At 39.4% G+C, this 1,086,396-nt stretch overlaps 5 protein-coding genes across 9 annotated transcripts; 2 read left to right on the forward strand and 3 right to left on the reverse strand.

The window, feature by feature from the left end:
• Positions 1 to 249,191: 249,191 nt before the first annotated feature.
• Positions 249,192 to 819,967, reverse strand: ABCA13 (ATP binding cassette subfamily A member 13). The gene is given in 69 exon segments (XM_049894281.1): positions 249,192 to 249,287; positions 249,891 to 250,028; positions 251,405 to 251,510; positions 281,075 to 281,167; positions 285,072 to 285,175; positions 287,788 to 287,922; positions 299,520 to 299,670; positions 336,291 to 336,400; positions 339,217 to 339,409; positions 344,090 to 344,343; positions 350,645 to 350,801; positions 356,340 to 356,455; positions 367,328 to 367,505; positions 369,066 to 369,120; positions 393,509 to 393,617; positions 397,669 to 397,756; positions 399,542 to 399,660; positions 405,376 to 405,445; positions 410,176 to 410,265; positions 432,614 to 432,847; positions 481,587 to 481,708; positions 508,594 to 508,824; positions 511,746 to 511,903; positions 517,518 to 517,714; positions 528,778 to 528,996; positions 533,899 to 534,079; positions 535,183 to 535,317; positions 555,767 to 555,898; positions 557,449 to 557,518; positions 559,412 to 559,741; positions 572,179 to 572,293; positions 586,716 to 587,022; positions 588,842 to 589,018; positions 604,460 to 604,550; positions 606,942 to 607,055; positions 645,157 to 645,296; positions 648,852 to 649,029; positions 649,995 to 650,159; positions 654,011 to 654,205; positions 660,549 to 660,670; positions 661,411 to 661,490; positions 663,639 to 663,802; positions 669,768 to 669,886; positions 674,401 to 674,510; positions 680,036 to 680,535; positions 680,537 to 680,875; positions 681,893 to 682,206; positions 682,209 to 682,325; positions 682,328 to 682,405; positions 682,408 to 682,510; positions 682,512 to 682,899; positions 687,191 to 691,957; positions 697,452 to 697,566; positions 716,644 to 716,783; positions 717,408 to 717,613; positions 719,983 to 720,159; positions 720,403 to 720,503; positions 721,322 to 721,449; positions 728,937 to 729,136; positions 730,823 to 730,987; positions 732,587 to 732,720; positions 740,794 to 740,924; positions 755,649 to 755,812; positions 759,427 to 759,455; positions 764,976 to 765,121; positions 772,584 to 772,592; positions 781,408 to 781,531; positions 782,357 to 782,450; positions 819,899 to 819,967. Coding segments are annotated over 69 exon segments (15,186 nt in total).
• A 40,227-nt stretch (positions 819,968 to 860,194) lies between these two features.
• Positions 860,195 to 898,223, reverse strand: UPP1 (uridine phosphorylase 1). The gene is made up of 9 exons (XM_049893949.1): positions 898,133 to 898,223; positions 886,409 to 886,515; positions 885,428 to 885,494; positions 875,650 to 875,767; positions 874,138 to 874,296; positions 872,090 to 872,204; positions 862,589 to 862,798; positions 862,167 to 862,313; positions 860,195 to 860,416 (listed from the first exon to the last, which is right to left on the reverse strand). Exons 3-9 carry the CDS (start codon positions 885,472 to 885,474, stop codon positions 860,277 to 860,279), a joined length of 936 nt encoding a protein of 311 aa, XP_049749906.1. The 5' UTR covers positions 885,475 to 885,494; positions 886,409 to 886,515; positions 898,133 to 898,223; the 3' UTR covers positions 860,195 to 860,276.
• A 24,978-nt stretch (positions 898,224 to 923,201) lies between these two features.
• On the reverse strand, positions 923,202 to 949,977 carry C8H7orf57 (chromosome 8 C7orf57 homolog). Of its 3 annotated transcripts, XM_049894109.1 has the most exons (9): positions 949,841 to 949,977; positions 949,402 to 949,474; positions 944,226 to 944,411; positions 939,140 to 939,248; positions 935,516 to 935,672; positions 929,621 to 929,718; positions 926,715 to 926,932; positions 926,043 to 926,057; positions 923,206 to 923,887 (listed from the first exon to the last, which is right to left on the reverse strand). In XM_049894109.1, the coding sequence occupies exons 2-9, from the start codon at positions 949,454 to 949,456 to the stop codon at positions 923,841 to 923,843; spliced, it is 885 nt and encodes a 294-aa protein (XP_049750066.1). In that variant the 5' UTR covers positions 949,457 to 949,474; positions 949,841 to 949,977; the 3' UTR covers positions 923,206 to 923,840. The 3 variants fall into 3 exon arrangements, with proteins under 3 accessions (XP_049750068.1, XP_049750066.1, XP_049750067.1); XM_049894111.1 differs by lacking the exon at positions 949,402 to 949,474 and having other exon boundaries at positions 923,202 to 923,887; XM_049894110.1 differs by lacking the exon at positions 926,043 to 926,057.
• Positions 949,978 to 979,147: 29,170 nt separating this feature from the next.
• Positions 979,148 to 1,035,416, forward strand: SUN3 (Sad1 and UNC84 domain containing 3). Its single transcript, XM_049893560.1, has 10 exons — positions 979,148 to 979,269; positions 988,415 to 988,476; positions 989,771 to 989,874; positions 1,004,542 to 1,004,582; positions 1,006,388 to 1,006,550; positions 1,007,747 to 1,007,831; positions 1,017,327 to 1,017,442; positions 1,021,851 to 1,022,018; positions 1,033,730 to 1,033,822; positions 1,035,297 to 1,035,416. Exons 1-10 carry the CDS (start codon positions 979,148 to 979,150, stop codon positions 1,035,414 to 1,035,416), a joined length of 1,074 nt encoding a protein of 357 aa, XP_049749517.1.
• An 11,307-nt stretch (positions 1,035,417 to 1,046,723) lies between these two features.
• HUS1 (HUS1 checkpoint clamp component) lies at positions 1,046,724 to 1,084,176 on the forward strand. Of its 3 annotated transcripts, none has more exons than XM_049893071.1 (9): positions 1,046,724 to 1,047,104; positions 1,047,901 to 1,048,028; positions 1,048,113 to 1,048,289; positions 1,050,062 to 1,050,169; positions 1,051,196 to 1,051,270; positions 1,066,862 to 1,066,961; positions 1,068,409 to 1,068,528; positions 1,071,968 to 1,072,021; positions 1,084,160 to 1,084,176. In XM_049893071.1, the coding sequence occupies exons 1-8, from the start codon at positions 1,047,053 to 1,047,055 to the stop codon at positions 1,071,979 to 1,071,981; spliced, it is 774 nt and encodes a 257-aa protein (XP_049749028.1). In that variant the 5' UTR covers positions 1,046,724 to 1,047,052; the 3' UTR covers positions 1,071,982 to 1,072,021; positions 1,084,160 to 1,084,176. The 3 variants fall into 3 exon arrangements, with proteins under 3 accessions (XP_049749028.1, XP_049749027.1, XP_049749026.1); XM_049893070.1 differs by lacking the exon at positions 1,084,160 to 1,084,176 and adding an exon at positions 1,072,214 to 1,072,302; XM_049893069.1 differs by lacking the exons at positions 1,071,968 to 1,072,021; positions 1,084,160 to 1,084,176 and adding an exon at positions 1,072,214 to 1,073,504.
• Positions 1,084,177 to 1,086,396: the final 2,220 nt, after the last annotated feature.

The raw sequence follows: 1,086,396 nt of genomic DNA on the forward strand, positions 1-1,086,396 counted from the left end.
GAAGAACACATACTTTTGTGGTTACGAGGGGGGGAGGGAGGGAGGGAGGGAGAGGGTTTTTTATTGATTAATCAGTAGATAAGAACTGCTTTAGGTGAAGGGAAAGACAACACTCAATACATGGAAGGTCAGCTTAATTGGACTGGACCAAAAGCAAAGAAGTTTCCAGGATAAAATGAATGCTTCAAAGGTCAGCGGAGCAAGTGTGGGGGTCTGGGGAACATGGTTTGCGGGGACTTCTAAGTCAATTGGCAAAATAGTTGTATTATGAAATCATTCTGCATCCCACTTTGAAATGTGGCGTCTGGGGTCTTAAATGCTAACAAGCGGCCATCTAAGATGCAGCAATTGGTCTCAACCCACCTGGAGCAAAGGAAAATGAAGAACACCAAGGCCACATGACACCTAAGAGCCCAAGAGACAGAAAGGGCCACATGAACCAGAGACCTACATCATCCTGAGACCAGAAGAACTAGTTGGTGCCCGGCCACAATCGATGACTGCCCTGACAGGGAGCACAGCAGAAGACCCCTGAGGGAGCAGGAGATCAGTGGGATACAGACCCCAAATTCTCATAAAAAGACCAAACTTAATGGTCTGACTGAGACTAGAGGAATCCCGGCGGCCATGCTCCCCAGACCTTCTGTCGGCACAGGACAGGAACCATCCCCAAAGACAACTCATCAGAAATGAAAGGGACTGGTCCGCGGGTGGGAGAGAGACGCTGATGAAGAGTGAGCTAATTATATCAGGTGGACACTTGAGATTGTGTTGGCAACTCTTGTCTGGAGGGGTCATGGGAGGATAGAGAGAGAGGCAAGCAGGCAAAATTGTCAAGAAAGGAGAGACTGAAAGGGCTGACTCAAGAGGGGGAGAGCAAGTGGGAGTAGGAGTGAGATGTATGTAAACTTATATGTGACGGACTGATTGGATTTGTACACGTTCACTTGAAGGTTAATAAAAGTTAAAAAAAAAAATTAGAGCTGAACTAAATGAATTAGAGAACAGAAAAACCATTGAAAGAATTAACAAAGCCAAAAGCTGGTTCTTTGAAAAAATTAACAAAATTGATAAACCATTGGCTAGACTGACTAAAGAAATACAGGAAAGGAAACAAATAACCTGAGTAAGAAATGAGAAGGACCACATCACAACAGAACCAAATGAAATTAAAAGAATCATTTCAGATTACTAAGAAAAATTGCACTCTAACAAATTTGAAAACCTAGAAGAAATGGATGAATTCCTGGAAAAACACTACCTACCTAAACTAACACATTCAGAAGTAGAACAACTAAATAGACCCATAACGAAAAAAGAGATTGAAACGGTAATCAAAAAACTCCCAACAAAAAAAAGCCCTGGCCCCGACGGCTTCACTGCAGAGTTCTACCAAACTTTCAGAGAAGAGTTAACACCACTACTACTGAAGGTATTTCAAAGCATAGAAAATGACGGAATACTACCCAACTCATACTATGAAGCCACCATCTCCCTGATACCAAAACCAGGTAAAGACATTACAAAAAAAGAAAATTATAGACCTATATCCCTCATGAACATAGATGCAAAAATCCTCAACAAAATTCTAGCCAATAGAATCGAAAATAAACATCAAAAAAATAATTCACCATGATCAAGTGGGATTTATACCAGGTATGCAAGGCTGGTTTAATATCAGAAAAACCATTAATGTAATCCATCACATAAAGAAAACAAAAGATAAAAACCACATGATCTTATCAATTGATGCACAAAAGGCATTTGACAATGTCCAACACCCATTTATGATAAAAACTCTTACCAAAATAGGAATTGAAGGAAAATTCCTCAACATAATAAAGGGCATCTATGCAAAGCCAACAGCCAACATCACTCTAAATGGAGAGAACCTGAAAGCATTTCCCTTGAGAACGGGAACCAGACAAGGATGCCCTTTATCACTGCTCTTATTCAACATCATACTTGAAATCCTAGCCAGGGCAATTAGGCTAGACAAAGAAATAAAAGGTATCCGGATTGGCAAGGAGGAAGTAAAGTTATCACTATTTGCAGATGACATGAGCTTATACACAGAAAACCCTAAGGAATCCTCCAGAAAACTACTGAAACTAATAGAAGAGTTTGGCAGAGTCTCAGGTTATAAAATAAACATACAAAAATCACTTGGATTCCTCTACATCAACAAAAAGAACACCGAAGAGGAAATCACCAAATCAATACCATTCACAGTAGCCCCCAAGAAGATAAAATACTTAGGAATAAATCTTACCAAGGATGTAAAAGACCTATACAAAGAAAACTACAAAGCACTACTACAAGAAACTCAAAAGGACATACTTAAGTGGAAAAACATACCTTGCTCATGGATAGGAAGACTTAACGTAGTAAAAATTTCTATTCTACCAAAAGCCATCTATACATATAACGCACTTCCGATCCAAATTCCAATGTCATATTTTAAGGGGATAGAGAAACAAATCACCAATTTCATATGCAAGGAAAAGAAGCCCCGGATAAGCAAAGCATTACTGAAAAAGAAGAAGAAAGTGGGAGGCCTCACTCTACCTGATTTCAGAAGCTATTATACAGCCACAGTAGTCAAAACAGCCTGGTACTGGTACAACAACAGGCACACAGACCAATGGAACAGAATTGAGAACCCAGATATAAATCCATCCACGTATGAGCAGCTGATATTTGACAAAGGCCCAGTGTCAGTTAATTGGGGAAAAGATAGTCTTTTTAACAAATGGTGCTGGCATAACTGGATATCCATTTGCAAAAAAATGAAACAGGACCCATACCTCACACCATGCGCAAAAACTAACTCCAAGTGGATTAAAGACCTAAACATAAAGACTAAAACGATAAAGATCATGGAAGAAAAATTAGGGACAACTCTAGGAGCCCTAATACAAGGCATAAACAGAATACAAAACATTACCAAAAATGATGAAGAGAAACCCGATAACTGGGAGCTCCTAAAAATCAAACACCTATGCTCATCTAAAGACTTCACCAAAAGAGTAAAAAGACCACCTAGAGACTGGGAAAGAATTTTCAGCTATGACATCTCAGACCAGCGCCTGATCTCTAAAATCTACATGATTCTGTCAAAACTCAACCACAAAAATACAAACAACCCAATCAAAAAGTGGGCAAAGGATATGAACACACATTTCACTAAAGAAGATATTCAGGCAGCCAACAGATACATGAGAAAATGCTCTCGATCATTAGCCATTAGAGAAATGCAAATTAAAACTACAATGAGATTCCATCTCACACCAACAAGGCTGGCATTAATCCAAAAAACACAAAATAATAAATGTTGGAGAGGCTGCGGAGAGATTGGAACTCTTATACACTGCTGGTGGGAATGTAAAATGGTACAACCACTTTGGAAATCTATCTGGCGTTATCTTAAACAGTTAGAAATAGAACTACCATACAACCCAGAAATCCCACTCCTAGGAATATACCCTAGAGATACAAGAGCCTTCATACAAACAGATATATGCACACCCATGTTTATTGCAGCTCTGTTTACAATAGCAAAAAGCTGGAAGCAACCAAGGTGTCCATCAACGGATGAATGGGTAAATAAATTGTGGTATATTCACACAATGGAATACTACGCATCGATAAAGAACAGTGACGAATCTCTGAAACATTTCATAACATGGAGGAACCTGGAAGGCATTATTCTGAGCGAAATTAGAGGCAAAAAGACAAATATTGTATAAGACCACTATTATAAGATCCTGAGAAATAGTAAAAAATGAGAAGAACACATACTTTTGCGGTTACGAAGCAGGGAGGGAGGGAGGGAGGGAGAGGGTTTTTTATTGATTAATCAGTAGATAAGAACTGCTTTGGGTGAAGGGAAAGACAACACTCAATACATGGAAGGTCAGCTCAGTTGGACTGGACCAAAAGCAAAGAAGTTTCCAGGATAAAATGAATGCTTCAAAGGTCAGCGGAGCAGGGGCTGGGGTCTGGGAAACATGGTTTAAGGGGACTTCTAAGTCAATGGGCAAAATAATTCTATTATGAAAACATTCTGCATCCCACTTTGAAATGTGGCGTCTGGGGTCTTAAATGCTAACGAGCGGCCATCTAAGATGCAACAATTGGTCTCAACCCACCTGGAGCAAAGGAGAATGAAGAACACCAAGGTCACACGACAACTAAGAGCCCAAGAGACAGAAAGGGCCACATGAACCAGAGACCTACATCATCCTGAGACCAGAAGAACTAGTTGGTGCCCGGCCACAATCCATGACTGCCCTGACAGGGAGCACAACAGAGAACTCCTGAGGGAGCAGGAGATCGTGGGATGCAGACCCCAAATTCTCATAAAAAGACCATACTTAATGGTCTGACTGAGACTAGAGGAATCCCGGCGGCCATGGTCCCCAGACCTTCTGTTGGCACAGGACAGGAACCATCCCCGAAGACAACTCATCAGACATGAAAGGGACTGGTCAGCGGGTGGGAGAGAGATGCTGATGAAGAGTGAGCTAATTAAATCAGGTGGACACTTGAGAGTGTGTTGACAACTCTTATCTGGAGGGGGGATGGGAGGATAGAGAGAGAGGGAAGCTGGCAAAATTGTCATGAAAGGAGAGACTGAAAGGACTGACTCAATAGGGGGAGAGAAAGTGGGAGTAGGGAGTAAGATGTATGTAAACTTATATGTGACGGACTGATTGGATTTGTAAACGTTCACTTGAAGCTTAATAAAAGTTAATTAAAAAAAAAAAAAAACTAAGATGAGATTCCATCTCACTCCAACAAGGCTGGCATTAATTCCAAAAACACAAAATAATAAATGTTGGAGAGGCTGTGAAGAGATTGGAATACTTATACACTGCTGGTGGGAATGTCAAATGGTACAACCACTTTAGAAATCGATTTGATGCTTCCTTAAAAAGCTAGAAATAGAACTACCATACGACCCAGAAATCCCATTCCTTGGAATATATCTAGAGAAATAAGAGCCTTTGCACAAACAGATATATGCATACCCATGTTTATTGCAGCACTGTTTACAATAGCAAAAAGCTGGAAGCAACCAAAGTGTCCATCAACAGATGAATGGATAAATGAACTATGGTATATTCACACAATGGAATACTACGCATCGATAAAGGACAATGATGAATCTGTGAAACATTTCATTACATGGAGGAACCTGGAAGGCATTATGCTGACTGAAATTAGTCAGATGCAAAAGGACAAATACTGTATAAGACCAATATTATAAGAACTTGAGAAATAGTTTAAACTGAGAGAACACATTCTTTTTTGGTTACAAAAGGGTGGAGGGAGGGAGGGTGGGACAGGGTTATTTACTGATTAAATAGTAGATAAGAACTACTTTAGGTGAAGGGAAGGACAACACTTAATACAGGGGAGGTCAGCACAACTGGGCTGGACCAAAAGCAAACAAGTTTCCTGAACAAAATGAATACTTCGAAGGTCAGCAGAGCAAGGCAGGGATTTGGGGACTCTGGCTTCAGGGGACATCTAAGACAATTGGCAAAATAAACTGTATTAAGAAAACATTCTGTATCCCACTATGAAGTACGGCATCTGGGGTCTTAAATGCTAACAAGCGGCCATCTAAGATGCATCAATTGGTCTCAACCCACCTGGAGCAAAGGGGAATGAAGAACACCAAGGTCACAAGATAATTATGAGCCCAAGAGACAGACAGGGCCACATGAACCAGAGACTACATTATCCTGAGATCAGAAGAACTAGATGGTGCCCGGCCACCACCAATGACTGCCCTGAAAGGGAACACAACAGAGAACCCCCGAGGGAGCAGGAGAACAGTGGGATGCGGACCCCAAATTCTCATAAAAAGACCAGACTTAATGATCTGACTAAGACTAGAAGAATCCTGGTGGTCATGGTCCCCAAGCCTTCTGTTGGCCCAGGACAGGAACCATTTCCGAAGCCAGCTCAGCAGACATGAATTGGACTGGACAGTTGGTTGGAGAGAGATGCTGATGAGGAGTGAGCTACTTGCATCAGGTGGACACATTGAGACTATGTTGGAATCTCCTGTCTGGAGGGGAGATGGGAGGGTAGAGGGGGTTAGAAACTGGCAAAACAGTCATGAAAGGAGAGACTGGAAAGAGGGAGATGGCTGACTCATTAGGAGGAGAGTAAGTGGGAGTATGTAGTAAGGTGTATATAAGTTTATATGTGAGAGACTGACTTGATTTGCAAACTTTCACTTAAAGCACAATAAAAATTGTTTAAAAAAAAGTTCTAGCCAATAGACATCATATAAAAAAAATAATATACATGACTAAGTAGGATTCATACCAGATATGCAAGGATGGTTCAACACTAGAAAATCAATCAATGTAATCCACCACATAAATTAAAGGAATGAAAAGAATCACATGATCATCTCAACCAATGCAGGAAAGGCATTCCACAAAGTCCAACACCCTTACTGATAAAAACCCTTAATAAAATAGGTATAGAAGGTAAATTTCTCAACCTAATAAAGGGCATCTATGCAAAGGCAGTGGCCAACATCGTTCTCAATAAAGAGAAGCTGAAAACATTCCCCTTGAGAACAGGAACAAGGCAAGGATGCCCTTTATTACCACTTCTATTTAACATTGTGTTGGAAGTCTTAGATAGAGCAATAAGGCAAGAAACAGAAATAAAGGCATCCGAATTGGTAATGAAGTGGTTAAACTGTCCCTCTTTGTGGATGATATGATACTATACTTAGAAAATCCAGAAGACTCAATGAGAAAACTACTAGAACTAATAGAAAGATTCAGCAGACTAGCAGGATACAAGATAAACATACAAAAATCGGTTGGATTCCTATATACCAATAAAGAGAATGATGAAAAGGAAATCAGGAAAACAATACCATTTATAATAGCCTCTAAAAAAATAAAATACTTGGGAATAAATCTAACCAGGGGCGTAAAAGAGCTATACAAAGAAAACTACAAAACGGTACCGCAAGAAACCAAAAGAAATCTACATAAATAGAAAAACATAACCATGCTTATAGAGAGGTAGACATGACATTGTGAGAATGACAATTGTACTCAAAGTGATTTACAAATACAATGCAATACCGATCCAAATACCCTCAACATTCTTTAAAAAAATGGAAAAACTTGTCATTAACTTTATGTGGAAAGGGAAGAGGCCCCAGATAAGTAAAGCACTACTGAAGAAGGATAAAGAAGGAAGACCTGCACTACCTGATCTCAGAACCTACTACAAGGCTACGGTAGTCAAACCAGCCTGGTACTAGTACAATGACAGATACATTGACCAATGGAACAGAACTGAGAACTCAGATGTAAATCCATCCTTCAATGGTCACCTGATCTTTGACAAGGGCCCACAGTCCATCAAATTGAGAAAAGGTAGTCTTTTTAACAAATGGTGCTGGCAAAACTGATTGTCCATCAGCAAAAAAGTGAAATAGGACCCATACCTCACACCATATATAAAAACTAACTCAAAATGGATCAAAGATCTAAATATAAAGGCAAAAACTATAAAGTTCATAGAAGAAAAAATAGAATCAATGCTAGAGGCCCTAATACACAGCATTAACAGGATACAAACCACAGCCAACAACACACAAACCTCAGGAGATAAGCTAGATAACTGGGATCTTCTAAAAATTAAACACTTATGCTCATCAAAAGACTTCACCAAAAGAATAAAGAGAACCTACAGACTGGGGAAAAAATTTGGCTATTACGGATCAGGCAAAGGTCTAATCTCTAAAAGATACTAGAAAATCCAACACCTCTACAACAAAAAGGCAAATAATCCAGTTAAAAAATGGGCAAAGGAAATGAACAGACACTTCACCAAAGAAGACATTTAAGCGGCCAACAGACACATGAGGAAATGCTCACGCTCTCTAGCTGTCAGAGAAATGCCAATCAAAACCACAATGAGATACCATCTCACCCCGGCATTGCTGGCACAAATCAAAATACCAGAAAGTAACAAATGTTGGAGAGGCTGCGGGGAGATAGGAACTCTTATGCACTGCTGGTGGGAATGCAAAATGATACAACCATTTTGGAACACAATATGGCACTTCCTTAGAAAGCTAGAAATAGAAATACCGTATGATCCAGCAAATCCCACTCCTGGGAATATATCCTAGAGAGATAAGAGTGGTCATGAACACCCATGTTCACTGCAGCATTGTCACAATAGCAAAAAGATGGAAACAACCTAGACGCCCATCAACAGATGAATGGATAAACAAACTATGGTACATAAACACAATGGTGTATTATGCAACACTAAAGAACAATGATGAATCTATGAATGGATGCATCTGGAGGGCATTAATGCTGAGTGAAATAAGTTAATCACAAAAGGACAAGTATTGTATGAGATCACTACTCTAAAAACTCATGAAAAGGTTTACATACAAAAAGAACCAATCTTTGATGGTTATGAGGGAGGAGAAGGGTAGATATGGAAAAACACTTAATAGACAAGAGATAAGCTTTAACTTTGGTGAAGGGTAAGACAGTGCACAATACTGGTGAAGCCAGAACAGCCTGTACAAGGCAGCACCATGGTAGCCCTGTAGACACATCCAAACTCCTTGAGGGACCAAATTGCTGGGCTGAGGGCTATGGGGACCATGGTCTCAGGGAACACCTAGCTCAATTGGCATAACAGAGTTTATGAACAAAATTTCCTACATTCTACTTTGGTGAGTAGTGTCTGGGGTCTTAAAAGCCTGTGAGTGGGCATCTAGGATACTCCACTGATCTCACCCCTTTGGGAGCAAGGAAGAACAAAGAAAACTAAAGATACAAGGGAAAGATTTGTCCAAAGGACTAATGGACCACATCTAACACAGCATCCACCATACTGAGTCCAGTACAACTAGATGGTGCCCAGCTACCACCACTGACTGCTCTGACAGGGATCACAGTAGAGGGCCCTGAACAGAGCTGAAGAAAAATGTAGAACAAAATTCTACCTCGAAAAGAAAGACCATGCTTGCTGGCCTGAAAGAGACTGGGAAAACCCAGAGAGTATGGCCCCCACACACCCTTTCAGCTCAGTAATGAGGCCACTCTTGTGGTTTACCCCTTAGCCAAAGACCGAACAGACCCATGAAACAAAACAAGACTAAAGGGGCACATCAGCCCTGGGGCGGGGACTGGAAGGTAGGAGGGAACAGGAAAGCCTGTAATAGTGAACCCAGGATTGAGAAAGGAGAGTGTAAACATGTTGTGGAGTTGTTAACCAATGTCATAGAACAATGTGTGTACTAACTCTTTGATGAGAAACTAGTTTGTTCTGTAAACCTTCATCTAAAAAAAAGTTCAATAAAAATAAGTAAAAAAAAGAAAAGAAAAAAACTATACTCTGCAGGATCAACAGAAAAAAAAAATGTACACACATTGTTAGGTGACCCTAGTTGCTCTCCCTATAATGTGACAGCACAGTCCTCCTTTTCACCCTGTGCTTCCCACATCCATTCAACCAGCTCCTGTCTCTTTCTGCCATCTTTATCTTGCCTCCGGGCTGGAGCTAAGAAGCACGCTCTTCACAAGTATCATTTTGTCTTATAGTCCAGTCCAATCTTTGTCTGAAGAGTTGGCTTCGGGAATGGTTTTAGTTTAGGGTTAACAGATAGTCTGGTGGCCATGTCTTCCGGGGTCCCTCCGGTCTCAATCAGACCATTAAGTCTGGTCTTTTTACTAGAATTTGAGTTCTGTACCCCACTTTTCTTCTGCTCCATTAGGGACTCTCTGTTGTGTTCCCTGTCAGGGTGGTCATTGGTTGTACCTGGGGACCATCTATTTCTGGTCTCAGGCTGATGGAGCCTCTGGTTTATGTGGCCTTTTCTGTCTCTTGGGCTAACATTTTCCTTGTGTCTTTGGTGTTCATTCTCCTTTTCTCCAGTGGGTTGGAACCAATTGATGCAACTTAGACAGCCACTTGCAAGCTTTTAAGACCCCAGATGCCACTCCCCAAAGCGGGGTGCAGAACATTTTCTTAATAAAGTTTGTTATGCCAATTGACCTAGAAGTCACATGAAATCATGGTCTCCAGACACCCGCCCCTGCTACTCTGTCCCACGAACTATTTGCTTGTATTCAGGAAACTTCTTAGCTTTTGGTTTAGTCCAGTGTGCCGATTTCCCCTGTATTGTGTGTTGTCCTTCCCTTCACCAAAGATAATTCTTGTCTACTTTTTTTATGTAGTTAGTGAATAGCCTTCTCCCTTCCTTCCCACATTTGTAACCATCAAAGAATGTTTTCTTCTGTGTTTAAACCTTTGTTTGAGTTCCTATCATAGTGGCCTCATCCAATATTTGTCCTTTTGGGACTTACTAATTTTACTCAGCATAATACCTTCCAGATTCATCCATGCTATGAGATGTTTTGTGGATTCATTGCTGTTCTTTATCATTGTGTATATTGCATTGTGTGACCATACCATAATTTATCAATTCGTCCATTGATGGGCATCTAAATTGTTTCCATCTTTTTGCTGTTGTGAACAGTATAAGCCTGTTCTGAACTGTACAAATCTGGAGTAGAGTTTCCATCTCTAACGTGAGATGGGAGAGTAAGAGATGGTTTTTGGCACAATTACCATAGACTTGCAGTTGTTACCAAATTTTAATAGATTTTCTTGGATAAATGTGTCTTCATTTGCTGTATGCCCTTAAAGCCATTCCTAGGAATTTAAAAAAAAAATTGTTTTTATTAATAATTTTCACAAGTTTCACTTGTGAGTGGCTCCACAGAGCTCCTCACGTCGTCATGCCAGAAGTGGAACTCTGTTGTAATTTTCAATAGCTGTGAACATCTTCTCTGTATGGATGTATCATATATTAAGTAACCACTACACTGCTTTTAAACACTTTTCACTAGTGCAAATATTCTTTAATGATTATCACTTTTTTTTTTGGTGTAATTTATTTCCCCACAAGAAACTCATAGCAGTTAAATCAATGGCAAAAATGTATGTTTAATGCATATTGAAATTTACACCTAGTAAAGACATTGAACCACATCTTGGCCAATAGTGGGTATGTATTTTTAGAAACTCCAAATACTTGAAAAAGGGTATTATGCATGTAACTTTTGACATTTGAGTATTAATGGTATTGGATTTTTATATGCCTATTGATCACTTTTCTTTTATATGTTGCTTTTGGTATATAGTGTTTCCTTGAGCTATAAGGGCATGCATGTTATTTTTACAAATTCATATTAATGTTGATATAATTACTAATTTATCATGCACCATATATAAAAACACATTTCCTACTTTTTCATTTATCTTTCAAGCAATGGCTTTTACATTTGGAAGTATTTTTTATTACTCAAATCTATACATTTTATTTATTGTGTGTGTTTTTTAGGCTGTGATACATTTTCTTATCCAACTTTAGAGCAATTGTTTTCCTATGCTTTCTTCTAGTTGTTTTATTATTTATTTTTTAACATTTAATCAATTTCAAACATATTATCTTAACATTCACCACTTATTACGAACATGTTGTTGCTGCTGTTAGGTGACGTCAAATCAATTTCAACTCACAGCAAACCCATGTGACAGAGTAGAACTGCCCCAAAGGGTTTTCTAGGCTGTTATCTGTATGGGAAAAGATCACATAGAATTAACTAACAACAGTAATATTAACTTATCAAAAATTAAATAAAATAAAATACTTTCAGATGCATCTGATTTTCTCTCAAATTGACAGTGTTATCTTTTATTTTCTTTAATTTTTGCTTTCTTCTTTATCTTTACCTCCATAGAGAGGGATGTTAACATAATAATGCAAAGTGGCTTTGCTATCATGATGAATGTTTTTTATAGAAAGCACTGCACTCTGAGCAGGGTAGTATTTGGCATCTCAGGCTTCAACCACAAAAGGCAAGTACAGTTATATCTTCTCAGTCTTAGTTCCAAGGGCTAACATATCTCATGAGCCTTGGCTGTAAGAGAGCTTGCCAAGACAGGTTAGACCCTAGGGTGAGTGTGTGGTTGCTAATTGCCATCAAATTGATACCAATTCATGAAGACCCCATGTGTGCAAAATAGAACTTACTCCATAGGGTTTTCAAGGCTGTGATATTTTAGAAGTAGATTGCCAGGTCTGTCTTCCAAGGTGCTACTGGATGTGTTCAAACTGCCAAACTTATGGCTAGTAGTCAAGCACTTAACCATATATGCCACTCAGAGACTTCTAGGTGAGTGTAGGAGTGTCTAAAAGAATGGAAAGCATTAGGGAAGAGTTTCAGGCATCCATTTACAGCAAATGCTTTCTGGACAAATAAGGAAACAGATCTGGACTCCAAGGGTTTCCTGGTTGACCATAAATAAGATTGCGTTGTTAGGTAGAGAACTATGGTGGCACATTCTTACTGATGTTCAAGAGTAAAGGGGTAGGGATTAGACACACTGTGATGGACATTCCTGTTTTTGACCAAAATCTAGTTCCTCTCGAATTTTTGCTCACTGACACTTCCTCTTTTGCTCATTTACTTGATGTTAATGTAGACATGCGACTTGTTTTAACCAGTGAAACACGAACACGAGCGATATGTCTCCCTTCTGAGTGGAGGCATTTCAATTCTGGCACTCATGTCTTTGGCCTGATTTACTCCTACAGGAAAAATGTGTTAGTGAGGAGGTACCATAGACAGAGGCTGGCTTGCTGAGTTAGCGATCAGAGCACAGCTGCACAGCACCCTTGCCCATATCCACTCGTCTTTTCTAGAGCACTAAATCAATGTCTGTGCACTACACTACTGAGATTTGAGGTTGTTACTACAACATGTACAAATATTCCTAGATACCACTTTTTTCCAAAGATATGGGAAGTAGCTAAAATAATTTTCTACTATTCATGTGCTAGAAAGCAAAATTGCTACCAACGTGTATTACCAATCACAAGACTCTGAAAACAGATTTTGAGCTGGTTTCCATGCTTATTCACACAGTCCCTTTCATCTGCTTGTGGAGTAGGTGCTCCAGTGAAACATTTTGAGAGGCATTGATATACAGATCCCTGTGAGGGCTACAGGACAAGAATTACTGCTCCTAATTTACAGACAAGGAAACTAAGACTCCAAAAGTTTAAGCTACTGACCCAAAATTATAAAATCAATACATGGTGGAGCACAGATTTTACTGAGGCTTGAGGCACGAGTACACCAGGATGAAAAAATGATGTATCTTGATTTCTATTACCTGGTCATCAGTTTCATTATGATTAAAAATAGATAAAAAATATCCTTGTTTCAGAGGTTTATGATCCTGTGGTAACTCAAAAATATTTAAAGAAAAATTAGGTTACCTTTGAACATAAGAATACTTGTCTTGCTGCACTTTTCTTCTGAATCATGTAGTGAGCAGTCCTCAGTGGATACCAAGCAAATCTGACACTTTGTAGCTGAAATCCTGCTTGACCAACAGGTTTCACAGCATCTCAGGACCAGGAATAGGCCATTTATCTCTAAAGTCATGACCCTGAATTTCAAAACCCAAAACCAACCCAATATTAGGAAGCTATTTTATATGCATGGTACAGAGAGCATCTTTTCCCAAAAGATTCAAACGCTGGGAGAGATCCAGTTTATTATTCGGGAAGTGGATTCAAGCAGAGAGGAATGAGGCCAAGCCAGGATTTATTGTCCCAGGAAATGTCTGCAGGTGTTCTCTTTACAAGGCTATTCTCTTCATGTCTCATGCAGTACAAGGCTTGAGCTGCCTGGCTATTGCCCATTTCTTAAGAACTTGGAAGCTTCCATTCAATTTCAAATGACTGTCTCCTATATTATGCAGAAAAAAAATTATCTTTGACCTTTAAATTGACATGCCATCACCCATTATGGCCCTTATAAATAAAATAAAATAATAAAATAAAATAAAATAAAAAAACCTGTTGCTGTAGAGTCAATTCTGACTCATAACGACCCTACAGGACAGAGTAGAACTGCCCCACACGGTTTCCAAGGAGCACCTGGTGGATTCGAACTGCCGACCCTTTGGTCAGCATCCATAGCCATTAACCACTATGCCACCAGGGTTTCCAATAACAATAAAAGGAAAGTAAAAATAGGAAAGCATGCAGTAGAAAGACCTAAGACACTTGTGTGGTTGGAGGAATGTTTTTAATAATATATTTTTCTCTTACCCTTGCATTTTAATTACTTCTATAATTAATGCCATCGCCCCTCTGTCAGTTTGTTGTACTGTGGTAGCTTGTGTGTTGCTGTGATGCTGAAGCTATGCTATCTGCAGGGTCACTAATAGTAGGCAGGTTTCAATAGAGCTTTGAGACTAAGACTAGGAAAGAAGGCCTAGTGATCTACTCCCAAAAATCATCCAGTGAAGACCCTATGCATCACAACAGAACATTCTGTGATACAGTACTGGAACAGAACCCCTTATGTTGGAAAACACTCAAAATATACACTGTCTGTAGTAATGAACTTGAGCATGCCAACAATCGCAAAGATAACACAGAACTGGGCAATGTTTTGTTCTGTTGTACATAAGGTCACCATGCATTGGAGCCAACTTGACAGCCCCTACCAAAAACAACAACAACAAAAAAATAATAGAGTTAATCCTCTATTATTGGTTAATTTAATCAAATGGCAGATCTAGATTTCTGATTTTATAAATTTTATTCCTTAATTGCTATAATCATTATTAAAATTAATAGACTTAAAATTTTCATAATGGACACAATTTTTTAAACAAAGTATTGTTTCCTCAAATTCCTCTTTTCCTTTGGCCTTCATGACAACCACTCTTTTAGTTCTTATAACTTTTGGTCATTACTTGTCAGCATCTTTTGCAGATTCCTTTTTCTTGACATAGTACATAAATATCAGTATTTCCAGTACCAAATTTCTTTTCACTTTATGCACTATCCTTTGTTTTTCTTATTTAAGAATATGGATTGAATTACTATCTTTACGATGATAATTCCCAAATATTTAACTCATTCAGATTTCTCTTCTGAGTTTCATAGCGTATGACCAACTTCCTCCTGGGAAGCTGTAATTTGTGTTTTAGAGGCACCTCAAACCCTACATATGTCTAAAGCTAAACTCATTTCATTTTCTTTAGGAATTCTTGTCCACCAACAGCCATCAAGAACCCTAAGACATAAATGTGGAACTCATCCTTTTTGTCTCCTTTTACTTACCAACCAAAAAACCAAATCCATTGCCATAGAGTCAATTCCAATGTGTAGCAACCCTGTAAGACAGAGTAGAACTGCCCTATATAGTTTCTAAGGAGTGGCTGGTGGATTCGAACTGTCAAGCTTTTGATTAACAGCTTAATGCTTAACCACTGTGCTACCAGGGCTCCTTTGACCTACTACCACCCCCAAACTAAGGAGCCTTGGAGGTACAATGGTTAAGAGCTTGGCTGCTAATGCACCAGCAGCTCTACAAGAAGGAAGACCTGGCAATCTGCTTCCATAAAAAATACAGTCTAGGAAAACTTACAAGGGAGTTCTACTCTGTCTTACAGGATCACTATGAGTTGGAATTGACTCAACAACAACAACCCCCAACTGGACACTAAACCTTGAAAATTTTGCCTCCTAAGTTTCCCTTGATTCTATCCTCATTGCAAATGTCCACAGTCTAGGACATCATCATGTCTCAGTGGACTACAAGCTAACAGCTTGCTATCTTATCTCCATAATTATCCTATTTCCAGGAATTGTACACAGTGAATCAGAGTATTTTTTTAAAACCAAATCTGAATATGCCAACATCCTATTTTAAATCCCTTGTAAATTCCCATTAGAGGACAAAATTCAAACTCCTTACTATATCCTTCAAAGAGCTTCATGATCTATTGCCAACTCAGATTTCCAGCCTTATCTGTCATTACTGTCTCCCTAACATTTTATGGCCCAGACATACCAAACTCTTCAGTGTCCTCAAATGTGTCATGTACTCTCTCATCTTTGGGCATTTGCATAAGATACTCAGTTTCCTTTCCTGGCTAATTCTAGCTCAACCTTCATATATCAGCTTAAACATCACCTTTTCAGGTAGATCTTTCTTAACCAATAAAGATAGGAAAGAAAAAAAAAGACCGAAGTGGATGTCAGAAGAGACTCTGAAACTTGCTCTTGAACGTAGGGTAGCAAAGGAAAAGGAAGAAATGATGAAGTAAAGCAGCTGAATAGAAGGTTTCAGTGGGTGGCCTGAGAAGACAAGGTAAAGTATAATGACAAATGCAAAGACCTGGAGCTATAAAACCAAAAGAGAAGGACACACACTGCATTTCTGAAGTTGAAAGAACTGAAGAAAAAATTCAAGCCTAAAGTTGCAATACTGAAGGATTCTACTGGGAAAATATTAAATGACACAGAAAGTATCAAAAGAAGATGGAAGCGAACCACTAAATCGTGGTGCCAGAAAGAAATGGTCAACATTCAACCATCTCAGGAGTTGGCATATAATCAAAAACCAATGGTACTGAAGGAAGAAATCCAAGCTTTACTGAGAAAAAAAAAAAAAAGCATTGGCAAAAAAACAAGGCTCCAGGAATTGAAAAAATACCTATTAAGATGTTTCGACAAACAAATGCAGCTATGGAAGTACTCACTCATCTATGCCAAGAAATTTAGAAGACAGTGACCTAGCCAAATGATTGGCAGAGATCCATATTCCAAAGTCAGGTGATTCAGCAGAATGTGGGAATTATTGAACAATATCAATAATATCACTCACAAGTAAAATTTTGCTGGAGATCATTTAAAAGCAGGTAGTAGCATCAGTACATTGACAGGGAAGTGCCAGAAATTCAAGTCAGATTCAGAAGATGACATGGAACCAGAGATATCATTGCTGATGTCAGATGGGTCATGGCTGAAAGCGGAGAATAGCAGAAGGATGTTTACCTGTGTTTTATTGACTATGCAAAGGCATTTGACAAATTATGGATAACATTGTGAAAAACGAGAATTTCATAGCACTTAACTGTGCTTATGCAGAATATGTACTTGGACCATCGGCAGTTGTTCAAACACAATGAGGGGATACTGCGTGGTTTAAAGTGAGGAAAGGTGTATGTCAGGGTTGTATCCTTTCACCATACTTATTTAACCTGTCCCCTACATGTCTGTCAGTTTGTCGTACTGTGGGGCTTGCATGTTGCTGTGATGCTGGAAGCTATGCCACCAGTATTCAGATACCAGCAGGGACACCCATGGAGGACAGGTTTCAGCTGAGCTCCCAGACTAAGACAGATTAGGAAGAAGGACTCAGTAGTCTTCTCCTGAAAAGAATTAGCCAGCGAAAACCTTATGAATAGCAGCAGAACATTGTCTGATATAGTACCAGAAGATGAACCCTCCATGTTGAAAGGCACTGAAAAGACGACTGGGGAAGAGGGACCTCCTCAATGTAGAGTCAACCTTAATGATATGGATGGAGTAAAGCTTTTGGGACCCTCATTTGCTGGTGTGGCATGACTCAAAATGAAAAGAAACAGCTGCAAACATCTGTTAGTAACCAGAACAAGGAATGTATGAAGTATGAATCTATGAATATTGGAAATCCTCAAAAATGAAATGGAATATACAAACATCGATATCCTAGGCATTACTGAACTGAAATGCACTGGTATTGACCATTTTGAATTGGACAATCATATAATCTACTATGCTGGGAATGACAACTTGAAGAGGAACGGTGTTGCATGCATCATCAAAAAGAACATTTCAAGATTCTGAAGTACAATGATGTCAGAAAAAAAATTGGATAATATCCATATGCTTACAAGTACGACCAGTTAATACAACTATTATTCAAATTTATGCACCAACCACTAAGGCCAAAGATGAAGCAACTGAAAATATTTACCAGCTTTTGCAGTCTGAAATTGATTGAACATGCAATCAGGATGCATTGATAATTACTGGTGATTGTAATGAGAAAGATGGAAACAAAGAAGAATCTGTAGTTGGAAAATACGGCCTTGGTGATAGAAATGATGCCAAAAATCATATGATTGACTTTTGCAAGACCAATGACTTCTTCATTGCAAATACCCTTTTTTTAACCAGCATAAATGGCAACTATACACATGCACCACACCAGGTGGAATACACAGGAATTAAACTGACTACATCTGTGGAAAGAGATGATGGAAAAGCTCAATATCATTAGTCAGAACAAGGCAAGGGGTCGACTGTGGAACAGACCATCAATTGCTCATATGCAAGTTCAAGCTGAAACTGAAGAAAATCAGAGCAAGTCCACGAGAGCCAAATTATGACCTTGACTACATCCCACCTGAATTTGGAAAGCATCTGAAGAATAGATTTGACACATTGAACACTAGTGACCGAAGACCAGACAAGTAGTGGAATGACATCAAGGACATCATACATGAAGAAAGCAAGAGGTCATTGAAAAGACAGGAAAGAAAGAAAAGACCTAGGTGGATGTCTGAAACTTGCTCTTGAGCATCAAGCAGCTAAAGCAAAAGGAAGACAAGAACTGAAAAGAAGATTTCAAAAGGTGGCTGGAAAAGACAAAGTGAAGTATTATAATGACATGTGCGAAGAGCTGGAGATAGAAAACCAAAGGGGAGAACACACTTGGTGTTTCTCAATCTGAAAGAACTGAAGAAAAATTCAAGCCTTGACTTGCAGTAGTGAAGGATTCTGTGGGAAAAATATTAAACGACCTAGGAAGCATCAAAAGAAGATGGAAGGAATACACAAACTCATTATACCAAAAAGAATTAGTTAATTTTCAAACATTTCAAGAGGTAGCATACAATCAGGAACTGATGATATTGAAGGAAGAAATCCAAGCTGCTCTGAAGACATTGGCAAAAAACAAGGCTCCAGGAATCAACAGAATATCATTTGAGATGTTTCAACAAAGGAAGGCAGTGCCGGAAGTGCTCACTCATCTGCGCCAAGAAATTTGGAAGACAGCTACCTGATCAACCTATTGGAAAAGATCCATCTTTATGCCTATTCCCAAGAAAGGTGATCCAACCAAATGCTGAAATTATCGAACAATATCATTAATATCACATGCAAACAAAATTTTGCTGAAGATCATTCAAAAGTGGCTGCAGCAGCATATCAACAGGGAACTGCCAGAAATTCAGTCCAAATTCAGAAGAGAACATGGAACCAGGGTTATCATTGCTGATGTTAGATGGATCCTGGCTAAAGCAGGAATACCAGAAGGATGTTTATCTGTGTTTTATTGACTATACAAAGGTATTCGACTGTGTGAACCATGACAAATTATGAATAACATTGCAAAGAATAGGAATTCTAGAACACTTAATTGTGCTCATGAGGAACCTGTACACAGACCAAGATGCAGTTGATCGGACAAAACAAGTGGATACTGAGTGGTTTAAAGTCACAAAAAGTGTGCATCAAGGTTGTGTCCTTTCACCATACCTATTCGATCTGTATGCTGAGCAAATAATACAAGAAGCTGGATTATATGAAGAAGAACGGGGCATCAGGATTGGAGGAAGACTCATTAACAACCTGTGTTATGCAGATGACACAACCTTGATTGCTGCAAGTGAAGAGGACTTGAAGCACTTCCTAATGAAGATCAAAGACCACAGCCTTCAGTATGGATTGCACCTCAACATAAAGAAAACAAAAATCCTCACAACTGGACCAATGAGCAACATCATGATAAATGGAGAAAAGATTGAAGTGGTCAAGGATTTCATTTTACTTGTATACATAATCAACACCCATGCAAGCAGCAGTCAAGAAATCAAAAGACGCGTTGCACTGAGCAAATCTGCTGCAAAATATCTCTATCTTTGAAGACTAAGGTGTACCTGACCCAAGTCATGGTGTTTTCAATTGCCTCATATGCATATGAAAGCTGGACAATGAATAAGCAAGACCGAAGAAGAATTAACACCTTTGAATTGTGATGTTGGCAAAGAATATTGAATACACATGGACTGCCAAAAGAACGAACAAATCTGTCTTGGAAGAAGTACACCCAGAATACTCCTTAGAAGCAAGGGTGGTGAGACTGGGTCTTACATACTTTAGACATGTTGTCAGGAGGAATCAGTCACTGGAGAAGGATGTCATGCTTGGTAAAGTAGAGGGTCAGTGAAAAAGAGGAAGCCCCTCAACCAGATGGATTGACACAGTGGCTGCAACAGTGGGCTCAAGCATAACAAGGATTGTAAGGATAGTGCAGGACCAGGCAGTATTTTGTTCTGTGGTATAAAGGGTTGCTATGAGTTGGAACCGACTAGGCAGCACCTAACAACAACAACAACACATTCAATCTGTATGCTGAGCAAATAATTTGAGAAGCTAGACTATAGAAAGAACGTGGCATCAGGATTGGAGAAAAACTCATTAACAACCTGCCATATGCAGATGACACAGCCTTGTTTACAGAAAGTGAAGAGTACCTGAAGCTTAGCCTTCAGTATGGGCTATACTTCAACATAAAGAAAACAAAAGTCCTCACTACTGGACCAATAATCAACATCATTATAAACTGATAAAAGATTGAGGTTGTCAAGGATTTCATTTTACTTGTTTCCACGATCAACACCCACGGAAGCAGCAGTCAAGAAATGAAAGAGGCATTGCATTGGAAAAATCTACTGCAGAAGATCTCTTTAGTGTTAAAAAGGAAAAATGTCATCTTAAGAACTAAGATGCAGCAGACCTAAGCCATGACATTTTCAATTACCTCATATGCATGCAAAAGCTGGACGATGAATGAGGAAGGCCAGAGAAGAATTAATGCCTTTAAATTATAGTGTTGTGGAAGAATATTGAATATACCATGGACTGTGAGAAGAAGGAACAGATCTGTCTTGGAAGAAGTATGACCAGAGTGTTTCTTGGAAGCAATGACAGCAAGACTTTGTCTCATATATTTTAGACAGGTTATCAAGAGGGACCAGTCCCTGGAGAAGGACATCATGCTTGTTAAAGTGGAGGATCAGAGAAAAAGAGGAAGACCCTCAATGAGACGAACTGACACAATGGCTGCAATAATGAGCTCTAGCATAACAAGGATTGTGAGGATGGCATAGGACTGGGTAGTGTTTCGTTCTATTGTAAGTAGTGTCATTTAGGGTCTGAAGCAACTAGATGGCACCTAACTAAAACACATCTTGATTATTGTCATTTGCTTATACTTATCACATGCTATTGTAATTACCAGCTTACCTGTTGAATTTTCTGTTAATATATAAAATATATGAGAGGAGGAGTCACTTCTCACACTTTCATGTACCACATGGTACATAAAGCCAAAACCCATTGCCGTGGAGTCGATTCTGACACATAGCAACCCAATAGGACAGAGTAGAACTGCCTATTAGGGTTTCCAAGGAGTGGCTGGTGGATTCAAACTACCAACCTTTTGGTTAGCAGCTGAGCTCTTAATCAGTATGCCGCCAGGGCTCCATAGTCAACTCATTTTTTGTTGAAAGAATAAATGGGTAAAATTACTAATCCTTGAATTTATGAGATACATTTAGCCGTCATGAGGAATTAAAGTTAATTTATGGTAGTGCTATTCACCTATCTCTATGTAACAAACATCCCAAAACTTTGTTCCTTAAAACAAACCAAAAAACCAAACCAAATCCATTGTTTTTGAGTTGATTTCTACTAATAGCCACTGTTCAGGGCAGAGTATAATCGTCCCATAGTGTTTCCAAGGAGCGGCTGGTAGATTCAAACTGCTGACTTTTTGGTTAGCAGGGGAGTTCTTAAGCGCTGTGCCACCAAGGCTCCATCTTTAAACAACAAACATTTATTGTCTCACTGTTTCTGTGGCTCAGGATTCTAGGAGTACATTAGCTGGATAGTTTGGTCTCAGAGTCTCTTACAAGGCTGCAATGAAAATGTCAGCAGGTACTGCGGTCTCATCTGAAGGTCCTAATGGGGAAGATCTGCTTCTAAGCTCACACAAGTGATTGTAGGCAGAATTTGGTTACTCAGTGGTTGTCGGTTAGAGGTCACCCCTATTCCTTGCCTTGTTAGCATCTCTGGGGCAAATCACAATATGGCAGCTGGTTTCCCTCAAATTGAGTGAGCAAGAGAGTAAGAGGTATTCCAAGACAAAAGCCAGAGTCTTTTTGTAACCTGATCATGAAAGTGGCATCCCATAATTTCTACTGTATTCTATCCCTTAGAAGTGAGTCCCTAAATTCAGCCCACACTGAAGAGGAGGACATTACATACAAGTGTTAACAGTAGAAAGTGGAGCCATCTTTGAGGCTGTTTATCTCAGCTACCATTGCATTCTGTTCATCATTTTCTTATGTAGGGTCTTCACTTGTAAATTTTAAGTATGCTTGATTTCTCTTTTTTTTCTCTTCTCTCTTTTCCAGTTTTTGCTATTATTATAAAGTCATCAAGTTTTCTTTTTTCCTTCCTTCCTTCCTTCCTTCCTTCCTTCCTTCCTTCCTTCCTTCCTTCCTTCCTTCCTTCCTTCCTTCCTTCCTTCCTTCCTTCCTTCCTTCCTTCCTTCCTTCCTTCCTTCCTTCCTTCCTTCCTTCCTTCCTTCCTTCCTTCCTTCCTTCCTTCCTTCTTCTTTCCTTCCTTCTTTTCTTCCTTTCTTCCTTTTTGTATTGCTTTATTTTTTAGCTTCCCTAATGCTTTTTTTAATGCTAGTATAAATGGAAGAATTGGTAGTTAAAAAAAATTGAAACACATAATTGTGTTTTCCTTGTTGGTATCATACTTCTGGACTTCATTACATGAGCCCAGGCTTTTCTGAACTTCTAAAGTTTTTAGATGTGGTGGATGAGAGTTTCCAGCATAACACAGCCCAAAATTTACTTAATACTATTACCCTAGCGTGTCTGGTAGGGTCACTTAGATCTAAAAGCACCCTTGAATTTTTCTAATCATGAAGAGGCAAGAGGAGAATGTTTTAGTGCACATCAGATTGATGATGAGTTGATTAGTTTGGATCAGTACCCAGGCTACCCCAGATCAGGTAGCGGTATAACGGTATTACACACAGCAGGTGCTCTAGCATTGAAGTTTCAGACCCCTGGGGAATCCCTTCTCAAGCCACACTCCAATCAGAAATAAAGCATTTTTCATTTCACCACACTTGCACAGGAAGCTACACTTTAAACTAGAGCTCAGAATTCTCAGACTAGAGAAAATACAAGTTTAAACAAACAGAAAGCATAGGAATAGCGGGTATTTTCGGAGGCTATTTGGTGGAAGCAGGAATCTTCTAATAAGAATTGATAAAGAAGATAATTAAGAGGAGGATTGGCTAAGTCCTTATGCAACAACTTAAGGTCCCTAACACGCACAAGCGCACGCGCGCGCGCACACACACACACACGCACACACACCCTGAGCAGACATTATGGGCATAAGAACAATGTAGATCACTGGGATAAGAAACTACAGAATTTCAAACATGTGGAAGGAAAGGGAGTCTTCAATTAGAATCTGGGACTTTGCCTACAGCCAGCCCTGAAGAGTGCATTTTCACCGGCTCCTATATGAAGAACTGTAACTGATAAAAGGAGTGACTCCACTTCATGTTCTTTGTAGTTGCATGTAAATATTTATGCTTAAAATAACGGTTTAATAAAATGAATGTCACTAACAGCCTGGTGCGAGATTATTCACTTCTGAGACTTCCACCAGTCGCTTACTTATATGTTAACGGCACACTTCCAGTTTTGTTTTATATACACAAATGAGAAAATGAGGCAAGTAGACTCACTCCGGCACTTGTGGCCAAAGTTTTTGATTTCAGAAGGTAAAATGAATAAGCATCCCTTTTTGTAGAATGCCTTCTGTCCTAGGTGTAATTTTGTCCACATGAGCTGGTTATTACAGATGCATACTCACAAATTCCATTACTTGCTGACTGAATCTCCAGTACATTTTAAAATTTAATTTTATGCATACCCATTGGTTAAAATGACCATAGTATATTCTTAGAATTAATAAAATACCAGAGAAAAACACTTGCGTTTTAAATAAATACTGTTAAGGTGATGTGGTTACAGATAATTTAATTTCAATTGTATCTCTGATGTGTGGTATGACACAGCATGGGATGAAATGAAGCAAAATTGCTTGAAAGCTGGCCAGGTCCCCTGGTTAGATAAATAAACTGACTCAAGTCTGATGGTTTCATTTCAGATTCTTAACAAAATTTTGATTAAAACACCATGCAAAGAAAATTTTATTTTGATGGAAAAATAGTGCTCTTAAAGTGTTTTTGTAGTATTTCTACTTCTTATTTTGTTAAAGGTTATCCCAACTCTTATTCCCACACCTTAGTTTCTAGCTATGTCAGCCTTCTGAAAATCCAAGCAGAGGTTTAAAACAGCAGTGTTGCATTTTTATCACTTGTGTTTGCACACTTTTCTTGATTCAAGAAGTTTTGATGCTGGAGAGGATGTGTCTTAGTTATAAATTCTGCCCTCTCATATTGTAAATGAGGCAATTAAGGCCAAGGGGTTAAAAACTAAATTAAAAAAAAAAAAACTTACCCAAAGTCTTATACCATTGTTATGGATTGAATTGTATCAATTTGGCTAGGCCATGATTCCCAGTATTGTGTTATTGTCTACCATTTTGTCATTTGAGGTGACTTTTCTACGAATTGTAAAATCATACCTTTATGATGTTAATGAGACAGGATTAGAGGGAGTTATGTTAATGAGGCAGGACTCAATCTACAAGATTAGGTTTTGTTTTAAATCAATATGTTTGAAATATAAAAGAGAGAAGTAAGCAGAAAGACTATCAGAAAGACAGGAGGACCTCACACCACCAAGAAAGAAGCACCAGAAGCATAGTGCATCCTTTGAACCGGGGGTCCCTGTGCTGAGAAGCTCCTTGACCAGTGAAAGATTGATGACAAGGACCTTCCTCCAGAGCTGACAGAGAGAAAAAGCCTTCCTCTGGAGGTAGTTCCCAATTTGGACTTCTAGTCTACTAGACTATGAGAGAATACATTTCTCTTTGCTAAAGCCAACTATTTGTAATATTTCTCTTACAGCAGCACTAGATAACTAAGACAAACATCTTGCTTCTGAGGCAGTATGCTAGGGTCTTCCCAGTACAAAAGGGGAGGCCTAAGGCAGCATCTTCCAATTTATATTTATTCATATGACAGCAGCACAAGAACCTATTTTCCCCAAAATTCTTTGTCTTGTGCCTCCTAGTGTACTTGACCCTCCAAAGACCTCTGTGGATTTGGCCAAGAGTTTAGCCATCATTCAGCAGTGCTTTTTTGAGAAAACGAATCCCCAGCAGGGGCTCACCCTCAGTCACAAGGAGTGCTGATATAAAACAGAACACAGAATATGAACAGAATGAACAAGTAGGACTTCATAGAAGGAGTAAATTGTGTTGGCTCACCAAACTGCTCACTCTCTAGGCTATTGTCCAAAACATTGGATTTTTAAATAATTATGCAATTAGGTCATCACTTGGGTTAATTGTGTTTTGGGGGAGGGTAATTAGAGAACAATCTCATCTTTATGATTAGTGTTCACAAGTAAATTCAACCCTTTCATTTCTTAATAGAGCGATAAAGAATCGTTGGTTATATTATGCAAGATTGGTGTCAGTACAAGGGCCCATCAGATGGGGAAAACATTAGGGAAAGCATTGGAAATTATTCTGACCTGAGAGGTTTTGACCTCAATACCTTGCCCTGTATGATTCTGACAGGAATAGAGTGAGCAAAGCATTCTAGCAGCAAGTCACACGCTGCCAGTCTGACAAAGAATGTCCTCTCCCTGGAGTATAAGAGGGAGACAGGAATGGTGTTTTATCTCAGCCTTTTTCTTTTTCTTCATCCCATATTTCAAGGCTTCACCCCTCTGGGTGAAAATCTTCTTTATTCATCTTATGTTCAGAAAACTGTTCAAAGTAATTTGAAGTATCTGCCTCTGTGAAGCCCAGTAGCATAAACAGTCGTAGTATGAAACACACTGTGTTTCATAGAATTGGAATCAGATAGTCAAATTCTCTCGCTTAGTCTTGAATTCATTCTACAGCACTTTCTAAGGGAATATCTGGGGAATCCTGGAATTTCTTCAATAATGGAGCAAAAATGGACTCATTCTATCATTTCAGTGCAATCTATCTCTCTGTAGCTTCTCCCAGGTGGGACTAGTTCTGGTTCTTAGGTATGCATCAGATATGAATCAATTCATCAGAGATTTGAGAAAATTATTTGGTCTCCCACCAGTCTTCTCCAACCTAAGTACTCCCTAGCTTTAAGGACTGAGATTGTTAACTAACCTCCTTAACTACATTCTGTTTTGTGTCATAAACTATTTTTATGGTATTGACTTTTGGAAAGAGGACCTAGAGTGGGGTGGGGATGAGGATTTGATTTTTAATTTTGTATCTTTGTGTATTGTTTGTATTTTCTAATTTTAATCATTTATTTAGTTTGTCTTAAATGTGTGTATTATTCAGAAAGTGGGATTAAGGACTATATATTGTTTTGTGACCCTGTGTGTGTGTTTTTTGTGTATCAAAAACACCTACTGAAAGGCATATTAAATAAATGATTTTCCTCTGGAATAAACTGGCAATTGACTTGATTTTAGTGATCCCTGTGATTATAATTTAATGTCACCATATTAAGGAAACATTGCAAAAGGGTATTTGGAAGGCACCATACCGGCATCCAGTAACTGATTCATACTTGACAGCCATAGTTAAAGGATATGTAGCTGTATTCTTGGCCTTAACTTGAAAGAATAACTTAAGCCCTGGTGGTGCAGTGGTTAAGAGCTTGGCTGCCAACCAAAAGGTCAGCAGTTCAAATCCACAAGTCGCTCCTTGGAAACCCTATAGGGAAGTTATACTCTGTCCTATAGGGTTGCTATGAGTCAGAATCAATTCAACAGCAATGTTTTTTGTTGTTGTTTTTTATACTGTTTTGGGATCTGGATTTCAAATATGAATTCCTCTTTGTGACTCTATAACTTCATTTATAAAATGAGATAATCCATATGCTTGTTTTGAGCCCAGAAATTTAAAGATTTTATAAATTATAAGGAACCCATCAGCTCAATTTGTCATAGTCTTTATTAAAGATGATTAATAAATTAATCAGATTTCCAGACAATGCTAGAGTAGATGAGGTAATTAACATTTGAGGTGATAACAACATAGTTAAAATGAGTTTTCTAATCAGAAAAATAAAATGGTCTCCTAAGAATTGAAGAAAATTTAACAAGGGAAACAAGAATGCGAGAAAAAGGGCACTACACCAGAAGCCTGGTGATACTGCTGTTTGCAATCTGAATTCTTCCACTGAGTTCTCAATGTGAACTTGACCCAGTCACGCACCATCTTTGGGTCTCATTTTTCTTATTTTACAATGAGAATTATAAGAATTACACAAGATTAAAATATGGCAAAATGATTGGCTAGATAAAAGCAAAGAAAAAGTTGTATAGATAGTAGAATAGTTATAGGTGATGGAAAATTTCATACGAGTCAATATTTTTGTTAATTTAAGAAAGAAAACAAGTTATTTCAGGAATTATTCAAAAGGAGGTTACTGGGAGGGTGGAGAAAGGTGGTTAAGTGAGTGGACATTCCCATTTACTCCTCCAGCAACTAACCCACTGAACAATGAACAAAAACAAGCACAGAGTGAGATCTCAGAACTCTGGATGGAAGCAGAGGCATTGGAGAGTTAGAATGAGTCCAGAAGAGGAGGAGAGGAAGAGAGGATAGTGTACAAGCTGTGAGAACCTACCCACTAACATCAGGAGAACTTGCTCATCACAGCCATTTTGACATGGGACTGGGCAACACCCCAAACAGGGAACAGAAAAAGGGAGTTAACCTGAGGAAGCTGTAGACTGACTTTTTTGAGATGGTGCAAATTGGCCTTGGGAGTTCGTAGACCACACAATAGGGAAGAGGAGAAGGAAGATGGTGGTGCTGCCAGAGATTCCTGTTGAATTTCATTGAGGCTTGAGATGGACAGGCACTAGAACCAGGAGGAACAACTGTAAGGGCAACAGAGTGAGGAGAATGCTTCAGATTGAAAATTGACACAGAGGGAAATTTCTGGCTCCCTTCACACAGCAGGGCACCATGGGAAAGCCTATGCAGGGGCACCCTTGAGGAAAGGACATAGAGATCCCCCCACCTTTATCACAGGAAAACCAAACCCTGCCACTTACATCAGCATCTGCAACCAGGTAAAAGCCCCTCCCATGCATGCATATTGAATTTCAGAGATAAAGTACCCAGAACTCCTGAATCAGCAATAAAAATAAAAAAAAAGGAAAGAATGAAAACCTAAGGATAAGAGTGTCCTATAGTGATTCTCAGGAGAAGTCCATTGCTGCTGGGTCGATTCTGACTCATAGTGGCCCTGTGGGGAGGAGTTGCACTACCCGTATAGTGATTCTCAGGAGAAGTCCATTGCTGCTGGGTTGATTCTGACTCATAGTGGCCCTGTGGGGAGGAGTTGCACTGCCCTCGGTGTTCCCAGGACTGTGAGTCTTTACAGAGGCAGACTGCCACATCTTTCTTTCACAGAGTCGCTGGTGGGTACTATCCCCAGCCTTTCATTTGGCAGTCAGGTGCTTGAACACTGAGCCACCAGGGCACCCAGTCAAATAATTTTCCTACAAAAACTAGAATACAAAATTTAAAGTAAAAAAAAAAGAAGAAGAAGAAAATGGCCCAAGTTCTACAAAAATTAATGAAAAACACAAAAAATAATAAGACAAGAAGGAAAACTCAAATGCAAAACATAAAGAAGAGAAAGTTTCTCCTATGGAGGTCAGGCTAAAGCGAATAATTGATAATTTTCCTATCATGCTAAATATGTTTAAAGAAAGCAAAAAGTACACAGAAATCAAGCTAACAGAGATTAGGAAACAAATGGAGAAACACAATGAAAGACTCAACAAGGAAATTGAAAACATAAAAAAAAAAAGAGAGAAAACACTATTGGAACTGAGGAATAAAACAACTGAATCAGAAAAGGCAAAAGAAACATTCAACAATAGAGTTGAACAGACAGAGATAGAGTAAATGAACCAGAAGACAAAATAACTGAACTTACCAAGTTTCAAAAGAAACAAGAGAAAAGAACAAAGAACAATGAACAAACCAAAAGGAAATATGGGATTTAATTAAGAAATCTAACATTAGAATTATTGGAATCCCCAGGAACCATGACAAAAATAAAGGCACAGAAACAAGTTTCCAAGAGATAATTTCCCAGACCAGAGCAGAGAACCAAGCCAGTAAATACAGGAAGCTACATGAACTCCAATTAAAAGAGAAACAAAATGATCAACTCAGCAAAACATCCTAAAGAAATTCTTGAAAACCAAAGACGAGAGAAGTCTGAAAGCAGCAAGAAAAAAATGCAATATGATATACCAAAGGCCTTTCATAAGAATCAGGTGGATTTCTCCCCAGAAACTCTAGAGGCCAGAAGACAATGGAGAGACATATATGAAATACTGAACAAAAACAACTGCCAACCAAGAATTTTTTTACCCAGAAAAATTGTCATTCAAAAACATGGGGGAAATATTTTCCCCATTGCTGTCTTATTTCAGACTTTTCAAAATTATTTGGATTATAATTAGCATCTAGTTGTTTTTCCCATTTTGATGTTTTTCCAATTTACTAATTGTGATGGACAAGACTGTGTGTCAACTTGGCTGAGCCATGATTCTCAGTGTTTTGGCAGTTGTAATCCCTTCCCTGTTGAGACTCGATACATTATCACCCCCACAATAGGATCTTCTGTGAGTGGTACCAGTGGGCGGCAAGGCCTGTAGCTGCTAAACCACCCCCTCAGCCTCCTTCTCTTCACCCTCTGTCACCTAGCTCCTTCATGCTCACCTTGCCAGGGCTTTTGCATGTTCTAGATCCTGCAGCTGGCTCCTGTTCTTCTGACCTCCAGTTCTTGGCACTTGAGGTGGCAGCTTGCCGAACAATCTTGAGATCCATCCATCTTCACTGCCTGCTACAGTGCTGCTCTCCAGCCTACCAATCTTGGGTTCGCCAGCCCTTGCGGCTACATGAATAAGGAGAATCCTCTTTCCCGTTCCACAGACTTGGGACTTGGTACATTACAGCCTCTAAAAACTGCATGAGCCATTTCCTTTACATAAATCTCTCTCTCTCTATGTGTGTGTGTGTATATATATATATATATGTATATATATATATACACCCTTTACTGGTTTTGCTTCTCTAGAGAACAGAATCTAAGACACTAATAAAAATGTATCAAACATGAAAAAAAAGTGGGGAAAATCAAGACATTCCTAAACAAATAGAAGCTCTGGAGTTTGACCAGACCAGCTTTGCAAGTATTACTCAAGGGAGTACTACAAATGGAAAGGCAAGAACACTAAATAAGTATTTATATCTACACCAAACCAAAACCAAACCCAGTGCCGTCGAGTCAATTCCAATTCATAGCAGCCCTGTATCTATAAAAAAATTTTTTTTTTTCCCATGGGGGAAAAAAGAAAAAGAAAAAATCAGAGAGAGACATCTCAAAAAAAAAACCTCAATAACACAGGTAATCATAAGGACCAAATACATGATATTTTCAGGGAATAACCTCAATAATTAAATCCCACAAACAATAAAACATCAAGTTGGTAAGAAATAAGCAAAAAGTAAACTTTCCAAATGTAGGTTGTATATTGATATTAAAGGGGACACACCAACAAATATGAGAGAGGGAGAAGCATTTCAGAAATACATTTATTATGTTATTATGTTAAGGTTGTGTACTAACTACTGTTCATATGTTAAACATCATTGCAATTGTAAGTTGTGTAATGTAATATATGTAGTAATCACTAAGAAACCACAAAGAGACCTAAAAATAATGACACCAAAAGACATATGCACAGCTATGTTCATTGCTGCTTTATTCACAATAGCAAATAAATGGAAACAACCGAAATGTCCATCAAAGGATGGATAAGCAAATTGTAGTACACACATACAATGGAATACTATGAAATCATAAGAACAATGATGAGTCTGTGAAACATATAGTAACATGGATGGCCCTTGAGAACATAATGCTAAGTGAAATAAGTCAAGCATATAAGGACAAATATTGTATGAGCCTTCATTTATAAGCAAACAAGAATAGATATATACACATAGAGAGAGAGAGACCAGCGTTCATTGATGGTTATCAGGGAGAGGAAGGGGGAAGTGGAAAGTATGCTTTAGATCATAGAGACTTCTTATTATTTTGTTTTATTTTGATGATGGGAAAAATGGCACTGAACGTGGATGTAGGGAGCACAGCACAACCAAAGTAAAAATGGATATAGACAAACTGGTATATGGGTAGGTACATTTGTGTACATAGGTGAGAGCGGACAGAAGTATCTATATTCATTGTCGTAGAGTTGATAATGGCCCATAGGGACCCTATAGGACAGAGTAGAACTCCACATAGGGCTTCCAAGGAGCAGCTGGTGGATTTGAACTGCGGATGTTTTGATTAGCAGCCGAGCTCTTAACCACTGCCACCAGGGCTACTAGGTATGAAAATACAAATATATAGGTGCAGGAGTATATATTCATTGAAGACACAAATACAAGTACACAGATATAACCAAACACCTTCTAAGATTGGTTTTCTAAGTTTGAAAGCTTAGGGCCATAATTTCATGGGACAACTCAGTCAATTGCCATAAGTAAAGTGAGTAGCATCTGGAGTCTTAAAAGAAGCTTGCAAACAGCCATCTAAGACATAACTACGGGTCTCTATTCACCATGAGCAAAACAGTAAGTAGGCAACCAAAAGCTCAGAGAAGAAACAAGTCTACAGGAGCCACAACCTCATCTACCCTGAGACCAAGAAAACTAGATGGTGCCTGGCTACCTTTCTCACTGGGATCACAATAGATGGTCCCAAATAGACTGGGAGAAAAATGTGGAACAGAACTCAAATCCTTACTAAAAATTAAACAAACAAACAAAAAAATACAGACAAATGGGAACAGTAGAAAACAGAGGACTCCCTGAGACTATTGCCCTGAGATGCTCTTTAAACCTAGAACCAAGTCTATTCCTTGAGATCACCCTTTCGTGAAATAGCAGAGTGTCACACAAAATAAAGGATATTACACATAAGATCAGTGCCCTACTTAAAAACCATCAGTATGAGATAAAAGGTCAACAATTACTCAAAAGCAAAGATGAGATGATTAGGGGTCAGGGAAACTAGAGTAGTGAAATTGAAAAAAACAGAACACAATTGTCTTAGTCATCTCGGCTGCTGTAACAGAAATAACACAAATGAATGGCTTCAACCAACAGAAGTTAATTCTCTCACAGTCTAGCAGGCTAGAAGTCCAAATTCAGGGTGTCAGCTCCAGGGGGAGGTTTCTCTCTCTGTCAACTCTGGAGGAAGGTCCTTGTTATCAATCTTCCCAGGTAGAGGAGCTTCTCAGTGAAGGGACACCAGGTCCAATGAAGTGCTATTTTCCTGGCTTTTGTTTCTTTGTGGTATGAGGGCCCTATGTCTCTCCGCTGGCTTCTTTCTTTTATATCTCAAAAGAGATTGACTTAAAACACGACCTAATCTTGCAGATTGAGTGCCGCCTTAACATAACTGCTGCTAAGTCAACCTCATTGACATCATAGAAGTAGCATTTACAACACATACGGAAATCACATCAGCTGACAGAATGGTGAACGTTCACACAATATCGGGAATCCATGTCAACAATTACAGAGAATATTGACACATTTTGATAAATGTAACTAATTTTACTGACCAATTTATATAAAAATTATCATACGGGAACCTAACTTGCTGTGTAAACTGTCACCGAGTTTCAATAAGATAAAAAAAATAGATGATTGATTCATTTTCTCTCAGCTAAATTTTAGAATTTCTAGATATATCAAATTCTTTTTTCTTCAAGTATCTCAAATTCCACTTACCTAAAATCAAATCCAACATGTCCCTAACCTAAATTTTCTTCTCTACCGTAATTCTCTTTTTAGCATTTGGCATTAAAAGTCACTCTGGAGAGAAACCTGGTAGTAATTCACTCATTCTTAAAGTTCTTTGCACTTCCTAAATCATCTGAGTTTTTCTGCCTAAGCATGTCTATAACCTATCCACGTCTCAACAGCCATATTGCTATCCTCTCATTTCTGATCTTCATCTTCTACTTACCTTACAGATACTAATTTATTCTCTTTTCTCTTCTCCATTCTACCAATTAATGTATCCTTCACCTTGTCATCCATAGATATAGATAGCTACACAATGACTTTGCTAAAATGTCCATTGTTTTAGAGTAATTCCAAACAATACGCCATTCCAAGATCCTTCTCAAAGAAAATTGTTTCATTTATCTCTTCCATTTCAGTGTCTAATAAATGTTAGGTGCTCAACAAATACTTTTTTAACTATCGGACTCAATAACATGATCCTACTATACCTCTTGAAGTTTTCCTGGTGGCACAGTGGTTAAAGCATTCGGCTGCTAGCCGAAAGGTTGGTGGTTTGAACCCACCAGCTGCTACGAAGGAGAAAAATGTGGCAGTCGGCTTCCTAGAGATTTATAGCCTTGGAAAGCCTGTGGTGCATTTTATTCTGTCTTATAGAGTTGCTTTGAGTTAGAATTGACTCGACTGCGATGGGTTTACTATGCCTCTTTGGTCTCATATCTGACGTGCTAAAACCAGCACTAAAACCAATTGCCGTCATGTGGACTCTGACTTATGGCGACCCCATGTTTGTCGGAATAGAACTGTGCTCCATAGAGTTTTCAATGGATGATTTTTTGGAAGTAAATTGCCAGGAAATTTTTTTTTTTTTTCCAGTGCACCTCTCTCTGGACTAGAAACTTCAACCTTTCACAGTTAGCAACTGAGCAAGTTAGTAGTTTGCATCACACAGAAAATTTCCTCATATGGTAAAAAGGCAAAGTAAATTCCTCACTTCCCTTTATCTCATTACATTGTACCAGGTCTGGGGACATTCAAACTTGGAAGAAATGTTTGTGGCCTAAGAAGAAATCTACTTTAGATTGTAACAAGTTGAAGGAAGGAGAATTGCTTGTTTGTTTCATTAATGAAACAATAATGAGAATTATGAAAAAGAAAAAAAAAAACTACCATAAAGAGATTGAGGAAAGAAAAGTAAATTTCAAATTTACTAGTATAAATTTGGCCAAAATATTCTCTTATCTTTTTCATATCTATCCATAGTGATGCCCCTATTATTTTTCATGATATTATCTCTTGTCTTTCTCTTTTCTTTTTCTTTCCTCAACCTCTTTGCTGTGGGTTTTTTTTTTTTCATTGTTTCTTTCTATTGCGTTATTTCCTTTCTTTTGCTTCTTTCGTGTTCATTTAAATGTTTTCCTTCCTTCTTTAGATGGAAGACCTTCAACCTTTGATCTTTTCTAATATATGTGTTTATGGCTCTAATTGTTCTACTACTTATGGTTTTAGCTGGGATAAAGGGAAAAATCTAAAAGATGGGCTCTTGGACTAGGCCACACTCATATCAAGGGAGCAAGAGTGACTCCATCTTGACCCATATATGCCTAAAATTCTAATTCTGCTTTACTGTATGACGAAGTAGAAATTTTTGAGAGACACCACTACTCTCTTTTTTCTGAAATTGTGGTTTTGTTTGCCTTGCCTGTACCGCTGTCTCAGGAAGAGAACAAATTGTGATTAAACTCAAGTATGTAGAGAGATTTGCTCATGGTTAGAGTAAGATGATGTTAAATAGAGACATAAACCCAAAAACAAAACCAAAACCAAAAAATAAAAGCGCACCCAGTGCTGTCGAGTCGATTCCAACTCATAGCAACCCTGGAGGACAGAGTAGAACTGCCTCATAGCGTTTCCAAAAAGCGCCTGGTGGATTCGAATTGCTGACCTTTTGGTTAGCAGCCATAGCACTTAACCACTAGGCCACCAGGGTTTCCAAAATAGAGACATACTTAGGGCTTTTCTGTATCAAAGCCCTTTTCCTCCCCTTGGGCATTCTAGTATGTGGTATTTTCACTTGTAATTGTTCTATTCCTTTAACAAATTCTTTGCTTTTATATTTCAACAGAGTCTGCCAGTATAATGCAGACCATCTCTCTAAATTAACCTAGTTTAACACAGGAAGCAAGTGTTTAGATTATCTAATGTTTTAGGAAACACGTGACTTTAGTGGTTCACCGATTCTCAGAAGATATCCCTTACCATGCTTGTAACTTTTCACACCTTTGTTCTAGCCAACCCAAATGTCAACCAATCAGAAGTATTTTAGCTGTACCTCTAGCTATCTACAGCAATGCCTGCCAATGAAGATAGCGTTAGCTGTACTTCAGCTGTCTCTGGTTTTTGTCTTCATAAACCCTTGTTGTTCTGTGCCTCAGCAGAGCAGTCTATCTTACCCAGTAGGTTTCACTGCCTCCCCAACTTAAGCTGTTTGTACTCTCAATAAATCTCACTTTAATTTGAAGATTTTTCAGTGTGCGTTTTACTCTTGGACAGCTGTACCTCACGTTTGGTTTTTAATATTTACATTGTTATTCAAATATTTTCTAATTTCTACTACTTTTATCATTTGATGCATGAGTTATCACAAGTGAATATTTTAATTTCTTAATTTATGCCATAAAACATTTTGTGCATTTATTAAAAGAAGTATATGTGCTCCTTTAAAAAATCACCTATATGAGAAGAAACAGTTAACATTTATTTAAAACAAAAATGAGAATATGGGGGCGCAGGCAAACAAGATAAATGGAAATGGAGCTACCAGAACAGAAATAATGAGAATGTTCATGCATTGTGAAGAATGTAACCAATGTCACCGAATAACTTGTGTAGAAATTGTTGAATGGGCACCTAAACTGCTGTGTAACCCTTCACAATAAAATATTAAAAAAAAGAAGTACCCTGAAGCTGGTTAGTGCAGTATTCAGTGCACATTAATGACATGAAATACGTTAAAGTTTGTTAATGATGTTGTTGTTAACTGTTGCTAAAGAAATCTGTCCTTGATTATATCAGTTACTGAAAAATATGTGTTGAAAATCTCTCACAGTAATTCAAACGTTTTTGTTCCTTTTTTATTTCAGCCAAATTTGTCTTCACGTATTATGTGTTATACAGTGAATAAAAATCTAGAAATGTCATGATGAGATTAAACTTTTTTATTATAAAATATTCCTTTTATAGCTAGCTTTTTTTTAAATTTGATGTTTCTTCTGTGTGATATTAAAATACTTATAATTGTTTTGTTAGAGTTTGCATTTTATGGTTGTTCCCATCTTTTTCCTTTCAGCCCTTTTATATCCTCATATTCACGTGTATCTCCTATAAGAAACATATAAGTGGACTTTGTTTTAACTTTATCCTATTTGAGGAATTATGTCTTTGAGTATTAAATCTATTCATGTTTAATGTAATTCCTGATATATTTGGGTTTAATCTATTGTTTTAATATTTATTTCAATTTGTCCTTCCTATTCTATGTTCTTTTTAACGTATGCTCTTGTGTGTGCTTTTTTATTCTAATAATTGTAATTTTGAATTATTTTCTTTCCCCTCTATTAGCTTGATAGATAGCCATTCCCTTATTTATTTTTTTGTGATTTCCCTGAAAAATACTACACATCCTTGCTTTTTTTAATGTTAATATATATTACTATTTGTCTTAGCATCTTAGGGCTGCTGAAGTGTAATGCCACAAAGAACAGAAATTTATTATCTCAAAGTTCTGGAGGCAAGGAGTCCAAATCAGGTCATTGGCCATGTTGATTCTTCCTGTAGGCTCCACCCCTCCATCCCAGCTTCTGGTAGCTCCTGGCAATCCTTGGTTTGTAGATGCGTCTTTGCATGGTGTCTTAACCCTGTATTTTCTCTGTGTCTGTTCTCTGCTTTTATAAAACACTTCTCAGAAAAGATTAGGGCCCACTCTACTCTGATATGACCTCATGTGAACCTAACTGATAACATCTTCAAAGAAAGATCCTATATCCAAACAAAGTCACATTCACAGGTAGAGCGGTTAGAGATTCAACTCATCTTTTTGGGAGACACAATTCAATTCTTAGCGCTATTTTATCAGTTTCTCAAACACTGTAAGGATCTTAGAATATTAACTCTATTTACCCTCTCTCTCTCAATGCTATACTCGATATTTTGTTTTATGCATTATCTGTGTATTTTAACCATGTAAGCCTTTATTTTTAATTGTAGTATATATGAATGCATGTTACATAAATATTAGCGTACACAAATGATATATTCAATCCATAAGATGAATGCTGATTTACTCACACATGTAATACTTCATAATTTAATGAAATCTGAGATCATTTCCATATGAATGAAGGAAATCTTTAGTTTCTCTACTGAGGGTCTATTTGTGATGAAATTTCTCAATTTTTGTCTCTCTGAAAATGTATTTATTTTGATTTCATTGTCAGCATATATCTTTGCCTGAATATTCATTTTTCAGTTTGATGTTCCTTCCTCTACCTCCTACATGAATTTTGAGATTCCATTGTCTCCTGTTTATCATTGATCTTGGGGATGAATCAACTACGTCTTATTTTTGCTCTTTGGAAAGTTATCTCATTTTCTCTAGCTGTGTTAAGGATAGTCTTTTAGTTTCTTGTTTTCAACTTTTTTTTTTTTTATTTCTGCCTATGTGTTTTCTTTGTATGTATCTTTCCAAAACTTCTTAGTGATTCTCAAATATGTAACTTGACAACTTTAAGCAGTTTTAGAAAATTCTCTACCAGTATCTCTTCAACTGCTGTTTTGGTCTCATTACCATTATTCTGGGTTGCTTCAGGGATCCTAATTGTACGTAATAACATTCACTATCTATGACATACTTCTTATGATTATTTCTGAATCTTTTATCATTTTTATTCTTTATGTATTGGTCTGAATATTTTCTTCTGACTCATCTTGTAGCTCACTGATTTTTTGGTTATTTATTTATAATCTGTGTCTTATATCTCCATTATCAGGCTCCCCATGTATATATGTTTTATTGTAGTTTCTCTTGTTTTCTGTCATATGGTTTTGTCTTCTCATATAACTATTTTTATTAAGTGCTAGATATTATATATGGCATCTTGTACAGGTGATGCAAGACTTTGGATGATGTCTTCTTCTTCTAGGGACATTTAGGATCCAGATAACCTTAATTCAATAATGGATAAAAGCTATCCCAAGCTGAGTTTCAGCTCTTCTGAGGCCTAGCTTTCAATGTTCACCCTAACTCTAAGGTTGTCATTTTGTGGAGCCAAACACAAAACTAAGGGCTAACCAAGATTCATCCTCCTTTGTGGTCCTTGAACTCCAGCTTTTGTCCACCTATGTCTGTGACTCTGTTGAAATCTCTGTCTGCTTGACTTCTCAACATCTCAGTCAAACTTTGCAAATCAGAAAACATTCTAGTTTTAAAGAGGCCCCAAATGCCATGGAAAACAAAACTTGGTGTTTTAAAATCGATTCCAACTCACAAAGACCCTGTAGTAGAATTGCCTCATATGGTTTCCAAGGCTGTAACCTTTACACGTAATTTTTTCATGAATTGTCTTGATGCAGGGTATCTTAGTTTTGTAGTGCTTCTGTATCAACAGCAACAACAACAACAAAATGCCACAAGTAGGCGGCTTTATAGAACAGACCTTTATTTTCTCACAGTTTTGGAAGCTAGAAGTCCAAATCAAGATATTTGCTGTAGGGAATGGTCCTTCCTTGTTGGTAGACCTTGGCAATCATTGACATTCTCTGGCTTCTGAACAGTACCTCATATGGTTTCTACCCCTTACGTGTGTGTGTGTGTGTGTCTATATTCTGCTCTGTTTATAAGACACAACTCTGAAAGGATTAGGCTTAGGACTCATCCTACTTCAATATGGCCTTATTAACATAGCATAAGGAGATCCCTGTTTCCAAACAGGGACATATTTATAGATATAAGGTTTAGGACTCCAATGTATATTTTCAGGGGACACAATTGAATCCGTAACACAAGGGCAATACCATAGAACTGTTATAGCTTACACTTTTGGAATAATGGGCTGACAATTCCAAGGTTAGTGTGGGAGGGAAAGAGAAATCACATAGGTTAGAGAGGTGCTAGGAGCCAAATTCTTTCAGTAATCCTCTAAGGAAATTACTATTTTACATTTTTAAAGACAAGGACCCAAGGTTCAGAGAGACTGTGCAAATTGTGTTAAGTTTACCCAGGTAAATATGGTAGAATTGAAACTAACATCTGTGCTTCCATGAGACCAAGCACATATTCTTTCACTATGCCAGTTTTCTTCCACCACATTCCCTCGGACTGTAGTTTTAGCACCAATGTATAACACTAAAGTTGTTCAAGTGCTCCTGTGCCCATTGTTGTTGTTAGGTGCCAGAGAGTTGGTTCCAGCTCATAGTGACCCTATGCACAACAGAACAAAACACGGCCCAGTCCTGTGCCATCCTTACAATTGTTGTTATGCTTGAGCTCATTGTTGCAGCCACTGTGTCAATTCACCTTGTTGAGGGTCTTCCTCTTTTCCACTGACCCTGTACTCTGCCAAGCATGATGTCTTTCTCCAGGGACTGATCCCACCTGACAACACATCCAAAGTATATAAGACACAGTCTCACCATCCTTGCCTCTAAGGAGCATTCTGGCCACACTTCTTCCAAGACAGATTTGTTCGTTCTTTTGGCAGTACATAATATATTCAATATTCTTCGCCAACACCACAATTCAAATGTGTCAATTCTTCTTCAGTCTTCCTTATTCATTGTCCAGCTTTCACATGCAGATCACAAGATTGAAAATACCATGGCTTGGGTCAGGCACACCTTAGTCTTCAGGGTGATATCTTTGCTCTTCAACACTTTGAAGAGGTCCTTTGCGGCAGATTTGCCCAACGCAATGCATGTTTTGATTTCTTGACTGCTGCTTCCATGGCTGTTGATTGTCCATCCAAGTAAAATGAAATCCTTGACAACTTCTATCTTTTTTCTGTTTATCATGATGTTGTTCATTGGTCCAGTTGTGGGGATTTTTGTTTTATGTTGAAAAAAAAAATTTTTTTTTTTTTTTTTATGTTGAGATGTAATCCATACTGAAGGCTGTGGTCTTTGATCTTTATTAGTAGGTGCTTCAAGTCCTGTTCCCTTTCAGCAAGCAAGGTTATGTCATCTGAATAACACAGGTTGTTAATGAGTCTTCCTCCAATGCTGATGCACCATTCTTCTTCATATAGTCCAGTTTCTTGGATTATTTGTTCAGCATACAGATTAAATAGTTATGGTGAAAGAATACAACCCTGACACACACCTTTCCTGACTTTAAACCAATCAGTATCCCTTTGTTCTGTCCAAACAACTGCCTCTTGATCTACGTAAAGGTACTTCATGAGCACAATTAAGTGTTCTGGAGTTCCCATTCTTTGCAGTGTTGTCCATAGTTTGTTATGATCCACACAGTCCAATGCCTTTGCACACTCAATAAAACACAAGTAAACATCCTTCTGGTATCCTCTGCTTTCAGCCAGGATCCATCTGATATCAGCAATGATATCCCTGGTTCCACATTCTCTTCTAAAACTGGCCTGAATTCCTGGCAGTTCCCTGTCAATATACTGCTGCAGCCATTTTTGTATGATCTTCAGCAAAATTTTGCTTGCGTGTGATATTAATGATATTGTTCTATAATTTCCACAATTGATTGGATCACCTTTCTTGGGAATAGGCATAAATATGGATCTCTTCCACTCAGGTGGACAGGAAGCCGTCTTCCATATTTCTTGGCATAGACGAGTGAGCACCTCCAGTGCTGCATCTCTTTGTTGAAACATCTCAAATGATATTCCATTAATTCCTGGAGCCTTGTTTTTTGTCAATGCCTTCAGAGCAGCTTGGACTTCTTCCTTCAGTACCATCAGTTCCTGATCATATGTCACCTCTTGAAATGGTTAAATATCAATTAATTCTTTTTAGTATAATGACTCCGTGTATTCCTTTCATCTTCTTTTGATGCTTCCTACATCATCTAATATTTTCCCCATGGAATCCTTCACTATTGCAACTCGAGGCTTGAATTTTTTCTCCAGTTCTTTCAGCTTGAGAAATGCCAAGTGTGTTCTTCCCTTTTGGTTTTCCATCTCCAGCTCTTTGCACATGTCATTATAATACTTTACTTTGTCTTCTGGAGAGGCCCTTTGAAATCTTCTGTTCAGTTCTTTTACTTCATCAATTCTTCCTTTTGCTTTAGCTGCTCAATGCTCAAGCGCAAGCTTCAGAGTCTCCTCTGACATCCATCTTGGTCTTTTCTTTCTTTCCTGTCTTTTCAGTGATCTCTTGCATTCTTCATGGATGATGTCCTTAATGTCATTCCACAACTCGTCTGGTCTGCAGTCACTAGTATTCAATGCATCAAATCTATTCTTGAGATGGTCTCAAATTCAGGTGGGATATACTCAAGGTCATATTTTGGCTCTCGTGGACTTGCTCTGATTTTCTTCAGTTTCAGCTTGAACTTGCATATGAGCAATTGATGGTCTGTTCCACAGTTGGCCCAGGCCTCATTCTGACTGATGAGATCGAGCTTTTCCATCGTCTCTTTCCACAGATGTAGTCAATTTGATTTCTGTGTGTTCCATCTGGCGAGGTCCATGCGTATAGTCGCCGTTTATGTTGGTGAAAGAAGGTATTTGCAATGAAGTCATCGGTCTTGCAAAATTCTATCATTCGATCTCCAGCATTGTTTCTATCACCAAGGCCATATTTTCCGACTACTGATCCTTCTTCTTTGTTTCCAACTTTCGCATTCCAATCGCCAGTAATTATCAACGCATGTTGATTGCACGTTCAATCAATTTCAGAGCGTAGCAGCTGATAAAAATCTTCTATTTCTTCATCTTTGGCCCTAGTGGTTGGTGTGTAAATTTGAATAATAGTTATATTAACTGGTCTTGTCTGTAAAGGCATATGGATATTTTCTTATCAGTGACAGCGTTGTACTTCAGGATAGATCTTGAAACATCCTTTTTGACAATGAATGCAACACCATTCCTCTTCGAGTTGTCATTCCCAGCATAGTAGGTAATATGATTGTCGGATCCAAAACAGCCAATACCAGTCTATTTCAGCTCACTAATGCCTGGGATATTGATGTTTATGTGTTCCATTTCATTTTTGATGATTTCCAATTTTCCTAGATTCATACTTTGTACATTCCAGGTTCCGATTATTAATGGATGTTTGCAGCTGTTTCTTCTCATTTTGAGTCATCCCACATCAGCAAATGAAAGTCCCAAAAGCTTTACTCCATCCACATCATTAAGGTCGGCTCTACTTTGAGGAGACAGCTCTTCCCCAGTCATCTTTTGAGTGCCTTCCAACCTGGGGGCTCATCTTCCAGCCCTATATCAGATAATGTTCCTCTGCTATTCATAAGGTTTTCACTGGCTAATGCTTTTCAGAAGTAGGCTGCCAGGACCTTCTTCCTAGTCTGTCTTGGTCTGGAAGCTCAGCTGAAACCCATCCTCCATGGGTGACCCTGCTGGTATCTGAATACTGGTGGCATAGCTTCCAGCATCACAGCAACACAGAAGCCCCCACAGTACGACAAACTGACAGACATGTGGGGGCCTGTGCCCATACCCAGTAGCAATGACCCTCTGCAGTTCTCTATGATTTCATCATTTCTATAATCCTTCTGTAAATGTCTATGATTTTAAAACTTACCACAAATGATTGATGGCATTATACAGCAGCACTGTACTTGCATCTCCCTCTCAAAATAAGAGTGTGTTTGTTTATGGAATAATGTAAGCTATTGACGAGGATCATTAATCAATCAGAATTGAGATACAGTCCCTGCAAGAAAGGATCTTTTCCTCTATTGTTCTCCTAGGTAATGTGTTTAGGAAGGCAATTCTTTCCCTTATATCTGCATACTGTTTTATATTAGAAGAAGCTTAACAAGTCATTTCCTTGAAAAGGAGTTTCTTGATGACTTCATATTTAGGTGAACATTTAAAAATATTCCTTTCTTCTATATAGTGTTTCTGTAACTTAAACTATGATATGAGGGTATTGGATAATTGAAAAGGCATTTTACAATGGAAAGTATTGTATTTCAGTTTCAAATGCTAAGAACCCAGATATATGTAGGATTTTTGCTACCTCACTAGTAATACTATATAGATCATCAGTTCAAAAAAAATCGCCAGTAAGCAAAATGGCCAAAATGAGATAATTGAAGTCAAACTTTCAAAACTGAGGGCTAAGAACATATTTTCAGACTTACTACTTTTAGTTCTTCTGATTATTACCCCAGTCCATGTTCTGCTATATGGATTGTCAAAATAATGGAAGGGCCTGAAAATATCTTGTGAGCTAGGAATGAAATTCATAATTCTACAAGGCAAACCGGTTTTACCTTATCCGTTAACAATTCATTAGTTTAGAAGATATTTATTGAGCACCAACACTACACTGGGCTCCCTGGGCGGTGCAAATGGTTAAGCAGTTGATTACTAGCTGAAGGCTTGGCATTTGAACTTACCCACAGGTGCCTCAAAGGACAGGCCTGGCAATCTGCTTCTGAAAGGTCACAGCCTTGAGAATTCTATGGAGCAGTTCACCATGAGTTAAAAATGACTCAACAATAACTAACAATTATAACAACAAAAGCAAACTTTATGCTGGTAATTTGTCTAGGCATTGGTAGTAGTAGTGAAAGGAGCCCTGGTGGTGCACTGATTAAGTGCTTGGCTACTAACTGAAAGGTCAGCAGTTGAAACTCACCAGTGCTATGTGGAAGAAGGATGTGGCAATCTGCTTCTATAAAGATTACAGCTTAGGAAACCCTATGAGGCAGTTCTACTCTGTCCTATAGGGTCACTATGAGTCAGAATCAATTCAACAGCACACAACAACAGCAAGTAGTAATGAAGTAATGAAAAAAACAAGCAGACAAAATTTCTGACATTATGAAGATTGTAATGTAGTGTGAGGAAACAGACAATAACATGTGAGCAAACAAATGAAGTAATTTTAGATAGTGACACAGAGTTTGAAGAGAATAAAATTGTTCCCTATAGGATAAAGAGTGTTTAGTTGGGAAGTTCATGAAAACACCCTCTGAGAAGATGACATTGACAGTATTACTTTGGGATAGCAATTGGTCATGGTTGCAAAAACAGTGAGTTCCTTATAGTAATAATGGTGCCAAGTATTTTCAGAGAGTGCTTTTTTGTGTGGGAAATGAACAATAGAAAGGATTATAAATCATTTCTCTTAGCACATCTAGGACATTTATATTGTGTAGGCATGACATTCCATTCCATTTAATATTTGTGGGTTAACCCAAAAGTTGGGTAAACGATTTTAAATCACAATTTTTTTTTTTTTTTTTTTGGTAGAGTATTTAAGACTGAGCTTGGATTTATTTTGTTAAGAGAGCTGCAGGTTCCATTCCGTAGCGGTCATTATTATCTCAATGCACCTGCTGTTACAATATGCTATGATAGCACCATTGCCACCAAAGTTCTAGTCTATCCTCTCCCCTCATATAAATCAGTGTCAGACTAATGAGTACTATTCATTTGATAAATAAACTCATAATCACTACTCCCTCCAGAATCACTCTGACGTTAAATTGGTATTTGTACTGACAAAAGAAAAGGTTCATTTTTCACAAAAGCATAACATTATTACAGAATGTATTCAACAAACCAGGAGAATCACTCAGCTGAGGCTGGGAGAAAAGGTCAAGGCAATAAAATAAATTTGAGGAGAATCTGGAGGTACTCATCAAGCTGCACTTGGGATGTCTTCTTGACCTTTATATGCAAGACCTTGTTGTTTCTAAGACTGTGGCCTATTGTGCGTAATGTTTTGAATGTGAGGTCAAGAAATTAGGAATGTAACATGAGTATGCACTGCCAATTTCTATATTTCCCTCTGCCTCTTTAAAATATTAGTAAAAATAGCTAACATGCATTGACTTCTGTGCTAGACACTATTTAAGAGCTCACTCTCTCTTTCTCAATAGATACAGATGACGATGTGGGCACACACCCACACATTCACTTCTTAACCCATTTTAAAGAAAAGGAAATACAGGAAAGGAAATTAAATCATAGATAACCTTTATGGATCATCAGTAATAATAATTATGTTGTCATACATTAAATGATAAATAGCATCTAATAAATTATGCTAGAACTATCATGTTAGGGGGCTGACCATGTGAAGTTAGCTTAAGAGTGCTAAATAATTTTCCTCCATATTGGAAGCACATTGACAATAACTTAAATGTGCATAACAAGAAATAGTGATACAGGATGTTGTTTAATAATAATCAAAATGAATGTAAGAAGAGATAGCTACCAAAGTTGGTTTTGGGAGGAAGACTCCAGAGTGGGACAGTTTGGAATGTGAATTTTAGTTAATATTTTAGCACAGCTGTGATAGTAATAGTTGACGATGTATACCATTTGAATGCATTACTTTCATAAAAATAAAACTGAATTAACAAAATACCTTCCTACCTGAGTCCCTACTCTTATGTGTCTGCACCCACACTCATATTCTTTCCTGCTGCTTCAGTGGCACAGCTGTGTCTTATAACCATCTACTTACCTCCTCAGGAGCTGCATCTTCTTCCTCTTTGGGGCTCTCAAAATGCTCCCACTCAGTGGTTCACATATTTTAGCACACGAATCCATACAAGTTTTTTCTATGAACAAAATTCTTCCCCTATCTCTACATTCTCATTTAACCAATACCCTGTCTATTCTATTCCCTTCACAGCCACAGTAGAGTACACCATCTTTCTCTGCGTTTCTTCATCTTCCATCTTCTTACTCTACTCTTGGTCAGTGTCCTTCTTTCTTTTCCCTCCCATGCTTGCTGAGTCATCCAGGTTAGTGTACTGGATGAGCAACTGAGCTGTAGTACTAGAGGCCTGAGGTTCAGCCCTTTTTTTTTTTTTTTTCAGTCACGTAGGCAAAGTACTTAAACTTCCCAGGAATCAGGGTATGTATGAGTTTGTATTTGGCTTCCTTACTCAATGGATGTTTGCGAGGTTTATCTCCTCACTGTTTCTGGCAGCATTCCTTTCCCCTATTAGGTGACATTTCATTGAATATTGCACAATTTATTTATTTATTTATACTCCTGCCCATGTATCTTTGGTTTGGGATAGCTTTATTGATATATTTTTCTTGATACCAATGTTGCTGCTCTAACCCTCTTGTACATTTTCCAAGGGTAAATACGCTAATATTTCTATAGGGTAATATGCTATGCCTGGAAACATTACACCTTAGATCATGTACATTTTAGACTCAGATAAAGCCAAAAAGACTCTAGAGTGATTGTAACAAATTTCTCTCCCAAGAATTCCTCTTGCCAACATCTAATATGTCAGAATTATTAATTTCCCCCAAACATGTGTGTGTCAAACAGTGTTAACTAATTTATATATGTAAATCCCTAATTAAAAATGAAGAAAACGTTATTTCATATGGTTTTTATCATCATAACATTTGTTACATCAACTTTGTTTCTTGGAATCCCTGTGCTCATCTGGTCCAGGTAGGGATGACCATAAAAGAAAGTTGGAAAGTGGAAATGAAGCAGTAGAATCAGACCATTCAATTATACTGTTTACTAGTCATCCGTTAGTCAGAAAAGCAGTGAGATACTGTCAAAACCGTCACATACTGTAAAAAATGTGAAAATGAAAAGTGAAGTGTCATTTTTCTCTCCTGGATGAAAATTCTTCAGGAACATACATCACAGCTGGAGTCCAAAGGAGAGTGATAACAGTGTTTACCAAGAATAAAGGAGGGAAAATATGATGTGTTTGTGGATTTCACTTAACATATAGGTGGATTATTTTGTAACTTTAGTTATGTCAGTCTTCTTAATGACTGCTGAGTTAGGTGATAAATGGCACATAGGCAATAAATGTGAAAATTAAATGGATATGAACATGTTCACTGTTATTATTACATGAAAGAAAACAGGTTATAAACAGCATGGACAGCATGATCCCAATTTTGTAAAAATATACTTAAGTATAATAATAAGTTTTATAACTGTAATAACATATCATAATTATAACATTTATAAATATATACAACATATTAATAAATTTCTAGAAATAAATGTCAAGAATTTTTGATAGATAAATGTACTTTCTGAATTTTGTTATGTTATGAGTTTTATTTGCTTCTTTATGCAAAATTCTCCAGAATGAACATTTATGGCTCCTTAATAAGATAAATAGCCAACAAAGTGAAATTCTAAGGCCGATAAAGGAGCCATTGCCCTCTTGCCAGCTGCAGGGGTAACTTCTTCAGGTCCGGTTCTAGATTTAGGATGTCGGGAAGAATTCTGAAGCAGGGGAGGGAGAGTATTTAGGAATAATGTGATCAAAACAGAGCACTTGCAATTATGTTGTGTTGTGTGTGTGTGCATGCATATACATGGGTGTTTTTTTTTATATACATAAAAATGGCAATAGTAGTTACCTAAGGAGGTGCGTTTGTGGTGGTTTTTTTTGCATTATTTTCATGTTCCTTTTTTTTTTTTAAGAATTATCTTCCATAAATTTGATCAGCTGTTAATGTATATGTGCTGGGATATTTGTGTTGTTGGTGTCCGTGTAATCACGGACACTATCTCTGCAGCACCGACTTAGGAGCGTTTCATGTCTTCGGTAGCATCCTTAGCAAATGCATCCATCACAGGGCAGCATAAGCCAATCATTAAAATCACTAGGATGATTTAATCGGTTATGGAAAAATCTGGTTAATTTACAGATTTAAAGCAGTAAAGAGCTTTCCAATATTCAAGGAAGTAAGTGTAATAGTTGAAGTTTGTGATAATTTTTTAAAAAATGTAGGTGTATAGGAGACAATAAAAGATTATTGTGTAAGGATTCATTCATTCATTCATTCATTAAGCAAATAATGAGTACTTACTGTGTGCCAGGCACTAGTCTTGACTTGAGGATGCAGCAAAGAATACAATAAACAAAATGACAGCCTTCTGAATGTTTTATCTTTTGAGAAGGAAACAATAAACAAAAACAGTATGCTAACCAGTTGCCACTGAGTCAACTTTGAGTCATGGCAACCTCACTGTGGCAGAGCAGAACTGTGCTCCACAGGATTTTGAAAGGCTGATTTTTTTTCAGAAGTAGATCTCAAGGCCTTTCTTCGAAGACACCTCTGGGTGGATTCAAACCTCCAACGTTTTGGATAGCAACTAAGTACGTTAATCATTTATACCACCCAGGAACTCCTAGAAGGTGATGAATGCTAGGAAAAAAATGCTATACAAAAATAAAGACTGGACAGAGTAACAGTATTTGGGGACAGATGTTTGCAATTTTAGACATGTTAATCAGGCAAGGCATTACATAGAAAGTTATATTTTATCAAAGAAGTGAAGGAGGAGAAGAAATGAGCCATGCAGATATTTGAGAGAAGAACATTAAAGGCAGAGGGAAGAGCGAGTATAAAGACCTTGAGGCAGAAACATGTCTAGCCTGTTAACAAGAGAGCAACGGGGGTTGGGACAGCAGGCTGTTAAAGAACACTTTAGGACCTTATAGTATGCTGTTAAGACTTTGAATCTTAAATTAAATGGAGAAGAAAAACACAAAATGTGGTGTATTTTTATGTGCTTCATGTTATGCTAAAATATATACAAGGAGGAAGTAGGGAGTTTGGGACCTCATATTTATGTTTTATGTAGTATTGGTCAACTTCAGTGTCCATGCGAAACACATCAATTAAAATTTCAGTCTTCTTTACCAACTTCATATGGAAGGGAAAGAAGACTCGGATAAGTAAAACAACACTGAAAAAGAAGAAGAAAGTGGGAGGCCTCACTCTACCTGATTTTAGAACATATTGTACATCCACAGTAGTCAAAACAGCCTGGTACTGGTACAACAACAGGCACATAGACCAATGGAACAGAATTGAGAACCCAGATATAAATCCATCCACATATGAGCAGCTGATATTTGACAAAGGCCCGGTGTCAGTTAATTGTGGAAAAGATAGCCTTTTTAACAAATGGTGCTGGCATAACTGGATATCCATTTGCAAAAAAAAAAATGAAACAGGACCCATACCTCACACCATGCACCAAAACTAACTCCAAGTGGATCAAAGACCTAAACATAAAGACTAAAATGATAAAGATCATAGGGGAAAAAATAGGGACAACGTTAGAAGCCCTAATACAAGGCATAAACAGAATACAAAACATTACCAAAAATGATGAAGAGAAACCAGATAACTGGGAGCTCCTAAAAATCAAACACCTATGCTCATCTAAAGACTTCACCAAAAGAGTAAAAAAAACACCTACAGATTGGGAAAAAATTTTCAGCTATGACATCTCCAACCAGCGCCTGATCTCTAAATCTATATGATTCTGTCAAAACTCAACCACAAAAAGACAAACAACCCAATCAAAAAGTGGGCAAAGGATATGAACACGCACTTCACTAAAGAAGATATTCAGGCAGCTAACAGATACATGAGAAAATGCTCTCGATCATTAGCCATTAGAGAAATGCAAATTAAAACTACAGTGAGATTCCATCTCACTCCAACACGGCTGGCATTAATCCAAAAACACAAAATAATAAAAGTTGGAGAGGCTGTGGAGAGATTGGAACTCTTATACACTGCTGGTGGGAATGTAAAATGGTACAACCACTTTGGAAATCTATCTGGCATTTTCTTAAAAAGTTAGAAATAGAACTACCATACAACCCAGAAATCCCACTCCTCGCAATATATCCTAGAGAAAAAAGAGGCTCTACACGAACAGAGATATGCACACCCATGTTTATTGCAGCTCTGTTTACAATAGCAAAAAGCTGGAAGCAACCAAGGTGTCCATCAACAGATGAACGGTTAAATAAATTATGGTGTATTCACATAATGAAATACTACACATCGATAAAGAACAGTGATGAATCTCTGAAACATTTCATAACATGGAGGAACCTGGAAGGCATTATGCTGAGTGAAATTAGTCAGAGGCAAAAGGACAAATATTGTATAAGACCACTATTATAAGATCTTGAGAAATAATATAAACTGAGAAGAACACATACTTTTGTGGTTACGAGCGGGTGGGGGGGTGGGAGAGGGTTATTTACTGATTAGTTAGTAGATAAGAACTACTTTAGGTGAAGGGAAGGACAATACTCAATACACGGAAGGTCAGCTCAAATGGACTGGACCAAAAGCAAAGAAGTTTCTGGGATAAACTGAATGCTTCGAAGGTCAGCGGAGCAAGGGCGGGGGTTTAGGGACTATGGCTTAAGGGGACTTCTAAGTCAATTGGCAAAATAAATTCTATTATGAAAACATTCTGCATCCCACTTTGAAGTGTGGCGTCTGAAGTCTTAAATGCTAACAAGCAGCCATCTAAGATGCATCAACTGGTCTCAACCCACCTGGATCAAAGGAGAATGAAGAACACCAAGGACACAAGGTGATTACGAGCCCAAGAGATACAAAGGGCCACATGAACTAGAGACTTACATCATCCTGAGACCAGAAGAACTAGACGATGCCCAGCCACAACCAATGACTGCCCTGACAGGGAGCACAACAGAGAACCCATGAGGAAGCAGGAGAACAATGGGATGCAGACCCCAAATTCTCATAAAAAGACCAGACTTAATGGTCTGACTGAGACTAGAAGAATCCCAGCGGTCATGGTCCCCAAGCCTTCTGTTGGCCCAGGACAGGAACCATTCCCGAAGACAACTCATCAGACATGGAAGGGACTGGACAATGGGTTGGAGAGAGATGCTGATGAAGAGTGAGCTATTTGTATCAGGTGGACACTTGAGACTGTGTTGGCATCTTCTGTCTGGAGGGGAGATGGGAGAGTAGAGAGGGATAGAAACTGGCAAAAAGGTCATGAAAGGAGAGACTGGAGGGAGGGAGCAGGCTGACTCATTCGGGGGAGAGTAAATGGGAGTGTGTAGTAAGGTGTGTATAGGCTTAAGTGTGACAGACTGACTTGATTTGTAAACTTTCACCTAAAGCACAATAAAAATTATTTTTAAAAAATTTCAGTCTTCTAATATTCTTGTCATTCCCAAATACAATAACTTTCACCTATGAATTATTTCAACGTCTTACTCTTGGGTCACAGCCTTTGAATTCAGGAAGGTTTGGGTTTTAGTATTGATTCCTCCACATACTAGATTGTGACCTTTTCTAGATGCTGTCTTCCCATCTGTAAAATTAAGATAATAATAGCATCTTGTTGTTGTTACATGCTGTCAAGTTGGTTCTGACTCATAGTCACCCTATGCACAACAAAATGAAACACTGCCTGGCCCTGCATTATTCTCACAATTGTCGCTGTGCTCAAGCCCATTGTTGCAGCCACTGTGTCAACCCATCTCTTTGAAGGTCTTCTTTTTCACTGACTCTCTACTTTACCAAACATGATGTCCTTCTCCAGGGACTGATCCCTCCTGACAACATGTCCAATGTTCCTTGCTTCCAAGGAGCATTCTTCCAAGACAGATTTGTTCTTTCTTTTGGCATTCCATGGTATATTTAATATTCTTTGCCAACACCACAATTCAAAGATGTCAATTCTTCTTTGATCTTCCTTATTCATTATCCAGCTTTCGCATGCACATGAGGTGATTGAAAACATCATGGCTTGAGTCAGGCACACCTTAGCCCTCAAGGTGACATCTTTGCTTTTTAATGCTTTAAAGAGATCCCTTGCAGTCGATTTGCCCAATGCAATGCATCTTTTTGATTTCTTGACTGCTGCTTCCATGGGTGTTGGGTGTTGATTGTGGACCCAAGTAAAATGAAATCCTCCATAACCTCAATCTTTTCTCCATTTGTCATGATGCTGCTTATTGGTCCAGTTGTGAGGATTTTTGTTTTCTTTATTTTGCGGTGTAATCCACACTGAAGGCTGTGGTCTTTGATCTTCATCAGTAAGTGTTTCGAATCCTCATCACTTTCAGCAAACAAGGCTGTATCATCCGCATAACGCCAGTGGTTAGTAAGGCTTCCTCCAATCCTGATGCCCCACTCTTCTTGATGTAGTGTAGCTTCTTGGGTTATTTGCTCAACATACAGATTGAATAGGTGTGGTGAAAGGATACAACCCTGACACACACCTTTCCTAACTTTAAACCACACAGTATCCCTTTGTTCTGTTTGAACAACTGCCTCTTGAGCTATGTACAGATTCTTCATGAGATTCCCTTTATCTGCAATGTTATCCATAATTTGTTATGATCCACACAGTTGAATGCCTTAGCATAGTCAATAAAACACAGGCAAACATCCCTGGTTCTGTGTCCTCTTCTAAATCTGGCTTGAATTACTGGGAGTTCCCTGTCGATATACTGCTACAGCCACTTTTGAATGATCTTCAGCAAAATTTTGCTTGAGTGTGGTATTGATACTGTTCTATAATTTCCACATTCGGTTGGATCATCTTTCTTTGGAATAGGCATAAATATAGATCTCCTTCAGCTGGTTGGTCAGGTAACTCTCTTCCAAATTTCTTGGCATAGGCAAGTGAGCACTTTCAGTGCTGCATCCATTTGTTGAAACATCTCAATTGGTATTCCATCAGTTCCTGGAGCTTTGTTTTTTGCCAATGACTTCAGTGCAGCTTAGACTTCGTCCTTCAGTATCATTGGTTCCTGATCATATGTTACCTCCTGAAATGGTTGAACTCTGACCAATTCTTTCCGGTATAGTGACTCTGTGTATTCTTTCCATCCTCTTTTGATGCTTCCTGTATTATTTAATATTTTCCCCGTAGAGCCCTTCAGTATTGCAACTCGAGGCTTGAAATTTTTCTTCAGTTCTTTCAGCTTGAGAAATACCAAGCGTGTTCTTCCCTTTTGGTTTTCTAGTTCCAGGTCTTTGCACATGTCATTATAACACATTACTTTTTCTTCTTGAGCCACTGTTTGAAATCTTCTGTTCAGCTCTTTTATTTCATCATTTTTCCTTTTGCTTTAGCTACTTGACATTCAAAAGCAAGCTTCAGAGTCTCTTCTGGCATCCATTGAGGTCTTTTCTTTCTCCCTTGTCTTTTTAATGACATCTTGCTTTCTTCATGTGTGATGCCCTTGATTTCATTCCACAACTCATCTGGTCTTCAGTCCTTAGTGTTCAACACATCAAATCTATGGGTGAGGTGAATACAATGTGGTTTAAAGTCAGGAAAGGTGTGCATCAGGATTATATCCTTTCACCATGCTTATTCAATCTGTATGCTGAGCAAGTAATCTGAGAAGCTGAACTATATGAAAAAGAACATTGCATCAGGATTGGAGGAAGACTCATTAACAACCTGCATTATGTAGATGACACAACCTTGCTTGCTGAAAGTGAAGAGGACTTGAGGCACTTACTGATGAAAATCAAAGACTACATCCTTCAGTATGGATTATACCTCAACATAAAGCAAAGAAAAATCCTCACAGCTGAACCAATAGGCAACATCATGATAAATGGAAAACATACTGAAGTTGTCAAGGATTTCATTTTATTTGAATCCACAGTCAACACCATGGAAGCAGCAGTCAAGAAATCAAAAGACACATTGCACTGGGCAAATCTGCTTCAAAAGACCTCCTTAAAGTGTTGAAAAGCAAAGATGTCACCTTGAAGACTAAGGTGTGCCTGACCCAAGCCATGGTGTTTTCAACCACCTCCTATGCATGTGAAAGCTGGGCGATGAATAAAGAGGACTGAAGAAGAATTGACATCTATTAATCGTGGTTTTGATGAAAAATATTGAACATACCATAGACTGCAAAAGAAAAAACAAATCTGTCTTGGAAGAAATACAGCCAGAATTCTCCTTAGAAACAAAGATGGTTAGACTTCATCACACATACTTTGGACGTGACATTACATCAGTTCATGGAGAAGGACATCATGCTTGGTAAAGTACAGGGTCAGCAAAAGAGAGGAAAACCCTCAATGAGATGGATTGACACAGTGGTGCAAGAATGGGCTCAAGCATAACAATAGTTTTGAGGAAGGTGCAGGACTGGGCAGTGTTTCATTCTGTTGTACATAAAAAAAAAGTACACAGTGTTGCTATTCGTTGGAACAGACTGGAAGGCACCTAACAACAACAACATCATAAAGCATCCATATTTTATCTCACTCTGTCCTTTAAATTCACTTTACAGTACTAGTCCTGCCCCTGGTTTGGGTGAAACTTTGGGCAGGCAGCATAGATTTCTGCTCCTTCTTTGGTAACACTTACAGTTCTCTGATAACTTTACGTGAATGTTCAGCGTCTTGTAATGCTCAAAACTTCATTCTTGTTTTAATGTAAATACGTCTCAACATCCCACAATAGAAGCTTGCTTTTGCTGGGATAGGGGAATTGTAGTCAATGAGGAGGGTGCAGTCAGCTTCTCTTTTTCTCAACTAGTGCCTTATTCTTCTTCCACAAGTGTGTTAACCTTGTTAAAAAAAAAAAAAGAAAGAAAACCTCAGGTCTTTTTGTTTAGGTGTTATTCTGGGGTCAGAATTCGTCATATCTCCGTTCATTTCTCTTGATCTGTTTTTTGTTTTAGCTAATTTACAGAAAGGGATAATTGCTCTGGAGAAAGAATTACGCATTTCTACATCCCCCAAATAATACTCCATCAAAATAACCAGTAAAACCAGCTAGTTGCTGTTCTTGATTAGTACAGGCAGTCTCTGGATTACAAAGCAGATCAGTTCCTAAGTCTGTCTTTAAGTCTAATTTGTAGGTAAACTGGAACAGGTACATATGGTTCTTAATCAGTGTCAGTTAGTTAAATGTTGGAGCCATAGTGGCACGCTGGCCAAGAGCTCAGCTGCTAACCAAAAGGTCTACAATTCAAATCCACCAGTCACTCCTTAGAAACCCTATGGAGCAGTTAGTTCTACTCTGTCCTATAGAGTAGCTATGAGTCAGAATCAACTCAACGGTGAGTTTGTGGTTTTTCTTTTTTTTTTGGTTTATGTGTATAAAACACTTAAGAAACATGTCCAAAACGCACATTGTTTTCATAAGCATCACAAAGTAGTGTATGTGTGTCCATTATTATGAACCACTATATGTATTTAACTCAAATTTTTAATGTAACAGGCTTTATGCCAGTCTGTTCTTAAGTACAAATTGTCCATAAGTCAGATGTTAAGAACCCAGGGACTGTGTGTATCACTGCATTGATCAAACATCAGGAATCCCTGGACTTGGCAGGTATTTGAACCAAGCTCTTTACCTTGCAAGTTCTAAAGATATCTCCTTTGTAGTTCCCTTGACATGAGTGAACTTCACCCATATTTCAGCTTGTCGTTTACATATTGTTCCAGTGCATTCAGTGGCCCACCCCGATCTTATTTATGCTGAGAGAGTAAACAGCCTTGTATTTCTCCTCATATTAGGGGAAGCAGTTTTTCAGCATTATGTATGATATTAGCCATAGAATTTTTGTAAATGCCTTTTATCTGGTTGAAGGTGTTCCTTCGTATTAATATTTTGCTGAGTTTTTCAAGAATAGATGTTGAATTTTATCAATATATAATCATACGTTTTTTCTCTTTTTTAGTTTGTTTATATTGTGAATTATATGTATATATATTTTAATATCAAACCCAAAATTCATTTCTGTAATAAACCCCACCTTGATCATGATAAATTATCCTCTTACAATATTGTTGCGTTCGATTTGCTAAAGTTTGGTTTCAAATTTTGCATCTACTTTCAGGCGATATGTTGATCTGTGGTAGTCATTTCTTGAGATGTCTTTTTTTCTGATTTTGGTATCAACATAATGCTAGCCTCATAGAATGAGTTGGAGAATGTTTTATATTCTTTAATTTTCTGACAGATTTTACATGGAATTGGAAGTATTTCTTCTTTAACTGTTTGATGGAATTCACCATTAAAGTCACTTGGCCTGCAATTTTATTAGTAAGAAAGTTTTTAACTACAAACTCAATTTGTTCAATGCATAGGACTACTCAGGTTATCTATCCTTGAATGAGCTTTTGTAGGTGCTTTCAAAGAATTTGTATATTTCATCTAAATTTTGAAAATTATTGGTACAAAGTTTTTCACAATATTCTGTTATCATCCTCTTAATATCTATACAATCTCTAATAATGCCACACTTTAATGCCCGATATTAGTAATTTGTATTTATTTTTTTCCTGATAAGTCTGATTTGAGGTTTGTCAGTTTTACTGTTCTTATCAAATAACTAATATTTGATTTTATTGATTCTTTCTGTTGTTTTCCATTTTTTTTTAATTTTTCTAGTGACTATTTTGTTTTTAAATCACTCTTCTCTTTTGAGTTTCTGTGGTCATTGGCTCAGACATTTAGTATTTTCCAGCATAGGTGTTTACTGCTATAAAATTCCCTTTATGTACCGATTTTAGTGATATCACACGAATTATTATAAGTTGTGTATTAATTTTCATTCATTCCAAAATACTTTCTAATTTCTGCTTTGATTTATTATTTGATCCCTGGGTTATTTGGAGAAGTGTTACTTAGTTTTCAAATATTTGGGAATTTTCCAGGGATTTTTCTATTATTGATACTAATTTAATTCCGCTGTGGTCAGAAGACAAGCTTTCTATGACTTGAATCCTTTTGTATTTATTGAGATTTGTTTAGAAAGCAAATTATTGTCTATCATGGTAAGTGTTCCTATGCATTGAGATGAATGCGTATTCTGCTGTTCTGGGGTAGAATATTATATAGGTGACAGTCAGGTCAGGTCAGGTCAAGTTTGCTAATGTTACTCAAGTCTACCACATATTTGTTGCATTTTTGTCTAATTTTTCTACAAATTATTGACAGAGGGTATTGAAAACTCCGACTATACTGTGGATTTGTCTATTTCTCCTTGAAGCTGTATTAGATTTTGGTTATATATTTTGAAGATTTGTTATCAGGGACATAAATGTTTAATATTCCTATGTCTTCTTGATTAATTAATCCCTTTATTATGAAATGGACTTCTTTATCCAAGATAATCTTCTAAACTCTGAAATATACTACTAAAAAAGCCATTTTACCTTTCCTTTTACTAATGTTAGTATATCTTTTTCATTTTTTTATTTTTACTTTTTAGTCTATTTAACATCACATTTTTTAATTATACCTTCTCTGTTTCATTTTGGATAGTTTCTTTTGCTATGCTTTCAAGTTTCTAATCCACTTTTAAACTCACGCAGTTTTTTTGTTTTTTGTTTTTCCATTTACAATCTGGAAATATAATTAATTTCTGTCTCTACTTAACTTCTTAAGAATATGTAATACAGTTATAACAACTATTTTTATATTTTTTTCTGCAAATTATAATATTTGTGTCAGTTTTGGGTCTGTTCCATTTGATTGATTATTCTCCTTTTTATGGGTTATGATTTTTTCCATGCCTGATCATCTTTGATTGGATACTAGTCATTGTAAATTTTATCTTGTTGGAAGCATGGTATTTTTTATGATAGAATTTCGCATTGGATGCAGTTAAATGACTTGGAAAAAATTGATTCTTTTGAGTGTTTCTTATCTTGCTTGTTAGCTGGTCTAGAGAAATGTTGAATCTAGGGCTAGTTATTCCTCACTTCTGAGGCAAGACTTTCCTGAATTTTCTACCCAACACACTGAGAATTATGGATTTTTTCAGTCAGGCTGATACGAACAGACATTTTTCCCAGTCCTCCTTGTGTGCTGTTATCCCTAAACCGTTAGCTTTGTTGTTGTTTTTCTTTCCTTGATCTTGGGTAGTTTCCTTATAAAAAATTTTTTTATAGGCAGGCACTAATCAGTGCTCTACTGAATACTTAGGGAATCTTCTGAAGATTTCTGGGGGTTTCTCTCTGTGAAACTCTTTCTTCTCAGAGGTTATTTTCTGTGAACTCTAGCCATTTTGCTCTCCCAAGACTATCAGACTCATGTCTTGAGTTCAGCTTTGAATTGACATCTAGCTGCTATCAATATCCATTATTTATGAAGCCCTTGGTGGATGTGTGACTGTGTGTGAGGGAGAAAATGTGTCCATCTGAACGGTTACATTTCTCAGCTTACTCTATAGCTAGATGTGGTTAATAAGATGAAGGTCTAAGCTATTGGTCACACTCTTTAGAAAGCTCCAGATAACTACTCAGAGAAAGCCTCCTGCTCTCAGTGCTGGTCTCCACCTAGTGACCCCTTATACACTGAAGACAAAAAACTTTATCCTTGCGGGAAGCTAGAGATTTCCAAAGAGTGAAACCAATGATCTTCATCTTATTAACCATGTCTAGCTATAAGGTAAGCTAAGAAATGTAATCTTCAGATGGGCACGTTCTCGCTCTCTGTCACACACACACACACACAAACAAGCACACATACACACATACATCCACCATGGGTTCCATAAATAATGGATATTGTGTAGTAACTAGCTGTCATTTCAAAACTTATATATAATTTTTGAAAACTTTTATATAAGACACTGGCATATAAATAACATCATTGAGGTTATTTTTAATTAAACTTTTATGCTAAAATGGTATATCTCAGAACATTAAAACTGTGAGACTTTGAAAGAGAGAGCCTGTTTAGTTCTGAATTGATGTGCCTAGCTCAGGGTTAGCTATTCAACAGATCCTTAGTAAATGGTGAGTGAAGACCTAACAATCACCCTGTGCTTTACACCAAACCTCTTACAGTAGTCGTAATTCAAATGTTGTAAGAATTAGATAAGGTCAGGATGAATACCTGGTAACTGCCATCAAATTCCACCCCAAACCTAACTTTGGTTTGGAGCAAGATCCATATAAACTATGAAAGATTTAATTAAGATAATAAAAAAAAGAAAAGATATTTAACTTCTCATATTCTCATAAATTTGTTGCAATACCTGAAGGCAAGCTGGTCTCTTTTTCCACCAGGTATGATCTTTGAATGGAATTTAAAAAAATAAAGAGATTGTTTTCCTAGAAAAAGAACAAAACATACAGGTGTAAGAGAGAGTTGGGGCTTAAGTTTCTGGATAAAGTTTTAGAAATTCATACAAGATTTAATCAATATGAGTGAGGAGGAAAAAATTTTCTCTATCTTTATCTGGTAGGTGATCTGAGTGTTTTACAGGTTGCCTTTCAACAATCTCACAAACCTGAATCTTAGCGCACAAATGCTTTACATTGTAGTCCTTTATGTGAACTAAGAGTGAAGAAATGAATGACACATATATTATTTCCTTATTTGAAATCTGTGTGTATGTGCACAATATCACACATGCACACACATACTCCAACAAACCAGTTAGTTAGAGATACTGCACTTTACGTAAATAAATGAGTATCTCAATGACTGCAATTTCAAAATGACCCTTTTTATATGCTGTTAATCTTTTGCTCGTTAACATGCACAAAGATACTCTTCATCTTTTCTCCAATGGTGATATCATATATCTATATAATTATGTCTTATCCATGTAATTATGTCATATCTATATGATTTGAGACTAGAAAGGACATGGCCCATCAACATCTCAATTAAAGAACATACTTCCCAAAGCATAGACAGATGTGTGTATAATAAGTAGAAGTGTATGTACACACAGAATCAGTTAATACGTGCTACAACTATTATATTCCCACCTTAACGAAACACATTTTAGGCCCTCCTGATATTGAAATATCCCTTATAAATGTTGTTCAGACATTTGCATACATGGATGTCTCTGCCTGCAGGTTTGTTTACCCGGAGATGAGCTAATGTCTGTAGCAATCCATCACTCAGAGTCCCAACAGGAAATAGGTACACAAATGTGGAGAACTGGAGAGCTGGTGAGTAGCTGAAGGGGATATAAGGGTCAAGAAGTATTTCATTGTTCTTGTTTATAGGGAGATAAGTAAGCCCATGTGTGATTGCTCAGTTGTACGTCAAAAAGATAAGACAAGATCATTAGCTGAGAGTGAAGTGGTAAGAAGAAATTTAAGAACTTTGAGGAAAGAAGATAAAATATGACATAAAGATCTCGGAGAGCAGATGAGCAAGTAACTAAGTTTATAGCAGTTCTTATAACAATAAACTCAAATTAAAAAATCTCAAAATAACTTCCCCGTTGTGTAAGAAAATTTAACTAAAATGTATTATTCTCTATGAAAGCAAGACAACATTTAAGAGTTTTCTCAAAATACATTTCCAAGGTGACTTTGATGAAATCTAGCCATTAATATCATTGTGAAATTTTTGTTTTTTATTTGAAGTTAATTTATTCACTCAGGAAGTTTACATTGGGCCGTGTTCTGCTGCTAGAAGTGCACTGGTTATAGACAACAAGACCGACTCTTCCCTTTCATGGAGCTTTGTTGATTGCCATGAAGGGTTTGAAACCTGAGTGGGAGTTGGGGTTTGGGTCAGGTAGGAGCTATGCAAGGTTTTGTGAGTCATCATTATGGGTAAACAGAGACGAAAGATCAGTAAGGTTGGTCTGTTTATTCACTGAAAAAGTATTATTTTCAGCATGTGTCCTTTCATGTGTTGGCTAGAAACTAGGGAGAAGTCAGGCTAGACCCTGGGAACACAAGACCAGAATAAGACAAGTCCAAGGTCCAATAAATACAGTCACCATAAAGTTAAGCACAGGGTTTGATGACAGCACAGATAACTGGGGTAGAGGTGATCCAGGAAGGCTTCTGAATAGAGTGATATTGAGCTGAGTTGTAACAATTAGCTATAACCATGCAGAAGGAGAGTGATGGTATTGAGGGTTGAGGGTCTAGCATATGCAGTCACTCAGAGGCATCACAGAAGCTGCAGAGAAGGATGCCTCTATGTGCGTGTGTGGGTGTGTGTGTGTAGAAGATGATGCAGAAACTTCTCACCCTGTTCATAAACAGTTCTAATCCTTATATTGTGTTTCTTCCTACCATGTGCCCTTCTTTAGATTCCAGAGCCACACACACACACAAATTCTAAGCCCTCTCTGAATATTGTTGTTAGGTGCCATCGAGTCAGTTTCAACTCTTAGTGACCCTATGTACAACAAGATGAAACACTGCCCAGTCCTGCGACATCCTCAAAATTGTTTTTTTGTGTGAGCCCATTGTTTCAGCCACTGTATCAGTCCACCTCATTGAGGGTTTTCCTTTTTCCCTGACCCTCTGCTTTACCAAGCATGATGTCTTTTTCCAGGGACTGGTCCCTTCTGATAATGTGTCCAAAGTTTGTGAGATGAAGTTTCACCATTTTTGCTTCTAAGGCATATTCCGGATGTACTTCCTACAAGACAGATTTGTTCATTCTTTTGGCCGTCCATGGTATATGCAAAATTCTTCACCAACACCATAACTCAAAGATGTCAATTCTTCTTCCATCCTTGTCCAGCTTTCACAGGCGTATGAATAGCTCTTTCGTAATGCAAAAAAAAAAAAAAAGTGTCAAAGAACTGTAGCCAAGAGACAGTTGCACTTAAGCATGTGGTCTCTGGATCCAGCCTGTTGGGATTTGAAACTCATTTTTTCACTAACTGTGTGGAATCAGGCAAGTCATTTCACCTTTCTGAGTCTCAGGTTTCCCCTTCTGTAAACATGGATAAGAAAGATAACTATTTTATAGGTTCTGAGGATTAAATATGAAAATCACTATTCCTGGCACATAGTAAGATTTAACAAGCATTAGGTCTTGTGTTATTAAGACCCAAAGTTTTGACTTCATACCATACAAATTGAATAAATACATGTTCATAAATTTGAACTGACTTCCTCAAGGTCACAAGTTTCCCCCAGTCCAAGTTTACAACAGTTCTATAGTGTCATTGTATGCCCCAAGAGTTTAAGCCAAATATCTTCTGCTCCTTCAAATATTCTCTCTGTGAGTAAACGAAAGTCCCCTTAATCCTCTGGTTCTCCCCAGGATGTGGTACTGCTTGTCAAAGTTGTCCTTAACAAGTTTCCAGGGTGGAGACCTATATCACAGAAGCCACCAGCCAAGGCAGTATAAAGTGTCCCAGTATCTGATATCCCTGCCTGTAATGACACTGCACCCCAGTACATCTTCCAAATGGAACTCCCCTGCATGATCAAGCAGGTTGGAAATAAAAGATGAGGAGAAGATGGATCCAAATAACTTAACTATTAAGAGGTGATGGAAGAAAAAATGTATTATTTTTAGGAATAAAATATTTCTTTAATGGACTAGTGGGAAAGAATAATATATTGGAATTTGCCACTCTGTAAAATAGATTTCAGAGCAGTTATTAAAAAATAGATTGTTTGGAATATAGGCACAAACTAGCTTGTAACTAAGAGAAAAGTTTGAATAATAACAAATATCCAATTAAAAATATGGCCTTGCAAATATTACAAAAACATGTAACCTTGTAAACTGATTGCTAGAGCCCCTCCCATGACCTCGGAAGGGCCTGTAGAATTGTAGTTCAAGCTTCATTAACTTCAGAGTAAATCCTAGTTTGGTTATACGTATTTGCTAATGAATTCATTGACTCTACTCTTAACTGTGTAGTGTAGCTCCTTGAACACTATAATTTCTCATTTCTGTCCTAGTTCCTTAATGCTGCTGTAACAAAAATATCTCAAGTGGGTGTTTTAAAGAACAGAAAGTCATTTTCTTACAGTTTAAGAGGCTAGAAGTCCAAATTCAGTGAACCAGCTCTAGAAGGCTCCCTGTCGTCTCTGGAGGGAGATCTCTTTCGGTTTCTGTAGACCCATGTTCCTGGATTCCTTAGTGATCTTCACGTGGCATGCATCTTGCTTGCTTTCCAGTGCCTAATCTACACTGATATGGCCTATTAACATAACAAAGAAAATCCTGTTCCCAAATGGGATTACATCCTTCCGTATAGTGGTTAGGACCTCAACACACACACACACAGACACACACACACACACACACATACACGCACACACACGTATACTTTTTTTTTTTTTTGAGGGGTACAATTCAACCCATAACAATTTCTAATCAAAAAAAATTTTTTTTAATTTTTACTGTGCTTTAAGTGAAAGTTTACAAATCAAGTCAGTCTCTCACACAAAAACTTATATATACCATGCTACATACTCCCAATTGTTCTCCCTTTAGTGAGACAGTCTGCTCCCTCCCTCCACTCTCTCTTTTCATGTCCATTTGGCCAGCTTCTAACCCCTTCTACCCTCTCATCTTCCCTCCAGACGGGAGATGCCAACATAGTCTCAAGTGTCCACCTGATCCAAGGAGCTCACTCCTCACCAGTATCCCTCTCCATCCCATTGCCCAGTCCAATCCCTGTCTGAAGAGTTGTCCTTGGAATTGTTCCTGTCCTGGGAATCAAATGGTTTTGAATGGAATGTCTTACATCTTCATCATGGTACAGCCACAATCTATCAACATTGGATCTTGGCATATTCCCTTTTCATACGCCTGTTGTCCTTAGTTACTATGGAGTTGGCTCTGACTCATAGAGACCTTATTTATAACAGGATAAAATGTTTCCTGGTCCTGCACCATCTTCATGATTTTTGGTATGTTTGAGTCCATTGTTTGCTTCCAATCTAGGAGGCTCAACTTTTAGCACTATATTGGATAATATTCTATTGTGACCCATAAGGTTTTAGTTGGATAATTTTTGGAAGTAGATATCCAGGCCTTTTTTCCTAGCCTGTGTTAGTCCAGAAGCACCACTGAAATCTTCCCACCATGGATGCCCCAGCTGGTATTTGAAATACCAGTGGCACAGCTTCTAGCATCATAGCAACACACAAGTCCCCACAGTATGGCAGACTGACAGACTGGTAGTGGTTCATATGCCTGGGCCTGCATTTTGCTTTGATCCAAGCAAGGGTGCTGACTCTGGTCAGGTTTCTTATCTCGTTGTCTAGAAGCTCTTCTAGTCTCAAGCAGTCAAGGTTATCAACCCCACTCCCATCCCCTCTAGTGCCTTGTTATCTATGTTTGGGTCTTGGGTTTATTTTTTTCTACTTGAGTTTTCTATACACTGCCTGGCACCAGCAGAGGACACTAGCAATAATGCAGTCAGTTAATTGATAAATAAATAAAAAGAAATGTCTACACTGCTTAAAATTTTGGTGAGCAAGCTTCTTAACAACCAGATTTTAAGGCATATAAGAAAGCTGAGAAGAGAGCCAACTCATTAACTTAGGAAGTATTTATTGAGAATATATGAAGTACGTTAATTTGTGATAAGTTCCTGGAACACATAGCTGCATAAGATGATATGGTTCTGCTATCTTGAAATATAAAGTCCAGTAGACAAAGCAGATAATAATGAAAGCAGTAATTAATTACAATTATTAATACCTGCCATGAACAAAATAAAGGCAGAGCATTCTGTAAATAGGGTAGTCAGAGAGAGAGAACTAATACTTGTTGAATCACTGCTACAATTTTGGCAAGCTAAATACATTTAAGTATCATTCTACCCAAAGAGTTAGGTATTGCTATCTCCATTTTATATGGAAAATAAAAAGGTGCATGTAATTCATCCATAGTAAAAAAAACTACTTAGTTTTAGAGCCCCAAATGGAAAAGGACTTGTCCTAAAATAAAGCATTAGATCTCAAAAGAGCAAGCACAGAGTAGAAGAGTTTTGATCTATCATAGGGTACTTTATTTGCTCTTCTGGCAGCCACAATTAGAACTTTTGACAGTCATCCAATATGGCAGTCATGGTCACACTGAAATAGTCCCGTGAGGCTTAAAAATGTCCCTTAATGAGAGCTGAAAGACGTGACTAATTAGACCATAGGATTCTGCTGGGGTATTTCTTGCCAAGGGGGGGACTTGACCTTCTGAAACACTGTAGAGTATGACCTGTTTTTAATCTCTCACAGGGGGGAGAGAGCAATGGTTCTCAGGTACTTTGGGAACATAAAGTGTAAAGCGCAGGGGTCAGGATTTTTCTGGGAAACCCAGATATTTGTTCTATCTAATGAAATTTTCAATTGGATACAACAACACATTTGTTTTTTGCACCTGAAGAAATTAAGTTGTTACCTTCTGAAAGCTGATATTAAATATCAGCTTACTGATGCATATGGTCCCAGTGTATCAGCCCAAACCTTTTGTCAAGTATTGCACCCTAGGTTTTAACCCCTAGCTTTAGAGCTCTAATAAACCAGCATTAAAATTCTTAGTTCTAGAACACACGTGATCCCAAGATTTGGATAAGTGATTGTGGACCTGAATTAATGACACCAGAAGATTGAGGTTCTTTCCTGAAGCACATGCTGACTTCGTTTTGAAACTCTACATTTACACAGTTTAAAATATCACAGATTTTGGTTATAGTGGGAAAGGTAGGATTTCAAAACGTAAACTTAACATTGTCTGAATTTCCTCCTGTAGATCCACCTTATAAAATATTTCTTCTGCTACTTTAGTTAATGCACCCTGCTGCTAACAGAGAAGTTGGAAATTTAAGTCCACTCAGAGGTGCCTTGGACAAAAGGACTGGCAACTTCCTTCTGAAAGATCAGCCATTGAAGACCCTATGGCGCACAGTTCTACTCTGTTCCTACATGAGGTTGCCATGAGTCGGTGTCAACTTGATGGCAACTGTTTTCTTAGGGGTCAGTGACAGTGCAGTGAAAGAGTTTTCACCTTTAATTTGGGAGACCTGGGTTCAATTCCCAGCCAATGTACCTCATGTACGGTCACCACCAGTCTGTGAGTGTTTATTTGTGGGTTGTTATGATGTTGATCAGGTTTTAGCAGAGCTTCCAGACTAAGACAGGCTAGAAAGAAAGGTCTGGTACTCCCAAAAATCAACCAATGAAAGCTCTATGGATAGTAGTGGCCTGATTCCCAAAAGATCCTGGTGGTGGTGCAGGACTATGCACCATTTTGTTCTGTTGTGCATGGGGTCACCATGAGTCAAGGCTGACTCCATGGCTGCTAAGAACATAACAACCAATACATTTAAGTTTTAAAACTATATGTATGTCCTCTTCCTAATTCCTGGGACCTGTTAATGTGCTACCTTACATGGCAAACGAGAGTTTGCAGATGTGATTACGATAAAACCTGGGAGTGAGAAGATTATCCTGGATTATACAGTGGGTCCAGTGTAATCTCATTGGTCCTTAAAATCACAAAACCTATGTCAGCAAAGTTATAAGATATGACTACAAAAGAAGCATCAGAGAGACACAATGTTGCTGCTTTGAAGATAGAGGAAAGGGGCCACGGGCCAAGGAAAGTGAGCAGCTTCTGGGTACTAGAAAAGGCAAAAAAAAAAAAAAGAAAGAAAAAACAGATTCTCCTATAAAGCCATGTTATGGACTAAACTTTGTCCCCCCAAAATGTGTGTCAACTTGGCTAGGCCATGATTTCCAGTATTGTATGCTTATCCACCATTTTGTATCTGATGTGATTATCCTATTGTTATAAATCCTAACTTCTATGATGTTAAAGAGACAGGATTAGAGGCAGTTATGTTAATGCGGCAGGAGTCAATCCACAGGATTAGGTTTCATCTTCAGTCAATCTCTTCTGAGATATGAAAGAGGGAAGTTAGCAGAGAGACGGAGAGACCTCCTACCACCAAAGGAGTAGTGCCAGGAGCAGAAGGTATACTTTTGATGGAGGTTCCCTATGCTGAGAAGCTTATAGACCAGGGGAAGATTTTTTACAAGGACCCTCCCCCCAGAACCAACACAGAGAAAGAATACTCCTGGAGCTGGCACCCCGAATTCAGAATTCTAGCCTCCTAGACTGTGAGAGAATAAATGTCCTTTTATTAAAGCCATCCACTTGTGGCGTTTCTGTTACGACAGCACTAGATATCTAAGACAAGCTACCAGAAAAAACCCAGCTGGGCCGATACCTTGATTTTACCCCAGTCAGACCTATTTTGAAAATCTGAACTACAGAACTGTGTTGTGAGGTGCCATCCAGTTGGTTCCAACTCATAGCAACCCTATGTACAACAGAACAAAACACTGCCCTTTCTGGTGCCATCCTCACAATAGTTATGCTTCAGCCCATGATTGCAGCCACCGTGTCAATCCATCTCACTGAAGGTCTTCCACCTTTTTCACTGACTGTGTACCAAGCATGATGTCCTTCTCCAGGGACTGGTCCCTCCTGATAACATGTCCAAATTATGTGAGACTAAGTCTCTCCATCCTTGCTTCCAAGAAGCACTCTGGCTGTACTTCTTCTAAGACAGACTTGTTCATTCTTCTGCCAGTTCATGGTATATTCAATCTTCTTGCCCAACGCCATAATTCAAAGGGGTCAATTCTTCCGTGCCCTTCCATATTCATTGTCCAGCTTTTGCATGCATATGAGGCAATTGAAAATACCATGGCTTGGGTCAGGTGCACCTTAGTCTTCAAAATGACATCCTTGCTTTTCAACATGTTAAAGAGGTCTTTTGCAGCAGATTTGCCCAATACAATGCATAATTTGATTTCTTGACTGCTGCTTCCATGGTCATTGTGGATCCAAGTAAAATGAATTCCTTCATAATTTCAATATTTTTTTCATTTATCCTGATGTTGCTATTGGTCCAGCTGTGAGGATTTCTGTTTTCTTTACGTTTTTGGGTATAATCCATACTGACAGCTGTAGTCTTTGATCTTCATCGGTAAGTGCTTCAAGTCTTCTTCGCTTTCAGTAAGCAATGTTTTATCATCTGCGTGTGGAATTTAATGAGCCTTCCTCCAATCCTGATGCTGAGTTCTTCTTCATATACTCCAGCTTCTCTGATTATTTGCTCAGCATACAGACTGAATAAATATGGTAAAAGGATACAACCTGGATGTACAACTTTCCTGGCTTTAAACCACACAGTATCTATGTGTCTCTTGATCTACGTACAGGTTCCTCATGAGCACAATTAAGTGCTCTGGAATTCTTATTCTTCACAATGTTATCCATAATTTGTTATGATCCACTCAGTCAAATGCCTTTGCATAGTCAATAAAACACAGGTAAACATCTTTCTGGTATTCTCTCCTTTCAACCAGGATCCATCTGACACCAACAATGACAGCTCCCATTCCACTTCCTCTTCTGAATCCGGCTTGAATTTCCGGCAGTTCCCAGTTGATGTGCTGCTGCAACCCCTTTTAAATAACCGTCCACAGAATTTTACTTGTGATGATATTAATGGTATTGTTTGATAATTTCCACATTCTTTTGGATCACCTTTCTTTGGAATGGCTACAAATAAGGATCTCTTCCAGTTTGTTGGCCAGGTAGATAATAAATTTGTATTATGTCACTAAATTTGTAGTACTTGGTTAAATCAATAATAGAAAACTAGTGCAATGGAGTTTTTTATTTTGTGGCCAACAGTAAGCTCATTTCTATTCATCTTCCTTTTTCAAAATAAGTAAGTCCAATAATGAGAAATTTCAGTTAACAGCATTTCATACCATACTTCAAAATCCATATCTCACCGTAATCTATGAAAAATTATACTTATTCTAAGAAGATTAACTAATGATTTTTAGTAGCCAGTTAATTGCAAGAGTGAAGAGAAAGTAACAGGCAATAAATACAGTTTCCAACGTTTTGTTTTGTTTCTGAAAAGATGAGGAAATTAGCAATCCACTACCATAGGGCAACTGGCAGACTGGAAAGTGGAGTGAATCCTGTACATATTTTGAGTTAATGTGTTAATTTTTTCTTTTTTCAGTTAGCTTGATCCAGGAATTCTTAGGGGAAATATAAAATGTATACTTAATGATCAATATAGGTTACTGTATAGATCAAATGGAAAGAGTGCTCACTCATTTTTTCAGATGTTCTCAACAATCCCGGGGGAAGTCACTACATGAGAATTTAACATAGCTTTGCCTTGTTTTCTATTCTACATGAAACATCATTTAAGAGCCTAGTAAAATATGATAGATGATACTTGAAAGAAGAAGTAGGGTGCAAAATTGTCTGTATGTGTGCTGCCATTTATAAAAAAAATACAAATAAAAATACTGGTAGAAAAAAGTACCCAAATATTAACAATGACAATTCATGGTAATGTTATTATATTCTACTTTTTTCTTTTAAGATTTTGCCTCTCTTTGATCTCATATATTTCCCAGTTGTCTGCAATTAAATATAAAACTACAAAGTAGAAACTGGAGGAGGGAAGACCAGGAGTATTTTTTCCAGAAATCTAACGTCAGCTCCACAGTAGAAAAACTAATGATGTAGATCAAAATATTGAAGGAGAATGACAATATGATTACACTCAGATAGCTCATTATCTAGCATATATTAAACGACTTAATATTCACGGAAGTTCTATGATGTAAGCACTCTTAATATCATTATTTTACACATAGTGGGACTGAAACACAGGTTGTTTAAGTAACTTACCTGAGTTCCCCCATCTAGTTGTTGTATCAAGTTTGAAATTCAAACTCAGGGAAAGTAGCTCCAGATGTCTGTGTATGACAAAATACTGCATATGTTCAAAAAAATGAAAATAACTGTATTGAAATATAAGAGTGAACATCTTTAATCTAATGTAATATGTAAATGTATATATATATACACATCTGTATCTATATTTAGATCTAAGGAGTAAAATAGCAGACATCATAATCAATGAAGAACTCTGAAAACTGATATAAAAATGCTGATATCACCATACTTCTGTTCAACAATGGATGTGTACAGAGGGGTCTCAGAGAGTGCAATGAGAAAAAAATTAAAATATTCTAAAGAAAGGTAAGATTATAAGTAGAGGGATAATTCTGTCATGTTGGAGTTAAAAACCAATAAGCAAACATTAATTGCCTTTCTGAACTCTAGCGATGAACAAAAGTCATTTTTGAAAATAACTATAATTACAACAGTAAAAAAATTAAAGACATCTAGAGGTCAATCTAACAAGATCTTTAAATGGTTTTTTAAAGGTGATTTAAGTATATAGTAGAAAGACGTATTCATGGAAAGGAAATCTGAGGATGATAAAAGTGTCAATTGTGTGTGTATGTGTGTGTATGTGCAGAGCTTGAACACAGGATTCCACCATTCATGTGGTAGAAAAGCAGAGATAATCCTAATGAAAAAAAGGCCATAAGACAGTGGTGTTTTGGCACACAAATAGACATATAGATCAAAAGAAAGAATATAATTCCCTAGAACAGATTTACGTATTGAAATCAGTTGTAATGTGTAAGTAAGTTAGGATTGCAGATTTGTGGGAAAAGGATTGGCAAGTCAGTAACTGGCACTGGAATAACTGCTTTTCCATATGCAACAAATAAAATTAACAATCTACAGGTGAATGCATCAACATAACTGAATAAAAAATACTTAGTTTAAAATCAATTTACAGAAGAATCCAGAGTACAATGCTATTTATACAAAGTTTAAAACAAGATGAAAGTTGAAGGAAGTTTATTATTGTCAGAAAAGATGCTATTAGTAAACAAGAAGAAAAAGCTAGAATGGACACAGTGTTTCTGGATTAGAGTCTAAGATATCAGTATGGATTTCTGTTTGTTTTAAAATACATACAGATACAGAGGTAAATCGTATATGCATACACAAAATTTCTGTGCCCTGTTCACTGAAAGGAATCAGAAATGTGACATTCTGGTAGCCATGTACACAGCCAGCACCCAGGTCTTGGTTCCTGTATACCATTCTTCAATAAAAGGAACCAGGGATCCTTGGAAAAATGATTGATTTTAGGATTCAGTCAGAGAAGGAAATACAAGATGAACCTGGAGCACGTTTTGGTGCCAAAAAGTTAAGAATACAAAAAAAAAAAAAAGAGTGTCAAAAAGACACAGGAGCCAACATGGAAGAGAGCTTCCAGTGGCCAAAGCTGGAGCAATTTCAGTAAAAAAAATAAGTAAAAATAGTATTGAATTGTAACCCCAAAACTGAAAAAAAATTCACGATTCATATCGATACTGATAAATAATTAACTATATAATAAATGGGGAAGAAGAGCATATCTTCATTAGAGATTTCCAAATAATACATATAGATGGAATGAGAGAACAAAAACATCACTTTTATAACAACAGAGCAATAATTGCTTTGGGAAATATCCACCAGTGAATGGTAAAAATCAGTGGGCAAAACTCTAAGCAGAAACAGATTATTCACACAGCCTCAAAGTATCTCCCCCCAAAATATTTATTAATGAGATGATTGCTGTAGGGTCATTATGAGTAGGAATTGACTAGATGGCAACTTTTTTTTTTTTGGTGTAGATAACTTTTGTCCACAAATTGTGATATTCTTCCCTCCAGTAGGTGTAGCTGAATTCCCCTGCCTTTGAGTATGAGCTAGACTTAACGGCTTGGGTCTAACAACAAGAATTTAGCATGGGAAAAGCAGAAACTTTTACTGGGGAAAAAAACTCTTAAGTGAACAAGGTTAATATTACAGAGTATAAAGTTATGCTGATATCATGTATTCATGTAACGAGAAAATGTTCTGGATTGAATTGTTTCCCCCAAAATATATGCTATAAAACCTAACCATGTGCTCTGGTGACGAAGTGGTTAAGTGCTCAGCTGCTAACCAAAAGGCCAATGGGTTGAACCCCACCAGCCGCACCATGGGAGAAAGATGCGGCAGTCTGCTTCTTTAAAGATTCTCATTTCTGTCGAGTTTGTAAAGATCGCAGCCTTGGAAACCCTATGGGGCAGTCAACTTAATGGCAATTTGTGTTTGATTTTGTACGTGTGGTTATAATCCCACTTGGGAATGGGTTTTCTTCATTGTTTTAATGAGGCAGCATTAGTATAAGGTGTGTCTTAAATTAATCTCTTTTAAGATGTAAATGCAAAGATGGGGGAAGATAGAAGCCAAGCCACATGAAGATTGCTGAGGAACAAAGACCTTCCTCTAGAACCAACAGAGAGAGAAAGACTTCCCCTAGAGTTGGCACTCTAAATTTGTACTTCTAGCCTCCTAAACAATGAGAAAATAAATTTCCATGTGTTAAAGCCACCCACTTGTGGTATTTCTGTTATAGCAGCACTAGACAACAAAGACGGAAAGATACCTCATCTCTGTAATATTTTCCCCCAAATCCATAACCGCAGTTGAACTGAGGAACCATCAGCCAAACCCAAATTGAGGAACATTTTACAAATTTGCTGACTAGCACTCTTAAAACACTTCAAGGTCATTAAAAACAAGGAAAAACCGAGAAATTTTCACAGATTGGTAAAGAATAGAAAACATGACCATGAAATACAACATGGACTTTGAGATTGGACAATAGTGTAAAAACTGGTGAAATTCAAATTAAGTCTGTATTTTAGTTAGTAGTATTGCACCAACATTAATTTTCTTAGTTTTGATAAACGAATGCACTATGTTTATAGAATCTAAAATTTGAAGAAGGTTGGGTCAGATAGCTCAGTTTCTCCTGAAGGAACTAGAGTCTTCAGCTGAGAGGCATGATGCAAGAGCAAAGTGTATAAAGAGTAGGGAAGTTTGTGACACTTGAACAGGTTAGTGAACACGAGCTATGTTCTGCATGCGTTAGTAAGGACAGTCATGTTACAAGTGCTGATAGGAAGATATGAGGATAACTGCAGAGCTAATAAGAATAAATTTGTAAATATTAAAAGTTTAGAGGTTGGGTGTGGAGATTAGAATGTTAATGTTTAAAGTTTTAGAGATTTTGGCAAATAAATACTTTAATAATTGTTTTAGTCATCTAGTGCTGGTATAACAGAAATACCACACATGGATGGTTTTCAACAAAGTGAAATCTATTCTCTCACAGCCTAAGAGGCTAAAAGTCTGAATTCAGGGTGTCAGCTCCAGGGGAAGGAAACTCTGGAGGAAGGTCCTTGTCATCAATCTTTCTCTGGTTGAGGACCTTCTCAGCATAGTGTTCTTGGGTCCAAAGGGCTCACTATGCTCCCAGTGCTTCTTTCTTGGTGGTATGAGGTCCCCACCTCTCTCTGCTTGCTTCTCTCTTTTATATCTCAAAAGAGATTGACTTAAAATACAACCCAATCTTGTAGATTGAGTTCTGCCTCATTAATATAACTGCCTTTAATTCTGCCTCATTAACATCATAGAGAAAATCATATCGGATGACAAAATGGTAGACAATCACACAATACTGGGAATCATGCCTTGCCAAGTTGACATACATTTTGGGGGGACACGATTCAACCCATAACAATAATCAAAGAAAATTTTAAGTAAATCTTTAAGGAAATATTTTCATTTGATGAACATTTAAAAAAAAATGTATGATACTCAAGATTTGAAATACTATGGGAATTAGGTGATCTTATGCCAGAAACAAGAGGATTTTTTTCTTATTGCCTCTACACCATGAGAACCTGTAGGGTTCCTGGAGGTAAAACTCACAGAATCTGGAGGTCTCCAACAATGCAGTCCCCAGATGTTTCTCACTCTCACATTAGTCTACACTCAGTCTCAAGCAATCCATCAAAATTACTGTTTAAGTGTCTCTACCAGTTTATGTCTCCAGTGGCTTCTGCTCCGATTGAACTCATCTAGTATTTGATTCCCTGGACTTGCCTGTGAGTCCAGACTGTGGAATGATGGTTTCTTCTTTGACCTCAATTTTCAGATGGGTCCAAGAAAAGTTATTGATTTTCTTGTTTTAATAATGAGTGTGACTTCCAAATTCCTTACCTGTCAGAGACAAAACTGAAAGTTCTTGTAACCACCTTTTAACAGCAAGAAAAATAGAACTCACTGAAACACTGTTCAGCCTTTAAGTGATGAACAGAATTATCATTGCTGACTTGGAAAGATGTCTACAACATACGGTTAAATGCACTGTATCACATGATTTCATAATATAAATGCATAAGCGAAGGAATATGGGGCGAAACGGAAAACTGTGGTAGTTAGTGGTCAGATAATAAAGAGGGAAGTACTTATTTATTTATTCTTTCAGCTAATATTTATGCTTGGGGCAAAAAAAAAATGGGAATTTGCTAATTCCAAGAATTCTCAAATTTTGCTGTCATTAAGCATAACCCATTGTGTTTTGGAGGCCTAAATATTCACCCAAAACCCTGGAAAATGTGTATGGTAAAAAGAAATAAACCAGCTCGGTGTCCATTACTCAGTTCAATATATGTTACCATTCTTATGTCTAAAAATCTTCAGACCAATTTACAAAGAAAGGTAAAAAAAAAAAAAAGGAACAAAAAACAGAAGACCTAATACACGTTGCCATTGAATCAATTCCGACTCACAGCGACCCTATGAGGCAAGAAAGAAATGCCTCATGAAGTTTCCAAGGAATGCCTGGTTAGCAGCTGTAGCTCTTAACCGCTACGCCACAAGGGTTTCCAAAGACCTAATAGGAAATTAAAATGTATTCAGCTACCATGTGCCCCGTTGAGTATTTCTTCTGAAATTTAATCAAGGATATATCATTTATCCAAGATAAAGAAGCTCAAGCATTTCAAACAGATCCAGATACACATTGATTTTCCATTAATATTGGTGGTGGTGGTCGTTAACTGCCATCAATTTGGGTCAGACTTGTGGTGACCCCAAGTACAACACAATGAAAAGTTATCTGGTCCTGTGCCATCTTCACAATTCTTGCTATGCTTAAGTCCGTTGTGACCACTTTGTGTTTTGAGTGCCTTCTAAGCTACTGGGCTCATCTCCCAGCACTATAAGACAAGAAATAGCAAATCCTTGGTGGTACAAAGGAGCTACAATATCATCAATAAACACCCTAAGTTTCCATATATCTCTTTGTCTGTCTGTTTGTGTATACTTTTGGGATGATGAGGTACATATGGTACTTATTTGTTCAGAAACTCAAATAATTACCCCAACCTATTCCCATATGTAAGTTATTACAGTTATTAAGCTATTGCCTCTAAGCTCCAAACATACCCCACTAAACTATGTTTTGTGATGTTGGGGTTGGGCTCTGCAAACCACATTTCTGCTTTCCAGCTCTGTCCCCATTGAGTTCTGCAAAGAAAACACTAGAAGGGGCTGTAAGGCTAGGTGAGGGAGAAGTGAAAGGCCCCTTCCTATTTTATTCCATTTGTAATCCCCATTGCATCTGTAACCCATCTTCACCCAGGAGCTTCAGTTCCTTTTGGTTCTTACTGTTGTTAGGTGCCGCTGAGTCAGTTCTAACTCATAGCAACGCTATGTACAACATCTCATTGAGGGTCTTCCTCTTTTTTACTGACCTTCTACTTTACCAAGCATGAAGTTCTTCTCCAGGGACTAGTCCCTCCCGATAACGTGTCCAAAGTATGTGAGATGAAGTCTCACCGTCCTCACTTTTGGTAGCAGCAGACAAATAGTATTGAAGATTTTTTCAACATTTGTAGAACCAGCTTTCTCACACCCTCCTCAGAGATACCAGTAATGGCCAGGTTAATGCCCTTTCCTCAGAAGTCAGGTTCCTAGGCTCATGGGGCACCTCTTATGGGTTCAGAGGTAGTTTCTCCTCAGAAGGGCATTTTTGCTTGTCTGTGGTACCCTACCTCTACACATCTAAGGTTTCTTTTTGTCCTTATTTTGCTTAGCCCTAGGTGTAATAATGGTTTCCTGAAGTTTCAACCTCCCTGATACCTTATAGTTCATTCTTTTTATTTTTTCCTGAAATGGATGCAAATTTTATAAGTATTGTGTATTTCTAGTAAAAGGAGCTGAATATTTCATCCAATTTTTTAAAAATAATATTTTATTGCATTTTTAGTGAAAGTGTACACGACAAGTTAGGTTTCCATTTAACAATTACTAAACATATTGTTCAGAGACATTGGTTACATTTTTCACAACGTGTTAACATTCTCATTAATTCCTTTCTGGGTGTTTCACTTCCAGTAATCTGGCTTCCCTGTCCCCTTATACTTTCATCTTTGCTCTACAGTAATTGTTGACCATTTGATCTCATATAGATGATTTTTTTTAAGGTGAGTAGTACTCACTGGTGATATTCTTTATTTTATGAGCCAATCTGTTACTTAGCTAAAAGTGCCTTTGGAGGATATTTTCCAGTCAAGGTTTAAAGTGTATCTCAGGACAATAGTTTGGGGAAGTTCTCTAGTCTCAACCAGTCCAGTAAATCTGGACTTTTTAAGAATTTGAGTTCTGTCCCACATTTTTCTCCCTTTCTGTCAGGATCCCTCCGTAGTGTCCTTGATCAGAATGATCATTAGTGGTAGCCAGGCACCTTCTAGTTCTTCTGGTTTCAGGGTAAATGAGGCTGTGGTTCCCACAGACTGTTAGTTAGTCCGGTAGACCAGTTTCTTATCTAAGTCATTGGTTTCCTTCTTTCTCTTTTGCTCCATCTGAGATGAGGCTGTTAGCTGTATCTTAGATGGCTACTTGAAAATTTTTAAGACCCCAGATGCTGCTTACCAAACTGAAATGTAGAATGCAAACTTTGTGAACTATGTCAGTTTACCAAGTTGTCTCATGAGACTGTGATCCTAAGGCTTCAAACCCAGAAATCCAGTCCCATGGATGTTTGGTTATATCTTAGAAGTAACTGTGACTGTGCCCCCTATATGCTTTATTATATATATGAACATACATGCATGCAATCACACATATAAATGCATATATATATATAAAAATATATATATATATACACCCTTATATACACACTATACACACATATGCATACATATGTAACTGCACATATATTTTTGGTTGTTGTTGCTGTAAAATTATACATTTTCTAGCATTTACCAAAAACGTCCGTGTGTGTGTGTATGTGTGTACTTTTTTAGGGTTCATCCTTTATTCATTCAGTAGTCAGCATCTTTATACCTAATTAAAAATTCTAAATATTAAATTCTGTTCAAATTACTGAGAGGTTATCCTTCTTCTCACTGATAGACCAAAAATCAATAAATATATTCAATGATATTAAATGATTAATTTTCTATATAATTAAAAGAAGAATATCTCTAATAGAATTTGAATCCAGATGGCTGAACCAACTTATATGTAACAGAACGTCAAGAGTCCAAGAGATAGTGGGCATAAAGAAACATATTACCTACTGTTAATAACTGCAATAACAGATACCTTTAAGAAACAGGAAATAAAGGTTTAAACCCAGTAGTATTCAAATTAAGTTGCATTTCCCATCTATTCTATAAGCAAAATCTTGATAATTAAGATTACCGTATTTTTATGCAAATGACCCACGCCTTCTACATTTCTTTGCCATCTGCTCCCTCTCTGAAAGGTATTATTGTAAGCACCACTACGCCAATTTTTTTTTACATGCTGCTGTTAAAAAAAAAAAAAATTAGCATACATCGCTTCAAAAAATACGTCATCGGGGGAGCGAGTGTTTGGCAAACAAATGCATAATAGAAAGGTAATGACAGACATGTTCTAATACATAGCTGGGGGTTATAAATTGGCACACGTTTCTTAGAAGAGATATGTGACATAGATTTCAAGAGCCACAAAAGTTTTCAAAGCCAGCATTCTCACTTCTGGAAATTGACCTTAAGAGTATTTTGCCAAAAAAAAGAATAAAATTTATTGTTATAGCATTTTGTGTAAACGAAAAGTTGGAAATAAGGCAAAACATCAACAATAACATGCAATGAACTTATAAAAAGTAAAGTGTTTTTCATTGGCCTAGTAAAATATTATGTTTGTTGAAATAAATGATTTTAAAAACTATGTATAAACATGAGAAAATATTTATGTTATTATAGAGTAATTGAAAAAGAATACAAAATGATAACCCTGCTATGGTTATAAATATGTAAAACTTACATATGCATTTATAAAAAGATACAGAATAAAAAAGAAAAACAAAAAGAAAGAAGAGGATTATGAAGTAAATCTTTTATTTTTTTTTAATTGGAATTATATTATTTTTAATGTTGATGTAATAAAGTATAAAATTTTATTATAATTTTATAGTTTTATTTTTCTTCAAGTGACTTTGTAAGGGCTAATTTTGGTGCATAATGCAGTTTGAATTTTGGAAAAATTACACAAGAAATACTCAGAGTTAGTCCGTGTTAGCATGAAAAAAATAATTGACAAATACAGGATTTCTGGGGTTTTTTGGAAAGAGTCAAGGAAAACCTTTAGTAAGGGTCAGGAAATAAGTAGCTACTTTCAGCATATGTACCCATTGTGAAATTTACCCTGACTAGTCCTTAAATAAGGAGTCCTCGTGGTGCAATGGCTTGGCTAGCTTAAAGTTCAGCATTTTGAACCTATCAGCTGGTTTAAACCCACCAGGAGAAAAGACCTGGTGATCTGCTCCCATAAAAATTAAACCAGAACAAACAAAACTATGGCCATTGAGGCAGTTCTAACTCATAGAGACCCTGTAGACAGGGTAGAACTGCCATAGGATTTCCAAGGAGCAGCTGATAGATTGAAATGGCTGACCTTTTGGTTTGCAGCTATAGCTCTTAGAGCCACTAAGCCACCAGGGCTGCCCCATGAAGATTACAGCCTAGGAAATCCTGTGGGACAGTTCCACCCTGTCCTTTAGGGTTGCTGTGAGTTGAAATTGACTGGAGGGCACAGAACAACAACAATTCATCAAATAAGGAGCCCTGCTGGTATAAACAGTTAAGCGCTTGTTTGCCGACAAAAAGGTTGTCAGTTTGAATCCATTCAGTGGCTCCACTAAAGAAAGACCTGGCAATCTGCCAAGAAAACTCTATGGGGCACTTTGACTTGCTAGCATCTAGCAACAATATTCTTCAAATATAGCCAAGTTTTGAGTGATGCACATACAGCCCTGAAAATATTATTTCCCTGTCAATTTTTGTATAATTTCTGTGCACCATTTGTTCTACTTTATAAATGGTTAATTTAGAAACAGTGATATTTTTGCAAGATTGCCTAAAGCAAGGAAGGGTTAAGTCATCAAATAATGAGTTACGTTTTTGGTGGTAAGTAGAGAAGCAAGAACTGAATACTAAAGCGAAAGGTGATATAGACGCGTAAAAGCACCACAGAAATTCCACTTTCTGTGACTCTGTTTACACCCTGACTCCTCCATGCTCTGGACGTGGTTTTAGCTGTATCTACTTTAGCTGTTGGATTGACACAGTGACTGCAGCAATGAACTCAAACATAACAACGATTGTAAGGATGGCTCAAGACCGGGCAGTGTTTCATTCTGTTGTGCATAGGGTCACTGTGAGTCGGAACCGATTCGACGGCACCTAACAACAACAACAAACTGCAGCTGTAAAAATAGTAAAAACCAAACCCGTTGCCATCAAGTCTATTGCAACTTATAGCAACGCTATAGGAGAGGGTAGAACTGCTCCATAGGGTTTCCAAGGACTGGCTGGTGGATTTGAACTGCCAATCTTGTGGCTAGCAGTCGAGCTCTTGACCACTATACCACCAGAGTTCCATAAAATTAATAGATCCTTAAAAAAGCTCCTCTTGTGGTACTAGGTTTTTCTGAATTATGTCTAGGCCTAGAACAGTATACTTGTTATTATCTAAGTAGCTGGCATAATTCACTAGAAACATTGAACATTAAAGATGAAATGATGACATCATTTATATAGAGGTTTTAGCTAAGGAATTGTGAAGTGAGAAAGGAAAGAAGACAAATCATACAAAAAATGTAATTTGGCATTCAGTACCACTTGCCATCAAGTTATTTCTGATTCATGGCGACCCAATGTATGTCAGAGTAGAACTGTGCTCCATCAGGTTTCAGTGGCTGGTTTTTTGGAAGCCCCAGGCCTTTTTTCTATGGTGCCTGCAGGTGGATTCCAACCTCCAAGCTTTTGGTTTGCAGCCAAGAATGTTAACTGTTTGCACCTCCCCCCCCCCCGCCCGGGACTCTGGACATTGAATACTCCCTTAAAATGTAGTAGATTATATCTCAAAAGAGCAGTAGAACATAGTGGTTGTAGTGGATTGTATTATCGTTCAAGTAATTTCCTTCTGCCCTTGAGGGTGGATTTTACTTCCTGACTCAGTGACTTCTGGCTCGTATCTGAATTGCTCTGCTCAATGAAATGTGAGGGGTATTTATGTGAGCCACTACCGAGCAGAACCTCTCAGAGACATGGAGCCTTTGTTTCCTCTGCTATGAGACAAACTGTGTCCCAGATCAGGGCTGCTCATTCAGTCAGAGTCCCCCAGTGAAAGACACGCGGAGAGCTATAGATGGCCCACAGTGGACATGCAGCAGGAGTGAGGAACGGAATTTGTTCTGTGAGCCAGAGATTTGCGGGTGTTTTATTATGGCAGCATTACTTACCCTAAACTGACGCATGAGGTCCTGAAGAACATACACTCTGACAGAGACTGCCTGTCACCAACTAGCTTGAAGAAGAAACTATATTTTGAGGCCTTAGTTTCCTCATTAAGAAGACATGATAAGAGGCGGGGCCAAGATGGTGGACTAGGTAGACGCTACCTCGGAGCCCTCTTGCAACAAAGACTCGGAAAAACAAGTGAATCGATCACATACATAACAATCTACAAACCCTGAACAACAAACACAGATTTAGAGATGGAGAACGAACAAATACGGGGAAGCAGCAATTGTTTTCAGAGCCTGGAGCCAGCGTACCAGTCAGGTACCCTTTGGCACCCGATTTGGGGCAGAGCCCAGGGGAGCAGACGGCACAAACAAGGGGCCATCCCTAGCCCCCAAACTCACTCCGGAAGGGGGCCCAGCCAGTTCGTATGGGTGGCGTGGCGACGCAGCCAGTGGGAGAAGTCCCCGAGAGGCAGTGACGGGTCTTGGAGTGGGGAGAGCAGTGTCCCAGCCGGGGAACCGTCCCGCCGGAATTTTGACAGGGCAAAGGCACGGCATAGGCATGGAGAGCTGCTCCACCTCCCTGAACTAACCCTGGGAGGGGGCCCAGCCGGTTCGCGTGGGCTGCGTGGCAATGCAGCAGGTGGGAGAAGTCCCCGGGAGGCAGCAACTGGTCTTGGAGCGGGGAGAGCAGCGTCCCAGCCTGGACACGCGGTCATGGCACAAGCACGGGGAGCTGCTCCACTCACCTGAACTAACCCCGGGAGGGGGCCCAGCTGGTTCACAGGGGCAGCATGGCGATGCGACTGGCAGGAGGAGAAGTCCCCGGGAGGCAGCAACTGATTTTGGAGTCGAGAGTGCACCGTCCCAACAGGGGAACCTTAATGTTGGGAGTGGGGCTGGCATCGGAGGATCTGACCGTGACTCCAGCGGGCCAGACCCCCCAGGGGCAATCTCCACACAGCCAGCACACATAGGCGACACGCCCCGCGGGAATCTCAGATATAATAATCATTCCAAGCAAGACAAGCAACTCTGGCTATATTCTGAGGTGCTACTCTCCTATCTCTCTGATCCCTCCCCCACCCTCACCAGGCGGCTCCATTAACATCCGAATAGCCTGAGCCAGAGGGAGAACTCTGATAGGGATCTGAATGCATTTTTTTTTTAGCGGATTTTCTGGAAAAACTAGTTTCCCAGTGATGGCTCGGAGACAGCAGTCCATATCAAACCACATAAAGAAGCACACCATGACAGCTTCTTCAACCCCCCAGACAAAAGAATCAAAATCTTTCCCAAATGAAGGTACAATCCTGGAATTATCAGATACAGAATATAAAAAACTAATTTACAGAATGCTTCTAGACATCACAAACGAAATAAGGCAAACTGCAGAAAAAGCCAAGGAACACACTGATAAAACTGTTGAAGAACTCAAAAAGATTATTCAAGAACATAGTGGAAAAATTAATAAGTTGCAAGAATCCATAGAGAGACAGCATGTAGGAATCCATAGAGAGACAGCATATAGAAATCCAAAAGATTAACAATAAAATTACAGAATTAGACAACGCAATAGGAAGTCAGAGGAGCAGACTCGAGCAATTAGAATGCAGACTGGGACATCTGGAGGACCAGGGAATCAACACCAACATAGCTGAAAAAAAATCAGATAAAAGAATTAAAAAAATGAAGAAACCCTAAGAATCATGTGGGACTCTATCAAGAAGGATAACCTGCGGGTGATTGGAGTCCCAGAACAGGGAGGGGGGACAGAAAACACAGAGAAAATAGTTGAAGAACTCCTGACACAAAACTTCCCTGACATCATGAAAGACGAAAGGATATCTATCCAAGATGCTCATCGAACCCCATTTAAGATTGATCCAAAAAGAAAAACACCAAGACATATTATCATCAAACTCGCCAAAACCAAAGATAAACAGAAAATTTTAAAAGCAGCCAGGGAGAAAAGAAAGGTTTCCTTCAAGGGAGAATCAATAAGAATAAGTTCAGACTACTCAGCAGAAACCATGCAGGCAAGAAGGGAATGGGACGACATATACAGAACACGGAAGGAGAAAAACTGCCAGCCAAGGATCATATATCCAGCAAAACTCTCTCTGAAATATGAAGGCGAAATTAAGATATTTACAGACAAACACAAGTTTAGAGAATTTGCAAAAACCAAACCAAAGCTACAAGAAATACTAAAGAATATTGTTTGGTCAGAAAACCAATAATATCAGATACCAGCACAACACAAGGTCCTGATATCAACTCAAATAGGGAAATCACAAAAACAAACAAATTAAGATTAATTAAAAAAAAATAATAATACACATAACAGGGAATCATGGAAGTCAATAGGTAAAAGATTACAATAATCAAAAAGAGGGACTAAATACAGGAGGCATTGAACTGCCAGATGGAGAGTGATACAAGGCGATATAGAACGATACAAGTTAGGTTTTTACTTAGAAAAATAGGGGTAAATAATAAGGTAACCACAAATAGGTATAACAACTCCATAACTCAAGATAAAAGCCAAGAAAAACGTAACGACTCAACTAACATAAAGTCAAACACTATGAAAATGAGGATCTCACAATTTACTAAGAAAAACGTCTCAGCACAAAAAAGTATGTAGAAAAATGAAATGGCCAACAACACACATGAAAAGGCATCAAAATGACAGCACTAAAAACTTATTTATCTATAATTACCCTGAATGTAAATGGACTAAATGCACCAATAAAGAGACAGAGAGTCACAGACTGGATAAAGAAACACGATCCATCTATATGCTGCCTACAAGAGACACACCTTAGACTTAGAAACACAAACAAACTAAAACTCAAAGGATGGAAAAAAGTATATCAAGCAAACAATAAGCAAAAAAGAAGAGGAGTAGCAATATTAATTTCTGACAAAATAGACTTTAGACTTAAATCCACCACAAAGGATAAAGAAGGACACTATATAATGATAAAAGGGACAATTGATCAGGAAGACATAACCATATTAAATATTTATGCACCCAATGACAGGGCTGCAAGATACATAAATCAAATTTTAACAGAATTGAAAAGTGAGATAGACACCTCCACAATTAAAGTAGGAGACTTCAACACACCACTTTCGGAGAAGGACAGGACATCCAGTAAGAAGCTCAGCAGAGACACGGAAGACCTACTTACAACAATCAACCAACTTGACCTCATTGACTTATACAGAACTCTCCACCCAACTGCTGCAAAGTATACTTTTTTTTCTAGCACACATGGAACATTCTCTAGAATAGACCACATATTAGGTCATAAAACAAACCTTTGCAGAGTCCAAAACATCAAAATATTACAAAGCATCTTCTCAGACCACAAGGCAATAAAACTAGAAATCAATAACAGAAAACTAGGGAAAAGACATCAAATACTTGGAAACTGAACAATACCCTCCTGAAAAAGGACTGGGTTATAGAAGACATCAAGGAGGGAATAAGGAAATTCATAGAATGCAACGAGAATGAAGATACTTCCTATCAAAACCTCTGGGACACAGCAAAAGCAGTGCTCAGAGGCCAATTTATATCGATAAATGCACACATACAAAAAGAAGAAAGAGCCAAAATCAGAGAACTGTCCCGACAACTTGAACAAATAGAAACTGAGCCACAAAAGAATCCATCAGGTACCAGAAGAAAACAAATAAGAAAAATTAGAGCTGAACTAAATGAATTAGAGAACAGAAAAACAATTGAAAGAATTAACAAAGCCAAAAGCTGGTTCTTTGAAAAAATTAACAAAATTGATAAACCATTGGCTAGACTGACTAAAGAAATACAGGAAAGGAAACAAATAACCCGAATAAGAAACGAGAAGGACCACATCACAACAGAACCAAATGAAATTAAAAGAATCATTTCAGATTACTACGAAAAATTGTACTCTAACAAATTTGAAAACCTAGAAGAAATGGATGAATTCCTGGAAAAACACTACCTACCTAAACTAACACATTCAGAAGTAGAACAACTAAATAGACCCATTAAAAAAAAGAGATTGAAACGGTAATCAAAAAACTTCCAACAAAAAAAAGCCCTGGCCCGGACGGCTTCACTGCAGAGTTCTACCAAACTTTCAGAGAAGAGTTAACACCACTACTACTGAAGGTATTTCAAAGCATAGAAAATGACGGAATACTACCCAACTCATTCTATGAAGCCACCATCTCCCTGATACAAAAACCAGGTAAAGACATTACAAAAAAAGAAAATTATAGACCTATATCCCTCATGAACATAGATGCAAAAATCCTCAACAAAATTCTAGCCAATAGAATCCAACAACACATCAAAAAAATAATTCACCATGATCAAGTGGGATTTATACCAGGTATGGCTGGTTTTTTTATGGCTGGTTTAATATCAGAAAAACCATTAATGTAATCCATCACATAAATAAAACAAAAGACAAAAACCACATGATCTTATCAATTGATGCAGAAAAGGCATCTGACAAAGTCCAACACCCATTTATGATAAAAACTCTTACCAAAATAGGAATTGAAGGAAAATTCCTCAACATAATAAAGGGCATCTATGCAAAGCCAACAACCAATATCACTCTAAATGGAGAGAACCTGAAAGCATTTCCCTTGAGAACGGGAACCAGACAAGGATGCCCTTTATCACCGCTCTTATTCAACATCGTACTTGAAGTCCTAGCCAGGGCAATTAGGCTAGACAAAGAAATAAAGGGTATCCGGATTGGCAAGGAGGAAGTAAAGTTATCACTATTTGCAGATGACATGATCTTATACACAGAAAACCCTAAGGAATCCTCCAGAAAACTACTGAAACTAATAGAAGAGTTTGGCAGAGTCTCAGGTTATAAGATAAACATAAAAAAATCACTTGGATTCCTCTACATCAACAAAAAGAACACCGAAGAGGAAATAACCAAATCAATACCATTCACAGTAGCCCCCAAGAAGATAAGATACTTAGGAATAAATCTTACCAAGGATGTAAAAGACCTATACAAAGAAAACTACAAAGCTCTACTACAAGAAATTCAAAAGGACATACTTAAGTGGAAAAACATACCCTGATCATGGATAGGAAGACTTAACATAGTAAAAATGTCTATTCTACCAAAAGCCATCTATACATATAACGCACTTCCAATCCAAATTCCAATGTCATATTTTAAGGGGATAGAGAAACAAATCACCAGTTTCATATGGAAGGGAAAGAAGCCTCGGATAAGCAAAGCATTACTGAAAAAGAAGAAGAAAGTGGGAGGCCTCACTCTACCTGATTTCAGAAGCTATTATACAGCCACAGTAGTGAAAACAGCCTGGTACTGGTACAACAACAGGCACATAGACCAATGGAACAGAATTGAGAACCCAGATATAAATCCATCCACGTATGAGCAGGTGATATTTGACAAAGGCCCAGTGTCAGTTAATTGGGGAAAAGATAGTCTTTTTAACAAATGGTGCTGGCATAACTGGATATCCATTTGCAAAAAAATGAAACAGGACCCATACCTCACACCATGCACAAAAACTAACTCCAAGTGGATCAAAGACCTAAACATAAAGACTAAAACGATAAAGATTATGGAAGAAAAAATAGGGACAACCCTAGGAGCCCTAATACAAGGTATAAACAGAATATAAAACATTACCAAAAATGATGAAGAGAAACCCGATAACTGGGAGCTCCTAAAAATCAAACACCTATGCTCATCTAAAGACTTCACCAAAAGAGTAAAAAGACCACCTACAGACTGGGAAAGAATATTCAGCTATGACATCTCAGACCAGCGCCTGATCTCTAAAATCTACATGATTCTGTCAAAACTCAACCACAAAAAGACCAACAACCCAATCAAGAAGTGGGCAAAGGATATGAACACACACTTCACTAAAGAAGATATTCAGGCAGCCAACAGATACATGAGAAAATGCTCTCGATCATTAGCCATTAGAGAAATGCAAATTAAAACTATGATGAGATTCCATCTCACACCAACAAGGCTGGCATTAATCCAAAAAACACAAAATAATAAATGTTGGAGAGGCTGCAGAGAGATTGGAACTCTTATACACTGCTGGTGGGAATGTAAAATGGTACAACCACTTTGGAAATCTATCTGGCGTTATCTTAAACAGTTAGAAATAGAACTACCATACAACCCAGAAATCCCACTCCTCGGAATATACCCTAGAGATACAAGAGCCTTCACACGAATAGATATATGCACACCCATGTTTATTGCAGCACTGTTTACAATAGCAAAAAGCTGGAAGCAACCAAGGTGTCCATCAACGGGGAATGGGTAAATAAATTGTGGTATATTCACACAATGGAATACTACGCATCGATAAAGAACAGTGACGAATCTGTGAAACATTTCATAACATGGAGGAACCTGGAAGGCATTATGCTGAGCGAAAATAGTCAGAGGCAAAAGGACAAATATTGTATAAGACCTCTATTATAAGATCTTGAGAAACAGTAAAACCTGAGAAGAACACATACTTTTGTGGTTACGAAGGGGGGAGGGAGGGAGGGAGGGAGAGGGTTTTTTATTGATTAATCAGTAGATAAGAACTGCTTTGGGTGAAGGGAAAGACAACACTCAATACATGGAAGGTCAGCTCAATTGGACTGGATCAAAAGCAAAGAAGTTTCCGGGATAAAATGAATGCTTCAAAGGTCAGCGGAGCAAGGGCGGCGGTCTGGGGAACATGGTTTGAGGGGACTTCTAAGTCAATTGGCAAAATAATTCTATTATGAAAACATTCTGCATCCCACTTTGAAATGTGGCGTCTGGGGTCTTAAATGCTAACAAGCAGCCATCTAAGATGCATCAATTGGTCTCAACCCACCTGGAGCAAAGGAAAATGAAGAACACCAAGGTCACACGACAACTAAGAGCCCAAGAGACAGAAAGGGCCACATGAACCAGAGACCTACATCATCCTGAGACCAGAAGAACTAGTTGGTGCCCGGCCACAATCGATGACTGCCCTGACAGGGAGCACAACAGAGAACTCCTGAGGGAACAGGAGATCAGTGGGATGCAGACCCCAAATTCTCATAAAAAGACCAGACTTAATGGTCTGAGTGAGACTAGAGGAATCCCGGCGGCCATGGTCCCCAGACCTTCTGTTGGCACAGGACAGGAACCATCCCCAAAGACAACTCATCAGACATGAAAGGGACTGGTCAGCGGGTGGGAGAGAGATGCTGATGAAGAGTGAGCTAATTATATCAGGTGGTCACTTGAGAGTGTGTTGGCAATAGAGAGAGAGGGAAGCTGACAAAATTGTCAAGAAAGGAGAGACTGAAAGGGCTGACTCAATAGTGGGAGAGCAAGTGGGAGAAGGGAGTAAGATGTATGTACACTTATATGTGACAGACTGATTGGATTTGTAAACGTTCACTTGAAGCTTAATAAAAGTTAATAAAAAAAAAGAAGACATGATAAAAATAATAGTATCTACTTCATAGTGTTCTCGAAAGGAATAGTACCCAGAACATCATAAGCACTATCCTTTGCATCATTTTTAATTTCATTTTTTACATCCATGCCCTGCCTAATTATTTTATTGATTGAATGAAGAAATAAATGTTTTTCTTTTAGTATACGTCTTTGACACCACCAGACATCATCGGTTGGTAGTACCATGGGGACTTTGAGGGTATTTTGATCTAGGAAGCTATACCAACAGTATTTCCAATACCAGCAGGGTTACCCACGGTGGACATGTTTCAGCAGAGCTTTTAGACTAAGACAGACTAGGAAGAAAGGCCTGGCAATCTACTTCCAAAAATTAGCCAATAAAAACTCCATAGGTCACAAAAGAATATTATCCAGTATAGCGCTGGAAGATGAGCGCCTTAGGTTGGAAGGCATTGAAAGTACACAATGGCCACAACAATGGACTTCAAAGGACTTCAGTCTTCAACAATTGGAAGATGGTGAAGAACTAGACAATGTTTTGTTCTGTTGCACAACTCAATGGCAACTAACGACAACAATAATGTCTTTGATATACACATATTTCATCACTTTTTATTGCAGTTATTTCTGTGATATAAAACTAATGTGTTTTCTGATAAGGTGACAAGGTACAAGGAATTTTTGCTGTGAGAAATTCTTATGTTTATATAAATTCACAGGTATTTTTTAAAAATGTGAATTAACATAATATGCTTTAATATTTTTCTAGAAGATATCCTTTAAATGGCAGATAGAAATTTTTTAAACCTTGCAAATAAATTGTACGTATAGAAATCAGCTAATGATCAAAATATTAGAGGATAAAAAGTACACGAAAAACTGTGCTTCCAAAACAAATCTATGCAATAAAATTCCATATGATCCATCAAAACTGTGTATTTGTTCTGAGGGACAATTGTTATGGTAGCTTTAAAGGGCATGTAGGACACTTTCTGATGCCTCAGTATTTTGGAACATGGCCCAAGTTTAGTGATCAGCCATGTTACTGAAAACCCGTGGAAGTAAGTTGTTAACTGTCCATAGGCACATAAAACCTGATGAAACACTGGTTCATTAACAATCCTACAATGGCATCTCTTATCGTCTGAAATCTGTAACTGTGCCTGTCATTTGGTCTTCATTATTTCCAGATGTGATAGGCAAAATAATGACTCCCCCCCAAAGATGCCCATGTCATTCCTGTACCTGTGAATATACTACCTTGCATACAAAAGGGGGTTTGCTGACATAATGAAGGTCAAGGATTTGAGATGGAGAGATTATATTATCCTGGATTATCCAGGTGGGCCTAACCTAATCAAACATGTCTACAAAAGAACTTTCCCAGCTGAGGTCATGATCGGAGAGGGAGGTGTGCCTATAGAATAGTGCCTAAAGAGATGTAGTACTGTTGAATGTGAAGATAGAGGAAAGGGCCATCAGCCAAGGAATGTGGGCAGCCTCTAAGGTCTAGAAAAGGCAAAGTCATGGAACTTCTCTTACAGCCCTCCGAAAGGAACATAGCCTTGCTGGCACCTTGGCTTTAGCCCAATGACACCAATATCAGACTTCTAGCATACAGATTGAAAAATAATGAATTTGTATTGTTTTAACTCGTAAGTTTCGATAATTTGTTACAGCAACAATAGAAAACTAACACACCCAGTACCAATCTTTAACACTACTCAAGTGGTTGTTTCCATTTTGGATTTGATACACACACACACAAACACATTATTTGAGGATAATTGGGCCTCACCTAAGCACCAATTCTAAGCATTATCTTTGTGATTAATTTTTTGAAATGTGCAACCACATGCTATCAGTGTGGTTCTGATGCCACGTTCCAATTCTCCTTCACTAGAGATTGGTGAAAAGCCTAAAAGTAGGAAGTTCAGCTTAAGAGGAGGCCTGATAGACATTTGTCTCAAAATTCATTTGCAGGTAGAACTTGCTCTGCTGAGCAACTAGTTAACTCATATGTTATAAACAGTCATATTTTGATAACAGTACCCTGAGGTAATCCAAATACCTCCCCGAAAAGATCTCTCTTTTATAAAGATATTTTCTTCATTTTGTCATCATATTATCCTCTGAAGTCAGTGAAGTCTTAGATGCAAACCTGGATAAATCAACGTGATTAAGGTAGAGTGGCGAGTGCTATGTATGAAGTTTAGGTGGGACTTTTAGTTTTAAAAAAAGGGTTGGTCATTGACTTGTACTTGGGCAACTGGGATCTTGAATACCTGGTGGCCCTCAGTGACCCTAGCCCCTCAATAAGAGACAAGGCTGTCTCCAACTGGTCCCATGAGAAGGAAGGACTCCGAGGCTGCCTAAAGCAATGGAACGTGCCTAGGTTGCTACCCTGGGGGATTACTGGTAAAAGTGAGCTTGCTCTTTCCAGCCTGTGAGGGGTTTGGGGATGTCAGAGCCAATCCATTCGCTGTTCTCCAGTTTCCACTATCAACTGTCAATGTGCATGGCATCCTGCCTACTGTACTGAGAAACTTCCTGATCCCACTTCTCGAACTGGAAAATCCTATATTCTGTGAGGGATTGCATTGCCCATTTCCTCAGGCGTGTTCAGAAGTAAATCTGTGCTCTCACTCCAGCAGCTGCACTGTATTTGATGGTAAAATTTTGTAGGTTGACTTTATTTATGTTTCATAATTTTTTTAAAACATCTATTGAATTATAATATGTATGCAGAAAAAGTCCAGCTTTCATGATGGCACAGCTCAATGAATTTTCATGAATTCATCCTTTTTTATCTGTCCTTTATTTTTTCCCCTTATTAAAATAGTTTTGTATTGTATGCATCTCTCTTGCGTGCTCCAAATTTTTTTTTTTTGGAGAAATAGAGGTGAATGTGTGCATGCCAGCCTATACCCTTGCCAGGGAAGGACCAAAGGACAAGCCTCAGATTGATGATCCAAGGTTCTATTCCTTTCCTATCCTATTTCTATTTTTTATCTTTCTTCCTCTGAATCTGTTAAATGAATGAATTACTTTCCAATTTCTTCCACAATGGGCACTTTTTTTCTATTAAAAAGAATGTGAATATTCATGGGTCATGGAAACCTTTCTCCCTCCCTCCTTTCCTCTCTCCCTTATCCTTACCTCTTATGTTTTCTCATAATTTGTGTTCCCACATAACTGTGTCTTGCACTGGATCTAATTTTATGGTTCCCCACAGAATCATCTTGTAGCCTTTGCTATTGAATTTCTTGAGAGAAAGCGAATCTGGCTAAGAACATTCTCCCCTGTGCATAGGAACGTAGTCCTTTGGTCACCGGCTAACCTTCAGATTGTTCAGCCTTAAGACAAGAAACAAACCCTGCTATAATCATCTGGGGTTGGGGGAAATATAGTATGCACGGACGAAGTACGGTCACTGTCCATCAGTAATTTCTCTTGGAACAGGATGAGGGCAGTGTAGACACATTGGCATCTCCGTCTTACCTCTTTGGCGATGTAGACAATAGGTGGGTTCCTCTAGTCTGTGAGTTCATAAATGGAATCATACATGCTACATCTGATATTCCACTCTGTCTTGTCCCTTGGCGTCAGGTCTCTGAAATATGTAGCCTCCTGACTTCAGTGTACTATATTTGATGAGTCAAACAATATGTGTTCAAGTTGTGCTCCATATTTGCCAGGATCTGTAAAGGGTCAAAAGGTAAGTTCCAGGTGTTTTGCCTGAGATTGCACTGATTGATGGTCACTGGTACAACCAGAATTAAAAATTCTTGATGCTTTGCCTTTTTTATGATTTTTCCACTCTTCCATATTCTCTACCACGCTCCATAATCTTATTGTTATATTTTCATCTGAAAATTACCTAAAACTTCAGAGCAATGTGGATAACTACTTTTATTCTCTCGTATTTACAGTGACCTCGATAGAAAAGTAAGGCATTTATAGTAATTCAACATATAACTTTAGTTGGAATGTACTGTTTCATGCCATATAATTCAGTTCTAATTAATATCTATGCTAGTTTACTATGGAGACTTGGTGGCACAGTGGTTAAGAGCTCGGCTGCTAACCAAAAGGTCAACGGTTCAAACCCACCACCTGCTCCTTGGAAACTCTATGGGGCAGCTCTACTTTGTCCAGTACAGTTTTTTATGAGTTGGAATTGACTAAACAGTAACAGTTTTGGTTTGGTTTTTAGTTTAGTCTCACATGTTTTAACCTTTTCTCCCCTAAGCTAGTAAGTTCATGGGAAGCCTGATGTAATCATATAACAAGTTCCCATTCAATATTTTGATTTAATGATTGATAAAAGAAATATGAATATCAACAATAATGTAATAATATAATAATAACAGTGATATAATTATTATTTTTATGAGAAATACGGAATAAAAATATTAATCACCAAGATAAAGGAGACAGAGAGAGAGCAATTAAATGGTGAATAGAGGTAAACAATCAAACGTAACATTTCGCTAACAAGGGCTATTCCCATAGGCATCTTCTTTAATTAAAAATATACTTACAAATTAACCCATTTACAATATTTAATATGTGTTATAGGCATTCCTCTATGGGGCAGTTCTACTCTGTCCTATAGGGTCGCTATGAGTCAGAATCGACTCGACGGCACTGGGTTTTGGTTATAATTAATAAATTAATATTTCTCCAAAAATGACTTTAGTCAAGATACTTACATTATCTTTTTGCATACAGTGTGTGAATATGTGTCTATTTAACGTATATATAAGTGTGTTTCAACAAACAGATGCAGCTCTGTAGGTACTCACTCATCTATGCAAATAAATTTGAAAGACAGCTATTGAGCCAACTGACTAGAAGAGATCTATGTTTGTGCCCGTTCCAAAGAAAGGTGATTCAACAGAATGCACAAATTATCAAACAATATCATTAATATCACACGCAAGTAAAATTTTATCAAAGATAATTCAAAAATAGCTGTAGAAGTACATCAACAGGGAACTGCCTGAAATTCAAGCCAGATTCAGAGGACGATGTGGAATGAGGGATATCATTGCTGATGTCAGATGGATTTTGTCTGAGAGCAGAGAATACCAGAAAGATGTTTACCTGTGTTTTATCCATCATGCAAAGGTATTCAACTGTTTGGGTCATAACAAATTATGAACAACATTGTGAAGAACAGGAATTCCAGAACACTTAACTGTGCTCATGAGAAACCTGTACATAGACCAAGAGGCAGTCTTTAGAACAGAACAAGGGGATACTGCATGGTTTAAAATCAGGAAAGGTACGCCTCAAGGTTGTGTACTTTCACCATATTCAATTGTATGCTGAGCAAATAATTGGGGAAACTGGACTATATGAAGAAGAACTTTGGCATCAGGATTGGTGGAAGACTCATTAGCAATCTGTGATATGCAAATGACACAATCTTGCCTGCTGAAAATGAAGAGTACTTGAAGCGCTGGTGAAGATCAAAGACCACAGCCTGCAGTATGGATTGTACTTCAATATAAAGAAAATGAAGTTCCTCATAACTGGATCAATAAACCATGTCATAATAATGGAGAAAAGATTGATTGTCAAGGGTTTCATTTTACTTGGATCCACAGTCAACACTCATGGAAGCAGCAGTCAAGAAATCAAATGACATATTGCACTGGGCAAATGTGCTGCAAAAGACCTCTTTAAAGTGTTGAAAAGCAAAGACGTCACTTTGAGGACTAAGGTGCACCTGACTCAAGCCATGGGGTTTTCAATCGTCTCATAGGCATATGAAAGCTGGACAATGAATAAAGATGACCAAAGAAGAGTTGGTGCCTTTGAATATGGTGTTGGTGATGAATGTTGAATATACCATGGACTGCGAGAAGAATGAACAAGTCTGTCTTGAAAGAAGTATAGCCAGAGTGCTTCTTAGAAGCGAGGATGGCAAGACTTCCTCTCAGGTACTTTGAATGTGTTATGAGGAGGGACCAGCCCCTGGAGAAGGATATCATAATTGGTAACTTAGAAGGTCAGTGAAAAAGAGGAAGAACCTCAACAAGATCGGTTGGCACAGTGGCTACAACAAGGGCCTCAAACATAGCAACGATTATAAAGATGGTCCAGGACCCAGCAGTGTTTCATTCTGTTGTATATGAGGTCAGTAGAAGTTGGAACAGACTCAATGGAACCTAACCACAACAACATAAATGTGTTTATGAATAAGAATATAATATCAGTATTTATACATTTATATTTGTCTGTTATCTATTATAATAGGCTTAATCTGCACAATATTGAAGTATTCAAGACAGATAGTCATCAGCTTCAAACGAATGCCAAAAATAATAATAGGATAAATGCTTATCAGAAACATTTGATCTTTATCGATTGAAGTTTAAGCAAGTATTGGCAATCAATCTCTTATTGGGAGAGAATTTCTCCCAGCGATAAGTAAGGGAAATGGCCTAGTCTGGGTTCTCTAGAAGATTGAAACCAGTGAAGCACATATAAATATACATAGAGAGAAATTTACTTCAAGGGAATGGCTCACTCAATTGTGGAGGCTAGCAAGTCCCAATTCCATGCATCAGGTGACAGACTGAACACCTCTGCTTACTGATGTGTTTGCAGGTGCTGACTCCAACGTTTACAGGTCAGACAGCAGACTTTGGCTTCAGACACACTTGTGTTGGAGTTTTACCTCTAACAACTCGCTCAAGTTACTTATCCTCCCTGATCTTTAGCTGTAAACCCAGACTGCTGTGTCAGTTTAATGAATTAATGCACTCAGCAGGACCTAGCATTAAATGTGCCATGTTATAGGTGGTTAAGAGCATTGAGTCCGCGCTCTATCCCGGAAGGGATAAAGAGAATAAAGGGAAGTAAATGGGTGGATATAATGAAGCAACCATTTGTCGTCTCTCCCAAACAATGCCTTTTCCACCCCAAAACGAAAAAATCCACTGCCGTCGAGTCGATTCTGACTCATAGTGACCCTATAGGACAGAGTAGAACTGCCCCATAAAGTCTCTAAGGAGCGCCTGGCAGATTGGAACTGCCAACCTCTTGGTTAGCAGCTGTAACGCTTAATGACTACAACACCAGCGTTTCCCCTTGAAACAATCATGTAGGTAGGCCCTTTAAGACTCTTCCTCTCACAAACACCTCCCATGGCTCCCCTCTAGGCACCTCAGAGCTTGAGTAAGCTCCTTCCCGGCTCACCTGATTTCAAGTTTCAGCTTCTATTTTGGCTGGGTGTCTTGATTTGTAGCACTGAGTTTACTTCCTTTCTTGAAAAAGAAAAACTTCTCATCAGTTCTTCTAGTACATAGCTTCCAGGATTGTCTTCCATTTTAAGATAGGTACTCGCCTATTATCTCTTGTCAGAAGAGGAAAATGTACAAACCTGAAGCACAAATTTTAAATCAAACTGAGTCCAGGCATTTGCAAAAGGTAGACTTGTACTTCATTGGATTATCTGCCACTTTATCTCATGCATGCTGTGGAAATAATTAATATGCATTTTTGTTGGGAAAGCAGTTGAGAGAATATAACTATATATTCATTTTTGCATCTTTTGTAATTTTAATAATTTCTATATTCATCATATCTGTGAAAATGTCCAGCTGCCTATCACCTACTAAATGTATTTCACCATCCCATCTCTTACATAATTTACTGTTTGATTTGGTATAAGGCATTACATTTATGAAGCAAAACATTGAAGACAATGTTGAATGCATCATGTAATGAAATAACTGGAAAATTATTAGTTATCATTTTATACCCTAACAAGGAGCAAACATGTTTAAAAATGACCAAATTTAACACTGACAAAGTTACAGAAAAACAAAATATTTCTTTATTTCACCATCATTATAAAGCCTCCTACTAGCAAGGGGAGGCAATTTAGAAGCTGTAAGAATATTAATGACCTTGGAATCCATAATCCCATTCAAGGACATTTGTAGAAAGAATTTCATGACAAAGGAAACCAAATAGACCAAGAGGAGCATAGCAACATCATATTGAACATGAAACGGAAGCTGGAAGTAATCTTAGCACTCATAGAACAGTCAAGGAAATTATCATATATTGAGCCATTAAAATTATTTTAAGGAAGAAAGATACATGAAAACATATTTAATAAAGAATATTGTGTAATAAAAATGAAACCCAAAATTGAAAAAGCAAAAACTACCATTATGTGAAATGATTAAATTTGTTTATGGCTTGGAATGAAAGCTAAAAATAGAGGAGCTGTGGCACATTTTACTTTTTTCTTAAAATTCTACTTAAATAAAGGAAATATATCTTTAAGATTACAACATATGCAATGTCATTCCCCAATAATTATTAACACACCATACCACACACACACACACACACCCCTAATATATTTACAGAGACTTTTGATACTGCTGGAGGTTCTCCTAAGTTAAGAATACATTTCCATTGTCTTCCATACCTACTTTGTTTAAAAGACCTCTTGGACAGAGACTATTAACATTGAACCAGAAACGTTAGAAAAGCTGCACTGAACAACATGTACCAATAGAACTGTAAATTAAACAATGTGCTACCCTTGCTTCCCACCCAGACACATTAGAAGTGTGAACCCAGCCTATGGATTAGAGAAAGAAGGAAAAGGTATCCACACAGTCCTGCTCACACTGCAGCAGCTGAAGAATAGCAGCCCACATGCTGCTCTTTCTCAAATGTTTGTTCAAATAGAGCCCACATTTCTGTTCTAACCGTTCCCCATGTCAGACCTCTCGAATGTTTTCAGAAGATCTTTGTCTTGGAGTCATAATATTTAATTGATGGAAAAGGGACTCTATTATAACCATTTGTAGTAAAGCCAGAGTTAGTCAAAGAGTTTGTCTAAGTGATTTGCATTGCTAAGCGCCATGTATGCATTTTAATGCATTGAAATAAGAAAATAATCTCCATACTGCTTTCTTGGCTTGACATAATGCATGGCAATTACTGCACTTAAAGGAGACCACTGTAAAACAGGCAGCTAAAGGACAACTTATTTATGCACTCAGAGATCAAGTCACTTAAAAACAGCCTATTGTTTAATATTTAAAAGAACAGAAAGCCAAACAGTCCCTACACCACACCATATCCCCTTTATCAGGCCCCATGGAATAAACGTTTCAGTTCTCTGCTTCAGGGAAGTGATGCTTTTACACAACAGTTTGTTCCTAGAGGTAGGAAGCTCCACTAACTGGCCATGTTTTCCCCTTTATGTCGACTGTTAAGGAGCTTAGAAATAGAGTGATAACTGAATTCTAGAAATGCTACGAGACTTTTATGCTATGCATTTTGTGTGTCACTGTGACCCTGCCATTTCTTTTTGTTTTCGTCTTCATCTGGATTTCCTCCAGTTTTGCCTTGATTCCATTATTCTCTATGCATTTCTTTTTTTTTTTTTTCCTCCTTTTAAAAATTTTGTTGTTGTTGAGGATATACACAGCAGAACATACACCAATTCAACAGTTCCTACATGTACAATTCAGTGACATTGATTACGTTCATCGAATTGTGCAACCATTCTCGCCCTCCTTTTCTGAGTTGTTCCTCTCTTATTAACATAAGCTCACTGCCCCCTTAGGTTTCTATGAATCTTTTAAGTTGCTGTTGTTACTTTGATCCCATATAGATAGCTCTTCAAAGAGTATAATGCTCAAGGCAGCCTTTTTTTTTTACTGGTTAAGCTAGACAATTGTTTGGTTTTAAGGAGACTTCAGGGGATATTTTTGATTTAAGATTTAAAAATTATCTCATGACAACAGTTTTAGGTGTTTATCCAGCCTTCATGGCTCCAAAGGGTCTGGATTACATGAGAATTTGAAATTATGTTCTGCATTTTACCCCTTTTGATCAGTATTATTCTGCAGAATCTTTGATCAAAATGTTCAGTAATGGTAGCCAGACAACATTCAGTTGTTCTGGTCTCATGGCAAAGGAAGCAGTTGTTCAAGGAGGCAATTCGCCACACATTCCATCTCCTCATTTCTTTTAACCATCTCAATCATGTCCGTCTTCCCGCACTTGACCCTGATCAGATTCAAACCTCTTCCAAGTATAAATTGAGCCTCTAAAGACCACAGCTTGGAAGATGTTGGGAGCTACCTCATGACTCATGGAGGCAACAAGAGATTGTGTTTTCTCATTTGCTTTCTGCCGAGCATGCCAGGGACATAACTTTCCTGATCCAGCTCCAATCATAATCATTTCGGTTACATGCTTTTATTCTCAAAGCTATTACTGTTCTGAAGGCTCCACAGTTATTTTTTCCTTTCTTAGTCAGTAAAATTCTCTCTCAGGGAAAAAAAAAAAATTTGTCAGCATTTTATGGAGATGATTCTTATCATTACAATTTAATTATTCAACGGTGGCACTCTCAAGAACTAGCGAAGTGTCAACCATGGAAATATGGGCTGTAAGGTGTCTGCTGTCTCAACCTGCCTCCCTCACCTTTAGCTTCTCACCTGTGACCTTGCTCTGGTTGCCTCCCTTGTGGCTGGGGCTATGGATTGGCTACAGGCCTGTTGCCTTCCTCTGGCCAGATGGTTATGCTTGTCATGAGGCCTCAAACTTGGTGCTTTATAGCATAAAACTGGGTCTCCAATACGTAGATTTAATTGCCTTTTATCATGCCCTTAAAGAAGACTAAAACTGGAATGCCCTGCCAAGTTCTACTGTCTCAGGAATCTAAACTGGTTTGGATCCTGGGCAGTATATCTTTGCTTCCTTCCCATCCTTGGCAATACTCCCAGACAGAAATGACATGCAAACATAATAGCAGGAGTGAAGTGTGACCACACAATGCCTGTCCCTTCCTACTCTGTCCCTTGCTTCTCAACGACCGTGACTATATAGCAAAAGCAATAAGACCAGACTTCTCCCCAAAATATGGTCACATGCCTACAAATACCCAAAGTACAATAATTCTAAGCCCTCATCTATCAAAAAACTACAAATTCTGTTTCTGGGGGTCTCAACCTCAACTATTTCTGAGAATTATTTCCTAGATGATGCTACAGAAAGGTGGTCTAGGACTTATACTCAACAAATTACTGGTTATAGGTCCATACCTGGACAAATGCAAAAAGGGGGACGAAGTTTTTTAGTAACTTTTATATTCATTGTACAGGGTAATTGTATGTATGTTGAATCTAATTATAAATAGTCAGGGTTAGTATTATGTATTTTTGTCTTCTTAATTATTTTCTAGTACTTTACTGTATTTTTTTTTTTAATATTAATCCACCATATGTTAAGGGGAAAAATAAAGGTAAAAGGTTTCTCACCACAGATCATTTGCGGAACACTATGGTGCCCTTGTGGCACAGTGGTTAAGAACTCGACTGCTAACCAAAATGTCAGCAGTTCAAATCCACAAGCCACTCCTTGGAAACCCTGTGGAACAGTTCTACTCTGTCCTATAGGGTCACTATGAGTTGTAATAGACTTGTCAGCAATGGGTTTACCTTAGGGTGATTGCCTTTTTATCAGGAAATCAGTCTTCTTTCTCACCTGTTCTCTGCTGGGATACTGGGAATTCAGGCGATGCCTTGAGGCCAGACATCAGTGTACTCCAGAGAGCTCCACCTACCCTAACCATAGTGGCCACAGGTTTGATGAGAGCTATGTGAAAACCTTGCAGTCTCTATTTCTGGGAGGGCAGCAGGTGATATGTTAGTGCTACTCCTCCCACCTCAGGGAAAGCATCTAGTTCTGATCTCTTTTATCACTAAAGGCTTCTCTTCACCTGTGTAAGTATTTACATTTATAAATGTGAAGAAATCCAAGTTTCATCTGTAATATCCACTAGAGGATGAAGAGCATAACCAGTAACACTGTCCTAGACCCTTACCTTCATTAGGCCAAACAATCTCATATACAGATAATTAGCATATCTATGTTTTTTTTTTGTTTTTAGTTTTTTGCTAAAACATGCACAATTGCAATGTGTTGTCTCAAAATTATGTGACATAGATGTTATTTTTTTCTCAAATATTTATGAAGGAAGTAGAATAAAAAAGTCTAAGTAGTCAGTTAACGTTCAATAAATTGGCAAAGCCAAGACGTAAATATATGGTACCGAATGTAAAATGCCATGCTCTTTCCAAAACCTCTGGGTGCCGTTATTTATGTTCAATCTGTGTGCAACTGCTCATTTGATAACTCCACTCAGATGTGGAATGATTGACATTTCAAACTCAACATGTTTTTAATATTTCCCTCACCTCCAATGCCACCATCTGCTTTCTCTGCCTTTCGCCTCATCACAGGAAATGACACCCACACCATTGACTTTTCATTTGTTCAAGCCCAAATTTAGAAACCAAGCTTGCTTTCGGCTTTTTCCCATTCTCCTGTGGCCCTCTTCCCTGCATGTCCTCTTTTTTTTTTAATGTAAGTGAGATCCTGGATTTTAAAATTTCATCAGCTTCCTATTGCTCTTATAATAAGATTTGGGTTTCTTTCCCATGGCCTACAAGGTCCTTCTAGTCCATCAAGCTCATCTCCCATTCCTTCTCACTGTGTTCTAGCCACACCATTTTCTCTCTGTGCCTATGACTTGTCCAACTTGCTGCTGAGTCTGTGTCTTTGTGTTTCTCTCTCTAGTCCTTTATGTCACTTACTCTACTGTGTCTTTTAGGTCTCAGCTCAACTGTCACCACCTCCAAGAGACTTTTTATAGCTCTTTTGTCTATTATTTCAAGCTTCTTTGTTTCCTGGGTCACTCACTGTATTAGATGATAATTTCCATGAGAGCAGGAATTACAACTAATTTTTCCATGAGCTCAGGGTAAAATCTGCTGCTATTGAGTCAATTCTGACTCCTAATGACCCATAGGGTTTCCAAGGCTGTAATATTATGGACACATACTGCCGCATTCTTCTCCCACAGAGCAGTCTGTAGGTTAGAACCACCAACCTTTCTGTTAGGATCTGAGTGAGTAACTACTGCTCCACGAGGACTCTTGGACCTCAGAGTAGATAGTCAATAAACACTTGTTGTAATGGGTTCTGATATTTGTCAGTGTATTATTTGTATGGGTCTGGATCCTAACAGGGTAATGAGAGTGGGAGGAAACAGTTAAACTCCTCTCTCCTCTGCCTGCAACATTCTGAAGCAGTCGTTTTTCATGCATACCTGGCAGAGTTAAGGGAGGGAAATCTGATGGCCAGGAGTGAGTTAGGTACCAAATGGGTACTTGAAATGTAGAAACCTATCAGTCAAAGTATGCTGGAGGCTCCTCTTGATTCCAGAAAATGAAAAGTTTATGAGTTCCATGTCTTAAAACCTTTAAAAACCTTAGGGTATTTTTTGAATTATGGTTTTAAAATAGCAGGGTAATTTTAATTCACTGATTAAGTCAGAAATGTTGCACAAGTAACCATGTTAGCTGTGGCCTCTGTATTGAATGAAACATGAATTTAAACCCTATTTCAGCAACTCAACCTGTAGACATTTAACTGCTGCTGCTATCAAGTAAACTTTGCTTTGCCACAGGGCATTATGAACACTCCTAAGTTTTGAAGGGGAAATGACACCATAAACCAGAAAAGGTAAATCACAGAATACTTATGAGATAGGAGTTTAACAGCTCCTAAACAGAGAACAGGAAAATTATGACATTTTAATGAAAAAAGCAGTCAGATTTTTTTCCTCTCACCTATAAAGTAAAATATAATAAAGGATACCTATTTAATTTTCACACTTGTACCACAAAGACAGATCATATGTCAATAATGTTTATTCACTTCATTCCATTTTTAAAGGCTTATAAAAATATTATTAACATCTTCTAAGCACAGAATCATGTGAAAATGAATGATATTTTCAGGTTTTAGATTTTTTGTTTGTTATACAGGACTTACTGTAAATCTAGAATAAATCTGACACCCCAGACCCTCGATTTGATTGACAACTAAGTAAACTGTGAGGATCAGAGAGGTTTCCAAATATGGACACAGAGGTAGTGACTTCTGCACCTGGGTGGCAAGGAAGGATGTGCTTCAGGGGCAGAGTTAGGCAGGCCTAGGCCTGGAATTACAGGAAAAAGAACTACTTTTATTTTAGATTAGTCAGGGAACAGCAATTTCCTACAAAAAGTTTGATGGCCTTCCTTTCCTCTTTTCATGAACATTTGTGGAACGCCCACAAAGCCCCAGGATTTGTGCTAGACACTGAAAATAAACATGATAGGACATGCTGTCTGCTTGAAAGAGCACACATTCAGATCGGCAACTAAACACACAGATTTCAATTACACATGTTCTGGTAAGCAGACCAGGTTATTTGGAGCAACGCTTCTGATGAGAACTTCCAAAATGGTTGTCAAAATATGTTTCAAAATGCTTACTGAAGGCATTGGAGTGCTAGTAAAATATTAAAGAGTTAACCAGACAACATCCAGAAGAAGCCAAAGGCTCAGGAAACTACCACCAGCATTTGGAGTTACTTTTCCCTGTGGCACTGGATGTCTGAGAGACAAGCAGCTGAATGGTGATTTCATACCTCGGAAGTTCAGGGGGACAGAATTTGAGGTAATTCAGAATCTCAACGGAAAGGTGCCTGGTGACCCTCCCACACTTACAGTTTAAACTCTCAAAAGAACTACATTCTAGATGTAAGGGTAAACCAGAAAAAAGAGCCCCTCAGAGGGAGAGAAACTTAGCTTCAAATTATCTTACCTCCTGGAAGCTGACTGCAGTGATTGTTGTTAGGAGCCATTGAGTTGGCTCTGACTCATGGTGACCTTATGTATAACAAAATAAAACACTGTCTGGTCCTGCACCATCCTCACAATCATTGGTGTGTTTGAGCCTATCATTGCAGCCATGGTGTCAATCCATCTCATGGAGGGTTTCCCTCATTTCCATTTACCCTACACTTTACCAAACATGATGTCCTTTTCTAGCTGTTGTTCTTTCCTGACAAAGTCTTGCAATCCTCACTTCTAAGGAACATTGTGGCTATACTTCTGAGATTGATTTGCTTATTGTTCTGCCAGTCCATAAAATATTCAATATTCTTCTCCAATACCACAATTCAAATGTGTCAATATTCCTTTGACATTCTTTTTTCATTCAGATTGCAATTTCTCCCAGGTGACTGACAAAATAAAAGTAAATCCTCTCTGGCAAAAGCTAGCATCAATCTAGGCTTGAAAGTATTCTTTACAAACAATATTGCAAATATGCAGATTATGGAATTTGATTAGAAATAACAAGACAACTTGAATTAAACCTAAGGAAAAAAAACTATAAGAAGACATATATTGGAGGTCATAAATAAGAGCTATTAGATAACAACCTTAAGATAACCATATTACCATTTTTAATAAGATCAAAGAAAAGAGTGTTAATTTTAGCAGAGAACTGGAAATTATATAAAGGAAAAAAGATACAAATTATAGAACTAATAAAAATTATAAGTTCATTAAATGAAGTTAGTTCATTTAATGAATTTAGCAACAGATTAAATGCAAGTAAAGAGAAAAGCAGTGAACTAGATGATTGGCCAAAAGAAATTATTTGTAATGAATCATGGAGAGACAAAAGTAGGAAAAATACAGAAGAGAAAGTAAGAGATACAAAGGATTCAGTGAGAAGGGCTAACCTGCATGTATTCTAAGTTCCAGAAGTAAAAGAAAGAGAGAATTGGATGAAAATAATATTAGAAAAACTAATGACTTTCTAGAAATATACCAAGCCACTGTTTCAAATAGACTTAAGGAAGCAGGATAAAATGAGAAAAAACAAACAGACAAAAAAAAAAAAAAAAAACTTACCTAGGTTTATTACATTAAAAACACTGAAAAGCAAAGACAAAAATATATTATAAAAGTAAGCAAAACAACAAAAAGACAAACAACCCAATCAAAAAATGGGCAAAAAACTTGAACAGATAGTTCACAAAGTAAGATATTCAAATGGTCAAGGAGCACTTTAAAGGATGTATAATGGCATTAGTCATTAAAAAGGTACAAATCATAACTACCATGAGAAACCACCTCAGCCCTATTAGAATGGTAATGATAAAGAAAGGTTGGGGGTGGTGGTGGGAACAATAGATGTTGTTGAGGTTGTAGAGAAACTGGAAACTTCATTGACTGCTAGTGGGGATATAAGATGATACAGCCACTGAGAAAAACTTTGGTAGTTTCTCAAAAAGTTGAACATAGAACTACCATATGACCGAGCAATCCTGATTGATCCTAGGTATTTATACCCAGAAGAAAAGAAAGCAGGAATGCACACACAAGCCTGTAGATTAATGTTCACTGCAGCATTGTAGCTATTGTTCATTCACAATAGCCAAAAAGAGGAAACAACCAAAATGTCCATCAACAGATGAATGGATAAACAAAATGTGGCATATACACACAATGTAATGCTATTTAGCCATAACAGAAATAAAGTCCTGTGCCATGGGTGAACCTTGAAAACATGCTGAGCAAAATAAATCAGTCATAAAAGGACAAATCCTGTATGATCTCAATTATCTGAAATATATATTTGTGGCTACCAGGGGTGGGAAAGAGGGGGGAAAGTGGGTTGCTTAGGGGACATTGAGTTTGTGTTAATGGTGGTGTAATTATTTGAAAAGGATGGCAGGAATGGTTGTATAACTTGAAGAATGTAATCAATATCACTGAACTGTACACACAGAAATTGCTGAGGTGGCATTTGTTTTATTGTCTATATTTTACCACAATTTAAAAAATGTACACAAAAAAAAGGTAACCAGAAAAAAACAGCAAAATTTGGACTGGCAGTTGCAGAAACAATGGAATGTAGGAAAAAATAAAATGACATTTTCAAGTGCTGAAATAAAGTAACTTCAACTTAGAATTCTATACGTAGTGAAAATGACTTTATAAATTAAATGAAATAAAATACTTCCAGAGACAAATGGAATTTGTCACCAGAGACCTACGCTAAAATAATTAATAAAGGGTAGAATATTTTAAAGGCAGAAGAGAATGATCATGGATGAAAATTAAGATGCAGGAAAGAATGAGGCCAACAAAAGTGTCAATATATAGAACAATACAAATGAACATTTGTAAAGCAAGAATACTAGTGTCATGTTGTATTTGCTTTATTTATTATTATTGTGATTTAATATATATTATACTACATTATAGAGTCCTGGTTGTACAGTAGTTAAGAGCTCAGTTGCTAACCAAAATGTTGGCAGTTCCAACCCACCAGCCACTCTTTGGAAATCCTATGGGGCAGTTCTACTTTGTCCTATCAGGTCACTGTGAGGTGGAATTGACTTGATGGCAATGAGTTTCCTTTTTTTTTTTTTTTAGCAATACTATGGATTCTTGGTGGTGCAGTGGTTAAGAGCTCGACTGACAACCAAAAGGTCAGCAGATCGAACCTACCAGCTGCTCCTTGGAACGCTATGAGGCAGTTCTACTCTGTCCCATAGGGTCGTTATGAGTCAGACTCGACAGCAACAGTTTTTTTGTTTTATGCTATATTATATAAAATTATACTATACTCAGAAAAGGAAGAGTAAAAAGAATTACTCCAGGAAAAAGATTAAAGAACCAATTAATACAGAGCCTGATGAATGTAAGGTACATATTCTATCTCACAGTAACTACTAAAGAATAGTGAAAGAGTATAAGGAGCTTAGCTAATAGAGTGAAAAACAGAATAATTAAAACCATAAACCAAAAGAAAGCAAGAAAGGAGGTGGAAAGGAAGATAGAAGAGGCAGGACATTAATATAAATATACCATTTAGAAGATTAAAGATATATTTAAACTCCAAACTTTCAATGATTCTAATTTAATAAATGTACTAAATGCTGTAGTTAAAAGACAATGACTTCCAAACTGAGATTAAAAAAGTTCTAATTTTTTAAGAAAGACTTATAAAACATAAGAATATAAAAAAAAAGAATATGGAGATACTAAAAAACAAACAAACAAACAAACAAAAAGTATAGAAAAAAAATACCACTCAAACTTTGGCCAAAAAAACTACTGAAAGAGAATTCAACTAAGTTATCAGAAATTTAAAATAATGCTAAACTTGTATACACTTAAAAACACATCCTAAAAATACATAAGACAAAAAATGACAGAACTAAAATGAGAAATAGACAAATCCACAATCTATTGTCATTTTAGTATACATACCTGCAGGCTTACATCATTCCTTTCTAACTTAGAACATGAGATCTCAACATACAGAAGTAATGCAAAGTTTCAAGGAGGCACTATTACAATTCTAGCACAAGTAGATGACTTTTACTAAGAAATAATACTAAGTTATAAAATGCTGGTGTTTTCTTGCTGACAGTGTTAAGAGAAGCCCTTTTATGAAGGGTGAAATGGTTTCTCCCCTTTTCCTGGGATTCTTTAGGAGGCAATTTCCTCTCAACAATGGTATCTTCTTTTAACTCCTTACTCTCTTCTCCTAGAAAGAGCAGGTTCTTGCCTTATTGGTGAGCTCAGGAGAGAAGCTGAGCATGCACGGATTTGCCGCTTCCTCTTTTTTTTCCTTTGGAGTCTGCTCCTCCTAAGTATCCTGCACTCTGGCTACTTGTGCAGGTCAGACATTTTTCAAGGGCAAGGCTCCATCTACTTGTTGAGGTCATTGTTAAGAAACCACACACCTACACTGCATGTTCCAAAGTCAGCTTTATACGTAATAGATTTTCTTGGTTCATCAATGGCTTACTCTTTTATGAGCTAGCCTAGATCAAATACACCTGCAATGTTCACCTATCTTTCTTAGGTCTGGAATGACCAAGCTTTTCTCTCACAGATATTCAAATAAAGTTTTCTGAATAACACCAATAAAAAATAAACAATCAAATTTAACTGATTCAAAGTCGCAGGGTAGGTGGAGCATGGAAGAAAAAGAGCAGAATCAGTACAATGAATGGGGGCAGTAACAGCTTTTAATTACAGTCTAATCAAAATTCCCTTAAAGTTTTTCCAATTTTATGAAACCCGGAGACCACGTCAGGATGAAGGAATAGCCAGACACTTCTGGAGATCCTTCTTACAAGAAAGAACAGAAAAAAAAGTGAAACGATTATATTTATGAAATTCTAGGAGCCCTGAACATCAAAGGCAAAATTAGAAAATGGACTGAGTGACAGGGGGAGGGAGAGACAGTTCAGAAATGGAGAGAAGTTACCAAAGCTGAATTGCTGGGATCCCTCAGGCACCATTCCCAGGAGCAATTACAGAGGGCTGGTAGTAGCATTCAGCCACAGTTTCCTGAGGAGAAGCAGCCAGCCTCACAGCCGACTCATACCTCCAGAACCAGAGAAGAACAGCGCTCGCAGCAAAAGCTAAGTATTTGTGTATATTTTACCACACCCCCTGCACCCAAGCCAGCTTCAGTGGCTGTCAATTTCCCTGGCCGTGTTGAGCTCCTGGAGCCATTCTCCTGGCCTTGGAGAAGGAATAATAATAAATTCACAATTAGGGGAAAAGACAATTTGCAAGCTCCACTAATCTGGGGAGCTCAGGACAGAAACAGGTCTTGTCCAGGCATAAATGGTCCATGGACTTTGAATACCTTTCCCCTCTGCATAGACCTGTGTGGGCCTATTTCAGGAGAATAGGCCCTTGTCAGCAGATGGCAACCATTTCAGCTGTGTGGTGGAGAGGTGCTTGTTTGATATTTGACACTGCTTTGCCTATTAAACAGGGTCCTCTCCTACCCACATCAGGGACTGAAGGACTGGTGGCTCCACTCAAATCACTGAGCCACCCACAAGAGGGGTCCAAGGATAACTGGTACCTCCCAGCCCTTACAAACAAAAGCATTAAGAGTTCATGGTCTGTCTTCAGAACCCACCTGCCTGTATGCTGTAGGGAACAGGGATGCACTTTCCTCAAAGACACTCAGGGGAAGGTTGTCAGCCCCCTGCCTACTTCAGAGTGTGACCCCCTGCTGCAACCAGATACCAGTACCTACACCAATCACCCCTGCCCCTCTAAGACTGTAGGACAGAGCCTGTAGCACACACAGGATGACCAACCACTTGGACACCTGAGCTGAATTCATACAAAAAAATTGAATGGACTGCTAGACTAATATACCTGATAACAGCTCTAACCATTTGGTGACAGGATGTCAGCTTCAAAGGTGAAAATAATCAAAATAGCTCACTCAAGCAACACATTTAGGCATATCAAAACAAAACAAAGCAAGAAGGTAGGGTAAAGTAAGCAAAGAAAAAATAAACTAATACAATAACCTATAGACTGCTCAGAGACTACAGTTAATATCAAGTCACATAAACAAAGAGACCATGATCACCTCAACAAGCTCTCAAAAAAAGAATCAAGGGATCTTCTGGATGAAGGTGCCTCCCTGGAATTATCAGATGCAGAATTCAAAAGATTAATATACAGAACTGTTCAGGACATCAGGAATGGAGATTAGGAAGGAGATCAGGCAATACACAGAACAAGCCAAGGAACACACAGATAAAGTAGATGAAGAAATTAAAAAGGTTATTTAAGAACATAATGAAAAATTTAATAAGCTGCAAGAATCCATAGAGAGACAGCAATCAGAAATTCAGATTAATGATAAAATTACAAAATTACACAACTCAATAGAAAGAGGACCAGAATTAAGCAAGTGGAAGGCTGAATTGAGACTGAAGATAAAGCACTTGGCACCAATATATTTGAAGAAAAATCAGATTAAAAAAATTAAAAAAAAAGAAAAGAAAACTTAAGAATCATGTGGGACTCTATCAAGAGAAATAACCTACCAGTGATTGGAGTACCAGAACACAGAGGGATAACAGAAAATACAGAGAGAATTGTTGAAGATTTGTTGGTAGAAAACTTCCCCAATATTGTGAAAGATGAGAAGATATCTATCTAAGATGATCATCGAACTCCACATAAGGTAGATTTTAAAAGAAAGTCACCAAGGCATATTATAATCAAACTTGCCAAAACCAAAGATATAGAGAGAATGTTAAAAACAGCTAGAGAGAAATGAAAAGACACTTAACAAAAAAGAGTCAAAAGGAATAAGCTTGGACTACCCAGCAGAAACCATGCAGGCAAGAAGGATATGAAAAGATTTATGTAAAGCCTTGGAGGAAAAAAATTGCCAGCCAAGAATCATATATCCAGCAAAACTGTCTCTCAAATACGAAGGTGAAATTAGAACATTTCCAGATAAACAGAAGTTTAGGGAATTCTTAAAAACCAAACCAAAACTACAAGAAATACTACAGGGAGTTCTTTGTTTGGAAAATCAATAATATCAGGTATAAGCCCAAGACTAGAACATGGGACAGAGCAATCAGATGTTAACCCAGACAGAGAAATCACAAAAATAAATCAAGATAAAAAAGATGCTCAAAAAAGGGAAACAGCGATGTTTTTATGTAAGAGAAAACAACATTAAAACAATAAAGAGGGACTAAAAAATGTAGTCATAGATCTTTCATATGGAGAGGAAGACAAGCCAATATAAAGAAATAAAAGTTATATTTAAATTTAGAAAAATAGAGGTAAATATTAAGGTAACCACAAAGCAGACTAACTATCCTACACAACAAAATAAAATACAAGAAAGAAATAGAGACTCAGCAGAAACAAAATCAACAATGAAGAAGAGGAAGAGACAATATATAAAGGTAAACTACTCAGTACAAAAAATTAAGTGGGAAAAAGAAACTATCAACAACACACAAAAAAGACATCAAAATGATAGCACTACACTCATAAAAAGCTGAAAGTAAATGGACTAAATGCACCAATAGAGAGACAGAGAGTGGCAGAATGCATAAAAAAAAAACAAGATCCGTCTACATACTGCGAACAAGAGACACACCTAAGACTTAGAGACACAAACAAACAAACTCAAAGGATGGGAAAAAATACATCAAGCAAACAACAATCAGAAAGGGCAGGAGTGGCAATATTAATTTCTGACAAAATAGACTTTAAAGTTAAATCCACCACATAGAATAAGGAAGGACACTATGTAATGATTAAAGGGACAGTACACCAGGAATATATAGCCATATTAAATGTTTATGCAACAAATGACAAGACTGCAAGATACATAAAACAAACTCTAACAGCATTGAAATATGACATAGACAGCAGCACAGTTGTAGTAGGAGAATTCAATACACCACTTTTGGAGAAGGACAGGACACGTAGTAAGAAGCTCAATAAAGACACGGAACATCTAAATGCCACAATCAACCAACTTCACCTCATAGACATATAGAGAGCACTCCACCCAACAGCAGCCAAGTATTTCTAGTGCACATGGTACACTGTCTAGAATAGACCACATATTAGGTCATAAAGCAAACCTTAGCAGAATCCAAAATATCAAAATATTACAAAGCATTTTCTCTGACCATAAGGCCATAAAAGTGGAAATCAATAACAAAAAAAGCAGAGAAAAGAAATCAAACACTTGGAAACTGAACAATTCCCTGCTCAAAAATGACTGGTTTATAGAAGACATTAAGGATGGGATAAAGAAATTCATAGAATCCAATGAGAATGAAAACACTTCCTATCAGAACACAGAGGTCAATTTATATCAATAAAGGTACATGTACAAAAAGAAGAAAGGGTCCAAATCACATTATCCCTACAACTTGAACAAATAGAAAGAGACCAACAAAAGAAACCCTCAGGCATCAGAAGAAAGCAAATAATAAAAATTAGAGCAGAATTAAATGAAATAGAAAACAGAAAAACAATTGAAAGAGTTAACAAGATCAAAAGCTGGTTCTTTGAAAAAATTAACAAAATTGATAAACCGTTTGCCAAACTGACAAAAGAAAAACAGGAGAGGAAGAAAATAATCCGAACAAGAAATAAGATGAGCAATATTACAATAGGCCCAACTGTAATTAAAAGAATCCTATCAGATTATTATGAAAAATTGTACAGTAACAAATTTGAAAACCTAGAAGAAATGGATGAATTCCTAGAAACACACTACCTATCTAACTTAACACAGAGTTAGAACAACTAAATAGACACATAACAAAAGAAGAGATTGAAAAGGTAATCAAAAAACTCCCAACAACGAAAAGACCTGGCCCAGATGGATTCACTGCAGAGTTCTACCAAACTTTCAGAGAAGAGTAAACACCACTACTACTAAAGGTATATCTGAGCATAGAATAGTATGGAATACTTCCAAACTCATTCTATGAAGCCAGCATATCCCTGATACGAAAACCAGGTAAAGACACCACAAAAAAAGAAAATTACAGGCCTATATCCTTCATGACCTTAGATGAAAAAATCCTCAACAAAATTCTAGCCAATAGAATTCAACAACATATCAAAAAAAAAAAAAAAAAATTCACCATGACCAAGTGGGATTCATACCAGCTATGCAGGGATGGTTCAGCATTAAAAAAAAAAAAAAAAAAAAAAAAAAAAAAATTCAGCATTAGGAAAACAATATTGGGATGGGATCATATAAATAAAACAAAAGTCAAAAATCACATGATTTTATCAATTGATGCAGAAAATGCATTTGACAAAGTTCAAGGCCCATTCATGATAAAAGCTGTTCAGCAAAATAGGAATGGAAGAAAAATTCCTCAGTATAAAAAAAGGAATTTATACAAAGCCAATAGACCAACATCATCCTAAATGGAGACAGTCTGAAAGCATTCCCCTTGAGTTTGGGAACCAGACAAGAATGCCCTTTATCACTACTCTTCTTCAATATTGTTTTGGAGGTCCCAGCCAGAGCAATTAGGCTAGATAAAGAAATAAAGAGCATCCAGATTGATAAGGAAGAAGTAATAGTATCTCTATTTGCAGATGACATGATCTTATACACAGAAGACCCTAAAGAATCCTCAAGAAAACTACTGGAACTGATAGAGGAGTTCAGAAGACTATCAGGGTGCAAGATAAACATATGAAGATCAGTTGGATTCATCTACACCAACAAAAAGAACATCGAGGAGGAAATCACCAAATCAATGCCATTTACAGTAGCCCCCAAGAAGATAAAATACTTAGGAATAAACCTTACCAGAGATGTACAAAGAGAACTATAAGACACTACTGCGAGAAACCAAAAGAGACCTACATAAGTGGAAGAACATACCTTGCTCATGGATAGGAAGACTCAAAATTATAAAAATGTCTATTCTACTAAAAGTGATCTAAAGATACAACACAATTCCGATCTAAATTCCAAGGACACTTTTTAATGAGATGGAGAAACAAATCACCAACTTCATATGGAAGGGAAAGAGGCCCTGGATAAGTAAAGCATTACTGAAAAAGAAGAAGAAAGTGGGAGGCCTCACTCTACCTGATTTTAGAACTGATTCTACTGCCACAGTAGTCGAAACAGCCTGGAACTGGTACAACAGATACATGGACCAATGGAACAGAATTCAGAACCCAGACATAAATCCATCCACATACAAACAGCTGATATTTGGCAAAGGCCCAAAGCCAGTTAACAGGGGAAAAGATGCCTGTTTAACAAATGGTGCTGGCATAACTGGAAATCCATCTGCATAAAAATGAAACAAGACCCATACCTCACACCATGCACAAAAATGAACTCAAAATGGATCAAAGACCTAAACATAAAATCTAAAATGATAAAGATCATGGAAGAAAAACAGGGACAACATTAGGAGTTCTAATACGTGGCATAAAGGGTATACAAAACAGTACTAACAATGCAGAAGAAAAACTAGATAACTGGGAGCTCCTAAAAACCAAATATGCTCATCCAAAAGATTACCTACAGACTGGGAAAAAGTTTTTTAGCTATGACATTTCCAATCAGCATCTGATCTCTAAAATCTACATGAGACTGCAAAAACTCAGGTACAAAAAGACAACTCAATTAAAAAATGGGCAAAGGATATGAACAGGCAGTTCACTAAAGAAGACATTTAGGTAGCTAACAGATACATGAGGAAATGCTCATGATCATTTGCCATTAGAGAAATGCAAATCAAAACTACAATGAGATTCCATCTCACTCCAGCAAGGCTGGCATTAATCCAAAAAACACAAAATAATAAATGTTGGGGAGGTTGTAGAGAGACTGGAACACTTATACACTGCCGGTGGGAATGTAAAATGGTACAAGCACTTTGGAAATTGATTTGGCACTCCCTTAAAAAACTAGAAACACAACTACCATACGTTCCTGCAATCCCACTCCTTGGAATATATCCTAGAGAAATAAGAGCCTTTACATGAACAGATACATGCACACCTATGTTCACTGCAGCACTGTTTACAAAGCAAAAAGATGGAAGCAACCAAGGTGCCCATCGATGGATGACTGGATTAATAAATTATGGTATAGTCATACAATGGAATACTATGCATCAGTAAAGAAGAATGATGAATCCATGAAACACTACATAACATGAAGGAATCTGGAAGTCATTACGCTGAGTGAAATTAGTCAGTTGTAAAAGCATATTTTGTATGAGATCACTATTATAAGAACTCAAGAAATAGTTTAAACAGAAGAAAATATTCTTTTGTGGTTACAATAGAGGGGAGGGAGAGAAGGAGAAGGGTTTTCACTAATTAGATAGCAGATAAGAACTATTTTAGGTGAAGGGAAAGACAACACACAATATAGGATAGGTCAGCACAACTGGATTAAACCAAAAGCAGTTTCCTGAGTAAACTAAACGCTTTGAAGGCCAGAGTAGCAGGGGTGGGGGTTTGAGGACCACGGTTTCAGGGGACATCTAAGTCAATTGGCATAAAAAAATCTGTTAAGAAAACATTCTGCATCCCACTTTGGAGAGTTGATTCTGGGATCAAAAATGCTAACAAGCAGCCATCTAAGATGCATCAATGGGTCTCAACCCACCTACAGCAAAGGAGAATGAAGAACACCAAAGGCAGAAGGTAATTATGAGCCTAAGAGACAGAAAGGACCACATAAACCAGAGACTACATCAGCCTGAGAGCAGAAGAACTAGATGGTGTCTGGCTATAACTGATGACTGCCATGACAGGGGACACAACAGAGAGCCCCTGAGGGAGCAGTAGAGCAATGGGATGCAGACCCCAAAATCTCGTAGAAAGACCAGACTTAATGGTCTGACTGAGACTGGAAGGACCCCAGAGGTCACTGTCCCAAGACCTTCTTTTAGCCCAAGACTCGAACCATTCCTAAAGACAACTCTTCAGACAGGGATTGGACTGGACTATGGGATAAAAAAAATGATTCTGGTGAAGAATGAGCTTCTTGGATCAAATAGACACATGAGACTATGTTGGCATCTCCTGTCTGGAGCAGAGATGAGAGGGTAGAGGGGGTCTGAAGCTGGTCGAATGGACACGAAAATAGAGAGTGGTGGGAAGGAGTGTGCTGTCTCATTAGGGGGAGAGCAATTTGTATATAACCAGGTGTATATAAGTTTTTGTGAGAGACACTGACTTGACTTGTAAACTTTCACTTAAAGCACAATAAAAATTAAAAAAAAATAAAGAAAGAAAGAAATCCTTGTACGGTTAGATGTCATCCCCCATACCAAACTGTTTTTAAGACAACATTAAAGGAGAAAATGTAGCTAGTTGTCAAAATTAACTAAAGCTTGACCTTCTGGAACATATGCCTCCTTTGGTCACTTTTCAGCCTCTGATAAAAATATCACCCACATTTCCTAGGACACAGCTGGTATCAGGAATTTGAAGCCAAGTTTAAAGCCCATTTTCCCTTAAATGTTCCCTTTAAGAAGTCCTCCCCTTTGATCCTTGAGTTTGTTTCTCTTGCTCTGGATTGTGCATCTGGCTCATCATCCGCTGACCCCCCGTTCTTGTGACTTGAGTCAGCACCCTGCCATATTTCCTGCTGATCTTGGGATTTGTTGGTGCCTGCAGCTATGTGAGTCAGCAGCTTGCCATCTGACCTTCCAATCTTGGACTTCTCAGCCCCTGCAACTGCATGAGTCAGCAGAAGCCTGCAGCCTGACACCTGACCCACAGACTTAGGACTTGCCAGCTTCTACAACTGTATGAGCCATTTCCTTGAGATAAATATCTCTCTTTATATATTCATATACATACCCTTCACTGGTTTTGCTTCTCTAGAGAACCCAGCCTAAAACATACAGCCAGATTAGTTTCCCTGTCACCATGTTCAGCCTGGTCTTAGGTCCAGTTTTTGTTCCCTTGTTGACTATTTGTCTCAATTTGTTGAAACCATCTACAGTATCTAATTCCTGAAAATCAGGGTGGGGCTCAGGTCAAACTCTCAAACATGGATATAGCACAAAGCTATTTCTTGGGAAAGTCAAACTCACATATCTAACTCACGTGTTTAAATTCTCCTTGCCTTTTTTTAGAAGTATGAAATTTTTTTAATGCAAAATCATCTCCTGAACTTCCCAGAGTAGATACATCTGCAGAGAGTGATTGGTTTTTAATCTGTCAACGGCATGGAATGTTAAATTGTTGGTTCCATGCAGGCCAGGATTCTGTCTACAATCTTTCTGCACAGTAAATAGTATTGCTCTAGTATATTAAGGTTTGCTTGTGGTAAATTTGAACAGTATGTCAGATAATTGGAAACCCTGGTGGCATAGTGGTTAAGTTCTATGGCTGCTAACCCTGAGGTCGGCAGTTCAAATCCGCCAGGCGCTCCTTGGAAACTCTATGGGGCAGTTCTACTCTGTCCTATAGGGTCTCTATGAGTCAGAATCAACTCGGCGGCAGTGAGTTTGGTTTTGGTGGGTCAGATAACTCAGGGAGATGTTAAGTGAAGAGTGGGACTGAGACTGAATCTTAAAATAGAACTGTGAATTTAGGAATTGTTTGCATAATGCATGTATACTAACAATGGAAGTTAATACATCATCATAGAAACAAATGTAGACCAAGGCAAAAAGTGAGTGAGGAAAGACCCCTTGTAATAGATCCATTTAGAAGCCCCAAGGAAGAAGACGACTAGAAAATGGTGTTAAAGAGATAAAAGGAGAAACTGAGTGGTGTAAAAAAAAAGGAAACACAGGGAAGCTTGCAAGAAGAGTCACAATTTATGAAATATTTTCTCTTTGTCAGGATTGTACTAAAGGCTCTACATACACGATCCCCTGGGATCCTCACAGGAATATATCTATATATTTGTTTACCCTCTCTCTTTTTAAAAAAAAATTTAATTTACTTTGCTGTTGTTATTGAGAATATACATAGCAAAACCATACACCAACTCAACAGTTTCTACGTGTACAATTCAGTAACATTGGTTACATCCTTCAAGTTGTGCAACCATTCTCACCCTCCTTTCCTGAATTGTTTCTCCCCATTAACATAAACTCACTGTCCCCTAAAGTTTCTATCTAATCTTTAGAGTTGCTGTTGTCAGTTTGATCCCATATAGATAGTTCTTAACAGAGCATAATGCTGAAGGTAGACAAGGTGGGGATTGGTAACACCATTGTACGATGAGGAAAGCTGAGGCTTATGAAGCCTAAATAACTTGTCTAATTTCATGAAGCTAAAAGTGGTGAAGCCAAAGCTTCAATCCAGATTCAAAACATAATGCTTAAATGACTACCCAAAACAATGTTTCAGGAGAAGCTTTTCCTTCCCTGCCCAATGGTATAGAAAGAGAACATTAAGGAGCAGTCCATTAACTGTGAAATGTTGGTGACCTTGATGACCCATAGGTGTATAGTTTCGGCAGGCAGAAAGCTAATCTCTATGAAATGAGGAGTAAATGTAAGGTGATTATAAGAAATGAGAAAAATGGATTGCTTAACTTATTCCGGTGAGCAAGAGTTTAAGAAAGACAGTAGGGTAACTAGAGGATTTACAACCTTTTGTGCGTAGAGAAGCTTTGAGTGTGTTTTCAGGCTGTTATGTATTGAATTTTGTCCCTGAAAAATATGAATTTAAGTCTTGGTTTTCTGTACCTGCATATGTGACCCTGTTTGTAAACTGAGTTTTCTTGTTATATTAATGAGGTCAAAAAAGTATAGGGTGGGAAATAAACCTAATCATTCTGACTTATTAAAATAGCAGAATAGACATGTACAGGGGGAAGGCAGGTGTTAAGGAGCAAAAAGGAATATATAAGAAAGCTAAAGAACATCATAAAAATGCCAACTACCAGAGTTAACAGCAAGGCAGAACCTCCCCCTATAGCCACACCTTAAATTTGGACTTCTAACCTCCTGTTTTTTAATCTCCTGAACTGTGAGAAAATAAATTTATGTTCTTTAAAGCCACTCATTTGTGGGGTTTTTGTTGTTCTTAAAGCAGCACTAAGTAACTAAGACAGAATTTGTTGCCAAGAGTGGGGTGCTGCTTTAACAAATATCTAAAATGTGAAAGGAGCTTTGCAATTGAGTAATAGGTAGAGACAGGAGGAATCTTGCTTGACGTAAGAGCCTAGGTTGCCTTTAAGAGACTGTCAGTACAGTTATGAACAATAAGAGCAATTCTGGGGAGGGCGTTGAAAGAATTGAGAGCTGTGGGGAAAGCTTGTATTGTCATGAACGGAATGTTGCTAGAAATTTGGATGTTAAATATGTTTCTGGGAGGCTTTAAAAGGAAATTAATATGCTGTTGGACATTGATGATCCTTGATATAAAGTGGCAAAAAAACTTGCCTGAATTAAGTTTGAATGTTTTGTGGAAGATAGAGCTTGTAAATGATGAACTCTGATATTTAGCTGAGAATATTTCTAAGCAAAATTTTGAAGATGCGGCATGGTTTCTCACTGTTGCTTATAGTAAAATGTGGGAAGAAAGAAATTGAGAAATAAATTGTACCAAAAAAAAAGCAGAACTAAATATTTGGAAAATTTTATTGTAAAAGCTAAGTGGGCATGCCCTGGAAAGGACACCAAGACTGTGAGTACACAACCATTTGTTAAAAGCAATAGGCCTTTGATTGACGGATCTAATCAACTATCTCAGCAAACACCCTGTCAGCTTAGACTGAAAGGGACAGGGAAGTGAAGAAATAAAGAAAGCTGTATGCCTACTAGAAATCTACTGGCAGGAAACAGTCCAAAGGATCTACTTGGTTGCAAACATCTGTTTTCCTCAAAAAAAAAAAAAAAAGGGACCATCCTGGGAGCAGGTCAGAGACCAGCAGAACTACTGGAAGGGGAGCAGGGGGCAGGAACGCCTCTTCCTTGATTTCAAAGTGTGGAACTACCACCTAGGTTTCAAAGAATGGTGTGGATGCCACATTGATTTGAGAGGGTGGGGATGCCATTATGGTATTCCAGAAGAATGGGACCTCGACACAAAGGTGAGGGGGTGGGGCTGCCTTGTTTGTGGGCTGGAAGCATGGGACCTCCAGGGTTGAGGGGATGGAATCAACGTTCCAGCTGACTAGGAGAATATGATGGCTTAAATTCTGAGGGCATAGGGCTAAGATTCCAGTCAACTTGGCTAGGCCATTATTCCCAGTATTGTGTGATTGTCCACCATTCTGTCACCTGATATGATTTTCTTATGTCTTGTGGATCCCACCTCTATGAAGCAGGATTAGGGTCAGTTATGTTAATGAGGTAGGGCTCAATCTACAAGATTAGCTTGTGTTTTAAGCTAATCTCTTTTGAAATATAAAAGAGAGACATGAGCAGAGAGACATGGGAACCTCATACCACCAAGAAAGCAACACCGGGAGCACAGCACACTCTTTGGACCCAAGATTCCTGTGCCGAGAAGCTACTATACCAGGGTAAGACTGATGACAAGGACCTTCTCCAAGAACTGACAGAGACAGAAAGCCTTCCCCTAAAACTGGCACCTTGAATTTGGACTTCTAGCTTCCTAAACTATGACAGAATAAATTTCTGTTTGTTAAAGCCATCCACTTGTGATATAGCGGCACTAGACGACTAAGAAAATGACCAATGCTCAGAGTCTGAAGGGTGGGGCCATTGCCCAGATGTGCTTGGAAAACAGGGTTTTTTAAAGCCTTGAGGGCTAATGAGATTTTTCTTACTGGGTTTTGTACTTGCTTGGTGTTCATGACTCCTTTTGTCCTTCTTATTTCTCCCTTCTGGAATGGGAAGGTCTACCCCATTCCTGTTTCATCATTGTATTTTGGAAGCAGTTAACTTGTATTTTATGTTTCACAGGTCCATAGATGGAAGCTAATTTTGTCCTAGGATGGAATACATACTGAGTCTCAAACATTACTGATTTAAATGAATCAGATGATGCAATTTTGAACTTAGAGTTGATATTAGAATGGGTTAATACTTTTGGGATGATGTGATAGAATAAATGTTTTGCACGTGGGAAGGACAAGAATTCTGGGGAGCCAATAGATGAAATGTTATGGATTGAATTGTGTCCCTGAAAACATGTATTAAAGTCCTGACCATCTGTATCTGTGAGTAGGGTTTTTATTTTGTTATGTTAATGAGGCCATACCAGTGTAGGGTGGCTCCTAAACCTAATCACTTCTGACCTATAAAAAGAGCAGAACAGACACAGGGACACACACACAAAAAAGAGAGATGCTAAGGAATGTCAAGGAAAGCCAAGGTATTCCTGGCACTACCAACAAGGAAGGAATGCCTGGTTTCCTGAATGGTGAGAAAAAAAGTTTCTGTTCTTTAAAGCCAGCCACCCACTTGCATTTTTTGTTACACCGGCAGTAGGTAACTAAGACACAGACTGAGGGAAAGAACCTATGAAGAAAGAGTATAAGTGAAAGAAACTCTGATAGCAGGTACAATTTAGGAGGAGGTCAGGTCTTTTAAAGGAAGACGAGCATCATAAATTTGGCAACAGGAGAAAAAGTGGATGGATGCTTTTTTTTTTCTCACAAACCCCCTTTCATCATCAAAGAAAACCAATGATGGATTCGATCAGAAGAGCAAGTATTTTTCAGTGTAGGCAGGGTACTGAAATAGAATGACTTGGTCAAAGCACTTATTTACCTCTAAGGTAACCCTATTGCATCCAACAGCAGTTAGCAAGAAAGCCCAGGTCCACGCTCTTCAGTCTGCAGAAGCAAGCAAGGGACAAGCCACAGGTTTCAGGGTCATGATAGAAGGCGATCCTTCGTACAAGAGCATTCAAGTTACGGTGCCTGATTGATTTCATGTAGAACTGAAATTATCAAGCCATTCTGAGTTGGAGAGAAGTAAATCTGAAAAAGACTAAGTCATAAGATTTTAGTCTTCTCTCTACAGCTGGAGGTGAGGAGGGTGAGAATCAATCTTCATGTTAAGAAAACGTGCTTTGATCAGGCACTGCAAAGCTCTCTCTTCTCCCTCCTTCTGAATAGCTATTATGCTGGCAAGTTACCAATTTTCAGGAACTTTAGTAAAATTTGACAAGCCCTTTGTGACATTTGTTGTAACCACCTAGTTGTGTTTCCAGTACAATCTTTGAGAAAATTCAATATGATACTCGAGATTAGAAGGCTTTCATTTTGTCAAGTTGTTCAATATTTCCAGTGCACAGTTGGGAAATCATCCAGGAGATGGCATACATAAAAGGACTTCGCATGTCCTTTGAAGTGAGTGCATTCCGGGCAACTTTATTTCATCCCCCACTCCCCCACTGCTTTGTAATCTTCGCTCTCGACATTTCCTTCACTTCATTCTTCATTTCAATTTTCTTTCTTCACCGCAATATCCTCTGGTGATGTGAGCAAAATAGCATGCACTTATGCCTATAGGTTCCACTTAAAAACTTCCTTTACTGCTTAGAATATTCTTCTTCTTTCATCCAGAATTTTTCCTGTCACTTTCAATCTTTGGTTTTTCCTCTAAACTACCACCACTCTGCTTAGGAAAGGCTGTTCTGTTACTGCAGAAAATGAAGCTTAGCCTTTTATATTATATGCATTATAAAATAGATATTAATTGTTATGGATTGAATTGTGCCCCCAAAAAATATCTGTCAACTTGGCTAGGTCATGATTCCCAGTATTGTATGATTGTCTACCATTTTGTCATTGGATGTAATTTCCCTGTGTGTTGTAAATCCTATCACTATGATGTAATGAATGGATTAGTGGTAGTTATATTGGTGAGATCTACAAGATTAGATAGTGTCTTAGGCCAATCTCTTTTGAGATATAAAAGAGAGAATTGAGCAGGGAAACAGTGGAGCCTCATATCATCAAGAAAGCAGTGTCGGGAGCAGATCATGTCCTTTGGACCCATGGCTCCTGCACTGAGAAGCTCCTATTCCAGGGGAAGATTAATGACAAGTACCTTCATCTGGAGCTGACAGAGAGAGAAAGGCTTCCCCTGGAGCTGATGCCCTGAATTTGGATTTCTGGCCTACTGGACTGTGAGAAAATAAAATTTCTCTTTGTTAAAGCCATCTCTTTGTGGTATTTCTGTTATAGTAGCACTAGATGACTAAGATAATTATAAATTTACTTTTAATGGATGTGACCTTGAACAAGGTACTTAAATTCTCTGAGACCAAATTGTCTTATCAATCAAATAGATGGAATATTATCTACTCACACAGATGTTTTAAGAATTATGTGATAACATGTAAATCACTGTCTGGAATACAGTAAGCAGGAAACAGTTGTTGAATATTGTCTTCCTTCATTTTCTTTCTTACAATATGCTCTCAATTCAGTAGAAAATAGCCTTATTCTGTCATATCAAATATAAGTAATATCTTAGTCATCTAGTGCTGCTTTAACAGAAATACCACAAGTAGATGGCTTTAACAAACAGAAATTTATTCTCTCATAGTTTAGGAGGCTAGAAGTCTGAATTCAGGGCTCCAGCTCTAGGGGAAGAATTTTTCTGTCTGTCAGCTCTGAGGGAAAATTCTTAATATTCTTTCAACATCTGCCAGCTTGGCATTCCTTGGACACCTCCATGTGTCTTGGTGTCAATCTTCTCCTGGGTCTAGGAGGTTCTCAGCACAAGGACCCCAGGTCCAAAGGACGTGCTCCACTCCCAGTTCTTCTTTCTTGGTGGTACTGAGGTCTATCTCCCTATGCTTGCTTCTCTCTTCTTTTATCTCTTGTAGGATAAAAGGTGATGCAGACCACATCACAAGGGAATTCCCTTTCCATCAGGACTGTGACTTGAGTAAGGGTGATGCATCTCACCCTAATCTCCTTACAACTGATTGGCTGATCACATCATAGGGAATGATTACATCATTACACAACTGCCAAGTTACATCATTACATAAATGCCAAACCACTGAGAATCATGGCCCAGCCAAGTTGGCACATATTTTTTGGGGACACAATACAATCCATGGCAAGTAGTGAATTCCGTGGAGTATTAAACATCTAGAGAAAAATAAATGACTAGTAAGAACTGAATCCAAATCCTTGGTATCCTTTACTTGGGCTTCTTGGTACTAATACATAATTTTGTGCTTACGTGTGTCTTCCATTCTGAATAGTACCTTTGTATCTGTAGCACACTTGATGCAGTGGCTAAAACATTTGTGCTCATTCAATGCCTGTTGAATGAGTTAGTGAATAAATGTGTGACTAATTGAATAAACAGGTAAATATATTACCGATGTGCTGTGAAGTTTTTTCACTGTATAAAACAAACCAAAAAACCCCCACTGTTGTCCAACCCTGTGGTACAGAGTAGAGCTGTCCCATAGGATTTCCAAGACAGAAGCAGGAGGCCACATCTTTCTCTTCAAAGCAGTTGGTAGGTTCAAACCACCGACCTTTCGGTTAACAACTAAGTGCTTTAATCGCTGCACCACCTGGGTTCCTTTCATTGTACAACCCACTAAAAAACAGTATACCCCACCCCAATCCTGCCTATACTCCGAAGTATTTTTCTACCCACTTGGAGTCTTTGTAGATTTAAAATTCTAAAATCCGAGCCCTGGGCTTTGGACTCTGAATACATGGAGATAGTTCTAAGAGGCCTTGGTTCCTCATCAGTTGCATTATGATGGGCAAGGCACCCACTCTCTCTTAGCACTGGTTTCTTTACAGATAAAATCTGTGTCTCTCAGTGGGACTGGAAAGAACAAATTAGGTAACAGTTATGGAAGCATTTTTAGAACCTCAAAGCACTTTAGCACTTTAAGTGCTTTTTCCATTTCTTCATCAGGATACCTCAAACTCAGCATGTGTAAACCTGAACTCATGGTGTTTCTCATGAATATTCTTCACTTCCATGTCCCCTACAGTTACCAGCAGTACCACTTACGGAGTCTCCCATGCCAGAGTGTCAGAGTGGCCATAGACTCTCCCTCTTTCTGGAGCTCTGCATCAAGCCAATAAGCAAAGTCTGTTGATTTTATTTAAGACTCAATCTTATCCTTTCCTTGTTTTTGTTTTTATTTTATGTTCGTAGCTTCATGACCAAGTATAGAGCTTGTCACGTGAATGTATGAATATATTTCATATCTATTATTTGTTTGTTTTGTGGTACTTCTACTTTGTTTTGGAAAAAAAAAGGATTTTGGAATTTACATACAATAGAGTAGAATGAATAGGTAAGGACTTTACATCAAAGATAAAAATAAGGGTAAAATTACATAAAAATATATATTATACATATAATATATAAGCATATATACATATACACACACACACACATATACACACAGGCTAGGAATAACAGAAATTTAAAATGTACTTATCAACCATTCCCCCTACTTTGCTAATAGAACACTCTGTTTTTTTCATTTACCTCCTCCACTAAGCCACGTATGTAGGAGACAGACCTAGACCTCCAGTTTCAGGAGTGATGAATTCTAATAAGTCTAGGTCAGTCTTGGTAATCCCATTCCTCTTTGCTGGCTATTGGGTTGGGAAAAGACATATGACACAATTTGGCCACAGGCATGAGAAGCCTGATGTCAGTCTACTCTTTTTCTCTTCTTCCACTCAACATTATCATGTCTTCTTGTGACAGATATACCTTTAGAAACCATCTCACATCCTTGAGGAGAAAGCCAATGATAAAGTCAACATTCTGAAGAGGAAAATAAACAGATGGAAACAACTTGGTTCTTTGCAAGCCACTGAATTAACCAGCACTAGAATTAATCGTGGAGCCCTTGTGGCGCAGTGGCTAAGAGCTCAACTGCTGACCAAAATGTCAGTGGCAGTTCTACCAGCCACTCCTTGGAAACCCTGTGGGCCAGTTCTACTCTGTCCTATAGAGTTGCTATGAGTCAAAATCAACTTGATGGCAATGGTGTGGCGTTTTTTTTTGTTTGTTTGTTTAGAATTAAAGGTGAGGCATTGGTTGTTAAGTGGTAGAATTATCTCCTTCCCTAAAATAGGTTTGGGTTTGATTCCTGGCCAGTGCCCTTCATGTTCACTCACCACCCATCTGTTACTGAAAGCTTGTGTGTTGCTATGATGCTGAACAGGTTTCAATGTAGGTTCTAGGCTAAGATGGTCTAGGAAGAAAGGCTTGGTGATCTATTTCCAAAAAATCAATTAATGAAGACCCTATGGATTACAATGGCTCATAACCAGGCAGCATTTCATTCCCTTGTACGTGGGATCACCATGAGTCAGTCTGACTCAACAACAGCTAACAACAGCAACAGAATTAATGAACACATAGCTCTGCACTGCTTTTGTAAGATAACACTTTTCCCTTATTTTTTTATTATTTTTTCATATCAGTTGAGTAGGAGTTTTCCAGGGGCTAATTCTGTTATCTAAAGTTAATAACCAAAAATACATATGATAATACCCTGAACTATTAAGGATATTAATCACAAGCCTGGCTAAAACAAAGATGGGAATTCAATGTCCATAAGACGAAAACAGGCCATTTGTTAAGAAAAATAACAGCTTTTTGGTGCTAAGACAAAGAAACCAACAAACTGAAAAAGAAGTTCTTCCTGTGGGCCCTTATGAAGGGAACTGTTGTTATAAATTGAATTGTGTCCCCAAAAATATAGGTTGTAAATCCTGGCCTCTGCCTGTGGCTACGATCCCACTTGTGAATGGGTTGTTATGTTAATGACACAGGATTAGAATATACCTTGAGTCAGTTTCTTCTGAGACGTAAAAGAGATTAAACAAGTAAGCCAGAGAAGCAGAGATGAGGGAAGAGAGATACCAAGCCACATGAAGACTGCCCAGGAGCAGAAGCTCAAAGAGACAAGGACTTTACTCGAGAGCTGACAGAGAAAATCTTCCTCTAGAGCCAGCACCCTGAATTCAGGCTTCTAGGGAGCTCTTGTGGCACAGTGGTTAAGAGCTCCGGCTGCTAACCAAAAGGTTGGCAGTTTGAGTCCACCAGCCACTCCTTGGAAACCCTATGGGGCATTTCTACTCTGTGCCATAGGGTCACTATGAGTCGAAACCATCTGTTTGGAGCCGGAATTGACTCTACGGGACCTAACACCAACAACGACAGCCACCTAAACTCCGAGAAAATAAATTTCTGTTTGTTAAAGCCACCCACTTGTGGTATTTCTGTTATAGCAGCACTAGATAACTAAGACAGGAACAAAAAGTTTTATATACCTGTGTTTATTAAAGTCCCTAAATTGGAGCCAGTGACACCATTTAGCAATATCACTTCAACAAAGGCCTATAACCCTGTTATGAGGATTGTCTTAGCTGTCTGGTGAAGTGGATAGCTCCAGGGATAATTAATATTCAGGACACTTGGATTCTAGCGGAATGAACAGGATGTATATCTCGCAGTACCTGAATAAGGTTTTTACTGTAGGCAAGTATTTACTAGCAAATGGCTAGCTACGAGTTTGAGGCTACATTTCCTGGCCAGAATTCATGTATCATTTACTTATTCTGTATTGTCCCCAGAGTCTGGCACATAACAGGTAGTTAACATATTTCTTGAAATTTTAATTGTGAAGATTAGACACTAGTTTGAATAATTAACTTTTTCTCATCCTTCTTATCTCAACACAAATGTCACTTCCTTTACCCTACTCCTCTAAATGAGGTCAATTCCATAGTTGAAAGACTCTAGAGCACTTTTCTAGAACCTGTCTTCATAGATCTTTCTCTGTTTGCAATGCTTAGTTAATTGATCTCTGTCCTCCCCACATCCCACCACCCCAGCAGCCCCAGCACTGACCAGTGTCCTTACATTGCCTCCAGATCCAGCCCATTGCCCTGGCTCTGTGGTTTTCAATAAATATTTTTTTGAGATAATCTGAGAAAATTTTTAAGGAGTAATAATGAAAACAGTTGCTGTCCAGTCACTTCTAACTCATGATGACCCCATGTGTGTCAGAGTAGAACTGCAATCCATAGGGTTTTCAAGACAGATTGCTAGGCTTTTCTTCATAGATACATCTGGGTGGTTCAAACTGCCAATTTTTCAGTTAGTAGTCGAGCACTTAACAGTAGTCACCATCCAGGGACTCCTTTGTTAAGGAACAGATGTGTATAATGCAGGTGCAAAATGGCTAAGAGTGGAGGTAAGAGTGGGGGCTGGAAGGCTGAGTAGGCCAGAAGACAGAACTTAGCAGTTTCCTTTTCCTAGCACTAACTGTGGCTGGGCTCAACATCTACAGAGATTTTCGTTAGGCAAGACTTGGGCTCTCGTAGGTTTATTCTTTTCCCTAAAACAGCGTGATAGTCCATTTTCCCTAAGTGAATACTTGTGATATTTCTTTTCCAGTTTCCACACCTAACTGGAGTCAAAGACTCATTGTACTTTCAGCTTTATCACTCGTTTTTCACGTTGACATCAATGACAGTAGAAATAGCTACCACCATTTGCATATGTTCCTGGTGCGCAGACACTCCATACTCCTGCATCTCATTCCTACACCAGCATTGTAAGGCAGCTGTTACTTTCTTCACTTCTCAGTGAAGAAGCCGAGACACCAGTGGAACTGGTCAAGATCACACAGGTACTAAAGGTGGAGCCATGATTTCAATCCAAATGTCTTTGATCCAAAGTTTGTGTTCGTCTACTATTGGTTTCATTCATGATAGCATCTCTATCTTATTTTTGAGTCAACAGTTTTAAATGCATTTCTTTTATAATAATTATTTCCATTTTATTCCTTCTATTCCTTTCCTTCCTCCTATAACTATTCCAAGGACGTTATGTTAGCCCAATTATCAGGGTTTCCTAATTTTAGCTGCTTCTCCAATATTTGTGTCATGGGTTTTGGTGCACTGTTAATGCCAGCCTAAACTCACATGAGGCAGCCCTGACCCTGAGCAATTTGCTCAGCTCTGTCCACACCAACGTCCCGACTGTAACATTTGCTCAAAAGAGGTGAACACTACAAAGGGCAAACGTTTCAGTTCCTCCTAGAAGACTGTCAGTTGCTTATGAACGTTAGTCACCAGACCAAAATGTTCATGGTTTCTTTCTATAATGAAAATGGGGGGGAAAAACCCATAGAAAATGAATCTTTCTGAAATCGACCTCCTGAAACACTGCAGCTTATAAGGTTATCGTGCCATGTGGCATTGCATGATCTGAAGTAGAGAAAGGAATGATGACTGCAATTAGGCCTGGACTTTCTCATACCAATTTTAACAAAAACATCTCAGAGGTAACTATAAATTTTCTGTTTAATATCTGTAACTATTGCAGTGAAATCTCCTGTGTTGGCTGGGGAACAATTGAATACCCAGATAATGCTCGTTACATGAATTTAGCACTCACCTTAATTGGGCAATCCAGTATTGCAGTAATTCCAAAGTGGCACTAATTATCCAATATGGGTAATTAGGATACACAAATATTGCTGTCTTTATTGTTGTTTTGTAACATTTGTGAAACTTGGGCTCTTAAAAATCCCTGTGAAAACACAGGATTGAACTAATATTAATAATACCTTGAATTATCATAATAATGAAATAAACATATCAAGTATTTTATAAAATAAAACATTTCTATATACTGTTTCTGAATCAAATGTCACAGCATTCCTGTGTGAAATGTGTAGGGCCGTTATACAATTGTCTCATTTTATAAGGAGGAAACAAAAGGAGAATCTACTGTTTTAAGAAGTATGGTCAGGTGAGTGACACAAACTCTGTTGTTTTGGTTTACCTGTTAGTTTTGTATCACTCCGTGGTTTTTCCCAATTTAGAAACCTCCTTTTTTATAGTATGGTAAAAGGTACAAAGTCTTCCTTTGCAGAATAGCAATGCATTCTGAGACCCTGTCTTCAAGAAAGGCAATCTCCGAAAGGCCATTTCTAGTATTTCTGAGCAGGTCGTAAGGGAAGGAGACTAACGTAAATATAGTGTATTAGTTTCATTACTGTTTGACAAATTACCACAAACTTAGTGGCTTAAATAACACAAATTTATTATCTCACAGTTTTGGAGGTTAGAAGTCTAAAATATATTTCCCTGGGTTCCATTTTTTAAAGTTAGCAGCACAGAATCTTCAAATCTCTCTCTGATTCTTTCGTCTCCCTCTTTCACTTATAAAGGTCCAATGGAATATTCTACGATAGTCACTTCATCTCGGGATCCTTGACCACATCTGCAGAGTCCCTTTTGCAAAGTTTTCGGAATTAAGATACAGACATTATTCAGGGACCATTATGGAGCCCTGGTGGCTCTGTGGCTAAGAGCTCTGCTGCTGATCAAAAACTTGGCAGTTCAAATCTACCAGCTGCTCCTTGGAAACTCTATGGGGCAGTTCTACTCTGTCTATAGGGTTGCTGTGAGTTGGAATCAACTCGATGACAACAGGATTTTATTATTATTATTACTGATATTCTGTATAGTAACTCAAAACTATATTAAATTTACTGGTGTATAAACATCATTTATCACTAGAAAGTGATATCTCTATGTGATTACATACTTCTTAGATTTGGATGGTTATATGTGTAAATCAGAATCCAAAATAATGAGAGCAAGCTTTGAGCTGGGGCGGGGGTGGAAAGGGCAGCCAGCATTATCTCTGACCTTATTCAATTTACATCATCATTTTGAACAAGGCAACAGAAAACCATCTTCAAATTTGTAGTTACAGCGAAGCTTGGAAAGATCACAAACCCTGCTAATATGTGGATTTTGAAAGTTCTCCAAAGGCTTAACTAACGGGTTTAATCTAGTAGGATAACATTCAATATGCATTAATGTAAAATCCCACACCTGGGTCCAAAAAGGAAATGATGTATAAGTACAGGCTGAGGGAGATGTATTTCTGTATCAATGTCTAAATACAACAAGCAAACAAACAAACAGAACGCCTTAGGGTTTTCTCTTTTTTTTTTTAACAATCAGCTCAGTGTGATTCAAGATAGAAAACAAGCAATCAGGTTTTGATAGTTGGATATATGACTCTTCCGGTTGTTTTTACACATTTATTCAATTCTCACAATAACTTGCTGTGTTAAGCTTTGTTCTCTCCACTTGACAGATAAATCTGGGGCTCAGAAATGTAAAGACATGAGCCATGTATCTAATCAATCACTCAGTGCCCTCGATCTTCCCACAGAGGCAGCAGAATCAGTTTCGTCTCCTGCCATATACTTGACCTTTACACCAAAACTGTACTGAAGGAATGTACCCTAGGGGAGTAGACTCCTTCTTCTAGTGCCTTAGACTTGAGGTCTCTTAGTGCCTTAGTGGTAAGGCATATGATTAACTATATAACTGCATGTTGGCAAGATCTAATCTTAGATTCCAGAAGGGGGTAAGGGAAGGGGGTAAGGGAGAATGTTTTTCCTTTGACACCATTAAAGCTGAGGATAATGACCCCTATATAGTGAAGCACCATGAACCCAGGCTGCATCAAGAACCATTTTCTTGTTTCTTCTCTTCCCCTTTCCCTGTGCACCCAAGCATGTAAAACCGTTCAGTCCAAAGTATATATAAACCCTGGGTCCCTTTGCTTTGATACCTCACACACAATGCACCCAGGGTGTGTGTTTAGGTGACTAAACGTCTCTTGCTTGCACAGGAGGGAGCCTTTTGGGGGAATCTGGCTCATGATAAACCCTACTGTGTTTATTGTCATTCTGATTTCTAACTAAGTAATACAGACCCGTGACCACACCAGTAAGCAGTGTAATTACATGTTGTGATCTAAAGAACCTTACACTGTCTGATTTATTTTCCCAGTACATTACACTTCCCAATGCATTTGCTCTGAGAAGTGATTGCTAAAATACCTATTTCAAATTTTTATTAAAGCAATAGACATATGGAAGCATTCAATTATAGGGAAGAAAACCACCTTCTGGTAATTCAATAAAGAATAGTTTACAGCATCACTGTCCAGTAAAATGTTCCATTGTAATGAAAATATTCTATATCATTGCTGTCCAATATAACACCCACTGTAGGAGCCCACTGGGTTTTCTTTGTAGGATCCCTGGAGCCTAGTGTTGTAGTGGTTAAGAGCTATGGCTGCTAATCAAAAGGCAGCAGTTCGAATCTACCAACTGCTTCTTGGAAGCCCTATGGGACTGCTCTACTCTGTCCAGTAGGGTCTCTGTGAGTCAGAATCAACTCCATGGCAATGGGTTTGGTTTGGTTAGGTAGGGGCCCTGGTGGCACAATGGTTAAGTGCTCAGCTTCTAACAGAAAGGTTGGCGGTTCAAACCCCATAGCCGCTCCATAGGAGAAAGATGTGTCAGTCTGCTCCAGTAAAGATTACAGTCTTGGAAACCTAATGGGGCAGTTGTACTCAGTCAAATATGGTTGTTACGTGTAGGAATTCATCTTGATGGAGATGGATTTTTTCGGTTTAGCCACATGTAGCTACTGAGTCCTTGAAATGTGCTATAATTTATTACATTGGACAGTACAGTTCTAGAGTAAGATATTCTAGTGTAAGTTTGGACTAAAAGTCTATTTTTCGATCTCCAATATTCTAAGTTCTACAAGTTCAAGAAACTTAAGGGTGATGGTTCTGGGCAGAACAATTTTTACTAGGGTCCCCTTAACCACAAGGCAATCAAACAAAAATTAGAAGAAGTTAGAAGGATGATTATTCTACTAAATTACAATAACAAAAAATCTCTTCATCTCTGAGTTAAAATGAGGTAGTAGAGAGACATGACAGGTCTAGAAAATGCAGCATTTGAACTATGGGAGAACTCCTCACTTCTTTCTGGGGTAATCTCTTACATTCATCATTTAAGTGGAGGGATTCACCTGCAGGTTAACTGTGGAAATAAATTGGCTCCAAACCACTCCAAATCCCAAGTAATTGGAACTATCCATCCAATTTTAGCTTGGGCAAATATAAGTAGATTTAATTCATTTCTGGTTTTTACTACTATAAAATTATAACTAGGCAGTTTCAGATTTGGCCAAGATACAGTAAGCACACTCCACTATACTTCTTCCACTAACTGCAACTAAGGACCCTGGATAAAACACATAAAGCCACTATGAGAAGAGTCTGAAAGATGTGGGTGGGTGTGGGAGAGGAGGACTGGCTAGGGACCTCAGGATTTGAGGAAGAGCCTGGCAGTAAGGTCTGGGGAGTTTTTGTTTGCATTTTTTTTCTTTCCTTTTTTGCTTTCTATATATCCCAGTCTATGTGCCAGAGCACTCCACAGCCCAGAGGAAAAAATGAAAGCAAATACAGAGAATAAAAATGCCCAAAGAAAAGCCTATTCTTGCCAGAATATCCACTATATTCAAGATAAAAGCCATGAAAGAAGTGCTGTCCCCTTGTCTCTGATTCAGCAACAAAGGATACAGTTGAAGGGAATAAGGCTGTCAGCTATCCCCACCAGCACTTAGCAAAGATAAGCAGAGGTGCTGCCCCCACTCCTCCTCATCTACACAGTAGCCAGAGAGACTCTGTGGCAGGATGATTCTTACTATTTCTGCCCTGCCTTAGGCAAATGCCAGCAAGTAAGCAGTGTCTCTTTTTCACCCAAGTGAAGAGTAGGGGAGGACAGAAAAGGAATCCAGATAGAGGAATTTCTTAACTTTGTATATGAAGTTCATCCTAAATGCTCAGAATCAAGAAACACATTGAAAGTTTAAAGAACTGAACTGCAGTGTGGCACGCAGCCTAAGTTTCAGCTTTATCTTTGGGTAGTACTAAGTGAACACAACAAAATAATACTGCAAATGTTTTGAAAACTAAATTGACATTCAAATCTCAGTCCACAAAAGTGGACAACAGTGTTCTATCTAAACTACATGTATCAGTGGCCTGATAAAATAAAAGATTAAAATAGGGTTTTCTTTTCTTATGTTAATGAGGTCATGCTAGAGTAGGGTGGGTCCTAAACCTAATTATTTCTAAGTGGTGTCTCATAAAAAGAGCAGCATAGATTCAGAAGCACACACACAGAGGGAAGACACATGCCAAGAATGCCAAGGACCTTTCAGGGCTACTGGCAAGGAATTACCTCCCCACCCCTTCACCCTCCCAAACCTAGAGCCATGAATCAGAATCAACTCGACACCAATGGGTTTGGTTTGGAAACAGGCTATGATTTCAGGCTTTTAATTTCCTTAAATGTGAGAAAATAAATTTATGTTTTTTAATGCCAGCCAGTTGTGATATTTTTTGTTACTGTAACACTAGGTAACTAAAAGTGCAACTCTGAAACAAAAAATACATATATATGCATATATATATATATATATATATATAGATGAAGAAATTACAGCTGAAAATTTCCCAAATTTAGCAAAAGAGCAATACCTAAAGATTCAAGAAGCTGAGCAAACCCGAAACAGGATAAATCCAAAGAAATCAATGCCCAAGACAGCATAATAAATTTCCAGAAATTAAAAACAAACAAAAAATCTGGAGGGAACCTTGACTTGAATTTCTCATTGTATACAAAAATTAACTCAAAAAGAATCATATATCTACACACAAAATACAAAACCTTTGGGAGAAAACATAAGACCTAGGATTAGATAAAGAGTTTTTAGACATAGCACTAAAGCATCATATATAAAAGAATAAAAAGTTGATAAATTGGACTTTATCAAAATTAAAAATGTTAGCTCTATGAAAGGAATTGTTAAGTAAATTAAAAAATCACAAAATGGAAGAAAATATTTGTAATATACATATCAGACAGAGGACTTTTTTCCAGAAAATATGAAGAATTCTCTGAACTCAATCATAAAGGAACGTATTTTCAATTAGATAGTGGGCAAAAGGTTTAAATAGACACCTCACCAGAAAGAACATAAGGATGGCAAATGAACTCATGAAAAGATGTTTAGCATCATTAACCATTAGAGAAATGCAAACTAAAACCACCATAATATACTTCTACACATCTACTAGAATGACTAAAATAAAATTACTGACAATAACAAGTGCTGACAAAGATGTGGAACAACTAGATTTCTCATACGATATTTTTTGGGAATGTAAAACTTTACAACCATATGAAATACAGTTTAGCAGTTTTTAATAAAGTTAAACATCCACTTACCGTATGACTCCTGAGTCATATGCCACTCAGGGCTATTTATACTAGAGAAATGAAAACATGTTCACACAAAAACCTGTACATGAATGTAGCTTTATTTGCAATAACCAAAGCTGAAGACAAACTAAATGTTCTTCAATGGACGAAGGATAAAAAAAACCTATGGTACATTCATACAATTAAATGCTACTCTGCAATAAATAAAAGAATGAACTATTGATCTATGCAGCAAATTGAATGGCTCTTAAGGATATTATTCTGAGTAAAACAGATTCAATCTCAAAAGTTCACATACTGTATGATTTTATGTATATAACCGTCTTAGTTATCTATTTCTGTTATAACAGAAACACCACAAGTGGAAGGCTTTTAACAAAGAGAAATTTATTTTCTCACAGTCTAATAGGACAGAAGTCCAAATTCAGGGTGTCAGCTCCAGAGGAATCTTTCTTTCTGGGTTGGCTTTGGAGGGAGAACCTTGTCATCAATATTTCCCCAGACTAGGAGCTTCTCTACACAGGGAACCTGGGTCCAAAGGACATGCTCCTAGTGCTTCTTTCTCGGTGTATGAGGTCCCCCTGTCTAATCGCTTCTCTCTTTTACATCTCGAAAGAGATTGGCTTAAAATACAATCTAATCTTGTGGTTGTCATCAGCATAACTGCCAATAATCCATCTGACGAAGATCATAGTGACAGGATTTACAACACATAGGAAAATCACATCAGATGACAAAATAGTGGGCAATCACACAGTACTGGGAATCATAGCCTAGACAAAGTGATACACATATTTTTGGGCAACACAATTCAGCCCATGACAACGACATTATTGAATGACAAAATTATAGCAGTGGCAAACATTAGCGGCTGCCAGGGGTTAGAATTGGGCAGAGGATAATTATAACATTTTTATAGTCCCATCAACATTTATGAGGAAAAGTACAGGAGTTTTTTGGGGGGAGGGGGCTTGGAAATGTTCTATAAAATGATCATGTTGACAGTTACATAAATCTATACATCTGATAAAATTCATAGAACTATACACCAAATTTAAAAAAAAAATGAGTATATATAAAAAATTGGTAGAATTTGAATAAGGTCTGTAGTTTACCTAATAGCGCTATTCCAATTTCACTACCTTGTCTTTAGTAGTTGTGTTGCAATTATACACAACATTATTTGGGGAAGGTTGAGTGAAAGGTGCATAGAACTCAATGTTATTTTGTGAGTCTTTGTAAGTCTAAAAGTATTTCAAAAGAAAAAACCTAAATGTTATACTAGGCAATTGATGTTTAGAAAAAAATGATGAAGTACATAACAACTGAGTAAATGAGAAATGCCTCACACCAATAAAAACACTTAAATAATTTGGGAAACATTTTTGTTTTGTTATCTTCACCAAGTAGGTAGGGAAATAACTCATCAAAATAAACCAACACCTTTGCATGTAGGTGGACATAATTTTCAGTAGACTCTGGAATATTTTTTCAAATATTTTTCTATGAAAATTTTCAAACACACAGAAAAATTGAAACAATTGGATAGCAAACCACACCTTTATCTGACTAATATTCCATCTCGTTTTTTTTTTTTAATAGGTGGTGACATCAAATCTTTCACTCAGCACAATGTTTTTGAGATCTATCTTTTTTTTTTCTATATCATTGTATGGATTTATCACCGTTGGTTTAGCCATTGTCCTGGGCTGCTTCTAGTTCTTTAGTGTTAAGAATAAGGTTACTAAGAACATCTTCGGGAAAGTCTTTGTTTGGATTTATACTTTCATTTCTTTTGGATAAACATCTTGAATTGGAATTGCTAGGCTGTACATTAGGCATATATTTAGTTTTATAAGAATCAGCCAGTCATTTTTTGAAGTCGTTGTTCATTTTTGTACTACTATGAACATGAATGAAATTTCTAGCGTCTCTACGTCCTAGCCAGCATTTAGTGCTGTCATCTTTTTTAATTTTAGCTATTCTGGTGGTTTGTAATGGTAACTCACTGTGGTTTTAATTTGGATATGACTGATAACTAATTAAGTTGAGCCTTTTTTTCTTTTAATAATTTTTATTGTGCTTTAAGTGAAAGTTTACAAATCAAGTCAGTCTCTCACACAAAAACCCATATACATCTTGATACACACTCCCAATTACTTTCCCCCTAAAAAAAAAAAAAAAAATTTTATGAGACAGCCGGCTCTCTCCCTCCACTCTTTCTTTTCGTGTCCATTTCGCCAGCTTCTACCCCGCTCCACCCTCTCATCTCCCCTCCAGGCAGGAGATGCCAACATAGTCTCAAGTGTCCACCTGATCCAAGACGCTCACTCCTCACCAGCATCCCTCTCCAACCCATTGTAAGTTGAGCCTTTTTTATGTGCTTATTTGCCATTTGTATAACTTCGTGAAATGTCTGTTCAGCTATTTTGCCCATTTTTACTGAGGTTGTTTACGTTCTATCATTGACTTTTAGGGCATTTTTTTTTGTATTATGTATGACAAAAGCCAATTTCTCTTCTTTTTTTTTAAAAAAAGAGCCATATGACAATATGAGATGTTTTTGAGATGCTATAAGGCACTGGGTTGGGATAAGGCTTTTTACCAACTAGGGAGTCTATCTTGTAAAGTCTCCTTAAGGATCTTCTAAGGCTTCGAGGAATGTTAACAGTGTTAAAAATAGATTACGTTAAATTTATAATTAGATTTTTTTTCAATTGCAGAAACTAAAGGATACAAAAAATGACAACACTCACACAAAACAAAGATACAACTCAGGAGAAAATAAGAGAGGCATCTCAGAGCTTTAGATTCAAACAAAACTAAGGAGCGAAAAACAACTTATATGATGTGAGATGAAAGCAACAATGAGGCAAAGGACTGGACTGTGTATTCCTGAGTTAACAATCAGGTATGCAATGTGATGTTCTATTCACTGTGTTGGGTGCTTTTATGCATTACCTCATGTAACCTTCACACAATATTGTGAGGTAAGAGAGTTTTTTAGTGGAAGAAAAAACTGAGGCATAGAGAAGTTAATGGTTCAAATTTAAATAATTAGAAAGTTGCAAAGTCAGGAATTGGTCCCTGATGGATTTCAGTTTCCACGGTCTGACTGTGAAATTTATAGCGTATATAAAAACAAAAAAACCAAACCTGTTGCCATCGAGTCGATTCCGACTCATAGTGACCCTATACAACGGAGTAGAACTGCCTCACAGAGTTTCCAAGGAGCGCCTGGTGGATTTGAATGGCCAACCTTTTGGTTAACAGCCATAGCTGCCGTAGTGTGTATGTGTGTGTGTGTGTGTGTGTATAATTTTTTTTTCCATAGCTATTCCTTTTTCTGGTAACAATACCCAGATTTTTCTCTATGGATTGACCCTTCCCTCTACTTTCAAAGAAGGTTGTGCTGCTGGGATGTCCCAGGGGTAGACATGTGATCCAAGCTTGACCAATCAGTACATTTAATCTTCCTGACCACTGTGATTTGTTCGACAATGAATGAATGACCCAAGCTAGCAATTAAGGGCCAGTAAGACTCTGCAGACTTCGTTGAATCTACAGAGGAGGAAGCTCACTCCTTTCCCTAGGATTTTAACAGTGATGATGCAAGGGTGGAGTTGCTGGGAACAATCAAGAAGGAATAACCTAACTGAAAACAAAACCAACACAGAGGAAAGCAGAAATATAGAATGAAAGTGTTTATGTGATGGTTAATTTTATGTGTCAACTTGACTAGACTCTTGCGCCAAGTTGTTTCATCAAATGCTAATCTAGGTGTTGCTGTGAGGTATTTAAATATAATTAGTATTTAAGTTAGTTGACTTGAAGTAAAGGAGATTACTCTCCATAATGTGGGTGGGCCTGATCCACTGAGTTGAAGGTCTTAAAGAGCAGGAACTGAGGCTTCTCAGAAACAAGTAATTCTACCTTAAGACAAACATAGCCTTTCTACCAGTGTTTCTAGTCTTCCTTCTGACCTATGGATTTTGGACATGCCAGCACCCACAATCATGGGAACCAGTTCCGTAAAATGAATCTTTCTCTCAATCTGTATCTCTATCTCTCCCCCCATCTCCCTCCATCTCTCTTTCCCTCCCCTGTCTCTGTTTCTCTCTCTCTTCCCCCAGCCTCTCTGTCTCTCTCTCACATATATACATGTTTATATATACCTACCCGTTGCCATGGAGTTGATCCAAACTTATGCAGCCCTATAGGAGGAAATAGAACTGCCTCATAGGGTTTCCAGGGAGAGGCTGATAGATGCAAATTGCCAACCTTTTGGTTAGCAGCAGCTCTCTTAAGTACTGCATCACTCGGGCTTCATGTATATACGTATATATGTAGCCTTATTGGCACAGTGATTAAGGGTTATAGTGACCAGGGCTACTAACCACAAGGTTGGCAGTTCTTTGGACCTTCAACACACCCTCTGCAATAATGGACAGAATTCCTTTAAACTTTTCTCACTTACATCAAGCACAACATTAAGCTTTCTCAGTAGGGGTCTCTGATGGGCTTTTGCAGGAGGAACGGCTCTCTGCTCTTTTTAAGCCCCCATGGTTTGTCAGTGGTGTAGTGCGAGGACCCTATTTCAGCCATATGTGCAGAATACGTAGTTCTCGGTGATCTTGTAGCTCCAGCCTGGACAGGCAATCACCTTCTTGTGGCTTTTTCAACATAGATGCTGTGCTTTCCAGACCTCTTTGCTACATGGGTGTCCCGCACTATCTGTATACCCACACATCTACCCTGTGCCCCGGAGGGCTCCTTCCTGCTTGCTCAGTGACTGTGAACCAACTCTGGGCCGAGGAAACCAGTGAACTTCTTTGCCATTCAGTGGGCTGCAATTATACTTTTGCAAGTTAGGTCAGACCCCCGCTCCTTGGGGAAAGCTGTCTTTCAAGTTTGTTCTCCCTCGGGTACTCTCCTTCAGTCCCAGGGTGCCATAGGAGAGTTTTCTTTTATCTTATAGTTACTCTTCTATCAAAATTTTATAATTAACTTCAACTGTTTTCATCACTCTGTGTTTTCTGTCTCTTGATTGGAACAAGAGAAACATATAGAGGAGAGATTTGAGGTCAGCGCATTGGTGGAGGGCTGCTCCCAGGAGATGTGTGCTCTCCAGCGCTTCTGGCCCACCCTGCATTCAGGCTGAGTGTATAGGTGCTTCCAGTTAGGAGTCATTGGATGGAATGGCGATTGCCAGGGGCATAAAGGAGGGAGAGTGACAGAGGTCTGCTCTATCCAGCCCTTAACTGGACCCTTAGCTATTGTTAGGAGTACTTCAGTGTGTGATTGGTGAGGGATGATGGTGGAGGCCAGAAGGGCTAGGGAGGCCAAGTGTGAAGAAAGCCATGCTAAGACCTGTCCAGTAACACAGAGTCCAGATGAGGACCAGACACACCAAGGCAAAGTCCCAAAGGAAGGTGACAAAATCATGTCTTTTGAAACCCTAGTGCACCTCTGCAGTGGAGTGGAAGAGGAGAAAACACAGCCTCTGGCAGCTGATCTGGGTTAAGACTGTGGCTCGGCCATTTACAAGCTTTATGATTTAAGCTGTTCTTAACTTCTCTGTGTCTCCTTCTCTGTACAATGAGGATAAAATGCCCTGCCTCACAAGGCTAAATTAGATTACACAACAGATAGTTGTGCTATATACACACACCTGGGTAATGGCTCTCTACACTCAAGGTGTCTTCACATGCCTGTATGGTGTTTATGGCTAACGGGAAAAATGTATTTAAGACAGTGACTGCTGCAAAGACAGAGTGCTAAAGTTAGCTAGAGAAGTGGTGAGGCCAAGTTCATTCTCACAGGAAGCTAGTAGAGGCGTAGGCAAGCTCAGTATGAATTTCCAGGGTGTCATTCGGGTACAGGAAGCTGCAGCTAAAGGGGCAATTTAGCCTTTGGAAATAATAATTACCAAACGCATGTTTCTTAAGTGTGCAAGTACAGTCTGGAAACCTTCTACAATTAACTATAAGGATCCTCAAGAAGGAAGTGAGTATCCCAGAGCCTTGAATTGGGGCATAATTGGCAGAGGATCAGCGGGACCCAGGAGAAAAGGAACTGGATAAATATAAAGACCATCTCCTTTGCCACAAGGGTCACTCCTAGTTCTACAGCAAGGAGAGGCTGGAAGTGGACAAAGACAGCCACTGTCGAATGTTTGTTGTGGTCTGGGGCTCTGTTTAAACTCAATGACTTTTCAACTGCATAGGATTTTATTGGAGATTGTGACTTCAGTCAAGTATGAATATCCTTTTGCCCTCTTTATAAAAGTGCACATTACAGGACTCCTCCAGTATGGCCCTGGTAATCAGAGACAGTTTCTGAATTGAGTGGATCACGCCAGAGTCTTAGAGTCTATATATTAATGCCAAAAAGAGGAAGCTAAGAAAACGTCTCTGTCCTTCAGAATGCTCAGTTAAACAGGCTTATTTCTATTCGGTAGTCCTATACATTAATTTTCAAGTGAGTTTGATATATCAAGGCTGTGCTGGTTTGCATTCAACAAGCATTTACGGTGTGCCTGCTCTGTGCCATGCATGGTGCTCAGCCCCAAGGATGCACAAATGAGTAAGACTCAGTGTCTGAACTTAGCCTAGCTGAGGAAACAGACACTTAACTAATTACAGTAGCAATGTGGTGCACATTTGCATTGAAACAGTTCATAAAATATCAAAAACGAGAACACAGAGGACTAAAGGGAAATTTCAGAGAAGTGCCACATTAGTCAACTACATTGGCAGAAAATTAACATTAGGCATTTCAAAAATTCGAATTTCTGCTATTGTACAAATACACAATGAGACAGTAGCATGGACGCCCATCCCATTTGGATGGTGTGAATGTGGGTGACAGTCATGCACAGCACAGATAGGAGACATGGAACCTCAACAGGCTGAGACATGAGACAGAGAGTTTGAGCCCACAATATGAAAGTTTCCAGAAACCAAGTTTGCTTGTGTCCTCACTACTCTGTCAAAGGCTGTTATTCAACTATGTATAATTGGAGTTTTTATCACTGAGGTAATTTTCCTAGCAATATGGATTAATCACCCATTTAGTTGGAAATGGGTGATTCCACTACTAATCAATTTTTTAATTGTTCATTTTCAGAGCGGATTGTGTAAATGACGCCTGTAGGAAAGAATTTCAAAACCAAGTTGAATAAAAAACCAAGTTACAGAATAATGAACACAGCATGCCTCCTTTGGATAAAGCCCAAAACCTGCTAAAACCTGACAATATATTTCTGAGAGATGCATACATTGGTAGAGTGGAAGGAGAAAAGAGAGAAACCGGGGAATCATTAAGGCAAAATGTATGATGGTGGCTCTGTCTGCGGGAGGAAGAGGGAGAGGTGAACAGGGAGAGCAGCCTGGAGGTTTCAGCAGCAAGGTGATGTTCCATTTGTTTCTGATGTTCATTTTAGTATAATTTCTTACAACGTGTGTGAGATGCGTGTGCACGCACATACTCAAGGCTCTTTCTCATACATCTCTCTCTCTGTATATATACATAGACACATACATACATATATACATGTGCCTATGTATGTGTTCACTTTCTGTACACGCAAACAAGAAGAATAAGAATACATTATAATAAATGTATTTCTTTGTGATTTTCTGATCTGGAAAAAAAATTAAGGTCTGCTACAGCAATGCAGAAAGAAAAAATATATATATATGTATATATTCTCAATGCATTCAAACAGTAGCTGCCCAAATGCATTGGTGTAATGTTTACTTTGTTAAAGACAACATCCAGCCTTTGTCTGCAAACACAAATTATTACAATTCGATCTCTGGCAATGTATCGTGAATAAATGGTGAGCTACAAGCAGAAAGCGAGTGACATAAAAAAAAAAAGGCATATCTTACAGGGTAGTTCATTCTAATGAACTACATCTTAAAAGGTTGTTTTTCTAGGAAATTTAAAATTATTAGACTTGGGATGGTCTTTTCAAAACAGAAACACAGTAAGCATTTGAAAGGCTACAGATCCAGGGAGCACAGCCTTGTAACAATTTTGCCTAGCACCTTTTCATTTTCCATTGGCTGCCAAACACAGAGAGCCCAGTTGAGAATCTGGAAATGCGGGCTTCTGCCCCTGCTCTGCCAACTGCCATCTCTAGATGTGACCTGGGGTAACTTACTTCACCTCTATTCACCACAAGGGATGCTAAATGCTTGGTTATGAGTTTTAAGAGAATTAAATCTGAAACTACTTCAAAATTATGATGTAAAGTAAAAAGAGTCATGTGAAAGTTACTTTTCAGTATTTAGAGATATGTTCTAAGGTCCAAAAACTTGTGAATAGAAGATGAGTAAAGATTATAGTAGAAAGGAATGCAGTAGGCAGGAATCCCTGAGTGGTGCAAATGGATAACTCACTTAGCTGCTAACCAAAAAGTTGGTGGTTTGGGTTCATCGAAAGGTGCCCCAGAAGAAAGTCCTGGCAATTTACTGCCGAAAGACCGCTGCCATTGAAAACCCTATGGAGCCGAGTTCTGCTCTGACACAAACAGGGTCGTCATAAGTTGGAATTACGGCAGCTCATAGCCTAGTAGGCTAATGCTTGAGACATAAGAACTGTCTAGGGTGTTTTGAAAGCTACTTACCCTCAGCACCAGCAAAGCTTCATTCCGTTTTCTGGTGATCTTTTTTGTTCACTTCTCTCACTCTCCTCTCCCTTTGTTCATTTAGATGACACTCAACACTTCTGAGTGTTCCCATCTAGGTTCTCTCACATCCTGGCCAGAGAACCTAAGACAAGTCCCTGAGTCTCGATTGTCTCATCTGGGAGAAATTTCTGTGCAAAAGGGTTGTTTTGAGAGCCAAAGGAAAAGTGTAACATGAAGGGTGTTTTGAAAACCATAGAATACAACACAGATGTAATGATACTGTGATAGAAGTTAAAGACAAGTAAAATCTTAGCGTATTAAATAAATGAAAGCACCATTTAAATAACACACAAGTAAAACTTAACCTGTATTTGAATCAAGCTTTTGAATTGTCTGTCATCCTGTGATGAGTGACGCTAATATGTAAACAGAATGAATTTACTACAATGAGTAAACTATAGTTATATTAACAACACGACAAACTTTGTCACTGAGCAAACCAATCATTCAACGAAGTAAATTACCACTATGGTATTATTTTTTTTTTGTACCTCTGAATTAATCCATAATGTAGATAGTAAAGAGTGAATTTTGCTTTTAGAAGAATCTGTTTCAGTCTACTGATGAAGAAGCCCCATTTTAGACAGATTGATTAAATATTTATAGCAAGTGTAACAAGGACGGCATCAAATCGGCACACTGCATGGTCATTGCTCCGCCCCAACACACACCAGCTGAATACAGCTCCAGTGTGCAGGGTGGGGTGGGGTGGGGCGACAACTTAGTACTCTGGGGTTTCAAACTATTTTTTCTTCTTTCAAATTAGAAGCAGATCTCCTATTAAAGATGAGCCCTGGTGGCACAGTGGTTAAGAGCTACAGCTGCTAACCAAAAGGTTGGCAGTTTGAATCTACCAGCTGCTACTTGGAAACCCTATGGGGCAGTTCTACTCTGTCCTATAGGGTCTCTATGAGTCAGAATTGACTCACATAGGTTTGGCTTTTTTTTTTTTTTTTTTTGGTCAAGATTGGTACTCACCCTCTTACTCTCCCCCGACTCCCAGTCCTCCCAGTGTTCCTCAAGTCACCTTCAACACATCTGTGGCTCCAGAGCCCTGGTGTGAAGCCCCTGCTGGAGGCCTGTCAAGATGCCTGGGGAGGCACAGATGAAAGGGCAGCCTGGAGTGGAGGTTGCGGTTTACTCAGTGTAGTTATGGAGGCCTTGGTAGCTGCAGCAGGCATGGAGGTGACTAAGAGTTAGTAAACACTAACTCCACAACTCCATACTGGGCAGTGCAGAGCACCTACAGGTGCCATCTTGAATAGTCTCCACAGAAATTGCATGAAACAGTTACTATTATTTTCCTTAAACCTGAGGAAGCACAGACGCTCATTTATTAAGTGGGGGATCTGGGATTCGTACCCACATCTGTCTAGTTCCAGAGCCTGTGCTTTGACCCCACTCCTCCTCAGGATGGAGCCCATTGGTCACATGGCAGTAATTGTTTCTACCTCATGGCAGAAGATTTGGCTAAAATCTCTGGAAGTGCTTGGGTCTATTATTTCGGCTTTACAAGGGAAGATTTATTTTTCTTCCCACATTAGCCTGGAGAATCTTTTTTGAAATGAAGTCTGCACTACAGCTCTTGTTGGGGCTACTTCCCAAGGCTCTGCTCTAGAGGTCATGTGGTTTAGATATACCACATACTGACTATGAGCCAGACACTGTGCTTCATGTGAATAATTCTCATTTGATTCTCACACCTATTCATAGGCACTGTTTGCAACTCCGTTTTTAAGACAAGGGAATTGAGGCTTCTATGAGGCTTATGCCCAAAGTACTTAGTACAAGTAAGTGTCTGACCAGGACTGAAACCCAAGTGCTGTCTTTCTCTAGAGCTCATGCCCTTACCCCTGTGCCTGGAGAGAGAGAGACACTAGGAGAGGAGTCACCTTTGTGAGCTCTAGATAAAAGGGGAGCTCCCACCAAGATCTTTTCAGTTTTTCTCCAGAACTGCCATGAGGAGAGAGCTCATTCTGCTGGGAAGTCTGTGGCAGGCTGCCAACATTACTAACTTGGGCCATTGGGATCATCCAATGCACACTCTGTGCTTCCAGCCTAGGCCCATGTGGTCATCTCCGATTTCAGTTGTAAGACCATTTAGATACACTCACAGGAGAAGAGCCTGTAGCCCAGAGACAGTGATATAATTTGAAGTTCTATTTCTCACTACCTACTAATACATTCACACTGTTCAGCATCAACCCCTGTGATTTGCTCAGTGGGAGTCAGTTCCAAGGGCCTGATAAACTCTAGTTGCCCTGGCCAAGCCTGATTCTCAACCATGGAGACCTCTCAGAAAGCTTCCCCCCATCCTCTTTCTGCTGTATCCTGCTCTCCCTAATCTAATTTTAAGCAGAAATTGGGCCACACCACTGAAACACTTGCTCTTTTTTCAGATTCTGCATCAAGTGAGAGAATATGGAGGTCAAATGGGAATAAAAATATCAGTGTTTTCAATGATGCAAATGGACTGCAAAATGAGACTTAAGATTGAGGCCAAAATAGAGTCCTCCCTCCAGCTAACTGCATGAGGACCATGAACTGTCTTAGTTCTGCTCAAACAGACCAAAGAGAACCAGAGGAATGTTCCCTAGACCCATGTTGCTGGAGAGGGACTAAGTCAGAGAGGAGGCCACACATTCAAACTGACCTTTACCTCAGCCTCTTCACCCCTTTGCCTTTGTGGGGAAAAAAGTGAGGGGATAGAGGGAATGGAAGATCCTTCCCTTTGATCCCTTTCCCATGAGGCAAATGTGTTGGCAGAAGCCCATCAGAATTTCCAAGAAGACAGAAATGCTTGAGAAAGTTCCTAAATTAAGAATTGACATAGAAACATTAGTAGAGGAAAGGACTGATTCTGGGCTTTGGAATTCCACTGGACACCCCCTTATAAATATTCTCTCAGACAGGGCCAGGTACAACTTTTCCTACCTCCAAATTGCCAGTGGAATTCTTTGAGCTATAGACTGGCTATGAGCCACAGGACCTCTCGAATGTTTCAACCCCATTTTATCCTACTGGTTTGTGAAGATACCACTCCAAACATATGTATGACCTCTCCTCATCTCCGTATGGTTGCATATTAAATAAAGCTTATAAGAATCTTCAAATCTTACATTTTCTCTTCTCTTGTTACCAGTCCTGTGGTGTTCCTGTCAGAGGGTTGTAATGACATTGGGTGATGAAACACCCAAACTGAAGGTAAAGCAAATATGCTTTTAATTTGCATTTTTGGAAGATCATATGCAATGTACCCAGAGTCTGTGCATCACCCAAGTCATCACTGATAGTCTGAATGTCCCAAAAATTTATTACCTGAACTGCCTCACTGCAAAATCTATATGGGAAATAGAAAATGTATTTTTCTGCTCTAGCAGCAAGAAAATCAATCTGTGGCTGCTTGAGAGATTCTGATCTTGTGATTTAGGTGTCCTTAATCAGAGGCATCTCATAGAAGCTGTTATGGATTGAACTGTGACCCCTCCAAAATTTGTGTCGTAAATCCTATTCCCTATATCTGTGGTTATAATCTTATTTGGGAATGGATTGTCTTGTTATGTTAATGAGACAGGATTAGTGTAAGCTGTATCTTGAGTCAATCTCTTTGAGATGTAAAAGAGACTAAATGCAAACTAGCAAGTAGAGATGAGGTAAGAAACATGCCTAGGCACCTGAAGACCATCCAAGAGCAAAAGTTCAGAAGAGACAAGGACCTTCTTCCAGAGCCCACAGAGTGAAAATAATTCCCTTAGAGCTCACACTCTGAATTCGGACTTCTAGCCTCTGTTTGTTAAAGGCACCAACTTGTGGTATTTCTGTTACAGAAGCCCTTGATAACTAAGAGAGAGGCAGAGCAGAAGTGCATTGGAATAATAAAGAAGAAACTTGCAGAAGTAGGAAAATTGATGCAAGCAAAACACAGCCCGGTGGCATCTGTGACAACTGGGAAAGAGGGAGGAGAAAGACCATGTGATTTTTAACCTTAAGAGTCTGAGATCCAGTCTCCCTTGGCCATTTATTCGGCGTCTAACTGTGGGTACATTAACCACGCAGAGTTTCAGTTTTGTTTTGTTTTTAATGTATAAACACTTGCTATTAATTTCTACCTCCTAAGGTGTTCTGATGCTGACATGAAACTTCATAAATGATTCAAAGAGATAACATATTCAAGGTGGCCAGCACAGTGGTCTCAAGCATACCAATGATCATGAAGATGGAACAGCACTGGGCAATGTTTTGTTCTATGTGCCAACTTTTAGTAACTGACATCAACAACAACAATTTGATCTGTGATGAAAATATACGAGCAATGTATGGAAATGAAATTGAGCAACCAGAATTTTCTCCACCCTCAAAAGCCAGACAGGAAGCTTAAATCAGTGAAGGGGTCAGATATAAATGCATAGGCTACATCGTTTGAGAAACGTGAACTTTGGCCGATACCAGGGACACATGCTCATCTAAAGTGGCCACTGCCGGTACGGGATCCAAGGGTGGCCAGAGCTGACTTTCTCTTTCTAAGAAAAGCTGGAGGCCTTGGAAACTAATATTTAAATGCTGGCTTAAACTTAAATAGACAAACAAAATATTTGAATATTAGTATAATCTTTGCAAAGAAAATCTGAGAACGAAACATATTCACGTATGTGAGAGCTATTTATGTGTCTATACATATATTTTTGCTTAAGGTAATTAATTAGTTGGCGTTACATTTAGTTAGTAGCTATTTCACACTGTGTATGGCTCTTTCTGAAGGAATCCATCTGGCACAGTGGTTTCAGTGTTCAGCTGCTAACCAAAAGGTTGGCAGTAATGTGATTCTGTAAAGATTTACAGCCTTGGAAACCCTATGGGACAGTTCTATTCTGTCCTATAAGGCCTCTATGAGTCAGAATCAACTCCACAGCAGTGGGTTTGGTTTTGGTTATGGTTATTCCCAATTTTTAATTTGTTGGCTATTTTTTAAAAGTAAGAGTTATTCAGCCTCTTCAGGCTGTTAGAAAAGGGAACCTTACGACCACCTCTTAGAATTAAGAATTGTGTGACCTATTTGAGCAGCCCAATTAAGCTGCATACCTTAGTGCCTGAATCAGGCAAATTGGTACTACTTAACCACAGAATATTAAAAGTATAGAATGGAATGACATCTGCCCTCTCATGCTTCTGGATCTCCTGGTGCTAAGAGCCATATCCATGTCCACAGTAAAAAGAACCATGGACTCACCCTTTATGCACAGAGACACTGCAGTGGTGTTTTCCACGTCATACGGGTATTGCAGGTGCAATAATTTAGGACTGTGCTCTCCCATATGGTGGCCACTAGCTACAGCTGGCTATTGAGTGTTTTAAATGTGATTCATCCAAATTATGATTTGCTATAGTATAAAGTACATACAGCCTTTCAAAATCTTATTATTAAAAAATATAAAATAGCTCAATAATACATTTATATTAATTACATTAAAATTATAGTATTTTGGGTATATTGGGTTAAATAAAATATGGTTTCACTGGTTTTTTTTTTTTGTTTGTTTTTTTCTTTTTAGATGAGGCTGCTAGAAATTTAAAATTACCTTAATGACTCATCTTACATTTATATTGAACTGTGCTGGCTTAGATCAAAGACTAGGAACGTAATGAAATTGTAATATTACAATTACAGTAGCAAGTCACAGAGTAGAACTGCCCCACAGAGTTTCCAACGAGTGCCTGGTGAATTCAAACTGCTGACTTTTTGGTTAGCAGCTGTAGCACTTAACCACTGTACCACCAGAGTTTCCTGTGAACTAATGTACCTTAATAAATAAAGACTCAGTGAAAACAACCCAATCAAACTACCCAATTTTACTGATTTTTTTAAGATACATTTGGCTGCAGGTAACAAAAGAATCCCAATTCAATTTTGTTTCAATAATAAAGATATGACTTCTCTCCAGTAGAAGAAGTCTAGATGACTACTTATATCAACAACCTAACAACAGTTCTTTGTGAATCTCTGGGCTCTGTTTTATTCAGTCTAGTAGCAAGTTGGCATCTGATCCTCCCACAATCAATTCAGTCTTGAAAGATCCCTGCTCATAGCTCACTGTCCAGGTTGGGTTCAGGCCCAGTCCTAAACCAAATATTTAGACTGAGAATGGGGTTATTTGACTGGCTTACACCAGTTGTATTACAGGCAATAGATTGGGGAGTCAAACACCATTGCCACTTTAGCCACCAAACTGAGAAAATAAGCTGTGTGAAAAATACTTACTACATTCTACTAAGACCACGAGTGCTCTGCAGAGACCAGATGTAGAACAGATAAGGAAACACAGTCGCTGAGTGAGTGAGAAGACACAAAATGTAAACTTCTTGGATGTAGTATGGGACCCATAAAAGTGCAGCTTGCCATTGAAACTAAATCTAGAAGTTCTATAAGCAGCACCTCAGGACTGATGGTTCTGAGTGAGCTATACAGCAGGCATGAGTAAAGGAAGAGAGAGAGAAAAAGTTGCACAGATACATATTTGCATAAGAAACTTTTTAATAATTTGTATTCTAAAAAAAATCCCCACACATCTGTCACTTTGTCTTACTGTGGGGGCTTGTGTCTTGTTGTGATGCTGGAAGCTATGCCACTGCTATTCAAATACCAGTAGGGTCACCCATGGTGGACAGGTTTCAGCTTAGCTTTCTAGACTAAGACAGACTAGGAAGAAGGACCTGGCGGTCTACTTCTGAAAAGAATTCACCAATGAAAACCTTATGAATAACAGAAGAACACTGACTGATATAGTATCAGAAGATGAGCCCCTCAGGTTGGAAGACACTCAAAATACGACTGGGCAAGAGCTGCCTCCTAAAAGTAGAGTCGACCTCAATGACATGGATGGAGTCAAGCTTTCCAGACCTTCATTTGCTGATGTGGCATAACTCAAAATGAGATGAAACAGCTGCAAACAACCATTCATAATTGGAACCAGGAATGTACAAAGTATGAATCTAGGAAAATTGGAAATAATCAAAAGTGAAATAGAATACATAAAGATCAATATCCTAGGCATTAGTGAGCTGAAATGGACTGGAATTGTTCATTTTGAATCGGTCTGCCATGCTGGGAATGACAACTTAAAGAGGAACGGCGTTGCATTCTTCATCAAAAAGAACATTTCAAGATCTATCCTGAAGTACAACGCTGTCAGTGATAGGATAATATCCACACACCTACAAGGAAGACCAGTTAATACAACTATTATTCAAATTTACGCACCAACCACTGAGCCCAAAGGTGAAGGAAATGAAGATTGTTATCAACTTCTGCAGTCTGAAATTGATCAAACATGCAATCAGGTTGCACTGATAATTATCGGTGATTGGAATGCAAAAGTTGGAAACAAAGAAGGGTCGGTAGTTGGAAAATATGGACTTGGTAATAGAAAGGATGCCAGAGATAGCATGAGAGAATTTTGCAACACCAACTACTTCTTCATTGTAAATACATTTTTTCAGCAACATAAAGAGCAACTATACACATGGACCTCACCAAGTGGAATACACATAAATCAAATTGATTACATTTGTAGAAAGAAATAATGGAAAAGCTCAATATCATCAGTCAGAACAAGGCCAGGGTCTGACTGAGGATCAGACCATCAGTTACTCATGCGCAAGTTCAAGTTGAAACTGAAGAAAATTAGAACAAATCTACGAGCACCAAAGTATGACCTTGAATATATCCCACATGAATTTAGAGACCATCTGAAGAATAGATTTGATGCATTGAACACTAATGACCAAAGACTAGCAAGTGTGGGATGAAGAAAGCTAGCAGTCATTAAAAAGACAGAAGAGGAAGAAAAACACCTAAACAGTTGTCAGAAGAGACTCTGAAACTTGCTTTTGAATGTCGAGTAGCTAAAAACGAAAAGGAAGAAATGATGAAGTAAAAGAGCTGAACTGAAAATATTAAAGGGTCGCTGGAGAAGACAAAGTAAAGTATCACGATAACATGTGTGATGACCTGGAGATAGCATTTCTTAAGTTAAAAGAACTGAAGGAAAAATTCAAGCCTCCAGTTACAATACTGAATAATTCTATGAGGAAAATATTAAATGACACAGGGAGCATCAAAAGAAAATGGAAGGAATACACAGGGTCACTATACCAAAAAGAATTGATCGATGTTCAAATATTTCAGGAGGTAACCTACGATGAGGAACTGATGGTACTAAAGGAAGAAGTCCAAGCTGCACTGAGGGCATTGGTGAAAAACAAGGCTCTGGGAATTGACGAAGTACCAATTGAGATGTTTCAACAAACGGATGCACCACTGGAAGTACTCACTGGCCTATGCCAAGAAATTTGGAAGAGAGCTACCTGGCCAACCGACTGGAAAATATCCATATTTATGCTTATTCCTAAGAAAGGTGATCCAACCTAATGCAGAAATTATTGAACAATATCAATCATGTCACATGCAAACAAAATTTTGCTGAAGATCATCCAAGAGCAGCTGCAGTAGTATATTGACAGGGAACTGTGAGAAAGTCAAGCCAGATTTAGAAGAGGACATGGAACCAGAGACATCATTGCTGATGTCAGATGGATCTCGGCTAAAACAGAGAAGACCAGAAGGATGTTTACTTGTGTTTTATTGACTATGTAAAGGCATTGGACTGTGTGGAGCATAACAAATTATGGATAACATTACAAAGAATGAGAATTCTGAAACACTAAATTGTGCTCATGAGGAATCTGTACATGGATCAAGAGGCAGTCTTTCGAACAGAACAAGGGGATACTTCACAGTTTAAAGTCAGGAAAGGTATGTGTCAGGATTGTATCCCTTCATCATACTTATTCATTCTGTATGCTGAGCAAATACTCCAAGAACCTGGACTATATAAAGAAGAAAGGGGCATCAGGATTGGAGGACGACTCATTAACAACCTTCACTATGCAGATGATATGACCTTCTTGCTGAAAGTGAAGAGAACTTGAAGCACTTACTGATGAAGAGCAAAGACCACAGCTTTCAGTATGGATTACACCTCAACATACAAAAAAAAACAAAAATCCTCACAACTGGGCCAATGTTTACCTGTGTTTTATTGGCTATGTGAAGGCATTGGGCTGTGTGGATCATAAACGTGATAAACAGAGAAAAGATTGAAGTTGTCAAGGATTTCATTTTACTTGGATCAATAATCAACGCCCATGGAAGCAGCAGTCAAGAAATCAAAGGACGCATTGCACTGGGCAAATTGCTGCAAAAGACCTCTTTAAAGTGTTGAAAAGCAAAGATGTCACCTTGAGGGCTAAGGTGCACCTGACCCAAACTATGGTGTTTTCAATTGTCTTATTTGCACGCAAAAGCCAGACAATGAGTAAGGAAGACCAAAGAAGAGTTGACACCTTTCAATTGTGGTATTGGAGAAGAATATTGGATATACCACAGACTGACAAAAGAATGAACAAATCTGTCTTGGAAGAAATACAATCAGAATGCTCCTTAGAAGCAAAGACGGCAAGACTACGTCTCACGTATTTTGGACTTGTTATCAGGAGGGATCAGTCCCTGGAGAAGGACATCATGCTTGATAAAATAGACGGTCAGCAAAAAAGAGGAAGACCTTAAATGAGATGGGTTGACACAGTGGCTGCAACAATAGGCTCAAGCATAGCAACGATAGTGAGGACGGCCCAGGACGGTGTTTTGTTCTGTTGTCATATGGTTGCTATGAGTCAGAACCAACCTGATGGCGCCTAACAACATTCTAAAATTTGGAATTATATAGCTTTTGGTGGTTTGCATTAATCTACCTTCCCCAGGAGTATTATTTCAAAATATACCACTTACATTTATTTTATGAAACATAAATTTTCTGTTGACATTTTGTCATGTAAATCTTTACCTGGACACAACTCTTGGAATCACAATCATAGATAGAAACACATATTTGAAACTAGGGGCCCTCATGGCACACTTGGCTGCTAACTAGAAGGTTGGCGGTTCGAACCCACTCAGCAGCTCCATGGGATAAAGACCCGGAGATCTGCTCCTATGAAGATTACAGCCTAGAAAACCCTGTGGGGCAGTTCTACTCTGTCACATGGGGTTGCTGTAAATGGAAGTTGACTCGATGGCACTTAACAAAAACATGTTTGAAACTATTTTTACTCTTTCTTATTTCTGTATATATAGTAATTCTGCTGAATCTGAAAACGTAAAGATTTGAGATTCAAGATGGACTTTTTTTTTTAGGTAACTTATATGGCAAAAATATAAACCTTTGTACACAGGAAATGCTTAAATTTTAAATGAAAAAGTGATAAATGAAATCAAAACTAGAATTTTAAAGAATAAATGTAAACAAAGTAGAAAAAAAACTAAAATGATGTTAATGAAAAAAATTAATAAACAGAGAAATGTAAAATATAGGATTCAGATAAACTCTACTACAAAAAGCATCACAGTACATGCATGGTCATGCTTAATTTACCTCTGCTACTCAGACCTCTCAGAGCCCTGGTGGTGCAGTAGTTAAGAGCTTGACCGCTAACAAAAAGGTCTGTAGTTCAAATCCACCAACTACTTCTTGGAAACCCCATGGGGCAGTTCTTTGTCCTACAGGGTTGCTATGATTCAGAATTGACTCAAAAACAACATATTTGGTTTGATTTTGGTACTCAGACCTCTCAGGAACAAAGCCTCCTATTATTTATTGAAAACTAGTTTCCCACTTTTTTGTCCTTTCAAAGGAGATTCATTCAAGGTATCCCCAGACAGTGTAAACCAGTGGCAGACACTCAGGGTTTTCTAATCTGGGACTTGATCCCATCTCCATTCATGTATGCACATGTTTTTTAACTGAGTGGTAATAAAGGCTCCAATCAACATCAAATATAATTGGAAAAATTCCAGTAAAATAGCATATGTATGATAAACATATAAAAATCAATGTCATCACAACAAACCCAAAACAACCAGCCAGGAAATAGGATTGAGATCTCATAAACTATAAGAAATGCACATGAACTATAAAAAAGAACATTACAAAAGTTCATGGGCAGACATAAAAGATGATTTGAATAACTGGAAAGACAGTATTTTCCTGCATTAGGAAAACAAACATCAATATTTCCAAGTCAATTTTTATATTTTAATGAAATACAAGTCAAAATTACAAAGGAAAAACTTTTGCAATCTAACAAATTGATTCCAAAATTCAGGTGGTGGAGTAGTGGTATTATCAAAGATTATTGCTAATATTTAGAATATTTAGGGTAACTAATCCAATTATATTATTGGCTATATATTCAGTGTTGTTACCCATGTGAGAGGATCTTAACATTATTAATAAAATGTTAAGTACATCTTATATTCCTACATTTAGTTAACAATCACATGCAACTGAGACAGATCAGTAAATGAATCCAGTGGTGATATCTTGAGAAAACAACAAATATCTGCCTCACAAGAATTGATTTAGACTCAGAATTCACAAATAGAAACAATATTGGCTCCTGCATATAATCTGAGTAGATTTTGCTTCAACTGGCTTCCCTGTAATTAGGTTTAGTAATAATCTTAAACACTAAATTGAGTTAAATCTTTCCAATGTGACAGCACTTAGGTTGTTTGTTCAATATGTTTAATTCCAGTCTCGAATATTATATGCTGAAGTGCTCACAATTTTAACCAATCGTGTCTTGTTTTCTGCTTGTTGCCATGATTACAAGTGACTTAAGACCAGTCATTTTGCATGCAACCATTGAGTGTTGCCTTCTTTCACACATATTAAGTCTTACAAAGGATGTACTAAAGGCATAGTGTTGAGTATTAAGGATTCTGTGGAATTCCACTCTTCTCATCTCTAACTTTCTTCTTTTTTGTGTGTGGTGTATTCCTGCCTCACCTTCTACTGAGTGTCATGGCCTCTCGAACCCCCTCTAAATTGTCCAATAGCAAGTCTACATCCTTACAGTTCAGCCATTCTTAACAACTTATATTTTTAACCATATATGAAGGAAAAACATACTATTTAAACACATGCAATTTCATGTGAGTGTATAACACCTGATTATTTGAAACAATGGGATGAAATTAAAAGAATGACAATTGACATACATCAAACCCTAAATATGCTTCAAAATATTAATGAATAAAATTTGCACAATTTAAAGTGAACTAAAAAGTCTATGATACAAAAAACTATACATACAGTATGATATCACAAACGTTTAAAAATTACAAAAACACACTCAGAGATTTAATTATTTCAACATTAAAGAGTTCTGTTTAATAAAGACTTTAGGGAAACTGCTGAAAAGTATGTGTTGTAGAAATTCCAAGTTCATTTAAAAAACATTGCATAAATTACTGCCAAAAAGCACATCTTATAATTAATCAATAAGGACTTCTCCCGTCTCAATAAAACATCTATTAATCAGTACAGTGTGGTATTTATGCAGCCACAATATACTGCACAATTACTGACTGAATTATGGTCATCTGAAGATCACAACCAGATGACATTAGGAAGACATACCTAGGCCTGATCATCAGAAAGCAGTAATAATTAAAAGTATGGTGGTTGCATTATACCTATATATTTAAACCAATGGAAAGGAATTCAATGAATGAAAGTTGATATTTTATACATGAAATACTAAATATACTTCCAAAGATTAAGGCAGAAAATTTACACAAGTATGCATGTTTAATTTCTAGGGTAATCATCAGAAGAACAATCATGTTCTAGATGTTATTTTAGATATTGATGCACAGGTTTTTTTTTTTTTTTTGATATTGTAGATATGATAGGAGACTATAGAATATCTTTCTCAGCCCAACTATTATCAATATCAAATTATATATGATGAGAGAAAATTTTAAAGTAAATTGACAGAAGAAAATATGGCTTGCTATCCATATGTTGGATAGCAAGCCATATTTTCTTCTGTCAATTTACTTTAAAATTTTCTCTCATCCCACCAGGCGCTCCTTAGAAACTCTATGGGGGCAGTTCTACTCTGTCCTATAGGGTTGCTATGAGTCGGAATCGACTCGACGGCAGTGGGTTTATGCAACATATATTTTAAAACTAGTATCATGATGTGTAAAAATGGACACCTTCTACTGATAAAAGCTTAATTTGTTAGAAATATATAGCATAGTAGTTGTTTTTAAAACACCCTTCTGAAGAAGCAGTAGAACAAGAGATATTAAGGATTATGAAGATATGAACAAACTGAAATTTGGAATAAGAAGAGGAAGCTCACTATCATCAATTCTAAAGGATATTGTGCTAGACTTCCTGGACAATGCAGTAAGGTCATGAAAAATAGACAAATGACATAAGCGCTGAAAAGAAAAGAAAAAAACATTAGTTACAGATGCATGATTGCAGAATTGGAAAATAAAATAATCTATAGAAAATTTGTCATAATTATTAAGAGTGTTTAGCAAGTTCATCAAATAAAAATTCAGTATAGAAAATCAAAAGTATTTCTATATACTATAGGGTCACATGGGGCAGTTCCACCCTGTTCTATAGGGTCGCTATGAGTTGGAATCGACTCAATGGCAGTGGGTTAGTGGGTATGGAAATACTTAGAAAGATTATAATTAGTATAAAAAAAAAGGAGTATAAATACCATAATAAAAATATTGAGAAATTTTTAAAGACATATAAATGGAGAGATAAACCACATTAACAGATTGGAGAACCAATATTATAAAATTGTGACGTTTCTCTGTCTTAGCCTATAGATTCAAACATGGCTTCAGACCAGTTCTTCTTAGTTCAGTCATGGCCAAGGAAGGAAAACTGAAACAGACCTAAATTTTTAAAATTTGGATGAATTGACACGATAACCAGAACCGGGAAAATTATAAATCACAGCTATGCTAGAAATCTAGTCTCCTTTTGGAAAACAAGGACATAGTATGTGTTGTTGCATAGCAGGCAAATGTCTTGCCTGAAGGATTTTGAGTAGAGTTAGAAACAGCAGTGTCCCACTCAAAGATGGCAGATGACCTTGCAGCTTTGAATCTTGCTCTCCACAATTCTGGCAATAATCCGGTCTCATAAATCAGGGTCCTGAAAGGGCTCACAAAGCCTCTTCCAAATCTCCTGTTCCAGGGCTTTGACCTGTCATTTTTTTCCCATCCCGGTTATTGTTCTAAAAAAAAAAAGTTTTTTTTTTTTTATTGTTCTAATTATAAAAATTCAGGTCTGTTCCAGTTTTGCTTCCTCAGCCATGACAGAGGCTATAACTTTGGACAGGTCAGAAAGCAGGAGCCTTGCTCACAGTCTGTGAAAATCAAAGAAACCCCAGACTGGCAAGCAAGATGGCAAGTAAGCTGCTAGCTCAAGTCCCAAGAACCAGAGGTCACGCAAACAGGATCAAGCTGCAGGATCCAGTGCAAGCAAAACCCATGAGCCTTGCAAGAATGTCCACTTATATTCCATGCAGGTCACACCTCCAAGGAAACTCCATTTCAACTGATTGGCTACTCACAGTGGTTCCCATCATGGAGGTGATCACACAATTACATAATTGCCAAACTACATTATAACTGACAAACCACTGAGAATCATGGCCCAGCCAAGTTAATACACAACCTTAACAATCACAGCAACTAACAACAGTTGTACATTAACATAACAAAATCAAATTAAAAATTTGATTAAAACTATAAGGAGAGTTTAAAATTTCTGAGTGTAACAGTAATTGGAGTCTACAGGTGTTACGGACTGAATTGTGTCCCCCAAAAATGTGTGTCAACTCGGCTAGACCATGATTCCCAGTATTGTGTTATTGTCCACCATTTTGTGATTTGATGGGATTTTCCTTTGTGTTGTAAATCCTACCCCCATGATGTTAATGAGGTGGGATTATCAGCAATTACGTTAAGGAGGCAGAACTCAATCTACAAGATTAGATTGTGTTTCAAGTCAATCTGTTTTGAGGTATAAAAGAGAGAATCAAGCAGAGAGGCATGGAGACCTCATACCATCAAGAAACAAGAGCCAAGAGAATAGCTTGTCCATTGGACTTGAGGTCTCTGTGCCGAGAAGCCCCTAGACCAGGGGGAAATTGTGACAAAGACCTTCTCCAGAGCCAACAGAGAGAGAAAGCCTTCCCCTGGAGCTGGTGCCCTGACTTCAGATTTCGAGCCTACAAGACTGTGAGAGAATAAATTTCTGTTTGTTAAAACCATCCACTTGTCGTATTTCTGTTACAGCAGCACTAGATAACTAAGACAACAGGATACCATGGAAAGTGAACAACTTGTTTTTTTGCAAAATATGGGTCTTAGAAGCATGCTATTATCAGACATACTTGGACACAAACTAACTGGTGTTGGTGTTTTCACAAAGGAAAAGTTGCCACAAACCCCTGTTAGAGACATCTGATTATTTTAGGCAAGAAGTAGGTAAGACCATAGTACCTTCTATAGGGTGGCACCAGTAGGAAACCTTAAGAGAGTAAAAAGAGGAAACCAAAATTTATGATTAATTTGTTTGTTTATGTACTTAATATGTGAATCTAAGCCTGTGTTTCTTGTGTTCCTAAGACCGTCTGGGCTTACTGAAGGTCTCTCATTTCCTGTAGTTTCTCAGAATGAATTAGTGTCAGCTTTTTGCTCTTTCTTTACTTCCTCTACCAAGTGGTTTAAACTTAAGGATTGGCTCTTAAACTGGGCAACAGAGTCATTCTCCTCTTCCCTTGTCTGTGTGTTTCACTTCGACTAGGATTGTGGCAGAGAAGGGGAATGCCTGCTCAGAAAGGGACTGTTGTTGCCGTGGACTGCTGAGTCAATTCCAACTCATAGCGACTAAAAAACTAAAAAAAAAAAAAACTAGGGGGGCACAATTAGGCACTGAAGATATGTTGTCTATTGTTATTTTTGCTATAAAAAAAAAAAAAAAGCCATTGAGTTGATTCCAGCTCATAGCAATCCTATAGGACAAAGTAGAACTGCCCTGTAGGGTTTCCAAGAGTGGCTGCTAGATTTGAACTGCTGGTCTTTTTGGTTGGCAGCCAGACATTTAATTGTGGTTAAGACAGGGGGCCTTATATAGGTAAACCCAACTATATGTTAATAGTTATGTCCATAGCAACTGGAGGAGGTAAGGGCACTATTTACAAAATAGAGTATGGTCAAATGTTGCATGTCATTAAGACAAATCTACTCTTACAGGCATTATTTCATTTGAACTTTAAAATGGCCTTATGCCGCAAAGGTTATTATTTCCAATACAAAGAAAAGGAAGCTGAAGCCTGGATCTTCTAGGTCATTTTTCATAGTTCACACAATTATTAAATGGCAGAAGAAGTTACTCATGTTTTCTGATTCTAGCTCCATATAATAAGCGCCTGCAGGCAGAGAAACTGTCACAGTTATCCATAGACATACACACACTTATAAACACAGTCCTCAACACGTCCTCAGAGCTATAGAAAAAATATCAAACATTATTTCTGGTATATTTATTGACATAGAGATACAGCTGTGTTTTTGAAAACAGACCTTCTCTTTATAGTACTGTCTAAAGCTCTTGGAAACAGGACATCAGTGTTTATATTATACTTCATTTTATTAGTCCTTCCTCACAGCAGCCTTGTCAGTAGGATTACCATTTTCCTCTGTGCTGTGTCAATACCCTCAACTACAAGTGTTGAATTGTAAAAAAAAAAAAAAAAGCAACTGAAGTTAATCCATTCCCCACTTTTGCTTCCATTATTAGTCCGCTTTCATAGAAATAGTGATTTGGATGCAAATGTGTGTAATAGTGCCTGGAATTCTCCATTTTGTACTTAGTCCATGGCCTCCTTTAAGGATCACTTCTTATCTTGTATTATAGTGATCTAGGCCTTAGACTTTGAATCTCTTAAGAGCAAGAAGCTATTTTCTGTACTCACAGGATCTGCACAGGCTCTGGCACATAGTAGATGCTCAATGAGTAGTCATACGAAAGAATAAGTAATGAGGATGACTTGAAGTAAAATTTCGGAGAGGGGGAAATTGTTCTGAAAGGAGCTGACATTACTAGCTTGTGTGCCCTTGGGGCATTTGCTGACTCTGTCACAGCGAGGTTCACATTTGGCCCCAGCAGAGAGCCCATACTGGGGAAATAGAAACCAACAAAGCTTTTAATAGTCACCTAGGTTTTTTTTAGGGTTGGGGTAGACCATTAGGAATTTGAAGGGTCTTAAACACTAAAACCAAAAAAAACCTGTTGCCCACCGGGTCGATTCCAACTTAGAGTAGAACCACCACATAGGGTTTCCAAGAGGCAGCCAGTAGATTCGAACTGCTCATCTTCTGGTTAGCAGAAGAATGTTCCCTTAAACACTGTACCACCAGGGCTCCAAACAGTAGTTTTTTTTTTTTTTTTTTTAAAGGATATTTGCTGATTCTCAGATTGCTTTTAAGGTGGGGAGGTAATCAAAAATGGAAAATGAAATCTTTGGAAAACTTTTTGTGCTTAGGAAACAAAAACCCATCAGTGTAAGAGAACGGTTGCCAACACTTGGACAGTTGCACCCTCGAAACACTTGACAAATTTCTCAAAGGAAATTTCAACAACAACATTAGAGAAATATATATATGTTTGTTTATCATGGTATTTTTATGATATAGAAAACTTGGATAATATTCCAAACAGCCAACAATAAAGTACTGGCTACATTATGATGTGTTTATATAGCTTTAGATAATACAAAAAGTATTGAGCATATAGTATATTGTGAAACAATAAATAATATTAAAGAGTAGTAGAAATATAAGGTCTGATTTTCAGAAAATAAAAAAAAAAACCTTTAAACATAAAGTAGAAACTAAACATTCAATTCTAGAAAACAAAAAATGAACAGCCCAAATATATGCATTCAAGGTTTTAAAAAGAGAAAAAAATGTATAAGTTGGAAAACTGAAAAATAAATCTAAGAGCTGGTACTTTTAAAGGTACAATAACTGTGATGGCTAAGATTGTGTGTCAGCTTGGCTGGGCCATGATTCTCAGTGTTTATATGTGATCACCTGCATGATGGGATCTGCTGTGAGTTGCCAATCAGTTGAAAGGGAGTTTCCCTGGGCGTGTGACCTGCATCTAAATATAAGTGGACATTCTGGCTTTTGCCTGCTCTGGATCCTGCAGCTGCCTCCTGTTCGTCTGACCTCTGGTTCTTGGGACTTCAGCTAGCAGCTTATTTGCTGATCTTGGGATTCACGGATCTTCACAGCCCGTGAACATGAGCCCTGCTCTCTGGGCTGCTCTCTGATCTTGGGTTCGCCAGCCCCTGCAGCTACGAGAATATAAAGAAGCCTCTATCCTGATCCACAGACTTGGGACATTCTAGCCTCTACAATCGCGTGAGTGGTTTCCGTGATAATAAATCTCTCTATATACATATTTATATGCTTTATTGGTTTTGATTCTCTAGAGAACCCAGCCTAAGATAATAACAAATAAGCTTTTCTACACACAGTGTAGAAAAGAGAAGAGAGAGGACACAGTATTAGGAAACATAGGCACAGAGGAGATTTTAAAAGAAAAACTGATAACATTCTGTGCAATGCTATGCATTTTAATATGAAAATCCTTATGTAAATGATCTAGTAAAATATGCTTCCAGAACATTCACAAGAAGAAAGATAAATTTTAACAGGTAATAACTATTGGAAATACATTTTTTTAACTTAAAAAAATAATTTTTTTAATTTTAAGAAGTTTCAAAGAATTGTCCATCTCTTTTGGTTTCATGGGCAATTTTTCCCACATTTTTAAGAAATGATCATTCTTTAGCTATATAAAAAGTTTTAGATCAAAGGAGGGGGGAGAAATCTTCTCAATTAATTTGACTATCCTGATACCAATATTAAAAAAACACACAAAACATCTTCCTGCGAAAGTTGGACATTGAATAAGGAAGACCAAAGGAGAATTGCTGCTTTTGAATTACGGTGTTGACGAAGAATGCTAAATATGCCATGGACTGCCAGGGAAATGAATAAACCCGTCTTGGAAGAAGCACAGCCAGAATGTTCCCTAGAAATGGGGGCGGGGAGACTTTGTCTCACTAACTTTGGACATGTTACTAGGAAAGTTCAGTCCGGACAAGGACATCATGCTTGGTAGAGGGTCAGTGAAAAAGAGGAGGACCCTCAACGAGATGTGTTGATGCAGTGGCTGCAACAATGGGCTCAAACATTGCAACAGTTGTGAGGATGGTGCAGAAGCAGACAATGTTTTGTTCTGTTGTACACAGGGTCACTATGAGTCATAAGTAACTCTATGACACCCAACAACCTAACAACAACACAAATATTAAATCAAACACAAACATACATACATACACACACAACCATTATAGATCAATATCACTTATGGCTGTACACAATGTTGTTAGGTGCCAGCCAGTTGCTTCCCACTGTACAACAGAACAAAACACTGCCCAGTCCTGTGCCATCCTCACAATCATTGCTGCACTTGAGCTCATCATTGTAGCCACTGTATCAATCCATCTTGTTGAGGGTCTTCCTCTCATTAGCTGCCTGTCTACCTTGCCAAACATGATGTCCTTCTCCAGGGACTGGTCCCTCCTGATAACATGTACAAAGTACGTGAAACAAAGTCTTGCTAACCTGCTGTCTAAGGAGCATCCTGGCTGTTATTCTTCCTCTACAGATTTGTTTGTTCTTCTGGCAGTCCATGGTATATTCAATATTCTTCACCAATACATAATTCAAAGTCATCAATTCTTCTTTGGTCTTCCTTATTCATTTTCCAGCTTTCATAGGCATATGTAGTGATAGAAAATACTGTGGCTTGGGTGAGGCACACCTTAGTCCTCAAAGTGACATATTTCCTTTTTAACACTTGAAAGAGGTCTTTTACAGCAGGTTTGCTCAATGCAATATGGTATTTGATTTCTTGACTGGTGCTTCTGTGGGCGTTGATTGTGAATCCAAGTAAAATGAAATCCTCGACAACTTCAATCTTTTCTCCGTTTATCATGATGTTGCTGATTGGTCCAGTTGCGAGGATTTTTGTTTTCTTTATGTTGGGCTGTAATCCATACAGAAGGCTGCAGTTTTTGATCTTCATCAGTAAGTATTTCAAGTCCTTTTCACTCTAGCAAGCAAAGTTCTGTCATCTGCATATCACAGATTGTTAATGAGTCTTCCTCCAACCCTGATGCCTTGTTCTTCTTCTTATAGTCCAGATTTTCAGATTATCTGCTCAGCATACACGTTGAATAAGTATGGCAAAAAGGACACAACCATGACACACAACTGTCCTGACTTTAAACCACGGGGTATCCCCCCTGTTCAGTTTGAATGACTGCCTCTTGATCTATGTACAGTTTTCTCAAGAGGACAATTAAGTGTTTTGGAATTCCCATTCTTTGCAATGTTATCCATAATTTGTTATATCCACGCAGTCAAATAAATTCACATAGTCAATAAAACACAGGCAAACTTCTTTCTGGTATCCTCTGTTTTCAGCCAAGATTCATCTGACATCAGCAATGATATCTCTCATTCCACGTCCTCTTCTGAGTCCAGCTTGAACTTTTGGCAGTTCCCTATCGATGTACCGCTGCAAGCACTTTTGAATGATCTTCAGCAAAAGTACATGATATAGTACAAAGAATAAGGGCCTTCTCAAAAAGTTCCACATTCTAATCCCCAGGATCTCTGAGTACTACCTTCCATGGCAAAACAGATTTTTTGGATATAATTGAGTTAAGGATCTCCAGACGAAAAGATTACCCTGGATTATCTCAGTGGGCCCAATGTAATCACAAAAGTCCTTTTATGGAAAAGAGAGAAGCAGAAAAGATGTGAGAATGAAAACACAGGTTGGACTGATGCCCTTTGAAGATGGAGGGAGGGGCCAGCAGTCAAGGAATGAAGTGGGCTCTAGAAGCTAAAAAAAGCAAAGAAGCTAATCCTCCCCCAGAGCTTCCAGAGGGAACACAGCCTTACTTTTTAGAATTCTGACTTCAGGAAGTGCAAGAGAATACATTTATGTTTGCTTTAACCCACTAATTTTTGGTTATTTATTATAGCACCAAAAGGAAATTAATATAGAGGCCACAATCAAATTTTAATATCAGCAAATAAAATCTAGTAGCATACTTTTTGAAGTCAATTCCCCAGAAGTGATGATAAGACAAGAGTACCTAGGCAAGTGATTTCTTCAGAAAGTGCACCTAGGAGAAATGTACAAAAGGGGGCAGAAAAGAGAAGGGGGTGCCAGCCCAGTGTGCAATTTCAGGCAGAGTCCCAAAGTGCAAGTGACATCTCAGAGTTTGTCCCAACTCCAAGCAAGGCGTTGGCTTTTCATGCACTGGCATTATACTGTGATCATTTAGGGCATAAGACTGGAGTTTGCCAATAGTTTTAAATTAAGAAATCTATTAATATAATCCAGTAAGTGAATAGGCAAAAGGAAACAACATGATCACTTTATGGGTATAGGCAGTACCCAGGTTACAAATGTTGTCCAACTTACGGACAACTCAGACTTGCCCTTTCAAAATTTGCCCTCACTTTGAAAAAGATTGAACCAACCCCTCCTGACAAATTACTTCACCACAGTCACCTTCTCTTTCTGCATGTGCAGTTTTTAAATCACGGAAAAGGCTTTGAGCCTTTTCTTGCATTAGTAGTTTTTTTTTTTAGTAAGTCTAAATAAGAACCATACGCACCTGTTACCAACTTACAAATGGATCTTGTTCGTAACCCGGGGGCTGCCTGTACTGTAAAAGCATACATCCATTCCTGCTGAAATTGGTTAATAAGTAAAGTACATTCAGCTCGAAACTCTCTTGCGACCCCGTGTGTGCAGATTAGCACAGCTCCATAGGGTTTTTTTTATGGCTGTGACCTTCCGGAAGCAGAGCACCAGGCCTGTCTTCCAAGGTGCAGTCTGGGTGGGTTCAAACTATCAACCTTTCAGCTAGTAATTGAGCGCTTAAACATTTGTGCCACCCAGGGACTGAAGCAAATACCAACAACATTTCAAAACTCATCTTCAAGTTTAATCTTTATGTTTTCATCCCACAGACCTTTCTACCCATTACTCCAGACCGCATGCACATGCTTCTTTACAGTGATAGTATATTTTTAGGCGTGGGGTCAGAATTTTAAAATAATAACAACAGAAATTTCTTTGTTATTTTTGCACTGAAATAAATGCCAGAAAATCTTTTAGGCAAACCTAAAAGAAACAAACTAATTTATACTACATTCTTAATGGTAGCATTATACATACTTTTAAAACCAAAGCAAAAGTCCACTGTATAAAATGAATATCCATAGTGCATGGGAAAGAATGTTGTATACAAAGTCAGAACACCTGGATTCAATGCTTGTCTTAACTAGCTCCCAGCTGTATGACATTAAAGGAGTTGCTTAGTTCTTATGGGTCTTAGTTTCTTCCCTGGCATAGTTATTTTGTAAATTAATTAGTTAAACAAATGTATTATTGCATGCCTACCTGACACAGGGGTGAGGATCCACAAAGATGTACAAGGCAGATAATCTCAAAGATCTGTAGTAGGCCTAACACCAATCATTTTCATGAGACACGCTGTCATAGAACAGCAATTTATTATTTTTGTAGCATGGCTGCTTCCTTGACATCAACACCCCAGTGTTGAATCGTTTCTAGTTCTACACCATAAAAGAAGTGCCCTTATTTCTTGATAATGTCCAGCACCTGTGAACAGAGCAGCACCGTTGCAATGACCACTTATGCAAATAGTTTCAAAGCAGAAGTGTGTATGTGTGTGTGTGTGTGTGTGTGTGTGTCCGTGTGTGTCTGATCGAAGGGTTTGTGAGAAAAATCTTGGGAAACCTCTCTGGAATTTTGCCCTCCCATTAAATGCAAATAGAAGAAAATTTGGAAAGTGTACTTTCTGTTTTCTATAACAGTTTGTGATTTAGATTACCAATATTTCTTTCAAAGCAGCATTGAGGAAAGATTTCCCATTTTACTGAAGAAAAAGGAGCACTGGTGGCACAGTGGTTAATGTGCTTAGCTGCTAACAGAAAGGTCAGCCATCCGACCCACCAACCACTCCACAAAAGAAAGATGTGGCAGTCAGCTTCAAGGTTTACAGCCTTGGAAACCCTGTGGGGCAGTTCTCTTCTGTCCTTTAGGGTCACTATAAGTTGGAATCAACTTGGCGGCAGTGGGTATTGGAGAAAAAGTCCTTCAAAAGTAATTGCCCATCATCAAGTTATGTTATCTCAAAACAGCCTCTTCATTTTGTTATAAAAGCCATTTGTTTTGAATTTAAGAGTTCTTTCTGTGTGCAAACTAAAGAGAGCCCAAATGATGGGCTGGTCCCAGGGGTTTCCTCTAGAGCTCTCTTGTCTGCGGTATTGCTAAAGATTGAAACGAGAATCCCTGCATTGATGTGAAAGCAATTACTTTCAGTTGAACATCCAATACCTTTTTTTTTTTTTTTTTTTTTTGCTGTCTTTAAAGATGTTTTGCTACACAGGGCCCTTAAAAAGGCAAAAAAAAAAAAAATACACTACATTGGTCCTAAGATATGCAAGACTGCCTGAACCCATAATCCACACAAGAGAATTACTAAAAACCTTTGTGCCTCAATTTCCTCTCTTGTAAAATGGAGTTAATAATAGCAATTACCTCATAGCAATAACAGCAATTACCTGTTGTGAGGATTAAATTAGTGTTTATGCGGTGCTTAGAATAATGCAGGCACATATTAAGTGCTATATATGTGTTTGTTAAATTAAAATGTAATAAATAATTATCATGGATCCTGTTTTTTAAAGTTTTGTGTATTATTGGAAGCCGGTGGTTTACTGGGAAGGGAAGGAATGCATTTATATGACCTCTGGCATACTTAAATGGAGGGTAGACTATAATATATCCAGTCAGTTAGCTATGTAAGCCAAAATCAATACAATAAGTTCACTGGCATCAAGGGACTGCGGTCCATCCAGTAAACACCACCACAGAACTGGCAACGATGCCGTGGTTACAATAGACACAGAGCAGAGTGCTCTATAGCTGAGAGAAGTAGAGAATAGTTCACGGATGAGGAGACTCTGTGCTTGGGCCTTAAAAGAGAAGCAGTTTGTCAGACTAATATTTTTCAGTCAGAATCAAGAGTCAGGGCAGGTACACAGAGGCCTGGGAGAACAGGACAGATCTGAAAATTATGAAGTGAGCTGGGGGTTCTTATTCTTCCACAGGAAGCAGCAAGACTATGAAAGTTCTCAAAGCCATACTGAGGAGTTTTGACTTTATCACATGAAAATAAGTGGGGTTATTTCTGTTACAACTGAGTTAATGGAGATTTTACCTTTGTGTTCTTATTCTTTCTTTCTTTTCTCTATTTCCAGCCGACAGTTCCCTACCCACTTGAAATTCCTCCCTTTTTAAATAAAAATCAAGGATTCTGAGCTCTGGGCAGCCAAAATAGCATCTCTACAACCCATTTTTTAGAGAGGTAGGATGTTACAGTTTCAGATTTTTTAATTGATCAATATCAATCCCTCACCTACTACATAATCTCTCATAACAATGGTTACTTCTCAGGGTGGGTTTGAAATTGAATGAGGTCACTGAAGACCTTATCATAGTGTTCTATGACAAGTCCCTTTCTCTAGATCTTGGTTATGATATTTTTGCCCCTAGACCTGGACCCCACACATAAACCAACTATTCTGGGTATCTGGTCACCATCCTACCTTCATGGAGGGGGAACATGCTGTCTGCATCTACAAGTGCTGGCTGAAGTCCTTCTTTACAGCTAACAGACCATCACGTATGGAGGTTCAAAGCAATAGCATTTCTGAGACTAGGAGAACCTCAGTGTCAGAAACCCAACTGCTGGGAGACCCTGGAATAGACAGGATCCCTTGGTCCACTGAGTCCATGACCAGGACACCCATTCAGACTTCCTGATCTAGACAGAGCAAAAAAGGAAGCTTCCTCAGACCTTGGACTCCAGCCCTGTGGCTGGGTTGGCTCCCCTAACCAAAACTGGCTTATTCCTAGCCTCATTTCCAGCCCTCGATAATCTCCCTGAAGTGTCCCCTTTTGCAGTAGAAGCCATTTGGATTAAATTTAAGATCCAAGCAGTGTTTATGTGGTAATATCAGCCTCCAGGGATCCTCTGTGGAGGCCCTCCCTTGTAGAACAAATCTGTGGGACACTTTGGATAACTGAACGCCACTGCAGCCCAGAGTCTCTGTTTGCTTATATATATCAGGATTCACACAGGCAAACATGTAAAAACCAGCCTTCTTGTAAGCAGTGGACATTTACTCCCCAGCCAGGAAGAGGTGCAAAGGTGGACCATATCTGAATGTCCAAGGCTTAGAGAGACACCTGCAACTATGCTTGCATAGAATAATCTTTAAAGGAAGTACATGAATAACAGATCTGGAAAAATTCAATAAATAGCTCTTTCCCCTTCTAATTTTAAGAGTTGGGTTATTCATTTTCCCCAAAACTTTCATTAGCCTTAGCAAACACGCTCTGCTCAAACCTCAATTCTTCTCATAAGTGCTATTCAGAGAACATCTGTGTGTAGTGGTTATTTCTCCGTTTCAAGGGGAGCTGTGAGGCTTGCTGAAAGGAGCTGCACAGTATGCCATTCTCGAGGCCCAATCAGGCTGCCTCTCTCAGATGTTAGAATCGCATGTTTTCTGTACAGCGCAGATGTTTCCATCCAATAAATCATATAAGACTAAATTATCCTAAGAGGTTGAGAGAAGGGTCTTAGAATGAGCCAAAACAGGAAGCTTCACTGTAGTTTTCAAATGCCTCTAAAATCCAGCATTTGTTCATGTCGAAAAGAATACAAGGAGAGAATGAGACAGATGAGAAAAAGCATTAAATTCCATCCAAAGCTGAGAAAAAAATTCACTCATAGCTAGGTTTTCCATTGAATGACACTGTGTGAGTGAGCCAGCATGGGTGCTGGGAATTGGCAACTCACAAGGAATAACTAAAGGGAAGAACCCAGGGAGCAGAGCCTGTGGGATAGAATGTAATAGAGGTCCACCTGACCTGGCAATCTACTTTTGAAAAATCAGCCATTGAAAACCCTGTGGAGTACAGTTCTCTGACTCTAACACACATGGGGTTGCTGTGAATTAGAATCAGCTCCAGGGGAAATGGTTTACTGGTTGACCTGACTAGAGCACTCTGGGCTGGGATGACCTTTTTGAAGACTGACCATACACCCAGGGAAGGATGTAATATGGTTCTCCACACAAGTAACCCAGGTTGACGTGGTGAACAGATTCAGTTTATTATTATTTTAATTTGATTTGATTTTTTACAGTTTTCTAGACACTAGTAGGTACTGAACATAGCTTGATGAACAAAACAGACCTGGTCTCTGCCCTCAAAGAAATTGCAATACAGCTTTCAATAAAATTAGACAATAGCATTGTGGGTGAAAGGCTAGTGTAACACAGCTGATTTAAGTTAGGCGTTCAAAAGTAGTACCTATTGTGATTATTGCTGTTTTCATTTCTATTTATAAACTTGGGAGTGGCCACATTTATTCATGACCCGTGCCCAGCAATGTTGTTATTATTACGTGGTATTGAGAGTCCCCTTACTCATGGTGACCTCAGTGTTTGCAGAAAGGAATGATAAACTCCCTGGTCTTGTGCCATTCCGAGATTGTGGGTCAGATCATTGTGATCCACAGGATTTTCAATGGCTGATTTTTGAAAAGTAGATCTTCCTGGTCCATTTTCATCTGGAAGCCCTGTTGAAATCTGTACAGCATCAGAGCAACACGTAAGCCTCCACTGGCAGATACGTGGCTGCTATCCGTGATGTGCACTGGCTGGGATTGGAACCTGGACTTCCTGCGTGGAAAGCAAGAATTCTACCACTGAACCACCAATGCCCAGTATTGTTTCCCTCCTTTTTGATCCCCTTAAATTGTTCCTCTCTCTGGCTGTTTCCTCCACTAGACAGTAAGCACAGTTTAATGGCAGGGATAGTCTGCCAAAATTGCTCATCAGCCCTTAGGCCAGAGAACTGTGCATTACACCCAAAACCCAGCCCAGTGCCTTTACACCAGCATTCATTAAATACACCCTTCAAAGCAGGTTATGCCCCGTATATTTTAGAAGACTCTGAAGTGTATAACTTGTTTTCATGATTAACAGCAGCAGATTTAGCTCTAGACTAATTTGGAGAGCCCTGGTGGTGCAATGATTAAGCACTCAACTTCTAACTGAAAGCTTGGCAGTTTGAACCCAACAGCAGCTCCATGGGAGAAAAGGTCTGGCAATCTGCTCCCATAAAGGGAACAGCCTAGAAAATCCTATGAGGCAGTTTTTTGTTTTGTTTTTATAATTTCGTTTATTTTGTTGTTGTTGAGAATATACACAGGAAAAGATACATCAATTCAACAGTTCCTACATATATCACGTAGTGACACTGAGAGCATTCTTTGAGTTGTGGAACTATCCTCACCCTACTTTTCTGAGTTGTTCCTCTCGCATTAACCCACTGCCCCCTAAGGTTCCTATCTAATCTTTTGAGCTGCTGTTGTCAATTTGATCTCTTACAGATAGTTCTTAAAAGAGCATAATTCTCAAGGCACACATTTTTATTAGTTAAGCTAAATTATTTTTTGGTTTTAAGAAGACTTCAGGAGACATTTTTGGCTTAAGGTTTACAGATTGTCTCAGGGCAATAGTTTCAGACGTTCACACAGCCTCCATGGTTCCAGGAAATCTGGAGATATTCTGTCACATAGGTTTGTTATGAGTCAGAATCAACTCAATGGCACAACGATGCTCAATGGAACAACATCAACAACAACAATGCTTAAATTGGTTTGCTTTTCCTGGGCCCTGGTGGCATAGAGGTTAAGTGCTATGCTGCTAACCAAAGCATTGGCAGTTCGAATCTGCCAGGCACTCCTTGGAAGCTCTATGGGGCAGTTCTACTCTGTCCTATAGTGTCGCTATGAGTTGGAATTGACTCGACGGCACTGGGTTTGGTTTCTGGGTTGTTTTTCTTGGGAACAAGCTGACTTGGAAGAAGAACGTGATAGCTCAAGCATTCGCTTTGTGGGAGAGGAAGTCTTGGGGAAGAGAGGTTCAGAGAACAGTTACTGAGAACAGTGTACATGTTAAGCACTCAGGAAAACCCTAAGCTCCAAGTCAACTCCAAACCCAAATACCTCATTCCTCTCTTCTCTGGCTCCAGAGATTCAACCTGCCTCCTTTCCATTTTTATACTTATAACCACCCTATCTCCCCCTTGAGGAGGTTCTTCCCATGCAAAGCCAAGCAACATCCTGCCACTGGATGTAAGCACCAAAGGTTTTCTATATATGATATCTGATTTCTTTAAGAACACAGAACGTCCAAAAAAAGGCTTTCATTCAAAGGTTCCAGAAATACTACAAAGTTTCCCTATTTGTAGTTTCTTGGCTTTGGTTCTTAACTCCCTTACCTCTCAGTGTCCAGAGAACCCCATCTCTCTGTTTTCTTTGTATCTGCAGAGTAGAGCTCAGCAAACTGATCTTTGCCCTCCTCAGGCCTCAGTGTCCTCTTCTTGACAAAAACCCAGCATGAGAGCCACTCAAGATGATGATATAAGTAGGAATTATGGCTGCTTCTTCAAAAGGAGCCCTGGTGGTACAGCAGTTAAACACTAGGCTGCTAATTAAAAGGAAATGTTGGAGATTAGAATCCACCAGCCGCTCCACTCAGGAGTCTGCTTCCATAAATATTACAGCCTTAGAAACCCTATGGGGCAGTTTGGCTCCGTCCTATAGAGTTACTAAGAGTCAGAATTGACTTGATGACAACGGGATTGGTTTCTTGGTTTTATGGCTGCTTCAAGAATCCTCTTCTAGAAATTAAACATTTGCATTTTAATATCCCTTACTTGATGAATTCTTTTCTTTGTAGACAGAAATATGCACCTTGGGTTGGGGTGGGTCACTATAACACTCAGTATCACTTCATGCCCATGGGAGGTAAAGTCCTTCCACCAACTACCCTGACCAACATAAGGCTTGTTCCTACCAATCAGACTTCCCATCGTTGTTGTGTGCCATCAAGTCAGAAGCCCTATATGGCAGAGTAGAACTGTCGCATAGGTTTCCTAGGCTGTAATGTTACAGGAGCAGGTTGCCAAGTCTTTTCTCCTAGTGAGTCGCTGGTGGGTTCCAACCACCCATCTTTGGGTAAGCAGCGTAGAGCTTTACCATTGCTCAACCAGGGCTTCTTCTGACTTTCCATAGCCTGGTTAAAAATATATATATGATTTAATTTTACCTACCTTTGAGCCTTATAAAATTATTTCATTCTGTGTACACACAACACACATGTACACACAAGTGCATGTAGAAATGGTGAAAAACTGATCAAAGTTTGTGGTCTAGTTTGTAGACTTGTCTAGTATCAATTTTCTGGTTTGGTATCATACTAGATTCATATAATATACCAATAGAGTCTTAAGAATTGCCTCTAATCTCAATGGCAGTGCTTTCTTTAATTATGTAATAACGGATATCCTAGGACTACTTCATGGCTATAGATTAGAAAATTTCTCCCAATTCAATGTAAGTCAAGAAATACGTTGAACCACTAGGTGGGATCTGCTTCGAACTCACCGATATAACTTAGATCTTGTCTATTTAGACAAGTAAAAGTCTAGAAAAGTATTTGTAAAATCATGGCAGCCTTCTTTATTTTTTAGCAAATTATAAGAAGAGTCATAAAATTCACACGGTTCATAAGTGGAATGATACCTCAATTGAAAGGAAATTCTTAATTATTTACAAGAAGAAATTTTAAAAGTATTTAAGGACTTCCCCATTTATAATTATGTTCCTTTATGTCCTTAATATTGTTTATGTGATATTTTTATACTTCAGCAATCTTTCTAGATATTTATCTATTCATTAGCATTTGGAATAATCATCATTTAGCTTTCTTAATCCTTTCTATGATGTTGTTTTCTATTTCACTAATTTTTACTATCTTCATTATGATTTCCTTGTTTCTATTTACATTGAAATGATTTTGCTGTATTTTTACTACTTTTTAATATGGATACTTAACCCATTAATTTTCAGCCTTTTTTTTTTTTTTCGTAAATACGCCTCAATCTTCCCTTCACTGTATCTTCTAAGTTTCTATATATAATATTTTCATTACCTTTCAGCTGCAAGTCTTTAACTTTTCATGGTAGCTTTATCTTTGATGCATGAGTTACTTAGAGCTGTGTCTTTTTTTTTTATGTACAAGGCTTAAAACAAAAAATAAGAACTTTGTTAATACAATTTAGTTGGATGGTATTACAACATGAGATTATAAGCAGTATGGCACAGATTCCTTCAGTGTGCTGCAGCTGCCCAATTTCTAATTGCCAGCAGTTGCATTTCTTTGCCTGAATTTCCCAAATTACCAAACCCAAACCTGTTGGCTTTGAGTCAATTCCAACTCATAGCGACCCTAGAGGACAGAGTAGAACTGCCCCATACAGCTTCCAAGGAGTGCCTGGTGGATTCCAGTGGCCAACATTTTGGTTAGCACCATAAACTTAACCACTAGGCCACCAGGGTTTCCAGGTGGTACATTAGGTGTGTCAAATAATTAACACCTCCCAAGGAACAACACTCAACCAGTGTGTGATAGGAGTTGGTAATACCCCAGCACCCTTGTCCCTTCCTTGTGTGGGATAACTGCAAGGTTTATGTTGGATACTGGTTCACACCATTTCCCAGCAGGAGTAATCTCCATTTACCCCTACTGGTAATGAAGTTGAAAATGTTCCCCTTGATTTTCCTCCTTTTGGTCTCAGTCCTCGATTCCCTGTCATTGTTTCCTTCCCCTCATAAGTAAACTACCAGTACCAGTTACTGTCCAGTTGATGCCAACTCATGATGACTCCATGTGTGTCAGGGTAGAACTGTACTCCATAGGGTTTCCAATGGCTGGTTTTTCTAAAACGGATCAGTAGGCCTTTCTTCCTAGGCACCCCATAGTATCCTCAAACCTCCAACTTTTCTGTTAATTGCTGAGCATGTTAACCATTTGCACCACCCAGGGACTCCTCATAAGTAAACAACTCACACTAAAATATTAGTCTCATGTTCTGTTTCAGAAGAAATGCAATGTAAAGCAACAGTGAATTGGATGTTCTATATGTTCTTGAGACAAATCCTCTGTAGTCTCTCTTTTGGGTATCTGCACATTTCAAAAGTGCAATACATGTCATGTAAATTCCTTATTTAAATGTCTTTACCAACTTATCATCTGTTTGACCTCTGGAAGAGTTGAAATTGCAATCTCCATATTTAATAATGTATATCTGTTTTTCTTTGTAATTTTATCAATTTTTCCTTTATATATTATGATTTAATTTTATTACATTCAATCCAGATAATTATTGTTTTGATTTTCTCCTTATTTGAACCTTTTAACATATGTTATATTCTCTGTATGCCTAAAAACACTTTTGTTATTAAAGCCTATTTTGTCTGATAACATTATATCTCATGGCTTTCTTTTGGCTACTATTTTCTAGGTATATCTCTTTACTTTCAACTTTAAGTGTATTACTTTTTCACAGATTATAACTGGAAATTTCTAAGGGAAAAGGGAAGAGCTGTGTCAATTTTCTTTCTTAAATGGCGAATTAGGTCATTAATACTTATTTATCTTTGTTATAGCCCACCTTTTTTCCACCAGAATTCATTTACTTCTTTGTTTGTTTGCTTGTTTTCCTTCCTTGCCTTTTTTGGAGGAGGAGGGGCTGTCTGAATGTGAGTGTTTGTTTCCTCTCTTTTCCCCTATTTTGGAATGTGTACATTCTACTTCTATCCTGTTAATGATTACTTTTGCACTTTCACTACACTTATTTAAAGGTTAAAATTAAATTAACCCCTTCTTGAACACCGTAAGAGTCTATCTCCTTTGTCTACGGCATTCTCCTTGTTCTGCTATTACAGCTTCCTTGCTTCTATGCCTATCAATTTATCCTCTTTTTTGTAAGAATCTGTGGAAGGTATACCACAGAGAACACATCTGAAGGAAATTTTTGGAAACAAAACCAATTTGCTGAAAAACATAACTTGTTGAGTTTGTTTGAGTACATCCTGGCAAATTTTTCTGGTAGTACATTGTAAAGATAGGACAGAATCCCAGTAGAGATGTTGAAACAAAAGATGTAGCGTTAGGTGGTACTGGCATATTGGTGACATCTGAAATTAAGTAATGAGTGGTGTGGCCCAGGGAGAAAAGAAAAGCAATCTGGAGATAGAATCCCTGGAAAACTCTAATATACATTTGAATCATTGTGATAGTTAATGTTATGTGTCAATTTGGCTAGGCCCTGATTCTCAAGATAGTATACTCACCTCCATGATGTAATCTGATATGATCAATTAATCAGTTGTAAGAGGAGTGTGAGGCTTATGTTGTGACCTGCATCCAATATATACCATGGGCTATTGGCAAAGCTTACTTGCTTGTCCTATAGCCTGTTTCTAGCTCATCATCATTAGACTTCTAGTTTTTGGGAGTTGACCCAGCAGCCTGTTGTCTAATTTGCCAGCTTTGGGTTCACCAGCTCTGAAGCCCTGTGAGCCAGCAGCCGGTCATCTGATTTGTCAACTTTGGGATTCACCAGCTTCTGCAGCCCTGTGAGCCAGCAGCCTGCCATCGGACCTGATGATTCTGGATTGGTCAGCCCCTGCTACCACCTGAGTCAGAAGAAACCTCCAGCTGATGCCTGACCCATGGACTTTGGGACTTGCCAGCCTGAGCTGTATCCTTGAAATAAATCCCTGTCTATTTATGTATGGTTTTGCATCTCTAGAGAACCCAGTCTGAGATATTTGGTATTGAAAACAGTTCTAGAGACACAGAATCATAAGGATGAGTTTTCCAAATTGGTTCTCAGGTATGAATAGTATTAAAGGCACTGATTAGTCTTCCTTTAGTAGTAAAGAGGATGCCTTTAATCCATGGAATGAGGTGGTAATATTAATACACAAAATAATGATACAAATAGATCATATATTAGTGAGAGGCGAGGACCTGGTTGATCACATGTTTGATTCTTTTCTACAATTTTGTCAGAATGAGAGGTGTAGGAAAGTTGGTTGGTTGGCTCTATTTTCCTAGGCAAAGTGGTGAAAGATAGAGATGAGTTCAGGGTTTTAAAGTCATAGCTCAAGTGCCATATAAAAGACATCAAATTTGCCATTTGAGCCCTGAAAAAAAAGTCTTATGTCTTGTAGTGACAGAGCTGATATTGCCAAAAACCAAACCCAGAACTTTATCATAAGAGTGGCTGAATTACAATTCCAATTAAATTCTCAAACTTTAATGGTGTCTCAAGTTAAAGGAATGACATTTATTGGGAACAAACGGGATCCTGAAACTTGGAATGGGGACATATAGGCAGATAATCAGGCAACTGGGGATATCGAGCCCCTAAATTCTGTTGAATCACATCTGCCAACAGAACTAGACCTCCCGTCTGAAAATATTACTGCATCTTTGTCTGTTTCAGCCACCCTCTCCAACAAAACCATTATGCCTTCTATCCCCATCTGATGAAATTAACCCTGCTGTGTCTGAAGAGCCTTTGTCTGAGATACCACCTGGGGTGGCATTTGAGTAGTTGTCTGGGGTATTGTCTGGGGCAGATGCTTTACAACAAAGACAAGGTGGGTGTGGTTACTGTCATGGACAGAGAAGTCAAAGCAGTGATCAGAATAGTCTGACTTGTATGGACTTACTGTGTTGGCTACTTAGTCATGGTGTCCCTAGGAGTGAAATAGACAGGAAACCTACTAAATATTCACTTAATCTGTACAAGCAGAAGAATTCCAGGTCAACTGAATAGCAGTGTAACTTGAATTACCAGAATAGAGAGTCACAGCCCCTCAATCAATTCCCAGACTTGAGTCAGTTTATAGACCCAAAGCCCTTGAATGAATGGGAAGCCAATTCCCCTTGAGGAAGGACCCCAAAAATTTACACTGTGGACCCCAAAAATTTACACTGTGAATCTTCTACCAGCCTTTCCCAAAGGTATCTTCAGCTTTTTAAGAGAGTGGCTCTTCATTAATAAAAGCAAATAATCAGATTTTTTGGAGATTAGTGAACGTTGGCTTTAAAATGAAACTAAATCCAAGAGATGCAAAGCATCACAGACCCACCAGTCAGAGTGGAGCATATGGAAGTCGGGTTACTAATGGAGTCTTAGCTCAAGTTCATCTCACAGTGGGTCCAGTGGAACCCCAAACCCATCCTGTAGTAATTTTCCCAGTTCTAGAACACGTAATTGCAACAGACATACTAGGCAATTGGCAGAGCTCACACATTGGATCCATGACATGTGGATTAAGGGCTATGATGGTAGGGAAAGCCAAGTGGAAGCCATTGGAACTGTCTCTACCTACAAAAATAGTAAACCAAAATCAATATCACATTCCTGGAGGAACTGTAGAGATTAGTGCCACCATTAGGGACTTGAAGGATGCAGAGGCGGTGATTCCCAACACATCCCCATTTAACTCACCTATTTGGCCTGTTCAGAAAACAGATATACCTTGAAGAATGACAGTGGATAACCATAAACTTAGCATGGTGGTGACTACAATTGCTGCTGCTGTTCCAAATGTGGTTTCATCGAATGAGAACATTAATATATCTCCTGGTACCTCGTACGCAGCTATTGAACTAACCAATGCTTTTTTCTCAATTCTGGCTTCTAAAGATCACCATGAGTGGTTTGCCTTGAGTTGACAAGGCCAGCATTACCCCTTCACTCTCCTACCCCCGAAGCATACCAACTTTCCAGCCCTATGTCATAATTTAGTCTGCAGGAAACTTGACTGCCTTTCCTTGCCACAAGCTGTCACACTAGTCTATTACATTGATGACATTATGCTGAGTGGACCCAGTAAAGAATAAATATCAATGACTCAGGACTTATTGGTAAGATATATGCATGCTAGAGAATAGCAAATTAATCCAACAAAAATTCAGTTACCTTTCACCTCAGTGAAATTGCTAGGAATCTGCTGAGGTGGGCCTATTGAGATATTCCTTCTAAAGTGAAGGATAAATTGTTATATCTGGCCCCTTCTACAACAAAAAAGGAAGCACAATGCCTAGTGGGCTTCTTTAGATTTTGGAAGCAATATATTCCTCATTGAATAGATTTGATGCATTGAACACTAGTGACCGAAGACCAGACAAGTTGTGGAATGACATCAAGGACATCATCCACGAAGAAAGCAAGAGGTCACTGAAAAGACAGGAAAGAAAGGAAAGACCAAGATGGATGTCAGAGGAGACCCTGAAACTTGCTCTTGAGCGTCGAGCAGCTAAAGCAAAAAGAAGAATTGATGAAGTAAAAGAACTGAACAGAAGATTTCAAAGGGCCAGCCTATTTATCAAGTGACTTAAAAAGCTGCTAGTATTGATGAGTCACACCAGAGACCCTTAGGACTTTGGAGCAAAGACCTGCCATCCACTGCGGATAACTACTCTCTTTTTGAGAAATACCTTTTGGCTTATCACTGGACCTTTGTAGAGGCTGAATTCCTAACCATGAACAGGACCAGAAGGCATAAGTAAGTTCCATGAGAAAGTGATCAGATGCCCATTGTCTCCAGTCCTGTGACATTACCTTCCTTTTCCCAGTCTGCACATATGCATGTGGAGTTCCCTGTGATCAGCTAAGGAAGAGAAAAATTGTGCCTGTTTTACAGATGTTTCAGTGTGAAATGCTGGCACCACTCAATAGTGGACAGTGGTAGTACTGCAGCCTTTTTCTGGGACTTCCTTAAGGACTCATCACTAGGACAGTGGTGAAAGGAAATCCTCTAAATGGGCAGAACTTCCAGCAATGCACCTGGTTGTTCACTTTGCTTGGAAGGAGAAATGGCCGAATGTGAAACTGTACACTGAATCATTTGCTGTGGCTAATGGTTTGGCTGGATAGTCAGGGACTTGGAAGGAACATGATTGACTAATTGGTGACAAGGAGGTACAGGGAAGTGCTATGTGCATGAATCTCTTTGAATGAGCCAAATAAATGAAAGTATTTGTGTCTCAGGTAAACGTTCATTGTCTTAGTCATCTAGTGCTGCTATAACAGAAATACCACAAGTGGATGGCTTTAATAAACGGAAATTTATTCTCTCACAGTCTAGGAGGCTAGGAGCCTGAATTCAGAGTGCCAGCTCTGGGAGAAAGAAGGCTTTCTCTCTCAGTTGGCTCTGGGGGAAGTTCCTTGTCATCAATCTTCCCTTGATCTAGGAGCTTCTTAGTGAACCCACCCTGGGTCCAAAGGATGTGCTCCCTCTTTGGTTCTTCATTCTTGGTAGCATGAGGTCCCTCTGTCTCTCTGGTCACTTCTCTCTTTTATATCTCAAAAAAGATTGACTCAAGATACAACCTAATTTTGTAGATTGAGTTCTGCCTCATTAACATCACTTCCCCTAATCCTGCCTCACTAATATCATAGAGGTAGTATTTACAACACAAAGAAAAATCATATCAGATGACAGAATGGTGAACAATCACAGAATACTGGGAATCATGGCCTAGCCAAGCTGACACACATTTTTGGAGAGTACAATTCAATCCATAACACTCACCAAAGGTGACCTTGGCAGAGGTGGACTTTAACAATCGAGTGGATAGGATGGTACGTTCTGTGGAAACCAGTCAACTTCTTTCCCCAGCCACTCCTGTCATTGCCCAATGGGATCATAAACAAAATGGCCATGGTGGCAGGAGTAGAGGGATGAGCTCAGTAACATGGACTTCCACTCTCCAAGGCCGATTTGGCTACAGCCGCTGCTAAGTGCCCAATCTGCCAACAGCAGAAACCAAAACTGAGTCCCCATTATGGCATCATTCCTCAAAGTCATCAGCCAGCAACCTCGTGGCAGGTTGATGACATTGGACTTTTTTCATCACGGAATGCAATGTTTCTGCCAAAACTACCATCCATGAACTCACAGAATGCCTTATCCACCATCATGGTATCCCATACAACATTGCCTTGGATCAAGGGACCCCCTTCGCAGCAAATGAAGTGTCATAGGCCCAGTCTAGAAGCAAATATGCACAACATCTTCAGGACAGGCATTCTCTCACATGTGCCTTAAATGGGTCCTTAGTACATCTGTATCTGAGAGCTTTATCTGTGACGAAACTCAGAGCTATAGCTTCACAATTTCAAAATCAATGGTTATGAAGTATAATATTTATTCAAGCCCTTTTTGAGAGTTTACTGGTGGAAAAAACATTAATTGTTCACTTGGAACTAGATATTTTCTGAACTACATGCTTCTCTTTATGTATAAATATAACAAAGGACTTACTAATATAACCTCATAAATAAAGCTAGATATTTTAAAAAACCTGTTTTGATATTTTATGCTTGTTTTTTTAAAAGAGTTGTAAAAAGAAACATTTTTCTTTTAAATTTCATTTATTTTATTTTTATTGAGAATACACACAGCAAAACATGTAGCAATTCAACAGTTTCTACATGTACAATTCAGTGGCATTGACTACATTCTCCAAGTTATACAAGCATTCACACTCTTTTTTTTTTTAATTTTTCCTCCCTCATTAACATAAACACACTGCACCCTAAGTTTCCTGTTTGATCTTTTGAGTTGCTGTTGTCAATTTGACCCCATATAAGAATAAAAACCAAACCTATTGCTGTCAAGTTGATTTTGATCCCATATAGATAGTTCGTAAAAGAGCATAATGATCAAGGCAGACAATTTTTACTGATTAAGTTAAACTATTTTTTTTTTTTAATATTGTTTAATTTTAAGAAGACTTCAGGGATATTTTTGGTTTAAGGTTTAAAGATTATCTCAGAGCAGTAGTTTCAGGGGTTCATCCATTCTTCATGGCTCCAGGAAGTCTAGAGTTTATGAGAATTTGAAATTCTGTTCTCCATTTTCCCCCTTTTGATCAGAATTCTTCTATGGAATCTTTGATCAAAATGTTCAGTAGTGGTAGCTGGCACCATCCAACTCTTCAGGTCTCATGGAAAGGAGGAAGTTGTTCATTAGGCAATTAGCCACATATTGCATACCCTCCTCCTATTCCTGACTCTCCTTCTTTCTCTGTTGTTCCAGGTAAATAGAGGCCTATTGTCATGCCTTGGATGGCTACTTGAAAGCTTTTAAGACTCCAGGCACTACGCAACAAACTAAATAGCAATATTTTTAATGATATATTTCATGGTCTAGTTTATTTATCAACTAGCTGTTTTTCTTAAAATGTAATTGAGAGATTGATTTATATCCTGCATCTTTCCTTGAAGGATTTGAGACAAGAAATACACCCAATGACAAATAAAACCAAAAGACATGGGAACAAAAGTAGGAAATTAAGCTTTATTCAAAAGAAAGATATGTCATAAAGTGCATACCATAAAACATTATACGTTTGCTAAATATGGAACACTGATATGGACCTGGGATTATTAGCAGCCAGAGAAAGAAGGGAAGATCTTCTCAAACAATATTCATAAAGACCCTGTGCTAAGACAAACTAAGTGCATAGTTTTGTTGTTAACAATGTCCAGTACAGTTTTCCCAACAAATACAGTCCTAGTGTCTTCATTTTCCACCCTTGCCCCTGGAGTATATGGGGCTGCTTTTTCACTCTTTAAAGGAGACAAGGGCTGTTTTTATCTGTCATTAATAACAGGATACCCTAGCCTTTCTGGTCGTGATTAGCATCTGGGATAAGAACTTCCTTTCCCCAAGTTTTCACCTTTCTGTCACCATTTCCCCAATCAACATCGCAAATACTGTGGCTTTAAATTACAAGCAATAAAAAGATCTGGTGGGAAGAGGAATTGCCCCTCTAAGGTGCATTTTACGACATCTGCTAGGAGAAGGCAAAGTAGCTGTTTATCAAGTCAAAGCCTTTCACTCCATCACACCTGCGTGACAGGCTGCTTCTGGGTAGTGCATCAGTATTACCCACTAGCTACTCCTCAGCCACTTTTAACATCTCCAAGTTGATTTTGCAGGAAGTACAATCATTTAATTTGGAAAAAATAAATAAATTGCTTCAGGAAGGCAACTCTCTGGATGAATCATCACAGCGACAAAGAGATGTAATAGGGATTCGCAAGGAAGATAAAGATCTTTTATTGCTGCCATTACATTTCGAATAATTCTTAGAAACAATCAGAGTATGACTCTTTTAAGGAACACTGAATTTCTTGAAAATGAACAAATAATGACAAAAAATCTGTGCATATGATGGGTAAATGTATATTTTTTAAAAATCCTTTTTGTTTTGGGGTACAAATTCAAATTCCCCTTTTTAATGTTGTCTCATTTGTTTTCCTTTCTAAATGGTCTATTAATATCCAAATCAAGTTCTTCCTCTCAAAAATATTATGAGTGAAATTATAAATTGTTGGCATCAATAAGAACCTTCTGCGTTTCAGGCTTAGTGTTAAGCATTGTAGATGCAGTTGTGCTACTAAAAGGAACATAACATTCCCTCTCTTTAATCCCTATATATCTATCAAATATACAGCCAGGGGATGGCAAAAAGCCCTGGATTTATGTGTATATGACTTTGAATCTTTGCTCTATAACTCATTATAATGATGAACCCGGACAAGTTACTGAATCTCTCTCAGCTTTTCTCAGTTATAACAATGGAGTCCCTGGGTGGTGCAAACAATTAAGCACTGGGCTCCTAACTGAAAAGTTGATTGTCTCAATCCACTCAGAGGCACCTCAGAAGAAAGGCCTGGTAGCCTAGTGCTGAAAGATCACAGCTATTGAAAACCCTATGGAGTGCAGTTCTACTCTGAAACACAGGGCTCACTATGGGTTCTTCTGTTGTTGCTGTTTGTTTTTTTATTACCTATCTTACTAGATCATTATCAGAATTAATTGAGATAAGGTTGATGATGTTGGCAGCTGTCCATGTCGTCTCCGCATAGGTTACATCTGACAGTTCTCAGTCTTGCCAATGGCTTTCAGCATCTTTCTACCTGAGAGTACTCCCTGGCTGTGCGGAGTGCTCAGTCCACAAAGGACTGACTGGAAATGCGGGGGTAACACCCAGGACCTACCTCAACCAGTAAGGATGAGAGTTAGTGCAAAAGAACCCAGCTTCCTCTGATTTCAGTGACAGGGTTCTGATTGTGTTCCACATAGCCTCTGAGAGGACCCCCAGTGGGATCAAGTCCCAGTTCCCCACAGAGGCAACCTACTCCTTACTGTGCTCCTTGTTGGTTTCCTTCCCTCCCTGGACCCTTCCTAAGATTGTCTGCCAAAAATACTAATAGTACCAGTTACTGTCAAGTCAATTCCAGTTCACAGCAACCCACGTGGGTCAGAGTAGAACTGTGCTCCACAGGGTTTTCAATGGCTGATTGTTCAGTAGATCACCAGGCTTTTCTTCCAAGGTACCTCTGGGTGGACTCCAACAACCAGCTTTCTGTTAGCAAACAAGGATGTTTACCATACGAGCACTACACACAGACTCCTACTGTCATCCAAATCCTTGTCTCAGGGTCTGCCCATGGGAGAACTTTAACCTAAAATTGTCTGTGAAATACTTGTTGTTGTACCTCTTCCTCTCTAACCAGCATGTGGTTGAAAGAAATTCCTAAGTTTCTTTAAATAAGTTTATACATCAAAACCCAAGCGAACTTTGTTACTGTTCTACTAAACATTTACTAAAAAATGAACAAAGAATCCCGCAGTGACCTTACAAATGATTTTTGTCATTTCTGCTTGTCCAAATATGGTAATGTCTCAGTTGTCCCCATGGTTGGAGGCAGGCTCCCATAACTAATTTCTTGAGTTCTATTTATCTCAGAAGGGAATTTCTAATCTGTGGCCCTTGACACTTGAATTAGTCTTAGGTCATAGCTTTCTCTATAGAAAGAAAACATTGCTGTTGAGATTTAAGTCATTCTGGAGAAAGGTAAAAGAGCCTAGCTAGCTCATGGAATACCTGATTTTCAGATCCATTGTATACTCTATTGTTGTTAATTCCCTTTCTAATTCCACTAGACACTAGACAAATGAAACACATATATTTCTTGTCACTCACAACAGAGGTATAAACAGATAAGTAGAATGCAAGGCTATTTGTGCTGTGGTTAGGTCGATGCAGAGCACTATGGGAATGGTTGTATCAGCAGACAGGTTAGGTCCTGGATGTACCTTCTCAGTCAACTTGGGCTTCCCTTTCATGAAATTAATCCCTTAATGTCTGTGTTCCCTACTAGAATTAAAGTGTTCTTAATGCAGGAAGCCAAACTGCCTTCATCTCCATCCTTAATGGAATTTAGTAGTAAATTATTTATTATTTATTAAATGAACAGGTGACATTTTGTGGGAGTATTTTTGACCTAGGAAATATTTTGACTTACACAGGTGCTCAATAGATCTTAATAGATATAGGCCTGTTCAAAAATGGACTAGAAATGTGTTAAGTGGCAACCATTTATATCACACCAGCCTTAAATATATATACTTTTTTTTTAAGCTCTAATTTAGGAGCTTTGTATAGCTTTTGCTCCTGTGTAATTGATAAAGATATTGTACAAATCCATATTCTTTTTTATGAGCTGAATATATTCCAGGTAGGTAACTAAACATGTGATTAAAATGCCATTGTTGTAACATGTGTATAGTGATATTTTGAGGACCTCAACAAAATCTGCTCATCATATAGCATCTGCCCATTAAATTTAATTGGTAACCTTTAGAAAATAGAAGTCAGAACAAGTCTCTTTTGTGGTGCTGTATGACACCTACAATGCACAAGGACTCTTAGAGATAGTAATTGATGGTGATGTTTGCTTCCAAATATATGTCTGCAATTGTGACTTCCAAGACAGCACAAAGTGCAAAAGGAGTCAGCCAAGCAAAGCATAATCAGTTCTGATGACACATTTATCCAATGTTATTATATTATCAGAATATGAAATAATGCATTATGCATTTTCAATAAAATAATGTGATCTGTTCTCCTTAATGTTTTTGTGTTTGCTCTGGGTTTTTTTTCCAGATTTGTGTGTGCCTCTTCAAACTCTTTTTATCAGTTACTAGAATAGAAATGTAAGCAAGCAAAAGGCAAAACAACAAAATAAAACGATAACTATGAATTACACATGTGTGAAAGATTTCCCTTATCATGAAAATGTATTTTAATCTGGATTTTTTTTTTTTGCTATTTTCCTCAATTTTTTATAAGATTTGAGAATCATCCACAATGATAATTTCTTTGATTTATGTTACATGTAAGTTAAATTTCCTCAGGAAAAATTATTTTCATTAAATGTTAAGCTTCCTTAAAGGTCATTTAGCTGATGAAATCTCATTCATTTTTCTTCTTCTAAAACAAGAGGCGTGGGTAAGGGGTAGAAGGAGAATCCACGATCAGAGAGCTTAGCCAATTTATTTAAGAACAAAATTTACTTAGGATCCCAAGTAAGAGGAAGCTTCTGTTCCAAAATGTCTTCGTAGCATACAGCTCCTTCCGTTCCTCTCATCTTCCATACACCACTGTTATTCAAAATGAATCCAAACAAAGCCCAGACAGTGCCACTGATAATTTTCCTAGAGGATATAATATTCTTAAAATACGGGCAAAAGAATTTATTTCTTGTCCAGGCTGCCTTGGAAAAAAACCTTGGAGACACCATGAAATACTGGACAAGGGTTTGTGGTCAGGGAGAATTCAGGTTAAATTCTGTGTTGACTAAGTAAGTACCTGAGTGACCTTCAGGGATTTACTGAGGTCTCTGAAGCTAGGTTTTTTTGCTATGGTTTACTGGATTCTGTCTATTATTATATTGAATCATTAAAGAAAAAAAGCAAAATTTAAGAATGAGTATGAAGCTTATCACGATAAATGGAGAAAAGATTGAAGTTGTCAAGGATTCCATTTCACTTGGACCCACAATCAGCATCCATGGAAGAAGCAGTCAAGAAATCAAAAGACGCACTACACTGGGCAAATCTGCCTCAAAGAACCTCTTTAAAGTGTTGAAAAGCAAAGATGTCAGGTGCACCTGACCCAAGCCATGATATTTTCAGTCGCATCATATGCATCTGAAAGCTGGACAATGAAAAAGGAAGACTGAAGAATTGACACCTTTGAATTGTGGCGTCGACAAAGAATATTGAATATACCATGGACTGCTAAAGGAACGAACAAATCTGTCTTGGAAGAAGTACAACCAGAATGCTTCTTGGAAGCAAGGATGGCGAGACTGCATCTTACATACTTTGGACATGTTGTCAGGAGGGATCAGTCTCTGGAGAAGGACATTATACTTGGTAAAGTACAGGGTCAGTGGAAAAGAGGAAGTCCCTCAATTAGATGGACTGACACCAAGGCTGCAACAATGGACTCAAGCATAACAACATTTGCAAGAATGGTGCAGGACTGGGCAGTGTTTCATTCTATGGTTCATAGGGTTGCTATGAGTCGAAACTGACTTGACGGCACATAACAACAACAACATGAAGCTTAATAGGACATAAGAATGTATATCTAATATGTAAAGCCAAACAGCATAGTGGTCAAGAAAATGAAATTGGGAGACACATAAACATTTTCCATCGAGTCAACTCTGGCTCATGCTGACCCTATGTGTGTCAGAATAGAACTATGCTCCATACGGCTTTCAATGGCTGATTTTCAGAAGTAGGTTGCCAGGTCTTTCTTCTGAGGCATATCTAGGTGGACTCAAAACTCCAGTATATTGGTTGGTAGCTGATAGCTTCAACCGTTTACACCACCCAGGAAGACACATAGACATGGGCAAATTTAGACTGTGCAACAACCAGCTGTGGCAGCTCTCCTTTCTGAGCCTCAGTTTTCTCAACAATAAAATGGGGGAATTTGTGTCTTTCTAGCAGGGTTGTTGTAAACAGGAAATTTAGTAATATACATGAAAAACCCCCCATGTGTCTGTCGCTTTGTCGTACTGTGGGGGCTTGTGTGTTGCTGTGATGCTGGAAGCTATGCCACCAGTATTCAGACACCAGCAGGGTCCCCCACGGAGAACAGGTTTCAGCTGAGCTTTCAGACTAAGACAGACAGCTGCTGCAGTCTGAAATTGATCGAATATGCAATCAAGATGCATTGATAATTATTGGCGATTGGAATGCGAAAGTTGGAAGCAAAGAAGGATCAGTAGTTGGAAAATATGGCCTTGGTGATAGAAACAATGCCAGATATCAAATGATAGAATTTTGCAAGACCAACAACTTCTTCATTGCAAATACTTTCTTTCACCAACATAAATGGTGACTATATACATGGACCTCGCCAGATGGAACACACAGAAATCAAATTGACTACATCTGTGGAAAGACACGATGGAAAAGCTCAATATCATCAGTCAGAACAAGGCCAGGGGCCAACTGTGGGACAGACCATCAATTGCTCATATGCAAGTTCAAGCTGAAACTGAAGAAAATCAGAGCAAGTCCCCGGGAGCCAAAATATGACCTTGAGTATATCCCACCTGAATTTAGAGACCAACTGAAGAATAGATTTGACACACTGAACACTAGTGACCAAAGACCAGATGAGTTGTGGAATGACATCAAGGACATCATCCATGAAGAAAGCAAGAGGTCATTGAAAAAGCAGGAAAGAAAGAAAAGACCAAGATGGATATCAGAGGAGACTCTGAAACTTGCTCTTGAGCGTCAAGCAGCTAAAGCAAAAGGAAGAATTGATGAAGTAAAAGAACTGAACAGGAGATTTCAAAGGGCGGCTTGGGAAGACAAAGTAAAGTATAATGACATGTGCAAAGAGTTGGAGATGGAAAACCAAAAGAGAAGAACATGCTCGATATTTCTCAAGCTGAAAGAACTGAAGAAAAAATTCAAGCCTAAAGTTGCAATAGTGAAGGATTCCATGGAGAAAATATTAAATGATGTGGAAGCATCAAAAGAAGTTGGAAGGAATACACAAAGTCATTATACCAAAATAAATTAGTCAATATTCAACCGTTTCAAGAGGTGGCATACGATCAGGAACCGATGGTACTGAAGGAAGAAGTCCAAGCTGCTCTGAAGGCATTGGCAAAAAACAAGGCTCCAGGAATTCATGGAATATCATTTGAGATGTTTCAACAAACAGATGCATTGCTGGAGGTGCTCACTCGTCTATGCCAAGAAATATGGAAGGCAGCTTCCTGGCCAACTGACTGGAAGAGATCCATATTTATGCCTATTCCCAAGAAAGGTGATCCAACTGAATGTGGAAATTATAGAACAATATCATTAATATCTCACACAGGCAAAATTTTGCTGAAGATCATTGAAAAACGGCTACGGCAGTATATAGACAGGGAAGAGCCAGAAATTCAGGCCGGTTTCAGAAGAGGACATGAAACCAGGGATATCATTGCTGATGTCAGATGGATCCTGGCTGAAAGCAGAGAATACCAACCAGAAGGATGTTTACCTGTGTTTTATTGGCTATGAAAAGGCATTCGACTATGTGGATCATAACAAACTATGGATAACATTGCAAACAATGGGAGTTCCAGAACACTTAATTGTGCTCACAAGGAATCTTTACATAGATCAAGAGGCAGTTATTCAGACAGAACAAGGGGATCCTGACTGGTTTAAAGTCAGGAAAGGGTTGTATTCTTTCACCATACCTATTCAATCTGTATGCAGAGCAAATAATCCGAGAAGCTGGACTATATGAAGAAGAATGGGGCATCAGGATTGGAGGAAGGCTCATTAACAACCTGCGTTATGCAGATGACACAACCTTGCTTGCTGAAAGTGAAGAGGACTTGAAGCACTTACTAATGAAGATCAAAGACCACAGCCTTCAGTATGGATTGCACCTCAACATAAAGAAAACAAAAATCCTCACAATTGGACCAATGAGTAACATCATGATAAACGCAAAAAAATATTGAAGCTGTCAAGGATTTCATTTTACTTGGATCCACAATCAACAGCCATGGAAGCAGCAGTCAAGGAATCAAAAGATGCATTGCACTGGGTAAATTTGCTGCAAAGAACCTCCTTAAAGTGTTGAAGAACAAAGATGTCACCTTGAAGACTAAGGTGCACCTGACCCAAGCCATGGTATTTTCGATCGCATCATATGCATGTGAAAGCTGGACAATGAATAAGAAGGGCCGAAGAAAAATTGGCACCTTCGAATTGTGGTGTTGGCGAAGAATATTGAATATACCGTGGACTGCCAAAAGAACGAACAAATCTGTCTTAGAAGTACAACCAGAATGCTCCTTAGAAGTGAGGATGGTGAGACTGTGTCTTACATACTTTGGACATGTTGTCAGGAGGGATCAGTCCCTGGAAACTGATTGGCAGAGTACAGGGTCAGCAGAAAAGAGGAAGACCCTCATCGAGGTGGACTGACACAGTGGTTGCAACAACGATCTCAAGCACAACAACAATTGTAAGGATGGCGCAGGACCGGGCAGTGTTTCATTTTGTTGTGCATAGGGTCACTATGAGTCGGAACCGACTCAAAGGCACCTAACAACAACAACAACACAAGATGTGAACAGCAAGCATTCACTAAATGATTCTAATTATGTGGTTTTTATAATATTTTGTAATAATTTCAGTTCCCCAAAAATGGAATCTCTTTCTAATGTATATGCCTACATTTCAACTTTTGCACACTGTTAAAACAAAAATTGTATTAAGCCAATAATAGAAATTTATTGATGTTTATTAAAAATAAAATTTGAAATTGGGTATTATTTTGACTAGGGAGTCAAAGATGTTCTGAAGATGAGAGAACCTCTGAAGATTTTTCTTCCCAATCTTACTGGTATTGCCGTGGAAGAGAGCCAGGACAAAACTGATAAACAATTTGTGGTCAGGAAGGATTGCATACAGCATTGTCTTGAAGGACAATTAATTACGGATTAACCCTAAAATATAGATCGTCTGACCCTCGGACTCTTATTTCCTTGAAGCTGAACAAATTCTTAAATTCTTTTTAAAATTCTTTAAAAAAGTGAAATGCCAGAAGCTTTCTATCTGGACCACTGTTTGACTCAAAAGTGACTTTTGGAAATCAGTTTTTTTAAGGCTCAAATTTCAAAAGGACATCTAAGGGCAAATGGCTTGGGGGGTGCTGGGGCCAGGAGAATTAAAATGGTTTCTCAACACTGACTTTTATGTAGGTAGGTAAACCACACCAAACTCATTGCTGTGGAGTCGATTCAGACTCATAGCCACCCTAGAGTGTAGCTGCCATCAAGTCAGCTTTGTCTCATGACACCTTTATTGCACAACGTTGCCCAGTCCTGAGTCATCCTCACAATTGCTGGAATGTTCAAGCCCATCATTCTGGCTACTGTGCCAACCCATCTCGCCTAGGGTCTCCCAAGACCCTGATGGCCCCAGTGCTTCACCAAACATGAGGTCCTCCTCCAGAGACTGATCCCTCCTGATGACGTCCAAAGCAAGTGAGTCAAACAATGTCCTGTTGTGATCCATAAGGTTTTCATTGGCTAATTTTTAGTAGATCACCAGGTCTCTCTTCCTAGCCTGTCTTAGTCTATAAGCTCCTCTGAAACCTGGCCACCAGTGGTGACCCTGTTAGTATTTGAAATACCATGGCATAGCTTCCAGTATGACAGCAACAAGCCACCAACAAGCTGATAGACAACTGGTGGGACTTTTACGTATATCTTCATTAGTACATTCTATATAAGGATCAGGGGCTCAGTAGTAAGGGCAGCCCCCTTGTCCCAAACTAATGTCATTCCTCGGTGATTGATACACCACTTTTGGTGATACACATGTGAAGCATTGTTTGAATACTTGCTCGCACCTTACTGGTCATGTCAGACCAGTCACAGCCTCCATTTCCTCCTTTCACACACAGAGCTCTACCTGCTCCCAGAACACCAAGGCCATGGAGTCAGAAACAAGCTGTGCAGAGTCTCACACCAGAGAGAGTCCATTCAGAGTTCAGGAGGAAGGTCAAAAATGATCATTTTCTGAGGTTTGGACTCAACCTCTCCCCAATCAAAAACATTCAGAAAAAATATATATTTACCATTATAAACAGATGGGGTTCTTTAAACCACTAAGTGTTCACATAACAACCTGACAATAGTACCAGCTGTAGGAGAGCACAGAACTTCAATCATCAAACATTCAGGAAGAACTAAGCTGATCAAACACAGTATATACGTATACATATTCTTTCTTGCCACCTTCACATAAAAGGCTGAACAAGATCGATGGAAAGAAAAATAACTTTAAGTGGATTTTATTATGGAGACATCATTATTTTTGTGGTAAAACTATAAAAAATCTTTCTTAGACAAACTCCAACATATGTAAACATGGCCAATCTGTTCATTTCAATAAGAGGCAAAATGTATTAAAGGCCTGCTCCAAAGATTAGCATCTAAATAAGTTATATATCTATATATAATATATAGATATCGATATGCTCATACATTCACATATATTTGTGTATATATACTTGTACACACATACATATCTATCCATAACAGAATAGAATGCATTTTCTTTTTATCAAATAACAACACCGCTAAACTCAGTGGATTAAACATCAACCGTATATTTAGTTCATGACTCTGCAGCTTAGCGATTTGCTCAGGACTCAGATGAGCCCTCTGCTCTGGACCAGGTTTGTCTGCTCTCAGTTTGGCATGCTTACGCATCTCTGGTCAGCTGGTAGGTCGCCTAGAGCCGGCTGGTTTTTGATGGCCTCCGCTGAGCCAGCTGAAATGATGGGAGCCTTACTGAATGGCCCCTTATTCTCCAGAAGACATGTTCATAAAACTGAGGGTTCTTAGGACAGCAAACAAGCCTAATACACAAGCCATTTCAAGTCTCTGTGTCATGTTTGCAACTGTTCCATCAGCCAAAGTAAGTTAAATGGCCTAGCAGAGATCAAAGAGTGTGGACAAAGTGAGGCATGAAAAAATCGGGCCAGTTTCCTTAATCAGATGACCATAGTCAAAAAATTCCATGAAAAATCCAGGTTATGAAGATTACATAGCATTTGTTCAGCCCATCAATTAGTAAGTTTTCATCACATGCCTACTGTAGTAAGATAAATAATTGTCCCTCAAAAATCCAAGTCCCCCTGGAATGTCAAAATATGACTGTGTTAGTCATCTAGTGCTGTCATAACAGAAATACCACAAGTGGATGGCTTTAACAAATAGAAATTTATTTGCTCACAGTCTAGTTGGTTACAAGTCCAAATCCAGGGTGTTGGCTCCAGGGGAAGGCTTTCTCTCTCTCTGTTGACTCTGGAGGAAAGTCCTTGACCTCAATCTTCCCATGGTAGAGAAGCTTCTCAGGCACCAGGACCCCGTGTCCAAAGGATGCACTCTGCTTCTGTGCTGCTTTCTTGGTGGTATGAGGTCCCCAACTCTTGGATTGCTTCTCTTTCGTTTTATCTCTTGAGAGATAAAAGGTGGTGCAGGCCACACCCCAAGGAAACTCCCTTTACCTTGGATCAGGGAGGTGACCTGAGTAAGGCTGGTGTTACAATCCCACCCTAATCCTATTAACATAAAATTACAATCACAAAATGGAGGACAAAGACACAATACTGGGAACCATGGCCTAACCAAGTTGACACATATTTTTGGGGGGACACAATTCAATCCGTGACAGTGATCTTCTTTGAAAATAGGTGTAATTCATTAAGATGAGGGCACACTCAATTAGACTGAGCTCTAAATCCAATGGCTAGTGTCAAGGGCTGATTATTCCAACAAGCAAGTTAAGCACGGTGTTTACCTTGCTTACCAGATCATGAGCAATTTCACATTTTTTCACCAAATCAAAGATTCTGCATCTAGGTATGGCTGACATCTGTCTCTCCCCCAACCCCACAGCATCTTCCTGCAGAATTAAAGCCTCTTTTCAAATTTACAATCCCTCACAGGGACCGATGACTCGGTAAGCAAGGTAAGCATGGGCTTACTTGTGCTTACTTACTAATCTGTAGTGAACCATTTCACATGGGTTTTACAACTTCTTTAATTGTTCACTACAGGATAGTAAGTAATCACAAATAAGCCCATGCTTACCTTGCTTATTGAATAATCCACCCCTCAATAATGTACTTATAAAGAAAAGAAGAGGCATAGAGAAACAGAAGATAAAAGGTCACCTGAAGATGGAACCAGATTGGAGTAACACCATTACAAGCCAAGGAACACCAAGGATTTCTGACAGCTGGAAAAGCCAAGGAAGAATCCTCCTTTAGAGACTTCGGAGAGAGCATGACACTGCCAACACCTTGATTTCAAACTTCCAGTCTCCGGAACTGTGAGGGAATACATTTCTGCTGTTTTCAGCCACCCAGATTGTGGTAATTTGTTATGGGAGCCCTAAGAAACTAATACACCTACTAAGCACCATGTGCTATTTTAAGAGCTGAGATTATATCATTGAACAAAATACTTGCTCTCATAGAATTTATTTTCTAGTTGGATAAGATAAAATAAAAATAAGAACGTCACTTATAGACAGTGTATTAAAAGGTGATAAGTGCAATGGAATAATAAAGCTGGGAGGGATGATGAGGAAGGCTGAAGTGAGAAGTGGGCTACAGTTTGTATAGTGTACTTAAGGAAGGATACCTTGAAGAGGTGGCTTAAATAAAGACTTGTAGCAGGTAGGGGTGAAAGCCATATGGCTATCTAGGGAAATAGACTCCCAGGCAGAAAGGACAACAAATGCAAAAGTCTAACATGAGACTGTGCTTGGAGTAATCCAGGAAGTCAGTGTGACTTGAGCCTGTGAACAAGTGAGCAAAGGTATTCTTGATTTGTGGGGAGTTGAAAGTGGCAGCAACAGCAACACTATGTCCTAGAACAGGCACACTTCAATGGGGCCTTGCAGGATGCACTCCATACAGACAGAGCATGAGGACAGCAGATAGGATAAATGTTACGCCTTTCCATATTTGTCCCTTGGTTTCTTTTTGAACATATCTAAGATATTAATTTAGGAGAGCAATATTCAAAAAGAGGCAATAACTTCACTGTGGATGTGATCATTAAGGTTGTGTGTCAAAATGGCTGGGTCATCATTCTCAGTGGTTTGGCTGTTATAATGTAGTTTGGCAATCAGATATTGATGTGATCACCTCCATGATGGAACCTGCTATGAGTAGCCAATCAGTTGAAAGGAAGTTTCCTTGGGCGTATGGCCTCATCCAATATAGGTGGGCTTTCTGGCAAAGCTCATGGGTATGTGCTGTCACTGGATCCTGCAGCTGGTTCCTGTTTGTCTGACCTCCAGCTCTTGCAACTTGAGCTAGCAGCTTACCTGCTGTCTTGCTTGCTGATCTTGGGATTCATCAGTCTTCACAGTCGGTGAGCCAGAGCCCTGCTGTCTGACTTGCTGATCTTGAGTTTGCCAGCCTCTATAGCTACGTAAATCAGGAGAAGCCTCCGGCCTGACCCACAGACCTGGGACATTCCAGCCTCTACAACTGCATGAGCCAATTCCTTAATGTAAATTTCTCTTTCTATAGATAGATAGGTAGATATAGATAGTTATATTATACGCTTTACTGGTTTTGCTTCTCTAGAGAATCCAGCCTAAGACAATGGAAATAAAGTCATTTTAGAGATAGCTATACCTTGATTTGAATTGCAACTCTAAAATGGGCATGATTACCTCCTCTGTAAATTGGACATAATAACACTTTCTGGACAATGTTGTCAGGAAGAGTAAATGAGTTAAGGCATACAACAATGCCAGTTACAGAGCAAACACTTAACAAAAGAGACCTTTATTATAATTGGTTATTTGTGATCAGTTTTAACTCCCTCAGTAGACTCCTTATGAGTCAGATTCATGTCTGATTTATATTTATACTCTCACACTCTACATTACCCAGCTCTTACCTGGTACACATCAGCACAGTACTTTCTTTTTTTTTTAATTATGGAATGAATGAATGAATATCTAGTTGTCTCTCCTGGTCCCCAGTCTGATTATGAGTCCTGTCTCACTTACAACAGCTTCACTTACAAATTTATTATGTTGTCTTTCTTATCTGCTAGATTGTCCTTATACTCCCCTGAAAATAGTGTCTTTAATCGAATTTAATCCAGTAGACAAGACAAATAACACCAGCTATAACAGTTGAGTTCTGCTATAATTCTCTTAGGACCCCTGGTGACACAATTGTTAAGTGCTCAGTTCGAAAAGTCAGTTGTTCAAATCCACCAACCACTCCACAGGAGGAAAGACCAAGGGACCTGTTCCAATAAAGATCACAGCCTAAAAAACCCTGTGGCAGTTCTACTCTGTCATATAATGTCATTACGAGTCAGAATCGACTCAAGGGAAAACAACAACATACTTCCTGTATTTTGTGGAAATAGGGAACTCTTCCTTCCTCAGTTCATGAGATGTCATAATACTGATGGATGATTTCTTAAAATTGCTTAAAGTTAAAAAAGAAGAAGGAACTGGTGTTAGCACAGTACAAATTGGGAGTCTCTAAAAGCAGTCGGGCACATAATTGAAAACTAATTGAATGTTCTAATCCATATGCATGAAAAACAATTTGCATTGCTTCATTATTTAAAAGCAGCATAAAGATGAAGATGGTGTGGGAATTTACTTCAGCAATGTTCTGAGAATATTCATACAAAATTGTTAACTCTTTTATTTTTGGAAACATATTTTGGAAGTAACTAAACATTGTAAATAAATGGTGTTTTGGTAAATATTCTGAATCAATAAAAATTATATTGAGACTACAGTATTTTTACACAAATAATGTTTTTTTTTTTTTTTTGCCAATCACACCTTTCACACCTTCCCCATGAGGTATTTTCATAAATGTACTACAATAATTTTTTACAACAATATGGATAATACATCAGGAATATTCTTAGGTTTTTTCCAAGAATGTAAGGGTGGTTCAGCAATCAAAAGCCAAACAATGGAATTCACTATGTTAGCAGAATAAAGAAAATAAAAACATATGATCATTTCAATAAATGTGGAAAACAAAATTTAACATTCGTTAATCAAAAAAAAAAAATATTATTAACAAACAGGAAGTAGAAGCAAACTTTCTCAATCTGATATCTACAAAAAACCTAAAGCTAGCATCATACTTAAAGGTGAAAGACTAAATGCTATTCTCAAGATTAAGAACAAGGCAATAACGTCCATTCTTATTACTCCTATTCAACAAACTGGAGGTCCCAGCCAGTGTAATTGGCTAGAATAACAATAAAAAAGCACACATTTTTGGAATAGAAGAAAGGAAACTATCTCTATTTGCAGACTTCATTATTGTTTATATAAAATCTAAAAGATTCTATGAAAAAGCTAGTAAGTGAGTTTAGTAATTTTGTAAGATACAAGGTTAATATACAAAAATTAATCACATTTTTATAAACTAGAAATGAATAACTGGAAACTAAATTTTTTTACAAGTACAATTTAAATAATCCCCCAAAATATTTATACTTAGTTATAAAATATGTACAAGATCTAGATGCTGAAAACTATACAACACAGATGTAGGAAATTAAAGGGCTAAATACATGGAGAAATATACCATGGTAATAGATCAGATAGATCTTTATTTTGAAGATGTTAATTGTCCCCAAACTGATCAAAAGATTCGACAACATTCCAATCCAAGTCACAGAAGAATTTTTTTTGTAGAAATTGACAAAGTGATTCTACAACTTATATGGAAATACAAATGAATTAGAATAGTCAAAATGGTTTTGTAAAGAACAAAGCTGGAGAATCAACACCACCTGATATTAAGACTTAATATAAAGCTACAGTAATCAAAAGAGTTTAGTATTGGTGAAAGGATAAAAACCAAGAAAACAAACCCTTTGCTGTCAAGCCAGTTCAACTTATAATGACGCTACATAGTAGAACTGCCTTTTTTTTAAATCTTTATGGAAGCAGAAAGCCACATCTTTGTCCTGAGGGGAAACTGGTGGATTCAAACCACCGACCTTTCACTTAGCAGTCGAGCACATAACCACTGTGCCATCGGTGCTCCTTCGAGAAAGGATGGACATAGATAGGTAGAATAGAGTCCAGATATAAACCCATACATATATGGTCATGTGATTTTCAATTTAAAGAAAAAAAGATAGCCTACTTAGTAAATGACGCTAGAACACTCAGATATCTATATGCAAAATAATAATAATCATTTTGAAATAAGTTCAATTCACATGTTGTTTCATATGTAAAATTTACCCAGAACTCTAAAACTTCTAGAATTGGAGAAAATCTCAAGGAAAACCTTGGGCTAGGTTAAAATTTCTTAGATATGCTACCAAAAATATGATTCATAAAGCGGAAAAATAAGTGAATTGAATTCCCTTCAAAATTAAGAACTGCTCTTCAAAAGATTCTATTAAGGGAACATGTAAGAGGGTAACAGAGGCATTAAGATGAAGAATATGAGAAAGCTCTCTGTTCTAATTTTGCAATTTTTCTGAAGTTTAAAATTACTTCAAAAAATAATAATCGTAATAAAAACAACAAAAGAAAAAAGCAACTACAGATAGGGAGGATTTTTTTTTTTTTAAATGAGGAAATATGATTTAATTCCCATTTTTTTTAATAATATTTTATTGTTTTCAGTGAAAGTTCACACAGAAAATTAGGTTCCCATTTAACAATTTCTATACAAATTGTTCAGTGATGTTTGTTACATTGTTCACAATGTGTCAACATTCTCATTATTTCCATTCTGGTTGTTCCATTTAGGAAGAAAATATTTGCAAATCACATATCTAATAAAGGGTATGTATATATATATTTTTTTTATATATATGTACATATGTAGAGATCCTGGGTGGTGAAAACAGTTTGCACTTCACTACTAACCTAAAGGCTGCCAGTTCAAACTCACCCCGTTGCACTGTGGAAGAAAGCTTTGGTGATCTACTTTCATAAAGACTTTGGTCATGAAAACTGTGGAGAAGTTCTATTCTGTAACTAATGGGTCATCATGACTTGGAATTGACTCAACGGCAATGGATTTATATATATACATAAAAGTGTACAGATGGCAATTAAATGCAAGAAACAGTGCTCAATATCATTGGTAATTGGAGAAATGCAAATTGAAACCACAAAAAGATACCACTATACTCCCATTAGAATTACTAAAATAATAATTGACAATACCAAGGGAAGGATGTAAAGCAGCTGAGATTCTCATACTTTGCTTGCAGGAGTATAAAATGCTAGAGAAACTTTGCAGAACAGTTTGATGGTTTCTTGTAAAGTTAAACAAGAATGTACCATAATTACCCAGGAATCACATTCTTAGTATTTTTGCAAATGAAATGAAAACTTATATTCACACAAAAACCTGTGCACAATGTTAATAGCTGACAAAAACTATCAGAAAACCCAAATGCTCTTAACCAGGTAAATATATAAACAACAGAGAAACCATGGCAGCAGAAACAGAAGATCCGCACAAGGCAGTGCTGGAGCTGACCCACAGAGCAGGAGGCTTCCTGGCAGAGTGGGGTGCTTCTGGGCACTGATCAGTAGAGCTAGGTTTGCTGGTCCATGGAGCAAGAAAGCTGAGTACCTTCCAGCTGAGGTTTACTGGTGGAGTGTCATGCTTCCAGACACTTATTGGTAGAGCTAAAGAGCTCTGGAACACTTGCCCAAGCAGGGTAGAGTCAGGGTTGGCCTAAGAGGCCCAAGGGGCTAAGAGGCCAAGGAACGAAGAAACAGAAACCAAAGAGACAAGGAACACAGGAAACAGAGCTGCCTCCGTCTCATAGGGTAGGGCCACAATCTCTGGGGTCTCAAAATGTGGAACCACAGCCTGTTGAGTCTCAAAGGGTGGGACTACAGCCTCCAAGTTTGCAGAGTCAGATCTTTACCAACTTGATTCTGGAGTGTGGGGCTGCCATTCATGAGTGCCAGGAGGATGGGGCTAGATCTCCTGCCCAAAGTTAAGGGGTTGGGGCTGCCATGCCCAAGGGGCAGAAGAACGGGGTCTGCCAGGCCAATGGGGTAGGGCCGCCACTCAGACGGACTAGGAGAATGGGGCAGCCCAAATCTGAAGGAGCAGAGTTTCTGTCCCAGTGGGCCTGGAAGGCAGAGCTAAAGTCCAGGGCCAAGGGGCCTCCACCCAGAACTGTCGAGTGGGACCAAAATTTTCACAGTCTGGAGGGCATGACCTTTGCCTGAATGGACTCAGAGAACAGAGGATTATTCTCAAGCCTTAAGAGCTAATGTAATGTGTTCTGCTGACTTGCTTGGTGCTTGTCATTATGGATTGTATTGTGTGCCCCCAAAATATTTGTCAACTTGGCTAGGCCATGATTCCCAGCATGTGTGGTTGTCCACCATTTTGTGATCTGATACAATTACTGTATGTGTTGTAAATCCTAATCTCTATGATGTTAATGAGGCAGGATTAGAGGTAGTTATGTTAATGAGACAGGACTCTATCTACAAGAATAGATTGTATCTTGAATTAATCGCTTCTGAGATATAAAAGAGAGAATTGAGCAGAGAGAAGAGGGATCTCTTACCATGAAGAAAGCAAAGCTGGGAGCAGACAGCATCCTTTGGACTGGAGTCCGTCCCCTGGAGCTGGCACTCAAATTTGGACTTCTAGCTTCCTAAACTGTGAGAGAATAAATTTGTTTGTTAAAGCCATCCACTTGTGGTATTTCTGTTATAGCGGCACTAGATAAGTAAGGCACCCGTGAATCATGTCTCAGGGAGAAACAGCACCGTATACTGGACGCTAGTTTAGAGCATGTGCAGCCTCCTAGAAGATATCGCCCCAACTAAGCAGAGTGTTGCCACTTAGCTGGCAATATTAATGTGTCTTTGGGAGGCAGTTTCATCATTCTATGAAGCCACCTATTTCAGGATGTTGGGGAACATGGTAGGAATAGTGAATTCCATGAGCATGCGCTCATTGCCACCCTTCGTTTGCTGTGAAGGGAATCCATTGATCCAAGGCAATGCTGTGTGTGGGATACCCCTGATGGTGGATAAGGCATTCTGTAATGTCCATGGATGGTAGTTGTGGAAGAAGCACTGCACACAAGGAAGGCAAATCAGTATGCAGTTTAAGTGTCTGTCTAACCCAAGAAAGATGAAACTCTGCCCCTTCCATGATGAAAGTGGTCTAATCAGCCTGCCACCTGGGTGGTTGCCTCAAGGATTGGTGTCATAACGGGGACTCAGTGTTGGTCTCTGTTACCGGCAGATTGGGCACTCAGCAGAGGCTGTAGCTAAATCAGCCTTAGTGAGTGGAAGTCCATGTTGCTGAGCCCACACATAACCTCCATCCCTGCCTACGTGATCATTTTGTTTATGAGTCCTTTGGGCAATGACGGAAGTGACTAAGGAAAGAGGATAACTGTTTTCCACAAAACATGTCATCCTATCTGCTTGATTGTTAAAGCCCCCTTCTGCCAAGGTCACCCTATAGTTAGCACTCACACGAGACTCAAATATTTTCACTTCTTTGGCCTATTCATAGAGGTCTATCCACATACCTCCTCCCAATACCTCTTCCCCATACCTCCTTTTCACCTATTTTCCAATCTTGTTCCTTCCAAGTGCCTGACAATCCAGTGAAATCATTGTTCAGACCATAAATCAGTATACAATCACATACCTGGCCATTTCTCCTTCAATCAGTGAACCATCAGATGCTCTGCTCAGGGTTCTGTGCATTGGAAGGATTTCCCTTCACTATTGTCCTTCAGGAAGGTCCCAGAATGGAGCTGGAGTGCTGCCACAGTCCACTTAAGAATGGTTCCTGCATATCGCACAGAGCCACCTATAAACCAGACATGAGTTTTCTCTTTCTCAGTCAGCTGATAATAAGGAACTGCCCGTGAGTCCATAGGTACAGACTGGGAATGGGAAGGTAATATGAGAGGAGTGGAGACCATGGGCATTTGAACCACTTCCTCATGCAACTTAATTGTGACTTCAGGTCCTGCTTGAGCCCAATTTGGTATACACCACTTTCATTTAACAATGGAGTGCTGTTGTACATGCCAGACTTTATGTCTTTGTGGGTCAGACAACAACTGAGACCACATGGTGACTTGGTGTCCCATGGTTAGGTGTTCAGTCTCTACTAAGGCCCAGTAACAAGCCAAAAGCTGTTTCTTAAAAGGAGAGCAATTATCAGCAGAGGATGGCAGGAGTTTGCTCCAAAATACTAAGGGTCTGCACTGTGATCCATCAATAGAGGCCTGCCAAAGACTACAAAATGCATTTCTATCTGCCACAGACACATCATACACCATTGGATCAGCCAGGTCATATGTCCCAAGTGGCAGAGTGGCTTGCATGCAGCCTGAGCTTGTTATTAAGCCTTCTCTTGTTCTAGTCCCCACTTAAAATTAGCAACTTTTTGAGTCACTTGACAAATAGGCCAGTGCAGCACACTCAGATGAGGGATGCATTGCCTCCAAGATCCAAAAAGACCCACCAGGCATTGTGCCTTCTTTTTAGTTGTAGAAGGGGCCAGATGTAACAACTTATTCTTCACTTTAGAAGGACTATCTTGACATGTACACCACCACTGGACTCGTAGAAATATCACTGAGGTGGAAGTTACCTGAATCTTTGTTGGATTAATTTTCCACCCTTTAGCACTCATATTTCTTACCATTATGAAGTCAATGATATGTCTTCTTCTCTAGGTCCAAACTGCTTAAAGTCATCAATGTAATGGACCAATGTGATGTCTTGGGAAGGGAAAGGCAACCAAGTTCCCTGTGGGCTAAATTATGACATAGGGCTAGAGAGTTGATATACACTGAGGAAGGACACTAAAAGTGTACTGTTGACCTTGCCAGCTGAAGGCAAACTCTTTATGGTGACTCTTCTAAACTAGAATTGAGAAAAAAATCATTGGCCTGATCAATAGCTGCATACCGCTTACCTGGAGATGTATTAATTTGCTCAAGCAATGAAACCACTTATGGAACAGCAGCTGCAATTGGAGTCACTGCCTGGTTAAGTTTCTGATAATTCACTGTCATTCTCTAAGATCCATCTGCTTTTTGCATAGGCCAGCTAGGTGAGCTGAATGAGATCCATCCCTGCAACCTTCAAGTCCTTGATGGTGGTGCTAATCTCTGCAATTCCTCCAGGAATACAATGTTGCTTTTGGTTTACTATTTTCCTAAGTAGAGGCAGTTCTAATGGCTTCAACATGTCAGGGGTGCACATGGGGGTTCTAACAGTTGCTGAGTATGTCTATTCCAGTTATGTATTCTGGAACTGGAGAAATCACTACAGGATGAGTTCAGAGACCCAGTGAACCCAGTGTAAGATGGACCTCAGCTAAGGCTCCATTAATAACTTGACCTTCATATGCCCCACTCTGACTAGTGGGCCACAGTAATGCTTTGGGTCTCCTGGAATTTGTGTCTGTTTAGAGTCAGTGTCCAGTAATCTCCAAAAAGTCTAATGATTTCCTTTTCCACAATGAACACTAACTCTCATAAAAGGCCATAGATCCCTTTGGAGAAGGCTGGAAGAAAGATCAAAAGTAAAAATTTTTGTAGTGCAACGGGGTCCTTTCTCAAGGGGTCCTGGCCTCCCCTTCATTCAAGGGGTCGTGAATCTGTAAACTGGCTCAAGTCTGGGAACTGATTGAAGGGCCATGACTCTCTATTCTGGTGATTCAAGTTTGACTGCTGTTCACTTGACCTAGAAGTCTTCTGCATGTACAGATCAAGGAAATATTTAGTAGGTTTCCCATTTATTTCACTCCTAGGGATACCATGACTGAGTAGCAAACCCAATAAGTTCATACAAGTCAGACTATTCTGATTATTACTTTGACTGATGTAACCATGCCCATCTTGTCTTCATCAATTAAGTGCTGCCACTTGGCCCCTACCAGCACAGAGTGCAATCAGCCCCATTGTAGTTGTTGTGGTGGTGGTGGTGGTGGTTGTTAGGGTTGTCAAGTCAGTTCTGACTCATGGCGACCCTATGTGTTGCTGTCATTAAGTGCCATCCAGTCAGTTTCAACTCATAGCGACCCTATGTACCACAGAATGAAACACTACCCAGTCCTGCACCATCTTTACCATCATTGTTATGCTTGAGCCCATTGTTGCAGTCACTGTGTCAATCCATCTTGCTAAGGGTCTTCCTCTTTTCTGCTGATCTTGTATTTTACCAAGCATGATGTCCTTCCCCAGGGACTGATCCCTCCTGACAACATGTCCAAAGTATGTAAGAGGCAGTCTCAGAATCCTTGCTTCCAAAGAGCGTTCTGGTTGTACTTCTTCCAAGACAGATTTGTTCGTTCTTTTGGCAGTCCTTGGTACATTCAATATTCTTCGCCAATACCATAATTCAAAAGTACCAGTTCTTCTTTGGTCTTCTTCATTCATTGTCCAGCTTTCACATGCATACGAGGTGATTGAAAATATCATGGCTTGGATCAGTCTTGTCTTAGTCCTCAAAGTGACATCTTTGCTTTTCAGTGCTTTAAAGAGGTCTTTGCAGCAGTTTTGCGCAATGGAACGTGCCTTTTGATTCCTTGACTGCTGCTTCCATGGGCTTTGATTTTGGATCCAAGCAAAATGAAATCCTTGAAAACTTCAGTCTTTTCTCCTTTTATCATGATGTTGCTTATTGGTCCAGTTATCAGGATTTTCGTTTTCTTTATGTTGAGGTATAATCCATACTGAAGGCTGTGGTCTTTGATCTTCATCAGAAAGTGCTTCAAGTTTTTTTTTTGGTTTCAGCAAGCAAGGTTGTGTCATCCGCATAATACAGGTTATTAATGAGTCTTCCTCCAATCCTGATGCCCAGTTCTTCTTCATATAGTCCAGCTTTTCAGATTATTTGCTCAGCATACAGATGGAATAGGTGTGGTGAAAGGATACAAACCTGATGCACACCTTTCCTGACTTTAAACTACTCAGTATCCCCTTGTTCTGTCTGAACAACTGCCTCTTGATCTATGTACAGATTCCTGATGAGCACAATTAAGTGTTCTGAAATTCCCATTCTTCACAATCTTATCCGTAATTTTGTATGATCTACATAGTCAAGTACCTTTCCATAGTCCATAAAACACAGATAAATATCTTTCTGGTATTCTGTGCTTTCAACCAAGATTCAGCTAACATCAGCAATGATATCCCTTGTTCCTCATACTCTTCTGAATCCAGCCTGAATTTCTGGCAGTTCCCTGTCTGTATACTGCTGCAACCATTTTTTAATTATCTTCAGCAAAATTTATACTAGCGAGTGATATTAATGATATTGTCTGATAATTTCAGCATTTGGTTGTATTACCTTTCTTTGAAATGGGCACAAATATGGATCTTTTCCAGTCAGTTGGCCAGGTAGCCATCTTCCAAATTTCTTGGCATAGACAAGTGAGCACTTCCAGCACTGCATCCATTTGTTGAAACATTGCATTTGGTATTCTGACAATTCCTGAAACCTTGTTTTTCACCAATGCCTTCATGTAGCTTGGACTTCTTCCTTGAATACCATTGGTTCTTGATCATATGCTACCTCCTGAAATTGTTGAACATCGACCAGTTCTTTTTGGTATAGTGACTCTGTGTATTCCTTCTTCTTGTCTTGATGCTTCTTGCATCATTCAATATATTACCCGTAGAATCCTTCAATATTGAAACTTGAGGCTTGAATTTTTTCATCAGTTCTTTCAGTTTGAGAAATACTAAGCATGTTCTTCCCTCTTGGTTTTTTAACTCCAGGTCTTTGCACATTTCATTACAATACTTTTTTTTTTTTTTTTCTCAAGGAGTCCTTTGAAATCTTCTGTTCAGCTCTTTTACTTCATCATTTCTTCCTTTTGCTTTAGCTACTCTACGTTCAAAAGCAAGTGTCAGAGTCTCTTCTGACATCCATTTTTGTCTTCCTTCTTTTTCTTTCTTTCTTTCTTTCTTTCTTTCTTTCTTTCTTTCTTTCTTTCTTTCTTTCTTTCTTTCTTTCTTTCTTTCTTTCTTTCTTTCTTTCTTTCTTTCTTTCTTTCTTTCTTTCTTTCTTTCTTTCTTTCTTTCTTTCTTTCTTTCTTTCTTTCTTTCTTTCTTTCTTTCTTTCTTTCTTTCTTTCTTTCTTTCTTTCTTTCTTTCTTTCTTTCTTTCTTTCTTTCTTTCTTTCTTTCTTTCTTTCTTTCTTGTCTTTTTTATGACCTTTTGCTTTCTTCACATATGATGTCCTTGATGCCATTCCACAACTTATCTGGTCTTCAGTCATTAGTTTAATGCATCAGATCTATTCTTGAGATGATCTCCAAATCCATAGGGGATATACTTAAAATTGTATTTTGGTTCTTATAGACTTGTTTTAATTTTCTTCAGTTTCAGCTTGAAATTGTATATGACCAATTAAGGGTCCATTCCAAAGTCAGCCCTTGGCCTTGTTCTGACTGATGATATTGAGTTTTTCCATTGTCTCTTTCCACAGATATAGTCGATTTGATTAATGCGTTTTCAGTCTGGTAAAGTCCACAAGTATAATTGCCGCTAATCTTGTTGAAAAAAGATATTTGCAATGAATAAGTCTTTGGCCTTGCAAAGCTCTATCATGTGATCTCTGGCATTGTTTCTATCACCAAGGCCATATTTTCCAACTACTAATTCTTCTTTGTTTCCAACTTTCGCATTCCAATCACCAGTAATTATCGATGCATCTTGATTGCGTGTTTGATCAATTTCAGACTGCAGAAGTTGGTAAAAATCTTCTATTTCCACATCTTTGGCATTAGTGGTTGGTGTGTAAATTTGAATAATAGTTGTATTAACTGGTCATCCTTGTAGGAATGTGGATATTATCCAAACCCTGACAGTGCTGCAGTTTGGAATGGATCTTGAAATGTTGTTTTAGACAATGACTGCAATGCCATTTCTCTTCAATCTGTCATTCTCAGTATAGTAGACAATATGATAGTCTGATTCAAAATGGCCGGTACTAGTCCCTTTCAGCTCACTAATGCCTAAACCCACTGCCTTCGAGTTGATACTGACTCATAGCGACCCTAGAGGACAGAGTAGAACTGCCCCATAGAGTTTCCAAGAAGTGTCTGGCGGATTTGAACTGCCACCTAGGATATCAATATTTACGCCTTCTATCACATTTTTGACGACTTCCAGTTTTCCAAGATTCATACTTTGCACATTCCACATTCCAGTTATTAATGGAGGTTTCCAGCTGATTCTTCTCGTTTTGAGTTGTACCACATCAGCAAGTGAAGGTCCTGAAAGTTTGACTCCATCTATGTCATTAAGGTCGCCTCTGCAATGAAGACTCTACATTGTAGTTAGGCGTCTTAATTCAATTAGGGCAGTTCCAACTGTCCAATGTGACTTACCTGAAATAGCAATCACAGTAGTCTTCAAGGATATTGGAGGGCTTTTTTCATAAATTTGTCCTTCACTGTTGTGGTAAAAGTTGTGTGCTCTGGCTCCATGAGTGGGTCTGTGGGACTAACCTGATAAATCCACTCTGACATGCTAATTTCTCTAAGCCTTTGGATACCTTCTTCTATCATATACCAATGCAGGTCTGGCACTTCAGCTTGATTTAATGTAGGCCACCGCTTAATCCATACTTCAGTGAATCGTCTAAATAAAGTATTAGATCCTTTTTGAACTTCTTGAGCTGAAACATTGAATGAAGGATTTGTACTTAGTGGGCTCGTATCAATAAACTCAGACTGATCCATCTTTATGTTCATTGTACCATTTTACCACAACCTTAGTAGCCATTCCCACACATTACATCAGGTCACAAAATGGAGGATAATTACATAATACTGAGAATCTTGGCCTGGCTATGTTGACACGTACCATTAACTACCACACTACTCATCAACTTAAAAATAAATAAACAAATAAAAACTAGTGATATACTAAACAACAAAGATGAATCTCAAATGCATTAGACTAAGTGAAAGAAGCCAAATTAAAAAGTGACGTGCTGTATCATTCAGTTTATATTACATTATGTAAGAGACAAATCTATGTAGATCAGTGCTTACCAGAGGCTGAAGTAGGAGAAAACATTGATTACAAAGGGGCACGGGTGAATTTGGGGGGCTCTGGGTGTACATTTTGATTTTGGTAGTAGTTACACAACTGTATACTTTTGCTAAAAGTTGCAGAACTTTTAATCAAAAAGGATGAATTCCGTATGAATTTTACCTTAATAAAAAAAAAGAAAAAAAGTCATCAGAGCACACAAATAAATAAATATGGTCTCATATCCGTTACAGATAAATAAATTGGTTGAACTTTACTTTTGTGACCAGAATCATAGACAACGAGCATGCTCATATCCTCACTTTACCATCAGCAGAGCTGTGTCTGGCCAGGAACTCTGACAGGGACCCCCTGTGTTGCAGATGCTGCCCATACCACTTTACAGAGAATGTCCCTATGTGCAGCCTCTTACCTCTCGCTTAATTCTTCCCTCAGACCTCTCTCACTCCTGATCTTGAGTCTTTGCTCAGATTCTGTGTGTTCTGTTCTCCCAGCAGTTTTTCAAGACTTGATGGCTTTCTGAGGTCTGCTTTCTGACTACATCAAAAATGTGGTGAAACTCACGTGAAATTGTGCACTACAAATTAGTTTTAAGTAAACACAATTCAGCCCTTGCTTACTGTAAGCTGATGTGTACTGTGCTTCCTGGTTAATCCACCCCTGTTCCTGAGCCACATTTGTCCAAAGTCTGATTCTCCACTTAAACACCCAACTGCACCTTCCTGGCTCCTGTACTTGCCCTCAGGTAGAGCCTTGCTGGCAGTTTCCCAACTACCCTGTCAGCCCTGCTGGGGCTCATCTTTTTGCACTCTGAAGATCTACCCCATCATGCTGTTGTTGTTTTTGTTAGGTACCATCAGGTCGGTTCCAACTCATAGTGAAACTAGGTACAACAGAACGAAACAGTGCCCAGCCCTGCACCATCCTTACATCACGCTAGCATCTTAGAAATTCTGCTCTTTGTACTGGACCATTATGCATTACCTGAAACTTGAGTTCTTTGAAATTTAACTCTATTATCCTATGTTACCTTTTGCATATTTTTAGAACTTCTCTGTGACTACTCATCAACTTATTTGTCTTACAGATATTCCTTATAACCACAACTACTTGGTGGAGGAGCAGACCCACACATCTGAGGCTTATTATAGGAAGATCAAGTTCCCCATCTCAAACCGCTGAGCTAAGAAGTCTCCTTGGCTACAGCCTAGGATTTTGTTTATTCATTTTGGTCTCTTTAATGAAATGACCATTTAAAGCCAGAATAACAAAGTACTTGATTATGAGCACACTAACAGAGAAGCAGAGGTCAGCTATCAAACAGAGAAAGACAATTAAACATATAGGGGGACAGAAAAGGAGATGCAATATGGAGCTGCCCATCAGGAGAGATGGATCACATAGCTTTGGCATCTGATTTTTCAGGTCCAAGTCTCTTCTTCCTTATCAATGAATACTGATGAGATTGCCTGTTATGTCCTTACAATAAACCTCCCTTTGCCTAAGCGAGCTAGAGTGATTTTTTTCTCCCTTTATCTAAATATGTCCTAAATAAAAACAAGCTCCAAGCAGATAATATTGGAATTAAGTTAACACCACTCACTCACCTGCAATTTTTGGTTTCTTAGAAAGAGTTCCAGAACATGACCACCAAGTAAAAATTGCCTCCATGGCAATAAAGAAGGTATGAAAAAATTCCTGCGGACACCTATGCCAACTCCTCATTTTACGCTTGAGGGCAATGAGGCCCACTGCAAGGAAATGCACTGCCCCAGGTAACCCAGGTAGTTTCCAGCCACTAGCTTGTCACTTGGGCAAGTCTATTTAGAATTAAATAACCGAATAAACTAGTGACATGGAACTTGCTACCACAGGAGGGAAACTATTCCAATTTCAGGCAACATTAATTGTTGAAAAACTTCTTTCCAACGTTAACCCAGAATCCACATAAGTTCTAGCCACTGAAAGGGCCATTGCTTTCTACAGTCACATAAAATGAGTATCATATCACTTCCCTATGAATGTATTTATTCTATCATTCTTTTAGCAAAGTTGCATTGGTGTTTATTGTGTGTCACGTACTTTGATTATCATCAGGAATGTCCAAACGCCGATAACTTAAATCTTTCTAGTAAAGAATGTATGTTGTAATTGCATATACATAATTAACACAACCTTCTAGGCAAGGAGAGCATTTCTGGGGAGTGAGGGAAGGCTTAAAAAATAAGGTGACATTTATGTTGAACCTTGAAAAATAACAATAATACTAATAATATTATAATAATGGTTTATTGTAATAAACCTCATTTCCATCAAGTCAATTCTGACTCATTACAGAGCTACAGAGTACGGTATTCTTTGGTGTAATTCTTACAGAAGCTGATTGCCAGGCCTTTCTTCCATGGCACTGATGGGTGGGTTCGAACAGCCAGCCTTTACATTTGGGTCACCCAGCGACCTCCAATAATGATAATGATAATAATAAAAGCCAAACCCTTTACCATTGAGTAAATTCCAACTCACAGCAATCCTATAGGACAGAGTAGAACTGCCCCATAGGGTTTCCAAGGAGTGGCTAGTGGATTTGAACAGCCGACCTTTATGGTTAGCAGCTAAATTCCTAACCATTCTGCCCCTAGAGCTCACCCTTAATGTCTGGCTATCCTAGGTAGAAGAACCAAATCACAGAGAATTTAAATGTACTCTCTCAGGCCACAGAGCTAGTTCATGGCAGCCAGAGACCAGACTCTTAATGACAAAACAATCCTGCCTCAGGATAGATAATAGCAATAACAATATCGAAACTGATACTCATTAAACATTTACTACACGCTGGACACTTGGGATAAGAACATTACATTAATTAAATAACTTGACTGAAAACAACCCTTTAAGTTAGAGACAGTCTCCATATCTGTTATAAAGCAGAGGAACCCAAGGTTTAGACAGCTTAAGTAACACCTGCAGTGGTCATAGTAGTCTCAGCTAGAAGAGGCAAGATTTGAAAACAGGTCTTTCTGACTACAGAGTCCACCCTCCTCACAACTCCCTAAATTTTATAGCATCTCTTTCAGCAGCAAGCGGGGAGAAAAACTTTTCAAACAGAGGAAAGGGAAGGGAATGGAAGGGAGGGGAGGGGAAGGGAGGAGAAGGGAAGGGAAGGGAAGGAGAAGAAGGAATGAAAAAAAGAAGCACTCTCTGATTTTAAACCTGCAATTGCACCAATTTAGCTACAAATGTGGTTATTTCAAGTATGTCTCCAGCTATTTGTAGAGTGTGCATTTGATTCTACTACTTCATTTTCTCAAAGGAATCTGTCAGAGTGCAAGACCAAAGATGAAACTGTGGCAATATCACAGACTAGAGGAAGTACAAGGTTTCATGGCTAGCTCAACTCAAAGTGTATTTCTTAACAGGGCTCCTGTGATATCCTAGCTAGAGGGTGGCACATGCCCAGAGAGCTCATGGTCATTTATCATCCAGGTCATATCAGCTGTCCATCTGTGATGCCCACACATAGAGGAATTATTTGTTCGATTTTTAGTGGGAACTTTGATTTATCTCTTAACAGGTTTTATGATGGTAGAGTTTGCTTCTGAGCTTCTTAACAATTAACCAAGGATCTAGAATTCAAAGCCCTCCTAAATATTAACAACACTTGTACATACAGAAGGGAAAGGGAAGAATCTTAGTGGCTTAAGACTTCTCCAGCACAATCTATGACAGACCCAACTTTTCTTTCTGGGAAAATATCAGATTCTACTCAACTACAAAAAAAAAAAAACCTTAGTCAACTTAGCTCTGAGTACAAGGTCTGGCACATGGCAAGCATTCATTAAATCCCTGTTGAAAAATGAAGGCAACCTGGATGGTAGTACCAGTCTAGAGGCAGAAGCAGTGGCAAATGTCTAACTTCCCTGGGTAGTCTTAGCTTGACTTGTACCTCTTTTTCTAGTTCCATGAACAATTTCAAATACAAGAAGAGCAATTTCAAATGCATTACCTTTGAATGCATAACATTTTCAAGTTGGCAGCCAGGATAGCAACATGAAATATAGCAGCCTCGATGGAGTCAATACAATGCCCTCATTCATTCAATTTCTAGCTGTTGTATTTCTCTCCTAGCACTGGGGGTAAAATAGGAGTATGAATTTGTGACTCAACCAATTTCATATTGCAAGGATCTTCTCAGGTTTCAGTGTGTCCCAGACTACAGTCTCAATCAGAAGCTACAGAGTTCAACCCTAGCCTTACCTCTTGCAGTCATTGTTTTAAAAGTAATAACCTTATTTAAGTTTCTCAAATGAGCACACTCACTGTTCTCCTGTTGGAAATAGTCCCCTTACCACTGACCCTCCCACCTCCACCACTCTCTTCTATTGCTAGCCTCTCAACCTTCAAGTTGATTTATTGCCCTTCCCCCAGGGCACCTTGCCTGATCACCCACACTAGGTTAATTCTTGCTTCCCTCATAGCACCTACAACTTGTTCTTCAGAACTATCATATGGTCATAATCACTTTTTAACTTATGAGTGGTTCTTTCTGGAATGTAAACTCCATTAAGATAGGGACCTTTTCTGCACTTGTGTACATTTCATGCCAACTGTCAAAAGATGAAATCAGATTTTTTTATCACATATCATAGTGCCTAACATACAGTAAAAAAAAAAAATAATTATAATAACCCACTGCCATACAGTAGGATCCAGGAAATACTTACTGAATTATTCGAATAGTTATCAAAACAGACCATGGAGATAGTATTATCAAAGTCATTCTCAAAGTTTAAGATTCAATTTCCATTTCCTGAGACAGAGAATCTGAAGTAGCTTGGCTTGGTCCCATTTTCTTAGCTTTGACAATGAGTCTCACATCCAGCTTGGAAGATGGGTGGTTGTAGGGATGTGGCTACAGAGAGTGAAGTGTTTGTACTTCATTAACTATGGATCCACTGAGATTCCTAATACCATTGTTGTTGTTGTTGTCTACTATTGAGTCAGACCCCTACTCATGGGAGCCCCATGCACAACAGAAACAAACGTTGCTCAGTCCTGGGCTCTCTCCATGACTGGTTGCAGATCGAATCATTGTAATCCATAAAAAAATAAAACAAACCAAGCTTTTTGCCACTGAGTCCATTCAGACTCATAGGGACCCTATATGACAGAGTAGGACTGCCCCATAGCGTTTTCCATGTCGTAAGTATTTATGGAAGCATATTGCCACATCTTTCTCCTGCGGAGCAGCTGGTGGGTTAGAATCACCAACCTTTTGCTTAGCAGCCAAGAACTTAACCACTGTACCACCAGGACTCCTTTTATTGCAATCCTTTTTTTTTTAATTATGGAGAAAATATGTATAACAAAACATACCATCTTAACAATTTCTGCATGCACAATTCAATGACATTGTTTATATTCTTCAAGTTATACAATCATTCTTACTATTCTTTTCAAAATCATTCCACCACCATTAACATACATGCAATGCCCACCCATCAAAACCTCCCCTTTTTGCCCTCCCTCTCACACCTTGCTTATGACCACTAATGATCCTTGATTTCTATATATTAGTTTATTTCATGTCAGTGAGATCATACAGCATTTGTCCTTTCGCAACTGACTTATTTCACTCAGCATAATGTTTTCAAGGTTCATTAGTGTCACAGGACTTTATCTTTATGGTTGAGTAGTATTCCATTGTGTGTATATACCACATTTTGTTTATCCATTCATCTGTTGATGGGCATTTAGGTTCTTTTCTCCTTTTTGCTAATGTGAAAAGCTGCAAAGAACATTGATGTACAGGTTTGTTTGCATTCCTGCCTTCATTTCTTTTGGATACATATGCAGGACTGGGATTACTGAGTCATATGGTAGTTCTATGCTTAGCTTTTTGAGGAACCAGCAAACTATTTTCCACAGTGATTGTACCATTTTACACTCCCACTAGCATTGGATGAGGATTTCAGTTTCTCCACAACTTTGTGAACATCTCTTGTTTTCTTTTTCTTTTTTTATAAATCACCTCCATTCTAATGGGGTGAGGTGGTATCTTATCATAGTAGTTTTGATTTGCATCTCTTTAATGGCTAATGACATTGAGCATCTTTTCATCTGTGTGTTAGCCATTTGAATATCCCCTTTGATGAAATGTATGTTCAAGTCCTTTGCCCTTTTTTTTTTTTTTTTTAAATTATTGGATTGTTTGTCTTCTTGCTGTTAAGTTGAATTCATACGGTTTTCATGGCAGATTTTTGGAAGTAGACAGCAAGGCCTTTCTTCCTACTTCATCTTAGCCTGGAAGCTCCTCCAAAACCTGTTCAGCATCATAGCAAAACACAAGCCTCCATTCACAGGTAAGCAGTGGCTATGCATAAGGTACATTGGCTGGGAATTGAAGCCAGTTCTACTGCTGGACCACCCATGCTTTCTATACAATTATTATAACTGTGTAATTAAAATTTTAGTATAAATATTAATGATGATAATTAGCTTCAATTGAGCACTTTTTTATAACCTAGGCACTGATTCTAAGTGTTTCATTTAGAAACACCAAGACCCCTAAAAACATATCTCTTTATATGAAGGGACTTCTGCTCTAAAGAATTAAGTAACTTACCTAAGGAAGGTCACAAAGCTGATTAATACTTGACCAATGATCCAAGGTAAATGTGTCTGATGTCAAAGCCAGTTTTATTAATATCAGTGCTTCACTGTTTCACTTTGCTTTTAGGAAAGCAGTTGACATAGCTAACAATGCATTTTCTGAGTAAGTGTGGAAACATTCTGGCTTTTTCTGTTTTTTAGACATTTTGCTTTTGACAGATAACCTTGGAAAAATACAGCACGCATCAAAACACAAATTATAGTTGACTGATACCATACTGCCAAATAAAGTCTTTCAGTGGCTCCCATTCTGGTAGAATGCTATCAGGTCACCTTACCCTCCTGGTGCGTAAGGTCTTCGGAGTCTTCCAACATCTTCCCCTGCAGAATTAGCTTCTTCCTTCTTCCCTCCATGCATCACCTTCTATCACTCAGGCTGCACTGCACTGAGCCAGTTTCCGGGCACTCAAAGCTCTCCCTGTTTCCTTGCCTCTGTACAGATGTCTTCTCTGGATGGAATCTAGAATGGCTTTTTGTACTACTGTAGGGTTGTATTTAGGTTAACAAATTATAGATAGCCTATTGCAAATGTATTTTTCCCAGATGTATATTTGGGTATTTCTACAACATTTCTACAATATTTGTCTCTTTCTTGGTTCAGGCACTAAAAATGATCTATATGTTGGGTGAGTAAAGAAAATGGAAATGACACCAGTGGCACTAGCTCTGCTCCCTTTTATCTTCAAGCATTTTGGACCCAGGAAACAAAGTTTTCTTGGTCACTAATATTAATGACCACTGTTCTCCAAATTTTTTGTTATTTCATTTCAACTCCGGAAATTAAAAGAGGACAAGTTAAGCAGCATGGATAGGACTTAGTTTTCTATCGTTGTTGTCGTTAGGTGCCATCAAGTTACCCTTAAGCTACAACAGAATGAAATGCTGCCTGGTCCCACACTATCCTCGCAAAAATTGCTGTGTTCGAGCCTGTTGTTATAGACACTGCGTCAGTGCATCTTGATGAGGGTCTTCCTCTTTTTCACTGACCCTCTACTTTACCAAACATGATATCTTTGTCTATCTTCTTTTCCAGCAAGACTTATGTGTTAAGGCTGAATTCGTCTTTCTCCAAAAGAAGGGAGGGGTTATCTATCATTCATTGTATTCTTTATTAATTCTAAGTCCCTATCAGAGAAATGGCAGTCCAATTATTTTTAATGTCGCAACTATTTTGTCTCGGTTATCTAGAAAGATCCTGTTTGGCCAAAGCAGTGTTATTCTGAATTTGTCCTTTTTAATCTATTCTTTGTTCTCCTTTGTCTTGCTCTTTTTTGTTGAAGGATGATCCTTGCCAACTATATCATCCAAGTTCCTTTGGGGTCAACTAATGGAAGGTCAAAACGGAGACTAGAGGTTGGGAAGTGAGAAAAGTCAGAGAATTTCTTTATTCCCTTTATGGTTTGTCATCACATCTCCATAGTTAGTTTTCTCCAACTCTCTGACTACTGCTTTCAACAGGCAGTGCCATTCTCCCCACCTCATCTCTTAGAAGTGTTTGACAAAATGGAAAAATAATAGCTATGTACTGGTAGTGTAAATAAAGAAGATTTAAAACAGTCTCTGAGGTAGCTTCTGGAAAGTTTAAGACTAACAGATAAATAAACTTTCCCAGTAGGTTCTATATTTTTAAATGATGGATCTTTGAATGGTGCAGTGTTCCAACATGATGATGGACAAAGAATATCCAGAGAATTAACAAGTGCCCCTCAGAACAAGTGTGTGGCAGGGTGTGTTTTTTAAGAAGCTCTAAGCTGCAGTGAGACTCAAGAGTATGCTCTAGATTCACAATTTATTTACTAACTTTGCAAGGGGTGAGTGTCTATGGTCCAGTGATCACAAAATTATTAATTTTCTGATGCTTTCAATGATATGGGCAAATAATAAGATAAGAAACTACTGAACTTTAAAGAAATCATTTGAGAGAATTTAAAAATAATCCAGGAGAAATACAAAATAATCTGCTGCTGCCCAGATAAACTTGCTGGAGAAACAAAAAGACGAGTTTGCTGGGAAAGAGTGAAGGGGCCGGGGATTGCAAAAAGCACATGTTCTCCCATCTAATGCTGAGCTTTCACAGTGATGACCAACAGTGCATTTGGAAAAAAGAAAAAGAAAGAAAAAAGAAACACTTCCAAAGTGAAAAGTGGGGAGAGGAGATTATATACATACTTTTTAGAAAGGTGAAATTTGAGAATTCAGCGTTTGGCAATACGTATGTGCGTTTTTTCCCTATTAGACTGAGCTGCTTACCCTTCCTCATGATGCCCCTCAGTGGACTGCTTTGGCACCTTTTCCTTGGGTTCCATGGTTCATGCCTGTCACAGCAGCTTCCTGTTCTAAACTGTTAATTATCTCCAAGACCCCAGGAAATGGTTCTTCCTGTAGAAGTATTTCCCTGAGTTTCATCTGGAAGCAATTTTTCCTACTTCTTGACTCCCAGACGATGTTGTCTCTGCTTTTTTTATTAACAAAATCCCTTTCCCAACACACACACACAAGGACCAGGCGGCCAGCAGTTGACAATCAGATGAGGAATTCAGAGTGTGACCAAGTGAAAGGAGGGTAAAGTTAAATGCCAAAGTCTGGGAAAGGAGACAGTATCTGGAAACAAAAAGTATGAAAGCCAGCAAGTGAGGAGCATTGGAAGTGGAAGGGGTAGAGGAGTAGAGATCTGAAAGGGTCACCTTCACATCACCTATCTTCCCATTCACTGTTTCCTTCACTGCATGGTTGGCCAAGTGCTGCATAAACTGCTAATTGTAAGGAATAAGATCAAAAATACTTCCTTGGTACACCTGCTGGCAAGCCTTGATGCATTTTTGAACATTGCTATGGTGGGAGTCAGACTCTCATGTCTATTTTAACTGGTTCATCATTATTATTGGATCGAGTACTAGAGTTGCCCCTAGCCTTTACCGGAACCAACCTTGCTCAGCATATTGACATGGGCAAAGGTATATTACAGGTTCTCTTAGAAGTCTGTTACTCCTACTAATACTGCCAGAAGCTGAGGTAGTGGAACTGGTCAGGGGCACAGAAAGTCAGAAACAGGGGAAGCCACAGTTGCAATGAAACAGTGTGTTTTGTGTGGATAAGGCAAATTTACATTGATGAAATGGATGCACCAGCTAGTTCATTTTTAGAATGGGTAGCAACAGAGCTATTCTGCTAAGATTCAATGAACATGTTCTATAAAGTGGTACCCTGTAAAAGTTGTATAGTAGCAGATATATCTAGTTATGAACAGCTTTGCATATCTAGAAAATGTCTACTTTATTGATTATGGCCCACAGCCATGGAAGTATATCATATTTGAGAAAACATCTTTTGTTGTCCAGGTGTTTGTCCCCAAGAGCAGGGAACTGGTCTATAATAAAGATGCCCTTGACGACATTCCATGGGGAGCTGAAGAGTAGAAGCAGGGACATTAGTCTATCTAAGGACTAAGAGTGGACATTACAAATACAGGTGTATTAGAAAATGGCATGTCAGACATAAGGGCACCAGGAGATTCTTAGAAGCCACATTCAGGGATTGCAAAGGTATTAGAACATTTGGAGGGGAAATTAGCTCCACTGTAATCAAGAAAACTTCATGTCACATACACAAATATGTTATAAATCTCAACTAAATAATAGATCTTTAGTGATTTACTACTCAAGATAAATGCTGTGGCACCTTTACAGATCCTAAATATTTAATTAAATAAATAACGTGATCTCTTTCAAAAGTATACTACTTGAATCATTTTCAAACAGCCATTGCTGAAAGAGGAAATCCATTGTAGTCTCAAAGCTTCCCTGCAAGTTCTTGCTGAGAGTGCCAAAAATAGAAGGCCCTGACATTGCCCCTTTCTCAGGATTTTTTGAACCACAGTCACTAAGAGCCACTTCTTGACACCACCATGCACTGTGGCAGGACTAGTAAAACAAGTTTCATATGATAGCCAGGTGGCCCACATTGTAACTTTGAGGGATGAGGAGACAGCTCCCTACCAAAGAACAATCTTGCTTACCTTCACTACAAGAGCAATCAATTCCCCGGGTGTCCCACTCTTGCCATACCACCCATCATCTAGGCCCACCTGTGTTGGCTTATGAAACTTGAGAAGAATAGGGAACTGGAACAAACCAAAATAAAGCTCATGCTGCTTACTAAGTCCAGAGCAATAAAGTCCTTTGTCTCTGATTCAGGTGTCTTGTGCCTTCTGTCAGCAATCATGAAACTATAATCAGCTATTACTAGCTTGCAATTAGAATAAAGTCCCTGGCACGTCACAGACCCCGACACCCATTTTGAAGTTTGAAACCTAGATCACAAGTTCTACTTTTCCTCCTCCAACTGAGTGTCCAGAAATTATTAACAACAAAACTTCACTTTAAATTCTGATACCGTGTTGGTTTTTTGTGTTTGTTTGTTTGCTTGCACACTTGTTTGCTTCCACACAACACTCTCCAGGTATTATAATCATGAGTAATAGACATTCAGTGCTAACTGAGGAATATAGCCTGCCATATATAGAGAAACACCTTCAACTTTTTTGCATCTTATACATTTGGGGACAATTTCAGATCTTAGCTATGATAGATTAAAAAAAAAAAAAAGTGCCAGATATGAGATTAGAATGCTTTTTACCCACTTGCTTATGCTTACCACAGTATAGAACTAGTTTCCCCATTTGGTGTTGATCCTGTTCTGCCTGTTACAACTGAATAAATTGTTGGCTGCAAGAAGCATGGGCTTCCTACTCCATTCTGCCTTTAAGGAGACTATCAGCAGATCAGAGAACGAAAAGCAGATTCTCAAGCAAAAGATGTGGGCCTGAGAGCCTGAAAGGCTGACTTTCCATGAATCATGCTTGCAAAGTTCATTTGCTCCACTCTAGCTGCCAAGTAGTCTCAGTGAACTTTTTCCCTGAAGGAATGTGAAAACTACCATGTATGCCACAGCCTGACAAACAGAGCTCCACACTCTAATCTGTATTAGCTTCCTAGGGCTGCCTTCTGTATTAGTCAGGGCTCTCCAGATAAACAGAGCCAATAAGACTTGGATAAAATATGAATATAGATATAGATAGATAGTGGATAGACAGATAGATAAACAGGTACAGAGAGAGAGACAGACAGGCTAGGCAACAGGCTAGAAACTCCAGCAGGATGTCTATCCTGAAGTTGTGAAACAAAATCCTTCTTTTTTAAGAAACCTCAGTTTTTGCTCTTAAGGCTTTTAACTGATAAGATGAGGCCCTCCTACATTATGGAGGGTAATTTGCTTTACTTAAGGTCAGTTGATTTAAATGTTAACCACATGTAAATACCCTGGAAGTAAAATCTAAACCAGTGGTAGACAGAAAAAAAAAAAAACTGGGCATTATAGCCTAGCCAAGTTAACACATAAAATTAGCCATCACAGTCCACCCCTTGTCAACTTGGCTTTCAGCAACAGAATTTCCATGTAGGAAGGGTGCAGAGCCTAAAATCTGTTTGGAAAGGCAGCTAGATTTTATCCAATGCTGCATTTGCACAGTAAACATAATGTTTTTTACTCATATTGTACATATGGATTTGGGGCCTGCCAATATGATTCAAGATAATCTCATACGGTGCATATGTTGTGTTATTTGGCATCTGATGGAGATAATGGGTTAGCGCTATACTCACTCAGAGCAATTTCTTGACACTGCTATGACAGGACTCATAACAACTTTCATGTGATAACCAGAAGACTCACATTACATCCAAGAGGGGTCAGTCTAGATATGTAGAGGGCTTTTCCACCTTCATTTTGTAGATAATTGGGAAGAATATAAAAAATGACTCATTTAGGGTTCCTTGAAAACTTCAGTTCCTTGACATTGACATATACTTGTAGGTGCAGCATAAAACTTAGGAGTTTTTTCACATGTGTCTTCAATTTACACAGGTCAGGGAGTGGGACCATGCCCCTAGTACCTGCCAGCCTGCCTCTGAGCAGTCCACTGGGCAGTTAGTGTGGTCATCTCTCCTCTGAGTAATAGTGACTGCATTTCTTTCTTTAGAAAGGTGTTTTTAGATACAGAGATGACTGAGACAGAGACGGTTGAGACAAGACCCATTGAGTAAATGACTGGTGTCCTCAAAATAATGCACTTTATCTGTCCTATATATTGGCTGCAAAGATGGGGGAGATAGAGTGAGGATTCTGGTGATGTATAGAAATTGGAATAGAAATGTTCACCCAAAGCAAGAGCTAAAAGGAGCAGGTCTTGTCAGTCCCATTTCTAAGGACTGAGCTACTAAAGGCCAGGAGACACCAACCAAGACTCCCAAGACAGGGACCTGGGCACCGAAGGGAGAAGAAAGTGGAGGTAGAAGTTAGGATGGTGAGGAGTTGGGCCTGGAGGAGGAGCTTGTTCCAGTGGGCTGGTCACAGTGCATGGTAGTGAGTTGAGCTTAAAGGGTCAGAAGAGGGAAGACTTTCTATTGCATTTTGCTATCACCCTTCTTTGTGAAACACTTTTCCTATCATTACTTCCGATCAGAGACAGGTTAACCAACAAATAAGGTATGCACAGGCTTACAGTAAGCAAGGTATGCATGGGTTTAATTGTGTTTACTTACTAATCTGCAATACACGATTTCACATCTTGTGGTGGAAAAAAAAAAAAAACAAACTTGTTGCCATCGAGTTGCATGTGAAGTTGTATCTACAGATTAGTAAGTACGTCCAAGTAAGCCCACGTGTAATGCTTATTGGGTAATCCTTCTCTGCTTCTGATTCTCTACTCTTCTGATTTTCCTCCACCTCTTCTCAGTCTCCATTTTTTGACAAGGGCTGTTTTTCCTTTGTCATTTTTTAAAGCTTTGCTCCCCTCGGGGTTTGTATCTGTTTTTTTCTTTCCTCCACATATACTTCCTGATCAGTGTCAAACTCTCCATGGTTCGGATTTTGCAGCTCCCCGTATCTGTCAAACCTTTTTTCTCCAGTTCAATTCTCTCTGCTGATGACCAGTCTACATATCCAGTTCTCTGCTGGACCTCTTTCAGTTTTGCTTTCTAAATATCTCCCAATATGATCACGTGCCCACTTCTAGCTAAGACCCTCTGGCATTGTCACTCAGACTGTGGTTTAGTCAACTATATGATTTTCCTCTGGCTGTGTTTGTCACCACAAACTGGGTTGCTTCAACAACAGAAATATATCCCTCATGGCTCTGGAGGCCAGAAGTCTGAAGTCAAAATATGAGCAGAACAGTGCTCCCTCCAGAAGCTCCTTTTCCAGCTTCTGATGACACTAGTGGATTTAGATCCTATGAGTTGGAATCAACTCGATGGCAAGGGGTTTGGTTCGGTTTGTTAAGTTGACCCCAGGATGATCTCATTTTGAGATTTTTAACTTACTTTTGAAAAGAATCTTTTCCCAAAAAAGGTGACCGTTGGTAGGTTCTTCGGTTTACGCATGGACATATATTTTTGGGGACTGCCATTTAGTCCACTACATCAACCAAGTAAAGTTGGAGCTTTAGACTCATTCCTAATTCCATTTGAGCCCTGCTGGATACCAGAGTTGTATTTCTAAAATAGAGCTTTTTACCCCACTGTTAAACCTCTTTAACGGTCTGTCTGCAGTGATTCTTAAACAGTGATATGCCTCAGATTATCCAGAAAGAGGTTGTATAAAAAACATTTACTCTGGAACCATGAAGAAAACCTCCCTGGTTGAGTGAAGTACAAATTCGTAAGTATGGCCTGGAAGATCGTCATGACCAAGTTCCCACCAACCTATCCAGCTCTAAACTTCACCAGGCAGTGTCTCTGTCTCTGCTCCAGAAACACTAATGCAATAAACTTCTGGCATTCTCAGATTTGGCCTGGCAGGGCACGCCTCTATCTTTCCACGCTCTTCTTGTTCCCAGGATGTACTACCTTGGTCCAACTGGAAAGTTTCTAATTGTCCCAAGAGTAGAAACAAAGATTCACTTTTCCTGTGAAACACTCTGTGACTTCCTCAAGAATAGCTAGCAGCTCCTTCACTAATGCCCCACTTCTATCTTTTTCCTGTCACAACGGTGGCCACTGTTGCAATTTAACTCCTAGGTTTGTGTCTTTTCCGCTATACTGCAACTTCTTAGAAAATCTTTATACCTATGGATCCAAGCAGATAGCACATTACTGATAGTAAACAATCATTTTTGGATGGATGAATGAATGAACAGCAGAGAAATATTTTGGTTCAAAGTATAAGATATGTGAAGTAGAAATCACGATATCAACACAATGATGCTACTACTACTAATTATAAAATTATTATTTGCATTTTTGTAACAATTTACTGTTCATACTCCACTTAACTTGTAGTTTGTTATATGCTAATGTTTATGTGCATGGGTGCCCTGGTGGTGAAGTGGTTAAGAGCTTGGCTACTAACCAAAAGATTGGCAGTTTGAATCCCCCAGCCACTCCTTAGAAACCACATGGGCAGTTCTACTCTATCCTGTCACTATGAGTTGGAATCGACTCAAACGTAATGAGATGTTTTTTTGTTTGTTTTGTTTTAATGTTTATATGCAGAACAAATTTAATAAGATTTTTCCCCTTTGAGGAACTATAGCCCTTAGCAGCTTGGGCAGCCTTGGTCAAACCTGAATCATAAGTAGTGATAGACTTCCCAAGTCCTTCTCTCCATTCCCACAGCCCCTTAAGGATACAGAATGGGGGACTTCCGTAGTCCCCTCTGTCCACTGAGCCCACACTGGTTCTCAAGGCAGCAGTCCAGGAATTTGAGGTCAGAACCCTAGGGAAGGTACTGGCTTTCCTGGTTGCTTACAAATTCAGCATTGTTCTGTATGACAACATAAGAAATGTTCCCAGATGCCTGAACAAGGATATAAATTCTACTATCTACATCATCGAATCCCTCCTTCAGTCAGCTCCCCAGAGTCAGAAAACCAGTCCTGCGAGCCTTAGTGAGAGAGTCTGTCTGCTCCAACATCTGCTGCCCAGATGCCATCAGAGCCCAGGGCTGTACAGTGAGGGGTCCTCCTGGCACTGAGGAGGAGGGTGGGTGAATGCAAACTGTTTGGATATTCATTTGACTGTGTGTAGAAAGAGCCTTAGAAGGATCATACTTTCTCACCTAAAAATCTACATAGAATTCATTCTAAAGAGATAATCCAAAATGCACACAAGCATTTTATGCATAAGGATACTGATCATAGCAATATTCATACTGCCGATGAATACAAAATAGCACGTGTACGTGTGCGCATGTGGGTACGCTTGGGATCATACTCTGGTTGTCATTTACTTATTTAAATGGAAACTGTAATAGTACCTCCCTTTCACTGGGGTGTTTGAGGATTTCATACGTATACATAAAAAATCTCTGTAAGTCAGAATTGACTGGACGGCAACAGCTTTGGTTTCCGTTTTATATAAAAAATCATCATGATATGAAAACACCCACACGCAAACACATACATAAACATGTGTGAGTATATATATATGTATATATGTGTGTATATATATATATATATATATAAACCCTGGTGGCCTAGTGGTTAAGAGCTACAGCTGTTAACCAAAATGTCACCAGTTCAAATCCACCAGGCACTCCTTGGAAACCTTATGGGGCAGTTCTACTTTGTCTTAAAGGGTGTCTATGAGTCAGAATGGACTCAAAGGCAATGGGTTTGGCTTTTTTTTTGTTTTACACATATATATGCTCAAATTTGACAGTCTTATTTCCTTGGTTTACTGTTTATTGGTTTCACCTATAATGTGAAAATTTGTTTTTTTTTTCTTCTGTGTAATCTGCCTATGAGGCAAAGGCTCTGTGTCTCTGAGTTTATGTCAACTTTTATGCCCTTGACAAAGAAACCAAGCCACCTGGCTTTGAAAAGGTTTTTTACCTTTAAAATTTTTGGTTCAATGACTATTATTTCTAGGTGACCTGTGACAACATTAAAACTTCGTGAAAAGCTACAAAGGATTTATTTCTGCTTTTTGGGGTTTGCAATGAAAAAGCTTTAGAAAAGGAATAAGGCTTGTTTAATTTGTTGAGATACATGAAACATATGGTCTAATCGTGAGAAATGTCTAATTTTCTCTGGATTAAAAATATATCCAGTGGATATTGAGGAAGGCGGAGCCAAGATGGCGGAACAGACAGATGCTTCCGGCGAACCCTCTTCACAACAAAGATCCAAAAAAACAAGTGAAACGAGTATATTTGTGAAAAGCTTGGAGCCCTGAGCTTCAAAGGCAAGCTTAGAAAATGAACTGAGGGGAAGGAGGAGGAAGAGACCGCTCAGAAGCAGAGAGGAGTTACTGGACTTGAATTGCAGGGAGCCCTCAGGCACCATTCCTGGAGCAGTGGCGGTGGGCTGGAACTAGCGTTCAGCTGCAGTTTCCTCAGGGAGAAGCAGCCAGCCACACAGCCTGCTCACGCCTCTGGAACCAGAGAAGAACAGAGGTCTCGGAAAAAGCTAAGTACTTGCATATATTTTAACTCGTTCTCCCGGCTGCAAGCTGGTTTCAGTGGCTGAATTCCCTGGGCCCAAGATAGGCTCTGTTGAGCACCTAGAGTGATCCTCCCAGCCATGAGGAAGGAAAAAATTTATAATTTGGGGAAAAGATAATTTGCTAGCTTCACTAACAGGGGGAGCTCAGGACAGTAGTGGCTCCTGTCCAGGCATAAACTGTCCATGGACTTTGAGGACGTTTCCCCTCTGCATGGACTTGTGTGGGCCTATTTCTGGAGAATAGGCCCTTGTTGGCAGACTCCAAACATTTCAACTGTGCAGTGGAGAGGTGCGTGTTCATGTCTGACATTGCTTTGCCTATTAAACAAGGTCCTCACCTACCCACATCAGGGACCTAAGGACTAGTAGCTCCACTCAGGTCACCCAGCCACCCACAACAGGGGTCTAAGGATAACTGGTACCGCCCAGTCCTTACAACCAAAAACTTTGGGTGCCCATGGTCTGTCTGCAGAACCCAACCACCTGAATACTCTAGGAAACAGGGATGTACTTTCCTCAGAGACACTTGGGGGTGGGTTCTCAGCCCCTGCCTTGTTTAGAGTGTGACCCCCTGCTACAATCAGATGCTGGTATATATGCCAATCACCTCTGCCCCTCTAAGACTATAGGACAGAACCTGTACCACACAATTGATGACCAGCTACCTGAAAACCTAAGTTGAATTCATACAAGAAAAGTGAATGGACTTCTAGCCTGATATACCTGAAAACAGGTCTAGCCATCTGGGGACAGTACGTCAGAGCTCCAAAGGCAAAAATAATCAAGCTAGCTCACTTAAGCAACCCATTTGGGTATATCAAAACAAAACAAAGCAAGAAGCTACAACAGAGTAAGCAAGCATAAACTAATACAATTACTTATAGATGGCTCAGAGACAACAGTCGATATCAAGTCACATAAAGAAACAGACTGTGATCCCCTCAACAAGCCCGCATAACAAAGAATCCAGGGATCTTCTAGATGAAAGTGCATTCCTGGAATTATCAGAGCCAGAATATAGAAGTTTAATATACAGAACCACTCAAGACATCAGGAAGAAAATGAGGCAATACGCAGAACAAGCCAAGGAACACACAGATAAAGCAACTGAAGAAATTAGAAAGATTATTCAGGAACGTGATGAAAAGTTTACTAAGCTGGAAAAATCCATAGATAGACAGCAATCAGAAATTCAGAAGATTAACAATAAAATTACAGAAGTAGACAACACAGTAGAAAGTCAGAGGAGCAGAATTGAGCAAGTAGAAGCTAGAATTTCTGAACTCAAAGATAAATCACTTGGCACTAATATATTTGAAGAAAAATTAGATAAAACAATTAAAAAAAAATGAAGAAACCTTAAGAATCATGAAGGATCCTATCAAGAGGAATAACCTACATGTGATCGGAGTACCAGAACAGGGAGGGATAACAGAAAATACAGAGAAAATTGTTGAAGATCTGTTGGCAGAAAACTTCCTTGATATCGTGAATGATGAGAAGATATCTATCCAAGATGCTCATCGAACTCCACGTAAGGTAGATGTTAAAAGAAAGTCACCAAGACGTATTATAATCAAACTTGCCAAAACCAAAGTTAAAGAGAGAATTATAAGAGCAGTGAGGGATAAACAAAAAGTCACCTACAAAGGAGAACCAACAATAAGAATATGCTCAGATTACTCGGCAGAAACCATTCAGGCAAGAAGGCAATGGGATGACATATTTAAAAAATTGAAGTAAAAAAATTGCCTGCCAAGAATCATATATCCAGCAAAACTGTCTCTTAAATATGAAGGTGAAATTAAGACATTTCCAGATAAACACAAGTTGAGGGAATTTGTAAAAACCAAACCAAAACTACAAGAAACACTAAAGGGAGTTCTTTGGTTAGAAAGACAATAATATCAGGTATCAACCCAAGACTAGAACACTGGGTAGAGCAACCAGTAGTCAAACCAGAGAGGGAAATCAAAAAAAACAATGCAAGATTATGTAAAAAAAAAAAAAAAAGCTCAAAACAGGGCAACAGCGATGTTATTATATAAAAGAAGACAACATTAAAATAATAAACATTGACTAAGAAAAGTAATCATAGACCTTCCATATAGAGAGGAAGATACGGTGATACAAAGAAATAAAAGTAAGTTTTAAATATAGAAAAATAGGGTAAATAATAACGTAACCACAGAGGAGACAAACTATCCTATTCATCAAAATAAAATACAAGAAAAAAATGGAGACTCAGCAGAAACAAAATCAACAACAAATGTGAGGAAAGGACAATATATAAAGATAATCTTTTTTTACTCAGCACATAAAATTAAGTGGGAAAAAGAAACTGTCAACAACATACAAAAAAAGACATCAAAATGATAGCACTAAATTCATGGAAAAAAAAAATTCGTACCTACCCATAATTGCGCTGAATGTCAATGGACTAAGTGCACCAATAAAGAGACAGAAAGTGGCAGAATGGATTAAAAAACAAGATCCATCTATATGCTGCCTTCAAGAGACGCACCGTAGACTTAAAGACACAAGCAAACTAAAACTCAAAGGATGGAAAAAAATATATCAAGCAAACAAAAATTAAAAAAGAGCAGAAGTGGCCATATTAATTTCTGACAAAATGGACTTTAAAGTAAAATCCATCATAAAAGGTAAGGAAGGATACTACATAACGATTAAAGGGACAATACACCAAGAAGATATAACCATATTAAATATTTATGCACCCAATGACAGGGCTGCAAGATACATAAAACAAACTCTATCAGCATTGAAAAGTGAGATAGATAACTCCACAATAATAGTAGGAGACTTCAACACACCACTTTCAGAGAAGGACAGGACATCCAGAAAGAAGCTCAATAAAGACATGGAAGATCTACATGCCAAAATCAACCAACTTGACCTTGTAGACATACACAGAACACTCCAACCAACAGCAAACAACTATACTTTCTTTTCTAGTGCACACGGAACATTCTCTAGAATAGACCACATTTTAGGTCATGAATACTAGGTCTGCAAGCCTTAGCAGAAGCCAAAACATTGAAATATTACAAAGCATCTTCTCTGACCATAAGGCCATAAAAGTGGAAATCAATAACAGGAAAAGCAGAGAAAAGAAATCAAACACTTGGAAACTGAACAACACCTTGCTCAAAAAAGACTGGATTATAGAAGACATTAAGGATGGAATAAAGAAATTCAGAGAACCCAATGAGAATGAAAACACTTCCTATCAGAACCTTTGGGAAACAGCAAAAGTGGTGCTCAGAGGCCAATTTATGTCAATAAATACACACATCCAAAAAGAAGAAAGGGCCAAAATCAAAGAATTATCCCTACAACTTGAACTAATAGAAAGACAGCAACAAAAGAAACCCCCAGGCACCAGAAGAAAACAAATAATAAAAATTAGAGCTGAACTAAATGAAATAGAAAACAGAAAAACAATTGAAAGAATTAACAAGACCAAAAGCTGGCTCTGAAAAAATCAACAAAATTGCTAAACCACTGGCCAAACTGACAAAAGAAAAACAGGAGAGGAAGCAAATAACCCAAATAAGAACTGAGATGGGCAACAGTAGAACAGACCCAACTGAAATTAAAAGAAGCATATCAGATTACTAGGAAAAAATTGTACTCTAACAAATTTGAAAACCTAGAAGAAATGGATGAACTCCTAGAAATACACTACCTTCCTAAACTAACACAAACAAGGGTAGAACAACTAAATAGACCCATAACAAAAGAGGAGATTTAAAAGGCAATCAAAAAACTCCCAACAAAAAAAAAAGCCCTGATCTGGACACCTTCACTGCACAGTTCTACCAAACTTTCAGAGAACCTTTAACAACACTACTACTAAAGGTATTTCAGAGCATACAAAAGGATGGAATACTACCAAACTCATTCTATGAAGCCACCATATCCCTGATAGAAAAACCAGGTAAAGTCACCACAAAAAAAAGGAAATTAAAAACCTATGTCCCTCATGAATGTAGATGCAAAAATCCTCAACAAAATTCTAACCAATAGAATTCAACAACATATCAAAAAAGTAATTCACCATGACCAAGTGAGATTCATACCAGGTATGCAGGGATGGTTCAACATTAGAAAAACAATTAAAGAAATCCACCATACAAATAAAACAAAAGACAAGAATAACATGATATTATCAATTGATGCAGAAAAGACATTTGACAAAGTTCCACACCAATTTATGATAAAAACTCTCAGCAAAATAGGAATAGAAGGAAAATTTCTCAACATAATAAAGGGCATTTATACAAAGTCAACAGCCAACACACCCTAAATGAAGAGAGCCTGAAAACGTTCCCACTGAGATCGGGAACCAGACAAAGATGCCCTTATCACCACTCTTATTCAACATTGTGCTGGAAGTCCTAGCCAGAATAATTAGGCTAGATGAAGAAATAAAGGGCATCCAGATTGGCAAGGAAGAAGTAAGAGTATCTCTATTTGCAGATGACATGATCTTAGACACAGAAAACCCTAAGGAATCCTCCAGAAAACTACTGAAACTAATAGAAGAGTTCAGCAGAGCATTGGGATACAAGGTAAACATACAAAACTTAGTTGGATTCCTCTACACCAACAAAAAGGACATCAAAGAGGAAATCACCAAATCAATGCCACTTATAGTAGCCCCCAAGAAGATAAAATACTTAGGAATAAATCTTACCAGAGATGTAAAAGACTTATACAATGAAGACTACAATACACTTCTGTAAGAAACCAGAAGGGACTTACATAAGTAGAAGAACATTCCTTGCTCGTGGATAAGAAGACTTAACATTATAAAAACTTTTGTTCTTTCAAAAGCGATCTATACATTTAATGCAATACCGATCCAAAACCCAAAGACACTCTTTAATGAGACAGAGAAACAAATCACCAGCTTCACAGGGAAGGGAAAGAGGCCCCGGATAAACAAGGCGTTACTGAAAGAGAACAAAGTGGGAGGCCTTATTTTACCTGATTTTAGCACCTATTATACCGCCACAGTAGTCAAAACAGCCTGGTACTGGTACAACAACAGATACAAAGACCAATGGACAGAATTGAGAATCCATTCACATATGAGCAGCTGATATTTGACAAAGGGCCCAAAACAGTTAAATGGGGAAAAGACAGTCTTTTTAACAAATGGTGCTGGCATAACTGGATATCCATCTGCAAAAAAATGAAACAAGACCCATACCTCACTCCATGCACAAAAACTAACTCAAAATGGATCAAAGACCTAAATATAAAATCTAAAACTATAAAGATCATTGAAGAAAAAATACAAAGTTAAGAGCCCTAATACATGGCATAAACAGTACACAAAACATTACTAACAAGGCAGAAGAAAAACTAGATAACTGGGAGCGCCTAAAAATCAAACACCTATGCTCATCCAAAGACTTCACCAAAAGAGTAAAAAGACTACCTACAGACTGGGAAAAAGTTTTTAGCTATGACACTTCCGATCAGCGCTTGATCTCTGAAATCTACATGATATGGCAAAAACTCTACTACAAAAAGACAAATAACCCAATTAAAAAATGGGCAAAAGATATGAAAAGACATTTCACTAAAGAAGACATTCAGGTAGCTAACAGATACCTGAAGAAATGCTCATGATCATTAGCCATTAGAGAAATGCAAATCAAAACTGCAGTGAGATTTCATCTCACTCCAACAAGGCTGGCATTAACCCAAAAAACACAAAATAATAAATGTTGGAAAGGCTGTGGAGAGATTGGAACACTTCTACACTGCTGGTGGGAACGTCAAATGGTACAACCACTTCGGAAATTGATTTGGCACTTCCTTAGAAAGCTAGAAATAGAACTGCCATACGACCCAGCAGTCCCACTCCTCGGAATATATCCTAGAGAAATAAGAGTCTTTACACAAACAGATGTATGCACACCCATGTTTATTGCAGCACTGTTTACAATAGCAAAAAGATGGAAGCAACCAAGGTGCCCATCAACGGATGAATGGATAAATAAATTATCGTATATCCACACAATGGAATACTAAGCATCGATAAAGAAAGGTGAGGAGTCTGTGAAACATTTTGTAACATAGAGGAACCTGGAAGGCATTATGCTGAGTGAAATTAGTCAGTTTCAAAAGGATAAATATTGTATAAGACCACTATTATAAGACTTGAGAAATAGTTTAAACTGAGAAGAAAACACTCTTTTGTGGTTACGAGAAGGGGGAGGGAGGGAGGGTGGGAAAAGGGATTCACTAATTAGGTGGTAGATATAAGAACCACTTTAGGTGAAGGGAAAGACAACACACAATACAGGGGAAGTGAGCACAATGGGACTAAACCAAAAGCAAAGAAGTTGCCTGAATAAATTGAATGCTTTGAAGGCCAGCGTGGCTGGGACAGGGGTTTGGGGGCCATGGTTTCAAGAGACATCTAAGTCAGTTGGCATAATAAAATCTATTAAGAAAACATTCTGCATCCCACTTTGAAGAGTGGCATCTGGGCTCTTAAACGCTAGCAAGCGGTCATCTAAGATTCATCAATGAGTCTCAACCCACGTGGATCAAAGGAGAATGAAGAACACCAAGGACAGAATGTAATTATGAGCCCAAGAGACAGAAAGGGCCACATAAACCAGAGACTACATCATCCTGAGACCAGAAGAACTAGATTGTGCCCGGCTACAACTGATGACTGCCCTGACAGGGAACACAGCAGAGAACCCCTGAGGGAGCAGAAGAGCAGTGGGATGCAGACCCCAAATTCTCATAAAAAGAGCAGACTTATTGGCCTGACTGAGACTAGAAGAACCCTGGTGGTCACGGCCCCCAGACCTTCTGATGGCCCAGGACAGGAACCATTCCCGAAGCCAACTACTCAGACATGGATTGGACAGGACAATGGGATGGAGAGGGATGCTGGTGAGGAGTGAGCTTCTTGAATCAGGTGGACACTTGAGACTCTGTTGGCATCTCCTGCCTGGAGGGGAGATGAGAGGGTGGAGGGGGTTAGAAGCTGGTGAAATGGACATGAAAAGAGAGAGAGGAGGGAGGGCGCGGGCTGTATCATTAGGGAGAGAGTAACTGGGAGTATGTAGCAAGGTGTATATAAGGTTTTGTGTGAGAGGCTGACTTAATTTGTAAACTTTCACTTAAAGCATAATAAAAATTATTTTTAAAAAAGTACATATTGAAATTAAATGAATATATATCCAGTGGCTCTTATATTTTGGCTAGTGTTAGACAACAAGAGAATAATATCATTTTACTTTTTTTTGCTAACTTGGTTGCAGCTTTATTCTAATTTCAGTCCAGAAAGCATCAAAGTCAAGGGGATTCAACTAAGGGTTTACTCTGCTTACTTCTAAGAGTTTTATTAATATTCAAAGGTTTAGAAACTTGATAATATTAGTATATTCTTGATATATCCTAAATATATGCTTTATATTTATATTTTGATAAATCTCAGGATTAGTATATATCTAAAAAGTTTTTTTTGTTGTTTGTTTTTTTCTCGCTAAAAATTATGGTCACTCATTTTCAAAAATTAGAAAATAAAATGAATCACTGTTTTGAGATTTTGCCTGAAGTTTTATTTTGGGTTGAATTTTGTTCTGCTTTGCATTACTTTTTAATGAATTTTCATCAGGCCTTTCACTTGTTTTTCGCTTGTATGAATTATTATCGGTAATAAATTAACAATCTGCAGATTGTTCTTACTTTGGTGTCCCAAAGGTGCCTACAATAAACCACAGGCCCGAGTTTTTGTTTTTCTTTTCTTCATCAAAAGGCATCCATAAAAATGATTATGCCAGATATTTGGCCACAAACTTCTCAATACTTATACTACTGGACGGAATCAAGATTTCCAGAATTCTTGTGGAGAAGTTGATGGGTTCACGACTGTTGACCCATGATAAATGTGACAAAAATTAATTACAGAACTGAGAGGACTAAAAGATCGTTATGAGTTTTACATGGGGGGATATGTTCTGTTTTCTGGATATAAGACATCATTTTCTCTTTTCTCTTAAGCTATCTGTAACTTATAATAATTTAGTGGACTATGTTTATATAAAAATGAAACGTCATTTTTCTTTCCCTAATCCAAAAAAAAAAAAATTTTTTTTTAATCCTTCTGGAATTGGAAAACCACTAATATTTTCTTATTTTTATGGTAATATAGTTATTCGCATAAGTTCAATAAGAATATGTCTCCTTTGTTAAACAAACATAATTGGAAATCTTGGTTATACAGCCTGGCTTTGACTAGAACATCGTATTTGAGAATGGTGCTCAAAAAATCAGGTATGACTAGAACTTTCATCAAGGCCATAATACGCTTCGTTACTGAAACTGGTTTAAACTATGTAAAAAAAAAAAAAAGAAAAAAACCCATATATTTAAGGCAACAAATGATATTAGACAAGGTGGCTCTCTGCGTAATTTAGAACATTCTATACACACTGTCTGTCTGAAAAAGTACAGATAAAGATAATCACAGTACAAAATAGATGGACTCTTATTTACCTGCCTCCCAAGGAGGAGTTTACACTTTGGTAAAAGCAAATTGTTTTGTATATATGTCAATGACACCTAAGTGAAAGCATATTGAGACACAGTTTTGAGACAGGTCTGGGGTCCTAAGGTAAAATTTACCCTCTTGTGAACAGAGGCCGTAAAAAACTCCAAAGCAAACAAGATATGATGTAGGCCGTATATGAGGAAACCAGTATCTCAATCTGAGGCTAGATTTTAAGATAAGCAACAAGTTTTCCCTTAACGCCTCCTCTTAGTGTCGTTTATTAGGCAAACCAACTAAAATCAGAATCTTGCACAGGCACGGAAATGATTTGGTTGACTGCTGGATGTCCCCATCCCATAATGAGTACTGCCTAGGAAACAAGAAACTCGTGTCAAGGAACTAAAAACGCACATACATCACCAGATAAAAGCCTGACCCAATTTAGAAGCGAGAGGTCCAACATCCACTTCTCTATTAAGTCTCAGCCCAGCCCTTCTTTTAATATGCTTGCTGTTTCCCAGGAGCTTAATGAATATATGTATAACTTCCCTTTTACTTCATAGTTTAAAACTTCTCCCAGCCCTTTGTTCTGGGAGGCAGTGCTTTGAGAATGATCTCCCTGTCTCCTACTCAGTGCAAGTATTAAACTATGTCTGCTTTAAAATCCACTTGATTCCAGATATTCTTAACGAGAGTACAAGTGGTGAACCCATTATGTTCAGTAACAGTTTAAGCAGAAGTTCATGTTAGAGTCACAATGCACAATGCAGGTACTCCTCATGCATCTTCTTGTGATTTGTTTCATGGTTAGGAAATTTAGGTTCATGGACCGGACAAGCCTTTCAGACTACTGGCTTATGCATTCTCATTTTGACCTTTTATATTAAGCTACTAAGCTACTTGGCATCTGGGGTCTTAAAAGCTTTTTAACCGGCCATCTAAGGTATAGCAAATGGTTTCATTCTGACTAGAGGAACAAAGAGAAGAACCTAAGGAACCAACAAAAATAACCTGTGTTTCACAAACTTGTTGCCATCGAGTTGATTCTGACTCATAGCAACCCTGTAAGACAGAGTAGAACTGTCCCATAGGGTTTCCAATAAGTGCCTGGTAGATTCGAGCTGCTGGCCTTTTGGTTAGCAGCCAAATTCTTAACCACTAAGCCACCAGGGTTTCCTGTTTCACAAAAAGGTACCCCAATAAAACAGTAGACTTAAAAAAAAAAAAAAAAAAAGTTTTTTTTTTTTTTTTTTTTATGAGACTTGAAGAACCTAGATTGGTGCCTGGCCAACACTTAGTGAACAAAGATTTCTAATCGAATCCTGATTAGAAAGGGGGAAAGTTGAATAGCAAAATTAATAACAGACATCTTACATTGATTTTAAGGTTTTTCTTATATAGGAAACCAAATATTAACCATAAAAAGCCTTACCCAAACTTCAAAAGCCTACCTGAAACTGCTCTATAGCAATGTAAATTTGTTTTATCCTGCTTTAGAAAGGATAGTCATCAAACCATTACCTCCTAATTTAAATCTCAAAAAGTCTTATGGCTAAGGAGGGATGGAGGGCCAAATTATTAGCAGCCAGGCCAGAAATAACCTGGTATCAGTTCATCTCAGTTAAGGGGGAAGACAGGATTCAATCAATCATGTTAAGATTGGCCAGTGGTTGACCTTCTGTATTTCGTCCTCCTCTTTATAAGCTTTATTATACCTATGTTCTTTGAGCCTCTTTGTTTTTCTGGAATCAAAATGGTCTCCCTCTATGCATACAGAATAACTGCTCAGACTAAACTTTATGTTCTAATTTCAGTGAGTTTTGATTATTTATAACAATATGTATAAATATATACACATACATACATACAGCCTTTACAACAGTGCTTGATATATAACAAGTGTACCTAATAAATATTTATTATTCTCATTTTAATTTGATTTCATTTTTTTGCCAAAATAAAATTACAGTGTAAAGAAAATTTTGTAACTTATTTTACTCACTTAATTTGTGAACAATTTTATATGTCAATAGATATTTTGTGCCATTAGTTTTTAACTATTGCATAATACTTCATGCTTGTTTGATACACCCATTTATTACTAAACCAGTATTATAAAAAATAAACCAGTATTAGGTTAATCAAATTAATCAATCCCCTATTACTGGAACTTGAAGTTGTTTTTAATGCTTTTCTATATAAAAAGTGGAGCCCTGGTGAGTCAGCAGTTCAAATCCACCAGCTGCTCCTTGGAAACCCTATGGAGCAGTTCTACTCTGTCCTATAAGAAGTGTGACAATAAACATCTTTGTAATGAAATTTCATTGCATATTATTAATTAGTTGAATTAAATTTATTTAAATATTGGCATACATTGGCTAAATTAGAGAGTAAATGAAATTCGAAAATTTCTGAGCCCGCATCCCAGAATTGAGCTGTAAGAATTGTGATTCCTGCCCAGAAACCTGTTAGGGGTGGAAAAAAAAACCAAACCAGCTGCCATCCAGTCAATTCCAACCCATCATGACTATATGAAACAGATAGAACTCCTCCATAGAATTTCCAAGGAGTGGCTAGTAGATTGAAACTGCCAACCTTTTGGTTAGCAGCCAGGCTCTTAATTACTGCACCACAGGGTTCCTGTTTTTCAACCACAGTGGTCCAGTTAGAGCATGACCTCTTTGAAAGTTTGGTACAAATGCTTGAGTTCTAATCTCACTTATGGTCATTTTTAGTTTCAGAAATGAAATTTTTTCCATCATAACCTAAATGTAATAAAAATTGGCATTGATGAGGTGGAGAAAAGATGCAGAACAAGAAAAAACACAAGTAATCCCAAAGGGACAGAGTTCATTTCTCAGAGCACAAAGCCAGACCAGACTACCTGGCCCTCCTGTTGTATCTCACAGGAGTGCACCAAGAAGCAAGTGACTTGCTTGATTCCTCCAAAACCCATCCATGGAGGGGAAAACACTCTCATTGCATTACACATCGGTGTTAAAGATCTTTAGCCCATTTCTTTCATCTCTGAGAGTCTAAGGGTCAGAATCACAGCTCCTCCCCTGCAGCTCCTAAATACAGTCCTTCCCAATCTTAAAGGAGTCTCACTCTGGCCCCTGCATCCAGGCCTGCACATTAAGCGCAGCTGCTGCTTAGACAGCATACTTTATTCCTTGGGTGGGGTCACTCCTTCCTGATGAACTGCTTTTTTATCCTCTCAAAATACTGAATTAAAAGAACTCCTGCAGGTACACAACTGGACCTCCGTAAAGTCAAGGCATGAGACAGCAAGCAATCAAAGCCATGCACCTCCCGCTTCCTCACACAAGGTGTGCTCTTGCCCCTCCCTCTGTCCTGCTCTCTGAACCTTGTCTACTCTCAGGTTTCCTTCATCCCCAGCATGATGGCCTTTGTCTTCTGTCCCCATTCAATGGAAGATTTGGTTCAGATTCTACTACTAAAGGGCTTTGATTCAGCCCCTCTCCAAGGCATTTCTTCTAATACCCCACTGTACTCCAACCAGCTTCTTCTCCATAGCCTGAGGCCCAGGAATGCCTTCTTGGAGGAGTCCTAGTTTCTGGAAGCATACTTTGGACAGTGTGTCAGTCTCCCAACCCTGCCTCCTTCCTTCACTAGAAAGAGAAATCTAATCTGTTGAGTTCTCAGAGTGAGGAGAGTTTCATAACGGCCTGAACCAGACTTAGTCTTGTGGGAAAAAGCTGTCTCCCAGATATCTGTGACCTGTAAAGGCATAGAATTCTTCTAAGAAATTAGAAGTGCCATGGTCATTTTAGATAATCTAGTATTTTTGAAACAGAAAATGTGTTTTGAATCAATTCTTTAGGCTTCCTGGGTTGTTGCTATTCCATCTGTCTTCTAAGTGAAAGAAAGTTAAAATTACTTCTATGCTTTAATTCACATCTGATTAGAAACTCTTTGTAATCTCTTTGATTTTTCTTGCTTTATATGCCTGCATTAATTTACTTTCCTGAAACATAAAGGTTTAGAACACAGCATTGGGAGATGTTAAACTACAGGAAAAAATAATAATAAAACTCTGACATGGTCTTAAAGTTTGGACTTATCACTGCCTATGCTAACTCACCAATAACTTCAGCCCCTCAAAACACCCTGACACTCTAGCAGTGATAACCCTGTAAGAGATACCTTTCCTTCACATATGAAATGATGGGGCAAGTGAACCCTTTATTTTATTGGGTAGAAGCCATATAAATGGAGAATAATTTCCAAATAGTCAAGTATGCCTCAAGGTTACAAATCCTAACAATATAGGCAGGAATGCAAGCATGTTCAAGATTGGGTATTGTTGGAATTCTTCAGACATTCTTTAGTTTAACTCATAAGCACCTACTAAGATACATGCACTGTGCTGGATGTTGAGGATACAATGGCATGGAGGAAGAGGAAGGAGAAAGAGGAGGAGGAAGAGAAAAGACACTCACTAGGTTTGTGAAGAAGGAAACTAAAAGACCGGGGGGAGGGGGGGAAGAGCACAAATCAAAGAATCATGAAAAGAAATGTAAAATAACAGTTCTGGCATGTGCTAAAGAAAGATACATGGTACGAAGAGAATATTATAAAGAGTGATGATGGGGACAGGTCAGATGTTCTGAGGCTAGGGTACAATGTGAGCTAATGCCTTGTGGCAGGAAGAAGCATGGAAAAGTCAAGGATCTGAATGATCAGGGCAACAAGAATCTGGAGAGTGAGGACTGAGGAAGGGCTTGGTGCTGGACAAGGCTGTGAGACAAGTGCAGGCTGGGGTATGTAATGGCTTGGTAGGGAGTGTTGTCTATGTCTTAGTTTCAAAGACGAATTAGAGATAACTAGAGTGAAGAGCTACTGCTTCTACCAAAAGGTTGACAGTTCAAAACCACCAGCCACTCCTTGGAAACACTATGGGACAGTTCTACTCCATCCTGTGAAGTCGCTATGAGTCGGAATTGACTCAAGGGCAACGGGTTTGGTTTTATAGGGTGATTTAGGAATGTTTGGAGGGGGGAGGAGACGTGACATAATCAGACTTGAGCCTGAGAAATGTTATTCTTGTGCCTGTGTCAAGAATGCATAGGAACGACTAATGGACCACAACTACCATGGCCTCCACCAGTCTGAGTCGAGTACAGCTAGATAGTGTCCAGCTACCACAACTGACTGCTCTGACAGGGATCACAATAGAGGGTCGTGGCCAGAGCTGGAGAAAAATATAGAACAAAATTCCAACTCAAAAGCAAGACCAGACTTGCTAGCCTAACAGAGACTAGAGAAACCCTGAAAATATGGCCCCCGGAAACCATTTTTAGCTCAGTAATGAAGTCACTCCTCAGGTTCACCCTTCAGCCAAAGATTAGACAGGCCCATGAAACATGATGAGGTTAAAGGGGCGCACCAGCCCAGGAGCAAGCACTAGAAGGCAGGAGGGCACAGGAAAGCTGGTAATATGGAACCCAAGGTTGAGAAGGGAGGGTATTGACATGTCATGAAGTTGTTAACTGATGTCATAAGACAATATGTATACTAACTGTTTTATGAGAAGCTAGTTTGTTTTGTAAACCTTCATCTAAAGTAAACAGATCTAGAACTCCAAAGAAGTTTGGCCGAGATGTAAATTTGAGACATGGGTCATAGAACCGTCATCTGTGCTACATGTAGTAGCAAAGATAATTGGATAAATGAGAGAGACTGGGCAGGAAATGACTGTACCCCTTGTGTGTATGTGGGGTTAGAGAGATCAAGGGAGGTGATGACATTAATACAATACTAGTCAGTCATCACTAATAATATATCAGTCAGCTGTCATTCTAGTACTTTTCATTTCACTCCCATTTGATTTCACTGAAACACTGTGAGGTCAGCATTATTATCCTCAGTTTAGTAAAATGGAAATTTAAAATGTTGCAGTGACAGACGAGTAGAAGCAAGATATATGATCCTGCCTGACTTGAATATTCTTTCTGTTGTACCATTCCACTTCTAAACAGGGTATTCTGGTGGCATTTTGCTGTAAATAATTTTGTACAGCTACTACTGCTAAAGGCATATTGGACTCATTAAAGAAAGACCTTTCCAATGACCAAGGCCTGGAGAATCCAAACTGAAGGCAGCTTTCTGGCTGCTGTTGGAAAAAGGACTATCACACATAACAAACTGAGAATTTTCTCATTATTTCAGGTCACTGTATTTCAAGGTTAAGAGGGCAGAGTAAGATAAGAACAAAAAAAATTGTTGCTGCAGTGGTTAAGCACTTGGCTGCTAACCAAAAGGTCGGCAGTTCAAATCTACCAGCTGTTCCTTGGAAACCCTATGGGGCAGTTCTACTCTGTCCTATACGGTTGCTATGAGTCAGAATCGACTCCATGGCAATTTGTTTGTTTGTTTTTTGGTTTTATATTAAAAGACCGGAGAGAAGATAAAGGGGTAAGTTGGAGAATTAAAAAGGAATTGTATAAGAATCTGGAGGCAGATGGCAGAGCAGAGGGAAAATAATTGGAGATTTAAAAAGAAAAAAAAAAAAACCACAAAATTTGTCCTAGTAGAATCTGTCAAGTCCCCAGTTTCTGCCTCACTCCTTTGCCGTCGTCATAAATCCCATGCTCTTGTAGGTTCTCTTCAGGATCCAGACCCTTGTTCCCCCATGCCAGGCCTTACCCAGTGGCCCAGCCAGGTAGTTTGAAGATGAGGGTTCCTGTGATGTGAGCTACTGTGCCTCCTCTTGCTGCCGGGTGCTGTTATTGCTCTTTGCTTCCACTATGCTGGCCACATGCCTTGACACACTGCCTGTTGCCACCAACTCCAGGTACCACACTCCAAATCTTGGGAGAAAATTTCTCCTGGAAGGTGCCTAGGTCCCAGTTCTAGCTCCATCAGTGATGTGAATATTTTTCGATACCAGCACTGCCTGCCTCCCTCCTCCTTACAATCAAATACAGAACATAAAATTGTCATCTGTAAAAATGATATTTTCTGCCTCTATTTAGCAGATAGCGTATGGCTTTCCTGAGAGGGCCCAAGTTCCTATTAAGGTCTAGCTTAGCACTTACTTGAGGGAAACAAATAAGTTGGTCTGTCATGAATGTGTCGTAATGACTCCATTAATCATCCCAGAAGTCTGTGCATTTTCTTCTCCTCGTGGGCATTACAATTACATGGGGGATAATTCCACATGTGTTGCTTTGAATACATCGGAAAAAAAAAAAGGATACATTTTTCATGCCTCTAAAAAATATGTAAGTGCTGCTCTACAAAGCAGTTAAAAAGTGGGCTTCACAGAAGGTAAAAGAATAATTCAGGCTGCCTTGCTAACTCTAGAGGATCAGAGTTATCCAAGGCCAAGGGCTCCACGATTATAGAATGTGGGTTTTGTGCTGAGATATTTATAAATGGGGTGCACAACTTTCCCATGAGAGAAGCTTTCCTAGGAGAGGCAAGTGACCTGCCCTGTAGGCAATGTGCGCTGTCGCCGTGCCAATCAACACGAACTGCAAGTGTTGTACAGGGGTCTAAGGTGAGAGCCAGCACATCCTGACAAGAAATTAAGGAATTCCTTAATATAAATAGTTCCTGGGTGGTGCAAACAGTTAATGTGCTCAGCTGCTTACTGAAAAGTTGGAGGTTCAAATCCACCCAGAGGCTCCTCGCAAGAAAAGCCTGGTGATCTACATTCAAAATACCAGCCATTGAAAGTACTGTGAGACACGGTTCTACTCTTATACACATGGGGTCACCATGAGTCAGGGTCCCCTCAATGGCAACAGGTAGTTGGTTACTTTGAAAAAACTATTCCCTTAGTAATGCTATGCAATTGCCAAGGTGAAAACAGCTGTGTTGCTCCCATCTTCCATGTTGTTCTCATTCATTCATTCAGCAAATATTCATTGCTAAGTCTAGTACCAGGCTCTGGGGATATAACGATAGTCCGATTCTGAAATTATTTTTGACAAATTCACTATATACAAGACAAAATTGTGAAAAAAAATTTTTTTCCAACAATTAAGGCATATATAGGCATCCAGACATTCAGAAGAATGCACTATTAACTCTGGGTGTGGGGTGTTCAAAGAAGAATTAAGAGAGGAAATAGCACTGTAGCTTGAAGAATAAGTGCTGACACAACCTTGCTTGCTGAAAGTGAAAAGGACTTGAAGCACTTACTGATGAAGATCAAAGACCAAAGCCTTCAGTATGGATTGTACTTCAACATAAAGAAAACAAAAATTCTCACAGTTGGACCAATGAGCAACATCAAGATAAATGGAGAAAAGATTGAAGTTGTCAAGGATTTCATTTTACTTGGATCCACAATCAACAGCCATGGAAGCAGCAGTCAAGAAATCAAAAGACATATTGCATTGGGTAAATCTGCTTCAAAGGACCTCTTCAAAGTATTGAAGAGCAAAGATGTCACCTTGAAGACTAAGGTGCGCCTGACCCAAGCCATGGTATTTTCAATTGCATCATATGCATGTGAAAGCTGGTCAATGAATAATTAAGGCCAAAGAATAATTGACGCCTTTGAATTGTGGTGTTAGTGAAGAATATTGAATATTCCATGGGCTGCCAAAAGAAGGAACAAATCCGTCTTAGAGGAAGCACAACCAGAATGCTCCTTAGAGGCAAGGATGCAGAGACTGTGTCTTACATACCTTGGAAATGTTGTTAGGAGGGATCAGTCCCTGGAGAAGGATATCATGCTTGGGAAAGTACAGTGTCAGCGGAAAAGAGGAAGACTCTCAATGTGGTGGATTGACATAGTGGCTGCAACATTGAGCTCAAGCACAACAACGATTGTAAGGATGGCATAGGACTGGGCAGTGTTTCGTTCTGTTGTGCACCGGGTTGCTATGAGTTGGAACCGACTCGATGGCACCTAACAACAACAACAGGTAGGAGAGGAGAACTAATGGCAGACAGATAACACAGCGTGTGACAAGGTGCAGAATCGTACAGAGCAAGGCATGTAGTCATAGCTATAGCGGGAATAGAGGGTCTATGGAAAAGGGTGATGTTACCAAATGCAAGGGGTCCAATGCTTGGACTCTCATTACGAATAACTGAGAGTCAAGAGGATTTAAAACAGGCATAGTTTAATACTTGCAGAGAATAGGAGACAGGGAGATCACTCTCAAAGCACTGTCTCTGAGAACAAAGGGCTCGGACAAGTTTTATACTATGCAGTAAAAGGGAAGTTATACATATTCATTAAACTTCTGGGAAATAGCATGCATATTTAAAAGAAGAGCTGGGCCAGGCTTTTAGCAGCAAGCGGCTGGTGGACCTCTCACTTCTGAAATGGGTCTGAGTAGTATACCAAAAAACAAAACCAAACCCTGTGCCATCAAGTCGATTCCAACTCATAGTGACCCTATAGGACAGAGTACAACTGCCCCACAGAGTTTCCAAAGAATGCCTGGCGGATTCGACCTGCAGACCCTTTGGTTAGCAGCCGTAGCACTTAACCACTATTCCACCAGGATTTCCCGGAGCACTGTACCAAAAAAAAAAAAAACCAAACCCAGTGCCGTCCAGTCGATTCCGAATCATAGCGACCCTATAGATGACATAAATTCAGTGATTTTAGTTCCTTGGCATGAGTCTTTTGGTTCCTAGGCAGGACTCATTATGGGATGGGGACATCCAGCAGTCAACCAAATCATTTCTGCGCCTGCGCAGGATTCTTGTTTTAGTTGGTTTGCCTGAAAAACAATCCTAAGAGGAAACGTTAAGTGAAATCTGGTTGCTTATCATTTAGGGTTGAATCTCAGGTTAGATACTGGTTTTCTCGTGTCCAGCTTATTCCATATCTTGTTTGCTTTGGATTTTTTTTTTTTTTTTTTTACAGCCTCTCTTCACAAGAGGCTTAATTTTACCTCAGGACCCCAAACCTACCTCAGGACCCCAGACCTGTCTCTGTGACTGGAGATGAACAGCAAGCTCGGTGCAGAGCCTTTATGATTTTGACTTTCAAAAGCCAGTCTTGGCAGCAGCATGGAGGATTGTGTAGAAGGTCTCAGGACTACTATCAGAGTCTAGCCAGGGGCTGCTTCAATAAAGGAAGCAAGAGAAAAATAATAAGGGCGGGTTCCCTTCATCAAGGACACATCTCTTCACAGCATGCTCTTGCTTTAAATGCTGTTTCTACTCCTGAGGGTCTAGGCATAACTCAGGTTTCAGCAGGGCAGGTAGGGCCATCTGTGAGCTCACCCCGACCTACCTTCCCTTTCTTAGCCCTGATGCTCCTATGCCCTCACTCTAAGCTTCCACCGGGAAGAATTCTCTGCAGATCATCAGACACTTTCGGCTGTTTCTCACCTCTGCCTCTTCAGGACTAAATCCTCTGTTTGACTGGGGTTATTTGCTACTCATCAGTTCTCACAACAGCTCAAATGTCATGTTTGCTGTCCAGCTCTTTTTATTTTCTCTGTGCTTGGACTGCATTGTATGTTGTTGACATTGCCTCCCTACAAGACACTGCCGTGGAGGCCCAGGACAACCCAGATTATTCTGACAGGAATATTAACACTCACTCACAGATTTTTTTGCTCAGCAAATATTTATTGAGCACTGTTCAGTGCCAGGAACCAGGACTAAACTGGAGAAAGGAAGAAAAAAAATTAAATAAAACATTGTCATTGACTGATGGAATTTAAAATTTACTGTATTTTAATGCAAATAACTTGCATTTTCTGCATTCTTTTACCAGTCTTGTCCTGCTCCCAAGAGGTATTTTCCTAACTGCTCTATGCTAATTTTTTTAATAGCAACATGTGGAAGAGGGTTGGCATCCTGGTACTTGTGAGGGTGCCTGGGGGCAGGGAGCAGGGTTATTTGCATAAAAATACAGTAGTGGGAGAGATAAAAATTAGTCATATAAATTGCACAAAAGTATTATTATAACCATGGTACTTGTTATGAAGGAGATGTACAGGGTAAAATGAAATGGATAAATAGGGAGAAGGCACCTGTATTGTGTTCAGGGGAAGCTTCCATGAAGAGTGACCTGTTTACTGGTATGAGAAACGTGAGCATAAATTAACCAGGTAAATAAGAGGCAGAGAAGAGAGAACAGCAAAGGAAATGACGTGTACAAATCCGCTATAGCAAGAGCAAATTGCAATTGATTTCAAAAACTGAAAGAAGGTTGATGTAGCTCAAAGACAAGAAAGGAATACAGAATAGCCTGGGCCTTCCAAGCATAGCTAAAAATGTTTGTTTGTATCCTGAGAGCATTGAGAAGGCACTGGGTTTTAAACTAAGGAATGACATTTCTGGCTTTAAATTTGAGAACAAAAATCACCCTGCCAGAATTACAGAAAGCAGATGGTAGGGAGGAAAAATTAGATAAAGGAAAACCAGTTAAGATACTATTACTATTGCCCAACTGAGAAATAATGGAAGCTTTCATTAGGATGACAACAGTAAAGGTACAATAATAATTGACAATTTCAAGAGATCTTTAGGAGGAAAATCACCAGGAGTTCAGAAGGACTCAGTGGGGGAGACGAAGGGCAGGAGGTGTCGACGACAAACTTCCAAATTGTAAGTAGATTGGTGGTTATGTTCCATGGTGTATTGAATAATGGAGGATAATGACTGGGGTGGCTGGTAGAGATATGCTTTCTCCTGTTGAGGCATCTGAGTGGAGATTCCAAGTAGGCATTGGTGCTGAAGCTCAGCAGAGAAGGCTAATATTAAGATACTAATATGTGAGTCATCAGCTTATCATTATGATTGGTAAGTAAGACGTTACCTAGGAGATGGTAGAGAGTGAGAACAGTGGTCCATGTGAAAGAGGATTTGCCTGAAAAAAGGGACGGAGAAAAGGAAGCGAAAACCAAGAAAGTGCAGCAGAGTCGTGGCAGTCAAGAGATAAAAAGCATTTTAACAAAGAGGTCAAATTGGGGTGGCTGGATGAATAATGATGTGAAACTGACAAAATACTGTATAAAATGGGAGAGATCAAAGCATCTTGGAGCACTGGTGGTGCAGTGGTTAAGAGCATCTTGAATGTTGATAGAAAGGACCTGGCTCTAAGGGGGGGTGAAAACGGGTATACAAGAGAGAAAAGGACTGATCAATAGAAGAAGGATTCCTGAGAAGGTGTGTTATATTCAAAGAGTGTAACACAGTTCAGCTTCCAAAGTTTCATGAGTAAGTATGATTAGATATATTGTATCACATTATGGACATGCGTTTCTAATCCTAATTTTTAAAACATATTTTATCATATATTTTATGAATTTTTTTCTTTATCTGTGACAATTCATATTCTCATCTTTGAATGCAATGGATTAAATTAACAGAATTTCTAATTTTGAACCATCCTTATATTCCCTATATAAATCATATTTGATTATGAGCCATAATATATGCATTACTAAATTCTATTTACCAACATTTACTGTTATGCTTTGTATCCATGTCCATACTCATGAAGTTGCTCTGTATTTGTCTTCTACTGTTGGTCAACTTTTTGTGCCAAGGTTGTACTGGCCTCATAAAAGGAGACGGATATAATTCCTTTTATTTTATTTCCTAAAACAATTTATATGACATAGGAATTATCTCCTTTAATTTGACTCTCATCTGTAAAACCATCTGTGTCTGCTGTCTTGGGGTGGGGTATGGATATTTGACTACCAATTCATTTCCTGTGGGATTGTTGTTCTCTTGAGACAATTTGATCACTAATATTTTCTTAAAACTATTATCCTTTTCCTCTGTTTTCAAATATTTTGCATATAGCTTTTCATATTACTCTCTTATAACTTCTCATTTCTAACTGTAGTCATTCTCCCTTTTCTTTTCTGAATCTCTTTAGAGATTTGCTGATACAACTTAAAAAAACCCAAAACTTGTTAGATATCTTGTGATGATTGCAACAGGAGAAAACTAAAGTCTAAGAAAGCAAAGTGACTTGTTCAAGGTCATATCTCTAGTGAGTGGTAGCACCCATATCTCCTCATGCTCAATCCAGTGAACCTTCCCATGGACTAGATGCCTTGTCCTAGCTTATGACCCTAACTCAGTTCAATTTATGCTGAGGTAAACAAAGTTCCAGGTGATTATGTTTGGGCAAAGCAAGTCCCATATGACACAGTACACGTGTGACTAGGTGCGAATCTGTGACTCATCAGCAATCATAGTACCTTACGAAGGGGCTTATCTGAAGCAAGGTCCACAGTGATTCATGAACAAAATCAAAAACCATGCACACTACCACAATGTGGTAACAGATGAAATTTATTAACAAAAGCCATGCCCATGGGACATAAACGCCAGTAGCTTTTATTTGAAAGAAGGGTATGCTCATGAATTTCTAGGTATGCTTTAATAACCAGCGAATTTTGCTAGGTTTGAGACATGCATTTAACTCAGTAGACCCCGTTTTCCCTTAAAAAAACCAAACCAAACCCATTGCTATAGAGTCGATTCTGTCTCATAGTGACCCTACAGGACAGAGTAGAACTGCCTCATAGAGTTTCCAAGGAGCACCTGGTGGATTCTAACTGCTGACCTTTTGGTTAGCAGCCGTAGCACTTAACCATTATACCACCAGGGTTTCTTCCTTAGAACAGTTTGAAGAAAAATGTGATGGATTCATTGATAAGCTAGGGAAATGTCTTCTTTGTGATGACAAACAATAGCAAATAATTAAGAAAAATGTTTCTGACTTCTTTCAGCAATTCGAGACCCTTTCCAGCAGGAGAAATTTATCCGTTAAGTATTTTAATAGCAATCCTCACTGTGAGAAAATGACAATGCTATTTATTTAGCCAAATGGAAAATATCCATAAAATTCTTTCCTTTCCTTATCTTTTGCATTCAACTTGATAATAATGCTTATAAATACAAATGGCATCTGCTGTACAGATCTCAATATAACACTTTAATTCTGAAAATTGTAATACTCTTAGGACTTAGATTGCCCAAAGAGAGCTGTATAATTTGACATTACCTAGTTTATTTGACATGTCCAAAATTGAATTCATCCTGTTCCCAAGAAAGATGGCCACACAATTCCTGTTATGTGTTCCTATAAAGGAGATTGCTGGCTACTTACACAGTATCTAGTCTATTCTTCATACATTGAACCAGAACCCTGAGTTCATTTTAGGATGGCCAAGGGCCCCACTAGACTGTTTTGCTCAAATATCCTCGTAGCTAGCTAAGGCCAAGTGGCAATTTCTGAGCAAAGAAATGTACACTAAGTATTCTGTTTAGACAGCCAGCAAAACCCTTTAAAGGGATGTGCTTTTGTCTCCTTCATAAAATTTCTCTTTATTGCTGCTTTGAATATTGTGATAACTAGAGCTTCAGCAGCCATCTTGGAATATAAGGGAAATTTTAAAGATGGCACATATGGTCTCTTCATGAGTATAAACACTGTATCAACTAGGCACAGAGCCATAGGCCAATAGCCATTGCTCGTTAAATATTGTTGATTTGCTCCTAATAGTCTCATAACCTCAGATGCCCTTTTCCTTTTCTCTGCCCAGATGGTTCTATCCCATGAAGCCTTTTCTCACAGCCACAGATAGAATGAACTACTCTTTGGCTCCACAGCATATAGTGCTCACTGCTTACGCGTAGCTCAGCTTGCTAAGTCCGCCTGAATGTGTGCTCCTCGAGGAGAAAGAGTGTATCTTTTTTTTTTTTTTTACCCATTACCTCAGGTTTAGAGTGTCCAACATCTACTTATGTAGATAAAATGGGCTCAATCAATATTAGTTGAATGAATGAATGAAGATGTAAACGGAAGGGCTTGGAATTTTTGAAGTGTGTGAAAATGAATTGTAACATAACATTCAAAAATATTCACAGACCAAAGTAAAAGTCAAAGATGAAAACGGTCAACCCTGTCTGAAAATTTAAAATGTCTGTATCCCCATTGGTGGCCCTGGGTAGCAGAAACGGTTAAACACTCAGCTGCTAACCAAAACGTTGGAGGTTCGAGTCTACCCAGAGCTACCTTGGAAGGAAGGCCTGGTGATCTATTTTGAAAATTAGTCACTGAAAACCCTGTACAGCACAGTTCTATTCCAATACACATGGGGTCACCATAAGTCAGACTTGACTCAACAATAACTGGTTTGGTTTTTGTTTATATCCCAAAAATATGGGTAGAAAATTGACAAATTTGTGATCAAACTAAAGTATTCATGCTGTAGTCATGAACACTAAATTGTGTGTGTGTGTGTGTGTGGTGCATATTTTGTAAAAAATTCTAGATTGGTCATGTTGAGCTATTTTTCAATTCAGTATCCATTAAACCAAGCTAACTATAACCTTTAGCCTCTCCATCCTCCTCTCTATACTTCTAAAAATATACTTCCCGTTTGATTTTTACAATCTTGATTTCACATGAAAGCTTTAACACATCATCTGTTTAAATATCTAGGTAAAGATAAACTATATAATAAAAGCTAGACTACTGGAACTGGAATAATCACCGTTGCCTTCGCTTTATAAAGTACTCTACTCAAATGCTTTCAAAGAAGGTGGTTTGTTTAAAAGCCTCAGTTGTGTGACCTTAAGCCCAAAGGTCTTAAGACAAATGTTTAACTCCAAAATACCTGCATGACTTATAAATGCAATGACATTTTCCACATTAACATAAGATTTGACCTTTTGGGTCCAGTCTCCTGGGATGTGGTTTTTTAGCATGTTGAGTTTTGTTTTTTTTTTCCTTTTCTGTTTATTTTCCAAAGGCATACCTTGAAGCATAAACTTTAAGAACACAGCAGTTCAAAGACTAGAAAAAATACCCTTAAGAGCAGAATACAGAAGAGTAAAACTCAATTAAATTTTAACCTTCCTTTTCAAACTTAAGAGATTGGGAGTAGTTTCACTTCCTTCTTTCCTAAATTAAATTGGATCCTGTATGACTCAAATAAATGTACAAGAAAATACATGGGCAAAAACACTATTACATCAAAAAAAAAAAAAAAAACCCAGGTTAAATTAAAGCACAACTCATTTATTCACTGCAGTACAAACATGTTCACGCTTCACAAATTGGTATTCATTGATTCCACAGAAAAAAAGATTTGTATCTTCCATTTTGACAATGACACTATGTTAGAGCTGGAAAAAACTCATAGGATCTTAATTTTCAAGTTCTTTGTTGTTGTCGTTGGTTGAGAAAGCATAATTCATGTGATACATGTGGATTAAAATCATTCACACCAAAACTGTCCATGATTAGCTCAGCCATTACAGATTTAAAAGCATTTCTGGTATACACCGGTATTCAGAAAACATAGATTTTAATGAAATCTTGCTTTAGCAAAGAAATGTCACAAGAGAGTGCTTTCCTTTGATCACAAACTAGTATTACTCAATAGCTATAATTGAACAAGATCAAGTTTCCAAGTGAAGTCAGTATGGTTTTAGCAAAACATTAGAAGAAAAATGTTGAGAAACATCTGAACCCAAAATGACTGCAAACTATTACCAGTACCAAACACATTGTTTGTATGTCAGTAGAAAGTAACTTAACTATTTCTTTAGCTCTGTGGTTCTCCAACTGGAATGTGCATTAGAATCCCTTGGAGGGCTTATTTTAAACCCAGATTGCGCGGCTCCGCCCAGAATTTGACTGGTAGGTCTGAGATGGGCCTGAGAATTTGCATTTCTAACAAGCTCCCAGGTGCTGCTGGTGCTGCTAATATGGGGATTACAACACTGACAACAACTGGCTGAGAATGAAAAACTACAACTTATTAATGCAAATTAAGAAAAAGAAAATACATGAACATAATATCTCCTTCTATGCCTCCTGATTTTGTCTGATTCTGGTAAAACTCTATTATTAATGATACAGAACACCTTGTCCAATTTATTTAATTTTGCTAGAGGGTTGACTACAAAGCTCCTTAACTCCTATTAGGAAAAAAAAAAAGAATCTGTGAATCTGTTGAGCAAAAAAAAAAAAAAAAAAGGTTATTTTTTAAAGTCATAGCATGTAACTTCATTCAGTATTAGGAAAAGTTTGCAATTCCATCATTGACTTTTTATTTTAAAAATATGTAAGCATATCCAGTGAAAAGATTATAAATGAGGAAATAGGAGTTATTTGTACACAAAATACTATTTCCTGTACAAATAAGTTGGGAAAAAATTTTAACCTTGGGGTGGGGAGGGCTGGGTTTCTGTAAAAAAAAATGAAAATATTTGGACTTGATGCTCTGTGACAACCTTTCCAGCCCTAAAGAATGTCTTCAGTTGGGCTGTGTTAATTCATACATGGTCTGTGTCACAAAGAAGTTGGTGCCCATTTGGCAAAGAAAATAAATTTGTTGAAGGAACTTCACAGAATCTACAGAAAAAATGACCTTTCTGTTTTTTAGTTATTAATTAACAAAGAGTTTCAAAATAGAAATTGAAGAGAGTAGATAATTAGACTGTCTGGAATGCATCCTCTAACTCATTAGATGTGTACTTGCTTGTTTCACCCTTGAGTATAAATTTTAATGAGAGACAAGGTTTTATTCCCAATAAAAGCTTCTTTAGTGTTTAGATAGGCAGATGCTGAGGGTGGTAACTGTCAGTTGATGGCTCTAGAGTAGCTTGCGGAGTTTGCTGCTGCTCAGTAGCAAAATTAATAAATACCTGAAAGAAATAATGAAATGTTAACTCGTAAGTACATTCAACATTTTGGTCTCAACTTTCATAAGGAGGGACTTTCTCTGAAAGTACTACTCAACCATTCCTAAAGCTACAAATTGTCGGTTCACACCACCCCCTCCTAAATGGCCACAAACATGAAAATCCATTGAGGACACAATGGATTTCCGGAAAAGTAATAAATCATCTGAGAATTCTCAATAGCATATACGTGGTTTTAGAAAGAAGTTGTGATTTAGTTTAACATTTCTGGTACTCTTAATAAACCAAACACTTTCTCTTCCAAAGCTCGTTATCATTGAATTAAAGTAGTCTTTGGGGAGATGGGTAAGGTAGAGAAAGGACATGATTTAACCTACTGATTGTGATCCTTAATAAACTGTAGCCCTGTTGATAATGCACCTGGACTGAAAAACATAAAAAACCTCCTAAAACTCACCATCTTTATCACAATTTTCTTTTTAAATCAAGCAGTGATTCATTAAAAGAAATGGTCAAAAAACAATTTGGTTAATTTTAAAAATGGACAAAACTAAGTTTCATGAACATACCAAAATGAAAGCTACTGAATTATTCAAGGTACCCTACCTGTTCCAAAGTGGTTTGGTTAATGGAGTAGTGTTTGATATTCAAGAAGGTCTTATTTTTCTCTAGAACTTTGAACAAATCAGCTAAGCATCCCCATCTTTTTGGTAAATGATATTCCAATAAATTAAGACGTTGTCCCTAAAAACAAAAAATAAATATATATACATATATTATGTAGAGATTATTGATTAGCAATCATCAAACAAAATTAATCAAAATATATTTATTTCTCACATAATTTTTTTCTAACCATAGATACCAACTAGGCTTGTGAGTCCATTTTGAATATCTCCAATAAATGCTTATTGATGACAATTTATCACAAGGGATATTTTGTAAGTGACAGTCACCTGGGTTGAGTTAATGTTTTGCCTCCTTATATGCCCCTACACTGCCATGAGCATGAAAAAGACATTTTTAAGGGGGTAATATGTCCTGGGGGTGCAGTGGTTAAGAGCTCAGATGCTAAACAAAAGGTCGGGAGTTCGAATCCACCAGCTGCTCCTTAGGAACCCTGTGGGGCAGTTTACTCTGTCCTATAGGGTCTCTATGAGCAGGAGCCGACTTGAAGGCACTGGGTTTGGTTTGGGAATTACATGCCTAGAGATATTCGAGTAGAAAGTTAAAGTGGTATAAGAGAGATGTTGTGGAGGACTGAAGTTCACACTGGGATTTGCATTTGGCTCTCACCATTAGCTGAGCCACTCTGGGTAAGACATTTAACTGTTATGAGCCTCATTTTCATATATGCAAAATGAGGATAGCAATGTCTGTTTTATGTTTGTTTAGAACGGTACTCAAGTATGAATGACAGAGTGTTTTGCACAGAGTACCTCTTATATGGTAGTATTTTGCTAAATGTTTGTTCAAATAGATTAAAAACTAGTTACCTTATGGACGACAACCTATTAGAAGTTATGATAATCTAGCATCAATCACACCGCTATCCAAAAGAAGTGTACACCGCGCCTCTCCAACTGTCACGTGCATAAGTTTGCCTTGCGACCTTACTAAAATGCAGATTCTGGTTCAGTAGGTTGCAGCCTGCATGTCTAACAAGCTCCCAGGTGACACAGATGCTGGCGGTTCAAGGACCACACTTTATTTGCATCAAGGTTGTAGAAGATTCTGATCCCAAGCCTAGAGCTCTTTCTGTGAAATAATGCCACAACCTGTAAACCTGGCAGCAAATACCCCTGAGAAAGTAACTTTTGCAATTTTCCATCCTGAAAAAAATGTGCTATGCTATGGAGATGTGCCACAGGCAAGGGGGTTGATGCCTAATCACATTTTATATCTGGGTAATCCAACAAGTGGCCTAGCAGGTTCGTCATCCTCAAGAACTGTCAAGCAACATCAGCTGTTCGTGATATTTGTGGTAGGGAGGCATGGCCTATACGTTGCTATGAGGCCAATAAAATAGGCACTATTTATGATAGCATAGATTTAAAACAAGATTATACAAGTGACTTCATAGATGAAAACAAAGAAGTAATGCTGAACATTAGCATTACCTTAAACTGAATTCCTGGGAAATGGAGCTTCAAGCAGTCAGAAATAGTGTGATGTTGATGTCCTCTTTTACAGAGCCAAACCTTGACTGTATAACCATCACCAAACCTGAGAGGTGAATGAAATAAAAATATGGTTACTACTACATTGATCTAAGAAGGGTAAGTTCCAAGTCTAATCATTTTCATGTGAAGAAAAAAATAATAATAATTATTATTCCAAATCATAGAGAGATTTCAAATTCTTACAATATGATACTCAGAAATCCATCATAACCCGATTATGCAGTTTGCTATGATTTAATTTATATTGACACAGACACTGATTTATTATTATTATTTTTTTAATTAGCAAATCTGGGAATTAAGATCAATTCAATAAAAGAACAAAGGCAAAAATGCAAACTGCATATAAAGCAGTGAGTTAAAGGATGTGAGAAGCTGGACTGGAAACTAGTCTTGAAAATTAAACCCTCATCTTACTACTTCAAGGTCCATAAGTATTAGAATGTGTCTGGGGAAAGTGATAAAAAAAATGTATAAAGAATTGAGGCAGGCACTTGTTTGTCATGTAAAACAACTCTTCCCACTGTGCTGCAGCTGGACAGTCCCGTGACTGGAAGAGAAGTTGGCCTGAGAGACATCATTCCTAGAGTTGTGGAGTTGTAGATTGTACTGGTGTCCAAATGACTACACATGAGGTTATATTCATAGTGTACAATAATCTCAGACATCAGTCTCCAAAGATTTATGGGACTCCCAGAAATATGTACACCTTTCCACTGCTTTATCTTAGGTGCCTAGCATGCTGTTTGTTACATAATAGTGTCCCACTAATGTGTCAATTCAATTGTGTTGAATAAAGCACAAATATGTGAACGTATCGTGACAGCATCTTTCTGTTTTGTTCACCGATGCATCTGTCCCAATGCCTAGTAGAGTGCCTGGCATATCGTAGTGAATACATTAATTAATGACACAGCAAAGTCTTACAGTCGTACTTCATTCACAAAACTTTGCCAGAGGAAAAATTGTTACACTTAAGTTAATGTTCTACAGGTAAGGTGGCTCTAATACCTTTATGGCTAAATAATTTTTTCATGTAAATCCTTCCATTGAAGACAGAAAGTACAAGATAATGTGACTTTGTTTCGATGACATGGATCACTTTTGTGAATACCCACAGAGTTCCTTCCTAGTCCCAAGTTCCATTACCCTGTCTCCTGCCTTGATGTCAAGTTGTTAGTGATCATTTCCCCTGAGGTCTGTGGTGGTCCCCACAACAGCCTGTCATCATTTTGAGTGGGCTGGCAGGTTGTTGAGAATACTGGTAAGATGTAAATGAAAGCATACAGAGGAGCACCTCCTTAAACCCTCTATTTAGCTATCTGTAAGAATTTCTGAAGACCAACAAACTAGGTTTGCACAGGAGGTGTGTATTTAGCTGTCATTCCTTTTCTGCCCATTGGTATGTTAGACGCTGTGCTGCTGATTAATATGTGTTATCTTACTCCATCTTCACCTAATGCACCAAGGTGGTTATGTATTTGCTTTACAAGTAGGTAAGAAATTGAGGCACAGATAGTTCAAGAGGTTTCTGAAATGGGAGGGGGTACAATGTTATAGGAACTTTGTAATTAGTCCCCAGAGTTCTCAGCTGTGCCTGAGCACAAAGTTGTGTCCTAGGGGTATATTTGCTAGAGATGAGTTCCTTATCTGGTGGTTATGAATGATTTGGAAGACCTGGTATAATGCAGTGTTTACACTGGAAACTGATGCCCTGAGTTTGAATTCACCGCCTCCATGTACTAGACACATGACCTGGGTGAGTCGGTTAAATTTTCTAATCGCATTTGGCACATCTAGAAAATGAGGCTAATAATAGTTTTTTCCTGATAAAGTTTTGGAGTCCCTGGGTGGTGAAAGTAGTTAATGTGTCTAGCTGCTAACCAAAAAGCTGAAGGTTCGAGTCCACTCAGAGACACCTTCTAGAAAAAGCCCAAGCTACTTCTGAAAAATCGGTACTGAAAATCCTAGAAGCAGAGTTGCCATGAGTCAGAATCAACTCTTTTTTTGTTTTTTAGTAGGTTTTTAGAGGATTAAATGAATGAATCTTTAAAAATCACTTGTTACTGCACCTGACCCTGTATGAAGGAGGGAGGGAGTGAAGAAGTGAGTAGATAGACGATAGATAGATAGATAGACAGACAGACAGACAGATAGATAGATAGATGATAGATACATAGATAGATACATAGATAGAATTTAGGTTCTGCATAGGATATTGCCAAAATGGAAGAAACACTCTCTTTAGTATGAAGAAGCTCACAATTCATTGGGGGAATTAGATAAAAGTAGAAGAAGCAGTCAGAAATTGACCTGAAGTTCCACGTGGAAAGCACCACGTCGTGCATGGACAGTGAATGGATGGCTGAGCTCACGCTTCTGTGTACGCCAGGATTCACTTTCACTACTTGCAGAAATTGGAGTCCTATGGGCATATTTTGCTTAAGGATTTTGAAAAACATCATGCCAGATTCCAATAATTGTCTAGTAAATTCTCACTCTAAGCAGGTATGCACATATTATTATATTATTTTCAAAATAAATGTTCATTGGAATTAAGACGCTAGTCCCTAGAGAAGGATATCATGCTTGGTAAGATGGAGGGGTCACAGCGAAAAAGAGGAAGAGGCTTGACGAGATGCATTGGCACAGTGGCTGCAACAATGGGCTCAAACCTAAAAACGTTGTGAGGATGGTGCAGGACTGGGCAGTGTTTCATCCTATCATACATAGGGTCGCTACCAGTCGGAACTGACTTGACAGCACCTAACAACAATAAGAGATTTTCACCTTTACTTTAGAGACCCTGAAATATACACAGAAGGGAAGAGAAAATATTTTTTCAAATAGACTGGTACATGTCTCAAGGTCTCTAGAATAATCAACAGGGAATCTGGACATAAAATTTTAAAACCATGACACTTCGATTATTAAAAGAATTATTCTAGATTGTTACATCCATTTATGATGCAAGTACCTAGTTTATACCAGCTTTCCTTTCTTGTTTTTGCCTATAACCCACCCACTTAATTCAATTATCTAAATTTCCTGAAGGATTTGTTTTATTCAAGTACTTCCTATAGTCTGAAAGCTTTCAAACTAGCCAAAGAGTCATTCAATTATATATTCACTCATTGATCTAGCATTTCTTGATAATCCATTATGTCCATATCATTTGCATAGAAGGTGATTAAATAAATATAAACAACAGTATTATTTCCCATTTAAGGTGTCTATATATCTCCACCTTATGTTCTGTGAAATAGAATGTTATGTGATATCTCCGCAGGGCTTGGGGCTTCTGAGTGCTGGGGGCTACTGTGCAGCATGTAGCCCAGGTAGCTCCTGCTGCAGATGCCTCAAGTGAGCACTGGGCCGGGTCTTGCCCAGCATGTGGCCCCAAAGCCCCTTGAGGTCATGGTAGGGAGGCTGTGTTGTTGACATTTGGCACTGGGGAACAGGATTAAGTGCCCACTCTTCCCACCAGCATGGTGGCCTGTTCTCATTGGTGGGGATTAACAGGGTGGGCTCACTGCCAAGTTGGGCTGTGGGAATCCCCCAGGGGGCACACACCTGCCCAAAGACATATACCTGGCCAGGCATTGTCCAAAGAGACACAGTGCATGACTGTACTACATTTTGTTATCACAAACATTAAATGCAATAGATGTAATAAACACTAAAATAGAAGCATGAACAAGGTACTAGTGGAACAATAAATACACATTTTTAAAGAATCAGACAGTGAGAGAGTACTCTGAGAGAGCTGGAAATGGCATCTAAAACAATATTTCTGAAAATTCAATTGTGAGTAATATCAAAAGCCTTCTAAAGGTTTACATTCTTTAACATAATTATTTCACTTCTAAAAAAAAATCCTTCCAAAAACATTCAGAGTCAAAGTTTTATGACAAATATGTTGTTGCTGCTGGGTGCCATTGAATTGATTCTGACCCACATAGATCCCACGTGACAGAGCGGAACTGCTCCATTGGGTTTCCTAGACTGTAATCTTTACAGAAGCAGATTGCCAGGTCTCTCTCCTGCAGGACCGCTGGGTGAGTTCAATCTCTCAGCCTTTCAGTTAGCAGCTGAGTGCTTAACTGTTGCACCACCCAAGGCTTCTTCTACAAAGGATTTTTAATTTGAGCACAATGTCCATGTTATAATATTAAGTATAAAATGCAAAACAGGAAATTATATACTCAGAGCATGTGATGTCAACTATACAAATACATACATCAAAAATGCCACTCTAAATCCATCAAAATAAAATTCTAGAATATAATCTGATCACAGGAATTAGTACAACTAGCATCTTTTTTCTTTTTCCTCTCCTATTCTTCAAAATTACAAGCATATACCACTTTTATTGTCAAAGAAAAAACTGCATGTTTTCTAAAAGAATACAAGCTCTAGTGCTAGTGTCCCATGCGGTAATTCAGTTTCTGATTTTAAAATCATTTTGGGAAGATTTTAGTTACCTCTAAAATTAAATGCATAACACTCTTCTTGTTATCGACGCTAATCTTGGATCTCGGAATACAAAATAATTTTTTAAAATGTGTGATACTTTTATTAAGTGTCTGCTGCAAATGGTTAATGTGCTCGGCTGCTAACTGAAAGGCTGGAGGTTTGAGTATACCCAGAGATACTGTGGAAGAAAGGCCTGGGGAACAACTTTTGGAAAATTAGCCACTGATAATCCTATGGAGCACAGTTCTCCTTTGACACGCATGGAGTCACCATGAGTCTAAGTCAACTCCATGGCAACTGATGATTGACATGTAGACCCATTTATTCCCATCCTCTGCTTCATAAGCAATGTATTTATACAGACATACACATCTACATGCCCCTCCCTAGAAATATCTGAGGATGAAATTATCTTTAAATAACCTTTGTCCTGGACCCGTTACAGAGTGAGAGCAGAAAGAAAGCTCGTGGGTAAAGCTGTCCTCAAGCATTTGTTAAAAAGCATCAGTGGCAGGATTTGGGCCGTCACTGCTTCAGGCCATATCAGTCTCTGACTTGCCTTCTGGCTTCTCCACATGCATGCCCGACTCCTCATGGGTCTGCGCCTCCACAATATACTGAATTTCAGTAAGGAAGGATGCAACCCCAGAGCTCTAAAAAGTGGGGACCAGTCCTCAGTAACTGAATTGCAAGCTTTTGTCTTTGGGATGTGTGGATGTAGTGGAGAAGGAGACAGTGGCACTGTGGGAGAGTTAGCTGACAACAGAAAGCAAACATTTACGTGAGCACTTGATGTGTGTGCTTGATGCCACTGTACTAAAAACTTTCTCACTGACACTTCAGTCCTCAAGGAGACCCAACCCTGCTAGGCAGAGGAGAAAACAAGGAGAGAGAGAGAGAACGATGGATATTAAGTCCTGTCATGGGTCCACTCTGAATGAGGCACTCAGCATGAATTATCCAATTTAATCCCCTCAACATTTTAAGATAATTTGCTCAAGATCACACAACTCAAAAGAAGTGGAGGGAGTAGCGTTGAAACACTGGTCAGTTAAATTTGAAACTCTAGTTTCAACGTATCTTGCTAAACTGTGGCTTCTCAAGGTATTCTTTATATTATAAACACTTTCACACCAATTAATTCATTTTACACTTATAATAACTTTGTGTGCTGAATAGAACAGATGACTTTTTTTTTTTCTCCATAAAATGCAAAATTTTGAGTTACAAAGAAGTTGGGAGATTTACCCATTGTCACTAGTTTATTAACTGCAAAGTTGGGACTAACAGGAGCTTCCTACTCCAAAGCCAAATTTCTTCACAGCAGGTACCTTTATCATTCCAGCTTTAGCTAAATTCAGATCAGAAAACTTTTTAATCACTGCGTATGCAAATCAGAATGGTCTTAAGGATTATAGGTCCAAAGCATTAACATAAAAAGATCCTCTGACACACAACAAATGAAAAACAATGTTTGGCAGCTGGCACCAGCATTACTCCTGGGAAGGAAATTGACTTTGAAAAAAACCTTCAAAAAGCTTCCAAGTGTTAAGGCAGAATCTCAGTGGATAGGTGGCAAGGCTTTAAAATAAAGGAAAGCATGAGACACATTAGCACACATCTGTCCAAGAAGATTCCTCTCTGTGGCTAGAGGTGTCACTTTCTTAAATGACAACACCAGCCATAGATTCAGGAATTCAGACCTTAGATCAAAGTTGGCACCAGGAAAAATCAACAGAGCCATCTCAGAACACAGAATGTCTGTCAGCTTCAAGATTTGCAAGTCTTTGACTCAAAAGTCAAACTCCACTTGGTCTACAAGGCATTCCATGATGCCTTTCTCTCTGGCTTCTCATCCAAGACTATCCTTCATCTAGCCACACTAGACCTTCCCTACATTTATTCCACATGTTCATTTAGTGCTCATTTGTGCAAGGCCCTATTCTGGGAGTGGAGGGCCTTGCCTCGTGAGGTTCCCTTGACCCCTCGTGTGATTTGGGTGCCCTTTCTTGTGCACCCAAGTGTGAGGTGCACTCTTCATCAAGACAGCTGTTATGTAAGTGCTCCTTGAGGGCCAGACCCATAGGCAGCTCTACCACTGACCCTCATATCCCTGCAAGTGCCCAGTTCATCTTCGATGAGTTAATGAATGGACTATATTCCTTGGTAAGTTTTCGTGTAATAGGAACAATACTTCCTTATTAATGGAACAGAAAAATATACTGAATATTTCTAAAGTTTTTCCATCATTTTTTGAATAATTAGAAGGAATCATTTTTAATCATGGGGCTATAGCCGAGTCAGTAGGATGGGAAAACAAGTGCCCTAAATGCCCTCAAAGGCATCCTGGTGGTGCAGTGGTTAAAGTGACCAACTGCTAACCAAAAAGTCGGTGGTTCAAAACCACCAGCAGCTCCTTAGGAGAAAGATGTGGCAGTCTGCTTCTGTAAAGATTTATAGTCTCGGAAACCCTATGGGGTCGCTATGAATTGGAATCAACTCTACAGCAATGGGTTTGGTTTCGGAAGTGCCCTCATCTCTATCATTACACCATTTTCACCTGCCAAACAAGCACAGGAGGCTATTTTGTTTTCAGGGTGGTAAGATGATAGCTATAAAACCAGGGCTTCCAACTGGTTCATTCCGACCCCGAACTCCTGCTGAAAATTGCATTTCTAACAAATTCCCTGATGAGAATCTTCATTCGTATTATCGCATTGTCGAAGAATACTGAATATACTATGGACTGCCAGAACACCAGACAAATCTGTCTTGGAAGAAGAGCAGCCAGAATGCTCCTTAGAAGATGCTACTTAGAAGATGGTGAGACTACGTACCACATACTCTGGACGTGTTATTAGGAGGAATCAATCCCTAGAGAAGGACATTATGCTTGGTAAAATAGAGGATCAGCAAAAAAGAGGAAGACCTTCAACAAGATGGATTGACACAGTGGCTGCAACAAAGGGCTCAAGCATAACAACGATTGTGAGGATGGCGCAGGATCAGGCAGTGTTTTGTTCTGTTGTACGTAGGGTCGCTAAGTGTCAGGACCGACTCAAAGTCACCAACCAACAAGTTCCCAAGAAGTTATACATAAGAATCACCTGGGGCTCTTGTTAAACTGTAGCTCTGATTCAGTATACCTGGGGTGGAAGTGCAAATTCTCAGCAGGGATCTCATTAGAAATGAAAATTCGCATCAGGGTTTCGAACCCCTCATTCTGCCTCCTGCATTTTTTCAATGTCGTTAGTACTACTGTCTCTTAACATTTTCTTTTATTTAAAAAAATAAACCTAGACTCTAAAAAGACTCTAGATACCTTTAAAAGCTGACAATATTACAAGAGTAATTTTCTATATTTTCCAATCTTGACAAGTAAGCATTTCTCTTTTCTTTCTTTCTTTTTTTCATTTTTAAGCAGAAAGTTGGGATATAAATGTATTTTCCATGATGTTGAAATCCTGACACCATTATTTCCACTCCAAGTAAGAGAAGGCAATGTTTGTGTGAAGCATGGAGGAATTCTCAAAAGTTCTTTATCGTTGGCATAAATTATTTACGTGATTTTCAGATTAACAGATGCATAACAAAAGCCCAGAAATGTGCAATATTCCTCCCGCATAAAAGTAAGGGTCCATAAGATACTACACAAGTAATTTTAATGAGCAAGGTGGTTGAATATAGTTCAAACCCCACACAAACTATCTAAAAACAAAACAGAAGCAGAAACGAGTTCACTGAGTCTTTTCATCCTTTACAATCCATGCACAGCCCCCACAGAATCCCAGCAAGAGAACACAGGCGCTAAAATGAAAATGCTATAGAATGGCACGTTTTCCTAATGCAAATGAACCAGAAGCCTGATAATCAAAGACTTGAGTGTCAGTCCATCCGGGTGACATATGTGCCCAAGGGGAAAGGCTTTCAGAAAGGAAAATATTTCTAGTTAGCTAAATTAATGCCCTATCACATCAGACGTCATATAGTGGCAAACGCTGGGGTTCTAACTGTTACGGTGAGTCACCAAGCTGACCCCACAGCACAGTCACCATGAGAGAAAACAGGGACAAAAATAGTCATCCTCTTCCTGATTTCTGTCCCTGAGCAGACCAGGGTAATTAAGTGAACACCATGTGGCAGAATGTCACACCAATCTACTTTCTGGCTTGATGAGTGCTGGGTAAGACCTGAGGAGGAGACACCATCATTACCGCAGAGAACCTTCAGAGCCAGCACACCTGCTCAGCTGCCATCTGTGCAAAGATCACAGTTTTGTAAAGCGTTTCCATGGAGGGCAGTTTTGCTATAGACGCTAAAGCAAATGCACTTTATTCTGTTTGGCCATGGTTTTAAGCTTTTTAGGGTCATGATCCTTTTGGAAGATCTGATTAAAACTCTTTTTCATTCCATTTCAGAGGGCTTACACATAAACTCTATGGACTCCAGTCATATCGCATGTATTATAGCCTTTAAAAAAAATAGTGTAATACTAAGAAAAATGAATGATTTTCTTAGCAAAGGTGAGCAATTGCTTTAAGAAGCCATCCCTCTCCCCTTGTTGAGAAAAGGCTTTGGAAAGGCAGACTCAGGGCAAAAGTCGCTGTGGCCCATTTGTGGCCAGAACTGTCCTGCTGGATACCAAGGTGAGTTATGTGTTAGCAGCTAGGGAGAGGATAGAGAAAGCAGTAGAAGAGAATGAAGGAAGGAGCCAGGAGAACAAAAAGTCTAGAGCTTTGTGATGACTTCTGCCTTTGTCCTCGCCTTTAACAAACATTAGGAAAATTACTAAATTCAAAGAACGCTTGAGACAAATCCATTTGGGAGGTATCAAAAGCAGCTGCACATCTGGACTAATCTGGCTTCCGAGACCAGAGAGCAAGTACTAGGTAGAGAAATGTAGATGAGAAGACAGGGCAGGGCTTGTGAAGGCATAATCCACCAGAAATTCACAGAATGCTTGAAACGAGGGTCTCTGAAATCTCACTAGCTTGAAATCAAACAGCTCTCCCTAAGTCTTCATGGACAGGGAAAACCCTAGTGATACCTGGGTTATGGAATTAAATTGTCAAGATGGTGAATGTTTTCTAAATATTACTCTAAATCCCTTTACCTGAATTGGTTGGAGAGACCCACCCAGTAACCAACCTTTATTTGGACTGGCCAGGGACCCCACCCAGTAACCACCTTTTACCCACATTGGCAGGAGAGCTCCAACCAGTCTAAACTTTACCTGGATTTGCTCTGGAGCCCTGCCCAATAGTTAACCTTTACATGGACTAGCTGATGGGAGGCAGCTCACTCAGTAGTTAACCTTTACATGGATTGGCTCTGGGCTGCTGGTGACTGATAAAAATACCAGAACACAGAGACTTTAGATCAGGGTTCCTGATGAGGTGCTTTGGACACAAGATCCTGTACTAGAACCTTCCCAGATCAAGTAAACTTGCAATGGTGAGAGAGGCAGAAGCTGCCACAGTACCAGAAGAAGCAGGGACACAAACAGACCCAGAGACTGGCAGCAGAATGTAAAGACTGAACCTGGACCAAAAGCTGATAGGACCACCAATGATCGAAGTGATATCATTGAGTTTCCTGTTTGAAAGTTTCCTGGTAGGAGAGAACGAACATTGGTTTTTGGGTAGGGTAAGAAGATCCCCTTTCAGACATATAAGGATCTCCTTTTACACACCGAGGCCCTGTGGTGAGAACCCTCCTGAACCTCACCATTTGCATACCTTTGTTTCTGTTTATGTCCTTTATTTATCCTTCCCTGTTAATAAAGTTGTTATTGAGTTATATTGTTTCCATGAATTCTCTGTGACCATTCCAATGCATTATCAAACCTGATAGAGAAAGACTGCCATGGGGGAATGGCTAGTGTCAGAAATGGTGGAGAAGTTGGAGAAGAAGGGTATACTTGATCTCTGCCTCATAGAACCACCTGGTTCTTCGAGGTATCATTTCAGCTGACATCGAAGAAAGATTTACATATTTTACCATCTAAACACTAAGTAAAAACTAGATGAGCTATAACTTGATTAGCTGTAAATAATAATAATAATAATTAGGTCAGCTCTTCCGAAATACAGTGTGCTGATATGTATACTTAAGGTTACTTCCTCAGTCTAAACATTTATTTGGGATGATATCAAAAAGTCCAATCAAAAGAATGTCACTTGCCCGTATGTAATGCTATTTAATAATTCAAATATAATTTTATAAGCAATAAAATTAAAAGTATAAATGCTTACAATATTGGCCAGAGAGTGGAAGCCATAGGAGATCAGCTATAATACAAAGCTTCATAAGTAACGGACCCAGAACCTCTATATATATATGGAGCCCTGGTGGTGCAGTGGTTAAGAGCTCAGTTGCTAACCAAAAGGTTGACAGTTCAAATCTATCAGCTGCTCCTCAGAAACCCTATGGGGCAGTTCTACTCTGTCCTATAGCGTTGCTATATGTCAGAATCGACTCAATGGTACCAGTTTTTAGTGTATATATACATATGTTCAGAAATGGTTGTTAGGATGTACAGTCTATGAAGAAACATTTAAAAGAGCCTACTAAAATTAAGTAAGAACAACGAGATCCTCCAGTATTTAAAATCAGATCTGTTCCTTCATCTACCTCAGCTCATTGAGATGGAAAATCCACCCCAAACTGGTACATCCAGCTTCCAATGGAGTTTTGGGGGAGATGGGGCTTTCTTCTTGGCAGATAAAAGACATCAGTATTTTCCGTCCTGTCCCAGCTACCTATTGCTGAGGCTATGTACCAGGCAAGTGTGGCCAAGAGGTGGGGGCTCCTTTCTTCTGCCCAACACCAATTTGTGAGATAGAGGCTCTGCCATGGACACAAGCCCACCGAGATTACTGGGGTTCCAATCACCCTTTCTGCAGCTTGTAAAGCAGGGTCTCATGCTGGAAAGGCTTATGGCCACCTCCACTCCACTGAGTATTCGATTCCTAAAGCAGGGGTGCCATTCAGACAGAAGTGCACCATTGTTTCCATTCTTAGCTCCAGGGTTGTAGCTCAGAGACTTTGCCTAGACAGAGAAGCAGGTCGTAAGACAAATAACACAAAAGAATTGACTTCGTTTGCAGCAGAGTGTGAAGTTCAAGCTTAAGGGAACTCTCAAAAAGAGTGGAGATTGTGGTAAAAGAAATCTGGGAGGATCTAGTGAGGATATCTAGACTGTATGCCTAATCATTTTCAGGAGAGAACAGGGGAAATAGGTAGCTGGGTGGAGACCCCTTGGGATCAGAACACATCTCAAACACTGAACTCAGGAAGTATCATTTTGAAGGAGCCAGAATTTGACTGGATTTGTCTGTGGAGCAATTTGTGCCCTAGGGCATTGCTGAAAACCAAAGAGCAATCAGCTGGCAGTTAGTGAAGTTTAACAGCTTCATTGGTCAAGGAAAAAGATAGTCAAAGAAAGTCTTGCCAAAACCACTATCATCCTAGGGTGACTACGGGCATACCCAAGGCTATGTCCCCTGAGGAGTAATATCCGAAACTTAACATTGTGAGGGGTGAGAGAAAATATATTTCACTATCATTCAACCAGTCACTAAACAAATAAAGAAGCAAATAAAAATAACAAGCCCTGGAGGAGGGAGGGAGGAGGGGTACCATTACCCAGTGTTGCTACAATATATTATCAAAATGGCAAGTTTCCAAAAAAAAAATTATGAGACATGCAAAGTATGTCATGGACATGGAAAGTATGACCATTACTGTGGGTGGAAAAAATTAAAAAAAACAGGCAACATGAATTGCTTGTGAGAGCAACCAGATATTGAATTTAACAAAGACTTCAAAGTAGCCATTATAAATATGTTCAAAGAAGGAAACCATTATTAAAAAAGTAAAGGAAAGTATGATGACAGTGTCACATCAAATAAAGAATATCAACAAAGAAATAGAAATTTTGAAAAAGAACCAAATGAAAAATCTGGAGTTGAAAAGTTCAATAACTGAGTTTAAAAGTAACAATTCCTGAATACTGAGTCAAAGAAGAAATAAACGTGGAAATTAGAAAATATTTTAAAGATAAATGAAAATGAAGACACAACATACCAAAACTTATGAAATGCAGATAAAGCAGAGTTTAGAGGAAAATATTTAGCTACAAATGCCTATATTAAAAATAAGAATTTCTCAGAACAAAACTATACACCTTAAAAAAAAAAAAAAAAAACCCAGTGCTGTCAAGTCCGACTCATAGGGACCCTGTAGGACAGAGTAGAACTGCCCTATAGGGTTTCCAAGAAGTGCCTGGCGGATTCGAACTGCCAACCCTTTGGTTAGCAGCCATAGCACTTAACCACTATGCAACCAGGGTTTCCGAGCTATGTTTTACAAGAAGTATTAGGGTTTATTAAATCAAAGTTGCCACAGTGAAGCATAATAAGAATTCCTCAAAACAAAACTATATACCTTAAGACATTGGAAAAAGAAGAGCAAACTAAACACAAAAAGAAGAAAATAATATGGATTAGAGTAGATGTTGATGGAATGGTGAATAGAAAACAATAGAGAAATTCAATGAAACCAAAATCTGGTTCTTGAAAACGATCAACAAAATTGGCAAACTTTCAACTAGATTTTGACATACATATATAGAGAGAGAAAGAGAGAGAAGATTCAAATTACTTGAATCAAAAGTGAAACAAAGGATATTACTACTGACCTTACAAAACTATAAATGATTTTAAGTGTCGCTATGAGTCGGAATCAACTCTAGGGCAACAGGTTTGGTTTTTGGTTTATAAGGGAATACTATGAACAAGTATATGCCAATAAATTATGTAACTTAGGCAAAATTCCTAGAGACACGTACGATGAAAACTGACTCAAGAAGGTGTTAAGAAAAAAAAAAAAAAACTGCCATCAAGTCAATTCTGACTAATAGCAATTCTATAGGATGAAGTAGAACTTCCCCGTAGTGTTTCCAAGGAGCAGCTGGTGGATTCGAACTGATGACCTTTTGTTTAGCAGCCACCAGGGCTTCCAAGAAGATATAGACAACCTAAATAGACCAACAACAAGTAAAGAGATGAAACTAGTAGAAATTGACAAGCTGATTCTAAAATCCATATAAAATTGCAAAGGACCCACAATAGCCAAAATAATTTTGCAAAAGAAGTAGGTTAGAAGACTCACACTTCTTAATTATAAAACTTACTACAGAGCAACAGTAATCAAGATAGTGTGGTACTGGCATAAAGATAGACATACAGATCAATGGAATAGAATTGACAGTCTGGAAATAATCCCATACACATATGGCCAAATGATTTTCAATAAGAGTGATAGACACGGAAAGAATAGTCATTTTAACAAATGGTATTGGAACAACTTAATAATCACATGCAAAAGAATGAAGTTGGACCTCCACCTCACACACAGTCAATGTAAAAGTTTACTTAAAATGGGTCAAATGCCTAAATGTAAGAGCTAAAACTATAAAATTTTTAGAATAAAACATAGTGGTAAATCTTCATGACCTCAGATTTGGCAGTAAAGTCTTGGATATGACGCTAAAAGCATGGTCAACAAAGGAAAAAACAAGCAAATTAGACTTCATTTAAATTAAAAAACTTTTCTGCTTCAAAGAACACTCAAGTGAAGGGACATACTGGAAAAAAGTCTGGCAGTTCCTCAAATGGTTAAACATAGAGGTACCACGTGACCCAGCAAGGCCGCTTATAGGTATCTATATACTGAAAAGAAATAAAAACATACGTCCACCCAAACACTTGTACGTAACTGTTTACAGAAGCATTATTCACAATAGTCAAAACATAGAAACAACCCAAATATCCACCAAGAGATGAATGAATAAACAAAATTAGGAACATTATTTGGCCATACAAAGGAATGAAGTACTGATACACGCTACAACATGGAAGAACCTTGGAACATTATACTAAGTGAAAGCAGTCATTCCAAAAGACTTTACGTATGATTTCATTTCTAAGAAATATCACCAATGTATAAATAGATTAATGGCTGCTTATGGTTGGGGAGGCGGGATGGGAAGAGGATAAATGGGAGGGTCCAAAAACCAAACCCGTTGCCATCGAGTCGAATCCGACTCATAGTGACCCTATAGGACTGAACAGAACTGCCCTATAGAGGTTCCAAGGAGCGCCTGGTGGATTTGAACAGCTGAACTTTTGGTTAGCAGCCGTGGCACTTAACCACTACACCACCAGGGTTTCCAAAAGGGTGTTTGCCTCCCTGTCAGTGAATCGAACCCTGGTCTCCTGCATGACAAGCGGGGATACTCACCACTATACTAATGAGGACTGCAAATGGGAGGGTAGAACGCTAATAATTACAGGGTACAGAGTTTCTTCTTGAGGTGATGTAAATGTTGTAAAGTTAACTGTGGAGATGGTTGCATGTATCTCTTAACTATACTAAAAATCACTGAATTTTACATTTTATTTATTTTTTTATTGGTCCTTAGGTGATAGTTTACAGCTCAAGTTAATTTCTCATTCAAAATTTTATATACGTATTGTTTTGTGACATTACTTGCAATCCCCACAATGTGACAGCACATCCCCCGCCTTCCACCTCAGGTTCCCTGTGTCCATTCGACCAGTTCCTGTCCCTTCCTGCCTTCTCATCCTGCTATTGAACACAAGCTGCCCATTTGGTCTCATATATCTGATTGAACTAAGAAGCACATTCCTCACACATAATATTTTTTGTTTAATACTCCTGTCTAATTTTTGTCTAAAGAGAGGGATTCAGGAATGGTTTCAGTCCAAGGTTAACAAACATCCAGGGACCATAGTTTTGGGGGTTCCTCCAGTCTCTTTCAGACCATTAAATCTAGCCTTCTTATGTGAATTTGAGCTCTGTTCTATGTTTTTCTCCTGCTTTGTCCAGGACTCACTGTTGCATTCTCTGTCAGGAGTCATTAGAATGGGTGAATTATATGGTATACAGATTATGTCTCAATAAAGTTATTAAGAAGCAAACCGAGATGATGGCCAAGTTTAAAGAAAAAAAAATTGTAAAATGTGCCGGGAATTGTAGTAGGTGGTAAGTGTGGCCCCAATTCTTGCTCCTGCCGGCATCCATGCAGTGTGGCCTGTAATTCTGCAGGCTCTTCCACTATGGGTGAAACTGCCGTTCTACCTTTTTTCTCTGGACTTAACCATGTGACTTGATTTGGCCAAAGGGACGTTAGCAGGTTGACCTGACCAGAGGCTTGAATCATACTTGTGCATTTGAGCCTGCTTACTGTTGTGGTCCCACCATCCAGACAGATATTTATCCCAGAAGGAGAGTGAGAGCCACACGGACCAGAGCCAGCCAACCAAGCCCCACCTAGACCACCAGATTCTACCCTGCATATTCTCAAGGATGAATGATTGTTGTTTTAAGTCAATGAGTTTTTACAAATTTGCTTTTGCAGCATTTTTGTAACCAAATTAAACTAATGCTTTTTTTATGTTTTTGATAAAATGGAACCAAAAATAAAATTTGAAACATGCTTTTTAAACATAAAACAAAGAAATGTTGAGGGTCCATACATTTTCTTTGAACACACACACACATATACACACGTATTATACACACACATACACATAATTTTAGGCTGATTGTATCCAGTGTAAAAAAGTCTTCCCCTAAACCTTAAGCTTGATTGATTTAATACCCGAAATGTCTTTCTGATCTAACAGAAATCCATTACCTTGGCTAGGCTGTGTTTTCTTGTGCTTAGGTTGTATTTACAAGCAGAATTCATAATCCCCTGGTGCACAGTTGAGTTTTAGAACGCCACACCTTTGCTGTCTGTCTTGCACATTAATTCCTGGCAGACCAGTGGGCATCACTGCTGAGTCTGGCTATCCAGCACACAAGGTGACAGGAAAATATTGCCAAGGCTGTGGCAGCAATTAGGCCTGAATCAGACACCTGATAGTTTCTGTTAATAGAGATGCCAATTATAGACAGAGTGCCGTTTCAAACAGTGGCAGAATAATGGTGAGTGATACAGACTGTTTTGAGAGAAAGCAGGCTTCTCCCTGTCTAGAGAGAAATGAGATACAGATAAAAGGCTTTATTAAAGAGGTCGATTATTGTTATTAGTGGCTGTTTATTAAACTAGACAGCCTGAATGCTCCCATGGCCTCACCTGATTCCTCTCATAGAGTTCAGTCTTAGCAACTGGGAAGATAACTACCATTAAGGAAAAGCCTACTATGTGATAGGGACTTCACATTTGCTTATTAATTCATACATTCATTTGTTTACAAATACTTTGAACACTTGTCATGTACCAGATAGTCTCCCAAATGTAGGGAGACAGAAGTAAACAAAGAACAAAGGTCTATCCTCACAGAGACTACATGGTATTAGGCAGAGATAGGTACTAATCAGGTACACAAATGCTGTATTTACTCTGTCAGAGGGAGTATTAGCTTGTTTCGGTTCAGCTGTGAGTAACAGAAAACCCTAAACAACAGGGACATTAGAAAGTTTAAAGTTGGGAATCAGGCAGCCTGGAGCTTGTAAAGGCCTTCCTTCAGCTCATCCTGTCTTATCATTCTGGTCTATATGAATGTGCTTCATGAGCCAAGAGGGCTGCTTCATCTCCCTCCAACACATCTGCATTCAAGTTTAAGGAAAGAAGAAAAGAGGAGAAAAAGTGCATAACCTTCCCTGCAACTTTACATCCCAGAAGTCGCAGACACCTCTTCTTATATCTCTTTACGATGACCACATGCAGATAGTGATAGCTGGGAAATGCAGCCTTATCTCCAGGTGGCCATGCTGCCCACTAATATCCAGGGCCTCTTCTTCTGTGAATGGGGAGAATGGATACTGGATACCTCTCTGAAGAGGTGCCAGTTTAACAGAGGACTGAGGGAATGAGCCATGATTTTATCTTGGAGAAGACCTTTCAAGCAGAGGAAGGAGAAAGTTCAAAGTCCTCAGGTGGAAACACGATTGATATACACCTCCATTTCTTTTCATAATACTTTATAGCAGTCCCCTTTAGTAAAGCAAGGCTTTAGGTTGCATCCCTCATGATCTAAATACCCAGGACCAGAGGCATCCAACCTAAGTGCCCAGCAGGAGGTCTTGTGGATTAGAAATTCCCCCAGAAAATTAAATTAGAGCATCATTAATGGTGGTCATAGAACATGATGTAGAAACAAACGCAATAAAAATTACACATTGTTGGAGTGAAAACAGGCTGAGAGTATGCAGGTGCGCACATTCTCTCTCTTAATAAAATCATCTATAGCAAAGACAATTAATTCAGCGGTTAGTAGTACCCGTTGGATTATAGGATCTTTGAAACCAAAGTAAGATGCTGAAAATATAATTCCACAGCACATCATTCCATAATTTTTCATCATGGCAGAAATCACTATATGTGCTCATGTACAAACTTCTTTCCCCATTGGTGAAGATGACACAGAATTATCTATTTAATTTTTATTATTTGGTAATGGAATCTTAATCTAAACTCTTCTGTTTATAGCTATGTTTTAAACCCAAAAAACCAAACCCAGTGCTGTCAAGTCAATTCTGACTCACAGCAACCCTACAGGACAGAGTAGACCTGCCCCATTGAGTTTCCAAGGAGTACCTGGTGGATTTGAACTGCCGACCCTTTGCTTAGCAGCAGTAACGCTTAACCACTATGCCATCAGGGTTTCCTAGCTATGTTTTACAGAAGTATTACATCAAAGTTGCCACTGTGAAGCACGAGGTGTCATAAAAGATGATACATTCATTTTCAGCTATCCACAGAGTTATAGCTGGGGAACTCAAACACTATTATAACTTCTTTCTTATTTTAGAAGACAATGTACAAAAAATCCTCCAAACTACACTTTATATTTTAAGAAAAATGGCCTTATAACATATCTATGATGACATTCTTTGAATTTGATTCCTCTTTTATTCTTGATTCCTAAAGTTTTCATGTTTTCGACTCAAGGAAAGGAAGATTCTCAGAATCTTAAGGAGTTTTCTTTACATCATTTAAAGCTTTGTTTTGTGTATAAATAAACAGCCTTTATCCTCTCTCCCCACCCAAATAACACATTAGCCTGGTGTATTTCAAATTGTAAACTTTGTACTTAAGAAGCATGCTTTATTTTCCCTCCCTGCAAGACTGTTTTTAACACTTGGACTTAAGCCTCCTGCTTACGTCCTTTCCCTAGAGAGGTGAAAAGAAAACAGGTGCAGCTCACAGCTGTTACTTCTTCCCTCCAGGTGGGTCATGAATGTGTCCATAGTATGCTGGTGAGAAAGCAGTTTCCAAGGCAATTATGATGTGCTCCAGTTGAGGCATGCAGAGGACTTGAGCATGCATTCCTAATTACTGGGATAACACACCAGTGCCCAAAGAGTTTGGTCTCGTCCATTACTGGCTATCAGGTACCTGCAAAAGTCATCTATGGTCATTTCCACTCCAACTCTCCTTTGGTCACTCAGTTTCCTTCTCTCTCTCTCACATACACAAAAAATCACACATCACACACAAGCTTATAAATATTTATTACATATAGGGTTATTCTATATCATGAGTGTCTTGAAATGGAAGATTAGAGGCTCTAGAATCCCTAGAGCACAGACTGCTCAAGCTAATGATATATTCTCGGCTGAGGAGGGAATTTGGTCAGAAGAATGAGCCAGAGTGCAAGTAGCTCCCCCAATATTCACTTCCCTCTGTTCCTTAGAAACATACACCTAACTTTATTTAAGTGGTGAGGTGCCCAGCTAAATAACACATTTCATAGAATTCCTAGTATCCAGAAGGGGCAATGAAACATAAGTAGAAGTTGCTGGATGAGACTTTCAGAAAACTCCTTTATGAGAGTGCAGACACTTGACATGTGCTCTTTTTGCTTTTCTCTTATTCCTCTTTGTCATTGCCCAAAAGATGTATATGATGGGTGGAACTATGGCACCCATTTTAGTACCAAGCAAATTGTAGAAACCCGAGCCACTGAACCAAAGCCAATAATCAGTTACCTCTGGATTTCTTATTACACACAAAAAATAAATATGCTTAAATCAATAGACAAAGAGCTCATAATTGATCCAGAGGAAGAGCTCAAAGGTATAAAGAAGAAAATCTGAAGGATAGGAGATCGTGCTATAATCATACAGGTAGAAGAAAGACCCTTGATAAGAGGGCTATTTCTTTCTCAGAGACAGGAACAAAGGAAGAGAAGGATGATGAATAAATAGAGGTTTTGTGAGACCATATCTTGGAGCTGATAGTTAATGTCTCTGTGCTTACTCATTAGAAATTATGTGTTAAATGAGTAAGGTGTTGGAGTCTCAGTAAGAATGGAGATGTGGAGAGTGAACAAGATGGCAGCGTAGCTGGTTATACAATCACTTTCCCTTGCAGCAAAGTCAGATGTAGAAAATTAAGAAGTGATGTAACCAAAGATCTTAGACCCTCAGACAGCAACTGAAGAATTGGAGAAGCAAAGGGAAAGCTGAATCAAGAGGAAGGTATAATACACACATCGTGGGGAAGCAGAGTTTGACAGAACGTATGCACACAACTTGGCAGCCTGACTCAATGCGGTCATCTCGTGATGGAGACAAAAGCCATCTCCAAGTAGACAGCACATGGAGGAAAAATAGGAAAAAAATAGATCTTCAATAATAGTAGGAAACTTTAATACACCACTTTTGATGATGGATAGAACAACTAGAAAAAAATCAGTAAAGAAACAGAAGACTTGAATAACATTATTAACTAATTGGACCTAACAGACATATAGAACACACCACACAACAGTAGCACAATATACATTCTTCTCCAATGCACATGGGTCATTCTTCCAAATAGACCGAATTTTAGGACACAAAAGAAATACTGATAAATTTTAAAAATACAGAAATCATACAAAGCATCTTCTCTGACCATAATGAAATTAAGCTAGAAATCAAAAACAATCTGAGAAAAAAAATAATAAATACATGGAAATTAAATAACCAGTGGGTCATATAAAAAAATCAAGAGAGAAATTAAAAAAAAAAAAAAAAGCAAAAACCTGAGAATCAAATGTAAATGAAAATATAGCATGCCAAAACCTGCAGGAGCATTATTTACGATAGTCAGAAGACCTGGATGGTGCCTGGCTATCAGGAGAATCCTGATCAAAAGGAGGAAGACTGGAACCGAACTTCAAGCTCATATGGAAACCAGATGCACTAGACCCATTGAGACTGGGAGAACCCTCAAATCTAATGCCCAGAAATAATCTTTAAACCTTGAACCAAAACTATCTCACGAAACCATCATTAAACTATAGTTTAGCCTACTTAATAAAGAATGTCTGCCTTGTGCATAGTGCTCTTATAATTATCTGTATGAGTCTAAACTGGCAACAGCTAATCTAAAATACAAATGAGAACTTTAAGCATCAGAGAGTCTAAATTAATGGTGATGAAACAATATGGGTAGAGATAGTGAGAATGGTGACACAATGCAAAATACATAGCCAATGTTATTCAACTGTTCATGTAGAAACTGTAAATGATGTATTTTGGGAAGTGTAAGTTGACACCAAAAATAATTAAAATATTAAAAAAAAAAAACACCTTATGGATCACACTCAGACATGCAAAAAAAAAGGATGGAGAAGATATAGAAACAATGCCAAGAGGAAGAATGAACAAGAAAGAGTTATTGGGGCAGACGTGGATGAAGATGGACAGCAAGTAGTGGTCTACATCTATATGGCTCAGGGATGTGCTCTAGCAGGAAGGAGGCAGATGTATTGAAATCAAGCCAGTAGGGTTAAACTGGAATCAAACCGGCTCACATTTGAACCCAGCTCCTCCACATGTGTAAGGATCACTTTCTTCATTTGTTAAATGGGGAAAATCATGAGACTATACATCATACATCAATGTAGAATGAGAAAGCTTTGGTTCAAACCCCAGCTCCTCCACTTCCTAGCTGGTGCCCCTGGGAAAGTTACTAACTTTTTAAGGCTCATTTTCTGTATCTGTAAAACAGGGGATAATAATAGTTCCTCCATAGGGCTGTCATGAAGAATAAATGAATTAATATGTATAATGAACTTAGAACTGACATATAGTAAATGCCATTGAAGAGTTAGCTCTTAATATGATTACTCACCATACTAGATATACAGTGCTTATAGTACAGTATGGAAGAGAAAAAATGTTTAACAAATGGTAACCATATAAGAGGTGAGTACTGAAAGGAAAACAAGCTTTGCAAGGCCCAACACGAGCACCCTCATGTAGTCCACGAGTTCACTAACATTTGCTGAGTCATTCTTATGTAAGCCCCTGGCTTGTAGCCACTGTTATCTACTATCACTATAAAACCTTTGCCCTCTCGCTGTGGAGCAAGGAGATCTGCTTTAGTTCTGCGGCTGCCCAGGCCTCCCCGTCTGTAAGTCTCCCCAATAAACCCGTTTGCTGCCACCCTGGGGTTGCCTGTCTCTTTCTTCAGTTTTTTGGCACCCTCCAATTTTGGAGGTAAACTTCAAGTTACTGGTTCATCCCCAGATAACTGGTGAGCCAGCTAGGAGACTGAGGAAACAGTGAGTGAGAGTGAGGCCTCTGTGGGGGAAATCTCAGGTTGGCCGGCAACATCCATGTGGGAAGGTCTGGCCCACATGCTCAATGCGTGTGGACCACCGAGTTAGTATGGGGACATCTCAAAAACTCCAAGCAGCATGGCCCAAGTGTGGGCAGGCATGCACCTTCATAAATGTGGAAAAGAAGCTAGGAGAATAGTATCAGCCAGGGGATGGCTGCTGCTCTGGGCTGTTCAGCTGGTCACCAAAGCCCAGCTAGCTGCTGAAGCATGCTTAAGAGCCTGCAGAAACAGTTACAGTTAGAAAAAAGATGTGTAGCAGTAGTGTGTGGCCATGATTGACATACTGAGTAGCCATGTCCATGAGCAGAATGAGCAACTAGAAATGTTTGCCTGAAGGTCTGTAAAGATAGAGGATTCAAGAGCTAGGGGAACAATCCCCTAGCCACTGCTCAAAGCCCTCCAACAATGGGACTTGGAGGGGCTAAACAGGTCTCTGGTGCTGAGAACACCCTATAACACCCAGCACAAAGCAAGAGTTAAAACAGCAGGAAAAAAAAAAAAGATTAAAAAGCCTTTCAAGATAGCTTGTGTTGAGTAGCCTTGAAGAGACCTTAGAGGCCCTCTCTGGAATTCTCTGATCACTGTTCCCACCAAGATAACTGAGCAGCAACATAGTCGAAGCTGAAATAGTAAAGGGAAAACTAAAACAGGAGGGCCCGCCTCCATGTTACCAGGCAACTGGCTGAACCCATGCTTGTGCTTGGTATGGTAGAGGCGTGGCTCCACAAATGACTGAGAACTTTGCTAACTTTGCCCGGATCTTCTGACTTTCAGAATAATTAAGACCGAGGATTCAGCCTAGGTCCCTCTGTCATCAGGGCAGACCAAAGGACTTATGTTACAATTAAAGTTCAATGAGGAAGTGAAAAGCATTCTATGTCTTGGATTTTTAGATACCATTGCACAGGTGACTGTGATCTCTATAACACCTGGCACAAAAATGGGGAAAATTTTTGGGTCTGAGAGGACCATCATTGAGATCCTTGCCAAAGCTTGAAATATGGATAAATCCTTTCACAGACCCTACAGACCCCTATTGTATGTACTGATGATGTCAGTGTATCAATGTACACTTATGTAAGCTTTTGCTTCCAAGTCCTGATGAGAATTGCTGCAGTTAAGGCCAATTCAGTGAGACACATGGAAACTGTGACATAGCCTATAGCTAATTGCCTGGCCATTCAATCTTACCACTGATAATCCTCAGACTGACATATAAAGCAAGTCCCTATGGGGATGAGACATCTGGACCAAAAAAAAAAAAAAAAAGCTCTGCCCCTGATAAACTTTTGTTACTTGTACAGATGGTCACCAGAAAGGCCCCTATCCTGAGAGGGGAAAACAACCAACGTGCAGACCACTCTTGCCAACTGACTACAAAGGCTGAAGTATCTTCTCCTCCAGAGCAAAGAGATGTGCAACCAACCACCTCCTGAGTTTAAGAGGATGGCTCATGTTGATGCACACACCACCCTAGACTGGGCCTACACACATGGTCTGCCACTGTCATCAGAAAATGCTCGACAGCATAGAAAAGCTGGCCTGCCTATGAGACCGTGGCCAAGGCTAAAACCTACCCAGGGACAGATTCCCAAGCCAACATGCCAGGGTGTTCTCAGGAGGTAAATCATATTGGGGTCTCTTATCCTACACAAAGGCTTCCACTGGATCTGGAATGAACTCTTCACAATCTATATCACCCTCAAGCCATAGGGGCAATTGAGCACTTTAATGGATAGGCTTAAACAGCTGATAGGAGAGGACAAGACAACCCCAGCCTGAACTATGCTTCTCAGACAGTCTGGAGTCTCAATGTGGCAGTTCTCTGAAAGGGCATTTCTATTTGCACAGCATGTTTGATCAAGCTCTCTAGTCCTTAAAATGTGTTTCTTCTGACAAAAAATCTGGGTTCCCACAGAGGACACTGCCTCAAGACTAGGACAGGCTGCCTGGGTGGCTATACCTAGGGAACCCTCACCTCAAGTCCCATGGGAGATAGGGGCAGGGGGGGAATTGTTAATGTCTCTTTTTCTTCCCAGATTATCTCACAATGATGAACAGGTCCCTGGTCCATGGGCTCCAATGATACAAGCTTTTGTTTGGGCTACCAATCAGACCAACTGTTGACTGTCAACATTTGAACTGAGACGATGAGTTACCTCCCCACATTGTTCCAGCTGATCTGTCAACAAGGAGGACACCTAGTAGACCAACTGCATGTATAACCTGGTGTACTGAGGAGATCATATGGTAAATGAATACTGTCAGCTCCACTATTCATGGAAAACATCTTTCGAAGTATGAAAGCTGCCTGTGGGTAGTGCTCCAACTTTAGAAGGAAATTTCTCTTTGTATATTAAAATGTAAATGGCATGGGACTGGATGGTTTGACTCTGAGAATGGTAATTTTAAGACTGACATTAGTCTGGACATGGAGAACTTGCAAAATATGACTAGGTGGTCCAATGTACATTGACTGACTACACCAAGTCTAAATTATCCTGTTCTGACAATGTTAATACCTTGTTCAATCAAGCTGAGAAAGGGAGTTTTTGTATTACTAGTGCTGAAATGTGTACTGTTCATATAATGTTCCACGTTGGGAGAAATACGCTATTTTTACATACATTAATCAGGACATATTATACATACGTAAGATTGGAAAACGCAGCTCTTTGATCTATTCAGTTAGCTTGGATTAAGCCAAAGCTTGGGTGACTGGTTGGGATCTCTCCTCCAAGCAGGTCTGGTCAATCTTCTGGGAATAGACCTACCAGTAACCCTCATTAAATGTTGCCTCAAATGATACGCAGATATAACATCCACCAGGGCTATGCACCAAACCAGGGTCATGCAGCTCACATCCAAATGGGTGATGGGCATTCCAGGACTTGGTGCTGCTTTGCTTCTTTTTCTGGTACCCTGATGAGGGTTGGATTGTTGGGGGAATTTTCTGCCTCTTATGCTTCCTATCCAGGCTGCCTAGGCCTTGGGCCCAGAGCATTCTCTGATAAGGAGTCTGGGAGTTGGGTTGCCTTGTCTCTTCTGGTTCCTTCTTATCATAGAAGCCTTTCCCCCGTTCTGGGTACACAGTAACTTTCTCCATCTCTTGCACATGCGCAGGCACCACACAGCACCTGGCCAACCCCACATCTGTATCTGTTCCTGGCAGGGAGGGACCAGGCTCTCTCTTGCCACGGCATAAGAGGGTGGGCATGCCGAATTGTAAGAGCTGGCCTTGAAGGGTGGACAGAAGGGAAAACAGACTTTGAAAGGCCAAACATGAGTGTTCTTATATAGTCCACTAGTTCATTACCATTTGCTGAGTCATTCTTATGTAAGCCCCTGGCTTGTAGCCTCTGTTGTCCACTATCACTGTAAAATCTCTGCCCTCCCACTGTGGGGCACAGAGATTTACTTTGGTCCTGCAGCCATCCAGAATTGCTTCATATGTGAGTCACCCTAATAAACTCCTTTGCTGCCACACTGGAGTTGCCCATCTCTTTCTTCAGTCTCTTGGCACCCTTCAATTTTGGAAGCAAGTTTCACATTACTGGTTCATGCCAGGATAGTACTAAGACACATTAGGGAAGGGGTACATTTCATAGGCTATAGAATCAAAAAGAAGGAAAATCTGGGGTGAATGCAAGGGAAGGGGTCTCATCATTACTGAGAAATTATTTGGGAATGCAGGTTTTAGGGGACACTCTTCAAATTTCATAAGATGTAGCTTTCCCTTAGCCAGAGAACAGCAGAAGGCCAAAAGAGAAAGAGGTAATTCTTCCATGGTTTGTAGAATCTGGAAGGAGGACATCCAGTAGCATTCTAATCAACCGTGCTCTGAGGAAAAACATGGCAAAAAGGCCAAAGGTAACAAGTCATGGGGGTTATAAAGGGTCTAGGGCAACTGGATTGACAGAGAGGAAGGTGAGTGCTGACTAGCAGCCCAACTGTGGGCCTAGGGACAGCCCTGGAAAAACTGGTGAGGAGAGACTGGGTTAGGGGAAGGGAGGTTATTCAGGAAGAATAACATAACTTGTGTGGATGTGCACGTTTTAGCAATGGAGAGGAATGAAGAAAAGTAACTAAGGAGATTTGTCTAGAGATCTTATAGGCTTGGCAAGACGCATGCAGGCTAGAATGGGGGATGGAATGCCTCAATGACTTTTCAAGTTTGAGACAGGAGCCAGAAGGGCACAGGGGTAGAAGGAAAAGAAAAGAGGCACAGCGATGAAATCAATTTGTCTGGGAGAGGTGGGGAGGAATGCCGCCTTCCCCTATGAGATCTGGCCTCTAAAATTTTTTACACCAGATTTTGCTTGTCCTATCATTTGCACTAGTTTTTTTTTTTTTTTATCATTTGCACTAGAGGCAGGATTGGGGATAGCTTCTGTTGACTAAAGCCCGGAAGAGCTTGATGAGGTCCTAAGCTAGAGTTAGGAAAACCCCTTTAGGTAAGCCTCGTTAAGAGAAATCAAGTGTTTATTTTATAGAACTTGAACATGACTGACTCTTAGCTTATGAGAACAAACAACATTTCAAACATATATTAGAATACCAACTCTAACACAGAAAGCCTCATTTAGCTACTTAAAAGTATTATATAAGATACATTAAGAAGTTAGAACTAGAGGGTCCAGAACTGAAGAAGAAAATACAACTTGGTAAATTAGTGAATTTAGAGTCTGGAAATATTAAACAAAGATTCTTAGTGGGTAAAACCTGAACATTTCAGGACCACATATATCCTCTTTGGTATGGCTCTACTAGGTTTTTCCATGCCAAGACCTCCAGGACTGTTGTCATTGCCCTGAAATTGTATCCCTGAAGTAATACGTGAAACTTGTGAGAGCTGGAACTTGACAAGACTGCTTTGTTCTTCCTGGTCTCACAAGTTTTCTGCTTTTGAGAGGGTGCAGCCTTACCACTTTTCTATTGCTCTCCATTAGTGGAAAATATTTTAATTTTCCTTCTCTGACAGGTTTCTGTCTTACACAGCTTCCATGTTTCACAGGTTTTACCGTACATGGATACATGAAGCATAAAGGGATTCAGGGACTGCTAAGAGACAATATGTGTGCTCTCCAGAAGAAAATACCAAGGACTGGGAAGGCCAGAGGAGTCTCAATGAGGGAGGAAGAACTGTCCTGTCATTGTGAGTGGAAAACACTGTACAATCAGTGTTGGGAAGATGTTCCCTACAAGGTGAGCAAGCAAGGAAAGACCTGAAGGCTGGAAGGGGACAGTGTTTAGAGGAGCATGGGAAGAACACCCAAGCAAGTCTAATCTGAAGATCTCTTAGCTTCAGTTCATCGGTTCTCAGGTATCATTTCTTAAATTCTGCTCTGGGAATGGACTGAGGGCAAAAGAAGGGAGTCCTCTTCTCACAGGGACTTTGGACCTTCAGCAGAATGAGGTCACTCCAGAGCCACACAGGAAGTAACCCATGGAAAGAAAAGATCTAGTGTGCGATGCCCACCCCATCCTTGAGCCTATTCCCTGATATGCCCTTGCTCTTGCTCACAGACCATCCTCCTCTCAGTCACTGGCCAAGCTGCATTCTAGGAGATCTGGTCCACTGCCTTATTTGGAAATCTTTCTAAGTCCCTATCCTTGTGATTAAGTGTCCCCTCCATCTGTAAGCTCCCTAAGGACAGGAACAAAACACCAGTTAAGACTAGTTCTCATCCAGAATGATCTTGGCCCCACCCCCACCCCCGGTGACATGTGGCAATGTCCATAGGTATCTTTGGTCATCACAATTCAGAAAAATCTAGTTTTGATTGCCATCTGTTTCCTAATTAACACATTATTTTTTATCTCTAAAATTACGGAAACATAGTCTGTGTGTTATAGGAAATCACAAACTATACAAATTATTCAAGAAAGTTTATCAAGTCATTTGTTGTAGAAAGTAGTCCAATGGTTCATATTTACCAACAATTCATCCTCCACAATTAGTAAAAATTATCACAACTGAAACTCAAAAGTGGCCAGAGATGGGAAATAATCAGCTACATGGCACTTCCTCCCACATGCTCGGTTCTGGGGCTCTTCCAGCCACTTTCATCAACCTTATGACAGGCAAGTAGCTAAACTCAACCATAATTCACCTCAGCAATCAGGAACAGGGCTGTAAAATTTTATTTAAGCATTCATAAAGGTTAGAGGAGTGTGAAATATTATTCTTCTTTTGATGATACTTATTAAAGATGAACAGAGTACATACCAAGAACTACTTCCAGTAAGTTCATCTGACAAGTGATTGACCCCAAGTAGCAAGTGGCAGAGAGAGAGTTTGACCCTCCCAGCACGGTCCAAATCTAAGCTTATGGAAAAATTAACCTTCGTTCTCAAAACAGGTCATCTAGATCCATACCATTAAATATTTATTTTCATCACAGAATAAAACCATGTAAACCTAATATATACGAGGAGCCCTGGTGGTGCATTGGTTTAAACACTCAATTGCTAACCAAAATGTTGATGGTTCGAACCCATCAGACACTCCGTAGGAGAAAGATGTGTCAGTCTGCTTCTGTGAAGATCTGCAGCCTTGGAAACCCTATGAGACAGCTCTACTCTGTCCTATAGGTCACTATGAGTCAGAATCAACTCTACAGCTGTGGGTTTGGTTTATTTTATTTTATTTTTAATATATATGAATACTTACTATGTCTTTTTTTTTTGCTTTGCTTTAGAATTATAATCTTAAAAACATTGAATATGTGAAAATGAAAAAAGAGATGAATCTAAAATGATGAATTACTGTATATCAAAAATTACAGATTAAACAACAAATTAAAAGGAAATTAGAAATTAAAACTGGTTTAGGCAACTCGGGGTGGGGGGGAAGATACACCAGGACATAAAAATTCTCAAATTGACAATAAAATCATTAAGTTTCCAGAAGTAAATGGTAAATTGGGAGAAATCTAAGGGACAAATGAGCACAGAAAAAAAATCTTTAGTCTTTCATTAGTTTTTATGAAATTCAAATGTAAAACAATGACCAATAAGTCACCTTCGCAGATTAATAGAGATATTTTAAAAAGTTTAGCCTTTGGTGGAGTAAAACAGGCACTCTGATTCACCGTGGATGAGGGAGGAATCGGTGCAATCTTTTGATAAAATATTTGTATGTAACAAGAACCTTTTTTTTTTTTCCTTCATCTTGACTCTGCAATGATTCCCAACCCTTACCAGTGTTGTTACAATAAGGATACAATGATGTCCTGGGAAGAAGAAAGCAAAATTTTATGGGAAAAATCCTGGACTCTGTAAGGGAGCTGCTGTGTCTTTAACTTACTAGTATTGGTATCTTAAAACACACCCTTCGATTCTCAGGGCCTTCATCTCCCATTCTCTGAAAAGAGTTAACTGGACCATATTGTGTCTAGAGCATCTCCAGCTATAGCACTGTGTTATGAGATTGATTTTAGAGTGAAAATTTAAAGGAAAGGAGAAATGCAGCATACCTATTTTTAATATGCTGAGGAGAACCAAGACACTTGAAGCTGCCGTTGACCATTATGGCGAGTCTTGTGCAGAGGGCCTCACATTCCTCCATGCTGAAGAGAAGGGAAAGAAAAATATAAAACAAGCCATGTCCAAGGCAGATACAGCTTGAATCAAGCTTTAAAAATGAAAAGTAGAAAAAAATCCCACCTTTTTCAAATTATTTAATTTTCTATATAGAAACCTCAGGAAAACCAAACAGATGCTTTTAGAATTGATAAAGTTTCAGTTACGTGGCCAATTATACAATCAACAAAAAGTTATTAACATTTCCATATAACAGAAAGAAGAGTTATAGAAGATATGAGAGAGAACGTTTTAACAATAGTACAAAAATGCAAAATAGAAAATAAGCAAAAGTGCGAAAGGCTTATGAAAAGAAACAGGAAAGCTTTATTGATGGGCATAAGTGAAGTCCTGATGTATTAAAGACCTGAAAAGAAAGAATGGATATTTGAAAAATTTGGAAAATTATTAAATTATAATATGAAAATTATATAAAATAGTATTAGTATAAATATAAAATATAAATAAATTAAATATCAAATATAAAGGCAATGTATATTCTAATACAAAATATAATATGATCTATAATTATAATTTATATTATAATATGGTTTACTATTATAATACAAAATATAATGTTATAAATATTTATAATTTATTATTACATGATTGTAATTAAAGAAAAATTATAAATTGTAGTATGGATATAGTACAATGCAAATCAAAATTTATTTCCTAGCCCCCATGGGAAAATTGACAGTGATTATAAAATATATCTTTATGTAGATAGATTACTCAAGAAGAATAATGAAAGAAGCCTTGCTCCAGTAAACATTAATATTTTATACATCTAGAATAACTAAAATGAAATGAGGCTCTGAAGAATTACAAGGCAGATCAAGGCAACAAAATACAATACGCCCAGAACCAAACATTAATACCTTACATGTGATCTGAGGATAGAAACAGGCTTTCTAAGCGCTACAATAATGGGAGAAATTATGAAGGAAATGCTCGATATACTTAACAATGTAAAGCTTTAAAACTTCCAATAAGTGTCTCAAAATAAAGCGAACTAACATTTAAAAAATCAATTGCAACAAATATTTTGGGTAGGGGTTGATACACATAGTAGAAAAAAACTTATACATGTTAGTTTAAAAAAAAATCCAATAAGGGAAAAAAATAAAAGAGCAAATAACGTGGAGACTATTCAAAGTCTGTTAATGACTAATAAAACCCAAACCAAACTCATTGTTGTCCAGTCAATTTCGACTCTTAGCGACCCTATAGGACAAAGCAGAACTGCCCCGTAGCCTCACAAGGTTTTCAAAGGTGTAAATCTTTTACAGAAGCAGATTGCCACTTCTTTCTCCCACAGAGCAGCTGGTAAGTTTGAACCGCTGACCTTTTGGTTAGCAGAAGAGAACTTAACCAATGTTCCACCAGGGCTTGTCAGCAAATCACAAACTTAATCAGAAATAAGTTGATTTTAAAAGAAAAGCATTAATGACATGTGCTTTTGTATATTGCAAAGAAAAAGGGTTTTATTCCCATCTACAGTGAAAAAAAAAAACAAAAACAACACTGAATTCTAAGATCAAGCAATACCCAAATTCTAAGGTCAAAATACCTAATGATATTTTCCCAGTGATTCTAGGTGGGTCATCTCACATATTGTTGGTAGAGCAAAAACAGCATAACTTTCCAAAAATCAATTTAGCAGTAATTCTTCTTTTAGGAATTTGCCCTAAGAGAACGCACAGAAAAGATGAATATGTAAAGTTTCATATAATGGCTTATTTATAATAATAAAAATCTGGAAATATGTAAATTTCCACAGTAGTGTAATAAATGAGATTCCATGTGTAAGTCAGCCACTAAAATGATGTTTCCTAACATCAATTAACTGCATGGGGAAAAGGTAATGATACAGCAATGGTAAAATAACAACACATGTAAGAAACCAGGTTTAAATAAGAAAACAAAATTTAAAAAAAAAAGAGCAGAGGCATCAACAGCCACCCACTGCAAGGGAGAGAGATTTCACAGATGTAGCCCAGGTGGTGGCATGTGGAGGGGGGACACATAAGCACACAAAATGAACAAACAAAAAAGAGCCCATAGATGCTGGATTTAGCAGAAAAATTCCTCAAAGCAGCTGTTATAAATATGCTCAAAGATCTAAAGGAGCTAGGTTTAAAGAGTTAAAGAAAATGATAACTATAATGAATTAACTATAGAGATTTTTCAGGAGATGGAAAGCATATAAAAAAGAAACAAATGGAGATTTTGTAGTTGAAAAGTATAATAAATGAAATGAAATTTTCACTAGAGGGGTTCAACAGAAGATCTGAAACAGATGAAGAAAGAATCCAAGTGCTTGAAGGTACATCAATAGAAATTATTCAATACGAGAAGACAGAAAAATAAGAAACATGAACCAGAAATTTATAGACCTGTGTGGGACACCAGCAAAAGTTCCAACATACATGCAATGGAAGCAACAGAAGGATAGAAGAGATAGAAAGAGACAGAAAAAAAATATGTGAGGAAATAGTGACCAAAATTTTCCACAACTACTAAAACCCATGAATCTACACATCCAAAAAGGTCAATGAAACCCAGGTAGAATAAATATACCTAGATATATGGAGCCCTGGTGATGCAGTGGTTAAGAGCTTGGCTGCCATCCAAAAGGTTGGAAATTTGAATCCACCAGCTGCTCCTTGAAAACCCTATGGGGCAATTCTACTCTGTCCTATAGGGTAACAATGAGTCAGAATCAACTTGACAGCAGCAAGTTTAGTTTGGTTTTATATTAAAGTTAAATTGTTAAAAGCAAAGACAAAGAGAAAATCTTAAGATCAGAAAGACAAAATGATTCATCATATGCAAGGTGACATCAATATGATTAATGTTTGACTTCTTATAAGAAACAATGGAGGTAAGAAGGCAGAGGGATCACATATTTAAATTACTAAATGAAGAGATAATAAATAAATGATTATGCAAAGATGTTGTATCCAACAAGAGAGCCCTTCAAAAACAAAGGTGATATAATGACATTCCCATATAAACAAAGACTGAGAGGATTAATTGTTAGCAAACTTGACTTGATGCTAAAGATAGTCCTTCAGGCTGACAGGAAATGATGGTCACTAAAATCCCCATGGACAAATGGGCACCAAAAGTGCAATTACATCGGTTAATATATAAAACTCTACCGATGGACTTTTATTTCTTTTCTCACCTTCTTTAAAAGATAAAAGACTGTACAAAGTGATCACCATAAAACTGTTTTATAGGCTTTATAACATATAAAAATGTAATATGTATGATAATAATAACACAAAGAAGGGGTAAAAAAAATGGATCCATATTTTCCTGGAATTAAGTTAGCATTCCTCTGATAACTTAAGATACATACTGTAAACTCTAGACCAACCATCAGAAAACAATTTAAGAATGTATAGCTAAAATATCAAAAATGGTACACTTAGGACTATTGATTTAGAAGAAAGCAGGCAGTCAAGGAGGAACCAGTTTATAACACAGACATAAGACACATAGAAACAAAAGGTAAAATGGCAACTGTAAATTCGATCAAACATTACTTCAGGAGGACCTGAGGAAGAGAGTCTAGCACACTGTCTTGAGAAGTTACAATGCACTAGACAAGGGTGTGGTCTCTGGATCCAGAACACTAAGTTCAAATTCCCTGCTCTTCCTCCTGCTTGCTGCAAGGTCTTGGTTATGCTACTTAAACCTCTCTCTGCTTCAGAGTCCTAATCTATAAAATGGGACTTGTACTTATGTCACCATCGTAGTGTTGCATAAAGATGAAGTACCAAGCACTTGGCACTGTGCCGGGCCCCTGGATGCATTCAATGCTGCTGACTGCTGTTTGGTCTTGCTTGGGAAATGGCCAGGAGAGAGGGCATAACACACCTGTGGGAGGTCAGCACTGCAGCACAGCCTTCCCGAACATCTTTCATTATTGCTTCCCACAAGTACTGCTTAGAGCAGGGATCCATCCCAGAGCTGGGCTCATCCTGTAGAGAAAACACACACATGGCTGTGACTTTGGGAGAACACACATAGGAATATAAACACTGCCATGAGAAGTCATACATATCCTGGCCGAGACAAAATTTCTGCTCTGGCTCTATTAGGCAGCCTTCCATTGGGTGTCATGTACTACCCTCAACAAATTACAGATACATCTTAACATCAGGTGAGTTGCCTGTTATTATCTAGTTAGACAGGCCAATTTTGATGCCTTTAAAATATATCCTTAACCTACATAAAATTTTTAAATTATATACCCTAGAAAAACATGACAGCAGAAAAATGTTTCACTTATTCAGCAACATCAAATAAACTGAAATTTCTTAGAAACTGAAACTTTCTCCTTCAATAGCCACCAAAACACTTTTTTATGTGATCCACTTTTGATAGAAATCTTTCTAAACCGTATGACGCATTTCTGTGCTTTTTGTAAGGAGGGAGTACTAAACACATTTTTCTTCAGAGCTTAGGGTCATCAACTTCCCCAAAGAAAGAAGCAGAAGGGAAGTGAAAAAAGAAATGGTACTGAACAGGAAAACAAACATTTGGCATTTTCTGCAAGCCAAGTGACATACATATTTGTGAGATTTTATATATATATATATATATATATATATATATAGATAGATACACACACACACTTAGTGGGAGAAAGATGTTCCAATTGCAGTCTGCTCCTGTAAAGATTACAGCCTTGGAAACAATATGGGGCAGCTCTACTCTGTCCTATAGAGTCACTAGGAGCCAGAATCAACAAGGCAATGGTTTAATTGGTACATATATATACATACAGATTTTGCATTGTTCAGTAAGAAACTTGGATGCACAATCTTAAATTTTCCTGATTCTTGCTTGGGTGTCATCTGTGACAGCCATTTCTTTTCTCTCCATGGAGAAAGGCTCTTCAATGCATCCCTTTAGCCAGATGCTTTGAACAGTCATCATCAGAGTCACTAATGGTTACTGAAGGGTTAACATGCACCAAGTACTGGGCTTTGTGCTCAACGTGGATTATGTCATTTACTGTTTTCATTGGCTCCATTAGACAAATACTACCCTCAGGACCACTTTCAGACAAGGAGAAAATATGCATAGGAAATTAAGGCCATCTGTCAGGGAGTTGGAAACCCTGGTGGCATAGTGGTTAAGTGCTGTGGCTGCTAACCAAGGGGTCGGCAGTTTGAATCCACCAGGCGCTCCTTGGAAACTCTGTGGGGCAGTTCTACTCTGTCCTATAGGGTCGCTGTAAGTCAGAATTGACTCAACGGCACTGGGTTTGGTTTGGTTTTTGGTCAGGGAGTTGCAGAAGCAGAATTTGTACTCTGTGAGTCTCAGTCTGACTTCAGAGTTCCACCTTAACCACTGGGGCAGAGTTTCAGGCAACCAAGAGAAGCTGAGAGCAAGCATATAGGTAAAAGGAGAGTGTGAGGGGCTGGTGGAAGCCAGAGGCAGAGGTCCATCATTCCGACCTACGATATGGAATCTAAGGCTGAGCATGGAAGATTCTGCTGAAGGTAATAAATGAGCATGGCTGTTAACTCTTCACACACACCTGCTTCATCTTGTCGGAAAAGACATGTAGTTTGTAAAAGGCATAATTGTGCAAACTTCAGCTTTTATTATCAGATTCCACAATGTAAAATTATGGAATAGTCTTGAATCTTGCAAGAAGCAAACTTAGATCAAGGAAAAGGAATACTCAAGCCAGATTTCAGAAGACGACCAGTAAATACTGGGACTTTTTTTCTTTTTTCCAACACAGTCCTTCTGGATCCCAATTAACTCTCCCACTTCCATGCTGCTTTCATATAATGAACATGAATAGGGAAAAAAAAATCTATTCTATTTCCAATACTTTTCCAATGTCCCTGAGACTTTCTTCAAGTGTGAAGCTCTGGATTGCACTCTAGGGCTCTGGTGACTAGAATCCAGTCTATGGCACATGAAGAATGATTTTATTTACTGTTGGAATGCCCTTATTTATAGTTACAGTCATTTTTGGAAAAAACAATTGGCTCTATTTTGGCAACTGCTACCTCCAGTTAATGCTTTGATCAAGCCAAACTGAATTAATTGAAGTCCCCAAAGAGGCTGCAGACTGCCTGGTCTCAGGGCCTTACACACACTCTGGAATGGCCTGCCCTCTTTGCTATAACTGTCCTGCTCTCCCAACACCAGTTGTCAGGGTTCACCCCAGATGTATACTGTCACTATGATGTACATATATACATGCAGGGGGAAAACCTCTTAAAAGCAAATACTAGAGGAGAATCATATTAATTTTCAGGTCACCAATGAATTGATATTCTTTTGAACTATTTTTAATGTTAAAATTTTATTGAATTTTCAATTTGGTATGTTAAAAGAATTTATCAAAATATAAATTCTATAAAATTCTAATGATATTTTACATTCTGCTTGGGAAATGTTGGCTAATATAAAAACAGTTTATTAGTTCAGAGAACCAAAGTTATAAGTTTTAAAGTTATGGCCTAGAAGAACTCTGATAAGTTAAAAATAAGTTTACAAAAAACACACACTCAGTGTTTATCTTATTTGAAGACATAGACATATTACTGATATTTCCTCTACTCACCAATAGAAGAATATCAGGTTTGCCCACCAAAGCCAGTGCTGTAGAGAGTTTCCTCTTGGTTCCCCCACTGTAGGTGCGAACAGGTTGGTTCACATGGGCTTCCAGGTGCAAGCGCCTCACAAGGTCTTCAGCAACCTGAAAAAGAGGAGGTCACCATGAAGGTACAGCCATTCACCAAGGTGCCCAATGATACCTACTGCCTCTCAGCCGTGAATCCTGCTCCTTCTACCTCTACCACTGTCAGCCCAACCCCAGCCCATATACAGTCAAGAGTATCTCTGAAACAGCTCCCATCATGAATGGAGTCCAGCCTTTCAAAGGCTGTGAGGCATCTAAGCGGTGGTCACAATACACAGATGTAGCACTCAGGCAGGCAGTATGGGCATGAATGCTGCATGAAGATTGGGCCCAGATGAACGTCAACATTAAAGTGAACAGAAAAAGGTGATTCACAAAGAAGACTGAGAAGGAACAGAATAGGAATAAAACCAAGAGAGAGAGGTCTCAACACTTCAAAGGAGGAAAGAGTGCAAGGAGGGAAGTTTCAGTATTAACACAAGGAAAGTAATATTTCATTTATATTAAGAAGCCACTGTTAGAAATTGTCCATTCATAGAGTGGTTTATAAAGTAACTGGAGGTTGGGGTGGGGGGAAGAGAGAGGTGAATTTTTCTTACTTGCACCTTCTGGGAGCTATCTTATGAAGTCATGGGCATGTTGATTAAAAAAAAAAAAATTTTTTTTTTTTTTTTTTACATATTACTAAATGTAATACCCTCCAAGCACAGGGAAATTCTTAGAGTTCCCCAAGTACATCAAGCATGTTCACAACTTCTATTTTCTCTAATACCTTTCAATCTGCCAATTTTTCATGCATACTTTAAGGCTTAGCTAATTTCCTTATCCCCCCTCAGTATAAATAATTGTTCCGTCTTCTGTACATTCTATATATTTTGTCTTTTTTCAGACTGTCTCCTATGCTGGGTTCATTCTTCCTGGGGCCAAGATTAAGCAAATTCTTTGTTTCCAACTACATAGCTTTAAAATTTCACAAACAGTTTTATTTAACCTTTGAGATTATACAGGTGTTAACTTGGATGCACTCTTCAGATATCATCATATAATCCAACTGGCCAAGATCATACCTTAATTTAAATTTAGAAGAGGAAAAACCATAGTACTATGAAGATGGATTAATAATTGTGTGTGCCAAATAGCTAAATAACAAAATATAACTTGGAACGATTACTCTTTGGAAACTAATGCAAAATGTTGGAATAAGTATAATAATAATGACAATAGTGATCTGATAAAATATTAAGAGTCTCTTAACATATTAAAATAAATAAGGAAAAAGATAAAACAATTAGGATATGCATGATGAGAAATAACTAAGTGAACAGGAAACTAGCAGCACCAGTTGACATCAAGTTGACGCCAACTCACAGTGACCCATGTGTGTCAGAGTAGAACTGTTCTCCATAGGGTTTCTAATGGCTGACTTTTTGGAAGTAGATCACCAGGCCTTTCTTCCGAGGTATCTCTGGGCGTACTCAGACTTTCAACTTTTTGGTTAGCATCTGAGCATGTTAACTATTTGTACCACCCAGGGACTAAATCCTGTTTACCAGGAAAGTAAATCCTATTTATTTAGTTTATGGACTGGGACAAATAACTAAACTTTGAGGTGACAATTCGGCAACTTCAACAATACAGGGCGAGAAGAGACTGAACGCATTTGCAACAGAAGCCTCTTTCTCTCAGACAGATAGCTGGTTAGCAGGAAGATCAATAAAAGTAAAGAAGTACATATTAAAAAATAATAATAATAAGGGTATTTACTTACCTTCAACACTTTAACTTAAAATATATAAACATACTTGCATCTCTTTGGATGCAGTCCTAGCGAGGACTTATCCTTGAATGTGGATCTGCTGACGGAGTTGGTCACTGTCCCCTTGCCTAAACCACACCCTTAATTCATCACCTAAGATACCCAGTTTACACGTCTTTCAGTGGAGCAAAAACTTTTTAGTGGAAGCAATTTTGTGAGAGCAAAATCTGTCAAGATCTTTATGATTTATTTCTAATTTCTCACAGTTTCTGGCCCACATGCAATTCAAAAGCAAGTTTCAAAACACCTCATCTCTATGAAATCATTTTTTAAACCAGTTTTCAAAGAAACACTCTCTTCCTTTTCACACATGGATTTCATCAATTTTGCAATATTTAATAAAAATTCTCTGTAACTAAAAGTAGCAAGTATGACTGAAATAAATGGGTTTGGTGATAAAGAATGGACTGTCCCTAAACGATAGGCTTGAGTGGTTGGAATAGGAATGCCGGGCACACCAGCTGCCAACCTGGGTTCTGAGTGCACAGTCAGCACAGGGCGGGAGGAAGGACAGATGCAGGGAGCAGGCCAGGGGTAGGAGGGAGACTAATGAGCTCCCACTGCTTCTCACTAAACTTGTATCAACTGATACAGTAATCATGCCTCCCAACAAAACTCTTAATACAAACTGCTCAGTGGCTTTATTTGTGCAGCTATAGTGGACTGTGGCCATTGTTTTCATCAGATAGAGTCTATCAAGAAGTATAAGATTAGCATACATATGACTATTCACATGAGAGGTGAAAGAAAAGGATGAGAGTAGCTTCTTGAAAGAGGAGGCAGGGGTCCACATGGATAAGGAGGAGCCTAAAAGAACAGCAGACACTGCTAGAAAGCTTTCTGAACAGATAAGTATTCATGTTGGCAAGGCCAGCAGAAATGACATATTAGAAAGATGACATTTTCGGGTTTTATAATTTTGGGGTTTTATTAGATCCATAGAAATACAAAAAACGAAAATGTACTGTGTGTGTGTGTGTCATAAAGAACTTTTCATTTTACTTTCATCCACTTTTTTCAAACACTAGCAATGTGTAAACCCTTAAAAAAAAAATCCATTGCCTTCGAGTCAAGTCTGACTCATAGTGACCCCAAAGGGCAGAATAGCATTGCCCCATAGGGTTTCCTAGGCTGTATCTCTTTACTAAAGCTGACTGCCACATCTTTCTCCCACTTCTCCTGCAGAGTGGCTGGTGGGTTTGAACAGCCAGCCTTTCAGTTAGCAACTGAGAGCTTAACCACTGTACCACCAGTGTGCCTAGTATGCAACTATGTAAACAGATGCTGCTAAACGAAAACAACAAAATGACATAAAATATCATAAAAGCCCCTGGTTCTGTTGAAATATACCTAAGAATGATAAGAGAGCTTTAGATCAATCTCACCAAAGGATTGTTGCTTATTTTTATGAATAATATGTCATGTTTTTCCAATTTCATGAAAGGTTAAATGTTGGTGTCTGCAAGTCTGAGACTGGTTAACCATAAGAAATATTCCAGAATATACAGGAATAAATGTATTGGTTTGATCTCATGCTTTCTGAATGTCATATTTTCAGAAAATCACTAAAAATTTTCTAATAAAAAGTATTTTGCTGCAGTGTTGCTTGCACTCAGCACTCCCATCAAAATAATGGCAAATGTAATACCTCAGCAATCATAGCTAGAAAAATAATATTAAACCCCAAAATGTCATAAGTTAATGGGATCTTTCTCTGCTATTTCGTATGTTTCCCACATAAAGCTCTAGAAATGATATTGTACTTAAGGCAAGGCACAGAGATTCATTCATCTTTATATCCCCAGTGCCTAATCATGTCTGGCACATGGTAGGACTTCTATAAATATCATTTGAGCCAAAATAAATTGGCCAAAGATTCACATATACATCTGTTTGATTCCAAAGCCAACATTTTCCACTTGCACACATGATAGCCACAACAAAATTTTCTATGGGATTAAAGATCAAAATGAATCAGTAAGGAGGAAAAAAGAACCAAAGACATAAAGTGGAAGTACTTTTCTTTTCACTCTCCCTCTGACTTTTATCCCCTGGCCCCTGCTCCTCCTGTCTTACAATTTCTAACTCCTTATGATATGAGGAGCAAAACTGACTGTGACTGGAAGAAGTCTTCAGGATAAAAGTCATGTCCAAAGAGAAAATAACGATTTCTGTTTAAGGTGACAGAAAATTGTCATTGATTAAGGGTAAGATTTGCACAACTGATTAATCTAATTGATGTCATTAAAATTTACACCTGTAAAAAACTGAACTGGCAAATGTTGCGTGACATATATTTTTACAAAAGAAAAAAAAAAGAGCAGCTGATGATGCTGTTTATGTATAGCCAGACACCTCATGGGATTTGTTTTCTTGGTGTAGAAGTTACGGGTCATGGTTTCATAGGACATCCCAGTTAATTGGCCTAATAGCATGTCTAGTGTTTCTATTCTACCTCCTAGTTTGTTGTGTAGTGCCTGATGTCTGAAAAGTTTGTAAGCGGTCATCAAAGGTACAATTGAATGAGGAGGAATTGGTTTCTATTTGCCTGGAGCAACAGAGGAAGAAGGAGAGTTAGGAATAGAAGGAGGAAAGGGAATATGTGGCTAATTGCCTCCCTGAAGAACTACCTCCTTTGCCATGAGACCAGAAGAACTGGATGTTTCCTGGCTACCATTACTGAAAGTTTTGATTAAAAATTCTTATTAGAATTCTGAACAAAAGTAAGAAAGATGTGGAACAGAATTTCAAATTCTCATAGGATTGACACTTTCTGAAGCAATAAGAACTGGAAGAACCCCTGAAACTATTGCCCTGACATAATCTTTAAACCTTAAACCCAAAATATCCCCTGAAGTCTTCCTTAAACCAACCAGTAGTTTAGCTAAATTAGTAAAGGCTGCCTGCCTTGAGAATCGTGCTTTTTTAAAGAACTATCTATATGGGATCAAACTGACAACAGCAACTCGAAAGGTTAGAGAAGAAACTTAGGGGGCAATGAGTTCATTTTAACAGTGAAGGAATAATTCAGAAATGATTGCACAACATTTTTGAGAATGGTTGCACAACTTGAATGTAATCAATGTTACTGAATTGAACAAGTAGAAATTGTTGAACTGGTGTTTGTTTTGCCACATACATTGTCAACAACAATGGCAAAAAATAAAAGACATTATTTTTAAAAATAAAATGAAGAGAAGATAATGGGAAGCAAGGCACAGTAGAGTTTTACTTCTAGGAATGTGCAGTTAGTAACTAAAAATATCACCCCCCCATCTGTAAGTTTGTTGTACTGTAGTGGCTTTTGTGTTGCTATGATGATGGAAGCTATTCCACCACCAGTGTTTCAAATACCAACAGGGTTACCCACGGTAGGCAGGTTTAACAGAGCTTCTAGACTAAGACAGAATTAGGAAGAAAGGCCTGTTGATCTACATCCAAAAATTATCCAATGAAAACTCTGTGGATCACAATGAAATATTTTCTGATACGGTGCTAGAAGATAAGCCCCCAGTTTAGAAGATACTCAAAATACTTAGTGGTCTCCATAATAGATTCGAGCATACTGCTGTTTGTGAAGATGGTGCAGAACCAAGCAAAATTTCATTGTCTTATACATGGAGTCACCATGAGTTGGAGCCATCTAGACCACAACTAACAACAGCAGCAACAACTAAAAATAAGATGGCTAAGGGTTTTACCTCCTCAATACAAGGGAAAACTAAAATACCAAAATCACCAGCCCTCATCCCAGTCAGTATGTTGTTTGGTTGTTTAGGCATGGCATTAACCCTTAAATATCTACTGTCATCGAATTCTCTTACACATGTTTGCTAGCATCCAGAGCATGTCCTCTGTCTCCTGAATCATTTTCTTATAACTTGATATAAAACTGTTTACCAGGTTAATTTAATCCAGGCTCAGTTATAAATTTTTCTAGACTGTACAAAGTGTATAGTGTGGACAATAATAAAAAAAAATTAAAAATCATTACATCAAACATAAATTCCAGCACAATGAAGAGGCATTCATTTTGTTTGGGTTGAATAAAACTTAGATATGTTGAGGGAGTGAGTAACATGACTAGAACAAAAATGACAAGCAAGCTGTGATCACAGGTGAGCTGTGGGTCTGGAAGGGCAAATGGGTTAAGTGTGAGGTCTGGGCTGTATGTTCATGGAGGAGGGAGGAAGGACAGGTGCTGTGATGGTGAAAAAGGAAGGAGCTTCCCAGCAGGCACAAGAATCATACATCTCCATCTAGAATGACGGTGGAGGCAACAACGGCTATACAGTGGAAGCAGATGGCAAGATGGAAAAAAAAACCTACGTGAGCAGCAGATATTCCAGAAAGAATGAAAACCATGTGTACAAGTCCTGAAGGACTGGAGGTGAAGTGCTAACTTCAGGCCCCAGCTCTAGCCCAAAAGAAAATAAATGAGAGGAGCTCCATATCAGGGGAGAGACCAAATAAACCCAAATGGCTCTCCACTTTTTTAGCCCCATCAAACCCCCAAAAAACCCATTGCTGTCAAGTCTATTTTGACTCATAGGACCCTATAGGACAGACTAGAACTGCCCCCATAGTTTCCAAGGAGTGCCTGGTGGATTTGAACTGCCGACCTTTCGGTTAACAGCTGTAGCACTTAACCACTACACCACCAGGGTGTAGTGGTTAAGTCTTTTAGCCCCACAGGGGCATAAAAAAAATAAGATTGGGCTGTTAATGGCACTAGGAATTATGTCTTATACAACTAGCAATCTCAATATATTAAGCAATCAGGATATTTTCTTAATCAAGAACATGTACCCTTGAGCTGGATTATCTAGTTTTAAAAGAAACCCCACTACATATTCGTTGTATGACTTGGGTAGGTTACCTAAACAGTCTGTGCCTTCACTTCCACACTTGTAAAATGGGAATAATAATATTATTTTATTATGGTTTTTGTAAAATATTTAGTGTGATGCCTGGCACAGAATAAATACTTACACATTAGCTAAAACTTTTGGTCACCTTCCAAGGAGTCCTTGTGGCACAGTGATAAAAGCTATCGGCTGCTAACTGAAAGATTGGCAGTTTGAAACCATCAGTGGCTCCATGGAAGAAAGATGTGGCTGTCTGCTTCCATAGAGATTTACAACCTTGAAAACCCTATGGGGTCCTATGAGTCAGAATCAACTCATCGGCAGTGAGTTTGGTTTTGGGTCACCTTTGTGATAATAATATCAGAATGGATAAGCCCGTTCCATATTTTGAATATTCTCAAGGCTTACAGGAGAGGGAAATTTGCCAGAAAGGGAGCTAATTCCTTTGGGAATGCATAGGAGAAGTATGCCGTTGTTGTCAGGTGCCATTGAGTCAATTCCAACTCATATCAACCCTAAGTACAACAGATCAAAGCACTGCCCAGTCCTGCCTCATCCCCATAATCATTGTTATGCTTAAACCCATTGTTGCAGCCACTGTGTCAATCCATCTCATTGAGGGTCTTCCTCTTTCTCAATGACCTGCTACTTTACCAAGTATGATGTCCTTTTCAAGGGCTGGTCCCTCCTGACAACATGTCCAATGTATCTGAGACGAACACTCACCATACTTGCTTCTAAGGATCATTCTGGGTGTACTTCTTCCAAGACAGATTTGTCCTTTCTTCTGGCAGTTCACGGTGTATTCGCTATTTTTCACCAGCACCATAACTCAAAGGCATCAATTCTTCTCCAGCCTTCCTTTTTCATTGTCCAGCTGTTGCATGAGTATGAGGCAATTGAAAATATCCTGGCTTGGGTCAGGCACACCTTAGTCTATAAAGTGACATCTTCGCTTTTTAACACCTTAAAGAAGTCTCTTGCAGCAGATTTGCCCAACACAATGTGTCATTTGATTTCTTGACTGCTGATTCCATGGGTGTTATTGTAGATCCAAGTAAAATGAAATCCTTGACAACTTCAATTTTTTCTCCATTTATCATGATGCTGCTTATTGGTCCAGTTGTGAGCATTTTTGTTTTCTTTATGTTGAGGTATAATCCATACTGAAGGCTGTACTCATTGATCTTCATCAGTAAGTCCTTCAGGTCCTCTTCATGTTCAGCAAGCAATGTCGTGTCATCTGCATAACGCAGATTGTTAATGAGTCTTCCTCCGATTCCAATGTCCTGTTCTTCTTCATATAGTCCAGCATCTGGGATTACTTGCTCAGCATACAGATTGAATAAGTCGAGTGAAATGATACAACCCTGACGTACACCTTTTCTGATTTTAAACCATGCAGTGTCCTCTTCTTTTGTTTGAATGACTGTCTCTTGGGCTATGAACAGGTTCCTCATGAGCACAATTAAATTTCTGGAATTCCCATTCTTTGCAATGTTGCCTATAATTTGTTATGACCCACAGAGTCAAATGCCTTTGCATAGTCAATAAAACACAAGTAAGCATCTTTCTGGTATTCTTTGCTTTCAGAAAGGAGGATCCATCTGACATCCACAGTGATATCCTTCATTTCAAGTCCTCTTCTGAATCCAGTTTGAATTTCTGGCAGTTCCCTGTCCATGTACTGTTGCTTTCGTATGTTCTTCAGCAAAATTTTACTTGTGTATGATATTAATGATATTGTTTGATAACTTCCACATTCTATTGAATAACCTTTCCTTCTAATAGGCATAAATATGGATCTCCTTCAGTCAGTTGGCCAGAAAGCTGTCTTCCACATTCCTTGGCATAGATAAGTGAGCACTTCCAATACTGCATCTGTTTGTTGGAACATCTCATTTGGTATTCCATCAGTTCCTGAAGCCTTGTTTTTCACCAGTGCCTTCAGTGCAGTTTGGACTTTTTCCTTCAGTAGCATCAGTTCTTGGTCATTTGCTACCTCCTGAAATGATTGAATGTCAACCAATTCTTTTTGGCACAGTGGCTCTGTATATTCTTTCCATCTTCTTTTGATGCTTCCTGTGTCATTCAGTGTTTTGCCCACAGAATCCTTCACTATTGCAACTCCAGCCTTGAATTTTTTCTTCAGTTCTTTTAGCTTAAGAAATGCTGAGTGTATTCTTCCCTTTTGGTTTTCTAACTCCAGGTCTTTGCACGTGTCATTATAATACTTTACCTTGTTTTCTCGAGCTGACCTTTGAAATCTTCTGTTCAGCTCTTTTACTTCATCATTCCTTGTTTGCTTTAGATACTCGATGTTCCAGAGCAAGTTTCAGAGTCTCCTCTGACATCCATTTTCATCTTTTCTTTCTTTTCTGTCTTTTTAATGACCTTTTTTTCTTGCTTTCTTCATGTATGATGTCCTTGATGTTGTTCCACAACCCGTCTGGTCTTTGATCATTAGTGTTCAATGCATCAAATCTATTCATCAGATGGTCTCTAAATTCAGGTGGGATATACTTAAGGTTGTACTTTGGCTCTCATGGACTTACTCTAATTTTCTTCAGCTTCAACTTGAACTTGCATATGAGGAATTGATGGTCTGTTCCACAGTTGGCCCCTGGCCTTATTCTGACTGATGATACTGAGCTTTTCCATTGTCTCTTTTTACAGATGCAGTCAAATTAATTCCTGTGCACTTTTATCCAGTGAGGTCCGTGTGTATAAAAAAAAAAAAAATAGTCACCGTTTATGTTGTTGAAAAAAGGTATTTGCAATGAAGAAATCAGAGGTCTTGCAAAATTCCATCATGTCATCTCTGGCATCGTTTCTATCACCAAGGCCACATTTTCCAATGACTGCTCCTACTTCTTTGTTTCCAACTTTCACATTTCAATCACCAGTAATTATCAATGAATCTGAGTTGCACAGCTGATCCATGTCAAATTGCAGAAGTTGGTACAAATCTTCAACATCTTCACCTTTGCCCTTAGTGGTTGGTGTGTAAATTTGAAATAACAGACGTATTAACTGGTCATGTTGTAGGCATATGCATATTATCCTACACTGACAGTGTTGTACTTCAGGAGAGGTCTTGAAACGTTCTTTTTGACAATAAATGCAACACTGTTCTTCTTCAATTTGTCATTTCTGGCATAGTAGACCATATGCTTGTCTGATTCAAAATGGCCAATACCAGTCCATTTCAGCTCATTAATGCCTAGGATATTGATGCTTGTGTGTTCCATTTCATTTTTGAAGATTTCCAATTTTCCTAAATTCATACTTCATACATTCCACGTTCTTATTATTAATGGATGTGTGCAGTTGTTTCTTCTTATTTTGAGGCATGCCACATCAGCAAATGAAGGCCCTGAAATCTTGACTCCATCCATATCATTAAGATTGACTCTTCTTTGAGGAGGAAGAAGAGCTGCCTTTGCTGGAAGAGTTCAGAAAAATGAGGCTGTAGGAGAGTTGAGGATCAGAAGGCAATTGTCTTGATCACAGAATGCACGAAGCCTTACTGGATTAACAAGAACCTTTTCATACAGCGCATTTCTCTCATACAATAATGGGGCCAGCTTAGAGTATCTGACAAGCATCTACCTCTTTAATCAAAATCTAACAAGGTGGACCTAACAGAGATAAATACCTATTAACAATGCAGTCAGCAATTAATCTTGGACTCCCAATAGCTGTTCAGCACTGAAATAAGTGGGTCTCCTGTGTGGTGGTTAGCTACCTTTGTTTAATAAAGCAGGAGGTGGGTATAATGACCAGGACCTTGCAACACTGTGAAAAGGCTGTTTCTGTTTCATTTAAAGTTGCAAAGCATAAATAAGATGTGAAGGGTGAAGCATTACAAAACCAGCCCACTGAATGAATTTTCATGGACCAGTTAAGGTGATGGCTATTAGTTTCATCTCCTGTGAGTACTAATATGTACCAGCTTCTTTAGAGTCTAATTGAAAATACATCACATAAGCCATGATTCATGGTCTGTAGTTCAGACTCTAGAAATCCTAGGAGCACCCCAGACTCTTTATAATGAGGTGCAGAAAAGGTAAAAAATTTCCTTAAGCATCTGCCACTCCAATGGCTCCCTGTTTGGACTATGTCTGTGCAGTCAGGCAATGCTGTCTGCTCAGCAATGGGGAAGAATGGCAGCTGTTTCTGGCCTGCTCGCTGTTCTACCCACCATCTCCCTTCTTTCATAAGTGAAGGGATGGGCAACAGGGAAATTCTGCAGCTTCTGCTACTCTGGCATTTTCCTGAGGCCATTCAGAAAGAACCCAGGCAGGAAGCCATCAACCCACTTATCAGGAAGCCATCCATTCAAATAATCCAACAAACTCCACAATACTCTATGCTCACTTCTCTGTCAGATCCTGGGGGTACAAAGTTTATGCTATTTGTTCCTGTCTTGACAAATTAATAATTGAAAAAAGAAAAAAAAAACACTGCCATTGAGTTGATTCTGACTCACAGCGACCCCATAGGGTTTCTGAGGTATAAACATCTACAGAAGCAGACTGCCACATCTTTCTCCTGTGGAGCCACTGGTGGTTTTGAACCACCAACCGTTATTGGCAATCAATCATTTTAACTGCACCGCCAGGGCTTCTTAACAAATTAAATAGTAGAGTAAAAATAGAAGGCATTTAAAGGAAAAAAAAAGGCAAAGGGGAATATAAAGTTACAAGTGAGTTTATTTCTGCTTTAACTCCTACCACATCACTTCCTCACACAGATATATTTTAAATATATACTATAAATTAATATAAATACAACTGAAATATATTTCGTTTCCTTCAGCATAATCATATTGGAAAATATCTTCCATGTAAATTGATCTGATACTAATGGTTCTCCTGCAAGTGTAAGAGAGCTGTTTTGAGAGTGGGAGGTGGTCACCATGCATGACTGAGTAGTTTCCTTTTTTTGGAAACCTCCAAAGACGTCACCTCAGGGATGTGCTGCTTTGGAATCCCACGCAGACTGCAGTAATAATGGAGATGTTCCCAACCAGTCAGGAGGTCATCAAGGGCATCTTGCTGGGGACAGTAGCCAATGAGAACACCCGCCACACCAGCTGAGGAGAGGGCCACTTCATCTCTGCTTGGAGAAGAAACACAGCTTAGAAAAACTTGATTTCCTGAACAAACCTCAGCCTATTTCTCACATTTGACTCATCTTTAAGAAGTTAATTGCATAGTTTGATTAATACAATAAATTTAATAAGCAGCAACCCATGTCTCAAGTGACCGAAAAGGCTTGGCTCTGGAATCAGAAGCCAGGGTGTTAATTAAGGTAAGTCTATGATTGCTATGGGTGTTAAAGAAAAGAATATATAAAGTACCAAGCTTTGTATTTGGCATATGACAAGTTCTCTATTAATGACTATCCTATTTGTTATCTATTTTCTCTTCCCAAACAATTTATATTAACATTTAATAAATCAAGGACCAAACTATAATTTTGATTTTTTTGAAAGTTAAATCTTTATTTTAAGAATTCTATATAATCTCTCATTGAACATATGGAAAAGTAGAGAGAAAAGGAGGAAAATTATTATTCATGGTCCCAACCTTCAGTTATTCTCACCATTAATATTTTTGTGTTAATCTTTCAACTGTAAGGGTGAGAATTATACAAAATTGTACCTACTTATTAGAAACAAAACTTTTATTTCTAATTTTATCATTAATATATACTTATCATAGAATATGTGGAACTGCCCAAATGATACCACAATTCATATTTTGATTATTTTCTTGCTGACTTGTTTCTATACATTTTTATGCAGATGAAATTTTATGGAATATAAAGATTCTTGAGAACACTTTAGTAGAGATAATCCCTAGCTTCTAAATGGAAGATAATATAAAGACTTGCTAACAAATCATGGCAGCTAAAGGGGCAATTATTAGCATTTCTCAATTATAGGAGAAAAAAACTGAATCTAGTCATTAACAGGACTGCTACTTTTTAAAATTTCTGCCAAAGCAATATATGCACCTGGTAGCAAATAATAAAATAAAGCTTGATTTTGTGTAAAACTTTAAGTTCTCAACATCATTTTGCTTCGGTCTCCTAAATTCTGTAACAGTAACTCCCTCATACTTTTTTTGTTTTCTAAATTTAGCATAGCAAAATGTTATTTCAGCTTGATTTTTCCTATTCTATAAGTTTTTTTTTTTTTTTTTCCCTGCTTGGTCACTCTTAGAAATTTCCTTTATCAATTTATTTCAAGAGTTTTTTTTATATATATAAAATTTATATAGCCGTGGGTCTTTTTTCAAAGACTTTAACTGATATAAGAATTATCTGTGAATTAATACTAATATCACACTTTTTTTCAATATCTGCCTCTTGAAAATTTTACTCAATAACAGTTTCCATTAGTGTTTTTGTTTTATTTTCTCATGTTCCTCATCCCTGTCCTGTACAAAGAGCTGTAGATTTTAAATTTGTCTCTCCATTAATTTACTCACCATCAATTCAATGGTGTTTTCATTTATATTCTGGAAGGATTTCTCAAGTGCATTCTTGATATCACTAATGTAATACCCAGCATTTTTAATTCTGTTCTTGTTAGTTTCCTTATATTAGTTCCTGCCTCATCTATATTCCCTTGTCTTTCAAATTTAGGTGGGACATTTGTCATGACACTTTCTACATCTGCATCCTAATACTTTGCCTTTTTATATCCTGAGAATGCCAAATTATTTTCTAATATTTTAATAAGTACATCAGCTTATTATTTTCACAACTCTACTATTTCTCTATTGCTTCAATCAGTTTTTGTACAATAATTTTCATTACTTGTATGTTTAGTTGCTTACTCAACCTTGTATGTGATTAAAGTTGCCAGAAAAAGTATAGGTTGTCCATTTAAATTTGAATTTCAGAGAAACTGTAAATAAATTTTAAATATAAATATATCTCATGCAATACATGTATGTCTCATGGAAAAAATATTTGTTATTTATCTGAAATTCAAATTGTGTGTCTTGTATTTTTATTTGCTAACTCTAGCAACCTTAATAGAATATTTCTGAAGGATAAGTGTGCACACTGTGTTCCAAACATTTCCTGCATGTGTTATTTTAGATCCACTCTCAAAACTGTAGCTAAACTGGGCCCTATTTTTAGTCATGATAGAATAGTTTGCAGGAGCCCCATCCTGTCCTTTAAAACAATAAAAAAAAAAAAAGCTAGATAAAATACAGGAAACAATATATTTAAAAGCTAGCAACTGAATATTCAAATCACAAAAAGAAGGGAAACTCATTGAGGTGAGACATTCATTCCAATTTTTTTTTATCCCTTGAGGTCTTGACCCCTCCTATCAAATGAAGGAGGAGCGGTGGTAAAGCCGTGTAAAAAGTGACATCTATGAGTAGAGAAACTGAACAAGGCTTTTATCAATTTTTTTTTTTTGAGGAGACAAAAATTGGGGTTCATAGCTGCCAACGCAGACAGGATTTAAGGGGCCGAGATCTCAGAAAGGAGGAAGTGAAGAGAAATCTAACACTGCAAGATGCTCTTTCACTTGAAACATTAATCAATTCATAATCAATTCAAGTATAGAATTGAAAAGGGCAAGCATTAATGCTAAAAAGCTCAAAAATGAAACATAACTATTAAGTGTATCACAGTTGTGGGAAAATAAAAACAAGTTCATTAAAGAGTCAGGTGTTGGAACTCTGGTAAATTTAACCATGGCTTTCAACTGGAACCACTAAAAGGTGACACATTGTGCAATATGGAAATGGATAAGTCCTTAAAATGACTGAATTTCAGCCTTAAATAAAATCATACCCCTTTCTAATTGTGTTAAAATGATCTTCGCTATTCTATTGCCTTTCAAAAGCTAAAGAGAATTGTCTTTGGCAGAAAAACACAATCACCCAGAGGTTTTAAACTTTTCTTATTCTTTCAAACCTTACCTGGCATACCATTAAAAAAACAAGAGGAAAAACACAGATAATAGAAATAGGCCAATAGATGATGCAGATATTGGAGTTTTCCGACACAGACTTTAAAATATTTTAGTAAATAAATACACAAAAAAAGATGAAAAGATGACGAATCACACCAGAAAACTTAATCTATATAAAAAAAGAATCAAATGGATATTCTAGAATTGAAAATGTATAATAACCAATTTAAGGCAATAGAGATACTTTGGACATATAAATAAATTTTAATATTAATGTAACAACACAAAAAACAATACAGGACAACAAATGACTTCACTACAGTGCTCACGGAAACTAAAAATAAAATATATTATGAACCAATTACTTGAATATAAATATGACAATTTAAATGAAATGGACTAATTCTTCAAAATTCAATATGCTAAAATAGAATAAATAGAAAATCTGAAAAGCCTTACATCTAGAAAATTGAATGATTAATTGAAACTCTTCCTATAAACCAGGCCTAGATTGATCTACTTGGAAACATTTAAGAAAAAAAACTATAAAAACAACCAGCCAGTTGTAAACTATTCTAGAAAATAGAAAGACTGGGAACAATTTCCTAAGTTATTTTATGAGGGCACTGTTACCTGGATACTTAAATCTGAAAAGAATATTACAAAAAAAGTAAAGTCACAGGCCAATGTCTCTTATAAAAATAGAAATATTCCATCAAAATATTACCAAACTGATCCAGTGATATAAAAAAAAAAAAAAAATTTAAATTCTGTCCAAGTCAGCTTTATTCCAGGCATGCAGTAATTCTTTAAAAACAACACAAAATCAGTAAGTATTTAACACTACATTGACAAGCTAAAGAAGAAATATCATATTCTCATCTTAAGACCTGAGAAAAGCATTCAATAAGATGTTAAAAACATTCCCTACAAAGTAAATAAATTGTAAATATTTTTTAAATTAGTAAGCTAAGAATCAAAATAAATTAAATATCTTGATCTAAAAAAAAGAATATCTAAACAAATCCTATAGCAAATATGTAATAGGTAACAGTGAGATACTCAAAGTCTTCTCTCTGATATCAGGAACAAAACAAGGTTGACCACTATCACCATTGCTATTTAACATTGTACTTATAGTCCTAGTCAGTGCAATAAGACAAGATTAAAAAAAAATAAAAGGATTGAAAGAAACGGAAAAAAACTGTGTTTGAAGATGAGATGATTGGGTACATAAAAGATACAAAATAATCTACAAAATTTGCTAGCAATTTACTTGTTCAAGGCATTTAAGGAAACCTCTATCAAGTCATTAGCTGGCCATGAAGCTAATCAAGCAGAGACTTTCAATGAAAATAAGACTTTTCAGACTGTCTTTCCACACGTAACAAAGAATATAGACATTATAAAGTCAGCTCAAGAAAGTCACTAAACAAACAAGGCAGTGATGATGACAACAACAAGCAACAACAGCAGTTCCTGGGAGAATGGAGGAATCTAAGTTACCAAACCAAAAAACCAAACCCTTTGCCATCAAGTCAATTCTGACTCATAGTGACCCTACAGGACAGAGTAGAACTGCCCCATAGGGTTACCAAGGAGCACTTGGTAGATTCAAACTGCTGACCTTTTGGTTAGCAGCCATAGCTCTTAAACACTACACCACCAGGGTTTCCATCTGATTTATGGATTTTCATTTCTTATTCCTTTTCATGTATCAATTATATATATATGTGTGTGTGTGTATTTTATTGAACACTGGACATATGAAATAACATAATTTAGAAATTCTGCAAATTGGACTTACACAGTTTCTAAATTATATTATTTCATACATCCAGTGTTCAATTTTATATATACGTATATATATCTTGGTGGCATAGTGGTTAAGTGCTACAGCTGCTAACCAAAGTGTTGACAGTTCTAACCCGCCAGGGGCTCCTTGGAAACTCTATGGGGCAGTTCTACTCTGTCCTATAGGGTCGCTATGAGTCAGAATCAAATTGATGGCACTGGGTTTGGTTTGGTTTGGTTTGGTTTTTATATAATTGATACATGAAAAGGAATAAGAAATAAGGATCCATATACAGAAAAATAAAAGCAGTCAATAAAAATTGTCCTTGAGGAATTCCAGATGTTGGACCTGCTAGACAAAGACCCTAATTCAACTATTTTAAATATTTTCAAAGAAATTAAAGAAATCATGTCTAAAGTACTAAAGGAACACTGTAAAGCCAAATACAGAATGTCGATAAAATATAGAAATTACTAAAAATTACCAATAGAAAATCTGAAGTTGAAAAGTACAATAGCTGAATTAAAAAAAAAAAAAAGCACTAGCAGGGATAACAGCTGATTGAGCTGGCAAAAGAAAGAATTAGCAGACTCAAAAAAAGGTCAATTGAGGTTTTCCAATCTGAAGATCAGAAAGAAAAAAGAATGAATAAACATGAACAAAGAATCAGAGACTTGTGCAACATCATCAAGCATACCAGTATACTCATAATAGGGAGCCAAGAAGGAGAGAAAAGAGAGAAAGTGGCATAAAGAATATTTAAAGAAATAATGGCAAAAAATTTCCAAACATGATGAAAAACATTAATCGACACATCCAAGGAGCACAAAATCCTCTGAGGATAAATTCAAAGAGATCTACACTTAGATACACCATAATCAAAATGTCAAAGCCAAAGGCAAAGAGAGAATTATAAAAGCAACAAATGAGAAGTGACTCATCATGTACAAATGATTATCAATAAAGTTAACAGCTGATTTCTCAACAAAAACCATGGCAACAAGAAGGCACTAGGATGGCACATACAATGTGTTAAAAGACAAAGAAAGAAACAAAACAAAAACAAGAAATTGTCAACCAAGAATTCTATATCCAACAAAGCTATCTTTTAAAACCAAAGGAGAAATTAAGACATTAAAAAAAAAAACTGAGAGAATTTATCACTAGTAGATCTGCCTTACAAGAAGTACTAAGTCAATTTTCAGGCTGAAGTGAAAGGACACTAGAAAGTAACTTGAATCTACATAACGAAATAAAGAGTTACCAGTGAGGTAACTACACAGGTAAATATACATGACAGGATAAATGCATTTTGTTTGCAATATCTTTTTTCCCCTAACTTATTTAAATACAACTATGTAAGACAATAATTATAAATGCATGCTGAGGGGTATTTGTTGATATATGAGGATATAATTTGCAATAATAACAGGATAAAAGAGGGAGGAAATGAAGCTATATAGAAACAAAGTTTTCGTATACTGTTGATATTAATAAAAACTAGTGTTGTAGTTGTAATCCCCAAGGTAACCATGAAGAAAACAATTGAAAAAATGTATAATAAAATACCAACTAAAAAACCAAACCTGCTGTCATTGAGCCTATTGCAACTCCTAGTGACCCTATAGGAGAGAGTAGAACTGCTCCATAGGTTTACAAGAAGCATGTAATGTATAGAACTGCAGATCTTTTGGTTAGCAACCGAACTCTTAGCCACTTTGCCACTAAATCCATTGCATTCGAATCGATTCCAACTCATTGTGACCCTATAGGGCAGAGTAGAACTGCCCCATAAGGTTTCCAAGGAGCACCTGGTGGATTTGAACTGCTGACCACTACGCCACCAGGGTTTCCTAAAATACCAACAAGAGAATTAAAATGGTACTCTAGGAAATATGTATTTAACACAGGGGTCAATGATGAAAGAGTAAAAGAACAAAAACAATAACAACAAAAAAAAAAAAACAGAATCAAAATGGTAGAAATAAATCCTATCTTATCAGTAGTTACATTAAAAATGAAATTAATTAAACACACCTAACAAAAGGCAGAGATTTTCAGGATGGATGGGAAAACAGCAAAAAACATGACCCAATAATATGCTGTCTATAAAAGACACACATTAGAGTCAAACTCACAAATAGGTTGAAATCAAAAGGATGGAAAAGCTGTACCATGCAAACAGCAACCACAAGAAAGCTAGAGTGCCTATATCTATTCAAAGCATGACAACGTTTCCCCACCCTGGCAAGCTTGCTGTGAATTGCTGCAGAAGGCCCCTGCAGGGAAGTCTGCTCCCATAGCCAGCACTCTACCTGCCTCCCTGTGCACACCATAGTACAGGCCTCTGAAACCAACAGAACCAGCTTCCCTGGGGGTCAATTTGGATTAGTCTGTCCTCACTTCTGGTGCTGAGGGCTGATGACCAAGGTTGCTGCGTGCTAGGAAGCAGACATATTGAGTGGAGGTTATACTCACAGCCAACATTCTATTAGGGGAGCTCTGAAAGCAACAAGGTAGACCTCAGTGGGGATCTGACCAGAGTTGACACCCACTCCTTCATGTGATAACTGTTGGTTGCAAGGCTGTTGCAAACTGCTACAGAAGGCCTTTGTAGTAGAGTCTGCTCCTATAGTCAACAATCTACCTCCCTCCTTGTGTACCTCATAACTCAGGCCTCTGAAACCAATAGGACTGAGCTCCTTGGGGTCAGTTTAGGTATGTCTGCTCCCCATTCTGGTCAGTGCTGAGGGCTGCTGACTAAGAATGCTATGTTCTAGGAAGCAGGCATCTCGAGTGCAGGCTATAGCCACAGTCAACATACTACGAGGTGGGCTCTGATACAAGACAGAGTTCCCTGGTGGTCTGTCTGAGGGTGAAAACCCCTCTCCTACCCAGTAACTGTAGGCTGCTTGACTGATATGAACTCCTGCAGAAGGTTCCCTACAGTGGAGCAAAGAGGAGGGACACATAAGTGGAGACTGCTCCCCCAACCACCACAGGGCCACTGGGACTCTAAAACCAACAAACAGATCTCCGGAGGGTCCTTCTAGGGAGTGCCAGCCCCTCCTTCTCCTGAAACAGAGGAAAGTCTTCCTTCACTTCTCCTGAATGCCAGCTCAGATATAAGCAATCTCCACAGAGCAGGGAAAAAGCCTTGGGCAAAACCGGAGGGCTAAACCCAGCTCCCAAGGGGGCTCACTGGGTGTGGGTTTTCCAAATGAAAGTGTGGCTGCAGAAACAGAGAAGGGAAGAGAGTGATAACCAGAGGGAGAAGACTGTGCTCCCTGGTAGACAGATTGATTAGTACACAATATCTCAGTTGAATGGTGATGTCCACTTGTGGACAGACTGATTACCGTGTGTTCTCTGATGTGTTTGGGAGACACTGAAAGTTGAAAATCGAGATCTGGAACATTCAAATCCTAATTAGACCAGAGAGGAGAAGGAACTATCACAGAGAGGTGGAGGAAAAGGTAGCAAAGACTAAATGCTCTGGCTCACGTAAGAGTTTTCTGCAAAAAGTAGTGTGGACAAAAACACCAAACACTGGGGAGAACTGAGAAAATTAACAACCTTAAAAATTCCAGTGCCCCAACAAAAAATCACAAGACACACAAAGAGCAGAGAAATGATGGGCAATCCAAACGAATCTGACAGGGAATAAAATTTCATATATGAATGAGTGAATAGTGAAAAAAATGGAAGAATATAATCCAACAATGTTAAACATAATTAAAGACCTAAGTAAAAACATAGAAAAAGACTTAAAATAAAGAAAGCAATGCAGGGACAAAAAAAGGAACTAAGAAAACAAATTTTGCAAGTAAAAGGGGAAACAACTAAAATGAGAAATACAATAGAAGGATTTACTAACAGATTTAATCACACAGAAGAAAGACTCAGCAAATTAAAGAACAAGATACTTAAAATTACAGAGGCTGAGGCGGGGCCAAGATGGCGGACAAGGTAGACGCTACCTCAGATCCCTCTTGCAACAAAGACTCAGAAAAACAAGTGAATCAATCACGTACATAACAATCTATGAACCCTGAACAACAAACACAAATTTAGAGGTGGAAAACAAACAAATACGGGGAAGCAGTGATTGTTTTCAGAGCCTGGAGCCAGTGTCACAGTCAGGTAACCTTTGGCACCCGATCTAGGGCAGAGCCCAGGGGAGCTCACGGCGCAAACAAGGGGCCCAGACCTACCCCCCGAACTCACCCCAGGAGGGGGCCCAGCCGGTTCGCGCGGGCGGTGTGGCAACGCAGCCGGTGGGAGAAGTTCCCAGGAGGCAGTGACTGGTCTTGGAGCTGGGAGAGCAGCGTCCCAGCCGGGGAATCGTGCCGCCGGGATTTTGACTGGGCGCTGTCACGGCGCAAGCACGGGGAGCTGCTCCACTACCCTGAACTAACCCCGGGAGGGGGCCCAGCCGGTTCGCGGAGGCGGCGTGGCGACGCGGCTGGCAGGATGAGAAGTCCCCGGGAGGCAGCGACTGATTTTGGAGCTGGGAGTAAAGCGTCCCACCTGGGGAACCTTGATGCTAGGATTTGGATAGGCAGCGGGTGGCTTCAGAAGGCCAGACCCCCGGGGGCAATCTCCACATAGCCAGCACACATAGGCGACACACCCTGCGGGAATCTCAGATATAATAGTCATTCCAAGCAAGACAAGCAACTCTGGCTATATTCTGAGGTGCTACTCTCCTATCTCTCTGATCCCTCTCCCACCCTCCCCAGGCGGCTTCATTAACATTGGAATTGCCTGAGCCAGAGGGAGAACGGCTCCTGCTCCGTGGCGGCTTTGCTCCCCCCCCCTTTTTTTTTTCTTTTGGTCTTTTCCTAACCCACTCTTTCGGCCTGAGAGAAGGAAAAGCAACAACAACAAAAAAAACCCAGGGACGAAAAATCCACCCCTAATTGGACTAAAAACACAGAACCAGCTACAGCCAAGCATATATGATCCAAATCTCAGACTTTCATCCTTACAGGGAACAAGGTGGCAGTTATACTCCAAAGGCAATTCTGATAGGGATCTGACTGCATTTTTTTTTAGTGGATTTTCTCGAAAAACTAGTTTCCCAGTGATGGCTCGGAGACAGCAGTCCATATCAAACCACATAAAGAAGCAGACCATGACAGCTTCTACAACCCCACAAACAAAAGAATCAAAATCTTTCCCAAATGAAAATACAATCCTGGAATTATCAGATACAGAATATAAAAAAACTAATTTACAGAATGCTTCAAGACATCAGAAACGAAACAAGGCAAACTGCAGAAAAAGCCAAGGAACACACTGATAAAACTGTTGAAGAACTCAAAAAGATTATTCAAGAACATAGTGGAAAAATTAATAAGTTGCAAGAATCCATAGAGAGATAGCATGTAAAAATCCAAAAGATTAACAATAAAATTACAGAATTAGACAACGCAATAGGAAGTCAGAGGAGCAGACTCGAGCAATTAGAATGCAGACTGGGACATCTGGAGGACCAGGGAATTAACACCAACATAAAAAAACATAGCTGAAAAAAATCAGATAAAAGAATTTAAAAAAATGAAGAAAACCTAAGAATCATGTGGGACTCTATCAAGTAGGATAACTTGCGGGTGATTGGAGTCCCAGAACAGGGAGGGAGGACAGAAAACACAGAGAAAATAGTTGAAGAACTCCTGACACAAAACTTCCCTGACATCATGAAAGACGAAAGGATATCTATCCAAGATGCTCATCGAACCCCATTTAAGATTGATCCAAAAAGAAAAACACCAAGACATATTATCATCAAACTCGCCAAAACCAAAGATAAAGAGAAAATTTTAAAAGCAGCCAGGGAGAAAAGAAAGGTTTCCTTCAAGGGAGAATCAATAAGAATAAGTTCAGACTACTCAGCAGAAACCAGGCAGGCAAGAAGGGAATGGGACGACATATACAGAGCACTGAAGGAGAAAAACTGCCAGCCAAGGACCATATATCCAGCAAAACTCTCTGAAATATGAAGGCGAAATTAAGATATTTACAGATAAACACAAGTTTAGAGAATTTGCAAAAACCAAACCAAAGCTACAAGAAATACTAAAGGATATTGTTTGGTCAGAAAACCAATAATATCAGATACCAGCACAATACAAGGTCACAAAACAGAACATCCTGATATCAACTCAAATAGGGAAATCACAAAAAAAAATTAAGATTAATTAAAAAAAAATACTCATAACAGGGAATCACGGAAGTCAATATGTAAAAGATCACAATAATCAAAAAGAGGGACTAAATACAGGAGGCATAGAACTGCCATATGGAGAGTGATACAAGGCGATATAGAACAATACAAGTTCGGTTTTTACTTAGAAAAATAGGGGTAAATAATAAGGTAACCACAAAGAGGTATAACAACTCCATAACTCAAGATAAAAGCCAAGAAAAACATAACGACTCAACAAACATAAAGTCAAACACTACGAAAATGAGGATCTCACAATTTACTAAGAAAAACGTCTCAACACAAAAAAGTATGTGGAAAAATGAAATTGTCAACAACATACAAAAAAAGGCATCAAAATGATAACACTAAACACTTATTTATCTATAATTACGCTGAATGTAAATGGACTAAATGCACCAATAAAGAGACAGAGAGTCTCTGACTGGATAAAGAAACACGATCCGTCTATATGCTGCCTACAAGAGACACACCTTAGACTTAGAGACACAAACAAACTAAAACTCAAAGGATGGAAAAAAATATATCAAGCAAACAATAAGCAAAAAAGAAGAGGAGTAGCAATATTAATTTCTGACAAAATAGACTTTAGACTTAAATCCACCACAAAGGATAAAGAAGGACACTACATAATGATAAAAGGGACAATTGATCAGGAAGACATAACCATATTAAATATTTATGCACCCAATGACAGGGCTGCAAGATACATAAATCAAATTTTAACAGAATTGAAAAGTGAGATAGACACCTCCACAATTATAGTAGGAGACTTCAACACACCACTTTCAGAGAAGGACAGGACATCCAGTAAGAAGCTCAATAGAGACACGGAAGACCTACTTACAACAATCAACCAACTTGACCTCATTGACTTATACAGAACTCTCCACCCAACTGCTGCAAAGTATACTTTTTCTTCTAGTGCACATAGAACATTCTCTAGAATAGACCACATATTAGGTCATAAAACAAACCTTTGCAGTGTCCAAAATATCAAAATATTACAAAGTATCTTCTCAGACCACAAGGCAATAAAACTAGAGATCAATAACAGAAAAACTAGGGAAAAGAAATCAAATACTTGGAAAATGAACAATACCCTCCTGGAAAAAGACTGGGTTACAGAAGACATCAAGGAGGGAATAAGGAAATTCATAGAATGCAACAAGAATCAAAATACTTCCTATCAAAACCTCTGGGACACAGCAAAAGCAGTGCTCAGAGGCCAATTTATATCAACTAATGCACACATACAAAAAGAAGAAAGAGCCAAAATCAGAGAACTGACCCTGAAACTTAAACAAATAGAAAGTGAGCAACAAAAGAATCCATCAGGCACCAGAAGAAAACAAATAATAAAAATTAGAGCTGAATTAGAGAACAGAAAAACAATTGAAAGAATTAACAAAGCCAAAAGCTGGTTCTTTGAAAAAATTAACAAAATTGATAAACCATTGGCTAGACTGACTAAAGAAATACAGGAAAGGAAACAAATAACCTGAATAAGAAACGAGAAGGACCACATCACAACAGAACCAACTGAAATTAAAAGAATCATATCCGATTATTATGAAAAATTGTACTCTAACAAATTTGCAAACCTAGAAGAAATGGATGAATTCCTGGAAAAACACTACCTACCTAAACTAACACATTCAGAAGTAGAACAACTAAATAGACCCATAACAAAAAAAGAGATTGAAATGGTAATCAAAAAACTCCCAACAAAAAAAAGCCCTGGCCCGGACGGCTTCACTCCAGAGTTCTACCAAACATACAGAGAGGAGTTAACACCACTACTACTGAAGGTATTTCAAAGCATAGAAAATGACGGAATACTACCCAACTCATTCTATGAAGCCACCATCTCCCTGACACCAAAACCAGGTAAAGACATTACAAAGAAAGAAAATTACAGACCTATATCCCTCGTGAACATAGATGCAAAAATCCTCAACAAAATTCTAGGCAATAGAATTCAACAACACATCAAAAAAATAATTCACCACAATCAACTGGGATTTATACCAGGTATGCAAGGCTGGTTTAATATCAGAAAAACCATTAATGTAATCCATCACATAAATAAAACAAAAGACAAAAACCACATGATCTTATCAATTGATGCAGAAAAGGCGTTTGGCAAAGTCCAACACCCATTTATGATAAAAACTCTCACCAAAATAGGAATTGAAGGAAAATTCCTCAACATAATAAAGGGCATCTATGCAAAGCCAACAGCCAATATCACTCTAAATGGAGAGAACCTGAAAGCATTTCCCTTGAGAACGGGAACCAGACAAGGATGCCCTTTATCACTGCTCTTATTCAACATCGTGCTAGAAGTCCTAGCCAGGGCAATTAGGCTAGACAAAGAAATAAAAGGTATCCGGATTCGCAAGGAGGAAGTAAAATTATCTCTGTTTGCAGATGACATGATCTTATACATAGAAAACCCTAAGGAATCCTCCAGAAAACTACTGAAACTAATAGAAGAGTTTGGCAGAGTCTCAGGTTATAAAACAAACATACAAAAATCACTTCGATTCTTCTACATCAACAAAAAGAACATCGAAGAGGAAATCACCAAATCAATACCATTCACAGTAGCCCCCAAGAAGATAAAAGACTTAGGAATAAATCTTACCAAGGATGTAAAAGACCTATACAAAGAAAACTACAAAGCTCTACTACAAGAAATTCAAAAGGACATACTTAAGTGGAAAAACATACCTTGCTCATGGATAGGAAGACTTAACATAGTAAAAATGTCTATTCTACCAAAAGCCATCTATACATATAACGCACTTCCGATCCAAATTCCAATGTCATATTTTAAGGGGATAGAGAAACAAATCACCAATTTCATATGGAAGGGAAAGAAGCCTCGGATAAGCAAAGCATTACTGAAAAAGAAGAAGAAAGTGGGAGGCCTCACTCTACCTGATTTCAGAAGTTATTATACAGCCACAATAGTCAAAACAGCCGGGTACTGGTACAACAATAGGCACATAGACCAGTGGAACAGAATTGAGAACCCAGATATAAATCCATCCACGTATGAGCAGCTGATATTTGACATAGGCCCAGTGTCAGTTAATTGGGGAAAAGATAGTCTTTTTAACAAATGGTGCTGGCATAACTGGATATCCATTTGCAAAAAAATGAAACAGGACCCATACCTCACACCATGCACAAAAACTAACTCCAAGTGGATCAAAGACCTAAACATAAAGACTAAAACAATAAAGATCATGGAAGAAAAAATAGGGACAACCCTAGGAGCCCTAATACAAGGTATAAACAGAATACAAAACATTACCAAAAATGACAAAGAGAAACCAGATAACTGGGAGCTCCTAAAAATCAAACACCTATGCTCATCTAAAGACTTCACCAAAAGAGTAAAAAGTCCACCTACAGATTGGGAAGGAATTTTCAGCTATGACACTTCCGACCAGTGCCTGATCTCTAAAATCTACATGATTCTGTCAAAACTCAACCACAAAAAGACCAACAACCCAATCAAGAAGTGGGCAAAGGATATGAACACACACTTCACTAAAGAAGATATTCAGGCAGCTAACAGATACATGAGAAAATGCTCTTGATAATTAGCCATCAGAGAAATGAAAATTAAAACTACGAGGAGATTCCATCTCACTCCAACAAGGCTGGCATTAATCCAAAAAACACAAAATAATAAATGTTGGAGAGGCTGTGGAGAGATTGGAACTCTTATACACTGCTGGTGGGAATGTAAAATGGTACAACCACTTTGGAAATCTATCTGGCGTTATCTTAAACAGTTACAAATAGAACTACCATACAACCCAGAAATCCCACTCCTCGGAATATACCCTAGAGAAATAAGAGCCTTCAGACAGACACATACACGCCCATGTTTATTGCAGCTCTGTTTACAATAGCAAAAAGCTAGAAGCAACCAAGGTGTCCATCAACGGATGAATGGGTAAATAAATTGTGGTATATTCACACAATGGAATACTACGCATGGATAAAAAACAGTGACGAATCTGTGAAACATTTCATAACATGGAGGAACCTGGAAGGCATTATGCTGAGCCAAATTAGTCAGAGGCAAAAGGACAAATATTGTATAAGACCACTATTATAAGATCTTGAGAAATAGTAAAAACTGAGAAGAACACATACTTTTGTGGTTACGAGGGGGGGAGGGAGGGAGGGAGGGAGAGGGTTTTTTATTGATTAATTAGTAGATAAGAACTGCTTTAGGTGAAGGGAAGGACAACACTCAATACATGGAAGGTCAGCTCAATTGGACTGGACCAAAAGCAAAGAAGTTTCCGGGATAAAATGAATGCTTCAAAGGTCAGCGGAGCAAGGGTGGGGGTTTGGGGACCATGGTTTAAGGGGACTTCTAAGTCAATTGGCAAAATAATTCTATTATGAAAACATTCTGCATCCCATTTTGAAATGTGGCATCTGGGGTCTTAAATGCTAACAAGCGGCCATCTAAGATGCATCAATTGGTCTCAACCCACCTGGAGCAAAGGAGAATGAAGAACACTAAGGTCACACGACAACTAAGAGCCCAAGAGACAGAATGGGCCACATGAACCAGAGACCTACATCATCCTGAGACCAGAAGAACTAGTTGGTGCCCGGCCACAATCGATGACTGCCCTGACAGGGAGCACAACAGAGAACCCCTGAGGGAGCAGGAGATCAGTGGGATGCAGACCCCAAATTCTCACAAAAAGACCATACTTAATGGTCTGACTGAGACTAGAGGAATCCCGGCGGCCATGCTCCCCAGACCTTCTGTTGGCACAGGACAGGAACCATCCCCGAAGACAACTCATCAGACATGAAAGGGACTGGACAGTGGGTGGGAGAGAGATGCTGATGAAGAGTGAGCTAATTATATCAGGTGGACACTAGAGATTGTGTTGGCATCTCCTGTCTGGAGGGGGGATGGGAGGATAGAGAGAGTGGTAAGCTGGCAAAATTGTCACAAAAGGAGAGACTGGAAGGGCTGACTCATTAGGGGGAGAGCAAGTGGGAGTACGGAGTAAGATGTATGTGAACGTATATGTGACAGACTGACTGGATTTGTAAACGTTCACTTGAAGCTCAATAAAAGTTAATAAAAAAAAAATTACAGAGGCTGAAGACAAATAGGAACAGAGTCTCAAGAAGGCTGAGCACAGTTCAATGAAACTAAGGGACAACAAGAGTCCTAATATAAGCATCATGGGAATTCCAGAAGGAGATGAGAACGAAAAGCGGGAATGAAAGGATAGTTGAAGAAATAATGACAGAAAATTTTCCTAATCTAATGAAGGACATGAATCTGCAAATCTAAGAAGCTCAAAAACCTCAAGCAAAAGAAACCTAACGAGATCTACACCAAGACACTTCTTTTTTATCTTTACTCAAAAAGTAAAGACAAAGAGATAATCCTCAAAGCAGTGAAAGAGAAGTAAACAGTCACATACAAAGGATTCTCAGTAAAATTAAGTAATGACTTCACCTCAGAAACATTGGGGGCTGTGTAAGGTGGAAACCTGTCAGAGAAGGAAAACTCAAATATTTGCCACTAAAATGAAGTATAGAAAAGTGATTTCATTCTGTCAAAGGTGGAAAACTTGTGTGACCTAGAAAAACAAGACAGTCCAGGAAGGGGGAGGGGAAATTACTAACAACAAAAAAAAGAAGTTAAAAAGAAAAAAGGCAGTCCTGTGGAGTTCCAGTTCTCACAGGTTTCACTGTATATATTTTGAAATCTTAACCCATGTGCCTGTAAATGTAATCCTTTTAAGAATAGTTTTTTCCTTCTATTATGTTAATAAGGTCATACTGCAGTAGAGTGCATCCTAAACCTAATTCCTTCAGAGTGATATCTTATAAAGAGGAATACAGACACAGAGAGACAGAAATACACAAAAAGATAGATGTTATATGACAAGATTCATCTACAAGATCAGGAATGCCAAGAATTTCTGGCAGCTACTAGAGGCTCAAAGAAACAAAGAAGGACCGTCCCTTAGAGCCTACACCCTCAATTTAGACTTTTAGCCTCCAGAACTGTGAAAAAATAAATTCCTGTTCCTTAAAGACATCTACCTTGTGGTATTGCATTATGGCAGCCCCAGGCAACTAAGACAACTGCCTAATTTTTATTTATACAGGTGTTGTATTTTTTAATTAAGGTCATGATTTCTCAGTTGGGTGAAATAAAGAGCCATTCCCTCTTGTTTCAGAGCAGGGCATCTTTGGTTTGCTGTGCAGTTAAAATATTTACTTTTGCTTTGCAGTTAGCATAAATCACCTCTTTGCTCAAATCTTACAGGATATCTATTAATTCTATAGTTTTTATCATAAATTGGCACCTATCATTGTAGGTAATTTAGTAGAATGTTTGCAGAAACAATACAGGGACTACTGAACCATAGTAGAACTAGATAATCAACTAGTATTAAAGACACGATTCAAACTATATTGTAATTTCCCTTGTCCTACATCGTTAGCTAAAATACCTGCTTTCCTGTGAATTGCTAAATTACTTTATCAAAATTTGGGGAGAAAAAGAATCTAGAAACACCAACCTGACAACTCAAGGTTTAGTTGATCATGACTTATTTTCCAAGGTGTTATATTATAATCAAGATGAGACTAAGTAGGCATGGCCTTGTGCAAATTTGCATACAGAAGAAATTTATTCAATAATGAAATTCTAGAGTAAGGCAAGAGCTTAATATCTAGCCAGAGTTCATTCTACTGACCTAGAAGATGAGCTTGCTGATATAAATATCCTAAGTTATCTCTGAATGGTGCTAACCAAACACCTCCTAAATCAAATCACTGTCAATCACATTTACGTGTTATGAGAAAATGCTCACATCAATTTTGAATTTTCTACACACTTACATTTCAGTTACCTCAACCTAACAGAGAAGGTCATATAACACTCTGCATGGTTTATGTTTCAGCATTACTTGGAAAGGCAAGCAATTTTTCAGCCAAGGGCCTGACATAAAAATGTATTTCCAGTGGCTTTTATCATGATGCCTGCTGACTAGAATTTTTTTTTTTTTTTAATATAACAGACCAAGAAACTCTGGAAATTCAATAAAATGTTGATAGCACTCTAAGAAGCTTCTCACTCTAGACCTTTATTTTCCTTTATATCATTAGTAGGCTGTAAACTTCTAAAGCAGATCAATAAGAGCTGAGAAAAAAATATCTGGTGGTCCTAACTTAATCTCTTTCCAGGTAGTATCATAAACCTCTTTGTCTTCAGATTGCTTGATTCATTGCTGCTAATGCCTATCACTCCACATCCTATTATCAGGTGAGCTTAAAAAAAGGGCTACCTTTATGAATGGATTCTGAATACCTGCATAGTTTACGTGTGCCCACATGAACCTTGCAGTCACCTGGCAGCTGGTCTCATTGGCTCATTGGATGTGAGCCATGTGTCAGAAGAAATCCCTTACCTCATGGGAAAAAAAAAAAAAAAAAAGAACTGGAACCCAATAACTGCATTTCAGGAGGCTGCACCTCCATAGGAGTCCCTGGGTGGCAAAAACTATTCAGTGCTTGACTACTAACCAAGAAGTTGGTGGTTCAAACCCATTCAGAGGCAACTCAGAAGAAAAACTTGTTGATCTACTTCCAAAAGGTCACAGCCTTGAAGACCCTATGAAGCAGTACTACCCTGCAACACGTGGGGTCATCGTGAGTCAGAATTTACTTGATGGCAACTGCTTTGGTTTGCACACTCCGTAATATCTTGGCATTGTTTTAGAGAGAATGAGACATGGTCATGTTATTTCTTAAGTATAGATCAAAAAGATGCTTTTAAGTTTTCTTTGAAGTGTAGAATAAGTTCATGCCCCATGTGAAAAATTACACACACCCACACACACATCACCTATTCTATCACCTAATACAACTGGAGATTCCTCTAGTACTACATATTGGTATTTAAACACGAGTACACTTGTAACATAAAATAGCGTAGTCATTCTGTAGGTGGTACTTAAGCAATGATTTTAATTCACTGAAAAATTAAGGTGAACCTCCTTTATCTAATTATGTAATGCTCTTTTAAAACAGTTAAAATTACACATAATTATACTTTCGTTTTGCTGAGATTTTTTTTTATTCTTGTCCAACAAGATGATGTTATGAATTTCTGGCACAAAATGGCTCATTAAATCACATTTATGCTCTGATATTACATAATGGAAGGAAAGGAGAGTATGTATGCGATACAAGAGATCTCTTAGGGCGTCTCTTAGTGCTACTGTGCCCTGTGATTAAAGTGAATGGAAAACTACAGCAACCCAATTCCAACATGACTACTAATGGCCCAGACCCTTCAGAAATGAAAGTTTGGATCACCCCACCAGGCAAAGAACCACGACCAGCTGAGGTGCTTGCTGAGGGCAAAGGGAATACGGAATGGGTGGTGAAAGAAGGTAGTTCTAAATACCAGCTATGGCCATGTGACCAGTTGCAGAAATGGGGACTGAAATTGTTGAGTATTTCATCCTTGTCTTGTTATACGTGTGTAACAAAATAAGGAAGAAAAATAAGTATCTTTGTTACCCTGGTGGCATAGTGGATAAGTGCTATGGTTGCTAACCAAAGGGTTGGCAGTTCTAATCCGGCAGGTGCTCCTTGGAAACTCTATGGGCAGTTCTACTCTGTCCTATAGGGTTGCTATGAGTCGGAATTGACTCAACAGCACTGGGCTTATCCTATTATTTATTATAAAATACAAGATGTAAATGGGGCTAGTGTGTTTTTCATTGTATGTATGTCAGCTGTACATGTTAGGTGCAAGTATGAGTTTATAATTGTATTTAGAGATTATATATGGCACTAATGACTCTGTCTCCAGTAGTAAAGAGGGCACTGTTTAATCCATGGCCTGATGTGGCAATAGAAATACACAAAATATCACTACCACTGGATTAAATATTTGTGAGAGACAAGGCTCTGAGTGATTGTGTATTTGATACCTTTCAACATTTCTGTCAAACTGAGAAGTATAATGAAGCTGGCTGGTTGATCCTACCTTCACTAGACAAAGTGGAGAAAGAAAAGGATGACCTCAAGGCTTCAGAGTCCCAGCTCAGCACTGCATAAAAGACTTGCAAATTGCTATTTGTGCCCTTAAAGAAAGCCTTATCCCTTGTAGCAACAGAGCTGATATTGTTGAAAACCCAACTCAGAGTCTCATCTTTAAAGTGGTTGAATTACGACACCAATTGAATCTCCAACCTCAAATGTTGTCTGAAGTTAGAGTATTGATTAGGAAGAAATGGGATCCTAAAAATTGGGAAGGGGCATATGGGAAGATAATCTTTAAGCTGAGAACCTGGAGCCCCTAAATTCTGCTGAATCACCCCTGCCTATAGAACCAGCCTTCTCACTCCCATCTGAAGACTTAACTCCAGCTTTGCCTGCTAAGCCACCCTCCACAGTAAAACCATCCTTCCCACCCCCATCTGAAGAGATGTGTCTAAAGAGTCCTTGTCTGAGGCATCACCTGGGGCATTGCTTGAGACAGATGCCTTGCAAGACATTGATAAATGTCCCCAGGACGCACTTCCACCACCTATTTTTGCTTCTATACCTGTAACTAGACTTAAGTCGTAAAAGTAGAAATCAACAACAGAAAAAGTAGAAAAATAAATCAAACACTTGGAAACTGAAAAGTACCCTGCTCAACAACAACTGGGTTATAGGAGACATTAAGTATGGAATAAAGAAATTCATAGATTCCAATGAGAATGAAAACACTTTCTATCAGAACCTTTGGGACACAGCTAAAGCAGTGCTCAGAGGTCAATTTATATCACAAATACACACGTACGAAAAGAAGAAAGGGCCAAAGTCAAGGAATTATCCCTACAACCTGAATGAATAGAAAGAGAGCAACAAAAGAAACCCATGGGCACCAGAAGAAAGCAAACAATAAAAATTAGAGCAGAATTAAATGAAACAGAGAACAGGAAAAGAAGACCAAAAGCTGGTTTTTTGAAAAATTTAACAAAATTGAAAAAACATTGGCCAAACTGACAAAAGAAGAACAGGAGAGGAAGAAAATAACCCAAATAAGAAATGAGGTGGGTGATATCACAACAGACCCAAAAGAAATTAAAAGAATCGCACCAGATTACTACAAAAAATTGTACTCTAAAAAATTTGAAAACCTAGAAGAAATGGATGAATTTCTAGAAACACACTACCTACCTAAACTAACACAAACAGAGGTAGAACAACTAAATAAACCCATAACAAACGAACAGATTGAAAAGGTAAATAAAAAAACTCCTAACCAAAAAAAGCCCTGGCCTGGATGGCTTCACTGGAGAGTTCTACCAAACTTTCAGAAAAAAGTTAACACCACTAGTACTAAAGGTATTTCAGGGTGTAGAAAAGGTTGGAATGCTCCCAAACTCATTGTATGAAGCCAGCATATCCCTGATACCAAAATCAGGTAAAGACACCACAAAAAAAGAAAATTACACACCTATATCCTTCATGGGCTTAGACACAAAAATCCTCAACAAAATTCTAGCCAATAGAATTCAACAACAAATAATAAAAAAAAAATACAAAATGATGAAGTGGGATTCATACCAGCTATCCAGGGATGGTTTAACATTAGAAAAACAACCAAAGTAATCCATCATATAAATAAAACAAAAGACAGGAACCACATGATCTTATTGGCTGATGCACAAAAGGCATTTGAAAAAGTCTAACATCCGTTCATGATAAAAACTCTCAGCAAAATAGGAATAGGAGGAAAATTCCTCAACATGATACAGGGCATTTATACAAAGCCAGCAGCCAACATCATACTAAATGGATAGTCTTAAAGCAGTCCCCTTGAGAAGGGGAACCAGACATGCATGTCCTTTATCACCGCTCTTATTCAACATTGTGCTGGAGGTCCTAGCCAGAGCAATTAGGCTAGACAAAGAAATAAAGGGCATCCAGATTGGTCAGGAAGAAGTAAAAGTATTTCTGTATGCAGATGACAGGCTCTTATACACAGAAAATGCTAAAGTATCCTCAAGGAAACTGCTGAAACTGATAGAGGACTTCAGCAGAGTATCAAGATGAAAGATAAACATACAAAAATCAGTTGGATTCCTATACACCAACAAAGAAAACGTCAAAGAGGAAATCACCAAATCAATACCATTTATAGTAGCCCCCAAGAAGATAAAATATTTAGGAATAAATCGAACTAAAGATATAAAATACCTATACAAAGAAAACTACAAGACACTACTGCAAGAAACCAAAACAGACCTACATAAGTGGAAAAATATACCTTGCTCATGGATAGGAAGGTTCAACATTGTAAAAATATCTATTCTAACAAAACCTCTATAAATATAATGCAATTCTGATACAAATTCCAACAACATATTTTAATGAGATAGAGAAAAAAATCACCAAATTTATATGGAAGGGAAAGAGGCCCCGGATAAGTAAAGCATTACTGAAAAAGAACAAAGTGGGAGGAGTCACTCTTCCTGATTTTAGAACCTATTTTTCTGCCACAGTAGTCAAAACAGCCTGGTACTGGTCAAACAACAGACACATAGACCAATGGAACAGAATTGAGAACCCAGACATAAATCCATCCACATATGAACAGCTGATATTTTACAAAGGCCCAAAGTCAGTTAAATAGTACAGGCATAACTAGATAGCCATCTACAAAAAAAAAAAGGAACAAGACCCATACCTCACTCCATGCACAAAAACTAACTCAGAATGGATCAAAGACCTGAATATAAAATCTAAAAAGATAAAGATCATGGAAGAAAATAGGGACAATGCTAGGAGAACTAATACATGGCATAAACAGTATACAAAACATTACTAACAATGCACAAAACACCAGAAAAGAACCTAGATAACTGGGAGATCCTAAATATCAGATACCTATGCTCATCCAAAGACTTCACCAAAAAAGTAAAAAGACTACCTACAGACTAGGAAAGAGTTTTTACTTATTACATTTCTGTTCAGCACGTGATCTCTAAAATCTACTATACTGCAAAACCTCAACAACAAAAGACAAATAACCCAACTAAAAAATGGGCAGAGGATATAAACAGGCACTTCACTAAAGAAGACATTCAGGTAGCTAACAGATACATGAGGAAATGCTCATGATCATTAGCCATTAGAGAAATGCAAATCAAAACTACCATGAGATTCCATCTCCCTCCAACAAGGCTGGCATTAATCCGAAAAACACAAAATAATAAAGGTTGGAGAGGTTGTGGAGACACTGGAACACTTCTACACTGCTGGTGGGAAGGTACAACCACTTTGGAAATAGATTTGGCGCTTCCTTAAAAAGCTAGAAATAAAACTACCATATAATCCAGCAATCCCACTCCTTGGAATACATCCTAGGGAAATAACAGCTTTTACAGAAACAGATATAACGCACACCCATGTTCATTGCAGTACTGTTTACAATAGCAAAAAAAGATGCAAGCAACCAAGGTGCCCATCAACGGATGAACGGATAAATAAATTATGGTATATTCACACAATAGAATACTACACATCCATAACAAACAATGATGAATCCGTGAAACATTTCATAACATGGAGGAATCTGGAAGGCATTATGCTGAGTGAAATTAGTTAGTTGCAAAAGGACAAATATTGTATGAGACCACAATTATAAGAACTCAAGAAACAGTTTAAACTGAGAAGAAAATATTCTTTGATGGTTATGAGGATGAGGAAGGATGGAGGGAGAGGGGTATTCGCTAATTAGATAGTAGAGAAGAACTATTTTAGGTGAAGGGAAAGACAACACACAATACAGGAGAGGTCAGAACAACTGGACTAAACCAAAAGCAAAGAAGTTTCCTGAATAAACTGAACACTTTGAAGGCCAGAGTAGCAGGTGCGGGGGTTTGGGAACCATGGTTTCAGGGGACGTCTAGGTCAACTGGCATAAAAAAAAAATCAATTAAGAAAACATCCTGCATCCCATTTTGGTGGTGAGTAGCATCTGGGGTCTTAAACGCTAGCAAGCAGCCATCTAAGATGCATCAATTGGTCTCAAGCCACCTGGAGCAAAGGAGAATGAAGAACAAAGACACAAGGTAATTATAAGCCCAAGAGACAGAAAAGGCCACATGAACCAGAGACTACATCAGTCTGAGACCAGAAGAACTAGATGGTGCCAGGCTACAACCGATGACTGCCCTGACAGGGAACACAGCAGATAATCCCTAAAGGGACAGACAGGAGAGCAGCGGGATGCAGACCCCAAACTCTCATAAAAAGACCAGACTTAATGGTCTGACTTAAGGACCCGCAAGGTCATGGTCCCCAAACCTTCTGTTAGCCCAAAACTGGAATCATTCCCAAAACCAATTCTTCAGATAGGAATTGGACTGGTTATGGGATAGAAAATGATACTGGTGAAGAGTGAGCTTCTCGGCTCAAAACATGATACTGGTAAAGAGTGAGCTTCTTGGCTCAAGTAGACACATGAGTCTATGTGGGCAGCTCCTGTCTGAAGGGGAAATAAGAAGCCTGAGGTAGACAGAGGCTGGCTGAGTGGACACAGGAATACAGGGTAGAGAAGGAGTAATCTTTCCCATTAGGGGAGAGCAACTAGTTGTATATAGCAAGATGTATATAAATTTTTGTATGAGAGACTGACTTGATTTGTAAACTTTCACTTAAAGCACAAAAAAAAATTTTTTTAATTAAAAAAAAAACCGCTAATGACCAAAGACCAGACAAGTTGTGGAATTACATCAAGGATACCCTACAAGAAGAAACCAAAAGGTCATTAAAAAGACAGGAAGGAAAGAAAAAAAACAAAATGGATGTCAGAAGAGACTTTGAAACTTGATACTGAATGTAATGTAGTTAAAGTGAACTACTTTAATTAGAAGAAATGATGAAGTAAAAGAGCTGAACAGAACATTTCAAAAGGCAGCTCGAAAAGACAAGGTAAATTATCATGATCAAATGTGCAAAGACTTGGAGCTAGGAAACCAAAAGTGAAGAACACGCTTGACATTTCTCAAGTTGAAAGAACTGAATTAAAAATTCAAGCCTCAAGCTGCAATATTGAAGGATTGTACAGGAAAAATACTGAACAAGGCAGGAAGTATCAAAAGAAGATGGAAAGAATACAGAGTCACTGTACCAAAAAGAATCAGTCAAAGTTCAGCCATTTCAGGAGGCAGCATATGATCAAGAATTGATAGTATTGAAGGAAGAAATCCAAGTTGCAGTGAAGGGAATGGCAAAAGACGAGGCTCCAGGAACTGACAGAATACCAATTGCATGTTTCAACAAACAGATGCAGCACTGGGTGCTCACTCATCTATGTCAAGAAATTTGGAAGACAAATTGCTGGCTAACTGATTGGGAGAGATCTATGTATGTGCCCAATCCAAATAAAGGTGATCCAACAGGACGCATAAATTATCAAACAATATCATTATTATCTCACACAAGCAAAATTTTGCTGATGATCATTCGAAAGTGGTTGCAGTAGTACATCAACAGGGAACTGCCAGAAGTTCCCTGGATATAATTGCTGGTGTCAGATGGATCTTGGCTGAAAGGAGGGAATATCAGAAAGATGTTTACCTGTGTTTTATTGACTACACAAAGACCTACGACTGCATGGATCAAGTCAAATCGTGGATAACATTATGAAAAATGGGAATTCTAGAACACTTAATTGTGTTTGTGAGGAACCTGTACATAGACCAAGATGTAGTTGTTGGAGCAATGCAGGTGATACAGTGTGATTTAAAGTCAAGAATGGTGTGCTTCAGGGTTGTATTCTTTTACCATGCTTATTCAATCTGTACGCCAAGCAGATAATCTGAGAGCCTGGACTACGTAAAGAAGAACAGGGCACCAAGACCAGAGGAAGACTCATTAACAACCTGCAATATGCAGGTGACACAACCTTGCCTGCTAAAAGTGAAGAGGACTTGAAGCATTTACTGATGAAGATCAAAGGCTATAGCCTTCAGCATGAATTATACCTCAGCACAAAGAAAAATCAAAATCCTCACAGCTGGACCAATAAGCAATGTCATGATAAACAGAGAAAAGGTTGAAGATGTCAAGAATTTCATTTTATTTGGATCCACAATCAATACCCATGGCAGCATCAGTCAAGAAATCAAAGGACATATTGTGTGGGGCAAATCTGCTGCAAAAGACCTCTTTGAAGTGTTGAAAAGTGAGAATGTCATTTTGAGGACTAAGGTACTCCTGACCTAAGCCATGATATTTTCAATCGCCCCATATACGTGCAAAAGCTAGACAATAAGTAAGGAAGACTGAAAAAGGACTCATGCCTTTGAAATATGGTGTTCGTGAAGAATATCAAATATAGCATGGACTGCCAGAAGAAGGAACAAATTTGCCTTGGAAGAAGTGCAGCCAGAATGCTCTTTAGAAGCAAAGATGGCGAGACTTCATCTCATGTACTTTGGATGTTATCAGGATGGACCAGTCCCTGGAGAAGGACATGATGCCTTGCAAAGTGGAGGGTTGTCGAAAAAGAGGAAGACCCTCAACAAAAAAGATTGACACTGGCTGCGACAATGGGCTCAAACATAACAACGATTGTGAGGATGATGCAGAACCGGGAGTAGTGTTTTGTTCTGTTGTACATAGCATCGTTATGAGTCAGAACTGACTCTACGGCACCTAACAACCTAATAATTAACCCAATGGAAACTTGAGGCAAGAAGCACAGCATATTATCAGGAAATAACATCAATGTTCAGTAAAAATCTACATTGTTCCCACGGAAGTCAATGTTTACGGCTAAACAAAAATGCCTTCTGCTGGTGTGCACCCTCTATCGTAAATTAGCCATGCCAGGGAAGAGGCACAACTTTCTTTCATAGAGTAAGGGTTTTATATCTAGAAGGTACTTTGCTCCAGAAAAGGAAAATTTAAAACAAGAATCTGAATAGCAGATAGAGCAATTACACAGGACACGTTGGCATAGACATTCAGGCCAATTTTAGGCAGGCTTTAACGTGAATACTGTGCAGTAACACTGAGAAACACTCCTGATATAATGTAAATTGAAAAACTGAGTGAAATGAATGAAAAATTATAATATTATTGCAACTACATAAGCATAATGATGCCTATGAGAATGACCCAGGACCAGGCAGCATTTTGTTCTGTTGTACATAGGGTGTCTTAGTCATCTAGTGCTGCCATAACAGAAATACCACAAGTAGATGGCTTTAACAAAGAGAAATTTATTTTCTCACGGTCTAGTAGGCTAGAAGTCAAAATTCAGGGTGTCGGCTCCAGTGGAAGGCTTTCTCTCTCTGTCAGGTCTGGAGGATGGTCCTTGTCTTCAATCTTCCCTAGTCGAGGAGCTTCTCAGGCTTGGGGACCCTGTGTCCAAAGGCCACGCTCTCCTCCTGGTGCTGCTTTCTTGGTGGTATAAGGTCCCCAACTCTCTGCTTGCTTCCCTTTCCTTTTATCTCCTGAGAGACAAAAGGTTTTATCTCTTGAGAGATTAAACCTGGTGCAGGCCACACACCAGGGAATCTCCGTTTACCTTGGATCAGGAAGGTGACCTGAGTAAGGGTGGTATTACAATCCCACCCTAATCGTCTTGACATAAAATTATAATCACAGAATGGAGGACAACCACACAATATTGGGAATCATGGCCTAACCAAGTTGGCACATATTTTTGGTAGGACACAATTCAATCCATGACATAGGGTCTCTACAAGTCTGAGCCAACTCAATGGCATCTAACAACAATATAAGTGTATGTATGCTTATATGTGTGTGTGTGGAGTGTGGATAGACAGATTAGATAGGTTGATAGACGGATGAATGGACAGATGGATGGAGGGAAGGACAGATTTTTTTTTTTCTAAATAGGGCCCACATAAATAAAAATCGCTTTGATATAAGATTAAGGAGGATATTCCTTCATTGTTTCCCTAACCCTACATTAGTGTTGTTGATTTTTCATGTAATTTAAAATAAGAAGAAAAAAACAGTTAAGTAGTTTCTAGTTGGTGAAGTTATGATTTAAATTGCTGTAATTCTGATTAATATTAGCCAAAAAGGAAAATAAGACCTTTATAAGCAATAAATGAGTCCTAAGTCTTTTTTATATTGGTATTGCACTGGCTTAATATGAAGCAGAGTAATCTGTACATAAATTTTTGAGTTCTCTACCAATTATAATTAGCATTTTGATGGTGTTATAGCACTTAATAGTTATTTTTCATATGAATTTTATGGTAGTGAGCATTCAAAAGAGGAGAAAACTAGGGCAAAAAAGAAAAAAAAAGGCCTATCCCCGTTTCATACATTAAAATGAAACATGCTACAAAAGTGCTGGTTTGAAATATGAAGAGAAAGCTTTGTGTTAAAGCAGTTTGAGCATTGCTTATTATTTAATCGTCTCACTGTTTAACATATGACCATGGTACAAGACTTGGAAAACCTAGGAAAAAATAAGAAGGAAAATTAAAATTACCTGTAATTCTCTATACACAATAACTGTTGAATTGTCAATTCTTCCAGTATTTTGTGTACCTATTATAAATTATTAGTATATATGTATTTTATATATATATACACATACATATACTATTATAAGTAATAGTTGAATGGATTTTTTTTTTTTATTTAAACATTCATCTAAGTTTGTATTATTTTCCTGGGCATAAATTCCTAGACTGAAAATTACCAGTTCAAACATTTTTTTATATATATATTGCCAAAATTGAACTCCAGGAAAATTATAATTATTTATATTTCCAAGAGAAGCATATAACAGTGCCCATTTTACTATATCTTCATAGAACTGTGTACTACTTCTTAAATCATTTCTAATGATAGATAAAAATACATTTCTCTGTCTTTTGGTTTACCTTTTTTATATTACTGACAGCAGCTCTTACTTAAATGTTTGCTAGTCATTTGTTTTTATATTCTGTTACATAAATTCTGGCCCCCTCAGTTGAAATTATTTATTTTCTTATGTATTTTAATCATATCATGTGAAAAAAAATAATAGTTGTAGTCACGATATACTCTTATATTGTTTCTAACTGTCTTTTACAGCAGGAACTTCAATCCAAGAAGAATGCTAAATAACAATGTTGACAGAGTTATTCTCTGCTTCTTGTTTTAATGGGAATTACTGAAGTATTTCACAAATAAATATGAGGCATTTTATTTAGTGCCTTGCACCAATATGCTAATCTAATTAGTTGCCTTCAAGTTGATTTTGACTCATGGCGACCCCATAGGTGTTAGAGTAGACCTGCATTTCATAGAATTTTCACTGGCTGATTTTTCAGAAGTGGATTATCAGGCCTTTCTCCTGTGGTGCCTCTGCGTGGACTTGAATTTAAAACCTTTTGGTTAGCAGCCATGGGCATTAACTGCACAACCCCAGACCCCTTGCACTGATGTAGAGCCTTGTTATATGTGATGATGATGTTATTCACATTCTGCATATACATTACGCTTCCTCAATCATCAGATGATGAGCATGAAAAGTTAAAAGTCTCTTAATTCAAACACTGTATATTCCTGTCATTCTCTTTCTGGTTTTCCAGCAGAGTTTGTTTGTTTTGCACATATTCATCGTATGTATTCCACACACAGAACTTTTCACTGTAATGATTTCCTATTGAATAACACATTTTATTAACGTAAAATATTTTGCCTCAAATATGCCTTTTTCTTGAATTCTGTTTATTGAATGTTAATATATTCACCCATTGTTGCTTCCTTTATATTTGCCTAATTGCCATTCTTTTATTTTTAATTTTCATCATGATTTTGTCTTAAGTGTGTCATAGAAAAGACATAATTTCTCAACATAGTTTTGTTTTGTTTTTTAAGAAAAGCTAAACCCAATAACACTTATTAAAATTGTGTATGCTTGTTCTGGTATCTGTCAACTTGCCAATTTTAAAATTTATCTCTTGCTACTCCCTTTTTTCATATTTATGCCCTATAGATTGTGGTTTCTTTCCTTCTCTCCCTCTCCAACCCCCAATAATTTATGTAGGTGGGGGAGAAAGAATATGAGATTGAGAATTGGGCAAGTGTAGATTCAAATCCTCCTCCACTTTCTAGAAGGTTCACTTCTGGCAAGCCACTTAGTGAATCTGATTCCTTGTCAGTAAAATTAGGATAATATCCTCTTTTCAAGGTTGTCACAGTTATCAGAAGAGATTCAGAATGTAATCAGGATTAAGAATGTTATCAGGAGAGAACAGTCCCTGGAGAAGGACATCATGCTTAGTAAAGTGGAGGTCAGTGAAAAAGGGAAAGGCTCTCAATGAGATGGATTGCAACAATGGGCTCAAGCACAACAACTGTGAGGATGGAGCAGGACTGGGCAGTGTTTCCTTCTGTTGTACATAAGGTGGCTATGAGTCGGAACCAACTCAAAGACACCTAACAACAAGAATGTAAAACCCCTAACAGGGCTTGATGAATAGTAGAGCTACAATAAATTATGACTATTTTCACTGGCCATTACTTTTGTTCAGAGACTGCAAACAAATATTTTCATAATCCAGTCAAGTCAAATATCTGATGGTACCAATAGTGAGGCAATATGGAGTAGTGGGAGTTGTGACAAATTGGCGAGTATAGGACCAAGGGCAATCAAATTCAAGGATTCAAACACCGTGCTAGCTAAATAAAAATGCACGTAATTTTTGGTGTGTAGTCTCAGTTTGTGACCACTGTCATATCAGAAGCCCAAGAAGTACTTTAAAAAGAATTAAAATGGTCAGTTTGGAAACAAGTTCTTTGTACACAGATCTTATTCTCAGGTTTGCGGTTATGCACTCATGAAAATTAATAAATTAAACAAGGGAGAAAAAAAAGAACTGTTTCTGATATTATATAACTTCATTGGAGAGGCAAAATAAACCTTAATCTACGGAATAAGTGAATCAACGTGTTTCAATTAGGTAGCGATAAGTTATGAGCTTTATGGACAGGAAGGTATATTCTAACTCTCTAAGTAGTTAAAAATTCCTTTGTGTTGCTAATTACTCAATTAATTCCTTGAATACCAATGCTCGATTAACATTACAAATAAGGTTAAAAATAAAATTAATGCAAGTGTGAATAAAATTAATGCAAGTGTGATTTATTGTAATTACACTAATTACACAGATATGTAGTAAAATAAGGAACTTTCAGACCATTATGGGGATGTAAATTTATTCTTCCTTTCAAGAGCAGCTATTTGAATTTCATTTTCCAATTATTTTACAAATGATGGAATGGAATGATAGAAAGGACACAGTCAGTCTTCTGGGAAGGAAAAAAATAAACCACACGTTTTTGTTTCCATTTGAAGTTCTGATTTCCTTTGTCCATTTGTACTTGTAAATAGAGAAGCTTCAAAAAATAAAAAACATTGCCATTGAGTCCATTCCGATTCATAGTAATTCTATAGGACAGAGTAGAACTTCCCCCATAGGATTTCCAAGACTGTAATCTTTGTGGAAGCAGACTGCCATATCTTGCTTCTAGGAAGCAGCTGGTAAGTTCAAATCACCTACCTTTACAACTAGCAGCCAAGCGTTTTAACCACTGCACCACCAGGCTCTTCAAAAAAAAGAATAGCACCTCAAACAAACACACCTTGCTTCTTACTCATATAACTGCAGGCAAAAATTAACAACATGACACGGGAGAGCTTTAATTCCATACGGCATGACTTCCTTCCAGAATGTTAAAAGTATATATGACTCTCTTTATACCTATAAAGGAACCCTGGTGGTTTTGTAGTTAAACACTTGGCTGCTAACCAAAAGGTCAGAGATTCAAGCCCACCAGCCATTCAAGGGGAAAAAGGTGCAGCAGTTTGCTTCCATAAAGATTACAAAAACAAAACAAAACCAAACCAAACCCACAGCCTTAGAAACCCTGTGGGGCAGTTCTACTCTGACCTATAGTGTCACTATGAGTCAGAATTGCCTTTTTTTTTTTTACATATAGAAACCTCAAACACTTACTCAGCTAATTAACTCACTCCATTTTCTATCCCTGAACATAATTAGTTCCTAATGTTAGGTTTTCATCTCTTAACATAGACTAACCAAAGTATAATTGCATTCTTTGCCCTCAGACAGCAATAGTTATAACAGTTAAGAGCCAATATAGACAGCACAGTGATTAAAACTTTAGCATCTGGAGTCAGATAGCTAAGCTTTCAAGTTTCCAACTTTTCTCATTTAAGTTAGGAAAGGAAATATTTCTTAAATGGCAACCATATGCCTGTTACTGGACATGGTGACTTTTATACAGTATATCACTGAAGCCTCATTCAAATATTTGAGTTATTATTATTCCCAATATATGAAGGAGAAAACTAGACTGCAGGGAACAGAGAGAGGAAGAGAAAAGGAGATCCTAAAACATAAAAAGAATGTTGTTGTTTGTTGTTGAAAACAGTACAGAGCAAATAGTGTGCACCTCTTGGTGAAAGAAAACAATACAACCTTACGCTTAGTCACGCCAAAAAATTGAACCTAAGCCTGATCAAGCCTCTGGATTAAGCTGCAACTTGTAAGAAATAGAGAGGACAGAGAAACATGTTAGATTTCTCAGTATACAATCAGCAAAGTCTGCAGGCAACTCTCCAAGTCCAGTTGATTCTTCAGCTGATAAAGTGTAAATGAAAGAAAGGAATGGAGGGGGGAATCTGTAGATTGAGAGACTTGAAAGTTATATCAAGTTTTACAAATGAGCAAGATTAAACTTCAGGGCATAGAAATACAGTCTTGAGTGATAAAATCATAAGAAGCCTTTTGGAGAGAGGGGGATGTTACTGGGATAGGGCACATAGAGGCACTTCTGGGTTAGCTGTCAATGTTCTAAATCTTGGCCTGGATCTGAGATACAAAAAATTTGCTTGTAATAATACACTAAGCTACAAGAAAATAAATCAGGGTTGTAGTTACCCTTAAGAGGGAGAAGTGATTAGAAATATTTAAGGGTTGCTGGACTGGGTCAGAATCAACTTTAGGGGAATGGGTTTGGTTGGTCTTGTTCTAGAGCCCTGACAGACAGTGGTTAAGAGCTACAGTGAGCTACAGGTGCTAACTGAAAGGTCAACAGTTTGAATCCATCAGCTGCTCCTTGGCAAACCCTATGGGGCAGTTCTCCTCTGTCCTATAGGGTCTCTATGATTTGGAATCAACTCAACACAACGGGTTACAGGTCTTGTTCTGTTTCTTGAGCTAGCTACTGATCATAAAAATGTATTCACTTTGTGAAAATTCATTGAGATGTTCTCTTCTATATGAAAATTATACTTCAATAAAACATTTTTAAAAAGAAAGTTTAAGAAAATGAAACCAAGAAACAGCATTTTGAGTATCTGAAAATACTCTTCTAAGTAGTTTTTATGAGAAAGATTAAATAAAAATACATGCCATTTAGAAAAGAATGACAGCAATAATAGCATGCTAAATTTCTGGAATCAAGGTAAAACTGTATAAAAATCATATTTGTAGTTTTAAATGACTTGATTATTAACAAAGAAATAAAAATTTAAAAATCATTCAAATCAAGAAGTTTTGGTTAATATCTCATGTCAAAAGAAAAAAGCTATAAAATACGCTCTTCTGCAAGAATGGTAATAAGATAAATTTAAGATATTTCCTAAGAGAACTCTCAATAAAATTACAAAATAATGCTTGAGATAATAAATTATATATATACATATATATTTGTTGTTATTGTTGTTATGTGACGTTGAGTCACTTCCAACTCATAGTGAACCTATAGGATAGAGTAAAACTGCCCCATAGGGTTTCCAAGGAGTGGTTGGTGGATTCAAACTGCTGACCTTTTGGTTAGCAGCCAAGTTCTTAACCACTGCTCCACCAGGGCTCCATACATGTATGTATGGAAATTATACATATGTATAAAAGTAAAAAAAAAAAAAATTTTTTTTTACTTTTATATATGTACGGAAATTATATATATGTATGTATGGAAGTTATACATATGCATATATGTACAGAAATTATACATACGTATATATGTATGGAAATTACACATATGGATAATTTCCAAGCTAATATTATATTTAATAAAACAGAAAAACTACCATTTCTGTAAGACATAGGATGCATACTATTTTCATTTAACATTGCTTTGATAATTCTAAGGAAAACAGTAAAAAGAATTGGAATCAGAGGTACTACAATAGGGGAAAAAAAAGACAAATGTTTCATTGCTTACTGATAAGAGTTTTATATTCTATATACAACATGAGGATCAATTAAATGCTTTTATAAATGAATTAGATTTTGATATACAAGGTTTGTGGAAGAGAAGACAGAGTATAGTCAAAATATAAGTGCAACATAAAGTCAATTAAAATTCCAATGGATGAACCCCTGAAACTATTGCCCTGAGATAATCTTTAAACCTTAAACCAAAAATATCCCCTGAAGTTTTCTTAAAACCAAATAGTTTAGCTTAACTAGTTAAAAATATATGTCTTGAGCATTATGTTCTTCTGTCTATATGAGATCAAAGGGACAACAGCAACTCAAAAGATTAGCTAGGAATATTAGAGGGCAGTGAATTTATGTTAATGGGGGAGGGACAACTCAGAAAAGGAGGGTGAGAAGGGTTGTACTATTTGAAAAATGTAATCAATGTCACTAAGTGATGCATATAGAAAGCATTGAATTGGTGTATGTTTTATTGTGTGTATTCCCAACAACAACAAAATAAGTAAATTATATTTTTTAAAAAATTCCAGTGAGAAATTGTAGGCACTATGCCTTACATTTCTTTCTAAACATGCAAAAAATGATTAATAATTTTTTTTGCTTTACTCATTGCCGTATAGCCAGTGTATAAAATAGTAGTAGTAACTCAAACTAATGATAGATAAATATACTATTTGGTTAATGAGATATGACCACATTCAAAAATAAACATTTCTGTGGGTCAGGAATAGAACAGAAACAAAAAGCAGGAGGCCAGCTCTAAAACCACCAGCCCACTGGCTCCTGTGTATGAATTTTATAAAGATAGTTAGGAATCTGACTTATGTACAGTAAAGGGAACCTAATGTACTTCATGTATGGGGGTGGAAGCAAAATCAAGTTCAATACCTGGGTCTAGAGCACAGCCCTGCCTCTCATGAAAAAGGGCTGAAAAGGCATCAGTGCACCTGAAGTGCAGCCACCATCCCTCTGTCTGTCAGTGGAGGCTTGCGTGTTGCTATGATGCTGAACAGGCTTCAGCAGAGCTTCCAGACTAAGATGGACCAGCAAGAAAGGTTTGAAGATCTACTTCTGAAAATCAGCCAGTGAAAGCTCTATGGATCACAATGGTCCATTCTGCAACTGATCATGGGGATAGCCCCGGACTGGTCAACACTTCGTCCCATTGTATATGAGATCATCATGAGTCAGAGCCGCTACAACAACAATCCTCCTGGCTGAGTCAGCAGTGGCAGGGCCAGTTACTCAGTATCAGAAATGGGGTATACTTTATATTGCTGCAAGATGGGACCCCAAAGCTGTCAATGTAAGACCAGGTTCCAGATTAGAGATCTAGGGAAGGAGCCACAAAACTGCTAGACAGAGGCGGCACACAGAGACAGCAAAAGCAAAAGCACATGAGCAAACTCACTTGCAAGGTGAGCCAGCAAAATGCCAAGGGCCATGAGAACATCGAACAAAAAGAACACGAACAAAATAAATAATTAAGAGATGAATCAACTCCTAATGAAGACAAATTCATCTGGATGAATAAATCTAAAAGAAGATATGCCATAACTTTATTAAAAAATGGAAAAACAGAATTAAATAATATTTCACGAACAGTCTGAATAAATGGCAATATATATCATAGTCCAGGAAAAGGCAGACAAAAATCATAGAGGTGTCAAATTATAGTACCAAGTTGATGCAATTCCAAACAACATTCAAGTACTGGAACATTTTTAAAGCATTTTATAAAATGATTATAAAATTAATATGTATTAATAAGGGACCAGAATAGTGCAAACAATTCTTAAAACGAAAAACAAGGAAAAGACACAGGCAGTGCCACCTGTTATGGTGAATCACAGAACCAGAGACGAAGGCGGAGTTCCCGGCACATATGACAACTTGTGTATGGGAAGAGGCACTTCCAATCAACGGGCGGAGGATATTTTACTGAGAAAATCATATCATAGGCAAAGTAGAATTCCAGATAGAAAAAAATCTAATTGTATTTCTGCTACACAGTGTATTCTAATATAAATGCCACATAAACTAGACATGAAAATAGGAAAAAAAGAAAAAGCTTTGAAATGAAAATCAGAGAATAGCTTTGTGACCTCAGAAAGGGAAGAATTTCTTAAACGAGATTCAAAAAGCAAGAAACACAAAGGAAAAACCTGATAAAACTGACACCACAAAAACTGAGAATTTATATATATATTTACATTTATATATATATTTTGCAGGAGAATGTATAAAAAACTTCAACACTAATGATAACTAATACATTCCAATTTGGAGGGGCTATTCCCCCTTCAGAGAATTAGTAACTGGACAGCAAATCTGGAAGAAAATGGCATTTCAGACTTTAGCACACAGGGCTAAGGGAATGCTAAGAGTGATGGGGACTTGACTGTTATCTCTTCAGGCAGCAAAAATGGTGAAATCGGATCTCACCCCATGGGAGTCCTGATGACCGCACATCCTGACGTCGGAGCAATGTCACCATTCAGCATTTTGAACGTGGTGCTCTTTCCAGCTCCATTCACTCCTAGAAGCCCAAAGCACTAAGAGGAGACAAAAGTTAAAAAATTAAATAAAAATTAGGTAAGAGCCAGCATATGTTTTCAATCAGCTGAGTTGATACTGTCGGTTTGTGTTCATTGTAGACTTTTAAAATAATACCACTGTATAAAACACTTCAAGGATTATGAAGTACTTTCAAAACCATCATTGCATTTCAATGGTATAAAATTTCCAGCATGAATTTATAGATATTGCTGTAGGAAACTCAGGCAAATGAGAAGTAAATGTCAACTACCCCAAACTATGCTGATATTTCCCATGTCACATATATTTCAAAGTACTTTCTAAAGATAGTCCATTTTCCATTTTCCCCATACCCTACTATATATATACTAACTATATATACATATGTATATAGATATATGGAAACCCTGGTGGCATACTGTTTAAGAACTATGGCTGCTAACCAAGAGCTCAGCAGTTCGAATCCTGACTCTATGGCGGCAGGGTTTCTTGTTGCTTTTGAGATATATATATATATATATATATATATATATATATATATAACCCATTGCCATTTTTTTTTTGTTATGTATGTGTGTATTTGTCTTTGTGTGTGTGTGTGTGTGTGTGTAAAACCCGTTGCCATCGAGTCAATGCCAACTCATAGCAACCCTATAGGGCAGAGTAGAATTGTCCCATAGGGTTTCCAAGGAGCTTCTGGTAGATTCGAACTGCTCACCTTTTGGTCAACAGCTGTAGCTCTTAACCACTACACCACCAGTGTTTCCCGTATTATATATACAGTTAGTATATAACTATATATAGATAGTTATTCCAATTTGATTTCCACCCTTCTTGTATACCTTGTTTTTCCATTGAACAGGATATTTAATTGTCATTTGTAAATTTAATCCTAACCTAGGATCTGGGCTAGTGCTGACCTTAATTAAGAAGGCAATATTTAATGACTTCTATTTCCATGTTCAATGCACAGCATCAAGTTAGCTTATTTCTTGATTCAATCCTGTATTACATTCTATGTTAGAGATTGCCTTTTTGCTTTCTTTTCTAGACCTAGTCTCTATCTTGTACCTCAGTATATTCTTTGCCTAAGATTCTACCTTGCAGATGGAGTCTCACTGGTTCTTGCTGACTTCCTTCCACCATATTTGTTTCCTGATGGTTGCTGTGCCCTAATGTGCTGCTACCTGCTGACAGACTGATAGACTGCCTATGTAAACTGACTTCCTGGAAAACTGAAGTTCTACTACCCCTGACACCATGATTCACCTAACTAGCTCATACCCTATGTTTTACCCCTGGATGCCAGCTGCTTTCCTGAACTGCCACCTGCTTCAATTACCATCTTTCTTCTAATTAAACTGGATATCTCCCCCATCTGAAAAATGACCCATCTTGCTCCAGGGCTGTGCCATGTCACTATTGTCAGTCAGACCATAACTGAGCTGGATGTGCCAAGGTAAAACTCCACCAGCCTATCTAAACTATACCTATCCTTCAAAGCTTAAAGCAAAACCTATATTTTTATACAGTGCTCCCTTCCCTAAGAGCCCAGGCCTGTCCTGCTGTCCTTCCCTGAACTTATAGCACTTAAGACAATATCCCCTGTTTACTTTTAATCTTGTTTTACTTCGGGACAACACTTAAGCTGTTATATAATACTGAATATGTTTTTGATCTTTTACTTCTTACTCAATTATTAATTCCTAGAGTGTGAAGGGCAGTCCTTAGTCATCTCTGTATCTTCCACAGGCCCTGGCATAGAAGTCAGATCTAGGTAATTAAATGGTGATACCCATAAAAGCTTGTTGTTGTTGCTGTTCTGTGCCGTTGAGTTGATTCCTACTCACAGCGACCCTACAGGACAGAGTAGAACTGCCCCATATGGTTTCCAAGGGGTGGCTGGTGAAGTTGAACTGCTGACCTTTTGGTTAGTAGACAAGCTCTTTACCACTGAACCACCAGGGCTCCTCAGCCAATAAGATGCCTAAGACGGCGTAGCTAGTCTTAGAAAAGTAGCAAACAACATCAACTACAAAATGTTTCCTTAACATTTTGTTCTACTACAAATCATAGCCCAGATTCTAAGGCTACTGCTGAATTGCTATAGATGGGTCACTTGACTCTTCCTGCCTCGGAATACTCATATCTGAAACACCTACTCTCAGCTCTTAGCTCACAAACAGGGCACAGATGCTAATCAGATAACGATATAACCTACTTTGAATTTCTTAGGAGTTTGGAACAATATAAATCCAAGGCGCTCTTTTATTTTTAACAGTTAATTAAAGGTAATCGTTTCCGGAACTAATTTCCCTTACACATCAAGCACAAATCAAGAGCAATTTATATGGCTTCTGTCAGTTCCGATTAAACATTTCTTCTCTTATTAGCACCATATTCATGAAAAAATTTATGAGCTACTACTATGGTGTGTGAGTTTTCTTTATCTTGGCAGAGTAGCATTTTACTAGATGGGTCTAATTGGCCACTTAAAGAATATTAAAGTCCAAGCTGGAAGTGCTTCCCTTGATTAACTGGATTCACAAAATATTTCCACTGAATAAAAAGTCATCCCACAACCCAAACAATAGTTAAAACTCCCCATTCACATGAATTTTTAAAAAATTATGAAACAAACTCTATCAATCAGCAAAGTTTTCACTATGGAAAAAACCAAAACTACAGGTCTTCTGTTTCTGTTGATTTTACAGCAGTTCCTGAAACTGGAAGGCTCCTTTTAGGTTTTATTTCAGATATTCTGAAAATAACAATTAACAATTAGAATTCTACAGGATTGCAGCAGGAAGGAGTCAAATAGAAGCTTCTTTACCTCTCCTCTTGGTATGCCCAAACTAATATCTTGCACAGCAGTGGTCTTCTTGAAAAAGCTTTGATAACTTTTACTAAGATTGTGTAACACAAGAATATCTCCACTGGTTCTTCCTTCAAACACCCTCATTTGCTCTTTTTCAACATCTATATCCTCAGAAGTTTTTACTGTGTCTCTGAGGGCAGAATGACCCCTGGGAAGATAAAGTTAGAGATAATTCACACATGAGAGATTATACTGGAATAGTCCACAAAGACAGAGAGGTCAGAAATCTATAAAAACAAAAGATATGATCTTCACACCGCTGGGGGGGGGGGGGGCGGGAACCCTGTTGCTGTAGCGTCAACTCCAATTCCTGGCAAACCCATGTATTACGGAGTAGAAATGATCCATAGGGTTTTCTTGACTAATCTTCACAGAAACAGATCACCAGGCTTTTCTTCTGTGGAGATACTGGGTAGGTTCAAACCTCCAGCCTTCAGGTAAGCAGACAACTGTAAACTGCTTACATGACCCAGGCTCCTCTAGATATCTGCAGTATCATCCTTTTCCTGCCATCTGATTACATATTACCAGCAACAGTCAGTTTTCGGTCATTCATCTAAAGGAGACACTTACATTCCTATAAGACACTAAAAAGGAACAACACTTACCTAGTGCTACTTTTCAATTTTATAAATTAAAAAGTTATGCCAGACTTGTGCAATAAAGAAGGTATAACAAATTTATAAGGAGCCAACTTGTCTAAGTACTTTTAGAAAATTAATTAAACAGGTCATTTAATAGAGTAGATTGCATATGTTGTTGTTGTCGTGTGCCATCATACCATTCGCTCAGTGACACTGTATGACAAAGTAGAACCGTCTCACAGGGTTTCCTACCGGTGGTATATAAAAGTTCTCAAATGTCATACAGTACTTATTGAATTATGTAAAAGGATAGGATGGCAAACACATTGCATAATGCCTTGAGCATTATATTCAATAGTATTTCTCCAATGAGTGAAAAATTTATACTGGATCGCTCATTTTTCAATCTTCTGCATGATTTTCAATCTGTTGCATTTTAACTTGCAAATAAATTTTCAATTTCCCCGTAAAGTGCAATATGCCAGCGTTTTAATGATTGAAAAGGTACAGACCATTGAGTTAGCATTGAATCAACATCCGTTCTCTGATTTTGACAAGGTATTATGGTTATACCATGTATATCATATTATCATTGGAGAAGTGGGCAAGAGGTACATAGGAACTCACCATACCAATTTTGCTACTTCTTGAAATCTTAAACTATTTCAAAATAAAGTAAAATATTCACTGCCAATGCCTAGCACCCCAGTGCTTTTCCCTATATTATTTTCCATACCTGAAATCACCATTTGACAAATATATAGTTTATTCCACATACAACGTAGATGATGAGAAACTACAGCTAGATACATGGGAGTATTTGTTGTATAACTCCATTTATATAAGACTTAAAAGACTGAACAATGAAATCAATGGATTTAAAAATAAGAATAGTGGTTAGCTATAGGGTGGTTATGAAATGGGAGAGGTCTATGAGGGGGCTTCTGAGGTGCTCTTATTTTTCAATTTATTAATCGGAGAGGGGGTGATATGGGTGTATGCAACTTTGAAAATGCAACTGAGTTTTAGATTTTCCTGTATGAATGCTACTTCAGAAAAGCAATTTACTTAATGTAAAAGGAGGGAAAAATATGAACTGGACCCCTCTCCTCCCTTTCTAGTTGAAGGTACTTTTCTTCTCTTTTTTTTCCCCTCCTGGAGAAAATGTTGCTTTATTTTGAATGAAATTCTAATTCTCCATGAAGCCTGGTATATAGTTTACTTTGCTTCCTCAGCCCTAGAAGGTACATTTCCTGGCACTTACCCTATCTTGGCTTTCCAAAGATCATTTTCTCACTCCGCCTGTGTTTTTTCCTATATCTTCTGTCCACCCCACTGTCACCCAGATCAGTGGTTCTCCTGTCCTCATTAGTTACCTGGGAAGTTTTACCAATACAACGTGTTTCCCACCCCCAGAGCCTGTCCTTTTATGGTTCTAATGTCGGGTCTAGGCATGTACATTTATTTAAACCTAAAGCTACTCTAATGGATGGAGGACCCTTGACCCTGGTCTTATCACAACAATCCAACATGAGAATACATTTATCAAACTGTGCTCACATATGTGTTACTCAGTAATCTTCCAATTAATAGTCACCAATGACATCTATATTAAAGAGGAAGAATCCAGATGGGCACTAGGTATAGCAGTACTTTCTAGATCTTCAGTATACCTAACCCCAGAAGAGAAATGCTGTACTGGATCCATGTGACTGTTCTGACTCAGCTAGGACTTCGGGTGCAGAGAACAAATGACAGCTCCAGATGGGAGAGAGAGGAGTCAAGAACTCTCAGAAGCCCACCCATCTGTCTGGGGTCTAGGCAGGGCTCAGGTTCTAGAGGAGATCTGGATTTCTCAGCATAAAACCAAAGGCCAGCAGCATGACCTGCAGGACCAGAGCCTGTGTAATGAGTCTGGGAAGAACAGCAACACAGTGGGCTCAGAGCATCCAGTGCTCACATCCCCAACACATGCTATTCATGGATAGACTGCATAGGTCCAAGGAAGGCAAGAGATCTGTTCCTCTGATACAGGGCAGGGATTTTATATTTTCTTCCAAGATTCAACTACAAGAAGTATAAATTTAGTTAGCATCTAGCAAAAATACAGTAAAGTCTGTAAAAGCCGGTGCCTATGTAAGATGGAACCCTGGCAGAGGAGGAAAACTCAAATATTTTCCACTAAAATGAGCAATACTAAAGTGGTAAGACTGCACCCTGTCAAAGGTAGAAAATTTGCAAGACCACGAAAAACAAGGCAGTCCCATTGAGTTCCGGCTCACACAGTTTTCACTGCATTTTGCACATGAAGGAACTTAGGCTCAAGCAGAGGAGATTAAGATATAAAGCCTATAAAACAACGTGGATGTGCCTTGATAGTGAGCAATAGGATACAGTGGAAATACTGAGGGAGGCAGGGAAGAGGCTGGGAAGAGGTGCTGGAAGTCAGAGAGGTCAATCTTGGCAGAGGACACAGACTTAGCATGGGTCCAAGACCAGTGTACATCTATGTGGAGGCTGAGGAAAGATTCCAATAGTTTGACAAAGTATGAGACGCTAGGCTTGCAGAGATGCAGCTCACCAAAGACTATGTTAAGAATCTCGGACTTTATCTTTTAGGCAATGATTAGTGGTCTGATTATATCTCAATGTTAAAAACAAATTGGCTTAGTCATTGTGACAGTCATCCATAAGAGAGTAGTAGGCCAGTAACATGAACATTAAATTAAATTTCTTTGTCCTTACCCCTTCACTTTGAGAAAGAACAATAAATATTGAATATTTACATAAAAAATTATATTACTGTAAATACAGTTTTAATTTATATTTATACCATATCAAAGGCAATACAGAAAGGCTTCTCCTTAAAGAAAAACCTTCTCTTAAAAAAAAAATGTTAAAGAACTAAGCACCTGAAATCTTCCAAAGGGGTTTCTACATTATAGGTTTTAAAAGGGATTAAATATATAAGGGTCAATCACAAAACCAATTATGTTTGAAAGGCACTCTGAATTTTATTCCAAATTTCAGTCAGATATCGGAAGTCTGCATATGCCAGAGTTATTGTGACCAACTCAAAAGAACTTTTACATTTGTATTCAAAATGGTTGCCTACTTCAGTAGCTGAAAAGGGGTGATGGAAGGAAATACGTCATGAAAAGACTGAAGGGGAAAAAAATTCTATAAGAAGTTTACCATAAAATTTTAAATAATTTGCCTTTACAATTTTTAATAGGCTCTCCAGTGACATGGTCCTAATTAGTAATTTCTCCATGACAGATCCCTCTCATAAGAACAAGTCAGAGGGAAACATGTACCACTTGGAAAGAACAGGTCAATCGAGGCCACATGGGTCATGGATAGGGGAGACATGGCATTGTGGACCCTACACGAGAGAGCACATTTCTTTCTTATCTCTTTCAAACGTGTTATCTGACAATATTTTCAACATCCTTGAAAAAAAAAAAAAGCCACCTTAAATCCTATGTAGAGTATTGGTGAGATACCTAGATACAGACATATAGATACAGAGATATAAATATACACATAAGCACAAAAATATATATACACCCTATTATATATCCACATATAGATATCTCCCTTGTGCTACTGAATTTTATCCTCACCTAACAAAGATAGGAAGCCCTTGTGGCATAGTGGTTAAAAGCTACATCTGCTAACCAAAATGCCGGCACTTCACATCTACCGGGCGCTCCTTAGAAACTCTATGGGGCAGTTCTACTGTGTCCTATAGAGTTGCTATGAATCGGAATTGACTCAACAGCGACGGGTTTAGCAAAGATAAGTACACAGCAAGAGAAGCAACAGTATCTGGAAAAGGTTATGTGGTCACCGTCGCTGAATTTCCATACATACCTGCTTCCAGGAGCTAATACTTTGAGCCATAAAAATGAAACTATGCTATAAAAAAATTCACCTTACATGGTACAATCAAAGTAATGGGGAAACTGAGCAATTTCAACATAGAAAATACATTGATATAATTAAATAATTGGAAAGATCACCTCACAGGGTGGCACCTTATCTTTCGACATTCTCTTCTTAGTGCTGGTGACCGACGCTAATCAAAAAAAGAGAAGTTTATGAAATATTAACACATTAGAACTGTGTGTAATAATGATCAGACATGTTTCTTATCTTGCAACTTCCAGAGTGAATTTTTTACTCCCTCCGTTCATCTAAGAGAATCTGTGCAACCCAAGCATGTGTACTGCAGGACACACCTCCACCGCTGCAGAAGGTCCCAGTGCAACAGAAGCCTCAGGAGAAGAAGAACTGTGCCCTGGAAGGCCAACTCCATGAAGATCCAGCCCAGGAAGTTCATCTCAAAAGGACTCACATAGGAATCAATGCTGAAGTTGTGGGTCAGGTCATATTTGATCTGATTATAACAGAGTTCTATCAGTCCTTGACCCAGGCAGAATTGAGGAAAGAGAGTAAAAACCCACTTGAGGACATCATAAATATTCTGTAAATTCTGTACAGGGAAAGAAAGAGAAAAGAAATCAAAGTTTAAAATGTCTACCTTTAACAACGCATACCACTAACTTGCATTTCTCCTTGGCCAATCTCATGTTCCAGGTCCTCCCTATCCCAGGCACTCAATGACATCCTTGGAACAAACTAGAACTTTCACCCCGTCCATAGCCTTCCTTCCCCCTGATCTTGTTGAGTGCTACCAATCAAAATCATCAACCTTGGCTGCTGCTGCTAAAAACACATGGTTTCCACCATTGAGGATTCAGATTTCTCCGTGTGGCATTAGCCTTTGTTCTCTCCTAGTCTCAACCTGAGTTATTTCAAAGCTTCTACTCTTTTATTAAATCACCTCAATCTCAGAAGAAATCTTATAATTTTCAAGTACCTTCAATCTCCTAATATTCAAAGAAAATAGAACCTACTAGAAGGGTTTTCTTCAATGTCATCCTTTTCCCTCTACTAACTCAGTTTATCTATATCAGGTATTCTTGCCAGAAGGAGTTTTTACTGGGCTCTGGGTCCTTCTCTAGGCCTTCAGATTGCCAATTCTGTCCTCTCTCCTACATCATCATCATCTCTACTTGCTTCTTTCCATTAGTGATTTTTCATACTCAAGTCTGTCCCATCCTAAAAGCTCTATCCAATGCTCCCTCATGCCCACATCCTCTCTGCCTACCATAACCTCTCTCTTGTGTGACTCCCAAGCTTACTGAAAATGTCAACTGTTTACTCATTCATCACACCATCACCTCCTTTACTTCTTAACCAACTGCCATTTCCTTTGAAACTGATTTCATCAGGTCATCAAAGCTCTTCTTGTTGGAAAATGCAACGAGCACTTCTTGAGGACTGCCAATGGAACTCTTGAAAGTACATGCCACCAACAACCCCCTTCTTCCCAAAATGCTCTTTTCCCTTGAATATATTCTTCCAGCCTTACTGGCCAGTGCCTTTCAGATTCTCAGAGACTCTGTATTCTTTACTTCTCCCAAATATTAGTCCTCAGGCTTTCTCTTTTATTTGTGGTTTTCTCACATTTCACCCTCTACCTTCTCTGGGCTGATGACTTCCAAATCTTTAGCTTGAAATCAGATATCTACACTGAGTACCAAACTGGATAACCAGCTTCTTAGTAGACATCTCCTCGTGGGTCCCATATACATCTCAAATTCAACATGTCCACAATAAAAGCCATCCAAGGACTACCATTACAGAGTGCTCAGATAGTTGGCAAGTATTTACTGAGCCTCAAACACATTCCATGCTCTGTTCCAGGTTCTGGGGTACAGCATTAAGAGCAGAAAACATCCCTTACACAGTCTCCTTCTTGAGCCTGCTCATTGAATGGAACCAGCATTCAGTCTTTCCTTCCTCTCTTTCACGTCCCACATTGAGTCAATTCTTCCTCCAAAATAACTTCAAATCTACTTCTTTCAATTCCTGTTGCTGTTACCTTAATTCAAGCTATAAAACTCTCTCTCCTAGGTTGTTGTAACAGCTTTCTTTCTAACCAGTTCCTCCCCTCCAATCATTATCCCCTCCAATTGTCTTTACACTGCATCTTTCTCAAATGAAAACTTTTTCCTTGATTAAAGCCACCTAAAGCCATTTTCTATTTCCTTTAGATGAAGCCCAAGCACTTAAGCAAGGCATGGGATGCCCTCTCTATGTTTAAGTACTTCTTCAGCCTTCTATTTTGTCCTTCACATTTTACTCTCCAGCCTTACTCAGCCAATTATAGTTACTGGAAAGCATACTGGGCCTTGCCTTATGCTCTTTCCTATGACTGTAATGCCTCCCACTTTCCGCCTTCAGATAATTAGCTTAGAGCTCACCTCTGAGCACTCCCAGACTTGGTTAGGAGCTACTCTTCTGATCTCAAAGGACACTCTGAATTCATCACTAGTGTACTTCCAATCACACGGTTCACCTCTCTATTTGATCTACTGGACTTTAAACTCTTTTAGGGCAATGCATGAGTATGTTCATCACTATATGCCAAAAACCAAATATAATGTGTAGGATACAGCAGGCGATTGATAAATAAGGTCTTAATGAGTGAATGGACAAACATTTGCAGCATCAGAATATTTTCTTCTAGAGAATAGACACAGGCATGTTTTATATAAATCATATGTCCTAGTGCATAAATAGTTAATTCATTCAGTTCAAGAAAATATCAAGAAGAGTATTCTTCCAGTCATTCATCTACTTAGCAATAAAGCAAAATATTTAAGACTTTGGAATATGCAAGTGATCAAATTTGAGTTCAAGAACTGGCTTTGCCACTTTTTAGAAACACTTGGTTTGTGGCATTGTGGGAAGTTAATTAACTTCTCTAAGCCTTAGTTGGAAGCCCTGGTGGCATAGTGGTTAAGAGCTATGGCTGCTAATCAAAAGGTTGGCAGTTCGAATCTACTAGGCACTCCTTGGAAAATCTATGCGGCAGTTCTACTCTGTCCTATAGGGTCGCTATGAGTAGGAATCGACTCAACGGCAGTGGTTTTTTTTTTTTTGAGTTAAGCCTTAGTTTAACATGCTTTAATGTTGATAACATGAGTAGTCACAAAGTGACATGCATGTATAAATAAATGGATAACATTAGTAGTTATTTTACCAAGTAACTCTGAGCATTTAAATAACATGGAAAATTCCTAGCTCATAGTTGTTGTTAGTAGCCATCCAGTCAACTCCAACTCACCATAATCTTGTGTAAAACAGAACAAAATGTTCCCCAGTCCTGTGCCTTCTTCAAGATCTTTGGTATGTTTAAAACCATTGTTGTGACTATTGTGTCAATCCATCTCACTGAGGGTTTCCTTCATTTTCACCGACCTTCTACTTTATGAAACTTTATGTTCTTGTCTGGCATTTATCTTTCCTGATGATGTGTCCAAAGTAAGTGAGCCAAGTCTCTCCATCTTTGCTTCTAAGGAGCATTCTGATATATTTCTTCTAAGGCTGATTTGTTCATTCTTTTGGCAAAGGCTCTACCACAGTGTGTTGAACTTGACCTTTCTGGTCCAAGGACTAAGATCTTCCCAGCAGAAAACACAACCTTTTGGTACAATACACTGAAATGGTGGGCTATTGAGTTGACCTTCAGATTTAAAGTAGCTACTTTAAAGTATTTAACCCAGAAAGATCATATGACTACAATTACCAAAGCTATGCAAACAGAATGGAGAATTAGACCTGCATGTTTACAGTCTTTCCTTACATTCAAATTTAATAACTGATCCAAAAAGAAGCAATAATTTTTTATAAGGGAGCAAAATTAGCATAATATGTACATATAATATACAATGGTGTATGTTTCATATAAATATTAAACAATTAACTTATAGAATTGTCACTTACACATTTCATACTAGATAAAAACTAAAAACACATTGCCGTTCAGTCAATTCTGACTCATAGTAACCCTATAGGACAGAGCAGAACTGCCCCATAGGGTTTCCAAGGAGCACCTGGTAGATTCGAACTGCTGACATTTTGGTTAGCAGCCAAATGCTTAACCACTATGCCACCAGGGTTTCCTCATACTAGATAATTCCCAGTTTTTCCTTATAACACAAATTTATAACCCACTAGTATAAATTGCAGTCTTAAATAATGTGATTTGGAGGCAGTAGAAAATTCGATAAAGACTTTTAGAGGCATATATTTTTTTTTTTATTGTTATAGTTTTTGCATGTAGACAAGTAAATATTAAAGTGTCATTTAATTTTCCCTTAGCTCTTAAATTGACTGACTGCCACTATTTATAGATTTCAACCAGTCCTGAAGGGGCTTATTAATGCTACTTTCCATAAAACCATGTCCTTGGATAAATTAATATGCCACATGAAAGGATTTTCTACTAGTGGTTATAGTGTAGAAACAACAGAGTATTCCAACTTTTAACTCAGGAGCTGATAATTAAGGAAAAATGACATACTGACAGTGATGGCTTTATATCTGACGTTAAAGAATTCACAATTGTCTCTATGAAAATATGAGCAAATGTGTCCAGCATGTATGAACACTGAATGAGAAAACAATCAGCACATGTGAGGGAGGGTGTAGTTGTACAGATTCATGGGGATAATGATCCACCAGTGTCCATTCTAGGATATGTGCAGATGGAGTATAGTGACAGTATACGGAGAAATGAATCGCTGAAGCCCATGAGGTTTTACACCAGCTCCATCCTATCAGGAAGCCTCACGAGCTCGCGAGATAGACGTTTCAGATCTTGAGTTAGGACCCAAAGTGCATTGTCTACAGAAATCAACTTATAGATTGCGATTTTATAAAAAATTAAAATGATCATTTTGACTCTATAGTTTATATACACAATGGTTAATACTGTTTTTTAAGAATGATCTGAGAGTCTTTCATTGATTTTATAAGAATATACTGCAAGCTACACAACTTATAAATAAATGCTTAGAATCATCCATTTATAATGATGTTTTATCAACAATATCAAAATAAAGAGCAAAGGAAATGAATGACCTTATAAAACGCAATAAAATGCCTTTAGAGATTTGTTACAAATGGATTTTGATCCACTTTTCCACAGACAATCTATTCTGTGGATGTTTTTTCCCTAGGTAAGTAATATTATTTATAATTTGAGGGTAGCAATGCTTTTCTCTCTTCCGTACTATTAGAACCACGAAGATGGAAAGGCTCCTGGCTAGTTTCCTCTTTGGCTCTAGAAAAACCTTTCTCTATCCTTCCTTTTTGTTTTGGAGCTAAACCCACCTTATATGATTCTGTCCCCTAGAGCAGACCTCTGCTTTCGAGTTTCTCACCATAGAGGTTATCTACCTTGATCTGTGTTCCTCCCACCTTAGTTCATTACTGACATCTCTAGTGGTCCCTGTCATATTAGAGATCTGATGAAGGAGAATAGAAAATTGTATAACTGCTTCTGCTGATTTCAATTTTGTCTTCAAGCTAAAGCCAATTAATGGCTCCATAGTTTTCTGTTTAAAGGCTAGGCATATTAATACAGATTAGTGACAACACTAGAGCTCTAAAAATCACCAAAATAGATTGTTGCCTCCATCGAATGCATAATAAATGTTTGCATACATCACTCCTTCTATACAAGTATGATACACAGCAATAAAAAGTAACAATGAAAAATAACACCACCCGTTCCCTTGAAAGTCAGCTGAGTTCTGGAAGTCCAGCCATGTAGAAGTGAGCCTGTGCCACAGAACCACATATTCATCCCCTTTCCATTTTAAATGAGAACAGAGTGCATCCTTCAGACCTGGGGCCTCTGTGTCTTTCCTAGATTATTTTCTCTGCCTTGGAGTCAGCGGAACATCTAGGCCCCTAGGAACTTCTGAGAGATGAGACTTCATGCCAACAGCAGGGAGTCAGGAGATGGAAGCTTGATCAGAGTCAAGAACAGCAGGAATGAAAAGGATTGGCATATGGGGCAGAGAGGAGTGCAAACCAAAGTCCATTCCCATAGGCAACACAGGGGGTGATGTGAAGCAGAAGGATGGACTAAGGCAGAGGCCACTGCAAGGCGTGTTACATTGGGGGGCAGATGGGGTGAAAGAGCATGGCCAGGAATGAAGAGATATGTCAGCAGAATGGGATTCAGTCTGATCTAGAGGCCTGCTAGGGATGACACCCACAAAAGCTACTTGCTAATGAGAATGGCCTGTTGGAGAGGGGTGTTCTTAGGGAGAGGTATTCCCCTCACAGGGAGAAATGCTCTGTAACCACAGAGTCAGTCTTCAGGGCAGCCTACTGCTCCAACACTTTGAAAGTAGCAAAACCAAATTGGTGCCAGAGATCACGAGCATCACCTTAGATAATACTCCAGACATGATCTAGTCTGAGAGCGCAGTCAGCCGCTGTGGCCAACCCTACCCCATAGGGTCTGAACCCAAAGGTAGGAATGTCTGCCCTTCCTATTGCAGCACTTTGACAAGACACATTTTCATTCATGCATTCATTCATCCAACCATTAATTCTATAATTCATCAACAAAGAGTCACTGACTAAGATGCTAGGGAGGCAGCCATGACCATCTTAGTCAGTGTACCCTCACTAATGGAGCAACAGAGACTGCGGCTTTCTGTCACTTATTGCTAAGGCTGGGCCTGGCTCTACCAGAGTGGCATAATTATTTTTGTTAATTAGTCAGTTTTACTTTCTGGAGTTCAAAGACAGTGGATACTAGCGTATTTCCATTTAATGCCAGTTGGGAATGCAACAAAATAGGCCTGAGTGAACATTCTGTCCTTAAGAGTGCCCTTGAAGAAGTGATGCTGATATTCACTGACCTGAGCTTTGGAGATGATGGCCAACAGACGTGGCATGATGGTAATGAGCATGGTGCAAAGGCCACAGATAAAGTTTAAAGAGATGTAGGAAATGAAAGCTACATCTGAACTTGAGAAGATCCTGGACAAGAGATACATCCATGGAAGGGTTGCATATCTGACAAGTAAAGAGAAAAAAATAATGTTTAGTTTACTGTAATGTGTATTTCTACGAAGGCTGAATTATAGATGAAATGGTATTGGCTTGGTCATTTTTCTCACAAAGTAAACAGAAACACACTTTTCTTAATAAATCTTAGTCTTTTCTAAAGATAATATTATTTCTAGGGCCAAAGACACTGTACTATAATGGAAAGAACATTGGATGGGGTCAAAACACATGGCTCACATGTGGGCCTGGACTTGCAAGCTCTGTGACCTGGGGCAAGTCAGTTGACTGTTCCTATCATTGCCTCCTTTCCAAGCCTGGACCTGGTCCTTTTGTTTGACTCTCTTCAGTAAAGCGAGGATAAAACTTACTTTGTGGCAGTGGAAATTAAATGATATCAAGACTATGGAGAGATATAGAGCTCCATTTGATTACAAGGCATTAAAATAAGAACTGAAAGCTCCTTTTCTGAGTCCTTGTGTCATATGTTTCCACACTGTTCTCTCATAAGGATGGGTGTTATAATCACGAGTTCATAGAGAGGGAAATACGAGTTAAGAAAGCTAAAATACCCCGACTGAGGTTCCACAGCTATTAAGCAGTGATGCTGAAAATGGGATTCAGATTGGTTTGCCTCCAAAACAGGGTAGTAAGTGGCATCAATGAATATTAAATCCTAGAAACCATCCTGAGAATCAGATGACATCAAGATCTAAGAAGTCACCCATTGATCTTTCTTTCTTTTCCCTTCATCTTTGAATCAGGTTTCATTCATGGCCAACTTCCTTCATCTTCTTTCTGTCAGTACCCTGTACCCCATTAAGGGAAATTGGCACTTTGAGTTATGGTACAAAATACCAGCAGAGAATGCATAATAAATGTTTATTTTTAAGTCATAGCCTTTCTCATAAGACTCACATACATACGGGGTCCTCACATGTTCTCTGTACACTCCTGATAAACTTGTCAGTATTGTCATAATGGTTTATTGGTGTTACCTGTAATCCCTCAGTGCCTTCTAAATGACTGAGGTTTCCCTGATGTGTCAATTAGTTTTTAATTTATGAGACTTTAAAATGAAGAGAGATGGTAAACCCCAGCTTTTTTTTTTTTTTAAGTGTAGTTCCTTTTTCATGTGAAATCTATGACATTGGAATGTGTCCCTGGGTGAAACAGATAAATTCTCGTGTTTCAGAAAATGGAACACAGTAAAACCTACAAAAGCCAGAAACTGTGTGAGGCAAAAACCAGTTGGAGAAGAAAAACTCACATATTTTCCACCAAAACAAGCAATGGGAAAGCGGTAAGACTACTTCCTGTCGAAGGTAGAAAATTGATAAGACCCAGAAAAAGAAGGCAGTTCAGGCTCTCACAGCTTTCACTGCATACATAAAATAATGTTATACAAAAATCACATAGTCTTTCAGAAACTTTACTCAAAGGTAATCTACCTCATAATTTAGGTGTGAAGAAAATGATTTTACAGTACACAGACTGATGTGAGAGCTTTAAACAACTGCTCTAAAAGAGGCACTGTATCAAATAATTAAATTAAAACAATTATCAACAAGGTAAATGTCTTAGTTACCTAGTTTCACTATAACAGAAACATCATACCAAAAACAACCCATTCCCACACGGGATTGTAACCCCAGGTATAGAGGTTAGGATTTACAACACATATTTTGGGGTGGACACAATTCAATCCATAACAGTAAGTCATAACTTTTTCGTGCTAGGTATAAAATAAAACACTACAGAAAGAAATCAAATCCCCCAGGCATGCCCCCTCCCACCGCACTCCCTGGCCCGTTTTGAGTATAAATCAAGTGCTACTCATATGGCTGCTTGGAGAAGAAATGAAACAATAGCATTGAAAGTGTTTTTGAAACAGAAATATAAGTATTAATAGCAGATTGGGAGTCTATTTTGGGGCTCTAATTACTGTAAAGCCAGGCGCTTCTTGGAAACACTATGGGGCAGTTCTACTCTGTCCTATAGGGTTGCTATGAGTCAGAATTGACTCGATGGCAATGGGTTTAATTACTGTAAAATTCATCCTTAACTTGAAACTAATGATTCAAACTCTATATTCTATATTCTATAACAACAGGTGACAACTTGGTTTTCTTTTCCTTGTAACAGCCCTTTAAATAGCCGAAGGTAACCATTGTGGTCCCCCGATGGCTCCACTACAAAAGACCAAACATAGCCAGTCTTTTCACTGCTCCTTGTATGTCAACATATACAACCAATTCTATTAAACGCTGCAATGTGGGGCCAGGGGAGTTTGGGTAGCAGTATTTACGCAGCATCTGATGAGATCTGCCTGGTACAAAGCACAGCACAATTACCACCTCCTGTGATCAGAACCTCTGTATCCAATAACGCAATCCAAGAATAAAGTGACCTCACTATCCTGCTACAAGTCTGGAATCCCCAATCTGTGCTAGAGGGACCAATTAACACCTCGACCCTGGGCCCTACTCAGTTTGAGATAGTTCAGAATCTGTACTTTGTGACTCATTACATATCTAGTCCATACTGGGCTATGCCATTTAAATATTTAACAAGTAGATCAAAGCGTTATTTAAGAAAAAAAAAAAAAAAGAATCAGAGATAAAGACCTAGTCTTAAATGATGCTACCAGAGAGTTCTCATTGGTACACGAAAGAAACATCTTTCAGTGTATCTTTCCATCAACTATGAATCCATCCATCATCTTCTTTTAATACATTTTATTAGTTACCTTTTCAAATACTTGTTCAAATAATTTGTTAATACCAGCATATTAGAACTGGTAGTCTTCCATTTTTATTTTTATTTTTTTTAGAAAGAAATTAAAGTGGTTTATATGGTATATTTTTGGTGAAATTTATGGTTTTTGATAATCTCCATGCTTTCATTAAAATATAATATGATGTTACTATAGAATTTGCTGGAAATTGACATACTGTTCACAAGTATTCTAGACTTTGTGGGAGGATTTCCCCCTTTTGCCAAGTGGCCTTTCCTCCACACTGCATAGATTTTCCAAGACCCCAAACATGATTCAGTGACCTCATCCTTACAATCTTTTAGCACCAAATACGTAATTTCTCTGAGTCTCAAAAATTCACTTTGTTTAAATTACCTAGACTCTCTTTTCTTTCTGATATTTTTAGACTTATTTTCCTCATTTTGGTACTAATTCTTCAACTTTTCAGCTTAAATATACAGTTTTTCCTGATAAATAAAAAAAAATTGTTAGCGGGTATTTCTTTTTTAATCTCTTCCAAGAAGAGATTAAAGGCACTGATAAGGCATTTGATTCACTTATCCTACCCCTTATTTGTCCTTATCTCAAACTGTTAAATGACTCCATTTTATGTCTGAACCTGTCTTAGGTTCCAGCTCATTCTGGGATTCTAGCCTTCTGATACCAGTGGTTCTTATGGGGACAGAGGGGTGAGCCTGCTCTGATATCGTCACTCAGAGATGGCCAACACACCCTCAGAGATTGCATACCCTCCACCAGGCCTGGAAACTCCTCCACTCTGTCAAAGACCACAACTCATAAAGGAGGATCATCATTTTCAGAGTTATGTGTGTAGCTGAGCTCCCATGAAGAACAACAACCTTTTAAAATTTGAATTCCCCCATGATGCTCCTGTAGACTCTTTTACATGGGATCAGCATACATCCACATACAGTCTGAATGAGATTTTTAGTGCCCCTTGGTTTCTCTAAGCTACCTGAAGTGTGTAACACCTGTTGGTGTACAAATACACTTCAACAGACTGATGAATCTCCTGAAACTCTTTGAAAAATGTTAGAATCATGCTTGTGGGGAAAATTCTTAGCTGAATTCAGATTTGTAAAGGGGTTCACAACCAAAGGTTAATATAAAAATTTCTGAAAACATGTTTGCTTTTTTTAAGAGTCTCCAACCATTTTATTTTATCTAAGTTTTTCCTTAATATTGGAAACCTGCTCTTCTAAAGTTCAAAAATGATTGTATAGCAAAGTCTATTTTACTCACACTATTGAGGCATGATAACATCATTCAACTGGATCAATAAACTGAAATCATACTATTTTCTCAGAACTGGGAATATGTAAATAGTTATAAACAGGTACCTAAACTTCCAACTGAGAATAATAAATGTGTTTACTATGAGCACACTTTATAGCTAAAGACATAATATCATCTAAATATTAAAATAATTCTAATAGTGACAATAATGGCTAAAGTTAATTTAGTGGAAACTCTGTATTAGTCATTGAACTTGGTTTTCCTATGGACTACCTAATTTAATCTTCACAGCAACAGAATTGGAGTTTTACAAGCAAGAAATGGAGGACTAAAGAGAGTAATTGATTTTTCCAAGGTCACAGAGTTAGCAAGTGACAATATCCATATTCCCAAGCAGGTCTGTCTACCTACCTTGCTTATCATCTATCTATCTATCTGCCTGCATGTCTGTGTGTCTATCTATCATTTATATATTTACTATCTCTGTCTATTATCTATCTGCTTATCTTTTATGTATTTTCTACCTTTCTATTATCGTCTATCATCTATCTGCCTGTCTGCCTATCATTTATGTATTTTCTATCTTTCTGTCTATTATCTATCAATCATTTATGTATTTCTATCTTTCTTTCTGTTTATTATTATCTACCTACCTACTTACCTACCTATATATCTGTCTGATCTATCCATCTATTTATCTAATAACAATATAAACTTGTTTAAGAAAAATTCTGTCCCCTAATTAGATGTTCTGAATAACTGTGAATAGTGTGAAAATCAGAACCTAGAGGTTCTCACAGGCATTTTATTTATCTTTGGCTTAAAAAAATGGCAGAACGCTTTGTTTCAAAAATTAACCTTAAATTGTAATAAATCATATGTTAGTTATTTTACCACCATGTGTATTAGCAAGTATCTTTCACATCCTTAGCCCGGATATAGACACACATACACGGCACATAATTATACATTCCTGCAACTGGGTAGTATCACTGTGGAACCACTAACAATGATTCTTATTAGTGAGCATAAATGAGGTTTGTATAAAACAACTCTTCTACTTTTGCTCTTTTTCCTCTAAGAGAAAAAAAAAAAAACAGAATTTGGACAAACCATGTCCAAACTACTAATATCATAGAAGAGGAAAAAATTATGCCACAGAGCTTCATGAGAGAAAGTGCCCAAATGCAGTTGCAGAGCTAACTGGATTACAAGCTTGAGCCCTCAGATTAACGTCAAAGTGAGAATAACAGAGAATCCATTTCAAGCTGCACACATTTGTCAAGCAGCTTAAAGGGCTTTCGGAGACAGGGCCAGTGCCATCTTCATTATGATCCTATCAGCCCTCCCTGCCTCCATGGAACATTCATCATCTTGCCCGAGCTTGTTTCCTTGCCGTCCCTTGTAGAAGCAACATAATTGCTTGAAAGGGGAGAAAATCATGAAGGCGACAGCAGGTTCAAAGCCGTCCTCAGGGTTTTCACTTCCAGAAAACAAACCATAATTCTGCAGCAGTGTCTTTCATCACATACCCGAAAAGTGCCAGCAGGAGGGCTGTGGCTGCCAAGTTCTCCCGGAAAGTAAAAGCTGATAACTGGAAGGCAAAGATAATGGCAACACACAGGCAGACTGAAACCAAGTAAAAGAGCTGAGAAAAGAAAAAGAAGAAAGGGGACCTGTTAGATCAAAGGAACGTATTTATCGTCATCTACATATCTGGAAGTTTTAGTTTCACCTTCCACTTGAATGTATTCCCTTCGCAATTATTTTGCAGATTAGAAATTTTGTAGCAGTGGTATTAGCCCTGGGAGTCCCACACTCATCATCTTAGGGAAGGATCTTGTAGGAACCACCCCGCTGCAGCCATGGAGTTTATTCTTACTCATTGCCGCCACATGTGTTACCAGTAGAACTCAGCTCCACAGGATTTTCTTAGCTGTAATCTTTATGGAAACAGATTGCCAGGCCTTTTTTCCACGGCACTGCTACATGAGTTCAAACTGCCAACCTTTTTGCACTACCTCGGGACTTTATAGGAATCCAGACACCTACAACGAAGCCAGACTTCCTCCACACTTAGAATGAGAACAGATTCCTTACCCTGGTCTACAAACCCCTGTGTGGCACTCTCTGCCTCCCTGTCCAACCCCACCTGTGGAGTTCCCAGACAAGGACGACCATGGCCTCCCTTGGATGGCTCCAGCACACCAATCTTGCTCTTCCCTTGGTGCCTCCGGCTGCACCTATTGGTACACAATATCATCCATGTGGTTGGCCCCTTCTTATTTTTCATTTTTCAGCTTAATGTCACCTCCTTGGAATCCTTCTTTGAGAACCTGATTTAAAGTTACCTTCCACCACATTATCCTCTTTTGTCACTAATCACTAGCCAGTTATATCTTGTGTGTGTAATTTGTTTTTGTTTCACGTCTGCTTCCTTTCATAAGTTCCATGAAGAAAGAGACCTTCTCTACTGTGTTCATTGCTTCATGCTCAATGTCTCAGACACACCCTGGCCCATAACAGAGCCTCAAAAATATTTGTTAAATGAGAGATTGAAAGGAATAAGCAGGAGGTGACTGAATAAAAGTGAAACAACAGTCACTCAAGAACCAAGTGGTTCATCCTGTCCTTAAGGCAAGCATCACATGGTGAACAAGAGGTGGGTTTGGAGGGAGGGATAAGGGGATAATAAACTGAGGATTGTAGAAAAGACAGGAGACTCTGGTATTTGGAGGTTTTGGATGCCCCCTGGTGTCCTGGAAATGTGGGCCCCTGATGTGTGCTCATTCTCCTGGTACCTCCTTCTCCCCTTTTCTCTGAAAAGACCTTGTTCATTAGACATTAAATGGAAGACATGGGAGAATAGAGAGGCCAGTGGTCATGTGTGGCCTTGGGAACAGAATTGAGCCCGGAGTCAGAAGTTGACACCACAAGAGATATGACCCTGGACAAACCACACCCTCTCTTCAGCCTTCAAGAGTATTCCTCTGTAAAGACGAAGGGCCTATAAAGATGAGGGGTCAGTATTTCTCAGTCTTCTTTTTTTTTCCCCCTTTGGCTTGGAAGAATATAAATTTATTTCTTAGAGTTCTGGAGGCTAGAAGTCCAAAATAGGGTATCAGCCATGTTGATTCCTTCTGAGTGTTCTGAGAGAGGAGCTGTTCCATGCCTCCCTCCTGGCTTCTAGTGGCTGCTAGCAAACCTTGGTGTTCCCTTGCTGCTTGTAGATATATCTTCATGTGGCATCTTTTCTCTGTGTATGGGACTCTGTTCTTCTGCGTATCCTCTTACTTTTAAGGAAACACCACCCAGAATGTATTATGATTAGGGCCTACTCTACTCCAGCATGGCCTCATTTAACTTAAGTGATAACATCTACAAAGAAACAACCTATTTCCCCAAACAAGGTCACATTCACAGATACAGGGGTTAAAATGTCAAACCATTTTTTGGGGAGACACAATTCAATCCATAAAAGACTAAGATTCGAGAATGTGTACATTACACTGAATTTTTTTATTCAATAGAATTCATCATACTTTTTTCTCTTTTAATTAGAAAACAACAGAAATTTATTCTCACAGTTTTGGAGGCTGGAAGTCCAAAATCAAGATGTCAGCAGAGTTATGCTCTCTCTGAAGGTTCTAGGGGAGAAATCCTTCCTTGTTTTTCTAGCTGCTGATGATCTCAGGTTTTCTTTGTCTCATACATGCATCACGCCAATCATTACCTCTGCCTGTGTGAGGTTCTTTCCTCTATTTTTTCCCTATTTTTAGAATTTTATTTTGTTGTTGCTGTTGAGAATACACACCGTGAAATATGCACCAACCACTTCTACATGTGCAATTCAGTGATACATTACATTTTTCAAGTTGCACAATGCTTCTCACCCTTCTTTTCTGAGTTATTCCTCCATCGACATAATCTCACTGCCCCCAAAGGTTCTCATCTAATCTTCTGAGTTGTTGCTCTCACTTTGATCTCATATAGATAGTTCTTAAAAGAGCATAATGCTCAATGCAGACACTTTTTACTAGCTAAGCTAAACTATTTTTTAACTTGATTTTGTGTTTATTGTGGAGAATACTCACAGCGAAACATACACTGATTCAACCATTTCTACATGTACAATTCAGTGACATTGATTACATTCTCCCAGTTAGGTAACCATTCTCACTTTTCTTTTCTGAGTTGTTCCTCTCTCATTAAGATAAACTCACTGCCCCCTAAAATTCCTGTCTAATGTTTCAAGTTGCTGTTGTCAGTTTGATCCCATATAGATAGATCTTAAGAGTATAATGCTCAAGGAAGACCTTTTTTACTTAGTTAGGCTAAACTATTGTTTGGTTTTAAGAAGACTTCAGGGGATATTTTTGGATCAAGGTTTAAAGATTATCTCAGGGCAATAGTTTCAAAGGTTCATCCCCCTTTTGTTCATGATTATTCCATGGTATCTTTAATCAAAATTCTCAGTAATGGCAGCAGGGCACCATCCAGTTCTTCTGGTCTCATGGCAAAGGAGGCAGTTGTTCATGGAGGCAACTAGCCACACATTCCATATCCTCTTCTTATTTCTGACTCTCCTTCTTCCTCTGTTGCTCCAGCGAATACAAACAAATAGTTGTGCCTTGGATGGACACTTGGAAGATTTAACACCCCAGGTACCGCGCAGTAAACTAGGAGGTAGAACAGAAGCACTAGACTCATTGATAGGCCATTTAACTAGGATGTACCATGAAACCAAGACCTTAAACCTCCAAACCAAGGAACCAAATCCCATGAGGTGTTACACATAAGCAGTCTTAGCTGCTACTCTTTTTCTCTTTTATTTTTTGTCATTGTTATAAATATATACTATAGCTGCTAACCAAAATGCCGGCAGTTTGAATCCACCAGGTGTCCCTTGGCAACTCTATGGAGGAGTTCTACTCTGTCCTGTAGAGTCATTATGAGTTGGAATCTATACTCGACAGCAATAAGTTTGGTTTTGGGTATCACACAACTTTTGCCATTCAGCTTTTTACAGATGTACAACTTATTGGCAGCAATTATGATAATTGGGTGTGTAACCCTACCCTTAATCAATGTGATTTTTCCTCCACTGTTAATCTTCCCTTTACCCCTCCCTCCTGTCCCTGGTAACTAATAAACTTTGATCTCTATATTTCTACCTTTTCTTGTCTTTTGATATAAGTGAGGTTATAAAATATATGCCCTTTTTTGACTGACATTTCACTCAACATGTCATCAAGCCCCATCCACATTTTACATTTTAGCATGTATCAGAATTTCTTTCTCTTACCAGCTGAGTAGTATTCTTTTGCATGTATGTACTACATTTTGTTTATCCATTCGTCTGTTGATGGACATTTAGGTTGTTTTCACTTTGTTGGCTATTGTAAATACTACTGCAATGAACATTGCTGTACAAGTCTCTGAGTCTCTGCTTTCAAGTCTTTGGTCTATACCTAGGAGTAGAATTGCTGGGTAATATAATAGTTCTATTTTTAGTTTTTGAGAAACTGCAATACTGTTTTCTACAACAGCTGTACCATTTTTCATTCCCACCAGCAATGGATAAGAGTTTGAAAATCCTTGCCAACATTTGTTATTTTCTGTTTTTCTTTGTTTAAATCTTAGCCACCTTAAAAAAAAGAAAAAACACTCACTGCCATGGAGTTGATTCAGGCTCATAGCCACCCCAGTGGGGATTAAATGGTACCTCCTTGTGCTTTTGATTTGCATCTCTCTGATGGCTAATAACACTGAGCATCTTTTAATGTGTTTGGTGGCATTTGAATGTCCTCTTTGGTGAAATGTCTTTTGCTCATTTTATTTTTGGGTTGTCTTTTTGTCGTTATGTTGTAGGAGTTTTATGAATAATTTGCTTATTGTATTCTTATTGAATATATGGTTTCTGAAGATATTTTTCCAGTTTGGCAGCTTGTCTTTACTTTTTTTGTGAATTTTTTGATGAACAAAAGTTTTTCATTTTTATGAGGCCCCATGGAAACCCTGTTGACATAGTGGTTAAGTGCTACAGCTTCTAACCAAGAGGACAGCAGTTCGAATCCACCAGGCACTCCTTGGAAACTCTATGGGGCAGTTCTTCTCTGTCGTATAGGGTCGCTATGAGTCAGAATCAACTCGACAGCAGTGGGTTTGGTTTGATTTGGATGAGGCCCCATTTATTTATTTTGTCATTTGCTGTTTGTGATTTTGTTATTGTATTAGATAATACATTGTTAAAAACTAGGCCTGACAACATTGCCCCTGCATTTTTGTCAAAGTATTTTGTAGTTTTAGGTTGTACATTTAGGTCCTTAATCCATTTTGTCTTTGTTTTTTGTGTATGGTGTGAGGCATGGATCCTGTTTCATTTTTCTGGATGTGAAAATCCAATTTTCCCAGCACCATTTATTGAAGAGACTCTTCTTTCCCTCATCAAATGACATGGCACCTTTGTCAAAATCAGTTGACCACAGATGTGAGGGTTTTATTTCTGGACTCTCAATTCCATCCCATTGGTCTATGTGTCTATTGTTATAACAGTACTAGGCTGCTTTGATTACTCTAGCTGTGTAATATGTTTTAAAATCAGGAAGTGTGAGTCTTCCTACTTTGTTCTTGTTTTTCAACATTGTTTTAGCTATTTGGAGATGCTTTCCACTCCACATAAAGTTGAGGACTAGTTTTTCCATTTCTGTAAAGAATGCTATTAGAATTTTTTTTGAATATATTGATCACTTTGGGTAGTTTTGACATCTTAGCAATATTAAGTTTTTTAATCCATAAACATGGAACATCTTTCCATTTATTTGTCTTCTCTAATCTCCTTCAGCAGTGTTCTATAATTTTCATTGTATAAGTCCTTCATGTCCCTGATTAGGTTTATTTCTAGGTATTTAACTTTCTTAGATGCTATTGTAAATGGAATTGTTTTCCTAATTTCCATTTCAGATTTCTCATTGCTGGTATACAGAAACTGAGCTGACTTTTGTTTGTTGACCTTGCTCCCTAACTTTGCTAAAATCTATTAGCTCCAGAAGTTTTCTTGTAGACTCTTTGGGATTTTCTACATATAGGATCATATCATTAGCAAATAGAGATAATTTTACTTCTTCTTTTTTAGCCTGGATACTTTTTATTTATTTTTCTTCGCTTATTGCTTTGGCTAGGACTTCTAATACAATATTGAATATAAATGGTAAGAGCAGGCACCCTTGTCTTGTTCCCAGTTCCAAGCGTAAAACTCGGTCTTTCTCCATTAAGTATAATGTTGGCTTTTCATATATGCCCTGAATTGTATAAAGGAATTTACCTTCTATTCCAATCTTCTTTAGGGTTTTTATCAAGAAAGGGTGTTGGATTTTATTATGCTTTTTCTGCATCTACAGAGACAATCATGTGGTTCTTTTCCTTTGTTCGTTTGTTGTGGTGTATGTATTACGTAGATTGATTTTATAATGTTGAATCATCCCTGCATTCCTGGACTAAATCCCACTTGGCCGTGGTGTATGACTCTTTTAATAAGTTGTTGGATTCTGTTTGCTAGTGTTTTGTTAGAGATTTTTGCTTCTATATTCATAAGAGATATTGGCCTATATAGTTTTCTTTTCTTCTGATGTCTTCATCTAGTTTTGGTATCAGAGTTATGTTTCTTCATAGAATGAATTAGGGAGTATTCCTTCCTTCTCTATCTTTTGGAAGAGTTTAAATAGTAATGATATCAATTCTTCTCTAAATATTTGGTAGAAATCCCTAGTGAAGCCATGTGCTCCTGGTCTTTTATTGTTGGGAAGTTTTTGATCACTGATTCTATCTCTTCACCTGTTATGGGTCTGTTGAGACTTTATATTTCTTCTTAAGTGCATTTTGGAAGTCTGTGTGGTTCTAAGAATTGGTCCACTTCATCTAAATTATACATTTTGTTGCCATAAAGTTGTTCATAATATCCTATCATAATTTTCTTTATAGTTCTGTTGTAATGTTCCCTTTCATTTCTTATTTTGGTTATTTGCAACTTTTCTCTTTGTCTGTCTAGCTAAAGGTTTGTCAATTTTAATGATCTTTTCAAAAACCCGACTTCTAGTTTTATTGATTCTCTCTAGTGTTTTTCTGTTTTCAATTTTATTTATTTTTCCTCTGATGGACTTGATGGCAACAGGTTTGGGTTTTTTTGTTGTTGTTGTTTAATTACTGAAGTGACTTGCTTCTGCCATTTTGTTATTTCTTTTTATATGTCTCAAGCCTTCTTTGTCTTTGTCCTTTACTATAGCTTGCTTTTGTGTTTTGTTTGTTTTTGTTGGGGGGGCGGTTATTGCAGTAAACCATTTTGGTTCCTTTCTCTTTTCCTTTGGATTTTTTTTTTTTAAGATATTTTCTTATTGGTTACCATGAATATTATATTTAACAGCTTGTATTATAACATCCTTGGATAAACTGGTACCAATATAACTACCAACCCATTGTCATCGAGTCGATTCTGACTCAGGGACCATATAGGACAAAATTGAACTGCCCCATAGAGTTTCCAAGAAGTGGCTGGTGGATTTGAACTGCTGACCTTTTGGTTGGCAGCCATAGCTCTTAACCATGCCTCCAGGGCTCCAATGTAACTACAGTAACATGCAAAAACTTCTTTATCTATACCATTCCTCTACCTCCGTTTTGTTTTTGTTATCCTTAATTATGTCTTTTATGTCATGTGCTCTGTAACATGATTTTATCATTGCTTTTTATATATTTGTTATTAAAAAACAGGAAGGACAAAACAATTGAAATTATCAAGCATGAATACATTATTATCAGACCTTATACTTGTCCATGCAGTTCCCTTTATTAGGGATCTTTCTTTTTATGTATAGCTTTTCCCTTCCATCTACAGAACTCCCATTGGTTTTTTGTTTTTTGTTTTAGGGCAGTCTGATGGATATGAACTATCCTGGCTTCTCTTTGCCTGGGGATGTTTCCATTTACCCTCATTCTTGAAGGACAGTTTCACTGGGCATAGTATTCTTGGTTGACATTTATTTTTCCTTTTAGCCCTTTAAATATATCATTTGGCTGCCTTCTGGCCTCCAATGTGTCTTAGGAGAGATCATCACTTAATCTTATTGGGGATCCTTTGTATGTGACTGTTTGCTTCTCTCTCACTGCTTTGAGGATTCTCTTTATGTTTACTTTTTGAGAGCCTAACTATGATGTGTCTTGGTGTAGGTCTCTTTGGGTTTGGGCTCTTTGAGCTTTTTGGATTTGCAGATTCATGTTCTTGTTATGCTGGGAAAATTTTCTGTCATTATTTCTTCAAACATTCTTTCTGAACTTTTCTCTCTCATCTCCTTCTGGAACTCCCATGATATGACTATTAGGTCTCTTGTTGTCCCATAATTCTATTAAACTTTGCTCAGTCTTCTTGAGCCTCTGTTCTTGTCGCTCTTCAGCTTCTCTAATTTTAACTATAATATCTTCTAATTCACTGATTCTTTCTTCTGCCTGATTAAATCTGTTGATAAGTTCTCTTACTGTGTTTCTCATCCCAGTTATCGTTGCTTTCAATTGCAATATCTCTTTTTTAGATCTTCATTTTGTTCTTGCATTGTTCTCCTTATTTCTTTTAGGTTTTTGTCTGTGTTTTCCTCTAGGTCTTTAATTATGTTTAACATTGTTAATATTTTTTTAATTATTAAATTATTTTAAAATATATATTTTTTAAATTATTCTGTCTTCCCTAGATCTGTTTTCACTCTCTTCATCATACTCATTTGGATGGACCATCATTTATCTGTTCATTGAGTGTTTTGTGATTTTCTGTTGGATCATTGGGCTTTTTGAGGGTGTTGTCTTTCTCAGTTCTTGCCCACACTACTTTCTGCAGAAAAAAACTCCTAGATGAGCAGAGCCTTTGGCCTTGACTTACCATTTCCTCTCCCCCTCCTTGATAGCCTTCTTCCTCCCTAGTTTAATTAGTATTCAAAAGTTCCAGATTTTGGTTTTCAGCTTTTAATATTTTCTAAACACACCACAGAACACATTATGGTTGATCTGTCCACCAGCAGGCACTGCCACTCAGGTAAGATATCATGCCGTAATCAATCTCTCCAACAGGGAGCTCAGTATACCCTCTCTGGTTATTACTCACTTCTCTTCACCGTTTCTGAAACCATGTTTTCAGTCAGAAAACCCACACCCAGGAAGCCCTTTTCAGGGCTGGGTGGTACCCTCCAGTTTTGACTGAGGCTTCCTTCCCTGCTCCGTGTGGTCTGCTTATATCTGAGCTGGCATTCAGTGGAAATACAGGCAGACTTTCCTTCATCTCAGGAGGAGGAGTAATTGGCAGTCCCCAGAACAAGAGATTGGTCTTGTTTATATCAGAGTTCCAGTGGTCTTGTGGTGGTTGGGGGAGCAATTTCTACTCAAGTGCTTCTCCTCCTGGCTCCACTATAGGGAACCTTTTGTAGGAGTTCATATTAGTCCAGCATCCTACAGTTACCAGGTGAGAAAGGAGTTAACATGCTCCAAATGGACTCCCAGGGAGGTCTGCCTTGTTGCTATCAGAGCCCATCCCACAGTATGTTAGCTGTGTGTGTAGTCTCCACTCAAGATGCCTGCTTTCTAACACAGCAGCCTCAGTCAGCAGCCCTCAGCACTGACCAAAAGGGGGAGCAGACAGACTGGGACTGACTCCCTAGGAGGTCTGTCAGAAGCCTGATTTCAGAAGCCTGAGCTATGGTTGGTTTCAGAGGGTGCACAGGGAAGAAGGTAAAGTGTTGACTATAAGGGGCCTTATAGACTCCATGACAGGGGCCTTCTGTAGCAATTCACAGTAGGCTTGCAGTGACAGTGTCTGGGTTGGGGGAGGTGCTGGCACACTCCATTGGACCCCCCAGGAAGGTCTGCCTTGTTGATTTTAGAGCAGAAGCTTGGGGTCCTGTCTCTTTGTTCAGGCAGGTGGTGTGGTGGTTAGGAAAGCAGGCCCTTTCACTGAGGCCATTCCCTCAATTCACAGCAGAAATTCACCTGCATTGCTGGGGGAATGGGAAAGGGAAGTGATTTTCCTAGTGTGGGACTCATTGTTGATTCACTGATTCTGGCTTGTCTGCATTTTCCAGCTATGTTTCTCTGCTCCCTGATTCAGAATCTTTAAAGTTGAGCACCATTTCCTTTTTGTATTTCTTGTTGTATTTGTGGGGGAGGGTCAGAATGACAGCCTGTTTATACAGTCAGCTTTCCAGAATTCCAGCATTTCTCAGTCTTACCTGAGATTCATAAATTGTCTTGTTGCCTACTAAAAGGCATATTTCTAAGTCCCATCCAGTTCTATTGAATTAGAATCTTGACGAAGAGGCCCTGGGGAGTTATTATTGTTAATAAGTGTCCAAGTAATTACTATGCCTGTGCTAGCTCATAGAGAAACCTGATTAGACTAAATGATCTACTCAAATGTTGAGGCAAGTTAGGTATGACCCTTGTAAATTGTATTATGGAAAGATACAGGTTATATGTTCAAAAAGAAATAAATCAGTTAAATTCTAAGCTATTGTAAAAGAACAAGCATTATATAAGACCAGTGTTTAGTATTCCAGGTCCTGTTGGGCAGATGCTACAGGCAGAAAGTAAAGCAGCTAACGTAGGACCTGCACAGGGCAGGTCTTCTATGAATGCCAGGCCCTTTCTCTCTTTCACTAGAGCATGGGATGAAGAATGCTTATGAGGACAAAAATATGACTTACCAATGGAAATCACATTTGTAACCTCTGAGAGTAGACACTGATCATTGATAACAGCACTCTATCATGTTAGATGCGTTTTTTGATTCAAGATTAATGGCTTGGACCATAGGAAACAGCACAACAATACATCCGTTATTGCCCTGTTAAGGACTGAAGAAAATGGCCTGAAAGGTTTCCACCAGAAAACTGAATATATAAAGGAAAATTCCTTATGCACAAATTTGTAAATAAGGCAAAGGCCTCACTAAAGTTGGCTTTATGCAAGCAGGTGATGTACCATTTCCAATTATTTTTATCATCTCATATTCCACCCCTCAACAAGAGCATGTCAAAGGTGATTACTTTCTCATGAACCCAATAAGAAACTCTGCGTTTCTGAGCAGGCCCCTTATTTTCAAGATCTCTCTCTGTGGTTAGTCAATCTTTCCTCTTATGAAGTAATCCTAAATGGTTGATGGTGATAAGAAAAGGGTGCAACCTGAAATGGTCTTACCATAAGCACTTGGTTGTTTCTGAAATGTGGGCAGGTCGAACTCACCAGCCCCTCCATGGGAGAAAGATGTAGTGATCTGCTTCCATAAAATTTACAGCCTTGGAAACTCCACGGGGCAGTTCTACTCTGTCTATACAGATACTATGATTTGGAATTGACTCAATGACAATAGATTTTGGGGGGGGTTCTCTTGTGGATTGGTCTGAGGTAGACAGAGCCACCCCCTCCCCTACCCACACAGTTAATTAGTTAACCAGGTAAAGGCACACAAGTTCTCATTCCAAAATCTTACCATGTCATACAGGAAGTTAGTGAACCAGTACATCCTGTAGCCAAGGCCACTGATGTGCTGCAACCTTTTGGCTCCGGTCACCCTGTCCTTCACCACGGAGCTTCCAATTGATGCAGTCAAGATGGAGAAGCCCAAGACAATGCAGAGGGCAACACCACACTGACGGATGCTCTCCAGGCTGTAGGCCAACAAAATAGCTCATCAGATGATAGATAAATAACTCTTTGTATTAACAATCAGTAATAGTAATAACAGTGATAAAACTCATTCATCAAGAACATATGTCTGACCAGCCATATTGGCTAAGGTCATGTATACTCTCAAAAATCCTCTCAACAACATTTTGAATATATATTATTATTTCCAGTTTACAGAAGACAGAATCAAGGATCCAAAAGTTGAAGGAACTTTCAGTCTTATCTCAACATCTATCCTTAAACAGTAAGCTAGACTCCCAATTAAAATAAAAAGAAATTCCCAGGGTGTCATCCATGGAAAATTGCAGCCTTTAGCCATATAAGACCACTTGGTTCTGTAACAATATTGCCACAGGGAAGCAGTCTACAGCTTCACCCATCATTGATCCATCTCTGAATTCAGTCATTCAAAATACCAAAAAAGATTTTATAATAAATCGAGGGGTTTTTGTAATAATGTACACTGTATGGGTTTTTTTTTACCTAGAGCATTCTATTCTCAAGTCACTTAGCAGCCTCCTCTACAATCAGGTCAAAGCTGAGGGATATGATGAAACTTCATGTCAAACACAGTCTACTATGACCTGCCTTCTTGTTTTATAACAGACATTAGTTAGTCTTTACCTAGAATTCTGGGCATGCATCAGAGATCATTAGTGGGAGAATCTGGAAATCGGTATATGAACTTGAGGACAGACTTGAGGTGAGAATGCCCATTTTAGCACACTTGTGTTTTTCAATTCAATTTGGCAGGTGATATGAAGTACACAGAGTTCCTGGGTTGTGAAATGGTTAATATGTTTGGCTGCTAAACAAAGCATTAGAAGTTTGTGTTCACCGGAAAGACCTGGTAATCTATTTCTGAAAACTCAGCCATTGGAAATCCTATGGACCACAGTTCTATTCTCACGCACATGGGGTCACCAAGTGTTGGCAACTGGTTTTATAAAGTATATAAATAATACTTTATTTTATTATCAATTTTTAAATTAAAATCTGTCAACAACATGATAGAGGAGGCAAAAAGAGAAGACAAGGTATAAGCACTGTCCCTTTACCAAGAAAATGAGGCTGATACTTGATTCTGCCCATAAAGAGCACTGACTTCATTTCTGCCTGTGACCCTCTCTGGACAGCAAGGAAAGTCTTACCTGAGGAATTGTCAAGGTGGCATTACTATGTTTACCTGTTTAATATTTCAACCCAAAATAATGTTCTGGAAAATGTTGGTTGGATCCCATAATCCTGAAGAACTCATTCCCTTAGGAAAATTTCTACTTAGAAATACACTTGAATGATATGTTCACCATTTTAAGCTCAGTCAGCTGGTGTGTTTTCTCTTTTAATAATAATTTCCCTCACGTTTTGCAAAGAAATGCCCAAGTTCTGTGTCATTAACTATATATGCCAAAACCTTTCAGGACAGACTAAAAGGTAGACAAGAGATCAGAATTACTCCTAAGCAACCTAATGATTTTACTCCATAGTCCGGTCATTTTTAGTGAGCTTTCCTGCCCTCCCCCAGAATTCTTTCAACTCACATCTTGTCCTCGTTCAGTAAAGCTCCTCCATATGGGTGGCTATAGAGTGTTATTCCTGTGAAAGACAATTGAAAAGTGAGTGTCAAACATGCCGAACAGACAGCCCACAGCCAAGCCACATAGAACCTCTGTGTCCATGAGATATTTTTGTGCTTTGTTCAGGCCCTGGTCCATAGCACCAAGGAATAGCAAATTACCTCATTGACTTTGGCTGGTTCAGGTTGGAATTTTTGTTGTTGCTGTTGTTATCAAGCATAACAAGTATGTATTGAATATGCATCATATGATAGGCACCACACTAACATGTTACCATATTTTATTGCCTAATGCTTATAAGTATTCTGTGGCCTGGGTAATATATTATCCATATCTTACAGCTGAGGGAACAGATTCAAAGGGCTAAATAACAATATACTAAGAGAGATCACTTGATGGAACAGAGGTCAATATCCAAAAATCCACCTCTATAAAGCCAGGTCTAGATGGATAGATAACCAGACCACTTCACTGGCTTAATTTTGTTTTCTTTTGGTTTGTTTTGATTTGTTTATTTTGTTTGTGCATGTGTTGTTGTTGTTGTTGATAGGTACCATACAGTCAGTTCCAACTCATAGAGATCCTATGGAAAACAGAAAGAAACACTGCCCGGTCCTGTACCATCCTCACATTCGTTGTTATACTTAAGCCCATTGTTGCAGCCACTGTGTCAACCCATCTCTCTGAGGGTCTTCCTCTTTTTCACTGACCCTCTACTCTACCAAGCATGATGTCCTTCTCCAGGGATTGGTACCTCCTGATAACATGGCCTTCCTTGAGTGTATAGGCTTTGTGTGTTAGTGTAATACCAACAGCCAATATGCAGAAATTGCCATCAACTTACAAATTAAAAGCATTTCATCACAAAGGCTGTTCATATTGCACATGTCCTCTTCCAGAGATACTCCTCCCCAGCACATTGCAATCACTGTTGTATCAAGAAGAGCTCCATAGCTTCAGGAAAATAACTTACATTTCATCTTAAAGATATTATGACTCATGTGACTGGTCAAGTTTCCCTTTTCTATTGGTTGCTTGACATATTTGAAGCAATCAAGCTAAATAAGTGACTTGCATATGGAGATCATTACAGGATACACAGGTATCTACCACTATTTCATGTTCCCACTCCAATATTTTTCTTCTTCTTCTTTCAACTCACTGTTAATTTATCTTATCATTGTATTTTTGTTTCCTTATAATGAAGCATTGAAACTTTACTTAATACATGTTAAAAGATGGATGGAGCTCAAAGACATTATGCTGAGTGAAATAAGTCAGTCACAAAAAGACAAATATTGTATGACCTCATTTATATAAAAAGACAAGAAAAGGCAAATGTATAGAGACCAAAGTTTGCTTAGTGGTTACTAGAAGTGGGAGGAAGGGGGATAAGGAAGAGTTAACAGTGATGGAAAAATAGCACTGATTAAGGGTAGGGTTGCACAGCTAATTATTATAATTGCTATCAATAAGTTGCACACCTCTAAAAAGTCGAACCGGCAAAAGTTGTGTGATAGATATATTTACAGCAATGACAAAAACAAAACAAAACAAAAAGCTGCTGAAGTTGCTTATGTACAATCAAAACCTCATGGGATTTAGTTCCTTGGTTTGGGGGTTCAGGGTCATGGCTCCATGGGACATCCAGTTAATTGGCCTAATAACATGATTAGTGTTTCTGTTTACCTCCTATTTGATTGCGTAGTACCTGGGATCTTAACAGCTTTCAAGGGGCCAGCCAAGTCACGACATTGGTCTTCATTTGCCTGGAGCAACAGAGGATAAGGAGAGACAGGAAGAGGAAGAGGAAATGGAATGTTTTGCTAATTGCCTCCATGAACAACTGCATCCTTTGTCTTGAGGTCAGAAGAATAGGATGGTGCCTGGTTACCATTACTGAACATTTTGATCAGAGATTCTATAGAAGAATCCTGATCAAATGGGGGAAAAGAAAAAGCAGAACAGGTTTAAAATTCTCATGGACTCCAGACTTTTTGGAGCCAATAGGGCTGGATGAACCTCAGAAACTATTGCCCCGAGATAATCTCTAAAGTTTAGAAGAAAAATATCCCCTAAAGTCTTGCTAAAACCAAACAGTAGTTTAGCTGAACTCATAAAAAATGTCTGCCTTGAGCATTATGCTTTTTTAAGAACTATCTATATGGGATCAAAGCAACAACAGAAACTCGAATGGCTAGCAAGGAACCTTAGAAAGCAGTGGCTTTATGTTAATTGGGGAGTAACAACTCAGAAAATGTGGGTGAGTATGGTTGCACAATTGAAATGTAATCAATGTAACTGAATTGTACATGTAGAAATGGTTCAATTGATGTACGTTTTGCTTTGTATATTCTCAACAACAACAACAAAAGAGACACTAGAAGACAAGTCTGCAAACGTGCTTCTGAAAAGTCACAGACTTGAAAACCCTGTGGAGCAGTTCCCTCTGTTCACATGGGGTTGCTGTAAGTTGAAATCAAATCAATAGCAGCAAACAAAAACAACATGCTTGAAAAATAGTTTTCTGGGGCGAAGACTTCTTTCTTCCTGTCTATATCACACTAAGGATGTTTAATATCACCCACTAGATGATTGCTAACCGGGCTTACCAGAAGAATGACTAAATTAGTCTTTGAATAAATTCAGCTGGGATGGTCCTTAAAAGTGAGATGGTGAGACTTTGGTTTGCTTACTTTGGACACAACATCAGGAAAGACCAATCATTAGGGAAGTGGTTGGTGAGGTGGAGGGTCAGCAAAAACGAGAGAAGCTTTTCATAAGATGAATTGACACATACAACAATTTTGCAACAACAGGCTCACACATATATACAATTGTGGGGATGGCACAGGACCGGAAAATGTTTTGTTCTATTACACATAAGGTCGCCATGAGTTGGAGCCAACAAGATGGCAACTAACAACAACAATAATAATAAAGCGTACATGAGAGATGTCCAGTCTACGACATGGAGGACCACCTGCACAAAAGTGTCATTCTGTGCTGTCAGAAGAGGGGGCATGGAAGTGAAGCACTGTAGATGGAAGCAGAAGGCTCAGATTCATAGAGTGATTTGTCCATCCATCAGCAATGTGACCTCAGCTAAATCACTAAGCTGCTCTGCACATCATTTGGCCTCTTTATAAATAGAACGTCAAATAAAATTATGATACTCTATGTGATTGATGAGATAAATATAAGTGGGAAAGTTTACATCTATGGGCATCCACACAACTATGACAGGCAATCACCACCATCTACTTACAGCCTGAGATGCCATTGGTTGTGATCTCAGTTGGCAGACTCACTGGCAGTTGACTGCACACCTAAAACATCCTAAAACTATTTCTGGAGAATAATTATCAAAATTACCTCTCATCTCTAGACACATGGCATTGTTGATCTCTGGCTGAAAATTTAAACTCTGAACTTCTACTCATCCTTCCTGTCTGTCTGGCTCCTGTCTACTGATCCTTAATCCAAAGGTCATCCTGCAGTTCACTGCTTATTTTGACAAAATTTCTTCCAATGTGTGGACAGTCATAACCTATCAATACAGTAATTCATCAAAGAGACCCATGAGGGCCTTTGCAGGCATATGTTGCCCAATAGATCTGATGATCATTGCATGGTACAAAGGTCAGCAAACTTTTCCTGAAAAGGTCCAGATAGTAAGTATTTTAGCCTTTGAACAGTCTCTGTTGCAACTACTCAATTCTGTCATTATTGTACAAAAATAGCCAAAGATAATATATAAGCAAATGAGCATGGCTGTGTTCCAACAAAACTTTATTTACGAAAAACAGGTTTCAGGTAGGATCTGACCCACAGATCGTAGTTTTCCAATCCCTGACATAGTATATTGAAAAGGAGACGTAAACATAACATTACAGGACTAAACCTAGAGTGCAAAGCAAGTGAGCCATCCATCCTAGACAGGCCCTCCCCACTTTAGCTTGCCCATGCACCCTCCCTAGCAGGATTGTTTCCCCCATCTAGCAGAAACACAAGCATAGCTAGAACCTAGCTCTGGGCTCTCTTCCGTCCATGTCCTCATGCTCTTCTTGGGCCATCTCCCTTGAATGTAGTGTATATATCCTTGACATCTCCCCCTGAGCACCCTACGGTGTATTAAATCCAAACAAAGTCATCATCAGCCCAATCGATGTCCTGCCCCTTTAGCTTTTCCAATACTGTTAATGTCCTCATCATCCTCCCACTCACCTAGACAGAAAGTGAATCATCCCCTTCTCCACCCTCTTCTTTATCCCACATATCCAAGAAGCTGCCAAGTTCCATCACTTCACCTCCATTGCCATTGCTCCGTACAGTCCTCATGCTTTCCCTGGACCAGCACCACACACAACACTTCTCAGCTCGCCTCTCCCCCCAGCTCATCTATCATCACTCTAGCAGCTCTAGAGAATTCTCAAAAGGAAACAGAAAAAAAAAGAAAGAGTCTGTATTCTTTAACTATATGTAGATGCCTGTTAGAATAAAGTCCAAAGCTCTCATTTTGTCGTATTCTCCCACTGTTCCCCCTTAAAAAGCTGGATGACTATCATTTTTCCAATCTCTGTACCTGCAGCTTGTTTCACCTTTTCCTCATGCCTCTTTGTCCAAACCCTCCTGCCACTCCTACTGCCATCTTATGCCTGATGAATGATTTCCTGCAGGACCACAGAGAGGCCTCAAGAGGAGGGAGAGGCAGTTCTCAGATACTGAATCCTTACATACCTGGGAACAGACAGAAGAGGCTGAAATCCAGAATAAATGAAAATAAACCTGGCAGTCACGCGCTGTCTGCTGTTTGTGACATTAGGGTTGTTGTATAAATCATTGTGGAGCAACTCCATTATTTGGGTGTTATTATAAGGAAGCCCCTGAAGAGCAGCGCTTCCCAGCTGTGGCTGGTGGCGTAGATGGGATTCAGACTTTGGTCTGTAGCCTCCCCACCTAACTTCTTCCCAGCATAGCAGGCAGCCTCCTCTCATCACATACATTCTGATTTTCCAAGAAATATATCCACATGGTGGAAAGGAGATTGGGCCTGGAACAAATGTCACTGCCCTGCTCATTCTGAAGCTAAAAGCTGCACAGACATTTTTTGTGGAATGTTTAATAGTAAAACATTAAGCTACCAAGGTTGGGTCTTTATTCGATCAGGTTGTTTTAGTATCTTCCCTTACCCATTAACGTCACTGCTGGAAAGTTAAAAGCACTGCTCTAATATTTGTTGTCTGTATCCTCTTTCCTCTGTTATAAATTTATTGCCTATCATTTGAGCACACAGCCTAAATTCATGTAGTTCTTTGAGGGTTTTAGTCTAGGAGGCAGGAGAGTACATCTGGTCTCCCATCTCACCGTGAAATGATTGACTGCTTTTGTGGTTAGGAATTCCACCGTGTGTCAAACCTTATTCTGGATGCTTTCATTATACATTTTTTCTTTCGTTAATTTGATGATGCAATTCTGCATTAAACAAGCCAGTAAAATGTGTATGCATTTCTCTGTGAGTCAGCTTACAGCATTTTAGAATTGTAGATTTTTACAGGGTAAAGGAGCCCATAGAAGATCTAGCTTGGTCACACCCTCATCTTCCAGGTGCAGAAACACAGGTCCAGGGGAATGTGTCCACTTTCCTGGAGCCATGCAACCTGTTGCTGACGTGGGCAGAACTCCTGGCTCTGGAATCCTAGAATCGCACCTCTGTCATTGACTGTCATGTACACAGCACTGAAAATCCTGCCTCTGCGTTAAAAGTCACAGTAGTGCAATGGCGTGTGTAATGCAGACATAAAAGCCTCAGATACAGCAGCAGAAGAAAGAGATGGTACGTTTCATGCAACAAGCTTTAGGAGGGAGCCTTTCCACACTGTGGCACTTGAACCATAGCCTCCTGGGCTTTGTCTCCACCCTGGGTCTGAGAAGCACAGAAGCCCTGGTGCAAATGCTTGGAGCCTACAACGTGCACAGCTTGCCTTTCCCTCCCAAGGCCCTGCACTCATCAACAATTCAGAGGGGCCACAGCTTTTCATTTGCAGCTGGCGTTAGAGTCCTATAATTTAAATATTTCACACTGCGTAAATATTTAAATAGAATATTTTGAAGGAGTGAGCATGTTCTGTATTTTCTCTCACAAAGCCCTGTGAGGAACCATAACGGCCCTGGAACACAGTCTTCTTGTTCGGTTCAGCAGAAAGATATGCCCAGGCACTTTGGTCAAAATGTACCACTTAGCTGAATCTCACTTCACAGCCATTCTCACATTTTCACCACAAAATTAAGAAATTCTCTTTAAAAAGTAAGATACAGAGAGATGAAGTGTTGAAGGAGAGAAAGTCATCACATAATTAGGGAAAGCCTTGAGTTGAGTCCCCACCTGTGCATGGCCACCAATTTTTGTGAGACAACGGAGGGCCCCTGTTGCACCAGAAGTCAGGTGACCTGCTCTGGTTTTGTGTGGCGGAAATATGGACATTGGATGTCAAATGAGATTCACCAAGTGACAGCTAGATATTTGATAGCCCCCTTACAGGACTGGGAAACCCTGGCGGCGTAGTGGTTAAGTGCTACGGCTGCTAACCAAAAGATCAGCAGTTCGAGTCTACTAGGCGCTTCTTGGAAATTCTGTGGGTCAGTTCTACTCGGTTCTACAGGGTCGCGATGAGTCGGAATCTACTCAACGGTGACAGGTTTGGTTTGGTTTGGTTTTACAGGATTGAGAATGTATTCAATAAACATCTCTGGTGCACCCACTGAGTAGCAGCGTGCAGATGGGGGTGAGACGGGCAGGCTCCGCCCTGAGTAGTTTACTGTCTGCTGGGAGATAGGAGCACTCACAGAATTATAAATAAGGTCGAAGGACAACTGTGCCCCTTAAGGTCACCAAGGAGGGGTGCAGTGCCAATGGAGCACAGTTCTCCAAGCTGCTCAGTAACTGAGAAAAGGGGTAGGAGAGCAAGTATGCATCTGTGGAAACTGTGCATGCTTTTGGCTTACAAACATTGGGTGAGGTGTAATTTTTATATTGCAATTTGGCTATTATACACTAGATATTTTCAGAATCATAGCTATTCTTTAGAAGCAGTGCTGTAGGACTAAATGGGTGGCCATCGAGTCAACTCTGACTCATGGTGACCCCAGGGGTGTCAGAGTGAATTATGTTCCATAGGATTTTCAGTGACTGCTTTTTCCAACGTAGATCTCCAGGCTTGCCTTCTGAGGCACCTCTGAGTGGACTCAAATCTTCAGCCTTTCAGTTAGCAGCTCAGCAGTTAACTGTTTGCAGGGACTCCTCTGCAGGGTTAAATATCTTTTTAAAGCAATATTTTATTTAATAGTTAATATTAATATGTTAATATTATATATTTTTTATATATTAATATAGTAAATACTAATATTTACTATTTATTTTAAATTAGTGCTTGTTATTCTTTTATGTGCCATCCAGTTGGTTCCAACTGATAGTGCCCCTTTGTACAATAGAATGAAACACTACCCAGTCCTGTGCCATCCGCACAATTGTTGTTATGCTGGAGCCCACTGTTGAAGCCACTGTAGTGCTTAGAAGGTTTTATTTGTATTTTGCAAAAAGGGGGAGGAACTTAGAATTATTTAAATAAGTGATATTGGTGCTTACTTTCTAAAAGATAAAAGAGTAATGAGAGAAGAAGAAAGAAAACACTATCTTCCCTGAGAGTCTCTGGGTTTCCCTGCATCTCAACAAGAAGCAATGTGTATGATATATTTACCTGCAGAGGCCCGCACACACTCTCACAAGTACTTTCTCAAAACAGTCTCTTGCTTCTCGAAATAGTAAAATTTTAGGAATCAGAGCCCCTTCCACAGATCCAAATGAAAAGAAGAAGGCTTAGGGTTATGTCCCATAGGTCAGGAATCCTGCCAAACACATCTACTTCTGGAACAGGGCATAGTATAAAGTAAGGGCAGACAGAAGTTCCAGTAACTTCTGTAAGGCCAAGAATAATTGATAGCAGAGTGAGATATACAACCCAGATTTTCAAGATTCTAACTCAATGTATTTTCTGTGAGATGAGGACATGCTTTAAGAATCTTAGATGTTCCCATTGTAAAATCACATTTTTGCAATGGACAATCTATATAACTGGGTTGTTGTTTCCATTGTATTATGTGTGCTCAGAACTATATTTAAGTGGCAATCATACAGTGATAGAATCATGGTGCTGAATGGTGTTGGTCAAATGTCAAGGCTCTGAAGAAAAGGGCTCTATATCGTTGAAGGGGCCAGGCTTCACCATTACCACTGAATAACGAGTGACTCGCTCCCATCTATCCCTCTCATCACTTCAAAGGTCTTCAGAAGTACCAACTCAAAATGTACATTTTGAGTACATTTGAATAATTTTTCTTTGCTTTATTATTCTTATTTATATTCTTCTTTTTCTTTCCAAGAATTGTCCCATGGCAATGTATAAATGTATAAAAATTAGTTTTGTCATTTAGTATTCTCATTATAGCTAACATCTGCTGTGCTTTCCAGACTCTGTGTATTTGTCATTTGTAAAAGGCATATCAGTGCTTTTGTCCAATATCCATTACAATAGCAAGATACTTAACATGTATCCCATTTGAGTAGTCATTTTCAGGTTCATTACTCCTATAAAATGTGTATCTTTGGAAGTATTAATGCTCAGATGTCTGCAAGCACCTACCTCAAAAAGAAATGACGTGCTTCAACGTCAATACATGTGAAAAAAGACTGTGTTCTTTGAGTTAATTCATTACGATTCATCAATGTGATATGGAAGAGTAAAAAAGTTAATTCAATCAAACACAGTATTCAGAAAAATGTAGGAACTTCTCTGACCAGAAGGCATTTTGATGGCTTTCTCTCTCTCTCTCTCTCCTCCTATTAATCTCTCCTGGAAAAAGGGTTTTTTTATTTGTTTTCTCATGTTAAGATTATTACTCTTATTGAGTAATAGATGCCATGTGTACAAAATTTTTAAATAAGAAATTGGGTAAAGAATAAAATTGAAATAAATCACAATGCAATCCAAACCCAGCCAGAGATAATCATTGTTTACATCCAGGTATCATTTTTCCAGGCTTTTCTATATACATACAGATTATTTATCATTGAATAGGCTTTACATTGTATTTAATGGGTCATTCTTGACCTTGCAATTAATATTTTACCACATGCATGCAAACATTTGCATAATACATGTTTCACTAGTACCAATATTTACCCAAATCCTTTTATTCTGTGGATTCTATATTTTTGTAATCTTACTTTTGATTATTCTTGCAAATTACTAATATATTTCTTTGAGCCTTCACTTTTAGTAAAAATATATCTACAGTATATATATTTGAGCCATATCATAGATGAGGCTGTCTTCTGTGGTCTGTTTATTTTATGAGCAATACTTCACTACATAGAGAATTTGGGGATCACAACATTTTTTTTTCAATAATCCATAGGCAACATTCCATTACCTTCCGACTTTTGTGGTTGTGGTTAAAAACTCAAGACCAAATTCTGGTTCCAGTCGAGATGGACTGGCCCCATTCCTCTCAGGTCCTGCCTCTTACACTTAAAAACTCTGGATCTAACACAACAAAAACCCACAGGGAGACTCTGAAAGGTGGAAAGAAGGCAGGCTGCCTTGGGACATGGGGACTTGAGGGACAACATGGCAGTGATCCCCTAATTTTCCTATTGCCTCCTGTATACCCTAGACAGGGCACTGCAGAAGCCTCCTACTTGGAGCCACCAAGAGGTTCAGAAGAAAAAACTTCAAGAAAAGCATGCTCCCTCTAGCCTTTGGTGTTTGACTGGAGTATGACCAGTATTGCCAAAAAGATTTTCTGTTCTGTTAGTCCACCATTTTTCAAAGAGTAATGGAAAAACCACACCCCCCCCCGACCCACTGTTTCAGTGGGCCATGTGGGCTGCTGGTCTTCCATATTCTGCCCGACAGAAGCAGATGGTGCTCTAATTCCCATCTTAGGGTGATGTCAGTGTGGTCCAGAGGCAGCTGGGCCTCCACTCCTACCCTGCAACAAGGCTAAACATGGCAGGTGAGACAGCCAGAGGGAAATGGTGCATTACTTATAAGGCAACATCAATTCAAGTGACAGTGGGTTTCTCATCTGGAATCATGGAGGCCAGGAGGAATGGTACAATGTTTTTCAAATGCTGAAAGAAAAGAACTGTCAACCACAAATTCTATATTTGATGAAACTACCTTTCAAGAAGGAAGAAGAAATAAAAACATCCTTGGATGAAAGAAAACTAAGGCAATTTTTTCATTAGCAGACCTACCCTTAAATTATAGTTAAAGGATATTCTCTAAACACAAAGGAAATAATAACAGAAGGCTTGGAACTTCAAAAAGGGAAGAAGAACATCAGGATGTGTAAAATGAGAGTAAATATAATAGACTATCCTTCATCTTATGGGAAACCCTGGTGATGCAGTGATTAAGAGCTATGGCTACTAACCAAAAGGTTGGCAGTTCGAATCCACCAGGCACTCCTTGGAAACTCTATGGGGCAGTTCTGCTTTGTCCTGTAGGGTCATTATGAGTTGGAATCAACTCAACAGCAACAGGTGCATGGGTTCATCTCATGAGTTTAAGTCATATTTGACAATAAAAACAAACATAATACCATCTTATGTGGTGCTCAATGTGTGTAGAGGAAACACTAAAGACAATTATATTTAAAAGCAAAGCTGGTAAAGGGACCTAAATTGAAGTAAGGTTTTTGCACTTTGCTCAAAGTGGTAAATATCAGCACCAGTAGACTGTGATAAGTCATGTTTGTATATTTTAATACCTAGAACAACCAATAAGAAAACAATACAAAGTGATATACTCAAAATCACTATAAATAAAGACAGAATCCTAAAAAAATGTTTAAGTAACTCATAGGAAGGCAAGAAAAGAGAAACAGAGGAACAAAAACAGAGGAAGCAGACAGAAAACAATAAAGTGGCAGATTTAAGATATCTCAATAATTATCTTAAATATAAATAGCCGCAATACAGAAATTTAAAAGCAGATTAGAGTGGATTAAAAAACATTATCCAACAATATGTTGTCTACATGAAACTCACTGCAAACACAACAATATAGATTGGAAGAAAAATGATGGAAAAAATATACCATGCAAACTATAATAAAAAATAAAGCAGGAAAGGCTATATTGATATCAGATAAAGTAGCTTCACAGAAACTAAAATTATTAAGACAAGAAGGGACATTACATAATGATAAAAGCGTCACCAGAAAGATTTAATCATTCTAAATGTGTGTGCACCAACCATCAGAGCCTCAAAGTGCAGGAAGCAGAAACTGATACAGCTGAAAGGAGAAATAGGCAAATCCACCATCGTGTTCAGGAATTCAACACACCCTTCTCAGCAAACAATATAGCTGTTGTCGTTAGGCGCTGTGGAGTCTGTTCTGACTCATAGCAACCCTATGTACAACAGAAAGAAGAGTTGTTAAGTCCTGCGCCATCCTCACAACCATCGTTATGCTTGAGCCCATTGTCGTAGCTATTATGTCAGTTCATCTCACTGAGGGGCTTTCTCTTTTTTGCAGACCCTCTACTTTTTTTTTTTTTTTTCCAAGCGTGATGTCCTTCTCCTGATATTGATCCCTCTTGATAACACATCCAAAGAAAGCAAGACATGGCACTTCTAAGGAACATTCTGGCTGTACTTCTTCCAAGACGGATTTGTTTGTTCCTCTGGCAAACCATGGCATATTCAATATTCTTTGCCAACACCATAATTTAAATATGTCAATTCTTCTGTGGTCCTCCTTTTTCATTGTCCAGCTTTTGCATGCTTATGAGACAATTGAAAAGACCATGGCTTGGGTCAGGTGCACCTTAGCCATAAAAGTAACATGTTTGCTTTTTAATATTTTAAAGAAGTCTTCTGCAGCAGATTTGCCCAATGCAGTAAGTCATTGTATTTTTTGACTGCTCCTTCTGTGGGCATTGATTCTTGATCCAAGTAGAATGAAATTCTTGACAGCTTCAATATTTTCTCCACTTATCACGCTTATTGGTCCAGTCGTGAGAATTTTTGTTTCCTTTATGCTGAGGTGTAATCCATACTGAAAATAGGACTACTAGACAGAAAATCAGCAAGGATTGAAATGGAACAACACAATCAGCCCACAGGAACTAATTGGTATATACAGAACACTCCTACCAACAATAGCAGAGAACACATTCTCTTGAAGTGTAAGTATGAAACCTTCAGCAAGATAAATTGTCTCCTGGGCCATAAAACAAACCTCAATAAGTTTAAAATAATTGAAGTCATACTGAGTATGTTCTCTGATCATAACGAATCTAACTAAAAGTCAACAAATCAAACTAGAAAGACAACAAGAAAATCTCTAAACACGTGGATATTAAACAACCCTTCTAAATAACCCCTGGGTCGAAGAGGAACTCTCAAAAGAAATTTCAAAAACAAAAAAAGTCCGAGACCAGTCTTATTTGTATTGCCTTGAAAGCAACTGTGTTTTTGCTATTTATATTTTTGTAATTTTTTTTTATTTTATCCTTGAACTTTAGAAAAGTTACCAGACTTTTTTTTTATCTATTATTTTTATTTGCACAATTCCCAGTTCAAAAATCTTTCCTGCAACATGGCAAACTCTTTGAATCCATTGGCCCAGAGTTTGTTTTATTGTTGTTGTGCTTTGTTTTACTTTATTATTATTATTATTATTGATACAAGTTTTCTTTTACATCATTCCTTGCCACTTCCATGATTATTCTTCTGGTTTCTTTTGCTACCTAATTCCTCTAGCTCTTTTCTCTGGTCAGTTTTATCTTGTCATTTTTTCCCACTGTTTCTAAGAGAATATTGCATGCTTGTTCTTTACATCATTAATTCTGGATTGGAGAGAGAAACTGCAATGTTATTCACTGCATTTAATAAAAATTTATATTACTCTCTGCACCTTAGTCAGTGCAACTCAGCCTGGCATTTTCTGCTCATGTTTATTTTCTGTTTCATAGAGCTGACACGTTTCTCTACGTTATATGGGTATGTACTCACAGCAAGGATCTTCCCATGATAACAGCTTTTCAACATGTGCAATGTTCTTCTCTGAAGCTATGGGTTCTTTCCTTTGCTCCACGCTAAGTTTGACAGCTGGTTTGTTTCACTTGTGTCTTGCTCAGCCCTGATATGGGCACGGGCAACCTTGTCCTGATGCTTCTCAATGTTCAAAGTCCTTGCATCCATGGTATCCCTCACCTTCACTAGGGCGCTGCCAGATTCTGTCTCTGAAGTATCTCCAAACCTCTTAAGGGCAGTAATAACTAGTCACTGACTAGTGATATCTAGCCATTTGTTGGCTCTGTTGAACAGATCAGAGATATTCTCCTATCTCACTCTTGGGTTCTCTCATTATGAATGGGGGATTTATTCCTGAAGAGTTTATCTTATGTCACTAAAAATGATATGTGAAAAACTACAATTCATGTTATTTATCACTTGTGTTCCCAGGTACATCCCATCTCTCTCCCAGCTATGGCCACATTCTCACCCCAGTAGGCAAAGTACACATTCCTCCGTAGGGCTTACATCATCCTAATGAATTGTGGCCTTCAAGGGTATTCAGAAAGAGAAGCACTCATGGGGAAGAGCAGAAAGTGTAAAAAAAAGACAAGGGCTCTTTCTGGCTCTAGATGTGGTAGCCATCACACCAGTAGCAAGAAGTCTGTTAGGTTCCTGGTAAATCGTGGTCCTAAAGTCTGTGAGTGTGCTGAGGAAGTCGGTGTGAACCTCTTTACCTGATTCCTAACTTTTCCTGTTGTTCTGTTTGCACTACTTCAATCACCAAAATGTGAATCAGCTGTGAAATTTCTCATTTAGTCCAAAAAAACCCAAACCAAACCCACTGTCAAGTCGATTCCAACTTACAGCAACCCGGTAGGACAGAGTAGAACTGACCCATAGGGTTTCCAAGGTTGTAAATATTTACGGAAGCAGACTGCTACATCTTTGTCCCTCGGAGTGGCTGGTGGGTTCGAACTGTTGACCCTTCGGTTAGCAGCCAAGCACTTAACCACTGTGCCAGCAGGACTCCTTTATTGCAATCCATTTTTTTAAATTGTGGTGAAAATATACATAACAAAACATACATCATCTTAATAATTTCATTCTGCCTTGGGGAAATCATTTTACAAACCACTTCCATAGAATCTAGGCCAGCACCAGCCTTTCAATATTCTAGAAACTCACTCCATTAATGTTACTGAATTGTACACTTAAAAATGGTTAAAATTGCAAATGTTTGTTATATATGTTGTTAGTTGCCACCAAGTCAATTTCAACTCATGATGACCTTGTGCGTAACATAATGAAACATTGCCTGGTCCTGCACCATAGTCATGATCATTGGTGTGCCTGAGTCCATTGCTGAGGCTACTGTGCCAATTCATCTCATTGAGGGTTCCCCTCATTTTGCTGACCCTTGGCTTTACCAAATAAATGAATATTTCTTTTATAAGCATCAGCACAAAGTTGGTCCCTATGAGGCAGAGGATAAAGATGTGCCAAATGTCTGATGTTTCCAAATTTCCGTAGCACTCCGTCATCTCTAACATCAGCTACTCCTCCTCCTCACAGCATTCTCCCTCCCATTCTTGGGTTCTGTAATTTGTTGCAACATCTCACAGAATTCACGAAGTATATCAAGGGAACAGCTCACATGGTTGTGGAAGCTGGGAAGTCCCAAATTCATAGGTCAGGTATAGGCTTCCCCTGACTCACATAGAAGCCAAAGCTGATAAACCCAAACCGGCAGGCCAGACAACATATCGCTGGCTCACAAGGCTGCAGAAGCTGAGGAACCAGCTCAGATGATAGACCGCTGACCCATGGGGCTGCGGAAGCTGGTGAGTCTCAGGATCGGCAGATCAGATGGCAGGCTGCTGGATCAAGTCCCAAGAATCAAAGGTCAGACAATGAAGCAAGATTCAGGGGCAGACAGAGAGAGAGCCCCATCAGAACACCCACATATATACATTGGATGCAGGTCAAACCCCAGGAAAAGGCATACCTTGACTAAGGGTGGAACTTGAGTCACACCCTCCTTCAAGACTGAGACTCAAGATACACACCACACACGTCCTGATTCATTAAGATATGGAGGTTAGGATTTACAACATATAAAATGGAGGATAATTAGAACAATTGCAACAGATCACGAAACGGAGGACAACCATACAATATTGGGAATCATGGCCTAGCCAAGTTGACACACAACGCCAACCATCACAGGTTCCATATACCTTATTTGCATAGTCCCACTCAATCATTGTGCATAAGTCGCAAAGCCCATGGCTAGAAGGGCCATATTAAGTAATTCATTGCACTATACCAAACATGATGTTTTCCCCGGGACTGGCTTTTCCTAAAACATCTCCAAAGTAAGCAAGACAAAGTCTCCCCATCCTTACACCTACGGAGTATTCTGGTTCTATTTCTTCTAAGACCAATTTTTCTCTTCTTCTGCCAGTCCATGGGATATTCGCTATTCTTTGCCAACACCACAGTTGGAATGCGCAGGGTTCTATCTTCCTTTTTACATTTTCCTTTTTCATCATCCAGCTATCACGTGTATATGAGGTGACTGAAACAGCCACCACCTGCCTGTCAGTGTGTCCTACTGTGGTGATTTGTGTGTTGCTTATAAAAATAAAAATAAAAATAATTTTTTTTTTTTTTTATGAAGCTAGAAGCTATGCCACCAGTATTTCAAATATCGTCAGGGTCACCCACCATGGACAAGTTTCAGAAGAGCTTTCAAACAAAGACAGACTTGGAAGAAAGGCTTGACAATCTTCTTCTGAAAATTAGCCAATGAGCACCTGATACATGACCTTTGTTGTATATATTTAACCACAATTAAAAAAAAAAAAATACCAGGGGACCTGACAAGCTACAAGCCTACCGGGGCGTAGAAAGTTGGCTAGACCTGGGTCCTCTTACCAGGTGTCCTCAACCAGGGTTCAGAAAGTCTCTTCATCTCTACAATGAGATGTCCATATCTTCGGAGCCTTCCACAGAACTTCAGTGCTGAGAGTATAATGCGTGTCTGTGTGCACCAGTGATCTATGCATTCTGCCATTACTGACTGGATACCACTCTGAGCCTGAGCTGTGCTGCTGCTAGGCTAAAACAGAGAGCAAAATACACAGTCTCTGCTGTCCAAGGGTTTACCAAATCCCATGTCAGGGTGTGTGTTTGTTTCATTATAATCAATAAGCTACTGGTTTTGACTCTGTCCATTTCCCATAAGAATAAGCGTCAAGGGAAGTGAGAAATATTTCTATTCAGAGCCCTGCTGACAGGAACGTTCCATCAATATTTTGATAATAACCTACAACACACAGTTTTGCTGTGCTGTGTTTTGTGTGTGTGTTTATTTTATTTTTTTAATAATAAAAATCATTACACATACAAGAGATGTGGCACGTAGAAGGAGCAAACACAACCTTTAAAAAGTAAGATAAAAAAGCCAGGTAGGCCTGTGTTTGAATTGCTGCTCTCTCTCCCACTAAGCTGGGTGGTCTTGGGCAACTCACTAAGCATCCCTAAGCCTGTTTCCTTATCTGCCAAGTAAGGACAAAAACAGTCCTCATCCTGACAAACTGCTGCATAAAGTAGATGAGATAAAGTATATGAAGTACCCTGCATTGGACCTGACATACACCACAGGCTTTTTAAGTTCATTGTTGCCCTGCCCTTTCAATCCCTGGTCTCTGACAAACTAGTTGCCATGGGGTCGACTCTGACTCACGGCGACCCCACGTGTGTCAGAGTAGGCTCTGATGTGCTTTGTATGTTCCCATTTATTGCACAATTCTTCTTTTTCCATGATTATGTCATAAACAAGTCAAATTAGAACTGATATCTTGATATAAACAAATAAAAATACCTCTAACAAAATTTCTAATTACTAAAATTAAACAGATCTTTCACATCAACACTACTGTTCAACAAAGCAAAGAGCACCGTCTCTTCCGTAGATGTTTCTGAAATGAGCCTGGTCAGGAACACCCAGGGACCACAGTATAGAGGACAGAATTGATTTATAATTGTAGTTTATTTGGCATTATTCCAATGCCCCCAGACCAAGAGTCACTATCCAGTGATCCAAGCTATTACAAGACTTGGTTCATATCTGGAGTCAAATTTAAGGTTTAGATTGTTTAAATCAACCTCACATGAGCTGGGATATGTTTTAAGAGGAACAACATTCTGTCTTTGCTGTTGTTGTTATTAGGTGCCATCAAGATGGTTCCGGCTCATGGCGACCCTATGTACAACCAAATGAAACACTGCCCCGTCCTGTGCCATCCTCATAATGGTTGTTAAGCTCAAGCCCATTGTTGCAGCCACTGTGTCAATCCATCTCATTGAGGCTCTCCCTCTTTTTCACTGACCCTCTGCTTTACCAAGCATGGTGTCTTTCTCCAGGGATTGATCCCTCCTGATAACATGTCCAAAGTACATGAGACGAAGTTTTACAATCCTTGCTTCTAAGGAGCATTCTGGCTGTACTTCTTCTAAGACATTAAAATTCAAACCTGTTGCCATTGAGTCAGTTCCAATCCATACCGACCCTACAGGATAGGGTACAACTGCCCCACAGGGTTTCCAAGGAGCGACTGGTGGATTTGAACTGCCAACCTTTGGTTAGCAGCTGAATGCTTAACCACTGCACCACCAGGGCTCATTAGGGAGGTGAAATTTTTTTGGATCATTGGTTTTCATCCCACAGGTTTCTTCCACCTCATAGGCTCTGCCTTACATGGTTATCATTCTCTTTCTGCTCTTCTCATTTTGCTCAAGTGCATACCCAGCCAGGACACTTACTGGCTCCTTAAAACCCTTCTTAACCCTCTTCCTTTGCAATGAAGTCTCTGTGGCATCTCAGCCCACACCCCCAGCTCTCCTGGCACTTCTCTGCTGGACCATTTGACAGAAATTGTGGTGGGTTCCTACACCTCTGGGCCCAGCCTTTTCATGGCGTTCTTTCTGCCTGAAATTCTCTTCTACATGCCCTATCTTTCCATCCATTCTTTTCCAGTCCCCACTCCATTCACCTCCAACTACCCTTGGGGTCTCACTTGACATAGCCTGTTCTGCAGAACTCACTGTATGTCTCAGGTTTGGACACGCATCCAGTTTGGGTTGATTTTAAAGCCCACCTTCTCTCAGGAGCCAGTGTCTTTAATAGGATCAGGAGCAGTTGTGGAAAACAAGCACATTAACAGAAAGTTCTGTGACAGTATGGTCTGGTTCATCTAACATCCATTGAGTAGAGGGCACTGCTGCCTCTGTAATCACAGAAAAAATCCAGCCTTTCCAGGAAACCGATGGAAGCAAAAACCAGGAAAGGTGCAAATGGAGGAAGCAGAGGATATGACAGCTACCACTCTTTCAGGACATGTCTCCACTAAAGAAAGCATGAGACCATCATCCTAATCATCTTATTGATTACAGGAGGCTGACCATCTTATGGTTTCTATTAAAATTCTTAAGACTATTTCCTGCCATTGCAAGTTCACATGAAATTGTGTTCCAAAACCTTATATCTTATACCCTATGCATTGCTACATTTTTATAAGATTTACTTTTCTTATTTTTCAATAGTACATATTTATTTGTTGTTGTTGAGTGCCATTGAGTCAGTTCTGACTCATGACGACCCTGTGTAAAACAGAACAAAACACTGCCTAGTCCCACACCATCTTCACTGTCATTGCTATTTATTTATTTAGCTTCTAATGTTACTTGTGTAGAAGAGGTATCCACCACCCTCCTAGTCTGTCAGCTTGTCATACTGTAGCAACTTGTGTGTTGCTATGGTGCTGGAAGCTATGGCACCAATATTTTAAATATCTGTGGCAGACAGTTTTCAGCAGAGCTTCCAGACTAAGACTAACTAGGAAGAAAGGCCTGAAAAATCTACTTCCAAAAATTAGCCACTGAAAACCCTACAGATCACAACAGAATATTGTCCAATATAGTGCTGGAAGATGAGATCCCTTGGTTGGAAGGTGCTCAAAATTCACAGGTGGCCACAACAATGGACTTGAGCTTACCAACAATTGGGAAGATGGTAACAAACCAGGCAATATTTCAACCTGTTGTATCTGTGGTCACCATGAGTTGGAGATGACTCATGGCAACTAACAACATGACACAGGAAGAACAGAGTCTAATTTAAAAACAAAGTTCAAATTTTTAAAATATTGGATTAGCTATATATTTATTTTTCCTTATTAAAATACTTAAATATGTAAATACATCTGAGCTGCTGTTTGATTTTACTTTCCTGCTCCAGTTAGTGGTTCATCAAATTTGGTGTGACCCACAGAAGCGGCCCCCATGTAACCACTGTCTGTCTGTCAGGTGTATGCTATGTGACAAAGCAGCTCAGAACCACCGCCTGCCAGTCTTTGCTCTTCTTACTGAATGACTGGATGGCCTCCATTCTCAGTACCTCCATTTCCCATTGTGACTGTCAGTGATGCCTGTGTCCATGCCAGTATTTCCTCAAACACTCCACTTCAGCACCCTGCTCGATCAGTGAGCTGCAGATTTTGTATTTTTCTGATCTCAAATTCTGATCTTTCTTTCCCTTACCACATTGTCACCATCTTCTCCTCTCTCCTACTCCATCAGCTCATCATCCACATCACGACATCTGGCCCCCTTTACTCCCTCATCAGCCAGAAGCTCCTAATCTTATTTGCCTTCCTCTCTGGTCTGGAGCATGTGATGAAGCATTTCAATTTTTGTCTGTCTGCTTCTTTGAGACTTCATCCATTCTTATTCATGTTAATTCCAAATCACTATGAAAAATCCATGGCTTCATGCTGACTATAAGACAAAAACCAAACCCACTCATAGCAATCCTATAGGACACAGTAGAACTGGCCCTTAGGTTTTCCAAAGAGCATCTGATGGATTCAAACTGCTGACCTTTCCTTGAAAATTTATGGTTTGTTCAACTGAGCCTCTCTATAACCTTCAGTCATAATTCCACATATCTCTACTTTTTCCCTAGCATAATCTCCATATCAGATGTACCCAAAGTGTTCTGTATTTCTTTAATTGTCCAGGTCCACCTCTGTCCCCTTAGCTTCAGCAGACAACCTTGCCTCCATTTAATTTTTTTTTAATAGAATTCAAAGCCAGCAGGCATGAAGTTCCACAGCTCCCATCCACGTTTCACAAGTTTCATCCATATGTTTATCTTCATTCCTCCTCTATCACATGAAGAGGTGCCCACCTTTTCCAGAGATAACCCCTTCCTCTGAGTTCTTTCTCTGCCTCTTTCCACATCTTGATCTATCAATTTTCCTTTCTCCCTTAAACATTAAATATACCCCTTTTCATTCCCTCAGCCTACGAAAACCTTCAATTATTCCTCATTCACACACACACACACACACACAGAGTTTCTCTCCTCTCTCCTTTTCACAGCCAAGATTCCAAAAAGCAGAGTTTATCTGTTTAGTATTTAATTCCTTTACAGCCTCTCTCTAATTTATTCTCTTCACTCTGATTTCCACCCTTATGAGTCTGCTGAAGTATCTCTCTGGAAAGTCACCAACCAAGTTCCTGCAATTCTTACTCTTCCTGATGACTAGAATATTTGAAAATTTTTCCTGCTCCTTCCTTCTTGAAATTCTTCGTTTTCTGGGTCTCTGCGTCATTATCTTCCTGCTTTGTGGCCATGATATCTCTGTCTCCTTCCCACTGTTCTGTCTTTAGTGCTCGTCTTTTCTACATCTTTGTCAGGTCCATGCAAGATCTCACTCACTGACTAGCTTTACCTATCATTTTTATCAAGGTTTGGGCTAATTCTTGGTTTTTACTCATGACCACTCTAAGGAATTCATCTCTCCAGTTTTCTGAACCTTACTGCAATTCCATTTTTTTTGTGTGACTCAAGCTCAGCATATCTGAAGTGGTACAAATCACCTTGCCCTTCCTTGAAAATGACTGTTCCTCCTAGTTTATTTCTTACAGCGTCGTCGGTACTGACCAGTAAGTCATTCATTCTAAAAATTTCAGATTGATATTTTAGATCCTTTAAAGTCTTCCTCTACCTGTTTAGTTGTCAAGTTATTTAAATTCTTTCCTATCCCTTTCTTGAATCCCACCCCCTCAACCTTTTCTCCCATCTCTCTGAAATAAAAAAAAAAAAAAAAAAAATTTTTTCTCTGAAATTTATTATTTCTTTCTCCAGATTCATCCTCGCCTGTGGCCGGATTCCCTTTAAATTGTTAGTAACAGCTTTCTGACAGGTTACATGATTGCTGCCTGACCTCCCCACTTTAATACATGGCTTCCAGATGAATCTATCTAACACATTACTTTGACAATATTATTCTCATTTCCAAATATACAAAAAGGCTGTTCGTTGTCTATTGGATAAAGTCCGTACTTCTTATCCTGCTAGTCAAGACCAAGCAGAATTTGGCACCAGAAGATCTTCTCAGAGAAATCTACAATTATCCCTCTATATTCACCTTTATGATGTGGCCAAACTGGACTCCTCAATATAACCGAGCACACACTGTGATTCTCTTGCATTGCTAATACCTAGAGTGGTAGGTATCCTGACCTCAGCCAAACTTCTGTCCATTGTTGAAGGTCCAATGTTAATGACTCCCTTCATGAAGCATGTTCCATCCATGCCTGCCATAAATGGCCTCCCAGTTTGATATAGTAGAAATGGAAAGACTTTGTTGTCAACTAGACCTAGAGCCAAACCATGGCTCCACTGCTGAACTTTCTTAGAGCCGTAGCTGGTAGGTGATTTCTCCTCAGTTTCCTGATCAGTGAAGTGGGCAAATCCTGCCACGTTATGAAATGGATATGTAACTTAAATGAGAACATGGATGTTAAATATCTAACGTGCTCTAATACATTTCAGACCCTTAATCAATGTCCCTCTGCTGTCCCTCCTCTGAATGACTTTCTACTTCATTTGCATTCTTTCTAGGCATATACATCTTTTATTTTTATGTTACCCATTACCCAGTGCCATCGAGTCGATTCTGACTCATAGCAACCCTATAGGACAGAGTAGAACCGCCCCATAGAGTTTCCAAGAAGCCCCTGGCGGATTTGAACTGCCGACGCTTTGGTTCGCAGCCGTAGCACTTAACCACTACACCACCGGGGTTTCCTACTATTATTATTTCCTAATGTTACCCATTTTTTTTTTTAATGTTACCCATTAGCATTCCAAAATAATCACAGTGCCACGAATAATTAAATTAATTTTATATAAAAGAATTGGTAGAAAAGGGAAAATAAATGTGGAAAAATGAGATAAGGTTGGGAAAAAGTGATAACATATTATTTAGCATTTATTTCCATGTGAATTAATGTTTCAACAAAGATATTTTGTAAATAAACTATGATGGATATGGCCTGTTGTTTCCTCATATGCCTGTTTTCTTTCTTCTCTTTTTAAGAAACTGAATGAATTTACTAACTTAGCACTTATCCTACCTAAGTGTCTTAGTTATCTAGTGCTGCTATAACAGAAATACCACGAGTGGCTGGCTTGAACAAAAAGACATCTATTCTCTCACAGCCTAGGAGGCTAGAAGTCTGAATTCAGGGCACCAGCTCCAGGAAAAGGCTTTTTCTCTGTTGGCTCTGGAGGAAGGTCCTTGTCATCTATCTTCCCCTGGTCTTGGAGTCTCTCAGTGCAGGAACCCCAGGTTCAGAAGACATGCTCTGCTCCTGGCAGTGCTTTCTTGGTGGTATGAGGTCCCCTATCTGTGCCCCTTTGTCTCTTCAGCTTCTGCTTCCTGGTTCCTTGGCCTCTTGATCCCTTAGGCCTCACTGCCTGTGTCTGCCCTGCTGGGGCAAGTATTCCAAAGCTGTTTAGCTTCATTGATAAGTGCCTGGAGGCACCCTACTCCACCTGTAAACTTCAGTCAGAAGACACTCAGCTCTCTTGTTCCATGGGTCAGCAAGACTAGCTCCACCCATAAGTGCCTGGAGGCACTACACTCCTCCAGGAAGCCTCCTGAGAAAAGGCACTCAGCTTTCTTGCTCTGTGAGTGGGCTCCAGTGCTGTCTTGCACTGATCTCCTGGTTCTGCTGTTGCCATTTCTCTTCAACTGTTTCTTGCTCTCTGTGCTGCCTCCAGTGTAACAGCTGTCTTCAATTCCTTCTGAGTCCTCACTAGAATTGTCTTTGATATCCATAATTCCACTAACAGTCTCTTCTAGGGAATTTTAGTTTTTACTATTAGGCACTTTAAAATTCTTCCACCCTCTACCCATTCACATTTTCAAAACTATTTACACATTTTAGGTATATATTAGAACAGCACCCCACTCCTGGTACCAAATTCTTCCTCGGTTATCTAATGCTGCTATAACAGAAATACTACAAGTGAATGCCTTAAACAAATAGAGATTTATTCTCTCACAGTCTAGGAGGCTAGAAGTCTGAATTCAGCGTGTCAGCTCCAGGGGAAATCTTTTACTTTCTATCAGCTCTGCAGAAGGTCCTTGTCATCAATCTTCCCCTGGTCTAGGAGCAGTTCAGGGACCTCATTACCACTAAGTAAGAAGAGCCAGGAGCACATGTCCTTTGGACCTGGGATCCCCATGCTGAGAAGCTCCTAGACCAAGTGAAGAGCTGACAGAAAGTGGAAGACTTCCCCTGGAGCTGGCATCCTGAATTCGGACTTCTAGCCTCCTAGATTGTGAGAGAATAAATCCCTATTTGTTTAAGCCATTCACTTGTATTTCTGTTATAGCAGCACTAGATAACTAAGACACCAAGCAAAATATATAAACATTCCTGTAACCAACAAACAACTCTAGATTTCAGAAATGGACTTGTATCATTATCAAAGTAAGAAAGCATAGTGAATCAACAATCATTACAGATAATTGATGAGTTGGGTGTCCAGCATAAATCAAATCATGGTGTTCACCTTCACAATAACAATGCAGGCAGGTAGTCTGTATTTTCCATAACATTCCATATAATAATGTCTTCTAAAAGTGAAATCACTTCTAAAATATTAAAGTCATGGAATAAAATAATTTTGAGAAAAAACACTCAGGTCACCTTTTATTCTGGTCATTTTATGAATGAGGTCAGAGTTGCAAGAAGGTGAAGACCTCTAATGGCACACAAATAGAGGAAAATTGAGCCTACAACATTATAAGTATTTATCTATGAATTGAATGCCCAAATAGAAACCTTCCCACCATTCTTCACATTCTTATTCAGAGTCTTGTCTGTTTCTTTCACTTTTAAAAGCTATGTTTTATAGAAGTAATGAATTATAATGCATGAAAAATAACATTACCATATTGTCTCCAGTCCGCAGAAGGGGGTAAGTGTCTCCACAAAATAAGGTTGTTTAGATGATTTAAGTAGGAAGGTAGAGAATGAAAACCCTTCTGATTATACCACACCTAAAAAAGAAAGATAATTTAATGCCTCTCATAAAATTAGCTCTTCAGCCCATTTGTCAGCTATTCTTGGACAAATGGAATGCATATGCCAATTACCTTCATCAGCACCTGAATGAGGGACTCAAAATAATGTGCCTTCCTGGCTGGCGGTGAGCAGTAAATTCCAGTCTACTAATTTTATATTTATCTCAAGCATATAATTTACAGTTAAAAATAGATTAATTTTCCCCAGAACCAATGTGAATGTTGCTGTATAATTATATTCTCACAGGGAAAAAGGAACCCAAGCCTATCATTTTTTTTTTCTTTCTCAGTTGGTAAGCTAATGAAATTTGACCTGCAAATTAAAAGCATGGAAGGCCATCAGAAAAAAAAAAAAAAAAATTACATTCAAATTAATAACTGAACATGGAACATTATTTCTCAAAAATAAATTGAACTGAACATTTGCTGAGCAAATAGAATAAAGTAGTATGCCTGTCATACAGGAGAAAATAGGAGAAAGACAATGTTATTAAAGTTGGGATAATGTTATTAAAGTTGGGATAATAGGTACCATAAAAAATACTAATTGAGCCATTATATCTATATTTCAAAATATCAATATTTTAATGAAAAATAGCAGAAAAGCATTCAGTTTGGAAAGCTGGTCAAGAAACATAATCAACTGACAGATTTTCATCTTAATTCAGTTGCTAGGAGAGTTCATTTCTCTAGACAGTGTTGTCTACTGTGATTGATAATTTCTTTTATGGAATTAGAGCTACTACACCGAAAGTGAATGCCTGAAGAAAGCTATTTTGAGAATGTCAATGTGCTGAGAATCAACACCCTTTGGAGTCTCTTGAAGCTCTTTTGTCCATTTGAGAGTGTCACTTAACACTACCAGTATTCTTTCAGTAATCTAACAAAGGGTCTTACAGCCAAAACACTTGACTTGATCTTCATTCTGTGGCCATGTCTTTCAACATTTTGCCTAGAGTTATCCATGTCCTAGTTAGAAAGTTTACTGGACACAATTTCTATCTCTAAAGGTACCAGCAGTAACAATTTTAGCAAAGTGTTTTGAGTCACCCATAGCTGTTTTCTTGCCATTTTTCCAGCTTCCATAAGAGTTTTCTTATATATTTCCAGCACCCCCTAATTGCCTCATTGTCAACCATTGCTGATCTCCAAACCAAGGTCACATATTTTCAGTTTTTGTTACAGTAACACCTCATTCCAGTACTGATTTCTGTATCACGTATCTATTGACACAATAATGCTGTATGACAAATAATTACAAATCTCAGTGGCATCAGCAATAAACATTCACTCAGCTCGTGAATCTGCTGGGTTCCACTACTATAGGCCAGGCTGGGCAGATCTTGGATGGATGTGCTCACATGTCTGGTTGACAGCTTGCCTCAGCTGGGATGATGGGGTTGAGGGCTTCAAACAGCTCTTTTTTTTTTTTCTCCCAAAAATGGCTCTCTAAAACACTGGATTGTGTTCTGGAAATAAGTTAGGGGATTTCTTTCCCTGCCAACCCATCAGTTAGGAAGCAATAAATACCAACAAATGAAAGACGAAGTTAATCTCCTTTTTAGAAAGTATTATGACACGTCAAAACATACCTTATATATCAGAAGGCGTAAGTAATAGCACAAAATTCTAACTGAAAACAGTACCACTGAGGGTTACAATGTGCCATCCTCTGTACTGTGGCACCAACTCTGCTCAGTAGGCAGTGGTTGAACAAACAAAACCAGGAAGGGGAATGTGGTCAGTGGCTCCATCGGAAGGGCATATGTTCTAAAAGATGTTTTGATTAAATAAACTAAACACTCAAAATGTGAATGATATAACTCATAAAAGTTCAATGAAAGACTTTTTACAATATGATGAATCATACATTAAGCATATTTGTATGCAAGTTTTCCATTTTCCCTTCAGAATCACTGTGCAAATTATACAGGATATGTCTTGAGAAAAGTACCCTAAAGGCTAAAATAAAAGGCTCATCATTAATTACTGAAAGTTTAATGCAATAACTTAACCTGACATCAGCCACAGGTAGCTTCCAGTAGGTATTTCAGATAAGAGACTGCACTTTATACCCTACTGCCATACTGTGATGACTCGGCTTTCTGGAAAGAAGTTCATTCCAACTCCCCAAAGGCCCAGATAGAATTCATTTGCCCTCATGTGCCTGGCACAGTATATGTCAAACAACATTAAAAGCTTCAATAATCACCGTTCAAAGATGTCAAGATAGAAGACATGTCTAAACAAAGACAAAATGAGACAGGTGTCAGAGAAACACAGGAATCATTGCCAACCCTCATTACTGAACCAGAGATCTGGGGAAGCCTTCACTGCCATGTCCTAGACACAAAAAAACCACTGTAAATAAGAAGGTTTGGGATTTAGATTAAGAAGGTAAATATCCTTAGAGGAAATGAATATATTCCTTCTACAAATTAACAATTTAATAATGGCCTCACAGTATGTTTAATAAACCTCATTGTCACAATGGTTAAGAGCTTGGCTGCTAACCAAAAGGTCAGCAGTTCAAATCCACCAGCTGCTCCTTGGAAACCCTATGGGGCAGTTCTACTTTGTTCTATAGGATAGCTATGAGTCTGAGATGACTCAATGGCACCTAACAATACAACGGTTATGTTTAAAAATCCAGCAAATGTATTTTAGGTTATTTCCCTATCAAACTATGAATCTTGATGTTTTTGTCTCAAGCTATAAATCTCACATTCACTACCTATAAGGGAAAACACATTTGAAGAAACGTCAACTGAAGGAGCGCTTTCTGAATAGGCCACACAATGACTGGAAAAACTTCGTGAAGGAACACACTGTGAAATACCTTTTCAAGAACCTGTATTCTGCAGAGTGAATATGCAACAGGCACAAGTCCTAACCCCCATAAACTTTGCCAGGTTTACATAAACCATAAGAAGTCCATACTACTGAGCAGAGAGGGTGCCTTCCTGAATTCACACAGATCGTCTTTATTTCATTAGTTACATGATAGGTTTACCAGTAGATGCAACACCAACACTATATAGAAAGAAATCATTTATGGCACTTTCTATATTGATGTCCTTCCTAATGAACAAGTGGCCTTGGTGGCACAATAGTTAAGCGCTCAGCTACAGACTAAAAGATCAGTGGTTTGAACCCACTAGCCACTCTGGGGGAGAAACATGTGGCAGTCTGCTTTGGTAAAGATTACAGCCTTGGAAACCCTATGGGGCAGTTCTACTCTGTCCTTTAGGGTGTCTATGAGTCAAAATTGACTAGACAGCAAGGTTTTTGTTTGTTTGCTTGCTTTTCGTTTTTAACAAACTAACAATTAATATCCAGTAATAAACTGATCTTCCTCCCACAATCTCCTCTTTTCCAGTTTCTCTCTCAATCAGACGCCATCTTGTTTTCCCATTCATCCTTCCTCATCTTAAGGTTTTATTGACTTTTATCCTTAGAAAGTCTCTGGTATTCACTACTTCTCCATTTCTACTGGTGGATTAGGCATTGTAATCCTCAGTCCTCTTTCTTCATCTCTGAATAAACCTTGCTGTGATTTCTCATTCCTATGGGATAATGCTGGCAGGGCTGGAAAAGTCAGGGGCCATAAGGGTAGACCTGCATAACACTGCTTTCATCATGTAAGTTATGGATCCATCTGCCACTGGAGGATGAGGAGTTTAACTTTGTGTATGGAAGAACTCCTTTGCTGCAAAGGAAACATGATGTTGCCAGTTATCCCGAGTATAGATGTCTTTAAAAACAGAATATCCCCTCATTTGGTTTAGATTCTTAGGTGAGTTTCTGTCTTAACACTAAGCAATGACCTATTTGCTATATTTCTTTACAGTCTAAGGGAAAATTTTTTTTTTCTTTTTCAAGGGAATATTTCTATACAACTATTCTTATTTCACAGTAATAAACCCTGGGATTTGTGTGGTTCTTCCCATGCCCCAAATAGATCTTTGAATGTTGAGTTTTCTTCAAGACTTTTGAAAACAGAAGGAAAAAAAAAAAAATCTGTTACCTTTGCCAGGGTTTTTGGTTTTGATATATTTGAATTGGCGTCTTCAACTTGATCAGAGATTCGCACTCCAAAAGACCAACCTCCAAGCCTATTAATATTAAACACTGTGTTAGTTCTTCAATTAGAGAGATTCAAAACATCTAATCAGAGTGTGTTTCATTACCAGTCACAATAGTTACAATAGTCTTAGGTGAACGTTCATCATCTGTGAGCTGATGGAGAGTGCCAGGCATGCAGGCATCCAGTAAGGTCATTGCTTATGTAAAAAGTATTGATGAGGCTCTCCCTATCAGTAAATACTCCTCCAAACTTACCATGTTAGCAAACACTTGCCATGTAAAGGATATGATCTTAATCATCAGTGCTATATTTTAATTAAGATCATTCCCCTATAAACCAGCCACTCCGAATTTCTTACACTTTAGTCATGATCTTTTAAGCCACCAAGTCATTGTGATATTTTGTCTTCCTTAGATTTGCTTCTTTAATACTCAACTCAAATATTTCCTTGTTCAGGAAGGCATCTCAGAATACTTCACTTGGGTTAGATGTTCCTTCTCTTTTGAGTTCTCATCATGCCCTACATTTCCATTGTATCATTTACCACACTGGCTATAAATTGTCTACTTGCTAGTTTATGAAGCTTCATTTCTCCTGGGTAGAAATTGTATCTTTTATTTCCATATCCCATGGGCTGTGCAGTTCCTGGCACATATTCAGCTAGCAACAGATATTTGACTTTAGAAATAAGGGCACATATTGAACTTCATTTTCTACTTTCGAGATAAATGGAGAATGAAGAGCAGTCTTCTGTCATAGGGTCCCTACCCTAGTAAAGGCCAGTAGAAGATGGTTCTCTGAAAAAGTTGAGGTAAAGGGATAATGGTGCATTCCCACTTGGCTGAATTTAATTCATTCATTCATTCAACAAACATTGATTGAGCACCTCTTGTGTGCCACGTACCATTCTAAATTCTAAGTGCCAAGTTACCCACCTTCAAAAGCTAACCATATAGGATAGAAAAGAAAACCAATGATTCTAGGGCACTGTTAAAGGCATTAAGATGTGGAGCAGCAGAAGAGGGGCCTGCAAATTACCTATGGTAGGGCAGGTGTCCCCATCACATACCAGCAATCATGAAGATGACACAGGACCAGGCAACATTTTGTTCTATTGTACATAAGGTCACCATGCATCAGAGCCAACTCTGTGGTAACTAACAACAAGGCAGGTGTTCAGGAAGGCTGTTGACTTCCTGGGATGTCAAAGCTAAAGAGTGGACATATAAAGGGCAGGGTGGGTTATCCCAGACAATGTAAACAGCCTATGGTATGCGTTCAATGTGAAGCACTGCTGTGTGTTTGGGATATATGAAATTTCATTGTGTGGAGAATGTTACTCTTGTTTAAAGTAATAAGAAACATTGCTAGCTCCTTTATCTAGATTCACTCCTTTAGACTTGAAGAAAAATTCAGCACAAAAGTTTTTCTAAAAATTACCTTAGAGGGATTGTAAGACACCAAGGTATTACTCAGGTTCCATTTTAGATGCTGCATGGTAGAGGGAATTCTAAAAGGGCATCATTATTTCATTATGCTTAACTTATCTGCTCTTATACACAAAAGCAATAAAATGCTTCTGGCTCCCCTTTCTTCCATCATTGACTGAATCTCAATTGACATGATTTCTGTCCTCCACCCCGAGAGTAAAAGTCAGCAGTCAGGAATTTTAAGGCCAGCAGTATTTCTTCAGAATTTGTATGAGCACCAAGTTAGTAGTAGAATTTTGAGTTTTTAAGAACACTAGAATTTGAAACAATAGGTTTTCCAAAGCAATTCGAATAGAAAAAAACAGCAACTGCTTTGAACACACCTGGGTTTTTCAGAAGCCACCAGCAAATACTCCTCCACACTGAAGGCAGAAAGGTTCAGCAGAGTGTGGCCCAGGCTGTTCTTCAGGTAGGGAGCTCCAGGGGTTCCATTTGGACACTTCTGTCATTTTTTTCAAAGATATAAAACAGAAACTTATTTATAAATGACAAAGAGGTTTACTGACATGACTTTAAACTAAATTTAACTTTTCCTAAGTTTCGATTTTCAAAAACAAATTGTCTATGGCCTTTTATATGTTCCAGTTTCTAAACTTTCTACAAGAGATACTTATATTTAAAGATTCTATCAGAATTACTCTGTGACCTTAGCAGTCGATTATTTGAAGACTTCGAAACCTTTTCTGTATGTACGTTTGGGCTGATTGGTAAGGACTAAAAAGAGAAAATAATTTTTTCACTGGTGTGATCTTGAATTTGATAAACCTGAGAGCCAGAGGCAACTAGTGGGAGGATGAGAAGAAGGGGAATTGAAAGTGTTTTTTTCATGAACACCTAAAGTATAAATCAAACAGCTCTTCTCCAGTTGCTCACTGGAGAAGAAATAATTTATGTCTGAATCATGAAATAATTACCAAAGTATAAGGCAGTGCTCCCCAGAACACTAAAATCCTGTGAGATTGGAGGTTACACATGGCGTGTGCCCAGCCACAGACAAGGATCAGACTCCTAATGCTGTGTTTCCATCTGTTAGAACAATTTAGGAAAGATAATGTACTGAAATCATTACAAGTCAAGGAAATGACTCTGTCTCTGGACTTTTCACTTCAGCTTTCAGAGCTTGTTTTCTCACTTGTAAATGGAAATAAAAATAGCCTTATTTAACTCAAGGGCTTGTTGTTAGGCTCAGATACGTATTAAAGAATTATGGCAAAGTAAGAAGTATATAAATTTAAGGTATTACTTTTAGGTTCTTGATGGAAAGGCTTGGGGAAGATGCTAAAAGGAATAATAATAGTTGTCAATTATAATTCAGCCAAAATTAATTATCTCACCCACAGATTAATATAACAACTGTTATATTTTGCATACCTCTAGGTTTTCTCCAATTTACCTTATTACTGCATCAAAACACATCTTTTAAAAATATTGTTTTCATTAGATGATGTCTTTGCTGAAAAATTCAAACTCTTATAAAGAATTCAAGTCCACTACAAATTGCCCTCAGTCACTTCTAACCTCATCTATTTCATTCTCTCTAAACATACCTTCTATGGTAGGCTGAATAATGACCCCTAAAGCAATCATATCCTAATCTGCTGAATCTGTAAATTTTACTTTATATAGCAAAGAATTCGCAGATAATTAAGTTAAGGATCTTGAGATGGGAAGATTATCCTAGATTGTAATGTTGGGCCCTAAAGGTACCCTTATAAAACAGAGGCAAAGGGAGATTAGACAGGAAGACAGAAGAGGAAGATGCAAGAAAGAGAGTCTTTGGAGGAAGTGTGGTCATGCTGACTCCTTGGTATTGATTTTGTATTTATGGCTCCAGAACTGCAAGAGAAAAAATTTCTATTTTTTTTAAGCCACATAGTTTGTGGTAATCTGTTACAGCAGCCCCAGGAAACAAATGCAGAGTTTGGTACCAGAAGTGGGATGCTATAACAAATACCTAAAATTGTAGATGTGGCTTTGGAATAGGATAATAGGTAGAGGCTGGAAGAATTTTGATAGCATGATAGAAAAGGCTCTTGGTAGAGATATGAATGTTAAAGGTCTATTGAGGGCTCAGAAGGAAGTGAGAAACATGGTAAAGAAAGCCTATCTCATCTTAGAGAATCCATATATCATCATGAATAGAGCACTGATAGAAATGTGAATGCTAAAAGGGACTTCTAGGGAGGGGTAGGAAGAAATGAGGAACATGCTACTGGAAATGAGAAGAAAGATGATCCCTGTTCTATAGTAGCAGCAAACCTAGCTAAATTGCATACTACAGTTGTGTGGAGACAGCTAGTAAATGATGAATTTGTATATTTAGCTGAGAAGATTTCCAAGAAAATATTGAAGGTGTGGCCTAGTTTCTTCTTGATGCTTACAGTAAAACGAGGCAGGAAAGAACTTTTGAGGGTAAAACATTTAAGCACAAAAGTACCAGGTCAATGATACAGAAAATTCTCAGCCTATGCAGATTGTAAGGAAAACACTAATACCAGGAGATTCACTTAAGAAAATGTGTTCTGGAAAGAAGGCCAAGAGTGTAGCTAAATAATTTTTGCTAGTGCCAAAGAGATTAGTTTTGTAACTCATGAATTCCCTCAACTATCTCATCTGAAGCCAGGAATAGAGATGGTATTATCCAGAAAAGATATGTTAAGGTGCCTGTTGTCTAATGGTGTGAATTCCCATGACACACACAGGAGAGCCACAAAATTTTTGAGAATGTTTTATCAGCCAAAATACTGCCAGCTGGGACTGAAAGGAACAGAGACAGGAAGAAACAAGATAAAACTGTTGTTAGACTCCCAAAATTCTGCAGGCAGGAAACAGCATGATAAAACTACTCAGCTGCAAACATGTGCTATTCTTAAAGAAAAAGGAAGGATTACCTGAAGGGCAGAGCTGCAGGTGCAGCGGCTAGAGTGTGGGAGCAGAGGCAGAGGCCTAAGCCATAGGCTTACAGGGCAGAGCTTCAGGCCACAGAGAATTACTTCCAGGTCTTGAAGCTTAATTAAATTTGCTTTGATGGGTTTTAAAATTGATTGAAACCAAGGACACTTTTCTTCCATTTTCTCTCTTTTGGAACAGGAATGTATATATCTATTATAAGGAGCCCTGGTGGTGCAGTGGTTAAGTGCTTGGCTGCTAATCAAAAGGTCAGCAGTTTGAGCACACCAGATGCTCCAGGGGAAAGTGGCAGTTTGCTTCCATAAAGATTACAGCCTTGGAAACCCTATGTGGCAGTTCTACGCTGTCCTACAAAGTCATTATGAGTCAGAATTGACTCGACAGCAATGAGTTTGGTTTTTTGGTGTTTTCATAGCTGTTATACTATGCCTATCCCATCATTGTATTTTTGAAGCAGATTTCTAGTTTCACAAGTTCCCAGATGGAGAGGAATTTCGCCTCAGGGTGGCTCATATGCAGCATCTCATCCATATGTGATTTAGCTTATTTAGATGAGGAGGTTTGGGGCTTTTGGGCTGATAGATGAGATTTTGGTTTTTGATTTGATATCCTAATATGTTGGGACTTTTAGAGATGCATGGATTGAATGCAGTTGTGTGTGGGATGGATGTGTATCTTTAGGGGTCAAATGATAGACTATAGCAGGATGAATAATGGTCCCTATAGGCATCAAATCATAATCCCTAGAACTTCTAAATGTTACTTCCTAGAGGGAACACCTTGATTTTGGTCCAGTAACACTGATTCCAGACTTCTGGACCCCAGAACTGTAAAAGAATAAAGTTATATATATATTTTAGTCCAGGCAGTTTGCTTTCATTTGGAAATAAATACACCCTTGAACAATTCTGTATAAGGTCACACTTGTGCCTCATTTTAAGTTTTTGGTCATATTGTTGCTATTATCCACAAGAGTTTAAACCCTAAAAAATCCTGTTTGTCCTTCAGAGACAGTTCAATTCCAGGTCCTCTTGAAGTCTTCTCTAATGGTATATATTAAAAATAATGTCTTCTCCCTCAGAAGTAGAACTAACTTTTTTGTAGGCTTGGTGAGAAAAACAGTGTAATTGATAAATATACAAGGAAATAGGCATATCCTGGCACATTCAGGATCTGAATAGCAAATATACATTTAAGGTGAAAGAAATATTTCACTTTTGGTAAAAAACAGAGTTAACTGGGGTTCAATGAAATTACTAAAGACCAATAAACTGGTTTTGGTATTGGCCATCCTTCCACGCACCCTTGTATGTGTCTCCTTCAAGCCAGCCCTGATTAGCAATACCCATTCCTTGGGACTTTTATCAGTTCCCCCTCAATTCTCTTTCCTGATATCCTTTGACTCCTAATGCGTGTACTAGTATTCCACAAAATGTTTCCTGGACAATACAGGTGCCACACACAAAAAGTCTTCTTTAGTCAAATGATTTGCCGAAAATGCTCATATTTTTCACCACCTATCAACTCAAGTATACATTATCATATTATAGCATCTTAGAAGCATTGTAGCAACGGGCCCCACCTAATACTACTTTATACAGCTTTGTTATAAAACATATTTGACCATGGAATTTTTTCATGTGAATATTTTTTTTTTTCTGGCATACACACTTAGAAACATAAAAATCAAAAATTCCAATATTTCTTCATCAATTTATTATTGGCACCCAATCTAATTCCAATAAACCTTAGGAAGCTTCTACTTAGTGCTATCCTATGGTCCACTAAATAGAAATGCTCTGAAGAGTTTAACAGATTGTGTTTAAGAACAGATACATGAAAGGGTGAAAACACATTCTTCATGTGGCCATTTAATTTACAAATAATCAGTGGATTAAATTAACATGTTTGCTTATTTGTTTTCCTTTTTTCTGTAAATCAGGAATGTTGTATTTTCTTGTTGATTGTGGCTACTAGGCCATGTCTTTTGTTAATTAGCTTTTGAGAGATGAATAGCAATGAGTTTTCCAAATACATTTCAGTTCATTCTCCTTCACAAAGTAGATGGCTGTGCCTTCACTTAAATAGTGGAATACTGTGGACTAAAGGGTTACCTCAAGAGCCCAGGTTGCTCAAGCCCTGTACAGGCCAAAGAAAGGCCTGTTTACCAGACGACTGGCTTTTGATTCATTTCAGGGAAATAGCTTCTGAGCATTTGGAATATCCTGCCTAATAAGAGTCTTTTTGCATGCCTGAGGCTTTGGGCTATGCTGTACCAGTTTCACAAGAGAGGTTATGCTAACAATGTGACTTACAGTGAATGCCAATTTTTGCATGTTAGATGCCCTGAGCTATGCTGTATCACTTTGGATTCTAAGTAGCTAAAATCAGTCACTCAGGCGCTGCATGCCACTGACTGACCCCCAATAAAACCGTTGGGCACCAAGGCTCAGGTGGCGACATTTTGCATGTGTTCTCACACATCATTGCTGGGAGAAGTAAGCTTATCCCCCTGTGACTCTACTGGATGGAAGCAGACAGCTGGAAGCTTGCCTCTAGTCACTCGTGGACTTCATCTATATGCCTTTTCCTTTTGCTGATTCAGTCTAAATCCATTATGGTTGTAATAAACCATAACTGTGAGTATAACAGTTTTCTCAGTCTTATGAGGACTTCTAAGGAATCGTCGAGCCAGAAAGTGGTCTTAGGGACCCCGACACAAATACCTACATCTACATGTTTTCGTATAATCGACCATAATTAAAGGGCCAAGTGGTCTTAATACCTAGCTCTAGGAACTCATATAAAAATCTGACTGTAAACTCAAGATCACCCTGCCTTGAAATTTCAGAAAATCCACCCCCCTCCCACCCCCAGGGCAATTCTAGCTCCCTCATTATTAATTGAAGAAGATTCCTTTCCCTAATAAATACCACTGGTGATGGTAATGATAACAAACAGTGTTGCTGTTGTTAGGTGCTGTGGAGTCGATTTCAACGCACAGCGACCCCTTGTGTAGGTAATGAATCAGAGAGACCCTGTGGAGTCTATATAACATCTGTATGGAATAAATGTTCATTTCATGTGATGAAAACTTTCCCCCAAAACAGCTCATCAAGTAAACCAAAAATCTTGGGGAATCATTTAATTAACAAAAAAATGAACATTTTATAGATGGAATAAACTTCTTTTTCTTGCTTGATGTTGATTGACCTTAAGAAGGGCAAAAACAGTACAAAAGACCTACTCGGCAGCCACACGCATCCTGGAGTTCTGGGGAAGAAAAGGGATCCGTGTGCCAGCATGAAGAATTCGTCCTAACAAAAAAAAAAGGAAAAAACCAGAGTGATTTCTCAGATTACAAAGCTGTCGTGTTTCCACATAAAAGAGAAGCCCATCTCACTAGAACACAATTCACAAGACAACCATCTCCGACTGCCTCAGAGGCAGCACTCTAACATTTGTTTTCACAGCTTGAGCTGTTAATCTGACAATGTTTTATTACAATGACAGTATTTCCATTATATTAAATGTTGTTCACTCAGTTCGCTGTGCTGCATATAGACTGAGGTTCCCTGTGCCGTTCACTGGGGGACTGTGGGGTTTATTGTGAACCCTGAGGCTCCAAGTCTCAAAGCCAGGTATCTTCAACCCCAAGAAGCAACAAATAATCACAATGAGCTGCTAATTCCTTTTCATGACATGACACAGTAATCCCCATTAAAAAAAAAAGCACACAATAAATTTCCATCTTAAAGAAAGGCTGAGCAACAAAACTGTTTGGAAACAATTTGTAGTAATATTTCCAAACCCACTTTTACTCCAAAGTCCCTGTATATTTTTTTTTCCCCCTCTTGGGCCCATGCTTTGATTTTTTTTGCAAATCTAAAGTTGCTTTAATAATGATAATTATTCTCAGTTACTCCAAAATTGGGAAAAAAGGAAAGAAACTGGCATTTCCTGAATTATAAGCACTCAGATATTTTTATCAAAATCCCCAAATAGTCCCATTGCAGAGGAATAAATAGAGTTTCTGAAAAGTGAAGTAGTCGCCTGAGATCACACTGTGTAAAAATGGGTCAGCCACGACCTCCAAGCCCTCTCTTTGCCCTTCACAGTGTTACTTCAATATGAGATGTAGTTGTTTGGTGCTATCGAGTTGATTCCAACTCATAGTGAGCTCATGTGACAGAGCTGAACTACCCAAGATTTTCTTGGCTATAATATTTATGGAAGCCAACTGTCAGGCATTTTTCCCACAGAGCTGCTGGGTGGGTTTGAACTGCCAACTTCTTGGTTAGCAGCCGAGCTAGATCACCAGTTACAACACCCAGTTGAAAAAAGAACAGTCCAAAGAAAAATTTGCCATTTCTATTAACCAGACTAGCAAAGTACAATTCCTAACTAATTTTTTGAAATATCAAAAAATAATCTAAAGCTTCCCCAGTAATACTTTCTAGGCTAATTAGCTTATGGGGACTCCAATTTGGGACTTAGAAGTTAACATGTAAATAAAACCTAAGAGAGTTATATATTTTAAGCAGATGACCGTACCTGATAATTATTTTTAAATAAATGACTCTGCTTATGCTTCTTAAAATCAGCAGACCCTTTTTTCTTCAGATACGTGCCTTAGACGACTTTTAGCAAGTGCTTATAACTTAATGGATAACCTTAAAAATTATTTTTCGTCTTCCGAATTCTTCATTATTCTCACCCTAGCTTCCTTTTATAAGTAAAAATGTTTGAGCATCAGAGTGATGGTATTTAACAGATTTTTTACATTTTTGAAGATCTCCCAGCCTCCAGCAGTTTTTGTGTTCAAACAAAATATTTACTATGAGTATTCATAAAAGGGACAGAAAGAAAAGATGACATGTTAGCAACTCAGATGTTTCTACTTAGAACATGCCTTCAGATTTTAGGAACCTAAACATATATGCCTTTGATTTCCCTAAAAGTCTTCAGTGGGACTCTATAGTTTCAGAAAAAATATGCCTTAAAAGAGGTCACTTGGTTCTTTGGGTTTGGAAAGACTGGATTAAACAGGTTTCTTCAGTGAAAGGTTGCCTGGGATTTTTAATAGTCTAATGTGCATTTCAAGTCTGGAGGAGAGAGAGAGAGAGATGCTACTAGGAGCTATTCTCTTGGGAGTAGTGTTCCAAGACACACAGACTTTCCTAGAGAGAACAAGAGCTCTCCACAGGGGCTACCCTGTTGTTTGCAGTAGACCAGTACTCTTTCTATAGAACTGGGGGCACATTGTTGTAAACAGAAACAGAGAAAGGATAAGTCACATAGGCTGTAGGGGGCAGAGCTGAGATTTGGAGTGCGATAGCCTGGTTCCAGAACCTGTCTTCTAAACCACTTTAATGTGATACCAGATGTAAGACATTCTCCACACTTTTGACCCTTGGCCTCAACTCTCATCTTTTCAGTCCCCTCAGAGGGAACCTGTCACCAGACATGCCAGGCTCCCACATCATGAGAGTCCATAAGGCTGGTGAGTTTTCCAATGTTTCCCAAGAACTAGAAACATGAGATCACTGAGAATATCCATCATCACATTTCTGCCACCTAATCATGATAGTGATTCTCTTGAAATTATGAAAATGAACTTTCAACTTTTCTCCACGTGCCTTTCTAACTTAAATAGAAATATATGGAGCCCTGGTGGTACAGTGGTTAAGAGCTCGGCTGCTAACCAAAAGGCCGGCAGTTCAAGTCCACCAGCCGCTCCTTGGAAACCCTTGACAGCACCTAACAACAACTATCACTTTGCTCTGTATTAAAACATTAACAAGAATGGGATGGTGGAGTGGCCATGTGCTTCAGAAATAACAAGGAAAATTGTCAGTGGAGTTGTCACCTTCTAAAATGAAGCTAAATAACATTTAAATCTACCAGTCTGCTTCTAAAACTTGGCAACTTTAGCACATTTTAAAATTTAAATTTCATACCATCTACTGTTATGAGAAAGCTTATATTTTCAGTCAGATTTATACTACAATAGATTTTTTTGGAGCTCTTTGTTGCCTTCTGTATGAAAATGAGATAAAAGTCAGAAGTTCAACATAGAATCCTTGTGTGTGATGCTTAGAGTTGACTATCTCAACCTAAAAACAACCTATAAGCAAAATCAAATCTATTATTTGAAAAATGTTTCCTGTAATTAATAATCAAGCAATTGCTAAAGTCCACCAAGCCTAAGCCAAGCTCAATGCCGTAGAGTCGGTTCCTACTCATAGTGACCCTACGGGAAAGAGTACAACTTCCCCACAGGGTTTCCAAGGAACAGCCGGTGGATTCGAACGGCTGACTTTTTGGTTAGAAGCCCTATGTAGGTCTTAAGCACTGCTGCACCATCAGGGCTCCAAAGTCCACCAGGAAGAGAAAATTTAGATATTATTGAATCAATAATGTTTTACACTTACAGAGGGAAATGTACTCGTTATAGGTAGAACTTTTGCTTTAATTTGGGACCTTAGTAAATTAAACCCTGTTTGTGTTACATGGACAGAAATTGTTCCAAATGTAAGTATTCACAACCTCCTTGTATGCAGCACCCCATTCCCGCAGGCCTTTTGCTATGCTGACCAGGAAAAAAGGGTAGAAATAGGTACAAAATGGGAAGGAGTTAAGGATAGACTCCCTGGATTTCACAAAGAAAAGAGGGAGGAAGATGAAAAAAAACACAGATCCAGGAAGGCAGAAGAAAGGGCAGAGGTGACAAACAAGGAAGGCTGCCTGCAGACTGGACTGAAGAGAAGGAACAATGGGGAACAGAGAGAAACCAGAAGCCATTGCTGCACTTGTAAAAGTAGTAGAAAGTAAAATAGTTATCTAAAGAGAATTTTTAATATGTTCTGCTGTCTTTTACACGTTTATTCTACTTCTTGCTCTTCTGGAGAAATGAGATAAAAGAAATATCTCTTTCTGCCAGCTCTTCTTTCTTTCATGCAACTCTGAGCCCAGGCTGGACCACTAGGGGCCCTGGGTTACACTTCAATTTCTGAGATGGAAGTGTATTTTAAATTTTGTATGTTTCATTAGAAGAGAGGAAAATAAAAACGTCACTAGGAGAGCCTGTACTTGGTTAAATCAATTTTTTTTTTTCAGTTGTTGTTTTGCAACAGAAGACTAAAGTGAAACGACATAATTTTCTGTTAATTCTTCCTTACTGAGACCATTAGTACTTACACTGTCTCTACATAATTACCAACATGACAACTGGGCAAAATGTACCATACAAATTAGAAAACATATTGCCAATATTGCATTACTATCTGGTTTTTATATGCATTACTTTAAAATACACACCTTTAGCACTGAAAACATCATTATGGTTTTTGGTCACTTGTATCGCTTGCTTTACCTGACATTGTAAATTCCCTGAGACCAGGGACATTTTCTTTAGGAATTCTGCTTCCCACCACAGCACTTTATTTATACTGGACCCTCAGTAAATAACAGTCAAGCAAAAACAGACAGTAAGAACTATTTATGAAGAAAGGCATGTTTTATAAAAGTTTCATGAAAAAGTTATCCCTATATTATCATACTTTCAAATCGTAGAAAAATAATATTCAGTCATTCACCCCAAATGGATGGTATTCACCTTTTCAGTTCCTTCAGTCAAAAAAAAAATTATTATTATAAAATTATAATCTTTTCATATGAACAAGTTTTCCCTAAAAGTAAACAAGTCACTACATAATTGGTACTTAATTGCTACTTTATTCTTTTTAGTTTTGTCTTCTATTAAGAAACTTAAACAATATTAATTATTAATCACTTCTTTGCAACATTACAAAGTGTGAGTTTATGAAGAAAGGGAAGGGACAATTATGTAGCTTATTTTAGGTCATCTTATATGGCAACACCTATTAGCCCCATTCAGTAATCACCTGTGTATTAGATTAAAGTCCATGTCATGTTGTGTACATTTGTGTCATAGAATAACCAGTCATGGAGGGAAATAGTCCTCCCCAGTCTACATGTTATGTGTTCAATGTCTGTGCTTTTGCATAGGGCACTGCATACTTACCGGTCTGGGTTTAACTTGGCACAGAGCAGATCCTGATCTCCGAAATTCCTCAAAAGCATGGGGGCCAGGGCCAGGTCATCATTCTTGCTGCTGAGCATGGAAAGACAAAGGAGTTAAAGAGGAGGTTGTTAGTATATGTTAGTATATATACTGTTATCTAGTGCTGCTGTAACAGAAATACCATAAGTGGATGGCTTTAACAAAGAGAAATTTATTCTCTCACAGTCTAGGAAGCTAGAAGTTCAGAGTGTCAGCTCCAGGGGAAGGCCTTCTCTGTCAGTTCTGGGAGAAGGTCCTTGTCACCAATCTTCCTGTGGTCTAGGAGCTTCTCAGTGCAAGGACCCTGGGTGCAAAAGATATGCTTCACTCCCAGCACTCCTTTCTTGGTGGCTAGAGGTCTCTCTCTTCTCTGTTCAATTCTCTTTTGTCTCTCAAATGAGATTGACTCAAGATATAGCCTAATCCTGTAGATAGAGTCCCTCCTCATTAACATAACCATCTCTAATTCTGCCTCATTAACATCATACAGGTTAGGATTTACAACACATAGAACAATCACATTCAATGACAAAATTGTGGACAACCATGCAATACTGGAAATCATAGCCTAGCCAAGTTGACACATATTTTGGGGGGACACAATTGAGTCCATAACATTCCACCCTTTGCTGTTGTTGTTAGGTGCTGTCGAGTCAGTACCAATTAATAGCAACCCTATGTACAACGGAAGGAAACACTCCTCAGCCCTGCACCATCCTCACAATCACTGTTATGCTTGAGCCCATTGTTGTAGCTACTGTGTCAATCCACCTTGAGGGTGTTCCTCTTGTTCCCTGGTGCTCTACTTTACCAAACACGATGTCCTTCTCCAAGGACTGGTCCCTCCTGTTAACATGTCCAAAGTACATGAGACAAAGTTTCACCATACTTGTTTCTAAGGAGTATTCTGGCTGTACTTCTTCCAGGACAGGTTTGTTCATTCTTCTGGTATATTTAAAATTCTTCACCAACACCATAATTCATCTTTGTTCTTCCTTACTGTCCAGCTTTCACATAATATGAGGCAATCAAAAACACCATGCCTTGGGTCAGGCGCACCGTAGTCCTTAAGTGACATCTCTGTTTTTCAACATTTTAAAGAAGTCTTCTGCAGCAAATGTGCTCAATGCATCATGTTGCTTGATTCCCTGACCGCTGCTTCCATGGGCATTGATTGTGGATCCAAGTAAAACGAAATCCTTAACAACTTCAATCTTTTCTCTGCTTATCACAATGTTGCTTATCGGTCCAGTTGTGAGGATTTTTGTTTTCTTTATGTTGAAGTGTAATCCATATTAAGGTTGTACTCTTTGACCTTCATCAGTAAGTGGTTCAAGTCCTCTTCACTTTCAGCAAGCAAGGTTGTGTTATCTGCGTATCTAGAGTTGTTAATTAGTCTTCCTTCAATCCTGATGCCACATTCAAAAGTGCTTCCACATTTTATGTGTCTGTTAGAGCAGCACCCTATTCTCCAGGTACCAAGTCTGTCTCAGTTATCTAGTGCTACTATAACAGAAATATCACAAGTGGATGGCTCTAACAAAAAGAAGTTTATTCTTTCACAGGTTAGGTGGCTAAAAGTCCAAATTCAGGGTATCAGCTCCAGGAGAAGTCTTCCTCTCTCTGTTGGCTCTGGGGGAAGGTCCTTGTCATCAATCTTCCTCTGGCCTAGAAGCTTCTTGGCCCAGGGACCCCAGGTCCAAAGGACACACTCTGTTCCTGGCTTTTCTTTCCTGTCCTTCTCCTCTCTGCTCAATTTTTTCTTTTCTCTCTCAAAAGAGATTGCCTCAAGATACAACCTAATCTGGTACGTTGAGTCTCACTTCTTTAATATAATGGTCTCTAATTCTGCCTCGATGTCATAGAGGTCAGGATTTACAACACATAGGATAGTCACATCAGATCACAAAATGGTGGATGATCACACAATACTGGCAATCATAGTGTAGCCAAGTTGACATACATTTAGCGGGGACACAATTCAATCCATAACAGTATACTTCCACTTCCAATCTCGCCGTATGCTCTTACTAAGCTGATTCACGCAAATGATTCCTATTAAGTGAGATAAAGCTAATTTTTCAATTTTTATGGTAAAGTCAAACCAGCAATAGTATTAAGAAATTTCTTAAAGACACATTTTGTCACCATGATATGTATACTTCATATATTTGCATTTTCAGTGTAAATATTATTTGCTCATTTCACTTAATACACTGTCATAACCATCTTCACTCATAGTTATATTTTTTTTAAAAAATGAGTTTTGAATGCTGCATGATACCGTGTTAATATGTTACAATCTATGAAAAAATATTTTCTTAATGTTGGGGATCTGGATTGGTTTGAATATTTTTTTTTCTATTACATCACCCTGCAATAAGACAGCTTCTTATATTTATATATTGTTGCTTCTTTATGTGACCTATATTAAACTTCATCTTCTTAGGATGAAATCCTCGGTACGGAATCCTACGTGAGCTTTAAGTACACATTGAATGATAGTATTTATTTTACTGGCAAAAGTCTAAGAAGTCAATTAATAGCTCAGCATTATTGAGAAGGAAGGTCATAGATGCTGAATTTTGTTATTTGAAGATATCATCAGAGGTTAGACACTCTATCCATCTAGGTTTGGGAGAAGTAGTGAAACAAACTCTACATAAATCTATACATGAATTGCAAGAATTGTGATTTGAGAAACTATAGGGGGAAAAGATGTTTTAAGCTTTTCTAAATTGGCTTGATTGGAAAAGGGGCTCATTCCAATTAATTCAAATTCTGAATGATAGTATTTACTAAAGAACATAGATTTACTACTTTCTACAACTTACACTGTATCATTTACAAAGTACTTTCTAGTAGACATCTTTGGGAGAACCTATACCCAAAATAAAGAAGAGTGATGTGTAATCAGCATTATTGATTACTTGTGTACAAATGACTTGGCAGCAGAGTCTGATCTCCTCTATCTTCACAAAGAGGAAGCAGAATCAAGATCAACAGCATAAGGCTGATTCCTATGAGGCAGAGGTCAGAAAAGCCTACTCTCTCTGCCATCTTTACCAATTCTGACAACAACTGTCCTTCCCACAGCACTGTCTACTTCTCTACTGGGTTTGCTAACTCATTGCAATGGCCACACAGAACTCACAGGCAATACTCACGATTATGGGGTTTATTAGAGAAGTAACAGGCTACAGTTTAGGTTCAGGAATGCTCAGGATATAGTCCTTCCTTCAGGACAGCCATTTCTCAGCAGTGCTGGCAGGCAGGCCTCTCTCTGGCCCTTGGCCTCTGCTTTGCTCGGACAAGTGTTACAAAGCTCTTTAAGCTCTGCCAATAAGTACTCCAAGGTACCCCACTCCACCAGTAAGTCTCAGCTGGAATTCACTCAGCTCTAGCTCAGTGGGTCAGCAAATCTAGCTCTACAAAGTACCCAGAGGCACCCTACTCTGCCAGCAAACCTCCTGCCTGAAGGCACTCAGCTTTCTCACTCCATGGACTAGGAAGCCCACAACACCATCTCCTGCCAGTCTCTCCTGCCACCATTTTTGTGCCATCAATTCTCACTGTCTTTGATATTACAGCTTTCTCTCTCCCTCTATCTCTTGGTTCTAGGAGCTTCTCTGTGCAGGGATCCCGGGTCCAACAGGTGTGCTCCACGCCTGGCTGTTCTTCCTTGGTATTGGTGAGATGCTGTCTTTCCTGACTCTGGGATGGCTCAGGTTAAGCCTATCAGGGTGGTAAAACTGACCAATTTCTTTATTGGGCCACAATGACCTAACTAGAAACATCTCACTCAATCACTTGGGTGGAAGTTACAAGACCATGAAAAAAACCCAAACGAAAGCAATCCATTACACTGCAACTTGGATATAAATGGTGATCTCAAATTGTCTTGGAAAGAAGTAGTACATAAATTAACAAATGTATGTAAATGGTTTCTTTTAAAGAACTCAAAACATTATCTTCTCAGAGGTGGGGCAAGATGATGGAGTAGTCAGGCTCTTCCAGTGAACCCTCTTACAGCAAAGAGCAAAAAAAAAACAAGTGAAATGATTATATTTATGACAAGCTAGGTGTCCTGAACATCAAAGGCAAAGTTAGAAAATGGGCTGAGCAGCTGGGGGAGGGAGAGACAGTTCAGAAGTGGAGAGGAGTTGCCAGGCCTGAATTGCTAGAAGCCCTCAGGCACCATTCCTGGGAGTGACAGCAGTGGGCTGGTGGTAGAGTTTGGCCACAGTTTCCTCAGGGAGAAACTGCTGGCCACACAGCCTACTCACACCTCTGGAACCAGAGAATGGCACTTTCAGCAAAATCTAAGTACTTGCATGTTCTTACCACACCTCCAGCCCCCAAGCCAGCTTCAGTGGCTGTAGATTTCCCTGGCCTGAGATATCCTGAGCATCCTGAGCCATTCTCTCAGCCTTGGAGAAGGAATAAATTCACAATCGAGGGAAAAGATAATCTGCCAGCTCCACTAACCTGGGGAACTCAGGACAGAAGCGGCTCCTGTCCAGGCATAAATGGTCCATGGACTTTGCGTACCTTTCCCTCCTGCATGGATCTGTGCTGGCCTATTTCAGGAGACTAGGCCCTTCTTGGCAGACTGCAACTGCTATAGCTGTGCAGTAGAGAGGTGCGTATTTGATGTTTGACACCATGTTGCCTATTAAAAAGGGTCTTCACCTACCCACATCAGGGGCCTAAGGACTGGTGGCTCCACTGAGGTCATCCAGCCACCTGTGACAGGGGTCCAAGGATAACTGGTACCTCCCAGTCCTTACAACCAAAAGTATTGGGCACCCATAGTGTATCCACAGAACTCACCCACCTGTGTGCTCTAGAGGACAGGGACGCACTTTCCTCACAGACATACAGGGAATGGTTGTCAGCCCCCTGCCTTGTTCAGGGCATGACCCCCTGTGGCAGCCAGATACAGGTACCTATACCAATCACTCCTGCCCCTCTAAAACTGTAGGACAGAGACTGTACCACACACTTGATGACTACCTGGACACCTCAGCTGAATCTATGCAAGAAAAGTAAATGGACTCTTAGGCTTAATACCCAATAATGGCTCTAGCCATCTGGTGACAGGACATTAGAGCTTCAAATGTGAAAATAAATAATCAAGCTAGCTCACTCAAGGAAACTATTTGGGCAGATCAAAACAAAACAAAGCAAGAAGCTAGGATATAGTAAGCAAACATCAAATCACATAAAGAAGCAGACCGTGATTGCTTCAACAAGCTCTCAAAACAAAGAATCAAGGAATCTTCTGGATTGAAGGTGCATTCCTGAAATTACCAGATGCAGAATACAAAAGATTAATATACACAATTCTTCATACAACAGGAATGAGATCAGGAAGGAGACCAGGCAATATGCAGAACAAGCCAAGAAGCACACAGGAAAGCAGCTAAACAAATTAAAAAGGTTATTCAAGAACATAATGAAAAATTTAGTAAGCTGAGAGAATTCATATTGAGAGAGCAATCAGAAATTCAGAAGATTAACAATAAAATTACATAATTAGACAACTCAATACAAAGTCAGAGGAGCAGAATTGAGCAAGTGGAAGGCAAAATTTGTGAAACTGAAGATAAAGAATTTGGCACCAATATATTTGAAGAAAAATCAGACAAAAGAATTTTAAAAAAAGAAGAAACCCTAAGAATCACGTGGGACTGTATCAAGAGAAATAACCTTCAAGTGACTGGAGTACTGGAGCAGTGAGGGATAACAGAAAATACAGAGAGATTTGTTGAAGATTTATTGGCAAAAAACTCCCCTGATAACGTGAAAGATGAGAACATATCATTACAAGATGCTCATCGAACCCCACATAAGGTACATATTAAAAGAAACTCACCAAGACGTATTATACTCAAACTTGCCAAAACCAAAGCCAAAAGAGAGAATTTTAAGAGTAGCTTCAGATAAACGAAAAGTCACCTACAAAGGAGAGTCAACAAGAATAAACTCGGACTACTTGGCAGAAAACACGAAGGCAAGAAGGCAATGGGATGACTTATATAAAGCATTGAAGGAAAAAAACTGCCAGCCAAGAACCATATATCCAGCATAACTGTCTCTCAAATCTGAAGGTGAAATTAGGACATTTCCAGATAAATAGAAGTGTAGGGAATTTGTAAAAACCAAACCCAAACTACAAAAAATACCAAAGGGAGTTCTCTGGTAAGAAAATTAATAATACCAGATATCAATCCAAGACTAAAATACTGGATAGAACAATCAGATGTCAACCCAGATAGGGAAATCACAAAAATAAATCAAGATTAAAAAAATGCTCAAAACAGGGAAAGAGTGATGCCATTATGTAAAAGAAGACAACTTTAAAACAGTAAAGAGGGACTATGAAATGTAGTAATAGATCTTTCATATTGAGAAACAGAGAAGGCGAAATAAAGAAATAAAAGTTATGTTTAAGCCTAGGAAAATCGGGGTAAATATTAAGGTAACCACAAAGGAGACCAACAAGCCTACTCATCAAACTAAAATACAAGAAAAAAAATAGAGACTCAGCAGGAAAAAAATGAACAACAACTAATAAAATGAAAAGAAAATATAAAAACTACTCAGCACAAAAAAAAAAATTAAGTGGGAAAAAGAAACTGTTAACAACACACAAAAAAAGACATAAAAATGACAGCACTAAACTCATACCTATCCATAATTACGCTGAATGCAAATGGACTAAATGCACCAATAAAAAGACAGAGAACGGCAGAATGGATTAAAAAACACAATCTGGCTATATGCTGCCTACAAGAGAAACACCTTAGACTTAGAGACACAAACTAAAACTCGAAAAATGGAAAAAATATATCAAACAAACAGCAATCAAAAAAGAGCAGGAGTGGCAAAATTAATCTCTGACAAAATAGACTTTAAAGTTAAATCCACCACAAAGGATGAAAAGGACACTATATAACGATTAAAGGGACAACATACCAGGGGGTTATAACCATATTAAATATTTATGCACCCAATGACAGTGTTGCAAGGTGCATAAAACAAACTCTAACAGCATTGAAAAGCGAGATAGCTCCACAATTGTAGTAGAAGACTTTAATACACCACTTTTAGGTACAGGACAGGACACCCAGAAAGAAGCTCAATAAAGACACAGAAGATCGAAATGTCACAATCAACCAACTTGACTTCATAGACATATACAGAACAATCCACTCAACAGCAGCCAAGTATACTTTCTTTTCTAGTGCACATGGAACATTCTCTAGAATACGCCGTAATTTAGGTCATAAAGCAAGCCTTAGCAGAATCCAAAGCACTGAAATATTACAAAGCATCTTCTCTGACTACAAGGATATAAAAGTGGAAATCAATAACAGGAAAAGCAGGGAAAAGAAATCAAACACTTGGAAACCGAACAATACCCTGCTCAAAAAAGACAGGAGTATAGAAGACATGAAAGATGGAATAAAGAAATTCATAGACTCCAATGAGAATGAAAACACTTCCTATCAGAACCTCTGGGACAGAGCTAAAGCAGTCCTCAGAGGTCAATTTATAGCAATAAATGCACACATACAAAAATAAGAAAGGGCCAAAATCAAAGAATTAGCCCTACAACTTGAACTAATAGGAACAAAAGAAATGTTCAGGCATGAGAAGAAAGCAAATAATAAATACTAGAGCAGAATTAAATGAAATAGAGAACAGAAAAACAATAGAAAGAGTTAACGAGACCAAAAGTTGCTTCTTTAAAAAAATTAACAAAATTGATAAACCATTGCCCAAACTAACAAAAGAAAAACTGGAGAGGAAGCAAATAACGTAAATAAGAAATGAGATGGGCAATATGGCAGCACACACAACTGAAATTAAAAAAATCATATCAGATTACTACGAAAAATTGTACTCTAACAAATTTGAAATACTAGAAGAAATGGATGGATTTCTAGAAAAACACTACCTACTTAAACTAACACAAACAGAGGTAGAACAACTAAATAGACCCATAACAAAAGGTTAAAAAGGTAATCAAAAAACTCCCAACAAAAATAAACCCTGGCCCGGACAGTTTCATTGCAGATTTCTACCAAACATTCAGAGAAGAGTTAACACCACCACTACTATAGGTATTTCAGAGCATAAACAAGGACAGAATACTCCCAAACTCATTCTATGAAACTGGCATAACCCTGATACCAAAAAGACACCAGGAAAAAAGAAAATTATAGACCTATATCCCTCATGAACTTAGATGCAAAAATCCTCAATAAAATTCTAGCCAATAGAATTCAACAACATATCAAAAAAATAATTCACTATGACCAAATGGGATTCATACCAGGTATGCGGGGGTGGTTCAACGTTAGAAAAACAAATAATGTAATCCATCATATAAATAAAACAAAAGACAAGAACCACATGATCTTATCAATTGATTCAGAAAAGGCATTTGATGAAGCTGAACACCCATTCATGATAAAAACTCTCAGCAAAGTAGGAAGAGACAGAAAACTCAACATAATAAAGGGCATTTATACAAAGCCAACAGCCAACATCATCCTAAATGGAGAGAGTCTGAAAGCATTCCCCTTGAGAATGGGAACCAGAAAAGGATGCCCTTTATTGCCACTCTTATTCAACATTATGCTGGAGGTCCTAGCCAGAGCAATTAAGCTGGATTAAGAAAAAAAAGGCATCCAGATTTGCAAGGAAGAAGTAAAAGCATATCTATTTGCAGATGACATGATCTTATACACAGAAAACCCTAAAGAATCCTCAAGAAAACTACTGAAACTAATAGAAGAGTTCAGCAGAGTATCAGGAAACAAGATAAACATAAAAAAATCAGTTGGATTCCTCTACACCAACAAAAAGAACATTGAGGAGGAAAACACTAAATCGATACCATTTACAGGAACCCCCAAGAAGATAAAATATTTAGGAATAAATCTTACCAGAGATGTAAAAGACTTATACAAAGAAAACTACAAGACAGTACTGCAAAACCAAAAGAGATCTACATAAATGGAAAAACATATTTTGCTCATGGATAGGAAGACTTAACATTGTAAAAATGTCTATTCTACCAAAACAGATCTATAGATAAAATGCAATTCTGATCCAATTTTAACAACATTTTTTAATGAGATGGAGAAACAAATCACCAACTTCATATGGAAAGGAAAGAGGCCCCAGATAAGTAAAACATTACTAAAAAAGAAGAACAAAGTGGGAGGCGTCACTCTACCTGATTTTTGAAACTACTATACCACCACGATAGTCAAAACAGCCTGGTACTGGTACAACAACAGACACTTAGAACAACGGGACAGAATGGAGAATCCAGACATAAATCCATCCACAAATGAGCAGCTGATATTTGACAAAGGCCCAAGTCAGTTAAATGGGGAAAAGACAGTCTAACAAAAGGTGTTGGCATAACTGGATATCCATCTGCAAAAAAATGAAACAAGACCCATAGTTCATACCATGTACAAAAACTAACTCAAAATGGATCGAAGACCTAAATATAAAACCTAAAATGATAAAGATCGTGGAGGAAAAAATAGGGACAATGCTAGGAACCCTAATACATGGCATAAACAGTATACAAAACATTACTAACAACACAGAAGAGAAACCAGATAATTGAGAGCTCCTAAAAATCAAACACCTATGCTCATCCAAATACTTCACCAAAAGAGTAAAAAGATTACCTACAGACTGGGAAAAAGTTTTTAGCTATGATATTTCCAATCAGCATCTGATTTCCAAAATCTATGTAATAGTGCAAAAACTCAACTACAAAAAGACAAATACCCAATTAAAATGGGCAAAGGATATGAAAAGGCACTTCACTAAAGAAGACATCAGGTAGCTAACAGATACATGAGAAAATACTCAGGATCATTAGCCATTAGAGAAGTGCAAATCAAAACTACAATGAGATTCCATCTCACACCAACAAGGCTGGCCTTAATCCAAAAAACAGAATAATAAATGTTGGAGAGGTTGTGGAAAGACTGGAACACTTATACACTGCTGGTGGGAATGTAAAATGGTACAATCACTTTGGAAATCGATTTGGCACTTCTTTAAAAAGTTAGTAATAGAACTACAATATAATCCAGCAATCCCACTTCTTGGAACATATTCTAGAGAAGTAAGGTCCATGACAGGAACAGATATATGCACACCCATGTCCACTGAAGCACTGTTTACAATGGCAAAAAGATAGAAGCAACCAAAGTGCCTATCAACAGATGAATGGATAAATAAATTATGGTATATTCACACAATGGAATGCTATGCATTCATAAATAACAATGATGAATCCGTGAAACATTTCATAACATGGAGGAATCTGGAAGGCATTATGCTGAGTGAAATTACTTGGTTTCAAAAGGACAAATATTGTATGAGACCACTGCTATAAGAACTTGAGAAATAGTTTAAACAGAGAAGAAAATATTCTTTGATGGTTATGAGAGGGGGGAGGGAGAAAGGAGAGGGGCTTTCACTAATTAGATAGTAGATAAGAACTATTTTAGGTGAATGGAAAGACAACACACAATACAGAAGAGGTCAGCACAACTGGACTAAACCAAAAGCAGTTTCCTCAATAAACTAAATGCTTCAAAGGTCAGAGTAGTAGGGGCAGGGTTTGGGGGACTATAGTTTCAGGGTCATCTAAGTCAATTGGCATAATAAAATCTATTAAGAAAACATTCTGCATCCCACTTTGGAGAGTGGCTTCTGGGGTCTTAAATGCTAGCAAGCGGCCGTCTAAGATGCATCAATAGGTCTCAACCCACCTGGAATAAAGGAGAATGAAGAACACAAAAAAACAAGGTAATTATAAGCCCAAGAGACAGAAAGGGCCACATAAACCAGAGACTACATCAGCCCAAGTCCAGAAGAACTAGATGGTGCCCAGCTACAACCGATGACTGCCCAGACAAGGAACATAACAAAGAACCCCTGAGGGAGCAGGAGAGCAATGGGATGCAGACCTCAAATTCTTGTAAAAAGAGCAGACTTAATGGTCTGACTAAGACTAGAGGGACCCTGGAGGTCATGGTCCCTAGGCCTTCTGTTAGCCCAGGACAGAAACCATTCATGAAGCCAACTTTTCAGACAGGGATTGAACTGAACTATGGGATAGAAAATGATACTGGCGAGGAGTGAGCTTCTTGGATCAAGTAGACACATGAGACTATGTGGGCAGCTCCTGTCTGGAGGGAGGATGAGAGGACAGAGGGGGTCAGAAGCAGGCTGAATGGACACAAAAATAGAGAGTGGAGGGAAGGAGTGTGCTGTCTCATTAAATAAGAGTATATAGCAAGGTGTATATAAATTTTTATATGAAAGACTGACTTGATTTGTAAACTTTCACTTAAAGCACAATAAAAATTAAGAAAAAAAATTGTCTTCTAAGAAATGTAAGCAATCCCAATGTAATCTTCAACTGGTAATTTTTCTAATTGATTTCTTTGCCCATAAACAGTGAAAACCTGACTCTTAAATACTTTTCTCAATTAACATCAATATTTAAATATAGGGTAATCTGAACTGGTTACATTTACTGCGCCCTCATATCCTGAATGTTCAAAAGTAAGACCAGAATGAGAAGAATGAGCTCCATATCTCTGCAGTGTGGCCCTAAATATAGAGACTTTACAAATCAATTCCTAATTTCCTACTTCTCTCAGTGAGCTTTCTAACATACCAATCTGATATTTTCTCTTCTCAAAATTTATCAAGAGCTCCTTGTTACCTAAAACTAGCTGCCTTCAAGTTAACACGGACTCACCTTGACCCCACGTGTGTCAGAGTAGAACTGTGCTCTATAGGGTTTTCAATGGCTGAGTTTTTGAAAGTAGTTAGCCAAGTCTTTCTTCCAAGGTGCCTCTAGGTGGATTTGAACTGCCAGTCTTTCGGTTAGCAACCAAGCGTGTTAACCTTTTGCACCACCAAGAGACTCCCTTGCTACCTACTTACCTTGAAAAAGTATTTAAATACATCTCTAAATAACCTCTGCTGGTATCTTCAGCCTTGTAGCCCAACATTTTCTTCCAGAACACCACACTCAGCAGAGCAGAACCACTTTCTGAGGTGCTGACCTTTCTGAAATGTCATCCCTACAGATGCTTCCCTGGTGGCACTAGCTTCTCTGCAGGAGAAAGATGGGACAGTCTGCGTCCACGGAGATTTACAGCCTTGGAAACCCAATGGGGTCACTGTGAGTTGAAACGACTCCATGGCAGTGTTTTTTCTGGAGGGGGGTGTGGAGTGGGTATAGATGCTTCCCAGGCACTTCCAGCCTTTAAGTCCCAGCTCTAATGCCCTGTGAGATCTCCCCTGCTTCACCGCCTCCTTTCTCTGCCCAGCAGCCCTGATGTCCACCTGCACTGGTTCCACCTGTGAGTTTCTTCTCAGTCTCATTACTGGAACAAAACAGTCCTTGAGCGAAAGGACACCACAGCTGGGACAGTGGTTGGAACTCATTTGGTCCTAAAAAAAAATATGTGGGACAAAATATGGTATTACTAATGCCCTGAATAATAGACCTAATCTTTCACTTCTGTCCATTTATTCCACTTCCCTAAATCTGGTGTTCCCTGAGCTCTTGCCATTCAAAGAGGAACAAAAGTTAGTGGAAAAGAAAGTAAAGTTTATTACACCAAATTTGTTTTGTATTTCTGCAGAGTCAGAGTCGACTAGAGGGCAACTGGTTAATGTGTATAAATGTGTAATGTGTGTAAATTTAGAAGAGAAACACAGCAGTAACACCCAAAGCCAGAAAGAAATAATTGTTTAAAGGAAAACATCATCTTTCCCCTACTGCATATAATATAATAAAGATTTTTTAAATATTCAGGTGGTTTACAACTGACCTAATATAATTCTCTACAGCTATGGCCAGAAATACACGGTGATGAAACATACTGAAATTCACAGCAAAGTTGATTCTCATAAGGTGGCACTGTGACCTTTGTATAAACATCCTTAAACTTTCTAACAAATGAGAAAATGCTTTTACAAGGAAAGGGACATGTTTTCCACTGAAATGTTGCCTACATAAAAGGAAAACATTATATGTGGCATCTTGGGATATACTCTGGATTGCTCTCCTATGACTCACTAGTCCAAGAACAAATATGAAACTTTAAAATATTTTTCTGAAAAATTATTGATCCATAAAATTCACAAAGAATAATCATTAAGAACAAATTTAAAAGTTATGGTTTACGTTTTACTACTTTTTTCCCCAGGTATAGAGGTCACTGATTTAAAAAAAAAACTGGTTTTAAAGTGTTACAGTTGCCATAAAATTCAAATGTTTATTCCTAAACTGTCTTTGGTTGCCTTCAAACTCTTGGCTATAGTTTAAAGTAGATTTCAACGTTAGCAGCATTTGAAGCCTGTCCTCACCAGCCTCTAACTCGGTGCGGTCGAGTTGATTCCAACTCATAGCAACTCTATAGGACAGAGTAGAGCTGCCCCATAGAGTTTCCAAGGAGGCCTGGCAGATTCGAACTGCCGACCCTTTGGTTAGCAGCTGTAGCACTTAGCCAGTATGCCACCAGGCCTCTAGAAATAGAAAATAAGCACTTAGTGGTGATTGTTGAAGCAGTTCCTAATTAGGGGCTCTGCTCCTCTCTTCAAATCAATACCCAGGGAAATTGTTTGAAGAAATGTGTATTCCTAAGCACCACCCTAAAGGGCCTTCATGTTTAACAAGTGCCTCCAGGTGATACTGATGTATTTGGCCTTAAACTAACTTTGAGAGATACTGGGGCTTCTGGGAAGAGACTAGCCTACACTCCTATTCTTCCCTTCCACACTCAACTCCAATCTCTCTCTACTTCTCTTGAGCCAAGCAGCTTCTGATGCTCATAAACATCTGGTTCCAGGTGAGGTCTTAGACTCTGTGGGAGTTACCACCAGTAGAGCTGATTGAAGACCATCTACCTTGTAGGCCAACCCACATATTAAGGTAATGTGGAGATCAGGAAAGAGAGCCCAGTGCCCAGGACCAGAAAGGATCCATCTTGGAGAGGGAGGCCCAGGTGAGGTTGGCCTCAACCTCCAAGTACTTAGGAGAAAGCTGCATTGGAGTTGCTGATGTCTTCCTACTCCTGAGTCTGGAAGGGCATAGGAGGCAGAAGTATTTCTCCTAGATTGGAGAAAGCACTGGCAGAGCGCCTGATACTACACAGAGTTAGGTTGTGCTTTTAGGCTCCTGTCACGCTGTGAACTGCCTTCAGGCTACACCCCATTCTGAGCTGCCAAAACAGTGATAATGACAAGCATGTAGCACAGGTATAAGATAAATACTTATCACATATTAGGAGCCCTGGTGGTGCAGTGATTAGGAGCTATGACTGCTAACCAAAAGGTCGGCAACTCAATTTACCAGCTGCTCCTTGAAAACCCTAGGGGGCATGAGTAGGAATTGACTCAACGGCAATGGGTTTGGTTTTTGGTTTATCACATATTAACTTAAAAAAAACTAACTCCAGATTATTTTTGAGTTTAAATATTTAAAACAAAACTTTGATAATAGAAAAATATGGCATGGAAAAAATGCTTCCTTAACACGACACAAAGGATTGAAATAAAGATAATTAATATACAATGTGTCCAAAAGTCTGGAAACAGGCAAATACACATAATGCCATCAAAGATAGTTCAACAAAAATAAAAATAAAAAAGTATTCAATAAAACAATATTAATAATATTATCCATTTGTCCAAACCTATAAGCGGCCTGTATTTGACTATCTTTCCATTTCTTTTAAGAAAGTGAAAAGACATATTAAACACTAGTAGAAGATATTCATAAAACAAAAAAAATTACATATAAAGAAACATATATGTGAACACATAAAACACACATTTTAAAAAAAAGCAAAACCCAATATTTAAAAATGGACATTTAAAAAGGCATTTCACAAAAGAGAAAAAACAAATAATCAATAAATACATGAAAAGATGTTCATCATCACTAGGGGTTGGGGAAATTCAAATTAAGACCAAAACGAGATACTCTGTTTTTACAACCATTTCAGTAGCAAAAATTAAAAATCCACACAATATCAAGCATTGAAGAAGGTGCAGATTCCCAAGATCCCTTTCACATGCCTAGCAGCAACCACTTTGAAAAACAGCCTGGCATTATCAACTAAAAGGGAATATTCACATGCCCTACAGCCTATCAATTACACTCCTCAGGACACACCAAGGAGAAACTCTTAGGAATGTTTAACAAGAGATTTTTTTTTACTAAAATGTTCCCTATCAGGACTATTCAGGGTGGCAAGAACTAGGAAACACTTCCTAATGCCCATCATTAAGAGAGGAGAAGAATACATGTGGTATGTTCACACAGCAGACTATCGTGCAATTGTCAAAATAAGCGAACTACTGTGACATCCAACAACATGGATAAACCTTGGCAACACAATGTTAAGTGATAAAGGTCAGTCTCAACATTATGATACTCTTTTGCAAACCTTGTTGTTGTTACCTGCCGCAGTGTCGATTCTAACTCATGACCCTATAGGACACAGTAGAGCTGCCCACAGGATTTCCTAGGGTGTAATGTGGTGCAGTGGTTAAGAGCTATGGCACACTACCACTGCTAACCAAAAGGCTGGCAGTTCGAATCCACCAGCTACTCCTCAGAAATCCTATGGGGGCAGTTCTACGAGTTGGAATCGACTCAACAGCAATGGGTTTGGTTTTTGGTTTTTAACGTTTATGGCGGCAGATTGCCAGGTCTTTTCTCCCACAGACTAGCTGGTGGGTTCCAACTGCCCATCCAACCTTTCGGTTAACAGCCGAGCACTTAAGCATTGTGTAACCTGGGCTCTTTTTCATAAACTTAACAACTAAATAATTGGAATGCGTTTAGACCAGAGGCAGATGTATGGGACATCAAGGTACAGCAGTGTTTTAGTAGCAGAATTCTTGCCTTCCATGTCGGGGACCTGGGTTCAATTCCTGGCCAGTGAACCTCATGCACAGCTACCTGTGAGCGGAGACTTGTGTGTTGCTGTGATGCTAAACAGGTTTCAGCAGAGTGTCCAGACTAAGATGGACTAGGAAGAAAGGCCTAGTCATCTACTTCCAAAAATCAGCTAATTAAAACTCTATGGATCACAAAAGTCCAACCCAAAAGTGATCATGGTGCAGGACAAGGCAGCATTTCCTTCTGTTGTGAATGGGGTTGCCATGAATAGGGGGCCAACTTGACAGTAGATAACAACATCAAATATAAGATATTGCTACAATTTTATATTCCATATGTTTCATGATGCTCAGAATATTATTAAAACCAAATAAAACAACAGACAAAAGCAGACTTTCTGGCCCAATGTGCATATCCTAAACCTGAGGCCAAACAAAACAAAAAAACCTCTATATTTTCTTTTTGGATATTCATAATGCTATTCAGCATACTAAAAACTCTGTAAAGTTTGCAGAAAAGAAACCCATTTAACTTTGTTTAGCAGCCTAATTAATCTCAACATGAACATGGAATCATTTTTTGTGACACACAGATTGGCGTCCTATCAACCATATGGGAAATGTCCTTCCAAAACGATACCCAATTTGTCATGCCCCATATTTAAAAAACTGGATATGGTATGTGTTCTGTCATAAATAGCATATTTATACCATCTTCTATTAATTCCACTGGCAGGGTAGAGGCTATTCTACTTAGAACGTCTTCTAGCACCTGACAGAAAACATAAAGGCTTTTCCTAGATTGCCCACATTCCTCTTCACTCACGCTTCTTAGTCTACAGGGAGAAACCTTCTCTCCTACATGCCTAAAAGACACCTATTTATTATTTGAGAATCAATTTGGGTGCCATATCCCCTATCCTTGTCACATTCAGATAGGTCTAACCATACATAGAGCTTGGGTGCACACCCTTTCACTATGTGCCTACTTCTACCATAGCATTTATAAGACTTTCTTGTCCCGATCTGTGGGTAGGTTTACTCTACCTACTGAATGTAAACTTTCTGGGGTAGGGCTTATGTCTTGTATATGTTTGTGGAATGAAGAATAACAGCCAGAAAACCTGAATTTTATTCACAGTCCCACTTCTATGAGGTTGTGTCAAGCTGAGTACATCACGTAACATTTCTGACCTCAGTGTCTCCATGAAGGGATATCACCATCAGTGATTCTCTCTTTTTTCTTTCTTTTTTTAATCTCACCCTGCAAGAAGGAAGGCAAGAATCTCAATAAATTCAACCACAGTGAGATCCATGCTCCTACAGCAGCAGATACAGAGGAAAGTGTGCGGTTGAGGATGCCCAGAGGAGCTGACACCTGAGCCAGGTCTTGAAAAGGTTATTTTGCTGAGCAAATTAGTATGTATGAGTGGGAGTGGTCTAGAGAGCCAGGGAGTAAGGAAAAGAAGGTAATTTCTGCATTCCCTCAAACAAGGAGAGATGCACCCACACAGTGGATGACCATGTGCTTTGGAAGTGTAGAGAACTGGGTAAATGGCAGCAGCTGAGGCTGCAGAGGCACCTAGAAGACCCAATAAGCCACAGCGAGATGTTCAGATATCACTCCTTGAGCAATGGGATGCTGTTCAGGGATTTTCAGCAGGGCTTTCAGAGTTTTACAACCATCAGATTTTGTGTAGGGAAAAAAGGTATATCTGTGTTTAAACTGTTTAACTCATAGTTGGGAGAGCTTCCACGTTGCCTGACTCAGCCCTGTCCACTTTCTGTTTCACAATTCTTTGTGACAAGGGAGAACTTCTGGAATCTTTTGAAAACAGCAATCAAAAATCAAGTTGATTCAGAACAAAAGTGAGAGGCAATAACAGGGTTCACAAATTGGCTGGTCAGAGTAAAAAAATAGCCAGATATGCTCCATTTGGCTTTTCCAGCTTACAGTTGTATAAAAGGCCATGGGATGAGGCTACTGTTAAGGACATTGCGTCACAAACCAAGTATCTGAGTGTGTCATGATGCCCTTGCTCCCCACCTAGCCCCCACAACATTTGAGTGGAGGTCACTGGGCTAATGACTGAGTCATCACAGCCCCAGGTTTCTCCGGGCTCCCAGAGGACACAGTCCTCTCTGTGGCTGAAGATGTTGTCTGCTCACATCATTCATGAAAAGATTCAACCCGAAGAGAATCTATCCAATTTATTGCCATTGGTTTTTGTTTTCATAAAAATTTGTATTCTTCAAGAAACTTTAAATGAATTCAATCCAGGTACATAATTTCATTTTCTCAACTCTAAAATTTTAGGAGCACGAGACTGTTTTGAGAGTTGTCAGTACACTAAAAAGGTAAAATTTGTATGTATGGGCCAGGTCAATGCAAAGCTAAGAACCTAATTATTTTTTGAAAACTACATGTAGGTATGAATTATACATCCATTAGCCAGGGTGACTCTAAGGAGAAAGTAGAGAGGAACCGCAGTGGGAATACTATACGTCAGCTTGTAAGAATTGCTCACATGTGTTATGAAATGGGATTTGCCCACACTTGAAGCAGCAAAGACAGGAGTGGGGTGAGCCATAGACAGTGTTTTTGGGGTGGGAATCATGAGAGGTAAAGGGCTTTGTTACCTTGGGAATCATTCTTGTGCTAAGATTTAGACCATAATGCTCAGACTCAGTATAGGGGGGGATGACCATGTAATTTATCACCCATACCAGCACATTTTTGAGAGTGAAAAGCGTCATGCTTAAGGTGTGAGTCAAGGCAATAGGAGTTGTCTTCTGAGAAATCTAAGACATGTGGTCATCCTAAATAGAGAGGATCCTGTATACAGAAGAAAGGCAATGAGTTCCTAACAAGAGGAGTTATATCAGTCAGAATAGGGAGATAGCCATCCTTGTCCCCCACTAATTTTTGTCTGTCACAACAAACATGAAAAATAGCTAAGAAAGCAAAATATTTTTTCTCAATATGGATGCAATGTGATAGCTTCTTGCCTGTTTCCTCATAACTAACGAAACTATCATTCTGCTAAAATAAAAGCTAAGAAAATGTAAACGTGTTTCTTTCTACTTAGTCTAGAACTAAAATCCTAGAAGAGGGACATACACTATTTATGGCAGAACACATACCATATCCTGTCACGGATGGAATTCCATCTGTATGGATGAGAAAAGGAAGGACCAGATATGTAGATTCTTCAGTTTCATAATTTGGGTAACATTATGAGAAATGAGAACAAGCAAATAAAGAATGACTTTCAAGAGTGACTGGGAAACAGAAGAAAATATTAAGAGATCTCTAGTTCTAAGATTCAAAATAACTTTGGAACTCATTACTTCTATGAAAAGCAAATACTCTGAAAGCAGGAAAAAAAATGCTTTCCAATCCACAAAATTTTATTTTTCCACTACACCCAGAGATCTCATCTATGAAAAAATTATTATTAAAACTATATGGCAATATATTAAAATATTAAAGTAACCAAAAAAAAAAAACCAGTGCCATCGAGTCAATAGTTACCAAAATATGCTTGCAGATTAAAAACATAATTACCAAAATAAATGTGTGGTAGAGAAAGTGAGTGTCTGTTTGGAATTAACAGAAGATGGTATCCGTGAGATAAACAGCATGCAGAGAAATTCTCACCAGCCTCCGAAGAAAAAGATAAACAGATGACGATGGGGTTGGGAGGAGGGAGGGCAAAGGGGAAACTGGAAGCAAGCAACAATGTGGGGCAGATATTTATAATATATACGGCACTTAATATGTTTGCTATATAAAGTAAATTTTAAACAGACAAAAATTAATTGAGTATATTCAACCTCAATAAAAATCCAAATGCTGCCTAACGAAGCAACGAATACTAGGTCTGAACTCTATAAAGTAAAAGTGAGGGTTTGGGGAAATGTGCTTTTTCTCTCCCACCAGAATGAGTAGGGGTTTTGGTTTGCCTTGTATGTGTAACGACTGCCTAGAACAGTATCTGGCATATAGTATGTGCATAATAAATATTTATTGAATAGAAGAACAAATGACTTTATGGGATTATAAATTGGTATACACTTATAAGGATAATTAGCAATCAGTCTTAGAAGAAATACAGTCAGAATCTTCTTTTTGAGGATGACGAGACTTCAATTCACTTACCTGGGAAAGACCAATCGCTAGAAAAGGACACCATATTTGGAAAAGTAGAGGGTCAGCAAAAACGAGGATAACCCTTAATGAGATGGGTTAATACAATAGCCACAACAATGGATACAAACATACCAACAATTATAATGATGGCACAGGACCAGGCAAGGTTTTGCTCTGTTATATTCAAGGTCGCCATGAGGTGGAGCTGACTCGATGGCAACTAACAAAAACAACAGGAACAACCTTGAAAATACTGCTGTCTTTTGACCGATTAACTTCTACTGTATGATAATGAAAAACTTTGGACAGTTACGTTATCATAAACAAAAGAATTCGTAAAGAATTGCATATGACAGTGAAAAACACTAAATAAATAAACTTTTGTGTACCCAAAAAGAGAGATTGTTAAATAAATTATAATACCTCAGTACAATGTACTACCGTGCAGCATTCAAAAGGGATGATGTTGTACTGATTCACAAGAACAGATATACAAATATATTACTGAGTGAAAAAGCCCGTGAAGAAAAGTATTATAGTGTAACCTCATTTTTAAAAAACCAAAAATCCATGAAATTCGATGAATTATACATACGGTGTGGAAGATTATGCATCAGTATATTTACAGTAAGATTATATGTGATTTTTTTTTTGATTACCTGAATTTTGTATTATTTTCTTTCAAGAAACATTTTATAATTAAAAAGCTCAAGATAGTTGCAGCCCTTTCATACTTGAGGACTGTAACAGAGATCTGAACATCTGGCCGGAATAAAAGCATTAGTGGATAGTCTTATGCAACTGTGTTAAACATTTCATAGAGGAAGGATGAGAGAAAATTAATAAAAATGCTGCCAGAGAAGACAGAAAAATCCAGCTAAGGACAGAATACTTGGGTGGAACTTGCACGCATTTCTGCAAACAAGGCTGTCGTAAGGGATTTTCTTAAACCTAGACTCCATGGAACATAAAGACATGCCCTCACCTATTGCCACTGAGTCAATTCTGACTCATAAGGACCTTATAAGACAGAGCAGAACTGCCTCGTAGGGTTTCCAAGGAGCGGCTGATGGATTCAAACTGCTGACCTTTCGGTTAGCAGCCGAGCTCTTAGCCATCGTGCCACCAGGGTCCCTAAAGGCATGCAGAGGATGAAAATATATTTAATGAAAAGTAAAAGAAACAAACTGAATAGTTTAATTTTTTGCCTGTATTTGTTTAATTCCAAATTATATACCATTTTGAGTTATATGAATATTAGTATTTACTTAATTAAGCTGATTAGTTTAATAAAAATATATTTCTGACAAAGCAGAACAGATACTGTCCTCCTAGTTGTGCATGCCATTGGAAAGCCCAATCCATGTGTCTGCAGTCATAAATCACTGGGTCCTATAATTGTAGGATAAGCGTGCATGGTCACAGTAGTGGCATCTGCTATCAGAGCGATGGCAGTGCCCGGCACAGAGCAACCCTAAAGGAAAGAGTATAACTACTCCATTGGGTTTCCAAGGAGTGGCTGGTGGATTCGAACTGTCAACCTTTTGGTTAGTAGCCTGAGCTCTTAACTACTTTACCATGAGGGCACCCTGAATCTGAATAGGAACAAGCCAAACTGATGGAAAGCAATGTAGGAGATGGGGTTACTGTCTGAGGTCTCCAAGCCCATATCTGTGAACCTAAAACCAATACAGCTTTGAGAACTTCTTTTGTAAATTTGGTGGCAAATCTGGACTAGTCAGAAATTAATAGCAGCAAAACCTGACCTAAGCTGATGTAAAAATGTTTTATAGTCTTGACTATGAGCTGCTGCCTCAGACACAGTTGTAGAGGATATTGTGAAATATACAACTTACATACTTTTCCCAAATCCTAAAAAGTCTGAATTCTGGAAAACATGTGGCCCTACTAGTTCATACCAAGGGACTGTGCCCCTGGGCAGGGTGGGCCCTTTGCATGTCAGCTCATGGTACAGTGTCACTTTTACAGAAAGGGACCCTGAGGTCTGAGGAGGGAGCAGTGTGCCCAGGGACCCACAGGCATGAGACCAGGCTGACAACTTCTGTCCTAAGCCTCCGAATGGAGCAAGAGCTTCTCGAAGGTTACCCTTGTTACCTTAGGCTTCTAAAATGAGGAAAACCACATTTATATTTTAGATCTTTCATTTGAAATTTTAGTGCAAAATCCTTGAAAGCATCAAGGCGACTGCTACTCATAATCTATCCCAACATCGTGTCAAAATGTAAAGGGAAAAAAGGCTCTTACCTGAAAAAATAAGTTTCTGCCCTCTCATAATGGCCGGGTGCCATTTTAAGGGGAGGGTAGTTGATGGCCAAAGGCCTCACCATGAATAAGCCCATGGCCAAGGCCACAAAGAGGACGGGTAGCAGCAGGTCTGAGAGCGTGCCTTTCCAGGCCCGGAGAGTGTGGCGAAGCCTCTTCGTCAAGACGGCAGCCATCTGTGAGAGGAGCAGCTGGCTGCTCTGGGCAGGCGGGACCCTCTTGGGAGCCTTGTCTGCAGCAAGAGGAAGATTCAGCAATGCTGAGGAAACCTACCCTTTAAGCAGTTAGCCATAGTAATGCTGCAGGTTCTAACCAAACCCAAACCAAACCCATTGCCATCAAGTCGATTCCAACTAATAGCAACCCTATAGGACAGAGTAGAACCACCCCGTAGGGTTTCCAAGGAGCACCTGGCAGATTCAAACTGCCAGCCTTTCGGTTAGCAGCCATGGTTCTTAACCACTACTTCACCAGCAGGTTCTAACACTCCCCAGAAAATAAAAGCATTCCTATTTATTAAAAGGACCAAACCTGGGCCTCTGTGTGCCTGTTCTAGAAGGGTAAAGTGTGTGATTATAAAATCAAACATCAAGAGCAAAAGTGTCCCACTATGGATTCCACTCCAGTCTTGCATCTGAAGGGAAAGGGACACAAGTGAAAAGATGAGGAGAAAGCCTTTTGTTTATCTTTGTTGGTTAAAATAAAGTCTGATGAATTAGCATCAATTCTAACACACCAAAGCCCAAAAAATATCAGCAAGATTTTCTGTTTTCCCCCAAGCAGATCTTCGGAACAGGGCAGTCCTTCCCCGGGTCCTGCCTCTGTTTCTCTCCTTTTCTCCTCCCTTCTTTCCTCTATGTTTTTAACCTGAGGACCTTCCTGAGAGAGCCCAAGGTTACATCTGGGTGAGGATTTGGGGAAGTGCCATGGCAGGTACCTTCCCTCACGTCTACCCACCCTTTAGTCCCTCCTGCACCTTGCAACCTTCTCTTCTAAGTTGAGGGTGCCATGGGTAACATGAACCCCTGGCACAGCCTTCACCTGACCTTGGGATGTCTCTGGTGTTACAGTCTGTCCCTTAGGGCACCAATCCTCAGCTCTTCACTTCTTCCCTTCCCTACTCCTGTGGGCACACAGCAATTCTGAAAACTGCCCTCAGCCATCAGAGAGAGTAAAAAGTTAAATTCAAAAGTATAAGTTGTGGAGCATCGATCTATTGATTATTATAAGTGACCATTTGGAGGCGCCATAAAAAATCTCTCTACACCTGTTCAAGTTTAAGCCAGCTGCAGCAAAGAAAGCCGTTGAAAACAACCTTTACAGACAATGCGATGAAGAGAAGCTAGGAGCAGAAAGGGAGGCAGACCCAATGAGTACAACCTTAAGCTGTATCTAAAGAGAAGGACATAAGCTTGACTGCTCGGCTATCTCAATAGCTTTTCCCAGGGTGTCTCTTTAAAGTAGTCCACAAAATCCAATATAAAATGTATTAAAAGAAAAGTGGTCTTAGAAAAGAACAGATGTACTAAATTGATTTTACAGTTCACAAACACCAAATTGAAATACAATTAGTAGAAGAGCAGTATCCAAGTTCGAGGAATCAAAGGAAAACATTTTTAAAGAAACTGTCCCATTTTGAAAGACAAATTATTTGTAATAGCATCACAAACAGAGCTTTAGAAGCAGAGTCGGGAGTAAAAATGTGTATCTGAAATAACTCCATTTATCAGATATTTAGTGAGTACTCAGTATGTGGCAGGCACTGGGCTACATGGTTTCTGTCCTTGAAAAATAATCTAAGGGGTAGCCCTAAAAATATAAACAAATAAGCTGATACAGTGTACCCAAAAGTCTACCAAAGGTGGGCATGGCTTAAAACATTGGTAAGAAGGAGTGAGTCCTTGGGATGTTTAGGAGAGAAATCAGAAAGCAGTCACAGTGGTGCGAGGATTAAAGTAAAACCCACAAGATTCAATAGGAGTTTGCAGGTAAACAAGACAATGTGGATGTTTAAAGGACAAACCACAAGATGTAAATAAGCATGGCTTATTCTGTGAATTATTCTCTGCGGAAGAGGGTAGAATACATGTGGTAAGTGGCAGGAGATGAAAGTTCAACGTGGTTCAGAAACCAAGCCATGAAGTGCCTGGACACCCATGGTAAGGATTACAGATTCTGTACCAGGTTGAAGAGTTTTAAGCCAGGAGTCATGCGACTAGACATAAGTGTTATAATGCAAAGTCATCCTTTACTGCATGACTGGATCTCTAATGAGGGTGGGTGGGATGTTATATGATTAAAACTAAAACCTGTTGCTGTCGAGTCGATTCTGACTCATAGCAACCCTATAGGACAGAATAGAACTGGCCCCATAGGGTTTTCAAGGAGTATCTGGTGGATTCAAACTGCTGACCTTTTGGTTAGCAACTGAGCTCTTAACCATTGTGCCACCAGGGCTCCAATGTGATTAAAACAGTGGTTTATAAATCAGGCTACATATCAGATTCATCTAGGGTACTTTTAAAAAATGCAGATTTCCAGGTCTCACCTCAGGCAGAATCAAAACTGCCAGGGCCACAAGGCTAAAAGTGTGCATTTTTTTTAACTTGTTATTATTTTGTTATTGTAAAAATATAGATAATACAGCAACTGGCAATTCAATTCAGTGACACGTATAATTCAGTGACATCAATTATATCAATCATGTTGTACAACCATCACCAATATCTGTAAATTTTCCATCACCATAGACAGAAACTCAATGATTCCTAAACAATAAACCAAAAAAAAAAAAAAAAACTGTTGCCATTGAGTCGATTCCAACTCATAGAGACCCTATAGGACAGAGTAGAACTGCCCCATAGAGTTCCCAAGGAGCACCTGGTGGATTTGATCTGCTGACCCTTTGGTTAGCAGCCGTAGCACTTAACCACCATACCACCAGGGTTTTCTCTAAACAATAAGTCCCCCATTCTCCCTCCCTCTTACCCTTGGTCAACCACAAAACCCATTGCTGTCAAGTTGATTCCGATTCACAGTGACCATATAGGACAGGGTAGAACTGCCACATAGGGTTTCCAAGGAGAGGCTGGTGGATTTGAATTGCCAACCTTTTGGTTAGCAGCCCAGTTCTTAACCACTGTGCCATCAGGGCTCCCCATCCCTGGTAACCACTATTAAAGTTAGATCTCTAAGCATTTGTCTATTCTAGGTATTTCATATCAGTGAGATCATACAATATTTGTCCTTTAGTGATTGATTTATTTCACTCAGTGTAATGTTTTCAAGGTTCATTCCCATTGTAGCATACATTTTTAATAACTTTGTAGGAGATTCTGATGCTCAGCTGAGTTATGAGGTCACTGAATTAATGCCATTACCAATGGTAATTTATGTAGGACTCTCACAAAGCAATTATTAAATCAGCATATACACAGATTTGAGTGCTAGAAAGGATTTATTATTGAATTACATTATAATCATATATGTATGTGTGTGTATATATATGTATATGCATATGCACTCATATATATATGTACATAGATGTGCGTGGTATATATATACATACACTTCTTGATAATTTTGTGAGTTTATAATAATGCAATTTATATGATTATGCATTGAGATCTATTAGGATAATTAGGGGAATTATCTAACTCAAGGTAAAATAATTGAGATGTTGTTGGTTTTCAGCTCCTTGATTTTCATAAGTAATTATTGAGGTAATTACTTGATTTCTTCACTAGCGTTTGGCCATGGTGCTCTTTCCCTAGTAGAGTAGATTGCCTTGTTGTCCTTAGGTTCAAGAGGAATTGAAAAGGTCATTTGTAGGTCCCATGGCTTATGATCTCACCATGCCTCTTCTTACTGCCTACCAGAAGCCACAAGATGGGTTGACACAGTGAACAATAAGCTCAAGCATAACAGCAATTGTGAGGATGACTCAGGACTGGGCAGTGTTTCATTCTGTTGCACATAGAGTTAGTATGAGTCGGAACTGACTTCACAGCACCTAACAATAACAACAACCAGAAGCCACAGACCACAAATTAGCCTTTAAGTAGCATCTTTTGGCATTCATATTTAGCTACCCACACTTAGATGTCTGTCAAACTATGCACCTTCTCATATATGTGTACAGTAAGCAAATTGTTGTAAATACCTGTTCATGTAAAAAAAATAGGTTTTTGTCTATGCAGCCAAATGATACAAAATGGAAATAGGACATGGCAACATGGTTGTTGGATTTCCACTTAGTAAATTTGCCCTGGTGATGGAGTGGGATTAGGAGCAGTGTCAGAGGGTGGCAGTTTATGTGTCCCTGGTTTTGCTCACACAGAATCATCATGAAAGTCACTGTGGGATAAGGGAAGTTCAACCAAATACACTTAGATTTGAATCAGTTTTGACCACAAACGTACTGTGTGACTTCTGGAAAATTACTTAACCTATCTGCATGTCATTTCCTTAGTTGTAAAATGGAAACATAATATTTTCCTTCTAGGTAATGAGAATTATTATTACCACACTTATTGAACTACCAGAACAGATATAACTTTGACCTCCAGTCATAGAAAATGCCAATCAAACAGCCCCACTAAGTCTATGGGGAAAGGTGTTTCTCGTATTAAGAAGAAAAAAATTTTCTCCACCTTAATTGAACGTAAATGAGAAAAATAAAGGGCTAAGATAGTATATGGTTATGACTCACCCACCAATCAAATATTCATGGTTAAACTCATAAAACTATTCACATGCATAATTTAACATACAAAATTAAATTTCTGGACCAAATTGCTATGAATTATCTTATCTGACTTGGGAATGCAATTATATTCAAGGACTTCAATTACATCCATAATTATACATTCCTATGTACCCTCACCATCACATTGCTTAGGGAAATGTCCAAAGATTCATTTTTCAGGTAGCTTAAATTCTTCAACATCAACACCTATTGAGGAACAACTTCAAAGGTCAAAGTCTCAGCACATACCTCAGAATATGATCTGTCCATTACTGAACCCATCCAAATGTTCTAGAAATAAACCATTGCAAATGTAATGCTTTCAAATCAGTAAAAAAAAAAAAAAAAAAGAGAAACATCCCCAAAGAAAAATAGGCAAACAGCATGCATGAATATGCAATTCATTAAAAAAGGACTACAGAATTGTCACTATATTAATATTGCAAAATGAAACAATGATAAGACTTGTTTTTTACGTCACGGATATGGTAAAGACTAAAAAAAAAAAAAAAACTGTGTTAATACCTAACATTATTGAAGTTTTCAAGAAAATAGACTTTCTCATACCCTGCTGATGGAAGAAAAGATGAGCACAGTCTTTCTGTGGGAAACAAATAGGGATAATCCTTGATTCACTAAATCCAATTCAAGAGTCATATGTAGAAATTCATCAAATATATCAAACAAGGTGGCTTGCTACACTTAGTTTAAAGAAAATAGCAGCAAGAATTTAGAAGCAATTTAAATGTTTAACAAGTGGTAATTGTTGTTATGTGCCGTCAGGTTAGTTCCAACTCACAGCAACACTTTGTACCACAGAATGAAATATTGCCCGGTCCTGCGCCATGCTTACAATCAACATTATGCTTGACCCCTTTGTTGCAGCCACTGTGTCAATCCATCTCTTTGAGGGTCTTCCTCTTTTCCATTGACCCTGTACTTTAACAAGCATGATGTCCTTCTCTGGGGCCTGATCCCTCCTGACAACATGTCCAAAGTATGTAAGATGCAGTCTCGCCATCCTTGTTTCTAAGGGGTATTCTGGTTGTACTTCTTCCAAGGCAGATTTGTTCATTCTTTTGGCAGTCCATGGTATATTCAGTATTCCTCGCCAACACCACAATTCAAAGGTGTCAATTCTTCTTAAAAAAAAAAAAAAAAAAAAAATTCTTCTTAGGGCTTCCTTATTCATTGTCCAGCTTTCACATGTATATGATGCGATTGAAAATACCATGGCTTGGGTCAGGCGCATCTTGGTCTTCAAGGTGGCATTTTTGCTTTTCAAAACTTTAAAGAGGTCCTTTGCAGCAGATTTGCCCAACGCAATCAATGCAGCTTCTGATATCTTGACTGCTGTTTCCATGGCTGTTGATTGTGGATCCAAGTAAAAAGAAATCCTCGACAAATTCAATCTTTTCTCCATTTATCATGATGTTGCTTATCGGTCCAGTTGTGAGGATTTTTGTTTTCTTTATGTTAAGATGTAATCCATACTGAAAGCTGTGGTCTTTGATCTTCATTAGTAAGTGCTTCAAGTCCTCTTCACTTGCAGCCAGAAAGGTTGTGTTATCTGTATAATGCAGGTCATTAATGAGTCTTCTGCCAATCCTGACGCCCCATTCTTCTTCATATAGTCCAGCTTCTTGGATTGTTTGTTCACCATATAGATTGAATAGGTATGGCGAAAGGATACAACCCCGACACAGACCTTTCCTATCTTTAAACAACTCAGTATCCCCTTGTTCTGTTCAAACAACTGCCTCTTGATCAATGTACAGGTTCCTCATTAACACAATTAAGTGTTCTGGAATTTCCATTCTCTGCAATGTTATCCATAATTTGTTATGATCCACACAGTCCAATGCCTTTGCATAGTCCATAAAACACAGGCAAACATCTTTCCCGTGTTCCCTGCTTTCAGCCAGGATCCATCTGACACCAGCAATGATATCCCTGGTTCCACATCCTCTTCTTTAACCAGCCTGAACTTCTGGCAGTTCCCTGTCGATATACTGCTGCAGTCATTTTTGAATGATCTTCAGCAAAATTTTGCTTGCATGTGATATTAATGATATTGTTCTATAATTTCCGCGTTCGGCTGAATTGCCTTTCTTGGGAATAGGCATAAATATAAATCCCTTCCAGTTGGTTGGCCAGGTGGCTGTCTTCCAAATTTCTTGGCATAGACGAGTGTGAGCACTTCCAGTACTGCATCCGTTTGTTGAAACATCTCAATTGATACTCCATTAATTCTTGGAGACTTGTCTTTTAACAATGCCTTCCGTGCAGCTTGGACTTCTTCCTTCAGTACCATCAGTTCCTGATCGTATGCTACCTCTTGAAATGGTTGAACACTGACTAATTCTTTTTGGTATAATGACTGTGTATTCTTTCCATCTTCTTTTGAAGCTTCCTGCATTGTTTAATATTTTCCCCATAGAACCTTTCACTATTGCAAATCGAGGCTTGAATTTTTATTTCAGCTCTTTCAGCTTGAGAAATCCCAAGCGTGTTCTTCTCTTTTGGTTTCCTATCTCCAGCTCTTTGCACATGTTATTATATACTTTACTCTGTCTTCTCCAGCTACCCTTTGAAATCTTTTGTTCAGTTCTTTTACGTCATCATTTCTTCCTTTTGCTTTAGGTGCTCAAAGTTCAAAAGCATTTTAGAGTCTCCTCTGACATCCATCTTGGCCTTTTCTTTCTTTCCTGTCTTTTCAATGACCTCTTGCTTTCTTCATGTATTATGTCCTTGATGTCATTCCACAATTTGTCTGGTCTTCAGTTATTAGTGTTCAACGGGTCAAATCTATTCTTGAGATGGTCTCCAAATTCAGGTGGGATCTACTCAAGGTTGTACTTTGGCTCTCAGGGACTTGTTCTAATTTTCTTCGACTTCAACTTGAACTTACATAGCAGCAGTTGATGACCTGTTCCGATGACAGTCCCTGGTCTTGTTCTGACTGATGATATTGAGCTTTTCCATCATCTCTTTCCACAGATGTAGTTGATTTGATTCCTGTGTATTTCATCTGGTGAGGTCCATGTGTATAGTCACTGTTTATGTTGGTAAAAAAAAGGTATTTGCAGTGAAGAAGTCCTTGGTCTTGTAAAATTCTACCGTTCAATCTCCAGCATTGTTTCTATCACCAAGGCCATATTTTCCAACTACCAATCCATCTTCTTTGTTGCCAACTTTCACATTCCAATCACCAGTAATTATCCATGCATCTTGATTACATATTCCATCAATTTCAGACTGCGGAAGCTGGTAAAAATCTTCAATTTTCCTCCTCTTTTGCCTTAGTGGTTGGTGCATAAGTTGAATGATCATCATGTCTGTCAGTTTGTCGTTCTTTGGTGGCTGGCACGTTGCTGTGATGCTGGAAGCTATGCCATGGGTATTCTGATAGCAGCAGGGTCACCCATGGAGGACAGGTTTCAGCTGAGCTTCAGACTAAGACATACTAGGAAGAAGGACCTGGCAGGGAAAACCTTATGAATACAGTGGAACATTGTGTGATATAGTGCTGGAAGATGAGCCCCCCAGGTTGGAAGGCACTCAAAAGATGACTCGGGAAGAGCTGCCTCCTCAAAGTAGAGTCGACCTTAATGATGTAGATGGAGTAAAGCTTTCAGGACCTTCATTTGCTGATGTGGCACAACTCAAAATGAGAAGAAACAGCTACAAACATCCATCAATAATCAGAACCTGGAACGTATGGAGTATGAATCTACGAAAATTGGAAATCGTCAAAAATGGAATGGAATACACAAACATCAATATCCTAGGCATTAATGAGCTGAAATGGACTGGTATTGGCCATTTTTAATTGGACAATCATATAGTCTACTATGCTGGGAATGACAGCTTGAAGAGGAATGGTGTTTTCATCGTCAAAAAGAACATTTCAAGATCTATCCTGAAGTACAGCACTGTCAGTGATAGGATAATATCCATAAGTGAGAGTTAGTTGAAGAAATTATAATTCAACCATACAGTGGACTGTACTGATCTATTTAAGGTAATAAAATGAATTAACACTCATTGATGTGAAGAATGTTTACTACAGCTTGGAAGTGAATAAAGCAATTTAAAATGGAAAAAAAAAAAAAAAGAACAACGGGTGGCTCAGTCAAATGGTTCAGCGAGAGAACATGTTCCAAATATTAACAACACATATTAACCAAAAATAAAAGGAAGCCTTAAAACATTAATATGTAATGGTGGGAAAATATTGATATCAGATTTTAAAAGTCTGTTACAAAATAACACATAGAGAATGAACTTCATTTACTAAATAATACATTAAACTGGAAAAATAATATTTTTGTATAAATTTAATTAGAGCTTTCCATTATGAAATGATTTCTAGACTATATGCTATTTTGCAGTGTGTTCTTTCTAATCCAAAAAGTTAAGATAGTATAAGCATTTTCAACCTATTTAAAGGTTTATACTTTATTTGGATAGTGGGATCGTGACTATTTTAATTCCTTTCATAATTTACTGGGTTTTCTGCAATGAATATTTATTCATCTTGCAAGCAATAACTATTTTGTAAAGACTGCATATTTATTTAAGAAACGAAACACCATTTCATGAAATAGAAACACTGTAATTCTGTGTTCATTAAGTTACAGAATTTTAGGGCTAACGGGGGTCTTAAAAATAATACAGTTTTTTATTATTAAAAATAATAAAGTTATTCATAACCTTTCACTTATGAATAAAGAAATCAAGTTCAGAAGAGGTTGTGCAGTAAGTTAAATTTGGGAGAATGAAATAATTTGTGCACTGACTATGTGCAAGTACTATGCTAGGCCCTTGAGATACCCATTTGGATAAAGTCCTCAAGGAGCTATTGGTCTTTATAATAGAGTCAAACATGCAAACAAACATGCTAATCAAACATGATTAACAGTGGAATGTATAAAATGGTGGGTTAGAGAACACTTCCCAAAGGAGGTCACTAATGCCCAGAGAGTCAAAAAATAAAAAGTTGCTCACAGACATGTTGTGAGGGTGACTGGTAACTTGCCCAGGTGGTGTAAGTTGTTAGTGTCAATGCTGGGGCTGCATCCCTAGTTCCTTGAATGTCACGTCACTGCCTTTTCAAGGAAGGTTAATCAAAGAAGTTTCAGCAACCTTTAAATTATTCAAAAAATGTGTCTGCATGGAAGGGATGACCCTATTCTAAAGTGAAATCCTAATTTGATGCTTTTAACATTTTGGCTATTACAATCATAGTGCTTTTCAAAGAACCAAATCAATGAAACATCGGTTATACAGCAGTTGGAAACTTAGGTGGCATGACATGTAGAAATGACCAAACAGAACTGTGATTTTGTCCTGTAGTCTTAAGAGAAATAAATACAACTGCTCACAACATTAACTGCTCTATTTAAGAGGAGGAAATGAAATTTATGGGATTGAGGAGGAGGAGGCAGTTGAGGTAGCCAGTTCAGGCTGTCATACTCAAATCTCCTTGGCTCCAGCAGAGGTGAATGTCGAGGCAAGATTGAAGAAGTCCTCAAGAGCACATGTGGAGGTTTATCTTTAGCTTTCTGAAGATATATATGCTAATAAAGGTTGCTCAGAGATACTCTGGTCTGAGTTATACAGGTTGTTCCATTACTACCTTTGAGGCAAGGACTACACTTAACATGAGTGAAGCACATCCTTGTCAAGTATTTCACATGAAAATGATATTCCAGTTCAAGAGATGAGGATTAGAACTGTTTCTCACCAGCTTCAAGAGCTTTCTCTGGCAACCCCGACTTGCATGGCTGCAAGAATTATGGCTCCACACACTTCCCAGACTTCCCACTGCCCCTGGCAGAAGTTGCTGCTTTCTGGTATCTGCCATCAGCATTTATCTTCCCCAGTCTAGTCCAGTACACTTTGCTTTGGCAGGCTGTTTTCTGAAAAGCTCCCTGCTGGTATCTCTCTGCTGGTGTTAGCTAACGTAGAAAACAAACCTTCTTTGGTATGTATAATTGGCAGCAGTCATGTTCCCTCCCCACCTTGCTTTCAGGGGAAGCAGTTTTCGAAGTTCAAGGAAATGAAAACGAAGACAGCACTCTGGGTTTAACACCCTGGTTAAACCTGGTAGACACGTACAGAACTTGGAATAGCTCTTTGAAAAGGCAGAGAGTTATGGCAGCCCAGCACAGGAGGGGCTGTGAAAACAGGATTGTCTTAAGGAGTGAGTGGCTGCAGACCCTTCAAATTAGTTAGTGCTGAAATTACTTTCCATCATCAGAATAAGTAGCAATTAGGAGTGAAATACAGAGGATAAATTGTGGCAGAAAAAAAAAAAAAGTATTTCATATAAAGTGGTACTGACAAACCATAGAGCTGAGAATTTAAATGCAATCTCTGATCTCACATGGGGCTGATAAGTCTTATTAAAAAGGGAGAAGACATGGTATGGCCAAGTGTTATACAAAGGAAACAACAAACTTTCCCAGGTTTACTCAGAATTAAGTATTTGTGTAAGGATTTGTGATCTTTCACATGAACTTTGAACTTGAAGAGACTCTAATATGGTGTTTTTCATCATGATCACAATCACTTAGATCAAAGGTACCTGGGTACTTGTTAAAAAATGCCAATACCTAAGTCTTCTGAATCAAAATTAGAAGTTGGACCTAAGAATCTGCCATTTAATAAGTACCAAATAAACAAACAAACCTGATGCTCTCGAGTCGACAGAGTAGAACCATCCCACAGGATTTCCAAGGAGTGGCTGGTGGATTTGAGTTGCCAGGCTTTTGGTGAGCAGCCAAGCTCTTACCTACTGTACCACCAGGGCTTCATAAAAGTACCCAGGCAATTTTAAGTCTTTTTTGAAAAGATCCCTCTTGAAACAGCAGCCAGGGCCTGACAGTTCAGTGTAACGGGTGCTGTGAGGCTGAGAATTCTATAAGTGGGATGGGGCATATGGCGTGCTCCTCCACAGGCCAGATCTGTGCCAATGGCCTGTGGACACTGGAAGTCATAGAGGTGAACCCAGGTGAGGTCATATGGTCACAACCTGCTACCTCATGCAGGGCCACAGGTACACTTACATCTAGTCAGTTGGGCAAGAAATATGCACTGGATGCTTACTAAGAAAAGGCACTGCTTTAGGTACTAGGAATATGGCAATAAATACATAAAATAGGCACAAGCCCTGCCATTTGGGACTTACCGTATTTTAATGGGTACAGATGTTAAACAAGTACAATGAATTCTGTAAATACAATCTGTCATAGATGCTGTGAAGGAAGAGAGGGCAGTACCATGAGCACAGATAGGGTGTCCAACTTTGTATGTGGAGTCGGTGAAGACTTCTTTGCAGAACTCCTCCATACACTAAGGAATGAATAGGGATGAGCTCAGAGAAGCAGGAAAGGGAGAGGGCACTAGAGGCAGGGTGAGAGCTGTTGCAAAGGCTCTCAGTCAAGAAGGAGCTTAGTGTGCTCAGAAACCAAAATGAGTCAGTTTGGCTGTAGCACAGAAAAAGTAGACAGGACCCAGACCATATATCATCTTACCGGTTCATTGGGGGGGTTGGGATTTGGGCCTTTATCCTAAGAAAAATCAAAGACCAAAAACCATTAAATATTTTTTAAGTGGAAGAAGATGATCAAATACACGTATCTTTAAAAGAAACTGTCTTGTCAGCAGGTGGGAGAGGGTTGACCTGGGAGACACAGATTTCTGGGCAGCACTGAGGGCACTGTTACTGAAAATCTAACACACATCCTCCAAACACTAGATGATTAAAATGCTGAACCTGTTGAAAGAAAACAACATCTGTGCAAATAAGTCATTGAAATCAGCATTGTCAAGCCTATGAAAGAAGCACCTATTAAGAGTTGGAGGAACATGGAAAAGAGGGTAAGTAACACTGCTCAGGAAAGCTAAGAGTGGCTTCCAGAAGAGGTGATGTCTGAACCAAGGTTAGAAGAATGCTCTGGATGGTACTAGTACCCACGTGGGCCAGCTTTTATCCTAGTTCCAATAGAGTCCCATAGACATACAGAGTGCTAGAACTACTAAGTGCTTAGAAATCAGCCTCTGACTCTTAGGTTCAGCGGGGAAATGACTTACCCAGCACACTGCTGGAAAGCAATGAAGAGAGAGTACAGACCAGAATTTCTGATTCTAAATAGATCCCCCTTCTACCGCCACACCAAAGCAGTGGTTCTCAAAGTATAGTCCCTGGACCAGCAGCATCAGCATCACCTGGGCGCTTGTTAGAAATACAAGTTCTCAGGTCTCATCCTAGACCTGACAAACCAACAATTTTGGGGTGCCCAGCATCTGGATTTTAACAATCTCCAGGTCATTCTCACATGAGATCTCTAAATTTTGCAAGAAGCCAACTAGTTAATCCAGTCATGTATGCATATTGCAAATATGATCGTAAACACTAGCTATGGGGTCTTGGAAAAGACTTTGTCAAAAAGAAAGAATCCAGACTGAAACAGCAAGTTTTGTGCCTGGATAGCAGCCTCTAAACCTCAGTCTCTTCATCCAAATAATAGAAATGGGAACGCCTGCTTCCAAACTGGCTGTCAGAAGTGAGCGAGAAAATGCACATAAAGTCCCCGTCACAGGGTCCGATACATCCAGGCATCTAATAAATAGATTGTTCCGTGCCCCATGAAGCAGTGGCCTCCACATACGGCATCACAAGGATGAATGTACAGTTCAGAGTTTAGTCTTCACAAACCATTTCTATGGAACTGCTACAGTCCTGATAATTAAAAAGCATACACATTATATTTTCTTTTACCTGCATCCATCCATGCAAGAAGTAACTTATTTAAGAGCTAGCCCCTTGGAAGGTAGTTTCTGAAGACGCACAGTTATACAGAAAGGAGTGCTTACAGGTAGGCACAACAGGGAGGAGGAATCACTAACAAAAGAGCCCTCATTGAGGACACCAATAGAAGGAAGCTTTTTGTAAATGATTATTTTAAGAAATTATGTTTCTCTAGTGTAGATCACTCAAAAACAAGAAAAAAAGGAATGACGGAAAACACTTTTTGTAGAAGACATGAATATGCCCCCTCTCCGAAATTCTGAACTAGCATTTTGATGAAGTTATCTACTAAGGAATATAAATTTGACTCTGGTAGAGGCTTTACATGGAGTTTTACGTGAGGATTTTGCAGAATGTAATAAAACCGGCAAATGCAGCAATCTCATACCAAATTTGTTTTAACACATCGTGGACTCAGTTCTTATTTAATAATGAAATGTTGAGAGAGATTCTTAAATGATGTATTTTCCAGTCCCATAATTTGAATGATAAATAAAATTACATTTTCATATCATATTTTACAGTGGTAATGGGAAACATAATTTTCCTTTCCTTGGTGTTTTTCTTAAATTAAAAACACCACTCTTTTTCACATAACATTAGTTTTTATTGCACATGTTTCATTTGTAACATATTTACATGAATTTCCATAATGTTCCCCAAATTCAGCCCATGAAATTATCATTTTTCAAAGCAGATGTATGGTCAATAATGAAGAGAATATATACAGACAATACAGCTTTGGTGGAAACTGCATAAACTCTCAGTGATGACAAAATGTTTATGTGAAGCTAACAGTCATATCTTCTTTAACTTCACTCGTACCTATGAAAACATTAATTAATTTATCTTAAAAGAAATGAAAGATCAGGAATTAAAACTTTCGGTACAATGCCAACAGCTAAAATAGAAAATAATACATATGTCCTTTTAAAATAAAAGTATTCTATAAAAAGGAACATAGAGTACTGCCTTTGCTGCATCCTGTAAGTTTTGATATGTTGTGATTTCATTTTCATTTGACTCTGTGAAATTTGCCATTTCGCTTTTCATTTCTTCCTTGACCCATTCGTAGTTTAATAGTGTTTTGTTTAATTTGCATATGTTTGTGTATTTTCCAGGGTTTTTTTTCCCCCCGTTACTGATTTCTAGCTTCACTCCACTGTGGCCAGAGAAAATGCTTTGTACAATTTCAATCTTTTTACATTTATTAAGACTTGCTTTGTGACATAACATGTGGTCTACCGTGGAGAATGACCCATGTGCACTGGAGTAGAATGTATATTGTGTTGTTGTTGGGTGAAGTGTCTGTTAATAGTGTCATTCAAGTGTCTGTTTCCTTGTTGATCTCTTTTCTAGATGCCGTGTCTAATATTTCTAGTGGTATATTGAAGTCTACAGCTATTATTGTTGTTGTTAGGTACAGTTGAGCTGGTTCTGATTCATAGTGACCCTATGTACAACAGAATGAAACAGTGCTCAGTCCTGTGCCATCCTTACAATCATTGATATGCTTAAACCCATCCTTGCAGCCATCGTGCCAATCCATCTTCTTGAAGGCCTTCCTCTCTATTGCTGACCCTCTACCTTACCAAGCATGATGCCCTTCTCCTGGTTCCTCTTGATAACATGTACAAAATATGTGAGGCCATGTCTCAACATCCTTGCTTCTAAGGAGCATTCTGGCTGTACATCTTCCAAGACACTTATTAATTTTTCTGGGAGTCCGTGGTATACTAAATATTCTTCGTCAACACTATAATTCAAAGGCATCAGTTCTTCTTCAATCTTCCTTATTCATTGTCCAGCTTTTGCAATGTATATGAGGCGATTGAAAATACCATGGCTTGGGACAGGCACACTTTAGTCCTCAAAGTGACATCTTTGCTTTAAAACACTTTAAAGAGGTCTTTCGCAGCAGATTTGTTCAATGCAATATGCCATTTGATTTCTGGACTGCTGCTTCTATGCGCGTTGATTATGGATTCAAGTAAAATGAAATCTTTGGCAACTTCTGTATTTTCTCCACTTATCAAGATGTTGCTTATTGGTCCAGTTGTGAGGATTTTTGTTTTATGTTGAGGTGTAATCCATACTGAAGGGTGTGATCTTTGATCTTCATCAGTAAGTACTTCAAGCCCTCTTCACTTTCAGCAAGCAAGGTTGTGTCATCTGCATATTACAGGTTATTAATAAGTATTCCTCCAATCCTGATGACCCATTCTTCTACATATTGTCCAGCTTTTCAAGTTATTTGTTCAGCATACATATTGAATAAGTATAGTGAAAGCATACAACCTTGATGCACACCTTTCCTGATCTTAAACCACAAATTATCTTTGTTCTGTTTGAACAACTGCTTCTTGGTCTATGTACAGGTTCCTCATAAGCACAATTCAGTGTTCTGGAATTCCTAATCTTCACAATGTTATCCATAATTTGTTGTGATCCACTCAGTTGAATGCCTTTGCACAGTCAATAAAACACAGGTAAACATCTTTCTGCTATTTTCTACTTTCAGCCAAAATCCATCTGACATCAGCAGTGATATCCCTCATTCCATGTTCTCTTCTGAATCTGGCTTGAATTTCTGGCAATTCTCTGTTGATGTACTTCTGCAACCATTTTTGAATTATCTTCAGCAAAATGTTACTTTGCCTGATATTAACTAGTGACTCTGTGTATTCCTTCCATCTTCCTTTCAATATTTTGCTCATAGAATCCTTCAATATTGGAAGTCGAGGCTTAAATGTTTTCTTTAGTTTTTTCAGTTTTTGAGAAATGCTGAGCATTTTCTTTCCTTTTGGTTTTCTAACTCCTGATCTTTGCACATTTCATTATCATATTTTTTCTTCTTCAGCTGCCCTTTGAAGTCTTCTGTCTAGCTCTTTTACATCATCATTTCTTCCATTCGCTTTACCCACTCTACATTCAAAAGCAAGTATCAGTGTCCTCTGACATCCATTTTGTTCTTTTCTTTCTTTCCTGTCTTCTTAATGATCTTTTGCTTTCTTCATGTATAATGTCCTTGATGTCATCGTACATCTCATCTGGTATTCAGTCATTAGTGTCCAGTGTGTCAAGTCTGTTCTTGAGATGGCCTCTAAATTAAGGTAGGATATACTCAAGGTCATATTCTGGTTCTCATGGATTTGTTTTAATTTTCTTCAACTTCAACTTTAACATATATATGAGCAATTGATTGTCTGTTCCACAATTGGTTCCTGACCTTGTTCTAAGTGATACTGAGCTTCTCTGTTGTCTCTTTCCATAGATGTAGTTGATTTGATTCCTGTGTATTCTATCCGGGGAGGTCCATTGTATAGTCACTGTTTATGTTGGTGAAAAAAAGTATTTAAAATGAAGAAGTCAAATGTAGAACAAAAGTCTAACTCAAAAAGAAAAACGAGACTTGCTGGCCTGACAGAGACTGGAGAAACTCTGAAAGTATGGGCCCCAGACATCGTTTCAGCTCAGTAATGAGGTCACTCCTGAGGTTCACCCTTCAGCCAAAGATTGACCAGGCCCATGGAACAAAACAAGACTAAAGGGGCACACCAGCCCTGGGGAAGGGACTGGAAGGCAGGAGGGAACAAGAAAGCTGGTAATAGGGAACACAGGGTTGAGAAGGGAGAGTGTTGACATGTCGTGGGGTTGATAACCAATGTCATAAAACAATGTGTGTACTAACTGTTTGATGAGAAACTAGTTTATTCTATAAACAAAAAAAAAAAAAGAGGCCTGGTGGTGCAGTGGTTAAGAGCTCAACTGTTAGCCAAAAGGTCAGCAGATCAAATCTACCAGCCTCTCCTTGGAAACCCTATGGGGCAGTTCTACTCTGTAGAATTGGGTCGCTGAGTCAGAATTGACTGTGTGTGTATTTTTTTTTTTTAACCCTGTCCCTGAGGAGCCCTGGTGGTACAGCGGTTAAAACACTTGGTTGTTAACCAAAAGGTCAGCAGTTGAAACCCACCAGCTGTTCCAAAGGAGAAAGATATGACAGTCTGCTTCCATAAAGATTACAGCCTTGGAAATCCTATGGAGCTGTTCTGCTCTATCCTATACAGACGCTATGAGTCAAAATCAACTCGATGATGGTGGGTTTGGTTTGGTTTACCCTGGCCCTAATACTAGCTTGTTACTGTCAAGGTACACAAGTAAAAGTGTTTACGGTTGAGTTCACAATTTCTCTGGATTCACAGTTTTGTTCCATTAGACATGTCGTAATTCTGTTTCATTTATCAATAAACCTAACATTGTTGACAGAGAAAAATAAAATAAAATGAACAAGTCGTTGGTCTTGCAACATTTACCATAAGATAGTCTACATCATTTCTATCACCAAGTCCATATTTTCCAACTACTGATTCTTCTTTTTTGTCTCCAGCTTTTACGTTCCAATCACCAGTAGTTATCAATGCATCTTGATTACACGTTTCATCAATTCCAGACTGCAGAAGTTGGTAAAAATCTTCAATTTCTTCATCTTTGGCATTAGTGGTTGGTTCATAAATATGAATAACACTTGTATTAACTTGTCTTCCATATCTCTAGGCATGTGGATATTATCCTATCACTGACAGTGTTGTACTTCAGGATAGATCTGGAAATATTCTTTTGATGATGAATGCAACACCATTCCTCTTCAATTTGTCATTCCCAGCATAACAGATCATATAATTGTCCAATTCCAAATGGCCAATACCAGTCCATTTCAGCTTACTAATGCCTAGGATATTGATCTTCATCTGTTCCATTTCATTTTTGACGATTTTGAATTTTTCTAGATTCATACTTCATGCATTCCACATTCTGATTAGTAATGGATATTTGCAGCTGCTTATGCCCACTTTGAGTCATGCCACAGTCAACTCTACTTTGAGAAGGCAGCTCTTCCTCAGTCCACCTGTGCACCACGGGTGACCCTGATGGTGTTTGAAATACTGGTGGCACAGCTGCCAGCAACACAGCAATATGCAAGCCACCACAGTATGATAAACTGACAGACAAGTGGTGGCTATTATTGTAGTGTTATCTATTTCTCCCTTCAATTCTATCAGTATTTCATATATTTACATGGTCTGATGTTGGGTACATACATATTTATGATTATTAAAACTTCTTGACTGATTCACTCTTTTATCACTATATAATGTCCAACTTCATCTCTTCTAACAGAGTTTGTCTTAAAGTCTACTTCGTCTAATATTAAGATTGTCACCGCCGCTCTCTTTCAGTTATCATTTGCATAAAATATTTTTTCTGTTCATTCACTTTCAACCTATTTGTGTCCTTCAGTCTAGGCTTATAGTTGAATCATTTTTGCTGTTGTTGTTGTTCCATTTTGCCACTCTTTACCTTTTGATTGCAGCATTTATTCCATTTATATTCAGTATAATTATTGATAAGAAGTGATTTACTTCTGCCATTTTGTTATTTGTCTTTTCTGTGTCTTAAACCTTCTTTATTTTTGTCTTTTACTATTGCTCACTTTTGTATTTTGTTGGTTTATTGTAGTGAGACATTTTGGTTCCCTTCTCCTTTCCTATTGTGCATGTTTGCATGTTTTTAAGACATTTTTCTTAGTGGTTACTATGAATATTACATTTAACAGCATGTATAAATAACATTCATGGGGAAGTTGGTACCAACATAAATTCAGAAACATAAAAGAAGTTCTATAAATGCCTACATGAAAAGAGAAGAAAGACCTCAGATCAACATCCTAACTCAACAATTGCAGGAACTAGAAAGAGAAAAACAAAAATCTTAAATCTAACAAAAGAAAAGAAATAACAAAGGCCAGAGCAGAAATTAATAAACTCAAAATCAGAAAAACAATAGAATCAATAAAACCAAAAGCTGGTTCTTCAGGAAGTAAATAAATAAATAGGTAAAATGAACAATGCTTTAGCTAGACAGACAAAGAAATAAAATGAAAAGGTACAAATAGCCAAATTAAGAAATGAAAGAGGGTACATTACAACTGACCTGACAAAAATAAAGAGAATTATGACAGAATATTATTAAAAATTGTGTGGCCACTAGGTGACTGACAATCAGGACGCCTGAACTTAATCTATACAAGAACAGTGAATAGACTCTTAGGCTCATATACCTGGTAACAACTCTAGCCATCTGGTAACAGGACATTAGTGCTTCAAAGGCTCCAATTAAAAAGTTAGCTCCCTTTAGTAGCCATTTGCCTATGTCAAAACAAAACAAAGCAAGAAACGAGGACACAGTGAGCACACATAAAATAAATTAACACAATAACTTATATATGGCTCAGAGACAGCAGTTGATATTAAATCACAGGAAGAAGCAGGTCATGATGGCTTCAACAAACTCCCAAAATAGAGAATCAAGGACTTTCCCAGATGAAGATGTATTCCTGGAATCACCAGGTGTAGAATACAAAAGATTAATATACAGAACGCTTCATGACATCAGGAATGACATCAGGAACAAAATCAGGCAGCAAACAGAAAAAGCCAAGGAATACACAGAAAAAGCAGTTGAAAAAATTAAAAAGATTATTCAAGAACATAATGAAAAATTTTAACACACTGCAAGAATCCATAGAGAGACAGCGTTCAGAAATTCAGAAGATATACAATAAAATCACAGAATTAGGAAACTAAACAGAAAGTCAGAGGAGCAGAATTGATGAATTGGAATGCAAAATTTGTGAGACTGAAGTTAAATCACTTGGCACCAATATATTTGAAGAAACATCAGATAAAAGAATTTTTTTTTTTAATGCAGAAACCCTAAGGATCACGTGGGACTCTATCAAGAAGAATAACTTGTGAGCAATTAGAATATCAGAACAGGGAATGGTAACAGAAAATAGAGACAACTGTTGAAGATGTGTTGGCAGAAAACTTCCCTGATATCATGAAAGATGAAAGGATATCTATCCAAGATTCTCACCAGACCCCATACAAGATAGATCCCAAAAGAAAGTCACAAAGACATATTATCATCAAACTTGCCAAAACCAAAGATAAAGAGAAAATTTTAAGAGCAGCTAGGAATAGATGAAAAGCCACCTAGAAAGGAGGATTAATAAGTTTGGACCACTCAGCAGAAACCATGCAGGCAAGAAGCCAATGGGATGACATATAGAGAGCATTGAAGGAGAAAAATTGCCAGCCAAGAATCACATATCCAGCAAAACTATCTCTCAAATATGAAGGCGAAATAAAGACATTTACAGATAAACAGAAGCATAGGGAATTTGCAAAAACTAAACCAAAACTAAAAAAAAATACTAAAGGGAATTCCCTGTATAGAAAATCAATAATATCAGATATCAACCCAATGCAAGAAAACAGAACAGAGCAACCAGATATCAACTCAGATAGGGAAATCATTAAAATAAATCAAGATTTTTTTTAAAAAATGCTCAAAACAGGGAATCAGTGACATCATTATGTAAAAGATGACAACATTAAATCAATAAAAAGGGACTAAATAAAGTAGCACAGATCTTTCATATGCAGAGGAAATCAAGGTGATATAGGGAGATACAAGTTAGGTTTAAACTTAGAAAAATAGGGGTAAACATCGAGGTAACCACAGAGAAAACTAACAATCCTACACTTCAAAATAAAAATAAACAAGATAAACATAAAGATTCAGCAAAAACAAATTCAACCACGATGAAAAAGAGGAACGTGCCATTCACAAAGAAAACCTTCTCATCACAAAAAAGTAAGTAGAAAAATGAAACTGTCAACGACACACAAAAAGAGACAGCAAAATGACAGCACCAAACTCGTACCTATCTATAACCACGCTGAATGTAAATGGACAAAATGCACCAAAAAAGAGACAGGGAGTTGCAGAATGGATTAAAAAAAAAAACACATACACACACAATCTGGCTATATGCTGCTTACATGAGACGTATCTTAGACTCAAAGACACAAACAAACTGAAATTCAAAGGATAGAAAAAAAGTATATCAAGCAAACAACAATCAAAAAACAGCAGGAGTGGTTATACTAATTTCTGAAAAAACAGACTTCAAACTTAAATCGACCACAAAGGATAAGGAAGGGCACTATACAATGATTAAAGGGACAATATGCCAGGAGGATATTACCATACTAAATATTTATGCACCCAATGACAGGGCTTCAAGATACAAAAAAACAAACTCTAGCAGCACTGAAAAGTGAGACAGACAGCTCCACAATAATAGTAGGAAACTTCAACAGACCACTTTCAGTGAAGGACAGAACATCCAGAAAGAAGCTCAATAAAGACAAGGAAGAGCTAAATGCCACAATTAACCAGCTTGATCTCATAGACATATACAGAACACTCCACCGACAGCAGCCAAGTATACTTTCTTTTCCAATGCACATGGAACATTCTCTAGAAGAGACCACATATTAGGCCATAAAGTAAGCCTCAACAGAATCCAAAACATCAAAATATTACAAAGCATCTTCTAAGGCCATAAAAGTAGAAGTCAATAACAGAAAAAGTAGGGAAAAGAAATCAAACACTTGGAAACTGAACAATACCCTGCTCAAAAATGACTGGGTTATAGAAGACATCAAGGATGGAATAGAGAATTTAATAGAATCCAAAGATAATGAAAACACTTCCTATCAGAACCTTTGAGACACAGCTAAAGCAGTGCTCAGGGGTCAATTTATATCAATAAAGGCACACATACAAAAAGAAGAAATGGTCAAAATCAAAGAATTATCCCTACAACTAGAACAGCAGAAAGAGAACAACAAAAGAAACCTTCAGGCGACAGAAGAAAGCAAATAATAAAAATTAAAGCAGAATTAAACAAAATTAAATGAAATAGAAAACAGAAAAACAATGGAAAGAGTGAACAAGACCAAAAGCTGGTTCTTTGAAAAGATTAAAAAAATTGATAAACCATTGGCCAGACTGACAAAAGAAAAACAGGAGAGGAAGTAAATAACCCAAATAAGAAATGAGATGGGCGATATCACACAGACCAACTGAAATTAAAAGAATCATAACAGAATACTATGAAAAACTGTACTCTAATGAAATTGAAAACCTAGAGGAAATGGACAAATTTCTAGAAACACACTACCTACCTAAACTAACACAGAGACAGAACAACTAAATAAACCTATAACAAAAGAAGAGATTGAAAACGTAATCAAAAAACTCCCAACATCCCGGCGGTCATGGTCCCCAAACCTTCTGTTGGCCCAGGACAGGAACCATTCCTTAGACAACTCATCAGACATGGAAGGGACTGGACAATGGGTTGGAGAGAGATGCTGATGAAGAGTGAGCTACTTGTATCAGATGGACACTTGAGACTGTGTTGGCATCTCCTGTCTGGAGGGGAGATAGGAGGGTAGAGAGGGTTAGAAGCTGGCAAAATTATCATGAAAGTAGAGACTGGAAGGACTGACTCATTAGGGGGAGATTAAGTGGGAGTATGGAGTAAGGTGTATATAAGCTTATATGTGACAGACTGACTTGATTTGTAAACATTCACTTAAAGCTCAATAAAAATTATTAAAAAAAAAAAAAACTCCCAACAAAGAAAAGCCCTGGCCCTGAGGGCTTCACTGGAGAATTCTACTAAACTTGCAGAGAAGAGTTAACACTACTACTACTAAAGGTATTTCAGAGCTTAGAAAAGGATGGAATACACTGAAACTCATTCTATGAAGCCAGCATAACCCTGACACCAAAACCAGGTAAAGACTCCACAAAAAAAGAAAATTACAGACCAATATCCCTCATGAACTTAGACGCAAAAATCCTCAACAAAATTTTAGCCAATGAAATTTAACAACGTATCAAAATAATAATAATAATAATTCAGCACGACCAAGTGGGATTCATACCAGGTATGCAGGGATAGTTCAACATTAGAAAAACAGTCAATGTAATCCATCACATAAATAAAACAAAAGACAAGAATCACATAATCTTATCAATTGATGAAGAAAATGCATTTGAAAAAGTCCAACAGCATTCATGATAAAAACTCTCAGCAAAATAGGAATAGAAGGAAAATTCCTAAACATTATAAAAGGGCACTTATTCAAAGCCAACAGCCAACATCATCCTGAATGGAGCGAGATTGAAACCATTCCCATTGAGAACAGGAACCAGACAAGGATGTCCTTTATCACCACTCTTGTTCAACATTGTGTTGGAGGTCCTATCCAGAGTATAAGGCTAGATGAAGAAGTAAAGGGCATCCTAATTGACAAAGAAGAAATAAAAGTATCTCTGTTTGAGAAGACATGATCTTATACAAAGAAAAACCTAAAGAATCCCTAAGAAAACTACTGAAACTAACAGAAGAGTTCAGCAGAGTTTCAGGATACAAGACAAGCATGTATAAATGAGTTGGATTCCTCTACATCAACAAAGAGAGCAATGAAGAGGAAATCACCAAATCAATAACATTTACAATAGCCCATAAGAAGATAAAGAACTTAGGAATAAATCTAACCAGAGACATAAAAGACCTATACAAAGAAAACTACAAGATGCTACTGCAAGAAACCAAAAGAGACCTACATAAGTGGAAAAAGCACACCCTGCTCATGGAGAGGAAGGCTCAACATTGTAAAAAATGTCTATTCTGCCCAAAGCGATCTATAGATACAATGCAATCCTGATCCAAATACCAGTGACATTTTTTAATGAGATGGAGATACAAATCACCAACTTCATATGGAAGGGCAAGAGGCCCTGGATAAGTAAAGCATTACTGAAAATGAAGCACAAAGTGAGAGGTTTCACACTACCTGACTTTAGAGCATATTATACTGCCACGATAGTCAAAACAGCCTGGTACTGGTACAAAAACAGATACATTAACCAATAGAACAGAACTGAGAATCCAGACATAAATTAATTCACATAAGAGCAACTGATATTTGACAAAGGACCAAAGTCTATTAAATGGGGAAAGGACAGTCTGTTTAACAAATGGTGCTAGCATAACTGGATATCCATATGCAAAAAAATGAAACAAGACCCACACCTTACATCATGCACAAAAACCAACTCAAAATGGATCAAAATCTAAATACAAAATCTAAAACAATCAAGTTCATGGAAGAAAAAATATGAACAATGCTAAACCCAGTGCCATCGAGTCAATTCCAACTCATAGCGACCCTATAGGACAGAGTAGAACTGCCCCATAGAGTTTCCAAGGAGCTCCTGGCGGATTCAAACTGCCAACCCTTTGGTTAGCAGCCGTAGCACTTAACCACTACGCCATCAGGATGAACAATGCTAGGAGCCCTAATGCATGTCATAAGCAACACACAAAACATTACTAGAACTGCAAAAACAGCAAAAGAGAAATTAGATAACTGGGAGCTCCTAAAAGCCAAACGCCTATGCTCATCCAAAGACTTCACCAAAAGAGTAAAAATATTACCTACAGACTGGGAAAAAGTTTTTAGCTATGACATCTCCGATCAGCGGCTGATCTATCAAATCTACATGTTACTGCAAAAACTCAACAACAAAAAGACAAATAACAAAATTAAAAAATGGACAAAGGATATGAACAAGCACTTCACTAAAGAAGACATTCAGTTAGCTAACAGATACATGAGGAAGTGCTCACATTCATTAGCCATTAGAGAAATGCAAATCAAAACCACACTAAGATTCTGTCTCACTCCAACAAAGCTGGCATTAATCCAAAAAACAGAATAATAAATGTTGGAGAGGTTGTGGAGAGACTGGAAAACTTACACACTGCTTGTGGCAATGTAAAATGGTATAACCAGTTTGGAAATTGATTTGGTGCTTCCTTAAAAATCAAGAAATAGAACTACCATATGATCCAGCAATCCCACTCCTTGGAATATATCCTAGAGAAATAAGAGCCTTTGCATGAACAGATATATGCACACCCATGTTCATTGCAGCATTGTCTACAATAGCAAAAAGATGGACGACACAACCAAGGTGCCCATCAATGGATGAATGAATAAATACTTTATGGTATATTCACACAGTGGAACACTATGCATCAATAAAGAACAAGGATCGATCTGTGAAACATCTCATAACATGGAGGAATCTGGAAGGTATTATGCTGAGTGAAATCAGTCAGTTGCAAAAGGACAAATATTGTATGAGACCATTATTATAAGAACTCCAGAAATAGTTTAAACAGAGAAGGAAATATTCTTTGATGCTTATAAGAGGGGGGAGGGAGAGAGGGAGGGAGAGGGGAATTCACTAATTAGATAGTAGACAAGAACTAATTTAGTTGAAGGGATAGACAACACACAGTACAGGAGAGGTCAGCACAACTGGACTAAACCAAAAGCAAAGAAGTTTCCTGAATAAACTGAATGCTTTGAAGGCCAGAGCAGCAGGGGCAAGGGCTTGGGGACCATGGTTTCAGGGGACAACTAGGTTAATTGGCATAATAAAAACTATTAAGAAAACATTGTGCTTCCTATTTTGGAGAGTGGCGTCTGGGGTCTTAAACACTAGCAAGAGTCCATCTAAGATGCAACAGTTGGTCTCAACTCACCTGGATCGAAGGAGAATGAAAAACACCAAAGACACATGGTAAGTACGAGCCCACAAGTCAGAATGGGCCACATAAATCAAAGACCACATCAGCCTGAGACCAGAAGAACTAAATGGTGCCCAGCTACAATCGATGACTGCCATGACAGGGAGCACAACAGAGAATCCCCGAAGGAGCAGAAGAGCAGTGGGATGCAGATCCTAAATTCTACTAAAAAGACCAGACTTAGTGGTCTGACTAAGATGAGAGGGACCCCGGAGGTCATGGTCTCCAGACCTTCTGTTAGCTCAAGACAGGAACCATTCTTGAAGCCAACTCTTCAGACAGGGATTAGACTGGACTCCAAGACAGAAAATGATACTGGTGAGGAGCGGGCCTTTTGGATCAAGTAGACACATGAGACTATCTGGGCAGCTCCTGTCTGGAGGGGAGATGTAAAGTCCGAGGGGGACAGAAGCTGGCTGACTGGGCACAGAAACACAGGGTGGAGAGAAGGAATGTGCTATCTCGTTATGGGGAGAGGAACTAGGAGTATATAGCAAGGTATATATAAGGTTTTATATGAGAGACTGACTTGATTTGTAAACTTTCACTTAAAGCACAATAAAAATTTTTTAAAAGTAAAATATTTATTAATTACAAAAGGAAAAATAGTAATTTTGCGATGGAGAAACCCAGCAGACACAAACTTAACCAAATGAACAAGGCTAACATTGCCACTAGTAAGATATATTGATGTTGTGTTCCTCCAATACGATTATACACTCTTTTGTCATTTTTGTATAAATTTAACACAACCTCGCAAATGCATAACCTCAATCTGGTTTTGAAAAAACATCAGACATACACAAATTGAAGGACATTCTACAAATTAACAGATCCGCACTGTTCAAAAGCGTCAAGGTTATGAGAGACAAGGAGACATGACCACGAAATGCCTGAGATCCTGGACTGGATCCTGGAACAGGAAATGGACATTCATGAAAAAACTGGGGAAATGCAAATATGATAGTTAATAGTGTTGTATTGGCGTTAACTTCCTGGTTTTGGGAGTATGTAGCAAGGTGTATATAAGTTTTTGTATGAGAAACTGACTTGATTTGTAAGCTTTCACTTAAAGCACAATAAAAATTAAAAAAAGAAGAAGAAAGAAAGAAAATTACAAATGTTGGCAAGGATGTGGGCACATTGGAACCCTTATCCACTGCTGATAAGAATGCAAAATGGTACAGCTGTTATAGAGAACCATGTGGCTGTTCCTCAAAAAACTAAAACTAGAACTACTATAAACCAAAAGCCTGTTGCCGTTGAGTCGATTCCAACTCATAGCAACCCTATAGGACAGAGTAGAACCACCCTGTAGAGTTTCCAGAGAGCACCTGGTGGATTTGAACTGCCAACCTTTTGGTTAGCAGCTGTAGCTCTTAACCACTACACCACCAGGGTTTCCAGAACTACCATATGACCCAGCAATTCCACTCCTATGTATACACCCAAAAGACTTGAAAGCAGAAACTTAAAAGAGGCTTGTACACCAGTGTTTATTGCAGCACTATTCACAATAGCCAGAAGTTGGAAGTAGCCTAAGTGCCCACTGACAGACAAATGGATAAACAAATTGTGGTACATACATACAATGCAATACTACTCAGCCAGTCGGAGAAATGAAGTCTTGAAAAATGCTACGCTATGGATGGAGCTTGAAGACATTATGCTGAGTGAAATAAGTCAATCACAAAAGGAGAGCGCCATAAATGGAGCTTGAAGACATTATGCTGAGTGAAATAAGTCAATCACAAAAGGAGAGCGCCATAGCATCACTTAAATGAAAAGACCAAAAAAAAAAAGGAAATGTACAAAGTTTATTAGTGGTTACCAGCAGAAAGCGCCGGCAAAAGAGGGTCAACTGTTATGGAAAAATCTCATTGATTAAGGGTAATGTTGCACAGCTGATTATTGTAATTGCCGTCAATAAGTTGCACGCCTCTGAAAAGTTGAATTGGCAAAAAATGTGTGATACATATATTTACAAAATTGACAAAAAAAAAAAAAGGAGTAGCTATTGAAGCTGCTTATGTACAACCAATACCCTCAAGGGATTTGATTCCTTGCTTTGGAGGTATAGGCTCATGGTTTCATGGGATATCCCAGTTACTTGGCCTAATAATGTGTTTAGTGCTTATGTTCTACTTTGTAGTTCATTGCATAGTGCCCAGGGTCTTAAAAACCTGCAAGTGGCCATCCAAGGCATATCAATTGGTCTCTATTAACTTGGAGTAACAGAGGAAAAAGGAGAATCGGGAATAGGAGGAGGATATGGAATGCGTGGCTAATTGCCTCCATGAACAACTGCCTCCTTTGCCATGAGACCAGAACTAGATGGTGCCCGGCTACCATCACTGAACATTTTGATTAAAGATTCCATGGTGGCCGAACCTCTGAAAAAATTGCCCTGAGATAATCTTTGAACTTTGATCCAAAAATATCCCCTGAAGTCTTCTTAAAATGAAAATAGTTTAGCTTAACTAGTAAAAAAACATCTTTCTTGAGCATCATGCTCTTTTAAGATCTGTCTATACGGGATCAAATTGACAACAGCAGCTTGAAAGATTAGATAGGAACCTCAGGGGGAAGCGAGTTTATATTAATCATGGAGGAACAACTCAGAAAAGAAGAGTGAGAACGGTTGCACAACTTGAAGAATATAATCCATGTCATTGAATTCTACATGCAGAAACAGTTGAATTGGTGTATGTTTTGCTGTGTATATTCTCAACAATAAAAACAAAATAAAGTTAAAAAAAAGTTTAGCCTAACTAGTAAAAAGGGTCTGCCTTGAGCATTATGCTCTTTTAAAAACTGTCTATATGAGACCAAAGTGACAACACAGGCTCAAAAGATTAAATGGAAATTTGGGGAGCATTGAGGTTTTTTCCTTTTGAGTTTATATTAATGGGAGAGGAATGCAGAAAAACAGAGAATGGTTGCACACCTCAAAGAATGTAATCAATATCGCTAAACTGTAAATGTAGAAACTGTTGAATTGGTGTATCTTTTGCTGTGTGTACTCTCAACAACAAAAAAAAAATTTAGAAAAAATAATATAGAGGTAAATTATGATATATATAGCAGAATATAGAACATATAAATGATACAACCATAGGTGATTTTGGAGACAAAGTGTATATAGAGAAAAAGCACAGACTCTTCTACAGATTGTATCATTCCATTTACATAAAGTTCAAACTAAAAGAAACAAACCCGTTGCCATCGAGTCGATTCCAACTCATAACAGCCCTATAGGACAAAGTAGAACTGCCCCATAGAGTTTTCAAGGAGCACCTGGTAGATTTGAACTGCTGACCTTTTGGTTAGAGCCACAGCACTTAACCACTACACCACCGCCAGAGTTTCCATATAAAGTTCAACAACAGGCAAGTGATAGAATATCTTTTGTAGGATTAGGATGGGGTCGAGTTGGAATGAACACAAAGGTTCTTGTTGAGAGGTTGGAAATAATCTACCTTAATCTGGGCGGTTGTTACACAGGTATGTACTTTATAAAAATTCATCAAGCTGTACAATTAAGATCTATGCCATTTACTGTAAAATTTATGTACTTTAAGTTAGAAAAATAAATGTAAAACACTATTCTTAAAAAGCAATATAAAATTCATGAGCAAAGTGTAACAGCACCATAGTTACAAAAGGGGAAACTCAAGTGGCTTATAATTATGAAGAGAGGCTCAAACTCATTAGTAGTCATGAAAATTTAATTTAACATTTTATACTACTGCTTGTATTAGGCAGAAATGTAAAATGACCCAAAATAACTCACACCCTTGTGTAATCTCTTCTCTTTGAGTGTGGGTGGGACCTGTTTATATGATGGTTTCCAGTCCCACAATTAGACTAAGTCATATGGCAAAAGTGAGTGGATTTCGCAGATGTAATTAAAGTCAGTTGACTTTAAATTAATCAAAACAGGGATTGTCCTGAATAGGTAATCAGCCATGTTGTGACAGGGTCATGTGGCTAGGGCCTGTAGGTGGCCTGTAGGAACCGAGAGCTACTCCTCCACCCGCTGACAAACAGTAAGAAAATGAGAACCTCAGTGCTATAACTACAAGGAACTGTATCTGCCAACAATCTGAATGAGCTCAGAAGTGGACCTGAGCTCTCGAAGAGAATGCAGTCTGGAGAATACCTTTATTTCAGCCTTGTGAGAACCTGAGCAGAGGACCCAGCTAAGCTGTGGCCAGACATCTGACCTACACAACTGTGGGATAATAAATGGCTATTGTTTTAAGTACTAAAAAGGTAGTAATTTGTTAGACGCAATAGAAAACTACTACATATTTTGGTACCAGGAAATGAGGTGTTTCCATAACAAATACCTAAAAATGTGTGAGTGGTTTGAAATCAGGCAGTGGCAAAGACTGAAAGAATTTTTTTTTTCATTGTACTTTAGATGAAGGTTTACAGAACAAACTTACTTCTCATTAAACAGTTAGTACACACATTGTTTTGCGACATTGGTTACCAACCCCACAATATGTCAACACTCTACCTTCTTGACCTTGGGTTCCCTATTACCAGCTTTCCTGCCCCCTTCTGCCTTCTCATCCTTGCCCCTGGGCTGGTGTGCCCCCTTTAGTCTTGTTTTGTTTTATGGGCCTAATCTTTGGCTGAAGGGTGAACCCCAGGAGTGACTTCATTACTGAACTAAAAGGGCACTTGAGGGCCATACTTTTGGGGTTTCTTTAGTCTCTATCAGGCCAGTAAGTCTGATCTTTTGTTGTTAGAATTTTGCTCTACATTTTTCTCCAGCTCTGTAACAGACCTTATTGTGATCTCTGTCAGAGCAGTTGGTGATGGCAGCCAGGAACCATCTAGTTGTACTGGACTCAGTCTGGTGGAGGCTGTGGTAGTTGTGGCCATTAGTCCTTTGGATTAATCTTTCCCTTGTGTCCTTAGTTTTTTTTCATTTACCCTTGCTTCTGATGGCATAAGACCTGTGGAGTATCTTAGATGGCCACTCACAAGCTTTTAAGACCCCAGACACTACTCACCAAAGTAGGATGTACAGCATTTTCTTTATAAACTATGTTACACCAATTGAACTAGATATCTCCTGAGACCATGGTCCCCACAGCCCTCAGTCCGGTAATTTGGTCCCTTGGAGAGTTTAGATGTGTCTGTGGAGCTTACATGACCTTAAAGGCTGAAAGAATTTTGAGGAACATGATGGAAAAAAATCAAAATTGTCTTGAACAGACAGTTAGTAGAAACATGATCACTAAAGATGGTGCTGCAAGGGCTCAAAAAATGTCAAAGTCATCAAAAATATGAAAAGTCTAAAAACTGTTATAGCCAAGAGAGCTATGTATTCTGTTGCATTCAGTGATGTGTTCTATTTGTCTATTATGTCTAGTTTGTGTACAATGATGTCTAAATCCTATATCTCCTTGTTGATAGCCTTCTAAATTATTTTATCTGTTTCAGCAGATGGAGTGCCAGATCTTAATATCAGAAAGAAATCTGGGAAATTCATAAACATGAGAAAATTAAAAAAACGTAATCCTAAATAACCATTAGGTTAAAGAAGAAATCAAAAGGGAAATTAGAAAATATTTTTAAGATTAACACAAATGAAGACATAACTTAACAAAACCTATGGAATATAGCTAAACCAGTGCGTAGAGGGACATCTATACTGCAAATACTCATATTTTTTAAAAAGAAGAACACAAATCTCAGATCAGTAACCTAAACTTCCACTTTAAGACATTGGGAAAAGAACTAAATCTAAAGCAAGCAGAAAGAAGGAAATAATAAAGATTAGAGCTGATTTAATGAACTAGTGAAGAAAAAAACAATAGAGAAAATAAACAAAATTGAAAGCTTATTCTTTGAATAGTTTAAACAGAGAAGAGAATATTCTTTGATGGCTACAAGAGAGGGGAGGGAGGGAGGAAGGGAGAAGGATTTTCACTAACTAGATAGTAGATAAGAACTATTTTAGGTGACAGGAAGGACAACACACAATACGGGAGAGGTCAGCACAACTGGACTAAACCAAAAGCAAAGAAGTTTCTTGAATTAACTGAATGAGTTGAAGGCCAGCAGAGCTGGGGTGGGGTTTTGGGGACCATGGTTTCAGGGGACATCAAAGTCAATTGGCATAATAAAATCTATTAAGAAAACATTCTGCATCTCACTTTGGAGAGTGGCCTCTGGGGTCTTAAATGTTACCAAGCGGCCATCTAAGATGCATCAATTGGTCTCAACCCACCTATACAAAGGAGAATGAAAACACCAAAGACACAGGGTAATTATGAGCTCAAGAGATAGAAAGGACGACATAAACTAGAGACTACATCATCCTGAGACCACAATAACTAGATGGTGCCAGCCACAACTGATGACTGCCCTGACAGGGAACACAACAAAGAACCCCTGAGGGGGCAGGAGAGCAGTGGGATGCAGACCACAAATTCTCATAAAAAGACCAGACTTAATGGTCTGACTGAGACTAGAATGACCCTGGAGATCATGGTCCCACACCTTCTGTTAGCCCAAGACAGGAACCATTCCTAAAGGTAACTCTTTAGACAGGGATTGGACTGGACTATGGGATAGACAATGATACTGGTGAAGAATGAGCTTCTTGGATGAAGTAGATACATGAGACTATGCTGGGATCTCCTGTCTGAAGGGGAGAGGAGAGGGTGGAGAGGGTCAGAAGCTGGCCGAATAGACATGAAAAGAGAAAGTGGAGGGAAGGAGTGTGCTGTCTTATTAGGGGGAGAGCAATTAGGAGTATATAGCAAGGTGCTTACAAATTTTTGTGTGAGAGACTGACTTAATTTGTAAATTTTCACTTAAAGCACAATAAAAATTAAAAACAAAACAAAACAAAAAAAGCTTACTCTTTGGAAAGGTTAACAAAATTGACATTTAGCTAGACTGACCAAGAAAACAAAAAACCCATTGAAACTCATTGCAGTCGAATTGATTCCAACTCATAGTGACCCCATAGGACATAGTAGAATTGCCCCATAGCATTTCTAAGGCTGTGATCTCTATAGGAGCCAACTGCCTCATCTTTCTCCCATGGAGCAGCTGGTTGGTTTGAACCTCTGACCTTTTGGTTAGCAGTCTAGCACTTAACCACTCCGCCATCAGGTCTCCTTACAGAAAAAAAGAAAAAGGACTCAAGTTACCAGAATCAGAAATAAAAGAGAGGATATTACTACCTATTTTAGAGAAATAAAAAGGATTCTGAAGGACTACTATGAATAAATTACACATATGACATGACATGGACAAACTCTTAGAAAGACATGAAACACTGAAACTTATTCTAGAAAAAATAGGCAATCTGAATAGACCCAAAACAAATAAAAAGATTGAAGCAGTAATCACAAACCTCCCAACAAAGAAAAGTCCAGATACAGGTGGCTTTACTGGTGAATTCTAGCTAACAATGAAGGAAGTTATTGTTGTTGTTAGGTGCCGTCAAGTCGGTTCCAACTCATAGTGACCCTATGCTCAACAGGACCAAACACAGCCCAGTCCTGCACCATCCTTAAAATAGTTATTATGCTTGAGCTCATTGTTACAGCCACTGTGTCAATCCACCTCATTGAGAGTCTTCCTCTTTTCCGCTGACTGTGTACTTTACCAAGCATGATGTCCTTCTCCAGGGACTGATCCCTCCCAACAACATGTCCAAAGCATGTAAGACGCAGTCTTGCCATACTTGCTTCTAAGGAACATTCTGGTTGCACTTCTTCCAAGACAAATTTGTTCGTTCTTTTGGCAGTCCATGGTATACTCAATATTCTTCGCCAACACCACAATTCAAAGGCGTCAGTTCTTTGGTCTTCCTTATTCATTGTCCAGCTTTCACATGCATATGATGCGATTAAAAATACCATGGCTTGAGTCACATGCCCTTAGTCTTCAAGGTGACATCTTTGCTTTTTAACACTTTAAAGAGATCCTTTGCAGCAGATTTACACAATGCAATGAGACATTTGATTTCTTGACTGCTGCTTCCATGGCTATTGATTGTAGACCCAAGTAAAATGAAATCCTTGACAACTTCAATCTTTTCTCCATTTATCATGATGTTGCTCATTGGTCCATTTGTGAAGATTTTTGTTTTCTTTATGTTGAGGTGCAATCCATACTGAAGGCTGTGGTCTCTGATCTTCATTAGTAAGTGCTTAAAGTCCTCTTCAGTTTCAGCAAGCAAGGTTGTGTCATCTGCATAACATAGGTTGTTAATGAGTCTTCTTCCAATCCTGGTATCTCATTCTTCTTCATATAGTCCAGCTTCTCAGATTATTTGCTCAGCATACAGATTGAATAGGTATGGTGAAAGGATACAACCTTGACGCACACCTTTCCTGACTTTAAGCCATTCAGTATCCTCTTGTTCTGTCTGAACAACTGCCTCTTAACCTATGTAAAGGTTCCTCATGAGCACAATTAATTGTTCTGGAATTCCCATTCTTCACAATGTTATCCATAATTTGTTACGATCCACACAATTGAATGCCATTGCATAGTCCATAAAACACAGTTAAACATCCTTCTGGTATTCTCTGCTTTCAACCAGGATCCATCTGTTAATAATTGGAACCTGGAATGTACGAAGTTTGAATCTAGGAAAACTGGAAATCGTCAAAAACGAAATGGAATGCATAAACATCGATATCCTAGGCATTAGTGAACAGAAATGGACTGGTAGAGGCCATTTTGAATCAGACAATCATACAGTCTGCTATGCTGGGAATGACAGATTGAAGAGGAATTGTGTTCCATTCATTGCCAAAAAGAACATTTCAAGATCTATTCTGAAGTACAACACTGTCAGTGATAGGATAATGAAGGAAGAATTAATACCAATTCTTCCCAAGTGCTTCCAAAAAATGGAAGAGGAGGAAATACTTTTGAACACATCCTAGGGGCCTGTATTATTATGATACAAACAAAAAAGACATCACAAGAAAAGAAAACTATAGGTCACTACCTCTCATGAATATTGTTATTGTTGTTGTTAACCCAACCACCCAGTGCTGTTGAGTCGATTCCGACTCATAGCGACACTATAGAATAGAGTAGAGCTGCCCCATGGAGTTTCCAAGGAGCGCCTGGCGGATTCAAACTGCCAACTCTTTGGTTAGCAGACGTAGCACTTAACCACTACGCCACCGGGGTTTCCAGATTGTTGTTGTTAGGTATTGCCAAATCGGTTTTGATTCATAGTGATCCCATGTACAACAGAAGGAAACACTGCCCAGTCCTGCACCATTGTTCCCATGTTTGAGCCCGTTGTTTCAGACACTGTGTCAATCCATCTCATTGAGGTTCTTCCTTTTTTTCATTGACCTTCTACTTCACCAAACATGATGCCCTTCTCCATGGACTGGTCCCTCCTGATAACATGTCCAAAGTATGTGAGATGAAGTCTCGCCATTCTCACTTTTAAGGAACATTCTGGCTCTACTTCTTCCAAAACAGATTTGTTCTCTCCTCTGCCAGTCCATGGTATATCTGATATTTTTTGCCAATACTATAATTCAAAAACATTAATTCTTCTTTGGTCCTCCTTATTCACTGTCCAGCTTTCACATTCATATGAGGCAATTGGTCAGCAGTTCAAATCCACCAGTTGCTCCTTAGAAATGCTATGGGGCAGTTCTACTCTATCCTATAGGGGCACTATAAGTTGGAATCAACTGGTCAGCAACAGGTATACAAACCCAACAGCCAACATCGCTCTTAATGGAGAAAGTCTGAAAACATTCCCCCTTAGAAGTGAACAAGGCAAGGATGCCCTTTATCACCTCTCCTATTTAACATTGTGCTAGAAGTCATAGCTGGAGCAGGGAGGCAAGAAAAAGAAATAAAGGGCATGCAAATAGGTAAGGAAGAAGTAAAACTACCCCTAATTGTGAAAGATATTGATACTATACATTGAAGGCCCTAAAGACTCCACAAGAAATCTATTGGGACTAATAGAAATACTCAGCAGAGTAGCAGGATAAAAGGTAAACACAAAAATCAGTTGGATTCCTATACACCAATAAAGAAAACAACAAAAAGCAAATCAAGTAAACAGTACCATTTATAATAGCCCCTAAAAAAAATTAATACTTAGGAATAAATCTAACCAGGGATGCAAAAGACTTACACAAAGAAAGCTATAAAATATTACTACAAGAAACCAAAAGAGACTTACATAAACATACGAAGCCCATGGATAAGGAGATTCAACACTGTGAAAATGTCAGTTCTACCAAAATAGCCTACGAATACAATGCAGTCGCAATCCAAATACCAACAGCATTCTTTAACAAGACAGAAAAACTAATCATTAAGTTTATATGGGAAGGAAAGAGGGCCAGGATAAGTAAAGCATTATTGAAGAAGAACAAAGTAGGAGGCCTACCACTACCTGACTTTAGAACCTACTATATAGCTACAATAGTCAAAAGAGGCTGGTACTGGTACAATGACAGATGCATTGACCAACGGGGCAGAATAGAGAACCCAGAGGTAAATCCATCTACCTACAGCCATCTGACCTTAAACAAAGGCCCAAAGTATATTATATAGAGAAAAGACAGTCTTTTTTAACAAATTATGCTGGCAAAGCTGGATGTCCATCTGTTAAAAAATGAAACAGCACCCATACCTTATAACATACACAAAAAACAATTCAAAATGGATGAAAGACCTAAATATAAAACCAAAAACTATAAAGATCATACAAGAAAAAATAAGGTCAACACTAAACCCATTGTCATCGAGTCGATTCTGATTCATAGTGACCCTATAGGGTCAGCACTAGGGGGCCTAATATACAGCATAAACAGGATACATACCATTAGTAACAATACACAAACACCAGGTGATAAGCTAGATAAATGGGATCTTCTAAAAATTAAACAGTTATGCTCATCAAAAGACTTCACCAAAAGAGTAAAATGAGAACCTACAGGCTGGGAAAAAGATTATCGCTATGACATATCCAACAAAAGTCTAATCTCTAAACTCTATAGGAAAATTCAACACCTCTACAACAAAAAGACAAATGATACAATTTAAAAATGGGCAAAGAATATTAACAGACACTTCATCAAAGAAGACATTCAGGCAACTAATAGACACACGAGGAATTGCTCGTGAGTCCTAACCATTATGTATATATACTCATTGCCGTTGAGTCAATTCCAACTCAAATCCCTAGTGACACACTGGTTAAGAGCTACAGTGAACTATGGCTGCTGACCAAAAGGTCAGCAGTTAGAATCCACCAACCTCTCCTTGGAAAACCTATAAAGCAGTTCTACTCTGTCCTATAGAGTCTCTACGAGTATGAGCCATTTAGTAATGCAAATCAAAACTACAATGAGATACCATCTAACCCCAACATTACTGGCACGAATCAAAAAAACAGAAAATAACAAATGTTGGAGAGGTTGCAGGAATATTGGAATCCTTATGCACTGCTAATGGGAATGCAAAATGCTACAACTATTTTGGAAAACGATATGGTGCTTCCTTAAAAAGCTAGAAATAGAAATACCATACGATCTAGCAATCCCACTCCTAGGAATATATTCTAAAGAAATAAGAGCTGTCACACTAATAGGCATGTGCACAACCTTGTTCACTGCAGCACGGTTCACAATAGCTATAAGATGGAAACAATCTAGATGCCCATCAACAGACGAATGCATAGACAAACTATGGGTACATACACAAAATGGAATGCTATGCACCAGTAAAGAACAATGATAAATCTGCGAAACACCTCATGACATGGATGAATCTTGGGAGCATTTTTCTGAGTGAAATAAGTCAAACATGAAAGGACAAACACTGTATGAGATCACTATTATAAAAACTCATGAGAAGTTTTACACTTAGAAAGAAATAATCTTTGATGGTTACAAGGGAGGGGAAGCGTGGAGAGGGAAAAACACTAACTAGACAATAGATAAGTGGTGAATTTGGTGAAGGGTAAGACAGTACACAATACTGGAGAAGGCAGCACAACCTGACCAAGACAAAGTCAGAGAAGCTTCATAGACACATCAAACTACCTGAGGGACCGAACTACTGGGCTAAGGGCTAAGGACCATGGTCTCAGGGGACATCTAACTCAATTGGCATAACATACTTCATAAAGAAAATGTTCTACATCTTACTTTAAAGCATCTGGGGTCTTAAAAGTTTGTGATCAGCCATCTAAGATACTCCACGTCCCACCCCATTTGGAGCAAGGGAGAATGAAGAAAACTAAACACAAGAGGTCCAAAGTACTAAAGAACCACAACTCCACAGCCTCCACCAGACTGAGTTCAGCACAACTAGACGGTGCCTAGCTTCCAACTGCTCTGACGGGGATCACAATAGAGAGTCCCAGACAGAGGTGGAAAAAAATGTGGAACAAAATTCAAACTCACACACACACAAAAAAGAAATCAGACTTATTGGTCTGACAGAGACAGGAGAAACCCTGAGAGTATGGCCCCCTGACACTTTTAACTCAGTCTGAAGTAATTTCTGATATTCACCCTTCAGCCCAAGATTAAACAGCCCAATAAAACAAACAACAATACACATAGCTCAACAATGTATATGAGATTAAATGGGCGCACCAGCCCAGGGGCAAGTATGAGAAGCCAGGAGGAGAAAGAAAATCTGGACAAATGGAAATGGGGAGAGTGTTGATATGTCACAGGGTTGGCAACCAATATCATAAAGCAATACATGTATTGTTTAATGAGAAACTAATTTGCTCTGTAAATTTTTCATCTAAAGCACAATAAAAAAAAATAATAACTAAATAAAAAATATTAACAAGCTGATCCTAAAACTTAATGGATACTCTAAGGACCCAGAATAGCCAAAACAATCTCGAGAAAGAACAAAGGTCTACACTTCCTTGTTCTAAAACCTACTACAAAGCAGCGGTCATCAAGACAGTGTGGCACTGGCATAAGAATAGACATATAGATCAATGGAATGGAATTGAGAGTTCAGAAATAAGCCCTTACATTTATAGTCAACTGATTTCCAACAAGATTGTCACAATAATTAAACAGTAAAAGAATAGTTTTTTCAACAAACCGTGCTAGGACAACTGGATATCCACATACAAAAAGAATGTAGTTGGACCACTACCTCACACCATATACCAAAATTAACTCAAAATGGATCAAACACCTAATTGTAGGAGATAAAAATTAAAACCCTTGGAAGAAAAGATAGGTGTACATCTTCATGATCTTGGACTAGGAAATGATTTCTAGATATGATGCCAAAAGCACAAACAACAAAAGAAATGACAAACTGGATGTTCTCAAAATTAAAAACTTTTGTGCTTCAAAGAACAACACCAAGAAAGTAATGGGAGAAAATGTTTGCAAATCATGTACCTGATAATGGACTTATATCTAGAATACATGAAAAACTCTTACAACTCAATAACAAAAGAAAAACACAAGTAACCCAATTAAAATTGGGTAAGGGATCTGAATAAGCATTTCTCAAAAAAAGATATACAAATGGCCATTAAGCATATGAAAAAAAAAAAAAGACACTCAATATTATTACCCTTCAGTAAAATGCAAATTAAAACTTAATGAGACACCACTTCATACCCAGTAGATTGTCTATAATGAAAAGGAAAGAGAGCAACCAGTGTTAGCGAGGTTGTAGAGTAATTGCAACCCTCATACACTACTGGCAGGAATCTAAAACGGTGCCACTGCTTTGGAAAACAGTCTGGTAGTTCCTCAAATGGCTAAACATAGAGTTACCATATGATCCAGCAATATCACTCCTAGGTATATACCCAAGAGAAAATATATGTCCACACCAAAACCTGTATATAAGTGTTCACAGTGGCATTATTCATAGTGGCCAAAAATTGGAAACAACCCAAATGTTCATCAACTGAAGAATGAATAAATGTGGTATATACACACAGCAGAGTACTACTGGTAATTAAAAAGAAATGAAATACTGCTACATGCTACAAAATAGATGAACCTTGAAAGTGTTATGCCAAATAAAAGAAACCAGTCACAAAGAACCCCATATTTTACTACTTCATATATATGAAATATCTAGAATAGCAAATCTATAGAGACAAAAGGTAGATTACAGGTTGCCTAAAGCTGTAAGGGAAACCCTGGTGGCATAGGTTCGGCACTGGAGAGAAGGACTGATGGCCATGGTGTTATTTTGGGGGAGGTAATAAAATAGTTTAAAATCAATTGTGGTGATGCGTGCAAAACCCTGAATAAACTAAACGCTGTTGAACTGTGCACTTTAAACGGGTAAATTGTATGGTATTGGAATTAAATCTCAATAAAGCTATTAAAAGAAAAGGATGAGAGGCAGAGCCAAGATGGTGGAATAGGCAGACACTTCCGTTGAGCCCTCTTTACAACAAAGACCCAAAAAACCAAGTGAAATGAGTATAGTTGTGACAAGCTGGGAGCCCTGAGCATCAACGGCAAGCTTAGACAACGAACTGAGGGGCAGGGGGAGGAAGAAGCCGTCCAGAAGCAGAGAGGAGTTACCAGACCTGAATTGCAGGGAGCCCTCAGGCACCATTCCCAGAGCGGCAGCTGCTGCAGCGGGCTGGTCCTAGCGTTCAGCCGCAGTTTCCTCAGGGAGAAGCAGCCAGCCACACAGCCCACTCACATCTCCGGGACCTGAGGAGAAGGCTGCTCTCGGCAAAAGCTAAGTACTTGCGTATATTTTACTGTGCCCCCCCACCCCCGCCCCCAAGCCGGCTTTAGCGGCTGAATCCCTGGGCTTGAGATAGACCCTGGTGAGCACCTAGAGCCATCCTCCTGGCCTTGGGGAAGGAAAAAATTTGCAACTGGGGGGAAAACATAATTTGCTAGCTCCATTAACAGGGGGAGCTCAGCATAGAACCGGCTCCTGTCCAGGCATAAACCATCCATGGACCTTGATGCACCTTTCCCTTCTGCATGGGCCTGTATGGCCCTATTTCAGAAGAACAGGCCCTTGTTGACAAACTCCAACCATTTCAGCTGTGCAGCAGAGAGGTGGATGTTTGACATTTGACATTGCTTTGCCTATTAAACAAGGTCCTCACCTACCCACATCAGGGATCTAGGGACTGGTAGCTTCACTCAGGTCACCCAGCCATCTGTGACAGGGGTCCAAATATAAATGGTACCTCCCAGTCCTTACAACCAAAAACGTTGGGTACCCATGGTCCCTTTGCAGAACCCACCCACCAGCACTCTTTAGGGAACAGAGACACGATTTCCTCAGAGACACTTGGGGGTCGGTTCTCAGCCCCCTGCCTTGTTCAGAGCGTGACCCCCTGCTGCAATCAGATACCGGTATATACACCAATCACCCCTGCCCCTCTAAGACTGTAGGACCGAGCCTATACCACACACTTGATGATCAGCTACCTGGACACCTGAGCTGAATTCACACAAGAAAAGTGAATGGATTCCTAGACTGATATATCTGATAACAGCTCTAGCCAGCTGGGGACAGGACACCAGAGCTCCAAACATGAAAATAATCAAGGTAGCTCACTCAAGCAACCCATAGGGATATACCAAAACAAAACAAAGCAAGCAGCTATGACACAGTGAGCAAGCATAAACTAATACAATAACATATACATGGCTCGGAGACAACAGTCAATATCAAGTCACATAAAGAAACAGACCATGATCACCTCAAAAGGCTCTCAAAACAGAGAATCCAGGGATCTTCTAGATGAAAGTACATTCCCAGAACTACCAGATGCAGAATACAAAAGTTTAATATACAGAACCCTTCAAGACATCAGGAAGGAAATGAGGCAATACACGGAACAAGCCAAAGAACACACAGATAAAGCAACTGAAGAAATTAGAAAGATTATTCAGGAACATAATGAAAAGTTTAATAAGCTTGAAAAATCCATACACAGACAGAAATCAGAAATTCAGAAGATTAACAATAAAATTACAGAATTAGATAACTCAATAGAAAGTCAGAGGAGCAGAACTGAGCAAATAGAAGCTAGAATTTCTGAACTCAAAGATAAATCACTTGGCACTAATATATTTGAAGAAAAATCAGATAAAAGAATTAAAAAGAATGAAGAAACCTTAAGAATCATGTGGGACTCTATCAAACAAAATAACCTACGAGTGACTGGAGTACCAGAACAGGGAAGGATAACTGAAAATACAGAGAAAATTGTTGAGGATTTGTTGGCAGAAAACTTCCCTGATATTGTAAAAGATGAGAAGATATCTATCCAAGATGCTCATCGAACTCCACATAAGGTAGATGTTAAAAGAAAGTCACCAAGACGTATTATAATCAAACTTGCCAAAACCAAAGATAAAGAGAGAATTATAAGAGCAGCAAGGGATAAAAGAAAAGTCACCTACAAATGAGAGCCAATAAGAATAAGCTCTGATCACTCGGCAGAAACCATGCTGGCAAGAAGGCAATGGGATGACATATTTAAAAAATTGAAGGAAAAAAATTGCTTGCCAAGAGTCATATATCCAGCAAAACTGTGTCTTAAATATGACTGTGAAATTAAGACATTTCGAGATAAACACAAGTCGAGGGAATTCGTAAAAACCAAACCAAAACTACGAGAAATACTAAAAGGAGCTCTTTGCTTAGAAAATCAATATCAGGAATCAACCCAAGACTAGAACACTGGGCAGAGCAACCAGAAGTAAACCCAGACAGGGAAATCCAAAAAAACAAAGAAAGTTTAAAAAAAAAAAAAAAATCCAACACAGGGTAATGGCGATGTTATTATATAAAAGAAGACAATATTAAAATAATAAAGAGGGACTAAGAAATATAATCATACACGTCCCATATGGAGAGGAAGATATGGAGATACAAAGAAATAAAAGTTGGTTTTAAATTTAGAAAAATAGGGGTAAATAATAAGGTAACCACAAAGGAGACAAACTATCCTACTCATCAAAATAAAATACAAGAAAAAAATAGAGACTCAGCAGAAACAAAATCAACAACAATGAATATGAGGAAAGGACAATATATAAAGATAATCTACTCAGCATATGAAATCGTGTGGGAAAAAGAAACTGTCAACACACAAAAAAAGACACCAAAATGATAGCACTAAATTCATACCTCTCCATAATTACACTGAAAGTAAATGGACTAAATGCACCAATAAAGAGACAGAGAGTGGCAGAATGGATGAAAAAACACGATCCGTCTATATGCTGCCTACAAGAGACACACCTTAGACTTAAAGACACAAACAAACAAACTCAAAGGATGGAAAAAAATATATCAAGCAAACAACAATCAAAAAAAATCAGGAGTAGAAATATTAATTTCTGACAAAATAGACTTTAAAGTTAAATCCATCAGAAAGGATAAGGAAGGACACTATAAAATGATTAAAGGGACAATATACCAAGAAGATATAACCATATTAAATATTTACGTACCCAATGACACGGCTGCAAGATACATAAAACAAACTCTAACAGCATTGAAAAGTGAGATAGACAGCTCCACAATAATAGCAGGAGACTTCAACACACCACTTTCGGTGAAGGACAGGACATCCAGAAAGAAGCTCAATAAAGACACGGCAGATCTAAATGCCACAGTCAACCAACATAACCTCGTAGGCATATACAGAACACTCCACTGAACAGCAACCAACTATGCTTTCTTTTCTAGTGCACATCGAACATTCCCTAGAATAGACCACATATTAGGTCATAAAGCAAGCCTTAGCAGAATCCAAAACACTGAAATAATACTAAGTATCTTCTCTGACCATAAGGCCATAAAAGTGGAAATCAATCACAGGAAAAGCAGGGAAAAGAAATCAAACACTTGGAAACTGAACAATACCTTGCTCAAAAAAGAGTGGATTATAGAAGACATTAAGGATGGAATAAAGAAATTCATAGGATCCAATGAGAAAGAAAACACTTCCTATCAGAACCTTTGGGACACAGCAAAAGCGGTGCTCAGAGGCCAATTTATATCAATAAATGCACACATCCAAAAAGAAGAAAGGGACAAAATCAAAGAATTATCCCGACAACTTGAACAAATAGAAAGAGAGCAACAAAAGAAACCCACAAGCACCAGAAGAAAACAAATAATAAAAATTAGAGCTGAACTAAATGAAACAGAAAAACAATTGAAAGAATTAACAAGACCAAAAGCTGTTTTTTTCAAAAACTCAACAAAATTGATAAACCACTGGCCAAACTGACAAAAGAAAAACAGGAGAGGTAACAAATAAGCCTAATAAGAAATGAGATGGGTGATATTACAACAGACCCAACTGAAATTAAAAGAGTCATATCAGATTATTATGAAAAACTATACTCAAATTGGAAAACTTAGAAGAAATGGATGAATTCCTAGAAACACACTACCTACCTAAACTAACACAAATAGATGTAAAACAACTAAATAGACCCATAACGAAAGAAGAGATTGAAAAGTAATCGAAAAACTCCCAACAAAAAAAAAGCCCTGGTCCAGAGGGCTTCACTGCAGAGTTCTACCAAACTTTCAGAGAAGAGTTAACACCACTACTGCTAAAGGTATTTCAGAGCATAGAAAAGGACAGAATACTACCAAACTCATTCTATGAAGCCACCATATCCCTGATACCAAAATCAGGTAATGACACCACAAGAAAGGAATATTATAGACCTATATCCCTCATGAATGTAGATGCAAAAATCCTCAACAAAATTCTAGCCAATAGAATTCAGCAACATATCAAAAAATAATTCGCCGTGACCAAGTGGGATTCATACCAGGTATGCAGGGATAGTTCAACATTAGAAAAACATTTAATGTAATCCACCACATAAATAAAACAAAAGACAAGAATCACATGATTTTATCAATTGATGCAGAAAAGGCATTTGACAAAGTTCAACACCAATTCATGATAAAAACTCTCAGCAAAATAGGAATAGAAGGAAAATTTCTCAACATAATAAAGGGCATTTATACAAAGCCAACAGCCAACATCACCCTAAATGGAGAGAGCCTGAAAACATTCCCACTGAGATTGGGAACCAGACAAGGATGCCCTTTACCACCACTCTTATTTGACATTGTGTTGGAAGTCCTAGGCAGAGCAATTAGGCTAGATAAAGAAATAAAGGGAATCCAGATTGCCAAGCAAGAAGTCGAAGTATCTCTATTTGCACATGACATGATCATATACACAGAAAACCCTAAGGAATACTCACAAAAACTACTAAAACTAATAGAAGAGTTCAGCAGAGTATCAGGAAATAAGATAAACATACAAAAATCAGTTGGATTCCTCTACACCAACAAAAAGAACATCAAAGAGGAAATCACCAAATCAATGCCATTTACAGTAGCCCCCCAGAAGATAAAATACTTAGGAATAAATCTTACCAGAGATGTGAAAGATTTATACAAAGAAAACTACGGTACACTTCTGCAAGAAACCAAGAGAGACTTACATAAGTGGAAGAACATACCTTGCTTGTGGATAGGAAGACATTATAAAAATGTCTATTCTACCAAAAGCAATCTATATATTTAATGCAATTCCAATGCAAATCCCAAGGACATTCTTTAATGAGATGGAGAAACAAATCACCAATTTCATATGGAAGGGAAACAGGCCCCGGATAAATAAGGCATTACTGAAAAAGAAGAACAAAGTGGGAAGCCTTACTTTATGTGATTTTAGAACCTATTACACTGCCACAGTAGTCAAAACAGCCTGCTACTGGTACAACAACAGAAACATGGACCAAGGGAAAAGAATTGAGAATCCAGACATAAATCCATCCACATCGGAGCAGTTGATATTTGACAAAGGCCCCAAAACAGTTAAATAGGGAAAAGACAGTCTTTTTAACAAATGGTGCTGACATAACTGGATATCCATCTGCGAAAAAATGAAACAAGACCCATACCTCACTCCATGCACAAAAACTAACTCAAAATGGATCAAAGACCTAAATATAACATCTAAAATGATAAAGATCATGGAAGAAAAAATAGGGACAACATTAATAGCCCTAATACATGGCATAAACAGTATACAAAATATGATAAAGAATGGAGAAGAAAAACTAGATAACTGGGAGCTCCTAAAAATCAAACACCTAAGTTCATCCAAAAACTTCACTAAAAGAGTAAAAAGACTACCTACAGACTGGGAAAAAGTTTTTAGCTATGACATTTCTGATCAGCACCTGATCTCTAAAATCTACATGATACTGCAAAAACTCAACTGCAAAGACAAATAATCCAATTAAAAAATGGGCAATAGATATGAATAGACACTTCACTAAAGAAGACATTCAGGTAGCTAACAGATATATGAGGAAATGTTCACAATCATTAGCCATTAGAGAAATGCAGATCAAAACTACAATGAGATTTCATCTCACTCCAACGAGGCTGGCATTAATCAAAAAAACACTAAAGAATAAATGTTGGAGAGGCTGTGGAGAGATTGGAACACTTCTACACTGCTAGTGGGAATGTAAAATGGTGCAACCACTTTGGAAATCGATTTGGCGCTTCCTTAAAAAGCTAGAAATAGAACTACCATACGATCCAGCAATCCCACTCCTTGGAATATATCCTAGAGAAATAAGAGCCTTTACACGAACAGATATATGCACACCCATGTTTACTGCAGCACTGTTTACAATAGCAAAAAGATGGAAGCAACCAAGGTGCCCACCAACGGATGGATGGATGAATAAATTATGGTATATTCACACAATGGAATACTACTCATCGATAAAGAATCGTGAGGAATCTGTGAAACATTTCATAACATGGAGGAACCTGGAAGGCATTATGCTGAGTGAAATTAGTCAGTTGCAAAAGGACAAATATTGTATAAGACCACTCTTATAAAAATTCAAAAAATAGTTTAAACTGAGAAGAGAACATTCTTTCGTGGTTATGAGAGGGGGAGTGAGGAAGGGTGGGAGGGGGCATTCACTAATTAGATAGTAGATAAGAACTACTTTAGGTTAAGGGAAAGACAGCACACAATACAGGGGAGGTCAGCACAATTGGACTAAACCAAAAGCAAAGAAGTTTCCTGAATAAACTGAATGCTTCGAAGGCCAGCATAGCAGGGGCAGGGGTCTGGGGACCATGGTTTCAGGGGACATCTAAGTCAATTGGCATGATAAAATCTATTAAGAAAACATTCTGCATCCCACTTTGAAGAGTGGCGTCTGGGGTCTTAAATGCTAGCAAGCAGCCATCTAAGATGCATCAATTGGTCTCAACCCACCTGGAGCAAAGGAGAATGAAGAACACCAAGGACACAAGGCAATTACGAGCCCAAGAGACAGAAAGGTCCACATGAACCAGCGACTACATCATCCTGAGACCAGAAGAACTAGATGGTGCCCGGCTACACCCAATGACTTCCCTGACAGGGAACACTACAGAGAACTCCTGAGGGAGCAGGAGACCAGAGGGATGCAGACCCCAAATTCTCATAAGACCAGACTTAATGGTCTGACTGAGACTAAAACGATCCCAGTGGTCATGGCCCTCAGGCCTTCTGTTGGCCCAGGATAGGAACCATTTCCAAAGACAACTCTTCAGACATGGATTGGACTGGACAATGGGTTGGAGAGGGATGCTGGTGAGGTGGACACTTGAGAGTATGTTGGCATCTCCTGCCTGGAGGGGAGATGAGAGGGTGGAGGGGGTTAGAAGCTGGCAAAATGGACCCGAAAAGAGAGAGTGGAGGGAGAGAGCAGGTTGTCTCATTAGGGGGAGAGTAATTTGGCGTGTGTGGCTGGGTGTATATGGGTTTTTGTGTGAGAAACTGACTTGATTTGTAAACTTTCACTTAAAGCACAATAAAAATTATTTAAAAAAAACAGAAAAGGATGCTATGCTCTACATAATTAATTATTAGGGAAATGCAAATTTAAACTACAAGGAGAAAACACTACATACTTATTATAATGGCTACATATATATAATGGCTACATATATATACTGTTTAACTGGAGAGAAACTGGAGCAATTGAGCCCTCACACATTGGTGGTGAGAATACAGTTTGGCAAACACCTGTTATAAACATTATAACATATTTATTTTAGTTTTTTATTCATGAGTCTGTGTACCTGATAGACTGACATTTCTGAAGGAAAGCAATGAGATCTATTACACTCCACACCCCCAGAGACAACTCAGTGCTCCTTGGTGAGTCTTTGCTCATAAATATGCAAGGAATTAGATGGAACTGGAGCTGCAGTCGTACAGCTAGAGCTAAATCTGGATTCTGCCCACTTGTTACTGTCTACTTGTGGCGGTCCGCAAGCGAATTCCAGGATCACATTTGGTCTTAATGGACCAAAGCTCTGTGAAGGCAAGCCCTACGTCTAGCTTTTCACCAGGTAAACCTGTCACCAGGAAAGTACCTGCACATAGTAGGCATGCAATGAATGTAGGCTGGATTAGTTTGTTTGTGGTGAAGGAAAATGAATAGGAACTGTTTTCATTACCCTAATATTATATACTAAGAAATCTCTTGTATAATCAGAAATTATGTTCTGAGGAGTACATAAAGCTGGCCTGTAAATACACATTTGTTTCATTCAAGCCACAGTAAAATTCTAAGCTTTCTGCACCTGAGCAGTAACCTTTCTGTCAACTTAAAACCCCTCCCTATCTTCAGTCTCTTTCTATTCAATTTTTAAAACACAGGGTTTTTGAATGAGCAATGTGGCATTCATTCTCCTGCCAGCAGAAATGCCAAACCTTACTCTGTACTTACAGTGGCCAGGCAGCTGTCCCGGAGACCTCTGGTGGTGTGGCTCCAACGTGGCCTCGGAGGCAAGGTGGGGTTTCTTTTTGGAATCTTGCAAAAGCATCAGAAATACCTTTTTGCAAGTAAAAAAGAGCTTAGTATTAGTTTGTTCCTTTCCACATCACATTTCTGTCCTTATGCCTCATTAACCAACTAGGTCACTACGGTAATGGACGCTGAATACCACACACTTCATTTACTCATTCATTTAACTGACATAACTCCAAGGCCACCTTATACTTGACAAGCTGCTTGTCAGGCAGCTCACAGGATACAAAGGTGAATCCCACTTGGTCATGACTCCCAGGTTACCTACACTCTGAGACATGATAACGGTTATATCCACAGCCAGGATCAGGCAAGAGGAGGTGTCAATAATAGGCATGACCAATTCAAGTTCATGATTCACAGTCCCCACACCTTAGAAATTCAAAGACAATAAACTTGCGATGCTTATAGTTTATTTAGGGTGGGTGGGACCTCATATGTGAAAACCCCATTGAGTGTACACTCTATACGTGCTATAATGCACCACCTTATCATAAGCACTCAGTTTAAATAACTTGCTTGAAGTCACCATTTAATTAGTGCTGGAAGCAGAAATCTAATCTCAATTTGTTAAATTCCAAATATAGCAAGAGTGAGGTGAAGAAGAGGAGCCAGCAGAGACAAAGGGAGAGGAGGTTGGCTAGAGATATGGAGGCCCTGAACTGCACCTGGAGCTTTGATGGGGTTTGTTGTGGACTGATAGGGACTGCATCAGTAATGTAAACATTGAGCAGAGCAAGAAGAAGGGTAATTTAGATCACATATAGAAATCAAAAGAGCCCAGACCCTGACACAGCACGGCACCATGTTTAAGGGTTCAGGCACTGGGCTTTGAGAGCTGAAGCTCCACTCTCTCCAACTCTTGGAGCCAGTTCTGTGCCACAGGTACATGACCTAACCCCTCCCAAGTTTGGGCTGCCTCATCTGTAAAACAGGGTAACACATGGTGGCCATAAGTCACAGGCTGATGCAAACACAGCTAACACAACAACAACGTTAATAGTTGTTAGTTGCTGTCAAATCGACTCTGACTCACGGTGACTTTATATTTAACAGAAAGAAATTTTGCCTGATCCTGCGCCATTTTCATGATCCTTGGTATGCTGGAGACCATTGTTGAGGCTGTTGTGTCAATCCATGTCATGGACGGTTTCTTTTGTTTTTGCTGACCCTCCACTTTACTAACCATGATGTTCTTCTCTAGCTGTTGAAGTTTCCTGATAATGTGTCCAACGTTAAGGAGATGCTGGCTACAAAGTGGTTAAGGAACCCTGGTAGTACAATGGTTAAGCCCTCAGTTGCTGACCGAAAGAGCTGCACTTCCAATTCACCAGCTGCTCTGTGGGAGAAAGATGTGGCAGACTGCTTCTGTAAAGAGTTACAGCTCTGGAAATTCTATAGGGCAGTTCTATTCTGTCCTATAGGGTCACTATGAGTTGGAATCAACACTACAGCAATGGGTTTTATAAAGTGGTTAGCACAGAGTCTGGAAGCATTCAATGACTCTCATTGAATCATTGCATGAGCTGAGATTTACTGAATGTCCACCCTCTCCTTTCACACTTTCATCCACACTTCCCCTCCCACCCACTCCTCCTCTCAGACATCTCCAAAATCTGGCCCTGGCCCTGGCCTCTCTCCAAGTACCTCCCACAGGACCTGCCCACTTGCTTATAAGGCTGATGCTTCAAATTCAACATGTCAAAACTGAGCACCCCAAGTCAGCTACCTCCTTGACTTCCGAGTTCTGTAAGCAGCATCTATCCCCATTTTGTGATTTCCTTAAATAAGCAAAAAGGTATTGTCTGTATCTAAGTGTTCTTGAGGAGCCCCCAGCAACAGGGGAAGTCAGGAAGAGTGCAGCAGGAGAATATGCAAGGAACAGGCAAGCCTGAGGGGAGAGGCACACAATCACACCCCTCCTCTCCGCGTGTACTTAATTAGTTTGGGATGGAATGCTACTGGGAAAAATTTGCATCCTCAGCACAATGAAGGGTCACAGTGTTTCACTTTTCCTCAGATGTGAAAAACCTTTATTTGAAAGATATCTGTTGCTGATTCTCAGCAAGACTCCAGGGAAGAACTTCAAACCTCACTACTACTCCAGCAAATAATGATAAAAAGAACTAGTAACAACCTCTCTGAGTATGAGCCAGCTGTATGACCTTGGACCAACTATTTTACCTATCTGTGACTTAGTTTCCTCATGTGTTAAGTGGTAATAATAACAGAACCCATAGGATTGTTGCAAGTATGAAATGAAACGATATATATCAAGTGAAGAGAACAGTGCCTGCCACTTAAAAAAAAAAAAAAATTTTTAGGAAACTAATAATGCTTAGTTCCAGGAGTAGCCAGAGGAAGAGCAGTAAGTGTAGCAATATGCATAACATGTTACATCATTTAACTCTCAAAACAATCCAATGAGATTAGTACCGGCCTATAGTAATATGTATTTCCCTAGTGCATTTATAAAGAATGAAATTAGAAACAGTAGAAATAGTGTCAGTCAAGAATTATTGAGTGAAGAATTCCATTTGTATATAATACTAAATGGATTTTCATTTAATATTCAAAAGTAATTGTGAATTATGTAAACTATACCTTGATTGAAGATTTTTACCAACTTCTGCAGCCTGAAATGGATCAAACATGCAACCCAGATACATTGATAATTACTGGTGGTTAGAATGCAAAAGTCAGAAACAAAGAAGAAGTGGTAGTTGGAAAACATGGCTTCAGTGATAGAAACAACTATATCACATGATAAACTTTTGCAAGACCAATGACTTATTCGTTGCCAATATCTTTTTTCAAAAACATAAACAGTGGCTATCCACATGGACTACGCCCGATAGAATTCACAGGAATCAAATTGAGTACATCTTGGAAAGAGACTCAATGGAGAAGCTCAATATTATCAGTCAGAACAAGACCAAGGGCTGACTGAGAAATAGATCATCAATTGCTCCTATGCAAGTTCAAGTTGAAGCTGAAGAAAATTAGAATAAGTCCATGAGTGCCAAAGTACAACCTTGAGTAGATCCCACCTGAATTTAGAGACCATCTCAAAATAGATTTGACACATTGAACACTGATGACTGAAGATCAGATGAGCTATGAGATGACATCAAGGACATCACACCTGAAGAAAGCAAAAGGTGATTAAAGAGACGAGAAAGAAAGAAAAGACCAAAATGGATGTCAGAAGACACTGCGAAACTTGCTCTTGAAAGTAGAGTAGCTAAAGCAAAAGGAAGAAATGATGACGTAAAAGAACCAAACAGATTTCAAAGGGCAGCTTGAGAAGACAAAGTATTATAATGAAATGTACAAAGGCCCAGAAATAGAAAACCAAAAGATAAGAAAATACTTCTCATTTCTCCAAGCTGATAGAACTGAAGAAAAAATTCAAGCCTGAAGTTAGAATATTGAAGGATTCTATGGACAAAATATTGAATGACAAAGAAAATATCAAAAGCAGATGGAAGATATACACAGAGTCACTGTACCAAAAAGAATTGGTAATGTTCAACCATTTCAGAAGGTTGCATATGATCAAGAACTCATGGTATTAAAGAAAGAAGGTCAAGCTGCACTGAAGGCATTGGCAAAAAACAAGGCTCCAGGGAATTGACAGAATACCAATTGAGATATTTCAACAAACGGATGCAGCACTGGAAGGGCTCACTTGTCTATGCCAAGAAATTTGGAAGACAGCTTCCTGGCCAACCGAGTGGAAGAGATCAATATTTGTGCCCATTCCAAAGAAAGGTGATCCAACAGAATGCGGAATCTATCAAACAATCTCATTAATATCACACACAAGTAAAATTTTGCTGAAGATAATTCAAAAGTGGTTGCAGCAGTGTATCGACAGAGAAATGTTGGAAATTCAAGCTGAATTCAGAAGAGGAAACGGAATGAGGGATATCATTGCTGATGTCAGATGGATCTTGGCTGAAAGCAGAGAATAACAGAAAAGTGTTTATCTGTGTTTTATTGACTAGGCAAAGGCATTTGACTGTGTGGATCCTAACAAATTATGGATAACATTGTGAAGAATAGGAATTCCAGAGCACTGAATTGTGCTCTTGAGGAACCTGTACATAGACCAAGAAGAAATCATTCGAACAGAATAAGGGATACCTCATGGTTTAAAACCAGGAAGGGTGTGCATCAGAATTGTAGCCTTTCACCATACTTATCCAACCTGTATGCTGAGTAAATAATCCAGGAGACTGGATGATATGAAGAAGAACGCTGCATCAGGATTGGAGGAAGACTCATTCACTTACTTTGATATGCATATGACACAACCTTTCTTCCTAAAAGTAAAGAGTACTTGAAGAACTTACTGATGAATATCAAAGACTACAGCTTTCAGTATGGATTACATCTCAACATAAAGAAAACAAAAATTCTGTCAACTGGACCAATAAACAACGTCATGATAAACGGAGAAAAAGTTGAAGTTCTCAAGGATTTTATTTTACTAGAATCCACAATCAACAGCCATGGAAGCAGCAGTCAAGAGATCAAATGACATATTGCATTGGGCAATGCTACTTCAAAAGACCTCTTTAAAGTGTTAAAAAGCAACGATATCATTCTGAGGACTAAGGTGTGCCTGACCCAAGCCATGGTATTTTCAATTGCCTCATATGTATGGGAAATCTGGAAAATGAATAAGGAAGACTGAAGAATTGATCCCTTGGAATTATGGTGTAGGCAAAGAATACTGAATAAACCATAGACTGGAGGAAGAACAAATAGATCTGTCTTGGAAGAACTGCAGCCATAAAGATCCTTGGAGACAAGGATAGGGAGACTTCATCTCCTGTACTTTAGACATGTTATCAAGAGGGGGACAGTCCCTGGAGAAGGACAGCATGCTTGGTAAAGTAGAGGGTCAGTGAAAAAGAGGAAGACCCTCAATTAGTTGGACTGACACAGTGGCTGAAACAATGGGCTCTAAAACAATGAGGATGCTCCAGGACCGTGCAGTGTTTTGTTCTGTTGTGCATAAGGTCTCCATGAGTCAGAAACAACTCAATGACACCTAAAAACAATGGTAACATATCTTGATAATAAAGAGTGCATTCTTGATAGTAGTCTTCATTACATCTATCCTTTTAAAATTTTTCTTCTTTTCCTCCTTTCATAACGAGGCTATGTGTGTGCGTGAATGTGTGTACGTGTGTGTGTGTATGTGTTGGCAGAGAAAACAGGGAATAAGGGCAGAGTTTTGCCCAGAAGAATCTCACAGATCAGTGGGGGGTTTGATCAATTACAGTACATACTAAATACTGGGGTACGATGTGTCAGAATTCTCCATCTTCACACGTCAAAAGTGAAAGGCAAGTCTAAGGCAGTAAAGATGTTTCTGAGTGCCATCTAGTGTCAGCTCACCCTAACTGCAGGCACACAGTCCTGGATGCTCTGAGCATATGAGATGGTTTCATTGTAGCCCAATGAACAGAAAGGACAGGTAAAGGTCATGTTTTTCAAAAACAATATGACAACGATAAGGAAAAATCAAACAAACAAACTGTACAAATTACCACCAACTTAGTGGTTTTCAACAAAACATATTTGTTCTCCGATAGTTCTGGGGATCAGAAGTCCAAAATCAGTTTCATTGGGCTCAAGTCAAGGTGTGGCAGAGCCTGTTCTTTCTGGAGGCCCTAGGGTGCATCTGCTTCCTTGCCGTCTTCAGCTCCTAGGAGCTGCCCAGATTCCTTGGCTTGTGACTCCTTCCTTCATCTTCAAAGCAAATCACTCCAACCTCTGCTTCTGTCATACATCACTGTCTGTCATTCCCCCATCCTTCTGCTAAGGGCCTTTGTGATTATGTCAGGCCCACCTGGATAATCTCCTCATCACAAGGTCCATATAAGGTAACATTTACAGGTTCTCTGGATTAGGATGTGGGCACCTTTGGGGGCTGTTACACCGTCAGTACATCTCTGAAATAAGGACAGTCAATTTGATGTGTACATGGACACTACTAAGACAGAGAAAGTCAAAAGGTAGAGTGGGGAAGCTTGCAGTCTGACCAAGTTAAATTCCAATTCCTGACTTTGGGTAATTCATTTACCTCTCTCATATTCAGCGTTTCAGACCCCGTGTCTATACAATGGAGATAATTATATCAACTTCACAGAGCTTCTGCGAATATTAAATAAAGTCGGAATCGACTCGACGGCTGGTGGGTATTAAAAGCTTAACTGTAGGTCAAGGTTGACTCTGTCCTATCCTAAATGCCTTTAAAAAAAAAAAAAAAAGACCAACAACAAAAAGATGGGCCATTGCCCTCCAGGCTGAGGGACTGATGGTACACTCAATATTGAGATGCCACCAGACTGTCATAAATGTTTAGACCCTAAAGCTGTTTTAAATTGGGAAGACATAAGCCCCAAAACAAAGAATTCATGAACTACTGAATTTCTTGTTCCTTGAAAAGAAAGAGTGGGAATGTCACAGGCATCACATTTAAATCCATCTCTGAGGGAGAACAGGCTCTCAAAAAATTTAGTACCTGCTTTCTTCCTTCCCTTCCTCCCTGTTTTCTTTCTTCATTCATTTATTCTGGTAAGCAAGCTCATGTGGAACAGGAAGCCAGCTTGTTGACACCAGAACCCATGTGAGAAAAGCATCAGATTAGGATTCGGGGCCAGTGTGAAGTAAGGGCTGGAGTACAGCAGCAATCCTGTGGAGTGAGGGTTTACACAAGGGGAACATCTGATTGGAGAGGTGGCCTGGAGGCCTTGGGAGATCAGCTACACACAGGAAGAATAGCAAGCAAGTCTACGTATTGAAGATAGTGGAAGTCGAGTTTCTCAGTATCACAGAATGAAGGTGCAAATAAGAGAAAAGGAAAAGCTAGATGAATCTTGTGTTATTGAACTGGAATTGAAGGTTCTATTTGGGGGTGAGGTCCTGGTTTCCAACATATATATACATAGGTAAATAAATATAATGGTAAATCTCAAGCTCTGTCCATGAAAGGGACTGAGAGCAGCAACAGCCAAGAATTAAAAGCATATCTAGTGAACAAGGCTTCTTGGAGAGAAGACTGACTCCAGGGCTGGGGCTGGAGAAGCACAAGATGAACTTGTCATCGGAAAGTAGAAGATGGAGGGACTTCCGGCCAACCTGGCACCATAAAGAGAAGCACCATGCCGTCTCTCCACAGCAAGGACCTGAAAAACTAAGTAAAACAGAGACAAATGTCATTCCTAGAACCTGAAGTGTCAAATGAAGAGATAAAGAACTCAGCCAAGCACCGAATGGAATACGAAACTGACAGAGGATAGAGAGCGAGGAGAGATATGTGCTGAAGGGTCCACCAGCTAACACAGCATGGATCTTCCATCTTGTACTCTTGTCGGGGATCAACAGACAGGGAGCACGGGAAAGTAGCTTTGTGGAACTCCCAGCAGGAGTTAGAGCACCTGGTAACAAGTGATACATGCTTTCCCATCCCCCATTCTCTCCCTGCTGCTCTACCTCTGAACTTCCTGGCCAGCTGCAGTGGCTCAGCCAGCCAGGAAGTGCAGCATGCATGCTGTTTGCATTCACCCCACCATGGTGGACAGGGAATACGGGAAAGCAGCTTCACGAAGTTCTCAACAGGAGACAGAGCACCTGGTAATGCTTTCCTAACCCAATTCTTCCTCCCTGTCCCCTTGGCCTCTTCTGCTTCCCACCAACCACAGTCTCTTGGCCAGGAGGCAACTGCTTTGGTCTCAGGCTGCTTGGATTTGCCATGCCCCACTGGCTGAGCCCCTGAGCTGATGTTGGTTCTTTCCATCTCTTTTGGTTTCTTCTGTACCTCCTCCCACATCCACCTCCTTTCTCTGGAACACCTGGCTCCATGTGCCATCTTTGCTTCTCCTTGAAAGGCTATGCAGCCACATTCAACTGGGAAACTACTCCCCCGGCCTGTGACACCACGCTGGTAGGAGCTCTGAGGCTTTTTTTCCCCTTGTTTTGCTTTGTTCTGTTTTGTTTTGCTTTATTTCTTTGTTATATTTTTCTTTTTGCAGCTTGGAAGCCCCTTCTCACTAGGCTGTACTGCATGGCTTAGGAGACACTCCCCCAATCTTTGCTGCCGCGTAGGTGGGATCCCCGGGGGCATTTCTTTCTCTTTTTTTTCCCCCCTTTCTTTTATTTTCTCCTTTCTCTCTCTTCTTCACTTTCTATCTTTCTCCACTTCTCAGTTCTCATCTCTCTACACTTATCTTCTTTTCCTGTCACCTGAATACTTGTCGCTATGTGACATCTATATCCCATCTAGCCAGTCTACACTGCACGGCTAGGGAGCCACTTCTCCAGTCTTAGCAGTCCCACCAGTGGAACTCTGGGACTCCAGGGGGTTTTCTTTTCTTTTCCAAATTTTTACCTAGTTTTCTTTCTTTTTCCCGCTTTTTTTTTCCTTTTTACTTTTCTCCATTTCTCATCTATCTACTCCAATGGCAAGCTCCCTTAGCACTTCTTTTTTCTTTGTTTGCTTGCTTGTTTTTGGCTCCTGTTTCTCTCTCCTCTCTCTCTTTTTCTCATGCCTCTATTAGCTCCACACATCACAACCTCCTTCCCTCTTTCCTGCCTACATGCAGCATTCACTGAGCATCATACCCCCGAGAAGCCCAGGTATGGCCTACTGGAACCTGCCCAGCACTGATTCCTGGCCCGCCCTATTGGCCCTAGTATGTGCCATAAACAACCCATCCCAGCCCCTCCCCTTCAGTTGGATCTGCCCTGCCACACCATAGCTGAAAGACTGGCCCTGCCTGTTGGACAAGGAGGTTAAAAGTACTGTGATTACACACAAGGAAACAACAAAGAATGCATACCCTGCCTACTCAGACATAACCAAATAAAATGAAAAAGTAGGATGAAACAAACAAATCTACAATCAAGAAATGAAGAAAATAACTACTGAATGTCCTGAAGACGGCAGACAATATCAAAACAGAAAAACAGGATAGGATGGTTCCAGTAGGTGTTCAAAATAAAACACCAGATGACCTTCCAGTAGAAGAAAAGCCAGTAGAACTACCTGATTGGGAATTCAAATCTCTAATATTTAGAGTAACATAAGAATTGAAGCAAAAAGCAGACAAAAATGAGAAAAAAATCAACAAATGTATGGAAAAGGCAGACAAATTCATGGAAAATACAGACAAAAAAAAATGGAACAATTCAGGAAAATAATACAGGAACAAAACACCAAAACAAATTCACAACTAGAAATCATTCAAAAACAACAATTAGAAATCCAAAAGATAAGCAACAAGATTTCAGAAACGAACAGTGTCATAGAAGGGCTAAGGAGCAGGTATGAAATGATGGAAGACAGAATCAGCAAAATTGAAGACAATTGCTTGGATACAACTCTGAGGAAAAACCAGAAAAAAGAATGAAGAAACCCTGAAAATTGTGTGGGATACAATCAAAAGCAAAAATTAGTAAGTGATCAGAGTTCCAGAACAGGGAGAGAAAATAGAAAACACAGAGAGGATCACTGAAGAATTGCTGACAGAAAATTTCCATAATACCATGAATGATGAAAAGCTGACCATCCAAGAAGCTCAACAAATTCAATATAGGATAGACCCCAAAAGAAAAACACCAAGGCATATCATCATCACACTCGCTAAAACCAAAGACAAAGAAAAAATCCTGCAAGCAGCTCAAGAAAAAAAAACGTCATGTACAGAGGAGAAACAATAAGACTAAGCTCTGATTATTCAGCAGAAACCATGCAGGCAAGAAAGCAATGGGATGACAAACATAAAACCTTGGAAGAAAAAAATTGCCAACCAAGAATAATATATCCTGCAAAACTTTTGTTCCAACATGATAGTGAAATTAGGACATTTTTGGTTTTTACATATTCCCTTAATTTCTGTTTATCTAAAAAAAAAAATTAAAAAAATAAGATAAAAAAGATAAACAGAAATTAAGGAAATATGTAAAAACCAAACCAAATTTACAAGAATTATTAAAGGGAGTCCGAATTGGTCTGAGAACAAACAACATAAGACCACAGCCTAAATCTAGGATGCAAGATTGTACCAGCCAGATACCAACCTAGGAAATGAACTCTCAAGGCCTATCCAAAACCAAAACAACTGCAACAGGGAACCAGAAAGGTTAATCTTAAATGATAACAATGTCAGAAAATAAAAAAAGGGAAAAAATAGTATAGATATGGAACTTTCTAATAGAGAGGAAGGCAAGGCGATATCAAGTAATAATAGACTGGTTCAAACCAAGGAAGATAAGGGTAAATTTCAAGGTAACCACAAAGAAAGTTAACAAACCTAGTCATCAAAATAAAGAAGAAAAACATAAAGTCTCAATAAAAATAAAATCTACAGAAACAAAAGAAATCCACAAACAAAAGGAACTCTGCACAGGAGAGTAAAAGGAACAAAGAAAATGTTAGCATCACAAAAAAAAATCACTACAAAATGACAGCAATAAACTCACACTTATCAATAATTACACTGAATGTAAATGGACTAAATACATCCAGAGTGACAGAATGGATTTAAAAAACAGGATCCATCAATATGCTGTCTACAAGAGACATACCTTAGAAACAAAGATGTAAATTTATTAAAAATCAAAGGATGGAAAAAAAAAATCAAGCAAATAACTACCAAAAAAGAGCAGGATTGGCAATGCTAATACTGTTTGATTCAGCAACCCCGCTCCTAGGAATACATCCTAGAGAAATAAGAGTCATCACATGAATAGATGTATGCACACCCATGTTCAATGCAACATCGTTTAGAACAGCAAAAAGATGGAAACAAACTAGATGCCCATTAACAGATGAATGGATAAACAAGCTATGGTACATATGCACAATGGAGTACTACACAATAATAAAGAGCAATGACGCATCTGTCAAGAATCTCATGACATTAACGAATCTGGAGGGCATTATGCTGAGTTCATAAGTCAATCACAAAAGGGCAAATATTGTATGAGCTCAGTACTATAAAACTCATGAAAAAGTTTACACACAAAAAGAAACAATCTTTGATGTTTATGAGGGGGGGTGGGGATGGAAAAACTAAATAGATAATAGATAAGTGGTAGCTTTGGTGAAGGGTAGGACAGTACACAATACTGGGGGAGCCAGCACAACTTGTCCAAGGCAAGGTCATATAAGCTCCACAGACACATTCAAACTCCCTGAGGGACTGAATTACTGGGCCAAGGGCAGTGGAGACCATGGTCTTGGGGAACATCTAACTCAATTGGCACAACATATTTCTAAAGAAAATGTTCTATTCTACTTTGGTGAGTAGTGTCTGGGGTCTTAAAAGCCTGAAAGTGCCCATCTAGGATATTCCACTGGTGTCACCCTTTCAGAAACAAGGAATAATGAAGAAAACTAAAGATACAAGGGAAAGATTAGTCCAAAGAACTAATGGGCCATATCTACCACGCCTCCACCAGACAGAGTCCAGTACAACTAGATGGTGCCTGGCTACCGCTACTGACTACTCAGACAAGGATCACAATAAAGGGTCCCAGACAGATTTGGAGAAAATTGTAGAACAAAATTCTAACTCAAAAAGAAAGACCAGACTTGCTGGCCTGACAGAGACTGTAGAAACCCCGAGAGTATGGCCCCCAGACACCCTTTCAGCTTAGTAATGAGGTCACTCCTGAGGTTCACACTTCAGCAAAGATTGAACAGTCCCATGGAACAAAACAAGACTAATGGGGCACACCAGCCCTCCCTGGGGCAGGGACTGGAAGGTAGGCGGGAACAGGAAAGTTGGTAATAGAGAACCCAGGGTTGAGAAGGGAGAGTGTTGACATGTTACAAGGTTGTTAACCAATGTCATACACCAACATGTGTACTGTTTTGATGATAAACTAGTTTATTCTCTAAACCTTCATCTAAAGTTCAATTAAAAAAAAAGTACAAGATGGAACATCTTGTTACAGAAAGTAAGAAAATGCTCAAAGAATGATGGGTGCATGTTAAAAGACACAGAAGTCAGCTTGAAGGAGTTCTCACTGGCTAAATCTGGTAAAATTCAAGGATCAAAATAAATAATGATTGTAATAGATTATAACTCCTTGAATGAAATAGGAAGCACAGGTCACTGTGATACAAAAAGTAAACGGTTGAACAGTAGGTTCTTCCTTACTGCAGAATTCCAAATAAAAAAGAATGAATGATGGAATTAGAAAATGTACCATTTTGCAATCATTTTGGTTTTTGTTAGTTGCCATTGTGTTGGCTCTGATTCATAAAGATCTTATACGTAACAGAACAAAATGTTGCCAAGTCCTGCACCATCTTCCTGACCACTGGTATGCTTGAGCCCATTGTTATGACTATTCTGTAATCCATCTCACTGAGGGTTTCCCTTATTCTCGTTGACCCTCTACTTTACCAAACATGATTAGTCTTTCCTGGTGATGTGTCCGAAGTAAGCAAACATCATAGTAATAATAAGTACAGGCAAGAAACATCAAAGGGTGCTGAAACTACTGGGCAAAAGTGGGATGAGGGCTGGGAATTTGCAGAGTATCAAAGTATGCCTTCAGAAAATCTTTAATAATAATGAGAAAAGTAAACTTTAGAGTAGGAAAACCCGGCAGATACCACTTCAACTGAGTGATCAAAGTCATCACCACCAGTAATGAGATAATCAGCATCTGTGCCACCTGGTAGGAAGCAATGAGAAGAACACAGTGACCCATCTATAATATTCCAGCCACAAATGTATAACCTGGTCTTCTCATGAGGAAACATTTATCATGAGGACAAATACACATGTGGGTTAATGGTACAAAAAGACTGTTCTGTAGTCTTCAAAAATATCCAGGTCACGAAAGTCAAGGAAAGACTGAGGAATTCTTTTGACCAGAGAATCATACAACTGAGTGCAACTCATAACTGTGGGTTGGATCATTTTACTATTAAGGACATAATTGGGGCAATGGTTGAAAACTGAATGAACAAAGACTATGCAGGAGTTCTTAGGAAAAATTTTTTTTTTTTTTTCTCTAAGAAAGCCCGGCCCTTATCTTCTTATTCTGGACTTGATTTTTTTTTTTTTTTTCATTTGATGTCCATGTTTTACCTGTTCTGCTATGTAGGATGGGGGAACCTGCATTCATGTACCCAGTGAACTGGTATCCAAGGCATTCTTCAGAGAGGGACAAAGGAAATCCACCACACAGAACTCAACAAACTGGATGGGAAGAAAATGACCACCTCACATTCCAGAACATTACCAAAAAGTTCAAAACTGTTAAAAATACTCAACTAAAATTCATTCATTTTCTTTAGGTCCAAATATTGGAGTAAATAGTGTAAACTCAAAAACTCTTTCCTGTCAAGTCAATTCTGACTCACAGCGACCCTATAGTATAGAGTAAAAGTGCCCCATAGGGTTTCCAAGGCTGTAATCTTTATGGGCGCATGTTGCCACATCTTCCTCTGAGGAATGTATTGCAGTTTAAAATGAAATCTGTTTTCTAGCCACAGAGCCAGAAAGTTAATTGGCAGGCCCGCCTCACCTACTGTAAAATCATCAGGCATAACACAGAGGAACAAAGAAAGAAGCACTCGTGGTGCTATAACAGCCATGTTAAGCTTGGATCAATAGAAGACACAAGAAAACAAAATCAATACTTGCCAAGTTTGAAGAGACAAAACTGGTTAAGACAGACATTTTATAGATTATAGCACATGAAAGTTTTTTAAAAGCACTTAATCTTTTTCCATTTTTATGTATCTTTCTCGAGCATATCCAAATATACTACAGTACAATGCTTTGTTAAATTCTATACCTGAAACAGAAAATATAGTTCAAATATTTTGCCTAGGGCAGACAACTTCCTTTTTTGTATCTGTGTATGTGAGGCAAAGAGTGAGAAAGAGAGAGATAAATGAGAACTAATTAATCAATACTTATCTAGCACCTATTGTGTCCAAAGCATGTACTAAAACTATGATGTGGGGATTATTGCAAGAAATTGGAGAACTATGTATAAAATTCATACTTTTCAGACATGTGAAAGAGCATTATATCTCAGAAAAAGTAACAAACCAGGTTGGGGGGAGACCTGGTGGCACAGTGGTTAAAAGTGTGACTGCTAAACAAAAGGTCAGCAGTTTGAATCCACCAACCGATCCTCAGAACCCCTATGGGACAGTTCTACTGTGTTCTATAGAGTTGCTATGAGTTGGAATTGACTTGACAGCAACGGGTTTGGTTTTTCTTGTTTTGAGATTGGGGGAAACCAGTTTTTATATGAAACCATAATTTTAAAAAATTAAAGGATAAAGTGAAGATGGTAAACTAATAACACATTATGTAACAAATCTAAACACCAGTTCAAGAAATTCTCCACAACACAAACGGTAAAGATCAAGAGTCAGACCTTTTGAATGGAAATATAAGACACAAGTGTGTGGCTACAGCATCCCCTTCAGTCCAAGCTCCAGGAGGGAAACAGGAAAGAAAAGAGGGACACAGGAGGGAGAAAAGAACAGCAGGCAGGAAGGAAGGAAAATTAGTAAGAAGAATACTGAAAATTCTTATTTGCATACACTATGTTGTTATAGGGTCGCTGTGAGTTGAAATCGACTTGATGGCAATGGGTTTTTTTGTTTGTTTGTTTATGCTGTTGTTCAGTGTGGTTAAGTCAGCTCATAGCAACCCCAGAACTAACTAAACACTACCCAGTCATGCGCCATCCTCACAATCATTGCTACTGGTACATTAGTTTGGCAAACACCTGGCTCAACAGGTCTGAGTGATGAACAGTAGAAAGGTAAAAGTTGGTGATTCCTAAAGGCACACCCTTTCCTTGACCAGAAAGCTCCCTGTAATGTTGCCCCCCAGATGCTATTGTTGTTGTTGCTAGGTGCCATCAAGATGGTTCCGACTCAGCAACCCTATGTACAACAGAACAAAACAATGCCCGGTCGTAGACAATCCTCATGATCATTGCTATGTTTGAGCCCATTGTTGCAGCCTCTGTGTCCATCCATCTTGTTGAGGATCTCCCACTTTTTCACTGACTGTCTAATTTACCATACATGATGTCCTTTTCGAGGGACTGACCCCTCCTAATAACACACTCAAAGTACTTGAGACAAAGTCTCACAATCTTTGCTTCTAAAGAGCAACCTGGCTGTACTTTTTCCAAAACAGATGTGTTCCTTTTTCTGGCAGTCCAGGGTATATTCAATATTCTTTGCCAACACCATAATTCGAATTCTTCTTTGGTCTTCCTTATGCATTGTCCAGATTTCACATGCATATGAGGCAATTGGAAATACCATGGGAAAAAATGGGCAAAGGATATGAACATACACTTCACCGGAGAAGACATTCAGACAGCTAACAGATGCGTGAAGATATGCTCAGGATCATTAGCCATTAAAAAAAAAAAAACCCGCTGCCATTAGAGAAATGCAAATCAAACTACAATGAGATACCATCTCACCCCAACAAGGCTGCCACTAATCCAAAAAACACAAAACAATAAATGTTGAAGAGGTTGTGGAGAGGCTGGAACACTTACACACTGCTGGTGGGAATGTAAAATGGCACAACCACTTTGGAAATCAATTTGGCACTTCCTTAAAAATCTAGAAAGAGAAGTACCATATGATACAGCAATCCCACTCCCTGGAATATATCCTAGAGAAATAAGAGCCATCACACAAATAGATATATGCACACATGTGTTCATTGCACCACTGTTAACAATAGCAAAAAGATGGAAATAACCTAGGTGCCCATCAACAGACGAATGGATAAAAAAATTATGGTATATACACACAACGGACTACTATGCAACGATAAAGAACAATGATGAATCCATGAACTATCTCACAACATGAATGAATCTGGAGGGCATTATGCTGAGTGAAATTAGTTGCAAAAGGAAAATATTGTACGAGACCACTATTATAAGACCTCAAGAAAAGTTTTAAACACAGAAGAAAACATTCTCTGATGGTTATGAGGGTGAGGAGAGGAATTCACTAACTAGATAGTAGACAAGAATCGTCTTAGGTGAACGGAATGACAACATGCAATACAGAGGAAGTGAGCACAACTGCACTAAACCAAAAGCTAAGAAGTTCCCTGAACACAACCAAACACTTTGAAGGGCAGAATAGCTGGGACTGGGATCTGGGGACCACGGTTTCAGGGGACATCGAGGCCAATTGACACAACAAAGTTTATTAAGAAAATGTTCTGCATCCCACTTTGGTGAGTGGTGTCTGGGGTCTTAAAAACTTCCGAGCAGCTATCTAAAACGCATCATCTGATCTCAACCCACTTGGAGAAAAGGAGAACTGAGAACACCAAAGACACAAGTAAAATATTAGCCCAAGAGAAAAAAGGACCACATAAACCAGAGATTCCATCAGCCTGAGACCAGAAGATCTAGATGGTGCCTGGCTACCACCAATGACCACCTTGACAGGGAACACAGCAGAGAGTCCCTAACAGAGTGGGAGAAAAGTGTGGAGCAGAGCTCAAATTCATATAAAAAGACCAGAATTAATGGTCTGAATGAGACTGGAGGAACCCCCAAAGCCATAGCCCCTGGACACTCTTGTTAACCCAGAACTAAAATCATTCCGGAAGCCCACTCTTCAGGCATAGATTAGACTGGACTATAAAACATAAAATAATACTCATGAAGAGTGTGCTTCTTAGTCCAAGCAGATACACAAGACCAAATGGCAGCTCCTGTCCAGAGGCAGGATGAGAAGGCAGAAAGGGACAGGAGCTGGTTGGATGGACACGGGAAACCCATGTATATAGGGATTGCAACCACTGTCACATAAAAATTTTTTTTAAAAGTGTATAAATTTTGTATGAGAAATTAACTTGAGCTGTAAACTTTCCCCTAAAAGACAATAAAAAAAGAAGAAAATACCATGGCTTGGGTCAGATGCACCTTAGACCTCAAAGTGACATCTTTGCTATTTAACACTTTAAAGAGGTCTTTTGCAGCAGCTTTGCCCAATGCAACACTCGTTTGATTTCTTGACTGCTGCTTCCATGTGCGTTCATTGTGAATTCAAGTAAAATGATATCCTTGACAACTTCAATGCTTTCTCAGTTTACTGAAGTTTTACCCCATGTTTATTTCTAAGAGTTTTAATATTTTAGTTTTTATATTTTGATCATTGATCTCTGTATGAGTTATTTTTTGTATATGGTGTGAGGTATGGGTCCAACTTCTTTCTTTTGCATGTGGAGGTCCAGTTATCCTGGTACCATTTGCTGAAGAGACTATTCTTTTCCCTCATTGAATAAACTTGAAGCCCTTGTTCAAAGCAATTAATTTTTAATAGAAGTTTTTTTTTTTCCCTTTTATCATTTTTATGGTTAGTCTAAAAAATACCTGGCAATTTTTCTGTGTTAGTGAAAAGCTAAGGCCAACAAATAGAAATTTCTTATACCTAGATCAAAATCTATCAAACATTGGTTGGATAACCTCTTTCCATAGATATTTTACAAGAGATTTATCAAATGGTTAGAATTTGAATTAACTGATGGATTTCTAACTGTGCTTCTCAGGGGCCTTTATTACCTGAGATTCCTTTTCCTACCACAAGACAGACTATAGAATGGGATCCAGTCTCTCCAGCTTCTCTTTCAATAGCTTACCCTGAATGTAAGAATATGATGTCTTCACTTTGGGACTTTGTTGAAAATTGCTGGTGAGAAGCAAGTCAGGGAAACCAAGAGTAAAAGTGTGTTGGAGACTAAGACTCTGAAATCCCATAAAGTAATTATAGCTATTATTGCTGGTCTGAAGTTTTTTTTTTTTTTTTTTTAATAGACCTAAAGAACATCCCAAGGAATTCCTGTTCTCTTTATTTCCTTGGAAACCCTGGTGGTGTAGAGGTTAAGTGCTACGGCTGCTAACCAAAGAGTTGGCAGTTCAAATTCCCCAGGTGCTCCTTGGAAACTCTGTGTGGCAGTTCTACTCTGTCCTAGAGGTTCACCACGAGTCGGAATCAACTCAACGACACTGGGTTTGGTTTTTTTGGTTTCTATTTCCTTAGATTGAAATTTCTTATACTTTGCCTCTTCTTCAGATCTCAGTCAGTTCTAATATAGGTTCCAAAAGCCACTTCATTCTTGCAGACTCTCCATGCAAACACCTGACTTCAAGCAAAGCTGGACAAGAAACGTAGAGGGACTGTCAGCCCCTGTACACCCCTACTCCCAGCAAGGCAGTTCACCTCCAGATATTTCCTCTTTGGCCTGATAACAGGGAGCAGTACTATGAGTTATCCAAATGAGCTATCTCAGGAGAATGATTTCTGCCTTTTGATATGAAAGCTTTAAGAAATAATTCTAATTCAATAAGAATTTACTTGTCTTGCCTGTTAACTAATAAGTAAAAATTTGCAAAAACTGTAATAGGAACTGAAGTCACATTGCTTTATGTTTCTTACTGATTCCTGTAGCTCTTATGCTGAAAATGCATATCCCAGAGTTAGTTGTTAGTTGCCGCTGAAATTGCTCTGACTCATGGTCACCTCATGTATCACAGAACAGAGTGTTGCCTGGTCCTGAATCATCTTTTTGTTGGTGTTTTTGAGTCCATTGTTGTGGCTACTGTGTCAATCCATATCACTGAGAGTTTTCCTCGACTTTGTTGGCCCTCTACTTTATCCAAAATCATATCCTTTCCAGTGATTGGTCACTCCTTATAACATGTCCAAAGTAAGTAAGTTGAAGTCTCAGACAGTATTCTCTTATCTCTAGAGTTTTTATTGGCTAATTTTTGGAATTCAATCTCCAGGCCTTTCTTGCTAATTTGCCTTAGTCTGGAAGCTCCACTGAAACTTGTCCACCATGGGTGACCCTGCTGGTATTTGAAATACTGGTGGCATAGCTTCTAGCACCATAGCAACATGCAAGCCACTGCAGTATGACAAACTGACATACAGGTAGTGGAACTTCATAACATGTTGCAAGAATAAACAGTGTTTTTGGAAAGGAGTTTTACTGTCAGTTTATCAAGGAAGCTTTGTTATTATTTCATGTTGGATTTACTTGCTGACAACTATTACTTCATTTTCAAAGAGTTCTCTAATTTGTAAAATAAAGGAATTAAGTTAAAAAAATCAAAGCATTCAATACTTTCTAATCAGAAAAAAAATTCTCCCAATTTTACCTTTTTCTTCCCCCTCTTGGATATGCTGAATTTAATTGGACACAGTCACTCTAACAAGCTTTCAGCAACTTTTAATATGATTTCTTGTTTTATATTAAGTTACAGTAGTAGTTTCTTACTGATAAAAAATAAATTTCCACTGAATTTAAATTAGTGGTACACAAGGTAAGCAGTCTGATTTCAAAGGTCATGAGAATTTTCTCTGGTGTACTAGTAAAAAAAAATTTTTTTTTCCACATACATGGTATATAATTAAATTTAAGAAAAATATAATGATTTTATCATCTTTCCCCAAATAGATTTATATAGCCTAGTCTGTTATTATCATTTTTTTTTTCCCCTCACCACTAGGTGAGTCTTTGGTTCATCTCTATGAGAATCTTAAGAGGTGTGGGTTAAAATCTAGATTCTTGGGCCAGTCACTCGACGAAGTGAATGAGAATCTACAGAAAGTAGCACCCAGGATTCTGAATTTTTAGTAAGCTTCCTGGATAGTCCTTCAGCACACCAATCACCAATGTGGAATTCAATCTACAGGACCCTAATTTTAAAGGATAAAGAATATTCTTTCAAAAACATACATTGTTATTTATTTAACAGCTCTCCTACAATTGAACATTTATATTGTTTGTAGTATTTTTCCATCTTAGCTTATTGATTTGATGGACATTATTGTTTATATACATATTACGTCTATTATCTCCAAAAGTATACTCAAAACTAAAATTAATCAAAAGCAAATGAAAACAAACAACAAATATTTCTCACAAGTGTGATGAATGGATAATATATTTAATACATAAATGGTTCGTACAAATAAAGAAAACCATAAACACCCCAATGGAAAATCAGACAAAAAGCTTGAATATCCAGTATACTGAAGACCTCCCTCCTGAATCCTGGATTCATTTGACATCTCTTCGTGTCTAATGAGCATCTCAAACTTCAGTCTTATCTACTAACTCTAACTTCCACCCTCTCATGAGGTGGAAGCTCAACCATCATCCACTGTTTACTCCTACATGTTCTCTGAAAGTCCTCCTTAATTCCCTTTTCTCTAATACTGATCATTTAATTTATTAAAACACCCTCTGAGTCCACTACCAAAGTCAATTTTGAATCTGTCAGCTTTCTTCTTTCTCCAGTGTCACCAGTAGTCTTTAACTGTTTACCACTTTTCCACCTTGTGCTCTTTGAATCCTTCCTCCGCTCCACAGCCAGAGTGCTCTTTCTAAAATTTATATCAGAGCATGTCATCCTCGGGGGAAACTGTCCCACCTCCTCCCCATAGTTCTTGGAGAAGGGAAAGAGTCCTCATCAGGACTGACAGCACTTGGTGTCACCTGGCCCCATCACCTTCACCCTTCCACTTCCCCACTCCCTCCAAGACATGAATGTCTTCTCTTTTTCTTAGGCACTTTAAGCACTGTCTACATCTGAGCCTTTGTACCTGCTCCCTCTGACCGTCACCCACTCTACCCAGTTCTCCCCATTGCTGGATGCTTCCATTTTCAGGTTTCAACTTCAGATGATCTCCTCTGAGAGACCTACTGTGAGCACTCTCCTTCTACATCCAACTTGTCTAGTCACTCCCTCCCTCTTCAGTGGTTAATTTTCCTCATAGCATTTACCTCAGCCTACAATTAGTAGGCAAACCTGTTTAATTCCACCACTCATCTCTCAGTTTGTCATACTGTGGTGGCTTGCATTTTGCTGTGATGCTGGAAGCTATGCCAATGGTATTTCAAATACCAGCAGGGTCGCCTAGGGTGGACAGATTTCAGCAGAGCTTCTAGACTAAGACAGACTGGGAAGAAGAACCTGGCAATCTACTTCTGAATAAAATGCCCAGTGAAAACCTTATGAATAGCAGCAGAACATTGCCTGATATAGTGCCAAAAGATGAGACTTATGTTGGAAGGCACTCAAAATACTGCTAGGGAAGAGCTGCCTTCTCAAAATAGAATCAGCGTTATTGACGTGGATGGAGTCAAGCTTTCAGAGCCTTCATTTGCTGATATGGCGGGACTCAATATTAGAAGAAACAGCTGCGAACATATATTAATAATTGGAATGAGGAATATATGAAGTATGAATCAAGGAAAATTGGATGTTGTCCAAAATGAAATGCAAGGCTTGAAGATTGATATCCTAGGCATTACTGAGCTGAAGTGAGCTGGTATTGGCCATTTTGAACTGGAGAATAATATGGCCCATGATGCCAGAAACAACAAATTGAAGAGGAACAGGATCATATTCATTGTCAAAAAGAACATTTCAAGATCTATCCTGAAATACAACCCTGTCAGTGATAAAATAATATCTGTACACCTACAAAGAAGACTTAATTGAGCTCAAGAGGAACCAGTATATGGGTCAAGAGACAATCGTTGGGACAGAACAACGGGATACTGCATGGTTTAAAGTCAAGAAAGGTGTGTGTCATGGTTGTATCCTTTCACCATACCTATTCAATCTGTATGTTGAGCAAATAATGTGAAAAGCTGGACTATATGAAGAACAATGGGGCATCAAGATGAGAGGAAGACTCATTAACAACCTGCGTTACGCAGATGACACAACTTTGCTTGCTGAATGTGAAGAGGACTTGAAGCACTTACTAATGAAGATCAAAGACCACAGCCTTCAGTATGGATTGCACCTCAACATAAAGAAAACAAAAATCCTCACAACTGGACCAATAAGCAACATCATGATAAGCGGAGAAAAGATTGACGTTGTCAAGGATTTCATTTTACTTGGATCCACAATCAACACCCACAGAAGCAGCAGTCAAGAAATAAAAAGACACATTGTATTGGGCAAATCTGCTGCAAAGGACCTCTTTAAAGTGTTGAAAAGCAAAGATGTCACCTTGAAGACTAAGGTGCGCCTGACCCAAGCCATGGTATTTTCAATCACATCATATGCGTGTGAAAACTGGACAAAGAAAAAAAGACTGAGGAATTGATGCCTTTGAATTGTGGCATTAGCAAAGAACACTGACTATACCAGGGACTGCCAAAAGAATGAACAAATCTGTCTTAGAAGAAGTACAACTATAATGCTCCTTAGACCAAGGATGGCGAGATTACATCTCACGTACTTTGTCAGAAGGGCTCAGTCCCTGGAGAAGGACATGATGCTTGGTAAAGTACAGAGCCAGTGGAAAAGAGGAAGACCTTCAACGAGATGGACTGACACAGTGGCTACAACAATGGGCTCAAGCATAACAACAATTGTAAGGATGGCGCAGGACCAGGGCAGTGTTTCATTCTGTGGTACATAGGGTCGCTATGAGTTGGAACCAACTCAACAGCACTTAACAACAAGAAGAAGGAAGACCAGTTAATATAATATTATTCAAATTTATGCACCAAACACTATTGCCAAAGACAAAGAAATTGAAGATGTTTACCCACTTCTGCAGTCTGAAATTAATCAAACATGCAATGACTGATAATTACTGGTGACTGGAATGCAAGAGTTGTAAGCAAAGAAAAAGGACCAGTAGTCGGAAAATATGGCCTTGGTGATAGAAACAACACGGGAGATCGCATGGCAGAATTTTGCAACACCAACAATTTATTCGTTGGAAGTGCGTTTTTCAACAATATAAACAATGACTATACATGCAGACCTTGCTGGATGGAATACACAGGGATCAAATCGACTGCATGTGTGGAAAGAGAAGACAGAGAAACTCAATATCATCAGTCTGAACAAGGCCAGGGGCCGCTGCCCAAAAAGACCATCAATTGCTCATATGTAAGTTCAAAATGAAGCTGAAGAAAATTTAAACAAGCCCATGAGAGCCAAAGTACAACCTTGAATATATCCCAATTGAATTTAGAGACCATTTGAAAAATAGATTTGATACATTGAACACTAATGACCGAAGACAAGACAAGTTGTGGGATGATGCCGAGGACATCATACATGAAGAAAGCAAAAGATCATTAAAAACAGAGAAAAGAAAAAGACCAAAATGAATGTCAGAAGAGACTCTGAAACTTGCTTTTGAATGTAGAGTAGCTAAAGCTAAAGGAAAAAATCATGAAGTAAAAGAGCTGAACAGAAGATTTCAAATGGTAGCTCAAGAAGACAAAGCAAAGTATTGTAATGAAATGTGCAAAGATCAGGCGTTAAAAAACCAAAAGAGAAGAACACAGCTGACCTCTCTCAAGCTGATACAACTGAAGAAAAAATTCAAGACTTCAAGTCATAATACTGAAGAATTTTATGGGCAAAAAATTGAACAACTCAAAAAGTATTAAAAGCAGATGGAAAGAATACATGGAGTCACTGTACCAAAAAGAATTGGCTGACATTGAACCATTTCAAGAGGTAGCATACGACCAAGAACCAATGGTGCTGAAGGAAGAAATCCAAGCTGCACTGAAGGTGCGCTTAACTGTGTACTTGTTGAACATAGAATAAGAGGCAGTTGTTTGAAATGAACAAGTGGATACAAAAAAAGTGGATACAGCATGGTTTAAAATCAGAAAAGGTGCGTATCAGGGTTGTATCCTTTCTCCATACTTATTCTATTTTTATGCTGAGCAAACAATTTGAGAAGCTGAGCTATATGAAAAGAAAGCAGCATCAGGATTGGAGGGAGATTCATTAACAACTTTTGATATGCAGATGACACAAACTTGTTTGCTGAAAGCAAAGAGGATTTGATGCACTTACTGATGAATGTCAAAGACTATAGTCTTCAGGATGGATTACGCCTTAACATAAAGAAAATAAAAATCCTCACAAATGTACCGATAAGCAACATCACAACAAATGTAGAAGTTGTCAAGGTTTTCATTTTACTTATATCTACAGTCAATGACCATGGGAACAGCAGTCAAGAAATCAAATGACATTGCTTTTGTGGAAGACTTCTTGAAAGTGTTAAAAAGCAAAGATGTCACCTTGAGGACTAAGTGGCGCCTGTCTCAAGCTATAGTATTTTCAACTCCCTGCATGTGAAAGCTGGATAAAGAATAAGGAAATGAATAAAGAAGACATACACTATAGTAAACCTCTCCCTAAGTGTGCATTTTTCCTTGAGGTAATATTTATTGGACATATAAAGCATTATGTTTGACAAAACATTTAAAAGCTAAACATCCATCCAGGAAATAAAGACCCACCTCACCTTTTTTTTTTTCTGTGATGTCTAAATTCATAACACACACAGGCCAAGCATTCTACTAAATTTCACTATACCCGATGATGAAAATTAAAAGGATTCCTGAAGTTTCTTACTTTATTAGCAACAGAAAAAATGCCACTTGCATAAAAGTAGCACTTGTTCTTTCTGCCAAAAATATATTTAATTATAAATAAATATGTGTGTGTGTGTGTGTGTGTGTAAACACTCATTTCTATTTTGACTCATAGATTCCACAGGGTCTTCCCCACCACTCTGAAAGCCCAATGAGCTGATGAACATGTTCAGTTTATCCATACATGACATCATATAACTAGTAAATGACCTGATTAGCCTGATTAACAATTAAAGAGAGACACTAAAATAACAAGCCTGTATTTTGTTGGCAATAACCTCTCCTTTCAATCCAAAGGAAATTATTTTATTTTTCCTTTCCAAGTGGCTCAGGATGGTGAAATAACTCTCAAAAGAAACACCTCTTTACACCTGCAGGGAAATTGTGATTCGTCCCAGCTGGAAGCTCCCAACTATCCAAATTACTAGATTTCAGGCTAATATTTCGACTCGTTATCCACACTTCAGAAGACAGTGACAACTGGTGTCTGACAAATCTGCATCCAACACAGCACTTTAATTTGCTGCAGGCACTGTGACCCCACATCCCTAGAGAATTACAAAGCTTTCTTCGCTCTCACAACCAAGGGAGGTAGGGCATGGGGAATTCACTGTGGCATCTACGTTGGCACAAGGAAGATGTTACTTGACAAAAGTCCCTGGAGGAAAGGTGTCTTTTGCTGGAGCACAGATGTTACCAAAGTTATTACAACAATTTTAGCACACCTGACTTAATAAGAGTCACTACCATTTTTGACTGCTTTGTTCTAGGCATTTATCTATTATTAAGTGATTTATCCAAATTCTTAGAGCTTGTGAAGGACAAAGAAAGATTTGAATCTAGAGAAGCCTGGGACAAAAGTTCATGCCCTTTCCACTATAATGTGCTATTCCCATAAGCTAGACACATCTTTGGAAATGACCTGCAGAGCATTTAGGAAACATTTATTAAACACTAGGGCCAAGAAGGTGCTTGGTGCTACCAAGTAGAGGTAAGTGGAGGTGAATGGAGAACAGATGGACTAACGGTACTCAGCTTCTGTGGAAGAGGCACAGATGACACACAGTAGCAGTTTTAAGAAGTGTCAGGAAGGAAACCTACCCAGTGCAGCGAGAGAGGATGGGGGACTGAACTGAATCGAGACAGGAGAATCAGGGACTGCCTTTCTACGGAGAGGACATTCATGCCAAGACTTGAAGAATGAAAGTAGAAAATAGGAAGCCAAAGCAGAAGATACCTGCAACCCTGCATTCTTTGGCTCTAGACAAAGCTCATATCCATTGTTTATGCATATTAGGTAGTTCTTTGTTCGTCTCTGTGCACCCCAACTTGCACTATTAAAAAGGATGGGGCAAAAAAAAAAAAAAAAGGATGGGGCAAGGGTTGTGGGAATTGGTGTATTCCCTCTGTCCATGGTGGTTGATGGAAAACAGAGCATCATCCATAAGGCACAGTCACATTTACAGAACTCAGCTCACTCTCAGAAAACTAGGTTCAAACTCTGTCGTTGATAAGCTATGCAATTTTGGGTTAAAAGGTAGTTTATTTGAGCCTCAGTTTTTGAAACCTTAAGATAGAAATAATGATAAGTTATAGAGTTGTGGGAATCAAAAAAATTACATATTAAAGTGTTGTATAATGTTATAATTTTTTTTTAATGTTTTACAACATTTTATGACCATTTACTCCAGACAAAAGTTGTAATGGCAGCTATCTACTGTGGTACTACACTGATTTACCACACAAGTTTGGCTTTCCTCTCTCCTATCATTAAATCAGTGATATGCATTCAGTCCCAAATCTATTCCAAAAAAAAGGTAAATGTTCAGATTCTTAATTCTTTAAAGTTTGTACATATCAACCTTTTAATATTATTGTTTCAGATGTTTGGTGTCAACTATTAATTTAAAAAATGATCAGGCACTATTAAGTTATTGTTAGCTGCCACTGAGACAATTCTGACTCATGATGCCCCATACATGTCAGAGTAGAACCGCTCCATAGGGTTTTCACGGCAGTGATTTTGGAAGCAGATCGCCCGACATGTCTTCTGAGACACCTCTGGGTGGGTTTAAACCACAAAACTTTCAGCTAGTAGTCAAGTTCTTCCACTTGCAACAGCCAGGGACTATACACAACACATGTGCACACACATGCACACACACACACTTGCACACACATATATGTAGACATATACATATTTTTTTCTTTGAAGAACAATAGTCACCTGTCAAGCATATTAAATTCAGTTATTGGCTTACTCTGTGCCTGACACCAAGCAGAACTTGAAAATAAATAAAACCGTACTCTTCCTTATTTCCCCTTCCACATTGTCTTTAGCCACATCTCTTAATTAATGTAAAATGGCAGAGAAACCATATATCATGAAAGAATGCTGAAGTAACCCCATTACCTCCTCTAATGTGGTGTCTGAAATCCCATAGCCTGTCAGATGAAGGTGGTGTAGATTCTGGTCCAGAGCCTGAAAGAGCCCTTTGAAGCTGGCCTTGTCTGCGTCATTTGGAAGAGCATATGCAAGCTCATTCCCACTGCTTGCTTTAAGAGCTGCCTGGGGAATATAGATCTGTATCAAAGATGTAACACGGGCTATGTCCTTCAGATCGTGGATCTCCAGAACAGAAGGCTATAAAAAAAGAGAGAGAGAAAAAAAAAAAGTAAGGAATATAAATCCAAATATGCATCAGTTGATTTCATATATATCCATAAGCAAATTATTTTTGAAATTTCATTTCAAAGCAGAAAAATCAGGAAATATCATTTAAGTGACAGGTATTTCAATGATACATTGTATTTCTTCCTTTTTTAGTATAAATTTATGGTGATAAACCTGTTGAGTCCAAATCCACATCCCCTCTGTGGTTACTGGGCATATTATGCCTGGGAGCTCTAGAATCCTGAGGTGCTGAGGACCCCTGCAAGAGTCATGAGAAGACTCTGTGCCTAATACCTGGACCACCAGGATACAGGACTGATACCTTCTGAAAGGGAGGCAGGGATTCCCAACCACGGAAGAACTATTATGGATTGAATTGTGCCCCCAAAATATGTGGTGAAATCCTAACTCCTGTACCTGTAAGCAAGACCCTGTTGAGAAATAAGGGTTTTCTTTTGTTATGTTAATGATATCATAGCAGAGTAGGGTGGGTCCTAAATCGAATCACTTCTGAGTTATAAAAAGAGGAGAATGCACACAGAGACACACACAGGAGTACCAGGAAGACAGATGATGGAGACAGATGCACTTATGAGGACCTCTGGCAGCTCCAAGAAGCTGAAATAGACAAGGAAGGACCTGCCCCTACAGCCACACTGTGAATTTGGACTTCTAGCCTCCTGAACTGTGAGAAAATAAATTCCTTTCTTTAAGTCACTTAGTTACAGTATCTTTTGTTATGGCAACACTAAGTAAGTGCGACAGAAGCCATCTCAGGAAGGCAAGATAAACTCACCCTAAATTAGAGAGGAAACAAATAGGAGCCTCTGCTCTGGACTCAAGCATAGGCTTGGCAAGGGCCAGCAGGGGTCAGATACACAGAGGTGTCCCATAAACCCGTCCCACAAATTCCTTGACAAAAGAGGGCTGCTGTTATGACCATCGAGAATGGAGTGATTTTTCCATGTCCACACCCACTGAGATCCAAATCAAGAACCACCACTGTCTTTCCCCAGTTGACACAGGCAATGCTAACTATAATTGGGGCCTAGATTTCATCCTCCAGGTCCCAGCTCCATTTGCTCTAGCCCTTCACTGCTTTGCTTCTGGATTACGGTAATTTTGTTGTTGTTGTTTGTTTTGTTTATTGTGATAAGTATGTGTGTGTACATATATATATATACGTAAATATATACACATATATGGAAATCCTGGTAGCATAGTGGTTAAGAGCTATGTCTCTCTCTCTCTATATATATATATAAATATATATATATATATAGAAACTCTGGTGGTGTAGTGGTTAAGAGCTATGGCTGTTAACCAAAAGGTCAGCAGTTTGAATCCACCAGGCCCTCCTTGGAAACCCTATGGGGCAGTTGTACTCTGTCCTCTAGAGTCACTATGAGTCAGGATCGACTAGACAGCAACAGGTTTTTATATATTTATATATATATATAAATATATATTTGCCATTTCAACAGTTTTGCAGGTACAACTTAGTATCATTAATTATATTCATCATATTGTATAACCATCACTAATATCTGTTTCCAAGTTTTCCCATCACTCTTAACAGAAGCTCAGTGTCCTAAGCAATGACTTAGGACACTAGTAAACTGTGGTCTCTATACATTTGCCTATTCTAGGTATTACATCTAAGTGTGATAATACATTTGTCCTTTTGTGACTGACTTATTTCACTCCCCATAATGTTTTCAAGGTGCATCCACATCACAGCATGTATCAAGACTTCGCTTCTCTTTATGATAGACTACTACTCCATCGTATTATGTAACACATTTCGTTTATGTTTGGTAAAGTTTTTATACAGGCTTTGCCTATCCTGAGTATCATTGCCAAAAAAAAAATATTTCTAGAATATCTAAGTCATGAAACTTCCTAGCCCAGACACTCACAGAAGTTCCTATTACCTTTCTGACATTCAAAATGCCTCCTTAGTTTCCCAAAGGCTACTTCATCCTGCCCAGCACTGTCTGGGGCTTATTTTGGCATGTAGCCTTTTGTGTGAAGGGGATGTGGTAGTTCATTGGCAGGATGCTCACCTTCCAGGGAGGAGATGGAGGTTCGATTCCCACCCAATGTACCTCATGCCCAGTTACCATGCATCTGTCAGTGGAGGTTTGTATGCTGCTATGACGTTAAACAAGGTTCAGTGTAGCTCCCGGACCGAGATGGACTAGGAAGAAAGGCCAGTGGACGTACTTCTGAAAATCAGTCAACGGAAACCCTATGGATTGTAACGGTCTGATCTGCAACCAATCACGGAAATGGCGAAGGACCAGACAGAGTTTTGTTCCATTGTGCGTGGGGTAGCTGTGAGTTGGGATGGACTCAACAGCAGCTAACAACAACAACAACAGGCCTTCACACATAGAAGGGCTCTTCGTAGATTAGGAGTCCTTTTCCATCCACCCATGACACTTCAAGCCCTGTGTTCAGGGCCCCCCACAAAACTCTAAGGACCATTACACTGCTCTTCCTTCCCTGGCCACCCAAAAACATTTGCAAAGAGTCCTCCACCTTTCTGGAACTTGACTCCATTCCACTTACACTACAGTCATCATACTTGGTTTGTTGGTATCTTGGGTACTTCTTTGCCTCCACTTGTATTGAGATTACAAGCACTTGTGTGCAGAAACCATGTGTCCCTTTCTTTTTTTTTTTTTTTTTTTACTTTTCCAGAGACTCATTGCAGTGCGAGGTACATGGAAAATTCAGAATAAATATTTGTTAAATTTATTTGAATTTGATTTAATATGTAAAACACTATTATTGCATAATGATCACAACCTAGTCCTTATGTCACAAACAGGAAGGGGACTTTCCAAATGTAACTAAGTCTTGCTCGAAATCCCTGCATTTCGTACCTGCCTGGTGAGTGTCAGGCTGAGCCCCTGGCCATAAGCCTCCTTCAGGCAGAAGGCAGGGTGGCAGCACCTGAGCTGCCCGTGCTGCAGGATGGCCACTTGGTCGCTGAGCACTTCCGCCTCATCCAGGTGGTGCGTTGTGAAGATGATGGTGCGACCTGCGTCTCAACAAAAGGGAGCATCAGAACCAACACAACAAAGGCCCCAGGAACAGCACGGTGGTTCTTTCTTAGAAAAAATTGAAATGACCCTTTGAGAAGTGACTTGGTCAAGGCCACTCAGCAAATCAAAAGCCCTGAAACTCTTCTGTTATTACCCCCTTGCCTTCACTACTGGAGCCCTGGCGGTGGTGTAAACCGTTAAGCGCTCGACTACTAACTGAAAGGTTGGTGGTTCCGACTTTACCCAGAGGTGCTTCCGAAGAAAGGCCTGGTGATCTACTTCCACAAAATTAAAAACCAACCAAACCCGTTGTCGTTGAGTCAATTCTGACCCATAGTGACCCTACAAGACAGGGTAGAACTGCCCCCATAGAAATTCCGAGGAGCACCTGGTAGATTCGAACTGCTGACCTTTTGGTTAGCAGCCATGGAACTTACCCACTACACCATCAGGGTTTCCTCCATGAGATCACAGCCAGGAAAATCTCATGAAACACAGTTCTGCTCTGCACACAAAGGGTCGCCACGAGTCAGAACCAGCTCAATGGCCAACGACTTTCATTACTGTCATTTGTTTCATTTCACTATTATTGTTTTCTACAAATCCTCCACCCTCCTCACAAACCAAAGGGGGAACTCTGACATGCACGAAGGCAGCAACTGAGGCAGAAAACACTGAATTACTGATCCTGACTGACTTTGTCTTTAAGACTCAAAGGTAGACCATTAAGTAGATGTACAGAATTTTTTTTTTTTTAATGTTGCTTTAAGTGAAAGCTTACAGCTGAAGTTAAATTTCTCACACAAAAATTTATACACATATTCTTTTGTGACATTATTTGCCATCCCCACAATGTGACAGCACACTCCCCCTCTCCAGCCCGGGTTCCCTGTTTCCATTCAACCAGTTCCTGTCCCTTCCTGCCTTCTCATCCTGCTTTTGGACAGGAGCTGCTGATTTGGCTCATACATCTAATTATACTAAGAAGCACATTCCTCACATGTTCTGTTTGTTTGTTTATTTTTTAAAGAAATAATGGACAGTACGTCTTTCTCTCTACTATGATACTCAAATCTTCTGATTCCTCTCCTTGCGTACCTCAGGAGAAGGCTATATTCTATGCATGTAGCTACTACGTAAGATAATCAAATAACCATCTTAAAGCAGAGGTTAATTATAGAAAAGATCTCTGAAAATGGTCATTGGAAGAGCAGAGGCCAGAGAAGGTTAAAGATATTTGCATAAGGTTTATTTTAGTTATGTAATAGGAAGATATTACTACTTTTAGCATCTACACTCACTGTTCGCTTAAATTGAGCCCAAGCCTAACAACAGGATAGAAATAAACACGACTGATTGATTCTTATCTCAAAAGAAAATTGCCAAAGAGAAGAAGTTGAACACATATGTAACTGTACTCCATTTTAATATTCTTTTATTGTACTTCAGATGAAGGTTTACAGAACAAACTAGTTTCTCATTAAACAGTTAGTGCACATATTGTTTTATGATATTGGTTAACAACCCCACAACATGTCAACACTCCCTTCTCAACCTTGTGTTCCCTATTACCAACTTTCCTGTCCCCTCTTGCCCTCTAGTCCTTGCCACTGGGCTGGTGTGCCCCTTTAGTCTCGTTTTGTTTTATGGGCCTGTCTAATATTTTTAATAAAGGAGAAAGATTCAAAGACTTGGACTGTTCAATCCGTAAGAAAAAAAAAAAGATGCATCCAGAAAGAAACCATAAAATATAGACCTAAAAGCAACAGTCAGGTTCACAGCTACTAGATCTTGCAAAAGATGTGCCCCAAGACCAAGGCATCCTCCTTTGAGGCTAAAACAATACACTTAGTCCCTAAACTGGGATTAGAGAAGTTTAGGTATAGTGACTACTGCATCCTGCAATTCAGTTGATACATCCCCCTACAATAAGGTAGTCTAAAAAAATAAATAAATAAAAGCCAACCGAAATTGAAATCCTTAAAGAATTTAGACTAGCTCTACAGATTCATAATGGTTTATTACTGCACATAAGGAAACTCAGGACACACCCCAAACCTCAAAGGGCAAATACTGCTTTGTTCTGCCCCAAACGTTGCTTTACTGTTTCTTCTCTCCATTCAGATAGTGTTATTCTACCCCTCTTCCTCCACAAGCTGTGCTTCCCTCCTTCACTTTTTCTTGTCTATAATAATAACAACAATGGTGATGATGATTATAACAATGAGCTGTAACTGACTGAGAACCTCAATGGGATATTGAGCTATAGACTTTCATATATTTGTTGTTTTTGTGTGCCATTGAGTTGATTCCGACTCATAGCACCTCTAAAGGACAGAGTAGAACTGCCCCAGAGTGCTTCCAAGGCTGTAATCTTTAGGGAAGCAGGTTGCCACATCTTCCTCCCACAGAGTGGCTGATGGGTTTGAATCACCTACCTTTTGGTTAGCAGTCAAGCCTTTAACCACCGCACTACCAGGGGTTGCTCTTTCTCTCTCTATATATCTATATACACGTACATACATATACACATACATATGTATGTATATACACACATTTACTCCTTGCAAAATCCGATGAGATGATAAAATTGTCTCCATTTTTCAAGTGAGAAAACTGAAGCTCAGAGAAATGTGATAATTTCTTCTGGGTTACACAGGAAGGGCTAGAGCAAGAGTATACGAAGCAGTGCGTCAATTCATTTGCTATGTGCTAATTTCCTCTGGTAGCTTCTGCTCCCTTATTTATCCTTAAAAGGGAGGCATAAAATTACCAGTATCCGTGCCCTATTAAGAGCTCAGCACTGCACACCACCAAGCTAGCAACACGCAGGTGAAGTTCCGGGTAGATGGATTCCCCAGTGCACTGGTCTTCAGAGGGAAGAATCTCTTTCTACTCAGCGGGGAACATTTGTTTTTGCACAGCCTTTAGATCTATTTTACAAAGATCTTTCACAGTTACCTGGAGGTTTGGGGATGTTTCCAAAAATGGCTATATGTTTTGATTCTTGAAGACACTTTTTTCTTTTAACAGTACCTAGCTAATCTGCTTACATCCTATTGATTTTGTTCTTCACTCAGTGCAGGGACTATTCCAAAGAAGTCTTTCAAAAAAAAAAAAATCATTTCTAAATGATGACAGGCAGTGAGAAAATATTTAATTTATGGGGACAGATTTTGAAGAAAGCTGTCTATTTCTGAGACTTTTATTGTATCTTGTTTTTCTGTCTAAAGTTGCCCTTAAAAGATTAGTCCAAAGGACTAATGGGACAGATCTACCATGGCCTCCACCAGTCTGAGTCCAGTACAACTAGATGGTGCCTGGCTACCACCACTGACTGCTCTGACAGGGATCACGATAAAGGGTCCCGGACAGAGCTGCAGAAAAATGTAGAACAAAATTCTAACTCACAAAAAAGACCAGATTTACTGGCCTGACAGACACTGGAGAAACCCTGACAGTATGGCCCCCAGACACCCTTTTAGCTCAGTAATGAAGTCACTCCTGAGGTCTACCCTTCATCCAAAGATTAGGCAGGCCCATAAAACAAAACAAGACTAAACAGGCACACCAGCCCATGGGCAAGGACTAGAATGCAGGAAGAAACAGGAAAGCTGGTAATAGGGAACCCAGGTTGAGAAGGGAGAGTGCTGACATGTTGTGGGGTTGTTAACGGATGTCATAAAACAATATGTGTACTGTTTAATGAGAAGCTAGTTTGTTCTGTAAGCCTTCATCTAAAGTACAATAAAAAAAAAGAACTCTGAAAAAAAACAAAGTTGCCTTTAAGCTGATTACTCAAATGTTCTATCAGCTAAACTTTTAAAACCCCATCTCCGAGTTTTTGAGATAAATAAGCATAGCGAGCAGGCTTGCAACATTTAATCCATGCTACAATTCACATGTTCATGTGCTAGGAAAATGTAACCTGTTTTGTCTATATCTCGTCTGTCTTCCTCATCAGCATCAGGGTAGCAGGGAAGTTTAAATTAGTTTTATCTCAAAATATGATCAGTCCTTTTAAGCAGTGTTTAGTGTCTCTTGCCAAGAAAGCTTGTTTCTTCTAATTTCTCTTCCCTTCACCTATTTTCCCAAAAGAGAAGGAAGGGCCTATGTGATCTCACAGCAATGGGAGGAGTTAGGACCTTCAGGTGCACTGTGGCCTGCCTTCTTTGGTGTCTGGGTGATGACTGAGAGCACCTGGTCCTGTCCCCAACCTCCACTGTAATTCATTGGCGTGAATAGCTAGGGCAATGACTCTCAAAGGGGTCAGGGGGGAGTGTACTCCCTGGCTGTCTCACCTGGGCTCAGGTTTTACCGACTCCAGACCCAGAATCTCTGACCTAGCTTGGAAGCAGCTTCAAGGGGCCACCTCATTCTGTCTAGCAGCCTCCCTTCTCAGAGTCAAAGTGCATGGGCCGTGAGGGAGCACAAGCATACCAGCCTTCAGGCCTCTCTGGACCTCCACCCTCTGCTCTATTTCATGGACACTGGTATGGCTGCACCACCAGACAAGCAAGTGCTGTCAACATGAGCTTAATTTCTGGTACAATTTGCCAAGGCCTAGAAAGGAAGAGAAGCCCACATATGGGTGCTCTGTTTTCTGCCCCCTCCTTCTACAACTCCTCAAAGACTGGGGGACAGAAGGAGCAGGATTGTTCTGCTATGCTCCTTTTGAATCACCCTCCTCCTTTCTGACAGACTGGAAAACCTTTTCTACTCTAAAGAAAGAATTTGATGATCTGGGTCTTCTGGGCTCAGCCCTCTGTATGCCAAAGCAAGGGAGGGCTTCTTTTTTGTTCTTTCTCCTTGCCTTTCTTACTGACAATCCTAATCTCCCTCAAGGAGATGTGTTTCAGGTCAAGTAAGAAGTTCTTATCCTCAACAGGCAAAAGAGAAAAGTAAAATAACACTTTCTAAGATTCCATATTGACACTGCCACTTAAGCTTCTATACTTGCTTAGCAGTACCAAGTTTTTTTTTTTTTTTTTTTTTACCCTTCCTGATGTTTCTTTCAAAATGAGGCTGTTTCTGTTACAAAAGACCTATAGCAACACTTCCCAGCTGTCAAGAATGCAGGAAGTTGTAAAGTACTAACTGCTCATCAAATGTCCTACACTGCACATTTGTACCAAGATGGTGTGGGGCCAGGTAGCCAATGGCTGAGTTCCAAGTGGTTCAGTGAATTTGAACCTCATCTGTGGTTGTGGGCAAATCCCACACCCATCTCTCTGTGCCTAGGTTTCCTCACATGAGAAAAAGGAGGGCTTGTTCTGGATAATCCCTGGGATGCCGCCTCTGATACTTTATGATTTCAGAATGGAACACGGTGAGGATGAATACAAGGTCAATTGAAATTCCTTTATAACCTGCAGTGATAAGGTCATTGCTAATATTATGTTAAATATCAAACATAAAGTAAGAAATTTTTAGAATGATAGAGATGTTATATAATGAATATGTCTCTGTAAAGCTTCACGCAAAAACATTTTCATTCTGAAGAGGATAATGTATCCTTACTGAGATATGACTTGGTTCTTCTCACATGATAGCATTCATTTGTGGGACAGCATTATGGGAAGAGAAAGGGGAATGATGCTTAGTATCTACCTTCTCGGTACCTGAGGAGAATATCCCAGATGTTGCGACGGGAGCAAGGGTCCACACCACTGGTGGGCTCATCCAGAACCACAGTCCGGGATACACCAATGAAAGCAATGCCGATGGAGAGCTTCCTCTTCATGCCTCCAGAGAGGGCTTGGGTTGGTTTGTGCTGGTGCTCGCTTAACCCCACAGCCTGAAGAGTTCTGAAACAAGACAAGAGCTCTCACTCCTCTCCATGAACACCTTAAAGCTGTGCTTCAAATTTCACTCCATGTGCAATGAGTTACAGTGACCAAGGTCTTTATAAATCATGGATACAAAGGAGCCCTAGACTACACACACACAGCACTGCCCTTTCTGATGCTTGGTTTGGAATGACATCCATGGGTTAAGTTTGATGCCTGGTCAGCAGTCACTGCCAAGTATTTTCTTGGAAAATACGTAGTTCTCTCCTTTCTGGAGAAAGACTTCTTTTCTTTGACTCATACCACTTGCCAAAGAACCCACATCCTGTCAAGATAGCATATAGTACAGTGGAATGGCTATGAACTAGTGCAGTCAGGGGAAACAGAAGCCTGAGGATCAGGTCCCCTCTACTGCTCACTATAGGGTGAATCTGGAGAAGTCCTTCAACTTTCCGGGCCACCATGCACTAAACTTGTATTACCCCATTGTGCCGACTGAGTAAATGGGAAGTTCCAGTGAAGTGCTGTGTGCAAAGTGTTTGTAAATTACCATATACCATTCATGAAAGAATAGCCCTCTTACTCTCTCTTGGTAACCTTTCAGTGTAAGATTTCCAGTTTTCAAATACCTAACACCATGTGGCCCACTCTTCCTTATGTGAGCCTTCACTTCCTTTCTGTGGATCTTTTCTCACACACATGCATTCCACTCTTTAGCCTCATTCCCATGTCGACTGGCATGAAACACTTACCCATGTCATCACCTACTCAAACCTTATTCATTGTTGAAGATCAATCCAAGTTTTCCAGAAAGCTTCCCCTGTCCACCCAAACCCAAGTGGATTTCATTCTTGCTAAGCAAAGGCATTTTTATAGCTCATTGATAGTCAACAATTGAAGTGATACCAACCATTTATAGTCAGGGAGAAGGAGGCAAGGCAGATGGGGAGGAATTATAAGGGTTCCACACAGTTGAGCTTCCAGAACAAATGGACCCTGGAAAGTTTGGGGATCCTAAGCAAAGAATTTAGAGAAATCCCAAGGAATTGCTTGTCTCAACCCTAAGTGACTTTTTCATGTCTGTTTCATTAATTTGCATACTTCCCATCCTGACCCAGAAAAGGTTCAAGCTACCTTCTCAGTATCACATTTTCAGTCTATCTACTTATGGTTAGTCCAAGTGTTATATTGGGTTTATATTGGCCTCAGTGACTTATGCCCCTGTTTTCCAGGTATTGTCATTGTTAATGACAGCCCTGCTGGAAGGAGGAAGACTAACGGTTCAGTTTCATAAAGATACTACCTTGGCCCCACAATCCCTGCCAGATGTGGCTACCAACACTTTCCTGCCTGGGATGTTTCCAACAGAGCAGAGAAGGTAAATCTATTCATCATAATTTAGTCACATTAACCTGATTTCAGTCAGCAGAAGAAACAAACAGACACAAAACAAATCTGTAAGACGTCAGATGTTTTCACGCATGCATGTTCTAATTACCTTTTTATCCTTATCAAAAACCCTTCCCTTCTTTGCTTCTTCTGTTGACACTACTTGGGACATCTATCAACACTTTCGTGGGAGGCCCCACATTGCTGGTGGATAATAGTGATGGTGGTGGAAGGAGTAAGGGACAAGTCTATTTCATTCATATGCCAAGTACTCTTTTAAATACTCTTTAGGTATAAATTGACATAATGCACACAACCTCCCAATGAGGGTCTAAACAGTTATGAGGACCACATTATATCTGGGAAACCCAAGGTAGATACAGTATATATTATAAAAAGCTTTTTAAGCAAATGGTAGAGATGGATCCAAACACTAGCAGTCTGATGCCACAATACACCTTTACCCTTACAATATACTAAAAACAATATATTAGCACCTATTAAGTCACTGTGACACTGATTGGATATGCCTATTAATGTGTCTCCCTCCCCAGATGGATTGGAACTTTCTTGAGGACAGTCTTTGCCTTATGTCTATTTCCCCAGAACCATGCATAGAACCCAATTATAATTAGTGCTCATAGCATTTTACTTAATGATTAGAATGCCCACTAAAGTCACATGAAGTTTAAAAAACTTGATGTTTTTCTCTCCATGGAACGATGCATTCCTAGTACTCTGAGCCACTTGGCTATAAGGCTATGGCAGCATGACTGGAGTTCTAATCTTAGGGAAGGAATAAGATTGCAAAATCTGGTCATTTTCTTCCTTTCTTTGCTTTCACACTTTGAAGATAAAAGAAGAAAACACTTTGCAGACACTGACCAGATGTTTTTATTTGTTGATTTTTTTTAAGTTCAAAGTCACCTAGGAGCTAATATTTTTCTAGTTACTTATCTTCAACATACTAAAAGGAAGAATATAATTTCTGCAAAATTAAGTTTCTTAATTCTTTCTCAAAAGTACAAGCTAACCCTTTAATTAAGAATATTTCTGGGCAGGAGGAAAGAAACATTTCCTATATTAAACCCTAATTATGTGACAAAGAATGTGTTTTAGGTGATGCTTTTCCATTATCCTTTTATTTATTCAACAAATATTTATTGAGCTCCTACAATATGCATGGCCTCTGCCACCTGCTAGGGCTAAAAAAATTAATCAAATATTTTCTCTCATTCAAGAAATGCAGAGTTTGGTGAAGAAGGCACACACAAAAAAAATTATAATAAAATAGGATGAAGCAATAATAAAGCCCTAAGAGCTATGGGCAGCTCCTCCAACTCCAGAGGAAGTGATGTAAGAAGTCAACCAGAGGGATTGTGCCAGTTCACCAACTGACACTTGAGCAGTGCGATTCAAGAAGGTGGAAAAAGCATTGCCAAGACATGGTGGGAGACAGAAGAGCATAGGCAAAGAACTAAAAGAGTCTGTTCCTAAAATAAGGAGGAAAACCAGCCAGTAACCCTGGATGAGACTGGAGAAAGGGGCAAGAGCCAGATCATGCAGGCATCATAAACCCTCTCATATGGCGGCTGGTTCTTTCTCCCACTGGGTCTAGACATGCAACAGGGGGCTCGTTGCTGTTCATTATAACTTTCAGTCCATCCTCCCCATACTCCCTCTGAGGCCTGAGGTTTAAATCCACTGTCATCAGAGTATGTTACCCACTACCCTTATTGCTGCTGTCCTCCTCCAGTCCTTGAGTCATGTCTTCTCATTTCTGGAAGATGCTGCCTCTTGGTGCTGTCCTTTTCTCCAGTTCTACTCTTATTTTTACTCTTGGATATTTTAATATTCATGTGGCTTATCCTCCTCGCACCCTAGCCCCTTAGTTCCTTTCTCTTTTCTTTCCTATTTCATTTGACCTCAATCCAATCTCATCCACTCATGACTAAGATACTCCCTAGGCCCTGTCATTTCCAAAAATCACAGCCCAGAGTCACAATTTCAGGCATTCTCTCTCTAACCACCAAATCCCATTTTTCCAGTTAATCCGTTTCCAACAATCACTCCGTCCTACAAATCTCAAATCTTCACTGTTTCTTAATATCCTTAATATCCTCCCAACTCTCCTCTTTGAATTTAAAGCCTGTGGCCATCAATATCATCATTCCTTTGCACACACTCTAGACTCCAAAGAATTGACCCTGACTTGAAGTGCCCACATACTTTTCCTTCCCTCCTCTATCTTTAATTGACCTGCTGTGCTCTTGGACGAGTCAACCCCCCACCTTGGGCACTGGATTCCAGTCCCTGTCCCTTATAGGACAAAGCTTCGGCAAGTCACTCCTCCCTCACCTTTACATCAATTGTCCCCTCTCTACTGATTCTTTTTTATCAGTATACAAATCTGCTGCTATTGTTCCTATCTTTGAAACATTCTTCTTGATCTCACTTACCCATGTCAGCACCATCCCATGTCTTTGCTCCCTTTTGTGACAAAATTCCTGGAAAGAGGGGCTATTTCCCATCCTCTCCTCCCAGTGATTCTTAATCCCACTCCAATAAGACCTTCATCCCCCATCATGCTACTAAAACTTCTCTCTTATCTCAGGCAGTCACCAATGACCTCTTCATACGAAATCCAGATGTCATTTCTGGGTCTTCATTTTACTTGAGGCTCAACTGCATTGGGTATACTGGATCACTCCCTCCTCCTTACTAGACTGATTCACTCCTTTGTCTTCTTCCTACCCCACAGGTCTCTCATTCTTGCCTCCTTGGCTGCTTCCTCTTCACCTTTCCATATTCATCGTGTTGGAGCACCCCAGGATGCAAATCCTCTGTCCTCGCCTCTTCTCTACCTCCTCTCAAGCCTGTGATGGCCTCATTGCTATGAAACAAATCTGCCTCAAATCCCCCTTGAGTTCCTTCTTGTACACCAGAATTCTAAGTGTTAATACTAACTGCATAACCTCTCATTGACTTAAAGGTTCGATAAAGTTCCTTCTGTCTACTCTTATCTTCTCTAGGTCAAATAAAGGGCAAAATAGTAAGGACCTGACTCTTGACAAATGTTCACTCTAAAGCTTCTACCAGGCACACTACCTCCATTGAACTCACATTTTAATGAAGCTACACATTAAGGAAGCCAAGTGGTACTACCCAAGACTAATAAGAACAGTGGCTCTAAATCAGTTGTTTTCAGTTTTCCCTGGCTCTAATTGAGAACTACTCTCCTAAAACATGATCTCATTCTGACTGCTTTTGTGAAAATTGGCTTTGTTGCTAGGTAACATGCTGTGAACTGATAACTATTAAGCTTGCCTTGTACCCGAAAAAGAAGATGAAACCTATGTGGTATTGTTAGGTGTTTGATTTAAGCCCCAAACACAATCACAACAGAGTTTACTGTGGCCCGAGGTAAATACAGTTTTTTTTAATTATAATAGGTGACCTATAACTTTAAAAAGAATGAATTATACATAACCAATTTGTTATTTAGTAACATACAATCCGTATAAAACCTAGACATTTCTCATTAAATACTCACTGTAATGTAAAATAGATTTAAATACTACAAAGTAAACATTTCTCCTATACACACAAGTTTCCAACCACTCTGAAGACATTATGAGATGTGAACCAGCTCACCTTGAACAGAGACTATCATCAGTGCCCACTTAATATGCCACCATTGTGAACTTTGAAAGAGGGTAAAGGAAGAACCTTTTGACACAATGGCCTTATGTCTCTTGAGTTCTTTTCCATTTATTCAGACCATTTTTATATGACCCTCATAGTGTGAGCATCTAACCAGAGAGAGATTTAATTTGCTCTGTACACCCACTTGTCATACAGCTGGTCCCTAAACACAAGCCATCCATTTCACCTTGAGATCATCCAAAGAAATGGTGATCCCTGACAATGCGGGGAAATAAAGCTGGCTGCAGTGCATTTATTGAAAAGCAGTATGTCACTGTCCAAAGTCACTCCTGACTAAGAGATTTCCAAGAGGAACTGACAGCATGCTGTTCCCCTGTTGTGCTGCTCTCAGAACCTGAACCTGAGGAATAGGAGCCTACACCATATTTGGAGTTTGCTGCCACATTTTCTTCTGTTTCTTATCTCAACGAGTTTTCTTTGAAAGGTTTACAAAGCCCCCAGGATCTGGCCCAGGTTTCCCCCTGCAGCCTTATCTCCATCCTGCCCTGCCTGGCCTTTGCCTGCTGGTTGATTTGCCCAGGCTCTGTGCCTTCACGGGCTTTGGTTCTGTGGGTTCTTGCCACCTACAATGTCTTCCACTCTAGCCCATCCCACAATCCCAGGAAGACTCTACTCATCCTGCACCTCTCTGCTCAACCACTGCCATCATATCACCCCTTCCCTCAATGACACTGAGTCACTAATTGTCCTGTGGCTGCATTGCATCTGGTTTATCCACACTCCAAAACCAAAATCCAACCCATTGACATCAAGTCAATTCTGACTCATAGTGATCCTATGGGACTGAGTAAAACTGCCCCATAGGGCTTCCAAGGAGTGGCTGGTGGATTCAAACTCCTGATCTTTTGGTTAGCAGCTGAACACTTAACCACTACACCACCAGGGCTCCTATCCACACTTAAAAACCAAAAAACCAAACCCAGTGTTGTCGAGTGGATTCCAACTCATAAATCCACACTTACACACATATAATTTACTCTATTTTCATTGATTACATATATGTCTTCTTTCTGGTCTCAAGAACAGGGACAGCTGTACCTTTGTTTCTCAGAGCCCAACTACATATTGTTGAATATTTGTTTAATAAATAAAATTTGTGGAGTGAGTGAATGAGGAGTAGCAGAAAATAAGACTAGGAAGTTAGGATGAGAAAAGATGGTGAAGTACTTTGCACACCCAAGCTAAAGTAATGAACATGACTCTATAGGAAATGAGATGATATTGAGGATTTTTTTTCCTTTTTTTTAAAATTGCACTTTAGGTAAAGGTTTACAGAACAAACTAGCTTCTCATTAAACAGTCAGTACATATACTGTTTCATGACCTAGCCTAGAAACCTAGTGCCATCGAGTCGATTCTGACTTACGTTTTATGACATTGGTTAATAACCCCATAACATGTCCGTACTCTCCCTTCTAGACCTTGGGTTCCCTATTAGCAGCTTTTCTATCCCCTCCTACTTTCTAGACCTTGCCCCGGGGCTGGTGTGCCCCTTTAGTCTCATTTTGTGGAGGCAGGGCCAAGATGGCAGAGTAGTCAACTGCTTCCAGTGAACCCTCTTACAACAAAGACCCAAAAAAAAAAAAGTGAAACGATTATATTTATGACAAGCTTGGAGCCCTGGACATCAAAGGCAAAGTTAGAAAACAGACCGAGTGGCAGGGAGAGGGACAGACAGTTCGGAAGCAGAAGGGAATTGCCAGACCTGAATCTCAGAGAACCCTCAGGCTGCAGCGGGCTGGTGGTAGCATTCGGACTCAGTTTCCTCAGGGAGAAACAGCCAGCTACTCCACCTACTCACACCTTTGGAACCAGAGAAGAACGACACTCTTGGCCAAAGCTAACTACTTGCATGTATTTTACCGCAACCCTCCAGCCCCCAAGCCAGCTTCAGTGGCTGTCGATTTCCCTGGGCCTGAGATAGGTCCTGCTGTGCACTCTGAGCCATTCTCCTGGCCTTGAAATAGGAATAAATTCACAATTGGGGAAAAGACAATCTGTCAGCTCCACTGACCTGGGGAGCTCAGGACAGAAGCAGCTCCTGTCCAGGCATAAATGGTCTGTGGACTTTGAATGACTTTCTCCCTTGCATGGACCTGTGTGGCAGACTGTAACTGTTTCAGCTGTGCGGTGGAGAGGCGGGTGTTTGATGTTTGACACCACTTTGCCTGTTAAACAGGGTCTTCACCTACCCACATCAGGGGCTGAAGGACTGGTGGCTCCACCCAGGTCACCCAGCCACCCATGACAGGGGTCCAAGGATAATTGGTACCTCCCAGTCCTTACAACCAAAAGCATTTGGTGCCCATGGTCCATCTGCAGAACCCACCCACCTGTGTGCTCTAGGGAAGAGGGACATGCTTTCCTCTGAGACACTCAGGGGATGGTTGTTAGCCCCCTGCCTTGTTCAGAACATGACCCCTGCTGCAACCAGATACCGGTACCTACACCAATCACCCCTGCCCCTCTAAGACTACAGGACAGAGCCTGTACCACACACTTGATGACCAAGTACCTGGACGCCTGAGCTGAATCCATACAAGACAAGTGAATGGACTTCTAGGCTCATATACCTGATAACAGCTCTAACCATCTGGTGACAGGACATTAGGGTTCAAAGACAAAAATAATCAAGCTAGCTCACTCAATCAACCTATTTGGGCACATCAAAACAAAACAAAGCAAGAAGCTAGCATACAGTAAGCAAACATAAAATAAACTAATACAATAACTTATAGATGGTTCAGAGACAACAGTCTATATCAAATCACATAAAGAAGCAGACCATGACCACTTCAACAAGCACTTACAACAAAGAAACAAGGGATCTTCTGGATGAAGGTGCCTTTCTGGAATTACTGGATGTAGAATACAAAATGTTAATATACAGAACTCTTCAAGACATCAGGAAGAAGATCAGGCAATACACAGAACAAGCCAAGGAACACACTGATAAAGCAGTTGAAGAAATTAAAAAGGTTATTCAAGAACATAATGAAAAATTTAATACGCTGCAAGAATCCATAGAGAGACAGCAATCAGAAATTCAGAAGATTAACGATAAAATTACAGAATTAGTCTCATTTTGTTCTATGGATTTGTCTAATATTTGGCTAGAAGGTGTGCCTTCATTACTGAGCTAAAAGGGTGTCCGGGGGCCGTACTCTCAGGGTTTCTCCAGTGACAGAGGATTTTTTTAGTAGGAAAACTGAATTATTCATTTACTCAGTTATTCAATTCAAAAGAATATTTATTATATTCGATGAACTAAACAGACTGTTTCTGCACTCAAGGGGTTTGCAATCTGGTGGCAGAACACAAAAGATAAACAAACATAGGATGTCACATGCTAATAAATAAATCAAAAACCTAAACCTGTTGCTGTTGAGTCAATACAGACTCATAGTGACTCCATAGCACAGAATAGAACTGCCCCACAGGGTTTCCAAGGAGCGCCTGGTGGATTTGAGCTGCCAACTTTTTGGTTAGCAGCCATAGCTCTTAGCCACTATGCCACCAGGGTTTCCAATAAATAAATCAAGGTAAGAAAAATAGGGAAGACTCTCAAGGAGTAGTAGAAAGTAGTAGTATTTTAGAGAGGATGGTCAAAAAGTCTTCTCTGATTAGCATTTCAGCAAAGACCTGAAAGAGTTGAGGCAGCATGCCAAGCAGATAATAGCAACAAGACCAGTCAGGTGGAGAGAGCAGCAACTGCAAAGTCCCTGAGGCAGAGACACGCTTGGTGTGTTCAGGGAGCAGCAAAAAGACCAGCATTAGTGGCACAGTGTGATGATGGACAAGAGAAGCAGGAGGTGAAGAAAGAGAAGTTGGCCAGGGTCAAGTATGGTACGGTCTAATACATGAGTGGCATTATAGTTTATTGTTCAAACCAGGACTATTTTGAGGCAAAAGGGGGTATTAATAATAAATCTGGGACAAAAGGTGTAAAGACAGGCTATCCTGGGACCACAAGGACATACAATCACTATGTCAGCTTTGGATTTTATTCTGAGTAAGATGGGAAGCCCTCAAAGGGTGCTGGGGAGAGACATCACATGACCTGGCTTGTATGGTTGAAGGATCACTGGCTGCCATGTGGAGAATGATCTGATGCAGGCATAAGAAGACTGCTGGAGGATAGGGTGAAAAGAGGGGGAATTTAGGAACCTACCTCAGTAACCCAAGGGAGAGTGGGCAGTGGATTTAGGGGAAGATTCTTCTTAAAGAAATGAGCAAAATGAACTTGGGGAAGGGGGGAAAAAAGCCAACTTGAGTCAGGAAGGCCAGCTGAAGCTCAAGGTATCTCTGTGGAATGAACCCACGAAGATGTTAGCTTGGCTGGTGGTTATGGAAATGAAGGTAAAGAGGGTGGAGAAGCAATGTGAAAGGAAGTGCTAAATGTCAAATAATCATTTCAAATGTTTAATATGGTTTCTAATAATATCACCAAAGGTAAATAAAATATATCAACTTTAAGACTCATTCTTCTTTTCCTCACCTCTGTGGAGATTGAAACATCAAGGTAGAATTTTAGAACCATGAAGGATGTACCTGAATAAGTGATAGTTAAATAAAATCACGCAGAACAAAACACCACCAAAAACCCCATACGTTTTCATCTTCATTAAATGCAGACTATAAATATTTATTTTAAAAATAAAGCTTGCAAAAATATTTTAAAATAATAAGCAATAAAATGTTCACTAAAATTCACATGTTCTTCTCAGATGTATTTATCAGGTATATAGCTAATTACCATTTGTATTGACTCGCTTGCCTCAAGGCAGCTTCTTCCACCTTCATGTTCATGCTCTGCTGATGCTCTGCTTTGCAAAGGTAGTCAGTTGTGAATACCAAGAAAGAAGCACTAGCCCCACATGCCCACAAGGCATACATCTCCCTGAGAGAGCAGAGTTCAGCATGGACCAGATGGACTTCACACTCCACTACCATTATTTTCTGAATCAATGGTGCCACCACTGGATTACTGTTTTCAACCCCAACATTTGACCTTGAGTTATTTGCACACCCTCTCCCCTCCAATCCATCCTTCAGAGCTCATCTCCTCTGCACACTACTTAGCTCCTAACCAGGAGCCTACAGTTACTTCTTCCATCTGGTCTAAACTTCTGTTAGTCTCCAGTAATAGGAGAATATTCCGTTTGCTTCGCTGACCTGTCCTGGATACTCCACTTCTTTTCCACCTCTCCCCATACACATGTCCTCTACTCTGGATCTTCTTCATGTTATTCCTTTTTGAAATTATTTCAGTCCTCCATTTGGACTGATTAATATCCTACCCATTCTTCAAGGCCCTACTTGGACTGCTCCTCTCCCCACCTTGTGCATCCAGTTGGTGAACATGACCTGTTTGTTCTAACTTCGAAAGTCTTCAAATCTGGGCCTTCCTCTCCATCCCCACTGTCTCTGCCATAAAAATATTTGCTTGCAGAAGCCTCTCTGCCTCTAGTCTCTTCCATTGCTATGGCATCACAGGATATATCTTAGAAATCTAAAGCTGATCACAATCCAATGCTCATAAATGCCTACTTGCACAACAAAGCTCAAACACCTTAGCGTGACTAGTTAGGCTCTTTACAATCATTTTTCTAGCCTACCTTTCCAATCTTTTCATTTCAGGACACCAGTGGTTTTGAGTGGGTTATATGAATCCTATGTTCCAAAAACACACCAGCTTCCTCCAACCACTTATGCCACACTTTCCTTCTTTATTCATTCTCTTCCCAAATTCAAGGACAAACTAAACCCAATCCAATCACAAGCTCCCTTTTTGTTCCCAGTGTTAGTGGAGGTGTCATAATTCCATGGTTAAGGACCATTTGCCAAATTTTTCTTCTCATAAATTTAACTACAGATGATGGTTTTAAAGTACCTCTTCCTATATTCTTCACTTATTTAAACAAGGGGTAAAGAGTAAGAGGTGGAGAGAGATGAATGTTACTAACTTATTGACTTGCTGGCGTAACTCCTTCTTGGTCCACTGTGGCGCCTTTATGGAAGCAAAGAGCAGCAGATGCTCCAGAACAGTGAGGTTGTTGAACAGGACATCATGCTGAAGGCACACCCCCAGCTCCATTCTGATCGTGGCCAGGTCTGTCTGCAGGTTCTTGCCATTGATGATGATGGATCCAGAAGTAGGAGGGTAGAGTCCTGTCAACATGGATCTGCCAGAGAAAACAACTTCAGCATAGAAACACTCATTGCTCTGCACATCAGCACCTCAGTCAACTCCAATGCCATGAGTACATCTTGAGAAGAGCATACACCATCTGATGACCTGTTTTCTGTACTCCCCATGTGAAATGCTGCAATTATAGACCTCTATAGTTTTTTTTATAGTTGTATGGGATACTAAAATTATAAAATCCAACTTTGTTTTTACAAATGAGGAAACAGGCTAAATAAATGACCTATTTATCTACAGCCTCATAGTTAGACAAAGACAGAGCAAAACCTCAAACCTAGACTCCAAACTCTGAAGCTAGGCTCCTTTCTGCTACCCCATGCTATCTGTCCATGTCAACATCATAACAGCTCAAATACACATCACCAGAAGCTCACTCACCCAACATTACCAAAGGGAGCCTCAGGATTGCCTAATTCTGTTTCCTTGTTTTCAGGAAGTTTATTACATATGATTGAATACCGTTTTCTTATTTCTAAAAAAATTATATTAAACAAGGAGCCCTGGTGGCATAGGGGTTAAGATCTTGGCTGCTAACCAAAAGGTCAGCAGTGCAAATCCACCAGCCACTCCTTGGAAACCCTATGGGGCAGTTCTACTCTCCTATAGGGACACTGTGAGTCAGAATCAACTCGACAGCAACAGAATATTAAACAAACAGAGCCCTAGTGGCAAAACAAAACAAAAAAACACTCAGATCCATTGCTAGAGAGTTGATTCTAACTTGTGGAGACTGCATGTGTTACACAGTAAAACTGTCTACAGGGTTTTCTTGGCTGTAATCTTTACAGAAACAGAATGCCAAGTCTTTCTTTTGCAGCACCACTAGGAGGGTTGGAACCACCAACCTTTAGATTAGTAATCAAGCATAATAATCAAGGGCAAACTAATTGCTCCACCCAGGACTTTATGCCTACTACAGGACCTAGCAATCTCATTCCTAAGTACTCAAGAAAAATGAAAATATATATCCATACAAAGGTATGTACACAAATGGTCATTGCATCTTTATTCATAATCATCAAAAACTGGAACCAACATCAACTGTCACCAACAGATGAATGGATAAACAAATTGTAGTACACACATGTGATTAAATACTACTCATAAATAATAAGGATCAAAGTATGTAACACCACCATAAATGAATCTCAAAATCCCTATGCTGGGTGAAGGAAGCCTGTCACAATTCCATATATATGAAATGCTAGAAAATGCAAATTAATAGTGAGAAATAGCAGACTATTGATTACCTAAGGGCCAGTGGTCAAAGAAAAGGCAAACTGAGACTTTGAGAAATGGTAGAAATTGTTCTGAATCATCGTGATGCTAGTGATTCAGCATTAACCAAACTCCTGTCAAAACTCACCAAATTGTGCACTTAAAATTGATACTGTTTATTGCATAATTATGCCTAGATAAACTTGATTAAATATTGTTTGCTACATTATTTTTAAAATGTGTTTGGGGGTACTATAGTTTAAACATATTCCGTGTGAGTCCAGAGATTTTTGTTTTGAAAAGGGAAGACCTATAAAGTTGATCCATTAATTGACCTCTCAGTCTTTCATATAAAAGCTCCTAGGAAGATACAACCATCTAAAATGTCTCAAAATGCACTTCAAAAGTGCAACAAGAGCCATGTAGTTAGTGAACCTTGAAACTTAGAGAAACACCAAATTTAATTCTCCTTGTTACGCTAAACTAAAACTTGAGACTTCGAAAGGCACAATGTAGAGGGGAGCCAAGATGGTGGAATAGACAGATGCTTCTGGCGAGCCCTCTTTGCAACAAAGTCCAAAAAAACAAGTGAAATGAGTACATCTGTGACAAGCTGGGAGCCCTGAGCACCAAAGGCAAGCTTAGAAAATGAACAGAGGGGCAGGGGGAGGAAGAGACAATTCAGAAGCGGAGAGGAGTTACTGGACCTGAATCGCAGGGAGCCCTCAGGCACCATTCCCGGAGCTGCAGGAGCGGCCAGCTTGTACTAGCATCTGGCTGCAGTTTCCCTAGGGAGAAGCAGCCAGCCACACAGCCTACTCACACCTTCGGAACCTGAGAAGAACTGTGCTCTCGGCAAAAGCTAAGTACTTGCTTATATTTTACTGCGCCCCGCCCCCACCCCAAAGCCAGCTTCAGCAGCTGAATTCCCTGGGCCTGAGATAGACCCTGGTGAGCACCTAGAGCCATCCTCCCGGCCTTGAAGAAGGAAAAATTTGCATTTGGGGAAAAAGAAAATTTGCCAGCTCCACTAAGTGGGGGAGCTCAGGACAGAAGCGGCTCCTGTCCGGCATAAACGGTCCGTGGACTTTGAGCACCTTTCCCCTCTGCATGGACATGTGTGGGCCTATTTCAGAATAGGCCCCTGCTGGCAGACTCCAACCATTTCAGCTGTGCGGTTGAGAGGTGGGTGTTTGATGTTTGACATTGCTTTGCCTATTAAACAAGGTCCTCACCTATCAGGGACCTAAGAACATGTAGCTCCACTCTGGTCACCCAGCCACCTGCGACAGGGGTCCGAGGATAACTGGTACCTCCCAGTCCTTACAACTAAAAACTTTGGGTGCCCATGGACCATCTGCAGAACCCACCCACCAGCATGCTCTAGGGAACAGAGGTGCGCATTCCTCAGAGACACTCAGGGGTCAGTCCTCAGCCCCCTGCCTTGTTCAGAGCGTGACCCCCTGCTGCAATCAAATACCAGTACATACACCAATCACCCCGCCCCCTAAGACTGTAGGACAGAGCCTGTACCACACACTTGATGATCAGCTACCTAGACACCTGAGCTGAATTCATACAAGAAAAGTGAATGGACTCCTAGACTGAGACGACTGAAAACAGCTCTAGCCATCTGGGGACAGGACATCAGAGCTTCAAAGGCAAAAATAATCAAGCTAGCTCACTCAAGCAACCTATTTGGGTATATCAAAATAAAACAAGAAGCTACAGCACAGTAAGCAAGCATAAACTAATACAATAACTTATAGATGGCCCAGAGACAACAGTCAATATCAAGTCACATAAAAAAACAGACCATCACGAGAATTAAGAGCCCAAGAGACAGAAAGGGCCACATGAACCAGAGACCTACATCATCCTGAGACCAGAAGAACTAGATGGTGCCCAGCCACAATCGATGACTGCCCTGACAGGGAGCACAACAGAGAACCCCTGAGGGAGCAGGAGATCAGTGGGATGCAGACCCCAAATTCTCATAAAAAGACCATACTTAATGGTCTGACTGAGACTAGAGGAATCCCGGCGGTCATGGTCCCCAAACCTTCTGTTGGCCCAGGACAGGAACCATTCCCGAAGACAACTCATCAGACATGAAAGGGACTGGACAGTGGGGAGGAGAGAGATGCTGATGAAGAGTGAGCTAATTACATCAGGTGGACACTTGAGACTGTGTTGGCATCTCCTGTCTGGAGGGGGGATGGCAGGATAGAGAGAGTTGGAAGCTGGCAAAATTGTCACGAAAGGAGAGACTGGAAGGGCTGACTCAGTAGGGGGAGAGCAAGTGGGAGTACGGAGTAAGGTGTATATAAACTTATATGTGACAGTCTGACTTGATTTGTAAACTTTCACTTGAAGCTCAATAAAAGTTAATAATAATAATAATAATAATAAAAAAGACCATGACCACCCCAACAAGCTCTTAAAACAAAGAATCCAGGGATCTTCTAGATGAAAGTTCATTCCTGGAACTACCAGAGCCAGAATACAAAAGATTAATATACAGAACCCTTCAAGACATTAGGAAGGAAATGAGGCAATAGGCAGAACAAGCCAAGGAACAGATAAAGCAATTGAAGAGATTAGAAAGATTATTCAGGAGCATAATGAAAAATGCAATAAGCTGGAATAATTCATAAGCAGACAGCAATCAGAAATTCAGAAGATTAACAATAAAATTACAGAAGGAGACAACTCAATAGAAAGGTACAATGTAAAATGTCAGGTTTCTGAATCATTATTTGTGCAGCTTATATGTTAACAATCTGCAAACACTGAACAACTAACTCAGAGAGTCCCTCACTTCTACTTCAGCATTCAAGAAAAGACCAAAAAACTTTCCATATTGTTTCTTTCAATTTATTTTCATATATAAGACTTAAGAAGCTTTATATGTTATTTTTCTACTTCTCTTAACAAGTCTGAGGCAAAAAGCCCTTTTCATTGCTTCACCTAATCATAGTTTAGTTCTGAATGTTTAGTGAGAAAAAGAGCAAAAAGAGAGTAATTTGTTCAAAAGAGAAATTAAAGAATTTTGGCGACTTAGCCTTAAACAAACCATCATTTCCACAGTCGGTACAGGGTTGCTCTGTGGGCAACCACAGACAAGCAGTTGATGAACGTTTGAACTCATGGGTTCTCTGGTATCACATGATTTTATTCTTTAATCAAATTTGGAGCCATGTGATTCTAAACCAAGAATTAAGCCTTAGCAATAAAAAAATAACCTCGCAAAAAGTAGAAAGTGAAGAAAAAAGAGACAGGTATTTAAAATATTGTCAAATATTAGGCTGGATTTCATCTTTCTGTAGCTATACCAGCAAAATTAAATTTAGGAGGAGGAAACACGAAATTGTCATAGAACATTTAAAAACTAACACAAAACCACGGTGAATTTTTGTAGGGAATAAAGAAGACAAAAATCCACCCACCCTACCTGAAGCAAAGGACTCTCTACTCAAGATCTAAAAATCAAATGTGTGATTGAGGACACCAAGCAGGTCTGGTAACAAGGCTTTGTTTTTCTTCTATGTCTCAAAACTCTGCATTGAGACTATAGAAATCAAACCTCCAGGCTCCCAGATAAACTAATATTTTTAAAAATCAAACGCCTAGTATTTCCTTAAGGTAAAATGGGACCTACATAACTGTGGTCTTTCCTGCGCCGTTTGTGCCCAGCAGGGCAGTGATTTGGTCCTTGTGGAAGGTGACAGTGAGGTCTTTGATGGCCACTTTGTTGGGCTCGTATTCCTTGGTCACGGATACCAGGGTGACTCCAGAGGAGCCTCCTTCAAGGTTTTCTTCCCTGTGTTGTGGAGATGACCCTGTGAGGAAGACGTTAATTTATCATATGAGCACCTCAAGGACCCCAAAAATAATTCTCGCCCTTAGTCATAAGTCCATGAGCTGCCTTAGACTTGAATTCCAGCTTTGTGAAGCATACAGAGCAATTTAAAAAAAGTCTGTTTACCAAAATCAAGACGCAAATTATATAATGATAGAAATTAACTGAAATAGCTGATTACAAAGTTTTGAACCATATGGCATACATTTTGTAAAAAAAGTAAAATAAAATAAAAACCCATGCTTGTACATGTATACACGTACAGAGAAAAAACAATGGGCACGTTAGTTTCACAGCAAAATGTTCATGAGAGAGAGCCTCCCTAAAAGATGAGAGGTAACAGATGCTTGTTGATATGTTCCAAATTTTCTGATTCATGTTTTACTTCTGTAATTAGAAAAAAAAAAAACTTCACAATGTTGACTTATAAAACAATTGTGACGAGAGTTTATTTATGTGTCACACATCTATACTTACATATGATTTATATAAACATATATACATATTCTCTCTGAAGTGGTCCTTTTGTGGAGAGTACCTGTATTTTTTTTTTTTTTTTTTTTACCTGTATATCGACAGTTCCCCCTGAGCTGGGTGGCATCTGGAGTGAACTGGGATGGTATCAGTCCTACCCCTTTTATTTCTGAGAAGCAACTTCCTCATTTGCAAGTGGCAGAAATATTAAAAAAAAAAGCTAGCATGTGTGAAAATGCTTAGAAAATTATGAAATGTATTACACATGGTAGCTGCCCAATTTTGCTTTTATTTTTGAAAATATTCACTTTGGAACTAAAGCTTCAATTGTACTAAATTATTGTACATACACAGATATACATAATACATAGACATGAGCACTATAAATAACAAGCAGCATCAACATTCTAGGTTCTGGGGCTCTCTGGGGCTACACAGGGTAAACATTATCAGGAGACACTGACTTCCCACTCAGCCCTATCGCTCTGTTTCCAAGCCCAAGACAGCCTGGCAATGAGCCTGTAGGTAATGTACTTACACAGTGACAAAGGCTTCACCAGAAACGAACAACAAAAGCAAAACTGACCAATAGTGTTGCTTTTTACACACCTTTACTGCCGAAGTTCTCATTGAAGAAGAATAGATCGGAACTTTTGTAGCACTTTTTCTCCACCAAGCCAAATACAGTCTTCCAATATGATGCAGTAAAGGGAAAATACCATGGCTGCCTTAAACCAAAAGTTCCTAAAAGATTAGATACAATTAAAATGAGTTTAATTATTTTTCTTATTTGGACAAATATTCTGTAATAGAAGTCTTAACGCGTTAATATGCAATGTTATTCCATTTTAGTATTTTCAATACACATTTCACATTCAAACCAGTGACACAGAAGACGTGGGGATAGAGTAATTCAGGCTTGCAGCAGGGACCTAACTTTCTCTCCAACTGTGAGATACAGGGCCGTCAACTAAGACCCCACCCCCATCACATCACTTCCCACAGAGGCCATTCAAGTAAGTGTTCAATAAGCATTGTTTGAACAATTGCTGAACACTTCCGAGATACAGGTTTGCCCCTGTCCTCATGCCCGTCCCCTTTTTCTTGGCTCTTTTTTAATCTATCATTGATGTTGTCATGAATTACTAGAAAAGAAGAAAAGCGTGAACATGAGGTGACTACATGGAGAAATTAATTAACTAAACCTCTTAGAAGAATAATTCATAATGCCAATATTGCCATATGAAACATATCTACAGTCTTCAAACATGTTCTTCAAATTCATTTCAGTCCATTTAGTAGTTTCTTTCCTCTCACTATATGCTAAAATGAAAGGAGATTTAATGATTAACACTTCCCAAGTTTCTTTCATAAATCCATTCTAGCTTAACTTTGATGGATGCAATTTACCTAATGGTCTAAATTCTGCAGGTAGCTGAAGCGATAAAGGCCTAAGTGAAGAATATTTTAGCAAGCTGGCCACCAAACAAAGGAGAGAGATGCAAGTTTCACATACTGTAATCGGAAGGTTCAGGGAGATGATCACATACTGAAAGTTAATTGGCGGTCCCATCACAGGCACCTAGTCTAGTACTTGCCATTCCTTTGTGGGATGATGGCAAGAAGGACACAAATAGTTATATCATGTCACAGCCAGCATTTGACACACTCTCTGTTCAAAGCACTCTTCAGGGTCTTCATTTGTATTAACTTATATAATCTTGTGACCACCTAATGTGGTTGGTACCATTATCACTGCTTCCTTACCAATCCCAAAGGGAGGTACTGAACAGCTTCTTCAAGGTTACATAGCTGGTGAACTCTAGTAGCCACACAACCACTGGCTACCCCCACACAATTAGGAAGAAACACCTGGCTATCTAATTCCAAAAAAGAGCCAACGAAAACCCTTTGGATCAGAGCTGTCTGACCTGCAACTGATCATGGAGATGATGCAGGACTGGGCAGAGCTTCAGTCTGTTGCATGGGGTTGCCTTGAGTGGGGGCAGACTCAAAGGCAACTAATGACAACAACCCTCTCACATTACCTGCCTATGTGACACACACAGACAACAGGTAAATACTTTCACTTGCCCTTTCAAACAAGTGGTAAATCCACAGATTAACACCCTACTGCTATGGGTTCCCAGCCTGGATCAGCATAGCAGAGGAGGAACCTCACCTGTCTCCTCACATCCCAGTTCCTTCAACTACCAAATAGAAAGAGTAAAATGAGCCCCTGTGTGCACACGTATGAACATTGAGTTTGTAAAAAAAAAAGGGATATAATAAACAATTACATAAGAAAAACTATTCTACAAACACTAGTCATTTCCTTTGTTCTATCTTCTGCTCCTTAGGTGACCCCAGTCAGTGACCATCCTCAGTCCATGCCATAGATGGGGTTAGTCACCTTTGGGAGAGCAAGTCAGTGATGTAATTCAGATGTCTTAGAAATGTTTATAGGTTTTGAATTAGCAATTAAATCTGTTCTAGAGAAATAACAAAATGCAGACTTAAATTTGGGCATGGTCATATTCACTCTATTGTTACTTATAATCAGAAAAAGACAGAGATGATTTAAACGTGCAAAGTAAGGGAAGGGTGCAGGAAATTATTACTTTCATTTAATGAGATGTTGAACAGCTTTAAAAGTATTTTCAAAGACATGGATTAAAACTTATGATAAAAATAATGTCTTTGATGCAGAATAAAGTTTATATATACAGTATGAATCCAACTATGTACAAAAAGGTATCCGGAAAAAGACTAGGAAAGAAATACATTGTTACTTCTGGTTAACGAGATTAGAAATAATTAATTTTTTTTGCTTCTTCATAAATGTAAGTACTTTACAAATATTTTTATAATAAACACATGTTTAGCTGACATGCTACATTTCCGGTTTTCAGAGTCATTGCAGAGAAAAGAATAGTTCATAAGTACAGATCGTAGACACTTTTGCCTCTTCCAATGGAATCAATGAAATATCTTCACATATTGAATATGCCAAAATGAAGTCCTGACACAAAATCTTAATTCTGCTCCATTTCAATAGAAGTGGAAGTGACTGCCCTGACAGGGAACACAACAGAGAACCCCTGAGGTGCAGGAGATCGGTGGGATGCAAATTCCAAATTCTCATAAAAAGGCCACGCTTAATGGTCTGACTGAGACTAGAAGGACTCTGGCGGTCATGGCCCCCCAGATCTTCTGTTGGCCCAGGACAGGAACCATTCCCAAAGCCAACTCTTCACATATGGATTGGACTGGACAAAGGGTTGGAAAGGGATGCTGGTGAGGAGTGAGCTTCTTGGATCAGGTGGATAGTTGAGGCTATGTTGGCGTCTCCTCCCTGGAGGAGAGATGAGAGGGTAGAGGGGGTTAGAAGCTGGTGAAATGGACATGAAAAGAGAGAGTGGGGAGGGGGGGAGCGGATTGCCTTATTAAGGGGAGAGCAATTGGCAGTATGTATTATTTTAGCCAGGTATATATAAGTTTCTGTGTGAGATACTGACTTGATTTGTAAACTTTCACTTAAATCACAATAAAAATTAAGAAAAAAAAAAAAGCACTATCGCAGGAAACCAGATGATCCCTACATTAATATAAAAACATACCATGCTCACAGATAGGAAGATTCAACATTGTGAAAATGTCAATTCTAGCCAAAGTAATCTATGGATACAATGCAATCTCAATACAAATACCAACAAAATTCTTTAACAAGATGGAACAACTAACCACAGACTTTATATGGAAAAGAAAGAGGCCCCAAATAAGCAAAGCATTATTGAAAAAAGAAAACGAAGTAGGAGGACTCTGTTATACAGCCACAGTAGTCAAAACAGCCTGGTGCTGGTACAACTACAAACACATAGACCAATGGAACAGACTCAAGAACCCAGACGTAAATCCATCCACCTACGGCCAATTAATCTTTGACAACGGACCAAAGTCCATTAAATGGGGAAAAGACAGTCTTTTTAACAAATGCTGCTGGCAAACTGGTTGTCCGTCTGTAAAAATGTGAAACAGCACCCATATCTCACACCATACATAAAAACTAACTCAAAATGGATCAAAGACCTAAACATAAAACCTAATACAATAAAGACCATGGAAGAAAAAATAGGGACAATCCTGGGGGCCTAACGCATGGCATAAACACAATGCAAGCCATAAATAACAATGTACAAACACCAGAAGATAAACTAGGTAACCAGCAGCTCCTAAAACCTAAACACTTAGGCTTATCAAAAGACTCACCAGATGAGTAAAAAGAGGACTTACAGCCTGGAAAAATGTTTGGGGCTACAACATTTTTGACAGGGGTCTGATCTCTAAAATCAAAAGAATACATCAACACCTCAAAAACAAAATGACAAATAATACAATTAAAAAATGGGCAAAGGATAAGAACAAACACTTCACCAAAGAAGACATTCAGGTAGCTAACAGACACATGAGGAAATGTCATGATCATTAGCCATCAGAGAAATGCAAATCAAAACTACAATGAGATACCATCTCACCCCAACATTGCTAGCATTAATTAAAATATATATATATATATATATCAAATACTGGAGAGGTTAAAAATCTTATGCACTACTAGTGGAAATGTAAATTGGTACAACCACTATGGAAAATGATATGGCGCCACCTTAAAAAGCTAGAAATAGAAATACCATACAATCTAGCAATCCCACTCCTAGAAAAATATCCTAGAGATGTAAGAGCCATCACACAAATAGACATATGCACACCCATGTTCATTGCAGCATTGTTCACAAATGCAGCATTGTTCAACTTCAGTGCCCATCTACAGATGAATGGATTAAAAAATTATGGTACATATACTCTTGGAATACTATGCAATGAAAAAGAACGATGATGAATCTGCGAAACATCTCACAACAAGGATGAATCTGGAGGACATTATGCTGAGTGAAATAAGTCAAGCAGAAAAGGATAAATATAGTACAGTCTCATTTTTATTAAAAGTTACCATTCTTTGATGGGTAACAGGGATGGCAGAGAGAGGGAGGGGGGAGCACTTTCCAGATAGTAGACACTTGTTATTTTTGGTGATGGGAAAGGCAATACCCAATAAGGGTGAAGGCTGCACAACCTGTCCAAGGTAAATGAAGACACTGAGAAGTACGCAAGAATAAGGGACAATGTCGGTAAATGCTGTAACGTACAATTTTTCAACAACAATAACAACGAAAAAATACGTGTGTGGTTACGTAGGTAGATATGTATGCATATACGTGTATAGGAAGACACGTGCGAGTGTATGTGTGTGCATTTATAGGTGTATCTGTAGGCATATGTACGTACATGTTTATGGATGCTCATATATATTCATATAGATAATCAACCACATGGAGGACACAGTTATGGACACTTTCTACACATAGCCAAACACCTTGCAGGATTGGTTTACCGAGTTTGAAGGCTTGGGACTATAGTCTCGTCGGACAACTCAGTCAAATGGCATAAAATAGTTCATAATGATAATGTTCTATATCCTAGTTTGGAGAGTAGCATCTGCGGTCTTTTAAGTTTGCAAGCGGCCATCTAAGATACAACTATTGGTTTCTACTTGTCTGGAACAAAAGAGAATGAAGGAAACCAAAGACTCAAAGAAGAAACTAGTCCACAGGACTAATAGCCCACATGAACCACAGTCTCATCTAGCCTGAGACCAGAAGAACTAGGTGGTGTTCGGCTACCACTACAAGGACACAATAGAAGGTCCCAGAAAGAAATAAAAAAAAACTGTAGAACACAACTCAAATTCCAGACTTACTGGACCAATAGAGATTAGAGCAGCTTCTGAAATTATCACCCTAAGATTCCCTTTGAACTTGGAACTGAAGCCATTCCTGGTGGTCACCTTTCAGCCAAGTAATAGATTGGCTTATAAAATAAACAATACCACCCATGAATATTATGCTCCCTTAAATAATCAACAATATGATACCAAACAGTCGACATTAACTCTAAAACATACATGAGAAGCTAAGGAGGGGCAGGGAAGCCAGATCAATGGAAACAGAACAAACAGAATGGAAATAATGAGAATATTGGCACATTGTGAAAAATGTTACCAAGGTCATAGAACAATTTATACAAAAATCATTAAATGGGAACTGAATTTGCTATGTAAACTTTCACTTAAAACACAATAAAATACTAAAAAAAGATGCTGCTCCTTGTTGATAGCATCCTCACTTGAGTCTTAGGAAATTCTGTCTCACTCAATCCCTGCCTCCCTGTGGGGGATTCTTGGCTGAGAAATAAATAAGCAGTTTATACCGAGGTGCAAGAAAAGAGGCTGGTTTATCTCAGAGAGGTCACAGTTCTTAGGTGAAACCTAAGAACACGAAGGGCATGTGAGGACTCAGCATGGCGACAAGGACACTGAAGAAGCCTCCTGTGTCCGTTATGACCTCAGCCCTTGTCTTGCTGTTCCCAAGTGTGCACCTTCCTATTGCAGAGACTTCAGTCATTGAACAAAAATGAATGAATCACACACTCTTGTAACACTAGGGGTACACAAATGAACCAGACACAGACTTCACCTCGTATGACTCTCATTCGAGTGGAGAAGACAAGCAAAGCATTTAAATATCATGCAGGTGATAAAATATTGTAATAGCAGAATTTCCACTGCCATGGAATAGGCCATTTGAGCAGAGAAAATGATGTGAGAAAGCAAAGAGAGAGAGATTAGGGGTAGGTTCCTACATAAAAATACAGGATGCCCAGTAAAGTTTGAATTTTAAATAAACAACAAATAATTTTTTAGCATATCTCAAAATAGTATTTGTTGTTTATCTGAAATCAAATTTAACTGGGCAAGCTGTTTTATGTGGCAACCCTATTAGGGACTGCCCCCAGACCAGTGTGACTCGAACAGAGAGAGACACATGAAAGAGCAGCAGGCTAGTTAGGGGTGGGTTGTCAGCCGCTGATAATATTAAATTTCATTCTGTGGACATCATGGATTCAGAGGAGATCATCACATGGTCATCTAGTCACCATGCAGGATAGATTGCAGAGGCCAAGGCAGAGGTGGAGCCCCTAGAGGCATGGAAAGAAACTACAGGGCATTGAGTGCTCCAGCTCAGGAATGATGAGACCTGAAGTAGGGCGTTGGCTGTAGGGATAGGAAGGAGGGGCAAGATATGAAAGCCTTTTCTAGGATGGAAAAAAAGAAATTACAGACAAATTGAATATTAAGGGTTGATTTGCTAATTAAACCATCTTAGCCCTAACCTGCCTAGACTTTTAAAACCCTTCTAAACAATCTATTAATCTAAATGAATGAGGGAGCTGCCACATCCACATTAGCCTGGTTGCCACTCAGCTCCTTGGCTCTCTCTTGTAGTTTGCTATTAATTCACACTGGTTGTGTGCGCAAACTCCAAAGGCACATGTGTCCCGCTCACATTACAAAATGTAATTGGACACATTAATACGTGCAGAGGCCCTCAGCTTATTTGGAGCTTTTCTCCTCAAGGGGAATTGCCTGCTGGCACGTGCAGGCCAGGGAACTAATTAACATTGCCCCCCAGAACGGACAGTGATAACAGAAGAAGTAATGAAAGTAGGCAGATCAAGCAGAATCAAAAAATTTAATTGGAAGTACGTGAAGGAGAGGTTATGAAATGAAAACTCTCTGAGGTTACTGAATGTTTGCTGGTGACCTCTGAGTCTAGCATGGGGACCTGCAGTTGAAACTGAGCCTGTAGGCCAAAGGGGATTGGCACTGGATGGATAGAGGTCGAGAACATTGGGCTCAGTGTATATACACTAGCTGGATAAAAAAGAAAGAAGGAAGGAAGTCCAGGGAAAAGTATTACCAAGATGTTTTGGGGACAATGATAGTTAGCTCTGTTTTGTGAGTGTGTGAGAGTGTATGTGTGTGTGCATGGTGTGGATGTGTTAGAAAGAGACAGAGACAAAGTTTTCACCCATCCTTCACCTGGGGACATTCTTCTAACCACAGAGGACTTTAGAACAGTGACACACGATTTGGTGAGACTCTTCTAGAGACATTTTGGACAGGTGGGAAGGCACACTTGGTTGGCACAATGAACGGGGACAGTACAAATGGCCTTTAGTGGCAGGTACCCAGGATGATAGATGTCCTTTACAAGGCAGAACAGTCCAGAACTGGGCAAAATAATTGTTCTTGACTTGCAATCTGCAGGACTTATCCGCATTCAAGCAAGCAAAAAAAAAAAAAAAAAACATGAATAGTTATTTGAGCCTGGGACATATAAACCAGAAGTGTTTGTGCAGTTTTGTTACACACTGAATTTTCCAGAAACACAACTACCGTGCAAATCAGTGGAAGATTACTATTTGATGTAGAATGCATTCACCATTTCAGAAAACCACTCACTGTTTTTGAGTTTCCAATACAGCATGGCTCTATCAGTTTTCACGTGGCCCGTTACATGCAAATACGCAACAGAAGAGACTGCAGACTTCTTTTAACAAACCAATACTTTTTAAATTAGCAGAGATGCATAAATTTTATTAATAAAGGTAGTTTTAAAATTATTTCAAATTATTATTGTTGTTGTTAGGTGCTGTCGAGTTGGTTCCGATTCATAGTGACCCTATGCACAACAACAGAATAAAACAGTGCCCAGCTCTGCGCCATCCTTACAATGTTTGTTATGCTTGAGCCCACCGTTGCAGCCACTGTGTCAATCCATCTCGTCGATGGTCATCCACTTTTTCACTGGCCCTCTACTTTACCAATTATGTTGTCCTTCTCCAGGAACTAATCCCTCCTGAAAACATGTCCAAAGTACATGAGATTTAGTTTTCTCATCTATGTATAGGTTCCTCATGAGCACAATTAAGTTTTCTGGAATTCCCATTCTTCTCAATGTTATTCATAATTTGTTGATTCACACAGTCAAATGCCTTAGCATAGTCAATAAAACACAGGTAAACATCTTTCTGGTATTTGGTTTTAGCCAGGATCCATCTGGTATCAGCAATGATATCCCTGATTCCGTGTCCTCTTCCGAATCCAGCTTGAATTTCCCACAGCTCGCTGTTGATATACTACTGCAGCTGCTTTTGAATAATCTTCAGAAAAATTGTACTTGTGTGTGATATTAATGATGATGTTCGATAATTTCCACATTCCGCTGGATCACGTTCTTGGGACTAGGCATAAATATGGATCTCTTCCAGTCAGCTGGCCAGGTAGCTGTCTTCCAAATTTCTTGGTATAGATGAGTGAGCACTTCCAGTGCTTCATCCATTTGTTGAAACATCTCAGTTGATATTCCGTCAATTTTACTGTCAATATCATTGTAATTCTATGTATTTTTTTTTTATTTTATAGAACAAGAGTAAGGAATCTATTTTATAAAAATTACACATTGAAATGATTAATATGGAGGTTCCTTGTTATTTTCCAGAGCTATTCTGATGCTGTTTCCCAGGTATTTACCCCTAGGTTCATCTACAAACCCTCTGATGTCAGTGCTTCTTTGTCCAATCCATCCTTTATTTCCTGTCACCTACTAAATATGATCTCCAAAGTCTTTAAGAAACTAGAGACTGAACGTATGCTTGGACATGGGATGGAATTACAAGACAGGAGACATATGTTCTGTTATACTTCATCACTAACTACCCATATCATAACCAAAAACCAAAACCAAACCCAGTGCCGTCAAGTCGATTCCGACTCATAGCAACCCTATAAGACAGAGTAGAACTGCCCCATAGAGTTTCCAAGGAGCACCTGGTGGATTTGAACTGCCAACCCTTTGGTTAGCAGCCGTAGCACTTAACCACTACACCACCAGGGTTTCCACATGTGATAACATAAGGAATTATTTGGCAGTTGGTCCCCGACTCATGGCCATCCCATCCACAATGGAACAACATGCTGCCCAGTCCTGTGCCGTTCCCATGATTAACTGCAGATCAGACTGTTGTGATCCCTAGGGTTTTCTTTGGCTGATTTTCAGAAGTATATTGCCAAGCCTTTCTTCCTATTCTGTAAGTTCTACCAAAACCTGTTCAACATGATAGCATCACATAACCCCCCACTAACTGAGGGGTGGTGGCTGTGCATGAGGTTCACTGGCTGGGCATTAAACCTGGGCCTCCGGCGTGGAAGGCAAGAATTCTATCATTAATCCACCAATGTTCACTATGTGGTAGTAGCCTTTTCAATAAGACCCAGTGCATTTACAAAAATACCATTCTTTTGTCCACTTCATTAGTGTCTAATTTTTACTTGCATATTTTTCCTATTTAACTAAGATAATTTCCATCTTTGCATCATATACAAATTAGTCTACCTGTTCTCACTGACCTTAACATTAGCTTTTACTCTCATGTAAAAGCGTTTTACATCTGTCTTGACTCTGACATTTCCTTTACTTCTAGTACCAGATGGCTTCTGATCATTTTCCTTTTCTTAAATCCACACTCACTCCTTACAGGTAAGCACAAGCGTCTGAGTACATCACTTTGCATTCCAATGAAACCAAACTTGGGCATTGAGCATTCATGCAGTATTTTATTTAAAACTACTTTCTTTTTATTTCTCTTTCATATCACAGAAATACATTAAATTATTTTTTTTAATCATGCCTATAGAGTTGCTATGAGTCGTAATCGACTCGACGGCACTGGGTCATAAAAAAAAAAAAATTTTTTTTTTTTTTTTTTGGTCATAGGTAGGTTTTATTACCTATGAATTTCGCTTCAAGAGAGCAAACAGAATGTTATGACATACTTGTTTCTAAAAAGAAGGCACTGGCTCTGAGAGGTCCTGGAGATGGCGATCCCAATTATAGATCTGAAAGCCCATCAATGTTTTCTAGCAATTTTATATTTTGTTACGGGAAGACTTTGTCAAGTTGGAGGTAAATATTTTGTTTTCTTTAAGGACATGTATAATGCTAACTCCAATTTTTCTTTTAACTATTGAAATGGAAGACTCATCAATTTCATTAAAATATAGGGAAAATATGCAATGTCATCTTTCACCAGTTCTATAATTTTTATTTTTAAATTATTTTAAATTTTTAAATAATTTTAAAATTATGATGAAGAGCACAGAGATTTAATACCTTATTCTGGCCTAGATTCTGGGCTTCCTTCCTAAGTAGCCAGTAGCTAGAATTGGTGGTACAAATACAAAGTGAAATATAAAACCTCACCACTTTAATGAGAAAATGTTTAGGTATTAAACATAGGTGCGTATAGCTCGAAGACTGCTTCCAGGTCCTCCTGTTTTTACTTCCATGTATCCAAAGGTTTAGAATCCAAACCAGCTGGAATCTAGACAGGGCAAAGTTTTGTAACCTCATTAGGGGTTATGGAATACTTTGTAAGACCTCATGAAAAGAGACTTTCCTTGAAGCAAAAGCACATCCATTGGCTTTAAGAGATATTCAGGAAGTAAAATCACAGATCTTTGTTCCTGGTTGGATGTAGTAGGGTAAAAGTTGATTTTAAATTAGCTAAAAACTCACATTTAGTTTACCAGATAGAAGTTAATCAGTATAAGTTAACTAGGAGAAATATAGCAAGATAAATAGCATGGGTGCATGGGAGATAATAAGCTGATTTTTTAACATTTCACCTAACAAAGGGGAAGGTACAGAAAAAGGAATGTTAAGAAGTTTAAGTACAGGAAATTAACGAAAGTAGGAACAGGAGGCGTGGTTTCCTCAACTGAATGTAGACAAGCTCCAAACATGACTACTTCAAAAGATACAATGTGGCCCAGATGGCCCAGGTCTTTCCAAAGGTTACCAAATGTGGCATGTAGGTCTTTTGGTTCCCTAAGAAAGAAGGCACTTCTTTTTTTATCTGAGCCCCAAGTTGACTTCAATTACCTTTCAGAAAGAAATAAAATGCTCTCCGAAAAGTCACCAGCTTGGCTGATACTCTTCTGACTCACACAGTAAGGAATGAGTTAAAATTTTCTCCTCAGGAAGGGCATCCCTGCCATCACTCAGCCTTTCTGAGTCAGTTGCTTTCTCCATGAGCTCACACCCAGTTCTTTCTCCTTTCCTTCAAATACCATCTAGAAAGTGGGCAGGTCTGCATACCAGACCCTGCCTCAAGGACTCAGTCTTCCAGTGCCCTTGAAAAAAGCCTCTTCTGGTGAAAGTATTTCTCTGGTTTGTCCCTGTGAATGAGCTCGTTCCAAGCTCTTCAGCAACACTCAGAGCCCACTCTAGAACATTCTCTGGAAAGTCTATGAACATTTATACCTCTCCACTCCATAGCACTGTTTGTCAAATCTTCCCTTTCCTCAGGTAATGTTTTGGAAAGCTTGGCAGGACATTTGGCCAGGTTATTAATCCCTAGTGCCCAGAGGCAGAAAGAATGAGGAAATAAGCAAAAACTTTGTCCTAAGGGGACCTGGGGACCCAAACCAAAGGAGCCACATCTATCTACAAGCCCAGGCAGCAAACTCATCATCAGAAACGAGAAACAGAGCCAAGGAAAGTGGCAGCCCAACAGATAGGCATAGATCAAGGAAGGAGGAGAGAACCCAGAGCGGTTATCAGAAGGTGCAGACACTCAAGTTCACTGTCCAGCCTAGAGCTGAAGGCTGATAGGGAAAGACTGGGATCAGGGTAGACAGGAATCAGAGGAGTCGTCTTCAGACTTTAGAACTCCAGAGGACCTCATAAACCTCTTTCGCTCACCTACAATCTATTTCACCTGCAGGGCACACCGTTATTTTTTAAAGAAACTGCCTCCTACCCACTTAAAAACATATCTGCATTTTACTTAGGCTCCTGTTCCTCAGCAACGTCACTAGGGTTGATGTCACCCAGTGTGGTAAACCATGGTGTGTCACCACACCCCCAGCCCAGGGTGGGCTGGATGGCTGGTGGAAAACCCCTCCCAGCCCCTCTCCCCCACCACCCCCCACAGAGCCGAGGGCTGTACCACACAGTCCCACCACCCACCCCCCCAGCTCCTAGTAGCTCCTCCCCTCTCCCATTGGCCAAGGTAGAGACCCTCCTCTCTGGCCAATGGAGGGTTCTGCAGTCCAGCTGCCCGCAGCGTGACTGGAGAGGGGGGTAGCGACAAGTTATTGCATTGGGTAACACCAACCCTAGTGACTGGTAGGTGAGGAGGAGGGAGGACGACAAGTTACTGCACTGGCTGATGGGTGATACCAACTCTAGTGACACCACTGCCTTAGAGGGCCCTCCCCTTGCAGTGCTGTCCCAGATGCCACCATCACTGCCACAGACCCTGGAGTCATTTGGTGTCACCCCTCTAACAGTGTCAGGGAGTGCAATCTGCACCACAACCCCCCCTCCCCCACCGCAGCCCCCTAGTGATGCCACTGCCATTCGTTGAGTTTCTTCCAGGAAGACCATGTCCCAAATCTCACACATCTTTCTTAAGGAAGAGTGGGGAGAAAGGGTTAGTCTTCACTGAAACTACTGAATTAAACTATTTCAGCCAACATCACATTAGTTTGTTCCCCAAACATTTCTCTCTGCTATGTAGTTGGAGGAAATCCTGGTGGCATAGTGGTTAAGAGCTTTGACTCCTAACCAAAAGGTCAACAGTTCAATCTACCAGGCGTCCCTTGGAAAGCCTGTGGGGGCAGTTCTACTCTGTCCAATAGGGTTGCTATGAGTCAGAATCCACTCAACAACAGTGGGTTTGGGTTTACGTAGTTGGATGGCCCGCAAATATTTTTCTTACCTTTCCTTTTATTAAAATACGTTGCATTGATTCAAGGTAAAAAAATTTTTTAAATAAAGCATATGGTCAATTTATAGAGAAATGCACAGAAAACAAGTCACATATGTTTTAAATAAACTTCAACAATTTGGCATGTGTACCAAATTGTGTATGTTTTAAAATTTTTTTTAATTAGATGTTCCTATAATTTATGCCTTGTTTCGTAGCCTGCTTTCGACCCATAGCAGCAGATGATCTATGTTATCTCACAACCATATCCACTTCTCTAAAACAAAACTCAGGAGGCCTGATAGCACAGTGATTAAGCACTCGCCTGCTAACTGGAAGGTCTGCAGTTTAAACCCACCAGCCATTCTACGGGAGAAAGATATGGCAGCCTGCTTCCTTAAAGGTTACAGCCTTGGAAACCCTATGGGGCAGTTATATTCTAGGGTTGCTATGAGTTGGAATTCACTCCATAGTGGGTTTTCTGGTTAAAATAGAACTCAATGTTGTTGTTGTTAGGTGCTGTCGAGTTGATTTTGATTCATAGCAACCCCATGTACATACAACACAACAAAACACTGCCCAGTCCTGTGCCATCCTCACAATCCTTGCTATGTTTAAGCCCATTGTTGTAGCCAGTGAGTCGATCTAACTCATTGAGGGTCTTCTTCTTTTTCACTGACCCTCTACTTTACCAAGTATTATGTCCTTCTCCAGGCACTTGTCCCTCCTGTTAACATGTCCAAAGCAAGTAAGTTGGATGGAGTCTCACAATTCTCACTTTGAAGGAGCATTATGGCTGTACTTCTAAGACAGATTTGTTTTTTTCTTCTGATGGTCCATGGTATTTTCAATATTCTTTGCCAGCACCATAATTCAAATACATCAGTTCTTCTTTGCTCTTCCTTATTCAACATCCAACTTCTGCATGCATATAAGGTGATTGAAAATACCATGGCTTGGATCAGGCATACCTTACTTAGTCCTCACAGTGACATCTTTGCTTTTTAACACTGAAGAGGTCTTTTGCAGCAGATTTGCCCAATACAATAAGTTATTTATTTCTTGACTCTACTTCCATGGGTGCTGATTATGGATCCAAGTAAAATGAAATCCTTGACAACTTCGATATTTTCTCAATTTATCATGATGTTGCTTGTTGGTTCAGTTATGAGGAATTTTGTTTTCTTCATGATGAGGTGTAATCCATACTGAAAGCTATAGTCTTTGATCTTCATCAATAAGTGCTCCAAATCCTCTTCACTTTCAGCCAGCAATATTGTCTTCGGCATACCACGGGTTGTTCATGAGTCTTCCTCCAATCCTGACACCTCATTCTTCATATACTCCAACTTCTTGGATTATTTGCTCATCACACACATTGAATAAGTATGGGGAAAGAATACAACTCTGGCTCACACCTTTTCTGATTTTAAGCCACACACTATCCCCTTGTTTTGTTCGAATGACTGCTTCTCAGTCTATATATAGTTTCTGCATGAGCACAGTTGTTTTGAAATTCTCATTCTTCCTAATGTTATCCATAAATTATTATGATCCACACAGTCGAATGTATTTGCATAGTCAATAAAACACAGGTAAACATCTTTCCGGTATTCTCTGCTTTCAGCCAAGATCCATCTGACATCAACAATAACATCCCTCGTTTCCTGTCCTCTTCTGAATCTGGCTTGGATTTCTGGCAGTTCCCTATCAATGTACCGCAGCAACCATTTTTGAATTACCTTCAGCAAAATTTTCCTTGTCTATGATATTAATGATATTGTTTGATTATTTCCACATTCCATTGGATCACCCTTCTTTGGAATGGGCATGATTATGGACCTCTTCCAGTTGGTTGTTCAAGTAGCTCTGTTGCAAACATCTTGGCATAGAAGAGTGAGTGCTTCTAGCATTGACCTAATCCATCCTCTATTTGTGAAAATGTAGGCTTGCTCCAGATTTTTGCTTTCATAAATAATGTAAAGGAAACATCTGTGTGCATATACATTTTGCATTTCCCTGGTAGTTTCTTTAAATTTTTGAGTCAAAGGGAATAACATGTAAAGATTTTTTATACATACTGCACATGTGGCAGCCTGTGATGTTTATCAATTAACATTATCATCAGTTGTTTCATTTTCCCCTACACATTCCTACTCTAGCTTTTATTATTTGTATCATATTTGCTAGAGAAGGAAAAAGTTGTCTTGCATGTATTTACAATTCTACACTTAGGTGTGACATTAAACTTTTTTTAGTATTTTACTCAACATACAGTTTTCTTTTTTCATGAATGGTTTATTCAAGCTATTTGCTAATATTTCTGTTGCAATGTGTCTTTTTTATTTTATTTGAGAATTTTAACTTTTTTCATAAAGTAAAATAGTTTTTGTAAGGTTATAAATTGTCCTATAATTTTCTTTATTTAGGTATTTTGAAATATTGATTTAGATTCTTATAAAGGAAACTATTAATTTTCATAACCAGTGTATCTGGTGTTATGTTTAAAAAGGCCTTCTCTATCTCTGTTATGGATTAAATTGTGTCTCTCAAAATTATGCATTATAAATCCTAATCCCTATAACTGTGGTTATAATTCCATTTGGGAATGGGTTTTCTTTGTTATGTTAACGATATTTTATGAAAGTATCAGCCACCTCCCTCATTATTTTCAAAAATTTTAAGCCATTATCATTAACCTGTATTTCTAACTATCTTTTTAAAAACATTTTGTCAGTAAGAACAAAATCCTTTTCATTTTTTTACTATTTTTAATTTAAATAATTCATGTAAGTTTCATTACATTACAGGGGGCAGCGGTGATTCAGTGATAGAACTCTCACTTTTCATGTGGGCGACTCAGGTTCAATTCTCAATGTACCTCAAGCACAGCCACCATTCATCTGTCAGTGGAGGTTTGCATGTTGCTATGATGGTTGTGATGGTTAAGACTGGGTGTCAACTTGGCTGGGCCATGATTCTCAGTGTTTTGGCAGTAGTATAATGTTGCAATCTCTTCCCTGTTGAGATTGGATGGCGATCATCCCCATGTTGGGATCTGCTGTGGTACCGGCGGGGGCAGGGCCTGTGGTAGCTCACCACCCCACTCAGCCTGTATCTCTCCGCCCTCCTCCTCCTGGCTTTTCCTGCTCGCCTTGCCGGGGCTTTTGCTTGTTCCAGATCCTGCACCTGTCTCCTGTTCCTCTGACCTCCAGTTCTTGGGACTTGAGCTGGCAGCTCGCCTGTGGCCTTGCCTGCCAATCTTGAGATTCCTCAATCTTCACAGCCTGTAAGCAGCAGCCCTGCTCTCCCTCCAGCCTGTTGATCTGGGGCTCGCCAGCCCCTGCAGCTACATGAGTCAGGAGAAGCCTTTTTTTCCCCCATAGACTTGGGAAGCTACAGCCTCTAAAAACCCTGCGAGCCACTTCTTTGAAATAAATCTCTCTACATATGTGTATATAATATTTATATGCTTTACTGGTTTTGCTTCTCTAGAGAACTCAGCCTAAGACAATGATGAACAGGTTTCAGAGAAGCTTCCAGGCTAAGATGGACTAGGAAGAAAGGTCTGGTGATCTACTTCTGAAAATTAGCCAGTGAAATCCTTACAGGTCATAATGGTCTGATCCCTTTGTGCAAGGGGTTGCCATGAATTGGGGCCAACTCAATGGCAGCTAACAATAACAGTAACAATTACATTTACATAACATTACTTATCAAATTATATATACTTTAAGATTATATAGCCTTTACACACAAAATGTTAGATCAACATATGTATAAATTAAGTACATATAAATTAAGAATAAATTATTAAATCGACATCCTTAAAATAATAAATATTCCCATTCAGGAATATGGCACTCCTCACCAATTTTTCAAATCTATTTTATGTTTGTCAAAATACTTTTCTTTTTATTTGAAATATATCTGATATACATGCTCTTTTAAGTATATACTAGGGTATTTTATTTTCATTACTGTTAAGACTGAAACGTTTTCCCTGTTTACTATTTATGACTAACACATAGGAATGCCATTTTTTGTGTGTTTATGTTTATGATCAATCATGTCATTATCTGTATCCTTTTTTAAGTTTATTTTCTCATATAAGCAAGGAATAATGATTTCGTCACCTGTTTTTGATATCTATACCTGTTATTCCTCCTCCTGAAGGATATCTTTCAGCAATCCCCCCTTGCTCCGACAGTATCAGTGCTTCCTTTGCTACTGGATCATTCTCAGCACCACACAAGCATGTAGTATGTCACCAAGCTTTAAATAATAAATAATTATAATAAACAGACAAAAAAAAAACACTTTCCTCATTCTCCTGCCAGCTAAGGCTACTGCCTGTTTCGTTCAGATTTCACTGTCACACTTCACAAACCTGCAGTTACAGCCAGGACTGTTTTCTCTTCTCCCTCCCTCTCTCTCTCCCTCTCTCTTTCACCTCTCTTTCTCTCTCTCGCTATCTCTCATCTGCCCCTTTTTCTTTTTCTTGAAGCTTGCTTCTACCTGGATAAGTGAGGCAGGCCAGGGGCTCACTCACTGGAAAGACCCAGAGTATCGCAGCCAGCTCCTCTGTGACCTGAAGAAGATTCCCCTTTGACTCGTCTCTCTTATCCCTCCAGCCTGGACAAAAGAACTTGGCCACACATAAATGCTGGTCTCAATGGCATTTAGGAGGAAAGCCCAGCTGACTACCCAGGGTGCCTTTAACACACTGTAATATCTGAAAGTACTGCTCCAGGAATCCTCATGAGGAAGACAAGTCCTGATGGCTGAGGAAAATTCAGGTGATTCTGGGTTCCTGGCCAAATTTGATCTTAATCTTGACTCGAATTTGCCGAGGGGAACCTGTTCTTGTTGATCTGGATAGTTGGAGGAGTCTTTTCTTTGTCCTTGCAGTCCAAGACATTCACCAGCATATATCTAGATGTTGTTGCTATGTTGTGAGGTGCTGTCAAGTCGATTTTTGACTCATAGCACCCCCGTGTGACAAAGTAGAACTGCCCTATAGGGTTTCTAGGCTGTGATCTTTACAGGTGCAGATTGCCAGGCTTTTCTTCTGTGGAGCAGAGGGTTGAGTTTGAACCATCAATCATTTGGTTAGCAGCCTTGTGCTTAATGATTACACTTTGTTATAGAGGTTCGTTTTTATTAACTTTGTAAGTGACTCCGTGAACCCTACCACTGCAAATCCAGGTCTTCCTTCTTCTTGGTACATGATTCATCCATTTTGCCTTTTGCTCCACTTGAAGCTGGTCTCCTCCTCAGGAAGAGCAATGGTCTGTGTGGCCCACCTCTGTTGATCCACCTTTCATTCCTTCACTGTTATCTTTGATGACTTACCTTGCCTATCCCGCAGAGCACTGCACTGATTTTCTGAAGAATTTCTCTCACTTATTAAAATTTCCTCATGCATTTTAAAACTGATGTCACACACTTATTTTATAATATTCCTTTCCTGTGTTTATCTAGTGTCTTTTTTAATATCCGACTTCTTCTGATCCAGTTTCCTTTTCATCTTGGCCTCATCAACTCATTTTTTTTTTAATCCTTTGTCTTTTTTTTTTTGTCTTATAAAATCTACCTTTTCTTAAATTTTATCAAAATAACAAGATAATGCAATCTAAACTTTTCCAAAATAAATCTCATGTCAACTTTATGTTCTTCCTGTACCTTTGGAGAGCTATATTTCCCTACTCGATACAAAGTTATCTTTTCAGTGAGCCATATTATTTTTTTTACACGTCCTTAAGTGAGGCCTGGTTTCTACAAGTCTGGAATGTGTTTTACAAGCAGAATAATTTTTTTGTATTTCTCTGTCTTTGATTTGTATATGATTAGAATCTCTTTTTTTGGTTAATTCTTAATTTTATAGATTAGATGCCAAGTCACTTATTCAGTAGTTTTGAAAAGTACAGAGCCAGAGTCACAGCTAATTTCAATAAGAAAAGTATAATACCATCAAAATGGTATTTCTAAAGAATAAAACAAAATTTAAAAAATTTAAAGTGCTATTTCTATTCTTTTTGGATAGCCTCCTTCCCTACTAACACTTCAGGAAAAGCCGTTACCATTGCTGGCCTTCCTTATGCTTGCTATAATCATCCCCTGAGCCTGCCACACCAAGGAAGAAACATACCGAGTGTTTAAAAATTCCATACAAGAGACACCACTGACAACTCTGTCAGAGGTGGCACCTGACCCCCAGCCACCCCACACAGTGCCCCTGCAGGTTCTGCCGCCTGCTGACCTGGCTAAGAGCTTGGTCATATCCCTTATGCTCAGTGCAGCTCTCTGCCCACGTGTTATATAAATAAGCCATAGATGGCGTCTGTGTATTGGCCCCAGGTTGTGTATTTCTTCATACCAAGCTGGGGCCCCTTAGCCCAAAAAGCCCACCAGAGCCAAACTCAAATTTTTACATATCCAGTAGTTTCCAAAAATAGCCCAAAGAAACAGATTTTTAGCCATTTAGAGCCTGCCTGCTTTATATACTTTGTGAAGCTGCGTCCAACATCTGCTAGCCATAGGTGAAATAAACCCTGTGGTTAATAAGGACCTAAAGCTGTTGCTGCTCTTCAGAGCTCTCTGACCCAGAGATCCCATCTTGCTGCTGAGGGACATTGTTAGGCACATGTAAGCCCCCTCTCCTAAAACCCTCTACCCTGGGAGTGCCCTTGATCAGTTCCCCTTCTGGTGGCCCCTGTGCCACACACCTTAGGGAAGGTCTCCTGCTCTGAGGGACTTCCTCCCACTGCCACCACCAAGCAGCTCCTTGTCCATGCATCTGCCCCAATAAATAGCTTGTTGTTCGACACTGCCATCTCGTGGTCAAACCCTAACTCTGAAACCTATGGCCCCATGGTACTATGAAACTCTGGCCCAACCTCTGCATTTTCAAGAGGCTAATAATGGCACAATAGGCACCTAAGACTCCCACCCTGACTCCTTCATCTCCCGCCCTCCTTAAATGCATGTGCTTGAGAACCAGCATCTTTTCTACGTAGTTGGCAGAAGCCTTATTTTTGGACGCTACTTGTTTTTTTTTTTTGGTCTTGGTGGTTTTTAAACTGGCTCACCCTCACATATCCTTCACCATTTCACCATCTTTTCCTCCAAACTTCATATTTCCTTTTGAAATATATTCCATGGGTTCCCTCTCCAATATTTCTTTTCATAAATAAATTAATCTTCACACAAAGCCCTGGTGGCACTGTGGTTAAGCATTTGGCTGCTAACCAAATGTCAGCAGTTTGAATCCACCAGCCGCTCCTTGGGAACCTGTGGGGCAGTTCTCTATCCTATAGAGTCACTATGAGTCAGAATTGACTCAATGGCAACGGGTTCAGTTTTGGTTTTTGTTTGTTTGTTTTTGAAATGTTCATATATAATGCTTTAACATGTTTTTTAACTTTATTTTATTATCTTATAAAGTACAAATTCTTACCAGGAATCAAGTTGCTAAAGTACCATCCACATAAAAAATAAAGGCTTGAATCAAACAGAATCATCCAGCAAATCCAGCCAAATGTCATGTTCCCTTGTTCCGGAGACTGGTACATATTATTCCACTGGATCCCTGGCAGTAAGGAAAAGGTCAGAGTTAGAACTAAGCATCCTCTCTTAGTGTAGGTCTTGGTAAGATGAGTCCATTCATTCTGGAAGCTCAAGTAAAGCAGAACACAGCAAAACCAAACAAACAAAAAAGTCAGTAACATTGGTCACAATTTTTCAAATGAAATGTTACCTGTCTTAATCCTGCATTTATTTTAATACCATGTGGAGTGACCATTAACAACATTTTAATATCTAACATTTGAAATGTTTTAAAAGGTTGTTTTACTTATAGCTAGTTTTATTTTCTCGACTAGGAAAAAAAAATCTATACTTAGGGAAATAAGCATGTGTTAATAAAAAAAGAAGAGTTCCTTGAGAATCCAAGCACCAAATCATATTACTATTATTGCTTTTAGAATAGAGAGAAAGAGAGAGAGAGAAACAGATAAACAGGAGATGAACAGAGTGTATAAGATCTGGGGTAGGAAAGAATCACTATTTTCTTACAATGTGTTTGATATTTACAACTGCATTAAAATATAATTTTTTAAAGAAAAATTTTCCCCTTCCTCAAATTTCCTATGGTATCAGACTAGAACTCAATTCAAAAAATTAAAAAGTTTTAATTATTATGTACTTTTTAGAAATGTAACCAAAAAATTTAAATGTTCTAACAGTGACCATTTTTCTTCTATAGCCTCATGATTCAGTTTTAGTTTAAGAATATCATTTCAAGAAATTCAGAAGAAATCATTTAGGATTACTCATCTATTAATGAACATTTCGACATGTTTTAATGAAAAACATGAGAACCCCAAGGCTAGGCTAGCACCAAATTAACTGGCTAATGTAACAATTGCTGGAGTTGAGTTTTCCTTAGGGCATATATTTCAAATGTAAGCACTTAGAGAACACACACACAAGGCATTTAAAAATCTAAAAAATATATGTTCTGGCTTAGGGTTTCAACTGTTAAGCTCTTTAATATAAGTGAAAAATGCTGCCATCAAATTTTAAGAAATTATTTTAGGCTGCATCCACTATAGAAAAGTGAAGGGATAACTGTGCCCTAGTCTATGTTGGTTATATCTATTTTTGGATTCTGCCCTTCAGGCAAGATCCAGAAAAATTGGGAGTAAAGAAGAAAGTTGACAAATACATGGGTGGCTGTCATGTGAAAGAGGGAACTGAACTAGGAAAACTGGGTGGGAGATCTAATTCAGTGACACTAACAGATGGGACATACAGGAGCACACCACTCTTGGAAGAATTCAGGTCACTAAATGGACCATATGTCAGGGCTGTTGTAAGAATAACCAGATATTAGGTGGGTAGTTGATATGGATAGTTGCTGAAGCACTGAGATGCCATAATTATTCTTGATTGTTCTTAAACTGGGAGAACTAGATTGTGGGAGAGTGTTTACATCAGCTAAACCAAGTACTAGGACTGCCATTCAAATGTTCCACAATTGTAATGAAGGCTTTTTCCTGTATCACTTGTACCAGAATAACCATAAATACCCAAAACCTGTATCACTGAAAGTCACTTTTTAAAAACCTGTCCTCTTACCTGCCTCTTGCGCTTCTAAGAATGTAATGAAAAATACTCCTTGCCCAAAGGCGGTTGTTGAGAGGAAGCACTGTTGGTAATTGATGGAGAAAAGACAAAAACAGCCCATTAGTGTTTGTTTGGGACCACAGAAAATCCACAATACTAAATTCAAATAGAGAAGCCATGACAAGTTCCAAATCTAACAATGCCAAGCCATGGCTTCAGGCTGTGATTTAAATATCTGAACTTGAAAGCCTTCACAGAATGTCAGCCTATTCCAAAAAGCATGATAACAAGCTCGTTCTTAATATTAAAAGGAATTATTTCTTTTTACTACAATGCTTGAAGTGTCATAAATCTAACACACTGTGTACAGAAATGTGTAACACAAAAACAGTGGAAAATGGAACAGAGCAATTTATTATTTTTTATTATTAAGTGAATGCCCTAGAGCACACTGCAGGCAAGCTGATGGAATGGGTATATACACTGCTGTACACTAGAAAGAAAGTAGATTGAAGGAAAATATTATTTTATTTTTAATCGAGAGTCCTATGTCAGGAAAAAAGCCCAATGAAAAACTGTCTTTTATTTTAAACATATAATGTACCAGAGTTATGTTTTTTATCATCTAGAAAACATTTGAATATATAAAAATGGAAATCAAACTTTGAATGCAAAGAGCACTTAAGTATAAAAATTGAACAGAAAACAAATAAAATAACAGTTGCAATTTAGGTCAGGAATGTCAACGACTCCTTTTCTACATGTATGTGTGGAGACAGGCACTAAAAGGTCCCAGGTGAGTTTGTTTTATTATTCTAAAAATATCTAATCAACATTAACACAAAATTATTGGTGAGGAAATATTACAGGTGTGACATATGCTAATCAAAACTAATGAACACATATCAATGGACAAAATGTTCATTAAACATAACCACTTTTTTCATTGTACATACAAATACATGTTGTATGCACATGGGATAGTAGAAATCAGGGAGGATTGACAAGTTTATTGAAGTTGGAGAAAAATAATTTCATCTTTACAGAAGTAATTTACTCTAAGGCCCTAAATGTACAGAGAAGGCCTCTACTCCCCATCAGTGATAGTTATACTAGGGTTATTATGAGCAGTGGACTGGACTTAATGAATTGTAAAGGCCTTTATATACCCTCTAACAGCCCTTCAGCCCTGAGTCTCCTTGATAGCTCCTCAAATTCTTTCATACTGTCTCCAGTCACACCTCCCAACACATGCCATCTAAAGAATTAGCCTGACTTGCTGGAGAAGTAAAACCCGGAGCAAATGTAGATGTTTACAGTTATGACACAAGTTCTGTGAAATAGAACATTTTAATAGTAATTCTTTCTTCCTTTCCACATTAATTGCATTCCTACTACATGTCAGGCACTGTGTTTGCCAAGCAAGAGTCATAAAAGAATGGAGAAGATAAGTTTCTGTCCTCCATGTACTTTATAGTAAAAACCTGAAAGTATTCTACTACTTTCTCGAGAAATACTTTTTAAATGGTTGGGCGACTCTGACATTGCTAACGGAGAGATCTTCCCACTTAATATGCTCTAATTCATGATGCTTCAAGAAAAATGCTTGTTTTTTACTTGTAAAATAGCTTTAAAAATGTATTTCTTTCCATCCTTGAAACAAAGAGAAACTAAAGTCATATGCCTCCTTTAGGAAGTTGCTGATTTCCCAAAGAGTCGAGAGGAAAGACCCTGTGTTACAAGAACAATGACAATTCTTAACGGGCTGCCATCCAGCAAAACCACCGCAATTTCAGTGTACTGTAACTGCAAGGTTTGCAGCTGTGGGTAGAATGAAGAATAGCAGATATCTGGAAGCCTATGTAGATCTGAAAATGATGAACCGTAAACTCAAACTCGAGGATGGAGGTTTTATTTTGTTGGGTGGGTGCCAGCTTTGTCTTCATTTTGTATCTTTAAAAAACAATTCACTTACCAGCAATGTCTGAATGACAAAACTTAGTTGGTTATGCAAGACCAGCAGGACTATATAGGGCAGAAAACTGATCATATACACCAGGCTGGTGCAAAGAGCAGCTGTGTTCGCTTGACTGAAAAATGCACTCAGGAAATAACTCAGCATGACGACTGACACTCCAAAATCCAGGAGAAAGAGAAAGATAATCAAGGCGTTGCTGTATGTGAAGATGCTGCTTGTTTTCAAAATAATGGCCAGGGCAGCACTGCTGAGGGTCAGCATAGCCATGTTCTCCAGGAACCAGGCTAGAAAGTGCGTCGTTGGATGCACTCCCATCATCCTCAAGTACTGCCGAAAGAAGGGAAATCCAAAGTCAACTCAGCAGTGAAGACTCGAGAAAGAGCAGACCAGTTCACGGGAAACAGAACACCCACCCCCGAAAAGGTAACCGGCATTTGTACTCCCACACTGTTGTTGGCTTGGAAATCCATGTTCTCTGATGGCTGGCACAGAGAAAGGCACTGTGCTAGGCACTTCTTCCTAGAGATGGCATTGAAATTTCACCAACACCTTACAAAGCAGGCCATTCACCAGAGACTAGGAGACTTAAAACAATCTCACCTGCTATGCAATGGTTGAAAAGTGGGGGAGCTGACCTTGGATATCAGGCTGGGTGGGCTACAGTCTCAGTTTGTTTCTTTATTTGGGTTTCATGATTTCTTTTTGTCTTCATTTTGTTTGTTTTTGTTTCGTTTAATAAAGAAAAGGAGGAAATGGAGAGGGAAAGTAACAGTCCCTAAGCTTTTCAGATTTGCAGTTGGAGTGGAGATCATTGCATTGGTTTTAGAAGGCATTTTGCTCAAAGAAAAAAAAATTAATCCATCCACCAAAAAACCCATTGCCGTTAAGTCAATTCCAACTCATAGTGACCCTATAAGATAGAGTAGAACTACCCCATGGAGTTTCCAAGGAGTGACTGGTGGATCCAAACTGCTGACCTTTTGGTTAGCAGCCTAACTCTTAACCACTGTGCCAAGCACCTTCTATTTGCTCATGTATAACATTGTGATATCTTTGAGTTGGGGTTGATTACTTGGAAATGAGACAATTAACTCTGAAGCATGCCCTCTACACTGAAGCTGGCCAGCTGCAGGAGGAGAGCCCAGCAATTCTCCCGTTCCCTATGCTCTGGAGCTACGTTAGATAAAGGAGGATCCCTGAAAGGCAGAAATAAATAAATTGCGATACAAAATGTAAATAATGCACAAAACAGTATGGCAACTCCTATGCAGTGCTTGTAAATGTGAATGGAAAGTCCATTTTACTTTACCGCAGGCTTTATTTCTTTTTAAAAAATTTCTTTTTAGCAAGTATTAAATAAGCAACTAATATGCACCCATTGTCTCAGGGCAGCAACCATCTGGAGGGCTAAATGGTGAGTCAGGCCTTGCCAAACACTTTACGAACTTTCATTCTTTTTTTTAATTTTTTTGTAGCAAAATACATACAACAACAACAAAAAAAATTGCCATTTTAACTATTGTTAAATGTACAATTCAGTGACATGAATTACATTCACCATGTTGTGCCACCATCACCACTATCCATTTCCAAAAGATTTTCATTATTCTAAACAGAAACTGACAAACTTTCATTCTTTAAAACAATTTCAGCATCTTCAATTTTTGACAATATTAAGACATAAAATTACAAGTCTTTACATAAAAAAATTTTTATCACGAATTAGGGCATAAAGTCTGCCCTCCTGTTTTGTATAAATTACTGAATAAGATACATTGGTTTTCATCTTGCAATCTCATGTACCTGTCATACTCAGCTTTCTTTCATCACAGTAGGAAGTATCTGTTCAACTCTGGAAGGGCTTCAGATTTCAATTTAAAATGATTTTTCACAATTTACAGTGAATAACATCTAAGAGAATAAAATACTTAAGAATAAATCTCAGAGGTGGGGCCAAGAGGTGGAGTAGTGAGACGCTTTTCGAGGTCCCGCTTATAACAAAGGACTAAAAAAACAAGTGAATGGATTATGTATGACAATCTAGGAGCCCTGAACATCAAAGGCAAAGTTGAGGAATCGGACTGAGCTGCAGGGGAGGGAGAGACGGTTCAGAAGCAGTGAAGTGTTGCCAGACCTGACCTGGCAGGAACTGGCACCCACAGGCTGGATCTGCTGGCATTAGCACAGTAAGACAGGCAGTGGCATTTGAAATGTGTTTTCCATATTGGGAGATACCAAACAAAGAGTCTACTCACACCTCCAGACTTAGTAAAAAGCAATACACAATTGGCAAAAGATCTGTATCTGCATCTAATCTACCCCATGGAGGATAAAACACCCCTTTGGGAAAATACTCTCTCCCATTTACCTGACTCCTCCCTGCTCTGCACCTGGTCCTGAGTCAGCTTCAGTGATAGCTGCTTTCCCTAGGCCGGAAGTAAGACCTGAGCCATTCTCCCAGTCTTAGAGAAGGAGCAAATTAACAAACAGGGAAAAAATAATCTGCCAGCTCCCCTAAGCTAGGAACTCAGTGCAGAAACAGTTCCTTTGCCTAGGCTCAGGCACAAGGGGTCCACAGACTTTGAATGCCTTTCACCCCTTCATAGACCTGCATGGGCTTATTTCAAACTTATGCCCTCATTAGCACAGTACAACAGGGTAACTTAAACTGTTTCAGGTATGTGGTGAAGAGGCAGGTTTGTGACATTTGACACCACTCTGCCTATTAGGCAGGGTCCTCACCTACCCACATCAAGGGCCTGAGGACTGGTGGCTCCATCCGTGCTAGCTAGCCACCCACAAAAGGAGTCCAAAGATAAGTGGTGCCTCCTAGTCCTTACAACCAACAGCACTGGGTATCCACAGTCCAGCTGCAAAACCCACCCACTTACATGCTCTAGGGAACAAGGACACACTTTCCTCACATACTCTCAGAGGCAGTTGTTAGCCCCCTGCCTTTCTCAGGGCATGACCCCTTAATTCAGCCAGATACCTGTGCCTACACCAACCACCACTGCTCATCTAAGACTATGGGTGAGAGCCTGCACCATACACTTGGTGACCAACTACCTGGATGCCTGAGCTGATTCCATATAAGGAAAGTGGACAGACTCCCAGGCTCATATACCTACGAACAGTTCTAACCACCTGGTGACAAGATGCTAAAGCTTCAAAGGCACTAATAACCAAACTAGCTTGCTTGAGGAGTTTATCTGGGCATATCAAAACAAAGAAAGAAGCTAGGACACAGTAAGCAGACATAAAATAAATAAATACAATAACATTGATGGCTCAGAGTCAAGAGTCAATATCAAATCACATAGAGGCAGACCATCATGGCCTCAGCAAGCTCCCAAAACAAAGAGTTAAGAAATCTTCCAGATGAAGATAACTTCCTGAGGTTACCAGAGGTAGAATACAAAAGATTAATATACAGAACTCTTCAAGAGATCAGGAAGAAGATCAGGCAGAACATAGAATAAGTTAAGCAGGACACAGACAAAGCATTAGAGGAACTTAAGAAGATTAGAGAAGAGCATAATGACAAATATAATAGGTTAAAAGAATCCATAGAGAGATAGCATGCAGAACTCCAGAAGATTAACAATGAAATTTCAAAATTACACAACTCAATACAAAGTCATAGGAGAAGAATTGAGGAAATTGAAGGCAGAATTACTGAGATTGAAGATAGACCACTTGAAACCAACACATTTGAGGAAAAATCAGATAAAAGAGTTTTAAAAAATGAAGAAACCCTAAGAATCATGTGGGACTGTATCAAGAGAAATAACCTACAAGCAATTGGAGTACCAGAACAGGGGGAATAACAGAAAAGGCAGAATTGTTGAAGATTTGTTGATAGAAAATGTCCCTGATATTGTGAAAGATCCAAAAGATATCTATCCAAGACGGTCACCGAACCCCACACAAGACAGATCCCAAAAGAAAGTCACCAAGACATATTATAATCAAACACCAAAACCAAAGATAAAGAGAGAATTTTAAGAGTGCCTAGGGATAAACTAGAAGTTACCTAAAAAGGGGAGTCAATAAGCATAGGTTCAGACTACTCAGAAGAAACCACGCAGGCAAGATGGCAATGGAATGACATATACAAAGCCTTGAAGGAAAAAAGTTGCAAGCCAAGAATCATATATCCAGCAAAGCTGTCTCTCAAATATGAAGGCAAAATTAGGACATTTCCATATAAACAGAAGTTTAGGGAATGTGCAAAAACAAAAACTACAAGAAATACTAACAGGAGTCCTCTGATTAGAAAATCAATAACATCAGATAACAGCCCAAGACTAGAACACAGGACAGAGCAACTAGATATCACCCCAGGCAGGGAAATCACACAAATAAATCAAGATAAAAAACACTCAAAATAGGGAAACAGTGATGACATTACACAAAAGATGACAACATTAAATCAATAAACAGAGATCAAAAAATTTGGTCATAGATCTTTCATATGGAGAGGAAGTCAAGGTGATATAAAGAGACAAAAGTTTGGTATTAACTTAGAAAAATAGGGGTAAATATTAAGGAAACCACAACAGAGACTAACAATCCTACACATCAAAATAAAATACAAGAAGAAAAATAAGAATCAGCAAAAACAAAATCAACAACAATGAAAAAGACGAAAAGACACTATATAAAGAAAAACTACTCAGCACAAACTATGAAGTGGAAAAAAGAAACTGTGAACAACACACAAAAAAAGGCATTAAAATGAAAGTACTGAACACATACTTAGCCAGTACACTGAATTTAAATGAACTAAATGCACCAATAAAGAGACAGAGAGTGGCAGAATGGATTATAAAACATGGTCCATCTATATGCTGCCTACAAGAGACACATCTGAGGTTTAAAGGCCTAAACAAACTAAAACTCAAAGGATAGAAAAAATACATATTGAGCAAACAAGAATCAAAAAAGAGCAGGAGGGGTAATATTAATTTCTGGCAAAATAGGCTTTAAAGTAAAATTCACCACAAATGATAGGGAAGGACTCTGTATAATGATTAAAGTGTCAATATACCAGGATGATATAATCATAATAAATATTTATGCACTCAACAACAGGGCCCCAAAATACATTAAAAAAAAAAAAAAAAAAAAAACCCTACAGCATTGAAAAGAGAGAGAGCTCCACAATAATACTAGGAGACTTCAACACACTACTTTTGGTGAAGGACACAAAATCCAGAAAGAAGCTCAATAAAGACATGGAAGATCTAAATGCCACAATCAACCAACTTGACCTCATAGACATATACAGAACACTCCACCCAACAGCATCCAAGTATATTTTCTTTTCCAACGCATGTGGAACTTTCTCCAGAATAGACCACATATTAGGCCATAAAGTAAGCCTCAAGAGAATCCAAAACTTTGAAATATTACATAACATCTTTTTTGACCATAATGCCATAAAAGTAGAAATCAATAACAGAAAAAGCAAGAAAAAAAAATCAAACACATGTAAAATGAAAAGCACCTTGCTAAAAAAAATACTGGGATACACAAGAAATTCACAAAGAAATTCATAGACTCCAATGAGAATGAAAACACATCCTACTAGAACCTTTGGGACACAGCAAAAGCAATGCTCAGAGGTCAATTTACAGCAACAAAACACACACCCAAAAAGAAGAAAGGGCCAAAATCAAAGAATTATCCTTACAACCCAAACAAATAGACAGAGAGCAGCAAAAGGAGCCCTTGGGCACCAGAAGAAAGCAAATAATAAAAATTAGAGCAGAATTAAATGAAGTAAAAAGCAGAAAAACAATTGAAAGAGTTAACAAGACCAAAAGCTCATTCTTTGAAAAGATCAACAAAATCGATAAACAATTGGCCAAACTGACAAAAGAAAAACTGGAGAGGAAGCAAATAATCGGAATAAGAAATGATATTGGAAATATCACAACAGAACCAACTGAAATTAAAAGAATATAACAGAAATGCTATGAAAACTTGTACAATAACAAATTTGAAAACGTAGAGGAAATGGACAGATTTCTAGAAACTCACTACTTACCTGAACTAACATGGAGGGAGAACAACTAAATAAACCTATAATAAAAGAAGAGATTGAAAAGGTAATTTAAAAACTCCCAACAACAACAACAAAAGGCTTGGCCCTGACGGCTTCACTGGAGAATTCTACCAAACTTAAAGAGAAGAGTTAACACCACTACTAATAAAAGTATTTCAGAGCATAGACAAGGATGGAATGCTCCCAAACGCATTCTATGAAGCCAGCACAACCCTGATACCAAAACCAGGTAAAGACGCCACAAAAAAAAAAAGAAAATTAAAGACCAATATCCCTCATGAACTTAGACACAAAAATCCTCAACAAAATTCTAGCCAATAGAATTCAACAACATATCAAAAAAAACTATTCACCATGACCAAGTGGGATTCTTACCAGGTATGTAGGGATGGTTCGACATTAGAAAAACAATCAATGTAATCCAACACATAAAAAAAACAAAAGATAGGAACCACATGATCTTATCAATTGATGCAGAAAAGGCCTTTGACAAAGTCTAACACCCATTCATGATAAAAACTCTCAGAAAAATAGGAATAGAAGAGAAATTCCTCAACATAATAAAGGACATTTATACAAAGCTAACAGCCAACATCATCCTAAATGGAGAGAGTCTGAAAGCATTCCCCTTGAGAATGGGAACCAGACAAGGATGCCCTTTATCATCACTCTTATTTAACATTTTGCTGGAGATCCCAGCCAGGGTAATTAGGCTAGAAAAAGAAACAAAGGACAACCAAATGGGTGAGGAAGAAGTAAATGTATCTCTATTTGCAGATGATATGATCTTATACACAGAAAACCCTAAAGAAAACTATTAGAACTAATAGAAGATTTCAGCAAAGTATCAGGATACAAGATAAACATACAAAAATGAGTTGAATTCCTCTACACCAACAAAGAGAATGTCGAAGAGGAAATCACCAAATCAATACCATTTACAATATCCCCCAAGAAGATAAAATATTTAGGAATAAATCTAACCAGAGACATAAAAGACCTATACAAAGGAAACTACAATACACTACTTCAAGAAACCAAAAGAGACCTACATAAGTGGAAAAACATACCTTGCTCATGGAAAGGAAGACTCAATGTTGTGAAGGTGTTTATTCTACCTAAAGGGATCTATAGATACAATGCAATCCTAATCCAAATTCCAATGGTATTTTTTAATGAGATGGAGAAAAAAACTGCCAATTTCATATGGAAAGGGAAGAGGCCCCAGATAAGTAAAGCATTACTGAAAAAGAAGAACAAAGCGGGAGGCCTCACACTACCTGATTTTAGAACCTATTAATACCTCCATGGTATTCAAAACAGCTTGGTACTGGTACAACAACAGATACATAGACCAATGGAACAGAATCCAGATGTAAATTCATCCACTTATGAGCACCTGATATTTGACAAAGGCCCAAAGTCATTTAAATGGGGAAAAGAGAGTCTCTTTGACAAATGGTGCTGGCATAACTGGATATCCATCTGCAAAAAAAATGAAACAAGACCCATACCTCACACCATGTACAAAAACTAAACCAAAATGAATCAAAGACCTAAATATAAACTATAAAATGATAAGGATCATGGAAGAAAAAATAGAGACATTAGGGGCCTTAATACATGGCATAAACAGTATACAAAACATTACTAACAATGCACAAACACCAGGAGAGAAACTAGATAACTGGTAGGTCCTAAAAAGGAAATACTTATGCTCATCAAAAGAGTAAAGAGGAACCTACAGACTGGGAAAGAAAAAAATTGGCTATGACAAATCCGATCAACATCTAATTTCTAAAATCTGCAAAATCTCAATAACAAAATGACAACCCAATGAAAAAACGGGCCAAAGATATGAACAGGCACTTCACAAAAGAAGACATTCAGGTGATTAACAGATACATGAGGAAATGCTCATGATCATTAGCCATTAGAGAAATGCAAATCAAAACTACAATGAGATACCATCTCACCCCAACAAGGCTAGCATTAAGCCAAAAAACACAAAATAATAAATGTTGGAGAGGTTGTGGAGAGACTGGAACACTTATACACTGCTGGTGGAAATGTAAAATGGTACAATCACTTTGGAAATTGATTTGGTGCTTCCTTAGAAAGCTAGAAATAGAACTACCATATGATCCATCAGTCCTACTCCTTGGAATATATCCTAGAGAAATAAAAGCCCTCACACAAATAGATATATTGACACACATGTTCGTTGCAGCACTGTTTACAACAGCAAAAAGATGGAAACAACCAATGTGCCCATCAACAGGTGAATGCATAATCAAATTATGGTATATTTGCACAATGGAATACTATGCAATGATAAAGAACAATGGTGAATCCATGAAACATCTCATAACATGGAGAAATCTGGAAGGCATTATGCTGAGTTAAATAAGTCAGTTGCAAAAGGACAAATATTGAATGAGACCACTATCATAAGAACTTAAGAAAAGGTTTAAACACAGAAGAAAACATTCTTTGATGGTTACAAGAGTGGGGAGGGAGGGAGAGGGGCATTAGCTAATTAGATAGTAGACAAGAATTATTTTAGGTGAAGGGAAGGTCAACGCATAATACAGGGGAAGTCAGCACAACTGAACTAAACCAAAAGCTAAGTAGTTTCCTGAATACTACCAAACGCTTTGAGGGACAGCGTAGCAGGAGCAGAGGTTTGGGGACCATGGTTTTAGGAAACATCTAGGTCAGCTGGCATAGAGAAGTCTATTAAGAAAACGTCCTGCATCTCACTTTGGTGAGTGGCAACTGGGGTCTTAAAAGCTAGCAAGTAGCCATCTAAGATGCATCAATTGGTCTCAACCCAAGGGGAGTAAAGAAGAATGAAGAACACCACAGACACAAGGAAAATAAGACCCCAAGAGACAGAAAGGACCACATAAACTAGAGATTCCATCAGCCTGAGACCAGAAGAACTAGATGGTACCTGGCTACCACCAATGACTGCCCTGACAGGGAACACAACAGAGGATCCCTGATGGAGCAGGAGAAAAGTAGGATGCAGAGCTCAAATTCTAGTTAAAAGGTTAGACTTAAAGGCCTGACCAAGACTGGAGGGACCCAGGAGACGTGGGCCCCAGACTCTCTGTTAGCCCCAAACTAAAACCATTCCTGAAGCCAACTTTTCAGACAAAGATTAGACTGTACTATAAGACATAAAATGATACTGGTGAGGAGTTTGCTCTTTAGTGCAAGTAGACACTTGAGACTATGTGGGCAGCTCCCGTCCGGAGGCAAGATGAGAAGGCAGAGAGGGACAGGAGCTGGTAGAATGGACAAGGGAAACGCAGGGTGGAGAGGAGGAGTGTGCTGTCACACTATAGGGAGAGCAATTAGGGTCACGTAGCAATGTGTGTACAAGTTTTTGTATGAGAAACTGACTTGAACTGTAAACTTTCACTTAAAGCACAATAAAAAAAAGGGAAAAAAATAAAAAGAATAAATCTAACCAGGGACGTGAAGGACTTATACAATGAAAAGTATAAAACACTGTTGAAAGAGATTAAAGAAGACTTAAATAAATGGAAAGGTGTTCCATGTTCATGGATTGGAAGACTTAATATTTTTAAGATGTCAATACTACCCAAAGTGATCTATAGATTCAACACAATCTCAGTTAAAATTCCAACAGCCTTCTTTACAGAAATGGAAAAACCAATCCTCAACTTTATATGGAATGACAAGAAGCATCGAATTGCCATATTGAAAAAGAGGAACAACATGGAAGGACTCACCAAAAAAAAAAAATGTAAAACATATTATACAGTACAATAATCAAAACAGCCTGTTACTGCTATAACAACAGACACATAGACCAGTGGAATAGAATTGAGAGTCCAGACACATCTACGGTTAACTTATTTCTGGCAAGGGTACTAAGTCCATTCAATGGGGAAAAAAGATTCTCTTCAATAAAACTGTTGGGAAAAATTGGATTTCCGCATGCAAAAAATAAAACAGCATCATGCCTCACATCACACACAAATCAAATTCAAAATGGATTAAGGGACCAATGTGAAAATTAAAACCAAAAAATTAAAAGAAAACGCAGGAACAATGCTGTAGGGCCTAGCTTTTTAAAAATTAATTAGCTAATATAAAAGCGAAAGCACGAACAGTAAAAGACAAAATAAACGGGACCTTATAAAAATTTAAAACTTTTGTTCATCCAAAGACTTTACCAAAAAAAATGAAAAGACAAGCTACTGACAAGAATATCTTCAGAAACCATTCATCCAGTAAGAATCAATAGCCAAAATATATACAAAACTTAGACAATTTAACAACAAAAAGACAACCTAATCATAAAATGGGCAAAGGACTTAAATAGACCAAAGAGGACATTCAAATGGCTACCAAACAAATGAAAAGATGCTCAACATCATTAGCCATCAATGAAATATGATTTCACTCCCACTAGGATGGCTAGAAGCCCAAGTGGAGCAGTGGTTAAGAGTTTGGCTGCAAACCAAGAGGTCAGCAGTTTGAATCCACCAGCCATTCCTGGGAAATTCTATGGGGAAATTCTACTCTGTCCTAGAGGATCTCTATGAGTTAGAATCGACTCAATGGCAACATGTTTGGTTTTCTGGTGGAATGGCTAAGATCAAAAAAAAAGCAAGAAAGAAAAAAACAGAAAATAACAAATGTTGGTGAGAATGTGGGGAAATTGGGACACTTATCCATTGCTAATGGGAATAAAAAATGGTACAGCCATTGTGGAAAACACTGTGGCTGTTCCTGAAAACACTAAAAATAGAACTACCATATGATCCAGCAATTCCACTCCTAGTTATATACCCAAAAGATTTGAAAGCATGGACTCAAACAGAGACTAGGATATCACTGTTCATTGCAGCACTATTCTCAATAGCCAAAAGGTGCAAACAACCTAAATGCCCATCAATAGATGAATGGATAAACAAAATGTGGTATATATACATGTAATGGATTACTACTCAGCCAGTAGGAGAAATGCAGTCTTGATACATGCTACAAGATGGATGGCACTTGAAGATAATATGCTGAGTGAAATAAGTCAATCACAAAAGGACAAATATTGTATGACCTTACTTACATAAAAAGACAAGAAAACGCAATGTATAGAGACGACAGTTTATTAGTAGTTACCAGGGGCAAGAAGAAGGACAGCCAGAAAGCTCCTTAGAAGCAAGAATGGCAAACTTCATCTCACATACATTGGACATGTCATCAGGAAAGACCAGTCCCTGGAGAAAGACATCATGTTTGGTAAGGAAGAGGGTCATTGAAAAAGAGGAAGGCTGTCAATGAGATGGACTGACACAGTGGCTACAACAATGGGCTCAAGCAGAATGGCAATTGTGGGGATGGCGAAGGACCAGGTGGCGTTTTGTTCTGTTGTACATTGGGTCACTGTGAGTTGGAATTGACTTGACAGCACCTAACAGGGGCAGAAGAAAGGGGGAAAGGGTTATTGCTTATAGAATATTGAGTTTTGGCTTACAGGGATGAAGAAATTGTGTTAAGGGTAGGGTTGCATAGCCAATTAATGTAATTTCTGTCAATAAGTTATACAAAAGTTGAATTGGTATAAGTTTTGTGATTGATATATTTAAACAACAACAACAAAAAAGAATAAGAAAAAAAAACTAGTAGCTGCTGAGGCTACTTATATACAACCAAACACTTCATGGGATTTTATTGGAGGCTTAGGGTAACGATTTCATGGAATATTCCAGTTAATCGGCCTAATATCAAGTTTAGTGCTTCTGTTTTACCTCCTAATTGCATAGTGCCTGGGGTTTAAAAGCTTGCAAGCAACCATCTAATGCACAACAACTGGTCCTTATTTAGCTGAAGCAAGAGTAAGAAGGAGAGTCAGGAATAGGAAAGAGATATGCAATGTGTGGCTAACTGCCTCCAAGAACAACTTGCTCCTTGAGACCAGAAGAACCGAGTCCAGAAGAACTGAATGGTGCGTAGCTGCCATTACTGAACATTTTGGAGAACCTGATCAAAAGCGGTAAAATGCAGAACAGAATTTAAAATTCTTATGGACTCCAGACTCTGGTGCCATGGAGGCTGGATGAACCCATGAAACTATTGCTCTCAGATAATCCTTAAACCTTAAACCAGAAATATCCCCTTAAGTCTTCTTAAAGCCAAACAATAATTAAAAAACAATTTTAAACCAAACAATAAGAAAAAAAAAATAGTCTAGATTAACTAGTAAAGAATGTTTGCCTTAGGCACTATGCTCTTTAAAAATCTATCTACATGGGACAAAATTGACAACAGCAACTCAAAAGATTAGATAGGAAACTTAGGAGGCAGTGCGTTTATGCTAGCAGGGAAGGAACAACTCAGAAAAGGAAGGTAAGAATAGTTGCACAAATCTAAGAATATAATCGAAGTCAATGAATTATAAATGTAGAAACTTGAATTGGTGTATTTTTTGCTGTATATATATTCTCAATAACAACAAAAAATAAATAATTAAAAAAATAATAAAATAAAATTATTTTTCCTGGGACGGGAACTCAGCTGGACCACTCACAAAACCCCAGCAGAGGAGAGGGAAAGCAAAACAGAGAGATGTCTGCCAGTTAGGCAACAGGATTCATTTCCAAGTTCCCAGGCTATCCCTCCTTGCTTTCAGGGCAAGGTTAAGGTCATTTACCTCTTCAATCTGGATCTCCCGCTCATAAACCAGCTTTCGAACCATACTGGCCACAGACACCATCCAGGTCAGCATCATTATGAGTGGAAAAAAGAAGCCAACGTTGTTCAAGAATCTGTAAGGGCATAATTTCAGTCAGCATCCTAGGGCCAAGTGATTTGACTCATAGTCGTATTCATGACAAATACTGTACTTGTATATGCTATTTAATAATTTTCTTACAAGTAACAAAGCAATTTTTTTTATGATGAGCTAGGCAGAATGGGTGTATTGGAGTCCTGATTCTACAGATGTGCAAACTCGTAAAGGAGATACAGGAGGGAACACAACTGGTCAAGGTCCCTCAAGCAGTCATAGCCCCACCCAAATTCTCTTGGACACATGCCATAGGCAGGAGCAGGGAGGAGGAAGAAAAAAGGTGATTAATTCATGACTACAATTTTCCCCCATTTAATTGGGATTATTTTGATTCTCAATCAATGATATCGATTGACCATAGATAATCATCTATATAATATGTGAATATATGGCAAGTCACAGTCTCATTTTTTCTATTTCCCTGCACATTTATGTTCAACCCACTCTAACTGGGTTTCTGTTTCTAATACACATTTGAAATAACTCTTATCTAGGACCACAATGACATTCATGCCTCTAAATTCAATGAGAATTTTTCAGTCGTTATCCTTCTTGACTTCTCAGCTGTGTCTGACAACACTGACCATTTCCTCATTGTCTTCCTTTCTTTAGCTTCCAAAGCAACTCTTGGCTTTCCACCAGCTGCTCTGGCAACTTCTCGGTCTCCTCCACTTCTCCTTAACTATCCTTTAATCCGGATATTCCACCCAGTCCTGAGCTCTCAATCTTCTCACCCCGTATTCTCTGAGCTCTAAATCCAAATATTAATCATTTTATCGTCACTGGACCAACCAAGAAAACCTTGGTGGCGTAGTGGTTAAGTGCTATGGCTGCTAACCAAAGGGTCGGCAGTTCGAATCCACCAGGCGCTCCTTGAAAACTCTATGGGGCAGTTCTACTCTATCCTATAGGGTCGTTATGAGTTGGAATCAACTCGACGGCACTGGGTTTGTTTTTTTTTGTTTTGGACCAACCAAAGGTACAAGCTATATTATAGAAACTGTGATACATGAATGGATCAAACAGAAAAGGACCCTCTTATTAAGGATCCTACTTTATACTGAGGGGGAGGCGAGGGGACATAAAATAAGTCAATTAAAAAAAAAGATATACAATACAATGTCAGATAGCGATAAGTGCTAGTAGGAAAAATGAAGCTCCTTCAGGGATAGTGAGATGGGTGGTTAGTCAAAATATCATGAAAGAAATATTGGAGCAGAAAATGGAATGAAGTGAAGAAATGGATGTACAGATATCAGAAGGAAGACAGCTCCAGGCAGAAAAACAGAAATGTAAGGACCTGAGGCAGGAACAGCACTTTCAGGAGTAGCCCCGGGCCTCATGTACTAAGTAGCAAATAGAGAGTTAGCTGGACACCAGACCATGTAAGGATATTGTATGACCAGTTAAGTACTAGATTTATGCAAAGAACAAGGAGATACAAGGAAAGGACTTGCAAAGGGGGGAGAAGAAATCAGAGAGGTGACATGATCAGGTATGCATCTGTTAAAAAAAAAACACTGAATGTGATATAGACAGTGGAGTGGAGGTGGGGAAGGCTGTGAGGAGAGTCAGAGGCTTCTGCAGAATTGCAGAGGTCTAGATAAGAGAAAATAGCGACCCCTAAAAATGGCGGGCCTGGAGACAGAGAAGTGAAATAGCCTCCCATGGCCCCTCTAAGACTTCTTCGTAGCATTAACCACAGGTTGGAATATGTTCAGGACTACTAATGGCTTCCTTTCCCACTGGAACATAAGCTGTGTGAGGGCAGTTCTCACCACTGCAGCTCCTCTGCTTGGCAAAGGCCTACCACATACTAGGACATGAATATTTGTTAATAAATATATGAATGAGTAAAAAGGAAAAGGGATTTAACCTCTTAGCTTTTATTTACTTTCCTGCTCAAGACAACAACAATGAGCCATCAGCATGGTAAATCACATTTAAAGTTGATTTGATTAACTTACATGGTAAACAGTGATTATTTGCAGAGTGTTTTAGATTTTCAGAGTTTTGTGACTTTCTGGAGTTTTTTATTTTTATCATTTACTTTCTTATGTCCAGAGCAGGTAGAAAATATGAGCAAGAAATACCCTAGATGATATCTACTTGTAAATTCAAACAAATTCCATCTGTTCTCCCAGAGTAATACAATTTACCAAAGAGATAAAGCTTAAATCACCGGCAAAGTTAAAAACAACTAATCTTGTATTCATTTGGGGGGTTAAAAAAGTTTCTCGATTCGTTCATGCAATTCCCTTTGTTACTTAATGGCAACGAAAATGATGGTTACTGAATTCTATTTGTGGAATAACTTAAATCTTACCAAAGAGCAAAAAAGTATCATGTACAAATATTATCTAAGCCTCTACTCTAAGCCATTGCCTCCGAAGTCAGATTGGGTCAGAGTTCAGTGACTGTGTGTCTGAGGTCATGGTATGTGTGTGTGTGTTCTGCATCCCTGAGTCTCTATAAGGAAGAAAGTCATGGGGCACTTGACATTGGATAAACCCAACTCTGGAGTTCTAGGGGGAACTAGCCCAGGTCTGAGAGAATGACCAGAATATATGCACATAACTGACTGAGACTGTCCGGTAGAACGAATAGAATAATAAATTGGGCATAAGAAATTACAATATATGGCTACATAACTTGGTATGCTCCTCATCTGCTCCTGGGAATCAGTCAATATCAACAAGAGAATAGAAAAAAATGTACATTTCAATTTTGATCAATGTTTGGAAGAGTGCCAAGTATTTAAAAAGGCTACTAAATATAACCAAATTCATGCAGGAGTCAGAGTCCCCAGGTGGCACAAACAGTTAAGTGCTTGGCTAGTAACTAAAATGTTGGTGGTTCAAACACACGAAGAGGTACCTCGGAAAGGCCTGGCAATCTACTTCTGAAAGATCATAGCACTGAAAACCCTATGGAGCACAGCTCTACTCTTACACATATGGGGTCACCATGATTCAGAATTGACTCCATGCCAACTGGTTTTGTTTTTGGTTTTCACTCAAGAGTTACATGAAAAAGTAGGTAAGAGAGATCACAATAGCAAAAATCTACCCTCTGCAGATCTCAGAATGAGTCATCAAAAAATATACTTCTTGAAGGCTAGGGGCATACTCTGAGTTCCACTGCAGTGTCGGAAGCCACCCATATCCCTAAACCTATTTTCAGGGAAACAGGAGGGAAGGCTATGCAAAGAACCCACATACTTACAGAAAACACTCTGTTTCTGCAGCAATGGAAAAGAGAGCCTTTGAGCTGTATAACTATTAATGTCACCTGGCCTTCACCACTGACAGACTCATTGCAAATAACTGGTAATACTCAATTCATTCAAAATAAGTAGAAAAAAACAAATAATTTTAGCACATCAGTAAAGGAGGTTAAGAGCCACACAAGTATTTAACAAAGGAAGAGTACATTCCAAAAAGATGATAACATGGAGGAGATGAAAGCTGTAAATAATTTTTTGCCACTAACTAAAAATATTTAATAAGTCAATCACTCTATAAGGAAGATCATACAACAGAAATGTTAGAATTTGGGGAAGAGACAGCAAGATAGAAAGAACATATTTTTGTACTTCATACTATTAAAGAGCTAACCTCATCTATATAAAGAAGCTATATGATGCATGCAACAGACATACCTGAAACAAAATGCTTCAGAAAAGTTTAAAATAGAAGGACAAATAAAGGCATATCAAGCAAACAGAAACTAAAAATAAAGAAGATGATGATGAATGAAAATAGTAAGAAAAAATAAGAGGTCACCATTTTAATATTATACAAGATAGAACACAAAGATGGCTAAAATCATCACATAAACATCATGATAAATACAGAAAAAATTGAAGTTGCCAACAATATCATTCTACTTGAATCAACAATCAACATCCATAGAGGCACAGCAGTCAAGAAAAACCAAATGATACATTGCATTGGGCAAATCTGTTATACAATAACTTTAAGTTTTAAAAAGCATAGATGTCATTTTGATGACTAAGATGCCTCTGACTCAAGCCATAATCTTGTCAATCACCTCATATGCATGAGAAATTGAGTAATGAAAAAGGAAGATAGAAGAATTGTATTTGAACTGTGATGCTGACAATGAATATTGAATATTTCATGGACTGCTAAAAAACAAACAGATCAGTCTTAGAAGAAATAAAACCAAAATATTTCTTAGAAGCACAGATGGCATGTCTTCAACTCATTCATTTTGCACGTCATTAGGAAAGACCAATTGCTAAAAAAGAACACCAAGTTTCATAAAGCTGAGTGCCAGTGAAAAAGAGGAAAACCATCAATGAGATGGATGGGCACAATAGCTGAAGCAATAGATTCAAAAAAAAAAAAAAAGATTCAAACATACCAGTAATTATGAAGATGATAAAGACCCAGGCAATGTTTCAGTCCATTATACCTAACAGATGGCATGTAACTAACAAAAAAACATGTGCCAAGTAACATAGCACCAACATGCAAAAGGCAAACAGGAAAAAGAGACAGAGACAACCAATGAGTAGTAAACTATAATTTACCAATGACAGAGCAAGAGGGCAAGAATTATGGATACAGAAGTCCTAATAACAAAATTAACAAAATTCTCCAATAATAAAAAAAAATAGGGAATTAGAAATTCTTTCCAAGTACCCATAAAGCATTCACACAAGTAGATTATACATTAGTTGATGGAGAAAAAATCCCATAAATTCAAAAAGCGAAAGGTAAACAGATACTGTTTTCTGTTTGCAATACAAATATTAGAATTTATCACCAAAATTTGCCAATTTAGTGTTTGATCCAATTTTTGTATTTTATCAGTCTGATAGTGCTATGGATTGAATTGTGTTTCCCAAAATATGAGTTCAAATCCTTACACCTTTACTAGTATATGTAATTCTGTTTAGGAATAGAATTTTCTTTGTTGTGATAATGAGGCCATATCAGTATAAGGTATGTCCTAAATCTACTAACTTCCGAGATAAAAAAAAAAAAGAGCAGATCAAACACAGGAGTGAGCATAAAAGGGAGAAGACAGATGCCACTTGAAGATTGCCAAGGAACCAAGGAAGAGAAGCTGAAAGACATAACGATCTTCCCCCAACGCTGATAGTGAGACAGCCTTCCCCTTTAGTTGGTACCCTGAATACAGACTTCTAGCCTCCTAAGCTATTAGAAACTATATTTCTGTTCTTTGGAGCCACCCACTGGCAGTAGTTATGTTATAACAGCACTAGCTAAAACAGGTTTTAAAAAATGCTATCTCAAAGTAGTTTTCATTTGAATTTCTCTTATTATATATAAGTTAGCTGAATAACATTACATATCCTTAAAATTCCTGAGAATTTCCCCTTGGAAATTAAAAGAAGTTTACTTAAACAACTCTTGGGTCAAAGAGAAAGTAGAAACTTATATCACGAGTATCTAGAAAGCAATGAATTTTTAACTGCATATCACACTCAGTAGGACTGGAAGTTGGGTGGTTGGTAGAAAAGCCATAGTCTTAAAAAGTCTTTAAAAAAAACAAAGCATGGTCATCAAATCAATTCCAACTCATAATGACCCTATAGGACAGAGTAGAAGTGCCCTAGAGTTTCCAAGGAGTGCCTGGTGGATTTGAACTGCTGACCTTTTGGTTAGCAGCCATAGCATTTAACTACTACACCTATGTAATTTTAAATTAAAAAAAAAACTAAAAATAAATGAATTAAACATTGACCTCAAGTTATAAAAGAAACATTGCAATATATTGAAGGTGGGTAAAAATAAGTAATAAAGATAAAAACAGAAGCAACAAATACATTAGAAAAGACAAAAAAGAGAATTGATAACTAAAGTCCATATCTGGCTCATTGGAAAAATAATAATGAAACAAGAAAATAATGAAACTATACTGAACCTTACCATACAAACAGGAAGAAGAAAGCATGTTAAAGGGGCAGTAATCACAGAGACAAGGGAATGAAGAAGGAGAAGGTGGGGGAAGGGGCAAGTGATTTCATTTTTTGACTGCAATTCTTCCTAGGATCTGAATAATTTTTGGAGGTTCATATTTGAAATTGAAGCACTAAATGTCTCTAACCACTTCTGCATTGGAGCATCAGATCCTAAAGAGGTCCTCTGATTCTCATCCCTAGGGAATCTCTAGCAGATGAGGGGTTACTAGAAGAGCAGATTTCTGCATTTTCTAGTTCTCTGATCCACAAGCTTCCTGAAGGCATATCACTATCACATATTTAGTAACCCCAGTGCATTACATGTATCAAGTGCTCAATAAGTATTTTTCCAAACAAATAAATAGCACAAAAACTGTCACTTTAACACTTACCAATATTTCATGATTTTAAGTATGTAAACTGTGCATCACAAGAACGAAGACAGAAGGGATGATCTCACAACCAAAAAATAACCATTGCTTTAGAAGAGGATGTTAAGTGTGATTTTGTTTCTCCATTTTCTAAACTCTTGGCAATCATTTGTTTATAAAAACCAAACCTAATGCCATCGAGTCGATTCTGACTCATAGCGACCCTACAGGACAGAGTAGAGCTGCCCCATAGAGTTTCCAAGGAGCACCTGGAGGATTTGAACTGCCAACCTCTTGGTTAGCAGCCGTAGCACTTAACCACTATGCCACCAGGGTTTCCATTTGTTTATAAAATGAACATTAAAATATATATGTTGTTAAAATTCCCTGTGGTCAAGTCAGCTCCAATGCATGGTGACACTAAATACAACAGAATGAAACGGTGCCTGGTCCTGTGCCATCTTCATGATCTTTGGTTTGCTAGAGTCCATTTTTGGGACCACTGTGTATTTTCAGTGCCTTCCAACCTAGGGTGCTCATCTTCCAACATCATAGCAGACAATATTCTGTTGTGATCCGCAGAGATTTCTCTGGCCAATTTTCAGAAGTAGATCACTAGGCCTTTCTTCCCAGCCTGTCTTAGTCTGGAAGCTCCACTGAAGCCTGTCCACCATGGATGGTCATGTTGATACTTGAAATACTAGTAGAGTTTCCAGCATCACAACAGCTTGAAAGCCACCACAATATGACAAACTAACAGACTAGTGGTGGTAAAACACACACACACACATATATACCCACACACTTCTGTCAGTTTGTCATACTGTGGGAGCTTGTGTGTTGCTGTGATGCTGGAAGCTATGCCATTGATATTTAAATACCAGCAGGGTCATCCATGGTGGACAGGTTTCAGGTGAGCTTCCAGACTAAGATAGACCAGGAAGAAGGACCTGGCGGTCTACTTTTGAAAGGAATTAGCCAGTGAAAACATTACAAATAGCAGCTGAACATTGTCTGATATAGTGCCAGAAGATGAGCCCCTCAGGTTGGAAGGTATTCAAAAGCTTGGTAAAGTAGAGGGTCAGTAAAAAAGGGGAAGATCCTCAATGAGATGGATGGACACAGCAGCTGCAACAATGGGCTCAAGCATAACAACAATTGTGAGAATGGTGCAGGACCAGACAGTATTTCATTCTGTTGTACATAAGGTCGCTATGAGTCGGAACTGACTCAAGGGTACCTGGCAACAACAACAAATATATACATATGTATCAGCGATGTCTAAGTGATCTCAAGAGATAACATTATCCTTTCCCCTCCCTATTGTCAGGAGAGCATAAATCAAACTAATATGTTCCAGATTCTTCTCTGCATTTATCCCTATTCTGGAACCCAAATAAAAGCATTATCACTAAACTTCCTAATTAGAAAATGAAATTCACTTATTTATTTAGGCTTTTTTAAAAGGATACTCTGATCTTCATAAGCATTTATTTTAATTGTCACCATTTCTTTTTCTGAAGGGCTGCAAATCCTTGATCTACACTTTAACAACCCTTTTATTAACAGTGTTTAATCTGTGGCTTACCTCTGTTAGCACTATCAAGTGAGTTCAAAGGAAGAAAACTGATAAGCATGGTCAGCTACACAGGTGGATCAAAACTGCACATAATAGGAAGAACCATAGAGAGAAATTGTTTTTGTTGCTGTTGCTTCGCTGCAAGTTTTTGATTCAAGTACTTGGTGGTGGCAAATTTCCAGCCCCAACTCCCCACATTAGACTCTGCTCATTCTCTTCCTACCTGCCATTCCCTAGCCTGCTGTCTTCACCACTACCACCCAGGAGCAGTCCTTGTTAATCTTAGGCAGAGCCCAGAACACTGCCTGGGGGCAGCTACTAAAGAGAAGGACCCATGGTAGTGGCTTGTTAGACCTGAGCCCCAGCCATTTGGCCTCTTGGTCTCTTGCTTTCTCACTCTCTTCCTTTTTCTTCCCCTTCAGGACACTGGGTGAGCAACTTGATTTTGTTCCTGCTCCTGGTCAGTTTTTTCTTTTTAGTAGGGCTGCTGTAGACGGAACCTACTACAGCAGTGAATTTTTGGTTTGGTTTGCTAGTTTTCAGTCTTCAGTAGCCTTTGTCAACATAATTGGCTGGAGTCCATTAAGGAGCGAATGGCATAAGATCATATAGCCCTCGGGGGAATCAGCTTGAACCTATCTGAGTGCCAATTTCTTCAACTGTACTTATAAGGTTCTTAGAGTATCAATGAGACAATGTCTTTGAAAATGATATAGAAATTTAAGAGAAGCATTATTATTGCTGCTTTTGAGGGAGAAGGATGGAGAGAAATCAAATAAATGATTACCTGGGGTTTTAACAAAACTCCATCCTTCCCCACCCTACAGGGAGCTGAGACCATAAGAGGTTTGTGTGGCAGGAAAAAGTGAAAGATTTTAAGTTCATAAAATGGAATTAATATATTTCTTTTACCCACCAGAGTGGGTTCATCAACCAATCACGTGAGTTCCAGTCCCACTCAATGGCCCAGGACAGGATGGTGGGATTGGGGTGGGAGGCGACTTCCAACAGCTTACAGCTTTGAGGATTATGAGGAGCATGAAATTCTGCTGAAAACAATGACTAATAATTATAAGATCGAGAGAGATGTTTAATAAAGTTACACTAAATAAATCCCAAGGAAAAGAAACAAAAATGCATAAAATGAGAAGTTGTCTCACTGGTTTGTTGTGGATCGAGCTGACATTTTTTGAAAGCAGGAATTCAACATTTCAGGCATGAGTCCCTGTCAACTCTTCACTCTCAACTTCTCCCAAGACAAATCAAAGTACAGATGCAATGATTCCTGGGAGCCATCAATCAGCCAGACCCAACAAGCTCGCCTTCTCCTTCTCTTGGACCCAACTCCAGGGTCCTGTGAATTGATGGAGTATGAAAGCGCTCAAAAAAATAATAGGCACCCTTCCAAAGAAACATTCTTTTTGCATAGAAAACAATTCTAGAGTACTGTTGCATTTTTCATTTTCTGAAAACTTTTTTATTAAGTTGGCTTGACATCTGAAATTCTTTATATTCATGAAGTACACTATGTTTTCAATCATAAAATTGTGCTTATGATAACTGCCAGCGAATCATAGGCCTGAAAGGGACGTTAAATTTCACATAGTCCAGCTCTTGATTCAACTCTGCAATCTTAAAATAACATTTCAAACTGCATGTCCACCAGAACATTAGCTCCTTCAGCTTCTAATGGATATCACATGATAAAATAGAGACCTGTGTTCAAAGAAGATGGAAAATGCTTAGTTAAGTAAAATTAAGCAAGTTTTGTTACTATGGATGAATTGCCATGTTTCCACCTATAGTCAGTTGCTCTACTTATAAAGAAGGTCTCTGGATCCTGAACTATTCAAGCACATTGCTTTCCTCTTTCTTTTATATGGAAACCCTGGTGGTATAGTGGTTAAGTGCTACAGCTGCTAATGAAGAGGTCAGCAGTTCGAATCCGCTAGGTGCTCACTGGAAACTCTATGGGGCAGTTCTACTCTGTCTTGTAGGGTCGCTATGAGTTGGAATAGACTCGACGGCAGTGGGTTTGGTTTGGTTTTTTTGGTTCTTTTATACACTATCAGATTTTCCCTCTTTCTAGAGTATTTGCATTCCTGGGTGGTGTAAATGGTTAACACACTCAGCTGCTAACCGAAAGGTTGAAAGTTAGAGTCCACCCAGAGGTGCCTTGAAAGAAAGCCCAGTGTATCTACTTCCAAAAAATCAGTCACTAAAAACCCTATGGAGCATAGTTCTACTATGATACAAATGGGGTTTCCATGACTCAGAATGGATTCGACTGCAAGTGTTTTTGTTATTTGAGTATTCTCATTAGCATCCTCTCCTAAAAAAAAAAAAAAAAAAAAAACCTCTGTACAAATTCCCCTCCAGCCACTACTCATGTCTGTTTCCATTTATAGCAAATCTGAGAGTTGTCTGAACTCACAGTCTTACAATCTACTCTTCCCAGTCTTTCTCTGTCCGCTTTAATCTCTCACCGCTACATGGAAACTGATCTTAATGGGATCCCTACTGACCTTTGCATTGCTAAATCCAAAGCTGAACTACTGTCTTCATCTTATTTTATGGACGGGCCACATGTGACACCCTTAAACACTTCCCCTTTATGGAGTCACCTGTTCCACTTGGCCTCCAGGACTCCATACTCTCTTGGTTTTCCTTCTACCTCTCCGATGCTGTCTCCCGGTCTTTCTTGCCTAGTCTTCCTCTTTTCTCTGACCACACACCATCTGTTCTCTTTGTTTTCTATCTATATTCCCCTCCACGGTAATAGCATCCAATCTCAGGTTTCTAAATACCATCAATACCTGGTGGTCCATGCATCCTGACTGCATGGGACAGAACAATAGAAGCTTCAAGTTTCGAACCTTCTCAAACTCTGCCGTATGTGTCTCTTTGTATGGTTGATTCTAATCTGTATCCTTTCCACATAATAACCCACAACAATGCGTATAATAGCTTTGAGTGAGTTTTGTGAGTGCTTCCAGAGAATTATTAAATCTGAGGGTGATTTGGGCACCCCTGAACTTGCAACTGGTATCAGAGTGAGTATGGTTTTGAGGTTTGTGGTGCCCTCACGCTTACCAGTTTGATTAACTCCAGGTATCCCCACAGACTGTTCTCCACACAACAGTCAGAGCAAACCTTTTACAAGTTAGATGATATCACTCCTGCTTAAAATCCACCAGTGACCTCCTACATCACTCAGCTCTCCTGTACCACACAGTCTGTGTTACCACTTTGACTTAATCTCTTACACTCTTGCCCTTGTGCACTCTGCTTCAGTGATCTTTCCACACCAGGCTGCTTCCACCATAAGGCCTTTGCGAATCTGTTCCTCTGTCCTGGAACACTTTTTATCCATGTCCCTGTATGCCCTTCACGTCTTTGCTCAAATGTTACCTCCTCTACAAGATCTATTCTAATCACATTAATAATTCCAGTTCCTCCTTGGTTCTTCCGGTCCCCCCCTCACACTACTCCTTATTACCTTGTGTCACTGACCACATTCAAACATTCAATACAATATTTTTCTTTATTGTGTATGTGATGTCTCTTCTTCACTGGACTATAAGTGCCACATGAGCAGGGATTTTTACCTGATTCCTTCACTGATATACTCTAAGCCTAAACAAAAAAAAACCCCAGTGCCGTCGAGTCGATTTCCAACTCTAAGCCTAGAGACTGACAAATATTAAGTAAATGTAGTTGAATAAATTAATGAATATGTAACTTGTTCAGAAAGCAGTAGGATCACTGAAAATGTGTGGCATGTGATGCAAACTGCACGTTAGAATTAACTCAGGGGACTGAGTGTTGAATGCTTGTAAGACCTCAGACTATATACCTCAATCACTCACTCGCAGATATACTAACCCCTCAAAAAATATTTACTTTCTAAAATTGGAAATAAAGGAGAATATAAGACAACTAGAGATTTCAAAGTTTGAAATGTAAGCATAAAATAATATTTCTGTGGTGGTTTCCCGGTGAGTAGACAAAGAGAAGGGATTTCATGACACCAGAATCATACCTCAATAACCAAACCCGTTGTCATCGAGTCGACTACGACTCATAGTGACCCTATAGGACAGAGTAGAGCTGCCTCATAGAGTTTCCAAAGAGTGGCTGGTGGATTCAAACTGCTGACCTTTTGGTTAGCGGCCAAGCTCTTAACCACTGCACAACCAGGGCTCCACCTCGATATCCAGCTAACCCCAATTTGCCAGGCACAAGTATTTCTCATGCACAAGAATTTATCTTCAAGTGGTGAAAACACACATCTTCATCCATCTTACTCAAAGGCTCCTTTCAAATCTCACATTACTGTTCAATAAGAATAATTAACCATTCATCCAGACCATCTCTAATCTTTCTGTTAAGATACTTTCAGAGCATATGTTGTTCTTTCCAACATCACTTCCTGGGAACCATTCTGTTTTAGTGCAAAAGAAGTAAAATCCCCTGCCTTCCCCTGTTAAAAAGGTGCAGTGGGAATTTACACCTTCCCACCACACAAGTACAATCCTCTCTTCCATAGGTGGAGATTGTAGCATACTTTAGAGACAGAAGGAAGCTATCAGAATGGGAATATTTTGGAGAGCCACCTAAAAGAATAGCATCATAAAAAGTCAATTTCTCCAAATATCTAAAAAAAAAAAAAAAAAAAATTTTTTTTTTTTTTAAAGCAGGTCATTATTTCCTATACCACCTGGGTATTTGAGTTGGTAGAAACAGGGGCAGGTTATCCAATAAGCAGGGTAAGCACGGGATTACTTGTGTTTGCTTACTAATTTGTAGTGGACAATTTCACATGTGTTTCAGTTTGATGTGTTGTGGTGAAACCCATGTGAAATTGTTCACTACAGATTAGTAAGTAAGCACATGTAAGACCATGCTTTCCTTGCTTATTGGATAATCTGTCCCTGGATATAAATTATTTTTGCATGACACCTGGCCAAGAACAGTTTTCCGATTTCTGCTCTTGGTGCTACCAGTTCCAAGAAAAATGCTTTGAGGGTAGAAAATCACTGGTAGAAATTTTTCAAAGCCAAAAATATTATCGTTTTGGGGAAAAAAAAAAAAAAAAAGCTTTCATTTACAAAGAAGGAGGTTAACAGCCTTACTCAAGATTTGCATGAGGCATTCCTGGATCAAAATAACACCTTGATCTCTTTATTCCTGACCTTTTGTTCTCTCTACTGCACTCCAAGATAAGCACAGTCAGGATGTCCTCAGCTTATCACAGCAAGAAGGTTCTTCCATGGCACCATCTTCTTCATCAAAAATGTATTACTCAATACATTTATTTATAAGGTACATCAATAAACAGGGAGAAAGGGGTAAAAAATCAAATTTTCTGGTCTTTCACTCATTTGCCTTGGCCCCAAATCATCAGGGAGGCAGTCCAGACTTCTGTACCGTGATCAACTGGCCTGTGTCAATCAGGGGTGTTAAACATGCAACATCTCACTGAAGGATGACTGTCACCTGTTCTCATAACTAATAGCTGATTCAAGGTTGTCTCTTTAACAGCATCGCCTCCAGGCACTTGCTTGCTAGTGTGCTTGAGAGAGAGTGAGAAAGTGGTGCCATCATAGCCAGTACTGCAGGGACTCAAAAACTTGCAGCCTATGTTATCAAGGTCCAGGATTGAGAGTAGAGTGCTTGTGAGAACAGTAGCCACCATGTGGAAACAAAACAAAGTGGAACCCACAGCCCACAGCAGTATGGCTCAACTCCTTTCACGGGCTTTGAAGGGCTTTCATCATCTGACCCAGATGTCCAAGCACATTCTTTTCTGGCCCCCAATATGGTCACAGAGCACTGGTCAGATCCACCCCTCCACACAGCAAGCACTCCTCTGCCTAGCCTGTCCCCCATGTGCCTTCTCTAATGCCAGCGTGATTTCTCCTTCAAGTCACCTTGCCCAGATGCACCAGCCCTTATCTGAACTTCTTCTTCTCTCTGATCACACAGACGTCCCCAGCCAAATCACACAATTTAATACTTAAATGTCCTCTGCTTACTTCACACCTACAAGGTCACTGTGGAATTTCTCACAGCCCCTACCTGGTACACGGCACACAGTTGAGACACAATGCACATTTCTTAAAGATTTGCACTGAAGAATAACTACTTGTTTACACAGGTAGAATCTGGAGTCAAGTATGCAAAGTCCCATAAATATTCTTTGTCAAATTTATTCTGAAGTGCGTTTGAAACTATAGGTGACTAATGTAAAATTTAAAGCTCCGTGTCTTCACATCTCTTAACAATTTTTTTTACATTAATATTTCAGGCATATAAAATAATGAACCTCAAGAAATTAGAAGAAGGGAAGAATTTTTTTTTTTTTTTATTCTTCCTTGGAATGACTACAGAAAAGCCCAAGGATTTTCTCTTTCAAGTTTTGCAAGTGCAAACCCTTTCCCACTGTAAATGGACACTTGAAAGAAGTTCACCTCTACTCCCAGGTACTCACAGGTCGCTGGTATGGCAGGGATATGGAATTGCCTGCACCTGTGCTGCTGGCTCCGGAGCATCCTGCCCTGTCTGCACCGAGATGATGGCCCTCTCAATCATGTCTTGCAAAGGGACAAAGATATAGTTATATTTGAACCCATCGGCTGGTAGACTTTGTGGATGGAACTTCCAAAAGGGGTTTTTTACCAAATCTGTTCTTGTGCTGTATAAGATACTGGTCCGAATTGTATATGTGACATGGGGTGGCAGTTTGAGAGACTCCGACTGGAAGTTTTTGTTGACAAAGGAATTGTTGAATATAATACCTGGTGGCAGAAAAGAAAAAGTAAAGATTTACAATGCAGGGAGGGGCTCACACAGTGCCAGCATCAAGTCAGAATTGGGAAACTGAAAGGACCACTAAAAGCATCATCACAGCCCTCTTCTTTGCAGAAGGAGACCCTGAGACCCAGGGCAGTAAAACTGATAGGTTTTAGGCAAGCAATTAGTGGTAAGTTAAAACCAAGAAGTCCTCATTCTCGGTCCAATGTCCTTTGTTTTTTTAAATAAACCATAATGCAGTGTCATCAATACCAAGAAGTTATTTGTTTTGCATTTTTTGCAGGACTTGTAAAATTGGGCTAAAAAACCAAACCAAACCAAAACCATTGCCGTTGAGTCAATTCCAACTCATAGCACTCCTACAGGACAGGGTAGAACTGCCCCATAGGGTTTCCAAAGAGAGGCTGGTGGATTTGAACTGCTGACCTTTTGGTTAGCAGCTAAGCTCTTAACCGTTGTGCCACCAGGGCTCCAAAACTGCACTAGGCTACTCAAGTATCAGACTTTGAGATTATTGATAATTCAAAACTTAAGCATAGATTCCGTATTCAGTTGCACGAATTCCTCAAAATTCATGTACAAAGCCTAAATAAAAAAAAAATAAACATGACTGAAAAAGAACATAAAAGAAAACATCACAGTAAAAAAAAGAACACATAACTATGTTGAATAGGTGAACCATTAATAGATGGAGATAAATTGTCCCCTTTCTTTTTCCGAAGATATCAAGATACAATGATAAAAATAATGATGAGAGGAAATTATTTTCCTTCTGAGTCATTATAATAGATTTTAGGGAGAAATATGCAGTATGAAAGCCTATTTGTGCTCATGCCTTTGTGGGCATAATTTTCAATGAACATTTGTTGTTGTTGTTGTTGTTGTTAGGCACCGTAGAGTCTGTTCTGACTCACGGCGACCCTATGCACAACAGAACGAAACACCGCCCAGCCCTGAGCCACCCTTACAATCGTTTTTATGCTTAAGCTCATTGTTCCAGCCACTGTGTTAATCCACCTCGTTGAGGGTCTTCCTCTTTTCCACTGACCCTGTACTCTGCCAAGCCTGATGTACTTCTCCAGGGACTGATCCCTCCTGACAACATGTCCAAAGTATGTAAGACACAGTCTCACCATCCTTGCCTTCTAAGGAGCATTCTGGCTGCACTTCTAAGATTTGTTCGTTCTTTTGGCAGTCCACGGTATATTCAATATTCTTCGCCAACGCCACAATTCCAAGACGTCAATTCTTCTTCAGTCTTCCTTATTCATTGTCCAGCTTTCACATGGATATGATGTGATTTGAAATACCATGGCTTGGGTCAGGCATGCCTTAGTCTTCAAGGTGACATCTTTGCTCTTCAACACTTTAAAGAGGTCCTTTGCAGCACATTTGCCCAATGCAATGCATCTTTTGATTTCTTGACTGCTGCTTCCATGGCTGTTGATTGTGGATCCAAGTAAAATGAAATCCTTGACAACTTCAATCTTTTCTCCATTTATCACGATGTTGCTCATTGGTCCGGTTGTGAGGATTTTTGTTTTCTTTATGTTGAGATGCAATCCATACTGAAGGCTGTGGTCTTTGATCTTCAGTAGTAAGTGCTTCAAGTCTTCTTTACTTTCAGCTAGCAAGGTTGTGTCATCTGCATAACACAGGTTGTTAATGCATCTTCCTCCAATCCTGATGCCCCATCCTTCTTCATATAGTCCAGCTTCTCGGAAGAAGGACCCAGCAGTCTACTTCTGAAAAGCATTAGCCCGTGAAGACCTTATGAATAGCAGTGGAACACTGAACACTTACTGGCCAAGAAATCATTCCGTTGCATGAGTTCATGTGCTTTAGTCTCCAGGAGGTCGACAGATTCGTGTGCCTGGAAGCGGTTCAGCTCCACACAGGAGGAGAGATTTACCAAGATGTGGCCCAGGAACTGCAGGTGTCCAGCCTCTGCATGGTTAAACATCTTGTCCAGCATTCCTCCTGAGGGAAGCGAAATTACAACAAGTAAACTTTGGTTTCAGCCCAGTGCTTACTGCTGGAGGTTGTACAAATGAACTTGAAAATGAATACAAATTCCTTCATTAAAAATTACTCAAAAGAGTCCAATTTTGTCCATATGCAAACTTTGCTACTTATTTGCTGAGTGTAAACTTTTTAAATAGATTCTCTGGAATGCTGGTATTATATGTAGATGAGGAGAATACAGTTAAGATATGAGGGTGAGGTCTCAGGACAGTTACCTGGACCAAAGGAACCTCTGGTAGTGGAGGTGGATAGAAAAAACACAAAGGAGAAAGTCTATGAGGGGTAGGAAGACCCTTTCAGAGATAACTCAGAAGGAAAAAAAAAAGCTAATGCTCCAACCTGGAGTCAAGTACGTCTAAAAAAATTCCTTAACTGCAGCAGCAGCAGGCATTTTATGAAACTCATTTTATAAAATTAATTTTGTAAAAACAATTATCAAGGAATATTCACAATGAGGAAATAAAATCTTCCTGTGGTATCTGTTTTGAATTTGCATATTTGCAATGGAAATACAGTGATAAACGTAAACTTGGCAACATCTTTGCTGTTGAGGCTGAACTTCAAACATTTTTCAAGCAAAAACACTTGAGGACATCTTGGTATTCTAGCTCTGGTTTCAGAAGGGAGGTAGGACACAGTAGGTACAGACATGAAAAGACAAATGATCTAGAAGTAAGGCAGTGTGGGGAAAATGCCCAGACCCAACCAGGACCAACTAACCCATCTAGAGAGGTCAAGCAACTTATGAAAGATAACAGAATTCATTAAGCAGCTCCTTCAGGTCTTTTTTTTTTTTTAATAGACTACGTTTTAGAGCAGTTTCAGGTTTAAAGAAAAATTGCACAAAAACTACAGAGTTCCTATTTACCGCCTCCACACTGCACATAATTTCTCCTATTATTAATGTCTTACAATGATGTAGTACACTTGTTACAATTGATGGACTAATGTTGATACATTATTATAACTAAAGTCCATAGTTTACATCAATGTTCTCTATGTTGTACAGTCCTATAGGATTTGACAAATGCATAAAATCATGTGTCGAGTATCACAGTATCTTACAACGTAGTTTCATTGCCCTAAAAATGCCCTGTATTCCACCTAATTGCCCCCTACTTGCATCCCAGGTTTCTCCCTCTTCACATATCCATCCCTTCAGTAGGAGATGTTGCCAAACTTCCCAAGCACCCCACCCCATTACTGTCACTAAATGAGAGGGGCAAATGTGCTTCCACTATGAGTGTGTGAAAGGCAGCAGCCCCACTAGGCTCATTCTGTGGGAAAACCTGCCCATCAGGTGGGCGATATTCACAGCAGAGTAGTTTCTATTTGACTGCAGTCACCCGCCCAGCTCAGGCTCTGCTCCTTACTGAGATCCCAAGAGAGTCTTTTACTCAGAATTTTATAAAGAAAATACAAGAATTAATCCATCAGGGGACATCTAGGTCAACTGGCCTAACGAAATGTATAAAGAAAACGTGCTGCATTCCACTTTGGTGAGAGGTGTCTGGGGTCTTAAACACTGGTAAGCAGCCATCTAAGATGCATAAATTGATCTCAACCCACCTGGAGCAAAGGAGAATGAAGAACACAAAGACACGAGGTAAATATGAGCCTGAGAGAAAGAAAGGGCCACATAAACCAGAGATTCCATCAGGCTGAGACCAGAAGAACTAGATGGTGCCCGGCTACCACAGATCACCAGGCTTAATGGTCTGACTAAGATTGGAGGGACCCTGATGGTCATCGTGCTAGACCCTTTGATAGCCCAAGATTGGAACCATCCCCAAAACCAACTCTACAGACAGGGATTGCCCTGGACTGGAAGATAGACAATGATGACAGTGAGGAGTGAACATTGTGGCTCAAGTAGACACATGAGACTATGTGGGTAACTCCTAGCTAAAGGCGAGATGAGAAGGAAGAGAGGGACAGGAGCTGGTTGAATGGACACTGGGAATACAGGGCGGAGAGGAGGGATGTGCTGTCTCATTAAGGGGAGAGCAGCTGGGAGTGTACAGCAGGGTGTGTATGGCTTTTCATATGAGACTGACATGATTTGTAAATTTTCACATAAAGTGCAATAAAAAAAAATTTAAAAAAAAGAATCCAGGGTAATTGGAACATGCATGAAACATACTGACATATTTTTATACACACACCACACAGGCAAAAAAGCATAGCAAACCACAGAAACTATTTAGTCAAAATCATAACGTAAAACAGTTGCTAATTGCCAATGCCCACTCATTCAGCTTACTCTAATCTCAGGGAGTGGGAGACATCAGCTTCTAGCCACAGCTTCCACCCAAACAATACTGGTAAAAGAGCTAGGTTACAGTTAGCTTTCTCATCAAAAAATAATTAAAAAATCTATTGGATTAAACACAACAACCAACTATGAGAAATGCCCTGGCAAAGAAATGAAAGCATGATTAGAATCTTCTGAGAAAGACCTGACGAGTATACATGATGCTTAATCTTTGCAACAACACATTCTGATATTAGCCTTGTTAGGTGCCATCGAGTCAGTTCTGACTCAAAGCAATACTATGTATTCTGATATTACTGAAGTATGTTATATACTTTTTGGCAAGTGTTCTAGATGTATATTATTTTGCTTTTAAATATATGAAGTTGTTTCTCTGTCCAATATAACCTTGTTATTGGGCATTGCCAGAAATACCATAATCAGGCAAAAGCACTGAGAAACAGCAATTCTTTTGCAACCTTCCTGGACAGGTGCCATACTACTTCTTCGCTGCCCAGGAAGTGCACGTAACGGGGGACACAGGCTTATTACTGCTGTCTCCTCACAAACCTGCTCTCACATGCACACAAGAAACTTCCAACATGCACATACTGGGGTCTGCACAGAAATATCCCAGGGAATTAAAGCTCCTTAGGGTTATGACTTCAGTGTCAACCCTTAATTTTTCATTCTCCTCCATGGTTCGGGTAATTTTTAGGGTTATGTCTTCAGTGTCAACTCTTAATTTTTCATTCTCCTCCATGGTTCGGGGCAGCTTCAGGCCCTGTTTTTTACCCTCCTTTTGTGTGTGAGCTTTCCAGGTCCCATAGTCACGGACTCAGTTCCAACTCATGGTGACCCCATTTGTCAATGAGTAGAATCATGCTCCATAGGGTTTTCAATGGCTGATTTTTTAGAAGTAGATCATGACGGCTTTTTCCCAAGGTGTCTCTGTGTGGACTTTAACCTCTGACCTGTTAGTTAGCAGTGGAGTGCATTAGCCTTTTTCACTACACAGGGGTACTCGCTGCTGACCCTTCCCATATCTCACTGATGTTCTGAATGCTCCAAGCTCTGCAAGCAAGAGTCAGAGTCTCTGTGAGTCCACCTCATGTCCCGTCCCTAGCTTGGGGCCTGCCTGCCCTTCTCCCTGGGTGCTTGATCCAGGATGCGACACCAATAACCCCCACGGAGAGCTGCCTCTGTGTCACACTGCTGCCTCTCTCACTCCATGTTTCCCTCTTTAAATAGTTTTCTCCCTGCTCCCATATCTTACTGACCTCATAGGTTTCAGGGTCAAGTCTGGCCTTGCCTTATTTGGCCCTCTGTCTCTGTTGGAAAGGCAGCTTGGAGCAGTGCACAGGGACTAGACCTGAATGAGAAATTACTTCAAGACACATCTCTGTCATACTAAGGTGTGTAGAAAAATCAGTTAATGTGGCTGGGCCTCAACTTCTTCACTGGTAAGGAAAGAATCATTTCCATCCATCAAATCCAGGTGTCCAAAAAAAGTAAGCTCTCAGACAAGATCAATCTGCTCTCAGGATCCTCCAGTGGCCCAATTCCTCTCAACCTTTATTACTCACTGTTCCTCAAGTAAGGGGGTGTCCTTCATCATTGCTACTCTTACTGTTGTTATCAGGTTTCAGTAATTTCCAGAACTCATGCCAACACAGAAGTGTTAGGCTTTGGGAAGGCTGAATTTTAGAAAATTAAGCTTTTGCTTAATAAGTACAATAATAATGGGGGTATTGCTTTTGTCGTTGTTATCACTGTCGTTGTTAGTTGCCATCAAGTCGATTCCGATCATGAGTGTAGAATAGAACTAACTGCTCCATAGGGTTTTCAAGGCTGTGATCTTTCAGAAGCAGATCACCAGGCCTGTCTTCCAAGGTGCCTCTGGGTGGATTGGAACCACCAACTTTTCAGCTAGTAGTCAAGTACTTAACCTTTTTTACCACCCAAGGGCTCCAATAATGGGGAGGGGCACATTTTCTTAGTGTTAATTGTTTGTGTTAAATCTTACTGCTATCCTGAACACTTCAAATGTATTTTCTTGTTTAATCCTTACTTCTCTATAGAGAAGTGAGATGGGTATGTCCATTTTGAAGTGCAGGAATTAGGGCACAAAGAGGATAAGTAACTAGTAAAGTTCAAAGCCAGGGGGTAGTAGTGGTTCAGTGGTAGAATTTTCCATGCGGGAGACCTAGGTTCAATTCCTGGCCAGCGTACCTCATGTGTGACCAACACCTGTCTGTCAGTTGAGGTTTGCACGTTGCTATGATGCTGAAAGTTTTCAGTGAAGCTTCCAGACTAGGAGAAACAAGGAAGAAAGGTCTGACAATTTACTTCCAAAAAATCAGCCAGTGCAAACCCTGTGGATCACAATCTGATCTACAACTGATCGTGTGGATGGCGCAGGACTGGGCAGCTTTTCATTTCATTGTGCACGGGATTGCTATGAGTTGAGGGCAGGCTCAGTGGCAGCTAACATCAACAGAGTTTCAAAACCATGATTCAAACACAGGTCTTCTAGCTTTGGAGACCACCCTCTTAAAGCTACTGCAGGCTGTGCTTATATTCAGTGGAACAGTATGAAAATGCTATTTAACGTGTATAAAAAACAAAAAGAGCCACAATTTCACACAGTTCTACCTAACACAAAGTAGAAAGACTATACAATCTGGAGTCCAAGATTTGGTTTCCTGGTTCCATCAATTATTGTAGGGTCCTGAAAGAGTCACTCTCTAAGCCTCGGCTTCATCATCTCTATTTTAGAAATAATAATAATCCCTGTGTCTATCTCCCAAGTAGGAGTTTTGTGACGCTCAAAAGAAAAAAGAGGCCATTTAGTAAATTATTAAACTGTAGACCAATAAACTATTACCATTGGAATATACACACATTCTCATAGAAACACCACCTTAATTCACCTTTTGGTCACCCCTAGTTAAGTGGTGGCTCAGTAGTTAAGAGCTCAGCTGCTAACCAAAAAGTTGGCAGTTTGAGTCCACCAGCCACTCCTTGGAAACCCTATGGGGCAGTTCTACACTGTCCTATAGGGTTGCTATGAGTCAGAATCAAGGGGTTTGGTTTTTTTTGTTTCTTTTAGTTAAGTGAAGATAGCTCCAGCTGAATTCACAGAAGAAAACAAATTCCTCTGATCAGTTCAGTGAGAAGAATATATATATATATACACACATATACATATATACATATATATGTATGTATGTGTATAAACCAAAAAAAAAAAAAAAAACCCCATTGCCATCAAATTGATTCTAACTCATAGTGGCACTACAGGACAGAATAGAACTGCCCCATTTGGTTTCCAAGGAGTGCCCGGTGGATTCGAACTGCTGACCTTTTGGTTAGCACCTGTAGCTCTTAACTAATGCACCACCAGGGCTCCATCAAAAAGCATGACACATGAGAGACCCAGGTGGATTTGCCCAATTTGGGAGGTGTAGGAGTGACACCATTCCCTGCCTTGACTGCCAAAGGAAGCATGTGAGGGTGGAAAGTTATTTAATCTCTCCAAGTTTCAATTTCCTCATCTGTAAAGTGAGAAAAGCAAAATTACCTATGGGGTTGTTCTGCGTTAATAAAGTTGTGTGTGTGTGTGTACATAACCTGATATTATCACAAGTACTTACTGAATGCTATTGTCATATTTGTAATTGCTAAAGATGAGAGTTGGATTCCAACTAATTATCTTAATTTCATTCCTCTGGATAAAACTAAACAGAACAAGTAGAATATGGGAGACCAAAATTTACAATGTGAATTATGGGGGACTTTATTTTTGTAAAGATTTGGAGAGTGTTAAATTTTATAGGACGGGGAAAACGGGGACATTTGTATATTGCTAACCATTTATTATTTGGAATATGCTGCTCTACAAACTTGTCTAATAAGTTTGGTTAGACAAACTAACAATATAATTCTAGAAGTTAAATTCAATAAGGAGTGACTTGGCCTCAGTAAAATGTGGCTTTAATTATCTTCTAGGGGCAGAAACAAAGCTGCTCTAAAAAAGGTCTTGAGGAGCTGAATTGTTCATATAATTGGGAGATTTTATACATATAAGCCCTTGTGGTGCAGTGGCTAAGAGCTTGCCTGTTACAATCTACAGGCCACTCCTTCAAAACCCTAAGGGGCAGTTTTACTGTCTTATAGGGTTGCTATGAATAGGATTGACTCAATGGCAACAGGTTTGGTTTTGGTTTTAGATAGACAGATAGATGATAGATGGATAGATAGATATCTATATATATTCTATATACAGATATATGAAAAACCAAACCCGTTGCCATCGAGTCAATTCCGACTCATAGCGACCCTATAGGACAGAGTAGAACTGCCCTATAGCGTTTCCAAGGAGTGTCTGGTGGATTCAAACTGCTGACCTTTTGGTTAGCAGCCCTAGCTCTTAACCACTACGCCACCAGGGTTTCTGATTTTTATATATATATTTTTTATATGTATATATATATGTATATATTCATATTCCAATATATACATATATATTCCAATATATACATTGTGATATATATATACACATATATATACACACACATATATATCTTAGTTATCTAGTACTACTATAACAAAACACCACAAGTGCATGACTTTAACAAACAGAAATTTATTTCTCACAGTTTAGGAGGCTAGAAGTCCAAATTCAGGGTGCTGGCTCTAGGGGAAAGCATTCTTTCTGTTGCCTCTGAGGGAAGGTCCTTATTCCTTGGCTCCCTGGTGATCTTCACGTGGCTTCTCTTCTCTCCTCCCCATCTTTCCTCTGCTGACTTGTTTAATCTCTTTTATATCTCAAACGAGATTGACTTAAAGCTTACCAACAACTAATCCTGTCTCATTAACATAACAAAGACAACCCATTTCCAAATAGGCATAGAGGTTAGCATTTACAACACATATTTGAGGGGAACACAATTCAATCCAAAACAGATGGTTTAAAAAAAAAATCTTTTTGAAGTTTTCAGAAATCTGCTAAGGCAGCAAAGACTTCAGAGGATCTAAAATCCAAGAGAAAAAGCAACCAAAGAAAGCATGATATAAAAAAAAATATGGTACCCAAAAGAATTCTTTCCTTCCATGTGGGAGACCCAGGTTCAATTTTAGGCCAGTACACCTCATGCACAGCCACCATCTGTCTGTCATTGGAGACTTGCATGTTGCTATGATGCTAAACAGGCTTCAGTGGAGTTTCCAGACTAAGACAAACTAGGAAGAAATGGTGATCTATTTCCAAAATCAGCCAGCAGTGAAAACTCTGGGTCAGAACAATTCAATCTGCAACCAGTCATAGGAATGCTGCAGGACCAGGCAGTGTTTTATTCCATTGTGCATGGGGTCAGCATGAGTCAGGGGCTGACTTGACAGTAGTTAGCAACAACAATAACAAAAACTGAGAAGCTGAGCCTCTAGCAGGCTGTCAGTTCACAGCCTACCAAGGAAAAAGTGTCCTAATAAACACCCAGTTTTTTAGTTTTTGACCCCTCCCCAATGGAACATCCCTACTCCTCAATGATAGAGAGAAGATGAAAACTTCTCTGGTAAGATGAAAGTCCTGCTCTGGTGATTGTTCAAGCCGTTACTGGATTAAGGGACTGTGGCCCCACCATAGCTACTTTCCAGAAGTATGAAAATAACATTACCTGGAGGAAGGTAATACCATCAATGGACTCAAATTTATTTCTGTAAATTTTCATACACTATAACTAATATTCGCTGAAAAATTGCTCCATATTTCCAGAAACAAGACAAAATAAACAAAAAGCAAGAGAAAAATAGATAACAGAAAAAGATCAAATATTATAGTTATCAACATGCACTTCAAAACTGTGATTAATGTGTTGGTAAATTAGATGAAAATAGAAGAACATTCAACAGAGAAATGAAAACTATAAAAAAAAAAAAGCCGAATTACTGTAGAATGAAAAATGCAATAACTGAAATGAAGAACTCAGTTGGTGGGTTTGAATGCAGATTAGACCTGGCTGAAGGGAGAATTAGTGAATTTGAAAATCAATAAGAAAAAAATCCCCCCAAATTTCCAAACTGAAAAAAAAAAAAAAGCAGAGAGAAAAAAATAGGCTAAAAAAAAAAAAAAGGAAGAAGAAGAAGACTATAAAAGGCTATTGGACACAGTGAGAATTTTTAATCATGTTTAATTGAACTTACAGAGAATAATTTTCAGAATCAATATTTCAAGATATAATTGTCAATTGTCGTTGTTAGCTGCCATCAAATTGGCGCCCAACTCATGGTGACCCCATGCACAATGGGATTAGACTGTTGTGATATATAGGATTTTCATTGGCTTATTTTTCAGGTGTAGATTTCCAGGCCTTTCTTCCCCAACTGTCTCAGTCTGGAAGCTCCACTGAAAGCTGTTCAGCATTATAGCAACACACAAGTCTTCACCCGCAGATGGCTGCACTTGAGGTACAGTGGCTGGGAATTGAACCTGAGTCTCCCACATAGAAAGCAAATATTCTACTACTACTTTCCCAAAATGTAAGATATCAAGTCCTTGATTTAATAAGTGCTACAAAACTAAAACAGAATACTCATAAAGAAAACCATACTTAGATGAGTCATATAGTAAAACTGACCAAAGAAAAAGAAATTTAAACAGATAAAGTAACATACAGCTTCAAAAAACATAAAACCTAAAACATCAGAACTACAAGGAGACTAGACAAATCTACAACCACAATGGAAAATTTTAACACACTTCTCTTAATAACTGATGAAATAAGCAGATAAAAAAAATCAGTAAGGATACAGATGACTACATCCAACAATCACAGGACCATTGTAGGTAGGAATGAAAATTGGCCCTGTGTAGGGGCATTAAGCAAGTCTAAACAAATTTCAAATAAATTGAAATCATATTGACAGAGTACATTTCTGACAACTGTGAAATAAAGCTAGAAATCAGCAACAAAACAATCAAAAGAAAATCTCAAATATTTAAAAATTAAGCTAAAACCTTCAAAATAACCCAAGGGCCAAAAAAGAAATTACAATAGATATTACCAAATATTTTAATTGAATGATAATGAAACATATCAAAACTTGTGATATGCAGTTAAGGCAATGCTCAGAAGAGAACGTATATCCATGAATATATATGTTTGTATGTGTATGTGTATATATACGTATATATATACATATACATATATACACATGTACATGCATACATACATTGGAAAATAAGAAAATGTTACAAATCAATGATCTAAGTATCTATCTCAAGAAGTTACAAAAGTAACAGTGATTTAAAACAAAGAGTAAAAGGATGGAACCATAAAGAGGAGAAATCAATTAAATAAAAACAAATAGACAAACATATAGCAGAAAGAATCAATAAAACCAAACACTGGTTCCTGGGAAAGGCTAATAAAACTGATAACTCTCTGATAAGACTAATCAAAGAGAAATAGAGAGAGAACAAAATTATCAGGAATAAAATAGGGGATATTTCTATATATTCTCCAGATTATTAAAAAGAATTTACTGAGTAAAATTACTCAGGAAATTTTTCTCTCATGCACTGTTTTTCAAGACAACTTTTATGAAACAAACCAGCAAAATATGGTCATAAAACAAAAATAGGGAGGCCATACATGGTTCCAGCTTCAAAGAGCAAAGAAGAGAATTCCTAGGAAAACAGTTGGGTCAGTCACCTAGATCGGAGCATGACTGGATGGCCCTAGAGGTGTGTCCACAGAAACAAAAAGACTCAACAGCAAAGAAGACATGTTGGTGCATTGGAGGCTGGAGGTGGATAATGAGTGTTACATGTAAAAACGAGAGAATATGAAACTCTAGGAAAAGAGAAATATTATAATGAACAGAGATTTTATTACAACACACCACCTGGCTGTGCAATGAACAGCATTTATCTAGTCATCATGTTTTATGGCTTAACCAAACTAGTTACATAACTATAGTGGGGAGTAATGGGGCAGGGAAAATGATGTTGTTCCAGAGAACTAAATCTTCGTCTTTCATGACAGGAAGCCATTTGATAATTCCTAAAATTAATGCATCAAGAAATACTAGGATGATCACATTCTTTAAAGATACAATGACCAATCCAGAAGGAGCAGCTAAATAAGTTTAAAATAATCCACACTAGGGAGTGGAAATGGAAAAAGGGTTGGGGCAGGGGGACTCTTTCCTGGTAATAGAGTCAACATTGAATGATGTGAAAAGCCTTTGTAAGGGAGTTATTTTTTTACAAACAAGACAGAAACTGATAGAGGTATGATCCATTCTTATGAAAATGCATAAACTTATGTTCATATAAGTGTATAAACCCATCTTGCAAACCCATTTTACAAGACCTATCGGTGATGATGAGATTATGGAGGGATTTTTTTTTTACTAGCTTGTTTGTATTTTCCACTGTTTCTTCACCAGCTATATCTTTGGTTTGTAATAAGCAAAAAGTTATTTTTAAAAGTAAAATAATGAATAAAAACAACAGTATTGTTGGATAAATGTTCTTAGGAATTGCAACAATAGAACTTCAAATAGTACTGTCACCTCAGTGTTTTCATCCTACTGGTTATAAGACGAAGAAAATATATGAAACGGGTTTAAATTTTAAAAAGGGTACACGTAGTAAGGTGAGCTAATTCTTTAATTAGAAAGCTTCAGAAGGAGATTTGTATCTAGCCAGTTAAACCACCATCACACCTGTGCAGTAGAGAACATCTGACTTCACGGTGAACCCATCGTCACTATTCTCACCACTGATGAGGGGAACTCCAGTCACCAACTTTGGGGTAGGAGCAAGAAGAAGGGAGGAATCGCATTTCATCAGTCTTAAAATTCCATGGGAACTCCGTGCTCTGGGTTCAGATACACTTGTAGGAAAAGTTCAGGGTCTGAAGTTCTGTTGCAATTGTTTTCCTTAATTTTATATATGGAAGTTGATATGTGGAAAAACCTATTTTAAAGTGTTTTTGGCTCTCAACAATGTTTTGAACTGAATTACTTACATTTTTAAAACCATATTTTCATTACCTGGAAAAAATATTTATAGATTTAGGGTAGTAAAAATTAATTTAAAATAGTATTAATCTTTTCAAAATAGCAAATGTTTCAAAAAAGTGAACTATTGTGGCAGGGTACAAGATCAACACACAAAAATCAGCTGGGTTCCTTTATACTAACAAAGAGAACTCCGAAAAAGGAAATCAAGAAAACAACGCCATTTACAATAACCCCCAATGATAAAATACCTAGAAGTAAACCTAACCAGGGATGTGAAAGACCTAAACAATGAAGACTACAAAGCACTACTGCAGGAAAGTAAAAGAGGCCTACATGAATGAAAGAACATTCCATGCTTATGGATTGGAAGAGATAACACTGTAAAAATATTAATACTATCTGAATAATCTATAGATACAATGCAATCCCAATCTAAATTCCAACAACATTCTTTACTGAAATCGAAAAACTAATCATCAACTTTATACAGAAGGAAAAAGGCCCCAAATCACCAAAGCACTACTGAAGAAGAACAACAAAGTAGGAGGCCTCACAATTCCTGACCTGAAAACATACTATACAGCCACAGTAATCAAAATGGCCTGGTACTGGTTCAATAAGAGGCACGTAGACCAGTGGAATAGAATTGAAAACCCAGAAATAAATCTGTCCATCTATGGAAAGCTGATCTCTTTAACAAACTGGGTTGGCAAAACTGGATGTCCATATGCAGAAAAATGAAACAGAATCCATATATACACAAAAACTAACTCAAAAAGGATCAAAGACCTAAAAGTTAAAGCTAAAATTATAAGGTTCCTGGAAGATAACAAAAGGATAAAATTATGGAAACTTTTTTTTTTTTTTCGAAAATAGATTATCAAGCATAACTACGAGTGAATTAACAACAGAAGACAAGTTAGAAATTGGGACCTCCTCAAAATTAAATTCTTATGCTCAACAGAAGACTATCAAAAGATTAATAAGACAACCTACAGACTGGGAAAAAATCTTCAGGAATGGCATATCTGACAAGGGTCCAATCTCTAAAATACATAGAAAATTTAAAGAACTCAACAACAAAAAGGCAATTCAATTTAAAAAATGGGCAAAAGACATGAGCAGACACTTCACCAAAGAGGTCATTTAGGTGGCCAACAAACACATGAAAAGAATCTCGTGATCATTAGCCATTCGAGAGATGCAAATCAAAACTACAATGAAAAACCATCTCACCCTGCAGAAATGGCACTGATCAAAAAAACAGAAAACAAATGCTGGCAAGGTTGTGAGGAGATTTATAATACCACTGCTGGTGGGATTGTAAAATGGTACAACTAGTATGGAAAGCAGTATGACACTTCCTCAAAAAGCTAGAAATAGAAATATCTTATAATGTAGCAATCCCACTTCTAAGTATTTACCCTAAATCTCCAATAGCAGTGTCACAAATAGACATACGCACATCTATGTTCATTGCAGCATTATTTACAATAGCAAAAACATGGAAACCACCTTAAGTCTCCACCAACAGATGAATGGATAATCAAAGTGTCTTACATACATACAATGGAATACTATGCAGCCATAAAGAATAATGATGAGTCCTCAAAACATCTTATAATATGGATGAATCTGAAAGACATTATGCTGAATGAAATAAGCCAATCACAAAATGACAAATATTGTATGATCACACTTTTATAAGAAGACAAGACTAAGCATACATACAGAGAACAACACTCATTGGCAGTTACCAGGGATGGGTGGAGGGAGGTAGTGGGGGAAGCAGTCTGGAAGTAGTAGACACTCATTCATTTTGATGATGGGAAAGATAGTATTGAATGTGGGTGAAGTGCACACAGCCTGACCAAGGTAAAGGATGTCACTAAGAACTGCACAAGAGAAAAGGATGTTTTGGTAAAGGATATGACAAATATAATTTAGCAGCAACAACCAAAAATATGTGTGTGGTTACACAAATATGTATATAGGCTAATATATGTATGAGTATGAATATGTGGGTACATATGTGGAAACAGATAGATGTATCTATAGGCATATTGGAAACCCTGGTGGTGTAGTGGTTAAGTGCTACGGCTGCTAACCAAAGGGTCAGCAGTTCGAATCCGCCAGGCGCTCCTTGGAAACTCTATGGGGCAGTTCTACTCTGTCCTATAGGGTCGCTATGAGTCAGAATCGACTCGACGGCACTGGGTTTTATAGGCATATGTACATACAGGTATGTGTGTGCATGCGTGTATATCCATATATATAATAAGCCGCATAAAGAACAGTTACAGATACTTCTTATACACAGCCAAATACCTCACAAGATAGGTTTTCTGGATTTGGAGGCTTAGGACCTTGGCATAATATAGTTCATAAAGTATATGTTCTTTATCCCAGTGTGGTGAGCAGTGTCTGGGGTCTTAAAAGCTTATGGATGACCATCTAAGATACAACTATTGATCTCTATTCACCTGGAACAAAGAGAAAGAGGAAACTGAGGGCTTAGAAAAGAAAGCCGTCTACAGGACTAATAGTCTACCCTGAGACCAGGAGAACTAGACGGTACCTGGCTACTTCTACCCACTGTTTAGATGAGGACCACAATAATGGATTCTGATGGAATAGGAGAATAATGTGGAACAGAATTTAAATTCTTAAAAAGTCCAGACTTACTGGATCAGCTGAGACTAGAGGACTTCTTGAGACAATTGCCCTGAAATACTTTGTAAACCTTGAACTGAAATTATTTCCTGAGGTCACCTTTTAGCTAAACAACAGATTGGCTCACAAAATAAAGGTTATCAACTGTGAGTAATGAGTTCCTTTAAAAAACCACCTATCAGAGATTAAATGGTCAAAAATTCCTGTAAAGCAAAGATGATAAGGCAAGGGGGCAGTAACTAGAGTACTGGAAATGGTACAACCAGAACAGAACGAATGAGAATGATGACACATTGGTGAGAACTGTAGACAATATCACCGAATAATTTGTGCAGAAATTATTAAATAGGAGCCTAATTTGCTGTGTAAACTTTCACCTTAAACACAATATTTTTTATTGAAAAGTGAGCTGTTGTGCTTAATAAAATGCCTTTTCTTCCACTATGTGCTGAAAATGGTTAACGCGCTCATCCGCTAACTGAAGGGTTAACGGTTCAGGTCTGTGCCCAGACATCTTGGAAGAAAGGCCTGGCAATCTAGTTCTGATAAATCAGCCATTGAAAACCCTATGGAGCACAGCTCTACTCTGACACACATGGGGTCAGCATAAGTTGGAATCAACTCCATAACAAATGTTTGTATTTTGGTCACTTCCTCTCAACCTATGCTCCAGGCAAATCCTAGCCTCTTTTCTCTGAACAGGCTGTGACAGTGACCTAAAGTAACCTGATACCTTCCCCTCAGTAGTTTCCAGGAATGAGCTCAGTGATTTCCCTCTCAGGCAAGCCTTTCTTTATTCATGGCTCCCTTCCAGCCCAGGAAGACTCCTTAGAGCATCTCTGTCTGCTCCTGACAGAACCCTCACCTCCCCAAACTGTCACTGCTTCTGAGTGTGCTCATCTTCCACGCTGGACTCTGCAGCAAGAACAGGAACCCCGGCTTGCGTGCCCCTCTCTCCACACCCTTGCCCAGAACCTGGCTTCCTGTGTCCTGTAAGTGTTTGTCAAATACCTAAATGATTCATGAATTAAGAAATTCCAGTGATTCAAGAAATGTCTGTAGATTGATAGATTTTCATCTGAGATCCACATTTTAAAATCAATGTAACTGTTTTCAATTTGCTATTAACTCAATAACAGTATTTCTTTTGTAAACTTGCTTTGTAACTCACAATTCTTGAATTTGAATCAGAAGGTTTTCTTTAGTAACTAGGTTCTTTACTGTTCAAACCCTGGATCAGCAAATCAGAAAATTTCAGGTATGAAAGTCCTTAGAGCTGATTTAGTTAAGCCCATCATTTTAGAGATAAGAAACCAGAAACTGGGAGAGGAAAGTGATTTGTCAGTGTCACCAGCAACTTAGTGGCCAACATTTTAGGGCCCTAGTGTCAGAGCCACTAGGTAGATGAACCATAGCATACCCACCAGCATGCTTACCGTAAGTCCGGAGCTTCTCAGTCAGTGTGTCTACATCAATGTGCAACTGGTTTTCTACAAAGTTTCTTATAAATTTGTTTCTCAGGGCTTCCTAAAAGCAAATAATATAGTTTTTTTTTTTTTTTTTAAGAATTACATCATTTCCTCTTACCGAATATTTTGTAGTTATCCAAAGTTTCACTACAGAAAAAAGGGCACATAAAATAAATCCACTTAAAACATCACAATAAATTGTGGGGCAAAATTTGTAGGACTTTTTCTTGGAAAAAAAAATAACAATTATAATATCTTAAGTTGTACTTAGAATTTACACCAATACTGAAAAAAAAAGAACCAAGTATTGACTTTTTGGCAGACTGTCCTAATGAAGCTATATGTTGATATTACATAACATCCTTTGCTTCACATTACATTTTCCACAGCCTAGCTATAAAGAAGGGGTCATAATTGCAAAAACTCTGAAGAAGGGTTTCATCATTTTCCCAAAACCTGCTCTGAATCTTTCATATTCAAATCATTCTCTTTGGAAGCATCTTTTATTTCCTCATCTGCATGATTTTTATCTCATTGTTAATGGTTCTAACTCTGCCTCATCCGTCAAATATTTTTCTATGGAAGCTCTCTAAAATCATTGTCATAGCCTTACTGAAATTTGGTATCTTTGGCTTGTGATTGGTGTGCATTTATTTGGATTGTACTGCCACATATTTACAACATCCAACAATCAGGAAGAGACTGAGAGTGGAAAATGTTGACACACTGAGGCTGAACCCCAGGATTAAACAAGGAGGGACTGATTTTGGAGTTTGTCAGTTCATTAGAGAATATTTATATGTTGCCATGACTTCTTTTCACCACACAACCTTCTAACTTGGTAAGCTTCAGATAAGGAACTGACAAATAACTAGCACCTTCAGTATTTAGTCATTTATTTCTTACATTTGCCTCATTACATATGACATTTGTATCTAATGCTGTCTCAGGATGACAAGACTATTAGGAAACTTGCCTTTAACTTTTGAGAACCTTATTTATCTTCTTTCACTGAGCATCAGCTACTTGCCAGACAATGTACTGGGTAATTTATTATGGATTATCTCATTTAATCTCCACAACATTGCCATCTGGAAATTACTATTGCCTTAGGAAAATGCGATAACTACTCTAGTGGCAAAACTGGGCAGCGAATTCAGGTCTCTTGACTCTTACAAATATAAAGACATAAACTAAACCTGATCCCAGTGCTAAAAAATAGAGTAACAACTTAACACACTTTATACTGTGCAAGATAAAAAGTCATTCAAGTGATGGAATATGTGACTTTAATTTCTAAAATGACTAGTAATGTACTTATTAAACAGTACTCAGATAAGCTATAAACTTCTCCAGGAAACTTTGCCTAACACTTGATACAAAGTTGTTGTTCGGTGCTGTGGAGTTGATTTCCACTCATAGCGACCCCAGGTACAGAGTAGAACCACCTCATATGGTTTTCTGGGCTGTAATCTTTATTGGAGCAGATCGCCAGGTCTTTCTCCTGCAAAACCACTGGGTGGGTTTGAACTGCCAACCTTTCAGTTAGCAGCCAAATGCTTAACCATTGTGCCACTAGAGCTCCTTGAGACAGGGTTAGGAACTTATTTATGTTCTCATAGTACTTTGTACATACTCAATTTTTCACTTATATTGCATGTAATTATGGGTAGTTGCAGCAGAGACCTCATCAGAGCCTAAAATATTTGCTGTGTGGCCAGTAACAGAAAAAGCTTGCTCATCCCTGGACTAACAAATTAGTCAATGAGCAAACAGGTTAAAGAATAATAATAGGTAATAAATAGCTAACATTTATATACCTGTGGAAGCAGTGAGGATAAACATTGAAGACCTCAACTACAATGAACATAATCCAGCAGGCCCAGGTATGATGCTTAGAAATTCACCTCCCTGAAATCCAATTCCCTTGTGTACTGAGGCCATACCTCCCACAGGCTACCCCCCAGCAAATGTCAGGGTACAGTAGGCATATCAAGTCAGGCCCATTCCTAGGAGACACAGTACTCCTTTAATAGCTAACATCAGGTCAATGACTCCATGGCAGTCTAGCCCAACATTCATTAAACTGAAAGGTGGTCTAGGATGCTTCCTACAAAGTTCTTTGTTTCTCCTTCACTCAGGGTCACATTTATATCACAGTCTGACAGCTCTCCCAGCCTTCCCCACCCCCTCCTCTTTTTCTCTAGCAGGTGTTTCCATAGTAAAATCCTTACACATGTAAAAGCACCTTGCCATTTGCTTCTTGGAGGACCCAGATTAACACAGTAGCATTTCCTATGTGAAAAACACTATGCTAAGTGCTTTGCTCATCCTAGCTCATTTATGCCAGATATGATTTTGTAGAATTTTCTAAAGGACCACTCTGATTTCTCATGTGTACACTGCAGGTAGCTCCACCAACCCACAGCGAGAACAATTCATCACTCACCTGGAACTGGTTAAGCATCTGGCCATTTCCGCTTCTCTGAAAAAGGCTGGACATGTTCAGTAGTGTTTTTGACAAAGTCTTTATCTTGTCCACAAAACAGAATGTATAATTGGCCTGCAAAATCAAGCATATTTGGATATGGCTCTACTTCAATTAAAAATTATATTCAGGGGACTTTTTTGTGCTAAAGCAACTACATTGGGGCAGTAAGCACTGTGAACAGCTGGGCCATCTGGGCAAAGATCCACAATTGCCACCTGCAGGCCAAGTGACTGACATCTATGTATACAACGTGAGAAGTTCCAAGGCCCTCATAGCTAAGGTGCAACCTCAGGGACCTCTCCTCCTTGTCTTTCTCCAACCAGGCACCACCTCCCTGTGTCTTCAAGGTTTAGCTCAGTACTGGGTGCAGCATTCATCCCCAATACATATTGGTTAAATAAAACAATGTTTGCCCACCTTTCCTTCTAAAAAATATGTTCTCAATGTCTATTTATTTGTATTATAATACTCAGTATTATTGGGTATTGTAATAAAGTAATACTTGAGTAAAACTGGTTTACTTATTAACTTATCACTACAGGCAGAGTAAATGGAAGTAAGACTTATAAAACAACTTAGCATCATAAAAATATTCCTTCACTGACTGTCTTAGTCATCTAGTGCTGCTATAACAGAAATACCACAAGTGGGTGGATTTAACAAAGAGAAATTTATTTTATCACAGTCTAATAGACTAGAAGTCCAAATTCAGGGTGTCAGCTCCAGGGGAAGGCTTTCTGTGTCAGCTATGGAGTAAGGTCCTTGTCATCAATCTTCCCCTAGACTAGGAGCTTCTCTGTGCAGGAACTCCAGGTCCAAAGGATGAGCCCTGCTCCCAGTGCTGCTTTCTTGGTGGTATGAGGTCCCCCACTCTCTGCTTGCTTTCTTTTCCTTTTCTCTTGTAAGATAAAAGGTGGTGCAGGCCATACCCCAGGGAAACTCCCTTTACAGTGGATCAGGGATGTGACCTGAGCAAGGATGTTACATCCCGCACTAATCCTCTTTAACATAATCTAATCTTGCCTTATTAACCACAGGCAGGGATTAGGATTTACAACACACAGAAAAATTATATCAGTCACAAAATGGAATACTGGAAATCATGGCTTAACAAAGTTGACACATATTTTTGGGGGACACAGTTCAATCCATGACCCTTACCCATAAAAATCTCATACTTTTTTTTTTATTCAAGGTAAAAGAACTCTATCATAATGAATTAATTTAAATAAAACATAAAGGTATTTCCATGAAGATGTCTATTGCACCATTATTACTGTTTCAATGCTAAGAATAGTCTAAATGTCAAATACAATGATTAAGAGGGTTTGGAAGTCCAACCACATCTCTCAGGTGTTATTAGGATACACTTGAAGTGGCACAGGTCACACCAAGATGGGAACTGAAGAGCAGCTGTCACAGCAAAGACAGGACCCTCCCTGGGTGATTTCTGCCACCACCCAAACTTCAGCACGAAGCAGAAGTTCATTGACACTGTTGCTCCTTCCCTCTGCATCTCTCCCCATTCTCCTTGGAGGATGGACATCGGAAACAGGAAAAGAAAGCTGGAGTTCTTGGGTGGTGCAAACAGTTAATGTGTTCAGCTTCTAACTGAACGGGTGGTGGCTCAAGTCTACTCAGAGACACCTTGGAACAAAGGACTGGTGATTTAATTCTGAAAAATCAGCCACTGAAAATGCTATGGAGATGGCTCTACTCTGACACACATGGGGTCACCATGAGATGGTTCAACTTCCCTTCAACTGGTTTTAATGGAAAGGTGCAGCAAGCATAAACTTCTCCTTTCTGATTTCAGAGGAACTAGAAAGATATGAACACAACTCATACAATTTCTGTGATATTTGCCAACACTAGGTAAAAATAATCCTGTTTCTAACAATGAGCAATCCAAAAGAAAAATATCAGTAGGCATATTGAGAAAATGCTTCTCTTCAAAAGACGAAGCCAATTTATGAATCAGAATAAACTTCTTGAAAGGAGAAAATGATTGAAATACCTACTTTGTATGTCCAACAGATTCCAAGAGACTGGAGATGGCAATCATGAAGATGGAACAGTCTGATGCGAAGAAATGCTATATGGGAATGAAGGGCATGGCTGCTGAACTTAAGAAAACAGTGGACACAGACCAGAAAGTGTTCTGAAAAGGATGGTAAAACAAATTACTGTAAAACAGGAACTAGCGATATGGTCCCAACACTCAGAGGAGAGCCACGAGATAAAAAAAGAAAAATCCGAGACACCTAGGACAGATGCAAGAGATCTAATCTAAATAGGATTCAAATCCCAAAACAAGAGAATGGTCCAGAGAGTAGAGTAAGCAATCACAGAAGAGAACTTGTAATCATTGCAAAAAAATCCACAAGTATGCAACCCTTTCCTGTAACATGAGTCAGAATCAACTCGACCGAAATGGGTCAGGTTTTTTTTTTTTTTTCTATAATAGGCACAATTATGAAAAAGAGACCAGCACCTATCTTGTAAAATTCAGAATTTTAATTTAAAGAATAAATACTATAACATCAAGGAGTGAGCAAGAAGATTCTTAAGAAGGAACAAAAATTAAGCTCATTTCAGATATCTTCTCTGCAACATTAAATGTCAGTAGACAATGAAATAGGACGTACAGAGTTTGAGGGGGAAATATCATAGATGAAGAATTTCTGTGTCCAGACAAGTTATGGTGCAAGATGAGACCCACAGAAAGCAATCATCAGACATCCAAGAAGAAAGAAATTACACTACCTATGTGCCCTCCCTGAAAAAAAGTTACTTGAAGAGATCATTTAGTTGTCACTGTTAGGTGCCTTGAAGTCAGTTCCAACTCATAGCCACCCTATGTACAACAGAATGGAACACTGCCCAGTCTTATGCTATCCTCACAATCACTGCCATGCTTGAGCTCACTGTTGCAGTCACTGTGTCAATGCATCTTCTTGGTGGTCTTCATCTTTTTTGCTGACCCTCTACTTTACCAAAAATAATGTCCTTCTCCAGGAACTGGTCTCTCCTGATAACATGTCCAAAGTATGTGAGATGTAGTCTCACCATTCTTGCTTCTAAGGAACATTCTGGTTGTACTTCTTCCAAAACAGATTTGTTTGTTCTTTTGGCAGCCCGTGGTATATTCAGTATTCTTTGCCAACACCATAATTCAAGGACATCAATTCTTCTTCAGTCTTCCTTATTCATTGCTCAGCTTTCACATGCATATGAGGTGACTGAAAACACTATGACTTGGGTTAATCAGAGTAAAAATTAAATCAATATAAATAATAATAATAATAAACCTTTGCCATTGAGTCAATTCCAACTCATAATAACCCTATAGGACAGAGTAGAATTGTTCCATAGGGTTTCCAAGGTGCAGCTGGTGGATTCAAACTGCTGACCATTTGAGTAGCAGCTGAGCTCTTAACCACTGAACAGAAAGGATGATGGGCAATGAAACCATTCAAACAAATTATTAATTTTAAATAATAGTTAACATGGTTCTAAATTAAATATAAATTCCAATAATTATTGAAAAAATATATAAGCACGACTTGTTTACTATTATGATGATGACTGTTAATATAATACCATATTTTTCATGAATAACATGCCGACACATATAATGCGCATAGCACCCAGGAAAATAATGTTTGAGGGGGCTGTGAGGGTGGCAAGAAAATATACAATGTGCACATTATTTTCATAAAAATATGGCACTAAGCTATGTGTAAAATTACAAGCTCTATCAAATAAAGTTTGGAAGGGTAAAAGGGGAGGAGAGAAGGTAAAAGCATGTAAAATTTCTCATCTATCATTAGAAGGAATTAACTTGCAGCATTGATAACTGGGGAGAGGATAAACATGATAAACAGAAGATAGAATACAAAGGAGAAAAATAGGTCCTAGAAAAGAAGTTCCTTTGGCAAAAGAAAAGAAAAGCAATAACAAGAAAAATATAAAATTTTAAAGCACAAAGTAATAAAGGAAGATGACAAAATAAGGTTAAACTTGACAGTTCTGACAATAATTATGAATATTTTAAAGTAGCCTAATTATAAGATTTCCAAATCCATTTAATTCTTTCTTTCAACAAATACTTATAAAGGGGCTATGAGCAGGCACAGGTATGTTGTTGTTGTTAGGTGCCATTGAGTTGGTTCTGACTCATAGCGACACTATGTACTGCAGAACGATACACTCCCTGTTCCTTCATCTTGCTCACAATTGTTGTTATGAGTACAGATGCTAAAAAGACAGCTCCAAATAAAATGAAAATCAATTGCAGTCATTAATTAGGGTAAATTAAGATATTTTAACCTATTCGAGTCAATGTTACATTAATAATTAAGATTATGATCTATAAAAAAAAAAGTGGGGACAAAACTGTCAAAGCCTACTGTACATTTATAACAAATCAAAAACAAAAAATTTTTACAAATCAGTGAAAAACAAAATACTGGTAAGTATTAATAGCATATAAAGTCAAATTCATGGCAGAAAAATAAATGGAACAAGGAAGACCATTTTATTCAAAAAAAATTAATAATTCATTCTCAACAAAATTCTAGCCAATAGAATTCAGCATCATATCAAAAAAATAATAGACCACAACCAAGTGGGATTCATACCGGGTATGCAGGGATGGTTCAACATTAGAAAATCAAACAATGTAATCTACCACATAATTAAAATAATAACATGATCATCTCAATCAACCCAGAAAAGGCATTTGACTAAGTCCAACACCCATTCCTGATAAAAACTCTCAACAAAATAGGTATAGGAGGGAAATTCCTCAATATAATAGAGGGCATCTATACAAAACCAACAGCCAACATCATTCTTAATGAAGAGAGGCTGGAAACATTACCCTTGAGAACAGGAACCAGACATGGATGCCCTTTATCACCACTCCTATTGAACATTGTGCTGGATGTCCTAGCTAGAGCAATAAGGCAAGAAATAGAAATAAAGGGTATTAAATTGGTAATGAAAGTAAAACTCAAGTGGCCAGAGGGTTATTGAACCATCCTATAATAGTTGTTTTTCAGAAAATCTAGTCTTGTTACTTTTTTGTTACAACTTTTTCTTCTCTTCTCCTGGCAGGAGGCTGAATGCAGGCACACCAGCTCCAAATTTACCCACTATACAACCTTCTTGGGGTGGCAGTAGCAAGCTATCGCCATTTTTTTAGGGCTGTGCACAGTATTTTTAGAACCATGCACAAAAACTCATTCACAAAATTTATGCAGAATGCACACACATTGCAGGACTGAAGATCCTCCCCTCATTATTCATGAATATGTATGTCACTCTCTATATAAGGAGCAAATCTGCCTTAGTTCAGGGAGCTGGCAGCCTTAGGTCGTGAGACCCTGCCTTCCTCCCAGTTTGCAAACTGTGAATAACCCTTTCTGTTCTTCCAACCCCTCTTCTGGCTGACTTCAATTTGTTAGTTGCAGGGCAAGAACCTATTCGTTGTCAGCTTCGAAACTGTCCGTGTTTGCAGATGATATGATGCTATACATAGAAAACTCTAAAGACATCATGAGAAACTACTGAAATTAATAAAAGATTCAGCAGAGTAGCAGGATACAAAACAAACATACAAAAATCAGTTGGATTCCTATACATCAATAAAGAGAATGATGAAAAGGAAATCAGAAAAACAATACCATTTATAATAAAAAAAAATATAATAGCCCCAATAAAAAAAAATATAATAGCCCCTAAAAAAATAAAATACTTGGGAATAAATCTAACCAGAGATGTAAAAGACCTATACAAAGAAAACTACAAAACACTACCACGAGAAACCAAAAGAGATCTACATAAATGGAAAAACATATCATGCTCATGGATAGGTAGACTCAACATTGTAAAAATGACAATTCTACCCAAAGCAATCTACAAATACAATGCAATCCCAACCCAACTACCAACAGCATTCTTTAAAGAGATAGAAAAACTAATCATTAACTTTGTAGGGAAAGGGAAGAAGCCCCCAATAAATAAAACACTATTGAAGAAGAAGAATAAAGTAGGAGGACTTGCACTACCTGACCTCAGAACCTACTATCAGTTACAGTAGTCAAAACAGCCTGGTACTGGTATAACAACAGATACATTGACCAATAGAATAGAATTGAGAACCCAGATGTAAATCCATCCACCTATGGTCACTTGATCTTCAACAAGTACCCAAAGTCCATCAAATGGGGAAAAGACAGTCTTTTTAATAACTGGTGCTGGCAAAACTGGATGTCCATCTGTAAAAAAAAAATGAAACAGGATCCATAGCTCATATCATACACAAAAACTAATTCAAAATGGATCAAAGACCTAAATATAAAGCCAAACACTACAAAGATCATAGAAGAAAAAATAGGATTAATGCTACTGGCCATAATACATGGCATTAACAGGATACAAACCATAACTAACAACACACAAACTCTAGAAAAGAAGGTAGATAACTAGGATCTTCTAAAAATTAAACACTTTTGCTCATCAAAAGACTTCACCAAAAGAATAAAAAGAGAATCTACAGACTGCGGGAAAAAAAAAATTGGCTATGACAAATCTGCCAAAAATCTAATCTTTAAAATTTACAGGAAAATTCAACACCTCTATAACAAAAAAGACAAATAATCAAATTAAAAATGGGCAAAGGAAATGAACAGATACTTCACCAAAGAAGACATTCAAGCAGCTAATAGACACATGTGGAAATGTTCACATCTCTAGCCATTAAAGAAATGCAAATCAAAACCACAATGAGATACCATTTCACCTCTGCATTACTGGCACAAATCAAAAAAACACAGAATAACAAATGTTGGAGAGGCTGCAGAGAGATTGGAACTCTTATGCACTGCTGGTGGGAATGCAAAATGGTACAACAATTTTGGAAAATGATATGGCACTTCCTTAGAAAGCTAGGAATAGAAACACCACATGGTCCAGCCATTCCACTCCTAAGAATATATCCTAAAGAAATGAGTCATCACATGAATAGACTTGTGCATATCCATGTACACTGCAGCATTGTTCACAATAGCAAAAAGATGGGAACAATCTAGATGCCCATCAACAGATGAATGGATAAACAACCTACAGTACATACACACAAAGGAATATTATGCAATGATAAACAATGATGAATCTGTGAACCATCTCATAACATGGATGAATCTGGGGGGCGTTATGCTGAGTGAAATAAGTCAATCACAAAAACACAAATATAGTATGAGACCTCTACTATAAAAACTCCAATATAAAAACTATAAAACTCTACTACAAAAACTCATGAAAAGGTTTACACACAAAAAGAAACAATCTTTCATGATTATGAGGGAGGGGAAGAGTGAGGATGGAAAAATGTAAAATAGACAATAGATAAGTGGTAACTTCGGTGAAATGTAAGATAGTACACAATACTGGGAAGCCAGCACAACTTGGCCAATAAAAAGAAATGTAAAAAAATAAAACTAAAATAAATAAATAAATAAATCACTGTTTGCAATATTTGACCTTTATGCACCTAGTAACATCATCAAAATACATGAAATATATGCTGCTAGAAATAAGGAAATCATTTGATAAGAACTGAGTCGTAGTAGAAGATCAGGTAGAGAACACCCAAAAAATCAAGTAGTACACAGAAGCCCTTCTTTGGGGTTAAAACTCTGGCTCTCCCACTTACTTGCTATATATTCTTGATTCAAGCTACTTAACCTCTCAGAGCCGGACTCATCAAAAAAAGTGTGGGTGTAATCATTAGCCATTAGAGAAATGCAGATCAAAACTACAATGAGATTTCATCTCACTCCAACAAGACTGGCATTAGTCCAAAAAACACAAAATAATAAATGTTGGAGAGGTTGTGGAGAGACTGGAACACTTCTACACTGCTGGTGGGAATGTCAAATGGTACAACCACTTTGGAAATCGATTTGGCCCTTCCTTAAAAAGCTGGAAATAGAACTACCATACAATCCAGCAATCCCACTCCTTGGAATATATCCTAGAGGAATAAGAGCCATTACACGAACAGATATATGCACACCCATGTTTACTGCAGCACTGTTTACAATAGCAAAAAGATAGAAGTAACCAAGGGGCCCATCAATGGATGAATGGATAAATAAATTATGGTATATTCACACAATGGAATACTACGCATCGATAAAGAACCGTGAGGAATCTGTGAAACATTTCATAACATGGAGGAACCTGGAAGGCATTATACTGAGTGAAATTAGTCAGTTGCAAAAGGACAAATATTGTATAAGACCAGTATTATAAGAACTTGAGAAATAGTTTAAACTGAGAAGAAAACATTCCTTTGTGGTTACGAGAGGGGGGAGGTAGGGTGGGAGAGGGGCATTCACTAATTAGATAGTGGATAAGAACTACTTTACGTGAAGGGAAAGACAGCACACAATACAGGGGAGGTCAGCACAATTGGACTAAACCAAAAGTAAAGAAGTTTCCTGAATAAACTGAATGCTTTGAAGGCCAGCGCAGCAGGGGCAGGGGTCTAGGGACCATGGTTTCAGGGGACGTCTAAGTCAATCGGCATAATAAAATCTGTTAAGAAAACATCTGCATTCCGCTTTGAAGAGTGGCGTCTGGGGTCTTAAATGCTAGCAAGCGGCCATCTAAGATGCATCAATTGGTCTCAACCCACCTGGATCAAAGGAGAATGAAGAACACCAAGGACACAAGGCAATTACGAGCCCAAGAGACAGAAAGGGCCACATGAACCAGAGATTACATCATCCTGAGACCAGAAGAACTAGATGGTGCCTGGCTACAACCGATGACTGCCCTGACAGGGAACACAACAGAGAACCCCTGAGGGAGCAGGAAAGCCGTGGGATGCAGACCCCAAATTCTCATAAGACCAGACTTAATGGTCTGGCTGAGACTAGAAGGACCCCAGTGTTCATAGCCCCCAGAACTTCTGTTGGCCCAGGACAGGAACCATTCCCAAATCCAACTCTTCAGACATGGATTGGACTGGACAATGGGTTGGAGAGGGATGCTGGTGAGGAGTGAGCTTCTTGGATCAGGTGGACACTTGAGAGTATGTTGGCATCTCCTGCCTGGAGGGGAGATGAGAGAGTGGAGGGAGTTAGAAGCTGGCCAAATGGTCACGAAAAGAGAGAGCGGAGGGAGAGAGCGGGCTGTCTCATTAGGCGGAGAGTAATTGGAAGTGTGTAGCAAGGTGTATATAGGTTTTTGTGTGAGAGACTGACTTGATTTGTAAACTTCCACTTAAAGCAGAATAAAAGTTATATAAAAAAAAAAGACTACAGAAGAATGGAAAAAAAAAGTGTGGGTGGAATTTGTAAGTATTAAGATAAATTAATAGTCAAATGCTTTGGCACCATGCCAGATGCTCAGTAAACGCAAGCTGCATTGGTAAAAAATATATAGAGATTTAGAGAGTTTCAGTAACATTATTAATGCAATCATTTTAAAAGTTCAGTAACAAATTTTATGTTTATGTTTATAATCTATTTATAAATAAAATTTTTAATACATATTAAATTTTAATATGTATAGGTATATGTGTAAACCATGATGGCAAAGTGGTTAAGTTCTATGGCTGCTAACCAAAAGGTCGGCAGTTCAGATCCACCAGGCACTCCTTGGAAACTCTATGGGGCAGTTCTACTCTCTCCTATAGGGTCGCTATAAGTAGGAATTAACTCCACGGGCAATGGATTAGCAATGGGTATGCATATGTAAACTCCAATTATTTTAACAAACTTGAATAAGTTAAAATATCTTTTTGAAGTGCTAAAACAACAAATTAAAAAAACATAATATGCTATACCTCTGCCATTGTGTCATTTGTGACTTACTATGAGGGACTTTTTAAGAAGAGTAGAACTGCCCCCCATAGGGTTTCCAAGGCTGTAAATCTTTATGGAGGCAGATTGCCATCTTTCTCCCACAGAGTGGTTGGAGGGTTCTAACCACTGACCTTTTGGTTAGCATTTTAGCACTTTAATCACTGGGCCAATAATATGGTAGGTCACAAAAAATTTCCAGTAAAACCTATAAAGACATAAAGTGTGCATTTATTTGTGTTATGAAATTAGAAATTCTTAACAAAATTTTATATAAACACTTGAAATCTAATAAGCTAATTTTTTTTTAATTATTATAATTTACTCTGGAATTTTAGGAAATATTCAGGAAATGATTATTTAGGAAATAATAATAAAATGACACTAGACACCAAAATACATTGGATAGAACCAAAATTCAGTATGTTTGTTATTAAATAAAAAAGTAAAAATTAACCAGGAATCCACCAAATATATCAATATAATGACAATAGAGCATATCAAAGGAAAGCAGAAAGAAAGTAATAAAGAGAAATTTAAAAGTAAATATTTTGGAATCCACACATCTATGGTCAACTGACTTTTTACAAAGGTGCTAAGTCCATTCAATGGGGAAAGAAGAGCGTCTTCAATAAATACCAAAAACCAAACCCATCTGCCGTCAAGTCAATTCCAACTCATAGCAACCCTGTAAGACAGAGTAGAACTGCCCCACAGGGTTTCCAACGAGCAGCTGGTAGATTCAAACTGCCGACCTTTCAGTTAGCAGCCGTAGCTCTTAATCACTACACCACCAGGGCTCCCTTCAATAAATACTGTTGGGAAAACTGGATTTCCACACGCAGAAAAATGAAATAGAATCCTTGGGTCACACAATACACAAAAACAAATTCAAAATGGATTAAGGACCTAAATGTGCAAACTAAAATCATGAAATTCTTAGAAGAAAATGCAGGGTCAATGCTATTGGGTCTTGCTTTTAACAATGGATTATCTAATACAATAACAAAAACACAAATAAACCAACAAACCCAGTGTAGCGAATGACAAATAAATAGGACCTCATAAAAATTAAAGACTTGTTCGTTAAAAGACTTTGCCAAAAAAGTGAAAAGACAAGCTACAGACTGGGAAAATACCTTCAGAAATCATATATCTGATAATAATGTAGTAACCAAAATACATATAAAACTTAGACAATTCAACAATAAAAAGACAAATAACCCAATCATAAAATAGGCAAAGGACTTTAATAGACATTTCATTAAAGAGGACACTCAAATGGCCACCAAACACATGAAAAAAACAGAGAGACACAAATCAAAACCTAAATGAGACATCATTTCACTCCAACTAAAATAGCTAAGATTAAAAAAAAAAAACACAGATGATAACAAATTTTGGCAAGATGTGTGGATGCGGAACCCTTATTCATTGCTGGTAGGAATGCAAAATGATACAACCATTGTGAAAAACATCTTGGCAGTTCCTCAAAATAAGTAAAAATAGAACTACCATAAACCTACTAAATATGACCCAACAATTCCATTCCTAGATATAGACCAAAAAGACTTGAAAGCAAAGACTCAAACTGAGACTTGTACACCAACGTTCCTTGCAGTACTATTCACAACAGATGAAAGTTGGAAACAACCTAAATGCGTATCAACAGAGAAATGGATAAACAAAACATGGAAAATAGATACAAAGGAATACTACTCAGCCAGTAGGAGAAATGAAGTCTTGATACATGCTACAATGTGGATAGGGCTTGAAGACATGCTTAGTGAAATAAGTCAATCACAAAAGGACAAATATTATGTGACATCACTTATATAAAAAGACAAGAAAAAGCAAATGTACAGAGAACAAAGTTTATTAGTGGTTACCAGAGGTGGGACAAATGGGGAAAGGTGGGTTATTGCTATGGAGTATTAAGTTTCGGCTTGCATTGATGGAAAAATTGCAACGATTAAAAGTAGGGTCACACAGCCAATTATTGAAGTGCTGTCAATAAGTTATACACTTGTAAAAAGCTAAATTAGAAAAGTTGTATAATAGATATATTTACAACAACCAAAAAAGGAAAAAAACAAGTAGCTGCTGAGTCTGCTTAAGTAAAACCAAACACCTCATGGGATTTGTTCCTTGGTTTGCAGGTTTAGAGTCATCGTTTCATGGGATAGCCAAGATAACTGACTTACTAACATGTTTAGTGCTCCTGTTCTACCTTCCAGTTCATTGCACAGTACCTGGGGTTTTAAAACCTTGCAAGCAGCCATACAAGGCACAATTGGTCTCTGTTCACCTGGAGCAACAAAGGAAGAAAGAGAGTCAGGAACAGGAGGCAGAAATGGAATGTGTGGCTAATTGCCTCCAGGAACAACAGTCTTCTTTGCCATGAGACCAGAACTGGATGGTGCCCAGCTACCACTAGAGAATATTTTGATAAAAGATTCTGTAGACGAATTCTGATCAAAAGGGGAAAAATGTAGAACATAATTTCAAATTCTTATGGAATCCAGGTTTTCTGGAGCAATGGAGGCTGGATGAACTCCTAAAACTTTTGCCCTGATATAACCTTTAAACCTTAAACCAAAAATATCCCTTGAAGTTTTTTAAAACCAAACAATAGCTTAGCTTAATTGGTAAAGAATGTCTGCCTTAAGCATTTTGTCCTTTTAAGATCTATCTACATGGGATAAAATTGACAACCGTAACTCAAAAGATTAGATAGGAACGATAGGGGCAGTGAATTTATGTCTATGGGGAAGGAACAACTCAGAAAAAGGAGGGTGAGAATGGTTGTATGACTCAGAGAATGTAATCAGTATCATTGAATTGTACATGTAGAAACTATTGAATTGGTGTATGTTTTGCTGTGTATATTCTCAACAATGACAACAAAATAAATCATATTAATAAATAAAATAATTTGGAAGAAAATTAAAAACTGATTAATAAATACATGAGCAATTTGTTCTTTAATATAAACAACAAAATATGCAAACCTGCTAAATTTAATTTTAAAAGCATTTAATATTTACTAAAATATTAGGAAACATTTAAGTATTATTCAATAATTGATATTAATTAAATACGTGAAATAATATTAGACCGTTAGACCATTAATAATAATAAATTAAGCATTCTTTAATAATATTAGGAGACCAAGCTAGGAGATGTGAAAATCCCTATAACACGTCCAGAGCAATGTTCTTCAGTAAGAAAATTTTATCTCTATCATCTTAGATTTTTAAATCTCAATGAAATGGATTTTTTAAGAGAAAATTAAAAGTAGTGGTTAAGTACTTATGGCTGCTAACCAATAGGTCGGCAGTTCAAATTTGCCAGGTGCTTCTTGGAAACTCTATGGGGCAGTTCTACTCTGTCCTATAGGGTCGCTATGAGTCGGAATTGACTCTACGGCAGTGGGTTTGGTTTTGGTTTTGGTTATCAAGATGTAAAAAACTCAAATACATTAAAAAAGTTTTTTGTCCATCTACTAAAAAGGTACAGAAACAAAAAACAATAGCAATGAGCCTCCCTAGCATCAAGATTGTGATCTTTAAATACTACTTTCCATTAAAAGAAACCTGAACTTTTTGGAAAAGTAGCTGATTCCAGGCTTGAAATAAGAAACATACAATATGAGCCAAGAGAATCTCCACTTGACAACCAGAGCTATGTCAAAAGGACATAGAAAAGAAAACTTGTCTTGACAAGATATCATAAGGTAATTTCTCCCTGCTTTTCCCCACTTGATACACCCAAAATACCTAGAAATAATATGAGAGGCCTACCAAAGATAACTCCGAAAGATAAAGGAGAGCAAACTGGTTAGGGACCCAGGACTGCAGGACCAACATAGCAGCAGGGTGCCATACAACCCCCCCTCAAAAGAAGAAGGTCACCCAGGCTCAGCATTTCTCAATCAACAAATGACAGCGACAGAAGGCAACAGAAGGTAACCCAGGTAGGCTCAACACCCCCCACCCCACCCCAATAGAACACCAGGTATAATGGTTAAGATTGTGTGTCAACTTGGCTGGGCCATGATTCTCAGTGTTTTGGCAGTTGTATAATGTGATGACTTCTCTGCTGAAATTTGTTATGTGATCACCCCCAAGAAGGAATCTGCTGAATGGTACCAGCTGGGGCGGGGCGTGTGGTAGTTCACTGCCCCCGCAGTCTTCATCTCTCCACCCTCTGCTGCCTACTTTCTTGCTGCTCACCTTGCAAAAGTTTTTTGGCTTGTTCTGGACCCTGCAGCTGCCTCTTGTTTGCCTGACCTCCAGTTCTTGGGACTTGAGCTAGCAGCTTGCCTGCAGATCTTGGGTTTGCCAGCTCCTGCAGCTACATGAATCAAGAGACGTCTTGTGGTCTTGCCAGCCAATCTTGGGATTCATCAACCTTCACAGCTTGTGAGCAAGAGCCCTGCTCTCTGACCTGTCAATCTTGGATTCGTCAGCCCCTGTGGCTACGTGAGTCAGGAGAAACCTCTATACTGATTCATGGACTTGGGATGTTCCAGCCTCTACAATCATGTGAGCTGTTTCCTTGATATAAATCTCTCTCTCTCTCATATTCTGTGTGTGTGTATGTGTGTGTGTATATATATATATATATATATACACTTTACTGGTTTTGCTTCTCTAGAGAACTCAGCCTAAGACACCAGGCAAGCCTGGCAACACCAGCAAGGGGGATTAATTGGGAAATTTGCTGATAAGATGCAGCCAGGGTTTCCCTCCCTCACCTAGAGATCCTGCCAGCCCAGACAGGACCAGCAAGGGAGATTCCACCACAAGCTAAACACCCAGCCCAGTAAGTCTCTTTATCTCAGTGGGCTTGCCACTCTTCTCCCCCACCCAGATATACTCAACAGAACTAGCAAAGGGGGTCCTACCACAACAAGGGACCCAGGCTGGGAAGTTTCTATGTCCCTGTGGGCCTGACTGGCTCCTCCCTTACCCAGAGACACCAGATGGTCAGGAGCACTGGCAAGGGGTATTCCATCATAACAAGTGACCTGGCCAAAGAAACACTCCTGGTTCCGCCTTGTCATGGATAACCCTGCTACAACAATGCAAGGCTGGGAAGCCTTTCCCTTCTCCACTGTGCCTGATGCTCATCTCCCTGACACAGAGGCAGCAGGCAGTAGGCTGCAGAAAATCCATCCATCCCCTCAGGCAACACCAAAGGGACAGGCGGGAGCCCATGCTGAACCAGATAAACCAAGCTGACCAAAATAACACTACAAAGGCTCTAAATATTAAACTGTCAGTGGAACCACACCTCACAAAAGTAGACCAAAAACATGTGCTAAACCTAGCCAGGGTGACTGCCTGCTAAAATATAGGATTTAAATTGGACGTAGAGTCTCTTAACATAATAAACAGAATTCCCAGGATATAACTGGAAATCACCCAGCATGCAAAGAACCATAAAAGTTCTTATCACAACTTGAAAAAGAGGTAATCGACTGATGCCAATACAGAGATAAATCAGATGCTGGAATTATCTGGTAAGGATTTTAAAGCAGATATCATAAAAATGCTTTAACAAGCAATTACAAATTCTCTTGAAACGAATAAAGAAAAAGATAAACTCAACAAAGAAACAGAAGTTAAAAAAAAAGAAACAAATGAAACTCTAGAACTGAAAAACATAACAGAAAATTGAAAAAGCTCTCTGAATGGGATCAATAGAGGAATGGAGATGACAGGGGATAGAATCAATGAACTTGAGGACAGATGAACAGAATTAACCCAATGTGAATAACAGAAAGTAAATTGAAAGGAAAAAAAGTGAACAGAGTCTCAGGGATCTGTAGAACAACATTAAAAGAATCAACATTTGTATCATTGAGTACCAGCGGAGAGGAGAAAAAAAGTAGAGCTGAGAGAGTATTTAAAGTATTTAAAGAAATTTTGTTGTTAGGTGCTGTCCCCCCCAAAATATCTGTCAACTTGGCTAGGTCATGATTCCCAGTATTGTATGATTGTCTACCATTTTGTCATCTGATGTGATTTCCCTCTGTGTTATAAATCCTATCACTGTGATTTAATGAGATGGATTAGTGGCAGTTATATTGATGAGATCCACCAGACGGTGTCTTAAGCCAATCTCTTTTGAGATATAAAAGAAAGAAGTGAGCAGACAGACATGGGGACCTCATACCACCAAAAACGCAGTGCCAGGAGCAGAGCATGTCCTTTAGACCTGAGACCTGAGATTCTTGTGCAGAGAAGCTCCTAGGCCAAGGGAAGATTGATGACATGGACCTTCCTCGAGGCCTGACAGAGAAAGCCTTCCCCTGGAGCTGACGCCCTGAATTTGGACTTGTGAGAGAATAAATTTCTCTTTGTTAAAGCCATCCACTCATGGTATTTCTGTTATAGCAGCGACAGATAACCAAGACATGTGCCATAGTGTCGGTTCTGACTCAAGTGACATTATGTATAACTGAATGAAATATCTCTCAGCCAGGAAGGAACAAAACTCAAAAAGGGAATATCCACCTCTCCCCATAGGAAATGACAAGGTCAAAGACTTCCTGAGTTTTTATTATAATATATATTTGTTGTTGTTGTTTTGCTCCATGTACCAAATTTCAAGTGTGCTAAGCGATTTTTTAAAAAGGGCTCTACTTTTTCTACTCTTTCCCTCAGGCAGCCAATTCTAAGCCCAGAGGAAATAGCTGGTGTTGCATGAAAGGACATGGATTTGAGTTCTGGCATAGCTGCTAACTTGCTGGGAGACCTTGAGCAAGTGAACTTGGCTCTCTGAGCTTTAGGAGTCTTATGTGTAAGGCAGGTATGACAAAACCGTCCTCTTACAGTTGTTGAGAGTGATTGTTTATTTGTTTTGTGCATCCTGTGTTGTGGCTGTTAACGTTAACCTGTAGACTTGAATCTGAAAGAGAATAATGGGAATACACAGACATCCGAAGTTTATAAAAGAATAAGATCCATGCCCACTTCAGGTGCTAGGTTTCAGGTTTCAGAGAACAAGTGTATTCATGATCCTACTGATACTGCTTTCTGAGGGAAATGCTGTTTTACAGGGGATTATATCAAACAAGTCTATTCGTAAAATGTAATTACTTCTTGTCTGGGCAAGTTACTGAGTTTTGTAAAATGTACTATGTCGGACATTTTCACATAGCTGAGACCCTTGTCCAAGCTGAACTGCTGAAGCCCTACTCTCCAATTACTGATCAGATGCCTACCCTTAGAAAGCTGATTGCTATGAATTCCATTCCTCCTACAGGGCTGGCTCCCTGGCAGGACCTCTTCCTGCTTGAAGATCTTGTACGGACTCTATTAAACACTGGTTTGTACAAATTAACCAGTCCAAAGCCTCTACCCTGCCAGGAAGCATCAGCTACATACGTAGACTTGGCTCTTGGGCAGCAACCACTTCGCAGACATTTTTGTCATCTTTGATAAGTACCATAGTGCCAAGCATTTTCATTTCTATTCAAGTTACTTAATCATCAGGCTTTACGTACTAATCTTCATTCCATTTAATGATAAAAATAACAATAGCTTTGTGTTCAGTATGACTTAATTTTCATCCTTCTCAAAGTGGCCCGTTAAAGGCAATCAGAATTCTGAGGGTGGGTGAAAATAGCAAGCCATTGCTACACAAAGCTGTAAGAAATATGGCAAACTGTGTTTAATTAGGTACACAAGTATTCTGGCCTCATAAGATGGAAAGGAACTACAGAGTACAGAATCCTTACTATTTAGTAACCTAGCACTATAAATATGTCCCATTGAAAGAACCCTGATTGTAGAGCCAAACAAACTCTGATTAGAACCATAGGCTTCCTTTTATCAGCTCATGAATTTGGGAACATAAATCTCCCCAGTCCTTGCAATTTTTTCATCTCTAAAATGAGCCTAATAATCCCTATTCAACTGGATTCTCATGAGAAGTAAATGAGAGGACATATGAGAAAGTACCCATGATGGTGCCTCGAACTCACTAAGTGGTGATTCAATCTGCGTTTGAGACAATGAAATTGCTAATTTAAGCGCAAGTTCCAAAACTATGATCACTTGAAAAACTCCCCATCTGGCCTCCTCTCTTGATCCCAGATCCAATCAAATCCACTAACCTGAGAGGTGAAATTGAAGGCCAGTATCTCTCCATCAGAATCTGATATTCCAGTTCCAAAGCTTGAGGCCAGTCCCTTTTGTAGGGAAGCAGTGTTTCCCTATCCACTCTACCACTGAGTCTCTGTGTATTCTTCACACCATGATAAGTTCCTTTTGGGGGCAGACACCGACTTTTATTCACATGTGGCTCCCCACTTCAGGAATAGGGTGAAATGTAACAAAGTAAATAAATAAATAAAACATCAGGTCCAGCAGACATGGGTCCAAATGCCATCTCTGCCACCTGCTGGGGGACCCGGGCAAGGTCACACACCACTAAGACTCAGTTTCTGCACCTGCAAATTAGTATGACAATTCTCAATTCCTATGGTGGGTGAGAGGCACAGATGAGGCTCCTAGCTTAAATGATCTCTTAGCAGTGTCAGGATCAGAGTAATTCTTTCCCCAATATCTCTCCTTTGGTCTCTACATATGTTTGATAAATTAAAACCTACATTTAAGTATTGAGAGCTTTAAATCTCAGTAGCCTCATTTCTCTAAAATGAAGAAACTAACACAGACTGTCTGTGACAGTTATCACATCTTAAGCCCAAATTCACCTTTTATAGCCTGCTCTGCAGTAGTGGAGCTGGACTCTACAATTTCTGTTGCCAGTTGGCACAATGGTAAGCTTTGCCAGTAGGGAGCACTGGAGTGAGACTGGAGAAGGAAGGTTTTATCTTTCTGATTCCAGGGTCCAGGGTACTGCTTCCTACACAGCAAGATCCTGGCTTCCACAGCACCCAGCTTCTCTGATGCTTGTCCTGCGCAGTGCACATAGCACCTTTTCAGGAAAATTTCTCCCAGCTTCTCAGAGAGCAGTATCCCAGGAAGTGCTGCTGACATGGCGCCTCTCTGCGGGTGGCTTCCTCAGACATGCCTTTGTGCAACTTTACAAAGAGTTGTGAAGTGCAGAACTTCTCCTGGCACCCTGGCACAGAACTCAGACACCTCAGCTAAGGACCTGGGCATATAGAAACTTCTGGATCCCTTCCACACCATGAAGGAGCTAAGGGGAGCTCAGACTCACTAATTCAGATGCTCTCCCTTCCCTAACCACTCTGATGGGGCTACCACATTGACTCAGGGCTGGCATGCACAGTGACTGCCTCCCAGAGACACACACACAGAAGAGGAGGCCAAGTTCCCTCGGCCCAGCCCTACTTCTTGTCAGCGAAAAATTTCTTTACACCAGGGTTTTGCAACCTTGAAATTTTGGAGCACATAATTCCTGGTTGTGGGGACTGTCCTGTGCTACAAAGTTGAGCAACATCGCTAACTTCTACCCACTAAATGCCAGGAGTGCCCACCCAGTTGTTATAACCAAAAATGTCTCCAGGTATTGCTACATGTCCCCTGATGGCCGAAATCACCCCCCTAACCCTAAGGATTGAGTATCATTGATCTCTACCACCTCTTCCTCCTCACTTTCCTGAGGCAACAATGGCAGAATGCCTTTCTAGAGATAGCCTTTATAGGGGAGAGGATTCAAAAGGACATTAGTTTACTACTTTCTAAATATTATCCTTAATATTTTTTTTTCCAAATCTCCAAACAGCACTACAAGACAGCTATGATTAGCCCAGTTTTATAAACTAGGAATCAGAACATGACAGTTTAAACAACTTGCCCAAAGGGAGAGACCAGGGTTAAAATGAGATAGGTCTGGTTTCAATAGGCTTGCACCTTCCATGTAGAACTAAAACTAAACTACTTTATGCAGTAGGTTAATAGAACATGGGCAAGGTAATTGTCTGATGATTCTTCCTATAATACCATTTCTGGGGTGCTATTTATTCTTGGGAATACACTTTAATTCTTTTGCCTGTTTTTACTTTATAATCTCTCTGAAAGCTCCTATTATTCTCATTTTTGCATCATCCTGGGCCCAAAACCAAAATCAATTTTTGCCTATAAAATAAAAAGAGCATACTCATTTATTGGACTCTCTTGAATAATAGTATGGTAATATCACCAACTACTTCACAAATATTGATTCTGACACCCTTAGAGTCTGAATTAAGTTACTTCCTAGAAATTTTAGTCATCACTTCTTTCGGGTAATGGAAGCACTCCATCAAGTGCCATCTTTGCAACTGATGGACGTGAGCACAGCTCCATGGAATGTGAATGTGAGAATTCTTTGCTTCAGTGACTGTCAACTCAGGGGTGTAAGGTCATATCCTCCTGGGGAAGGTGTACAGCAGAGCCTAGTTGGGGGAAGAACTTGATAAGGGCTCCCAAGTGCTTCTAATATATTTCTCAGGAAGAGCAGTCCCTCAAATGATGGAAAATTATGAATCTATGTTAAACACAGTCCTATTTTAACATACTCAGTGGGGTCTCCATGACTTGAAATCAGTTCATGAGTAACAACTGGGTTTTTTTGGTTTTGTTTTTGTTTTATGCCAAACCTTTCATTTAACTGATAGAGGAAAAAGAGTCCCTTAAAGGAAAAGTATTATGCCCAAGGTCACACAAATAGTTAGAAAAGAAGACCAAAATCCAGCTCTTCCAACATATACTTATGGTACCTACCACAACATCATGTTTCCTGCTACCACCCTCCATGTTATGGGTTGGACTATATAAAATTGCCAATTTTTAACCCACAAAAATGACCATTTCATATGGTGGTCCCAACTTATAGGAAGTAATGAAGGGAATAAGGATAAGTAGTAAATAGTTTATAACACTGGTCATTCTACCATTGCAGAAGATACTGTTTTAGATCACACACTGGGGAAGTTTCAAGTGTCCCGAGCTGTATGGGACATTCATTCATGCACCTAATGACTAGAACCAATTTTTGTAAAACTAAATACCCATGGCTGACTGCTGGAATAACTCATATCCACTAAAATATCATAAAGTAAGCTTTGTAAGTACAAAATCAGGACACCTACATGAAAAGTCATTAGCCATATCAAATAAGTAAAAAAAAGATACCAACACATGTTACTAGCCAAAATACCTAAAAAAAGGTCTAAGTAAGAACCAGTAAAATCTTTGGTGACTCTTCCAAATTCTCATCATTCCTGGAAGGCCCAGCTGGCTCCTTCCCTCCCCTCTGTCCAGGCTGACCTCCTGCCCACATTTTCCTGACAGAGGCCCACATACCATCTCCTTCCTAATACTTTTTCCAAGTCCTTCTTTCCAGAAAGACTAGCTCCCAACTCTCTGTGGCCCTGCCACAGCTGAGCTTATCTCTTGTCATATTATATTTAATTCTTTTTTTACAGATGTCTATCTTCTCTTCCCCCACTGGTGGATGAGCTCTCCCAAAGCAGACTGTCATGCTTCTTTTTATATCACAGAATACAGCACAACATGTAACAATGAAAAACAATGCATTGTCTATTTAAGAACCTGAATTTAAAAATAAAAATAAAATATACAGCTGTTTTGCATAAAATTTCAAAAATACTTGTTGCCTATAAAAGCTTAATACTTTAAGAGAATCTGAGTAACATTGGATTTGGGGACAAAGCTTGGTGATCCAGGGCCTGATCAAGTGCTTCTGCCAAGCACAACCCTGCAAGCATAGCAATGGGACCAAAAATTCCAACCAAACAGAACAGCTAAGTCCTCGCATATACCTAGATCAATATTACTTCACTAGGAGAGTCCAAACTTTTGGCAAATACTCCTCCAAAATAACACTTTCAAAATATTTAAAAAAAAAAAAAGGAGGTGGGGCCAAGACGGCAGAGTAGTAAGAAACTTCCGGTGAACCCTCTTACAGCAAAGGAGGACAACAACAAAAAAGACGATTACATTTGTGACACGCTAGGAGTGCTGAAGATCAAAGGCAAAGCTAGAAAATGAACTGAGTGGCAGGGGAGGGAGAGACAGTTCAGAATCAGAGAGGAGTTGCCGGACCTGGATCACTGGGATACCTGAGGCACCACTCCCAAGAGCAGCTGCAGCAGGATGGTGGTAGCATTCGGCCGCAGTTTCTTCAGGGAGAAACAGCAAGTCTCACAGCCTACTCACACCTCTGGAACCAGAGAATAACTGTGCTCTCAGCAAAAACTAAGTACTTCCATATATTTTACTGTGCCCCCAGCCCAGAAGCCGGCGTCAGTGACTGTCGATTTCCCTGGGCCTGAGATAGGGCCTGTTGCATATCCTGAGCCATTCTCCCAGCCTTGAAGAAGGAATAAATTCACAAATGGGGAAAAGATAACCTGCCAGCTCCACTAAACTGGGAAGCTCAGGACAGAAGCAGCTCCTCTCCACGCATAAATGGTCTGTGGACTTTGAATACCTTTCCCCTCTGCATGGACATGTATGGGCCTATTTCACGAGAATAGGCCCTTGATGGCAGACTGCAACTGTTTCAGCTGTGCAGTGGAGAGGTGGGTGTTTGATATTTGACATCGCTTTGCCTATTAAACAGGATCCTTACCCACCCACATCAGGGGCCTAAGGACTGGTGGCTCCACTCAGGTCACCCAGCCACCCATGACAGGGGTCCAAGCATAATTGGTACCTGCCAGCTATTACAACCAAAATCATTGCATGCCCAACGTCTGTCTGAAGAACCCACCCACCTGTGCACACAGGGAACAGGGACACACTTTCCTCATAGACACTGTGGGGGTGGTTCTCAGCCCCCTACCTTGTTCAGAGTGTGACCCCCGCTGCAACCAGATACCAGAACCTACATCAATCACCCTTGCCCCTCTAAGACTGTAGGACAGAGCCTGTACCACACAGTTGATGACTAAATACCTAGACACCTAAGCTGAATCCATACAAAACAAGTGAATGGACTACTAGGCTCGTATACATGGTAACAGCTCTAGCCATCTGGTGACAGGACATAAGAACTTGAAAGGCAAAAAATAATCAAGCTAGCTCAAAAGAAACCTGTTTGGACCTATCAAAACAAAACAAAGCAAGAAGCTAGGATACAGCAAGCAAACATAAAATAAACTAATCCAATAACTTATAGATGGCACTGAGACAACAGTAAATATAAAATCACATAAGGAAGCAGACCATGATCACTTCAACAAGATCTCTAAAGAAAGAATCAAGGGATCTGTGGCATGAAAATGCCTTCAATGAATTACTGGATGCAGAATAAAAAAGATTAATATACAGAACCCTTCAAAACATCAGGAAGGAGATCAGGCAATACAAAGAACAAGCCAAGGAACACACAGATAAAGCAATTGAAGAAATTAAAAATGTTATTCAAGAACACAATGACAAATTTAATAAGCTCCAAGAATCCATAGAGAGACAGCAATCAGAAATCCAGAAGATTAATAATAAAATCACAGAAGTAGACAACTCAATAGAAAGTCAGAGGAGCAGAATTGAGCAAGTGGAAGGCAGAATTGGTGAGACTGAGGATAAAGCACTTGGCACCAACATATTTGAAGAAAAATCAGATAAAAGAATTTTTAAAAAATGAAGAAACTTTACAAATCATGTGGGCCTCTATCAAGAGAAATAACCTACGAGTCACTGGAGTACCAGAACAGGGAGGGATAACAGAAAATACAGAGAATTGTTGAAGGTTTGTTGGCATAAAACTTCCCTGAAACCGCGAAAGATGAGAAGATATCTACCCAAGATGCTCATCGAACTCCACATAAGGTAGATCTTAAAAGAAAGTCACCAAGACATATTATAATCAATCTTGCCAAAACCAAAGATAAAGAGAGAATTTTAAGAGCAGCTAAGGATAAATGAAAAGTCACCTACGAAGGAGAGACAATAAGAAGAAGCTTGGACGACTCAGCAGACACCATGCAGGCAAGAAGGCAGTGTGATGACTTATCTAAAGCACTGAAGGAAAACAATCCCCAGCCCAGAAACATATATCCAGCAATTCTGTCTCTCGAATACGAAGGCAAAATCAGGGCATTTCCAGATAAACGAAAGTTTAGGAAATTTGTAAAAACCAAAACAAAACTATAAGAAATACCAAACAGAGTTTTCTGATTAGAAAGTCAATACTATCAGATATCAACGCAAGATTAAAACACTGACAAGAGCAATCAGATGTCAACCCAGATAGGTAAACTACAAAAATAAATCAAGATAAAAAAAGCTCAAAATAGGGAAACAGTGATGTCATTATGTAAAAGACCAAAAACCAAACCCAGTGCCATCGAGTCGATTCCGACTCATAGTGATCCTATAGGACACAGTAGAACTGCCCCATAGAGTTTCCAAGGAGCACCTGGCAGATTTGAACTGCCGTCCCTTTGGTGAGCAGCCATAGCACTTAACCACTACGCCACCAGGGTTTCCTTTTGTAAAAGAAGAAAACATTAAAACAAAAAAGAGGCACTAAAAAATGGAGTGATAGATCTTTCATATGGAGAGGAAGACAAGGGGATACAAAGAAATAAAAATTAGGTTTAAACTTAGGAAAATAGGGTTAAATATTAAGGTAACCACAAAAGAGACTAATAATCCTACTCATCAAAACAAAATACAAGAAAAAAGGAGAGACTCAGCAGAAACAAAATAAGCTACAATTAAAAAGAGGAAAAGACAATATATAAACTACTCAGCACAAAAAATGAAGTGGGAAAAAGAAACTGTCAACAACACACAAAAAAAGACATCATAATGACAGCAATAAACTCATACCTATCCATAATTAAGCTGAATGTAAATGAACTAAATGCACAAATAGAGAGACAGAGAGGGGCAGAATGGACTAAAAAACAGGATCCGTTTATATGCTGCCTACAAGAGACATGCCTTAGACTTAGAGACACAAACAAACTAAAACTCAAAGGATGGAAAAAATATATAGCAAACAACAAGCAAAAAAGAGCAGGAGTGGCAATATCAATTTCTGACAAAATAGATATTAAAGCTAAATCCTCCACAAAGGGTAAGGAAGGGCACTATATAATGATTAAAGGGACAATATACCAGGAGGATATAACCATATTAAATATTTATGCACCCAATGGCAGTGCTGCAAGATACATAAAACAAACTTTATCAGCATTGAAGAGTGAGATAGATAGCTCCACAATTATAGCAGGAGACTTCAACACACCACTTTCGGTGAAGGACAGAACATCCAGAAAGAAGCTCAGTAAAGACACGGAAGATCTAAATGTCACAATCAACCAACTTGACTTCATAGATGTATACAGAACACTCCACCCAACAGCAACCAAGTATACTTCCTTTTCTAGTGCACATGGAACATTCTCTAGAATAGATCACATATTAGGTCATAAAGCAAGCCTTAGCAGAATCCAAAACACTGAAATATTACAAAGCATCTTCTCTGACCATAAGGCCATAAAAGTAGAAGTCAATAACAGAAAAAGCAGGGAAAAGAAATCATACACTTGGAAACTGAACAATACCCTGCTCAAAAACGACCAGGTTAGAGAAGACATCAAGGATAGAATAAAGAAATTCAGAGAATCCAGTGGGAATGAAAACACTTCCTATCAGAACCTTTGGGACACAGAGAAAGCGGTGCTCAGAGGTCAATTTATATCAATAAATGCACACATACAAAAAGAAGAAAGCGCCCAGATCAAAGAAGTATCACTACAACTTGAACAAATAGAAAGAGAGCAACAAAAGAAACCCTCAGGCACCAGAAGAAAACAAATAATAAAAATTAGAGCAGAAATGAATGAAATAGAGAACAGAAAAACAATTGAAAGAATTAACAAGGCCAAAAGCTGGTTCTTTAAAAAATTAACAAAATTGAGAAACCATTGGCCAAACTGGCAAAAGAAAAACAGGAGAGGAAGCAAAGAACCTGAATGAAAAATGAGACCAGTGATATTCCAACAGACCCAACTGAAGTTAAAAGAATCATATCAGATTACTATGAAAAACTGTACTCTAAAAAGTTGAAAATCCAGAAGCAATGGATGAATTCCTAGAAACACACTACCTACCTAAACTAACACAAACAGAGGTAGAACAACTAAATAGACCCATAACAAAAGAAGAGATTGAAAAGGTAACCAAAAAACTCCCAACAACAAAAAAAAAAAGCCCTGGCCCAGGTGGCTTCACTGCAGAGTTCTACCAAACTTTCAGAGAAGAGCTAATACCACTAGTACTAAAGTATTTCAGAGAACAGAAAGTACGGACTACTCTCAAACTCATTCTATGAAGCCACCATATCCATATCCCTGATACCAAAACTAGGTAAAGACACCACAAAAAAACAAAATTAACGACCTATATCCCTCATGAACTTAGATGCAAAAATCTTCAACTAAATTCTAGCCAATATAATTCAACAACACATCAAAAAAATAATTCACCATGATCAAGTGGGATTCATACCAGGTATGCAGGGATGGTTCAACATTAGAAAAATAATTCATGTAATCTATCACATAAAATAAAACAAAAGACAAGAACCACATGATCTTATCAACTGATGCAGAAAAGGCATTTAAAAAGTCCAACATCCATTCATGATAAAAACTGTCAACAAAATAGGAATAGAAGGAAAATTCCTCAACATAATAAAGAGCATTTATACAAAGCCAACAGCCAACATCATCCTAAATGGAGATAGTATAAAAGTGTTCCCCTTGAGATCGGGAACCAGACAAGGACGCCCTTTATCACCACTCTCATTCAATATTGTGCTGAAGGTCCTAGCCAGAGCAATTAGGCTAGTTAAAGAAATAAAGTGCATTCAAATGGGTAAGGAAGAAATAAAAGTATCTCTATTTGCAGATGACATGATCTTATACACAGAAAACCCTAAGGAATCCTCAAGAAAGCTACTGAAACTAATAGGAGAGTTCAGCAGAGTATCGGGATACAAGATAAACATACAAAAATCAGTTGGATTCTTCTACACCAACAAAAAGAACATCGAAGAGGAAATCACCAAATCAATACCATTTACAGTAGCCCCCAAGAAGATACAATAAATCTTACTGGAGACCTAAAAGACCTATACAAAGAAAACTACAAGACAGTACTGGAAGACACCAAAAGGAGCCTACGTAAGTGGAAAAACATACCTAGCTCATGGATAGGAAGAGTTAACATTGTAAAAGGAAACCCTGGTGGTGTCATGGTTAAAAGCTACAGCTGCTAACTAAAAGGTCAGCAGTTCGAATTCACAAGGCGCTCCTTGGAAACCCAATGGGGCTGTTTTACTCTGTCCTTTAGGGTCACTATGAGTCAGAATCGACTCGAAAGCAATAGGTATTTAGCACTGTAAAGATGTCTATTCTACCAAAAGCCATATGTGGATATAACGCAATTCCAATCCAAATTCCAACAACATTTTTTAATGAGGTGCAGAAACAAATCAACAACTTCATATTGAAAGGAAAGAGGCCCCAGATAAGTAATGCATTACTGAAAAAGAAGAACAAAGTGGGAGGCCTCACTGTATCTGATTTTAGAACCTATTATACAGTAGTCAAAACAGTCTGGTACTGGTACAACAACAGATACACAGACCATAGGGACAGAATGGAGAACCCAGACATAAATCCATCTACAAATGAGCAGCTGATATTTGACAAAGGCCCAAAGTCAGTTAAGTGGAGAAAAGACAGCCTGTTTAACGAATGGTGCTGGCATAACTGGATATCCATGTGCAAAAAAATGAAACAAGACCCATACTTCACACCATGCAGCAAAAATGAACTCTAAGTGGATCAAAGACCTAAAAATAAAATCTAAAACAATAAAGATCATGGAAAAAAAATAGGAACAACGCTAGGAACCCTAATACATGACATAAACAGTATATAAACCATTACTAACCATCCAGAAGAGAAACTAGAAACTGTGAGCTCCTAAAAATCAAACACCTAGCTCATCCAAAGACTTCACCAAAAGAGTAAAAAGATTACCTACAGAATGGGAAAAAATTTTTAGCTATGACATTTCTGATCAGCGTCTGATCTCTAAAATCTACGTGATACTGTGAAAACTCAACTACAAAAAGATGAATAAACCAATTAAAAAATGGACAGAGGATATGAAAAGGCACTCACTAAAGATACATGAGGAAATGCTCACAATCCTTAGCCATTGGAGAAATGCGAATCAAAACTACAACGAGAGACGGAGCCAAGATGGCGGAATAGACAGACGCTTCCGTCAAGCCCTCTTTACAACAAAGACCCAAAAAAGCAAGTGAAACAAGTATATTTGTGACAAACTGGGAGCCCTGAGCAACAAAGGCAAGCTTAGGCAACGAACTGAGGAGCAGAGGAAGGAAGAGATTGTTCAGAAGTGGAGACGAGTTACCAGACCTGAATCTCAGGGAACCCTCGGGCACCATTCCCGGAGCAGCGGCGGTGGTGGCAGGCTGGTCCTAGCGCTGCGCCGCAGTTTCCTCAGGGAGAAGCAGCCAGCCACACACCCCACTCACACCTCCGGAACCTGAGGAGAACAGCGCTCTCGGCAAAAGCTAAGTACTTGCGTATATTTTAATGTGCCCCCCCCCCACCCACAAGCCGGCTTCAGTGGCTGAATCCCTGCGCCTGAGATACATCCTGGTGAGCACCTAGAGCCATCCTCCCGGCCTTGAGGAAGTAAAAAATTTGCAACTGGGGGAAAGAGATAATTTGCCAGCTCCATTAACCGGGGGAGCTCAGGACAGAAGTGGTCCCTGTCCAGGCATAAACGGTCCGTGGACTTTGAACACCTTTCCCTTCTGCATGGACCTGTGTGGGCCTATTTCAGGAGAATAGGCCCTTGTTGGTAGACTACAACTGTTTCAGCTATGTGGTGGAGAGCTGGGGGTTTGACGTTTGACATTGCTTTGCCTATTAAATGGGGTCCTCACCTACCCACATCAGGGACCTAAGGACTGAAAGCTCCACTCAGGTTACCTAGCAACCCACGATAGAGGTCCAAAGATAACTGGTACCTCCCAGTTCTTACAACCAAAAACTATGGGTGCCCATGGTCCCTTTGAAGAACCCACCCACCAGCACACTCTAGGGAACAGAGATGCATTTTCCTCAGAGACACCTGGGGGTCAGTTCTCAGCACCCTGCCATGTTCACAGCATGACCCCCTGCTGCAATCAGATACGAGTATATACGCCAATCACCCCTGCCCCTCTAAGACTGTAGGACAGAGCCTATACTACACACTTGATATCAGCTACCTGGAAACCTGAGCTGAATTCATACAATAAAACTGAATGGACTCCTAGACTGATATACCTGATAACAGCTCTAGCCTGCTGGGGACAGGACACCAGAGCTCCAAAGGCAAAAATAATCACGCTAGCTCACTCAAGCAACCCATAGGGGTATACCAAAACAAAACAGAGCAAACAGCTACGACACAGTAAACAAGCATAAACTAATACAATAACTTATAGATGGCTCAGAGACAATATCAAATTACATAAAGAAACAGACCGTGAGCACCTAAACAGGCTCTCAAAACAAAGAATCCAGGTACCTTCTAGATGAAAGTGCATTCCTGGAATTACCAGATGCAGAATACAAAAGTTTAACATACAGAACCCTTCAAGACATCAGGAAGGAAATGAGGCAATATGCAGAACGAGCCAAGGAACACACAGATAAAGCAACTGAAGAAATTAGAAACATTATTCAGGAACATAATGAAAAGTTTAATAAGCTGGAAAAATCCATAGACAGACACTAGTGAGAAATTCAGAAGATTAACAATAAAATTACAGAATTAGACAACTCGATAGAAAGTCAGAGGAGCAGAATTGAGCAAGTAGAAGCTAGAATTTCTGAACTCGAAGATAAATCACTTGACACTAATATATTTGAAGAAAAATCAGATAAAAGAATTTAAAAAAATGAAGAAATCTTAAGAATCATGTGGGACTCTATCAAGAAAATAACATATGAGTGATTTGAGTACCAGAACAGGGAGGGATAACAGAAAATACAGAGAAAATTGTTGAAGAGTTATTGGCACAAAACTTCCCTGATACTGTGAAAGATGAGAAGATATCTATCCAAGATGCTCATCGAACTCCACATAGGTAGATCTTAAAAGAAAATCACCAAGACATGTTATAATCAAACTTGCCAAAATCAAAGATAAAGAGACAATGATAAGAGCAGCAAGGGATCAAAGAAAAGTCACCTACAAAGGAGAGCCAATAAGAATATGCTCAGACTACTCGGCAGAAACCATGCAGGCACGAAGGCAAGGGGAAGACATATTTTAAAAAATTGAAGGAAAAAAATTGCTTGCCAAGAGTCATATATCCAGCAAAACTGTCTCTTAAATATGAAGGTGAAATTAAGACATTTCCAGATAGACACAAGTTTAGGGGATTCTTTAAAAACCAAACCAAAACTATAAGAAATACTAAAGGGAGTACTTTGGTTAGAAAATCAACGATACAGGTATCAACCCAAGACTAGAACACTGGGCAGAGCAACCAGAAGTCAACCCAGACAGGGAAATCCAAAAAAACAAAGCAAGATTATATATATATATAAAAGCCCAAAACAGGGTAACAGCGATATTATTATATAAAAGAAGACGACATTAAAATAATAAAGAGGGACTAAGAAATGTAATCATCCACCTTCCATATGGATAGGAAGATACAGCGATACAAAGAAATAAAAGTTAGTTTTAAATTTAGAAAAATAGGGGTAAATAAAGAGGTAACCACAAAGGAGACAAACTATCCTACTCATTAAAATAAAATACAAGAGAAAAATACAGACGCAGCAGAAACAAAATCAACAACAACAAATACGAGGAAAGGATAATACATAAAGAAAATCTACTCAGTACATAAAATCAAGTGGGAAAAAGAAACTGTCAACACACAAAAAAAGACATCAAAATGATAGCGCTAAATTCATATCTATCCATAATTACCATGAATGTAAATGGACTAAATGCACCAATACAGAGACAGAGAGTGGCAGAATAGATTAAAAAACAAGATCCATCTATATGCTGCCTACAAGAGACACGCCTTAGAGAAACAAACTAAAACTCAAAGGATGGAAAAAAATATATCAAGCAAACAACAATCAAAAAAGAGCAGGATTGGCAATATTAATTTCTGACAAAACAGACTTTAAAGTTAAATCCATCAGAAAGGATAAGGAAGGACACTATATAATGATTAAATGGACAATACACCAAGAAGATATAACTATATTAAATATTTATGCACCCAATGACAGGGCTGCAAGATACATGAAACAAACTCTATCAGCACTGAAAAGTGAGATAGACAGCTCCACAATAATAGTAGGAGATTTCAACATACCACTTTTGGTGAAGGACAGGACATCCAGAAAGGAGCTCAATAAAGACATGGAAGATCTAAATGCCACAATCAACCAACCTGACCTCGTAGACATATACAGAACACTCCATCCAACAGCAACCAAGTATACTTCCTTTTCTAGTGCACATGGAACATTCTCTAGAATAGACCATATATTCGGTCATAAAGCAAGCCTTAGCAGAATCCAAAACACTGAAATATTACAAAGCATCTTCTCTGACCATAAGGCCATAAAAGTGGAAATCAATAACAGGAAAAGCAGAGAAAAGAAATCAAACACTTGGAAACTGAACAACACCTTGCTCAAAAAAGAGTGGATTATAGAAGACATTAAAGATGGAATAAAGAAATTCAGAGAACCCAGTGAGAATTAAAACACTTCCTATCAGGACCTTTGGGACACAGCAAAAGTGGTTCTAGGAGGCCAATTTATATCAATAAATGCACACATCCAAAAAGAAGAAAGGATCAAAAACAAAGAATGATTACTACAACTTGAACAAATAGAGAGCAACAAAAGAAACCCACAGGCACCAGAAGAAAACAAATAATAAAAATTAGAACTGAACTAAATGAAATAGAAGACAGAAAATCAATTGAAGGAATTAACAAGACCAAAAGCTGGTTTTTTGAAAAAATCAACAAAATTGATAAACCATTGGCCAAGCTGACCAAAAAAAAAAAAAAGGAGAGGAAGCAAATAACCCAAATAAGAAATGAGAAGGGCGGTATTACAACAGACCCAACTGAAATTAAAAGAATCATATCAGATTACTATGAAAACCTATACTCAAAGAAATTTGCAAACCTAGAAGAAATGGATGAATTCCTAGAAACACACTACCTACCTAAACACAAACAGAGGTAGAACAACTAAATAGACCCATAACAAAAGAAGAGATTGAAAAGGCAATAAAAAAAACTCCCAACAAAAAAAAGCCCTGGTCCGGATGGGTTCACTGCAGAGTTCTACCAAACTTTCAGAGAAGAGTTAACACCACTACTACTAAAGGTATTTCAGAGCATAGAAAAGGACGGAATAGTCCAAAACTCATTCTATGAAGCCACCATATCCCTGATACCAAAACCAGGTAAAGACACCACAAGAAAAGAAAATTATAGACCTATATCGCTCCTGAACGTAAATGCAAAAATCCTCAAAAAAAATTCTAGCCAATAGAATTCAACAACATACCAAAAAAATAATTCACCATGACCAAGTGGGATTCACACCAGGTATGCAGGGATGGTTCAACATTAGAAAAACAATTAATACAATCTACCACATCAATAAAACAAAAGACAAGAATCACATGATTTTATCAATTGATGCAGAAAAGGCATTTGACAAAGTTCAACACTCATTCATGATAAAAACTCTCAGCAAGATAGGAATAGAAGGAAAATTCCTCAACATAATAAAGGGCATTTATACAAAGCCAACAGCCAATATCACCCTAAATGGAGAGAGTCTGAAAACATTCCCATTGAGATCAGGAGCCAGATGAGGATGCCCTTTATCACCACTCTAATTCAACATTGTGCTGGAAGCACAATAGCCAGGGCAATTAGGCTAGATAAAGATATAAAGGGCATCCAGTTTGGCAAGGAAGAAGTAAAAGTATCTCTATTTGCAGATGACATGATCTTATACACAGAAAACCCTAAAGAATCCTCCAGAAAACTACTGAAACTAATAGAAGAGTTCAGCAGAGTATCGGGATACAAGATAAACATACAAAAATCACTTGGATTCCTCTACACCAACAAAAAGAACATCGAAGAGGAAATCACCAAATCAATGCCATTTACAGTAGCCCCCAAGAAGATAAAATACTTAGGAATAAATCTTACCAGAGATGTAAAAGACTTATACAAGGAAAACTATGGTACACTTCTGCAAGAAACCAAAAGAGACTTACATAATTGGAAGAACATACCTTGCTCGTGGATAGGAAGACTTAACATTACAAAAATGTCTATTCTGCCAAAAGTGATCTATACATTTAATGCAATTCCGATCCAAATCCCAACGACATTCTTTAATGAGATGGAGAAACAAATCTCCAACTTCATACGGAAAGGAAAGAGGCCCCGGATAAATAAGGCATTACTGAAAAAGAACAAAGTGGGTGGCCTTACTCTATCTGATTTTAGAACCTATTGTACTGTCACAGTAGTCAAAACAGGCTGGTACTGGTACAACAACAGATACATAGACCAATGGAACAGAATTGAGAATCCAGACATAAATCCATCCACATATGAGCAGTTGATATTTGACAAAGGCCCCAAAACAGTTAAAATGGGGAAAAGACAGTCTTTTTAACAAATGGTGCTGGCATAACTGGATATCCATCTGCAAAAAAATGAAACAAGACCCATACCTCACTCCATGCACAAAAACTAACTCAAAATGAATCAAAGACCTAAATATAAAATCTAAAACGATAAAGATCATGGAAGAAAAAATACGGACAATGTTAGGAGCCCTAATACGTGGCATAAACAGTATACAAAACATTACAAACAATATAGAAGAAAAACTAGATAACTGGGAGCTCCTAAAAATCAAACACCTATGCGCATCCAAAGACTTCACCGAAAGAGTAAAAAGGCTACATACAGACTGGGAAAAAGTTTTTAACTATGACATTTCTGATCAGCACCTGATCTCTAAAATCTACATGATACTGCAAAAACTTAACTGCAAAAAGACAAATAACCCAATTAAAAAATGGGCAAAAGATATGAATAGACACTTCACTAAAGAAGACATTCAGGTAGCTAACAGATATATAAGGAAATGTTCACAATCATTAGCCATTAGAGAAATGCAGATCAAAACTACAATCAGATTTCATCTCACTCCAACAAGGCGGGCTTTAATTCAAAAAACACAAAATAATAAATGTTGGAGAGGCTGTGGAGAGATTGGAACACTTATACACTGCTGGTGGGAATGAAAAATGGTACAACCACTTTGGAAATCGATTTGGCGCTTCCTTAAAAAGCTAGAAATAGAACTACCATAGGATCCAGCAATCCTATTCCTTGGAATACATCCTAGAGAGATAAGAGCCTTTACACGAACAGATATACGCACACCCATGTTTATTGCAGCATTGCTTACAATAGCAAAAAGATGGAAGCAACCAAGGTGTCCATCAAGAGATGAATGGATAAATAAATTATGGTATATTCACACAACAGAATACTATGCATCGATAAAGAACAGTGAGGAATCTGTAAAACATTTCATAACATGGAGGAACCTGGAAGGCATTATGCTGAGTGAAATTAGTCAGTTGCAAAAGGACAAATATTTTATGAGACCACTACTATAAGGACTCAAAAAATAGTTGTAACACAGAAGAAAATATTCTTTGACAGGTACGAGAGTGGGGAAGGCGGGAGGGAGAGAGGTTTGCACTGATTAGATAGTAGACAAGAACTATTTTAGGTGAAGGGGAAGACAACACACAATACAGGAAAGGTCAGCACAACTGGACTAAACCAAAAGCAAAGAAGTTTCCTTAATAAACTGAACGCTTCAAAGGCCAGCATAGCAGGGACAGGGGTTTGGGGACCATGGTTTCAGGGGACATCTAAGTCAATTGGCATAATAAAATCTATTAAGAAAACATTCTGCATTCCACTTTGGAGAGTGGCATCTGGGTTATTAAACGCTAGCAAGCAGCCATCTAAGATGCATCAATTGGTCTCAACCCAGCTGGATCAAAGGAGAATGAAGAACACCAAAGACACAAGGTAATTACGAGCCCAAGAGACAGAAGGAGCCACATGAACCAGAGACTACCTCAGCCTGAGACCAGAAGAACTAGACGATATCCCGCCACAACCGATGACTGCTCTGACAGGGAACACAACAGAGAACCCCTGAGGCAGCAGGAGACCAGTAGGATGCAGACCCTATATTCGTGTAAAAAGACCAGACTTAATGGTCTGACTGAGACTAGAAGGACCCCAGAGGTTATTGCCCCCAGACCTTCTGTTAGCCCAAGACAGGAACCATTCCCAAAGCCAGCTCTTCAGATAGGGATTAGACTGGACTATGGGATAGAAAATGATACTGCTGAAGAGCGAGCATCTTGGTTCAAGTAGACACATGAGTCTATGTGGGCAGCTCCATCTGGAGGGGAGATGAGAGGGCAAAGAGGGTCAGAAACTGTCTAAATGGACACAAAAAGAGAGAGTAGAGGGAAGGAGTATTCTGTCTCATCAGAGGGAGAGCAACTAGGAGTATATAGCAAGGTGTATGTAAGTTTTTGTATGAGAGATTGACTTGGTTTGTAAACTTTCACCTAAAGCACAATAAATGAATAAATAAAAAAAGTTATTAAATACCATTGAAAATACACGGGTAAAGGCAGCACCCAAATTCTGTTACAAGGGGGGAAAGCAAGCCCAGGGAAGGCATAGCATGTAAGAGCTAGTTTGATCCAAAATTCTTTAGTCAGAAAGTTAAAGATAAAATTATCACTGTGTCACCATGGTTCTTAAAATTACCACATGACTCAGCAATTCCACTGTTAAGTATATAGGTGTATACTGAAAAGAACTGAAAGCAGGAATACAAACAGAGGCCTGTACAGCAATGTTCACTGCAGCAGTATTCACAACGGTCAAAAGATGGAAACGACCCAAGTGTCTATCAGCTTGTGAATGGATAAAAAATGTACAAGGGAATATTACTTGGCCATACAGAGAAATGAAGTCCTAATACATGCTACCACATGGATGGACCTGGAAAATACTATGCTGAACAAAATAAGTCAGTCACAAATGGACGAATATTCTATAATCCCACTAATATGAAATATCTTGAATAGGCAAATGTACAGAAACAGAAAGTAGATTACTGATTACCAGGTGTGGGAGGGAGGGGAAAAAAGGAGTCATTGATTAGCGGGTATTGAGTTTCTTTTGGGTGTGATAGAAAGTTCTGGAAGTAGATAGTAGTGATGGTTGCACAATATGGTGAATGTCATTAGTGTCACTAAATTGTAAATTTAAAAGTGGTAAAATGGAATTTTTTTGTTTTATCTATTTTATCACAATAACTTGTTTAATGCTTTAACCAATGGCATGCCCACATGCCACTTTAACTTTTAATCTCTTCAGTTGCAAATGCTATTTAAAGCTTAGAAGTTGATCTTCTTTTCCTCTCTCCTTTTCTGAGTTTGACAGTAAAAGTCACATCTTCCCTTTTAAGGTGGGTAAAGTGTCACCTTTACAGGTAACCTACAAGCAAGAGAAGAGTATAAGCTACTGTCAGACAAGAAAACAAAGACCTCCCCCAAATATACAACACAATTATTTGAAAAGAAAATGCAAATATTAATAATACATACTGTAGTAACTAATACTAGAAGTTGAAAAACAAGATAGAACAAGGAAGAACAAGCAGAGCCATAACCTCTGTCTTGGCCTCTTCATCTCAGCTTATTCTCAGTTGAGTCAAGTAGATAAAGCCTCTCAGACTATTCAGGAAATAGCACTTTCCAAAACACTATTAATTCAGTGTTTGGGTGTGCCATGCCTGATTTTTTTTTTTTTTACTATGTGCACCAAGCAAAAAATGGTTAGCATCGGTTTTCTAAAAGTTTTTCTGGAACTTCTCTTTGGATAGCCTGAGACAGTCTTTTTTTCTGTGTAATTGTCCTCAACTTTAAATATGTTTAAAAAAAAAAAAAGCATTGCTGTCATGGATAGATAGAATTGAGTCCCAAAAAAATATCTGTCAGCTTGTCGAGGTCATGATTCCTTTGTGTGATTATATGATGTCTACCATTTTATCATCTGATGTGATTTCCCTGTATGTTGTAAATCCTATCACTATGATGTAATAGAATGGATTAGCGGTAGTTAAACTGATGAGGTTTACAAGATTAGTGTCTTAAGCCAATCTCTTTTGAGATATAAAAGCGAGAAGTGAGCAGAGAGACATGAGGACCTCATACCACCAAGAAAGCAGTGCTGGGAGCAAAGCGTGTCCTTTGGACCTGAGGTTCCTGCACTGAGATCCTCCTAGAACAAGGGAAGACTGATGACAAGGACCTTCCTCCAGAGCCGACAGAGACAGAAAGCCTTTCCCTGGAGCTGACGCCCTAAATTTGGACTTGTAGCCTACTAGTCAGTGACAGAATAAATTTCTCTTTGTTAAAGCCATCCCCTTGAGGTATTTCTGTTATAGCAGCACTAGATGACTAAGACAATTCCCATCAAATCGATTCCAACTCATGGTGACCCCGTGTGTTACAGAGTAGAACTGCTCTGTAGGATTTTCTTGGCTGTGATCTTTACAGGAGCAGATCGCCAGATCCTTCTTCTGTGACACCATTGGGTGGGTTCAAACAGCCAACCTTCTGGTTAGCTACCAAGTTCAAACCATCTGCACCACACAGGGACCTCAACTTTCAATATCAGAGTTTCATAATTTTAATGCACTAGTTGTTCTTAGGAAATAACTAGTTGTTCTTAGGAAACCCTGGTGACATAATGGTTAAATGTTACCAAAAGGTCAGCAGTTCTAATCTATCAGGTGCTCCTTGGAAACTCTGTGGGGCAGTTCTGCTCTGTCCTATAGGGTCGCTATGAGTCGGAATCGACTCGATGGCAACATTTGTTCTTAAACAATGCCCCTACCTCGGAAGTGCCCTCTAAAAGAATGACTCAGCAAATCTAATTTTAACAACAGGAAAAAAAACCAGGCCAAGAAAAATGCTAACTCACATAAGAAAAATGTATGTAATCCAATGCCTATAATAATTAACCATAAACATTTTAAAAGATTTCCTCCCAGTGTAGTGCTTGTATGGTCTGTAAGATTTTCATTCATTTAAACTTACCTTTTGAATAACTTTATTGACCTCCGGAGTGTTTGGTGTGTACAGTATTTTTCCGTGTAATATAGGTTTTAGGAAGGCCCACACCAAAGCACCATTTGGAAACTGTAGAATTTCTTGATAAAGCTTCAAACAAAATGGTGCTGTCATAATTTAAAAAAAAATACAAATGTTTATATGGCTATATATATTACTTATGATACAGAATTCCCGAGATAATAGGAAAATTCATTTACATAACCACAATGTTATATTTCTCAAGGAATGTTTGAGACATATCTTTCATGACCCAACTCTGAACTTGGGCACTGAATTCAGAATATTTTTTCTTGTCTCAACCTTAATAGCTCTTGTCTCACATGCAATTTCCAGTTACTGTGCCTACTTCAATCATTTGAAAGAAAGGAAAGCATGACCCTCACATTTTCAAACTAAGTTAGCAAGAAGAGCAATGAGTGACAACCTAGACATCCCAACATGAAAATGGTAATGAAAAAATTAATCTGGTTTTTAATTTAGAAAATCCTCAATTCAGCAGTCACAATACAAAGACTATATGCAGGTTTTTCTCATGCAGTTAGCTGTGCGTGGTGCTACTGAATTTTCTTTGCTGCACCTATGCAGAACTATTAAACTTACTACTTTTAATAGATGAAATCCCTTGTTTTCACTCAAACAATCCATTCCTTGTGGTGGCTGTCATCATTGTTGTGGGGCTGTTTGGTTTCAAGTGAACATTTGTTTGACTAAATTGTCTAAATCAATAGGTTTCTGATGAAGGTAGAGACTTCATCATCATAATGATGAATAATAAAATATCTTAAGGTTTTAAGTTTGTATGGCTCGCTTAGTATAACTAGTTTTTTTAACCCCAAAGAGAACATTTAATATGAAAATATTACCTTAGCTTTGATAGCATGACATTTAATACACAAGGTATAAAGAGTACTGTTGTAGTGATTTTAACTGTTAATTTCTACCTCATTCTCCATTTCAAAAGAAAAAACAATTACTTTTATTCAGCAATTACAATAAAATTTACAGAAATAGTCCCTTCAGATATAAATTAAGAGCATGATTATATAACGAATTTTAAAGCATTGAGTTATAAAGGCTGGTCTTACTGATATTTTAGCAACTTACTCTTTAAATTATCAGCTTCATATAGGTAGTGGCAATTTTGATTTCAGAAAAGACATACTAATACATGTGTACAGAATAAAGAATTTGAAACCAGGAATCCTAACATCTGCCACCTGTAAGCCATGTCATTCAACCTTTTCTGAGCTTCCACCATGTCATCTGGAAAATGAGTATACTAATAATTTCCCAATGGTTAGTGTGATAATCATTTGAAATAAAATGAGTGAGAGGACCTACAATGTCAGATCCTCAATGTTAGCTGAATGATTGGATGGATGGATAGATGGATGGATGGACGGACAGGTGGATGGATGGATGGGTGGATGGGTAGATGGATGGATGGGTGGGTGGGTGGGTGGGTGGATGAATGGATGGATGGACTGATGGATGGATAATGTATAACCCTCAAGAATTGCAAATGCAAAAAATGAGAGAAAATAAAATTTTTTTTATTTTTTAAGGATTAAGGAAAGATACAACAAAAATTATTAATATGGCAATAGCCTTAATGTGTGCCTACGCTCTCAAATTGCCCAGAGTATTTGACCGCTTTCTTAATTATACATCAGTTGATGAACATGTTGACATGATATCTCTAAGGTAACCCTGAGGGCCTTTTTAATCTGGCTTTTCATCCTACACCTCCAACTCTAGATAGTCTCATGCTCCTCATCTTCCTCAGTCCCACCAACACCTCTGTCCTTAGTTCTATCACAGGCAAAAGTATATAAAGACATATCTTGGGTGTGGTAGGAGGAATTCTAAAATGGCCCCCTGGTGTTCACATTTTATTTAATCTCCTGTATGTTGACAGAATCTCTGAATAGGATGGATGCCGCTCTTATGATTAAGTTACATGTCAATGATGAAGGACTTTTGAAGATGTAATTAAGGCTCCTAATGAGTTGACTTGGAGTTAATTAAAATGGAAATTATCTTGGGTGGGTCTGACCTAAACAAATGAGCCCTTTAAAAAAGACTGAAAGTATCAGAGAGATGCTCCTGCTGCGCTTGAATATGGTGCCACCATGAGTTCTACAGCTGCAAGGAAATAAATTCTGCCAACCTCATGAACTTAGAAGAGGATGCTACCTCTGGCCAACAGCATGAATGCAGCCTTGGGAGACCCTGAGCAGAGGACCAAGCTAACCAGTACCCAGACTCTGGATCCATGAAAACTATGAGATAATAAATTTGTGTTGTTATTAGCCACTAAATTGGTATTAATTTGTTATGCAGCATAGTAAACTAATATGCTAGGATAGATTTCTACCAAGCAATTAATATGCATCATCTCCTTTATGCCTCATAACACTTTTTTTCTGGTATAACAACTCGTTTTGAGTTGTGCCACATCGGCAAATGAAGGTCTCAAAAGCTTGACTCCAACCACATCATTAAGGTCAACTCTATTTTGAGGAGGCAGCTCTTCCTCAGTTATCGTTTGAGTGCCTTCCAACCCAGAGGGCTCATCTTCCAGCACTATATCATGCAATGTTCCACTGCTATGAATAGGTTTTCACCGGCTAATTCTTTTCAGAAGTAAACTCCTGGGTCCTTCTTCCTAGTCTGTTTTAGTCTGGAAGCTCTGCTGAAAACTGTCCACCATGGGCAACCCTGCTGGTATCTGAATACTAGTGGCATAGCTTCCAGCATCACAGCAACACGCAAGCCCCCACAGTATAACGAGCTGACAGACACATGGGGGATAACAACTTTATGAAGTAGCTATTATTGTTTCCACTTTATGGAGGGGACTAACATGACTCAGAGAGATAAAATAATGTGACCAAAGACATACAACTTGTTATTAGAGGGGCTGAATGACCTAAGCTTAAAAACTCTTACTCTTAACCAACGTGTTTAATCTGCCTTTCTAATTAAAATGTATTCACTTAAAATGTACTCAACTACTAACCTGAAGGTTGGTGATTCTAACCCATTCAGCAGAGCCACAGAAAAAAGCCACTGGTGATCTGCTTTCATAAGATTATAGCCAAAAAAAAAACCCTATGGAGCAGTTCTATTCTGTAACACATGGGGTCACCATGAGTTGGAATTGACTCAACAGTATCGGGTTAAAGTGGGGCAGAGAAATCACACATCAATCACCTTTCAGCTGCAATTGAGCTGTATGGACAGCAGACTTGTAAGAGGTTGCACATGGCTTCTCTTTGTTATAGGATATAGCCACTTTGCCAGGGCCAAGACGGTTCTCTGGGTCTCCCTGCCTAGATCTCTCCCCCTTGCTGGTAGCCAGAGGTTACAAAGAGGCTAGGTTTTCAGGTGTGTTATGTGTTTCACACCCAATTCCTTGACGTCACAGATGAGAGAACTCGTGTATGCTCAGGGCACTGGGGTTTTCAAAGTCAACAGTCCCTCCAGCTTTTGGTGGCCTTTATAAAAACGAGGGATAAAGGTAAAAGTGGTGGAGGTGGAAAATTCTTTGCCAGTGTGTACAAGGCTTCTACACAGATAAATTATTCAGTGTAAAGTAGGGTTAATAATCAACATACAAATTAATCTAAATCCAATATGGATTGCTATTGTCTTACTAGAGTCTTCAGGAATGTTGAATTTTTCCTTGTCACCTTCCAAGAGATCATTAACTCTGGGCAAATCAATAAATGTGTTGGAGTTGCTAAGGAAAGATGCTTGCTCTTTGCAAACCATCTTCATCACAGACTGGAAAGAATCAAAGGGTGAACTTCTGGGTTGGCCTTTTTGTGAAACCTGAAAACGTAAGAAAAAAATGCAATTAATTAGTAACTTAATATAATTCCCTCACCACCTTCTGAAAGTGTGGTCCCTCATTTGAGTAAATATACAAGATGTTCAGTCAAATTTCTGTATTAGTCTTTTCTGTCCTTGGTATAATATTCAGATAGGTGCAAAGACCTTGCTGGCCGATATACCTGGTAGAAAAATGTCACACACACACACACAACACACACACCCCAGAATTCTTGTTGTTTGGCTTGCAACTATTAATTCATAATGTATCACTAACTCAGACTCATTAAGAACCTTAATGTGTGTCTGTACTGCCAAATTGCCCAGATAAGTGACATCTATTCAAATTATGCATCCAATGATAAACATGCTGACGCACTGCCTCGAAAGTAGCTCAAGGACACTGTGATCTGGCCCCTCATCCTAGACCTTTAACTCCAGATAAACCCATGCTCCTACTCTTCCCCTGTCAGTTCCAGCCCAGGCAAAAAAGATTTCAAGCAAAAACTAATATCAAGCCACTAACCTAATCCAAATTCATATTTGTATTTTCAGTGAATGATCTGGAATTTGTCAGCCAATTATTTACATATAAATAACTGTTGTGGTTTTTTTTTTTTTTTTTGAAAAATTTATGAAAGCAGTTAAGCACCCCCTTGAAATCTCATTTATACTAATAGTTGATTTGGTGATTTCTTACTTTATAGACAGTACATGAGCTATCACAACCTCATAGTCAGTAGGATGTAGATGAACAAAATCTACTTCACCTAGCTAGTTAGGGAGATATGAGGCCTTGCTCTTTGTCTGTTGCCCCCAGAGCCTTTAAAAGATATTTTGGTTCTTAGGTTTTGCTGTCTCATGCAAATTTTAGATGTTAGAAGAGAAATACAGGCAAAAAAGGAGCAAATACAAAGAAAGAGCAAATTTGAATATTTCCCCAAGGGCAAAGATCAAACACATACCTGTTGTAAGGCAGGCATATCTAGCAAGGCTGTAATTTTAAATGCTTGAAGAAATTCAGGAAGGTATTCAAGGACACGCTGGGCTTTGGCAAGGAGAGAGCTGATACTGGAAACCACATCCAACAGGGAGATGAGCAAGCTTTTTGCTTCAGAAGGTATCAGAGTCTCAAAGGGGACAAAAAAAAAAAACAATAATCAACATCTTTTGAGCCATGAAAACATGATTATTTGATTCTCTTGAACCTGAGAGATATTCATGTACTAATATATAAAAATCTTCTTTATTAGAGTATATGTAGCTCAGTGCTTTAGAACACACTAAAATTTACCAATACTGCTAAAATGTAAACCAAGAACCAACGTGATCTGCTGTTGAAATTCAAATCTTTTTCAAAATATTTCTTCATAACTTTGAAGTATCTGAAGTAGGCATTGGAGAAGAATGCAAAATAAAGCAGCTCTTTCATGTAAGACAATTTACATTTATCTACCGCTTCACTATATACAAAGCTTTCACACATCATTTCAAACCTCCTAATGCGTTTGGACAGCTAACCAAAAGGTCGGCAGTTCGAATCCACCGCCGTTCCTTGGAAACTGTATGGGGCAGTTCTACTCTGTCCTGTTGGAGGCACTATGAGTCGGAATCAACTCGATGGCAATGGGTTTGGTTTTTTTATTACCTCTGAGGTGTGCATTATAATGCTCATTTTATGGATGGGAAAACCGAGGTTCCAAAAGATTGAAGGGCTTCCTCAAGTCTCACAGTGAGAAAGGTCCAGAGCTGTGCATTTAATCCAGGTATTTAAAAAATATCCATGCCCTTTGAAACCTTTATGGTGCTATCATAACCTGGCACAATGTATATTTTACTATTTGTATATTCTTTGTTCTAGAATGTAAATTCTGTGAAAGCAGCGACTATCACCTATTTTGATCATTTATGCAGCCACAAAGAACAGAAGACTGTCTGGCAGTATTAGTTGCTCAATAAGTGTTTGTTGAATGAATGGGTAAATTACCAAAAGCTCTTCCCACAAAACAGAGAGAGAAAAATCCCAGCAAATCTCCTCACTTCGCATGACATTCGCATATTGAATTTTCAGTGTTTCAGACTCAGGCCAAAGACCTAGCTTATCATTGCTTCATATTCTTGCTCATTAAAGTTCTGCGACTGCCCCTTAGCTGCTGGCTCTGTGGCTGACCCACGAGGCCCCTGAGATTACAGCTCAATCTTTCTCAGATGTGTGCAACTAATAATAATGTGGTCTGTCAGTTAAGACAATGGCTACAGCTCAAGCAATAGAAATGTTATGGAGGCTTTCGTCACTGTCTACTTCCCTTTCTAATTACAGCCCCACTCTAGAAGTAGCACATACAGACCCCTGACTTACGGTGGGGAATGACTGGAATTGAGTCATATCACTGACAGAGCAGATGAAAACATCGGATTCGCACAGCAAATAATGTTCTGCAAAAGACTTCCAAATCCATGGTTGTGGCAGAGAGCCAGCCGAGTGGGACAGAAAGCACACGCACTTTGGAGTGAGATGAAGCTGCGGTTGAGTCCTGGCTGCAGTAGCTAGCGGTGTATGGATTTTGAAATGCTCTCCTTTCCCTGAGCAATATCATGGATTAATCAACCTTCACAGAGCCATGCATATAGAAGGAATCTAAGAAGTCGGATTTGTTATTATTAATGGTGGTGTCACTTTTATTGAGGCTGGGAGATTGAATCCAGCCCAATATCTCATCCTGGAGAGAAATCTTGGCGAGGATGATGGCCTTTAGCAAAGCAATCACTTGGGCCCTTAGAAGCATGGATTTCAAATGTCTGGCCGGGACTTTGTGCACATAATAGAATGAGCACTATACATGACTCATCAGTGGACGTGCATCTGATTCCTAGCGGGCCTCAAAGGGCATATTGTAAAGTTGGAAAGCAGGGGTGGGGTGATGAAAGCATGCAGAACTAACATTGTTCTGTGCATGAGCTTTAAATATTAATTCTACTGAGATAGAGGTGGCCTTGCAAATTATGGGTGGACATTTAGGGAATGTTTATCCTCTTTACAGGCTTACAATGTACTAGTTCTTAAAATTAATATTTCTTTCTGGAGTGTGTGTGTGTATGTGTGTGTGTGCACGTATGTGTTTAACCCAGCATTTATCCACTAAATTTTTGGAGTAATAGGAAGGAAGATCATGAAGGAAATTAGACTTAGAATACATATGTTCACCCTGGACTGTTTGGAAGACTTGGAGTGGCAAATCTCCTCTTCCCTAAACTCCATGGCTATTCTGGACAAAGTGAGACAGACAGCCTCAGAGCCCAATGCTTCTAAGAGACACCTGCTCTAGCTTACCCAGAATAAGCTGCACATTCTTCTAAAATTGTCTTTGACAAGATAACCACAGACCAGGTCACAGATGGCCTCAAGGTGGAGACTTAACAGACTAATGGGGGGAAAAAAAAAAACCTTCCTCCATCCCAGAGAATTGAATCATTTTCTGGAGAAAATGCACAGTCATCCCCAAACCCTGAGCACCTGCATAGAGGTCAATCCTGAATATTCATGATGAATTTGCATTTCCTTGTCTGCTCTATAAAAGCCCACCTCCCCAAGCCGCCTTCAAACAGTCTTGGAGGTAACAGCCTCAACTGCTCCTTTCCTTGCTCAACAAAATAAAGCTGCCTTTCTGATTTCCCACCTCAGCCTCTTGTTTATTGGCTGTAACAAGTCATGCTGAGCAGAACCTGGGGTTTCCACCTGCAACACTGGGGTACCTAAAGCCACTTTGTCATACTGCAATCCCCAAGGCATCTTTAATTAACCTGAATTTTGTGACACACATCCTTTGGGGGAGAACAACAGAAATTGGTAGGAGACTCCAAGGGTAAGGGTGAAATCTGTGGAAAGATAAGTAAAGATTCAATCACTGTAGGCCAGAAAAAAGAGGAACTTCAGAGAGGGGTCCAGCTGGGAGCAGGAGAGCTAGGTCGAGACTAGTTGCCTCTAGTGATGTCCTCTGGCCTTACCTTTGGGATAGCTATATTTGCCTTCCATTTTCAACTCTTTCCTGCATACACCATGATGCTTAGATTTCACGCCCCTTCAGGGCCTGCACACCACTGCATGTGGGAGTGCCATAGGGCAGGCAGAGAGCAGATAGATACACACAGGGCTTTGAGGTCTACCGTTTGCCTCCCTGCCCCACCACCGCGCCCTTCCCAAGCACAGGCCTTGGTTCGAGGCCAGTAGGAGGGAGCGCCACACCCACACCGAGGGCACAGTAGGGAGTGGAGAAGGCCACAGCCCAGGGTGCAGAGAGAGAGGGGTGGCGCAAAGTGGGGGCACTGGCCCCTAGGCACAAGTCCAAGTGTCCAGAAGAGAATGGTAAGTGGGCCACAAATGTGAAAGGTGCCTGACTGAGGCAGCGGAACAGGAGAAGAAGGGGGCGAGGTGGGGGGAGGTGTTTCTGCTGACGCATAGCAGGTATCAACGACTACTCATCTTGAAATTGGGGGGGCGGTGAAGGGGACATAGAGATGCCCCTGGGCGCTGGTTACTCTCCCTATGCCCCTGGAAGGAGCCGCTGTCCCGCTTTCCCGGATAAACTCCCAGAAAAAAAAAAAAAACTCCCAGAAGGCACCCATAAAGAGGACGGGAGGCTGACAACCCCAGCAACAACGTTGCTGGTCCTTCCAAGTTAAGCAATTAACCGTGTAGACGACCACCACCAACCCTAGGTCAAACGTCCCATGGGCCTGACCCCCAAGGACCTCCCTGAAGGTTTCCTGAGCGCCCCTTTATTCCCACAAGCCTCCTGGACCACACACCCGAAGTCAGCAGACAAGTGGCCCCAGGTGCGGCCAAGGCTGAGCGAGGCCTTCCCACGGCCCTCCTGCTGAAGCACCTGCGGACTGTCTTCAACTCAGAGCAAGTCCGCAGCTCCACACAGAACAGAAACTGCCCTCTCAGACCAAGCCCCCACCGTTGTCGCTTTCTCCTTACTTTGTAGATGAAACTCCGCAGGTTCAGGTTTCTACTCATCAACACAATCAGAGAATACGCTTCTGACCCGGGCAGGGCACACAGTTCCTTCATAGCAAAAACAGATGCTTCATCCTCATGGAATGTCAGCAGGGGCCGAAGGATGTCTTGATCGCATCTTCCAGACAAAGCTGCTGTAAGGGCACTGGACAGAACCTGTTTCAAAGCATAAGGATCAGAATTGAATATGCCTGCAGCACAAAAATATCTCAAACGCAGAGCTTCCTGGAGGATGAATTCTCTGAGAGCCCATTTTCCTAAAGCCCAGAGAATTTACTGGTAGAGACATGGAACCCAAACCTCTGTTCTGCTGTGAATGTTCTATTTTGAATAGAACTGCTCCTAAAATGTGTACATAATTCTCTCCTTTTTAAGCAACATGCCCTTTGTGATACCTCGGGTGCACTATTAGAAGACCTTTCATCCTCCTGTTCTCTCCAGTGTGCCTCTCAAAATGTCCCCCCACCCTGCACTCTCACCGCCCCAGCTGCTCTCAGAGTTTGTGATTGGGTCCTTTTTCCCTGCGTTTATGTCTGACCCTTTAAGTTTATCAGCTCTCACTTCTCACTGTTATCAGTCTGAAACTATTTTTTTTCCTCCCCCATTTCCAGTCTAAAAACCAGGTTTACAACCTTGCTGTAAGTTTTAAAAAAGGAAAAACAAATAAATTCAGAAAGAAGGGCTGTGGACCACTTTTATTAGTACCTATTTCATTTTTTTTTTTTTATTTCATTAGTAACACACATCACAATATAATGAGCTGAGGCAGGTCTTCATTTATGCATACGTTTTACTTAAAAACCTTTCTAATGTGCCAAATTATAAGATAAAACAAAAACGTTACTTCGTGTTTCATGCCTGTATTTTTGATGGATATGATTACACGATGGCACTGGGGTGGGGTTATGATTACCCTGAAAGGGTCAGACCAGGGACACCTAAAACGTAGCACTTTGTGAAACTCAACTATTGCTCATTTATCAGGAGCCTCGAGATGGGACGTTTTCGGATGCTTTAATATTATGCAATAAAATGTCAAAAAAAAATTATGAAATAGAATGGCTAGAATGCTGTAATATGCTGATGTGTATTTGGAATCTTTCCGAGAGGTACAATAAGTACTTTCACATCTAATGACTCAAGAGGACCTTTCTCCCATGAGATCTGCATTGTGCACATCTTGGGAAAGCTTTCGTTAATACTTCTGTTTTCAAATTTATTCTCTGTAGAGAGGGTAGATTCCTCCTGTGGGATTTTAAGGAGGAGGCTCAGGGGTGGGATATGGACTTCTACCATGTGCTTTGCTTAGGGGCAGCCCCTTTCTTATCTGTTCCACAAAATGAGCTTCTCATGAAATTTTTCTTGAAAGGATTCATCTCCTTAAACCCACTACTCTAGAGGCATGCTTTGGTGAGCATCAATCAGAAATACTCACTTGAGGGTTTCCTCTGCATAAGCTGTCGGTCCTAGTCTTATTTATTTATTGGTTTGTATATTACTCAACAGTCCCTGATAAATGTCTTAGAATTTATCCCCAGGGAAAAGACGTTTGTGTTAAAAATTTTGTGTGTCTTTGTTTATCAAGTAGGGAGGAGCCTACACCCCATCGTGTTTCTTCTTTTGCCCTGGCTACTAGGAAGCACTGCAGTTATATCTAATCAAGAGCAATAGCTCCATCAGCATATTTTCCGTCACTCCTTTCCTTTGGTTTTCCAATTTTTACCACTTATGTTTAAAAAATCATATTATTTCTATTTTTCCTGTTTGAAAGGCACCAAGATTCATCTGGAAGCCAGCGGAGATTAACAAACAGAGATAGTTAGTACTTTTGATTAATTTGAAATATCCTGTGTGATTCCTTTTCAGAATAAAAGCAGGCGTTTTCAACTTATTTTTCACCTAGGCTAACACAGAAAATTATCTGAAACACGAACGCCAAGTCACTGATGCTTTTCCTATCCCGCCTGCCTGGCTTAAAAAGCTCCAAAAAGACAAGGGATCCAGAGTAGAGATCTCTTCCCCACTTGGAGCCCAGCACACACATACACACAAATACACACTCAGCCAATTAGAGATTTGTTTGGGTTCACAAACTCCCTTTAAAAGTGAAAATGACCCCTAGGAGAGTAATTTGCATTTTTAGAAGGAGCTTGTTTACTGGACATCTGCCGGGGCTGTAATTGTGTTCAGAGCAGAGGCTGGGAGATAGTCTCCAAGTGGCTCGGCTGATAATTTTATACTCAGAGGTGCAGGGAAAGCACTGGAAGCGACTACTGTTCTCAGCCTAATTATGCCTAAACAGGAAACACTGGCAGTGAGGTAAAAGAACAGAAATACAGAAGAAAGTGATGAGGCCATACCAGAGTTTATTAGAACCTTAAACCACGACAGGTATATACATACATACATACATATATATACATACACACACACACACAAGCATGTACATATAAATATATATAGATGTATATGTATGTATATGGAAATCCTGGTGGCATAGTGGTTAAGAGTTACAGCTACCAACCAAAAGGTCAGCACTTCCAATCCACCAGGAGCTCCTTGGAAACCCTATGGGGCAGTTCTACTCTGTCCTATAGGGTCACTATGAGTCAGAATCAACTCGGCAGCAACGGGTTCTGTTCAGTTTCATTATATACATACATGGAGCCCTGGTGGCACAGTGGTTTTGCAAACCGAAAGGTCAGAAAAATTGGGCATAATCTGACACTACACTATGATAGTGGCTTATTGTAAAACCAAATGAGTAGTAACAAGCTGTGTCATCTCCAAGGTGGTTAGGAAGCACCGATTAAGGTAACTACAAGAAAAACTATGAAACTATTAAAGAATTTGGTGCCATGTTATCTCTCTGAAGTGTCTATACTGATTTGGTGTGAAGCTGGGCCAGATAATTTTGTCTCAGAAGAGTGTGATATTTAGGTGTTCTGGTGGCACAGTGATTAAACAGCTTGGCAACTAACCAAAAGGTCAACAGTTCAAATCTACCAGCCTCTCCTTGGAAACCCTATGGGGTAATTCTACTGTGTCCTATAGGGTCCCTATAAGTAGGAATTGGCTCGATGGCAATGGGTTTGGTTTTTGGTTTTTATATACTCATACACTTCAGAGAGGAGTAGTATGGCTCTCTGCTCTCCTGGTCCCGTTAGAGCTACACTCAGAGGATGACAGTGTCCGTATGAGAGACAACTGCCAGGGCATAGGAGAGCTATGAGAACCATGCTCAGGACTGAAGCCACATAGTAGGAAGATGGGGTTAGGAGGCTAGAGGAAGGCCCACTTTAATTAAATCCCAATTCCATCTTACTTTGTGATTTCCTAAAAATTACTTAATACCTATAAGTTTCAGTTTCTTTGTCTATAAAACGGAGGTGATAATAAGACAGGGGTATGGAGAAGGGGATGCAAGCTCAAAAGAGCAGGCCAGGAGATGGGCTCCATCAGCCCATGAGTCTGTGATTTTAGGTTTTCACTGGAGGTTGCTAATTTTAAAGAATGGAGCACTGTAAGAGAGAGAAACTTCCCATAGGGGTCCACAGCAGGTCCTCTGGAGCTGGGGTGGGGGGTGCGAAAAAAAGACCAAACCCATTGCCATTGACTTGACTCATAGTGACCCTATAGGACAGAGTAAACCAAACCCCTTGCCATTGAGTTGACTCATAGCTACCCTATAGGACAGAGTAGAACTACCCCGAATGGTTTCCGAGGAGTGCCTGGTGGATTCGAACTACCAACCTTTTGGTTAGAAGACGTAGCTCTTAACCACTACACCACCAGGGAGCCGGGGAAGGAGGGCAGGAAAGGAAATCACATGAGATCAAAGTAAAACATTGCCTGCCTTTGCCTCCTTTTACTCATCTCTGCTTCTGCCCTTTGTTGTGAGGTCTTCACTTCTGCAGCTCTCTCACGTGGCTCTTCACACAGCTCACTGTTTCTTATCATGCCCAACAAAAAAAAAAAAAAAAAAAAAAAATCATGCCCAACAGACCCTGTTAAATGTGCTTCTTGTTTGTTTATGCAGTGTATCTTCCCTCATAGAACGTTATCTCCCTTAGAGCAGGGACTTTGAGCCCCAATTCATACAACTACACTGGCTGTGCAGAAAGATCTTGGGTGAATAAATGTTTCTGCAATTTTGCCAGGGCCCCATTGCCTCTGAAAATGTATTCCTTGCAGGCCAACAACAGATGGAGTAAGAATATGATGTGATTACTTTTGCAAACTGCTAAAAGTAGGGTAGAAGAGCCCAAGAAGAAAGAGCTCGAAAAGTTACTGCACATAATATGGCGCTGCCATCAACTTGACCATCTAGAAAGTGTCATCTACTCATTTGACAGGACTTCGTTACCTAGGATCTGTGTACACGAGTGGGTTCACGGATACACTTAGCTATCGAAATGAACATGATTTAGTTGAATAGGAAGAAAGTGACTTTTTTAATGCCCTTCCTGATAACCTAACTTTTCAGCTATTTAGGCGACCATATGGATTCACACTGCCAATGAGGTAGAGAAAGACACACAAATCACCCTTATTTTAAAAAATCACTGTGAAACCATTTCAGCAACAATTTCACTTTATTACAGTGCAAGCTTTCTACCAGCAGAGCCCTCTCAACATAGAACATCAGTGACATCCAGTGGCTGCTTGCTGAATCTGGCAGTGACAGTAAAAATAGTTGAGTCCAAACCCCCTAAAAACCATAAGACCTTGATTTTGAAAGGGCCCCAGATATTACCTTATCTGACCCTTCTCTTAAAGCATTCCTTGTCAGCTACCTAGATTAATTCAGTCTCCATGTCATTCCCCTTTTACAAGTTCCAGTAAATGAAGACTTCAAACCAAAGCTCATGATTCTTTGTATATAAAGCAGGATGAGACTCTTTCCCAGCAGACGGGGCGAGTAAAGAAAATTTCAGTGCTGCTTTCTGCTGTCTCCACTCCCACCTCCATTCCCAACACCTCCGTTCACAGGTGGTTTTTAAAAACTCACTTCAGACAGTTTTCCTTGGAGACAGATACTGTGTGACTTGCTATAAGTTACTTGGTGATGCTGTATTTTGAATTTTGGATTCCTAGTTTCTACTCTATTCCTGTCTTAATTCAGATTAATTCCTAATTAATTAATCTGCCTGCCAAGGCTTGCATTTAACCACAATTAGCCAGTACTGCTGGATATAGAATCGATGTGAAATTAAATATCCATTGGGGCCCAGTTAATTGCCAATAAAAATGCCCATTTGAGAGCCATCTTAATGGTTACTACTTCCAGAAAGTACTCTGTACAGGAAAGTAAGACCCCAAATAGAAGTGCTGAAAAGTGTCTCGGAAAAGTACCTGCAAAGGATAAATGACTATCTGCTGGGCAAATATAAAATTCACTTATTCACTGCCTCAAGAGACAAACTGTAGCCCAATACCATCAGCATGTTTTACTCATACCCTTAATTTGTTGCAGTAGAATCAATAGGTAGACAGTAGAGTTCAAGTCCCCGTCAAATCAGCTCCAGCTAAGGGCAACCCCATGTGTGTCAGAGAAGAATTGTGCTTCATAGGGTTTTCAACAGCTGATGTTTTGAAAGTAGAAAGCCAGGCCTTTCTTCTGAGGCAACACTGGGTAGACTCAAACCTCCAACATTTCAGTTAGCAGTCAAGTACCGACCATTGCGCCAACCAGGGAGTAAAAACCAAACCAGACCCATTGTTGTCAAGTTGATTCTAATTCATAGTGACCATATAGGACAGAGTAGTTCTGTCCCATAGGGTTTCCAGGGAGCGGCTGGTGGATTTGAACTGTCGACCTTTTGGCTAGCTGCCAAGCTCTTTAACCACTGTGCCACCAGGGTACCTAAAAATCACTTTCTTCTGAGACAAAATTATCTGGCCCAACTTCACACCAGATCAGTATAGGCAGTCCAGAGAGAGAACATGGCACCAAATTCTTTAATAGTTTTTATTGTAGTTGCCTTAATCAGTGCTTCTCAACCACCTTGGAGATGACACAGCTTGGCACTACTCGCTTTTACAATAAGCCACTATCACAGTATAGTGTCAGATTATGCCCAGTTATTCTCTAAGTAAAAGAAATTCTAATTGATTTTTAGAACTAAAAAGATGTATGTTTGTTTTAGGATATTTTTGAGAATTTTGCAATACCCTCGGAACAAAGGAGCGATACTCCAGGTTGTGGTACTTCAGGGTTGAGAATCACATGAATAAAGGCCATCACCAACGTTATTCTTTCCAGCCCTGATTGAAGGCAACATTATGAAATTAAGGCCCTCAAGCTTTTGGCATCAGATAATGACAGCCTTTGGTTCTTTGCTTGACCTCTCATTTCCTTTCTGCCTTCAGTAATATCATTTGCACAGTGACCCATCCCTCCAGCCCTGGAAGGAGGGAAAGAAGAACACAATATCACAGCTTCAGGTTGGCTGGGTGCTTATTAAGTGATCACAGTGGAGAAGAAGCAGCACTGTACCTTTGAAAGGGAAATATTTGTTTCTAAAATAAAATTGATCGTTTCGTCTGAGAGCTGGATAGAAGATTGAAGTTCTTCTGTTAATTTGGTGACATTTTTCATTAAATCTTTAACTTTTACACCTGAAACATAAACAAGTGGAAAGAAATTGTATACTAATAACTGTTTAAATTATTACTGACTGTGAAAACACAATTTGATTTTAAAAACTGGCAAGGATAATTTCCTTCACTGTGTCCAGCCCATAATAGGTGCCTAATAAAGCCTTACTCTCCTAGAAGTAATTAAGTTAATTTAAACTAAAAGTGAAACAAAACTCCAGGTTATGTGGTATTTTCTGTTTACCAGTTTGTATACTCCCTAAGCCCTGTAAATATTTTAAGAAGATTAACTTTAGAAAGAGCTTTTTCTTAGTGAATAGTATGATCAAGTAGTGTATAAGAAACTCATTTCTCTACATATATCTAGTTATCTCACTTTTTTGACAAGAAAAATATCAGTTAAGGATTTTTCAGAGTTCTTCAGACTTGGCACATTGATGCTACAAGGAGCTCTATGAATTACATAAGTTACGCAAATGAAGAAACAAGAGATTCATGGCTATCAATCGACTTGTCCAAGGAGACGGGCTGGACAAAACCCAGACCACAGAAGCTCCTCTTCATTCCTCCTCTTGATTTCAGAACTCCAGAATTTGAGAACTTTCCTAATTAATTCCAAATACATCAAGCCAGCCAACTTCTAAATTGGTATTTTCCACATTTAGCATAACTTCTTTATATGTTTTATTTTAATAACATATTTGGATGAGAAACTAAATTTAACTTTTAATCAAGTAGACATGGAGAAACCACACACTTACCATCAGTTACTCTGAAATTACTAAGAAAAGTCATAATGGAATTCCCTGATGACAAAGTCTCCTCGAGGTTTTTGGCCAACCTAAAATGGCAGCAAATTAAAGTTAAATTAGACAAGATAAAACATCAGAAACGATGTTGGAGTGAATAATACTGTCTCAGTTCCCAGGAGATGAGCTGGATAACAAGATCGCATTTCCATAAAATTCCTCAGATGATCAAATACAAAATGTCTCCTGACATAGTGTGTGTGTGTGTGTGTGTGTGTGTGTGTGTGAATATCCATTAATATCACAACTCTAATATTTTCTTCTCAGAGTCCCTGCCAAGCAAGACGAATCAGGGGAATAAGGATGAATAATAAATGGTTTTTCAAAAGTGTGAAAAGAATAGATAGAATAAATCACGGAGTGTATGAAAAATTAGTATAGCAAGAAGTCAGGTGAACATCATTCTTTCTGTGAATGAATCATCTGTGGAATACAAAGTGCCTGATTTCCTTTGCTGGTGGTTTACACTTCTAGAACTCTGGGCAAAATTAATCAAATATGAAGGTAATTTGAAAAATACTTGACTGTTCTTGCAGACCGTACTTAATACTGTATTGTAATCTCAGATCATGATATTTTAGTCTAATATATTGATCCCAACAAAGCTAGCCTTATGCCCAAACCTGCTCTTACATTTTATAAATTAAAAGTGTAAAGTCATGGAAAATATTGATGCTGTTTAGGAAAGGTATATATATTAAGCAGAGAAGTAGTATGTAGCGCATACTGTTGTCTGAAAACAACACTTAAAAATACTAGACCTATTCTTGAGTCAGCCCTTTCAGTCTCTCCGTTCTTGACAATTTTGCCGGCTTCCCTCTCTCTCTATCCTCCCATCCCCCCTCCAGACAAGAGTTGCCAACACAATCTCAAGTGTCCACCTGATATAATTAGCTCACTCTTCATCAGCGTCTCTCTCCCACCCGCTGACCAGTCCCTTTCATGTCTGATGAGTTGTCTTCGGGGATGGTTCCTGCCCTGTGCCAACAGAAGGTCTGGGGAGCATGGCCACCGGGATTCCTCTAGTCTCAGTCAGACCATTAAGTTTGGTCTTTTTATGAGAATTTGGGGTCTGCATCCCACTGATCTCCTGCTCCCTCAGGGGTCCTCTGCTGTGCTCCCTGTCAGGGCAGTCATCGATTGTGGCCGGGCACCAACTAGTTCTTCTGGTCTCAGGATGATGTAGGTCTCTGGTTCATGTGGCCCTTTCTGTCTCTTGGGCTCTTAGTTGTCGTGTGGCCTTGGTGTTCTTCATTTTCATTTGCTCCAGGTGGGTTGAGACCAATTGATGCATCTTAGATGGCTGCTTGTTAGCATTTAAGACCCCAGACGCCACATTTCAAAGTGGGATGCAGAATGATTTCATAATAGAATTATTTTGCCAATTGACTTAGAAGTCCCCGCAAACCATGTTCCCCAGACCCCCGCGCTTGCTCCGCTGACCTTTGAAGCATTCATTTTATCCCGGAAACTTCTCTGCTTTTGGTCCAGTCCAATTGAGCTGACCTTCCATGTATTGAGTGTTGTCTTTCTCTTCACCTAAAGCAGCTCTTATCTACTGATTAATCAATAAAAAACCCTCTCCCACCCTCCCTCCCTCCCCCCCTTGTAACCACAAAAGTATGTGTTCTTCTCAGGTTTACTATTTCTCAAGATCTTATAATAGTGGTCTTATACAATATTTGTCCTTTTGCCTCTGACTAATTTTGCTCAGCATAATGCCTTCCAGGTTCCTCCATGTTATGAAATGTTTCAGAGATTCATCACTGTTCTTTATCGATGCGTAGTATTCCATTGTGTGAATATACCACAATTTATTTACCCATTCATCCGTTGATGGACACCTGACTCAAGAGGGAGAGAGCAAGTGGGAGTAGGGAGTGAGATGTATGTAAACTTATATGTGACAGACTGATTGGATTTGTAAACGTTCACTTGAAGCTTAATAAAAGTTATTAAAATATATATATATATATACCTAAGATTTTGTAAAATGCAAATGCTCTGTGTTCGTTCTTTCTGAGAGTCATCGAATGAACCCTGAAACTTACTGTATGAATATCATAATAGCAAATAAATCTTATGACTTCATACACAAAAAAAAAAAAAAAATACTAGACCTATTCTTTATAAATGAAAATACTGAAAAAGGACATGAACCCCAAATCAGACATTATTACATGTGTGTGTGCCACTGGACTGTTTCTAGTGCTGGCTGACATTGGCAGTCCACCTCAGCAGCATTCTCCAAGTTGCTCTTGAAGCTTTCCAAGGATCTAGAAAGATTCCTGTTAAGACTTTCACAATTTAGCTGCATGGGTGACGACCATATCTGTTTAATTTCCTGTAAAACATAGAAATGATATAGATTAGACACATGCATATTTATTTATATATGCTCAAATATGGTTTCCAGTTCAAGACATGCTCTCACTAAGAATTATATGCACTGTAAGTTTTTTGTTTATTTTCTTTGGTCTCCAGAAACCCAAAACTGGAGACTGAGAACATCCAGTCATTTTCAATTTTTTCTGTATGTTACAGAGTAGTAGAAACAGAACAGAGATGTCATACATGACTGCCTGACACAGGGTATGACACACAGCAGTCCAATGCATGGCAGAAAACACACACCACTCAGCTGTAAGACCTGGGCCCCTCTCCTCAGGAGCTCAGTTCCTTGTATGACAACTGAGGCTTTCAAAATTGATAGCCACAAAACCTATGATTGAAAAGAAATCCTGTGTGACTGCCCGTATGTCAGGTGAATGAAACCTGCAGTGCCTTGAAGGTCTATAGCAAACCTGGAAGGCTCCTGTCCCTCCCTCTGCAAGCAGAGGGTTTCCCAGGACTCTGCAGAACACAGGTAGAAACCACTGGTCTAGATCTTAGGCTCTAGGGCATCTCTAAGCCCACTCTAAGTTCCATGAACATCTCAACAATATCTTCAAAGCATTCAACTAGCTTTATCTAAAAAAAATTAATTAATCATTTTGCAAAATAACACCTATAAATTGATAAACTGCAAAACATTTATTTTATGTGAAATTAAGTGACAAATATAGACAACAAAATATAAAGCAACCTGGAAACACCTACACATGTGTGTATGTCTGTGTACAGACATACATACAAATCCATATATATTCCCTGGACACAGGAATTTTGCCATATATAATTTATTTACTTCATCAGAATTTATTTGTATCATTGTATTTTTATTTTGTATTTTATTTGTATCACCAGATTCTTACTGATATTGGAGGCACAGACCTTGGTTATGCAGTTTATGGGAAGGTATTTAATCCCAGTGGACACATACATAGTATTTCCATTTAAATAAAACTTCTAACATATTCTTCTCAAAACCACAATTGGTTTCATTAAAAAATAATAATCATGAATCATTCAGGTTACCAGAGAGGGCTAACAAATGCATGTTCCAAGAGAAGCTAAAGACAAAGAATGCTGGAAGGTCAACAGAGCAGGACCCTAAGCTTTAGAGTCTCTGCCGCCATAGTTCAGCGGAAGCTGTGAAAGAAGAACTGGCTGAAGAGCAAAGGAGTGATATGATCTCACAGTTGTTTTAGAAGGATCACTCTGGCTACTAAACTCACAATAGAGCTGAGGAGAGGAGAAGCAGAGAGATCAATTAAGATTGTAACAATCCAGGTGAGATGTGATGGGGGCTTAGACGCCTGGAAGGTACTGGTGGAGGGTCAATGGTGGGTCAACAGAAGTTGTGAATGAGGAGATGGCTGAAAAGCAGAGGCGTTACTCAAGAATAGATGTGTGTTGAAGAGTTTCCTGAGCATCCAGCCTCATACCACCCTCAGCACCACTACAGAGCCTTCGAATTCACACCATATGGGTAACAGACCCAACAAGTGCATTGCTTACATAGGATGGGACGTCTTGTCCATAATTATGGTTTACTTTCTAACTCCACTTTATTTCCAATAATTTAGGGTGAAGCTTGAGCAGAAATCCTACAGGACTATTCTTTCATTCATTCAAAAAATGTTTACTGAGCACCAGCAAAGGCCAGGCACATGGCATAGAGTTGTAAACAAAGGGCACCAAAACCTAGAGGAGTAGTATTATCCGATGGATGCTTTAGAAGGATCACTCTGGCTACTGACCTGACAATAGAGGTGACGGGAGGAGAAGCAGAGAGACCAGTTAAGATTGTAAAAATCCACGTGAAATGTGATAGGGGCTTAGACCCCAGGGAGGTACTGGTGGAGGTGGTAGAAGGTGGCCAGATTCTGGATTCATTCTTGAAGGTAGAACTGACAGAATGTGCTAACAGAGAAACCAAAAAGGGCCAATGATGACGTCCAAGTGTTTGACTCAAACAACTAAGGAAAAGAAAACACCTGGAGGGAAACATTGGGTGGAAAAATCAGGACTTCTTTGTTAGATATGTTGGGTTTGAGAGTTCTATTCGACATCTAAGTGGAAATGTCAAGAAGGTGACCCAATATACAAGCCTGAAGTACAGGGGAGGTCTGGCTTGGAGAAGTAAAGGTGAAAGTTGTCAGGATATAAATGAGTAAAGATAAAGATGTGGCTAAAGACAGAGAATAAGAATGGCCTAAAGACCGAGACTAGGACAGTATGACATGGCGAGGGACCAGAAAGGAAATGGAGAAAGTGAAGCCAAAAACATAAGAGGAGCTCAGGGCAGAGTGAGGTCTCAGAAGCCAAGTGAAAAAGTGATTTAAGAAGGGAGCACTTGCCTGTGTTGGATACCATAGATAGATCGAGTGAGAATTGATCACTGGACTCAGCAACATGAAGGTCACCAGGGACTTTGGCAAGAGCAGCAGTAGTGCAGTGGTGTCTCCTGCCTGGAGGGGCCCAAGAATGGCAGGCATAGGCCAGTCTCTTCATTTTCTATTTTGCGGAGGACTCAGGGTCACAGACTTCCTTTCCTCTCTTAATATCCCATTGCTTACTCAGTCCTGGGACGTCTGTAACTCCTGGGAGACACAGCCTCCCCCAGCCTCCCCATCTACTTCCCTAAAGATAAGCACACAGACCTCATCCATTGTAAGAAATGACTACAGGAATGCAGACAGGAAACAGAATAGTAATAAACACAGGCAAGGCAGATGGATAGATCCAGTCCCAAGGCTCAGTTCCATGAGTACATTTCTAATAGCATACAAAGAAGCCCCATAGGATTTTTGCACTCTGCTCTTATTCCTAACTGTAGAGCTCTCTAACCCTTCTCCAGTTCTCTACCCCAAACATTTCACAGGCACTATATTCTCCTTCCTCCAGAAAGGCCCATCTTCATAGCACATGGGCACACAGATATCATCAGGTCAGAACAATAGGTATAAATTAGTGTCCTCTTAGGAAGTAACTCATTTCTGAGAACATCTAGGTTTAATAAAATCTATTACATGGGTCCCTTCCAGTAGAGAATTTTCTCAAAGAAAAGTACTTCTAGTTCAAAATTTGTAACCATATGCAATTTAAATTTAATTCAAGGCATTTATAATAGTCTGTCACCTATAAGGTATTCGAGTTGCCATTGAGCTGATTCCAACTCATATGACCCCACGTGTGCAGTGAAGAGCAATACTTCACAGGATTTTCACGGCCATGAGCTTTTGGAAGCAAATCACAAGGCCTTTCTTCCCAGGCACCTCTGGGTGGATTTGAACTGCCAATCTTTCAGTTAGTAGTCAAGCGCTTAACCATTTGTACCACATAGGGACTTCACAGGATCCCAAAGTATAGAAGATCAATATGTCTGAACTTCATTCTTGAATTTAACAAAATATTTTTGATGTATAGGGAGCTATAGAGAAGGAAACTTCACCTTCCTCTGTAATAGCAGAAATCACTGGAAGAAAAGATCCAACTTCTTTCATCACGGCATACTGCACTCCACGTATAGAATAGTGTCTATTATGGAGGTTCAGAGACTGACATTCATTAGCCTCTGCTTTAGGATGGGGTAAGACCATCATGTGGAAAAGGCAGCACAAGTTGGCCTCTCATCCCCTAGTGAGGAGAAGAGGTCTGTAATCATCCAGGCATTAGTCAGGCATGTCCACAGGTAAGTCCAAGGGTCTAGATTTGGGGAAGTATCAGGAAGACTCAGTTTAACCTGGAGTTCCAGCCACATTTTCTGATTCCTCTTATCCCAGGAGTGTTGATACCTGTTGGGCACTTGTCATTTTTGAAGTTTAATTTCTGATCCCCATTTAGCTCCTTATTCTTCCTTTCTACTGTTTAGAACAATAAGTGAAAAAGAGTAATGATCTAACATCCCTGAACTTGCATCATATTGATTCAATACTTGAGACTTTCATTTCCAAAGAGAATTTCATGTTGCTATTGAGAAAACTATGTTACAATATTTATTTAGGTATTGAAAAAACTAAAACTGGCATGGTGCCCTTTGCTTACCTCTGTTGAGCACAGGACATTTCATATTCCACAGCCTGGAAAAGGTTTCTATTTCTAAAAGCCAGGCACATTTATAGGCCTTGAAACATAGGAAAAAAAAGACACAACCTAAAAGCTTTGCATTCTGAGATGAGCAATATTTTATTTCTGTCATCATTGATGAGAAGTTCTGTTCTTTGTCTAAAATGACCTAACCAACCAGCCCAAGAGACTGGAAGGTAGGACAGAACAGGACAACTGGTAATAGGGAACCCAGGGTTGAGAAGGGAGAGTGTTGACATGCCGTGGGGTTGTTAATCAATGTCATACAACAATGTGTGTACTGACTGCTTAATGAGAAACTAGTTTGTTCTGTAAACCTTCATCTAAAGTTCAATAAAAAATAAAATAATAAACAGAATAAAATGACCTAACCATTATCTAGACTACTGACAATCATATATAAATTTGAACTCTAAACACAGTCTTGCCTCCTTACTCTGTGAGCCAATTATTATGAAATCTGGAGTCCCTTGCATGTTTTATTATCACAAATTTCACTGAGCACTCAAAAACTGAGTTTTTTTTTCTTTGTAAATATTTGTTCACATTTAGTATCTGACAAAGATCCGCACAACCTGGAAATAAGAATTTGGTGATCTAAATAAATCGGTGTAACCATGACGAAGTACTGGGGATGCAGGAGCAATGATCTCCACAGACTCAGCCAGAGCGTCCTGCTCCTGTACACCACTCCTCCCGTGGTCCGAGAAAACGGTTAAGAACTAGCAGCTGTTCATCTCACCTCACAGCCCCATAGAAGTGAGGCCTCTTACGCCCTCACCATAGTGTGGGAGCTCAGCGTGACTATCTCTGGTCCCTCTCTGTGCCATCTTTCAGTCTACTCACTGTGATAAATCAACATACCCTGCACGTATGAATAGGTGGAGTTACTATGCCTCAAAAGCAATAAATATTCACAACTGGATCTAGAAGAAAAGCAGATCTCTACCCTGTGGGCCCAGCGGTTAAGAGAGTAGGGGCCCAGGTGAAAGCCACATTCCCCAATCCAGCTGCATGGGAGCTTTTGGGGCACTTGTCCAAATTAACAAAAAGAAAACTGCTGTGCTGGCTCCCATGGCGCTATCAGTTCTTGGTATTTACCAGGGTATTCAACTAGTCAGAATCAGTGTTGGTCTGCTAAACATTTGACAACTGGCTCCCTGAGAGAAATGAACTGATTTATAGCATTTGTCAATGTTCACAGTGTGAATGCTACCACAGTGATTTCAAGCTACCAACTTGACGTCACTGAACATAAAACTATATATACTGTATACACTGTTATTTTGTATTTCATTTCTACCATGCAGATACAGGAGTATGGCACAATGGTTAAGTGCTCGGCTGCTAACCAAAAGGCCAGAAACCCTATTGGACAGCTCTACTCTGTCCTATAGGGTCACTAGGAATCGGAATCAACTCGACGGAAACGGGTTTGGTTTTTGGTTTAAATATTCTCAAGAACATACATACTAGTAAAACATGATAAAATTAGTAGGAAGTAAAAAGTTGAGTATTTATTATCTTTAATAGAATTTACTTGATCATGTTTATATAATTTGATGCTAAATAATTAACAACCAGCTTGGAAAATTCCTAAAAATTTAAAACAATCAGCTCTTTCAAGTGAATGCTAGTTATCATCAGCCACCACTGGGAAAACCCAAGAGGGAGGAAGGTGAGCAATCTCTCTGCAGGCCTAACTTCCAGTATAACCCTGTATAACACAGTTGCTTTGGTTATAAGGACAAAGCCAACAAGCTTAGAATAGCTTGACTATAATGCATGGGCCAATAGAAATGATGATGAAGTTCTCTGAAACAGAAAAGACAACAAACCTGGTAATGGTCATGCAGCAAAGCGAGTCCTTGCATAACAGGTAAAATGAGAGGCCTTATCCCACCTTGCTTGCAACTCAGAGTAGCACACAGAACATCCTTAATCAAGGAAGGGTTTTCTGCCAGAGGAAACACAGAGAGCAGAAATTAGTAAACAACTCACTCCCAAAGTAGCCACTCTCAAAATTATTTTTTCAAAGATTCAAAATAATATAAATTCACAAAGCCTTCTTAAATCATCAAAATAAATATTCAGATGGTGAGGGAAATCCTGTGCTTTTGAGTTCTAAACGTAGTACATTAAATATTTTGTGGTTTTTCTGGGCCTAAAAGAATGTCTAGAAATTAATTTCCTTCCTCTATTTCCCCAGATTGGCCCCTTTTCCCGTACCTCCTTCAGGTAGGGTAGCAATTTTACCCAGTTTACCTAGGACAGTCCTGTTTTGCACCTATTGCCCTGGTGTAATTATGAACAGTGCCTCCTTTCATTCTCAAAGGAGTCCCAGTTTGCGTGATGACAGTCATTATATTGACGGTCTGTTTTAGGGCTTTACAATCTATCTGACTTTTCAAGACAAATCCTAAAGGTCATTTAGGACTCTCCCTCTACTTTACTCCTCACAGTCAGCCAATCTTCCCAGCTGCTCAATTTTACCCCCAATAGCTCTGGATTCTGTGCTGTCCTCTCTATTGGTGTTCTACCTTGGTTCAGCACCCCACCAGTTCACGCCCAGGAGGCTACCAGGCTCCTAGCTGTTCCTGTGCCCCATCTCATATGCCAATTCCCCTTCAACTCTACCAGAGGGTCTTCCTAAAAGGAGAGCTCATCATTGGTTCTCACCCCATTAGCTCTAGGACTTTGACCAAAGGTCGCATGTTGCCTTCACCCCGCCTCTGTGCTCATTCCCCATGTTCCTTCCCTTCTTCCCAGTGCCATCTGGCACCTCCTTCATTGCACTGCTGCTTCCTTTGCCTGAATCTATTTTTCAGTTGCCACCCCAGGTCACTGTCTGTCTCCCCCAGGGTTTACCACTAACCCTCCTGCTCCCCAGCTGTACATAGCTTTGCTGTAGAACTCATCTTACTTCTTGTATCTATTTAAATTCAGTGTCTCCTACTGGTCCACAAATACTGTAAGCAAAAAATGTGGTGGGATTTTTTTCACGTTTTTGTTCCTAACATTTCTAGCCTATACCACATGACTTTGTACATAGTAGATGCTTGAAAAACATTTTCATGTCGTTCATTATAGAAGATCTAATATATTTTTATGAGTAACTAAACCTCTTATTTTTCTTCAATTAAAGAAAAATTTTAGTCCTGACTCTTACATTATTGCATTGTGTCTCAAAAAACAAACAAACAAACAAACCCACTGCTGTCAAGTCGATTCCAACTCATAGCAACCCTATAGGACAGACTAGAACTGCCCCATAGTTTCCAAGGAACACCTGGTGGATTCAAACTGCCAATCTTTTGGTTAGCAGACGTAGCTCTTAACCACTACGCCCAGTTTTGGGCCCATGTATAGTGTAGCACCAATATGATGTACCCAAAGCCATCCTTTTCAGAAACATGCCACTTGGATGCCTCTTTTGGTTTTATTTTCTTCTTGTTATGTTACTGATTTGGGAAACAGGTCTCCTTATTTTAGAAAATGTAAAATGTGCCTCTTAGGTAATCTGTTATTAAAATGTGAAACAAAAGAAATAAAGCTCTGTTAAGCATCACAGCATTTATCATAAACAGACTCCTTTTTTAGAGGAAGGCATAAAAAAATGTGTTTAGGAATTATGTCACTCAAGACTAGAAGGGCATAGAATGCACCATATAAAAGCTACCTTGATGTGTGAACTTGGACAAGTCATCAACTCTTTTGATTTTTGTTTCCTCAACTATAAATTGAGGATGTTGACCAGATGGACACTGTCATGAATTGAATTGCACCCCCACAAAAATGCATGTCAACTTGGCTAGTCCATGATTTCAAATATTGTGTGACTGTCCACCATTTTGTCGTCTGATGTGATTTTCTTTTGTGTTGTAAATCCTACCTCTATGATGTTAATGAGGTGGGATTATCGGCAGTTATGTTGAGTCAAGACTCGATTTACAAAATTAGGTTGTGTCTTAAGTCAATCTCTTTTGAGATATAAAAAAGAGAAATGAGCAGAGAGACATGGGAACCTCACACCACCAAGAAACAAGAGCCAGGAGAATAGTGCATCCTTTGGACCCAGAGGTTCCTGTGCTGAGAAGCTCCTTGACTGGGGAAGATTGATGACAATGACCTTCCCCCAGAGCAGACAGAGAAAGAGCCTTCTTCTGAAGCTGGAGCCCTGATTTCAGACCTCTAACCTTCTAGACTATGAGAGATTAAATTTCTCTTTGTTAAAGGCATCCACTTGTGGTATTTCCATTACAGCAGCACTAGATGACTAAGACAGAGACTATGGCCTACTGGGCCATTTCTACAGTGTTATATTGGGATGACAAGGTTAAGGGAAGAAGTGCTAGGTTGTCAGGCCATCTGGTCTCCATCAGCCCCTGGATTCGACATTTTTGTACAACCAGCCCTCAGAGGTGCCACTCCTTAACCACAGAAAAATGCAAGCCTCTGGCAGAGTCCCATCTCAAGCTTTTGTTCCTTGACTTATGTGCCCCACTCCCCTTCTCCACCTTCCACTGTTTCTTCAAACCCCTGGCTCTGTGGCTTGTCTATTTCCATCTGCTACTGTCCCTCGTCTTTGTTTTGAGGACACATTTATGCACCCATCTCAGGATTTCCAAGCCTACCACTTTCTCTGGGCCCTCTTCGCCTCTCTGTGGCACCTACAGCCAGGGGGAGCCCTGCTCCCTTCATTCCTACTGATGCCCACAGGCCTTCTCAACAGGAGAGGAGGCCTGACTTCTTTACTCTGAAAACCTGGACGACTCATTCCCCATCTCTGGGCCTTAATTGCCAACTTATGAAGTTAGGAGTTTAAAATGGGGTGACTACTGAAGTTTCTTCTGGCTATATGCGGCTACCATGCTATATGCCTTGTTCAAGCGTGCAGTCGTTTTCAACCTATTTAAAATATTAGATCAAGAGGAGGGAAATGGCAGCTTTCCTAGTGACATTGAACTTAACTGTGACATGCAATAATGACTTTGTTCTCAGTAGTAACGGTAACCTAACTGACAGCTCTCCCTTCACATGACAGAAGAGGACCATTTGCCTAGGTTGTTCCAGTCCCCTCCCATCTTTATTGTTCACTGCTTATGTACCTTTTCCAGACCACATAATGGCCTGTCGCTGGCCTCCAATTCTATAGACTGGAGTGGCATTTTAATAAGGAAAGTGGAGTGACAATTTAAATGTTAGTCATGGTTGAGTAGGGCATGCTTAAGTTTTCTAGAAATGCAATATAAAAATTAATTTTCTATTACAAATGTAATTTTAAATATGCTACATTAATTTAGCAGCTGCAGCACAGAGCTGAAAAATAAATACAAATCCAGGTATTAATGAATGTTTAATTTATTTAAAAGCCCTGATATTACCTAGGAAACCCTGGTGGCATAGTGCTTAAGTGCTACGGCCGCTAACCAAAGGGTCAGCAATTTGAATCTGCCAGGTGCTCCTTGGAAACTCTGTGGGACAGTTCTACTCTGCCCTATAGGGTCACTATGAGCCAGAATCAACTCAACGTCACTGGGTTTTTGGGGGGGGTTTTTTAATATATACCTATGAAATGTCAAAATAATTATGTCTGCAGATATGGCTGGATTCAATAGGTCAGATAAGCACTCAGGATCCAGAAAGAAGTTGTATTTGAATTTTTATCGGGGAATGCTTCCACATGCTGATACCATTTAGTGTGTCTACATATATAATGCTTTTCATCTTACAGCATCTCTTACAGGAAGTAGAGATTAAATAAAAAAACATTACAAGCTTTCATTTCTGTGGAGACAGAGATTGCATGGGAGACTGATCTTGCTCTCAGTGGGGTTACAGACTATTGAGGGAAAAGGGTACTAAAAACAAAAATGCAATCGATAAGTGCAAAGGCTATAAAGAAAGTGTCCTGGGAATTCAGGAAACCTAATGCATCCACTTAGCACACACTCTTGGAGTGCATCTTCTGTGTCAGACACTGGGCATGCACAGGAGATAAGACATGGCTGCTGCTTTTTTTTTTTTTTTTTTTTTTTGCTGCTTTCAAGAAACTTTGACTCTAGCAGAAGAGGGAGAAGTAAGAAATGAGAGCATCAGGTATTGCATTTGATAGAAATCAAGGTCACTTCCAGCAAAGGAGACAGAGGCAGCCCTCCTGGGAAAAATGCCTTCTACTTGGGACAAAGAGTATAGAGGTGGAGTCCAGGTCAAGGCAATGGGGGAAAGCACACTCCATGAGCAAAGACATACAGAGTCCAGAAAGCCTCAATTGGACTGCTGCCGTATCCTGGAGTGTGGAAAGGAGGCTAGACTGGGCCCACCAGGTCCCTCAGGATCTGAGAAGCAAGGCTGAGAAGGCTGCACTTCATTCTAAAAGAAACTCCCAGTAATCTCCCAGTCTCCCTGACAGTGGAGCTCTGAGAATTAGCACAGAACAATTAGCAAGCACTTCTTACAAATGCAACCCACCTGCAAAGATGATGAAGATGTGCACAGCCAGCATCTTCACTTTCTGCAGAGTCAGGATGGCTCTGGAGGGCTGTGTGGGCTGCTGGAAAACTTGACACATTTCTAAAACACTTAGGAAAAAATGAAACAGAGCATCAAAGGGCAAAATCTGTAACAGAAGTGCCTCTCTACTGGGTTCAAAGCTAACTCATAACAGGTGTAATAATTATCCTCCCTGCTCAGTCATACAGGAACACAAGGAAAACACAATTAGCACAGTCCAGGTCTGTAAAAAAAACTTTGGTTTTCCTGTTTTAGTTCAGGGCATCAATTTTATTGCTCATAAACTGATATTCACTTTCTCTTCTCGTCTTCGCCATTCTCTTGAAACGAACAAAAAGCATCAAAAAAGAGAAACAAAGGAGAAATCTGATGTAAAAAAATTCATATGGTTTGCTATTTATGTAGGGAAAATTAACAGATGAACTGATCTATAAATAAATGTTTTCTCTTTCTTTTTTTATATAATTATTTATTTTGTTTTGTTGTTGAAAATATACACAGCAGAACATACACCGATTCAACAGTTCCTAACAACTCAGTGACATTGACTACATTCTTCAAGTTGTGTAACAATTTCACCTCCCTTTAACTTCCTTGAAAACCCTAGTGGTGTTGTGGTTAAGTACTACAGCTGCTAACCAAGAAGTCAGCAGTTCGAATCTGCCAGGCACTCCTTGAAAACTCTATGGGACAGTTCTACTCTGTTCTATAGGGTCGCTATGAGTCAGGCTCAACTTGACAGCAGTGGGTTTAACCTTTCAAGTTGCTGTTGTCAGTTTGATCCCATATAGATGGTTCTTTAAAAAAGCACAATGCTCAAGACAGACATTCTTTACTAATTAAACTATTGTTTGGTTTAAAGAAGACTCCAGGGGATACATTTTTTTTTATTTACTTCAGATGAATGTTTACAGAGCAAACTAGTTTCTCATTAAACAATTAATGCACATATTGTTTTGTGACATTTTGTGACAACCCCATGACAGGTCAACTCTTCTCTTCTCGACCTTAGGTTCCCCATTACCGGCTTTCCTGTCTCCTCCTGCCTTCTTGTCCTTGCTCCTGGGCTAGTGTACTCATTTAGTCTCCTAGTGTTTTATGAACCTGTCTAATCTTTGGCTGAAGGGTGAACCTCAGCAGTGATTTCATTACTGAGCTAAAAGGATGTCCAGGAGTCATACTTTCAGGGTTTCTCCAGTCTCTCTCAGATCAGTAAGTCTGGTCTTTTTTTACACAGATGAATAAAAATATTTTGACTCATGGACATATCAACTGATTAAGAGTACAGTTGCACAAGGAAACTCCCTGAAAGGGAGAAACTTTGTTAGGGCTTGTGGTTAATTAAAAGGAAAAAAAAGAAAAAATTCAGTCTCTTGGCTTCTCAAAAAAGTCCATCCCCTTTAAAACTTGAGCTTCTGTTAAGGACAATGAAAAAATTTGGAAACCAATAATGGTGATGGTTGAACAACATGGCGAACTTAATCATCGTCCCTGAATTGTATGTGTAAAAAATGTTAAAATGTTTTGTTACATAGACATTCACCAACACTTAAAAAAAAAAACTCAGAATGTTGAGTTATGCACTTCCCAAGGGAGCGGGGACAGGCCCAGGCATGTCATGTGTCTCTCTGAGACAGTGCCATACCATGGTCCTCAGAAAGCTCAGGGAAGCAGCACGACAATACAAAGCTCATCTGTCTGAGACCACAACGAGGGTCTACTTTTCCATGCAATTCAATATTTTTTCAACATGTTTTAAGTTTAGTTTCCCCCAAAGAAGAATGAAACTTAAAAAAAAAAGATTAACTTCTAGTTCTGCTGTGGTGGCAAAGTGACTAAAACACAGCAGTAAAGCAACCCTGCTTAGTTAAGCATCACCATTGGACTGGTGGTGCAGTGGTTAAGTGCTCAGCTGCTAAGCAAAATGTTGGCAGCTCAAATCCACCAGCTGCTCCTTGGAAATCCTATGGAACAGTTCTACCCTGTCCTATAGGGTCACTATGAGTCAGGATCTACTCTAGGGCAACATGTACAGGTTAGGGAATTGGACTTAGTACAGCCACCTCCCCAGGCATTGTTGATCTTCTCCCATTGGAATATTATTTTTCTGTTGTTGAGGTTCCGACTAGTCCTGAAAGAATGCAATTGTCATATGTTAACATGTAAATTTCAGCTTGGGGTCAATGTGTGTATGTATCAGGATAAAAGTAAGTTTAACAAAAAAAAAAAAAAAAACTTTTTTTTTTAACATTTAAATACATTTACGAGCCAGGGCACTCTAATCCCTGAGGTGACGAAAACTGTTGTTTCTTTATACTTAACACTGGTTAATTGTAGATTAAGGAGATTGAAAAAACATGCAATACTTTTGACCATAAAGCAGAACTACACAACATATTAAAAGGGACAGCTCAACAGATCCTAGAGATCAGAGCATAGAATAGCTATAAGCTAAACAATAAGCACGATAAAGCTATTTTTAAGCTATAATGAAAATATAGTTGACTCAGAAAGTAGTTTGGGGAATAATTCTTGGTGAATTGCCTTTTAGTGACATACAAAGATAAACTTATACGTCACGGTATGATAGCATATAAAAAAACAAAAACAAAAAAATATATAGAGTTATTTATTAATCACCAACTAAAAAACCACCAAACCTACTGCCGTTGAGTTGATTCCGACTCATAGTGACCCTATAAGACAGAGTAGAAATGCCCCATAGAGTTTCCAAGGAGCACCTGGCAGATTCGAACTGCCGACCTCTTGGTTAGCAGCCACAGCACTTAACCACTAGACCACCACGGTTTCCTAATCACCAACAGGTAATATAAATTTTGGTAAATTGTCGAGTTTCAATGACTACACTTTTAATTGTGCCTAAATAATCACTGACTTGGGAGCAAAAGAGAGGTTATTTCAGACTCTCCCTACACAACCACCAATGGTTTCTGGTTTCTCAAACTATAAAATGAGGAGCTTGGTCCAGTTCAGCGTTTCTCTAACTACAGTGTATTTAAGGCTCTCCTGGGGATCTTGTTAAGGTGATAATTTGATGGGAAGATCTGGGGCAGGCCTGGGATTCGTATGTCTAACAAGCTCTCAGGAGAAGTTGACATTGAGGAGCACGATGTCTTCCAGCTGGAATATTGCATGTTCCTAACCTCCCATCCCCAGCTCAGGTGGACTTCAAGGTCCACTTGTCAGTGACCTACACAATGTTGTCAAAGTTTTCAGATAAGAAAAAAGACAGATGTAGGTAACTGCGTTTTTCTCCAGCCTTTCATTTCTTTTTTAGTCTGTTCATCTTATTTTTATGATAGATTTGTTGTTGTTGTTGTTGTTGTTGTTGTTGTTGTTGTTGTTGTTGTTGTTAGCTGCCATTGAGTCTGCCTTACTCATGGCAACCCCATGCACAATGGGATCAGATCGCTGTGATCCATAAGGTTTTCACTGGCTGAATCTTGAAAGCAGATCTCCAGGCTTTTCTTCCTAGCCCATCTTAGTCTGGAAGCCCCACTGAAATCTGTGCAGCATCATAGCCACATACGAGCCTCTACTGACAGGTAGTGGCTGCACGTGAGATGCCTTGGCTGGGAATCAAATCCAGGTCTCCCACATGGGAAGCAGGAATTCCACCATGAATAACCAATGTCCTCATGAGAAAAAAAAAAAAATTACAGATTTAGGGATTGGTAAATAGCTTAACTGCAGCATTTGCTTTGAGCTGGAATGTGATTCTAATTGGAGGTAGTGTAGAATGATGCATAAGTAACACAAGGAGCTGATGAAGAAAACCTAATCTGGTGCAAAGAAAAGTCATGCAGGGCCCAGAGGGTTTGTTGGGATACAAAAAAACAAAGGACTTGGGTCTGAGGCTACCTATCTTCTCTTCCCTGTACAAGCACAGGCACTGCAGCACATAGCAGGAAAAATGGAGTCTGCTCAAGGCTGCTCCAGGTCTCTGACCTCTGCTACCAGGGGTCTCGACTCTAGGAACTTCCTTGCAGTAAGCTTTCAGAATATCTAGGGAACATTCTGCTTTTTGGGGTCTTTGTTGTTGTTTTTGTTATTTTCAATTTTAAACAGATCTTTTCACCCAGATGTCTGTGGTTGTCATTTTGTTATTGTTATTATTATTTTTTAAATGCATATTAATGTGCATATTAAATGCATACGTAAAGTTTACGTTACAGAAAGTACTACTATTATCCCCATTTTACAAATAAACATTGGCTCAGAATGTTTAAATGGCTTGCTCAAATTTGGAAAATTAGTGAATAGTAGAGCCAACCTCATACCAGTCAGCCAATCTGACCACAAACCCATGATCAAGGATATTTTGAGTTTTGGACATTGTATACTTTCCACACTAAAGAAGTTGACGAGAAAGGATACTGAAAACATGTAGAGAGAATGAGAACAAGTAATCATAGAGTTAAAATGGAAAGTAAACTTGGTGATTTTAGGGTCTGAGTGTGGTAATCATGTCCTAGCTGGGGAATAATTGAAAAGGTTCCAGTTTAGAGGCATAGTATAAATTCCCTCCACGAAAAATGAAAGAATTGGATTGAAAATTGGAATTGCTGGAGAGCAGGGGTTGCTGGGACCACTCCAGTTCAAAAGAAAATTCAGAGTGTTGAAGTCAAGTACAGTATTGCTTGAGTTTAGTGAATGTAAGTAGATAAGTCAGGGAAGCTCCGAAAGCCAGTATTCAAAATCTGAAGCAGAGGTAGTTCTGTATGCCAAAGGACATCAGTTTCAATAACCAAGGAAATTATTCCAAGGCATAAAAAATGATTGGTTTCAAGGTGTTGCCATGTAATAAGAGAACTAACAGAAAGGAGGTCAGATTCTTTGGCAAATGAGCCAGAGTTAAGAAAATGCCTCCAATCCCCATGTGAGGACTATGATAAAAGTGGGGACCATGGGCCGTTTAAATGGTACCGTCACACACTCAGAAAGGAGGGACTGAGGTGGAAGCAGTATCTCTGGTACTCTGCACACCAAGATCTGCACACAACGCTTCCAATCTAAAGCAGCTGCCTATGCCTAGAGCACAATAATTATCAGAATTGGAGCTTTCAAGAACAGGTTTCCCTTGGCCTAGCATTTAGAGAAGGCAGGGAGGGGGAAGGGCGGTGCTTACAGGTAGAATCAACCATGTATAGTTGGGCCATATCTAAAGAAGGCGGAAGCCAATAGCTACCTGGACCTTCCCAGTTGTGAGCTACAACTGAAAACACAATTTCTCATATTCTTACCTGCATATCAAATAGTAGGACACTTGGCTACCAAAGAATATGAATAGAAAAATTGTTTATATATATAGTCTTCAGATGAGTGAATGAAATAGTATGTATTTTTTTTAATAAAATCAAGATATATTTTAATTCCAAATAATGAGCTAAGTAGTGAGAGGAAAAGACTGAATCTCAAACAATCTATGTTGAAGTTGACTTGAGTGTAATAGAAGTCAAAGTCCAGAAGAATTATTTTCCCTGTTTTAGTGTAACTTCTGCATGGTTCTATTTGATAGTTTTTGCAGTAAAAAAAAAAAAAAAAAACTTAAGAGAATTAGGTGTTTCATTACCTTCGATCTGTCAGTGGGACTTCTTTTTGCCAGAATTCAGTCAATACAAATATTCTATTCATGTATTTTTTGAAACATGGTAATGGGTTGAATATGTAAGGAGAATCAATCATTGCTGTCTTGGCCCTCTCTTCTTTTTCTGACAAGGCATTCTTTCCTGTAGTTGTACCAATAAACAACTCCAAAACTCGCAGAAGCAAAGTTTTTATGGAATTCATCCACTGAGAGGTATTTAGATGAAGCTACTTTCTCAAAAGAGCTACTCTACTGAACTCAATTTCGATTGTTTTTTCAAGTTGTTGCTGAGTTATATTCTGAATCAAAGAAGTATTGAAAAATAAAACTTTAAGCACCTACATAAAAAAAAAACTTAGTCACTGTTAATTCCCCCCCAATTTCTCTACAACGGTTCCTATGATTTCCAGAAGATTATTTGGATGCCAAGCAAATGTTAACAACAGACTAAAAATGTCATCTTTCTTTAAGTTATCCCAAAGAGCTCCTTAAGGTAAGTTCAGTCACCATTTTCAAGTAAGTCCCTATTTTGGTTCTGTTTTGTTTTGTGACATTACAGCCAAAAGAAAGGATCACTTCATGAATTCTTTTCCATTTTGTATCTTGAGGGCAACTACGACTGGAAATTGGATTAGGGTGTAAAATGTCCATTTGGTTGGTGACATCTTTCACTGCAACTAAACAGTCCAGAATTTCTTCCCATAAGTTGAGAGAATCTATAGAAAATATTTGAGTCCCATTATTAAACATTACCACAAGATGATCCAGATCTCCCAAATGGATTTTCATAGAAGTTAAAAATTTAACAATTTCTTAGAAAATATTCTTTGATGGTTAAGAGAGTAGGGGAAGGAGGGAGGCAGAGGGGTATTCACTAGTTAGAAAGTAGATAAGAACTATTTTAGGTGAAGGGAAAGACAACACACAATACAGGAGTGGGCAGCACAACTGGACTAAACCAAAAGCAAAGAAGTTTCCTTAATAAACTGAATGCTTCAAAGCCCAGCATAGCAGGGCAGGGGTTTGGGGACCACGGTTTCAGGGGACATCTAAGTCAATTGGCATAATAAAATTTATTAAGAAAACATTCTGCATCCCACTTTGGAGAGTGGCGTCTGGGGTCTTAAACGCTAGCAAGCAGCCATCTAAGAGGCATCAATTGGTCTCAACCCACCTGGAGCAAAGAAGAATGAAGAACACCAAGGACACAAGGTAATTATGAGCCCAAGAGACAGAAAGGGCCACATAAACCAGAGACTATATCAGCCTGAGACCAGAAGAACTAGATGGTGCCCAGCTACAACCAATGACTGCCCTTACAGGGAACACCACAGAGAACCCCTGAGGGAACAGAAGAGCAGTGGAATGCAGACCCCAAATTCTCATAAAAAGACAAGACTTAATGGTCAGACTGAGACTAGAAGGACCCCAGTGGTCATGGCCCCCAACACTGAGACTAGAAGGATCCCAGTGGTCATGGCCCCCAGACCTTCTGTTAGCCCAAGACAGGAAACATTCCCAAAGCCAACTTTTCAAACAGGGATTGGACTGGACTATGGGATAGAAAATGATACTGGTGAGGAGTGAGCTTCTTAGACCAAGTGAACACATAAGACTATGTGGGCATCTCCTGTCTGGAGTGGAGATGAGAGGGCAGAGAGGGTCAGAGGCTGGCCAAATGGACATGAAAATAGAGACTGGAGAGAAGCAGTGTGCTGTCTTATTAGAGGGACAGCAACTAGGAGTATATAGCAAGCTATATACAAATTTTTATATGACAGACTGACTTGATTTGTAAATATTTACTTAAAGAACAATAAAATTTTTTTTTTTTTAATTAACAGTTTCTTCCAAAATATCAGAAAAGTCCTTGGACTGGTTCACAGATGAACGTATAGTTGAAGAAATATTGAAAAGATGAGAGTCTTGTGAAATATTAGGTTCAGCTGTAATTACTTCAAAGGCCAAGTCAAGAAATGGCTTCAAGTCTTTTATCTTTCTGTATATTAAATGATCTTTTTTAAAAGTAGCTATTTCAGTCACAGTACTTTGAATAGTTTGTTGCAAAGTGGAATAGAGAGTGTCAAAGAATTTCAAAGTGTCATTGGTATTGGAGATGAAATGAGTTTCAAAAATATTGGTCACCTTCTCAGAAACTTCTTGCCCAGCTTAAGAAGTTTCACAGTGGAGTCCACTGATGTAGCAAGATGTCCCAGTTCAGCACTGTCTTGCACCAGCATGCTCAGAGGTCTAGACAATTCTAAGAGGGGTTCTGGACATGACTTTCTCCACCAGCTCTTGAAACACCACCACGTAATCTCTTAGTAACTTCTTATGTTGTTCTGTTTCTAGATGAAATAAATTCTTTATAAAGGAAAATAAATCAGTTAAATTAGGAAGTATAACTTCTTGGAGTATGGGATACAAGTACCGAAATTCTTACTAGGAAAGCTTTAAAGTAAGTATCCATGATACTCGCTATTTCTACTGAAGTTTTTCTCACAAGCTGAAGAGCTGATCTAAGATTTTGATTGAGTTTGAGGAGGTATTCAGAACAATTCATACTGAAAAGCAACTGATTCACCGTGGTAAGAAGCTCCAAATTATCCTCAGTCTTACTTTTCGTTGAGGTTTCACTTAAGAGAGCATCAAGTAGATCTTGCATGAACTTCAGTCCTCAGTAGTTACCAAAATAAAATTCTCCATTGTCTAATATAAATGAGCTTTTGATTGGATGATAGATGGTCTCCTTTAGACTTGAAAAAATGCTCGTGGGTTTGTCTTCTTTGACCGCGGTAGGAAGGTGATCCAACTTCAGAATTTCTAGAGTTTAATCTTTTGAGGAAAAACTATATTTTTTATTACATGTTTAATATATTAGCTATAAAATATATAGGGATATTTATGTAATTTTTGTTTTATAGTCACATGATGGGAGGATAATAATGACTGAAAGATGACATGCTAAAATATAGTCAAGACAAAAAACATTTTGTTGCCAAATAATGAAAACAGTGAAAGAATTTCATGGATAATTCAAATATAATCCACTAATCTAACAACTCAAAAAGCCACATCCTTTTGCTTTTAGAAAAGAAGGTAAACTGAGCAAATTATCCGAGAAGCTGGGCTATATGAAGAAGAATGTGGCATCAGGATTACAGGAAGACTCATTAACTACCTGTGATATGCAGAGAACACAACTTTGCTAGCTGAAAACAAAGAAGACTTGAAGCACTTACTGATGAAGATGAAAGACTACAGCCTTCAGTATGGATTACACTTCAACATAAAGAAAACAAAAATCCTCACAACTATCTAATTAGTGAATTAGTGAATACTAAAAAAAATTTTTTTTTTTTTTTTAATTAGATAGTAGATAAGTTTTATTTTAGGTGAAGGGAAAGACAATACACAATACAGGAGAGGTCAACACAACTGGACTAAACAAAAACCAAAGAAGTTTCCTGAATAAACTGAACACTTCAAAGGCCAGCTAGCAGGCTTGGGGGTTTGAGAACCATGGTTTCAGGGGACAACTAAGTCAATTGGTATAATAAAATCTATTAAGAAAACATTCTGCATCCCACTTTGGAGAGTGGCATCTGGGGTCTTAAACGCTAGCAAACGGCCATCTAAGATGTATCAATTGGTCTCGACCCACCTGGAGCAAGGCAGAATGAAGAAAACCAAAGACCCAAGGCAATTATGAGCCTAAAAGACAGAAAGAACCACATAAACCAAAGACTACATCACCCTGAGACCAGAAGAACTAGTTGGTGCCCGGCCACAACTGATGACTGCCCTGATAGGGAACACAACAGAGAACCCCTGAGGGAGTAGGAGAGCAGTGGGATGCAGACTCCAAATTCTTGTAAAAAGACCAGACTTAATGGTAAGACTGGGACTAGAAGGACCCCAGAGGCCATGGTCCCCAGACCTTCTGTTAGCCCAAGACAGGAACCGTTCACAAAGCCAACTCTTCAGACAGGGATTGGACTGGAATATGGGATGAAAAATGATACTGGTGAAGAACGAGCTTCTTGGATCAAGTAGACACATGAGACTATATTGGCATCTCCTGTCTGGAGGGAAGATGAGAGGGCAGAGGGGGCCAGAAGCTACCCGAATGGACACGAGGAGAGACAGTGGAGGGAAGAACTGTGCTGTCTCATTAGAGGGAGAGCAATTAGGAGTGTATAGCAAGGTGTATGTAAATTTTTGTATGAGTAACTGACCTGATTTGCAAACTTTCACTTAAAGCACAATAAAAATTAATTAGAAAAAAAACTCCTCACAACTAGACCAATAAGCAACATCACAATAAACAGAGAGAATATTGAAGCTGTCAAGGATTTCATTTTACTTGGATCCACAATCAACACCCATGGAAGCAGCAGTCAAGAAATCAAACGACTGGGCAAATCTGCTGCAAAAGGCTTCTTTAAAGTGTTAAAAAGCAAATATGTCACTTTAAGGACTAAGGTGTGCCTGACCCAAGCCAAGGTGTTTTCAATCACCTCATATGAATGTGAAAGCTGGATAATGAATAAAGAAGAATTGATGCCTTTGAATTATGATATTGGTGAAGAATATTGAATATACCATGGACTGCCAGAAGAACGAACAAATCTGTCTCTGTCTTGGAAGAAGTACAGCCAGAATGCTCCTTAGAAGCAAGGATGGCCAGGCTTCATCTCACATTCTTTGAACATGTTATCAGGGGGGACAAGCACAGTAAAATAGAGGGTCAGCGAAAAAGAGAGAGACCCTCAATGAGATGGACTGACACAGTGACTGCAACAACGGGCTCAAACATAACAACAATTGTGAGGATGGCACAAGACCAGACAATGTTCCATTCTGTTGTACATTGGGTCTCTATGAGCTGGAAGTGACTTGACAGCACCTAACAACAACAACAAATCTGATATGATCGTAGCCATTGCTGAGTTTTAACAAGATTAAGTATATAAAGAACTTAGCATAGCACCTAACATAAAGAAAATGCTTATTAATAAGTGAGAGCTATTGCTTTTCTTTCTTTTAAAAATTTAGTTTATTAGATCGATGTTGTTGGAAGCTAGCACTTTTGTGGTTTTGATCAGAACCCACCATCTTAGAAGGTGATTCTGGTTTTTGGTCTAGTTCGCATTGAGAAAGTCCCTAAGAGGGTTTTGAAATTTTGCCTTGGCCTCACTCTTTAGGGCATGATGCCTTTGTCCCCTACATTACAAGAAAAAAGTAAAACGACTAAAAAGTGATTCTAAATGTAGAAGGTAAATCTCTGAAAGAGTAGTAAGCAGTTCTATTTTCCTGAAATTTAAAAGTACTAGCAACCCCTGAGGGAGCAGGAGAGCAGTGGGATGCAGACCCCAAATTCTAGTAAGAAGACCAGATTTAATGGTCTGACTGAGACTAGAAGGACCCCGGTGGCTATGGCCCCCAGACCTTCTGTTAGCTCAGGACAGGAGCCATTCCCAGACAGGGAATGGACTGGACAATGGGGTAGAAAAAGATGCTGGTGAAGAATGAGCTTCTTGGATCAAGTAGATGCTTGAGACTATGTTGGTATCTCCTATCTGGAGGGGAGATGAGAGGGAAGAGGGGGTTAGAAGCTGGAGGAATGGACACAAAAAGAGAGAGTAGAGGCAAGGAGCAAGCTGTCTCATTAGGGGGAGAGCAATTAGGAGTATTTAGCAAGGTGTATATAAATTTTTATATGAGAGACTGACTTGATTTGTAAACTTTCACTTAAAGCACAGTAAAATTTTTTTTAAAAAAAGTACTAGCAAATCACTTAGACACTGTGATGGCTTTGTGATGCGTCACCTTAAAAAAATAAAAAAATTATTTAGCTAGACTGAATTCCAGCCCCAGAACTGCCTCTCTACTATCCTTCTGGTTAGGATGAGCTACAAAGAAGATCTGTCTTTTCATGAGAATTGGGGGACAGAAGGGAGGCAGCAGCCATTTTACAGCGCGCACGCGCACACACACACACACACACACACACACTACCCCTTCTCCTAGTTATTCAATCAAATACTCATCTAGGTGCTACTGCAGATGGAATTAAAGTCACTAATCAGTTGGCTTTCAGTTAACCAGAGGGATATTGCCTTGGGTAAGCCTGACTTAATCATTTGGAAGGCCTTTAGAACTTCCCAGAGCTAGAGATTCCAAACAGCAGATGGGTCTACCGTTGCTCTCCCTTCCCTGCGGATATTCCTTCCTGACCAACACCTGTGGACAACAAGCTCATGCCCAGGGGGTTCCTGCTGTGATCTTCCCTTCCTGGCTGTCTGCCCTGCTGACTTGAAACTTGTTTAACCAGCCCCTAAAATTGTATAAGTCAATTCCTTGTATTAAATCTTTGTTCTGGTTCTGCTTCTCTGGTTGAGCCTTGGCTAATACAGATATCATGGAATAAATTGGAATTTCCTTCCAGTGTTTTCTCTGGCAACCATCAAAAGAGATGAAAAAGATAACATGTTTCTAAATGTAAAAGTCACAGTAAATGGAACCCTCTCATTTGTGATTAGACAATTAATACATCAATTCAAATTATGACCATGATATTATGCATAAAACTAAATTTTCAGTTTCACATAAAATTGAACTTCATCATTATTTTTCAAGATCCAAAAATGCAAGAATACATAATATGCAACTAATTGCCAGGGGCTGGGTTTATATGGGAGCCCTGGTGGCACAGTGGTTAAGCGCTTGGCTGCTAAGCAAAAGATCAGAAGTTCAAACCCACCAGCCGCTCTGCAGGAGAAAGACGGGGCAGTCTGCTTCCATAAAGATTTACAGCCTTGGAAACTCCATGGGGCAGTTCTACTCTGTCCTACAGGGTCACTACGAGGCAGAATCAACTCGACAGCAAGAGATTTGGTGTTAGTTTTGGTTAAGTTTGTATGTTTACTAGTTAGAAGGTAGTCATCAAAATTAACTTATGTCTATATTTTAACAAAATGTTCATTAAAACAAAATTCACTTCAAAGATCATGCAACTTAGGTATTAAGTCCAATAACAGTCCAAGTACTGTTTTTGATGTTTATATTCTCCACAAAATAAAGTGGATTGAAATGTATAAAAACTATATGAACTGTACAAAACAAAACTAGACTCACCTCATTTCTGCAATGACATCTTTGTGGAAGTCTTTTAGAAGAAGAGATATTTTGTTCTCAAAATTTTCCTTTGGCAAAAAGGAGGAGAATGCTTTCGTAAGCTGTTCCATGAAATTCACTATGCTTTGTGGAGGGAAAATTATTTGCCCACCATTTTCTGACTGTATATGGTTCAAGGTGAAGTTAATGAAGTCCACTATTTGAAGGCCAGTATCACTTAAATTCAGGGCTGCTTCTTGAGAATTCCCAAATAAGTTATTGATTGAATTAATTATGATGCTTTCCAAAAGCAACTGAATGATGGAGAAATTAGTTAGCTGTTGTTGGTTTAGCAGATGGGTAAGAAGGACAAAATCAAAATTACTTTCCTTAGAAATATTTTTGAGGTAGTCCAAAAAGGTAGTAATATCTTTAGCCAAGGAAACTACATCATCAGTTGAACTCTCATTGGCCATAACAGGAAATAATATTTGTATCATTCTGATGTAGTTTTTATTTGCATATTTATGAAGCCAGTTTCTCCTGCTCATTAGAAAATCTTCAATAATTTCTAATGTCTTCAATGATGATGAAGTCAAGCTTTCCAAAATATGGGAAAATTGCAAAGTTGTGTTTTGAAGAGCCACTGAATTTATCATTTTAATTTCTTTGTTAATTTCAGAGATCAGGTGGCTGATATTATGTTTTACGTCTTTCGCGGTTTGTTCAAACTCAAGCCACAGTTCTTCAAAGTTGTAAGGCGCTTCGTTTTTTTTAGTAAGATTTGATAATGCTTCTAAACTACTCCCTGTAAGGTTTACATTCAGAAACAGCATGAATGGAGAGACTAGAGAATTAGAACTATTTTCTGGGATCAGACCACCAGAAATTAATTTTTCTATTATTTCCAAATTTAAGGAATTATTATTTGGAAGAGACACCTCTGTACCTTCATTTATGTTAATGGTCTTGTTTAAACTACCTGCTCTATCAAAAAATTTTTCACCTGATGTAACTTTTGTGAAGTTAACATTTTTAAACACTTTTATGATTTGCAAAGCAATTTGCTTTATGGAGCCACCAGTACAAAGTTCAGAGATGCTGCCAATACTTTGATTTCCAGAAAACAAGACATATAGTAACACCTTATTCCAAAATTTTTGTATAGCTTTCACAAGAGGAGTTTTAATGTGGAAGACTTCTGACATTTCTAGAAGGATGGAATTCCAGTCCACTAATTCATGAATTACACAGACCACTTTCCTAGTCAGTTTCATCCTTGAACTTTTATTTGAACATTGTAAATTTTCATCTGGGAGAGACAGGTGGAGGTGGTCAAGTATACCAGCTACTTTTCTATAAAAGGGAGAAAAAATGAGCTTACAGGCCTCTAACTTTGGATTCTGCTGAAATTCCGATGTTGTGTGATTCCAGCACCGAATCTCAGGAAGGCAAGCTAAAGCCTCTGCAACAATAGCTGGTTTATCGGATACTAATTCAGTTATGTCTAAAAGAGTTTTTACTGCAATAGCAAAGTCTTCCTTGCTGATGCTTGAAATGGTTATGCCATGAAAGAGAGTGAAGTTAAAGACATCCTTGATGGCCTCAGTGATGTTTTTGTCGTTTATCCTCTGTAGGAGCCTGACAGCATGAGGAAGCACATAGTACATATCTACCACGACATTAACATCATCTTGAGGAAACAGGCGTGAGAGCTTCAGCAGATGGTTAATGTTCCAAGAATGGGAGCTCTCTACAAATTTTTCCATCAAGCCAACAAGCAAGTTGATCCCCAAATTGCCAGTGTCTAATCTACTGATATTCTTAAAGAAATCCATTAGGCTTTCCCTAAGCTGTTCCAGTTGATCTACTAAAAGATCTATGTCTGTCTTCTTGAGACTCTGCATGAGAGAAGACACCTTCTTTAAAACTTGAATATTGCTCGTATTTTCTTGAATGTCATGATGAATTGTGGGCATTAAGGAATTGAACACATCCCTAACCAGTTGAATACCAAGAACCACAGTTTCCATGATTTCGTGTGGAATTGTTTTTGATGAATTTTGAAGATCATGCAATAAGTTGAAGGCAAGGTAACTAGCAAAATGATAAATTGAGTTTCCTAAACTGTTCAAGTCTCTTTCCTTTGGACTGGTGGCAAACATACTTAAAAACTTTTCACTTTTGTAAGAGAAAGTATTTTCCGGGATGTTAGGAGAGATATCTTTCAGAATTTTCTGAATTTCCTTTCCCAGAAGTATTAAATGTAGCCAAATATTTTGGAATTGGTTAGGAATTTCATTTGACATTTCTGTAGGTCTTAGAAGCGATTCAGCAAAACATTTCCAGTTAGGTTGAGATGGAAGATCAAAATCTCGTGTTAACTTGTTGATAACCATCCTTACTGGATTTGTGGAATCATTTAAAAGAGTTAAAAAAATCTCAAATTTTGGTACCTTCTCTTTTTCAAAGACTTCAGTAAGTATAACATTTAGAAAGTCAGTTACATTTTTCAGGTAAATATTCACACAATTTATATTTGACTTATTCAATGAACGAAGAGGTTCCTTCATATTTAACAACCAAGAAACAAGTTTCATTGCAGTGCTTATTTTGTTTTCCATATCTTTGAAACTCCCCCAAAAGCCCCGAAGTTGGCCTTGTGAAATACTGGAGTTATACTTAGCATACAAATGGTTCATAACGTCTACCAATGCAATACATCCTTCGAGTCTGCGAGTTATGTTCTCAGAGGAAAATGTTGACTTTAACATGGCGATAATATGGAATGCCCTCTGGGAAGTATTTACATATAATAAGTCATCTTCAAAAATAAGCTTAGTAACATTGTGGAGTACCTCAGCGCAGGACAACAAATCTCGGTCATGAGATACATTTCTAAGAAATAATATTGTCTCTCTTAGCTCAGTGATGACACCTTGAAACTTTGCTTCATAATCTGTTAGATTGTTTAAAAGAAAGTGCCTTGGCAAATGTATACCTCTACCTGTATATTCTGAGCCCTTGCTTAACTCGATAAAAACTTCCAGTAAAGAATATAAAAACTCTCTGCTTATATTTGTATTCAGTGGAAATATCTTTAGCTGATATAGTGAGGTTTCCATGGTGGAAAGGGACTTCTCTACTTTGTCGGGATGAAGCGATTTTACTATAACGAATGCATCGTCTAGTGCCACCCAAAGACCACTGACATCCAGAGAATCATTCCAATCATGGAAGCCAACAGAATGAGTTACAGTTTTAAACAAATTTAACAGCAGTCTAGTAGGGCGATTAGTGAAAAATACTCCCTGGCAACTTTTAGAAAACTTCACATCACTTTCCAATTCATCCAAAAGCTGATTGAGAACAACATGAAGAGAAGTGAAAACATTTGTGTCAAACTGAAATACTTGAGATACACTTCCCCAGATTTCAGTCCACATTTGAAGCCATGAAATGGTACAGTGAGTGGCCATCAACTCATTGAATGTCCTGCCATTTGCTGAAAGGTTTGAAAGAATTTGTGCCCATGGAAGGATAAATGAAGATCTCCCATCTGTTGAATAATTTAGAGAAGAAACACTTTTATTATCCAAAGCAAAGCATTCATTACCTAACAGAGCTTCTACTGAACCATTGAAGAGTTGGCTCATATACTGAAATAAAGAAATACGAAAATCTCCATCTACTATGAACAGTTGTTCGAGGCCCGTCAAAATAGCATGGATCATTTCCAAGTCCTGACCCTCTATGGACCTCAGGGACTGGGCCTGAAGCTTCAAAAAGTGAAAAAATGAGAGCAATTGCTGACAATAAGGTAATTCAGAAATTCTACCAAGAACGCTTGTTGTCTTAGATAAAAGTGAAAATGCTTTGCTGATGCTTTGGAAATTAAATTGTTTTATAATATCCAAAATGTGTTTTGTGATTTGGGTGAGGAAAGTTAGCAACAACTCTCTGTTCTGATCGCTTAAGAAGAACTTATATATGCGCTGGTATAAAGAAAAAGAGATCTGCAGAAGGAAAGCTGAATCCTTGTCCCTGAAGACATTTCGATACATAAGAGTCAACATTTTATCAACTTCCTCTTTTTGAGATTCAGAAAGGGTTGAGAAAAGATCAGATGCATTCCTTATAGCATAGACTGTGTCCAGAGCTTCTGAAACCTGTTCCTGCCTCACAAATCCAAATTCATAGAGACTGCTTATTATTGTTTCACTTAAATCCACAAAATCCATGTTCGCAGCTAGTGTTTTAGGGCCCTTTGAATGGACCAACTGAGAAGAGTTAAATCTTTTACTACAAACCCTTCCGTCATCTGGAGCAGAAAAATTTAAAAGTGTGGACAGGTTTTCCAACTTAGCTCTTTCTCCTTCTGAAACACCATACATCCACAATTCCCATAGCTTGGGATTAAGTTGAAAAAGTATTAATTCTAAGTATCTGGATATATTTCCTGATTCCATCCTTATCCAGTGACTTTCAAGAGCTTGTATTTTTTCTATCACCTCTTTGCCAAATTTCAAAAGTTTCTGAGCATCAACAGCAGGTGGGTCTCTCTCTAAACTTTTTAAATGATTTATCCACAAAAGGCTTATATTCAGAAGCGTTTCAGTGAGAGATGAGAGGTTATGGAATTTGGGAATACTGGATGAGTTGAAAGGATTAGGCAATAATAATTTCTCCAAAAATTCCACAAATGCTAAAAGAGAGTTCATTTGTCCATCTTTGAGGGTATGTAACTTGTCTTCCATTATTAGAAGATCCTTTGTGGAATTTAAGATCCTGCAATATTAACAGAATTGCTTTAGTATTAGTAGGAAAACAATAAATTCAAGATAAACTTAAATAAATTTCCAAGATAATACACAGATTTATTTACAGTAAGACATAAATATTTACTGGACAATATATTTCTCAACAAAAAATTAAACAAATGTGAGTGTTTGAAAGTATTTTTTTTAATTGCGACTCAGGTGAAAGTTTGCAGAGCAAAGTAGTTTCTCATTAAACACTTAATACACAAATTGTTTTGTGACATTGGTTGCCAACCCCGCAATGTCTCAACGCTCTCCCTTTCTCCACCCCAGTTTTCCTGTTTCCATTTGTTTAGTTTTCTGTCCCTTCCTGCCTTCTCGTCTTTGCTTTTGGGCTGATGTACCCATTAGTCTCATATACATATTTGAACAGTGACACACATCTCTCACATGTGTTATTGTTGGCCCTATAGATTTGTCTAATCTTTTTTTTTTTTTTTTTTTAATAGATTTGTCTGATCTTTAGCTGAAGGGTGAACCTCAGGAGAGACTTCAGTACTGAGTTAAAAGGGTGTCTGGAGGCCATACTCTCAGGGTTTCTTGTTTGAAAGTATTTTAGAAATCCACAATGCAGTTGCATATATTTAGCTTAAAATGTGTTTTCTACAACTTAAAAGCAATGCATTTTAAACTATTTTACCTCATGCATTCCCATGTTTGATTATTAAAAATAACTTTGCTATTTATGGCAGAGGAATCTTAGGATTCAATTCTACATTACACCTTAAAATGTTTTGAGCTGTAGAGATGCTCCACATGGTGGGACACATCAAAAACTGTGCCTATACAATTTAAGGAAAACTGTTGGGATTGCCCATCCCAGAAGGCAATTCCAGTGGTCTTTCCACAATGCTATAAATCTCGCCACTAGGTACTCTTTATTTTAGATTGTTCTCTATAGGCACTTATGTTCAAAAGACAAAAAAGGTTCTTAGAAGAATAATTCACAAGTTACCACAATTTCACCCCATAGTAGAAATCCACACTTGTATAAGTTACTAACTCTCTTTAAAAAAAAAATCCTTTGCCATCGAGTCGACTCCAACTCATAGTGACCCTATAGAACACAGTAGAACTCCCCCATAAGGTTTCCTAGGAGTGGCTGGTGGATTCGAACTGCCAGCCTTTTGGTTAGAAGCCCTAGCTCTTAACTGCTGTACCACCAGGGCTCCCCTAACTCTAGTAGTTCAGAATTTACAAATCCATTTTTGAAGTCCTTGGTGCCCTGTTTGTTTTGGAATTCAGAGTGTTCAGACATTAGAAAGCTAGCAGCACATGTAACAGATATAAATTAATGTCCCCTGTGGAGCACTGGACCAACCAATCATCAACACGTTAATGCTTCCAATGAAATGCGTGAATGGCCTCACTAAGTGGGGTCAACAGTCTCAAATAGCTTCACCTTGGTTCTGGTCAAGTTTCTGCCAAATTAGTTTCCATGCCAACCTTAAGAAAAACTTCAATTTTCAGAGTTTTTAAAATTTCAGAATTATGGATAAGGGATTTTGACTTGTGTTGCTTATTGTATGGACAAAGAATTCATTTTGGCCTTTGTCTCTAGTTTCTGAAAAATATTCCTTGGAATTTCTTGAGCAAGGAAGTTGTCTTTGTTTTTCTAAAACAGCCAGGCAACACTTAAATATGTTCAAATGAGTAGAAGCTAATCAGGCACCACCCTGCCAACAGGCCTTAGGAAGGGAACAGGGCATGAGGCAGTCAAGTCATGCATATTCGTTGATTCATGCATATACATTAAGGTCCCAATGACTACTATAAGGGACCCTGGACCTATAGGGTCGCTATGAGTCGGGATTGACTCGACGGCACTAGGTTTGGGTTTGGACCTTAGAGCTTTCTTTTAGGAGCTTCCTGATTGGTGAGAACAACCACCCACTGGAGAGGGTGGTACATCCCTGGGGGTAGTGGAAGCCCTGTGCTAGGATTTCTCCCAGACCTTGCATCTCTTTGCATGTATCTTTTCTGGTTATAATAAATGAGTAACTGTAAGTACAGGTAATCATCTCTATGAATTTTGTGAGCCATTATAGATAATTAACAAATCCACAGAGGGCAATGAACCAGCAGGGACTGGCAGGACAGAACCCTAACTTGTGAAGACCCAGCTCTGGGAAAGGCTGTACAAGCAGTCAATGAAGAAGGGTAGAATACTTCTAAGCTTGTGACCTAGCCTCAGGGGATTGGGGGGCGGTGGAGGGGTGGGGGGAGCAGTGCGGCTGGTGTTAAGTGCAGGGAGTTGCACAGGCTCCTAAGCCTACAGCCGGTACCCAATGACCTGGCCCCAGGTGGCCCAGGATGTATTGACATGGTCCCAGGTAGTCAGGGATGAAGTCTGACCTAACTGTGGGTGGTTAGGGTCAGAAAGGAAGTGCCACGGATGTGGTTGGTGAAGAGGATCATGGCGATGTGGGAAGGTGAAACCTGGATCCACTTCCAGGTGGGAATTGAATTCAGAGTGATCCTTACTATGCAGTTAGTGACAAAGGTGGAAGTTTTCCCACCTTGCCCCCTTTTCAGTGCAGTTTGCAGCACAACTATTAATGCGTTAAGGGTGAATGACTTTCTAAATGTTTTTAACCCTTTATCCCTGCTGTGTAACTTACTCTCTGGCTTATGATAGATCAAATGCAGGAATATTGTTTTCCTGTCTAATAGCTGAGATCTGAGCACAGAAAAAATATAAGCTTAATTTAATTTAATTGTTATTTGTAGGATGGGAAGTAGCTACTTTGAAGCATGGGACATTGAAAACACTACCTAAGAAAAATTCCCATCAGGAGAGAGAAAGCTATGCCATTAGAAATCCAATATAAGCCTTGCCTCATTCCCATTCTTGCCTAAACCCAGTCCTGCTTAGAAATATACGCACAACTACAATGCAAGTGGCTATGCAATAATAGAGAACACAAAACTTTATTTTTTTTTAATATGAGGAGCTGACAGGATGATGAAGTAGTAATAGTAGTAACTAGTACCAGTAGTAGTAATATTGCTACATGTTTTTACATCGCTTTGCAGTTTATCGGTCTCTGGGTGCTATAAATGACGTATGCTCACCTACTAGCCTAGTTTGAACCCACGCAGTGGCACTGGAGAAGAAAGGCCTCAAGATCTACTTCCTTAAAGATTACCACCAAGAAAACTCTATGAAGCATGGTGCCTCTGTCATGAATTGAATTGTGTCCCCCCAAAATATGTGTCAACTTGTTTAGACCATGATTCCCAGTATTGTGTGGTTGTCCTCCATTTTGTGATTGATGTAATTTTCCTATGTGTGGTAAATTCCAGTCTCTGCCTATGGTTAATGAGACAAGATTAGGTTATGTTAAAGAGGATTAGGGTGGGATGTAATACCCTTACTCAGGTTACACCCCTGATCCAATGTAAAGGGAGTTTTCCTGGGGTGTGATATGCATCACCTTTTGTCTTATGAGAGATAAAAGAGAGAAGCAAGCAGAGAGACAGAGGGATCTCATAAGACAAGAAAGCAACGTCAGGAGCAGAGCCTATCCTTTGGACTCGAGGTTCCTGAGTTGAGAAGCTCCTAGAGCAGAGGAAGATTGATGACAAGGACCTTCCCTGAGAGCTGACAGAGAGAGAAAGCCTTCCCCTGGAGTTGGCACACTGAATTTGGATTTCTAGCCTCCTAGACCGTGAGAGAATAAATTTCTCTTTGTTAAAGCCATCCACTTGAGGTATTTCTGTTATAGAACCCCTATATGACTAAGACAGTCTCCATGAGTCAGAATCAACTTGACGGCAATGGCTTTATACACTTACACAACTACAATCTTGATTTCTCCAACAGCGTTTTAAGGTAGAAGTCATTAATTCCATTTTATGGAAAAGGAAACTTTTTGAATTTTTTAGTTAACATATTCACACTATTATGTGACAGAAATCAGACATGACTCGGGTTTTTTTTCCATTTCAAGTTCAGATTTCTTCATTTAAATTGTACTTGATGCAAATTTGTATTTACTTAATGATTTCCTTTTGCATTCATTAAATCAGTAACTAGTTATCTAGAATCTGTCATGAAGGACATTGTGCCAGTTGCTAGGACATCTGTATTATAGATAGACATCAGTACTATAGACAGAGGATTAAACAGGACAGTGGACACATGTAGTTTAGTTTTTTGGTTGTCTTGCTAGGGCTATTAGATATTTGAGAATTTCAAGAAAGTGAGGAATTATGCATCAGACATGAGCGAAAGGCTTCTTCTCCAGAGAGTCTATCCCATTGTCATTTCTCCTGTGACTATTAAAAAAAAATAAAACAGGTGGTGTCGAATCTGTTCTGACTCATGGAGATCCCAAGTGTTACAGAGTAGAACCACTCCATAGGGTTTTCTTGGCTGTAATATTTGCATAAGCATGTCACCAGGCCTTTCTTTCATGGTGGCTCCGGATAGGTTCAAACTGCCAACCTCTATAGCTGGGCTTAAAAAGTTTCCCCAGGAGTGATGATTCCCAGGTTTAGACAGAGGCAGCAGAATGGTTCTCCACTTTTGGTGTGCACCAGAACCACCTGTAGGGTTTGTTAAATATACTAAAACATAGGTGGTGCACACACAGGGGAAGATTTAGTATGCCTGGAAAAAGGCCCAGGCATTTGCACATTTAGCAAACTTCACAGGAAAGTCTGATTCATTCCCAATTTTGAAAGCTACTGTTGTAATGCACAACTTCTGCCCCATTGCCAACCCTATATACCCTGCAAAAATAAAGTGTGCCTTTAAACTATATACAATACCCATTATTATACAGAAAAATATCCATTTCAACACATATGCCGAAACAGCAGAGCAATAAATAATCTGGCATATTTTGTTCCAAAGATCACTTCTGTCCCAAAAGTCTCCAAAACTACCAGAATCTAAATCTTAGATCCTATGTATAAACCCTAAGAAATAGATACGATTATTTTTGAAATGGCCATTTTATTTTCGGAATATTTATTACAAATTGCATTAACTATTTTTGATCCAAGATTCTATAGCAGAATCCTGATCAAAAGGGAGGCACAAAGCCATGACCCTAGATCTTCCGATGGAGGTAGTCTTACTACTATAAACTGTATTTCCACTACAAATCAAGGAAAATGTGCCTATGTGTCACTAAAAAAAAACATTGCCATCGATTCTGACTGATAGTGACCCTATAGAACAGCATAGAACTGCCCCATAGAGTTTCCAAAGAGCACCTGGTGGATTTGAACTGCCAGCCTTTTGGTTAGCAGCTGTAGCACTTAACCACTACGCTACCAGGGTTTCCCTATGTGTCATATATTCTATTAAACAAATATTTATTGAGCACTTAGTATGAAGCACTGTGTTAATATCTAAGTCAATATCTTAAGGTTTATAGCATGCCTATGCTAAAATTAGGTTTTGCTTATCTTCAGAGGATACTTTAGGAGTTTGAATTCTGAAAACTTACCTAGATATTGAAGCTATTGGTGACTTGAGTAAGTTATTCAGAAATAAAAAATAATTATCACTGATGATTTTCCAATCCATGTTTTCTTCATAACAAGGAGATTCCTCAGAGAAAGCTGAATAATGAAAGCATTTCATATATTGATTGCAAGTTGGATAAACAGACAAATCTAGTAACACAAAAAATTCTATGATAGTTCAGTGAATATGGTTGAAATTTTTAAAAAGGAAGATTTGAAATCCTTCTAATTTTACTTCTGCTTCAGGCAAGGTGAAGTAACAGGAACTGGGTTTACCCTCTCACTTGAAATAATTGAAAAATGGACAAAAAACATGAAATAATGATTTTCAAGACATTGAACATCAAGCAGTGAAGGATGGTGATACCTGAGAGACAAAACAAACAAGGTAAGACTTCCAATTATCCCAGCTTACTGCCTTTTTTTTTTTTTTTTTTTTACTGCCTTAAGAGAGTGTCCAGGTCACAGCACAGGAAGGAGGAACCTACAGATGTCCTGAGTTGAGGAGACACTGCTTAGAGTCTGGAAAGACCGAGGCAGCTTGAGGTCTCAGACCTAGCACTAGAAAGGAGAGAGCTCCACAAAGGGAGAACCACGGAGATCTGCAGAGTGCCTCTTTTGTGTATTCACCTGAGAACTGATCAACCTATGCTTGCAAGGAAACTACCTAAGACTGGGAAAAGAACTTCCCAAAAGAATAAGTGTCCCACAATCACACAGGGCCAGAAGCAACATTTATTTCTATTAGCCAGGCTAGAAATTCTCATGATTCATTAGATATTGAATTGAGTATGCAGAATGGTCTTGCTGCAGTAGAGGGGAATATTTACAAGTAAACCGAGCACAGCTCTAGTCCTGCCTAACAAATATTAAAAGGAAGACATGAAGGATCAAACTATTTTCAAATCATTTAACTGCATCCCAAAATAAAGCCAAGAATATTTACAGGACTGCAAAGCTAACCAGAACAAAACAAGGTAAAATTCATAACTTCTGCCATTCAATCAAGAATTACCATGCATGCAAAGAGGTACGAAAATTTGACTCATAATTAGGAGAAAATTTATTCACTCAAAATTCACCCAAAGCTGACATAAAGGTTAGAATTAGCAAAGAACATAAAACATATTAAATGGGAATAGCATGATATCAATTTAGACTCATACTGACCCTACAGGACAGAGTAGAACTGCCCCACAGGGTTTCCAAGGAATAGCTTGTAGATTACAGCTGCCAACCCTTTGTTGAACAGCCGAGCTCTTAACCACCAAGGCTCCAAATGTCCCCAGAAGAAGGTGGAACGCTTCAAAATGAATTTGAAAAAAAAAAAAGAACATAACTTCATGATACTATAAATGCACTCAAAATGTAAAGATATAAATAGGTTAAAAGTAAAAGGATGGAAAAAGACATCTTAACACTACTGAAAATGAAGCTGAAGTGACTATATTACTAATAAACAAAGTAGATTTCAGAGCAAAGAATATTATCAGGGACAAAGAAGTTTATTTCATAACATGAAGTTATCGATTAATCAAGAAGACATAACAATTCTAAACGCTTATACACCTTATAACAGAGTTTTAAAATACATGAAACAAAAACTGATAGAACTACAAAGAGAAATAGACAAATCCACAATTGTACTTGGAGATTTTAATACCCTTTTCTTAATAATTGAAAGAATAAGATGACAAAATATTTGAACATAAACAACTTCATTTGATTAATGTTTATAGAACATTCCATCCAACAAAAACACAACATATATTTTTCCCAAGTGGACATGGAATACTTACCAAGAGAGATCATATTTTGGGCCATAAAAGAAGTCTCAAGAAATTTAAAAAGATCAAAACCACACGTGGTATGTTTAATGACAAAGATTGAATTAAGTTAGAAATCAGTAACAGGCATATATCTGGAAAGTCCCAAATTATTTGGAAACCAAATTACATACTTCTAAATAACTCATGGATCAAAGAAGTAAGGAGGGAAATTAGAGAGTACTTTGAACTGAATGAAAATGAAAGCACAACATGCCAACATATGTGGGATACCACTAAAAAATTACTTAGAGGAGAAATGTATAGTACTAAACACCCATATAAGAAAGCAATTAAGATCTCAAAGACTTCAGCTTCCATGTTAGCAAACTAGAAATGAAGAATCAATTAAACCGAAAGTAAGTAGAAGAAAGAAAATAATAAAGATCAGAGTGAAAATTAAGGAAATAGAAATCAGAAAACAACACAGAAAATTAATAAACCAAAGGCTGGTTCTTTGAAAAGATCAATAACATTTGATAAGTGTCTAGGCAGACTAATCAATAAAAAGACAGAAGACACAAAATACCAATATCAAGTCTGAGGGGGTGATATTACTACAGATTCTATAGATAGTAACCCAGCGCAGTGCCATCTATAGATAGTAAGAGGATGATAAAGAAATTCTATGAAAAAAAAATTTTGTGATGAAATAGATAAATTCCTTAAAAGACACAAACTATGAAAGCTCACTCAAAATGAAATAGATAACATGAATAGTCCTACATCTAATAAAGAAACTGAATTTTAATTAATAAATCTTCCCACGAAGAAAACTAATGGCTCAGATGGCTTCACTGGTGAATTCTACCAAAGATTCAAGGGAGAAATAATACAATTTAACACAAACTGTTTCAGAAAACTGAAAGGAAAGGCTACTTGATGGTTCATTTTATAGTCAAGATTACCCAGATACTAAAATAACACAAAGATATTACAAGGAAACTACAAACCATTATCCCTCATAGCATAGATGCAAAATGTTAGGCAAAATTTTAGCCAATTGAATTCAGCAACGTATAAAGAGGTAAAATACATTGACCAAGTAGAGTTTATTCCAGGCAGCAATGTTGTCCTAACACTGACAAATCAATTAATGTGGTCTGTGCAATCACCTCAATAGATGTAGAAATAGCATTTGACAAAGTCTGGCATTCATTCCTGATAAGAACTGCCAACAAACTAGTAATAGAAAGAAACGCTCTCTACCTAGTTAAGGGCATCTAATAAAAACCTATAATTAACATGCTCAGTGGTGAAATACTGAATCTTTCCCTGCTAGAATCAGAAATATGACTAGGATGACTTTTCTTACCAACTCTATTGAAAATTTTACTAGAAGTTATAGCCATTGTAACAAGGCAATCAAAATAGAAAAAGGCGTACGGATTTGAAAAGATGGCATGATCTTGTATTTAGAAAATCCAGTGGAATCCACCAAAAAAAAGCAAAACACTAAAACTAAAAGAGTTTACCAATTTTGCAGAATGCCAGATCAATATACAAAAATCAAATGTATGTTTATATACTAGCAACAAAGATTGAAATTTTTAAAAACAATACTATTTACAAAATAGCATAAAAACTGTTGAATTCTTACGAGATAAATCTGGCGAAATGTCTGAAGGACATTCACAATGAAAACTACAATAAATTGCTAAGAGAAATTAAAAAGACATAAGTAAATGGAGAAATATACCATGTTTGTGGGTTGGAAGACTCAATGTGGTAAAGAAGTCAATTCTCCCCAAATTGATCTATAGATTCAAGGCAATCATGGTTAAAATCTCAGTTAACTTTTGAGAAATTTACAGATTCTAAAATTTATATGGGAATGCAAATGACCTAAAATAGCTAAAACGATTTTGAAAAAGGAACAAAGTTTAAGGCTAACACTACGTGACTTCAAGACTTACTATAAAGCTATGGTAATCAAGACCGTATATTTACACAAATTTTAGTGTAAAGATAGACAAGGAGATCACTGGAACATAATAAAGCCCAGAAAAAGATCCACACATATTTGGACAACTATTTTTTTTACAGAAATACAAAAGTAGTTTAATTGATAAAAGATAGTCTTCTCGACAAATTTTTCTGAAGCAATTGGATATTTATATGAAAAAAAGTAAACTTTAATATATACTTAGACCATACATATAAATTAACTAAAAATGGGTCATAGACCTAAATTTCAAACCTAAATCTATTAAACTTCTTGAAAAAAACATAGGAGAAAACATTTGTGACTGTGAGTTAGGTGAAGATTTCTTAGTTAAGATACCAAAACCATGATCCATTAAAAAAATTAAAAATATGATTTCATCAAAATTTTAAAATCTAAAAGAATTTTGACACTGTTAAGGAGAATGAAAAGACAAGCCACAGACTGAGAGGAACTATTGGCAAAGCATAAACCTTATAAGAGACTTATACCCTGAATAAATAAGCATCTCTCAAATATAACCATAAGAAAACAAAGAATCCCATTTAATAAGTAGGAAAAACAACAGTAAATAGAGAAAAAATGATATGCAGAGGGCCCCCATATGAAAAGATATTCAACATTATTAATCACTAGGGAAATGCGAATTAAATCCATAATGAAATACCATTGCACACTCATTAAAATGGCTAAAACTGAAAAGCTGACCATGCCAGTGTCAACTGATACTGAGGATGCGGAGCAATTGGGATTCTTATGGTATTCGGTGGGAATGTGAAATGCTACAACCACTTCTGAAAACAATTTGTCAGCTCCTTAAAAATTAAATATATTTATCAGACCATCTAACCATTTTACTCACTCCTAGAGAAACAAAACCAGAGCTTTTTTTGTGTGTGATGATATACACATACGCAAGATTTATCAAATTGTACACTTTAAATATGTGCAATTCATTGTATGTCAAATATATCTCAGTAAAGCTGTTGAAGAGAAAAACCCTTCTAATTTGAGATAAATTATTCAACCTCTCTAGCACCTATTTCATAAACAAAATTTCATTTTAAAAACTTGCACCCATTATACTTCAGTGAGTTTCCACTGAAATAGACTGGCTTATATGCATATAATTTTACAATAATTTTGGAGAATAAAAAGGCGACAGTAATCTTGAAAATTAGCACAGTTATGTACAATTAACATCACACACACACAAAAAAAAGGCTAGCAAACTGCCACACCTTTCTCGCTTGAAGCAGCTAGTGGGTTTGAACTGCCTACCTTTCTGTTAGCATCCTAGTGCTTTAATCACTGCACCACCAGGGATCCTATTTAATCTACATAAGGACCTAGCATATCAATTCTATTCTACCAAGGAGAAAACTGATGAAATTCAGTTTGCCAAGTTGCTTGCCCAATGAAACCTGTGTCGGAAGCAACGTTTGTTCCCAAGTCCATCTGCCTCATGTCAAAATACCACATTGAGTCAATGTTTTGTCTATGGGATAAAACTGCATACAACAGATTTAAATAATTGTATTTTATCTTTATAATGTCCCTAGGTAGCACAAATGGCTAAGCACTCTCTGGGAACCAGAAGGTTGGAGGTTTGAGTCCACCCAGAGGTGCCTCGAAGAAAGGGCTGGTGGTCTACTTCTAAAAAATCAGCATTGGAGCACAGCTCTGCTCTGAAACACATGGGGGTCACCAAGAGTCAGAGTTAACACTGTGGCCAATTGTTTGGTTTTTTTGTTTGTGTTCCTATGATAAAATTACACTTCATAATTTTTTTTTTTAATTCTACTGTAGATGAAGGTTTACAGAACAAACTACCTTCTCATTAAACAGTACACATATTGTTTTGTGACACTGGTTACCAACCCCACGACATGTCAATAATCTCCCTTCTCAAACTCGAGTTCTCTATTACCAGCTTTTCCTGTCCCCCTGTCTTCTTGTCCTTGCCCCTGGGCTGGTGTGCTCCTTTAGTCTCATTTTGTTTTATGGGCCCGTCTAATCATTGGCTGAAGGGTGAACCTCAGGAGTGACTTCAATACTGAGCTAAAAGGGTGTCAGGAGCCCATACTCTCCAGGTTTCTCCAGCCTTTGTCAGGCCAGCAAGTCTCATCTTTCTTTTTGAGTTAGAATTTTGTTCTACATTTTTCTCCAGCTCTGTCCAGAACCCTCTATTGTGATCCCTGTCAGAGCAGTTGGTGGTAGCAGCGAGGCACCATCTGATTATACTGGACTCAGTCTGGTAGAGGCTCTGGTAGTTGTGCTCCATTAGCCCTTTGGACTGAACTTTCTCTTGTGTCTTTAGTTTTCCTCATTCTCCCTTGCTCCCAATGGGCTGAGACCAGTGGAGTATCTTAGATGGCCACTCAAAACCTTTTTTTTTTTTTTAAGATTTTATTTGTGCTTTAAGAGAAAGTTTACAAATCAAGTCAGTCTCTCACACAGAACTTGCTACATACTCCCAATTTCTCTCCCCTTAATGAGACAGCCCACTCCCTTCCTCCACTCTCTCTTTTCGTGTCCATTTTGCCAGCTTCCAACTGCCTCTGCCCTCTCCTGTCCCCCCCTCCAGGCAGGAGATGCCAACATACTCTCGTGTCCACCTGATCCAAGAAGCTCACTCCTCACCAGCATCCCTCTCCAACCCATTGTCCAGTCCAATCCCTGTCTGAAGACTTGGCTTTGGTAACGGTTCCTGTCTAGGACCAACAAGAGGTCTGGGGGCCATGACCACCGGAGTCCTTCTAGCCTCAGTCTGACCATTAAGTCTGGTCTTTCTATGAGAATTTGGGGTCTGCACCCCACTGCTCTCCTGCTCCCTCAGGGGTTCTCTACAGTGTTCCCTGTCAGGGCAGTCATCCATTGTACCCAGGCAGCATCTAGTCTTCTGGTCTCAGGCTGATGTAGTCTCTGGTTTATGTGTTCCTTTCTATCTCTTGGGCTCATAATTACCTCATGTCCTTGGTGTTCTTCATTCTTCTTTGATCCAGGTGGATTGAGACTAATTTGATGCATTTTAGATGGCCGCTTGCTACCATTTAAGACCCCAGACGCCACTCTCCAAAGTGGGATGCAGAATGTTTTCTTAATAGATTTTATTATGCCAATTGACTTAGATGTCCCCTGAAACCATGGTCCCCAAACTCCTGCCTTTGCTATGCTGGCCTTCAAAGCATTCAGCTTATTCAGGAAACTTCTTTCCTTTTGGTTTAGTCCAGTTGTGCTGACCTCGCCTGTATAGTGTGTTGTTTTTCCTGTCACCTGAAGTAGTTCTCATCTGCTATCTAATTAGTGAATATCCCTCTTCCACGCTCCCCTCCTCCCCCTTCTCCTAACCATCAAAGAATATTTTCTTCTCTGTTTAAACTATTTCTCTATTTCTTATAATAGTGGTCTTATACAATATTTGCCCTTTTGCAACTGACTAATTTCACTCAGCATAATGCCTTCCAGGTTCTTCCACGTTATGAAATGTTTCACAGATTCCTCACTTTTCTTTATCGATGCATAGTATTCCTTTGTGTGAATATACCGTAATTTATTTATCCATTCATCTGTTGATGGGCACCTTGGTTGCTTCCATGTTTTTGCTATTGTAAACAGTGCTGCAATGAACATGGGGTGCATATACCTGTTTGTGTAAAGGCTCTTATTTCTCTAGGATATTTTCCAAGGAGTGAGATTGCTGGATCATATGGTAGTTCTATTTCTAGCTTTTTAAGGAAGTAACAAATCGATTTCCAAAGTGGTCGTACCATTGCACATTCCCACCAGCAGTATATAAGTGTTCCAGTCTCTCCACAACCTCTCCAACATTTATTGTTTTGTGTTTTTTGGACTAATGCCAGCCTTGTTGGAGTGAGATGGAATCTCGTAGTTTTGATCTGCATTTCTCTAATGGCTAACGATCGTGAGCATTTCGCTCATGTATCTGTTAGCTACCTGAACGCCTTGTTTAGTGAACTCTGTTCAAATCTTTTGCCCATTTTTAATTGGGTTGTCTTTTAGTAGGTCAGTTTTTGCAGTATCATCTAGATTTTAGAGATGGGGCACTGATAGGAAATGTCATAGCTAAAAACCTTTTGCCAGTATGTAGGTAATCTTTTTACTCTTTTGGTGGAGTCTTCGGATGAGCATAGGTGTTTGATTTTTAGGAGCTCCCAGTTATCTAGTTTCTCTTCTGGCATTTGTGCATTGTTAGTAATGTTTGCAGACTGCTTATGCCATGTGTTAGGGCTCATAGCATTGTTCCTATTTTTTCTTCCATGATCTTTATTATCTTAGATTTTATATTTTGGCCTTTGATCCATTTTGAGTTTGTTTTTGTGAATGGTGTGAGGTACAGGTCTTGTTTCATTTTTTTGCAGATGAATATCCAGTTAGGCCTGCACTACTTGTTAAAAAGACTGTCTTTTTGCCATTTAACTGACTTTGGGCCTTTGTCAAATATCAGCTGTTCATACGTGGATGGATTTATGTCTGGATTCACAATTCTGTTCCATTGGTCTGTGTGCCTGTTGTTGTACCAGTACCAGGCTGTTTTGACTACTTTGGCTGTATAATATGTTCTAAAATCAGGTAGAGTGAGTCCTCCCACTTTGTTCTTCTTATTCAGTAATGCTTTACTTATCCGGGGCCTCTTTCCCTTCCATATGAAGTTAGTGATTTGTTTCTCCATCTCATTAAAGAACGTCATTGGAATTTGGATCGGAATTGCATTAAATCTATAGATCGCTTTTGGTACAATAGACCATTTTTATAGTGTTAAGTCTTCCTATCAATGAGCAGAGTATGTTTCTCCACTTATGTAGGTCTCTTTTGGTTTCTTGCAGAAGTGTTTTGTAGTTTTCTTGGTATGTCCTTTACATCTCTGGTAAGATTTATTCCTAAGTATTTTATCTTCTTGGGGGCTACTGTAAATGGTATTAATTTAGCAATTTCTTCTTCGATGTTCTTTTTGTTGGTGTAGAGGAATCCAACTGATTTTTGTATGTTTTTCTTGTACCCCGATACTCTGCTGAACTCTTCTATTAGATTCAGTAGTTTTCTGGAGGATTCTTTAGGGTTTTCTATGTATAAGACCAAGTCATCTGCAAATAGAGATACTTTTACTTCTTCCTTGCCAATCTGGATGCCCTTTATTTCTTTATCTAGCCGAATTGCTCCGGCTAGGACCTCCAGCACAATGTTGAATAAGAGCGGTGATAAAGGGCATCCTTGTCTGGTTCCCGATCTGAAGGGGAATGCTTTCAGGCTCCCTCCATTTAGGATGATGTTGGCTGTTGGCTTTGTATAAATGTCCGTTATTATGTTGAGGAATTTTCCTTCTATTCCTATTTTTCTGAGAGTTTTTATCATGAATGGGTGTTGGACTTTGTCAGATGCCTTTTCTGTATAAATTGATAAGATCTTCTGATTCTTGTCTTTTGTTTTATTTATATGATGGATTACATGAACCGTTTTTATAATGTTCAACCATCCCTGCATACCTGGTATGAATCCCGCTTGTTCATGGTGATTTTTTTATATATATATATGTTGTTGAATTCTATTGGCAAAAATTTTTTTGAGGATTTTTGCATCTAAGTTCATGAGGAATATAGGTCTGTAATTTTCTTTTTCTGTGGTGCCTTTACCTGGTTTTGGTATCAGGGATGTGGTGGCATCATAGAAAGAGTTTTGGACTATTCCGTCCTTTTCTGTGCTCTGAAATACCTTCAGTAGTAGTGGTGTTAACTCTTCTCTGAATGTTTGGTAGAACTCTGCAGTGAAGCCATCCGGGCCAGGGCTTTTTTTTTGTTGGGAGTTTTTCGATTACCTTTTCAATCTCTTCTTTTGTTGTGGGTCTATTTAGTTCTTCTACCTCTGTTCCTGTTAGTTTAGGAATGTGGTGTGTTTCTAGGAATTCATCCATTTCTTCTAGGTTTGCAAATTTGTTAGAGTACAATTTTTCATAGGAATCTGATATGATTCTTTTAATTTCAGTTGGGTCTGTTGTAATATCACCCATCTCATTTCTTATTTGGGTTATTTGCTTCCTCTCCTGTTTTTCTTTTGTCACTTTGGCCAATGGTTTCTCAATTTTGTTGATTTTTTCCAAGAACCAGCTTTTGATATTGTTAATTCTTTCAATTGTTTTTCTGTTTTCTATTTCATTTACTTCTGCTCTAATTTTTATTATTTGTTTTCTTCTAGTGCCTGAGGGTTTCTTTTGCTGCTCTCTTTCTATTTGTTCAAGTTGTAGGGGTAAGTCTTTGATTTTGGCCCTCTCTTCTTTTTGTGTGTGTGCATTTATTGATATAAATTGACCTCTGAGCACTACTTTCACTGTGTCCCAAAGGTTCTGATAGGAAGTGTTTTCATTCTTATTGCATTCAATGAATTTCTTTTTTCCATCCTTAATGTCTTCCATTTCCAAGTGTTTGATTTCTTTTCCCTGCTTTTTCTGTTATTGATTTATGGCCTTATGGTCAGAGAAGATGCTTTATAATATTTCAATGTTTTGGATTCTGCTAAGGCTTGCTTTGTGCCCTAATATGTGGTCTATTCTAGAGAATGTTCCATGTGCACTAGAAAAGAAAGTTTACTTGGTTGCTGTTGGGTGGAATCTTCTATATATGTCTATGAGGTCAAGTTGGTTTATTGTGGCATTTAGATCTTCCGTGTCTTTATTGAGCTTCTTTCTGGATGTCCTGTCCTTCACAGAAAGTGGTGTGTTGAAGTCTCCTACCATTATTGTGGAGCTGTCTATCTCACTTTTCAATGCTGATAGAGTTTGTTTTATGTATCTTGCAGCCCTCTCATTGGGTACATAAATATTTAATATGGTTATATCTTCTTGGTATATTGTCCTTTTAATCATTATATAGTGTCCTTCCTTATTCCTTATGACGGATTTAGCTTTAAAGTCTATTTTGTCAGAAATTAATATTGCCACTCCTGCTTTTTTTTGATTGTTGTTTGTTTGATATACTTCTTTCCATCCTTTGAGTTTTAGTTTGTTTGTGTCTCTAAGTCTAAGATGTGTTTCTTTTAGGCAGCATATAGACGGATCTTGTTTTTTAATTCATTCTGCCACTCTCTGTCTCTTTATTGGTGCATTTAGTCCATTTACATTCAGCGTAATTATGGATAGGTATGAATTTAGCGCTATCATTTTGATGCCTTTTTTTGTGTGTTGTTGACAGTTTCTTTTTCCCACTTAATTTTATGTGCTGAGTAGATTATCTTTATATATTGTCCTTTCCTCATATTCATTGTTGTTGATTTTGTTTCTGCTGAGTCTCTTTTTTCCTTGTATTTTATTTTGATGTGTAGGATAGTTTGTCTCCTTTGTGTTTACCTTATTACTTACCCCTATTTTTTAAGTTTAAACCTAACTTTTATTTCTTTGTATCGCCTTATCTTCCTATCCTTATGGAAGACCTATGACTACATTTCTTAGTCCTTCTTTATTGTTTTAATGTTGTTTTCTTTTACATAATAACATTGCTGGTTCCCTGTTTTGAGCCTTTTTTTTACTTATTTTTTTATTTCCCTGTCTGGGTTGACTTCTGATTGCTCTGCCCAGTGTTCTAGCCTTGGGTTGATAACCTGATATTACTGGTTTTCTAACCAAAGAACTCCCTTTAGTATTTCTTGTAGTATCTTCCTGTCCATATGGAAGGTGTATGATTACATTTCTTAGTCCCTCTTTATTATTTTAATGTTGCCATTTTTCATATAATAACATCGCTGTTACCCTGTTTGGGGTTTTTCTTTTTTAATTATCTTGCTTCGTTTTTTTGCATTTCCCTGTCTGGGTTGACTTCTGGTTGCTCTGCCCACTGTTCTAGTCTTGGGTTGATACCTAATATTATTGATTTTCTAACCAAAGAACTCCCTTTAGTATTTCCTGTAGTTTGGGTTTGGTTTTTACAAATTCCCTAAACTTGTGTTTATCTGGAAATGTCTTAATTTCATCTTCGTATTTAAGAGACAGTTTTGCTGGATATATGATTCTTGGCAGGCAATTTTTTTCCTTCAATTTTTTAAATATGTCATCCCATTGCCTTCTTGCCTGCATGGTTTCTGCCGAGTAGTCTGAGCTTATTCTTATTGGCTCTCCTTTGTAGGTGACTTTTAGTTTATCCCTCGTTGCTCTTATAATTCTCTCTTTATCTTTGGTTTTGGCAAGTTTGATTATAACACTTCTTGGTGACTTTCTTTTAACATCTACCTTATGTGGAGTTCAATGAACATCTTGGATAGATATCTTCTCATCTTTCACAATATCAGGGAAGTTTTCTGCCAACAAATCTTCAACAATTCTCTCTGTATTTTCTATTATCCCTCCCTGTTCTGGTACTCCAATCACTCGTAGGTTATTTCTCTTGATGGAGTCTCACGTGATTCTTAAGGTTTCTTCATTTTTTTTAATTCTTTTATCTGTCTTTTCTTCAAATATATTAGTGCCAAGTGATTTATCTTCAAGTTCAGAAATTCTAGCTTCTACTTGCTCAATTCTGCTCCTCTGACTTTCTATTGAGTTGTCTAATTCTGTAATTTTATTAGTCTTCTGAATTTCTCACTGGTGTCTGTCTATGGATTTTTCCAGCTTATTAAACTTTTCATTATGTTTCAGAATAATCTTTCTAATTTCTTCAGTTGCTTTATCTGTGTGTTCCTTGGCTTGTTCTGCATATTGCCTGATTTCCTTCCTGATGTCTTGAAGGGTTCTATATATTAAATTTTTGTATTCTGCATCTGGTAATTCCAGGAATGCACTTTCATCTTGAAGATCCCTGGATTCTTTGTTTTGAGAGCCTGTTGAGGTGATCACGGCCTGTTTCTTTATTTGACTTGATATTGACTGTTGTCTCCAAGCCATCTATAAGTTATTGTATTAGTTTATGCTTGATTACTGTGTCATAGCTGCTGCTTTGTTTTGTTTTGGTATACCCTATGGGTTGCTTGAGAGAGCTAGCTTGATTATTTTCACCTTTGGAGCTCTGACATCCTGTCCCCAGCTGGCTAGAGCTGTTATCAGGTATATCAGTCTAGGAGTCCATTCAGTTTTCTTGTATGAATTCAGCTCAGGTGTTCAGGTAGCTGATTATCAAGTGTTTGGTACAGGTTTTGTCCCGCAGTCTTAGATGGGAACGGGGGATTGGAGTATATACTGGTATCTGATTGCAGAAGGGGGTCAAGCTCTGAACAAGGCAGGGGGCTGAGAATCAACCCCCAAGTGTCTCTGAGGAAAATGAGTCTCTGTTCCCTAGAGCATACAGGTGGGTGCGTTCTGCAGATGGGCCATGGGCACCCAACGTTTTTGGTTGTAAGGACTGGGAGGTACCAGTTATCCCTGGAACCCTGTCATGGGTGGCTGTGTGACCTGAATGGAGCTACCAGTCTTTAGGCCCCTGATGTGCGTAGGTGAGGATCCTGTTTAATAGGCATGCAATGTCAAATATCAAACACTCACCTCTCCACTGCATAGGTGAAACAGTTGGAGTCTGCCAACAAAGGTACATGCAGAGGGGAAATGTACTCAAAGTCCATGGACCATTTATGCCTGGACAGGAGCTGCTTCTGTCCTGAGCATCCCCAGTTAGTGGAGCTGGCGAATTATCTTTTCCCCCCATTGCAAATTTATTCCTTCTCCAAGGCCAGAAGGATGGCTCTAGGCACTTAACAGGGCCTATCTCAGGCCCAGTGAACTCAGCCGCTGAAGCCGGCTTCAGATTGGGGGGACATGGTAAAATATACGCAAGTACTTAGCTTTTGCTGACAGCACTGTTCTTCTCTGGTTCCGGAGGTGTGAGTAGGCTGTGTAGCTGGCTGCTTCTCCCTGAGGGAACTGCAGCCGAATGTTAGTACCAGCCCACCTCTGCCTCTCCCAGGAATGGTGCATGAGGGCTCCCTGTGATTCAGGTCCGGTAACTCCTCTCTGCTTCTGAACCATCTCTTCCTCGCCGTGCCCCTCAGTTTGTCTTCTAAGCTTGCCTTTGATGCTCAGAGCTCCTAGTTTGTCATAAATATACTCGTTTCACTTGTTTTTTCAGGTCTTTGCTGTAAAAAGGGCTCACCAGAAGCATCTGTCTATTCCGCCAACTTGGCTCCACCTCTATGCTTATAAGCTTTTAAGAATCCAGACTCTACTCACGAAGGTAGAATAGAACATTTTCTTTATAAATACGTTATGCCAAATTGAGTTAGATGTTCCCCAAGACCATGGTCTCCACAGCCCTAGGCCCAGTAATTCAGTCCCTCAAGGAGTTTGGATGCGTCTGTGGAGCTTATATGGACAAGTTGTGCTGACTTCCCTGGTATTTTGTACTGTCTTACCCTTCACGAAAGTTACCACTTATCTTTTGTCTATTTAGTTTTTTCATCCCCAACACCCCCCCCCCCGTAAACATCAAAGATTGTTTCTTTTTGTGTGTAAACTTTTTCATGAGTTTTATAGTACTGGACTCATACAATATTTGTCCTTTTGTGATTGAAGTATTTAACTAAGCATAATGTCCTCCAGATTCATTCACATTGTGAGATGCTTGACAGATTCATCATTGCTCTTTATTACTGTGTAGTACTCCATTGTGCATATGTACCATAGTTTGTTTACCCATTTATCTGTTGATGGGCATCTAGGTTATTTCCATCTTTTTGCTGTTCTAAACAATGGTGCAATGAACACGGGTGTGCATGTGTCTATTCACATGATGACTCATTTCTCTAGGATATATTCCTAGGAGGAAGGCCTGGTGGTGTAGTGGTTACGTGCTACAGCTGCTAACCAAAAGATCAGCAGTTCAAATCCACCAGGCGCTCCTTGGAAACTCTATGAAGCAGTTCCACTCTGTCCTATAGGGTCACTCTTGAGTCGTAATCAAGTCGATGGCAATGGGTTTGGTTTTTTTTTTTTTTTTTTTTCGGTATATTCCCAGGAGTGGGATTGCTGGATCATATGGTATTTCTATTTCCAGCTTTCTAAGGAAGTGCTATATCATTTTCCAAATGGTTGTATCATTTTGCATTCCTGCCAGCTGTGCATAAGAGTTCCAATTGCCCCTTAGCCTCTCCAACGTTTTTTCTTTTTTTTTAATTCATGCAAGTAATGCTGGGGTGAGATGGCATCTCATTATGGTTTTGATTTGCATTTCTCTAATGGCTTGTACTCCGTAAATTTAAATAATTATAGGAAATCCCTCTATTATAAAATTTAATTAGTGACTGTGTTATACCATGGAAACCCTGGTGGCATAGTAGTTAAGAGCTACAGCTGCTAACCAAAACGTCAGCAGTTGATTCTACCAGGTGCTCCTTGGAAACCCTATGGGGCAGTTCTACTGTGTCCTATAGGGTCACTATGAATCAGAATCAACTTGAGGGCAATGGGTTTTTTGTTGTTGTTGTTTGTTTGTTTTTGGGTTTTCTAGTATGTTATACTACATTCTTGCCATGTTCAATTATTTTTGCTTTGTTTTTTTAATGGGCGAGGGGGAGAAGGAATGGATAACCTAAAGCTGAATATGCAACAACAGGGTTATTCCATTGATATTTGTGTAAGCCAGTGTTTCTCAAGCTTTCATGTGCCTGCAAATCATCTGAGGATCTTTTTAAAATGCAGATTCTGATTCAGTAGATCTGAGATGGGAACAAGATCCTGTATATCTAACAAGCTCCCAGATAATGCTTACTCTGCTGCTGCTGCTGCTGGCCCAAAGATCACACCTCAAATAGCAAAAACCAAAAAAAAAAAAAAAGCATCAAAAAGCTGTCAAGTCGATTCTGACTCATAGTGACCCTGTAGGAGTGGCTCGTGGATTCGAACTGCCAACCTTTTGGTTAGCAGCCATAGCTCTTAAACACTGCACCATCAGGGCTCCTTGAACAGCAAGGATGAAGCAAATTGGAGTTACAAGTGTGTACAATACAGGTCACACAAGCCCAAAAAAAGCCATAGTTTACTAAGTTACTTCAGTTGCTATTCATCTCACCCTGTGTTAACTATCCCTTAATTGAAAGAGTCCAGACACGTGTGACCACATATTATATTATTCTATTTATGTGAGATATCCAGAAAAGGTAAATCTACAGAGACAGAAAGTAGATCAGTAGTTACCTAGAGCTGAATGTGGGAATGGGGGAATGGCTACAAATGGACAAGGAATCTTTTGGAATGATGAAAATTTTTTAAAAACCAGATTGTGGTAACGGTTGCACAACTTCGGACACTTAATAAAAATCATTGAATTGTACACTTAAAATGAATGAGTTGTAAGGTATATAAATTACAGCTTGATAAAACTGTTAAAAGATATTGGTAAACTCTGAGAACTAAAAAATGAAAACAAATACCAAGAGAATTTTTGAGTAGCTGATTCAAGCTAAATGAAAGAGTAGAGAAAGTTGTTCAGTATGAAAAAAATATTCTAGATGGACATTTAGAGCTCCAGAAAGTATTGAAGAACAATAAAAGAAGGTAAATAAGTGGACAAATATTACTCTATAAAATACTGATAATAATATCTTTTGAGATTTAAGATATGGAAAAAGAATAAAAATATAAAAAACAAAATAGCACTTAAGGAATAAACAGGTACATGGAGTTAATATAATAAGGCCCTTACATTCTCTAAAAGTGGTAAAATTACTAATTATTAATTTTCTGGGCATTATTATGTCAAGTATGTATGTTGTATTGTCTAGGAATATCACTGATAGTTTAAAAATGCAAAACAAATAAATTTTTAGAAGGAATAAGTGAAATTAAAAAAAAACCCTTGTGACCCAATGTATGGGAAAAAAAAGAAGAGAAAAAGGAATACAGAACAAGTGGATCAAAAGTGGAATAGAAAACAAGTGATATATCTAAGTCAAATATAGCAGCAAGTACATTAAATATAAATGGACTAAACAATCCAATTGAAAACAAGATTGCCAGACTGAATAAATAAAAGCAACAACCGTCATTAGAAGCTTAAAAGAAAAGCATCTTAAATATAAGGATACTAAAAGGTAGATAATAAAATGATAGGGGAACATATTCCCTGTAAACACTAACCAAAATAATGCTAGTGTAATGATACTAATACCAGGCAATGTAGGTTCTTAAAGCAAAAATTATGCTACAGATAAAGACTATCATTTCAAAAATTCATAAGCTACTAATGATATAATCTCAAATTATATAGAGAAAAAAAATGAAAAATTAAGGGAAAAATAGACAAACCTACCACCATAGTGGAAAATTTTAACCCACGTATGTCAGTTAACAAACAGATAAGAAACTTGTAATCTTCGGATGATTTGAACAATACAACATACTTGACATCATTTTATGTGTATGTATATATACACACACACACATACATATGTATGGGAAACCCTGGTGGTGCAGTGGTTAAGAATTCATCTGCTAACCTAGAGGTTGGCAGTTCAAACCCACCAGATGCTCCTTGGAAACCCTATGGGGCACTTCTACTCTCTCCTGTAGGGTCGCTGTGAGTCAGAATAGACTCAACGGCAATGGGGGAATACATGTATGTGTATACATAGAACACTGCAGCCAACAATACCAGAATTCACACTATTTCAAAGACCACATACATCTGCCACAATTAACCATGTGCTGGGACATAAAGTATACCCTAACAAATTCAAAGGATTGAAATATTCAGAGTACAATCTCTCACTATAGTGGAATTAAGCTGGAAATCAATTTACAAAAAATAATAATAATTATAGACGTCTCCAAATGTTCAAAAATTAAGCAATATTCTTTTAAATAACCATGTTCAAAGAAGAAATCACAATGAAAATTAGAAAAATTGTTGAGCCAATTAATAATAAAATGATGACATATCAAAATGTGTGGACTGTAGCTACAGCTTTGCTTAAAGGAAATTTTATAGCCTTAAAACATAAAAGAAAAATATCTGAAAATCAAGCTAGAAAAAGAACAACAATCAAAACTAGTTAGTAGAAGGAAGGGAATCATGAAAATAAAAGGAAAATTAGTGAAATAGGAAGCAGATGTAAATTTGAATCAACAAAACTCAGTCCTTTGACAATACGAGTGATAAAAAATGGAGCAAGTTTTTGAGCTGAGCTAAATCTCTAGCAAGGACGGGTCCCAAGGGAAGCAAGCATGTAGCCATTAGAGAGAGACATTCTGGATTTCTATTCTTGACTTTAACGCTTAGTAGTTATATGAGGTCCAATCTCAGAAAACGAGGTAGTAATGTTACCTAACTCACTTGTTGACATGAGGATTGAATTAGATGATTCATATAAAACACAACAAACATTTGTTACCAATATTATTGAGACGCCAAACCCCAGGCCTGTCGCTAATATTCAGTGTCACTCTTTGTAGTCTATGTTTCTGGAAACAGAAGTGGGCACGGATAAGGGATAAAAAGAAGAAAAAGAGAAGAAAAGAAAGTGCAGGGCTGAACACCCCACAGCTGATTCTTTGGAGAAGCTACAGGGACCCACAGCATTGCTGTACACAAGTGTCAAGCTTCATAAGGTAACCTGTGGCAAACTCACTAAGCCTGTCTTGTGAAAGGCAGTTTTGATACTGAGAGTCACAGAAAGGGGAATTTTCTGGCAGCCTCTAAAAGCAGCAGTTTGACATTTTGTTGTTATCGTTATCTCTGTTAGGAAGAAAAAGAAAGAAAGAAGGCCAGGTGGGCATTACCACAAAAAGGAATGAGAAGCTTTCTTTCTCAATCCAAGATACAGGTGTTCTAAGGAGAAGTTGATAAGTCCACTACAAGGGAGTGATGCCAGGATATATGAGGGCTGAGCCTGATCCCCGAGGAGAGATGGAAAGACACACCAGCTCTGGGCTAGGAAGAGGACAGAGAGTCAGAAACGCAAGTACCACTCTGCCATCATCATCTCAAAAAATGGTCCTTAGGGGAACAGGGTGACTCCTGTGAATCATACAGTTGCAGATTTATAAAATTCCCATTTCGTGAAATTTTTGGTTTTTGGAGGCTGGCAAGGCCAGCGGGGAGCATACACTACATGGAACGTCTTCCCAGTGTACAGAGTGGACCTAAGTGAAGTGACAGGGCCCCACATGCAGTAAATCTGGACTCTTGTAGCTAGGGTCATGATTCGACTACCCATACAATTATTTATCACCCAAACCAGGACAAATTTGATAGTGAAAGAGGTCATTCATTGTTAGAAACTGTGCTGGGACAACCTGGTCTTATCAAAGCAGGACTTTTGGTCTTATAATTGCTGGGAGTAAATTGGGTGCAGTAGTCACAATGGCCAATTGTACTTTGAGAGCTCCCCATTTTAAACTACTCTTTATTAAATAGGCTGGTCTCTTATGAAGAGAGAGAAACACCCACATGCCTATAGTTAAGACTACTGACTTACCGAACCGGCTGCTGTGGAAACTTTCTTGCATATTCACGTTTCTAGCCACTTCACAAGTCTTCCTGATAAATCCTATGAAGGCTTTCCAGTAGTCTGTTTGTTCCAGAGACAATTGTATTTTTTCAAGTGTACGAAATAGCCTACAGTCAAAAAGAATCCACAGGAAACTGCAATTGAATAATGGTTTTCCAGATGACAGACCATTCATCAAAATACAAATATATGAAAATGCTGGGGAGTCCAGTTATGCAGGAATTTAGAATCTTTGAAAGTGTTTTCTTAATATTCATTTGTTTATGAATACCCCAACCTGATATGAAAAATGACGTAAAACTATTTATGAGAATACATAAAATATAAGTCAAGGAAAATGGAAATTGATCACACATACAATTCACAGCACCATGAAATAGAAGCAAGCCAAATTTTCTGAAAAGCCTCCCATTGGTAGTTAACACCAGTGTGTAGTGAATAAGAACTTCAGTCATGTTCTCGCCTTAGACAAAAACAGAAATCCTACATTTTTTGTGAAAATTAAGCCAATGGTTAAGCTTTTTAAAAAACTGTTTAATGTTTAAAAGTTTGTAGATGTTTTGCAATAGTACCAAAGAGGTTAATCGTTTTAAAAAGAAAAAAAAATTAAACAATCCTCTATTCATTAGAAATAGAATATACTTCTTTGATCTATCATTTCAGTAGAAGGGTAGCTGAAATCATTCTGATTTCCACCTGTTTGTAAGTTTTTTCATCAAGCACATACTCACACTGTAGAAATAAGCTGGTCCTTACAGTCAGCAGAAGAGACCTCACTCCCAGGCAAGGCATCAGCTCCCAGTGGCTGAAAGACCCGAGTACAGGAAAGGCTCACTTCTGAGAACTGCGCCTGGACTTCTGGCCAGCCCAGAAAGTCTTCAGTCATTGAAACTGGCATGTCTGTGTGTCCAATAATGACCTCTTGTAAAATACGATCCTTAACAGTAAAAGAGAGCATGGCTTGTAACAAATAAAAAAAATTAAATTGTGAGGGCTAGAGTCTTCATCTACCTCACTTAAGAGAAGTTCACTTAAACTACACAGCAAAGGCCATGCCCTGTGCGATTGTAATCATCTAAGTCACAGTTCTAGTCTCGAATTTTTATTCCCTAAGACATTATCCAATAATAAAGTAGAATGGGACCCAAATGTCATACCCATCTGAGTTAGCTAGTCTCCCCAAATGGCCCACAATGAATTACATTCACACTCTTGGTAATCCCCTCGCACAATTAGTCTAGGCTGGACTATGACTCACATTAATCCATGAAATGCATCAGCAGTGACATGTGCTAGTCACAGTCCTAGTTTTCTGAGGGCTAGCAGCTCCCACTTTCTTCCTTTTGCTTGTTTTTGGGATTTCCGAACTTCCATGGAAGAAGTCTAGCTACTCTGCTAGAGAACACTAGATGGAAAGAAAGCGGCCCAGTCATCCCAGTGCCTCAGATGAGCATCCAGAGACTCCAGCACACCTTCCATCTGATTAGAACTACACTAGAGATGCCAGGTCAGACCACCAGAAGAGCGGTCCAGTGGAGCCCAGTCAACCCACAGAGTCATGAGAGAGAATAAAATGATTTTGTTTAAGCCACTGAGGTTTGGTGGGGTCTGTTAGGCAGTGATAAATAACCTAAACAACATCAGTGAGTTTATCTCATTTATGTGAAGTCTGTAAATATTCTCATCACCAGAGACAGATACTGCTGAGTTCCTTCTCTGTCTGGGCACAACGTGTTAGGTTCATAGATACAAAGACATTTGCAACGGCCTCTCTACCAGGAAAGAGTTTATAGCTCAATAGCAGAAAAGCAAATGTGCAAACAGGTACTAGTTTTTCAAGGCTGCTTGCCCGTGGTCACATACACTTTTTCCTCTGCCTAGAGTTCTTCTCCAAGTTGCCCTTCCCTCCAAATCTTAAGCTAGTAATAGAGATAGCTAGCTGCCATTAAGTCAGCTCCAACTCATGGTGACATCAAGCACAACAGAACAAAACATTGCATGGTCCTGGGCTATCCTCATGATTGCCAGCATGTTCAAGACCACCATTGTGGCTACTGTGCCAATTCATCTCACTGAAGGTCTCCCTCACCCTCATTGGTTCTCTACTTCACCAAACATGATGTCCGTCTCCAGCATTTGATCCCTCCTGATGCTGTGTTCAAAGCAAGCCAGGAGGAAAAGTTCTGTTGTGATCCATAGGGTTTTCACTGGCAAATTTTCAGAAGCAGATCATTAGGTTTTCTTCCTAGTCTGTCTTAGTCTGAAAGCTTCACTGAAACCTGCCCACCCTGGGTGACCCTGCTGGTATTTGAAATACTGGTTGCATAGCTTCCAGCATCACAGCAACACTCAAGCTACCACCATATGAGAAACTGAGAGACAGGTGGTGGATCCAAATCTTACAGCTCTTTTAAGTCTCATCAACTCATTTCCAGATGCTAAGCCCCCATGCACTCATGGGTATCTGCCATTCTCTGGCAGAACAGTGTCCTCCTTCTGTTGATATCCCTTTTATCACACCACGTACCCAACACAAAGTAGGTGCTAAGAAATGGTTGACTGTATTAAATTATGTATGCATTACTGCCTTGATTTTTTTTTCTTTTTGCCATGACAGAGTTTTTATGTCACTGGTTTTATTACATCACTGGTTTTGGTTTTATTTCATGTATATTCTTTTTCTGGAGTAACATGATTTATAAGGAAAAAGACAAAAATGAAAGAGATAATTCTGAAAGAAATAATGAATTACAAAAAAAGTGTATGTTGCTGTTTTTAGTGCTCAGTAAGAAAAGATGGGCTCAACTTGACACAATAATGTTTACTAACAAATTGCTCAACATCCCGCAGGGCTACCTGAGTGCTCAGCAAGGGTGGCCATGTGTTCTGAGCAACGACACTCGAGGAACATGGCTTTTAAGGTCTATTACCACCAAAAGCCATAGTTTTGCTACAAGTTGATTGATCTTCAAAGATATTCCTCCACTTTTTCTAGTGCACACATTAGACATGGAGCAGGACAGGGAAGCATAGTGACCTCCCATGCTTCTTAAGTTTGAGGTGCTTTTAGGGACATCGGTTTTATGTCAACGCAGATGTGGGTAGGTTGGAAGGCACACAACCTTCCATAGCAGCTAAACAAAAGGGATGGGACTGAAGGGCAGACAGGATTCCATCCACCATTTTTAAGTGTATGACTGATGTCAATACTTCCCTTATCAAAATTCAAGGTTAAATATTGGCATATTAACCTTAAAAATGAGCCCATTGGTACTCTTGGAAGAGATTAAGTGGAGTAATACTTACAGCATCCTCTACTGAACTAATTAGCTTGTTTAAAATATTGGTCACATTGGAGGAGTTCTGTTGGCACAGCAGTCCCACTAGGCTCTCCCAAACTCTGGCATTCTGAGGACGAAGAAGGGCTTCCTGCTCAGACAAGTGTCCATTTAGGCACATATTAGTTGCATTATTCTTCAAAATCTAAAGGGTTAATGTGGGCAGGAAGGAGGTAACATTGAGAGAGATTTAGATATGCTACCCAAGGAATATAGAGATAAACAACAATAAAAATTTAAAAACAAAACACGAATTTCTTCAAAACCTTGCCTATCATTCCCTTTATTTTGTTAGCACAATTCACAACAGGAGCAAAACTGAATATTGCATGAGTTTCTTCAACATTTTATAAAAATTGTTTATTTATGATCTTTGGCTGTGGTTTACCTGCTTTAACTTCCAAAAGACCATGTCCATTTCCAGTTTCAATTGGTCAGATTTATCCAGTTTAGAAGAGTTAGCTGACATCTCCAGGTGAATGAGGACTTCTGTAAGATTGACAAATAGATGTGCTATTCGCCTAATGTAAGGTGTTCCAAGCTTGACTGCCACACCTGGCTGCGAATCGATCAACTGAATTCTAAAAATGTATTGTAGCACACTTGAACTGTTTTCATATAGCTTATTATCTTTCTTAGAGAGGAAAACTCAAAAAGACATTTTAATACCATTTTATCCTTTCCAAAGACTCCTGAGTATGGAGTCTTAGTTGCTGGAGAGGTTTAGTTCAAAACCAGCATCCCTCTCATTTATTCTCTCTTTATTTGGAGAAGATGGAAAGCCCCTGTTCACTTGGGCTAAAGTACAAACTTGCTAGTGACCACTTTGGAGGAGGACAGAAAGAAAAACACAACAGTCAATGGAAGCTTAAAGAAGAGCATTCTGCAAACCAAGGAGAAAAGCACCCTTCCCTCCAGACGCCAAGGAGCAAAGAGGGGGAAACCAGAATCAGGATGATTCCAAGCAATGCTTGCTGGTCCCTTCCCAGCCTGAGAACCATGGATGATGGTATGAATGTACAACTGAGACCCCAGTCCTTGGAAATCCCCTGCTATCCCCACACTAAAGGGTCACATAGCACAGAAGAACACATCCTTCACTGTGGCAGCATTCTTTATTGACCCTTGCTGTGGCATATCTGGAATATCCCAGAAAGTCTCAGATTAGAGCATACATATATATATATTACCAGCATAATTTATCTCCAAACTTCACAAAGCTATCAGGCGGCTTCAGGTCAGTTTCCCAATAAATTTCTTGCTTGCTCTCAGTGAGTCAGTGACAAATAACACTAGAGCCAGGTTACCTTGGACGAAACGTAAATTCTGGGTGATGGCTTTCCGGAGGGCGCTGTCCAGCTGGAGCAACCACTGCAGAGCGGGCCACCGGGGCAACATTTGCAGCAAGCTCTGCAGTCTCAGCAAATGCGGGAATCTGGGGCAAAGACAGACAAACAAACCGAGGGGGAGAGCAGTCCAACGTGCCACCCGGGGAAACGGAAAGTCTGCTCCTAAGAAGAGATCTCATTGCTTTCGGAAGTGTGCTCAGAGGCTGACAGTTCCGCTTCATCGCATGCTTATAATCAGGTACTAGACAAATTGCACTGCTTGAATTGGCTGACTTTGGGGTATTTTTAGGTCCTGAATATGGATTAAACTTTCTCCTTTACCCCAAAACAGGAAAGTATATTCTTAGTAGTGTGTAAAAGAAGTGAGTGTTAGGAGAAAGTTCAAGGTTAGATTTAAAAACATATGCCTTGCAGCCTCCAGTTATCAGGCACAGAAAAATAATTTGAGTAAAGTTTCCGAATGTGAGCCACTGTGTGGCAGAGTGCAGTGCAAACTGAGGAGGGCGAATTAGCAACTTCTATAAGATTCTCAAAGGCCGAATAGCCAGGCAATCCACACGTCTTTCACATGCAGAAGGAGCTTCCAACCTAGTGCCATTTTCCAAGACTATATTTTCAAGTTTTTCACCTTGAAAGCCAGTCAGAAAGGTCACCAGGAATCTATCTCAAGGACTGCCATTGTGGGAGCCGTATCTACCTCCCTGCCTGAATGTCTGTTGGGGAGAAAGAGGCGAAGGGCTTGAGGGACTCCTTCTCTAGGCTCCAGCCTATTCAGGAAGATGATGTGTTCCTGGACAGGGTGAGGAAACAACCAGGAGATTATCTGAGAATATAATGACTCTGGGAAAGAGAAGGTACTGAACTGAGAATTAAATGTTGGAGTCTTGAAGATAAAGACGCAGCGCACACTGTCGGCAGAATTGTTCCAGAGTAAGAAGTCTGGAATCTCTAAGTCTTTGTGGCAAGTGCATAGAATCTTCAACCCAGGAGAAAGAAGTTAAAGGTAAAGAAAAACAGAAAGTTGTTGCTACAGGAGCCCAACCAAAATGCCTGACTGAAGGAGTCATGTCAAAGAATTTGAGCTCCTGGTTCCACTGAGACCTTTCTGCCACCTTGATAGGTCTCTTTACAGCATCTCAATAGTCCTGGCTTAAAGGCAGGCTGGATCAATAGCTGCTGCTGTTCTGTAGCTGGTGTGCTTATGGGTCTGACCACTTGAAAAATAAGTCAACAATTAGCTGTTGAGATAGGGTAGGAAAAAAAGGAGCTGTGATTTCCTGGACCAGAGCTGATGTTAAAAGATTTACAGTCTCCTGCTGAGGGTGACTATGAGCCTTATAAAGATGAGAAGAAGGCTTAAGGCAGATGCCTGTTGGATTTAATGCAAGGTTTAAGATGAAGAGGAGACACAAGAATACAAGCTTGGAAAAGATGTAATAGAAATGGCAGCAGGTAACAGAAACAGCAACAATGAAAAACGCAAAGGTGGAGAAGGAAGCACTCAAGACAAAACAGGAGAGACAGCTGTGAGCCTTACCTTTGCTGACAAAGTAGATGGCATGGAGAACAAGGAAACCTCACACACACACAAATAAGGATTACGCCTGCTGGAAGGGGACTCACGGCTCCATACAAAAGGAAAATAAAAAGCCTATACACCAAAAATAATATCAACAAAACAAATGGCAGCATCTTAGAGGTATGTATGAAGGGACACCTGTGTATGAAAACCAGTGAACTTGTAAAAAAAAGGTTGGAGTGGGGGAGAGTTTCAAAAGCGAGATAAACTGATGTCAGTGAAATATTTATCAGCCAAATTTATGAGTGTCTACAAAATGTGGGACACTCTCGACACAAGGATTCTCACTGATAACCCATGTAACAACCTGACGAAGTGAGCAGAATCATCTCTTTTTTACAGATGAAGAACAGGGCCATTGAATTCTGCACCAGGGCTCCAGCAGACAAAGAGGTTTCTAACTAGAAAGCAAGCGCCTTAGAAGCCATCTAGTGATGTCATCACTAATGAGGAGGCCTAGGAAGATGAACCAAGGGCCCAAGAGTGGCACAGTTGACACAGTTGCTTGTTACCCAGATAGCCACAGGGAGGCAGTTTTGCTATTATCTAGAACGAAAGGCCCTGGAAGGAGAAATGGGGGCTCAAAAGCTCGATCATACACCCCACACATAGCAGAAGGGTCACAAAGCTATGTTTGGGCCATCTTTGTGACCCTGAAGTGTGTGTGAAAATTTTGTATGGGATCAGGGAAGAGTTAGGGTACTCAAGCCTGAGTTCTTAAAAAAAAAAAAATTTTTTTTTTTTTTTTTAGGGTGGGTTTAATATTTCACTTTCTTAATCCCTCTATGAGGAGCCCTAGTTGCACAATGGTTATGAGCTCGGCTGCTGCCTAAGAGGTTTGCGGTTGGGACCCATGCAACAGCTCCGTGGAAGAAAGGTCTGGCGATCTGTCCCTATAAAAATTTGTGGTTGTTGTATTATATGCCATCAAGTCAATTGCAACTCCTGTACTCTGTCTCATCCTATAGGACAGAGTAGAACTGCCTCATAGGATTTCTTAGGCTGTATTTTTTTTTTTTTTTTAATCTTTATGAGAGTAGAACACCAGGTCTTGTCTCCCGTGGAGCGGCTGGTGGGTTCAAACCATCAACTTTCAGTTAGCAGCCAGGCACTTTTAATGTCTAGAAAACACTATGGGGCAGCTCTACTCAGTCGTGGGATCACTACGAGTCAAAATCAACTTGATGATGCCTAACATTCCCTTTGTGAAACAAGAGCCACGCAGGATTTCCTAGTATCCTCTCACCTCTTATCTGTCAGGGAGCAGGCACAGGACCCTGGACAAAATGGGAGGGTGCATTTGAGGGTTTTGGGAAAATTAAGGTGACATAACATGACGTTTCTATTAAAATGCATTAAAGAGGCAGAGACTTAATTTTATGTTTTAAAACAGTAACCCAAGGAGACCAGCAAGGAAGTCTAGCTAACTGTTTCTTCAAAAGCCAGATACTGTTTTCTAACTTCATTCCAGAAAATTTGAAAGAGTTACAAATGTTTAGAGTTGCTCTTGTTATGTATATCATAAAAAAAAAAAAGCTGCCGCATAAAATTTTGACATCACAATGCTCTCTTCAATGTACAGGACAAAGAAGAGTTTCTGTGATCTGTGGGTTTGAGAAATCTTACTGCTCTCTTCCAGGGAGTTGCTTAACTTCACGGGGGCAATAAAGTTTACCAACTTACAACAAACTCCCACACATACTGGAGAAAAAAATTCCAGTGTTGTAACAGCATCAGCCATTTTGGTCAATAAATTTTGGTTATCTTAAAATATAAAAAATATATATATAATTTTATGTTTTCAAAAATGAACAAGATTCACTTTTTCCCACTTCCAAAATATTTCTGGACCTCATGTAAAAATAGCATCTATACCAATTTTAAAATAAATATGAAAACTGGTAGTGTCTTATATAAAAGTACATCTAAAATATGATTGTTCACTTCAGAACAAAAACCAACTCTCAGCAAAATAGGAATTGAAGGAAAATTCCTCAACATAATAAAGGGCATTTATACAAAGCCAATAGCCAACATCACTCTAAATGGAGAGAGCCTGAAAGCATTTCCCTTGAGAACGGGAACCAGACAAGGATGCCGTTTATCACCGCTCTTATTCAGCATTGTGCTAGAAGTCCTAGCCAGAGCAATTAGGCTAGACAAAGAAATAAAGGGCATCCAGATTGTCAAGGAAAAAGTAAAATTATCTCTATTTGCAGATGACATGATCTTATACACAGAAAACCCTAAGGAATCCTCCAGAAAACTACTGAAACTAATAGAAGAGTTTGGCAGAGTCTCAGGTTATAAGATAAACATACAAAAATCACTTGGATTCCTCTACATCAACACAAACAACATTGAAGAGGAAATCACCAAATCAATATCATTCACAGTAGCCCCCAAGAAGATAAAATACATAGGAATAAATCTTACCAAAGACGTAAAAGACCTATACAAAGAAAACTACAAAGTACTAGTGCAAGAAACTAAAAAGGACCTACATAAGTGGAAAAACATACCTTGCTCATGGATAAGAAGACTTAACATAGTAAAAATGTTTATTCTACCAAAAGCCATCTATACATACAATGCACTTCCGATCCAAATTCCAATGACATTTTTTAATGTGATGGAGAAACAAATCACCAACTTCATATGGAAAGGAAAGAAGCCCCGGATAAGTAAAGCATTACTGAAAGAGAAGAAGAAAGTGGGAGGCCTCGCTCTACCTGATATTAGAACATATTGTACAGCCACAGTAGTCAAAACAGCCTGGTACTGGTACAGCAACAGGCACATAGACCAATGGAACAGAATTGAGAACCCAGATATAAATCCATCCACATATGAGCAGCTGATATTTGACAAAGGCCCAGTGTCAGTTAATTGGGGAAAAGATAGTCTTTCTCTTGAGACTGTGTTGTCATCTCCTGTCTGGAGGGGGGATGGGAGGATAGAGAGTTGGAAGCTGGCAAAATTGTCACGAAAGGAGAGACTGGAAGGGCTGACTCATTAGGGGGAGAGCAAGTGGGAGTACGGAGCAAGGTGTATATAAACTTATATGTGACAGTTTGACTTGATTTGTAAACGTTCACTTGAAGCTCAATAAAAGTTAATAAAAAAAAAAGATAGTCTTTTTAACAAATGGTGCTGGCATAACTGGATGTCCATTTGCAAAAAAATGAAACAGGACCCATACCTCACACCATGCACAAAAACTAACTCTAAGTGGATCAAAGACCTAAACATAAAGACTAAAATGATAAAGATCATGGAAGAAAAAATAGGGACAATGTTAGGAGCCCTAATACAAGGCATAAACAGAATACAAAATATTACCAAAAATGACGAAGAGGAACCAGATAACTGGGAGCTTCTAAAAATCAAACACCTATGCTCATCTAAAGACTTCACCAAAATGTAAAAAGACCACCTACAGATTGGGAAAAAATTTTCACCTATGACATCTCTGACCAGTGCCTGACCTCTAAAATCTATATGATTCTGTTAAAACTCAACCACAAAAAGACAAACAACCCAATCAAAAAGTGGGCAAAGGATATGAACACACACTTCACTAAAGAAGATATTCAGGCAGCTAACAGATACATGAGAAAATGCTCTCGATCATTAGCTATTAGAGAAATGCAAATTAAAACTACGATGAGATTCCATCTCACTCCAACAAGGCTGGCATTAATCCAAAAAACACAAAATAATAAATGTTGGAGAGGCTGCGGAGAGATTGGAACTCTTATACATTGCTGGTGGGAATGTAAAATGGTACAACCACTTTGGAAATCTATCTGGCATTTTCTTAAAAAGTTAGAAATAGAACTACCATACAACCCAGAAATCCTACTCCTCGGAATATACCCTAGACAAATAAGAGCCTTTACACGAACAGATATATGCACACCCATGTTTATTGCAGCATTGTTTATAATAGCAAAAAGCTGGAAGCAACCAAGGTGTCCATCAATGGATGAATGGTTAAATAAATAATGGTATATTCACACAGTGGAATACTATGCATTGATAAAGAACAGTGAGGCATCTGTGAAACATTTCATAACATGGAGGGACCTGGAAGGCATTATGCTGAGTGAAATTAGTCAGATGTAAAAGGACAAATATTGTATAAGACCACTATTATAAGATCTGGAGAAATAGCATAAAGTGAGAAGAACACATACTTTTGTGGTTATGAGGGGGGGAGGGAGGGAGGGTGGGAGAGGGTTATTTACTGATTAGTTAGTAGATAAGAACTACTTTAGGTGAAGGGAAGGAGAATACTCAATACACGGAAGGTCAGCTAAATTGGACTGGACCAAAAGCAAAGAAGTTTCTGGGATAAACTGAATGCTTCGAAGGTCAGCGGAGCAAGGGCGAGGGTTTGGGGACTATGGCTTAAGGGGACCTCTAAGGCAATTGGCAAAATAATTCTGTTATGAAAACATTCTGCATCCCACTTTGAACTGTGGCATTTGGGGTCTTAAATGCTAACAAGCGGCCATCTAAGATGCATCAATTGGTCTCAACCCACCTGGATCAAAGGAGAATGAAGGACACCAAGGTCACACGATAACTCTGAGCCCAAGAGACAGAAAGGACCACATGAACCAGAGGCTTACATCATCCTGAGACCAGAAGAACTAGATAGTGCCCGGCCACAGCCGATGACTGCCCTGACAGGGAGCACAACAGAGAACCCCTGAGGCAGCAGGAGAACAGTGGGATGCAGACCCCAAATTCTCATAAAAAGACCAGACTTAATGGTCTGACTGAGACTAGAAGACTCCCGGCGGTCATCGTCCCCAAACCTTCTGTTGGCCCAGGACAGGAATCATTCCCGAAGACAACTCATCAGACATGGAAGGGACTGGACAATGGGTTGGAGAGAGATGGTGATGAAGAGTGAGCTACTTGTATCAGGTGGACACTTGAGACTGTGTTGGCATCTCCTGTCTGGAGGGGAGATGGGAGGGTAGAGAGGGTTAGAAACTGGCAAAATCATCATGAAAGAAGAGACTGGAAGGAGGGAGCGGGCTGACTCATTAGGGGGAGAGTAAGTGGGAGTATGGAGTAAGGTGTATATAAGCTTATATGTGACAGACTGACTTGATTTGTAAACTTTCACTTAAAGCACAATAAAAATTATTTTTTAAAAAAAAGAAAAAACAAATACCAAAGGTATGCAACCTAAAATCCAGGAAGTTGGCAACTTCTCAACTATTATTTCCCTTTTAGATTGTTTTTAGCATCTAAACAGACATCAGGATTCCTGAAAATAGTTACCATCATGGTGATGGCCCACAATAAAATTACTGGATTTTCTACTTGCTAACTAGGAATTAAATGTCTAGGTGTCATTTTACAGAATTCATTTCTAAGCAGTATCATCATGCATTCTTTAGAATTTAGCGTCATTAGTCTAATACATTGCATTGGGCAAATCTGCTGCAAAAGACCTGTTTAAATTGTTAAAAAGCAAAGACGTCACTTTAAGGACTAAGGTGCACCTGACCCAAGCTGTAGTGTTTTCAATTGCCTCATATGCATGTGAAAGCTGGACAATGAATAAGGAAGACGAAAGAAGAATTGATGCCTTTGAATTACTGTACTAGCAAAGAATATTGAATATTCCATGGACCGCCAGAAGAACAAACAAATCTGTTTTGGAAGAAGTACAGCCAGGATGCTGCTTAGAAGTGAGGATGGCGAGACACTTTCTCACATAATTTGGAATTGTTATCTGGAGAAGGACATCATGCTTGGTAAAGCAGAGGGGCAGCAGAAAAGAGGAAGACCCTCAATGAAATGGATTGACACAGTGGCTGCAACAATGGGCTCAAGCATAACAATGATTATGAGGATGGCACAGGACTGGGCAGGCAGTGTTCCGTCCTGTCGAACGCTATGAGTTGGAACCAACTCAATGGCACCTAACAACAAGTCTAATAAATAATAAAACAGGAAAATGTGATTTACATCTTTGGAGATTTATGGCTGCCTTTTGTGCCATCTGCTGCCAAGCTGTCATTCAAGAGGAGAAGCAGAGAGTGCAAAGCTTCTGCCACCTTCCATGGCTTGCTCTCCACCTCAAACTGATCCCTGAGGGTCTCCAGGCATTGCCCAGTCCCCGTGAGCATCTTCTCAAGGAGGTCACCCTTTTGCCCCTGATCAAGCACCTGCAAATTTAAAAACAAAAATATTATCACTAATAAAAATAAATTAAAAAGCATAGTAATTGGTTAGGAAATTCATGCTAGACCACATTCAATTTTTATTTTGCTGGCATATTGAAATTCTGTTATAATTGTGTTATGAGTTAGCTTCTATTCAGAAGTTAATGATTTTAAATTGCAACAATGTATGCATGTAACTTTTAAAATTTGTCCGTATTTCCCTCTTTCATTCCCTAATTACTATTCCCAAAACAGAAGGCAACAACACAAATTCCTTAAGAAATAAAATACTATCTAAAAACTAAGCAAGTAGAACATGCTGACATGCTTAAAAAAAAAAAAGGAGAACATAAATACATTAATATACTTTGAATATATAAAAATATATATACATTAATTAATACATCATTACTAAATACCACTTTTGGTCAAGGACTTGAGGATGATGACAGTAAAGGCAATTAGTATTGCAGTTTATCATCAATATTTACACCAAAATAGATCAGTAATGCCCAAACAATATATCACAGTGAAATGCTTGATGGGCATTTACACGTGCTAAATAATCCTCAATTAACCATGAATGTAAGTTATTTAGATAATATACAAAGCACACAGGCTTTTTGCTGCTGGTCACATTAATGCCATCACTTGATCATTTTACTGCCAGATAGATTTAAGTGCTACCAAGTTTATAATATTGCTGTTGTGCGCTGTTGGCCAATTCCAACTCATAGCGACCCTATATGAAAGAGTAGAACTGCCCCATAGGGTTTCCTAGGATGAAATCTTTACCGGAGTAGATCACCAGGTCTTTTTCTTTGTGGAGCAGCTGTTGGATTCAAACCATAAATGTTTTGGTTAGCAACCAAGCGCTTAACCACTGTTCTACCAGGGCTCCTAGTTTACAATGACACCTATATTTTTTTAACAATGTTTTCTCCACTGTTTGAGATTATGACCTTTACCAGCGATACATATTAGGAAAGAAAAGTTGGTGAGGTATGTTCTTTGCAATGGGAAATATAATGCTTGATAAAGCAAATGGAAAGTAATTGTCATGTGGGCCTCTGCTTCGCTCCTTCTCCAGATCCTCCCCCAAAACTGAAAGTTTTGAACTAGCCGTGGCCATCGTGGGCTTCTGAGGTCATCAGTAATAATCACTGTAGTATCTGCAGGTGCTTAGCAGGCACTGTGCAACAGAAAGCACTTCTGACAAAAGCTAACTGTAGCCACCTGGCTATTTACTTTTAAGTCATAGTCACTGGTGGTTCCCTGTGCTTCTTGTTAACACTGAAGTGAGGAAAAGTCAGATAAGTACTCAAAATGATGCACGGATGCTAAAATACCAGCAATCAAAATAGCCCTGGTGAAAATCTCACATATCAATAATACATTGTGGTTTTAGGAACCTCTGAGCAGCCAGGTTATTTTTGTAAACCAAAGTCTTCCAGCAGGCCAAGATGGACTTTTTGGTCAAGTGAATACGGAAGGCCTTATGAGTTGTGACCTGGTGTTGTGTACACAGTATAAGTTGTACATAACCAGGATGTTGGAATCCTTAGGACTTTCTGGGAAGGACATATAAGCCAACAGTTGAAAGATGTGGGAAAACATGAGTGGATTTGAGCATTCTTCGTATTTTTATAATAGCACATATTAGGAAAGAATGGCTTTCATATTGAATACCTGTTTGTAGACTTGGAGCCAGCTAACTGCATGGACAAGATAGTCTTTGGCTTCTGACCACTTGGAATCACAGTCTCCAGGGTGACCCTCTCCACCAGTTTCATCCTCTGATGTGCTGAACAAGGCTGAACACACCATCCACTCTAACAACCTGTCTGTGGGAATCTGGCAAGGGTATGGAAAATATGTACAAGTGAAGCCTTTTTCTAGAACAGTTCTCTCCTAAGAATAATACCATAATCTTACAAAAGTAAATTTTGCTTGGTCGAAGAAGTAATAGGGATCAGGATTGTTGCTTATGAGGTCTATGTAAAGTTACCTTGAAGAGAGGAGGAAAATTAATTACATTTTTCAGGATAATCTAGAATCAATAGGAGCAGCTACTTCTCAAGATCAATGACTAGGGCAGGATATCCTCACACTTGTGCCAAAAGCAAACATGGGCTGACTCGGTTTAACTGATATTTTGTGTTAACAAATTCGCTTTGCTTGGAACAAGGAACAATTTCTTTTCTAAATATCAAAAAAAGATGGAATTGAGAGCTTTCAAATGGAGTTTCTGGGTCACAATTTTAAGCCCTACAGGAGGTGGGTGGTTAATAAAATTGTGTGACGGCAGGCGGGTATGAGATAAGAAGCAAGAAACTGCTTGTATCGCATCCAAGTATAACCCCTGCCCAGTGGACCAGATTCTCCAATGCCACGCCAGCATGTAAGTCAGCAGGCTGTGTGTGGATGGCAGGCCAGCAGCCCACACCCCAGACTAAGACCACAAATTCAGTGGGAGGGGTCAGCATAGCCTCAGACAGGGAAAATGAGACTCCCAGGACACTGAAATACAGAGAGGACAGGAGAGAAGGGGACGTGCAAATCCAAGGGTCAAAAGCAGCTGTATGCACAAAAAACAGTGACAGCATTTAGATGGAAAAGTGCTACCAGAAAGTCTTGGGTGTAGGAATGCACAGAGGCCCCAAAGGGAAATAGGTATTTACCCTGCTATATGCCATTCATGTGGGGCGAGTCCCCTAAAAGGAGAAGGTTGCTCTTCTCCAAACATTCAGTAGCTCAAGCCTGACCAAAAAGCTGCAGCAGAAAAACTCTCACCTTGGAGGTGGGGTTTCGAAAAGGGGTCAGTGGACTAAAGGGAGACAGACGTGTAGCTCTTGGATTCTGTGCCATCCAAGGCAAAAGTGCTCACTCATGAGCTGATGTGAAGAAAGGAAACTGCAGATAATATCCCTCCCAGAGCTTCAGGGATATCAGGGGGCCAACTCCTGAGAAGTTGTCTTGGCCAACCTCCACACTGTGCACAGTTTGGAAAGTGTGGTTCAAACCTGGTAAGTCTAGCTGTGGTCCAGAACTTTCACCTCCTAAAGATAATCATCTGTCTACCTGGAGAAACATGTCATGGGCCACCCCACGCTCCTGCTGCTGCCCCATCTTCCTGTCCAGAAGATGTCTAGTCTTCCTATGCTTCAGACGCTAGTCTTCAGATGATCACCACCCCCCCCCCCCACCTGACCTGGCCGGTTCCCATTTGTTCCGAGAGCAGTGAAGTGCCCTATTACTTCCAAACTGCCTTTGAGTGCTGGGAAAAATACATAAGGTAGGGAAAAAGTGATAGCAGGGTTCCACTATGTCCAAAGAGCTCAGATTTTAATGGAGAACTCTCCTATCCTCCACTGTCTCCCATTGCCACCACCCGCCCTGTCCTGTACCATATCATTCTACATTCACTGTCGGTGACAAATCAGACATGGGTACCTCCTTTAGTTCAGCTGAATAATTCAGGATTCGTTCTGAGTGAAGTTCATCAAAACCAAATCGGGATTTCAGATCAGACTGGACCAGCTGTGGATCCCACACCATATCCTTCAAGGATAGGTTGTATCCTGACTCTATGAAATAAGAGGATGTTTTATAGTCAGTTGTTTTAACATTTTGACATGTTCAATGTAATTCAGAAAAACTGCCATCTTTGTTTCAAAAAGCAAAGCAATTGAAGACAAAATACCATTTGGGCTATCAAATAGGAAAAGAGAACAGAAGCTAGTACTCGATACTATTGAAAGTGTGGTGAGATGGCCCATGCTCCCTCGCTTAAATGATTGCAAAATTTCTAGATCATAATTTGATAATATATTTCAAAAGCCTTATAAAATTCAAATTAATGAAACCAGTAATTTCATATGTACAAATCTATCTCAGAAACTTATTAAGATACATGAACAAAAATTAATATTTTTTTATTGATAGGTGCCATCGAGTCATTTCCAACTCATAGCAACCTTATGTATAAAAGAATGAAACATTGCCCTATCCTGTGCCATTTTAACAATCATTGCTATGTTTGGGCTCATTGTTGCAGCCACTGTGTCAATCCATCTCTTTGAAGGTCTTCCTCTTTTTCACTAACTGCATACTTTACTAAGCATGATGTCCTTCCCCAGGCACTGGTCCCTGTTAATAACAGGTCCAAAGTACTTAACACCAAGTTACACCATCCTTCTAAGGAGCATTTTGGCTGTACTTCTTCCAAGACAGATTTGTTCGTTCTTCTGGCAGTCCGTGGTATATTCAGTGTTTCTTTGCCAACACCATAATTCAAAGGCGTCAATTCTTCTTCAGTCTTCCTTATTCATTGTCCAGCTTTTGCATGCATACAAAGGTGATTGAAAATACTATGGCTTGGGTCAGGCATACATACCTTAGTCCTCAAGGTGGTATCTTTGCTTTTTAACAATTTAAAGGTCTTTTGCAGCAGATTTGCCCAATGCAATACATCCTTTGATTTCATGACTGCTGCTTACATAGTTGTTGATTGTAGGTTCAAATAAAATAAAATCCTTAACAACTTCAATATTTCTTCCATTTATCATGATGTTTCTTGTTGGTCCAATTGTGAGGATTTTTTGCTTTCTATATGTTAAAGTGTAATCTATACTGAAGGCTGTAGCCTTTGAGCTTCATCATTAAGTGCTTCAAGTCCTCTTCACTTTCAGCAAGCAAGGTTGTGTCATCTGCATGTCACGGGTTGTTTATGAGTCTTCCTCCAATCCCAATGCCAGGTTCTTTATCATATAGTCCAGCTTCTCAGATTGTTTGCTCAGCATACAGACTGAATAAGTATGGTGAAAGGATACCACCTGGTCGCAAGATTTTCCTGACTCTAAACCAGTTGTTCCATTCAAACAACTGTCTCTTGGTCTATGTACAGGTTCCACTTGAGCACAGTTAAATGTCCTGGAATTCTTGTTCTTCACAATGCTATCCATAATTTGTTATGATCCATGCAGTTGAATCCTTTGCATAGTCAATAAAACACAGGTAAACACCTTCCTGGTAGTTCCCGCTTTCAGCCAAGGTCCATCTGACATCAGCAATGATGTCCCTCGTTCCACATCCTCTTCTGAATCCAGCTTGAATTTCTGGCAGTTTCCTTTCAAAGTAATGCTTTAACCTTTTTAAAATTATCTTCAGCAAAATCTTAATTGCAAGTGATATTAATGATATTGTTCAATAATTTCTGCATTCTGTTAGATCACCTTTCTTTGGAATGGGCACAAATATGCATGTCGTCCAGTTGGTTGGCCAGGTAGCTATCTTCAAAACTTCATGGCATAGACAAGTGGGCACTTCCAGGGTTACATCTGTTGGCTGGAACATCTTAACTCCTGGAGCCATGTTTTTTTGCCAATGTCTTCAGTGCAGCTGGATTTCTTCCATCAGTACAATGGGTTCTTAATGATATACTACCTCCTACTCTACTCTGTCCTGCAGGGTCACTATGAGTTGGAATTGACTCTACAGCACTGGGTTTTTTTTGGGTAAAATGGTTGAACATTGACCGATTATTTTTGACAGAGTGATTGTATGTATTCCTCCTACCTTTTTTTGATGCTTCCTGCATCATTCAATATTTTACCCACAGAATTGTCAGCATTGCAACTCAAGTCTTGAATTTTTCCTTCAGTTCTTTCAGCTTGAGAAATGCCAACATGTTCTTCTCTTTTGGTCTTCTATCTCCAGATCTTTGCACATTTCATTATAATACTTCACTTAGTCTTATCAAGCCTTTGAAATCTTCTGTTCAACTCTTTTACTTCATTATTTCTTCCATTCGTTTTAGCTAACCTATGTTCAAGAACAATTTTCAGAGTCTCTTCTGACATCCATTTGGGTCCTTTCTTTCTTTCTTGTCTTTTTAATGACCTCTTGTTTTCTCCATGTATGATGTCCTTGATGTCATCCGACAACTTGCCTGATCTTCAGTCATTAGTGTTCAGTGTGCCAAATCTGTTCTTAAGATGGACTCTAAGTTCAGGTGGGATATACTCAAGGTCATACTTTGGCTCTCTTGGGTTTGGTTTAATTTTCTTCAGCTTCAGCTTGAACTTGCACATAAGCAGTTGATGGTCTGTTCCGCAGTTGGCTCCTGGCCTTGTTCTGACTGATGAATTGAGTATCTCCATCATCTTTCTCCACAGATGTATTTGATTTGATTCCTATGTATTTCATCTGACAAAGTCCATGTGTATAGTCACCATTAATGTTGCTGAAAAAAGGAATTTCTAATGAATAGGTCATTGGTCTTGCAAAATTCTGTCAGGAAATCTCCAGCATTGTTTCTATCACCAAGATCCTATTTTCCAACTACTGATCCTTCTTCTTTGCTTTGAACTTTCATATTCCAATCAACATTAATTACCAATGCATCTTGATTGCATGTTTTATCAATTTCAGACTGCAGAAGTTGATAAAATCTTCAATTTCTTTTTCTTTGGCCTTAGTGTTTAGTGCATAAATTTGAATAATAGTCATATTAACTAGTCTTCCTTGTAGGAGTATGGATGTTTTCCTATCACTGACAGTGTTGTATTTTAGGATAGATCTTGAAATGTTCTTTTTGACAATGAATGTGACACCATTCCTCTTCAATTTGTCATTCCTGTCATAGTAAATCATATGATTGTCTGATTCAAGATGGCCAATACCAGTCTATTTCAGCTCATTAATGCCTAGGACATTGATCTTCAAGCATTTCATTTCATTTTTAACAATTTCCAATTTTTCTAGACCATTCTACTTACATTGCCTGTTCCATTTATTGATGACTGCTTGCAGCTGTTTGCTCTCATTTTGAGTTGTGCCACATCAACAAATGAAGGTTCCAAAAGCTTGACTCCATCATCACCATTAAGGTCGACTCAATTTTGAGGAGGCAGTTCTTACCCGGTCATATTTTGAGTGACTTCCAACCTGAGGCACTCGTCTTCCGGCACTATATCAGACAACGTTCTACTGCCATTAATAAGGTTTTTACTGGTCAATTTTTTTTTTTTTTTTTTTTGGAAGTGGATCACTAGGTCCTTCTTCCTATTCTGTGAGTGGAAGCTCCACTGAAACCTGTCCACTATAGGTGACACTGCTGGTATTTGAAATATCGGTGGCATAGCCTCTAGCAAAATAGCAACATGCAAGCCACCACAGTAAGATAATCTGACAAACAAGTGGTGGAAAAATTGATATACAATGATGTTATCCCATTAGCTTTAAAATGATTAAATATTGAAAACCCTCTAAGCATCTAGCGACAGGGAAAAGGATAAATTATGGTGTATTCAAAACAAAATACTGTGGAGTCTTTAAAACTGTGTTTCCAGAGATTATTTAAAGTCATAGGAAAATGTCCCCCTAAGAGAAGGACGGCAGGGGTGGGTTTTAAGAGAAGGAATCATGATATAAAACTCACAATCTACCCAATCAACTCAGCAACATCAGCTAAAAGTGGCACAGCCTAAATAAAAGCCCAAGACTCCCAAGGTTTGACAAAATCTCTAGGGAATATAACCTAGCAATTGAAACATAAATTCCAAGGTGAAACTTTATCTAAAACTCAGCAACTAGATAGTTTAACAGTGTGATTCACAATCATCTCCTAAGTGCCTGCACTTGCCTAGCGATGTAAAACCATTTTCACATACATGGTCTCATGTAATCCTTAAATGTCTGAAATCTATACAAAAGGTATAATTATACCATTTGCAGAGAATAACCAAGTCAAAGAGGGTTTCAGGAATTTACTAAAGATAGGACAGAAACCAGACTCTTAGTTTACAGTCTTATTTTCTTTGCATGGCATCCTGGGAAAGAAAAAGATTGATTCTAATGTTTAAACTATCATTTATTTTATGTTGAAGATGTAGCAGGACCTAGGCTACATTTCCCATGTGAGGCCTGTTCTCTAGAAACTCTATAAGTCAGGTACTGTTGTTATCCCCTTTTTAGAGAGAAGGAAGCTAACATTTAAAGTCATTAAGGTGACACTCTGAATTTAGTCACTTAAGGTCCCATTCACTTGAATGTAAAGAAAACACTAGTCTTCACAACTGGACCAATAAGCAACATCATGATAAATGGAGAAGAAATTGAAGTTGTCAATTACTTCATTCTACTTGGATCAACAATCAACATCAGTGGAAGAAGCAGTCAAGAAATCAAATGATGTATTTCATTGGGCAAATTTGCTGCCAAAAAAAAAAAAAAAAACTCTTTAAAGTTTTAAGGAGTAAAGGTGTCATTTTGATGAATAAGGTGTGCTTGACCCAAGCCATGGTCTTTTCAATCACCTCATATGCATAAGAAAGTTGGATAATGAAAAAGGAATACAGAATTGATGCATTTGAACTGTAGCATTGGCAAAGAATATTGAATATACTGTGGACTGCCAGAAGAGCAAAAAATACATATATATAGTCTTAGAAGAAATACAACCAGAATCTTCCTTAGAAGTGAATATTGAGAGACAACTTGTTTACTTTAAACGTGTCATCGGGAAAGACCACTTGCTAGAAAAGGACATCATGTTTGCTAGAGGGCCAATGAAAATGTGGGAAACCCTCAATAAGATGGATTGACACAATAGCCATGATACTAGACTTAAACATACCAATGATCATGAAGATGACACAGGACAGGTCAATGTTTCATTCTATTATACATAAGGTTGCCACGAGTCAGAGTAGACTCGATGGCAAGTAACAACAACAAGGTATTATTTCTAGCTTAAACTATGATTCAAATTCAGACAATCTAATTCCAAAACTTGACTTCTGACCACTAATCTTTCCTGCTCTCAGAATGGGCTGGAATTATCCATGGGTTTCCAAAAAGAAGAGAAAAAATTAATAACATCAAGTCTATGAATGGGTATATAACTATAAAGTAATTGTTAATATATGAAAGAAAACTTAGATTCTGAAATTCATTGTTTAATAACAGAGTCAAGAATATGCTGATCAACAATTTCAATGAATAATGTGAGTTGGCTCAAAGCCACTGACATGATCCATTCCTTTCCCTTGACACAGCAATCTGCTCTTTTGGCAAAAGATTTTTTTTCTCAGAAACAAGAGAGATGAAGGCCATTTTGAGTTGCCTCGAGAACTGTGTTTTGTAATAGTATTCATTCTCTGACTTACTGACAAGTTGGTAGAAAATAGCTTATTTTAATGACATTCTTAGCTGTAATTACATTTGCAATTGTAAAGTAAATAAATTGTTTAATTTGGATGATATACAAAAATTTACCAACCAACCAACCCGCTGCCATCGAGTCAATTCCAACTCATAGCGACTCCATAGGATTTTCAAGGCTGTAAATCTCTATGGAATAGACTGCAACATCTTTCTCCCACTGCTAGTGGTTTCAAACTGCAGACCTTTTAGTTAGCAGTCAATTGCTTTAACCACTGCACCACCAGGACTCCTTGTACAAAAACTTAGGTTTCCAAATAAGTTTATATAACCTGAGGTCATTAGGCAGATATCAATGAACTCTTTTTTGTGTTTCTCACCCCACTTCTGGATTTTAAGATTTCTAAGCAATTAACCTAAGGTGAAAAACAAGTTAAACATTAATGACCTACCTGCTGACTTCTCTCTAACAGAATGAACAGAGAAAGCTTTTCTCACTATGGGGGCTGGGTGGAAGGTGAAGTGGGGTTGGTATCATGTTAGGTTATTCCTTAGAGAAAAAAAAAATCTGAGAATCTAAAAACATTAGGGGTCAAATGGGCTAAAAAAGATATTTCTGTAACTCTCTCATTATATAGGTTAGGAAACTGAAACCGGGAAAGTAGTTAAAAGATCTCATAATAAAGTAAGTAAATAACCAAGTAAGTAAGGATTTGATCCCTGGGCTCATGACCTCCAGGCTTGCCTGCCTCCATTCCACCCTTCACACCTGCCCAGGAGTATCAATATCTTTCTATAAAAAGAAAAAATAAATCCTCTTGTCACTGAGTTGATTCTGACTCATAGTGACCCTATAGGACAGAGTAGAACCACCCCATATGGTTTCTAAGGAGCAGGTGGTGGATTTGAACTGCCAACCATTTGGTTAGCAGCCGATCTCTTAACCACTGTGCCACCAGAGCACTATAATGCAGCTCTAATTGTATCACTGTAATAGCCTTTGTGATCTGGACCAGGCTCCCTTCCCAGGCTCTCTCCTGCCATCACCCACTGTACTCCACCCACACTGAAGGTCAAACACCCAGAGCTCCCTCTACCTCCTGGTACTGACACATAGGCATTGGTGCCCTGTTCTCTTTGATGAAGTCTAACTCATCCTTCAAAACTCCTCCTTGAAGCTTTTCCTGAGAAAGATACCAGATCCCTACTCCATGGCCTCTGTTTTTTTCTTTATCGGCACGTTTCTCCCCTAACTAAACATGAGTTCCCTGAAAGCAGGAAGCACGTCTTATTCAGATTTTTATTCCCGCTGTCTGGGACAGTGTTTGGTTTATAGAAAGTGCTCAGTAAGTGTTTACTGAATGAGAGAATGAATAAATGGATGGATGGAAGGATGAATAGATGGATGAGTTCTAGTTCCAACTGTTTTCTCCCTGTATTTCCCTCAGAGAAAGAGATGGAGAAAAGGAAAAAGAGAAAGAGGGAATTAAAAGTAAAAGGTTCCAGTCAAATTGATAGTTTGGGAAATAATATACTGATTTGAGAAAAGAGCTAGATAATTCCATTCTTTCTCCCATGGAAGAGCTTCTTATTCAAGTCCACATCAACCTGCCTCCTCTCATTAGCTTTACTGTCTTTTAATATTTCCTCCTATTAAGGGTTCAGGAGAGAGAAAATATTAAAATCACAGAACCAATGATATGTCTAATCTTAGAAAATATCAAGTCAGAGAATGTTAAATCAGTTTGTTTATTAAAACTCATTTTTACTAGCAATGACTGCAGAATTTCCACCATGGTAGAAAATAAGCCAAAATCAATTTTAATTTAACCATTTCGATCTAGTCCTATCTACTCTTAACACAAATAATTGATTCTTCTTTGTATTTGATATTTTTTCCACAGTATTTTTATTGACGAAATTCAATTGAATACATTTTTTTTTTTTTTTTTTTTTTTTTTTTGTAGTACAGGTCTACTAGTGAGAAGAATGGAATTCTTTTGGAGGGGAATAACATTTCTCTTAATTGGGGTTCAAAGTTAGTGTTTCCTATCATCAAACTGATCACAAATGTTTATCTGTAAAAATCATTTTTAACTCATGAAGTCTTATAAAAATAGTTACGTAGTTAGCCAACCGCAGATCCATTTGTTTAACTCTTTGTCTCTACTACATTTTGAGATCTGAGACCTGTCGTGGAACTTATTCATCTTTGAATTCTTTAGCAGCACATTACCTGGCACACTGTAAATGTTTAGCAACTATTTTTTAACTATGGTACAAACATATATGACAAAACATTTGTCATTTCAACATTTTTATAGAGACAATTCGGTGACATTAAGGACATGTATTATGTTGTGCAGCCATCACCATAGCATTTGATATTTTAATTAGTTCCCTCTTTTGAACAGCATTTTAGCTATATGTGGATTGTGAAACAATTTAAATAAAGAATCATTTAAAAATTGGCAATAGCTATACAGTTCCCTTACCAGTGACTGCTACTCCATGTTCCTGCAGAAATGTCAGTGTGGAAATGGTCACGTTTAGTATAGACTCAAAAACCTTGGAGAGTGTGTGGTTGAATGGCAGCCAATCTAAATCTTCTAGGGATGTTAAGGAACTAGGAAAAAAAAAAAAGCAGTATGAATTAGTGGTTAGCAAAACAATTTAGCATCAATTCCACGTTTATTTACATCCTACCTATTGGGCTCCCATTCCTGTATGAGGTGTAGCTGGACCATTTATACCTCCGTGGTGATTATGGCTTTAAATGTAACCCAAAGCCCCTGGACAAGGGCCTAACTGTAAGAGTTAGAACTCTCCCTTGGAACACTTGAGAACTTTGGCCAACTCCGTTTTTTTTTTTTGATAGAAGACTCGACTGGGGTTTGCTCTCCCATAGATCTTTCTTAGGCTCCAGCTGGGTTTTTCCTGTCCCAGACAGGCAGCCTATGAGGCCAGCCAGGGTGTGAAGTGTTGTTTTCCCAGAAAACAAATGAACAATCAGACTTGCTGCTTCAAAATTCAGATAATCAGTGTAATGTTTGGAGGGCAACGTCTTGAAATGCCATGTACACCAATCACTCTGTTCTCTCTTAACCCATGGATCCAAATATGGGTCGGTTCAGTTAGTGATTTCTAAGTTGCATTTCATAGAGCAAGAGGCTTCAGGGGATCTACATGTATGTGGTTTTATCATTTTTTTTTAGCATACATGCATTTTATGAATAATTTTGCTAAAAATTATAAATTAGAAAAATACATTCAAAGTTGGTATATAACTCAATTTTAGCAATATGAGACCATCTATACATAAGTTGTACTTCCAAATAGATTGTTTCCCTATATCTTCTTGTTAAATAAACTCTGTCAAGTCATTTTTGTGTAACTGAAAAATTTCCCATGAGTACAAGATGTACCATTGAAAACTGGTGCTGCTTGCAAATACTTATCTCTATAAATGCAGATCTGATGTCTTGTCAATAAAATTGATGCTAAAGCGATATGGGACAATTATCACATTACTTTCTAATTTCACATTGTTTCTCTCTCAAAATAGCTGTATTCTCATTGTCCACCCTAGTATCTCCAAGAATTCAAATGAGGCAACTAGCTATGTTCAAAGATATGAGTTATGACTCAAGCTAACAAACTGCCAATACTGTTTCATTTGCCTACATTGACAAATACACCTTTAGAACAACTTGAAGCCTAGCTTCAAATTTAGAATTTGTGGTGGTTCAAAGAGCACCAACCCCAGCCCTCGGCCCATCCCTCCCCTCACTCCCAGCTATCTATTGGATTCTTCCTTAAGCCCTTGACACAACCCTGTACCTCAGGGGATTCATGTGCACATATGTGGGCTCTCCAGCTTGCATAGTCAAGAACCAGTCTCATCCCCCTACTTCCTCCTTCTACCAACAGCTGCAGCTGACTCTCAACCATCCCTCAGGTCTAGCTACACACATACCAGAGATAAGATCTACAAGGAAAGAGGTCTGCACAAGCTCTGGAAGTAGACTCAGGGTCACTGGGGCAGGGAATTCCAGGGTGAAGGGAAGTCAGAGGAGGCAGGAGCTCTGTGGACACATCATCTTAGTCCCATGGACAACTCCCTGATCCATGAGCAAAGGGCTCCTTTACCCTGGTCTAACGGCGGAACTGATTGGTCTCAGTGACAGCAGTTATAGTAACAGATATAATCTGAAAACCGTATCAACTTTTACTAATAAAATGAAATAGATTTACACAAAAGTATTCAATTAGGGGGAAAAATACCTTGCTGCTGAAAATGTGTGAAAGTCACCTTGGGAAGGCATCCTCACAAAGGTGATTTCCATGTGATATGTATTATTCAAGGCCACTGTTTAACTTACTGAATTGTAAAACGGAAACAACTGAACTGATCTATTCCAGCTGATATTTTGGGCAACTTCACACAGTTTACTAAGAAAACAGTTTAAATTCTTATATCCATGTCATATCCCTAATAGTGAAAAATTTAGAAACAATCAAAGGTTCAACACACGAACTATTAAGTAAATGATAGTATACGGTACTTTACCACCTGGAATATTTTGTACCCATTAAAAAAAGATCATGCGAAGACTACAGGAGCATATGAAATGTTAATGCTATCCTGTTAAATTTTGGAAATAAAGGGAAATATGCTCTGGACAATGTTACTGCACTATGTAAAATACTTATATAGATAGATGAGGGATGATGTTGTTTGTAAAATTCCAGTCATTTCAGGGAGACTGTACCATGAGTGTTTTTCTTCTTTTGTCAAACATTTCCTTAGAGCCTGTACCACACACTTGATGACCACCTACCTGGACACACGAGCTGAATCCATACAAGAAAAGTGAATGAACTCCTAGGCTTATACGCCTGATAACAGCTCTAGCCATCTGGTGACAGGATGTTAGAGCTTCAAAGGCAAAAATAATCAAGCTAGCTCACTCAAGCAACCTATATGGGCATATTAAAACAAAAGAAAGCAAGAAGCTAAGATACAGTAAGCAAACATAAAATAAACTAATACAATAACTTATAGATGGCATGGAAACAACAGTCAATATCAAATCACATAAAAAACAGACCATGATTGCTTCAACAAGCACTCAACAAAGAAACAAGGGATCTTCTGGATAAAGGTGCCTTCCTGAAATTACCAGATGCAGAATACAAAAAGATCAATACACAGAACTCTTGAAGACATCAGGAAGGAGATCAGGCAATACGCAGAACAAGCCAAGGAACACACACATAAAGCAGTTCAAGAAATTAAAAAGTTTATTCAAGAACATAATGAAAAATTTAACAAGCTGCAAGAATCCATAGAGAGACAGCAATCAGAATTCAGAAGATTAACAATAAAACTACAGAATAAGACAACTCAATAGAAAGTAAGAGGAGAAGAATTGAAGAAGTGGAAGGAAGAATTAGTGAGACAGAAGATAAAACACTTGGCACAAATGTACTTGAAGAAAAATCAGACAAAAGAATTTTAAAAAATGAAGAAACCCTAAGAATCATGTGGGACTCTATCAAGGGAAATAACCTAGGAGAGATAGGAGTACCAGCACAAAAAAAAAAAAAAAAAACACAGGGAGGGATAACTGAAAATACAGAGAAAATGGTTGAAGATTTGTTGGCAAAAATCTTCCCTGATATTGTGAAAGATGAGAAGATATTTACTCAAGATGCTCATTGAACTTCACATAAGGTAGATCTCAAAAGAAAGTCATTAATGAATATTATAGTCAAACTTGCCAAGACAAAAGATAAAGAGAGAATTTTAAGAGCAGCTAGGGATAAACTAAAACTCACCTACAAAGGAGAGTCAATAAGAATAAGCTCAGACTACTTGGTAGAAATGACACAGGCAAGAAGCCAAGACGATCATGTGTATGAAGCACAGGAGGAAAAAAAATTGCCAGCCAAGGATCATATATCCAGCAAAACTGTCTCTCAAATGTGAGGTGAAATTAGGACATTTCCAGATAAACAGAAGTTTAGGGAATTCTTAAAAACCAAACCAAAACTACAAGAAATACTAAAGGGAGTTCTCTGGTTAGAAAATCACTAATATCAGATATCAACTCAAGACTAGAACATAAGACAGAGGAACCAGATTGTTAACCCAGATAGGGAAATCACAAAAATAAATCAAGATTTAAAAAATGCTCAAAACAGAGAAGCAGGGATGTCATTACGTAAAACAAGACAACATTAAAACAATAAAGAGGGACTAAGAAATATAGTCATAGATCATTCACATGGACAGGAAGACAAGGCGATATAAAGAAATAAAAGTTAGGTTTAAACTTAGAAAAATAGGGGTAAATATTAAGGTAACCACAAAGGAGACTATCTTACTCACCAAAAAAAAATACAAGAAAAAAATAGAGACTCAGCAGAAACAAAATCAACAACAACAAATAAGAGGAAAAGCCAATACATAAACTACTCAGCACAAAAAATTAAGTGAGAAAAAGAAACTGTCAACAGCACACAAATAAAGACATCAAAATGACAGTACTAAACTCATAAAATCCATAATTATGCTGAATGTAAATGGACTATGGACTAAAGGCACCAATAGACAGAGAGTGACAGAATGGATTAAGAAACACGATCCGTCTATATGCTACCTAAAAGAGACACACATTAGACTTAGAGACACAAACAAACTAAAACTCAAAGGATAGAAAAAAAATATATCAAGAAAACAACAATCAAAAAAGAGCAGTAGTGGCAATATTAATTTCTGACAAAATAAACTTTAAAGTTAAATACTCCACAAAGGATAAGGAAGGACAGTATGTAATGATTAAAGGGACAATATACCAAGAAGATATAACCATATTAAATATTTATGCACCCAGTGACAGAGCTGCAAAATACATAAAACAAACTCTAACAGCACTGAAAAGTGAGATAGACGGCTCCACAATTATAGGAGGAGACTTCAACACATCACTTTTGGTGAAGGATAGGACATCCAGAAAGAAGCTCAATAAAGATATGGAAGATCTAAATGCCACAATCAACCAACTTGACCTCATAGACGTATGTAGAACAGTCCATCAAACAGCAGCCAAGTATACATTCTTTTCTAGTGCACATGGAACATTCTCTAGATTAGACCACATATTAGGTCATAAAGCAAGCCTTAGCAGAATCCTAAACATCGAAATATTACAAAGCATCTTCTCTGACCATAAGGCCATAAAAGTGGAAATCAATAACAGGAAAAGCAGGAAAAAGAAATCAAACACTTGGAAACTGAACGATACTCTGCTCAAAAAAGACTAGATTATAGAAGACATTAAGGATTGAATAAAGATATTCATAGAATCCAATGACAGTGAAAACACTTCCTATCAGAACTTTTGGGATGCAGCTAAAACAGTGCTCAGTGGTTAATTTCAATCAATAAGTGCACACATACAAAAAGAAGAAAGGGCCAAAATCAAAGAATTATCCCTACTACTTAAACAAGTAGGAAGAGAGCAACAAAAGGAACCCTCAGTCAACAGAAGAAAGCAAATAATAAAAATTAGACCAGAAATAAATGAAGTAGAGAACAGAAAAACAATTGAAAGAGTTAACAAGAACAAAAGCTGGTTCTTTGAAAAAATTAACAAAATTGATAAACCATTGGCTAAACTTACAAAAGAAAAACAGGACAGGAAGCAAATAACCTAAATAAGAAAAGACATAGGTGTTATTACAACAGACCCAACTGAAATTAAAAGCATCATATCAGATTACTATGAAAACCTGTACTCTAAAAAATTTGAAAACCTAGAAGAAATGGATGAATTTCTAGAAAACACACTATCTACCTAAACTAACACAGAGGCACAAGAACTAAATAGACTCATAACAGAGGAAGAGATTGAAAGAGTAATCAAAATCTCCTAACAAAAAAAAAAGCCCTGGCCCAGACAGCTTCACTGTACAGTTCTACCATACTTTCAGAGAAGAGGTAACACCATTACTACTAAAGGTATTTCAGAGCAGAGAATAGGATGGAATACTCCCATTCTGTGGAGCCAGCATATCTCTGATACCAAAACCAGGTAAAGACATCACAAAAAAAGAAAATTACAGACCTATATCCCTCATGAACTTAGATGCAAAAATCCTCAACAAAATTCTAGCCAATAGAATTCAACAACATATCAAAAAAATAATTCACCGTAACCAAGTGGGATTCATACAGGTATGCAGGGGTGGTTCAACATTAGAAAAACCATTCATGTAATCCATCATATAAATAAAAGATAAGAACCACATGATCTTATCAATTGATGCAGAAAAGGCATTTAACAAAGTCCAACGCCCATTCATGATAAAAATTCTCAGCAAAATAGGAATAGAAGGAAAATTCCTCAACATAATAAAGGGCATTTATACAAAAAAAAAAAAAAAAATTTTTTTTTTTTTTTTAATACAACAGCAAGAGCCAACATCATCCTAAATGAAGAGAATCTGAAAGCATTCCCCTTGAGAATGGGAACCAGACAAGGACGCCCTTTATCACTGCTCTTATTCAACATTGTGCTGGAGGTCCTAGCCAGCGCAATTAGGCTAGACAAAGAAATAAAGGGCATCCGGACTGGCAAGGAGGAAGTAAAATTATCTCTGTTGGCAGATGACATGATCTTATACACAGAAAACCCTAAGGAATCCCCCAGAAAACTACTGAAACTAATAGAAGAGTTCAGCAGAGTATCGGGATACAAGATAAACATACAAAAATCAGTTGGATTCCTCTACACCAACAAAAAGAACATCGAAGAGGAAATCACTGAATCAATACCATTTACAGTAGCCCCCGAGAAGATAAAATACTTGGGAATAAATCTTACCAGAGACATAAAAGACCTATACAAAGAAAACTGCAAGACACTACTGCAAGAAAACAAAAGAGACCTACATAAGAGGAAAAACATATCTTGCTTATGCATAGGAAGACTTAACATTGTAAAAATACCTGTTCTACCAAAAGTGATCTATACATACAATGCAATTCCTATCCAAATTCCAATGACATATTTTAATAAGATGGAGAAACAAATCGCCAACTTCATTAAAAAAAAAAAATGGAAGGAAAAAAAAGGCCTCAGATATTAAAGCATTACTGAAAAAGAAGAAGAAAGTGGGAGGCCTTACTCTACCTGATTTTAGAACCTGTTATACTGCCAAAATAGTCAAAAGAGCCTGGTACTGGTACAACAACAGATACATAGACCAATGGGACAGAATTGAGAATCCAGATAAATCCATCTACACATGAGCAGCTGATACTTGACAAAGGCCCAAAGTCTGTTAAAGGGCGAAAAGAGAGTCTCTTTAACAAATGGTGCTGGCATAACTGGATATCCATCTGCAAAAAAATGAAACAAGACCCATACCTCACACCATGCACAAAAATGAACTCAAAATGGATCAAATACCTAACTATAAAATGTAAATCGATAAAGATCATGGAAGAAAAAATAGAGGCAATGCTAGGATCGTTAATACATGGCATTAACAGTATACAAAACATTACTAACAATGCAGAAACAAAATCAAACACCTATGCTCATCTAAACACTTCACAAAAAGAGTGAAAAGATTACCTAAAGACTTGGAAAAAGTTTTTAGCTATGACATTTCAGATCAGCACCTGATCTCCAAAATCTACATGATACTGCCAAAACTCAACTACAAAAAAATAAAAACCCCAGTTAACATAATGGGCAAATGATACGAACAAGGACTTCACTAAAGAAGACATTCAGGTAGCTAACAGATACATGAGGAAATGTTCACGATCATTAGCCTTTAGAGAAATGCAAATCAAAACTACAATGAGATTCCATCTCACACCAACAAGGCTTGCATTAATCCAAAAAACACAAAACAATAAATGTAGGAGAGGTTGTGGAGAGACTGGAACACTTATACACTGCTCGTGGGAATGTAAAATGGTACAACCCCTTTGGAAATTGATTTGGCGCTTCCTTAAAAAGCTAGAAATAGACCTACCATGTGATCCAGCAATCCCACTCCTTGGAATATATCCTAGAGAAATAAGAGCCTTTACATGAACAAATATATGCACATCCATGTTCATTGCAGCACTGTTTACAATAGCAAAAAGATGGAAGCAACCAAGGTGCCCATCAATGGATGAATGGATAAATGAATTATGGTATATGCACACAATGGAATACTATGCATGCATAAAGAACAATGATGAATCTGTGAAACACTTCATAACATGGAGGAATCTGGAAGGCATTATGCTGAGTGAAATTAGTAGCAAAAGGACAAATACTGCATTAGACCACTATTATAAGAACTCAAGAAATAGTTTAAACAGAGAAGAAAATATTCTTTCATGATTACGAGAGTGGGGAGGGAGAGAGGGAGAGGGTTATTCACTAATTAGATAGTAGACGAGGACTATTTTAAGGGAAAGACAACACACAATGCAGGATATGTCAGCACAACTGGACTCAACCAAAAGCAAAGAAGTCTCCTGAATAAACTTAACCCTTCGAAGGCCAGCATAGCAGGGGCGGAGTTTGTGGGCCATGGTTTCAGGGGACATCTAAGTCAATTGTCATAATAAAATCTGTTAAGAAAACATTCTGCATCCCACTTTGGAGAGTGGCATCTGGGGTCTTTAATGCATGCAAGAGGCCTTCTATGATGCAATCAATTTGTCTCAACCAACCTGGAGCAAAGGAAAATGAAGAACACCAAGGACACAAGGTAATTATGAGCCCAAGAGACAGAAATGGCCACATAAACCAGAGACTACATCAGCCTGAGACCAGAAGAACTAGATGGTGCCCGGCTACAACCGATGACTGCCTTGGCAGGGAACACAACAGAGAACCCCTGAGGGAGCAGGAGAGCAGTGGGATACAGACCCTGAATTCTCATAAAAAGACCAGACTTAATGGTCTGACTGAGACTGGAAGGACCTCAGAGGTCATGGTCCCCAGACCTTCTGTTAGCCTAAGACAAGAACCATTCTCAAAGCCAACTCTTCAGACAAGGATTGGACTGGGCTATGGAATACAAAATGATACTGGTGAGGAGTAAGCTTCTTGGCTCAAGTAGACACATGAGACTACGTGGACAGTGCCTGTCTGGAGGGGAAATGAGAGGGCAGAGGGGGTCAGAAGCTGGTTGAATGGACACGAAAATAGAGAGTGGAGAGGAGTGTGCTGTCTCATTAAGGCGAGAGCAACTAGGAGTATATAGCAAGGAGTATATAAATTTTTTTTTAGGAGAGACAGACTTGATTTGTAAACTTTCACTTAAAGCACAATAAAAATTAAAAAAAAAAAAAAAAGTTGGGAGGGAAAGGCCAAGCCAATATGATGCTGTAGACAGACACATCATGTCAACCCTCTGCAGCGAAGACCTGAAAGAAAAACTAAGTGTTATGGATTGGATTGTGTCCCCAAAAAACGTGTTTCAAGTTGACTAGGCTATGATTTCCAGTATTATACAGTTGTCTGCCATTTTGCAATCTGATGTGACTGTTCTCTGTGATTAGTCTATGTGTTGTAAATCCTAATTCTCTATGATGGAGCCCTGGAGGCACAGTTGTTAAGAACTAACCAGAAGCTTGGCAGTCTGAATCCTCCAGCTGCTCTTTGGAAACTGTATGGGACAGTTCTATTTTTTCCTTTAGGGTTGCTATAAGTCAACTTCGTAGACATATGCAGAACACTCCACTCAACAGCAGCAAAGTATACATTCTTTTCCAAAGCCCATGTAACGTTCTCCAGAAAAGACCAATTTTAGGCCACAAAGAAAGCCTTAACAAGATCCAAAACATCAACATTATACAAAGGATCTTCTCTTATCACTATGCCATAAAAGTGGAAATCAGTAACAGAAACAGCAAGGAAAAAAAAATCAAATACAAGGAAATTGAACAATACCTTGCTTAAAAAAAAAAAAAAAAAAAAAAAAATTTTTTTTTTTGCTTAAAGATGGAATAAAAAAATTCAGAGTCTAATGACAATGAAAACACATCTTACCAAAACTCTTCAAACACAGCAAAAAGCAGTGCTTAGAGGTCAATTCATAGCAATAAATGCACACATCAAAAAAGAAGAAAGGGCCAAAATAAAGTCATTTACCCTACAACTTGAACAAATAGAAAGAGAATAGCAAAAGGTGCTCTTGGGCACCAGAAGAAAGGAAATAATAAAGATTAGAGGAGAAATAAATGAAATAGAGAATAGAAAAACAATTGATAGAATCAACAAAACCAAAAATTAGTTCTTTGAAAAAGATCAACAAAATTGACAACCCATTGGCCAAACTGACAAAAGAAAAACAGGAGAGGAAGCAAATAACCTGAATAACAAATGAGACGGGTGATATCACAACACACCCAACTGAAATAAAAAGGATCATAATAGATACTAGGAAAAACTGTACTCCAACAAATTTGAAAAGCTAGAGGAAATGGACAAATTTCTTGAAACATACTACCTACTTAAACTAACACAAACTGAGGCAGAAAAAATAAACAGACCCATAACAAAAGAAGATATGAAGAGGTAATTAAGAAGAACTCTCAACAAAAATATGCCCTGTCCCAATGGTTTCACTACAGAATTCCACGAAACTTTCAGAGAAAATCTAATGCCAATACTACTCAAGCTATTTTGGAGCACAGAAAATGAAGGGATACCCCAAAACTCATTCTATGAAGCCAACATAAATAACACTGATTGCAAAGCCAGGCAACAACGTCACAAAAAAGGAAAACTACAAGCCAATAACCCTCATGGACATAGACGCAAAAATTCTCAACAAAATTCAAGCCAATAGAATTCAACAGCGTATCAAAAAAATAATACAGCATAACCAAGTGGAATTCATAGTAGGTACACAGGGATGATTCAATATTAGGAAATCAATAAATCCATCACATAAATAAAACAAGAGAACAAAATGATCTTATCAATTGACACAGAAAAGTCATTGGACAATGTCCAACACCCATTGCTGATAAAAACTCTCAGCAAAATAGGAATAGAAAGGAACTCCTCAATATAGTAAAAGGGATTTATACAAAACCAATAGCCAGCATCATTCTAAATGGAGAGAGACTGAAACCATTCCCCCTGAGAAGAGGAACCAGACAAGGATGCCCTTTATCACCACTCATATTCAACATTGTGATGGGTGTCCTAGCTAGAGCAATAAGGCAGCAAAAGTAATAAAGGACCTCCAGATTGGTAAGCTAGAGATAAAACTATCCCTATCCACAGATTATGATCTTATACACAGAAAATTCCAAAGAATCTATAAGAAAGCTACTGGAACTAATACAAGATTTCAGGAAAGCAGAAGGATACAAGATTAATATACAAAAATCACTTTGATTCCTCTATATCAACCAAGAGAACTTTGAAAAGGAAAAGTCGCCAAATCGATACCATTTACAATAGCTCCTAAGAAGACAAAGTGCTTAGGAATAAATCTAACCAGGGATGTAAAAGACCCATACAAAGAAAACTACAAAACACTACTGAAAAAAACAAAAGAGACCTAAGTAAGTGGGAAAACATACCATGTTCATGGATAGGAAGACTCAACATTGTGAAAGTGTCAATTCTACTCAAAACAATCTGCAGGAACAATGCAATCCCTATTGAAATTCCAACAGCACTGTTTAATGAGATGAAGAAAAAAATCACCAACTTTAATGAAAAGAAAAGAGGTCCTGGATTAGTAAAGCATTACTGAAGAAGAAGAATAAAGTGGGAGGCCTTACACTACCTGATTTTAGAACCTGTCATACAGCCATGGTAGTCAAAACAGCCTGGTACTGGTACAACAACAGATGCATAGACCAACGGAACAGAATTAGGAACTCAGATGTAAATCCATCCATCTCTGAGCAGTTGATATTTGACAAAGGGCCAAAGTCCACTAAATAGGGAAAAGACAGTCTCTTTAACAAATGATGATGGTATAACTGGATGTCCATCTGTAAAAAAATGAAACAAGATCCATACCTCACACCATACACAAAAACTAACTCAAAATGGATGAAAGACCTAAATGTAAAACCTAAAAAGATAAACATCATAGAAGAAAAAATAGAGACAACACAAAGAGCCCTAATACATGGCATTGATACAATACAAACCATAACTAACAATGCTCAAACACCTGAAAATAAACTAGATAAATGGGAGTTCCTAAAAATTAAACACTTACGCTCATCAAAAGACTTCACCAAAAGAGTAAAAAGGAAACCTACAGACTAGGAAAAAAATTTTAAGCCACAACATATCCAACAAGTCTAATCTCTAAAATCTACAAAATACTTCACCTCAATAAAAAAAGACAAATACAACTAGCATCATAAAATCTATTAAGAAAATATTCTACATCCCACTTTGGAGAGTGGTGTCTGGGGTCTTAAATGCTAGCAAGCAGTCATCTAAGATGCATCAATTGGTCTCAACCCACCTGGAGCAAAGGAGAATGAAGTACATGAAAGCCGCAAGGTAATTATGAGCCTAAGAGACAGTAAGGGCCACATAAGCCAGAGACTACATCAGCCTGAGACCAGAAGAACTAGACGGTGCCTGGTTACTACCGATGGCTGCCCTAACAGGGAACACAACAGAGAACCCCTGAGGGAGCAGGAGAGCAGTGGGATGCAGACCCCAAATTCATATAAAAAGACCAGACTTAATGTTCTGACTGAGACTAGAAGGACCCCAGAGGTCATGGTCCCCAGACCATCTGTTAGCCCGAGACAAGAACCATTCCCACAGCCAACTTTTCAGTCAGGGATTGGACTGGACTTTATGGGATAGAAAATGATACTGGTGAAGAGTGAGCTCCTTGAATCAAGTCGACACATGAGACTATGTGGGGAGCTCCTGTGTGGAGAAGAGATGAGAGGGCAGAGGGGGTCAGAAGCTGGCCAAATGGACACTAAAATAGAGAGTGGAGGGAAGGAGTGTGCTGTCTCATTAGGGGGAGAGCAAACTGTATATAACTTTTTGTATGAGAGGCTGACTTGGGTTGTAAACTTTCACTTACAGCACAATAAAAAAAAGACAAATAATCCAATTAAAAAATGGGCAAAGGAAAAGAACAGACACTTTTCCAAAGAAGATATTCAGGCAACCAACAGACACATGGAGAAATGACGCGACCATTAGTCATTCAAAAAATCAAAAACCCACTGCCGTCGAGTCGATTCCGACTCATAGTGACCCTATAGGACGGAGTAGAACTGCCCCATAGAGTTTCCAAGGAGCGCCTGGCAGATTTGAACTGCCGACCTCTTGGTTAGCAGCCATAGCACTTAACCACTACACCACCAGGGTTATAGAGAAATGCAAATCAAAACTGCAATGAGATACCATGTCACCCCAACAATACTGGCACTAATCCAAAAGACACAAAATGTTAAAGGTTGGAGAGGTTACAGGGAGATTGGAACTGTTATGCACTGCTGGTGGGAATGCAAAATGGTACAACCACTTTGGAAAACAATACGGCGCTTCCTTAAAAAGCTCAAAATATAAATACCATATGATCCAGCAACCTCACTCCTAGAAATATACCCTAGAGAAATAAGAGCCATCACACAAATAGACATATGCACACCCATGTTCACTTTGGCACTATTTAACTAAAAAGATGGAAATAACCTAAATGCCCATCAACACATGAATGGGTAAACAAACTATGGTACATACACAGGATGGAATACTATGCAATGATAAAGAACAACGATGAATCAGCAAAACATCTCATGACATGGGTGAATCTGGAGGGCATTATGCTGAGTGAAATTAGGCAGTCACAGAAGGAAAAACATTGTATAAGACCACTATTATAAGAACTCAAGGAAAGGTTTACACACACATAAAAAAAACTATCCTTTGATAGTTAAGAGGGCGGGGAAAGAGGAGGAGGGGAAATCACTAACTAGTTGGTAGACAAGTGAAGGGAAGGACAACACACAATTTAGAGGAAGTCAGCACACCTGGACCAAAGCAAAAGCATAGGAGTTTCCTAGACACATCCAAACATTTTGAGGGACCAAGTAGCTGAGGCTGAGACCTGGGGACCATAGTCTTGGGGAACATCTAGGTCAATTGGCATAACATAGTTCATAAAGAAAATGTTCTACACCCCACTTTGTTGGATAGTGTCTAGAGTCTTAAAAGCTTGTGAGCAGCCGTCTAAGATACATCTATTGGTCCCATTCCATCCGGACCAAAGGAGACTGAAGAAACCAAAGACACAGGGGAAATATTAGCCCAAAGGACTAAATGACCACATGAACCAGAGGCTCCACCAGCCTGAGACCAGAAGAAGTAGGTGATGACCAGCTACCACTACCGACCACTCTGACAGGGATCGCAGTAGAGGTTCCCAGACAGGGTGGGAGAAAAATGTAGAACAAAATTCAAATCCACAAAAAAGATCAGACTTACTGGTCTGACAGAGAATGGAGGAGCCCTGAAACTGTGGTCCCCCAACACCCTGCTAACTCAGAAATGAAGCCACTGCCCAAGTCTACCTTTCAGCCAAACATTAGACAAGTCTAGAAAACAAACATGAGGAATGTGCTTCTTAGTTCCATCAAGTATATGAGACCAAAAGCAAAGATGAGAATGCAGGAAGGGACAGGAAAGCTGAATGAACGGACACAGAGAACCAGGGGTAGAAAGGGGGAGAGTGATGATACATTGCAGGGATTGCAACCAATGTCACAAAACTATTTGTGTATAAATTTTGCACTATAAACTTTCACCTAAAACACAATTTAAAAAAAAAAAGAAATGTTAAAGAATGCTCCTCAAGCTGAAGCAAAACCAGGTAAAAACTTGGATGTATAAGAATAAATGATACCGCACAATAACTCTAATCAATAAGACTTATATAAATGTAGCAATAAAAAAAAAACTAAATTGCTATTTTATTTTTACTGGAATTAAGTTAGTACTAGTTTGAAGTATAGAAAAGATGCACAGGTGTGAAAGAAATCACAATGGAAATCAGAAAATTTCTTGAATTGAGTGGACAGAAAAAAAGAACAAACCCACACAATATAGCAACATATGCGGAAAGCAGCTAGAGCTGTGACCTGGCCCTTCACATCAGCCTGTGGCAACTGGGACTCAAGGAACAGGTGTCAGAAAATTACGCAATTATGGATACTGCTGGTGCTGTGAACACTAAACTTTTGCTTGTGTCTGGAAAAAAAAAAAAAAAACAGAGCGAAAAACCTAACACACCTCTGATTACTTTCTTTTTAACTTACTTCAAAACTGCCTGGAGAAACTGTGCTGCAGCCCATATGCTGTCTTCAGCGTGAACATTTTTTGCATACAGTCGTGGCAGTGAAAGGAGAAAATCCCAAATAGGAGGCTGCTGGTGAAGGCTTTCCAATTTCAATATCATATCTTCAGTCTTATTGAGGTCCATCTGATGGAAAAAAAAAAAAAAAGTAGCACAAAAATTCCCCTCTTTATTTTTATTAATCAGTGAAAGGAGAGAGAAAGAGAGCTAGACACTGCTGTAAGAGATGGGCAACATAGAACTTATCTATGGTGGGAGAGGGCCATACCTTATATGTCACTATGCTGAACAGACAAGATTTAAAATAGTTAGATGTTTCTAAAAAGTATTTTGAAGGTCTGAACAGAGAAAGGGAAGCAGAGAAGATCTGTTTTTATAACAGATTGTAGCAATTTTTGAGATTTTTTTCTTTAACATATGCTCTCCTTGGGAAACCCTGGTGGCTTAGGTGGTTAAGTGCTATGGGTGCTAACCTAAAGGTTGGCAGTTCAAATCCACCAGGCACTCCTTGGAAACTCTATGGGGCAGTTCTACTCTGTCGTATAGGGTCGCTATGAGTCGGAATTGACTCGACGCCAACGGCTTACGGGTATGCTTTCCTTGAGATAGATCTTGAATGAGAACATATTAATCTACTCTTTACAAATAAATGGTAAAAATGTATAATTCAAATACTAATAAATGTGGAACGTCTACTGTGATGTTGGGTTTTTTCTTTGTTATTTCACCTGAGCCCAATCATAACTGATATGATACAGTATAAATACTACAATTCCTCCGTACAAAAAATATGTAACTCCTCCCCACTGCCGCCACTACTGCCACCTAGAAAGAGCTGATTTTGATGGTACGATTGATGCAATCTTAGTCTGGACAAAGGTAAATGAAAAATTTTGGCAAAAAACCTCTCAGGTGCTATAGGATATGGCCCAAATTTGACCCACTGCTGGGGGAAAGGTAACCAATCTTCCCAGTTTACCAAGGATTGAGGTGTTTTCTAGGACAAGGGGCATTCAGTGCTAAAACTGGGGTGATTTTAGCTAGTTGCCTGGCAGTTGCCTGGGAAGGTAACCACGGATGGTTGGTCACCCTAGTAGACCAACTAGAGGTGCTAATTCCCCTGCCCTCTTGGACTGAGTTTGCTTCAGTGAAGGAACAGACACAGAAAGCAAAAATACCCTCAGCACGTTCTTGTGTGGGATACTGTGACCCAGAGTCTAGGCTCCCAAGAAACTGTCCACCTCAGCTGCGGATGGAACTAGAGGCCAAAAGGAGGTTAAACAGGCAGACAAAGCCCCAGTAAACCTCCCTACAACTATTCCTCCCCCCATTCCTTTGCTCCCTTTTGTAGTATAAACTTTGAGTCATGTACACACATGGTCCAGATCCTCTCCATATTCTCTCTTCAACCCACTTCAGTCAGGTTTTTGGCCTCACCAAAGCTTCTCTTGTCAACAAGACCAATGACTCTAGGCTGCTACCTCCAATGGCCACAACTTCATCCTCATCTGACCTGAGCAGCATTTGAGACAGCAGATCATTCCCATCCCCTTGAAAGTAGATTCTCTCGTCTTCTACAACACCATGCTCTCTTAGTTTTCCTCCTACTTGCCTGACACCCCTCCCAACCTCCACTGCTGTTTCTCTTTATCCCTCTCAATTCTCAATTGCCTGTGCTCCAGGGCTCTGCCCACTGACCTTTTCTGTTCTTCGTTGCCACTCTGTCCCTTGATGACCTCAACCAGTTTCAAGGCTTCAAATATCATCTGTGCATAAACACAGTCCAAATGTACATATCCAGCTAAGATTATTTACCTCAACTCTAAACTGGTATCACCCACAGCCCCTTGACAGTACCACTTGGACATCTAATCATATGCCCCAAACCAACCTTCTGATTTTCCCTCCCCCAACACAAAGCCGTTCCAATCTTCACCTACTTCAGCAAATTGCCACTCCAGACTTTCAACTGCTAAGGTCAAAACACGTAGAGTTGCCTTGGACTCTTCTTTTTCTCTTATAACCTAAGTAGTATTCATCAATCCTACTGGCTCTACCTTCCAAATGTATCAAGAATTCCATAGGTTCTCACTACCTCTGTCACCGGTCCAGGTCACCATCATTTGCTGCCTAGATGAGTGCATAGATTTCATACTGGTCTCCCAGCCACACTCTTGCTCAGCACAACAGCCAAAGAGATCCTTTCAAAACAACTCAAGTCTTGTCATTTCTCTACCCAGGATATTCCAATGACCAGATCGCTCTGAATAAAAGCCAAAGAGTATGCCATCATTTTCAGAGTTCTAAACATAGAAAAATTACCTAGAAATCTTTCATCATAACAAAGAAAACAGCTTTCATGCAGCCATATTTCTTCAGCTCATGGTACATATGCCTAAATATTTTTCCGTCACAAACGTATTAATGATATGCTTTTGTGCTCTTGCTTTGTACTTGACATATCATAATCATTTTCCATGTGTCATGTTTACCATCAAGGGACTTATTAACTTAGGCTATCAAAATTTATTTAACCTATTTTTGGATGTTAAAATTTTCCACCATTATAACTTAATATCTTTATGCCTGTAGTTTTATATTTCTTTTCTGTTATGAATAAGATAAATTATCAGAACGATTACTGGGACAAAAGCTATCAAGACACCTTTTGGGAAGTTATTGTATCACTTTTTATTTCAACAATGTCTGGTTATATCAGTGGACTGCAATATCACAAGCATGGGATATCATAACTTTCTTTTTTAAAATTTAGCTGATTTAATCATTGAAATGGTGTGCTTTCCTGTTTTTTAATAGGTTCTTTGCAAAACTCTGAATATATGTGACCCATAATGTTTTCCTTTAGACCAAATATATCAGAAAGGTCAAAGTTAAGAGAGTGTACTGTCTCAGTCACCTTTGTGACTCTACTTTGCTACTATAATTATCCAACCAATACATTGACAGTCCTACTCCATTTGAATTCATAGGTTCTCCCTTATTATTTTACTTTTCTTCTAATGGTTTTACTGCATACACATTTTTTGTTTGTTTTTAACTATCTAAATGCTTCTTAGAATTAGGCAGGCATGGGGAGAATATGTTACAATGTCCCTGAGATGCCCAAGCACTCAGCGTCAGCTGCTGCAAAACAAGCAAGGAGGAATTTCCAGTGTTGCCAGGATTTGCATTTTAATAAGAGGTTTCTCAACCTTGGTATATATGGATACTTTGAGCCAGATAATTCCTTGTTGTGGGGGTTGGGGGAGGTGTTCTGTACATAGTAGGACGCTTGTAAGCCATGACACTGAAAAAATGTCTCCAGACATTGTCAAAAACAGCGCCCTGTTAATAACCAATGCCTTAAAGGAAGGCTAAATGCCTAAAGTGAGCCCAAAACCATGTGCCAAACACACAAATCTCAAATTGAACTTGAGATCAGTACAGGTAAGAATCCTGTCTTAACAGAGCAGCTGTATGGATTATACACAACCCAGAGATCTCAGCTTTCACCTTCTGCTATCCATAGTCCTAACTTCTGGCCATAAAGGCCCAGAGCCTTGTTTGAGAAATTTAAACTCATCTTTCAATCCATCTCTTCAGTGAATCTGACTCTTTCAAATTCAGATTTTACATAATTGCACCTAAAAATCAGTGTTTGAGAAAATGAATTAAATTAAAAAACAGTTAACCATTATGTTTCTGATGGCTAAATTTCAAACTTTTGCTAAGGTACTTACTGTTAAAAAACTGGAGCCATAAGAAGAATCTACAACAAAGCATATTTAAGAGATATTAGTTCAATCGGCAATCAAAAGAACATTTTGATGAGCACCTATTTTAGTTCTAAAATCAAAGGAAGTGTCACAGACTCCTGGCTGAAAACTAGATTACACCCCAACTGAAGAATCAATTTGAAGTGAATAGTCCCCGTGAATTTCGAAACACTTTGCTTTTTTTTTTTATTATGACTGTTAAGGTAGATCCAACACACACCAATTCCACACTTCGGACATGTTCAATTCAGTGTCATCGATTGCACTCTTCAAGTTGTGCAACCATTTTCACCATCCTTTTTCTAATTGTTTATTCCCCTTTGACGTAAATACATTGCCCCCTAAGCTTCCTGTCTGACCTTTCGAGTTGCTGTTGTCAGTTTGATCCCATACAGATAGTTCTTCAAAAAAGCATGATGTTCAAGGCAAACATTTTTTCCTAGATGAGCTAACGTATTGTTTGGTTTAGAGAAAACTTCAGGGGGATATCTTTGGTTAAAGGTTTAAGGTTTAAATATTTTCTCAGGGCAACAGTTTCAGGGGTTCATCCAGCCTCAATGGCTCCAGAAAGTCTGGATTCCATGAAAATTTGGGATTCTGTTCCACATTTTCCCCCTTTTGCAAAACAGATTGCTCTTAATTAAATCCCTGGAGAATGACTTCGCTGGCAAAACAAATTTCAACAATTTGCCAGAGTATTATATTATTTTACCAACCTCCAATTCCACCAGGCATCATGAGCATTCAGAACAGGAAAGAGAGCAGAAAGTGAAAATAAAGAAAAATACAAAAATAATAAGTTGACAAGGGAAAGAAAAGTGGAATTATGATTTTACATGTCATTTTTTAATCACATATACCATGGGGAATGGCTCAAATGGTAACAAATTGAAAAGAAAGTGCAGGCTTTAAATTAAAAAAAATTTTTTTTTTGTTTCCCTTTTAATAGCATTTTGAAACGCATTTGAAAAACAAGCTTTATTAAAGTAGAAAGACCTCATAATAGAACCTAAAACCAGAACTTCAGCATTCTGTGTTTGTCACTACTCTGGTCATTTGCTGATGCAGTTTGTCTATTGTGAAATCAGCCATCAGAAAGGGCAAGGCGCAGTCCGACCAGACTAGGCAAAGGTGCTGTTTTCACTCCTAGAAATAGCACATGAGATCACCTCCTGTGAGGAGCTCATTCTTCATTTTTATATACACCATGGAAAGAAAAAAATTATATAAAAAGAAAAACTTAAGTTGGGTTTCCAGATTTAGCAAATAAAAATACAGGCTGTTCAGTTAAATTTCAATTTTTGATAAAAACAAATATTTTTTGGTATAAATATGTAATATTTGGGAAATATACTAAAGCAATTAGCTGTTGTTTATCTAAAGTTTGAATTTAACTGAATATCCTGTGTTTTATCTGGCAGCCCTTGTTGGGGTAGTATTAAAATAAATAAATAAATAAAAGGCAGGCCCTTGTCTATTGAAGAAGCTGGCAGTAAGCAATGGCCTGGCTCCGTGAAGGCAGACCGTTAGCTTTCCCAGTCTGAGGTTCAAGCTGCCCCATCTACAAACTGAGCTCTCTACAAGCTATTGCCATTCTAACTTTTGCTGTGGTAAATTTAGAAATAAGAATCGGAGCCACTCAGAATGTGGACATTCCTTATGGGAACAGAAATTACTTTTGTTTAGAGAATAATCGGCCCCAATGATATAAAAGTAATCAAAGGAAGCTCCTCGTTGAAGACCAATGTGAAGTGTTATTAGCATAAAAAGACCAATTAAGGCCAACAAGGAGAGAAGGAATCACTGTGTGTGTGTGTGTGTGTGTGTATGTGTGTGTATTTAAGGGGTAAGGGAAAGACTTAAAAATCATAGGAAGAGTAAGAAAGGAAGACACCAGTAGCAGGGAGGAAAGGAGACAGGGAGAGTGGAAAGTGAGTAGCTCAGCAGATAGTGCAAGGACAGATTGCACACCCATCTTAAAGCTTGTAGTCTGTGCATTGCACAAGTTACCTTCCCAGGGACCAGGAAGGAATGGAAACCCAGCGCCACCCTCCACAGCTAGGCCTGGTACTGCCTCCTATCCACTAGAGGGTGCATCTTTTTATATTGTTGTTGTTGTTAGGTGCCCTGGAGTCATTCTGACTCATAGCGACCCTATGCACAACAGAACGAAACACTGCCCGGTCCTGTACCACCCTTGCAATCATGGTTATGCTTGAGCTCATTGTTGCAGGCACTATGTCAATCCACCTCACTGAGGGTCTTCCTCTTTTCCACTGACCCTGTACTCTGCCAAACATGATGTCCTTCTCCAGGGACTCATCCCTCCTGACAACACGTCCAAAGTATGTAAGATGCAGTCTCGCCATCCTTGCCTCTAAGGAGCATTCTGGCCGCACTTCTTCCAAGACACTTTTGTTCTTTCTTTTGGCAGTCCGTGGTATATTCAATATTCTTCAACAAAACCACAATACAAAGGCATCAACACTTCTTCAGTCTTCCTTATTCATTGTCCAGCTTTCACATGCATATGATGTGATTGAAAATACCATGGCTTGGGTCAGGTGCACCTTAGTCTTCAGGGTGACATCTTTGCTCTTCAGCACTTTGAAGAGGTCCTTTGCAGCAGATTTGCCCAATGCAATGAGTCTTTTGATTTCTTGACTGCTGCTTCCATGGCTGTTGATTGTGGATCAAGTAAAATGAAATTCTTGACAATTTTAATCTTTTCTCCATTTATCATAATGTCGCTCATTGGTCCAGTTGTGAGGGTTTTTGTTTTCTTTATGTGGAGGTGTAATCCACACTGAAGGCTGTGGTCTTTGATCTTCATTAGTAAGTGCTTCAAGTCCTCTTCACTTTCAGCAAGCAAGGTTGTGTCATCTGCATAACGCAGGTTGTTAATGAGTCTTCCTCCAATCCTGATGCCCCGTTCTTCTTCATATAGTCCAGCTTCTCGGATTATTTGTTCAGCATACAGATTAAATAGGTATGGTGAAAGAATACAACCCTGACACACACCTTTCCTGACTTTAAACCAATCAGTATCCCCTTGTTCTGTCTGAACAACTGCCTCTTGATCTATGTAAAGGTTCCTCATGAGCACAATTAAGTGTTCTGGAATTCCTATTCTTCAGCGTTATCCATAGTTTGTTATGATCCACACAGTCGAATGCCTTTGCATAATCAATAAAACACAGGTAATCATCCTTCTGGTATTCTCTGCTTTCAGCCAGGACCCATCTGACATCAGCAATGATATCCCAGGTTCCTCACCCTCTTCTGAAACTGGCCTGAATTTCTGGCAGTTGCCTGTTGATAAACTGCTGCAGCCATTTTTGAATGCTCTTCAGCAAAATTTTGCTTGCATGTGATATTAATGATATCATTCTATAATTTCCACATTCAGTTGGATCATCTTTCTTGGGAACAGGCATAAATATGGATCTCTTCCAGTCAGTTGGCCAGGAAGTTGTCTTCCATATTTCTTGGCATAGATGAGTGAGCACCTCCAGGGCTGCGTCTGTTTGTTGAAACATCTCAATTGATATTCCATCAATTCCTGGAGCCTTGTTTTTTGCCAGTGCCTTCAGAGCAGCTTGGACTTCTTCCTTCAGTACCATCGGTTCCTAATCATATGCCACCTCTTGAAATGGTTGAATATCGACTAATTCTTTTTGGTATAATGACTCTGTGTATTCCTTGCATTTTCTTTTGATGCTTCCTGCGTCGTTTAATGTTTTCCCCATGGAATCCTTCACTATTGCAACTCGAAGCTTGAATTTTTTCTCCAGTTCTTTCAGCTTGAGAAATGCCGAGTGTGTTCTTCCCTTTTGGTTTTCCATCTCCAGCTCTTTGCACATGTCATTATAATACTTTATTTTGTCTTCTTGAGAGGCCCTTTGAAATCTTCTGTTCGGTTCTTTTACTGCATCAATTCTTCCTTTTGCTTTAGCTGCTCGACACTCAAGAGCAAGTTTCAGAGTCTCCTCTGACATCCATCTTGGTCTTTTCTTTCTTTTCTGCCTTTTCAGTGACTTCTTGCTTTCTTCATGGATGATGTCCTTGATGTCATTCCACAATTCGTCTGGTCTTCGGTCACTAGTGTTCAATGCGTCAAATCTATTCTTCAGATGGTCTCTAAATTCAGGTGGGATATACTCAAGGTCATATTTTGGCTCTCTGGACTTGCTCTGATTTTCTTCAGTTTCAACTTGAACTTGCACATGAGCAATTGATGGTCTGTTCCACAGTCAGACCCTGGAATTGTTCTGACTGGTGAGATTGAGCTTTTCCATCATCTCTTTCCACAGATGCAGTCAATTTGATTTCTGCATGTTCCACCTGGCAAGGCCTATATGTATAGTCACCGTTTGTGTGGGTGAAGGAAGGTATTTGCAATGAAGAAGTCATTGGTCTTGCAAAATTCTATCATTCCATCTCCAGCATTGTTTCTATCACCAAGGCCATATTTTCCAACTACTGATCCTTCTTCTTTGTTTCCAACTTTCACATTCCAATCGCCAGTAATTATCAATGCATGTTGATAGCATGTTTGATTAATTTCAGACTGCAGCACGTGTTTGTCAGTTTGTCATACTATGGGGGTTTGTGTGTTGCTGTGATGCTGGAAGCTATGCCACCGGTATTCAGATACCAGCAGGGTCACCCATGGAGGACAGGTTTCAGCTGAGCTTCCAGACTAAGACAGACTAGGAAGAAGGACCTGGCAGTCCACTTCTGAAAAGCATTAGCCATTGAAAACCTTATGAATAGCAGCAGAACATTGTCCGATATAGTGCTGGAAGATGAGTCCCCCAGGTTGGAAGGCACTCAAAAGATGACTGGGGAAGAGCTGCCTCCTCAAAGTAGAGTTGACCTTAATGATGTGGATGGAGTAAAGCTTTCGAGACCTTCATTTGCTGATGTGACACAACTCAAAATGAGAAGAAACAGCTGTAAACATCCATTAATAATCAGAGGCTGGAATGTACGAAGGGTGAATCTAGGAAAATTGGAAATCATCAAAAATGAAATGGAATGCACAAACATTGATATCCTAGGCATTAGTGAGCTGAAATGGACTGGTATTGGCCATTTTGAATCAGACAATCATATGGTTTACTATGACAGGAATGACAACTCAAAGAGGAATGGTGTTGCATTCATCGTCAAAAAGAACATTTCAAGATCTATCCTGAAGTGCAACGCTGTCAGTGATAGGATAATATCCATGCGCCTACGAGGAAGACCAGTTAATACGACTATTATTCAAATTTATGCACCAAGCACTAGGGCCAAAGATGAAGAAATAGAAGATTTTTATCAGCTGCTGAAGTCTGAAATTGAAAGTCATCTTTTTACAAGACGCATAAAAAGAACAGCCTAGTGCGTTAATGGGAACTAAACCAAAAACAAAGATTTTAAAACATTCTTATTCTCACAGCTTCCCCGGGGTCTTTGCTTAAGTTTTTGTCCATATGACTAGCATCAATTATGAGAAATTTACTTGCCTGGCACCTTGGGTCTTTTTACCCAAAGTTTTTGTAAGTTTTTTGCCTTTTCCATTGTTTCATAAACTTCCTCCGAAAACTCCTGCATCTCTCTTAAAAAAGCCAGGTGGTTAACCTTCTTCATGTTGTCAGCTGCAGTTTGGAACCTAGATGAACATTAAAAAAAAAAGAACATTAGATAAATAAAATAAATATCACAAATGGAACCCTATTAAAGGAATAAATTGCCGCAGCATCTTTAAGGCTCTTGATTCTCAAGACCAAATCATTTTCAACTAACTTGTACCAGTTACACTTCACCAACTGTCCATGAGAGCCCATTTTACTTGACTCTCACACAAAATGGAAATTGTAATTAAAAAAAAAAAAAACTCTGTCTATTTAAAACTAGAAAATTATACTCATTCTTTTTTTGCCTGTAAAGTCTAACCATTTTAGACTTTTGTTATGGATTGAATTGTGTCCCCCCAAAATACCTGTCAAATTGGCTAGGTCATGATTCTCAGTATTGTATGATGATCTACCATTTTATCTTCTGATGTGATTTCCCTGTGTGTTGTAAATTCTAGCACTATGATGTAATAAGATGAATTAAAAAGATGATTAGTGGAAGTTATATTAATGAGATCTACAAGAATAGATAATGTCTTAAGCCAATCTCTTTTGAGAGATAAAAGAGAGAAATGAGCAGAGAGACGAGGGACCTCATACCACCAAGAAAGCAGTGCCAGGAGTAGAGCACATCCTTTGGACCTGAGGTTCCTGCTCTGAGATGCTCCCAGACCAAGGGAAGACTGGTGCATCGCAAGGACCTTCCTCCAGAGCCAACAGAGAGAGAAAGCTTTCCCTGGAGCCCATGTCCTGAATTCGAACTTCTAGCCTACTAGACTGTAAGAGAGTAAACTTCTCATTGTTAAAGCCATCCAGTTGTGGTATTTCCGCTATAGCAGCACTAGGTGACTAAGACAATGTTTATTAATCATTCGTTTTTGTTTTTGTTTTTCATTTATTCAACATATATTACACATTATGTACAGTACAAGGTGAGTCCCTGGGTGGTGCAAATGGTTAACATGTTCAGCTAACAGAAAAGTTGGTGGTACAAGTCCACCTAGAGGGTCCTCGGAACAAAGGCGATCTATTTCTGAAAGATCACAGCCATTGAAAACCCTATGGAGAAAAACAATTCTACTCAGAAACACATGAGGTCACCATAAGTCAGAATCAGCTCAATAGCAACCAATTGATTAACTGTGCAAGTTATTTGGACTAAATACATCCATGAACAGAACAGACAGAATGAGAAGGAGACAGAAAATAAACAGATGCTGTTTTTTTGTTATTGTTCTTAGGTGCTAGAGAGTCAGTTTTGACTCATAGCAGCCCTACATACAACAGAATGAAACAATGCCTGGTCCTGTGTCATCCTCACAGTCGTTGCTGCTTGAGCCCATTATAGCAGCTACTGTGTCAATCCATTTCTTTGAGGGTCTTCCTCTTTATTGCTGATGGTCTACTTTATCAAGCATGATGTTCTTGTCCAGGGACTGGTCCCTCCTGATAACATATGCAAAGTTCTTAAGACCAAGTCTCGCCATCCTCCCTTCTAAGGAGCATTCTGGCTGTACTTCTTCCAAAACAGATTTGTTTGTGCTTCTGGCAGTCCATGGTATATTCAATTCTTCACCAACACCATAATTAAAAGGCATCATTCGTCTTCCTTATTCATTGTCCAGCTTTCTTATACATATGAGGCAATTGAAAATACCATGGCATGGATCAGGTACACGTTATTCCTCAAAATGACATCTTCGTTTTTTAACACTTTAAAGAGGTCTTTTGTAGCAGATTTGCCCAATGCAACATGTTGTTTGATTTCCTGACCACTGCTCCCATGGGTGTTGACTGTGGATCCAGGTTAAATGAAATCCTTGACAACTTCAATGTTTTTCCGTTTATCACAATGTTGTTTATTGGTCCAGTTGTACAGATTTTTGTTTCTTTATGTTAAGGTGTAATCCATAACAAAGGCAGTGGTCTTTAATCTTCATTAGTAAGTGCTTCAAGTCCTCTTCATTTTCACCAAGCAAGGTCGTGTCACCCACATATTGAAAGTTGTTAATGTGTCTTCCTCCAATCCTGATGCCTTGTTTTCTTTCATATAGTCCAGCTTCTCAGATTATTTCCTCAGCATACAGATTGAATAGGTATGGCAAAAGGATAAAACCCTGACATCTTTTCTGATTTTAAACCATGCCATATCACCTTGTTCTGTTGAAAGGACTCCCTCTTGGTCTGTGTACAGGTTCCACATCAGCACAATTAAGTGTTCTGGAATTCCCATTCTTTATAACGTTACACATAATATGTTATGATCCACAGAGCTGAATGCATTTGCATGGTCAATAAAACACAGTTAAACATTTTACTGGTATTCTCTGCTTTCAACCAAGATCCATCTGACATAACAATGATATCCCTCGTTCCACATTCTTTTCTAACTTTAGCTTGAATTTTTGCAGTTCTTTGTTGATGTAATTCTGCAACCGTTTTTTAAATTATCTTCAGAATAATTTTAATTCCATTTGATATAATGATATTGTTTGATAATGCCCTCATTCCATTAGATCACCTTTCTTTGGTATGGGGATGAGTACGAACTTCTTCCAGTGGGTTGGCCAGGTAGCTATCTTCCAAATTTTTTGGCATAGTCAAGCGAGGGCTTCCAGCATTGCATTCATTTGTTGAAACATCTCAGTTGGTATTCCACAAATTCCTGGAGCCTTATTTCACCAAAGGCTTCAGTGCATATTGGATTTCTTCCTTCAGTAGCATTGGTTATTGAACATCAGCTACCTCCCAGGAGCTGATTAGCCAGTGAGCAAGGTACACACTAATTTAGAGTAAGTAAAGTATGTACAGGCTTAACTCTGCTTACTCACTTATTTATAGTGCACAATTTCACCTGGATTTCACTACATCTTTGATCTTTGATATGTTGAAATCCCGGTGAAATTGTGCATGACAGATTAGTAAGTACAATTAAGCCCATGAATACTTTACTTACTGGGTAACCCATCCTTGCTATGGCCTGAAATGGTAGAACTTAGACCAATTCTTTTTGATACAGTGAACCTGTGTGTTCCTTCTATCTTCTTTTGATGTTTTCCACATCATTCAATTTTTGGCCCATAGAATCCTTCTATTGCAAATTGAGGCCTGGATTTTTTTCTTCAGTTTTTTCAGCTTCATGAATGCCGAGTGTGTTCTTCCTTTTTGGTTTTCAAACTCCAGGTCTTTGCATATTTCATTATAATAATTTACTCTGTCTTTTCAAGATGCCCTTTGAAATATTGTGGTCAGTTTTTCTACTTCATCATTTCTTCCATCCACTTTAGCTACTCTATATCAAGATCAAGTTTCACAGTCTCTTCTGACAACCAATTTGTTATTTTTTTTTTCCTGTCCTGTCTTTTTAATGACCTTGTGTTTTCTTCATGTATGATGTTCTTGACAACATCCCACAACTCATCTGGTCTTCAGTCATTAGTTCTTGATGGGCCAAATATATTCTTGATATGGTCTCTAAATTCAGGTGAGATATACTCAAGGTAATATCTCGACTCTTGTAAACTCATGTTCATTTTCTTCATTTTCAGCTTACTTGCATACTTGATGGTCTGTTCCTCAGTCATCCTGTGAACTTGTTCTCACTGATGATATTGAGCTTTTCCATCATCTCTTTCCACACATGTAGTCTATTTGAGTCCTGTGTATTTCATCCAGCAAGGTCCATGTGTATGGTCACTGCTTATGTTATGTCGTTGAAAAAGATATTTCCAATGAATCAGTCATTGGTCTTGCAAAATTCTACCATGTCATCTCCCTCATTGTTCCTATCACCAAGGCCATATTTTCCAAATACTCATCCTTCTTCTTTGTTTCCAACTCTCACATTCCAATCACCAGTAATTATCAATGCATCTTGATTTTATGTTTGATCAATTTCAGACTGCAGAAGTTGGGGAAAATCTTCAATTTCTCTATCTTACGCATTAATGGTTGGTGTGTAGATATGAATAATAGATTAACTGGTGTTCTTTGCGGATGTATGGATATTTTTGTATCACTGACAACGTTGTGCTTCAGGATTGATCTTAAAATATTCTTATTGACAACAAATGTGATGCCATCCCTCTTCAATTGGTCATTCCCAATATAGTATATCATATGATTGTCTGATTCAAAATGTCTAATAGCAGTCCATTCCAGCTCACTAACCCCTAGGATATCAATCTTCAAGTGGTCTATTTTATTTTTGACAAGTTCCAATTTTCCTTGATTCATACTTTGGACATTCCACATTCTGATTATGGATATTTGCAGCTGTTTCTTCTCATTTTGAGTCATGACACATCAGCAAATGTAAGTCCCAAAAGCTTTACTCCATCCACGTCATTAAAGTTAACTCTATTTTGAGGAAACACCCCTTCCCTAGTCATTTTTTGAGTGCCTTCCAACCTGAGGGGCTCATCTTTTGGCACTCTATCCATGTTCCACTGCTATCCATAACGCTTTTACTGGGCAATTTTTTCAAAAGTAGATCAGCAACTCCTTCTTCCTAGTCTATCTTAGTCTGGAAATCCCACTGAAACCTGTCCGCCACGGGTGACCCTGCTGTTATCTGAAATACTGGTAGCATAGCTTCCAGCATCACACCAAAAGGCATCCCTTCATCACACTGCAGTAAAACAAACTGATACATGAGTAGCCTTAAAATTGTAGGTTGAGGTAAATGTTATGAGGAAAATTAACTGCCAAAGAGGTAGGGAGTGACTGGACAAGTTGGCTGTAGAGGGAGAGTGCTCACGGCAGGTCTCTCAGAGGAGGCCATCTGAAGCTGAAACCTTAAAATGAAAGATCCAGCAAAAGGGAGAACTGAGGGAAGTGGTTGCTGGTCTGAGGAAGCAGATGCAAAGGCCCAGAGATGTGACAGTGCTTAAAGTATTAAAGAAAAAGAGAAGAGATGAGTGTCTTGGAGGGAGGAGGAAGCGTGAAGGTGATGGACCTGGTGACACCAAGTGGTGTTAGTCCTGGTGAGAACTCTGTTCCTTCCCCAAGACCTGTGGTTAGGTTGGGCAGTTTTCACTAAGGACAACATGATCTGATTTAAATTTTAAAACAACACTCTGGCTGCTCGGTGGAGAAAGGATTCAAAGAGCACAAGGTGGAAAAGGGATGAACAATTAAAAGACTACTGGTGACACTGGAGAAAGGGGAAAGTTAACAGATTTAAAATTGACTTTGGAAGTGAAATGAGACCTTTAAATAAATTGAATGATGGGCATTAGAGAAGAAGGAATTAAGGATAACTTTCAAGGCACAAGTAGGAGAAAACAGAGGATGATCAAGCCTTCTCCACATGAGAGGAGGACATTAGACAAGGGTGGAAGTTAGAGACAATAGATAAGACTGAAGTTTGAAATGCCCATTAGACATCCAAGAATGGACCCAAAATTCGGGAGAGAAGTCTTCAGTATATCAGATATTAAAGATTTTTGTCTCATTTTCCATTGGAAATTTTATAATCTTCTTTATCTATATGAACCATTTATGTATTAGATATATTATCCCTTCATCAAACTTGTGAGAAATATTTTCCTGAATTTTTTTTATTTGCCTTTAATTTTACTTTAGTTTTGAGTAATTTTACTTCTAGGAGATAATAGATATACTATATATAAACAATATGCTCATCAAATCAACGATCTAAAATAGAAAAATACTACAAACAATATCTCCTACAATTGTAAGAGGGCAGTAAAATAAATAACAGCATATGTTTCTGAAAGATATTCTTCAGCCTTGAAAATTTGGCCTCCTGTATATTAATTTCCACATTGGTGATCAGTGTGCTGAAGGACCACCAAGGAAGCTTGCTAAAAATCCAGAATCCCGGGTGCCACTTTCCATGGATTCTCATTCACTTGGTCTGGAGGTTGGCCCAGGAATCTACATTTTAACCCATACCTCCTAGAGAGTCTCATACAGACGATCCACAGACAAGCCTAGTGGTGTGAAAAAAGATGTGGACTATATCATTTTATTTGGAAACATATGATAAAATTGTAATAATTCCCTTAACTTTAGTTTTATACCGTGTATGTGGGAAAAAGGAGATTTTGTTTTTACTAGTACACGAAAGAAAACTTTCTCACGATCTTTGAAATCAGACTGTTCACCTTGTCTACCTCTAATTTTAATTCAGTGGAAATTTACTTTTAATCAGTGAAAAACTACTAACTTAAAACAAAGCAAGAAATCACTTTAAAAGTTGCTGGAATTTTGTTAGAGTAACTAAGTGTCCACTTAAATTTAGTATTTCCAAGCAGGTAAAAAAATAAAATTGGAAGAAAGTTTTTTTCTGGTCAGAAATTATTGAATGCTTTGATTTTTCTAATACACGGTTTCTTTATTCTACAAATTAGAGAATTCTGTGAAAACAAAGTAACAGTTTTCAACACGTAAATCCAACAAAATAATAACAAAGCTTCCCAGATAAACTGTGACAGTAAAAGCTCTTTCCACAAACATTGTCATTTAGTTTTCACAACCTATTATGAAGTCCCACCACCTGTATGATGGTTTGTCATACTGTGGTGGCTTACATGGTGCTATGGTGCTAGAAGCTATGCCACCAGTATTCCAAATACCAGCAGGGTCACCCATGGTGGACAAGTTTCAGTGGAACTTCCAAACTAAGACAGACTAGCAAAAAAAGCCCAGAAATCTAATTCCAAAAATTAGCTAATAAAAACTTGATGGATAATAGAATATCGTCTGAGACTTCAATTTACTTACATTGGATGCATTATCAGGAGGGACCCATCACTGGAAAGGACATTAAAGAAAAAAACAAAAAACCATTGCCATCAAGTCAATTTCAATTCATAGTGACATTATAGGACAGAGTAGAACTGCCCCATAGAGTTTCCAAGGAGCACCTGGTAGATTCAAACTTTCAACCTTTTGGTTAGCAGCTGTAGCACTTAACCACTACACCACCAGGGTTTCCGAAAAGGACATAATGTTTGGTAAAGTAGAGGGCCCACAAAGGTGAGGAAAACCCTCGATGAGATGGATGAACTCAGTAGCCACATAAGTGAACTCAAAAACACCAACAATCATAAAGATGGCTCAGGACCAGGCATCACTGTGTTGTATTATACATAAGGTCACCATGAGTCAGAGCCATCTTAATGGCAGCTAACAACATAATGAAGTGAAAACAGGTTCAACAAACATTTATTGATGAACGAAATGAATTCAATGCTTTCAGATCCCAGTCTATTTAAAAATGAGGCTGAGGGAATTTAAGTGAATTTTCTAAAAGCTGGTGGACTGATAACAGCAGATGTCAACATAGAGCACAAATGGCTGAGCTCTGGTCCAGGTCATTTTCTACTATATACAACTCTCATACTTGACTGAAATCTCACCTTTTAAAGTACGTGCTTCAACTCAAATGAGTCGGGATCCCAAAAGTACAACAAGAAACCATTTATTATTTCTCTGTCAAGGCTTCACCTATTAAAGATTAAAAATAACCTCTGCAGCCTGTGAACATGATTCAAGCTCTCCAGCTCACCCAAACATGAGAATTTCTAGGGGATCCATAAAATTCTCAGATTATGCAGATTGATGTGATTCACGATGAGTTTCCCCTGTGTATAAACTGATTTTATGTTCTCCTTTTAGTTATTATTTCAATACAATCTCAATTTGTTTTTAACTGTATTATGAACTATTATTAACATATGATATGTTTATAGCAGAAAACTAAATAGAAAAACACCTGATTAAATATTGATTCATGTCTGTGTGAGAGGGAGAGAACAAAGAGGAAATTCCAGCACACCTGGTAAATCCCAGCATTGTTATAGAATTTGAGTGGAGAGCAATTTCCTCCTGTCTGAATCCAGTTCATTCTTTAGGCTTTTACCATGTAATGCTTGACTTTGCCCTTGTGGGAGAGGAGTTGTGAAGGAAAGGGAGACACAGAAGATTAGAATGAGGTAGGACAAGAGAAGTTCACTTGGCAGAGATAGCCCAACTTCCTTCTCAGCCCAGAGATCCACAACAAGAACAACTTCACCAAGGGGCCAGGGATCAAATGCTGCACCTAGAGACGGCCATGGCATTCCCGTGAAGGCCTTGAGGATGCCAGATGTGGTAGGGGTTTGGAAAGGACTCAGGCATATACCTTAAATTTGCAGATGAGGCAACTCAGACTCAATGAGAAGTACCTTGAATCATAACACTTTTGAAGTTGTGTCTCCCTGGGAAAATCATCTTCTAAATGAGATTATAATATTATTCACATAATAAAGTTGATGTAAAAATTAATCAAGACAGTTCATGTAAAATGCTCAGCACAGATTGCAGCATCTACCTCTCTATAAATAAAAACTGACAGTAGTAGAAATAGTAAGGCTAACTCTAGGATATGCATTTTCAGTATAAGAGCTACAGGAATCAGTAAGCAACATAAAGCAATGTAACTTCTGTTTCTATTAAAATTTTTGCTAATTTTCATTTATTGATTAACAAGTAAGACACGTTCTTATTGCATTAGAATTATTTCTTAAGGTAGCCACATCAAAAGGCAGAAATCATTCTCCAAAGATAGCTATTCTGGATAACTCATAGCACTGCTCCTGGTTACCAGGCCAAAGAGGGAATATCTGGAGGTGAACTGCCTTGAAGAGAGTAGAGGCTGACACTTCCACTACCCTTCTCATCCATCTTTGCTTGAGGTCAGGTGTTTGCAATGAGGCGCTGCAAGTGAGACAGCCCCCACAGTACTATGTTAAAAATCCCTATTTTCTTTGCTTGGCTTCTTCTCCCTCAGCTTTGCATTTGAATTCTGCTTTTATGTAAACCCCATTGCACCTGCGAAGCATGATTAAGAATGTTGCTGAAGCAACTTGTATGAACTCCCTACTTGTAAACCCCTTTTAAAGTAGGTAGCTTGCCTGCCCTTGGGGAGCAGTCTTGGCAGGAGCAGCTCTGAATGAATCCTTTTCCTTGTACAACGAAATAAAGATACCTTTCCTGTTCTCCCACCTCAGCCTCTCATTTATTGGCCAATATGAGTCATGCCGAGCAAGGACCTGGTGTTTCCACCTGGTAACACAAGGATGAAGTGGCCTTTGGAACCTCTATGAGAACTGACTGAGATCTGAAGGAGAAGCGAAATATGAGAAATTCTTATTTAAGGAAATAAGAAAGAGAATAGGAATTCTTTGAGACTTTCTTTAGGCATATTAAAAAAAAAAACTTCAGATCAGCAATAATAGCTATAATTACTTAATGAGATTTCAGGATCTTTGTCTCCAACACACTTCTACTCTTGGTTTCCCCAGCTTGCTTCTCACCAGGGATTTTCAACCAACTCCCAAAATGAAGAGCTTACGCGATTATTTTCAGGGTAAGCTATTGAAAGAGGAGCTGGAGAGAGTAGATCCCACTCCACACTCTGTCTTGTGGTAGAAGGAATCTCAAGTATTAGAGTGAGGGACCCTGACAAGCACAGTTAGATACCATCAGTTAATTCAAATTCTAACCATTTGATAAATCTAAAATATCAACTGAAGAGGTCTCCTAACATATTTGATGGCTTTTGATCTAGGTATAAAAAATTTCTGTTTGCTTGCCTTAGTTTTTCATTAACACAGAAAAACTTCCAGATTTTTTTTTTAAACTAACAATAAAAATGATAAAAGAAAAAAATTATTAAAAAATTAATTGGTTTGAACAAGGGTACCAAGCCTATTCAATGGGGACAGAATGAAAGAATAATATCTTCAACAAATGGTACTGGGATAATTGGAGCTTCACAAGCAAAAGAAGTGGGGCCCATACCTCACACCATATATAAAACTTAACCCCAAATATTCCAATGCCATAAATATAAAAACAAAAATAATGAAATTCTTAGAAATAAATATAGTGGTAAAATTTCAAGACATTGTTTTTGACAACGGATTCTTAGATATGGCATCAAAAGCACAAGCCACTGAAGAAAAAAATAGATAAACTGGACTTCATCAAATTAAAAAACAACTTTTGTGCATCAAAGGATTTTATCAAAAAAGTGAAGAGATAACCCGTAAAATGAGAGAAAATACTTGGGAAACATGTAACTGATAAGGGTTTAATATCCAGAATATACAAAGGAGCTCCAACTCAACAACAAAAAAGGACAAAAATTAAAAATTAGGTAAAGAATTCAGATAGGCATTTATTTACAGAAGGTATACAAATGGCAAACAGGCACATTAAAAGATGTCCAAAGTCCTTAGTCATCAAAGAAATGCAAATCAAAGCCACAATGAGATAACATCTTGCACTCACTAGGATGGTTATTGTTATAGATTGAATTGTGTCTCTCAAAAATACATATTGTAAGTCCTCACCCCTATAAACCCATAAAAAACCCAGTGCCCCTATAGTTGTAGTTATAATTCCATTTGGAAATGGGTTTTCTTTGTTGGTGCTCTGTGGCATGTTGGCTAAGTGCCACAGCTGCTAACCAAAAGGTTGGCAATTGGAATCCACCAGCCCCTCCTTGGAAACCCTAAGTGTCAGTTCTACTCTATGAGTTGGGATTAACTCCATGGCTACAAGTTTGGGGTTTTTTTTGTTTTGCTTTGTTATGTTAATGAGGCAGTATTTGTGTAGGGTGCGTCTTAAGTCAGTCTCTTTTAAGCTATAAAAGAGCAGATTGAACAAGCAACAAGCAAGGGGAGGGGGAAGACAGATGCCACACCACTTGAGACCATCAAGGAATCAAGAAACAGAATCTGAAAAGAGACAAGGACCTTCCCCGCGAGCCAACAGAGAGAGAAAGCCTTTCCCCAAGAGCCAGCGCCTTGAATCCAGACTGCTAGCCTCATAAACTGTGAGAAAATAAATTTCTCTTTGTTAAAGCCGCCCACTTGTGGTATTTCTGCTATAGCAGCACTAGATGACTGAGACAGTTATTATCAGAAAAAAACAGAAACTAACAGGTGTTGGCAAGGATGTGGAGAAGTTAGAACTCCATCCACTGCTGGTGAGAATGTAAAATGATGTAGCCACTGTGGAAAAGAGTTTGACAGTTCCTCCAAAAATTTAAATATACAATTATGTTTAATTCCTAGGTGTATACCCAAAAGACTTGAAAGCAGGGACTCAAATAAGCACCTTTATGCCAATGTTCATTGCAGCATGATTCACGAAAGTGAAAAGGTAGAAACAGCCTAAATGTCCATGAACATAAAAATGTATAAATAAAATGTGCTGTATCTATACAAGGGAACGTTACTCAGCCATAAAGAGAAACGAAGTTCTAATACACACTGCAAATGGATGAAACCTGAAGACATTATGCTGAGTGAAATTAGTCAGACATAAAAGGACGTATATTGTATGATTCCACTTATATGAAATATCTAAAACAGACAAATGCATATAGACAAAAGTTTATTACTATTTATCAGGGGATAGGTGGAGGGGAGAATGGGAGTTATTGCTTAAAATATGAACACATAATAAAAAGCAAAGAAAAAAAGACAAATGACAAGCTCAAGAAAGAATAATCATAACTCATATCTAGACAGTTTGACTTCTTAGTATGTAAAGACTCCCTAGAAATAGAAGAAAAATAACTACTCAAAATAAAAATAAATATTTCACAGGAAAAAAGTATAAATTGCACATAATCAATCCATTTCTGTTAACTCAATTCTGACTCACTTCGACCTCATGTGTGTCAGAGTAGAAAAAATGCAATTAAAACTGCACTGAGGGACTGGCCTAAGAGGATTGGACAATTTGTTAAATATGATCAGCACAGGGACAGGATACTCACTGGCCCAAGGACCAGTGACCCAGACATGATACAAACAAGAGTCAGAAGGAGAGGCAGAGGCCAAGAGAGAGGAATATTGAGGAAACAGTTCAGAAGTATTTCTATCAGAGACAGAAAGACGAGGCAGGAAGGACACCAAAAATGGAAGGGCTAGAATACTGAAGAACAAGGGACATGTTTCCTGGCTGTGAGTCACAAGGTCACAATTATTTCAACGCTAATTTTCAATATGTATGATTAATGTGTACATACTTAGAAACTCCATGGGGCAGTTCTACTCTGTCCTATAGGGTCTTTATGAGTCAGAATCGACTCGACGGCACTGGGTTTTTTAAGGCACCTGAACTCAATTATGGCTACACAAGTGAGTGAAAATTTTATAAACTTGAGGATGTACATTAAAAAGAAAGAAACAAAGGGTCATATATGAGAGATAACAGTCCTCTCCATAGAGGGGAACTTGGAAAAGACCATGAAAATCAAAGATGTATTTGCTCTTCACCCAGGAATCCTTCTTCCAGGAGTCTCTATTACAGATAAGTATACATCTGTACGAAACTGCAGGAACCATTGGAAAAATACAACAAAATGGTATCGTTAATAAGTCAACAGTAGATAGAAAATGGAATAATAAGAAACAATTTATCTATAAAGTCAAGAAAGAGAAAAATCAGAGTAAAGAAGAGCTAGCAAAAGCAGAAAACAAGCTGCAGTATTTAAACCCAATACAGTAAAAGTTAGACGGTAGTCGTGGTTCAGTGATAAAAGTCACGCCTTCTGTGTGGGTGACCCAGGTTCAATTCCAGCCAGTGCAGCTCACGCACAGCCACCACCTGTCAGTGGAAACTCGTGTGTTGCTATGATGTTGAACAGGTTCCAGCAGATGTTCCAAACTAAGACACACTAAGAAGAAAAAAAAAAAGAAGAAAGGCCTGGTGATATACTTCTGAATATCAGCCAGAGAAAATTCTATGGATCACAGCAATCCAATCCCCAACTAATCATGGGAAGGGTCTGGACAGAATTTTATTCAGTTGCATACAGGGTCATCATGAGTTGGAGGCTGATTCAACAGCAACAAACAACTACCATTTAAAGGCAGAGATTGTCATCCCACCTGAACTTAGAGGCCATCTCAAGAATAGATTTGATGTACTGAACAACAATGACCGAAGATCAGACAAGTTGTGGGATGACACCAAGGTGATCATATACGAAGAAAGCAAATGGTCATTTAAAAAACAGTGAAGAAATGAAAAATCAAAATGAATGTCAGAAGACACTCTGAAACTTGCTCTTGAACATACAGTAGCTAAAGCAGATGAAGATATGATGAAGTAAAAGAGCTGAATAGAAGATTTCAAAGGGTGACTTGAGAAGACAAAGTAAATTATAATGAAATGTATGAAGACCTGTTGATACTTCTAGATGCCAGAAAAGCCTTTTCAAGAAACAGGAACCAAATCCCTAGTTGCTTTTGATGGCAGCTACTTTTGAGAGACAAAGAGAATTCAGCTGCTCTGAAAGGAGCCTGGAATAGAGAGAATTATAAAATAGAGACTATAAAGCATAGAAGATACTCTAAAGAGTGTCCAAAGAGTGAAAATCAAGTACACAGCTGGAAGGTGAGGCCGCAGCAGGCTGTTACCAAACGCGACAGAGAACATGGCAGTCATGGAGAAAGAGATGGTAAAATGATACTCAAAAGATCTAGGTGTACTTGGGAATGGACAAAATAAATAAAAATATTAATGATAATGAAGTGAGAAAAGCAGGAAATCAATGGGAATAACTATAAGGAGAATATTTTCCGGGGTTGAAAGTCTAAATCTATACCCAACACACAAAGTATCAGATGTTGTAGGGAAAGAGTAAAGAATGTTCTCGAACAGGCCCTGTCAATTAGCCTCCTGACAACTGCTGACAGTGAAAAGAGAAGCGAGGGGCATATTTGGATGGCACATTAGGATGATTTGCTGTCATGTCAGCTCCAACTCACTGTAACCTTATCTGCAACAGACCAGTACATTGCTTGGTTCTGCACCACCCCCTTGATCATTGGTATGTTTGAGCCCATTGTTGTGGCTACTGTGCCAATCTCTATCACTGAGAATTTCCATTGTTTTCATTGATCTTCTACTTTACCAAACATGTTGTGCTTTTCTGGTGATCTTTCCTGTTGACATGTCCAAAAAAAGAGAGCCAAAGTCCCACCATTCTCACTTCTAAGGAGTGTTCTACTTGTGTTTCTTCTCAGACCGCTAAGTCTCACTTTAAACAAAGTAAGAGTGATTCCTTATGCTGTGTATGAATACCCACATAATCTGCAGTCAGTAATGACTCATATTTTTACCCTGAAATTCTTTTGTTAAAGGTTAAGGGGAAGCCCTCTAACAAAGCTAGGAATAAGGAAGTTGATTTTTATAAGCTAGATCAGATAAAATTTAGGATTTCTACCCAAAATGAACTTTTCTCAAGGAACTGTAAAGGTCATGGTAATTCACAAGCTAAATTAACCATGAAAATGTTTAAATAGACTTGAAACGGAAACTTTTATCTTCAGATATTTTTGAATTGGGGCAATTACCACAACATAATCAAAAGTGATTCATGTTTATGGCTTTTAGGTTCAAATGAATTCATACTTGAATTAATATGAAAGATGGAAAACGACAGGTGGAGTGTCCTGGATCAGAAACCAGGGACAAGCTTGACAGGGTTGCTTGGCTCTTGTTTCCTCATTCTCACTCTTCCTTCTTTTCTTATTTCTTCCAAATGCCTTTCTTTCTTTCATTTTGCATTTCTGGGCCCTAATCAACACAAGCGCTTTGTGATGCTGACTGTAATTGCACAGACCAGCCTTCTCAGAATGTGGTCTGAAGACCTGCAAAAGGCTCAAGTTGTGATCCCTGAATTCCAGCACGCTGCTGTGGCAGAAATGGAGAAACACAGAGAAAAAAGAACAGTTACTTTCTGACACTGAAGAATATTTTTGTTATAGCCATAGTAATTAGGATTTGTTATTAGCTTCCTTGACTGAATGCCTCTGTGCCAGGCACTGCGCTAGATTGTTTTTAAGTATTGCATCTTTGCTAGTCGCAGCTCTTGAAGTAGGTAAGTGAGGTAACCAAAATTCAGAGAAGTGATTTGCCGGAGTCCCTGGCTGATGCAAACAGTTAATGTGGTCCGCTACTAACCAAGAGTCTGGAAGATCCAGTCCACACAGAGGTGCCTTGGAAGAAACAACTGGAGACCTACTTCTGAAAAATCAGCCATTGAAAACTCTAAGGAGTGCATTTCCACACTGACAGACATTGGGGTCGCCATGAGTCAGAATCTACTTGACCACAATAGGTTAGTTAAGTATTTTGCACAAAATCACAAAACTAAAAGGTAGCAGAGCCGGAATTGTTTGGCTCCAAAGCCCAACTCTTTCTACTCCAACATCATTTAAATTTCCCATTTCAGGTAAGGGAGAGACATAAGAAAGGCCTGAAATCAAAATATCATTGAGACTCAAGTTCTCTAATGCTTCCCAGGAATACATAATATTATATACTTTCTCTTTACACACACACACACACACACACACAAAGATCATTAAACTTTTCATGATTATTATTTTACAGTATTTCCAAATGGTTATTTTAATATCAGACTTTTATACTGCACATCTCAAAACAAACCTAAGCACCATTACAAATATTGTAGCAGATGTATGCAAAATTATCTGGAACATTTAAATTTCTTCTTGTAGCTTAAAGTTGAAAGATAAGTCATATATTAAGATGTTTTACATTTAAGTTAAATATCTTAGGTTGTTCAATACTAGTAAGAGTAGGTAAAACAGTCACATGCCCTCATTCCTAACTCCACTTGAGAAAGTTTCCAGAGCATTCAAGATCCTTCAAGTTAACCCCCCTTCTCTTTGACACTCTTGCTCAAATTACCTCCTGCTCTTTCTCTGTGTCTTCAAAGTCAATTAGGGCCTTAGCAACCACAAGTATAGTTTAGTGTTGAAAGAATCAGAGCAGGAAATTTACGTGTCATCTAGTTCATTTAGGGATTATATAGAGAATTAAGAGGTGGCTGACCACTGTTTTTATTTAATCTCACCTGGGAAGAGAATCCTGACCAATTAATAGCCTACTAGGGAGGGAAAACGCAGTAGATGGCTCAATAAGTACTTGTTTAGGGGGTATCACCACCAATGAAATGTTGGTTAAGCAAGTAATTTTGAGTCAGACTTTTAACCTACAGAAAGCAAACTATAATATGCAAATGGTTTTGCTAGTCTGCACTTTCTCTGTGATTCTTAAAGCAGTAGACCTCCTACTGGAAAATATCCATTAGTTGGAGCAATTACTATGTGAGTCTGAAAAATTGTTTTCTTTTAGTTCTAAATTCTGTACTTCTCAGAATTTCTGACCTGTCACAAACTATCAAGGTTTTACTAAAAGCACCTCGCCTGGCCTATGCACCAGCTTCCCACGTATTCTGAGAGGGTGTTTCTCTTACCGAAAACGGTACTCATCGGACCGTTCATAGCTGATGTTCCTGCACTGTGACCCAGTGTTGCAAAGAAGGCCTTGGACAAAAGGGAAAACACCCCTGCTTGGCAGGTCCCGGGCTTGCAAGAAACCTGGAAGAAGAAATGAGTTCATGAAACTTGTACCAAAACGTATACAGGTGGTCCCCTACGTATTCGAGTTACGGCCAGCTGCACTTACAACCATTGGTTTTGTTTTGTTCTGTTTTGTACATCCTATGGTAAAAAAAAACAAATTTTTTTTTTTTATGGTTAGTAATATGCACTACATACAATGTTGCAGCGCATAATTTGCTGATGTTATAATTCTCAGATTTTCACTGGTAGATGTTCAATGTTATGATTTACTGTTCAAAACACTGCCATATAACAGGCTATGAAAACTAAAAAAAAAAAAAGGTATCTGACTTATGTCAGAACCGACTTATGATGACATAATGGGAATGGAACCCCATCCTAAGTAAGGGACTACTTGTGTTTATGATGGCCTATATTCTTATGCCTCAAATCAAGTCCCTTTAGTTGGAAAATTTTATCTATTTGCTAGGTCTGGCATATATATGTGAATACCATTCTTAAAAGAAAAACTCTAAAATGACGCTTGTGGGCACATACCCCAAAAATATTACTATTGTGTTTAAAAAAAAAAAAAAACTGTTATCGTGAAGTTGATTGCAACTCATAGTGACCATATAGGACAGGGTGGAACTGCGCCCAAGGGTTTCTAAGGAGCAGCCAGTGGATTCAAACTGCCGGCCTTTTGGTTAGCAGCCAAGCTCTTAATCACTGTGCCACAAGGTCTCCGTGATAATACAAGGAACTCAGAGTTCACAGTTTATAAAGAGCAAATGAGAAAAAAACTGCATTTTTTATTCTGAGGTTTGTAATTTGAAAAGTATAATTAAAAGTGAAACTTACAACTCTCTCTGTGTCTAGGAGGTTCTTGAAAACGAAGTACTGTCAGAATCGTGAACAGGATACACGGCCAGAGAAATTCAGCCAGGAAAAGGACCTGGGGAATTTTACAAAGAAGGCAGCGCTTTAATAAATTGCAAAGCATTACGGTATCTCGTCTCTTGAAGGCAAACATTCCCTTGTAAAGAAGGACATTGTCATCCCTACTGTGTACTAGGTAAGGATGAGAGGGTCCCTACTTAAGATAAATCATTCATAACAAGAGCTCACAGAGAAGGCCCCAGTTCATTTGTACAGTGTCCACATCTGTGACTCTGTCAGCTCTTTCTCCTTCTCCCACCAGACCCAGCATCTATTCCTTTCCCCTTTCCTCCACATTTTTGTTTATTGCCCTCATAATTGTAAAGAAATTAAATAACTTTCCCACTGCAATAAATCAACTTGTCTTCTCTTTTTAATTTATTTCACATTCCTCACCCTTCCATCCAAATAAACATTTTGCCAGAGTTGGTGGTGGCATACGCTTCTTCTCACTTCCATACCTTCATCTTAAGGATGTTTCCCAGTGCTGCCACATGAGGTTGCTAACTATTATTTCACTAGTTGTATAACATTCTTACCAAATGGATGTACCATAATTCATATACCCATTCTGTCAATGAATATTTTTATATATAAGTAGTTTTTCTCTTGAACTACTTCCTTGAGATTGAAATAAACTCCCAACACTAAGAAAATTGGCATAAAATCTCTTGATACACACTATGAAATAGCTACCTAAAAGGACTGCAGTAATTTACACAACCCGGAATGTTCAAAGTCAAAAGAGAAAAAAAAAAAACCATTAGTACATGAAATTTATTTATCTGGGAAACAAATACCATCTGCGAGGTATAGCCAAATTAAAAATTAGTTTATCAAAAATTCTCAATTATCCTAAGGTTATTTTTACTGTCATCATTCTGCCCTTGTTTTTATGCTTGATAATCTTCAAATGATCTCGGCTCATATACAAATACAATTCTTTTATAGCAAGACACAAATGCACAAACTCCTAAAACCCTGTAAGTTAAGAATTCAAGAGTCTTCAAACACCAGTGAGGATGCCGCACTGTTTCAGATTTCAAGTTATAATGCTTTGAAGGAAAGTAAACTTCCACTTGCTTTAGTCCCTTTGGTCTTTAAATTAGCATGAGCCTCTGTCACCTGTCCCAGCCCTTCCCTCTAAAGTCCAGCAAACAGATTTAAATGTGATCTGATGAGTCATGTGGCCTGAACTCAAGAAGACAAAACAGGCAGAATAGGATATTTGAACCCCTGGTGTAATTAAAGAAGAAAAAAAAATTACCCACTTTGAAATCTTTCATGAGGAAGTATTCCTTGTTCCGAAAGTGCATCGTTATGAAAAGTCCTCTGACAAAGTGCTGAAACCCAATATCACACATTCTGATAGCAGAGAAAAAGTCTGCAGGAGATTACCTTCTGGTTCAATGAATCATAAATAAAACCAGAAAGAAAGGTCAAAAACACTCAGGAGACCAAAATTCGTTTAAGTCATTTTGTTCATTCTCTGAAACAAATTAATTCATTAGCATATGAAAGTAGGGGCTGAAAGGAGGGATTCCAGAATTAATTCTGGCTGAATACAAATGTACAAATTAGGAAACGTATCTCATATTAACCATAACTTGACATCACTAAGAAGGATGAACACACAATTCATCTGCGGTAACAAATGAATGACAGGTTTTGTTTTTCTTTTTTTCAAAATAGAGAGGTTTAAAATAAATAGAAAATGATGTATAGGCCCAAAACCAGGTAATGATTTCTGGTATCAAAAACAAACAAACAAATAAATACGTGTATAGTTAGGAAAAAGGTCTCTGGGAGGCACAAATGGTTTGCACTTGGCTATTAACCTGAAGGAAATCCTGGTGGCTTAGTGGTGAAGAAATACGGCTGTGAGACAGATAGGGTTAACTGTGCTGGCGCAACAAAAGAGCTGTTAAAAGGTTACCATCTAGAAGTTGGGAAAAAAGGAATCATACCCTGTCAACATGAGATAAGGTTAAAACAACCCATGAATTACCACCTCCTTCTTAGTGTTTTTATAGTCTCTTCCCCCTTTAAAGGCTCCACATTCTCAGAAGAACAAAGTGTGACCACTGTTTAACCTTCTTTACCTGCTGAAAATGGAGATATAGTGCCGAAGATCAGTGCACCTGTGATATATCCCAAATTAGTGATGCCAAGTGCTGCCGAGAGAACGCCATCTTGAATATCAGCAGGGTCTGTCTTGGATTCCGGGCGCTTGTGCAACCTAATTAGTACGCACCGCCATTCTGAGAAGCACCCACCCCTTGAAAGAAACCCACTAAAGATTCATTACTCTATTGTCTCCACCAAACTCATATAAGCCCTAACCTTGCTTCCCTTTTTGAGTCGGTCTTTTGGAGCAGCATAAACCCTCACTGGCTCCTTTTACTTGTCACAAGTAAAACAAATCTGTTAGAGTTGAATCCAAAATTGTCTCCTCTATGTATTCTTACAAGAGAAAGACAAGGACCCATTGAGTCTGGAGGGCCTCCATGCCCTCGCTGGTAACAGCTGCTAACCAAAATGTTGGCAGTTTGAGTCCACCAGGCACTCCTTGGAAACCATATGGGGCAGTTCTACTCTGTCCTATAGAGTCACTATGAGTTGGAATCAACTTGAAGGCAACGGGTTTGGTTTTTTGGTTTTTATTAACCTGAAGGTTGGCTGTTCGAACTCACCCAGAGATCCACAGCATAAGATCCTGGGATCTGACTCTGTGAAGACTACAGCCAAGAAAATCCTATGGACCAGTTCTACTCTGTAACACATGGGGTGGCCAAGAGTCAGAATAGACTCAAGTCCAATGGGTTTTCTTTCTTTTTTTATTTTTTTTCTTTTATAGTTAGGAAATTTTAAAGGTATAGAAAGAATATAACCTCCTTCCAAAAGGATAAATTATCTTAACAATCATCTTAATTCATTAAAAAAAAAATTAAACATATATAAGCATAACTAGTGCTTTTAGAAATCAGCACTTATAAATCTACCTTATTCTTTTTAAAGACATTCCACTGTAAAATTTAATTTATTTAAACAATCCCCTAACAATGAAAATTTCTGTGATTTTCTGTTTGAGGCCAGTGGTATCCAAACTTTACTTACACACTTGGCTGATTTTTGTAAGTATATCTATGAGATAAAATTGCTAAACAAGATTACTGAGTCAAAGTGCATATCATTTTTAATTTGGATAGATGCAAACAAAATGTGCTCAGTAAAAGCAGAACCAATCTTTATTCACTTTAAGTATATTTTCCATTGCTGTTGTTGTGTGCCTTCTAGTGAATTCCGACTCGTAGCAAACTTATATGACAGAGTAGAGCTGCCCCACAGGGTTTCCTAGGCTGTAAACTTTATGGGAACAGATTGTCAGGTTTTTTTCTGCTGAGGAGTGGCTGGTGGGTTCGAACCTCCAACCTTTCAGTTTGCAACCCAGCATTTTAAATGTTGCTCAGCCAGGGTTCCTTTACATTCTCCATAGCACTTGGGATTAAACTTTCAAATTTTTTTCAAAATTTTGTCAAGTTTATGTGCAAAATGCTAACATTTCTTTAATTTTTTAAGGTCAAGTATTTTATGTAAGTTAAATACATAATAATTCTTGGTCAATTAACTGCCTGTTCTTCCCTGTACCCATTTTTCTATTAAACTGTTGTGTGTGTGTGTGTGTGTGTGTGTGTGTGTGTGTTTAAACTGGCTTGTAAATAATTGTTTCCTGTTCTTTTAATTAAAGAATTCAGCCCTTTGTTGGCTTTACGTATTGCAAATATTTTCTCCAATATTTTGTCTTTTTATTTTCTAAATAACTTAGGCAATCAATTTATCAAACTTTTTCATTTATAGCATTTGATTTTTTTCCCCTATATATAAAGATCTCATAATTTTCAAAGGAACCTGTCAAGGCCAAATGAAAATAATCAGTGGCATCTCTGAAATTACAAGTGTTTTTATTTAATAGTCCAGTCAAAATCTCTAGATCAATGGCAAATCTCTAGAGCAAAGAGAAATAACATTGTTAAAAAATAATAAAATGATATATCTTATATTGAGAAGTTACTCTGAGAATCTTAAAATAAAAACAGATGTTCAATTAAACCTAAAAATCAAAAACATGAAACAAATCTGATGTTTACAACCCATTCAGTCATTGCCCCTTTTGGAAAGCACAAGTAGGTTAAAACTTCCACTGTTTTGAATTTGAGACTATTCTATTCAAGAGAAAAGTATGGAAACCGAAGTTCTGCTCTGTCATTGCCCATTGTGAGTGAGTGAATCAACTCCTTTCATGAGAGGACGTCTCAGCAGGGGTGCAAAAGCTGCCCTTTCTGGTCACATTTTTGTATCATGTTTTTCTTCTCATATGTCATTGAATCTTGCTTAACATTATTAATCTTATCCCTGTTCAATGGGGATGTCTTCTGGTTAATTTCAGCAGTTGGCTTTGTCTGCCACACTCCAGGCACTTTGGTGCCCAAGGCAAGCCCACTGCCATCAAGTTGATTCCGACTCATAGCGACCCTATAGGACAGAGTAGACCTGCCGCATATGGTTTCCAAGAAGCTGCTGGTAGATTTGAACTGCTGACCTTTTGGTTAGCAGCTGTAGCTCTTAACCACTTCACCACCAGGGCTTTGGTAGTGGTTTCTTAACACTAGGAATCGGCCAGAACAAATATGGCATCAGTTCCACCCTAAAGCAGTTGGGAAGAGATACTGCTGGAGGCCCTGCTCTTAAAAAACTAATCACCTGGTAAACTGATTTCTGCTTACAAAACAGCAGCCATCCTCCCAACAACCACAAAGCCACCCATTCTTCCAGCAGAGTCCCTGGAGGATGCTAGTACAGGAGAGGGTGAGAGTGCCCAGCTTAACAGCCTGAGTTTCACATCCCCAGGAGGCCTCTCATCATGGTTCCCACAGATGTCCAGATCCCTGCCCCACTCCCCACCCCCTTACTCTCTAGCCGAAGCAGAAATTAAAACTTCTCCTGAGTTTCTTCAGCACAGCTGAAATAAGTTGGCAGTTTTTGAGATTTTAGTAATATGTACATATAAACATATAGACATAAGGGGCTCCTGGATAAAAATGGCATACTGACACTTCCACACAGACTTTTTCTTCTCCCAGATAAAATGCAGGGTAAAAAAAAAAAAGAAGTTAAAGGAGAAATGGAGAGAGAAAAAAGAAAAGGATGGAGAGAGAACTATCAAATAACTTGTCTTTATCTAACCATTAGCTAACAAGTCAACTAAATTAGTTAACAATTAACTTCAAAAATGTCAAGAAACAAGTTTATAGAGTTCAGCCCAATAGACAAGCTCAGAATTTCCAAAGTACCTGCATATTCCTGGTGATTCTCCCCAACACCCTCATCTATAGAGACAAGCACCCTCAGTGTATCTCCTCATCTCCTTCCCCTGCTGGGAACAATCAGATAAAACAAGGAAAATGAACAATGAGGCTAAATCTGGTGGAGAAGCCTCCAGGGCTACACAGAAATGTGAAAAGAATCCAAAGTTTCGGAGTAATTTCCCCAACTAGATGGAATGAATACGATATAAAACATTTAACTGCACTTCAAAGGGAGCACAGAGCCCAACTAGTCTAATAAAGATTCCACTCCATCTCAGGTGCATACCCCTACTCATCTCCGCTACCACCCATTGCCTATGCCTATAGAAAACTGAAGTACACAGGATATACTCAGAGATCATACAAGAGTTAGAAGGAAAAATCGAATTGGTCTCAGATTACGTATGGGTCAAATTAAAAGACAGAGCATGACAGCCATCTAAACATACTGAGGAAATTCTCAAAGAATCTGCAAGAAAACTACTACAGCTAATAGGGGAATTCAGCAAAGTTGTAGGGTACAATGTTAAACAAATCGGTTGAGTTTCTATACACCAGCACTGAGAATCTGAAAGAGAAATTAAGAAAGCAATTCCATTTATAATAGTGTCAAAGAGACTAAAATATCAAGCATTAAGTATAAATTCATTCCTTCTTTCATTATGAAATGTATTCCATGCGTCAGGCCCTGTTACAGGAACTGGGGAAACAGAGGTGAACAAAAGGGCAAAGTTCCTGCCTGTAAGGAGGGAATGAATGTACTTGTGAAAACAAATGATCCAGTACACCTGTACCCCTCACATGAATGTGGTCCTTCTGGGGGTGCAAATGTGAATAAGACGCAAGCTTTGTGCTCAAGTAGCTCATATGTATGTTGTTGTTGTTACTGCTAGGTGCCTTCAAGTCTGTTCCAACTCATAGCAACTTTGTGTACAACAGAATGAAACACTGCTCGGTCCTGCATCATCCTCACAATCATTGTTATGCTTGAGCCCATTGTTTTGGCCACTGTGTCAGTCTGTCTTATTGAGGGCCTTCCTCTTTTTCTCTGGCCCTCTACTTTACCAAGCATGATGTCCTTCTTCAGGGACTGATCCCTCCTGATAACATGTCCAAAATACGTGAGACATCATCTTGCCATCCTTGCTTCTAAGGAGCTTTCTGGTTACACTTCTTACGAGACAGATTTGTTCATTCTTTTGGCAGTCCATGGTCTATTCAACATTCTTCGTCAACATCACAATTCAATGGTTTCAATTCTTCAGTCTTCCTTATTCAATGTCCAGTTTTTGCACGCATATGAGCCAAGGGAAAACACCATGTCTTGGGCAAGGCACACCTTAGTTTTCAAGGTGATATCTTTGTTTTTCAACATTTTAAAGAGGTCTTTTGTAGCAGATTTGCCCAATACGATGGGCCTTTTGATTTCTTGGCTGCTGTTTCCATGAGTGTTGATTGCGAATTCAAGTAAAATGAAATCCTTGACAATTTCAGTCTTTTCTCCATTTATCATTACATGGCTTATTGGTCCAGTTATAAGGATTTTTATTTTCTTTATTTTGAGGTATAATCCATACTGAAGGCTGTGATCTTTGATCTTCATCAGTACATGCTTCAAGTCATCTTCACTTTCAGCAAGCAAGGTTGTGTCATCCGCATATTGAAAGTTGTTAATGAGTCTTCCTCCAATCCTGATCCCCTGTTCTTCTTCATATAGCCCAGCTTCTCAGATGATTTGCTCAGCACACAGATTGAGTTGGTATGGTGAAAGGATACAACCCTGACACACACCTTTCCTGACTTGAAATCATGCAGCATCCCCTTGTTCTATTCAAATGACTGCCTCTTGATCTAAGTACAGGTTTCTCATTAGCACAATTAAGTGTTCTGGAATTCACATTCTCCAGAATGTCATCCATAACTTTTTAGGATCCACACAATGGAATGCCTTTGCATAGTCAATAAAACACAGCTAAACATCTTTCTGGTATTCTCTGCTTTAGCCAAGATCCATCTGACATTAGTTATGATAACCTTCGTTCCACATCCTCTTCTGAATCTGGCTTCAATTTCTAGCAGTTCCCTGTTGATATACTACTACAGCCGCTTTTGAATAATTTTCAGCAACATTTTATTTGAGTGTGATATTAACAATATTATTCTATAATTTCTGCATTTGGTTGGATCACCTTTCCTGGAAATAGGCATAAATATGGATCTCTTCCAGCTGGTTGGTCTTCCAAATTTCTTGACATAGACGAGTGAGCACTTCCAGTGGTGAATCTGTTTATTGAAACATCTCCATTGGTATTCCGTCAATTCCTGGAGCCTTGTTTTTTGCCAATGCCTTCAGTGCAGCTTGGACTTTTTCCTTCTTTACCATAGGTTCCTAATTCTATTCTACCTCCTGAAATGGTTGAATGTCAAACAATTATTTTCCGTATAGTGACTCTGTGTATTCTTTCCATCTTCTTTTGATGCTTCCTGCACCATTCAATATTTTACCCATAGAATCCTTTAATATTGCAACTCAAGGCTTGAATTTTTTCTTCAGTTCTTTCAACTTGAGAAATGCTAAGCGTGTTCTTCCCTTTTGGTTTTCTACCTCCAGGTCTTTGCACATGTCATATTCTTCATTTTATCTTCTCAAGCCTCCCTTCGAAATCCTCTTTTCAGCTATTTTACTTCATTATTTCTTCCTTTGCTTTAGCTGCTCGACGTTCAAGAGCAAGTTTCAGAGTCTCTTCTGACATCCATTTTGGCCTTTTCTTTGTTTTCTGTCTTTTTAATGACCTCTTACTTTCTTCATGTATGATGTCCTTGACATCATTCCACAACTCCTCTGGTCTTCAGTCATTAGTGTTCAATGCATCAAATCTGTTCTTGGGCTGGTCTCTAAATTCAGGGGGGATATGCACAAGGTTGTACTCTGGTGGACTTGTTCTAATTTTCTTCAGTTTCAACTTGAACTTGCATATGAGTGTCTGTTCCACAGTCGGCCCCTGGCTTTGTTCTGACTGATGATATTGAGTTTTTCCGTCATCTCTTTCCACAAATGTAGTCGATTTGATTCCTGTGTATTTCATCCAGCAAGGACCACATGTACAGTCTCTGTTTATATTGGTGAAAAAAGGTATTTGCAATGAGGAAGTCATTGATCTTGCAACATTCTATCTTGCAATCTCTGGCATCATTTTTATCAGCAACTACAAATCCTTCTTCGTCTCCAACTTTTACACCCCAATCATGAGTAAATATCAATGCATCCTGATTGCATGTTTGATCAATTTCAGACTGCAAAAGTTGAAAAAACTTTAATTTCTTCATCTTTGGCCTTAGTAGTTGGTGCATGAATTTGAATAATAGTCACATTAACTCGTCTTCGTTGTAGGCCTATGGATATTATCCTACCACTGACAGCGTCGTACTTCAGGATAGATCTTGAAATGGTTTTTTTTGACAATGAATGCAACACCATTCCTTTTCAAGTTGTTATTCCCGGCCTAGTAGACCATATGATTGTCTGATTCGAAACAGCCAATACCAGTCCATTTCAGCTCACTGATGCCTAGGATATCAATGTTTATGAGTTCCATTTCATTTTTGATGATTTCCAATTTTCCTAGATTCATACTTTTTGCTCTTCATTTTCCAATTATTTATAGATGTTTGCAGCTGTTTCTTCTCATTTTCAGTCATGCCACGTCAACAAATGAAGGTCCCAAAAGCTTGACTATAAGGTCGCTATGAGTTGGAATGAAATCGATGGCACTGAGTTTGGTTTTTTTTTTTTTTTTGGCTACTTTGAGGAGGCAGGCTCTTCCCCAGTCATATTTTGAGTGCCTTCCAACCTAAGGGGCTAATCTTCCAGTGCTATATCAGACAATGTTTCACTGCTATTCATAATGTTTTCACTGGCTAATTCTTTTCAGAAGTAGACCACTGGGTCTTTCTTCCTAGTCTGTCAGTTTGTCTTACTGTGGATCCTTGGGTGTTTCCATGATGCTGGAAGCTATGCCAGTATTCAAATACCAGCAGGATCACCCATGGTGGACAGGTTTCAGCTGAGCTTTCACACTAAGATTAAGACTAGCTCATTTGTATAGCTGTTACATAAATGAATCAAAGATGGCCTCTGTGCATTGGCCCTTTGTTGTTTATTCTTCATAGCAAGCTGAGGCCCTTAGCCCAAAGAAGCCCACTGGCACCAATCTCTAATTTGTACACATCCAATTGTTTTAAAAACACCCCAAATAAGCAGATTTTTAGACACTTAGAACCTGCCTGTCTTACATACCCTGTGAAACTGGGCCCATCATTTGGTAGCCCTATATAAGATAAAACCCTGTATGTATAAGGACTCTACCTTGCTGCTGTCTTTCAGAGCTCTCTGACCCAGAAACTCCCCACCTTGGTGCAAGAGAACATAAACTAGGAACACATAAGCTTTTCCCTGTTCTTTTCTTCCCTTCACTAGAGTTTTTCATGCCATTGTCTTCTTGTGACTCCCTGTTCCTCTTGCCTCTGGGAGACCTCCTGATGTGAGGGACTACCCCCTTGCATGTAGCTGTTGATTCCCCAATGAATAGCTTGTTGTGAAATGCTACCTTGTGGTCAAATCTTTTCTTGATCATTCCTGAATTCCCTAGAACTCACTACCAATAAGGTAGGTATTATTGTGCCACTTTTACACACACATAAGGTAATTATTTTGTCCAGTATCATTGAACTACTTTGTAACAGAAACTGGACTGAGTCTAAAGCTTGTAGACTCCAAATCTAGAGACCTCTCTTCTAAACTGTCTTAAATAAGTAATATTTAACCTCAATTAATGGACAAACCATCTTCCAGATTTGAGTTTAAAACCATTTTTAAATCCTTTAAATTATTTGTAAGGAGCCCTGGTGGTGCAGTGGTTAAACACTCAGGTGCTAACCAAAGGGTTGTTGGTTCAAACCCTCAGCCACTCCATAGAGGAAGATGTGGCAGTCTGCTTCCATTAGGATGTACAGCCTTGGAAGCCCTGTGAGGCAGTTCTACTCTGTCCTATCGGGTCCCTATGAGTCAGAATCAACTTGATGGCAACAAGTTTGCTTTCAGTTTTTTGGTTTGGTTTGGTTTTGAAGTTGTTTATGCATCATATGGTTTTAGTTGCAACTGAAAACCGCAAAGAATAAAATACTTTGGTACAAAAAAATGCAAATGCATTAAAAAGAAAGAGAGGAGGAGCTAGTCACAGGATCTTATTGACTCAGAGAGAAGGAAAACACAATAATAGGTTTAGAATATCAAGGAAGATAAAGGAAAACATATAATTAGTCACTTTGCCCTTTTCCTTGGAAACAAAGAGCTTGAAATTCTATTGTGTTTCCTTGGGGCACTCAGGACCTCTAGGTACCAACATCTCAAATGAGGGGACTTTCCCAGAGGTATTATAAGGTCCTTGTTGTTAAATTCTTCAAGAAGAGACAGTAGCTCATACAATGGGTTCAAAGCATGAATGAAAGCTGGCAGAGTCAAATACCAAATAGCAACTCCAATCAAAATTAGAGCTGAGGCTTCCAAAGACCTCTCCCTCAGGTAATCTTTTGTTATGTTCACTGAGAAAAATAAATAGACAAAACTCTTTTTCTCCTTTCCTTTATTTTTGTTTTGTTTTTTAGCTTTGTATTGGAAAACAATTGCTTTTCTTTCAACATTCATTCATTTAAACTGTATTTAATACTTACTCCGTTGAGCATTGTACTAGAGACTTTAGAGTTATAAAGATGAATGAGGCATAACTTCATCCCTTGAGGACTGAAGGGGGACAAGCAAACAAATAATCAAAGTTGAGTATGAACACTGTAAGGTGATGCATATTGATACAACCTTGTTGGAAGGCTTGTTGTTGTTGGGTGCTGTTGAGTTAATTCTGACTCATAGCAACCCCATGTGACAGAGTAGAACTGTCCCTTACGGTTTTCTTCCTGTAATCTTTACGGAAGCAAATTGCCAGGTTTTTTTCCCACAGAGCCTCTGGGTGCATTCAAACTGCCAAATCTTTTGGTTAGTAGCCAAGGGCTTAACTATTGTACAACCAGAGCTCCTTTCCTGGAAGGCAATTGAGCAAAATGGTTTCAAATTGTAAATGCACCAGTTCTCCACCCCAAAGATTCCAATTCAGTGAATTTTTCATAAGCAAACAATTGGGAAAGTGTCTAAAATATATACATTAAAAAGTTTTTTATTTTAACGTTGTTTTAATTCCAAAAAAAAAAAAAGGAACTAAACAGGAATCAATAAGGTATTGGGATATCATATTTGGAGCCCTAGTGGCACAGTATTCAGTGAAAGACTTCACAGTTGTTAAAGAAAAAAGGAGATAAATATACATTTATTGACATTAAAAAAAAACTCAAAATATTGTGGTCAGAGTAGAAAGTTGAATTAGAAGGATAACTAAGTCCAATGAGTATATATGGAAGTCCACAGCTGAAAGGAGGATAAGGTCACAGGACATAAGAAGGGTAGGAATGTGAGAATTCCAGGTGTTGAGTGCCCAGTCCACAAAGACACTGAAGTCATTCAAGCGTAATGCAGGGAGTGAGTCAGATATGGTGAGAGAGAACACTCTTTTCACAAGTTACCTTTACATTGAATGTAGTTCGAATCAAAATACCAAATGGAATAATTCTCTAACTCAAAATGATTCAAAATATAATTGATGAGTACATATATTCCAAAGCCATCTCATCTCTCAGCTGCAAAATAATCACTATGGATTCCTTCCGGCAACAAGACTAACTTTGAGCTTCACATTGTCATGTGTGTTCAGCCTGCTGACTACGTTCTGACATTTACTCCCATAACACAGCTCGGACGTAGGCCAGGAGGATACTGAAGCACCCAACAAAAGAGACAATCTAGGAAGACTAATTTGGCTCTGGTGCACCATGGGGACCAAGAGGAGAGAGGCACAAGCAGTGGAGGAAGTAGTTATTGTGAGCAGAATTTGGTGAAAACTTGGAAGTCACAGACCTAAGGAGAGTCAAAGATAATTTGAAGGAGGACATGCGTAGGATCAGGAAATCAATGGTGCTATGAATGATGAAGGAAATTGGGAAGAATGGAGCAGGAATAACTCTGTAGGCAAAACTAGATACTAAACGTAGAGAGAATAAATTGTAGAAAAGTTATTATATGTATTATATATAAAATATATATACTGAATATATATGCTATATATATTCATCTCAAGAATAGATTTCATGGGATGAAAACTAATGACCGAAGACCAGACGAATTTTGGAATGACATCAAGGGCATCATACGTGAAGAAAGCAAGAGGTCATTAAGAAGCAGGAAAGAAAGAAAACAACAAAATGGATATCAGAAGAGCCTCTGAAATTTGCTCTTGAACATCAAGTAGCTAAAGCAAAAGGAAACAATGATGAACTAAAACAGCTGAATAGAAGATTTTAAAGGGCAGCTAAAGAAGACAAAAAAAAAATTTTTTTTTTTTTAAAGAAGACAAAGTAAAGTATTATAATGACATGTGCAAAGACCTGGAGGTAGAAAACCAAAAGGAAAGAACCCACTCTGCATTTCTCAAGCTAAAAGAACTGAAAAAAATTCAAACCTTGGGTGGCAAAATTGAAAGAGTCTATGGGTAAAATATTAAATGATGCAGGAAGATGGAAGGGTACACGAGTCACTATACCAAAAAGAACTGGCCGATGTTCAACCATTTCAGGAGGTAGCATACGATCAGGAACCTATGGTACTGAGGGAAGAAGTCCAAGCTGCTCTGAAGGCATTGGCAAAAAACAAGGCTCCAGGAATTGACAGAATACCAATCGAGATGTTTCAACAAACAGATTCACCACTGGAAGTGCTCACTTGTCTATGCCAGGAAATTTGGAAGACAGCTACCTGACCAACCAATTGGAAGAGATCTGTATTTATGCCTGTTCCCAAGAAAAGTAATCCAACTGAACGCAGACATTATCAAATAATATCATTAATATCACAAGTAAGTAAAACATCGCGGAAGATCATTCAAAAGTGGCTGCAGCAGTATATCGACAGGAAACTGCCAGAAATTCAAGCCAGATTCAGAAGAGGACTTGAAACCAGGGATATCATTGCTGATGTCAGATGGATCCCGGTTGAAAGCAGAGAATACCAGAAATATGTTTAGCTGAGTTTTTTGACTATGCAAAGACAATCAACTGTGTGGATCATAATAAATTAGGGATAACATTTGAAAAATGGGAATTCCAGAATAATTAATTGTGCTTATGAGGAACCTGTATGTAAATCAAGAGACAATCATTCAAACAGAACAAGGGGATTCTGCATGGCTTAATGTCAAGAAAGGTATGCTTAGGGTTGTATTCTTTCTCCATACCTATTCAGTCTGTATGCAGAGCAATAATCTGAGAAGCTGGACTATATGAGGAAGAACAGAGCATCGGGATTGGAGGAATACTCATTAACAACCTGAGATATTCAGATGACACAACTTTGCTTGCTGAAAATGAAGAGGACTTGAAGCACTTACTGATGAAGATCAATGACCATAGCCTTTAGTATGGATTACACCTCAACATAAAGAAAACAAAAATTCTCACAACTGGACCAAGAAGCAACATCATGATAAATAAAGACTGAAAGTTGTTAAGGATTTCAATTTCCTTGGATCCACAATCAACACCCATGGAAACAGCAGTCAAGAAATCAAAAAACAAATTGTATAGGGCAAATCTGCTACAAAAGACCTCTTTAAAATGTTGAAAAGCAAAGATTTCACCTTGAAGACTAAGGTGCACCTGACCTAAGCCGTGGTGTTTTCAAGCTCCTCATACGCATTGAAAAGCTGGAAGGCTGAAGAAGAATTGACACCTTTGAATTGTGGTGTTGGCAAAGAATATTGAATATACCATGGACTGCCAAAAGAACCAACAAGTCTGTCTTGGAAGAAGTATAACCAGAATGCTCCTTAGAGTCAAGGATGGTGAGACTATGTCTCACATATTCTGAAATATGATCAGGAGAGATCAGTCCCTGGAGAAGGCCATCATCCTTGGTAAAGTAGAGGCCCAGCAAAAAAGAGGAAGACCTTCAACAAGATGTATTGACACAGTGACTGCAACAATGGTCTCAAGCATAACAACGATTGTGAGGATGGTACAGGACCAGGCAGTGTTTCATTCTGTTGTACAAGGGGTCACTATGGGCCGGAACTGACTCGACAGCACCTAACAACAACAAAAACTATATATATATACATATATTTCAAAGCAAAGAAAATTCTGAAGGAAAAAGAAGAGCTATAAGAGACTCTAATCCTAAAAATATTAGAACATATTATAAAGTATAAACTCTTTTTAAGAAGTGAAATTGGTATAAAAACAGAAATGCAGATCAATGAAGTAGTATGTGAAGTCCAAAAACAGATTCTACTCAGTTTCCAAATATATGTTAAAATAACTCTTCAGTACAACAAGGTAAAGAAATGTCATTCAACAATGTGTTAGGCTATCTGAATGATAATTTGGATTTGTGTTTAAAAAGATAAACTATAGCCTTCTACAATACTCAAGAATACCCTGTAAGTAGATTAGAGTCTAAAATAGAGTAAACTCAATTCTAGAAAAACTAAGAGAGTAGAATATTGATCAAATCTATGGATAAATTAATTCTCGCAGTTTTAAAACTACAAAAGAAATCTCAAAGGGAAAGGTGATATTTTAATATGCACAAATTAAATCGGAACAATAAAGTAAACAAACAAACAAAAAGATAGCAACTAACTGGGAAAATACATGTAATACATTTGGTAAAGTTTTAGTAACCAAAATAAAAAGAAAATTACTAGGTCACTAATTATAAAATTGAAAAAGAATTTGATGGATAATTTATATAAGGAAAAATACATATAAAAAAAATGTTCACTCTTACACTAATCCCACAAAATTGAAAAGTAAATAAACTTTAATATGTCATCCTACGCCTACTAATTTGCAAGCACAGACCACTTCCCTACCCACCACCATTAACGCACAAGGTAAGGCAACCACGGGGCCAGTGAGAATATAATAACCTCAAGAACATTGTTGAAGTCACTTTGAATTGTATACCCCTTTGAAAAGAAGCCCACCGTTGGCTCAACCATAGAGATGGAGAACAATTTGCTTACACTTTTGACTCACCCATATTACTATTTAGAATTTATTCTAAGATATTTTTAAATAGGCCAGTATGTCCAGCACTAAGGAAATAGTTTAGTATGGCACAATATATCAAAATACTGGGATGGTAGGATAGTCTGGATGTCACTGGAAATGAGGACGGCTCTTGCAACAGCAGCAGTAAGAGCTGATGTCTTGATCCACCTGGTATTTGGGACATCTAGTCCCCACACTTTGTGTGCTACAGACACACTGTTCACTATCATGCTAGAGGAGGCCTCCGGAATCGTCTGACAATGCTCACAGGGTCCACACTTCCTGACTAGGCAGTAGCATGGGCAAAGTAGAGTTCCCTAATGTTCATTGTCTGGTAGCATTTTGTCTTAATTCACTTACTCTGATCTTCAGCAAATAAGTTCAATGCTCCCTCGAAGGAACTGGAAGAGACAACCAGGAAGTTCTGAAAAGGGTGTGGGTTTAGGAATTCAACACAATTGTTTAAGTGCAGGTGCTGCTACTGTTGCTTTTTGAATGGACTCACTCACCCTCCCTGGTCTCAGTTTCTTTCACTGTGGAATGAGAATAATAAATCCTGTCCAGGGTTGAGGAGACTCAACAAGATTAGGATTCTGGTCTAAAGGTTATGATCTACTTGGAAAGCGAGGACACAATTACATCACATTGCTTGGCTGATGCCACTAAAGAATGAATGGAGACAGGGGTAGAGACTCTGTGCTCCCAAGGTCCATAGAGATCAGAGAAAAACACCTATTTTAACCTCCATCTTTGACTTTTGCAGGAGCACCTCTTCCTGGGATTCCATAAACCTGCAACAGGGCACCAGATGGGTCCCAGGCACCATGCCTCCCACCTCTTCCAGCTCGCTTATCCATAAGGAGCCATTATTTTCCTCATAACAAGTCTTTAAAACCCTGTAGAGGTGAAACGAAGGTGTGGTCCCTAGGACACACAGGTTAGACTCTCTCTAGAGCTCCGGCCTCGTAAATGAAGGATGACAAGAGCTGCTGAGGTTTGTGGGGACCAGCCAGAGCACTAGACACCTGGGTAAGTGCCTGACTGCCTGGCCCTGGGACAGCTTCTGAGGACCAGGGAGAGGAGTGAATGAGTGATATCCCTCAGTGAGCCCTCTGACTTATCTAGTAGCAGGTAACAAGAGGACACGTCCCCCAGAAATTTGAAGCAGGGATACAGGATTGGCATACTAGAGTGAAAAGGGCAGAGCTGACCTCAGAGTCCCAGGGGGACAAAATCAATGGACACTTCCATAAACCTGGTCCCCTAACCAACAGCAGCCACTGCCAACACAATCTCATAAGTCAAGGCCCAAGGTTGTCTTTGTCCCAGTCTCTGAGTTAATGTTGCTACAATTTTTTGTTGTTGTTGTTAAATCTTTCTGGTAATTGAAAAACTCAGGCCTCTCTGGGACAAAGTAAATAACTAGACTGGGAACTCCAGGCAAACCCCAGGCATTTCCAATGAGACCTACATTCACAGGTAAGAAGGAAAGACTCTCATGAAAAAAAAAAGATCATTTTATTATTTATTTGTTTTCTCAGAAGCCACACAAATCCACTATCTTGAATAGAATCTTCCAGATCTAACCTTCTGATGATTTGGCAATTTTTCCTTCAAGTACTGATAACAATTTCAAGAAAAGAGCCATTTAAAGAGATTTTTTTTTTCTTCTCACTCTGTCAAACAATCAATTGGGAAACAAGAAACCGAATGCCTTGCTTTTGAAATGAAGTAAGTTTTCCATACCTGTAAAAGGTTTGATAGTCTTAAGCTCTTAAACCCAGGCAATTATGCAAGACAAAAAGGATGCTTAGAGCTGAACAAAACTGAAGGAGACACTTTGTACACGAGTCCCAACCTCCCTACCGTCGTCCCCCCTCCACCCTCACTGCCCTACAAAGCTGTTTTTGTGTTTGGTTGTTTATTACTCATTAGTCCTTTGAGAGAGAGCCTAGAAGGAAAAATGGATCTAACCTTAAAAGCTTTGAAGCAAATTGAAATCAATCAAAATTAAAGAAAACGCCATGGTAACACCATGATTATGAATGAAAAAAAAGCAAACAAACCAAAAACAACTTGGTGTATGCCACTCCCCTTCTTTAAAGATACAAAAGGGTGCTTTCTTTCCGTAATTAGACTTCAGAGCTGTGCGTGAATGGAGCCACACCTGTGTGGCCTTTCTGGAACTTACCTGCCCAAGCCCATTTCCTCCCAGGGCCCAGGCAGGTCAGCCCAGAGAGCTCGGCAGCCTCCCTCAGGTCTGACCCAAACCCCCAACTCAGCCAACAAGAACCCTACGGACCCAAGATTTAATAACAAGGTGGAAAATTATCAGCTGAATTATCTTACAGTTTTGTTAAAGATCAACCAGGTCAGAGCTTCTGGTTAACAAGAGCCAACCAGCAACAATGCTGAGATGTGATTCCAGCCCAGCGTAGAGAAGACAGTTATTTAGCTCTGCATGACACCTTATCACATGAACTACATCATCTCTACTTACAACTAGAAATACTGAAAACAGTCCCAGGACTCACACATCTTCCCTGAGGCCCCCTCCCACCTCTCACTTTCTGCCTCATTCAACAATATGAGGTTATATGGATTTGAGTGCGGAGGTTTCCAAGGGGCTCAACTCACAGCTCTCAGTTTACTACTACGGATGCCCCACAGCTCCACTTCTGACCCCCTGGTGAGACTGTCCTGACCCCCAGAGCTACTAGTGATCTCTACGTTCCTATACCAGAGGACATTTTCAGCTTCTGTGAAGAACAAGTTCATAGGTGGTAGAAATTATTAACATGCTTAGCCACTAAATGAAAGGCTGGAGGTTTGAGTCCATTCAGGCCCCTCAGAAGAAAGGCCTGGAGATCTGCTTCTGGAAAATAAGCCATTCAGACCCCTATGAAGCACAGTTCTACTCTGATATGCATGAGATCACCATGAGTCAGAATCAACTCAACAGCAACTGGTTTGGTTTGTTTTGGTAGTTGGTAAAGAACAAGCACATCCAAGGGGAGAGGGAGTGATGTCAGCTGCCATGACTGCACCCTGGGACTGAGTAGAGGCCAGTAGGCTCCACCCAAAGTCACAGCCAAATTCTGCAATCTGTGCTGGAAATGTGCCTCAGAGGGGCCTGAGCAGGGCTTGGCTACCAACCATGTACCTGGGTCATGTGGCCTCAAGGCCACAGGCGCTTCCATGAGAGTGCCCCTGAGGCCCTGGAACTCTGTGACATTGACAGGAAGACTTTTCACTTCAATGTGCCAATCCTGTATCCCTGTTCAGAATATGAGGACTCCATCAGCTGCACTGGGCACACTTATTTATGCCCAGAAGATTCAGCACCATTCTGCAGGTCTGTGCACTGAGAAGGACTGCACACATTCTAAAAAACTGCAAGCTTTTGGGGAATGCAAAGTGGTACATCCACTTTGGAAGACAGGGTGGCAGTTTCTTACCATAGAACCCAGCAATCACACTCTTAAGTGTTAGGTGTGTCCACACAAAAACCTGCACATGAATGTTTATAACAGCTTTACTAAAAATTGCCAGAACTTGGAAATAACCAAGATTTCCTTCACTAGGTGAATGGTGTGAAGGAGCTCAAAAATCTAGGTGCTTGGCATAAGGAAAGGCTTCTGACAAAGAGTGGACTGGACTCCATTTTTATTGTTTCCTGTTCATTCTGATCTGACTCTCAAAAGTCAGCTAGCCAGAATAAATACCTCAGGAAGCCTGTGGGCTCCCCTCCCCTTCCTTCCTCTCATAGCATGCTCCCAGGGAGGATACTTACTCAGGCTGGCCACAAAAATATCCATAGAATAACAAGACTATTAACAAAACAATTCTTAAGGAATCTTGTAATTGCCTGGTGTCTTTTAAGTCATGATTTTATAAATGTAAACCAATCAGAATTTTTTCCTTGTAAGATCCTGGATTTTCTGTATTTAAAATCCGTAAAAAATTCCTTTGCCAGAGTACTTCTGTGAACCCTCACAAAGTGCTGCCCAATCCAGATTGTTCTGTTCCTTCAAATCTCTTTGCTTTAATTTTAACGGAAACTCCAGGTTGCTGTTTGACATTTTGTGGTGTCAAAAGTGGAATTTGAAGGTTCATTGCCTCCAGCAACCCCCGAGGACTTGAGGACCAGGCTTCAATACCAAGCAGGGCTGTTTGGGCTCACCACTCCGTGAATTTCTCAGGAGTTGCCACCAGGTAAAGAACCTCTTGAATTTCAAGCTCCACCTTCTTGTGTTGTGCTCTTCAAGACTTACTGAAGAATTCTTGTTTCATTTTGTTCTTGTCTGTCTCATTTTGTCTTGTCTGTTTGATTCTGGCTTTGCAAGCATTTTTGCCAAATTCTGCCTCCAGAGGTGGCAGTAGTGTGAGGTCCAGGCAATTTACTGTCCTAGAAGTTTTTGGAATCTCAGGCTTCATAAACCACAAAGAAAACCAAGGGCACACATGATCTGTAAAAGCTGATAGGTCAGTCACCTGCAGAAGACACAGTTAAAGTCTCCTGTGATAGGATAAGCCACGTTTTGAAACAGACCAGCATTTTTTTGAGTCCGAGAATTCTAAAGTTTGAACAAACTCGAACCTTCTTTAAAAATGGGGAATGCTGTATCCAGGGACAATGTGTAATTTCCTTCTGGGACTCCTGCCCAATATATACACAAGCACTATGGTTCTGTTACCTGCTTGTACCTAGCTGCTTGGCATACTTTCACTAAGGACAGTCTGGAAAATATGTGACCACTTTTTACTTCTTTTGAATTATTTAAATTTCATTTTCTGGGCAGTAAATTAGAAAAGAAAGGCTCCCAAATTAAGCAGAAACAATGGGACACTTATTATAATTGGTATTTTGAAGTCTCAAGAAGACATGATAGAGTAAAATTGTTTCCATCAGGATAATTTTTTAAATTAACTAAACAAAATAAGGAATTGCAATGCCAGATTTCTGCCCCAGCTATCCAAGTTGTCCCAGTACCATCTGCTCCTTTACTGACTGTCTCTCTTTTGTATTTGCCTCTGTCTTCTTACTTCTCTGATATTGCAAAAGGTTCCTCTGATAACACTAACATTTTGCCTGAACTTCCCCCTTTTCCCTAAGGAAACTATTGGGAACATAAAGTCTATTCCAGAAATGCCTTTAAAAAATTTATCCCAGTGTGGATATTGAGGACCCTCCCCAAATTACTTCTACACCTTGAATGTGCTCAGAAGTACATGAAATTGCTAAATGCTTCCCAAAACTGCAGGAGAATTCTGACAAGTTTACTAAGGAATTTATAATCCTTGTTAAGACTTACCAGGCTGAACTCTCAGATTTGTATCAACTAGTACACATGATAACTGGGCCAGGGGAGCCCCAGTTGTGGTTAGAACAATAGTTTAATTCTAGACATAAATAGAACAGTCACTCAACTGATGGAAGACCCTCGGGCTATCAGTAAAAGATTACTAGAGGCCATCCCAAAGGCTTTTCTGCCAATAATAGATCGGACAAAAATTCACTCATGCATACAAAATAAAGATGAGTATGTGTACAATTACCAGACTGGACTATTTCAAAAGTTTGCTGAGAATTCCAGGATTGATTCTTCATCCCCTGGGGCTATAGGATCTTTCAATGCAGTATTCATATCTAGCCTCAAACCTGAACTTTCAGCCTTAGTAAAAAGGACTCAACTAGATTGGAAAGTAGCCCCCATTACTAAGCCAGCAAATTTAGCTAATGAACTTTCTCAGACGTTGAAGACTAAACAAACCTTCAAGGCAAATAATTTAATGGCCTTACTATTATAACAATTGAAATCTTCTAATCAGTAAGATAAGTCCAAGTCCTTTCGAGGCACTAAGCCTGGAACTTACAATTATTTCAAGAAACCTACCCACCTACTTCTCTCAAATTCTCCATGCTGATTTACAGCCCTTACATTCATAAGTGAATCTGAATTACTGCAATATGCTGATGACTTAATAATATGCTCAAACTCCCGCAAGTATATATTGATAACAGCATAATCTTATTAAAACATCTGGCCTCTGGAGGGCATAAAATTTCTAAAGAACTACAATTGGCCCACCCTTCTGTTAAGTATTTAAGTCACTTGATTTCTGCAGAAGGCATTTCTATTGATCCTAAATGAAAAGAAGCTATTTTTGCTTCTCCTATCCCCAAAACTAAGAAACAATTATGTGGGTTTCTGGGACTTTGCAGCTACTGTAGAACTTGGATTCCTAATTTCTCGTTGCTAACTTAACCCCTATATAAATATTGAAAGCCCCTGAACTGAATTCTTTCCAAATTGCACTGGAGAATCAGTAAGCTGTAATTAAATTAAAAGGAGCTCTAGCAAACACACCTGCACAGGCTTTCGTAACTATCACCTAGATTTTTGCCTGTTTATTTATGAAGCCTGTAAAACATGTTAGACATTTTACCCCAGAAGCCTGGAGAACATCAGAGGCCAGTAGTTTGCTACAGTCTGCAGCTTGGCCCTATAGCTAAAGGGTACTCTCTTTCCCTCAGAGTTGTTGCTGCCACAGCCAAATAGTTGAAAGCATGGCAGATACAGTGCTGAGAAATTTTCTGAATGTTTATGTTCCCCATGCGGAATCTACTATCCTTAACTTTGCTTTGACCCAACATATTTCTACCAGTCAACTCACTTCCTATGAAGTGTTCCTCCTGGTTGCACCTAATATTAGACTACATTTTGTGGCTTGCTTAAATCTCGTCATTCTGTTTCCAGAAATTGACCAAAAGGACTACCAAATTCACGATGACTTAAATCTAACTGAATAGCTTTTAACTACCCAAAAAGATTTAAGAAAAACTCCTTTGGCTAATCCTGATTTAATTATATTTGTTGATGGCTCCTATTTGAACCCTGATCCTACTAGTTCTCACTATCACGCTGGATATGCCATCATGACCTCTACTCGGGTTCTTGAAAGTCAAGCTCTTCTTGAAGGTACTTCAGCCCAACAAGCTGAATTAATTGCTCTTACTTAAAAAAAAAAAAAACCCTTTGCTGTTAAGTCTATTCCAACTCATAGCGACCCTATAGGGCAGAGTAGAACTGCCGCATAGGGTTTCTAAGGAGCACCTGATAGATTCAAACTCTCGACCTTTTGGTTAACAGCTAAGCTCTTAACCACTGCACCACCAGAGCTCCAATAATTGCTCTTACTAGAGCCTGCAAACTTGCTAAAGGAAGGTACATGATTATTTACACAGATTTTAAATAAGCCTTTGGAGAGACTCATGATTTTGGGAAGTTATGGAAACAGACATAGTTGCTGCAACAGTGGACTCAAAAGGCAATGATTGTGAGGATGGCACAGGACCAGGCAGTATTTCACTCTGTTGTACATAGGGTTTCTATAAGTCATAACCAACTTGACGGCACCTAACAACAGCAACAACATGGAAACAGAGACGATTTCTAACCTTTTCTGCAACTGCCATAAAAAATTAAACTTTAGTAGCAGAATTTTAAGCTCTTTACTACTCCCCTCGAAGACTGCTGTAATAAAAACCCAGGCTTATTAACCTAAAAGAGTGCCTCAGACTGCAGAGATAAGAGGGAACAATCTTGCTGAGAAAGCAGCCAAACAAGCCATCTCTCAAGTTATCTTAGCGATAAGGAAAACAGAAAAAGGATATTACCCTGATTTGTTCATAAATAATCATAACCTTAACAAAGTAATTTTAGAAAAATTAATGAAAAATCAACAGCTAAAACTGAGGAAATTGAAAAATGAAAGAAAGCAGATTGTTCTCTGGATCCCATAACCAAATTACAGTTAGGGCTTGATCAGAACCTTGTCTTACCTAAATACTTTCATGTCCCTGTGTTGAAAGCTCTTCATGAAAGATCAGTCACATTTAGGATCAGATAAAATGATTGAAATTTTAAATAAATGTTGGTGGGTACATTTTTTGAGGCTACCAAGCATGTTGCCTCTCACTGTTCTATTTGTTCTTGCTATAACTCAGGCAAACCTTTTAAAGCTTCACCTGGGAAATACACAAAACCTTCAGGACCTATGCTTGAATGTCAATTAGATTTTATCCAACTCCTACCTTTAAATGGTTACAATATGTATTAGTGATGATTTGCAGATTTTCACATTAGGTAGAAGCTTTTCCTAGTAGCCATGCCACTGTAACCTTTGTAGCTAAGAAACTTCTTGAAAACATAATCCCCACTTGGAGAGAGCCAGCAATTCTTTGCAGTGACAGGGAGATCCATTTTCCAGGACAAAGAATTAAAGAAATATGTAAAACTTTCCCTATTTATCAAAAACTTCATTGCCCTTACCATCCACAACCTTCTGGGTTAGTAGAAAGAACTAATGGTATAATAAAAACCCAATTAGCCAAGCTTTCTGAGTCTCTAAGTTTATCCTGGACTAAGGTCCTTCCTTAGTCCTTCTAAATTTGAGGTCTACTCTGTTAAAATTTTTTTCTTTTTTGGGGGGGGTCACATAAATTGACCCCCATGAAATTATTACTGGAAGGCATATGGCCCTTCCTTATTTCTCAACCTATACTGATTCTAATATAGTTCAACCTGAGTTATTGAAGTACTGTTAGTCTTTGATTCAGTACTCTAAAGAGCACCTTTCACAAGTCAAAGAAGCTTTTGACAGGAAAAATTTAGAAATACAAAAATTACCTTCTATTGAACCAAGTGACCATGCATGTTGGAAGAGGTACCAATTAAAAGATTCCCTAGAAAGGGATACATTTGGGTCCTTCTCACTAACCCTTGTGCCGCTAAATTACAGGGAGTTAAAATTTGGATCCACCTATCCCAACTTAAGAAGGCTAAAGCCCCTGTCTAGACTATTAATCCTATTGAAGGAAATAAATTGAAGTTCGAATGCCCTTGTGGCCAGAAGTAGGCGATGTTGAAGTAGACAGCTCCTCCCAAGATCATGGAACAATATTTCATGCAACCTACTGTAATTTTGGGGCTTTGTTTCCTGATTACTGATATTTTTATGATAGTCGCTTTATTACACTCTTGTGATATTATTCCATGTTTTAATATTCTCTTTTTACATGCAAATAGCTAAGGAGGAGTTAGATTTAGCATATTTTTATTTGCGGTATCCCTTTCATTGCTCCAATTTTTTTCTGCTTTGAATTCCTTGTTGATACCATGTGTTTTCATTAATGAGAGCATGCTGAATTATTGAGTGTGTCTGAATTTTTGGTAGGTAGCATGAAATTCTTTTTTTGTTCCCTCTCCCCCCCAACAAGCCAACCCTGAATGTTTAATGGTACATATGAAGTACCACTAATTATACCCCAGAGTACCTACCCGGTCTATTGGTACATATATGTAACAAATAAAACATTTCAAAATTTCTATTTTTCCTATCCAAAATTCAGTCACCTCATACAATACCCTGTAAAAATACTAGTTTGTGGCACACGGCCATTTCTTTGGTTTTGAACATAAAGACTTCTGCTTTGTGGCAGGCAGCATGGACTGTCAGTGGTGTAGCACCTTCCCAATAAACCTTCAGAGACAGAAAAAGTACTTCATCCCTAGAGGGACCTGAGAGCATAAAAGGGTTATTGTTTTATTTTAGTAAATATTCTTATACTATAAAGTCTTTCTTAAGCATTCTCTTACTGTATAACGTGAATCTCGCTAATGCCTGGCATTATAATGTTAAATTAGTTCAACTAGTAGCTAGTGCCAGTAGTTTGAATCATTGTTGGATTTGCCATCAGATCTCAAAATCTGGACTTACTAATTCAGACCCCTTAGCTATGCCTGTATTTAGCTATAGCTCTGTGCCTGACTCTATTGTTAATCCTAATATTTCTTTCAAAGAAGCTATACATGTCAGGGAAACCCTGATGGGGTAGAGGTTAAGTGCTACACCTGCTAACCTAAAGGTCGGCAGTTCAAATCCGCCAGGTGCTCCTTGGAAACTCTATGGGGCAGTTCTACTTTCTCCTATAGGGTCACTCTCAGTAGGAATCGACTCAACAGCACGGGGTTTGGTTTTTTGTTTTTTTATATGTGTCAGGTTGGGTCACCCTCCAGAATTATTAACATGTCCCCAGGTGCCATGTTTCAATTTAACTCAACACATTCAAGTAAATGATACAGAGGAACGCTTGAAAAACTATACCAATAATACAGAAAATCTTTACGCATGTACGGTCACTCATACGCCCAAGGAATCCCAGGAATGTTCAAATTCTTATATAAGGACTTTGCAGTAGCATCAAAGGAAAGCCACCCTTTCATCGTAGCATTTACCACTCTATATATTGGGGGCTCTTGTCTATTTGTAATAACTCTTTGATTGAATAATGGCTCAAAAAAGTCAACCAAATTATTCACAAAATGACACTGGAATAATATGATCTGTGCTTCTCGTGGATATATATTTTTACATGTGGGATCAAAATACTCCACTAAGAAAAGCCCAAAAGAGAATAATGAACCGTATGCTTGGGCATTACCATGCATAGATGGTTTAAAAATGATAGATCAATGTACACTTGTCTTTTTTTGGAATTCCTCTAAGTCTCAGATACTTTGGACGTATGGTCAGGAGGTATCAATCCCTGGAGAAGGGCATCATGCTTGGTAAAGTGGAGGTTCAGTGAAAAAGAAGTTCTTCAAAGCTATGGATTGACACAGTGGCTGCAAGAATGGGCTCATGAGAGTGGCTCAGGACTGTGCAGTGTTTTGTTCTGTTGTACATAGGGTCGTTATGAATCAGAATTGGCTCGACAGGACCTAACAACAACAACTAAGTCTCCACTCTTGTAATGAAAGTGTACTCTAGACCAATGATCTGAAACTCTTTCCGACACAAAAGAAAAACCTATAATGGACAGTTCAGGGAATGGAGAAGTATTTCCCCAGGGCTTTTTTCCATAAATGAACATCCCCAAACTTGAAAAATCTACGATGCAAATAACGAATTAACTAGCTGAAAACATAGAAACCCAACAAAAACCTTTAAAATCTTGCCAAATATGTGTTGGATAGCAGAATTTTCCTTTATTTTCTTCTAGCACAACAATCACAAGTTTGTGCATTGCTAGTACCATTTGTTGTACTTGGATAAATACATCTGGAGAATTAGAACAAGATCTTAAACAGGTCTACCAGAAATCTACATGCTTAAGCTACCTCCTATGTCCAACTCCCCTTTCCTTGATATTTTTAGATGGCTATTGTCATGGGATTGAATTGTGTCCCCAAAAATATGTGTCAGCTTGGTTAGGCCATGATTCCCAGTACTGTGTGGTTGTCCTCTATTTTGCGATTGTAACTTTATGGTAAAGAGGATTAGGGTGGCATTGTAACACCCTTACTACGGTCACATCCCTGGTCCAATGTAATGAAAATTTCCCTGGAGTGTGGCCTGCACCAACTTTTATCTTACAAGAGATAAAAGGAAAGGGAAGCAAACAGAGAGTGGGAGCCTCATACTACCAAGAAAGCAGTGCCAGGAGCAGAGCACATCCTTTGAACCCAGGGTTCCTGCATGGAGAAGCTCCTAGTCCAGGGGAAGATTGATGAGAAAGACTTTCCTCCAGAGCCGACAGAGAGAGAAAGCCTTCCCCTGGAGCTGGCACCCTGAATTTGGACTTCTAGCCTACTAGACTGTGAGAGAATAAATTTCTCTTTGTTAAAGCCTCCCACTTGTGTTATTTCTGTTATAGTAGCACTGAATAACTAAGACAGCTACCTACTGAAATTGTCTCTTGGCTATGTTCAATTTTATAAACTGGATTAATTCTCTTAATCATTATAATAATTATTATAGGATCAATCAAATGTTTTATGAAATGTTTTTAAAATTCTTGTACTCACAATGCAACACTACTTGCTATGCAAAACATCATGTATTTTGAAGAATCAGCAATTCCTTAGAGAACAGTTTGGTACTTCACCTTTGCTGATGCTCTCTCTGCCAAGTGTTCCTATTAATTCTGCCCTGCTCTTACACACCCCTACTTAAAAGGTCACTGAAGCAGAGATCCAAACTATGGCACGGCAAAGATGGAATAGATGATGCCTGGCATCTGGGGTCTTAAAATCCTATTTTAAATGGGCAGCCATCTAAATAATTCAGTGAAAATAAGTCCATGCAGAAGAAGACACTCTTACACTAAAAAAAAAAAAAAAAAAACCAGTGCTGTTGAGTCCATTCCAACTCAGAGCGACCCTATAGGACAGAGTAGAATTTCCCCATAGAGTTTCCAAGGAGCTCCTGGCAGATTCAAACTGCCGACCCTTTGGCTAGCAGCCATAGCACTTAACCACTAAGCCACCAGGTTTCTATATAAATCCTTGATCAAAAGGGAGGGGTGTGAAGGATCCCCCAAAATCTACATGCTTGGCAGAAGAAGAGGTTTCTGACAAAGATGTAGTCTGGAATCCATTTTTATTATTTACTACTCATTCTGAGCTAATTCTCAAAAGTCAGCTAGCCAGAATACCTCAGGAAGCCTGTGGTCTCCCCTTCCTTCCCTTCCTCTCACAGCATGGTCCCAGAAAGAATATTTATCAGGCTGACCCCCAAAATATCCATAGGTTAACAAGGCTATTAACAAAAAAATTCTTAAGTGATCTTATAATTGCCTGGTATCTGTTAAATTATGGTTTTGTAAATGCCAACCAATCAGAATTTTTTCCTTGTAAGTTCCTGGATTTTCTGTACTTAAACTCTGTAAAGAATTCCTTCACCCAAGTACTTTTGTGAATTCTCATGAAGCGCTGCCTGGTCCGGATCGCTCTGTTCCTTCAATAAATCTCTTTGCTTTAATTTTAACAGAAATTCCAGTTAAACAAACTATGGTACATTCAGACATGGAGTATTATTCAGCAATAAAATGAAATGAGCTACCAAGCCACAAAAAGACTGGAGGGAACTTAAGTAAATATTGCAAAGTGAAAACAGCTGGTCAGAAAAGGCTACATACTGTATGATTCCAACTATATGACATTTTGGAAAAGACAAAACTGTAAAAAAGATTAGTGGTTGCCAGAGTGTCAGGGGGAGGGAGGAAAGGTGAATAGGTGGAGAACAGGGATTTCTAGGGAAGTGAAACTATTCTTCATAATACTGTAGGAGTAAACACATGACATTATGCATTTGTCAAAATGGATGAAATTGCAACACAAAGAGCGAATCTTCATGTAAACTATGGACTTTAGTTAATAATAGTGTATCAATATTAGTTCATCAATAGTAATAAATATACTACATCAGTTCAAGTTATTCATAATAGAAGAAACAGTGTGTAGGGGAACCGGGGGGCAAGGTGGGAATTCTCTGTACTTTCTGCACAATTTCACTTCTACCTAACACTACTCTAAAAAATAAAGTCTAAAAAAAAAAAAGAAGAAGAAGAAGAAGTACACACTGCTTGCCTTAGAAGAATCCTTACAGTATACCTGGGGTGAGTTTCAGCGGGTGTTAGCAAGGCCTGATAGCAGAGGTTGCACCTAGGGCCACGTGGCCACCCTGTCCTCTTTGGGCAGCACATCTTCAGAGCCCTGAAGAACAGGCCAGGAGCTGCAGCGTTAGCCTCAGAACCAGGATGGGAAGGATGAATGCGTCACTCTGTAATTCACACCAGTGCTGGGGAGAGAACTTAAGCTTGTTATTAGGAGGCCTTGTTCTGGAGAATTTCTTGTAAATGGCATTAAGTGGCGGCACTTGAGGTCTGTCTTAATCATCTAGTGTTGCTGTCACAGAAATACCACAAGTGGGTGGCTTTAACAAAGAGAATTTTATTCTCCCACAGTCTAGTAGGCTACGAGTTGAAATTCAGGGCATCAGCTCCAGGGGAAGGCTTTTTCTATCTGTCAGCTCTGGAGGAAGGTCCTTCTCATCAATCTTTCCCTGGTCGAGAAGCTTCTCTACACAGGAACCCCAGGTCCAAAGGATGTGCTCTGCTCCTGTTGCTTCTTTCTTGGTGGTATGAGGTCCCTCCTCTCTGCTTACTTCTCTTTCCTTTTATCTCTTATAAGATAAAAGATGGTGCCGGCCACACATCGGGGAGACTCCCTTTACACTGGAACAGGAATGTGACCTTAGGAAGGGTATTATAATTCTACCCTAGTCCTCTTTAACATAAAATTACAGTCACAAAATGGAGAACAACCACACAATACTGGGAATCATGGGCTAACCAAGTTGACACATATTTTGGGGGGACACAATTCAATCCATGGCAGGGTCCCAGCCACCAGGTTAAAAGTCCAAGCAACCCAAGGTGCAGGTGCAGGTGTGCCTCCTGAAGCTGGAATTGGGTTAGCATAGAGGTGATGGAGCTATGCCAGCAGTTGGGGCTCCATGGGAGGGCTGCTCATGTACGTCAATGGCCCTGCAGGCATGAGAACACTCTCATCCTGATCTAATGGTGAGAAAACTCTTATCAACAATGGAGGCAGGGTGGGACTCCAAATTATAGAATATCAGTGAATGACTCTTAGATACCACTTTCAGTTAGGGTTCCACTCTACTGACTTTGTAAACTTTATTAATAAAACCACTTACAGGTCGTTGTAACTACAACCCCTTTAATAACAATTTCAACATCCATCTGTGAATGGATGATATTTGAACATTTGAACTTCCTGTTTTTTTCTAATGTAAACCTATTCTGCTGTTTTAAAATATCCACAGCAATTATGGTATCTTCGCAGAAACTATTTTTCTAGCTTTTTCCACATTGCCTTTCAGACAGGTCAGACACCCGACCTCTGACCTCCTGATTCCTGACGACACCCTTAATAGACCTTTATAACAAATTTGACCACAAACAATTGATGAGCTATAACTTGTAAGTATATAAAACCACAAAACATCAATCTCTGAGGCTGAAATATTTTCCAAGAGAAATGAAAATTATTTTATTTCTGGAGCTTAACCTGACTCAAAAACCTGGTGTCATCGAGTAGATTTCAACTCATAGCAACCCTATAGCACAGAGTAGAACTGCTCCACAGGGTTTCCAAGGAGCAGCTGATGGATTTGAACTGCAGACTTTTGCTTAGCAGCCAAGGTCTTAACCACTGAGCCACCAGGGCCCCTCTAGAGCTCAGTATCTACAGTTTTCTCAATTTCAGAAAAATGCAGAAATTCTGGCTAGAATGTTAATTGTTTCCAAAAAAGAGATGATTCTCTAAAGTTAAGTTAGACTTTCAACATCTGAACTCAGTGGCAAGCAAATGTCTCAAAGTGTGACATTTTTTGTTTTTTAAAAGGAAAAGACACAAACATATGCACAAAAACTCTGAAGTCTGAAGTAGTTAAAGCTCAACTTGAGAATTTGTTTCTCTGGATGTTAAAGAAAAAAAAAGTGCTTTCCAAGACTCGTATTTTCAAGTCAAGGCCCTCGGGTAGACTGCTAGGAGGTAGATATGCAGAGAGGGATGCATCCTATATATATCAGACAAGAATCTAATAACCAAAGTATCTATAAAACTTCGACAACAACAAAAAGACAAATAATCCAATCATGAAATGGGCAAAGGACTTGTATAGACATTTCACCAAAGATGGCATTCGAATGGCCACCAAACACATGACAGATTCTCAGCATCACTAGCCATCAGAGAGATACAAATTGAAACAATGAGATGCCAGCTCACTCCCACTGGGATGCCTAAGATTAAAAAAAAAAAATTCAGAACATTAATAATTTTGGCTATACTACCACCAACTGCTCTGACAGGGATCACAATAGAGGGTTCCAGACAGAGCAGCAGAAAAATGTAGAACAAAACTCAAATTCACAAAAAAAGAAAAGAAAGAAAGAAAAAAGACCAGACTTGCTGGTCTAACAGAAACTGGAGGAACTCCCAAAACTATGGCTTCCGGACACCATGCTAACTCAGAACTGAAGATGCTCCCCAAGTCTACCTTTCAACCAAAGATTAGACGGGCCTAGAAAACAAACAATAACACTTGAGGAAAGTGTTTCTTATTTCAGTCACGTATAGGAGATTAAATAGGCAACACCTGCCCAAAAGCAAAGACGAGTAGGCAGGAAGGGACAAGAAAACTGGACGAATGGATACAGAGAACCCAGGGTGGAAAGGGAAACATGGATAGTACTGACAAAATGTGGGGATTGCAACCAATGTCCCAAAACAATTTATGTATAAATTTTTGAATGAGAAACTGATTTGCACTGTAAACTTTCACCTAAAGTACAATAAAATTAAAAACAAAACAAACAAGTGCTGGCAAGGATGTGGGGAAATTGGAACTCTTATCCATTGTTGATGGGAATGCAAATAGTGCAACCATTGTGGAAAGCAATGTGAAGATTCCCCAAAAACCTAAAAACAGAATTAGCCTATCACCCAGCAATTCCATTCCTAGGTATATACCCACAAGACTTGAAAGCAGAGACCCAGAGACTCGTACACCAATGTTCATTGCAGCACTATCACAATAGCCAAAAGGTAGAAACAACCTAAATGCCCACCAGCAGATGAATGGATAAACAAAATGTGGTACATACATACAATGGACTACTACTCAGCCAGTAGGAGAAATGAAGTCCTGCTTGCTACAGTATGGATGGAACTGGAAGACATAATGCTAAATAAAATAAATCAATCACAAAAGGACAAATATTGTATAACCTCACTTCTATGAAAAGACAAGAAAAGGCAAATGTATAGAGGACAAAGTTTATTAGTGGTTACTTGCAGGAAAAAGGCGAAGGGGGAGTCGTTAACAGTGATGGAAAAATTACACTGATTATTATAATGCTTTCAACAAGTTTTATGCCTGAAAAAGTTGAATTGACAAAAGTTGTGTGATACACATATTTACAACAATGACAAAAAAAGAGTAGCTGCTGAGGCTGCTTATATACAACCAAAAACCTCATGCGATTTGGTTCATTGGTTTGGAGGTTTAGGGTCATGGTTTCATGGGACATCCCAGTTAATCGGCGTAATAAAGTGTTTAGTTCTACCTCCTCGTTCCTAGCATAGTACCTGGAGTCTTAAAAACTTGCAAGTGGCCATCTAACTTCCAACAATTGATCTCTATTCATCTGGAGCAACAGAGGAAGAAGGAGAGTCAGGAATAGGTGGAGGAAATGGAACATGTGGCTAATTGCCTCCATGAACAACTGCCTTCTTTGCCAAGGGACCAGAAGAACTGGATGGTGCCACACTACCATTACTGAACATTTGATTAAAGACTCTATAGAAAAATCCGATCAAAAAGGGGAAAATACAGAATTTCAAATTCTCATGGACTCCAGACTTCCTAGAACCATGAAGGTTGGATGAACCCCTGAAACTATTCCCCTGAGATAATCTTTAAACCAAAAATATCCCCTGGAGTCTTCTTAAAACCAAAGAGTAGTTTAGTTTAACCAGTAAAAAAGGCCTGCCTTGAGCATTATGCTCTTTTAAGAGCTATCTATATGGGATAAAACTGATATCCAAAAAAAACCAAACCCATTGTGACCCTATAGGACAGAGTAGAACTGCCCCATAGGGTTTCCAAGGAGCGGCTGGTGGATTCGAACTGCTGACCTTTTGGTTAGCAGCCAAGCTTTTAACCACTAAGCCAACAGCACTCCCAAACTAGTAACAGCAACTGGAAAGATTAGCTAGGAATCTTATTGGGCAGTGAATTTATGTGAATGGGGAGGAACAACTCAGAAAAGGAGGGTGAGAATAGTTGCACAATTTGAAGAATGTAATCGATGTCACTGAATTGTACATGTAGAAACTGTTGAACTGGTGGATCTTTTCCTGTGCATATTCTCAACAACAACAACAAATAAATAAAAAGAAAGAAAGAAAAAAGAGGAGGGCAGTGCCAGAAGGTGAGACAGGGAACAGATTTCCACAGATGCAGAAGAGTGGAGGCAACAGTGATGGGGCTTCCTGCTTGAATAGGGTTGGGGCATCTGTGCTGTCCACGGTACATGAGATGTGGGCTCAGCCATTCTATTTCAATATCTGAACACAGGGAAAGCCCAGAAAGACTGCAGGACTAGGAAGGCCAAGGAGCAGACATTTGATGTCCATTAGTTTTTTTTTTTTCTTTCTTTATTATTGTTACTGAATTTTTTAAATCAGAAGCCATACATCAGATTGATTTACAGTTAGACTGTAGTATAAAAATTAGCATACAAATTCATGTGGAAAAGCCTGCTCCTGATCAGTGGGTGTTTCCCAAAGCTAATGAAGTTGCTCAGAAACTGTTGGACTAGACTGGGTTCTCAAAAGCTCTTTTAGACCTGCTGAAAGGGAACATGTCCTTTAACTTTTGACCCAGAGAATTTATTCAACAGAAATAATCCAGTTAAAGACACATCTTTTATGCATAAAAATGTTATTCATAATGGTAAGAAATGGAAAAACCTAGTGCCCAATATAAGAAAATGACTGGATAAATTATGCGTACCCAACAATAAGTTATTATACAAAAAATTATTAAATATAAAGACTAAACAGCAACATTTAAAATGATTGGGATCAATGTTAAGTGAAAAATAGAGCAAAAAGCTATGATTTCAATTATGTAAAAATATTGCATTATGTGCCTCATGACAACACAACCTGTTGCCATCCAGCTGATTTCGATTCATAGAAACCCTATAGGACAGAGTAGAACTGCCCCATAGGGTTTTCAAGGAGTGGCAGGTGGATTCAAACTGCCAACCTTTTGGTTAGCAGCCAAATGCTTAACCACTGCACCACCAGGGCTCCAGTGACAACATGAGACCACAGAAATAGTATATGCATTAGAATAATGGAATGTTAGATGATTTTTAAAGTTTCCCTTAGTGCTGTTTGTGCAATAAATAAAAATCAAGAGAAAAAAGTAAGTGGCATTGAAATAGTTATAAAAAATCCTGTATTTAAATAAATTGTATCCAAGAATAATAGAATTTTGATAATTTATGAAGCTGTATGATTAACACCACTCACTACACTATTATTTTGATTTTTCTCTGAAATTTCCATCATAAAATGCTTTTTAACTGAAATAATAAATATAATAAAGCAAATGTTTTTAAAATAAACATTAAAAACAGACAAACTTCCTTCAATAGTATACCCATCTTATAAATAACATCTGGTTCTTAGTCACTAAATAAAAATTTATTTGAGGCTTCTCAATCACTGAGTCAGGTTGTTTATCCACAGATGATGCTGTAGAAAAACTAAGAATTTACAGATTACCATTTTTTTTTGTAGGAGAACAGGTGGAGGCTGTGAAAAATAGGTCAGTTTAGAGACATTCTCCCAGAGGGGTCTGGCCTCAATATTTCCAATGCAATAGCGTTAACTGATGCCAACATAGTTACATCTGAGCCCCCTGGGGTTTCTATTCTAACCCAATCATGCAAGCCAGAAACCTAGTGTATCCTTGAGATTCCCACAGGCTGCTGACTGTACCTCCTACATGTCAGGCTATCCATTTCTACCTGTCTTTAGATGGCACCACCACTTAGTGCTATCACCAGGTAAGAAAATAGCTCCCACTCACACACAGGTCGCTATGAGTTAGAATTGACTCACAGCGGCTAATGACAACATATGCAGAGCACTCTTGGAACCACAGTGCATATGCTAACTCGTTTAATCCCCAAACAATGTCAATTTATAGAGAGGAAAACCGAGTTAAGAAATTTGCCTGTTTAGTAAACCAGTAAGTGGCAGAGCAGAGATGTGAAAACAAGCAGACCGGCCCCAAGTTACACACACGGAAAAACTTGTGTTGTTTCTGCTCTTTTACTATCGTAAGACTGCAATCAATAACCTGGATTCCCACCTGTGCAGATACTTCTGTAGAATAAACCCAGAAGTGGGTTTATTAGATATTTAATTGTATATGTTACTGCCTTTCTCTGTCTCTTGAGTGCAGAGCACAGGTTTTTCCTGTATACACAGAAGAAACACAATAAATATTTTGTTCCTCCCTTCACCCATTCAGCAAATATTTGTTGACTACCTATTGTGTGCCAGATACTGTTCCGGTCCTGGGGGATACATTAGTGAACAAAACCAAAAAATTGCCTGGTCTCATGGATCTTACATACTTAGGGTTCAGAGACAATTAACAAATAAGTTCATCTATTTTTTTATGGTATGTTAAAACATGTTAGAAAGGGATAAATACTAAAGAGAAAAATGAGACAAAGAAGGAATGGGATGCAGGAGTTACAATTTAAAATGAAACAAAAAACCCGTTGCCATGGAGTCAATTCCAATTCACAGCGACCTTGTAGGACAGAGTAGAACTGCCCCATTGGATTTCCAAAGAGCAGCTGGTGGATTCGGACTGCCGACCTTTTGATTAGCAGCCTGAGCTCTTAACCACTGTACCGTCAGGGCTCCACAATTTAAAATAAGTGGTCATCAAATAAATAAATGAATAAAAGATTTTTTTATGAGGATGCTTGTCTTAGCAGCATTAAGAATCATAAAAAATTTTGGACAACTCAAAACCAAACACGAACCTGTTGCCTTCCACTGGATTCCAACTCCTGGAGACCCTGTAGAACAGAGTAGAACTGCCCCGTACTGTTTCCCACAGCAGCAATGTTTATGTCCTCAAAGGCAATGGGGATCTTTATGGAAGCAGACTGCCACATCTTTCTCCCATAGAGTAGCCAGTGGGTTCAAAACTTCGACCTTTTGATTAGCAGCTGAGCACTTAACCACTGAGCCACAAGGACTTCTAAGGCTCAAGTGTCTACTAATAATAAGTAGATAGTCACGGGACCTCCCTCAAGGAGCTGTTTTGAGGTTTAAATGGGTAGATGTACGTAAAACCGAAAGAGTAGCTCCTGGGAAACTAGCTTCCACATATTACACGCTCTTATGGGAAAACAGGCCTAGTTTCCCAAAACAAACTTATAAGTCAATGAAATACACTGTTCATAAAAGGAAAAACGCCTACACAGACAGCAATACACTAACAGTTTGTGAAGACTACATGTCTCACTTGTTAGTCCTTGATTTCTTTTTTTAAAAAAGTTAGATTTTTCTTCTGATCCTGAAGAGAGTCTTTTTTTAGAAAAAAAAAAAAGGACAAAGTATTTTTGTTAACGTCCATTTTATCTTGACGAAGAGAGAATATTCTGGATATGAGAATTCAGCAAAGTTAAGTTCAATGTCAATCACTGAACATCTTTAAACAGAAGAGTTTGTCAGTATGACCCCATAACGAGTGTGAACCTTCAAATCAGAAATAACACAAATATTACTGCAGATCTCCTTCTAATAAAAATGACATTTACCGGAGGCCATTTTCATCTAACAGCATTAGGCATAAAAGATAGTTCATCTTAATAGCAAGTGATTCTCTACTTTGTTCACATGTACGCTTACATGACAATTTATGTAGCATTAGCATAAATTCTGGTCTGCTTAGAAAAGCCTTGGTTCGTTTTCTTTGTTTTGTTTTGTTTCAACGTAGCTTGGAAACAGTTCCAAAAAAATGTGAATTACCACTAAAGATTTGACTTCAAAGAATAATACTGAACAGATACGACACTCCCAAACTTTGGATATCTGCATTGTACATTAATTGCGTTTGATGTCTTGTCCCTTAAACCAGAGAAACAGCAGTTCTGTTTTTACAAAAAAATGTCCAAAATGCCAATTATATCTCAAAATCTACTTCTTGTATTTTTTTAGAAATGTGTTTTGTTCTGTCAGCTAGCTCTTTCTGACAAAATTTCATTCCAGCGTCTACAAATTCCTTGAAGTGTGGACAGACACCTGTACCTGCCAGAAGACAGAGGCAGGCAGACCAGAACAGATCCTGGTCTCTCTCCACGCACCTCACCACAGGCCCTGGGAACACCAGGTCAAGCACTCACCGGGTGCCTTAGGCGGCAGAGCCAATTCTTCCAGAGAAGAGCTTGGAACTGGCGCCCTGCATGCGCCATGCCGACTGCGTCCTGTCCCTGACCTTATCCAGGAAGTCAGCACACAGGACGGCCTTATAACTGCTGGGCTCAAGCGATGGTATGTTGCACTCTTAGTCAATCTAACAAAAGTGAGTGATGCAAGAGAGATTACTGGTAACTGAATAATGCAGGAATCAAATGTCCTCTCTTGTTTGCAGCTGCTGAGAAATCATACGTTTTCTCTAGCTGCTCAGTGTGTGAGATGGGCATGGGCTATAGGATGCTGCCTTTGGGACTTTCCGTTCCTTGGAATCACACAGAGCTCACTCTTCAAGAATACGTACAACCAATGCCTGTTCCAAAAAATGATGCTGAAGTTGACATTGATCTCCTTCTCCCTTGATGCTAATTGGATGGACTTCCTCCTCCCCCCTGAAACATCAGCAATCACAAGGATTTACCAAGACGTTTTCCATTTCAGCGGTCACATAGAAGAGAATGGGAAGGAAAGAAGAGGAAAGCAGAACTGATCTCTGGTGTGATCAGGGCAGGAAGAGGGGAGGATGGTTCATGATCCACTCTGCTGGATGCATTTCCCTCAAAGGTCTTGGACTCCATGTTGTCTGTTTCAGAGAGCAGGGCAAATTGGTGTAAACAGAGCAGGAAGTCTGATCTTCTGTGACTTCGATCCTGCTTCTGTGAGTAAAGCTTGGAAGGACGAAAGGAAGGATCAGCGATGGCCACAGGCAATTCCCATTACTTTCTCTTTTGCAGGTGATTGCTGCTGCCCCCAGGGACTCTAAACTGAGGGAAGAAAGAGGGGGCCTCAATAGTCGTAGCATCACATCAGCCATGGTGTGGGCTTTCTAGAGTTTTCTCTTGAGTGTGGCAGGTACCAGGTGATTCCCAGGGAAGGAGAAGTCCTGGCTGAGCCCATCTGATTCTCTTATCTTTTTTTTAAACAGACATGATGGGCTCAGCTATCAGCTGGTTGTTCCCTCCTCCCAGGACCTTCCTCAGTTCCTATTGCCCCCCTTGTGGTCAGAGTTGAGGCATCTTGACCCTGTGGTCTTTCATTTCATAAAGCAATTTCCCCAAGCTAGATCTGCTCTTATAAGTGGCTCCTGCAAAAGGAAACAGGAATTGACTCAATTATTCTGGAAAGTCATTTTTTTAAAAAAGAGCACCAATTTTTTAAATTTTGTTTGTTACATATATTGCAGCAATAGAGCGAAGACCATTACTTGGTGGGGCAGGGCCCAGCACACACATGTGGTTTGCCTGATCCCCACACAGCACCTTCCCTTGGCTTTTACCTCCTCAAAAGCTTAGCGCTGCCAGCCAAGTATTGAGACCCTGGTTCCCTTTATAGATAACGTTAGTAACACCTAGCATCACAAGTGGTGTAGTGTTTAAGAGCTTGGCTGCTAACCAAAATGTCAGCAGTTCCTTGTAAACTCCACCAGCCACTCCTTGTAAACTCTACGGGGAGGTTCTACTCCCTCCTATAGGGTCACTAGGAGTCGGAATCGACTCAAAAGTAACGGGTTACGGGCTAGTGTCGTAAGAGGTTATCACTATTTCAAAATGCTCCAGTATAAGGAAAAGCTCCAACCATGGTTATTTTCCAATTGCATTTCATGTTGTTAGCTAGCAAGAAGTCAGCCCCCTAATTATGGCAGCCCCATGTACAACAAAACAAAATGTTGGCCAGGCCTGTGCCATCCCCATGATTAGTTGTGAAAGAGACCATTGTGACCCAAAAAGTTTTCATTGGGTGATTTTTGGAAATAGATTGCCAGGCCTTTCTTCCTAGTCCATCTTAGTCTGGAAGCTCTGTTGAAACCTGTTCAACATCATAGCAACACGAAAGCCTCCACTAACAGACAGGTGCTTGTTGCACATGAGGTGCATTGGCCAGGATCAAACCCGGGTCTCCCTCTTGGAAGGCGAGAATTTTTCCGCTGAACCACCACTGCCGCCAGTTTTTGAGCCCTCTTTTATGCCAGGGCTGGATATGATGCTTTCTCTTATTTCATTCATGGCTTTCACTGAACAATTCCATGAGTTTAGTGTTCATATCACAGTTGTACCAATTAGGATGGGATTAACACCCTTAGCGGTTTTCCGAGATTCAAGTAAGTGAATTTTTTTTTTTCAAGTTTGTTTCCTTTTAATTGTGGTAAATATATAAGCAACAAATTGTTTGTCATTTCAAGATTCTTCGGGTGTACAATTCACTGACATTAGTTAGATTTATCATGTTGCTCAAACATTACCTTTATCGGTTTCCCGATAATCCACTTTTGGGTCCTTCAAAGGAAAACAATACACTTCTGATGCACTTCAGATGCAGGCTTTGCATTTCCTTGCCCTGGCTTTTTAGTCTGCTCGATATGTGACAGTTCTTCAGTTTTTCCCTGATTTTCATGACTTTGATGTTTTTGAAGTTTGCCAGTTGCTTTCAAGTCGATTCAAACTCATGGTGACCCTGAGTGTGTCAGAGTAGAACTGTGCTCCATAAGGTTTTCAGTGGCTAATATTTCTGAAGTACATCACTAGGCCTTTCTTCCAAGGTGCCTCTGGGTGGACTTGAACCTCCAACCTTTTGGTTAGCAGCTGACTGTGTTAACTATTGGCACTACCCAGGCACTCCTTTTGAAGGATATAAGTGAGTTTTCCCACTCATCTCCTCTCCGCCATTTAGCCAAGCTCAGAACAACCCGAGCATACAGTGCTGCCAAATGAGCCTCCTTTCTCAAACCTGACAATCCTGCCCATGCTTGTGCTTTATGCTGTCTTATCCTCTTTGTAAATTGCCATGCTAACATGCTCGTGGAAACTCAACAGTGGCGGCTAACTTCCCATGTAGAAGAGCCAGAGCAACGGTCTCTCCCCAACGGTCACACACTTTTCTTGCATGCCTATCGCTGATCAATGGGAAAGCTTCTGTTCCCCAAGTACTGCCAGAGTACTTACCATGGTGTCCTGCTTACCGACATGCTATAATCACCCTTCCCAGCAAGCTACCTGATGAGTTCACCTCTCTCTTCTTCTCCCAGCTGCCTAGCTGGTAGATCACTTCTTACATGTCTCTCTATTCAGTGGACAACACTTACAGAGGGAAGCTTTAAAAACCCAAGTGTAGTCATGGCAATTATGGTATTGGCGAAGAAGACTGGGTATAGTGTGGGCTGCCAAAAGAATGAACAAATCTATCTTAGAAGAAGTACAGCCAGAGTACTCCTTAGAAGCAAGGATGGTGAGATTATGCCTCACGTACTTCGGGCACGTTATCAGGAGGGATCAGTTCCTGGAGAAGGACATAATGCTTGGTAAAGCAGAGGGTCAGAGAAAAGGAGGAAGACCTCAGTGAGATGGATTGACACAGTGGCTGCAGCAATAGACTCAAGCATAGCAACAATTGTGAGGATGACACAGGAATGGGCACTGTTTTTGTTCTGTTGTACACAGCGTCGCTATGAGTCAGAACCAACAGGATGGCACCTAACAACAACAACAAACCATGGCAATTAGAGAAAAAAATCCTCAGGTCCAGCCTCCTCAGTCCCTCTTCCATTAGGTATGCATAAAGCGAAGGTTTGCTGGTTCAATGGGGATCAGAAAAAAGGAAATTTATCATTAAAATCATACCACAAAGAGAACCAAGGAAGAAAAGGAAGATTTACAAAGGAGGCCTGGAGACTTAAATTTGCATTTGTCTACCCCCAAAGAAGAGTCTGGCTAAGGAATTTAGGGCTGATCCTTGCACCTCACCTACATCTGAAATTTTGAAGATAAAGGGAGTTTCTTTGGCCTTGTAAGACATTGAGTGAGAAAATAGCGGAGTTAGCAGAAGACCCTTTGAGTAAAAGGATCCTGAGAATGAAGACTCAGAGATCATCTCTAAAGCTGAAGATCCTTTAAGGAGAACTGGTGACTCTATATTTGTTATCAGTAAAGCAGTTGTCATCCAGTCAACTCTGACTCATGGTGACCCCAAGGGTGTCAGAGGAGGACTGTGCTCCATAGGGTTTTCAGTGGGTTGATTTTCGGGGAGAACATTACCAAGCTTTTCTTCTGAGGTGCCTCTGGGTGAACTAGAACCTCCAACCTTTTGGTTAACAGCTGAGCATGTTAAGCATTTGCACCATCCAGGGCCTCCCTATGTTCATTATGTTGTGATGAATTCCCTGTGTAGGAAGGATTGCATGCCTCAGGCATCAATCATCACAAGTCAGGATTCCGTGTCTGCTGGTCCTTTGTCAGAAGACATCTCATATGAGTTTATAAAAACAATATTTGGCTTTATAATTGATAACAGGATGTTCTCCCAAGGTCTGCTTTCTGTTAACTCTCCCACCCCCACCTCATCCTTTACCCTACTGGCAATCTACTTCACTGGATGGCTGACCTTTGGCAAACTATTTCCCATCTCTGCTCTCACTTCGTCTTCTAGAAAGTGGTCATGCCCACTGTGATGGTTAATGCTATGTGTCAACTTGGCAAGGCCATGGTTATAACTATCCTCCATTTTGTGATCTTATATAATTATCCTCCATTTTGTGATATTATGTAATTATCCTCCATTTTATGTGTTGTAAATCCTAACCTCTATATGTTAATGAGACAGGATTAGTGTAGGGTGTACCATGAGTCACCACCCTTACTCAAGTATCTGATATCAGGGAATTTTCCTTGGTGTGTGACCTGTATCCAATATATACATGGACGACCTGGCAAAGTTCTCTCTCATTGGGTTCTGAATCCAGCACGCCATCATCTGACCTCCAGTTCTTGGGACTTGAGCGAGCAACCTGCCTGCTAATTTTGGGATTTGCCAGCTTCTGATCTTCGACCTTGGGATCATGAACCACTGCAACCATATGAGTCAGGAGAAGCTTCCAGCCTGACGCCTGACCCACAAACTGTGGGACTTGCCCATCTCCACAACCTCGTGAACCATTTCCTTAAAACCTCTCTTTGTATATGTACATATGCATATTTTTATGCATATATACATGCACATATATGTATATATACATATATATACACACTTCAATGGTTTTGTTTCTCTAGAGAACCCAGCCTAAGACACCCACTCAAAGGATTGTGATAAGGATTCAATGAAATAATGTGGGCAAAGAACTTAGCCCAGTGGCTGGCACATAAGCCTCAAAATATTTTAGTACTATTATTTTTTCAGCCCATAAAAATACAGAAAACCCTGAATAAAAAACAAATTGATGTGATATCTGTCATTTGTACTATGGTGGGAATGTCTCTATTTATTCCTCACGGTGGTTGGATGGGAAGAGAAGTAAAGTGCATGAAGCCAGGACTCACGTAGAGAAAGAAAGGAGGAAAGGAAAGCTGCATCCAGACCAGAAAAGAATGAAAATGCCAGCACTCAGAGGGCAGAAGACCAACTTCATCTTCTTCCCAGCTACACTTGAGTCTAGTGCAGCCTGGAAGGAGTAAGTTTCAAACATAAATTGCTCTGGTCAGAGCTGAATAGTTCCCAAAGAGCCAATCAAACTGCCGGATGAACATGCAATGAACTCAAATGTAGGAGATTATCATACACACACTTGACTGGTTCTTTTGAAAGGTTATGGTAATGTAGTTTAAAAGCTATAATGTGAATTATTCAGGATTTTCAGGTAAAATGGTCTCTTTGTCTCTGTTAAAGAGCTTTATTAAAATTAGGCACAATAAGCAATTAGAAGTTTCATAGTTTAAATAACTTTCCTGACTCAAATGTTTCTTATTTCATTGTGATTTATAAATCTTAAAAAATACTTCAGGTGTAATTTAAATAATTTACTTTTCTCTGATACTGAAATTCTATCTTGCTAATTTCAATAAATTCTCATGAGCCTGAATTCGTTTCTCTTCCTGCACTAATAGAAAAATATAATTCCAACTTGTGTCTAAAAGATATTTGTTTAAAACAAAATAAATTGATAGGAACAAGTGGTTTTTGTATTCTAACGCTGTCTGGTATCTGCTGAGCTAAGGAAATTAAAAAAGAAATCCTCAAAAATCTGCTAACGATATTGAGAGAAAAGTTGCTTAAACCCATGACTTCCATTTAAGCATTGAGCAGAAGTCTCGTAATCCCCTTTGGACAAGCTGGGGCCTAAATTCTGCTGTTTGCATCTTCCGCTTGAGTTGAACTGTATTTCATCAGCCTGAAAGCATGAAATGCAATGTCTGTTTACTCCAGGGCCACAGAGTCTATGCATAATTTGGAAGCATAGGGCTGCAGGATAAAAATGCGAAATCTAACATTCAATTTAGCTAAGACTCTTAAGGATTACCATTGGTCTCTTGTCAGGGAGAGGGAAGTGAATTTTCCCTGGGGGGAGATGTTGTCAGGCTAGGGTGGTGAGGGGCTGATGACTCCCAAATCAACATTCCAGAATCTTGAGGACCTCAGGAATGAAATACTTATTTCTAAAGAGAGGGAATGACTTTTCTAGAGTCTATAAGAACAATCATATCTGTACAATGTCTGGCAATTTTTGAAACCCGTGAATGCATCCCCTGTGATGCTCACAAAAACAGTGAAGTAGATGGATGTTGTTAGTTCCATTTACAGATGTGAAAACTGAAGCTTAGTATTTCAATGGGGAAATAGAGGTAGTCAGAAGAAAGCTTTCACACACTCCCTCCACCAAATCGATCAACATGCCTCATCTTTATTCAGTTACCCTCCTTAACCTCCTGATACAATGAACTAACCCACTCTGTTCTTTCCCAAGAGCAGCCCTCTGTGTGTGTACAGACTGCATCTCATGACCTCTGGAGTACTACCAGTTTTCTACTTTCTAGTGGGTCAGATTTCAGCGGAGTTTCCAGACTAAGACAGACTAGGAAGAAAGGCCTGGTGACCTGCTTCTGAAAATCAGCCAGTGAAAACCCTATGGGTCACAATGGTCAGATACCCAGCTGATCTTGGGGATGGCACAGAACGGGGCAGCTTTTTGTTCTGTTATGCACAGGGCCCCCATGAGTCAGGAGCCAACTAGATAGCAACTAACAACAACAACAGCAACGGATCATCCCCATCACCATACAAACATGTTTGGGTAGCTGCTGTAGAATAAAAACTAGTTCCTTCAGCTATTGCCCCATATCATGGATTGAATTATCTGCCCCCAAAAATGTGTTTATCAACTTGGTTAGGCCATGAGTCCCAGTATTCCGTGGTTGTCCTCCATTTTGTGAGGACAACTGTTATCTCTTAAGATATAAAAGTAAACAGATAAAAGTAAAGGGAAGCAAGCAGAGAGTTGGGGACCTCATACCACCAAAAAAGCAGCACCAGGAGCAGAGCATGTCCTTTGGGCCTGGGATCCCAGCGTCTGAGAAACTCCTTCACCAGGGGAAGATTGAGGACAAGGGCTTTCATCCAGAGCCTAAAAAGAGAGAAAGCCTTCCCCTGGAGCTGACACCCTGAATTTGGACTTATAACCTACTAAACTGTGAGAGAATAAATTTCTCTTTATTAAAGCACCCACTCGTGGTATTTCTGTTATAACAGTTCTAGGCAGCTAAGACTCCCCATATCTTTATTTATATCAAAACTCAGTAACCAATTTTTCCTCCCATTCTGTCTTAAATCCATTGCAATCAAGTTTTTGTCCCCGTGATTAACTCTCTCAGCTGCTACCCAAAAGGCTGGCAGTTCGAATCCACTGAACGGTGCCTCAGAAGAAAGGCCTAATGATCTACTTCCAAAAAATCAGCCATTGAAAACCTCATGCAGCAGTTCTACTGTGACACACATTGGGTCACTATGAGTTGAAATCAGCTCGACAGCATCTGGTAAAGTGAAAAAAAAAAAAAAACTCCATTGAAATTCATTTGTGAAGGTCATCAGTGACCTCCATGCTCTGTCTTTCCAAATCTAATGGCCAGACCAAGGAAGTCTTTTCCTACATGACGTGACCTTAGCAGCAGTACCTCACTTCTTTCTCATCATACCCTCTTGCTTCTCCTCCCACCTCACTGTCCTTCCTTTTCAGTCTCCAGGTACCATCTGCTAAACACCAGAGTACCCCAAGGCTCAGTCTTGATCTGCTTCTCATCTCTACGTAGACCCACTTCCTAGATGATCTCAGTCAGGCTCAAGGCTGAAAATATATTTATGAGCTTATAGCTCCTAAATTTGTGCCAGAAGTCTGATCTATTTCCACATCCACATTCATGGTGATGAAGAATTCATGCCTCTCTGCTGGAATCTGTTGTTAAAATGCCTGCATTTAAATTTGGTACCCTGTCCCTAAGCCCATGCACCCTCTGCTACTATGTCCTCTCATCCCGACCATGAGACTTGTCTCTGTTTTAACTTCCAGGCCCTTCTCAGGGGACAGAGAATATTCAGCTATCCTCTCCCATCTCTCTGGGGCAGCAAGTAACTCAGTGGAGCTGTCCCCAGCCCTCTCTGCCTCAGTGCTCCCACAGCCATCTCTACACTCCCACTCTCATCCATGAGAGTTCACACTCCCTGGAAGACTTTCTCCTCCCAGGGCTGCAGATGAAAGTGGATCACTAGCCTCCTCTTCACTCAGATCTCAATTGCTCTTTTGAGATTCTGTTGTCCCAGCCCCACCTTGGCGATACCATGTCAGGGGAAAAGGATGGGGGAATCTCCCTATTCCATTTTCCCCAATATTCCCACCCACTTTCATCAGACAACTTAATCTAGTCTCCTAGAAGATGGAACAGCAAAAACAATAACAATAAAAATCAATGAAATATTCCTCCAAATTATTGTATCATATATTTGGACCATGGCTTTTCTATTTTAAAGCCAAGATGTAGGGTTCTGGTTCCAGTTAGGATGGATTAAGCACATCTCACCCACTAATTACAACTAAATCTAGAGGGAAGATATAAAGCAACTACTAGAGATCTCTGAAAAGCTAATAAGAGCAGGCAGACTCGTCACATGAATAGACATATGCACATGTTCATTGCAGCATTTTTTTACAATAGCAAAAAGACGGAAACAACCTAGACATCCATCAACAGATGCCATGGATAAACAAACTATAGTACATACACACAATGGAGTATTATGCAACGATAAAGAACAACGATGAATCTGTGAAGCATCTCATAACATGAATGAATCTGGAGGGCTTTATGCTGAGTGAAATAAGTCATTCACAAAAGGACAAATATTGTATGAGGCCACTACTGTAAAAACTCATGAAAAGGTTTACACACAAAAGGAAACAATCTTTGATGGTTAGGAGGGAGGGGAAGGGTGGGGATGGAAAAACACTAAATAGATAAGTGGTAATTTTGGTAAAGGGTAAGGCAGTACACAATACTGGGGAAGCCAGCACAACTTATACAAGTCAAGGTCATGGGAGGGAGGGGAAGGGTGGGGATGGAAAAACACTAAATAGATAAGTGGTAATTTTGGTAAAGGGTAAGGCAGTACACAATACTGGGGAAGCCAGCACAACTTATACAAGTCAAGGTCATGGATGCTCCATAGACACATCCAAACTCCCTGAGGGACCAAATTGCTGGGCTGAGGGCTGTGGGGACCATGGTCTCGGGGAATGTCTAGCTCAATCGGTACAACATAATTTATAAAGAAAATGTTCTACATTCTACTTTGGTGAGTAGTGTCTGGGGTCTTAAAAGCCTGTGAGCAGTTATCTAGGATTCTCCACTGGTCTCACCCTTTCAGGAGCAAGGAAGAATAAGAAAACTAAAGACACAAGGGAAAGATTAGTCCAAAGGACTAATGGACCACATCTACCATGGCCTCCACCAGACTGAGTCCAGTACAGCTAAGGGCTACCACCACGGAATGCTCTGACAGGGATCACAGTAGAGGGTCCTGGACAGAGCTGGAGAAAAATGTAGAACAAAATTCTAACTTAAAAGGAAGGACCAGAGTTGCTGGCCTAACAGAGACTGGAGAAACCCTGAGAATATGGCCCCTGGACACCCTTTCAGCTCAGTAAGGAAGTCATTCCTGAGGTTCACCCTTCAACCAAAGATTGTACAGACCCATAAAACAAAATGAGACTTAAGCGGCACACCAGCCCAGGGGCAAGGACTAGAAGGCAGGAGGGAACAGGAAAGCTGGTGATAGGGAACCCAAGTTTGAGAAGATAGGATGTTGACATTTTGTGGGGTTGTTAACCAATGTCATAAAACAATGTACGTACTAACTGTTTAATGAGAAACAAGCTCATTCTGTAAACCTTCACCTAAAGTACAATAAAAAAAGAAAAAAAAAAAAGGAGCAGGCAGACTGGGTTAGGAAAGCAAACTCAAAGAATGGCCTATATGGTGGTGAGTTTCCCTTGTTGTTGATGTTGTTGTTATTCCTTCCATATGGCCAGGCTTAGATTGTAGGGCAGCCCAAATCCTGAAATTGTGAACCGACACCGGCAGAAAAGCTCCAAGAAGAAAACTTCTCACTCTAACCGGAGGACACAGAAAAGAACCCCCGCAGGATGGAGCTGTTTTGACCCTCTGCACCCTAACTCACGGCGTATCTGGCCCTGCAGTGGTGACAGTGGCACTGGGGCAGTGGCAGCATCAGCACTACAGGTTCTTTTCTCTTGTCAATTTTGCCCTCAAGTGGTGGACCCAGTTGTAGGAAATGCACAACAGTGTAGGAAGGCTAAAGCCCAGCCTTACAGCTAGAGTGCCAGGAAGGGGAGGAACTGGGAACTGGTGAATGCAGGGAACATCACAAAGCAGAGGCAGCTAGAGAAAGACATCTATTAGATCAGTTATAAAGTCCAGGGAGTACTCCTGTGCATGGAATGGACAAGAGTCAACACAGCAAAGGCTTTGAGAACTGAACCACAAAGTACCACTGCCTGGAGCCCAGACTGGTCCCTGGCGGCACACATATGAAAAAGAGAAAAATAACACTGCAAAGACTTTGAAAACTAAATTAACATTGGTTGCACAACCCACAGAAAATGAGTCAGGGCTTTAAAGTGAACCTAACTGGGTTGACTGCCTATTAAAATAAAACAAAACAAAAATAACATTCTCCAGAAGATTTTAATAGGACCCAAACTCATATTAAAGACATATTCAAAATGTCCAAGATAGACTCAATTATTCATCATACATAAGAAGCTAAAAAACCTAAACAAAACAAACAAAAAAACACTCAAGGGAAAAGGCAATCAACAAATGCCAACCCTGAGATTATTCAGTTGTTGGAATTATTAGATAAAGACTTCAATGCAGTTGTTGTAACAGTGCTCCATTAAGTAAGGGCAAATATTCTTGAAACAACTAAAAGGCAAATGTTCTCATTAAAGAATTATAAGCTATGAAAAGAACCAAATGGGAACTTTAGGACTGTAATAGAAAGTAATGGAAATAAAAAATGTACTGGAGAGGCTCAAAAGCAGAATGGATACGAAAAAGAAAAGTGTCAGTGAACTTGAACATAGATCAGTAGAAGTTATCCAATCTGAATACCAGAGGGAAAAGATTGAAAAAAATAAACAAACAGAACCTCATGGACCTGTGGGAGCCCTGGTAGTGCAGTGGTTAACAGTTTAGCTGCTGACCGAAAGGCCGGCAGTTCAAATCTACCAACTGCTCCTTGGAAACCCTATGAAGCAGTTCTACTCTGTCCTATAGGAACAGTATAAAATGGTCTGACTTCACATTAGCAGTGTGCCAGAAAGAGAGAAGAAAGAGATTGGTATAGAAATACATATATATATCTGAAGAATACGAAGATACAACACGAAAAGGATAATCCATAAAAGAAAAAAATTACAATTAGACTTTATCAAAATTAAAAACTTTTTCTCTATGATAGACACTGTTATAAGAACAAAAAGCCTGGAAGAAAAATATTTACAAAACACATATCTGGCAAAGAAGTCATATTTAGAATATATGAAGAATTCTCCACACTGAAAAGAAAAGGAACAATCCAATTAGGAGGTGGGCAGAAGTCAGGAGGAGACATTTCACTGATGAGGATATAGAAATAGCAAATAAGCCCATGAAAATATGTTCAACATCACTAGCCATCAAGAAAATGAAAATTAAGGCCATGATGGGTTATAACTATACACCCATTAAAAAAAAAAAAAAAGCCCATTGCCGTCGAGTCAAACTCTGAGTCATAGTGACCCTATACGACAGAGTAGAACTGCCACATAAGGTTTCCAAGGAGTGACAGGTGGATTTGAATTGCCAGCTTTTTGATTAACAGCCAAGATCTTAACCAGGGCTCCATACACTTATTACAATAGCTAAAATTAAAAAAAAAAAAAAAATAGAGACCATACCAAGTGCTTGCAAGATTGCAGAGATAATTAGATCTCCCATACATTGCTGGTGGGAAGGCAAAATGATATGGCCACTCTAGAAAATAGTTTGATAACTTCTTACAAAGCTAAACCTATACCTACTATATAGCCCAGCAATCTCACTCCTTGGCATTTTCCCACAAGAAATGAAAACTTATTTTCAAATAAAAATGTGTATACAAATGCTCATAGCAGCTTTATTTGTAATATCCCCAAACTGTAAACAACTAAAATGTCCTCAGTAGGTGAATGTTTAAACAACGTGTTGTGCTTCTGTACTGTGGAATACTACTCAGCAATGAAAAAGAACGGACTATTGACAGATGCAACAAACTGGATTAATCTCAAGGATGTTATGTTGAGTGAAAAACGCCAGTCTCAAAAAGCTACACACTATATGATTCCGTGTATACGTTTTTATACAAGTTTATTGAAATGATAAAATTATAGAGCTGGAGACTAGTGGTTCTTAGGGGTTTAAGGATGGTGGAGAAGCAGAGTCTGGGTATAACTATAAAGGGGCAGTATGAGAGAAGTCTTTGTGGTGATAGAATAGTTCTGTATTCTGATTGCAATAATATGAATTTGCACATGGAACAAAATAAAATAGAACCACATATAAGCATTCTATCAATGTCATTTTGCTGATTTTGGTATTATACTATAATTACATAAGTTGTAACCACTGGGGAAAACTGGGCTAAAGATTACATGAGTTCTTTCTGTACTGTTAATGCAACTTCCTGTCTATAAATATTTCAGAATAAAAAGTCTTCTAAAATCATCAAAGTATACGTCAAAAAAGTAAACGTAAATTTCTCCATATGTAAAGGAGTAAATGTAGACCAATACCTCACACCATATATGAAAATTAACTCAAAATGGATCAATAGTCTAAACATAGGAGCTAAAGTCATCAAACTCTTAGAATAAATCACAGGGATAAAATTACAAGACCTTGTTTTTTTATGAAGCCCTGGTGGCTTAGTGGTTAAGATCTTGGCTGCTAACCAAAAGGTCAGCGGCTCAAATGCACCGGCCGCTCCCCGAAACCCTATGAGGCAGTTCTACTATGGCCTATAGAGTCACTATGAGTTGGAATCGACTCAATGACAATGGGTTTTTGGGCTTTGTTTTTGACGGCGGTTTTAGACATGGAACCAAAAGCACAAGCAACAAAAGAAAAAGTAGATAAGTTGTACTTCATCAAAATAATTTTTTTTAATTGTGTATCAAAGGACTCTACCAAGAAAGTGAAAAAACAACCTACAGAATGAGAGAAAATATTTGGGTAGCATATATCTGATAAAGGTTTCATATCCAGAATATATAAAGGACTCCTATAACTCAACAACAAAAAGACAGGAAACTCAATTTAAAAATGAGTAAAAGACTTGATTAAACATATATCCACAGAAGATACACACATAGCTATGAAGTACATGAAAAGATGCTCAACATCATAGTCATCAAGGAAATGCAAATTACAATGCAAATCACCTCACACCCACTAAGATTGCTTGGTATCAGAAAACTGGAAACTAGCAAGTGTTGGAGAGGAGGCAGAGAAATTGGAACTGAACCCTTACACATTGCTAGTGGGAGTGTAAAATGGTGCAGCCATTGTGAAAAACAATTTGGCCATTCCTCAAAAATTAAACATAGAATTTCCATATGATCTAGCAATTTCACTCCTAGATATATATCCAAGAGACTTGAAAGCAGGAATAGAAACATATTTGTACACCAGTACTCATTGCATCATTATTCACAATAGCCAAAAGGTGGAAAAAACACAAGTATCCATTAACAGACGAATGGATAAACAAAATGTGGTATATTCATACAATGGAATATTACTCAGACATAAAGATAAAAAGAGTTCTGATATATGCCACAACAAGGATGAGCCTTAACGATACAATGCTGAGTGAAATAAGTGGGACACAAAAAGACACATATTGTATAATTCCACTTACATGAAATAGCTAGAATAGGCAAATGCATGGGAAAAAAGTTGGTAAATGGTATCCAGGAGCCAGGAGTAGGAGGAAAAGGGAGTTAATGCTCTAATGCTGAAGGCATACAGAGTTGCTATTTGAGGTGATATAAAACTTTTGGAAATGGATGGTGGTGATAGAAGCACAACATGATAAAGGTAATTAATATCACTGAGTTTATACTTAAAATATTTAAAAGGCAAAATTTTTGTTATATGTGTGTGTGTGTGCCTCCACAATAAAACTAAAATTGAAAAAAGAAAAAAGGAGCAGCTGCTTATGCACAACCAAAAACCTCATGGGATTTGATTCCTTGGTTTGGAGGTTTACAGTCCTGGTTTCATGAGACATCCAAGTTAACTGGCCTAATAAAACATTTAATGCTTGTGTTCTACCTCCTAGTTCATTGTGTAGTGCCTGGAAATGTAAAACCTCGCAAGTGGTCACCCAAAGGGCAATTGGTCTCTATTTGCCTAGAACAACAGAGGAAAAAGGACAGTCAGGAATAGGAGGAGGCTGTGGAATGTGTGGCTAATTGCCTCCATAAGTAACTGCCTCTTTTTCCATGAGACCAGAAGAACTGGATGGTGCCAGGCTACCATTACTGAATATTTTGATCAAAGATTCTATAGAAGAATCTTGATCAAAAGGGGGAAAATGTAGAACAGAACTTAAATTCTCATGGATCCCAGGCTTTCTGAATTCAGGGAGGCTGAATGAACTCCTAAAACTTTTGCCCTGAGATAATCTTTAAGCATTAAACCAAAAATATCCCTTGAAGTATTCTTAAAACCAAACAATATTTTAGCTTAACTAGTAAAAAATGTCTGCCTTAAGTATTATGCTCTTTTAAGAATTATCAATAAGGAATCAAAATGATAATAGCAACTTGAAAGATTAGATACTAAACTTAGGGGCAGTGACTTTATGTTAATGGGGGAGGAACAACTCAGAAAAGGACGGTAAGAATAGTTGCACAAGTTGAAGAATGTAATCATGTACATGCAGAAACTGTTAAATTGATGTATGTTTTGCTGTGTATATTCTCAACAGCAACAAAATTTTTTAAAAAAAGAACTCTAAGAACATGTAGCTTCACTATGTCTAGGACATTTAGTCATTAATAATATTGTTGTTGTTGTTTGGTGGCATTGAGTTGGTTCTGACTTATAGTGACTCTAGGTACAACAGGATGAAATGCTGCCCGGTCCTGTGCCATCCTTACACCCGTTGCTATGCTTAAGCCCATTGTTGCAGCCACTGTGTCAATCCATCTCGTTGAGAGTTTTCCTCTTCTTTGCTGACCCTCTACTTTACCAAGCGTGATGTCCTTCTCCAGGGACTGGTCCCTCTTGATAACATGTCCAAAGTACATTAGATGAGAAAGTAGACTCTATTTTTGGTGACAAGAAAGGTAGCATTGAATGTGGATGAAATGCACACAGCTTGACAAACTAAATGATGTCACTATGAAGTGCACAAGAGAAAGGGTGTTTTTGGTAAAGGATATGACAAATGTAATTTTGCAACAACAAAAATACATGTGTGGTTACACAAACATGTATATAGGCTTATACATGTATGAGTATGAATATGTGGGTACTTATGTGAGAACAGATAGATGTATCTTTGGGCATATGTACATACAGGTGTATGTGTGTGCATGCTTGTATATCCATATAATAAACCACATTGAGGACACAGTTACAGATACTTCGTAGACATAGTCAAATACCTCATGAGATTGGTTTTCTGGGTTTGAAGGCTTAGGACCATAGTCTCATGGAACAACTCAGTTAATTGGCATAATATAGTTCACAAAGTGTATGTTCTACATCCCAATATGGTGAGTAGTGTCTGGGGTCTTAAAAGCTTGCAAACAGCCATCTAAGATACAATTAATGGTATCCACTCATCTGGAACAAAAGAAAAAGAAGAAAACCATAAACTCAGAGAAGAAAGTAGCCCACAGGACTAATAGGCAACATGAACCATAACCTACCTGAGACCAGAAGAACTAGATGGTGCCTGGCTACTACTACTCACTGTTCAGATCAGAGCAACAATAGATGGATCCTTACAGAACTGGAGAATAATGTGGAACAGAACTCAAATTCTTTAAAAGTCCAGGCTTACAAAATATCTTCTCTGATCACAACACCATAAAAGTAGAAATTAACAACAGGAAGAGCAAGGAAAAAAAAAAAATCAAATACATGAAAACAGAATAACATCCTGCTTAAAAACCACTGGGTAATAGAAAAAATCAGAGATGGAATTAAAAAATTCCTAAAATCAAATGAGAATGAAAACACATCATACCAAAACCTTTGGGACACAGCAAAGGCAGTGCTCAGAGGTCAATTTATAGCAATAGATGCACACATCAAAAAACGAGAAAGGGACAAAATCAAAAACATTAGCTGCACAACTCAAACAAATAGAAAGAGAACAGCAAGAGAAGCCCACAGCCACAAGAAGAAAGGAAATCAGAGATGAAATAAATGAAATAGAGAATACGAAAACAACACAAAGAATCAACAAAACTAAAAGCTGGTTCATTGAAAGGGTCAACAAAATCGACAAACCACTGGCCAAATTGCCAAAAGAAAAACAGGACAGGACACAAATAATCCAAATAAGAAATGAAATGAGGGACATTACAACAGATTCAACTGAAATAAAAAGGATCATAACAGAGTACTAAGAAAAAACTACACTCTAACAAATTTGAAAACCTAAAGGAAATGGACAAATTTCTAGAAATACACTACTTACCCAAACTAACACAAAATGATGTTGAAAATCTGAACAGACACATAACAAGAGATTGAAAGGTAATTTTAAAAACTCCCAAGAAAATAAAGGCCTGGCTCAGATGGCTTTACTGGAAAATTCTACCAAACATTCAGAGAAGAGCTTATGCCAGTGCTACTCAAACTATTTCAGAACATAAAAAAGGAAGGGATACTTTCAAATTCATTCTACAAAGCCAGGGTAACCCTGATACCAAAACCAGGCAAAGGCACCACAAAAAAAGAAAATTACACACCAATATCTCTGATGAATGTTAATGCAAAAATTCTTGCCAAAATTCTAGCCAATAGAATTCAGCATCATCATATCAAAAAAAAAAAAAAAATACACTACAACCAAGTGGGATCCATACCAGGTGTGCAGGGATGGTTCAACATTAGAAAATCAATCAACATAATCCACCACATAAATAAAATAAAAGAATCACATGATCATCTCAATCAACACAGAAAAGGCATTTGACAAAGTCCAACACCCACCCCTGATAAAACTCTCAATAAAATAGGTATAGAAGGAAATTCCCTCAACGTAATAAAGGACATCTATACAAAACCAACAGCCAACATCATTCTTAATGGAGAGAGGCTGAAAACATTCCCCTTGAGAACAGGAACAAGACAGGATGCCCTTTAACACCATTCCTATTTAACATTGTGCTGAAAGTCCTAGCTAAAGCATTAAGGCAAGAAAAAGAAATAAAGGACATCCAAGTTGGTAAGAAAGAAGTAAAACTTCCTATTTGCAGATGATGTGAAACTAAACATAGAAAACCCAAAAGATCCCATGAAAAAACTACTGGAACTAAAAGAAAGATTCAGCAGAGAAGCAGGATACAAGATAAACATACAAAAATCAGTTGGATTTCTATACACCAATAAAGAGAACAATGAAAACAATACCATTCCCCCTCAAAAATAAAATACTTAGGAATAAATCTAACCAGGGATATACAAGACCTATACAAAGAAGACTACAAAACACTACTGCAAGAAACCAAGAGAGATCTACATAAATGGAAAAATATACCATGCTCATAGATAGGTAGACTAAACATTGTGAAAATGTCAGTTCTACCCAAAGCAATCTACAAACGCAACGTAATCCCAGTGCAAATACCAACAGCATTCTTTAAAGAGATGGAAAAACCCGTCATTAACTTTATATAGAAAGGGAACAGGACCTGGCTAAGTAAAGCACTACTGAAGAAGAAAAACAAAGTAGAAGGACTCGCAGTACATGACTTCAGAACATATTATACAGCTACAGCAGTCAAAAGAGCTTGGTGCTGGTACAATGACAGATACATTAACCAATGGAACAGAACTCAGCACCCAGATGTAAATCCATCCACTTACAGTCACCTGATCTTTGACAAGGGCCAAAATCCATCAAATAGGGAAAAGACGGTCTTTTTAATAAATGGTCCTAGGAAAACTGGATGTTCATCTGCAAAGCAATCAGACAAGACCCATACCCCACACCACACACAAAAACTAATTCAAAATGGATCAAAGACCTAAATATGAAACCAAAAACTATAAAGATCATAGAAGAAAAAATAGGATCAATGCTAGAGGCCCAAATACATGGCATTAACAGGATACAAGCCATAACTAACAACACACAAACTCGAGAAGATAAGCTAGATAACCAAGATCTTCTAAAAATTAAACACTTATGCTCATCAAAAGACTTCACCAAAAGAGTAAAAAGAGAACCTACAGACGGGGAAAAATTTTTTGGCTACGATGAATCTGACAAAGGTCTAATCTCTAAAATCTACAGGAAAATCCAACACCTCTACAGCAAGAAGACAATTAATCCAATTAAAAAATGGGCAAAGAAAACGAACAGACACTTCAGCAAAGAAGACATTCAAATGGCCAACAGACCAATGAGGAAATGCTCACGATCACTAGCCATTAGAGAAATGCAAATCAAAACCACGATGACATACCATCTCACCCCGGCATTACTGGCACTAATCAAGAAAATAACAAATGTTGGAGGGGCTGCGAGGAGATTGGAACTCTTATGCACTGCTGGTAGGAATGCAAAATGGTACAACCATTTTGGAAAACCATATGCCACTTTCTTAGAAAGCTGGAAATCAAAATACCATACGATCCAGCAATCCCACTCCTAGGAAAATATCCTAGAGAAATAAGAGCCATCACACGAATAGACATACGCACACCCATGTTTGCTGCAGCATTGTTCACAATAGCAAAAAGATGGAAACAGCCTAGATGCCTATCAACAAATGAATGGATAAACGAGCTATGGTACATGCATATGATGGAATCCTACTCAACGATAAAGAACAACGATGAATCTGTGGAGCATCTTACAACATGGATGAATCTGGAGAGCATTATGCTGAGTGAAATAAGTCAATCACAAAAGGACAAATATTGTATGAGACCACTACTATAGAAACTCATGAAAAGGTTTACACACAAAAAGAAACAAGCTTTGATGATTAAGAGGGAGAGGAAGGGTGGGTATGGAAAAACACTAACTGGACAATAGATAAGTGGTAATTTTGGTGAAGAGTAAGACAGTACACATTAATGGGGAAACCAGCACAACTGGTCCAAGACAAGGTCATGAAAGCTCCATAGACACATCCAAGCTGCCTGAGGGACCAAATTACTGGGCTGAGGGCTGTGAGGATCATGGTCTCAGGGAATATATAGCTTAACTGTCATAACACAGTTTATAAAGAAAATGTTCCACATTCTACTTTGGTAAGTAGTGTCTGGGGTCTTAAAAGCTTCTGAGCAGCCATCTAAGGTATTCCACTGGTCTCACCCCATCTGGAGCAAGGGAGAATGAAGAAAACCAAAGACATAAGGGAAAGATTAGTCCAAATGACTGATGGACCACAAGTACTACAGCCTCCCCCAGACTGAGTCCAGCACAACTAGATGGTGCCTGGCTACCATCATCAAATGCGCTCAGAGGGATCACAATAGAGAGTCCTGAACAGAGCTGGAGAAAAATGTAGATCAAAATTCTAACTCACCAAAAAAGAAAATCAGACTTACTGATCTGACAGAGACTAGAGAAAACCCAAGAATATGGCCCCAGAACACCCTTTTAGCTCAGTAATGAAGTCATCCCTGAAGTTCACCCTTCAGCCAAAGATTAGACAGGCTCATAAAACAAAATGACACTAAAGGGGCACAACAGCCCAGGGGCAATGACGAGAAGGCAGGAGGGGACAGAAAAGCTGGTAACGGGGAAGCCAAGGTCTAGATGGGGAGAGTGTTGACATGTCATGGGGTTGATAACCCATGTTACAGAACAACATGTGTACTAGTTGTTTAATGAGAAGTTCGTTTGTCCTGTAAACCTTCATCTAAAGTACAATAATTTTTTTTTTTTTTTTACAAAAAGAAAAAGAAATAAAAGTCCAGACTTACTGGCCCATTTGGGACTATAAGACTCTCTAAGAAAATTACCCAGAGATACTTTAATAAACCTTGAACTGAAATTATTCCCTGATGTAACCTTTCAGCTAAACAGATTGGCTTATAGAATAAATAATATCACCCATGAGTAATGAATTTTTTAAAAAAAATCATTTATAGGAAACCAAATGGTCAAAAATTACACTAAAGCAAAGATGAGAAGGTAAGTGGGTAAGGAGACTAGAGTACTGGAAATGGTACAACCGAACAAAATGAACAAGAATGATGATGACGCATTGTGAAAAATGTAAGCAATATCAAGGAATAATTTGTGTAGAAATTGTTAAATGGGAACCTAATTTGCTATGTAAACTTTCACCATAAACACAATGAAATATTAAAAACTAATAATAATAAAAAAATAAAGTTCTACCCTGAGTCCAAAGCTGCTAGGTTCCATCCCGTTTCCCCTTTAAAACCTGCAAAAGCCTATCTCCTTCTCCTTCCATTTGCTGGCCCCTCAGTTTGCTGAAGGAAGTCACCTTGTGCCTTGGTTTTCATTTCATACACCGGAGCTTCCCAGCTCCTTCAGGCTTTCCCCTGTACCTCTGACCATTGCACTATGTTTACGTTTAAAACGTGATTTCCCCACCCACTGACACCTGGCTTCTGCGAACATAAGCTAAGGGTGCATTCACTTTTTAACAGCTTTGACATTGAATGAGCCTGACCCTAAAACATCAGACTTTTTCACTCCAAGTCCATACCAAGTTACTTAAATACAACTGTTAATTAGGTCGGGCACAGTAGATCCCAATTTCAATGCACTTAGATGCAAAATCGGTGGCATAGTGGTTAAGGGCTATGGCTGCTAACCAAAACGTTGGCAGTTCAAATCCACCAGGCTCTCCTTGGAAACACTACGGGGCAGTTCTACTCTGCCCTGCAGGGTTGCTATGAGTTGGAATCGACTCCATGGCAACGGGTTTGGGTTTTTTTTGGTATAGTAGACAAACCTGTTTACATTGTTCAAGAGTTTCCCAAACAGCCATGGTGTTTGGCATTTCTTAGAAGGCAAAGATCTAAGTCTGGGAAGAGGCTAGACAGGATCTTCTTTCTCCTCACTTCCTTGTGGAGCAGTTGAAGCTTGACCTGTGGAGATGGAAGCTTGGGGATGTGGCAGAAAGAATCAAGCGGACTAATACAGTTACACATAAGCAATTTTTAAAAAAGAAAAACACTTTCAAATCCAACCACAAGCAATCATTACGAAAGATATTTTAAGTGGCTGTGCTTTGAAACGTTTATTTCCATTAAATGAAGTCCACAGGACCTCAGCAAAGGTTCCACATTGAGATCATTGTAGAATTCAAACCCTGAAAAAGCTCTGCCTTGCCTTTATCAATTCCTTCCAGCTATAGGTTTCCTGCAGAGGGAGGCTCTGCTGGCCATCATCAAGGCCCTCATATATTAGCCCTTTTAGACCCTGTTTTCCAAATGGCCTTTGTTCCAGCAGGTTAGTCTCTAGCACATCTACTCCAGCTGTGTCTGTTTTGAGACCGTGATATTCTCCACATTCTTGTCTGCATCTCTTCCTGCTCCCTTCCATCCAATGTCCTACATGGGTTCCTGCTGTGCTCTGTGACATTTCATTGAATAAATAGTCACAGACATGAGTCAGGAGGCCCAACCATGAGTCTTCTTCAGGCTATACCACATAACTGCAAAAAAAGGGTATTCAATCCACAAGTGCTTTCTGGGTGAGAGGCTGGTGGTTTAGACCCGGAAGACTAAAGTGCAACATGCAAATACAATGCCCCTTAGCTCTTTCAGTCTTCCCTGGGTGACACACACAGTTACACCCACTTTGGCTACGAGCTGAAAGTTGGCGGTTTGAACCCACCCAGAGACGCCTCAGAAGACAGGCCTAGAGATCGACTTCCGAAAGGTCACTGCCTTGAAAACCCTATGGACCAGTTCTACCCTGCTCTGTGAATTGGAATTGATTTGACGGCAAGTAACAGCAACAACGCTGAGCCAAAATGTCAATGAAACTCCTATGACCTAGCAGCTTATTAGTCAACAAAACTAACACCCAGTAGGTAAACTCACGGCAATGACGTGGTCAACGTTATAAGTAATTACCATTTACTCTGCCATGTATGTTTGTTTCAAGATATAAAATATGTGTCCCCAAATGGCATGACTTTAAAGTGTTGCTACAGGGACAGCTTAAACTATGTAACATTTTTCACAAAATGTTATCAGTTTCTCTAGAAAAGTATTTCTAACGCCCAAGTCCACATTGTTGCAGTGTTTACCGCCATGTCTGCTCTCAGCTTTCTGCATAGTGGGGCCAGTGGCCACGTTCAGAAATTGCATTTACCAAGTCTTTTTGTTACGTGTCAAATGGAGGCAGCTTGTCAACACCAGGTTTCATCTGAGTTTCAAAACAATTCTGAAGTACAGATACAGACTAATGTGACCTTTCAATAGGTGGTAATCACACCTGCAACGACCATGTTCTCCCATGAGCTTTCACTTACCGATCAGCAAGCACTGTCCTAGCCACGGCTGCTGCTTCAGCCACCAGGGGTCTAAGTTCAGCTTGGAAACACAGCTATAGCAGGAACGCTGATGCTTTGCTTTGTCTCTGGCTTACATTGTGACGTACCACATTGAGATCTTTCAAACTCCCTTTTGTAGGGACTGTTTTAAGTGTATTTGCATGTTATTTGCATGTTAAGCAGCCTAATTCCAGAAGAGGGCCAGGTAGAAGGGGTGAGGACACACGTGCTGCAAAGAAAACCTTAATAATGTATAGAGTGTGTTGTGTTGTTAGGTGCCATTGAGTCAGCTCCGACTCATGGTGACCCCATGTACAACAAGATAAAACATTGCCTGGTCCTGGGCCATCTTCACAATCATTGGTATGCTCGAATCCATTGTTATAGCCACTGTGTGTTTTGAGCGTCTCCAACCTAGGGGGCTCATCTTCCAGCACTATATTAGACAACATTCTGTTGTGAGTCATAAGGTTTTCACCGGCTAATTTTCAGAAGTAGATCTCCAGGCCTTTCTTCCTAGTCTGGAAGCTCCACTGAAACCTGTCCATCATGGGTAACCCTTCTGGGATTTGAAATACCAGTGGCATAGCTTCTAGCATCGGAGCAACAGGAATGCCATCACGGTATAACAAACTGAGAGATGGGTGGTGGGATTAGTGTGTGGAGCCCCTTGATTACCAAAGTGTTTTCCTGCGTACAGATAAAAATAATGCAACACTATGTTGTTACTGTTGTTAGTTGCCACGAAGTCAATTCCAAATCATGGCAACCCCATGTACGCAGAGTAGAACTGCTCCGTAGGGTTTGCAAGGCTATGACCTTTCAGAAACAGATCACCAGGCCAGTCTTCCAAGGTGCCGCTGGGTGGGTAGCTCCCACTTATCAGGAGTCAACTCTGTATCACTTGCTACTCTATTGACATCCACTTTATACAGGAGGTTAGTGAGGCTCTGAGAGAGCAAGTGACCTGCCCAAGGTCTCACTGCTAGGAAGTGGCAAGTGGTAAAGTTAAGAAGGAAAACGCCTTTGTCCAATCCCAAAGCCTTAGTCTTCCTGCACTTGGCCGCATTTCTCACTCAATGGACAATTAACAAATTTTCTTCTGTAGAAAAAAATTTGTTTCGATGCATCATCTATAGCACCCCCATCTGGGTTCTCTATTTATTGTTACTGAGTTATTTCACAATCCTTTTAGGTAACTCTTAGGCATATATACTCTGCCCTGTCTGCTAGAGATTCGCTTTCTTCTCCACCTTCTCTTTGTGGAAAAATCAGCAAGGCCTTCACTTGGTATTCATTTCACCATTCCACAACTCTCCATGTAAATGTGTGCTTTCTCAATTTTCTCTTGAACCAGCAAAACACCTGCTAGTTCAAAGCTGAATTGCTCTGCTTTTATCCAGTGCTGCCCTGGGGTGCTTATAAAATAAAATCTTAAACATATATTTACTTATGTGTCTGTATGACAGTCATACTATCTTTTTCTGAAAATTATCTTTTGACACTTCCCATTTCACAGTGAGGACATTGTAGTTAGAGAGACTGCGAGAGGAGACTGCTCGCCTGTTAAAGCAGAACCAAGCTGAGACTCAGTCTTTTGGCTTCCGGTGGGCTCTGATGACACGATGCTGTCTCTAAGGACGGGTTACATGAATTCACGGCTAAAGCAGTGGTGGTTTGGTAGCAGAACTCTTACTTTCCAAGCTAGAGACCTGAGTTCAATTCCTGACAAACAGATCTCACGCACGGTCACCACCCATCTGTCAGTGGATGCTCGCGTGTTGCTGTGATGCTGAACAGTTTCAGCCAAGCTTCCAAACTGTGACAGACTAGAAAGAAAGGCCTAGCAATCTACTTCTGAAAATCAGCCCGTGAAAACCCAATGGATCAAAACAGTCCAGTCCTCAACTGATCATGGGGATGGCGCAGGGCCAGGCAGCGTCCCTTACGTATGGGGTTGCCATGAGTTGGGGCAGAGTCTACAGCAGCTAACAACAACAATTGTTCGTCACACGATGAACAATTACTGTCTCAGACATACAATCGATAGCACATTTTTCAGAAATATGGCTTTCCCGTAATTTTTGTCTTGGGTTCTGTCTGTAAAGGTCAGACTAAAACATCTTTAGATTTGAACCTTGTATGAAGCCATTTTACCTGGTTTAACATCTTTGAAATGATGGAGAGATTAAAATACCGGTCCCTAAACTAAGTGATTCTTAGCAAGAAAAGATAAGCTGTCTTTGAATCCCTTAGGAGGCAGCCTCTCAGAGGGGAATGCACAAGAGGGAATGCGGGAAAACCTGCACCCTAGTCTCATCCATGCTTTACAAGCTTGGGTAAATCCCAATGGTGGGCCTCAGTTTCATCATCTATAAAATGGGCATAACATCTACAGCACATGGTTTTGAGAGAAGGAAGTGAAATTAAAAGAGATCTTAAAATTCACAATTAGTACCTGGTGCTTAATAGATTCGAATTAATGTTTATATAATATTGTTTCTACTTTCCCTCACCCAGGTCTAGAAATTTGTTACTATTTAACCTACTATGCACCAGGCGACATATACTTTTTTTTTTTCTAAGTCTTTTGTGTCCTGGGTAAAGAAATAGAAAACGTGAACCATCACTTTTCTCTCCTTTGAGGAGGGGTCAAGAGAAAGGTTGAAGGAGGTGTCAGAGAAACAGTAGGGGGCATAAAGAGGGAGTAGGGAGCGGGAACAGAGGAAGACGGGACAAGAAGGTGACCTGGTTGGAAGAATATGGGCAGAAGTAGCTGCATGATTGGCGGGACCCGGTGCAAAATTAAAATATAAGGCCCCCAGTTAAAAAATTATTGAGAATTTCAGTCAGTGAGGGCAGAGCATTATACCAAGAGTGCGGCCCTTTCGGGGACAGGGCCATGTGCGACTGCCCAGTGGCACACCCAGGAAAGGGCCTGGCTGGGGGGTTTATACCAGAAGGACACACTGGGCCAGGGCTGCTGCACCACAAACTACTGAGGCGCTGGGAAAGTCCCGTCAACCTTCTGGACCCCGGATCCTCCTCTGCAAAGACGGTATGCCAACATCTTCCAGACAGGATCGGGGTTCGCGAAACAGTGGCCCCCCCAAGGTCAGGGGATAGTGGCAGCAGGCGTCTTTCGGAGAACCCCGGCAGCGAGGACCTCATGGTAAAGCAGCAGCGATCCCCGCCGACCGCCCGCCTGCCTGCCTGCTGCGCGACTAGAGGACCCCTCTTCGCATCGTCCCAACGAGCCCTCCGGTGACCCGGCCGATCTGGGATAGGCCCCGGGATGGGACCTGGCCAAGCGGGCCGCCCCTCCGTCCTCGCGCTGCCCTTTCCATGCGGAACTGCTCTGCTTTTTATCCGGCCCTGCCCTGGGCGCTTATTAAGAACTCTCTCCCGCTAATACACACAGAAATTGGGGTGCCCGGCGCTCCCGGAATCCCCCTACTCATCCTAGAGGCGGGTAGCTCTCGGACGTGCGCTGGCGTCCTGGGAGGGAGCCGCGCACCAGCCCAGCCGCAGCCCGCCGGCCTCGGGGCGCCACCTCGTGGCGGGGAGTGGCAGCGAGGCCAGCCGGGGTCACCTCTGTGTGGGGGCCCCACAACAACCTGGTGGACAGTCTGTTCCATCCTGGCTCCGAAGATGGAAGGTGGTGCAGGGTCCGCCTGATGAAGACGCTTCCCCGCAAAGTGGCTGTAAGAATTAAATTATATAAGCAAAGGGTTTGGAGCTGAAGATGGTAAAGACAGAGTAGGTATTAGCCATTATATTATCAATGGATTTGAAAATCGACATTTACTTAGCACTCTGTGTGCTAAGAATTTTCATTTTCCTACTTGTCTTTTTCTGTATAACTCCAGGAAGTCATCGACATTTCTTGGTAGGAGTAGCGAAGGTGCTCATTTTGGAGGTCACAGATTAACCAGTTAGTGATTGGGTTTTTATTCTTTAACTCTGTCAATTGCAAACTAGGACCTGATTACACTCATAAAAGAACCAGCTGACTCTGGTCAGGGGGTCAGAGGTCCCTGAAAATGGTGACACAGATCTTCGCAGATTGTGTGGGGTTATGGAAGAGGCACTGGCTTGGAAATTTAAAGGGCTGGATTCTGTTAAAAATAATCGGAACTCGCTGAAATTTGAACGTAAGGTGTATTCTGAGCCGTGTTGTAGGGTGAAAACATCACAAAGTTTAGTAAAGCAAAAAAAAAAAAAATTTATTCGGCATATACTCAAAAAGGCAAAAGTGGGAAATGGAGAAGTATGCTGCCAGCGCCATGTCTGCCCAAGTCCAAGGACATATTACGGAACAAACAAAAGTGAGAAAACAGGTAAGCATGCTCCTAGAGCCATGTCTGCCTGAGTTCAAGAATTATTACAGAATAAGCAAGAATGGGAAAATGAACAAGAATGCTGCCACAGCCATGTCTGCCCGAGTCCAGGGAATATTACACAATCATCCGTATACGTTGACATTACAAATGAACAAAAGTATTGAAAGCTTCACCTTTTCACAGATTGGCCAGAAAACTGTGATCCTACGTTTTGAATTATCATTCTTAACAATCATTGGTACAGGTTTCAGTCATGACAGTCAGGAGGGTCTTCATTGGTCCAACAAATTTTCTATTCACTAAATACTAATAGGAAAAGATACTAATACTAATAGAAAAAGATTGGCTTCTGTGAACGCTGCCCTAAAAGACATTTTCCAAGATTATCCTAGCTATTGTCTTTATCTCAGGGCCCAGTTGATGTGTCCTTATGAGTCCTTGTGAGCCCAGCTCCAACTGAGTCACCTTCTCTATGCTCAAGGACAGGGAATAATGACTCCAATATTATTTCCTAAATCAGCAGTTATTCTACTTGCATGTAGGAAAGCCATTTTGGTTCCAGAAAACGGAAATGGCTGGAAGAAACTACGTACAATGGGGCTTACAAAGTAAAGAGGAGGGAGAAATACAGATCAACCATTGGCCAATCTTAATTAATGTCATTGATTGAACCCCACTTTCCTCCTTTACTAAGATCAACTGAAACCAGGTTACTTCTGGCCTGACTGCTAATAACTGACCCTCCATTCCCCTGTAGCCAAAATACTTTTTGAGATTTAAATTAGGAGGTAATGGTTTGTTGACTATCCTTTTCTTGCAGGATAAGACAAATTTACAAAGCTTTTTTTTTTTTTTTATAGAGCAGTTTTGAGATGGACTGACACAGTGGCTGCAACAGGGGACTCAAGCATAACAATGACTGTGAGGTTGGTGCAGGACCGGGCAGTGTTTTGTTCTGTCATACATAGGGTCTTTGTAAGTCAGGACTAACTCAACAGCATCTAACAACAAGAAGAGCAGTTTCTAAGGAGTCTTGGCAGTGCAGTGGTTAAGGGCTTGGATGCTAACCAAAAAGGTCTGTAGTTCGAATCCACCAGCCACTCCTCAGGAGAAAGATGTGGCCGTCTGCTTCCATAAAGTTTCTGTGCTATAGGGTCACTATGAGTTGGAATGGATTTGACAGCAATAGGTCAATGGGTTAGAGCAGTTTCTGGTAGGCTTTTTATGGTTAATATTTGGTTTCATGGATAAGAAAAACCTTAAAATAAGGGTTCTGTTATTAAATTTCCTCTTCAACAGTTCCAACCTCAGCTTTGCCTCTAATTTTTTTTTTTAACATTTGCTTTTAGGCAAGTAGCATCACCTTTCTGAGCCTGTGAAGGCTGGAAAGCCCTTAGGACCTAGAAGAGCTCCTGGCACCCATCTAAGTCCTCCCACTCCTGACCATCCACACTCCCTAGATCCCAGGACCCTGGGAAGGTGCGGGTGGGTGGAGGAGAGGGCTGTTCCACTACACTGCATCCAGGAGTCCAGCAGAAAGGAGCCTGAGTGAAAGCTGTTGGCAGCCACAGCAACCCTCCTAGAAAGGCAATAGAGCCAAACTAACTTATGACCCTTATAGAATAACAAAGGCCACCACCTAAGAAGGGAAAGGCCCCACCCGCTTGTTTCCATACTTGAAACTGTTTTGTAAACCAAACCAGTTGCTGAGTCAATTCCAATGATGCCATAGGGTCGCTATGAGCAGGTGTTTTGTAAGAAGCTGTAAAAGCGCTGGAGAAGCAGAAGAGAAGCCAACATTTACGGAGCACATCCTTTGTGGAGCCACGACGAAAGGCTCTTTGACATGTTGCTCCTGGTAATCCTCACAGAAATCATGTGAGGAAGCCCTTGTAATTCTCATTTTCTAGATGAGTGATTTGAGGTTCATTAAAGCCTTTGGACCACATCTGTCCGATCACGGGGATGGCGCAGGACCGGGCGATTTTTTATTCAGTTGTCCATCAGGTCACCATGAGTTGGAGCTGACTGGACAGCAGCTAACAACAGTTTAATAATCTACCCAAGGTCACCACAGAGCCCTCCCTCCACACATGTACACATTTTAAATCAGGCCTTGAATGGGCGCATAAGAAATGCTGACACCAACTCTGAGCAAAAGCACAGGACTGTCTCCACAGAGCCAAAAAGAATTAAAGAGGCTTCTGCAAAATCCCTGTGATTTTCCCATGTTGCTTTTGTGTTAACTGGTTTGGAGGTTTGTTCCTTCATTTGAAGCTTTTTCAGTTGTTGTATTTTATAAGAGACTACTCTTGGTGAGTTGGGGCTGTAGAAATTTGGAATGGATGAAAGTTGTGCAAGTCTATTGAGCCGACATCCCTCTGCAGCTGGAATAAAACCCACAGCCAACTGTGGTGCACAAGGACCTACCTGTGTGGTCACGAAGCCTCCACCAAGTTTGCTCGACCATGCTGCAGCCCTAACCAATCTTTTGAATTTGGTGCCAGAATCCTGCACATGCGCGAACCAAGATTTTGGCTCAGGACCCGAAGAGCTGTGTCCTCCATCTGTCCTTTAACATCACCAACACCGTTCAGTAACTGGACCTCCAAATGTGGACATGGGAGGGCTAAGAGTAGAGAGTTCCAGGCACGAAACCCAACCCCCAGACGCCATTGGAAATGAAAAGCTCCCAACCCCTCAGACAGAGAGCATGTGGCCTTACAGTCTCTGGACCCTGTGTTGCTTGTCTGCGCAGACAATAAATTTCCACTTTCTGTTTCCCTTGTGACTGGGGGCGTGGTGCCCATCTTATTTTGATCAGCTAATAGGACAGGAGGAAACCCTGGTGACGTAGCGGTTAAGTGCTACCGCTGCTAACCAAGAGGTCGGCAGTTCGAATCCACCAGGCGTTCCTTGGAAACTCTACGGGGCAGTTCTACTCTGTCCTATAGGGTTACTATGAGTAGGAATCGACTCGACGGCAGTGGGTTTGGTGTTTTGGTTTAATAGGACAGGACAAGAACCCTCGTTCGGTTACAGTCGGACCCCCACACCTGGGCCCATTGGAGACTGCTTGCCCCATGAGCGCATGTCCTGGTCTTCTCAACTGTCTAGTTCCTTCCTCTAGCATTTTTTCCTACCCTTTCCTGGCCTGAAACCCAGGCACTTCCAATCCTCCCCACCCCCATCCCTGTCCTCCTCACCAGCTCAAATGTCAACCTTCAGGAATGTCTTACCTGAACACCCCAGCTGAAGTAGCCACCCCTAAAAAAAAGTCTTCTCTAGTTATATCCCTTGTTTTGTTTTCTTCATGGCATGCACCATGATTTGAAGCCACCTGTGTATTCTGTTCACTTGGTCATTGCCCCTCTCCAGCCAGGAGCACAGAGTTTCCTGACGGGAGGATGGAGGCCTCCAGTGCCCAGCATAGTGAGTGGCCCACTTGGGGGCCCAGCTAGTGATGGCAGCACTGGGACCACCCTGAGTGCTCACAGTGGAAAATGCTCATTTTATTCAAACAGAAAAGCAAAGTATGTGGAAATAATTTTTAAGAACCCTAATTGTAAGCAACCCGCTTTTACACTTGGGTTGCACCCATAGAAATGTACGCTGAAAAAAATTACCTTCTAACTGAAGATCATATGTATTTATTTTATGATCAGGACTAGGTGTGTTTCTATGATACAATAGCTTCAAAGACAGCCAGACCCACATTATTTGGGGGTCTTTATTGTAACTCGGGGCGGGGACTGGCGGCTCAGTGATTGAGAGCTCAGCTGCTATCCAAAAGATCAGCAGTTCAAATCCACCAACCGTTCCTTGGAAACCCTATGGGGCAGTTAGTTCTACTCTGTCCTATAGGGTTGCTATAAGTAGGAATCAACTTGATGGCAATGGGATTGGTTTGGGAAATGTGATGGTTAATTTTATTGGTTAACATGGCTCAGCTATGGTGCCCAGTTGTTTGGTCAAACACTAGTCTAGATGATGCTGTAAAGGTATTTTGCAGGTGTGGTTAATATCTACAATCAGTTGACTGTAAGAAAGAGATTACCCTTTATGATACGAGTGGGGCTCATCCAGTCAGTCGAAGGCTTTAAGAGCAAAAACTGAGCTTTCCCAGAAAAGAAGGAAGTCTGCCTCAAGACTATAACATAGAAACCATGGCAGTTTCCAGACTACTGGACTGCCCTGTGGATTTTGAACTTGCCAGCCCCTACAATCATGTGAGAAGTCTATAATGAGGGAAAAAGGGAAAAACCAGCCATCCTGTCCGAAGGAACACATAGTTTCACCATCTTCTTTTCCGGCACGAACACAGCCTCCATATACAGGTGTTCATACAGGTGTGTGTCATTTGCCCCATCTCTTCCAGAATGAAGCCTGAACACTGTGGCCCTTCTGTCATTCCGGACCCAGCTTGTCCCCATTATAGCAGTTAGGAATGACCACTTACCATCCTGCAGATACCTAGCCCTTCCTGGAGCTGAGAGGCCAAGGGCAGGTGCCATCAGCCCCTCCCACCCACAGGTCTTGCATCTCCTGCCATTTGGACAGTGTCCTTACTGGAGCCAATCCCACATATCTCCCCACTGAGTGGACCCCCAACGGGGATACCATACCAACTGCATCTGTGTGTCTTCTTCTTTTATTTTCCTTCTTTATTATATAATTTTATTTCTGGTTATAGAAACAAGTGCTAAGAAGAGAAACAAAACTTTCCCATCCACATACAACAATAGACAACAGAACAGTTAAATGAAAAAAAATTTAAATGTTACAGCTTTAAAATATTAACATCTGATACAATTAGAAATCACATTCAGAGCTCAAAGCTTTTTTTAAAAAAAATAATTTTTATTGTGCTTTAAGTGAATGTTTACAAATCAAGTCAGTCTGTCACATATAAGCTTATATACACCTTACTCCATACTCCCACTTACTCTCCCCCTAATGAGTCAGCCCGCTCCCTCCATCCAGTCTCTCCTTTTGTGACAATTTTGCCAGTTTCTAACCCTCTCTACCCTCCTATCTCCCCTCCAGACAGGAGATGCCAACACAGTCTCAAGTGTCCACCTGATACAAGTAGCTCACTCTTCATCACCATCTCTCTCCAACCCATTGTCCAGTCCCTTCCATGTCTGATGAGTTGTCTTCGGGAATCGTTCCTGTCCTGGGCCAACAGAAGGTTTGGGGACCATGACCACCGGGATTCTTCAGGTCTCAGTCAGACCAATAAGACTGGTCTTTTTATGAGAATTTGGGGTCTGCATCCCACTTCTCTCCTGCTCCCTCAGGAGTTCTCTGTTGTGCTCCCTGTCAGGGGCGTCATCGGTTGTGGCCGGGCACCATCTAGTTCCTCTGGTCTCAGCATGATGTAAGTCTCTGGTTCATGGGGCCCTTTCTGTCTCTTGGGCTCATAGTTATCGTGTGACCTTGGTGTTCTTCATTCTCCTTTGATCCAGGTGGGTTGAGACCAACTGATGCATCTCAGATGGTCACCTGTTAGCATTTAAGACCCCAGACACCACATTTCGAAGTGGGATGCAGAATGTTTTCATAATAGAATTATTTTGCCAATTGACTTAGAAGTCCCCTTAAGTCATAGTTCCCACACCCCTGCCTTTGCTCCGCTGACCTTTGAAGCATTCAGTTTATCCCGGAAACTTCTTTGCTTTTGGTCCAGTCCAGTTGAGCTGACCTTCTGTGTACTAAGTAGTTCTTATCTACTAGTAGTTCTTATCTAAAGTAGTTCTTATCTACTAACTAATCAGTAAATAACCCTCTCCCACCTTCCCTCCCTCCCCCCCTCGTAACCACAAGAGTATGTGTGCTTCTCAGTTTATACTATTTCTCAAGATCTTATAATAGTGGTCTTATACAATATTTGTCCTTTTGCATCTCACTAATTTCACTCAGCATAATGCCTTCCAGGTTCCTCCATGTTATGAAATGTTTCACAGATTCCTCACTGTTCTTCATTGATGCGTAGTATTCCATTGTGTGAATATACCACAATTTATTTACCCATTCATCTGTTGTTGGACACCTTGGTTGCTTCCAGCTTTTTGCTATTGTAAACAGAGCTGCCATAAACATGGGTGTGCATATATCTGTTCGTGTAAAGGCTCTTATTTCTCTAGGGTATATTCCGAGGAGTGGGATTTCTGGGTTGTATGGTAGTTCTATTTCTAACTTTTTAAGAAAATGCCAGATAGATTTCCAAATTGGTTGTACCATTTTACATTCCCACCAGCAGTGTACAAGAGTTCCAATCTCTCCGCAGCCTCTCCAACATTTATTATTTTGTGTTTTTTGGATTAATGCCAGCCTTGCTGGAGTGAGATGGAATCTCATCTAGTTTCAATTTGCATTTCTCTAATGGCTAAAGATCGAGAGCATTTTCTCATCTATCTGTTAGCTGCCTGAATATCTTCTTCAGTGAAGTGCGTGTTCATATCCTTTGCCCACTTTTTGATTGGGTAGTTTGTCTTTTTGTGGTTGAGTTTTAACAGAATCATATAGATTTTAGAGATCAGGCACTGGTCGGAGATGTCATAGCTGAAAATTCTTTCCCAGTCTGTAGGTGGTCTTTTTACTCTTTTGATGACGTTCAAAGCTTTTTTTAAAAACAATTTTTTTTTTTTTTAATGGCTCCTTATTTTAAAAACACTGCAGCCCATTTGAAAAGGAAGCACACACTGGCCAAGGCTTCCATGTGGTCTCTGCCTTCTGACTGAGCCGCGGCTCCTCCCATGTCACTGCCTTGTGGGGCTCCGCCCTGGGCTTCTCACATTTACCTCCACACTCTGAGTTTTCACTTACAGATGGTGAATTTGACATAACCTAAAATTTACATCCTGTGCTTGACATCCTGTGCTTGACAGGTCCTGTCCTGTCTCCCACCCAGCACCTCCTCCTCCCCTTCCCAGCCCTCCAGTCCCTCCTGGGTCAGGGTGTCTGTCTCCTGTTCCCAGTAGATGCTGACACTGCCAGAGGCCAGCCTCAAGACAGGAAAGCCAAGTCCACAGCTGGGGCACTGTGAATTGACCTACCACCACCAACAACAAAAAAAAACCAAACCCACTGCTGTCAAGTCGATTGGACTCACAGTGACCATATAGGAGAGAGTAGAACTGCCCCATATGGTTTCCAAGGAGTTCCTGGTGGATTTCAATTGCTGGCCAAAAAGCTGTAGCTCTTAACCACTATATCAGTAGGGTTTCTGACTGAACTACAGGAGAGGTAAAAGAGAGCACCCATCCATCCCTGCAGATTGAAGGGCGGAGACTAGGGGCCCACCCTCAGAGACAGATGATGGTGGCAACCGGTCAGGCACTGGGCTGAGGTGAGAAGGCCCATGAGGTACTCCTGCCCAAGAAGAAAAACATAAGCCAGTGACAGGTCCCAAAGAAAGCAGTTATTGAAAGCTCAGCTCTTTGTGGGAAGAATTCAAAACTATTAATGAGACCTTCCCACACACAGGCCGTATATACCTGACACCATTTTTCTTCACAAGGACCCTGTGAGGTAAATAGTATGTTACAGAAGAGGAAACTGAGGCAGTGGGAAGCAAGTGTGTTGCCAGCGCAGGACTGGCTAACCTGCAGTCTGAAGCCATGAGTCCTCACAGCTTTGCACCCCTTGGCATTGCAGGGACATCTGCACTTCAGTGGGAAACCACGCTCGGTCTACACTCTGGGACCCTCCTTGGGCATTTGACTTTACAGGAGCGATTTTTCAACCCTAGAGACTGCGGGTAACCGAGAGCACTGATAACTAATGCCTGTCTACAGACGTGTGCCTCCCCGCAGAGGTTCAGTGGGCCCCCCCACTACCACCACTGAGGAGGAAGCCGGTTCTGCCCCCATTTGCACATTTGTTTTCACAGTCCGTCACAACACGTGAAGTTGTGCTTTTCTGGCTTCTCCTTCGAACAGCTATATCTGCCTTGTTTCCTCACTGTGAGTAAAACGAACAAGTGTACAAGTGAAATGACGAACGTTTCCCCAACATGCACATTCTTGTACATCTTTATAACAGTCATTCACCTTGTTTTTTTGAAGCAACACACCCCCTGAACTAGACTCTGAAATGACAATGCACACTCTGCCTCCTGCAGCACTGCCTGCATCAGAGTGATCCTGATGCCTGGCTGATGGCCAGCTTCTTCTGTCCCTGTGAAGTCAGGTGAGCTGATGGCTATTTCTTTCCTACTAAATACGCACAAGGAGCCCTGGTGGTGCAGTAGTTAAGAGCTATGTCTGCTAACCAATGTCAGCAGTTCAAATCTACAAGGTGCTCCTTGGAAACCCTATGGGGCAGTTCTACTCTGTCCTATAGGGTCGCTATGAGTTGGAATGGACTCAATGGCAAACGGTCAAAAGTGCTTAAGGAACCCTGGCAGTGCAGTGGTTAAGCACTAAGCTGCAAACTTAAAGGTCAGCTGTCCAAACCCACCCGTGGCTCCATGGGAGAAAGATGTGGCAGTCTGCTCCGTAAAGATTACAGCCTTGGAAACTCCATAGGGCAGTTCTACGCTGTCCTACTGGGTCACTATGAAGTCGGAATCGACTCTTTGACAACAGACAGTAGTAGCAGTAAAGGTCGGTAGGGAGAGGTTAAGCAATGGGATGTGTTGGTCACATGGAGTTATCACCCGAGTTTACTGTGAAGGGTAGATGGATGTACCTGTTCCAACTGGATTCTGGAAGGACCAGGGAGACAGGGAGGTCAGAGGTCTCCCTCGAGACAGGAGGAAGCCTGCCTAGCATTTAGTCAAGCTGGGGACTATTAAGTCCATCATTCTTTTTGTTTCTGGTCAGAGGCAACATTATCATTTGTGCTGAGACTGGCCAAGGGATTGGAGGAAGGGTCCACAGAGGAGGCAGTGGGTCCAGGCGAGTCAGCAGGGCCAGGCAAGCTGCTGCCTGAAGAATTCTACATCAAAACCATCTCACTAGAAAATGAGCTATTTAAATGAGTGTTACAGGCTTCCTGTAGCAAACTCTTGAATAACTCATTACTTATTTCCCATTTACAAAATGCTCAACAATGATCAGAGTAATGTTTAATTTTAACACCAGTGGAAGCCATTCTGAGGACATGATTTAAAATTACACTAGAAGAAATTTAGGGAAGTAGCTGACAACATTTTCTGAAATTCAGAGTAATTAGTTCCATCAGAACAAACCTAATTCTTTCTGACTTGCTGAAAGTACTACAAGTGAAGCATGCTGGCGTCATTATTCCTGCTCGGAGGAATCATGGGTCTCAGTGCTGAGACGGGAGGAGGGGGCAAAGGTTGAGGCAGGAGCACCGGATAGCAGAAAGAGGGCAAAGGAAACGAGGCCAAGGGCACGTGGTATGAGTGACGGGCCAGAAAGCTATGGAGGCCAGCGTGGACGAGGGTTGGGGACCAGGTCTTTGGTGATATCTTGAGGAATTCAAGTAACATATGTTTGAGGATGTGTGTACTTTCAAGCTCCAAAGAGGTCATGGTAATCAAACTAAAACTACAAGTTCGGCTGTCATTGAAAAAAGTTGCCGTTGACTTCAACTCCCAGCCACCCCATGCACGCCAGAGTAGAACTGCGCTCCACAGGGTTCTGAATGGCTAATTTTCCAGAAATAGATCATCAAACCTTTCTTCTGAGGCACATGTAGATGGACTCTAACTGCCAACCTTTCAGTTAGTGGCCAAGTATGAGTTTGCATCACCCAGGGACTCCTCAGCTGTCATACTTACAAGTCATTACTATGATCAAATCAAAACGAGAGACTTGTTTCAGCCGGTATTTGCTGTGCACTGTGCTCTGACCAGCCCTCTCTCAGTGCTTGGCCACACAACCCTGGGAGGTAGGTACTATTACCCTCAGTGAATCCACAAGCCCTGGTTCAGATGGGTTAAGTGACTTGCCTTACCACACTTTGCCAATAGAGGGCAGTGCAGTTTCCATTGCCTGGTGGCCTGAAGGAAATGCCTGAGGAAGTTACCTCCCAAACCTGTACAATCCGTTAGTGCTAGGCAGTCCTGTCAGAAAGTATTTTACCTTCTGCCTCGGCCCTCACTCTGGGTGTTGGTCACCAGGCTGCTCTCCAGCAGTAGACTTTACGACACTGCAGAGTGAAACACCCACAGGAGGAAGAAACCCTTCTCTTGCTAATGAAGCTTCCTTGTTAAACTTAAATCCTGTCTAGTAACATGCCGGCAGTTTTCTGCCTTACCAAAAAAAAAATGGAAACCCTGGTGGCGTAATGGTTAAGTGCTACGGCTGATAACCAAAGGGTCAGCAGTTCGAACCCACCAGGTGCTCCTTGGAAACTCTATGGGGCAGCTCTACTCTGTCTATAGAGTTGCTATGAGTCGGAATCGACTCAACGGCACGGGTTCTGGGTTACCAAAAATGTCCTCCAGGATGTCAGTGGACCCCATCTCACTACACTTGCATAGGGTGGGGTGATTGCCTTTCTCTGTATCTTCAGTCCAGCCCAGGGCTGATCAAACACACAAAGGAACCGGCTGCATCTCCATGGCACACCAGCATCCCATCCCAGGACTTTTGGGTCTCACAAATACTCCAACGGCCTGGTCTGGGCCCGCTCAGTGTAATCTGAGGTGGTGGGAAACGGATCCCTTCTAGGTCTTGGCAAGGTTTGTGTGAACAGCAGACATGTGTTCTAAGCGGCATGACACCACCTAGTTGAGGTCAAACAACTGTCAGGAATGTGGGGACAGAAGGGAGCAGTGACAGTGGTCTGAGGACAGACACAGTCCTGCTCCTGCAGCTTGGCTGGGTCACAGCCCATGTGCACCCAGGCCTGGGAGCACTGCCTAAGGCACCTCAGAGTACAGAAGTCTGGGTCTCTGCTCATCTCCCAGGGGTGCCGGCTGGACCGCCACCCACGACTCATCTTTCCCCCCGGGCAGACTCAAATAACCATTCGAGGGGACCAAGAGAGACATTTGAGACTCATTTTCCACCTTGAACAAGCCTACACTAGCCTCCACAGCATAAAAATGAACTCAAAAAATGCTTTTGGGAGCACAGGGGTGGGAGTCTGTTTTGTTCCTTATATGCTTAGCACCTAGGAGGGCACCTGGTGCTCACACATGGTGAATCACCTAACTTCAAAAACCCATTGCCGTCAAGTCAATTCCGACTCATAGCGACCCTATAAGACAGAGTAGAACTGCCCCATAAGGTTTCCCAAGGAGCGGCTGGTAGATTCAAGCTACTCACCTTTTGGTTAGCAGCCCTGGCTCTTAACCACTGTGCCACCAGGGCTCCTCAGCTTGGGACAAAACTCAGAATTATAGGGAAGGAGCTTTCTGAAAAGTGCACAGACCACACATTTACGTCAATACAAAGGTTCTGGTACCCCTCCCTGCACCCCTGGAGAGGCTAAATATACAAACGGGCCAAGGCCAGACTACTTTTGAAAAACAGAATCTGACCCACAACCTGCAGCAACCAGTCCAGGAAGTTAAACCATCATCTGCAGCTGCCAGTCTAGGAAGCCAGATGACAGCCATTTGACAATGGGCCCAAAATGGCCAGGACCAAGAGCTCCTTAATTTTCACCCGTTTCTAACTTGGGACCAACAACCAATCACAGATAAAGTCCTACTTCTAGTTAGCCCACCTCCATCTTCCCCATGCAAACAGAGTCTAATCCAGGCATACCTTTTTTTTCTACCACAAATCTTTTCCACTCATCTGCCTGTCTGAATCTGCCAAACACAAGTGAAGGTAGCTAACTCCTTTGCTACTCCAAGTTCTGAATACACAGCCTGTCCATTCATATTTGGTTGCTGTTTGTCTACTTCCGCACCATCAACATCATGTCTCACACTGCCAGGGTATCTGAGCAGTGTGGGTGCAAGCGTAGCTGTGCAATCAGGAAACAAACCCCACCTGGAGCGTTTCAAACATACCAGACGTTGGTCCCATGAGGTAAAGACTTGAGAAGTGGAGTGTGGGGCAACCCAGGAGCCAGAGGCTCACCGGGAACCAACCACCCTAGCTAGGCTGGAGGGACAAAGAGAGGCAGCTAGGGCTAGAGTCCCCTAGGTCTCCCCACAAAGAGGGAGCTGTACAAGAGACATCACCAAGACCAAGAGTGGACCACCTGGATTCCCCCTGCATCCCACTCTCATTTCCTGGGCAGGACCTCCCAATGGCTAAACCCAAATGGAAGCAAAAGAATATGGAAACTGGAGTGCAGCCTGCATTGTCTGTGGAGGCCAGGGGTGGATCAGAGACCAGCGAGGCGGGGGCCTATACTGGACCCAGAATTGTATTATCTAACCCACAGCGATTTCGATCAAGCCCAGTCCAGTACTAGCAGTATGGAGAATGGATGGGATAACTACCATAGTGTAACAGTGATGCAGAAGTTTCCACAAATTTAGCTGACTGTAATTTGGAAACTATATATACATAGTTATGTATGCATTTATTTTTTAAACTCCTGATATCTGCTCCTTTGGTTTTCCATAGTGTCTCATTATAAGTGGTATTGAGATTCTTAAAAATGTATATATTGTCAGGAAATACATTTTCTGACAATATTAGTAGATTTCTTATTTTCTGACATTAAATCTGACAAGAATTTAAGGTCTAAAAAGTTTCCCTAGGACTATTTCAACTATTCAGAGGGATGTTCTTGAAGAAAACCTAGATCATGCTAACGCAGTTGAAAATACTCTAATGAAGCTTAACTGTAGTCAAACCACGATTCCTTGCCTCCGAAATGCAATCAAATTCTTATACATAAAATGTGCTCAAAGTCATACAAAAGGAAATTCTGGACACTTATTTTATTAGCACAGCAGCTGGTCTTCAGAGAATCAGGTGGGCGAGGACATCAGGCTTTCGTGAGGCATTTCTTTATGAAATAGCCCACTAGCCTCTGTGGCCGCTGCTGGTACTCCATGAGCACCTCATGTGGGCTGTTGATCTGGTCTCCATCCAGTCGGTTGAGGAGGGTGACACACACCACGGCCGCTGCACCAGGAGAGAGGACCACATCGGGTCAAAGACATGTGGACTTCTAACTTAGCTCACTGAGAGGGTAATCAAGTAACAGCTAACATTGTGGAGCAGCACCCACTTTTCCCCTCAGGAAAGCAGGCAGACAGTTCAGACACTGACAAAGTTCTAACATCAGACAATGATATACAAGGCAGTGTTGGAAGATACAGAGTAAGGAAAGGCACTGGGTCCCAGGCATTTGGAAGTCTCTTTCCTCTCTTCCACCATGCTGCCCTATTATTCTTATTCTCCCCTTGCAGTGGTTAAGCACTCAGCTGCTAACTGAAAGATCAGTGGTTCGAACCCACCACCTAGTCACTCCACAGGAGAAAGATGTGGCAGTCTGCTTCTGTAAAGATTATAGCCTTGGAAATCCCATAGGGCAGTTCTACTCTGTCCTACTGGATCACTATGAAGTCAGAATCAACCCGATGACAACAGATAGCAACAATAGTAAAGGTTCTTAAGAAAAGGTTAAGCCATGGGGTATGTTGGTCAAATGGAGTTATGTCCTGAGTTTACGGTGAAGGGTAGATCTACTTGTTCCAACTGATTCTGGAAGGCCCATGGAGAGAGGGAGATCCGGAGCCTCCCTTGAGACAGGAAGAAGCCTGTCTAGCATTTAGTCAAACTGAGGAATATTAAGTCCACCATTATTTTAGTTTCCCGTCAGAGGCAGCATTATTACTGGTGCTGAGATTGGCCAAGGGATTGGAGGAAGGGGCCACAGAGGAGGCAATGCGCCCAGGCGAGTCAGCAGGGTGAGGCAAGCTGCCGCCTGAAGAATTCTACTTCAGAACCATCTCATTAGAAAATGAGCTATTTAAATGAGAATGCTACAGGCCTCCAAATGAAATTAACCAAGCATATTCCAGGACCAACTCAAGGCTGCCCTTCCCAACTTAAGAAAGGCAAATTTGGGCCAAGGTTTATATGGAAGGCAGAGTTGAACTTTGAAGGAGGAATAGGAACTTGGGGGAACAACAAACGACAATTCAGAAATCCAAAGAAATCTGAAAGCCAAGCTCATTGGAGGGTTGGTGGCAATCTCTCTTTGTAGGAAAGCCTAATCTGAGCTGAGGTGGATTTTTCTGCAATCTTTCCTTATTCCACTCAGTGGTGTGGACAGTCATTGCAGAGATGCTGAGAATCCTGCATTTTATCGTTTCACAATAACCACAGGATGTTTGAGCACGGGGGTGTTGTAACCCTACCTCCTTCAGAAACGTGATATTATAGACTGAATTGTGTCCTCAAAAATATGTGTTGGAATCCTAATTCTATATTTGTGGAATAGGTTTCTCTGTTATTTAATGAGGTCCTATCAGTATAGGGTGTGTCTTAAACCTACTCACTTTTGCCATATAAAAAGAGCAAATTAGGCACAAAGAAGAAAGCACAAATGGAGGTAACAATACATGCCACACAGAGATAGCCAAGAAATCAAGGAATGCTGGGTGTACACAAACTGAAAGACATTGCCCCCTAGAAATGACAGAAAGAGAGCCTCTCCCTAGAGCTGATGCCCTGAATTTGGACTTCTAGTCTCCTAAGACACATGACCTGAGGGGTTGTAGGGCAGAAGTCAGAAAATGGGTGTGGGAGGCCCAGAAGGGAGGCCTTGGCAATCACACTGGTGAAGAACAACACCCAGACTGGAGTCAGCACAGTGGAGACAAAGAGAAGAGGATGGAGGTCTGAAGCCAATAAAATGCCTGCCTACCTTGGAGGCCACAAGCACCACACATGGCTGCAAAGACTGAGGATTCCATCTCAATGTTCCGGATGCCGGCAGCATAGGCTGCCCTCAAGTACTCCTGCTTGTCCTTTTCTGTGTAGGTGCAGACAGCACCGTCCAGGCGGCCTTGCCCTGCAGTGCACATAAAGACACGGAACTTGTGATCTGGGCACCTTGAGCACACACATGACAGGAGTGCCTACCTCATGCCACACTCTGGGCAGAGGCAGACGAGGTCCATCCAGTCCCTGTCAACTTGTGAGCAAACTTAAGACCAACCATCACGACTGAAGGCAGGAGCACAATATGGAAACACCAAAGCAGGAAGGCCAACCCATGATTGGGAGGATTGGTGAAGGCGCCCTGGATGAGCAGTGCCTCCTTAAACACTCCTCCAACCATCTCACCTTCATAGAAATCCAAGGTGCACATGGTGTTCCCCACAACTGTAGGGAACTCGTCCAGCTCTTTGGAACACCGCATCAACTCCTGTGCTAGCTGGTCATCGAGCTGTGTGCTCCGAACAACCCGCTTCCCCAGGACAATCTGCTCAAACTCGGGCTTGAAGCAGGCATCCACTGCTTGTTGGGTGATGACCACAGAGCCGGGCTCCAGACCTGAAGCAAGAGGCAGGCATTGTGGCCATCAGGGTGTACCTGAGGCCACAGCGGGATCAGGGGAGATCTACAAACTAAAATACCAGACACATTTAGCATGGCTCTAAAAGGAAATATTTAATGACCCATTTTCCCCATTGAAGTATTTTTTCTTATTTATAAATATAAGTAAGACATAATCATTGTCGGAAATATGGAAGGGAAAAGCACAAAGAAGAAAATAAAAACATCCAGGAACCTCACTTTGCTTTATTAAATGTTTTTGTGTCTTTCCAGTCATCATTTTTAATTGTTGCTGGTACTCCACCATACAAGTCACCATCATTTGTTTACTTGATCTCTTTTTTGTGTTATTTGTATAATTATTATTATTTAAGATTTCAAGCAAATATAAAAGTAGACAAGAATAGTATAGTGAACCCTACCCCCAAATTCAGCGTCAACCATTTCCCACTCCTGCCCAGCCTGGTTTTCCTCTGATTTATGTAATATTGGGTTCCAGTTTGCATCTGTTTTCTGGGCATACCTTTCTGAAGTATGTTTGTGAGACATTATTCTGCTCCTTATTCTTTTTCTTATAATAACTTTATACGAGATTTGACCATGATCCTTTCCTGATACTTATTTAGTATGAAATCAATTTCCTAAACATGCAGGAACAAGGAGTAGGTCAGGACAGCTTTTCTAGAGCTCCCTTGTGTCAGTTGTTTTCATGAAACACTAAAAAATGTGGCCAAGTGCTCAGTTCTTCTGGCTCTGTTCTGCTTCCCCATATATGTTTATCTGGACCTTCTCTTCCTTTTCATGCTCTGGTCCTTGTTCTGCTCAAAGGAGATTCTACTCTCAGCAGTTACTCCCAAGTTTCAGGTTTGCCTTGGAAGAGAGTGTCAGCTGATTGCTTTCAGAAATTCATAGGGTCAAGAAGGTTCAAGCTGTCCCTGGGTAGTACAAACAGTTAATGCTCTGGGCTGCTAACCAAAAGGTTGGAGGTTGGAATCCACCCAGATGCACCTCAGAAAAAAGGCCTGGTGGTCTACTTTCCAAAAATCAGCCACTGAAAACCATACTGACCACAGTTCTACTCTGACACACATGTCGTCACCATGAGTTGGAGTCAATTTGACGACAACTGGTTTTTTGAATTTTAGCAGATTCAAATCCCTTCAAAACATGGTGTAGCCCGTGTAGCCACCCTCAAACTGAGATGCACAAAAGTTCCTCCCCGCTTCAGCTGCTGTTCTCAAACTGTTGCCTCTATAGCCTGCTAGGAGGCCCTGTTGGCTACTGTGGGATTCTTCTGTTCTCAGGCCTCACAGACGCCCAGAGCTGCCCTGTGCTTCCTCCTATGTAAACCATGTAGCTATTTGGCCTCACCACTCATATGTTGGGATTTGTGGGGATACAATGTCATGTTCTGTCAGCAATGTTGTCCAGGGGTTTGGAGATTTGCTATTTAGTTGTTCTGTCCATTTATATTGGACAATTTAGGAAGATTCAAATCAACACTACCACCTCCAGAATTCATTCTGCTCGATTTTTAAAAATGATTTATTTTACTTTTGTTGTTGTTGAGACTATACACAGCAGAACACACACCAATTCAACAATTTCTACATGTACAGTTCTGTGTCACTGATTACATTCTTTAAGTTGTGCACTCATTCTCCCCCTCCTTTTGTGAGTTGTTCCTCCTCCGTTAACATAAACTCACTGCCCCCTAAGCTTCCTATCTAACCTTTAGAGTTGCTGTTGTCAATTTGATACAACATAGATAAGATCTGAAAAGAGCACAATGTTCAAGGTAGGTATTCTTAACTAGTTAAGCTAAACTATTATTTGGTTTTAAAAAGACCTCAGGGGATATTTTTGGTTTTAGGATTAAAGATTACTTTAGGGCAATAGCTTTGGGGATTCATCTAGCCTCCATGACTCTGGAAAATTTGGATTCCACAAGATTTTGAAATTTTGTTCTGTATCTTCCCTCCTTTGATCAGGACTCTTACATAGAATCTTTGATCAACATGATCAGTAATGGTAGCTAGGCGCCATCCAGTTCTGGTCTCCTGGCCAAGGGAGCCATTTTTCATGGAGGCAATTAGCCACACATTCCATTTTCTCCTCCTATTACTGACTCTCCTTCCTCCTCTCTTGCTTCAGGTGAATACAGGCAAATTGTTGTCCTTAGATGGCCTCTTGGCAAGCTTTTAAGACCCCAGGCACCACACAACAAAAATCCCTCCAAAATAAGAACTCAAGAATCATTTGCTAGAGTTGTTGGCAGAAGCTGGTATGATGTGCACAGTTGTGAGTGCCTGGTCAGAAACTACATATGAGTGACTGAGAGAGCTCCTAGTCACTGCTGTTGTGGTGCAGTGAGTTGTTATTACGTGGCCTTTCTAGCCATGGTCTTGTAACTCCCAAAACATGATTGGGTAGGACCATGCAAATAAGGTGCATGGAACCCTAGTAGGGGATTGATCAGTTTTACCATCCCAGTAGGCTTAAAAGGAGCCAGCCCCAGAGGTTGGAAGGAGACCTCACTATCATCCAGAAGAAGAGCCAGGACTGGAGTGTATCCTTTGGACCCAGGGTCCCTGCATTGAGAAGCCCCTAGACCCAAGAGACAGAAAGAGCTGTCGAACTGAAGACAGCACAAGACAGCAGTGGTGTCAGGCTAGGCTTACTGACCTATGGAACAAGAGAGCTGAGCCTTCGGGCAGGAAGCTTCCTGGAAGAGTGGGGTGCATCCAGGCACTTATCAGCACAACTAAAGAGCTTTGTAACACTTGCCTGAACAGAGCAGAGACCAGGCCAACAACAAGGTCCAAAGGCTGAGAGCTAGGTAAGCTGTCCTGATTGAAGAACTGTATCCTGAGTTGTTCCTGCTACTTCCAAGTTGATGCTGATCCTGAATTGTAAACTGTTACTTCCCTAAAAAACAACATAATCATTGAGTATGGCCTGTGAGATCTGTGTGGCCATCACAATGAATTATGGAACCCAGAAGAGAAGTAGAGTGTCACGGGAAGGATGGCTGGTGTCAGAATTAGTAAAAAGGTTGGAGAGTGGAGGTATGTCTGACTTCTACCCCATAAGAATCAGCTTTGGACTGATGATGATGGTGATTCTCTCTCCTCCTCCCTCGTGAAGTTAGATGAGGAACTCTGACACCACTGCCTATTTTACAGCTATGTTTGCATGAGGAATGATTTCTCTAAACATTGAAAAATATCATATAAACATAGATTTTATATGCCAATCTTTCTATATGATGAAAAGAAAAAAATGAGATAATGTGGGGTCTAAAGCAACAGCAAGACCTCTTTTTTCCCCTTCTGTAGTCAGAAATTCTAAATTGTAGAATTGTCATGAATCTAGAAGAGATCATGCCTAGACAGTCAAGAACAGGCCAGGCCAACAACAGCAAGGCTAAAACTGCTCTGTAGATAACACAGACTCCTTCCACTAGGCTCTGAGCTCCCTGGAGAGGCCAGAATTGCTAGAACCCACTTCCTAGCAGAAAGACTGGCATAAAGTTGATACCTAAAAGAGTAGAACAACTTATTTAAAACAAACTTGACTGACAGAATTTTGCTTACAATTAACACAATTCTTAACGTTTTAATTTCTACCTGCATCCTACTTTTTCTTTGCCATCTTTGTGGCTTTAAAAACATGAAATCAAAAACGAAACATGCGCAAGACTGGGGACATTTTGGCCAATTTATTTAAGGTCACTTATTTTAATTTTGTATTCCACATCTCCCCCACCCCACCACCTCACCCTTTTATTTTCCAGTAGGTTTCTCTTAAAATACTTCAAATCCTTGAAGGAATAGGGTGGAGGGAACATGAGCAAAGGAAAGGAGAAAAGTAGAGGAGAAAGGGGGGTTAAAAAAGAATAAAGACTCAAATAAACAAGAAATCAAAGTGTGTAACCCAGGGAGAGTTCCAGTTAGGCTGGCGGCTCAGACAGATGTACCATAATACCCCCAAGAACAAAGACTTGAAAAGCTAAGTAAAACTGACACAAATAATGATCTCAGATCCCAGAACATCAAATGCAGAGTTGAAGAAACAGACTGAGCACTGACTGGAAAGAGAGATGGAAGGAGACCAGAGGAAACACAGAGATACATGGATTGGTCTTGCCCTGCCAGCCCTCACAGTGCAGCATAGCTATCTTGGGACAGCATCAAGCAACAATTCAGAGGGAGGAACCCAGGAAAGCAACCTCAAGGAGAACACAGCAGAGATTCTGTGTAAACATCCCTGGAAAGAAATGACTAGGTGAACAGGATGCATCCTAGAACAGGGCACCACTGAGAGGGTGCAGCATGGGAGTGATGGAGTTTCTAAGCCAGAAAAGCACAGGAAAGTGCTCTTAGAGCAAAGTAAGGCAAAATGGAACGGGAGCCTAAGGATAAGAGACGGAATAGACAGAGAGTACACATTTGTGGAGGAGTAAAGGGGCAGTACAGAAAGGTGGGTGTGAGCTCCAATACCTCTTCCAAGTTCAAGAAGGTGGGGAGCTAGGAATTAGTGCAGGGACTGCTTGTCAGTGGAGGCACCTGGCCATTAGATGAGGCGACATCCAGCAAAAAGTCAACATGCAGAGTAACAACTAGAATCCCCCCTCCCAGAACGAACCCTGTGCAAACTGTCACCCCCTTCTGTTCCTGCAGACTTCCTCTCACTCCCCTCCACTCAGTGAGGCATAGGCCATCTGTGCTAAAGTGCACAGCACTCACTCTGCCCCACCTCCTCTTCCTGAGGCACAGGCCACAGGTGCAAACTGGGGCAGGCTCTACTTCACCCCTCCCCCCATCTCAGAGGGGCAGGCTTCTGCCCCCTCCCTCTCCTGCCCACAGACTCCTCCTGGCTGAGCTGGATTCGGCACCTTGCCCTACCAGCTCCTCCCTGGTCAATCAGGTCTTTGCTTTCCTCTAGTCCCTCCTGGCCAAGAGGAACTCCACTGCCTGCCCTGCAAAACCCCTACAAGTTGAGCAGGACTTCACACCCCATCTGGCCCATTCTTTCTCCCTGCAACCCATCCTGTACTTCAGGGGTCGCCTTAACTGCTCATGCTAATGCAGAAAGAATGCATTATTCCTCAAGAGCTGTGAAAGGATCCAGACCACCCAAAATCTGGTGCCTCACACTGGGGAGAGAACTTGTCCACGCATCACCACACAATCCTCTAAGAGAAGTCATACATCAGTCAGAAGAGAGCATACCTCGCCAACAGGCAGAACCAAACCCATACATAGACCAACCAACCAGCAGCATCATAGTCATATACAGAGCAATACTACAAAACCACATGAATTAAAACACTACAAAGGAAAGCAGACAATGTAAAGAGAAAGGGAAGAAGCTAAGCTCCAAATACATCAAAGATAAGCAAAACAATACAAAAGAGACAAGTAAACATACAATCAATAAAGAAATATATAAACAAATAAAATATAACCTTAATGCCTCAAAGACAGCAGTCAATTATAAATCACAGAAAAAAAATATACAATGGCTCAAGCAAATGAACAAAAGAAAGGATGGAAAACCTTTCTGAGGAAAAACTGATAATAGAACTACTTGACAAAGAATTCAAAAGATTAATATTTAGGCTCCTCAGAGAGATTAAGGAAACACAGGAAAAAGAAAAAAACTGGAAGAATTCTTGAAAACAATGCAAGAACAAAATGACAAACTCAATAGAGAAATAGAAACCGTACAAAAACAACCAGAAATTCAGAAGTTTAATAATATCAGGAATATACAGCTCAATGGAAGGGGAGAGAAGTAGAATTAAATCAATGGAAGAAAGAACCCGTGAAATAAAGGACAAATCCTTTGATACTAATTTGTTTGAGGAATAAGTAGAAAAAATATTGAAGAAAAATGAAGACAGCCTAAGGATTATGTTGGGCATCATCAAGAGGAAAATATATGCATGAGGAGCCCAAGAGAGGGGAGAGAGAAAAGAGTACAGAATTTTTGAAGACACAATGACAGAAAGCTTCCCAAATATCATGAAAGATAAGATTTTCATCCAAGAAGCTCAATAAAGCCCATGCAGGATAGACACAAAAAGAATTTCACCAAGACATATCATAATGAAACTTCCCAGAACCAAAGACAAAGAATTCTGAAAGCAAGGGGATGACATATACAAAGGCCTGAAAGAACTGCCAAAACTCGCCACTGTCAAGTAGATTCCAACTCATAGAGACCCTATAGGACAGAGTAGAACTCCCCCACAGGGTTTCCAAGGAGCTGCTGGGTGATTTGAACTGTTGATATTTTGATTAGCAGTTGAGCTCTCAACCACTGTGCCACCAGGGCTCCAAGAATCACATATCCAGCAAAATTGTCTTTCACAAATGAAGGTGAAATTTGGACATTCCCAGATAAGCAGATATTAAGGGAATTTGTAACCACCGGACTAGCCCTACAAGAAATATAAAAGAGAATTCTTCGGATAGAAAACTAACTACATTAGACAACAACCTGAGATAAAGACAGCATCACTCAGATACCAAGCCAGGTAAAAACTTCACAAAAGTAAAATAAAGATACAAAACTGATTAAAGAAAACAAGAGATATAAAGATGTAAACAATGACAGCTTCAAAACAAAAGGGGGAATGAACGATTTAGTTATAGAACTTCCTTATGGCGAAGTCAAGGTGATCTTAAGATACAACAGACTGTTTTAAGTATAGGATATTAAATGTAAAACTTGAGGCTAATCACAAATAAAAGTAATAAATCTACTCACCAAAACAAGAAGAAAATCAAAAAGACTCAGAAAACACAAAAGCAACAATAACGAATGAAATGAAAAGGAAATCCATATACAAAAAGAATTCAACACAGAAATAAAGAACGAAGAAACCATTAATGCTACAAAAAGTGTTAACAAAATGGCACAGTAAATACATAACTATCGATAATCACACTGAATATAAATGCCTTAAATGCACCAGTCAAGAGGCAGAAAGTGGCAGAATGGATAAAAATCATGATCCATCAATATGTTGTCTACAAGAGACACACCTTAGGTACAAAGACAAAAACAGTATAAAAAACAAAGGATGGAAAAAAATATACCAAGCAAAAAGTAACCAAAGGAGAGTGAGAGTGGCAATATTAATATTTCACAATATAGACTTTAAGTCAAAATTCATTATAAGACACAAAGAAAAACATTACATAATGATTAAAGGATCAATTCACCAAGAAGACATAACAATAATAAATATCTATGTACCCAAAGACAGGGCTCCAAGATTTATAAAACAAACATTCAAGCAGCCAACCATCACATCAGCCAATAGAGAGATGCAAATCAAAACTACAATGAGATACCATCTCACCCCTCCAAAAATGTCACTGATCAGAAAACAACAAATGCTGATGAGGTTGTGAGGAGATTGCAAGTTTTACCAACTGCTGCTGGAACTATAAAATGGTACAACTACTTACTATGGAAACTATTATGATGCTTTCTGAAAAAGCCAGAAATTGAAATACCTTATGATCCTACAATTCCACTCCTAGGTATATACCCTAGACATCTAACAGCAGTAATACGAATAGACAAATGCACAACTATGTTCATTGTAGCATTATTCACAATAGGAAAAAGATGGAATCAACCTAAATGTCCCTCAACAGCTGAATAGATAAACACAATGTGGTATATATACAATGGAATACGAAGCAGCTATAAAGAATAACGCTAAGTTCACAAAACATATCATGGATGAATCTCGAAGACATTACCCTGAGTGAAAAAAGTGCAAAAGGACAAATGGTGTATGATTTCACTTTTATCAAAAGACAAAAACAGTTCTTTGGTAGTTACCAAAGATGGGAAGGGAGGGAGGGGGAGTCGCTCTCTAGACAGTAGAAGCTTGTTATTTTTGATGATGGGAGAAGCAATATCGAATGTGGGTGAAGTGTGCAGAACTTGACCAAAGTCAATGATGAGACTAATAAATGCTATAACATATACAATTCTGCAACAACAGCAGTAACAACCAAAAAGTAAGTGAGTGGTTACATCAGTAGATTTGTATGCATATATGTGTATAGGAAAGCATATGTATATATATACCTGCGCATGTATAGGTGTATCTGTAGGCACATGTCTATACATATTTGTATGGCTGCACATATATTTATATATATAATAAAGCACGTAGGGGGCACAGTCACAGATACTTCACAGATATAACCAAATACCTCACAGGACTGATTCACTGAATTTGAAGGCTTAGTACCACAGTCTCGTAAGACGACTCGGTCAATTGGCACAATCGAGTCCATAAAGTTTATGTTCTACATTCTAGTCTAGTAAGTAGTCCCTGGGGTCTTCCTAAAAGCTTGTGAGCAGCCACGTAAGATACAACTGTTGGTTTCTACTTGTCAGGCGCAAAAGAGAAAGAAGAAAAGGACTAAAAGAAGAAAACTAGTCTACGGGACGAACCACAACCTCAGCTATCCTGAGGCCAGAAGATCTAGAGGGTACCACTAAGGGCTGTTCTGACCAGAGACACAACAAATGGTCCCAGATAGAATGGGGGGAAATTATAGAACAAAACCCAAATTCTTAGAAGAGGCCAGGCTTACTGGACCAGTTGAGACTAGAAGAACCCCCGAGACTATTGCCCTGAGATACTCTTTAAACTTTGAACTGAAACCACTCCCGGAAGTCACCTTTCAGCTAAATAACAAAATGGCTCATAAAAAATATCACCTGTGCTCCTTTAAAAAAAAAAAAACTATGAGACCAACAGTCAACGTTTACCCTAAAGCAAAGGTTAGAAGGGTGGGTGGGAGGGGAGCTAGCTTCATGGGAACGGAAACAATGAGAACGTTGACACAATGTGGAAAATATAACCAATGTCACTGAACAACATATATAGAAATTGTTAAATGGGAACCTAATTTACCGTTTAAACTTTCACCAAAAACACAATAACATTAAAAAAAAAAGTGTATAACCCAAAATGGGAGTTTCCAGAGGTTCAAGGCCTAGCACCTTTCTATTCCCAGTCCTGGGGCCCAGGGTGGGAAAAGGGTTGGACAACAAAAAAAAAAAACAAAAACCAGCTTCTTTTCGTGCTTCCTGTCAGTAAGCTTTCTGAAACAAAGCCAAGGCAGAAACACTGTGCTAAATTCCACAGCACATTGGAGTTGCTGAAGGGAGGGTCCCCTCCTGCTGGGAGCCGTCCTTCTCCATTCTGGGCTCTGCCAGGGGAAGAGAATGCTCTGCAGACCTTACCTATGCCGCCAGAAGTGCCGATACGGATGATGGTGACGTTGCAGCACCCGGCGTGGTACAGCAGCTTGATGAGCTCATGTAGCATGATCGCAATGGAAGGGATGCCCATGCCATGCTAAAACGAAGGAGACAGGAAGTGTTGTTACACTTAGATCTTGCCTTTGTGCGTGTCCTCATTGGCTTTTCATGTGGTGTACACCGGTTGCAGTCGAGACAATTCCAACTACGATTCCAACTCATGGCAACCCCATGTGTGTCAAGAGTAGAACTATGCTCCATTGGATTTTCAATGGCTAGTTTTGGGGAAGTAAATTGCCAGTCCTTTCTTCCAGGGTGCCTCTGGGTGGACTCCAACCTCCAACCATTCAGTTAGCAGCTGAGCCCCACCCAGGAATGCCTTAGGTGGTGTATTTCAGTCTAATTATGCCCATCACCCTAGAAATGGAAGATGGACTTTGAAATGTAAATTTAAAAACTTATTAACACTTTAGGAGACTGAAAAGTTTACACAGAGCTGTTATATATTATCCCCTAGATCCACACAGCCTGTGAGATGGTAAGCAGCCAAGAAGATTAAAGTACAGCAAGGAAGCAATTTTACAATGTAACAAACTCCTTCTGGTGTTTAAAAGTTGCGGTCAGTGGAATTCCTCTCATAGAGACCGTGCAAGACAGAGTAGAACTGCCCCATAGGGTTTCCAAGGCTGACTTTACAGAAGAAGCCCTGGTGGTATCATGGTTGGAGAGCTGGACTGCTAACTGAAGGGTTAGTGGTTTGAAACCACCAGCAGCTCTGTGAGAGAAAGATGTAGCCGTCTGCTTCCACAGAGATTTACAGCCTTGGACATCCTATGGGGTTGCTAAGGGTCTGAATCAACTCAACGGCAGTGGGTGGGTAAGTTTTACAAAACCCAACTGCCACCATCTTTCTCCCACGGAGAGGCCGATGGGTTCAAACTGCCTACCTTCCAGATAACAGCTGAGCACTTAACCACTGCACCACCAGGGCTCCTTCTGGTGTTGAAAGCCCTGCACAAATGCCCACCCCATGCCCTCATGTTCCCCCCATCTGCTACAACTTTTCTCCCCATACTCTGTTCTGCAGCCAAACTAAGTCACCTGCTGGTCCCTCAGCTCATCTAGTGCCTTCCTGGTGCTGAACTGCTGTGCCAGCCCCTCCCGAGTCTCCCCAGCCCACCCTCCTCCCACCCTTCTCTAAAGGCCTTCTCAGCCCCACACCGTCCACCAAGTCCCTCCCTGGATCCTTGTCTCCACCTTCCAGGTGCTATTTATGGCACTTCTCTTGTGTATGTAAGTAGAGTTGTGCGGGTTGGAGAATGTGTTTGCCACCATGTCTCGCACTTTGGAAATGCTTACATGGATTATCTGTCACCAAATGTCCTGGCTCACTAATGTATTCCAGATAGCTGATATTGACTGATAGAAGCTTCTGAAGAAGAGAGAGACAGGGATACACATCTCAATAGGTGGGAAATCTTTCTTCACTTTGTGTAGCACATCACTGATACGTTTATGGTGGAAATCAAAATTAGAGAGTAAGATTTCTTTGCTAAAATACTAGAGACTGCTGTCCTCACTCGTTGCTAAATCAAAACTGTATGAAATAATTCGCTGTGAGGGGCAGAAGGAATTGGAAGGCCTGACGCCTGGGGGAGGCTCTTCTGCAGGGTCCAAGTAGGGTCCCTAAGCCCTGTGCAGGCCCTTTCCCTGCATCCACAGCCCTCACACTGTGTAGACCATTGTGTGTATTTGCTATGTTTGTCTCTCCTGGAGACTGAGCCCCAAAGGCAAAGAGCCTGTGTCTCATTTATCTTTGCATTCCAGCAGCTAGCTCACCTTTCCCCCAACCTGATACAATGAACAGGTGTGATGGGATGGATGGCTCTTCCCTACTGGAGAGAGAAAAAGAGGGAGAGAGAGTGAGTGAGTGAGTGTGTGTGTGTGTGTGAGTGTGTGTGTGTGTGTGTGCACATAGGAGCTTACAGAGCCCGAATCTTGGGCCCAGCCATGAGGAGAAGGGTACTCACACTGACACACAGCACTGGTCCTACTTTATACATGGCGTAGCGGTCAGTTCCAGCACAGATGTTGGGGTGATCCACACCTGGTCGTTCAAGGCCAAGCTCCTGAGCCACATAGCTGGAGAAGGCTTTCATGCGTCTGGGGCTTCCACCAACACACACAAACTGCCAGACAGAGACTTCATCAGCACAGGTGCAGCCCACCTAGGAAATTGCTAGAAGTGCAAGCTCCCCAGCCCCACTCCAGGGGTCTAGCCAACTGTGTAAGAGACCCATCTGGTGATTCTAATGCACACTCAGGCTTGAGAATTTTGCCTGTTGGACTCACTGCTCAGTACAGGGGCTTGGGCAGTGCAAGGCATTCAACCGGAAGGCCAGGCTCTCGTTTTCTCTTTGAGAAAATAAATCGAGGTTCCATGCATGCACAGCCACCCTCCATCACTAAGAAAAAGAGCCTGGATTTTGAATGAAGTGGTGTGGGCTCCACCCCAGTCCTACCCCGCCACTAGCCATCCAACCAGGGCCTGACAGCCCATCTGCAAAATGGAGGTAATAACTGCCACTTCTCAACCTTTGTGTTTCAGAGTCAAATAATAGTAATTGCGGGCTAAAATGAATGGGCTGAAATCAGAATTAAAGAATTAAGAGCACATGCATGGAGATTTGCCCACACTTTGAAACCAGTACAATCAAAGGCGACAAAGGCTAATGGGACATGCCTCTATTGTTACGTTATGATCCCGCGTAACACCAATGGATTCTAGTGTCCCTGATTCGTTCTGATTTTTAACACTAAATGTTAGCCCATCTTTGCTCACTGGGATTAGACTTAAAAGAAAAAATGGGGGGGGGGGGGCAGTAAAATATCTGTAACATTTGCCAAACAATTTTTAAGTGTACAATTCAGTGACATTCATGTACATTCACCGTATTATACAACCATCACCAATATCCAGTTCCAAAACATCACCCCAAACAGAAGCTGAGTGGTCATGAAGTAATAACCCCCAGGGATTAGAGAGATGGAGAGTTGTGTGTTAGGATAAATCAGAGCTGGGGAATTTAAGACCTTACAGGAAATACAGACTTGAAGCTAGATTCAGAAAATTAAGGCATTAAAGACAATTAACAGAGTGTATCAGTACACATAATAAATTACAAGCAACAGGCACAATGCAATTACTCTTACATCCCTAGCTCCCCTAGAATACACTTCACCTCTCTCTCCTCTATCCTATCAAGTGAAGCACTAGGAAATTTATTTTATATTGTTTCAGTTATACGTTAAATTTGTAATAGATTTAATTCACAATCAATATGGCAGTACTTAAAATAGTTTTCTTTTGCTCACGAGTTCTTCAAAAGCAGCAATTTTCAAAAAGTTGATAAACGTATAACTTTTCATTAACTTGTAACCTGTCATCTCTCAACTGAAGGTTGAAATGAGGTCTACTTGTATCACAAAACAGGGGGTTGATCTTAAGACAAATTCCTAGCATTAAAAGCCTTGCTTTTTACCTTCACTTCTCCAAACATAGCTGGGAAATCATGGGTACCGGTGCTGAGACTGAAATGGTATAAAACATCTTCTTTCATTGTTGCTATGTTTGGATTTAAAAGTCGAATGGAGCAGTCACTGTTGCAAAACAAAAAAAAAGCAGAAGTTTATAGAAAGCTGGTGTGTCCAATGGCCGACGTTAACCATTCCAGAAATGTCCTCCATCGGCGAGACACATGAGGTACAAAAGTAGGGCCAGAGGCACTGCTAGACCCTGGGGACAAGATAATTCTACTTGGCCAGTGTGCCTCCTTCACTAGTCTTGTCTCCATTCTTACCCCTTCTCCTTTGTCTTAGCCCCTTCTTGACTCCCTGGGCACCTATTCTGCGGGCATTCGGGAAGAACTTGGAACAGTGCACAAAAGTACAAAGATCGAAATGTTAAATCGCCCAGTCACTACTCAAATCAAGTTCATTCAAGACACAAACTTGACTTTACTGTTTTAAAAGTAATGTATTTATCATCAAGAATATGAACAGAAATAGGAAGAAAACAAAAATCACCTCTAATTCTGTCACCCAGAGACAAGCACTGTCAGTGTTTGAAATACTCACCCAGGCTTGTCCTATCCCCACATACATGAACATATCCCCATGTCACTAACATGGCAGCATGATATTCTGTTACTGTAGGATGTAGTATAATTTGTTTAACAACTTCCTTATGTATGACATTTATCGTTTTATCATTATCAGCAATATATACATTAATGATTGAATAAAAACCTGTGTCTACATTCGTAATGACTGCCCTGAGGGAAACGCCTATAGTAGGAATAATTGAACCAAACAGTATTAACATTTTTAAGGCTATTAAGGCCAAATTGATTTCTGCCTGATGTTTTACTTAAAAAGAGGATGATCGTTTTAATCTTTGACAATGATAGGCAAAGGGAAAATTTTTATAAGCAAATAAAACAAAATCAGGCAATAAAATGTACAGTAAAATTTCATCAGGGGATATTGGCCGTTCAGTGGTAGAATCTATTTCCTCATCTCTCACCTTGCATGCAGGAGACCCTGGTTCGATTTCCGGCCAACGCACTTCACATGCACAGCCGCCACCTGTCTGTCAGGGGAGGCTTGCGTGTTGCTATGATGCTTGTAATGATGGCTAAGGTTTTCTCTCAACTTGGCAAGGTCATGATGGTCAATGGTTTGACAGATATTATGTAATCATCCTCCATTATGTGATCTGATGTGAGCAGTCGTTCAGTTGAAAGAGGAGTTTCCTTGGAGGTGTGGCCTGCACCCAATACATATGTGCAGTGTGGTGGGTCACTTTTATATGGCCTTTTTCTCCACGGTCTTGTAGCTCCCACCCAAATGACTGGGTGGGACTATGCAAATAGGCTAATTGTGGCCCATCAAGGGGATTGGTCAATTTTGCCATTCTGCTAGGCTTAAAAAGAGCCATCCAGAGGCAGGAAAGAGAGGATCTCACCACCACCAAGGAAGAAGAGCTAGAAGCAGAGCACATCCTTTAGACCTGGCATCCCTGGGTTGAGAAGCTTCTGGAACCAGGAGACTTGGTGGGGGGTGGGGAGAGAGAGAGCCGTAACACTGAAGATAGTGAGAAATCGTGGCAGAGAAATAGCAGCAGAAGAGACTTGCAGGAGAGGCCTGCAAGAGACGGCACAGTGGGCTTCCTGGCCCATGGAGAGAGAAAGCTGAGTGCTTTCAGGCAGGAAGCTGGCTGGGGAAGTAGGGAGACTCCAGGCACTTGGCAGAGATAGGCTTGCCTCCTCATGGAGCTACAGCTGAGTGCCTTCAGGCCGAGGCTAACTGGTGGAGTAGGGTGCCTCTCTGAGCACTTACAAGTGGAGCTAAAGGAGCTTTGTAATACTTGTCTTAGCAGCGCAGAGGCCAAGGGCCAGAGAGGCTGTCTGCCGGCACAGCTGAGAAGAGGCTGTCCTGAATTGTATCCTAGGTGTTCCTGAACCTGAGTTGTAACCTGATACTATTGTTCATCAAAAAGGCAGGCAAAGGCCCTCTTTCCTATAAAGAGGAGACATCGAGGGGAAGCACAGGACAAAGCCCCACAGTAGGGGAAGATACAAAACACTAAATCCAGCCCAGCCTCAAAATCTGCCTCTCCAACAGCATTACATCTAAAACCATGTAAACAACATTTTTTCTTCCAATGAGAACAGCAATCTGTAGCATAATTTATGCCCCTTGAAAGATTCCTGTGCCCTCTTAAAAGCTTTGGTTCCTCTGGACAAAGACATTTCCTTGAGCTGGCCAGTCATTCATTGTCAGAGTGACCCTTGCCCTCTTCTTGCCTGAGGAAGACACCTGAGTGCCAACAATACACTCTCCTCAGGACAAGTTGCAGGGATATGACCCTTCCTGGACTCTACTCTGGCTTGTCACCACTCTTCTCTACCCCATTAGACTTTTCCTCCCACACCTTGTTCCTGGATGGCTTCAGTTTTTCCTATAGGATCATAAAGAGCCCTAGGCCTTCTGCCACTCCTCTTCATCTTTAGCTTAATATCACCAGCTTATGGTATTCAGCAAGCAGGTACAGAAAACACGTATGAAGCTGGATTACCAAGTGACCTATAAAGGAGGGCGGTCTAGGTGGAATCCTGCAGAGACTGACATCATCATTATGACAATAACACTGAGATCCCATCAGGTGAGATTGCTGTTCACCTGTGGTCTGATTCAGCACTCTCCTCCAGCCCTACCTTTATCAAAACTGACATTTCTAGCTGCCTCCCAACACAAGTGCAAAACTCAGTCTAGACCTTTACTGCCAAATATGGTAGCCACTAGCCACATGCAGCTACTTAGCACTTGAAGTGTGGCTAGTCTGAATTGACGTGCGATATGAGTGTAAAATCCACCACTTGTCTGTCAGTTTGCCATACTGTGGTGGCTTGTGTGTTGCCGTAATGCTGGAAGCCATGCCATCAGTATTTCAAATACCAGCAGGGTCACCCATGGTAGACAGGTTTCAGCAGAGCATCCAGACTAAGACAGACTAGGAAGAGGGACCTGGTGATCTACTGACCAGTGAAACCCTTATGAATAGCAATGGAACATTATCTGATATAGTGCCAGAAAATGAGTTCCTCAGGTTGGAAGGCACTCAAAATACAAAGAAAGAAGAGCTGCACCCTCAAAGTAGAGTCGATCTTAATGACGTGGATGGACCAAAGCTTTCAGAACCTTCATTTGCTGATGTGGCATGACTCAAAACAGCTACAAATATTCATTAATAACCAAAATGTGGAATGTAGGAAGTGTGAATCTAGGAAAATTGGAAGTCATCAGAAATGAAATCAAGTGCATAAAGGTTGATATCCTAGGCATTAACAAGCTGAAATAGACTGGTGTTGGCCATTTTGAATCAGACAATCATACAGTCTACTACACCAGCAATGACAAATTGAAGAGGAACAGCATCACATTCATTGTCAAAAAGAACATTGCAAGACCTATCCTGAAAGAAAAATGCTGTCAGTGATAGGATAATATCCATGTGTCTACAAGGAAGACCAGTTAATATGACTATTTTTCAAATTATGTACCAATAACTAATGCCAAAGATGAAGAAATTGAAGATTTTTACCAACTTCTGCAGTCTGAAATTGATCAACCATGCAATCAAGATGCAATGATAATTACTGGTGATTGGAATGCACAAGTTAGAAATGAAGAAGGACCAGTAGTTGGAAAATATGGCCTTGGTGATAGAAATGATGCCAGAGATCTCATGATAGAATTTTCCAAGACCAAAGACTTATTCATTGGAAATGCCTTTTTTCAACAACGTACACAGTGACTATACACATGGACCTTGCTAGGTGAAATACACAGGAATCAAATTGACTACATCTGTGGAAGGAGATGATGGAGAAGCTCAATATCATCAGTCAGAAAAAGGTCAGGGACTGACTGCTGAACAGACCATCAATTGCTCATATGCTCATCAGATGCCCAGGCAGTGTCAGTCCTCCAACTTTGTTCATCTTTTCAGTACTGTGTTGTATAGTCTAGGTCTTTTGCCTTTCCAAATAAGCTTGAAAATCAGTTTGCCAATATCTTTAAAATAGCTTGCTGAGGTTTACTGGGATTGCATTCAATCTATAGATCAAGTTGAAAAGACATCTTAACAATAGTGAGTTTTCTAATCGATGAACACAGACTATGTCTCCATTTACATGGATCTTCATTGATCTCTTTCAGCAATGTTTCGCAGTTTTATGAATCTGAAGCTGAGTACAGATCTTGGTGTCACTACCACTGGGTTACAGCTAAAAGCCTGGGAGAAAATGTGAGGGCCTATGGAGGGGCCGTGCCATGAAGAAAAATACTAAAAACAAAGCTAGAAGTCACCAACTAAGAAATGGACAAGAACACTCTTTGTGACACATCACCAATGGTTTTTAAAGAGTGTGGGTTTGTCTAACAATTAGCCTAGGTCACTGGCCATGAAACTTTTAGAAAATAAAATCTACATATCTAGGTCTCTAGCCATCCTTTCCACGATTTTCAAATTCTTGATAGTGAATACTGTTATGCACCAAGTGGACATTAAGACTGTTAAAATACTCCACCTCCATTTCTTCACCATTCACACTCCTTACCCCAATCATGACCATTGGAATATGCGGTTCCCCGTCAACATTTTCTGCCTCTCATGTTTGTTGAGAAGCTGCTTTCCCAATGACAATGCCTGCTTCCACAAGGTAGGGGCCTTTATAACAATTTGAAAATGAAAAAAAACAGGCAAGTGCTTCAAGTTGTTGTCTTTATAGGGTATTGTATGAAGTATGGGCATTTTTGGTGGGAAAAACAGAAATTACGAAAAAATTTTTGAAATTTTTATTTTGGGGCACACATGTCCTAGTGGACTTGAGTGACTCTGGGGGTATAATTTGTGGGACAAGCCTATGTGCCTAGGGACTCTAAGGGTATGCTTGTGGGAGTGGGCAAGAAAAACAACAAGCCATACTACCTACCAAAAATTCTGGCACACTCAGTGATTCAACATGCTTCCATTAATGAAAACACATGGTATCGACAAAAAATTCAAAGCAGAAAATAGTTGGGTCTCAAAAGGGTTACATATCCCACCAACTATACTGAAACTCTTCTCTCCAATGTCACCAATAACTAAACGTTTCATTTCTCAGTCCTCATTCTCCTGCATCAGTCTATAACATTCAGCACTTCTAATTAGTTTTAACTTTTCTTGAAACTCTGTGTTCTCCTGGCAACGCTGTCCCAGGTCACTCCTCTGCCCACCAGCCAGCTGGTCCTCCTTACCTCCTCTTGTCTCTATTGAGGAGTCAGTTATGACCACAGCCCTCTGCTTTCTCCATCAGAAAGCTCATCCATTCTCCATGTCTCTCTAGATGATTCTCATGATACCTTGTCTATATTTTAATATAATAATTAGTCATGTAGCTAAAAAACAAAGCAAATCCACTGCCGTCGAGCCGATTCTGGCTTATAGCAACCCTATAGGACAGAATAGAACTGCCCCATAGAGTTTCCAAGGAGCACCTGGTGGACTTGAACTGCAGACCTATTAGTTAGCAGCCAAAGCACTTAACCACTACACCACCAGGGCTTCCAACTAATAGAGCTGTAATTAACTCCAGTATCAAAATCTCCCAGAGCCAATGACCGGGTCTTTCTCTCTGAATTCCCACAACGCACGGCTGACATACAGAGTTAATGTCACTTCCCTGTTTTTGTCTGGCATTTAGCATCAACAGCACAGAAGTCCAGGCTCCAGAAACCGATGGCTCTCTCTCCTCACTTTTTCTATATCCAATTGCTTTGTCCTTTCTAATGTTCCTCCAGTTTCCCCTCTATTCCCGTAAAACGGGGTCCAAATTAACTCACACTTAAATATTGTAAAAAGACTGATATAGAAAAGATATGTTAAAAAAAGATTAAAGAGGGAGGGAGAAAGGGATGGAGGTGGGAAAAGAGAGAGAAGGCAGATTGGCTATTATGTGGGCAAGTTTTGGGAGACTACCAGAGACCCCTGGGATTATGAGTCTCCACCAGCACTCCCACTGCACGCAGGCACTGCGTGGCAACTCACTGACATTGCTGCACCTGAGCAGGGATGTTATAAATCTCACTCAAGAAAGCCAGGTAACCTATCCCAAGCACAGGAAGGACCCCATCTGCCTGGCCCTGAACACCACATCCTCCCCACTGGATTACCAATCTAGACCAATCTAAAATCCTGACAATCATAACACAGATACAGCTTCTTAACCCTTTTATGGATAAAATTTTTAAGTTTTTTGGTGATGCCAAGCTTTTTCACTAATGGAATTGATGCTGAATCATTGTTGGAATTTTTATTATTACTATTATTTGAGAAAAAAAAAAATGTGGTGCCAATTGTCAGCAGGACATGTCAGTCTCATAATGCATCACACTTCCTGGTTACATTTTAGCCATAAAATATTTTATTCAACTTTCCAAAAATAATGCACAGGAAATACTAAATAAATGTTGCATTTGCTGCACATAATTGTTATATCAGTTTGATTTAGAGTGGGTCATATCGGTACCATGTTCTGTGAAGCACGCCACACACATGGGACATATCGGTCCCATGGCCCAGGAAGTGCATCACAAACTATTTTCACTCCAAAAATAACTCATTTCCTTGAATATTTCTGAATGCCAGTAACTGTAACTTCCCAATAAGACCAATGAAATAGTAAACATAATCGCAAGACTTCTTCTCGCTGTACAGAAGCCAAAAGACATAAAGGTTTCACACAATCACTCTTCTGGGAAGCATCCCCTCATACAAATGGCTCTCAACACTCATATGTGTTGTTTTTTAGGCAGTTGCACCAGCATCCGCCATGAGGTCAGAATGTACTAAAGTGGCTCAAATGCCTGACGATAAACCTCCAGGGGTCGAAAATATAACACTGGCATATATATCCCAGGGTTCATGAAAAGGTTAAGCTCCCTCAATGACAATTATTGTTACTGTAATTATGGTTCCTCCTCTTCCTCAGAATGTCGTGAGTACACACATGTACATCAGAGAAGGGCTGAGGGGCAGGCGTCAACAGGATGTGATTAAGACAACAGGATGTGATTAAGACAACAGGATGGTGACAAAACAGGATGTGATCCGGACAACTTTGCTGCCATTTCAAAATAGAAAACTTGTCTTTTCTCTTTGACTCCAGGATGAGACAGAGAAGGAAACAAGGTGTAGCTGAAAAGCAGGAATGATATGTAAATTTGACATGTACCGTAGCACACAGTGCCCTGGAACATGTTCTAACTTACTTTCTTTTTAAAGGATCTTAAAATAAAGAGTCAAAGACACATTACTTGAAAAAAATGCTTCTCTAGTCTACACACAATTTCAAGTGCTTTTCACCTTGCTTCAGTCTGTCATTTTATTCATTTACCATACATTCATTGAGTACTACTATGTAAAAGAAATGCGTGAAAGGCAAAATGAATGGGAATTGATCCCAGGGGTTCATCAGCAGGGAGAAGAAAACACTACCGACCATTATATAAACTGCCCCACATGTCTTCATTACTGTTAGCTGCTGTCAAGTTGGCTCCTGACTCACAGCGACCCCACGCACAACAGAACAAAATACTGCCTGGTCCAGCACCATCTCCATGATTGGCTGTGGATCGGACCGTCGTGACCCATAGGGTTTTCACTGGCTGATTTTTGAAAGTACACTGCCAGGCCTTTCTTCCTAGTCTGTCTCAGTCTAGGACCTCTGCTGAAAACTGTTCTGCATCGTAGCAACATGCAAACCTCCAGTGAGGCGGGTGGTGGCTGCACATGAGGTGGACGGGCCGGGACTCAAACCTGGGTCTCCCCACGGAAGGTGAGAATTTTACCACTGAACCACCACCAGCCCCTTGCCTTACCCTCAGACCCTGTAATTCCATGTCTATGTATTTACTGAAAGAAATGAAATTATGTATCTTCAGAGAGGTACTTATGAATAGAGAGTCAACCAGTGCCAGGCCCTGCCCTAGGTGTGAGAAGGCTTTGCCTTTGGGGTAGAAATGATATTAACAGCTTGTTGTTAAGTGCCATCAACTCGCTTTCAACCCGTAGCGATCCCATGTGAACAGAGTAGAACTTTCCCTATGGGGTTTTTTGGTTGTAATCTTTACGAAATCGTCAGGTCTTTCTCCCATGGATCCACTGCGTGCGTTCAAACTGCTAACCTGTTGGTTAGCAGCCAAGTGCTTAGCTGTTTGCCCCACCAGGGTCTATAGGTATTAATTCATTTAATGCTCACAACAACCATATACACTAGATACTGTACTACTACCCCCATTTTAAAGGTTCAAAGTCACATCCCTGATCAGAGGTCAGTGCAGGGCTATGTCCATAAGTTAGACTTCAGAGCTCTTAACCATTTAATTGGCCCTATGAAGGCAGAATATGACAAGTGAATTGTTGACGATATAGAAAGACAAGATAAAACAATCACTAAACAAAGGGAAGGAGTAACTCTCAGCCAAGCCCCAGCCCTCCCCCTACTACTCTAGCCTTCATCTTATACACAAGCTTCCCCCGGCTCTCGCCTCAACCTGGCCAGCACCAGTGTGGTGGGGAGGGAACTGGGTAGGTTTGGAAATTGAAGAGTGGGCACTTTTGGCTGTCAATGACTGGACAGCATCAAGGATAATGAGTTCAATAAAAAAAGTTTTCTAATCAGGTAATGTCTAAAAGGCAGCCAGAAATGCTGGAAGGGACATCAGATCCAAGAGGGAAAAAAGGAGATAGGGTGTTGTCCATGTGGATATTGTGGCCTGGATATGCGGGTACACCTGAGAGGTCAAAGAGGTGTCAGAGCGGTCAAAGAGAATTCCTGAGAATTTCTCAGGAGAGAAGTAATAAGAGACAGAAGGTACAGACAGGTCAGCGTCATAGAGCCCAAAATGCAGGTTCACAGCAGGGTCACGCACAATAGTAGAGGCAAAGGCAGAGGTGATCAGGCCTGGGGAAAGGCCACAGGAGGACCTCCCGGGTAACCCCAGCATATGGGTGGACAATTGGGTGGTGAGGAAGGCTGGATCCCCCAGCCTCAGCATTTACAGTGAAATTAGAAAATCAGTGGATTGAGAAGAAAGTATATGGAAGAATCAGGATCAAGACAAGACATTTCTGTTTTCTAGCAATGCGCAAGTATAAAAGAGGGGTTATGAGAGGGAAAAACTAGAATTATGAAAAACTGCAAAGAAATAAAGATATAAGATTCAGAACCAAGAAAGAACTGGGAAATAAACAGGAGATTATATTTATTTATAAGACTGGTCACATATAAAAATAAAACACTCCTTGACCTAGATTTGGAGCCCTGTGGCACATTGGTTAAGAGCTACACTGCTAACCTAATGGTCGGCAGTTCGAATCCACCAGCCACTCCTTGGAAGCATTACGGGGCAGTTCTACTCTGTCCTATAGGGTCGTTATGAGTCGGAATCGACTTGACGGCGACTTGATGGTAAGTAAGACCCATATTTGAATGTTGACCTGCCTGGTTTTGTGAAAGAAAACATATCAATAGAGAGAGGGGCAGAGACTCTAGCCACTGGACACTGAGGATTTTAATGATCCTGATTATAAGCCCTTAGTCTCTGACATGAGAATCAGGTGTTAACACGTGTCAGTTCTCAGAAAAATGCTCACACAAAGTAAGCACAATAAATACCATCCAGCCAGGCAGCAGTTGGAGCCTTACTTACTCGTGGTGATTTTCAGCTTCCTTTGTTTCAGTTCCCATAGCAGCCATGCTCTTCACTGCACAGGACTCTAAGGGAAAAACATAGCACAGAACAAAGTGAACCCACTCAATAGGGTCCCAGATCACAGGGGTAGTCAGCGAGGCCACCCTAACAGATGGAAAGGTCCGTGCAACGGTGACAGTCTTTACGTATTTGCATTGTTGTTGTTAGTTGCCATCGAGTCAGTCTGGACTCATAGTGACCCCAAGTGTGCAGAGTAGAACTGTGCCCCACAGGGTTTTTACAAGGCTATGACCTTTCAGCAGCAGATCACCTGGCCTGAGTAAAGGTTTAAACCACCTGCCTCTCAGCTAGTACTTGAGCACTTCAGCATTTGCAGCTTACATTTTGAACTTGGATAAAATTGGCAAGGATTCCCTGAGTGCCTTGCCCCTGCCATTATACGTTTGCATTGTGTGTGTGTGTACGTGTCTCTGTGTGTGTACAACTCTATGGAAACAGGTGTTTTTTTGGTTTGAGACCCCAGTTTGGGTGTCTAGCCTCCAAAACTTTTAAGACAATAAATTCCCATTCTTTAAAGCCACCCCCTTTTTGGTATTTTGTTACTGCAGCCTTAAGAAACTCAGATAGTTGCTCATTTCAGAAAGGAGGGAGAAAAAATACACCAAAGATGAACGGGCCTGGCACCTCACACTTTTGTAGAAAACGTACCCCACTTCCTTGTTTCCCAGCATAGCAAGAAAACTTAAAAAAATTAAAAAAACACTAACCCCGTTGCTATCAAGTCAATTCCAACTCATAGCAACCCTGTAGGACAGGGTAGAACTGCCCCACAGGGCTTCCGAGGAGTGCCTGGTGGATTTGAACTGCCAACCTTTTAGTTAGCAGCTGTAGCTCTTAATCACTACTCCACCAGAGTTTCCAGCATAACAAGAGTCACCCTTTATTTACCAGACAGATCACACACAGGGCGGTACATACCAGTCTTCTTAACTGTCCTTTTCAGCTTTCAAGGGCAGCTCAGGGTAGAGGGCACAGTCAGGCAAAGGCAGGCAAAGGAACCAGCCCCAGGGAGTGGCTCAGAGGATCTGTGAGGAAAGAAGAGAAGGACTGAGGCTGATAGAAAGGCCAAAACCTAGTGAAAGAAAAATTATATACACATACTTGCACAGTTAGTTGATTTACTGGGGCTCAGTAATAGGAATCTCCTTTAAAACTATTTCTCTGTCTGTGTGGAGCAGGCCAGAGCTTCGCAAGACCACTCTGGAGGATGCAGCTCACATTTTCAACTTGGATAAAATTGGCAAGTATTCCCTGAGTGCCTTGCCCTTGCCAGGCTCTCAACCCCCCATAGCCTGGCAGGATGAGTGTGATCCCACTTTAGAGATAAAGAAAACGAAGCAGAGTGTTTAAGGGAGTATCCAAGGGTCATAAAGAAAGTCAAGAGAAGAATGCGAATTCAAGCCATTTTTCCCAACCCCAATCCCATTACCTCCACTGCCTGATTTTCAACCTCGTATCTCACCAATCATTTACCAACACACTGGAGTTCCATCAAGCAAAAACCAAAAAGCTTCCTTTTTGGAGAAAAAGATTTATGAGCATACTATAATAGTATACTGATCATCTTCAGTATATTTTGAAGGGCAGAGATTATTAGAATGGTTGGGTGCAGTGCAAATTTTACTGCAATTGCTGCCTCATTCCTCCTCACTTGGCTTTTATTCTCCTTCAGCACTTATAAAATGCTTCTTTGAAAATGCCAGCTAAGGGAGCTAAAGAAGAGAATCAGTTTTAAAGAGGTCCACTCCCTACCCGGTATCACCAAGAAGGCCAATGGCCAAGCATAATGTAGGGAAGGACATCTGTGCGGGGTAGAGGCAAAGAAGGGGCCACCTCTCCCTATGTGTGTATGGTGGAAAGGAAGGAGAGAGAAGCTGGTGGGTTGTAATGGAAGTGGATCCTCTATAAGGCCTTATGGGAGGGTCCTAGGCATAAAAAAAAAAAAAAAAAAAAAAAAACTCCTGTTAATAATTTGAGGTCTTTTACAGCATTGAATCTTCCACCCATCTGTCAGTTTGATGTACTCTAGTGGTTTGCATGTTGCTACAATGCTGGAAGCTATACCACCAATATTTCAAATAACAGCAGGATCACTCATAATGGACAGGTTTCAACGGAGCTTCCGAAGATGGGTTAGGAAGGGCCTGGTGATCTACTTCCAGAAATTAGGCAATGAAAACCCTCTGGATCACAAGTGAATATTGTCTGACTCCCTTGGTTTAGATACACCATCAGGAAGGATTAATCCCTGGAGGAGGACATCATATTTGGTGAAGTAGAAGGCCAACAAGAGTGAGGGAGACCTTGGTGAGATGTATAAGCCCAATAGTTACAACAGTGGACTTAAACATGTCTGAAACCTGAGAACAATGTAGAACCAGTGTACTGGAATGAATTGTGTCTCAAAAATTATGTGTCAACTTGGTTAGGCCATATGTGGTTGTGATTTTCCTATGTGTGATAAACCATAGTCTCTGCCTGTGGTTAAAGAGGATTAGGGTGGGATGTAACACCCTTGCTCAGGCCACATCCCTAATCCAGTGTAAAGGGAGTTTCCCTGTAGTGTGGCCTGCATTACCTTTTATCTTACAAAAGATAAAAGGAAAGGGAAGCAAACAGAGAGTTGGGGACCTCATTATCACCAACAAAGAAGCACCAGGAGCAGAGTACATCCTTTGGACCCAGGGTTCCTGTGCAGAGAAGCTCCTAGTCCGGGGAAGACTGACAAGAAGGACCTTCCTCCAGAGCTGACAGAGACAAAACCTTCGCCTGGAGCTGACACCCTGGATTTGGACTTCTAGCATACTAGACTGTGAGAAAATAAATTTCTCTTTGTTAAAGCCATCTACTTGTGGTATTTCTGTTATAGCAGCACTAGATGACTAAAACAATCAGGCAACATTTTGTTCTATGATACATAAAGTCTCCATGAGTTGACGTCGACTCCACAGCAGCTATCTATCCACCTATCTATTGGGTCCAGTAAGCAGATTTATACACAGTTGCTTTGCAGAAGTCAGGCTTCCAGGAAGTAAACCATTACTGGCAGGCTCCCAGCCCCATCCCCCATCCCCAGCACCCTGAAGTCAGGTGACCCTGGGTTCACTCTCTGGGGTTCTCTCACTCACAGCCATGTCATCCTTCCCCGGAGTAGGCAGCATGTTCTACACACAGAAACACCTTCCTGGCCACACCACAGACCTGCTCAACTAGCTGTCATTTCTCCACTGAAGAGAAGTAGGACTCTTCGTCACACAGAGTCAGTCTCCAAGGCCAGTTTCTGTCAGGCAGGCAGTGTTCCCCTATGACAGCAACCTCTCCCGGAACTCTTCCCCCTCCTAGTTTTCCTTTAGGGGTAGGGAACGGTGGAGAGGGTACAGCTCTAGGACCTCTGGCAGGGGGAGACCTAGAGGTAACTTCCTGCAGGGCAGCAGCTGAGAGGGCATCCTGAGTCCGAGCATGCCGAGTGCTCCTGGGAAGGCCCCTCGGAGAAAACTTTTTTTTTTTTTGCAGAAAAGAACAGGAAGCCTAGAGGAAGTGCCTATCTGGCTGTATATTGTAAAGGTGTTTTCTCTTGACGCTTGGTTGGTTTTCTTTCATCTGAACCAGACAAACTTCAGATATCAGTTGAGAAAACATTTCTCTTGTCCAGTCCTTGCCTTTTGCTGCTGTAGCTGAGCTCCTTCCTCTGAGTCACTGCTCCTGCCCATTTCCGTTGCACCCTTAGTACGTGTACCTTCTCTCTTCTCCTTCCCAAAGATTACTCATCCCCATTCCCAGCCTTAGGCTCTGAATTGGTTTGCAGAGCAAATGCGAGACTCACCAAAACTCTAACTGGAGAGAAACCAAATCAAATCTGTTGTTGTTGAGTTAATTCCAGCTCATAACTGCAGAGTTCTCTGCTAAATACTTTAGGACGGGTGACCATGAATGCTGACATGTGATCATCAAACCTAATATCTATCTATTATATCAGTCTGTCCCACTTTTCTGACACCAGCTGAGTACATCAGTGCTTGTTCTCTGGCCCTCACCACCAGAGCTGGGTCAGACTGCACAACTGAAAGGGCCGTCCTCCAGACTGCCAAGTCTCCCCAGAACTTCAGATGCCAGCTGCAAATTTGGAAGTCTTCATGACACACTCACTTCTGACCTGCTGGCTATAAATCTGGGGATTCTTTCTACCTCAGGATTCCAGCCATAAGTTCAGGAGTCTCCAAGGCCCCCCTCATTCTTGACCTTCCAGCTCCCATTACTTCCTGGGGTTCAATAGTTTGCTAGATGGAACTCAGAAAACCACTATACTTATGACTAGTTTTTTTATAGCAAAAGAATATTTATTTTGTATCATAAAATAGCGTATTTTATAATAACTAAAATTATATTAGAAAATTATACTGCAGCAAAAATATATTGTATCAAAAAGAATACAAATGGTGAGATACACTGGGTGAGGTGTGGGAGGGTTCCCAATGTGAAGTTTCCATATCCCAAAAAAGAACGCACTATGAGTCGGAATCGATTCGACAGCACTGGGGGGTGGGGGGGGACGCTCTCATGTGCATGGATATCTACCACCAACCAGGAAGCTATGGAACTTCCATGTCCAGAGCCTTTATTCAATCATCATTATGTAGGCATAATTGATTGAATCATAACTCCTTCCCCTTAGGTTGGCCTTAGGTAGTTTTCCTGGTCTGTTCAGCCTCCATCTGAGTAGCCTCATTAGCATAAACCCTCAGGTGGTCAGGAAGCCCCAAAGACACATCAATCACTGGGGAAATGCCAAAGTTTTAGAGGTTGTTTCTCTGCGAGCAAGTGTAAAGACCAAATTCTTTGAGTAAAGTTAAATTCTTTACCCCACAGCTGACTTGCCTGGGACATCATGTTTGCCTGAGGAGTTATGGCTTAATTATTTCTTTTCAGTTTCAAAATAATCTGGACTAGGAGGATGAATTATAGGGCCACCCTCCTTATGTGACAGGCCAGCCTTCTCACTGAAGAGACAAAAAGAAGGAGGAGGTGAAGGAAGAAAGCCCAGTTTCATGTAATGTATTTCCCCTTAGACTAGTTGAGGTACAGGATGGGAACCAAGAGTCATCAATCTCTACTGGCAAGAGCTGTTCCTCGCCATGGACTCTTTCCTGGAGGTCAGTGGGTAAGGGGTGGGTGGAGAAAAGGTATTCACCATCTTATAAAAGGAGACCCTTTGGATGAGTAAGAATGAGAAGATAACAATTTTTATGTTTGGATCTCAAGAACTTAAGTTAAAAAAAAGAAACAATGACTAAAGGTACATTCCTTTTACCTACCTTCAAAGGAGTCAAGAAATGGGATCTACTGAATGTTCAGTTTCCTTTAATATTAAGGCCAACATATGACCCGGTAGGTTTTAGTTTAGAAAAGGGAAGGAAGAGGGGATTATGGGACCCACTGTCAGCTAAGGTAGATTCAATTCCAGATCACAGCTAACTCACCAGAAAAAAGGACCGCTTGTTATCCTTTTCATCCCAGAAAACACCTTGGGGCGTGCCCTCTCCTCCCTGCTCTCAGGGCTAGAAAGGACATGATGAAGATTTTCAAGCATTACCTTTTATTCAGCTTATCTCTGCAACTCTTTTTTAATCTAGGAGAGGTTATCATAGAAATTTAGGGAATACTCCTGATGATTGATATTTAAAATCAATTCACTGAATTAAAATGATTGTGCATTTTGGACATTTTTTATTCAACAGAAAATATATTTATAATTTCTTTCCTAATGAAATATATTTGATTTTGTAAAATAGACTTTCAGCTTCATCCTTATCTTAGAGCTAACCCCATTGCCGCCTTCTATTTCCTGTTTACTGGTTGGCTGAGGAAAGCCAACTTGCCAAACCTCCTCACTGAATTTGTCTACTGCAACCACTGTCCTTCCCCAGGAAAACCACGTTTTGGTTTCTGCCCTCTCTCTCCTCACTTTGCCAAGACGTATAGCTATTCAACATCACAATGAGTTTTGGTGCTTGCCAGGGTACTTTTGTTCACTGGGGTGAAATCCTTTGTCTTTTTAGTAACACACAATTATATAAGGCACAGTGTCTTTAAGATATCAGACAGCGCTCATCACTTCCTACATTAACCATTTAAGAAATTTAAGTAAATTAACAACCTGCGATACGCAGATGATATAACCTTGCTTGCTGAAAGTGAAGAGGACTTACTGATGAAGATCAAAGACCACAGCCTTTAGTATGAATTACACCTCCCACATAAAGAAAACAAAAACCCTTACAACTGGACCAATAAGCAACATCATGATAAATGGAGAAAATATTGACGTTGTCAAAGATTTCATTTTACTTGGATCCACAATCAACACCCAGGGAAGCAGCAGTCAAATCAAATGACATATTGCTTGTTCTTGTTCTCTCACTCCCCATGCTGCAAAAGACCTGTTTCAAGTGCTGAAAAGCTAAGATGTCACACTTTGAGGACTAAGACGCACCTGACCCAAGCCGTGGTGTTTTCAATCACCTCATATGCATGCAAAGGCTGGACAGTGAATAAGGAAGACTGAAGGAGAGTAGCTGCATTTGAATTATGGTGTTGGTGAAGAATATTGAATATATCATGGGCTACAAGAAGAACAAACAAATCTGTCTTGGAAGAAGTGCAGCCAGAATGCTCCTTAGAAGCAAGGATGGCGAGACTTCATCTCAGGTACCTTCAGCATGTTATTAGGAGGGGCCCGTCCCTGGAGAAGGACATCATGCTTGGTAAAGCAGAGGGTCAGTGAAAAAGAGGAAACCCACAACAAGATGGGTTGACATGGTGGCTGCAACAATGGGCTCAAACATTATAATGACTGTGAGGATGGGACAGGACAGGGAGGGCATTGTTTCATTCTGTTGCACATAGCCTTGCTATGAGTCAGAACCAATTCAACAGCCCCTAACAACAATATCAATGAGTAAGTTGTGAATTAACCTGTGGAATAAATGAAGCCAAAAAGTCACAGTCCTCTGGATCCTAATTGAGTACCTCTTCAATTTGGGATCTGTTAGAATAAAGCAATGGGATATGATCTGGAGGTAGAGGATGGAGACCTGGGACTCTAAGAAGCTAGAGCTCAATGTGTGTAGCAAATCAGTTACCCCAGCAAAGCATGGGGGAGTGAGAGAACAAGAACAAGGTGCAAAACAGGACCCAGGATGTTATACAGTCCAGCCATGAAGAAGGGATCAGAAAAGAATAAAAGGTAAACCCAGCATCATAAGAGGAGGTAGCCTAAAAAACACTAGGAATCAGCCAGGTAAAGATGCGTGGAGAGAGGACATCCTAGATAGAAATAATATCAGAAATAAAGGCAAGAACATGTGGGGAAGAAGCACTTCCGTAGAGAGCTAAAAAGCAAGGCTCTGGGTGCGATGAAACTAGGGAGGTGGTTGAGCACCATCCTGTAGGTGATTGGGGGCCTTGGAAGGTTTTAAACAGGAACGGCAGTTAGAGATTACATGCTAGACCCATGACTCCAGCATAACAGGGAAAGCAGATTTGAGGGGGATAAAATGTGCATGAACATCAGTGTGACCAAAAGGTGGAGAAGGGAGAAGCCCAAGTAGGGTCAGGGTTCTGAGAACAGCAAGGTGGGGTACATTCCAGGATGAGGAGGCAAAATCCAAAAGACTGGTGGAAATGTGGCATTAGGAAGAGGCAGTCAGGGATGCCTCAATTCTAGCTAAGATAGGAAAAGACATGGTGTCATTACTAGGCAAGGAGGTGTGGTTGGGAGTTTCAGTTGTGGTCCCATTGTTCCTACTTGAAGTACCTGTGGGAGCATCCCCCCTGCAGTAAGATGAGGGGGAAAATGAAGCCTGGGAGTTACCACCAAACAGCTTTGAAGTGTGGCGGATGAGGCTGGCTGTGGAAAAAACTAGGCACGTGGGAAATTAGGGGCCAAGGGCAAAACTGGGAGAATCAAAAATAAGAGAATCCCAGGGCTAAAACCAAAGAGGAACAACAAGGGAAGGAGGAAGATTGCCAGGGCAGTATCCTGTCACACATTTATTTTAAAACTCTGTCTTTCAAAAATAGTATCTGATTAAAGAGCAATATTGGAATATGTAAATAAAGGTTTTGACAATATTTGTGCCCTTTGCCCTGACAGGCAAAGCTTTCATTGAGAGTTGATTGCTTTTCCAAACCCCCAGTCAACTCCAAAGCAGATGAATTTTGCTCCTGGCACCTAGGAAGTCACCGTCTCCCCTAGGTATTAAGATTTCATGAAACATTTCTTCTGACATACTACATCTGTAAAATGTAAGTGTAAAAAAAGTTTACATTTTATATTCTGACATTTCACAATGACATTCTCTCAAACTTCATACCTGGGGAAGGACAATTCCCATTTCTTGAAGTTAAGTCTTACTCTGCCTGGCTCTGAGCCTTTCTATGAGTATCCGGGGCCCTCCAGCTTGTTGCCAGAACCAATTTCTTTTCTTTTAGTTTTAACCCGTCAAACACAAATTAGACAGGTAGGTCACTTATTGTGTAACCATTCATATATTTTTTGAATGGACATATTTCAAAAGCAAATTTGTGGGAGAGAATTTTTCAGTGTTTACCTTAGGGAGTAGGAAAACCAAAATGTTTCACTTTCTATTTTATATATTTGTCAAGTCAGCTCCAACTGGGGGGAGGGGTCAGCAGGAAATTGAGTTTATGAAAATGTAGATTAAAATGTTCTTTCCCTTCAAGAAATAAGAAAGCTTTTTTTAAAAAAAAAAAAACCATTACAGCAAATGAAAGCACCCAGAGGTGTTTTTTACAAGCCAAGGAGAGGCAGGCTAAAGCAGGCAACCCTGGAAGAAACCAAAGGACAGAGAAGTTAAGAGCAAGACAGGAGCACAACAGGAGAGGTCATTAAGATACCGTTGGAAAATTGCCTCAATTGCCTTCACAGGAAATGTTGCCCTTTTACTTTGAATTTCTGACAGTATTCCTCTGTAACTCACTATCTGGGGACAGAAGCTTGGTGTGGGACAGGAACCTTGAGGTAGAAGGCATAAGACAGGCCAGTGTTCGGTGGAGGAGAGGAAGGTCACCTCAGGTCACTCGGCCAAGCACTGAATTGAAAGGGGAGAAAATGAAATAATGCTGACAGCTGGTGAGGCAGGCGAGCCCCTTCTTCTCTTAGGGCCCTTCAGATCTAAATACAAGTAGTGTTATAGAAGAATTGGAAGAGGACCTAATCCCCCATGTAAATTAGTGCTTGCATCAACTAACACTTATGTCATGGATTGAACTGTGTCCCCCAAAAATATGTGTCAACTTGGCTAGGCCATGGTTCCCAGTATTGTGTGGTTATCCTCCATTTTGTGATTTGATGAAATTGTCCTATGCTCTGTAAATTCTAATCTCTGCCTGTGGTTAATGACGTAAGATTAGGTTATGTTAAAGAGGATTAGGGTGGGATGCAATACCATCACATCCCTGATCCAATGTAAGGAAAGTATACCTGGGGTGTGGCCTGCATCACCTTTTATCTTACAAGAGATAAAAGGAGAGAGAAGCCAGCACAGAGTCAGGGACCTCAGACCACCAAGAAAGAAAAGCCAGGAGCAGAGCGCATCCTTTGGACCTGGGGTCCCCTCACTGAGAAACTCCTAGACCTGGGGATGACTGATGACAAGAACCTTTACCCAGAGGCTAGAGAGAGCCCAGAGAGAAAGAGCCTTTCTCTGGATCCACTTGTGCTATTTCTGTTCTAGCAGCACTAGATAAGCAAGACAGAATTTGGTACTGGGAGAGTGGGGTGCTGGTCTAACAGATACCTATAATGTGGAAGCAATTTTGAAACTGAATGGGTAGAGGCTGGAAGAGTTTTAAGGCAACCTTATATTGCCTTTAAAAGGACACTATGGACATCAAAGACAATTCTGAGGAGGATTCAAAAGGAAGAGAGATCTTTAACACCAGAGAGGCTTAGACAGTGAGAAGCAGCAGCAGAGAAACGGCAGCAGCAGAACCAGAAGACTGGTACTAGATAGCACGTGAGCTGACCCACAGAGCGAAAGAGCTGAGTGCCTTTGGGCAGGAGGCTTCCTGGCATAATGGGGTGCCTCCGGACACTTGTCGGTGACGGTGACGCTAGGCTTGCCCACCTACCAATCGAGAGAGCTGAGTGCCTTCTTGCCTAGGTTTACTGGCAGAGTGTGGTGCCTCCAGGCACTTACCAGTAAAGCTAAAGAGTTTTGGAACACATATACAAGCAAGGGGGGAATCCAGGCCAGCCCAAGGAGCTGAGGGCCCAGAGGCCAAGGAACCAGGTAGCCGAAGCTGAAGAGACAAGAAACACCAGATATAGAGCTGTCTCAGTCTCAAAGGGCAGGGCTATGACCCCAGGGGTTTCAAAGAGTGGGGCCACAGCCTCCTAGGTTTCAAAGACTCAGATCTTCACCAGCTCGGTTCTGGAGTGTGGGGCTGCCTTTCACGAGTGCCAGTGGGATGAGCACAGATTCGCCACCCAAAGTTGAGGGGTGGGGCTGCCACGCCCAAGGGGCAAAAGAGGCCAAGGGAGTAGGGTCACCACTTAAGACAAACTAGGACAATGGGGCCACCCAAATCTGAGGAAGCAGAGTTGTTGTCTCAGTGGGCCTAGAACTTGGAGCTGAAGCTCAGGTCCAAGGGGCCTCCACCCAGAATCTGGAGAGTGTGGCCAATACCCAGAGCCTGGAGCACAAGGCCATTGCCTAAATGATATTAGAGAACAGAGAATTATTTTTAAGCCTTGAGAGCAAATGTAACGTGTTGGGCTGACTTGTTGTATGCCTGTTATCCCTTCTTTCCCTCCAATTTCTTCCATTTATAATGGAAATATCTACCTTGTGTCTGTTCCACCATTGTATTTTGGAAGCAGATAAACTTGTATTCTAGATTTCACAGATGAAGAGGAATTTTGCCCCAGGAGATTTTGGACTTGGAGTTGATTTAAGACTTTTGGGATGATATGATGGGGTGAATATGTTTTGCATACAGCAGGGACATGAATTTTGGGGGGCCAAAAGGTGGAATGTCATGGATTGAATTATGTCTCCCAAAAATACGTGTCAACCTAGCTAGGCCATTGTGTGGTTGGCCTCCATTTTGTGATTTGATGTAATTGCCCTATGTGTTGTACATCTTACTCTCTGCCTGTGATTCATAACACAAGATTAAAACAAAAACCTGTTGCTGTCAAGTCAATTCTGACTCATAGTGACCCTATAGGACAGAGTAGAACTGCCCATAGAGTTTCCAAGGAGCTCCTGTTGGATTAGAAATGCCGACCCTTTGGTTAGCAGCTGTAGCACTTAACCACTATACCACCAGGGTTTCGGTACACAAGATTAGGTTATGTTAAAGAGGGTTAGGGTGGCCTGCATCACCTTTTATCTAACAAGAGATAAAAGGAGAGCAAAGGGAGCAGAAAGGAAGGGACCTCATGCTACCAAGAAAGAAAGGAGCAGTCCTTTGGTCCAGGGGTCCCTGTGATGAGAAACTCCTAGAACCGGGGGATGATTGATGACAGAGCCAACAGAGAGAGAAAGCCTTCCCCTGGAGCTGTCACCCCGAATTCGGACTTCTAGACTGTGAGAGAATAAATCTGTCTGTTAAAACCACCCACTTGTGATATTTCTGTTACAGCAGCACTAGATAACTAAGACAACTTAAAAACTTACGACAGCAAAATTTCTTTTCTGAGCTGCCAGACAATTCCATGGCAATATTTTAAGCTGTAACATTTTGTTAAGTGTTGAAATTAATGTGTGGTCCAATCCATGTAACACTCTTCAAAATGTAACTTTACTCTCTCCCCCATAAAAGGAGGAAGGGGGCGTTCACTTCACCACTGACTTTACCAATTCTTCCCTGCTTTTCTGTGGGCGCCAGGTAAGTTTCACAGGGCTCTCACACGCACCTTCCAGCGGCACAGCACTGCTCTCAGCTGGAGCTGAACCTGCCCTGGCCCTGCCCTCCTTCCTCACTGCCTCCACCTAGTGCGATCCGCACCTGGGGACTGAGAGGGCTGCGCGCGGCAGGCTGCAGGAGTCGCCGGAGAGAAGCCGGCTGTGAGAGAACGGGAGGAACTACATTCTCCTGGGTCCTGTTCCCGCGCGCCTTCCGAGCCCAGCGTCCTTGGGGCTGCTTCCCTCCCGCGCTCCCTTCCCGACCCCACGGCCCGCGTACCCTCGCCCTTCCTCGCTGTTCACCCTTCCCTTCCCGGCCCCGCGCACCCTCCCCGCGCGTCCTTCCTGTTCACCCTCCCCTTCCCGGCTCCGCGCGCCCTCCTCGCGCGTCCTCCCGGTTCACCCTTCCCTTCCCGACTCCGCGCACCCCCCTTGCGCGTCCTCCGGTTCACCCTTCCCTGCGCGGCCCCGCGCGCCCTCCCTGTGCGTCCTCTCTGTTCACTCTTCCCTACCCGGTGCCGCTCCCAGCGAACTCTCCGCGCACGTTGTCCGGCCCCGAAGCAGGCGCATCCTTCCCAGCTAACGGCCCAGATAAGCGTGCTGGCTAAATGGGGGCATTGCTAAGGCACCACACCTCAAAGTGGAAATCCCAGACAGAGCCACGAACTCCCGCAAGGGCCGGGAGCCGCCGCACTCACGCCGTACTCACCAGTCAGTCCCGATCTGCAGCACCGAGCGCGGGGACCTCTTAGACCCGCTTCGCCATCTTCTCACAGCGACGCCAGCGACAATGACCCAGGGGCCGAGGAAATGGCAGCTCTGGGAAGAATCGCGGACCAAGTGGCAAGCGGTTGAGCGCGGGATGGTCTACGTCCCTCCGGGAGATTTAAATAAAGTGACGAGCGGCGTAAGTTCCAGGTTAAAAACGGTGGGCCCCGCCCAGACCGCGGTCACCAGCTGGGCCCCCGCCCCGGAGGTCAGTGTCCCGCTCCAGCCCCGCCATCCCTTGTCCCCGGCGGGGGTGTGCAGACTTGGCAGACCGCGCCCCGGGTTGTGCCTCCCGCGGCGGGATACGCCCCCCACCGACATTGGTGACACCTTTCTGGGAGATCCCGGAAGATTGCCTGAGCCTCCACCCGCTCTTGTCTTCCTCCTTTGAAAAACCTGCCAAACCCAACCCGGTCGAGTCCATAACGACTCCTAGGGACGCTATAGGACTGAGTAGAAGGGCCCCAATAGAGTTTCCTAGGAGCTGCTGCTGGATTCGAACTGCCGACCTTTAGCACCCATAGCACTTAATCACTACGCCACCAGGGTTTCCTCTTTGGAAGCTGTGGGCAATTGCGAAAGCCCCGAAGACTTCCCAGGTATTCATTAAACCAATGGCTAAAAAAAAAAAAAAAAAAAAAACCATTAAACCTTTGGCTACTACAGATTAAATCTGTGAGCTGTTTTTCTACCCGGTTCACAGCTGAGTCCAGCAGATCAATGACCAGCCTAGGGTCACAAAGCTAGTGCAGGAGCCCATGTCTGTCAGTCTGGATGTAAGTCACCCCAACCCCTTGCTGAGAGCAGCTGGGAGCAGCTGAGAGAAAGTACCAGAGAGAAATGAAAAAGTGGATGGGTGACCAGAAATGTGGGGCTGGGCTGTGGTTTGCTATGTGTTCCCTTGGTCTCTCTGGGCCTCGTTTTCCATTTTGGGAAGTTTTTTGGCACCTCCCTGATCCAGGGAACTCCCCAGTAGCTGGCGGAAAGCCTGAGGGCTCACCTCAGGTACTTAGGACAACGGAGCACAGAAAGGAAAAGTGACTCGTTTGATCACTCAGCTAAGACAACAGGACTGTGCCTCAAACCTGGGGCTACAGACTTTGGGTCCAGAGCCCCAGCCCGATCAAGCAGACCAGGCACCACCTGCCAGCTTTGCTCTGCTCCTTCTCACACACCAGGTCCTGCCACAGGTTTCCCTCTCTCTGCTTCCCTGCAGAAACTCTTGACAGGAGGACAAAAGCCCCAGAGGAAGACAGCAGTGCCAGCCCGGGAGCAGGCCAGCTCAACCAATGTTTGCTTCCCAGATGGGAGATATGCTCATGGGAATCTCGGTGGCTGTCAACAGAGATTGACACAACATGGGTTGTGACCTTCTGGAAATAAGGACTCGTGTCCCTTCTCTTTCAAGGGGCAGTACGTGAACCAGGAAATCAAACGCCAAATACTTTTAGGTAAAATGAAAGCCTTGTAAATAGGACACACTGGAAACAAAATTCTCAGGCTGTTTCTAATCCGTGCCTGAAAAACACTGTATCATCAGTGTTGGCAAACAGGAGCAAACACAGCCCACCAGGTGCCTGGCGCTCTAGCTGTAGGTACTAGAAGAGCCTCCAAGGGACCAAGGGTGTGCTGGCTTTGGCCATTGGCCAGGCCACTTCTCTGCAACCGGGTGGACTCCTTGGAGAGGGGCAATGGGTGCCCAGAGGAGGAGAAGGCTGCAGGGGAAGAGGGTACCTCTGAGAGCCCTTACACAGACCAAAGAATGGTATCCTATTGCCTGTCAGGCTCTGTCCCCAGTAATGACAAATGACTTGATATTCCCCCAGAGGGTGTGGCTGATAATATTTTGAGATATTAACTAAGGTTTCTTCTCTCCTGCCTTCGCCCTGCTCCCTATTGCTTTGTACCAGTTGCTCTTCCCTTTCCATTCTGGCAGCAGCTACATCTTTCTAGAACACAATTCAGAGAGAGAACAGAAAGCCAGAGAAACAGGGGTTTCCAGAACACTATTCAGAAGGCAAAACTGCAAAGGAGACTGTTTTTCATAGTCAGCAGGACCCACTACAAAAAAAAAAAAAATTGCCACCTAGTCGATTCCAACTCAGAGACTCTATGTGACAGGGTAGAACTGCCCCGTAGGGTTTCCAGGGAACAGCTGATGGATTTGAACTGCCAACCTTTTGGTTAGCAGCTGAGCTCTTAACCACTTCGTCACCAGGGCTCCCCAGGGCCTATTACCAAAACCAAAACCAAACCTGCTGCTGTCAAGTCGATTCTGGCACATAGCAACCCATTAGGTCCTAAAACCAATGCAAAACTCTGGTAATGTGTGATTAAGAGCTATTGTTACTAACCAAAAGGCCGGCAGTTTGAATCTACCAGGCGCTTCTTGGAAACTCTGTGGGGCAGCTCTACTCTGTCCTATAGGGTCGCTATGAGTTGGAATCGACTTGATGGGAATGGGTTTGGTTTTTTTGGCTTTTACAACCAATGCAATAGGTCAAAAGCAGCGTTTTCGTTGTTGATGAAAAACCTCCTCCTGCCTTAAGGGTGCGTGTGTGTGTGTGGGTGTGGGTGTGGGTGTGTGCACCCCCAGACTCCGCACTCTGTCAGAAAGTCTCAATTTTTCATGATCAGTGGCAAGTCCAATGAGGTCTTCACTCTCCCAGTTTGCCTTTCCCAGCATACATCCAGAACTGCAGTGAAGGGGAAGATTTCTGTGTGACTGGGCCTGTCCATTTGAACTTGAAAGTGCAGAAACTGCCACAGGCATTCTCATGTTTATGAAAAGGAACAGACATGAAATAGTCACATGAAATATGTGTATGTAACTCCTAGCAACCAGATGTATGCCACGAGCCGACTGGTTCCTGTCCTTTCAGTCTTATTCTGCAGGAGAAGACGGTAATGGCAGAAGGAAGGCATTTCTCACACAGTGAAGACCTTCTCAGAACAAAATGCAGGACCTCTGTGAATACGCAATCCAGGAAACCAAATGCCCAAGACAGTCAAGTGCTTCCACACAGCTTTGTCTGCATTCATATTTTCCAGGAACACATTTACCTGTTTAGTTTCTTTCTAAACCATTACCTCAGACTGAAGTTCTTCACATATTCCACAGTGGAGTGCCAGTGAGTCGACCCTAACTCATGGCAACGCCATGTGTGTCAGAGTATAACTGTGCTCCATAGAATTTTCAATGACGGATTTTTAGAAGTAGATCACAGGCCTTTTCTTTCAGTGTACCTCGGGTAGACTCAAACCTCCAATCTTTTGGCTAGCCACTGTTATGGATTGAATTATGTTCCCCCAAAACATGTGTTCTAAATCCTAACCTCTGTGCCTGTGGTTACAATCTGATTTAGGAGCTAATATTGGAGCCGTTATTCCCTGTCCATGAATATAACCCAGCTGGAGCTGGAATCACAAGGATGAAATGTTAACCGGTGGAAATCCCAGGTGCTTACTTGGCGTGACTCCTGTTGGCCAATAAAGAAGGACTGAGGTGGGAGAACAAGTCATCTTTATTTCATTGTATAAGGAAAACAGGGACAGTCGGAGCTGCTGCTGCCAAGACTGCTCATCAAGGGTGGGCAGGCAGGTTACTTTTAGAGAAGTTTACATGTAGGGAGCTCAAAAAAGTTTCTCAGCAACATTCACAATCATACTACCCAGGCTCAGTGGGGTTTACATCTAATCTCCAAGCAAAAGCAGGATTCAGTTGCAAAACTGAGCAGGATTCAAACGCAAAGCCGAGGTGGGGAGCCCTGCAAACACTTTTGCAATACATCACTGTAGGGGAGGAAGCCAGGTAAAGAATAGAGCCCTGTGGGGGTTCTATCTCAGCACAAGGACACATCAACTGGGCCCTGAGGTATGAAGACAACAGTTAGGACAATCTTGGAAAACACCTTTTAGGGAAAATTCACAGAAACGAATCATAAAACACAGCATAAAAGACCCACAGACTTTCGACTCTTATCTTTTTCCATTAGCATTTAGTGAATAGTAAGATTTATTTGGCCAGTGAAGACCCTCCTGACTGTCCTTACTGAAACCTGTACCAATGATTGTCAAGAAGGAGGATTCAAAATGTACGATCACATTTCTAACGAAACTGTGAAAAAGATGAAGCTTTCAATAGTTTTGCCCATTTGTAATGCTAACATATACTGATGACTCTGTAACATTCCTTGACTCGGACAGACACGGGTCTAGCAGCATGCTTGTCTGTTTTCCCATTCTCGCTTATTGTGTAATATTCCCTGGACTTGGGCAGACATGGCTGGGGCAGCACGCTTGTCCGTTTTCCACTCTTGCCTATTCAGTAATAGTCTTTGGACTCGGGCAAACATGGCTGTAGCAGCATGTTTGGCCGTTTTCCCGTTCTTGCCCGATTTGTAATTTTTCTTTGGACTTGGGTAGACATGGCCGTGGCAGCATGCTTGTCCACTTCCCACTTTTGCGCTTTTGAATATATGCCGAATAAAACTTCCTTTTTGCTTTACTAAACTTTGTGATTTTTTACCCTAGAACAAATCCCATTTGGGAATAGGTTGTCTTTGTTAGGTTAACGAGGCAGGATTTGCATAAGGTATATCTTCAGTCCATCTCGTTAGAGAAAGAGATTAAACAAGCAAGCAGAGAAAGGGATGGGGTAAAACAGGTGCCAAGACACGTGGAGATTGCCAAGAAACCAGGAAGCAGAAGCTGAAAAGGACCTTCCTCCAGAGCCAACAGACAGGAAATCCTCCCCCTTGAACTGGCCTTCTGAATTCAGACTACTAGCTTCCTAAACTGAGAATAAATTTCTATTTGTTAAAGCCATCCACTTGGCTAAACACTAGATGACTAAGACAGCAGCCAATTGCGTTAATGGTTTGCACCACCCAGAGACTCCTCAGAGGAATAAACAAAAACTAAAAACTCTTTGCTATTGAGTCGATTCCAACTCATAAAAAAAACAGCGACCCGTAAAACCACCCCACAGGGTTTCCAAGGAGAGACTGGTGGATTCAAACTGCCAACTGTTTTTTTGGTTAGCACCACAGTGGTTTTTCCCTCCCTGAGTTACAGGCAGTGTCTTGCTGGCTGCATTTTAGCTGACGACTCGGGGCAAGTTACTGAACCTGTAGTTCAGCCTCCTCTTTTAGCAAATGGGAGCCATGCCCATTCTTCAGAATGGCTAAACGGTTAGAAAAGACAAAAAATGCATCATCATTGGAAGTCCTTTCCAAATTGCAGATTCACTCCAGCTCCCAGGCATCTTATAAACCCATTCAGTACCCTGAGATACCTCTCTTATTGCTGCTTTTTTCTATTATTATTCAGAATAGTGAGATCTTATATCTATGGTGTGGTGTAGGGTAAAACAAAAAGAAACTTTTATTCAGCATATATTCAAAAAGGCAAAAGTGGGAAGCGGACAAGCATGCTGCTACAGCCATGTCTGCCAGAGTCCAGAGAATGTCATAGAGTTATCAGTATATATTAACATTACAAATGGACAAAGCCATTGAAAGCTTCACGTTTTCGCACATTGGCTAGAAACTGTGATACTGCATTTTGAATTGCCTTTCTTAACAATCATTGGGACAGTTTTTAGTAAGGACAGTCAGGAGGGCTTTCATTGGTCCAGCAAATTTCTATTCACTGAATGTTAATAGAAAAAGCTAAGAGTGGGAAGTCTTTTGTGTTCTGGCGGATTCTTAAAGGTTCCCTAAAAGATAATTTCCAAGATTGTCTCATCTACTGTCTCTTTCTCAGGGCCCAGTTGATATGTCCTTGTGAGTCCTGTGGGCCCAGCTCCAGCTGGGTCACCTTCTCTATGCTCAAGAACAGGAAATAATGATTCCAATATTATTTTCTAAATCGGTTGTCATAAATAATTCTCAAAAGTTAATTCTCATAAACTAAGAAATTTACTGATTGTTTTCTGGAAGTGGAGAAGGAAACCAGCTTAGGAAATGGCAGAAAAACTCTAGGCAACTGGGGTTAAATCCTACACAGATTACCTCAGGCACCTTCCTGCCCCACCGCCCTCCATCTTGATTCAGTTCTCAGAACATACCACGTTCATTCTCAAGGCCTTTCCACTTGATGTTGGCTTACTCTTCCAGAAGTATTCTCTCCCTTCCTCATTTAGCTCTCCACTTAAAGGTCATCTCAGAAAGGCTTTCCCTGATCCCCAGTGCCCCACCCCAATAATTCTAGCCCCTTGGCTTAGAGAGATTTTTCAACTGAAATTTTATAGGGAATTGTAAAATTTTACAATTTTATAACCATAAAGTTATAAAGGAATAATGTAGGGAAATCCCTGAGAGCTTGTTCCTGGTTTTTTCCAAGGGTAACATTTTGCAAATTATAGCTCAATATCACAACCAGGATATTGGCATTGATGCAACCCACCAATCTTATTCAGATTTCCCAAGTTTTACATGTACTTGCTTGTGTATGTGTACTTAGTCCTGTAGAGTTTTAACACGTGTGATGCCACTGCAGTCAGGATATAGAACATCAATCACCACAAGGATCCCTTGTGTTGCCCTTTTTATATCCCAAGCCCACTTCCCAACTCCCCATAATCCTGCCCTGTTCCCTCCCCAAACCCTAGCAACCATTAATCTGTCCTGCATTTCTATAATTTCATCATTTCACAATGTTATATATATGGACATATAGGTTATATAACCTTTTGCATAATTCCCTGGAGATTCATCCAAGTTATTGTGTCTATCTATAGTTCTTTTTATTCCTAGGTAGTATTCCGTGGTATAGATGTACCACAGTTTGTTTAGGCATTCACCTGTTGAACGACATCTGGACTTTCCACTTGTTTGGCAATTACTATTATGAATAAAGCTAAGAACTTTCATGTATAGGTTTTTGTGTGAACACAAGTTTTCATTTCCCTGGCATAAATGTCTGATTGCTAGGTTCTATGGTAAGTTCTACCGTAAGTGCATGTTTAGTTTTACTACTCCACGTTTTCACCAGCAATGCATGAGAGATCCAGTTTCTCTGCATCCTCGCCAGCATTTGATGTAGTCACTATTTTTTTTTTTTTTTTTTAATTTCAGCCCTTCTGCTAAATGTATAGTGATTTCTCATGTGGCTTTAATTTGCACTTCCCTGATGGCTAATGACGCTGACGATCTTTTCATGTGCTTATGGACATGTTGAAATACCTGCTCACTTATTTTACCCTTTTCCTAACAGGATGTTTGTTTGTTTGTTTGTTTGTTGTTATTCTTGTTGAGATTTGAGATTTATATATCCTGGTATAAATTCTTCGTCAGATATGTAATCTACAAATATTTTCTCCCAGCTTGGAGCTTGTCTTTTCATTCTCTCCATATGAGCTTTCACAGAGCAAAAATATTTTAATTTTGATGAGATCCATTTATCATTTTCTCTTTTTATGTGTTGTGCTTTTAGTGTCAAAACTAAGAATTCTTTGCCTAGCCTGGAATCTCCAGAATTTTCTACAGTGTTTGTTTTTCTAAAAGTTTTATAGTATTACATTTAACATTTAAGTTCATGATCCATGTTGAGTTAGTTTTTGTAAAGGTCTAAGATTTTTTTTTTTAAGATTTAGGTGAAGATTATTTTTTTTTTTCTTTGCCTATAGAAGTCCGATAGCTCCAGCTTCGTGGTCAGGTCAGGAAGGAGCACACAGGGGGCACCGTTCTATTTTGGGGCCTTGGCTGTGATTACAAGAGTTTGGAGCCCTGGTGGTACAGTGGTTAAGTGCTTGGCTGCTAACCAAAAGATCGGCATTTCAAACCTACCAACCGCTCTGCAAGATAGCGATGTGGCAGTCTGCTTCTATAAAGATTACAGCCTAGAAAACACTATGGGGCAGTTCTACTCCATGCTATAGGGTCGCTATGAGGCAGAATCCACTCGATGGCAACAGATTTGGTTTTGGTTTGTTTTAAACGATTTATTAGATTATACATTTATGGTTTGGTTCTCTTCTATATGTGTGTTATTTTTATTATTATTATTTATTTAAAAATTGAAAACAAATCCTCAAACATTTGTTGAACACTTAACATGTGTGATAATGGCTTTTATGAATCACCTTGGGAATTGCTTTGAAGATGTTTTGTACGCTTGAGCAATGTCTACAATCAGTTGACTTTAACAGAGTATCCTGGTAAGGGGAGGGAGATGGGGCTAATTCATTCAGTCGACAGGTCTTCAGGACAGAACTGAGGCTTTCTTGAGCAAGAAGAACTTCTGCGGCCTCAGCTATCTGGCCTGCCCTTCCTGCCCTTTCTCTAGCCCTGCCTGCTGGCCCACCCTACGGATTTCAGACCTGCCTAGCCAGTTCCCACAATCTCATAAACCAGTAGTGATAAGTCGCTCAACATACCTAGCCCGCTCCTATTGTTTTCCTGCTGAAATCTGAATGATACATTATGTGCTGTGCAAAGCGCCAGGTATACGAAGGAAAATAGTACAGGGGAATAAATGTAGGGGTTTTTACTTTCAGGGTCAGATATCGTAGGTCGGCAGTTCTAATTTCTCTTCTCTCACAGGCACGTGCTTGTGCGCACACACATATTCTCACGCACACATCCACGCACCCAGCTCCACTGTCCTTCATTTCAGCAATCACCGGCCATCTCTGAGTTCTGTGCAAAGCAGGAAGAGCACGCAGCCTCAAGGTGCATACTGTTTTGTTTCTGGAACCCTGACAGCCCACAAATACATTTGGCTCTTTTGAGTTTTTGGATTATGCACAGTTTCTTGCATTTGTGAATAAGAAGCTACAAAAAGTCTCTTACATATCAGGAGTTGTCCTGACTGACATCTTCTGCTGGTGGTCCCCCTTCCTCCCCCTCCTGTGCAGTCGGCTTCCCTGAGAGGGTCTAACCAATCAGTTGGCCTATGGGATCTTGCCCTGCCCTGGTGATTCCCACCCTCCTTACAGTCCCCAAATCTTCCTGGGATAGAAGCCATGGCTCCTGACAGATTCTGGGCCTCCCCTTCTGTCTTAGTCATCTAGTGCTGCTAAAACAGAAATACCACAAGTGGATGGCTTTAACAAGGAGAAATTTATTCTCTCACAGTCTAGTAGGCTACAAGTCCAAATTCAAGGCATCAGCTCCAGGGGAAGGCTTTCTCTCTCTGTTGGCTCTAGAGAAAGATCCTTGTCATCAATCTTTCCTTTATCTAGGAGCATCTCAGTGCAGGAACCGCAGGTCCAAAGGACACACTCTGCTGCCGGCACTGCTTTCTTGGTGGTATGAGGTCCCCATGTCTCTCTGCTTGATTCTTTCTTTTATATCCCAAAAGAGACTGGCTTAAGACATTTCATCAATATAACTGCCACTATTCCATCTCATTACATCATAGTGATAGGATTTACAACACATACGGAAATCACATCGGATGACAAAATGGTAGACAATCACACAATATGGGAATCATGACCTAGCCAAGTTGACAGATATTTTGGGGGGACACAATTCAATCCATGACAACTTCTTTGTGCATCTAGATCTAATTTCTGTCTGTTCTCACTTCCTCTCCTTATGTTCCAGAACCACAGGACTGTTCGGGAGATACAGAAAGAGTGTAGACCCCAACACCTTCCATTCCTCACCCCTGATTTAGAAAGTAATATTGGAATCATTATTCCCTGTCCTTGAGCATAGACAATGTGACCCAGCTGGAACTGGGCTCACAAGGACTCACAAGGACACATCAACTGGGCCCTGAGATAAAGACAATAGCTAGCATAATCTTGGAAAATATCTTTTAGGGAAACTTGCACATAAACCAATCAAATAGAACACAAGAGAGCTTCCACTCTTTTTCTATTAGCATTTAGTGAATGGAAAATTTGTTGGACCAATGAACACCCCCCTGACTGAAACCTGTCCCAAAGATTGTTAAGAAAGGCAATTCAGAATGCAGGATCACAGTTTCTAGCCAATCTGTGAAAAGGAGAAGCTTTCAGTGGTTTTGCCCATTTGTAATGTTAATGTATACTGATGATTGTGTAATATTTCCTCAGACTCAGGTAGACATGCCTGTGGCAGCATGCTTGTCCGGTTTCCCATTCTTGCTAATTCTGTAACATTTCTTGGACTCAGGCAGACATGGCTCTATAGCATGCTTGTCTGTTTTCCTGCTTTCGTCTATTCTGTAATATTTCCTTGGATTAGGGAAGATGTTAGCTCTGGCAGCATGCTTGTCCGCTTCCCACTTTTGCCTTTTTGAATATATGCCGAATAAAATTTTCATTTTGCTTTACTAAACTTCGTGATGTTTTTTCCCTACAACACCCCTGAAGAGCAGAGCTTCAGGCCAGACCCATCATAAGATTATGTTCCAGACATCAGTTTTGTGTGGGATCCCAAATGCTGGGGGGAACATGGTGCTAAACCCACAGTCACGGGACCCCTGTGAGCCAGAAAAACCCAAGGTCGGAGTGGGGTTAAGACTGACTCCAAACGGAAAAGCACAAATATTCACCCCAACTCAGCATGCCCAGTGGAATGACAAGAGATGCAGAGATTACAGATGATCAGGAGCTTTAGCGTGAGAGAAAAGGCAACTCCAGAGAGAATGAGACTTTTTTTTTTGCTATCAGCATTGTAGACAATGCTTCTAGTTTCACCTGGAGATGGGTGAAAAATCCTGTGAAGCACTTCTAATGAACTCCCTGCTTTTCCCTCACATAACAGCAATCAGGATAATGGAAAACGATTTCATATTTAATTCTGAGTTTAATGATTATTATCATATCATGTTAGGAGAAAGTGTGTGTATTTGGAAATGTTATCAGTTTACTCCACAAATACATATAATTACTTATGTTAGGCTGCTCTCTAAGATGGAGGTGGGTTTTTTTTAAATATTATTGTGTGTGTGTGTGTGTGTTTAAGCATTTTAAGATGTAAAAAAAAGAGAGAGATGCTGTCATAGTATTGTTTGGCAAAGAATATTGAATATACCGTGGACTTGACAAAAGAACAAACAAATCTGTCTTGGAAGAAGTACAACCAGAATGCTCCTTAGAAGCAAAGATGGTGAGACTACGTCTTATATATTTTGGACATGTTATCAGTAGGGTCAGTCCCTGGAGAAGGAGATCATGCGTGGTAAAGTAGAGTGTCGTCGGAGAAAAAAGAGGAAGACACTCAACAAGATGGATTGACACAGAGGCTGCAACAATGGGCTCAAGCGTAACAATGATTGTGAGGATGGCTCAGGACCGGGCAGTGTTTCCCTCTATTATACATAGGGTTGCCATGAGTAGGAACTGACTTGACAACACCTAACAATAACAACAACAGTTTATTCCTGATTTACAGTATAGTGAGACAGGCAGCTACTGAATGGCAGCTGGGAGGAGCTAAGCCACCATTTTCCCTGTGGCAGCCCCAGTGCCACTGCGCAGACCTGATGACATCGGCATCTTCACAGGAGCTGCCAACCAACCCTGATGGACCACACTCCTGAACACTTCCTGAAGAAGGACCCACCCCTGCTCTGTTTCCTCCCCATATAAACCCCTGTGCCTGCGGATGGGGGAGCCATCTTGGCAATGCAAGTCTCAAGTGTGCATCTTTGCTTGGCCAACCAAATAAAGTTTTCTTCTTTCGCTTTCACCTGTCTTGTGTCCCAGTGTCCTGCAGAGTGAAACCTGGAGGATCAGTAACAATATGTTGATTTAAGTAGCCTTTTGTGGACTGGCCTAAAAAATATAATAACAAAGTAAAATCATTTTTCTAAAGGGAAACGCATGCGGCTTCCAAACAACCAGCTGATAATCCTTTAAAACACAACCTATTCATGGATAAGGATTACTAGAATATTTAATGTACTAAACCTTATATTGTTTCGCAAAGATACTGTCTCAGTCTGGGGTGGACATACAACCTTAATGATCACAGACACAGTATCCATCTGTTCGTTATTTAGGAACTAAGTATGAGGATAAAAATAATATACCAGGACTCAACTAGGTGAAAAATTAAGGAACCAGATTATTTTACAGAATGAGAAGTTCAAACATAAGATGGCCCCAACACAAAACCAAACCAAACCCACTGCCGTCCAGTCGATTCCAACTCATAGTCAGACTCATAGTGACCCTATAGGACAGAGTAGAACTGCCCCACAGAGTTTCCAAGGAGCACCTGGTGGATATGAACTGCCAACCTCTTGGTTAGCAGCGTAGCACTTAACCACTACGCCACCAGGGTTTCCAAGGTGGCCCCAGTGCTGGTTAAATCAGCAATTCAAGGTAGTTTTCAAAGGCCTGTATCCTTTTCATCCTTGTATCTCTACTGTCTCCAGTGTGTGAAGTTTGTCCTTTCTCATTCTCCCTCATAGCTGCAAGATGACTGCAGACGTTCCAGGCATCGCATGTAGATGTCCTGGAACATCATTAGAGGAAGAGAGGACTATCTCTTCCTACAAGTTTCTCCAAGAGCAAAGAAACATGACATAAAACACCCTGACCCTCCTGCAGAATTACTCTGCCATTCCAACCCCCGAATTGCATGACCTTCCAAAAGTCAAACCAATCACCCAAGGGGGAAATTGGTTCACCATGATAGGCCAGATCAGTCAGTACTCACCTACTGGATAGTGTCTCTTCCTCTGATGGAGGAGAGATCATAATTGAACAAAATCGGGGCTCTGGTTAGACAGAAGATGGGAAGGATGGTGAGTAGGTAGCCCCTGGTCTGCTAAAACCAGTTGCCACAGATTCAATTCTGACTCATAGCGACCTCATGTGTCTCGGAGTAGAAACTTGCTCCATAGGGTTTTCAATGACTGTATTCTTAGATCACCAGGATTTCTTCTGTGGTGTCTCTGGGTAGATTCCGACCATCAACCTTTTGGATAGTAGCCAAGCACAAACCATTTCCCTCACCCAGTGACCTTTACATCATGGCCAAATAGGATTTATTCCAGGAATGCAAGGTTGATTCAATATTAGGAAATGCATATATATCATATAACAAACATATTAATAGATCTAAGGGAAAAAAAATCATATGATTATCTCTGTGGGGACAACTTTTCCCCAAGAGTTTGGTCTTCGTCCTTGGTTCAGGAGAGATAATATCTAATACCTTGGAATTTCCCCAGTAATTGAAGGTGTTTTTTTTTTTTTTAATCTATAAAAGCTCCAGATCAAACCTGACAGTTTATACTAACCAGGTGACTCAGATGGTGGCTGGCCATACCAGAAAGGCCCGCCTTATGATATCACCAACCTAAAGGGAGGTTAATTGTGCTCATGAGGAACCTTTACATAGATCAAGAGGCAGTTGTTTGGACAGAACAAGGGGATACTGATTGGTTTCAAGTCAGGAACGGTGTACGTCAGGGTTGTATTGTTTCACCATACCTATTCAATCTGTATGCTGAGCAAATAATCTGAGAAGCTGGACTATATGAAGAAGGATGAGGCATCAGGATTGGAGGAAGATGCATTAATAACCTGCGTTATGCAGATGACACAACCTTGCTTGCTGAAAGTAAAGAAGACTTGAAACACTTACTACCGAAGATCAAAGACCAGAGCGTTCAGTATGGATTGCATCTCAACATAAAGAAAACAAAAATCTTCACAACCGGACCAATGAGCAACATCGTGATAAACGGAGAAAAGATTGAAGTTGTCAAGGATTTCATTTTACTTGGATCCACAATCAACAGCCATGGAAGCAGCAGTCAAAAAAATCAAAAGACACATTGCATTGGGTAAATCTGCTGCAAAGGACCTCTTTAAAGTATTGAAGAGCAAAGATGTCACCTTGAAGACTAAGGTGCACCTGACCCAACCCATATGCATGTGAAAGCTGGACAATAAATAAGGAAGACCAAAGAAGAATTGATGCCTTTGAATTGTGGAGTTTGCAAAGAATATTGAATATACCATGGACTGCCAAAAGAACAAACAAATCTGTCTTGGAGGAAGTGCAACCAGAATGCTCCTTAGAAGTAAGAATGGCGAGACTGCGTCTTACATACTTTGGACATGCTGTCAGGAGGGATCAGTCCCTGGAGGACATCATTCTTGGCAAAGTACAGGGTCAGAGAAAAAAGAGGAAGGCACTCAATGAGATGGATTGACACAGTGGCTACAACAACGAGTTCAAGCATAACAATGATAGTAAGGATGGCACAGGACTGGGCAGTGTTTTGTTCTGTTTTGCATAGGGTAGCTATGAGGCAGAACTGACTTGACAGCACCTAACAACAACAACAACAACAACAGATGAAGATTTAGAGAACAAACTAGTTTCTCATTAAACAGTACATATATTGTTTTATGACATTGGTTAACAACCCCATGACTTGTCAACACTCTCCCTTTTCAACCTTGGGTTCCCTATTGCCAGCTTTCTTGTCCCCTCCGGCCATCTAGTCCTTGCCCTTAGGCTGGTGTACCCCTCTAGTCTGGTTTTGTTTTATGGGCCTATCTAATCTTTGGCTGATGGGTGAATCTTGGGAGTGACTTCATTACTGAACTAAAAGGGCATCCAGGGGCCATGCACTTGGGGTTTCTCCAGCCTCTGTCAGGCCAATAAGCCTGGTCTTTTTTTGTGAGTTACAATTCTGTTCTACGTTTTTCTCCATCTCTGTCCAGGATGTTCTATTGTGATCCTTGTCAGAGCAGTCAGTGGTGGTAGCTGGGCACCATCTAGTTATACTGGCCTCAGTCTGGTGGAGGTCATGGTAGTTGTGGTCCATAGTCCTTAGGACTAATCTTTCTCTTGTGTCTTTAGTTTTCTTCATTATCCCTTGCTCCCGATGGGGTGAGACCAGTAGAGTATCTTAGATGGCCCCTCACAGGCTGTTAAGACCCCAAATGCTGCTCACCAAAGTAGAATGTAGAACATTTTCTTTATAAACTATGTTATGCCAGTTGAACTAGATGTTCCCCGAGATCATGGTCGCCACAACCGAAAGCCAAGCAATTCGGTCCCTAAAGGAGTTTGAATGTGTCTATGGAGCTTCAATGATCTTGCCTTGTACAGGTTGTGCTGGCTTCCCCAGTACTGTGTACTGTCTTACTCTTCACCAAAGTTACCACTTATGTATTGTTTATTTAGTTTCTTTCCATCCCCACCACTCCCTTCCCTCATAACCATCAAGGATTGTTTCTTTTTGTGTATAAACCTTTTCATGAGTTTTTAGAGTAGTGGTCTCATACACTATTTGTCTTTTTATGATTGACTTATTTTACTCAGTCTAATGCCCTCCAGAATCATCCATGTTATAAAATGCTTCATAGATTCATCATCGTTTTTTATCATTGCATAATACTTCTTTGTGTGTATATACCATACTTTGTTTATGCATTCATCTTTGATGGGCATCTAGGTTGTTTCCATCTTTTTGCTATTGCGAACAATGCTGTAATGGACATGGGTGTGCATATGTCTATTCGTGTGATGACTTATTTCTCTAGGATATATTTCTGGAAGTGGGATTGCTGGATCATATGGTATTTCTATTTCTAGCTTTCTAAGGAAGAACCATATCATTTTCCAATGGTTGTATCATTTTGCATTTCCACCAGCAGTGCGTAAGAGTTTCGATCTCCCAGAAGCCCTTCCAACATTTATTTCCTGTTTTTTTTTTGTGTGTGTGTGCCAGTAATACGGAGTGAGATGGTATCTCATTGTGGTTTTGATTTGCATTTCTCTAGTGGCTTGTAGTGATGCGAGCATTTCCTCATGTGTCTCTTAGCTGCTTTAATATCTTCTTTGGTAAGGTGTCTATTCATTTCCTTTGCCTATTTTTTTAATTGGATTATTTGTCTTTTCGCTGTAGAGGTGTTGGATTTTCCTGTAGATTTTAGAGATTGGACCTTTGTCTGATTTGTCATAGCTAAAAAATTTTCCCAGTCTGTAGGTTCTCTTTTAACTCTTTTGGTAAATTCTTTTGATGAGCTTAAGTGTTTAATTTCTAGAAGATCCCAGTTATCTAGCTAATCTTTTGGAGTTTGTTGTTAGTCATGGTTTGTATCCTGTTAATGCTTCTAGCGTTGATCCTATTTTTTCTTCTATGAACTTTATAGTTTTTGGCTTTATATTTAAGTCTGTGATCCATTTTGAATAGGTTTTTGTGTATGGTATGAGGTATGGGTCTTGTTTCATTTTTTTTTTTTTTTTGCAGATGGACATACAGTTTTGCCAGCACCATTTGTTAAAAAGACTTTTCCCCATTTGATGGACTGTGGGCCCTTGTAAAAGATCAGGTGACCATGGGTGGATGGATTTACATCTGGGTTCTCAATTCTGTTCCATTGGTCAATGTTTCTGTCATTGTGCCATTACCAGGCTGTTTTGACTACCGTAGCTATATAGTAAATTCTGAGGTCAGTAGTGCGAGTCCTTCTACTTTATTCTTCTTTCTTCAATATGTTTTACCTCTCCTGGGCCTCTTCCCTTTCCATACATACAAAGTTAATGATTAGTTTTTCCATCTCTTTAAAGAATGTTGTTGCTATTTGGATCAGTATTGCATTGTATATGTAAATTGCTTTGGGTAGAATTGAGATTTTGACAATGTTGAGTCTACCTATTCATGAGCGTGGTATGTTTTTCCATTTATGTAGATCTCTTTTGTCTTCTTGCAGTAGTGTTTTGTAGTTTTCTTTGTATAGGTTTTTACATCTTTGATTAGATTTATTCCTAAGGTTTTTTTTTTTTTTTTTTTTTTAGGGGCTATTATTATAAACGGTATTGCTTTCCTGATTTCCTTTTCATCATTCTCTTTATTAGCATATAGGAATCCAACTGATTTTTGTATGTTTATCTTGTATCCTGCTTCTCTGCTGAATCTTTCTATTAGTTCCAGTAGTTTTCTCGTGGAGTCTTTTGGGTTTTCTACGCATAGTATCATATCATCCACAGATAGGGACAGTTTTACTTCTTCATTACCAATTTGGATCCCCTTTATTTCTTTTTCTTGCCTTATTGCTCTAGCTAGGACTTCCAGCACAATATTAAATAGGAGTGGTGATAAAGCACATCCTTGTTTTGTTCCTATTCTTAGGGGCAATGTTGTCATTCTCTCTCCATTAAGAGTGATGTTGGCTGTTGGTTTTACATAGATGCCATTTATTTTGTTGAGAGATTTCCCTTCTGTACCTATTTTATTGAGAGTTTTTATTAGGAATAGGTGTTGGACTTTGTCGAATGCCTTTTCTGCATTGATTCAGATGATCATGTGATTATTTCCTTTCCTTTTATTTACGTGGTGGATTGTGTTGATTGATTTTCTAATGTTGAGCCATCCTTGCATAAAAATTTTAAAATTTATTTATTTATTTTTATACCTGAGATGAATTCTATTTGGTCATGGTGTATTATTTTTTTGATATGATGTTCAATTCTATTGGTTAGAATTTTTTTTGAGAATTTTTGTATCTATATTCATGAGAGATATTGGTCTATAATTTTCTTTTTTGTCATGTCTTTGCCTGGTTTTGGTATCAGGGTTATGCTAGCTTCACAGAATAAATTTGGAAGTATAGCTTCCTTTTCTATGTTCTGAAATAGTTTGAGTAGTACTGGTGTAAGCTCTTTTCTGACTGTTTGGTAGAGTTCTTCAGTGAGGCCGTGCAGGCCAGGGCTTTTTTTGTTCAGAGTTTTTTTTTTTTTTTTTTTTTTAATTACCTTTTCAATCTCTTCTCTTGTTATGGGTCTCTTTAGATTTTCAACATCATTTTGTATTAGTTTGGGTAGGTAGTGAGTTTCTAGAAATTTGTCCATTTCTTCTAGGGTTTCAAATGTGTTGGAGTATAGTTTTTCATAAAACTCTATTATGGTCCTTTTTATTTCAGTAGAGTCTGTTGTGATGTCCCCCATTTCATTTCTTATATGGGTTATTTGCATCCTCTCTCATTTTTCTTTTGTCAGTTTGGCTAGTGGTTTGTTGATTTTGTTGATCCTTTCAAAGAACCAACTTTTGGTTTTGTTGATTCTTTCTATGGTTGTTCTATTTTCTATTTCATTTATTTCTGCTCTGATCTTTATTATTTCCTTTCCTCCGGTGCCTGTGGGCTTCTCTTAATGTTCTCTATTTGTTTGAGTTGTGTAGCTAACACTTTAAGTTTGTCCCCTTCTCCTTTTTTGATGTGTATATCTAATGCTATGAATTGACCTCTGAGGACTGCCTTTGCTATGTCCCAAAAGTTTTGGTATGATGTGTTTTTATTCTTGTTTGATTTTAGGAATTTTTGATTCCATCTCTGATTTCTTCTTTTACTCAGTAGCTTTTAAGCAGGGTGTTATTCAGTTTCCTTTTTTTTTTTTTACTTGCTTTTCCTGTTTATTTCTACCTTGGTGACATTGTGGTCAGAGAATATACTTTGTATTATGTCAATATTTTGGATTTTGTTGAAGGTTGCTCTGTGGCCTAAGATGTGGTCTATTCTGGAGAACATTCCATTTGTGTTGGAAAGGAATGTGCACTTCGCATCTCTTGGGTGGAGTGTTCTACATATGTCTATGAGGTCAAGTTGGCTGATAGTGCTCATTAGCTCTTCTGTATCTTTGTTGAGTTTCTTTCTAGATGGTCTGTCCTTTACCAAGAGTAGTGTTTTGAAGACTCCTACTCTAATTGTGGAACTGTCAATTTTCCTTTTCAGGAAAATTTGGAGCCCTGTCATTGGGTGTGTAAATGTTTATCATGGTTATGTCTTCATGATGGATTGTCCCTTTAATCACTATATAGTGCCCTTCTTTGTCTTCTATGGTGGATTTTGTTTTAAAGTCTATTTTATCTGAGATTAGTATTGGCACTCCTCCTTTTTTTTTTTTTTTGTAGTTGTTTGCTTGGTATTTTTCCATCCTTTGATTTTTAATAAATTTACATCTTTGTTTCTAATGTGTGTCTCTTGTAGACAGCATTTTGACGGATCCTCCTTTTTTTATCCTTTCTGTCACCTTCTGTCTCTTTATGGGTGCATTTAGGCCATTTATACTCAGTGTAATTATTGATAGGCATGAATTTATTGCTGTCTTTTTGTAATGCTTTTTTTTGTGGTGCTGAGATTTTCTTTGTTCTTCTTATTCTCCTGTGCTGAATTCCTTTTGCTTGTGGATTTTTTTTTCCATTTCTTTTGTTTTTGTAGATTTTGTTTTTACTGAGTCTTTGTTTTTCTTCTTTACTTTGATGAGTAGGTTTCTTAACTTTGTGGTTACCTTGAAATTTACCCTTATCTTCCTAGATTTGAACCTGTCTGTTTTTACTTGGTATTGCCTTGCCTTCCTCTCCATTATAAAGTTCTATACCCACACAGTTTATTCCCTCTTTTATTGTTCTGACATTGCTGTTGTTTACAGATTAACCTCTCTGGTTCCCTGTTGTAATTCTTTCGGTTTTGGATAGTCCTTGAGAGCTTATATCCTAGGTCTGGCTGGTAGGGTCTTGAGTCCTAGATTTAGGCTGTGGTCTGATGTTGTTTGTTTTCAAATTGAAGGACTCCCTTTAATAATGCTTGTGCGTTTGCTTTGGTTTTTACATATTCCCTTAATTTCTGTTTGTCTGGTGCTCTGTGCCCAGCTGGGAGCTCCGTGAAGCTGCTTTCCTATACTGCCTGTCCACTGATCTCCGACAGGAGTCCAATGTGGTGAATCTGTGCTGCATTGGCTGATAGGGGACCTCTAGCCGTATTTCTCCTTGCTCTCTCTTCTCCGACAGTTTCTTTTTCCATTCAGTGCTTGGCTGAGTTCTTTATCTCTTCATTTGACACTTAGGGTTCCAGAATTGACATTTGTCTTTGTTTTACTTAGTTTTTCGGGTCTTTGCTGTGAAGAGACAGTGTGGTGGCTCTGTCTATAGCGCCATGTCGGTTTCACCTCCTTGGTCAGTTCTTGATGAAGTTCCTTGACTCCCACCTAGTACCTACCCATCAAAGAATTTAATCTGCACCTTCTCCCTTCTATTCTCATTTTTTTAGTTGCATTATTTCTAATTTGTCAGAAAATATAACATTCACATATTATTCTTCTACCTTTTTCTGTTTTGTTTTAGTTTTATATCTTTAATAAACTATGCTAAGTGCTGTCAGAAAGACAAGTTAAACAATATAAGGAAGTATGAAGAAATTTATCAGAGCTGATCAACAATTTATGAATCAGGAAGCAACTTACCCAAATGGAAAGTGCTCCATTGAATTGAGGAATTCAGGGTGCTTATATACAAATTTATCAGGACCTTTGAACAGATATTTTCGATTGATTGACATTTACATAAAACTTACAAGAGTGAAGGATGTCCTCAAAAATAATTTAAAGTTTAAACAGAAACTTTGACAAACACAAGCCAACCACAAGATCAGAGAGCTATGGCCATAGATTTCTAGAATCTTGGAAACAAGAAATTTTCATTAGCCTTTGATATATCCTAAAAGAATAGGTTTTGAATGAGTGTACAGAGTTAGCAATCAAAGGAACTAGCCTCCTTGGTTTCAGTAAGTCTGAATTTTAAGTTCTCTCTCTTCAGTAGTCCTATTACTGAAGTTTCCTCAATTATTTTTTGGTTGGATCAGCCTTATCCTCTAGCAAATGCTTCACAAAGAGCTCATTCTTACTTGTTTAAAACTGTTTCTCTATAACCTTGATACTTGAAGGACAGTTTGGCTCTATATAAACTCCTTGGTTCACATATTCTTTCCTTGATTTTTTTTTTTTGAAAATTCTGTCCCATTGTTGTCTTTCTTATTTCTTTTGAGAAGTCTTAAGCTGGTCTATTTTTCTTGACCTCGTAAGTTGTTAGATCTTTTTGCCTACAGGTACTGAGGATTTATATCTATATATAATAAATAATAATTTTATATTTTATTATATATATAAATCTAACAGTTTTATTAGGATGTTTTTTAATTTTTTCCGTGTTTTAAAAAAATATTTTTGTGTGTGTTTAAAGTGAAAGTTTACACAGCATATTGGGTTCCCATTTAACAATTTCTACACAAATTATTCAGTGATATTGGTTACCTTTTTCACAATGTGTCATCATTCTCATTCATTCTGTTCCAGTTGTATCATTTCCAGTACTCTAACTCCTTATGTTTGCTTCAGAGGAATTTTTGACCATTTTGTTTCATATAGATGATTTTTTTAAAGGAGCTTTTTACTCAAGGGTGATATTTTTTGTTTTGAGTCTCTGCTATTTAGCTAAAAGGTGACCTCAAAGGATAATTTCAGTTTAAGGTTTAAAGAGTATCTCAAGGTGATATTCTCGGGGAGTCCTCTAGTCTCAACTGGCCCAGTAAGTCTGAATTTTTAAAAAACTTATGTTCTGTTCCATTTCTTTCTCCCGTTCTATCAGGATTCATCAATTATGGCTCTGATCAGAATAGTTGGTAGTGGTAACCAACACCATCTTGTTCTTTTCTCAGGGTAGACGAGGCTATGGTTCATGTAGATTATTAGTCCTGTAAACTGCTCTCTTCTCTGAGTCTTTGGTTTCCTTCTTTCTCTATTGTTCCAGACAAGTAGATGGCGAATCACAAGCTCTTAATTTCCCACACACTACTCACCACATTGGAATGTAGATAATATATTTTATGAACTATATTATGCCAATTAACAGACTTGTCCCACAAGACTATGGCCCTAAACCTTCAAATCCAGGAAACTGATCTCAAAATATGTTTGGTTATTCTATGAAGTATCTGTAACAGTGTCCGCTTTGTGGATTATTATACAGATGAATATACATGCATGCATACATACCTGTATGTACATATGCCTATAGATATATCTGCCTGTGCACACATATGTACCCACATATTCATACCCATACACATACAAGCCTCTTTATACATTTGTGTAATTACGTATTTTTGGTTATTGATTTTGCTGCTAAATTATATGTTATATCTTTTACCAAAAATATTCTTCTCCCTTGTGCACTTCTTAGTGACATCATTTACCTTGGTCAAGCTATGTGCACTTCACTCACATTCAATGATACCTTTCCCATCACCAAATATAATAAGCATCTGTTATCTCAACAGCACTCCTGCCTCTGCTCTCCCACCTCCCACATTCCTGGTAACCACGAATGAGCATTGGTCCTTGTATATTATATTTTTGTCTTCTTATAAAAGTGCAATCATACACTATTTATCCTTTTGTGATTGACTTGTCTCACTCAGCATAATGTCCTCCAGATTCATCCATGTTATGTTTCAAGGACTCATCATTATTCTTCATGGTTGTGTGGTATTCCATAGTATTATGTACCACATTTTGTTGATCCATTCATTCGTTGTTGGGCACTTGGGTTGTTTCCATCTTCATGCCATTGCAAAAAATACTACAATGAACATAGGTATGCATATGTCTCTCTATGTCTGTTTTATTAGATCTTCAGGGTATATATACTTAGGAGTGAGACTGCTGGATCATAAGTTATTTCTATTTCTAGCTTTTTCGGGAAGCACCATGCTGTTTTCCATAGTGGTTGTATGATTTTACAATTCCACCAACATTAGATAAGTGTTCTAATCTCCCCACAACCTCACCAGAATTTGTTTTTTTCTGTTTTATTTATTTTTTAATCAGTGTTATTTTTGCAGGAGTGAGATGGTATTTCACAGCAATTTTGATTTCCATCTTTCTAATGCCTAACGATTGTGAATACCTTTTTATGTGATGGTTGGCCACTTGGATGCCTTCTTTGGCGGAGTGTCTGTTCATGTCCTTTGCCCATTTTTAATTGGTCTTTTTGTTGTTGAATAGTTGAAGTTTCCTATATATTTTAGAGATTAAACTCTTATCAGATGTCTTTTCTGAAGATTTTTTCCCAGTCTGTGTTGTTGTTGTTGTTAGGTGCCATCAAATCGGTTGACTCATAGCAACCCTTTGTACAACAGAACAAAACACTGCTCAGTCCTGAACCACATTGTTATCCTTAAGCCCATTGTTGCAGTCACTTTGTCAATCCATCTTGTTGAGGGTCTTCCTTTTTTTTGCTGACGCTCTACTTTACCAAGCATCAGTCCTTCTCCAGGGACTGATTCTTTCTGATAACATGTCCAAAGTATGTGAGATGTAGTCTCACCGTCTTTGCTTCCAAGTAGCGCTCTGCTTGTACTTCTTCTAAGACAGATTTGTTCATTCTTTTGGTAGTCCATGGTATACTCAATATTCTTTGCCAACACCATAATTTAAAGGCATCCATTTTTTGGTCTCATTCATTGTCCAGCTATCACAAGCACATGATGCAATTGAAAATATCATGACTTGGATCAGGCACACCTTATTCTTCAAGGTGACATCTTTGCTTCTCAACACTATGAAGAGGTCTTTTGCAGCAGGTTTGCCCAATGCAATGCATCTTTTGATTTCTTGACTGCTGCTTCCATGGGTGTTGATTGTGGATCCAAATAAAATGAAGTCCTTGACAACTTCAATCTTTTCTCCATTTATCATGATGTGGCTTATTGGTCCAGTTGTGAGGATTTTTATTTTCTTTATGTTTGTTTTCAATCCATTCTAAAGGCTGTGGTCTTTGATCTTCACCAGTGGGTGTTTTTACTTTTAACCTTTAAGTCTAAGAAATGTGGAATAACCACCCGTACGTATCATGCTTTGGCATTTAAGGCAGCATGCCCAACCTTTTTCTGCTGATTTTCAGCGCACAACTTAGCCAATTTCAGAAGATGCCTCATAGGACCCTGTTAAGTCCACCATAAGGGTATGGAGTACCTTGTTCTCTTCCATCATTATAGCTGCTCTAGTTCCTGATACCTGTTTCTGCCTTCTTTTTACATCAGAATTGTGTTGTGTTACTCTACATTGTCTTTCTTCCTTAAAGCTATTTCCTTGTCTACCTTCCCCTACTTTCCACTAACTTCTACACTAATTTTCACAGGGCCTTGTCTAGTTTCAGACCCAGCTTTTCTAAATAATGCTGGCTCGCCATGACATGGGCAAGTTGAACCCTTGAATTGAGCCTTGGTTTCTGAGAGCCAAGTGAAAGGATTAATTATTGAATATTATGTATTTGCCAGGCATTGTGTCAGGAATGTTATTGAACCTTACTTTAATCCTCACAACAAACCATGGGGGATAGAAAGCATTATCTCCATTTAATATGGTAGGAAAATGAGGCTCAAAGAAGTCAAGAAACTTGCCCAAGCTCTTTAAAGGGAACTAAGGTTGCAATGAGCTGAGGTTAATAGATGCCCTCCACAGAATGTCTGACCACTGTGAGAATACTGGTGGCGGGTGTGTGTGAGTGTGTGTGTGAGCATGTGTATGAGTACGTGTGAGTGTGTGTGTATATGAATGCGTGTGTGTGTATAAGTGCATGTGTGTGTGTGTGTAGCCAAGGATTTGATTCCAGGTCTTTCTTATTCCAGATTTTGCCCTCTACTTCCCTATAGCACAAATTTCAGTTCCTATAATAACCTACAAAAAAGGGAGGAGTTCTAAGCAATCTATTCCTGGTGATTTTTCACTAATCTAGGGGGTATTGGGAATTGGGGTGGAGTAAGGAAGAAAAGGGGAAAAGAGAAAAGAGGAAGAAAATAAATGCCTTACTTTAATGGTATAATTCTTTTTATTCAATAGTAATTATTTTTATTCAATATATACAGCCTTGCAGATTTCATACATTCTCCCACAGCAATATTTGCTTACTCTAATAATATAGATATTATTATAGATTATATAATATGTGCAGAATTAAGTATCTCATTTAAAGAATTTAAAAATTTTAAATTTTAGGTGAGCGAGTCCATGATAAGTTTATTCTGGGAAAGAAGCTAAAATATCTATGATTTTATTTGGCTTTCTGAAAATCTTCCTGCAGAAAACTTATTTTACTAATGAATTAAATATACAAAATATAAACTACATTCTAATACTAATTACTTATATATAAATAGTAACAAAATTTACAAAACAAGATAATTCAGTCCGATTACTAAAAATGTTTGTTAAGTCTACTAAATGATATATTAAAATTAAACACTTGTTGCTTAAAGAATACAAAATAAATGTTTAACATCTGGGATTTCAGTTTATGCAAAAGGTATTAGCAAAATTTTAAAATGAGCAAAGCCTACAATATTCTTATAGTAAGTGTTTAAAACATCAAGGCATAATACATTAAAATCTATTTTTCTTAATATAGACTGTATCACAGTATTTTGGAATTAAACATTTCTCATAACAGAAAAATTATTCCTAAAAACATCACAGGATCAAATAATGGAAAAGACTCAAAGCTTGTTCTCTGAGTTTCTTCTAGTTAAAGAGTCTAAAGAATTGGTTTCAATAGAAATACCACCAAACAGTGGTCCAGCAGGAAGAGGTGCTATCAGATAATGATACACCAGGGAGAAAATGATTGGTTCTAAGATTCTGGGAATTCCTCATGTCAGCAAGGCAAAAGGTAGCAACGGTCTTAGTTGTGTTTGTTGACCACATGTTACCTTCCAGAAAAATTCAAGGTATAAACTCTATATGTGTACAGTCTATGCTACAAGGATGTCAAATCTACTGCAAGATGAATTATATCATAAGAATCTATATTACTAAAATACAACAAGAACCTTATAAACATAGCTGTAACACAGTCATATCAGATTTATGCATTAAAATAACTATCCTAAACACATAGAATGTTAGGGTTCATTTGAGTTCCTCGGGTGTTGATGCAGATGGAGATGTTGCCGCACCTGTAATGCGAAGTCAACACATGAGCAGACAGATAATGAGACAAAGATGGCATTTTTTAAAAACATATTTATTAACTTTAAATAAAAGAAAAACATACATTTCTCTACCCATATATAAAGATTACTCCTGAAGTCTACATAAAAATTCAATATACAGTCCCACCACCAGGCACAGTCATACATCTGTAACATCAGACTCGAACTTGCACACTGGGGGACAAGAACAAAGTGTCCAGTTGGAGACATTTAAAATGCCAGTGCGTGCTGAAATGGCTTTGCCAACATAAATGTGGTGAGCTGAATTAAATAGTATGAGCAGAGCCAGGGTGAGGTGAGTGGGCAGGAGTCTGTACGAAGCCTGTCAGTCTGTAAGCCCCACCAGCACCTTGGAGGGGGCTCTGCATGACATCTATCCTCATACAAGTCCCACCCATCCACACTAATTCCAGCCCCTTTCAAAGTATAATACCACACCAGTTACGGAAAGCCCTACTTTCTGGCAGGTCAAAAACATCTAGAATGGCTGCAAAAATTGCACTAAGAAAAAGAAAATAATCCTGTCTCTGGTGGAGGGAGAGAACCATCATAAGAAGTCTTGATAAGCAGAGGTTCAAAAAGTTACAGCAACAGGCTCTAAGTGGAGGTTTTTCCAACCAGAAGGAAAAGGGCAAGTTCTGGACGAGTTATTGTTGTTTATAAAAATTAAAAACCAAGAAGGATAGCAGAAGAAAAGGAGACAGAAGAGGCAAGGAAAGACAGGAAAGAAAAATAACACCAAAATGAAAGAGGATCGAGTGAGGTCTTCACTAGCAATAGTCTAGAGATTTGACACACTGAGGAGCGGAAGCAGCAATCACTTCCGGAGTGATACCATCGGCTATTCAGGAAACACCCAGAAGCAGAGCTGCTCAGCCATGTTTGTCATTCCAGGTTGACAAACTGTAATGGGGCTTCACTGCTGATTTAGCCTTTAATTTTCAATGGCTAAAATGTTTCTCAAATTAATGATGTCTTATTGCTAATCTAAATATACATATTATATCATATATGCAACAATTTATTCACAGATAGAAAGTTTATAAATCTATGCTAATGTCAAATGATAGCCCCTTGATTAGATCATGCATCTTGTTGTTGGTGAAATAAATTCTATCTACTTAAGACCATGTCGAAAATTAATACTAAAATCCCCTATCCAGGTAAGCTTCTGCCCTTGATGCTTTTTTATGTTTGAGTTTCTCCCACTGCTTTTTGCTTCTCTTTTCCATTATTTAAACCCATGTCTCTCTTGCATGATGAGTAATAAAATGTATGTCTATGAACTAAACTCAAGCATGTTTTTTCTTTTGGAATACACATAAAATAATAATTTTGTTGTAATAACGAAAGTGATCCTTCTTTAGCTGTCCTCGAATTGTGTTTCTAGAGCTCTGACTGATTTTTTTTAAAGGATATATAATGATTTAGGAAATAATATTGGAGCCACTACTCCTTGTCCTAGAATGTGGCCCAGCTGTAGCTGGACTCACAAGGACACATCAACTGGGTTCTGAGGCATAAAGACAACAGCTAGGACAATCTTGGAAAATATCTTTTAGGGAAACTTTCATAGAAACCAATCAAACAGAAGACAAAATAGTTTCCACTCTTATCTTTTTCTATTAGCATTCAGAGAATACAAATTTTGTCGGACCAACGAAGACCTTCCTATCAGTTACTGAAACCTGTAACGATGATTGTTAAGAAAGGCAATTCCAAACGTAGGGTCACAGTTTATAGCCAATCTTTGAAAAGGTGAAGCTTTCAATGGTTTTGCCCATTTTTAATGTTAATATATACTGATGACTCTGTAATATTTCCTTGGATTCAGGCAGACATTAGCTCTGGCAGCATGCCTATCCGCTTCCCACTTTCCCCTTTTTGAATGTATGTCGAATAAAACTTTCTTTTTGCTTTACTAAACTTTTGTGATGTTTTTTCCCTACAACAATGGTACGTGACTTTGTAGCTAGAATACATGCAGTTTGGAGGACATCACAGGGTGCTGAGACTTCAGTTTCATAATTGAGAACTATATTATATCAGTGTTTTTGTTTGTTGTTGGTAAGGCACTTTTTATTTTTCAATGCAGTTCAGTTTCTCTACAAACACTTACTTGGAGGAGAAGACTCTGTAATAAAGAACAAGTACATCAATCATTTAACTTAATGAAACAGGCCAGTATTAAAAAGAAGTCATAATTACTTAGAGAATTAGTAAAAAGGCTGTATTACTTAAACAACAACAAAATTGGTCATAGACCATAGCTGATACTGCAAAGTTCAACAGTACACTCTTTATAACAATATCTAGTCTGGTCTGCTCACCTATTCCATCCATCAAGATGATGGAGGAAATGGTATGTAACTAACAAAACTGCATGGAGCAGGCAAGGTACTCCATACAGAAAGAAAGAAGACGTCAAGAATAAAAGCAAGTTGCCCAAAGGCACATGGTCAATAATTGACAGAGCTATGGAATAGCTCTAAAAAACAAATTATAATTACGATAGAGGTTTAACAAGTACATGTCCAAAAACCAAGAGTAATTTTATCTACAACTGTGAAAAATAGACACTAATATATAGTATTTTGAACATTTGATCAGAGGGAACGTTTAAAATGATGTATTCTTTGTAACCTCAATACCTCTATTGACTTTTTAACATGGTTTCTGGATCACTCACTTTAGGTTACTCATTACCATAATGAGGTAAGAAAAAGTCAGTTGCTGTCATCACAATTAACCAAAACCCCAGGGGGTAAATGGGCTGCTGGTTGAGCTTTACCTTCATTTTCCTGAGAGTCCTCAGGGACGTCTGGGTCTGGGAGCCCCTCTGGGTCTTGATGTCCTGCAGGGTTCTCTGTGGACCCAGATGATATGGATGTTCTCGATGTCTGTGGGGTCCTCTTCTCTGAATCTGCTTGCTGCTGTAACCACTCATCCTTATAACCATTGCTAATAAGTTTGGAAAAGTTTGTTGGTGAACTGGTTTTTTGACCAGGCCTCAAAAAGAGAAAAATTAATGTCAAACTTAAGTATAAAGGTTAATAACAAATCAGAAGCAGTTTTCAGTGAATGTATGGATAATAACCTAGATAAGTTACTATCCCTTAAAACATAATGGAGGCCTCTCTCTCTCTTTCCATTTTAAAGCATAAGGAAGTACATAAAGCATCCCTTATGCAAGGGTGAGATCAAGACAGGGCTAGAGCCACAGAGCCATTTTTCTTAGCCTCAAGGCAGCCCCTCATCCAACCCACTTCCCAGAGTTCTTTTCTTCCTTACAACCTCCTTAAAGACAAACAGCCTCCAGCTAGCCAGAATCTGCTGAAACAGGTCCTGCCCTCCATCCTGGCATTCCAGACGACCCTTAGCTCATTAACTGCGTTATGCATGGTAAATTTTCCACCCCAGGGTGGAGAGCTGACATGCTAAGGAACAAAAATGACTAAGTTCCTTCTGCACGGGGAATTGAACCCGGGTCTTAGAAAATGCTTACTCATTCTAAATCAATCTGTACCTGTGCACGTGCAATTTTGTATTTTGAAACTGATTCTGCTTACATAAACCAGCCTTAACAAGCTGCCTGTGAGGCAGTCTTGGATGGCACACAATCCGACTGTCAACTTGCTCGGCCAACCGATAAAGCTGCCTTCTGGTCACCCCAACTTGGTCTCTGTCTTTTGGGCCCTGATGGAGTTACGCTGAGCAGAACCCAAAGTTCCCAGAAACAAGAGCATGCTTACTCTGGTTTCCAAAACCTTTGTTGATAATATCCAGTTAAAAAAAAAAAAATTCTAGCAGTTCACTGGGAAGCTATCTTCAGAAAACACCATGCTTTCCTTAGGTAGTGATGAGCTGCTTAGAGCATATCATTTTTTAGAAGTTGTTAAACTTTCTTCTTCCTTCTACATGTTCATATTAAAGGTTATCTGCCAGCTCTCTGCTCCCTTAAACTGCTTTGTCCTCTTTCTGTCATTGATCTTCGTTAGCTCAGCATTGCACCACTTGCTTCATCTTTATGGAAGATACATACCAGGGAGTGACAAGGAAGTTGGACTTGGTGGAAATCACATGAGCTTTGAAGTTAAACAGATGACACACATCACTTATTCTCTCTGAGCCTCAGGTTTCTTACTTATTTTTAAAATATTCTTAATGGTTCTTCTTCTATTTCCTTTTTCTCCCTCCCAGTCTGAGGTTGGTGCTATCTGCATGTATGTCACGCTGTAATATAAGTGATTATTTTTCCCTTCCCTGGACTAGAAGCTGTTTGAGGAATGAGTCAGACAATTAATAGCATTTACTCTAGCACTGAAGCAGGATTCTAGGAAAGTAAGAGACAAACAAAAGCCCAGAGGGCTTTCACTTTCCAGCTGGGGGATAAACAAAATGTAAGAGCAGCTGATGTATTATTTATTTTATTATTGTACTTTAGATGAAGGTTTACAAAACAAACTAGCTTCTCATTAACAATCAGTACACATATTGTTTTGTGACATTGGTTACCAACCCCAGGACATGTCAACACTCTCCCCTTCTCAACCTTGGATTCCCTATTACCAGCTTTCCTGTCTCTTCCTGCCTTCTCATCCTTGCCCCTGGGCTGCTGTGCCCCTTTAGTCTCATTTTGTCTTATGGGCCTGTCTAATCTTTGGCTGAAGGTTGAACCTCAGGAGTGATTTCGTTGCTGAGCTAAAACAGTGTCCAGGGACCATACTCTCAGGGGTTCTCCAGTCTCTGTCAGGCCAGTAAGTCTGGTCTTATTTTGTGAGTTAGAATTTTGTTCTACATTTTTCTCCAGCTCTGTCCAGGACCCTCTTTTGTGATCCCCGTCAGAGCAGTTGGTAGTGGTAGCTGGGCGCCATCCAGTTGTGCTGGACTCAGTCTGGTGGAGGCCGTGGTAGTTGTGGTCCATTAGTCCTCTGGACTAATCTTTTCCTTGTGTCTTTGGTTTTCTTCATTCTCCCTTGCCCCGGATGGGGTGAGACTGATGGAGTATCTTCGATGGCCGCTCTCAGGCTTTTAAGACCCCAGATGCTACTCACCAAAGTAGAATGTGTAATATTGTCTTTATAAACTATGTTATGCCAATTGAACGAGATGTCCCCTGAGACCATGGTCCTCGTATCCCTCAGCCCAGTAATTTGGTCCCTCAGGGTGATATACTTTTTAAATAACTGTAAAGAAAGAGCACTTAAAAGGAGTCAACACCAAGGTTCAGGCCTCTGTGACACAGAACATAACAAAATTAGGCAACGCATAGAGGTAAGAAGTGGCCCAGCTTTTGTAAAGGGCAGGATGATGGAGGAGGGTTTAAGGCAGAACACTGGCTGATGAAGAAGAGCTCAATGGAGAAGTGCAGCATCCATATGTGGAAACCGGCACAGAAAACCAGGTGCGGAGGAGGGATGGGCTGTGGTCAACGGGAACAGAAAGAGATGTTGAGAAGGAACGAAAGATGGTATTAGGAAGCAAGGAGATGCAATACCAGGCCAGGGTTTTGTACGCTAGGCTATGGGAAGCTGTGATAGTTAAAGTCACAAAAAGCAGTGTCCAAAAAATCGTGGTCCGAAAGCAAAGGTTATTGGGCCAATATCAGCACAGTATGTGGATGCCATCACTTGTATAAAGATAACAGACCAAACCCAAAGCTAAGTCAGACAGCCTCTGTGTTGCTCATCCACTTACATTGGAGGAAAGGAGATTCTATTCCCAGAAGTCTCTCTGGAGGTGACAGGGGTGCCCACTTTGCTTGCATGCTTTGAAGTAATAGCTGGCAGCCTGACCTGTGCCGAGAAGCATATAGAACCCCGATTTAGTGAAGAGTGTTCAAGGCTCAGACACAAAAGGAGAAGAGTCAGAAAACACAAACAGTAGCAAAAACACAAAATACATAGGACTGGACATTCAGCATGGTAGTTATTTTATTTGTAAATAGTCACAACAAAATATAAGTCAACAATAACCTCATTCAACAAAAGTTATCAATACCTACTATGTAGAAGGGACTCTCAGTGATTCAAAAGCAGTTGCTGAATTCAAGTAAAGATCCCACCTACTCAGGGAGAAAGAACACAAACCACGAACAATGTGAGATATTAAAGGGCCCTAAGGTACCAGGGTTTCCACCTAGGAAACCCTGGTGGTGTAGTGGTAAAGTGCTACAGCTGCTAACCTAAAGGTAAGCAGTTCGAATCTGCCAGGCACTCCTTGAAAACTCTATGGGGCAGCTCTACTCTGTCCTATAGGGTCACTATGAGTCTGAATCGACTCAATGGCAACAGGTTTTTTTTTTTTTTTAAGGGAGGGACCCAGTTCTCAAGGGACTTCCTAGAGGCAGGGGGTTACCACCCCCATGGCTGGCAGTTCCTCTTACCACACACCCTGGGGAAAAGCCCAGCTGGGCTGGATAAAGGAGTGGGCAGGCAGAATCATCCACAGGGGAGCAGAAAGAACATTCTCTGAAGAATCTTTTGGATTCCTCCAATCTGACCATTCCAGTAAGAATCAGAGCGGAGCAAAAGGGAAAAGGCACCCAGGACAGGACATTTAAACTTGCTTTTATCTAATTCCTAAAGAGGGAAAACATGTGCTCTCCGCTCTCACTGCCAGGTGACTCTTGGTTCTGTTCTGTGCACATGGTAGAGAAGGGAGTTGCTACTGTCATGAGGACAGGTGGACCACATTGTCTTTGTAACAGTTCAGCCAGGTGCAATTCCACTACAGGTAGTCTCTGACTTACAATGTATTCGAATTACAATGACTCGCACTCATGACTGTCTTTTTTTTTTTTTTGTCATTAGTAATATGTACTACATACAATGCTGCAGCATGTAATTTGCTGATGTTATTCTCAGATATGTGCTCACAGGTGTTCAATTTTATGATTTACTCTTCAAAACACTGACGGATCAATTTAGTTTTCTAAACTAAATCAAAGACTTCAGTTAATTGAAAACATGGACCCAAACAGTGATCATTCTGCTGAAGTCAATAAATGTATTCAGGAGGCAGTGAGATGTTACCATGAGATATATGAAGAAAAAAAAGGAAAAGGACCATACAGACTATTCCAATTTTCTGACTAGAGAGGTCATCCCCATTCCCAAGGACAATCTGGATGATCCAGAACCTTCCACAAGTGGGGTTATTAGCATAACTGATAAAATGCCAACATTGTCCAACTCTTCATCATCAGAGTAAATTTTTATGATTTGCATATTTTTCATGTATATATGCATTTATTCAAATACATTTGTAAGCTTGTATGTAATGTTTCCAACCCCCAAAGACAAAGACCAAATTTATAAATATACTGGTAACAAAAGACAATCATAAAGAAAACTAAGAAAAAAAAAGGTATTCGATTTATGTCAGAACCAACTTAGGACAGAGTCACTGGAACAGAGCCCTGTCATAAGTCAGGGACTATCTGCAGAGACAGCCAAATATATGTTATATTCATGAAGGGTTTATTTAGAGAATCTCATCCAGGCTAAAAGTCCAAAGTAGGGAGGAAATCAGAGAAGAGGGAGGTGGTATTGAGATGCGTCTTGTCTGTATGGTAGGACATTGCTGTTGGAGGGAAAATGGGTAAAGGTGTCAAGCAGAAGTTGGGTTGTTCCAGGAAAGAATGAGGAGGCCTCCCGAGGTAAAAAGAGGCAGGAGGGTCAGTAAAGACAGCTCCTGCATTAACTGGGCAACAGGTAATTAGGCCCTGAACCAGAGGGTAACAACTGAAAGAGGAGGGAGGGGCAGGTGTTGAAAAGTAGACTCAAGGGGCCTGGCAAATGATGAACATAAGGCACGAGGGAGAGGGAGAATTCAAATGTGAGCATATTGTTGGAAATAGGAGCATCAGGAGGAAAGTGCTCACGTGGAGTTATGAGGGAGAAGAGGCTGGAACAGACAAACATGCAACTGCCTATGATACTGAAATCTGATTTCAAATGTCAGGCCAATATGCATGCTGTTATTTTACATTTTTAAATTCTAGATGGTAGCACTTTCCTTTAAGGAAAGACTCTAAGAATAATAATTTTTAAATATATATAATAATGTTAATCTCTCTTATTACTCTACTAAAGAAATTGAATAAGCTAATTTTTTAAATTATAAAGCATTTATACACATGGTTCAGAATCCAAAAGCACAAAATAGTATACGGTGAAAAGAAAACTGATAAGCAATTTAAGCAGATCAAAAATAATGTTTCACTTCAGGCTGGCTGGGTGTCTCTAGACTAAGGATGAACAGTTCTTTAGGCCCAGGTGCTTTCCTGGCCGAAGGACTGCCACAGAGACTGGAGAAGGCAGGAGTGCAAAAGAGTCCAAAGGGAAGAGGTTCACCCAGGGGAGTGAAAGGAGACCGCACCAAGAGGCTAAGTCAGGATCCACATGCTAACAGGCCCCAAATCCAAGTGTTGCTTACCTTATGAAATAACGAATTTAAACAGGAAAAAGCACTCATTCAGCAGCACAATATTAGTTTATATTCTGCCTCATCCTGCACAGAATCTGAAGCAGGAAGCATCAGTTGTGTTAACTTAATATTATAGCCGGAACTCCCATTTTAAAAATAGCTTTATAATGGCTCAGAAATGAAAAGAGCAGAATACAAAATACTATTAACCCATCTATGTCAGAAACAGCATGGGGGGAGAAAAGAAACAAACAAACAAAAAAAAAAAACCTGGTATAAATTCTTCTCATACCTGACATCGAGAATATATAAAGGACTCTCAAAACTCATTAATAAGAAAACGAACAGCTCAATTAAAAATGGGCAAACATCTGAACAGATGCTTCACCAAGGAAAATATATGGCTGACAAAAATAGACACGAAAAGAGGCTCAAAGCATCACTTGTCATTGGGAAAATATAAATGAAAACCACAGCGAGATATGATTACACATCTATTAAACTGGTTTAAAAAAAACAAACAAACTGACAAAACCAAGAGCTGGTGCGGATGTGGTACAGCGGCACCACAGGTAGGAACTTAAAATGATAGAGTCACTCTGCAAAAAACCTCGGCGTTGTCTTATGAAATTAAACATACACATACCAGGTGACCCAGCAGTACAACTTCCAGGTATTTACCAAATAAAATAAACACTTATGTTCACACAAAAACCTGTACCCAAAGGTTTACAGTAGCTTTATAATAATAACAAAAAATGGAAACCCAAGTGTTCCATCAACAGATGAATGGTTAAACAAATTGTACAATGATCACTCAATCGGATACTACTTAGCAATGAAAAGGAATGAACTACTGATAAGTCACAACACTATGAATGAATCTCGAATGCCTTACGCCACATGGGTAAAGTCGAGCACTTGGAATACATAGAGTATGATCCATTTATTTGATATTCTGGCAAAGGAGAAGCCATAAAGACTGAACACAGATCGCCTTTGTAGGGGGTGGGTATGGGGAGGGGTTGACTACAAAGCAGCCAGGGGAAATTTGGGTGGATGGAATTGCTCTATGCCTTGATCATTGTGGTGGTTACACAATGTCAAAACTCACAGAACAGTACTCTATAAAGGGTGGATTTTACTGCATGTAAATTGTATCTTATTTTTAAAAAAGTGCTATGAAAAAACAGGAAAATAAAACAAAACCCATGGAGGTATTACAAGCATTTGAGGAAGAAAAGATGGCTATTCAGAAAAGGAAAACAAGATCCACCCTAATCCCCCTGTAGGTGAGCTCTTAAGATCCCATTAATGCTGATAAAGAATGGGATAAAAAAATTGCCTTCAAATATTATTTCATGTCCACACCAAATGTCCCATTAGGAGGCCAAAGCACGGCTGAGGAAACACACACCCACAGGCCCAGTGCCAGGTTCCACACAGGTCGATGGTGAACATCAATTGCAGCCACAAGAGGCAGAGGGCAGGGGGCCAGGCTGTATGAGAGGCTGAGGAATGATGCCTACCAAATTCCAACATGCCTCACTAGCTTAAAACTGTGATATATTTTTATGTTGATATTCTTAGTATATTTGTGCCCAAAGTGTTGCAAGATATAGGGAGAAAGTTTTTAACAAAGACCTCCCTTGGGTTCTGTGCAAGAGACATTCCCAGGTGAGTGATATAGCAAAGTGGGATGTTTATAAAAATATGTTATTAGGGAAATCTGGGCCTTTCCTGATGGTGACATTACCTTGGATGTTACCTTTAACTCTTCAATACCTACAGTGTTTTCTTTAGCCATAGCTCGTTTTGATCCAGGCTCCTTACACACAGGTAGAGGACAGGCATGTTCCATGTGCTTTGTTCAGCATCCCGCACAGCATTTGCAAATAGTTACTAAACAGTCCCACTTGGTTTGGGGTGATATAGCATTTCACTTTTTAGAATTTCTCTAGCTATGCATTCTAACAGTGGCTAACATCCAAAGGTTCCATTTATTATTCTGTGCTTCACACAGCATAACTGGCCACTTCTATTTGGTGAAGAAACAGTCAAGAGCCTTAAAATAGCTTGCTTTGATCATCCAAGTGGCCCAAGCCAGAGATTGGGGATGTTCTTGCAGAACAAAAAGATGGCTAATTTGAGCCAACTGATATATCACGTGGCGTCCAACTAGACCAGCCCCCATATAAATTGCTGGAGTTTCTCTTCAAACCAGGATGCTGAGCAGCAAAGCCAAGAGTCAGGAGTATATACAGTTCAAGACACTAACTACGAAGTCTGCTCACTTGTACACATCTGATCTGTTCACAACTTGAAATGATCGCTTTTCAAGTGAAGATGGTGGTTCGTCATATTCCCATTATCAAGATACTGTACTATTGTTATTTTTAATATGAATTTCATCGTTTTACTCACAAAGCAGGATGTCCCAACAACTACAACGAATTTCAGAGTTTCAGTTCTAGAGCCCCTGGAGACAATGCTGAGCAGGGCTCTCCTCCAGCCACGAACAGTGGGGAAGGGGTAAGGGTGGCTCATGGGAGCTCTTGGGTAACAGTGCTGGCATCCTGAATTTTATCCCCTCCGCACACCAAGAGGCCGTGGGACTGGTGAAGAGTACGCAAGATGATGGGAAGGTCTTCTAATCAAGACGTCACCACAGAAATCTACTGATGAGAGATGGCTCCTGAGTTTCCCATTGGTACGTACCCTCCTGGGAGTTTGCACAGAGGAAAAGAATCCGTCTTCTCTCCCTTTGTAATAAATAAACAGTACTCCAGGGAAAATTTCAACTTAAACACTTCAATATAATATAAATATTTATAAACTGGATAATGAATAAATATAAAATTTCCTTTCTATATGTGCCACTTGAGAGGTGGTATGCCAATTTTCCCCTTGATACACAGTAACAAGTTAAAAACCACTGAGTAAAAATTAATCTTACTACATAAAGTAAATATTCATAAGAAGAAAAAGAATGACAATGTTAACAGCTATTCACCTCTAGTATGTCCAAGTTTAAAATAAAGAACACGGGGCTGATGTCAGGGGCAACATAAGAAAGCCACCAGCTATTACTAAATTATCATGTGACTATGCAGGGAGTTGCAGAAGCAAGGCACATGCCATCTATTTATAGGCTCGTGTCACCTTTTTCTTGTCCTTTTCCATTTCCTCGGCCTCTCTCTGCCAAACTGTTTTCATGTCAAAGTCAAAGGGCCCTCTTCTGGACTCGTAGTTCCCATTGGCCTGATTGGGGTTAAATTCTTCATACACCATGTAATCCGGCATAGAGGTAACAGGGACTCTGTGGGAAAGATCCAACAATTACGGCTGAGGGACAGCACCACCCTCTCCCTCTGCATCGGCTTGGGACCACCATCCCTCTCTTCTTTCACCCTAGAGCTCGAAGAGACAGGTGGCCCGCCCTCCTGTCCTGCTGAATCAATGCACACCCCCTTCCCAGGAACAAGCCGTCAACTTTAGTGAAATGAGGTAAGTCAAAGTATGATAAAAGCAGATAAAATACAATGATTTATATTGTCTACTGCTTTGTCCCCCTTCAAATAGCTAAACATCCCTAAAAGTTTACCATTTAATACAATAGTTTAAAATCCTACAGGATGGTTACCCACAGGCATTGAAATCTATTTAGCTTTAGATTCCTGGAGTCCTGCACCATCTGTCTATATTAAAAAAAAACAAAAACATTGCCATCGAGTGGATTCCGATTTATAGTGACCCTATAGGACAGAGTAGAACTGCCCCATAGAGTTTCCAAGGAGTGCCTCATGGATTCAAACTGCTGACCTTTTGATTAGCAGCGGTAGCTCTTAATCACTATGCCACCAGATGTTTTAATAGGACAAAGCATCTGGGTTCAACCTTGAGTTGGCAGAACATCCTCCCCGTGGAATGTTAGGATAGCTGAAGTACGAAGCCCCCATCCTGCTCCCAGTTTGCTGGTTGCTCAGCACTGAGAGCAGTGACACCCCAGCTCTAGACCCTGAAGGGGCTCCGTGGCTTTGAGCAAAGGGTCCAGAGATGGGGCAGAGGAGCAGAGCCATGAGAATCATGACGGCTCTCCTCTGCTCGCCTCCTCAGCTTCCTATCGCACCACTGCCCTTCACATTTGATGATTAATACAGGCGTTATAAACCAGGGCAAAGGTGTGGACGTCATCCTAACAACAATGACCAGGTAAAAACCCGTTGCTGTTGAGCCGACTCTGGCTCACGGTGATCCCGTGTGTCAGAGCAGAACTATGCTCCACAGAGCTTTCCGTGGCTGATTTTTTCAGTAGATCACCAGGTCTTTCCTCTGAGGTGCTTCTGGATGGACTCTGACTGCCAACCACTGAGTTAACATCTGAGCACATTAATATGTGCACCACCCAGGGACTCCTAACAGCAATGAGGTGCCACTAAAAACCGAAAGTGTGGAGGGAGGCTTGAGGAACAGAAGCAGATTTCCAATTTAGTAGGAGAACTGAAGTTGGCTAGATGTGGAGTAAGGAGGGGGCAGGGGCCAGAAAAGGTTATAAAGCCAGAGCAGGAGAGGAGGTAGGAGGCAGGTACAGTCATCCAAGCAGGCAATGATTAGGGTGGCAGATTGGTCAGTGCAAGGGGACAGAGAGAAGCTGACCAAATCAGCAGAACATCAGACAGCGCAGTGAGAGGAAAGGAAGGGCAGGCAAGGCTCCCAGGCACCCACCCCTCACTGAGACCAAGGGGTCCGAAGGAGAGGCCTGCGGGGGCCTCTGTGATTTGCAGGTGGAGAGACCAGGAAGCAGTGGTCTATACAGAGCTGACGCTCTGGAGAGAGACCCCACCTGGGAGTAGAGATCCGGGAGCTAACAGCAAAGCCACAGCAAGAGGAGACACCAGTGTGTGCAGGCTGCTCCGGGAGGGCACAGGTGTGAAGGTGGGCAGCAGGGTCAGACCCTAAACACCACCGACTTCAACAGACAGTAGAGTGAGAGGCACCTCTCTGCAGCCCTCCTGTCTCCAAGATTCTCTACAGGCAGGAAAAGCCCACCAAGGCAGAAACAGGACCAAAATAACAAAGAAAAGGGCAGTTAAAAAAAATCAATTAAAGCATCGTTAAGGTATGGCTCCTGGGTTCCACATGTTCAACAGAGGAAAGAACACTCCTATACTTCTTACCCTCTACCTCCTCTGACTGTCCTGTGATCTAAAGCCAGAGTTGGGAAGAGGAAGGAAGAAACTAAAGATCTCAGAAAGTAGATCATTTCTATGAGTCTTGGGGGATTAATAAAGACACAAGGGATGGGAGAAGACAAAATGCTCCTTTTCTCCCAACCAGGACAGGGAACATGATCAGACTTCAGGTGTTGTGGTAATGACAGGTCTGCTGGAAAATAAAGCAGAAAGAAAGGAAGGAAAGTTCCGTGGGTGGTGGAGGCAAAAGAGGCAGGGCCTTTCATATACCCTCACCTTCCACGAGGTCCAGAAAGAGCCAACACAGACACTACTCTTGAAGAACACACCATTTAAAGTCAAATCAACCAGTTTTCCAGCGGCTCATGGCACCCAGCCTAAGCAGATTCTGCCCTCAGCTGCAGGAAGACCTGTGCATCCTCATAGCAGCCACAGGACAATAGGTGTGCTTACTATACCTGGGCCATTTTCAGCCATTTCCAGGTAATGCCAGAGAAGTCACAGAGTCAAGGAATAGTTCAGAAACCCAAACCTGCTCAATCTCCCTCTAACACTGGGATTCCACTGTGAGGCTACTTGCAAAGGTCTCTTTCTATAAGCTTCATGCTTTATAAGTACCTTCAGATTCTCTTGGTTTTCCTTTCTAAAGTTCTCTACCTCATTTCCTTTATTTATGGTATAACACTGGAGGTAGGCTATATTAACCCAAATTATTAGTTTTAAAAAACAGGGGACACAAGAACCCTGAAGACAAAACCACATTATGAACAGAGGCAGGGTGTTCAAATGCACTAGATGACAGCTTGGAAACATATCTCTGGCAGCCATATTTTCCAAATAAAAGGTTGGAAAAGCAATTCGAAATAATGGTACTTCACAGTTCAAGGGAGGTGGTTCGGAAGATAGAGTCCGGCTGTCCAAACACAGAAATTTCTTAGACATTCAAAAGTGAAGGGAGACAATTGGCCCCCATAGATTTGTAATTACAGAAATTTGGCATTTTCTATATTCCTAGCTTTACATGGTGCCTTTAATCTTTAATGAGAAGAAAGCTTTGGGATAAGCTGTTGTTTATATAAATAAATCAGGCAGGCATAATCAGGTCCCATGGCAGAGAGAACAAGAACTGGAAATGATTTGCCAACAATTAGCCTGCAGACAGACGTACAGCTCTATGGGCAGAACACTGCTACAGATTTCCAGAACTCCGAGTTTCTAACAATTTATGCTGCTTCCCCCCAAACTGTACTGTAAAATAGTACCAAAACCCAAAACCAAACCCACTGCCATCAAGTCGATTCCAACTCATAGTGACCCTGTAGGACAGAGTAGAACTGCCCCATAGAGTTTCCAAGGAGCACCTGGCAGATTTGAACTGCCAACCTCTTGGTTAACAGCTGTAGCACTTAACCACTACACCACCAGGGTTTCCAAAATAGTACCAGAAGTCATAATATCACAATATTGGTACCAGAATTAGATATTTACATTTTTAAGATTCAAAATGGTTTCTCTCTCTATACACACTCACACACTTTTTTTTTTCCCCCACCTTGAAAAGATAAACAAAAACACGGGTGCTTCAAATACTCACTCTCTCTGGTTAGTCGTTGGGGGTTTGCTATGGTGGATGTACCAGTCTGGCACTGAGTACGTCACTGGGGAGGATTTCCTGGTTCCAGGGCCAAAGTGCTTCAGCAGGTCTCAAAGGGAAAAAGATTGGACTGTGAGTGGTTTCCTGCTGCTCACACACGGCACACAGACACAGGCTACGGTTCACGAAAGGGTTACTGCTGAGCCCTCGTGGGCCTCCAAGGCCAACCACAGTCATCACCCGTCACTCCTAAGAAATAAGGAACTGGACTAATGTTTCTACCATTAGTTGGAACTGGAGGAAGAAAAGTTTCTTTCGCCTTTGGCTTCTTGAGAAAAATCATGGTCTAAGGTATAAATCACAGGATGTTAGAGGAAGAGAGTCTACAGTGGAGTCTGGGCAGGACCTGCAGCACTGAGGTAACCCACACTCTCCGTGGCCCTGGAGCTTCCCAGGACAGATCTGGTGTAGGGCCCAAGACGACTGATGTAGCCTGGTGCTCCGTCTTCTTAATTTTTAAAATCACGATATAGATAGCATACCAAGCACATCAAATCATAGTAGGCCCAAAAGAATATGACAAACTACATCTGAATAATGTTTTGCTTTCAATAAAAGTAAAGTAATTTTGGAATGTGACTTTTTTTTTTAATTGTGCTTTAAGTGAAAGTTTACAAATCAAGTCAGTCTCTCATATAAAAATTTATATGCATCTTGCTATTACTCCTAGTTTATCTCCCCCTAATGAGACATCACACTCCTTCTCTCCACCCTGTATTCCCCGTGTCCATTCAGCCAGGTTCTGACCCCCTCTGCCCTCTTATCTCCACTCCGGATAGGAGCTGCCCACGTAGTCTTATGCGTCTACTTGAGCCAAGAAGCTCACTCCTCACCAGTATCATTTTCTATCTTACAGTCCAGTCCAATCCCTGTCTAGGGATGTGACATTTAATAGTCTATCCTGTACACATTTTACTTACATTTCTTATTTTTATGTGATGGTTTTGGGCTGCAATTAAAATATGAACAGGGTTTTGAAAATTCTTAGAAATAAATATCATTTCTTAACAAAACTATATTTTTATTTCGTTCACAAAATATCTGTAGATTCTCAGCTATCAATGCCCAAAACACACCAATCCAAATACTAAACACCAACAAGAAAGAAACAAAAACTGGGATCTGTTTTTAAAAAAGGAGAAAGGGGACTGTACTAGAAATTTCAACTAAAGCATACAGATAATTTCTCAATTATCTATACAAATATCAAGTTTCCATATTTATAATTTGCTTCAGATTAAGTTACTATGACAATATATTTCTTGTTGACATTTCTGCTAAGGGTTGGAAGCATTTAAATCTTAAGTAGAAGAACAGTAATACACTCTATTTTAAATGAAAACATACCAGAGCAAAGAACATATCTATTTAGGATAATAAATATTCCCAGCTAAACAGAAAGATTACATATAATTCTTAAGGCTATTTATTGATAAAATTGTAACAGCAAAGTCTCCTATATTGTCAAAGATAATTATCCAAAATCAGAGCAGGGTTTAGGATATGGGGACTAAATAGCGTAGCATTTTATTTGCACAAAAATTCCAGTAAGGACAACATGAAGAAGCTATTATTATTCTCTGTGTTTACCTAAGGCTTAAATAATTACATCTATAATAAACTAAGGAAACCCTGGTGGCGTAGTGGTTAAGTGCTACGGCTGCTAACCAAAGGATCGGCAGTTTGAATCCGCCAGGCGCACCTTAGAAACTCTGTGGGACAGTTCTACTCTGCCCTATAGGGTCGCTATGAGTCGGAATCGACTCGATAGCGCTGGGTTTAAAAAATTCCTACCTACATTAGGTTATGAAAGGTGTCAATTGATTACAAAGGCCAAAATGTGGGAATAAAAACTGGGCAGAGGAGTTTGGTAAAGTTAACATGGGGAAACGCTCTTATATTAAATAAATTAATAAAATCAATAGCATGGCAATGTGTATTAACAGCCATAAAATGAGAGTAAGAACAAGGTCTGCCTATCTGTAAAACAATTTCAAAAACACTTTTTACCCCACTGTGACATTGGACCAAGTAAACCTGCACGGACACCAACAATTACCTGACACCAACAATTACGCAGTTTGTCCAGACAAAGACCAAGGGATGGCAGAGCGAGGGAGGGAGCCTGAGCCCGATCAGACTTCCAAGATGGTCTCTTGGATAATGTCTCCCACCACTTGGAAGAATACAGCAGATTCAAGAACTGGGCTTATCACCAGCAGTCACAGATGTGCCGAACCCATCCAGGATCCCTCGAAAGTTGACAGTGACTGTAGAATAAATCCTCAGCACCAGCCTAGCACTTGTTTTTGCCATGAAACTTGAACAGTAAAAGAACAACACAGATGCTGAGTTCTGTGGGTGAGCTGCAAGAACCCTGATATTTGGGGCCTGGGTTTGGGCAGCATCTGCAGATTTTGTGGTTTGGAGAGCCCTGGTTTGTTCCATGTTTCACAGCTGTTTCAGGACGGACAACGTGTATCTGAATTTACGTGAAACAATATATTTTGCTTAGCAAAAACCTGACACATTAAAAATATCAAAATATATTAATAACGAGGACTGATTATAGTTTTAAAAAAGACACACTGATTTGTTTTACTGATTACAAATATTTGATTTACATACAGCTTTTTAAGAACACAAAGAAACCAAACCTGTTGCCGTCAATTCCAACTCACAGTGACCCTATGGGACAGAGTAGAACTGCCCCATAGGGTTTCCAAGAAGCAGCTGGGTGGATTTGAACTGCAGCCAAGCTCTTAACTACTGTGGCACCAGGGAACACATCAAGTGCACAAAAATAAACCTGGTTTTCAGTTCATTTATCTCAAATGTGCAAGAATGTAACTTACTTATTGTTTTATAAGGCAACACAATCTCTGTCTTAATTCCCTTTCCTGCCTAGTGGCAGAAAATTCCAGAAAAGTTTAGTCATTTCCAGATTGTTCTCAGTTGAGCCAGGGTAACTCAATCAGCCCAGGTGTTTTTCCCTCAACCTTCCTCTCTGAGCTTAAGTCTGAGCTTTGAGCTAACAGAACAGCAGGGTCGGTAGAGGCAGTTTTTGTCCACACCTGCCTCCCCACTGGCACCTGCTGGGGTGTGCACAGTCTGCAGGGGCACTCCTCCCCCGCCCCACCCCACCCCATCTCTCCTCTAGGGCTCTGGAGAAAGCATCTGGCCCTGAGATGAAACCTATATATGCCATATCCACCAACTCCTAGGGTGGGGCTCATTCTTCTATGCTGACATCTGCAAAACTCAGGTCTTCAGGGGCCTATGCTTGCTGGCTCTCTCCCTTTTTCTCAGGTTTCCCCAAGTCCTTCTTGCAAGCATAGGAGAATCTTAACTTCACTCTTTTACCATTAGGGTTGTCAGAACCTCAGGGACGGCACTCAGGCCCCCTTGGCCCCTGGGCCCTGCACAAGGCTGCCCCCCCCCGCGCAGGTTTTCAAGTAGGGAGTGGGGCACAGACTCTGGAAGGCGGTAGACTTATGGCAGGGATTTATCAGTGCCACCCCACCCCTTGGAGCCAACCCTGAGAGGTACAGAATACAAGCCTCTTTCTCAGAGACTATGCCAGGTTCTAACCTACCACCTTGCCCCTCTGGCTCACATCCCTCCCTCCCCTGGCCCTAAGGATTTTTTCATAGTTGAGGGTGCAGGTGGTAGCATCAGAGGGCAGAGACCTGGCAGTACTGGGTTTTGCCTGACAGTAATGACAGCAAAATGATGACAACAATTAAGGGCAGCAGCACCTAATATTTACCGAATTCTTACTATGTGCCAGGTACCATTCTTTGTTCCTAACTTTTTATTTTTAAATATCTCAGACTTACAGAAAAGTGTCAGGAGTAGTACAAATTCCCCTATGCCCTTCACCAACGCTCCTCAAATGTTCCCATTTTATCACACCTGCTTTATCTTTCTCCCTCTCACGTCATTATCATTGCTGTCAGTGTAGTTTCCAGAAAACTCTTGGATGCACACTGCAGACATGATGCCCCTTCACCCCTATGCCTATACACCTCAGTGGGCATTTCCTGGGGACATTCTTTCACATAATCATAGCACAACTGTCAAAATCAGCTAAATAGTGACACAATACTTTCACCCCATTTTCAGACCTTACTTAGATTTTGCCAATCATTCCACTAACGTTTTTTTCAGCCAATGGTTGGAGGTGAATCTAAGAAAGACTTTCTAGCTCCTATTCTATGCACTTACAAGTAGTAAACCAAATTGTTTGATCTTGGTCTTTTAATATTAAAGCAAAGGTATTTGCCATTCTGTTTCCCATTTCCCCCATAATAATCTCCTTAAAGGTAATGGCAACCAGGGGAAAAATAGGTTAGTATCTCTTCATGTCATTTACCACAAGGCTAACTCTGAGACATTTTAGACGTGTTCACTAGCCCTCGTATCAGTGATTTCCATCAAACTCTGCCTTAGCACGATCCAGCAGGACTTTCTCAATTAAAAAGCCTATATAAAACTTTGATCTCCATCAACAGCACCACTGAAATACTGTACAGTAGCTCTTATATAATCTTTATCATTAAATATTTTAGATGTCAAGGCAGTGAGAATGAGAATAAACAACAGGAAAAGAAAACTTTTCCCAAATTAGTCAGGAAGCAGTTGCAGCAAGCAAGGACATTAAAGTCAACATATTCTCTGTTGAAGTAGGCAAATTCCTGAGTTTCTTTTTGTAATTAGGAAATAAAATGGGGTCAGTCATTGTAAAGGTATCATTCAGGGGGAAAAAAAATCCTACAAAGCTAACTCCTTGAATTCAAAGTCTATCTGACTCAACTTCTCATAAATACTAGCAAATGACTAAAGATTATAAACATTCCAAACTCTAGGATTAACCTAAATCTCTAAAGGCCTTGGGCAAAACTTAGACATTAGAGTAATATTTTTATACTGGAGACATTAAATTATTAAAGGAACTACCCTATCATTCCTCGTCACAGACTGAATTGCCAAGTGAAAATTAACTAAAGCAATGGAATATCCTTACCGGGCCTGCCGCCTTGTTTCGCGAGCTTGATGTACTCTGAGTCTGTTTCTTTTATCCAGTATCTACGAGTCCCAAACGCATTCCCATTTTCTGTGTCTCCAAGGTCACTAAGCCCTGGGATCTGTGACACTGGTGGGGTGTCCACGGCCTTCTCAGATCGCTTCACTGGAAGATGGTAATACCAATCTAGAAGAGTGCGAACCCAAAGGTAATATTGTCATTTATGCATTGCTTTCACAGTTTGGGTTGTTCCACAGCCTAGAACATGTCTGTGTTAGTGGGCATGTCTGAAACACTTTACAGTTGTCTTTTTGCAGACAGCACAATCGGGGGAAATGCAGGCCACAAAGTACATTAACAAGGGAAGAAACGTTCCTCTTTTGAACACTGTTTAGTGACTGGCAACACTGCTGGTCATTAAATTAAAAGTCTCTAAAATCTACTAGTATGTCACCTGCTAACCCCCCAAAAATAAAGAAAAGCACCTTCCACTAGCCCTTCCTGCTCTTTTCTCTCTGCTGATTCCAGCCCTCTGCTCTGAAGTGGTGAAATCAGAGCCTCTTCTGTGGTGTTTTAGCTTCCTAGTTAGGTTTCCAAACCTCTTTGCATGTATGTGCATGTGTGTGTCTATTTCTCTCTTCTTAATCCTCCATGAAAGTGGGACTTAACTGCATTTTTAGTTATTTAGGGGAATGTACATTCCTGAAGGAACCCCTGGGTGGTGCAAACAGTTAACATGCTCAGCTACTTGAGGTTTTCCAGGAAAGCCAGACTCAGTCACCTTATGAATCTATGGCCTAAGATGTTTTCCCATAGCATGTGGCTGCTCTCACAAAGCTAGCTTGCCCTCCCCTCCCCTGTTTCTTTTCAGTAACCACCTACAGCTTTGGTAGCTTTTCACTTTTGACCTCATGGTGTAACCGAAAGGTTGCAGATTCAAACTCAGACATGCCTTGGAAGAAAAGCCTGTCAATCTACTTCCAAAAGATCAGCCATTTGAAAATCCTGTGGGAAACAGTTCTGACATGGCATGGGGTTGCCATGAGTCAGCATCGACTCGACAGTAACTGGAGGCGGTGCCAGTATGTTCCTAAAAAATCCGAAATAATTTAAAAAATTTTATGGGTAAGTCTACGGAATACTTGGCTAAGGTCTAATAAACTTTGTTGTTATTGTTAATTGTTGTTATTGTTAGTTACTATCAAATCAGCTCCAACTCATAGTGACGTTATATACAACAAAACGAAACATTGTCCGGTCCTGTGCCATCCTCGCAATTGTTGATACGTATGTTTTCTTTTTTTTTTTTTTATTATGTTTGAGCCCACAGTTCAGCTATTATATCAATCCATCTTGCTGAGAGTTTCCCTCATTTTCACTGACCCTCTACTTTACCAAACATGATGTTCTTCTCTAGCGATTGGTCTTTCCCGAAGACGAATGCAAAGTAAGCAAGAGGAAGTCTTGCCATTCTCACTTCTTGGTGAACTTAGTACATTAAAAATATTGAAATAAAAATTTGTTCCAGAAATAGCCATATTGATCACTTTTACCAACTTCGCAGGAGCAAGAAAGAGATAGGACTGGAGCACTCTCAGAGAAACGTCATCTACTTAACAATTTTCTTTGAAGCCCACCTGTCTCTCCGTCACCTCACTGTTCCAGAGGTTGGCAGGAAGGCAAACCCTTAGGTGTCTTCTCTCCAAACAAGTCCTCCCCCCACCATATTTATTTGTCCTTGAGGCGAGGGGAGGACACCATGAAGTTAAAAGTGAAAAGCTACCAAAGCTGTAGGTGGTTACTGAAAAGAGACAGGGGAGGGGAGGGCAAGCTAGCTTTGTGAGAGCAGCCATATGCTATGGGAAAACATCTTAGGCCATAGATTCATAAGGTGACTGAGTCTGGCTTTCCTGGAAAACCTCAAGTAGGATCCCAGCAAATTGAAACCCTGGGAAGGTGTCCCATGAAGAGGAAGTTTGGCACGCCATTATGAGAGAAGGTTGGGGAGAGGAAAACAAGGAATGCTTGCTCCCTGTGCTCCCTGACAACACTGACATGAGACCAGTGCAGAGAGGAGCCACAGGTGGGATAAGCTGACCATGGGCCTAGCAAGATGATGCCATTCCCTAAGTGGCCTTGTCAGCTCCGGGCATCCAGGACAGATCATGCCCAACTGAAGTGGGACTTCCCATGAGGCTTCCTGGAGACTGTCAGGGGAGCTACTATCAGGAATTACAGTGTTGGCAAAACCCCAGAAGTCTGGAGTTGCTAGTGTTTACTTAGGAGCCCTGGTGGTATAGTGGTTAAGAGCTCAGCTGCTAACCAAAAGGTTGGCATTTCAAATCCACCTGCCACTCCTTGGAAACCCTATGGGGCAGAGTTCTACTCTGTTCTGCAGAGTCACTATGAGTTGGGACCAACTCGATGGCTCCTAACAACAACAATGAAAGTGTTTACTTATAGCCACGCAGAGAAAAGATATCTGGGGGCATTCAGTCTACAGATGTCTTAGGTAACTTTTTGTATCACACATTGATTAACCAGATATCCAAGTATTTAAACACACACACACACATATACACAAACACACACGCTTGCTTGAAAACTTTGGAAACAAAATCCAGGAAAAATGTAAAATACAAAAAATGCAATTAATGTGGCACAAGTGACTTGGTATATTTAGCAACACTTATTAAAATTTACTGTCACAAATTCATGAAGTTCAGATTCTAGCACCATACCCTGCTCACGGTAGGTGTACAGGAAAACAGTGTTGAATAAATTAATTCATGTAAGCACAAAGTAAGAACATTCCTTAGAAGCAAGGATGGCAAGACTTGGTCTCACATACTTTGGACATGTGATCAGGAGGGACCAATCCCTGGAGAAGGACATCGTGCTTGGTAAAGTAGAGAGTCTGTGAAAAAGAGGAAGACCCTCAAGGAGATAGATTGACTCAGTGGCTGCAACAATGGGCTCAAACACAGCAACGCTTGTGAGGATGGCACAGGGCCAGGCAGTGTTTCATTCTGTTGTACATAGGGATCACTATGACCTGGAACTGACTTGATGGCACCCAACAACACAACACAGTTGTTCCATAAACAAGCAGTAACCATCCTCTAAGCTAAAGGCTTAGACATCCAATCTCTATTTAGGACTATAACTGTGTTCACTACATAAAAAGGAATTCTGTTTAGCATGGCAAACTCTTAAATACCTAAAAAAAAAAAAACCCACTGCCGTCGAGTCAATTCTGACTCATAGCGACCCTATGGACAGAGTAGAACTGCCCCATAGAGTTCCCAAGGAGCGCCTGGCGGATTTGAACTGCTGACTTCTTGATTAGCAGCTGTGTAGCACTTAACCACTATGCCACCAGGGTTTCTCTTAAATACCTAGTGGACATTAATTAACTAAATCTACATTAAGCCATTTTGTAAAAGAAATAAAAAGCATTGCAAAAAGTTTAAAGAATTGTGCAGAAAACCACAAGGAATCAACTTAAGAATTAGAAGTAGTTGAGCAGCTTCATATTCTGATCATATTCAACTCAAACATTTTCTCTTATGGAGCAAAGGCATTAGATTCTTGCTTTACTTTTCCTCTCCATGTTTTGATTACTAATTAACCCACAGGGAACTGTGTATCTTCTACCTTCTTCTCATTACTGGAAGCTCCAGGCACACACTGAACTCTGATTTGGTTGGCCATTTTACAAATGCACATGCCAAACGAGCTCAGAGAGCAAGGGCAGGAGTCAGTGAGAATCAACCCCCACCATCTAAAACACACACACACACACACACAGAGAGAGAGAGAGCTAAAGGAACAGATAAAAATTATCTTTTAGCTTTCATCACTCAAAATTAGAAGTCCTTGTATGGCACCGGATCATTTACAATCATACAGATTTTCTTTAGTCATCCTTCTTTGCGTTCTCATATGCTGGGTATTAGTACCTTTATTTTATTAATGAGGAAACAGAGGCTGCGAGAGACTAGGAGATCAACCCTCTCCTCTGGGCCACTGTGCAGTGTTTTGTAAACTGTTGGGGCTTAGGCAGACAGGTACAGGCTCCTGCATCAGAGAAAAGGCACTAGGACACGGGCTGTGGAGCAACACTGCCACTTGTTAAGGGTGTGACCTTGGGCAAGTTACTTAAAACCCTATGTGCCTCCATTTCCTCACCCATAAAACAGTGTTGATGATACCTCATAGGGTAGTTATGAGGTTAAATGAGCTAGTACATATAAAGTGCTTGGAACGGGTTAGCTTTTGTTAGCATTCCTACAGATGAGGCCAATAAACCAGTCACAGAAGTCACCTAAAAGCTTGAGAGCATGCAGTGGGAGAAGGGGGACAGGCCAGGTCTCTGGCTAGGGCTCTTCAGTGCTGTTCTGTCCTCCCCCTTCAGTCCCCAGCATGGCCAGGGGTCATCAACAGTGGTTCTCAATCAGCTCTGAGCTCCAAAACCCTCTTCTCTACTCTCTTTCTCCTGCCCTTCACCAGACAGAGAGGAGCAAAAGCAAAATCAGATAACAGCATCCCAAGTCTTTCCCCTTCCCTTGTCCCCAGCCTCAACCCTGGTAAATTAGCCCACTGCTGCATGAATTGTAGGAAGGAGAAATGGCTACTGAATTCTTGTTTCCGGTTATCCTGCCACTTAACACGGTAAACAGATTTCAACTGGTTGGGGTCTAAATTAGAAGCAAGAGATAATCAGTGAAATAGGTTGGGATACATCTGAAAAAGAAAAAAGTCAACATGGCCCCGCGGGGCGGGGCGGGGCGTGGGGGAGCTGAATAGAATATAGAATATATTCAATTATATATTGAATTCGGTTATATTGAATAAAGAAAATTTCAAAGAAATCCTATTCCAACATCTGAGGCAACAATAGGTGGCACTGGTTTTCTCCTGCTGAAAATAAAAAAAGACTAATTTTTCCTCTTTTTTAAATTACTCCCTTTATGTTTTGCTTTAACGCAGGGCACAGGGGCAATTTTGCAGGTTGCTTTGAGAGTGTAACTTTTTTTTTTTTTTAAATTTTATCCCCCGACTCGGCCCTCTCCACACACGCACAGAACGCTGGATTCCTGACGAGTCCGGCAGCAAAGCCAGTGAACGCAGCTACTTTCGCGCTCCCGCACGCACTCCCAGGGAAGGCACTCACCGCAGGGCGCATAGCGGTTCGTGGCGCCGTGCAGCTCCTTGCTGGTGTTCCTCATGGCTGGGGTCTGCGAGCCCTGTCCAGAGGCAAAGCACACAGAGCTGGGTGATCTCTATTAAGCTTTTGGGGGGCGGGCTGTTTACGTGAGTAACTAACTGCAGGTGCGAACCCACCTCCGGGCGCCACAGCTGTAAAGGTGAACACCACACTCCGCTGTTCGCCGTTTCCTGCTCTACTTGCAAGGCGCCTTACAACTGACAACGTGCTTGAACATCGTGTTGTGTGTACAACAAGTGGGCAATAAATAATTGAGGAACGGGTGAACTTCCACCCATCTCGGAAGCCTGGTCTCCGGGGTACCCAAGCTTACGTCAAGCACCCCCACCTTCGGCTTACACTTTGGTCCAGAAACAGAAGATCCAGAACTCCCGCCCCGGCTTACCCGCTCGCCGAGGGGTCTCCGTGATTCCCGCCCGCGGCGCCCAGAGACTGAAGTTAGTAGGGGCTGGGCACCCAGTGAACCCAGTGCCGAAGAGTCGATTCCGACAGGCAGAGGCAAAACTACTAGCGCTCCGGGGGCCGAACCACAACACGCGTTGCCTCGGCAACGTTAGTAGGCAAAGGAGGCGGGCGCGGTGGGAGCGCCGGGAGCCAATCCAGGAAGACTGCTACGCAGCATTCAGCCAATCAGAGTCGGAGGCGGGGCGTGGGCACCGCCCATAAACTGCTTGGGGCTAGGACACCGAGGACGAAGGGACATGGCCGCCCCGCTGCCGGTGGGCGGGGGCGGGGGCGGAGTGGGCGCTGGGCGGGGTAGGGAGGGGCCAGGCCTTTGAATCCCCTTGGAGCCCTCCTGTCCTCGCCAACAAACCAAATCAAACACTGCTGTGGAGTGGGTTCCGGCTCTTAGCGACCTGCAAAGCGATTCAGAACAGGCTGCATCTATCATATTGTCCAACCTTAAAACCGTCCCACCTTACGATAATAAGTGCCAGGATATATATTATACATATCCCCACCCACTGCCGTCGAGGGGATGCCGAGTGATAGAGACCCTATAGGACAGAGTAGAACTACCCAGTAGAGTTTCCAAGGAGCGCCTGGTGGTTTCGAACTGCCAACCTCTTGGTCAGCAGCTGTAGCACTGAACCACTAGCCACCAGGGTTTCCCTTTACATATATATATATATAATATTATATATATTAGACTTCAAAGTGACATCTTTACTTTTCAACACTTTAAAGGGGTCTTTTGCAGCAGATTTGCCCAATTCAAGATATTGCTTCATTTCTTAACTACTGCTTCTGTGGGCATTGATTCCAACTAAAATGAAATCGTTGACAACTTCAATATTTTCTCTTTTATCATGGTGTTGCTTATTGGTCCAGCTGTAAGGATTTCTGTTTTCTTTGTGTTATGGTGAAATTCATATTGAAGGCTGTAGTCTTTCATCTTCATCAGTAAATGCTTCAAGGCCTCTCTAAGCAAGCAAGGTTGTGTCATCTGCACATTGCAGGTTGTTAGTGACTCTTCCACCAATCCTGATGCTACCTTCTTCTTCATATAATCCAGCTTCTTGAATCATTTCCTCAGCATACAGATTGAATAAGTATGTTGAAAGGATACAACCCTGACACACACCTTTCCCGATTTTAAAACATGCAGCATCTCCTTGTTCTGTTCATATAACTGCCTCTTGGGCTATGTACAGGTTCCACATGAACATGATTAAGTGTTCTGGAATTCCCATTCTTCACAATGTTATCCACAATTTGTCATGATCCACAGAGCCAAATGCCTTTGCGTAGTCAATAAAACACAGGTAAACATCTTTCTGGTATTCTCTGCTTTCAGCCAAGATCCATCTGACATCAGCAATGATATTCCTTGTTCCATGTCCTCTTCTGAATTCGGCTTGAATTTCTGGCAGTTCCCTGTGGATGTACTGCTACAACCATTTTTTAATTATCTTGAGCAAAATTTTATTTCTGTACATTATTAATGACATTGTTCCATAATTTCCCCATCTTGTTGAATCACCTTTCTTTGGAATGGGCACAAATATGGATCTCTTCCAGTCAGGTGGCCAGGTAACTGTCTTCCAAATCTCTTGGCATAGATGAGTAGTGCTCTCCAATGCTGCATCCATTTTTTGAAACATCTTGCTTAGCATTCTGTCAGTTCCTGGAGGCTTGTTTTTTGCCAATGCCTTCAGTGCAGCTCAGACTTCTTCCTTCAATACCACTGGTTATTGATCATAAGCTACCTTCTGAAATGGTATAGTCACTCTGTGTATTCCTTGCATCTTCTTTTGATGGTTCCTGTGTCATTCAATATTTTGCCCATAGAATCCTTCAAAATTGCAACTTGAGGCTTGAATTTTTCTTCAGTTGTTTCAGCTTGAGAAATTTCGAGCATGTTCGTCGTTTTTGGTTTTCTAACTCCAGGTGTTTGCGTATTTTATTATGATACTTTGTCTTCTCAAGCCGCACTTAGAAATCTTCTGTTCAGCTTTTTTAGTTCATCATTTTTTCATTTGCTTTAGCTACTCTGCTTTTAAGAGCAAGTTTCAGAGTCTCTTCTGGCACCCATTTTGGTCTTTTCTTTCTTTCTTGTCTTTTTGACGACCTTTTGCTTTCTTCACGTATGATGTCCTTGATTGCATCCTGGCACTCATTTGGTCTCCATCATTAGTGTTCAATGAGTCAAATCTATTCTTGAAAGATCTCTAAATTCAGGCAGGATATACCCAAGGTCATATTTTGGCCCTCGTGGCTTGTTTTAATTTTCTTAAACTTCAACTTGAATTTGCATATGAACGATTGATGATCTTTCCCAAAGTTGGCCCCTGGCCTTGTTCTGACCGATGATATTGAACTTTTCCATTGTCTCTTTCCACATATGTAGTCTATCTGAATCCTGTGTTTTCCATCCAGTGAGGCCCACAAGTATTGCCACACTTTATGTTGTTGAAAAAAAGGTATCTGCAATGAATAAGTCATTGGTCTTGCAACATTGTATCATGTCATCTCTGGCATCATTTCTATCACCAAGGCCATATTTTCCAACTATAGGCCTTCTTTGTTTCCAACTTTCACATTCCAATCATGAGTAATTATCAATGATTCTCGATTGCATGTTTAATCAATTTCAGACTGCAGAAGTTTGTAAAATCTACTTCCTCACCTTTGGCATTAGTAGCTGGTGCATAAAATCGAATAATAGTTGTATTAACTGGTCTCCCTTGTAGGCATATGGATGTTATCCTATCACTGACAGCATTGTATTTCAAGATAGATTTTGAAATATTCTTTTTGACGATGAATGTGACACCATTCCTCTGCAATTTGTCATTCCCTGTATAGTAGACCATATAATTGTCTGATGCAAAATGGCCAGTGCCAGTCCATGTCACCTCACTAATGCCTAGGATATTTATGCATCCATTTCATATGTGATGATTTCCAGTTTTCCTAGATTCATATTTGTACATTCCACATTCTGATTATTAATGAATGTTTACAGCTGTTTGTTCTCATTTTGAGTTATGCCACATCAGCAAATAAAGGTCCAGGAAAACTTTACTCCATTCACATCGAGGTTGACTCTACTTTGAGTCAGCAGCTGCCTTAGCTGGGTTCTCTAGAGAAGCAAAACCAAAGTAGCTTATAATTATATATATAGATTCATATAAAGGTAATGGCTCACATAGTTGTTGTGCCTGAAAAGTCCCAAGTTCATGGGTTATGCTGGAGGCTTCTGGCTCACAGGATGTGGCATGCAGCTGCTGGTGAATCAAAGATCAGGTCAGATAGAGGCTTCTGGCTCATAGGCTGTGGAGGCCAAAGGATCCCAAGATGAGCAGGTATGACCGCAGGTAAGCTGCTAGCTCAAGCCCCAAGAACCGGAGTTCAGATGAACAGGAGCCAGCTGCTGAATTCAGATCGAGCAAAAGCCATCGGGCCTTACCAGAAAGTCCTTCTATATTGGTTGCAGTCCATACCCCTAGGGAGACTCCCTTGCAACTGATTGGCTGCTCACAACAGATCTCATCATGGGGGTGATCACGTTATTTCTGATCTCATTATGGAAGTGATTACATCATTAAAAAGCTTCCGAACTACATCATAACTGCAAAACCTCTGAGAATCATGGCCCAACCAAGTTGACTCACAACTTTAACCATCACAGCAGCTCTTCTCCAGTCATATTTTGAGTGCCTTCCAACCTGAGGGACTCATCTTCCAGCACTATATCAGACAGTGCTCCACTGATATTCATAAGGTTTTCACTGGCCAATTTTTTCAGACATAGACCACCAGGTACTTCTTCCTAGTCTTTCTTAGTCTGGAAGCTCCACTGAAACCTGTCCACCACGGGTGACCCTGCTGGTATTTGAAATATTGATGGCATAGCTTTCAGCATCACAGCAACTCACAAGCCACCACAGTACAACAAACTGACAGATGCTTGATGGTATAATTTATTATGTATACATATGTATGTATGTAATATTATACATATATATTATATGTGTTATACATATGTATTTATATATAAAATATATACTACATGTATGCAGTAGCATATAAATGTATATAATAATATACATATATGATATATAACACCCAAAAACCCTAATATGTCTATATAAATACATAGTTTGGAAATCCTGGTGGTGTAGTGGTTAAAAGTTTGGATGCTAACCAAAAGGTTGGCAGTTCGAATCCACAAGGTGGTCCTTGGAAACCCCATGGGATAGTTCTAGTCTGTCCTATAGGGTCACTAGGAGTAGGAACTGACTCAATGGCAACAGGTTTTATATAAACTCATATTTTTATATTATATACATTGTGGGAGAAATACACAGAATTATTGTACCAAGAAGGATTGGTTGACCTTCAACCATTTCAGATGGTAGCATATGACCTAGAACCAATGATATTTAAAGAAGTACAAGCTGTACTGAAGCCATTGGCAGAAATACAAGGCTCCAGAAATTGATGGAATGCCAATTAAGATGTTTCAACAACGGATGCCATGCTGGAAGCACTCACTCATCTATGCCAAGGAATTTAAAAGACAGCTATCTCACCAACCGACTAGAAGAGATCCATATTTGTGCCCATTCCAAAGAAAGGTAGTCCAACAGAATGTGGAAATTATCGAACAATATCATTAATATCTTACGCAAATAAAATTTTCTAAAGATAATTAAAAAATGGTTGTAACAGTACATCCACAGGGAACTTCCAGAAATTCAAACCAAATTTGGAAGAGAACACAGAACTAGGGCTATCATTGCTGATGTCAGATGGATCTTGGCTGAAAGCAGAGAATACCGGAAAGATATTTACCTGTGTCTTATTGACTACACAAAGGCATTTAATCCTGTGGATTATAAATTATGGATAGCATTGTGAAGAATGGGAATTTCAGAACACTTAATTATGTTCATGTGGAACCTGTACATAGACCAAGAGATAGTAATATGAACAGAATAAGGGGACGCTGCATTGTTTAAAATCAGGAAAGGTGTGTGTCAGGGTTGTATCCTTTCAACATACTTATTCAATCTGTATCCTGAGGAAATAATCCAAGAAGCTGGACTATACGAAGAAGAAGGTTAGTGACTCTTCCACCGTCAGGATTGGTGGAAGAGTCACTAACAACCTGCAATATGCAAATGACACAACCTTACTTTCTGAAAGTGAAAAGGGCTCGAAATAGTTACCGATGAAGATTAAAGACTACAGCGTTCAGTATGGATTACACCTCAACATAAAGAAAACAAAAATCCTCACAACTGGACCAGTAAGGAACATCATGATAAACGGAGAAAATAATGAAGTTATCAAACATTTAATTTTACTTGGATCCACAATCAATGCCCATGGAGACAGCAGTCAAGAAATCAAAGAATGTATTGCATTGGGCAAATCTGCCACAAAAGGACTCTTTAAAGTGTTGAAAAGCAACGTCATTTTGAGGACTAAGGTGAGCCTAATCCAAGCCATGGTATTTTCAATTGCTATATATGCATACTAAAGGTGGACAATGAATAAGGAAGACCAAAGAAGAATTGATGCCTTTGAATTATGGTGCTGGTGAAGAATATTGAATATACCATGGAGTGCCAGAAGAATGAACAAGTATGTTTTGGAAGAAGTACGGCCAGAATGCTCCTTAGCAGCAAGGATAGTGAGACTTCATCTCATGTACTTTGGGCGTGTGATCAGGTTGGACCAGTCCCTGGAGAAGGACACCACGCTTCATAAAGTAGAGGGTTAGTGAAAAAGACGAAAGCCTTCAATGAGATGGACTGACACAGTGGCTGCAACAATGGGCTTAAACATAGCAATCACTGTTATGATGGAGCAGTACTGGGCAGAGTTTTGCTCTGTTGTACATAGGGTCTCTCTGAGTTGGAATTGACTTGACGGCACCTAACAACAACAGCATTACAAGTGTATTGCTGACAAACATATATTTTATTATATATACATATTTTTGTTTAAAGAGTCTTATATCAAGCAGATGAGGCTGAAGTAGAAAAAATACATTTTCTTTAGTGTTTTAATATTAAAGCAGAGGGAATATATTTTCTAGTTTGTTTTAGTATAGCTGTATAAGCTGTGATTAATCTCTAGTTTTTGGAAAATGGTGCAGGTTCCGTTCAAGATATATCTGGGCAGCCTGTTCCACTCTTAAACATAACAAACACCCTAATACCTTATGACATGTTTTCTCCTATTCAAAATGGGTAATTGAGAGCTTGACATGACTAATGCCATAATGATGCTCTAAGTAGTCTCTAAACATTTTTTTATTGCACCAGCTGCACCAGTCTCTTCCAAAGGGGTGTTGAGCTCTCTTAGCTCCTGTGGACCTGGTCTCTCCTCTCTTTTTTGTTCTCTTGAGAAATGGCCTTCAGTCTGCAAAATGGCAGAAAGGCTGCCTGACATTTTTAATCTGCAACTTTCTTGCTCCCTATCTCAGCCAGAGTGGACTTGGCAGAACAGTTCCACTAGCCAAGGGATTCTTATGTGAGTTTTTTCAGCCTGTTACAAACATACTGATTAGAGTCCAGATGTCTGATGTGCATATCTTTAGTTTAATGAAGACTTTCATACAGTTGTTTTGTGATGTATAAGTGTGGACTACTTGCTCAAAACATTGGGTAACCCTGACCTTCCCCATATAAAACCCTCCTGTCAACTCTTTAGGGTAGACAGAATTTGGGAGAAACTTAACCTCCCCCCCCCCCGTCTCTTGAATACCGAAATTCAATAAAGCCCTCTTGCTGCTTACCTCCTCCTCTCTTAGTATTGGCTTTGCAGCAGGCGGCTCAAATCCGCGATTCGCGGTAACAAGGGAGTGATTACTAACCTAGGAAAAGGATGTTTAATATTAGACAAATATTTGCTTCATTCTCCTTCAACCTATTGAGAAAAAAGACTAATAAGCACTTTGAAAAACTCAGCAAAGACTTAAGCATTTCTGCCAATTGTTTTTGAACCCAGCAGCTACTCCACGGGAGAAAAGACGTGGCAACCTGCTCCTGTAAAGATTTCAGTCTCAGAAACCCTATGAAGCAGTTCTACTCTATCATATATGGCCACTATGAGTCAGAATTGACTCAGTGGCACACAACAACAGCCAGTGTGTATCAATAATAAAATTAACCTGTTATGTCCTTTTCCATACCTTATTTTTTCTGGAATAGTTTTGTATTTTACATTGAGAGATAGTTTTAAAAAGCCCTTAACAATATTTATACAGAATAACATCCTGAGTTCCAAACACCTTAGCCTGCCTGAATTTGGGGTATACAAAAAGTGCAATGATTATGTTGTGAATTGTGCTTCACAAGAATGGAGATTATCTGGCATATTACTTGGGGAATCCAATAATGCGACAACAACTATGTGAACAGTAGGAGCTCGAAAGCTCCATGCCACTCTGGGCAAATAATAGAGATAGTTACCCAGTATTAATGATGGTGAGAATTATACAGAGTATTACAGAGAAAAAATCAAAGAAATAATGTTGTTCCAACATCTGAGACAATAATAGGTAGCTTTGGTTTTCTCTTGTTGAAAATTTTCAAAAACTAAGACAATTTTTTAATGGTGGTGTCTTAGTTATCTAGTGACACCATAATAAAATACCACAAATTAGGTAGCTTTAAAGAACAGAAATTTAATGTCTTACAGTTTGGGGTGCTTACAGTCCAAATCAGGGTATTATCACCTGTGTCAATTCCTCCTGAGGATCCTGTTGTTGATATTTATGTAAACTGTTCTATGCTCTTTCCTAGCTTTTGGTGGCTCCTGGCAATTCTTGCCATTCCTTTGCTGCTTGTGGGTGTGTCTTCATACTGTGTCTTCCCTCTGTGTAACTTTCCATGTCTCTTCTCCCCTTTTATAAGACATCACTCAGAAGGAATTAGGACCCTGGTATGACATTCTTAAGTGATAACATCTGCAAAGAAAAGCCCTATTTCCCCCAACAAGGCCACATTCACAGGTACAGGGGTTAGGGTATCAACATATCTTTTTGGAGGACAAATTCAATCTATAGAAGGTGGTCATCATCAGAAGATGAGTAATAGAAGAATTGGGTAATGAGAAGATCATTGTTGGGACAGGAATTAACCCTAACTCTGTGATTTATCCAGCTCTTAACATAAGATTTTGAGTGAGTTTTTAAGGGTCTCCAGATGGCCTCATCTGTAATCCAAGACTACATGTTATTAGTCAAATGTTTGTTCCACTATACATGCAGAAGCACTTAGATTATCACCAAGTTTAACAGCTGCTTCTTTTTTTGTAAGTTACAGCATCTTCATCTGCCTAGGGTTGTGTGTCATCAAGGGAAGGCCATAATAGCTCACAATAAATAGAGCTGTGATGACAAAAAATTATTTTTTTTTTCTCTATTTCTCAGCAGGATTAATAGAAGAGTGTAGAATTTACCCAAGCTGGCATCTCGCTTACTAATTGTCCTAGTCTGAGTTCTCTAGAGAAGCAAACCCAGTGAAATGTACATATAAATATATAGAGATTTACTTCAAGCAAATGGCTCATGCAATTGTGAGGCCTGGCAAGTCCATGGGTCCAGCAGCAGACTGGAGACCTCTACTGGCTCACAGGGTAGCAGGGACTGGCAAATCCAAAATCTGCAGGTCAGGCAGCAGGCTGGAGACTTCAGCAGGCTTACTTGTTCCAAGAACCTTAGGTCAGGTGACAAGAAAAGTGCAGGGTCAAGAGAGAACAGCTTTGCCAGAACATCCATTTGTATAACTGGAGGCAGATCACACCCTCAGGGAAACTTCCCTTCCAACTGATTGACTGCTCATATCAGATCATGAAATGGAAAGTGATTACATTATAGAAGAGCATCTGCCAAACCACTGAGACTCATAGGCCAGCCATGTTGACACGTAACATTAACTATTACACTAATTGAAATCATAATTTGGGTCATCATGAAAAGTGACAATTCCTTAGAATAATGTTCTTACTTTTGGAGTGTGGTTGAAATTAAAGTATTTGCGGATGCCAGATCAAAGAAGGCTCTATATAAAGGTGCCATACAAATGAAAATGTGACAGAAGAATGATATATTTCTTATTAGAATATCTCGAGGTCTTTATTTTCTAAAATTTAACACATAATGGTCTCTCTAGTGTAGCCCCTCAGTGTTCACAAGGATCCAGAACCTTCTTGTATATAATCTCATTTTGTGTACATTATCCAGCTTTATTTGTACATGTTTAGATAATATATATATATCTGTATCTCCTGTTTACAACTATTATGAGAACAGCGAAAAATGTTTTTTGAGCACAAATTCTGATTTTTCAAAGCATTGCTCCTTCCTGCCTTTGTTTTATCTAAAACCTCAGAACACTTCTTCACTTTACGCTTCATCTGTGCATTTTTGCCTATCCTTGCTACTATCCATTCAAGTAGAAAGTAGCTAAAAAGCCCTGATGGAATCCCTTCCCCTCACCGTCACCCAGCAGTGGGCTTCAGCTCTCCTCCTTCACCCAACTCCCTGTGATTATGCAGTATGCTCTTTAGACCAGGGTTTTGCAAATTGGAGGAATTTTTAAAGTTTGTGTTTTCTTTTTGATGATAATTTAAAATATTTTAAATACAAACCCTTCCTATTTGAGCAAATACTTATGTATTTCAATATTATGTAGCAGTTTGGGTTTTCAACCTAGTTGTGGAAACAAGATCATCATCTCTCCAGCAGAGAGGGAGCCTAGTATTTCTCTGTGTTCCTATCAACACCTTCTACAATTTCTTGCATTATGTTAAAAAAAAAACAATAATCACCCTTTTCTTTGTTAAAAATGTTGTACTTGAGAAAGTCTTAACTCCAAGTCCAAAATCCAAAAATTCGTCTTCATCTGTGACAATTTACCTGCTTCCAAATTACAATGGCAGAACAGGTACAAGCCAGACATTTCCATTACAAATAGGAGAAATTGTAGGGGAAGAAGGCATAACAGTCACCAAGCAAGTCAGCAGACCACAGTACATTAGCCCTCAAGGCTTTGAAAATAATCCTCTGTTCTCTGACACAGTTTACACAATGGCCATGCCATCCAGACTCTAGGTATCAGCCACACACTCTGGGTTCTGAGTGGAGGCCCTTCTGCTCTGGGCTTCAGCTCTGCTTTCCAGGCCCACTGGGGCAGCAACTCTCCTCCCCCGACTTTAGGCACACCTTTCTCCTAGTCCATCTGAGTGGCAACTCCAACCTTAGAAACACTAGAGGCCATGGCTTCATCCTTTGAAACCCCTGAAGTCATGGTCATACGTTCTGAGACTGAGGCAGCTCAGCTTCTTGTGTTCCTTGTCTCTTTAGCTTGTTTCCTGGTTTCTTGGCCTCTCTACTCCCCGGGCCTCTCCGGCATCTGCCTTGCTGGGGCAAGTGTTCCAAAGCTGTGTAGCTCCACTGATAAGTGCCTGGAGGCATCCCACTCCGCCAGGAAGCTTCCTGCGCACAGACACTCGGCTCTCTTGCTCCATGGGTTGACTCCAGTGGCATCTCACACTGGTCTCCTTGTTCTATTGCTGCTGGTTCTCTGCTGCTGCTAGTCCTGAGCCACTACCAGTCCTCTATCCATAATCATGACCTAGCCAAGTTGACAGATATTTTGGGGGGACACAATTCAATCCATGACACCATGTTAGAATCACCAAGAAACCAAGGACACCAGGGACTACCGGTAAGGAAAGAATCAATGTTACTGAGAACTTAATCTAGAGTTTTAGCCTCCAGAACTGTGAAAAAATTAATTTCTATTCTTAAAAGTCATTCACTTCTGGTATTTGTGTTACAACTCTCAGAGATTAAGATATATCCAGAAATAAGATGAGTTTTTTTTTTTTTTTAATTAATGTAATATTCTACTTCTTTCCCTCATCCCATGGAGTATAATGAATCCTGAACATTGTAAGAAATAAGTCACTTTTACTCCTCTGCTTACCATAGATTTGCAGGGGATCTGCTTGAGATGAGCAGCTAGTTCCTAGATGGTGTCGAAAACCTAAATGCTTAGAGAAATGCCCCCAAATTAGTGTAACAATATATTTATTATTGGTAGGTATGATTCAAATCAAGCAGTGTCACCCGAAAATGTTGAGAAGGCATTCTGAAGAGGGCATAGTGAAAGTGGGCTATATAGGTTATTATTATGTTAATTTCTCAGGAGATAACATCAAAGAACAAGTAGGATTTCAGGGTCCATGGTTACATAAATAGAATCACCAAGGACATGCAGTGTATCCTAAAATACAGGCTCTAGTCAACCCCGGAGTTCCTGCTTTTCGAAGCTGGGTGCACGTAGACAGTTATGCAAAAGAACCCAATGGCTAAGGGAAAATGCTCTTTACTAAGTTGCTTACTATATTGTTTGACCTGAAGGTGACCCCAGGGAACCAGTCCCTTCAAGATTCAAAAGGATACCCAAGGGTGGATGACTTGGGTGAGTCACCCCAATTCCATGAACCCAGACATATGGATTCCAGGGGAATCAAAATGAGTTTGTCATTTCCTCTTTCTCATCATGATTCTGCTATGGAATATTTGCTCACAAATGCTCAATAACTGTAGCTGGGCACCATTCAATTCTTCCGACCTCATGGCAAAGGAGACAGCTGTTAATGGGGGTAATTCAACACGGAGTCTAGTTCCTCCTCTGCCTGATCTCCTTTCTTCTGCTTCTCCAGATGAAGAGATCAATTGTTACACCTTGGATAGCTGCTTGCAAGCCTTCAAATCCCCAGACGCTACATAATGAACTACATAAGGAAACAGAACAATATTACGCCAATTGACTTATATGACCTACAAAACCATGACCCTAAGTCTTTGAACCAAGGATAATAAGTTCCACGAGGTGTTTGTTTATACATAAGCAGCATCAGTAACTGCTTTTCCTGTGCCTCAACAGCAGCTACATTCTGCAAAACCTCAGATTGTATATTATTAACATAAACTCAGCAACATTTCTCTATTAAGGAACAAACTCCTCCCTAGGAGGCTAACAGGAAATCTAATGTTATTTTATTTTGTAAAGTCACAGCTCAAACTTCAGATACTTCTCTAGTTATAGTCTCCACAACTTTGCTAAGTTTATCAACAGAAACTTCCAATTTGACAGTTACAATTTCTAAACCCATTTCAAGTCTCATGATTTCCTTTAAGGCAAAAATTAGCTATTTCTGTAACTAATAGCACTATGCTGGCTACTGAATATCCTATGGTAAGGGTTTTTCTCATCTCCTGATTCTTCTCTTAATCTTTTTAAAGTTTCTTTTCTGGTCTTAACTTTCTGCTCCCCTCATATTTCTTATTTTTACTTTTGGTTAATTGATGATATAAACACTAGAAACAATGTAACAAGAACCAGTCCAGATATACAGAGGGGAAAAACTCATTAGTTAGATAATTTAGGACAAGGGAGGAAAATGGTTTCTTATACCCAAGAAATAAAACATTAAAACACCAGCAACTTTCCCACATAAAACCAGTAGTAATCATTTAGCCCACTCAGTCCTATGTAGTCTACGTAGTTAACTTCTGTTTCACTTGGTGCTGGATCAGCCACAGTCTGTGAACCTATCAGCTTCTACACAAGAGTTCTAGAAATGTTGATTCATTCTAGTTGTATCCATGCTCAAAATATCACAGTCCTTTTCATAAGTATGATATAGTCCATCTCTTGCTGAAATATTTTGGTCAAGAGTTTTCAACAAGTCGGCAAAATAAAAACTTATCTGCAGATGACAAAACTTAAAATGGCCATTATTAATGTATAATAATTCTTAAAAGTGAGAGACGTGATGAGAATTAATTACAAAAGTAATGCAAAGCCAAATAAAATCAATTCAAAAAAACTTTAGACAAAGATGTCTAAACCATTAACCTTATTTTCAAAGAGCTTCAGATATAACACATGATAATGTTGAGGTGTAATAGCAAATAGTCAGGATATACTAAGAATACACCAAAATTATCAAGTCTGTAAACATCTGAATACTAATTAAGGTCTATAGGTAAGTGGAGAAATATTCCCAGTTAAACCCTTTGCCTTTTATGCTGCTAGATTCAAAAGAAACAAAGTTGCAACCAAGTTAGAAATTGAAATAACTGAAACTATGACTGATAATATTATGCTCTTGTTGTCTGACATCAGGCAAAAGCATAGAGAAAACACTAACACATAAATTTTTATTCCAAAGAAAATCAGGCACTTCTTTTGATTTGACGACCTATTTCATGTAATTCATAACACATTAAATAAACCTTTTTCTTTTATCACTTTTTCATTTATAAAGCAGGCACAAATCTTTTGTGACTTTCCATGAAGTTTCAAAGTTGTTAAGAATTTATCATAGTTCACTGAGAAACAACACTTGTGGCTTGGTTTTCAGAATGAACTCAGAAATTTATTCTAGAGAGACACTGAGCCCTTGCCTTTGAGGCAGTTTTCACAAAGGATAAAATTAACTCTTCAACCCAGTAATTAAAGCTCTTTTTTTTTTTTTTTTTTTTTTTGCTATTTTAACAGTGGGAAATCCAATTTTTTGTTTTATATACTATTTGACACTAAAAGCTCTTAAAAAAGAAATTAACCCAAAACTGACCATATTAAACAAATTCCTTTTTAAATAAACCTTTTAAACTTTGTCTTTGTTGCATACCTCTTACACTACAACTCTTTAAGTGATAAAAATTAACACATTCATTAGCAGACCCAAATATATATGTATGTGCATATATATATACATATACATATATACATGTATGGAAACCCTGGTGGCATAGGGGTTAAGTGCTACGACTGCTAACCAAGAGGTAGGCAGTTCAAATCTGCCAGGTGCTCCTTGAAAACTCTATGGGGCAGTTCTACTCTGTCATATAGGGTCGCTATGAGTCGGAATCAACTCGACGGCAGTGGGTTTATATACATGTATATATGTATATATATACATAAAAGATATATATAAATATCCTTTCTCTGTGGCATAAAAAGCAAAAGTGTATAAACTTAAATTATTATGAATATCTATTAACTCAATTTATATCAGTAAGCTATCTAAAGATCTTGGAAATTATTTTAAGCCAATATACCACAAAACATAATTGCTCTTGAAATAAACTTCATTTAAATACACAATATTTTCATTCAAACCTTTACCTATTTCCATATTTTTCTCCATCTGACCTTATATTTTATGCACTACATATTTTTTTTTAATCAAAATGTCTTCATTCCTCTTAACCTTAAATTTCTGGCTGAGGTGGAAACATTTTCCCAGACAATTTCATATGTGTTTCATTGTGATCTCTGTCTTTTGGCTTCTGGTCAAATCATTGATCCCAATTCATTTATATGTGTTTAAATTGGCCTAGGTTCTTTTGAAAGGCAAAAGATAACCAAATTCTTTCTCTTTTATTCTTTACTATTCTCTTGGTAAGAAATTTTGCCTTCTTTTTTTAATCATAACCTGTTATTACCCTTTAATAAAAGCCATCTAGTAAATATGAAAGCTCTTTGTAAATGAACCCATCAATTCTTGGCTAGCCATTTTTTTCTTCTTCTCTCTTTTTTTCTAAACAGTTTGTCCTATGGTTTTTTCCTCTCATTCTGGAACTAATAAAGCATTACTCCCTTTTCCTTAAGTAAAACACATTTTATATAATATCTAGCTTAAGTTACTTAAAAAAGTTTTCCTTTTAAGATTGACATATTACAGAACATAAAAATCTTTGTCATAATAAATTCACTTTCATTAATTCCTGAAAATATTTAGATCATTAGGTTTAAATGAGTTTATCACTAAACTGATCAGATTAATTTTTTTGAAGGGATATTATAATCTAATTTAACAATAACATTCGGAGGTATAAATTATTACAATGGCATAACACTATACTCTGTGGCTTAGAGATTTCTTTACAGAAGCAATTTAGAATAATTTGTCCTTTTTAAGGCTGTGTTATATACCAATCAAAATAAACAATCCATTCTTTTTCAGTGCATTTTTCAAATAGACCAGTTTACATCAGAGTTTTTCAAAGTAGCTATTAAAAGCCTGAATCATAATACTGGTTCAAGAGGAATGTTTTTTTGTGTGTGTGATGAGAAAAGAACTTAGATTAGAACAACACCTGTCAGTCATGGCCTCCAACCTGATACAAGACGGAAACTCAGACACAGTACTCTAGACCAGAGGTGAACTCTCAGAACAAAATGAGGCAGAAAACCCATAAAGACACATCGATTATTTATATCTCTGAGAAACTAAAAAGAACCTAAGTATACATCTACAGAAGATGGATAAATAAATCATGATGTATATATAAACCCAAAAAGCCCGTAACCATCAATTCTGACTCATAGTGACCCTATAGGACAGAGTACAACTGCCTCACAGGATTTCCAAAGAGTGGCTAGTGGATTCGAACTGCTAACCTTTTGGTTAGCAGCCTTAGCTGTTAGCCACTGTGCCACCAGTATTGCTGATGTGTATGTAACAGAATACTATTTACTGGTTAAAATGAATGAGTTGGCATTAACATGTTTCAAGATAATATTGTACAAAAAATGAGAGTGATGTATCACTTACTTCAAGTTTGAAGTATGAAAAAGACAGCTTCATGAATAAACACCACCTGCCAGTCACAGCCTCCAGCCTGATACAAGACAGAAACTCAGATACAATAGGTCAGAGGCAAGCTCTCAGAAGAAATTAAACAGAAAAGCCACATAAACTTTCTGGTCTATGAGACCAGCTGAAAAAACCAGGTTTATACTAACCAACAAAGCATAAAGTAAATTGGGAACCCAATTTCTTTCTTTCTCTTTTTAATTTTTATTGTGCTTTAAGTGAAAGTTTACAAATCAAGTCAGTCTCTCAGACAAAAATTTATACACATCTTGCTATACACTCCTGATTGCTCTTCCCCTAATGAGACAGTACACCCATTCCCTCCACTCTCTCTTTTCTAGTCTATTCGGCCAGCTTCAGACCCCCTCCGATCTCCCATCTCCCCTCCAGACAGGAGATGCCAACATAGGCTCTTGTGTCTACTTATCCAAGAAACTCACTCTTCACCAGTACCATTTTCTATCCCATTGTCTAGTCTAATTTCTGTCTGAAGAGTGGTTTTGGGAATGGTTCCTGTCTTGGGCTAACAGAAGGTCCAGAGTCCTTCTAGCCTCACTTAGACCATTAAGTCTGGTCTTTTTATAAGAATTTGAGGTCTGCATCCCACTGCTCTCCTGCTCCCTCAGGGGTTCTCTGTTGTGTTCCCTGTCAGAGCAGTAATCAGTTGTAGCTGAGCACCATCTAGTTCTTCTGGTCTCAGGCTGATGTAGTCTCTGATTTACATGGCCCTTTCTGTCTCTTAGGCTCATAATTACCTTGTGTCTTTGGTGTTCTTCATTCTCCTTTGTTCCAGGTGGGTTGAGACCAATTGATGCAACTTAGGTGGCCACTTGCTTGTGTTTAAGATTCCAGACGCCACTCATCAAAGTGGGATGCAGAATGTTTTTTAATAGATTTTATTATGCCAATTGACTTAGATGCCCCTTGAAACCCCTGCCCCTGCTACACTGGCCTTCGAAGAATTCAGTTTATTCGGGAGACTTCTTTGCTTTTGGTTTAGTCCAGGTGTGCTGACCTCGCCTATATTGTGTGTTGGCTTTCCCTTCATCTAAAATATTTCTTATCTGCTATCTAATTAGTGAAAACCCCTCTCCCTCCCTCCCCACTCTCATAACCATCAAAGAATATTTTCTTCTCCATTTAAACTATTTCTCGAGTTCTTAAAATAGTGGTCTCGTACAATATTTGTCCTTTCGCAACTGACTAATTTCACTCAACATAATACCTTCCAGATTCCTCCATGTTAGGAAATGTTTCATGGATTCATCATTGTTCTTCATCAAAGCATAGTATTCCATTGTCTGAATGTACCAGAATTTCTTTCTCCATTCATCTGTTGATGGGCACCTTGGTTGCTTCCATCATTTGGCTATTTTAAACAGTGCTGCAATGAATATGAGTGTGCATTTATCTGTTTGTATAAAGGGTATTATTTCTCTAGGATATGTTCCAAGGACTGGGATTGCTGGATCATATGGTAGTTCTATTTCTAGCCATTTAAGGAAGTGCCAAATCGATTTCCAAAGTGATTGTACCATTTTACATTCCCACCAGTACCATAGAAGTATTCCAGTCTCTCCACAACCTCTCCAACATTTATTATTTTGTGGTTTTTGGATTAATGCCAGCCTTGTTGGAGTGAGATGGAATTTCATTGTACTTTTGATTTGCCTTTCTCTAATGGCTAAAATCATCAGTCAAAACAAGGCCAGGGGCCAACTGTGGAACAGACCATCAATTGCTCATATCCAAGTTCAAGCTGAAGCTGAAGAAAATCAGATCTAGTCCATGAGAACCAAAATACGACCTTGAGTATGTCCCACCTGAATTTAGACACCATCTCAAGAATAGATTTGATTCATTGAACACTAGTGACTGAAGATCAGACAAGTTGTGGAATGACATCAAGGACATCATCCATGAAGAAAGCAAAAGGTCACTGAAAAGACAGGAAAGAAAGAAAAGACCAAGATGGATGTCAGAGGAGACTCTGAAACTTGCTCTTGAGCATCGAGCAGCTAAAGCAAAAGGAAGACTTCATGAAGTAAAAGAACTGAACAGACGATTTCAAAGGGCCTCTCAATAAGACAAAGTAAAGCATTATAATGACATGTGCAAAGAGCTGGAGATGGAAAACCAAAAGGGAAGAACACACTTGGCGTTTCTCAAGCTGAAAGAACTGAAGAAAAAATTCAAGCCTCCAGCTGCAATCGTGAAGGATTTCATGGGGAAAATGTTAAATGATACAGGAAGCATCAAAAGAAGATGGAAGGAATACACAGAGTCATTATACCAAAAAGAATTAGTTGATATTCAGCGATTTCAAGAGGTGGCATATGATCAGGAAACAATGGTAATGAAGGAAGAAGTGCAAGCTGCTCTGAAGGCATTGTGAAAAACGAGGCTCCAGGAATTGATGGAATATCAATTGAGATGTTTCAACAAACAGATGCAATGCTGGAGGTGCTCACTCGTCTATGCCAAGAAATATGGGAGACAGCTTCCTGGCCAACTGACTGGAAGAGATCCATATTTATGCCTATTCTGTGAGCCAACTGAATATGGAAATTATAGAACAATATCATTAATATCACACACAAGCAAAATTTTGCTGAAGATCATTCAAAAACGGCTACAGCAGCATATTGACAGGGAACTGCCAGAAATTCAGGCCGGTTTCAGAAGAGGACGTGGAACCTGGGGTATCATTGCTGATGTCAGATGGATCCTGGCTGAAAGCACAGAATACCAGAAGGATGTTTACCTGTATTTTACTGACTATGCAAAGGCATTCAACTGTGTGGATCATAACAAACTATGGATAACAGCTGCGAAGAATGGGAATTCCAGAACACTTAATTGTGCTCATGAGGAACGTTTACATAGATCAAGAGGCAGTTGTTCTGGCAGAACAAGCAGATACTGATTGGTTTAAAGTCAGGAAAGGTGTGGGTCAGGGTTGCATTCTTTCACCATACCTATTTAATCTGTATGCTGAACAAATAATACGAGAAGCTCGACTATATGAAGAAGAACAGGGCATCAGGATGGGAGGAACACTCATTAACAACCTGCGTTATGCAGATAACACAACCTTGCTTGCTGAAAGTGAAGAGGGCTCGAAGCACTTACTAATGAAGATCAAAGACCACAGCCTTCAGTATGGATTAAAAAAAATCAACAAAAAGAAAACAAAAATCCTCACAACTGCACCAATAAGCAACATCATGATAAATGGAGAAAAGATTGAAGTTGTCAGGATTTCATTTTACTTGGATCCACAATCAACAGCCGTGGAAGCAGCAGTCAAGAAATCAAAAGACACATTGCATTGGGTAAATCTGCTGCAAAGGACCTGTTCAAAGTGTTGAAGAGCAAAGATGTCACCCTGAAGACTAAGGTGCCCCTGACCCAAGCCATGGTATTTTCAATCACATCATATGCATGTGAAAGCTGGTCAATGAATAAGGAAGACCTAAGAAGAGTTGACGCCTTTGAATTGTGGTGTTGGTGAAGAGCATTGAATATACCATGGACTGCCAAAAGAACCAACAAATCTGTCTTGGAAGAAGTGCAGCCAGAATGCTCCTTAGAGGCAAGGATGGCGAGACTGCATCTTACATACTTTGGACATGTTATCAGGAAGGATTAGTCCCTGGAGAAGGACATCATGCTTAGGAGAGTACAGGGTCAGCGGAAAAGAGAGAGACCCTCAACAAGCTGGATTGACACACTGGCTACAACAATGAGCATAACGATTTTAAGGATGGCGCAGGACCGGGCAGTGTTTTGTTCTGTTGTGCATAGGGTCACTATGAGTTGGAACCGACTCGACGGCATGTAACAACAACAATGGCTAATGATCGTGAGAATTTCATTATGTACCTGTTCCCAGTCTGAATGTCTTCTTTAGTGAGGTGCCTGTTCACATCCTTCGCCCATTTTTTAACTGGGTTATTTGTCTTTTTGTAGTTGAGTTTTTGCATTATCAAGTAGATTTTAGAGATCAGGTGCTGATCAGAAATGTCATAGCTAAAAACATTTTCCCAGTCTGTAGGTGATCTTTTTACTCTTTAGGTGATGTCTTTGGATGAGCATAGGTGTTTGGTTTTTAGGGGCTCCCAGTTACCAATTTTTCTCTTCTGTATTGTTAGTAATGTTTTGTGCACTCTTTATGCCAGGTATTAGGGTTCCTAGCATTGTCCCTATTTTTTCTTCCATGATCTTCATTGTTTTAGATTTTATATTTAGGTCATTGATCCATTTTGAGTTCTTTTTTGTGCATGGTGTAAGTTATGGCTCTTGTTTCATTTTTTTTTGCAGGTGGATATCCAGTTATGCCAGCATCATTTGCTAAAGATACTGTCTTTTACCCATTTAACTGACTTTGGGCCTTTGTCAAATATCAGCTGCTCATATGTGGATGGATTTATGTCTTGATGCTCAGTTCTGTTCCATTGGTCTATGTATCTGTTGTTGTACAAGTACCAGGCTGTTTTGACTACCGCGGCAGTACAATAGGTTCTAAAATCAGGTACAGCGAGGTCTCCCACTTTGTTCTTTTTCAGTAAGGTTTTACCTATTCGGGGCCTCTTTCCCTTCCATATGAATTTGGTGTTTTGTTTCTCCGTCTCATTAAAATATGTCATTGGAATTTGGATTGGAATTGCACTGTATCTATTGATCGCTTTTGGTAGAATAGACACTTTAACAATGTTAAGTCTTCCTATCCACGAGCAAGGTTTCTTTTTCCACTTATATAGGTCTCTTTTGGTTTCTTGCAGTAGTGTCTTATAGTTTTATACGTATACGTCTTTTATATCTCTGGTAAGATTTATTCCTAAGTATATTATCTTCTTGGGGGCTACTGTGAATGGTATTGATTTGGTGATTTCCTCTTCTGTGTTCTTTTTGCTGGTGTAGAAGAATCCAACTGATTTTTGTATGTTTATTTTGTATCCTGATAATCTGCTGAACGCTTCGGTTAGTTTCAGTAGTTCTCTTGAGGATTCTTTAGGGTTTCCTATGTATAAGATCATGTCATCTGCAAATAGAGATAATTTTACTTCTTCCTTACCAATCTGGATGCACTTTATTTCTTTATCTAGCCTAATTGCTCTGGCTAGGACCCCCAGCACAATGTTGAATAAGAGTGGTGATAAGGGGCATCCTTGTCTGGTTCCCTATCTCTATATCTCAGCGGGAGTGATTTCAGACTTTTTCCTTTTAGGATGATGTTGGGTGTTGGCTTTGTATAAATGCCCTTTATTATGTTGAGGAATTTTCCTTCTATCCCTTTATTGCTGAGAGTTTTTTTTTTTTTTGTCATGAATGTGTGTTGAACTTTGTTGATGCCTTTGAAAGATGTCTTTTCTGCATTGATTGATAAAATCTTGTCATTCTTATCTTTTGTTTTATTTATATGATGGATTACATGAATTGTTTTTCTAATGTTGAACCATCCCTGCATACCTGATAGGAATCCCACTTGGTTATGGTGAATTTTTTTTTTTTTATATGTTGTTGAATTCTATTGGCTAGAATTTTGTTGAGGATTTTTGCATCTAAGTTCATGAGGGATATAAGTCTGTAGTTTTCTTTTTTTGTGGTGTCTTTACCTGGCTTTGGTATCAGGGATATGCTGGCTTCATAGAATGTGTTTGGGGGTATTCTGTCCTTTTCTGTGTTCTGAAATACCTTTAATAATAGTGGTGTTAATTCTTCTCTGAAAGTTTGGTAGAACTCTGTAGTGAAGCCATCTGGGCCAGGGCTTTTTTTTTTTTCGTTGGGAGTTTTTGATTACCTTTTCAATTTCTTCTTTAGTTATACGTCTATTTAGTTCTACCTCTGTTTGTGTTTGTTTAGGTAGTCAGTGCGTTTCTAGGAATTCATCCGTTTCTTCTAGGTTTTCAAATTTGTTAGAGTACTATTTTTCGTAGTAATCTGATAGGATTCTTTTAATTTCAGTTGGGTCTGTTGTAATATCGTTCATCTCATTTCTTATTTGGGTTATTTGCTTCCTCTCCTGTTTTTTTGTCAGCTTGGCCAAAGGTTTATCAATTTTGTTGATTTTTTCAAAGAACTAGCTTTTGATCTTGTTAACTCTTTAAATTGTTCTTCTGTTTTCTATTTCATTTAGTTCTGCTCTAATTTTTATTATTTCCTTTCTTCTAGTGCCTAAAAGGTTTCTTTTGTGGCTCTCTATTTGTTCAAGTTGTAAGGATAATTCTTTGATTTTGACCCCTTCTTCTTTTTGTATGTGTGCACTTATTTATATAAATTGACCTCTGAGCACTGCTTTTGCTGTGTCCCAAAGGTCCTGATAGGAAGTGTTTTCATTCTCATTGGATTAAATGAATTTCTTTATTCTATCCTTAATGTTTTCTATAACCCAGTATTTTTTGAGTAGGGTATTGTTCAGTTTCCAAGTGTTTGATTTCGTTTCCCTGCTTTTTCTGTTATTAATTTCTGTTTTTCTGGCCTTATGGTGAGAGAAGATGCTTTGTAATATTTCGATGTTTTTGGTTCTGCTAAGGCTTGCTTTATGACCTAGTATATGGTCTATTCTAGGGAATGTTCCATGTGCAGTAGAAAAGAAAGTATACTTGGCTGCGGTTGGGTGGAGTGTACTGTATATGTCTATAAGGTCGAGTTGGTTTATTGTGGAATTTAGATCTTCCATGTTTTTACTGAGCTTCTTTCTGGATGTCCTGTCCTTTACCAAAAGAAGTGTGTTGAAGTCTCCTACTATAATTGTGGAACTGTCTATCTCACTTTTCAATGCTGTTAGAGTTTGTTTTATGTATCTTGAAGCCCTGTCATTGGGTGCATAAATATTTAATATGGTTATAGCCTCCTGGTATGTTGACCCTTTAATCATCATTTAGTGTCCTTCCTTATCCTTTGTGGTGGATTTAACTTTAAAGCCTGTTTTGTCAGAAATTAGTATTGCCACTCCTGCTCTTTTTTGTTATTTGCTTGATATATTTTTTCCATCTTTGAGTTTTAGTTTGTTTGTGTCTCTAAGACTAAGATGTGTCTCTTGTAGGCAGCACATAGGTGGAGAGTGTTTTTTTTTTTAATCCATCCTACCACTCTCTGTCTCTTTATTGATGTATCTTATCCATTAGCCTTCAGCGTAATTATGGATAAGTATGGGTTTAAAAAAAAAATTTTTTTTATGGGTTTAGTGGTGTCATTCTGATGTCTTTTTGTGTGTGTTGTTGACAGATTCTATTTCCTACTTAATTTTTTGTGGTGAGTAGTTTACCTTTATTTACTGTCTTTTCCTCTTCTTCATTGTTGTTGGTTTTGTTTCTGCTGAGTCTCTATTTTTTCCTTGTATTTTATTTTGATGGATAGGATAGTTAATCTCCTTTATGTTTACCTTAATATTTATCCTTATTTTTCTAAGTTTAAACCTAACTTTTATTTCTTTATATCACCTTGTCTTCCTCTCCATATGAAAGATCTATGACTACATTTCTCAGTCCCTCTTGATTAGTTTAATGTTGTCTTCTTTTACAAAATGACACCACTTTTTCCCTGTTTTGAGCATTCTTTTATCTTGATTTATTTTTGTGATTTTCCTATCTGGGTTGACATCTGATTGCTATGTTCAGTGTTCTAGTCTTTGGTTGATACCTGATATTACTCATTTTCTAACCAAAGAAATCCCTTTGGTATTTCCTGTAGTTTTGATTTGGTTTTACAAACTCCCTAAACTTCTGTTTATCTGGAAATGTCCTAATTTCACCTTCATATTTGAGAGACAGTTTTGCTGGATATATAATTCTTATCTGGCAATTTTTTTCCTTCAACACTTTATATAAATCATCCCATTGCCTTTTTGCCTGCACAATTTTCTGCCGAGTAGTTCGAGTTTATTCTTATTGACTCCTTTGTAGGTGACTTTTTGTTTATTCCTAGATGCTCTTAAAATTCTCTCTTTATATTTGGTTTTGGCAAGCTTTATTAGAATATGTCTTAGTGATTTTTTTTTACAATCTTTCTTATGTATAGTTCGATGAACATGTTGGATTGATATCTTCTCATCTTTCACGATATGAGGGAAGTTTTCTGCCAACAAATCCTCAGCAATTCACTCTATATTTTTTGTTATCCCTCCCTGTTCTGGCACTCCAGTCGCTCGTAGGTCATTTCTCTTGATAGAGTCCGACATGATTCTTTAATTTTTAAATTTCTTTTATCTGATTTTTCTTCAAATACATTGGTGCCAAGTGCTTTATCTTCAAGGTCACCAATTCTGCCTTCCATTTGCTCAATTCTGCTCCTCTGACTTTCTATTCAGCTGTCTGATTCTGTAATTTTATTGTTAATCTTCTGAATTTCTGATGGCTGTTTCTGTATGGATTCTTGTAGCTTATTTAAATTTTCATTATGTTCTTGAATAATCTTTTTGGTTTCTTCAACTGTTTTATCTGTGTGTTCCTTGGCTAGTTCTGCATATTGCTTGATCTCCTTTCTGATCTCTTGAAGAGCTCTGTATATTAATCTTTTGATTTCTGCTTCTGGTAATTCCAAGAAGTCTCCTTCATCCAGAAGATTCTTTGATTCTTTGTTTTGAGAGCTTGTTGAGGTGATCATGGTCTGTTTCTTTATGTGGCTTGATATTGACTGTTTTCTCTGAGCCATCTATAAGATATTGTATTAGTTTATTTTACGTTTGCCTTTTTTTTTTTTTTAGTGTGTCCTGGTTTCTTGCTTTGTTTTGTTTTGATAGGCCCAAATGGGTTGCTTGAGTGCGCTAGCTTGATTATTTTCACCTTTGGAGCTCTGACTTCCTGTCACCAGATGGTTAGAGCTGTTATCAGGTATATAAGGTTATGAGTCCATTCACTTTTCTTGTGTGGATTCTGCTCAGGTGTCCAGGTAGCTGGTAATCAAGTATGTGGTACATATGTCCTACAGCCTTAGAGGGACGGGGTGTTTGGTGTTTGTACTGGTATCTGGTTGCTGCAGGGGGTCAGGCAGGGGGCTGAGAACCAACCCCTGAGTATCTCTGAGGAAGGCACATCCCTCTTCCCTAGAGAGTACAGGTGTTGGGTTCTGCAGATGGACCATGGGCACCCAATGTTTTTGGTTGTAAGGACTGGTAGGTACCAGTTATCCTTGGACCCCTGTCATGGGTGGCTGTGTGACCTAAGTGGAGCCACTAGTCCTTAGGTCCTGATGTGGGTAGGTGAGGACTCTGTTTAATAGGCAAAGCGGTATTAAATATCAAGCACCCAGCTCTCCATCACACAGCTGAAACAGTTGCAGTCTGCCAGTAAGGGCCTATTCTCCTGAAATAGGCCCACACAGGCCCATGCAGGGGGAAAGGTATTCAAACTCCATGGACCGTTTATGCCTGGACAGGAGCCGCTTCTGTCCTGAGCTCCCCAGTTTAGTGAAGCTGGCAAATTTTCTCTCTCTCCTGTTGTGAATTTATTCCTTCTCCAAGACCAGGAGCATGGCTCAGGGCACTCACATGGGCCTATTTCAGGCCCAGGGAAATGAACAGCCACTGAAGCCGGCTTGGGTGTGGGGGGCATGGTAAAACATATGCAAGTACTTGGCTTTTCCCAAGAGCGTCATTCTTCTCTGGTTCCAGAGGTGTGAGTAGGCTGTGCTGCTGGCTGCGTCTCCCTGAGGAAACTGCAGCTGAACACTACCAACAGCCCACCGTAGCTACTCCTGGGAATGGTGCCTGAGGGCTCTCAGTGATTCCGGTCCGGCTACTCCTCTCTGCTTCTGAACCATCTCTTTCTCTCCCTGCCACTCAGTCCATTTTCTAACTTTGCCTTTGATGTTCAGGGCTTCTTGTCATAAATATAATCATTTCACTTGATTTTTCAGGTCTTTTTCATAAGAGAGATCACCGGAAGCATCTGGCTATTCCGCCATCTTGGTCCTGCCTTCCTAATACCAGGAACCCAATTTCTTAAAACGTCTACAGCAATTCTTTGGTAAGATTGACTCAATTCAACAGAAAAACTGGTTATAGATAAAACTTATGAACTTGCCAGAGTCCCAGATGGAGGAATTTCAGACCCTATGACAAAACTGAGCATCAAATAAAAGTTCTCCAAAGAGGAAAGAAAAGACAATGCATATAGGAACTCATTTTCCCAAATGGGAAGGACAAACAGCAGATGTGAATTCATTTTCCCAAAGCGATCAGAGAAATTCCAAATTAATTCTAGAATATGCAGCTTATAACATTTTTGAACATGAATACAAGATCAGTGTCCAGGGGAATGGGTGAGCTCCAGGCTCACTTCTTTTAGATGTCAAGAATCCTATTCCCTTGGATTGAAACTTAGGTTTCCCAGAGTCGTATAAATTCCTAGCAGAGAGTCTGCTAGATGATAACACTTACGAGTTTACTGTCAAATCAGCATAGAGAAAAAGAGAACAAATATGAGGACTCAGTTTACATACATGAAGAATAAATTAAAAAAAGAATATACAATGTGAATAAGTTGGCCATTATAAGAAAATATAGGCAATGATAGAGAAGCAGTATTTGAAGAACTGATGGCTGAAAAATATTCCAAAATTGGAGATGTATGATGTATTCAAATTGACAGGCCCTCTGATTATAAAGTAGGGAAAAGAAAACAAAAATCACACCTAGGTGTAATGAAGTTAAACTGAGTTTTTTAGGCTGCAAAAATGTATGGGCAAGGGTTTGAACACCTTAAAAGCCTCTAGGTTCCTCACCACCAACAGAAAGACAGTGATGAAAGAAAGGATAAGCAGGACCATGAGATGGGCCAGAGCACTAGGCTGCTCACCAGCCACAAGAACACTCTTATCCAATGAAAGTACACTGTTAAAACGAAATACTGACCAAACCCCACAGCAGACTCGCTGCTAGGAATTTATTTGACTCTAAGAAACCTAAGTTTCAACCCAAGGGAATAGGATTCTTGCCATCTAAGAGAAGTGAGCCTGAAAAAGGTATTGTTTCTGGATACACATTTATGTAGTAAAAGGTAACAAAACTTTACACAGGAATGACGAGTATCAATTTCAGAGGCATAGTAAGGGTAAGGAGGAACCCAGGGACAATCTCTAAGTCATACCTCCTCCAATCTGAGGGCCCAGGGGCAATCTCTAAGTTTCACAGCCTCCCCTCCCCCTGCCCCATTTCAAAATTAATGGACATTAAAAGCAACGACTCATCAGCAGTAACGCCTTCCTCCATCTTTTCCAGCTGCCTCAGTCAGGCGCCATTTATATTTGTGGTGCCTTAGAGTGTCATCCTGCACCTCACCTGTTGCCCCTTTGGGCTTTCACCCTGGGGCCAGTGCCTCCCTTTGCCCCGCCCTCCCATGCCTCTGATCAATTTTCAGATTGTAGTTACCTGTGGAAAATAAAAGGGTGGAGTGAGACTGGGATTAGCCAAGTCAAAAAAAAAACATTGAGATCTGAGGGCCTACAATTGTCTTTGTAATATATGTGTTTTTAACTTTGTGATATTGGAAGAAAAAAAAAAAAGAACTGAGAAAACACAGCTGAACATTCAGATTTGTAATTGCAGAATTGTTCTTAGTTGCTGTCAAGTTGGGTCTGACTCCCCATGTATACCACACGTACAACGGAACAAAATATTGCCCAATTCTTTGCCCCCTCCGCCATCATTGGTATCCTCATACCCATTGCTGTGGTCACTGTGTATTTTGAGTGTCTCCCAACCTACGGGGCTCGTCCTCCAGCCCTATATAAGACAATATTCTGCCGTGATCCTATAAAATGGTAGTAGCAGTAGTAGCGTCAGAACCTGTCCAGTTTTCAGGGGGGGTGATGACATGGATCAGCCCAAAGTGATTTCCACGAAGTCAGACAACTTTTTTTTTTTAACCAGTTCTGACACCCTCCCACGGCACGCACTACTTCTCCTCGATAATTCGTCACAGTGGGCACACAGAACTGACAGACCATACATGCAGTTAAGTTGTTTATTAAGAAAGTAACAGGGTACAACTCGGGATCAGGATCAACAGGCTACAGCTAAGGATCAGGATCAGAAAGCATGTAGGACAGGCTCCTCTTGGCCCCCTGAGGACAGACTTCTCTTCGCCCTGCTGTCTGTCACTACTGACTCTGCTGCGGGGCCCCTTCTAGGCCTGAAGCCTCTGGCTCTGCCTTTGGGCCCCTTCCGAGCCTCTTGCTGTCCTTAGTGTTGCAGCTCTTCTAGGAAGTTCTTTGTCTCCTCTCTCTGTTTCTCTCTTCTTTTTTCCTTCTGTTTCTTCCTGCTGCTTCTTTTCCTGCTTCTTTCTGTATGAAAAACCTCTACAGGGCTGGCTGCATATACAACACAACTCCTTGTCAATTTCAAGGCATGGGCCCCTCCCAGCGGGGGTCACAAACTGATCAATCCACTCTCAGTAGGCCATAGATACTTCATTTGCATGGTCTATTGACCAGTTTCTGCCAGATGCATACCAACCATAGGGCAGGATGCAGCCCAGGACCAGACAAAAAGTATCAAACTACAAATCATTTACCCTTTACCCAAGAAATGTCAATCAGCCTGGATAAAAGTAACAAACCATTTAGGGTAGAAAACTAGGGTAAATGTAACTCTTCAGGGTTTAGGAGAAAAATTTCTCAAGGTTTTCACAAAGAACCCAAGCAAAAGGCCACATAAAGGAACTAATTTCACCACAGATCCAAAGAATTTTCATTGGTTGATTTTTGGAAGTGGATCACCAGGCCTTTCTCCTTAAACCAAAACCAAAACAAAAATAAAGTTGTTGCCATTGGATCAATTCCAACTTGTAGTGAAATTGCCCCATAGTGTTTCCAAAGAGAGGCTGGTGGATTCGGACTGACAATCTTTTGGCTAGCAGCCGAGCTCTTAACTACTGCGCCATCTGGAAGCTCTGCTAAAGCCTATTCGCTACAGGTGACCACACTGATATTTGAAATGCCAGTGGCTTAGTTTCCAGCATCATAGCAACACACAAGCCACCACAGCACAACAAGCTGACAGAAGGGTGGTAGTTAACAGAATACAAAAACAAAAAAACCATTGCTTTCAAATCCATTCTGACTCATAGCCACTCTACAGGACAGAGTAGAACTGCCCCATAGAGTTTCCAAGGAGCACCTGGTGGATTCAAACTGCTGACCTTTTGGTTAGCAGTCATAGCTCTTAATCACTATGCCACCAGGGTTCCCAGTTAACAGAGTAGTGGATACTTATTTAGTATGTTTTAAATATGTTACAATAAAGCATTTTAAGCAGACACTGAGGAGGTGCGCTGTCAGTTGGGCAGGTGATGTGTGTACCCCACCTCTGCAGGCATGGGGGCCGATAGAGCCATTATGATGTGTCACAGAAGATTGATGCAATAAAGGAGACAGGGGCATTTCAAGACTGGCTCACTCACAGTTTCCCCCTTGAAGGCGAAACCCTTGTGAAGTTAAAACAAAAACAAATTCATTACGTATAGCTTCATGGTTTCCGTAAAAATATAAAACAGAACATGAATGATAGTCTTCTTTCTGCCAGCTGCCTGTTACTCAGTTGAGGAAAATGAGTGGAAGACTCAAGACAAGAAGGGGTGCGAGGGCTTTTCGAGCTTATTCTGAAGAAGCCAACAGTGGCACGAGCATGATTGCTCTGCTGTCAGAGCACGAAAGCCCTGACTCAAACTGGTATGCAACTTTGCAGAATTGTTTCTATACAATCTTATTCATGTTATGAATGATATATGTTATATATGCCCATAGGTGGAAAATAGCCCAGTCAATGCTTTCTTCCTTTTTAGAGAAAATGATTTTCACGTTGTTTCCTCTGAAGTTTTCTCTCAATCACTGTGCTTTCTGTGGTACACTGTGTTCTATGTAAATTAGATTAATTCCAGTAGAATGGGGACAAAGACAGTTAAAGGAAAACCAAAAAACCAAACCTACTGCCACTGAGTCAATTCTGACTCATGATGACCCCATATGTTACAGGAAAGAACTGCTTCATAGGATTTTCTTGGCTATAATGTTTATGGCCAAGATTGACAGGCCTTTCTTCTGTGGCACCACAGGGTGTATTCAAGCCACTGATCTTTAGGTTAGCAGTTGAGCTCAAACTATTTGTGCCATCTAGGGTCCTTATGAAAGGGAAGCTCTGCTTTTTAAAAGGATGAACTTTAGCAGCAAGATTACTATTTTAACTTCAGACTTTTCAGATTATTTAATTTTTTTTTTCAATGAATCTCAGCTTAGCACAGTAGTTTAGGATTCTAGGCAAAAAGTTGTTGCTGTTACTTGCCACCAAGTCGATTTTGACTCATGGTAACCAGTAAAAAGCCAAAACCAAACCCTTTGCCACCCAGTCGATTCCAACTCATAGCTACCCTATAGGATAAAATAGAATTGCCCCATAGAGTTTCCAAGGAGCACCTGATGGATTTGAACTGCTGGTGGATTTGAACCTCTGACCTTTTGTTTAGCAGCCATAGCACTTAACCACTAGGCAACCAGTTGTTGTTGTTGTTGTTAGGTGCCATCGAGTTGGCTCCAACTCATAGCGACCCTATGCACAACAGAACGAAACACTTGCCCTGTCCTGCGCCATCCTTATAATCGTTGTTATGCTTGAGCTCATTGTTGCAACCACTGTGTCAATCCATCTCGTTGAGGGTCTTCCTCTTTTCCGCTGACCCTGTACTCTGCCAAGCATGATGTCCTTCTCCAGGGACTCATCCCTGCTGACAACATGTCCAAAGTATGTAAGAGGCACTCTCGCCATCCTTGCCTCTAAGGAGCATTCTGGCCGTACTTCTTGCAAGGCAAATTTGCTAGTTCTTTTGGCAGTCCATGGTATATTCAATATTCTTCGCCAACACCACAATTCAAAGGCATCAACTCTTCTTCGGTCTTCCTTACTCACTGTCCAGCTTTCACATGCATATGATGTGATTGAAAATACCATGGCTTGGGTCAGGGGCACCTTAGTCTTCAGGGTGACATCTTTGCTCTTCATCCCTTTGAAGAGGTCCTTTGCAGCAGATTTGCCCAATGCAATGTGTCTTTTGATTTCTTGACTGCTGCTTCCATGGCTGTAAATTGTGGATCCAAGTAAAATGAAATCCTTGACAACTTCAATCTTTTCTCCGTTTATCATGCTGTTACTCATTGGTCCACTTGCAAGGATTTTTGTTTTCTTTATGTTGAGGTGTAACCCATACTGAAGGCTGTGGTCTTTGATGTTCATTTGTAAGTGCTTCAAGTCCTTTTCACTTTCAGCAAGCAAGGTTGTGTCATCTGCATAACGCAGGTTGTTAATGAGTGTTCCTCCAATCCTGACGCCCCGTTCTTCTTCATATAGTCCAGCTTCTCAGATTATTTGTTCAGCATACAGATTAAATAGGTATGGTGAAAGAATACAACCCTGACCCACACTTTTCTTGACTTTCAACCAATCAGTATCCCTTTGTTCTGTCCGAACAACTGCCTCTTGATCTATGCAAAGGTTCTTCATGAGCACAATTAAGTGTTCTGGAATTCCCATTCTTCACAGTGTTATCCATAGTTTGTTATGATCCACACAGTCGAATGCCTTTGCACAGTCAATAAAACACAGGTAAACATCCTTCTGGTATTCTCTGCTTTCAGCCAGGATCCATCTGACATCAGCAATGATATCCCAGGTTCCACATCCTCTTCTGAAACCAGCCTGAATTTCTGGCAGTTCCCTGTAAATATGCTGCTGTAGCCGTTTTTGAATGATCTTCAGCAAAATTTTGCTTGTGTGTGATATTAATGATATTGTTCTATAATTTCCACATTAGGTTAGATCACCTTTCTTGGCAATAGGCATAAATATGGATCTCTTCCAGTCAGTTGGCCAGGAAGCTCTTTTTCCATATTTCTTGGCATAGACGAGTGAGCACCTCCAGCATTGCATCTGTTTGTTGAAACATCTCAATTGATATTCCATCAATTCCTGGAGCCTTGTTTTTCGCCAATGCCTTCAGAGCAGCTTGCACTTCTTCCTTCAGTACCATCGGTTCCTGATCATATGCCACCTCTTGAAATGGTTGAATATTGACTAATTCTTTTTAGTATAATGACTCTGTGTATTCCTTCCATCTTCTTTTGATGCTTCCTGTGTCATTTAATATTTTCCCCATGGAATCCTTCACTATTCCAACTCGAGGCTTGAATTTTTTCTTCAGTTCTTTCAGCTTGAGAAATGCCGAGCATGTTCTTCCCTTTTGGTTTTCCATCTCCAGCTCTTTGCACATGTCATTATAATACTTTACTTTGTCTTATTGAGAAGCCCTTTGAAATCTTCTGTTCGGTCCTTTTACTTCAACAAGTCTTCCTTTTGCTTTAGCTGCTCGATGCTCAAGAGCAAGTTTCAGAGTCTCCTCTGACATCCTTCTTGGTCTTTTCTTTCCTGTCTTTTCAGTGACCTCTTGCTTTCTTCATGGATGATGTCCTCGATGTCATTCCACAACTTGCCTGGTCTTCGGTCACTAGCGTTCAATACATCAAATCTATTCTTCAGATGGTGTCTAAATTCAGGTAGGATATACTCAAGGTCATATTTTGGTTCTTGTGGACTTGCTCTGATTTTCTTCAGTTTCAGCTTGAACTTCCATATGAGCAATTGATGGTCTGTTCCGCAGGCGGCCCCTGGCCTTGTTCTGACTGATGATATTGAGCTTTTCCATTGTCTCTTTCCACAGATGTAGTCAATTTGATTTCTGGGTGTTCCATCTGGCAAGGTCCATATGTATAGTCACCATTTATGTTGGTGAAAGAAGGTATTTGCAATGAAGAAGTCGTTGGCCTTGCAAAATTCTATCATTCGATCTCCGGCATTTTTTCTATCCCCAAGGCCATATTTTCCAACTACTGATCCTTCTTCTTTGTTTCCAACTTTTGCAGTCCAATCACCGGTAATTAACAATGCATCTTGATTGCATATTCAATCACTTTCAGACTGTAGCAGCTGATAAAAATCTTCTATATCTTCATCTTTGGCCCTACTGGTTGGTGTGTAAATTTGAATAATAGTCATATTAACTGGTCTTCCTTGTAGGCGTATGGATATAATCCTATGACTGACAGCGTTGTACTTCAGGATAGATCTTGAAACATTCTTTTCGTCTATTGGATATTATAATGGCAACACCATTCCTCTTTGAGTTGTCATTCCCAGCATGGTAGACTATATGATTGTCTGATTCAAAATGGCCAACACCAGTCCATTTCAGCTCACTAATGCCTGGGATATCGATGTTTATGCATTCCATTTCATTTTTGATGATTTCCAATTTTCCTAGATTCGTACTTCATACATTCCAGTTTCTGATTATTAATTGCAGCTGTTTCTTCTCATTTTGAGTCATGCCACATCAGCAAATGAAGGTCCCAAAAGCTTTACTCCATCCAGGTCATTAAGGCCAACTCTACTTTGAGGAGGCAGCTCTTTCCCAGTCATCTTTTGAGTGCCTTCCACCCTGGGTGGGGTTCATCTTCCAGCATTATATCAGGCAATGTTCCGCTGCTATTCATGAGGTTTTCACTGGCTAATGCTTTTCAGAAGTAGACTGTCGGGTCCTTCTTCCTAGTCTGTCTCAGCCTGGAAGCTCAGCTGAAACCTGTCCTCCATGGGTGACCCTGCTGGTATCTGAATACCGGTGGCATAGCTTCCAGCATCACAGCAACATACAAGCCCCCACAGTATGAGAAACTGACAGACACGTTGGGGAGGCAACCAGCAGCATTCATTAAATTCCTGGTTGAGAATTGACTAAACAGTCTATGTTAATAGATAAAATTTTTTTGAGATAATAAATACATACGTCCTTCAATTAGAACACAAGAGTCCCAGGGTGGCACAAATGGTTAAGTGCTGGACTACTTACTGAAAGGTTGACTATTCAAACCCGCCTAGGGGTGACTTAGAAGACAGGCCTGGTGATCTGCTTCTGAAAGGTCACAGCTTTGAAAACCCTATGGAGCAGTTCTACTCTACACTCATTGGGTCGCCAGGAGTCAGAATCAACTCATTGGTAACTAATAACAACAACAATTAGAACATATGTAGGTATAGCTTTTAAGAATACAGTAAGAATACAATCCTAGGTACACACTCAAAAGAATTGAAAGCGGGCACACAAACAGAGAAATGCACACCAATGTGCATTGCAGCACTTTTCACAATAGCCAAAAATGTGGGAGCAACTGAAATGTCCATCAACAGATGAATGAATAAACAAAATGTGGCACATCCATACAATGAATACTACTCAGCCAGTAAGAGAAATGAAGTCCTGATACGTGCTACGATGTGGATGAACCTTGAAAATATTATGCTGAGTGAAATAAGCCAGTCACAAAAGGATAAATATTGTATGTTCCTGCTTTTATGAAATATCTAAAACAGACAAATGTATAGAGACCAAAGTAATATCAGTGGTTACCAGGGTTGGAAGGGAGGAGGAAAGGAGGAGCCCTAGCTTAGGAGTACTGAGTTTCTGTTAATGGTAATGGAATAATTTAGAAATGGATACCAGTGATGGTTGCACAACATGATGAATTCAATCAACGTCAGTAAATTGTACATCTAAAAAATGCTAAATTTGCAATTTTTTATTGTATGTGTTTTTACCACAATCACACAATCAAGAAGAAGAAGAAGACTATGACAACTACAACTGCAGCAAGGAAGTCCCACCACTTGTGTGGGGCCAGCACTATAAAGCCTATTTACTTCTCCCATGTGCACACCCTGTTGGGAAATCCAGACTGAAATGTAACTTGATCACCATTCCAACAGCAGCAAACAAGCACTTGCACAAGAAATAGAAGTATAAATGAAAATAAAAGGAATGCCGCTAATCTCATAGTACGGAGCAGCATTTGAAAATCATGACCAGTAGTCACGAGGCATGTTCCCCCACAATGGCAAGATCCCACAGGCTGGGCAAAGGCATGGTAGGAGTTTTACAGCTTTGCAAAAGGTTGTGTATTGGGGGAAACTGAGTGGCTTGCTGTACGTCTGGTCTACCCTAGTGTTGTCCTGATTCTAGAACTGTGGTTCTACACTGCCACCTGACAATACAACTCAAGAGTAGACAGCTAAGAGTAAATTTGTGCATCACTTGGTCAATTAACTTAAACAAATTAATACAGGTAATCTGTTTACTGATATTTGTACGCGTTTTAAAAGAAGGAAGTAGCCTAGAGCAAAATTTGAGGAAATACACAAATCTAAATTGTTGTTAGCTACTGTCAAGTCATCCCTGACTCACGGTGACCCCATGCACAATGGAAGGAAAAGGTGCCTGGTCCTGCACATCCCCATGACTGATTGCAGACTGGACGATTATGATCCACAGGGTTTTCATTGGCTGAGTTTTGGAAACAGATCACTAGACCTTCCTTCTTAGTTTGTCTTAGTCTTAGGGGGCAGTGGTGGTTCAGTGGTAGAATTCTCACCTTCCACTCAGGAAACCTGGGTTCAAATCCAAGCCAATGCATAATTTAGTTCCACTGTGTATGGGGGCCAGTTTGGGGCAGCTAACAATAAATATAAATTAAGTAGCTTCCAGGTCCCTGGGTGGGGAAAGTAGTTTGAGCTTCGTTACTAAAATAAAGGTGGTTGGTTTGAACCTAGCCAATGGTGCCACAGAAGAAAGGCCTGGTGATCTGTTTCTGTAAAGATTACAACCAAGGACACTTTCTGGAGCACAATTCTACTGTGTAATACATGGGGTCACCATGAGTCAGAATCGACTTGGCAGCAATGGGTTTTGCTTTTCTGGTAAGAAGCTTTCACACAAGGCCACTTTCATGGCCATTTTTCCTAGACCTAAAGCAGTAACTTGTGTCTTAGAATGATGGAGACTAGTTCAGAACTGTCAGATAATAAACAAATGTAGACTTTGATAGGAAGAAGCTTTCAAAAAAGGGGGAAGGAGACCATTACCACAGGGAGAGGGGCCTATTGTAACAGGAGGACATTCCGACCATAAGATCTGCAAGTGATTTAAGGAAAAAGTATTTTTCTTTTATAGAGACTCAGAGTAAACAAGGCTAAAAGAAACCCAGGTGTGGAGAAGTGGGATGAAAGGGTGACATTATTGGATAGTAAATGAGAATGTTTTATGCTAAAGTTAGCCTATTCTCCATGAAGGGCTTTTCAAGAGGAGTGATAGATTGACTAGAATCGTTATCAACAATTTTATTCTACTTGAGTCACCAATCAGTGTCCAGAAATGTCAAAAAATCAAATGGCATATTACATTGGCAAATCTGCTGCAAAAGACCTCACTGAAGTATCGAAACACAGAGATGTCACTTTGATGACTAAGGTGAGTCTGATTCAAGTCACGGTATTTTCAGTCATCTCATAGGCATGCAAAAGTTGGGTAATGAATAAGGCAGAAGGAAGAAAAATTGATGCATTCAGACTGTGGCATTGGTGAAGAATAGTGAATATACCATGGACTGTCAAAGAACAAACAAACAAGTCTTAAAAATAATACAAGAATACTCTTTAGAAGGGAGGATGGCAGAGACTTCAACTCACTTACTTTGAACACATCATCAAGAAAGACCAACTACTAGAAAAGAACATCATGTTTGGAAAAAGGGAGGTTCAGCAAAGTTGAAGGAAACCATCAATGAAATGGATTGACACAATAGCCACAGCAATGAACTCAAATACACCAACAATTATGATGATGGCGCAGCGCTGCACGACTTTTTACTCTGTTGTATGTGGGGTTTCCATGAGTCAAAGCTACTTCTACGGCAGCTGGCAGAAGCAACATGTTGGCTCAGGCTTAAAAACCAAACCAAACCAAACCCAGGGCTGTCAAGTCGATTCCGACTCATAGGGACCCTATAGGACAGAGTGGAACTGGTCCATAGAGTTTCCAAGGAGCACCTGGCGGATTCGAACTGCTGACCCTTTGATTAGCAGCTGTGGCACTTAACCACTATGCCATCAGGCTTAGGGTAGGTCAAAATTCAGGGATCTGGGGGAAGGAGTCATCTCATAGCAACCCTATAGTGTCACTATGAGTCGGAATCGACTCTACGGCAGTGGGTTTGATTTTGGGTTTGGGGGAAGGAGAGAAACTTAACCAGAGTTTAGTTAACAAGTACTTTATTTCTGATTGATTAGTGGGCACAAGCAATTCAACTACTCATGCATGAGGCAAGGAAGGGAATTTGGAGGTTCTGTATTTGGCTTTGTTATAGTTAAATAAGGGGGCATCTGTGAGTATTATCTAAGTCCATATGGGAAGAGGGGTTATTTGCAGTATTCAATATGAAGTGTGAGGTTTCTTTAACCATTAACATATAGTGTGGGGTTTCTTAAACCATCAGCATAAAGTGTGGGATTTCTTGAACCATAACTATTTTCTGGGATCATAAAGTTTAGGAAAAATTCAACATTATCAGAGCCAACAGGTGAAAAACTGAAGCCTGAATTGCTGAGGTGGCGTGCTGAACTCAGGGCCAGATCGCCCCTCCTCACCTGTCATCCAATGCTTCTCCTGCCATGTCAAGTTTTCTTTTGCATTAACGAATAATCCATCTTAATCTGAAGTTGCATGTGTTTTAAGTAGATATTTTTAGTTTGCCAAGTTGAAATCCTTTGTTTGTAGAATCTCTCAGCCTTCTGCCTTAGCTTGATCAACTGTTCGAGACTTTTCTCCCTGCCCCCACTTTGAGATCATAGAAACGTTGGGTGTGAAAAGGTTATAACTGCAACCACTTTGGAGAACTGTTTGGTAGAATCTACTGAAGCTGAACATAATTATACCCTATGGTCCAGCAATTTTTCTGTTCGGAATACGTCTAAATGAAATATATACACATATCCATCAAAAGCCACAATGTATGAGATAGTTCCTAGCAGCATTGTATATAAGAATATAACAGCATTATTTATCATACCCCTGAACTGGAAAATACCCAAATGCCCATCACCACTAGGATGGATGCCCATGTGGTGTATTCCTACACGGGAATACTACAGAGCACAAGAATGAATGAACGACAACCACACACAGCAGCATGACTGACTTGCACAGATATGCTGAGTGGAAGAAGCCAGAGATGGAATGCATGCATGCATGATGCCATTATATATGGTTCAAAACAGCAAGTCTAATGGATGAGATGGAGCTCAGGAGAGCAGCCACCTTCAGGGTTTGGAAGATGTAGGGTCTGATGGGAGCATGAGTGGGGCTTCTGATGGGCTGAGGATGTTCCTTGTCTTCTCCTGGGTCAGGTTACATTGATATGTTCATTCTGTGAAGATACATGGAACTCGATAATTATTATTTGTGCTCTGTTCAGCATGTATGTTGTGCTGCAATAAAAAGTGAGGGGAAAGGTGATGACTGCTTTAAAGAATTCTATTAGACAGCTATTAATTGTTAGAGTTCTTTAGCTTAATACCTAATTTCTACAAAATCAGACTGATCTTTCTTTTTTAAGCTCATGCCCCATCCCAGATCTCTAGGACAATCTCCTTAATTTTCTTCTTATACACATTTAAAGACATAGAAATAGGCATAAACAGCATAACAGCTATGTTTGTGTAGGTGGTGGGAGAGATTACACACACACACCATCCTGAAAACTATTTTCTCTTAATTTCAAAGGACGAAGGATGCTGGGCTAGGAAGTTAATTAAATCGCAGACTCCACCTAGAGTAACCAATAAGACGTTAGTTGACTTGGTTGTAGTGGTTAGATTGAAGCCCATATTTAAGGTAATGGTGTATATCGCATTGATCATTTTTTTTTTTTTTTAAACTCTTTTTAGGGTAATTCGCTCATGGAAGATTTTCATAAGTATAATGTTTATACTGATTTTTCTTCTTGTAGGTAAGTCTTACCAAACAATTATCTTTAAAGCCATTTCACAGGGTATTTTTGGGGGTTAGAAAGATTTCAATGCAATGACTCACATTTGTAAATAAATACCACAGAAGGTGCTGGAAGTTACCGGCACAGTCTTGAAGCATACTTTTTTTTGTTTGTTTGTTTTTTGTCTTTTATTTATGTTTGTAAAAGTAATACAGGCTTCTTTATAGAAAATTTAGAAACTGCTTTTTTTCTATTAAAATGATAATTTAGGATCACAAAAGTTGTTTTAGAGTTAGGAATCCTTAATATTGTTATAGCAAACATTTCACACGTTTTCTGAGTTGGGTCAATCAGCTTTGGTAGACTGTGACAACCAAAGCCTCTTTCTCAGCATACGGTTCCTGAAGAAATTACTACTGAACATGTGGTTTGGAGTTCTCCAGTACCACAAATCACAAACCCCTAGTACACTGGAAAATTTCCCTTTAATATATTAACAATTTGAAGCACAAAAGTTTCCATTAAGATAAAAATTGCCACCCAGTTATCACTATGATAGAGTATTTTATAAAATGGCAGTAGGCTGGGTGGCTTTTTTTATGATGACAAGTATACACTGGCATTGCTGATTATCCCAGCTCTGTGCCTGCCTAAGGTCAGTGGGCCTCAGTCCACCAGCAACATCTGAATGGACCAGGAGTGCCTCTCTGGTCTAAGTGGGCCACAAGCCCCTGGATATTGTGGTTTCTAATGAGAACTGCACACTGCTCAGCTCCTCTCTGCATCCTGGCTGTATGGTCTTCATTTCTGTTACCATCGGCGCTTCCCTCTTGCCTGCTACCTGGCCTTACTCTCTCAGCTGAAACGTCCTCTCTGTGCTACACAAGACCTGTGCACAGGTATTTAAGTGACTCTTTTGAGTCTCCACTTCAGTGCCTGTGTGGAGACAAACAGTGGAATTATTGATATCTGGAATTTTACTCATTTTGAAAATTAAGCTCTAAATACCCTTGACATCTTTTAAGATTGAAATATGCATATATTTACAATGGATGCGAACTCCTTCTTTGTATTTCCCAGGTGTAAGCTCACCAACTGGCCATTCAATGTGCCAGACTGCTTGAGACACCATTGAAGTGGACATGATTTCAGTGGAATTAAACAGGGCTCTGGTGTTTTTTGTTTGTTTTTAAGATTGTATATATCCTCCATGCTTAGAAATAAATCCTGTTGAATACATACAGTATATTTTAGAAATATGTCTCCAGATGACAGATAAACTCTAACTCAGAGTTCGTCTTTTCTTTAACAGGACTTCGAAACTATGACTGGATTAAAGACACAGATTTTCCTCAAAAATCCAGACAATTATATGCTGTAATTGCAGAATATGGCTCAAGGCTTTACAGTTACCAGGTGACGTGTTTTGTTAAATCATTTTGTATGTCACTCGTTTAAAAATTAATATACTATAATGCTAGATCAACTCGCATGATGTTATCTTTGTTTTGCATGGGAATATTTACTAAAAATGATGTGCTTTCATGGCTAAATAAACCAAATCAGTTGCTGTTGAGTTGACCCAATTCATGGTGACCCCATGTGTGTCAGATTAGAACTGTGTTCTACATTGTTTTCAATCGCTGATTTTTCAGAAGTAGATCACTAGTCCTTTCTTCCCAAGAGCCTCTGGGTGGACCTGAACTGCCAACTCTTTGGTCATCATCTGAGCGCATTAACCGTTTGCACCCCTCTGGCTCCCTGCAGGCTCCTCATGTGCGGTGCTAGCACAAAGAAAGGTGGCAAACGACACTTTATTGTTAACTTCTGACTACATGCTGGACATCGTGGCTATTCCTTTGCCCTGAAGCTTGTTAGTTCTAGATGGGTTTAGGCTGAGGCAGACTGGTAGAGGTTGCCTTTCTTGTTCACCTCCACCCCCGCCTCTGTCTCCCTGCATACTAGCCTATACATGTCCATTCTACATTCTGACCTCCAAAGACTAAAGAGAGGAGGGGTGACAGGAGCTGCGTCCAGTCACCTGCTGCTCCGTGGAAGAAGGGACTAACAGACCCACACCTACAGTGCACTGATTCTCAGCACAGTGAATCCACTCCAGTCACTAACCTTGAATCTGATATGTAACAATTGCCGTTTTCCACCAAGGCTTCGGAAATCCCCTCTTCCCAGCTTATTAGGCTCATTCCAACATGTCTTGCCCCATGGAGTTCTTGGAGGGAAGATTGCACTGCTCCAGTCCCTCCCAGGATTGCAGTCCAATAAGAAAACTTCCCCTTGGATGTCCATAGACTGATACTTACAATCACTATCAATCTCTTGTAGGTGGGTCTCAAAGCCACTGCTTACTCTGTATGTACAGAAAATCTGTGAGCACCAGGTCCTGGACAGGATAGCTGTGCAGTGACAACACAGGGGTCAGCCTGAGAGAACTCCCATACCACAGGGTGCTCAATCCAAGATGAGGATCCAGACCCAGGGGAGCTGGGGCCAGATGGGTTAGGTCATCATGAGAGGAGATGAGAACTCAAGTGAATAATGGTGAACTCCAACGATTGCCATCTTATGCACTCTCATAAAAATTACTGGCAGGTTCTGCTAGAGTTTGTATCCTGGGTGCCCTTTCCTTACAATATTTTGTTCCAAACCTATTCTGGCATGGTTCCTTTTTGACATTCCATCCCAGCTCAAGTGTCACCTCCTCAGATAGGGCTTCTGTGACCACGCAGGCTACTCAGACAATATCCTCTACTTTATCTTAGCCACTTCCCCATTGACTCATTTACCAGTTGTCTTCCTGCCCTTATCCCCCACTGAAATGTAAAGAGGAGGAAGCCTGTCTGGAACCTAAAAGTGTCCAGGCACTTGGGGCTCAATTAATGTTGATATGAAAAAATAAGTGAGTGATCTGAGAGCATTGTCTCTCTGTAGTCAAAAGTCATCCCACCCCTTCATCTCCCAATTTTAGATCAATTAACATACGACAGAGTGCTTTCTCCTTAAAAATATCTAAGGCTAGTATTTTTCACAAGGATGAGGCTTAGCTGCAGTCATTTCATTATTGGCCAGCGTTAACACGGTTTTTCCTGTGGAAGAGAGCTCTGCTACAAACTACTTGAGACCGTGCCTTATGTTGTGTGAGCTCATTATAGGTCCCAAGGTTCATGCAACGGAAGCTGTTTGTGGTTTGGTCTTATTCGTTTAGCAATAGATTTTAAACATCTTCCCTTGTCCTTAAATATTATTTTATAGCAGCATTTTATGGTAGACAAATATTCCATTGACTACTGTAGTCAATAAATACTTATTTCTGAACAATTAAATTGTTTCCAATTTTTTAATATTGTACACATAGACATCCTTGCTGCTAAATCCTTTCATATATCATTGGCTATTAGAATGAACCCTTATGAGAAGGAAAAACAAATAATATTATAATTCTTAGGTCACCTTCACTTTTATATTGGATCTTTGGGCTGATACTGCTTTTCAAAAAGCTCAATACATATTCCTCCACCATCTTCTCCCAAGGGAGAACAGGACAACCAGATTATTGATGCCCCAGAAAGGACTCCAACCACATTAAATACATATTTCACTTAACCTTCACAGTGATCCTTTTATATGAGACTAAATCCATTAAAAAAAAAAAAAAAAGCTTGTTGCTATCAAGTTGATTCTGACTCATGGCAACCACATGTGTCTCAGAGTAGAACTGTGCTCCATAAGGTTTTCTTTTTCTTTTAATAATTTTTATTGAGCTTTAAGTGAACATTTACAAATCAAGTCAGTCTGTCACATATAAGCTTATATACACCTTACTCCAAACTCCCACTTTTTTTTTTTTTTTTACTCTCCCCCTAATGAGTCAGCCCTTCCAGTCTCTCCTTTCGTGACAATTTTGCCAGTTTCTAACCCTCACTACCCTCCTATCTCCTCTCCAGACAGGAGATGCCAACACAGTCTCAATTGTCCACCTGATACAAGTAGCTCACTCTTCATCAGCATCTCTCTCCTACCCATTGTCCAGTCCCTTCCATGTCTGATGAGTTGTCTTCGGGAATGGTTCCTGTTCTGGGCCAACAGAAGGTTTGGGGACCATGACCGCTGGGATTCTTCTAGTCTCAGTCAGACCATTAAGTCTGGTCTTTTTATGAGAATTTGGGGTCTGCATCCCACTGATCTCCTGCTCCCTCAGGGGTTCTCTGTTGTGCTCCCTGTCAGGGCAGTCATCGGTTGTGGCCAGGCACCATCTAGTTCTTCTGGTCTCATGATGATGTAAGTCTCTGGTTCATGTGGCCCTTTCTGTCTCTTGGGCTCATAGTCATCGTTTGACCTTGGTGTTCTTCGTTTCCTTTGATCCAGGTGGGTTGAGACCAATTGATGCATCTTAGATGGCCACTTGTTAGCATTTAAGACCCCAGACACTACATTTCAAAGTGGGATGCAGAATGTTTTCATAATAGAATTATTTTGCCAATTGACTTAGAAGTCCCCTTAAGCCATAGTCTCCAAACCCCCCGCCCTTGCTTCGCTGATCTTTGAAGCATTCAGTTTATCCCGGAAACTTCTTTGCTTTTGGTCCAGTCCAGTTGAGCTGACCTTCCGTGTATTGAGTATTGTCCTTCCCTTCACCTAAAGTAGTTCTTATCTACTAACTAATCAGTAAACAACCCTCTCCCACCCTCCCTCCCTCCCCGCCTCGTAACCACAAAAGTATATGTTCTTCTCAGTTTATACTATTTCTCAATTTTTTCTAATAGTGGTCTTATACAATATTTGTCCTTTTGCCTCTGACTAATTTCACTCAGCATAATGCCTTCCAGGTTCCTCCATGTTATGAAATGTTTCACAGATTCATCACTGTTCTTCATTGATGCGTAGTATTCCATTGTGTGAATATAACCATTCATCCGTTGATGGACACTTCAAGCTTTTTGCTATTGTAAACAGAGCTGCAATAAACATGGGTGTGCATATATCTGTTTGTGTCAAGGCTCTTGTTTCTCTAGGGTATATTCCAAGGAGTGGGATTTCTGGGTTGTATGGTAGTTCTATTTCTAACTTTTTAAGAAAACACCAGATAGATTTCCAAAGTGGTTGTACCATTTTACATTCCCACCAGCAGTGTATGAGAGTTCCAATCTCTCCGCAGCCTCTCCAACATTTATTATTTTGTGTTTTTTGGATTAATGCCAGCCTTGTTGGAGTGAGATGGAATCTCATCGTAGTTTTAATTTGCATTTCTCTAATGGCAAATGATCGAGAGCACTTTCTCATGTATCTGTTAGCTGCCTGAATATCTTCTTTAGTGAAGTGCGTGTTCATACCCTTTGCCCACTTCTTGATTGGGTTGTTTGTCTTTTTGTGGTTGAGTTTTAACAGAATCGTATAGATTTTAGAGATCAGGCGCTGGTTGGAGATGTCATAGGTGAAAATTGTTTCCCAATCTGTAGGTGGTCTTTTTACTCTTTTGGTGAAGTCTTTAGATGAGCATAGGTGTTTGATTTTTAGGAGCTCCCAGTTATCTGGTTTCTCTTCGTCATTTTTGGTAATGTTTTCTATTCTGTTTATGCCTTGTATTAGGGCTTCTAGGGTTGTCCCTGTTTTTTCTTCCATGATCTTTATCGTTTTAGTCTTTATGTTTAGGTCTTTGATCCACTTGGAGTTAGTTTTTGTGCATGGTGTGAGGTATGGGTGCTGTTTCATTTTTTTGCAAATGAATAGCCAGTTATGCCAGCACCACTTGTTAAAAAGACTATCTTTTCCCCAATTAACTGACACTGGGCCTTTGTCAGATATCAGCTGCTCATATGTGGATGGATTTATATCTGGGTTCTCAATTCTGTTCCATTGGTCTACGTGCCTGTTGTTGTACCAATACCAGGCTGTTTTGACTACTGTGGCTGTATAATAGGTTATAAAATCAGGTAGAGTGAGGCCTCCCACTTTCTTCTTCTTTTTCAGTAGTGCTTTACTTATCCGAGGCTTCTTCCCCTTTCATATGAAGTTGGTGATTTGTTTCTCCATCACATTAAAAAATGTCATTGGAATTTGGATGGGAAGTGCATTCTATGTATAGATGGCTTTTGGTAGAATAGACATTTTTACTATGTTAAGTCTTCCTATCCATGAGCAAGGTATGTTTTTCCACTTAAGTAGGTCATTTTTAGTTTCTTGCACTAGTACTTTGTAGTTTTCTTTGTATAGGTCTTTTACATCTTTGGTGAGATTTATTCCTAAGTATTTTATCTTCTTGGGGGCTACTGTGAATGGTATTGATTTGGTTATTTCCTCTTCGATGTTCTTTTTGTTGATGTAGAGGAATCCAAGTGATTTTTGTATGTTTATCTTATAACCTGAGACTCTGCCAAACTCTTCAATTAGTTTCAGTAGTTTTCTGGAGGATTCCTTAGGGTTTTCTGTGTATATAATCATGTCATCTGCAAATAGAGATAATTTTACTTTCTCCTTGCCAATCCGGATGCCCTTTATTTCTTTGTCTAGCCTAATTGCTCTGGCTAGGACCTCTAGCACAATGTTGAATAAGAGCGGTGATAAAGGGCATCCTTGTCTGGTTCCCGTTCTCAAGGGAAGTGCTTTCAGGCTCTCTCCGTTTAGAGTGATGTTGGTTGTTGGCTTTGCATAAAAAAAAAAAAAATTTTTTTTTTTTTTTTGTATAGATGCCCTTTATTATGTTGAGGAATTTTCCTTCAATTCCTATTTTGGTAAGAGTTTTTGTCATGAATGGGTGTTGGACTTTGTCAAATGCCTTTTCTGCATCAATTGATAAGATCATGTGGTTGGTGGATTACATTAATGGTTTTTCTAATACTAAACCAGCCTTGCATACCTGGTATAAACCCCACTTGGTTGTGGTGAATTATTTTTTTGATATGTTGTTGAATTCTATTGGCTAGAATTTTGTTGAGGATTTTTGCATCTATGTTCCTGAGGGATATAGGTCTGTAACTTTCTTTTTTTGTGATGTCTTTACCTGGTTTTGGTATCAGGGAGATGGTGGCTTCATAGAATGAGTTAGGCAGAATTCCGTCATTTTCTATGCTTTGAAATACCTTTAGTAGTAGTGGTGTTATCTCTTCTCTGAAAGTTTGGTAGAACTCTGCAGTAAAGCCATCCGGGCCAGGGCTTTTTTTTTGCTGGGAGTTTTTTGATTACTATTTCAATCTCTTTTTTTGTTATGTGTCTATTTATTTGTTCTACTTCTGATTGTGTTAGTTTAGGTAGGTACTGTTTTTCCAGGAATTCATCCATTTCTTCTAGGTTTGCAAATTTGTTAGAGTACAATTTTTCATAATAATCTGATATGATTCTTTTAATTTCAGTTGGGTCTGTTGTGATGTGGCCCATCTTGTTTCTTATTCGGGTTATTTGTTTCCTTTCCTGTATTTATTTAGTCAGTCTGGCCAATGGTTTATCAATTTTGTTAATTTTTTCAAAGAACCAACTTTTGGCTTTGTTAATTCTTTCAATTGTTTTTCTGTTCTCTAATTCATTTAGTTCAGCTCTAATTTTTATTATTTGTTTTCTTCTGGTGCCTGATGGATTCTTTCGTTGCTCACTTTCTATTTGTTCAAGTTGTAGGGACAGTTCTCTGATTTTGGCTCTTTCTTCTTTTTGTATGTGTGCATTTATCGATATAAATTGACCTCTGAGCATTGCTTTTGCTGTGTCCCAGAGGTTTTGATAGGAACTATTTTCATTCTCGGTACATTCTATGAATTTCTTTATTCCGTCCTAAATGTCTTCTATAACCCAGTCTTTTTTTCAGGAGGGTATTGTTCATTTTCCAAGTATTTGATTTCTTTTCCCTAGTTTTTCTGTTATTGATTTCTAGTTTTATTGCCTTGTGGTCTGAGAAGATGCTTTGTAATATTTCGATGTTTTGGATTCTACAAAGGTTTGTTTTATGACCTAATATGCGGTCTATTCTAGAGAATGTTCCATGTGTGCTAGAAAAAAAAGTATACTTTGTAGCAGTTGGGTGGAGTGTTCTGTATAAGTCAATGAGGTCAAGTTGGTTGATTGTAGCAATTACGTCTTCCGTGTCTCTATTGAGCTTCTTACTGGATGTCCTGTCCTTCTCCGAAAGTGATGTGTTGAAGTCTCCTACTATAATTGTGGAGGTGTCTATCTCACTTTTCAGTTCTGTGAAAGTTTGTTTTATGTATCTTGCAGCCCTGTCATTGGGTGCATAAATATTTAATATGGTTATATCTTCCTGGTCAATTGTCCCTGTTATCATTATGTAGTGTCCTTCTTTATCCTTTGTGGTGAATTTAACTTTAAGGTCTATTTTGTCAGAAATTAATATTGCTACTCCTGCTCTTTTTTGCTTATTGTTTGCTTGATATATTTTTTTCCATCCTTTGAGTTTTAGTTTGTTTGTGTCTCTAAGTCTAAGGTGTGTCTCTTGTAGGCAGCATATAGATGCATCGTGTTTCTTTATCCAGTCTGAGACTCTCTGTCTCTTTATTGGTGCGTTTAGTGCATTTACATTCAGGGTAATTATAGATAAGTATGTGTTTAGTGCTGTCATTTTGATGCCTTTTTATGTGTGTTGTTGACAATTTAAATTTTCCACTTACTTTTTTGTGCTGAGACGTTTTTCTTTGTAAATTGTGAGATCCTCATTTTCATAGTATTTGACTTTACGTTTGCTGAGTCATTATGTTTTTCTTGGTTTTTATTTTGAGTTATGGAGTTGTTATACCTCTTTGTGGTTACCTTAATATTTACCCCTAATTTTCTAAGTAAAAACCTAACATGTAATGTCCTATATCTCCTTGCATCCCTCTCCATATGGCAGTTCTATGCCACCTGTTTTTAGTCCCTCTTTTTGATTATTGTAATCTTTTACATATTGACTTCAATGATTCCCTGTTTTGAGCGTTTTTTTTTTTTTTAATTAATCTTAATTTGTTTTTGTGATTTCCCTATTTGAGTTGATATCAGGATGCTGTGTTCTGTGACCTTGTGTTGTGCTGGTATCTGATATTATTGGTTTTCTGATCAATTTCCTTTAGTATTTCTTGTAGCTTTGGTTTGGTTTTTGCAAATTCTCTAAGCTTGTGTTTATCTGTAAATGTCTTAATTTTGCCTTCATATTTCAGAGAGAGTTTTGCTGGATATATGATCCTTGGCTGGTAGTTTTTCTCCTTCAGTGCTCTATATATGTCATCCCATTGCCTTCTTGCCTGCATGGTTTCTGCTGAGCAGTCTGAACTTATTCTTACTGATTCTCCTTTGTGGGAGACCTTTCTTTTATCCCTGGCTGCTTTGAAAATTTTCTCTTTAATCTTTGGTTTTGGCAAGTTTGATGATAATATGTCTTGGTGATTTTCTTTTTGGATCAATCTTACATGGGGTTCGATGAACATCTTGGATAGATATCCTTTCGTCTTTCATGATGGCAGGGAAGTTTTCTGCCAACAGATCTTCAACGATTCTCTTTGTGTTTTGTGTTATCCCTCCCTTTTCTGGGACTCCAATCACACTCAAGTTATTCTTCTTAATAGAGTCCCACATGATTCTTAGGGTTTCTTCATTTTTTTAAATTCTTTTATCTGATTTTTTTTTCAGCTATATCGGTGTCAATTCCCTGGTCCTCCAGATCTCCCACTCTGCATTCTAATTGTTTGAGTCTGCTCCTCTGACTTCCTATTGCGCTGTCTAATTCTGTAATTTTATTGTTAATCTTTTGGATTTCTGCATGCTGTCTCTCTATGGATTCTTGCAACTTATTAATTTTTCCAGTATGTTCTTGAATAATCTTTTTGAGTTCTTCAACTGCTTTATTAGTGTGTTCCTTGGCTTTTTCTGTAGATTGCCTTATTTCATTTCTGAGGTCATCCCTGATGTCTTGAAGCATTCTGTAAATCAGTTTTTTGTATTCTGTATCTGGCAAGTCTAGGATTGTATCTTCATTTGGGAAAGATTTTGATTCTTTAGTTTGGGGAGTTGTAGAAGCAATCATGGTCTGCTTCTTTATGTGGTTTGATATCAACTGCTGTCTCCGAGCCATCTATAAGATGTTGTAGTGGTTTATTCTATATTTGCTCACTGAGTCTTATCTTGTTTTGTTTTCTTTCAGTATATGTAGATGGGCTACTAGATTGCGCTGTCTAGATTGTTGTAGCCCTTGACTCACTTATGTCCTATTACCAGCTGGTTTGGGCTGTTACCAGATATATAAGCCTGAGTCCATTCACTGTTCTTGAGTAGAATCTGATATTGGGTCATCAAGTGTGTGGTGCAAACTGTCACCTATCCACCTAGAGAAGTAGTGGTGATAGTTGTGTGCACCAGATTCTAGTAGCAGCAGGGGTTCACACTCCAGGGGTGGCAGTATGCTGACAGGCTTCCCCCAAGTGCCAGTGAGGTCGGTGTGTCTCTATTCCTAAAGCACCTTGGTGGGTGGGCTCTGCAGCTGTACCTTAGGTCCCCAGTGCAAGTACCTCTACAGATTGGTAGATGTCACCCTCCTTAGACCCCTAAGGCAGGAGTGTAGGTGGTCTGGGAGGAGCTTCAGCCCTCATTTCCCTGTTGTGGGTCAGTGAGGGCTCTGTTGAATGTGTAGAGATATCAGACCTGGGAAACTTGTCTTTCCAGTAATCCGCTAAAACAATTACAGGCAGATCCCTATCAGAAATGCCTTTGCATTATTATAGCCACCTTGTTCCCTGTAGGGATGAAAGCCCAAGACTGTGGATCACATATGCTTGGCTGGAGCTGGTTCTGTGTTTTTAGTCCAATTAGGGAAGGTTTTTGGTCCCTGGGTTTTTTTGTAGCTGCTTCTCTCAGGCCAGGAGAATGGGTTAGGAAAAGAACAAAAAAAAAGAAGAAGAAAAAAAAAAAAAGAAAGAAAACCCGCAGTGCAGTTCACTCTCTGGCTCAGGAAATTCCAATGTTAATGAAGGTGCCTGGGAATGGGAGGGGAGGGTTCAGATAAATAGGAGAGAGTAGCACCCGGAAATATAGATAAAGTTACTTATCTTGCTTGGGATGACTGTTTTATCTGAGATTCCTGAGGGGCGTGTCTACTGTGTGTGCTGGCTGGGTAGAGATTGCCCCTGAGGTTCAGGCCCGTGTCCCGTGCTTGCGCTGTCTCAGAAGCCACGCTTAGTTCCTCTGCTCCCAGTCCAAAGCCCAGTTCCAAGGTTCCCCAGCTGGGACGCCACACTCCTGGCTCCCAAACCAGTCGCTGCCACCTGGTGACTTCTCCTCCTGTCAGTCGTGTCGCTGCGCTGCCTGTGTGCACTGGCTGGGCTTCCCCCAAGGTCAGTTCAGGGGGCTAGAGCTGCGTCCCGTGTTTGCACCATCACGGGATGCCGTGTTCAGCTCCCCTGCGCCCAGTCCAAAGCCCAGCGCCAAGGTTTCCTGACTAGGACGCTGGCTTCAGGCTCCGAAAACAGTCGCTGTTTCCCAGTGGTTGTTCGTTCTCAGTCTCCGTCACTCAGGTCAACTCTTTAGAGCTGTGTTTGATGGTCAGGGTTCGTAGACTGTCATGTATGTGATCAATTCACTTGTTTTTCCGGGTCTTTGTTGCAAGAGGGATCCGAGGTAGCGTCTACCTAGTCAGCCATCTTGGCCCCCTTCCCTCCATAAGGTTTTCAATGGCTGATTTTTCAGAAGTAGATCACCAGGCCTTTATTCTGGGGCACCTCTGTGAGGGTTTGAACTGCCAAACTTTTAGTTGGTAGTTGAGTGCTTAACCATTTGTGGCTCCCTTTTACAGATTAGAAAGCTGAGCAACTAAAGAAAGCAGCCTATGGCAGAACAGCTGTAAATTCTGAAGCTGAAATTCAAACCCAGACTTAATTGAGCCTGGCCTGCATCTGTTCACTGGCTGTGCAGTGACAAGATTTTATTGTCGTAGATAGCCTAAGGATTGTATAATCACTGTCAGAACGAGGAGCTTAAAATCAGTTACTTTAAATTAATTGCTCCGACAATTATTTTATATCTTTAAAAACCTTATATTAAGCAGTAAGCTTAGTTATTTAACCAGGGGTACAGGCTTTTTTTTTACAGGCTACAACATTATATCTAGAATTCACCTGGGAATTTATATGGTGTAAAATCAGACGTTTTACGGGAGTTTGGTTGAGAAAAAAAATTAATGGCCACGTGCGATATTGTTAACACTTGCATTGACTTTGTCTCAGCTAAAATTATCGAAGCCATGTTCTTAAATATAAATCTTTGAGTCTCATTCACTGTTATCTAAAAAATAAAAACAAAAACCTGTGGCTCTTCCCATTGTTGTTGCTGTCGATTTGGCTGTGATTCATAGAGACCTTAGGTATGATAGAATGCACCGTTGCCCAGTCTGCTGCCATCTTCATGATTTTTGGTATGTTTGAGCTCTTCTCATAGGTATGCTTTTATGTGCTTACTTTTAGAGACTCCTTAATTCCTTGGGAGGTTGTCAATTCTAACTGCTCAACTGACTGCAAATGGAAACACTTCCTCTATTCATAGAAGTCTTAAGGACTGGGTAGTAGGCGCTTTATCAAGAGCTTTAATCCAAGAAATAATATTCCTGGAGACTGTTGCAATCTATTAAATTCCCTGGATATTCCAACATTGCATGAATCTCTACCTGTTTAGGCGTTTTCCCTGAGGCCATCAGCCTACACGGGGGTATGAGGCCATCAGCATACATGAAGGCTGTGAGGCCATCAGCCCACGTGAGGGGTGTGAGGCCATCAGCCTACATGAAGGGTGTGAGGCCATCAGCCCACATGAGGAGTGTGAGGCCACCAGCCTACCTGAGTGATGCTCTATGAAGGTGCCTAGCAAACCAAATGCTGTTCTTACATGAGGAAGACTATGGAAGGAACCAAGAGCTTACACAAAATGGCCTTTTGGACATCTTTGATTTTTTCTTATCACTGTGGTTGCTGTGAATTTTGGCCATCCTCATTCTCTCCTCCCCTACAGTTGGGTTGTTGTGATGCTCAGGAAAAACACTTATATTCCACTGTTAACAACTCACAGGAATTTAAGGCATGTATTTGTTCCAGCCTGATCCTTCATGTGTTATCTTACTTTTCCAGTCCTTATTTTCTCTTCACTTGAATTGCCTTTTTTTTTGTCCTATGCATTTTTATACTCTGTATGCTCCAATAGTGGAAACCACCTGAAATCCTTTTGGGAATGAGGCAAAATAAAAAAGCTTTTAAAACCCTAGAAAATACATCTTCTTTTTCAAGGAGCTCTCAAATTCATTTATTAGCAAATGAATTAAGAGGTATTTTCTCCATGTTCTTTTAAGGCTAAACCCGGAACAAGAAACAGAAATTGAATGCACTGCCCCTACTGACAAGGAATTTACTCCAACAGAAACTGAAAAACTAAAAATAGGAATCTCCATTTCCCAAAAATAAGCTCCCAAAGCCAAGTCCCCATCAAAAGAAAAACCTTGAGTGGAGTTTATAAGAAATGAAATTGCTTAGCAGAAAAGAAAATGCAAGGTAAATTTTTCTACGTGCCAAGCTGTGCTCCATTTTGCCGCCATTATCGCATGTCACGTGACAGCATTTATAAAAGGTCCCTCTGTGTGTTGCACTATTTTTGGCAGAGCAAACTGACAGTCAGACTCTTTGGAACAGAAAAGCAGATTAATCAGTGAAGAAAGACAGGCATTATTTCCCAGGTAACATATTAGTGATCACTGTCATGGGTTGGATGGTGGCTCCTAAAAAGTTATGCCCATGTTCTAACTCCCAGAATCTGAATGTAACCTTTTTGGGGAAAAGGGTCTTTGCAGATATAATTAATGTAAAGCTCTTGAGCTCAGAAAATCCTTGATCATCAGGGTGGACCTCACAAGTGTCTGTCCTTGTAAAAAGACAAAAGAGGACGGAAGACACAGAGGGAAGACAGCCATGTGAAAATGGGGACAGAGATTGGAGTGATGCAGCCACAAGCCAAGGAATACCTGGAACCACCCAGAAGCTGGAAGAGGCAATGAAGGACTCTTCTCTAGAGCCTTCAGAGGGAGCAAAGCCCTGCTGACACCTTGGTTCTGGACTTCTGGCCTCCAGATCTGTGAGAGAATGGATTTCTGTTGTTGTAAGCCCCCTAGTTTATGGTAATTTGTTATAGCAGCCCCAGGAAATAAATATTGGTCACTTTGATGTCTGTGTTTTGCTTTCTCTGTTGGGTGGCTAGAGTGTGAGCTTTGTAGCAAAATGAAAATGGTCTGCAATTATCTGAGCGTCTTCTTCCGATTCTGGCTGGGGAATACGAGGATAGGACAGAATTCCAGAAAGTCCTACTGGAATCCTTCTAGATGTTAAAGTAATAATTTAAGCCCAAGTGAATGTGTTGCTAGAAACCCTGGTGGGATAGTGGTGAAGAGCTATAGCTGCTAACCAAAAGGTCGGCAGTTCGAATCCACCAGGTGCTCCTTGGAAACCCTGTGGGGCAGTTCTACTCTGTCCTATAGGGTCGTTATGGGTTGGAATTGGCTCAACGGCAGTTGGTTTGGTTTTTGGTGAATGTGTTACTCTACTCTGATCAGTGCCTTGAAATGTAGTCAGAGGTAACACATGCTTAACCTATCACCACCCTCAGTAAAACGTGTTAGGAAGGTGAGCTGCAGACAGGTAAAGCAAGGACATCAAAGGCCAGTTCCTCAGTGTGTGCTGCTGACCACTGCCTTTCTACTGGAATGCACTTCCAAGGTAATCACCTCTATGCTTACTTACACTCTTCCCTGTCTGACCAGCCTGTTCACTCGATTGTTGGTTCCTGCACCCTTAAATGCTGGTGTCCCCCAGGGTTCTGTCATCTGCTCCCATTTTTTCTGGCTCTACACATTAGGTAATACTATTGACCTTCTCCAAGTGGGTGCCACAAGTGTGTATGCATGCATTTGTGCATGTGGGTATGTATATACCTGTGTGCACGCAGGGCTTGTGTATGTGTGCCTACATGCATGTGTGCATGTATGACTGCAGGCTTGTGTGTGTGTGTGTGTGCACTTGTGTCAGCATGCATGTGTCACATGTATGGCTACACACAGGTATGTGTGTGTGCTTATATGCATGTGTGTGTTGGGTCCAAAATGTGCACACGTAACCGTGTTCATTTGCGGAAGAGCATGGCACAGACACAGCAGGACAAGCTGAGGAGGCACAGGTACAGGCCAGGCCAGACCTCTGCCCGGGCTTGTCTCAGTGGTCGCTTGGAGGCAAGGCCTCTTCAGGCAGAGGACGCAGGGCACCTAGCACTGCAGTGCCAGAAACCAGAGTGCTGCCTCCAGTTTTTCATCCAGTGCCTTTACAGTATTTACGTCCTCACTGGTCACCCCCATACTGCGGCCTGCGGTCACACACTCAGGGTGTCTATCATGGAAACTTCATCTTCCCCCGGTTTTGGCTCAGGCACCGCCATTCAAACATGCTGTAGTCCATGCAAGCATCTCGTAGGCTTTGGGTAAATATCAGTGAGTCTACTGATTGTTATTGCTAGTCTAAGCCCAAATTAATCACATCACTTATTTCGGAATGGAGTGCGTCCTCATTGTTTATAAAACATGCCTAAAGGGCCCAGTTGGCCCGCCAAGTCGAAGTCCGGCTCCTCAGGCCTGCGCAGTGTCCTTCCATGTGGACAGCACAGCTGCTGCCTGGCCCCCAGGGCCGCCCTGTGTTTCTCAAGCTTCATCCTTCCTTCCTCCTGGCCAGGAAATCCCCCTCTCTCATTACGGAGTCCTAGGATGGTGTTTAGCTTAGCACTTCACAGTCTTGAGGAACAGGAAACAGAACTCCAGTATAATATTATTCGTTATTAAACATCTCCTCCAAGTACAATAATTATTTACAGTGAAGGCCAGAAAAGATGCTGGTGCCTTACTTATAAGATGACATGTGTCCCAGCCCTCATGCGGTGTACATCAAACTTTGGAGTGTAATTTCTTTCCCCTTCCGAATTTTTTTTTTCCGAATAAGAAAAATAACTCCACTTGAACAGGCAGGATCCAGAATGATTTACTTATTTTTTTAATTTAATTAATTAAAAAAAAATTTTTTTCAGGCCAGACTTCGTATGCCCAAAGAGCAACTGGAACTTTTAAAGTAAGTGAGATTTCCTGATATGTGGGGGTTTCTGGTGTGGTTTTGAATACTGAAATGTCTTTACAGTTTCATAAAACTAAAGATTATTTCTCTGTAATATTACACTTTTCCTCTTCATGCCAGCCAAGAGCATTTTTTCTGGCTTTTTCTCTTGTCCACCATAAAAAGGTAGATCTTTATTAAACGAATGTATATGCAAAAGTGAGGGAGGGGAGTTTTTCTTGACTTCTTTCCTTCTGATAAATTCAAATGACAATAAACAAGATATTTTAATATTAAATATGGCATATACAGATTAACCTGCCTCTGATCCTGTAGTTCTTTAAGGTCTGTCCTTCCTCCCTCCTTCTTCCCCTTCCGCCTTTTTTTCCCAGCTGCATATATGCATAGAGGATGCTAGGCAGGATGTCAACAAACATTAACGTGGCCATTTCTGGGAGTGAAATTTTGGGTGACTTTTCCTTCTTAGACTTTTCTGAATATCTTTTTTCTTTTTCTTTTTTTCCATATAGTAAGCATGCATGTTCAAAACAAAACAACAGCATTTCTATTACTTTAGGAAATTATTTACCCTTTAACGTAACATTTCTCCTTCCGTGGATCATTCCTTAAAAAATATATGCTCGTATGTGCTTTCAATATTATTTATAACAATGAAAATGGCAAACAACCTAGATGATAAAAATTAGCCATTGGTTAAATATATTACAGTATGTCCATGTAGTGGAGTATCATAAAGCCATTAAATTAATACTAAAATATATTTAATGATTTGTAAAGTACAGTGAGTCACAAAGTTATTAGCACAATCTTTAGTCTGTTATTAGATTTTTGCATAGAATAAAAATGAAAATTTAGCAGTATTTATTTCTTCTATACTTTTGCTTTTTCCAAGTATCGAACATGTATTTTTTCAAAAGTTTGGAAAACTTACTATATAGGTAGTATCTACTTTTTTAAGCATAAACAAATACCAATTGGCTTGACATTTTCTATTATCTCTACCATTAACTTCCAGACTTTAAAAGTTGCAGAAACCCTTCTTTGAAAGTAAAATCTTACAAAAGTATTTTTTAAAACAGGTAAAAAGTAGTTACCCACCGGTTAGGTTCCCCAGAGGCACATCCACAAACCTAGGGCACAATTTGAACACCACCACTCTGCACCACAGTTGAAATGCAAGGTGTTTCCCAGTTTTAAGAAGCTTAAGATTTCATCTTGCCTGTGTAGGCGCGTGCGCGCGCGCGCACACACACACACACACACACAGAGTCACCAAGCCTCAGGTCAGCAAGGCCTGAGTTCCCCTGAGGGAAGTACGGAGTTGATTCAGACCTGCACTCCCAGGGCAGAGTGCAGTGCCAAGCACTGGGACACCCCCAAGAAAGCTTTCTGTGAATGTCATATGCCCATGTGTCATATTTAGTGAGATAGTGATGAGTTAGAGAAATGGACCTCCCTGATCTCCACTCACTCCGGAATTTATTTCTTCAGCAATATAAAACACCTCTTCTCTTTGCTGAGTAGTTCCTGGGTGGTGCAAACAGCCAATGTGCTCAGCTGCTAGCCCAATGTTTGGAAGTTCAAGTCCACTTAGAGGGGCTTCTACTTCTGAAACATCAGCCATTGAAAACTCTATAGAGCTCATTTCTATTCTGACACACATGGGGTCACCATGAGTGGGGGGCAACTTGATGGCAAATGGTTTTTGTCTTTGCTGATGTACTGAAGCCCCATACCAGCCGATTGCTTGGGAACAAAGTTTACTCTTTTCCTCCTTCCTCATTGGGTTTCCCTATTTACAGGAGGGAAAGCCAAACTTTGGAAAACAATTTCCGTGAAATCCTATTTTTAATAGAACAAATAGATGTTCTAAAGGCATTACTTAGAGAAATGAAGGACGGAATGTACAATCATAGCTGGAATGAGGACCCTGTTGAGGAACAGGACAAGGGCATTCTTGATGAGGTAAGAAGGTATTGGGGGGTGTGGGTGGGCAGTTTTAGTATTTCCCTCTAGAGTCACTTCACAATTACTTTTTTTGAGTGGATTAATTGTTCTAGTGCTGCGATTTGCCTTGTGTCCTCTTCTGGAAAATTCTTCTCTACTATCAGCTTGCTTTCACTAAAGCTGGCCCCCGGAAGCCCACTTTTTCATACCTGCTTTATCACAGAGGAGACTTTGTATTGTGATATGACTTACTTCCCACCACAATAAATAACTGATTCTATTTTATCTTTCAAGGGAAAAAATGTCATTCAAAAATGACATTCTCTGACTGCCTAGACACAAATATTTAAATAGGAAACAATTTTTATTCCTCAAAGTATACCCATTTAGTTCAATCAGATTTAGGCAAAATTATGATAAAAACGATGAACTTACTTTTGCTTCCCTTCTATCTTAACTATCGCTATCTTCTTTCCCTTCCTTAAAGTCTACTTTTTGAAATGCATAGAAATCTGACAGGCCCCACTTTGGCAGGTCACTGTGACAAAGTGCTATGCCTTATTCGAGCTCATACTGTAGGTCCTTCAAGATAATCACCTTTTCTTTTTCAATCAGACTGTCCTTAAGAACCCAACATTAATCCAAATGGATGAATAATTTCTAATAACAGCAGTATAGGAGCCATGTAGGCACAGAAAGGCAGAGATTTGGGGGCTGAGAAGTGACAGCATGGGGTGAAAAGTAATAAACTTCTTGTTTCATAAGTTTGTTACATAAGCAATTGGCTACTTTATGTAAGCTGCCTTGATTCCTAAATAAGTATAGACCATTCAAGACTTTGTTACTAAGCGTAGGACACTAACAAAAGAGGGGGCACAGGAGATCAGATAGCACGGCCTCCTTCAATGTATAAGCACTGTGGTGCAGTGCTTAGGGCTTTGGAAAGGGCCTTAGGTCCAGTCTTGCTGTATGACCTTGGAGTAGTCACTGGACACAGCTTTAAATACTTCGTCTGTCTGAGATGGACCTCGCCTGCAGAGCTGTGAAGTTTATATTACGTATCTGTGTAAGGCACTTTGCACAGTGCCTAGCCCAGAGTGGGTGCTTGATAAATGTTTGCTGTTATTAATATTTAGATTAGGAAATTTAGGTCTAAAATAATAAAGTAAATAATTGAAACTCAGTTATCAGAGACTGTTTTTAAATTTTTACAGGAAATGTCAAACTTGGTAAGTTATGTACTTAAAAAGTTGAGAGAAGACCAAGTCCAGATGGCTGATTATGCTCTTAAGTCCGCTGGTGAGTATGGAAAAAGAAAAAAGAAAAACATAAAAAAAAAGTCTGCTGTAAAATTACCTCTATTCTCTATAGGTGTTTATTAGGAAAACATTTCTCTATCTGGTAACTTGAAAGGAGAAAAACTTAGTAAATCTAGATAGTAAAAAAGAGAATAGAAATGTAGTTGATTGCTTTCTGAGTTCAAATCACAGAGGGAGGAATTACTGTGCAAGTTCATTAGTATAAACTTAAAAGGATGACAAAGCTGAGATAGCACAGTGAAGTTGGAGAAGACAGAGCGTGTTTTAAGCATAGTAACCATTACAGCATTTTTTATTATTACATATACTAAAATGACTTATAACAACCAATCTAATGCATTGTTAGTGATTAAATGATATGCCTTAAAGGCTATAAATAAAGCCAAGTTCTCAATATCCTTCAGTTAAAATGAATTCTTAAAGGCTTTTACTATGTATTATTAACCCTAATCTCTACAACACCCTGCCTGTTATAGTCTATTAATAATACGTGTGCAATGAGCAATGTGGAAGGACAGAAGGAAGAGAAAGGGAAGGAGAATGAAAATATAAAGCACACAAAATAACACCAATTTTAATCAAATGATAAATTCAGATTCATACTGGAGAAATAAATTTGTATCTTTCCTAAATTACAGCGTTTGGATCAGAGTGCTCTGCTTAAATGTGTGTGTGTGTTTAGAGAGAGAGACACCAGAATAACAGAGCTTGCCTGAACCTGAATTCCCTGAAGCAGGTGAAGCATATGCACTGAGATAAGACAGAGGGGTGGAGGAGGGGAAGGTAATCCATAGAATTTTTTTTTTTAATCTTGACATTCTCATATACTTTTTTTTATGCCTTCTTCTTTTCCACTGAAATTATTTACAACCTCCATTTGCAAACGTCATGATGACTAATGTAGAGCGATGGGCATCCCATGTAGAACAAGAAAAAGCAAAAAATGTTATGTTTCTCAATACATTTCAGCATGGAAACGCAATTCCAGCTTCTGATTTGGTCAAGATGTAGAAAGCCCAATTCAATTTCTCTCTTCTGCTGATTACAACTAAAAAATTTGGACAAAATATAAACTGCAATTACCTGAGCATTTTGGAAAGTATACAAAAGTAGGTAGATTGTGGAGAAGAGTCAAAAATTGGGAATTTACTGAATTGACTCAATAACAAAAGGACAATGACAGAAAAAAGAATCAGTGAAACTGATGCTAGATCAATAGAAATTGTCCAATCTGAACAACAGGGGGGAAAAGAGACTGGAGGAAAAAGAAATGAGCAGAGCCTCAAGAACCTGTGGAACAGTACCAAAAGGTTCAACATTCTCATCCTTGCAGTCTCAGAAGGAGAAAGAGATCAATGCATACAAATAGTTTTAAGAAATAATGGCTAAAAATCACCCCAAATTTGTTGAGAAACATAAGTTTATAGATTCAGAAAACTCAGCAAATCCAAAACAAGATAAACTCAAAGAAAAATACAACCATACAAATCACATTTAAATTGCTTAAAATAAAAAATGAAAAAAAACTTGAAAGCAGCTAGAGAGAAAAGAAGCACACACACACATTGTATATAGGAGGACAATTATACAAATGACTTCAGGTTTCTTAACAGAATCTTTAGCAAATTCTTATCAGAAATATACATTCTTAAAATGCTCAGAGAAAAGAAATGTCGATGTAGAATTCTAGATTCAGCAAAAATATCTTTCAGGAATGAAAGTGAAGTAAAGATATTTTAGATGAAGGAAAACTAAGAATTCTTTGATAATAAATCTGCTAGAAGGAGTTGTTCAATCTTAAGGGAACTGATAGCAGAAAGAAACTTGAAATTGTAGGAATGAATAAAGAGCAACATATAAATGAGTAAATATAAGAGGATTTTCAAGTTCTTTAAAATACATATGACTGTTAAAAGGAATAATTATAACACTGCCTGGTATGATATTAATTCATGTAAATGTAATACTCATGGCAACTATATAGAAAAAGTCAGTAAAAAAGTCAGTAGGTGAGGTTAAATGGACCTTTATAGTTGTAAAGACCCTAATTTTTACATGGAATGGTAAAATATTAGCTATCGGTAGACCACAAAAAGTAAGGTACATATATTGTAGTCAGTAGGTATAAAATGCCATCAAGTCAGTTCTGACTCATAGCAACCCTATGTAAAACAGAAGGAAACACTGCCCAGTCCTGCACAATCCTCACAATCATTGCTATGTTTGAGCCCATTGTTGCAGCCACTGTGTCAATCCATCTCATTGAGGGTCTTCTTCTTTTTCATTAACCATCTGTGTTACAAAGCATAATGTCCTTCTCCAGGGACTAGTTCCTCCTGATAACATGTCCAAAGTATGTGAGATGAAGTCTTGCCATCCTCAATTCCGAGACAGACTTGTTTTTTCTTCTAGCAGTCCATGGTATCTTCAATATTCTTCGTCAACACCGTAATTAAAAGGTATCAAGGTTTCTTTGGTCTTCCTTATTCATTATCCACCTTTCGAATGCATAGAAGGCAACTGAAAATATTACGGTTAAGCACATCTTACTCCTCAAAGTGGTATCTTTGATTTTCAACACTTTAAAGAGGTCTTTTGCAGCACATTTGCCCAACGCAATACATCCTTTGATCTCTTGACTACTGCTTCCATGGGCTTTAATCTTGGATCCAAATAAAATGAAATACTTGACAACTTCAGTAGTTTCTCTGTGTATCGTGATCTTGCTTATTGGTTCAGTTGTGAGAATTTTTATTCTCTTTATGTTAAGGGGAAATCCATAATGAAGGCTGAAGTCTTAGATCTTCAGTAAGTGCTTTTAAGTCCTCTTTACTTTAAGCAAGCAAGGTTGTGTCATCTGCATATCGCAGGTTGTTAATGAGTCTTCCTCTAATCCTGATGCCAAATTATTCTTCATATAGTCCACCTTCTCAGATTATTTGCTCAGCATAGAGATTGAATAAGTATGGGGAAAGGATACACACACCTTTTTTGATTTTAAACCACGCAGTATCCCCTTCTTCTGTTCAAATTACTGCCTCTTGGTCTATGTACAGGCTCCACATGAGCACGATAAAGTGTTCCGGAATTCCTAGTCTTCACAATGTTATCCATAATTTATATGATCCACAGAGCTGAATGCCTTTATGTAGTCAATAAAGCACAGGTAAACATCTTTCTGGTATTCTCTGCTTTCAGCCAAGATCCATCTGACATCAGCTATGATACACCTTGTCTTATATTGTCTTCTGAATTCAGCTTGAATTTCTGGCAGTTATGTTTCGATTTACTGCTACAACAGTTTTTGAATTATCTTCAGCAAAATTTGACTTGTATGTGATATTAATGATAAAAAAAAATACTGTTCAATAATTCCACATTCCATTGGATTGCCCTTCTTTGGAATGGGCACAAACATGGATCTCTTCCAGTTAGTTGGCCAGGTAGCTGTCTTCCAAATTTCTTGGCATAGACAAGTGAGCCCCTCTATCACTACATCCGTTTATTGAAACATCTCAATTAGTATTCTGTCAATTCTTAGAGCTTTGTTTTTCACCAAAGCCTTCTGTGCAACTTGGACTGCTTCCTTTAATACCATCAGTTTTTGATCACATTCTCCCTCCCGAAGTGGTTGAACATTAATCAATTCCTTTTGGTACAGTGACTGTGTGTATTTCTTCCATCTTCTCTTGATGCTTCTTATGTCAGCCAATATTTTGCCCATGGAATCCTTCCAAATTGCAACTCGAGGCTTAAATTTTTTCTTCAGTTCATTCATCTTGAAAAATTCTGAGCATGTTATTCACTTTTGGTTTTCTAACTCCAGTTTTTTGCACATTTCATTATAATGCTTTACTTTGTCTTCTCGAGCTGCCCTTTGAAATCTTCTGTTCAGCTCTTTTACTTCCTCATTTCTTCTATTAGCTTTAGCTACTCTACATTCAACAGCAAATTTCAGACTCTCTTCTAACATCCATTTTGGTCTTTCCTTTCATTCCCTTATTTTTAATGACCTTGTGCTTTCTTCATGCATGATGTCCTTGGTGTCATCCACAACTCCTCAGGTCTTCCATCATTAGTGTTCAATGTATCAAATTTAGTCTTGAGGTAGTCTCCAAATTCAGGTGGGATATACTCAAGGTCATACTTGGTTTCTCATGGACTTCTTTTAATTTTCCTCAGGTTCAACTTCAACTTGCATAGGAGCAATTGATGTTCTGTTCCACAGTTGTTCCCTGGTCTTGTTCTGACTGACGATATTGAGCTTTTCCATCATCTTTTTCCACAGAAGTAGTCGATTTGATACATGTGTTTTTCATCTGGTCAGATCTGCTTATTTGCAAATAATTGCTATTTACTTGTTGAAAAATGTATTTGCAATGGATAAGTTGTTGACCTTGCAAAATTCTGTCATGCAATCTCCGGCGTCGTTTCTATCACCAAGGCCACATTTTCCAACAACAGATCCTTCTTTTTTTCCCAATGTTTGCATTCCAATCCCCAATAATTATCAATGTATCTTGACTGCATGTTTGATCAATTTCAGACTGCAGAAGTTGGTAAAAATCTTCAATTCTTTCATCTCTGGCATCAGTGATTGATATGTAAATTTGAATAATAATGGGATTAACTGGTCTTCCTTATAGGCATGATATTATCCTCTCCCGGACAGTGCTGTACTTCAGGATAGATCTTGAAATGCTCTTTTTGACAATGAATGTGATGCCATTCCTGTTCAATTTGTCTTTCCCTGCATATGATTGTCTGATTCAAAATGGCCAATACCAGTCCATTTCAGCTCACTAATGCCTAGGATATCAATCTTCATGCATTTCTTTTTTGACAACTTCCAATTTTCCTAGATTCATACATTCCACGTTCTAATCATTAATGAATGTTTGCAGCTTTTTTTCTCATTTTGAGTCGTGTCAGGTCAGCAAATGAAGGTCCCAAAAGCTTGACTCCATCCACATCATTAAGGTCAACTCTACTTTGAGGACTGCCTTCCAACCTGAGGGGCTCATCTTAGGCATTTTATCAGACAATATTCCACTGCTATTCATAAGTCTTCACTGGTCAATTTTTTCATAACTAGACCTCCAGGTCCTTCTTCCTAGTCTGTCTTAATCTGGAAGCTCCACTGAAACCTATCCACCACAGGTGACCCTGCTGGTATTTGAAATAATGGTGGCATAGCTTCCAACATCACAGCAACGTGCAAACCACCACAGTACAACAAAGTGACAGACATGACGGGTAGTCACTAGAACAAACATTGAAAAAAAAAAAAGAGAGACAGAGAGAGAGAACCAAAACTCAACACTTAAAGAGAAGTAAAAAAATATTTAACTAATGTAAAAGAAGGCAGGAAAAGAGTAACAGATGAAGAAAAACAGAAGGGACAAAGAGAAAATAAATAATAAAATGGTAGACAAATTCAACCCAGTCAATAATCATACTAAAGGTGAATGGTCTAGACACACAAAGTAAGAGTATTGTCAGATTGGATAAAAAGAAAATAAATGCTGTCTACAAGACACCCACTTTAATTGTAATTACTTAAATAGGTTAAAAGTATAAGAACGGAAAAGTTGAGTGACTAAGCATCAGGCAGAATAGACATCAAAACATGGAATATTAATTATCAAGGCTGAAGAAGAACATTGCATAATGATAAAAAGAGCAACTCACCAAGAAAACATAATAATCCTAAAGTTATTGCACTTACAAAAGCTTCAAAATAGATAGGCAAATACGAAGGAACTAAAAGGAAAAATATACAAATTCACAATTTTTGTTGGAGACTTCAACACTCCTCTGTTATTAATAGAAAATGAAGGAAAAAAAATAGCCAGAGTACAGATAATCTAAACAATGCTGTCAAACCACTAATTGACATTTACAGAACACTCCACCAAACAACATCAGAATATACCTTCTTTGCTAGTGCACATGGAACTTTCACAAAGATTACATTCTGGGATATAAAACTAATCTTTATAAATTTAAAATAATCAAGTCAAACTATTTCTCTGATCATAATTGGAATAACCACCACTCATATGTGGTAGCTGGCTTGTTGCTGTGATGCTTGAAGCTATGCCACCAGTATTTCAAATACCAGCAGAGTCATCCATAGTGGACAGGTTTCAGAGAAACTTCCAGACTAGGAAGAAGGACCTGACAATCTACTTCTAAAAAAAGAAACTGGCCAGTAAAATCCTTATGAATAGCAGTGGAACATTGTCTGATACAGTGCAAATAAATGAGTTCCTCAGATTGGAAGGCACTCAAAATATGACCGAGGAAGAGCCCAAGCCCATTGTTGTTGAGTCAGTTCCAACTTATAGCAACCCTATAGGACAGAGTAGAACTGCCCTATAGGGTTTCCAAGGATTTGGACTGCTGACCTCTTTGGTTAGCAGCCAAGCTCTTAACCACTGCAGCACCAGGGCACCCCTCAATGTAGAGTCAACCCTAATAACATGAATGGAATAAAGCTTTTGGGACCTTCATTTGCTGATGTGGCATAACTCAAAATGAGAACAAACAGCTACAAACATCCATTAACAATCAGAATGTGGAATGTATGACGTATGAATCTAGGAATACTGGAAGTCTTCAAAATGAAATGGAACTCATGAAGATCGATATCCTAGGCATTAGCGAGCTGAAATGGACTAGTATTGGCCATCTTAAATCAGACAATAATTTGGTCTACTATGCCAGGAATGACAAATTAAAGAGGAGCAGTTTCATATTCATTGTCAAAAGAGCATTTCAAGATACAACTCTCTGTCAGTGATAGGATAATATCCATAGGCCTACAAGGAAGATCAGTCAATCCCATTATTGTTCAAATTTACACACCAACTACTAATGCCAAAGATGAAGAAATTGAAGATTTTTACCAACTTCTGCAGTCTGGAATTGATCAAATATGCAATCAAGATGCGTTGATAATTACTGGGGATCGGAATCTGAAAGTTGGAAAGAAAGATCTTTAGTTGGAAAATATGGCCTTGGTGATAGAAATGACACTGAGATTACATGGCAGAATTTTGCAAGACCAACAACCTATTCATTAGAAATACCTTTTTTCAACAACATAAACAAGCCTCCAGTTGCAATATTGAAGGACTCTATGGGCAAAATATTGAACGAATGAGGAAGCATCAAAAGAAGGTGGAAAGAACATACAGTGTACCAAAAAGAATTGGTCAAGGTTCAACCATTTCAGGAGGTAGCATATGACCATGAACCAGTGGTATTGAAGGAAGAAGTCCAAGCTACACTGAAGGCATTGGTGAAAAACAATGTTCGAGTGATTGGCGGAATACCAATTGACATGTTTTAACAAATGGATGCAACACCAGAAGCACTCACTCATCTATGTCAAGACATTTGGAAGACAGTTACTTGGCCAATTGACTGGAAGAGATCCATTGTGCCCGTTCAAAAGAAAGGTGATCCCACAGGATGAGGAAATTATTGAACAATATTGTTAATATTACGTACAAATAAAATTTTGCTGAAGATAATTCAAAAATGGTTGCTGCAGTACATCAACAGGGAATTGCTAGAAGTTCAAGCCAGACTCAGAAGAGGATGTGGAACAAAGGGTATCATTGCTGATGTTAGATGGATCCTGCCTGAAAGCACAGAATACCAGAAATATGTTTACCTGTGTTTATTGACTGTGCAGAGGTATTCAGCTGTGTGGATCATAACAAATTATGGATAACATTGCAAAGAATGGGAATTCCAGAATACTTAATTGTGCTCATGAGGAACTTGTACATAGGCCAAGAGGCAGTCGCTTGAAAAGAACAGGGGTATACTGCGTGGTTTAAAATCAGGAAAAGTGTGAGTTTGGGCTGTATCCTTTCACCATATTTATTCAATCTGTATGCTGGGTAAATAATCCAAAAACCTGAAATATACGACGAAGAACCTGGCATCAATATTGGAGGAAGACTTTTTAACAACCTGCAATATGCAGATGACATGACCTTACTTGCTTAAAGTGAAGAGGACTTGAAGCACTTACTGATGAAGATCTAAGACTATACCCTTCATACCTAAACATAAAGAAAACAAAAATCCTCACAACTGGACCAATAAGCAACATCAAGATAAACGGAGAAAATATTGAAGTTGTCAGAGATTTCATTTTACTTGGATCCACAATCCTTGCCCGTAGAAATAAACCTACTATCATTGAGTCAATTCCAACTCAGAGTGACCTTATAGGACAGGGCAGAACTGTCATATAGGGTTTCCAAGGCTATAAATCTTTAAGGAAGCAGAAAAAAAAAAAAAAAAGGAAGCAGACTGCCACATTATTCTCCCACTGAGCATCTAGTAGGTTCGAGCCACTGACATTTTGGTTAACCACTTTATCCACTGAACCACCAGGGCTCCCTTCCCATGGAAGCAGCAGTCAAGAAATCAAACAACATATTGCATTGGAAAATCTGCTGCAAAAAAACCTTTTATTAAAGTGTTGAAAAGCAAAGATGTCACTCTGTGGATTAAAGCGCACCTTACCCAAGCCATATTTTCAGTGACATCATATGCATGCGAAAGCTGGACAATGAACAAGGAAGATAGAAGAAGAGTTGCTGCATTTGAATCATGATGTTGGTGAAGAATACTGAACATACCATGGACTGCCAGAAGAACAAAGTCTGCTCCTTAGAAATTAGGATGGCGAGACTTCGTCTTACATACTTTGTACATATTATCAGAAGGGACCAATCCCTGGAGGAGGACATCATGCTTGGTAAAGTAGAGGGCCATTGAATAAAGAAGAGTACCCTCAAAGAGTTGGATTGACACAGTGGCTGCAACAATGGGCTCAAACATAGCAATGATCATGAGGATGGTGCAGGATCAGGCAGTGTTTCATTCTGTTGTACATAGGAATTCACTTAATGGCAAATAATAACACTAACAACACTGTGTGACACAAATTGTTCTTGACTACTACCAAAAGGTTGGCAGTTCAAATCCACCCAGAAGCTCCAGGAAAGAAAGAATGAGATTACAACCACTGAATACCCTACGGAAAGCAGTATTACTCTGAAACAGGTGGGGTAGCCATGAGTCAGGATTTATTCGAAGGCAGTAAGTTTGGCTTGATTATGTACGTTTTTAGGTAAAAAAAAAAAAAAAAAATCCATATAATATTGCTGTCTATAAATCAGTTGTTCCAGAATCTGATTTTTTATAATACTAGTTTCAGAAATGTTGTGAAATAGGCAGAGCAGACGTTACCTCCTTAAGGTGATAACATTTCTGTGATAATGAAAACTGAAGGTCAGACTTTTCTCATCAGTTCCTTAACAGGAATCTCAACTCATTTGTAATTTACCCAACAGTAGTTTTCCAAGAACATTGTTAAAATCCAAATGGTATATTTTGAATTGAGTGTACATTTTTTTTTATTTTAAAGCTTATTTTCTAATTTTAGGAGCCTCCATCATTGAAGCTGGAACTTCGGAAAGTTACAAAAATGATAAGGCAAAACTGTACTGGCATGGGATAGGATTCTTAAATTATGAAATGCCTCCAGATATTATCCTTCAGGTAAAAGCTAAGTTAAGAATAACTCATTTGTATTTTAGGATTTTATTCTTATTATTTATCGTGAAATTATTGATGTTTAAAATGGAGGCAATTTAAGATTCTCCAAACTTGTTTTAGGATCTAAATGATCTTGTTATGTTTTTATAGTCATTAAACTGCACGAATTATTTTTCATTTTACAGTTATTTATTTATTATGAACAAGAAACTAGATTATTTTTCAAATACAACAGATAAATTTCACATTCTTTTCTTTAAACTGATTTGTGGACTCCCTTGAAATCTTTGGTGATTTAACAAACATTTACTGAATTTTCATGCCCCCTATGGAAACCCTGGTGGCGTAGTTGTTAAGATTTCAGCTGCCAACCAAAAGGTCGGCAGTTTAAATCCACCAGGTGCTCCTTGGAAACCCCGTGGGACAGTTCTACTCTGTCCTGTAGGGTCGTTATGAGTTGGAATCGACTCAATGGCAACAGGTTGTTGTTTTTATTTGACGTGTCAGTACTGTACTAAGTGTTTTTTAGGCCAAGAAACTGCTTGTTAAGTCTGATTATAATGGAAAATTTCCAGATAAGATTACCATCCAACCTCTCAGTTCAATTCTAAGGGCAGTAAACGCTAACAGATAGTAGAACACTTCTGAACTGTGATCCTAAGCTTGAGGTTAGTTTCAAATTTAAGAAGTACCTTCAAGGGCAAACCCATGAGTCTCATTCCAGTCTATAATCTAGACCTAGAAAATGGTAGACATAATTAAAAAATATATATATTGTGAAACAATATATATAACATAAAACTTTCCACTCTAACCATTTTTAAGTGTACAATTCAGTGACATTAATTACCCTCACAGTATGGTAAACCACCATCCACTTTCAAAGCTTTTCTATCACCTAAAAAAGAAAATCAGTGCCCTTCAAACAATAACTGATCATTCCTCCCTCCCCCCAGCTCCTGGTAACCACAGATACACTTTTGTCTCCATGTGTTTGCGTATTCTTGCTACTTCACATAAGTGAGATTATACTGTATTTGTTCCCCCTTGTCTGACGTATTTCATTCCGCACAATACTGTCAAGGGCCATCCATGTCACAGCACATATTAAACTTCAGTCCTACCTATGGCTGAACAACATTCCCTCACAAGTATAGCAATCACTGTACTTACGTACTGGGAAGGATTTAACAGTCTGCCATTTTGGTATTTGTTTTATATGTGTCTTATACTTTTTTTGTACCCTCTTTCCTCCCATACTGCCTTCTTTTGTGTTTAGTGAATTGTTTGTACTGGACTATTTTGATTATCATTTCTTTATGTGAAAATTTTCAAGATGCTTTCATCATGATTACCATGGGGATTACTTAATATCCTAAATGTAACAATAAAGTTTAAATTGATACCGACTTAAAACCTACAATAACATATAAAAATTTTTTTCCTATATGGCTATGTCTCTCCTTTTATGTTGTTGTTGTCATCAAAAATTACATCTTTATACGTTGTGTGCCCAATAACATAAATTTATAATATTTTTATGCTTTAGTTTTTTAGTTTGAGGTTTTTTTGGGGGGGAAGTTATGAGTTATAAACCAAAAATATAGTAAATTTGTGTCTATATTTATCCATGAAATTGCCTTTACTGCAGGTCTTTGTGTCTTTATACAGCTTCAAGTCACTATCTAGTGTACTTTCATTTCAACCTGAAGGACTCCCTTTAGTATTTCTTGTAGCAACATTTCCTATAGGGCAGGTCTTTTGGTAACAAGCTCCTTTAGCTTTTGTTTATCTGAGTATGTCTTATTTTTGCCCTCATTTTTAAGGACGGTTTTGCCAGATACAGAATTCTTGGGTTTTTGTTTTTTTTTTTTTTCTTTCAGTGCTTTAAATATGTCATCCCACTGACTTCTGGCCTCCATGAGTTCTGAGGAGAAATCAGGGCTTAATCTCATTGAATGTCCCTTATATATGCTGATTTGCTTCACTCTTGCTGCTTTCAAAATTCTCTCATTATCTTTGGTTTTTGACAGTTTGAGTATAATATGTGTTAGTGTGGCTGTCTTTGGGTTTATCCTACTTGGAGTTTGCTGAGGTTCTTGGATATGTGGTTTCGTGACTTCAAATTTGGGAAGTTTTCAGGCATTATTTCTTCAAATATTCTTTCTACCCTTTTCTCTGTCTTCTCCTTCTGGGACTCCCATAATTCATATGTTGGTCCACTTGGTGGTATCTTACAGGCCCCCTAGGCTCATTTTTCTTTATGTTTCTTAAACTGGGTCTTTTCAATTGTTCTGCGCTCAAATTTTCTGATTCTTCTGCTCACTCAAATCTATTGTTGAGCACCTCTAGTAAATTTTCATTTCAGTTTTTGTACTTTTCAGCTCCAAAATTTCTATTTAGATTCTTTTTATAATTTCTATCTCTTTATAAATATTCCCATCTTGCTTGTGCATTGCTTTCCTGATATCCTTTAGTTTTTTGTCCATATTTTCCTTTAGCTCTTTGACAGTATTTAAGACAGTTGTTTTAAAATCTTTATCTAGTAAGTCCAGTGTCTTAGCTTTTTAGGCAATGATTTCTATTGCTTTATTTTGTTTTTTTGAATGGACCATTCTTTCCTATTTCTCTGTATGCTTTATGATTTTTTGTTGAAAAATAGTACATCTGATTAATGTAGCGTGGCAATTCTGGAGATCAAATTCTCTCCCTTCCTCAGGGTTTTCGGGCTCTGTTCTCTTTTTTTTCCATCCTTCCTTTTTTTTTTTTTTTATTGTTGAACTCTGTAATAGCCCATTGGTTTAGTGACTTTTCCCAACTATTTTTGCAAAGACTGAATTACACAGTTTGTGTGTTCACTGAAGTCTCTCTTCTGTTAGCTTGTACTCAGGTATTGCTTGACAGAAATTTCCTTGAATGTCAGGAGTTGAAAACAAAGTATAAAAAATGATAAGTAAAGAAAAACAAGAAAACAAAGCCATAAGCAACAAAAAACAATCACCTCTTGGATTCTTTGCAGGTTGGCTCTGTGCTGGGTTACTCTTTCAATACCTAGATAGTCTTACACTGGGTTTAGGGGTCAGCCTGAAGTGAAAAATTAGGATTTTTTTTATGTGTTTTCTAGGCATGCATCTTGCCAGGACATCTGTGTGGCTTTCTAAATTCCCCAGTATATGCTGATACTTCTGAATACTCCAACTTCTCAAAGAACCTCTCTTCTGGCTCCTTGACCTTAGCCCTAAGCTTTGTATTGTGTGTCTCAGTTCCCCTCTTGGGCCCCAATCTGTTCATCCATCCCCTCCTTCCCCCTGCACTACCTCCAAGATGGATAAACAGAGATGCATGCTTTGCTTCAGTCTTTACATAGTCAGCCTACCGCTTCAAACAGACAAACAATAGTTTGTGCATAAGGTATGATTTGTTCCCTTCAGATTCTAGGATCAGGGTCCCAAACTGGAAACGTAGGCTGCTATTTCAAGCCAGCTGCTAGGCCAGATCAGGGGAGGGGTATGATCTAGTAACAAAAAGCTACAAAGTATTCCTACCATTAGTTGACATTGCCTTTTTCTTGACTGAGCATTTGCTTGGTTGCCATAGACCTCTGACTTTTTACCAGAGTTCTGAGAGTTTCTACTTGTTTTTAATATTACTTTGAGGATGGAAGCATGTAGTTTATTACTCCACCATCTTATGATGTTTAGTAGTAATAGACATCATTTTTCTTCTTTATCACCAGCCCCAGCATCACCATCATATCACCATTATATTTATTACCACTGCCCGCACTACTGCCATTACCACTACCACATTTACCACTGCCACTTCCACCACCACTATCACTGCAATCATCACGACCACCACCATTATAACCATCACCATTGCCTCCACCACCGCCATTACTCCAATGATAACTGCCACCACTATCACCACCACCATCATCATCACTATACCCTCTAGCTGCCCTCTAGCAGCTTACACTCTAACTAGAATAATGAAAGAAAACATGCTTATGTAATTAAGGGCTCTATTTGATATAAGGAAACCCTGGTGGCATAGTGGTTAAGTGCTATGGCTGCTAACCAAAAGGTCAGCAGTTTGAATCTGCCAAGCACTCCTTGGAAACTCTATGGGGCAGTTCTACTCTGTGCTATATGGTCGCTATGAGTCGGAATTGACTCGACAGCAGTAGGTTTGATATAAGCATAAAGTGCTCTGGAAAAACAAAAGAGAGGGCCCTTTAGCTAAGCCTAGGGGTGTCATTGAAGTTTTCCAGTTTGGTATGTATCCTGCACAATGCCTTCATATTACTAGGCACAAGATAAACTTGCAGTAAATAGTGATCCTTTGGTTAATGTTTTGGGAGTGGATTGACAAAAACAGGCAACAGATTAACTTTGTGTTTTCTTTCCAGCCAGATGTCCACCCTGGGAAGTGCTGGGCTTTTTCAGGCTCCCAGGGGCATACCCTCATTAAGCTTGCCAAGAAGATTGTACCAACTGCTGTTACCATGGAGCATATCTCAGAGAAGATCTCTCCCTCAGGAAACATCTCCAGTGCACCCAGAGAATTTTCTGTCTATGTGAGAAGTTCTCTAAATCTGTTATTAACAGTAGGTTATGACAGAAGGTGGTTGGCTAGGAGTTAGGAGCTGGGGGTCTCATCTTGACTGTCCATGTAAACTACTGTATCATTTGAGAAACTCACTTAATTTCTTGGACCTGTTTTCTCATTTGTAAAGTGAGAAGTTTGGGCCAGATGATTTCTTTTGACTTTTATCAAAGTTATATACATGTACAATTTAAAATATCAAGTATTTTTATACATCTTATAATGAAACACTGAGGTCCTCTGTAGCACTTCTCCCCACCCCCAGTTCTCATTCCATACAAATGTTTTCTTACAATTTTAGCTATTTACTTTGGGTACTTGTCTCTATATTTGGAGCACTGGGGGTGCAGTGGTTAAGAGCTTGGCTGCTAACCAAAAAGTTAGCAGTTTGAATCCACCAGCCACTTCTTGGAAACCCTATGGGGCAGTTCTACTCTGTCCTATAGGTCGCTATGAGTTGGAATTGGCTGGATGGCAACAGGTTTGGTTTGGTTTTGATCTCTATATTTGCTCTTAGTACAATTTCTTAATTTTCCAGTTTTGGTTATCATCTACTGACCTCTTTCTATGCAAAATGAGGATATTTCTCTTACTGTACTCCCCCATCACCCCAATATGTTTGTATTTTACTTTTTAACAACTTAATAGAGATATAAATCACATACTACACAATTTACCCTTTTAAAGTGTGAAATTCGGTAGCTTTTAGTACATTCACAGAGTTGTGCATCCATGCACGATCAATTTTAGAACATTTCCGTCACCCCAGAAGAAACTCTGGCTCTCTTATCCATCACCTTCTACCTCTCTCATCTCCTTCCCCCAGCCCTTACCAAAAAAAAAAAAAACCTAACCAGTTGCTATCTAGTCAACTTCAATTATGATGACCCCACGTGTTGTAGAGAAAGACTGTGCTCCATAGGGTTTCCAGGGCCTTTGGAAGCACATCAGTAGGCCTTTCTTCTGAGTCACCTTTGAGGGAGTTCAAACTACCAATCTTTTTGATTAATAATTTGTGCCACCCAAGGACTCCTGGATAACCATTAATGTAATTTCTCTATAGATTTTCCTTTTTCTAGATATTTCATATAAATGGAATCATATAACATTACTTAGCATAATGTTTTCAAGGTTCATCCATGTTGTAGCATGTATCAGTACTTCATTTATTTTGATTGCTGAATAATATTCTATTGTATGTATACACCACATTGTATTTATCCATTCATCAGTTAATGAATATTTGGTTTGTTTCCTTTTTGTTTTTATTTATCTTTGGCTATTACGAATAATGACGCTATGGTGCAATGGATTACTTAATATGGCCCTTCTACCAATAGTCTTGAATGACTGGGTGGGACTATGCAAATAAGGTATATGGAATCCTAATGAGGAGATTGGTCAGTTTTACCATTCCACTAGGCTTAAAGAGAGACACTGAGTGAAACAGAGTCGTAGATGTAACATGGAAGACAGAGAGGGAGAGCTGTAACACAGGAGATGGCAAGAAGCAGCAGCAGAGAAATGACGGCAGCAGAACCAGGAGACTGCAAGAGACCATAGAAGGCTATAGGAGACTGGCAAGAGATGGTGCAGTGGGTTTTCCAGCCCATGGAGTGAGAAAGTTGAGCACCTTTGCGCAGGAGGCTTGCTGGCAGAGTAGGGTGCATCTGGGCACTTGGTGGATCTAGATTTGCCAAACTATGGAGCTAGAGCTGAGCACCTTCAGGCCAGGCTTATTGTTGGAGTGAGGTGCCTTGGGGCACTTATCAGCAGAGCTAAAAGAGCTTTGTAACACTTACTTGAGCAGGGCAGAGTCAGGCCAAGGGGCTGAGGGGCCAACGGCCAGGGAGAGACTTGCCTGTGGGCAAAGCTGAGAAAAGGCTGCCCTGATCAAAGAACTGTATCCTGAGCATTCCTGAACCTGCATTATAACGTGTTACTTCCCTAAAAAAATCCATAATTGTGATTATTGTCTGCGAGTTCTGTGTGGCCATTGCACTGAATTAGCAAATTTAGCAGAGAAGTGGAGTGTGCCATGGAAGGGACAAATGGTGTCAGAATCGGTAAAAAGCTGGTGAGAGGAGGTATGCCTAACCTCCACCTCATAGGAATCAGCCTCAGGCTGGTGATCTTGATTCTTCTTCCCCCTTGTGAAGTTACAGGAGGTCAGATGCCTCTGTCATGCCATTTTTACAGTTCGTGTCAGAAGTGGGATCATTGCAATGGCTCCTGACTCATGGAAGCACAGGACTTTGTAAGAGAAAGAAGGAAGGGGCTTGCGAATTGAAACTTTTGATTCTTAGATGGTTACTTTGGGTGTTATCTGTAATGGCTGAAAGGAAAATAAGAGATGTTATGCTGTACTTGTAGGGACAAATGCCGCATCTGGAATTGCTCGGGGCCAGAGCCAGGCCACATAAGAAAGTTAATTGCTAGGAGGCCAGGGTCTACTGGTTCTACCCACCCAGAGGCCCAAGATCATATGCATATGAATTGGAAGATAGTCAAGGAGTGGAGAAGATGAAACTGGAATAATTTGAAGAAGGTTATATGCTTTTTTGAATGTGCTATGGATATTGAATGGTTCTCCTACCTAGTGTTGTAAAGCGGACCTAAGTGTATGCTAGAAATGAATATTGGGTACTATAAATAATGGAGAGTGTGTAAGTCTGTCTTCAGCCGCATTTGATTGGATATGCGAAAAGGGGAACTAGAATATGCCTGTAAGGAAACACAGGCTGTTTGTTTCGATGCAGTAGCTCTGTATATAGAGTATTGGGATCTTAGGCCAAAAACTTGAGCCCCATCCATGAATTTTACATTTGAAAAGACGTGCAGACCTGCCCAGAACTGCTGAGAAAATATAAGATTTGCATTTGAAGGAAGATCTGCAGGAAAAAAAAAAAGGAAATGACTGTTTTGCTTTTTGATTTCAAGCAAGCAAATAGTTGGCCTTTGGGTGCATTGAAGCAAGAAAAGTCAGTGGCCATCAGAGCCTCCTTCCAGGACCTGACTTTAAAGGGAGCCTGTGAGTAGACAGCCTGGTATGCTCACCTCAGATAACCACCTGGATCCCCTTAATGAGTGGAAGTGGGGAAAAAGTGACAATGAAAAGATGGGCTGAGTTTGGGCATGTTCCATTGGTACCCGTTGACCTAACCCATGGAGAATAGGGATGAGAGACAAAGAGAAAGGGCTGGATGCTCAGAAGTGCAGGGACTTGTGTGGCCTTCTAAACTTTTAGATAATGCCCATTGACCTAGCCCATGTGGGCTAGGGATGAGAGAGAAAGAAGGGGCTGGCTGGTCTGAGTGCTGCTGGGAGGTGTGTATGAACTCCTGAGCCTATGGCTGGTACCTATTGTGACCTAGCTTGAATAACTAGGGATGAGCTGACCAGAACCCGAAAAAAATGATGAGAAAGATGTTTGACACCATGAACTGTTGTAGAGTGCTGCAATTTGATGGCTTGCTCTGGACTAGACTTTGCTTATGCATGCAGATGCTCAAAGTTCCAACAGAAACGTAAGATTCTTAGACCAAGGAACATGCTTGTCTCAGAGTACTGGTTTGATAGGGACAGGTAATTTAAACATTGGCTATCTAAAACAGGGGGAGATAAAGGCATGAAGTGGCTGGCTTACACACTTTCATGAGTGGGCTTATGCCAAAATGAGGGAGACAAGGGAAGGTCTCCCCTGAGTGGTTTCCTCTTTTCCTGATAGATCTGGGGAAAAGAGAGTGGGGGAAGATGTTGATAGAATTATATGACTCAGCTGTGAGTGTTGATTGTTAACAGGGTTAATTGTGATTGTAAAAACTGTAATTGTAGAAGCTGCAAGTGTGAAAGGGTGAACTAAGGGGGAGGCACTGCTGGACTGGAGTACAATGGCAGAACTTAAAGTTTCCTAAAAGTTTTGCTATGCTGATACCTAGTGAGGTTCAGAGCAAGAGAATAATCTCTCGGTTAAATTTTATCAGGGACCATAGAAGGTGAAGATGAGATGAGTTTTTGGAGAACCTGACCAGATCAGATGGATACCTGCAGCAGATCTGAATGGCTAGTACCTTAGTAATCTCACCCTCAGGACTCTGCCCTACTGAAGGACTAATTGTTAATGGCTGTTTTGAACTGGTAAAATGATTGGGAGGGGAAAGCTAATCCTTCAAGTGTGAAAGAGCAAATGGCTAGAAGAGCTGGGGGTGGCCTGCAGTGCAATGAATTACTTAATATGGCCCTTCTAGCCATAGTCTTGTAACTCCTACTAAATGACTGAGTCGGACTACGCAGATGAGATGTACGGAACCCTAACAAGGGGATTGGTCAGTTTTGCCATCCCTCTAGGCTTTAAAGGAGACAGTGAGAGAGAGAGAGAGTAGAAGCTGTAAAACGGAAGACACTGAAGATGGCAAGAAGCAGCAGCAGAGAAATGGTGTCAGCAGAACTAGGAGACCTGCAGAGGCCTGAAGGAGACCACAGGTGACTGCAGAAGACCAACAGGAAACAGCGCAGTGGACCTCCCAGCCCAAAGAGCAATGAAGCAGAGTGCCTTAGGGCAGAAGGCTTGAGGGTGGAGTAGTGTGCTTCTGGGCACTTGGTGGAGCTAGGTTTGCCAACCCATGGAGCTAGAGATGAGTACCTTCAGTTTGAGGCTTATTGGCAGAATTGGGTGAGCCTAAGCACTTAACAGCAGAACTAAAAGAGCTTTGTAACACTTGCTCAAGCAGGACAGAGGCCAGACCGAGGGCCTGAGGGGCCAATGGCCCGGGAGAGACCTGCCTGCCGGCATATCTGAGAAGAGGCTGTCCTGATTGAAGAACTGTATCCTGAGTGTTCCTGAACCTGGATTTTAACCTGTTACTTCCCTAAAAAACCCCATAATTATGATTGTTTGTGAGTTCTATATGGCCATAGTAACAAATTATCAAACTCAGCAGAGAAGTAGAATGTGCCATGGAAGGGACAGATGGTGTCAGAATTGATCAAAAGTGCTGGTGAGAGGAAGTATGTCTGAGCTCCTCCTTATAGGAGTCAGCCTTGGCCTGTTGATCACGATTCTCCTTCCCCCTTGTGAAGTTAGACGCCCCTGCTACGCCGTTTTTACAGATGCTATGAACATTTGTGCACAAGTATTTGTGTGAATATATGTTTTCATTTTTCTAGGGTATATACCTAGGCACAGAATTGCTGGACCATATGGTAACCTTATGTTTAACATCTGAAGAACTGCCAGACTGTGTATCTTATTTTTGTTTTAGTCAATATTCAGTATTTCCATTGTAACAATGTGAATAATATTGTTCTCAGTTGCGTCAAATAGTGTACTCAAATCTTGTTTGTTTTTTTTGATGTTCCTAAAGTTAATTGCCTCATTTTTATTTAATTTACTTAGTTTTCTGTATTCCTTTCACTAAACCATAATCAAACCCTTCTCCAGAAATGTAAATATCCTCCCATTATACTCATTGATATTAGATAATAAATTTCATTTTTTTGAGAGTTTACTTCTGATACCCTCTACCCTTCTGCCCCAGTTTGGCTGTGTGCCAGCTAGGCCTAATTTTAAAAAAAAAAAAAAAAAAATTTTTTTTTTTTTAATACACAGCTGTTAATCATGAGATTTCATTTCAGCATCCTGAGGATCTGACTTACATTTATTATTAAAAAAAAAAAATACTTTCTTCTCTTGTTTTCCTTCTCTAATTTTGTTCCAACTGCTGGGAGACTTTCTTAGTATAGATTTTGATCCCTGTGTTGAACTTTTCATTTCTGCTATCATGATTATGATTTCTAAGATTATCTAAGATTATGGTTTCTTTTTGTTTCTGTGAACATTTCCTCTTGTAGAGTTTAAATTTTTTCTTACATGGATATCTTCTCTTATATCTCTGAAGATATTAATTTAGTTTTGTTTTATTTTCTTCTGCTCTCTTTCCTGTCTTTATTTCCAAGTACCATTTTGCTTATGTGGTATCTGTGTATCTTGTTAGATAGTTTTTTCAAATATTTGTTGATGCTTGTCTGTCTGAATTTAAGAACTGAGGAGGTGACGCCAAAAGGTGGAATAGTCAGATGCTTCCTGTCATCCCTCTTACAACAAATACCTGAAAAACGAGTGAATTGATTACATATGACAGCCTAGGAGTCCTTATCATCAGAGACAAACCTGAAGAGTTGGGCTGAGCTACAGGGAAAGGAGAGGCAATTCAAAAGCAGAGAAGAAGTACCAGTTGCAAGGTTGCCTGCACCCTGCTGCCTGAGCTGGATGGTGCATGCAGGCTGCGGTGAGCAGTAGGGTTCGGGATGCATTTCATCACATAGGGTAAGGCCAGGCAGCAACTAGTCTGTACGAGCCCCTGGAGCTGGGTGGAAGTGACACTGGACTTGTGAAAGTTAAGTGCAAGTGTCTTACTTACTGTGTGGGGGTAAAATAACCCCTCCCCCTTCGGATGTTTCACAGCAGAGAAGTGTCTCTTTCCCCTCATCCACCCCCCACCCTACTCCCCTCTGACACCAGTCTGGCAGTATTCAGCAACTACCATGCCCCCTAAGCCAGAACTCAGGGCTATCTGTACCCAAACCAGTCTTGTGGCTTTAAAAAAAACACCATGCTCCCTAAGCTGGGAACTCAGGGCAGGTCAGAAGGCCCTGCCCCCTTGCCTAGGCACTGGCATAAAGGGGTCACGGACTTGCAGCACCCCTCACCTCTGCTTGGACTTGAGTGGGCTGATTCAACACCAAATAACCTTCTCAGCATGAAAGAACAGGGTGTACACCTGAAACCTATTTTCAACTTCAGCAGCCAAGGGCGAGTTGCAGATTTGTGACATTTAATACAATCTTGCTTATTAAGCAGAGATCTCACCCACCCACATCAGGGGCCTGGGGGCTGGTGGTACCACCCACTCCATCTAGCCGCCCATGACAGCAGTCTGAGAATAAGTGGTAAATTCCAGTCCCTCCAGCCAACAGCATCACGTACCTAAGGATCAACTGCAATACCCACCTCTCTACGTGCTCTAGGGGACAGGGACATGCCCCCATCCAGGCACCTGGGGCAGCCACCAGTCTCCTGCTTTGCTCCACATATAGCCCCTTACTGCAGCAAGATACCAGTGCCTGTTCCAAACACCTCTATGTGGCCCAGCCTGTTTAGTACTGTAGGTGAGAGTCTGCACTACGCACTTGGTGACCAGAGACCTGGACACCAGTGCTGAACCCACACAAGTAAACAGACTCATCAGCTCACACACCTAGTAGCTGCTCTAACCACCTGGAGACAGGATGTGAGAGCTTCAGAGATGCCAGTAATGACAGTAGCTCACATGCCCAGCCTACCTGGGCATATCAAAACAAAACAAAACAAAACAAAAAGCTAGGACACAGTAAACAAACATGCAATAAATAAATACAATAACTTATTGGTGGCTCGGTGATAACAGTCAACATCAAATCACATGAAGAAAAGGTCAAGATGACTCCAACAAGCGGCCAGTAAAGAACCAGGAAATCTTCTGGAGGAAGATAAGACCATGGAATTACCCGAGCTAGAATTAAAAAGGTTAATATACGGAACTCTCCAAGAGATCGGGATGGAAATCAGGCAAAATTCAGACCAAGCCAAGAACACACAGACAAAGCAATCCAGGAGTTCAGGAAAACAATATGAGAACAGAATGACAAATTTAATGGGCTGCTAGTACTTAGGAACAATAGACAGTTACTAGATATACAAGAGAGTAACAATAAAATTTCAGAATATGACAGCTCAATAGAAGGTCATAGGAACAAAATTGAGGCAGTAGAAGTCAGAATCAGTGAGACTGAAGAGAAATCCCTTGACACCAATTTTTTTGAGGAAAAACTGAAAAAATGGAATTAAAAAAAAAAAGAAAAAAAGCCTATAAATTACGTGGGACACTATCAAGAGGAAAAGCCTACAAGTGATTGGAGTACCAGAACTGGGGGGGGGGGGAGGGAGGAGTGGGAGGTAGGAGAATAACAGAAAACACAGAGAATTGTTGAAGATTTGCTGGCAGAAAACTTCCCTGATATGATGAAAGACAGGAAGATATCTATCCAAGAAGCTCAACAAACCCTACACAGGGTAGATCCCAAAAGAAAGTCACTAAGACATAATATAATCAAACTTGCCAAAACCAAAGACAAAGATAGAATTTTGAGAGCAGCTAGGGGTAAACAAAATGTCACCTACAAAGGAGAGTCCTTAAGCTCTGACTACTCAGTAGAAACCATGCAGGCAAGAAGGCAATGGGATGACATGTATAAAGCCTTGAAAGAAAAAAAATTGCCAGCCAAGAGTGATATATTCAACAAAACTGTCTCTCAAATACGATGGTGAAATTAGGGCATTTTGAGATAAACAGAAGTTAAGGGAATTGGTAAAAACTGAACCAAAATTACAAAAATATATTAAAGGAAGTCTTCCAGTTAGAGAAACAACAATATCAGATAACAACCCAAGACTAGAACACAGGACAAAGCAACCAGTTACCAACCCAGATAGGGAAGTTGCAAAAACAAGTCAAAGCTAAAAGACTGAAAATAGGGAAACAGAGACATCAATATGTAAATGACAACAACATCGAAATAAAAAAGAGGGAATAGATAGTGTAGTCATAGAACTTCCATATGGAGAGGAAGCTATGGCAACATCAAGAAATAAAAGATCGGCTTAGACTTAGAAAAATAGAGGCAAATTTTAAGGTAACCACAAAAGAAGCGAACAAATCTTCCCCTTCAAAATGAATTTAAGAGCTGAGCCATAAAACACTGATGGAAAACTCCGCATGCGTGGTAGGGCAACAACGAGTTTCATAGGTAGAATGATCTGGGTGGGCCATTTCATTTGGACACCAGAGCATGGTGTCAGATGAGTTTACCCAGAAATGACTCCTGCCTAGGAGGCATTAACTTGGCAGACCACATTCTGGGATCTGCTTGGGAGAAGAGGCCCACAGGGCCCACTGCTCAGTGCATAGTGTACAACATAACCAATTATTTTTGTATGGTACTCCCAATGTCAGCTAGAGCTGGGAGGAAGAAGATTGATCTCTGCTGGGCCAGGTGAGGTTCGATTACCTACTAGAGTCTGAAGGTCTAACTGCTCCTTGCAGTGAGTGAGGGAATTTGGGGCTGATCAAGGAAGAAGATAGGGTCACCAGAGCTACACAACAAACTTTTATTGCATTGACAGCTGCATGCAGAGGTGGACCTCCACGGCAGGAGATCTTCCAGATGCAAGTGGTGCAGAGAACCACCAGGAGAGGATAAAAGCATGAACACCCCTCAGAAGAGTAGTTGGTGGGGTGGAGAGGCGGGGGCAGGGGGGAACTTATGAGCACCTTACGCAATGTCCTCCTGTGGTAAAGTGGGGAGTCTCTGGGTCATGAGCTCTGAAGAACAGACATAGCTAGAGGCCCTTATAACTAGACAGTTTTATCTTATCTAGGTCTAGCAGACGTTGGACACATTTTCCAGGGCTATGTAAAGCATGCAGGCTCTAACTGGCAAAAAAAAAAAAAAAAAAAAAAAAACTGCTTATTTGGGCTATTTTAAAAGCAACTGAATGTGTAGAAATTTGAATTTAGCATTGATGGGCTTTTTTTGAATAATGGTCCTCATCAGCTTGCTATGAAGAAGTAAACGACTTGGGGCTAATACACAGAGGCCATCTTTGGCTTATTTATATAACACTCCTTAAAATAACTGTCAACCAACCCTCTGACTTGGGCCCCTCCTACAGCCCCTCACGGTACACCCATACCCTGTGCTTCCAAATCCTGGGCCTTTCTGGGGTACTGTGTTATACGCCAGCCTGTTGCTGGGTCTATTCATAGACAGAGCAGTTGTGTTTTCTCCAGTCTGCTAAATCAGTTACCCTTTGCCCATCTCTAAATTTTTTTTGTCTTGGTGTCTACTCCCATTTTTTCCTTTGAGGATTCTATCTAAAGGTCTATCCCACTGGTGGGACTCTCTGGAGAAGGAAGCAGCATTGAATATAGGTGATCAATATACAGGGGCGGATCATCCAATGGACAAGGTACACGTGATGCTTACCTTGCTTACTGGATCATTTGTAGTGAACAATTTCACAGTTTTTCACTACATCATAGACTCTACTTCTAGGTATGGCTGGCATCTGTCTCTCTCCCAACCCTACAGCACCTTCTTACAGAATCAAAGTCTCTTCAAATTTACAGTCCCTGACAGGGGCAGATGACCCAGTAAGCACAAGGAAGCATGGGCTTACTTGTGCTTACTTACTAATCTGTAGTGAACAATTTCACATGTGTCTCACCACATCAGATGATCTGGTAAGCAAGATGGGCACTGTGCTTACCTTGCTTATCCAATCATCCCTGTCAGTATGTCTTGTGTATAATCAAAACACCTCAAGATTCCATGATTCTGCAGATGCAAAACAAAGATCTTTGATGCAACCCTGCCACTACCAGAGATAGGTATTTCTGAAAAACTTGAGGTTAAGTCGAATTTGGGTTAATCAAACCCTTTCTCAGAGAGGTGCACACCAAAAGCCAGAAAAACCAAACCAGTTGCTGTCAAGTCGATTATAACTCATGGTGACCCCGAGTATGTCCAAGTAGGATGTGATCTGCAGGGTTTTTCCTGGCTGATTTTTCAGGGTAGGTCACCGGGCCGTTCTCCCAAGGTACCCCTGGGTGAACTCGAACCTCCAGCCTTTCGGTCAGCAGCCAAGTTTGTTAACTGTAGAGGTGCACACAGTTGCGCGTTATTTAGAGGAAACATAGATGAATACTTCAGGCAAGAATTCTTTAGTAATAAAGACTATGTCTTGTCATTTATCTTTTATATTATTTATAAACCAAATTAAATTAAAATAGGATGATGAAGGAAATGGAAATAAAACTAGCACCCCTTTCTTAACAGGCTACCGGAACTATATGTGGCTTGAGTTATCTATGTAGTTGTGGGTACATTAGTTGTAATGCATTTAATTTTTAAAATAAAAGTTATGTTATAAAGAGTAATGTTTTCATTATAAAATAGTTTAGCTAATGAACTTCGATTTTTTGTTACTTTTTTTTTTTTATAATCTTAGGTACCTAACAATAAACCAGATTCACAAAATAATTTCCACTAGTGCATTTTCTCCTCAAAAATCTTTCATTTTCAAAGGCAGAGAAGGACAGTAAAAAGCACAGGGGAAATTGCATACAAATATCACTATTTCTTTTCAGAAATACTACTATTTTCTTTCCATCAACAAAAGCTCGATTTTGGGAGGGAGTTACTTGTATGATAAAAATCCGTCAATTGAATTAAATGGAGCTCATTTTGGAAAACATTAGATCAATGTGGGAATCGTTTCTTGTTTTTTTATCTTATTCAGTTGAAATATGTCCGATTGCAAATACAGTTATTAGGCTGGGGTTAGCGGTGGGATTTGCCTTATCTTTCTCTCTATGTCGGCCCTGTGATCAGCTTGTGATCCCTCCTGAGTTAAAACGTTTTTGGTACATGCGCCAGGACTAATAGTTACCATGGCACCATGCCCCTGGTGGATACCCAAAGATGTCTGGTGAATTATTGCTCCCTCAGCAGACAACATGTCCCCGTTTATTTCAATCAGGCATCCACTCATTCTAAACTTTATGTCTGATGCTTTCTGTATAGGGCATCTCAAAAGAATGTAAAGGAGAAGAAATTTTCCTAGGCCACTTTATGTACAACAAAAAAGAAACCACTGTTCAAACATTTGGACTCCAGGTAATGAGAGCCCTGGGGAAAAGGTGTGGGTGAGCTTCTCACTGGGAGGGATTTGTTGGGGTTGCTTGGTAGAAAGTGGTGTGTGAAAATAATTATGACAAAAACTTGTGTTAAGCAATGCTCTTCTGAATTCTTAGCTCCAATGGCTTAAGTGGATTTTAATGCAAAAGACAGCCAAATTTGAAAGTAGTTTCTAAGCCAAACTTTTCCTCATCTGCTATCACCTATTTCCTTCCCTTGATACAATTAAGTTTGATAGTCACTGTTCCATCTTCCTTTGGTAACGTAGGTAAGAATGATAGTGCAATATAAGATGGTTAGATAGAGGCAGAGAGAAACTCAGAAGAAGGCAGTAAATATTTATTACTAGATAATATAAGCAAAATTTCTTTTCCTAACCCAATGGGAAAGAATGCTAATAAGTTATAAACCCCTTGAAGCTCACTAAGGTGAATAAAATATAGTATATATATATTTTTATTATTTCTCATTAGCCATAGGAAGTAACTGCAGAGATGTAGAAGACAATCTGTACCATGTAAAAACAAATGTTTGATGGTGCTTCTTGGCCAATGGTCAGAAAATCAAAGCCAAAAATAAGATACGTGTTAGAAATAAATATAACGTTTCATATTTGATTGCATATTATATGCATTTGGGTTCATGTATGTGTTTTACATTTGATTTCAGAGATGTGTTTCTCTCTCACATACACACGCACACAATCGCCCCCTCCATCCCTGTAGAGTCCACAAGGAGTACTGTGAGTCATGATGGTGACAGGGAGAAGAGACTTGGGTATCCAGAGAGCTATATTACCTCCTTGCCCTGTATTTGTTTTTATGGACTCTTTACTTCTAGTATCTTATTTTCTCATCCATTAAACAAGTATTTGAAAATATCTGTGCTAGAAAGGAGAATCTTAATTTCCACTATTCCTAGCATTCATTGGGATTCCTTAAGATGGTGTCTTAGTTTCCTAAAGCTGCCATAAGAAAATATCACAAGGTGAATGTCTTTAAAAACCAGAAATTTATTTTCTCACAGTTCCGGAGGTTAGAAGTTCAAATCAGGGCATCGGCCACGTTGATTCCTTCTGGGGGCTTTGGGAGAGGAACTGTTCCATGCTGATCCCCTAGTGTCTGGTGGCTGCTGGCCATCTTTGGCGTTCCTTTGCTGCCTGTAGACGCACCTGTCTCTCTCATCACAGGGCATCTATCTTGCCCCTGTGTGTGTGACTGTCCTTCTGTTTTATAAGATGCCACTCAGAAGGAATTAGGATCAGGACACACCCTACGCCGGTATGATTTGTTAACTGGTAATATCTCCAAAGAAAACCCCTATTTCCCCAAACAAGGTCAAGTTCACTGGTTCAGAGGTTTGGATTTTAACATATATTTTTGGAGAACATATTCTATCCATAAAAGATGGACTTCTTTTTAAGGCATTCATATGATCTTTTCTTGATTTTCAGCATGAAGTTTCTGAATACTTATTATGTGTGAAACTGAAAATTCTCAGCAACTGGGGGCACCCAAATTATACTTGTTTGTATCGATTCAGGGTTCATGGCAACCCAGGAAATCACACCTAGAAAAGCTGCTGTTGGAGGTCAAGCCTGCAGTTTCAAGGATACCCGAGTTTTCTTATTCCATTGGATTATACATCCCCCTTCGGGAGGGTCAAAAATTAGGAGCAGGAGAGATACTTCAAAGTGGTTCATACTTGCCACACACACACGCACATGCACAATGAATCGATTTTACTAATAAAGAAATATGAAAGTAAATTCAATCTCTTCGTGGCCGTTTAGCTTTTGAGGCTGAGTCACGTTGTTGGAATGCTGAAAAATGAATATGTATTTAGAAGAAGATGGCATTATTCAACTGTGTTTCTTATAATATCATCTTTGCGTTAATTTATTCATTCATCCATACTAGGCATAGATGTCCCTTATCACAACTGTCATTTAACACTGATCTGGAGGTATCAGTCAATGCAATTAGATAAGAGAAGGAAATTGGAGATAAACATCAGGAAGGAGGAGATCTATTTGTGATGATTTAATAAAATCCTTGGAACACAATAAAGTCAATTGAAAAAACACTATGAACAAGAAGAGACTTCAATCACTGGATATGAAATTATCAGATAAAAACAATATTAATAAATAACGATCGGTTAGAGTGTATAATAATTTACAAAAGTCACAAACGAGATAAAAAATAAGAGAAGAAATCAAAATACGTACATGGAGAAAACTCTAAAACAGCAGTTAATGATTTAAAGAAGTCTTCATTAAATGGAAATACATACTATATTCTTGGATAGGAAAACTCAACTATAAAGGTATTAATTCTTCCTAAGTAAATTAATAAATTTCTCTTCATCCCAATTAAAAACCAGAAAACAACTATGAGACAGTTATTAGATATTTAGTGATTGTTGTTAAAAACATTTTTTAATGTGATAATGGTCATGGTGATCCCATGTGTGTCTAAATAGAACTATGCTCCATAGGGTTTTCAATGGCTGATTTTTTGGAAGTAAATCACCAGGCCTTTTTTCTGAGGCATCTCTGGGTGGACTTGAATCTCCAGCCTTTCTGTTAGCAATTAGACTGGTTGATGATAATGGCTGTGTGATTTTGTTATATATATATATATATATATATATATATATATATATATATATGGATTTATATATATATATATGGATTCTTATCTTTTATATTTGTATATATAAATGTTTACAGTTGAAATGATGTTTCTGGAATATGTTTTAAAATAATATAGAAGAGGATGATATGGGTGGGAGTATTGATGAAAAACTGGTCACGAATTTATCACTGAAGTTGGGTGCTGGTCCGTGAGGATTTATTATCCTATTCTGTCACATTTATACATGTTTGATATTTTCAATTAAAAAAAAAGTTTTTTAAAAGAATAAAACACACATAAAAAGTAAAAAACAGAATGTTTATGTTTTAAACCAAATTGATTCTAACTTCCATACGGGAATATAAACTTAGTAAGAAGCCAGGAAACCCCTGAAAAAAGACAAGCAACAAAGGAAAATAGTTCCTTGACATGGGTATAAAACAGTAAATTAAACTGCATCATACTGACACACCAACAGACCAATGGAACATATTATGAAAAGGAAATATGAAATGGACACACATAAAAAGAGGGACACTTATGCTGGGGGAATAGGGAACCTCTCTGAAGGAAAAGGGATTTGTGATAGTGGTCCTCAGGCTAAATCATGCCAGGGAATTAAGCGAGAATCAGTGGACTTTCTGAAACACCAGAGGGTCAGAAAGATCACGTGGAGAAAACAATCAGAAAAACCGGGGTGCTGCCGTTGTTTATTCTCCAAGCCTGAGGATGTATGTGGCTTTGATGGGGTGGCTTGAAAACAGCAAAGCCTAGATGAGTATTACTTAGCCCTAATCATAGAAAATCCATCCGTAAGCACAAGTTAAGGTCCTCAGTTCTATCAGACCCCTTCCTTGAGCTGAGTGCCCCTGACAGGGGTGTGTCCACTTATGAAGACTCAGGTCAAGGGAAGCTGCAATCTACTCCTGTGTGTGTTGCCACCTAGCTTCAGCTGAGTTTCTAAACCCTATGCTATATGAATCAGAAGCTTTAGCTACTACTACTCTGTGTGTGTGTGTCCTACCTTCCACCTGAAATATTATACCTGTACTGAGAAAGTAGCTTTTTTTATTAACACCTGAAAGCCATATAGTGGGGAGTACTGAGCAAATGAGAGGTGGTTTGTATCTAAAATGAGGCACACATGTGGTACTTTTGAGGCACTAAAAGAAGTTCAGGAGTTTTGCAAAAATGGCATGGCAATGTGCTGAAAAATATAGGCAGTTCTACTTGTGAAAGAGGGTCCTTCCCTTTTTAGTTTCTAACTTCAAGAGACATGGCATTTCTCAAACTGAAAGAACTGAAGAAAAATTCGAGCCTCGAGCTGCAATATTGAAGGAGTCTATGGACAAAATATTGAACAACACAAGAAGCATGAAAAGAAGATGGAAGGAATAAACAGTCACTTTGTTCAAAAAGAATTGGTCGACATTTAACCATTTCAGAAGGCAGCATATGATCAAGAACTGATGGTACTGAAGGAAGAAGTCCAAGCTGCACTAAAAGCTTTGGTGACAAACAATGCCCCAAGAATTGACAGAATACCAATTGAAGTGTTTCCACAAATGGATGCAAGGCTGGAAGCACTCACTCCTCTATGCCAAGAAATTTGAAAGACAGCTTCTTGGCCAACTGACTGGAAGAGATCCATATACATGCCTATTCCAAAGAAAGATGACCCAAAGGAATGTGGAAATTATCAAATAATATCGTTAATATTTGTCTTAGTTATCTATTGCTGCAGTTATCTAGTACAGAAACACCACAAGTGGAAAGTTTTAATAAAGAGAAATTTATTTTCTCACAGTTTAGTAGGCTAGAAGTCCAAATTCAGGATGTCAGCTCCAGGGGAAGGGTTTCTCTCTGTGTCAGCTCTGGAGGAAGGCCCTTCTCATCAATCTTCCCCTGGACTAGGAGCTTCTCTTCACAGGAACCCCAGGACCAAAGGGTGCCCTCTGCCCTTGATGCTTCTTTCTTGATGGTATGAGGTCCCCAACTCTGTTTGCTTCCCTTCCTCTTTACCTTTTGTAAGATAAAAGGTGGTGCAGGCCACATCCCAGGGAAAGTCCCTTTACATTGGATCATTGGCCTAAGCAAGGGTGTTACATCCCACCCGAACCCTCTTTAACCACAGGCAGAGATTATGATTTATAACACATAGGAAAATCACAAAATGGAGGTCATCCACACACGGCCTAACCAAGTTGACACATATTTGGGGGTGGGGGGACACAACTCAATTCATTGCAATACTACATGCAAGTAAAATTTTGCTGAAGATGATTAAAAAATGATTGCAGTAGTACATCGACAGGGAACTGCCAGAAATTCAAGCTGGACTCAGAAGAGGACGTGGAACGCAGGATATCATTATCGATGTCAGATGGATGTTGGCTGAAAGCAGAGAATACCGGAAAGATGTTTACCTGTGTTTTATCACTACTCAAAGGCATCCAACTGTGTGGATCATAACAATTTATGGATAACATTGTGAAGAATCGGAATTCCAGAATACTTGAATGTGCTCGTGCAAAGCCTATATACAGACCAAGAGGCAGTTGTTCAAACAGAACAAGGGGATACTGCATGGTTTAAAATCAGAAAAAGTGGATGTCTTTTCACCATACTTATTGAATCTGTATGCTGAGCAAATAATCTGAGAAGCTGGACTACATGAAGAAGAATGGGGTATCAGGATTGGAGGAAGAGTTATTTACAACCTGTGGTATGTGGATGACATAATCTTGTTTGCTAAAACCACAGAGGGCCTGAAGCATTTACTGATGAAGACCAAAAACTACAGCCTTCAGTACGCATTATACCTCAACATAAAGCAAAAATCCTCACAGCTGGACCAATAATCAACATTATGATAAACGGAGAAAATATTGAAGTTGTTAAGGATTTCATTTTACTTGGATCCATAATCAATACCCATGGATGCTGCAGCCAAGAAATCAAAGGACATTTTGCATTGGGCAAATCTGCTGCAAAAGACTTCTTTCAAGTATTAAAAACCAAAGATGTCACTTTGAAGACTAACGTGTGCCTGACCAAAGCCATGGTATTTTCAATAGCCTCATATGCTTGCGAAAGCTGTTAGATGAATAAAGAATCCTAAATTGATGTACTTGAATCATGGTGTGGGTGAAGAATATCAAATATACCATGGACTTCCAGAAGAACAAACAATTCTGTCTTGGAAGAAGTATAGCCAGCATGCTCCTTAGAAATGAGAATTGTGAGACTTCGTCTCATGTACTTTGGATATGTTATTAGGAGGGACCAGTCCCTGAAGAAGGACATCATGCTTGCTAAAGTGGAGGGTCAGCAAAACAGAGGAAGACACTCAACACGATAGATTGACATAGTAGCTGCAACAATGGGTTCAAACATTACAACTGTGAGGATGGTGCGGGACCAGGCAGCGTTTTGTTCTGTTGTACATAGGCTCACTATGAATCAGAACTGACTCGATGGTACTTAAGAACAACATTTGTGAAAGCAGATGAAAGATTTTAGACTTTATCTGAGGAGCAATGCCTGTGTAGCCATTGAGGATCTTAGGAAGGGTAATAAGATAAAAATTAGAGTTTAAAAATGTCACTCTCACTGCCACATGGAGAATGGACCAAAGGGATCCAGGGGTAGACACAGGATGTCAGTCAGAGAGTTGTCACAGTAGTCCCAGGGGGAATTACGGTCACATAGTGGAAGTAAGTGGGATGGAGAGAGGTGAATGAAATTGAGAGGAGAAGACGGGACCCATTCTGATTCACAAATGGTTGCTATACTTATGGAATACATAATGCATTTTTTTCCAAGCTATCAAAGCGAGACAGTTTGCAAACATTTTTGAGTATTTATGTTAAGCAGTTGAGCTAGATTCCCTTGAGCAATTAATCATGACATGCACCAAATACTTGGCACAGTCAGCTTTCTCACAGGCAGTAATGGTATTGGCATGGTTGACATCCCATTGTGTTCCCTAGGCTCTCCCTAGGTTGGGGAATAGAGTATAGAATTCTGTTTCAACTGGTGAATATTAATTCCAGTGGGGTGGTATAAATTTAGAGCACTGGCTTGAAATCAGGATATGTGAGATCAATTATCAGCTTCAAAGCTAACAAGCTCTGTGATCTTGGAAAGTGTTTTAGCAGAGGCTTTTAGTTATAGGAGAGATGCCCTACAACTAGCACTGTTCAAGTGTCATTTTGTTGTTAGGGCCCTTGGTCTGTTCTGACTCATAGTGACCCCAGATACAACAGAATGAAACACTCCCTGGTCCTGCTTCATCTTCACAATCATTGTTTCGTTTGAGCCCATTGTTGCAGCTACTCTGTCAATTCATCTCATCGAAGTTCTTCCTGTTTTTCGCTAACCCTCTACTTTATTAAGCATGCCCTTCTCCAGGGAGTGGTCCCTTCTGATAACATGTCCAAAGTAGGTGAGATGCAGTCTCGCCACCTTCACTTCCAAGTAGCACTCTGGCTACATTTCTTCCAAGGCAGAGTTGTTCTTTCTTCTGGTAGTCCATCATATATTCATTATTCGTTGCAAACACCATAATTCAAAAGTACTGATTCTTCTTTGGAATTCCTTATTCATTGTGCAGCGTTCACAAGCATATGAGGTGATAGAATATATCACATTTTGGGTCAGGTGCACCTTAGTCCTCAAAGTGACATCTCTGCGTTTTAACAATTGAAAGAGGTCTTTTGCAGCAGATTTGGCCAGCGCAATAGGTAGGTTGATCTCCTGACTGCTGCTTCCATGGGTGTTGATTGTGAATCCAAGTAAAATGGAATCCTTGCAAATTTCAATATTTTCTCCATTTATCACGATGTTGCTTATTGGTCCAGTTGTGAGGATTTTCATTAAAATAGTAAAGGGTTATTCTAAAGTTAGCAGAAGATCATGAGCTATAAGGACAGGCAATGAAATATAGCCAGACCTCATGAGGATAGAGACAAGAGAGTCAGGAGCTGAAGTTGTTCCCTCTCATCACACATGTGGCCAGTATGGCTCTCAACACCAGGGAGGCTCCTTGTGGTAGGTTGTTTAGGGGCCATTCAGTAGGCAGGCCCCTTGGTGATATGAATTTGCTGTTCTTCCCATCCAGAGGGAGAGTCTATTTCTCTAACCCCTTGTATTGAGGCTGGCCTGTGACTTGTTTTGACCAATAAAATGTGACAGAAGTGATGCTGTGGGAGTCCTGAAGCCTAAACCTTACGGGATTTGCAGCTTCCACTCTCTTCTTGAAGTACTGTCCTGAAACCATCAGGTAAAGAAGCTGGACTAGGATTAGAGGCCACATGGAGGAGAACTGAGGTGCCATAGGCAACATCCATTGCCAACTGTTCCACAAGTGAGTGAGGCATCCAGCCCATGGGACCTTCCAGATATAATGGACCAGCCAGATGAGCCCTGGAAGAGATCCATGTTTATGCCTATTCCAAAGAAAGGTGATCTAACCGAATTCGGAAATTGTTGAATGATATCATTAACATCACTCACAAGTAAAATTTTGCTGAAGATCATTCAAAAGTGGTTGCAGCAGCACATCAGCAGGGAACTGCCAGAAATTCAAGCCGGATTCAGAAGAGGATGTGGAACAAGGGATATCATCGCTGATGTCAGACAGATATTGACTGAAAGCAGAGAATACTAGAAAGATGTTTGCCTGTGTTTTATTGACTATGAAATAGCATTCAAATGTATGGATCATAACAAATTACGGATCACACTGCGAAGAATAGGAATTCCAGAGCACTTAATTGTGCTCATGAGGAAGCTGTACATAGATCAAGAGGCAGTTGTTTGAACAGAATAAGCAGATGTTACACGGTTTAAAGTCAGGAAAGTTGTGCATCAGGGTTGTATCCTTTTACCATACTTATTCAATCTGCTTGCTGAGCAAATAATCTGAAAAGGTGACCTACATGAAGAAGAATGGGGCATCAGGATTGGAGGAAGACTCATTCACAACCTGCTTTATGCAGATGATACAAACTTGGCTGCTGAAAGTGAAGAGGACTTGAAGCATGCACTGATGAAATCAAAGACTACATCCTTCAGTATGGATTACACCTCAGTATAAAGAAAACAAAAATCCTCACAACCAGACCAACAAGCAATGTCATGAGAAATGGAGGAAAGATTAAAGTTGTCAAGGATTTCACTTTACTTGGATCCATGGAAGCAGCAGTCAAGAAATTAAAGGATGCATTGCAGTGGGCAAATCTGCTGCAAAAGACCTCTTTAAAGTGTTAAAAAGCAAAGATGTCACTTTAAGGACTAAGGTGCACCTAACCCAAGCCATTGTATTTTCAATTGCCTCATATGCATGTGAAAGCTGGGCAATAAATAAGGAAGACAGAAAAAGAATTGATGCCTTTGAATTATGCTGTTGGTGAAGAATATTGAACATATCACAGACTGCCAAAAGAAAGGACAAATCTGTCTTGGAAGAAGTTCAGCCAGAATATTCCTTAGAAGCGAGGTTGGCGAGACTTTGTCTCACATACTTTGGACATGTTATCAGGAGGAATTAGTTCCTGGAGAAGGACATCATGCTTGGTGAAGTAGAGGGTCAGCAAAAAAGAGGAAGACCCTCAACGAGATGGATTGACACAGTGGCTGCAACAACTGACGCAAACATAACAGTGATCATGAGGATGGTGCGGGACTGGGCAGTGCTTTGTTCTCTTGTATTTAGGGTCTCTGTGATTTGGAAGCGACCAGACAGCACGTAACAACAACAACAACCAGGTGAACCCAGCAGAGGAAACACCCTGCCAACCCACAGAATCTTGAAACATCATAAATTATTACTGTTGAAGCCACTAAGTTTTGGGTTAATTTCTTACACATCAATAGATAACTGCTATTCCTCCCACTTGCAGATTGTTAAAATTTCTGTTTATTATTTGCAGTTCCTGAGAGAGAATTGTGAATTAGCTGAGCTACCTGTCTTCTTATCCAGGCTATAAACTTGTGACAGCTTATCAGTTGTTTCCTGTAGGCCAAGTGCAAAGCCAGCCTGACAGGGAACATATGGGGCGCTGTCCACTTAGCCACCCTCATGGTGATTCCCACAAACGGTGTGTGGCTAAAGCATGCAAAACTGATATTTCTGATTCTCTTCATTCCCTCATTCTTAAAATGTGAGTAAGAGCACATATCTTATGGCTTGTCGGTGTTATCATCCTGCTAACTGATAATATTCAAATAGTACTTAGTAAAACATAAGTAAAGCTAGTCAGGAAAAATAGTAGGCACCAACAAATGTTGGTCTCCTTCTTCATGAATGGCCTGTGGTCTCCTTCCTCAGATCCCCATTCCTAAGTACTATGCCTGACACTTATCATGTGCTCAACAAATGGTAATTAAAAAATATTTACGAAATGTAATGAAGTATTTTTCCTTTAACGTCTAAATAATTCTCAAATGGCATTCGCACATGCCGCCTCTACTACGTGCTTTATCTTATTTTACGATTTTCTAAAGTAAAAAAGAAAGACAAACATTGTCTCTCAAATGTAACAAAGAACCGCTGAGCTATGTCACCTTCTCCTCCCTTGGGTAATGTTACCGACATTAACTGTTAACTACAGGCCTGCAAATAGCTGCTCCTCTTCCCAGGGACTAGAGAAGATGAACAAACACTTGAAAGCCACTGGTCTAAGGCCGCTGTGGGGAATAGTTAGTAAATGCACAATGCTTATGTAGGTCAAGTTTATTGTCTTAAACAGCTATAAAGAGGCTAGCTCTCTTAGTTTCAACTAAACATTCTGACTGCAGTTTGATATGCTTCACTGTTAATGGTCTTCCAGTTTTTAAGACAAGGTTATGGCATTTCCTGCCGCAACAAAAAACGAACAACATCAACACTGCTATCTTCCTGTGACTGAGTTACTAAACCCTGTGGTTTGACTGTGTGTTTTTTTTTTTTTAAATCTGAAAGCTATTTACTAAAAAAAAAAAAAAAAAAAAATTTTTTATTTTTAGTGTCTATACTTTGCATTAGAAAATTCAGCAGCACACGGCTTCTAGAGATCTCTAGTGATCTCATTACTCCTTGCCTCAAAATCATTTGGAGAGAAAGTAGGGAAGTACTATCAATATATTTAATTATGATTCTGAAACTATTGAATTACTAATTTGCCAGGCTTATATAAAGCTTACGAAATTTTCTGGAATACTTAAAAGATTTCTTTTTCTTTGAGAAAAAATAAGCATAACTTAATTTAATATTCATTGGGTCAAACTTTCCTATACCATTTCATCCTTTGTCTATGTACTACAGAACACGTAACGACACAAGTTTTCTTATGAAGTTTAAAAAATTGGTTTGTCATTTTTTTATGGCAAAATACTCATAAGTGATGTAAAAGTATTGTAGGCTAATATATTATGCAACATTGTTTCCAAAGTTCATTTAAATAAAATTTTTAATTATATTCATGTTCTACAATCACCTCACATTAGTGATTTTCATTCTGTTTTAAAATTTATTTATGAATAAAAAAGCTTGCTTTGTTGACAAACTTAAAAGTGACATTATACTGAATATAACTATGTATACTGGAATTTAGCTTCATGCGATAGTCTTAAATTAGGCAAACACTAATGTCAGCAATTTTTAAAAATATTTTGCTAATATTATTAGTTTAAAAAATTCCTTGATACTGAATTTCAAGTTGAAGTCAAGGTTCCAGGCTTCCATTTGCAAAGTTCCTAAAAAAAAAAAAAAAAACCACATTCTTAAGGTAGACAATCTTTAGTCTTCAAAAAACCAAATTGGATGCAATTGTTGTTCAATTTCTTTTTTTTTTTTTCTTTAGTACTTACAACAATAGTATATGCCATAAGAATTTTAATCAGATCTGGTGAAGTTCATTTTGAGGCAAAATTGCAGAACTGCTATTTAACCTCAGTGTTCTTCAAGCATCCTGTCTTTACAAGTAGTAAGATCCTCAAAGTTTCTTCTAGGGTGAATGTATCACAATGTTTAGTAAAGCAAAAAGAAAGGTTTTATTCAGCATATATTCCAAGAGGAAAGGTGGAAAATGGACAAGCATGCTGCCAGAGGTAATGTCTGCCTGAGTCCAAGGAATATTACGAAATAGACCAAAGTGGGAAAATGGGCAAGCATGCTGCTAGAGCCATGTCTGCCCAAGTCCAACGCTACAGAATCATCAGTATATATTAACATTACAAATGGACAAAACCATTCAATGCTTAGCCTTTTTCACAGGTTGGCTCAGAACTGCTAAATCATTGTGATTCTACATTTTGAAACATCTTTCTTAACAATCATTGGTACAGGTTTCAGTAATGACAGGAGGGTCTTCCTTGGTCCAACAAATCTTATAGTCACTAAATGCTAATAGAAAAAGCGCATAAACTACATGGGTCTTTAGGGCTGTTTATGATTTATGTGAATGGTTCCCTAAAAGATGTTTTCCAAGATTGTCCTAGCTACTGTCTCTATACCTCAGGGCCCAGTTGATGTGTCCTTGTGAGTCCAGTTCCAGTTGGGTCACGTTCTAGGACAAGGAATAATGGCTGTAATATTCTCTCTTAAATCAATTTAAAACAGTATTCAAAACCATAACAACAAGGACATTATACTGCCAAGGGATCAGTACTATCATTTGAGCCTGCAGGTGGTTCTAAAGTTCTGCTTTATAGGGGCAACCATTTAAACGAATATTTTATTTAATTGTTTACAAATACAGGTCACACAAAACAGATCACAGTTCTTTCAAAATGTGAATGCTGGGAACCACTTCCCTCACACTTGGAGGGGGCAAAAGGAGGACCCCACCCCTATCTGTTGGAAACGTCGTCAGGAGGGACCGTCCCTGGAGAAGGACAACATGCTTGGTAAAGTAGAGGGTCAACGGAAAAGACGAAGACCCTCAAGGAGATGGATTGACACAGTGGCTGCAACGATGGGCTCGAGCATAACAATGACGGTGAACACGGCGCAGGCCAGGGCAGTGTTTCTTCTGTGGTACACGGTGCCTATTAGTCAGAACCAACTCCAGGGCACCTAACAACCCCCGCACGTAGGGGTGACCTCTCAGGCCACCTACGTCCAGGAGGTTCCGGTTCCTCCTTTGCAAAAGAACACGGGGCGCCCTGAATCTACGGCGGAGGGAAGCACGGCGCCAACTTATCCCGATGCTGTGAGCACAGGGAGTGACGAAGGGTCGCAGCTTGACATGAAGGGAAGACCTGCGTTCCTTCATGACTCACAACAAGGGCCCCTCAAGCATCAGCCGAGCTAGAGTGGGCCGAGGCGAAGGGCCCAGAAGGGGGGACCCCAGCGTTCTTCACTTATGGTGCAGTGAGGGCGTTTTCTCCCCGCGGAGCTCGAAGATTTGAATCCATAACAGGCCTAGGATGAACTAACGGCGCCAGGACCTGTGCAAGGGCCGCAGCGGCCCCGAGTGGCGGAACCAAGCTGCGGGTCCGCCGCGTTTCCGGCCGAGGGGAAGAAGTGGACGGGACTCCGTCGTCCGCCGACAGACGCTCCGGGCGCGGAGCCGCGAGCCCGGCCATGAAGTTTCGGGCTAAGATCGCGGACACGGGCTGTCTGAACCACTTCACGCGTGAGCAGGGGCTGCGCCCTGGTCCAGGACCGTGTTGGAGGAGGATAGACGCCAGGAGGACGGAGGGGTCGGGAGGGAGGACGCGCACGCCGAGCCGGCCGCTGCAGGAAGAGGGGGGCGGGCGCCGGGAGGGAAACGCGCGCTGGGCGGGACGGTGAGAATAAAATCGGGTCTGAGGGGTCGTTTGTAAAACTTGATTCTCATCATGTGTCTTTTAAAGACTATTCCAAAAAGCCAGTTGTCTTCGTGTCGATTCTGACTCATAGCGACGCCATAGAGTTTCCAAGGAGCGCCTGGTGGATTTGAACTGCTGACCTTTTGGTTAGCAGCCATAGCTGTTAACCACTATGCCACCAGGGTTTTCCTTAAAGCCTGTTACTGCCTGCAGTGTTCTTATTTGACAAACGTTCCTTCACAGCCTGGCCTCATCTAGCCATTGGTGCCTGCACCGTGATGTCACCTATCCTTACAGTGAACCACGTGCTCCCTTACTTAGTGGGCAGCCGGTGTGCATTGAATGAAAGAATGCAACTACCAGCTGCCACTTAATCTCTCTGAGTCTCAGTTTCTTTATTTGAATACTGAGGGTCTGTGAGACATACCTCACAGGGTTGTTGGAAGAATGGCATGACATCTGTGGCAATAAAGTGCCTTCCAGACAGATACAAATATAAACTGTTGTTTTTTTCACCGGGATGTTGCAACGTGGTGAATGATAAGTTCTTTGAGATAAACTGGCCTCTAGGAAACATGATGTAAAATTATAGTATTTCCTTATTTTAATCCCCTGCCATAGGAATCAGTAACATGATCGCCAAGCTTGCCAAAACCTGCACCCTCCGCATCAGTCCGGATAAGCTGAACTTCATCCTTTCAGATAAGGTGGCCAATGGAGGGGTGAGCATGTGGTGTGAACTGGAACAGGTGAGCGGAAGCTCCTGCGAGGCCTGCAGACTCAGCCTAATGCCACTGGAAAGGTCATGTGTGTCCCGGTTTTTCTCATCTTAGGAGAGCTTCTTCAGTGAATTTCAAATGGAAGGTATCTCAGCAGAAAACAATGAAATTTATATAGAGCTGACAGCGGAAAACTTATCTCGAGCCTTGAAAACTGCCCAGAATGCCAAAGCCTTGAAAATCAAGCTGACGAATAAGCACTTCCCCTGCCTTACAGTCTCCGTAGATCTGGTGAGTAGGAGGAAGGGCATTTCTGAAACTTCCTAGAAGGAATACAGTCATTGTAAGCCTTGGTTTCTTAACAGTAAGATCCTTGGGTGGCACAAACAGTTTGCACTCGGCTACCAACCAAAAGGTTTGAACCCCCCCAGCGGCACTATGAAAGAAAGGCCTGGCGATCTGCTTCTATAAAGATTGCAGCCAAGAAAACCCTATGGGCAATTCTACTCTATCGCATGGAGTTGCCGTGAGTCTGTATTGACTCCACGGCAACTTTTTTTTTAAATAATACTCTTGAAAGATAATTGGTTTTGTTTAAAATTCAAGGCCAAGTTTTTAAACTGAAGTCAGTTTTCCCTCATTTTAAAATAGTATTGTGATTATATAATACTCAACTAGAATGCTGCGTTTTCTGATGCAATAAAACTTCATTTTTCTTCTCAGATCTGTATATCCTAGCCTCTCTTTCTTTTAGTGGTATTTTTACCTTGAAGTTGTTTTTCCCCTGCTTCATCTGTTGTCTTAGCCTTTAAATGATCTCTCAGTCAGGAGTAACACATCTGTTTTACCTGCCGCTACCAGATGAATTTAGTGCATGGATTTCCTCCAGACAAACATACACATAACCAAACCACAGTGGCTGCCACTGCTCACAGAGTGAAGTCCAAATGTCTTGGTATGATGTATAAAGCCCTTCATATTATGACCCAGCCTATCCTGGAACCAAATCGCAAAGTACTACTCTCTGAGTACCTGCATGGATGTGTCCTCTTCTTTTTCAGCTCCCAGACTTTGGTGACATTGGGGCTTCCACTTGGAATCTCTTTTTTTCTCACTCTTTGAAGCTGTAATTTTTTTAGTGCTCAGCACCATTGCTGCCTCCTCCTCAGCCTTCCCTTGTCCTCAGAGCTCTCCTTCCTTATAGACTGTACACACTTTATCTTGTGAATGTTGTATTGTTTAAACCTCTGTGGAAGAGGACTTCTCACTTTCGTAACTTTTTCTCAGCTCTTAGCTAGCTTTGCAGTCAGGCAGTTCTTAGAGTGAATCAGAGTTTCCAATTCACTGTATAAGTTTGATATGTTTCTTTAATTGCTTAAGGAAAAGCAAGATGGTGACATAAATACTTTTCTAAGAGTGCAAGATACTCTGAGTTATTATGAGTCTCATAAAAGCCCTTGGAAACAGATAAACCTAGCTTATCCTTTTGATAGTGTAGAAACTTAAGCAGGCAGGGTGTCCTGTGAGCAAAGAACTGTCTTCTTTCTCTCCCTCGAACTTAGGAAGTTTGCATCTGTTTTAGGACTTTGTATGTGCTGTTCCTCTGCGTGGAACACTGTTCCCCCTCACCCCCATCTTTTCATGACTGCTTGTCCTTGTATTGTGTGACTTGACATGTGTGACCTTCTTAGAGAGGCCTTCCCTGACCACCTAGTCTAAGCAACCTCCCCTTACACTCACCCTTTCCCCTCTTTATTTTGTTCTATTCAAGGCTGTAATGAGTGTCCCAGAAAATTTTGTTTTGTTTGTTATCTTGCTCATTGATCCATCTTTTCCTTTGGAATGTTGAGGACCTTGTCTTATTCCCCATACTCTCCAGCTCCTAACAGTACCCACAACAGAACAGGTAACTTCATAAATACTTGCTGAATGGATTTTGAGTAAATGAGTTAAGAACATTCCATTTAGATATAGTATATTAACTTTTTTTGGTCCTTTCAAGTCTTTTTTTTTTTTTTTTTTAATGTTGACATCAAAATACATTTTCACTTTTCTCTTGGCAGTTATCCATCTCAAGCAGTAGTCGCATTGTGACACATGACATTCCCATTAAGGTTATTCCTAGAAAACTCTGGAAGGATTTACAAGAACCTGTAGTCCCAGACTTTGATGTAAGTTGCTGCCCGGAGGTTTGTCCTTCATCATGATTTGAATGCCCTAATTTTAGTTTAAGTCCTATAGCTTATTTCTTTTGAAAATAGCGTAGTACCCAAAAAGAAAGTGATATCCATTCATTTTGAAAGGATACTCAAGGAAAAAAATTGGAATATTTGTCTTTGTTGTTTACATAGAACACCTTAAAACAGTGTTGTGTGTATTAGACATATTGCACGTTTTATAAACAGGACAATGACTTTCTCAATATTTGCACTTAAAAAAATTTAAAATAATATTTTGGGGGACAGTCACCATCTATCAGGAGTGTTGGCTTAAAGCACCAATTTGGGTCTCACAGTTCCTGGGAGGAGCACAGCCCAGGATATGTGCAAGAGAGCCAAGAGGCAAGAAGTTTTCACAATTTAGAACTTGGTTTAACAATCCTATTCATAATGATCCCAAGCCACTGAAAATAATAGATGATATCATAGGGTCTTGTGCTTTTTGGTCACTTTTTATTTAAGGAGAAATCACATAAATATATTGGATAAAATATTTATTTGACTTTTAATAAAAAACATCTACCTTGATTTGGGAAAAAACAATATTTTATAAAGCATCATTAGTAACGTACAGCTCTGAGGCTGTATTTTTGCCAGTACTGAAAAGGCCCTTTAAGCCCCAAGTGTAAACATCCCTTGAGGAAGGCCTTCTGCTGAGTGCTTGAGTTTCATTCGCCTTGGATTTGGTTTATATAAGGAATCCCAGGTGCAGAGTTGTGATCCTTCTTGAACCAGAAGAACGCCTATAGGGACATGGTCACTGAGGTAACAGAAGTAGGCATTTGGCTCTTTAATTTTGCTTGAACATCCATGAGCTAGTAAAATTAGGGCTTTTTTTTTTCATATTTTAAAAGAGCTTTATTCACACAGTTTAAAAACACAGAATTCCAGAGTTTTTAATCATGCCATGCATTCTAAAAATAATTATTGATGATCTAATATCATTTCTTGTGTATATTGTTCTCATTGATTTTGTAGGTTAGTATTTACTTACCAGTGTTGAAGACTATGAAGAGTGTTGTGGAAAAAATGAAAAACATCAGCAGTTACCTTGTAAGTAGTTTACTTCTTTAGGAAAAAACTCTTCAGTATTTGTTTTAGCCTGCATGAGTTACTTGCTCTGTGGAGAAACTTAAACGTGGACCGAGGGATACCCATAGTGTTTAAGGCAGACACCTCTTCATTGAGTCTAGACCAGTGAGAACCTGGCTTGTTTTAAGAACCTGCACTATTACAGTTGCTTTTAGAAAACTGTTCTGATGCTTTTCAACTCTCATTCAGTGGGGAAAGTTTTTATATTTGCCCTTAATCCCTAATAATTTGTATTTATAATACATTAAGGATATTTTCAACAGTCCTGGCATTTTTCTTATATTTTGGACAGAACCTTACATGTTTTATCTGCTAATGTGTAAATTTTTTAAGCAATCAATGATGTTAATGAGTTTGGAGTGTCCCATCTACTCCCCAGATATCTTTTAGTGAACCAAGATAAAGATTCTCGAAACCGTACACTTTCTTGTTCTAAGCAGATCTCAAACCAAGTAGATGGGCACTTCTATTTTTACATTTATTTTTGAGACAGTTCCCTACTGGCACATGTCATAAAAGCCTGGTGATGAGGAATTGTGTGGATTATCCTCATTCACACTTAGGGCTATCCTGGATTCTCCCTTCGCTTGCCCCCTTAACCCTATTCAGATGTCTCCTCTGCCACTTTTACTGTTAGCCTCCTGTCTTAACTATCTAGTGATACTGGGTGATTTTAACAAACAGAAATTAATTTTCTCACGGTTTAGGAGGTTAGAAGTCCAAATTCAGGGTGTTGAGTGTAGAAGACTTCCTCTGTCGGTTCTGGGGGAAGGTCCTTGTCTCTTCAGCTTCTGTTTCCTGGTTCCTCGGAGATATCTATGTGTCTTGCATCAATCTTTCCCCCTTCTCTGCTGCTTTAGCTTGTTTGTTTAATCTCTTTTGTCTCTCAAAAAGTATTGACTGAAGGCGTACCCTATGCTAATCCAGTTTCATTAATATAACAAAGACAGCCCATTCCCAAATGGGATTATAACCACACACATAGAGGTTAGGGTTTACAACACATATTTTTTGGATACATAATTCAATCCATAACATTTACCCTTTAGCCCTCCAAAATTCATATCTTTGCCACATGCAAAACATATTCACCCCGTCGTATCATCCCCAAAGTCTTAAATTAACTCCAAATCAAATCCAAAGTCTCATCTTGTGAATCATATAAGTCAGATATGGGTGAGAAGTTAGGTATATTCATCCTGGGGCAAAATACCTTTTCATCTGTGAACTTGTAAAATCTAGATTACAAGTATCTGTTTCCAAATACAGTGGTAGAACAAGCACAAAGTAGGCATTTCCATAAAAAATGGGAGAAATTGGAGGAAAGAAGGGATAATGGATACCAAACAAGTCTAAAACCAAGCAGAACAATTTACATTAGCTCTCAAGTTTTGAAAATAATCCTCTGTTCTCTGAGACCATCTGGGCAGTGGCCCTGCCCTCCAGACTCTGGGTGTTGGGCAGCCCCTCTGGATTCTAGATAGAGGCCCTTTGGCCTTAGGCTTCAACCACTCCTTGCAGGCCCTCTGAGATGTCAGCTCAGCCTTCTTGGCTTTAGATAGATAGCCCCATTTTCCTCGTCCATCTGAGTGGCGACCCCACCCACTCAGCTCCAGCAGGCCCTGTTCTTCTGCCCCTTGGACATGGTAGATCTGCCCTCTCAGCTTTGAATGATGGCCCCATCCCCCTGGCACATCTTAATGGCAACCCCACACTCTGAAACCGAGTTGGCAAAGATCTGACTCTTTTGAAACCTAGGAGACTGTGGCCCTATCCTTTGAGATCCAGGAGACGGTGGCCCCACCCTATGAAACTGAGAAGGACCTGCTTCCTGCACTCGTTCCAACAGTTCTGCTGCTCTCCAGGGTGTTCAAGGGGTGGTCTTTTTTTTGGAGGACAACATATGTAACTCCTGTGGCCTGTTTCTTGCCTATAAAATCATCCTGTCTGTTCCCTTCAGTCTAAGTTGATGGATCTTCTGCTGTGGTGGATGGTTATATCCATCAGTCACAGGCTTTAATCTCTTTAACAGAAGATTGTGTAGTCACATCTTTGGTGAAAGTTCTAGGACACATGTCCCTAGTTTGTACAACAAAATTTTTCAAGTCTTTAAGTTCTGTTTTTGTTTTGCACAGTTCATTTTTAAGTTCATCTCTTTCCTTTTGTATTTTACTAAAAGTGGCAAGGAGAAGCCACATGGCCCCTTTAAGATCTTGCTTAGAAATCTCCTTAGCCAGATATCTGAATTTATCACTTACAAGTTCTACCTTCCACCAAACACTGGAACATAATCCAGGTATGTTCTTTGCCACTGCATGAAAAGCGTTGCCTTTTCATTTGTTGTCCAGTCACATGTTCATCATTGTCTTCAGAGCCGTAGCAGAAGCCCATTCAACGTCCACTTTTGGCAACATTCGGTTCCTGGTGCCGTACGTTCTCTAAGATGATGCAGACATTTTCTATAGCTCTCTCACTTCCTTCTGAGCCCTCACTGGAATTGCCTTTGACGTCCATAATTTTACAAACAGTCTCTTCAAGGCAGTCTAGGCTTTTACTATTAAGCACCTTAAAACTCTTCCAGCTTCCACCTGTTACCCAATTCCAAAACCGCTTCCACATTTTAGGTATCTATTAGACCAGCACCCCACTCCCGGTACCAAATTCTGTCTTAATTATCTAGTGCTGCTATAACAGAAGTACCACAAGTGAGTGGCTTTAACAAACAAATGTATTTTCTCACCATTTAGGAGGTTAGAAGTCCAAATTCAGGGTGCTGGCTCTAGGGGAAGACTTTCTGTTGGTTCTGGGGGAAAGTCCTTGTCTCTTCAGCTTCTGTTTCTTGGTTTCTTAGAGAGCTCCATGTGGGTTGGCATCAATCTTTCCCCCACCTTTGCTGTTTTTGCTTGCTTGTTTAATCTCTTTTATATCTCAAAGAGATTGAAGACAGCCCATTCCCAAATGGGATTATAACCACAGGCATGGAGGTTAGGATGTACAACATATATTTTTAGTGGGATACAATTTAATCCCTAACACCTCCCAACTCACTTTTCAGCCTCTGACTTCTTTCTGTTCTAGTTTTCCCCACTGGACTTAGCATCTTCCAAAAATTACATTTTGTCATGCCTTGGAATCTTTGAAAAACCATCGTCCGCAAGATTAGATGTAAACTTTTGGTCTTCACAGTCTTGCCACTACCTCTTCAGCCTTGTTTCCTGCCATACCACCAAGGCCACCCTGTAGCACCACCCTGGACTCTGTATCACTCAAATGCTACTTCTTTTTAAAGTTTGTCTCTAGGCCATTTGACGCTCAGTTTTCTTCTCTTCCATTTTCCCCTGGCAAGCACATTGCAATTCTCACTGTTCAAGTAGTTCAAGACCTTTCCCTAACTCCCCTGGCTGCAAGTTCCTTCCTCCACTGAGCTGCTCTGTTCACTGCTGCATGATAAATTACCTGGATTGCCAGCTGCTGCTGCTCCTGCTTTTTTTTTTCCCCCTATTGTGCTTTAGGTGAAAGCTTACAGTGCAAATTAGCTTCTCATTCAAAAATGTGTACAGAAATTGTTTCATGACATTGGCTGCAATCCCTGCAATGTGTCAGGACTCTCCTCCTTTCCCTTTCCACCCTGGGCTCCATGTGTCCAATTGTCCAGGTTTCCTGTCCCTTCCTGCCTTCTTGTCTTTGCTTTTGGGCAGCTGTTGTCCATTTGGTCTTGTATATTTGATTGAACTAAGATGCACATTCCTCACGTGTGGTACTGTTTGTTTTTTTGAAACCCTGGTGGCATAGTGGTTAAAAGCTACTGCTGTTAATCAAACGATCAGCAGTTCAAATCCACCAGGCGCTTCTTGGAACTCTGTGGGGCAGTTCTACTCTGTCTTACAAGGTCGCTATGAGTTGGAATTGACTGGACAGCAGTGGGTTTGGGTATTTTTGGTTTAATCTTTGCCTGAGAGGTGGACTTAAAAACTTCATCTTATTCATCTTTGTACCCAGTCACCACGTGTAGGATTATCACTCAGTAGGTAGTTAATAAATGTTGAATGAATCTGTAATGAAATTTAGCTTCAAGGAATTTTTAGAGTTGCAAAAGTCCTGAAGCCTAGAAAACATTTACAGGCTGTTTTTTCTCTAGAGTTTTCATTTAACAATAATGTTGCCATTGGACTGCCTCTCTAGGAGTTTTTCTTCATGACTTAATCTTTATAGAGTTTATTTTAATTTAGAATATGCTTTTGATGAAGCATTGTGCTCTGTGCAACCTTGGTATCTGCCTGTGGACTAACTTGGTGCTGATCCAGCTGTCAGGCTGGCTTCCTTCGGGACTACTCTGGGGACTTCGGAGAGGTACAGAGAGGTGCAGGAGAGAAGAGGCAGGGCAGTAATTGAAGGATCCATTTGTTTGTTCTTTCTCTTTAGTGGAAATGAGTCAGCAAAAATAGAGAGGTAGAAAGATAGCTAAATAACTAGAAACATCAGAAGTGGAGTTTTTTTTTTATTTCTTTTCACTGGCACGTTTGAAATATTTTTGTGGAGTAGCCACTGCAGTCTAGAATTAACTAATGGAAGTTGTCAAAATACAGGGTAAATTATGTAGACAACTGAGATCTACCTGGGTAACCAGAATTCTGTATCTGTAGATTATGGGCAGTTAGTGAGGAGTAAGGAAAATGAATGGGACCCAATTCACTAAAAATGTCCACTCCCCTCTTCAGAGATGCTCAAGCCCTCCCTCACTGAGATCCTCGATCCTTTCCTTCTAATGAGAGGTGTTACAGATGGGAGTGGGCAGTGTATGTTTAGAAGCAGAAAAACTACTCTGAATCTACATCATGTTTTAAGATAGAATTTTTAAAAATGCTAATGTGCATATGCATCCCCAGGAGATCTTGTTAAAATGCACATTCTGATTCAGTAGATGGGGGCTGGATCTGAGATTCTGAGCTTCTGACAAGCTCCCAGGGGATGCTGATGCTGCCTGACTTTGGACCACATGGAGTAGTAGTGCTTTGGGATGTGTGCTGTACTGCTTCCAGAAACAGCTTCACAGGATCAGCTTAATGATTAAACCGAGAGGATCTGGGTTTGTTGGAGAGAGGCATCACGATGTGGTGGACACGGTGAGTGGGTTGGAGCCACACAAACCTGGGTCCACCTCCTGGCTGCACCATGTAGCCAAGGCGCTGTATGCCTAATGCCCGTCAGCAGAAACTATTGAGGGCAAAGTGCAACTATCTTTTTGTAAATTCAGAGATAGTTTATATAAGGTGTCTAGTATGAATAGAAATTATTTGTCTAAGGTGCCTGTATTATTAGTAGATATTCAATAAATAATAGGTAACTGTTTAAAAAATCATTTAAAACAGTACGATCTTATCTAGATACCCAAGAACAGAGTATGCTGAGATACATAACCTTCTGGATAACTGAGTCATAAGATAGACATAAGTGACTGATGTTCACAGAACTAGTATGTTTGTAAATTTCTTCAGTAAGTTTTTTTTTATAATTTTTTGTTTTTGTTGAGAGTATACACAGAACATACCAATTCAGCTGTTTCTGTATGCACCATTCAGTGACATTGATTACATTCTTCAAGTTGTGCAACCATTCTCCCCCTCCTTTTCTGAGCTGTTTCTCTCCCATTGACATGAACTCACTGCCTCTCAGGTTCCTTTCTAATTTTTTGAGTTGCTGTTGTCAATTTGATCCCATACAGAGAGATCTTAAAAGAGTGCAGTGCTCAAGGCAGACATTCTTTGCTAGGTAAAACTAAAGTATAACTTCAGTAAGTCTTGATCGAGCACTGCTGTGTGCCAGACACGGTATGGTCAAGAGTGAAATGGAATCTAATTCATTACTCGGATTTTAGAGATTTCAGTAAGGCCTGAAGTGTGTCTAGAACCAATGTTTTCTTGAATAAATCTTTACTTATATATATAAAACCATTGTTTTTTTCAGAACAATGGGAACTTAATGATCTTGGGCTGTGACTGTTTGAAACAAACAGGAGTACATCATATACTGGCTTTATAGGAATATTCACAAGTAGTGTTTCATGTGTTTTATTACATTTAGGTATTTTCAGTTTATAGCAGACTGTGTATTTCTTTCATTTTTTTTTTTTTGCCAGTTCAGCTTTTTACAGGTGTACAACTTATTGACAACAATTAAGATAATCAGCTGTGCAACCCTACCCTTAATCAATGTGATGTTTTCATCACTGTTAACTCTCCCTTTCCTCTCCTTCCCACCCCTGGTAACCGCTAAGAAACTTTGGTCTCTATACATGTGTCTTGTTGTTTTATGTTAAGTGAGGTCATACAATATTTGTCCTTTTATGACTGACTTACTTCACTCAGCATAATGTCTTCAAACTCCATATTATAGCATCTATCAAGACTTCTTTTCTTCTTTTGGCTGAGTAGTGCTCCATTATATGTAAGTACCACGTTTTGTTTATTCATTCACCTGTTGGTGGGCATTTAGGTTGTTTCTACCTTTTGGCTATTGTCAATAGTGCTGCAGTGAACGTTGGTATACAATTCAGTTTGAGTCTCTGCTTTCAAGCCTTTTGGGTATATACCTAGGAATGGAATTGCTGGGTCATTTGGTACTTCTGTTTGTAGTTTCTTGAGGAGCTGCCACACTGTTTTCCACAATGGCTGTACCGTTTTGCCTTCCCACCAGCAATGGATAAGGGTTCCAATTTTCACATCCTCACCAACATTTTTCTTTTATTTATTTATTTATTTTTAATCTCAACCATCCTACTACTACTGCTACCGGTTGCTATCAGATCGATTCCAACTCATAATGACCATATAGGACAGGGTAGAACTACCCCATACTGTTTCAAAGGAGTGGCTGGTGGATTCGAACTGCTGATCTTTTGGTTACCAGCCGTAGCTTGCCGTAGGTCTTAACCACTGCACAACCAGGGCTCCTAACCATCCTAGTGGGAGTGCAATGTATCTCATTGTGGTTTTGATTTGCATTTCTCTGATGGCTAATGATATCGACCATCCTTTCAGGGGTTTGGTGGTCATTTGAAAGTCCTCTTGTGAAATGTCTATTCACATCTTTTGCCCACTTTATGATTGGATTACTTGTCTTTTTGTTAAGGTGTTGAAGTTTTATATATATTGTGGTTATTATATTCTTATTCCCCACGTGTCTGTCAGTTTGTCGTACTTTGGGGGCTTGTGTGTTGCTGTGATGCTGGAAACTATGCCACCGGTATTCAGATACCAGCAGGGTCACCCATGGAGAACAGGTTTCAGCTGAGCTTCCAGACTAAGACAGACTAGGAAGAAGGACCCAGCAGTCTACTTCTGAAAAGCATTAGCCAGTGAAAACCTTATGAATAGCAGGGGAACATTGTCTGATATAATTCTAGAAGATGAGCCCCCCAGGTTGGAAGGCACTCAAAAGATGACTGGGGAAGAGCTGCCTCCTCAAAGTAGAGTCAACCTTAATGACATGGATGGAGTAAAGCTTCCGGGACCTTCATCTGCTGATGGGGCACGACTCAAAATGAGAAGAAACAACTACAAACATCCATTAATAATGGGAACCTGGAATGTGCGAAGTATGAATGTAGGAAAATTGGAAATCGTCAAAAATGAAATGGAACGCATAAACATCAATATCCTAGGAATTAGTGAGCTAAAATGGACTGGTATTGGCCATTTTGAATCGGACAATCATATAGTCTATTATGCTGGGAATGACAACTCAAAGAGGAATGGTGGTGCATTCATTGTCAAAAAGAATGTTTCAAAATCTATCCTGAAGTACAACGCTGTCAGTGATAGGATTACATCCATATGCCTACAAGGAAGACCAGTTAATACAACTGTTATTCAAATTTACACATCAATCACTAGGGCCAAAGATGAAGAAATAGAAGATTTTTATCAGCTGCTGCAGTCTGAAATTGATGGAACATGCAATCAAGATGCATTGATAATTACTGGCGTTTGGAATGCGAAAGTTGGAAACAAAGAAGAAGGATCAGTAGTTGGAAAATATGGTCTTGGTGATAGAAACAATGCCGGAGATTGAATGATAGAATTTTGCAAGACCAACGACTTCATCGCCAATACCTTCTTTCACCAACATAAATGGTGACTATACACATTGACCCCACCAGATGGAACACACAGAAATCAAATTGACTACATCTGTGGAAAGAGACGATGGAAAAGCTCAATATCATCAGTCAGAACAAGGCCAGGGGCCAACTGTGGAACAGACCATCAATTGCTCATATGCAAGTTCAAGCTGAAACTGAAGAAAATCAGAGCAAGTCCACGAGAGCCAAAATATGACCTTGAGTATATCCCACCTGAATTTATAGACCATCTGAAGAATAGATTTGACGCATTGAACACTAGTGACCGCAGACCAGACGAGTTGTGGAATGACATCAAGGACATCATCCATGAAGAAAGCAAGAGGTCACTGAAAAGACAGGAAAGAAAGAAAAGACAAGATGGATGTCAGAGGAGACTCTGAAACTTGCTCTTTAGTGTCGAGCAGCTAAAGCAAAACAAAGAATTGATGAAGTAAAGGAACTGAACAGAAGATTTCAAAGGGCCTCTCAAGAAGACAAAGTGAAGTATTATAATGACATGTGCAAAGAGCTGGAGATGGAAAACCAAAAGGGAAGAACACACTTGGTGTTTCTCAAGCTGAAAGAACTGAAGAAAAAATTCAAGCCTCCAGTTGCAATAGTGAAGGATTCCGTGGGGAAAATATTAAAACGACGCAGGAAGCATCAAAAGAGAATGGAAGGAATACACAGAGTCATTATACCAAAAAGAATTAGTCGATATTCAACTATTTCAAGAGGTGGCATATGATCAGGAACCGATGGTACTGAAGGAAGAAGTCCAAGCTGCTCTGAAGGCATTGGTGAAAAACAAGGCTCCAGGACTTGATGGAATATCAATTGAGATGTTTCAACAAACAGATGCAGCGCTGGAGGTGCTCACTCATCTATGCCAAGAAATATGGAAGACAGCTTCCTGGCCAACTGACTGGAAGAGATCCATATTTATGCCTGTTCCCAAGAAAGATGGTCCAACTGAATGTGGAAATCATAGAACAATATCCTTAATATCACACGCAAGCAAAATTTTGCTGCAGATCATTCAAAAACGGCTGCAGCAGTATATTGACAGGGAACTGCCAGAAATTCAGGCTGGTTTCAGAAGAGGATGTGGAAACAGGGATATCATTGCTGATGTCAGATGGATCCTGGATGAAAGCAGGGAATACCAGAAGGAAGTTTACCTGTGTTTTATTGATTATGAAAAGGCATTCGACTGTGTGGATCATAACAAACTATGGATAACACTGCGAAGAATGGGAATTCTAGAACCCTTAATTGTGCTCATGAGGAACCTTTACATGGATCAAGAGGCAGTTGTTCGGACAGAACAAAGGGATACTGATTGGTTTAAAGTCAGAAAAGGTACGCGCCAGGGTTGTATTCTTTCACCATACCTATTTAATCTGTATGCTGAACAAATAATCTGAGAAGCTGGACTATATGAAGAAGAACGGGGCATCAGGATTGGAGGAAGACTCATTAACAACCTGTGTTATGCAGATGACACAACCTTGCTTGCTGAAAGTGAAGAGGACTTGAAGCACTTACTAATGAAGATCAAAGACCACAGCCTTCAGTATGGATTACACCTCAATATAAAGAAAACAAAAATCCTCACAACTGGACCAATGAGCAACATCATGATAAACAGAGAAAAGATTGAAGTTGTGAAGGGTTTCATTTTACTTGGATCCACGATCAACAGCCATGGAAGCAGCAGTCAAGAAATCAAAAGGTGCATTGCATTGGGTAAATCTGCTGCAAAGGACCTCTTCAAAGGGTTGAAGAACAAAGATGTCACCCTGAAGACTGACCCAAGCCATGGTATTTTCAATCACATCATATGCATGTGAAAGCTGGACAATGAATAAGGAAGACCGAAGAAGAGTTGGCGCCTTTGAATTGTGGTGTTGGCGAAGAATATTGAATATACCGTGGACTGCCAAAAAAACGAACAAATCTGTCTTGGAGGAATGCTCCTTAGAAGCAAGGATGGCGAGACTGCGTCTTACATACTTACATACTTTGGACACGTCAGGAGGGATGAGTCCCTGGAGAAAGACATCATGCTTGGCAGAGTACAGGGTGAGCAGAGAAGAGGAAGACCCTCAGCAAGGTGGATTGACACAGTGGCTGCAACAATGAGCTCAAGCATAACAACGATTGTAAGGATGGCACAGGACCAGGCAGTGTTTTCGTTCTGTTGTGCATAGTATCGCTATGAGTCGGAACCCACTCGACGGCATCTAACAACAACAACAACATATTCTTATTGGATGTATGGTTTCCAAAGATAGTCTCCCAGTTGACAGCTTGTCCTTTCACTTTTTTGGTAAAGTCTTTTGATGAATAAAAGTTTTTAATTTTTATGAGGACCCATTTATTTATTTTGTCTTTTCCTGTTTGTGCTTTTGTTATTATGTTAGGTAATCCATTGTTAAAAAAAATAGGCCCAACAACGTTACCCCTGCATTTTCTTCTAAGAATTTTATGGTTTTAGTTTGTACATTTAGGTCCTTAATGTGTTTTAAATTTGTTTTTGTGTATGGTGTGAGGCATGAATCTTGTCCTTTTTCTGCATGTGGAAATCCAGTTTTCCCAGTACCATTTGTTGATGAGACTCTTCCCTATTGAATGGACTTAGCACCGTTGTCAGATTCAGTTGACCACAGATGTGTGACAGACTGTATATTTCTAGTTAGTAGAAAAAGGTTAAAAATGAATATTCCTCATACAAAGGCAAATTTACTAAATTATGCACCAAGTAATTTGTGGGGGGAGGGCCTGTTTTTCTATCAAATGTGAAAAGGTTCAGAAGTCAGAGGTCACACAGTTGTGTCAAGAAAATCTTTTTGGTTTTGTTTCTAGGATAAGAAATATTCAGAGTTCACCGATTCTTAGGAATAATAATGAGGAACACTAAATCCTGTCCACTCAGTATAGCCAGACTTAGCTGAAGCAGAGCTGTGCAGATCTAGGCATTCTCCTCCTTTAGCCCTAGGCCTCTCATCTCTTATTGCTGTACTTTTAGAATGTTGTTTTTGTATGCCATTGAGTCAATTCTGACTCGTGGTTACCCTATATGACAGAGTAGCGCTGCCCCATAGGGTTTCCTAGGCTATAGTCTTTACAGGAGCAGATCACTAGGTCCTTGTTCTGTGGAATGGCTTGTAGGCTTGAACTGCTGACATTTGAGTTAGCAGGAGAGCACTTAACCACTGTGCCACCAGGGTACTACTTTTAGAGTGGCTTTAAGTGTTTTTTTTTTTTTTTTTTTAAGTGTTTTCTACAAAACTGCATTTATCTTTCCAGTTACTGGGTGGCAGTATTGCACTACTGGTTGGGCTAAATGCTGACTAGCAAAATGCGATGTGGACTTTTCAAAGACCTGCTAGACTTTTAACAAGGGCAGAGACCTACATCAAAAAGAAATACAGTGCCCCGTGGGTAGATGAGCACCATCTTTAGCCACATTTTGACATATGTCTGTTTCTGTGTACTTTGCTTCTAGGTTCTGTCTAGGTAAAAGAGCCGATTGGTTGGGGGAGGAAAGAAAGGATTCCTCTGTGATACATGGAGGCAGTCAGGGCTCGGGGAAGGCACGAGGAGAGTGGCCACGTGGAAGGAGATACAAGGAGCGGGGGAGACAGAGGAGGAGGCTGCGGACGTGGTGTTGGGAGGGGGCTTGCTTCACCTCCTTTGTTGCCAGGTGAAAACCCCAAGTTTTGCTTGGCATGACTTGTTATAGCCAATAAACACGAGGCCGAGGTGAGAAATCAGAAAGACGCCTTTATTTCCTTGTACAAGGAAAGGAGCAATGGGGGCTGTTGCCTCCACGACTGCCTGGAGGCAGCGTGGGAAGGTGGGCTTTCTCTGAGAACAGACAAGGAAATGTAAATTAGTCATGAATATTCACGATTGACCTTCATGCAGCGCTCAGAGCTTGGGGATGACTGTGCATTTTCTTTAGACAAGGACTCAGTCCCCAGGATGGAGAAAGGGGTTGGTTTTCTTTCATTAGGATGTTAAGCCTCTACCCAGAGGCGGGTCCAGGCCATCTATGGCCCATTCTGTGGTTATCTTGTCAAGGAGAATTTTAGAAGAATGTGCAGCTTATTCTGTTCTGTGTAGGAGGAGAAGCCAGAGCAGGTTTTTGTTTTTTATAATTGTGTTTTAAGTGAAAGTTTACAAATCAAGTCAGTCTCTCACACAAACCCATACATACCTTGCTACACACTCCCGATTACTCTCCCCCCTAATGAGTCAGCCCGCTATCTCCTTCCACTCTCTCTTTTCGTGTCCATTTTGCCAGCTTCTAACCCCCTCCACCCTCTCATCTCCCCTCCAGGCAGGAGATGCCAACATAGTCTCAAGTGTCCACCTGATCCAAGAAGCTCACTCCTTACCAGCATCCCTCTCCAACCCATTGTCCAGTCCAATCCCTGTCTGAAGAGTTGGCTTCGGGAGTGGTTCCTGTCCTGGGCCAACAGAAGGTTTGGGGGCCATGACCACTGGGGTCCTTCCAGTCTCCGTCAGACCATTGAGTCTGGTCTTTTTACAAGAATTTGGGGTCTGCATCCCACTGCTCCCTCAGGGGTTCTCTGTTATGTTCCCTGTCAGGGCAGTCATCAGTTGTAGCCGGGCACCATCTAATTCTTCTGGTCTCAGGATGATGTAGTCTCTGGTTCATGTGGCCCTTTCTGTCTTTTGGGCTCATAATTGCCTTGTGTCCTTGGTGTTCTTCATTCTCCTTTGATCCAGGTGGGTCGGGACCAATTGATACACCTTAGATGGCTGCTTGCTAGCATTTAAGACCCCAGATGCCACTCTTCAAAGTGGGATGCAGAATGTTTTGTTAATAGATTTTATTATGCCAATTGACTTAGATGTCCCCTGAAACCGTGGTCCCCAGACCCCTGCCCCCAGAGCAGGTATTTTTCATAAGCATTGGGCTCTGAGGCTGTCTGCCTCACCCTCAGTGGTGCAGAACCGGGGACACTGCAGCATGTTGACCACATCCTCAGACCTTTCTGCATTTGGAGGTCACGTTTTCCAACCAGTGCGTTAATTTTCTAAATTGAGTATGATGTTCTGTGCAATCTTAAGACTTTATGGTTATGTAACAAAACCTGTAAAAACTGGAATTCCACTGGACTGCCTTGTTTTTCTGGGTCTTGCAAGATGGGTGCAGTCTTAACACTTTTCTATTGCTCATTTTTGTGGAAAATATTTGAATTTTCCTTCTCTGACTGGTTTCCGCTGTATACAGGTCCCAGCTTTCACAGGTTTTACTGTATTGAATTTGTAGGTATAACAGAGCGAGCGGTTGGCCCATTGTTTTCTGTTGGTGGCCATCTTTCCAACTGGCGTGTGAGGAGGAACTTTGTTTCCTCTGTGCTTTTTAGGACAGTTCTGAGCATACTCACTAAATTAAATTCTCATTTGTTGACATGAATTCAAACTTTAAAAATATGATTTAGTTCTTAGATACTGCATATTGGCTGCCTATAAACAAAATAAAAATTTGACTAAAAACCGCTTCTTTCCCCTCCCACTTTCTCAGCATCTAATTTTGAGTACATGGTTATACCCAGTTGTAAAAACAGGGCAGTCAGTGAACTTTTTCTGGTTTCCATAGTCTCTTCCTTCCATTTCTTTTTAAATATATATGTAACAAAAAAAAGTCACCATTTCAACAATCCTCACATGTTCAGTGACAGTGATTTTCTTTCAGATCCTCTATTTTTTGGTTCTGTTTGGTATTTTGATTTTCTCCTTTTCTTGTCGGTTTCCCTCACTGTACTCTCTGTAGTGCCGTTTGCTCCTGTGTTCCTTGTTGTTGAGTTCCATTTCTGAAAAATTTTCTTACATTTCTAATTGTTCCCTGAGCCTTGTCTGGTCCTCTTTTTTTTTTTACTATCTGCAGGCTGTCTGGTCCTCTCTTTTCTGAGCTTCCCTAATTCTGATTTGTGGTTTTCTTTTACAGTGTTAGAAACCCTGGTGGCATAGTGGTTAAAAGGTATGGCTGCTAACCAGAAGGTTGGCAGTTCGAATCCACCAGGCGCTCCTTGGAAACTCTGTGGGGCAGTTCTATTCTGTCCTATTGGGTCGCTATGAGTTGGAATCGACTCAACAGCAATGGGTTTTTTATAGTTTCTATTATTCTCAATTTCTTTTGGCTCATTTTGAAATAAAAGGTTACACTTTGCATCTGTTTTATAGTAGTATTTTTCAGGCATGCCTTCATTGTGTTATTGTCTGCTATCTAGCTCATTACTGACTCTCTCTTTCTTCAGAATATCTTTGTATGGGGTTCAACCACCATCTTCTGTTAGTGTTGTTACAGATTGTTTGTCGTTTTTTTTTAGGAAGAAGTTTCCCTGCAGGTATGGGAATGAACCAGGATAGTTTTCTAGCTTCATAACCCTGTTATTGTTAGCTGCCGTCGAGTTGACTCCTTCTCATTGTGACCTCATATATAACAGAATGAAGCATTGCCTGGTTTGAGTCATCCTCATAATTGCCAGTATGTTCAAGTTCATTGTTGCAGCTGTTCTGCCCGTCCATCCCACCTAGGGACACCCTCGACCTTGTTGGCTGTCTACTTCCAAACATGATATCCTCCTTTAGCAGTTGATCTCTCCCGATGGCATGTCCAAAGCAAGCAAGTCAGACAATGTTCTGTTATGATCCATAGGGTTTTCACTGGCGAGTTTTCAGAAGTAGACTGCCAGGCCTTTCTTCCTAGTCTGTCTTAGTCTAGAAGTTCCACTGAAACCTGTCCACCATGGGTAAACCTGCTGGTGTTTGAAATACCAGTGGCATAGCTTCCGGCATCATAGCAACATGGGAGTCACCATAATATGACAAACTGGTAGACTCCAGTGTTCTCTATTCTGTTGTAGCTACAAACTGAGGAAATACAGCTTGTCCTGTAGTCACATCTCTAGTATGCTCTGAGACCTGTCCCCACATTCTCCTCGCCTGCTAGTACCTAAACTCTAATTCTATTTTTTATTGCCCAGGCCCCATCCTGGTCAATTTGGGTTTTTACTTCTTGTATTTTCTTCTCAGTGCAGTGCTGTCCTGGAAGGAAGCCCCACGCCTACCCAAACCTATCACCTGCCCACAGGCTTCTTGCAAAGCCCCTCCTGGCTCCACCTGTTGTTTTAAGATCTATGTACTACATTCTCCACTTGAGGGGAACCTCTCCATTTAGGGATTTTTGACAAGTTTTGAGTTCCTGGATCTCAGACTTTTCCTCTGTTTTTGGCCCATGTGGGCTTTGATGTTGTCAGAGCTTTGGTTTTCCCTGCGTGTGTTTTGGCATTTGTAAGGGAACCTTGACACCTAGTTTTGTGGAAGCTGGTGTCCATAGGTTATTTCCTTTTGTTTTCCTTTTTTAAGACTGTAAATCAATCAATTTGCAGATTATTGAAGCTAACCTAAATGGAGAATTGAATTTGAAAATAGAAACCGAATTAGTGTGCGTTACAACTCATTTTAAAGATCTGGGAAGGCCTCCGTTAGGTAAGTTTTGCTGTGGGTTAGATTTTGCTTTTGATAAATGTTTCGGATAACATACCTTACTGATGTCTCTAAATGTAAAAAAGGAGCCATGGTGGCCCAGTGGTTAAGAGCTCAACTGCAGTTTGAATCCCTCAGCTGCTCTCTGGAAACCCTATGGGGCAGTTCTACTCTGTCCTGTAGGGTCGCTGTGAGTCAGAATTGACTCGACGGCAGTGGGTCCATGTAAAAAGTTATAAATTTGGTTGACCATGTTTTTATGCTTGGGGAGAGAACAGAAGAATTGAAATTGAATTACCTATGACTGGCACACTGGAAAAGTTAGGCTACCTGGGAATGAGGAGCCACTAAACGGCTGAGTGACTCTGGCACAGGGTCTCTTTCCTCATCTATAAAACAAGGAGTCAAGCTAAATAATCTCCCAAGATTCCTCCCAGGGCTTCAGGTCCAGTTTCTGCTACTAATGATTTTAAGTTTTCACTCAGAATGGAGTCAGAAAGGTAAACTAACATTTCTTATTTTCTTGTACGTCAGACACTTTCAACACGTATAAAATTAGATTAGCAGATACAAAGTTTTTTCACTTGATCAGAAATCAGTATTCTTTTCATACGAGGTGAGGAGGGACTGCCGAGGCAGCTCAGTAAGCAGGGAAGGTAGACCGCTGGAGTGATCCAGTATGTAACCAACCCCAGCGGGCCTGGCTTGCATGCTGCAGAGGACAGGGCAACCAGAGGGGCTCAGGAGGGAAGCAAGGGGAAGGGCCAGGGGAGAATATGTCTGCCGGTTATGTGAAAATCATTTCAGGACACACACTGGCTCTGAAACAGACATAATAGGCCCCAGGCACTTTTAGAGTTAATATTTAGTGCTGCAAGTTTGCTTGAAGATAAGCACATGTTTTAATAGTGCTGCAGGTGGTTTTTACTTTCTATTAAAAACAGGTAGTGTTCCAGCAAAGTAAAATCCATGTTATTAAGACTTTTATAATACTTGTTTGAAATGACTTACTTGGACATTACTCATTTGATTTTAATAAATACTAGGAAGGTCTGAAAGAATGCATTCTTCCTTTTTATTCCATTTTCGAAGGAGAGGACTTGTAATAGCTATGTATATTTCAAAGTATTTAAATATACATTTAAATATATATTTAAATGTATAGTGAGTACTAGTAAAGACAGTTTCCTTTTGACCTAGAGGGGAGCTTGGGTAAAGTCTTAAATCCCTGTAAGTAAAGATCCCCTCAAAATTAGCATAGTATTTTACATAGGTAGGACGGACAAATGCTGGCTTTGTGAGGGACTACATGGACAAGTTGCAGTGTTTCTACAGGATGCTAAAATCAGTGTAATGTAAATCATTTATTTAAGTAAGAGCCGTGACATCATCTCTGGGTTCCCTGTTACTTCTGATGATGATGTATTCAAAAACATTTGTGTCATTTTAGCCTCTGGAAGTGCTTCGCAAGGTAGAAACCCGGAACAAATGGCCGAAGTGCGCATAGATGTTAAGAAGCTCCTGCAGTTTCTTGCTGGACAACAAGTAAATCCTACAAAGGCCTTATGCAGTGAGTCTACATCTTGGTTTTATTTTTCATATTTCAAATACTTTAATCTAATGAATTGTATGTAGTCTTGTAAATGCAAAAAAAAATCTCAGTTATATGAACTCCAGTTTTCTAGGACACTGTAAAAATGGCACGGCGGCAGCTTTAGATCCCGGGTCTAGCTTCATGAGAGGGCAGGAGAGTCATCAGCATCAACCGCCCAAGGCTGATTGCTCTGAGTTGGAAGTCAGACATAGCTCCTCTCTCCAACCTTTTTACCAACCCTGACACCAGCCGTGCCTCCCCTGGCAATCTCTACTTCTCTGCTTGGTTAGAGAATTTGTTGCAGTGGCCACACAGAACTCACAGACCATTCTCACAATTATGGGGTTTGTTAGCGAAGTAACAGGTTACAATTCAGGATCAGGAACAACTCGGGATACAGTTCTTTGGTCGGGACAGTATCTCGGCCTTGCTCACAGGAAGCCCTCTGTGCTGTTTCACGCCAGTCTCCTGGTTCTGCTGCCTCTGCTGCCACTGTTTCTCTGCTGCTGCTTTTTGCCGTCTGTAGCCATCTCTGGTGTTACAGCTCTCTTTGTCCTCTGGCACTAGGAGGTTCTTAGCACAGGCATCTTGTGTCCGAAGTTATGCTCTACTCCTAGCTCTTCTTTCTTGGTGGTAGTGACACCCCCCTTTCCTTCTCTGGAATGGCTCATTTTAATTCTGGAGGGATGGCAAAACTGACCAGTCCCCTCCTTAGGTTCCATATACTTTATTTGCATAGTCCCACCCCCACAAGGTGCCATGCACCTTATTTGTATTATTAGCAAGCTGTCTAATCCCCTTGGTGGGCCACAAGCACCTGACTTGCATAGACCCAACCAGTCTTTCGGTGGGAGTTATAAGACCACGACTAGAAAAGCCACATAAAAGTGATCCATCTCACTGCAGACAGTCAAGTTGTCCCTTATTCAGAAGAAACTAGAAGGTGAAAATGCATGGCAGAAGAGAAACACCTCTTGGCACTTTTTGCTCTTGACAACCTGTGGCCACACTGGGGTCGAGCTCTACTCTGGGGTAGATGGACTGAGCAGGTAGCTGAGACTGGCTGTCACGAATCAGGTCTGTGGCTGGAGAGAAGCTGCCAGAGAACATGGACTGATAATCCTATTTTTGCCATGTTAATGTACTTAGAAAATATGATAGCATTTTGCCTGGATTTAGGTTTCTAGCTATGATGTTTTATTTGCTTTCTGTTTCTAAAACCTGCTCTGGGCTTATTGTCCCAGATCTTGGTATTTGCTCTTCCTCCTGAGTACTGATTTCTAATGGGACTCTTATGGGTCTGGTTTGTCACGTCTTCCTCAGGTCACACAGTGCTGTAGCACCCCTCATTCACTGACCACAAATGAGAAAGGGGTTATTTGGCAAGAACTTTTGAAGGCTACTCTTGTCTTCTTGCTACTAAAATCACAGCAACTTGGAAGAAACTGTGGTTTCCATTTGAAGTTAGACCTTTTGTGCAGTAACTTCCATGCTGAGCACGTGGTCACTAGTGGTCAGAGTTGAGAAGAGTGACGACCTGGGAGTGTGCTTAATACCCTAAGCCGTCTGTACACGCGGAGAAGGGAAAGAGCACTCTAGGCGGCTGTGTCAGGGGCAGCCCTTTTGAGTGGCAGATACCAGGAGGAACAGAAGAGACCAGAAAGGGGAGAGCAGAGACGGGGCGGTAGGCGTTAGCTGACTCAGGGAAGGCACGAAACGGAGTGAGGATGCACAGGAGGAAATATTGCCAGAGGAGTAGAAGACCACTTAGAGAGAAGGAAAAGCTGGAACATCCTGGAATCTTGGTGGAGAGGCGCACATGCCCAAGCCTGCTGTGTCTTGAGGAACTTTGACATAGACTGTACCATACTTGTAGGGCAGAGAGTAACAGGAGCTGTGCTCCAGTGCAGGGGCCTTAAAAACTGCAGACAGCACTTCTCAAAGCTTCAGTGTGCATGTAAAGCACCCAGAAACCTGTTGCTGTTGAGTCGATTCCAACTCATAGCAACCCTGTAGGTCAGAGTAGAACTGCCCCATAGAGTTTCCAAGGAGTGCCTGGTAGATTCGAACTGCCGACCTTTTGGTTAGCAGTTGTAGCACTTAACCACTATGCCACCAGGGTTTCTGGAAAGCACCGGGGATCTGGTTAATGCAAATTCTTAGTCATGGGTCTTTCGCCTTCCTAGACTGCCCTCCCCCAGCTCTAGAGTCTGAATTTCCCACAAGCCCCTTTGAGAAGTTAGCGTTGAAATACTCCTCTGCATAATGTGGCAGCCAGGGCAGTGGGAGGGGCGGGGGGGGGGTGGGGAGGAGGCAGTAGAACCGTGGGCCCTCAGCTCTATGCCTTAGTCCTTGAAATGACATTTCGTGTTGCCTTTTGAATAGTAATCCAAGGTTAACTAAGAAGACAGAAGGGGGTTATTTTTATCAGCAAAGGCAGTTGACTGAGTCACTTGCACCTGAATGAAATTTTGTGGGGAAAAAAAAAGTTTTTTTTTTGAACTTCTTGTACTTTTATCTCCTCCAGACCTCCTTTTCTGCCTGCATTTTCTGTCTTAGTGAGAAGCATCCTTCTGGTGTCAGCTCAGCAGTCTCTCCTCCATGACGCTTTCTCTGGTGCCTTCAGCCTTCACCCCACTAGGGCGAGCAACCCTCCTCTGTGCTGTGCAGCACTGGCACAGGCTGTGTCCTAAAGAAGGTGTCTTCTGTGCTCAGAGCATGGTCCCCATCCCTGTGTCCCCTCCCCAGCCTTGGAGTCAGCTGTGATTGGGTCTCTGCAGCAGGGAGTGTGTCTGCTTTTCGTTCACCTGTTTCTTGTCTGCTCCAGGCTCTGGGTGAGGCACTCAGCCATGTTTCTGTGTTGACTGGATGTGTGGCAGACATCCACCCTGTGGCTGCAGAGCTGCTCCACCTGGTGCCCCCTGTTGTTCGCCACTGTCAGAGTGGGTGTGGTCTGTGGTCTGTACCCCGGGCTCTGGACTGTGTGTCCGTCCCCTCCCCCCCACCCCCCACTCTGTGCTGCTCCTTTCCCTTCACCTCTGTGTGTTCTCTGAGGGAGAGGAGACGTTACACTCCTGCACCTGGTTGGTGTGGTCCTTTCACTCCTTGTCTGGAGCCTCATACCCTATACTCTGTCCCCACCGAGCAGAGTCCCTGTCTGCGAGCCTTCAACAGTATTTTGCAGATGACTGAAAATTAAAGTGCTGCTTTCCTGCCAGTGTGGAGCTCAGCCCATCACGTGTGTTAGGTGAAATCTTGAGCACTCTGACTTTTCCCAGTACACTTATTGTTGCTCACAAGTGGAAAGCTGCTTTTTCACGGAAGTACCTTGATTCGGATAAATACGGTTGCCAGGAAACCTGGAGTAGGGGTTTTTCACCCAACACCCTAGCGGCTTCACTTTCCTCTCTCCTAGCCTGCTGTGGCTGAACAGCTTGAGCGCAATCCAGTGTGGAGCACCAGCTATAAGGTAATGTTGGAGGGCAGAGGGACCATAACTCCCCGTGACTCATTTGCCTCTGGAGGACCCAAGTGTTGCAGAAGATGGAACACTGTTAAGAAAGGAAGTGCAAAGGAAAAAGCTCTTTTAATGTACGCGGATAAAAGTGTGTGTGTGCTGGAATGGGTCTTTAAAATAACGTCGTTGTTGTTTTCTCCCCAGATATTGTGAATAACAAGATTGTTCATTTTGATTTGCTTCTCGAAGATGTGTCCCTTCAGTATTTCATTCCGGCACTGTCGTAATACCGCCTGTCCAGACTTGGGAACTCAGAGACCTTTGTCGTAATGGGACGAGGTGACAGGCTCACGTGTCCTAAGTTGTCTTTCTCTGTCCTCACAGTCTCACGGGTCAACTTTACTTATTATTATTAATTACTATTGTTGTTCTATAATATAACTAAAAATTGAGTTAGTGAAACACAGCTGGATAAACACATTATTTCATATTCTTTGTTCTCATGTCTGCTTTATTTTGCTTTTAAGACATTGAACAGAAAAGCTGGAACTGATTTATCCAGACTTTAAATTCTCGTTTTTATTGGTCAAGTTACGAAAATCTCATGTATTTTAGACCTGGTGAAGTGTCAGAATTCATAAGAGCATGTCTGTTGTGCTGGTACTAGTGTTTTGCAGGGTACTGTCTCCAACTCAGCAGTTTGTTGTAGCAGTGGAAAGCTACAGGAAGCAGAGCTGGTGGAGCACTTATCCTAACTCCACTCACCCCTCCTTGCTCTGGTTCATGAAGCCTGATTGTAGAAAGGATGGGCCTCCTGTCAGCTTGCCATGCGGTAGTTACTCAGTCTTGTGGGGTGTCTCTGAGGCCCAGTTTTATAGCCTTTGTCCTGACTTGCATAGACTAGAGTCTTCTCGATGACTTGAGACCTGACGCTTGTGGACACAATGGAGCTAGTCTGGGAGCTTCATTCAGCAGCTCCTCTCAGTTTTACTCTGCGGTCAGTTTTGGTCTTGTAATTCCTTTCTCACGGGTGTATTGGATCTATCATTCTAGAAGGAACACCAGTGTAATTTTCTTTAGTGATATCCCTTCTAAACAAACAAAACTTCTAAGCTAGTGTATGACACCGTGTTTCTGTTTATTTACCAAAAGTGGTTCAGGTACTGAGATAGGCTTTCTCGTTCTCCCTGAAGCATAGTCCATCGTCTTTCCATTATAATTAAATCTCATTCGTCCTATGGAGGTGAACATCATAAACATTATTTTAATTTCACTTAGCAAACTTGAAACTTAAAGTAGTTGTTTAGGATAAGATGCAGGTGAGAAATCAGCAAAAATTAAAAAAAAAAAATCTTTTGTGGCTTTTTCATATTTGGTAAAACCAGTGTGTTTGTGAATGACTCTTCTGATGTTTAATAATGTTAGCTTAAATGAGCTGTAATATTTTGCAAAATAAATAGTAAAAAATCTGAGGATATAATTTTATTCATTTAAATCCCCTTTTTCCTCTTTGGCTTGTAAAAAAATTAATTTCCAGCTGCAGTAACAAAACTTAAAAATCATGATGCAAAATGAAATGTATCTGAAAATAGTTTTATAAAACTTATATTTGTTTTTAAAGAAAACTGTGTTAGAGACTTGCCAATTTAGAAAATTGGTTATTTCTAAAATTTTAAATGCTGATTTTGCATGTATAAAGCAAATATAATGTTTGTAGTGTAAGTTAATAGTAACCTACTTCCTCATTTGCATTATGTAAAAAATGCCCTCTGGTTTTCTTAAGACCTTCACCTGCATACATCAGCCTTCCATTATCGGTTTTTTAGGAGTTAAGTTGCAGCCTGAGGAAGGCACTTCCCGGTGGGCCATCCAGGCAAGGGTATGGATGCATCTGAGAAGGGGTGTGCTGTAGCTTCATTTTACAGGCTAGGTAACCTGCCCAGGGTCACAGAGGTGGTGCCAGAGGTGAGATTTGAACCCAGGACTTGTCCTGTCCTCACACTTCCCAGCTGAGTGACCATGCAGTGCATCGAATTGCCTTTTTATGGTCTTTCTAGCCATGGTCTTGTAACTCCCATTAAATGACTATCTGGGACTATGCAAATAAGGTACATGGAACCCTTGGGGGAATTGGACAGTTCGCTAATGTAAATAAGGTACATGGAACTCTTGTGGGCGTTGCCATTGCAAATAAGGTATATGGAACCCTTGTAGAGATTGGTCAGTTTTGCCATCCCACTAGGCTTAAAAAGAGCCAATCCCAGAAGTTGAGGGGGGTGTCCACACTACCATCAAGAAGAAGAGCTGGGACCCAGTGTGCCTGCTCTGAGAACCTCCTAGACCCAGGAAACAGATCTGCAACTCTGGAGAATTGTAACACTGGAGGCAGTAGCAACATGAGGCAGCAGAGGCACAGAACTGACAGACAGCTGAAGTTGGTTCACTGACCCGTGGAACAAGAGAGCTGAGTGCCTTTGGGCAGGAAGCTTGCAGAGTGGGGTGTCTCTGGGCACTCACCAGTGGAGCTAAAGAAAGAGCTGTAACACTTGTCCCAGGAGGGCAGAGGCCAGGCCCTGAGCAGGGTCTGGTCGAAACAAGACCCCGAGTAAGACCTGGTGGTGGAGGCCTACCTCGGGCATGGTTGAGGAGAAGCTGTCCTGATCAAAGAACTGTATCCTGAGTTGTTTCTGTTACTTCCAAGTTGATTCAGATCCTGAATTGTAACCTGTTACTTCTCTAATAAACATCATAATGGTTGAGTATGGTCTGTGAGTTCTGTGTGGCTGTAAAAACAGTGTGGGGGCAGTGTCCGACCTCCTCCAATCCCACAAGGGAAAGGAGAACCAAGATCAATGGTGCAAGGCTGACTCCCATGTGGTGGAGGCCAGACAAGTCTCCTCTCTGTGCCATCTTTACTAATTCTGAAACTAACCATCCCTCACATAGCACTCTACTGGGTTTGATAATTCCTTGCAGTGGCCACACAGAACTCACAGACCATACTCACAATTACGGGGTTTTATTAGGGAAGTAACAGAATTCAGGCTCAAGAACACTCAGGGTACAGTACTTCCGTCAGGATAGCCTCTCCCCAGCTGTGCTCGAAGGCAGGCCTTTCCCTGCTGCTCAGTCTGCCCAGAGGCACTCAGCTTTCTCCGTGGGCCGGGAAGCCCACCACGCCATCTCCTGCTGCCGGGTCCCTGCTGCTGGGTCTCTCCTTCCTTGGTGGTGGTGGGCTCCTCCTATCTGATCTGGAATTTGCTCTCTTTTAAGGCAAAACTGACCAGTGCCCTTCGTAGGCCACAATTACCCTATCACAACTACCTAGGTGGGAGTTACGAGACTATGGCTAGAAAGGCCACACACAAAAGTAATTAATCACAGTTCAGTGGCCACTGCAATGAATTACCGGATCCATCAGAGAAGTAGAGAGTGCCATGGGAGGGACGGCTGATGTCAGAACTGGTAAAAAGGTTGGAGAGTGAAGGTATGTCTGACCTTCACCTCATAGGAATCAGCCTTAGACTGATACTGATACTGATTCTCCCCCCTCCCTAAAGGTAGATGAGATCTGACGCTACAACATTGTAGACTGTAATGTATCTTTTGAATGAGTAATAATAAATTTCAAAGTTAATATTCATTCATTTTATGAGTTAGAAAAAGTAACTTAGTTTTAAATCTGCTATGTTAAAGTAGGAAACCCTGGTGGCGTAGTGGTTAAGAGCTATGGCTGCTAAACAAAAGTTTGACAGTTGGAATCCACGAGGTACCCCTTGGAAACCCTATGGGGCAGTTCTACTCTGTCCAGTGGGGTTGCTATGAATTGACTCAATGGCAATGGGTTTGGTTTTTTTTTTTAAGGTAAAGTAGATTTAAAAGCAACTTAAAAAATGTCACAAAACCAGAAGTAATTTTCCTAAGCTCTGTACAGTGTTTATTGTCAAGTAATGCCTGATTTTTGTGATATTATCACTGAAGATTTTCTGTCTGTGTGGAGTGTGGCTGGATTAAAGAGCCATAACTGGGAGTCAAGAACCTGCAGTCTCTTAATTCTTGTCACAGACTTGCCATTTGGTACTTACCAAGTTCACTGCGTCTTTGCGTCTCATGTACCTGTAACATGAGGATGATTCTTACCTCCCACGGTTTAGGGAGTTAAGAGAGAACCATAGACTTATGGAATACACAGTGCTATTTTATTGAATAGTATCAAGGTCAAATTTTATTAGGCCAAGAAGTAACAATTATTCCATTTAGAGGAACAAATATAATTTGAAAAATTAACTTATTTTAAGACTAACATTTAAAGTGTTTAGATCTCTCTTAGATAGCTTCCTGGACTTTAGAGAGAAACTTGCTGCCTGTGACTTGTGAGGATTTACTAAGCACGTATGGCATGTGGACTGTTGTCCTCAATGCTGGGGCAGATGGAGTCGCCTGCTGATGGGCCTGGCTCCTGCTCAGTGCTCCGCACTCCTTTGATAACCATTCCTTGAGTCAGCTTTGGGACCAATGCTGTGCTGAGTCAGGGGTGGTTAGGAATTCCTAATCAGCAGTTCAGTGGTTCATATCAAAGTGGCCTCATCATCCTCCTTCCTCCCCTTCCTTGATGAAACTAGAATCGATTACCTACCATGTTTGCCCAAGGATGAGTTAACAGTGTGATACCATGTCTGGTGTGAAGGGCCATGTTCACGGTGGTGTCCTTGGGGGTCTGGGGCTGGGATTCTGGTACCTGCTGCCAGGTAGTGAAGATATTTCATGACATTCATGTTGTTGATATATATTGCCAAATTCTATACTTCCATATGGATTCTAATAAAAAAATGGGGTAGTCTAAAAGGAAGCTTGAGAGCCTTTCGAATTTTAGAGCTTCTTCTAGTACTGCTACTGAACCAGCAGAATCATTTGTTACAACTGATAGTAACCCAAGATTATCAGGGAAAGAAATTAGCCCAGTTAGACACTGCTGGTAGGAATGTAAATTGCAGTAACTTTTTTGGAGTCCAGTTTGATATTATATGTGGAAATCCTTAAAAAAATGTGTGTAGCCTCTGACCCAATACTTCTGCTTAAAGGAATTTGCACTAATAAGCAAAGATGTTCTAGCACTATTATACTGCAAAACTAGAAATATCCTAAAAATGAATTTATAGAGGATTGGTTAAATAACCTATGGTTTGATGCAATATTTTGTACTTTAAAAAGTAAATGTTACAGAAAAAATAGGTACTGGTATGGCAAAATGTCTATGACTTACAGTAAAGTGAAGAAGACGGGTTAAACAATGATACGTGCAGTGTGATCCCAGTTTTGGAGAAAAATGATGTGTGTTTGTCTGTATGAGAGGAAAAGATTGGGAAGACATATAGTAACATTTAAACCTGGTTGTTTCTCTATGTTTTTATTTCAATCTGGTGTATTTGTGTGTTTTCTAAAAATTTTATATCAAAATAAATTATTTTTCTGGAGATTGAGTAGTAAGTGTGTATTATTTGGATGCAGTACATGTTCAGCTGGCAATTAGTTTCCTGAACTTTGGAGTAAACAGATAAACCCAAGCTGTGGGCTCTTAACGTTCGCATCACGCCCAAACTAAGCTTTTGACATGTTGACATTATAACAAGTTTGAAATAATGGAGTCTGGATCACCTAAAAAAAAAAGTTGCTATCGAGTCGATTCCAACTCATAGTGACCCTATGGGACTGAGTAGAACTACCCCATAGGCTTTCCAAAGAGTGGCTGGTAAATTCAAAGTGCCGACCTTGTGGTTAGCAGCCAAGCTCATAACCACTCCTCACCAGGGCTCCACTAGATCACTGAGGTAACATCTTATTACAGAATGATTTCTTATTGAGGATCCAACTTAAATGAGGCTAAATCTGCATGTAACATAGTTTTTGTAGGTCAAAATGTGGCCTTTAGGTTTTAAAAGATGTGAGGGAAGAGTTACTGATAATTAGGTTCTAGGCTGCGAGGTTTAGGGTGAGAGGAGCTAAATCAGTTTTCACCAATTGCCTAATGGTAAGAAAGATAAACTAGAGGGGCTCACGAAGCATTGGAGGCTGCCTGCGTGACAACCAGGTCCTCTCCATCTGTGACGCTCCCCTTGCTGAACCAATCTGCACTCCAGGCAGGGAGGGAGCACTAAGTTCCATATCCTAGTAGGTGTGGAATCCTGGAGGGAATCCCCGCTCATCCTAGCGTTCTAATCTCAGGCAAGTCATTTCAGCTCTTAGAGAGCTAGCATCTATGAAAAGTGACTGAAAACGCTCACCGTCAGTGGTGGTGGGAAGAAAATGTAGACACTGTTCTAAATTGTGAAGTATAAAAGGCATTTGTTAGCCTTACAAAAAAAAAAACAAGAAACTGGACGCTTTAGAGCATTCTAATTTTTTTTTTTTTTTACTATAGCCAGTCCCTGCTCTAACTGCTCTCACTGCATCAGGAAGCCCAAGTGGCCTTAGGGCTGAAGGAAGCACTGTGACCAGATAGATGCCCTGGACTCCCAGCCTAGAATTATTTACAATTTTAGGTTCTTAAAAAAAAAATACACCTAATGATCAGCACTTTGATTAAAAAGCAGAAAGTTTCCGAGAGCATCGACAGGTCATCCCAATTCAGGCTGGGCTTTCTGAGCAGTTTTCTAAATTACCAAGATGCAGCTATTAAAGGCTTGCTCATCATCTCTGGGTGACGTGAACCAGGAGGAGGATGACAAAATTATGTTAGTGAAAGAATCTGCTTTCACAAAGATGGCAACAGGCTAAAACTATAGTTTAAAACCAGTGAGATGAAATTTAATAATAGCAACCTGTACTTGCCTCGATGAAAACAAGAAAGCAAATACTATAAAGTGGGAGAAAAAAAAAAAAAAAACACTGCCATTGAGTTGATTCCGACTTGCAGCAACACTATAGTACAGAGTACAACTGCCCCATATGGTTTCTAAGGAGCAGCTGGTGGGTTAGAACTGCCGACCTTTTGGTTAGCAGCCAGGCTTTTAACCACTGAGTCACCTGGGCTCCACCGTAAAGCAAAGTCAGGGCTAAACAGCTGACGATGTGAAAACGAGATTTTATTTGACTGTAACTTGTCAGCAGTCAACCCCACCAAAGTTAATTTGGTATTAAATTGTCTTAACAAAAATTAAAAAAAAAAAAATCTATGAGTATTCCTCATAATTACTTGTTAGCTCACAAGTTGTGGCTTAAAATAACACATCCACATGGTCATCTTCCTTAGAGAAAATGGAATCAGGTTTTCTGGGTGAGGGTCCTTCCCTCACGGAGGAAGAGAAGCAGTTGAGCAGCAGACAAAGTAATAGAGTGGAGCCTAGAGTTCCTGCCTCTCTTCACTTCCTTCACTGTTCACAAACCCTGCTGAAGTGGCAGAGGAGCCCTGGAGGCGCAGTGGTTAAGAGCTTGAATCCACCAGCTGCTCCTTGGAAACCCTATGGGGCAGTTCTCTGTCCCATAGGGTTACTATGAGTCTGAATCGACTCAGTGAAAATGGGTTTGGTTTGGTTTTGAGGGGACAGAGGCATAGAAGCGAGCCAGAGGGAAGAACCAGGTGCAATGCCTCTTCCTTAACCCCCTTCACCCGAGTTAGATGTGCCTCTTTCACTGTTTATATGGCTCATATATGGGCTTTCCACAGCAGCCTTTGTTCAAGAGTTAACCGCTTCCTGCAGCGTGCCTTCTTGTGGCCAAATGAAGAAAATAATGCTGGTGTGACTCTTGGGGTTTAGAAGGCTTCTCGCTTTCAGAATGACACAGGTGTAGATGCCATCCCTTCATAGTGTAGAAGTGTGAGACCATCCATAAGGACGGTGGTGACACCACCTCGGCTGTGGTGGTGGGGAGGGCAGGAGCAAGCTGAGGGGGGCATAACGGGATTGGTCTTGAACCTGTCTTTGCTTAGATAATGGTGTTTTTTCCTTACATTGTATGATCTAGATCAATACAGTGAGTGTTCTAAAGATGATTTTATTTGTATTTTATAGTATATCAGTAATATATGTCAGATCATATTTTTATTTGACATGGCTTTAGGGGAGAAATCACTCCAGGTAAAGGACAAATAGATTAAATCAAGACTGGTGGGTGGGGGTGAGCAGGGGGGAGGGGGCAGGGATGGTGCAAATAATTGTAAACCACTAAAATTTTAAAATAATGTGTTCTTTGGCCCAGTAAATTATGCCATACAAAATATGTGTTTTACTTAATGATTGCATTAGGATAAGATAAATGCAAAAAAAAAAAAAATTGGTTTTGTTAATGTCCTGCTCATAAAGTACTTTTGAGGAGAAAAGGCAAAGTTAGTACTGCACCTTTTAATGTTCAAAAATGATTTCTACTTTGATCGTTGTATTTCCTTCAGTGAAATTGCTACACGTGACTTTGCAGAAAGAGAGAAAGAGCAAGAGAAATGGAGGAGTGCAATTAGGGAATGGTTGTCTTCCCCTAGACTTCAAGGCGCAGAGGTATTTAGGGTCAGCCTGTCAAGACTCTTCAATTTTGAGCTATGAATATTTAAATTTTATTTTGCAGCCAGTGGGATGCATGGAAGATTTCAGAAGAGAGGGATTTCACTTACTAATTCAACAATTTATGAGCTGCCTGGTGGCACAGTGGTTAAGAGCTCATCTGCTAACCAAAGGGTCAGCAGTTCAAATCCACCAGCCGCTCCTTGGAAACTCTATGGGGCAGTTCTACTCTGTCTTATAGGGTCCCTATGAGTCGGAATTGACTTGACAGTTAAAGTACCCCGATGTAGCAAATTTCTGTTTTCTCTAACTCAGAAAGTGCCTTTAAAGGTCTTACATGCTGGCCCTCAGTAGAGAACACCCAGCTATTTTTCACACAGTCATGGTACTTTGTCATCGTGTTTGGTGGAGCCACTGCTGAGCCACACAGATGACTGTGCATTTTCCTCTGCAAATTAACAGCATTTAGGACAAGATCATCTCAGAGGAAGCATAACCAAGGAGCATGTGGGGGTTAAGACCCCAGAGCTCTTCTGGGGAGATTTGTTTTCAGGGGATGCTCATGATTGGCTGATTCTCTCCAGGTGCTAGCGGGGTGGGGAGGGTGGGGGAGGGGCAGAGGAAGGCAGTCCCTGTTGCTTCAGAACCAGTTTGGGGATGTTCTCCCATCTGCATGTCTCTGGTTTTGAGTGCCTACTGGGAGGCCCCCATGGGAGCAGCTTGCTTAAGACTGGGGCAGAGGGTGCTAATCAGAACCTTGCTCCTATTCTGTTTGGTGCAGCCAATTCCTGGGATCAGCTCAAAGGATGGTAAGTTTGACATTTTACTCAAATCCTAGCAACGTTCCCTTATTTTTGCCTCAATTTAATTAGTTAACCCAAATTTGACCAAGCAGTCTATATTTGATTCCCTGTGTGCATTGGGGCTGGTGGACAGGGTACTCGAAAAGATTTAGAGGAGATGTCATTTAGGAAATGAAGATAATGCCTCTGGGAATAGAATGGAAATGACAGTGACTGGCAATTTTCCTACCAAAGTAGGGAAAACATCAGATATGTAAATTGTGTGTGCAATAAGGGTAACCAGAGATGCTGGCCTGCCAGGTGCTTCCGTAGCAGCTCCAGTTACAATTAGGAAAATTCTACCTGCAGGCCACGGGGTAAGAACCATCAGAACCTGGATTTGTTACCTGCAAGTATTGATTTATTCTTCTTAGCTATGTACATCATAAGAACCTTATGTCTTTTGTGGAGTAAGGCAGGACTTAATTAAGTAAACTATTCCCTAACCCATGCGTATAAAGCACAATGAATTAGCAGTCCTTAACCGCTTGGCAACCTCGTCCCCATCCTTGTCCAAAGTAACTTTTGGAGCCATAGTGGCGCAGTGGTTAAGAGCTCGGTTGCTAACCAAAAGGTCAGCAGTTGGAATCTACCAGCTGCTCCTTGGAAACCCTATGGGGCAGTTCTACTCTGTCCTGTAGGGTCGCTGTGAGTTGGAATCAACTCGACAGCAGCAGGTTATGGGTTATGACCTAAAAAGCAGTAGCAAAAACTGAGTATTAAATTTGAAATACAGAATTTGTGATTTAAAAACATTTCTAAATGGGCAGCTTTTGTCCATCAAATATGTACCAAGGAAAAAAGGGGGTGGGGGTGGTTAACCGTAGTCTACCCTTTGTCTAATGGAAGGATCCCCCAAGGCTCCTCCCAGGCAGGGTGTTCTGTCCTTCCTCACCAATTTCAGTCAGACATGTGATTTCTTCTCTGTCCCGTCTCCCTTCATCAAGGGCGGAAGGGCTGGCAGGAAATTCTGCTGAGTCTTTGACGGTTCTTAAGTGAGAGACTGTTTGGCGATGATTTTAAAGGGGCCTTTTTTAGAAGCTGTTTAATTATTTCACGCAGAACAGTTGTGCCTAAAGTAGTTTTAAAACTCTACACTACCTTTTCAATTTGCACTAGAAGACCCAAGTCAGGATGAGGTGCCATGGGTGCTGCCCCCAATAAAAGCCAAGGCTCAGCTTGGCACAGCTCCTGGTGGACTGGGGCGGACCCACGCGGTCCCGGAGAACTTTCTGCGATAATAGAAACGTGGCATATTATCGTGGATACTGAGCCCTGAAAATGTGGCCAGTGTGACTAATTTTACTTTGTTGTAATGAATTTGAACAGCATGGGCACATTTCTCCCCTCATTTTGTCACTTTCTTTGTGCCTTATCCTTACCTAGCAACCTTGGGTAGCACTGTTTGTCTAGTAAACTTTCAACATGGGTCTCTGTGATCAGCATGCCCAGACCCACAGAAGGGAGAGGCAACAAAGTGATGTCCTGGCTCCTGTCCCTTTGATGTGCTGAGCCTGGGTGTGAGTTCAGCTGGGAAAACACTGACCAGGCAGGTACCTTGACCCCATGGACTCTTGGCTTTGGAATCGATGCTTTCTATCTGACAGGAAAGTGGCAAATGCCCCTCCTCCTGTGCTGGGGAACAGGAGGGATGTCAGAAGTGGGGTCTAGTTGACTCACCTCGTGAGTATTTCATGCAGTTGATCTTTTCCATAGTGACTAGTGCATTTAAAAGTATATCACTAATAAACCTGGAAAATACATACTTCCCCAAATCTGTGAGCTTTATCTCTCTCTAGCAAGCACAGTGGGAAGGAAGGCAGAAGGGTGGGTGGGGCAGGGGCAGGGGCAAGGGATTGGAAGGGGACTGTTAGGGACCAGGGGAGCAGGGGGGCAGGGTTCAGGCACCTGCATGGAGATCAAGCAGTAGATGCATTTAAACACTCACCGCGGGGGTTCAAGCTTTTGTTTACCCACCTGCTGGTTTGTGGAGCTGCTGCAAGCCTCTGGAAAACACAGGATGTAGAAAAATTTGCCTGGGCCCCACTCCCCACAGGCTCCTAGTCATCCTTCCGGGCCTTCCCGCTCCCCCACCCCATTCCTCTCTGAGAACGCACTTTACCAGATAATTTCCCATACTTTTTGCATCAGTTTCTTCTCCAACTAAATATTAATTCACAAGCAATTATAGAGCAGAGAGGAAAACTACCTAGTTCTCTAGAGAAACCATAAAATAAGACTTAAGTTTTCTAAAATTTCTATTATAGTTGATACAGAGAATTAAGGGGAGAGTGCTTTAAAAAAGAAATCCGGGGATATTTTACGATGGGAAGGCCCCAGCCCACTCCGCTGAATGACCCGTGGGAGCAAGGCCCAGATGAGCAGAGACCAGCTAGTAAGGCCCCATGGGGAATCGAGCTGCCCACAAAGGGACGGCACAGGATGAATCATGAGTAGAGGGAGCCCAGGATGTTTCTCATTGTTTTTTTCTCACAAAAAGCCTTCTGCAAGGAACCTAGTCTCTAGTGTAGTTGTTGACAGGTATGGCTTCTTATGAACAAACTTTTCTCAGCTTCCGCTTACAATCTCTCTCTTGAATAGTGACCCAAGCAGTAATTTCAGGCAGACACACCAAGATCCCTACTTAAAGCATACTTAAGAAGAAGAAATTTGTCGCAAAGTATTAGGGAAATGAAAGCTATCTCTAGGAAGTATTGGCTCCCTCCCTCCTCCCAGTGTCTGATGTGTCTGGATGGGAAGTGCTCACGTGGGCAGAAGTGGGGTGTGTTAAACTCACTCATCTCCTGGTCTCTCAGGTGGTTCAGGAGGAAGCTGGCCCAGTGACTGCTGTCTTCAGGACCCACCTGCCCAGGAGCAAACCTCATCTCTGGTGGCTGAGGCGTCTGCTAAAGGCACTTCTGACGGCCAGGGAAGGTGAGTCTCTGCCCTTCTCAGGGAATGTGGTAAGCTGTATTTTATAGTCCGCATCCAGAAATGTTTCTTTCAAAAGAAATAATATACTTTTATTTTAATGGAGAAAAAACTGTGATGATTTTTAAAGAGTTGCCCGGATTCTGCAAATGTTTAATGTGCTGGGCTGCTAACCCAAAGGCTGGAGGTTCCAGTCCACCCAGAGGCACTTCAGAAAAAAGACCTGGTGATCTACTTCTGAAAAATCAGCTATTGAAAACCCTGTGGAGCACAGTTCTACCGTGACACACACGGGGTCGCTGTGAGTCAGAGTAGAGTCAACAGCAACTGGGTACTGGCCTGAATTGAAGAACTAGGCACAGAATTACATTTTAACCCAACTGCTATAGTCCTGTTGTGACTAGGAGAGCACCTGTGGGCTGGGCCTCTGCACATGGTCTGATTTAACAAAGGCTAACTGAGCTGCTAAGCGAATGGTTGGCAGTTTGAACCCACCCAGTGGTTCTGCAGGAGAAAGACCTGGCCATTTGCTCCTGTAAAGATTACAGCCTAGAAAACCCTAGGACCAAGTTCTCCTCTGTCACATGGGGTAGCCGTGAGTTGAAATCAGCTGGACAACACACAACAACAGAGCTCCAGAGCTGACGGTTTTATGTCAGCGTAGGCACAGCCACAGTCTTCCAGTGTTGCTGACTTTGCACAAAAGGGTATGAGCCCTGAAGTGGGAATCTGCTGTCACATGAGCTGTAAGGCCATGACTGGGAGAATCCTCACCTGCAGGTTGTGCACACTGATGCCAGGTCTGGGGGCGGCTCTGGTGGGGGAGAGGGCAGGCCCTGGATCGCTGCCGCGAGTCCTGCGGTAAACTTTGCAGGAGCCCCATACGGAGGACCTGATAGGGTCAGTTCTGAGACTCTGGGTTCAGAGACTCAACTAAGATGCAGATCTATTTCTGAAGGCATTTGTTCTGACTTGGAAAGTGGCTGCCTTTGTGGGGAAATAATAACAGCAAACATTCATTAAGGACGTTATTTCATTTACTCTTTATAACTACTCTATGGAGTTTACAAATGCAAACACGGGGAACTCAGATTTTTGCTTTTAAAAAACAAGGATGCCCTTGGAATTGGCAGACCAGTAGCTCTCTGGCCATGGGCAGCTTTACGCACAGCACCTGCACCAGTGTGTTTGCAAAAGCTATTTGCTTTTCACCAGTTCCCTGATGTGAGACCAGGAATAGAAATCCGGCACAAACCTATGAAAACCAACAGACTTTATTTTCTGAATTTCCCTCTCACAGGCACACTTCCTGCCCTTTCTCCACCCCTTTCTTACGCTGCACATATGCCTGCAGGGAGGCCGTGTGATACTGCAGGCTTTGCAGCCTGGCTGTCTGACCTTGGGCAGCTCCCCAGCACTCCTTTTTTCTGGCTCCTGCCTCCCTGGAACATGGTGAGAATCCATGTCAGTCCCAAGCCTGTCTTCTGGCCTGGGAGATGATGCTCGGTGACCACAAATCTCAGCCACTGTGGGTGCTCAGCTGGTGTGAGCTCTGGAGTCAGACTGTTGGAACTTGCCAGGCATCTGAGCTGGGGACCTTGGCCAGTTACTTAGCCTCCATATTCCCCATGGTTCTCATCTCCAAAACCTGAGTGCCCGGTGTTTGCATTTGTGAATTCCATGGGGTAGTTATAAAGATCAAATGAAATGACGTCTCTATGGATGTCTGCTGCTATCATTTCTGCCCCTTTGGCATGGTGAGTCCCATATGTGTATTGCCATCATCACCAAAGCACCTAAAGTAAACGAAGGCAAGGAACATTGAGTCCTCCATCTTTGGGTTATTTTGGTGTTTGTTTACAGACAGAATGTCTTTATGTTTACATCCCCTGGTCTCTAAAAGAGGCCAGATGCATCATACTCAGCTCTGTTCTTTGAGGATCTGGGGCTGTCTAGCTTTCATCTTCGAGTTGGTGATGGTATCACAGCTGGAATCCTACTGAAGGATCTTAACAAGGAGAATTCCCAGAGTTATGGTGTTCAGTCTAAACAATTAGCCGAGCATGAAAACGAACAAATAAAACGAGCACAAGGAAGGCCTTCATGTAAATCCTCATTCAAG

The sequence above is a fragment of the Elephas maximus genome, chromosome 8, assembly GCF_024166365.1.
Source record: "Elephas maximus indicus isolate mEleMax1 chromosome 8, mEleMax1 primary haplotype, whole genome shotgun sequence".
Lineage (NCBI taxonomy): Eukaryota > Metazoa > Chordata > Mammalia > Proboscidea > Elephantidae > Elephas > Elephas maximus.

Bases quoted from the DNA above. Each gene is read 5' to 3' on its own strand.
- HUS1 (XM_049893069.1), top strand. From the start codon at position 1,047,053: ATGAAGTTTCGGGCTAAGATCGCGGACACGGGCTGTCTGAACCACTTC. The intron at 1,048,029-1,048,112 runs GTGAGCGGAAGC...TTCTCATCTTAG, and splicing joins TGTGGTGTGAACTGGAACAG to GAGAGCTTCTTCAGTGAATT. The intron at 1,050,170-1,051,195 runs GTAAGTTGCTGC...TTGATTTTGTAG, and splicing joins CTGTAGTCCCAGACTTTGAT to GTTAGTATTTACTTACCAGT.
- C8H7orf57 (XM_049894109.1), bottom strand. From the start codon at position 949,456: ATGAGGAACACCAGCAAGGAGCTGCACGGCGCCACGAACCGCTATGCG. The intron at 929,719-935,515 runs GTGACACGAGCC...TTCTCGGCACAG, and splicing joins TGGAAAAGGACAAGAAAAAG to GTCAGGCTGCCAGCTATTAC. The intron at 926,933-929,620 runs GTAAGTGGATGA...TCTCTTTTTGAG, and splicing joins AGAATCTCCTTTCCTCCAAT to GCCTGGTCAAAAAACCAGTT.
- SUN3 (XM_049893560.1), top strand. From the start codon at position 979,148: ATGAGTGGAAGACTCAAGACAAGAAGGGGTGCGAGGGCTTTTCGAGCT. The intron at 989,875-1,004,541 runs GTGACGTGTTTT...AATTTTTTTCAG, and splicing joins CAAGGCTTTACAGTTACCAG to GCCAGACTTCGTATGCCCAA. The intron at 1,004,583-1,006,387 runs GTAAGTGAGATT...CCCTATTTACAG, and splicing joins GAGCAACTGGAACTTTTAAA to GAGGGAAAGCCAAACTTTGG.
- UPP1 (XM_049893949.1), bottom strand. From the start codon at position 885,474: ATGGCTGCTATGGGAACTGAAACAAAGGAAGCTGAAAATCACCACGA. The intron at 874,297-875,649 runs GTAAAAAGCAAG...TCTGTCTGGCAG, and splicing joins CTATGTTTGGAGAAGTGAAG to TTTGTGTGTGTTGGTGGAAG. The intron at 872,205-874,137 runs GTGAGTACCCTT...CCTTCGTTTTAG, and splicing joins GACCAGTGCTGTGTGTCAGT to CATGGCATGGGCATCCCTTC.